This window comes from Sorex araneus, chromosome X (genome assembly GCF_027595985.1).
Source record: "Sorex araneus isolate mSorAra2 chromosome X, mSorAra2.pri, whole genome shotgun sequence".
NCBI classification, from domain to species: domain Eukaryota; kingdom Metazoa; phylum Chordata; class Mammalia; order Eulipotyphla; family Soricidae; genus Sorex; species Sorex araneus.
Window position 1 is genome coordinate 11,655,798 of NC_073313.1, and position 1,153,433 is coordinate 12,809,230.

General features: G+C 41.5%; 4 protein-coding genes, 1 long non-coding RNA gene and 2 pseudogenes across 11 annotated transcripts; 6 read left to right on the forward strand and 1 right to left on the reverse strand.

Annotated features, from left to right (window-relative positions):
• Positions 1-440: 440 nt before the first annotated feature.
• On the forward strand, positions 441-66,162 carry LOC129399619 (uncharacterized). The gene is made up of 3 exons (XR_008627199.1): positions 441-683; positions 43,269-43,398; positions 66,039-66,162. It is a non-coding gene; the product is annotated as an uncharacterized LOC129399619 (long non-coding RNA).
• Positions 66,163-144,680: 78,518 nt separating this feature from the next.
• LOC101554583 (60S ribosomal protein L35a-like) lies at positions 144,681-145,038 on the forward strand (annotated as a pseudogene).
• Positions 145,039-387,743: 242,705 nt separating this feature from the next.
• FRMPD4 (FERM and PDZ domain containing 4) lies at positions 387,744-962,384 on the forward strand. Of its 5 annotated transcripts, none has more exons than XM_055120214.1 (17): positions 387,744-388,023; positions 758,773-758,889; positions 852,695-852,855; positions 859,730-859,832; positions 911,362-911,407; positions 918,148-918,252; positions 921,449-921,556; positions 927,256-927,387; positions 932,610-932,729; positions 940,482-940,618; positions 943,861-943,987; positions 946,748-946,837; positions 947,400-947,582; positions 949,439-949,577; positions 954,101-955,165; positions 955,541-956,833; positions 958,424-962,384. In XM_055120214.1, exons 1-17 carry the CDS (start codon positions 387,992-387,994, stop codon positions 959,764-959,766), a joined length of 5,301 nt encoding a protein of 1,766 aa, XP_054976189.1. In that variant the 5' UTR covers positions 387,744-387,991; the 3' UTR covers positions 959,767-962,384. The 5 variants fall into 5 exon arrangements, with proteins under 5 accessions (XP_054976189.1, XP_054976192.1, XP_054976188.1 ...); XM_055120217.1 differs by lacking the exon at positions 387,744-388,023 and adding an exon at positions 388,768-389,179 and having other exon boundaries at positions 958,419-958,555; XM_055120213.1 differs by lacking the exon at positions 387,744-388,023 and adding an exon at positions 388,772-389,179.
• Positions 962,385-1,004,864: 42,480 nt separating this feature from the next.
• Positions 1,004,865-1,035,187, reverse strand: LOC129400021 (splicing factor U2AF 35 kDa subunit-like protein). Of its 3 annotated transcripts, none has more exons than XR_008627369.1 (5): positions 1,034,838-1,035,187; positions 1,033,408-1,033,743; positions 1,032,765-1,032,949; positions 1,029,094-1,029,233; positions 1,004,865-1,005,147 (listed from the first exon to the last, which is right to left on the reverse strand). XR_008627369.1 is itself a non-coding variant. In XM_055122401.1 (2 exons), the coding sequence occupies exons 1-2, from the start codon at positions 1,034,288-1,034,290 to the stop codon at positions 1,033,724-1,033,726; spliced, it is 249 nt and encodes an 82-aa protein (XP_054978376.1). In that variant the 3' UTR covers positions 1,032,960-1,033,723. The 3 variants fall into 3 exon arrangements, 1 of the variants encoding a protein (XP_054978376.1); XR_008627370.1 differs by having other exon boundaries at positions 1,034,832-1,035,187; XM_055122401.1 differs by lacking the exons at positions 1,004,865-1,005,147; positions 1,029,094-1,029,233; positions 1,032,765-1,032,949; positions 1,034,838-1,035,187 and adding an exon at positions 1,034,062-1,034,290 and having other exon boundaries at positions 1,032,960-1,033,743.
• Positions 1,034,134-1,053,972, forward strand: PRPS2 (phosphoribosyl pyrophosphate synthetase 2). Its single transcript, XM_055122400.1, has 7 exons — positions 1,034,134-1,034,410; positions 1,040,353-1,040,536; positions 1,045,137-1,045,235; positions 1,045,962-1,046,086; positions 1,048,566-1,048,739; positions 1,050,569-1,050,728; positions 1,051,464-1,053,972. Exons 1-7 carry the CDS (start codon positions 1,034,289-1,034,291, stop codon positions 1,051,554-1,051,556), a joined length of 957 nt encoding a protein of 318 aa, XP_054978375.1. The 5' UTR covers positions 1,034,134-1,034,288; the 3' UTR covers positions 1,051,557-1,053,972.
• A 68,165-nt stretch (positions 1,053,973-1,122,137) lies between these two features.
• LOC129399635 (protein ABHD13-like) lies at positions 1,122,138-1,125,045 on the forward strand (annotated as a pseudogene).
• An 8,224-nt stretch (positions 1,125,046-1,133,269) lies between these two features.
• Positions 1,133,270-1,147,668, forward strand: TLR7 (toll like receptor 7). The gene is made up of 2 exons (XM_004612185.2): positions 1,133,270-1,133,324; positions 1,144,338-1,147,668. The coding sequence occupies exons 1-2, from the start codon at positions 1,133,310-1,133,312 to the stop codon at positions 1,147,479-1,147,481; spliced, it is 3,159 nt and encodes a 1,052-aa protein (XP_004612242.2). The 5' UTR covers positions 1,133,270-1,133,309; the 3' UTR covers positions 1,147,482-1,147,668.
• The last annotated feature ends 5,765 nt before the right edge of the window (positions 1,147,669-1,153,433 follow it).

Genomic DNA, 1,153,433 nt, shown 5'->3' on the forward strand with positions numbered 1-1,153,433 from the left:
TCAACTTTTGGTCATACATTTTTCTGATTTGTTTATCTTATCAAGCCAAACCTCTGTGGTGGGGATAGTAAAGAGGATGAAGAAGGAAAGGAGGAAACTGAATTTCATTTTCCCCTGCAGTGGATGCTTTCTTTTTACGTTATACTGCTTGGAACTACTTGGAGGTGTTCTTGCACTTGAGTCTTGGTCATTGTTTTCAGCCCCATTGAACGGAGGCACCTCTACTGCTGCTGCTTTCATTTGTCTCTGTCTACGACTCCTAATTACTTAGGTCACTTCAGACTTTAATTCTGTCTTCTAAAGTGTAACGCAGTCATAATTAGGTCGTATGTTAATTAGTAAGGTGACGTTTTGTCACTCGTGAGAGATGTAGATCATCCCAGAAAGTGCCATAGAAAGGGGGAACACAGCGAGAAGAGGAAGTTTAAGGAGGCTGGAAAGTGACTCTCTGCTTAAGAAAAACTGTCTTAGAGTGAAGAAAGAAAATGATCGTCAAGAGGAGGAAAGGATGGGGGTCACACAAAGAGAAAGAGCTAGACCTGACCCCTTTTCTACTCCAGGAATGAGATATAAGCCAGGGGGCAATCCTGAGGCTGAGAAGGCCCCCGGGATGGAAGACTCTCCTGAAGGGTTGGAGGTGGCCAGGACTGAGGTTGCAGCACCAAATGAGGACCAAAAGCAAGGTAAGTGTCACACAGCCCCCCATCTCTTATCCCCACAAGGCTGTGCAGGTGCTAGTGAAAAATCAGGGGCAGCATTAGCTTCTGGCCACTCTAACTACCCTCCAGGAAATTAGGAAGTGGAATTTTGATATCCTTGCGATGGCTTAATGTTAGTTAATCTGCTTTTTTTCTTGTTGTTATTTTCTGTCACTGTTGAGAGGAAAATGGATTGGGCAGGTCATGATGATTTTCTATTTTAGACGGTGTCACCTTTATATTGAGGAGACAATTTCTCAGGAAGCTAATTACTCAGGGAATTTATGATTGGGTTCAATGACATGTGAATTATAAAGATGTTAACGTTTCTTGAGTTTGCTGTCAGAACATGATATGATGGGAACTTTTTGTGTCAACATCTTGCTAATGGATGAAAGGGACAGGGGAAATCATTTTTTAAGTTGTGTATTTGGACTTTATTTTATATTACTATTAAATCACTGTGAGTTTGAAAGTTAGCAAGTTATTCATGACTGAGTTTCAGGCATACAATATCCCAAGGCAATTCCTTCAGTGTCCACCTCCTTCCACCAATGTCCCCAGTTACTGTCATGTCCCCACAACTTGCCTTGTCTGGATTTTAGGGAAAGATATTTGACACAAGATCTCTCTAGCTATACCAAATGGGATAGAGTATATCTAACAGATATATTACATATTATTTCTAATATTTGTTGTATTTGTACTATATTATAAATCTGTGCTGGAGTTATTTATGGGGAGGGTCAAGTGGTGCCAGGAACCAAACCTGGGTCTCTAGTATGCAGAGAATTTACTCCATCATATTGAACAATCTCCCTAGCCTTGGAATTACTTTTTACTACTAACAATTTTTCAAGAAAGTTTTTGTTATCCCAATTTAACTTGAGTCATACAGACGTTGAATTATACTCAGAGATCACATTGCCAGCTGAGGCAAAACTAAAATTAATATTTCTTTTCAACTTTAGAATTTGAACTCTTGCCAGTATATCAGGATCACCAAACTTGTTTTTGTAAAGGACAAAATAGTATTTATTTTCAACTTTGCTGATCATACAGTGTATTGCTTCTACTCAATTCTATTTCTGCATGAAGGTAGCCATGGACAATGCAAAAATGAAGGTGTGTGGTTATATTCAATATAAATTTATAGACACTAATTTTTTTTTGCTTTTTGGGTCACACCTGGCGATGCACAGGAATTACTCCTGGCTCTTTACTCAGGAATTACCCCCTGGCGGTGCTCAGGGGACCATATGGGATGCTGGGATTCAAACTCGGGTTGGCCGCGTGCAAGGCAAATGCCCTACCCGCTGTGCTATCACTCCAGTCCCCAATAGACACTAATTTTTCAATACTATTCTTACACATTATGAGTTATTACTCAAGCTTTCAATCCCCTCCCACTCTTAGAACTAGTAGACTCATTCTACTCTCAGTCATAGAGTAGAATGTATACAGTTCTAATATACAGTTCAGCTTAGGTGCTCCTGGCTTTAGTTTGCTTAACTCCACACTATCCAAAACTGCCTACCTAACAATGCACTGTAGCACTGTCATCCCATTGTTAATCGATTTGCTTGAGCAGGCACCAGTAAGGTCTCGACGATTGCACAGCGGGTACGGCATTTGCCTTGCACGTGGCCGACCCGGGTTTGATTCCTCCATCCCTCTCGGAGAGCCTGGCAAGCTAGCGAGAGTATCCTGCCCACAAAGAAGAGCCTGGCAAGCTACCCGTGGTGTATTTGATATGCCAAAAACAGTACCAACAAGCCTACCTAACAATAATGAAGTGAAAACTCCTGAGTTACATAGTGTACCTAAGGATGCCTAATAAACTATGGAAAAGTTTTTCAGATATGAAAATGTAAGAAATTGATACCCTTTCAGTAACAGTATTGCAAATAACCTTTTAACCTTTGCTTAAAAGGAAAATAGGAAGTCGTCTGTCCTTGGGCACTTGGGATTTTTCCAGACTCTGGCTATTGTAAACAGTGCTGTAATGAACATACAAGTGCAGATGTCATTTCGCCTATACTTTTTTTGCCTCTCTGGAATATATTTCCATGAGTGGTATTGCTGGGTCAAATGGGAGCTCAATTTCTAATCTTTTGAGAATCGTCCATATTGTTTTCCAAAAGGGCTGAACCAGTCGGCATTCCCACCAGCAGTGAAGGAGAGTCCCTTTCTCCCCTCATCCACGCCAACAGTGGTTGCCTTTGTTCTTTTGGATGTGGGCCAATCTCTGTGGTGTGAGATGGTTTGTCACTGTTGTTTTGATCCGCGTCTCCCTGATGATTAGTGATGAAGAGCATTTTTTCATGTGCCTTTTGGCCATTTGGATTTCTTCTTTGAGAAAGTTTCTTTTCATTTTATTGCTCCATTTTCTAACGGAGTTCGATGTTTTCTTTTTGTAGAGTTCAACCAGTGCCTTGTAAATCCTTGATATCAACCCCTTATCGGATGAGTATTGGGTGAATATCCTTTCCTATTCTGTTGATTGTCTTTGAAGTCTGTTCACTGTGTCTTTTGTGGTGCAGAAACTTTTTTTTTTTGCTTTTTGGGTCACACCTAGCGATGCACAGGGGTTACTCCTGGCTCTGCACTCAGGAATTACTCCTGGCGGTGCTCAGGGGACCATATGGGATGCTGGGAATCGAACCCAGGTCGGCCACGTGCAAGGCAAATGCTCTGCCCGCTATGCTATCGCTCCAGCCCCTGCAGAAACTTTTTAGTTTGAGGTAGTCCTATCTATTTATCTCTGTTTCCACTCTGGTACATCTACACAATGGAATACTATGCAGCTCTTAGAAAAGATGGAATCATGAAATTCACATAGAGATGGATCAACATGGAAAGTATCATGTTAATGAAATGAGTCAGAAAGAGAGGGACCGACATAGAAAAATTGCACTCATTTGTGGAATATAAAGTAACAGAATGGGAGACTAACACCCAAGATTATTAAAGATAAGTACTGGGATGATTACTCCACAGCTTAGAATCTGACCTTACATACTGGGGGAAAGGCAGTTCAGTTAGATAAGGGATCACCAAGTAAATGTTGCTAGGGGGATCCACTCTGGATGGGAGACACAACCTGAAAGCAGACTATAGATCAAACATGATGGCCACTTAATACCTCTATTGCAAACCACAACACCCAAAGGGAGAGAGAGAGCAAAAGGGAATGCCCTGCCACAGAGGCGGGGTGGGGGGAAATGAATTAGGGTGGGAGTGGTGGGAGGGATGCTGGGACCATTGATGGTGGAAAATGGGCACTAGTGGAGGGATAGATACTTGACCATTGTATGACTGAAATGTAAGCATGGAAGTTTGTAAGTCTGTAATTGTACCTCTCGGTGATTCACTAAAAGAAGAAAAGGATTAAAAATAAAGGAAGAAATCTTAAAAAAAGGAAAATAGGATAGAGAGACAGAGAAAGGACAGAGACAGAGAGAAAGAGAGAGAGCTAGAGAGTAAAAGAGAGAGAAAGAAGAAAAGTGCCTCTTAGAGCTAGGCTCGTGGTGATGGTGGAAGAAAAATTTGGGACATTAGTGGTGGGAAATGTACACTGGTGAAGGTATGGATGTCGCAGAATTGTATGACTGAAACGAAATCATGAATAACTTTGTAACTGTGTATCTCTTGATGATTTAATATTAATTAAAAAGAAACTGTAGTTCTCATTCTAGCTCTACCATCAAATTAGATGTGTAGATTGAACTCCATCTCAAAAAATGTTGGGTTTTACTCTTATCCTCTAAATCAGATCCCTAACATCCAAAAATTTTAAATTCTAATCTTATGCTCTAGAATCAGAATTTTAATGGAAGATGACTATTTGGACGCTTCCATCATCAATTTGGGGGAGACTGGGAGAGGCTAGTGTGTGGATCACAGCAAGACTGTATGAATAAGTTAAATCTGAGACACCTAATAGATATATGTGGATACAGATGATATTAGAACTTGGAGCTGGAGGCCAGGGAAGGCAATCAGGTGCTTGAGCACAGGCCTTGATTATATATTTGGCACAACAAGGTCCCTTTAGTACCAGCAGGGTGACCCCACAACTATAAACAAAAACAAAGAACTTAGATCTTGGAGAAAAGGCAGGACTAGAGATTAAAATTTGGGAGCCATCGGAGTTTAGAATGAATCTGGGCATATAAGGGCATTCAGTATGATATTTCAGGGCAAAGTGATCTTATAATCTTGTCACCATTGACATTTGGGATTGGATAATGCTTTGTTAGGAGGGATGTTCTATAATGTACATCATAGAATATTTCATATCATGCATGAACTTTACCTGTCAGGTGCTAGTGATACATTTCTCTCTACACCCCACTCCAGCTGTGCAAATAAGAAATGTCTGCAGACATTGCTAAATTTCCCCTGTGGTGAAAATTCCTCCTTTGGTAGAGAATCACTATTTTAAGGAAAGGGCAGATGATGGTCCTCAAGGACTTTAACTTTCAAAGTCAGAAAAAGGAAGAAGAAATGAGAAAATAGACTAAGGAATGACCAGTGAAATAGGAGAAAAACTCACAGACTGGACCCTGATTTTTTATCAAGCCTGGACTTTGGTTTTCAAGTTCTTGGCAGAAAGGTACGAGTAGCTTTCAGACAAAAGCAGGTAAGGTCACCATATTTTCCATGAGCTCCATGGAAAATATGAGCTCCACCAGAGTTTCTTTCTGGGAAAACCCAGACTAGTAGAAGGGACATGGGCACATAAAGCATTAAGATCATCATTATTTTGTGCCTTTTTTGTGGGGGGCACACCCAGTGATACTCAGGGATTACTTCTAGCTCTGGATGCAGGGATTATTCCTGGCAGTGCTCAGGGAACTATATGGGATGCCGAGAATTGAACCTGGGTCAACCCTGTGCAAAGCAGGTGGCTTACCTGCTGTACTATTGCTCCAGCAACAAGATCATCAGGGGGTCTAAGGTTGTTGTGATGGACAGTGTTTCCAGGTCAGAACTGAAAATAAATGGGAGGTTGAAAATAAAGACATGTTTTTTACCTTGCACATTTCTTCTTTCTCATTTTATTTTTAGAAATACTCAAAGGTTAAAAATTCTTAGCATAGAGGAAAAACTCTGTTATGTATAGAGAAAACTAGAACAGAAGTAGAGTTGAAATCTCGGCTTTTGGTGTCCCAAGTTTCAGGATGCAGCCACTGTTTTTTGTTTTCTTCACTTCATAATTAATGATAGTTTTGAAAAAAGTGAACAGATTGTGTGAACTTCTTCTTTATACATGTGAAAATTAAAGAACTACAACTTCATAAAGACTGAACATAAAAGTAATAACTCAATCTCTCATATTGAAATTAATGCCAGTAGATAAAAAATTGTCTCTTAGCCACATGTCTGACAGGTGATACTAAAGGACCAAAAAGAAGGGGAGATGTGGGGGTTTAGCTCAGCAGTTGAGAACTAGCCTTGCATGTCTAATACCCTGGGGAAGCAGAGGGGAGAAATGGCTGCCTTGTTCTTTCTTTCTTTCTTTCTTTCTTTCTTTCTTTCTTTCTTTCTTTCTTTCTTTCTTTCTTTCTTTCTTTCTTTCTTTCTTTCTTTCTTTCTTTCTTTCTTTCTTTCTTTCTTTCTTTCTTTCTTTCTTTCTTTCTTTCTTTCTTTCTTTCTTTCTTTCTTTCTTTCTTTCTTTCTTTCTTTCTTTCTTTCTTTCTTTCTTTCTTTCTTTCTTTCTTTTTTGCTTTTTGGATCACACCCAGCATTGCTCAGGGGTTACTCCTGGCTTTGCACTCAGGAATCATGCCTGGCAGTGCTCAGGGGACCATATGGGATGCTGGGAATCGAACCCAGGTCGGCCGCGAAAAAGGCAAACGCCCTACCCGCTGTGCTATCACTTAGCCCCTAGTGATGGTTTCTTGGTAGAAGCTATTTGGCTTGATATAACCATTTTATTATTTTTACTTTTATTTTCCTTGACAATGGAATTAAAACACTAAAGATACCACTGATGACAATATCATGGAGTGCTTTGCATAAGTTTTATTTGATGTATTTTTTGGATTCATTTAAGCATTTAATTCATGGGAGCTAAATTTTGTGCATGGGGTAAGATAGTGGTCTTATCTTGTTCTTTTTACTTACATTTTCTTCAAAGTAGTGATAATAAATTCACCTCATGATTTTATTATGGAAAAGTTGCTAATAGTACCCTGTGCATAGTTTGGCTTGTTTAAAATGTTTAGAAACAGTAACAATGTATATACTGTTCTTTGTGGAAGTTGGTAGAAGGTTCACAGAGCTCTATATTGGTTTTACAGTTTCCTGTGAGTCTTCAACTCTTTCTAATGAAAAAGTGTTAAAAAAAATTAAGAATTAAATAGTGAAATAGTTCAAAAGGCTTTTATATAGCTTGGGAACATTGGATTTTATGGTCACCTTTACTTGTAGATTCATTTTTATTTTAATGGAGACATATCATGAGCAAAACATATCATAAGCATATTTTATTTATACCTGATAAAATAGAATCTACTCACTATCTAATGTAATAGGTTAAAAAACAAATTGTGAACCTTATGTCATACTAGTAAATATGCAGTCACAAGGACCAGTGATTGATAAGTAAACATTTGAAAGTTCAAAGGATTACTAGTTAGTGTTCAGTTTTGATGTAGTTTATTTTTGGACAGTCCAGGACTCATCTAAATTTGCCAAATATTGAATTTTTCACACAACACATTCTTAAATTCCCTGAGAAGTAGAGGTGGCTTGCCTACTTTTTTTTTTGAGGTGAGAACTTGTACTTCAGCAGACTTTGGGGGAGGGCCGGAGTCCTCTATCTTGCTGATATGCCTAAGATGCGATCTATTTATATTACAAACCATATGCGGAACCTGGCAAGACTTTCCACAAATGAGCTCATCGACTCTGCCCTAAAATAAGAGGCGGTGGGAGCGGGTGTTGCCAAAGGCATTAGGGACTGTGTACAACCAGTATGCCTCTTGGTGCTGATTGAACAGGAAAGATAAATAAAATCTATGAGTTCTGATAGGCAGGATAAATAATAAATACATATCAAAGGGAGCTAGATGTTCCCTTTGATCTTCTTTTAGGCTGTCAAAGTCAAATTTTTAAAGACTTGAGTAGTTTCTAATGGGTTTTCCTTTCTGTTCATGGTACAAATTGCTGGTGTAAATGATTTCAGATTTGTCTTAGTGATGGACCTCTTTCAAAGCGCAATGGGTTTTATCTAGAGCTTTATTAAAAGCAAACCAGTATTTATAGAACTATTATACAGTGTTACATAATTAGATTTATCTGTAAGGAAATAGAGGAGAGTGTTTGCTGACCTCAAAAGGCTCCCAGACAACCAGGAGAGGTGGGGACATCATTAAGCAGTCCATCACAAAATGTCACAAAACACCACTAGAGGCACATGTAAGTTTCAGGAAAGGCATAAGGCAGAGCTCATTAACTCTTTAAGATAGTTTAAGATGAGCTTAAACTGGGCCTGCAAAAAGGATGTGTTCTTGGTTTTGTTTTATTTGGCTTTGGCCGTACTCGGTGGTATTCAGGACTTACTCATGGTTCCGTGCTCAGGGCTCACTCCTGGTGGGCTTGGGGGACCAAATGGGATGCTGGGGATTGTGAAAGGCAAGTGCCCTACCCACTGTACTATCACTCTAGCATCAAGCTATATTCTTGGGGGTATGTTGAGTTTAACTATAAGAATTAAAAATGCTGTATTTTCATTTAGACAAACATTTTATGTATATATATACATATTTTGGACATCTGGATAAGCCTGTATCTTTTAAAATTATAATAAGAACATTTAATATGTGGTCTACCCTCTTAGCAGATTTTCTAAGTATACAACATAGTATTGTTAATTATATGAACAATAGCGTATAGTGGATCTTAAGAGCTTTCTCATCTTGCAGTAAATTTTCTACTCATTGAGTAGAAACTCCATGTTTCTCCCTTCCCTCAGGTTCTGTCACTAATTGTTCTATTTTCTACTTCTACGAGTTTGACTACTCTAAGTTCCTCATACAAATAAAATCATGATATTTGTCCTTATGTGACTGGCTTAACCTTGGTATAAGGTCTTTCATGATCATTTAATTCATGTTAAATAATGCAGACAATCAAAATTTTCTTTTGTAAGGATGACTATCATTCTCTTATCTACTATGCTGCATTTTCTTTTTTTTTTTTTTTGCTTTTTGGGTCACACCTGGCGATGCACAGGGGTTACTCCTGGCTCTGCACTCAGGAATCACTCCTGGCGGTTCTCAGGGGACCATATGGGATGCTGCGAATCGAACCCAGGTTGGCCATGTGCAAGGCAAACGCCCTACCCGCTGTGCTATCGCTCCAGCCCCTATGCTGCATTTTCTTAATCTAGTGATCAGTCTATAGACATTCTGGTTGTTTTTATATCTTGGAAACATTGAATTGAAGGAGCCCATGTCTTATTGAATACTTAAGACCACATGATTTAGCCTATGTGTATCTATGTAGTGTTCAAATGAGTATTTTGAATTTTTCTGAATAGAAAGAAATCGGTAAGAGAACTGAGTCATATTCTTATCATGAGCAAGGTGCCAGTAATCTAATACTTTAATGAAAAGGTCAAAAGAGGCATAGCTACATTATTAATATATGGTTAAAAATAATAAATTCAGTTACTAGTAATAAAAACCAGAAAAAGGGTGGCCCAAATTATGACTTAATTAAATTCAAGCTTTTTTATTGTGGCCACATCATATAAATAGGGACCCATGCTCCTTTTGGCTTTCTGCTTTGTCATCCAAATGCTTTTTCTCTCAAAATGGCTCTCAGAGCTTAGTCATCACACTTTCATTTTAGGTTCAAAGAACTTGAAAAAGAGCAAACCCAAGATATGTCAGTGAAAGACTTGAAGTAGTCTTTCTAGGAGACAGTGCAATACAACAGTGGATTGCAAATTTATGTTGCACACAACCAACCAGGGTTTGACCCCAGAACACTGTATGTTCTTCCGAGTCCACAAGGAGTGATCCTTATAAAACCAGTAGTAAATCCTGAATACTTTCAGGTGTGGCCCCCAAACCAAAAACCAACCAACCACCACCACCACCACCAACAACAACAACAAAACAAAAAACATTTTGGGGGACCAGGAGATAGATAGTACAGGGGTTAAGGCCTTGCATGTGGCCAACCTGGGCTTGATAACCAGCATCACATATAGTTCTTTGAGCTTCTCCAAGAGTGATCCCTGAGTACTGATCCAGGAATCTTCCCTGAGCACTACTAGGTGTGCCCCTCCCCTGAAAATTAGAAAGGGACCCTTCTACACTGCTGGTGGGTATGCTGACTGGTTCAGCCCTTTTGGAAAACAATATGGACGATTCTCAAAAATTAGAAATTGAGCTCCCATTTGACCCAGCAATACCACTGCTGGGAATATATCCCGGTGATGCAAAAATGTATAGTCAAAATGATATCTGCACTTATATGTTCATTGCAGCACTCTTTATAATAGCCAGAATCTGGAAAAAACCCAAGTGCCCTAGAACAGATGACTGGTTAAAGGAACTTTGGTACATCTATACAATGGAATACTATGCAGCTGTTTGAAAAAAAATGAAGTCATGAACTTTACATATAAGTGGATCAACATGGAAAGTATCATGCTAAGTGAAATGAGTCAGATAGAGAGAGACAGACATAGAAAGATTGCACTCATCTGTGGAATATAAAATAACAGAGTAGGAGACTAACACCAAAGAATAGTAGAAATAAGTACCAGAAGGTTGACTCCATTGCTTGGAAGCTGGCCTCACATTCTGGGAAAAAGGTAGCTGAGATAGAGAAGGGAACACCAAGTAAAATGTGGTTGGAGGCCATGCGGGGGAAGGGTGATGCGTGCTGAAAGTAGACTAGAGACTTAACACGATGGCCACTCAACACCTATTGCAAACCATAACAGCCAATTGGAGAGAGAGAATAAAAGGGAATACCCTGCCACAGAGGCAGGGTGGGGTGGAGGGAAATGGGATTAGGGGGTGGGAGGGATGCTGGGTTTATTGGTGGTGGAGAATGGGCACTGGTGAAGGGATGGGTTCTCGAACATTGTATGAGGGAAACACGAGCACGAAAATGTATAAATCTGTAACTGTACCCTCACGGTGATTCACTAATTAAAAAATAAATAAATAAATAAAATTGTGACCACCCCCCTAAAAAAAGAAAATTAAAACAGAGACATAGAGATAGTACAGGATTTAAGGCACTTGCCTTGCATACAGCTGACCCTGATTCAATTTCTAGCACAGCATATGGTCCACTGAGCTCAGAGGCAGGAACAGGCCCTGAGAATTGTTGGGTGTGATCCAATCCCTGTGCTTCCTCCCTCCCCCCATTCTCTTCCTAGCAGACTTCTCAGTGACTTTTACTTGCATCTAATTCATGTGGACTATCTGAAATAATATCTTTAAAGGAAACAGAAAATGCATTGTTTAGCCTATTATAGTATCCTTTCAAATATTATTAGGTCTCAGGTAATACAGAAAATAGAAAATAGATATTTGGAAGATAACTAGTAGCCTCTACAATGTTGATATCTTACTGTGATTAGAATCTTGTTATGATTGAGCTATTTTTAATTTAATTTAATTAAAAAATTTTATTGAATCACCACGAGATAGTTACGAGCTTTCATGTTTGGGTTACAATCTCACAATCATCAAACACCCATCCCTCCACCAGTGCATATTCCCCACCACCAATATTCCCGGTATATCCCCCCTTTCCCACCCTCCCCCTGCCTCCATGGCAGACAATATTCCCCATACTCTCTCTCTGCTTTTGGGCATTATGACTTGCAACACAGACACTGAGAGGTCATCATGTTTGGTCCATTATCTACTTTCAGCACACATCTATGATTTAGCTCTTGATTCACTTTTAACAACTACCCACATCCAGACTTCTTGATATTTGAGGGAAATAATACCCTATTTGGATTATTTGGATGACCTTAACTATCTGTGGGATATAGAATACTGGATGAGGAATGTTTTGCAGTAAAAGGGGGATGCTTAGATCATTTTTGACCCCAGTATTTAGAGAGGAGACAGAGAGGAGGAAGGAAATCAAGGGGGGAAAGAAGAGAACAAGAAGAAATGGGTGAACAGGCATCAGGGCTTCAGTTATCCCAGTGATGTGAGTGAGGGGTAGAGCCATATACTCAAAACACATATTCAACAGAACTGAAAACATGAGACCTAAGCGGCAACCACTGACACTTTGTGTTGTGCCTGGCAGGGATGGAGTGGGATTGGGATGGGGAGGAAATCTGGGAACACTGGTAGAAGGTGACACAGTGGGAGGGATTGGTGTTGAATTATTGTAGGCCTAAAACACAATGATCAGAAACTTTGTAAATCATGGCTCTTTAATAAAAATTTAGGAAAGAATACCCTGTTTGCTAAATATACTGTTATTCAGGAGTTGGTTATTTATAGCTAAATATATCGCTAACTATACTAAGCATACGTAACCCTCACTGGAATCTAACTTTTGGAATTCGCTCATTGATCGAGACTCCTAAATTCCAATCTCTTCGGAACTGGGTAGGCAGTGTCAGCGAGTGGTACTGATTGGGTGGGTGCCGCCACCGCTGCTGAACTGAGAGTTGTTTTCACACAGGATTGCCAACCCACTGGTTTTTGGATGAAAAAAATTTTGAAAGAGCCAGAAATCTGTATCTTTATGTATATTTCAAAGTCAGGACATTCTTTTTTTTTTTTTTTTGCTTTCTGGGTTACACCTGGCGATGCACAGGGATTACTCCTGGCTCACGCACTCAGGAATTACGCCTGGCAGTGCTCAGGGGACCCTATGGGATGCTGGGAATCGAACCCGGGTTGGCCGTGTGCAAGGCAAACGCCTTACCCGCTGTGCTATCGCTCCAGCCCCCAAGGTCAGAACATTCTTTTCACACCACATTATAGATATACAGAAGAGAATTTCATTTCTTTATTTAGTCTGTAACTAAGGCCTTCTCTCTATCTCCCTTCTGCTGGTTAGAAGAAAAACATAAGAAAACACGAACAACACCTAAAAGTCAATCTTGTGAAGTGTTAGTTCACTCTGAAAATTTTGGAAGTGGTAATTTTTTTCTTTTTTTAAATTATTAAGGTATAATTCACATGCCATAAAATCCACCCCTTTAAAGTTTACAATTTGATAGTTTTTTTAATACACAAAGTTATATAACAGTCGCCTCTATTTAATTTCAGAATATTTTCCTCACCCTGTAAAGAAAGCCCATACTCTCTTCTAGTTACATCCCTCATCTTTTCTCCTGTTAACTATTAACTAACTTTATGTTCCTATGGATTTACATATTCCAGGAATTTGAAGGAATTGGCGAGTTAGAATTTCAGCATATGAATTTTGGGGAACATAAACATTCAGACTGTGGCAACCATGATTCAAGTAGTCTTCTTGCAGTCTTCAGCAGAAATCACCTCACTCCCACTCTGTTCTTTTCCTTTGCCAATCTATATCTAGTAATTAAACTACTTTCCACAGCAGAATCCAGGGCAACATACACGAGCCACGTTTCAAGGTTCCACTTTGTATGCACCATGGAGTAGCCTGAGGAAGCATCATCACAGCCCCTGATCTTCTGTATTCTCCCAATTTGCCTAGTAGGTCTCTCCTTTGCAGTGTACAGGCTAGAGAACTCAAGAGACCCAATTTCTCATTGTGTTTTCTTGCTCTTTTATCTCTCTCCTTATAACAACTACTTTCATCAGAAGATAGGGGTATGTATTCGTCAAGGTTATCCAGGGGGGAAAAAAACAATTGTGCTTGTGCCTGTGTATGTACATATATATATATATATATATATATGATGTGGGGTGGGTGTGTATTTATTTGACAAATATGTTTGCTTTAAGAAATCAGCTCATGCAGTTATGCAGGCTGAAGCATCCCAAGATCTGTATGGTGATCCAGTGAACTGAAAACCCAGAGAGATTCTCAATGGTGTATTTCCAGTCTAAATCCAAAGGCCTGATGACCACGAGAGCTAATGGTGTGTAGCTCATATCTGAAAGTCAGCAGGCCTAAAATGCAGAAGAGTCAATGTTTCAGTTCATGTCCAGAAGCAGGGAAAACCGTTGTCCCAGTTTGAAATCACTCAGGCAGGAATGATTCTCCTACTCAGGGAGAAGCAGCCTTTTGTCAATTTGCCAACAGATCACCAACTGGTTGAATGAGACCCAATCACATTATGGAACAAAATCGACTAATTCTACTACTGTAATTGTTAGTACCACCCAAAGCACACCCACAGAAACACTGAAAATGTGTCATAAAATATTTGAGTACTCCATGATCTAGTCAGGTGGACACATCCCAGAAGTCTGTCTATCCATTAACTTCCATTATTACTAGATAACTTACAAAATGTAACAGTTGATCTGGAACCCATCTTAGAGAAAAGGAAACATTAGTTGGATGTGATGCATAATCAGTAAGTGTGAACTGGCATTATTAAGACAAATCAGCCTCTATTATTGCCTCCAGTGGATATAGCAGATATCTGGAGATAAAGATTGGAGGGTCCCTTGTTGTCAAGATAAAATCTGGGAGGCTCGGCCCTCAATGCTTGTACCTTAGTGAATTTAGGAGAAAATTAAGTAATTTAGAAAATACTCTCAAGAAAATAGCTACTGTTGTGGGACTAATGTTCTGATCCATATGCCAATATTTGAATATTGGAAGATGAATTGTTCCTTGGAAATTTTCTTCAGATTTCCTCTGGCATGAACTCTGATTTCTCTCTAGGTGACTGAGGGCCAAAGGATGAGGGTCATGATACAGAGAAAGCAAGGACTAAAGCATAGAGGACATACAAACAAAATAGTAGTCAGAGGGGGCTAGAAAGACAGTGCTGCGGCAGGGCACTTGTCTTGCATGCAGATGACCAAGGTTCTATCCCCGGCATGCCACATGGTCCCCTGAGCCCTGCCAGGAGTGATCCCTTAACAGAGTCAGGAGTAAAAGAAAATAGTACTGAGAGCCAGAGAGATAGTTTAGTGTGGGTGCGGGGACGGGGGGAGGGAGAGATACTTATAGACAGTTTATAGGTGAAATCACAGTTTAAAATAGTAGGAAACTAACCTAATTTAATCTGTAGTTTCTATTAAATCAAATAACAAGCATCTTTTTTTTTCATTTAGGGACCAATAGTATGTGAGCCTTGATTTGTCTGTGGACAAATCACAAACTACTTTTGTTACAGAATCAGTTCGGTGGGGACAGGAAGGGAGCAAAGCAGGGAAGGAGAAAATCATGCTACTTCTCCTTTCAGTAGAAAGAGCCATTAGACAGAGGTCAGAGTTCATTTTTTTTTTTTTTGCAGGTAGCTATCCAGTTTTCCCAGCACCACTTGTGGAAGAGGCTTTCCTTGTTCCACTTTGTATTTCTTGCTCCTTTGTCAAAGATTAAGTGGCCATATATTTGGGGGTCTGTGACAGGATATTCAACTCTGTTCCACTTGTCTGCAGGTCTGTTTTTATCCCAATACCATGCTGTTTTAACATCCACACAATGGAATACTATGCAGCCGTTAGGAGAGATGAAGTCATGAAATTTGCTTATAAATGGATAAACATGGAGAGTATCATGCTAAGTGAAATGAGTAAGAAAGAGAGGGACAGACATAGAAGGACTGCACTCATTTGTGGAGTTTAGGGTAGCATTACATGAGGCTGACACCCAAGGACTGTAGATACAAGGGCCTGGGGAACTGCCCCATAGCTGGAAGCCTGCTTCATGAGCTGAGGGGAGAAGGCAGATGGAATAGAGAAGGGATCACTAAGAAAATGATGGCTGATAGAACCAGTTGGGATGGGAGATGCATGTCGAAAGTAGATAATGGACCAAACATGATGACCTCTCAGTGTCTGTGTTGCAAGCTATAATACCGAAAAGTAGAGAGAGAGTATGGGGAATATTGTCTGCCTTAGAGGCAGGCAGGGGGAGAGTGGGAAAGGGGGGTATACCGAGGATATTGGTGGTGGGGAATGTGCACTGGTGGAGGGATGGGTGTTTGATCATTGTGAGATTGTAACCCAAACATGGAAGCCTGTAACTATCTCACAGTGATTCAATAAAATTTTAAAAATTAAAAAAAAGCCAGGAGATATTGCCAGTAAAACAAAGAAATAGAAGTGTACTTAGTTTGTGATAGCATTGATCAATGGAGGTTTTGATATGGAGACAAAGCTAGAATGTATGGACAAATAGGAGAGCACCTTGAATAGAAATCAAGCCATAATTTTCCTAAGTGATAAAATTGAAAGTGACTTTTCTTTATTTCAACTTGAATATTCAGCATTTTGGGAACATTGAAATGGTCAACTCTTTGCTTATAACACTTAAACTTTAATTTTGTACATATGTTTTAAACTTCACATTATATAAAATATATTGCTATAGATTGTTTTCCTTTTAACTGCATATTTTATAGGGATTATTTTCAAACTTTGCATACGCACATGGACATTTATTTCTCCTTCATGTAGAGCCACTTGTAAACAGTCCTGTATTTGCTACCACTAAGATGTTTGATTGCAGCTCTTTTTAAATCCAAGCATGACAATGCATTAGAAACATTTGCCATGATTTACATACTCATTAATTTGTATTGAGCCCACAATATAAGCATTTAATATATTGTAATAAGCTGATGTTTGGAAAAATGCTGGCATGCAGTTGCAACTAGAGTTGCTATTTGAAGTAATTTCTCAAAAAATGATGACTCAGTCTGTGTTAAATTTATGTACCTTCCCTTCATGTCAGATGACCTCTATAATCACCCAAATTGAGTTTGATTAAGGTCATATCAGGTTAATGTCTTCTCCAAAGACTACTTTGTTGTTCAAAATCAAGTAATTGCAAAGCTGCTTGTAACAAGAAAGACTTAGTAAGAAAAACTCTCATATCTATGTAGATAAAGAATGTCGAGGATGTACTACTGGAAATTTGAGAATGAGGAAAATAGGTTAAATGATTTCCTATATATAGTTTAAAAAATCACATAACATTGATTTTGATAAATTCTGACATAAAGCAGAATATCTAGAAATCATGAGGTAACTACTAGATGATCAAATACCAGTGATAGTTTTAGTCAGTGGCTTGTGAAGAGTTAGATTAGGATAGATAAATCAGAATTAAGAAACTTGTCAGGCTGGAGAGATAGCACAGTGGGTAGGGCATTTGCCTTGCATGCAGCTGACCTGGGTTTGATTCCTCTGTCCCTCTTGGAGAGCCCAGCAAGCCACCAAGAGTATCCCACCCACACGGCAGAGCCTGGCAAGCTACCCATGGTGTATTCGATATGCCAAAAATAGTAATAAGTCTCACAATGGAGACGTTACTGGTGCCCACTTGAGCAAATTGATGAACAATGGGATGACAGTGCTACAGTGCTACAGTTCATTATAAAGGCACAAACTTTAATATATTATTAGAAATAATGTAAAAGTTAAAAGGCAGAGTATAGTAATTGTTACAATGAGAGATGATCAACCATGACATTGGTGATGAGGATGGAGAGGTTTTAGAACTTCTCAGGGTAAACTTGATGGGATGTCATAGTTGGATTGTGGGACTTCATGGAGAGGTCGGAATGTAGGGTGGCTTTAGATTTACAAGCTTTGGAAAGTGGTTAAATGTGGTACTATGCCAGAAGTGAATGAAGGGGAGAATGAATGACAATGGAATCCATTGTGAGCACATGCACTCTTAAATGCAGATGATTTGGGATCACCAGAGAGAGGCTCTTTAAAGACACACATATGGGGGGCTGGAGCAATAGCACAGTAGGCAGGGTGTTTGCCTTGCACTCGGCTGACCCGGGTTCGATTCCCAGCATCCCATATGGTCCCCTGAGCACCGCCAGGAGTGATTCCTGAGTGCAGAGCCAGGAGCAACCCCTGTGCATCGCCAGGTGTGACCCAAAAAGAAAAAAAAGACACACATATGGGATTAATCACATTATCAGAGGAGATAGTGAGAGTAAAGTTTAATTTGTCCAGAAAATATGATTTATGTAATATAACAAGGCTGGAGATTGACTTTGGGAAAACCATCAGTGGTAGAAGGTACAGAGAGAATCCGATGAAGGAGACTAAGAGAACATGGGTTAGAGATAAAGATCCCAGCATGGAAGGGGGAAATGTCAAGAAAAGTTACTATTAAACTAAAAAAAACAGCCAAAATTAAAAATGGAAATATCTGATTTGTCAGAACTCTTTTTCTAACACTCTATAACATAGTGGAAACCTTAGATATGGTTCTTTCTGTCCGAAAACAGTTTAGAAGAAACTTTTAGGAAGGTGTTATGTAAAAGTATTTGGTTGAAATAAGCTACTACTCATCAAAAGGATAACTACGATAAAATAAATAAAAAATATTCTTAGTACAAATTTGCCTGTCACCCTGAATATCAGTAACTTCACTAAACTGAGCCCTAGAGTCCTAGTACTCTAGGACTTCAGGGTCACTCTGAATCCTCTTACCTTCAAGTTCTGACTGGTTGTTTCTAACCCCTCCCTAATTTTCTTTCAACTCTCAACTCCATGGCAAGGATTTCACATTTATTGGTGATATTTCAGTTCAACAGATATAAGATTTTGCCACCAGATACCTATTGTTAACTTTCTGATTCCCCTGAAGATCTTTGGGTGGTAACAGACAGAATTCTTCATGGAAATATTAAAAGAGTTAAGCAAAGAGGCACCAAATTTCCATTCTCTGAAGATCTTCCAGAACAAACTAAATGACCTTTAGCAGTCAAGTGGAAGAGAAAAGAATTAATTTATCAGATGACCTTTAAAATTCCTTCCTGCCCTAATAGTGGTCTCTCAACATCAAACAGCATAGAAATTAGGGAATCTCAAGATTGGAAAACAATTTAGAGTTCATGTCATTTTCTTCCTAATAAATAAGGAGATCTACTCCACTGCTTTATAGAGGAGGAACATTGATAGATTTTAGAAATAGCAAGCATGAACGCAGGCTGGAGAGGTAGTTCAGTGGTAGGCATTTGCCTTGCACTCAACCACTTGCAAAAAATGGGTTTAGACCTTGACCTATCACCATGCACAAAATTCAGATCAAAATGGATTAAAGACCTCAACATCAGAACAGAATCCATAAGGTACATTGAAGACAAGGTTGGCAAAACTCTCCACGACATTGAAGCTAATGGTTTATTCAAAGATGACATGTCACTGACCAAACTAGTGGAAACAGATAAACAAATGGGACTATATTAAACTAAGAAGCTTCTGTACTGCAAAATACACAGTGACCAAAATACAAAGACAACCTACAGAATGGGAAAGAATATTCACCTAATACCCATCAGATAAGGGGTTGATATCAAGGATATACAAGGGACTGGTTGGAATCTATAAGAAGAAAACATCTAACCCCATCAAAAAATGAGTTTTTAGGATTATTTTTAAGAGTCACATGATAATTGAGCAGAAATCAGAGTTCCTCTATCATTTATGCCCCAGTAGATAGGCCTTCCCTGCTGAAAGCATCCTTCATGGGAAAGATATATTTGCCGTAATCCACAATGCTGCATTTACCATTTTTTTTCTTTTATTATTGTGGGGTGCAGTGGTGGCCAAGTGGTACCACACCCTGATGTGGGAGTCATTTGGCCCAAAAATCCAACTCACTGTGTTCAATACATGCAAGACATGTGCCCTACCACTTGACCCCATTCTCCTCAGCCCTACATTGATACGTTTTTATTTTCTTGCCCAAATTCATAGTTTATGTTGGGATGCCCTCTTGGTGTTTCATATTCCATAGATTTTGGCAATGTATAGTGATGTGTGTCAACCTTTGTAGTATCATACAGAATAGTTTCAGTGCTGAAAAAATTCTCTGTCCTCCAGAATGATCTCACACATGTGCGGGATATAAAAAAATATGGTAGGGTAATAACTAATGCCCAAGGACAATATTAACAAAGAATAGGAAAAGTGGCCTTCAGTAGGAATCTTGCCACTGTGGGGTGGGGAGATAGGCCAGGGAAGGGAACAATATGACAATGATAGAGGGACATGGTCACTTTGGACAAGGACTGGGGGCTGGAAGGAGGTAAAGGGATATGCGTGACACCTTGTCGGGAACAGCATTGCAAACCATAGTGCTTAAAAGGAAAGAAAGGAAAACAAAAAAGTTCCTGCCGTAAAGGCAGTTTGGGGGGCAGGAGGGAAGCTGGAGGCACTGACGGAGGAAAGTGGACACTGGGGAAAGGATCCGTGTTGGAACATTGCATGCTTGGAACTCAGTCACAAATAACTTTGTGATTCATGGTGATTCAATAGCGATTTTTAAAAAATGAACATAAAAAATTTACTGTTTTGTGCCTGTATATCTCTCTCGCCCCCAACCCTTGGCAGGCACAGATCTTTTTCAGCTATCTGGTTTTCCCTTTTCCAAAATGCCATATATAATTCAAGCCATACAGAATGATGCCTCTCAGATGAGACTGGGCATGTTCAGGGTGGTATGGCCATCGACCAAAATGCTGCCTTTCACACCGGCTCCTTTCACTTACCAATGCTTGTCAGGTTTCTCCTGGGTTTTCAGTTTTTGTTATTTATTGTGTCAAACCCAGCCATCCTCAGGACTTACTCCTTGTTCTATGTCCAGGGATCACTCTTGGAGGGCTCAAGGTGACCATATGGGGTGCTATAGATGGAACCCCAGTCAGCAGCATGCAGGCTCCCTACCCACTGTCCTATTGCTTCAGACTCTCCAGATGTTCTCTAGCTTTGCTTGACTTAATTATTCACATTTATTTATTTAATTTGAATTTATCTTACTGTGAGAACCTCTGGCTCTGGGCACATCTTTTCGACTCCACCATTCTTCCTGCACTAACATAAGCCTCAGAGACCTGGGCCCTACGAAAAGAGGATAAGAACGCTATTTGGGTCTCCCAAAGAGGAATCAAAAGAGCTATGCTTGGAAAATCACACTTCATTCAAGTGAAAGAAGGAATCCGGAGTTCTGAACTCCATCGATGATCAAGAATGATCCCTGGACGCTGTCTCATTTGCCAAGGTGTCGAAAATCAAATGGCCGGACACGTAATGCGATTTGGAGATGACTACTGGACTAGAGCTGTTACTAACTGAATTCCATGGGACGTCAAAAGAACGCCTGGACGCCCACCTATGAAATAGTCAGACTTCTTTGTTAAGACCCTGAATGAACGGTTTGAGGCTCTTTGTGTTCCTGGAGCAAGCAGATGCCATTGGGCTACAGTAGCACGTGACAGGGATGAATGGAGACATTACTGGCACCTGCTCGAGCAAATCGATGAGCAAGGAGGTGACAAGTGATACAAGTGACAAGTGTATTTCAATTTCTCACCTCCTCTTTATTATTCTTATAAATTAAAAAATTACTAAAGAAATGTGATTTACAAAGTTATTGATAGTTGCATCTTAGGCATCTAATCCCCCCACCAAGAAGAGAGCAGGAAGTTAATGGGTGAACACCCACTTCAGTTATCCTGGTGAGATGGGTGGTGGTATAGCCATATATCCAAAATCACTTAAATTTTGAAGTGCTAAACAATGCTCCATTGTCTCAGCATTTCATAGTTTATCACTTCAATTAGTGAAGGTTATCTTGGTTGCTTCCGAGTGTTGGAAATTATTAATAAATTTATTATAAACATTCATGAGTAGGTTTTTCCATGCTGATAGAAATGAGTGACATTGCAGCTAATTTGGGAAAATAGCAAGAAGTAAAATTGCTGGCTTGTGTGGTGAGAGGATGCTTCGTTTTTAAAGAAACTGCCCAATAGAATAGAGAAGTGATCACTAAGAAAATGATGGCTGGAGGAATCAGTTGGGATGGGAGATGCATGCCGAAAGTAGATAATGGACCAAACATGATGACCTCTCAGTGTCTGTGTTGCAAGCCATCATGCCGAAAAGTAGAGAGAGATTATGGGGAATATTGTCTGCCATGGAGGCAGAGGGAGGGTGGGAAAGGGGGGATATACCCGGGATATCGGTGATGGGGAATGTGCATGGTGGAGGGATGGGTGTTTGATCATTGTGAGATTGTAACCCAAACATGAAAGCTTGTAACTATCTTACAGTGATTCAATAAAAATTTTAAAAAAGAAAGCAAACTGCTAAATGGCTTCCCGTGGACTGGATCAGTTTGCGTTTCTCCCAGCAATGGTTGCTCCACATCCTTGTCAGCATTGGGTGTTGTCAGGGTTTGGGATTCTTGCCATTACTTGGCTTCTCTTTGAATGCTTGAATGATGGTAATTCACATGTCAGAAATCCAGAATGACTTGATGGTGAAGTAAGGAAGATATGAACGTGTAAGCTGGGCTAGATCATAATCATCCCCCTGGCCTTGGGTATGCATTTCTGCACAGAAAATTTTCTTTTTGTTTTTGGGTCACACCCATTTTTTTATTGAATCACCATGAGATATAGTTACAAAGTTTCCCTGTTTGAGTTTCAGTCCCCATATCCCTGCACTAGGAAATGTATTTTGAACAAGTAATAAAATGTGTTGTGTAAAGCTACTAAAGTCCCCAGGCTAATTTATTACCTCCACCTAGTGTAGATGAACATGGCTAGGACACTTCTCTTTGCTGGCCATTAGCTTCTCTTTTGTTCCTTAACCCTTCCTCTAACTCAGTTGCAGTTCCCTTCTCTACTTGTGCTACACTTTTTTTGGGGGGGCGGGGGGCCTCACACCCGGCGATGCATAGGGTCTACTCCTGGCTCATGCGCTCAGGAATTATTCCTGGCGGTGCTTGGGGGACCGTATGGGATGCTGGGAATCGAACCCGGGTCAGCTGCGTGCAAGGCAAGTGCCCTACTGGCTGTGCTATTGCTCCAGCCCTACACTTTTTAAAAATTTTAATAAATCACCGTGAGATAGTTACAGACTTACAAGCTTTCGTGATTACGTTTATTTTTTTTTTTGGTCACACCTGGCAATGCACAGGGGTTACTCCTGGCTCTGCACGCAGGAATCACCCCTGGCAGTGCTCAGAGGACCATATGGGATGCTGGGAATATTACCCAGGTCGGCCTGTACTATTGCTGTACTATTGCTCCAGCCCCTCGTGATTATGTTTCAATCAAACAATGTTTGAATACCCATCCCTCCACCGGTGCCTATTCTCCACCACCAAGCTTCCCATCATCCCTCCCACCACTTCTACCCCTCCCCGTCCCCTGCCTCTGTGGCAGACACATTTCCTCTCTCTCTCTCTCTCTCTCTCTCTCTCTCTCTCTCTCTCTCTCTCTCTCTCTCTCTCTCTCTCTCCCCTTTTGGGTGTTGTGGTTTGCAATATAGATACTAAGCGGCCATCATGTTTGGTCCATCTCATGTGCTGGGGAAACAGGCAGGTGGGATGGAGAAGAGTAAGTAAATGATGATTGGAGGGACTGCCTGGATGGTAGATGTGTGCTGAGAGTAGACTGTGCTACACCTTTTCAGATCTATTAGTTCTGTGTTCAGATCTATTCGCCTGATCCATCTCAACAAGGCTTTGGGAATCAGCCCGTGGCAACAGGGTTCTGTAGGCTCACAATTTCTGATGTCCAGTCTTTGTCTTTGGGCTCTGGGACTCTTCTGCCCTGTTTTTCTGTTGACTCTTCACTGATTTCTTAGAGGCCAACTAATACTGGGTGTCTGGTCTTGAAGTCTTTCAATAACAGTGCTTGTCACCTGACAGTTATAGGACAAATCAGTCCATTTTAGTTCTAGAGGGGTTTAACTGATACCAAGTTTATCTTTATGTGGGTTTAATGTGCCCAATGAAAAGCCTTTACTTGCTAAATCTCCATTACCTGAATCTGCAAAATTACCTTCTTCTTCCAGGCAGACTTCCAGGTAATTGAAATGAGAATGCTATACATTCCTCTTAATTTTTCTCCTATATGGCATCTGCTTTTATTTATTTTTAGCTTTTATAGAGTTCTACATATATGTGGTATGTATGTGTATTTTTACAGAAGAAAAGCCTTCCTGATAATAAAAATTCAGGATGATAAAAGGATATAGTGCTATTTTATTATACATATATACTTATAACTAATAATATACATTTCATACAAAAGATGAACCTCTTTAAAAAACTATAGCACAAACATGGGGTGTATAATTATACCTATAATCCATGTGCTTTTTTTTTACACATCTTTCAGTTTTCTTGGTAAGATTTCACATGGGGTTGAAACTTGGCAAAGCCTTAGTCTGACGGCAATTTTTAAAATACGAAATGTGAGAAAAAGAGAAAAATATCTGTGATATTTTTCAATTACAGGACCACTAACACATGGACCAGTCTTCTTTATTTTATTTTCCTTTCTATGGACTCCAAAATTTGAAAAAATAGAAGCTTGGAAGAATCAAGTCCCAGCCACCATTCAACTTTAACAAATCTTTTTATAGATATTTAAATGGAAGAAATAACCATTTTGACTTCTCAAAATGAAGGCATTCACAGTAATTTAAAAGTACACTTAAAGAGGTCATTCTGCCATGAAATTTTCCAGTAATTTTTGCCTTCTAAAGCAGGACTCCATATACCTTCAAATCTTTTCAAGTTCAGAGGGGCTCTGGGAACCTGTTACTGCCATTTTGTTTCATTTACCTCAAATACCTTAAAAAATATCACTGAGATTGGGCTTTCCCTGCCTCTTCATTTCTCTCCTTGTCAAAGCAGTCTGATTACGCCAAAGAAGCAGGACCAAAGGAACAGACGTGTATAGAAACAGAAGGAAGTATATGCATATATATGCAGGGGCATATCCACTGTGACATCACAGGAAGTGTTGCGTGAGTTTGGGTGTTGGGACGAGTATCACAGACCAGAAACAGCAGAGGGTCAGCTCGCCAAGGGAAGATGCTTTCTCATGTCAACCTGGTCTATACTTTCTTGGCTTATGACATTTTTTTGTTTTTCCCCACTTACCACTCAATTATTTCATTTTTTCTCTTTTCCTTTCAAATGTTTAGTCCTCTCTCTGCCTTCCCAAATTCTTTTTACTCTTCTTACCTTTAAGCTCCGTTTCCCCCCACCAGCTTATCACTTGTCTGTTCCGTACAGGACTTAATGTAGCAGTCTCTGAGGCTACCGTCAACCTTGGTACAAGGCTGTTCATTGCCTGGCACCTGGAAGTTTTGACTTACATGGTCTCTTAGTGGTGGGACATTCTGCCATCTGATATTCTAAGCATTGGCTTCTTTCTGGAAATTTGGAAGTTTACCTGTTGTGTCAGGTCATGAGGCCTTTGTGATACCCTCCCCCAATGGCCGGTAAAATCCCTGGACTCTATGTGTCAAGCAGTCTCTACCAGTTGGAGCATCATGCATATAGTTATTCCATCTCCCTGCCAGGGGAGAATCTTCCTTCCTCATCCTAGTGAGAGAACAGAGGAAATATAGGCATGGATTCATCTAGATACCTCCTGATGTATCTGTTCACCTTAGTGACATGATAACAATGAGTCGAACTGTTTCTGAATTTCTGTGAGTCCTTATACCAAATCACTGAATACAATGAGTGGTCTTGGGACTCCTGAAACAGGTTCCAAAGTTAATATTTTTTCCTGATTCATCTTTGCTGTTTTCAAAGTGATGAGTTCAATTCCTCCGCCTCTCTCAGAGAGCCTGGCAAGCTACTGAGAGTATCGAGTCCGCGCGGCAGAGCCTGGCAAGCTACCCATGCGTATTGGATATGCCAAAAACAGTAACAATAAGTCTCTCAATGAGAGACATTACTGGTGCCTGCTCGAACAAATCGATGAGCAACGGGATGACAGTGATGAATTTTTTCTTTTTTTAATGGTTTTTGGGCCATACCAGGCAATGTTCAGGGATTATTCCTGGATGTGCACTCAGGAATTACTCCAGGCAGTACTCAGGGAACCATATGGGATGCCGATATCGAACCCGGGTCTGCCATGTGCAAGGCAAACACCCTACCCATTATATTATCACTCTGGCCCCTCAAGGTGATATTTACTAATTAGAGGACTGCTGATATTTTTACCTTGTGGAAGTTATTACAGTTTCCCTTTAAAGGAGAGATGAGGCGACTGACTACTACCATCAGTGCTAAGTTCGTTATATACCTGGTATCATTAAACTAACAACCCTGTATCATCACTGCTACTCAAATAAAGGAAAACAATTCACCAAAGATGATAAAGATGGGAATTGGAGTAGTCTGGACTTTACTGATTTAGTCAGTTTAATGAACATTTATTGAGAAACTAATGTATAAATTAAGCAATGTCCTATGCATAGAAGATAAATGATCACTTGTATCACTTGTCATCCTGTTGCTCATTGATATGCTCAAGTGGGTGCCAGTAATGTCTCCATTCATCCCTGTCGTGTGCTAGTGTCGCCCAATGGTGTCTGCTCACTCCAGGAACACGAAGAGCCTCAAATCATTCATTTAGGGTTTGACGAAGAAATCTGACCATCTCTTAGGTGGGCGGCTATGCGTTCTTTTGACATCCCATGGAATCCAGTTGGTAACAGCTCTAGTCCAGCGGTTGTTTCTAAATCACATTACGTGTCTGGCCCATCTGATTTTCAACACCTTGGCATATGAGACAACGTCCTTGATTCTTGATCGTCGATAGAGTTCGGAATCCAGATTCCTTCTCTCACTTGAGTGAAATGTGATATTCCAAGCATAGCTCTTTAGATTCCTCTTTGGGAGACCCCGAATATAATAATAAATGATAAACAATACTAACAAATTTCATACACAGAATGCCAATTTAAAAGCATTTGGGGGGCTGGAGAAATAGTACAGTGGGTAGAGCATTTGCCTTGCACACAGTCAACCCAGGTTCGATCCCTGGCATTTCCAGGGGTAATTCCTGATGCAGAGCCAGGAGTAACCCCTGAACATTGCAGAGTGTGGCCAAAAAAGCAAATAAATAAATAAATAAATAAATAAATAAATAAATAAATAAATAAACAAATAAACAAATAAATAAATAACAGCAATTGGCAGGTTAGAAGAGTGTGCCCCCCTCCCCCGTCAGCAAACTACAGAAACCAGCCTGCCTTGCATCTCCCAACGGAAATGATGTTATTTCCCCAATCCCAATGGAAGGTACATGGAGTCATCTTAACCCTTTAGAGTATATAAGGGGGTGGTAGCCTTGGAATAGGTGGGGTAATTGTGTTACTTGTCGTGAGACTATAATTTCCAGATAGGTTTTATTGTTTTCAGATAAAACTTTTGTTGGGAGGACCGCTTTTTGTTTGTGGTCAATGAGGCCAAGAAACGAGTAAATTGCTCATTGTTTAGACAGAGAAATCCAATGCTCTAGTGAAAGCTTAAGTCAAGTGTATGCCTGGGGTACTGTGAACTCCAGTTGAGTCCAATATTTTTTGATGGCAGAGTTTTGGCTTTTTCTCATTTCAAGTTTATTATTGCTATAGTCCCATCTCTTTAGAAGGGATACATATCAGGAAATTAAGATGCTCTGTTTTGTTTATGAATATGTTTTCATAGGATTTTGAAATGTTGAAAAAGTCTATGATCATGACAAATACTCTGTTCAAAACACTTTCCAGTAAAAATTCACATCTATTCTTCAACATTGCCCCATTCCACTCCCCAATTTCCATTTTCCCACTGTCTCAGTCCCTCCCTAATAAATATCAAGCAAGAAGATATGAGCTCATCAATACTTGAATATAATACTTGAGATATTAAATAACTTTTCTTACAGTGCTGTTAGAGTTTTAAACATCCTGACTGCTCATTGTCTTGTTGGACTGAATTTGTGCTTCTGAATATGGATATGAATATTGTTCATATGAATATTTTCACTATCTGTTATATAACTATGAATTCTATTTTACTTTATGATTTAGCATATTTTTGGGAGGGGGGTCACACCGAGTGATGCACAGGGGTTACTCCTGGCTCTGTACTCAGGAATCACTCCTGGTGTGTTCAGGGGACCATATGGGATGCTGGGAATCAAACCCGAGTCGGCCGCGTGCAAGGCAAACGCCCTACCCGCTGTGCTATCACTCCAGCTCTATGATTTAGTATATTTTAAAACTGAAATAAAAGAGTTGGATTTCAAGACATTTCTTTTTAAAATGTTTTTATTTGAGATTCTGTGGTTTATAATGCTATTAACAATGATTTCTCATACAGATAATTCCAAGACCACTCCCATCACCAGTATACTCCTTTCCTTCTCTCAAGGATGCTAACACCCCTCCCTTCCACCCTCCAACCTATTTGTGTGTATCAGTTCTCCCATTGTGTTGCCTTTGGATCTTTGTTGCTCCCTTTCTGTGTGTTTTTAAGTCCAACACAAAGAGAGATTATTCTATATTCATCCCTTTACTTCTGACTGACTTCACTCAGCATTATATCCTCTGGTTCCATCCATGTTGCTGCAAATTTTCTGATTTTGTTCTTTCTTAGAGCTGCATAGTATTCCACAATACTCTACATTGTGTATGTGTACTACAACACTTTGATCCATTCATCTGTAGTTAGACATTTGGGTTGTTTTCATGTCTTGGCTATTGTACTCAGTGTGGGGATAAACATAGGTGTGCATATATTCTTCAAATGAACATTTTTATGATTTAGGGGTAGATACCAAGAAGTGCTATTGTTAGATCATACTGGAATTCTATTCCTGTTTTTCTCAGGGATTTCCACATTGCTTTCCATAAAGGTTGAGTCCTTTATGGAAAGGTTGATTTCCACCAACATTAAAGAGAGCTTCTTTCTCATCAAAACCACACCGACAGTGGCTATTTCCAGACTTTTGATTCATGCTATTCTCACAAGCATGAAGTGATATCTCATTGTTGTTTTGATTTGCATTTCCCTCATCATGAGTGTCAAAGAGCACTTTTTCATATGCCTGTTGGCTATCCATATGTCTTCTTTGGGGGAAGTGTCTGTTCATCACCTCACACTATGGGGTCATTGAATTTTTTGTTGTTGAATTTTGTGAGTACTTTATAGATGTTCGATATCAACTGTTTATCTGGCATATTATGTACAAATATTAAGATATTTATTTATTTGGTTTTATTTGGGGGTCACACCAGGCGATGCACAGGGGTTACTCCTGGCTCATGCACTCAGGAACTACTCCTGGCGGTGCTCGGGGGACCATATGGGATGCTGGGAATCGAACCCAGGTCAGCCGTATGCAAGGCAAACACCCTGCCCACTGTGCTATCACTCCAGCCCCAAGACATTTATTTTTAAATAAAAAAGTTTACTGATCAGTTATTTAAGATAGGACTCTAAATTCTTTATGTTGGTGTTAAATTTTGAGGAAATTATTTTGATATATTCCTAAATTCAGTTTTTGTAAAAGCTGAGGTTTTGTTTCTTCTATACTGAATCTGGAAAATATGTTATCTTTCCCTAGAAGATGGTAAAAGAATAGTGTGACAAAAATAAATTCAAGCTCAACTACTACAAAAATAGGTGATAGTGGGAAGAAATGGTACATAATAAGAATAAGAGGCAGTCAGGCAGTCATGGTTTATGTTAAAACTTGAAGGAATCTGAGATTTTTACCCGAGCATATTTCTTCATTTTACATTAAGCTATCGCTGTATTGCTAATGATAAAGAACAGTAGTGAATAGGAATTCATAATGAAAGGTTAGTTTGTATGTTTTTTATATTTATTTATTTAGTTAGTTTTGCTTTTGTGTCACACACAGCGATGCTCAGGGGTTACTTCTGGCTCTGCACTCAGGAATTACTCCTGGCAGTGCTCAGGGGACCATATGGGATGCTGGGAATTGAATCTGGGTTGACCACGTGCAAGGCAAATGCCCTACCAGCTGTGTTATCGCCCCAGCCCTTATTTTTTTAATTGAATGTCCATGAGATACAACATTACAAAGCTGTTTGTGATTGAGTTTCAGTCATACAATGATACAATGATCCAACACCCATCCCTCCACCAGTGTACATTTTCCACCAGCAATGTCTCCCATTTCCCTCCCACCATCCCCCAACTCCAACACCACCCCAGCATGCCTCTCTGGAATGCACTTTTCTTCTTTCTCTCTCTCCTCTTGTGCATTATGGCTTGCAATAGAGGTACTAAGAGGTCATCCTGTTTGTTAAAGGTCTTCAGGATTTTAATTGTGAAGGCAAGACTGGAGTAGCTTTTTTAACTGAGTGGCAGCTTTGAGGTGTGAGTATGACTGCCAAGGATGTTGAAAGTACAGGGAGATGGGGGAAGTAGCCCCTCCTAACCAAGAAGGCTGTAGAATTCACTCACAAAACCCAGATAACCAAATTTTCAGCAGATCATAACTTGGTGAGGTCCATCTGCAGACGATGGAGTCTGGCCCGGGACATGGTGGCGATTTTGGATTGTGAAAGCAGGTAGCTGCTGGGAGCTGCACTTGGGCGGGTACCAGGCTGACCCCCCCCCCTTTGATTTACCCCAGTATGTTCAGTCTTGCATGGGTCTGACATTAACTGTGGCTTTTGATCTCTTTTGAGATTTATTTATGGGTCTCTGAAGCAAGGCCGAAAAATGAGTTTGTATAGCTGACCAGGAAATGGTCTGTGGGCATGGCTCCCACATACCTAACTTTTGGCCATTTAATTTCTTGGGAAATTTGGTCCCAAGTTGTTGGGGTTTGGCCGGAGGTACAGCGGCAATTTTTGGATATCAGGAAGTCTAAAGGCACCATCAGGCTGCTGATGTACTCACCCCATGGGTACAGGCTGACCAGCTGGCAGCACCACGGCCCCTAAAAAGACTTTTATTTGTTAATATTCTAGATTAAATTGAGTCAACGAGTTTTATTCTTAGTGGAGTAGAAAAATTTACCTGCCACATCTCTGGGTTCTTCTCGGAGACTTGAATATTCAATTGAATATTCAGGTTATTACCAGACAGGTTACAAGTATTAAAAATCAATTTAATCCCATATATAAACACAAATGAGGATTGCCGAGATAACGAAGTAAATGTGAGTAGGTATTCTGAGCTAAGTAGCTTCAAAGAAAGTGGAGAGGACAGTTGGAAGCCTGCCTCATGAGCTGGGGGAGAAGGCAGCTGGGCTAGAGAAGGAACCACTAAGTCAGGGATGGTGGGAGGGATCGTTCGGCCTGGGAGATGTGTGCTGAAAGTAGACAAAGGACCAAATGTCATGGCCTCTCAGTATCTGTATTGCAAACTATAATGCCCCAAAGTAGAGAGAGAGTAATAAGGAAAGTTCATGCCATAGAGGCAGGGGGTTGGGTGGGGTGGGGGTGGGGGGAAGGATACTGGAGATGTTTGTGATGGGCAATGTACACTGGTGGAGGGATGGGTGTTCAATCATTGTATGACTGAAACTCAATTATGAAAGCTTTGTAACTCTATCTCACGTGATTTCATAAAAAAAGAAAGTGGAGAACATTCCTTTGATGAGATTGTGACACAGACAATGAACAGATGCTTTCTAATTAGATGTTTAAACTAAAGCATACATGACATTTCTACAAGTAACCAAAATTCTGTGTAATTCTCCCAATTTTGTCCTCTTCGGTAGTTACGGTAATGGCAGACATTTTATGAACCTGCTGTGCTGAGACTGGCACACATCAAAAAGAACAAGAACAGCCAGTGCTGGCGTGAATGTGTGGAGAAAGGTTTTCTCATTGTTGGTGGGAATGTCAACTGGTCCTTCCTTTCTGAAAAACAACATGGGCATTCCTCAAAAAACTAGAAATTGAGCTTCCATATGACTCCACAACACCACTTCTGGGAAAATATCACGAGAGTGCAGAAAAGCACAGTAGAAATGACATCTCCATCTGTATGTTCATTGCGGCACTGCTCACGATTGCCAAAATCTGGAAACGACGTGAGTGCCTCAGAACAGACCACTGGTTAAAGAAACTTTGGTATATCTACACAATGGAATACTATGCAGATGGTAGGAGAGATGAAATCATGATATTTGCTTATAAGTGCATGGTTGTGGAGAGTATCATGCTAAGTGAAATGATTCAGAAAGAGAGGGACAGACATAGAATGTCTACACTCATTTGTGGAATATAAAATAACATAATATGAGACTAATACCCAAGGACAATAGACATAAGAGCCAGGAATATTTCACCATAGTTGAAAGCCTGCCTCATGAGCTGAGGGAGAAGGCAGCTCGAATAGAGAAGGGTTTACTATGTCAATGATGGTTGGAGGTATTGCTCGGGATGGGACATGTGTGCTGAAAGTAGATAAAGTACCACATGTGATAGTCTCTTAGTATCTATATTGCAAACCATAATGCCCCAAGTAGAAAGTATGGGGGAAATTGTCTTCCATAGAGGCAGGGGAGGGTTGGAAAGGGGGAGTATACTGGGGACATTGGAGGTGCAGAATGTACACTGGTGGAGGGATGTGTGTTCGATCATTGTATGACTGAAATTCAAACATGAAAGCTTTGTAAACTGTATCTCACAGAAAATCAATAAAAAAGAACCTGCTGTGCTTATACTAATATCAGTTCAAAATATTCTGTATGGCAAAGGGAAATGTCTTGGGGAGGGCTGTTCTGAGCAAATTTGTAACCATTATTACAATAATGTTTTTGAAATTTCCCTGGAGTCCATTTGTAGGCAGTTCCTAGCCCCGTGCCCCTACCAGATGATCGGTGGTACATATATTTATTTGTGTATCCCTTTTGGTAAAAGTGTATTTAAGAATTATTTATTTTATATTAATTTTGTGTAGAAGACAGTTTTGACACACTCAGCAATACTCAGGGATTACTCCTGATTTATGCTCTGGGGTAACTCCTGGAGGGGTTTGGGAGTCCATATGTGATACCAGGGGTTGAACCTGGGTTGGCCATGTGCAAGGCAAGTACCTTACCTGCTCTACTATCTCTTCAGCCTAGACTTACTTTTCTTTTTCTTTTTGGATCACACCTGGCAATGCACAGGGGTCACTCCTGGCTCTGCACTCAGGAAGTACTCCTGGCAGTGCTCAGGGGACCATATGGGATGCTGGGAATTGAACCCGGGTTGGCCGCGTGCAAGGCAAACGCCCTACCGCTGTGCTATCATTCCAGCCCAAGCCTAGACTTACTTTTAAAAAATTGGGCTTATTTGTCTTTTTGTTCTTGTATTATTAAAGTTTTTTTCTTTTTTGGGTCACACGTGACAATGCACAGGAGTTACTCCTGGCTCATGCACTCAGGAATTACTCCTGGCAGTTCTCAGGAGACCATATGGGATGCTGGGAATTGAACCTGGATCGGCTATGTGCAAGGCAAATGCACTACCCACTGTGCTATCGCTCCAGTCCCTGTATTCTTAAAGTTTGAAAAATGTACTCTAGCCACAAAGAATTAAATACATTTTAAATTTTTTAACTGATAACAGACTTTGTTAACAAAAGGTTTTGGAATTACTTGACTTTGGGCATAGAAAAATCTGAGAATACCCCAACTCACACCTCGGAATGTATATTATTTGCATGATATCTATAGTCATTTAGGTATTAATATATACAGAAAGCCTCTTTACATATATAGTGGGATTCTGGTATTAATTTATAATCATTTATTCTAAGGAAGTTAATGAAACCCCTTTATCTGATATGAGTCTGAGAACCTTATCTTGATTTGGTGGTCAAACTTCTTCCTCAGATATTAGCTGAAAACAATAATCCAGTCCATGGGACTGAAAAATGGGAGATGGGTGAGTAGGGTTGGAATATTCCTGTTTAGCTATATGTTCCATGCGGCCACACGTTTGTGACCTCTCTTTGGGAATTGCTTATATGTCAGTAGGAGGAGCGCCAGGCTTCCTCGGTAAAGTAGGCTGCTTTCCACATTCCACACAGTCAAAATGCCTGATGACAAGAGTTAGTAGGATTTTTTTCTTTCAAATTTGTTGTGACTTCTGTACCCAGTCTATAGTTTATCCTTTAGAATGTTCCGTGTGTATGTTAAAAGAATGCTTACTATAAAACTTTTGGTTTTTTTTTTGTTTGTTTTGTTTTGTTTTTTGTTCTGGTTTATTCCTGGATCTGTGCTCAGGGATCACTCCTGAATGACTTGGGGGAAGCATATGAGGTGCTGGGGATTGAACCCAGCTCAGTGGTGAGCAAGGCAAACCTACCCGCGGTACTATCGCTCCTGCCCAACTTACTGTAAAAAATTTATTTAAGAAAACAAGCTGATTCCAATTAAGTAGTACCCTGTGAAATGTACTTCAAATCAGTTTGGGATAACCTTATGTAATGATGCTTCTTCCTACTCTCTGAAGGTGAATTTTACAAGAAGATGCAGATTTATGTTGTGAATTATTGAGAAAGAAAATGCTGTTCTTACAGAAATGCTTAAAAATATAGTGGCCACAAGATTTTTTTTCTATCCATGATTCTAATAAGAAGTTGAAAATAAAAATATTGTTTCTAATCCTGTTCTGCAACGTTTATTTATATAATCAGGTCATTCCTATGCTTGAACTCATTTGACTTTAAAATGATTCATTTACTGCTCATTGGAGGAGCTACACGTGCAGATAAGGATAAAATCATCCAGTATATCAATTTTTACTCTTTGTAATATGAAGTTGAAGCAGGAAGCACAAAGCAGCAAAGAACCACAATATTCAATATTTTGAGTCATTGTCATGCATTGTCAAAAAGGAACTCCAGGCTTTCACATCATAAAAATTTATAAAATGCATTTATTCCTGTTCTTTCAAACTTTCAGTTTATCACTCAGAGATAAGAACTTTGAGATGAGGTGGACATCTTATAATTAAAAGTAATAAGACCATGACTGAAATATCTCTATTTTGCTTAAATTAAGAAAGGCCTTTTCCCAAGACTGAGTTTTCACCTTTTTACAAGACTAAATAGTTAAGATTCTTTTGCCATTCAATTTAATCACCGTTTTCAAAATAATATTAAGGTTCAAGGTCAAGGAGGATTACTGAAATTGTTTTCTCCACACATTTTAAGAGTTTTGTCTTGGAAGTTATATTTTCTACCACCCTTAAGTTACTACAAATGGTTTCTCATGGTTTAGAGCATCTGATACTGCCACTCTAAATGAAATGCTCATTTCTATTTGCTAGTATTTTCACACTGTCTGCATCTTTCCTCTTCTTTGGTGATTATTATTATTTAAAGCTGTGCTTATTCGGGTCTTTATCATTGAGGATATAGACCATCAAATGTATTAATTATGATTTTTGCTTCCGTGTTGCAAACTTCCAAGAACTGTCTTTGACAAATGAGTCAAATTAACAGTAAAATGTAGTAAAGGTACTTTCCCCCACCTGCTGTCTCAGTTTTACTATTTCCAGTCTAAATCTGCTATGATCCCAAACAATATTGAAATGTTTTAAGTGATTCAAAAATGGCATATTTGTCAAGAGTTTTGCAGGCACTTGAAAAATATTTTTCAGTTTTAGGATAATCTACAAATGCAAAACATATTGGTTGTTTTGATCAAACCTACAATTGCAAATTTTAAATTTCTGAATTCCAACATTTGTTTACTTAACAGGAGTATATTAATAGTACAAATGGTGAACTTGTTACTTTTTTGCAATTTCAGTGTCTGAGAACCTAGTTTTTCTCTTTTTTTTTTCTTTTTGGGTCACACCTGGTGATGCACAGGGGTTACTCCTGGCTTTGCACTCAGGAATTACTCCTGGCGGTGCTCAGAGGACCATATGAGATGCTGGGGATTGAACCTGGGTCGGCTGCATGCAAAGCAAATGCCCTACCCGCTGTTCTATCGCTCCAGCCCCTGAGAACCTAGTTTTTCTGAGCAAAACTTTTCCACCTTTTTTCCTGTATTTTTCTTAATATAATTGTGTCTTTCACTTCTAAAGAAATTTATTGTCTAAAAATTCTATTTTTATTTTTCTTTGTTTCTTGTTTTTTGTTGTTTGGGTCACACCTGGTGATGCACAGGGGTTATTCCTGACTCTGCACTCAGGAATTACTCCTGGCAGTGCTCAGGGGACCATATGGGATGCTGGGAATCGAACCTGGGTGGGCTGCATGCAAGGCAAATGCCCTACCCGCTGTGCTATTGCTCCAGCCCCTAAAAATTCTATTTTTAATATTTGAGTATGTGACTCTTCTATTAGGATAAAGGTTCAAATATAACTCCACTAATAAAAAGCTACCTGCTTCCCACCCCACTCTAACCAGGAGAATATGAGGGTCAAAGCCTATTAAAATGCTTCCGCAGTGCCTGCCCTAGTGGCAGGCAGGCAGTAGGATCGGAGAAGTGGTGGGGGTGGCGGGAGGGAAACTGGGACCATTGGTGGTGGGACTGTGCAACACAGAAGCAAAATCGTAATTTATAAAGTTGACGGTACAAATCCTCAATGATAAAGACCTGAATAAGTATACTGGTGAAGAGACTGTGTTGGAACATTATATGCCTGAAATCCAATCATGAACAACTTTGTAAATGTGTTTATCACTGTGACTCATTTAAAAATATAAAAATAAAATAAACTCTAAAAACCGGGCAGTTCAACAGACCTATGGGTTTTGCATAGACCTATTTATTACTGACTCTGCATCCTGGCCATGTTTTTAGGCCTGCTTAAACATAACACTCTAGGGGACCAAAACATATGGATCCAAAATGGGACCAAAGAAATGGAACCAAAAAAATGAGACCAAAAAAAAGGAGGGACCAAAAAAATACTAGGGGAACAAAAAATGCTTTCGGGGGCTGGGGTGATAGCACAGCGGGTAGGGCAGTTGCCTTGCACTTGGCTAACCGTGGTTTGATTCCCAACATCCTATATGGTACCCTGGGCACCTCCAGGAGTAATTCCTGACTGCATGAGCAAGGCATAACCACTGTGCATCCGGGTATGACCCCAAAAGCAAGAATAAACAAACAAACAAAAAACCAAAAAATGCTTTGTCTGTGTGCATTTTGGTTTAGAGTAGAGTCTATTTAAGTTTTTCATTTGCTAATTATAGGGACTAAAGGGGAACAAGTGGGGCTAGATTAGGAATATGGCCCTAAGCAGAAGAATGAAGGGTATGAAAGGTCACAGAGATAGCCTAGGAGGAACCTGCATATCCCGGATGACCTAAGCCCAGATGCTTTAGGACCAGAAAAGAATCATCTCAGCATCCTCTCCTGTTTGAAAGGCTAACATTCTTAGAACCTAATGAAGAAATGGAAACCCACTTGTTAATAGGATGAAAAAGAGAAAGACATCTGCCTTTCTCTGGAATTCTACTGGAAGAGACCCCTCACATAATTTGGAAGCTTCCCTGTATTCTTTACCCTTTCTTTCTGTTTTTTTAAATTAAGTCTTTTCTGAATTCAGCCATTTGTCTCAGTGCCCTTGCTTTTAGTCTTAACTACTCGAGCACAAGAACCTGAGTGTGCTTGCTACAACACTCGCACCTGCACAGCGAACAGGACATTGCATAGAATCCAAGAGACCTGGACAGCAACTTTGGATAACACAATATTTATAATTTTGATCTTTTAAATTAGGATTTTTCTCTATCACCAAGCATCCTAAATATAAAATTAACAATTAATAGAGGGTTCCTTTCTCACAACACCCCTACTAACACCAATTGTTTCTGGTCTTCTGGATATAGGCCTAACAACATTTCTTGTATATTTTTTAATTATTTTTACAAAACTGTTCATGATTGAGTATCAGTCATACCATGCTCCGACATCCATACCTCCACCAGTGTAAATTCCCAGAACCAGTGCCCCCAGTTTCCCTACCACCCCTCCGGGTCCCCCCAGTAAAGGTACTTTTAAGGAGAATATAAAATTAGGAATACGTTCTCCAGAGCACTTGAAACCTCCCAAAGTAGGCATCTCTGTTAGAAGGAGTAACTTCTCAATTGATGGTCTCTTTAAGAGATTGCTGTGGTTCTTGTCTATTTTGTTCTAAGCAAATTTATTCAGTGTGGTAGTATTTCAGGTTAATTATTTTCTTTTGAGATTGAGGGGTAAGGAGAAGAACTTCTTGCTTCAGGATTTTATATGCAATTTTGGCGAAATGTCTAACTTCCAAAGTGTATGTGGGCCGCATGGCTGAAGCCACTCCATGACTCAGGTGCCATTTGCAATGTTTATTAGTCCCTTGCCAAGCAGCATACTGATGCCAGGGCATGTCTTCTGATAATTACGAAAATTCTCTTTACCTTAGGTACGCTTGCTTTCGCCCCCACCCCCAGCAACGGGACTTGGCAACTCAGAGCTGGTTGGCACATGACTAGCTATTAGTAATGTGTTCTTCTCCCTCTGGGTGTCAGCTCCCCAAGGCCTCTGAGCTAATCACACTTTAATGATATTTTAAAAAAGGCAAATTGTCTTGGAGAAAATGTTTCTGCTTTGGAAGCATCTATAAATGATCTTACGAAAAATATAGAAGTCTTATAAGTCATTTGGATTTTTCCTAAACCAAGTTAGGATAGAAGGTTCATTTATTGCTGCAACAATAAATGATGTGGGATGAATTTTAAGGGCTTTCGGTCAGGCTCAAGTTCCTGCTTTTCCTTGGAGATAAATCTTGATAAGTTGATAAACCTTCATTTACTACTGATTCTTCTTTTGTTGAAGAATTTATTCTATTCTTTATTCACACAAAAGTATAATTAACTCAGGGATATTTAAAAATTATTTTAAGATCTAAATGAATTATTTCACAGAGTTTTCATCTTTCAAAGAAGCAGCTAAGTCTCTGCTATGGAGTTATTAAGCAATTTCAAGTCCTAAGTGATTTTACTTTTTGTGTTAATTGTGGGTATATTTGGCATACAGGTGAACATGATCCAAAGCTCTAATAGACAGTTGACAGTGAAATCTGAGATAAGTGATTACCGAGAAAAAGGAGATAGAAAGCTGTAGAGCAATTGCAAGGATTGTTGAAAAATACTGATATCTTTATCACAAGGCATATTAAAAACTTCAAGTTCATATGAGGACCAAAGATTTGGAAGTGGGCATCACCAAACAGGAGTAGTTAGGAAGGCTGCACCTGTCGGAGTTCAGGGAGACACTCTAGAGAGAAAAGGCCAAGTAAAGCAAAGAGCTTATTGATGGACTCTAGTTGAAGGTACATTGACTTTTGCTTAATGTACACTTGGATGCTTGTGAGTAGTTGTCACTAGTGTTTTGATATTGTGACCTTGAGGCCCTTAAAGTCTTAGCCTTGGGTTTGCTTCTGTAGGCCTCCGTGGGAGCAGAGCCACTTCCATCTAAAATCCTTCCTTTTTTCTTCTTTTTGGGTCACTCCTGGCAATGCACAGGGGTTACTCCTGGCTCTGCACTCAGGAATTACCCCTGGCGGTGTTCAGGGGACCCTATGGGATGCTGGGAATGGAACCTGGGTCAGCCTGGGTCGGCCTCGTGCAAGGCAAACGCCCTACCCGCTGTGCTATTGCTCCAGCCCCTAAAATCCTTCTTGAATTAATTTAAAGCATCTTATTCTAAACTTTCAGACAAATTAGACCTTTATCAGTTCAATTTCTGATGTCAGCTAACTTTATATGTGAATTTTGACATGATTATAACACTGATGGCCTTTACCAAGTCTGTGGTTTTCACCACTTGAATGTTAAAACTTGTACTATTTTGGGTTTGATAGTTGCCGTTTATCTTATAAAATTTTAAACAGCAGGAAAACAGGTTTGACCAGCTAGTTCAGGAGTCAGAAACACACGGATTATAGGCACAAGGCCCTGAGTTTGAACCCCAGCACTTCTTGGCTACCCAAGTACCCTTGGATGTATCTTTGAAGGCCCTCAATGTCACAGGGGCAAGCAGAGTCAAATTGTTGGGCCCTAGTATTGAACTGTCTGGCAGATATGCTGAGGATATCTATTTGGGTGTCCCTAGTTCTCCTGCTTATTGCTTGGAAGGCCCAACTGTAAAATTAAGAAATGAAGAAAGTATTTTTAGCTTGAAGTTTACTTTGAGTTGGTGGCTATACACCAGAGAGGAGTTTCTTTCATTATTTCACTTATTTCTTTTATTTAGTCTTTGTGCAATGTTACCAAAATACAAATTCAAAAGTGTACAATCATTCCTGGGATTTGCTATAAAGATAAAACAACTAAATCAGGTAGGAAATAGTATTATTCTAAATGCTCTTCTTTGAGTCCAAGACAGCTTGAGGTGGGAAGGAATCTAATAGAGTAGTGACTTAGTAGATGGGGTAGGAAGAGTTTTGAGGACAGTCTGTGTTGGGTTGGGCATTTCTGACAGACTTATAGAGTAGGTAGGATCTTGAAAAGAAGAATTTGAAAGGTAGCAACAGCATTATGAGAGTGAAAACATTTTGGTAACCTACTGGGGCTCATTTGGGGACCAAATGGATACTTAGATGAATGTAAAGGTTTAAAAAAAGGTGATATTGAGTGTTAATATTTACATATGAGTTTCATGGACATGGGGGAAATTTTGGACCATAGGCTCAAGATTTACTGCACGGGTATAAAATTTTGTGGTAGGAGGGCAATGAGATAGTATAGGGTTTAAGATGGCATGTGGTCAATCCTGGTTTAGTTCCAGGCATCACATGGTCCCCTTAACATCACTGGGTGCAGTCCCAGAGCACTTCTGGGTGGCCTAGGTAATCCCTGGCACCACAGTGCCAAACTGTGTGTTGCATCCTTGGGGTCTTGCAGTGAATCAAGTTTGATTCACTTGGCCTTTATACCAAGAATCTACGGAAGGTTCCCATGGGACTCCAGCATCATGCTTGGGAGTTACCTGCACCCCAAAGAAAAGAAGAGAAAAGAAAAGAAGAGGAAAGAAAAGAAAAGATAAAAGAAAAGAGAGGCAATATGATGAGGTATAGGACTAGGGACATTGTCTTGAAGATGTACTTGTATAGCAGACATCCTGCTTTTGTTTAGCAAGTATCCTGCTTTGGCATGGATGTTGATTCAGTGCAACTGGTAGAGATTATGGAGAATAGCCTTGGCTACTCCTAGGGGCTAATAGTGAGGAGTCACTTATAGGTTTTGGCTTAATATAAAGAATAGCGACAGGAGGCTGGAGCAATAGCACAGCGGGTAGGGCGTTTGCCTTGCATGTGGTTGACCTGGGTTCGATTCCCAGCATCCCATTGGTCCCCTGAGCACCGCCAGGAGTAATTCCTGAGTGCAGAGCCAGGAGTAACCCCTGAGCATCACTGGGTGTGACCCAAAAAGAAAAAAAAAAGAATAGTGACAGGTTATTTCATAGCTCAACCATCTATGACTGAATTTGTACATATTATGTACAAATTTCCCTATGACTAAAGGAAACATTCTGGGGGCCAGAGTGACTATACCATGGGGTAAGTGCTTGTCTTGTAAATGGCCAGCAACAGGTGGATCACTGGCTCTGCATTCTGTCCCCCAAGGCCCACCAGGACATTGTGATCCCTGAGCACAAAACCAGGTGTAATCCCTGAACACAGTCAGGGGTGACCCCACACAAAAATTGAATAACAAAAAATTCTTCCTCTACTTGAACATAAATGAAAACAGTGAATAATAATTTCGACCTCTAGTTCTAGATCTTTGAAAGAACTGCAGTCCTACGATAGCATAGAAATTTTTTTCCCTATTCTTATTTTCAGTATCATTTCAAAGCTATCAGAAACTAGGGCACTGTAGCACTGTCATCCCGTTGTTCATCGATTTGCTTGAGCGGGCACCAGTAACATCTCCATTGTGAGACTTGTTGTTACTGTTTTTGGTATATCGGGAGCTTGCCAGGCTCTGCCATGCAGGCGGGATACTCTCGGTAGCTTGCCAGGCTCTCTTAGAGGGATGAAGGAATCGAACTCGGGTTGGCTGGTGCCGAGCAAATGACCTAGGGAAAACACCCTACCAGCAGTGCTATCGCTCCAGTAGAAACTAGGGCATGACCATACAATTTCTTAATTAATAATACTTTTGTATAATTTATGAAAGAAGTCTTATGACAACCAGAATTACTTTGACTAAATTCAACATCGATAATGATCCGGTAGAGGGGGCCGGAGTACTGATACAGTGAGTAGGGTGCTTGCTTAGAATGTGGCCAAGTCACTTCAATCTCTGGCATCCCACATGGTCCCCTGAGCATCGCCAGGAGTGATTCCTGATTACTGAGCATCACAGGGAGTGACCCCCCCAAAACAAAAAAATAAAGACATGGTAAAGTATGCGCCTTATTCATTGATGAATCAGCTTTGTGTCATGCTTTCTTTCCTACTGCAATAACTTTGATTCCCCTGGATATCATGATACCGATACAATTTTGCCACATGTGCTAATGGGAAGAGATAATAGTCTGCCTGGTAGAGAGAGAGGCAGGGAAAACGGAATCTGTCTAAGTACTGTGGCCTTGGCAAGTTGCACATGCTGTGAAAATGGCTTCGAGTGGGAACAGGCACGATAAATAAATAAATAGTTCTGGGAAAGTTAACAAGAGTGAAGAACCAAGGGAGCAAGCAGAGATGAGCCCGAGTACAGACGGAGCTTGCCTGCATACATCCCGCTGGCAGCACTAAACCAGCGGTCAGAACCACGAGAGCAGGGAGGGGTGATGGGGGGAAGAGAGATGAAGTCATCAAAGAATGAGAGGGGAGGTAAGACTCAAAGCAGGGTTAGAGAAGGGAAGTGGGGGAAATGATCAGTGCTTTTTATTCGCATGCAAATCCAAAGTTGGAGAAAAGGAATTTGGGGTACCCTTTGGGGAAAGTGTATTTTCTCCACAGTGACTGAGGGCTTATTTAGCAAAAGCAAAAGCTGTCAGGTCTCATGTCTTTTATGCAAAACTCTCCTGTTGTGCTTTTGTTGTTTAGGGGATACTATAGAGAATTGGTGCCTTGTTGATCTACAGAAGACTTCTATCCATCTAATATCCCCTTAATAGCAAAATGCATTCCAGGAGTTTAATGGCTCCTTTCCAATAACCTTATAGCTTTTTGGTTATGCTGGCATGTTTAACTTCTGTTTGCAATAAAGTGTGTTTCTCTCCACAGTGATTTTTTTCCTCTAGTAAATATTTGTTAGCATGGAGAAATGTGAAGGGAGCATGGTATTTCATTTCCACTACTTTCATAAGGTTAATCATTATTCATATTTAGAGTAGAAGAGATAGAAAAGTCTGAGAGAAAAAAAAAACATTTGTGATCTTCCCATGAGAATTCTTTTTTTTTTTTGCTTTTTGGATCACACCTGGTGATGCACAGGGGTTACTCCTGGCTCTGCACTCAGGAATTACTTCTGGCAGAGTCCAGGGGACCATATGGGATGCTGGGAATCAAACCCGGGTTGGCTGCATGCAAGGCAAACACCCTACCCAGTGTGCTTTCGCTCTAGCCTCCCATGAGAATTCTTGCAATGGGTCAAACTGAGCAAATTATACTGCTCTTGAAAAATATAAAGCACATTCTCTGCAGAGAAGATACTCAAAGTAATCTATCATTTCTCTTCTAGGTGGATGGGAAAGAGACCAAGAGAACAAAATAGATGGCTTAATGACTTAACTTCATCCAGAGAGTGGAAAGTAAAATGCAGGATTCCACCCCCTGCCCTTCTATTTCATCTTTATCTTTGAAAACTACAGGTGAGTGCTTGTAATCATTTTAAAGGCCACCTGAGTAGCTATGAAAACAGAAATGGGCTGAAACAGCAGAGCTTATTTGACTCAAAGATTGCTTTCATTTTCTTGTCAATACAATCATGATGATACTGCTTTCATATTCATAAATTTGGAAATGTGTGCCTTGAACTTTTGTAAGCCTATCTCTGCGTGTTACATACGCCTAAAGAGATTGTTGCATGGAACCAGATCCCCGAAAGCCAATTGTGACAAGAGCAGCAGCGGCAACCAGACTGGAGGACAGCTCCTTTGCTTAACACTGAACCACACTCTCCAGATTTTCTAATTAATCTATAGATCAGATTAATTAGAGATATTCTTCGTCTTTTATGATTATGGAATCTGAGCATAGAGTTGCTGCGACATTGTGTGAAGCTCATCTCTCTACTATGACTGGTTCAAGTCTCTCTCTGGTGAGAGTTCTTTTCAATTACGGAATCTAGGGGCTGGAGCAATAGCACAGCGGGTAGGGCGTTTGCCTTGCACGCGGCCGACCCGGGTTCAATTCCTGGCATCCCATATGGTCCCCTGAGCACCGCCAGGAGTAATTCCTGAGTGCAGAGCCAGGAGTAACCCCTGTGCATCACCAGGTGTGACCCAAAAAGCAAAAAAAAAATCAATTATGGAATCTATTATGTAATTGATAAACTGAGGTTTGATCGGAACACACCAGATCCTTTGACACATGTAGTTTTCTGAAACAATAGTAAGAATGTAGAGTAAGCCAAGTAAAAATGATCCAGTTCAGAGACTGGAGAGATAGTGCAGCGGGTAGGGCACTCGCCTTGCACACAGTCAACCCAGCTCCAATCTCCAGCATCCTGTATGGTCCCCCAGCATCCTGTGTGGTCCCCCAGGACCACCAGGAATAATTAATGAATGTGGTTCCAGGACTATGCCCTTGAGCACCACTGGGTATGGCTCAAAAACCAAACCAAAATATGATCCAGTTCATACAGGGTTTTGACATAGCAGTGATTACTAAGTGACCCTATGTCATATGTCTATTAACCACTGGTTTAGTGGGAAGGATTTCTGAAATTGCTATTTCTAAGCGAGTAATTCAGGTTATAGAAGACCACGGATACTTAGTTCACATAATAGTAGTAGATGCAATGTGAAAAGGCACAGTTCTCAGTTTAGGGACCCAGAAATGCACAGTCATATTCAGAGTAGACAAATTCTTTAAAGCGATGTGTATTGTCTCCAAACTTATATTTTAACATGTCACCTCAACAAAAAATAATCATTGGGGCCAGATCGATAGCACAGCAGGTAGGGCATTTGCCTTGCATGCGGCCGACCCGGGTTCGATCCCCGGCATCCCATATGGTCCCCCAAGCACCACCAGGAGTAATTCCTGAGTGCAAAGCCAGGAGTAACCCCTGAGCATTGCTGGGTGTGACCCAAAAAGCAAAAAAAATAATGATTGCGTACGTATGTATGTATTAGTATATGTGTTTATCTTACAGAATACTTATACCTCTACTACTGAATTAATATATCACAGCATCTTAAAGGAGAGGGTTTTTTTGGGGTAAGTTGGTCCATGCCCAGTGCTTGAGGCTTACTCCTGGCTCTGTGCTCAAGGATCACTATAAGCAAGGGCTCAGAAGACCCTGAGGGACTCAGGAGTCCATTTGGCCAGGCTCAAGGGATCATGTGGGATGCTGGGGATTGAATCTGCATAGGCGGCATACAAGGCAATACCTTACCACTGTACTATTGCTCTGGCTCCTTAAAGGCGGCTTTAAAACATACATCAAGTTTAGTATAATTTTGTGAAATAATGGGTTGAGTATTGTCTCATGATTTTAATGATACTGAAAAATACGATTGTGGTTTGTTTTTATGATCTGGATGTTTAATTTTTAAAGTGTTTTCCAAATTGTGATGACTTCATGCTACCATTAGCTAATTTCTAAGGGGGAAAATATGTCTGTGGTGAGATTGCTGGTTAACAGAAATGAATGTTAATCAATATTTAGCTGTATTCTTAGTTTAGATTCTATGTGGCTGATTTCTCCTCAGATCTGATTCTAGCAGTTTTGTTCAGGATATCACAGCAGATTGGTGTAATATATCAATGATAATATAATTATAATTTTAGATAAAATAGAGAACATTGCAGTATATGTTACTAATAATAGCACTGTAGCACTGTATCACTGTCCTCCCGCTGTTTATTGATTTGCTCGAGTGGGCACGAGTAACGTCTCTATTGTGAGACTTGTTGTTACTGTTTTTGACATATTGAATACGCCACGGGTAGCTTGCCAGGCTCTGGTTTTTATTAATGAGAACGTTATTTATATCTGTCTTTGTTTTTGTCTGTATTTACATGTCTCTTTATATATGTATGTATATATGCACACATACTGAATCATAATGTGAAATGTGGCACACAGTTCTTTTTAAAGTGTTGAATTACATCATGTTAATTTTATTCAGGACTTTGTTGAAAGGCTTCTACCAGAAGAAGGAAAAACGTATATGATTTTTCCTTGCCTTTCTCTTGAATTAGTATTTCTTTCTTTCTTTTTTTTTTGCTTTTTGGGTCACACCGGCGGTACTCAGGGGTTACTCCTGGCTCTGCATTCAGGAATTACTCCTGGTGGTGCTCAGGGGACCATATGGGATGCTGGGAATTGAACCCGGGTCAGCCGTGTGCAAGGCACACACTGTGCTATTGCTCCAGCCCCAAATTACTATTTCTTTCAATCCTTTGCACAGAACATTTGGGGAGGACCACACCCAGCAGTGCTGGGGGCTGGCTGTGGGGCTACTTCTGGCTTTGTGTTCCGGGAACCATGTGTTGTTAAGGATTGAACCCAGTTTGACCTCATGCAAGGCAAGTACCTTAATGCCAGAACTCTCTCAGGCCCTATAGAAAACTTTACAAGCCTTTCATATGTCATGTAACTGTTCATTTAGTTACAGCTAGCAAATATAATTCATAAATTCACTTAACAAGACACATATCAACTGCAACAGAACAAAAATACTCTAAGTTCTAAAAAAATACTTCTGACAGATCCTTTGGTAACAGGAAATTTTCAGCAACTTCCTAGTTCATGAACTTTAGATATCCTAAGAGAGAGTGCCAATGATAATCCTTATACAATCTGATAGCAAAGCGTAATTTCTTTCTTATTATCTTAGACAAAAATATATTTAAATAAATGTGTGAATACGATAGCCACCCAATACCTCCATTGCAAACCACAACACCCAAAAGGAGAGAGAGAACAAAAGGGGATGCCCCGTCACAGGGATGGGGTGGGGGGCATGATGGGGGGAGTGGGAGGGATCCTGGGGCCATCGGTGGAGGAGAATGGACACTGATGGAGGGATGGGTACTAGAGTATTGTATGACTGTAACACAAGCACAAAACTCTGTAACTGTACCCTCATGGTGACTCATTAATACATTTAAAATAAGAAAAAAGTAGTGTTAAATTAGTCATGGTCAAAAAAAAATGTGTGAATACTTTTATAGTGCAGCCTGGTGGATTGTGTTGCTGCAGTCATACCTTTTTCTTTGTCCTCACCTCACACCTTTCCAACACTTATTCACCTCCTCTCTTCTAACCAGACAGAACGTGTCAAATATCTGCCTAAGAACATTGAGCCTGGTATTTCTTTTTATTGTGATTCTGGAGACTGGTTCCTTGCCCTCATACAGGACTTAACTCAAAAGATGCCATCTTGTGAAACGAGTCAGAAAGAAAGAGACAGACATAGAAAGATTGCACTCATATGTGGAATATAATGTAACTGAGAAGTACAAGTTGGCAATGATGCAACTTCTGGCAGATATCTCTCTGGACTTAGTTACTAAAATTCTAAAATACAGAAACCCAAAACCGAGAGGCCGCTAAGTGTGGTCACTCGACCTCATACCTCTTCATTCTCAGCAATGGAAAACAAATTATCTAATGCTTCCTTTTCAGCAGGTCTGACTTTAGGGGAGAGACTCTCCAAACAATAATGGCGAGTTTGTTGAAATATTGATTGCAATCAAAGTGAAAGTAAAGTGAAATTTATTAGTTACACAGGCGGGGGGGCTAAGGGTGGGGGGCTAGGGGCGTGGGGGGCTAGGGGTGTGGGGGTGTGGGGTGGAGCTATACTGGGATTCTTGGTGGTGGAATATGTGCACTGATGAAGGGATGGGTGTTCGAGCATTGTATAACTGAGACTTAAACCTGAAAACTTTGTAACTTTCCACATGGTGACTCAATAAAAAAATTAAAAAAAATGCCATCTTGATGAGGCCTCACTAAGCACTATTTTGTAGAGTCCTTTCTCTCCCCATATGGCCAGTCACTCTTTAGTCCCCTACTCTCATTTTGGTCATCAACTTTCACATATGTAGTTCTATCTGTGCAATGCTCCCCTTAACTCTGTTTTATATCCTGCAAGATTGGGACATTATCTCTACAGTATATTCCTGTATCCCAAGAATATTTTTGATACTGGTAACTCTTTTTGTTTGTTTGTTTTTGGGCCATGCCTGGCAATACCCGGGGCTTACTCCTATCTCTGTGCTCAGAAATTACTCCTGCTATTGCTTTGGGAACCATACAGGATGCTGGGAATTGAACCTGGGGTGGACTCATGCAAGGCAAACACCCTGCCTTCTGTACTATCTAGCTCTGGCACTGGAAGGTGGTAACTCTTTTATGAAAGATTCTGTAATAGAAGCCACATTTATACTGTCATTCTGCTTCACTGGAGCCAGTTTCTTTGTATTTACAGTTATGTGTCACTTAACCAACAGGGACACATTCTGAGAAATGCATTGTTAGGTTATTTTGTGCATCATAGCCTGCCACAAATCTGGGCTATATATAAGGACACTGGCATCTGTGTGATCAGTTGTTGACTGAAATATCATTATGTGACAGTTAATTCTGCAGTCTCATCATTTGTCTCTGAAGCTAGTTTCTTGTCATAGTATCATCTGGTAGACATAGTATATTGGGAAGGATGAAGTGGTTATCAGGCAACCAAATGCTGTGAGAAACCCTTGTGACCAGGCATATTGGGTAAAGGTGCTGGTCCCCCAAATCCTAACAGATCATGTCTAGAAGTAGAATTACTAGGACACCTATGCATCTGAAAACACACGTTTAAATTGCAGATATATTATACTGTTTGTCCTGGAGGTGATCCAATTTTCATGTTCCATAGTCAATTTCCATCATCACAAATTTGATCTCCAATTAGAAACCTTATGTTGAGGTACAGCTCACAGAGATTTATAAACTTTATGCAGGTAGACAAAGTATTCTAATGTGAACTTGGAGCTAATTAGCTGTATCAGAATGGCCTGCCATCCTGCCTCGTGTCTGGAACTCAGAAGATTCCTAAGAGGTATAAGATAAATAAGGAAACAAAGGCAGTTACTTCAGCTGGATCTACTTGGCAGTGACATTATTCAGCTGTGACATTTAGATCAGTGGCTGGAAAACTATGGCCTACAGGCTAAGACAAGGGGATCACCTGGAACCCAGTCACTCTCATTCCTTTCATTCCACAACAGCAGAGCTGATTATGACCATGACTATATGTCTATACATATAGCCATGATAGGATTTGTCACTTTAAAGCAAAAGCTTAATGATGCCTGGGCTATGTTACATCATCTCACTTGGGCATTGATTTATATCATTTGTAAAATGTGTTGAATGGTGTCAGTGGGGCCCAAGATCCCCTCATGAATTTACATCTGGACTCCCTGTAATCTAAGCCACTATGTTCCCAAAGAGACTCATAAGTGATTTGAACTTAAGGTGACATCCATTCACTTCTCATGAAACAAACATAAGATTCTAAGAAAATATGTTCTCATTGTCCAATAAGATTTGCTACCTATATCTACCTTCAAGACACTGGGAACTTGCTGGTAGGGTTCATGTCTGTGGTGGTGTTTACATGCTTGAAGCAATAGATGCACTGAGCTGCTTAGTAGCTTCCCACTGTTTTTCTCAAGGGCTTTACTGATTGTGAAGTACTCTGATAAGTGGGTTCACTTACAATCTTTAATATTTTCAGTATGAGCTTTGTATATTAGGTTAAAAATAATTTAAAACATGATATTTAAATTCCAGTTCATCTATTTATTTTTACTTATTCTGAGCTTGCAGTAGATAGGAAACCAGTAGAAAATTTTGGTTTGGTAAGGAAAATGTGTCTTTACTAAATTGGAATTAGTTCTGTCATTATCTTGATCAGTTTCCTTATTTTGGCTTAAATTTTAAATGCACTGTAGCTCTGTCCTCCACTGTTCATCTATTTGCTCGAGTGAGCACCAGTAACAACTCCATTGTGAGACTTGTTGTGACTGTTTTTGGCATATCAAATACACCACGGGGAGCTTGCCAGGCTCTGTCATACGAGCTGGATACTCTCAGTAGCTTGCCGGGCTCTCGAGAGGGACGGAGGAATCGAACCCAGGTCAGCCCTGTGCAAGACAAGCACCCTACCCGCAGTGCTATTGTTCCAGTCCTAAATACTTGAGAAAATGAAATCTTCATGAGTGCCTTTCAAAGATCATTAGATCTAGAAATACTTTGTTTATCTCATAAAATTTACATTGGATAATCCTTCCCATACTTTCCATCTTCTGCTTTGGATGTTCATATTACTTTTGCCTGCATACTATATCTATAGCGTGTAAAGATCATGGTCAAATTATGTAGTCAACAATATCTATCAAACAGAAAAATGATTACGTTGAATTTTAATGTAAGAATAAGCAACAATTTTCATTTCAAATACTCCGTCCCTCATTCACTGAACATTTAAGAAGCATCTATGATGTGACAGTTTTATGATAGGAGCTGGAATATCTCAGTTTCATGTTATCTTTTATAGATTGCGAATATGTAGACATTTAGAGATTTCACACCATGATTTCATCTGATTCCCTCCCAAATTTGATTCCCAAATTTGGGAAGGAATCCGAGTAAGGATTCTGTCTACCACTAAGTTTTATCTGGGAACCTTTCGGAAGAATGCATTAATGGTGTTGATAGAATGGAAAAGTGAGCCTAGTCTGGGCTTTTCTGGAGATGCTTCATTTTCTCACTAAGCAATGTTCTTTATATGGCATCTTGGTACAGGCTGGAGAGGGCCAGGCATTTTGTTGACCCAGTGGTGCAGAACAGAAAGAGAGCAGTGATATGGCACTGGGCAGGGTGACTTTGGTCTGTAAGAGGATGAATTTCTAATTAATATTCATTTGCTTCCCAGACCCAGTCAGAAGGCAAGCTCTTCAGCTTATGGTGAGAGTGTAAGGAGGGTCCCTCTCAGTTCACAGAATGGCCAGACAACTGGCATTTCACCAACACGTCATTCCTCACTAGACATTTTGACTATATGCTATATCTAGAGTGCATAAGCATGGTTTCTTGAGCATGGAGTGGTAGGAATGGGCTCTATAAAAAATGAAAATTCTTTGAAAATCATCCATTACTGTGTGTTGGTCACCTTGCAGTAGTAGAAACAGCATCTAATAACAGCCAAAGTGTAACTTTTCCTCCGGTTAAGAAACTCCATGTGGGGGCTGGAGCGATAGTACAGTGGGTAGGGCGTTTGTCTTGCATGCGGCCGACCCAGGTTCGATTCCCAGCATCCATATCATCCCCTGAGCTCTGCCAGGAATAATTCCTGAGTGCATGAGCCAGGAGTAACCCCTGTGCATCACCAGTGTGGCCCAAAAATTAAAAAAAAAGAAACTTTATATGAGGAAGTAAGGAGCTTGCCTTGCATGTGATCAACCCTGGTTAGATCCCTGGCACCATGTATGGTCCTCTGAATACTACCAGAAACCACTCTTGAGTAAAGAGTGAGGGATAACTCCCAAGCACCACTGGGTGTTGTCCCCAACTGGAAAACAAAATATCATCACAGCAAAACTCCAAGTGAGCCATGCCAAATCTGTGAAATGAAGAAGTGGGACTAGATTAATTTTGAGGCGTTTTTTGGGCCACATTTGGCAGTGATCAGGGATCACTCTTGGCTCTGTACTCAGAAATATCTCTTGGCAGGCTCAGGGGACCATAGAGGGTGCTGGGGATTGAACATGGGTCAGTCATGCGCAAGGCAAACACCCTACCAGGTGTACTATTGCTCCAGCCTCTAAATTCATCAATTTGCTTGAGCAGGTGCCAGTAACGTCTCCTTTGTGAGACTTGTTATTACTGTTCTTGGCATATCGAATACACTATGGGTAACTTGCCAGGCTCTGCTGTGTGGGTGGGATACTCTCGGTAGCTTGCCAGAATCTCTGAGAGGGACGGAGGAATCGAACCCGGGTTGACTATGTGCAAGGCAAACGCCCTACCTGCTGTGCTATCACTCCAGTCCAGCCTCTAGATTATCTTTAAATAAATAAAATACTCATTTCCAGTTCTTACTTGCCTTGATTTTTGTATTTCTACTCCCAAATTAACCCAGTGAATTGTAATTCTGGCTAACAATCTAGAGTATCACGGTCGAAGATGTGATCATGATAGGGCCTATTCATGGTCCCTAGAGTCTCGTTTCTGCTGACTTTGCCACAAGGACCAATGACCCTCTGTCAAAGGCATTCCTCTGCTTGCCTAAATATGTTTGGTTAGAAATGCAGGATGTTAATATTCGTAGGAGCACATCTCATCTAATACCAAATAAGAGTCCAAGAAACATGTAGCAATTTTTTTTTCTGTTGGGGGTGACGCCTGAACCCCTTGCGCTCTCTCGAACCCAGCTCACCATCTTGCCTTAGACAACGTGCGGCTCAGCATGCCAGACATAGAACTCTACGCGTGATTCTTGATGACATTGCTGGCTGTTTTGCAAGATTCAGCCAGAATGGAGTCGGCACAGCACTGAGAAACCGGAGTGGTGGCTGCAGCATCGCTGCCTGCTCCGGCCAGGCCGAGTCACAGCGCCGTTGGACATAGAGCCGTGGCGGCAATGCACTCATCCACTGTGGGGTGCGGTCAGCCAACCACCGGGTGACCTGGGACTCGGTGCAGGTGTTCGACCTGGCACAAACTCTCCTCGATAGGGACCTGCTTTGCCAGCTGCTCAACAACCTCTGGGCACACTCCATCAACCTCAAGGAGATTAACCTGAGTCCACAGATGTCCCAGGTGCTGCCCAGAGATGCAGGCCGTTACGTGTTTGTGAGTGTGCAGAGCGTTACAACATGTCAGTGAACCAAAAGCTTACATTTGGTAGACTGGGAACACCTGTAAAGGTGATTAGAGGCCTCCCCAAAAGCCTCCGTCCCTCTCGGAGAGTCCGGCAAGCTACTGAGAGTATCCCGCCCGCAAGGCAGATCCTGGCAAGCTACCTGTGGCGTACTTGATATTCCAAAGAAAGTAACAATGACGGTCCTCATTCCCATGATCCAGCCCCCAATACGCCATCGGGCTGCACTAGCATATTCAATATGCCAAAAACAGTAACAAGTCTCACAACGGAGTTGTTACTGGCACCCGCTTGAGCAAAGCGATGAACAATGGGATGACAGTGATAAAGTGATACAGTGATACAGTTGGGGGAGACATGTCTAAAGCAGACTCTCAGATCACAGCAATAGCCTGTTGGTCATTGCATACTGTAGTTCTTTCTTTTCTTGAGTTACCTTCCAAATAATCCACTTTTCCTCAGAACTCATTTTTGGAGCTGGCTTGCAAGTTCTACTATGATTTAGCCTGTTGCATGTGTGTTAAAGCATAGACGTCAGTTCTTTTTTTTTTTTTGCTTTTTTTTGGGGGGGTCACACCCAGCGATGCTCAGGGGTTACTCCTGGCTTTGCAGTCAGAAATTACTCCTGGCAGTGCCCAGGGGACCATATGGGATGCCGGGGATTGAACCCGGGTCGGCCGCGTGCAAGGCAAACGCCCTACCCACTGTGCTATCGCTCCGGCCCCAGACGTCAGTTCTTTAAGGGATGTATTTTATTTGTTTCAACTAGAGTTCAGTGGATTTATCAAATAATAAAAAAAGGTCCCAAGCTCTACCTGATTTTTAGGTAACATAAAAATAGTTGTTTAGCAAATTACCAAATGCTTTCTTTTCAGCAGATGGACTTTAGGGGGGAGAAACTCCAAATCAATAATAGTGAATTTTTTGTTTAAATATTGAATGTAATCAAAGTAAAGTGAAAGTAAAGTGAAATTTACCAGTTACACATGCGGGGTGGGGGGCTGGGGAGGTGGGGGGAAGGGGGGAGGTATATCATGATTCTTGGTGGTGGAATATGAGCACTGGTGAAGGGATGGGTGTTTGAGCATTGTATAACTGAGACTTTAACCTGAACGCTTTGTAACTTTCCACATGGTGAATTAATAAAAGAATTAAAAAAAAATAGTTGTTTAGTATAATCACGTCTCATCACAAATATTTAGTGTAAGATAATTTTATTAAATATTTCTTCATTTATGGGCTGGAGCGATAACACAGTGGTAGAGCATTTGCCTTGCACACAACCAACACAGGTTCGATTCCTCCACCCCTCTTGGAGAGCCCAGCAAGCTACCGAGAGTATCTTTCCTGCACAGTAGAGTTTGGCAAGATACCCATGGCGTATTTGATATGCCAAAAGCAGTAACAACAAGTCTCACAATGGAGACCTTACTGGTGGCTGCTTCAGCAAATCCATGAGCAATGGGATGACAATTTAGGCTATATTCCAGAGCTGAGGAAGGGAAGGGTGATTAGAACTGATTTAAAGTATCCAGACAGGGGGTGTGGTGCCGCCAGTAGGTCAACCTGTGCCTGTGGGCGAATGTACCAGCAGCCTGATGGTACCTTCAGGCTTCCAAATACCCCAAAATTGCCACTGTGCCTCGGACTGGACCCCAGCAACTCGGGACCAAGTTTCCTGAGAAATTAAACTGCCAAAAGTCAGGTATGTGGGAGCCACACCCACAAATCACCTCTGGTTCAGCTTTACAAGCTCATTTATTGGCCTTGCTTCAGAGACCTCAAAAAATAAATTTTGAGAAAAATAGATCTTGAAAGAGATCAAAAGCCTCAATCTTGGATCTGCACAAGGCCAAAAAATCCAGGGTAAATTGGAGGGGGCCAGATCAGCCTAGTACCTGCCCAAGCAGGGCCCCTCATAGTCGCCTGCCCTCACAATCCAAAATTGTCGCCATGCCCCTGGCCAGACTCCACCATCTCAGAACAGACCTCACTGAGATATCATCTGTTGAAAACTCAGGTATGCGGGTTTTGTAACTGAAATTTCCAGGCTTTCTCAGGGATCAGGATGGGCTACCTATCCCCACCTCCCTGTACTTTCAGAAGCCTAGGCAGTCACGTCCATACCAAAAAGCTGCCACTCAGTTGAGAAAGCTACTCCAGCCTTACTTTCCTGATAAAAATCCTGAACATCTTAACAAACATGATGACCTCTTAGTACCTGGATTGCAAGCCATAATGCATAAAAGGAGAGAGAGAAAGAAGAAAAGTGCCTGCCAGAGAGACAGACTTGGGTGGTGATGGAGTTGGGCGTTGGTAGTGGTGGGAAATGTACACTGGAGGACTAATGGATGTCGGATCATTGTGTGGTTGAAACCCAATCAGCAGCTTTGTAATGGTTTATCTCATGGATATTCAATAAAATTTAAAAAAAAATCCAAAATGTGGAGGGAGATCTAAATACCAATGTCCAGGCATTAAATCATATTTAGAGCCATTAGCAGACGGGTGTGTAGAGGTGGATAAGGAAAAATCAATCCCAAGGACTTGGGCAGGGTACAACAAAACAACTTGGTGCAACAAAACTGCAACCTGCAGTGTCAGACCCTGTGGATAGGGAGATGTTAGAGCCATTGAGCTTACCTAGACATTATTCATTTCTCTAGGCCTGCTGACTAGAGAAATGGCTCACGCATGGTGCTCAGTAAACACTGAATCGTAATGAAAGAGAATATTGATGGAAATGTGAATTTCTGACATTGTGAATTTTATGAAAATGGTGCCACTGGAAAACGCACAAGGCCTTTGTGAGCAATGACTTGCATCTGATTATAGATGAATAGAAAATACAAATTGCTGTGTGAATTCTAAGTAATGAGCTTTTCTTATCCTTGCCTCATTTTTCATTGTAGTATAATTCAACTTAAATCTTTCATGGCTAAACAGGTTTTTGAATGCCATTTTATGATCAAAGATAATTTACTTAATAGCCAACTTATCTGAACCTAGAACAGTAGTACTGGGACATTTAGACTGAGAGAGAGTTTTTTTTGAGGAAAATTCCCCATGCAATTTTAAAAGACTATAATCAATTTGTTTTTAGTGGCATTTCCTTTTATTTCTATGAAAGTATAAAGGAAGGATAAAAATCTCATTTTGTGTTTTTTATTTCTAACCAAAAGTTCAAAGTTGAAAAAGATTGGTGTTATCCTCAGCATATTTGTGATATTTCCTTATTCTAGATGAAATGAAGGGAAGGGAAAAAAGAAATGATAGCATGTTGATAACAGAAAAGTAGTGCCAAGATTTCCTCAGTTTTCATTCAAGTCAGCTTTGATTGTTACTGCAGAAAAATATTTTTTCCAAAACACAAAGTCAGGTGATTCCAAAGGGCAGTTTCAATTTTAGATCATGTAGTTTGTAAATAATATGTTCTTTTGAGTTAACATGTTCATGTGGCACTAACACCTCCATCCATATGAGAAGGACAGAAATCTGTAAACGGAGAAGTACTAAAACTGCACCTGAGGAGCTAGGGAGATAGCTTAGAGGGGTGGAGTGCATGCCTAGGAATTGCAAGATTCTGAGTTTGATCGCCTGCACGGCATACACCCACAATACCACCAGCTATAGCCCTGTTGGCTCCCAGTACAATCTGACTGGATGAGCAATGAACTGTGAGGCCTGCACTTCTAGGCCAAGTATCACTGAGACCCCTTGTGGACCCCTGACTTCACCCCATATATTTTTTAAAATTAAAAAATTTGGGGCGAAGCCAGAGTAACACTACAGTGGGTAGGGCACTTGCTTTGCATGCGGTTGACCTGGGTTCAATCCCTGGCATCCCATATGGTCCCCCGAGCCTGCAAGGAATGACTCCTAAGTGCAGAGCTGTTGGATAACTTTGGGTTGTCCTTGCTCCTCCCGCAGGAAGCTAAAAGTTTATTGAGTTACTCCCACAACCTTGCCCCTGAGGCACACCCAATTCCATCAAGCACTAATAATCCTATATTGCTTTTTTTCTTTTCTTTATGTCATTTGCATGGTTTATTTTGCAATGTCCTTTTTATATAGACACAAGAAAACAGTTCGTTTTATGCTTTGTAACATGGGAGTTAATTGACTCCAAAATAATATTTACTCCTGGGCATTCATTATATTTACTTGACTTAAGCCCTGCCCCGAGCAGAGCCCCCGCAGCCAAGGGACCTCCAGAACCCATACACAGCCATGCTAAAGGCCGCTCTCCACACATTTGGACGAGCCTCATGAAAGAAGGAACCGGCAGAGGAACTCATATGTGTGGAACCCGGGGCTGAGATCTCCAAGCCTGCTCAGATCGGGACTGGTTCTCTTCACCCAGATCACCCATTTTCCAGTAGCTAGGCGGTCACACCCAGAAACTGCCCCTGCACCGTGTAATCCTATCAATGGCCAACATCCAGATACTATAAAACCAAGCTTCGAAGAGCATTTTAGAGCCTAGTTCTCCCTCTCGGAGACCTGGCAAGCTACTGAGAGTTTCCTGCATTCGTGGGAGAGCCTGGAAAACTCCCTGTGAAATATTCATATGCTAAAACCAGTAACACTGATGGGTCTTATTCCCCTGACCCTGAAAGAGCCTCCAATGCGGTACCATTGGGAAGGACAAGTAAAGAGAGGCTTCTAAAATCTCAGGGCTAGAACGAATGGAGACGTTACTGAGACCACTCAAGAAAATTGACAATCGGGGGTGGCGTGGCAACCACCATCTTATAAGAACCACTAAACAGAGGTACAGCGCTTGCAATGATGCAATTTATGGCAGAAATTTCCCTGGACTTAGTTACTAAAATACTAAAATACAGAAATTCAAAACTGTGGGAGATCTCGGGATGGGGGCGTTACCGGAGCTGCTCTCCCATGAGATGTGACCTGAGTGGCCACACGTGCGCGGCCTCTCCGTTGCTGAATGACCATGATCCTGAAGGCCACCTATCTACTTTTGGCACCAGCAGCTTCTTGCAGAAATGTCTCCAGACTGTGAACTAAGCCACTGCCCCATGCCACCACAGGAGGGGAAAGGTTTTTCTATCTCGGCTATTCCTTTCCAGGGGGCAGCAGGGGTGGTGTGGCAACCGCCATATTATAAGGACCACTAAAGAGAGGTATGAGATTGCAACAATGCAATTTCTGGTAGTAATTTCCCTGGACTTAGTTACTAAAATACTAAAAATACAAAAATCCAAAACCGCGCGGCTGCAACCTCACATCTCTTCATTCTCAGCAATGGAAAACAAATTATCAAATACTTCCTTTTCAGCAGGTCTGATCTTGGGGGGAAACTCCAAACAATAATAGTGAGTTTTTTGTTGAAATATTGAATGTAATCAAAGTAAAGAGAAAGTAAAGTGAAAATTATCAGCTACACAGGCGGGGGATGGGGGTGGGATGGGAGGTATAATGGGGTATGGGGTTCTTGGTGGTGGAACATGTACACTGGTGAAGGGATGGGTGTTCCATCATTGTATAACTGAGACTTAAGTCTGAAAGCTTTGTAACTTTCCACATGGTGATTCAATAAAAAAATAAAAAATCAAAATAAAAAGAAAATTGATGATCAGTGGGATGATGATGATGATGATGGTGATGACTTAAGCCTCAGTTGCTCTTAGTTGCTAGCACTCCCAAAGCAGGGTCCCAATGAAGGGACTGGATGGACCCAGGGCAAGCTGTAAGCTACCCTGGCTTAAGTCATCACCATCATCATCATGGTGATGATGTTGAATGAATGACGTAGAGGACTATGAGACTATGATGAGACAAGGAAGAAGATATAGTGAGGTAGAGGACTTTGAGGTCTACGAGGAGACTAGGATGATGGAACTCTGATGACTGGGACTATGACCAAAACTAAGACTACGATTGCGCCATAAGGGGAGAGAGTGAACTATGCCAGGGAGGAGAGAGAAATAAACCGACTAACAACCAGCCTGGGGGCCCAGGTCCTGTTTCTCTGTACCCCTGGTCCTTTGTCCATCTGTTGCCACTGTGAGCTGGACAGGGGAACGGCTCTCAGTCACCGAATATTTTAGTCCTGCATGTGCCCATGTGTTTTTCTCTTGAAACTCACACAGAGCCAGGAGTGACTCCTGAGCAACACCAGGCATGGCCCGGAAGCCAAAAGAAAAAGAATTAGGGGCCATAGCATTCTTATTGTGGATAGGGTGTTTGTCTTGCACAGAGCCAACCTGGGTTTCGCCACCATCACCCTATTGCTCCCCAGTCTACCAGGAATGATCCCCTGAGCCCAGAGCCAGGAGGAAACCATGAGCATAGATGGGTGTGGCTGATAAAAAACCCACAAATTTAAATTCATCCAGGAATGCAAAATAATGTGTGTTTTAATGTAAAACTTAAGATGTACTTTCCTACTATCCTATTTAAAACAAGTTTATCCTGATGCTGACGAGCCAATATTAGTTTTAGGGTGACTTTACTAACTGTATAATCCTGGCACTTTGTCAAAGGAGTAAATGGGAGACTTCCTGTTAGTGAGAGTGGCTTAGTTGCTCATTCAAGTGAACCCTCTGGTTAAACTACTTTTTAGAAAGCCTCAAATTACTAAATGGCTGACAAATTTACAAAACTGTGAGGGCAGATGTAAAATAACAGGTGTTGAGTATGTGAAGAATAAGAATGGTTGTGTACTTCTGATGGGTGTGCAAATGTTGATGGTTCTTCCAAAACTTCAGCTTATAGCATATGATCTACCAACAGGGTTTAGACCCAGAAGAATGGAAAGCTGGGATACAGATGCTCAACACCAACATTCATAGAATTAATTACAATATCCCAAGGCTGGAAATGATCCAAATGCCTGTAAGCAAATAAATAGACAGGATTGGGCTTATCCATGCACATTAGTGATCCGTAGAGGAATCAAACTCTCATATGGGTACAGTCTATAAATATATTGTTCTAATTCAAATAAGCCAGATGCAAAAGAACAGATACTATATGGTTTCATATAGGTTAGGTCCCTACTAAAGATAAATTCATGGAGAGACAAAGCTGAATAGAGGTTATCAGGGGCTGTGGGTTGTGAGTAATGCAGAATTACTGTTTAAATGGTATAGAATTTATTTTGGAAATGATTAAAACACATCCTGAAGAAGGGTGATGGGTACACAATAAGAATGTACTTAATACCATTGCATTTTACACTTAAAATGGCAAAAATGTTTAGTTTCATGTGTTATATATATGTATGTATATATATAACACATGAAACTAAACGTATATATATATGTAAACTGTGAAACAAAACATAATATATATTAGTACAATAACAAAAAGGAAAACTGGAAACCTATCTGACAAGTGAGCACAGAAACCTGAGCGTTTTTGTCAATTCTTTGAAAATTAGGAGCTTTTCTTTACAGTGTCCTATAAAAAGAGAAACACAAATTAAAGTTCAATATCTTTTTTTTTCAGTCACACCCAGGGATGCTCAGGGGTTACTCCTGGCTCTGCACTCAGTAACTACTCCTGTCAGTGCTTGAGGAAACCATATGGGATGCTGGGGATTGAACCCAGTTTAGCAAAGCAAATGCCCTACCCACTGCACTATCAGTATCTTTGTTAAAAAGATTTTTTTATTGAGTCACTGTGAGATAGACTCTTACAAAGCTGTTCATGACTAGGTTTCAGTTATACAGTGTTCCAACACCCATCCCTCTACCAGTGCACATTTCCCAGCATCAGTGTCCCCAGGTTCCCTCCCAACACCCCCCAGCCTGCTCTATGGCAGGCACTTCCTTCATCTCCTCCTCTTCCTCCTCCTCCTCCTTCTCCTCCTCTTCCTTCTCCTCCTTCTCCTCCTCTTCCTCCTCTTCCTCTTCTTCCTCCTCCTTTTCTTCCTCCCCCCTCCTCCTCCTTCTCCTCTTCCTCCTCTTCCTTTTCCTCTTCCTCCTTTTCTTCCTCCCCCCTCCTCTTCCTCCTTCTCCTCCTCTTTCTCTTCCTCCACTTCCTCCTTCTCATCATCTTCCCCTCCCTTTGGGCATTGTGGCATGCAATACAGATATGGAAATGTACATCATTTATATGCCAAATACAATAACAATGATTGGGCTCATTTTCATTCTCCTGGCCCTGAAAGAGCCTCTAATGTGGCATTGTTGGGAAGGACAAGTAAAGAGAGGCTGCTAAAATCTCAGGGCTAGGACAAATGGAGATATTACTGGGCCCACTCGAGCAAATTGGTGATCAACGGCATGACAGTGATATCATTTATATATAATGTATATTATTATATATTAAATGTATACATTAAATGTATAACCATTTATCTACTTTTTTTTAACACTCAGTTCTTGTCCAGCGTGATCATGTTCAACTATTTGTGTCGTACTGGTTCCCTTCTCTTACCTACCCTCTGCACCACACACATTTGTGGTAGATTCCAATAATTTACCAGTCCTCCTAGCAAAGTTCAATGTCTTGTGTTAGATTTTCAGTATTCATATTTATTAATTTTATCTGAATGTGTCCATGAAGTTTTCTGGATAGAGAGAGACAGTCATTACTTATTTTACATAATAATCACTTCTTGGTGTTTTGTCCTGAAACTTGCCACTAGGATACCTCAATGAAGTCCAGATGGGAAAATCTCTTATATGAAAAGCCAGATAGTCTATACGTGAGGAATGGAGAAAAATGGATTGTATCTGCTTATGTATAGAAGAAAGCGGCAGCTGTCTCTATTCTTAAGAAAAAAAAATACTCAGCCAGTGTTTCTCAAGGGGACGATAGCACCAGCTGGTACTGATGGACAAATCCAGTGTGTGTGTGTGGGGGGGGGGTGGGGAGGTGGGGAAGTGGTATTAGTGCATTTGGGAAAAACTTTCTATTTGCTTAAAGGAGATAGCTTTCCAGGGGGAAATCTAATTTTTTTCTGAAAAAGGAGTAGTAGGCCAAATAAGTTTAGGAAGCTCTGCTCTAAACTTTTGGACTTGAATAAAATCTTTTTAAGAACAGATAACTCTGAAATCTCTAACTTTCCAAGGAATTGATCCCCATTTCCCTATAAATTATGAATATTTATCTTCAGAGTTAGGTAAATTTCTCTTACTGTCTATACCTGTGTAAAAAACTAAGAGGCACGCCAAGGGGTGTGTGCACTCGCGGGCTCTCTGGGCAGCTGTCACTGCCTGCGTTCGGTGCTCTGGAACCGCTGTGTATGGGCTGGATTGGGACGGCCGTTGGCCAAGGACAGGCAAAGGAAGAACGAGGACCAAGCTGGTTGCTGATTAGTTACCGTTTATTCAATCTTCCATCTTTCTCAACTCCCGAACTCCCAGCTGCAGCCTCTCTGGATCTCTTGTCTCTCTCCTCCCTTTTTCTCTCTCCCCCTTGCCCCTAGGCTATACACAGCCAGGTAGCAAAATCATCATAAGAAAGCCCTTCCTGAGGGCAGGGCATTCCAAAGCCCTTCCTGACCCTTAAGGTGTTTTTCTCATTTCCTTAGTCCAAGCACTCATTAACATCTTAATACTAGTTATTTTTGTATGGACATGGCAAGAGATACATTGAGGCTTGCAAGGAAGCTCTCCTGGCAACATCTTGCCACAGGCTCAGACTACAGCACTCAGGCCAGATTAATCACTCCTCACCCTAGCAGGGTCCAAATCTAATTATCACTGTTTGGATCATGACAACATTTGTCCATGACCAAGCTCTTAACTTATAGTTAAGCATTAGGCACTTTGGCCAGGCCCATCTCGATGCCAGGGTAGCACACAACTCACTGCTTGCCCTGGGTCCCTCTCGTCCCTCATCGGGACCCTGCTTTTGGGGTTGCTAGGAAGTAAGGGCAGCTGAGGCTTAGGTCGAGAGAACAGATACCCAGGAGGAAAATAACATGTAGAGTCAAATGACTCCCAGGTTACACAAGCATGGCATTTGCTAAGTCTTCCTGTGTCCATACAAAAAGGACATGGCTCTGAATAAACTACGCAAAGGATTCAAGGTGAAGAGAAAAACAATATTTACAAGTCAACAGAACACTAAGAAAGAAGTTACAAATAAACAAGAGAAATGGGAGCACTGTAACGGGAGTAACCCAATAAACCTAAACTACCTGAGGCTATGTAATCCTACATACCTATACTGTTGGAAACTATCTCCCAAGACTTGTTCTTAGCTCAGAATCTCAAGTTTTCAGGTAATTTTTTCAGAGTCCAACTCTGAAAAAAACAGAAAAATATTTTCTCTATACCTCACAATGTTGAAGAGCATACATATTTTTTCTTGTAGTGGGGCACCCTCAGCTGTGCTCAGTGATTACTCCTGACTTTATGTTCAGGGATCACCCCTGGCAGGACTTGAGGGGCACTATGTGGTGCTGGGGATTGAATAAAATTCAGCCGGTACAAGGTAATCACCTTAGCCCCTGTACTATCTCTCTGGCCCTTAGCCTTGACTATTTTTCTGTTGACAAGGATGATTTTTCAAAGGCAAGTAATAGTCAACCAACTAAATTGCAACTGTAGTTTTTCAAAATTGACAAATATATTTGAATTATATGTTAAAACAAAAACAAGAGTTTGGGATAAAATATTTTAAAATTTCCTGTTCTTGAATAAATATATTGCCATGCCGTGGTCCTTACTTATAATCTCTTTGAGAGTAGCAACATCTGATCGAGTTCTTCATATTTGCCAGTGGCCTATTTGGTTGGCATTGAGTCCTTGGTATCTCACTGTGATGTAAAAATTCAGTAATCTAGTTGGTAGCACTTGACATTATTAAGAAATGAGTGTGTTTAAGCTAAAAGAAAACAAAAATCCACAGCATATATCCAAGTAGCAAGTTGACTAAAAATAGAGCTATTGGTCTTGAAGCTTCTATTTCTAGGTCCCAAATCTCCAGTGGATGGTCCATTCCCATCTAGGACACATTGAGCATTTCCCAAGTCAGAGAGCTTCCTTCCAGTATCCAATCCACAGAGGGGGCTATGGCTTAACCATCTCAGTAAACCCATCTAAAACACCATTCTGTTTTGTTAAATGCTGTCAGGGGCCCATATGGGATATCATGGATCGACCCGGGTTGGTCGAGTGCTGGGCAAACACCCAACCACTGTACTATTGCTCTGGCCCAAGGAATTCCCCTTTTGATCACACCAACTTCTACTCAAGAAGAATGTCCTTAGGCTCAGAGGCTGTTCCTCCTTCAAGACACCTCTCCTTTGCATGACTTCTCCCTCCAGTATACCATTTTTCTTAATGAGATGCCCAGCACCTACAGACTTAGTGAATGGCACTTTTGATTTTGAAATCATCTGCCCAGTTCTCTAAGTGTTGAGTTTAAATAGACTGTTGGTATTGTATTTAATTGAAAACACTTTGTTTTGCAGTAATTTTAAGTCTCACAAGGCAACATTTCAACTGGGGTTGGTTAGGTTACATGACTAGACAGGGAATCTGTGTCATCATTATCTCAGCCTTGATTTGTTTTGCCTTCAAAGATCAGTTTAGAATAGTTTGCCAGAACAAATCTTATTTGCAGTGGCTGCAATGGGATTTCTGTTGAAACCAAGGTATAATAGAGAATATGTAGCTAAGGAAAAATTAGCATATTTTAAGCAAGTTTTGGAGACTTGCAAACTGCTATAGTGCATCAGGGTTCTGCAGAGAAACAGCCAACACACACATGCATATGTGCATACACATGCATACATATATGCATGAATATCGAGAGATTGACTTTAAGGGATGAATCACATGATTACTGAGGTTGAGAAGTCTCTTGAGGTTTCTTTTGCAAGCTGTAGATCGAGGGGTGTAGTTCCAGTCCATGTTCAAAGATTCAAGAACCAGAAGAGCCAATGGTTTAAGTTGCACTGAGAAGATCCATGTCCAAGTTCAAAAAGAGAGAGAAAATACTCCCTTACTTTACTTTTTGTGCTATTCAGACAGTAGATTGGATGAGTTCCAGTCACATTGGGGAAGGCAATCTTATTTGTTCAGTCTATTGATTCAAATGTTAATCTCATAAGGCATACCCTCACAGAGAGACCCAGAATAACATTTAACCAAATATCTGTGTATACTGTGCCTTAGTTAAGTTGACCATAAAATTAGCCATCACAGGTGGTGAACTGTTTGGTAAATGTCAATGGATACTTGGTATCCCCATATTAAATGTGTCTCCATTTTGACAGATTAAATTGAGCACCTTCCTATGAGTCCTTATTCACCCACTGCCTTGATTATTTCCCTGCCACCTATCTTTGGCATGAACCTATCTCAAATGTAAACAAAACTCTTGAAAATCTTTTCTAAAGAAGTGGACTAAAGCATTGGTTTCAGCTACAGGTAAATTGTTTGGAATATATGGAGGCAGTTTTGTTTGTCACCATGGGGGACATGTCACTGGTATCTAGTGGGTAGAGGCCAGGGATGCTCTTCAGTGTCACCCAATGTACAGGGCAACTCCATAGCAAAGAATTATGTGACCCAAAATATCAGTGATGCTGCGATTGAGAAATCCTAGAGAAAAAGAGACACCCCACACCACTCAACACAATACACCACAAATGTCCCCTGCCTATGTCATGGGGAGCTTTATGCAAGCTTTCTGGATCTGCATTTTCCCACTGAGTTTAAATTACTGGCTAGGATCGAACATTAAAGTGGGCAACTTTCAAATACCTTGACGGTAGATATGATACATCTCAAATTAGTGTGAAACACAAGAAAGCCATAGGAGAAGTTAAGCAGCACTTTGAAATCTAGGCGAGCTGTGAGAACTGCATGCAGATGGCTTTGTTCCAGCTCACAGGGCCAGTATCCTGTAGTGAGTTCTGATCTGGAGAGAAGCAAACATTCATTTTTCCAGAGGCAGATGCTGAAACTGCAGTCATGACGTTAGAAGGTAGCATAGCATTCACAGTGAAATACCCCTTCTCTTCTATCTGCTGCGGGTCGTCCTCACTCATTGGAGTTAGTGGCAGAACTTTGCTCAGAAATCCTATTTCTTGACTTACAGAATTATGTGTTCCACACTAAGCCTGATTTTCCCTTTCCTTTCTTTCTCTCTCTCTCTGTGTGTGTGTATGTGTGTGTGTCTTGTTCTCTTGCTAAATATGTGTCTTTGCTCAGGGTCAGAATAAATATCCGTTAATAATTTAAAAAAAGATGGAGCTACTTCTCTTTTACATCCTCAAATCTCTCAAAGCACGTGATGGTCTAAGCATATCTGGTTTCTGAGTAGCTGAGTGATGAAATATGATTGGCCTCTGAGCATCGATTCCTCTTCTCCTTTCCCTCCTACTCTCGTCTAGCAGTTGTTTGTTAGGATAGAACCATTCCTCACATACAAGAGTAAAGAACAGAGTTCTGTCTTTTTGTCCTTAGGAAAAGGTGGGCTCTTTTGGCTTCCTGACATGGATGAGGATCTTGAAAAAGAAACTTGGCAGACCTTCTCTGTTCCCTGGGGCTACAGCAAAGCAGTAGAGGACGAAGGAGAACATATATGCCAGTGAGTAATAGTTCATAAATAAGAATGTAAGGAATCTTGTTTTCTGAGAATAGTTTATGGTTTTTGATATGATGAATTTATTTGAAGAATGTTTGAACTCCACGTTTCAGAATTATTCAAGAATAATACCTTTGTAAACAAAGGATTAGGTCCTTCTGAGTTTTGTTTTGGTAGTATAGAATTAAACAGAACAGTGGAAATGTGGCAGAAATATAAAAGAAAAATGCAAAACCATATACTTCTCTGGGCATTTTCTCAGGACTAAATGTCCAGAGGTAGTTTTTGGGAGAAAGAGAAATGATTGTAGCTGCTTGCTCTTTTTAATGGTATTATAGTAAGCTGAAATTTGCAGTAAAACTTTTGACTTTATTTTCTGCAAGGGAAATTGGATTGAGCTGTTTATTTTTGTTTTTAAATGGTATGTTCTTAATGAAATACATATCAGCATGAAAAGTTTTGAATGTCAAACCCCTATGTTGGTTATAAAATTTGGTTTTTATTTCATTGCTTCTTTATGTTAGATGATCCTGAGAGATCAGATTTTCTTCTTTGAAAAAACTACTATTTTACAGATAGTCCAAATATTTGGTAATGTCTTATCAGTTATATAAACATATGATTATTTATTGAGGTTGTCTAAGATGTAAGAATGAAGCTTTTGCAGTAATGCATACATTTTGGAATACCTATTGGAATGTTTTCAGACATTTTGTTGTTTAACAGTTCTCACTAGACACTGATAAGCCACTTGTGAGTTTGTTTAGTATTACTTTAGTAGATTCTCTGAGTGATATTAGTGTTTATACATTGTAATATGAACATAATGTGGAAGCCGAAGTATACAGAAACTGCCACTTGTTAAAAAAAGCTCTTCAGATGGATACAGTTCCTTACCTTTGACCTTTACTACTTGGAAATTTCCTATAACAGTAATCACTTGGTTATAGTATTTTGTCCGAAACAGTTTTGAGTGTTTACATGAGAACAAATGAAATAACTTTCTGTTCTGTAGTTCATTACAAAGAAAATTTAGAAATTGCAGAAATTGATGTTGTCATTCAATGGGACTGAAAGACACAAAACATTCTGACATTTTAAACTGGTGTCTGTGATCCCCCAAAACTACTATTTGCTTGTGACATAATTTTACTGTATGACTTTCAATTTAAGCACCCATGTTTTCCTCCTAGTCTCATACTCAAAGGATGAATATTTGGGCTACGAGGATGATTAGTTAAGACGTAAGATCGTGGAATTTGTATCTAGTATCTTGCTCTTTCTCTCAATATTAGGAAAAGAAATATATTTCATTCCAAGCATAGTGATTATGGATTTGGTGGGAAGTAGGTAATAAGTGAGATTTGAAATATTTCTTTTCTTAGTTAATTCCATTTTATCTCATGTCCTTGCCAAGATCCCCGAGTACAGGCAAAGACCTATTCTTTTAGTGGCCTAACTATATAGGAAATACAAGTTTTTCATTTGTATTTCATTCATTCAATGGTGATCACAATGTGCACAAAATGAGGAAACTTAGTTGTTCGGGGGGTCCGAGAGGTGAGTAACAATAGGAACAGTTCCTAGCACAGGGTTTCCTTCATTCAGTTATCTAATTACTGATAGCAATTATTATTTTTACTACTGGTAATAATGATAGAGGCACATATGCTGGGGGAAAAGGCAGCTCAGATAGAGAAGGGACCACCTAGTAAAGGGTGCTAGGAGGGCCTGTTTGGGATGGAAGATGCGGGCTGAAAGTAGACTATAGACCGAACATGATGGACATTTAATACCTCTACTGCAAACCACAACACCCAAAATGAGAGAGCGAGAGAGAAAAAGGAAATGCCCTGCCACAGAGGTGGGGTGGGGTTGGGAGAGGACATGGTGGGGTGGTCGGAGGGATGCTAGGAACATTGGTGGTGGAAAATGGGCACAGGTGGAGAGATGGGCACTCAACATTGTATGAAACGCAAGCACGAAAATTTGTAAATCTGTAACTGTACCTCACGATGATTCACTACTAAGAAATAAAAAAAATAATACTAGTAAAGTAAATAATGATAGAGGCAATCTCATTGGTAAAACTTCAGGCTAGTTTGAGTGACTGTTCAGAGTTTTTATTTTTTAATCTTCCAGTAGGAAAAATTATTCAGCTAAGATTTTGGAAGAGTGAGTATGTTAGAAGGGAGATTCAATGCCTATACAATTTATTTCATTTTTTTCAGACAAAGCTTCATCATCGTCACTGTCATCACTGTCATCTTGTTGCTCTTTGATCTGCTCAATTGGGCACCAGTAACGTCTCCATCGTGAGACTTGTTGTTACTGTTTTTGGCATATTGAATAAGCCACAGGTAGCTTGTCAGGCTCTGCTGTGCGGAGGTCTTGGTAGCTTGCCGGGCTCTCTGAGAGGGGCAGAGGAATCGAACCAGGGTCGGCCGCGTGCAAGGCGAACACCCTACCTGCTGCGCTATCGCTCCAGCCCAGACAAAGCTTAGGAAAGGGTAATAAAAAAGGTGACAAATTGAGTTAATTGATTTTTTGTTTTTAAAAAGCAGATTTTAGGCACCATGGTTATAATAACGTTTATGATATTGACATACTGCACTTCACCACCATCAAAGTGCCCTCTCACCCATCACTGTTCCTAGTCAGTCTTTATTCCTTTCCACCCCTCCTCTTTATTCTTGTTAATTAGTTTTGTAATTCACGGCTAAGAGTCTGCTATTGTTAGGTACTGATTTTTTTCTCTGTATTCCACAGATGAGTCAATGAATGAGATCATGTGGTAATTTGTTCTTGTCCTTCTGACTAACTTGGCTTAACATGATACCGCCATGTTTCATCCATGCTGCAGCAAGCTGCATGATTTCACCTTTTCTTAACGCTGCGTAGTATTCCATTGTATACATATACAACAATTTCTTTATCCACTCTTGTATTGTTGGACATTTTGGTTGTTTTCATATCATGGCTGTTGTTCTCAAAGTTGCAATGAACACAAGTATGAGTACAGCTTTTCAAACAAATGCTTTTGTATTTTGTGGATAGATGCCACAAAGTGGAATTTCTGGGTCTTGTGGGAATTCTCTGCTTTCACTTTGAGGAATCTCCATACTGTTTTCCATAAAGACTGCACTAGACAACTTTTCTACCAGCAGTAGAAGAGGGTTCCTTTCTCACCACATCCAATAGTAAACCAACACTTACTATTTTTAGTTTTTTTTTCGTAAATGCCCTTTTTAGTGGTGTGAGATAATATCTCACTGTCCTTTTGATTTGCATTTTCCTGATAACAAGTGATGATAAGCACATGCAAAGCAAGAGCCCTACCCTCTGTACTGTGACTCTGGCTCCGGAATACTTTTTCATGTGCCTGCTGTCCTACATTTGAGAATTTTAAGACAGGAGTAAGAAACTCGGATGAGATGAGTTTATTTTAGTTTAACAAATATTTAGGGAATCAGAAATGTGCAAAGTGCTGGGGCATAAAGACAAATGCCTGGCTACAATGAGAAATCATACAGTGCCAATGAGAGTGGCTGAAATGAAAAATGCTATCAGTTCCAGATCCTAGTAAGGATGTGGAACAAGCGAACTTCCCATACTTTATAGTACAATGCTCTTGCAAAAATATCACAGTTGCTTTGGAGACTGGCAGTTTCTTCTAGGGCTAAATATACATATGCCACAAGATCCGTATGATTTTACTCCTATGTATTTCCTCCAGAGAAAGGAAAACCATATTCACAATTTTTCCCTTTCCTCGATGTTTGTAGCACCTGTGTTCAAAATTGCCCTCAAATTGGAAACTATCCAAATATCCGTCAATGGATAAACAAATACACACACTGTGTAAAATCCTCATAACAAACTACTTACACTGCAATAAAAAGGAACAAATTATTGATACACACAACAGTTTGGATGAATGTCAAAGGCATTATGCTGAGTGAAAGAAGCCAGCTTTAAGAGGTTATATACTGTCTGATTCTATTTATATGATGCTACCAAAAAGAGAAAATTATATTGATAAAGAAAAGACCAATAAATTCCAGGGGTCAGGGGTGATAGTACCAGGTCTGAGACTATTCTGCGTCTCAACTGTAGTCCTCTGATTACAAAAATATACAAATGTAATAATATTGTAGAACCATACACCAAAAATTCAGTTTTATTATACAAGAATTAAGAACATGAAAAATAAAATTGCAGTGTTTTTTCTCTTGAGGAGTTCATAGGTAGGAGTTAAACACAGCACAAGTAACCATAGTACAGTGGGGCAATGTAATGATTGAGACTGGAGGTGCCAATGAGCATGACTTGCCATAGTGGCATGCCATGGTTGGATTACAAATGTCCTCAGGCATTTCTCCTCCTTTCCTCTCTCTCTCCCTCCCCCCTTCCCTCCTTTCCTTCTTTTTTTCCTTTTCGGGTCACACCTGGCAATGCACAGGGGTTAGTCTTGGATTCCCACTCAGGAATTACTCCTGGTGGTGCTCAGGGGACCATATTGGATGCTGGGAATCGAAGCTGGGTCAGCCGCATGCAAGGCAAATGCCCTACCCACGGTGCTATCGCTTCAACCTCCCTCTTTTCCTTCTGTACCATTTTTCCAATCCCCCTCCAGATATTTATATACAAAGACCACAGTGATCTGAAATCCAAGCAAGTTCCTTCAAGCTAAAGACTTGTCCATTTACTCTCAACTATTTTCTGTGTCTGCTAAGATATGGAAAAGCTGGAGTACTCCTGACATAGGGTATGATGAGGGCACAGCAGGACAACCAGGAGGGAGAAAACTGAGCAAGATTTCATAGGGACAACAATGCCTATTGTGGAAATTAAAGGATAAGAAGGAAACAGGCATAGAAGGGGTTGTTTGGGGCAATGAGAGGGCGATCGGAGCAATTCAGACAGATTGGTCTGGAGGCCAGAAAGGGAAGTGAACTGGTCGCTCTCAGAGAGGTTCAGTTTCAGGAGTACACGATGTGAGAAGGAGCTGAACTAATGAGATGGAACAGACGCATAGATAACTGTCTATAATAAAGGAACGTTTGCTTTATAACAGTACATTCTGAACATATTCGCCAGCTGATGAATATGAGGCAACAGAGAGTCAATTTGATAAAGAGGGAGGAGGCTGGAATGATGAGATAATGGAAAGAGGCCTAACAAGGTTTTGTACTAACTGTGAAGCTCTGGCAAATGCTCCTGTAACATGTAACATTCAGAGACGGTGGCATTCTGGGAAAGTCTGTCCATTCATTCATTCATCACCATTCATTTAGCAAATCCCTGTGAATTTGTTGCTGCATACAATGCATGAAATAGTGTTTGGGGGATCTAATAGCTGAAAAGGCAGTCCCAACTCTCAAGTAGCTGATATCTTAGGGCCTATATGATCTCAGCTTTGGACAATTTTTTTAAGTATATAGAGAACCTCTCAGGTAATAATACCTAGTAGATGGGAGCAGCAAAGAACAGTCTGGGCGAAAAATACAAATTAGGAGTCATTGGCACAAAGCCAGAAATCAGAGCCTTAGGACATGGTTACATAATCTGTGTTTACATGCCTCAATGGAGCTTGAAAAATATCATTTTTTAAAATAATTTTCAGTCATTTGCCACCATGGTTGGTCCTTGTGTGAGAGGAAAACTGAATCTAGTTCATCCTATGATCTCAAGGGTACTAATCTGCCCTTATTCCTTTCATATGACAACCTGGTAAAGAGTAATTTTTCTAGAAGAGACTGCCTTCAAATCAACAAATATCTCTGGGAGCAGGTGGGTGGATGAAAAAGAGAAGGACCTGGTCCCTGTTCTGAAAAAAACTACAAGAGTCCATAAAACACTTTGTAAATGTTCATAGTGCTTAAGAATTCCTAGAAGTAAACAATCAGAGATTCTAAGTTGCTAAAGGTTTTGAATTTTCTGGGATCTATGCACAGGCAGAGTTGAGAAGCAAATTGTGGGCACTTCCAAATGGAATATGTTCTGAAACCAGTGATTGATAATCTGAATATGCAGCAGCTTGAAATGACAGAGCCAAGTTCTTGAGTCTGACTTTGGATAATGTAGATGGGGAGGCACATGGTGATTTGGAGAGACATTATTTTATTTGTTTTTTTTTAATTAAATCACCATGAAATACAGTTACAAAGCTTTCGTGATTGAGCTTCAGTCATACAATGATCAAACACTGATCCCTCCATCAGTGTACATTTTCCGCCACCAATGACCCCATATCCTTCCTGCCACCCCGCCCCACCCCACCCCACCCCACCCCACCCCACCCCCTGACTCTTTAGCAGACAATTTCCCTCTTTCTCTCTCTCTCTCTACTTTTGGGCTTTATGATTTGCAATACAGATACTGAGAGGCCTTCATGTTTGGTCCTTTCTCTACTTTCAGCACACATCTCCCATACTGAGTGATCCCTCCAACCGTCATTGACTTAGTGATCCCTTCTCCATCCCAGCTGCCTTCTCCCCCAGCTCATGATGCAGACCCCCAACCATGGAGCAATCTTCCTGGCCCTTATCTCTACTATCCTTCGATTTTGGTCTCATACCATGTTATTTGAAATTCCACAAATGAGTGTAGTCATTCTACACTCTATGCGCCTCTCTTTCTGACTCAATTCATGTAGCGTGATACTTTCCAAGTTCATACACTTATAAGCAAATTTTATAACTTCATCTTTTCTAACAGCTGTATAGTACTCCATTGTGTAGATGTAGCAAAATTTCTTTAACTAGTCATCTGTCCTCAGACACTCAGGTTGTTTCCAGATTCTGGCTATTGTGAACAGTGCTGGAATGAACATACATGTGCAGATGTCATTTCTACTGTGTTTTTTTGCTCCCCCAGGATATATTCCCAGAAGAGGTATTTCTGGGAGATATTTTTTTTAATTTTTATTTTTTTTAAATATTTATTGAATAACTGTGAGATAGTTACAAGCTTTCATGTTTGGGTTACAATCACACAATTATCAAGCACCCATCCCTCCACCAGTGCACATTCCCCACCACCAATAGCCCCAATATACCTCCCCTTTCCCACCCTCTCCCCTGCCTCCATGGCAGACAATATTATCCATACTCTCTCTCTAATTTTGGGCATTATGGCTTGCAACATAGACAATGAGAGGTTATCATGTTTGGTCCATTATCTACTTTCAGCACACATCTCCCATCCCGACTGATTCCTCCAGCCATCATTTTCTTAGTTATCCCTTATCTATTCCATCTGCCTTCTCCCCTCCGCTCATGAAGTAGGCTTCTAGTAGGCAATCCTCCTGGCCTTGGTATCTACTGTCCCTGGGTGTCAGCCTCATGTGATGTTATTCTATAATCCACAAATGAGTGCAGTCCTTCTATGTCTGTCCCTCTCTTGTACCTCTCTTTCTGACTCATTTCACTCAGCATGATGCTCTCCATGTCTATCCATTTATAAGCAAATTTAATGACTTCATCTCTCCTAACAGCTGCATAGTATTTCATTGTGTAGATGGACCAAAGTTTCTTTAACCAGTCATCTGTTCTAGGGCACTTGGGTTGTTTCCAGATTTTGGCTACTGTGAACAGTGCTGCAATGAACATATAGGTACAGATGTCATTTCTACTGTGCTTTTTTGCATCCTCAGGATATATTCCTAGAAGTGGTATTGCGGGGTATATGGAAGCTCAATTTCTAGATTTTGAAGGACTGTCCATATTGTTTTCCAGAAAGGATGGACCAGTTGGCATTCCCACCAACAGTGAAAGAGTGCCACTTTTCCCCCACATCCATGCCAGCACTGGTTGCTTTTGTTCATTTGAGTGTGTGCCAGTCTCTGTGGTGTGAGATGATATCTCATAGCTGTTTTGATTTGCATCTCCCTGATGACTAGTGATGTGGAGCATTTTTTCATGTGCCTTTTGGACATTTGTATTTCTTTTTTGAGGAAACTTCTGTTCATTTCTTATCCCCATTTTTTATTATTTAAATTTATTTATTTTTTAATTAGTGAGTCACAGTGAGGGTACAGTTACAGATTCACACATTTTTGTGCTTGTGTTTCCCTCATAAAATGTTTGAGAGCCCATCCCTCCACCAGTTTCCATTCTCCACCACCAATGAACCCAGTATCCCTCCCACCCCCCCAATACCATCCCCCCACCCCACCCGGTCTCTGTGGCGGGGCATTCCAATTTGATATCTCTCTTTCTTTTTGGGTGTTATGATTTGAAATAGGGGTGTTGAGTGGTCATCCTGTTCAGTCTCTAGTCTACTTTCAGCACACATCTCTCTTCCCACACAGGATCTCCAATCACATATTACTTGGTGTTCCCTTCTCTATCTGGGATGACTTTTCCCCCAGCGTGTGAGGCCAGCTTCCAAGCTATGGCGCCAACCTCCTGGTATTATATACTACTATTCTTGGGTGTTAGTCTCCTGCTCTGTTGTTTTATATTCCACAGATGAGTGCAATCTTTCTATGTCTGTCCCTCTCTTTCTGGCTTAGCATGATACTTTCCATGTTGATCCATTTATATGCAAAGTTCATGACTTCATCCTTTCTAACAGCTGCATAGTATTCAATTGTATAGATGTACCAAAGTTTCTTTAACCAGTCATCTGTTCTAGGGCACTCGGGTTTTTTCCAGATTCTGGCTATTATAAATAGTGCTGCGATGAACATATAAGTGCAGATGTCATTTCGACTATAATTTTTTGTTTCTTCAGGATATATTCCCAGAAGTGGTATTACTGGATCAAATGGAAGCTCTATTTCTAATTTTTTGAGAAGCGTCCATATTGTTTTCCAAAGGGGCTGGACCAGTCAGCATTCCCACCAGCAATGTAGAAGGGTCCCTTTCTCCCCACATCCTCTCCAACAGCGGTTGCTTTTGTTCTTTTGATTATCCCCATTTTTTGATGGGGTTGGAAGTTTTTTTTCTTATACAATGGAGAAATTATTCTTATGAGACAGTTTGACATAACTCTGTCGCTAGAATATTTTGATTTAGATGCATAGTGATGCCATGTTAATATGCCCTGCCCCCCCCAACCAAATAGTTAAACTTCTAACTATTCTGGCAACCAGAAAATAAATAAATGCATGTCCTTTTTTCATCCTCAGATCCTCATATGCTCGTGGTGGCCTTAGGAAGGGGTGGAAGTTAGAAGTGGAAATACAGAGAGATAGGTTCAGTCATGGTCTGTGTTGGTGAACAGTTTCCTCCAATGGTGCCCGGACACGTTATACACTAGGTCCGGGCAGTTATGGGGTGAAGGATGACTGGTGCACAGAGAAAACATCCTCAGAAGCAGCTGATGGCTGTTCACTTTATTGACAAACACACACATTTTATTTGCTTTTTGGGCCACACCCAGCAATGCTCAGGGGTTTCTCCTGGCTATGCACTCAGGGATCCCTCCTGGCAGGACTTGGGGATGATATGTGGTGTGGGAATTGAATCAGGATTGACTGTAGGTGAAGCAACTGTCTTACCCACTGTACTATCTTTCTTGCCACATTTAGATGATGTTATAGTTAAATACTTAGAAAGTTGAGGTTCCCTCCCCCCCATGAAATGCCCACCTTTTTATAGAACACTTATTCACCAGAGTACACAAACTCTCAAGGAGTAGTATTCGTTTTGCTGTTCTTCTCACACAGATAAAAAATTGTAACCGATAGTCACACTTCAAACTTGCACTCCCCATTCATAATTCTCCTGAAGCATGCACCTTAATTTTAGGAAGATTGTTTAAGGTGAAAATTAAGGACCCTTTTGCTATCTAGAAAGAAGGGTATTACTGGGAAGGAAATGACTGGGAAACATGTTGGAATTACAGAGAAGAGTGCAAATTATATAAACCATCCCCTCCCCACCTCTTCTGGTCACAAGGCACAAACTCGGGACTTGAAAAGCAAGGTGTCAGAACGTCTTTCCCCAGGCTTTCCATTGCATATTTAAAAAATGTTCTTTAGTCACCATGGATTACGACATTATTCATGATAGGGTTTCAGGCACGCAATGTTCCAACACCAGTCCCTTCACCAGTGTCCATTTCCTTCCACCAAGGCTTCCCATTTCCCTCCTACCCACTAGCCTGCTTCTGTGAGAGGCACTTTTTAATAATTTTTGGCACTGTGGCTTTAAGTACTGTTGCTGAAAGTGTTTTGTGCATAAGACTTTGCTGCCTTCTAGCACGCTCTTCTCCCATTTGGCCACTTCCCTCCACCATTGTTGTAGTGTTCTCTTCCCTGTCCTGTTCCCTCCATCCGCTCTCCACACCCTGGCATGCTTGCTACAGGAGACCAGTCCTCATATTCTTGATTCTATTGCCTTTGACCAAGTGTTATTCCATTACTGTGAGAGAGATCATTCTGTGTCAGTAGAATGATCCATTTTGGACAGCAATTGCACTTTTCCCTTTCAAAGTCCATGCTCAGGGTAAGATGGTTATCCTGTGTTACAGATAATTGTTGATGGGATTGAACACAATCCCCCCAGGGGACTAAAGCTAATGGGTTAGAAGCTTTATATCTTTAACACACGTGCTTAGGAAACAATCTCTCTTTCCTACTATAGAACTCAAAACCCCAAAGCAGAAATAATGCATACAAAGTCAGCTCTAGTAATTATATCTTTGTTTTTTTTCTTAATTTTTTGTTGATTCTGTTCCTCTATTTGTAAATGATTAGTATACCTTAATGCCAGTTCTCATCTCAGAGGATTTTTTTGTGCTGATTTTTCCATTTCCCTGAAATATTTTACCATTTATGCATCTGCTCAGATGTCTCCTGTTCAGAGACATTTTCTGAACACTTTGCTTAAAAATTGTCTCTTTTCATTGCTTCTCTCTCTTTTAAAACATAACTAGAATTCTCTTCAGAGAACTTACAGTTACCCAGCCTCCATGTACAGTTATTAGTTTGTTTATTGTCTAGTTTTCGCTATCAGTGATAGGTATTCAACAAATATCCCTTAACTTCAATTTTAAGCTCCATTAACTATTCCAGTATTGATGTTTTAACTTCAATATTGAATGGATAAGTGAAGGAATCCCTGTGCTTTTTTACTTCCTCTATTAGGGTTGTCCTAGAGAAAGCTTGCATGCACTGAGATTAATTCATTGATTCTATATGGGGCTGTGTTGCTGTGCTGAAATATGTTAGTGGGAAGGTAGCATTATCTACCATTACTAAATTAATATTTTGTCCTTTTAGGAATACTCATTTAACTATGATTTGTGGGTGAAACTGCTCTGTAGAATAGATACTGCACTGAGATTTAACATTGCCAGTATATCAACATTGTGCATGTTCCTCTTGTGCTTTCATGAGGACAGAGATAGCAAATGCTAAAATAGATAAATGGAGTTTTGAGAAAGTACGTAAAGATTAACTATATCCCAAATTTCTCTTCCGCTACCTACCCCAGCCTGCCACTTTGGCAGACAATTTTCTTCTTCTCTCTCTTTTGCTTTCTTTCTCTTATATCTCATGGTGATTCAATAAAAAAAATATAAAAAAGATTACCTATTTGTTATGAAAAATCATACTCATTTATAATACATGAACATAAAAATGATTTGCAAAAGCATGATTTTCTTAAGAAAATGCTTATAAAATTATAAAATAAGTGTATTTTCTTTTATTACATCTTATTCTTTTTTTAAGACTAGAAGAAGATTGATGGATGAGTTGTATATACTCAAGAACCAGAGCACAAGTTTACTCAAAGAATAACCAGGCTCTTACATCTTATTCTTAAACATTGCTTCACTTTATTAGAATAATATTGGGAATTATTCATTCTTTGTTTCCACATCACCAATAGAAATCACTTAAGCTGAAGTATTTTTTAAAATAAAGCATATTGCAACTGGCATGTAAACAGCACTCAGGATAATCTCTGTATAGGCATTTTAATTTAGAAGTTTTTCAATTGAATCACTGTGAGATAGACCCTAGCAAAGCTGTTCATGATTAGGTTTCAGTCAAGCAGTGTTTAACCCATCCCTAACCAGTGCACATTTCCCAGCACCAATGTCCCCACTTTCCCTCTAATCACCCCCCAGCCTGCCTTTATGGCACTTTTTTCCTCTCTCACTCTCTCTCTGTCTCTCCTTTTGGGCATTGTGGTTCACAGTACAGATACTGAAAGGTTATCAGGAATATCCCTTTACCTACTTTTAACACTCAGTTCTTATCTAGTGTGATCATTTCCAACTATTATTGTCATACAGGTCTCTTCTCTGTCTTACCTACCCTCTGCCCCACATACAGTTGTGGTTGATTCCAACCATTGACCAGTTCTCCTAGCCCCTGTTTTTCTTGTGCTTTTATATTAGTCTTCATATATATATATATATATATACACATATATACACATACATATATACATACATGTACATATGTATATATACACATATACATATACATGTGTATGTATGCATTTTAAAACTCATTTTCCATTTGTATTGTTTTACACTTTAATGTTCAAAGATTGATGATGTTGTCTTTTGACTTTAACACCATACTTGTATTACATCTTTGAGACTACACTATTTCTATTTCAGTAGCATGGACACTAGAATATCCCTGTAGTTCCACAGTTTACAAATGTAGTATGGCTATAAATCATAGAAAAATAAGCATTTTAAATAGCACTGTAGTCCCGTTGATCATCAATTTGCTCGAGCAGGCACCAGTAACGTCTCCATTGTGAGACTTGTTGTTACTGTTTTTGGCATATTGAATAAGCCACAGGTAGCTTGCCAGGCTCTGCCATGCGGGTGGGATACTCTCGGTAGCTTGTCGGGCTCTCCAAGAGGGATGGAAGAATCGAACCAGGGTCGGCCGCATGCAAGGCAAATGCCCTACCTGCTGTGCTATCGCTCCAGTCCATGTCATGTAAAATCTTCATTATGTAAAGATTTTGCGTTTAATTATCTTTGGGAAGTGTTGGACCCACACTTGCTGTGCTCAGGGCTTACTTCTGGCACTGTGTTCCAGGGATCACTCCCACCTCAGGGTGTTACGGTTTGCAATACAGGTAACAAGCAGCCATCATGTTTGGTCCATAGTCTACTTTCAACATGCATCTACCATCCCGAGCAATCCCTCCAACCGTCATTTTTTTAGTGCTCCTTTCTCCATTCCAGCTATCTTTTCCCCCAGCACATGAGATCAGCTATCAAGCCATGGGGCAGTCCTCCTGACCCTTATTTTAACTGTCCTTAGGTGTTAGTCTCCTATTATGTTACTTTGTATTCCACAAATGAGTGCAGTCATACCCTTTTATGTCTGTCCATCTCTTTCTGACTCATTTCACTTAGCATGATACTCTCCATGTTGATCCACTTATATGCAAATTTCATGACTTGATTTTTTTCTAACAACTGCATAGTATTCCATTGTGTAGATATACCAAAGTTTTTTAAACCAGTTATCTTTCTCGGGTGCTTGGTTTTTTTCCAGATTCTGGTTATTGTAAATAGTTCTGCAATAAACATATAAGTGCATATGTCATTTCTACTGTACTTTTTTTTGCAGCTCTGGGATATATTCCCAGAAGTGGTATTGTTGAGTCAAATGGGAGCTCGGTTTCTAGTTTTTTGAGAAATGTCCATATTGTTTTCCAAAAAGGCTGGACCAATCGCCATTCCCACCAGCAGTGGACAGTCCCTTTCTCTCCACATCCACGCCAACACCAGTTGTTTTTGTTCTTTTGAATGTGTGTCAGTCTCTGTGGTGTGAGATGATCTCTCATAGTTGTTTTGATCTGCATCTCCCTGATGATTAGTGATGAAGAGAATTTTTTTCATGCGCCTTTTGGCCATTCAGATTTATTCTTTGAGAAAGTTTCTGTTCATTTCATAGCCCCATTTTCTGATGGGAATGGATGCTTTATTCTTGTAGAGTTCAACCAGTGCTTTGTATATCCTTTATATTAACCCCTTATTGGAAGAATATTTGGTGAATATCCTTTCCCATTCTGTAGATTGTCTTTGTATTCTGGTCACTGTTTCTTTTGATGTACAGAAACTTAAGATAGTCCCATTTGTTTATCTCTGTTTCCATTTGTTTGATCAATGGTGTTTCATTTTTGAAGATCCCTTTAGCTTCAATATCATGGAGGGTTTTGCTGACCTTTTCTTCAATGTACCTTATGGATTCTGGTCTGATATTGAGGTCTTTAATCCTTTTTGATCTGAGTTTTGTACTCACATTTCTTTCCCTTGGCTGTGTTGCCTGATACAGCTGGGGCTGTTTGAACCATTTCCTCTTTTCTCATTCAGCAGCCTAGCATGAACTTTCTTCCACATCATTTGGGTTCCAAGAAGACAAAAATGAAGTTGATAGTTTCTTAAGATGTGATCTAGATGTCACCTAGTTTTACTTCGCTCATTCTTTTGGTCGAAACACCAGATACACCAGATACAAGGAGATGAACTCCACATCTTGATGGGAGGAGCTGCAGGGTCACATTGCAGAAGGGTATGTGATGTGGGAAGAAATACTGAGGAATTGATGGCGGCCATTTTTGCAGATACTCAGTCACAGCATGGTAGCATGAAAAGATTGGGAAATTCTTTAGATACACTTAATTATTTAAATTAATTTATTTTTAATCAGTGAATCACTGTGAGGGTACAGTTACATATTTATACATTTTCGTGCTCGTATTTCCCTCATACAATGTTCGCAAACACATCCCTTCACCAGTGCCCATTCTCCACCACCAATAAATCCAGCATCCCTCCCACCCCATAATCCCATCTCCCACCACCCCACCCTTCTGTTCTCTCTCTCTAATTGGGTGTTGTGGTTTGCAATAGGGGTATTGAGTGGCCATTGTGTTCAGTCTCTCGTCTACTTTCAGCACACATCACCCTTCCCCCGCATGGCCTCTAACCACATTTTACTTGGTGTTCCCTTCTCTATCTGAGCTGCCTTTTCCCCAGAATGTGAGGCCACCTTCCAAGCCATGGACTCAACCTCCTGGTATTTATTTCTACTATTCTTGGGTGTTAGTCTCCTACTCTGTTGTTTTATATTCTACAGATGAGTGCAATATTTCTATGTCTGTCTCTCTCTATCTGGCTCATTTCACTTAGCATGATACTTTCCATGTTTATCTACTTATATGCAAAGTTCATGACTTCATTTTTTCTAACAGCTGCATAGTATTCCATTGTGTAGATGTACCAAAGTTCCTTCAACCAGTCATCTGTTCTCGGCACTCGGGTGTTTCCCAGATTCTGGCTATTGTAAACAGTGCTGCGATGAACATATAAATGCAGATGTCATTTCGACTATACTTTTTTGCTTCTCTGGGATATATTCCCAGCAGTGGTATTGCTAGGTCAAACGGGAGCTCAATTTCTAATTTTTTGAGAATCGTCCATATTGTTTTCCAAAAGGGCTGAACCAGTCGACATACCCACCAGCAGTGTAGAAGGGTCCCTTTCTCCCCACATCCTCTCCAACAGCGGTTGCTTTTGTTCTTTTGGATGTGTGCCAGTCTCTGTGGTGTGAGATGGCATCTCATGGTTGTTTTGATCTGCATCTCCCTGATGATTAGTGATGTAGAGCACTTTTTCATGTGCCTTTTGGCCATTTGTATCTCTTCCTTGGGAAAGTTTCTGTTCATTACTTCGCCCCATTTTCTGATGGGGTTGGATGTTTTCTTCTTGTAGAGTCCAACCAGTGCTTTATATACCATTGAAGTCAACCCCTTATATGATGGGTATTGGGTGAATATCCTTTCCCATTCTGTAGATTGTCTTTGTATTCTGCTCACTGTATCTTTTGCGGTGCAGAAGGTTTTTAGTTTAATGTAGTCCCATTTGTTTATCTCTGTTTCGATTTGGTTGGCCAGTTGCATGTCATCTTTGAAGATACCTTTATCTTCAATATCATGGAGGGTTTTGCTGACCTTGTCTTCAGTGTACCTTATGGTTTGTGGTCTGATGTTGAGGTCTTTAATCCATTTTGATCTGACTTCAGTGCATGGTGTTAGGTAAAGGTCTAAGCCCATTCTTTTACATGTGGTTGTCCAGGTGTGCCAGCACCATTTGTTAAAGAGGCTTTCCTTGCTCCAATTCACATCTCTTGCTCCCTTATCAAAGATTAGATGATCATACATTTGGGGTTGTTTGTAGGGATATTCCACCCGGTTTCATTGGCCTGCGGCTCTGCCTTTGTTCCAGTACCATGCTGTTTTAATTGCTACCACTTTGTAGATACACTTAATTTTATTTTGCATCTGAGAAGGTCATAGCCTAGAAAAGTGGGTTGGCTTGTCCTCCACACCACTGTGAATTTCCTATACTCTTGGCTGCAATGTTATTCCTGGACCTGTGGCATCAAAATCAGTGAGAGTTATCTCAAATGGAGATCTCAGACCCCACCGTAAATCTGCTGAACCCAAATCTGCATTTTATCAAGTGATTCAGGGGTTCTGAATGTACAGTACAGTATTCTGAGGAGCTCCATTGTGCTTCCTACTTTGAAAGGAGAGGGGCAGAATACCAAAAGTTATGAGTTTTTTTTTAAACAGTCATTTGACTCATCATGGAAAGGACTTTGTTTTCCTTCATTCCTGATATGTTGTTCAAAATACTGCTCATAGCTCTTTGCAATTATTGTTGAATTGAATCCTCATAACAACTCTGAGGAGCAACCATTAGAATTTCCACTTTGCAAAAGAGGAAACGGAAACTCAGAGGCCTCCACTCGCACATGACAGGCACACTGGAAACCAGACCTTGGATGCTCTGATTCTCAACTCTGCGTTCTTAATTATGGGACTGTATGCATTGGTATTTGCCACGTGGCAGCAGTGAACCCCTAAAGGTCTAGCGGGAGAGATCATGGGAGGGGAGATGCAGCTTGGTGAGCCGTCACTCCTCTCTCGATGCTTTCCACTCCCACCTTGCCAAAGTGAAGAGGCTGGCACAGGCGTGTGCCAGATGGCTCAGTCCCTTTCTTCTTCATGTGTGCTATGCCCCGTTCCTGGGCACACAGCTGCTCGACACAGGTCTTGGCAGTTGGGCAGCTGCCTCTGGAGGTGTCTCCAAGGGCCGCTGCTCGGAGGCTGAAGTCAAGCATTTTCTCTGCTTTCCCTTTTATATAATTTCTTGGGCCTCCACCCGGAACACTGTGGGCTCTGACTGGGAGTCACTGCCGGATCTGGAGCATCACATAACTGGTGACATGTGGACAAAGCTCATCCCAAAGTGGGTGGGCCAAGAAAGGAGCAGGGAACGTCTTCTCCTGGATTCCCACTTCAGGGAGAGCTCGGAGGCTGCCAGAGTTCCCTTTCAACAGCTGTGCGTGGGATGGAAAGGCAATTTCCTCCTTGCTGTTCCCTTTCCAGGAACGAGAGGGGGAAGGAATGAGGAATGAGGAGCAAGTGCAAGCAAGGGCACTCCTCTCCCTAGATCCAAGAGCTGCATGAAAGAGGAGGCCAAGAAAGAAAGTGCCAGGATCTTTCTACATTGGGGCAAAGAGAAATATTTCTGTTTGCGTTAGTCCCACATGACTTTGTTTTTCATACTGGAGAGGTTAGCAATAGATATTTAACACTAAACATGCTTGCTCAGTTACTAAAATTACCCTCTTCATTTTGATCTCTGTGCCATCACGTTCTCTGGGTAAATGACTTGATCTCAATAGGCCTCAGGGTTCTCATCTGCAAACTGAGGGTAATAATTTTAACTCATCATTGGGTTTCAGTGCAGAATGAATGAAAAAAATGCATGAAAAGGGATTATGTAGTCCAATAGATGGCATTAACACAAATTTGATACATGTTACATAGTAATGATAACCTTTTTGTGGAGGTAGATGTTCTCTTATGTCTAATGTCATATTGCTGCTCCCAGAAGTTTTCCTGGCCATAGTAGTTATCAGTTATATGGATGAATTAGTGAACAAATGATATAGTTCAGGTTTTTTGTGCTTGATCACATTATACTTTGGTTTTAGGTCTGCTGGTTTGACACACCTTTGTGTGTGGGGCAGTATATATGCATATATATGGGAATAGACATTTTGTTGATGTTCAGAAATGACACTTCATTTTTTCTGGATGCAGCAAATATTCTTTTCTTCTTTCTCCCTCCCTCCCTCCCTCCCTCCCTCCCTCCCTCCCTCCCTCCCTCCCTCCCTCCCTCCCTCCCTCCCTCTTCCTTGGACGATAGGACTCTTGTTCTTGCATGTACATCACAGTCAGTAGTGCATGATGTCTTAACAGCAGCACTAATTGATATTTGGAGCCAATTAGTAATAATGGAGGATGTTTTTTGTAGTGGGGCCATCTGTGCCTTGTGGGATGTTACCAGTACCCATGATCCCCACCTACTACATGCCAACAGCAACACCAGGTTGTAATCATCAAAAACATCCCCAGATAGTGCCAAATGTTCCCTGGAGGACAAAATTGTTGCTGGTTGAAGTCCATTGGAACAAATTAAAGGGTAACCTCAGTGCTGTGGGATAAATACAAAGATAAATATTAAGTGCATTAACGAAAACTTTTGGAGAGAACGAATGAGTGGCAGAGCCAATGATTACCGTAGAGAGCACGGAATATTTTGTCAGATTGGGGAGAGTGAAATGAGGACAAAAGACCTCGAGTTTATCTGCTACAGCAAAGCATAATCTTATTAAAGCCAACCCTCAAATTTCTGAACTTCAAAATTCGGTAGTTTTGGGGTAACAGCACAGGGACATACCCTGCTGCTGATGGTGACATTGCAGAACAGGTGGCTGCAGTGTGGGTAGCTCAGTGGCTTCAGTGTGCAGGCTCAATTTACATTCTTTTGATATGGGTAACGTCTTACATGAGTGCCTGTTCGGGCCTGTGGGTCTTGTGCTACATGGGTAGCGAGAGAGCTCCAGCTCGTCCGCTTGTTTCCTCCCTCCAGTTGGGTCAGTGTTTACGGTCTAGACAGAGTTTTAATCTTTAAGAAAGTCATCATTTTGCTTTAGATCAGAGTTTCTTAAACTTTGTCTTTGCAGCCTTTTTTTGTTTTGAGAAAAATTTACATGACCCTGGGTATATAGGTATATAAAATAGGTATACATTGATGAAACATTCACTGGTAATCTATTTAGTTCAAGACCTGGATGTTGTTTTGTTGTTACAAAGTTTAAGATGATAGGCTTTAGATGAATAGATAAGAGCTCAGGAATGTTTTCCTTTGAAGGAACTCTTCCTTCTTGATAACTTCTCAATTTCAGGTCTGTCGTTATTGCCTTTTGACTGAGCCCCCTTTAATACTTGCATGGGTACTCTTCTTGAGCGTCCCTTAGTTTAGATAATTCTTTTAGCTTCCCTGAAGCTTGGTCATGTGTATTTTTTAAGAATTGGAATGCAAAGTTGATGATATTAGTTACTTTCTCCCACTCTTCCTTCCTTAGTGTCCCACCCACTAGAGTTAAACTGAGTTTGTTATGAGGTCAAGGTAATACCATAAGTCACTGTTTAGTTCATGTCAAGTGACCAATAGCAGTGACATGTGCTCTGACCAAGTTCTTTTTTAAATTTTTTATTGCAGTTTAGGCAACATGATTACAATAGTGTTAACATTTATAGTTTTGATGTACAACATTACTGTACCTTTGCCACCACCGAAGTGCCCAAGATCTTCCACAACTGTCCTTTTTAAAATATTTTATTCTCATAAGATTGTTCACATTAATTGATTACATTAATAATTCAACACCAATTCAACCACTATTCCACCTTCCCACCACCATTATTTTGAATTTTCCCACTATCATTCAAGCCTGCTGCCAGAGGCAGATGCTAGATCATTTATTTTCTATTGCTTATTATAAATATTATGAGAGGTAGCACGGCCACTTTTGTGGCTGCGCACTTCTGGAATTTTAAAATTGGAAGTGGTTGGGGTCCAAAGATATCTCTGTAGGGAGCTAATCCATTTTGAGATTTATTGGGGAGTCTCTGGATCAAGGCTGTTGATGCGATGAGGTGGCACCCGGAGATAGATCGTGGGCATGACAGCCAGAACCCCAAGTGGTCAGGGATATGGGAAGGGACTGCCTGTCTCTGCTGCTGCCATTTGGCCTGGAGTCTTAGTCCCTGAACCCGCATACCTGGGTTTTGCTTCTGAATGCTTGTAGCCACCAGGGTTTCATCTGAAGTGGGTGGAGAGGCCATACCTGCTCCATCTGAGGCTCCCTGGTGGAATTGGCTCAGTACGGGTTCCGGAGAGATCTCCAGTGAGCTGCTGTCTTCCAGGATTCACTACTGTGTCTCTGGATCAAGGCCATTGATGCGCTGAGATGGCACCTGGAGGCAAATCGTGGGCGTGATCCCACCACTGTCTTTAATGTCACTTCTAATCTATCACTTCCTACACTCTCCTCCAAATCCCTCACTCCATTGCTTTGTAATTTCAGTATGAAAAATATTTATTTAATTATCAAAATACCATGATTTACAAAGTTATTTATAGTAGGGTTCTACACATACTATGTTCCAGCACCAATCCCACCACCAGTATCTTCTTTCTTCCACTAAGATTCTTAGGTTCACTGCCAACCCTCATACCGCAGCCTGCCACCTTGACAGGCATATTTTGAAGTTTGGTTTTTGAAGTTTGGATCTCCTGTTTTCAGTGTTGACTTTGCAGTCTGGATATTTAGCTATCCTACTATTTTGCACCACCAATGTACTCAGATCCCCTTGACCCCTGCTCCCCATTGCTTCCTGTCTATCTCTTCTCTCCACTTGATTTCTTCCCTTCTTTACCCTTTCCCTTGCTATTCCCTGGGGTCAAGTGTGATCAAGACATTCTCTGGGAATCTCTGTTTTGTAATAAAAGTCTCACTGAGTTTTGTGCCGGTGAGGTTCCGGTATGAGGACTAGATTGCTTGAACGAGAAGAAGCCGTTGCTTGAGCATGCTGCTAAAGTGTAGGTGCTGGTTCAGTAGGTCAGGGAGGAAGGCAGGCACTCTGCATTTCTATCAAGCTCTCAGGCTATGTCCATATTTTCATTTTCATTTCAGGCCCCACTTTGGGTAATGAGGATGGAAACCCTTTTGTAGTTGGAATTCAGAAGCTGCTAAACTCAGAATCTGAGTTAACCTGGGTCTCAGTTACTCATCTTCACCTCACCTTGCCCTCCTCAGAACCCTTCACAATGGCATTCCAGTTCTGTAATTTGAAAACTAAATTGAACTTTTTCAAATGTCTTTTTAAAATGTACGCATCATAATTTAATCACAATAGAGTATCAGGCAATGTTACAGCACCAGTGTCAGTTTCCCTCCACGAATGTCCCCAGGTTCCTTCCCACCTGCCAACTTGACTTCTTAACAGGCGCATTTTTAGAGTTAATTACTGTAGCTTTGATCCCGTATTTACAGTATTTGTGGCCCTGTGGTTTAGATGGACACACATATAATACCTCGGCTCTGCTGATGTGTCCAGGGACCTTGCCCCTTGCCCATGCTGCCTCCTGTCCTCCTGTCCACCTCTTCTTATTTCCCTCCTCCATTTATCTCCTCCCCTAGCCTTTACATTTCAATAATCTAGGATCAAGTGTTTTCCCATCTTTGGTACCTTACATTCCCTTGTCCTGCTATTCTATATTCATAGATAAGTGAGATCATCTGGTGATTGATCTTCTTCTGACTTACTTCACTTAACATGATAGCCTCTAGTTCCAGCCAAGTCTTAGTGAATTGCATGATTTCATCCTTTATTAAAGCTGCAGAATATTTGATTTTGTACATATACCACATCTTCATAATCCACTCATCTGTCATTGGCCACCTGAGTTGGTTACAAGTTCTATCTATTGTACTAAGTACTGTGATAAATAATGGTGTGCAAATGTCCTTTCGAATGAATGGTTTTGTGCCCTTGGAATGGATATTGTATAATGGAATTGCAGGGTCATATCACTGCTCTATTCTTACTTTTTCAAGAAATCTCCATACTGTTTCCCACAGGGGTTGAACCAGACAACGTTGCTTCCAGCAGTGGGTGAGAGTTTTGTTTTAACTTCGCCTTGAACACAAGTTGTTTCCAGTCTTTTTGATATGTGTCATTATCGCTGGTGTGAGATAATATCTCATTCTTGGCTTGATTTTAATTTCTGTCATCATCATCATCATCATCATCATCATCATCATCATCATCATCATCATCATCATCCCATTGATCGTCGATTTTCTCGAGCGGTCTCAGTACCATCTCCATTCATCCTAGCCCTGAGATTTTAGAAGCCTCTCTTTACTCATCCTTCCCAACAGTGCCACATGGAGGCTCTTTCAGGGTCAGGGAATGAGACCCAGCATTGCTACTGTTTTTGGCATATGAATACGCCACGGGAAGCTTTCCAGGCTCTCCCATGTGGGCAGGAAACTCTCAGTAGCTTGCCAGGTTCTCCAAAGGGGAAAATTAGGCTATAGGACCAAGCTTCTGGGAGCTTGGTCTTATAGGCTCTGGATGTTGGCCGTTGGTGGGATTACACGGTGCCAGGGGCAGTTTCTGGGTGTGACTGCCTAGCTACTGGAAAGTGGGGGATCTAGTCGGAAGAGGCCCAGTCCTGATCCAAGCAGGCTTGGAGATCTTGGCCCCAGGTTCCACACACCTGGGGTCCTCTGCCAGTTCTTTCATGTGTGAGGCTCATCCAAACGTGTGGAGAGGGGCCTTGAGCATGGCTATGGCTGGGTTCCGGAGGTCCTTGGTCATGGGATCTCTGCTCCGTTGTGGGGTCTCATCCTGTCCAGCAGGGAGGACCCCTTGTGGGGCTGAGAAGGGGACACAGCCGAATGAACAGACACAGAGCCAGAAAGCAAGAAGGAGGAAGAGAGAGTTTATTCTATTGGCAGTTACAATACTTATACCTCTCTGCTGGGAGGAAATGGTGTCTGGACCCACATACAAATGCAGATTGACATGTCCTTTTGTTACAGGCATAGGCTATTGAGAAACAAATGGTGACTATAGTGGCAACCTTGCTACAAGCCTCTGTTTGAGTCAGAAGAGCCAGGCTGTCTTACTAGGAAATAGGCTCCCTACACTTGGGGTGGGAAGGGAAACTCAACCCACCCCCTCTGAGGGGCCCCGGTGAAAAGAGTCAGTCAGGTGTGAGGCAAGAGTTTTTCAGTTATTATCACAGAAATTGAAATTGTATTAAATTATAAAAAAATACAATTTTTGTGATAACTGAAAAACATTTTTTATTCCCCCTCTCCATATTTGGTTTTGAGCCAGCTGTGCTCAGGGCTTATTTCTGGCTCTATGCTCAGCGAACTCTCCTGGTGGGGTTCAGGGGACAATATGGTATCCCATGGATTAGCCTCATGCAATGCCAGCCCCCTACTCACTGTACAGATTTCCAGTATCAAAGGTTCAAATTCTTTTTGTTTGTTTGTTTGTTTGTTTGTTTTGGGGCCAATTTGGCTGTGTTCAGGGCTTACTTGTGATTTCGCCTTTGGGCACCACTTGTGGTGCTGCTCGAGGGACAGTGTGTGGTGCTACAGATTGAACCTCTGTTGACCACATGCATGGCAAGTGCCTAACCTCTATATTATATCTCCAGCTCTGAGAACTTTTCCACAAATTTACTAGCCATCTCCCTGTCTTTTTCAGAGAAGTGTTTGTTTATTTCTTCTCCCCACTTTAGATCTTTTGATAGCATTTCGGTTCTTGATATTTTAAAGGATGATGTGAGACAGGTGAATTGTAAAAGCATTATACTGAGTAAAATAAATCAGACACACAGAACTCTGAGCAGCATGATTCCATTGCATGAAATTCTCCAACAGACAAAACTAATGTGGAATGAAAGAAATTGGATCACTGATTTTCTAGGCGGGTGGTAATTGGTGGCATCATCACATTTGTTAAGAGTAGTAATTGTCCTTTTATTGTAGAGATAATACTGACGCAAGATCGAACCTTTATTTGAGTAATGTTCGTGTGTGTGAACATTACTTCTTACTACAGCTTCTTAGTACAGTGAGTAGGGAGCTTCATAATGTTTCTTCTCATGATGAAAGCTTTTAATAAACATACATGTTATTGCTAAAGACACTTTTAATTATTCAACATATATTGCACCTACTATGTGCCACAGACAACTAGATAATGGGTTTACATCAGAAAAGAGTGAGAAAAAAGTCCCTATTGTGTTGGTGATTGCATTCTGATACATAAGGCAGGAAGTAACTGATTAATGTAATAAAGAAGTAAACTAACAAGCATATACCATATGTGCTGCTATGGGCAAGCAAAAACAGGGTGAGGATATCAGAGGTCATGGAAAGGTGTCAGGACATGAGGGTCAGTAAGGACTCATGGAGTTGGGTGTTTGTTGTAGACTTTTCTACGATGATGTCAGTTGTATCAAGACCATAGGAAGTGATATAGCCCACAAACATAATGGGACAGAATAATAGGCAGAGGGACATAAAGAAGGATACATCATGCAGGAGAAGTCTGAGGCTGAAGCCAAAACCTGAGAAGTCTTTTGCCTGGGTGATAGTATTGCAGAGCACAGGACAGGGACATGAATGAGGTGTGTGTAATTTTTATTGATGTGTACTGAATGGCTCGAGATGGAGACCGTCTGAATGTTTTAAGCAAAGACTGCGTGATAACGGCTGCCAAAAATCCATTCTAGAGAGCAAGGGGGAAAGAAAGGGGGATGTGGCAGCCAGGCGGCTCCACTTGCTTAGACCATCCTCTATGCTTCGGCTCACATGCTACATGAAGACTCTTCCATGTTCTATATTCACAGATAAGACTGTAGTTTTCTTTTCCCTTTTCTACCCTCCTCTCAAATACCCTTTGATTAGAAACACTCCTGAACCTTGCTGTGGTCTCTTAGCCAGCAGCCCCAGCTCATCAGGGCGGAGCTGGAGTGACACCTCGTGATTAATCCAGATGACAGACTATAGGAGAGTCACACAAGATGGAAACTCTGGAGGTAGAAAGAAGTTGATTGTGAAAATAACTTGAAAATGGATGCTACAAGCTTTTCTGACCAATTACATGTGTGGATTGTGAGAGTAAGGGCCCCTCTGAGTCAGAGCCTGCGTGGATGGAAAGATATTATCTTTGAAATAGAAAGACTGCTTTGAGTGTCTGAATAAGGGCTTAAAAGTTGTTTGGCAAACTCACCACTCTGCACTGAACATAGCATCTAACTTCACTAAAGAGAGACATTATGTTTTCTCAATGGCTTCATAAAAACTACGAAATAGATTTTCCATCAAAGCAAATTTGAAGAGCTATTGAGGAATACAGGAAGTCTGAGTTATAAATTTGTAGGGCATTCTGTGTGATGTCGCAGCTAATGGCAGTATGCTGTACACTCCTCTCTGTGGCATCCTAATTTTTCATGCCTAAGAAGCACCTGGATGATTGAGAATGTATTTTCTTCCTTCTGGAACATGATGGGTGACCATAGCAAGAGGCATTTTGTGAAATAATTGGCTGGTGAAGAAGAAAATAGTTAAAGAGCTTACTGTAGACTAAACCTAACAACCCTAATATTATTTTCACTTTCTGTAATTTTGGGTTTATTTTGACATTGCAGCTGACGATTTGTTCTGCCCACCTCCCTTTTATTAATTTATTTTATTGGTTCTTTTTTAAAATTGTCACCCTTGTGATTTTTGTCTCTTTCCTCTCCTGAGAACTGAATATTAAGGTTTAAATGACAGATAATGACAGATAAACAACATAGAAATGATTAGCTGTGATCACCGTGTTATGAAATAATGCTTCCATCTTTTGTAAGAGTTTTGAACATAAGTACACTTTGACTTAACTATTTTGTGAAATGATTTTTTTGCACTGGCTACTAGGCTATTTTAAAATAATTTTTAATTTTTATTTTTGAGTCACAGTGAGATACAAAGTTAAAAGCTGTTCATGGTCGGCTTTCAGTCATATAGGATTCCAACACCCATCTCTCCACCGGTGTACATTTCCCACCACCAATATCCTCAATTTTCCTCCCTCTACTCTACCCCCAGTCTGTCTCTATGGCAGGCACTTTCCTTCTTTCTCTATGTCTCTGTTTCATTCTCTCCCCTTTGTGGCATTATGGTTTGCAATACAGGAATTGAGAGGTTATCACGTTTGTTCCTTTACCTGTTTTTAGCATGTAGTTCTTATTCAGAGTGATCATTTCTAATGGTCTTTGTCAAGGTGTTCCCTCCTCTCTCACAACTGCCTTCTCCCGCAACATTTGAGGTAGGCTTCCAACCATGGAATAATCCTCCTGGCCCTTGTTTATACTGTCCTTGAATATTAGTCTCCTATTATGTTCTTTTTTATTTCCCACAAATGAGTCCAATCACTCTATGTCTATTCCTCTCCTTCTGACTAATTTCACTCACTATAATATTCTCTATGTTCATTTATAAGAAAATTTCAAAACTTCATTTTTACTAACAGCTGCATAGTATTCCATTGTGTAGATATACCATAGTTTCTTTAACCAGTCATCTGTTCTCGGGCACTCGGGTTGTTTTCAGATTCTGGCTATTGTGAATAGTGCTGCAATGAGCATAGCAGTGCAGACGTCACTTCTGTTGTGTGTTTTTAGGCTCCTGGGATTTATTCCCAGAAGTGGTATTTCTGGGTCATTCATATGTTCCCTTCTGACACACAACTTGCCTTCTTAACAGGTACATTTTCTTTCTTATTTTTTAAATTGAATAACCATAAGATATGGAGCTACAAAGCTGATTATGGTCGAGTTTCAGTCATACAGTGTTCCAACACCCATCTCTCCACCAGTGTACATTTCCCACTACCAATGTCCCCAGTTTCCCTCCCCCCAGCCTATCTCTATGGCAGGTGGCAGGCACTTTCCTTCTTTCTCTCTTTATCTCTCTCTCTTGCTCTCTCTCTCCTTTTGTATATTATGGTTTATAACACAGATACTGAGAGGTTATTATGTATGTTCTTTTACATATTTTCAGCATGCAGATCTTATCCAATGTGATGATTTCCAACCATCTGTGGAATAGTGGTAACTTCGTTATCCCAACTGCCTCCTTCCCCAGCACTTGAGGCAGGCTTCCAACCATGGACCAATCCTCCTGGCCCTTGTTCCTGCTGTCCTTGAGTATTATTCTCATATTATGGTTCTTAGGTACACAAATGAGTGCAGTCATTCTATGTCTATCCCTCTCCTAACTTGCTTCACTCAGCATGATACTCTCCATTCGCTTATAAGGGAATTTCATGGCTTCATTGTTCCTAAAAGCTGCATAGTGTTTCATTGTGTAGATGTCCTAGAGTTTCTGTAACCCGTCATCTGTTCTTAGGTTGGCTTGTTTCCAGCTTCAGGCTATTCTGAATAGTGATGCATGCTGCAATGAACAGAGAAGTGCAGACAGCATTTCTGCTGTGTGTTTTTGGGACCCGGGGGATGTTCCCAGAAGTGGTATTGCTGAGTCATATGGAAGCTCAATTTCTAGCTTTTTGAGCAATGCCCATATTGTTTTCCAAAAAGGCTGGACCAGTCAACATTCCTTCCACAATGAAGAAGAGTCCCTTTCTCCCTGCATCCATGCCAGCATTGGTTGCTCATGTTCCTTTTGATGTGTGTCAATCTCTGTGAGATAATATCTCGTTTTGATTTGCATCTTTGTCATGATTAGCGACACAGAACTCTTTTTCCTGTGTTTTTTTGCCATTTGTACTTACTCTTTGAGAAAGTTTCTGTTCATTTCTTCTCCCCATATTTTGATGGGGCTGGATATTTTTGTCTTGAAAAGTTCTAAGTGCCTTGTATATCTTGGATATTGAAGGCTTATCAGATAGGTGTTGTATAAATATGTTTTCCCAATCTGTGGGCTGTCTTCGTATCTTGATCACTGTTTCTTTTGAGGTGCAGAAGCATTTTAGTTTAGTATAGTACAACTTGTTAAACTTTGCTTCCATTTACTTGGTCAGTAGTGTTTCATCTTTGAAGACACCTATAGCTTCAATGTCATGAAGGGTTCTGCCTACATTTTCCTCCATGTACCTTATGGATTCAGGTTTGATATTGATGTTTTAATCCATTTTGATCTAAGTTTTGTGTCTGGTGTAAGAAAGAGGTCAGAGTTCATTTTTTTTGCATGTAGCTGCCTAGTTTTCTCACCACCACTTGTCATTTTTTATCAGTCATATACCAAAGGGACAGTGTCTCTTACTTGGCTTCAATTTGTTATTCACTCTTTGTTGACTTCATCAAATATGGCATCAAATATTTTCCCGCTATTACCAGAACCCTAAAATGATTTAAAGAATTATGAAGAATTAAAGGTCCCTCTCAGAGAGACTGGCAAGCTACCGAGAGTATCTCTCCCGCATGGCAGAGCCTGGCAAGCTCCCCGTGGCATAATGCCAAAAACAGTAACAACAAGTCTCACAATGGAAACGTTACTGGTGCCTGCTCGAGCAAATCGATGAGCAACTGGATGACAGAGATACAGTGACAGTGAAGAGTTAAAGAATTATGCAGACATGTGGCTTTTGGAAAAATTTTCGTGATTCAAGGCTTCTGAACAGTTTCTTAAGGGCAGTTTGTAAGTTCTTTTGGGAGCTGAGTTCATTGAGTTTTATTTGGCTTTTTCATCTAATTATAACCACTCTTGTGTGAAAGTTACAATAATTTGACAGATTACCAAACTGCCTTTCAATGAAATTAGTTGTTTTATTATCACCTTAGAAAAGCAGAATTAGTAGGAATCTGTTGTGTGGCTGTTCATTCTTGCTATGGGGTATCTCTCAGAATGGAATGAAGATGGAAAGAGTAGTGGTCTCTCACCTCTCCCTACCTATTAGAGAACACCCAAAGGGAAGTGGAAGACTGAGCAAAGAGCAAAGGTGGGGGATAGGAGACAGGATGGGCAATCATTGCAGTAATGCAAGGAGTGTTGGTAAGGCTCAGATCACTGGATTGTCGATGGAACTGGTAGATTCTGCATGTGATATAAATGTATGGTTAACAGGATTTGCTGATGAGACATATCCATGCATTGCTGACAGATAGTTCCAGGTTTGATACCTGAACAATGGGAAGAATATAGTGAATGGGCAGGGTGATCTTGGATGTCTATAAAAAGGAAAGTAACTAAGGCAAAATTGAGAAAAATAAAGTGACATTGAGTGTAAGATGGCAGCCACTTTACATATTGCTTACAGTTACTTCTGTGATTACTAATCTGATGTACTTGAGCAATTTAGACACTTTCCAAATTTTTCTAGTAAATAAAAAGTGGTGGGAAATATAAGTATTGTATGTTATATGTTGATATTGTACACAGAATTCAGTCCAGAAATAAGATATGTTGCCCTAGTTTTTTTTTTTTTTTTTTGCTTTTTGGGTCACACCTGGCAATGCACAGGGGTTACTCCTGGCTCTGCACTCAGGAATTACCCCTGGCCGTGCTCAGGGGACCATATGGGATGCTGGGATTTGAACCCGGGTCGGCCGCGTGCAAGGCAAACGCCTTACCCGCTGTGCTATCTCTCCAGCCCCTGCCCTAGTTTTTAAAACAATATTTAAAATTTTGTTAATATTGCATTTCTATTGAAAAACGCATGATCCTTTGGTAGAACAAATTAAAGGTAACAGTTCATGTATAGTCCATATTTCTTTAACGGGAACATCAAAATAGTAAAAGTTACTATAAAAATATTCTGATTAATAAGCCACATTTAATCCCATTTTTGTTTTTTTTAATACCCCTTCTTCCTCTTCCTCTTCTGCACTTGAAATGAAACTCACATCATAATTCCATTTTGTTCAAGTTCCACCTTTTAAATTTCATGCTTTCCTGTTTGAAGTCAAGAAATTTTTAAATTATAAATTTAAAGGTCATGCATGGAGCTTTATTAGAAACCTTCCACTTGAATCATAGTTGTAAATTTATATTTTATGTTCTCTAGTCAAAATTCCATGGAAATTTTTCCTTGAAGTCCTTGAGCTTGCCTTTTTAAAAATTAATGTCACTCTTTAGGTATTCTAAGATATTTTGGAGTTAACCTGTCTGCTCTTTTGAGTATAATTTTGAAAATCTTAAATAAAACATTAAAATAATTGTTGATTTGTTTTGAAGTGGTCACATTTACCCCCACCCCCGTCTTTCTCGTTAAAATGGATGTGTACAAATAGTCATCATATGATTTCAAGAATTTCTATTTAAATTTTCATCGTGTCTATTTCAAGGAAAAGCCCTCCAGCATGAAAGGTGAACTGGATAATAAGCTGTCTTACTTCTTAACTCAAATAATTTGAGACTTTGTCATTAAGCTCAAGGCTAAGCAAGGTGTCACTTTCATCAAATCCCGTTTATGTTTGACCGTTTTATTTATTTATTTATATATTTAATTTAAATAACCATGAATTACAAACTTATTGATAGTTGGGTTTTAGGTATATAATATTTCAACGCCAATCACACCACCAGTGTCAACTTCCCTCCACCAGTGTATGAGAACCCCCTGCCCAATTCTGCCACGTTGACAGGCACTTTACAACGTTTGGTGATAGCAGCTTACAGTTTTCTGTATTGTTTATATTTTCTTATTTTTGTTTGGTGGCCACACCAGTGGTACCCAAGGCTTACTCCTTTTCTGGACACTTTTTAAAAAATGGAATCACCGTGAGATACGGTTACAGACTTACAAACTTTCATGATTACATTGCAATGATTGAGTACCCATCCCTCCACCAGTGCCCATTCTCCACCACCAATGTTCCCAGTATCCCTACCGCCACCCCACCCCTTCCTACCCACTGCCTCCTTGTCAGGAACATTCCTTCTTACTCTCTCTCTCCTTTTGGGTGTTATGGTTTGTAATACAGGTACTAAGAGGCCATCGTGTTTGGTCCATAGTCTACTTTGAGCAAACATCTCCCATCCCAAAGCGATCCCTGGGTCTTGGACATTTTGATGCTATCTGAGACCCTCAACTTTGGATCCTGACATCACACAGCATGGCAATCAGTAAATAAAATCCTATAAGGAGGATTTGATTATAACCATATAACTTCCTTTGTCAGGGCTTACTCTTGGCTCTGCACTCAGGAGTCACTCCTGGCAGTGGTTGGGAGATCATACAGGCTGCTGGGGATCACAGCCAGGTCTGCTATGGACAAGGCAAGCATTGTTAGCCGCTGAACTATCTCTGCAACCCCTCAGTGTTGTGAGTCTATGCTTGGGATGCACAGCTAAACCACTCATCCTCATCACCAGCATAAATGAGGCCCCACCCTTCTCCCCTATTACTTCTCTTTCTCATCTTTTCTTCTCACCATCCCTTGATTTGTTCTTTCTCTGCCCTTCTCCCTAAAATCTGGGGTGAAGTGTAATCCAGGCATTCCTTTTACTACATTACATATCCTCCCGCAGTTACTCTAGATCCTTCGCTATTTAAATGGAAAGTCAAAGGACACAGTTAAAATTTTGGCTTTATGAAAAGTAAGAGCTTCTTTTAGTTTTAAATTTAGCATTTAGCTTTGTCCTACCAAAATAATATTGAGTGGATTTGCACAATTAGCTAAAACAATATTGAGTTTCCTGTCTTGGTCCTATTATCCTTCTCAGGAAGCAAATCAGAACTGACTCTGCATTAGCCTTGACCTCCAAGAACCACTGGGGTCAATACTCATCAGCCGCCTTTAAGGGCTATCAACAGTGATCATACAACAATGACAGAGTTATTATTGATCCTTTGATTGTTGTTTTCACTTCAGTGTTAGGACTTTGAAGTCTTGATCTTGCCTATATAGCTATTGGACATTAATAATAATAATAATAATAAAAATAATAATAATAATAAGGTTGAACTCTACAAGAAGAAAACATTCAACCCCATCAGAAAATGGGCCGAAGAAATGAACAGAAACTTTCCCAAGGAAGAGATACGAATGGCCAAAAGGCACATGAAAAAGTGCTCTACATCACTAATCATCAGGGAGATGCAGATCAAAACAACCATGAGATACAACCTCACACCACAGAGACTGGAACACATCCAAAAGAGCAAAAGCAACCGCTGTTGGAGAGGATGTGGGGAGAAAGGGACCCTTCTACACTGCTGGTGGGAATGCCGACTGGTCCAGACTCCTTGGAAAACAATATGGACACTTCTCAAAAATTTAGAAATTGAGCTTCCATTTGATCCGGCAATACCACTTCTGGGAATATATCCCAGAGAAGCAAAAAAGTATAGTTGAAATGACATCTGCACTTATATGTTCATCATAGCACTGTTTACAATAGCCAGAACCTGGAAAAAACCCGAATGCCCGAGAACAGATGACTGGTTAAAGAAACTTTGGTACATCTATACAATGGAATACTATGCAGCTGTTAGAAAAGATGAAGTCATGAACTTTGCATATAAGTGGATCAACATGGAAAGTATCATGCTAAGTGAAATGAGCCAGAAAGAGACGGACAGACATAGAAAGATTGCACTCATCTGTGGAATATAAAACAACAGAGTAGGAGACTAACACCTAAGAAGAGTAGTATATAATACCAGGAGGTTGGCTCCATAGCTTGGAAGCTGGCCTCACATGCTGGGGGAAAGGCATCCCAGATAGAGAAGGGAACACCAAGTAAAATGTGATTGGAGATCCTGCATGGGAAGGGAGATACGTGCTGAAAGTAGACTAGAGACTGAACCTGATGGCCACTCAATATCCCTATTGCAAACCACAACACCCAAAAGGAGAGAGAGAGAACAAATTGTAATGCCCTGCCACAGAGGCGGGGTGGGGTGGGGGGATGGGATTGGGGGGTGGGAGGGATACTCATTTCATTGGTGGTGGAGAATGGACACTGGTAGAGGGAATGGGTCTCGAACATTTTATGAGGGAAACACAAGCACAAAAATGTCTAAATCTGTAACTGTACCATCACGGTGACTCACTAATTTAAAAATAAATTAATAATAATAATAATAATAATAATAATAATAATAATATTTTACTTTTATTGAATCACTATGAGATAGTTACAGGTTTTATGTCTGGGTTACAATGACTCAATGATTAATGATCAAACATCCATCCCTCCACAAGTGCATATTCCCCACCACCAATATTCCCGGTACACGCCCCCCTTTCCAACCTCCTCCTGCCTCCATGGCAGACAATATTCCCCATACTCTCTACTTTTGGGCATTATGGCTTGCAATAGAGACTCCGAGATCATCATGTTTCGTCCATTATCTAATTTCAGCACACATCTCCCATCCTGACTGATTCCTCCAGCCATCATTTTCCTAGCAATTCCTTCTCTATTCCATCTGCCTTCTCCCCTCCGCTCACGGAACAGGCTTCCAGCTATAGGGCAATCCTCCTGGCCCTTGTATCTATCTACTGTCCTTGGGTGTCAGTATCGTGTGATGTTATTCTATACTCCACAAATGAGTGCAGTCCTTCTATGTCTGCCCCTCTATTTCTGACTCATTTCACTTAGCATGATACTCTCCATGTCTATCCATTTATAAGCAAATTTCATGACTTCATCTTTCCTAACAGCCACATAGTATTCCATTGTGTAGATGTACAAAAGTTTCTTTAACCAGTCATCTGTCTAATGCCAGGCACAAATGTCAGATCAAATTGGATTAAAGACCTCAATATCAGATATGGATCTATAAGGCACATAGAGGAAAATGTAGGAAGAACTCTCCATGACATTGAAGCTGAAAGCATCTTTAAGGATAAAGCAGCACTGACCATGCAAGTGGAAGCAAACATAAACAAATGGGAATATATCAAACTAAGAAGTTTCTGCACTTCAAAGGAAATACTGACCAAAATACAGAAAGAGCCCACAGAATGGGAAAGAATATTTACCCAATACCCATCTGATAAGGGATTAATATCCAGGATATACAAGACACTTGTAGAATTGTACAAGAAAAAACCTCCAACCCCATCAAAACATGGGGAGAATAAATGAACAGAAATTTCCTCAAAAAAGAAATAAAAATGAGCAAAAGTCACATGAAAAGATGCTTCACATTGCTAGTCATCAGAGAGATGCAAATCAAAACAACAATGAGGTATCATCTCACACCACAGAGACTGGCACACATTCAAAAGAACAAAAGCGACCAGTGCTGACGGGGATGTGGGGGGAAATGGACGCTCTTTCACTGTTGGTGGGAATGCCGACTGGTCCAGCTTTTCTGGAAAACAGTTTAGACAGTCCTTCAAAACTAGAAATTGAGCTTCCATATGACCCCACAATACCACTTCTGGGAATATATCCTGAGGATGCAAAAAAAAGCACAGTAGAAATGACATATGTACCTATATGTTCATTGCAGCACTGTTCACAGTAGCCAAAATCTGGAAACAACCCGAGTGCCCTAACACAGATGATTGGTTAAAGAAGCTTTGGTACATCTACACAATGGAATACTATGCAGCTGTTAGGAGAGATCAAGTCATGAAATTTGCTTATAAATGGATAGACATGGAGAGTATCATGCTAGTATTTGCATCTCCCTGATGACTAGCGATGTGGAGCATTTTTTCATGTGCTTTTTGGCTATTGTATTTCTTTTTTGAGGAAACTTCTGTTCATTTCTTCTCTCCATTTTTTGATGGGGTTGGAGGGTTTTTTTCTTATACAATTCACTAGTGTCTTGTATATCCTGGATATTAATCCCTTATAAGATAACCCCTAATTTCTTAAGTCATTATCATTACAATTGTGTGTGTGTTTGTGTTTGTGTGTGTGTTGAGTCATGCCTGTCTCTACTCTCGGGAGTCATCCCTGGTGATGCGCTCAGGGGCCATGCTGCCGCCTCTGCCTGTATTCCAAACAGGGTTGCAGTTACCTTTGTACCATCTCTCTGCCCCTCCATTTTCCTTTAATTCTTAAGGAATGGTTTGCCTTAGTCCACTGAACACGTTTATAACTACTTTTGAAGTCTCCCTGCAATCAGCTTCTGAACCTACTCATACTATGTTTTAATTTTATTCTGATTTCATTTTTAAACTTTCATTTACTGATGTGTGGATTCTACTTCCTTGTTTTTTCCTATGTGTCATTTTGTGTTTTAAAGTGACTGAAAGTTAGATTTTTGAGGGGAGTGAAGGGCAACCACCCCAGGCAGTGCTTGGGGAGAAAGCTAGATATTTTAGATAATACATTTTAGAAGCTCTGGGTTCTGCAATTTTTAGTTAGGATTCTTGGGTTTGCTGATTTTTTTAGGCTTTGTTTAGTTTAGTAATTTGCTTTGCTTTGATATTTTCTACCCTTCCCTCACTCCTTATGTTGTGTCCATGATGTCTCTGTTGGGTGTTTTTTATCATTTTTATTTTTAAACCAGCCCCCTATGGGTCACCCTTTTGTCTGTAAAGCTTAGTTTCCAGCCTTTAATTGGTAGAAACTGTGCTAGAACAACTTCTGCCAGTAAGCATTCTACTTTCTGCTGAAGCGATGTGTATATGGGAATGTCAGTAATTTCCAATGTTAGACTACTTTCAGTATTTTCTGAAATTCTTTTTTGCCTCATCCTCGTAGGCTTTCCTTAAACGTGCAAACAACCTCCACATTATTGAGGCCTGTGTGCAGAGCTTGAGTCCACTTAGAGCTGCTTTGTGTCAACACAGTCTCTCTGTTCGCCAGGGCTGTGTGGCAGACATTTTCAGCGCCGATATGACTCGCTGTATTTTTAGATTTCTCTTAGAAATGTTGGACTTTTCAGCTGTTCTGTCACTCACCCCCCAGTGGAACCGTAACCTCAGACTTCCCGCAGTGGATTTTCCTATTTGGTTTCCTGCCAAGTGCACATTTTATATTTTTACTGACATTACCTCTAGTCATAGGTTTTTCACCCTTTGCTCCAAGACAAGGCAACACCATCTCACAGCAAATGTTCTTGTTTATACTGCTAGTGCAACTGCTACTGCTACCAAATATTACTACATACAGATTAATTTGAATGAGTGGACAGGAATATGTGTGATCAGTTCCACACAAGACTTCTATAGAATCCCACAATTATATTCAAAGTTTGCTCATTTTCATGAATGTATACATCTCAATTTGTTGTCTACCTTTAGTGGTTATTTTTTTGTTTTTTGGGTTACACCTGGAGATGCACAGGTGTTACTCCTAGATTACTCCTGGCGGTGCTCAGGGGACCATATGGGATGCTGGGGATCGAACCTGGGTGGCCGCATACAAGGCAAATGCCTTACCTGCTGTACTAGCAGCCTAGCCCCTTTAGTGTGTTTTAAGAGGCAGTGAATGGAGACCAGGCTAGCAAGCATAAGAAAGGAGAGTGAAATAAACATCTTGGATGGACTGCAGTGGGCAGAACATGTTGTGGACAGAAGCATCTTACTCCTTATTTTATATTTGAGATTGTTATAATTATGTTAAAGTTTATGATATGATGCACAAAATTACTCTGCCACACTTCCACCAATGTGTTCAGTGTGAGTTTTCTCTTCTCACCTCCCCCCACTATTTGTCAGTTTTATCACCCAAGGCCAAGCATGTGCCATTGTTTAGTGCTGATTATTCCTTTGTTTTCTCTCTATATATATATTCCATATATGAGTGAGATTATCTAGAATTAGTTCCTTAGACTTACTTTGCTTAGCTTGATTCCCTCCAGTTACATCCATATTGGTGCAAACTGCATGATCTCATCATTTCTTACAGTCACATAGTATTCCATTGTGCATAGATACTATTGATCCACCACAATTTCTTTACCCATTGATCTTATCATCTGCTCCCCAAACACAAAAAGCATTAGTTAGACATGAAGCATCATTTTGAAGACAGAAAACCTGTGGCAAAAATCATGAGGGAAGGATTTGAAATCCAGTTGATTTACAAGTCCTATTGAGCCAGAAAATACCTAAGCAATAAGAAGAAATGAGGTGACCCAAAGTGGTCCCACAGATAGAGAATATCAGATGGACGACAGGGCCTATAACCTATCATCAGGGTGCTTTGATGGTAGCAAGGAGGTAGAACACGAGCTCTGTGGCTGGCTAATTATCAGGGAGAGTTGAATAGTACAGAGAAAAGGGAATACTTTCACAGATTCTCTCAATTGCAGAGGCTGGCTTCTCCTCCTTAGAAGCCACCGAAGGAGATAAACACGTCCCTTGATATCCTTAAGTGAAGTTAGCATGGGGAAAGTGAGTGTCTTTAAGCCACTCTCACTCTCTTCTTTCTTTCATTTTAAAAAAAGCAATAATTGCTTTAGTGAAGGGTTTTTTTAGTTGGGTAGCATCCCATCTAGTTAACGGAAGAGGGTGCCACCCTCTAGCTTCCTTTCTGATTCTCTACTGCTTAGTTTGAAAGTCTTGTTCTAACCATGTTGAACTCACATTGTCACAGGGAGCTCAGCTTTAGGATGTTACCGTTGGAAATGGAAAGTCATTCTTTTTTAACACAGGACAACTTCATTTTCCCCTCCTTAGAAATGAAAAAGGAGACTATTTACCACAACACCATTTTTCCTCTCTGGTTTCGCTGTAAGTGATTGACACAATGAACAGACTTTTTACTTTGCTAGTGTACTTGTATGTTAGATAGAAAATAACTTGTTTGGGTAATCACATAAAAGAAATACAAAGGCTCCAACTCCTTCAAGGACAACACTTTACAGATGAATCCATTGCCTGACAAGCTCGTGAACTTACCGTAACCTGTGGAAGCAAAGAATCCTATGTATACAAGATGAGAAAATGAGATTTGGGTCTCTACCTGCAGATTTTCTTTTACTTCAACAGACAATTTTACAAAGCTCTATCGCTTCCTGTAATGTTTTTCATATTGAAGCACTCTGTTGTCTGGTCACAAATGTGAGACCGGGCAACACTTTGTTTATTTTATCATTTCTAGCAGAAAAATGAGGTTACTGAAAAGGAGACAGTAGGGGGAGGGACTGCATGGATCACTAGTTCTGTACCAGGGGTGGAACTGGGTGCTGGAGTTTTGTTGATTCCTATTATTTTAGTGAATTCCGAGTTGCTACAATGACCATATGTGAAAAATGCCACCCCTCGCTTCCCTCTGCTGCTGTTGCTGTTCCTGGGCTCACACTCAAGCTGTCGCGCTGACACACTCAGCCGTTACATTCTTAGTTCCTCTGTTCATGCACTTCGTGTTTCTATTGCTCCACGGAGTTGCTGTGATGCCCCACAGATGCTCATTGAGGGCTAAACTTCCTGGCCCTTGTGCCCACACATTGCTGTCATTACCATGCTTGCTGGTGACAGCGCCCCCCCCCCCCCGCCCCTGTTGTTCAGGGCTCATGAATACCTGACTGCAGTGTGACCGGAAATCACTTGCAGTGCCAGAGATCACAAACAGAAGCTGCCACGCACAATCAGAAGGACCACCATGACCACACTCAGCAAACACATTGGCGCCGGGTACTGAACTTCCAATTAACACAAGGGATTGCCTTATGCTCCAAAGGCAGATGCTCTAATCCCATGATTCTTCAACTTTTCCACTTGCAACCCCGTTTCACCCAGAATTTTTTTGTTTCCTTTGTTTTCGAGCATGTGAAAATTTAAAATATTTTTTGTGATTAATTATCAGTAAATCTTTGATTTGTACACCTATTTTATATGCCTATATACACCTGGAGTCACATAAAAATTTCTGGATCAGGGATTGGACAGAGAGAACAGCGCATAGGACACTTTCCTATGCCCCTCTATGAAATAGCACTGTACCACTGTAGCACTGTCATCCCATTGTTCATCGATTTGCTCGAGCGAACACCAGTAACGTCTCCACTGTGAGACTTGTTTTAACTGTTTTTGGCATATCAAATATGCTACAGGAAGCTTGCAAGGCTCTGCTGTGCGGGCCGGATACTCTCGGTAGCTTGCTGAACTCTCCGAGAGGGACAGAGGAATCGAACCTGGGTCAGCGGCATGCAAGGCAAACGCCCTACCCGCTGTGCTATTGCTCCAGCCCAATGGCAACCTACATTTTAAAAAGCCAAGATATAAGTCACTGAGCTACCCTCCAGGCCCTTATTAACATAATGTGTATATGTGTGTGTGTATGTATGTGAATGTATAGTTTGATGATATCTAGAGCTTATTTCTGGCTTTGTGTTCAGCGATCACTTCTGGCAGTGTTCAGAGGAGCATATGTGATACCAGGAATAGAACCGTATCATCTGCATGTGAGGCAAAATGCCTTACCTACTGTACTATCTTTCTGGCCCGCCTACTAACACAATTTAGAGCTTAAAAACAATGGTAAGAAGGCTTATCTTTTAAGTGGCAAAGTTGATATTCTTATACTTTAAGCCAATGGTTTTTATAGTTCTCATTTTTTTGCATTGTTGGGGATCAAACCTCACAATAGGCGAGGCAAAAGCTCTACCACAGAAACTCACCCCTGGTCCCAGTTCTCTTCTTTTCCCTAGCCTGTAGTGGCAGTATTTTCTGGGCCTACTCTTTCGGAGGGGCACACCTAGCTATGTTCAAAGGCTATTCCTCTGTGCTCTAAAGTGACCCCTGGCAGTGCTTTGGGATCATATGTGGTTCCAGAGATTAAACTGGGTTGGCCTCATGCAAATCAAGCACCTTATATTTCTTGCTCCTTGCTGGGCCTATTTTAAAGAGAACAGATTCCCTTGCCCTGGTCCCTGTTCTGTTGCTTTGGTGTGGAAGGTGCTTAGAGAAAAAAATGTTTTCCAGGCATGCCTTGTACTGTTCTGCTATTTTAAGACAATGCTTGGAGAAGCGTTGGTCTGGACCTGAGGTTCTTCATATCAGCTTCACAATTACTCACTCAGGAGCTTTATACAGAACCAAGGCTGGCACATAATTCCAGAGCGAGACACAGATAATAGTATGTAAAATAAAGTCTCACCACCTCTGGCTGATGCCTATTTTGATCTGAATCTCTGGTCTGGCTGGTTCTGGTCTCAGTTTCATCACTGTGTAAATATATAATCACCAACAGTCCTTGTTTTTTCATAAGGTATTATATTGGGGGGCTGAAGTGATTAGCACAGCGGGTAGGGCGTTTGCCTTGCATGCAGCCTACCCAGGTTCGATTCCTCTGTCCCTCTCGGAGAGTCCGGCAAGCTACCGAGAGTATCCCGCCCGCACAGCAGAGCCTGGCAAGCTCCCCGTGGTGTATTCAATATGCCAAAAACAGCAACAACAAGTCTCACAATGGAGACGTTACTGGTGTTCGCTTGAGCAAATCGATGAACAACTGGATGACAGTGGTACAGTAGTATTGTACTGGGACTGTTATATCCGGATGATTATTATTTCTGGATGTATCCATCATAGATTATCATTGGAATAGATTATCATTGGAATCAATAGACTGGTTAAAGATCTGTTCTCATCTGCTTGGATATGCATCACCCAATTCATTGGGGGCCAGAGTAGAACCAAGCGGTGGAGGACAGGCAAATTCTCAACTGTTGTAACCATATAAACCAATTTATATAATCAACCTAACATACATATGAGATTTGGTTGTGTGTCTAGAGGACCTGACTTATGCCCCATAGACGCTCCCAACACAATTTCCTTCAGATAGATAAATGGACCTGAGGCGGAAAGTAGTTAAGAGTGACTATGTTATTCATTGTTCAGTAAAACTTCCAAGTACATACAGCGTCTTTCTGGAAAGAGAACCGTATTTATTATTTCCCCTTGGCAAACAAGGAAAACCAGAATCTTTCAAGGTAAAATCTGATTTGTTTCAGCACTTCCAAATGTGAGGACAAGAGCTGTGCACAGCAGATAAATTAAGGAAGGGGCCTGTTTCCCAGGCCGAGTCTCCTACTCAGTGAGACCTCAGAACACTTCAGAGAGGTGACTCCTTTGTCATTGTATGCCCTTAGGAAATCCTGAGACTTTGTGACTAGTGAGCTAAGAGCTTGTGGACGAAGACTGATTATTTTCAAGAAAGGCATTTTGGACATTGGACATTGGAATGTCCAACTTTTGATTTGTCTTACAAATCAAGCTATCACAGGTGTACTATCTATTAGAAGGGATAGAGAGAATGAGGAAACTTTGAGTTGGCTGGTTTTATCTGAAAGCACTCCAATACATATTTCTAAAAAGCACTTTGTAGGTGGTGGAATGAAACACATACAAGGGGACCAAGTTGCAACCTAGGATACAAAAAAGCAATTAGTTGATTGTATTGTCTCGCTTCAAAGCCACATGCCCCTGAATTATTTGAAAATCCTTTATAGCTTTAAATGTGCCACTTCGTGCCAAGCTTTCTCCTGTCCCTGAGAAAGAAAACAAAATTCAAACACACAAACAACCCTGTGCGTTCTTTAAACTGTAGCAGCTGGTGACTAAACATATGGGAATTTTATTTCTATGGATATTATTTTATTATTCTCTGTGTACTGTGCTGAGTTTGGGAGAAAAATAATTTTTAGTGTACATATTAAATAACATGGTGTCACTGCAGCATATGCTGCCTTTGTCACTTAGACATTTTCACGTTGAGTTGAGAATAATGTTCAGAAATTTAAAATGATGTTACTTCTTGATACAGATATCTGCCAAAGTTTCTAAGCATAAATTTCCATAGAGCTCTACATATTTTAAGAATAAAAGGAAAAATAAGCTTTCTAGTAATACAAAACAAATAGCTGTCAGAATGTGCTTGTCTTTACTATAGTTCCCTTTGATTTCCAATTCTTTGTCAGTGTGCTGACCTTACAAATGTTAATAGGTGCTGCCCCTGGAAGTATACATAAGAATTGTCAATAAGAGGAACTGTAATACAAAACCCAGAGGTCAGATTCTTCCCTGAACTGTATGAGGTTGCTTTGTGAGCATGCAATATTAAATAGTAGTAAAACCATTTTTTGAGATGCATTTTCAATTAGTGTGATTGACCAAATTTGCTAATAATAGGAATTATTTAGCTTATGCTGCAAAATGGAAAGTCAGCAAAATACTCTTATCTCTTAGTGTTAGGCTGTTGGGAAGCTGCCCGGCATTTTCATGAAATAAAAGGAAATTGGTTTGACTGTTTCATCTATCAAACATTGAAGCTGAGTCCTGGGAGCATCGGATAATGAACAATCCCTACTCTCATACAGGGAGAAATACGGTAGTCATGTTGTCCATTATATTAGCTAGTTAGCTGTGGTTGTTTAAATTGATGGTAACTTCAGTTAAGTTAAATGAAACGAAGGTTCTTGACTGCCATGTGGGACAGTAGAGCTATAGAATATATCCACCAGGGCAGTTTTCTATGGGATGATACTGGTATAGAAATCATTAATTCAACTCTGGTTTTAAGCCCAAGAGGAGTTCTTGGAAGTCACTGTGCCTCAGTTTTCTTATCTCTAAAATGGGAATGAAGCATAAGAGGAAAACGTGAATGTTACATACGTGTATAAAATAAAAGACTTTGTGGAACTCCCAAGCAATGCTCATGAGGTCTGGGGGCCTCTGTTGGACAATAGGTCCATTGGTTTAGAGCAGTGGCTCAAGGATGCAATGAATCTCCAGTCCCACAGTGGTGGGGGCCTCCAGGGGCTCACCTGGCACTTCCTGGGGACTGCCAGGGGACCAGGTGGGGCTGGGACTTGAAGCTGGTTTTTGCACATTCTAGGCATACTCCTTAATCACTGAGCAATGTCTTTGCCCCTTAGAGAAAATACACTAAAAGTCCCTGACCCACTGGAAATATATAATAGAAAAAATAGCGTCATTCCTCAGTAAAGATTTAACAGAACATTCTGAGCACCCAGAAGAGGAAGCAGATTGTTTCTTTCTCAGAGACACTGAGAAAGCGTCATGGAAATGGTGACATCCCATGTGGATCCAGAGCGATACGTTTTAACATGTAAAGAAGATGAGTGGCATGAAGGCATGAGATCCGATGGCACATTTGGCTAATGGTGGACCATCTACTTGTGCAAAGGATGAATGGCCACAGGTAAGGCTGGAGGTACTGGTGAAGATAGTTTTTACAATGTCTGTCAGGTCACTCCAAGGATATCTGACTTAAAAAAATTAAAAGCAAGCATATTTCAATTTGAGGATGATAGCTGGTGCGATGATAGATGGTAGATTAATGTAGGGGTTCGGCAATCATGAAGAAAGAAACATGGGATGATGAGATCTTGATGTAAATCTGTGCTTTTGAAACTAAGGTTTAAAGTATGGAGGAAGAGGAGAGGGTTGTCCATAAGCATTGATGTCTATAAGAGTAAATTTCTTGCAGAGGGGAGGAGAGAAATTTGAAGAGGATTCCTTGGGCTTCTGGCTTGGGTGGAGATATTTTTTAAGACAGATGTTTCTGGGAACAGGTCAAGCCTCAGATCTCCCTTCAAGCTTTCCTCGACTTCTGACAGTGCTGGCAGCCCCCTTGTTCTGTGTCTTACATTTCAGCTCTAGATGGCAGCAGCCACCAGCAATGCCTTAAATGTACCAGATTCTTCCTACGATAAGACAACCAGACTGTCCACTCTGCTATATGGCTTTCTGTGATGCCTCCTAGATCCTCTTTTGTATCAACATATATCCACTCCCAGCAAAATGCCACATACCTATATTCTCATTCTCCTGAGTCTCTGAGGTGAGGGTGTAGCATGTTTTTCAGTCCCGAACAGGTGGAACCATAGAATTGAGAAGCCAGGGCTGGGACATCGTGTATTCCTTCACAGAGAACAAGTTGAGATGAGAAGATTTAGCCCCTTCCCAGTTTAAGGTATTATTCTATTAGAAATATTAAATTTAGAGTATGGTCACCGTGTTGTAGTGAAAAAAAAGGTGAGGAGATCATGAAAATTGACTCTGCACCTTCATATTGCTGAGGCCATGAACAAACCATGAAACATGTCTTCTCCTTACATGGCCTCCAACCCTACCACCCACACAAGGTATATCCATTTTAAATTGGTGTTCTCTAAGGTTAAGTCCCCCAGTCAAAATGTAGCAAGCATAATTAGGTGTTAATAAAATGTTCCAAGTTGAGTTGTGAAAAAGGATTATTAGTTTGGAGTTGTGTTTGTCAGGGAGGCCATGAGTTTACTTCTGACCCTGCTTTTCTATGTGTCTTAGATACAGAAAAGGGAAGGCTGGGATGAATACATTTGGCTGCAGAATAAAGGAAGTGACTACATTTGTATGTCACATACATACAAGTTGACATTGGGGAAGGTAAGGCTACCTAAGAGGGTCACAGGCGGGTGATATTTTTCAAAGGACTGATGAGAGATTTTTATTTTTAATGGGTATGAATAGAGAGCATTGAGCAAGAATGAACATAGGCATAGCCATGAAGGGGAGCAGATTGAAATGGAGATAGGAGCCAAGCAGGGAAAACCTTTCTACAATGAGCTGGCAGTGCCAGGAACCCGGGACTGCTTTTCCCCTCGGCAGGATGATGAATGTCTGCCTTATGAATTATTTTCAGTGACTTTCCCTCTTCTCTCTCGCTCCCCTTTATTTCTAACAAAGTCAATATGATGGGGAAAAAATAACAACAAAAACCACCTTTGGCTACTAGCTGTGGACTTGCCAGTTCTCATGATATGCTAGGTTTCTCACAGTTAGTATTATTTTTTTAAAATAATGTAGGAGTACTGCTATTTATTCAGCCATTGATTAAGCTGATTGAATTGGACATGAACTCCACATTCCTTTTTTATTCTATTCTGAATGTTAATTTAATTTTATTATTTTTATTATTCTCCCCTTTTTTTATTCACTGGGAAATACAGTTACAAAGCTTTCATGTTTGAGCTTCGGTCGTACAATTATCAAAACACCCATCCCTTTACCAGTGCACATTTTCCAGCACCAAAATCTCCAGTATTCCCTCCTCTCACCTCCGTTTCAACCCTCCCCCTGCCTGTATGGCAGACAATTTCCCCCATACTCTCTACTTTGGTTACATTTGATATTTTGACACCAGTCTTACCACCACTCAAACCCGCCGAAAAGGCAATGTTAGACGATTTTTTTGTATTGCTAATTATGGATAGAATAAAATGTTCAGTAAATTCTGTGTTGTTCTCTTCCGGGGGCTTCAGTTTATGTCTCTGGGTCTTGGCCATTGATGGGATTACATGGTGTTGGGGGCAGTTTGTGGGTGTGACTGCCAAGCTACTGGAAAACTGGGAACCTGGGGGAAGGAGGTCCAGTCTCGATCCAAGTGGGCTTGGAGATCTCAGTCACAGGTTCCCATATATCTGGGTTTTCCTGCCAGTCCGCTCTCTTGTGAGGTTCTTTCCATCTTGGGTGAGGCTCGTGCCCTCTTGGGTGAGGCTCGTCCAAGCATGTGGAGAGTGGCCTTGGACATGGCGGCGGTGGAGTTCTGGAGGTTTTTGACTTGCTGGGGTTCTGCTTGGGGCAGGGAGGGAAACTCAACCCACCCTCCCTCTGAAGTGCCCCTGTGAAGACAGCCTGGCGTGGGGTCAGGGCATTCTGTGGCACTCTCTTATGGGAGCTCTAGTTTATAGTCTCTGGGTCTTGGTCATTGATGAGATTACATGATGCTAGGGGAAATTTGTGGGTGTGACTACCAAGCTACTGAAAAACTGGGGACCTAGGGGGAGGAGGCCCAGTTCTGATCCAAGCGAGCCTGGAGCTCTTAGTCACAGGTTCCCGCCTACCTCCATGCTACATGCCCTAACTGCATCCTTTTATGTCTTCCAAGATTTATGGTCTGTGAAATAAGGCCAAAAAATGAACTTATAGCATTTGTGGGTGTGTCTCCTACATATCTAACTTTTGGCTGTTTAGTTTCTTGGTAAACTTGGCCCCAAGTTGTTGGAGTCTGGCCAATGGCACAGCAGCAATTTGGGGGTATCTGGAAGTCTGAAGGCACCATCAGGCTGCTGATGCACTCACCCCACAGGTACAGGCTTACCTGCTGGCAGCACCATACCCCCACATTTAGCATTATTGATATTTTAGTCTGTTCTATGCATTATAGGATGATTTGTAGCAATCTTGACTTTTTTGGTGGTGGTAGTGCCTCTGCCCTTGATGGACGGGTTGATGTTGGACCCGGTAATGTGGTACTGCTTGAGCCCAGAGGTTCTGGGATCCACCACAATATACCTAGCAGCAGCAAGTATGAAGTTTACCCAGTGGATGACTGCAATACCCTTCCTTAGTTATGATAACCAACATTCATCCAGGTATTTCTTTATGTCCTATAAAGAAATACCAACATTCATTTATGTCCTATAAAGAAATACCTGGATGAATGTTGGTTATGGGGAGCAAATTTGGCCCACAGTTAAGAACCACTGTTCTTTTTTAGTTTGTTTCTTTTTTTTCACCCACCTGGCAGTTTTCAGGGCTTATTTCCAGCTATGTGCTCAGAGGTCAATCCTGGCAGTGCCTGGGGGACCATATGGGTTCCTGGGATTGGACCTGGGTCAGCTGTGTGCAAGGCAAGCACCCTACTTGCTGTACTACTGTCTCTCCATCCCAAGGGCCACTGTTCTGGACAAATGCTTTGGTTGCATGTCAAAATCTAAAGAGAATAGCTCATTAGTCCACGAGAATACATCAGCTAGCTCCACACCTTACAGAATGGGGAGGAAGGACCATTGAGGTGTGGGAGGCCACTCCTGCCTAGGGCCTCAGACGGAGGATTAGTCTAGATGTAACATGGCAGGGAACTCTCAGAATGTCAGGTGAAGGAAGAGCTCCATGAAGGGATGCTTGACAGATATTCAAGGGTTCCCATCACAGTTCCCCGCCACTTTAACGCTTGAGTTTAAGAATAGACAGTTGGCTAAATGCTGCTCAAATCAAGAGTCCACCATAAAAATTGTTGATGTTTCCAACTTTAGGAGCTTGAGCAAAGCTGTGTTATTATATTCAGTTCTTGATGTTTTAAACCCTGAAGAGCAGACATTATTTATCCATGTAGTTATTTATGTGTTTCCATGTGGGACCACACTTGTGTTCAGAACTTACTCTTGCTGGGTCAGCCACAGACAAGTCAAGCCCCTTCCTCCTCATGTTCTTTCTCTGGCCCCAAGAGTAAAACACCTTGAAAAATCATACCTCCCTCGGGCCAGAGATGTAGCTCAAAGGGCCGAGCACATGTTTTGCATGCTGGGGACCTGGGTTTGGGTCTTGGTACCACATAGTCCCTCAAACACAGAGCCGGAAGTAGCCTCTGCTCATCTTTGGGGGTGACACTAGCTCCCCATCTTTAAAAAGCCTCCTCTCTTCTTCGTTGCTCTCTCAGAGGGTGGTCCAGAGCCCAGTGGTCTATGACAGCTCCGTGCATGCTCTCTACTGAGAAACTGCTCAGCTGTTCTGGAATTAGTTCTAAATTACTGAAGGACAATATGGCAGTGAAGAATAAGGAAATAGATATTTATTAGTGAGTAAATCTCTTTTTAGCCCTATAATTCCTGAATGTTAAAACAACACAGCTGGCATGCTTTTATGAAACATTACACAAACATGCCAAACTCTCCTCCCTCCCATCGTCTGAATTCCTGCTATAATCTCCGTAGCACTCTCACCCTGCCCAATTTTGTTTCTAACAAAAACAGGGAAATTTTCTTCTGGACCATTGGGATTCTGCATTGCTAGAGCCAGGTGAAAAATAAGAGGGAAAAAAATGAAGCAAGTTTTAAGTATCTGCAGTCAATCTGGGCTTTAATCACAATTGATGATTATCACTAACAACTTTATCTAAATGATAGCATTGAATATGACAGGCAAACTCCAGTCAGCTGCACACTGGCCCAATTAAATAGATGCAGTGAACCTTTTTTTTTCCCTGAGATTTATTCCAACATTTCCACTCTCTTTTTCCCATCTTTACTCTCTCCATTCCCCACACAATTAATTATAAGATCTTCTGTAAGGTAATTAGTTCTCTAAGATAGGCTTCAATTTGAAAGAATGATTTATGGAATAAAGGGGAATGTCTTTTTTTGATAAGACTGCGGCACACTACGCTTTCAATTCCCTTCAGGATGCGACTCTTCAGTTCCTAAGAAGAATGTAGGAAAACATATTTTATTTTATTTTATTTTATTTTATATGGGGGGATAACTTTAGCCATATCCAGTGGCGTTCAGGACTTACTGCTGACTCTGTGCTCAAGGTGCTTGGGGGACCTTGTGTGGTGCAAGGGATGGAAACCAGGCATGGTGCCACATACAAGGAAAGTTCTTTAACTTCTGTATGATCTCTCCGACCCCGGGAAGCAATATTTGATGAAAACCTACCATGTGTTAAGAATGTTTTCATGGCACAAAGCAAAATCACAAAACAACAACAAAAGGCTACTCACAGGAAGCCTTCACCCATGTGCTAATATTTCACTGAGCAAAGTCTGTCATGTCAGTAAACCCCAGTCAACAGGGTGAAGTTGGAGTTTCTCAACAACCCTGGAAAGCAGTGAGCTGCACTTTGATTTAACAAACAAAGTAAAATTCAAAAACTTAGTGATGTTTTCCCAAGCCCACAGCACTAGGAAGTGTTGAAATTAGTTTCCCAGGACAAAGTCTTGAACTTGTGACACCACTCAGGCAGCTGGTACTCTCTATATAAGGTCTCAGAGCAGTGTCTGTCCAGGACAAAGATGTTTTATTTTTGCCCCCTCCCCCAATACTTTTCGTCATGTGTTCAACTACAAATTCCCCTGTGGAGTGATAGCACAGTGGGGAGGGCATTTGCCTTGCACGCGGCCAACCTGGATTCGATTCCCTGCATCCCATAGTGTCCCCCGAGCACTGCCAGGAGTAATTCCTGAGTGCATGAGCCAGGAGTAACCCCTGTGCATCACTGGGTGTGATCCAAAAGCCAAAAAAAAAAAAGAAAAAAGAAATTCCCTTGCTTCCTCAAAGTCCTGCTGATAGTGGCCTTAACAAATATTAGTAACTTTCATAGCATGGTATAGTGTAATTGTCCTTGACTTTTTTTTTCTTTTTTTTTTCTTTTTGGGTCATGCCCGGTGATGCACAGAGTTACTCCTGGCGGTGCTCGGGGGACTATATGGGATGCTGGGGATCGAACCCAGGTCGGTCCCATGCAAGGCAAACACCCTACCCACTCTGCTATCACTTCAGCCCCCATTTTTTGGTCTATTCTCTAAGACATTCATCCTCTTCCATTGTCATGTAACTTGCAGCGCCTTTTTGTGGGGATGTTTTTCTTTGTTATGGCAGCCTGGGAGGCTTATGCAGCACAGTTATGAAGGTTGGGATTCCAAGATCAAGTGTGGAGCAGGTTCAGTTTCTCCAGAGACCTCCTTAGCGTGCAGACTGTCACCTCTTATTGTGTCCTTGTATGGTCTACATTTGCTATATCTTCCTCTTCTTGTCAGGGCACCATTCCTATTGGATTAGGGTCCTACCATTGTCATCTCATTTGTCGTTAATTAGTTCTTTAATGACCCTATCTCAAAATACAGTCATATTGGTGGGTAGGGCTTCAGTATAATAATTTTTAGGGGACCTAATTTAGTCCTTAACAGGAAATAGCATTTTCACCCTATTGACTGAGATTTGCTTACATGACAGGCTTTGGTCAATGGAATATTAGCAAATGGTTGGAGGCTCCCTGTGAGCAGAAGCTTTAAGAGCTTTCCACAGAGAATTTTGTTATTACTTCATTTTCCCTTGTGCCGTGAAAACAACAAGTCCCCAAAGGGCTAACCCATCAGTGATTTCTGGAATAAACAAATGTCAGGTGCATAGTCTAAAACCCAACTATAAATAACTTAGTTAATTATGGTGCTTTAATAAAATAAAATTTAGAAAAAAATATCAGGTGCATAGCAATAAACAGTTATTATGTAGCATGAACTACAAATAAAGCTTTGCTGTTAAAACTGTTGAGATTGCTTTTCAGTGCTCAGCGATCATTTATTGATAACAAAATGAATAAAATCCTTTTCATAGTATTTTTGGAACCAGAACCTTAGGAAAATATGTAGGATTACATAGCCTCAGGTAGTTTAGGTTTATTGGGTTACTCCCATCACAGTGCTCTCATTCCTCTTTGTTTATTTGTAGCTTTTTTCTTAGTGTTCTGTTGACTCCTTGAGTCCTTTGCATAGTTTATTCAGAGCAATGTACTTTTTGTATGGACACAGGAAGACTTAGCAAATGCCATGCTTTTGTAATCTGGGAGTCATTTGACTCTACGTGATATTTTCCTCCTGGGCATCTGTTCTCTTGACCTAAGCCTCCTCTGCCCTTACTTCCTAGCACCCCCAAAAGCAGGGTCCCGATGAGGGATGAGACGGACCCAGGGCAAGCAGTGAGTTGTGTGCTACCCTGGCATCGAGATGGGCCTGGCCAAAGTGCCTAATGCTTAACTATAAGTTAAGAGCTTGATCATGGACAAATGTTGTCATGATCCAAACAGTGATAACTAGATTTGGACCCTGCTAGGGTGAGGAGTGATTAATCTGGCCTGAGTGCTGTGGTCTGAGCCTGTGGCAAGATGTTGCCAGGAGAGCTGCCTTTGCAAACCTCAGTGTATCTCTTGCTATGTCCATGCAAAAATAACTAGTATTAAGATGTTAATGAGTGTTTGGAATGGGGAGAGGAGAAAGAACTCTTAAGAGGTATTTTGCGTACTGGCAGTCAGGAAGGGCTTTGGAACGTCCCTAGGTTGTGTTCCCTTTAAACCTGACAGCCTTCAGGAAGGGCTTTATTATGTTGATTTTGCTACCTAGCAGTGTATAACCTAGGGGCAAGGGCGAGAGAGGAAAAAGGGAGGAGAGAGATGGAGAGGGGCGGCAGTTGATCCAGAGAGAGGCCTCAGCTGGGAGTGAGTGAGATTAGAAAGATGGAAGGAAGATTGAATAAACGGTAACTAATCAGCAACCAGCTTGGTCCTCATTCCTTCCGTCGCCTGCCCTTGACCAACATCCATACACAGCGGTTCCAGAGCACCGAACGTGGGCGGTGAGACAGAGCTGCCCAGAGAGCCCAAGAGAACACATGCCCTTCGGCGTGCATAGTTTTTTACAGGAAAATTTTTATAAATTTCTGAGGTCGCAGTCTTAGTATATTTTTATTTATTATCGTTACTTTACAATAATACCAAGATCATTCCTTTATACTTGGAGGCTGTTATATCATACCCGTTGCCAGAGTGCCAAGATTCCCCTTGGCATTGCCAGAATGGGAAGAGACCATTTCCCTAAGGTCTCTCCCCCCTACCTTAACACCCTCAGATCACAGTTCTGTTGACCACCCCTTAAGGTTTTTTTCCACTGGGGATTTTCTAATTCCTTGTTTTGTTCATGGTCTTCATATGAGTAAGATCATCTGCTATTTGTCTTTTAATTTTATACTCATGTACTTAACACGACTTCCTCTAGTTCCATCCAAGTTGTAGCAAACTCCAAGATTTCATTTTTCTCATAGCTGCATAATATTCTATTATGTGTTTAAGATACAATTTCCTTATCTCCTTACCTGTCGGGCACTGTGGCTGTTAATAGATCTTGACTATCGTAAATAATGCTGTGATGAAGATAGGAGTTTATATGTTCTTTCAGATTAATGTCCTGGTGTTCTTGGGGTAGATGCCCAGAGTGGAATTGCAGGGTCATATAGAAACCAAAAGAAGTTTTTAGACCATTTTCCAGAGAGGCTGAACCAAGTAGCAACCTAACCAACAAGATGAGAGCTCCTTTTTGCCTCATCATCCCTGCCAGCACTTATTTTTTCTGGACTTTTGGATATAGACCATTCTCACTGGTATAAGGTGACATCTCATTGTTGTTTTAAATTGCATTTCTCTGGTAATCAGTGAGGATGAACATTTTTCCTATATCTTTTGAAGAAATATCGATTTTCACTCCTCACATAAAACAAATAGTCACTATGAAATTACAAAGTATTCATAACTAGATTTCAGGCATACAATGTTTGAACACCTGTCCCTTCACCAATATCCACTACTCTCAACCAATGCCCCTCTCTCCCATTTGATTCCTACCCTGCCTTTACGAGGGCATTATAAATGTTATGCATATATGTATATATATATATATATATATAAATGGACTGGAGCGATAGCACAGTGGGTAGGGCATTTGCCTTGCACGTGGCCAACCTGGGTTTGATTCCTGCGTCCCTCTCGGAGAGCCCGGCAAGCTACCGAGAGTATCACACCCACACAGCAGAGCCTGGCAAGCTGCCCATGGCATATTCGATATAATATGCCAGTAACAAGTCTCACAATGGAGATGTTATTTGGTGCCTGCTCAAGCAAATCAATGAAAAACGGGACAACAGCACTACAACAGTGAAGTGCAGTATATATCACTGTCACTGTCATCCCATTGCTCATCGAATTGTTTAAGCGGACACCAGTAACGTTTCCATTGTGAGACTTGTTGTTACTGTTTTTGGCATATCGAATATGCCACAGGTAGGTTGCCAGGCTCTGCCGTATGGCCAAGATACTTTGGGTAGCTTGCCGGGCTCTCCGAGAGGGGCAGAGGAATCAAACCTGGGTTGGCCGCATGCAAGGCAAATGCCCTACTGCTGTGCTATCACTCCAGCCCACAGTATATATATATATGTATATGCATATACATATATGTATATATACACACATACATATACATACATTACATACATATATATGTATATATACATATATGTATATGCATACATATATGTATGCAATGTGATTTATAGTCCAGTTCCTAAGAGGGTTTCATAATAACACTTCACCACCTTTCAGCACCACCTCCTCCCCCTGCTTCAAATCTTCCCTTCACCACGTTGCCCCCTTCCTGTCCTGTTCCCCAGTCCCCTCCAGTGGCGTGTTTTCAACTGAATACCAAATTGTATGTTTTGGTTTCCATTATCTTTGGATATTCCTTATTCCACCACTTTGTTTCTTTATGTTCTGCTGATGAGAGAGAGAACATTCTGTGTCAGTCTCTCTCTGACCAACGTCACTCAGCGTTATATTCTCCAGGTCCTTCCATGTAGCAGCAAATCGCATGACTTCATCTTTGCTTATCACCAAATAATATCCCATTGTGTACATGCACCACAGTTTCTTTATCCAATTTTCTATTCTTGGACACCAGGTTGTTTCCAGATTTTGGCTACTGCAGATAGGGCTGCAAGGAACATAGGGATGCAGATGTCTTTTCTTCACTTTTTTGGGGGTCCTTGGGTATATAACAAGAACTGGAGTTGGTGGGTCAAATGAAAGTTCAATTCCTAGAATTTTTAGGTATACCCATATTGTTTTCCCCAAAGGCTGGACCAGTTGACATTCCCACCAGTACTGAGAGTTCCTTTTCCCCCATATCCATGCCAGCACTGCTTGTACTTGTCCTTTTTGATGTGTGCTAGTCTCTGTAGTGTGAGATGATATCTCATTGTTGTTTTGATTTGCATCTCCTTGACGATCAATGATGGAAAGCATTTTTTCTCATGTGCCTTTTGGTCATTTGTATTTCTCTGGGGAAGTTTCTGTTCATCTCTTTTCCCCCATTTTTAATGGGTTCGAGTACTTTTTGTGTAAACTTTTACCAGTAATTTATATACATTTGATATTAGCCCCTTAGCAAATGTCCACTTTTCACTTTTTGATGGTGCCTGCTTTTTTATTAGTAAGCTTTGAGAGTCCTTTAGGTATCTTAGATATAGCCCTTTGTCTCATGTATGATGTACAAGTATTTTCTCCCAGTCAGTGTTTGTCTTTTTATTTTAGGCATCATTTCTTTTATGATGCAGAAGCCTTTTAGTTTGATGTAGTCCTATTTACTTTTGCTTTTGTTTTGCTTTAAAATTTTTTTCTTTGAAGACTCCTATATGGACAATATCTTGGAGAGTCCTATCTATGTTTTCTGTAATGTATTTTGTAGAAAGAGGATTGATACTGAGGTCGTTTTATTACCTTTTTTTCCCTTTTGGGGTCACATCCAGCAGTACACAGGGGTTGCTCCTGGCTTTTCACTCAGGAATTACCCCTGGTGGTGCTCAGGGGACCATATGGGATGCTAGGAATCGAACCCGAGTCGGCCACATGCAAGGCAAATGCCCTACCTGCTTTACTATCGCTCCAGCCCCTGATACTGAGGTCCTTAATCTACCTTGTGTTGACTTTTGTGTATGGCGTGAGATATGCATTTAATTTTACTTTCCCATGAGACTATCCAGTTTTTCTAGCACCATTTGTTAGAGACTCTCCTTATTTTGCTTCATGTACCTAGCTCCTTTGTTGAATTTTTTGTTTTGAGGTTATACCCAGGATGTTCAGGGCATACTTCTGGCTTTCTGCTCAGGGGTAACTTCTGGCAAAGCTTGGAGGACCATATGTGGTGCTGAGAATGAATTGAACCAATAGAACTTGACCACATACAAGGCAAATGCTTTAGCCTTTGTACTATCTTTCTGCCCTCGTTCATCATAAATTAACTTCCCATGCATCTTAAGGCCTGTCTCTAGGCTCTAAATTCTATTCCAGTGATCTGTTTGTCACGATTACAGTACCATGAGGTTTTGATTAGTATAGTTTTGTAGTAAAGATTAAAATCTGGTAATGTTATTCCTTCCATCTTCTTCCCGCCCCCACTCACGATTTCTTTGACCATTCGGTAAGTTTTATGGATCCATAGGAACTTTAGAAGTATTGTGTTATGTTCTTGAAAACACTGGGGACTTAGATGGGAATGTGTTGTATCAGCGAATTACTTTGGGTGAAATGGCCTTTTAAACTATCAACATATTAGGCAAGTATTTCCATTTAATTCTGTTTTCTTTTATTCTGGGGTGATTTATACTTTTTCCTAAATAAGTATTTCACCTCCTACGTTTAGTTCCTTCCTAGATATTTTGTAGAGAGTTTAATTTTTCTTTCTCATTTCCATTCTTGTTTATATATAAGAAAGCAAAAGATTTCTGTGCACTGATTTTGTGGCCTGTATAAGCTTATTGTTTCTGGGAGTTCTCTAATGGAGTCTTCAGAGTTTTCTATGTACAAGATATCATATGCAAATAGTAGCAATTTGACTTCTTCGTTCCCAATTTGAATTTCTTTGATTGCTATTTTTGTCTAATTGTAATGGCAAGGACTTCCAATACTATATTGAATAGTAATGGTGAGAATGGACATCCTTGTCTTGTGCCTGGTCTTAGAGAAAATACTTTTTCTCTAAGTTTTTCACCATTAAGCATGCTTCTAGCTGTATATTTGATGTATATGACTTTTACAATTTTTTTTTTTTGCTTTTTGGGTCACACCTGGCGATGCACAAGGGTCACTCCTGGCTCTGCACTCAGGAATTACCCCTGGCGGTGCTCAGGGGACCATATGGGATGCTGGGAATCGAACCCGGGTCGGCCGCATGCAAGGCAAACGCCCTACCCGCTGTGCTATCACTCCAGCCCCGACTTTTACAATTTTGAAGTTAGTTCCTTCAGTTCTCACTTTGTTGAGGGTTTTCATCATGGGTGGTAAATTCTGTTGAATTCATTGTTTGCATATGCTTTTGAAAATTTTGTAGTTATTACCACAGCATAACCTAACAAATGCAGACTGATGGATATAACAACATAAAAATTATTTGCAACCATATTTAAATCTTATCAGCACTACTTTAAAAATTTTCATTTCATCCTTTTTCCAGATGCAACATGAATGGGAGTTGAGGAGACATAGTGTAGATACTCAGTGACTCATAATTGGATTGAACATGTATATGAATGCACACATATAGATAGCAGCATTTCAGCATTTCAGCAAGAATAAGGCCGAGAGTTTGATTTGATGCCACTGCATGTACTTAAAACAGTCTCCATGACTCTACTGTTTGTGCCTGGAAGCTCTGCTCTCTATTAATCTCTGTGCCACAAATGAGGCTAACTTCATGGTAACCAGGTATATATGGGCTCCAGAATCAAAAGGGGATGACCCATGGTGAGCAGCACAATTAAAAGATGTGTGAGCTCCTTGGCGATCATATATGTGAGCATCACATTGACCCTAAGTGAATACCACAGCCAGAATCTGTGTGAGTCCATTTGCAAGTATGAGCCCATTTGCAAATATCTGACCTGACTGACCTCTGTTGAGCACCACAACTAGAGGCAAACTTCAAAGTCAGGCACTGTGTGACCCCTGGTCATTGCAATAGCAAGAACAATAGCAGTAAAGGGAAAGGATGGAAAAGAAAAGGAAGTGAGGGGAAAAGATTATTTGGTAATAGAAGGACATAGTCTTAAAACTGGCCAAAGGGTAGGAGAAATCATGCAGTGGGTGGGGAATTTGCCTTGCACCAGGCCAACCAGGTTTCCATCCCTGCAATCCCACATGGTTCTCTGAGCATCACCAGGAATGGTTCCTGAGCATAGAGCCAGGAGTAAGCCCTGAACATCGCCGGGTGTGGTCCCAGAAACCAAATCAACCAACCAACCAAAGAAAACAAAACAAAACAAAACAAAACAAAACCCACTGACCAAAGATAGTAAATTTTCTTATTTTGTAAAAGTATATTGTCAGTATGTAGTGACAATATATATTATATAATAATATATATCACTGTATCATTGTATCACTGTCATCTTGTTGTTCGACGATTTACTTGAGTGGGCACCAGTAAGGTCTCTATTACACTCAGCCCTGAGATTTTGTCAGCCTCTCCTTAGTCTTCTTTCCCAACGATTGGGGGCTCTTTCAGGGACAAGGGAATGAGACCTATTGTTACTGTGAAATATATAGTATTTGAATGTGTTTATCATAATGGCTTGATAATGCCAGGCAACTGCCTGGTAATTGCACATTCAAATGATATATATATAGTATTCGTTAATATTAATTATAAGATAAATCTATGCAAAGTCCACTGCTGATCCCAGGGAAGACTCTTTACCCCTTGCCATTTAGGTTGGATATTAGTTATGAAGTAATATTAATGACAGTTTCTTTTTTTAATGAACCTTCATCTAGCAGATAAAACTACTGTAGGCATGAATTAAGAATAATGAGCTACTCATGTAACAACATAAAATTAAAAAGCTTTTAAATCAATATATGCATTTCATCTTTACTGAATAATTCTGTACTTGTAAACAGTATTTTTATGTTTCTTAACTTTTACTGACATTTGGCTTTTTCCCTTTCCTCTGGTAGGGGTCTTCAGAGTCAGAAATTTTCTAACTTGAGAGATGATTGCCTTAATATCATAAAGTAAATACTCCCAGTTTCATCCATGATTAGGTAACATACAAAATGTATGTCAAAAAATTTTGGGGGGATACGCTGTCAATTTGGAGGGATAATGTTATTCAAAGGAAGTATTTAGTCAGTTGTTTAAGTGGACATGACTTTTGAAAGGACCTATCATCTATAGCATGAAAATCTTTAACATTTAAAAAAAAGAAAATCTTTAACATTCAATTATTTGTGTTGGGTGTACCAAGCTATATATTTTGTGTGTTAAATAGCCAAATCAAGTAGTCTCAGTGACTACTGAGTCCCTCAAAGGGAGTCCCTCAAAAGGATCCAAGAATCAAGCAAGACACTTGCCTTGAAATCCTATTATCAATATTATTGTAAGTAACAGTGACTAAAATGAAAATTTAAAAAAAGAAAAGAAAGATTATAAACAGATAAACAAAGGAGACTGTTATCCAACCTGCATGAACCTTGATACTTTTGCTGGGCCTCCTTCTCCCCATGTCTTACTTGGCCAGATATGCACATGTTGGGAATGCCTACTCAAATTTCTACCCCAGTCACCTTTCCTAACCCCTCCTGCTGAAACAGCATCCCCATTATTGTAAGTTTCCTCATGGTGCATACATTGGACTTCTAGTTTCTTGTTTATAAGTCGTCTTTCTCTGCAGACAGCAAGGGCATTGCTTTCTCACTACCAGCATATAGCAGTTGCTCAATAAATTCCTTGGTTATAAGACGAAGCCCCACACCATCAGCTTAATATATTACGCAAGAGAATTCAACCACTCCAAACTCAATTACACAGCTCACAGAGAGAAAAATCAAGACAGCTAACATGAATCCTAACTTTGGAGATTCTTACGAGGAGACAGACATCTGCACCAATTGTGCGAAGGCTGTCAGATTGACCTAATTATTCATGGGTTATAAAAAAGAATAGTTTCTTCCTCTTGGAAGATTTCTCATCGTATTCATTATTTTCAACTAGCCATACCCATGCAGTGCTCTAAATTAAGATTGGTTTTCTACCGTTCATGTCACAGCCTCTTTCCATACACTCATTGGCCTCCATTTTTTGTATTTAAACTATTAACTATCTCAGAAGCCTTGAATGATTTTTTTGAGATATCCTTCTTTGGATTATTGAAAATTTCCACATGCATGTAGTAGCAGTAAACCAGGAAAAAGTCAATATAAAATTAAAATTTTTATTGCTGCAAAATGATTTTTAGTTCTTCCTACACCTAAATCAGTACATAAATTCCACTGTATCAAAAGTTCATTTCTCAATGTCTCCATCAATTCCATGTCAGGAATTAATCGAACCCATCCACTCTCAATTGGAGAAAACAATTGTACACATCTGTAGGACTGAGACTGAGTTTCCAAAATGTTTGATGACATTATTGAGGTTAACTTTGTTTCTTTAAGGATGATCAATACCTTGCTAGAATAAATGTAGCATCAAATTGCATTATTTCAGCGGCAGGGCCTCTAATTATGATTCAGTTGATAAATCTGCTGCTAAGCATGCAATAACCTTGCCCCTTCGTTTATGTTTGCTTCTGTGCTAATTTTCTTTTTAAATTAAACTCTTCAGACGAGAGCTTAAGGTGTAGAATTTTTATTTCAGTTTCTTCTGGGTCATTCCTGGCACACACACAGCTTTCCTGGCTCACTGCTAGTCCTACTTAGAAGGTGAATGTGTTTATCATAATGGCTTGATAATGCCAGGTAACTGCCTGATAATTGCACATTCAAAGAATTTTAATCATGATGTACACATTCAGCCAATTGTGCTGGGTGTTTGGAAAGTCACTGTAGCCTTATTGGGTTGCTGCACTGGCTACTAAGATGTGAAGTTGTCGGGATTTGATGCTTGATTGCTTTACTTGGATGTCCCTAATATTTAAAAGAGTAAAATCTGCTTGAGTTCTCCTCTAAGCATGGCTTTCCATCCTTGATGGCCATTGGTTTACACAGCAATAATAATTTTAGGGCTTCCAATTTCTTCAAGCCCCTGTGAAAGTCATTGAGAAGTGGCAAGCATCACTGTGGCTTCTTGAATCGGTGGTTTCTAGACTATAGTCATCCCAAGGAATTCGCAAGGAATCAGTGGTTCACTTAAACCAGGAGAGAGGCTGACCTTCATTATAAATGGAAAGAGAGCATTCGGGGAACACTTTCTATTTCTACAGGGAGAAGTAACGTGTTCTCACCAAATATAGTTGGGAATTACTTAGCATTTTAAGATGATAACTTGAAGGGAGCCTTTGTGTTTTCCAAAGTGATTAACTGCTTACATATCTGAGTCCCCATGATTAATATCTATTTGAAATTATGAACAATATCTGCCTCTCCTACTTCTGTGTCCCAGATCTTAAACATGATCTGATATATTGTATGGTGGAGTGTCAGTATTTATTAGTAAGAAAAATGATGAAGGAATGACTCATATAGTTGAATTTACTACCCATGAAAGTTTTTGGTTTTCTTCAATTCATTTGTAGAGAAAGAGGGACCTGCACCATATTATGTGAGCAAGACAAAGAACATGCAATGATCCTTGTGAATGTTTACTATCAAGTTAATCTGTCTATTCCAGCTTGTCAATCAAGTTTGGCCTTTTCATTAGATTTCTAAAATACAATAGACCGCTGACAATTTTAAAAGTACTATCAGACCTTATGAAGTGACTATTAAGAGAAATGCTGTAGATTTTCTTATAGACCATTCTAGTATTTGCTAGTAATTGCATTCCCTACAGCCCTCTGAGTTCAGTGAAATGTAAAAACAGTCTTCCCTTCCTGCCCCACGCTTACCATATGCCACTTCATATCCATAGATAATTCTTAAACATCACTCCTTCTTGGGGAAGAAAAAATCTTCCATATACAAAAGGCTCATTGCAATAGAAAAAGCATGTATAATTTCTAATTTGTTTAAGATATATTTCAGCCTCGAGTATTTAAAAGCTTAAGGAGAGTAATACCTTTCTTGGAATAAATCCAGTATTCAAAGTTTGGAAAAACCAGTCAGCTTCTAGTAAGCTTCTAGATTTATCCTTTCGTTTTAAAGACTTAGGCATAGAGATGGAAGGCATGGAAGTTATTTTTAGCTCTGTTGAAATCATCGAAGAGCACCCTTATTGCTCTGCAAGTTGAGAATTTTTTTCTGCCGAGCTAAAACAACAGGTCCTTCTTCCTAAGCTAGCACTGATTTCTAGGTCAGCCTAATAGAAACCCTGTTACCAGCAATCCCCAATCAGCAGTCATGACCAGGGGCTGCTAGTAAGACCGTGTGTGGCACAGAAGTGAAGAAACACTTGGAGATTGACCCAGATCCACGGAAATGGTAAGCTTTGAAGCTGGACAAAGGCAAAACATGACTGCAAGTTGGTTTTGGTTTTGATGCATAAAAAAGCACAGAAAAGGCCTCTGTAATTTCTCCTGTATAAACCTATCTTTGAAAGACTTGCATTTTACTGGATATTTATGCTAACTTTGCATTTAAGTGTAACTTGACTAAAATTTTCACCCTATGGAAAAATTTCTTTTGGAAATGATGATGATGATTATTCTAACTGCAAGAGGCATTTACAAGCTATCATTATTTAAATATATGTAGTTAATTCTAGAAGTATTGCTGCAGATTGAGCACAGAGGAAGCACAAGGAGAATTCTGGCTATAGTAGAATTAATAACCTCCCACCTGATGAAATCATTTGGAAATGAAAAAGTGGAAGTTCCCCCAACACAGTGACATTTATTATCCATTCAGAACCAGATTTTGTGTTAGAAAAAGCAATGTTAAGGATTAGGTTGCATTCCATAATACTGGCATCTTATTTTTATAGAAAAAGAAATCTCACGGGCTTCTTTTTTATTATGCTAAGTGATCCATAAAATTCACCCTTTAAACCGTTTTAAATGTAAAATGTTTTCAAGTGGAGGGATATTCATTATTTTCATAGTGTTGTGCCACCATCAGAACTCGCTGACTTCAGAACATTTCCATTACATCCAAAGGAAATCCCATATGGATTCTGCCTTCCCTTTCTTCCCAGTTCCTAGAAACAAGTTCCAGAATCAGACAACAGTAAATCTGTTTACTGCGTCTTTCGATTTACCTGTCCTGAATATTTTATATAAATGATATCAGTCTTCTTTCTCATCAATATATTTTAATTATAATTTAGATGACGGGATTACAAAGGTGTTCAAGTTGCTGGTATATATATATATATATATATATATATACTGGCCAGACCCCCAACAAAGTGCCCAGGACCCTCCACCCTCCCTGTGTCCACTCTGGCCCAAGGCTCCTCTCCTCTCACCCTTGACTCCATTCTTGTTAATTGACAGTTACTCTTTTGGCCCATCGTGTCACCTCCCTTAGCACCACCCTGGTGCTTGAGCTCTTCCACTTATACTCCCAGGTTACTTCCCAACAGTCCACTCAGACTTCTCCCACCTCCCCCCACTCTCAGCTCAGTATTCTGACATCTGAAGTTTGTTATTAATTGATATAATCTACATCCTCAATTTGTTTCTCTATGTGCTCCAGATGAATGGCATCATCCGGTAGGCGTTCTTCTGCCTCCAGACTATTTCACTCAACACTGTAGCACTGTAGCACTGTCATGCAGTTGTTCATCGATTTGCTCAAGAGGGCACCAGTAACGTCTCCATTGTGAGACTTGTTTTTACTGTTTTGGGCATATTGAATACGCCACAGGGAGCTTGCTAGGCTCTGCTGTGTGTGGGGGATACTCTTGGTAGCTTGCCAGGCTCTCTGAGAGGGACAGAGGAATCAAACCCAGGTCGGCTGCATGCAAGGCAAACGCCCTACCTGCTGTGCTATTGCTCCAGTCCCACTCAATGCTGTACCTTCAAATTCTACCCAAACTTCAGACTTCATACTTAATTTTTCTACTGCTTGAATTGTGTATATGTACTATAACTTTATTCATTCGCATTTTGTTGGACATTTGGATTGTTTACATAGCCAGGTATTGTACTAAGAGATGCAGTGAACATGGGTGTGTTTATATTTCTTTTCACAGTGTTGTGGCACAGTGTGGTGCCACCACCAGTTCATGTATTTTTTGTTTGGAAGTAGATACCAAGAAGTAGGATAGATGGGTCAAAAGGGATCACCATTCCTTCTTTAATTTTTGAGAAACCTCAATATTATTTACCATAGAGGTTGGACCAGGTGACATTCCCACTAGCAGTGAAGGAGGGTTCCTTTTACACCATGGAACGTTTGCTATCTTGGACCCAGTGCTCAGCTGGCAATGTCAGAAGAGAACAGCAAAGTGGAAAATTATCTTGATGATTGAGCAGAAACTAATGCTTGAATCCCTCTTGGGGCAGCTCTGGAGATGAAGGTCTGCACAGTTGAGGTAAATTCTTCGGTTCTCAAACCAAAACTCTTGGCAGGATTTCCTTGTAAAATCTCAGATTGTTAGAGTGAGCGAAGTCTGGTATCTGGAATTGTCCATGCCGAACTGGGAGAATTAAGCTTCCCCCACCCCAGTTCTACATTTTCTACTTTAAATTAGGCGGCCATAAGTTGTTGGGGGCTGCACTGAGGTCCTTGTCCATGCAGGGCATATGCTTTACCACTTGAGCCAGACCCCCAACTCTTTCCTTCTTTTTTCAAAAAAAAACCCTTTTTAATAACAAACTTTACCGAACAGATAGTATAGAACAATGGGGGTACAAAGCAAGTATTATCCCTGCCCTCTCAGCTCTGTATCTTTGTGGAGTGAGACAAGGAAAGCAACTAGCTACACTGTCCTGTAAGTGTCATAAAAGAAAAGAACATATGGGAGAGAAAAATGGGGGAGCTCCTTTAAGTGAGTATCCAGGAAGTCTGAGGATATAAATGCATGTTAGGTCCTGAAGTCTACAAAGGAGGCAGCCACGTGGAAAGTGGTGAATAAGAGTTGAGTTCCGTGCATAAGAAGTAACACATGCAGTGGCACTGTTGGCACAACGGAGCATAGCACATTCGACCAAGAAGAAACCAAGCCTAGTGAATGAGAGGGGGCTGGGGAAGCAGGCAAGAGCCAAGTCACGCAGGACTTAACCATTCATGGCACAGAATTTATTGTAAAAGCAGTAACCAGCCATTGGTCAATATCAGGTAGGAGAGTGGCTTGATCCAGTTTTTTTAAAAAAATAAATCTGCAGGGGCTGGAGCGATAGCACAGCAGGTAGGGCATTTGCCTTGCACATGGCCAACCCGGGTTCAATTCCCAGCATCCCATATGGTCCCCCGAGCAGCGCCAGGGGTAATTCCTGACTGCAGAGCCAGAAGTAACCCCTGTGCATTGCTGGGTGTGACCTAAAAAGCAAAACATAAATAAATAAATAAATAGATTTGCATTCTGCTCTGAAGATATAGGACTAAATGGGCAAGAGTACAACTGGGAGACCAGATAGCAGAGTCATGAAAAGTTTCAGGGGAGAGACAGTGGTGGCTGGAAGACGGAGCTCCGTCTACTCATACAGCAGTCACCTTTGGAATTCTATAGCAGGATTGGAAAAAACTGTAACAAGAATGGGTGTTCATCTTGTTGAGAAACTTTGTCTATATAATATCCCTTGGGACTTGAAAGCACAAAATACAAATCAGGAGTGAAGTTGTTATTTCTTCATTACAGCTTAAACATGTGTTTACATACTTCTTTGGGACAAGCAGAAGATGGTAGCATATTCCTTCAGAATTTTTTTCAATTTTTTTTTGTTTGGTGGGGAGGCACACCCAACAGTGCTCAGGGCTTCCTCCAGACTCCACTCTTGGGGATGCAGTGCAGGGGATTGAACCTGGGTCTGTTACGTGCAGGGCAGCACTTTGCCTGCTATCTCTCTAGCCCTTCCTTCAGAATGTTGAAGTCGTTGCTTCCATGGGTGTCTGTAGGTCGTAACACTGCTGCTGAGAGACCAGAACTGCTCTGACCTTTGATTCACTGCTTTGACCTGGTTTTGTTCTCTGAAAGCTGGGAGGGTCTTTGCTGTTCTGCAATTCTATGATGACAGCATTAGTTAGAGTTTTCGTTCAGTTATTTTCTGGAAACTCACTCGGTCACTGCAGTCTCAACATTACATACTCTGAAAAGTATGTACCTGAAATGTAAGAAAAAGATCATCAGTGATTTCCTGATTTTATTTTTTTCTGTTTGATTACTTTCACATATTAGGCTACTAATCTGTTCATTTGTCTCTTTGCACACCCCACTTTTGAAATATTTACTCAACTTTATCTTGGAACCTTTTGTTCCATCGGCCAGCCATGGGCCAGTTCTGGTTCACAGGCATTTAAAATGTTGAAAAGGGCTGTAGAGATAGCTCAAAGGGCTGAGCGCGTGCTTACATTGGGAGGCTTTGGTTTAATCCCCAGCGCTGCCAGTGGAACCTCTGAGCACTTTTCAGGGATGGCTCAAAAACAACCATAAAGTTGCAAATCACTGTTCTAATATAGTTGTGGAATTATTTATTTTTAATTTCTATAAACACATTTCTGTAGAGGCCCAGTGGATGGTTTAGCAGTGACAGCAGCTCCTGAGGGACCAGGGGTTTGGTCCCCACTGCTTCCCACATGCATCAAGTGTGGGCCTGGAGGCTTTGCTGTCGGGGGCCCCCAGCGCCACGGCAGTCTGCGCTATTTCTGCAGCACCTCCATGAAGATGTGTGACTCCCAGTCACCACCACAATTTCCGCTGTGTGAGCTTTGTCACCTGACAAGCACTGTGGTGATCCTTTGTGGTAACCAAAGCATGAGCAACCAAACCATGAGCACCACAACAATAAGTGAGTGTGATCCCCCAGTGAGCATGTATGCAGTCACCCTGACCAAGCATGCATGACCCTGTGGGTGTTAGAACCACAGAAACAAAAGAAAGGAAGGGGGAACCTAGGCTCCTTTTGTACAAGACCTCGGAAACTGGAAATCAGATCAGTTATTTTTTTAATTATTTATTTGTTTATTTTGCTTTTGGGGACATACCTAGTGATACTCAGGGCTTACTCCTGACTCTGAACTCAGAAATTATTCCTGGCAGTGCTCAGGGGATCATGTGGTATGATGGGGATTGAACACAGTCAGCCGCATACAAGACAAACACCCTACCACACTAGCAGCTGTACTATTGCTCAATCACATGGTTTCTTTCTTTTTTAATGAATAGAATTCTTTTTTTAATTAATCACCATGAGGGGGCTGGAGCGATAGCACAGTGGGTAGGGCGTTTGCCTTGCACGCCGCCGACCCGGGTTCGAATCCCAGCATCCCATATGGTCCCCTGAGCACCGCCGGGAGTAATTCCTGAGTGTAGAACCAGGAGTAACCCCTGTGCATCGCCAGGTGTGATGCAAAAAAAAGACATTAATTAATCACCATGAGGTACAATTACAGATAGAAATTTGCAAACTTTTGTGCTTATGTTTCAGTCATACAATGTTCAAGTTCCCATCCCTCCACCAGTGCCCATTCTCCACCACCAATGATCCCAGTACCCCTTCTCCCACCCCCACCCCATCCCCCCACCCCACCCTGCCTCTGTGTCAGGGCATTCCCTTTTGCTATCTCTCTCCTTTTGGGTCTTGTGCTTTGCAATAGAGGTATTGAGTAGCCATTATTCAGTCTATAGTCTACGTTCAGCATGCATCTCCCATCCCAAGCAGACTCTCCAAGCGCCCTTTACTTGGTGTTCCTTTCTCTATCTGAGTTGCCTTTTCCCCCAGCATGTGAGGCCATCTTCCAAGCCATGGAATAATCCTCCTGGTACTCATCTCTACTATTCTTGGGTGTAAGTCTCCCATTCTGTTACTTTATATTTCACAGATGTGTGCAATATTTCTATGTCTGTCTGTCTCTTTCTGACTCATTTCACTTAACATGATACTTTCCATGTTGATCCACTTATATGCAAATTTTATGACTTCATCATTTCTAACAGCTGCATAGTATTCCATTGTGTAGATGTAGCAAACTTTCTTTAACAAGTCATCAGTTTTCGGGCACTCGGGTTTTTTCCAGATTCTGGCTATTATAAACAGTGCTGCGATGAACATATAAGTGCAGATGTCATTTCTACTATATTTTTTTGCAACTCCAGGATATATTCCCAGAAGTGGTATTGCTGGGTCAAATGGGAGCTCAATTTTAAATTTTTTGAGAAGTGTCCATACAGTTTTCCAAAAGGGCTGAACCAGTTGGCATTCCCACCAGCAGTGAATGAGTGTCCCTTTCTCCAATATCCTCGCCAACACTGGTTGCTTTTGTTCTCTTGGATGTGGGCCAGTCTTTGTGGTGTGAGATATTTCATTGTTGTTTTTATCTGCATCTCCCTGATGATTAGTGATGAAGAGCATTTTTCCATGTGCCTTTTGGCCATTTGGATTTCTTCCTTGAGAAAGTTTCTGTTCATTTCATCGCCGCATTGTCTGATGGGGTTGAATGTTTTCTTGTAGAGTTCAACCAGTGCCTTGAATATCCTTGATATCAGCCCCTTATCAGATGGGTATTGGGTGAATATCCTTTCCCATTCTGTAGATTGTTTTTGCATTCTGGTCATGGTATCTTTTTTTATTAGTGAATCACCGTGGGGATGCTGTTAGTCTTACAAACTTCCGTGTTGTGTTGCAGTCATACAATGATCGAGTACCCATCCCTCCACCAGTGCCCATTTTCCACCACCAATTGTCCCTGTATCCCTACCAACACCCTCACCCCAATACCCCGACAAATTGTTTCTTAGACATGGTTTTAACCAGTGTCCATGCATTGGATAACTTTACCTCCCCAAAACTCTGGGGGGAGCACTTGCCAGTTACTGAGTCAAGAATAAGTGCACATTTTTCCATAAAGAGCCACGAATAGTGATTGCTTTAGCATTTTATGGACCATACTACTGGACCATGCAGTCCTAGTACCAGCTATTTGCAATCGCTCAGCTCTGCTTCTGTGTCATGAAAGTCACCATAGACGGTACCTAAATGCATGGGCAGGTGCCAGTGAAACATGTTTCAGTCACTGTTTTTTAGCCTGTCTGTGAAGTTATCTGTTCTGCATTGTGGCTTTCTCCACTGCTTGCCAGCTTATTTTTTTTCCTTTTGGGCTACATCCTGCAATGCTCATGGGTTACTCCTGGCTCTGCGCTCAGGAATTACTCCTGGTGGTGCTCCGGGGACCATAGAGGATGCCGGGAATCATGTCTGGGTCAGGGTCAGCTGCATGCAAGCAGATTCCCTACCCTCTACTATGGCTCTGGCCCCAGCTAACCAAATTTTGTTGCTATTTTTCATCCAGTGCTTATGGAAGTTGTTTTTGGGAGGTGGAAAGCTGTGTGTTCAAAATATATGTCTTGCCACATACGTTTGGTGGCCATCAGCTGCTTCCCCACCCCAGTCTGCAGCCACCGCCAACAGATGCACGAAGGAGGAGGGAACAGGGCTGCCAAGCTGGTTGGTGATCAGATGCCATTTATTCTATTCTCCCCACACGCCTATTCCAATCGCACTGAACGCCCCATTCCCCCATTCTAGTCTCACACTACCCCTCATTCCCATCTCCTCCAGTCCCTCAAGCTAGTCTCCTTGCACCCAGTCTCACTGCCTTAGTCAAGAGCACAATATCCCAGGTTGGGAGAAGCAATTACACATAGGAGATATAGCACAATCAACATATATAAAGTCCTTCTAAGACAAAGATCTCCTCCTGCTAGGAGATCCACTCGAGAGAAGAATTTCATCTAAGGACATACTTCACCTTTCCATAGTCCATAAACAATCGTCTTTGATTTACCTCTCTCTAGTCATTTTGTATGGACACAGTAAGAGATATATTAAGCAGATAGGGTGGCTCTCCTGGGGGTATCTCGCTATAGATCCCAGACTGTAGGATAACATAGCCTCAGGTAGTTTAGGTTTATTGGGTTACTCCCGTTACAGTGCTCCTATTCCTCTTTGTTTATTTGTAGCTTCTTTCTTAGTGTTCTGTTGACTTGTAAATAATGTTTTTCTCTTGTCCTTGAGTCCTTTGCATAGTTTATTCAGAGCCATGTCCTTTTTGTATGGACACAGGAAGACTTAGCAAATGCCATGCTTTTGTAACCTGGGAGTCATTTGACTCTACATGATATTTTCCTCCTAGGCATCTGTTCTCTCGACCTAAGCCTCAGCTGCCCTTACTTCCTAGCACCCCCAAAAGCAGGGTCCCGACGAGGGATGAGATGGACCCAGGGCAAGCGGTGAGTTGTGTGCTACCCTGGCATCGAGATGGGCCTGGCCAAAGTGCCTAATGCTTAACTATAAGTTAAGAGCTTGATCATGGACAAATGTTGTCATGATCCAAACAGTGATAACTAGATTTGGACCCTGCTAGGGTTAGGAGTGATTAATCTGGCCTGAGTGCTGTGGTCTGAGTCTGTGGCAAGATATTGCCAGGAGAGCTGCCTTGCAAGCCTCAATGTATCTTTTGCTATGTCCATACAAAAATAACTAGTATTAAGATGTTAATAAGTGTTTGTACTAAGGAAAGGAAAAAAACCTTAAGAGTCAAGGAAGGGCTTTGGAATGCCCTGCCCTCAGGAAGGGCTTTCTTATGTTGATTTTGCTACCTGGCTGGGTGTAGCCTAGAGGGCAAGTAGGAGGAGAGATGAGAGAAGCGAGGGAGGCTGGAGTTGATCCAGAGAGAGGACTGAGCTGGGAGTGTGGGAGGTGAGAAAGATGGAAGATTGAATAAACGGTAACTAATCAGCAACCAGCTTGGTCCTCGTTCTTCCTTTGCCTGTCCTTGGCCAATGGCCGTCCCTATCCAGCCTATACACAGCGGTTCCAGAGCACCGAACACGGTTGGTGAGACAGAGCTACCTCGGAGAGCCCGCGAGTGCACATGCCCCTCGGCGTGCTTTAGTTTTTTACACCAGACTACAGTCCTCAGGCCAGATTAGTTCTTCCTAATCCCTGCAGGGTACTTGATCAGTCAGTTTTCTTTCGGTCATGGCAGAATTCATCCAGGACCATGCTCTTAACTTATTGTAAGTTTTATGGCATTTGGCCTGTCTTGTTTCAATGTCAGGGCATCTGAAGTTTGCCCTGGGTCCATCTTGTCCCTTCGCTGGGACCCTGCTTTGGAGGTTTTAGAAAGTAAGGGCAACTGATTTTTAAGTCAAATAAATATAACAGATGTCGAGGAATATATATCATTCGGAGTCAACGAACTTCCAAGGGCATAAAGGAAAGAGAAAGCAACATTTTACTTACAAATGCAAAATCCAGGGGCTGGAGCGATAGCACGTACAGCGGATAGGGCATTTGCCTTGCACGCAGCCGACCCAGGTTTGATTCCTAGCATCCCATATGGTCCCCTGAGCACCGTGCCAGGGGTAATTCCTGAGTGCAGAGCCAGGAGTGACCCCTGTGCATCGCCGGGCGTGAACCAAAAAGTAAAATAATACAAAATCCAAAGTCCTTAAAAATGACTTGGCTTTACAAGTCACAGGGTCTGATTTGGGAGTGTAGGTGATAGGGGAAGCAGAGCGCAGAGGAGAGGTTAAAGAGAAACACAGAGGAATGGGAGTGCCTCGGGAGCACTGTGATATGTGTAACCCAATAAACCTAAGCTCCCTGGTGCAAGGGAGGAAAGACAAACCAATGTTATCCTACAGAAGGCAGTGGGGAGTCGTCTCCCAAGCAGTGCTCAGGAGTTCCAAGGGCCCCACCTGCAGTTCTTGGCCAACAGGACTGGTGGCTCAGCACAGGCCTGAGGGTGGGTGTCAGACTGCTCAAGAGGCTCTTCAGTACTGAGGGTACTCACAGTATGGCAGTCTCTAGGACCACACCTAGCAATGCTGGAGTGCTCTTCAGGGCGGCACCAAGTGATGCTCAGGGACATGCAGTGCTGGGATTCTAAGCTGGGCCCAGTGCTGCATACTACACATACACCTCAAACAGCTGTACTACCTCCCATCTCCCCTTCATGAGTATATTTTAATGCCTTTGTAGGCTTTTTACTGGAGTTTCAGGAGTGCAAGTCAATTAGGCATCTGGTTTCTTTCAGCGTGTTACAATTTCTTTTTATTAAGTCACCATGAATTAGTTATTCATAATTGGGTTTCAGGAATACAATGTTTAAATACCAATCCCATCACCAGCATCATTTCCCAACACCAATGCCACCCCCCACACACACTCTCCCATCGACCCGCCTGCCTCTGTAAGAGGCTCTTCTGATGCCACGGTCTACAGTTCTGTTGCAATAGGGTTCCATGCAGACCACTTTTGAGTGCCCTCTTTTCCTCCCAGTTTGAACACTTCCCTCCAGCACTGTGTAAGAGTTCCCTTCCCTGTCCTGTCTTGGATGCTGCCATTAAGAATCAAGCGTTGTGTGAAGATGGAAGGTAGATGATTTCCTGTGTAATTAGATCCGAATATTATAGGCTATTTATCTGTTTGGCATCATCCCCCGTGGGGACTGAGACCGACCAGGGCTACCAACCATGGTGTTCAGGGGATCATGAAGTGCCAGGCAGGCACACCAGCCCTTGGAACCATCTCCTGGGCCCCACTGTAGAGTACTTACATGTTTTATCGTTGTGGAGGCCACTCCCTGGAGTACTGTGGGATTCTGGTACATGCGGTGATAGGGATCAAACCCAGGGCTTCGCACATGCAAGGAGTATGTTTTACCACTTAGACCACAGTCTGGTCTAGCTGTAGTACATATAAATACTTTTGTTTCTTTAATTTCTTTGGTCAGGCCTAATTCAGGCCATTTAATCTTTGTTTTCATTCCTTGTGACACCATTTTACTCTCACTTTAGTCTTTATCTAAAAATCTATTTCTAGCAGTTGGTGGGATCTTGGTATTTATACTTTCATGTAAAAATTAATAGAACATGGATTTTAGGCAGTGCAGTCAATGTAGGAGGCTGACTTGCAAATGGCAGGTGAGAAAAATAGCTTTCCTGAGGAGAAAGAAGGCCGCCCCAGGCAAGCAAGCTCAGAGAAAATGAAGTCTGTCAGCTCAGTGCCCACCCACCAAGAAATATGACTGCGACCACCAGAAGCAGCCTGGGCCCTTGAGTCATGATACACATATGACAGAAAACTACTCCCTGAGTCAACGCCTCCTCATGTGCATGATTCTGGAACATTCCGAGCCATGATGACACTCCAAAAATTTCCTCTCTCCCTCTCCTAGAGCAAAACACAAATGCTCTTACTGAGGAAAGAAAGTGGCAAAAGAAAACCTCTGTTTTTTTCCAACTGGAGAATTTCGGTTTAGCTTTTTAGGAAATGCCTCCAAGAGCAGTAGCTCCCTTAACATGCCTGCACGTAACTATCAGTTGGGCATCTTTGAAAACGCCCGCTGCCCAGTCTAATTATCTACATCAGACTCTGAGGGCAAGGTTAAAACACTCCCTGCTCTGGCTCTTTGTGTATTGTACATCTCAGCCCATTATGAGATTTGCTAATGTTTGCTCCTGTTCTATGGCTTGTCTTTTCATTTTGTTGACTGCCTTCTTTGTGGTGCATAAACTGATGTGATCCCATTTATCCACTTAGCTTTTCTGCCTGTGCTTTAGAAGTCATAGTCAAGAGTTTATTTCCAATGCCAGTGTCAAAATGCTCTTCCCCGAGATTTTCTTTTAGGAGTCTTACAGTTTTAGTTTTACATTTCCTCACTCATTTTGAATGAATGTTTGTGTATGTAGTAAGGCAAAGGTCCAATTTATTTGTTTATCCAATTTTCCTGGCACCATCCTATCATTTATCCATTATGTGTTTTTGGCTCCCATATCAAAGATCACTTGACCATATATATATGTAGGAATACATTTATATACATATATATATATATATATCTTTATACCAGTGTCATGCTCTTGTGCAGGAAATTTGAATGGCCATTTCTCAAAAGGATCTAAATGGCCACCAAGACCTGTATATGAAAGTGGGCTCAGCATCACTAATTATCAGAGAAATAGAAATCAATTGATATGGTGAATTATATGGATTGACTAGCATGTATTAAATCTTCTTTACATCCCTAGGATAAATCCTACTTGGCCATGGTGCATGACTTTTTTAATAAAAAGTTTATTTCTATTTTCTTTTATAAATGAAGATAAAGTGAATGCCAAGATCTTCATATTTATTCAGTATTGTTGACAGTTTTACATTTTCATTTAATTTTTTAAAATTTTCAGCATTGTGGTTTACAATATTGTTATTGGTAGGGTTTCATACTTAGACCATTCTAGCACCTCATCTTCCACAAGAGTGTCCACTTCCCTCCACCATTTTCCCTGTGCCACCCTCCCCCCGCCTGCTCTGTGGTAAGTTTCCAAACTTTTTGACGTATTGTTGAATTTTGTTTGCTAATATTTTGTTAAGGATCTTTGCATCTATATTTATCAGGGATATATAGGTCAATAGTTTTTTTTTTTTCTGTGGGGAGGTGCCACAATTTGTGGTGCTTGAGGCTTATTTCTGGCTCTATGCTCAGGAATCATTCCTGGTGGTACTCAGGGGAACAAAATAGGGCCAGAGATTGAACCCATGTCAACCACATGCAAAGCAAGTGCCCTACTCACAGTATTATATCTCTTGCCCAGTTTTCTTCTTTAGTGGTGCCTTTCTTTGTTTGGTATCAGGATAATGTTTGCCTTGTAGAAACTGTCAGAGAGGTTCCCATTTCTTCAATTTTCTGGAATTTTCTGAAAAGGGTTGGGAGTATGTCTTCTTTAAGGTTTGGAAGAACTCACTAGTAAACCCATTTGCAACTTGGCTTTTGTTTTGGGGGAAACTTTTGCTTATCATTTCAATTTCTATGATAGTTGTTGGTCTAATCAGAAGCTCTATTTCCTTTTGGCTTAGACTTAGAAAATTACGAGTTAAGAAATGAATCCATTTATTCTAGGTCCTATCATTTCATATCATAAAGATTTTATAGTAATTTCATACCATCATTTTAATTTCTATTCTGCATGTTGTGACAGCTCCCCTTTCATTTTTGATTTGCTTTATTTTTTGTCTTTATCTGTAAGTCTAGTTAATGGCTGTCATTCCTGTATATTCTTTCAAAGAACCAGTACTAAGTTTTATTGACCTTTGGCTTTAAAAATTTCCACTTTATTGAGTTATGGAGCAATAGCATAGCAGGTAGGGCGTTTGCCTTGCACGCGGCTGACCTGGGTTTGATTCCTCCGTCCCTCTCGGAGAGCCCAGCAAGCTACTGAGAGTATCCCACCCGCAGGGCAAAGCCTGGTAAGCTACCTGTGGCATATTCAATACGTAAAAAAACAGTAACAAGTAAAAGCCCTGGGGCTGGAGAAATAGCACAGCGGGTAGGGCGTTTGCCTTGCATGCGGCCGACCCGGGTTCAAATCCCAGCATCCCATATGGTCCCCTGAGCACGGCCAGGGGTAATTCCTGAGTGCAGAGCCAGGAGTAACCCCTGTGCATCGCCAGGTGTGACCCAAAAAGCAAAAAAAAAAAAAAACCAGTAACAAGTGTCACAATGGAGATGTTACTGGTGCCCGCTCAAGCAAATTGATGAACAACAGGACGGCAGTGCTACAGTGCTACAGTGAGTTATGTCCTATCTTTTAAGATTCCTTTCCTCTGTGTGCTTTGAGTTCTCTTTGTTGGTCCTTTTCTAGCTGCTTAAGATGTACTGATAATGGGGCTTAAGCAATAGTACAGTGAGGAGGGCATTTGCCTTGCAAGCGGCCAACCAGGGTTAGTTTAATCCCCAGAATCCTATATGGTCCCTCAAGCACTGCCTGGAGTAATTCCTGAGTGCAGAGTCAGGAGTAACCCCTGAGTATCACTGGGTGTGACCCAAAAACAACCAAAAAAAGATGTACTTATAGATTATTTATTTGTGTCCTTCCTTGCTAACTAGTCAATACTTAAGTTGTTATAAACTTTTCTTTTTTAAAAAAATTATTTTATTCTTTAATTAGTGAACCACCATGAGGGTACAGATACAGATTCACACATTTTCGAGTTTGTTTTTCCCTCATACAATGTTCGCAAACACATCCCTCCACCAGTGCCCATTCTCCACCACCAATAAACCCAGTATCCTTCCCACCCCCCAATCCCATCTCCCCCCGCCACCCTGCCTCTGTGGCAGGGTATTCCCTTTTGATCTCTCTATCTCCAATTGGGTGTTGTGGCTTGTAATAGGGGTCTGCTTTTCCTGTGTCCCATAGGTTCTGATAATATCCTCATTCTAATATATTCACTTTCATTTGTTTCCAGGAATCTTTTGATTTTTTTCTTTGATTTCTACTTTGACCCACTGGTTCACTAATAAGTTGTTTAATTTCCAAATTTTTGAGTTACCCCCATTTCTGTGATTAATTTCTATTTTCAAAGCCCTAAAAAGATCTAAGAACAGAATTGATATGATTTCTACCTTCTTGATTTGTTTGGCTCCTTTGAGTTACACCCGGTAATGCTCAGGGGTTACTCCTGGCTCTGCACTCAGGAATTATTCCTTTTGGTGCTTGGGGGACCATACTGGATGCCAGGGATCCAACCTGGGTTGGCTGTATGCAAGGCAAATGCCCTACCTGCAGTACTACTGCTCTGGCCCTCTATCTTCTTGATTTTATGGAAATATGTTTTGTGACCCAGTATGTGGTCCATCTTGGAGAATGCCCCATATCTACTGGAGAAGAATGTGTACTCAAATTTGGGGAGATGAAGGGCCTTATATATGTCTGCTAGGCCCATCAATTCTGTTTCTTCCTTTAAGGCTAGTGTCTTCTGGATGAATTTTTGTCTCATTGATTTTTCCAGCAGTTATAGAGGAGTATGAAAGTCTCATATTATTACTGTGTTGCTGTAAACATCTTTCTTCAGGTCTATTCATAGTTGTTTGAAATATTTTGAAGATTCTTCATTAGATAGGCACTATTTTAAACACTTTCTGCTTATTCTTTCACTTCATCCTTCAGCCAACCCCATGAGGGAGTTATTATTTTATTGTTACCAAAAGAGAAACTGAGGTATGGAATGATTCAGTTACATGTCCAAGATTACACACAGGAGATAATTGGCAGAGGTTGAAGTCATATTAGGCTTTGAGGTTATGGTTGTATTGCTTCTACATTTAAGCTTTGCAAATAGATAGCTTCATGAAAAAGAATCAAAGTAAAATGAGTTCAATATGAAACTGAGCAAAAATAGATGTAAGTACAGTACCTGCCTGCGATCCTGTCTTTATTCTGAATTGCCCAAAGCTTGTAAAACAGGTTTTTTTAGTTTGGTCTCTAAACTTATTTGCAAGACCTGAACTGAACTAATGTGAGATCATGCATAATCTTTTTCAGCCCTCCTCTCAATAGATTGATGTTCACATTTTCTTTTTTTTCTTTCTTCTTTGTTTGGTGCTTTTTGGGTCACACCTGGCAATGCACAGGGGTTACTCCTGCCTCTACACTCAAGAATTACCCCTGGCGGTGCTCAGGGGACCCTATGGGATGCTGGGAATGGAACCCGGGCTGGCCACGTGCAAGGCAAACGCCCTACCTGCTGTGCTATCTCTCCAGCCCCGCATTTTCATGGCATATTTCTTGAGTTTGGTAACTCATCGTGGAGACACTCTTGCTGGACTGCTCCAAAATGGGTGTCTGTGTCAATCCAAGGACAACGTACTAAGCATTTGCAGGTCTTCACTATCTGGACATACTGTAGGGTTGAATTTCCCTTCCTCCTTAAAGTTACGCGTGCACATAAGACTTGATTTGGCCAATGAAATGTGAGCAGATGTGCTATGTCAGTTCTGAGAAGAAGATTTAGGAGGCAGTTTGCAGTTAGCTTTAGCTTTTCTCCCCTCTGGATCTGTAAGCAGCACCACTCCTGACAGCCTGGGACCTAGAAGAAATGCAAAGCAGAGCCAACTTGGATTTTTGGAAATATCTGAGACTGGACATAAATTAGCCTATCCTGACAGGTACAATGGTGGAAGTCCCACTTTACCTTTTTAAATAGGAAAGATTATGAATTCTAAAACACAGCTGGAACCTAAAGATTTCAGGTAAGTGATTGCAGATTTATTTGAATATCTGAAAATAGGATTTCCCACCCCATTCTCACTCCCCAGGAAACTAGACATGTGTCTATGGTTTGAGGACAGTGGTTTTCTAAGAAGAGTTAACTGGGTCCTACTTATTGTCGCCTCAGTGCCTGATGTGGAGTGAATGCTTGGTAAATAGTTAACTGAAAAATATTTGGTAGCAAAAAGACAATTTACACTTCAGGCTCCAGGCTCTAAGGGAAAGAATAAAAGAAGATATAAGAGATGAAAGCCAAAGTTATGTATTGCGTCTACTTCACAATTTTGTCTTGTTCAAGTGAGAAACTAGAGACAGAGCAAGTCCTGTTGAAAGGCTTAATATAGTGGCTGTAAATAAATGTGCGTGGATGGGTGTCAAGATTAATGGAGGTAATTTGAGCCAGGAAGGCTCCAGTTAACTTGTAGAAATTTTAGCTCTCATTAATATCAATAAGAAATAGATAGCAATCAATCCTCACAAAAATCTATAGAAGAAAGGGAGAACTGGCTAACTATTCTTTTCAAAATGTTTTATTATGTTCAGTGCATTCTGATGCTCCTCTTTAATATACGAGGGTGAAATCACAGTGTCCTGGAGAAGAGGGGCAGCCGGTGGATGGGGCCTGCTCCAGTCTCAGTTATTATCCTGTACTGCCTTCCTGGATTAGTTTCCACATAGGATTTTGTTCGAAGAAAGGCTCCTGTGGATAACAACAACCTTGAGAGTTATTAGAGTAATATATTTTAGAAAGATTATTGGCAGTACATTATTGGGAGCACAAGTTGAAAACCAAGAATTTTTGGTTAATTTTATCTTAAAATAAATATTTATTTGTAGTGTTCTTAATTCTAATTAAGCTTTTCATGTAGTATCTTTTAAAAATTTTATTTTCTGGGTGCCAGAGTGATAGTACAGTGGGTATGGCGTTTGTGTTGCATGCATCTACCCTGGGTTCGATCCCCAGAATCCCATATGGTCCCCTGAGCACCACCAGGAGTAATTCCTGGGTATAGAGCCAGAAATAACCCTTAAGCATCACTGGGTATGACCCAAAAAGACAAAAAAATTATTTTCCCCTTACACCTTATGTAAACACTGTGGTTTATAAATTGGTTTTGATGATTTTTTGTGGACATTCAATAGACCAACACAAATACCAACAACAGTTACACCTTCCCACCGCCATTATCTCCAATTTCCCAGCCACCCCTTAAGCCTGCCTGTATAGCAAGCCCTCTAATTTATTTTATATTGCTTGTTATAGTTTGCTAAAAGAGTGATCAAAAATATTTCCACAGAAGAGAGTTAGTGAAGATTGTGTATCTCACCATAGAGCTATTAAGCCCTTGTATAAGAGATTACTAAGATGCTGTCACAGGTCAAGCCTTTTGTTTTGATATTTTGCTAACTGAGATTGGATGCTCTCTACATTACATCTCATCCAATCTGGATGTGCTACTCCTGGTTTATCAGTATTGTAGAGTTTGAGTTGTTGTTCCAGAAATTAAAAAAAAAATTAATGGCTTGATAGAGCTGGAGTTAATTTTTTTTTTATTTTTGTGTCACACCCAGCGATACACAGGGGTTCCTCCTGGCTCTGCACTCAGGAATAACTCCTGGCAGTGCTCAGGGGACCATATGGGATGCTGGGAATCGAACCAAGGTAGGCTGCATGTAAGGCAAACGCCCTAACTGCTGTGCTATCGCTCCAGCCCCTGGAGTTACATTTTTAATTGGATGCCCTTTGGGGGCACGTGCATGACTGCCAGGGCTTCTGGAAGCAGAGGGAAATGGGGGGAGGTAGCACATTCCTGACTCTGTGAAAGTTTGGAAATTTCAGTAACAAAACCCACATGCTGAGTTTTTCAATAGATTGATTTCTGTAGGAGGTTCATCCTGAGCAGTGGAGTCTAGCCAGGAGCATAGCAGCGATTGTGGAGTGTGGAGGTTTTCATCTGTCAGGGCTCTGTTTGAGTGGGAGTGGGGCTCACCCATATCCCTCCAGGGTACCCCAGATGACTCAGCCTTGTGAAAGGTCTGGAAGAATCTCTGCATCTTGTTGATCTCTCTCAAGATTTATTTATGAGTCTCTGGATCATGGCCGGCGAGAGAGCTGGAGATGGTTTGTGGGTGTGACTCTTAATGTAATATCTTGACATAACATTTAAAAATATTTAGTGCCCCCTTCTTCGCCATCTTGGGCTCGTGCAGAGGCCTGGGCCGTGGGGCAGAAATGGCCAGAAGGCTGTGGTCCAAAGCCATTTTTGCCGGCTACAAACGCGGCCTCCGGAACCAGAGGGAGCACACGGCTCTTCTCAAGATCGAAGGTGTCTATGCCCGCGATGAAACCGAGTTCTACTTGGGCAAGAGGTGTGCTTACGTCTACAAGGCGAAGAACAACACAGTGACTCCTGGCAGCAAACCTAACAAACCAGAGTCATCTGGGGAAAGGTGACCCGCGCCCATGGAAACAGTGGCATGGTTCGAGCTAAGTTCCGAAGTACCCTTCCTGCTAAGGCAATTGGTCACAGAATCCGTGTGATGCTGTACCCCCCAAGGATATAAACTTACTGAGAAGTAAATAAAGTCTAGATATTTAAAAAAATATTTAATGCCCTAACAATCATGAGCATATGGATCATTATAACAGTTTCCCTGTTTCCTCAAAAACCAAATGACAGATTTGGAAATTTGTGATTTAATTACATGAGAGACTTGCTAAGCTACGATTTAATGAGATATTAGTTAAAACTCCTAGACTCACCACTTTGGCTCATGAATTATTGGCTTTGAAGGGTATACCATTAGTGTTCTGATTTAAAATAAAATTAGGGACTTCTAGAAAAAGCCACTGTGTGGATTTCACTTTTAAGGTTATATTAATTTGATAAATGTGATGTTACTGAAGAAAATTAGCTTAGTCGGACTTTTGTGACTGGTATGTTGGGTTGTGTTGTGCATCTATGTGCATGTATGTATACAAGTTGGTGATGGTGCCCTGATGAATTGACTAAACCATTAGGTCTCAAAAGCAAATGCCTTCCTTACTCACCTTACTCCTCACTGAGGCTACAAGGATTCCTGACCTGGCAACTTGTTGTAGGGGAAAAAGAGACTAGGAACTTGGAGCATTTGTTCTGAAGTGTAAGAGAAAGGGGGCAGCTTAAAACACTGAACCCAAATTAGAGACTTGCTGGAGGTGGCAAGTTTACAAGAAAATATCTTATTGTCTCTAACTTTTGTCTGACACATTTGGAAAGGGGCTACGGTGGAGGCTGGTACTATATGGGGGGGGGAATTATTTCCTTTTTCTCTTTTCTCCTATCTATAATGTGTCTACTTTCTAGAAGCTTTGACTCAGACAGATTACTAGACATCTACCTGAGGTTAAGCAGGGGCTGTACTTGGCCTCGGACCATAGTCACCTGTGCAACATTGTCATAAATGGGAAAAGGGCAACCTGAGCTCCAACTGGCTTCAAATGAATTTTGAATCGAGTCCTCATTTCCTTGTAGAAAGGAACCAGTAAGAAAATTTTCACTTCCTGTATCAAAGTCTTTAATTTTTTTCTATTTTCTAAGGTTTTTCATGACAATGGCCATATTGACATTTAGTAGTTAAAGAAAGCATTTGAGAGCCTAAATGAAAAAAGAACTAGCTTAAATCCGAACTATCTGATGTCAAGTTCTACCATTTTTCTCCTACCCATGATAAAACCATTGATAAGTCTAGAACAAAATATCGTCTTCTTACTTAAAATCATTCTGCTGGTGATGTATAAAATGCCTATTAGGGCTGACATCATGAGTTAAGTTTAGATATAACACAATCAAGTAGACTTTGCATAGACTTGATTTGTTTTGACACCATATTTGACTAATTTCTTTTTTTTTATTAGTTTATTTTTAATTAGTGAGTTAACGTGAGGGTACAGTTACAGATTTATTCATGCTTCCCCCATACAAAGTTCGAGAACCCATCCCTTCACCAGTGCCCATTCTCCACCACCAGTAAACCCAACATCCCTCCCACCCTCCCCAGTCCCGTCTCCCCCCACCCCACCCTGCCACTATGGCAGGGTCTTCCCTTTCGTTCTCTCTCTCTGATTAGGTGTTGTGGTTTGCAATAAAGGTGTTGAGTGTCCATTGTGTTCAGTCTCTAGTCTACATTCGGCCCGCGTCACCCTTCCCCCACATGACCTCCAACCACATTTTACTTGGTGGTCCCTTCCCTGAGTTACCCAGAATGAGAGACCAGCCTCCAAGCCATGGAGACAACCTCCTGGTACTTATTTCTACTATTCTTGGGCGTTAGTCTTATAGTCTATTATTCTATATTCCACAGATGAGTGCAATCTTTCTATGTCTGTCTCTCTCTTTCTGACTCATTTCACTTAGCATGATACTTTCCATGCTGATCCACTTATATGCAAACGAATTTGACTAATTTCTAGTGTGAGTTGTGGTCATCATTCCATTCCAGGACTCTGGTGACTGCTAAGAGGGTGTTATTAAGGCGATTCACTCTGACTTTCTAAGGAAGAGATCGGAGGTAATTTTTTGTTGTGGCATTTGCAAGGAAGGGATTGAAGTGCTGGTGGTGGAACCTCACTCTTGAAGACTTGTGCTCTATCACATGACCCACATCTCAGCCTCATGAAGTAATTTTTCAGACATAGGTACAGAAGCCAATTAGGTTGTTTCTAGATGATTGGATACAGGTTGTTTGATGGGGAGAACAGTGGCTTGGGGTTGCAGCTGTGATTGGGAGGATCTGGGGATTTTCCATTTGTCCAGGAATAACCTGATCGCTGATATCATGTCAGTACAATGTGTAGACTACAGGCATTAGTTTTTTTTGCATTTGGGTTGGTTTCCCTAAGTTGTAAAACTATGAGAGTTAATTTTTTTCTTGTTAAAAGTGAGAGAGTATCCCCAGAGTCAGTCACTCCCTCAAAAAGGGTCTAATTCAGTAGTACTTAGAAGAGTCACAAGATTGGGTTCTTGGCACTAAACCTCCTGTGCCTCATGGCTGAGCTCGGTCTCCTTTTCTGACTCAGATACTACTGCTCAGCAATGTTGTTGCACTCAGGATCGATAGGGACTTTATTCTCCAAGAAAGAAGGATGCAGACTCCTTCCCAGACAGGCTCAAAATGGATGCTCCAAGATGGGAGCTTTAAATCCCAACTGGATCTCTTGGAGCAGGACTGGGCCTCCTTCCACCATCTCCCAAGTTTACCAGTAGCTTGTCAGTCACACCCACAAACTGCCCCTAGTGCCATATAATCTCATCAATGGTCAAGATCCAGAGACTTATAAATAAAGCTCCTGGAAGAGAACGATATAGGCCTTACCCATGAGTGAATCTGTTCTATAATCATATTCTAAATTTCAGAATTCCTAGAGGGACCTCTCATACTCTACCCCACTGATGTAATAAGAGTAGCACACATTTATTTGGGTTTAATACAGATGTTTGTAATCTCTTATATAAAGACTTAATGGCTCCAGAATGAAATACTATCATCTTCACACACCTTCCTCTTATGGTGGTGGGAAGGTGCAATGGTGGTAAGGTTGATATTTGAATATTAAATGTAATGAATTATTGTAAACAACTTTATAAAAAATAAAAAATAAATCCCAGCTGGAGATGTACACAGAAGTCTGTGATGCCTGATAATGAGTAATGGCTGTGATATGTCCCCAGAGTTACTTTTTCTTCTTGTACAGTTTTCAGGACAGGAGGAAATGCCAAAATAAAGACCCTTTATCTTTCTTCTTTTCAGGGGAATATAGCACAACTGCCTGTGCTCAGGGCTCATTCCTGGCTCTGTGCTCAGAGATCTCATTCCTAGAGGTGCTCAGGGGACCATATAGGGTTCCAGGGATAGAACGCAAGTCAGCCAGGTGCAAGGGCTCTGTTTGGGTGGGAGTGGGGCTCACCCATATCCCTCCAGGGTACCCCAGATGACTCAGCCTTGTGCAAGGTCTGGAAGAATCTCTGCATCTTGTTGATCGCTCTCAAGATTTATTTATGAGTCTCTGGATCACCTAACTTGCTGAACCTAATCTCTCTATGGCCCCCATGAGGGTCCTTCTGAACTCTGAGTAACGGCTTCAGTCCTAGTCATCCACAACCTTGGATGGGAGAGGGAGGCATTGCTGACACACCCTCTGGGATCTGGGGAAGGCAGGGTAGGTCCCGCAGGTTCTGCTTCCCTGCCACGCACACTGTAGCAACTGAGATAAGTGAGGGCATTTTAGCCAGCTCCCCCTTTCTTGTTCCCATTGTGGGCCAGTGTTGGTTGAGACTAGAGCTCAGAGTTGGAAAGAGAATAAATATTGCAAGGGTCCTTTTTTTTTTGCATTATCGTCTGTGTAGGGAGTCCATGGGAGCAGGGGTGGGGGGACTCCAGGACATATTTGCAGCCATCGCCCTGCCCATATCCCTAAGGCCCTCCCCTGAAGCCACCCGCTTTCTTTGTGGATGGTACCTGGCTAAGTAGGTGTGGAGGTCCTTGGCTGAGGATGACAAAATAATAGACTGGTGTCACTCCAAAGTAAGGATCATAAGCAGCATGATTATCACCCTGAAGTTTGTGAGAAATGTGAAGGTTCAGGTTCCACCACAATCAGACACTAAAGATGATTTATTTATTTAACTTTATTTTATTATTTTATTTTTAATGGAATAATCATGAGATACAGTGTCACAAAGCAGTTTATGGTCTGGTTTCAGTCATACAGTGATCCAACACCCGTCCCTCCACCAGTGTACATTTCCCACCCCAAAGTCCCCAGTTCCCCTCCCGCCACCCTCTGCCCAGCTTGTCACTATGGCAGGCATTTTCTTTCTCTCTATCTCTCTCTCTCTTTATCTCTTTTCCTCTCCTTTTTGGCAAACCATACGGTTTGCAGTACAAATACTGAAAAGTAATCCTGTTTGTTTCTGTATCTATTTTCAGCATGCGGTTCTCATCCAGTGATCATTTCCAATTATCTTTGTCATATTGCTCCCTTATCTATCCCATCTTCCCTCTCCCCAACACTTGAGGTGGGCTTCCAAATGTGGAACAAGCCCCCGGCCCCTTTTTCTACTGTCCTTCAATATTAGTCTCATACTATGTTTTTATATCCCACAAAAAAGTTCAGTCATTCTATGTCTATCCCACTCCTTCTGACTCATTTCACTCACTAGGATACTCTCCATGTGCATCCATTTATAAGTGAATTTCATAACTTTATTTGTTCCTAACAGCTGCATAGTATTCCACTGCATACATGTACCATAATTTCTTTAACCAGTCATGTGTTCTCAGGCAGTGGGTTGTTTCCAGATTCTGGCTATTGTGAACAGTGCTGCAATAAACATAGACGTGCAGATGGTATTTCTGCTGTGTGCCTTTGGGCCCCCAGGGTATATTCCTAGAAGTGGTATTGCTGGGTCATATGAAAGCTCATTTTCTAGTTTTTGAGGAGTGCCTATATTGTTTTTCCAAAAGGCTGGACTGGTCGGCATTACCACCAAAAATGAAGAGTCACTTTCTCCCGCTCCACTCCAGCATATTGTTCTTTTTGATGTGTGTCAATCTCTGTGGTAGGAGATGATATCTCATTATTATTTCAATTTCTAGCTATGTTTAAAAAAAAAACCTCCAGGAGATTTTTTTGTAACTTCAAATTTGAATTGCATCGAGAATACCCCTGACCAGGTGAGTCTAGCAGTGCTAGATGCAAGAGGAAGGCTTTGAAAAGTAGCACAATATTCATCCGCAACAAAGCAGGTGACCAACTGCAGACCTGAAGCTCGTAGGGAACATAACCACAAATTCCCACACATTGTACCACTCCCTTTGTATAGGCTACAAAGCAATGCCGCCTGCTGTCTCCTACATGTGTCTGTTGCTTCATCACTTGGTAACATCCACCTTCTTTCAGAAGGCTTTTGATTGTTAACTTTAACGGAACTAGATTAGATTAAGAACAGGAAACTCTAGTGGGGAGGAAGTGAGAAGAAGAATTTTTAAAGAAAAATCTTCTGGGGTGTAATAGTCTAAGCTTTCTAACTATGGTACTATTTAAAACTTTTACCCAACTTTCTATCCTTAAAGAATACAGAAAATTCCAGTTTCGCTAAGAGGAGACTATTGAAGAGGGAAGGGCAATGATGAGAGATCATTTTGCAGTAGAACATCTACCCGTAAGATCTTCAAGCATCTCAAAGGATAGGCAGAAAGAAAAATTATTTTGTAAATAAAGAAGAGGAGGCAGGCGTAGGACGAACAGGTAGGGACTTTCCTTGGGTCCGTTCATTCTCATTAGGGGCCTGTAAAGCAGGGTGGGTTAATCCATACCCAGATGCTGCACGCAGGTATTCTCTTCAGACTGGCTGGTGGCTACAACCAGATCAGCTGCTCATTCGTGGTAATGGAAGGGAAGGTAGTATGTGTCTGTCTGGCCTTGTCCTAAGTAAATTTCCTGGTCTTTGCATGGCCACAGGGAGAGAGGTGTTTCTCTCTGGTAAGAAAGTCATTTCCTTAGTGCACTAAAGGATTGCAGGGATTTCTTAACCACTGTGCTTTCTAGGGCCATGGGGATCAGATAAAGTTTAGCATTGCCATTGTATCCCACTCAAACATTTTTTTAAAAAGAAACCATTCAGCATTTTTCTAATAAAGCAATTCTTTTCAATACAAAAGATGTGTGTTGACCTCAATTTGGTTAAATTACACATCTTACTGCTAAAAAGAATTAGACATTAGATAAACACTAAATTTATAGTAAACACCTTATTCAAAAAATAACATTTTAGGAGAGCAACCCGTAAGTAAACAAACTTAGCACAAAGTACAAACAAGAACATAGCAATGATTTTTAAAATGATAGAAGGTAGATTGAAGATTCACTTTGAAGATAGAATTGGGTGAACTATTTAAAGTTGGACGTCAAGAGTTGCAACTGGAAAAGACACCACATAATTTCCCCATATCAGTAAATCTGATATACACATGATGTGACTTTAGTGAACAAAGAAATGCCAGGAAGTCATTAATTACACAGCAATGAGAACAGTCTAGCTAAGAGGGTTTCACAGGTTGTCCCATTAGCACCTCCTAATAATAATCATCATGGCTGAACTGTTTTTTTCTTGTGGAAAGCTTAATAATTAAACCAGACCAACCAAGTACCAGTGAGTCTTTAAGTAGAGGTGAGGGAGGAAATTCAGGTTAAAATTTTAACACCGCATCTGTTAGTGCCTGGGTCCACTGTGACCATCAGCTGACGGTGACTTCTCTATCTCTATTGTCTCTATTAGTTCAGTGTTAGGATAAAAAATTGGTTGTGGTAACTAGAAAATGCTAACTGAAAATTTGTTCTTGACCTTTCTGCTTGTCCTTGGTGGTATTTTTCCCAGCAAGGTAGGAAAGTATTCTCACCATGAATGAGTCTAAATTTCTTCCAAGACAAACATAATGGAAGCAATAACAAGGGAAGGAAACTCTTTGTTAGGAATGAGCCAGGTGCAGTCTTAGGCCATTTATGTTTTTTATTGTATTTAAACTTCAGAAACATATTAAGTGCTATTGTTTTGGAAATTTCACGGATGGCAAATTGAATTTAGAAAGGTTAGTCTTATGTTTTCACTATAAGAAATGTCTAAATGCATGAACAATGAGAGATCCTTTTCTGAAGCCAGATTTCTATTTTCCTTAAATTTTCTTTATCAATACACCGTGATTTACAGAGTTGTTCATGGCTGACTTGTTTCAGGTATACAATATTCCAACACCAATCCCCCCACCAGTGTCCCCCTCCTTCCATCAATGTCCCCAAGTTCCCTCCCAGCCCCAGTCTTCCCCCTTGACAGGCATACAACAAATTCATTTCATATTACTTTCTCTGACGATACTTAAATAAATGGCAAATGGAGTTATTAGAAAATTTGCTTGAGCACTGTTGTCCTATTGTTCATCGATTTGCTCAAGCAGGCACCAGTAACGTCTCCATTGTGAGACTTGGTGTTACGTTTTTGGCATATAAAATATGCCATGGGTAGCTTGCCAAGCTCTGCCCTGCGGGTGGGATACTCTCGGTAGCTTGCCGGGATCTCTGAGAGGGACAGAGAAATTGAACCCAGGTTGATTGCATGCAAGGCAAATGCCCTACCTGCTGTGCTATCAGTCCAGAAAGTAAATCAATAAAAATCAATTTATTGTGATTGATTGCTGTGATTTTAAGCAATATACATAAGTAATTAATTCATTATTAAAATGTATAAAATCCCTTAGCAAGGTAGGAGTGAACATAACTTTTTTCATCTAGTAGAAGACAACCATATGCACCGTTAGTGAGTGCTGTACTAGTGCCGTTTTGGGAAGTTTGTCCTGTCCTTTTGAGAAGCTCTTTTAATGCTTCTGAAAAACTGGTTTCAAGGCTATGAATTCCCTAAGTTGTTGCCTGTCTGTGAAGCTTCATATTATTCCTTCAAATCTGAGTGATAATCTACCTGGATAGTATATTTTTGGTGAGCTGTTTGTATCTTTGAGTTGTTATACTGCATACTTCTACATACTCTTATAGCTCACAGAGTTTCATTTGATAGACCTGCTATACAGCTTGTGGGCTCTCCTTGTGGGCTTTCCTTGGTATGTAAGTTCCTTTTTTGATGCTGGTTTCAGTATCTGTCTCAATAGTTTGATTTTGTCATCTTGAGTACAATGTGTCTTGGATCCTTTGGGCCTCTTGGATCTCCGTACCTGTAATTTTCAGCTCTGGAAAATCTTTATTGATGATGTCTTTAACTATTGACTCTTCATCACATTTGCCTTCCTATCCCTTAGGGACTCCAATGATTCTTATGTTGTTCCTTTTGAATTCACACCATAGTTCTCTGGTATGCTGTTTATTACTTTTCAGACTATTTTCGATCTTCTGTTCCTTCCTAGCGGATTTCTCCTCATTTTGGAGCTCTTTAATCTTTTCTTTACTGTTGTCATTCTGCTATTTAGAGTATCTATTGAGTTTTTAAAATATCACCTTCTATATTATCAATTTTGTACTTTTCTGGTTCTAGTAGTTTTTTCACTTTGACTCTTGTGCTTTGCTACTCACTGTACCATCATTTCTCTATGCTCATTGAACATCCTCTTCATGGTATCACTAAAGACATTGTCTGAGAATTTACTGGTATTATTTATATCTTTAGTGATAGTGCTTTCGTTCATTGAGCCTGTTGGACTTCTATGTGCTTTCCTCATTGGTGTTCTTGTTGTGCAGGGAGAATCTTAGTAGTTACCCCTACCCCCCACACCAGGACCTGCGAAGATGCTGAGGAATTAAGCTGAGGTTGCTCTTTTCCATCTCTGCCCAGCTGGAATGACAGAGTAGCAAGCAGAAGGTCAGGAACTGTGGTGTAGCTCACTTATGGCACAGGTCAGGTGTAGAGGCTGCTGGGACCTCAGCAGGAGAGGCTCTATTTCCCGATCTGGCTTAGGTGAGGCCAAATTTCTGACGTGTAAATATGAGGCTATGGGTGGGTGTGAGGAAGGGCTGTTTCTAACAAGTTGCCTTGGTTGTGGGTCTCAGTGATTTCACATTTTAGACTCATCTTTGACATACTTTGAATCAATTCAGATGCAAGTGTCTAGTATGTTAATGATTATGGGTTTCAGGATATGTTCTTTCAAAATAAGATACCCAGAAGAGAGGAATATCCTAAAGACAGGAACCCCAAGGAAACTCTATAAGAATAAACTTTGGTACATTTTTCCCGTTTACTATTCTCATCTCAAGTCCCTTTGTCCTCTCCCTCCGTGTTTATCAATAACTTTTCATTCTTTATCAACCTGTCTTAAGCATTGGGGATTAATAACTTCTTGGGGCCTTTATTTCCTTATGAAAGCTCCTGTGCCACTTAAATATATTAAATGGAGCAGAAGAGGTAGTACAGGGTTTAGGACTCAGTCCGCCCCAACACTACATACCCCTCCCTGAATATCGCTGGGTGTGGCCTGTATATTCTTGGCACTGCAGGGCCCCAGAAGCCCAGGAGCCCTGAAACCTGGCACTGAATTACATCCTGGTTGATCAAGCTTTTCTAGTAGTGCCCTGAGCTCCACTTGGGAGGACTCCCCCATCCCCACTTCAAAAATTAAAACATGTGAAATAAATGTGGATGATTTGACCTTGTTAATCTGCCTTTGTGGCTCCAGCTTCCCTCCCCGCCCCGAGCAGAGCTCCCGTCAGCCGAAGACCACCAGAACCTAGCCACAGCCATGCTCCAGGCCCCTCTCCACACGTTCAGACAAGCCTCACGCATGAAGGTACCGGCAGAGGAACCCAGGTGTGTGTAATCCCATCAACAACCAACATCCAGAGACTTAAAAGCAAACTCCCAGAAGTGATATCTTAGAACCTACTTATCCCTCTGAGATAAACTAGCAAGCTCCTGAGAGTTTGTTTCCTGCCCACATGGGACAGCTTTGCAAGCTTCCCATGGTGTATTCATATGCTAAAGCCAGTAACAAGCTGGATCTCATTCCCCTGACCCTGAAAGAGCCTCCAGTGCGACATCGTTGGGAGGGCCCAGTCGAGAGAGACTTCTAAAATCTCAAGGAAAGGACAGATGGAGAGGTTACTGAGCCCACTCGAGAAATCGATGATTAATGGGATTTCGTGATTCGTGATTCGTGAATCTGCCTTTGAAGCAGATTAGATAGGGCTCCAGATGAACATCCCAAAACAGAAGAAGTTGGCTTTCCTCTGTGGAAATGGCAAACCATTTTTGGAAATGAACTCTGGAGTCTTTCCCGGTGACTGTATATTTGGTCAACTCTGTGGCCACCACACCATAGCTCTCTGCACCACACCCTAAACTCCATGGACAGAGAACTAGTTATTCTATCTCCTCCTGCCAGCCACCTCCCTGCCTATGTTCTATCCCTTGCTTTCTGAAAGGTGGTATTCTCATGCATTCGATTGAAAATATATGTGAAGTTTGGAGAGACCAGGGCTGCTTTTAGAGAACATTAACTTGGATACAGGAAGGAGGCCCTCCCCTCCCTATTAGTACAGAGCTCCGTGAAGCTCCATAAAGAAAAGTCAGCTTATGGGCACCTGTCATAAATCTAAGCCAAACTCATCCAGCACTTGTTTGTGTGTTTCTGATTTTGTTTTACTTTTGATTTTGGACCACACCCAGCTGTGCTCAGGGCCTACTTCTGGCTCTGCCCCCAGGGCATCATTCTTGGGGGCCAGGGATAGAACCTAGGGCTAGGGAAAGAACCTAGGACTTCATCCATGTGAATAGAGCTTCACCCATGTGGTAGAACTCAGGTCCGCTGTGTGAGAGCAAGTGTACCTGCTGTACGCAGCCCTCCTCATGTTGAGGACCCCTAACATTCCTGTCACAGCCCTCCCGCCTCCGCTCTAGCTAGCCGAACCTCCCAACCTGATGAGGAAATACCAGAGCAGTGGTTCGGTCGGTTCAGTTTCCACACTGCTGCTTTCAACTCCCCCAGTTCCCTACACCTGCGGACCACCAACAGCTGTCTCACACTGGCAGTTGGAAACCACTGTTCTAGAAAACTCTCTTTTGCCCATAATCACTCAAGAGCAGTGCTCCCCTCCCTGATCCATGGATTGATTTCTCTTGGATAAAGGGCAACAAATACCTTACTAAATTGTGTTTGTTTTGTCCTCTGATAACGCATAGTTGAATTCATGGGTGCTACAGCCCCATAAATGCGTGCCTTTAAAAACAACCCTCCATTATAGCAAGCTCTTCCTTGCCTGTGGACAATTCCATTTTTTTTATCAATGTGCTTTCTTTAGCAGAGAAAATTCTTTGAAACATTCTTCTGTAACATTTTAAAACAGCATCTTTGTTCTTTCCCTTTTTCTCATCCTTGACCTTTTAGAATATAAACTTAGACTGTTTCAAGAGCATTAGAATTTTTTTCCTGTGTTCAAGTTAGAGAACAGAGAGAATTGTCGCTGAAGGAGGCAGGCTGGCACTAACATATGTTCCAGGAACTGATCTGTAGGTTAGGAGTTTCAGAAATGGGAAAACACAGAGTGCTTAGAGCCCGTCAGTGTTGAATGCAGCCTCACCGTACTCGGAAGAGCTTGGGGCATCACCAGTCACTGTTTGTTTACCCTGAGAAATTCAGTTTTCATGAAGAATGAATACCTGTTATATCTGGCTTTTGCATTTTATCTTTTTATAGGAAAGTTGTACTTTCAATAAGCCAGAGAAACAGAACAAAGAAAAGCTGGATAAACTCACTGGTTTATGTCACCTCCCTATATATTCCTTGAATATGAACAAGTTATTGAATAGAATATATATGTGTATGTGTACATATATACTTGGTTGCTGGGGAAAGAACCTAGGGCTTCATATATGTGAAGCATGTGCTCTCCTACTGAAACACATTCTCAGCTCCTAGGACAGTTTTTTTAAAAATTACATATTTCATGTTCAGTTATCACTGGTCTATTTTTTTCTTTTACTTTTGGGGCCACAGCCAGCAGGACTCATGGTTTATTCCTGATTCTGTGTTCAGGGATCTCATCTGGCAGTATTTGGGGACTATATGCTATGTAGGGGATTTAGCCAGGGTCAGTCATATGCAAGGCAAGTGCCTTAAGCCCCTTACTATCGCTCCTGCACACCCTGGATAATTTTGAACGTAATGTGAAATAAATAGTCCCATAAAAATATAAATAAATAAAATATTTTTGATGTAACATTAATTAAACAAGGCCCCCCCAAGATGGGAGAACGAATTCAAAATAAGATTTATGAATCACTTAGTTGTATAGAGTAGGGAAATATTGGGATGAACTTACAAATGGGCATAAAACTGACTTTTGCCCTGGGGCTGTGGTTGAGGGCAATGACTGAATTGCCAACAGACAATTCAGTTGCAGTTAAACTATTTTCACAATGCTCTTAGCTATCATCAATTTACAGAGCTTCAAAATAGCTACAAGAAAAGGAAAGATTAGAATCAGATAATCCCAAAGGGTTGTACTCTACACAATGCACAGTTTCCCCACTGGAGATACCAAGTCATCTGTTTTGCTTGTTACAAAATCTAAAAACATTTTTGTTGTCTCCTTTTGATTTAGAGTCACTCTCTTGAAGGTAAATTGTGGAATTTATTGCTCCTGGCCCTAGGACACACTTATTTCCTCCCTTTTCCTTCACTATCCTGTGACTAAAGCACTGCAAGAAATATTTTCTTATACCGTAAGTACCCAGAGTCATATCCGGAATGAAGATTTCAATGTGTGAAACCCATCTGTATTACCGAACAAACATCCAGCTGCAGAGTACCTGGTCTTCGTCACATGAGTCACCCTGCTGTCATGTGAGCCTCCATCTTCTCTCCTCGAAGCCTTTCAGTCCTTAGCTCAGGACATGTACCCTCATTTTTCTTCACTCTGACTTTGGATTCCATGTTTATGTAGATTCTTTATATTTGCATAATAAAATTAAGCTTTTTCTTCTCCTAATCTATCAGATGTTCATTTGATTATTCACCCATTGGAGAAGAAGCTAGAGGGTTACAGGAAAAGGGGAACTATTCCTCTCCTCCCTAACACTGCTTTTATTTTAAGGAAAAAGAATCCATAAATGGTACCATCCGTGGAACACTCAGGTGAATTTTCTGTTAAGAGAGTTTCATTGCCCTTTAGAAGCAGCACTGTGGAAACAGGGTAGGGATGTTCAGGGACTCTTGTGGGATGGAGCTTTTAACCTGTAGGATGTGATGCTACCTCCAGGTAGTGAGAATTAAGTCAAAGTGTATGATACGGAACTGCTGTTGCTTAACTGCTTCATGTGTAAAGCACCCATATCTAGTCTAGTGTCGGAATGGAAGCAGTGTTATTGTAAGAGTAGCAAGAGTAAAGGAGACAGTAGCGTGTGCGCACCTTACATAATTTTTTAAACCATTTCCGTTTAGAGTCAGGGAGATGGGTCAAGATTCTGGGGCACATGCTTTGCATGTGGGAGCCCCAGGTTCAATCCCCGGCACTGTGTGGTCCCCCAGGCACAGCCAGGAGTGGCTTCCCCAATTTAAAAAAAAATAGATTCCACATGAGAAGCAGATAGGACTTGTTCCCATCACAACTATTTTCCAGAAAGGCTGTAAAAGCCCTTAATTGACATATGCTCTATCTCATAGGGGGAAAAAATCACCTCATCAGATAGTAATTAATGACACCAAAGACAGCTCTGTTGGAGGTTCAAGTGTCTCAAATGATGGGGCATCAGTAGACAAATTCAAGAAACCCTAATCCATCAGCTCGGAAAGGAACAGCACGCAGAGAGAGCAGCAGGTGTGTTAGCCTTTCGGGCAGATGGAGCATGCATCCCAGAACAGGCCTAACATATTACAGTGCTCATTACCATGGTGCTGAGGCCTAATATGTCACTATCGAGCTGCTTCCTTGTGGAGTATTTGGATTTTCTACAGTTCCCTCCCACCTTCTCCTTGAAGCTTTCCTCTTCAGCTCCTATTTGCTTGGCCAGGGATCATTTGGATTTTTATATTTTTTCTTACCTGAGCTCACCAACTGCTAATTGCTCCCTTCTTCTGGGTATCATTGCATCAAGTCTGTCATGGGGCATGCCACACATCGCCACAATAGAGGACTTGACTGAAACTCTGATCCTCGAATCCAATACTGAGGAATTTGAAAAAGTGCAACCATTGTTGATTTTTCTGGCACAGTTTCCTAGAGGCTCTTTGGGATTCAAGTAGGGTTAAAATTTTGAAATCCATATAGTATTTTTTTAAGACTGAATCTTCTATAGCATTAAAATGAAAGTTCCATATTTTCTTCCAGGTTTATATTACCTTAATTCTCTAGTGTGGTCCTTCAGTTTACTCTTCATAAAACTCTACCTATGTATGCCATCCACTCTCACTGTATACAAATGAAGACCCATGGTCTTCATGATCACCTACTGTGTTGTATTGAATTCATCTGGATTTGTCAGCAATCTGGAACAGACCATATTCTCCTAATTTTGTATCCTTACTACAAAGCACCATGCTCAATACATGTTTAAGTTAAATTCAATTCCCTCCCATCCCTACTGTTGTGGCGATAAAGTTCAGACTCCTTCGCCTGGTAATCAGAGATTGAATGTCTCACTTTATTGTCTTTTGAATGCCCACTTACAGACAATGTGTGGAACAAGAAGTTAGGGGGCAGAATCAGAAATCAATTCTAGTTGGTTTTTTCTCGTTTTTTTCCCTCTTACAAAGTTGTTCATGCTTGGGTTTCAGTCATATAATATTCCAACACCCATCCCTTCACCAGTGTACATTTCCCACAACCAATGACCCCAGTTTCCCTCCTCAATCAGGAAGATTCAACACTCAATCAGGAATATTTTTGAGTATTCCAGTAAAATTCTTGGTTGGCTAGTACTTCTAGAGATGTCTAGGTTTCATGTCCTCTCTTGGCAGAGATATAAAGTGATTGTCCTCTCTTGGGCATTTTTATCTACTCATTTTTCCTTCCTAACAAACCTGAAGTACCGCCACCTTCTGCTCGCTCTATGTGTTGCTCTTCCCACCGAGCTCACGGAGCGGAGCAGTGCCATGCCCTTTCGCCCTCATGAGGTGGTCGACATCTGGTTCCTGGAATCCACTTCTGCCTTATTCTTGGGGACAAACCCTGAGAGTCCACGTCTGTCATGGCTTCCAGTATGCAGGGCCTTCACAGAACTTAGGCAGGTTGATGCTCACCCTTCACATGTTTCAAGGTTCTGGCGAGCACCCCAACTGAAGGGCACTCGTTCTCCTAGTTGTTCTTTCGGTGAGGTCCTCCCCAGGAGCGCCCCTACTCCCCACTCCTGATCCAAGAGGCCACACCAGCAGTTTGCGTGGAGCATGACCAGGAAACACTTAAGGAATTCCTAGATGGAAAGAAAGTTCACCGTTGAAGAGACTGAGGAGGACCCTGGGAGGGAGCCTTCAGTAAAACATGCCACCAGCGGCAGCTGAGGGATCAAATGGAGACACTAAGAGCAGGTGCCGCGAGACGCAGATGTGTCTGGGCCCATCGCAGCAGCACGCTCCTGCTGCTGCCCGAATGAAGCTGTGCTGAGGTGCCTCTTGGGATGACAGGCGACAGCCTCTGGCTCTTGTGAGAGGAGCTAGCAGGAGCCAGTCTCCCTCCACACTTTCTGCTCCTCTCCCTTTAGCGCCCCCTATTGAGTACCACAGAAAACAGCTGGCAAAGGCAAAATGCTCAGGGAGACCAGCTCCTAAACCCGAGTATTGAAGTTTAATCCAGGCATATGCTCTGTGAAAATCCTTGACACCCCGCCTCGAGAGGTTGGGGGTAGGAGGTCCTCGCCCAGCATCCCCCCTGCAGGGGCTTTGTCTTTAACAGTAGTTACTTTCTCCCCACCCTCCATGAAAAATGTTTGGGGGGGGCGTCACAGGTATGCAGCTAGTTTCTTTTAAAAAATTATTTATTTTATTGAATCACCATGTGGAAAGTTACACATTTTTCAGGCTTATGTCTTAGTTATACAATGCTCGAACACTGTCCCTTCACCAGTGTCCATATACCACCACCAAAAACCCCAGTATACCTCTCACCCCCACCCCCCACCCCCGCCTGCATAACTAATAAATTTCACTTCATTTTCTCTTTACCTTGATTACATTCCATATTTCAACACAAAACTCACTATTGTTGTTGGAGTTTCCCCCCAAAAAACAGCCCTGCTGACAAGGAAGCATTTGATAATTAGTTTTCCATTGTTGAGAATGAAGAGATATGAAGTTTTATGATATGAGGTTTAGGATTTCTGTATTTTATTATTTTAGTAATTAATTCCAGGGAGATTTATGTTAGAAATTGTATCATTTCCCTTTATGGGGCAGCATGAGGCTATGGCTTAGTTCATAGTCTAGAGACATGTCTGCAAGCAGTTGCTGGTACCAAAAGTAGTCTAGCTGGCCTCCGGATTGTGGTCAATCAGCAGCAGGGCAGCCGCACAAACGTGTGGCCACCAGAGTCGCATCTCGGTGGAGTGCATGCCAGTATCGCCCTCGGCCCAGAATGCCCATGCATCCCGCTGTTTCAAGTTCATACCTCTTTTTTTTTTCCTTCCCACGCCACCAAGTTTGTACCTCCTTAATGGTCCTCATAACATGGCGGACGCCACGCCACTTTTCCCTGAAATGGGAAAAAAATACTGAGAAAGAAGGACCTTTCCCCTCCTTGGCCGGCATGGAGCTATGGCTTAGTTCACAGTCCAGAGACATTGTGCAGCTAGTTTCTTGACCCCTTTTCGTGGGTTTGTTTTCAAAAGAATTGGAGCACTGTAGCACTGTCTTCCCATTGTTCATCGATTTGCTCGAGCAGGCACCAACAACATATCCATTGTGAGACTTGTTGTTATTGTTTTTGGCATATCGAATATGCCACGGGGAGCTTGCCAGGCTCTGCCATGTGGGCGGGATACTCTTGATAGCTCGCCGGGCTCTCTGATAGGGGCACAGGGATTGAACCCAGGTCAGCCGCATGCAAGGCAAATACCCTACCCGCTGTGCTATTGCTCTGCCCTAAGAATTAAACTTTATTATTTAGAATAATAGTTTAAATATATTAAAGTAATATTACAGATATTATATGTGAGAATATTACCCAATTCAAGAACCACCACCAAACAGATACCTAAGTTTGCCACTTTCTTCCAGTACTTGTCCTCTCTGGTCTCGTTACCCTGTTATACCTTACCTGTGTATACCTTACCTGCCCCCCAGAAGCCTTGATTTTCTTCCTGGCTCCCTCCTATTACACCATCCTGCCACCATCACTAATAAGCAAATGAAGTGTCATTGCCTCCTTGAAATCCCTTTGTTTTAATTATCATTTCTTTCAGTGCCTGTACTGAGTTAGGCAAGTGAGATAACATAAAACAGCTTCTAGGGCCCAGCAGTGTGACTCAGTGGTAAAGCACCTGCCTTGTAGGCTTCACGGAGTCAAGTTGGATCCCAGCACCGTCCCACCTACTGAGCACAGTTCTGGCATAACTGCCATTATGCCCTCCGATGTACCATAACTAGGGGTTCAACCCCCATACATTGCAAGAACAACAGAGGGAGGGGGTCAGGAACAAACAGAAATTGTCAAAGCAGACTCACATGACTCAGAGATCTTCGTTTCCAAGATACAGATAATCACAAGGCACAGATGATGCTTGGCTGCAGTCACTCCGCACAAGACGTGTTTTGTGCAAGTTGTGCTCTGTTCAAGACAACATATGAGGCTCAAAATCATCCCAACTGCTACATTGATAACACAGTAGGAAGCCAGCTTAGGACACAAAACGCTTTCTTTTTAGACTTCCTACATGATTTAGATGACATTTCTATGCTCTATAAATCAGTAAATTACAGATCTGTTTGTTATAAGCAACTTATTAAAAATTATTTATTTATTTATTTACTTTTTTGCTTTTTGGGTCACACCTGGCAATGCTCAGTGGCTACTCCTGGCTCTGCACTCAGGAATTACTCCTTACAGTGCTCAGGGGACCATATGGGATGCTGGGGATTGAACCTGGTTTGTCTGTGTGCAAGACAAATGCCCTAACCTCTGTACTATCACTCTGGCCCACGTCATAAGCAACTCTTGACAGATCAGGTGTATACAGCTAAAAGAAGTCTTTAATTAGGGAATATAGACTTAGCATACATACATTTATCAGCAGATCTCTCATTCCTGTGTTTTTAAAGGAATTTAGAAACTTCTAAGAAAGGCACTGCTTTTGAGGCTAACCTACTGCCTAACTCTTTTCTTTCAAACAAGAGAGATGAACATGACAAGAATTAGCTTGGTAACCGAAGACAAATGGAGAAGCAAACAGATAAAATGACAAGCAAATCCTTGAAAATCTAACAGATATTTTTAATAAAATGATAGGGTAGAGGCTAAGCTCAAACCATAAAGCCTCAGGCTAGGAGCTGGAGTAAGAACAGACAAGTTATATAAGAAATTTGGAGTGGGGGATATGTTCAAATTTATGATTCATAGATTGCAGGATACTAATGGTCCCAAGGGATTATGCACTCCAACTACTAGTGTTGTTAGTTTGGGGGTCATACCCAGCAGTGCTTGAGGACTGCTCCTGCTTCTGTGCTCAGGGAATCATATGGAGCTAGGGATTGAATCCAGGCCCGCCACGTGTAGTTAATATACTCAGCTCATTGAACCATCTCTCTGGACCCAACTACTGTATCACTGTATCACTGTCATCCTATTGTTCATCGATTTACTTGAGCAGGCACCAGTAATGTCTCTATTACACTCAGCCCTGAGATTTTAGCAGCCTCTCCTTCCTCCTCTTTCCGAACGATTGGAGGCTCTTTCAGGGTTAGGGGAATAAGATCTATCATTACTGTTTTTGACATCGAATATACTACGGGTACCTTGCCTGGCTCTGCTGTGTGGGCGGGATACTCTCGGTAGCTTGCCGGGCTCTCCGAGAGGTAAGCATATATCTTTTACCATATTTGGGATATGAATACACCACAGGGAGCTTGCCAGGCTCTCCCATGAGGGCAATAGATTCTTGGTAGCTTGTCAGGTTCTCCAAGAGGGAGAACTAGGCTATTAGATGTCGCATGGCTGCATCATGGCCATGTGCTTCAGGGAGCTTGAATTCATATTTTTTAAAAATACTTGGCTTCATATTTTTTAAAAAACTACACCTACAATTTAAAAGTATATAATTTTCATTATATGCCTCTAGACAAGGACCTGGTGTTGAACTTTTCTCCTAGAACATTCACTGTGAGTATTTCTCACCATTCATTGCCACAGAGGAGAAGCTTGGTAGATCGAAAAGGAATGGACTCTCATGTTTGATCATGAGTCAAGTCCTTGCTTCCCAACGGTCTACCTCTATAAATCAAGGTAACTATATTACTGTGATAGGCAAAATTCTAAAGGTGACCAACCAACGTTCCAATCTACTACTTTTTCAAAACTTAAAAACTGATTTTCCCTGAGTTGCTCCAAATCGGTAATGTGTGCCTTAAAAGGTCCACGATTCTCATAATCAGCCGGTCATAGGATTCATTAAGGAGTTGGGGGAAACTTTTTAAAAATACCAAATATTAGGACCTTGACCTTAAAGCTACTTGGATTGGAGTTTGGAGTTGGGGGTTGGGATTCATTATTTCCCTCTTCCCCTTCCTTGTTGCTGTTGTGATAACTAGGGGTTGCACACTTAGTTATAATGTTCACCTGAGACACACACTTTAAGTTGCAGTGTTTATACACATTTCATGTTGCGCTCGAAGTACCAAAGAGCACAACACACTTATTTTGTTGTGGCACTGGGGCTCATACAATGATGGTGCCACTGGATTTACACTGGGCATGTGGGGAGGGAGCAGGAATTTAACTCCCAGATTGTGCCTGCACGACAGGAGCTCTGCCCACTCAAGTACATGCCTGGGCTCTGGACTCTGTTTTCTTGTTTGTTTTGCTTTGTTTTTGCTTTGTTTGGAATGGAGCCCAAGGCTTCACATTGCGGTGCAAGTGTTCTACCACTGAACTCTATCTCTGGCCCCAAGGATTCTGTATTTTTCAGGTGTTCCCCAAGACTGTTCTCTGATAATCTATGTGACTTTGGCATACTGCTGGTCCTTCCACCATCCTATCTGGAAACTGCACTATCCAGTTGATGAGATGCCAGGTCTTTCCTTCAGAGCTGCTTTCTCATGAGATGTGTGTACCATTTGCCACACAGAGATTACTTCTGGGAATGGTATCTTTTCCTTGTGATTACATCCTTGATGTTTTTCTATTGGTGCTGTGACAAATTACTCTAAACTTAGTGGTAAATATGTCATCTTACAGTTCTGGAAGTCAGAAGTCTAAAATGGTTCATTCTAGTCTAAAACAAAGGTATAAGTGGAGTTTCCTTGCATTTTGGAAGGTTTATGAGAGAAATATTTTCCTTATCCTTTTCAGTTTGTGATGGGCAGTCTTGGCTTGGGACAGTCTTTCTATATTTTAAAGCCAACAGAACATGACTGAGTACTGGTGACACTACAACTTCCTTGGTTCTTCTCTGATTCCCTCTCAAACTTTGAAGTATTGTCATGATGATATGCCCACCCACTTAGCCCAGGCTTCTGTCCCCATTGCAAAATGGACAGGCAAAATTGAATTCATATGCAACTTGCCATGTAGTGAAACAGTTCTGGGGATAGGGTGTGGACATCTGGGGTATTATTCTGCCTACTACATGGTCTGTTTTCCAAATTAGATTCTCAAGAGGATAGGACCACATGTCCTTCTAACTAGAAGGGTAGTTTGCCAAAGTAATCACTCAATAATTAATTGCTGAATGGTTGGTGAATTTCGACTAAATGCTGAATGAAAGTGCCTTCGGTTCTAGTTCTGTCCCTTTGAAAAGGATTCCTTCATGTTAATTAGTTCATGTTGCAGAGTACATTCTAATCAGGAATAGGGCTCATCATTTCACTATAATTCATTTCAATGTGCTAAAAGATATTATTTCTCTTTATTACATGGTGAAAAGTTGACACAAATGGAGCCATTTTAGAATAAAACTGCATCAAGCACTACAGAAAAACTGCTTTGCTGTCTCAGTTAAATTAGCCAGACCTTGGTCTGAGGCAACTGGGAATTGTTTTTATGAACAGTTGTTTGAGAAACCAGCAACAGAATGGACATCTTGATCACAAGGACTGATGACTGTGGATTTTTTCCCCAAAGGATGGGATCAGTGACTATTTATGTCTAACCAAGAATAGCTTAAGTTTGTTAACACTAATTAACTCTTTTTAAAAGCCACTTACCTCATCTCCTCCTTCTGATATCCCCACTTTTGTCCCTCCTTGGGACACATTTTGCACTTCTACTCCAATCTGTGCTGCTTGCATTATGATTCTTGAAGATTTTTTGGTAATTAATTTTTAAATTATAGTTTAGGTAACATAGTTATAATAGAGTTAATGTCTATGATATTTATCTGTGCAGCTACTTCACCTTATCACCACTGAAAGTGCCCAAGACTCTCCACCAATGTCCTTCAAATTTTCCTCATCATCCTCCCTCTACCCCAGCTCTTCTCCCTTACTTGTTATTCTCAGTTCAATCTATGATCGAAGGCCAAGAGTTTGTTATCAATTGATATGGTTTATTCTCTTGTTTTATTTTTAATTAATTTTTAATTGAACCGCCATGAGATACATTGTTACAAAGCTGTTTGTGGTCGAGTTTTGGTCATACAATGTTCCAACATCCATCCCTCCACCAGTGCACGTTTCCCACCACCAATGTCTCCAATTTCCCTCCCATTCCTTCCCCTGCCCCCTCCCCCTGCCTATGTCTGTGGCAGACACTTTGCTACTTTCCTTCTCTCTCTCTTTCTCTCTCCTTTTGAGGTTTGCAATACAGATATGAAGTTATCATGTTTGTTTCTTTACCCACTTTCAGCACACAGTTCTTATCCAGTTCTTATCCAACTATTTTTGTCATAATGGTCCCTTCTTTATCACAATTGCCTTCTTCCCCAGCACTTGAGGCAGGCTTCCAACTGTGTACCAGTCTTCCTGGCACTTGTTCCTACTGTCCTTGGGTATTAGTCTCATATATTCTCTTGTTTTTGTTCTCTATACCACCAGCCTATAGTGAGATCATCTGGCATTTGTTCTTGTCACTTAACATGATACCCTCTAGCTCCATCCAATTTGCTGAGAATTGCATATTTCATATTTTCTTTTGGTTCCATATTCTGCTTATTTTGCTTTCCTGAGGGGGGACACTCAGCAATTCTCAGGAGTTACTACCAGATCTATACATGTGCTACCAGATTGCATTCCTTGGCATATAGCTCAAGAACACAAAACATTAACTTAAATGAATGTATGTACACCTTCATTCATTGTGGTGTTTCTTACAATAGCAAAGTTATGAAAATAATCTAACTGTCCAAAATCAAATGAATGCATAAAGAAATTGTATTTATGGACTGGAGACAGAGTATAATGGGTAGGGCACTTGCCTTGCATACAACCCATGTAAGTTTGATCCCTGGCACCATATATAGTCCCTTTAGCATTACCAGGAGTGATCCCTGAACACAGAGCCAGGAGTAAGCTCTGAGTACCTCTAAGTGTGGCCCCAAGACAGTAACAGAAAGAAATAAATCAGCAGGAGGGGGACAAAGAGCAGATGACCTCACTCATATGTAGTATATAGAGAAGCAAAACAAAGGAAGGGACGATATCTAATGACAGCAACCCCCTGGACTTTGAATACAGAACTGCACTTACCTGAGAGTGGGGAGGGAAGGAATAAGTTGATTTGAATGTCACTAGGACAGTTGGTAGAAGGTCTTTGACACTTTGGTGATGGTAGAAGAGAAATAATTATGAACACCACACCCATAAACACAAACACAGTTGTAATCTTTTTTACTTCAACTATAATAAAAATGATTTTAAAAATAGATGTACATACTACTGAAACTGTTGTATTTTCTCCAGGACTATTGTATTCTCATTATTTGCCTATATAAGTGTTTTACTCCCTTCAAGATTCTCTGAAATGTTTGGCATAATGGAAATCCAGCAAAAACACTAAGCATTCTGTTTTATCATTGTTGTTGGGAATAGAAATAAGCATTATTTTCATCAGTAATGCATGGTTCCTGTCGGTTGTTTTCCACTCACAGCATCTTAAATTAAAAACATAATCAATGGAACATGATACAAAAATATGATATTAGCTGTTTTTACTCCCATATGGAACTTGAATAGTATCTTGGTTTGATTGTTATTTTAGAAGCGACCTCGTTATGTTCTGTAGTCATGCAAGGTCAAAAGTTCTGTCTTCTCTAACAAAGAGTACAAATAGGTTTCTTACATTTCTCACCATATTGTCACACTTCCTGAACTCAATTTTTAATATTTAATGTGTCAATCAGGGAGTATTTAAAGCACCGTACTTGATAAAACATTTAAGACACAAAACTCATCTCACTGTTTCCCAGGGAACTGGTACTGCCTCCCATCCGGGGGGCTGCTGAAGAGGGGGCGGTAAGGCAGTAGGTTGCAACTGAAGGGACATTTTCTGATTGTTCACTTAAAGAAGGTAGACTTCCTGAGTGGTGCAGAGTAACACTTTTTCTGGAAAGAAGTTGGTAGGCCAAATAACTTTGGGGAACTCTGCCCCATTGGAAGATGCTTACAATCTAGTGGAAGTATATACAAAATTGGAAGGAAAGTTGCACCTAAACAAAGAGTAGATTTAATTGAAGAATGCTGGGAATGACATATCCAGCCTTCAGAATTTGGTATGTGGGCAGGTGGACGTGGCTATCAAAGAGATCCGAGTAGAAGTCATGGATAACCTTCTCCATTGCTCTTCTGGAAGATGTGATAAATTCATCAGGACATCAGAGGGTAGCCATCTTCTCTCTTTGAGGTCTTCCATTATTGCTTCTCTGCACAGCTTTGTGAGCTTGGTTGGACGTTAGCTTGTGATTGCCTGAGGCTCGCGCCAAACCACGTTGACAAATGAGCTAGAGAGTTTCTGAAGACAGGCATCTTTTTTGTGGCTTTCTCTCTCTTTGTGTTATTTTGCACAATCATGGAGGTGCTGTACCAGTTGATTGTATTCCTCGCCAATGTTGTCAATGACGGCATCTTCCCATATTGCCGCAATAGTGCCAAAGAGCTCCCAGTTGGTGGTCGTTCTGGGAGTTCTCTTCTTAAACTTTGTAGCCTTTTCTCCCACTCCATGAAGTAGAATGTCACATGAAGGAGACGATGGTCTGATGCCGTCTGGAATTTTGGGACAACAGTCAGGCAAAACTGTCGATTGAGTATGATGTGGTCAATTTCCTTATGGAACTGTCCACTGGAGTCTCCGTGTCCAATATTTAGATTCAGCCTCTGGAACTGCGAGTTACAATGAATGGTCTTGGTCGACATGATGAACTCAGACAGTTTCTCACTCTGTTCGTTTTATTCTAAGTCTGTGAGTCCTGATGTGGAGTTCTTCAGGTGACCTTCTCAGTCCTATCTTGGCATTAAAATCACTGACGATGACCTTGTAGAAGGTGTGGTCTTTATAGAACTTCTCCAGCTCCATGTAGAACTTCTCAATTTCTTCTTCATTGTAGTTGCATGTTGGTGCGTAGACTACAAAGATAGAAACTGCCTGCAATGAGTCACATCTATTCAAACGTAAGTGTCCGATTTGGGTTGTTACATATTTGAATGAATCAATGCTCATGGCCAAGTTCATGTTGAACAGGACACCGACACCACCAACACCTCTACTGTCGCATGTATCAAGGAACAGTTTTCTCCAGTGTTGAAAATGGCGTGATGTGATCAATGCCTTCTCATCTTGGTCAATCCAATGACATTGTACTTGATCATCTGCACTTGCACCATCATGTCCTCAATGGATGCTTCTGATGCTGTCAGTGTACATATGTTAAAAGTGCACACAGTTTGGGGCTGGAGAGATAGCACAGCGGGTAGGGCGTTTGCCTTGCACGCGGCCAACCCGGGTTCAAATCCCAGCATCCCATATGGTCCCCTGAGCACGGCCAGGGGTAATTCCTGAGTGCAGAGCCAGGAGTAACCCCTGTGCATTGCCAGGTGTGGCCCAAAAAGCAAAAAAAAAAAGTGCACACAGTTATTTTAATCCTTCTTTGTTTTGGCAGCCTAGTTCAGCCCTGAGATTTTAGCAGCCTCTCCTTGCTCATCCTTCTCAATGTTGCCTGGGGGCTCTTCCAGGGTTAGTGGAGTGAGGACCATTTTTGTTACTGTTTTTGGCATATAGAATACCCCACGAGTAGCTTGCCACTGCTGTGCGGGTCACATGTTGTAATGATCTGCACGCTGACAAACTGGCCAGATCGTCACAGTCGATGCAAGGAGTCCAGCTCTGCACCTGCCTGCATCTCTTGGCAGCACCTGTTGGTTTGCTCTTCGCCGGTTGGCACCATTGCTGCCCTCTCGCCATAATGAGGCGGTGTACCATCGAGGGGGTTTGATGACTGGAATGGGAAGGAATGAGAGGTAAAATAGACAGTCGGCAACTACACCACCTTCGCTTCACTGATGACATCATTCTAATAACACGAAACTTTAGCCAAGCAGCACGAATACTGGCCGACTTCGACCGGAAGTGTGGAAAGGTCAGACTATAGCTGAATCTCATGAAGACAATGTTTATGAGAAACAGCCTAGGTCCTGACATTCCATTGGCTCTCAATGAAACGAACATCTCCGAACACAGCAGTTATGTGTCCCTAGGTCGAGAACTCAACATGACGAACGACCTGACTCCTGAGCTGCACAGGAAGGAGAGAGCGGTGTGGAACACCTTCAAGAGCGCTGAAGAAGTTAAGAGGACAAAGAACCTCCAGCTCCAGACACATTTTTCAACTCCACTCTTCTTCCTGAACTAACATACACCTCAGAAACCTGGGCCCTACAAAAACAGGAGGAGAACGCTCTTCAGGTCTCCCAAAGAGTAATCAAAAGAGCTATGCTTGGAATATCATGTTTCACTCAAGTGAAAGAAGGAATCCGGAGTTCCGGCCTCTGTCGACGTTTGAGAATCAGGGACCTGCCTTGTTTGCCAAGGCATTGAAGATCAGATGGGCTGGACATGTAATGCATTTTGGAGATGCCCGCTGGACTAGAGCTGTTACCTACTGGATTCCATGAGACGTCAAAAGAATGCCTGGCCGCCCACCTTCAAGATGGTCAGGCTTCTTCGTCAAGACCCTAAATGAGAGGGGCCTGGGCACTGGTGGAGGGATATAAACAAAATGCAAACACGAAAGTTCATAAGTTTGTAACTGTAACTCATGGTGATTCACTAATTAAAAAAAAAGACCCTAAATGAATGGATTGAGGCTCTTCATGTTCCTGGAGTGATCAGACGCCATTGGGCTACACTGGCATGTGACAGAGACAAATGGAGACGTTACTGGCGCCCACTTGACCAAATCGATGAGCAACAGGATGACAAGTGATACAAGTGATATAAGTTTCATAATAATATTATTAGCTCAGCCTGGCAATGGGTTGAAATGACCACCATAAATATGTAAAAATCATCAATGAGCTCAACCTTACCTGAGAATTTTCTCATTAATCTTGTATTATTTTTAAAATACAGAATCAATAAATGAAACCAACTTAGTTGAATTTTACTTTCTCCCTTTTAACCCTTCAAGTAATGCCAACTGGCACTTCTTTTGGTATACACAGACTGTATTTGAAATTCTCCTGCATGCTTCATCCTTTAAATATCCAGTTTCTTTTCAAAATCATGCATGCAGCTGATTTTTTCTAGGTAAGATACATTAAACATTCTGTGTGACTGCACTTATTTGGATTACATTGGAGGACTCTCTTTGAATTATGATAATTTAAGGCCCATTTCCCCAGCCATGAGCTTGTAAGTGGTTTGGATGTGGACTCTAGTAGCTTATCTGGTGTTCTTTTGCACTTTTTCCCTAGAAAGAGTTAGCAGCAATTTGGAAAAGAAAAGAAAAATGCTCTGACAAACTTGGATATTGTATTGTGCAAAATATAAACGTATTTTGAAATCCATAGCTGAATTTCAACATTTTTGCCTTCAGATATTGAAGATACAACCACCCCCTGCCCATTACAACTGAAAAAGTACAAAGTAGTGAACTATTTTGTGTTTTCAACATTAATACGATTTTGAAGTTGTATGTTTCCAGCAGCTTGAGTGCTTACCCTAGGCTCTGGCCATTCACATTTTTACAAGGAGCACTCAGTTTTGCAGTTCCTCACTTTGGACCAGTTACTAATTCAATAGCGGGGAAGGAAGACCAGCTTCTTTCCAGATTGACATGGACTGGCAGAAGCATAGGGCAGATTGAATATACACAACTCCCACTTGCTTATTTTTGTTTGTATTACCTTTTCCAGTAGAATCTGGAAATGACAAGTGATACAAGTGATACAAGTAGAATCAGGTCATTGAAGACCCCTTTGATGTCTAACTCCTGGTAAGTTCTGCCTATCTTTTCCTCAATATATTTTAGGGATTCTGTTCTAATCTCCAGATCTTTGATATACTTTGAATTGATTTTTGTGTATGGTGTGAGATATGGATGCAGTTTTTTTCAGAAGTGGTTATCTATAAATCGTGACTTTAAATGAAATGACCTATAATGAAACAAATTTTACCATAGGATGATGGTTATAAACAAGAGTTAAGATCCTATGACATGCCTCTAATCACAAAAATACCACTTCTAAATAAAGATCAACCTCACTTTCTAATATTTATAAATAATTATATCAATTCATTAATTTTCCAACCCATCTCACAGCTCAGAGGACCGGTGTGAATTCACCTCGAGCAGAACTCTCTTCCATCCCAGATGCATCACACATGCCCGTCCCTCCAACTGCACCCTTCCTGTGCCCCCAGTGAACCTCACATGCACATCTTTGGGATGTGGGAAGAAACCAGATTACCTGGAGAAACCCCTGCATACAGACATGGGAAGAACATGCCAACTCCACACACAGTGGTCCCCTCTGGGGATTATATTTACTGTCAAATTTCTAATCAAATGATATTATTAAAGTCCTGCCATATTTTCTTCTCTTCCCTCTTTTTTCCAAGAGAAGGCAGCTAAGGCATAGCACAATCAAGTAATATGTCCAGACTTACACATGCATAATAGGTGCCAGGGAAGATTCAAATTCCAACAAGCTGACTCCAGCACCTATATCTTCAACTAACAAGCTACTCTGTCACTCAGACCAGCCACATGCCCTTCTGCTCCACCTTTCCCAGGAATGCAAGGTAAATAGGCTAACCAAAATGCCACTTAGCTTTATTTCTGGTTTGAGGAAGTAAAGAGTGGAGGGAATTATTTAGAAATATCTAGCTGAAGTGAAGTTTTAGTCTTCTGTATAGTGTTAATCCTAAACCAGATACTCTTTCAATGTAATATACCTTTATATTTGTCACTATAAACAAGAGCTTCATGGAAGTGGTTTAGCTCTTCTTTAGTCATTAGAGAGAAATATTTGTAATGGGGGATAGATGACTTTAAAGAAGACAAAACCAGGAGGTTGTTGTTAGGGAGAAGAAAGATGTCTGTTTGGGCTAGGAAACTGTCATTTAGGCTTGTTGAAATGAATTATATCTATCTGGAAGTTTTATTGATTGCCTAAATATTTGTTCTTCAATCTGTGACCCGTAGACTGCTGCTGTTTCATGGAAATTTCCTGGCGGTCTGCCAAAAATTTGCCCTGAGTCATGTAGTGGCCACTTCAGTGGCTTAGAGCCAAGCTCTGCAGACCAATGCTGGTCCGTGGGCATAAAAAGATTAGGAACAACAGGTCTTTGACTGTGCTTATTAACTACCAGCCTTCGGCCAGTGCGTGGACAGGTGGCAGTCCACAGGAACAAAAAAGGTTGAGAACCACTAGCCTCCAATATAGTTTTGAATTTACTGCACTTTGTTAAAAGTAAATTCCTATCATTTATCTCTTAGTATAATACCTGATGTAAAGAAATATATCTAATAAAGACTTTCATAGAAATTGAGTCACATTTAGGGGCACTTAATGCCCTTGGGATTGTAAATCAACTTAAACAGGATCCTGGGGTGGAAAAACACTGTGCAAGAATGTCAGGCCAGTTCATTATCCAGGTGGAACTTCCAGCCAGGCAGGCCATGATTAGATGAGAAGACAGTAAACTTCAGTTTGAACATCTAGGTAATTGGATTGTATTGCCAGTTGTATTGTGTCAGTGGAGAATTGACCCCAAACAGGCTGTTTCTCATTGATGACTTTCTCTCTGAAACAGAACTACTAAGGAGGCCTCTCCTTAGCTTTCTCAGTATGGCGGAATGCTTCAAAACCTTTCTGGCTACCACTCAATATATGTACTGAAGCCAGGCCGAATTGCTCACCTTTCTCATCAATACTGAGGAATTCAAGTATGGAAAATCACACCTTAATGTTATTGATGGCTTGATGCCATCCTAGCGGTGAAGGCAGTAGAGCATTTTCATAAGGTTAGACCTTGGTTTTGAATATTAGGAGCCTCTCATCAGTGGCTTGGATAATGTGATAAAATAATTATGGGTATTAAGATGTTATATGAGCTTCCAGTGATTATAGGTAGTGGCCATGATGCTTGGAAATTCGGCCCAGATCTTGATTTGATCACCAGGAATAGTTAGGCACCTAAGGCCATGATTAAATCCACCAATGAATTTAAGTGGGTCTACATTAACATGGCTTTAGGTATGGATAAGGCTGTGGTCTCTGGAAGGCTGGTTAAGTTTGCATTTGGGAGATACAGAAAACTTGGAATCTGTATAATTTAATAAAGCATCATTGTCTTTATTATTTAAAAACATATAACAGAAATGTCATTTTATAGCTCTCAATATCTCTCAATAGCATTATCTGAATAGACAAAAGGATTGATTTAATCATCCCTCCACATCCACCCAACTCACGTTTCCTTAGACCTCTCCTGCATCTCTCAGTTAAATTTTCCAAGTACCAGTAGTCTTATTATTGAGTTACAGTAATAAACTGTTACTGTCGCACTGTCTTCCCATTGTTCATTGATTTGCTCGAGTGGGCACCAGTAATGTCTCCATTGTGAGACTTGTTGTTACTGTTTTTGGAATATCAAATTCGCCATGGGTAGCTTGCCAGGCTCTCTGAGAGGGATGGAGGAATCGCACCCGGGCCGGCTGCGTGCAAGACAAACACACTACCTGCTGTGCCATTGCTCCAGTCGTATTCCTAGGATACCATAGGAAAACAAGAGACAAATGGAGTTTGCTATAATTTTGAAGGCTATTAATTTTGTGATTGCTTTTGACATCAAGAGTGTAGGCCATTTGGGTCTCCTGCTCAGATCAAAGACATATGCATTTCCAAGGTGTCTGTTATTAATGCTCTTCTCCATTTTCCTTTCAATCCAGTAATTTTTGCCTACCCATCACCATAACAACCTTCATCCCATAATAAACAGTGATTGTCAAGAGAGGTCAAAGAAGAAAGCTTTTAGTGCTGTGGTTTGCTTCTGTTCTTGGTACCTAGCTAGTGATTTCACTGAAGGCCCTTTGCACGTTGTAATAGATGATGGTGGCTGTCAGACCTGTGGCCCCAGATGACATGTAATATATGAGTTTTTCGATCAGGCTTTGGTCTCTGCATTGCCTAGCACCCACAGATAATGGTGGGGGTAAATGCCTACTCACACTGACTCGACCTAGAAATAGAGGAGAAGACGTTGGACTCAACACTACAATTAGTTAACTGAGAAGTAGCTAATCACCCTCTAAGTAAATGAGTTGCAGGATGGCAATGCTCTTCCTACATCTGAGCTACACAAGGGTGCCACCGGGGCACTGAAAGAGGAGGTGCTTAGTGAAGCCAGGAGTAAAATTTCAGCTGACTGCAAATCTCTGCCACTTTGGCTGGGTGAAGTAATTTTTCCCGGAAGGTTTCAGTAATTGCCTAAAGCACTTGCTAGTTTAGCTAATGTGGTTTGACCTCAATGGGGCTCTCATCACAATGCCTATCATTCATCTCATCCTACACTCAGCTGAGGTGGAGAATTTATTCCCATCCAAGAATCTCATAGAAGTGCAATAATCATCCTTGGGTTCAATACACTTCTGTTTGACTGTCCCCTGGTTTAAGCCTTCCCTTCTAGTAAATGTATCGATCTGGTGGTCAGTATGTATAATTGGCAATTGTTCCCTCTTCTTCCAATCATTCATGTATTTTACATGGTTTCTGATGCTAGGATGGAGTTTGCTATTGTTTTTTTTAAATTTTGAAGGCTATTAATTTTGTGATTGCTTTTGACATCAAGAGTGTAGGCCATTTGGATCTCCTGCTCAGATCAATGACATACACATTTCCAAGGTGTCTGTTATTAATGCTCTTCTCCATTTCCCTTTCAATCCAGTAATTTTTGCCTACCCATCACCAGAACAACCTTCTATGCCAGGGTTTGTTTGTTTTTTTAATCCCACTCATCTGGGATTCCTGGATTTCTGTAGGGTTTCTTTATTGTGGAATCTGAAGATTTCTAAGTTACTGGCTGCCTTCCAAAACTGTGATCTGAACTATTGCTTTTCTTACACCAGACTTTGTTGGGGACAGTAAATCATGTTTCTTTTGACTTGTAGGAAAGTTCTTCTCTTTTTGGTGGGGGACACACCTGGTGGTGCTCAGGGATTTCTCCTGGTTCTACACTTAGGGATAACTCATGACAGTGCTCCAGGGACCATATAGGATGTTGGCAATCAAACTTGGGACAGCCACTTACAAGGCAAGTTTCCTACCCATTGTACCATCACTCCACCTCTCCCTCAAAGTTCTTTAGTGTATTAGCTGCTCAATGGCGGGGTCTATGTCTCATTAACCATCTGTATCTAATCCCTTGAAGAACACACCTTGTGATTGGAACTCAAGAGGTGTTTTTGTTTCAATGCATATAGAAGTGAATGCATAAGATCTGATGGATTAAAAAAAGAGAAAGATCTGACGGATTTAGCACTAGTATATTTTCCCTCCATAGTGAGTGCCCAGTAATTTGAAGAACATTTCTATTGTCTTTCCAACATTTGAGCCCCCTCCCCCATGGGAGATACAAGTATTATACTAGGTACAAGGATTGGGGCCAGTCCAGCTCTAGGGACAATTTTGGATTGATCAGGCCTGTTGTCCTAGGATAACACAAAAGGGCATGCTATTTCAGATCATGTGGAAAAAGATGGGAAAATCATGTTGTAACTATACATTGACTGTAATATGTATCTGACTTCAGAGATTGTTACATTATGAATGTCAGGTTCTTGACACTGCTCTGTCTCAGAATTCATGTGCACTGCATATTCCCTCATACAATCTCACTTTAAGCCAGTTTCGGTTTGACTTTTAAAATTTGGAAACAACAGCACTCAGAATCAAGAATAACTTATAACTAGAAGACAGGCCACACACTGAGCAGCAGTTAGAAATGGAGAAAAGGAAATCCAAACCATACTGCTCTATAGGATGTGGATCAAAGAATGGTGCATAAGCAGAGGAAAATATCTCTCATTAGCTATATTTTTTGGCATATCAAATATGCCATGGGTAGATTTCCAGGCTCTGCCGTGCAAGTGGGATACTCTTGGTAGCTTGCCAGGCTCTCTGAGAGAGACGGAGGAATCAAACCCGGGTCGACTGCATTCCTACCCATGACGTTACTGGTGCCTGCTCAAGTAAATTGATGAACAACGGAACGACAGTGCTATAGTGCTACAGCTATATTCTTAGGTCATCATTTGTTCCTGCTCTGAAAGTTACTGGAACACTTGTCATTAGAATTCCAGAAAATTTTTCCAGGTAAATTGGTAAGGAAAGAAGTTAATATTGTCCAGTTTGCAAAAGACAAAAGTAATAATGGAGAGGTAAGATTATGAGGTAGCATGGGTTAGAATTAGATGCCTGAGTTTGAATCGTGATTCTATTGTTCATTATTAAGACCTTAGGCACACTACTTTTTTCTTTATTTTCTCATTTTTCAAATGGGTCTAATAGAGTACATATTTCCTGCCATTGTTAATAGAATTTTTTAAAAAATGCACATATAGGGGCTGAAGAAATAATACAGCAGATAGGATGATTGCCATGCACAAGGCTGACACTGGTTTGATCGCGGGCATCCCATATGGCCCCCTGAGCACTACCAGGAGTAATTCCTGAGTGCAGAGCTAGGAGTGACCCATGAGCACTGTGGTATGTACCCCCCAAACAAAATAAGATTACATGTGAGCACATAAGGAATGCCTTATAAATGCTAATCATTCATCTGGGAACACATTTAGAAGTCATTGTGAAGTAAATGTCATAATGTGGAAGGTAGTAATCAGATGGCGATTCATTTCCATTAAAGTCCAAAACTGCAGATTAATGGAAAAGTGAAAATTTTTCAGCTAATAATAGTTACTAGACCTCACAATACGGGAGCATTGAGAAGGACAAGCAAGGAGAGGCTGCTAAATTTTCAGGACCAAACTGGGCTGCCAAAATGAAGGACTAAAATGACTGTCTGTACTTTTAACACACGAACGTTGGCATTGGAAGCATCCATTGAGGAACTGATGGTGCAAGCACAGAAGATCAAATACAACGTCATTGGATTGACCAAGACAAGAAGGCATTGATCACATCATGTCATTTTCGACACTGGAGAAGAACATTCGACAGTAGAAGGGTCAGTGGTATACGTGTCCTCATCAACACAAACTTGGTCATTAGCATTGCTTCGTTTGAATGCCTAACAACCTGAATTGAACCCTTACATTTGAATAGATGTGGCTCATTGTTGGCAGTTTCTATCTTCATCATCTATGAACCAACATCCAACTAATTGAGAAGAAGAAATTGAGAAGTTCTATATAGGGCTGGAGAAGTTCTATAAAGAAGACCACACCTTCTACAAGGTCATTGTCTGTGATTTTAACAGCAAGATAAGATCGAGAAGGTCGCCCGAAGAACTCCACATTGGGACCCATGGCCTAGAATGGAATGAACAGGGTGGGAGACTGAGTTCATCATGTCGACCAAGATCATCCATGGTAACTCACAGTTCCAGAGGCCGAATCTAAATGGTGGACATGGGAGTCTCTGGTGAACAGTTCCACAACGAAATTGACCACATCACATTCAATCGATGGTTTTGCCTGATCGATGTCGCTGTTGTCCCAAAATTCCAAATGGCATCAGACCACCATCTCCTTTGTGTTAAATTCTACTTCAGGGAGCAAGGAGAAAGGGCTGCAAAGTTTAAGAAGAACACTCCCAGAATGACCACCAACTGGGAGCTCTTTGGCAGGCACTATTGCAGCAATATGGAAGGATACCATTGTTGAAAACATTGACGAGGAATACAATTGACTGGTTCAGCACCTCCATGATTGTGCGAGGAACTCCAAGAGAGAGAAAGCCACAAAAAGTATTCAGAAACTCTCGAGCTCATTTGCCAACGTGGTTTGCCGTGAGCCTCAGGCAATCACAAGCTAACACCTTCTGCAAAGGTGTGCAGAGAAGCGACAAAGGAAGACCTCAAAGAGAGAAGAGCAGCAGTATTGGCCAATGCAGCAGAAGATGGGCAAAGTATTCGCAATGCTCACCTGTCCAGCAGGACCATTCTGTTGTACAAGAAGGGAAACATTGACGACATTGGCAATTATCACCCAATCTGTTCTGTTCTCTGTCTTCTACGAGTTATCCACTCGAGTCATCCTGAATAGGATTGGCAGAACACTAGATGGAACAGACAACCATGCGAGCAAGCCGGGTTTTGAAAAGGATTCAGCATGATCAACCATATACACGTGGTGACCAAGCTTATTGAGATTTCACGAGAGTTCAAGATGCTGCTCTGTCTAACCTTGATTGATTTAAAGAAGGCCTTTGATTCTGTTGAGGCTGAAGCAGTCATCAAAGCCCTAGCCAAACATGGTGTTCAAACCCAGTACTCATGACGTTCAAAATCAGGATCCTCTGTGAGCTGATGGATTCGCCACCAGGATCTCACCATTCTACAAGGAAGTGATCATCGACATTAAGAGAGGGGTTCGGCAGGGTGGTACCATTTCACTGAAACTCTTCAGTGCCACCCTCAAGAACGTCATGCAATGACCAGAATGGGAAGGAATGGGAGTGAAGATTGACGGTTGGCAACTATACCACCTCCACTTTCCTAAATACATCATTCTAATATCACCAAACATTAGCCAAGTTGCACGAATGCTGGCCGACTTCGACCGTGATTGTGGAAAGCTTGGACTGCAGCTGAATCTCATGAAGATAAAGTTCATGAGAAATGGACTAGTTCCTGACGTTCCATTTGCTCTCAACAGAATGGATATCTCCGAATGCAGCAGCTATGTGTACCTAGGTCGAGAACTCAACATGATGAATGACCTGGCCCCTGAGCTGCACAGGAGGAAGAGAGCAGTGTGGAATGCCTCCAAGAGCATTGAAGAAGTGGTTAAGAGGATGAAGAACCTCCAGCTCTGGGCACATCTTTTCGACTTCACCATTCTTCCTGCACTTACATACTCCTCAGAGACCTGAACCCTATGAAAACAGGATAAGAACGCTCTTCACATCTCCCAAAGAGTAATCAAAAGAGCTATGCTTGAAGTATCACGCTTCACTCAAGTAAGAGAAGGAATCTGGAGTTCTGAGATGACTGCTGGACTAGAGCCATTACCAATTGGTTTCTATGGGATGTTGAAAAAACGCCTGGCCGTCCACCTACAAGATGGTCAGACTTCTTCGTCAAGAACCTGAATGAACGTTTTGAAGCTTTTCATGTTCCTAGAGTGAGCAGACGCCATTGGGCTGCATTAGCACGCGACAGGGATGAATGGAAACATTACTGGTGCCTGCTCAAGCAAATCGATAAGCAACAGGATGACAAGTGATACAAGTGATCCAAGATCTCAGAATAGTTTACAGATAAGAAAGGGTGTAGCTTGTCTAAATTCAGGGCCATCCTCTCTGGAGTTCTCCCAATGCAGTGTTCAGAAATAGTACAGATGATTTTGCTTACCTCTCCACAGGGCTGTGTCTTCGGGGATCATCGGTACTTCCTGCAGCAGAATCCTGTAACTTTATTTCTGCTTGGTTGCCCAGCAACCTCCACTTCAATACCTCTTTCTAATTCACACTTTCCCTGTCCTTTCGCCTCCTTTTGTTGGAAGAAGAAACTTTTTGCCTAGTAATTCAGTTTTCTACCTCTTACTATGAATAAAAAAATAAGTGCTATGTGTGACAACATTTGGTTTTGCTTAAATGTACTGTAAAATGTGATACTTCAAAGACAAGGACTATCATTTGCATCGGATTCCAGAGCTACCTAATCTTGCAAGCATTGCTTCATAAGGAGGCCAGCAGATGTGGGATGGCAGCCATGTGAATAGCTTTACTTGGGAGTATCTATTTTATAGCCAACTATGTCCTGTTGGTGAGATCAGGCCACAGAGCTTTGCATTTAGCCAGCAGGAATCTAAGGCTATTATCGACTATGAGTTCCTCACTGAGTGTGTGGGAGAAGGTCTCCAAAAGAAGCAGCTTTCTAGGAAGTTGGCCCAGGAAGCCCTGCATGGCATGGGATTGGGCATGTATCTTAGTGGTAGAGTGCTGAACACGAGGCCTTGGTTTTGATCCTCAGCATTGCAGGAATAAAAATCAAATATTTAAATTAAAAGAAGCCAAGGTCAGAGTGAGAAAGGTCAGTGGAGAATCCTGGGTGCACCTCCAAGGCCAGGTCCTTGAGCAGTTTCAGGATGGTTGGTGGCAGTCAAACAGCAGAAGGTGATTCGTTCACAGCAGAAAGCTGAGAGGCATCAGGTCCATGAGGCTGTTGACTTGAGATGCTGAGGTCTTCTGTGTGGGCTGTTTGGGCTCTTTCATAAAGCAGGATGTGCATGTCTACCCCAAGCAGAAATCATATGACAATGGTGGTCAGAGGCTTGCAGAGAATAAGAGCAAAAGATCTCAATTCCGTGAAGCCTGTGCCTTGTTTCAGTCTTTATCCAAAGAGGAGATATCATTTTAAATAGGAGAATATATGCCATCCCGAAAATTCGCGAGCAGTGTGTGCAGTCAGATCCACTAGAGCTTTGGAAAATTATTCTTGAATTTTCCTTTCTCTTGCCATGCAATGCAGAAAACACTACTTTCTCTTCAGGGACATCAGTAAGGTTTAAACTGTATAGCACATATGACCTAGTAAGAGCAAAGGCAGAAGGGATTTGATAAGACATGCCTGAGTGTTGGTGAGGTGAAGTTATTCCTACTTGCTTGCTGCCTTGAGCCTTCTAGCAAGTCCTGCCTCATCTGAGCATTTCCTTATTCTTTTTGCATTTGGGGATAATACACTTTGTTTTGCATATCTGTCACAAAAATTATCATTCTGTTTCTGGTGGTTAATGGGTGTGGACAAACAGTTCATTATTAGTTCAAAATATAATTGATGAACTCTACTTTCAGTAAAAGTTGAACTCTACTTTCAGTAAAACTCTACTTTTGGTAAATGTTTTGCTTTCATAAAAGTTGAACTCTACTTCGAAGCTGTGCATAGCACAGTTTAGGAACAATTCCTAGCCCTGCCTACTTCCCTGTTGCTGCACAGAGCCTCAAGAAAAATAGTTCCTTAAGTGTTAGCCCTGAAAATCTATATAAAATGAGAACAAACATCTCTACTTCAATTGATCAGAGCTGCTATTTGACAAATCATATGTAAGAACAGCTACCATCCAAATTCGTGGGTGATTTAGGTTGTTTTTTTTTAAATAATTAATTTATTTTTTAATTGGTGAGTCACAGTGAGGGCACAGTTACAGATTGACACATTTTTGTGCTTGTTTTCCCCTCATGCAATGTTCGAGAGCCCATCCCTCAACCAGTGTCCATTCTCCACCACTTATGAACCCAGTATCCCTCCCACCCCCCTATCCCATCCCCCCACCCCGCTCCACCTCTGTGGCAGAGCATTCCAATTTGTTCTCTCTGTCTCCTTTTGGGTGTTGTGGTTTGCAATAGGGGTATTGAGTGGCCATCATGTTCAGTCTCTAGTCTACTTTCAGCGTGCATCTCCCTCCCTGCTCGGGATTTCCAATCACATTTTACTTGGTGCTCCCTTCTTTATCTGGGATGACTTTCTCCCATCGTGTGAGGCCAGCTTCCAAGCCATGGAGCCAACCTCCTGGTATTATAGACTACTATTCTTGGGTATTAGTCTCCTACTCTGCCATTTTATATTCCACAGATGAGTGCAATCATTTTATGTCTGTCCCTCTCTTTCTGGCTCATTTCACTTAGCATGATACTTTCCATGTTGATTCACTTATATGCAAAGTTCATGACTTCATCTTTTCTAACATCTGCATAGTATTCCATTGTATAGATGTACCAAATTTTCTTTAATCAGTCATCTGTTCTAGGGCACTTGGGTTTTTTCCAGATTCTGGCTATTGTAAACAGTGCCACGATGAACATATAAGCGCAGATGTAATTTTGACTATACTTTTTTGTTTCTCCAGAATATATTTCCAGAAGTGGTATTGCTGGATCAAATGGAAGCTCAATTTCTAATTTTTTGAGAATCGTCCATATTGTTTTCCAAAGGGGCTGGACTAGTCGGCATTCCCACAGCAGTGTAGAAGGGTTCCTTTCTCTCCACATCCTCTCCAACAGCGGTTGCTCTTGTTCTTTAGGATGTGTGCCATTCTCTGTGGTGTGAGGTGGTATCTCATAGTTGTTTTGATCTGCATCTCCCTGATGATTAGTGATGCAGAGCATTTTTTCATGTACCTTTTAGCCATTCATATCTCTTTCTTGGAAAAGTTTCTGTTCATTTCTTCGTCCCATTTTCTGATGGGGTTGGATGTTTTCTTCTTGTAGAGTTCAACTAGTGCTTTGTATACCCTTGATATCAATTCTATATAGGATGGGTATTGGGTGAATATCCTTTCCCACTCTGTAGATTGCCTTTGTATTCTGATCCCTGTGTCTTTGTGGTGCAGAAACTTCTTAGTTTAATGTAGTCCCATTTGTTTATCTCCGTTTTTACTTGATTGCTTAGTTCCGTGTCATCTTTGAAGATACCTTTAGCTTCAATATTGTGGACGGTTTTGCCGACCTTGTCTTCAATGTACCTTATGGATTGTGGTCTGATGTTGAGGCCTTTAATCCATTTTGATCTGATTTTTGTGCATGGTGTCAGGTCGAGGTCTAAGCCCATTTTTTTGCATGTGGTTTTCCAGTTATGCCAGCAGATTTAAGTTGTTACTTTACTTTTCCACATTAACCATGACTATCATTGATTTGTTCGAGTGGACACCAGTAACATCTCTCATTGAGAGACTTATTGTCACTGTTTTTGGCATATCGAATACGCACAGGTAGCTCGCCAGGCTCTGCCGCACAGGCTCGATACTCTCGGGCTCTTTGCAAAAAAAATGCTGCTATCGAGAGAAATGACTGTTACTTTGGGAATTTTGTTTAGTATTGCTAACATGATTATGCTAGCAATAATGTTTATGGCATTAATGTACAAAGTTACTGCATCCCACCACCACCAAACTTTGGGAACAGGGAGACTTTCTGATATTCCTATCTTTAATGCTTCTGAGCCATCCCTCTCTGGATTAATCTCTAAAATCTTTTTCTTTTACCAAAGCACCGTGACTTATAGTTATTCACAGTTGAGTTTTAGACATACAGTGTTTCAGCACCAATCCCACCACCATTATCAACTTCCCCGACCTGTGTCCCCAGACTCCCTTCCCCAAACCCCAACTCCCAGCCTGCATCTTGACAGGAGCATTTTTAAGTTTGGCTGTTGAAGTTTGGGTCTCTTTTTACAGTGTTGTTGACTTTGGGGTTTGGATATTTAGCTATATGACTCCTTTACACTTTTACACCATGGATGTACCTCAATCTCCTTGACCCCTGCCCCTCAAACGCATTGCCTCCTGTCTGTCTCTTCTTCCCCACCTCAATTTCTTTCTGACCGCTTTCTATACTCTGGGGCCAATGGTGATCTCGTGCAATATTAATCTTAATCTTCCATGATGTCAAGGTGGGGATTCTAATCAGGTTTTTGAAAGGTCAGAATTTAGATTCCGGAGTACAAATATCTGAATGATATGTGCTTTCTCTCTCTCTCACACACACACAGACACATACACACCTGTGCACGAATTTACTTATTTATTTATTTTTATTGAATCACCATTCAATATTTATTTTTTAATAAATAAATATTTATTAAAAATAAAAAAATAAAAAAATATTTTTATTGAAATCACCATTCAATAAAGTGGAAAGTTACAAAGTTCTCAGGCTTGTGTCTCAGTTATACAATATTCAAACACCCATCCCTTCACCAGTGCCCATCTTCCACCACCAAAAGCCCTAGTATACCTCCCGCCCCCGCCCCCACCCCCAACTGCATAACTGATGAATTTCACTTCATTTTCTCTTTATCTTGATTACATTCCATAATTCAACACAAAACTCACTATTGTTGTTGGATTCCCCCCCCCCAAGAAAGACAGCCCCACTGCCAAGGAAACATTTGATAATTAGTTTTCCATTGCTGTGAATGAGGAGATATGTAGCCCCACTGCTCCAAGTACATAACTCTTCTTTTTCCCTTTTTCCTTTTCCTTTTTTTCCCTCATCCCCCTTCCTGCGCCTCATAGTATGGTGGATGCCACGCCGCATTTCTCCCCCCAAATGGGAAACAACCAGGAAAGAGGAATATTTCCTCTTCTCAGCTGGTGTGGGGCTGTTGCTTAGTTTACAATCCAGAGAAATGGCTGCTACTTTGATTACCTTCAATATTTCAACAAAAAACTCACTGTCATTATTTGGAGTTTCCCCCCCAAGTCAGACCTGCTAAAAAGGAACCGTTTCACATTGCTGACAATTAAGATATGTTAAGTCACTGCTGCATCCGCACGGTTTTGGATTTCTGTATAAAGTCCAGGGAAAATTCTGCCAGAAATTGCATAGCCCATCTCACAGTCCCAGTGCATTGCTGTAAGAAGCTGCGCCGGATGCCCAAATGTGTTAGGTCTCTGGAATCAGAGTCTTTAGGCGCAGAGGGTCCGTTTCGCAATCAGCAGCTCCGGATTTATCTGGGCCGAGGGCATGCCGGTTATACCCACTTCCCATGATTCCCTAGGAGCCCCAAGTGTAAAAACCGTACACCTCTGGGTTAGGAGTCTTAGAAGATGGCTCCTGCCATGTGGATTTTGCTGCCGCCGCCATTTTTTGCTGTGCACAAATTTAACGACTAATAAATAATTTCTTATGAAGACCATAGAAAAGAAAAGTATTTCCTTTAAAAATTCTTGCAAATTTGATGCTTTGGTGCACTCTTTCTTTTCAATAAAACTTTTATAAACACAACACTCTTGTCTACATATTTAGTTTCAGTAAGCTGTAGTCTTGGCTAGGAAAAAGATTTTTATTTGCATGGAAAGAAAAACTTAATTTTCTGGCAAGTTTCCTGTCAAGGGCATAAATCTTGTCCTCTGACTATGTTGATTATAAATTTTAATAAATTGCAAGACGTAATTTAAACATCAGATCAATGGATCAATTATAATGTGAGTCTTCTTATCGTGCACTTCTGGTTTTAGTTTTCAAACTAGCCAGTAACTTTTCAAATTGTTGCCTTATGAGAATTGGTGCCAAATTACCAATGACAAACCAACTGAAGAGGTGAATCTGGCCCCAAAAGAGCCCCAGGGTGATGGCGATTCTTCTTTAGATCCAGTTCTTTCCTCCTGGTTGCTCTGACTCATCACTTTTTGAAAAGGGCCGAGCATGTTAAATGGTGTTAACTGTAGATGTAAGATGAGAACATTGTTCCCAAGAATATCACAGCGTCTTTACTTTAGAAGATTGAGCTATCTAAAATTTTACCTCTAAAAATACCGAAAATACTAATTTGAAATTAAAACTGGATTCAAAGAATACATGCACCCCATCCTATAGGGAGGAAAATCCTCCTGATAATTACTGTAGAAGAAATTGAAACAGAATCTCTGCAGTATTGAAATGGTTATTATAAGCTTGTAAGGAAAGTCAGGGCTGCTAGGAAAAATGGAATTGTAATGAGGAGTGTGTTTGGAGAGAATGAATCAGGTCCATCTTATATAAAAAGTTCATTTTAAAGCAATTAGAAAATTAAGGAAGAATAAAAGAATGTCTCTAAATTTTTAGAAATACATTTGAATTCTGATCATCATAAAGGGAAATACAAATATATTCATCATCATAAGGGAAAATATATATGTATATATGTATATACATATATACATATATATGCCTCTTGGAGAGCCCGGCAAGCTATCGAGAATATCTTGCCCACATGGAAGAGCCTGGCAAGCTCCCTGTGGCATATTTGGTATGCCAAATACGGTAACAATAATAGGTCTCAATTCCCCTGACCCTGAAAAGAGCCTCCAATCGTTGGGGAAAATGAGTAAAGAGAGGCTGCTAAAATCTCAGGGCTGGGACGAATGAAGATGTTACTGGCGCTTGCTCGAGTAAATCGATGAACAATGGTATGACAGTGATACAATGATACATTTGAATTTTCTAGTCTTATTGAGGTATACCTGGCAAAATTTGCATATATTTTAGGTATGCAACATGGTATTTTATATACACATACACTGTGAAATTATTACCACAGGCAAACTAATTAATATGTCCATCACCTCAATTACCTTTTGGTGTGTATATTGAAAACATTTAAGATAAACTGAGGGCGGGCTGAATGAGGGCTAGAGACTGAGCACAGTGGCCACTCAACAACTTTATTGCAAACCACAACAGCTAATTAGAGAGAGAACAGAAGGGAATGCCCTGCCACAGTGGCAGGGTGGGGTGGGGGGAGATGGGATTGGGGAGGGTGGGAGGGATGCTGGGTTTACTGGTGGTGGAGAATGGGCACTGGTGAAGGGATGGGTTCCCGAACTTTGTATGAGGGAAGCATGAGCACAAAAGTGTATAAATCTGTAACTGTACCCTCACGGTGATTCACTAATTAAAAATAAATAAATTTAAAAAAATAAAGAAAAAAATAAAGAAAAAAAAAGATAAACTTAGGGAATTTCAATGATACCATACACTGTTGTTAACTATAGTCAACATGTTTTCACATGCTTGAATACACACCACATATGCTACAAGCACTTAGATTGTTTCCATATGTTGGCATCTTAAAGTTATTTGTGGGACATGCTGGGATCGAACCCAGGCTCCACATGCTCTCTCAGTGAGTCACATCTCTGATGTAGCTGGTACCTTAAAGACTGCCACAGTACATGGGTACGGCGCTTGCCTTGCATGCATCTGATCTGGTACCCCATATAGTCCCCCGAAAATTGCCAGGAATGATCCCTGGGTGCAGAGCCAGGCAAAAGCCCTGAGCACCGGCTGAGTGGCCCCCATCCCCAAAATATATGTTTTCCTTCTTTCCCTTTTGTTGTGGGTTCCAAACAGCAACACCATTCACATTGTGTACCAACCAATCATGTGGTTGGTACCAGAAATTGAATTTTCTGCTTCACTAGCCTTAGGCTGGGAAAGCAGACACTTTTGCCTCTGAAATATTACCAGGCCCTTAAAGATCTTAGTTCATGGTAGTGCTTTATCTTGAAATTCACTGCTTATAGAACTTGATGGTTTCCTGTCTTCTCCCTTCTCCACATCATACCCTCCTCAACGTCTCATTCGAGGTTTCTCTTGATTCCTGTGGTGCCTTATTCTTTGCAGAAGCACATACGTTTATGTTTACTACTATCTATGAAAACTTACCGTGCTGAAAATATGTCAATGACAAGGGATTTGATCCTTAAAAGCCTTTCAAAAAAAGGTCTTATATTTCAAGCATAACCCCCTCCAAATGATAATTCTGTAAACTAATAGTGATGTCTCAAAAAGAAGTCAATTTTTCGTTGTTGCCTGTAAAGATCCCATGCCTTTGAATCTACTTTATCTTTCTCTAGAAACACAGAAATAAATCATGTCTCAGTAAAATACCATGTAGGTGCATGCTGCAGCTGAATTTCTAACTTTGTACCTCTATTCCAACAACCGACAGAGATTTAAATTTAGACACTAATCGTAGTTGAACAGACTTTTAAAGTCAAGCTTAAGGATAGTGATTGCTTCCAAAAGTCCCACCCTTCCCACGTCCTCTTAAACCTGACATATTCCTTCTGTGGTTTGAGCAATAGGAAAAAATGATTTCAACTTCAGCCATTTGCCTTATAGTCAGCTGAAAACATTCAGAAATTTGCTCCTCTAAACTGAATAGGAGACGAAACTACATTTGACATTGATACATCATGTATTTCATTTGAGATGCATCATTGAGAACCGAGAGAGAAGAACTGATTTTAGGTTTGCTTGCTCTAATTGCAGAGAGTGGCAAATGAAATAATATTGAAGTTTTATCGCAAGTGCACTCACATCCAGATCATAGAGAACATTGTATTTTTATATCTAGATACTATCCAATGATTTAGAAGATAGATGTGCTCTAATTTTATTCAGTGTGTTCTTTTTGAGTGCTATAATAGGCTTTTGTTTGCATGCAGGCACCTAATTAGGAGAGAAAAAAATCCCTTGTTAAAATCAGCTGGGAATAATCAGAATGATCATTCCCTGGCTCATAAATATTACATGAGCAATATGGGTGCATCAGTAATATTTAACTGCTTTCCAGTTCCAGTTAAAAACTTTTTGTTCTAAAAGTCTCCAAGCCCAGGAAAAGATTGGTGCTTTAAATCCTTAGTTGCGAGACGAGCTTGGGGATTTCTCTTTGCAGCAATTTGGTTTATTTATACGCTATCAAGTATTATTACAAAAACCAACATATTATTGCTGTAGTTATATGTTTAGTCTCTCAGAATTGGAATCTAGTGTGATTTAGCCAGGGTCCTGGGGTGAGAAGCCTGCATTTCCTCTACCATTTTACCATCACATGTGATTTGTACCTTAATATTTTTAACTGCATTTGTTGCTGCTGTTCAAATTCCATTGTCTTTAGAGAACTGAAGTCAACAGGATATGATTACATGAATTTTCCAAAACGTAAGTTAGGTCAGGGCTCTTGTTGGAAATTTTAGCTGAAATTCCAAGAAACAAGAGGCAAAAAATAGATGACGAAGATATGTCAAAGGGAGGAGGAAGATCCAGTCCGTTGGAGTACTGTTTATTTATTGCCTGCTATTGACCCGTCGTCAAGTTTGGTGGCCCGTGACCTCAGAAGACTCTTCAGCACTGTGGCTCCTTTAGGAAGACAAAGGGGCAGACGTTTATTCAGGGCAAGAACAGCCTTGTGCGCCCCCTTGAGGATCAAATGGGTATCCACCAGGTACTGTGCTTTAATACAATAAATATGATTTATGAATTCGTGGTCCTTGACTTTGTAAATGTTACAATTCATTTGAAGACAGCATTTATTCAACAGAATAAATTAAACAGTTTTATTCAACAAAATTTATTCAACAGTTCTTATTTTTGGTCTTACAAAACTGTTTTCACTGAAGAGTATAAGTTAATATACTTTGTTCTCTTTCTGGAAAATAAGGGGTTTGGTATAACAATACAGTGGAAATCCCTGAAGTGGGTATACTACTATACTAAGCATCATGATCTTCAAACAAATGGAAATATTTGTTTGGATGGTTGTGGCTACTAGCATCTCTTTACCAAAGGTTGAAATAAAATCGGATGCTGTTGAATGAGTGTTCTAATTTTGTGCTTGGATGGATATTTTTAGCCTTAGTACCATGATATTTGAGGATGGATACATTTTTTGTGGTGGGGGCAGGCCTATGTGCTGGAGGGCATTTAGCAGAATCCTTGATCTATACCACTAGATGTCAGTTATATACTCCCCTTCTGCCTCTAAATTGTGACAAACCAAAATGTTCCCAAACATTGACAAATTCTTTCTGGGAGTAAAATAGTCCCAGTTGAAAACTCAGCAGTTATAGGGAATGGACATGGGGATAATTAAAAATAGATATTTTAGTTTTAATTATTATATAGATTACTATGTCCGAATTGAGCTAGAGCCATCCATGGGGCAAGAAGTTAGGGTTCTATCTATCACCCAAATTCAAAACCACTAATTCAAAAGGATATATGTGAATGTATGTTTATCGCCGCACTTAGTGCAGTGACCAAGATATGGAAACAACCAAAAGACCCAATTACAGATGAGCGGGTCAAGAAGTTGTGGTATATATACACAATGGAATACTATGCAGTTCTAAAAAAGAGTGGAGTCATGCAATTTGCAGCAACATGGGTGGAACTATAGGAGATGATGCTGAGTGAAGTCAATCAGTCAGAAAGAAAGGGACAGAAACTGAATGATCTCTCTCATATGTGGGGCTTAAAGATACACCACAGAGTAGCAACAAAAGGTCAATTGTGATCCACACAATTGATTTGGTGGTTTGAGGTGGAGTGTTGTAATCCTTGGGAGAGGGAGGTGGTACACTGGTGAATGGTGTGGTCTTGGAATTATAGTAAACCACAGAATCTCAATCACTGAAAAATAGGGTTCTGATACCAGATTTTTTTTGTAAAAAAAAAAAAAAGCTCTGCCTTTTTGTATGTTCTTAAAAGCTATTTTTCTTATCAACAGTTGGGGACTACAATCATTTCATGGCTATATATTTAAAGGAAAATAGTTGTTTAGCCTTTAACGCATTTAAAAGTAGGTATTTATAAATGAGTCTGAAGGCAAAGACTGTGATGTTGTATTACATCCTTACTTGAGAATATTATTCATGTGTAAATCTTTATTCAGAGAAGAACAAAAGCTTTTGACTAGAGTCCAACGTTGCTAATTATTTTGTTATGAACAGGTTTCCTGCTTTGTTTTGCTTTATTTTTTCCAAAGAGTGATTTATGTATTAATAGCAACTTCACAAGAATAAAAAAACAAAATCTGAAGCAATGAATTTAAGATTAATGGGGTTTGAATATCAGACCTGTCTACACGCAGATCAGCAGTTCTCATCTCTGTGCTTTTGCCTCCAGGCAACATTTGGCAATGCCGGGGAAATTTTGATTTTCTTAACTGAACCCTTAGCTGATGGGATGAGGGTAAAAATGCTGCAAAACTACCTTAAGTGCACAGGACAATCCTCCATGAAAAAGAATTCTGCTCAAACATGAGCAGTGCCAGGGTTGAGGAACCCTGGCATATGAAAACAGGAATGAAGGTCCCATCATGAAAAAGGTGACTTGGGTGGCAGATAATTCTTTTCACTTAAACTTCCTCTTCCTGGGGCTGGAGTGATATAGCACAGCGGGTAGGGTGTTTGCCTTGCATGAGGCCAACCTGGGTTCGATTCCCAGCATCCCATATGGTCTCCTGAGCACTGTCAGGAGTAATTCCTGAGTGCATGAGCCAGGAGTAACCCCTGTGCATCGCCAGCTGTGACCCAAAAATAAAAACAAACAACAACAAAAAACCCTTCCTCTTCCTGGCCTGTGAGAGTTTATTTGCAAGTCTAGCCTAGACTTCTTACTCTCTTTGCTTAAAAAGCAGATAGTCTTGGGAGAGAGGATGTTGAGTTACTAAAATACAGTCAGAAAATGCTCCAGATGGTTTGGTCTTATGATAAGAGGATTTGAGGATAGAGCAAGGATAACAACTTTGATTTGGGAGCACATTTGGGAGTGATAGAGGTCTTTCAAATGAGAGAGAAACCCCTGAATGCTTTTGGAATCTGTAAGTTTGCACTCCATCTATAGCTCTGTTTTCTTTTGATGGATGAACACACAAAATGACAGAGTACACATGCATGTATGTACATGTGTGTATATATAATACATATATATCTGCAAGTGTTGGAGTTGACTTACAGATTTAAAATAAAAGACATTTTGTATGAAATGAAGCACCCATGTGTTTTGATTCAATAGATAATGAGTGACAATGGATCTTTTGCATTCCAGTAACCCAGGCAACCCCAAATTTACAGTTCCCTCATAGATTTCTAAAAGACATCAGTTTTGTTGAATGTTCTATGCTTATTCCTTCATTCTAGTTCGGTTTCTGTGTTCTTTATTTTTTATTATTGTTATTTTTTATTGAATCACCATGTGGAAAATTACAATGCTTTCAGGCTTAAGTCTCAGTTATTCAATGCTGAAACAACCAACCCTTCACCAGTGCCCATATTCCACCACCAAAAAAAAAAAACAGTATACCTTCCATCCCTCCCAACCTCCCCCGCCACCCCCCGCCTGGGTATCTGATAAATTTCACTTTACTTTCTATTTACCTTGGTTATATTAAATATTTCAACAAAAAACTCACTATTATTGTTAGTAGTTCCCCATTAGACTCAGACCCGTGGTGAAGAGATATGAGCAATTGCGGCCGTGCGGTTTTGGATTTCTGTATTTCAGCAACCAAGTCCAGGGAAGGGAAATTTCTTCCAGAAATTGGATCATTGCAAGCTTGTATCTCTCATTAGTAGTTCTCATAGTATGGCGGTCACCATGCCCTTCCCCCCGGCAAGGAAAGGAAAAGGCGAGAGAGAGAGAGGGAGAGGGAGAGAGAGAGGAGAGAGAGAAGAGAGAGAGAGGGAGAAGAGAGAGAGGGAGGAGAGAGAGAGGAGAGAGGGAGAGAGGGAGGAGAGAGAGGAGAGAGAGAGAGAGAGAGAGAGAGAGAGAGAGAGAGAGAGAGAGAGAGAGAGAGAGAGAGAACCTTTCCCCTCCTGGGCAGGCATGGAGACGCGGCTTAGTTCTCAGTCTGGAGACATTCTGCAAGGAGCAGCCAGTATCAAAAGTAGTTTAGCTGGCCTCTGGAATCATACTCGTGCAGCTACGGTGAGGCCACACCCGTGCGGCCCCTGGGATCACATCTCGGCGGCCTGTGTTCTTTATTTTTGTGGTTGCACAGTTAATGTCGTATGTCTGCTCTGAAGTCAACCCTCAATAATTTCAAGTACTGTTACCTCTTAAACAATTCTTTTTCCCAGTCACTTTTCCACTTTAGACTCAAATGTACTTGAAGCAGCTCTCTCCATCGTCTAAGAAGAGCTTGGGCATGTGATCCTTGGATCTTTCTCTTTTCTTCTAGGTTATGTATTTTGTCTGGATACTGAAATGATTCTCACTCCTAACTTGTAGTTCTCAACAAGGGAGGTTGAGTTTAATTAACATGTTGGCAGAAATGATCAGAAGTCATGAAGAACAAAGACGCCCATCAGCAGTGCCCTACTACAGTGTCATACTTCAAGAAAAACGTTTCCTGACATCCGTTTATTCACAGTGGCATAAACTATAGCACTTTTTTTTCAATCACAGATCAGTCTGGAAGAGGTCCCAGAGAAATTTAATTTTATCATCTCACTCTTCCCCACTCTTGCTTTGGTCCTGCAATCTTAATTTTCTTAAGGTTTAGTTGCCAGTGAACTCTAAATAGAGTCGGATCTTGAACATTTCCGACTTCTCACTAACAGGCATAAGACTCTACTTTTCTTGGAAAAAACTTTTTTACAATGGAAGTATTGGGAATTGATGATAATGATTTTTTGATGATAATGATTTTTGATGGTCTTCCCCCCAGTTACATATTTTTAAGTATGCAATCATTTAAAGTAGTAAATAATTTAAATTATCAGCATCTCACCGTCACTGTATTTATTAATGTAATTATCCTTTTTGGATATTTGAAGACTTACCCAACAGGAACATCATGGAGTAAAATAACATTTTACTCCAAGTAAAAAATTTACTTGGATTAAAAAAATTTACTCCAAGTAAAATAAAATAATCTGAACTTGGAGATAAAATAGCACAGCAGGGAGGTCATTTGCCTTGCACACAGCCAACCTGGGTTCGATTTCTCCGCCCCTCTCGGAAAGCCTGGCAAGCTACTGAGAGTATCCTGCCCACATGGCAGAGCCTGGCAAGCTACCCGTGGTGTATTCAATATGCCAAAAATAGTAACAACAAGTCTCACAATTGAGATGTTACTGGTGCCCGCTCGAGTAAATCGGTGAAAAATGGGACGACAGTGCAACAGTGCTAATTGGTTAAGTTTCCACTCATGTAATTAGAGTAGAATTGCATCTGAAATAATTAATACTCATAATTCCTATGTTCATTAATATGTGGTTGAAACACTGAAATCTGGAAGTGATCCTCAGTTACATTTCAGATTTTTTTGATTGCATCAAGGGTATGTTTCAGAATCTTTTGACAATATTATTTTAAATTTTTGATATTGAATTATGTTTCACAATCAATAATGGAACTTAAGATTTCCCTCCAAATGTGCCAGCTATAAAGATTCATTTAGATAGGCTCTTCAGTTATGAAAAAGAAGAAGAAAAGGAAGAAAAGGAAGACAAGTACCTAGAAAATGCTATTTTATTAGTTAGTGCATTGATTTTGAACCTTAATATACTGACTGATAAGTTATGGAACATTTTTGCTACATTTTTGTCAGATGACAAGGGGGGTTATTAAGAAAACACATATAAATATTTATTTCTGGAAAATATTGAGTGCTTCACTTGAACATAAAGTACTCTTTCAATATACTCTTTTGTTCCTTTCTCATTGCATTTGTGACAAAAATAAACAAGTATTGACAATTATGTCCCTAGTTTTGGCAATTAGGTTACAAAAATTCTCTGGGTAAGATGAGATTATGAGTTCAGGAAATGAACCTGTGTGTTCCTCTTGCATCTTGCATTTTCAGAGTGTCCTTCAAGCTTCTGTTACAGGGATATACGTCTGTCAAAGTCACATGACAAGTCAGTGGGGCAGAAAAGTATATATATCATCTAAAGGAGAAAGGAAGCTAGGTGAATATTTTCCAAGCAGTAGAGCAAACTGTTTCAAAACTGGTATGATTTTTTAAAATGCATCTAGATAAGTCATTCAAGTGACTCTCTACTGTGAAAAGGTCAGACTTCTTTGTATGCAGAGTTCTTCATGGCCTGCCCACATCCCCATCCCAGTTAAACTGTGTTTCCACGCTATCTTTCACTCTGATTACACTGACCTATTTGCAATTCGCATGAAGTTCCATGCCTTCTTTTCACAATTGTTCTTTTATGTCTGGAATGTTCTTCCTCTGTTTTCAATCTTTCAAGCCTCAACTTCAGCGTTATCTTCTCTCAGAGGATTTTCTGACCCCCTTGAGAGACTGTGATTGATGCCACTGATATTTATTCCTGATACTTTATGCATATCTGTGTCAGCATGTACCACATTTTAATGCAGTGCCTTGGAGGTTGGACATGTGACTTGTTCATTTCTGTGTCCCTTGCATGCATTCCATTGAAAGAGGCTACAATGATATGGTGATTTTAGAAAGTTATGAGCAGAATCAAAGATTTTGTTTTGTTTTGTTTTTGTGCTAAAGGTCACTTTTATTCTCTGGGGCCCTGTGATGCAAGGGATTGAACCAGGGTCTGACTATGCAAGACAAATGCCTCCTTAATCCCTGAACTATCTCCCTGGCCCTTTGTTTTGTTTATGTTACCGTTACTGTATAAGCAGTTTTAAGATAAAGAAACAGACTTTCCCCTTTGGGCATGTTTAAAATTTAGTAAGAGCTTGGCATCCAGTGCTCTCCATAGTAGAAAATCTGGGACCCACAGGTGAGAAGAGGGAGAAAGGTCAGGATAAAATTTCCAGTTAAGCAACTGTCAACTCAGAACTTATATTGAAAGAACTTTTATTGAAACAAAGGTGAGAAAGGTCAAGATAGAATTTCCAGTTAAGCAACTGTCTACACAGAACTTAAACTTCTACACAGAAGTTTAACCACAGTCATCATCCATCATCTTTCTGCTAATTGCTATCTAAAATCCTGTTTTTTAAATTTCTCCCATAAAAGGAGATTCTTTTGAAAAACTTCTTTAAAAAATACAGTCAATACATAACTCCATATAAATCATGGAAAATGTGTTATCATTCAACGGCGAAAGGACTGTTTTTCCAAGTTTACGTATCCTACTTCCCAAACTTTTATTTATTAGTGTTGATAAAAGTTATGAAAACTTTGAGTGCTTTTTTGGAAAGCAACTTGTCTTTCCAAACTGCTTGCATCAGAAACAGCTGCATTTAAATAAACTAGTTGACTAAGTGCTTTTCCTATGGGAAGTTTTTTCCCTTTGCTTAATAAAAAATATGTTTTGATTTTTTAAAGGCAGGATAGCTCAAAACTCATATCTAAATGATTTGTTTTTCTTTGGATCCTTTCATATGGAAATAAGAGCTGAACTCTTGACTACGGATATACAGCATTTAGGAAAATCTCCCACATGCTCTTTTTCAGAGAAGGTTTGGGAGAGAGACGCCTGTGAAATTACCCCACCTACCTGATTCCCAAGTCCTACCATGTGGCCACAGCGCTCTCTTAAGAATTGTCTTTTTTTTTTTCAAGATTTTTGGGTCACACCCGGCGATGCACAGGGGTTATTCCTGGTTCATACACTCAGGAATTGCTCTGGCGGTGCTCAGGGGACCGTATAGGATGCTGGGAATCGAACGTGGGTTGGCCGCGTGCAAGGCAAACACCCTACCCGCTGTGCAATACTCCAGCCCCAAGAATTGTCTTTATTTTCCCATGACTTCCAACTCAATCCAAAAGCAATAAAGACATCGCTACCTGTACCAGACCAGACTTGATTACATCATCTTGTAACTTCTCATTGACAAGTATTCTAAGAGTCAGGAAGAAGATCCAGAGAAGGCTCAGTCTCATAAATTAACAGAGAGTTTTAATAACTCAACGTGAACATTAGCAAGGAGATTTTAAAAATTTCAAACAGGTAATGCTGTTCATGCTGTTTTTAGCACCTTTTCCGAAAGAACATACATTAAGATGCTACATCCACATCCCACAACTGCTGCCATGTAAACTCATGGTCCAGTTAAATATTCTGAAGTTCCTGGAGCAAAACCTCCAAATCTAAAATACTGATATCCCTGTAGGAGCACACCAAGTTGGATGGGAAAGTGACATGGAAGCTAAAAATGCTCAATAAACAAAAACAATAATGAAGAAGTCTCAATTAGCAGCAAGACTTATTAAAACCTCAAAGAATGACTCCATAGTGACATATAAATTTTTTCACAAATTTTCTTTTACTGAAGCAATGTTGATAATTCCATCACCCATTAAGTTGTAGCAAGTAATATAAAATAAATTATATCGTACCTGCTGGGGAGTAGCCTTATATATTAGTTGGGAAAATGGGGACAATGTGGTGGATAAACCAGATCACACTGGTGGAGGTTCGGTGTTGGAATGTTATTGAATATCTGTAACAAATGTATTGTTAACAACTTTTAAACCATAGTGTTTAAATAAAGGGGGAGTAGGGGGAAACTCTACAGCTCATAACCATTAAAGTCAGTGAGGGTCTTGGAGTGAATTTCTAAGAAACATATTTGGAGCATTACTAAAAGTGTATCTGAAATGGAAACTATGGTGGAATAATAAGTTCCAGTGTATACTTACCTGCTTCTTGCATTGAAATCCTACAATGTGTTTTCTACAAGTAGTCTATTTGTCTAAAATAAAATCTGATCATAACACTAAAAAAAAAAGAAATATTGGAATAGTACAGCTATTTCCTCAAGATATCATTGGAGCATGTCTGAAGCTTGATGAGGCGAGAAGCTCCTGACAAATTCGCCATGGCAAGAGAGCGTGCACATTCTAAGGGCCACGCGCACCTGTAATAATCACACAGGAACTGGGTCTGCATCTCCGACTGCTGATGATATCAGAGACTCTCGAAAGGCAGGAAAGCAAGTCTGAGTGGGAGATTACTGAGCACCAGGCAGAGGAAGTAATTAGCAAGTGGAACACCAGCTCCCCAACTAAATTTTTCTTCTTCAAATGATTATGAGCATCTGTGCATGCCATTGATGGCTATGCCTGTCTTTGAGACCCATCAGTGATATTCAAACTGATAAAGATAAGCCTTTCTTCATTCACACAGCGAACACATCCTGAAAAAGATGACCCACACGTTGAAATCTATTCTACTCCTGGAGGAAAAAGAACTCGGCCTATATTTTAAAAAACCCATGCAGGAGAATTTGACTTGAAGTGATAAAGTGATATGCCTTCTCAAATGTACTTTTAAACATAAAATCACATGTTCCGATGATAGTTTTGAAATCTCCTTTACTGAATATTACCAACATGAGTTATTTTACCACATCCACCTTATCTTTTCTGCTCTACCACATGAAATCTTTTCTGTAGATTTTGATCTGAATGTATATTATTCTTCCCCAGTTAGTTTGGTATAGCATAAAGCCTTGAAAATATCTCTGAAGGTTTTCAGTTACATGAAGGTCAGTGATATAAAAGCCAATGAAGCATATTTGTAGTTTAACTCTTATGTGAAAAAAAATCTCCAGAACAATGGCTTAAGAGAGAGTACAGGTGGTAGGGTACTTGCTTTGTATGTGATCGACCCACATTCAATCCCTGCCAGGAGTGATCCCTGAGAGCAGAACCAGGAGTAAGCTCTGAGCATCACTGATTGTGGCCCCAAACAAGCAAAATATGTCCAGAGCAGCAACTATAAGTGTGCAGGAGAAACAAAGATGAGGTCTAATTAAGGTATCATAAAAGACAACTCTGATGTAAATATGCAGCAAAGTTACCGGGGAAAAGAAGTCCAAGATCATAATAGACTGAAAACAGATGGTTTGCTTAACCATATAGAGAAGTTTTAACTTGTTTTTTGCTTTTTGGGTCACACCCAGCGATGCTTAGGGGTTACTCCTGGCTCTGCACTCAGAAATTACTCCTGGTGGTGCTCTGGGGACCATATGGGATGCTGGGGATTGAACTCGGGTCAGCTGCGTGCAAAGGGAAACACCCTACCCACTGTACTATCACTCCGAGCCCTTATAAGTCTTAACCTATAGAGAAGTTGTCAAACACAATGCTGAGTTCAGCTTGCCTGCAGTGTCTTCTGCTTTGTCCCCCCTGATCACAGTAGCTACTTTGGATTATATTTTCCTCAACCAAAATATTCTTCCCTGTATCTTAACTTAAGATTATGTTTACACATTTTTTTTTGCTTTTTGGGTCACACCCAGGGATGCACAGGGGTCACTACTGGCTCTGAACTCAGGAAATACGCCTGGCAGTGCTCAGGGGAACATATGGGAGTCGAACCTGAGAATCAAACGCAGTTGGCCCCGTGCAAGGCAAACGCCCTACCTGCTGTGCTATCGCTCCAGCCCCCAGATTATGTTCACACTTTTAAAGACTGAACTGGACATTGTTCTCCATGGAAAGTTTTTCCATACCCCCAGATTAGGTTTGGCCTTTTTTTTTCTCTCTAATGGCCCTAATAAGCACTCTGCTAACTCCTTTAGCACATTGAATTATCAGGCTCTACTAAGTTATGAACTCCTACTCTACAATATTGTCTTTAATTCCTTGAACTCATAGCATTGTAAAAGTTTGCTTAATGAACAGTTATTCTGTCTATAGTCTTAGTTTCCACTTTGAGACAGAGTGTAAATAATTGGATATATTTAATTGATTTATTTTTGCAGCGGGATTCCAGGGATTAGGATAGAATGCAGGGCTAAGGTGAGGCATGCACTCTATCGCTGAGATGCGTCCCAGGCATCACCGAGTGCATTTTAAAGCTGGCATGAATCTATTCATAATCTTCATTAATCACATCTACTATGGATTTTCATGCACTAACCTGCAGAAATATAAAGTCCTCGATTATGAGACACTTTTTTGAACTCTGCTAATGGATTATGTAATAAATAGTATATGCTTTGCTCATTTCCCAAAAATCAGAAGAAAAGGGATGAATTTAGATATGTATCACTGTCACTGTCACTGTATCACTGTCATCCCATTGATCATCGATTTGCTAGAGCGGGAGCCAGTAACATCTCTATTTGTCCTAGCCCTGAGATTTTAGCAGCCTCTCTTTACTCATTCTTCCCAGAGGTGCCACATTGGAGGCTCTTTTAGAGTACGGGGAATGAGACCCATCATTGTTACTGTATTTGGCATATTGAATACACCACGGAGAGCTTGCCAGGCTCTGCCGTGTGGCAGGATGCTCTTGGTACCTTGCCAGGTTCTCTGAGAGGGAGAACTAGGCTATAAGAGGTCATGCTTATAGCCTATAACTAGGCTATAAGAGGCTCTGTAGTTGAAACAATATACACCTGATATGCATATGACCTTAAGAGTTTGAGAGAGAGAGACTGGATTTTAGGGAGAGAGAGGCTGGTGGATCTATCCATATCTAAACTGCTCCCTAGCCCAGTACCTACCTTCATAAATGAGTATTTGCATAAAATAAAGTTGATTGTGCTAACAGTTATAATACAGACTGAGAGACAACTATAGCATAATTTGATTTGTAATACTCTTTTAAGGTGGAGAACATGAGATTGAACTGAGTTAGAAGTGCACGAATATCAGTTAGTTGCCTTTTCTGATGATTTACTTGACAGTAACACAGAAGGGTAATTGAAAATATGGAACGGTGATGGGTGATAGATAGTTTGCATTAAGAAAGAAGGTAACTTGGAGAAAGATGGACTATATAAATGACTCTGCGAGTCTTTGATATTTTATTATGACTGCGGACAAATATTGATTTAGAAAAATGGCTCATCTCCTCCAGCCTAGAGTGCCTGAAATATGGAGGAACCAACATTGTTAGAAAACAATCAAGGTACTGTTAGTGCAAAAATGGATGTTTCCTATACTAGTGGGTTCTTGAGAATTGTATGAAAGATTTGCATACAAAACTTGGAATCTTAAGGAGTTAGAGTTTATTGTACAGTTCAAGTAGATCTGTGTCCCTCCCCAATGTCCAGCTCTCCTTTTCCATTCATGTGTAATGTCACTTGTCCTGTCTCTCAATGCCCTGTCCGGTGTATGAGTCTGTGTCCTGTCGCTTGCCATCTGCTTGCCTCCAGTGTACCATGATCTGCTCATGTCCATATGCGATTCTCTATCCAGTGTATCCTTTCCCAGTCTGAAATCATGTCACTGGGCCTCTTCAGGACTGTGCCCCAGCACTTGCCTGTTGTACATCTGAGCATAAGAGCTCTGTCTGATTCTGCCCTCTGTTCGGGAGTATGAGCTCTGTCTGGTTCTGCTGAGTGGAGCTGAGCAGACGACAAAAGAGAGAAGGAGGCTGACCGGGGCCTTCCTTTACCTGCCACCATCTATCTCCCCCCCAGCCCCAGGTCATACCATCATCTTTGATTGCATATTTTTGATTGGGTACTTTTTCAGTGGATGAAATTTAGGTGACCACTAAATGAACTAGTTCATCTGGTGTGAAGTGTGCAGTCCGGCTCTATCATTATTGAAGAGAAGAGGAAAAGTCATCCTATCTGGTCCATTTAGACCACCAACTTTCCATTGCGAGTTTTTCCCTCTGCATTAGAAACTTGCTGGAATGACTTATCCAGAATAATAAATGCATTTTAATCTTTGTAATCAAATAAGACTTTTTGAATTACTACCTGCGAATGAATTGCTCAGAATGGCTATTGAAGTTATTGTCTCAACTCATTTTTCCCCTCAAAGATTATTGGCTTTAGAGAAAAATGAGAATGAACATATTAGAGCCAATGCTTGGTCTTTCAGAAAATAGCACCTGAAGTTGCCCATGAATGCAATGTCTGTGTACAGTGAAAGTATAGGAAGTAAATGATGGTGGTTGTGGTACTCACCTTCCCTTGGGCCTCCATCAGCACACAGAGTGTGTTTAACAGGATCAGGCATTTTCCCCAGGCCTCTTTCATAATGCTGGAAAGGAAGATGCAAAATGTGACCACTGAGCCTTGGACTTCCTTTTCAGTGCATTCTGTCGAGCATTTATTACCCAAATTATGGACAATGAAGGATGTATTTTAATTAACTTTCTGTATCTCTGGTGAATTTTTTGGCCCCTCACTCCCCTTTATATGGCTCAAATGATATACAGGAGCAATAGCTGCCTGCTTCTGCTCAGATGAATATGGGACATCTGTTATTTTCCTACGTGTGTTCATAGCAGGCAGCTTTGATTGTGTGTCAGGTCAGCAATTCCAAGAAACACAGTATAAAATTACTCCTAGAATTGTATTTCCTATACAGGAAATACCGTGAACTGATTTAAAGCAGCCATATAGCAGAAAATCCAAATAATATCCAGTAATGTTTGAAGTCAAATGTGGTCATACTACATTCATTGTCCTCTCACCTCATGCCCAGTTTGTAAGCTCTTACTTATCTGAGTGCTGTAGAGTTAACAACTGAGAACCTTTGTGTTCGTTGCTATAGTTCAAGTTTGTGGAATGATGCATGACATGTAGCAAGGTGGTTCTCAATAATATTTGTTGAATTAGTGGGAAAAAAATCCTTGGAAACAGGAGAATGAATCCCCTGAGTTCTCTGTCATTCATTCATTCCTTATTAGGGAATTACTCTATATCAGAGTGGTGTTAGGCACCGTCGGATGTAAAGCTGAATTTTGCATGTCCGAGTTTCTCAAGCTTAGAGACATAGGGTTTGGAATATGCTGATGCATTGCTATAGTATATTTACTAAACTTTCTCCAAGAGACATGCCTTTCACTTTCTCCTCCACTACAAAGAGGAGAAGGGAATTTCTCTCCCAAAGAGCTCAAGTCTGAGACTAGAGTTCATGTCAAATGAGCAAACACTGAGAAGACATACCTTTAGTAAGATTCAGCCCATAGTAGAAACTCAAACTCACGGTGCCACTCAAACTCACTCTGCAAGGACGTAGGAGGAACAGCAGCACTGAGCTCACTCACCAGGCTGTGCTGGTTCCAGCTGACCACAGTAGAAGGCCTGCGATGGAGGTTCAGAAGAATTCTAGCATGGCGTGTCCCTTCTCCTCCAACAGGCCTTGGTTTTTAACCCATAAAATAGGGACATGGTAGGCGTCATAGGACAGTTCCAGGACTGAGCAAAATGATCTATTGCATTGCACCTACTTCAGGTCTGGCCACATGCACACTCGCTCATTTCAGTTTGAGAAGAATTTATTGAGATTCTGCTGAGGGAACTGTTAGGTGCCTTCCCATTTATCACTCGGTTCCCTACACTGATTTCTCTCACTGTGCCTTTTTTTTATCTACCCATCCACCGGAACATACATCATTAACATTATAAAATGCGCAGTTATTGTCATTGCACTTTATCTCAGGTTGCAGACAAGTGACTGAATGCAGGTACTTCAGGCACACAGGCTCCTAACATAATTAGTTCAACTGAGGTTCCAGTTACAAATCTGTCCCTACCTTCCACTCCCTCCCGAAAGGCAGGCTGGGTCAGGACTGATGTTTCTTTCTTTTACCCGCCCTCTCCTTGGTTTTCAAGGCTGCGTGCATGAAAGAATGGCTTGGTAAGCTTTCTAAATGTCCCTGCGTTTCACCTCCGGCTGTATATTTGGTCTGAATATGGATACCGTCGTGTTGTAAACATTGTTGTGTTCAGAGATGGGGCCTGGAGGGAGTCCAGTGGACCATGGTGTGCTGCTTTTGATTCCTGGCACCGCAGGGTCCCCTGGGCATTGCTGAGTGTGGCTTGTGAGGCCCGCAGCACTGCTGGGGTGGCCCAGCTTTACCCGGTACCTTAGTGCCAGAGCAGCACTGCATGCCCTGGCTTTTGCACTGAATTGCTGGCCATGCTGAGTATTGCCAGTGGAACCTCTGGACCTACTGAGCACTGCTTGGGAGGCCCCAAACATAAAAAATTAAAAAGAAATCTTTCTAAAGTTTCAGAGATGAAGAAGCATGGCATTAATTTTAGAGCTCCATTCAGGACTTGGAAGGATGGAATTCTGCTTGGGCTGGGGTTTACCAGGTAGACTTTGGTGCTTGCGAAAGTCGTTATAGTGAAAAGCAATTTCCCTGCTTCGGCTGCATTAACAGTATACTGAACACTTTTGAACATGACCTCTGATGTGCATCATCATTTTACATTATCACACAGTTGTCATGGTCACTGTTTGGTCTGCCTGGGGCAAATCATGGTATGAGCCAGCACCTAATAATGTCAGGCCTCCTAATTCTTGAATTATCATCACCTTAGTATTGGACCACTCAATACATGGGAACCTGGGGCCCAGAAAGATCGTACAGGGGTTTAGGCACAGCTGGATACGCCTTACTGAAAGAAAATAACAACAATTGGGAGCACTCTGGGGTGCAGAGAAATAGAACAGGGTTTAAGGTGCTTACTTTGCACACGGCTGACCACAGCTCAATCCCAGATACTACACATGACTTCCTAAACACTGCCACGTGTGACCCTTGAGCACAGAGCCAGGAATAAGCCTTGACCACTGCCGGGTATGGCACGCCCCCCCCCCAAACCTATTAATCAAAATAAATAGGATCACATTGGGACAGGTTAGATTTTTTGGTATGTGGTGTCAGATGTTTGATGATGATGGTGTCAGATGTTAATCCCAGGGCCTCACACATGCCTGGCATGTATTCTAGCACTTACTTGATGATGATGATGGTGTCTATGTTAAACCCAGGTCCTCATACATGTCTGGCACGTACTCTAGCACTTAGCTGCGCCACTAACTCTTGGAACGTGTTAGTTTTTATACTTCTGGTTTTGTGTTTCTATTTGCTATCCATAATCTAAAGTTGTCTCCTGGAACCTAGGGATCATGGACTGGCTGATCTGTTGCTACTCACTGCCTAAGGGGGTATATTCTGTCTAACCCAACCTCCCTTCTTGGTCTCTGGACAGGGTCCAGGAACTCCTCTTTCCCAGGAGCAGGACCCAGCTTCTCCTAGCCATACTTTTCCCAGATTCTCCCTTACCGCCTACATCATGTACCCTTCATCACCATCTCCTGAAATGTGGAGTATACCACCAACAATTTGGGAATGAATCATTTTAGTAACAGATCTTTGAACTTGTTACGTTTCATTCATTAACATGCATTCATCTCTTATCCAACTTTAGTCAATGGGACATGAATTATGCCTCACTTTATTATTCATTCCTTAGAGTTGAGCCTGAGAAAACCACACTTCTACTCTATTATTTACCTTACCCTGCAGTCTGAATGGGACTTCTCGCATTCTAACGTGCTTAGGAATCATCTAATAGGTTAGCTAGTAAAGCAGAGATTGCCAAACCTCCCCCATCAGAGATTCTGATCGAGTAAGTCTGGGATGGGGAGTTTCTTTGTTTTAGAATTTAATTTCTTTTAAAATTTAATTAAAGAGCTGGACTGGAGCCATAGCACAGCGAATGGGGTGTTTGCCTTGCACACAGCCAACCCAGGTTCAATTCCTCCGTCTCTCTCGGAGAGCCCAGCAAGCTCCCGAGTGTATTCCACCCACACAGCAGACCCTGGCAAGCTCCCCGTGGTGTATTCAATATGCCAAAAACAGTCACAACAAGTCTCACAATGGAGACATTACTGGTGCCCGCTCGAGCAAGTTGATGAGCAATGGGATGATAGTGACAGTGGTTTATAAAGTGATAGTGTTTTAGACATATAACATTCCAGCACCAACCTACCACCAGTGTTGGCTTCCTTCTGCCAGTGTCCCCAGGTTTTCTCCCCTACCTGCAGCCTGACACCTTGACAGGAACGTATTAAAGTTTTGTGGTTGTAGTATGGATCTCACATTTTCAGTGTTGCTGAGTCTATAGATAGCTATACCACTCCCTGACATTACCAATACACTGAGGTCCCTATTCCTTGCTCCCAGTTACTTCCCTCTCTCATCTTCCTTTTCACGTTGATTTGTTTCCTTCCCTGTTCTTCTCCTTCCTATACTCTGGGATCAACAGTGATCTAGGTATCCCCGTTTACTACATTGCATTCCTTTGTCTGGTCACCTCAGATCAGCAAGATCATCTTGTTTGTCCTTCTTCTGGCTTGCTTCCCTCAAGGGACGTGGGTATTTCTAATAAGTCAGATGATGCTGACACTGCTGGTCCTGTGGGCCACACTTTGAGTAGAACCGGACTAAATCACAGACCTTCCATCTTGGTTAAGACACTTTATATTTGCACCTCAGGCTGAGCATTATTGGGAGTCCCCGTAATGAACTTGTGAGATCATCGTTGACTTGATTCTCTTAATTTTGCTGCTAAACACATTCTTTTCCCTTCTTAACAAAGTTTATTTTATTTCCATTATTTCCTTTAATCCGCTAGTACCTAGAACTGTAAAACCACTTGGTAGAATATTTTTGTTCCAATTGTTATCCCGATGAATCATCTCTGAACAGACATGTGAGCCTTTCCCAAAAGCATTATGTCATTCTTCTGAGCACTGCAGAGACAATGAATATGCTTTAAGTTTGAAGCCAAATGAGACCTTTCTTGTGCCTGCCCGCCATGTAGCTGCTGTGACTCGGGAGGGCTGCCGAAATGGACTATCGGACCCAGAGCTGGTGGTAGTCAAGTGGTGCGGTGTGGTGGGGTGTTGACTCTGAGCTTGGGGCTGAAGCCCCCGGGCTCCATACTCCTCCTCTCAGGCTGCCATATTTGAAAGTGGGACTTTTCTTAGAGAGAAAAAAATCATAAGTCATTAAACTTTCAAGCTTTTTTTCTCCCTTTGGGCGATTTTTAAGCATCTGATCCTTTGAAGAAACTTTTCAGGCTGTTAGACAAAATGGTAGTATGATTACAGCTTTGTGCTGTGAACAAATTAGCCTCTTGCAGACAAAGGCAAGTTCCCACCGGAGTCACTGCAACCAGCCCTTCGTGCGAATTGGCTTTCTCTTTCAGGCAGAATAGAGTCTCCCTGATTCTGGATTGCCTGGTGTCCTCAAACCTAAGATTATGAAAATTGATGTTTTGCTTTGTTCTGTTTTGTTTTGGGGCCACCCCCAGCTGTACTCAGGGCTTACTTGCTGATCTGCACTGGTGGATCCCTCCTGGACGTGCTCAGGTGACCACAGGTGGTGCTGGAGATTGCACTTGGATTGACCGCATGCAAAGCAAGTTCCCTAGCCCCTGTACAGTCTCGCTGGCCTGTAAAAACGGATGCATCATACACTGAACATTTGCTCTTTAAGTCCATTATAAAAATCTCACCATGGAACTTTTTGCTTATCAAAACAATCTTCTGGTTTAGGTGTAAGAAAAATTTCACTTAAGAACAGAATGATTTGATAGATAAAATTTATATGGAAGGAGAAATAACTGAAAACCCAATTTCTCTGATATTTTTAAATTCAGGATTGTAGTGAAGAACTTTTAACATGTTTCTATTGCCTTGAGCTAAACAATAGTTTTGCTGCCAGAAAACCCACCCAAATAGCCAATTTTTGTTTTTGATTAAATTGTACCTGCAAATGTATAGTTGAATGTCATTATTTTAAAGCACATAAAAATTCATAATTATCTTGTGGCTGATAATACTGAGCCATGCCCTGGAAGGGACATAATACATTTCATTGAATCTCTCTTTTCTAATCCATTTTAGGAAGGCAGGGGGCAATTTTGCAAAAGGGATACCAGGAAAGTATTCAAAAATGTGGCAACCTATTATCCAAAGAGTGTTCATGGTCTTGAGGCTAGGGGCAAGGATTTACTCTTCTGAGGTAGCTCATATAGCTTCTCTAGCAGAGCCAGTCCAGTAGTACCTTGCTCGAGGCCGATCCGGGTTCGATTCCTCTGTCCTTCTCGGAGAGTATCAAGCTACTGAGAGTATCCCACCTGCATGGCAGAGCCTGGGAAGCTTCCCGTGGCGTATTTTATATGACAAAAACAGTAAAAAGTCTCATAACGGAGACGTTACTGGTGCCCGCTCGAGCAAATTTATGAACAACAGGACAAGGGTGCTAGAGAGTGCTACTTTGCTGAGATGATACAGAAGAGTGCTATGTGAGGCTTGGGTCAATCTTCTCCTTCTCCCTCTTCCTCTTCCTCTCCCTTACTTTCTCCACCTTCTCCTCACCTTCTCTGCTTTTTTACCCCCACTACCCCCTCCTCCTTCTCTTCTTCCTCCTCCTTCTCCTTCTCCTCCTCCTCCTCTTCTTCCTCTGCCTCCTTCTCTTTCTCCAACTTATCCTTCTCCTCCTCCTCCTCCTTCTCCTCCTCCTTCTCCAGCAGAATGTGCACCTCCATGGACTCTGAATGGGATTCATGATGGTTTCATAGGTGTTGCCATGCCAGCTTCTGAACGCAGACCTGATGAGACAAGAAGCTTCTACTTGCCTCTGTGCTGTGAGGAAACCTAAGCAGCTTCATGGAAAGGCGCACATGAAGAGGGATTGCTGTGAAGGTGGCAGCCCTGTTCCGACTGTGTCACTGGGTCCCACAAGCTACCCACATTCTTCTGTGTGGTGCAGGGATAAACCTTCCTGATAAGCACCAACTGCCTTGAAGATGCAGGAGCAACATCCAGTCATTGACGTTATGTTAAGATGCCCAGTTGAAGTCATTCTTTGTGTACACTGCACTAGATATCTAGAACCATGTGCGTCTCTTTTTCTACTCCTTCCTGTGGCTGACCGAGGCATCAATGCTCAGACTAGCAACAAGGATCCTAAAGCATTTCCAAAGCCAGGATGCCCTTGGTTGTGTTCCCCCAGTTTTTCTCCTTGACTAATGCTTTCTGTACTTTTCCCACGACCACCAGCATTTCCTGCTGTTGCCTTTTCTGATTACAAGCCTCCTGATAAACTACTGATGTGTTTGGGTTTTGGAGCAAAAAGTCACCTGAGTTTTCTAACCTGCTACTTATGAGTCATCATTTCAAATGAAACCTTTTATCAAAATGAAATGCTTGTTGTTCTTTTATAGGCTCTCTTGGGTGACACAAGTCTTCATTTAAGGATATAATTAGAAATCGATGTTCCCATTAAATTCTGGACAGGAATTTGTGACAGTAAAGTATGGCCAGTAATTTATTGGAGAATGGCTGAGCAAACTTAGGCACAGCGTGTGGCCCTCCTCTTCAAGAGAATTAGAAAGTAAGAACACATACCATTTAAAGAAGAAAAAAAGTTTCTGAGAAGGAAATAAATACATACCGGGGAGGGCCTCAAAATACACACAGGCAGTTTGCTTAGTCTCAGGGAGACTTCTCCTTGTTCGCCATCCCTGAGGCTGAGTCACAAACATTTCCTGTATCACTTGTATCACTTATTGACCCGTTGATCTTCGATTTTCTCGAGCGGGCTCCAGTAATGTCTCCATTTGTCCCTGTCCCATGCCAGTGCAGCCCAATGATATCTGCTCGCTCCAGGAACAGGAAGAGCCTCAAATTGTTCACTCAGGGATTTGACGAAGAAATCTGACCATCTAGTCGGTGGGCGGCCACAAGGTTTATGACGTCTCGTGGAATCCAGTTGGTAACAGCTCTAGTCCAGCGGTCGTCTCTGAATCACATTACATGACTGGCCCGTCTAATTTTTGATGCCTTGGCAAACGAGACAACGTCCTTGATTCTTGACCGTCGACGAAGGTCAGAACTCCGGATTCCTTCTCTCACTTGAGTGAGATGTGATACTCCTAGCATAGCTCTCTCGATTCCTCTTTGGGATATCCGAATAGCATTCTCATCCTGTTTGCATAGGACCCAGGTCTCTGAGGCATATGTTAGTTCAGGAAGAATGGTGGAATCGAAAAGATGCACCCAGAGTCGGAGATTCTTCGTTCTCTTAACCATTTCTTCGACGCTCTTGAAGGCATTCCACACTGCTCTCTTCCTCCTGTGCAGTTCTGGCACCAAGTCGTTTCTCATGTTGATTTCTCAACCCAGGTACACATAGCTGCTGCATTCGGAGATGTTCATTCCATTGATTGCTAATGAAGCTTCAGGGACCAGTTCGTTTTTCATGAACATCGTCTTGTTGAGATTCAGCTGCAATCCGACCTTTCCACACTCGTGGTCGAAGTCGGCCAGCATTTGTGCAGCGTGGCTAATGTTTGGTGTTATAGAACGATGTTGCTAATGTCTGAGCTCACAAAGCTGTGCAGAGATGCGATAAAGGAAGACCTGAAAGAGAGAAGAGCAGCAGTGTTGGCCAGTGCAGCAGAAGCCGAGAAAAGTATTCACAACACTCACCTATTCTTCGCCAACTACAAGACCAAGATGACTGCCCCCCGACATCCCGATGGATCTATCACATCTTCCAGAAAGGCAATGGAGAGGATTCTTCATGATTTCTACTCGGATCTCTTTGACAGCCATGTCCACCTGCCCACATACCAAATTCCGCAGGATGGATATGTCATTCCCAACGTCCTCCCTTCTGAAAGCTGACACGCCATTTTTTTGGTAAAGACGAGCACAGCACCTGGTCCGGACAAGTTCAGACCCGAACACCTGAAGAATCTGCTGCCAGTACTCATCAATACACTGGCTCGGCTCTTCACACACTACCTGACTGAATGCAAGGTTTCATCTCAGTGGAAAACCAGTAGGACCATTCTGTTGTACAAGAAGGGAAACATCCACGACATTGGCAACTATCACCCAATCTGCCTGCTCTCTGTCGTCTACAAGTTGTTCACTCATGTCATCCTGAATAGAATAGGCAGAACACTAGACGAAGGACAACCATGCGAGCAAGCCGGGTTCCGAAGAGGATTCAGCATGATAGACCATATCCACAGTGACCAAACTCATTGAAGTTTCGCGAGAGTTCAAGATGCCGCTCTGTCTGACGTTCATTGACTTAAAGAAGGCCTTCGATTCTGTTGAGACTGAAGTGGTCATCGAAGCCCTGGCCAAATAGGGCGTTCAAACTCAGTATATTAAAATGCTCCGTGAGCTGTATTGTGGATTCACCACCAGGATCTCACCATTCTACAAGGAAGTGATCATTGATGTAAAGAGAGGGGTGCGGCAGGGTGATACCATTTCACCGAAACTCTTCAGTGCCACCCTCAAGAACATCATGCGACGACTGGAATGGGAAGGAATGGGAGTGAAGATAGACGGTCGGCAATTACACCACCTCCGCTTCGCTGATGACAGCATTCTCATAACACCATTAGCCAAAACATTTCTATGATTAATATTAGTTCTCTTATTTTCTCTTACTCACACACTGGGGATTCTTTGTGACAGACCTGTTCCAACACTCTAAATGATTCCAAGTAGGTACTATTAGTATTGCTGAGTTATATCTGAGAAAGAGGCACAAATGGTGGCCGACTTTGACTGCGAGTGTGGAAAGGTCGGACTGCAGCTGAATCTGAAGCTCACCAAGACAATGTTCATGAAAAACCAACTAGTTCCTGACATTCCGTTTGCTCTCAAGGGATCGAACATCTCCAAATGAAGCAGCTTTGTGTACCTGGGCCGAGAACTCAACATGAGGAATGACTTGGCGCCAGAACTGCGCAGGAGGAAGACAGCAGCGTGGAATGCCTTCAAGAGTGTTGAAGAAGTGGTTAAGAGCATGAAGAACCTCTGGCTCAACTCCACCATTCTTCCTGCACTGACATACACCTCAGAAACATGGCCCTTACAAAAACAGGATGTGAATGCTATTCGGTTATCCCAAAAAGGAATCAAAAGAGCTATGCTTGGAATATCACATTTCACTCAAGTGAGAGAAATCCGGAGTTCCGACCTCCGTTGATGATCAACAATCAGGGATGCTGTCTTGTTTGCCAAGACATGGAAAATCAGATGGGCTGGACACGTAATGTGATTTAGAGACGACCACTGGACTAGAGCTGTTACCGACTGGATTTAGGGGATGTCAAAAGACCGCGTGGCTGCCCACCTATGAGATGGTCAGACTTTTTCATCAAAACCCTGAATGAATGGTTTGAGGCTCTTCATGTTCCTGGAGTGAGTAGATACCATTGTGCTACACTAGCATGCGACAGGGACAAATGGATATGTTACTGGCACCCGCTTGAGGAAATCGAAGATCAACGGGATGACAAGTGATACAAGTGATATCTGAGAAAACTGAGGCATAGAGAATAGAGGGTACTTGGCCAAGCTCACATGACATGGCAGTGCATCCCCCAAACCCCCAAATTGTGATCTGTCACCAATAGTGGCTGACATCATAATGCTAGGCACTAAGACTGTAGGAATACAGTTTGAGCTCACAGAGCATTTTAAATCTTTGGCTCATGTTATCAGTCACACCAAATTCATGTCTGTAGCAATGTCATCCCGTTGTTCATCGATTTGCTCAAGCGGGCATCAGTAATGTCTCCATTGGGAGAATTGTTGTTACTGTTATTTGCATATCGAATATGCCATGAATAGTTTGCCGTGTGGGCAGGATACTCTTGGTAGTTTGCCAGGCTCTCCGATAGGGACGGAAGAATAGAACCCAGATTGGCTGCATGCAAGGCAAATACTCTACCCGCTGTTCTCCAGTCCCAAATTCATGTCATGCGTAATAAAAGATGCTTTATTTTTATTAATTTTCTTATTTGGGGAGTGTTGGGGCCACACCCAGTTGGGTTAAGGTCTTACTTCTGAATGTGTGCTCAAGAATCATTCCTGGTGGTGCTCAAGAGGATCATATGCAGTACCTGGAATCGAACCAGGTACAGCTGTGAGCAAGGCAAGTTCTTTACCTCTGTACTATCTCTCCAGCCCCTAGTTTTCATTGATTTATATTGGAGGGGCACACTAGATGATGCACAGGGCTTCCTCCTGACTCTGTACTCAGGGATCACTTGTGGTGTTACTCAGGGCACTGTATGGTACAAGGGATTGAACCAGGTTCTTGCATACAAGGTAAGGGCTTAACCCATGGTACTAGCTCTCTGGTCCTCTTTTCCTTATTTTGAACATATTTCAGCCGGAAACACTTCATATGTGGTTGGTTTTGTAGGCTGCTTAAGAAGCATTGTGTAAATAAACATATACAAATATAGGTTACAAAATCTCATGTAGAAAACAACAGAATAGTTTGGGGTAAGAATTAAGATTTTGATCTGAGAATGTAGCTCAGTGGCAGAGTACCTGCCTTGCATGTATGAGGAATTGAATTTTATCTCAAGTACTGCAAAAACAAATAAACAATAAAATAGAGGGACTCTTTGGGGTTCTAGTTCATGCCCATGACCTTTCCTGTGATCAACCAGAAAACTAGATGACTTCTGCACTAGACACATGTTATGAGTTAACTGAAATTTTAATAATCTTTATTATGGTAACTTGAAAAAATGCAAACTTTTCCTCTAGAAAAAATATAGATGTGCTTTTTAAGTCTGCAAACACTTATTGGCTGACCACAGAGAATTGAATAGATACTTCATGCTGTGTATTTTGCCAGTAGGGTGGCCTCGAGCTCAGAGAGCCACCTGCTTATACTGAAACCTGTCATTTGCATTAAATCACATCCATAATTTCAAAGAGGCTCAGAAGAAATCCATTCCTTCTCACTGGACAGAAATAAGTAAACTCTCCATAGTTGTAAAGAATATGACCCATTTCAAAGAGAAGGGTATTTTTAAGATCCTATCTGTGTATAGAAAACAGTATAGTTATCTAATATAGGTGCAAACTTTACAAATATTGCTTAAACATTTATGAATCCATAAATAATAAGTATTTAATATATTCAGAATAGAGTTGTAGGGTTTTCATAGGAAGACATAAAACAAAAGTCCTGTATTCTCCCCAATATGCTTTCTCCTTGAGTTTCATCTCAGCTGTGTAAACAATCGATATGGAATAGTAAGGAGGTGTAGCTGAGCAGATAATGGACTTGAATTAGATCAACTGGGCTTGGGCAGAGTGAGCATACCATTGGGGCATATTATTCTTAATATGTTTAATCTGATCGCTACTAACTTGAATTCAATGGATTTAAGATGTTGACTAACAGAGAGCACAACTGCCTCAAATAAGCAAAAGTGCTAGGAGAGTCAGTGTAACTAAAGTGGGAATTATACCTTTTGTCTGTATATTTGGGTTTTTATTGAGGGGGTACTCCCAAGCAGTGCTCAGGGACCCGAAGGCAACTCCTTATGATAGATGGTTCAATGGTTGGGCCTGGCCATGTCATGCTGCTCAGCTGCAGTGGTGCTGGGGACCATCAGGACTCCACCACATGGTGCTCAGGGGCTATCTAGAGCTACTGGCGAGGGGACATGCAGAGATGGGGATTAAACTCGGAGCCCTGTGCATGCAAAGCATTCAATCCAGCGCTTTGAGCTATCTCTAACTCCTCTTTCGAAGTTTTTTTTAATTGCCTGATTTTTTCAGTGCTTAGTGCTGACCCTTGGCTCTGTGCTCAAGGATCACTCCTGGTGGGGTTCAGGGGACCAAAATGTGATTCTGGGTATTGAACCTAGGTCAGTTATGTGCAAGGCACAACCTTACCCTGTACTATTTCTCTGGCCCTGGAGAATTATTTTTTTAAAAGTCTTAAAATATTTAAATGTTAGTTTGAATTTAGAAAAAAAATATTTTAATGGGGACCAGAGCGATAGTACAGAGGGTAGGGCAGCTGACCTGGGTTCGATCCCCAACATCCCATATCGCCCCCCAAGCACTGCCAGGAGTAATTCCTGAGTGTAGATCCAGGAGCAACCCTGAGCATCGCTGGGTGTGACCCAAAAAAGCAAAAATAAAATAAAATAAAATAAGATAAAAACAAGATATTTTAAATAACTAGTTCTCATAAAATATAGTTATGATTATATTAAAAAGAACTGTGGTTCATCTGGGCAATGATTATTAATTTACCTACTAGATATATGTAAATACATTATTTTAGGTTCCATTCACATCCTAACTCAGTTTAAGCGAAATCAGGAAAACACAGAGAGGCAGAGTGAAGCAATTCAAAGTGACAAACGAGAAGATCTAGGTTTATGACCCAATTTTGTAACTCCTTACAAGCGTCTCTTTCCACCTTAATTTTTCATGCTGTACAATAGAGGTAATGAGACCTCCTTTCTCTGAGTCAGGAAGTTATCCTGATGAGTAAATGAGAACTTGGGCAGATAATGTTTGCAAATAGAAAAATGATCGTAAGTAGATATTATGATAAAATTCTTATGAATTGAAAAATCTAAAGTATTTCTGTTATTGGTATAGGTAGGGCAGTACTCTAGATTTTGCGATTTTTTTTTAAAATTACAAGATCGGAGAGATGCCTCAAAGCACTGGAGAGGATGGCTTTCCGGAGTTCATGAGTTCAGTCCCCAGCTCTATGTGACCCTCCCCCCATCCAGAACTGCTGGATGTGGCTCCCAGTGCCACCAGGTCTGCATATTGAATTTCCTGGCCCAGTTAGCTAAGTACCACTGGAAGTAGCTCCCAAAGATTTCCAAGCATTTCTTAGGAGCCCTTTTGTCCCCAAAGAAAACATATATAGTTTCTGTAGTCCATTCCAGAAGCTTATAATAATTTAGTGTCAGCCAATTTTCTTTGAAGAGCCAGAGAAGGTCTATTAGACTGTACAGGGCACATTTTTTTTCTGTTGCAGCTACTCAATTCTGCTTTTACATGGTAATGATAACCATAAAAATACATATAATAATAAATGTGGTTGTGTTTCAGTAAAACTCTATTTATAAAAATATACAAGGGTAATATTTCATTCATTCATGTTGTTGGATAATCTTGGTCTAATCAGAGAGATAATGCACACATGAAAATATAATGTATTTTTGTTAATATTGGACTCAGAGTATTAAATGCTGCAAACAAAATGGATGAAGAATGAATGTCGTTCAGTGGAAGCAGTTAGGTATGCCTTGAGTTAGGTTTTGAAGGATATGTTTGGATTTTTAGAGGAAGAGGAAGACAATCCTAGATAAGATAACCCAATAAAAGGTATAGATGTGGGAACATAAAGGACGTATTTAAATAATAGCAAGCTATTCGTTTGAAGAGTGGAGGATTGATCCTTAAGGGTACAATTAAATATAAACTCATTGAAGTGTAAGATAGGAAACCATACATAGACATTTAAATATAACCTAGTTTCTTTTTTATGGAATACACTATGAATTCCAAGCATATAAATATATTTATGATTGACTGTTAGGTGTATATTGTTCCAACAACAATGCCTCACCAGTGTCCCTAGTTTCCCTCTTACCCCCAGCCTGAGTACTTTTCCCTTCCCCCATTTTCCTAGTATTCCCATCTCTAACTTATCTGTCTGCCACCCTCTGCCCGAGTGCTCAGCTTCCTACTGAAGACCAATTCTCCTACTCTTTGTTTCTATTGTAACTGGGCATTTGATTTCCCCCTATGAGGTTTCTTTAGATCCTGCATATGTGACTGATCATATCATTCTGAGTGTGTTTCTCTCTCTTTCTGACTGATTTCACTCAACATGATACTCTCCATATCTGTCCACTTAAGCAGCAAATTGCCTGAATTTATCTGTTCTCATGGCTGAGTAGTAATTCCATTGTGTATATGTACCATAGTTTCTTTATCCAGTCATCTGTTCCTGGGCATTTGGGTTATTTCCATATTCGGGCTATTGTATATGGTGCTGCAATGAACAAAGGAGTGTAGATGTCTGTTCTTCTTTGTGCTTTTGGGCCTTGGGGTATATTCCCAGGAGTGTAATTGCTGAGTCATATGAAAGTTTAGTTGCTAGTTTCTGAAGAATGTCTATATTGTCTTCCAAAATGGCTACACCAGGCAACATTCCCACCAACAGTGAGTGAGGATCCCGTTCCCCCATATCCTCACCAATGCTGGTTGTTGTTCTCTTTGACGAGTCCCAGTCTCTGTGGTGTGAGATCTCCTTGTTGTTTTGATTTTCAATTCTCTGATTATTAGTGATCCAAAGCATTTTTAAATATTTCTTTTGGCCATTTGTATTTTTTTGAAGAAATTCCTATTCATCTCTGGCTAGTTTGTTTCTGACCTCACTCCACTCCCTAAATTTCTGACCTCACTGCACTATACTAGCTCTAGTTGTTATGAAAGCATTTCATGCATTTTTACTTAGTTAGAACACTTTCAGCTATTTCTGTGTTGCAGAGTCATTTGATAGATTTCTAGAGGTGTACTGCAACTTGTAATTACACCCAAGGATTGATACAAATTCTCTGTCTTCATGGTTCTATACACATTACAATCAATAAATAACTGTACATTGGTTACTGCAGGCATAACATCCTGCAGTATATGAATCAGAGCAGGAACTAATTACATATATACTATTAACATAGTGGTCACAATCCTCATGTGGCTAATTTAAATTAAAAAATAAAGAAATTTAGGCATCAAGATGTACTAACCACATTTCAATGTCTAATAGCCATTTGTGTCTATTGGTCACTGTACTCATCAATGCAAATGTAGGTTTTCATCATTGCAGAAAGTTCTAGTCGATCATATTTTACTTAAGAGATAAGAAAACAAAAACCACTAAGCTTTGAATTAGAGTTCTGGGACTAGAGATTTGGGTAAAAGTTTATGATGTTCTGTAACTGGATTCAGTAACAAAGACATCACTTTTAAGCATTGATTTTGTCAGCTGTAATATGGGTTAATGGCTTTTTTTGCAGGTGGTTATGAACACAAATGATGCATAGCTCTTTGGTAGTTGTAAAACATTACATATATAAGACTTCTCTGTTACTTCAGTGATACCATCTCTGTGCCTCTAGGCAATTTCCATTATTTCCATCTTTGCTTCTGTGTACAAAATCATGCCGTTTGCAAACAGAGATAATTTAGCTTCTTCTTTTTCAATCTGGATGCCTTTAATTTCATTTTCTTGCTTAATTGTTCTGGCTAGAATCTCTAGTACAGCCAGCACTGAGCAAAAATGATCTGAGTTGACAGTCTTAGTCGTATCTTTTCCCTGATTTTGAATGGAAAATTTTCAGCTTTTCACCATTAAGTCGGATGTTATCTAAGGGTTAGTTGATGACCTTAACCAGGCTGAAGACATTCCTCTCAATTTCTAGGTTTTTAGAGCTTTGTTTTGTTCTGTTTTATAATGAAGCCATTATAATCCTTGTTCCCCGTGTTTACTCAATTTATTACCATTTATTAGCATTTTGGTCATTCCCCTCCGCCCCCCACCCCATTCCCATCATCTCGCTTCTTATAGGAGTGGAAACCAGCTGTATGACTGGTTATAGACCTGTCACTACCTAAATAATCTTTTTTCCAGGAAAGCAAGACAAGAGCTTATGCATCAATGAACCAAATCCAGGGTGCCTGTTAAGATTAATGCTAAAGAATAAATACAGAATTCATATTCTGCCACAGTGGGAAGCACTATGTTTTGACAGAAGAAACAAATACCAAGAGTCTATAATTTTTTGATATGGAGAGTAATATGGAGTTTATTTATTAATGTTTTGAAGTAAAATATGTTTGTTTAGAGGAGAGAGAGAGAAAGAGAGAGAAAAAGAGGAGGAGGTGGGAGGAGAGGAGGAGGAGGAGGAAGAAGAAGAAAAGAAAAAAAACCACACAGTATAAGATGAGATATGGGCAGCTCCAGCTCCAGAATGGAACATCCTTAGTTTATTAATGTGGTAGCCTGCTGTAGAGAAGAGGCTGTCACTGTCATCCCGTTGCTCATCGATTTGTTCGAGTGGGCACCATTAACGCCTCTCATTGAGAGACTTATTGTTACTGTTTTTGGCATATCCAATATGCATGGGTAGCTTGCCAGGCTCTGCCGCGCGGGCTCCATACTCTCGGTAGGCTCTCCAAGAGGGGAGGAGGAATCGAACTCCGGTCGGCCTCCTGAAAGGCGAAAGCCCAACTGCTGTGCTATCGCTCCAGCCCAAAGAGGCTGTAAGAGGGAAATAAAAGAAGGTAAGAGAAAGCATGGCAAAGGAAAGGATTTTAAGTTGCAAAAACTACATGAGCAAAGACACAGAAGTGGAAATGATCGTGCAATATTACAAAACTAGATAAATTATGAGATTTAGTTTATGTATATGGATTCATCTATTTGGGCAGCATAAGTAGATAGCCTATGACTCTTACACGAGTGATTTTAAACCCTTTTACACTTGAGGACTGGTACCTGCCTGAACACTGATTTGCAGGCCTGTAGTTAACCATTGTGGAAGACCAATGTTTTCCAGCCTTTCTAATATTTTGGACCACCACTGAAAACCACTCACTCAAAAGTGAATGTATTTAATGAATCTAGATCTGTAATCCTGTTTAATGTCATATTCTGGTTGAGAGGAAGTATTAAAAAGTCTCTTGAATTTCAAGGAAATCATCTTTCAGCAGAACGAAGAACACATCTCTTTAGTTTTTCATAGGCATCAATTTAGCAATGTACTTGAGTGTCTTAAAGCCTCTCTTTCTCCAGAAAAGGTGAACAGGTTTTACTATTCCATTCTTTCATAATATTACCAACCTCCCTTTATTTTCTGCATGGTAATATGAACAGTTCTTAAAACAGATTTTGTGGTCTCCCAAAGATCTGACCCTTATGGAGTATATATATATATGTAAACAAATTTGTGTATATTATATTCCTTATAATACAAACACATATCTTATAATATTCTTTATAAGTTCAGTCAAATTTACTTAGTTTCCATTTCAGTGTCAACTTGCTGACTTCTTTTGAATTTATTTTTCTCATGATCAGTTTGTTCAAACTCTTATACTGACACTACCAGTATTTTAATTCCCACATAAGTGGAAGGTTTGAATTAGCTTCTTTATTGCTACTCTCCCCTTTCTGATGTATTTGCCCTCTTCTGGCTCCCTCTTCCTCTTGAGTATCCAACCTTTACTTGTCTTTATCTTGATTCCAAAGATACCTTACAAATGCATTTATGCAAACAGATGAAGGGCTTCCTATATTATATATCCCTCAAGTGCAAACAAGACAGGACACAGAAATCATGTGGTAGGAAACTTCTGACATAACCTCTGATGAAATCTGTCCCCTAGTATTCGTTTACTTGTGTTATTATCTTCCTTTGAGTGTGGGATGGACTTAATGATCAACTTTTAAAATAGGATTTGGAAGAAGTTACAGAATATTCTTTACTTGGGTTAAAAACAAGATTGTAATTTCTGTTTTTATATGATCTCTCTTGCCATTTTGGGGTTTTTTTGGTGGCCACATCTGACAATACTTAGGGGTTACTTCTGGTTCTGCACTCAGGAATTACTTCTGGCGGTGCTCAGGGGCCCATATGAGAAGTTGTAGATCAAATCTCGGTTGACTGTATGCAAGGCAACCACCCTACCCTCTGTACTGTCACTCTGGCTCTCTCTTGCCTTATTGACTCAACTATTTTGGTCAAATTGAGGGTTCACAAGGCAAGTAACTAAGGACAGCTTTTGACCAAGAAAGATATGGTAAGTGGCTGAGGCTGTCAATAGCCTTCAAGAAACTGAATCTTACCAGGATCCAAAAGCTTGAAAGCAGGTCTTTTCCCATGTGAACCTTAGATTACTCCTTGACCATAGACTAACATTTTTATTTCAGCCTCATTAAATTCCAGAAAGCAGAAGACTCAGTTTTGTCCTATTCAGGTTACTTATTCATAGAGACTGTGAGAGATGCCCAATGTGCATGGTATTAAGTCTCTAAATTTGGGCATAATTTTTTATGTAGCAATATAAGTTGATGGTAGCTAGCCCAAAGTGATGATTTTCAAATTGTAAACACTCATGTATGTAAGAGCAAGAAGGGCAGCATTTTTGAACTGGAGGCAGTCATTTGCTCTGCCCAACGGAGACTGATATTTGCTCTTAAATATAAGGTCATCATTGGTATCTGTTCATAACCTGACAACTTCTAATAATCAACTCTTCAGGATTTTTTTTGCTCATTCTAGAATTACTGTTATATATTAACTGGACATAGACCAGTATCTCAAGTTAATTTTTTCCTTCCTTTATGATTTGACACAGATTCGTTGTCATTGACCTGTATCAGGTTTACACTAATGCAATTCTCTGTCTTCTCAGAATTATCTCAACTGCTTCTCTTTAATTCTCTGCCAACTTGACATTATTACAAAAGGATTATGTGAGCATTGTATTTAATCTCCCTTCCTAAATCACAAAAAATTATCACAGTGCACTGAGTACTAGCCCTTATGAAACTGACTTTGTTTCAAAACACAAGCCAGGTTTTTGGAAATGAACTGTAAATCGGGTGTATTATTTAAGCTCTTTTACTACATCTATTATTTTGGCTTTGGGGACGAACCCGGCATGTTTGAGGGTTATTCCTGGTTCTTCACTCAGGAATTACTCCTGTCTGGGTCAGGGGACCATATGGGATCAAACCCAGGTTTGTTGTGTGTAAGGATAATGCCCTACCATCTGTACTAGCACTCTGGCCTTGTCTTAATCTATTCTATGAAGCATGAAATGTGCTAATCATTTTTCTCCCAAATGCCCCTTTCTGTACCTTCATCAAGAGGATTGAAGACTCAGACTTAATGCTTCACTATACCCCTAATGGTGCATCAATAAGAGACAGGCATCCGGAGCTTCTTATCTTTCCATTCTTGAGCCAGAGAGATAGATAGTAAAGTGGGTAAGGAATTTTCCTTGCATGTAGTTGACTTGGGATTGATCCCTGGCATCCTATATATTTCTCCCCAAGCCCTGTCAGTTGTGATCTCAGAAGGCTTAGTTGCGAGTAAGGCCGGAGGACTGACTGCCAGATGTGGTACAAACTATCTCACCCTTCTCCTCTCTTTAAGTTTCACTTTCTCCCCCTTTCTCTAACTAGGGAAGACAAAATTGTTACCATAAAGGGCTAATATTCTTTCCTTATAGCTTTCCTTATGTTCTAAGAGCATTAAATTAACTTGTGTTCACAGTTATTAATGTTTTTCGAGCTACATTCCAGTTTTTATTTGTATGAGTCTGTAAGTTCACTCTTGCAAGATCAAACCTTTTTTTTAATTTTATTTGAATCACCCTGAGATACAGTTACAAAACTTTCATGTTTGAGTTTCAGTCATACAATGATCGAACACCCATCCTTCCACCAGTGCACATTCTCCACCACCAATGTCCCCAGTATTGCACACACACACCCCCTCCCAACCCTCCCCCTGGCTCTATGGCAGACAATTTATCCTATACTCTTTTCCTACTTTGGGGCATTATATTTTGCAATATAGACACTGAGAGGCTATCACGTTTGGTCCTTTCTCTACTTTCAGCACACATCTCCTATCCTGAACGATCCCTCCAACCGTCATTGGCTTAGTGGGCCCTTCTCTATCCAGCTTCTTCATCTCCAGCTCATGAGACAGGCTTCCAACTATGAGCAATATTCCTGACCTTTGTGTCTACTGTCCTTGGCTGTCAGTCTCATATTATGTTATTTTATACTCCACAAATGAGTGCAGTCCTTCTATGTCTGTCCCTCTGTTTCTGACTCATTTTACTGAGCATGATACTCTCCACGACCATCCACTTATAAGCAAATTTTATGACTTCATCTTTCCTAACAGCTCCATAGAATTCCATTGTATAGATGGACCAAAGTTTCTTTAACCAGTCGTCTGTTCTCGGGCACTCAGGTTGTTTCCAGAATCTGGCTATTTTGAACAGTGCTGCAATGAACATACCGGTGCAGATGTTATTTCTACTGTGCTATTTTGTACCCTCGGGATATATTCCCAAGAGTGGTATTGATGGGTCATATAGAAGTTAAATTTCTAGTATTTTAAGGAGTGCCCATATTGTTTTCCTGAAAGGCTGGACCAATAGGCATTTCCACCAACAACGAAAGAGTGTCCCTTTCTCCCCACATTCGCACCAGCACTGGCTGTTCTTGTTCTTTTTGATGTGTGCCAGTCGCTGTGGTGTGAAGCTCAAACCTTCGACTATGTCTGACTTACATTGATAGAATGTAGGATTCTTGTCTGCTGGGCGCCTGTTATGAACAAAAATAAGCCAGACATAGTGGAAAATAAGAAGAAATACAAAATGTAGTATTCTTCCATCAAAGCTTTCACTATCTTGAAGAGGAATGAATAGAACAAAAATTAGGCCATGGCAACAAAAAAATGGAAATGTGTGCATGTTGGTTGTATGCATAGTGTATAAGTTTGTGGGGGTGCTGTTTATGAAATTCTAGAAAAAGCTGTGTCTGAATAACTACTGAAAATATGCAGCATCAAGTGTGCCATGTTTTTATTGACTGTAAGCATCAGTGGAAGCAATAACCATATAGAAACTGTAGGCTATAACAGAGAAGTGGGCGGAAGGATGTAAAGATGATGTTGTGATGATTAAATTGCAAATACCCCACCATTTCCCAAGAGATAAGAGCACAAAATAACATACTATATGGTACAGGATGAATAAAGTTAGCTTGAAAATGACTCTGTGGTCCGACCACAGGTTTACAAAGAACAGTATGAGTAGCTGAGTCTTCTTTGCTGCATTTAACTGGCAGCACTATGCTGAATTTTGAAAAAGGGAAAAGTTTCTTGCCCCTTTTAAAATTCTACTAGTTTGGTCAGACAAAGGGGTTGTTTTTATGGACTACAGCATTGAGAAGATTGTCATCTTTAAGTGAAGGAAATAAAAAAAATGGCAACCCACTATATTTCATTTTATAGTAAATTTTAAAAGCTCCTATTTCAATATTGTCCATATCCCCAGGTTTTATTTTTCTTTTTGGGTCACACCTGGCGAGGCACAGGGGTTATTTCTGTTCATTCACTCAGGAATTACTACTGAAGGTGCTTGTGGGACCATATGGGATGCTGGGAATCAAACTTGGGTCGGCCGAGTGCAAGGCAAATGCCCTACCCGTGTGCTATCACTCCAGCCCTATATCCCCAGTTTTAAGGCCCCAAAGAGAAACACTTTGCCCCACACCTAGTTAAAATCTGTTTATTTCTCACTTACCATCAAAATATTTTTCATAATTTTATCCTCCCCACTAGATCTCAGGATTATATGTTATATGTTTTCATATAATTTGTATACTTTTATATTTACCAAATCTTATAACTGTTTATTTTTGTGATTATTTATTGATGTCTATCACCAGATAACTGATATTTATTTACCCTCTTTTATATTTTGATATAATTAACATATAACCTTGTCTAAGTTTAAGGTGTATAATGCATTGACTTGATGCTTGCAAAGTAATTACCACCTTCACCTAATCTAACATTTTCTTATCAGCATATAATTATAATTTCTTTTTCTGTGGTGAGAATATTTTAGATCTAATTTCTTAGCAACTTTAAAGTATATAAAACAGCATTAACCATAGTCACAATGCTGTGCATTAAAATTCCAGAATGTACTTATCTTACTATTGCAGGTTTATATATTTGATTAGCATCTCCTCAATTCTTCTATTTCCCATACCACACTCTACATGTTCCAGTTTTTTACATCACATATATGAGTATTTGTCTTTTTCTGTTTAACTTATCTCAGCATGATGCCCTCAAGATCCAGCCATGTCACAAATGTTAGGATTTCATTCTTTCTTGCTGCTGAATAATATTCCAGTATATATATTCATTTATCAATTCATTAATGTACATGTGAATTCTTTTCTATCTTGGCTATCATAAATAATGCTGCAACAAACATGAAAATGCAAGTATCTTTCCAAGATCTACCTTGCATTTCTTTTATATATACTCAGAAGTGGGATTGGTGGATCACCTGGTGGTTTTATTTCTAAGTTTCTTAAGAACTATCCATAGAATTTTTCATGAAGACCACATTAGTTCACTGTTCCACAAATAATACTGGAGTGTTTCCTCTCTCCCACATGCTCACCCACTGCTTATCTTGTCTTTTTGCTGATAATTATTCTTATAGGTATTATGTTTTCTTTTCACTTAGCTCTATACTTCTGTTTTTTAGCCTTGAGTGAAGCTATTTAAATACTGGGATTTACAAATTTGTTCACAATAAAGATGTTTTAGGTATTCAGTATTTCAATACCAGTCCCACCACCGATGTGTCCTTCCCTCTAGCAATGTCCCCAATCTCCCACCCACCCCCAATCCTGCTTCCTCAGCAGGCACAAAATAGTTCATATTGTTTGTTATAGCATTTATCTTGTAATGGGGTTGCTAAAGTCATGGACTGAGTATTTACTGAATTGGTAGGTTGCAATTGAGCCTTCTGTGTAATTCTTTCACTCACTGAGCTTAGTGAACTTCAACTCAATTCTCCTATTCAATTTTCTAAGCTTCTACTGGGCTGTCAGCTCTGTGAAGTTTGGAGGTGTTTTGTGGCCGAGTATGTGACTGCACACTTCAGGGACTTTGGAGCAGACTCGATCAGTTGTAGGTGTCTCTCTGGTGTCTCTCTGAGATCAGTTGTAAAGTTGGGCTATTTCTCTGGAAGCTGTAGGAGCCAGATGTTGTTGTGTGGAGCACTGAACCTTTGGCAGGGCTGGGACTCAGTCTGCTTCCATCCCACGAAGGTTCCAGAGATTTGGGCCCAGTGGTAGCCAGGACTACCTGGAAAACTGCTGATGACATCTCTCTGAGATCAGTCCTGAATCTGGGTCCACCTCTGTGTCTTCTTTGAAGGAAATATCTATTCTTGTTCTTTCCCCAGTTTTGCTTTTCTTTTTATTTATCTGTGTAAGCTCCTTATACATTTTGGATATTAACCCTCATTAGCCTCTTTGTGAGTATATTCTCCCATTCTCTAGGTTGCCTTTTAATTTTGTTGATTGTTTATTTTGATGTACAAAAGCTTTTCAGTTTGATGCCATTCCACTTAATGATTTTTGCATTTGCTCATTATGTCATTGCCACTTTTATTTTATCTATAAAAACTGTATTTTTGGGGGAACTACAGATTTTCCTGTCTAAAAACTACATTTCCTATGCATTCACAGCTGGCAACAGGACATCATTCTGACAGTTAAGATGTGGTAAATGTAAAATGAAACTACGGGAAGTGCTCTTTTAAATTTTTAATTTAATTTGAATTTGAAATTGCACTAAAACACTGTGTTCTACAGTTATTCATTGTCAAGTTTTAGATATACAATGTCCCAGCACCAATCCCGCCACCAGTGTCAGCATCCCTCCACCAGGTTCCCTTCCACCCTGAAGCCTGTCTCCTAGGCAGGCACGTTTTAAGGTTTGGTTGTTGAAGTCTGGATCTCATATTTTCAGTGATTTGTGGTTTTTCAGATTTTGTGGTTTATATAGCTATACCACTTCTCTTTACGATGGATATATCTGAGGCTCTTGAACCTGCCTCCTGTTACTTCCTGCATATTCTCCTTTCCTCCTCAATTTCTTTTTTTGCTTTTTGGGTCACACTCGGCGATGCACAGGGGTTACTTTTGGCTTTGAACTCAGGAATTACTCCTGGTGGTGCTCAGGGGACAATATGGGATGCTGGTAGTCGAACCCGGGTCAGCTGCGTGCAAGGTAAACACCCTACCTGCTGTACTATTGCTCCATCCCCTCCTCCTCAATTTCTATCCTTTTATGTCCTTCTCCTTGTTATAGTCTGGGGCCATGGGTAATCTAGGCAATTCTCCATTTAAAGCACTGCATTCCTTTGTCCACTTATTCTGTATGTCAAAGAAAAGTGAGATCATCCTATGTTTGTCCATCTTCTTCTGACTTATTTCCTTTAACATGATACCATCCGGTTCCATTCATGTTGCAGTAAATTACATAAATTCATCATTACTTAGAGTTGCAAAGCATTAAGCTGTACATATTTACCGCATCTTCATAATCCATTCATCTATCATTGGATGCCTAGGTTGATTCTTTATATATTAGGTATTGCACTAAATGCTGCGATGAATAATGTTCTTTTGAATGGATGTTTTTCTGTCCTAGAGGTAGATACCCAGAAGTAGGATTGCTGGATTATATAGCATCTCAATTCTTATTTTAGTGACAACTCTCCATACTGTTTTCCATAGCTGTTGAACAAGACTACATTCTCACCAACAGTGGGTTAGAGTTCCTTTTTTTGCTACTTGCCTACTAAAATAGGTTATTCCTGGTATTTTTGAAATGTGCCATTTTGGCTGGTGTAAGCTGATATCCCATTGTCATCTTAATTTGGATTTACCTAATCATACATGATGACAAACATTTTTTATATGTATGTTTCTGGTGCCCACTCAAGCAAATCAATGAACAACAGGACAACAGTGCTAACTGCTCTGTTAGTGCTCTTTAAAAATTGCACCACGGCCAGTTGATTAAGGTCACTTCTGTCTATGGCACTCGCTCCTTTATTACCTAGAGTACAGTCACAATATTGGAAGAGAATCAACTTCTTTGCACTCATAAAATAACAAGCCTAAACCAAAGCCATATACTAATTTGAGGCTGAGGAAAAATGATATATGCAGAATGGATTTACCAGTGCCATCATAGAGCAACCATACCTCCTGCAGGCTTTATTGTAAATTTTTAAAAAATGCTTAATTAATCTATAACTGCTATATGTTTGCATTTTTTCCTGCAGGGTACAAAAGGAAACATAAAAAAATAAATGATACTGTTTTACCTAGAATGGAGATCTGGGATTCATTAGAATTGGAGAGTAATTTGAGGGAAAGTTATGTCCTCGGTTCAGAAACTCATACTTTAAGAAATTATGTGAGGAAAAGAAGGTTAAGGGGAAGATCATGTCAGCTCTATAGTGAAATGGAAAATGTGTTCTTTAAATGAGTTAAAATAAGGAAATGGAAGGGAAATTATGAGGGTCTGTGGGATCTCTAATGTCCCTGTTAATAAGTGTGGTTGAATTGGAAAAGAGAGGTTGAATGTGGTTAGTACTCTTATTATATGCATTAAACAGATCAGAGTGCATTAAATGCAGAGTGAATTGATTTTGTACAACTATCTGCCATCTTTTTAGAAAAATAATGACTAATGAATTCTGCAAATGTGTTTCTGTGAAAACAGCTTTGGAAAGGGAGATTTATTTTGCCTAATTCCTTTCATCTATATTATAGATTACTTAGTATGCTTTTGACCTTGAAAACTGTATTTATGGCCATTAAACATAGCATGGCTATCTTAGAAAAAAATTTATTTGGGCCAGGAAGATAGCTCAGAGGGAGTTGAGTTAGCGTCCTTCATGTTTCAGGCCCTAAATTCAGTCACTGTCATCATATACTCCCTTGCCAATATTCTCAGGTATGGCCCAAGCCATACTTATGGCCTGGCCCAAGCCCTGAAGCATTAGACCTACATGTAAGGTCTATAATCCCTGGGAATGGCCCCATGACTCCAGAGCAGGCCCCACAAATAAGTTAAAATAAGAAAAAATATATTTAACACTATTTTCATAAAATCAGTTGCTTTTATCAACTACCTCCCATACATAAATACATAGCATATACTTCCAATAAATATAAAACCCTACTTTGGGGAGGCAAGGCCTATAGATCTAAAAACCATATTAGAGGGTTCAAAAAATGACTGTTTCTCTACTACACTTCCAACCCCATTTCTTTCTGAGGAAAGATTGTCCCAAATGACTCTAGACCTGAGCCTCAGCCTATTAACACTAGAAAAAAAAATTCTAGCCCTCCTATAAGAAAAAAACAACCGTCCCCTTAGAGAATAAAGTCAGCCCTCCCACCCCCATCCCCCACCACACTAGAAAAAAGGCCTGGCTCCCCCACAAAGCAGGCCAAAGGCCCTTATTGGAGACAAACTCTGATCTTAATTCTGTACTAACACTTGTATTTGATCTCCTGAATTCCATTCCTCTAGTTTCCTCCTTTCACTAGACTGTTCTTCACCTTTGTCCTACATAGCAGTACTATTTATATACTCTGCTTCTTGCTGACTGACCTAGCTCTGGAATCCTTACTTGCCTTGATAGTTAGGATTTCCTCTTTCCTGACTTACCTTATGGCTTCAGACTCACTTCCAGCTCTGACTTCCAGTACTTGCTCAACCAATATTTCACCATGCTCCTCTATTTTCTTGATTCTTGGCCTGGGCCCATGCACCTCACTGAGTTCTTTTAAGAGGAGGATTTAGAGGTGCAAATGTAAAAAAATTATATGAGCTTTAAATTTTCACATATCCCATCTACACAGTGGCATGAAGATTTCCTCCCTGTTACCATTGATAGCATCCCCTTCTCAACCAGCCACGAATGGGTTAACCCCTAGAATAGGTTTAATAAGCAGGTTTGATTTTAGGTATACACATTTCAAGTCCTTGGCAATTACTTTTCTTATTTCAGTGCTTTTATCTCAAAGGAACACCAATCAGCCCTTCATAGAAAAACTTCTTCAGGCGAAATAAATGGTCAATGAAGGGTCAAGGGTTTGTTGCCCAATAAACTAAAATAAGGGAGAGAGTTATTGTGTGAAATTATTGCCTTATCCTACAGAGTTTCTTTTTATTATATCTTTAACATTGAGATGATATTTTTAAGACTAGGATGGTGGCTCAGCATTAGGCACTTGCTTTGCATAGTGTATGAGGCATTTGGTTCAATCTCTGGCACAGTAAGGAAAAAGTTGTTTTTAGGAAAGCTTTTGCTTCACAGAAAAATTGAGGGGAAATGAAGCTATTTCCCATATGCATCCTGTCTCCACATGCACCAGCTCACCCCATTATTTAATATCCTTCATTAGATTGTGCATTTGTTATAACTGGTCAATATACAGTGCCAAGTCATTATCACCCAGAGTCCATAATATGTATTAGTGTTAACACTTGGTGTTTGGAAGTTCTATGGACTTGTACAAAGGTATAATGGCCTACATATATCCACTGTTATAAAAAATATCAGACAGTATTTTCACTTCTGTGAAATAAAAATCTTCTGTGTTCTTTCTATCTTTTTCTTCCTTTCTCATCTCTGGAAACCACTGACATATTTATTTTCACCATAGTTTTTTTTGTTTTCCAGAATGTCATATAGTTGAAATTATATAGTATAAAGCTTTTCCAATTGATTTTTTTTACCCAGTAACATGTATTTAAGGTTCCTTCTTGTCCTTATCTTCTCATGCCTTAATAGTTCATTCTTTTTTAGCATTAAATAGTATTCCATTATCTGGACAGGCAATTATTTATCCAGTCCCCCACTGAATGGCATCTTTGTTGTTTCCAAGATTTGGCAATTGTGAATAACTCTGCTATAATGTTTACATTCAGGAATTTTTTTGGTATGTGTGTGTGTGCACATGTGCATGTGTGCGTGCAGGCATACATTTTCAAGTCCTTTGGGTGAATACCAAGAGGTTGATTATTAGATCATATGATGTGAATATGTTGAGTTTTATAAGAAACTGCCAAAGTGTGTTCCAAATTGGCTATATAATTTGCAGTCCTACCAGCAAGGAAAGAAAGTTCCCACTTCTTCACATTATTGGCAATAATATTTGGTGTTATCAGTGTCCTGGATTTTGAGCATGCTAATAGATAAGTATTATGCTCTGTGGTTTATTTATTTTGTTTTATGCAGCAGGGTTTTTTTTGCTATTGGCACTGATTTTATTGTTCCAAGGGAATAGAAGCAAAGAATTTTGTGTTTCTCTGTTGCTAATTTAAATTCTAATCTTGGTCCATATCCTCTCTCAAAGCATAAGCCAACTGAGGTTCTGATACATGGAAAGGTTTGCAGTATTCAGCTATAGCATGTTGTGCTTTTAGATTGCAACAACTTCAAGACTTACTTCCAACATTGTACCCAGGTGCTGTCTTGCTGATATGAATTTTGGGAATATTTATTTAGTTCTCTCTATACTAATAGCTAGCTGGCTGTACTGTCCTAGTCTTTTTGTTTGCATTTAATAGATGTGTATCTTGAGGCTCCATATCTGCTTTTCTACCAAGAGTGGGAATATTCATTTAGTTCTTGCTACTAATAACCAGCTGGGTGTTACTGTCCTAGTCTTCTTGTTTGCATTTAATAGGTGTGTAATTTGAGGCTTCATATATGATTTTCTACCAAGAACTTTCTAGATGAGGAGTGTGCTTAATGACATTATGCAAATTATGTTCATTTCCTAGGGCTATTGTAACAAAGTCTCATAAAAAGGGACAAAGTAAAATATCAGAAATTTATACTTTCACAGTTCTCGAGGTTAAAAGTCCAAAATCAACATGTTGGCAGGGCTGTGTTCTCTCTGGAGGATCCGGGGCAGAATTTGTTTCATGTTTTTCTTTTGGTTTCTGCTGTTTGTCAGTAATCTTTGGTATTCATTGCTTGCAGCAACATAATCCCAATATTTAATTCTAGCATCATTATTTATCTCTTCTGTGGCCATCATGGAGATCAAATTTACCCCCCTTAAAAGGGCGCCAGTCATGTTGGATTAGAGACCACCCGAATGTTTTATTTTAGGTTGATTACATCTGCAAAAACTTTATAAATAGGAGTGCAATTAAAGTGCTGGGGATTAGCAGTACAACATATCTTTGTCAGGTGGGGGACGGGACATAATTCTATCCAGAAGACACAAATTCTCTTACTAAAACCCTTTGGTCAGAGAAAGCTTCAAATTTAGGTTTTTCAGAATATAAATACAGTATAGTGAATACACAATCTATTTTAACTCCCGGGGGTTTCGTCTTATTTTCACAGCTTGCACCATACTCTCCCTAAGTGAGGAAAGACCACTGATAGCACCTTGTCAGGGTTAGAATTTACTGCCATGTACAGGAAGATTCCCCTTTCTGTCTGAAGGCCCAACAACCCACAGCCACACCCGACATCTTCTGACATCAAAATGGTTGAGATCCACAGCTAATCTCTACAAGAATGACTAGAAGCTGAATCTTCCCAGGTGAGACCAGTCTATGGGCTGAAGACTGCCATGTTCCCTGAGTGGAGCAGGCAGATTTCCCCCCAGGACCCCTGGCCCTTGGGAAACCCAGCAGCCTGCACCCACACCCGCTATCTTGCTGACAGAGAAATGGCCCAACTCCACAACTAATCACACAGAGAACATGAGGCTACGGAATCTTCCCAGGTAGACAGGTCCAGGCCGAGGACTCTGGGGCCTTCTTATGGAGGGGAGCAGCTTCCCTTTTTGCTTGAAGGCACAGCAGCCTACAGCCAGCCATGCCCAGGACCCTCTGACATAGAAATAGCGTAGCTCCACAACGGAACCTCTTCAAACTGCCAAGACACCAAACCCTTCCAGCTCTATAGCTCCTGGACTGCACAGTAGTATATGTGGCTGAGCCTCCAAATTTTAGTCAAGTCGGCCCGATAAGATCACAGCAAATCTGGGGGCTGGAGTGATAGCACAGCGGGTAGGGCATTTGCCTTGCATGCGACTGACCCAGGTTCGATTCCCAGCATCCCATATGGTCCCCTGAGCACCACCGGGGTAATTCCTGAGTGCAGAGCCAGGAGTGACCCCTGTGCATCGCCGGGTCTGACCCAAAAAAGAAAAAAAAAAGATCACAGCAAATCTGACAGGAAAGTTACATAGAAGCCCGGCAAGCTCAGTGGGTGTCAAGGACACACACAGAAGGCTCAGCTAGTCCCAACCAGCCCAGTAGGTCCTCAGACAATGACTTCAGTAACGCCATTGAGAGGTACAATGTTCACAAATAGACTTTCATTTGCCTTTGCTTGTCCCACAAAACACAAAACCTATAGTGTATTTATTGTGCCTGCAAGGGGGCAGGCTGGGATGGTGGGCGGGAAACTGGGAACGCTGTTGGAGTGAAGAGTTCTCTAGTGGTAGGATTGGTGCAGGGACATGTGCTGCCTGAAACAACTGTATCTAAACAACTTGGTAAATCATGGTATTATAATTTTAAAAAGAAAGAAAAAAGAATTTACTGCCAAGTAAATTGTAACTTAATTTTTAGAGTTAAGTTTTTAATGTCAGAATTACAGATAAGGGCTATGGTTTAATATAGCTCTTAAATTCCTAAAATTCTTTGTCTCCTAATTCCTTTCTTCCTATTCACATTGTCATTCTTTAGTTCTGGTCTTCATTAACTCATGCTTATTCACTCTGTGATATTCCTAGTAGTTGCTTGCTCTCCTATAGTCATAGCTTCCTAACTACTCCCTATAATGCTTCTTCCTCCCCTCTTCAGTTGTGTCTGCACCTTGCCCCTGAATTAGTCTTCCAGCTACACAGCTCTGACTAATCCACCTCCTTCATCAGACACCCTCCATTGTTCCCGACTGACTACTGACTAAATTCTAAATTCCTGAGCAGAGCATTTGGTGCCTGTATAGTCACAGCCTTCTTTGCAGGATTTCAGGGGAGATCTTTTTCTGGAGATCCTGACTAGACATCTCTCTTTTACTATCCAGTGCCCCATAATATCCACTCTGTACAGGTGCTTTCTCTTTCTGGTCCCAACGCCAGTATTCCTGGAAGTCCAATTTCTGTTCATTCATCAGATTGGCTAAGTTCAAATTATATCTGTATGACCACCTTCAGTTCCTTCCAGTCATATCATCCCCTGCCCTGCCTAAAAATAATAAGTATACCATTTTAAGTACTTATCATGTGCCGGGAACTTGCCGTGTGCCAGATCACAGTGCTTTACACTTTAGTTTAAGACTTAAAGCACTCTTTGAAGTGAATCTCAATTTGTATATGCAAAATCTGATGTTCAGAGAAATTAACTTACCAAAGCCATACAACCAGTGAGTGGTAGATCTGGAATTTGAACAAATAGTGTTTCTAGTTTTAGTGCTTCTGTGTTTAAGCACTTCATGTTTATTGAACTCTTCTTCTTTACATTCACACAAAACTCAGCACAATGCTTTACACATAACAAGAAGTTATTGTGAACTATTTCCTGTAACGAATTAATTCTGAGACCTTGGGTGACAACACAGCAGCATTTACTTCATAAACGCTTGTACTTGTACTTCGTACAAGCACTCATTGTAGGTATTTCTGGTTCTGTGGCTCTTCTCCACGGGAAAATGCAGGGGCCTGGTTTTATGCTGCTCATGACTTCTGTCTTCATAACCTGTTTCCCGTGGCTTCCCAGGACTGTCTTCCTTTCAGCTAGTTAGAAGGTGAGTAATATATGAAGGACTGCTAGTGAGAGGGGTTTTAGACCCAGGCCTGGAAGTATGACATGCTCATCTATTGACCAAAGCTCAGGCAACTGACTTATTTGAATTGCAAGACAGTTGGGGAATGCACTCTAGTTATGTATGTGTATGCGTGCAGGAAGAAAAGGAAAGAACCTGAATGAGGGACATAGTGAGTGACTGTGCATCCTCAAGATTCCTGCAGGGTGCTTCTACTGAGGAGTTTCAATTTTCTATTCCCTTTGTGTCCACTGTCAGTCATTAAATACCACACCAAAAGTCATTGTGAAGACCATGCTCTCATACCTTGTCCCATATATTGCAAAAAAATATATTAAAATGTTGATAAAATCTGGTTTCTACCCTGTCTATAACTGTAGTTGATGTTGTTTTCTTTGGGGGCACTGGAGCCTCAGGATCTTATTCTAACATGTTTGGTGACTTGCAGGGCAATAGCACATTTCTGGGCAAGATGTTCAGCATCTTGCAGGACTGAGAGTTGGAAAGCCTGGATCAGCATGTCTGTTCTGCGGCTTAATTGTCGCATCACTCTGAGAAAGCAAGGGTTTTTTTTTGGTCTCAATTTCCTCTGTGCATATAAAAAGGCTGGATTAGAATATATCCAAATACTTTTCCCCAGACCAGGTGATCTCCGAAGGTTGGAAACATGTCATTCCTTTATGTCCCCCCAGTACTTGGCACGCTGCCCAATCTATATTTGCTGTCATACAAATGTTCAAAGGAAACAAATCAAGGTGGATTGTATGGAAATTATCTGGTGAAAATGAACACTGCACAATTTTATGCTATTTTTAAAATAAAATTTCATCTGGCTTTGAGCAGACAACATGGGCCTGTTTCCCAGCACCAATAGTTGCTGAGTTAAATACTTTATTAGTAGGTCAGTCCACTCATTTCCTGCTAAAAGACACACATCAGAGATTTTTAGCAGCAGGGTTTCTCTCAGAAATGAACACAGTAATGATATACATGTGGATTTACTCAGTATTTCTCCCTGACTGAAGATGGCTCACTCCTAGGCCATTTGAGGTTGGATCTGCCCTGGGACTTGGGCACCAGTCCTTAGCCATGCTCAAGACATCACTAGTGTCACTATGTTTCTGAAAGCCCAATCCATATGTCTCCTTGGTCACCTCCCATAGGGCTCATGTTCCCTCCTGTACTTATGCCTTTTAAGCTAGAGTTGGGCACAAGCAACATATTTAATCTTCTGTAAGTTGTACTTTGGTAGTTTGTTTGTTTCAAATCTTTAGGAAGAGAAAACCAGGACTGAGGAGTCCTTGGGTTTCATGTGCAGCTGGCTGGATCATACTACTTTCCTCCTCGCCAGCGTCCCTCCCACCTCTCAGAGCCTTGATGGCACCAATCTGAGTGTATTTTGAAACCATCAGGTAAAATCTCTTTATTTATTACATTTAAAAATATTTAGTTACTATGAAATTACAAAGTCATTCATGATTTGATTTCATGCATACAATATTTCAAGACTGATCACTTCACCGGTGTCCACTTCCCTGCACCAATGACTCCCCCCCTCTCGGACACACACCACCACTTGCTTCCCACCTACCAGTCTGCTTTATAAATGCGTTTTTGCATTGTGAATTTCAGTACTGTTGCGGATAGGGCTTTAGGGATAACGCTTCATCACCTTTCAGCACCACCTCTTTTTCCCTGCTCAATGCTTTCCTTGACCATAATAATTGTCCCCTTCCTGTCCTAATCCCAAGTGGCATATTTCCTACTGCATACAGATTCTCATGGTCTATGTAAACTCTCTTCTTAATACTTTTTCATTGAATCACTGTGAGATAGAATCTTACAAAGCTGTTCATGATTAGGTTTTAGTCATACAGTATCCCAGCACCCATCCGTCTGCCAGTGCACATTTCCCAGCACCAGTGTCCCCAGTTTCCCTCCCATCACACACCCAGCCTACCTCTACTGTGAGGTTATTAGGTATATCTCTTTACCTACTTTTAGCACTCAGTTCTTGTCCAGAGTGATAACTTCCAGCTATTATTGTTATACTGGTCTCTTCTTTATCTTACCTACCCCCTGCCCCACTTTTATCTTATCCTTAACTGAGGAGTCACAAGAAATTTAGGCTCTTCCTGTCATCTCTCCTTTCCTGAATTCTTGTCCTCACAAGAATGTTTTTTGTTTGTTTGATTTTGTACCATACCAGTGGTGCTCAGGACTTACTCCTGGCTCTATTCTCAGGGATCACTCCTGGCAACACATGGGGCACCATGGGTAGTGCTGGGGATCAAACCCAGGTGAGTCACATGCAAGACGAGTGCTTTACCCATTATACTATCACTCCACCCACCCCTCCCCTCAGCTTTTTGTTCAATTATATTGAGAAGTACTTTAGCTTTGTATTGTTCCTTTGTCCAGTAGTTACTCCCTCTAGAGTCTTTTCATCATTCTTTTGCAGCCTTTTCATTATTCTTTTGTTTTGTACTTCTCCTTCACTCATCTTGAGAGTCTTTTTCATTTGTATTTTCTCAGCATGGCACTATTTGTGGCAGAACTTAGCTTTCAGACCAGTCAGCTCTTTTTTTTTCTTTCTCTGAATGTTCATGAGCCTCTTGATAGCACTGACGGTGTAACTCAATACATTCATCCTGTGTCACAGGGAAGGCTTCGGGGTGCCAGGTGTAGCTGCCAGTGTCAGGTGTCAAGATGTTCTCAGTTTCCTCTCCGAGACCCGTGGGCTCTATCTACAAAACTCGTGACTGGGAAAGTAAATACGGTCACTTTTATGTATTCGTATTCTCAGCTACATTTCCCATGGTTACCCGTCCCCTTTATTCTATACCTTTTTTGCCTGCTGGTTTTGCAACACAATAGTCTTTGTGTTTCTTCTCTAAGCTATATTGTTCGAATTTTTCTTTTGCGTCCTGCACTCTTCTACCTAATCTAACCATTATGTTTGGGTTCTCCAAGATTTGCTATTGGGACCCCTCTGCCCTGTCTCTCTCTTCCTAGCTGGTCTCATCTATTCCCCTGGCTTTGCATTTACATTGACAGTACTCAGTGTGCTGTGTTCTATCCACAACTTCCCTCTGAGCTCTAGATGTGAATCATGACAATTGCCTGCTTGACACCTGCTTTTGGATATCTCAGAGGTTAACCAAGTTCAAACTTGAGATATCTCTTTAAAAAAGAGGGGCTGCTCTGAAGCTTTCTGCCTCAACCGTGGCAGTGAATTTCTAAAATAGTCCCCATTGATTGTACCTCTTCAAAATCATTCTTTGTAATCTCTTCGCCTTGAGTGTGGGCTGTACCTAGATTCACTTCTAATAACTAGGTGGAGTGAGAATGATAGGATGTCACTTCCAAGATTAGGTTACAAAAGACTGTCTTCTGTTTTGCTTGCATTTTCTTGGTTTCTCTTCACTTTCTCACTATGATGAAGTCATTTGTCGTGTTGTAAGCTGCCTGACAAAAGCCAAAAGGCCAAGAAACTGAAATACTTGCTACCCAACAATGAATAAAGAAATGTGTCTGCCACCGACAGCATGTACTTGAACTTGGAAGTTGTTCCTCTTACAATTTGCCTTGGGATGGTTGTAGCCAATCCTGATGTTTTGATTGCAGTCTAGTGAGAGACTGTGGAGACAACAGACCCTGCCAAGGGGCACATGGATGCCTAACCCACAGAAATGATGAGATAATAGTGCTTATTGTTTTAAGTTGCTATGATTTGGAACACTTTGTTATATAGTGTTGCATAACTAGTACAAATCCTATTCACTTCCCAGTGATCCATTTGTGATAAATCACATTTTGATAACTCAAATTATAAACTAAACTTTTCCTTGACTAATTCTTCATCCTCTGGAGCACCCGTTTTTAGCCTTATAGCTTCTATATTCAAAAAATAACATACTTATCTCTACTTTTATCTTCACTGAAATTTTACACGATGGCAAACCATCATAATCTCTTACTGTGAGAGAGAAATAAGTCTTTGAATAGAGCCCTTTGGGAGATGTTCACATCATTTTGTCTTTCTGCCACCCTCGCTTTTAAAATTTACGGATTTAGCATATTTTTATCACTGACTTTCATTCTAAAGCACTGGGATTTGTGATTAGAAATTTATCATGTTTCCTGAGTCAAGTTTACAGTTAAACAAGGAGGGGAAGTATTAACCAAATCAACTGAGAAATGTTAAAACTCTCTGAATAAGAGATAACCGGTTCTATGAGAATAAGATCATATCAGTGACAAATGTACCAGTGATTTCTCAAGATTCAGATCCCTTTCTCACACCATATATAAAATTCAAATCAAAGTAGATTAAAGACCTTGGTATCAGACCAGAATCTATAAATTGTATTGAGGAAAACACTGGCAGAACCCTTCATGAAACTGAATATAGAGGCGATTTCAAAATTATTGCCATTGGCCAAGCAAATGGAAACAAAGATAAACAAATGGGACCACATCGACCTAAGAAGCTTCTGCACTGCAAAGGAAGTGATGACCTGAATAAAAAGATACTCCACAGACTTGGAGAAAGTACTTGCTACCACTCATCTGACAAAGAGTTAGTATCCAAGATATATATGGCACTGGTATAACTTCACAAGAAAAAGAATAACCAAAACCATCGAAAATGGAAGAAAGAGATGAACAAAAGCTTCTGTAAAGAAGAGATACAGATGGTCAAATGGCATATTATAAAATGCTTGGCATCACTCATCATCAGGAAAGGAAAATCAAAACAACAATGAGATCACCTCACATCAGTCAGACTGACACACATCATAAAGATAAAAAATAACCAGTATTGGTGTGGAGTGGGGAAAAAGGAATTCCCATTTGTTGCTGGTAAAAATGTAGCCTGGTTCAGCCTATTTGGAAAATAATATAGAAACTTCTAAAAAAACTTAGAATTGATTTTCCATATGTTCCACCTTCAGAATTTCAGTTCTTGGAATTTACCCTATGGTCCAGCAATTTGACTTTTGGGTATCTACCCAAAACAGAATTTGACTTTTGGTATCTACCCAGGACAAAATAATACTGGATGAAGAAACATGTTGTAGTAAAAGCGGGATGCCTAGATCACCTGTGGCTCAGTGTTTAGAGAGCCAGAGATGGACAGAGAAGGGAAGCAATCAAGCGGGTGGGGAGAAGATAATGAGAACTAGTGGGTTAAAAGGCATCAGGAAAGTGGCATGGTGTCCGCCATATTATGAGGACCATTAAGGAGGTACGAACTTGGTGGCGCAGGAAGAAAAAAAAAAGAGGTTTGAACTTGAAACTGGGACGCGTGGGCAATCTCGAGCTGGGGTGATACTGGTGCATGCTCCACTGAGATGTGACCCAGGTGGCCATACGTTTGTACGGCCACTCTGCTGCTGACTGACCATGATCTGGAGGCCAGCTAGACTACTTTTGGTACCAGCAACTGCTTCCAGCAATGTCTCTAGACTGTGAACTAAGCCATAGCCCCATGCTGCCCCAGGAAGGGAAATGATGCAATTTTTAACATAAATCTCCTTGGACTTAATTACTAAAATACAGAAATCCTAAACCACTATTGCGGCTGCGTGACTTCATATCTCTTCATTCTCAGCATTGGAAAACTAATTATCAAATACTTCCTTGTCAGCAGGGCTGTTTTTTTTTGGGAAACTCCAACGACAATAGTGAATTTTGTGTTGAAATATGGAATGTAATCAAGGTAAAGAGAAAATGAAATGAAATTTATCAGCTACGCAGGAGGGGGTGGGGGTGGGGGGCGGGAGGTATACTGGGGGTTTTGGTGGTGGAGTATGGGCACTGGTGAAGGGATGGGTGTTCAAGCATTGTATAACTGAGACATAAGCCTGAAAACTTAGTAATTTTCCACACGGTGATTTAATAAAATTAATAAATTAAAAAAAGGCACCAGGGCTTCAGTTACACCATGATGTTATTGAGGTGTATAGCCATATACCCAAAACACAGTTCTGAAAATATGAGATTTAAGCTGCAAATAGAACTGAAATTATGAGATTTAAGCTGCAAACACTGAACCTTTGTAAATGTGCCTGTCAAGTTGATAGGCAGGGGTGGTGTGGGGGTTGGGGTGGGGAGGGAATCTGGGAACACTGGTGGAGAGAAGTGACACTAGTGGAGGGACTGGTGATAAATTGCATGCATGAAACTCAAATATCAGTAAATTTGTAAATCATGGCTCTTTAATACAAATTAAAAAACAATAATAACAACAGCAAAAAACCCAAAAGAACATATGCACACCACGATTCATTGCATCACTGAGTACAATAGCTAAGAATTGTAATCAATCCTGATGTCCAACAACAGATTAGTGGATTATGAAGATGTAGTATATATACACAGTGGGATACTGCACAGCTGTAAAGAATGATGAAATCATGAAATTTGCTGCAACATGGATGGAATTGGAAGATATCATGATAAATGAAGAAAGTCAGAAGTAGGATAAACACAGGATGATGTCAGTTATATGTCATATTTAGAGTAACTGGAGGAGTAAATGCAATGGTTTAAAGAGGGGGTGTCTAGATCACTCTTGGCCCCAGATTATAGGGGGGAAAAGAAAATAAATAGTCAGGAGGGAGAGGATAAGAGATAGATGAGAAACAATGGGAACAGAGATCAAGGGATTCAGGTATATCCGTGGTATTAAGGAATCATAAATGTCCAAACCACAGAGCCAACAACACTGAAACCATGAGATCCATACTTTAATAATCACATTTGAAAGGTGCCTGTCAAGATTGCAGGCTGGGACTGGGTGGGTGAGAAGAGAGAATCTGTGAACACTGGTGCAGGGAAGTTGACACTGATGGTGGGATTGGTGATGCAATGTTGTATGTCAAAAACTCAACTATGAGTAACTTTGTAATTCATGGTGCTTTAATAAAGTAAAATTTTGAAAAGAAAAAAATTCATACCCCCTCCCCCCAAATTGATACAAGTTATTGCTCTTGAGTAGAGGTGACTCCTAGGCTGTTTTCTTAGGAAAAATTTTCTAGCATGGTGCATGAAGTGATGATTATTAAAATACTGCCTGTATTGTATTCCATGATCTGATTAATACTCTTTCCCTTTTAAATTGCTCTTCCTGGGGCTGGAGCGATAGCACAGTGGGTAGGGCGTTTGCCTTGCACGCAGCTGACCTGGGTTCTAATCCCAGCATCCCATATGGTCCCCTGAGCACCGCCAGGGGTAATTCCTGAGTGAAGAGCCAGGAGTAACCCCTGTGCATGGCCGGTTGTGACCCAAAAACCAAAAAAAAAATAAATTGCTCTTCCTATACATTAATCTATCAGGATAATACTTAAGTACCAGAAATTCTAACCAGGTGATTTTTTTCTCTCTTTGCCATCAATGAGTCTGGATAAAGTGTCAATATAAAGTATATAATTATTGGTACATGCGTACACATGCACACACATGCACACCCACCCATACCTTCCCACCAACACACACACACATGCACACACAATGTGATAGATATGTCCCCAGTATAAGCATATAATGGTGTAGGGTACCTGTAATTGATGAACTTTTTCTGGTTTAGAATAATAAAAATTCTCAGAACTTAAATGCAAACTTTCACTGGTTACTGAGTTCACTCTTCCATTTGTTATGGTAATTTGCCCTCTAGCCTCACAACCAGTAATTTGTCACCTTTGCATAATCACTTCTAGTTATTGACAACTTATTATCTAAAATGCATTTCATTTAATTTCATAAAGATGAATTCAGTGTAACCTCTTGCAGCAAATGGAATTCTACTTTTCTAGATTTAAATCTATTTACTTATTTACTTCTAGAAAAACTGAGTAATTCCAGCTTACAGTTAATTTTTTTAATTTATTTTATTGAATCACCATGTGGAAAGTTACAAAGTTCTCAGGCTTGTGTCTCAGTTATACAATGCTCAATCACCCGTCCCTTCACCAGTGCCCATATTCCACCACCAATAAAAAAAAAACCAGAATACATCCCACCCCTCACCCCCCAAATTCCCCCCACATAACTGATAAATTTCACTTCCTTTTCTCTTTACCTTGATTACATTCCATATTTCAACACAAAACTCACTATTGTTGTTGGAGTTTCAACACAGACTCACTATTTTTGTTGGAATTTATCCCCCAAGAATACAGCCCTATTGACAAGGAAATATTTGATAATTAGTTTTCCACTGATGAGAATGAAGAGATAAAAAGTCACGCAGCTGCGGTAGTGGCCACGTGGTTTACAATTTCTGTATTTTACTGATTAAGTCCAGGGAGATTTAAGTTGGAAATTGAATTATTTCCCTTCCTGGAGCAGCATGGAGGAAAAGCTTAGTTCACAGTCTGGATACATGGTTGCAAGCACTCGCTGGAACCCCAAATCATATAACTGCCTCTGGATCCTGTTCGTTCCGCAGCCATGCCGCTGTGCAAAGGCATGGCCACCCGGATCGAATCCTGGCCGGAGCCCGAGCTCCGGCACTGGCCTGAGACTTCCCAGACGTCCCGCTGTTTCAAGTTCAAAGCACTTATTTTTCCCCGCGCCACAAAGTTCATACCTGCTCAAAGGACCCATAAAATGTCGGACACCACGCCTCCTCCTCCGGGAGGGAAGAGAGACCAAGGAAGAAGGATATTTCCTCCGTTAGCCGGCGTGGGGCAAAAGCTTAGTTCACAGTCTGGATACATGGTTGCAAGCACTCGCTGGAACCCCAAGTCATATAGCTGGCTCTGGCTCCTGCTCGTTCCACAGCCACGTCGCTATGCAAAGACATGGCCACCCGGGTCGAATCTCGGCCGGAGCCCGAGCTCCTTACAGTTAATTGTTACTCCATGAATTCATATTAGAAGAATGTTTAAATCCCTCATGGGTTAGACATTATAGATGGATTATTACTTGCATATCCTCAGAGTTAGCCAAATTTCTTCTCAGATTAGTCTAATGGATACTTTATAGTAAAAGGCAATCTTCAGATTATAACTTATGAGAAACTATCATTTCCTCAATCACATAGACATTTGATGCAATTGCCTGATGTGGGTATTTATGTGAAGAAAATTAGAATCAGCTTGAACAAATTCCTTCCTGTGATATGGATGGAGCATGTGATAGAATGTGAAAAATATATCCATACGACCAAAAAAACAAAATAGTTGTGGACAGAGAGAAGGAGGATGGGGTAGGTAAATGTGTAAAAAACACAAAAATAAAAGAAAGGGAGAGGGAGGAGCACCTCACTGCACTGAGCCAGGCACAGGGCCCAGGGCAGCGGCGCTGTCTCTCCCGCCACCCGCGTTCAGTTGTCTTCAGCCATTTCCCCACCCCGGGGAGGTTGATCGCGATGACAAGGCAGGCGAAGGAAGAAACGGAGGCAAGATGGTTGGTCTCAGTCGCAGTTTATTCCATTGCCATCTCCATTCTCCTCTGATTCTCCTCCTGCTTCTTCCTCCCCCATCCTACTTCATTCTCTCTCTGTCCTTTCACTGAAACTCGCCCCCAGCCCCCTCATACAGCTACCTTAAATCCCCCACATCCACTCCAGATGCGGCGGGCCAGGGCTTATGCGTAGGTGTGGTTACAATCCATAGGGGGTAAAGTTCTATCCCTTAGAGGATGCTTTCACTAGGACAGATTATCTTTCAGCAGGACATCCGCCCAAGAGCAGAATCCCATGGGTGTGTTTCTCCTCTCTTTGTCCGACTAACATATAAGTATTCATATTATAAATCATTTTGTATGGACATAGCAAGAGATGCATTAAGCTTATAGAATTGCTCTCCAGGGGTCACCTCGATCTCAGACTACAGTGCTCAGGCCAGATTAGTCTTTCCTAGCCCTAGCAGGGCCCTAGTCTCGTCGTTGCTTTTGGATCATGACATGACATGCCCATGACCAAGCTCTTAACATATAGTTAAGCATTAGGTGCTTTGGTCAGGCCCATCTCGATGCCAGGGTAGCACACAACTCACCGCTTGCCCTGGGTCCGTCCCGTCCCTCTTTGGGATCCTGCTTTTGAGGGTGCTAAGAAGTAAGGCCAGCTGAGGCTTAAGTCAAGAAAGCAGATGCCCGGGAATGAATAATATTTGAAGCCAATTAAATCCCATGTTACCAAAGCATATTAACAACTGTCTTTCTTTGTCCATACAAAAAGGATATTGTTTTAAAGTAAACTATTCAAAAGACATAAGAGAGGAGAAAGACAATATTTACTTACAATACAAGCTCACTGTCCTAGCAAGGTCTGACCTTTCAAATTAACAGAGTTTGATTAGAGGAAGAGCAGATAAACTGGTAGAAGTGGTTACAGATGAACAAAGGAATGGGAGTGACTCAGGAGCACTTTGATGGGTGTGACTGATAAACCTAAGCTCCTTGTGGCAAGGGGAGCAGGACAAACTAATGATATCCAACAGGTAAAGCTGGTAAAAGAGGTCAATGTATGTGATTGATGACAATTAGACTTTTGGTGATGAATATATATAGTATATACACATACTGGTATGCAGCACAATATACATAAAACCTAATTAATGTTATATACCAGTGTTGCTTTTGTGGTGAGGACAGGGGCACACTCCTCGATGCTCAGAACTTGCTCCTGGCTCTGCACTCAGGAATCACTCCTGGTGGTGCTTGCAGGTCCATTTGGGATACCAGATATCACACCCAGGCCTGTGTGATGTTGAGCATTTTTTCATGTGCCTGGTGGCCATCTGTTGGTCTTCCTCAGAGAAGCCCCTCTTTATTTCCCTGCCCCCCTTTAAAATTTTCATTGAATCACCATGAGATATGCAGTTAAAGAGCTGTTCATGCTTGAGTTTCAGTCATACAGTGTTCCAACACCCATCCCTTCACCAGTACAGATTTCCCACCACAGATGCCCCCAGTTTCCCTCCTGCCACACTCCCAGTCTGTCCCTATGGCAGGCACCCTCCTCCCTTTCCTTCTTTCTCTATCTCCCTCTGTCTCTCCCCACCTCTTTTCCCCCTCTCGTTTTGGGCATTATGGTTTACAATATAGATGTTTAGAGGTTATCATGTCTGTTCCTTTACCTATTTTCAGCACACAGTTCCTATCCAGAGCGATCATTTCCAAGTATCTTTGTCATAGTGGTCCCTTCTTTATCCCAAATACCCTCCCCCACCAGCGCGTGGCAATCAAGCACCCATGGACCAGTCTTTCTGGCCCATGTTTCTACCATCTTTGGGTATTATTCACATACTATGTTTTTTTTTAACATCCTGCAACTGATGGGTTTTTGGAACTTTTTGTTGCTGATCTTTGTGAGTATCCTGGGTATCAACCCTTTATCTGATGTATTCACTGCAATGTTTTCTCGCATTCAGTGTGCTATCCTCTAGTTTTAGCCTGTGTTTTTTTGCCATATTGAAACTTTGATGTCGTACATTTTACTTTTTATTCTGTCACCATTGCCAATGGCATTGTATCGTTGAAGACACGTTTGAGGCCCAGATCTCAGAGAGTTCTGCCTATATTTTCCTCACTGGATGTTATAATTCTGATCTTATCTCAAGGTCTTTGATCCACATTGAACTGACTTTTGTGTAAGGTGTGAGATATGGATCCAGTTTTAATATTTTACATGCACTTGTCCAGTTTTGCCAGAATCATATGTTGGAGAGGCTGTCTTTAATCAATTTCATAACCTCATCTCCTTTGTCAAATATTAACTGGCCATATATATGGGGATTTATCCAGGAATGTTCTATTATTACCCAATGGTCAGAGTCTATTTATTAAATTTTTAAATTTTTAAATGAATCACTCTAAGGTACAGTTACAGACTTACAAACTTCCGTGCTTATGTTTCAGTCATACAATGATCAAGTACCCATCCCTCCACCAGTGCCCATTCTCCACCACCAATGATACCAGGATCCCTCCCACCCGCCTCTGTGGCAGGGCATTCCCTTTTGCTCTCTCTCTCCTTTTGAGTGTTGTGGTTTGCAATATAGGTATTGAGTGGTCATCATGTTCTGTTTATAGTCTGCTTCCAGCTCGAATCTCCCATCCAGAGCAGGCCCTCCAAGCACCCTTTACTTGGTGGTTCCTTCTCTATCTGAGCTGCCTTTCCCCCCAGCATGTGAGGCCGGCTTCCAAGCCATGCAGCAATCCTCCTGGTACTCATCGCTACTATACTTGGGTGTAAGTCTCCCATTCTATTACTTTGTATTCCACAAATGAGTCCAATCTTTCTATGTCTGTCCCTCTCTTTCTGAAGGGTCTGTTCTTATTCCAATTCTATGCTGTTTTGATCTCTGTGGCTTAAAGTATAACTTCAAGTTAGGTCATGAATCTCTCCCCTTTCCCCCATCAGTTTCCTATTTTCAGTATGAATTTGGCTATTCAGGGTCTTTTATGATTCCATACAAACTTTATTATGGGCTGTTCTAAGTCTTGAAAAATGTATGAATTTGAATAGGGGTTGCATTAAATCTATGTAGTAGTTTAGGTACTACCTGGTCATTTTGCCAGGGTTTGTATCTCTGCCTGATATAGCATTTGTGCATTTGGGTTCCTTAGATTCCCCATTGTCCTTTGAGTTTTATGCAGTTTAATATTGGATGGGCTGGAGCGATAGCACAGCGGTAGGGTGTTTGCCATTCACGTGGCCAACCCATGTTCGATTCCTCCGCCCCTCTCGGAGATCCCGGCAAGCTACTGAGAGTATCGTGCCTGCACGGCAGAGCCTGGCAAGCTATCTGTGGCGTATTGGATATGCCAAAAACAATAGCAATGAGTCTCACAATGAGAGACGTTACTGGTGCCTGCTCGAACAAATCGATGAGCAATGGGATGACAGTGACAGTGAATGTTGGTGGTTTAGATTCTTGGTTACTTAAGAACTGATGTGGTCGGTTGTTTATACCAGAGGGCTACTGATAATAGCTTTTTTGTTCAGATTATTTCCTTAACCATGTAGTTATATTAGACTATGACAAGGGGGTTTTGAATTATTCAATCCATTAGTTGACTGAGATAAGACTATATAAGGTCAATGAAGTATGGTTGTTGGATCCACTCACATCAATATGAGGTATGTTCAGTAATAATCTGGCATGGACGTTAACGTGTCCACACAGTTTTGGGTTCTGAAAATTAGAGTTGATTTAGGGAAACTCTTCCCTGGTCTAGGGGATGGGGTCAGCAAAAAATGAGTACTCGGGGTCCTGAGTCTGAGGCTTTCTGTCCGGAGCCTGGCCGTGGTGAAAGGAAGCAGGTGAGTGGAGTACCAATTACCAGAAGCACACACCTGAGTTTGGAGAATTAGAACCAATGTCAGATGAGGTGACTTCATGATTCCAGTTGGGTCAGCAAGAAGGGAGCCTTCAGCATCTTGAGTCCAAGGGTTTCTGTCTGGAGGTGTTTATCTGACCGTTGTCAGAGATAGTGGGTGGTCAGAGTCCCCAGAATTTTTCAATTCCTTTGAACATGAAAATGAGTACCTTTGCTGCATATAAATCCATAGACTGGGAAGCATAACCAACGTGCTAGATCAGTGATTTTCAACCTTTCTATATCTGATGACTGGCATTGGTCTATTGGTCTATGGACCAGTGGTTGAAGCCCACTGTTCTTTTTTTTTGGTTTTCTGTCCAGCCTTTATTTACAGTACACAGGACGGTCATTTTCAGAACGCGCGACAGTGGGGCGGGGGGAGGGGAGTGGGCAGGCGGGCCGGGGGCCAGCGCAGAGCAAGCGTCTGAACAGAAACGAAAACATTGAGGGGGGCTCGCTCCGTCTCCCCGCCCACGGGGCCGGGCAGGAGGCCTTGGAGCTGCTGTCACGGCCCCGGAGATCAGGCTTAGAGTGGGGAGGGGGGGTCTCAGAGCCCCCACCCCACGCGTGTCCCAGCCTTGTTCTGACACCGCAGCACCTGTGTCCGGGGCGCATTGCCCTCCTGCTCCTGGCTCCGGGGGTGTCCCCGCCCCCTGCACAGGGCTGTGGAGCCCCAGGAAAAGGATGGGGGGTGGTATCACACTGCTGATGCGGCGGGGGGCGAGGGGGCGCCTCCCAGGAAGCCCCTCCTGGACGGTTCCAGGAGCACACGGAAGCCCACTGATCTAGATCATCCCAAAGGAATAGGCTATCAAGGAAAGTTAATTACCTATATTACAGTGTCTTTCGTAGTCCACTTCTAATTTACTACTACTGCCGTTAGTGTGGAGTTCAGTAAATAGAAGGGATAGCCAATAGCAGAATAATGAAATCAACCTCCAAGTGATGCTTATTCCTCAAATAGATCTGTGGGTGCTTGTGATACTTCCTAATTGTTGGGGGGAATCTTTGATTATGGCCTCAACACGGAAAGCGTTATATTAAGATCTTATTCCCTAGCAGCTAAATTCCCTTCAAATGCAGCATTAAATGATAATACAGATAAAGAAAGTAGCACATATTCTCCACGGAAAGTCTGAAAATAGGAACAAACAACAAGCATCTAAAACATCCTTACTTGCAGAATTATCTGTTCCATTCTAAGACAAATAGGCATGAACACTATTAGAGAAGGCCCTTCCACTAGCAAATAAAAAAAAAGAATAAAGCTGGAATTGATTATTAACTTTCTAGAGATAAGGCAAAGGCAAATTTTTAGTTGAAACAAAGAAAAATGGTAAGAAATGAAGACTGTGTTTTACTATAGATGTTTTCTTTTGAAGATGAGCATCTGTTGAATGTAGGTAAAGTGATATATATATGTATATATATATATATATATGATAACATTTAAGTATCTGTATTGAAAACCATAATGCCCCAAGGGAAAGAAAGAGAGAGATAAAGAGAGAGAGAGAGAAGTGCCTGCCACCAAGGCAGGGGATGATGTGGGGCAGGAGAGAAATTGGGGACATTGGTGGTGGGAAATAATGTACACTGGTGAAGGGACGGGTGTTGGAACATTATATAATTGAAGCCTAACCATGAGCAACCTTGTAATTGTGTTTCTCACTGTGATTTAATTTTAAAATAAAATATAATAAAAAAGGAAAAATAAAAGAGATGAGCATCTGGAAGTCACCCGACACCCAGGTACATATTTTCCTTTCTGAGATACCCTACACTAACATGACAACAGTGTCTCTAGATAAGGGACCCTGAGTAATGGACCCTGATAATGTTTGTAAGGTACCTACAGTTATTCTGACAGATGAGGAATGCATGTAATAAATGCTGACATGAAGAAGGTATGGAAGAAATAACATGGGAGTCTACAGTGCAGTCTCTCTTAATGGAAAAACTATAAAGTAACAACAACTAATATTCACAGCAATTTATAAATATATTGAGGGGAAGAGTAGTGAATGTTTCAATGTCCTTGGTCAAATTTCAGTGACAGAACTGGTGGCATTTACATCAGGATGTCAGTCTTCTGGTAGAATGATGTTGAGAAATCTGTATTATCATCTAAGTCTGTATGGAGAATACTATTGAAAACAAAAAATTATGTCTTAAAGTCTTCTACAATGAACTCTGAAAGGGATATTTCAAAGGTTAAGAAGGAGTAGGAGAAACAGAGGGATAAAAAGCACAAAATGTGGGAAGGGAGAGTGTCCATGGTGGTAAATTTTCTTTGAGGTCAGTAACAGGTGGAAATGATCAGTACAGATGATGAACTGTAAAGAGAAAAGCAGAGGAATTTAGGATTGCTTTCAGTTACTGTAAGTCACTGGTTCCAAGTCATGGGTGAATTTGCTCCTGAGGTGGATTTTGGCAATGTTTGGAGACATTTTGGTATTACAGCCATGGGAGGGGAAAAATGGTACAGATAGCATTTCATGGGCAGATGTCTGGAATAGCATGAAAACTATAAAACACTAAAGAAAGGAATTGAAGATGATGTGAGGAAATGGAAAAATATTCCATGCTAGTAGATTGGAAGAATCAATATTGTTGAAATGTCCATCTTACATAAATTGCTATATATATGTATATATATTCAGTACAATCCCTATTCAAATTCAGACAATATTCTTCAAGGACTTTGAACAGGCCATTATAAAGTTTGTGTGAAATAATAAATGTACCCGCATAGCTAAAGTCACACTGAAAAACAAGGGAGGCATCTCATTATCTAACTTGAATTTATACTATAAAGCCATAGTGATCAAAACAGCATGGTACTGGGACAAAGAAAGACTTTGACCAATGGTTCAGAATAGGATACCCAAGGATAAACCTCCATTTACTCGGTAAGATAATTTTGACAAAGGAGCTGAGAGCATTAGGTGGACTAAGGACAGCTTTTTCAGCCAATGATGTTGCAAGAATTGGATAACCACATGCAGGAAATTAAAGCTGGATCCACTTCTCAGAGCCTGGAAAGCTACCCGTGGCATACTCGATATGGCAAAGACAATAACAACGATGGTCCTCATTCCCCTGATCCTGAAAGAGCCCCCAATATGCCATTGGGCTACACTAACATGTGACAGGGACTAATGGAGACGTTACTGGAACCCACTCAAGCAAATTGATGAACAACAGGATGACAGTGACAGTGATTCCACTTTTCAATCCTTACACAAAACTCACCTAAAATAGTGACAAAGACCTTGATCAGACCTGAATCTATAAAGTACATTGAGGAGAATATAAGCAGAATAGTCCAAAACCTGGATCTCAAAGGAGTCTTCAATGAAATGATGCTATTGGCAAAGACTATAGGAGAAAATTGAATAATTAAGGAACCGGGAATCAGGAAAATACGGATCTCTTTGAGGAAGAAGAGTAGCAAATTGAAAGAACTTAAAGTGTAGAAAGTTGCAGTGAAAGGAAGCTATTGAGTTTAAATTTGTAGACATGGAGGAATTCTAGGTGAAGAAGGCAGAAGTGAAGCAAAGATGAAAGTAAGTGTAGAATAAGCATATTAATATTCACGTTTCCTAAAAATTGTATTCCTTTTCTTTAATATTTTTTTTAAATTATTGAATCACCATGAGATAGTTGCAAGCTTTCATGTTTGGGTTACAGTCTCACAATGATCAAACACCCATTCCTCCACCAGTGCACATTCCCCACCACCAATATCCTGGGTATACCCCCCCTTTTACACCCTCCCTCTGCTCAGTGGCAGACAATATTCCCCATACTATTTCTCTACATTATAGTAGAGAGATATAGGGCATTATAGGGCATTATATAGGGCATTATAGCTTGCAAAACAGACACTGAGGGGTCATCATGTTTGGTCCATTATCTACTTTCGGCATGCATCTCCCATCCCAACTGGTTCCTCCAGCCATCATTTTCTTAGTGATCCCTTCTCTATTCCATCTGCCTTCTCTCCTACACTCATGAAGAAGGCTTCCAGCTATGGGGCAATCCCCCTGGCACTTGTATCTACCGTCCTTGGGTGTCAGCCTCATGTGATGCTACCCTACACTCCACAAATGAGTGCAGTCCCTCTATGTCTGTCCTCTCTTTCTGACTCATTTCACCTAGAATGATACTCTCCATGTTTATCCATTTATAAGCAAATTTCATGACTTCATCTCTCCTAACAGCTGCATAGTATTCCATTGTGTAGATGTATTAAAATTTCTTTAATGAGTCATCTGTTTTAGGGCACTTCGGTTTTTTCCAGATTTTGACTATTGTGAACAGTGCTGCAATGAATATATAGGTACAGATGTCATTTCTACTGTGCATCCTCAGGATACATTCCCAAAAGTCTATTGCGGGGTCATATGGAAGCTCAATTTCTAGTTTTTGAAGGACTGTCCATACTGTTTTCTAGAAAGGCTGGACCAGTCGGTATTTCCACCAACAGTGAAGGAGCATCCCTTTTTCCCCACATCCACGCCAGCACTGGTTGCTTTTGTTCTTTTGAATGTGTGCCAGTCTCTGTGGTGTGAGATGACATCTCATTGTTGTTTTGATTTGCATCTCCCTGATGACTAGTGATGTGGAGCATTTTTTCATATCCCTTTTGACCATTTGTAAAATTTGTATTCCTTATTCCTAAAATTTAATCCATGGCAAGGAAAGATTTATTATGAGGGATAAATTTCCTTTGAAATTTGAACTTGTTAACAAATTCAAAATTTTCTTTGAAAATTTACCCTTTTCCTTCAGGGTAAATATTAAAAGGCGTTTATTTAAAAAAAAAAGAAAGTAAGTTTAGATAAGAAAGAAAGATAGGCTTAAGATACAAAAAGTGAATACAGTGGTCCAGTTTACATGTATTAGAGGGTTACTCACTATGGCACCTTAGGGAAGAAATGCCTTCATGTCGAGAGGGCAATAGAGGAAGGTGGTGCTGGGTGTCATTAACAGAGGACGCACATTAAACCAAAGCTGCAGATTCGATGGTCTATAGAAGCAGTTGTGCAGAGTGAAAAGGTTTTGGATCCACTTCTCAACCACACTCTCTATAAGATAAAAAGACCACACAGATTTTGCTTGAGAAACCCCGAGGGAACTCATGAGTGAGAAGAAAAGAAATCATATATAATTTTACCACCCTGAACAATCACTGTTTACAGATTTATGAAGATGGTACTATGGGACCAGGGAGATATCGCTAGTGGTAGACCTGAGCACTGGTTACCCCCTAACACCCTGCATGGTGTTCAGACTTGACCCTGCTAACAACTTTCAGGCCTGCATCACCAAGTTAAGTACCAGAAGGGCCTCTGGTTCCTGTCTCCATATCTTTGGGTATGGCCTGATTACAAATAGAAGCTACTGTAACGATATAAGAATTGGCCAGAATATGGAGGTAGAACTCAAACAAAAAGGTAATGCAATGATAGTTGGAAAAGATCACTCTGGATAAGAACTGCATATTGAAAGTTGAAAGTTGGTAACAGGAACAAACATGCTAACTTCTCAGTGACTATACTGCAAACCATAATGCCCAAAAGGAGAGTAGAGGGGGAGAGAGACAGACAGACATACAGACAGGGAAGAAGGAGGAGGAAGAGGAAGAGGTGGAGGAGGAGGAGGAGGAGGGAGAGGAGGAGGAGAGAGAGGAGGAGGAGGAAGAAAGAAAGAAATGAAGGAAGAAGAAGAAAGAAAGAAAGAAAGAAAGAAAGAAAGAAAGAAAGAAAGAAAGAAAGAAAGAAAGAAAGAAAGAAAGAAAGAAAGAAAGAAAGAAAGAAAGAAAGAAAGAAAGAAAGAAAGAAAGGGAAGAAGGGAGGGAGGGAGGGAGGGAGGGAAGGAGGAAGGAAGGAAGGAAGGAAGGAAGGAAGGAAGGAAGGAAGGAAGGAAGGAAGGAAGGAAGGGAGGGAGGGAGGAAGGAAGGAAGGAAGGGAGGAAGGAAGGAAAGGAGGGAGGAAGGAAGGGAGAGAAAGAAAGAAAGAAAGAAAGAAAGAAAGAAAGAAAGAAAGAAAGAAAGAAAGAAAGAAAGAAAGAAAGAAAGAAAGAAAGAAAGAAAGAAAGAAAGAAAGAAAGAAAGAAAGAAAGAAAGAAAGAAAGAAAGAAAGAAAGAAAGAAAGAAAGAAAGAAGAAAAATTCCTACCATAGAGGCAGACTGGGAGTGGGAATGGTGGGAGAGAAATTGGGGACACTGATGGTGGGAAATGTACACTGGTGGAGAGGTGGGTGTTGGAACACTGTATGATTGAAACCTATTTGTGAACAGCTTTGTAACTGTGCATCTCACAGTGATTCAGTTAAAAAAATAAAAGTAGTTCGGTCTTTGATCTAGAACTATGAGGGTTAGAATAGAGTAGGACATGGATATGAGAATATCAGCATTAAGGTGATCAGTTAATTTTCTTATTGTAAAAAGTTTGTGTTCTGAACATTAAATGTTTACAAGCAGTGCTCTTCGTGTTTATTATTCATTCTGAGTACCAATTCATCTAGCTCTTATTTCTTACTACTTTTTTCTGTTGGGAGCTGAAAGTATTTTCACTTTGTATGTAATCCTGCTTTACATGAAGCTTCAGGTGCAGTCACTAATGCTTATTTTACCAATACAGTTTCACTATTTGCCTCCATCCTTGCTGACATTTTTTTTACCGGGGAGGTACACGTGGTGAATGTTCCTGTACTTTATTCAAGAACAGGATTATATGAATTTCTACAACAGCAAGAAGACATTACTTGAAGGGGGTTATATGTCAGTTAACTTATTCGCTTCTTTGCCAGAACTATTGTAGGTATGCATATGAGAACATACAAGACTGAAAAAAAGACCAATATTTAAGTGTTTCTGATATCCCAGCATAGAAACAGGTTGAGCATCACTGTAAAAGCTATGTCATTCGAAGGACTGCACTCATTTGTGCAGTATAAAATAACATCACATGAGGCTGACACCAATGACAGTAGATACCAGGGCCAGGATTGTCCCATAGCTGGAAGCCTGCTTCAGGAGCGGAGGGGAGAAGGCAGATGGAATAGAGAAGGGATCACTAAGAAAATGATGGCTGGAGGAATCAGGTGGGATGGGAGATGCGTGCCAAAAGTAGATAATGGATCAAACATGATGGCCTCTCAGTGTTTGTGTTACAAGCCATGATGCCCCAAAGTAGAGAGAGAATATGGGGAATACTGTCTGCCATGCAGGTGAGGGCAGGCGGGAAAGGGGGGGTATACCCGGGATATTGGTGGTGGGGAATGTACACTGTTGGAGGGATGGGTGTTTGATCATTGTCTGATTGTAACCCAAACATGAAAGCTTGTAACTATCTCACAGTGATTCAATAAAATTAAACCAAACTTTTTTCAAAAAATCTATGTCAACCCAGGTTGGCAGCTGTTCCTTCAAAAACTATTTCACTCCATAAAGTCAGCTTGGAAAGTTGTCAGTCCCTTGGGCAGTTTATGTCTAGATCTTGGTATTATTAATATTCCATTCTGTTTAATGTTGCTTCATTGGTACAATCAGTATGTTTCCTGAAATCTTTAAAAAAAAATATTTGACACCAGATAAATGATAATGTAATGACTTTTTATATGGGAAATAACAATGTACTTGTGTTTTAGGGTCTTTCCCCTTCATGGTTGGCTAACATTTATAAGTGCTCTATAGATTTCAGTGCTTTTTTGAGCACAGTATGTTTTCTTGCTTGCTCGACCCCCTGGAGTTGATACTTTGCTTCTATGTAAAGATGACTTAATGGATTTTTTAAAAGAAAAGTGAATTATGAAAGGCAATGTTTAAGTGGAAGACTTACGGTAAAAACACTGATTTTCTTAAACTCTAGGAATCTTTCTATTACAACATGCTACGTTTGAACAAGTGGGATTTCTAGTGTATAAACAGTTTGTCTTGTAATAATGAGTGTTCATCTTGTTTTCTAGCTATATTTCAAGGTTAATACTTAGTAAATGGAACTAAATCATTAAAGCTTAGGCCAGGAACTAGAAGTTTATTATTGATCCAGTTGGCCTCCTGGGTGTCTTGATATTTGGTGAGATGCTGCATTTGTCAGTACGTTGGAAAAGCATTTTGTTTCCTCCAGAATGAAAAGCACAACTTTTGAATTTTAAACAGAAGAAATGACTGTGTAACAAGGCTCATGGGCACAGAGTATAAACAAGCCTTATGCTGGTACAGGAATAAAATGGGTAAATTCAGTAGATCCCTTCTATTACCATCTACTTAAATCTATGCCTTAATAACAGGGGATATGATAGCATCTGAAAATGTAAATAGTAAGTCAATATATCTTGCAATCCAAAATTATATAGATTGAGGTTATTTGTGGTCAAAAATGTTTATTTTCAATGTTATACTATACAATATCATAATATTTTATGTTAAAATATATAATAAAGATAAATTATACATATTAAAGTACTTCTTATTGATTTTTTAGCTGACAGGGATTATAGAGGCATAAAGGAAATTATCTTGTGCCTTCTGTGTTCTTCAGTAGCTGAAAAAGTAAGCATTAGACAGACCGGTAAGATGAAAAATAATGAGACTATACAATTCTGTAATCATGTAGATATTACCGATTTAACATGTACACATTTTATACTAATGAGAGCAACTTGAAAAAATACATCCACGTGTTTTATTTAACAGTTTAAAACTTAAAGCTAAGACAAATGTTGGGCAAAAGGAAGGAAGGTCAATTAAGGTGGTCACCAAAGAAAAAATTGTTTTTAAAAAGGTATGTTAATAGCCAGAATCTGGAAAAAACCTGAGTGCCCGAGAACAGACGACTGTTTAAAGAAACTTTGGTACATCTATACAATGGAATACTATGCAGCTGTTAGAAAGGATGAAGTCATGAACTTTGCATATAAGTGGATCAACATGAAAAGTATCATGCTAAGTGAAATGAGCCAGAAAGAGAGGGACAGACATAGAAAGATTGCACTCATCTGTGGAATATGAAATGGCAGAGTAGGAGACTAATACTCAAGAATAGTAGTTTATAATACCAGGAGGTTGGCTCCATGGCTTGGAAGCTGGCCTCACACACTGGGGGAAAGTCATCCCAGATAGAGAAGGGAACACCAAGTGAAATGTGATTGGAGATCCTGCGTGGGAAGGGAGATTCGTGCTGAAAGTAGACTAGAGACTGAACAGGATGACCACTCAATACCCCTATTTGGAACCACAACACCCAAAAGGAAAGAGAGATATCAAATTGGAATGCCCCGCCACAGAGGCGAGGTGGGGTGGGGGGATGGGTCTGGGAGGATGGGAGGGATACTGGGTTCATTGGTGGTGGAGAATGGACAATGGTGGAGGGATGGGCTCTCAAACACTGTATGAGGGAATAACAAATGTGTGAATCTGTAACTGTACCCTCACTGTGACTCACTAATTAAAAAATAAATTAAAAAAATAAAAAGGTATGTAAGATAAGTAACATTCTCCACTGAAAAGAGAAAAGAAGACTGGGTCTTCTTTTCTGATTGTGTAGCAAGGCTCATGGGCACAGTAGATGCTCTCAAGGGTGAGGTATATATACATATATATGTATATATACATATATATATCTTTCAAAAGTAACATCTGTTATTATTTCATTTCCTCTCTTGTGAAATTTGGTGCTTGCTAAAAGCATATTTTGGATATTTGCTCTTCTATAGTATAAAATATTCCTTTACCATAGAGCAATCTGAGAAATATCCCTGAGACCAAATTATATAAATTAACGCACACAGTGCTAAGACAAATGAGCACCATTTGCCTTCGGATATAATTTTGCATTAACAACACAGTATTATGTCGTAGAGTACCTGCCTAAAATATGTAACCATGAACTTTTAATAAAAAAGTGAGACGAACCTAGAATAAGGAACATTCTACAATGAACTGACTCATAAACTTAAAAACGGAAGTGTCATGAACTACTCCACACAGAAGGAAACTGAAGAGATGTTGCTTCTAGATTCAGTGCATTATATGTGGATCAGAGAAAATCACCTTAAAATATGCTATTAGGAAATTGATCAAAAATAAAAGTCGAACAAGGAAAAGCTAGTTATATCTTTGCATTCCATTGAGAACACTTTGCATTTCTTTAGAAAGAATATGAATTGATTTGATGTTATTTTGAAAAGAATCTAGAGCTGAGAAATGAACAGCTAGCAGAGATGCCTTTGAGTTTTCTTTATTATTTCAAAATGCAATAAAAACAAGAAATCCTTTCTATTTCAAGTGAAATAAATTTATTACAGAACCTTACTTCAGCTAAGGCATTATCTAACCTACACAGATCAATTTTACTTGCATCAAATTCTAAGATTTAACTGTTTTAATCTTTGAGTCAGCCATCTGAAAGATGTATTTTTATACATGATCCCTTTTTAAACGTGTTTATCCTTTCACTGACTTAGCAGTATGATTATGCCCAAAGATTCTAAAAAAATAACCAATCCAGGCACCATAGACACAGTGAGGTGGGGTCTTAGATTAATTTATGGACTCCTCTGTTTTTTATAAAGTTGTTTAATATTCTATCTCCACATCTGGCTTTGGCATTTAAGTTTGAGTATCTTCGTTAGAATATATGTATCTCTCCATTTATTATATAAATATTTATTTAACAGTTAGGAGACTCTAACAATTTTCTGAGTAAAGACTTACAGAAAACTTATATCATGCCTTTCTCCTCATCTAGGTAAAGTACTTGATAGAATGTCTAGGTACTTCCCCAGTATTTTCAACTGGATTAGGGATCAGTTTTTAAGGTTTATTTTTGCATGAGAGGATGAGACCTACTTATAACATGTTTTTTCTCACGAGGACTATATTTGGTAATAATCTCATTTTCTTTTTTTGTACCCAACTTGTTATTTGCGATGTTATTCAGCAAATTTAGTTATGTAGCCACTGTTGGAACCTACGTATAGAGTGTTTCTACTACTCCAAAAAGGGCTCCTTGTGCTCCTTATATCTGTCTCTTCTCCCTATATCCTAACCCCTGACTTGCCCTTACTGTTCTGTATTATTGTGTTGTATTATTTATGCCTTCTTTGTTATGCAATTTCCAGTGTGTAGTATAATTACAACAATATAGTGTGTGGCTACTGAAGCAAGCAAAAGGATTTCATTTAACTAAGCTAAGGATTTTGAGATGCATCCATGTTTTCCTATGAACTAGTCAATGATTTATTTTGGTTACTGAATCATATCTCTTATTTTTCCGCTTTTTGGGTCACACCCAGTGATGCACAGGGATTACTCCTGGCTCATGCACTCAGGAATTACTCCTGGCAGTGCTGTGGGGACCCTATGGGATGCTGGGAATCGAACCTGGGTCGGCCACATGCAAGGCAAACACCCTACCCACTGTGCTATCACTCCAGCCCCTGAATCATATCTCTTTGTATGGATATACTATAATTTGTTTATCAATTTACCAATTAATGGGCTACTTTTGTTTCTAGTGTTTTGGTTTTGTTAATAAATGTATTATCATGCATGGAATGGGAGAAATAACTGTGGCCGCTCCAGAAATAGGCCACGCCCACTTTTGAGATCACGGCCCCTCACGAGAGGACATGCCCCTAACCTGGACAAGAGGGAGGGGTCAGGGCCGGTGGGTGAGATGGCTCAGAGCTGCCAGGCGGGGCTGGGGGCTTCCAAGTGGCCCCCAACTGCGGGCAGGGGATGAGGGGAGGGCTTCTTCACGTTGGGCGGGGTCTCCAAAGGGAAATCCCCATTACCTGGCACAGCAAAAGACATAGGGACCAGAATACAAAGGCACTCTACAGAGTGGGAAAGGACATTGACCCAGTACCCATCCCATAAAGGATTGTTATCAAGGGTATACAAAGCACTGGTTGAACTCTACAAGAAGAAAACATCCAACCCCATCAGAAAATGGGATGAAGAAATGAACAGAAACTTTTCCAAGGAAGAGATGCGAATGGCTAAAAGGTACATGAAAAAAATGCTCTGCATCACTAATCATCAGGGAGATGCAGATCAAAACAACTATGAGATACCACCTCACACCACAGAGAATGGCACACATCCAAAAGAACAAAAGCAACCACTGTTGGAGAGGATGTGGGGAGAAAGGGACCCTTCTACACTGCTGGTGGGAATGCCGACTGTTCCAGCCCCTTTGGAAAACAATATGGACACTTGTTAAAAAATTAGAAATTGAGCTTACATCTGATCCAGCAATACCACTTCTGGGACTATATCCTGGAGAGGCAAAAAGTACAGTCGAAATGACATCTGCACTTATATGTTCATCGCGGCACTGTTTACAACAGCCAGAATCTGGAAAAAAACCCGAGTGCCCTAGAACAGATGACTGGTTAAAGAAACTATAACATTGTACATCTATACAATGGAATACTATGCAGCTGTTAGAAAAGATGAAGTCATGAACTTTGCATATAAGTGAATCAACATGGAAAATATCATGCTAAGTGAAATGAGCCAGAAAGAGAGGGACAGACGTAGAAAGATTGCACTCATCTGTGGAGTATGAAATGGCAGAGTAGGAGACTAACACCCAAGAATAGTAGTTTATAATACCAGGAGGTTGGCTCCATGGCTTGGAAGCTAGCCTCACACGCTGGTGGAAAGTCATCCCAGATAGAGAAGGGAACACCAAGTAAAATATGATTGGAAATCCCGAGTGGGGAGGGAGATGCACGCTGAAAGTAGACTAGAGACTGTACATGATGGCCACTCAATACCCCTATTTCAAACCACAACACCCAAAAGGAGAGAGAGAGAACAAATTGGAATGCTCTGCCACAGAGGCGGAGTGGGGTGGGGTGATGGGATAGGGGGGTGGGAGGGATACTGGGTTCATAAGTGGTGGAGAATGGACACGGGTGGAGGGATGGGCTCTCGAACATTGCATGAGGGTAAAACAAGCACTAAAATGTGTGAATCTGTAACTGTACCCTCACTGTGACTCACTAATTAAAAAATCAATAAATTATAAAAAATAAGTGTATTATCAACATTAATATGATGTTTTCTTTTAACCTGTGATTTTTATCTTAATTACTTAGGAATGGGATATATATGTATGTATATAAACCACATTATATATATGTAATGTGTGTTTAAATTTTTAATCCACGGGGAGCCGGGAGAGATAGTACAGTGGATAAGGCAGTTGCCTCACATGTGGCTGACCCAGGTTTGATCCTTGGCACCACATATAATCACCTGAACCTGTCAGAAATGAGCACAGTGAGTAGTAAGCTCTGAGAATGGCTAGGTGTGGCCCCCCAAACAAACAAACAAAAAGTTTTAATAGGTGTTAAAATAATCATATCACCTTGTATTCCCACTAAAAATTTATGGGACTTCCAGTAGCTTCATCCATACCTCATACTGACATTTAATTTTGCAACCTTTCATTTTAGTCATTTTAGCAAATATAGAGTGGTTATATTAATACTATATCCTAAGATCTAGTTCATTAATTTGAGTCCTAGTAGAGTTTTTGTATTCTAAATATGAAACCTAAATATGGAGTGTAATTGACCAATTTTGTTATAATGCATGTTTTACATCTTCATTTACTGAATAACTGTCTAACTTTAAGCTGCTTGATTGCCCTGTTATATCAATGAATTTGTAGGGGTCAAGACATTCAATGTTCAGGCATTTTTGAAGACTACCTTGGGGCCTCTCAGTTCTTCCCATGCGTATAATTTGCCATATTAAAGATGTGTGAGGAACCTTTATTGTACTTTGAATGTGATCTAATTTCCAGGTCCATCTCCTTGGTTAGTTTCTGCTTGCCCTTCCCATCTGCCCCGGAATCTGACCTAGGGGAGCTCTGCTTCTCCCTTTTGTTTACTAACGACTTTGTGCTTTTATTGCCAACACTCGTGATCATGGGCTTCTAACTCCACTTCAAATCATGCCATCTGGCACTTATGTTTCCGTTTTTCAGTCTAGCCCCGTAGATATCTGTACAACAGCCATTGTTAGATACTAAGGGATCAGCCTCAGGCAAATTGGTGCTAGAATTGTACAGCTCTTGCCTGACGGTCTGGAGGCTTTTAATGAATTATTGAGCCTGTTTGCTGTCTTTTGTCATATTTTTTGTTATTTGTGTTCATTTTGTCCACTGTATATGTGTTGGTGGGATGAGAATTTGCCAATATATTCAGAGATGAAAGTTTTGAGTTTTGAGCTTCATGAGTTTTGTGCTTCATTTTTTTTGTTATTGGGAATTGAATCTAGAGTCTTGCACATTCATGGTAAGAGCACTCTTACAGCGCCTATTATATGATTTATAAATGAACACTGACTATTTTGTGATAAAAAGTATTATGCATGACATATCTATCTATTAAGATGATAACGAAAGTCTGTAAATCAAAGCAGATAATTGGAATTAATGAACATCTAAATAGAAATTAAATCAATATCAAGTGTTTTTTGTTCTTTTTTATTTTTATTTTTACATTTAAAAAAATTTATTAGTGAATCACCGTGAGGTACGGTTACAAACTCATGAACTTTCATGTTTACATTTCAGTCATACAGTGATCATTTACCCATCCCTCCACCAGTGCCCATTCTCCTCCACCAATGTTCCCAGTATCCCTCCCACCACCCCCACCCCATCTCCCACCACCCCACCCTGCCTCTGCGACAGGGCATTCCCTTTTGTTCTCTCCTCTTTTGGGTGTTGTAGCTTGCAATAGAGATATTGACTGGCCATCATATTCAGTCTATAGTCTATTTTTGGCATGCATCTTTCAATATCAAGTTTAAGGAGAGACCAGTTAAACAAATTTGAAAGAAGTGTCTGTGGCAGTCTGATGCTAGGCTTGCTATAAAAAGAGGAATTTAACATAAAATGATGCAGAAAAATATTCAATTATGATAAAAATTAACACTTAAAGAGACCTGAGATATCCGCTAATCTAGTAATTCCCAAATTTATTCGGATAAACTAGGTCATAGGAGACCTGTGAAAAGTTTTCCCCTAATTTGTAGCACAATTTTAACAACAATAACAATGTAACATGTTTTCATAAAGCTAAATCTTATTTAATTAAAAGGACTACTCTGTAACCAATATTATTTAAAAGGAAAAATCTTTTCTTCTATTACATAGTGACTGTAGAGGAATATACTTATATTCTTATTAAGGAAAATTAGATTTTTTAAAACTGTATGTTAGCCTCTAGCATTTTGAAATTTTATTGTAGGTTCTCAGAAGTTAAATACTTTTCTCAGTTTCATTCTTAGAGCCTTTTTGGAAAGGATGGAAACTAATTTTATGCTATCATGTTACATACTATCATAGCCTTATTCTTCTGCTGTATGTAAAGTGACCAGCTTATTCTTATTCTCTCAGTTGATCCTTCGACTAGAAATACACAAGCCTTCTCCTGTGAAGGATGACATATTCATTTATTTTGAAAATTGAGTTTGGGGGTTGGCAAGATAGTACAGTGAGTAAGGCACTTCCCTTACATGTGGCTGACCCGAGTTGAATTCTTAGCACCCTATACAGTGCCTTGAGCATGGCAGGGAGTGATCCCTGAGCTCAGAGGCAGGAGGAAGCCCTGACCACCACCAGGTATGGCCCCAAAAACAAACAAAAAAGATGTTTATTTTTATTCATTTTTTATTGTGGTATTGTAGTTTGCAGTATTAATAATATTATTGTTTTCTACTTGGAGTGGTAATACACTCTGCCAACCACCAGAATACTAAGTTCCCTTCACATTTATACAAAGTTTTCCTTCCCCCATTCACAATAGCACCCTTAGTTCAGAGTTTTCAGTTGACTAATACCTTGGTTTGTTTCTTTATATTCTTCATATGAGTGAACTCATCTGGTATTTGTCTTTATTTCTGACTCACTTTATTTAGCATGACCCCCTCCAAATCTATCCAAGTTGCAGCAAAATGAAAGGTTTCATCGTTTTTCATAGCTGAGTAGTATTCCATTCTATATAGCTTTTCCACAATGTTCTCATCTACTCTTTTGTTGTTGTCTCCTTGTATTTTTCAGATTTTAGATATTGTACATTATGATGTGATGAATGCAGTTGTGCTTATATATTTTCATAGTTTTGTTATCTTGAGGTAGCTGCCCAGGAATGGAATTGCTGGGTATATTGAAGCTCTATTCTTAGTTTGTACCCAGTTTTCAAACTGTTTTCCAAACAGATTGGGCCAGACCGAAGTCCCATAGACAGTGAATGAGTTCCATCACTACTATTTTCTCTGAACGTCTAGATTTCTTTTTCATTAAAGAGTTATGATTTGCAAAGTTATAATAGTTGTGTTTTAGGCATACAATAATTCAACACCAATCTCTCCACAGTGCCAACTTTCCTCCACCAGTGTTCCCAGATTCCGTCTCCACCTCACCCAACTCCCACTCCAACTCACCTGTCACCTTGATAAAGCACATCACAAAATTTCAGTGGTTGCCACTTAGATCTCATGTTTTCAGTTCTGTTGAATCTGTGTTTGGGGTATATGGCTCTACCCCTCACTCATATCACTGGCATAACTGAAGCCGTGATGCCTATTCATCCATTAGGTCTAATTATCTTCTTCTTCCCCTTTGATTTCTTTCCTTCTCTGTCTATCTCCTCTCTAAATACTGGGGTCAAGAATGATCCAGGCATCCAACTTTTACTACATTTCCTCATGCACTATTCTATATTCCACAGATAAATGTGTCTCAGACTTTTTGTATCCAAACCATTCTCAATGGTGTGAAGTAATATCTCATTGTCATTTTGATTTGCATTTCCTTTTTTTTGCTTTTTGGATCACACCCAGCGATGCACAGGGGTTACTCCTGCCTCTTCACTCAGGAATTACTCCTGGCAGTGCTCGGGGGATCATATGGGATGCTGGGAATCAAACAGAGGTTGGCCACATGCAAGGCAAATGCTCTACCCGCTGTGCTATCACTCCGGCCACAGATTTGCATTTCCTTGATAATCAATGATGGTGACCATTTTGTCAATGTGCCTATCAGTTATCTTTATGGAAGCAGCTGGTCATCTCCTTTCCCCAGTTTTTGATGGGATTATTTATTTGTGTTGTTTTTGTCAACTTTGAGAATGCTTTATGTCTTGATTATTAACCCTTTTTTCTGATATGTGAATATTTTCTCTCAGTCAGTAGGGTGTCTCCTTTTTAGTCTTATTTTATTCTTAATAAAGAAACATTTATTTTGATGTAGCCCTATTTCTTTTTTCTTTGTTTTCTTTAATAGTGTGGTCACATCAGTGAAGTCTCCTCTGAGGTCAAGATCTTGGTTGTAGGTTATGCTTCTGTTTTTTTGCCATTGATCTCATAAAAATAGGTTTGACATCAGGGTCTTTAATCCAATTTTTTTTGCTTTTTGGGTCACACCTGGCAATGCATAGGGGTTACTCCTGGCTTTGCACTCAGGAATTTCTCCTGCCGGTGCTTAGGGGACCATATGGGATGCTGGAAATCGAACCCAGGTTGGCCACGTGCAAGGCAAACGCCCTACCCGCTGTGCTATCACTCCAGCCCCCTTTAATCCATTTTGAATCAACCTTTGTGTCCTGGTGTGAGACATGTATCTAATTATATTTTTTTCACGTGACTATGTTTTTTTCATCACCGTCTGTTGAATAGGTTCTCCTCTCCCTTTCATATGCCTTGCCTCTTTGTCAGAGATTAGTAGTCTATATATCTAAAGGTAAGCTCTCAATTCTGTTCCACTGATTTGAACATGACAATGTTCTAGCATCATGCAGTTTTAATTACTGTTGCTTCATAATAAAATACAATGCTTCCCATTTTTTCCCCTCAGGATTGCTTTGGCTATTCAAGGATTTTCATGACTTGGTATGAATTTTTGAAGTATTTGTTCTATCTCCTTGAAGAATGCCATCGGGATTTTGATGAGTTTTATTATACTGCATCTGTATATTACTTTGGGTAGTAAGTCTTTCAAAAACCAGTTCTTGTTTTCATTGATCTTTAGCATCATTTAAAAAAATTCCCATATCATTAACTTCTGTTTGGATTTTATTATCTTCCTCATTTTACTCTTGTTCCCTTTGTTGCTCCTTCTCTACCTTCTAGTTTCTTGATATATTATTGTTTATTTGACACTGTTCTTGTTTACTGAAGAATTCCTATATTTTCTTGAACACTATTGTATGTCCCATAAATTTTTGTAGCTGTTGTCTTCATTCTCATTTTTTAATAGGGGAACTTCTTTTGTTTTTCTTTGGGCCACACCTGGCAGTGCTCAGGGGATACTACTGGCTCTGCACACAGAAATAACTCCTAGCAGGCCTGGGCAAACTTATAAGATGCCATGGATTGAACCCAGGTTAGCTGTATGTAAGGCAAGTGCCCTATTCACTGTACTCTCACTGGTCCCTTGATTATCATTTTTAACCAAAATATTTTTGCCTTGCTTCTTTTTTTGCCTTGCTTATTGATTTTGGGCCAAACCCACCCATGTCCAGGGATTACTCCTGTCTTTGTGCAAAGGGGTCATTCTTGCTAATGGTTGGAATCATATATAGACCCTGGGGTTGAACCAGTGTTGGTTATGTGCAAGGCAAGTGCCTGAACCCCTGTACTATCTCTCAGAAACTAAGAATCTTTTGTATTTCCTCTTTGAATTCCTTTTTGATCCAGTAAATATTCAATAGTTAACAGTTTGAGTTATTCTGTCTTTCTCTTGCCAGCTTATTTCCATTTTCATAGCATTGCGATTTAGGAGAACACTTAGTATTATTTTTGTTTTCTTTAACTTGTGTATGCTTGTTTTGTGTCCCAGCATGTGGTCTATCCTTGAGAACTACCCATATGCACATAAGAAGTATGTGTACTCAGCTGTTTGTGACTGGAGAGTCCTAAAAATGTCAATTAAACCACTGTTTCATTACATTCTTTTGCTGGGCCACACCTGGTAGTACTCAGAGCTTACTCTTGGCTCTGTTCTCAGGAATAACTCCTGGTGGTTCTCAGGGGACCATAGGTAATGCCAGAAGTTAAACTTGGGTCAGGGGCATGCAAATTAGATGCCTTAATGATAGTACTGCCTCTCCAGACCCATTTCATCTTATAATGGCTCCATTTTCTTATTCTTGTCTGGTTGGTTTATAATACTGAAGTTTCCTACTATTTCTGTGTTGCAAAACACACACACACACATATATATATACATACATATTCCTACTATAAGTTGATTTATATATCTTGGTTATCCTTCATTATGTGTATTAATGAGAGTTAAATCTTCTTGATGTATAAATCCTTGATCATTATATATGTCTATCTATGTAATTTATTACATTTTTCAGTTTGAAGTCTACTCTGCTGATGTAAGTATAGCTGCCCCAACTGTTTTTAAGTCTACTGTTTGCCTATAAGATTGTTTTACAGCTTTTTATTTCAAGCCTCTATTTATTGTGATAGTTGAAATGGATCTGTTGTAAGCAGCAGAAGGTTGGGTTCAATTTTCTGATCCGCCCACTCATTCTGTGCCTTTTGATTATTAAGTTCAGGCCACTGGCATTTCATTATTTTATTGAAATATAAGAGTTTAGTACAATCTTTTTGTAAGAATTCTGGTTGTTTTTGTAGTCTTATTTCTTTGGGCTTTTATTTGACTTCTAAATAAGTCCATTAACTGCATCTTGCAGTGTTGTTTTAGTGCCAGTGAACTTCAGCTGCTATATGTCAGTGAAGTTTTATATTCTTCCTTAAAATTTAAATGATAAACTAGCTGGGTAATGTATTCTGTTTGAATGCCTATTTAGTTTAATTTGTTGGTTATATCATACCTGTCCTTTCTTGAGTATAGGATTTCATTTGTAAGATATGCTGGGAGCTTTATATTGGTTTCTTTATGAGTATTTTATTTTGTTTTCCTCGTTTGCTGCTCTTAGGATTATTTCTCCTTGGCTCTCACCATTTCTATTACTATGTATCTTGGAGTTTGTATTTATTCTGTCTGAGATCTTTGAGATTCCTGGATAATATGGGTGAATTCTCAGATTGGAGAAACTCACAGCTATAATTTCTTCCACCAAAACTTCTTACACACCATCTTGTTCCTGTACTTCTGGGACACCAAAAACTCTGATATTACTTTTTTGTTACAGTGATTGTAGAGACATATGACATTCTCTTTATTGTGCCTAATTCTTTTTCTTCTTCTTGTTTCTTTTAAAAAATTTTAAATTGAATCTGAATGAGAGACACAATTACAAAGTATCACTTGTATCACTTGTAGTCCCGTTGATCTTCGATTTGCTCGAGCGGGCGCCAGTAACATCTCCATTTGTCCCTGTCGCCAGCTAGTGTAGCCCAATGATACCTGCTCACTCCAGGAACAGAAAGAGCCTCAAATCATTCACTCAGAGATTTGACGGAGAAATCTGACCATCTAGTTGGTGGGCGGCCGTAGGGAGCCATTTTACCTTGACTCCCTACAGGTGGCCACGAGGTCTTCTGAGGTCCCGTGGAATCCAGTCTGTAAAAGCTCTAGTCCAATGGTCATCTCTGAATCGCATTATATGACCGGCCCATCTGATTTTTGATGCCTTGGCAAACGAGACAGCATCCCTGATTTTTGACCATCGATGGAGGTCAGAACTCCGGATTCCTTCTCTCACTTGAGTGAGACATGATATTCCCAGCATAGCTCTTTCGATTCCTCTTTTGGATACCCTAATAGCATTCTCATCCTGCTTGTGTAGGACCCAGGTCTCTGAGGCATATGTTAGTGCAGGAAGAATGGTGGAATTGAAAAGATGTGCCAAGAGTCGGAGGTTCTTCGTTCTCTTAACCACCTCTTCGACGCTCTTGAAGGCATTCCACGCTGCTCTCTTCCTCCTGTGCAGTTCTGGCACCAAGTCATTCCTCATGTTGATTTCTCGACCCAGGTACACATAGCTGCTGCATTCGGAGATGTCCATTCCATTGAGAGCAAATGGAGCTTCAGGGACCAGTTCGTTTTTCATGAACATCGTCTTGTTGGGATTCAGCTGCAATCCGACCTGTTCACACTCGAGGTCAAAGTCGGCCAGCATTTGTACAGCTTGGCTAATGTTTGCTGTTATGAGAACGATGTCATCAGCGAAGCAGAGGTGGTGTAATTGCCGACCATCTATCTTCACTCCCATTCCTACCCATACCAGTCGTCGCATGATGTTCTCGAGGGTGGCACTGAAGAGTTTCGGTGAAATGGTATCACCCTGCCGCACCCCTCTCTTTACATCAATGATCACTTCCTTGTAGAATGGTGAGATCCTGGTGGTGAATCCACAATACAGCTCACGGAGCATTTTAATATACTGAGTTTGAACGCCCTATTTGGCCAGGGCTTCGATGACAGCTTCAGTCTCAACAGAATCAAACGCCTTCTTTAAATCGATGAACGTCAGACAGAGTGGCATCTTGAACTCTTGTGAAACTTCAATGAGTTTGGTCACTGTGGATATGGTCTATCATGCTGAAACCTCTTCGGAACCCAGCTTGCTCGCATGGTTGTCCTTTGTCTAGTGTTCTGCCTATTCTATTCAGGATGACACGAGTGAACAACTTGTAGACAACAGACAACAGGCAGATTGGGCGATAGTTGCCAATGTCGTGGATGTCTCCCTTCTTGTACAACAAAATGGTCCTACTGGTTTTCCACTGGGACGGAACGTTGCATCCAGATGGGTAGCATGTGAAGAGTCGGGCCAATGTATTGATGAGTACTGGCGGCAGATTCTTCAGGTGTTCGGGTCTGACCTTGTTCAGACCAGGTGCTGTTTGCGTCTTTACCAGTGAAATGGCGTGTAGGATTTCAGTTGGGTGATTACGCTTGAATAGATGTGGTTCACTGCCTGCAGTTTCTAACTTCATCGCCTACGCACCAACTTCCAACTACAATGAAGAAATTGAGAGGTTCTACATGGAACTGGAGAAGTTCTATAAAGAAGACCATACCTTCTACAAGATCATTGTTGGCGATTTCAATGCCAAGATAGGTCCGAGAAGGTCACTTGAAGAACTCCACATTGGGACACATGGCCTAGAATGGAACAATCAGGGTGAGAGACTGTCTGAATTCATCATGTCGACCAAGACCATCCATGGTAACTCACAGTTCCAGAAGGCCGAATCTAAACGCTGGGCATGGGAGTCTCCCAGTGGACAGTTCCACAATGAAATTGACCACATCATATTCAATCAAAGGTTTTCCCTGACCAATGTCACGGTTGTCCCAAAATTCCAAACGGGATTGGACCACCGTCTCCTTCGTGCGAAATTCTACTTCACAGAGCAGGGAGAAAAGTCTGCAAAATTTAAGTCTAAGAAGACAACTCCCAGAATGACCACCAACTGGGAGCTTTTTGGCACTATTGCAGCAACGTGGGAAGATGCCATCCTTGACAACATCAACAAGGAATATGATCGACTGGTTCAGCACCTCCATGTCTGTGCGAAGAATGCCAAGAGTGAGAAAGCCACAAACAGACGCCTGTCTTCGGAAACTCTCGAGTTCATTCATCAACGTGGTTTGGCGCGAGCCTCAGGCAACCACAAGCTAATGTCCGAGCTCACAAAGCTGTGCAGAGATGCGATAAAGGAAGACCTCAAAGAGAAGAGCAGCAGTGTTGGCCAGTGCAGCAGAAGCTGGGAAAAGTATTCGCAATGCTTGCCTGTCCTTCACCAACTACAAGACCAAGATGACTGCCCTCCAACATCCCGATGTGTTGGAATATAGCTCTAAATATTTTAGGCCTGACTTTAGTTTGTCCTTTCTCCTTTGCCACAGAGTTTGGTTTTATCTGGTAATAATCTCTAAACAATTCTAGACTACATTGGTCTGTCCTGCTCCCCTTGCCACTAGAATCTTAGGTATATCAGTCACGCCCATCAAGGTGCTCTCGAGTCACTCCCATTCCTTTGTTTATCTGTTATCACTTCTATGCTCCCTTCCCCAACTAGTCATTCAGCTCTTCCCCTAATCAAACTCTGTTAATCTGTAAGGTCAGACCTTGCTAGGATAGTGAACTTGTATTGTAAGTTAATATTGTCTTTGTCCTCTCTTATGTCTTTTGAATAGTTTACTTTAAAACAATATCCTTTTCATATAGACAAAGAAAGACAATTGTTAATATGCTTTGGTAATATGGGATTTAATTGGCTTCAAATATTATTCACTCCCGGGCATCTGCTTTCTCGACTTAAGCCTCAGCTGCCCTTACTTCCTAGCACCACCAAAAGAAGGTTCCCGATGAGGGACGGGACAGACCCAGGGCAAGCGGTGAGTTATGTGCTACCCTGGCATCGAGATGGGCCTGGCCATAGCGCCTAATGCTTAACTATATGCTAAGAGATTGGTCATGGACCTGTCATGTCATGATCCAAAAGCAATGATGAGACTAGGTCCCTGCTAGGGCTAGGAAAGACTAATCTGGTCTGAGCACTGTAATCTGAGATAGAGATGACCCCAGGACAGCAATTCTATAAGCTTAATGCATCTATTGCTATATCCATACAAAATGATTAATAATATGAATACTTATATGTTAGCTGGACAAAGAGAGGAGAAACACACCCATGGGATTCCGCTCTTGGGCAGGTGTCCTGCTGAAACAGTGTCCTAGAAGTAGCATCCCCTATGGGATAGAACTTTACCTCCTATTGCCCTATTGATTGTGACCACATCTATGTGTAAGCTCTGATGCCTGATGTAGGGGGATTTAAGGTGGCTATAAGAGGGGGTTGGGGGAAGAAGGAGAGAGAGAGACGGGAGTGTATAGAGAGGAGATTGGAATAAACTGCGATTGAGACCAACCGGCTTGCCTCCGTTCCTTCCCTCGCCTGCCTCATCATCGCCATCAGCCTCCCTGGGGTGGGGTGGGAAGCGGTTGGAGACTACCGAACTCGGGTAGCGGGAGAGACAGCACCGCTGCCCTGTGCCCTGTGCCCGGTGCAGTGTGGGGCCCGTTCCCTTTCCTTTTTTGTGTTTTTCACATCCTCCAGAAAGGCAATGGAGAAATTATTCACGACTTCTACTCAGATCTCTTTGACTGCCATGTCCACCTGCCCACATACCAAATTGCGCAGGATGGATATGCCGTTCCCAACGTTCTACCTTCTGAAATTACAAAGTATTTCTGTTATTTTTAGATGTTTTCTTGCATCGTCCTCAAGCTCAATTATTTTCTCCTGTGCTATTTTCAGTCTGCTGTTTATTTCCTCTCTGATGTTTTTCTAAAAAGCTCTCTTACTATGTTCTTACACATAGTTACTTCTGTTGAAGTCTTCTCATACTTTCTCTTTTCATGTTAGAGTTCTTAATTGTTTTCTACGATTCAGTGAATTATCTGACCATTATCCCTTTAAATTCATCAAAAAACACGTTTGGAGTAGTTTCCTGACTTTACCTTACCTAGTAATACAAGTTTGTTCCTGCATTTCTTCATTGTGGCTGGTGCTTTGTAGATGTTAATAGTGAGTCTCTTGCTTTATGTAGGTCTGGGTGGAAGAGAAATATTCCTGTTTGCTGGATTTCCCCAAAAATATTGGGCTGCTGTTAAGAATCTGCTGTGTTAAACTTAGTAGATTAGTTAAAATTCTTTTTTTGGCAGACTTTGCCACTGTCCTCTGCTCCCCATCCTGGAGCCTGGCAGAATGGAATGTGTATTTGCTTGCATGCAGGTGATTTGGCCCACAACAGGGCTTGTAGGAGGACGTTACCCTGTCTGTCCCCATTGGAATGACTCTGGGCACAGTAGCTCTGTCTTTGCAGAGTCCTGCTGGTGTCTTCCAGTGTCCCACAGCAGTGGTGGGACCCGGCTGGTAATAACGTGTGTGGACAGAGTTTATCTCCTAATAGTATTAAAATGAGTCCCTCCCAGGTATTGTCTTTGTTTTTCTAGTTGTGAGAGATCTAGTTAAGAAAGGAACACTCACATGAAATACAAAAGCAAAACTTTGTGGTTTATTGATAATGTTACCAGAGAATGCAGTCAAAGGGTAAAGTAAGTTCAGATGATGGAAGCGATAAGATTGGACAGATCCAGAAAGGAATTTCAGCAAGTGACCGTGACCAGTCTGAGTTGAATTTTGAATGATGTGTAGAGTTTTCTGTGACATCTTCTTAATGATATAATCACTGGCTATGTTAGGTCTAGTTATGTAAGTTAAAGTTCTTAATTTCTACTCCCTTAATTCAGTATGAATCCAACCATCTTAGTAGATCAGTAAATACAAAAAAAAATACAAATCTTATATACTATGAGCTCTGTGTCTCGAGATGTGCTAAACCAAGAGTTGGCATTTTTTTTCAGTGTAACAGCTTTCTGCCTATTGAAGGAAAGTCCACGAGCTAAGATTGTTGCATTTTTTAACATTGAAAATAAATATATTTATCAGGGCTGGAGCAATAGCACAGCGGGTAGGGCGTTTGCCTTGCATGCGGCCGACCCGGGTTCAATTCCCAGCATTCCATATGGTCCCCTGAGCACCGCCAGGAGTAATTCCTGAGTACAGAGCCAGGAGTAACCCCTGTGCATCGCCAGGGGTGACTTAAAAAGCAAAAAAAAAAAAAAGAAAATAAATATATTTATTGACATTTTGGAATTATAAAAAGTTCAGGTTAATAAACCTTTATTAAAACACAATCATTCTTATTCATTCATGCATGTGGATCTATGAATTCACGTTAAAACAGCTGAACCGAGACGTTGCAACAGAGAAAGCCTGAACTTTAATATGTGTGGCTTTTTAATGCAAAATTTTTTTCTAGTCCCTAGTCTCACCACAAATTAAGGAATTTTTATTAGGCTTAGGTTGAAGGTATTTTTCTTCAAGTATGTTTTGTGTTTACTTTTAGAGTTGTACTATGGGGAAACACTTTTATTTTCTGTATTAGTTTGAGGTTCCCAAGGGTAATCTTTTTTTTCACTTGTAAGAGAATTATAAAGAGGGAAGTATTTTTATTTACTTATTCTTCCCCTGGCTTGAAGGGTCTCAAATCACATCAACATTGAACACATGAATCCCAAACCCATGTCAAGGCTAGTTAATGATTGCAAGTTCTGGATGAAGACTTCTCCTTTCCCAGTTAGAACCCATGTTGAGACAGACACACAATTCTCTTTCTGCTATTCAGGGTAGAGTTTTTCCCCAGCCTGTGCTTTTGATCAGTCCTTTGAGATTTCTTGGCAAGAATAACATTAGACTTAGAGTTGAGATTTAGGAGCAAAATAGTACTTACCAGATAAGTAAACCTAAATACAATGATGTAAGATATTATGTTAATATACCAATCTTATTGTTGTTGTTGTTGTTTTGCTTTTTGGGCCACACCCATAGATGCTCAGGGGTGACTCCTATCTCTACACTCAGGAATTTCTCCTGTTGGTGCTCTGGGGACCATATGAGATGCTGGGAATTGAAACCGGGTTGGCCACGTGCAAGGCAAACGCCCTACCCACTGTGCTATCGATCCAGCCCCAATAAACCAATTTTAGAGGCAAAAGACATGGGGAAGTACATTAAGGGGCTGCAGTGAAATATAAAGTGGATTGGGTGATTTTAATAAGTAATTTCTCTGTTTCTGTATTTTTTAAGAAATAGACATGTTGATTAGTTTGTGACAAAATAAAATTTTACTCAGAAATCACTGTTAAGAATAAAGAAATTCATGACACAATTAAAACAGGTCTGTGTCAACTTAAGTAGAAACATTTTGTAAACATTTATGGTAAAATAAAAACATAGTCTTAAATGCATCCAGAGCAGATCTTTATAGAATTTCAAAGAGAAAATAACTGTAATTGGAAGTTTTAATATACTGTTTTTAATAATTGTAACAATTAGAAAAATTGATGAAGAAATAACTCTCAGAAAATTTCCATAGAAAGAATAACCAAAGCTAACATTTTGTTCCTTTAAAAGATTATATACAGATTCACACATAAAAATCATACATATGTAGGATATGTGCTACAGATATATGTATATGTAGGTGATTCAAATACTTTGTAAGAAAGAGAAAAGTAATCTATAAACTTGGATAAGATGTTTATTTCACATAAAACTGCTAGTAAATTAGATTATATGTATCAATAGTAAAGATTCCATATAACTTAATTCATTATAAACAAGAGTTGAGAAAATAGAAAGCTTAGAGTGGCAACAGAAACACCTATATTAGTAATTAGATAATTAAAATCACTGTTGAGCACACTGTTGAGATTAACAAAAGTGAAAAGTTGATATGAAGTTGTGATGAGAATGTGAAATGGGATCAGTGTTTACAGAAGAGCCTCTAATGTGGCACCGTTGGGAAGGACAAGTAAAGAGAGGCTGCTAAAATATCAGGGCTAGGACGAATGGAGATGTTACTGGGCCCACTTGAGCAAATCGATGATCAACCGGATGACAGTGATACAGTGATACAGTGATAGAAATTGGCACAGTCTTGTTTGGAGAGCAGTGTGCCAATATCTAGTGAAGCCAAAGATATTCCTATTCTATGACCCAGTAATACAACTCCTACCTAAAAATGACTCATGCCCAATCCTAACTAAAAATGACTCACGCTTCCACATAAAGACAAGAAGTCTTACACAATATAAGTTGAAGAATATATTTATTCATTCTAATGTTTTTAGAGCCAAATTTTGTGAACAACAAAATTATCTATCAAAAGTAGAATAAGTAATGGCTATCACAATCTAAGATATTTTGTCATTTAGCCCTTCCTTTATAGAAAGTTCTCTGACTCCTATGCTAAATTTTTGAAGGAACAACATTTGTTTGGTGGCCATTATTTCTTGCTTAATATAATATTCCCTACTGGTTCCACTCTCCACACATTCTCTAAGCCTGAGTATCAGTCCTTGTTACCCTGATGGACATTAACTGCATGGACAGTGTAGCAGGAGACTACCAGCTCCAGGGTCTTATTTGTTTCAGGAAAAGGTATTTTAACCAAAGGTGAACCAGAATTTTCTCCATCCCAGGAATGTCAGTAGAACACAAGGTTCAGCTAAACAAGTCTACAGTTCCTGATTATCTTGATTTTTGTTTGTTGGAGGTGGGGGCAACACCCAGCTGTACTTAGGGCTCACTCTGTCCTCAGGGATCTAACTCTGCCTTCAGGGATCACTTTCTTCTATAAGTGCTCAGTGGACTATATGTGATGCTGGGCATCGAACCTGGGTCAGCTAGAAAAACAAGCATCCTATTCCCTGTCTGTTAAATAAATGAAGGAGCTTTTTATTGAGGTAGGTACTGTAGCTCAAGCAAAGTTACTACTAATCATTTTATAATTTCTAGATGAAATAAGAGTCCAGTCCCCACTATAGTTTTGTGATTATTCTTTCTTCCTTTTTCATGGTTATCATTCCTTACTGTATATTATGAAACCCCAGTTCTGTTTGCGGTTGGAAAACTAAACAGAGGATCCACTTTGGCTCTGTGGTCCATCTTCAACTGAGATATCATATATATGATGATGCCATAATGGAATACCATGCAATAAGAAAGATATATGAGAAGCTAGAGCTACATATATTAACAGATTAAGTTTATGTTGAGCAATGAAAATCATATTGTATAAATATCTTCATAGTATAATACAACACATATAAGGTTTAGAATAACACAAAATATACTATGTGTATTTTCATGATACAAACCTATATAGTGTAAAGTTTGATCTCATCATCGTCATCATTATCATCATCATAATCATCATCATCATCCCCTTGATCCTTGAATTTCTTGAGCGGTCTCAGTAACGTCTCCATTCATCCAAGCCCTGAGATTTTAGAAGCCTCTCTCTACTCGTCCTTCCAATGATGCTGTACTGGAGGCTCTTGCATGGTCAGGGGAATGAGACCCAGCTTGTTACTAGTTTTGGCATATTAATACACCATGGGGACCTTGTGAGGCTCTCCCATGCGGGCAGGAAACTCCCAGTAGTTTTCCAGGTTCTCCCAGAGAGAGAAGTAGGCTATAAGATATCACTTCCATATCACTTCCGGGAGCTTGCTTTTAAGTCTCTGGATGCTGGCCGTTGACAGGATTACACAGCGCCCGGGGCAGTCCCTGGGTGTGACCGCCTAGCTACTGGAAAATGGGAAATCTGGGTGGAGCAGGCCCAGCCCTGATCCGAGCATCCTTGGAGGTCTCAGCCCCGGGTCCCGCACACCTGAGTTACTCTGCTGGCTTCGTCATGCGTGAGGAAGCTCCCAGGAGAGAGTGAGGCATGCCTAGCTGTCTTTCCCAGGGCCTCCTTGGAGGGGATGGGCTCCAGCTTCCCTCCCCACCCCGAGCAGAGCTCCCGGCAGCTGAAGACCTCCAGAGCCTAGCCACAGCCATACTCAAGGCCCCTCTCCACATGTTCGGACAAGCCTCATGCATGAAAATTTGATCTGGTAATAATAAATTCAGAATAATACATACTTTGGATTGTATAGGGAGAAGTGTATACATAGAACTTTAAATATATTTCTATTGCTTTACTAGATGAATGATAGGTTCATATATAATATATATGTATATACATATATACGCACATCACAGAATTTTGAGTAGACTGGTAGCTATGAAAACTACTACAAAGGGTGTTTTGCTAATTTAGAAGGAGAATAATTGGATCAAACTTTATATGGGTTGAGGTGGTAGTGAAATGTTATAGGTGTCACAGTAATACACTTGTTCAAGTCAGAGAAATAGTACAGAGAGACAGTACAGCCATTCTGCATGCAGCCAACTCAAGTTTTATCCTTGGCCCCCCATATGGTCCCTGGAGCACCACCAGTAGTGATCCCTGAGTACAGAGCCAGGAGTAAGCTTTAAGCCCCATTGTGTGTGCTCCCAAAAACCAAAACAAAAAAATTCACAGCCATGCAGTTACACTTCCATTTATCTGTTATCCTTCCAGTCTTCAACCATCCAGCCCTCTATCTGTAAACCCAATACATGCCCAGTATCATACCAATATCTGAGATAGAATGGTGAAAAGAGAACTACACCACGTTTGTTTTTCTCAAGTATAAAAGAATGGAAAATAAGAAAGAAAACAGTTCCATCACTGTGTGAATAGAGACATATTCCATATACTCCAGAAACCCATAGGAGGGAAGAAGGAATAGCTTGTTCAGTGGAGGCAATTTTCAGCTGTTTTGAGTATAAAGAATATACAACAATTATTTTCATTAAATGGAGCCAGAAGCTCAATTCATTAATCACATAGACACATTTATGATGTACCTCAAGTTATTAAAATTTTTGAACCATGTATGATATTAAACAAAAAATGGAAATAGAGAAAATGGCATTGTGCCATTTAGATGTCTTGTGGTAAATAAGGATATCAAGATTTTTCAGAACTCTACATCCTTGAGATAATTTCTGCTAGTTGGAAGTAGATACAGATGTGTCCTTTGTAAATCACTACGTCAGATTTATAGAGATGGAAAACTTGTAAAAGTGTTTCTTCTGGTAATTTAATGTCCTTTGTCTTCTGTGTAGCTGGTTATATTGATGGTTTCACCATAGATATCTGTGGAATTGTAGATTTGCAACCCAAAAATTTCAGCAAGGGAATTAGAAGTGTATCTGTGCATTCAGATAATATGTTTATAATGCATACACAAATGGAGTCCTTGATATTTGAGTAGGCAACAGAATATATACTTTGATTCCCTTAATAAAATGAGTGGCGTAGAAATTTATATGTCTTAAATTAAAAACCAAGGAGCATGAGCTCTATCTCAGTTCTGTCACTCTACGACACTGGAAAAATTAACCATTCTAAAACACTTGTTGAGGGTTTGGTCTCTTTCTCTCGCTTACTCCACCATCGTTAAAATTCCAATGCCCCCTCCTCTGCACAGTATTTCGAATCCTTTTCCAATTCATCATTTAGTAGACATTTCTCACTACATTCTAAGCAATTACCAGCAATATGGAACCTATCAGAAATTAGCAATAATTACCGAATAGTAATAGTAGAAAGTTCCTAATATGGACCAGGAGCAAAGCATTAAAAAGGTAGAGGAGTGTGTAAGGGAAATGAAAAGATTATTTCAGAGGGAAACAGCGTGAGCACATTCTAAATTCGACCTGTATTCTCTGGATAAGTTAGTGACATATTAAAGCATTCAGGATTCTTCTAAAAACACCTTAAGAGTTGAACTTAAACTCCAAATTCAAGTGGGAAACAGCTTTATGTGGGAGCAACTCAATTAAGGCCAGCAGATTACAAAGGGAAAAGTTAAGAAAAAAATGTTTAGAAGAACAGGAGAACTGGTGGCCAATTCTTAATTGTAACCTCTCCATAATTTTGATTTTGACGCTTGAGAAATGGATTGCCACTGAGTTCCAGGCATGTACTGAAACTGAGGATCCTAGCTGTAAGCACTTGCAAAATCAAATGAATTAAAGGACTAGCAGGTAGGTATGAGTGACAGCCAGGTCTCACTTGCCTGTGCCCTCCTTTGGCTCCTCCCACCTGTCCTCAGTATTATGGCTCACCTTTGATTCATTCTGGGTCCTTACCTTTGTTTAGTTTCTCAAAAGTCTAGTTGAGGAACTGGGGATGTCGAGTTGAGAGTAGAACACATGCCTCTCATATGTGATTCCCTGGATTTCATCCCTGACATTGCAAAAGAGAAAATAGAAATCTAATGGACATGTGCATTTTTCCCACCCCCATTTTGGCTATTCTTGTCCTTCTCTTCCCATCCCCTCTTTGCCTATTTTAGTTGCTCTTAATGTCCATTACTTTAGGCATTTTTCTCTTCTCCTTAGAACGAAGTTTCCACATGGACATCAAAAGTTATACGGTTATCTTGATTTTGGTCACCTACTGGCAGGAAATGTTAAATGAAGCTTCATTAAGCTTAAACTCTGATAAGATGAAAATAGGAAGGCTTTTGCTGTAATAGGTCATGCTTTGGAGAAGAAATGATAGTGAAATGGGAGAGGACATATCAAAAATAAACTTAAGTAACCTAAGTAAAGCAAACTGATATTAAACATTATAAAACTGTGATGTGACAAGGCATACTTTATTAATGGACAGCTATTTCCAGTCTCAACTATGCTTTCCTTGGCAAAGATTTTCTCCAGGATTTGTGGAATAAACCCAAGTTGGTAGAGCAAGATGAGGACTAAGTGTTTTAAGTAGGATGCCATGAGACTTGCTCAAATAAGTTACTTCTATCTCGGTCTGAATGCTTTTAGTTCATAAAAGGCCACAGTGCATGAAGGAGCTGAACGAACTCTTGGAAAAGGATGGGAAACAATAGGATTTCTGGGTCTTGGGGTGGGATCTGGATCTTTGTAAGATGTGTGGTTATTTTATAATGATTAACAGTAGAAATAAAACTTAAATTTTTAATATTTTAAAATTTAGACAATGTAATTTATAACTGTGTCTATGCTAGATTCTCATCATACAAAGTTCCAGCAACAATCCCACCCACCACCAATATGACCTTCCCTCCACCAATGTCCCCAGGTCCCATTACCCTCACCCATCCTGCTCCTTAACAGGCACACTGAAATTGTTTTTCTTAGGACACTGTGATTTACAAAGTTATTCATAACACAGTTGTCTTGGGCATACAATATTCTAACACTAATCCCACCACCACTTTTCTCTTCCTTCCACCAATGTCCCTCCCATTCCCCAGCCTGCCGCTTTGGCAGGAAAATAACAAATTTATTTAATATCATTTGCTCCGGGCTGGAGCAATAGCACAGCGGTAAGGCATTCGCATTTCACGTGCCCGACCCGCCCGTGTTCGATTCCTCCGCCCCTCTCGGAGAGCTCAGCAAGCTACCGAGAGTATGGAGCCTGCATGGAAGAGCCTGGCAAGCTCCCCGAGGCGTATTGGATATGCCAAAAACAGTAACAACAAGTCTCACAATGAGAGATGTTACTGGTGCCCGCTTGAACAAATCGATGAACAAGGGGATGACAGACAGTGACAGTGATTACTTGCTCCAATAAAACTTAAAGGGATAGCAAATAATCAGAAAATAAATAAAAGTCAATTTGTGGGGTCGGAGAGATAGTACGGCAGGTAAGGCAAGCATTTGACCTGGGTTTGATCCTCAGCACCTCATGTGCTCCCCTGAACACTACCAGGAGTTACTCCTAAATGCAATACCAGGAGTAACCCCTGAGCATTACCAGATGTTGCCTAAAAACTAAAAAAATTCAATTTGAATGATTGATTGCTATATGTTTGTAACCTTTCTTAATATAGTAGAGGGCAAACATATGCTCCAGTAGTGTGTACCATACTCAAAGCCACATGTTGGGAACTTTCTCCAGTCCTTTAAAGGGGCTCTTTTAATGCTTCCTGCAAAACAATAAATTCAAGACTATGAATTCCCTAAGCTGAAGCCTGTACGTGAAGCTCTGTATAGTTCCTTCAAATCTGAATAACTAGCTAGAATATTCTTGTTAAGGTATTTTGTTGAATTTTTGTACTGTATTCTTTGATATTCTTCTGGCTTGTAGAGTCTCATTTGATAGATCTGATGCACATCTTATAGGCTTTCCATTTTATGTAAATTTCACACCCCTCTTTTTTTCTTTTTGGGCCATACCCTGGTGGTGTTCAGAGCTTATTTTTCGCTCTGTGCTTAGGTATCACTCCTGGTAGAGCTCTGGGTCCATATAGCACACTGGAGATTGAACTCAGGTGAGCTGTCACTATCACTATCACTATCATCCCGTTGATCCTCGATTTGCTTGAGCGGGTCCAGTAATGTCTCCATTCGTCCAAGCCCTGAGATTTTAGCAGCCTCTCTTTACTCGTCCTTACCAACAGTGCCGCATTAGAGGCTGTTTCAGGGTCAGGAGAATGAGACCCATCATTATTACTGTATTTGGCATATGAATACACCACGGGGAGCATGCCAAGATTCTTCTGTGTGGGCAGGAAAACTCTTGGTAGCTTGCCAGGTTCTCCAAGAGGAAGAACTAGGCTATAAAATGTCGCTTCCAGGAGCTTGGTTTTATAGTCCTGGATGTTGGCCATTGATGGGATTACACAGTTTCTGGGTGTGACCGCCTCGCTACTGGAAAATGGAGGATCTGGGCGGAAGAGGCCCAGTCCCGATCTGAGCAGCCTTGGAGATCTCAGGTCTCAGACCCCGGGTCCTGCACACCTGGGTTCATATGCTGGTACCTTCATGTGTGAGGCTCATCCGAGCGTGTGGAGAGGGGCCTTGACATGGTTGTGACTGGGTTCCGAAGTTCTTCGGCTGCTGGGGCTCTGCTCAGTGCGAGGAGGGAAACTCAAGCCACTCCCTCTGAAGAGCCCGGGTGAAGACAGCCAGGCGTGGGGGCAAGAGACTCTGTCACTCTCTTCTGGAAGCTTGGTTTTATAGTCTTTGGATGTTGGCCGTTGATGGGATTACACGCTGTCAGGGGCACCTGGACACCTTTTTTGGGTGAGCTGTATGCAAGGCAAATGCCTTACTCATTGTATTATAGCTCCTGCCCAGTAAATTTCATTTTAATCTTGCTGCTTTCAGCATTCTGTCTTCATCTTTGGATTTTGTTACTTTGAGTATAGTGTGTCTTAGAATTTTCCTCATTGGATCTATTTTCACTGGGAATGTTTAAGCCTCTTGAATATCAGTACCTGTATACCTCAACTGTGAAATTTTTAGAGATAATTTTCTGTAACTATTGTTTCTTAATTCCATTTGCCTTCCTATACTTCAGGGGTTCTGATGGTTCTTATATTGTTCCTCTTGAATTCATCCCATGATTCTCTGGTATGCTGTTCATTTTTTAGACTATCTTTCACCTTCTATTTCCTAGGAGTTTCTTCTTTCTCATATGTGTTCATTAATCTTTTGCTCAGGTACTGTTGCTCTGCTGTTCAGAGCTCCTATTGAATTTTTTTACAGCACTTACTATGTTCCTTATTTTTGTTTTTATGATTAAAGTGTTTTTTAAATTTCAACCTCTTACACTTTCTTTTTTGTTTTTTTTTTGCTGTTCAGAGACACAGGCATGTGTGTGTTTGTCAGTGTGCAGATCGTTACAACATGCCAGTTGACAAAAAGCTTACATTAAGTAGACTGGGAACACCTGTAATGGTGATTAGAGGCTGCCCCAAAAGCATCTGTCCCTCTTGGAGAGCCCGACAAGCTAGTGAGAGTATCCCGCATGCACGGCAGAGCCTGGCAAGCTACCCGTGGCATACTTGATATACCAAAAACAATAACGATGGTCCTCATTCCCCTGACCCTGAAAGAGCCTCCAATATACCAATGCCATTGGTCTACAGTAGCACATGACAGGGACGAATGGAGACATTACGGGCGCCCATTAGAGCAAATTGGTGAACAACGGGATGGCAGTGATACAGTGATACACTTTCTTGTACTTTGCTGACTACCTTTGCTATTGTTTCTTTAAGCTCATTGATCCTCCTCATCATAGTGTCACTAAAGACATTGTCTGAGGATTCAATGAGCTGGTTGGTGTTGTTTTTGGTTTCTGTGATACTGATTTTGCTCATTGAACTTGGTGGACCTCTATGTGTATTCCCCATTGATTTTCTACTGCTCCTATTGTGTTTGGGATGCATTTTTGTAGTTAATTCCCTTGGAAGATTGAAGGATTAGACTGAAGTTAGTTGTCTTTCTACTCTGCTGGTCCTGCAGAATGACTGGAAGAATGACTTGAGCAGTGTGTAATTTGTTCAGTAGATCTATTGCTATGTGCTCCTTTTACCTGCTTTAGGAGGTGTGGTTTGAGCTCTTAATATGGCTCTGGTTGGGTGAGGAGGCTGCTGGGATCCACTCAGTGGCAAGAGGCTCTGCTCTCTACTTCGGTATAGGCCCAATGGTAACAAGCTTCTGAGTTTTTAAATGATAACACAGTATTCCATGATATGAATACAGTGAATATTTAATTTTGGTGATTGTGAGGGTTTGATTACTCCTGGCTCTGTGCTTAAGGGGTCATTCCTGGTGGTGCTCAGGGAATCATATGTGGTGATGGAAATCCAATAAGGGGCAGCCACATGCAAGGCAAGAGCCTTATCCCTTATACTATCTCTCCAACTGCTATTATGAATTCATTTTTCAACAATTCCTGTATTGATGCATATATGAGTGTTTGTTTTATTATAACTGGTAGTATTGTAATGATGTTCCTTGTATATTTCAGCAATTATGCACACTTATCTATTCAACTAAGTCCTATAAACTATAGTTTGCAATTAAAAAAGGACTTACTTGAGATGATTCTCTTTTATGACCACTATTTAATTCCTAGTAGTTATTTTATGAAAAATATTTTGCTATTATAAAATGATTTTAAATAGAGGATAAAAACACTATACAGTAATTGTATGATGAATTTAATGTGTACATAATGAAGACAGGCGTTTATTTTAATTACCCAAATTTTGGCAGATGTCCCTTCTGCTTTCATTTGTCAATTAGTTACATTACTGATGATGGTGTTTTTGAATACAGCATAATTTATTCTCATCAGCATCATTGGAGTCAAATGAAGAATTGTTATTTTTAGTTATTTCTTGTGTATAATTTCTTATCTGTACGATAAATGTATTCTATACTATAATTTCTTATCTGTATTTAAGTATTTAGCTTATGAATCTAATTTGGAGTATACCATTCTGTGCTATGTATCCATTCAATAATTTAGGATATGGTGAAATATTGAAAAATTTTCTAAGCCTTGTTAGAGTCTGAGATATTCTAAGAGGATGATATTCGGTGACTTAATAATTGGACATTTTCCCCAATGACTCAAATAATTTAGCTAGTTAAATGGATGTTATCCTAAACCAATATCATTCTCTCCTTCTGTATTCTTTTTTTTCTTTTTTCGCTTATTTTTGGGTCTCACCCGGTGATGCTCAGGGGTTACTTCTGGCTCTGCACTCAGGAATTACTCTTGGCGGTACTCCAGGGATCATATGGGATGCTGGGACTTGAATCTGGGTCGGCCGCATGCAAGGCAAATGCCCTACTCGCTGTGCTATCACTCTAGCCCCTCCTCTTATATTCTTTTTCTGTTCTGAGTAACCACAATGGCATAAAGCCACACACACTTATTGCCTTGCAGAGTGTGTGTATCAATGCAGTATCAGGGGTCCACATGTGAGCTGTGGGGTTGTTCCATCATCTTCTCAGAGTTTGGAGGTCATGGCTAGCACCTAAATTTCTGCCTTTTCAAGCACACCATACCATCATATATCTAATGAATTGTTGTGGTCGTGGTGTGGGGTGATGGTGATGAAAGTGTTGCAGGGTCACCCTGACTGGGCCGAGAAGTGTAGGTAGGGCCAATACAGTGCTGCTGCAGGCCAGGGAGACATGTGGTTTGAAAGATGAAACCCTGGGTCTTGCCCATGTAAGCTTTTGAGTTATGGTGACAATCAGTTCTTCTGCTTCTTTGTTTTCATCTTTCCTTTAGGATTGATTTATAGAAGCCTGAGTTTAGTAGAGTGTTTTTCATTAGATAAATATAATTTTTTTTGGTTCTGAAGCTTTTAGGAAAGTGCCTGCTTCCTTTGACAGCATATTTTGAATTCCTTTCAGTTGTTTTCTCTCACGATTTTGAATCCACCCTGGCGCAATGGATTTGGGGCCAGCAAATAAAGCTATACAGGGAACACAGAGGATGTCATTTGTTGTTCATATGCAGAGATCACTTCAAAAATACTGTTGTAAAACAGAAGGACAATGTAGTGTCAGAGTGCAGGTGAAAATTCCTCCACGCCTCTGGGTTTTTCTCAGGCTGGAGGAGCAAGCAACAAACACCAGATGTGTTAGGATGGGGTAAAAGACTAAATTGGGTAATATACACATGGAGAATTTGCAGAGGCGTGGATGCTAAAGTATATAGGATATATTGGGAATTTTTGTTGTCAGCTAAGGAATTGTGAGAAAGGACCTTAAGTGTCAAGGAAAGAGGAGGGGGGGGTCTCACCTGAAGAAGGGATGACTTCCTAGGATAAAAGTCTACCTCTAGGTGTTGTCATTGCCTTAGATTAGGCTTCTGCCCATAAAAAAGTTATTTCTGGGAGTGAATAAATCTCAGTAATCTTCATTCTTTAAGGTAGTCACAGCAGTTTCTCTTGAAGTCCATGGGCTTTGACCTTTAATTCCTATACTTTGGTTATAGATATTGGAAATAGCCAACTCTGATGGTAGTGTTGGGGATACCCTGAACTTCTTGGGGGCAGAGAACAGAAACTATCTGAATATTTTAGAGGAGCAGATATTATTTTTTGTAAAGATTACAGTTATTAAATAAAATGACTTTCAGTTCATTGAATAGTAAGTAGGAAAATAAATGTTGATAAATAAAAATGGTACACTCCAGGCAGACAGTCTCTGGCCTTCGTGTCTGGCTGTCTTCCCTGGGGCCTCTCGGAGGAGATGGGCTCCAGCTTCCCTCCCCACCCCGAGCAGAGCTCCCGCAGCCAACAACCTCCTGAGCCTTAGCCACTGCCATGCTCAAGGCCCCACTCCACATGTTCGGATGAGCCTCACGCATGAAGGTACTGGCAGAGGAACCCAGGTGTGTGGGACCCGGGGCTGAGACCTCCAAGCCTGCTCAGATCAGGACTGGGTCTTTTCCGCCCAGATTTCCCATTTTCCAGTAGCTAGGCGGTCATGCCCAGGGTCTGCCCCCAGCACCCTGCAATCCCATCAATGGCCAACATCCAGAGACTTAAAAACAAGCTTCTGTAACTGCTTGGCCTACATCTTATAGTCTACTTCTCCCTCTGGGAGAACCAGCAGGCTACTAAGAGTTTCTTGCCCACATAGGAGAGCCTCGCAAACTCCTTGTGGTGTATTCATATGCCAAAACCAGTAACAATGCTGGGTCTCATTCCCCTGACCCTGAAAGAGCCTCCAATGCGGCATCGTTGGGAAGAATGAGTAAGGAGAGGCTTCTAAAATCTCAGGGCTAGGACGAATGGAGACATTATTGAGATCACTCGAGAAATTTGATGGTCAACGGGATAATGATGATGATGACATTCCAGGTGCCACTGTGTCCATCTGTACCATAGTCAGGTATGTGTAAGCACCACATAAAAGGCATATGACTTGACTACTGCAACTGGATAGAAGTACAGGTTCCACATAACATTAGATCACTATATCACTGTCATCCTGTTGATCATCGATTTGCTCGAGCAGGCCCAGTAACATCTCCATTCATCCTAACCCAGAGATTTTAGCAGCCTCTCTTTACTCGTCCTTCCCAATGGTGCCACATTATAGGCTCTTCAGGGTCAGGGAATTAGACCCATCGTTGCTACTGTATTTTGCATATGAATATGCCGTGGGGAGTTTGCCAGGCTCTCCCTCGTGCGGGCAGTAAACTCTAAGAAAACTTGGAGAACCTTGCCAGATTCTCCAAGAGAAAGAACTAGGCTATCAGATGTTGCGCAGTCACATCTTCCGGGAGTTTGGTTTTATAGTCTCTGGATGTTGACAATTGATGGGATTACACAGCACTGGGGACAGTTTCTGGGTGTGACTACCTAGCCACTGAAAAATGGGGAATCTGGGTGGAAGAGACCCAGTTCCGATCCACTCTGCCTTGGAGATCTTAGCCCCAGGTCCCGCACACCTGGGTTCCTCTGCCCGTTCCTTCATGTGTAAGTCTCATCTGAATGTGTGGGGAGGGGCCTTGAGCATGGCTGTGGCTGGGTTCTTGAGGTTTTCAACTGCTGGAGCTCTGCTCAGGATGGGGAGGGAAACTCACCCCACCCCCTCCAAGGAACCCCGGTGAAAACAGCCAGGCGCGGGGGGCAAGAGACTTTGTGTCATTCTCTTCCGGGAGCTTGGTTTTAGTCTCTGGATGTTGGCTGTTGATGGGATTATACATGCCAGGGGCAGTTTCTGGGTGTGACTGCCTAGCTACTGGAAAATGGGGAATCTGGGTGGAAGAGATCCAGTCCCAATCTGAGCAGCCTTGGAGATCTCTGCCCCAGGTCTCGCACACCTGGGTTCCTCTGCCTATTCCTTCATGCGTGAGGCTCGTCCAGCAAGAGATATTAGATAGAAATAACAACTATGCTTTAATACAAGTCTTAATATAATTTCTGCTGGTAAAATTTAATCCTACATAACAATCAGAGTCAAACTGGGGCGTTCTGGTTCTTCCCTTCTTTTGAAGTTCAGAGAATTATCAGAGCATAAAAATGATTAAGTTCTAGGTGTGACTGAAGATTAGTACTAATATCTAAGATTGATAAAGCACTTACAAAGCTCAAAAACAAAATATCCAATAAAATATTCAAAATCGGGAGAGATGAACAGACACTTCTCTAAGGTAGACATATGGATAGCTAATAGGCATACGAAAAAGTGCTCATTGTCACTTATTATTAGGGAAAATAGCACTGCACTGTAGCACTGTCATCCCCTTGTTCATCAATTTGTCCGAGTGGGCACCAGTAATGTCTCCATTGTTAGACTTGTTGTTATTGTTTTTGGCATATTGAATATGCCACGGGTAGCTTGCCAGGCTCTGCCATGTGGGTGGGATACTCTTGGTAGCTTGCTGGGCTCTCCGAGAGGAACGGAAGAATCAACCCGGCGTGGCCGCGTACAAGGGCGATTGGGATTATACAGCACCAGGGGCAGTATGCCCTATCCACTGTACTATTGTTCCAGTCCTATTAGGGAAAATGCAAATGAAAACAATAATAAGATATCATCTCTCAGAGTGAAAATGGCATATATCAAACAGTCTGGAAATAGCCATTGTTGGTGGGGATTCCACTATCGGTGGGAATGCCATGCAGTTCAGCCTCTATGGAAGGTAGTATTTAAATTTTTCAAAAGAGTAAGAGTAAAATTCCCACATGAGCCAGCAATACTACTTCTCAGTATTTACCTCCAAAACATCAATATAAAAGGATTAAACGTTAATAAAAACAGCAAACTCTTACTTTAGAAGAACATACGCCCAGCTATGTTCACTGCTGTGTTTTAGTACAATAACGAAGATATGGAAACAACCCAAATGCCAAACTATGGTTGAACAAATCAGGAAGCTATAATATATACACACAGTGGAATACTGTGCAGCTCTAAGGAAGGATGAAATCATGCAGTTTGCCACTGCAGGAGAGAAACTAAGGGGAACACCTTGAGTCATATGGAAAGAGATAGATACAGAATAATTTCTCTTATATGTGGAATACAAAAATAAACAACAACACACACAAAAGAATCTCGTAACAAAGCAGCTCACTGTAGAGGTGCCTCTGGACTTTGCACCAGGCTGATTTTACAGGGGTGCCTTGTTCCTCCATCTGCCCCCTAGGAATCCCAGCAGCCGCCAACTTCCAGAACCCAATGAGTAGCCCAGGTACATGGTATCTGTGATGGCAAATACCAGGCCTCATGGGATAGGGGATGGGGGTCCTTCTCATCTCCCCGTCCCTATGGGACGTTGGGGGTCATGCCCACAAATTGCCTCCAGCTTCTATTTGAGCTCCTTAATGGCCATGATCCAGAGACACAAAAAAGAATCTCTGAACTGAGCAGCTCACTGAAGAGATTTCTCCAGACCCTAATTATCTAAAATTTTAGAATTCCAGGAGTGCGCAGCTACGAGAGCGACATCTTATGCTATTCATAACAAGCAATACAAAATAAATAATCTAGCATCTGCCTTTTCAGCAGGTTTGAGTGGTGGCAGGAAAATTCAAATTAATGGTGGTGGGAAGTTGTAATGGTGGTGGGACTGTTGTCAAAATATTGAATGTAATCCATTATTCGATTCTTCTGTTCCTCTCGGAGAGCCCGGCAAGCTACTGAAAGTATCCCACCCACACGGCAGAGCCTGGCAAGCTACCGTGGCGTATTTGATATGCCAAAAGCAGTCACAACAAGTCTCACAATGGAGATGTTACTGGTGCCTGCTCAAGCAAATCGATGAGCAACGGGATGACAGTGATACAGTGACAGTGAATCCATTATTGTGAACAACTTTAAGAAAATTAAAAAAAAATAGACAGCGAGGGATAAACAAATGACTAAAGCCAACAGAACTAGAGAGTTGGCCCACAGAACTGAGTTCAGGAAGGATATTGGATGTGGGACAGGGGGGCTTTGGCTCATTGATAGAGGGAAGTAGGTATCCTTTTTGCAGTGTGGTATTGGAACAATGTATGCATGAAACTATCATTTATGGTATTGTAAATCACAGTACTCCAATTCTAAGAAGTAAAAATTAAAAAGTACATGTTCCATGGTCAGAAAGTGTGAAATCTAGCAAGCATATGTGTGAGCAGCACTGTAACCCTCAGTGAGTGCCAAGAGTGACCCCCCAAGCAACTTGGCACCTGGGAGTAATGCCCTGAGTTCTGCTAAGTGTGGCTCTCCAAAATATGCACTGTAGCATTGTAGTACTGTTGTCCCATTGTTCATTGATTTGCTCGAGTGGGCACCAGTAATGTCTCCATTGTAAGACTTGTTACTATTTTTGGCATATTGAATACGCCATGGGAAGCTTGCCAGGCTCTGCTGTGCGGGCGGGATACTCTCGGTACCTTGCCTGGCTCTCTGAGAGGGATGGAGGAATTGAACTTGGGTCGGCTGCATGCAAGGCAAATGACCTACCCTGAATGCTCCCTCTCCCAAATATAGCCAAACAAAATCTAATCACAGTGCTCACACAACCAGCCATGGTGCTCATTGAGATTAGCACTCCTTAATTATGGTTCTTGCTCACATGCTTGCCAGGTCTCACTCCTATTTGAATTGTATTATCTCTGTTCCAGAGATTTTTTTTAAAAGTCTATTAAAATAGGAGTATGAAGATGAAGTATATAAATATAATGGAATATTGTGCAGCTGCACGAAATAATGAAATCATGTGATTTGCTGCGACCTTATTGGAATTGGAAGAGTTCATGTTGAGTGAAATAAGCCAGAAGAAAAAAGATAAACAAAAGGTGATATCACTTCTCTGTGAAATATAGAATGCTGGATGAGAAAATTCATTGTAGTAAAGGGGGAAATACCTAGATCACTATTGACCCTAGAGTTTAGAGAGGAGAACACAGAAGGAAAGAAATCAAGTGGGAGAAAAAGAGAATGAAAAATAATTGGTGAACAGGCATCAGGGCTTCAGTTATACTGGTGATATGGATGATCAGTACAGCCATATATCCAATACACAGACTCAACAACACTGAAAACATGAGATCTAAGCTGCAACCACTGGGATTTTGTAATGTGCTTGTCAAGTTGACAGGTGGAGACAGGGTGGAGGTTGGGGGTGGGGAGGCAATATGGGAACACTGGTCAGGGAAAATTCACACTGGTGGTGAGAATAGTGTTGAAATACTACATGCGTAAAACTGAACTATCAGTAACTGTGCAAATCACAGTTATTTAATTAAATAAAATGTATCAAAAAAATTTAAAAGAATTGACTATTTTCATGACTTCTTTGTTCCATTGTTTTTCATCATAATGTTCAAAGTCTAACATAATTTATTATGATTCAACTTGTGTTGAGCTGACAAAAGAAGATGATTGCATTAAACTCCATTTTTGCCTAATTTGTGGACATTAGTGTTCTTATACTCAAATATGAGAAACACACAGTCTGTATCTGAAAATATTTAGAAGTTAATAAACAAGTTCTATTAGTCTTTAATATCCTTAAATTCTTAATTAGGAAAACAAAGCTTGTTGAAAAAAATCCAGAGTACTGCCATAGAGATCAAATATAGTTCCACTCTTTGTTCTTATTTCATCCCTTTTATTCCCACTGTTATCATTGTTTCCATTCCTCTGCTTCTGCACATGAACATACATTCCCCATTTCTCTCCTCATTTTTAGCATCAATGCCATCATTTTGAGAGACCTCCTTTATTCATTTGACAATGTGTCATAGTTTCTTTCTTTGTTGGTACACATAATTTTTTCATGTTTGTATAGCTTTATGACATTCCAATTTATGTACATAACAAATGTAATCATTATGATGATTCATGAGAAATAACTATACTTGTCATTGTTAGAAAACGGGTGAATGGTTGGGAGATTGTGGTTCCAAGACTGGAACTCAAGCCTTTGTAGATGCTAGGCAAGTAGTCATTCACTTTGAGTTCTCTCCTTGGATCCAAGTCTTTCCTTTAATGACCATCTTTTAAAATATACTTTAATTATATTTAAGATTTTTGTTTGCCACTATGGACAGTCCTTCAAAGACTAGAAATTGAGCTTTCATATGACCCCACAATACCACTTCTGGGAATATATCCCGAGGATGCAAAAAAGCACAGTAGAAATGACATCTGTACCTATTTATTCATTGCAGCACTCTTCACAATAGCCAAAATCTGGAAACAACCCAAGTGCCCTAAAACAGATGACTCGTAAAAGAAACTTTGGTACATCTACACAATGGAATACTATGCAGCTGTTAGGAGAGATGAAGTAATGGAATTTGCTTATAAATGGATAAACATGGAGAGTATCATGCTAAGTGAAATGAGTCAGAAAGAGAGGGACAGACATAGAGGGACTGCACTCATTTGTGGAGTGTAGGGTAGCATCACATGAGGCTGACACCCAAGGACGGTACATACAAGGGCCAGGGGGATTGCCCCATAGCTGGAAGCCTCCTTCATGAACATAGGAGAGAAGGCAGATGGAATAGAGAAGGGATCACTAAGAAAATAATGGCTGGAGATACCAGTTGGGATGGGAGATGCATGCCGAAAGTAGATAATGGACCAAACATGATGACCTCTCAGTGTCTGTGTTGCAAGCTATAATGCCCAAAATTAGTATGGGGAATATTGTCTGCCATAGTGGAGGGAGGAGGGTGAGAAACGGGGGGTATACCGAGGATATTGGTGGTGGGGAATGTGCACTGGTGGAGGGATGGGTGTTGATCATTGTGAGATTGTAACCTAAACATGAAAGTTTGTAACTATCTCACAGTGATTCAATAAAATTAAAAATAATAATAATTTTAAAATAAATTATAAAAACAGTAAAAAAGATTTTTGTTTGCAATGTTCATAGTGAAAGGTCATCAAAAATATCTCTTACCTAATTTTAACCCTCGGATCTTGACCACCATGATCATTCCTAACTACTATTGTCATAGTGGTCTCTTCTTTATGTTACCTACCCTCAGCCCCCCACACAGTTGTGGTTAGTTTCAACCCTTGACCAGTCCTCCTAACCACTGTTTACCCTGATCATGGTTATTATTATTCAAGAGAGAAGAAGAAGAAGAAGAAGAAGAAGAAGAAGAAGAAGAAGAAGAAGAAGAAGAAGAAGAAGAAGAAGAAGAAGAAGAAGAAGAAGAAGAAGAAGAAGAAGAAGAGGAGGAGGAGGAAGAAGAAGAAGAAGAAGAAGAGGAGGAAGAAGAGGAAGAAGAGGAAGAAGAGGAAGAAGAAGAAGAAGAAGAGGAAGAAGAAGAAGAGGAAGAAGAGGAAGAGGAAGAAGAGGAAGAAGAGGAAGAAGAAGAAGAAGAAGAAGAAGAGGAAGAGGAAGAAGAAGAAGAAGAAGAAGAAGAAGAGGAAGAAGTAGAAGAAGAAGAAGAAGAAAAAGAAGAAGAGAGTCTGCCATAGAGGCAGTCAGGGGATGGGGTGGTGGTTGATGGGAGGGAACCTCGGAACACTGGTGCTGGGAAATGTACACTGGTGGAGGTATGGGTGTTAGAGAATCATATGAATGGAATCCAATCATGAATGTCTTTGTAATGCTCTAAAATAATAATTTAAAATGCTAGAAGGTTAAAAGGGTCTGGAGCGATAGCACAGCAGTAGGGCGTTTGCCTTGCACGTGGCCGACCCGGGTTTGATTCCTCCATCCCTCTCAGACAGCCAGGCATGCTACCGAGAGTATCTCGCCCGAATGGCAGGGCCTGGCAAGCTACCCATGGCATATTGAATATGCCAAAAACAGTCACAACAAGTCTCACAATAGAGATGTTACTGGTGCCCTCTCGAGCAAAGCAACGGGCAATGGGATAACAGTGACAGTGACAGTGACAGAAGGTAAAAAAATATTTTTGTTCTCGTATATCTTCTATTTTGTTTCTTTCCTCATTAAGATAAGTGTTTATGGCTGGGTATTTTGCCTTGGTAAAGTGGACCAAGAAGGGTGTAGCCTTGAGAAAAAGAAAAGGAGTGCTTCCACCTCTTACTGGACCCACTTCAGTCACCCAGAAAAATGTCTGGTGTGCATCAGGACTGGTAAAAGCACCCTACCAACCCCGTGTCGCAGCCGTCAAGCTGCACTGAAATCCATTTGTTCTGCAAAGCATAGGGATGGGTCCCACCATGAGTTTTCAGGGGGCCATGAACTCAGGATGGAGCAAGGAATTGCTCTTTGCAGGAAAGAAAAGTCAGTCCTAACCTTAGAACAGGCACTCAAGGTCTGTTGTCTTGAATTTCAGGAGCAGGTGAAATAGTGAAGCACTGTAGATTTTACTGAAAGGAATTTACTTAGAAAGATGTGAGGGGAGAGAGAGAAGAATACCTATTCAAGAGAGAACACAGCTTTGACAAGCAAGCAAGCAAGCAAGCAAGCAAGCAAGCAAGCAAGCAAGCAAGCAAGCAAGCAAGATACTTGTTTTGTTATTTCCCAAAAGCTCATTATCAAAGCCCCCCACACCTATCTGCCTGAAGCAGATATATGTGTGGAGCAGAGATTATAGGTAATATTTTGGAAAATTCCAGTCTGTTTTTCCCAATTATGTTTTCTAAATCAATATAAATGGTATACAGAAACTCATTGGTTGTGTCAGATTTTCTGTCTCTCATGCTAGTGATTTTTTGGTTGTTTTACTGTTTTTCAGTTGAACCACTCTAATTAAATTTTCTAGGTTGAAAATTGTATCAAGAGATTATGAAGAAGTTGTAGTAGTTTTTTATATAATGTCCCAATGTTTATTCCTATTCTATTATTTATAGGTTATGTTGGATGGGGCCTCCGACCTAATGCTGATTAGTTAAGATGACAAAGGTGATTAGATTTACCATGTTTGAGGCTTTATGGTGTCTGGGAGCCAAAGAAGTAATCCTGGGTTACTCAAAGTCTGGGAAGATAACCAAATTAGTATAGATTGATAAGAGAAATAGTAAGGAAAATTTGTTAATAGTAGGTATACCTTCAGAACATGTGGGAGATACTGAAAAATTGAGTAACTCACCATGTGTCTGAGATACTAGCTAATACAGGGGACATTTGGGGGGGTCAGCTCAGTTAAGAAGGCTACCCCCAAATTCAGGGTAATACATATTTAGGTTCTTCCTTCTCCAGTGAAGAGATTAGGGAATTCCCAAGTTCGTTGAGGAGGTGCTTTTAAGGGACATAGGCAATCTTCATTATTCGGGTCTACTTCATTGCCTGCTCATGGAATGAAACTTTCTCCAAAGACATATTTTGGGGTGGCAGATTTGGGCTCCCTTGCAGCGGGAGTCCTTTATTACTACTAAGAATGAAGCTCACTGTAGAGTTCTGGTGTATGTTTTTATTCACATTGGCATTTGCCACCACTCCTTTATTATTTAGACCTTTTGCTAGGAACCTTCCCAGCAGCACTGGGGGGGGTGTTATAGAGGGCGCAGGTGCTCAGATTCTTTGCCTCAGGCTATCAAGTTTGAAAGCAAGGGCTGGCGATTAAGTGGCCAAATTCAAACATGGTTTCAAAAAATGGAAGGAAAAGAAGGTAGGGTGTGTATTCAATAAGTAAGTGTGTGTGCTCTCTCACCATGTGTGTTTGGTGACCATGAGCTGCTTCCCTATCCCAGCCTGCAGCCGCTGCCAACACACACATGAAGAAGGAAACAGGACCGCCAAGCTGGTTGGTGATCAGCTACCGTTTATTTCATTCTCCTAGCGCACCTATTCCAATCTCACTGAGTGCCCCATTCCAGTGTCACCCTGCCCCTCAATCCCGTCTCCGCCTGTCCCTCATGCTACTCTCCCCACACCCAGTCTCACAGCCTTAGTCAAGAGCCCAATCACCTGTATTGCAAACCATACACCCAAAAGGAGAGAGGAAGAGGGAATGTGCCTGCCATAGAGACAGGGGGTAGGAAAGGATGGGGGTGGTGGGAGGGATACTGGGAACATTGGTAGTGGAGAATGGGCACTGGTGAAGGGATGGGTGCTCCATCATTGTATGACTGAAACATAATCATGAAGTCTGTAACTGTATCTCATGGTGATTCAATTAAAAAAATTAAAAATTAAAAAATTAATATTTTTTTAAAAAAGAGCCTAACCACCAAGCATTGAGGGTAGCAATTACACCCAGGTGAGATAGCACAATTACCACATGTAAAGCCCTTCCTTCCAGGAAAGCTCTTCTAAGACAAAGGTCTCCTCCTGCTAGGAAATCTGCTCAAGGGTGGAATTTCATCTAAGGACATACTTCTCCTTTCGTTAGTTTATAAACAACTATCTTAGATTTACTTCTTAAAAATCTTTCTAGTCATTTTGTATGACAACAGTAAGAGCTATATTATACATATAGGGTGACTCCCCTGGGCATATCTCGCTATAGGTCCCAGACTACAGTCCTCAGGCCATAGTAGTCCTTCCTAATCCCTGCAGTCATTTCCAGTCACTTCTCTTTGGGTCATGACAGCATTTGTCCATGACCATGCTCTTATTATAAGTTTTATGGCACTTGGCCTGTCCCGTTTCTATGCCAGGGTAGCTTATAGCTTGCCCTGGGTCCATCTAGTCCCTTCGTCGGTACCCTGCTTTTGGGGGTGCTAGGAAGTAAGAGCAACTGAGGTTTAAGTCGACTAAATATGACAGATGCCTAGGAGTAAGTATTATTCGGAGTCAATTAACTCCTGTTACAAAAGCATAGCATTAAGGGTCTTCCTGTATCTATACAAAAAGGACATTGCTCTAAAGTGAACTATGCAAAGGACATAGGGAAAGAGAAAAGCAATATTTCACTTACGAATACAAAACCCAGAGTCTGTAGAAGGATCTGACCTTACAAGTCACAGGGTCTGATATTCGAATATAAGTGATTGACAGATAGGGGAAGCAGAGCACAGAGGAGATGATAAAGATCAACACAGAGGAATGGGAGTGCCTTGGGAGTACTGTGATGAGTGTAACCCAAGAAACCTAAACTTCCTGCAACAAGGGAAAAAGGACAAATCAATGTTATCCTACAGCACAGAAGCTCCCAGATTGTGGAAAGGGGTTGGAGCCCAGTAAAGGCAGAAACGATTCATCTTTCATGTATTTTTAACAAAGGGTGACTGGGTGAACATTTATCTATTGAATTTCAATGAGATGGGACAGTAAATAAAGGGAGAGGATGTTGAAATGATTATCTTGATGGTGTCCAGTCATCTAGATCATTCAGTGACTTAGGTTATTGGGCAAAACCTAGGATATCAGGTTACCAGACACCCAGTGGGACCACACTTATGACACCCAGTAGGCTCACTCATACTAATAATTCCTTTTCTTAGGTCTGCATTACTAATCTCACCTTGCCTGTTCTCCTTTGGTCCCTATCAGGAGAGTTTCCCAGTGAGACTCAGCCTCGTTCTATCCTTTTGTGCTATCTCTCTGCCCCCCCATTGACTTTCTATAAAGGATACATAGAATTTTAGGAAGCACCTCTTATTTCTATTAAAAGCTAATATGCTTTTCTGCTTTCACAGAACAATGTTGTGGAATTCACCTATCCACCTCCTAATACTGAATACACAATTGGGGGAATAACTGAATCTGCAAAATAAAATTTTCTAATACTTCACTTCATAACTTTGTATATACAGTAATAAGTGAGAGAGACAGTAATACTTTTAATGTTGTATTGTTTGTTTTCAGAGATTGTTGGTTTAGTAATAAGAAAAACACCTTTTTACCTTTGCCTCTTTTAGAGTCCCTAAGTAATAGAAACATAAAAACATGATCTTTGCTTGTTTGTTAGACTTTTGTTCTTGGACTTGGTATAGTAATTAGTTGAGCCCTAAAGAATTAAAAATGTTTATTTCAATAGGTTGATATGATTATTTTAATCAAGATTACTAATTTTTTTCTGTCAGAAATGAGCTCATTTGTGGAGGAAGGACTATGGTTCATATTCTTGAAGTTAGTAATAAGTACACAGAATTCATGGCTTTTAAATGTCAGTGTGCATAATTAATAATCTCCTTTTACTAAATTAAGAGGAGGCAGTTAACATGAAAATAGAGTAATTAGGCTTCTGTAGTTTGTAAAAGGACATAAGATTCCTATTTGCAAATACTATTGAATTTTAAATCATTCTCCATTGGCAAATTGAGTGGGTGATGTGACTTTTAAGAAGCCAGTGAATTCTAGAAGGAAATAAATCATTAAACCTTTAAACAGATTTCTGTATGAGCTCCAGGTATTCTGATTTATTCCTCTCAAACAGAGCACCCCCCCGGCCCGGCTCAGGTGCATCATAAGTGGTTGGAAGTAGATAATGACTCATGATGGCAGAAAAGGAGAGTATGTCTTTAGCGACTGCCAAACAATGGTGACAATTTCATATTGTCATCAAGGGAACCGAGGCTTATTCAAATGTCCATTTCAGATCTTAGAACAGTTTATTGGAAAGGAGCAGGCAGGCTGGCGGGCTGGATCTGGCCTGGATGCCTGATGACTTGATTCCCCATTCCTCCCTCTTAACCTCCTTACCGACCCTTGAGGCTGCCTATTGCATGTGAGCGTATCTTCTCGCTTTGTGTGTTGCAGCAGCAATCTGCTTACTGTGAGAAACATGCTTGTTTCTGCTTTTAGCTTTGTGGTCAAGGTTACCTTCGATGATCATTTGAAACAAAATATTCCCTGAATGCTAATATTGCAGCAGGAGATGGGGATGTAGACATACCTTAGAACTTGCCCTTGGTTCTTGTGCCTTGGTGTGTGGCTGGTTCTCATTGCATTAAAATAATTTAATGTTTAACAATCTAAATATTTTTCATGGAACCATATGGAAGATTATTTATTTTTTAAGTTTGTCTTTATATAATGTATGCTGGATCTTTATTTTTACCCGTTCTTAAAGTTCAGGAGACAGCTACAGTGGTTTCAACATATAAATCTGACTGTATTTCTCTCCTAGGAGCTAGACCATGTCACAACCATTGAATTAGCTATGAGATATTTCTTTGTTTCAGAAACATACATCATGGTTGGGATCCAAGATTAACTTGCTAGATAACACTATCGTACAATCAATTAAGTTTCAGCAAGCTCCAGTTTTGCATTTTCCTGCTATTTTTATTAGCTTAAGTAAATTGAATTCCCTTCCCCAAAATTCATGTTAGCTGCAGATATTTCTTTCAGAATGTCTACTTAAAGTCATCTTCCATCCCTGAAATTTATACCATGTAGTTTCAGGATCTTTGTCCTTATGGAGGATAAAATGATGAGGCCTGGGTGCCCTATCCAAAGTGGTGTTACCTAGGAAACAAATCAAATTTGAACACAGTATTTTCTGTGATAGGCCATGATTGGAGATGAATCTTGAATGCAACATCCCAGGAATGTGTCTTTTTGTGAAGACGGTGTACATACAGAAAAAACTGAGAGCGTCAGCGAAATAAATACATTTGATGATATATTCAGCATTTATTTTCTTCTTTTGGCTCTTTTAACAACTTGATTTTTTTCCCTTAGCAAATATAACTACTTTGAACATGTTCACAGGGAAGGAAAAATTTAATTATGAGAATGTTTAGGGTTTTGATGCTTTGGGATGTCTGCGATACTTAGAGAGCAATAAAAGCCATGTGAGTCATATATAATAGGTCACCCAATTCCTGAAGTAATGTTTTATTATAATTTCTAAGATTCTGAATAGTTTTTTATAGAAGCAGTATAAAGTAAGCATTATTGGGGGAGGAAAACACTATTGTAAAACTCTAGTTGTATAATTTATAACTCCAGCTCTCTTAAAAACAGAGCAAAATGAAATAAAACACCAATGTAGCAGCGTCTCAAGATTCTAAAGTAGCACTGAGCTTGGAGTCAAGTTTACTGTATGGTAAATGTCTATGAGAAGTGAACCTCTAAGACCCCATCCCCTTGATCACTGACTCTTCTATGGCTTTACATATATTTGCCATTTGTCCTTGGTCACTGAAAGTCAAGCACCATGTGAAATATGTTCCACTTCACTCAATTTAAGTGTAGCATATTTTGCGTAAATACTTTTTATTTTCAAGGTACAGGAGAAGATCTCTTTCTCTTCTGGGTTCTTTTCAGGCTGGGCGAGTATCAGAACAGGATCAGACAGCTTATCAGAGGGAGTATCAATTTTAAAGTGTATATATGTAGGATTTTCATGGCTGCAAACACCAAATTAAAATAGGGTGGATCCAGTACATATATCCTGTGGTAGAGAACCTGTGATTTTTTTAAAGAGGAAAATGGCAGTACTCACTTTAGCAGCACATATACTAAAATCTTCACTTTGGCAGTGAAAATCTTTTACTCTCACAGTAAAACAATGAGATAAATAAAACATGTTTGATGTTAATCCTACATCCAGATGTTACTCCCCAAACTTCACTTTTCTAGATCATAAAAAAGGAATGCAGTGAGTGCCCCTTCTATTAGGAAAATGACAAAGGACTGTGATAAGGTTAAACGAATAAGCACTTCTCTTCAATCCCTATGATCTTTACAGATCTTAAAGTAATCTGTATTCCTTTAACATTGGAATGGTTTCTCCTAAGGCCCTGTGGACTCAGTTCATCTCTGTTCCCCAGAACAATGTGACACGGATTGTATAAGGTGTCCTCTGGGCTTTTTGAAAAAAGCCTACCTAGCCCTTTCTAGAGACTGTTTTTACAGTGTATTCTGAAGATCAGCAGTCTCGGCAAGATCTGATGACTGCATATAGTCCATCTTTTCCTTTCATTACATGAGTGATTATTATTCACATTTTCCCCTTGACCTCACCCCATATCCTCACACATATCCGTGTGCTAATCCCATATTTCTTACCTCACATATCAAAAGAACTCTCTGCATCCATCTCAAGGTAGGGACCTGGAGGTGGAAGAGGATCTTACATTATTTTAGTGCACCCAGTGCCATCAGAAGGGTTCTTAGAAGGAGGCAGAAGGGTTAGGGCTAGAGAAAGAGATGTGATGATACATGTACGAGAGAGGGACAGAAACAGAGATGGAGAGGCAGAAAGGGGGAGTGATAGTATAACAGGTGTGGTACTTGCTTTACATGCAGGCAACCAGAGTATGACCCCCAGTACCCCGTATGTTTCTTACCCACCCTCCCATCATCGCAACTCCAGTAATGATTCCTGAGCACAGAGCCAGGAGTAATAAAGAGAGAGACATACAGAAACTTTAAAGATGACTTTCTGCTGTCTTTTAAGCTGGAGACCATCAGCCCAGAACTGCAGAGGCCTTCAGAAAGTGAAGAAGTAAGGAAATAAAATCTCCCTTAAGACCTCCAGAAGTGACACAGTGCTACTGACCCTCCACCTTAGCCCAGTGAGAACCGTGTTGTGTTTCTCACATCTGGAAATGAAAGACCAATACATTGTGTTCTTGTAACTCACTAACTTTTTTTCATTTTATCATAATGTTCATATATTTTTTATTAATTTATTCTTTTATTGAATCACCATGTGGAAAGTTACAAAGCTTTCAGGTTTAAGTCTCAGTTATACAATGCTCGAACACCCATCCCTTCACCAGTGCACATATTCTACCACCAAGAATCACAGTATACCTCCCCCCTTCCCCCCACTTCCCCAGCCCCCCACCCCGCATGTGTAACTGGTAAATTTCACTTTACTTTCACTTTACTTTGATTACATTCAATATTTCAACAAAAAACTCACTATTATTGATTTGGAGTTTCTCCCCCCTAAAGTCGATCTGCTGAAAAGAAAGCATTTGATAATTTGTTTTCCATTGCTGAGAATGAAGAGATATGAGGTCGGTAACTCACTAACTTTGAGGTAATTTGTTATGGAAGTGACAGGAAATCATCATCATGACAATTCTGTTTCTTTTTTACCACTTTTATTTAGGAGTAAAATCTAAGTTCAAATTTTCCAAAAATTTAAAAAATTTCAGAGAGACTAGAAACCCAGGCAAGAACCACCTGCAGTTTAGATCCAGTTGCTGTAATAGTGTTTGTCAGAAGTCACTATTTTATGGATATATTTCTAGGGTGACAGTAGAACTTAACCATGAATTGATTTTGAGATGTGGGGTATGAATCTTAAGTTCTGAGAGAGGCCCGGGCTAAAAACATGCATTTTGGAAGTCTGGGTGGATCAAAGGATTTCTTCAATCGGGCTTGTAGAGGCAACCTCAAGACTGGTTATGCCGCGTGCACAAGTCTGGGCACAGACACTCCAATGCTTACAGTAAATGAAACAGGGTAGAATTTGCTAGTTTGGGGCAAGAGAATTAACAATGGACTTCCTGAAGTCTGGACAAAATATTTTGAGGGGCAGAAGAATCCCAGATCAAGTATACAGAGAAGATAAAGCCTTGAAGGTATTGTTGACTATGGGAATTGGCTCAGAGGTGTCACCTGGAATAAGCAGTTCAAGTGAAATGATGGGGACAAAGACCTGGTCATAGTGAGTCAGAGATAAAAGTTGAGAAAATGAGTTTAAATAAACCTTTTTTAAGGAATTTAGTTACGTTTCTAAACAAAGAATCAGGACTATTGGTAGCATTGAAATTTCTAATATTAGACATATTGCAGAAAGTTTGATGAAAATGGGGATATGAAGGGGAAAGTCAAATGAGATGTGATTGCTAAAGAGATGAGTTTGAGTGACCAAGCATGGAATAAAATTCAGTGGTCCTAGGAGACGCTTGTCCTTTGAGGGAGTGGATGGAGGGCTGAGGGTATGGCTAAGTGGTAGAATCCTTGTCTCTGATGATTTTAATTACTAAATTACTAAGAACTGCCCCACATCACTGAGTACAGTCCCTGGAGACACTGCCTTTAGAATCTCCTGGAACACACGTGTGGTGTTTCTGATGCACCACAACCAAGTGTGCTGCATTCTAACAGTACAACCCCAGACACTGCAACCCTAAACACAAAGAGGTAGGAGGGAGAGAAATGAAGAAAAAATAGAAAGAATTAGTTGAGGGTACAATTTATATGTCTGAAAGATTGCTAGGAATGTACACTTTAACAGAGGTTTTAATGCCACTTCTTAATTTGGTAGGCATATTAAAAATTTATGGTTTTGATTCTCCAAAAGGAAAAGTAGATATTTGTGGAAGCTTTCATGAATTCCAGGAGACAGTAGGACAGAATATTTCTGCATAAGTGCCTTTCCAGGACTGCTTAAGGTATGGGAGCTACCGCAGGTCATATTCTGTCTGCTGACTGTTTGGTTTTCCAATCTAGTGATGGAGTCCCAGGGCTACGCTGGATGGTGCTGGGTTCAAGACTGGGTTCATGGCCATGGTTCAAGACTCCAACCCAAAATGTTTCTGCTGGCTTTAAATGGATAAATAATTGCTCTGTAGCTGTGGACTGCACCACTAATGCTAGTCATATAAAAACCGGCAGGACAAGCATGCTGTGCTGTGGCCTTGTGTATGTAAAGTATACCTTCTACCTCTTTGAGCTAGCTTGATGGCTTCCAGAATATATTTTTTCTTTTTATTGTAATTATTATTATATTATTATTGAATCAATGTGAGATACAGTTACAAGCTTTTATGTTTGAGTTTCAATCATACAATGATCAAACACCCATCCCTCCACCAGTGCACATTCCCCACCACCAATGTCCCCAGTATACATCCCCTTTCCAACCCTCCCCATGTCTCCATGGCAGACAATTTCCCCCATACTATGTCCCTACTTTGGGCATTATGGTTTACAATACAGATACTGAGAGGTTAGCCATATTTTAACCCGAGCTTTCACAGGAAAGCCTTATATACAAACTACTTTCCAAATAAGAGTGGTTGTTTTTGTCGCTGATTTGTCTAATAGTGTTGTTAGAATGTGAAGTTGAGGCCATGGTTCAAGGCTCCAACCCAAAGTGTTTCTGCTGGCTTTAAATGGATAAATAATTGCTCTGTGGCTGTGGACCGCACCACTAATGCTAGTCATATAAAAACTGGAAGAACATAAGCACAAGGGGCTGATTCATTGCAGAATCTTCCTTGCTACTGGAAAAAAGGGCCCAGCTCACCAATGACAAAATGTCAGCATTATTATTTTACGTAAGAGATGGCCACTTGAACTGGAACTATCAATGTAATGAAACTGCCTATTCGAAGATGATGTACAGTTGAACTAAATGTGAGCCTCAAATCTTCTTGGTTATTTACATTATAACCACTGTTTCCTAGCAGACACGAAGCTGTATTGTTCATTAAGACCTTTCAGGGCCGTGTACTTTCTGAATTTTCTTTTGGAGACTTGTGATTTTTGTCTTATAAAAATATTTTTCAGTTGGTAAAATAAGCTACACATTGCAAGTAACAATAATAAGATGGTTGAATTTCCTGCCCAGAGCCCATCAATATGACTTATAGAATGGGTCTGAGTGTTGATGAGATCTTAGTCAGGATTTTCCTTTATAGGCAACAGACAGGTTCGACATTACCTTCTTCTGGATTCCTCCCTCTCTGCCCCACTACCTTCTTAGGTTTCCTTTCCTTACTTCCTATCTTGCCTCTCTCCTCTTTCCTTCCATTTTTTCTCCTTCTGCTTTCTCCTTCCCTCCCACTGCATCCTTCTTTCTGCACCTTCCCCCTCACTTAAACCCTTCTCTTTGTAAATTCCTTGAACCATGGTGTAAAGTAGACATATTCCCACTAAGTTGCACATTACACAAATCAAACATCTGGTAGAATAGTTAATATGCTTACAGAACTTAATACTTCATAAAGCACTATTGCAGAAATTTCCTTTGAAAATGTTCTCTAATCCTGTGGGATAGATACTTACTTACTTTTGTCAGCTTACCATTTCATTCATTTAGCCTTGAAGAGGGCATGGTACTTCAGGGATGCAGAGAGCATGTGGCCACACTGGTAATGAAATGCAGGTTACAGGATTCCAAATCTCCTGCTCTAAAATGCTACAGAAAGAAGGCAAACAGGCTCCACACAAGCCTGCTGTAGTCTGACAATCTGCACTTCCGCTCTCTCCATAACCTTTCCTTGCAGGCTAGTGGGAACATATTGTGTGCTCCCCTTGACACTCACTAGCAAAACAAAGAACCTACCAAGCAGCCCTTTGACCCAGCAATGAGAGATGATGCAAGAACACTAGTTTCCTTCAATACTCTGGCTGAGAAAGCCTCCCATTTCCCAGCATGAAGATAAATGGTGAAAGTTTTCCACCACATCTGACATCATTTACATAAGCATTTCATCAGGCTTCATAGTGCTATTCCTTCCGACAAATAGTTGGGGACGACACATGTCTGTTTCTTTCCTTGACGCCGTTGTGGACATGCAGTTATTGTTCATCCCAGCAGTTTGGGAAATGTACTCTTTATTATCAGAGGGGTGTTTGGGAGATAGTATACTCCTTTATAAAAGAAATCGCAACTGCCTTCTTTTCCTTGTCCCTTTCTGTTCCAGTATTCATCAAGCATTTATCTGTGGTTAAAACAATCATTTACTTATCTGTACCTGATAGTATCACAATAATTCGGTGTCTAGTCAAAGATCAAAATTTTATAGACACATCATCCACTGGTGATGTTTCCTGTTGTCTAACAATGCAGAACTGACACTGAACTGTCTGACTTCCTTCCCCCAAAGTTATGCAATTCATAGGGCCTTTAATAGAAGGGTATGGTCTGGCTATGAGTTGGAGAGATAGCACAGTGGGTAGGGCATTTGCCTTAGAAGCGCCCAACCCGGATTTGATTTTTCCATCCTTCTCAAAGAGCCTGGCAAGCTACCTACCGAGAGTATCCTGTCTGCATGGCAGAGCCTGGCAAGCTACCCGTGGCGTATTCCATATGTCAAAAACAGTAACAAATCTCACAATGGAAACGTTACTGGTGCCTGCTCGAGCAAATCGATGAACAACGGGACAACAGTGCTACAGTTCTATCATCTGACAAAAATGTGGATAGAAATATTAGCTATTGGAATTGTTTTTTAATTCTGAAATAATGTTGCAAGTTAGGAAATAATGTTATATATTTAAGATACAGAATAAACTGTAAAAAAGAAAGCATGTCCTCAGAGTAAACACATTAAGTTTCTTTTTTGTTACCGATAATTATTTCTTTTAAATTTATGTAGTTGCCATGACATTGCAAATTTATTCATGATTGGGTTTCAGGTATACAATGTTTCAACGCCAATCCCTTCAGCAGTGCTCCAACAATGGCCCCCCTCTCGTTGGCTTCTATCCCCCAGTCTGCTTCCACAATAATTTCTTTTTAAGTACATTTTGCAATGTGATTTACAGTACTGTTGCTGCGATAACTTAAAAAGTTTCTTTATTTGTAGTGAATGGGATCAAACATAGGGTCTCACGCTAATGCAAGTCAAGTGCTCTACCACGGAGCTACATCCCTGGCCATGATATTTCTTTTCTGGGGGAGGGGGTACACCAGGCAGTTTTCAGAGTTTATTCCCGGCTCTGTGCTCAGTGTTCACTCCTGGGGGACTTGGGGAACCACATAGAATGCCAGGGATTGAACCTAGTTTGGCCTTATGTAAGTGACCTATCTATGGTACTATCTCTCTGGTCCCTGACCCTGATATTTCTTTTGAAAACCATGTAACATTTTGATTCAGATGCACACCCGAATCATACTCTTCTCCTAAGCAAAAATAACTGGTATCCTGATAGTGTGTGTTTGTTATCTCCATATTTTATATTTTTATTCTATCTCTATAGCCATCTTTCATATAGTGTATCATTTGGGGTATTTTTTTCAAAATGTGTATGAATAGTTTTATGCTGTATCTATTTGAGACAAATCTATTTTTATTCAACATTTAGTTTTGGATGTTTATCCTAGTTAATATAGGTAGGTCTTCTAAAATTACTAGAATTTGTTGTATAAATATACCAATGTATACAATTATCTCGTTGAACTTAGACTTTATATAACATGGTTATAATCGTGTTAATATTGTGATTTTGATGTAAAGTTAATGTATCCACAACTGCTGTACCCAAGACCTTCAACCATATCTTCCTCCCCCACCCCGTCTTCTCTCCCTACTGCTTGGTAATCTCAATTTTATAATTCAAGACCAAGGGTTTTCCACATTCAATATTGTTTATTCTCTTACTCCATTGTCCTATATACCAATGATGAGTGAGATTATCTGCTATTTGTTCTTCTTTCTTGGATTTACTTTGCTTAACATGGTACCCTCCAGTTCTGTTCAAGTTGCAGTCCACTATGCAGTTACCTCTTCTTTTTCTTATTTGAAGCACTGTGATTTACAATACTGCTAGTGGGTTAGTGGGTTTCATGCATGCAGTGTATTTCCCTCCACCACCATCTCAGAGTGCCTCCTAATCACTTCCTTCAACTCCCTCACCCTTGGTACTCTTGGTACTGTAAACCAATTTTTAGGTTCTGTTGTTTTTGGTCATTTGCTGTTCCCATACTGTGTTTCTTTTTATTTCACGTATGAGAGATTGTTCTGTACCAGTCAGGCACTTTCATTCTGATTGATTTCACTCAGCATGATAATGTCCGGATCTATTCATATAGTGGCAAATTGCAAGCTTTCATCTTTTCCTTACAGCCGAATAGTATTCCATTGTGTGTGTGTATATATATATATATATATATATATATATATGCTACAGTTGATTTATATAATAGTCATCTCTTCTTGGACACTAGGGTTGTTTCTAGATCTTGGCTGTTGTGACTAGTGCTGCAATGAATTTTGGAGTGCAAATGTCTTTTCTAAATAGAGTTTTTGGACATTTTGAGCAAATTCTGAGAAGTGGAAATTCTGGGTCACAGGGAAGCACAATTCCTTGTATTTTTTTTGAGAAATGTTCATACTGTTTTCCAAGGAAGTGGGCCCAATCAACATTACCACCACATTTGATGAGGGTTCTTTTTTCTCCCTCATCCATTCCAACACTAGTTGTTTTTGTTCTTTGTGATGTTTCCCAATCTCATTGTTGTAAAGTGATATCTTATTTTTGTTTTTATTTGCATTTCCCTGATAATAAGTAATGAAGAGCATTTTTATATACATATTTGTCGTTAGTAAGTCTTCTTCAATGAAGTATGTGTTCATCTCTTCCCTCTCTGTTTTGATGGGCTAGTTTGTTTTTTTCTTGTTAAGTTTTGCAAGAGCTTCATATACCTTGGCTGTTATCCTTTTTTTCAAACGAGTGCAGTAAGTTCTTAATGGAAATATACATTTCTTCAACTTTTCTCTAAAAAAAAAGCAATGACAGGGGCTGGAGCGATAGCACAGCAGGTAGGGCATTTGTCTTGCACGCAGCCGACCTGGGTTCAATTCCTAGCATCCCATATGGTCCCCCGAGCACTGCCAGGGGTAATTCCTGAGTGCATGAGCCAGTAGTAACCCCTGTGCATCGCCGGGTGTGGCACAAAAAGAAAAAAAAGCACCAACATGAAACCCACATACTTGAAGTTTTCAACAGATTCATTCCTGGATGAATCTTCAGGCTCTCACAGAGTCAGGGATGGGCGACCTCCCCCATCCCCCTGTTCTTTCAGGAGCCTACCAGTCATGCCCATAAATTGCCTCTTGCACTATATAAGCTCATTAACTGGTCATGATCCAAAGACTCAAAAATAAATCATGAAAGAGATCAGCAAGTTGTAGAGATGCTTCCAGACCCCAAAGTCACCATACAGTTAAAAATTTAATTCCAGCTGTATCACTCCATCAAAATTTTAGAATTCCTGAAGGGACATCTCATATTCTACACCACATCTATCAGGATTAGCACACCACATTGGATGGGATATAAAATAGAAGGCAACCAATCTCAATTAAGGAAAGTTTAACACACAAGTCTTAACCTATAACACGTTAGTAATCTCATACAAGGGCTTAATGACTCCAGGGTAAAATACAACAGTTTTCACACGTTCTTCTAAGAAAATATTTTTTTTACCATTTTTAGCACATTAATCATAACAAGCAATACAAAGTGAATTATTTAGGCCCTGTTATTGGAGCAAGCTTATGTGGTGTTTCAGAAAATTGAAGATAATGGTGATGGGATGGTATAATGGTGGTGGGATTGGCATTGGAATATTGAATGTTGAATCATCATGAATAATTATAAAAATAAACTTTGAAAAAATAAATTAATAAATGAAGCATTGAAGTGAACACTTTTTTACCTCCTCTGACACACATATATGAGAGCTTCTCTTTATCCAGGTTCTGCACTTTTGGGGGTCAAGTATCAGTGATTTTTAAGTTTTATATACCATATGGCCCCCGCAATATAATGAAGTCTTTAACGGTAGAGCATATTTAGCGATAGGCAATATGTAAACAAGGAGGCATGGCTGTGTGCCAATGGAACTGGACTTACAGATGCTACCATGTGAATTTCACATCATTTTCACTTGTCTTTATCATCCGGTTGAATTCATCCTTGGCCACTTATATTTTAAAAATACTTGTTGTAGCCCATACACAAACATATTTCAGGCCCAATTTGGTCCAAATAATAATTTTTGGACTCTTAATCAAGAAATGGACTTGAGCGAGAGTACAGTGGATAGGGCATTTGCCTTGCACTCAGCCAACCTGGGTTTGATTCCTCCATCCCAGGTTCGATTCCTCCAGCCCTCTTGGAGAGCCTGACAAGCTACCCAGAGTATCCTGCCCGCAAGGCAGAGCCTGACAAGCTATCCATGTCGTATTCAATATTCACTAAAAACAGTGACAACAAGTCTCACAATGGAGACGTTACTGGTGTCCGCTCCAGCAAATCAATGAACAATGGATGACAGTGCTACAGTGCTAATCTAGAAATGACATTAACAAATGGTACATGCCACTTAATCTATGTTAGATAGAACAGCATTACTTTCCAGAATGGATATCACAAACGATCACAAAATCCTGTTAATCATTGATTTTTCGAGCGGGCTCAGTAACCTCTCCATTCGTCCTTTCCCTGAGATCTTAGAAGTCTCTCTCGACTCGACTCGGCCCTCCCAGTGGTGTCGCACTGGAGGCTCTTTCAGGGTCAGGGGAATGGGATCCAGCTTGTTACTGGATTTGGCATATGAATACACCATGGGAAGCTTGCAAGGCTGTTTCATGTGGACAGGAAACTCCCAGAAGCTTGCCAGTTTCTCCCAGAAGAAGTAGGCTACAAGATATCACACTTCTGGGAGCTTGCTTTTAAGTCTCTGGATGTTGGCCGTTGATGGGATTACACACACCTGGGTTCCTCTGCCGGTACCTTCATGCATGAAGCCCGTCTGAACGTGTGGAGAGGAGCCTCGAGCATGGCTGTAGCTAGGTTCTGGTGGTCTTCGGCCGCCGGGAGCTCTGCTCGGGGTGGGGAGGGAAGCTGGAGCCCATCCTCTCCGAGGGGCCCCGGGGAATACAGCCAGGCATGCGGGCAAGAGACTCTCTGCCCCAGAATGGATATATTAATTTATATTCCTACACACATTTCCAATGTCTTCATCTATACTTGATATTATAAAACTTATATTATTGTTATTGAAAATTTTAATTATCATCTATTTACAGGATTCTTTAGATTTCAGGTAATACAGCATTATAATTCAGCATATGATGATGCTATATTTTGTTTTTTGTTTTTTTTTTTAATTTAAATTTTATTGAATCACCATGTGGAGGGTTACAAAGTTCTCAGGATTATGTCAGTTATACCGTACTCAAACACCCTTCCCTTCACCCGTGCCCATATTCCATCACCAACCACCCCATTATACCTCCCGCCCCCTCCCGCCCCCCCAGTCATCGCCCTTGTAAGTGATAAGTTTCACTTCGTTTACGCTTTATCTTGGTTACAGTCCATGTTTCAACACATAATTCACTATTGTTGCTAGGGTTTCCCCCCAAAAAAGAGAAGACAGTCCCACTGTCAAGGAAGCATTTGATGGCTCTCCATTGCTGAGAATGTAGAGATATTAAGTCCCGCTGTTTGTTACATAACTTTTCTATTTTTTCCCCCCTCGTCCCGCGCCACCGAGATCACGCCTGTTTAGTAATCACCACGCTGCCTGACAAAGGGAAAACAAACCAAAAGAGATGGTTATTTCTCGTCATCAGCCGGCGTGGGGCTCTGGCTTAGTTGATAGTCTGGTAGAATGTCTGCAAGCAGTTTCTGGAACCAAAAGTAATACGCTGGTATCGGCCCCGGCTCGAGATTCCACCAGCGTCCCGCTGTTCCGAGTACATAATAATTTATTCCCTTGTATCCGATTCCCACGCCACCAGGTCCGTGTCAGCTTAATGGACATTATACTATGGTTAACGCCACGCCGCGTTTCTTCCCGAGAAAGAAGGATATTTCTTCTCAGCCGGCGTGGGGATATGGCTTAGTTCAGTCTATAGAGATGGCTACCACTTTGGTAGCCTTCAATGTTTCAGCAAAAGACTTACTATTCTTGTTAGGATTTCCCACCAAAGTCCGACCCGCTAAGAAGGAACCATTTCATATTGGTGATGATTAAATGACAATAGGTTGCATGGCCATGGCAGCAGCCTCGCGGCTTTGAATTTCTGTATAAAGTCCAGGGAAAGTACAGCCAGAAATTACACGTCGCTACAAACTTTAACCCTATTATGGTCCCCCCAAAGTCCAACCCATTACAAAGGAACCATTTCATATTGCTGATGATTAGATGACATTAGGCTGCCGCGGCCGCGCAGTTTTGGGTTTCTATATAAAGTCCAGGGAAAATTCTGCCTAAAATTCTATCTCTACAATCTTTTACCCTTTAACAAAAAACTTAGTACTATTGTTTGGAGTTTCCCCCCACGGTAAGCCCTGCCAAAAAGGAACATTTACACGTTGCTGACAATCAAGAGATATTAGGTCGCGCGGCTGCTCGCAGCCGCGCGGTTTTGGATTTCTATATGAAGTCCAAGGAAAATTATTTTGGTAATTGCATCACTCGCTGGCAGCGCCTGGGCCAGAAGCTCCCAGCACACAGTTTGGAGGCATTTTGGGGGCGCCGCTCATGTCCAGAGTGGTTCAGTTGCCTCCGGGGTCGATCTCGCGCGGGGCCGCTGATGCTATATTTTGATCCTCACCCAAAGTCCACCAATTTCATTTACTCAATTAACATACTTTTGATGTGTTGCTGATACATGTGTGAAATGTTCTTTATTCTTTCTTTCCCTCTTTCCCTCTTTCCCTCTTTCCCTCTTTCTTTCTTTCTTTCTTTCTTTCTTTCTTTCTTTCTTTCTTTCTTTCTTTCTTTCTTTCTTTCTTTCTTTCTTTCTTTCTTTCTTTCTTTCTTTCTTTCTTTCTTTCTTTCTTTCTTTCTTTCTTTCTTTCTTTCTTTCTTTCTCACACCCAGCGATGCTCAGGGGTTACTACAGGCTCAATCTGGAGTGAGGATTCTTTCTTTCTTTCTTTCTTTCTTTCTTTCTTTCTTTCTTTCTTTCTTTCTTTCTTTCTTTCTTTCTTTCTTTCTTTCTTTCTTTCTTTCTTTCTTTCTTTCTTTCTTTCTTTCTTTCTTTCTTTCTTTTTCTCTCTCTCTCTCCCTCCCTCCCTCCCTTCCTTCCTTCCTTCCTTCCTTCCTTCCTTCCTTCCTTCCTTCCTTCCTTCCTTCCTTCCTTCCTCCTTCCTTCCTTTGTTAAAATATGCATTTTGGGTTGAAGATATAGTACTGTGTCTAAGGCACTTACTTGCCTTGCACAGAGCTGACCCAGTTTACTCCCTCACACTGCATATATTCCCTCGAGCACTGCAGGCTATTGCTCAAACCCCACCCAAACCTCCAAAATAGGCATTCTCTACAAACAGCTTTTTTTTTGTTCAGTCATTCAAGATTTGTAGATACTATTTCATATGTTCATTGGGTGCTTTGTATCTTTTTTTAAATTTTTTTTTATCTTTCACAGAGTATCATGTCCTTTTATTTTTATTTTTTTAAATTCTTTTATTAATTCACCATGTGGAAAGTTACAAAGCGTTCAGGTTAAAGTCTCAGTTATACAATGCTCAAACACCCATCCCTTCACCAGTGCACATACTCCACCACCAAGAATCACGATATACCTCCCCCCTTCCCCTCACCTCCCCAGCCCCCCACCCCGCATGTGTAACTGGTACATTTCACTTTACTTTCACTTTACTTTGATTACATTCAATATTTAAACAAAAAAAATTCACTATTATTGATTTGGAATTTCTCCTCCCTAAAGTCGGTCTGCTGAAAAGAAAGCATTTGGTAATTTGTTTTCCATTGCTGAGAATGAAGAGATATGAGGTCAGGAGGCCGCACTAGCAGCAGCATAGTTTTGGATTTCTGTGTTTTAGTATTTTAGTAACTAAGTCCAGAGAAATGTCTGCCAGGAATCGCAACATTGTAAGCTTGTACCTCTCAGCTACTTTATATTCCACATATGAGTGCGATCTTTCTATGTCTGTCTCTTTCTTTCTGACTCATTTCACTCAGCATGATACTTTCCATGTTGATCCACTTATATGCAAATTTCATGACTTCATGTTTTCTGACAGCTACGTAGTATTCCATTGTGTAAATTTTGTATCTTTTTAATATTCATTTACTTGTCTTACTTCCAGGTTTTCTGTTAGAGTGTTTGCCTATTTTCTCATCACCTTAGTGTCCTTTCTATATTATGATTATGCATTTTTAAAAATAGGTAAATACTATCTTGCAAATGTCTTAGGTGTGTGGTCTGTCTTGTACTGGAATAGTTCTGCTCATTATATGTGTATTGTATTTTATTGTTTATGTTTTTCTATTAAATCATTGTGAGCTAAAGTTACAAAGCTTTCATGCTTGAGTTTCAGTTATATAGTGATCGAATATCCATCCCTCCACCAGTGTACATTTTCCACCAACAATGTCCTCAGTATTCCTCCCTCCCTACCATCCTACTCCTCCCTCTACCTCTATGCAGACAATTTCCCTCTTACTTTCTCTAGTCATGGCTACTATATTTTGCAATACAGATAATGAGAGGCCATCATGCTTGGTCCTGTATCTACTTTCAGCACACATCTCCCATCCCAAGTTATCCCTCCAACCATCATTGAATTAGTGACCCTTTCTCTAACCCAGCTGCCTTTTCCCCCAGCTCATAAGGCAGGCTTCCAGCCATGGAGCATTTTATTGATGTACTGTTTTTGTGTCAAAAGAAACTTATATATTAAGTCACCTTGTTCTAAAATAATTGATGCCTCTTTAAGGACCACCACCGTCACCACATCTCCTGCTCCAAAATTGAGGAGATGACACTTGTTATAGGCAAGTCCAATTCCTACCTAACCCTAAGTGTTAATCAAGTCTATGTTTCTTGAAACTGTCCCTTCCTTTCACTGTTCTATGTATCTTCTCTTGTATGTCCTACACAATTCTGCTCCCACTTTCCAATTTGATGCAAATCTGTCATTCATTCTTAAAGGTTTTTACAGACAGAGTGATGGATACTTTAATCTAGAGGGACTGATATAAAATTTCAAACATCAGTCAGTCAGTTAAAAATATATATGGGGGGAGTTGGGGGAAGATGGGATGGTGGTGGTGGTAGGGATGCTGGAACCATTGGTGGTGGAAAATGGGCACTGGAGGAGGGATGGGCACTCAACCACTGTATGACTAAAGTGCGAGCATGAAAGTTTGTTAACTCTGTAACTGTACCTCATGGTGATTCACTAATAAAAAATAAAACATATTTTATTTATTTCCTTAAAGCAAGCCAATTAGACTTCAGACCTGATTTTCCATCACAAGGTAAATGATAGTATTCCTTCAGTAACACATATTGGTGAAACAATATATGGATCTTATATTCTATTAATGAAATTCTCGATAACAAGAATGTGTAAGTGATCCATGAGCATACTACACATTGTGCTAGCTTTCCTCCAGTGACAGGAGATTGAAACTACATTTGCTCTGCATGGTTCTTGCACCATGTTGAGTGACATAATTAAGATAATCTCTTTTATCCTATAATTCTTATAACAGCATTCAAAGGTATTCTCCAAATGCTTTAAATTATAGTCTTTTGAAAGAGAAGTGCAGCGTTTGTTAAGGAATGATCTTGCAGCCTCTCTGGTAAGTGAGCTGTACCCAGTGATAAGGGAGTAATTCTGGAAAGTGGAAGGCAATGTATGTGACCAGATCACGTCAGAAGCCAGGGAGTGTTCAGCCCTGTTACCTATGCAGGCTGTGATTGAAATCTACCCTTGACCCCTAGGGTTTGAGTGCTGAATATTGTGCAACCTGGAGGCAGTTTATGACTTTGCCTGGTCATCGGATGAACTAAATGATACCATACCTTGCTATTTTATATCCAAAATGCTTATTTTTATATGTCTGTGCTCACTGAGCACGTGAAAGGCCAGAGATCTAGAGACAGAGATTTTTGAGTAGAGGAAAATTGAACCAAACTCTGCTGTCAATGCTCAAGTTTGGGAGGGCACAACTGCCAGGGAACTCTGAGGCTGCTACCCAGCTTTCTAAAAGAACAGGAAGGATGGTGGGTAGATTTGGCAAGAAACCAAAGGTACCTTTAGGGGGATGTGAAATTTGTTCCTGTCTACAAGTAAGGAGTAATGATCAAACTCAAGGGCACAGTGTGAGAGAAGAAAGAAGTCTGAATAAACCACCACCACCATCACCACCAAAGCCCAAATCTAGATATTTTCCTCTTGTGGGATCCAGGATATTCTGGATGCCACCAGTCAATTTCTAGGAATGAATGCATGAAGATTCTCCAGCCTGAGTCTTAGAAGGAAAGGTACACACTAGGCAAGCTACCAGATTGAAAAGCTCTGAGCCAGAATCACATATTTACGGGGAAAAACTCTACATAAACACTCAGGGCAGGAGCTACCTCCTTGCCTTAGTTATTACAAGTCATGGAGATGGAACTGGCAGCTTCTAATCTTGTGTAGATTTAATGGCTCTATGAAGTTTATAGTGGTTTTGGTTGGTATTGATGGCCACGGTAAGTGTTGGTTCCCGATGTGGGTGGGCACGATCCATACTGCTACATGGAACACACAGAGACATGAATTAAGAGCAACTATGCTGTGAAATATAAGACCTATGCTATCAGACTGGGGATTTTGTAAGAGAATGGTCACCACAACTGCTGTTATTAGTTATATTTGTAAAACTAAAATAAAGCTCGCCGCGGGGGTGCGCGCACTCGCGGGCTCTCTGGGCGGCTCTGTCTCACTGCCCACGTTCGGTACCCCGGAACCGCTGTGTGTGCCGTCGGTCAAGGGCAGGCGATGGAAGGAATAAGGCCAAACTGGTTGCTGGATCGGTTTATTTCATTCTCTCGCCCTGCTTCTCTCCCGGCTCTCGGTCTCTCTCTCGATCTGTGGATCTGGCCCCCAACCCACTCTTACAGCCTAGTTAAATCTCCACAGCATGAGGGGGTTGGGGCGTACACATAGGTGTGGTCACCATCAATAGGGTAAGGTTCCTTTCCCTCAGGGGATGCTTCTCCTAGGACTTAATTCTCTTTCAGCAGGAGGATCCACCCAAGGGCGGAGTCCCATGAATGTGTTTCTCTTCTCCTCAGTCAGCAAACATAAGAATTCATAATATTAATCATTTTGTATGGACACAATAAGAGATGCATTAAAGCTTATAGAATTGCTCTCCTGGGGCCATCTCAATCTCAGACTACAGTGCTCAGGCCAGAACAGTCTTTCTTATCCCTAGCAGGGTCCTAGTCTCATCATTACTTTTGGATCATGATAGCATTTGTCTATGATCAAGCTCTTAACTTATAGTTAAGAATTAGGCACTTTGGCCAGGCCCATCTCGATGCCAGGGTAGCACATAACTCACCGCTTGCCCTGGATCCTTCCCGTCCCACATCGGGGACCCTACTTTGGGGTTCTAGGAACTGAGGGCAACTGAGGCTTAAGTGGAGAAAGCAGATGCCCGGGAGGGAATAATATTCGAGGCCAATTAAGCCCCAGGTTACAAAAACATAATATTGTCTTCTTGTGTCTATACAAAAAAGACATAGCTTTAAAGTAAATTATTCAAAAGGCATAAAGAGGAGAGAAAGGCAATGCTATAATATTCAGTGTCCTAGGAAGTTCTGACATTACAAATTAGCAGAGTCAGATGAAGGGAAGAGCAGATAAACTGGTAGAAATGGTTACAGATAAACTAAGGAATGGGAGTGACTCGGGAGCACTTTGATGGGTGTGACTGATAAACCTAAGCTCCTAGTGGCAAGGGGGAAAGGACAAACCAATGATATTCAACAATATTGAACGTTTCATGTGACTTTAAGACTAATGCTTGACATTTCTCCACCGAAATTCGGCTTTCCTCCCACTCAGAGCATCTAATTAGAAATAGTTAAGAAACTAGGAGAGGAAGACAGAGCACTGGCTCGCTGTGAGTTCCAGGTTTAGAAAAGAATATAAAGAATCACATAATTACAATTCAGAGGCATCAGAAGTGGCCATAAGACCAGCTGTTAGACTCTGCTCCTAAAATTTTCCCTGATCCACTCTTCCAATCCACTCTCCACCCTATTATACATACCCAAATACAAAATGAGTCTTTCTCAATGGGTTTCCCATTGGCCCAGATAGCCAGGTTTATTAGGAAGGTATTATCAAAAAAGCTCTGGTGGTCTTCTTTTAGAGACTCAATTGATCAAATAAACCAATCTGTACAAGATAAAATCACCATCGTAGAATGCAATAAAGTACTTATCTATCAGCTGTCAAACACTGCACTGAGCCGTGTGCCTCAAGGGTGCCATTTAATCCACAAATGTTTGCAAGAAGGTGTTTTACCACTTTACCCTTCCTTCATTTTCCCTCTCTTGGTTTTGGAAAGGCTAGGGTAAAGGAGACTGAGTCAAGGCTTGTGCTGGTCAGAGCTTGCACTGATCTAGATGGTCTCTAACAGCTGATATCAGATCTAACTGCACTGAATGCTATGATGCCTGTCATATGGTTCTGGAGTCTTAAAAACACTTCTGCAGGTCTCATAACCAGATTTGAGTTGTGGCAGGGAACTCACAAACAGGGTCTTTAATGTGACTGACCACCAGCATGATGCGGGGGGTGTTTCCTCACCCCCAGCTGACCACCGCAGTGAGTTTAGCTTTTTCACCAGAACTAAATGATAATTCCAGAGTAGCACATCAGTTTCAGACTATTTAAAACAGCAGTTAAGCAGCAAAAATAGTTGCTGAATGAGTTTGCCAGCACTGAGCTGAACTTCCCCTGGGTCTTGATTGCTGAGAGCCCTGGGGGAGATTTTCACTACAGAAGCCATTTCTCAACAGGCAAGTGCTCTCTCTCCCCCACCTGATTCTTAAGAGGACTTTAATCCAAAATCCTGGCCTCTGCTTCCTAATAAATATTTTACAAAGTTATTCTATTCTTGTTGAAACTATTGCTCTTGCTGTTCATTTTTTGTTGGTTTGAAACATGGCTGTAAGGGATGTTTTGCTTTACTTCCTTCTGCACTGTGTTAATGTTATTGTGAACGTGAACTTTACCATGTTGGTGTGTTCTTGAGAATTGTCTGAAAGATCTGTATACAAAACTCAGATGTTTAAAAAAAAAACTCAGATGTTTAAGAGATCCAAGTCAGTTACAGATCAGATGGATGGTTCTGGTCCCTCCCCAATGTGCAGACCTCTCCATTTATCCATGTATGATGCCACTTGTCTCATTTCTTTGGTTCAGATTCTGGTTGCCTCCAGTGCGTAACAATCTGGTCTTGTCCTTATGCTGTTCTGCTATTCTCCAATGTACAATGGTCTTGTCTGAAATATGTCACTGGACCACTCTTGGTCTGTGCCCAAGGGTTCTCTGTCATCCCTTGATCTCCTAAAATCTTCACATCTCCATGTGCACATGGATGAGACCCCTGTGCTCTCTACCTCTGTTGGTCTATACCACAGCAGCTTCCTGACATCTCAATTTTCCCTAGTCTCTGGCTGTGGCTGAGACTCCCATGTGCAGTGTCTCATCACTGTCTGGGCCTCCTAGCCCTGCCTGAATTCTGCCATCTTTCTGGGTATGCAAGCCCTACCTGACCCTGCAGTATTTCTGGGCGAGAATGTAAAAAGGGAGAGAAGGGCTGGGGGCTTCCTTTTATCAGCTTCCATCTCTCATCTTCCTTCCATCCCATTATTTGTTCTGATTGGATACATTTTCGATGGGTGAATTTTAAACTGACCAAAGAAATTAACATGGCACTCCACTTTTCTACTAATGTTATATCATTAAGACTAGACACATGATTCAAGAATTTGGAACCATTCCTCAAGTTGTGGATAAGGCTAGGAAAAAGCATATCCAGTGCATAATTAAATCCTTTAGGCTCCCCTTTCACTGACTCATACTCTTTACAGTGTAGCAGCAACTAGTGTTTGCCTTTGTCAACTTAGTGGTTCTTTGATGTGCTAACAGTCTGGAGAAAGCATCAGCTGTAACATAGACCTTTTCTGAAAGAGAGAAAATGTCCTGACCAGATCCAGGAGACAGCTTATTGACTTGAGTTAGAAAACTTCTCTCTAGGGGGGTGGGGGGAGGTTTATTGTGGTTCTTGGTGGAGGAATATGTGCACTGGTGAAGGGATGGGTGTTTGAGCATTGTGTAACTGATACTTAAGCCTGAAAGCTTTGTAACTTTCCACATGGTGATTCAATAAAAAAATCTTCTAAGACTCTAAAAATTGGCAAACAACTCAAGTGTCCAAGACCAGATGAGTGAATAAAGAGACTGTGATATGCACTTGCCACTACATGGGTGGAAGTGAGCTCACTCAGGAGAGGTCAACTGAAAATTCTTTTTCTCTTATATGAGATATAAGGAAATTTGGTAAATCATTAACAAATGACCAAAGGTAACATGTTATATAACATTGAGAGCTTAGGTTTATTGAGTTACTCCCACAACAGTGCCCATGAGGCACACCAAAATCCATCAAACATTAGTAATCCCATATTGCTTTTCTCTTTCTTTTATATCACTTGCATGGTTTATTAATGTCCTTTATGTATAGACACAGGAAGACAGTTAATGCTATGCTTTATAACATGGGATTTAATTGACTCCAAAATAATTTTACTCCTGGCATTCATATTTACTTGACTTTAGCCTCAGTTTCCCCAAATTCCTAGCATTCCAAAAGCAGGATCCTGACGAAAGGAATGGATGAACCGAGGGCAAGCAGTAAGCTCCCCTAGCATTTGAAAGGGACAAGCTAAGAGTCATCAGAAGTGTAATAAGTTAAGAGCACAGTCATGGACAAATTCTGTCAGGACCCAAAAAGAAGTAGCTGAATAAGGACCCTGCTTGGGTTAGAAAAGACTAACATTGCCTGAGGACTGTGGTCTGGAATATATAGCGAGATATCCCCAGGAAGAACCAATCTTTAAGCTTAAGATCTCTTACTGTGTTCATACAAAATGACTAAAAATATTATAGGAAGTAAATTTAATATGGTTGGTTAAATGGATTACTAGCTGAGGAAAGGAGAATGCAATACACCCAAGATGGAATCCTGTCCTTGAGCAGCACTGTAGCACTGTCGTCCCATTGTTCATTGATTTTGCTTGAGCGGGCACCAGTAACATCTCCTTTGTGAGACTTGTTGTTACTGTTTTTGGCATATCAAGTACATCACGGGTAGCTTGCCAGGCTCTGCCATGTGGGCGGGATACTCTCAGTAGCTTGCCGGGCTCTCCAAGAGGCTTGGAGGAATCGAACCTGGGTCAGCCGTGTGCAAGGCAACTGCCCTACCTACTGTGCTATCACTCCAGCCCTCCTTGAGCAGATCTCCTAGTAATCTAGAGTGCTGAATCCTCAGATGAGATTTTGTTCTTGAGTTAATATCCTAGAACTTCCCCTGAAGGAGTGGCTTTATGTCTGTTTGTTATTATGACAATGTCCAACCCCAACTATGTGTGCTCCCACACTTCACGATTTCTATATAATTATGTTGTAAGGGCAAATAAGGTACCAGAAAGATAAGTACCAGACAAGAAAGAGGAGGACTATGAGGACATGAGGATGAGGGAACTATGATGACTGGAACTACAACAAAAACTACGACTATGATTGTGCTGTAAGGGGAGAGATCGGACTATGCTGGGGAGCAGAGTGAAATAAACTCACTACCAACCAGCCTAGGGCCCTGTTTCTCCATTCCCTGGTCCTTCCTTCATCCATCTGTCACCATGGGCCAGCCAGGGGAACAGTTCTCAGCCAATGAATGCTCAAGTCCTTCGTGCCCGTGTTTTTCTTGGAAGCTTATAGTAACAGAGCCTGAGAGTAAGTTTTACCTTGGGGAGGGGGTTAGGGCACATGGGTGAGGACCTTGAGTCAAGGCAACTGACACTTTGGTGATGGATGTGGTGTCAGAATATTGTATACACAGATGCCTCCATAAATTCCTCAATAAAAAATTGGGGGGGGGGAATCAAGTGAACAGTTTTTGAGTAAACTGATGTTCTGTAATGAAATAAAATTAAAGTTGCCTTCAAATCAAAATCCATTTGTCTGAAACCAGGCTAAGAGTTCTTCTGAGAAGCTTGAGTTCTAGTTGAAAAGTAAAGAAAATCATCTGGACACCTGCTGTTCTCGATTTTAGGGACACTTTTGGGCCCCCTTAGTTACGCTGGGGTCACTCCTGGCAGGGATTGGAGAAGGGGATCTGTAGTTCAGCCTGTTTATCTTTACATCCCTGTGCTACTTCCATTTTGATTCGTAAAGCTCAGATTTTGCCTTGGAGTCCCAGAGAATTGAGGATGGTTGAGAGACCACAGTTGAAGCCTTTTCTGTTTTCCTTCCTCTGGAAAGAGTTTCTGATATTTTGTTTACTCATTGATGGCCTGTGCTTAACACTTGACCCCAACTGCTCTTGTTCCTAGAAAACTCCTTGCTTGAATGATTGCCTCCCATATTCTCGGAATAGACCTCGTCTGGCATCCTCCCTTCTCTCCCTCTCCCTTCCTCCATCTCTCTCTCTCTCAGCCTCATCTGTGCCCTACTTTTTCCACCCCTGCTTGCCTCTAGCTCTAGATAAGTTCATGTCCCATAAGATCTGTTATCTCAGGCTCTTCAAGCAGTATGTCTCTGCTGCCAGTTTCTCTTTTATTCATAGACCATATCATTTTTCTTTTTAATTCATTTCCTCTGCTCTGTCAGTACCCTGTTCATCTCAGTCTGTTTTATTAATTCACTTTCCAGTTAAAATTTATTTTGTTTACTTGAATAAATCTTCCATGGTTATTCGTATCATTTGCCTTCTCCATCCAGAGTATTCTGTTAGAAGCACTTTTGTTTAAACTTCTCCATTGTGTGTGTGTGATTTGAATGGATTGTCTTATATTTCATGAAGACCTTATTTGGATTTTCCTCTGGGAATTCTAGATGGGAGACTGGGCTCTGATAGTTGTGTTTTTTTTTTTGGTTTTTGGTGTGTGTGTTTTTTGCCACACTCAGTGATGCTCAGCAGTTACTCCTGACTCTACACTCAGGAATCAATCATGGCTGTCCTTGAGGGACCCTATGGGATGCTGGGGATTGAATGCGGGTCACCACTTTCAAGGCTAGCGACCTACCCGCTGTATTATTTCTCTGACCCCTGGGCTCTGTTATTTGTAAGTTCATGTTTAGTCCCTCAGTTTCCAACAGGCATTAGAAGGTGTAAGTGTAAAAATGTCATCATCTGGAAATTTCCCTCCTTACCTGGTAAACTTCTATAGCAGCAAATTCCTATGTCAAACCATGACATGGTCATTTCTCGTGAGAAACCATCTCATATTAGTCCTTCTTTAGGAGTGATCTGAGTAATTTTGAAGCCAAAATTGGTGAGGATGTGATAGAGGTTGTTTCATAAAAATGATTTTGCTGGGAAAAACTGAAATTTTCTAAATGTAGTTCTTTTTGATCTGCTGCTTCCAAGTGGCCTCCAGATATCATTTGATAGTGGTGCTAACCACCAGCATCATTCCCAGGCCTTTACCTTCTCTGTTAGGAGGTCAGATCAGGATAAAAGCCAAGCACAAGCCTCCACACCTTGCCCCCATTTTCTTCCTCTCTCGATGTTGTTATTTTGATGACACACGCACATTATTTTTTTTTCCATTGTGATGCTCACTGGGGCGAGACTCTTCAATTTGTAGTACTAATGTTCGTCTGGGGCATAGTGCTCACTGTGGTCCTCTCATCTGTCCACATATTTTTCTTTAGCACTATTGATACTGTTCTTTCATGTTGACGGCATCCGTTGGCTGCCTACCAATTTCCAGCAATTTTGGCCATTTAGAACAAGAACCATTATTATGTCATGGTTTGCATGGGTCAAATTCTAGCATAGTTGAGTTAGATCCTCTGTTTAGGTCCTCGAAAGCCTACAGTTCTGATATCAGGCAGGGAGATACTGCAGTCTGAAACTCAACTGGGGAAAGATCCTAATCAAGCTCAGTAAGGTTGTTGGCAGAAGTTACCTGCTTGAGGTTGTAGGACTGAGTTCCCAGAGTTCATCCTGCCAGTAGAACTGTGTCCTCAGGCTTTCTCCTGGCTGTCCTCTGTATGAAGAGGTCTCCTACAGTGCCTTGATGTGTGGCTTGCTTCTTAGGCAGCTCATAGCATGGAAGTTTAGGTTTTCAAGGACAACAGGAGAATTTTGCACTCCAATATCCTAAGACCATAGTTTATAAAGTTTGTGATCTGTCGAACAACAGCCCATCAATTTTTCCCTGTCATTTAGAAGCAAATCACAGTGCTCAGGAGCCATTCCTGGCTCTGTGTTCAGGAGTGACTCCTGGTAGTGCTTGGAGGAACACATGCAGTGCCACGGATTCTAACCTGACAACTATTTCAATGGTGAATATCAAGCTCCAGATACAGTACAGTCCCACATCAGGATGCTAATTATAAAATTACCTGATTTTATAACTTACAGGTATTAACATAAATTAGGTTATATGGAGTACCAAAGGATTGATTCCATGCTAAGAAGTCATTTATAAATACAGTATTAATGTCTCAAATAGAATTTCTTGAATTGTACCACAACTGACATTTGAGGCTGGCAAATTCTTAGTTGTTGGCAATTATGCTGTGCATTATTTAGCATCATCCCTAGGGTCATCTCTCTAGATACCAGTAGTATGTAGATCCCCTACCCTTGGGGTTGTGTCGACTAAAAATGTCTCCAGACATTGCCAAGTGTTCTTTGGGTGGAATAAAATCAACCCCTGTTGAGTTCTATGAAGCTAAGGTCTTTTCCAGGTTTCCATTAAGGAGACAGTGGGCAACTCCTGATTGCAATAAAATCCATGCAGTGCAATTTCAGGGAAACATAATTAGGATGAAATTGGTATGAATACAGCTGTGAGTCTACCAAACCACATTATAGCAAATGCCATATAAGGCAGTGGGAAATTTAAAACACTGCTCCAGGGAGCCTAGTAGAATGAAAAGGTTGTTACTCGTAACCCAAACATGAAAGCTTGTAACTAGCTCACGGTGATTCAATAAAATTTTAAAAATAAAAAAAAAAAGATTGTTACTCTTGTTTGGATTGTATGCCCAGGCCACTTTATCTGTAAAATATGTGTATTTTACATATCTCTGTAAAGTAAGGGTATTATAATTACCAAAATAGAACTTTGGTTTACGAAGTGCTCTTGCATACATCAAAATCTCCGCCCCCTCCTGTGCTAAAATGTCTGTATTTACCATTTATAGTCTGAAGCTTTTTTTAAGCTGAAGTAAGAGTGAAATTTCACAACTTATATGGCTAAACGATGATAAAAAACTCTTGTGAAAAATGCAGCTTGCTTATTGAATCTCTACACACGATCCATTTTCCAAATGTTTGTTTATGTCTCCATTTTTGCACTTTAATTTAAGACTCCAATTTTCCAGCTCTTCAAACGATAATAAAATGTACACAATTGGAAATGAAAGTCCGCAGACATGTGTTTGGCAATCCATTAGAAATTGAAATTTGTATAGATGACCCCATAAATCTAAATTATTGGCACCCCAGAAAGATGATTTCCATTTGTTTTGTTTTATTATATAATCATTTTCATTCAGGCTGAAGTGGGATTATGTCTGGCCATTTCTTCAGTCATGACCTGGTGATTTCACTTCTTTGTAAATAACTGCAGTCTCAGACCCTCCTCTCCACGTCATTTTGTTACTGGCAGCTTTATTTGAAGTATATTTGGCAATCATGCTCTTAAAATAGAAAAGTCTGTTAATAATCTATTGCTATAATATAAATTGCCTGCAAATGTAATACCTCTTGACATTTCAACGCTTAAATAAAAAAGCAAAAGCAAAGATATATTTTACCATAATGTGTTATTTGGATCATTAACACATTTGGATATAAATGCAATTTCTACATCCTGAACATTGTTGTTGAGCCACTTACTTGCTAACTCTTGGAAACCAGACCCCGTATCTTGCCAATCAGTAACACGTTTCCCCCCAGCTGGGAGCAGATAGAATGGGAACATTCTCCTCAGTAAAGAGAGGGTAATAATATTCCCCAAGTCAACGACTCGATTTCTTTTCCCTTCCACCAGTTATTTCTTGCTTTGCTTCAATTACCCAGGGACACATTTGCCATTTCTACGTGGAATGGCCAGATATCCCGGTTCGCCTAGAACGGTCCTGGTTATGCCTATTTTCAGGGTATTGTTATTTTCAAAGCCCGTATTTGCCCTTCAAAGCATTCTGTCTTGCAAGATGATTTTAGAGCTCCCCTAAGCATCCTCCATTGAAGGAGCTGGGAGGACTCGGGCTTGTTTCAGTTTAGGTGGCCTCTCCAAGCACGTCCACCAGGGAGTGCTCTTGTTTCTAGCTTCCATCCCTCAGCCAGAGAAGGCTTTCCAGTCCTGGCAGGTTTTAAAGAGAAAGAAGAGAGGCAAACCCGTGGATATCTCAAGAAGATAGTATTTGAGCACAAAGCTCTTAAGAAAATCCCAGAATCTGAACGCAGAAAATAAAATCACACTGTACACTAAAGACACCAGAAAATAACAGTGTCTGGCAAAGCAATAGAAGACCGTTGTTGCTAAGAGAAAGCTGAAATATCTGGTAGCATCTAGAAGCCTAGACTCTTGCTAAAGGGTGATAATTTGGGAATTATCATTCAAGGAGGATTCATCTGCGTGTCCCTTTCAGTAGTGATTTCAGTGCTTCTCTAGGTGAAAACAATGTTGTCGTCTTATTTGAGCCATCCGGCTGAACAACACAAAGCAGGAGTTTCTGTATAAAGGCATCAATATTGCATTTTATTACCCTCTGAAAACATGTCCAAGTCCTGTGAATTATTTACCTATTTGCTTGCTTTTCCTCCCATTTAAATGACTGCCAATTTAAAGCTACTCAGAGGAAACTTCATCATGGCAAATCTTTCCCGGCTTTCTCACACTGGCTCTTGTCACAGGCTCACTCACCTAATACAGAGCAGACTTGCGTGTGACAAAAAAAAATGAAATTGTTCCGGTCTACCACAGCCTGCTGCCGTGCATAAGACTCTGGCCCGTTTGCTGGCTAAGCCCTCAGAAAATGAGGCTAAGCTTTCCTTTGTTGCATTTATTTTTATCTTGCTTGTAGATACTACCTGGGTGTTATAACTTGATTGAGGTTAATGCTAACATTTCCCTCCCCTCATCTTTTTTTCAACTAAGATTTTCCCAGAAGCTTCAGTGTAGGAGGACTTCAAATATATTTGCTGATAATTTAATATTAGCGGAGTCATCTTCCTCAGGCAGTCTTCAGCCGAGGCTTTATGGCTGGTGTGCTTGGCACTACATGTGATTTCTTTTTCTGGGGCTGCTTTCTGAGCCGTGAATTTGACCTTTGTTTTCTATATACATTTAGTCCCTGGCTGGGAAGGGGTAGCAAAGTGGCCCCAAACCTTTCCTATGCCTAACGCCACTTGGAATTGCTGCCTTTAGAACACCACTAAACATTTCTCTTTAACTCTTTCAGGATAAATTCAGATTTTAACAGGGCGGGGGAAGTAGATAGCTATTGACTTATTAAAGAGTTGTATTTTTTTATTTTTTTAAACACGATTTGAAATCGCCTAATGTCACCAGAATTGACAGCTTCTACCTGCGCAGATTTCATCAGCATTCTCTGCTGTGTATAAAACAAATTTCCTCATTCCTATGAAATTTATGATGCGAGGAAGGAGCTGCCATAAATATTCTTTCCTCTCTCTGTGACATTATTCAGACAGCCAGTGAGTTATATTTTTGAAATTACCTGCAGTAGCCTAACTCACAGTATTTTCAGTTTGTTCCTTCTAGGAATCAAGTACGTCATTTGCTATAGGAGAATAACTAATGGTTAGAGTAAAATGACATTTTTAACCAAAAGGAATGATAATATGAGATGCATTTAATTCCCTATTTGTTATTTATTGTTTCTTTTAGAATATCTGATCATAGTTATAAGTAGCTATGTGTGAGAGAGCATTATGAAGCATGCTTCCTTTGCAAAAGAGCTTATTATATTTCACAATAAATTAACAGGGAAGTATTGAGATAACTTTGGTGCTCTGAAGGAGAGATAGGGGATTTCTATGTTAGCATTGATTCTTATTTTTTTCATCAAAAGAGAGCTAACCAGTCTGGTGTTCATTGTCTAAAATAATAAACTATTTCCAAGAGCTCAGAAAAGCAAATAGGAAGTGGATTTAAAAACTCCTTGCCTCAGGCTGCGGAGACAGTACAGTTGGTAGGGGGCTTGCCTTGCACACAGTTCACCCAGACTCCATCACTGTTGGTCCCCTGAGCACCACCAAGAGTGACCCCTCAGCACAGAGCCAGGAGTAAGCCGGAGCAACTACAAGCTGTGGCTCCAAAACAAACAAAAAATATTCCATGTCCCTTTTCTGTGAATGTAACCAGAATAGCATAATAGGTTCCTAAAAGAATCTTTTGGCATAGGAAACTTCCAGAAAAGAGAAGCCACACTGGGGATGGGGGGAAGAGCTTTGGAAAGACCAATTGCTTGAGCCTGAGATCGCTTTGTGTGTGGAAGATCAGTGGCACATGGATTTCGCTAGGAGAACATGCAAATTGGTAACATAAAAGCCTTAGATAAAAATACATGCAACATCTTGGAATATTGTACAACCAAAATAGTGTTGAGGAAGAGTGTGGCTATCTGTAGATCATCATGGAATTCAAGTAATGAAAGAATAGAAAATTAAAAACAGCATGGGTTCATGCTTAGAGTCTCAACAGTATATTTGGTATTAGAGATAAGGGAAGTCATATGATACCAATCTCAGTTAAATAATTAACTGTGGCAGTGATATTTACTAATGCTCCACAAAAACAGATATACCTCCAGATGGTAAATTTTACCAATTAAATATGGTTTCAAAGAGTTCAATTAAGGCAAGTCTTTTTGTGGATTTCTTCTATGGCAATTATTGCATGGATTGTATTTCAATTTTTTAATGAAATCAACTTAAATGTTGTGGAGGTTCCACTTTTAGAGAAACCTGCAAGCTTCTTTGGAATGTTAAAAAAGTAATAACTTATGGAGCCAGAGTGATAGCACAATGGGGAGGGGCTTGCTTTCTATGTGGCCAAGCCAAGTTGGATCCCCAGCATCCCATACGGTCCTTTGCACCCACCAGGACTAATTCATGAGTGCATACCCAGGAGTAACCCCTGAGCACTGCTGGGTCTGGCTCACAAATTAAAAATATACAACTTATTCTATATAAATAATCACTTCTTAATAAAAATTATTAAGAGCAGGGGGCTGGAGCAATAGCACAGCAGGTAGAGCATTTGCCTTGCACGCCCGGGTTCGATTCCCAGCATTCCATATGGTCCCCTGAGCACCGCCAGGGGTAATTCCTGAGTGCAGAGCCAGAAGTAACCCCTGTGTATCACTGGGTGTGACCCAAAAAGCAAAAAAAAATGATTACGGGCTGGGATGGATACATATGAGTTATTCTTAAAATTTGTATTTTTTAGAAATGATTTCAAGCAATAACAATTATAGAGGTAGACAGAAACTACCTATTGTCTTGGTTGCTATCCTGTGACATTCTCCATGTGCACAAAAACGCACACATAAGAATGAGGAGGAGGAGCACAAGCTTTGTAGTTAAGTAAGTTACAAAAATGCCTTGTATCTCTTTTTCCTCTTGTGGATGCAGAAACTTCATTTTATGTTGTTTTTCATTTTTGTCTACAACGGGTTTTCAGGCATACAATATGCCCAGTCCTGTCCCTCTGCTCATGTCTCCATCCCTCCACTGCTGACCCTCCATTCCTTCCCACCTGACTCCTTGACAGACAAAGTTTTCTTTTAGTATTTTTGTCCACATCTGGCAGTCCTCAGGGCTTTCTCCTGGCTCAGGGATCACTCCTGATGGTGCTTTGGGGACCATACAGGAATGGAGCCTGGGTCAATTGTGTGCAAGGCAAGCCCCCCCCACCAACTTTTTCTGATATATAACAAGTTACCATAAACTTAGTGGCTTAAAATAACATATATTTATTTATTTATTTATTTATTTTTTAAATTTATTTATTTTTAATTAGAGAATCACCGTGAGGGTACAATTACAGATTTATACACTTTTGTGCTTATACTTCCCTCATACAAAGTTTGGGAACCCATCCCTTCACCAGTGCCCATTCTCCACCACCCGTAAACCCAGTGTCCCTCCCACCCTCCCCAATCCCATCTCCCCCCCACCCCACCCTGCCACTGTGGCAAGGCATTCCCTTCTGTTTTCTCTCTCTAATTAGCTGAAAATAACATATATTTAGTATTTTACAGCCCGTCTAGGTCCGTAATCAAGGCAGAGCTGAGCTGTGCCCTCTGACCATCATCTCCCAATGCTGTAGCTGGGCTTCCCTGCTCAGACTTACCGAGTTCCTGGCAGAACTGTTTTCTGACACTGTATAACTGAGCAGAAAGGCACAGATTTCCTTTTGTCTGTCATCCGAGGTCACTCTCACTCCTTCAGAGACTGCCTGCATTCCTTACCAAGACGCCTGCTTACTTCTTCACAGCCTGCAAAGGACAGTTTCTCATTCCAGCCTGTTAAGATGCAGCCTTACATAACACCCTATCGACTGTGCCATATACCCTAACTCCAAGTTGGGGTGTCATTCCACTACATTGGCCATATTCTATTAACAGAAAGTCAAACACCTTACATGCTCTCCAGATAGGAGTTATGCAAGGCAGTTAGTAAAGGTTCGGGAGTTGGAGGTGGGGCTGAGAGACTGGAGGGAAGTTAGAGAGGAGAAAGATTCAGAGTCTGGTAGACTTCCCTGGCCAACGGCGCCCCTTTTGCTAGTGGGCTCATTTCCCTCCTGCTCTGCAGCCTGCGTCTGATGCACAAGTTGATGCACTCAATTGCTGGCCTCTTAGAATTCTTTGCTCATTGTTGCTGTAACCAGGGTCAGCATCGATATTCAGGAAGCCTCCCAGGTAGAACGGTTTGTTTACCCAGGTTGGGTTATGTAATACTTTGGCCTCTTTTGTAGCTTCACCTCTTGCTGGCATTAGTATTCACTAAGCAGAGAAGAGATACAAAAGCCTTCTTCAAGGAGGAACAAAAATGCCCACATCGCTAATTTAGACATGTTTTCATTGAATACCAAATATAGATATTTTTCCTTTCAAAATGACAAGGCAAAGAATTGCTACTTCGAAGGTTTTTCTCTCCCCCCTACCCAAGCATATAACAACCCTACAACACAATGCACCGTATAATTACTAACCAAGTACTAGGTTATGATTCTGCTGTTCAGCTACAGAAATTAGCACATACATATAGTCTGAAAGAAACAATTGGCCCAAAAGAAAATTAATAAGTGGGTCCTCTCCTATTTGATTCCTGGCAAGTTTTCAGAGAGGAGTGTATTGCTGAAAAAATTCTTAGTGCCTGTGCTGCAGGTAGATGTCTTTTTTTGTGTGCTCCAAGGATGCCCAGCCGCCTCAGGAGGGTGTAGATTGGATCCATCTCACGGAAGTCTGCTAACTATCAGGAGTTCTGGGACCACATTGCCATCTCAACTGTGAATTGGCTGTGTGGTCTCAGACCAGAAACTCGAGTTTTAGAGTCTGTTTTCTTGCCTGTAAAATGAAGTTCTTTCCAATTCCCAAGTGCTGAGCTCTGTGTAAAGAATGACATGTTCCAGTGTGTTTAGCGAAAGACTGGAGGTGGTGAATTGGTGCTGGAAAGTGGAGGGGTTTTTGTCACGGTGTGAGCAGAACAACTGTTCTCTCATTATAGCTTGCTATCTCCAGGGAATGGTGACTTTTGTTACCTGCATACTATGTACAGAGCAGAAAGCAGAATCTGAAAATAAAGAAGGCTATTGCTAATTTATTCCTATTTCAGCCAACCAAAATAATTTTGACTTTACATTGAAGAATAGTTTGCAATAGCACAGCAGGTAGGGCGTTTGCCTTGCATGCAGCTGACCCAGGTTCGATTCCTTTGTCCCTCTCGGAGAGCCTGGCAAGCTAGGAGAATATCCCACCTGCATGGCAGAGCCTGGCAAGCTCCCCGTGGAGTATTTGATATGCCAAAAACAGTAACAATAAGTCTCACAATGGAGATGTTACTGGTGCCTGCTTGAGCAAATCCATGTACAATGGGACGACAGTGCGACAGTGCTATTATGTATATTTTACAGTGCTATTATGTATATTTTAATTACACAGTTGGATGAATTTTCACAAACTGAACACACCCATATATCCAACACTGAAAAAGAATATAGAACATTAATGGGAACTAAAGGATAGCTTAGTAGTAGAGTACCTGCCTTTCAGGCACAAGACCTTGAGTTCAGTTCCTGGTGAGTTCAGTCCTGGCACTACCCATATGCTGTGTGCACTACTATTTGGTATCACCATCTGCATAACACATCATGCAATTGCTAACACATTGCAGCCAAGTGTGCACACACTGTCACAAAAGAAACATGTGACCCCAGATGAATACTGCAAGTGTACAAGCATCACAATCAAATGGGTAACCCTCAGTGAGTACAAAACCAAATATGTGATTCCTTATCACACCAATAAAGAGGCAGGGAAAGGAAAAAGTATGGGACACTAGCAAACTTCCCCAAGAAGACCCCTCTAAGAATAATTATTTTCCTGTTTTCTAGAAGCATTGATTTGTCACACTAGGTTTTGTATTTTATATAAATTGAATTGTACTTCTGACTTCTTTCACTCAATATTATATTTATGGAATTCATCCAGGTCAAGAAGGATGTGAATATTGTTTCTTTTCTTTGCTGTGTCATATTCCATTAAAGAATGTAGATATTTCCTTATTTATTCTATGATCAATCAAAATTTAGTTGTTTTCCGGCTTTGGATACTTCAACTGTTGTTATCTGAAATACTCATCTACCATTTACCTTTTGATGAATGTACCCATGTATTCCTGTTGAAAACACACTGTGAAGTAGAATTGATCATCACAAGATGTCCTTATTTTGAGACTCTATAGAGAATACTTAACAGTTATGCAAAATAGTCGTCCCACCAGTTATGTGTGAAAGTTCTAGTTGCTTTATTTCTTGCCGTACATCTTTTTTCATTTTAGAAATTATTGTGGGTATGTAATGATATCAGCACATGCATTTTCTTTTTTAATTAGCAGAACTGGGTATGTGCACCTGCTGGTGCTCAGGGGTTTCTCCTGGCTCTGTGTTCACGGATCAGCCTTGGGGATATGGGATGCTGGGGATCAAACCTGGATCAGCCATGTGCATGGCTAGTTCCCTATGCACTCTCCTGCCCAGGTAAATAAGCTTTTGCTGAAATTTAAATTACAAGTATTTCTCCAGATTTTAGACTTTCTTTTTAAAATGAATTGAAATGTCCATGATTTACAATGTGGTTAATGATAGGATTTTATGCATTCACTGTTCCAACCCCATACCCTCCACTAGAATGTACCTTTCCATCCACAGTTGTCTCAGAGCTCCCCTACCACGCTTGCCACGCTTGCCTCAGTTCTGCATAACAGTTTTCCACACTTGCCTCAGTTCTGCATAACAGTTTTCAGGTTACTTTTGTTGCGTGAACGTTCATGCGGTCAGAGGCGCTGAGACAAGGAACTCGGAAGAAATGTATGTTATGGAGGGTCTTGGTTCTCTCTGACTCTTAGACAAAGGTAGAGAGCCCCGTAATCTCCTTTTATTGATCACGGAAACTCTTAAGGGCGCAATACAGTCACCAAAGGAGTTCCGGGAAGATCATGCCAAGTTCTTCTGCATACAGGAAAACAATGTAGGATCTACATACGGACAACAAACAAGCTAAGTACCTCGGATCTGCATACTGACAACAAACAGGCTTAAGCAGAACCAGGGATCTGTGAGAAAAGGAAGACTGACAATTTTGTTATAATTTAGGAAATTATTTGCTAAGACAATTCAACCTCATCCAAACCACTGGGCTCATCCCGGTAGTTCAGTCCAGCCCCAACATATTTTGTCCTCCACTATTTGTTATTCCCAGCATTTTACATTATAACTAGTATAGCTGAGTGTCTTTTCATAGGTTTTCTGGCCATTTGATTAAAACATTTTTGTGCGAATGTGTGTTCAGGTCCTTAACCTATTTAACTATGGTATTCTTTGCTTTCTCATTCATCCACATGCGATTCCCTTCTAGAATATATGCATGTGTCAACTAAGATAAACTTAATAAATTAAGGTATTTTTTATCAACTAAGAGCACCCTTTGAGTGTAGCACATAAAGAGATACATATGGGAAACATAAATTAAAGTCCTCAATTCTAGTCATTTAAAATGTGACTGGGAAATAAAGCACGTGAGCAACAGTTGAGTAACCACTGCAGGAAGTGTGAGATGGGGTGCCCTGTTCAGAGGCAAAGTCCCTTGAGCACTTCTGGAATTTGAAGATGCAGTCAAGAGCCAAAGGGAAAAACAAAGCACATGGGAACATCTGGAGAATAGGTAAGAATTGGAGAAGCAGCAACAGCCCAATGCTAGAGGACTGACAAGAATTTAATTTGCTCCTATTGAGTGAGGTCCTGGGTATTGTCAACGTGGGAGATTTATGATGAGGATATATAAACATCCAAGCGCACATAAATTTATGTTATTACTGGAAAAGCCTCTCTGCTATCGAAGGTTTAAAATGACACAGGGAAGACAATGAAAATGGAAAGCATAGACTTTCCTAATCTGAAATGGCCAGAAAGTACATAAAACCTGTATTACTTTCAGAACAGATTTGTGTATTTTTGGGATTTTTGTCAGATACTTTAAGCTCATATTTTTATTTGATTCTCTCCTTTCTTTGGAATTAGCGCAACAAATATTAGTGAGAGATGATTGAAGGATAGACAATAGTTTATTGGTGGGCAGAGGTTTTTTTTCTTGGCAGATTTTATAGATAAATAAGTCCTTAAAAACTAAAATTACCATGTTTTGTTTTGAAGATTATTATAATGGCAAACACATATTGAGTGCCTACTACATTCCACAGACTTTCTGAACTATCATATGTGTTGATTCACTCAATTCTCACAATAACTGTGTGGGTTTGGCACTATTATCATCAATACCATTAGCATATTAGGAAGTTGCAACACCAGGAGGCTTAAGGACACAGCTGTAAAACGTATTTTTGGTAAACAACTGGATTTTGTTTTTATTTTATTTTAATTTTAAAATATTTATTTTTTTATTGAATCACTGTGAGATATACAGTTACAAAGCTGTTCATGATCAGGTTTGAGGCATGCAGTGATCCAACACCTATCCCTCCACCAGTGTCCATTTCCCAACACCAATGACCCCAGTTTCCCTCCCACCACCCTTCTACCCCAGCCTGCCTCTATGGCTCTATGGCAGGCAACTTTCCTTCACTCTCTCTCTCTCTCTCTCTCTTTCCTTTTGGGCATTATGATTTGCAACAGCAATACAGATACTGAGAGGTTCTCATGTTTGTTCCTTTACCTACTTTCAGCATGCAGTTCTTATCCAGAGTGATCATTTCCAACTATTTTTGTCATAATGGTCCCTTCTAACCCAATTGCCTTCTCCCCCAGCACTTGAGGAGCAACTGGATTTTAAAACAAGCAGTCTGCCTTCAGATTCTAACCTTGCCTTCAGAATGCACTTCTGTCTGCACAAGGCCAGGTGAATAGGCTTGTGGGTCATTCCTGTGTTGTGACCACCCAGTCATGTGAACAGTATGCAAATTAGTGAGCACATCTATGTTTCAGAAAAACTTTTTTTTCATAAAGATAAGTGATGGAATGCTTTTGACATGTGGAACATCTTTTGCTGACTTGATCTCTGTTGGAGACCGCAAAGATAAAACATCCATTATATAGGCAAACAAGTCACACTAGATCTTTTTAGTTGCTATTTCCTTTTTGCTGGGGTGACATTATGTAGCCCAAAATATTGACATCATTGGGCTGCACTAGCACACAACAGGGACAAATGGCGACATTACTGGCACCTGCTCAAGAAAATCGAAGATCAACGGGACGACAAGTGATACAAGTGAAGTGAAAATATTGACATGGCACATATATGAAATCTCAACTAGGTGCTTATGATTCATTTTTTAATCCATACAACATTCCATCTTCTGTGTTTCTGTCTTTTCTCTTACTGCACCCTAGGTAGGTCAACCCTTACAAATTGTGATGGGGACGGTGGTGGTGTTATTTGTTCAGTACCCAATATGGACTGGAGAACTGTTTTTATAATATGCTACTCTTAAAGTATTCCACTTAATTCTAAAATAAACTCAGGAAGTAGAAATTATGGTTTTGTGTCTTTCTAGAAAGAGATGCAAGTACCTATATTTAAAGTTCAAGTTTGCCATTACACCCAGATGCCTTTCTTAGGATAATGAAATATATCTTTGGACATAAGGACTTTAAGGTGTAACCAAGATTTGTGTATTTGTAACCAAGATTTGTGTATTTGTGTATTGGAACCAAGATTTGTGTATTCAAATTACATTTGTAAAGTTGCTTTTATAACCACCATTAGCTCAAAAATAGCTTTTGTAATAGACTGGGATCGAAATATTGATGTTTGTCTGCTTTTTCCACATCAGGAAATGAAGTCAATGGTCAACCCCATGACTTTCCTGTTGATAATAGATCTTGCCTTCCATTAGTGCAGGAGGCTTTCTCCTTTATTCTGCTTTACCTCCTGCTTAATTTGCCTTGGAATGGAGCTCCCACTGTCCTGAAAGAGAGTAACCTATGGATAAAGGTTGAAAAGGAAACGAGTGAACAGGACAAATGTGGACTCTGGAGGAGGCCAGGAACATGAGATTAGAGCCACAACTCAAAGGCCAACCAGGAAAAGCAGTGGGGCTTGAAGTTCATGAGCTGAGCCTCACTCCCATGCTACCTTTCCTGTGTTAATGCAGCCAACAAACCTTCGCTGAGCCCCCACGCTGCTGCACGCCTAGCAGTCTTCTAGGTCCTAGGGAACAGCAGTGATCAGGACACATAAAAGCCCCGACTCCAAGAGCCTATAAAATAAAAGTCAGTTTTACAATATGATGAAAGGTAAAAAGCACTATGGAGAAAGATAAATGAGCAAAAGGGACAGAGTACCGGAAGGGAGGCTACAAATTGTCAATAAGGTGGTTAGAACAGGTTTAACTCTGAAGTTGACTTGGGGCAGATTTAAAGATGCTGAGTGAGGAGGGGCTGGACCAATAGCACAGCGGGTAGGGCATTTGCCTTGCACATGGCCGACCCGGGTTCGATTCCCAGGATCTGATATGATCCCCTGAGCACCGCCAGGAGTAATTCCCAATTGCTGAGCCAGGAGTGACCCCTGTGCATTGCCAAGTGTGACCCAAAAAAGCAAAAAAAAAAAAAAAACAAAGCAAAACAAAAAATAAAGATGGTGAGTGAGCTACTCGTGAGAATATCTGGGGCGGGGGGAACCCCAGGAGAGAACCACAGTGAGGGAAGAGCTGAAGGATGGAATGTCCATGGCAAATTGGAGGAGTGGGAAGGAGGCTGGTGTGGCTGGACTGGAATGAACCCGGGTCAGAGGTTAAAGTGGTACCTGGGAAAAGGCCAGCAGATGAAGTTTGTAAGTCATGGATAGGATTGTGGCCTTTACTCTGGAAAAATGAGGTATCATTTTAAGAGTTATAAGCAGAAGAATGATAGATATGTTTTGTTTATAAATGGGTCCTTCTGATGCAGATGAAATAACCACAAAGTAGCATCTGACAGCAATGAGAATGGCATGAATCAAAAAGATGGGAAACAGTGTTGGTGGCAATGTGGGTGAAATTCACTGCTGGTGGGAATGTTGAAGAAGGTGACAAACAAATCAGCATCCGACTTCAATCCGAACTTCGATCTCACCCAAACAGTTGCCCTGCCCATCCGTGCAGTTCTCTTCTGTCCGTCACATGGCACTTCCAAGCAGGCTAAAGACTACCTGTGTGTGGAAAGAATTGTGAAACTGTTTGGGAGTAAAGAATTGTTCCTTCTTTCACTGAGAGAAAGGCAGTACAGGGGCTGCAACTGGTCCTGTCATCCCTATGACAGAATTTTCTGTTGACAGAAATAGAAAAAGGATCTTCTATTTTTAAATCGACATTGTTTGGCTCTGCAAGCCTCGGTCGCAGTGGCCATCATCCGCCGCCAGTACACTCAGTTTTCCCCAGGTGATATGACTAGTTCTGAGACTCATTACTGCACTGTTGTTTATTCATAAAGCCTCCCCAAGCCACAAGAAAGACAATTTAATAAATGCAGCAAGATATAAAAATCAACTGCCCTGTAGTACTTGTTCTTGACTTTTTTGTTCCCATCTGAAGAACACAGTTTATTGGCATTAATTAATTTACTCATCATCCTTGGGTGAGACTGGTTGAATGTTGAGACGATCCTTCACTTTACAGAGGCTAAAATGAAGCACATTCTCCTCTAGGCCAAACTGTGGGGCAGGTGGGATTGAGTTTTCTTGCTTCTCGAGAGCCCCTTCCTAATCTGTCATTCTATCTTTCCATATTCACCCAGTGTCTCTGGTTCCAGGGTCTCAATGCTGGGCCCACAACCATTTCCCACACTTGCCAGTGAGTGAGCTGTCAAGCATGAGCTTGCCTGTGCCCATGACCATCTGTGAAACTGAGACCCAGACTGTGTGTGTTCACAAAGTGGAGGGGCCAGCGGGGCTCTATCTCTCCTGCCTCCTGCGTTCAGTAGTCTCACGCCGCTTCCCTCACCCTGGGGAGGCTGATGGAGATGGGCAGGCGAACAGGCGAAGGAAGGAACGAGTGCCAGGCTGGTCGGTATCAGTTGCAGTTTATTCCAATCTCCATTCTCGTTCTGCTTCTCTCTCTCCTCCCATCTTATAGTCTTGAGTTTATATAGCAATCACAGAGGGTGGTAACACAAAGGTGGGTCTGAACATTAACCAATCAACAAAGAGAGGTAAGACCATTTCTCGAGGAGATTAACAAAACCTGAGCATCGCTGGGTGTGACCCAAAAAGCAAAAAAAAAAAAAAACCTCATCTAAGGAGATTACTAAGAGATCCATTCAAGGGTGGGATCCTAACAAGGGTGTGTCGCTTTTTCCTTTCCTCAGCTAGTAATCCACTTACATAGTTGTAGTAAATCTACTTCTAATATTTCTAGCAATGTCATTCTGTATGAGCACAGTAAGAGACATAACCTTAAAGTTTGTTTCTTCCTGAGGACATCTCACTATACATTCCAGACCACAGTCCTCAGGCCAGGTTAAACTTCCTAGCCCCAGCAGGGTTCTAATCTTGTCATTACCTTTGGATCATGACATCATTGTCCATGATCATGCCCTCAATTTATAGTTGAGTATTGTGGCGTTTTGGCCTGGCCCATTTCAATGCCATGGTAGCTCACAGCTTGCCCTGGACCCATTCTGTCTCTTGTCGGGACCCTGCTTTTGGGGTGTTAGGAAATAAGGGTAACTGAGTCAAGAAAGAAGATGCCCAGGAGTAAATATTACTGGAGTCAATCAACTTCCAGGTTACAAAGCATAATATTAACGGTCTTCCTGTGTCCATACAGAAAGGACATTGCTTTAAGGTAATCTATGCAAAAGACACTAACTTACAGTACAAGTTCAGAGTCCTTAGAAGGATCTGATTTTATAAGATAACAGAATCTGATTAGGGAAAAAGTGATTAACTGGTTGGGAAGGAGGGCACAGAGAAGAGTTTACAGGTAAACAGAGGAATTGAGTGTCTAAACCTAAGCTCCCTGTGGCAAGGGAGGAAGGACAAATCAATGTTATCCTAAAATATTTAGAGCTACACTCCAACACCGGACAGGCAGGGGTTCCATAAGTATATGGATTCTGTGTCAGATTGGATACCGCTCCCTATTCTTGCCCTCTTAGTAGAGCGGGTAGGTTACTTAACATCTGTGTGCCTCAGCTTTCTCGCTTATACCTACCTTCCATGTTTTTGCATAGGTAAGCTGAAAAAAAGCACAGGAAATATTGCTGGTGATATATTATTTTCTAACATAAAGCCAAATTTCCTTTCTTAGGATAAAACACACTATTGGCCTATTCAGATTCTCCATTTAAAGCTTTTTAAAAAACTCTTTTCATGGTTACTATTTTTTTAAATTTTCATAAGGTTGTTCACAATAATGGATTACATTCAATATTTTGACACCAGTCTCACCACCATCACACCTTCCCACCACCATTATTTTGAATTTCCCACCACCACTAAAACCTGCCGAACAGGCAGATGCTAGATAATTTGTATTGCCTGCTATACATAGGGTTTCGCATGGCCGTGAGTGAGAATAGCTGCATGCTCCTAGAAATCTAAAATTTTAGATAGTCTACTTTTATAGAGCAAACATGTTGGCCACTTACTACCTGCCAGTAAGTGAATTATAACACTCAAAAGTAGAGAGAAAGAGTAAAAGGGGATGTGCCTGCCACAGAGGCGGGGGTGGGGGTGGGGGGATTGTATGGGGGTGGTGGGAGGGGTACTGGGAACATTGGTGGTAGAAAATATGCACTGGTGGAGAGATGGGTACTCTATCATTTTATGACTGAAACATACTCATGAAAGTTTTTAAGTGTGTAACTTCACATCATAGTGATTCATTAAAAATGAAAAATAAATTTTTCATAGATAGGGTCTGGAGAAATCTCTGTAGCAAGTTGCTTGTTCTAAGATTCTTTTGTGTGTCTCTGGATCATGGCCATTAATGAGCTTAAATAGTCACCGGAGGCAGCTCGTGGGCCTGACAACAGGGTCCTATAGGTGCAGGGAAATGGGAAGGACTGACCCATCTCCTATCCTATGAGGCCTGGAGTTTGCCGTCACTAATTCCAAGTATCTGGGTTTTTCATTGGGTTCTGGAAGATGGGAGCTGTAGGGATTCCTAGCGGGCAGGTGGAAGGAAAATGCCTGATCCTGTCTGAGGCATTCAGGTGAAATTGGCTTGGCGCCAAGTCCAGAGGCATCTCTGCAGTGGGCTTCTCGGTCCCAAGATTCTTTTGTGTGTCTACTCTTACTAATTTTATAATTGTAGGATTTATCTATCTGTGTAAGTCTTAAAATGTATTAGCACATAATTCTTCATAATATTAATTTTTAAATTTATATACCTGAGTATATATTCATTTATACTTGTCGTTGGGAAAGTATAAAAGTTGAGTAAGGAGAGGCTGCTAAAAATCTCAGGGCTGGGACGAATGGAGACATTACTAGTGCCCACTCAAGCAAATCGATGAACAATGGGATGACAGTGATACAGTGATATACCTGAAAAAAATTGAGTTTTTGGGAAAATAGTTTTTACTGTATCAATTTATCATTGATTTACTGTTTTGTGAAATACCAGGAGCTTAGCTCTATTTAGCTACATGTGTAGATATCACCACCTCCACAACTGAAGAAAGAGAGTGATCTATTCCAAATATGAAACAGAAAAGAAACATAGGGGAATAGCAAATGGTCAAAATGATCAGAACTGAAGTTTGTCTACAGAACTGGGCTTATAAGGCCAAGGAGGTGGTAGGGAGTAGGAGGGGTTCTTGGAATACTATTGAAGGGAAGTGGACTCTTGGGTGGTCGGTGTGGTTTAGGAATAATGTATGAAAAGTATGAGTAACAATACTGTAAACCACAGTAGTTAAATACAAATGGTTAAAACTTTAAAAATTAATAATTTTGATACCATACTACCTAAGTCCCAGCTTACCACTTTGTTGTTGTGAAACATTCTCTATGCTTCATTGCCAATATTCTCCATAGCTCTCATAATTTACAGGGGTGGAGGGTTTAAAACGATATATTGTACCACTACAGTTTTACGCAAACTTGTACTCACACAATAAGGAGCAAACTCCAACATCACCTAGTGCACAGATTGGTCAACTACAACCTATGGGCTACACTCTTTCCACTGCGGGTATTCTCACAGTGCAGAAATTAAAACTTACTTGCGGGAAATCAAAATAATATTTCGTAGCATGTGAAAATACTATAAAGTCTAATTTCAGGATCCATAAATGGAGTTTTGTTGTAACACCAATATGTGTCTGTCTTTTGTTTGAAACTCGATATAATGATAGAGTAATTGCAAGAGACGATATAGACTGCCAAGCCTAAAATAGCACATTCTTGTCCTTTACGAAAAAATGTTTATTGACCCCTGTTTAAGAACAACAAAAGGCTTTTAGCTCGAAAGCTTTTTGTGTTCACATGCTCACTGCCGTTTTAGTCACCTAATCTGTTTTCAGACAAAGTTCTCCTAAATATCTATATGGGAAATAGGTCTCCTTGTAATTTCTCCTTATTGCTTCTAATTCTCTGCCCTGGGATAAAAAAAATAAGGCTGGTTCTTGACTCACGTAACAATCCCTCAAGCATCTCTATTTTTTGTCTCTAGTATAGATACTTAAACTATTTCTTACTGTTTGTAGACTTTTCCCTGTACAGTTACTGTTCTGTGAACAGAAATCTAGGTGGGGTCCATCTTTATCTGTCCCCTTAGGTTCCTACTCTCTGTCTCTGTGGGGTCCCCATGCTGGTAATGATGCACTCCAGAACTGTTTTATTTTCTAAAAGCTTATAAGCTGCATAAGGACAAGCCAAGGACCTTGTGCTTCCTATAGTCCCAGATCTAAGCATGGTGTCTGATATTCAATGATCTGTTGAATGTTGGAGAGTGACTGATTGATAATATACCTCTAAATATTACAAACAGATCTAGAAAAGACAGCAAGATAATGACAGGGAGAAAAAATGCCAAATTTAATTTCATATGGACAGAGACTCATGAATACAAGATCCAGAGAATTTTGGATTTGTAGGGTTCTTGTTTGCTTGCTTTTTGTTTTGGGTTTGGGGTGTATTTAGGAGCTCTGTGTTCAAGAGTTCTCCTAATGCTACTTGAGGGTCTCATATATGGTGCAGAGGTTTGAATAGGGGTCCTCATGTGGAAAGTACATGTTTTGCTACCTGTGCTATTTCTCTGGCTCGTAATATAGCTCTTTTTAGACAAGAATTGAGACAGAAGGGAAATTTTGTTCATTAGAGAAGCAGTAACAAGGCTATTTTATATATCTATTTCAGGTCAGCTTCCTATTTATAGCAACACGTATGTTTTTGCCTTCCCCTTTCATATACGGAGGTCCATTTCTTGCCTTTGTGGACAAGATGTGTGACAAGATTCTTTTTGCTTGATTTTTCCCCCCTGTTGTTCCTGCCCCTTGTATTTTTTGACATGATGTTTGGGGCTCCATCCCCTTGTTGTGGCACTCAGGATCCCAATGTTATGGGGATAGTACTCGGCAGTGTGACAATGCCAGGATGAGACTCATCAGTGGAAAACAGGTGCTCTACTCCTGAGCTGCTTCATGTTCCCAGAAGGGCTGTTTCTTAAGGAATTTGACTCCAGAAAAGCGGTTGCGGAAGTAACTCAGTAGTGGAGTTCATGCCATGCATGATTGAGGCCCCAGCATCACCGAACAAGTAAAAAGCAACCTTCAGGGTGTCAAAATGGCACATTACGAGGAGTCTGAAAACTCTGACTCCTGTCATGCACCTTTGCAATATTGCATATTTGGTTCCAAGTTTTAACAATTAAGTGATTGTCACAGTAGAGTTCCTTGAAATTTTTTATTTCTCAATGCATGTACATTGTTTAAAGTCTTCTGTAGTCATTACATATGCAATAACATTATGTCTCATTGTACGTCAATGTACATAATTAATCAAATTATTTGTTGAGAATGAGTAATAAGGGACTGAAGAGATAGTACGCGTGGTAAGGTACTTGCTTTGCATGCCGCTCATAATATTCAATTCTCAGCCCTTAATATGTCCCCCACATGCCCTCAGTACCACTAGGAGTGATCCCTAAACTCAGGACCAGGAGTAAGACCCCAGCAGTACTGGGAGTGGCCAATCCCATTCAAAATTATTTGTTGCTAAAAATTCTAACCATCATCAGAGCTGTTGACTGTTTGATGGTATTGTAAAAAAATTACAATATCTTCCAAGTGCAATAAGCAACATGCACCAAATGATGCATTTTTGTATGTTCTGTATGGGTGTAATGCTCCAAATGTCACTAAAATCCTGTAGTTCTATCAATGCTGTTCATCACCACAATATTTTTTTTATAAATATGTTAAAACTACTTCATATGGAAATTGTTGGCAGGTAAAATTCACAGGGTTCTTTTAAAGGAGTGTTGTGAAGTTGGGTGTTCATTTATTCATGTGGAATAGATTTGTCAAACTTTTACATCTATTCTTAATTATATTTTGTTTCAGCACTTCCTTTATTTCGACTTATTGTGCCACCTTGGAATTGAAACTATTATCTGATGTATTTTCTGCCCTTCTTATTGCCAGGTAATTAATAAACTAAATGAGGAGTCTATGTCTTATACAGTGTTGATAACAAACATGGTCCTGTGGCAAGCTAAAAATCTCATCCATCCAACATAATCAAAATCCTTTAATCCAAAACATTGTGCTTAGTATACATTTGACAGAAATTATTACTACCAATGTTGAAGTCAAAAAAAGGAAAGGCACTTGAGAATAGAACAGAAATAGGATCTTTTGGGGGTGTTGAGGGCTTGTTTAAACACTGCTGAGTCCTGCAGAAAACTGCCACCCACTCAACTGTTTTCTGATTGATATACCTACATTAGAATAAGTGTTTATCTGCGATTCCATTGTGTCACAGCAGCAGTGGAATCAGGACACTTAACACTTGATATCATATCTCAATGTGATTAATTTTGAGGATGCAGGCAATGTTGAAATGGAAGAGACGTGGAAATACAGACAAATTTCTCTTCAAGGTAATTTATCTTATCAGGCCTGATGAGTGAAGGAAAGTCAAAGCTTGATACCAACTTATAACCTGGTAGATATAGTTCAATTATCATTCAGAAAATATTTCATTAGGCCTGTGCAATATATTTTAGCATCTTGAATGAGCTATAAATTATATATAATAAACTTCTCCAATTCAAGGTATACACTTGGTTTTATGTTTTGTTTTTGTTTTGTTTTTATTTGGGGAGGGGAATCACAGTGAGATCCACAGTTACAAAGTTGTTCATGATTGGATTTCAGTCATATCATGTTCCAACAATTATACACTTATTTTTTAAAATTATTTAATATTTGGCAACAATCGCCATGGTCTAACTTCCCCCTTCTCTTCCCTTTTGTGGTTGTAGTGGTGTCCAGGAGTTGCAGACCTCATTGTAGCTTTTTGCATACTTACTTGGTTGTGGTGTTCTCCAGAGGTCACAAACTTGGTGCTCACATATTTAATCCCACACTATTGTGGCGTCAAGGTTCCCAGCAGCAGGATCATGAGAGTCACATTCAGCAATGGGTAGGAGTGGAGGGTTTAACTGGGAATCAAACTTAAGCCCCTTGTTTCGGAAGGCAGTCAATCTGCTGCGGAGTCACATCCCATGGCTTCTGAAGGTAGGATATTTGTTACCCCTCATACCCCTCTGAGGAGAAACCAAGTCATTCTCTGACCCTCCACACAAAACGGGGCATCATAACGAGATGGAGGGGATGAAGTCTGGACTCTGGTAAAGATCTTCATTTAACTTTTACTTGTTTTTTCTTGAAATTTGATAGAAAGTTATAACCCTAGATATTTTATAAATCCTTGTGCACCAGTTTTAAAGGAACTTTATGTTCATTTTATTTTATCTATTTTATTTTTTACTTTTGAGGCCGTGGATTACAAAATGTTAGTAGGATTTTATACATGAACTCTTTCAGCACCATACCCTCCTCCCAGGTGTCCACTTCACTCTATAATTGTCCCAGTGTCCCTCACTGAAACCTCCCCCCAAAGTGGTCAGCTTCCTATTGAAGACAAGTTTTCAGTGTCCATTGATTTTGGTCATTTGTTATTTATGTTTAGTATAAATAATTGTATGAATAGAAATGGTACAGCAGCTAACTTACTTACCTTGTATGTGTCCAACCTGGATTCAATCCCTGGCATTCCCTGAGCCCTCCAAGAGTGATCCCTAAAGACAGAGCTAAGAGTAAGCCAGGAACATAGGTGAGTGTGGCCCCATAACCAAAAATAAAAATAATACTTGGTAGAATGTATATTTTGTTGTTTATATATTTTTGTTCTATAAAAGAATCAATTATTCAATTATTTCTTAATGGCAATTCATTGACTTCATAGGACAAATTCTGGGTTCTTAAAACCCCAATATGAAAATGTTTGTAATACCTTCTAGGCAATTAAACTGAAATTATTTTATGACATTCATAAAATAATTTCTCACTTGATTTTGGCAAGAACTTATGAAAATTATGTCAGCAAACACTTCTGAAACTATAATTTTACAATAAGTATGGAGTCTAGAATCTTGACATGTTCTTGAGCTATCTGTGTACTGTTTATGTTTTGTAGCAACTGTGTATGTAGTTGAATGGAATTTCTCCCCTGAACAATAAATCCCACTTTTAAATGACTATGAAAAGCATGATATCAATTAGCACTGCTCAGTATGGAGGGAAGAACATGTGCTCTGGGATGGATGGGCTTGGGCTCTAATTAGAAGTGAGTGACCCAGGGCAAGTTGTTTGAGCACTTTGAGCAATAATTTGTTCTTTTGTAATTTGGGAATACTGTGTAACTCCCATAATACTGCCCACAAGCCGAATCTGGCCTGCTGCCTGCCTTTGAAAATGAAGTTTAATATGGACACTGCCATCTGCAGTCATTTAGGTATTATCTATACTTGCTTTTGTGCTACCCATGCAGGGCTGAGTGGTTTTAGACGTTTCAAGGAGAGCAACTATCTGCAAAGCCTTAAATGTTTACTATTTGACACTACAGAAAAAAGTAGTGTCAATTGCAACCCTAGTACAAGGATTCAATGAGACTTCAAATAGTGTTGCTATCTATGAAAATCTTATCTCAAATTCCCTAGATCTTGTAAAGATCTTGGATCTATTACTTCTTAGACCCGGTATGTTGTATTTAACAACAGTAAGAATCATATATATGTATATATATGTATACATATATATATATACATATACACACACACACACACACACACACACACACACACACACACACATGGAATGGGCTCCAGCTTCCCTCCCCACCCTGAGCAGAGCTTCCGGCGGCTGAAGACCTCCAGAGCCTAGCCACAACCATGCTCAAGGCCCCTCTCCACACGTTCAGATATACCTCACACATGAAGGTACCAGCAGAGGACCCAGGTGTGTGAGACCCGGGGTTGAGACCTCCAAGCCTGCTCGGATCGGGACTGGGCCTCCTCCGCCCAGATTTCCCATTTCCCAGTAGCTAGGCGGTCACACCTAGGGAATGCCCTCGGCACCATGTAATCCCGTCAACAGCCAGCATCCAGAAACTTAAAAGCAAGCTCCCAGAAGCTTATAGTGTTATCTTATAACCTACTTCTCCCTCTGGGAGAGCCTGGCAAACTCCTGGAGTTTCCTGCCCACATGGGAGAGCCTCACAAGGTCCCCATGGTGTATTCATATGCCAAAACCAGTAACAAGCTGGGTCTCATTCCCCTGACCCTGAAAGACCCTCCAATACAGCATCGTTGGGAAGGACTAGTAGAGAGAGGCTTCTAAAATCTCAGGGCTTGGACGAAATGGAGACGTTACTGAGACCGCTTGAGAAATTTGACGATCAAAGGGATAATGATGATGATATATATATACATATATATACGCATATATATATATATATATATATATATATGACTGGAGCGATAGCACAACAGGTAGGGTGTTTAGTGAGTAAGCATCAAAGACCAGAGTGTAACTTTATTTTGAATGTTTGTTATTGGCTGGTTTTGAAAAGTTTTTGTATTTGTATTCACTCATTGCTGTCTTCCTTGTTCTATATACTTTATCACACATAGTTTATCTTCCTTTTAAAAGTCTTGTGTTTCCTTCCTTACACTTTCAAGATCGCTACTTTCTTTCTTAATTGATGGCATTTTGTAAAGGAAGCTAATGAGCTTCTCTTGCATCTGTGAAGTCAGAAAGCAGGTGGTTGAAAGGAGCAGCTGAACAGTACCAGGCAACAATTCTGAAGTTAATTGTCCCAGTGTTGTTGATTCCAAGGCACTCTTCATATTCATGAAACTCTGCTTCCCTAAAGGCAACTGACTTTGCAGTTTATGACTTGGGAACAGATCTTCCAACTCTGAGGAATATTTTTAAAGATGGAAATCCAACTTCTTGCTCACTTTTTATGGTGGGTGTAGACAGGAAGGACATTATAGTATCAGGTGTGTGATTCTTTCTGTTGTTGTCATTGGCATCTAAATGTCTATTTTCTTGCAGGATTATTGGCATCTGGGAGTATTTCCATACACGGTCATCTAACATATTGGGGGAGTATTTCTATAGATCTATAGTATTTCTATAGATGGTTATGGGGGTGTCTCCACAGATGGGGAGCCCTATCAAGTTCTCATGATGGGAATTATTTCTCCATTAAGCGTAAGTTAATTTTCATTTCCTTGTCAGGTCTTAGCTCTATAGAGGCCCTCCTAAATAAAATCTAATTTCTTCTCTACCTGGTTTCTATTGGAGTATTTGATGAATCTTAGCTTGGATTTCAAAATCTTCCCCGTTTTCCATGATAAAAATTGCACAGCCACGAATTGGTGCTGTGGCCTTGCACTAGATCCATTTCCTTGCATTTGTGGAGCTGGGTTTGATCCCTGGAGCCACCAAATTAAAAAACAACATAAAACAAAGCAAAACCAAACAACAGAGTCTTTTATGTGTTTCCCCAAAGACCTAGAATATGACCTTGTTATTTGTGGATTGCTTATATTGACTAGTTTTAGTACACCAGTCTTTTCTAAGTGAAACGTTCTGATTTCAAAGGTAACACATATTAATTGCAGTCTTCTTGAATAATATGAAACTCACAGAAAAGGCAAGAAAGGAAAGACGGACAAAGAGTGGCAAGGAAGAAAAGAGGGAGAAAGGAAGAAAATCATCATATCCAGATGAATACTTTAGAAAGTGTAGTTATACTTTTCCCAGTCTTTGTGTGTGGGGAAGAGTGTGTTTGTCATAGCATCTAAAAACATTATTTTTCATGACTACATTTAATTCTAGACTGGATTGATAGCACAGTGGGTAGGGCGTTTGCCTTGCACACGGCCAACCCGGATTCGATTCCTCCTCTTGGAGAGCCCAGCAAGCTACCCTGAGTATCCCACCTGCACGGCAGAGCCTGGCAAACTACCTGTGGTGTATTCAATATGCCAAAAACAGTAACAACAAGTTTCACAATGAAGATGTTACTGGTGCCCGCTCGAGCAAATCGATGAACAACGAAATGACAGTGCTGCAGTGCAGTGCTACATTTAATTCTATTTAAGTGCACAGTCACAAACAATCTTTCCTACTACGGGCACAAATAGGACTGGGAATCTGAATGTATTAGCGTAGCAGATAAATTGTGCTATTAAACCTTCTGCAAAGTTCACATTTGGGTGTGCAGCAGAAAAAGTCAACCATATACACCGATGCAGTCTTTTGTTTCCAGGTCTCAGGACATAAAAAGAAAACAAAAACAAACTAGAGTTTATCACCTGGAGAGAAATACTGAGGTGAAACAGAGCACAAACTGATTAAAATGGGGTTGTAATGTGTCCTTGATTTTTTTCATATTGTTTGTACACACATGCACACACCTATCAGGGTCAACTTTAGCATAACTGGGACAGTTTAAGTGATTTTATTCGGTCTCTGGCAGGTGTAGGAGCTTATGTCCATAAGCCATCACATTTGCAAAATGGGACTTCTCCCCTGTAGATTTATGGATTAGAGGGGCACAGATGTGAAGAGAAAGTTTGTTTAGAGAATTAAGAAAATGAAATTTATTTCAAGTTCCACATCTGTGACCCTAAGAACAGAAGTAGTTATGCGGGGGGGGGGGGCAAGTCAGGAGAAGCCCACCATGGGCGGTTCCATTTGGGATATTGTGGCGCCCTCTGTCAGGTACATTGCAAAAGGGGCCCATGTAACCACCTCTGTGATGTCCAAAGTGGGTGATAGTGACCCCCTGGGGACACTGGAAAGATGGTGGTGGAACTAACATCTCAGGGGAAGTTGCAGGCTACTTTCTGCTCAGGTAAGGAGGTGCTGAGTAATTTTTTTTTTTTTTTTTTTTTTTTGCGAAAAGGGGATGATGGGTCAAATAAGTTTGGGAACCTCTGCTGCAAAGATTGATTTAGTCTGAGCTCCCTGAAAGGCTGAGCGGCGTGCTCAGAGCGATGCTATCTGGGTGGGGAAACAATGGCACAGCCCAGGGTGTAATTTGAGAGTCCATTAAACTTTCAAGGTGATGCCTTTTCCCTCTGACGACTGTCTCGGGACCTATCAGGTGTCCATTTCTGTATGAGATGGTGCTTTCAGCATCCAGCAGCTTTCTGTCCCAGCTCTTCCTGAGATTTCTCCAGGAGGGGACGTGAAGGTGGCGCGTGCTGCTCAGCTGCCTCTCCCCAGGATGCCTACCCTATTCGCCTCCTCTTTTGATCTTGATGTTGACCTGAGATCCTGAATCCTTCCCCAAAAGCCTTCTGGGCGCCATAGCAATGGACCCTCGGAGCGTGTCCTCACTTCCATGTCACAAATGCTTACCACCCTGAGTCCACAGGGCCCAAGAAGTTGCTTCCTGTGTTCCCTTGAGAAGTACGTGGGAGAGGCAGAAAGCTCTGCCTCTTCTGTTTCACGGTATCACTTTGACATTGGAGAATCTTCTTTCTTTCTGCTGCACCGTGTTTTCAGTAAAAAAATCTAGTTTTTTTTCCCTCTCCTCTGCCTCTTCTTCCTCCTCTTCCCACTTCTCCTCTCCCTCTCCCTCACTTCCTCTCCCCCATACTTTTTCTTCCTTGGCTTCTTCTTCCCCCAGCCTCTGCATCCCTCCCTTCCAGCTATCTGACATTATTTCCCTCCCTTTCCTTTTCTTCCTTCCTATCCTCTCCCATCCCCTTCTACCACCATCCCTCACTACCTTTACACCATTTTTCCTCATGTTCTGTCCATCCCCAGGTTCCTCCCTCTCTCTCCCTTTGTGACTTCTCTGCTTTTATTCTCTTCCTCCCAGGAGTCTCTGACCTAGAAGAATCTGATATTTTCAGACCAACATTTGCTTTTCTTTCATTTCACCCCATCAGAATATTATTCCAGTAAAAAGATGTTATTCTTGCGGCCAGAGAGAATGTACAGGGGGCTGGGTGCTGGCCTTACAGCTGGAGACCCTGGTTCAATCTCCAGCACCATATATGGTCCACTGAGCAGTGCCAGAACTGAAGAGCCCTGAGCACAGGGCCAGCAGTACTCCTGCACATAGCCAGATATGGCCCAAGTTCTCACCTCCTTCAACAAAAAGATGATATTTTTAATCTCTTGGTGGGTCTCTGGGAAGTTTGCGTATTTGTGATATGATTCTTGGCATTAAGGTATAAGTAAGGTCATTGATGGGTGGGTGCAGTTACATGGGTCTAGTACCTATAACCCCCAGGGTCAGCGAAGATGTGTTGAAGTGAGAAATTATAGACTGTATCGTCTTAGAGTCCTCATCTCTCTTGACTGAATAACAGACTTCCTTATGTGATTGTCACTCTGCTTCAAAATGATTCACTATAAGGCCTGGCTTGTATGATATTATACAAGGCATCTGTGAAAACTTTTCCATTTGTATCCCATAAAATTTTTTATATTCACACATACATGGATTTCTTAATTATCTTAAAAGGCAATGGTAGGAGGGGTGCCACGGAACTTGTGGGTGGCAGAGTGACTTCCTTGTAGAAACCAGGTCTTGAGGTTAGCCATAGTGTGCTTCACAGACCTTCATCCTGGAAGCACTCCCCTTTGTGATCTCTGGCACACAGCACCCAAGTGATTGCGAGCACCACAATTCAGTGTGGGTCATCCTAAGGTCGTCACAGCAAGATGACAAAAACAACAATGTGCAAGGAAGGAGGAACAAGTTACTATTGCAGCACACACCTGTACTTGTCGTTATTTTGTCATATCTCTGAAAAGATTTATTACCGAGCATTTGCTACGGACTAAATACTTTACATCTATCATTTCATTGAATCCTTTCCAAGGGTTTATGATACAGAGAGACTCTCATCTATCCATATCTATATCACAGACAAGTAAACTAAGTCTTCTTCTGTCTTTTCGAAGTTGCGGTGGACCCAAGATTTGAACTCACGTCCATGAACTCTTCTTTAGCATGCAAACTGATGTAGCTCTGTCTGGTGTTAATTAGTCCCTTCTTTGTGTTTCAGATGATGGCCTTTTTTAGTGTAGAAGTTAAAATCCCAGCCACCAATTACCTTCGTCACTTGACAAGTAGAGCCATACTTGAGACAGGGTTCAGTTATTTGCATAGTTATCAGTATGCTGGCCGAGTCCCCTCTGCACACTTGTGATTTCTTCCATCACATTTGCCATTCAGTTTTGCACATGAGCAAAGCTGTCTCTCTCTCCTGGAGGATGCTGAGGTTTTGTCTCTGCTTTTGTTGACTGAAACATCCCAGCCCTACTTTCCTTGGTACTTGCTTCTCCAATGATGCTGTTGACACGAACCATACCTGCAGCATCATGTTACTCTCCTGTGCTAAAAATAACCAAGATCTAGGGTGAGACTTCATATATAATTCATGGTTGTGATTTATTAATCTCTCCATTAAGCCAGAAAATGACATTTTGCTGGCTGCTTTCCAATCTGCATTATCTTAGACTTTAGAATTTGCATTAACTTGAATACTGTCTCTGTGTGTGTTCATTCGGGGTTTTAGTAACATCAGAATCATCATTGTGTATAACTCTCTTAATCTTTCAGTTAACCCCTGACTTCAGGCTCATACTATGAATGTAAATGTGTGCTGATAATAATTAAAAATACAGAATGAGAAATAAAAAGAATAACTTGGCTTTTTCTAATGCAGCCCCAACGTTAAATTTATATTCAGCAATTGAGGAAGGGCAACACTTTGGAGCCAGTTCATTAATCCGATATATATCGATTGAGCTTCTCCTAAGTGCTAGGCTTGTGGTAAGAGGATCAAGATGATGAGGGTATGATAGATAATAGATCAACTTTCAGGCAATTCCATAAATCTTTAGAGTAAATTAAAATCCTTTCCCACTCCCAGGTTCAGACCAGAGTTGATTCTATTACCTGAGATTTTACGATACCTTGAAAAGAGTGAACACATTTTAATTGTTTTATGAGAGCTGTACTCTTAAGTTTCTTCACCTTCTTGGCCTCCCCCCAAACCACAAGGATGGTAGAATCATGACTTGGCCAATTAAAGTACTGCATATTCTAGCCAAAGAATCTTTTGGTACAAAGCCAGTCAGGTATTCTCTCGAGCTTTTCTCTACTTTGTGGGAGAGGGGAGCTCTTGATTTTCTTTGGGGGTTGCTAGCTCTAAAGGGAGCCACCGCATTATCTAGTTCAATATGTTACCATTTGTTAGGGACAAGGAAAACCCTGACATCTCACTGCTTTTCTTTTCTATGGCACGAAGAGGGACTGACTGAAAATGAGAACCTGCTGAGGAAAGTGTTGCTTAGAAATTATTATAATAGGAACCAGAGTGATATTATAGTGGGTAAAGCTCTTGTTTAACACATGTTCAACTGGGATTTAATCCCTGACACCCCCATAAATTTTCATGAGCCCTACTAAAAGTGATTCCTGTACCCAGGGCCAGGGTAATTCCTGAGCACTGCTGGGTTTGGTCCCCAAACAAAAAGCAAAAACAGAAAAGAGAAATTACTGTAATAGTTGACTTGACTTCAAATTGCCTGGAATTGGTTACAGTCCATGATCTTTCTTGCATGAGGAGTGTGTTGCTTTCCTATTGCTGCTATAACAAATTATCAGGCACACAGTGGCTTCAGACAACAGATATTCATTATTTTGTAGTTTGGAGGTCAGAAGTCTAAGATGGATCTGCAGAGCTACATTCCAGGCGTCCCTAGGGAGCCTTCTTTCCCTTGCCTTGTCCACCTTCTAGAGCCTGCCCGAATTCACTGGCTGCTCGTGGACGGCTCTGCTTTCAACCATCACCTCTGTTTCTCTGCCACTGACTTTCCTGCCCACCTCCCTAGTCTTCTAAGGCCCCTTGTGATTACATTGGCGCTCCCAGATAATCCGAGATAATCACCCCATCTCAAAATATTTCACTTAATCTCATCATCAAAAGTTCCCCTTTAGCCAGTTAAGGATGCATATTTTCTGATTCTGTAGATTAAGACTTGTAAATCCTTGTGGAATTATGACAATGAGCAATTTCATTCCTTTTTGCTGTAGCCTTGCCTGAGTTAGAATACTGTCATTTGCAACCAAACGTCTGGAAAAATACTGTATTCAAGAAAATGAGATACTAGGGCAATTTAAGGACCTTTTATATAGATATTTGGAGTTCTAAAGATTTTTTTTCTTCTGGGAAGATGAAATAATTGCACAGAGAACATTAAATTATACATAGAAGTTTAAATGGTTCCAATATTTTCCTATCCTTTAATCTCTTTATCTTTTTTAAAACATCTTTTTCTTTTCTGCTATGCTACCAACTGGGAATTTTCTTTCACATACTCTTGTTCTCACTCAAGTTCACCTTTAAAATAGCTTGCTTGCTATACCCTGTTAAATGCTACAAAACCTTTCTGCAATATTTTTGTCTCCTCCTATTCATTTTTCTTCGTTCCTCTCAACTGTCACTTTTCTCATTTTTCATAGTATTTACCTTTTCCTTTCTGAAATTTGAACTGTTTTCTCTTCACGGTTCCAGTGAATACATTTTTCAGTATGTATTTTAGGGTATGGAATAGTCTCAAAGCTTTTTTATGAAGTGTGCTTCTGGTATTCTAGAGAACATTTTCAGGGGATCAGAGAGACAGTACAGGGGCTAAGCACTTACCTTGCACGCAGCTCACCCAGGTTTGATCCCCAGCACCTAATATGGTCCCCTGAGCAGCACCAGGAGTAAGTTCTGAGTGCAGAGCCAGGAGTAACCCCTGAGCACCACTGGGTGTGGCCAGTTCTCCTTGCACCCCTCAAAATAATGTTTTCATGTCTGATATAAAATAAAATTGAATTCCCTTTTGCTTTTTTTCCTCTCTTCATAATAAATGAATAAATAAGTATCTAAGTCAGAGAGAGATTTTTTGCTGCTTCTGTATGACATAATAAAATAACCCTATTACTTTCTTCAAAAATGCTTAAGAGAATATTTTCAGTCTTTTAATACTTATCCATATGCCACTTGCACCTTTTTTAAAAATTGAATTTTTCTTTTTTTGGGGTATTTGACTTTTTGCTCCTATGGATACATAGACAAGGGAACGTTTTCCCCATCCCTCTGAGGCTCCCTGCTGGACCTGAGAAGTAAGTTAACAAAGCCTAATTAACAGGTGAAAAGCACACACATTTTCTACAAGCTTTACACCAGGGTTTCTCAACCTTTTTCTCTCCCTGCCCTTTCCCTCTCCCTTTCGATCTTATTTCCTTCACGTGCACGCCCCGCTCTCCCACCTCTGATTGGCCCCTTGTCTCATGTCTTCGACCCCCATTGACGTCATTTTCACCAGTGGCCCCATGGAATATCCCCGAGCCCACAGTGTACGTATTTGGTTGTTGGTTGAGAAATGTTAATTTTCATGACAGAGGAGCTTTCAGAAAGAAATGAAGACCCAAGGGGAGAGACGTGTTAGTTATAGCCCAGTTGTAGCAAGGATGAACAGTCCTGGAAGAATAGATTGAGGAGGTGGTTGTAGTGAACTGGGGAAACTCATCAAGGTCCTCTGTTGGGATTCTTCTGTGATTTTTGAGGATAAAATGCTTCTTTCTAGAAGGACTTCTGACCTGTATTGGGAGAAAGGCAAAGAAATGAGGTCAGAGTGACCTTCTTGCTTCTTTGCGTTCTCAAATTCCTAATTACAACAATCACTATATTAAACTGACATCTTTTTGGGTAGTGTATCCTGAGTACATGGTGCAATCTCCTTAGCGACATCTAACTGTATTCTCTATGGCATTTTATTTTTCGGTTTTTATTTCTTAAATCACGGTCACATGACTATGATAGCATTAAAGCTGAGCTATTTACATATGAAGTTACAGCACGTAATCACCATCAAATGCCTAAGACCCTCCACCACTGTCCATATGTTTCCTCTAGTCCAGTCTTCATTCCCCCTCTGTTTGCTAATTAGTTTTTTTATTACAACACCGATAATTTATTATTGTTCATGAATGTCTTCTCTCTTTTTCCTTTCTCTCAATTCCACAGATGATTGTGATTATCTGGTATTTTTTCTTCTCTCTCTGATTTATTTTGCTTAATGTGATGCCCTCCATTTCCATGCACATTGCAGCAAATTGCAAGATTTTTATCTTTTCTTTAGCTGCGCAGTATCCCGTGTGCATATACATCACAACCTCTTTATTCATTCATTTGTTGTTGGACATTTGTGTTGTTTTGATATCCTGACTATTGCACAAATGCTTGATGAGCGCAGACATGCGTATATGCAATTTTTGAATTAATGTTTTTCTATTTGGGAGGTAGATGCCAAGAAGTGGAACCACTGAGTCATTTGGGAAGATCTATTCTAATTTTTCTGAGGAATCACCATACTTTTAAATTTCTTTTGACTTTATCTTTATAAAGCACTTCACAATATTTGATTACATTTAACATTTGAACACCAATCCCACTACCATTACACCTTCCCAGCACCATATTTCCGATGTTTCCATCATGAACCCCAACCCCTGCCCCAAAACAGAACTGAAATAATTTATTTTGTATTGTTTGTTATGAATAAACTGCCGAAAATGCTCCAAAAATTTCCTTAGAGGAAAGTGTGTGAAGATTTTTGTATTTTTCCCAAAGGCCGTTAAATCCTTTTACAAGAGATCACTTATGTGTTGTTAAAAGTTGAGTCTTGTGTGCATATATATATATATATATATATATATGTAAAATATATTTCCCTCTAAGATTGGTTGATTTCTACTTTTAACCACATCAAATGTGGTGTGCTACTTTCAGAATATGAGTGATGTAAGGTATGAGATGTCCAGGAATAAGACTAGGTCCGAGCGTGTGGAGAGCTGCTCTGAGCATAGTGGCAGTTCAGTTCTGGAGGTTTATGGCTGCCAGGGCTGGGTCCCTTGGGGAGGGGAGGGGCCTCACCCGCCCCTGTCCAGTGTGCCCCTAATGAACCAGGCTGGCACAGGATCCAGTGGCATGGCTATGGTAAGTCGCTTTATGTTCTCTTCCAAGAGAATTATAATGAGTCTTCCAAGAGAATTCTTTCAAGAGATTATATAATCTGGCACCAGCCAGAGGTGGCTTGTGGGCATGACTACCAAGTTGCCAGAAACAGGAGGAGATAGGAAGAGGTCATCCATCCCAGTTCCATTGAACCTGGAGTTTTCAGTCACAATTCCCACATACCTGGATTTTCCTCAGATTCACTCATGGGTGAGGCTCAGCCCAAGCATGTGGAGAGCAGCTCTGAGCATGAAATTGCCATACTTTTTCCAATAGAGACTGAACCAAATGATATTCCCATTGATAATAAATGAGGAATCCTTTTTTACCACATCCATGCCAATACTGGTTGTTTCTAGTCCTTTTCATATATGCTATTTTCATTGGTGTGACATGACATCTCATTGTTTAATTTGCATTTCCCTGATAATGAGTGACGATGGACACTTTTTCACATATTAACTGGCTATCCATTTGTCTTCTTTTAAAAATTTTATTTTATTTTTCCATTTTCTTCTGAGAAGTATCTGTTCCATTCTTCTACCCATTTTTTTGTGAAATTAAAAATTGGTTTTGTTATTGTCGTTGAGCTTTGTGAGCGCTTTATATATTTTGGATGTCAGTGTTTTATCTATGTATTAGTGCAACTATTTTCTCACATTCTTTAGGTTTTCTTTTATTTCATCTGGGTTTCTTCTGCTATGCAGAAACTTTAATTTGATGTAGTCTCATTTGTTTATTTTACTTTGCTGGAGTCAAATTACTGGAGATACCACTGGAGATACCACATATCCTGAAGAGTTAAGCCTAAGTTTTCCTCACTGTATTTATGGAGGCTGTTCTAGCCTAATCTCAGGCCTTAGTGTGAGGTAGTATAGCACTGCAGTACTGCCATCCCATCTCATTATTCATTTGCTTGAGTGGGCACGGTAACGTCTGCATTGTGAGACTTGTTACTGTTTTTGGCATATCCCATACACCACGGGTAGCTTGCCAGGCTCTGTGTATGATAAATTAATCGAACATACAAAGTTTCTTTCTTGTTGCACAAATATACCAGAATTAATTTATATTTTCTTTACATTCATCATTTAAACATCTAAAATGCATACAAATAACCATATAATAGACAATAAGATGTAAAATAACGGTTTTAACTCTAAACGTACTTTTATTTAAGATTTCTGAAATAGCTCTACTAAAAATGGGGTCATATATCTTTAGCTAAATAAGACATAGCACTAAAATAATTATGTTAATTTTAACTTCTGACGGTTTTTATATAGCACCACTTAAAACTTTCTACTATTCAAAAACATAAATACAGGAAAATTGTTCTATACCAGGAATGAATTTGAGAAAGCACAGAGAAACAATAGAGCCAATATTTTAGCCTCTGGCTATTAATGTGCAATTCTAAATTCAGCAACGTTTAGAGAATTTCCTACATTGTTCACTTAAAGCAATGTTTCCCAAAGTGGGTGATTACCCCGCACCTCTAACGCCTGCTTGCCAGGGATGAGGGACTGGAATGAGCTTCGAATGGACAGTAGGAGACTCACAAACAGTTGTGGGGGAAGTTTCTGTTTGTTTGTTTTAAGAAGATAGATTTCCTGGGAGCACAGACTGATATTTTTCCCTGAAAAATGGATGAGCCGATATGTCTGGTAATCTCTGAAAAGGAAAGTAAATATAGGACATCAAAGAGATTCTTTGTAAATTTCTGCCTTTGTTAGGTTACAACTTTTCATGAATATGGCTTCTATCAGATGATTTCAAAATTTTTAATCTGTCAATCCTGCCCCCAAATACAGGATTTGCAAGTACTTTACTCATTTTTAAAAGATTTTAATAAAATGCTGACAAGTGAAGCACATCCAGAATGTTGGAACTAATTTGAACAATCTCTGAAAACTAAGTTCAAGATTTCTTTTGAAACTAACTTCCAACTGAGACAGAATAAGAATGATACTTTTACACTGCTAGAAAACCTTGGGCTAGAATACCAAGCCAAGACATCCTCAGAGCAAAGTCTTTTGTTTTAATTTCCTTGAAGAATATTTGGTCATTTCTCCCTTGTCAAAAGAAAGAACCAACTGCAAAAACTTTCTTATGTTTTCTTCTGAGCTCTGCCAGCTCAAATCCTGTCCTTAATAATCCCTGCACAACCCATCTCAGATGTAACTATATGTGTTGTCCACTACACTGTAGCTTATTCTTTGCCCCTGCCTAGTTGACAGCTTTTCCCACTCCTGACTGTTCTACTTTCTCTGCAGGGAGGCACTGTCTCAAGCCTAGAAGCTGGGTTCTGCCTGATCTTCTTTCTCTTTCTTTTTCATTTTTGGAGGGGGAATACACCCTAAAATGCTCAGGGGTTACTTCTGGCTCTGCACTCAGCAATCACTCTTGGTCATGCTTAGGGCACCAGAAGGGATGATGGGGATCAAACTCAGGATGGCCACATACAAGGCAAACACCCTACCTGCTGTACTATTGTTCTGGCCCCTGATTTTCTTCCTTCTGATTCTTACTTTACATAGGTCCTGTTTGTGATGAACTTGTCATTTATGGGAGGGCATTCTGTTTTTAACTGTGCTAATTAGGTATCTCTCTTTTTTGCACCATAAAGAAGACACTTCATCTTGCTTACACTCAGTGGATTTACTGTTGAAGGCTGAAGAGTGACTCTTCTTTACTCTTACCTGGGACTGTCTTCATACTATTTCTATAACCAATAGATTCCACAGCTTCTCTTTTTACTTTGTAATGAAAGACAGTTTTATTGTGTAAAAAATATAAATAAACATGCATGCACGGAAGGGTGATGTGTGTTCGAGGGCTCTTGGGGCAGCTCTCTCTCTCTCTCTCTCTCTCTCTCTCTCTCTCTCTCTCTCGCCACTTGCATTGGGTGCTCTCAAGCCGCTGTGTATGGACCGGATCGGGATGGCTCCTCCTTTGTACTCTGCTTCTGTGTGTGCCGCTGTGCTCTCTTCTGTCTGTCTCTCTATCTCTGTATCTCTCCTCTGGTGTCTTCTGATCTCTCTCTGTCTCTGTTGTCTCTTCTCTGGTGTCTTCCGATCTCTCTCTATCTCTGTTGTCTCTCCTCTGGTCTCTTCTGATCTCTCTTCTTCCAATATCTCTCTCCAGAACCCTTCTGCTTCTCTCTCTGGACCCTCACTCGCTCTCAATTCTGACTGTCTCTTACTTCTGACTCACTGTGTGCTCTTTCTTTCTCCTGCTTCTGGCTCCAATGACTCCCTGATTCTCCTTCTCTTTGTGCTCTGCTTCTGTGTCTTCCCCATACTTCTCTTACAGTCTTATTTTATATAGCAATCACATAGGGTGGTGACACAAAGGTGGTTTGAACATTAACAAATCAACAAAGAGGGGTAAGATCACTTCTCCAGGAGATTAACAAAATCTCATCTAATGAGATTACTCCAAATTACTAAAAGAGCTGCTTAAGAGCGAGATCCCATCCAGGGTGTGGCACTTTATTCTTTCCTCAGCTAGTAATCCACTTAAATAGTTGTAGTAAATCTACTTCTTATGTTTCTAGCAATGTCATTCTGCATGAGCACAGTAAGATATATGCCAAACTTAAAGTTTGGTTCTTCCTGAGGACATCTCACTATACATTCCAGACCACAGTCCTCAGGTTAGGTTAGTCTTCCTAACCACAGCAGGGCCCTAGTCTCGTCATTACTTTTGGATCATGACAGCATTTGTCTATGACCAAGCTCTTAACTCATAGTTGAGTATTGTGGAGCTTTGGCCTGGCCCATTTCAATGCCAAGGTAGTTCACAGCTTGCCCTGGGTCCATTCTCTCCCTCACTGGGACCTTGCTTTTGGGGTGCTAGGACCTAAGGGCAACTGAGTCGAGAAAGCAGATGCCCAGGAATAAATATTATTGGAGTCAGTCAACTCCCAATTTACATAGCATAATATTAACTGTTTTCCTGTGTCCATACAGAAAGGACATTGCTTTAAGGTAAACGAAGTTCCCTGTGGCAAGGCTGAAAGGACAAACCCAATGTTATCCTACATTATTGAAACATATTTAGAAAGATGTGAAGGAAGAAAATTATAGAAGCACATGTTCAAGAGAAAATAAAGGTTTCTCTGAGTAAGAAATAAGCAAGAAAAGAAGCATAAATAAGCAAGCAAGATATGGGTTCAAGAGCTTGAAGAACGAGCCACTTCTCTCGTTTTCCCAAATTTTACTTTCTCATCAGATCTTCTGTTGTTTTCCTTTCCAGCTTCTAGTCCTATTGCATGGAGAAAGATGTTTTCCAAGATCTGTTGGCCAGTAGGCTTTGCCCCATATCACATAACTTACTGGTAAAGCAGAAAGGAGGCCAAAATCACTTTCAAAATATAGCCTTAGTTATCTGTATCATTCTTTTACCCCTTTATAATTCTTGTTCTGATACATTCTAGGTTTATTTTCTCTCTTAACTTGTGTTAAAGCGTTCAAAATACTATTTACTTGATCTACAGTGCAGTATATTATATTGTAGTACATGTAACCATGTCCAACTTTGATCACTGGTTTTGGGTTTTGTTCTCTGTGTGCCTATTTATACTAGGGTCACTATAACTATTATCAGGCATTTTTAATATTTTGGATCACATATTGCAATTTTCATGGATTACTTCTGACATTGTTGTGCTCAGGTTTCCTTCCTGGAAGAGTTCAGAGACCGTTTGGGGTGCTGTGAATGAACCAGGTTAACTGCATGCAAGGCAAGTGGACTGCCCAAAGATCTATATTTCTGGACCCTTAACAATCTATTTCTTTAAAAATGTATTTAAATAACTGTGTTTTACAAAGTTATTGATAGTTGAGATTTAGGCATATAATGTTCTAAGCTCCAATCCTACCACCAGTGTCAATTTCCCTCAGCCAGCGTTTTTATGTTTCCACTAACATCCCCAGCCTGCCACCTTGACAGATACATTATAAAATTTGGGGGGTTGTAGTTTGAATATTGTGTTTTCAGTATTGTTGAGTCTATGCTTTGGATATATTGCTATACTACTCCCCCACATTACCAGTATACCCGAGGCTCCTGATACCTATTACTCCCTCTTTCTCATTTTCTTCCTTATTGCCTTGATTCCTTTCCTTCTCTGTCCTTCCACTCTCTAGACTCTGAGGTCAAGGGTGATCTAGGCATCTCCCTCTTTTTTCTTTTAAACTTATTTATGTTTTTACAAAGCTGTTCATGATCCGGTTTCAGTCATACAATGTTCCAACAACTATCCCAGTTCACTGTAATTTACCAGCAACCAATACCCCCAGTTTCCCTCCGAGCCCTCTAATCCCTCCATGCCTGTATCTTTGGCAGGTTCCTCTCTACTCTCCATCTTTCTCTTTCTCTCTCATTTTAGGCTGCATGGTTTGCAGTACAAGTGCTGAAAGGTTATCGTAAATATCCCTTTACCTATTTCAACATTCAGTTCTTGTCTAGAGAGACCATCCCCAACTATTATTGTCATACTGGTCTCTTTTCTACCTAACTGCCATCTGCCCACCACACACTTGTGGTAGTTTCCAAACACTGACCAGTTCTCCTGGTTCCTGTTTTCCCTGGCCTTGGATTTTAGTCTCATACAATTAAATATATACATATATATGTATACACACATATACATATAATCTCACAAATGAATGCATGAATGCAGTGATTCTATATCTTCCCTTCTTCTGACTCATTTCACTCAGCATGATACTCTCTTCAGGTCCATTTATTTATAGGCAAATTTCATTTCTCCTAATAGTTGTGTAGTATTCTATTATGTAGATGTACCATGGCTTCTTTATCCATTCGTCTGTTCTTGGGCACTCAGGTTTTTCCAGATTCTGGCTATTGTGAATTGAGCTGCAATAAACAAGTCACCCTCCTCTTTAAAACATTGCATTCCTGGTGCTGGAGTGATAGTAGAGCAGGTATCACTTATAGTCCTGTTGATCTTCAATTTGCTCGAGCGGGTGCCAGTTACATCTCCATTTGTCCCTGTCGCGAGCTAGTGTAGCCCAATGATACCTGCTCGCTCCAGGAACAGAAAGAGCCTCAAATCGTTCACTCAGAGATTTGACGGAGAAATCTGACCATCTAGTTGGTGGGCGGCCACGAGGTCTTCTGATGTCCCGTGGAATCCAGTCTGTAACAGCTCTAGTCCAATGGTCATCTCTGAATCGCATTACATGATGGGCCCATCTGATTTTTGATGCCTTGGCAAACGAGACAGCATCCTTGATTTTTGACCATCGACGGAGGTCAGAACTCTGGATTGGATTCCTTCTCTCACTTGAGTGAGACATGATATTCCCAGCATAGCTCTTTCGATTCTTCTTTGGGATACCCTAATAGCATTCTCATCCTGCTTGCATAGGGGCCAGATCTCTGAGGCATATGTTAGTGCAGGAAGAATGGTGGAATCAAAAAGATGTGCCCGGAGTTGAAGGTTCTTTGTTCTCTTAACCACCTCTTCAACGCTCTTGAATGCATTCCACGCTGCTCTCTTCCTCCTGTGCAGTTCTGGCACCAAGTCATTCCTCATGTTGATTTCTCGACCCAGGTACACATAGCTGCTGCATTTGGAGATGTTCATTCCATTGAGAGCAAATGGAGCTTCAGGGACCAGTTCGTTTTTCATGAACATCCTCTTGTTGAGATTCAGCTGCAATCTGACCTTTCCACACTCGTGGTCGAAGTCGGCCAACATTTGTGCCGCTTGACTAATGTTTGGCATTATGAGAACGATGTCATCAGCGAAGCAGAGGTGGTGTAATTGCCGACCGTCTATCTTCACTCCCATTCCTTTCCATTCTAGTTGTCGCATGATGTTCTCAAGGGCGGCATTGAAGAGCTTCGGTGAGATGGTATCACCCTGCTGCACCCCTCTCTTTACATCAATGATCACTTCCTTGTAGAATGGTGAGATCCTGGTGGTGAATCCACAATACAGCTCGCGGGGGATTTTGATGTAAGTTTGAACACCTTGTTTGACCAAGGCTTTGATGACTGCCTCAGTCTCAGCAGAATCGAAGGCCTTCTTTAAGTCAATGAATGAATGTTAGGCAGAGCGGCATCTTGAAGTCTCGTGAAACTTCAATGAGTTTGGTCACTGTGTGGATATGGTCTATTGTGCTGAATCCTCTTCAGAACCTGGCTTGCTTGCATGGTTGTCCTTCATCTAGTGTTCTGCTTATTCTATTCAGGATGACATGAGTGAACTTGTAGATGACAGACAACAGGCAGATTGGGCGATAGTTGCTGAAGTCGTGGATGTCTCCCTTCTTGTACAATAGAACGGTCCTATTGGTTTTCCACTGGGACGGAACCTTGCATTCAGACAGGTAGCATGTGAAGTGTCGGGCCAGTGTATTGATGAGTACTGGTGGCAGATTCTTCAGGTGTTTGGGTCTGACCTTGTCAGCACCAGGTGCTGATGGCGTCTTTACCAGCAAAATGGCGTGTCGGATTTCAGAAGGGAGAACGTTGGGAACAACATATCCATCCTGCGGAATTTGGTATGTGGGCAGGTGGACATGGCTATCAAAGAGATCCGAGTAGAAGTCGTGAATAATTTTCTCCATTGCCTTTCTCGAGGATGTCATAGATCCATCAGGATGTTGGAGGGCAGTCATCATGGTCTTGTAGTTGGCGAAGGACAGGTGAGCGTTGCGAATACTTTTCCCAGCTTCTGCTGCACTGGCCAACACTGCTGCTCTTCTCTCTTTGAGGTCTTCCTTTATCGCATCTCTGCACAGCTTTGTGAGCTTAGAAGTTAGCTTGTGGTTGCCTGATGTTCGCACCAAACCACGTTGACGAATGAGCTCGAGAGTCTTCGAAGACAGGCGTCTGTTTGTGGCTTTCTCAGCATTCTTAGCATAGATATGGAGGTGCTGAACCAGTCGATCATATTCCTCATCGATGTTGTCAAGGACAGCATCTTCCCACGTTGCTGCAATTGTGCCATAGAGCTCCCAGATGGTGGTCATTCTGGGGGTTGACTTCTTAGACTTAAATTTTGCAAACTTTTCTCCCCACTCTGTGAAGTAGAATTTCACAAGAAGGAAACAGTGGTCCTATCCTGTTTGGAATTTTGGGACAACAGTGACATTGGTCAGGGAAAACCTTCAATTGAATATGATGTGGTCAATTTCATTGTGGAACTGTCCACCGGGAGACTCCCATGTCCAGCGTTTAGATTCGGCCTTCTGGAACTGTGAGTTACCATGGATGGTCTTGGTTGACATGATGAATTCAGATAGTCTCTCACCCTGATTGTTTCATTCTAGTCCATGTGTCCCAATGTGGAGTTCTTCGGGAGACCTTTTCGGATCTATCTTGGCATTAAAATCACCAACAATGATCTTGTAGAAGGTGTGGTCTTCTTTATAGAACTTCTCCAGTTCCATGGAGAATAGGTAGGGCACTTTTTTTGCACACGGCTGACCCGAGTTCGATCCCCAGGATCCCATATTGTCCCTGAGCACAACAAGGAGTAATTACTGAGTGCTGAGCCAGAAGTAACCCATAAACAACATCAAATGTTGTCCAAAATCAAAGCCAAACTAAATCCAAGACCAATTCCATTCCCTCATCTAGTTATTCTATATACCACATATGTGAGATCACCCTGGGTTTGTCCTTCTTCTGGCTTACCTCACTCAACATGATGTCTTTCAGTTCCATCCATGTTGCGGCATATTACCTGATTTAACCATTCCTTGCAGTTTCATAGTATTACATTGTGTATATATACCACATCTTCATAATTTGTTCATCATTGGACACCTAGGTTGATTCCATATCTTAGCCATTGTACTAAGTGCCGCAATGAATAATGTTGTTCATCTGTCTTTTAGAATGAATATTGTTGTGTCCTGGGGATTGATATACAAATGTGGAATTTCTGGATCTTATGGCAGTTTATTCTAAATGTTCTGAGAACTCTTCGTACACTTAACAGTATATTTTTAAGTAGTCCCATGGTATAGATTCCTAAAGGTAATATACATCAGAATAGGTGACATAATCATAAACAATTACCTTTAGCATGTATTTAGTATGTTTTTCAATAAATGATGCAAAGAATAAGATTTTGGTGGAAGAAAACTAATAGGAAGAAGCAAGAAGATGATATTATTCTTTATTATAAGAACTAAATTAGAGGAAGTAGCCTTTTTTCTAATGTTACTGGAATCTATGTATTTGAGGATGAGATAGGGGATGTGTCTCCTTGGGATGATGTTTCTGGTATGTACAATTACTTTTATTTCTTAAGTATCTCCTTCCTCCATTGTAGTGTGCCATTCCCCATGGTGCTTAACTCTGGGGTCTTTGTTCTCCTTTGTGCTTACTCAGATAATGCTTTTATGGCCCCCATATCACAGTACATATTTTTTTTCCTTTTGTGTCACACCCAGCAATGCACAGGGGTTACTCCTGGCTCTGCACTTAGGAATTACCCCTGGTAGTGCTCGGGGGACCATATAGGACACCGGGAATTGAACCTGGGTTGGCTGTGTGCAAGGCAAATGCCTTATCTGCTGTGCTATTGCTCCAGCCACCACAGTACATTTTTAAGTCAGAGATGAATTCCCAACCTTTCCCTTAGTCTTATTCCTACAAGGTCTTCTCTTGCCCACTCTTGCTACCATTACCTTTTTGTAAACCTTATTGTTTATCATTTGGACTACTTCTGGTTATTAAAAAAACTATCAAAGGACTAATTTCATTCAGATTCCTGGGTTCGTTTCTAATTTCATTCAGATTCCTTGCTTCTTGATGGTTTCAATCTTCACACATTCCTTGAAAGCTGTTTCTATCCAAACAAATCACTTAAACATTTTTGAGTTGTAATATATATTCAGACTCAAACAGAATAGCTAGATGCAGATTATATATATAAATATATAAAAATATATAATATATATATCAGTTTTCTTGCTATTCTAGTGCTTACTTGTTAGTAGAACTCATCTCTCATTTGTTTTCCTACTGTGACCATCAGTTCTGATCATGTCATTCTGACCCATTATTAACTTCAGTGACTGTCTGGAGGCAAGGTGGGATGGTAGGACGTTAGGACATTTCAGGCCCTCTAAATACCTTATTCATTTTCCCCACCATATCTATTGTCATGAACCATCAATCTCATTCCCCAGCCCTGTTACTCTTCTCTTCATTTCTCAGACATGTTAATCTCATGCAACTTTCAGTCTTTGTTTCCAGTTTTTTTTGTCAGATTTGAAATCACCTGTGGATTTTTAAAATCTCAATTTAAAAATATCTTTAAAAATAGTTTTCCCAGATTTTTAAACTGTCCCCTTGTTCCCAAAACATGTAATCTTGAGGAATGAGGCAATAAAATGGGAAGAAAGTCAGTGAATAGTATGTGGCCAAGAATATGTTACAGTGGCGTTTTTTGCTCAGTCTCCAGTCTTTCTCAGTTTGGTTATCTCATTTGAACCACAGACATGGAAAAGGATTTGAGTGACAGTTTCCTCAATTCTGCCAAAGGAGTCACATAAATAGCAAGATTTGAGATGCACGCGAGAGGTGTTAAGACATTATATGTAGTGCATGCTACAGGGCATTTTCGAATCCTGCCATCATTCTAAGCTCAGTCCTCCCAGTTCTCGCTGATACTGTGAGCACCTGGCATTATAACAAATTCCCTTTGTCCCTAAGATAACTAGATTCAGTTTTTGTTGCTTGCGAACAAATAAGAACTTTTATATGATATAACAGCTTCAGTGAACAGATTTTTGTGGCTCATATATTTGTTGATTTATAAATCAACAACAAATGTTATAAATCTAAATATATATTTAAAAAAATTAAATATTAATAATATTACAATTGACATTGGGGTTGAAATAAAACTAAAATGAGGACAGAGAGTACAGCACAATCTTAATGATCTCCATGAACTAAATTTTGCAAAATTTCTAATTCATCCTATGTCTTGGCTGCCATCATAATTCAATTCCAAGAGGGTTTGAAGTCTGCCAGTCCTTTATTCACGTTTATTTTGCTGTCAAGTAGGAACCCAGAGCTCTGGTGAGGAGAGGGGAGCTTCCTGGGAGCCTGTGGTTTCAGCACTCCTGCATTGAGTGCTCACCTCCCTGAAGTGAGTGTGTGTGGGGGGGTGCCGATGATTCAGTTCAAATCCCTAGAATTCCAACAAAGGACTTCCTGCACATCTCAGATATGACCAGGCTGCCAGTCTATTTGCCTTTAGACAAAACTTTGACAAAGGAGTCACCTAAGGGGTTCACTAGGAAGAAGTGGAGGGTGACTTTAATTTTTAAAAAAATTAATTTAATTAACCATAGTTTACAAAGGTATGATAGTTGAGTTTTAAACATACAATATTTGAACACCAATGTATTCTGAAGATGTGTTACATATACACAATGGGACTCCGCGCCAGACTGTTTTCACTCGGGGCACCCCAGAGGGGAGCGGGTGAGAACCCTCCCCATCCCAAGGGACCCAGCCCTGGCAGCTGACCTCCACTACCCAACCGCTGCCATGCTCCAGGCCACTTTTTGGACTGTGCGACACATTATTAGACACATCCTACCCATTTTCCATAATTACCACACCATAATTGATGGAGTTCAGACAGTAGACAACAAATCATATATATAAATACACATATATAAAATATATATAAATACATATTATATATATATATATATATATATATATATATATATATATACACACACACACCTCTCAGAGAGCCCGGCAAGCTACTAAGAGTATCCCGCCCGCACAGGCAGAGCCTGGCAAGCTACCCATGGCACATTTAATATGCCAAAAACAGTAATGATAGGTCTCATTCCCCTGACTCTGAAAGATCCTCCAATAGTTGGGAAAGATGAGTAAGGAGAAGCTGCTAAAATCTCAGGGCTTGGAGGAATACTGGTGCCTGGTTGAGTAAATCAATGAACAACGAGATGACAGTGATACAGTGATACAGTGATATACTTATTGAATAATTGTATAAATAACCTTTGAAATTTCTCCTCTTTCATTTTCCTTGTACCAAATAAAGCCACCCCACACAGTAATCTTTAGTCACTGCATTGTTCCCCTTTCTCATTTCCACTACCAATAAACTTTCTCTAGATTTTGATCATCCCATTCCTGCAGTTATTTTTTTTTCAGTCTCTTCCATAAGCCATACTGAACTAAACGCAATTCTTTCCCCCAAAGCAATGATGCATTGTCATTCTACTTCCATACTGTGCCAACTGGCTATCAGTTAAGTCACATCATGAACCTGGCCCTGGGGAGAATATGGTCTTGCATTGGCACTGTATTCTTAGGCTGCTTCCTTCACTCCACCTAGAGATGGTGCTCTTGTGCACAGTCCTCTGTGCATAGTCTTTTGACAGGCACCACCTCTCCTCCCTGAAGGACTTACTTTTAAATTTCAGATGTCAGAGTCTACTCAACATTACTCTAGTATCTCTGCCCCAACCATTCTGTTCCCCAAGCATCTTAAGCTATATGTATTGCTCCTTTTACTGCCAGGTGTACTCTTTTTCCTTTCTCCATACTTCATATCATCTGATTTTTATTTTTTATTTATTTTTATGAAAGCACAATGATTTACAAAGTTATTCATACTTGGATTTTAGACATGTGATGTTCCAGCCTAATCCTACCACTAGTGTCAACTTTTCTCCACCAGTGTTTCACCTTTGTATTTTTCCACCATTAAAATTTGGTTAATGTAGTATGCACACTTCTCAAGAATTAGAAATTGAGCTCCCATTTGACCCAGCAATACCACTTCTGGAAATACATCCTGGAGATGCAAAAAAGTATAGTAGAAATGACATCTGCACTTGTATGTTCATTGCAGCACTGTTTACAACGGCCAGATTCTGAAAAAAATCTGAGTGCCCAAGAACAGATGACTGGTTAAAGAAACTTCAGTACATCTACACAATGGAATACTATGCAGCTGTTAAAAAAGATGAAGTCATGACGTTCTCATATAAGTGGATCGACATGGAAATTATTATGTTAAGTGAAATCAGTCAGAAAGAGAGGGACAGATATAGAAAGACTGCACTTATCTGTGGAATATAAAGTAACAGAATGGGAGACTAACACCCAAGGATAGTAGAGATAATTACTAGTAGAGATAATTACCAGGAGGTTTGCTTTCACGGCTTGGAAGTTGGCCTCACATGCTGGGGGAAAAGACAGCTCAGAGAGAAAAGGGACCACCAAGTAAAGGATGTTTCGAGGGCCCACTCGGGATGGGAGATGAGTGCCAAAAGTAGACTATAGACCGAATATGATGGCCATTCAATACTTGCATTGCAGACCACAACACCCTATAGGAGAGAGATAGTAAAGGGAATGTGCCTGTCACAGAGGTGGAGGGGGGAGGGGGGAATCTCGGGGAATGGGAGGGATACTGGGAACATTGATGGTGGAGAATGGGCACTGGTGGAGGAATGGGCACTTGATCATTATATGACTGAAACGTAAGCATGAAATATAACTGTACCCCCTGGTGATTCATTAAAATTAAAAAATATGTTTAATGTAACACACATACAGTGCTAACATAATAAATAAATGGTGGATAATAAAGTGTACACTTTCTTGTTAGAATGTATTATGGTCTTCTAGAACCCCTAATACTCTAAATCAGTTTATCTCCTTTCAAAAGTCTACTTGACTCTCTTGACCCAAAACTCTTTCCTAATTTTAATTTCTATACTCCATTATTATGTTGTCTATGTACTAGTAAGTGGTGTTGTTCATTGAAACTCTTTTCATTAAAAACCATTAATTCACCTATTAAGTATACACAGTGGATGGCTTAAAAGTATTTCCTTGAAAGTTTTTAGAAGTATTAATACCCACTTTCTACTCTTTTTAGTGTTGAATTGCTACTTTTCTAAAGAATTGTAAGCCAGATCACTGTTGCCTATTAACAAAACCAGTAACAAGAAAATATATGTCTATATTTACAAATACACACATATGTGTATATATCTGATTCATCATTGAGTACTGCAAAGAAAGCAATTTAAGTTAAATACCCTAAGAGCATTTTTCCCTTCTTCAATTTTAATAGCTAATTCACATTGATATGGAAGAATTGTCAATTTAGTATTAGAATTACACAATGTAATATTATTGATATGAAATGAGGAAACTATGAATTAATTCTTACAATTACATATACCGTATGCTACATGCTTTGAAATCTACATTATTAGAGACTGGGTGCAATTTGGGCCTGCAAATTTAAAAGAACATATGGAAAGATTAGAGGGGGTCTATGGAAGTCTTTGGAAACAATAAAAGGGAAAGAAAGCAAAATGTGAGTTTCAAATTAAGGAAGATGATAAGCTAATTTAGCCTGGAGAAGAGAGTACAAAGTAATAATGTGAGAATTTTGGTAAACATATGAAGGTGAAAACAGTTATCCTGAGCTCATCTCTGTTTGTTTAATATAATGTGCAATAGAATACAGAGTCTAATGATAGCACCAACTCAGTCCTTCAAGCTGCAGTGCTCTGTGTGAGGAAATTCATGTAGTCTATATTGTAGATGAATTAATGTACCTGTAAGAGCATAGTGTTATATAATATTCACGGGAGTATAAATTAGAGCAGTTCATTGAGATTGCCTCAAGCTCTATGAGACTGAGCTATGATACTTAGGAAGGCAGTAGAAATTTATCTCTTGCTTTTCTAAATGAATTGTTCCATACATGGCCAAACAAATTGTGCTCTCGAAGGATCATTCAAAGGAACAGGAATTGTCACCTATCACTGTTTTTTTTTTTTTGTGGGTGGGAGTTATTAACAAAGGGCTAAAAGTAAATTTTTCTCCACAACAAAGTGAGATTCAGTGTGACTCTGCAAGAGAAGAGAGAATGGAGAGATGGAAGGCGGGGAAATGGAAAAATGATTGTGGACTTTTCAGTTCAAGAAATCTACAATCTTCCTTGTAAGTTGTGCGTAGGTCATTTTTCTTCATCCCCTCTTAAAGAGTTCTTCAATAAATATTCACAAGGGACCATTAAGACGACACAAATTTCCATCCTGGGCAGTGTATGCCCTGCTCCCATCACTGCTGAGTATTGCTCCTGTGAAAAATAAAAATGTCACAAAATATATGTCCACGGTTACTGAATCATGAAGCTGGACTGATGTGGCTATGATGTATAGAGAATGCTAAGTATATTCTTAAGTTGTAATCGTACAAAAAACAGAGATCACTTGAGGAAGTTGTACTCCATCTCTATCAGTTTAACAGTTGACTAAGTAGACATTTCAGTGAAATATCAGGACCCAGTAAGAACTTTGATTGGGGAAAAGAAACCCCTAGATTGGGATTCTAAAGAGATTTACTATATAACCTTGGGTGAAGCAACTAAACTCATTGTGCCTTAATTGGTTCTTCAGATGAAAATAGAGTGTATACTCCATCTACCTCAAGATCCAGTGATTCATCTGTGTGCCCACTGGCTAGCACATATACCAAATGTCAGGCATTTGATATTACAAACCCAATAATGTGAAGAAAACTGAGCAAGCCCTAGGCACTGTGGTATAGTCTATCATTTCCACTGGTGGGGTTCTAGAGGCATCCCTGTAACTCACCCAGGTGATGGAAAAGGTCAGAATTAATTTTATAACAACACGAAAACTTTACTTACTTTTTTCAATCTCATTCTGTCACAAAATCCCAGTAGGATTTTCTGGAGGCTATATCCGGTGTGAGAGCTCAACAGATTGAGTGCAGAAGGCATCTTCTTTATGCTGTATCTTAAAGCGATTTGCAAAAAATATATAAAAAAGTGCCACTCATTTTTTTCTTTTGGAAACTGTAGCTTGTCATTCAAAATGTTGAGTTTGCATGCCACATATGCTTCCTCTTATCTTCCCTTGTTTTTGCTATGGCTAGGGGTCATTTGGTTGTGGTGTTTACCAGGAGCCATGAGTCTGGTTGGGATGCCTGCATGGTTGAAGTGCTTGTACACTGAGCCAATGCTCCCCAGTGTGGCAGGCTTCAGTTTCCCTGTTTGTACATTTGCTTGCTGGCATGTGAGCTCCTTTACTTGTGATATTCACATACATTTTAGTTGTAGTACTCCCTGGGGGATCACTGTGCTGCATACACGTGTTCTAGCCAGGGGACACACTGTTTGAGTTGTAATGCGAGCACACATCTCACTTCAGTGCTATTGAGATCCCAAACACTATGTTGCCAACTCCTGTCTTGATCCGAGTAGCTGGGGTCACACCTGATGCATGTGGCCAATGCAGGGGATCAAACTTCATGCAAGACCAGTACTTTTGCCACCTTGCCATCTCCTGGGCCTTTATTGATATCTAAACCTTTACTGTTTTGATTTCTAACACAGTAAATCTCAATGGATACTCTGCCCAGAAGCAAACACTTTCGAGGTTTCTATTCTTTTTGTGAAACAACTTTAAGACAATCTTTTCACCAGGCAACACTGATAACTCCTCATGAAAAGGGTTCAGCTGCTATTAAACAAACAAACAGGAAAGCTTTTCAAGGTGACAAGGACAAAAATTGAATAGGTTGAGGTTTAGACAATCTTTCATATTGAACAGCCTGGAAGAATCGTGCTTAATGGCTCTTCTCTATTCCAAGTGCTCCTGTTTCCTCAGCTTCCATATCTTACTCAGTGTTTTATTTTGATCTACTAAGCAGATTCCTCTCAATTGATTTCTTTTCAGAGTCCTTGGGGCATTCCAAGCATCAAGAATGCAAACGAGAATTGACATCATTCCCTATAACAGTCCTTTAACAATGGTGATGACATTTTGCTAGATCACTTCTGAGTGATCAGAGATAGGGCCTCAGTAATAATACCTTGCAAGTATAACATTTCTGTAATTAGGCTTTCCTGTAATTAGGGACTGACAACTTAGCCAGAGCTCATCACTAGCCTGCACAGAAGAACTTAGAAGCTTGAAAAAGGACTACTGCCTCTCTGGGATATATTCCCAGCAGTGGTATTGCTGGGTCAAATGGGAGCTCAATTTCTAATTTTTTGAGAATCGTCCATATTGTTTTCCAAAAGAACTGAACCAGTCGACATTCCCACCAGCAGTGTAGAAGGGTCCCTATCTCCCCACATCCTATCCAACAGCGGTTGCTTTTGTTCTTTTGGATGTGTGCTAGTCTCTGTGGTATGAGGTGGTACCTCATGGTTGTTTTTATCTGCATCTCCCTGATGATTAGTGATGTGGAGCACTTTTTCATGTGCCTTTTGGCCATTCGTATCTCTTCCTTGGTAAAGTTTCTGTTCATTTCTTTGCCCCATTTTCTGATGGGGTTGGGTGTTTTCTTCTTGTAGAGTTCAACCAGTGCTTTATATACCATTGATATCAACCCCTTATCTGATGGATATTGTGTAAATATCCTTTCCTATTCTGTAGATAGTCTTTGTATTCTGGTCACTGTATCTTTTGCGTTCATCGCAGCGTTATTTACAATAGCCATAATCTGGAAAAAACCCGACTGCCCTAGAACAGATGACTGGTTGAAGAAACTTTGGTACATCTATACAATGGAATACTATGCAGCTGTTAGAAAAAATGAGGTCATGAACTTTGCATATAAGTGGATCAACATGGAAAGTATCATGCTAAGTGAAATGAGTCAGAAAGAGAGAGACAGACATAGAAAGATTGTACTCATCTGTGGAATATAAAATAACAGAGTAAGAGACTAACACCCAAAAATAGTAGAAGTAAGTACCAGGAGGTTGGCTCCGTGGCTTGGAAGCTGGCCTCACATGCTGGGGGAAAAGGCAGCTCAGATAGAGAAGGGAACACCAAGTAAAATGTAGTTGGAGACCACACCACAGGAAGGGAGATGTGTGCTGAAAGTACAATAGAGACTGAACATGATGGCCACTCAATACCCCTGTTGCAAACCACAACACCCAAAAAGAGAGAGAGAACAAAAGGGAATACACTGCCACAGAGGCGGGGTGGGGTGGAGGAGAGGGGATTGGGGGTGGGAGAGATACGTGGTTCATAGGTGGTGGAGAATGAGCACTGGTGAAGGGATGGGTTCTCGAACTTTGTATGAGGGAAACATGAGCACGAAAATATATAAATCTGTAACTGTACCCTCACTGTGACTCACTAATAAATAAATTTTTTAAAAAAGAAGGACTACTGCCATCCTTTTGATGGCATGGATCTCAAGAAAAATCCAACTCAATACAGTAATAATGCACTGTAGCACTGTCATAGCACTGTCGTCCCATTGTTCATCAATTTGCTTGAGCGGGCACTAGTAACATCTCCATTGTGAGACTTGTTGTTACTGTTTTTGGCACATCGAATATGCCACAGGTAGCTTACCAGGCTCTGCATGTGGGCAGGCTACTCTCGGTAGTTTGCCAGGCTCTCTGAGAGGGATGGAGGAATCGAAGCCGGGTCGGCTGTGTGCAAGGCAAACTCCCTACCCGCTGTGCTCTTGCTCCAGTCCAACAGTAATAATAAGGGAAAATCCACAGAGAAGAGAAGATCAGTTTTCCCTTTTCTTTTAAAAAATTTGGAAGAGGGTGGTAGAGAGATAGTAGAGCTGGGAAGGGACTTGCCTGCCATACATCTGACCCAGGTTCAGTTTCCAGCATCTTGGCTTCCCATAGTCCCCTGAGCTTGCCAAGAGTGACTCCTGAGTGCAGAGCCAGGAAAAACCCCTGAGCACTACTAGGGATGACCCAAAACCCAAAAAAAAGGAGAGAGAACAAAAGGGAATGCCCTGCTGCAGAGGCAGGGTGGGGTGGTGGGGGATGGGGTGGGGGTGGTGAGAGGGATACTGGGATCATTGGTGGAGGTGAATGGGCACTGGTGGAGCGATGGGTAAATGATCACTGTATGAGTGAAATGCAAACACAAAGGTTCATGGATTTGTGATTGTACATCATAGTGATTTTCTAATAATTTTTTTTTTAATATTGGTGGGTCGCACATGGTATTATTAGGGTTTACTCCTGGCTCTACATTCAGGGATCATTCCTGTGAACTCAGGGACCTCTATGGTGTGCTGGAGATTGAACCTGGGTCAGCCACATGCAAGGAAAGCACTTTACCTTCTGTACTATCATACTGTCCCCACATTTCTTGATCATGGATCGGCAAGAAAGGAATAATGGATATGGCTTGCTCCTTCAGCTCTGAAAGATCAAGTATGGTGGTTTATAACATGCCACAATGACGGACACACAGCTAAAGATAATTAAAAATTGGTACTGATTCCAAAAACTGTGGAGAGATACCTCATATTGCATGTAAACCAGAACCAAAGCTCAAAAAAATGAACTTCCTACGCGGTCTGAGAAGGAAACTCTGGTTCGGTTAAATTAAATCATTCTTCCTAGGTTGCAGAGGAGCAAGTGAAACAGTTATCTTTGTTATTCCCCCAAACTCACTGCTAGTGAATTCTCTGAAGTTTTGTTTGGTTTCCTGCTTCCTTGCTATCTCCCACACTCCGTAGGGAAGTCTCCCTCCCACTTCCACCCCATATCAACCATCTTGGATGCAGCCAGCCCGTCATCACATACTCTCTTATCTAGATGCCTCCTAGGATTATTCATTTTGGGCTCCCCTCCCTCTTCATCTCCCAGTGCTCTGTCGATAAAGTTGTTTCTATTGTAGCTGCCCCCACAGTCTCTCATTTAGAGTCACCAATGGAGCTCCATTACCTACTCCTAAAATGAAGCATTTAGCCATACATTTCAGACCTGCCTTCAGATTTTTTATGTCCCTTGTATCTTTAGTTTCTCTCTAATTTTGGACCTGTACCCTAGTTGGAACATTTGCTCAATATACACGGCATCTTCCTATTTTTATCTGCACAGTATTCTCTTTGTCGGTGTTGGTCTTTCCTCAGACTCTTTCTTTTTTTCCTGATGCCCACTATCCTTTAGGGCCCAACCCCAAAACATCTTTTCTCTAGGAGGCTTCCCAGCCTGCTATGTTTCCCTCCTCTCAACAATGTTCACCCCTCCTATCCCTCTTATCTCCACTTCTCATGAGGTTTCCTCAGGCTCCTGGCTGCTATTCTGATTGAGATAGCTCTGATACAGTTGAAAGCTCAGTGCATTGGAAATTCGGATACATTTGTTTGAGTGAGCGCTGCTGCTTCCAGTTTCTTGCCAAGTGATCTCTGGCAAAAGACAACCTCCTAGAACCTCAGTATTATTATTTACAAATTGGATGAAATAATTGCTGCCTCATGAGGTTGTTGTAAAGCCTAAGACAATATGTGCAGAAACCTTTTCTAAATTGGAAATCATTATACTAATGCAGTATATTGTAATGACTATCTTCTGTACTATTTATATCATAGTCTTATTATAACTCTTATACTGTAGTTATTTCAGAAATTATTTAAATATTTATTATAGATTAGATAATTTGGTTATGGCGGTGTTTAAGTTTATGGAATTAATATACATAGTTACTGCACTCCATCACCACCACAGGCTCCATGACCCTGTGTCACTATCCTTATGTCACCTGTGGTTTGATCTTCATTCTCTTTTCTTCTATTTTTTATAATTCAGGATAAGTTTTGTAATTCAAGGCCAAGTTTTTGTCATTGTTCAGGATGTAAAAAGTGAGTTGACTCCACCCTCCTACAGCTAGTGTCAACTTCTTGTGTCAATCAGGCATTCATTAATCTTCAAGTAACAAGAATCAAGTACACATACTGATCCCAGATTTTAAACAAAAGAGATTTATTCATCTCATAAAACAAAAAGTTTGAAAATAAATGGTCGTGACTTGTTCTGAAAGTCAACAATATATCCAAGACCAAGCTTCTATTATCTTTTCCCCACTATCATCAGTACCTTGACTATATGTTTGTTTAAAAATTGAGGCATGATGATTTACAACAGCATTACTATTTATGTTTAAGATGCACAATGTTACTACAGCACATCTGCCTGTAGAATAGCAGTATTTCTCCATTACTATCCCTAGATCCCTTTTTATTCTCCTTCCTACCCCCTATTTAGCAGCCTTAGTACCATAGGCAGAATCTCAGGGTTTATTTTCATTGGCCATTATCTATTCCTTGACTTTGTTTCCTTCCACTCCACATATGAGTGGGGTTCTTTGGTATTTGTCTTTCTCTTTCTAACTCATGTTGCTTAGTATGAAACTTAGAAGTTGCCAAACAACAAGATTTCCTCTTTTCTTATAGCATTTTCTTGTAGCATTCTATTGTGTATAAGGACTGCAATTGCCTTATCTACTCATCTGTATGTTGGGCACTTGGGTTGTTTCCAGGTCTTGACTATTGTTAGTAACCCTGCAATCAACATAGGTATGCAATAACTGTTTTTTGATGTTTATTGTCTCATAATTGCAAGCTATCATGGCTTGATGATTCTAATTTGAGCACTGAAAGCTGTGTCTATGGAGAGTAGAAAAGAAAATGGATGGGAGAGGGTACTGAGTTGCTCTTGAAAAGGGACTTCATTATATCTGAAAAGATAGAGAACATGCTTTTTCCCTCCAACTATTTTTGCTCTTTAATTTTTAATTAAGACAGTGTGATTTACAAAGCTGTTCATAATAAAATTGTTTCAGGAATACAATATTGCAACACCAATCTCACAACCCGTGTCTCCAGGATCCCTACCATCCTTCAGTCTGCCTCCTTGGCAAGCATATAACAAGAGTATGTTTTTTAAAAGGTGATGGTGGTGGCCATATCTCTTGATGACAGTAATAAAGTCTTGCTCATCTTGATTTCCGCATTACATTGTTTAGTATATAGTAGATATTAGTGACATATGTTCAATAAATACTAGTTGAATTAACCTGTTGGCATGTTATGTACCACTGGTGGCTCTCACTTGGATGTGGCTTAATTTACACATATTACAGTGCCAGCATCAGGTGTCAATTAACACAATGACAAATTGATATATAAATGAGGGTTCAAATACCTGAAATAACCAATCTCAACTCAGCAAGCTTTTGATATATATATTCCTTAGAGCTCACCCTTATAATAGCCTTCAGGACTTGAGCAATTTATCCGTCAAATAGAAGTGTGGTTATTCAAAGCAATTTGATTAGTTTTTGTCTAGTCAGGGGCTAGGACGCAAGAACATTGTGTTAGAAAGACAGTATAAAGGTGAGTCTAGGATCTGAGTGGTTTAAAATGTGTCTGAAATATTAAACGTGTCTCAGAAAAATATGAGTCTCTGTTTTTTCTTAATACAATGTAGCATAGTAATTCAAAATATTGTTACAAGGCATATCACAGCAAGAATTTATATTTTGAAAATTACACACTAGAGGAATCTTTAAAATGACCTCCTGTTTTCATTCCATACCTCATCAGACAAGAGGAAAGTCTATGAGAAAGCAGTCATTCAAACATTCCAACATTAACAGACTTTTAGTATATGCCTTAGCAAAATGGATGAGAGCAAGTGGTGATAAACATAAAGGAAATTTGGTGACTTAATAAGGCCTAGAGGAAACTATTGCAAATATAGTTATTAACCTTGAATGAGGTTCAGCTTATAGAGTAATAAGCTAATAAGTTTCTGTTTTTAGATAGATAGAAAAAACTACTGGTAAAAGTTTTTGATCTTTAATTTGTTTTTGTAGAAACTGGTTTTGTTGATGACAGAATTACTGAAGAAGATGAGATCTCAAAATATCATGTCTCTTAACTTCTAGGAAGAATCACTTGTATATCTGTATAGTATGAGGTGAAAGGCAACGGGAATATACAAACTTATTTTTACCTATAAGTCTTACAGATGAGGAAGCTGAGATGAGAAATATTAAATGATCTCTCAGGGGTTACTTCTATTTACAGATTTGAGAATACAATTCCAAGTGTCTTCTTAGATACTAACATTTAAAGATGCCCCATAATGTCTCTTTAAACTTTGTGTCTCCATTAAGATAATCAAACATGAAAGTAAAAATTGAATCATGCTGGCATAATTTGAGAGGTTTTTTGGGTGACGGAGTTTACTGTGGGGATTAACTTCAGGCCTGATGCACATGAAACATGCGCCTTACCACTGAGCCATATGCTCCTGAATTTGAGATGTTTATCTTACCCCATGTAATTATTCAAAAGGTTCCTTAATCCATGTATGTGTCTCAGTGGCAAAGCCCATTCCTTGCATGCATGAGAATGGGGTTCAGCTCTTGGCCACCCCATTTTACCCTCCTGTGATGCTAGATGTCCCCAGGAAGCAGTGATCTTCATGATATATAAATGATTAATCTTTGTAAAAATTATCACTTTCACTTAGCTCTTCTGGTCTCACTTTTTTGCAATGGCCAAAATGGCATACGACTACTACTAGCCAAATGTGAGACTTTAAGCAATTCAGTTCACCTTCATTCAATAGACTCTGTTTAATCAATTAGTCATTCATCTACTCAGTAATATTCTTATCTTAGCCTTGCATGAAACTTTATTTAAACACCATGATTGACAAATTTTTAATAACATAGTCATTTTAGGAATTCAATATTCCAACACCAGTCTCACCACCAATGTATCATTCTCTCCACCAATTTTCCCAGTTTCAACCCCACCCCAAGCCTTAGCAGACACAAAATAATTTACTTTGTATTGCTTATTACAATATAGATATCATAATGGTGTTGCTAAAGTCTTAGATGTCAACTGAGCTATAAGGTGTGAGTTGAATCCTTCTGTGTCTTTGTTTTCACTAACTGAGCTTACTGGGCTTTTACTAAATTTTCCCATATAATTTTCTGTGCTTCTACTGGGCTGTCAGCTCTGATAAGTTTGGAGGTGTTGTCTGGCCACATGTGCAGTCGCATGCTTCAGGAGCTTTGAAGCTGGGACAATCAGCTGCCAGTGTCACTTTGGTGTCATTCTGAGATCCGTTGTGAAACTGAACTGTTTCTCTGGCATCGGTGGAAACTGGATCAAGTTGGGTGGAGTGCTGGGCCTTTGACAGTGTGGGAACTTGGTCTGCCTCCATCACACTAAGGCTCCAGAGATATGGGTGGCTGGGCCTACCTGGAGTAACTCTGAGCTGGCATCTCTCTGAGATCAGTCGTGAAGCTGGCTCAGTAATATTTTTGATCCTCATATTTCCTTTTTGAATCTGATAGTTTATCAGGGGATTAAGAAATTAAAATATTTAAATTATGGTATGATTTTCTACTCAGAAAAATAAAGGAAAAAGAGTAAGCAGTCTGCAAGATGGGCTATTTTTCTGAATTGTAATGGAGTGCTCTAAAGAAAGACCTTTCTGATATATGGAAGAGAAACTTTCTTGAAAGAGAGAACAAATGCAAGTATCCCAAGGTCAACTAGTGGAGTAATTGACAGAAAATTAGGGGAGACAGGGCAGAATCTGAAGTCAGGGAAGAAGCAAGTAGCCATTACAAAATATGACTTTGTAAACAAGAAGGTAGCGGTGAATGGTTGTAAGCAGAAAAATGGCATTATCTGCCTTTTGTTGCAAATGAACCTGCTAGTTATTGAGTATAACTCTAATGGGGGAAGTAGGAAAGCAAGTTAGTAGGTCATTATAATCACCAGGAGAAATGGTAGCTTGGACATAGGTACCTGTGAAACAGTCAACAAGATGTTTAAATAATGTGGATCTGTTTTGGAGAGAGAACTGCAGGATTTGATGATTGGTTCTAAATGTGGTTTTAGAGGAAAACATTTCAAAGATAGTAACCAGATTTTAGAAATAAGTGATTAGAAGGATGAAATTTTCCATAGAGAACATGGAAAAGACTGTAAGGACGAATATTATTTATGGAAATTCATTTTAGGTTATTTTATGTTCATGTGCCCATTAGTCATACAAAAGAAATGTTAGGCAGGAGGTCTGGAGTTGAGAGGTATGGGCCAGAGATATGAATTTTGGCGTTGTCAGCATATGGAGAGTGATAAACACCATACAACTCAATGAGACCACCTAAAAGTGGTACTGAACAGCTTGGACATCTTAATGTTAAGACCTGGGCTAGATGAGATACAGAGACAGAAGATTAACAGAGATGATCTTTAGAAGGAACAAGAAGTGAAGCAGAAGAAAACCAGTAGATTGTGATGTTCCCATTTCAAGTGAAACTAATACTGTAAGGACGATTGAATCACCCGCTGAGTTCGTTTTAAGAACAGAGATGGTATACACTGGGTTTAACTACAGGGATGTCTTTGGTTACACTGGCAAATAGTTACAGTGGAGTGATGGTTTTTAGGGTGGTGAGGAAACAGTAAATTCAGTATAATGTGAGAGGTGGAAAATCGAATTTTATAACAAAGACAAGTTTAAGAATGGGACTTAGTTGATGAGAGATGGGGTAAAGATTGGCATATTTGAATGCACATGGAATATCTAGTAGTTTAAGAAAAAGCATTGATTATGGAGAGAAAAAGGGTGAGTTCTGGATAACTGCCTTTGAACAGGAGAGAGAGGGAAGGATCACACATCAAGGGTCAACAGACAAGCATGAGAGTCACTGAAAAGAAAAGAAGGCAGAGTGCATGAGCACAGAGGAAGAAAACAATATCTAAACTAGACTATACATGTTCAATATCTGATAAAGAAAAGCACAGTATTTTTTTAAATAACATGACTCAGTCAGTTTTTACTGATTCCTCTTTTTACTTACCGCCCACAAACAATTTATTGACAGGTCTTGTTAAAAATATAACCTGGGACTGCCTACTTTTTACCTCATCCTGGTCATGTTTTTCTGAGCCACTGCAACTTTTTTTCATAAAGGGCACACCCAACCATGTTTGGGACTTACTCCTGCCTCTGTACTCATGGATAACAACTGTCGGTGCTCAGGGGACCATATGAGGTATCGGGATCAAACCTGGGTCAACCACACACAAGGCAAGGGCCTGTCCACTATAGTAATACTGAGATTGATTTAAGGCAGATCATCTATCTCTGATCAATCAAAGATCAGTCAGCCATATGCCACTGAAACTCTTGCTTGAGTTCTCACAAGAGGCTCCTAAATTGTTTCCCAGTCTCTACACTCACCTCCTTCAAGAGTGATCATTCACCGAATATAGATGGCCACTTAATACCTCTAATGCAAACCACAGCACCTAAATGGAGAGAGAGAGAGAGAGAGAGAGAGAGAGAATATTCTGCCACAGAGGCGAGGTGGGTTGGGGGGAGGGTGGGGTGGGAGTGGTGAGAGGGATGCTGGGACCATTGGTAGTGGAAAATGGGCACTGGTGGAGGGATGGGCACGCCACCATTGTATGACTGAAACGCAAGCATGGAAGTTTGTAAGTTGGTAACTGTACCTCACAGTGATTCATGAATAAACATTTTTAAAAAGATTGTCATTCAAAATATCTGATTTTGCCACTTTCATGCTAAAAACCCTCCGGTGGTGGTGGCTGCCCTTCTCAAAATCAAAGACAGATGGCTTACTACGACCTACTGTACTCCTCATAATATCACCTCTGCCACTTACAAACTCACCCATTCTTATCCCATTTAATTTAGTACCCTCAGGCTCACTGGTTGCTTCTGATGTTTCAAACATATGACAGTTGTATCTGACAGAGGATCTCCATAACTTTTTTGTCATTGCTGGCCATTCTGTGTGGAATGCTTTTCCACATAAACATTGACTGATCCTCACATTTCAGCTTGAATGTCACCTCCTTTGAGACATCTTCCTTGAGCGTTAAATCTTAAATAGACACCTAACCACCTCCTTTAAATCAAAAAAACTTTAACTCTGCAGAAACCCATTTGTTATTTTTCTTATGTGTGTCATTTTCCGATTTTGCTCTTTATCCCATATCTTCCCTATAAAATGTAAAGTCAGGCAGGAGTGATAGTAAATTGGGTAGAGCACTTGCCTTGCACACAGCCAACTTGAGTCTGATTCCCAGCACCACATAGCACAGGGCCAGGAGTAAGCCCTGAGCAGCACCAGATATGGCCCAACAAACATAAATGAAGTTAAATCTATGAGAGCAGAAACTTGTCTTGTTGCCTGGAGACTTCCCCAGAGCCTGGTTCAAAAGACAAAGTCCTTAAATACTTGTTTAATTAATGGATACCTTGATTTTGTTTACTCATCTTGTGTTTTGACAATCATAACCAGATGGTCAAGATGCTACAGTCCAACTGAGAAATTCGTGGGGTTCTCTCTCTACTGTAATTTGCAGCAAAAGAACCCTCAGCTGCCAGCCGGTATGGAACATCTGTCTCAGTAGGAGATTCCTGACACTAGTCTGAGATCACTCAACACTGATGCAGAAACTATTCCCCCTTTCCCCTGAAAAAAAAACCCAAGAACATAAAAGATAATATCACTCAGGGGCTGAGACACGGACTAAGTAACGCTGAGATTGATTTTAAGACAAAATGTCTACCTCTGATCAAAGAAAATATTGTCAGCTTCAGAGTAGTGATCTTAAGCCTATATTTTTCTTTACACGGCTCTAAACAGTTTTGGAAAACTCTCTTGGGGTTAGTAACCATGTGCCTCAATTCACAATACATAACTTGGAAGTGATGTCCAATATCAACGGTTCATTCTAGAAACATTGTATTATCATTTCCATTTGTAGGTGAGGAAACTGAATAAGTTAATTGACTTACTCGCAATTGGATATCTTGAGCTTTTTACTCATGAATATATGAAACAGTGGTTATTAGCGTGTTCGTTTATCAGAAATGACCAAATGTTACTTGGATCCAGGTAAAACAAACTAGATTCTCAAGGATGGGTATTTCAGTTTCCAATGAGTAAGTCTCTCTTTCTCTACAAGTTCAAGTAGGGGATTTAGAGATTATCCACACTATCTAGAATTTAAAAGAATCTAAAAATCTTATATATACTTAAACCCTACTCACTACTATTTTTTCATTTTAGGAAAATACTAGACAAAGAAGTCTATCCAATCCTCTCTGGCATACACCTGGCAAGACAGGAAGCAGAGCTGAGGCACTAGATACTCAAATCTTTGCTTATCTATGAAGAGGGATTAGAGGTATAAACTGGCTGTATTAGCATGTTTCAAGGGAGCAGATTCTTCCATTTTTATGTTAATGAAAAACAAAGGAGGAGGGGGAAGAATCTCTTTGCTTTAGAAAAAGATATCAGCCCATTAGAAAACATACTAGATAATTAATATGCCAGAGGATAATATAAAGACCTGGAGAAGCCAGTCATTTCCCCTGGTGGCTATTAGGCTGTGGAGAGTCAGCATCTGCACCATTCATAACTGTAGCTTACAAATTGGCACAGACTGAAGCCTAACTGCAATCTGTTCCAGGTAGACCAGATGTCTTGAAGGGATGCTGTCTCTCTACAAGTAAACATGATGCCTATTTCCTGTCATTTTGACTGTTGAATAACTAGTTATTTGGTATCTGGAATAATTCTCTAGTAATAAGGTTATGTTTTTGTTTTGTTTGGGGACCACACCCAGCGGTGCTCAGAGCTTGCTCCTCAGGGGACTCAGGGGGCCATATGGGCTTCTGGGAATTGAAGCAGGATCAGCTGTGGGAAAGGCAAAGGCCTTAGCTGTACTTACTATCTCTCTGGCCCCAATAAAGTTATCTGTTTAAAATGATATCCTGACCATTCTAGCCTCCAAATTATGCAAGTTTTCAAAGCACATACTCCAAAGGCATAGCTTTACCTCTCTTTCTCTTCCATTGGTCTTGTGCTGCCAGATATTGAGTCAGAAATGGGAAATGGTTGGCAGTCATTCTCTAGGGAAAGGAGAGAGGAAGAAGCAGATACAGAACTGGCGTTTATGAGAGGGTCTTTGTTGTTGTCATGACCAATTCAAGGAGAAGGAAGGATACTAAGGATGGCTGGATGGTGACAAGGAGCTGAGTTCCCACCAGAGATGCTGGGCCAGCTTTGGGTCGGCTGTGGATTATGAAGTTTATTCTTTCAATCAAGGTTTCTTAAGTTTCTTCTCTATTTAGGGAGACTCTTCTAGGCATATAATATCCAAAACTTAAACTACAATATTATAGATGAATAGACTTCTTAAAAGCAGTCCCTGTCCTAGTAGAGCTTTTATTCTAGCAAGAGAATCAGATAAGAAACAAGAAATAATAGACATAAAATGAAGTATATAATGCTCCAGTGGGTGATAAGTGCCATGGAAACCAGGAGGGGGGAGGCAAGGGGAGGGGTTTGTATTCCAGGGTCTGGTGCTTTGGAATTTTAAATAGAATTTTCAGAGATGGATTTTTGAAAGTGATATTTATGCAAAGGCTTGATGGAGCAAAGGAGCTGGCAGTGCTAATATCTAGGAAAGTGCATTCTAGAGCAAAGGAATAATCATTGCAAAGAGGCCAGGTGGGAGGAAAACCTGTAGAATTAGAAGAACAGCAAGGGGGACTGTTAAGGGAGGTGGGGAGGTGAGAGGGATGTAGAGTAATAACAGATCAAGAGCTCAGCATCTAGGGTCTTGTTGGTCACTGCCGGAGTATAACTTTAGCTGCAAGGAGAATAGAAAGCGTTAGGAAAATTTGAATCAGACAGGTAACCTTATGTGACCCAAGTTTAAAGCACCGCTCTTTGTCTAGTACATTGACAATAGATTGTGGCTTAAAAAATAAAATACTTTTTAAAAACCATGGTGCCTCAGAGGGCTGCTTTGAGACTGAAAGGCAAAATGACTTTTTAGAAATTACAAAGCACAGTGCAGACCCAAACTATAATTTCTTATACAAACAACAGGGGGCTTGAAAGCTAAGGTCCCTCTCGCCTCCTCGGATACACGAATAGTAACCTTGTTCATGAAATTAAACTCCCTATGTAGGAAACCCAAGGAAAATGGATTCTATTTACTTTTAAAATAACGCACTGTAATGCCCGAGTTTCAGAGCATTTCGCTTTTCCAGCCGGCTCCAGATTTCATGTTTAATTTTTTTTGAAAGCACGCCTTGGGAAAACGGGGAGTCTTGGGTTTGAATACTGAAGACTTGAAAGGCAGGATGGGAGCCGAGGTCTGGGACTGTTGACCCCGTTCCCTTTGCCGTAGCCCCTCTCTCCAGGCTCAGCCGGAATCTGGCTGGCCGGATCCTCCAACCCTCCGGGGTGGCATCTCTAATTTGCCGGGGCCCTGCCATCAGGTGAAGGCTTCTGGGTGGAGGACACACACTTTGTGCAGCCAGCTGACCTTCAGAGAGTCTGGGAGATATTGGAAAAGGCTTCTGGAGAAGCAGCCTCGAGGCTCCTGGAGAAAGAACATGAAAGGGGGCCCGAAGAAGCCCGAGCCTCCCGGGAGAGGGAACTGAGTTAATGAAGAGAGGCGATTCTCCAAGAGAATTACGTAAAAGAGGACGCCAGGAGTTCTAAATGGCTGCAACTTGGAGTTTACTCTGCCTGAGGTGAGTGCTGATGCTCCTCGGGTTTGTTTTCCAAACGACGGTATCGCCCCCACCCCACCCCCCCTTCTCGGTCCCCGGTGCCAGCGGAGCTCGCTCGCTCCGCGCCCTCCGGACCCCCGTTCCGTTCCCTTCCCATCCTGGAGATCCTGAGCCCCGCGTGGCCGACACTCGGCCGCCCCCCGCCCCACTCCGGGCCCCTGGTGGGTGGGGTCCCGGGTCCGAAGCCTCTGGGCGGCCCCCACCCCCGGGGTCTCGGGGCGTTTGGGTCTCGGGCTTGCTCCGACGCTCCCCGCGGCCGTGTCCGGAGACACACCTTCCCGGGCAGTGCCGCCAGCACGTCTCGCCCGGGCGCTCGGGTGAGCCACGGCAACTCTGCCCGGTCGCCCCGATCCCGCCGCGGCTGCCCCCGTGTCCCCCGTGTCCCCCCACCCCCCCCTCCGCGTTCCCCTTGACCGCCCCCCCCCGCGCCCGCCCCGACCATCCCGGCTCCTCGGGCCGGCGCGAGGAGCGTTTCTCCAGCCCGCCGGGGCGAGCCAGGGTCCACCCCCGCCTCGAGCCCCCGGAGCCCCCCGCGAGGGGCCGCGCGGGCACACGCGCCGCGGGTGACAGCCGAGTCACCCCCTCCCTCGAGGCTGGGGGCGGGGAGCCGCGCCGGCTCGGGGCCGGGGAGGAGGCGGGGAGGCAGCTGCAGTGCCCGCGGAGTGCGGGCGGCGGGGCCCGAGAGCGGCGAGCGCGATCCGCACCCCCTCGGCCGGCCCCCGCCGGCCCCCGGGAACCCCCCGAGGAGCGCACGGGGCGGGGCGCCCCGCCCGGCCGGCCCCGCTGCCCGCCCCCGCCCCCCGCTCCCCGTCGGTCCCCCACTCGGCTGAGTTTCCCGGTCCCGCCCGGGGATGCACGCGCAGCTCGCGGCCGGAGGGGGGTAGCCGCCGCCGCCGCCGCCGCCGCGTCCCGCTGCGGGCACCCCCCGGGCCGCCGCCGCCCGCCGACGCCGCCGCCACTCGAGCCCCGGGGCGCGCCGAGGTCCCGGCCGGGCGATGGGGCGGCCGACGCTGCAGTCGCTGGCGTGAGAACGGCCGAAGCGGACGCTGCGCTCGGGCTGGCTCCCGGCCGCCTGCATGGACGTCTTCAGCTTCGTGAAGATCGCCAAGCTCTCGAGGTAGGGGCTGCGCCGGGTCCTGGGCACCCACCCCGAGCCGCCGCCGCAGGCAACTTGGGGCTGGATTTTGCCCGGAGGCTCCCGGAGAAGCCCGGGCTGGGCGGCCGGGCTGAAGAGAGACACCGACCCGCGGGGGGCTGCCGCCTGCAACTTCTTTCTCACGGGCTGCTTGGGGTTTGGGGGATCCCTGAATGAAGACCACACACACACACACACACACACACACACACATGCACACACACACACACACACGCACACACACACAGTCCAGCGCTCACCAGTATGCGCCAGTTTTCCCGTAGGAAAACCCCTGCGGTTGCTTGGGGCTGGGTCTCACACTGCTAATTCGGGGTAAGAGACCATGGGTTTGTACTTGCTGCTGTCCAAGTGCTCGGAGCCTGGCTGTTTGCTTTCCGAGCAACCGGGACCCAAACTGCCCCCTCCCTGCCTCATCCAAGACTTCCACGCTCCCCACACGCAGCCTGTAGGCTCAGCCAGGTTGACCGGCTAGGTTACGACGTGTGCCTGCAGTGACATAGCTGTCCGAGGAATGGAGACAGGAGAGACAGAGACAGAGAGACAGAAGAGAGAGACATGGGGTGGAAAGAGAGATGGGGAGAGAAAAGGGAGAGAGAGAGAAGGAGAGGAGAGAGGGAGAGAGAAACATGGGGGAGGAAGAGAGACAAGGGGGAGAGAGACAGGGGGAGAGAGAGAGACAGAAAAGAGACGAGGAAAGAGAAAGGGAGAGATGGAGGAGAGAGAAGAGAAAGAGAGAAAGAGAGAACAAGTGACAGAACCGAGACCTTTAGCCTTTCTTTGGGTAACTCTGTTATCTGAAGCCTTGAAAGATTTAGAAATTGGCTTCCAAGTGACCGTGTTGTTGAAACCAAGGAAGATGAATGCGTTCGGGCTGATTTCCCGAGAAGCACTGATAGGAGAGTATTCCATTTTGGGGCTGCCTCGTTATTACGTTCCTCCTAGGGCTTGGCCCTGCTTCTGCTTCCGAAGTCTTCATTTCATCCAGGAAGTACGGTCTGTGCTTCTCGCAGTGCTGCATTCAGCGGGAAGAGCAAGCCATGCCCCTCTCGCCTGCCAAGTGCCTGGAAGGACTGTCCCTCGAGCCCCCGAGAGCACCCACTGTGGCTCAGGAGAAAGGCAGTGGGCTTTCTTGGCGTGCAGTTTAGATTCCGAAGAATAATTCCAGCTTTTCCTTCACTGTTGAGCATCAGGGTGGGAGATGCGGATTGCAGGAACCCTTCATCCTGTCAGCCCCAAATGTGATCTTTTGGGCTAAAGTACATTTGGGCCATTTGAGAAACATTTCTTTGGGACGTTGCCATTCAGATATGCAACCCCCCCCCCCAATTTTTTAGTTCTTCGGATCCATCTCCACCTACCCTCTCTTCACATGGCTCAGTCTTAATGTCACACGCAGGCTTATCCAGGGAACGTGCCCCAGCTAACAGTCCGACAGGGTGTGAGGTGGATAGGGAGCAAACACCTCTGTCTTGGAGCAGCCCAGGGAGAGGTGTTGCCCCAAGAGTCGAAGGCTGATGTGTTCTATCCTGGGTGAAGGCCATGTGGCAAACTGGTATCGAAGTGATATCACAACTTGCCACAGCCTCACAACTTGATTTTGTTAATTTTGTATGTGCTGTGCCTCTGAGTAGTCTAGAAACAGCTGTCAAAGAACGCACCATAGTTGGAGAAAAGCGTAGGCAGCACTTTAGCAACAACACAGGTGCCCTCTGAGTGATGGGAGAGAGAAACGTAACCAAGAGTAGTGTTTCAAGTAACCAAGATCGGTTGTTTTATTTTTTTGGATGGTCGCAAATGCTAAAAGCAATGCAATTAGCAACACACCCAGAGCCTGGATTTAGTCCTGAAACTTTGGGGCTGGGGAGAGGACAGTACCATATGTCAGTGAAAAGATGCCTTTTCTTCATTTGACTCAATTCTAGGCTGTCCCCCAGAGAGTCCCAATCAGATTTACGGCAAAACCCTGACCAGGCTTGGAGGGATGAGTGTGTTCTTTTAAAGGGAAGTTAAAATTTAGTATATGAGTGTGAATTTCACTTTCTATCCTTAACCCGATCCAAATAGAATCTTTACTCTAAAGAGAGAAGCTGCACATGTTCTGAGCATATGTGCCGATTAAGCAATCTTCCATCCAGAGGAATCCTTCTTGTTTCTCAGTGTGAGTGCGGTGATGGTCCCTGAGCTGAAAATGAAATACCTTTAGAGGGGCATCGGCTTGTAAGAACACATGTTTGCAGCTGTTTTCTTCTGCCCTTGAAGGAATGAAGTCTTGTCTGTCTTAAAGTTACCAGCATCAAGTTCTTTTCTCAAAGGTGAAGTATAAAAGTGCATACTCGGCAGGATTTTCCTGATAATCTTTCTAAAGGATTTAGCTTTGATCAACATAGTTACTGGAGTGCTTAAAATTCTCTTGGTTTAGCAGTAAACAAACCCTAGCTCAGGCCCTTGCCTTTGATTCTGCACAACTTGAATTTCTAAAAGTTAATTCAGAGAAGCACCTGCTGTTGAAAACATACCTGATATTTGCGAAACGTCCTATTTGGGAGAAAGAAAGTTGCAGTTACAGAGAGTTCCAAGAGTACAATGATCCGTACTAAAACACAGCGCATTTTTGACTTTTCAAAGGACCCTCATTTAGCTATCTGTTGCCGCAATCTGTGCCCTTTCAATCACGTAAAAACTCACAACTTAAAACCTCCTCTTGAGGGCTCAGTACTATGCTGTGATCACCATTGAATAATAATAAAATGCTGCCCAGCACTGGGCTCGCTGGCAAGAGGTGACTTTTTTCATCATCTTTTTGAGTTTTGACCCTTGATTGCATCCTTTGTGGATGGCACAACATGTCATAGTTCTGTCTGAAAAAATGTTTTCTTGTTCTTTTAATTTTCTGGTTATTAAATTGCTGGGTAGTTTACATGCAGTTTGACTTCACTGTTTCCTTGGTAACTGTTATATATCATTTTCCGTCCTTGTAGATGAGAACATTACAGATGATTGCCTTATCAACGAGTAATAGTATAAAGATCGGCGTATATCTTTATTGTTACTGCACTTTGTATCGACCGTTTCATTTATAAAGCAGATGCACTCTCTCAAATGTTTATAGAAGAATGCAGTTAGTAGAAAAACATATGATTATGCCCCTTTCTCCTGAGGGAAGTGATGTGAAACCCAAAACTCATAAGGGTGTTATTAAACTGAGTGATGCATTCATGGATTGAAGATCTTGACTCCAGTGCTTTTATTTACACAAAATGACACACTTTGTGATAATGATTGGGTCGAAATTGTTAATATGGAGAATATTGCTTGTAGGTAAATTTGAAGGATGCTCTACTTTGTCTTGTAGTTGCATGGTTTTCTTTGAGATATTAGCAGTGCCTAATATCTGTGATAATACAGTGTTATGATTGTGTTATATTTAAGGAAGTTTTAAAAATATGTGTCTATAGGGGCTGGAGTGATAGTATAGTGAGTAGGGTGCCGGTCTTGCACACGGCTCCCTGAGTTCGATCCTTATCATTCCAGATGGTCCCCTGAGCTCCACCAGGGGTAATTCCTGAATGCAGAGCCAGGAGTAACTCCTAAGCATTGCTGGGTGTGGCCCCAAAACAAAACAGAGCAAATCATATAAAAATATTATGTACAGCTTCCTCAGATTTTTATGTGAAACCTATTGAGAGACTAATAAACTTTCAGTTTTCATCTTTATCTTATGCAGAATCTAGTAATTCCTAGGGAAAAGAAACAAATGATGGAACTTTCCTCATCCCATCATTGTTACCCAAGTAATTGCATTAATATTGCTGATAACAGTGAGCTTGGAGACTAGCAATGAAACACTCCTGAAGACTTGGGCTTTGAATTTTACTGAAAATGCTACTTGCTCATTGTGTGAGTTCTTCCTGAGTTCTTTCTGCTGATTTTTGTGGTTGTCAGGAGGTGAAATGATGAACCGTTTCATAACAGAACTAGATTCCTGTTTTAGGAATATTTAATTCTAGTTTCCCAGGGGTTGCTGGTTGCAGCTGTGAAAGCCGAGTCTCTTCACAGTTTCAGGCCAAGATGACTTGTTCAGACTATGGACCACTTCAAAGATATTCTCTCTTTTCTCTTCACTGTTCCCCTCACCTCCCTCCCTTCCTCCACATCTCCTGACCCTCCTTTCTTTCCTTTCTCTTGTTCCCTTCCTTCATCTCTTATCTCTTCTCTCTCCCTACTCCCTTCTCTGTCCTTTTCTCTCTTTCCTTCTGTCTCTCTCTCTCTCCCCCCACCTCACTCCACCTTCTTGCTCCCAACATTTGATCTAGCGTCAGCTGCACTAAAATTTGTGCTTTGGATGCAGGACCTGAAAATTCTCAGTTTCTGCTTTATGCATCTTCCAGATGGTCATTCCCTGTACACACACACACACACACAAACACACACACCCCACAGAGTTTAACTTTATTACTCTTTATTACTCCATTTGGAGTTTGCCATGAAAGTTTAGCTAAGAAAGAATGCATATTATTGGTAAATTAGAAATTTACCTTTGAGAAATAAACTTTAGGAGCCAGAGAGATAGATCAAAGGGCTGGGGTGCATGGCTGGCATTCAGAGGTCCCTGGGCCTGGTGACTAGCACTGCATGGCTTTCTTAGTACTTCTGAGTCTAGACCTCCTTGCCCCCAGTGGCTCTGGAGTTCCCTGCAATACAGAAACATGAAATTGGGTTGAAATAATAGATCTCATTCTTGACCAAATAAAAAAAATCGAAAGTGTTTTTTTGTTTGTTGTGGGAAATATGGTCTTGAAATCTAGTACCCTTCCCATCAATTCATCTTGCACTTTCAATGCTAATCATACCAAGCATATAAAATTATGAGTAGATTAAATCACAGTTTGGCAAACTAAGGACCGAGGACTAAATTTGGCTAGCTCACTGTTTTAATACACCCTCTGAGCTAAGATTTTTAAAAAATATTGATTCCAAAAAATCCAAAGAAGAACAATATGAAATTAAAATATGTGTCCATGAATAATTAGAACGTTTTTAGTGGAAACCAGCTATGCTTCTGCATTTTGGTACTATGGCTACATTTGCTCCTCAGCCACAAAATGGAATAGATACTGCAGAAATCTTATGGCTTGCAAAGCTTGACAAATATACTTATCTGGACCTTTACAGGAACAGTTTACTGACCCCTAGATTCTGATTTCTCTTTAAATTATCAGCTCACAAGTGTGGACACAGGCATACCCAAATATCGACTGTCAAAGATGAACAAAGCCAGACACTGAAGTGATAAGGGGAGATTTTAATCATATACATTGATGCAATAGGGGAAAAGAGGCCAGTGGGAAGCCAACGCATCTTGGCTGTGTATGGAGGTGACTGTGCATCTAAAAGGAGATTTAGGAGATAGCAAGAGCTGTGCTGGGCCTCAGTTGGAGCAAAAATCGGAACAGTATGAAGATTGAGAACAGGGTCTGGTTCACGTGACACCCACTTGGGTTTGCTAACTGGCGCTTCTCCAAGTCAGACTTGTACCCTCCCACAGATGCTGGGAGGCAGGGACCCTATCTTCAGTTATTGGCTGGAACAAACTGCATTTTTGGCAGCCCTGAGTTCTCTTAAGCAAGCACTTTAGATGGAGGTTGGACATCCAAGGGATGTAGACAGTAAGAAACTGTGCAGATGTTTAGAGGCCAAGGTCGAAACCTTGTCCAGAAAGGGTTTAGAGGAGTCTGGCTTGAGTTTGGTAAAGGAGAGAAACTTTGTCAACACATGTCAAATTTAGCATAGTAATGACATGGATTCACTCAAATACATTAGCAAAATTAATGATGGCCTTATTTATATTTAAACTCTGTTCTCACTCTCTTTTTCACTATTAAATGCTCATCACTGGAAGTGAACCCAATGACCAGATTGGTATTTGTTTCACTGGGCACAATTTTGCATGATGATTTGTTGATCACTAGACTGATCTGCTCTTCTGGGCTGGAGTTACTTTTGTAGAAAGATGTTTGCCTCCCATAGGCCTTTAAACTTCTATTTGAACATGAATGAAAGGAGAGTGGGCAATAATACCTGCGTAGCTTCTAGTGATCAACAAGCCTACGGGGGAATGCCTGGTATTTCCTTACAGTGCATTTGAGCCATCTGGCCCTAATGACTGATGACCTTCATTAATCTGCTTCCAAATGGAAAGAAAAGGAGATAAGTGGATTTAGTTATAGGCACAAGATGGAGGTTGGCTTTGTTAATTGGAATTTGAGTTTAACCCAACATTCTTATGATTTGACTGTGAGCATTGTAATAAAAAGCTGTATACTACCTTTAGTTCAATTTTTTAACTTTTTTAAAAAAATTATTAGAGAATCACTGTGATGTACAGTTACAAACTTACGAACTCTTGTGTTTGCATTTCACTCATACAGTGATCGTTTACCCATCCCTTCACCAGTGCTCATTCAGCTCCACCAATGATCCCAGTATCCCTCTCACCACCCCCACCCCATCCCCCACCACCCTACCCTGCCTCTGCGGCAGAGCATTCCCTTTTGTTCTCTCTCCTTTTGGGTGTTGTAGTTTGCAATAGAGACTATCTTTAGTTCTTAGCAAAATTTATCAAAAGTTTCTATGTCGTTTTAATTTGAAGAATTTTATGCTGTAATTCTAGTTCATGGCAACTGAACTTCACACAATCCTATTAGATGACCTAGTGAGTTGTTTGATAATCAAAACCTTAGTTATGTGAATGTCTGTCTACATAGTCATGTATGGATTTAAGAATGAGAGTAGTGTCAGATTTAATGTACGTTATTCTGAATCTCTATGTATAGATTTGTTTTCTATTCTTAAAACTATATCATGTGTTATGATACGTGATTGAAAATATTTTAGATTTTTGACATGAGAGTACACAAAAATGGGTTTGAATGAAAAACTTAAATTTAATGTAATATTCAGCATTTGTATATTTGTAAAGGGTGTTTAAATCATCTGTAGTTTTAGGTCTATAATCTATGTAAACTATATAATTAAATCCTAATATTATTTTTTTTAAGTTTCTATGTTGCCTTGGCTTCTGAGCAGTTTCAGGTATTATCTACTTGAGCTGTGAAAATTATCTCGAGGAAATCTGAGCCTCAGTTTTAGATCACAAAGTTAACATTCCCATTTTATTTTTCCGTGGCAGAGGAATGAGAAGTATTTCCTACCTGGGTCTTTACAAATATAGTTCTCAAGTATGGGGTACCCAATTTGGCATGCTATAAAATACTCTGTATTAAATCATTAGTGAATAAAGTCACATGTAATCCACTGTAATACTCCATAAAATAAATGATCATGTTTTGATAGCTGAACCATTATCATAATCAGGAACCCTGGATTGTAAAGGAGTGTGCAAGTTTAAAAGTACAGCTCGGGCTTGAATTAAGTCTCTGGGCATAAACTTTTATTTCTGTTTTGACATTTAAAGTATTGTTTCCTGTGATCAATGATTAAAAACTCATTGAACTTTGATGCCTCAGAATTCTGTTACTACTTTATGCTTAACAAAATTATGATAATGCCAATGTGGCTTTTTATGGATGTCAGTAAAGATTTTAGTTTAGGAAAGTCCTTTTTGATAAAAAAATGACTATCATTTTTATGAAAGAAATGTTTACAGATTTGAAAGGGAAAAGCAATTTTTCCACCACAGTAATGTACTATGCAATTTTAATCTTTATTTTGGTTGCTTTTCACAGATTGTATAAATTGTGTCTTATTTGCTTAATTGAAAGTATGAACATGATAATTATCTGACAGAGTAAGCTACAAAGAAAACAGTAGGCCAAAGTTCATAAAATTCGTGTTAAAATTCACCACTCAATGTAGGAACAAGCATATTTCTATATTTAAGCGTGATGATTATTTAACTCTGGAAGAGTCTGTGGGGGAGAACATGAAGCCATCTGGCTAACTGGGGGCTGTGTCACTTCTGCCTTGGATCTTACATCTGACCATGATGACTTTATAGTGGCCGCTCTAACTAGAGTCCAGGGACTTGTGAAACTCATAGCTACCAACATCAGTCTTGTAATGTGGGCATGAGTTTATGAGCAGTCTCAACTGCATACCCAATGGGTGGTGTCTGGGATTACTTTGGTCACAAGCCCTTCATGTGCCCCACTTAATTGTGGCTCAGGACACTGTCCCCTTTCTCGCCTCAGAAAGTGTTTAGCACACTCTAGCCACCTGATTTTTTAATGTATATATTTAATAATCGCTTTACTGCCAGCTCTTGCAAAGAAAGTTTCATTGGAATACAGCCATGCTCATTTGTTTATGTATGTATCTGTGGCTGCTTTTGGCAGAGTTGAAAAGTGTGTGACAGTAACCACATGACTAGCAAGGCCAAAAAGATGAACTGCTTGCCCTTGACAGTATTTTACTGTTTTTTCCTGCACACTCTGCCCAGTATTAAAATTCCCCTTGGAAACCAGAGCAGTGCCCATGGTATTTTCCTACTTCCATGGAAGGGATTGGGTAGGGATGGAACGTGTGCCTGAATGGGCTCCTGATCCATACCCTTGATAGCGCCTCTCTTGAATCTTTCTTTCTTTTTTTTTTTTTTTTTTGCTTTTTTTGGGTGACACTCGGTGATGCACAGGGGTTACTCCTAGCTCATGCACTCAGCAATTACTCCTGGCGGTGCTCAGGGGACCATATAGGATGCTGGGAATCGAACCTCGGTCGGCCGCTCGCAAGGCAAACTACCCGCTGTGATATCGCTCCAGCCCCATGAGTCTTTATTTCTTAGCAAATAATATACCACTTGGATATTATTTCTGAAGCTTCCCAAAGCATAAATCTAATCCTTTATTTATCTCCACAGTTTTGGGTTTGACTTCTTTCCCTTTGATTGCACTATTGCTGAACACTTACTACTTCTTTGTAGCCTTAAATTTCTATCCAGTCCCCAAGTCCACTTACGCACATTCCCCCCAAACACACACACATACACACACATGCATCTTCCTATTCAAAGTTCCTAGTGGCGTTAGAACTCTAAATTTTTTGCTTATAGTTTTCACTTTATCTCTTGCCTTTCTAACTGGAAGACTACTTACCTTTTGTTTCAGGTTTTTTTTTTAAAAAAATTATTAAACAAGTTTTATTGGATCACCGTGAGATAGTTACAAACTTGCATGGTTGTATTTCAAACAATGCTTGACAACCCATCTCTCCACCAGTGCACATTTTCCACCACCATTATTCCCAGTGTCCCACCCACCACCCCGACCCCACCCCACTCTCTGCCTCTGTGACAGGTACAGTCCTGCTTACTCTTTCTCTAAATTTGGGCATTGTGATTTTCGATACAGATACTAAGAGGTCGTCGTGTTTGGTCTTTGGTCTACTTTCAGCACACATCCCCCATCCTGGGCGATCCCTCCAATCACCATTTACTAAGTGGTCCCCTCTCCATCCCACTGCCTTTGTCCCCAGAACGTGAGACCGGCTTCCAAACCATGTTGTGATCCTCCTGGCCCTAATCTCTACTGTCCTCACGTGTTAGTCTCATATTATGCTACTTTATATTCCACAAATGAGTGCAATCATTCTATGTCTGTCTTTCTCTTTCTGACTAATTTTCACTTAGCATGATACTCACCATGTCCATCCACTTATATGTGGATTTCATGATTTCATCTCTTCTAACAGCTGCATAGTATTCCATTGTGTAGATGTACCAGAGTTTCTTCAACCAGTCATCTGTTCTCGGGCACTCGGGTTTTTTTCCAGATGCTGGCTATTGTAAACTGTGCTGCAATAAACATACAGGTGCAGATATCATTTATACTGCATTCTTTTGCATTTCTGGGATATAATCCAGGAGTTGTATTGCTGGGTCATATAGAAGTTCAATTTCTAGCTTTGGAGGAATGTTCATATTGTTTTCCAAAAAAGGCTGGACCAATCGGCATTCCCACCAACAATAAATAAAAGTCTCTTTCTCCCCAAATCCACACCAGCACTGGTTGTCCTTGTTCTTATTAATATGGGCCAGTTTCTGTGGTGTAAGATGATACCTTGTTGTTGTTTTGATTTGCATCTTCCTGATGATTAGCGATATAGAGCATTTTTTTCATGTCCCTTTTGGGTGTTTCAGTTTTTTAGTCAGAATTTGTTCCATGTAGTTTTCTCCAACTTTTTAATTTTTTTAAAATTATAGAGTTTTTGTTTGTTACGATTATCTGACTGCCTTAATAGATCAACCCTCAATTTTCAGTGCCTTATTTCTTGCTCACTTAGAGCCCCCACATGTGTTCCTGATGGAATGATAGAGCCGAGCTACACCAAGTTTCTTGAAGAACCTGGAGAATAGAGGTTCTTTCAACTTCTATATCAATTTCAAGGTTGCATTCCTCATCAACATACAACTGACAGATGAGAGCAATGGGGGAAAGACTAGAAGGTACTTCCATTCCCCAAACTGAAGTACCTCATTCCACTCATACACCATTAGCCAGAACCCTGGCCTTTTAAACTGTGAGATAGACTGGGAAATTCCATCTCTGCCTAATACTGCTTACCTTACTGTGATCACAACATTCACTATGGGGTGCATGGTACTTTTGTCCCACTTCTATAACCTTCCCTGAATCTAGGTCTTTTCTGTGTGACTCCTGTTAGAGGTCAACTGCCCCTCCCGGATATCGGGCTTTTGAGCTGCTTTAGCTCCCAGAATCTGGGCAGGAGTAAAGCCATCATTTTTTATAGATGACCTTGAGAGGTCATGTGTATTTTTTTCTGTGCCTCTGATATGACTATGTGAAGAACTGCCTAGGGCAGCCTGTTGGTTCAAGGAACTAGGCATGCAGAGTACCATTCTTAAATGCTGTGAGCATGAAAATAGAGATTTATTGTTTGGTGATACTGAGTTTGTGGTAGTTTTCTTATGTGGCATTATTGTGGCAATAGTCAGTTGGCATGAATTGCATCTAATTAATTCCAGTATTGGGTCATGTTGTTTGTGGGTGGTTCATGAGCTCTTTAAAGGCACATTCCCTTTCTTAAGTATCTTTGGTTTATAGTAAATATTAAGAACTATTGGGTCTGGAGCAATAGCACAGCGGGTATGGTGTTAGCCTTGCATGCAGCTGACCTGGGTTCGATTCCCAGCATCCCAGGTGGTCCCCCGAGCACTGCCAGGAGTAATTCCTGAATGCATGAGCCAGGAGCAACTCCTGTGCATCATCGAGTGTGATCCCCCCAAAAATGTATTTGGTGGGGCTGGAGCAATAGTACAGTGGGGAGGGCATTTGCTTTCAATGCGGCCAACCCGGGTTCAATCCCCTGCATCTCATATGGTCCCCTGAGCACCGCCAGGAGTAATTCCTGAGTGCAGAGCCAGGAGTAACCCCTGAGTGTTGCTGATTGTGACCCCAAAAGCAAAAAAAATAAAGGTATTTGGTGAATTTTGAGTGGACCAGAGTGAAATCAAGCTGCATTCTACATGCCAAGTGTTAATTAGCCCAGATATATCTACTAGATTTCACATAATTGCTAGAACTGCTCCTGAATTTTAGGAGCTGCTGCAAGCACCTGTTTAAGCTACCTATTGGACATTCGGCAGTTGTTTCAGTTGAGCTTTTATCTAGTAGAACTGTTGTTTACTTGACAGCTTGGGACCCAGGCCTGAATCTGGATTCAGATACTTCCATTTTTATATTACTTATTCTTCCTTTCCCTTCAGTTCTGGGCATTTTGCATCTTCTTCAGTTGCATGCATCATTTTCCCACTGTCGTAACAGAATTGTGGATAGCACTTGTAGCATACTTCCAGCTTTGATAATATGGATTTTGTGATTGTAAGAAACACAGGGTTGGGGACATTCTGCATACACATTTAAAAAAGAAAACAAAGAACTGGAAAACAAAAGCATCACTACACTAAATGAAGGGCCTTGCCTTGCTGAAATTAATGTATTTCATCTAGCATTCATTTCTGTATCGCTTTTTAAAATATAACACTGAATGACCAAATTTTAAGAAGGGGGCCTATGCGTATTTTGTTAAAAAATGAATGATCATGCAATGCAGTATAGTTGTGCAAAAATACAGAAAATCCTTTATGCCCAGGGTTTTCAACCATTCTATGTCCCATCCCCAAGGACTGAGGACCATGGCTACTTGAACATTAGTCTGTGGATGGCTATCACAACCCCCTGAGGTACAACAGTGGTTTTCATCCATTTTATGACTGCAGAGTGATACCCATTCCTCTGTGCCATGACATAGAAACACATATGGGTATATTTATTGTCAAGTAAAACTACAAAGGCTCAAAACTACTTTAAAAGGAAGTTTTTCTTGAATGCACACAATTTCTGTACTTGCATATTAATGACTGCAAAGATATCCAGAAGAAAATGTATTCAAATGAATTTGATGCTGGGGATATATGGAGTTATGTATGAGAAAGACTAGAATAGACAAGGGCTCATATCTCCTTTTATTCTTTTTAGTTTTATTATACTTTTTGAACCCTAGGGATATATTAACAATAAGGAGATAAATTTGAATTTCAAGAAAAGCTAATAATAAACCCACATTAATCCAAGGACTTAGATAGCACCAACAGGTTTTTAACGTGTTTATCTGGTGGTAAAGGAGCTAACTTTACTCTAAAAAGTTTTGAACATATGAAATTTAAAAGGAAAAATTGTACATATATTTGAAATTTTATCAGCCAATTCTAACCACTATTATCAGTTTGTGTTATCTGTGTTAACCTTTCCATCTATTTTATAATCATCATATAGACAAATTATATACTTGTTATCACAGAATGTTAATTTCACATATCATTAGAAATGTAAATAGTTGCATATATTACCACCTACAGAGTGACTCCCTATTTAATTAAGATTATTTCCAGTATTTTGCTTTGGATAATAATACGGTGAATATTTTCAGTTAGGTCTTTGGATTTCATGGACATATTTTTATGACATTGAGTATAGCATACTGAGTTTCTAAACTCATCACAGTCAGAAAGTAGTTTGAGATGCCATTAAAACAATGTTTAAATTTGATGCTAAGCTTGAATGAAGTCCAGTTCATCTATGATACTAAAGGGAATAAAGAACATTGTCAGGAGAGAGAACTGCATTACAAGACCTGAAATGGCGGGTGATGGAGTGGGTGTGATGGTAGCTGGAGTGTCAGAGAGTTTTTGGTGAAGTAGAAACATCACAAAATATTCCACCATACCTCACATGGAATATGGGAGGCCCATGTGTTATTCATCGCCAGTTTAATTCTATTTCTAAGCTGTCACCATTTTACCATAGAATTAGCAAAATCCAAGAGATTCATTTAAGAGAACGTAGATTAAAAGAACAGTACGCTCTAGGGAACTGTAAAAAAATAAAGAACAAGGGAATACTCTGCTCAGTGATAGAGAATGAATTCCAGGATCTTTATTGCATGAAAATAGTAACTAATAAAGTACTAAGTATGCTTGGCTTTATGTAAAAAATGAAAGAATATATGAGAAACTAATAAAATATTATTAGAATGAGGGAAGGAAAAGGGATAAGAAAGTTTTCTTAGGCAATTAGAGTAAATGTTGAAAAATCTTCCCTGGATAAAAGCATAAATTGCAAACTCTGACTTTTTTAACCTATAATTTCTTCTGTGGGTGAAGGTATTTTTGCCAAACCCAGTGGTGCTCTGGGGTTATTCCTGACTTTGTCCTTAGGAATAACCCCTGGTGGTGCTCAGGGAACCATGGTGTAGGCAATTAGAACATGGATTGTTGGGATGCAATATCTTTCTGGCCCTTAACCTATAATTTCTGATCTTTTTCCTATTTAGAATGGATGACGCATAAGAGGTAGTTTTGGTTTAATATATTAAGGATAGAGAAAGTAACAAACTTAAGATCTATAAAATTGTAATGGTCATTTTTATTAGTAAAATAAAATAAAACTGGAAGATCGTTTCATTATAAAAACTCTTTTGTATAGAATACTCGGAAGCAAAATTCCTTCAGTTTCTAAAGCTATGTTAGATTTTCTCTATTAGAGATATAAATAGAAAAAAATTCTTTCTGTTTCTCATCACCCAACAAGGAATTTTTGTCTTCTAAGTATTTTAAACTTAAATTTATGAAGTTGTTGTAGCAACCCTAAATTTTATTCTCTGATAACATTATGCTCACTAAAGGGGAAAACTTAGTATTATTTGGAGAACAACCTTCTGAGGATTTATTGATGGATGTTTCCTTTAGGACTATAATTTGATTATGATGCCATTAGTTCATAATTTGGCTTTCCGGTTGAGATCATGTTGACAGACTGAAGAATTGAGTGCTATTTAACTAAGTTGATGGAATACATGTAGGAGGCAATAAAGTGCCTAATCCTTCTCTACTGGTTAATTCTTTAGTTTATCTTACTTTAGTACTCATGTGGTCATATGTAGTTCCATACAGTGCCAATTATCTAGAATATAGTGATATGATTAATCAAATCACCTAGGTATGATAGGTATTTGTTAACAATTTTAAGTAGCACTGTAGCACTGTCATATCACTGCCATCCCGTTGTTCACCGATTTGCTCGAGCGGGCACCAGTAACGTCTCCAATGTGAGACTTATTGTTACTGTTTTTGGCATATCAAATTTGCCACGGGGAGCTTGCCAGGCTCTGCCGTGCAGGTGGGATACTCCTGGTAGCTTACCGGGCTCTCTGAGAGGGACATATTTTTATATTTATGTACGTGTATGTAAATATAAAAACTTAGAGGATATCCCAACCCTGAGAAGGGAGGCTAATGGGCAGCAAACCATACTGGTCACCTTGTAGCCTTTCTTGGCCTTTAAACAGATCTAAATCCTTTTTATCATTCTGACGACTACCAGATTCATGGGACTTTGCTAATTCCAAATACAATACTTATTTGTTTCTCTGATACTATTGAACTGACTGGTGGCATCCAGGATCATGACCAACCTTGTGAGTAATCACAGGTAAACGGAACAACCTGCTGGGATGTAGGGAGCTTGGGGAACTGACCCATATTCCCAACATTGTCAGACATTTAATTCAAGGGGCCCTTCCATCCTTTCAAATGTTTTTCTACGCACAGTAAAGTTCATTTAAACTGTTCCCTGTTTCTGATTAGCGTTGTGTAAGTATACAGGATAAATATTTTTGAAAGTCTCATCTTAGGAAAATGGCCTTAGCAAGGTTTCTTAACGGAGTGAAATGAAGGGTTTGTTTTTTTAATTTTTAATTTTTTTTCGTATTTTTGGGTCACACCCAGAAATACTCATAGGTTAATTCTGGTGGTGCTCTGGGACCCTGTTAAACCTGGTACAAGTGTCCTCCCTGCAGTCCTATCTCTTTGGCCTTTACTGGGAACAATTTTAAGTAGACTACCAAAACATAAGATATGCATGTATTAAATCATACTGGTATAATTCATTGTTTTATTTCAGATCTGCAAGTTATTTATTTATTTTGGATTTTGGTTTGGGGGGCCCCACCCCAGCAGTGTTCAGGAGTGACTCCTGACTTCACACTCAGGAATCACTTTGGGAGGGCTCAGGGGACCATGAGGAATTCCAGGGATTGAACCTGGGTTGATTGTGTGCAGGGCAAGCATTCCACTTGCCATACCACTGTCTTATCACTCCAGCCAGAGACCTGGAAGTCATTTAAAATAGTTTCCTATGTCCTTTTTAAGGATCTATGTGGGCCAATTAAAGCTTATAGAACAAACCCATCCTGTTACTTGTATTTGTATAAAGTTAAAATTTTCTTAGTAGCTCCCACATCTGGAAGTGGTGGGGCCACCACTGACACTCCAGGAAAGGCTGAGTGCAGCTGGGAGGCCAGGGGATGCCTGGAAATAAATTCAGAGCTTCCCACATACTAGATATGTTATCTATCTTCCCAGCTCCTGATAATATTTTATACATTGTTACTGATTCATCAGTATCTAAGGAAGAATAATATTTCATGACACATGAGAATTATATTAAGTTCAAATTTGTGTCCAAAAATAAAGTTTTATTGGCACACAACTGTGCTTCTCATGGCTGCTTTTGTTTTTGACATAATGGAAGGAGTAAGTAGTTGCTACAGAGATCAAATATCCACAAAGCCAAAAATGTCTCCTCTTTTCCAGAAAGTTTGTTGACTTCTGTCCTACCTCTTCAAATAGCATCAAGTGGGTTTTGTTGGGAAGGGAGTTACAAATGAACGTGTAGACTAAGATTTAGATATGTAAATATTTTTATCTTTGTGGTTTCTTTAAAAAATCGGTAGTAATGGGAGTTTAGAGAATATCATTTATATGCATAAATGATGCTTTATTAACACTCCTACTGTGAACAGTCTTTTCTCTTCCTATATGTATTGTGAAGAATTTGAATATGAATTGTGTACTAAATGCTTATATTCTCCTGCCAAGCTTGCTTTCTTTCCCATGCAGATGTAATAGCCCATGGATAAGTGGAAGGGTCAAAGCAGAATGCTGATAAATTATGGTAGTCCCCCATTATTTCCAGGGTATACATTCCAAGACCTCAAATGAATCTGAATTAGAAGATAGTACTAAACCCTATATAATGTTCTTTTTCTCCTAAATTTACATTTATGTGATGAAGTTAAATTTATAAATGTGGTACAGTAAGCGGATAATAATAAAACTGTAATTGTAATGATATACTGTAATAAAAGGTATGTGAAAATGGTCTTTTTCTTTTCCTGTTCGAAGTATCTTACTGAACTTAATATTTTGGAGCTAGAGTTGATCACAGACAGGGGCTGATTTCTAAAAGCAGCACCATAAATAAGAGGGAACTGCTATATTTCTTCTTTGTCTACTGATTGCTTTTCTGTGACAGGTGGATGCTTTGAGGGGAAGTATAGAAGGAACACTGGAAATATGGGCATGCTTAAGAGGATAGAAGATAAAGCAGTGGATGTAGACTCTCTGAGCCAGACATAACTAAATTTCAAGCTATTGTCTGTTTCCTAGGAAGGAGAATTCAAAACTCCACTGCAACATAGGTAGTTTATTTTGGAACGCCTATACTTAGTAGTGTAACCTAAATAGGTTATATATTGTAAGGGTAAAAACCTCATCCTCATTATTCTCTCATGTGTTTATCAGTTAGGATATTTCGACTTCAAATAAAAGAATAGTTGACTGACAGTGACTTAAACATAGAGGTAGATGGTTCTGGGATTAAGCTTCGTGACTCAGCCTCTTGCTGCATGGTGGTTATCTCCTGGGTATAAAGTGGTTGCCACAACACCAGGCAATCATGACTAGTTTGGAGGCAGGATCTAGGGCGTGGCTGAAGCCCCACGAGTGTTTTTCTTTATTTTAAGGATAAATATCTTTTGGAGGAGCTGAGGGTCTTAGTCCTTGACTGGAACAGACACACTGAGTGAAGGACACTGCGATGTTTGTTTATGGTCCACCTTCCTAGAGACTCTAATGTTTACAATCAGGGTTCCAGTGGGATGGAAGAAGAAGGGACAAGAGTCAAGAAGGCAATAAACATGCGATTCTCCATTTTCTTATTTATTCAGAACTGTGCATAGGGCACAGCAGCAAGGTTATTGTCTACAGAAGAAGCGCTTGAGTTTGGGAGGCAGCGAACAAGCACCGATTTGGGCTCCAGGTTCCTATTCTAGTAGAAGTATTTGACCCTTAGTGCTTTGTGGTCACACCAAAAGGATTTTTATTATAACACTATCAGTACCAAGTAATAGGAAGCTTCCCTAAAAGTAGCTTAAAGAAGAGGACTAATTATTATTTTTTATTAATCACTGTGATGTACAGTTACAAACTTATGAACTTTTGTGTTTATATTTCACTCATACAGTGATCATTTACCCATCCCAAGGAGGACTAATTATTAATTCACACAAGGAACCCAGAGGTATAGCAATATTGTGGTTGGCTTACAGGATTCTAGGACTGTGGTCTCATCCTTTTTGATGTGCCAACTCACCTTGTTAACTGAACCTCATACAGTTGTAAAGAGGTGGTACTAGCTCCAGATATCCCACCCTCACACACAAAAGAGCAAAGGTGGGTAGCAGGAATGGGATGTTCGTTCTATGTTTCCCTTTGAAAAAATATTGAAAAGGTTCCCAGAAACCTCATATTAGAGTCCCTGGTAGTCCATTGTGTGGACTTACCACGGTGTCTTATGTCTGTTGTAAATCTTCCTGATGGAGGGACTCACCGTGGCTGGTTTAGACTTGCAGACATTGTGCAACTATAATTTGTGACCAAGTATAGACCACTGCCTTTTTAAAAAAATTCAGCTTTATTAAAACACTGCCATGAATATTAATTTACATTTATTTATGACTTGTTTTGTTGCAAAAGCAATCACAGACCCGCAAAGATTATTTACTGAGTCCCTTTACATAAAATGTTTGCCTACCCTTGATTTAGAGTCCAAGTGTTTCTCAACTACAGGTATTAGGCAATGCCCCTGAGTATTTTAGTTGTTTAAAATATTGGTGGCAGAGATCATATAGGCATACAGCGAAGAGGAACTGAGCATATTAAGCATCTTAACATTGACAAAATAGTCCAGTATAATAATGAGTTATCCCACTCAAAAAAAACAGTGTATCTACTTTGAAGAGCACTAGTTTATAGTAACTATGAGTCTGTTGCTAGTGTGGGTGAGGATCTATGGCCGGACTCTCCTCTCCCACCTTCATGACAATTGTGTCAATCTGATACTGCTGCAAAATCCAGACACTGGGAGGAAAGGAGGAAATTAAATGACTTGGCAACCATGGGTACTTGCTCTAGTGATCATAGAGGAGTTGCTTAATTGATCTCTAGAAAGAGATGGTTACGTGGGTACCTGATAATTATGCCTGATGACAGTGGTTGCCCAGATGGGGAATAGCTCATAATGCTGTAGTTTTACACCAGAGGGAAATGTGCTTCCCTTTTTGCATAGACTAGAGGATTAGAGTTTACATGAGCAGAAAGGTCTTTTCTTTCATAGCTGTTTGGTAATGAACAAATTACCTCCAACAAGAACTTACTAATGCAGTTGGGTAACTTACCATATTATTTCTTGATATTTATGATAAAAACCAATTGACTTCATTGGCACTGTTCTTGGGTGCATTGGAAAGAAACACACTTTTCTGGTTTGTCTATAGCCACAATCATATTAAATTAAGGCATGAGGATAGGCACAAAATATACACTGAAGAGTCCCACAAATTGTTGGGTGCATAAGTTCACATGTTAAACAAATCGGTTGTTTATTTTTATTATAGTTTCGGTGGTAGAGTTACAATAGTATTTAAGTTTCTGGTGTTGATGTACAAAGATACTGCCACCAAAGTGCCCATGCCCTCATCCCTGTGTCTGCTCCTATCCAATGTTCCTTGCCTCCCACCCCTTCCCCCATTATTTGTGACCTGAGAGTTCTGTTTTTGGTGGATACTGTTACCTCCCTTAGCACCACCCATGTGCTCCAGAACTTCCACTTATGTTCCCATATATTTTTTTAGCTTTTGGGGTCACACCTGGTGATGCTCAGGGGTTACTCCTGACTCTGCACTCAGGAATTACTCCTCCCGGTGCTGGGAAGAACATATGGGATGCTTGGAATCGAACCCAGGTCAGCCATGTGCAAGTCAAATGCCCTACCCACTATGCTATCGCTCCAGCCCCATTTTTCCATAGTTTAAAATAAAAAATCCACAATAAAATATGTGTTTTTACCTAATATATCTATATACATATATGGAGATATGTATGTTGTTACTTTCTCTTTCTATATATATATTTACCACAAAACACATACATGCACACACGTTCACATAATTGAAGCAGAAGTTTGACAAATAGGTACAATATATTTTTTCTGTTTTATCCTCTTTCTGCTCCTTGTATCCACTGAGGTAATTACATGCACTCCCTGCCAATAAGTTGCAGCCCATGTTTGGAAAGCACTAGGATTATGGATGTGCAGTTTTTCCTTTCTAGAAACTCGTTCCTCTTCTTGACCATTACTTCTCATTCTTTGGGAGCATCTTCCATGCCAACATAAGATACCAGAGTGACTGCTGATCATCAGCCCCCGTGAATCAGGCTGAGCTAATCAGAGCTCTTTCCCAGAGTTGCTCAACTTTGGACATTGCCACTATAAGAGCCTTTAAGAGTTCCCTGTAACCACAGGTACAGTTCCCAGGGGACCTCTGGCTAAGAGCCTGAGCCAACATCTATCTAGTGAGAGGCTGGAAGAACAGATTCTGGTGACACCTAAGCTCTGGATTCAGCCATGCTAGAAGTTAATATACCTTGGTGGGTTAATTTATATATATTAATATTTTGTTTTCACTTAATCTAGTCTAGGATGATTTCCTACCTGAAAAATTTCTAAGTGATACACATCACAACAGAAATGGTAAGTCCTAGAGGTTGCCATGTATTTCTTCTACAAGACTTGACCAGCAAAGAATTTTCTTTTGTACCTATAAGGGCAAGAAATCTTTGGAAATAAGCATCAATTTCTTTTTATTATTATTAGTGGATCACCGTGAAGTACAGTTACAGACTTACAAACTTTCGGGCTTGCGTTTCAGTCATACAATGATTGAGTACCCATCCCTCCACCAGTGCCCATTTTCCACCCCAATGGCCCCAAGAATCCCTCCCACCACCCCCACCCCGTCCCCACCACCCTGCCCTGCCTCTGTGGCAGGGCAAAATGCTACCTCTCTCCTTATGGGTGTTGTGGTTTGCAATAGAGATATTGAGCAGCCATCATGTTTGGTCTATGGTCTACTTTTGGCACGCATCTATCAGCCCAAATGGGTCCTCCCAACATCCTTTACTTGGTGTTCTCTTCTCTATCTGAGCAGGCATCAATTTCTTGCCTCAGTCAAGAGGTGTGACCCCATTCTAATATTGTTGAAGACAAGCCTACTGTATATATAGGTATGTACATGCATTGCTCATAATTATCACTGTCACTGTCATCATGTTGCTCATCGATTTGTTCGAGCAGGCACCAGTAACATCTTTCATTGAGAGACTTATTGTTACTGTTTTTGGCACATCCAATATGCCACAGGTAGCTTGCCAGGCTCTGCCATGTGGGCGCGATACTCTTGGTAGCTTGCTGGGCTCTCCGAGAGGGGTGGAGGAATTGAACACGGGTCAGCCTCGTGAAAGGCGAACACCCTACTGCTGTGTTATCACTCCAGCCCATACTTGTATGTAGATTAATCAGAGGGATATTGACCTTTGAGATTATGACTTAAAGCAAAGCTGCTGTTGCACCAAAAATAACTCTAAACTGTGTAATAATTCTATTGCTAAAATAATTTTTATGTCTTGATCTTGTCAAGTCTCCTCCAACTGGTGAGGGATCGAAATTCCTTCTGTCTCATTGATCCGACATCTTCAGTTTGCAGTTAGAAATCATCATACTTTTCTGCATAAAACAAGCTGATTTTGAAAGTGAGGACAGAGTGGATGAGAGTGTTCACCTCTGCCCTCATGTATTCTGAGCACTCTAGCAGTCAGTCTCTGATGAGGAGATGCTGGGAATCACATGGCATCATGCATAAGAGAGGCTAGTTTAGTAACCAGCTGGCTTGTCTCTGCTGCAGCATCCTTTCTGGAATTCTAAGAGCCTCCTCATTCTTATTACCTTTTTATACTCATCTTTCACTGCCCTTTCAGTACTTTGTCATTCCTGAAAGATAAGAAAAGTCTTGATCATGGAACATTACATTTTCACTGCGTAGTTCACACAATCTGTCTCCAGAACTTTTCATAAATTTGGCGGTCCAACACCCTTCTCTTATGGCAAAGATCTGCAAGATAAAGACAGTCATTTCTGCTAGAATGCAACATATGTGCTCCTGATATTATTATGGTGCTGTTATAAATCCAAATACTTAAAACACCAGGCTTGTGGGGAAAATGGGTGAAGGGCATGACTCATGAAACACTGAAGAATTTTGTCAGTGACATATCAAAAATAAAAGACCGGAACCTAATAAAATGATAGCATAGTCTAATACACGTCAAGTAATTAAGAAATACATTTATGTTACATGTGTCATTTTTCCCTTACGGAGCTTTGATATTGGTTGGTAGAGTGAGTGCCAGGAGGGCTATGCTCTACCGTGGAGAGCTGGGAGGAGGGTTCTGTGCAATCAGAGAAGCAGAGATGCATGTGGCTCCTACACAGACTGAGGGGGAGCTGTGCCTGTATGTGTTTTTGTGCCACTCTCTTCAGCTAAATGTAGTTTTCTGAGTTCCTGCTCGCCAAGATGAAACTGTGAATCAGAAAACAGGAAATTTGCATGCATTCAAATCTTTCCTTCATGTGTCAATCCCAGTGAAATAAATTCACATTTACAAAACAACTCTGATAACAAAACTGAACATAGATGATAGTGTAGGTGGTTACACGCAGACACCAAGTGGCCCCCATAAACTAATGGCATCTTCTTGACTATGGGAATGTGGGCAGAAAGTTTTTGACCTCTGTCCTACTCAAAACCAGAGAGCCTGGCACTAAGTACATAGAGAATAGACTACAATTTGCAAACTATTGTTACTGGAAAGATATTCTTCTTTCTGTTTCAGATGTGTTTCTCTGTGTTCTTTTCAGAGTACATTTGTCCTCATTGATAATTAACACAACTCATAAATAAGCCTTACTTGGGTGGTTTCTCTGTGGCTTTATTCTTTTTTATCTAGCAAAGATTGCTCTCTATTCTTTTTTTTTCTTTTTGGGTCACACCCAGCGATGCACAGTGGTTACTCCTGGCTCTGCACTCAGAAATTGCCCCTGGTGGTGCTTGAGGGACCATATGGGATGCTGGGAATCGAACCCGGGTTGGCCGCATGCAAGGCAAATGCCCTACCCACTGTGTCCTTGCTCCAGACCCTGTTCTCTGTTCTTAATACTACTCCAAGATACATTTATCTTCTTTGAAATGTATCGTACTCTCTTTAGAACACCCCTAGAGGACCCTGGTTAGAGCCCTGGCACCACATGGTCTTTCTAGCATCACTGAATGCAGCGCTGGAGGCTCCCAGGCACCATGGGGTAGCCTCTATAATTTCTGTCACAGCAGACAGCACACATTGAACCACACACTCGCTCAGGTGACTTGGAACAACCCCCCCACCACCAAGGTTATACCCTGTTTTAAAATTAAATTATAATTTCTGGTGTAAAATGCAATCATTTTCAGGATCTAGACTATTAACATAACAATGAGTGCCTGTAATAGCATTCTCTTTGCATAGCTGATCACCAATGATAGTGTTATTGTTATCATTAATAAAAGTGTTACTCTATTGTTCCTGATGTTAATAATGGTATAATCTTGTTACTTTGTCCAAATTATTTTACTATTGATAATACTTTTTCTTAACTATGACTGCTGCTGCTACTACCATCAACAACACCACCACCTCTGCTGTCACCACTAGTATCGCGTCTACCACGCTACTGCTTTTACTATCATGACTCCATAAAATGTATTGAGGACTTACTGTGTTCCCAGCACTGTGGTAAGCATTGTATCAGCAATAGCACAGGAATGTAATCTTCACAATACCCTAAAGATTATTGTGATGTAGGTTCTATTTTTAATTTCATTTGGTAATAATATACCTCTGAGGATAATAGAGGAGAAGTAACTAACTTAGCCAAGGAAGAGTCAGTCTCCAGCATTCCAACTTGCAGCCACATGTACACTGCATAAATTAATGCCACATAAATGTACCTCAATGTATCTTTGACCTCTTAAGGTCACATGGATCTGCTTTATAATGACACCACTATCTCTTGTGTTAAAATAATATTTATTGTCTTCTGTATATCCTGATAACTATGGAATTGAACACTAATAGTACCATTTTTTAATAATGTGGGTATTGCCAAAGGTGATTTACCCCTCTGTTTTAAGGGAAACTGATTTTTAGCATCACTAGCTAAGTACACAAAGCAATTAGGTATTCCAAAAATCCCGAGTAACTGTCTTTCTACAAACCATCTCATTACATAGTTCCTTTTTCTTTTGAACCTATATTGCCTTTGTACTTGTTGTTTGTGAATTAAATGAATGCAATCTACTCAAAAGAATAATAGCTGTCACGAGATGTCAGAGAATATTTTTTAAAAGTCTATTGTAGAGGTAAACTGAAATTTCAGGTAAAACTTATTATTTCCCCCTCCTCGCCTTTTAGAATAATTGTTGGAGGGTCTGATTGAGAATTCTTGGTGGCAAGTATAATTAACTGGAGGGTGGGGAGAGGTTTCTCATATTTAATAATGTTTATTCAATTATTGGCTCAATATGAATTAGGTGGAGTTGCATGGCCATTTTATGTAAGATAGCACACTCTCAAGCTCAAGAAAAATGTTTTGGGTTTCAAAGAAAAAGATAGTCTGTGGAAACACAGACTTAGAAATTGCTGTAGCATCTGGAATAAATGTAGATACATGTGGCATGTTAGTTGGAAGACCGGATTCCTCACTCAGAAGCAATAATAAATTGAATCTAGGCTGTTCTATATCAGATGCAGGGTTTTTGGTGGCATGTTTCCTGCTTGTCATTTTCAGTGACATTTACAATTAGTGTCCTTGCAACTGAGGGCTATGAATGCCGGGCAAGTTAGTGTATGTGGCAGTGACTCATGGTGGTGATAACACATGGTTTGGGATTCATTTCCCACCACAGACACCCCGACAGTAGCATCTGGGATTTAGTCTCTGGAAAACATGGGAAGACTTCACTTCTTCTCCCCTTAACAAGTTACATGTCCTGTTCCTCATAATGGGCATGGCGATTTTGTGTCAGGAGAGAGTCCTTCTTCACCCCACTGCTGATAGCGCAAAACTGTAAACATGGATCAAAATTTCCCTCTAATTTCAAATGCTATGATGAGCAACAGACCATATCTAGCTAGACGCCTTATCTTTGTGGATTTCACCAAAATGTCCAGATTCTTTGTAAGAATGAATTTCCCTTTATTTTACTGCAAGGACCTCACTAGTAGCATCTTTTGATGCCTGCTCCTTCTGTCACATCACGTAGGAGGAGGAAGGCAGGAAAAGAAAGTGTAGGGCTTGTGCACAGATGAAAATGAAATAGATGGTTGTCCAAGAAGACGGTTTCCAAATGGTGAATGGGGCCATTTGGTTCCAATTATGGTCTCTAATCTTTCCAGGGTGGGGGTGATCCAGATAGACAGCATCTAATGGTGTTTTGGGTGAGATTCTTACTTGAGAAAGAGAAATTCCAGTTATTCCTTGTCCTTCTCAGGAGTTGTGTCTCTCCTTGTGTTCCTGTATTTCTCACTCTTGCATTATAATCACAGAGCTTAACACTAACATCATTATCATCATCATTATCTTTGCCTATGTGCCTATAAGCGTTTAATCATTCTTGATTGTTCTAATTTTTAAAAAATAGATTTTTTGACACCAGTAACCTTTTTGCAAACAATAAAGGTGGTTGACATCCTGTGGTTGGTTTTGAGAGCAGACTTACTCTAGGCCCTCCATACCCCAGTGAATTGTATTCTAATTAATACAATTGCAATGCAGTGCAACAGGTTGCAATTCAGTGCCAGGGTCACACTTAGCAATGAGAGATTCCTTTTTGCCTCTATTCCAAAATGACCGCATAGACTCCACCTACTTAAACCACACTAAATCTTGGTGGAAACATACAAAAGATGAAGGCCTGGCTTTGATTACGTTTGGCAGTCTTATATCAGGAAGAATGAGATGTAGGACTGTTTTTAAGGGAATTGGGACATATAAATAATTACCAGGAATCTCAGCATTTGGGTTACAAGAGCTGCTTTTTATAACCTCCCAGGATTTGATCTCACTTGGAGAAGTGGCTTTGTGCATAGAGTATTGGTTCTCATTGGGGAAAAGCTGCTAGGATGTACCTTTTAATTTATTTTACTATTTTATCTGCTGAATTGAGGAAAGATTTTATTTAAAAGGCTAAAATGAGAAGGAAAATTTGCAGAAAGTTTCCCATAGGTTTTTTTTGGGGGGAGGCAGGGTTGTTAATCTGGATTCCCCGGGGGGCCCCGGAAGGAACTAATATCAAATGATACCTGCTGAAGTCTGAAAAACCTCCCAAGGGCACCTAGTTTTCTCAGGGTTTCAAAGACTTCTCTTTCATATATGGTAGAGGTTGTTCCTGTGACCAAAATCAACTCTTTCTCTGTCAAGGTGACACCATGGACTCCAGCTGAGGCACCTTGCATGCTCAGCAAGATGTGTGCTACATGTAAATAAAATAATTTTTAAAAATCTTATTTAAACAGCATGGTTTACAAAATTGTCCATAATACAGTTGTTACTAGCTTTTGATGTTTCAGTGCCAGCCCCACCACCTGAGTGATGTTCACGCCACCATTGTCCCCATTTTCACAACTACCTCCCAAGCCTGACCCTGAAGTAGGCACATGATAGTGTATATATATATATATATGTATATATATATATATATATATATATATATATATATATTGCTTGTTGCAACCAAATGGCCAAAGTAAGTATCAAAAATACTTCAGTAAAAGAAAATTTGTGAAAATTGTTATGCTTTACCATGGGGTTGTTACATCTTTGTCTGAGGATTTACTAAATTGTTCGCCACTAGTTGAGCCTTTTGCATATTTGATCTTGTTTGTTGAGTTTAGTTGGCTTCGATCTTACTTTCTCATCAAATTTGGTGTGCTCCGACTGGAATTTAAGTACTGTGGAATTTGGAGGTGTCACGGCGGCATGGTTCAGAAACTTCAGGACCTGTAGAACTGGCATGACTCTGCAGAGATTCTAAGTGAAGCCCTGGAGTTGGGCCCTTGGCATGATGGCAGCATTTGGGTGCAGGTGTTGTTGCCAGGGCTTCGGCAAGGTGGGGACTTGGCTCATCCTCATCCTGAGGGTGCCCCTTGAGTTTTCAGCCTGGAGACCAGTGTGTCCATGAACTGCAACTTCTTTGCTTGTATCTCCTCAGAGATTTAGTTTATGAATCTGGAGAGCGGCTCGGTGGGTGCATTGAAATGGTGGTCGCTATGGAAGGTGGCGTCATAACTTTAAAGGAAACTTTAAAAGTAAATAAATTATGATCCTGGAAATAAATGGAATGAATTCTCTAAGGAGTGATGATAATGCTTTTGAGTAAGACACTGGTTCTCAATGTGGGAAGGAAGATTACTGTGATCCCTGGGGGACATTTGGCATTATCTGGAGACATTATTTTCAGTTTTGATAGTTGGGGAGAAAGTCTGATATCTGGTGAATGGAAGCCAGGGATGCTACCAAAACATCTTATAGTGCCCAGAACATCTCCCTATAATAATGAATGATCTGGTCCCAAAAGTCAGCAGTGCCAATGTTGAGGAGATGTAGGGAGCAGAGATGAAAAGGGCCTGAGATCTCCTGAACAGCTGTGTACGGTTAATCTCTACCCCCACCCCGCACACACCCCTGTATAAGTTCACTGGACTGGGAAAGTGAAAAATAAACTGGTTAACTTAAACCTCTCAGAGTTTGTGGCTATTTTAATCTGGCAAGTAAATTTCTAATAATAAAGGCAAAGCTGGATTGAAAACCAGTTCTCTCTAACCAACATGATCAGAGTGTCACATGAATGTAAACTAAATGAATGGTGGTGTGTCATCTTCTGATACCATCAAAGACAAAAAGGTAAGAGGATAAAATTGAAAAAGTGTCTTAAATGTCCATATTTTGAAGCAGGGGAAATCCATTTCATTAGAAGACAGGAAAATGTAAATTTCTGAAAGTGATTTTGTACTCTTTTGAGAATTTTGGAACGGGAAGACATTGACTTTTACCTTATTTTATTTTAAAGTGTTTCTTTAATTTTCTTCAACTTAGAATGTCTTTAATACAACTATTAAACTTATTACTCATGATGATTCCTGTAATTTGACACATGTGGATTTAACTTTCTAATGCCACTAGAATAGTTTTATGAGAGTAATATTAAAAGAGGCTATGGAATACACATATGTGAGAAGAAGATTGCTTGAGGTGGAATTAAGTAGTAATTGTGAAATGTATCAGAGAAACACATTGTATCTCTAAATCCCCTAAATAGAAATGAAAGAGGTTTTGACAAAGAAGACTATTTTCCTTACCAGGAATTAGTTAACAATTGTTGCCATTCCTGTATGTTACTTGCAACACTGTTCACAATAGCCAGAATCTGGAAACAATGCCAGTGCCCGAGAATAGAGGACTGGTTAAAGAAACTTTGGTACATATACACAATAAAATACTATGCAGTTGTTAGGAAAGATGTAGTCATAAAATTTGCTTATAAGTGGATGGTCATGGAGAGTATCATGCTACGTAAAATGAGTCAGAAAGAGAGGGACAGACATAGGATGACTACACTCATTTTGGAATATAAAATAACATGAGACTGACACCCAAGGACAGTAGAAACAAAGGCTAAGAACATTGATCCATAGTTGGAAGACTGTCTCATGAGCTGGGGGGGAAGGCAGCTGGAATAGAGAAGGGATCACTAAGTCAATGATGGTTGGAGGGATCGTTTGGGATGGGAGATGTGTGCTGAAAGTAGATAAGGGACCAAACGTGATATAGCCTCTCCGTATCTATATTGCAAAAAAAATAGAGGAGAGTGTATGGGGGAAATTGTCTGCCATAGAGGCAGGGGATGGTTGGGAAGAGGGGGGATACTGGGAAAATTGAGGGTGGAAAATGTGCACTGGTGGAGGGATGGGTGTTCTAGCATTGTATGACTGAAACTCAAACATGAAAGCTTTGTAACTGCTCACGGTGACTCACTGAAAAAAGAAAAGAATTTGTGTCATTGACATAGACATGAAATTTCATGGAATCTGAGGTGAAAAATTATCAGACAAGTTTATGTGTAGATAGACCATTAAGAAACAACCAGGGCATTAGTACAGAGGATAGGGCATTTGCCTTGCATGTGGCCGACCCAGATTCGATCACCAGTATCCAATATGGTTCCCTGAACACTACCAGGAGTAATTACTGAATGCAGATCCAGGAGTAACCACTGAGCATCACCAAGTGTGACCCAAATAGCTAAAAAAAAAAAAGAAAAGAATTACCTATCACTTTTTTTTTGCTTTTTTGGGTCACACCCTTTGATGCACAGGGGTTACTCCTGGCTCATGCACTCAGGAATTACTCCTGGAGGTGCTCGGGGGACCATATGGGATGCTAGGAATTGAACCCGGGTCGGCTGCATGCAAGGCAATGTGCTATTGTTCCAGCCCCGAATTACCTGTCATTTAGATTGCAGTTTGGCAAATTTTTCTTAAGCCAATTATGACCCATTGCCTGTTGTTATAAAAAGTTTTATTTGCACACAGACACAACCCTCATTTACATATTGTCCACAGCTGCTTTTCTGCTAAAATGATATAGTTGAGTAGTTGTGTCATAGAGTATGTGACTTACAAAACTTAAAACATTAACTATAAGATCCCTTTATAAAAAGAAGTTTATACCTTGCCAAGCCCTTTTTATTTTGCAATTTGAGCTATCTTTTAAATGTAGGCACGTGTTATAATCATAATTGTGTTGTGCACACTTTATAGTGATATAAGCAGTTTAATTATTATTCCTCAAGCTTTCTTACATGCCATATAGAAAGCTTGACCCAAATCAAACACACTTCAGTAGAGTCAGTGAAGTCCATGGTTTTCATGGAGCCATGAAAAGTATCAGATATGCAGCATTTCTGAAATGAGTTTTCCCATGTTGCTTCTAAGCCTTTCTTCCAAGTTGTTGAAGTTATTTCTCATGCTTTGATGTAGAGACTTTCTTGAGCTTCCCAGAAGTTTTCAACAAATTTTTTTCCCAGGAAGAACAAGAGCTTCACATTCCTTTTCAAATGGTCTTTAAATAGGTAGTTAGCTATAGTGGGGAGGCAATGTTGTTGTCCAGTCATGATTCCAGGGATAATCAAGAAGTTGTGCTTACACTTGGCAGGCAAGAGTTGGTAATTGCTCTTTGGTCTATGATGAACCTAGAGACTTTTAGATGTGAAAGGCATGTGCTTCTTAGAATTCACAAGAAGTTAACTTGTTTCTCAATGGAAGGAGTGGAATGGTTTGATTTCTAGTTAATGGGTCTACGGCCATGCCACCCTGAACGCACCTGATCTCGGAAGCTAAGCAGGGTTGGGCCTGCTTAGTACTTGGATGGGGGGGATTTCTAGTTAATAGAGGGGAAGGAATGAGATGAAATGGGCCAGTCACATGTTTCTGTTGGTCTTTTGTAAGCCAGGCACTATTTGTCTGCTATTTAATCCTTTTTTTTTTTTTTGCTTTTTTGGTCACACCCAGCGACGCACAGGGGTTACTCCTGACTCTGCACTCAGGAATTACCCCTGGCGGTGCTCAGGGGACCATATGGGATGCTGGGAATTGAACCTGGGTAAGCCACGTGCAAGGCAAACGCCCTACCCACTGTGCTATCTCTCCAGCCCTTATTTATTCTTTTATTTAGTTTATTAAGCCAAACAAATTTCCTACCCGAACTCAAAGAGAAATGCTATGGAAAGGTTCTAGATTTTCAGCTGCCTGACTACTGCAGGGACTGTAGAAATTCCGCTGATTGCATCCCTGTGTGACACTCCTGGGGCGTGGCACACTCAGCTCAGATAGACTGACCCTGGAGCTTAAAATTAGTTCTTGCTCTGGCAAACATGGGATCCAAGGTGAACTTTACAGCTTAACAAATCTGTCTCCTCTTCTGTGCATATTGTCAATATCCTGTGACAAGCTTGAAGCCTCCAGTTGGCTTACTTGGGATGAGCTCATTCTTGGAGTGACTTTCCATTCACTCGTGCAGCTCCAGAGTTCTGCCTAATGAGCAGGTGTTTCCACCCAGTCTCGTTTTGAGTTGCTCCTGCTCTTCTTCACAGAAGTTTCCCACAGCGAATAACTGTTAGAAAACAGCCAATGGTTTGATAAGTAAGCCTGTCCATTGAAGCTCAGGGCACCCTGACATTTTGGGTCTTGAAAGCTCTTATTTCCCTGGCAGTTGGGAGCATATGACTGCATAATTCCCATGAACTATGAAGGAAGGGCCGCTAAATTCCAGAATTCTTCTTGTGGATGAAGTGATTCAAGTCAACAGCAGGCTAGCGGGAGCAGCCAACTTTGAAATGTGTCAGGTAAGGACCGTGGTTTGATGTTAGGGCCTTTGTACTGATTGAACATCCTGGTACAGCTGCAAGTTCATTTTTTCTTTATTCCGGATATGGTTATATAAGAGCTTTCAATTTAAGAAATAATGCTTTTGAATTTTTCATACTTTGCTTTTATGGGATACTGTAGGCTTCTTTAAAAAGCCAAGGCTGTTCTCCACAGCAGTAAACAACAAAGAAATCAGTTGAAATTTTGAGTACAGGGTTTGGTGTGTGTGCTTTTATCTTGTTCGAATGAAGAGCTACATCACAACTTGGCAAGATACTGAAGATAAAAGCCATGACTGCAGAATTGCCGTAGTGATAGATTGAAGTTGTTCCTTCACATAAAGCAAAAGACATTGTTGGCTCAGAACCCAAAGCCTACACGAGTTGTTCCCCACACAGGCTGAAGAGCTTAGTACTCATACAACCCAGTCCCCAAGATCTAAGGGCTGTCAAGACTCCTTGGACTCATTCACTTGAACTAGGATCGAAGATCCTATCAATATATACCAGAAACTTAGGGCTGAAAGGAGGGCTTGATAACAGCAAAACTCAACCTGGTTGAGCTTCTTGGGCCACTATCAGAGCTCTGGAGGCCAAGCCCAAAGGTCCCCTCTCTGCCGAGCTCAGGGTCATACCAGTCTATATTGCCATGAACCCAGAGACACATGCAACTGGGTGTTAAGTTAGTGGAGCTTTCTCCTCTTGCAACTGGGTGTTGAGTAGTTAGTGGAGCTTTCTCCTCTTGCATTCCTACTGGCATAGAGTGACCTTGTTGTTACCTCGTAGAGCTTGATGTTGGTGTTAAGTTTGTCTTTTTCCCTATTTCTTTTATTTATAAATAGTAATTAATTTTACAAAGAATTAAAAAGGAGAAGAAAAGAAATGTTTATACATTTAATTCAATTGTATATATGTATGTACTGTCATAGCACTGTCGTCCCATTGTTCATCATTTTGCTACAGCGGGCACCAATAATGTCTCCATTGTGAAACTTGTTGTTACTGTGTTTGGCATATCGAATATGACATGGGTAGCTTGCCAGGCTCTGTCGTGCGGGCAGGATACTCTTGGTAGCTTGAGAGGGGCGGAGGAGTTCAACCCAGGTTAGCCACATGCAAGGCAAATGCCCTACCCGCTGTGCTATCTCCAATCCTGTATAAATGTATATATGTATAACATACACATATATGTGCATTCAAAGAAAATATCATGTATTGTTATGACATGTATCACTTAATATCATTCTTCAAAACAATTATTATCTGACATATATAAATAATATAACATTTATGAATAACATCATTCTTCTAAACAGTTGCTCTTCAAACATATATAATTTAATGGATTTTTTTCGGAATACTACTATACTCAAAATCTCATTGCAATTCAAGCATGAGGGATATTTTTGCAGTTTTGGTTCTTTATTTAAAGCATTATTGAGATTCGGTGGTTTACAGTGCTATTAGTGGTTTCTCATACACATAATTCCAACACCACACCCATCACCAGTGTACCCCTCTCTATGATGAGGACCTCAATACTCCTTCCTTCTAATGCCCCAAATTCAATTCTTCCATTCTGTTGCTTTTGGACCTTTTTGTGTATCTTTTAAGTCCCACTTATGAGAGAGATCATTCTGTATCTATCCCTGTCCTTCTGACTGACTTAATTCAGCATGATCTCCTCTAATTCTATCCACATTGCTGCAGATTGCATTATTTTGTTCTTTCTTAGAGCTGCATAGTATTCCATTGTGTATATATACCACACTTTCTTAATTTATTTTTCTGTAGTTGGGTGCTTAGGTAGTTTCCTTACCTTGGCAATTGTACTAACTGCCGTGATGAGCATAAGTATGCAAAGATCCTTTAGAATTAATGTATTTTTTTTTGTGTTTCGGAGATAGATGCCAAGAAGTGGTATTACTGATCATATGGTAGTTGTATTCCTATTTTTATGGGGATATCTTCATACTGCTTTCCTTAAGGGCTGAGTCAGATGACATTCCAGTGGATGAGGGTTCCTTTCTCCTTCCAGTGGATGAGAAAGAAACTGCTTCTATTCCTTTGGGTATGTGCCATTCTGACAAGTGTGACATAGTATCTCATTGTTTTGATTTGAATTTCTCTAATCATGGGTAACTATGGGAGCTTTTTCATATGCCTATGGGCCATCTGTAGGTCCTCTTTGGGGAAGTGCCTGTTCATTTTTTCACCGTATTTATGAATGGGGTTATTGATTTGGGTTTTTTTTGTATTGAGTTTTGTGTGTGTTTTATATTGTAGATATCAACCCTTTATCTGATGTGTTGTGTGCAAATATTTTCTCCGATTCAGTAGGGAGGGTTATTTTTTTTTTGCTTGAGAGTCTTTTGCTTTGGAATTAGCTATGTCTTAACTACATACAAGATGTCTGCAGAATAGGTGAGCTTAACACTAAATCAACAGACTTTGGTTCATTCAGGTCTTTTGTGAAAGGGGAAGTGACACTCAGATATCAAGACTTTCTTAAGTATCTTTGTTCCCAGCCTCAGTTAGTTTTCTTGTTTTGTTTTGGGGTTTGTTTGGTTTGGGTTTGGGGCCACGCCTGGCAGTCTTTTTTTTGGGGGGGTCACACCTGGCAATGCACAGGGGTTACTCCTGGCTCTGCACTCAGGAATTACCCCTGGCTGTGCTCAGGGACCATATGGGATGCTGGGATTTGAACCCGGGTCGGCCGCGTGCAAGGCAAACGCCCTACCCGCTGTGCTATCTCTCCAGCCCCGCACGCCTGGCAGTCTTCAGGGCTTACTTCTGGCTCTGTGTTCAAGGATCACTGCTGGTGAGGCTTGTGGGGTCATATGGTGTGCCAGGGATAGAACCTGGGTCAGCCACGTACAGGACAAGCACCTTACACACTCTACTATTGTTCTGGCCCCCCAGCCTGAGTTTGGAAAGTGCATCAACAGGACCGTCTCCCGTGGGTCCAGCAGGGTCTCCTGGGAACGCATATTAAGATGCAGCCTTCAGGGCCCACTCTGAGCTTCCGATTTAATAGTTCTGGAGGGTGACCTTGGAATTTATAATCCCAGAGAAGTTCCTAGCAAATTCAGATTTCTGTTCCAAGAGCATATTTTGAGATCCAAGAATAAGAGATCAATTATAGAAGAGCAAGGAAGAGTTGGAAGTAGAAGAGTCAGAGTTTCAGGTGAGACCCACCATGGCTGGTTTTAAAAGGTCATGAGACAAGTAGTACAGATAACCTCCAGAATTTGAATCTAGAAGCTGTCAACGAAGGGCAACAAAATCCATCACAGAGAACAAACCTTTAGTTAAGCAAACATTATCTGTAGAGAGGCAACTCTGCCTATAACCACTTGCTCATTCCACCATGATAGTGGTGTTTTAGCACTTCAAACCTCTCCTTTACTGATTATAGTCTCCACTTTACATTTTCATAACTAAATGGTCCTTTGCATTTCACATTTGCATTTTACATTTGCATGACTAAACACTTTTCTCCAAATAATCATCTGCCCAAAGCATGTATTCAGTTTTTATCCAGAATAACCATAACAGCCCTTGGTTTGAAAGATATAAAATTCGAATTTCAGGCCAAGCCCAAACTCTAGTTTTTCTGTGCCTTTTTCTCTGACCAAAGGTTTCTGGAAATGGCAAGGTTTTCTATGTTGAAGAAGCCTTAAGTGACTTCTACTTAAAATAGCTGTGGTTGTATGCAGCAGGTAATTGGAGGATATTAACAGATCTGCACCCAGAGTATAGTAGTAAATGAAATCCGGGCTGTTCTCCAGCAGTTCTATTTGGAGCAAAGCATCACCTCCTTGCAACCAACCACAGTGGGGTGCAGTGCTGAGAAGTGGTACACGTGTGCTCATACATCTTGCTCCAGGGATCACTAGCTTCTCCGGCTGGCTGTATGTCAGTGAGGGCAGAAAGAAAAGTGGCTTTAATATTCAAATTCAATGACAGCCAACCAAAGAGAAGGTCATTGGAAATCTGAGCAGAGTCTTAGGAAATACAGGTGTCTCAGGAAATGGCACATTTTTCTTTTCTCCTAAATCAGATTCAACCTGGCTTTGCCACCACCTGCCTCACCAACAGAGCGTGCAGGGAGAGAGAACACTGCCTTTTCCCATGGGACATTTAGGATGTACAGATATCCAGCATTGCCATGCCATTTAGCGAGGTGTCTACTCTTCATCCCATCATAACTGCTAAAACTCTCAGATCCCAGGATAATATTGGAGGGTGCCTTTACTGGTGGCCTGTTCTCCTTCTGATACACTTGGCCATTACCTTTCCCTGAAGCATATAAGTCCACAGATATTGGGGCTATCTCTAAGTCACAGCTCAAATCCCTCTGGAGAACAGGATAGGGCTGAGATCAAGTGTCTAGGCTTCTAGGTCTTCATTATAGATGAAATAGGTGAATGGATGGGTCTAGCCTGGTCGGGGATGCAGGAGGTTGTTAATTCTTCTTTAGACCAAGTAACTCCTTTCTTTCTCAATATTCGGATTATTCTCAGTCTCTTGACCCTCACCGTCTCAGCTCTACAAATGACTGGCAGTCTTTCTGTAAATCTTTTTCTTGATCATGTGTTGTAGCTTCTAAACACAGTCTTGTCACAGGGTGACTCATGATCATGTGACTTTACCTGTGATCCAGACCAATTCTTTGCATAATGAAACTGGGAGTGCTTATAATTGGCTCATGAAATCTTCTGCACTCTTTGCCCACCATTGTAAAACATCGAAGCCTTTCTTAGCTTGCCCCTGACACATACATGAGCAGCTGGTGGGCACAACTGACCAGTAGAGTGCTGATCCCTGCTTTTCAAAACCAGAGTCTCTTTGTTCTCCCAAGGGCAATGGATGGCCAGATGGTGAGCAAAAGATAGAAATAATTCTTTAGGTTTTTGTTTTTAACGTTATTCCAGATCACTACTGCCAGACTGACTCTAGCTTGCTCTTTATTCTTACCTCTTCCGTCAGGAACCCTTGGAGCTTCTGGGCATGACTGGCAGAGGTGTATCAGAATCACCCAGAGAGTCCATATAGAATAGAGGCCCCCGAGAGGGCCTGAGCCTTTGTATTTTGCAGGTTGCCTAAATGATTCCAGTGCCCACCAAGGGTGAGATATACTGGCATCAGTACCTTGCTTCACGCTGCCCTGCCCTTCAACCAGTGATTTGTGTCCCCTGATCTGCTTTATCTCCTTCTCTCCAATTTCTGTCTGGCCCTTTATCTTCTACGAATGTAAGTTACGTGTTGGTACTTCTGAGGCTACCCTATGAACCCTACCTTATTTTGGGCTCTTTTTTATGTAGGAGTACTGCTATTTGGACTGGAGTGATAGCACAACAGGTAGGATGTTTGTCTTGCATGTGGCCGACCCAGGTTCGATTCCTCCGTCCCTCTCAGAAAGCATGGCAAGCTACCGAGAGTATCCCGCCTGCACAGCAGAGCCTGGCAAGCTACCCATGGCATATTCGATATGCCCAAAACAGTAACAAGTCTCACAATGAAGATGTTATTGGTGTCCGCTCAAGCAAATTGATGAACAACGGGACGACAGTGCTACAGTACTACTGCTATTTATTCAGCCATTGATTAAGCTGATTGAAGTGGGCATGAACTCCACGTTATTTTTTATTTTTAAAAATTGAATATCCATGAAACAGATCATTACAAAGCTGTTCATAATTGGGTTTCAGTCATACAATGACCCAGCAACCATCCCTGGTGACATTTCTCACCAATAATGTGCCCTTTTTCTCTCCCACCATCCCCCAACACCCCAACCCCCACTCTCAGCCTCTCTCTATTGGAGGCACTTTCCTTCTTGCTCTCTTTCCTTTTTCTTTTGTGTATTATGGTTTGCAAAACAGGTGCTAAGAGGTCATGGTGTTTATTCAGGACATTCAGTATTTTTATCGGAACGGTAAGGCTAGAGTAGCTTTTTAACTTTGGAATGTGGATGTGACTGCCGAGGCTTCTAGAAGTACAGGAAGGTGGGGAGAGGTAGCCCATCCCGACCCTGAGAAAGCCTGGGGATTTCAGCCACAAAACCCATATACCATAATTTTCAGCAGATTACATCTCGGTGAGGTCCGTCCTGAGATGGTGGTGTCAGGCCGGGAGTATGGTAGTGATTTTGGATTATGGGAGCAAGTGGCAGTTGGGGGCTCTGCTTGGGTGGGTACCAGGCTGACATGCCCCCTCTGATTTAACCTGGTCTGTCCAGCTATGCATAGGTCTGAGATTAACTTCGGCTTTTGATCTCTTTTGAGATTTATTTATGGGTCTCTGTAGCAAGGCCGGTAGTACAGCTTACATGGTGGTGCTGGAGTTGATTCATGGGGGTGACTGCTAGTGCTTCAAGGAGTATTGGGAAGTGGGGGGAGGTAGCTCATTCCAACTCCGAGAAAGCCTGGAGATTTCAGTCACAAAACCTGCATAGCCAAATTTTCAGCATATTATATCTTGGTAAGGTTTGTTCTGAGACAGTGGAGTCAGGCTGGGGTATGATGGTTTGGACTGTGGATGCAAGCGGCTGCTGACGGTTCTGCTTGGGCAGGCTCCAGGCTGACCCGCCCCGCTGTGATTTACCCTAATCTGTTCAGCCATGTGTGGGTCCAAGATTAATTGCGGCTTTTGATCTCTTTCAAGATTTATTTATGGGTCTTTGAAATAAGGCCAATAAAGGAGCTTTTATAGCTGAGCTAGAGATGGTTTGGGGGGTGTGGCTCCTACATACCTAACTTGGCCATTTATTTTTTTTTGTAAACTTGGTCGCAAGTTGTTGGGGTCTGGCCAAAGGCACAGTGGCAATTTGGGGGTTTCAGGAAGCCTGAAGGCACCATCAGGTGGCGGATGCACTCACCCCACAGGTACAGATTGACCAGCTGATGGTACCATACCTCCATTTGTGTTTGCTTTGAGGCCACACCCAACAGTGTCTAGTGGTACTCCTTACTCTGGACTCAGGATTTACTCCTAGTGGTGTTCAGGGGACTAAATGGAATGCTGGAGGTTGAATCCAACTTGGCCATGTGCAAGGCAGCCACCCTATCTGTTGTACTATTGCTCAGGCCTCTTATTTTGACCGACCTCTTAAAGCAAACTCTATATACCTTTATGATGGCAAAATTACGAGACATTACTTGCATTGGATGTTTAGGGTCAAGTGATGCTGGACATTGAACCAGGTTAGGTCCATTCGAGGCATGAGTAATCTCCCCAGCCCTGGTATCAGCACCACATGATGCCAAATAAATGTTAAATTTTTTTTATATTTAAAATAAAATTTGGTCTATATTCATTGATTTTAACAACATTTTTATATTATATAGTTCTTTTTGAGACAAGATAACTTTTCCTCACTGTACTAGTTTATTTCAGAAAGTGATATTATATGTTTGAAGTTGATTTAAACTATTTTACATTTTTAATTCATGTTGTATTAACTTAGGCAAACAGCAGAATGTATTTGAGCAGTTGAATAACACAATTGGATTCCATGGTTTGACTAAAAGGCTCAAACATACGAATAAATGTGGCAGTTTGGAAAATCTAGTACTAGTGAAAAAAATCTCTGACTAGTAAAAATATCTAGGATTAGTTAAATAGGTGATTTTAGTAATGTGGTTTTCATTTTTGTGGCTTCTCATAGTCACGTATGAAAAGTACAGTTTCTCAGATCCTCAGGAAGAAAAATTACTTAGTGAGAGCAACAAATATAAAATTGATTAAAAGAAAAATGAATAATTTATTTTAGTGTGACATTTGTTTTACTGTGAATAAATATAAAAATCTGTTATGAGAGGGCTATTCTTCATATACTTAAATAAAATTATCACTAATGAAAAGATGATATTAATTAAATGCAAGTTCATTAAAAGCAAGTTAATCTAGAAGCTTCACCTACTAGATTGATGATTATAGGCAATAGTGAGTAACCAGATCTCCAATCAATTAGGTTAATTAATTGCTTTATATAGTATTCATATAGTATAAGAAGAGATAGAGTGGATGTGGTTTTTATTTTAAAAAAAAGCTTGACAAAGTGGATAGATGATCACAAAGTCAGGGCAATAGTTACATGGAGTATTATTAAATTATTTTCTACTTTTGTATATGCTGGGAATTACCTATAACAAAAGATTTAAAATATTAATTGCAGTTTTGTTGTTTATATCTGGTATGCTCTGCATAGGGAAAATGTAAACTTGCATCTTAAATAAAAATATAAGATGCAAGTAAAAATAGGCATGCTCCAGCTCACCCAACAGTCAATTTTCATACATTTTCAGTTGAGTGATGGTTTACATTTTGTCTACATTTTGAAAAACAATTTTAATGGATTTTAAAAAAAACCTCCTGCCTTACAGTCTTAAACTTTGTATAATGAGTATTTTTTAAACCTTTTTCTGGTAACTTATTTGCTCACTTATGAAATCTATCAGTCTATTCTGTGCCATCTATGGAGACTGATTTAAAGGTTATTTATTAAATCAACAAACATTCACTGAGCTCTTATGCCAGACTAGGAACTAGGTATATACTAGTGACCAAACAAAGAAAAAAAAACAAGAATCCCTGCTTTTATGCATTTATGTTCTACTGGTCATTGAGAAGTTTGGGATGGCTCTGAATGAGCAGAAACGAAAATCACAAAGTCCTACATTCTTTCTACTCCTCTCTGGAGGATACTTGGTAATAATTTTCCTTCATATCTTTTCTCTTCCTTGACTTGTCACTTTTGTAACCTTATGATTTGTTTAGAGTCAAGATGCATTTGCAAGGGCATGTCAGGTAGGCTGAGGGTGGTGCTCAAGGAATACTTAAGGAGTCTGGAAGGAACTGGGGATGAACTCAGTTGTGGACTTGAAAAGTTAACATGCTTTTGAGTTAACGCAAATGGGGAGGCATCTTGGACACAGTTGGAGGTTTCTATTTCTCTGGTTATATAACAAACTGCTTTAAAACTCTCTGACTTAACATGTGGGGGAAGGGTGATGCGGGCCGAATACAGACTAGAGACTGAACACAATGGCCACTCAACACCTTTATTGCAAACCACAACACCTAATCAGAGAGAGAGAACGAAAGGGAATTCCCTGCCATAGTGGCAGGGTGGGGTGGGGGGAGACGGGACTGGGGAGGGGGGGAGGGATGTTGGGTTTACTGGTGGTGGAGAATCGGCACTGGTGAAGGGATGTGTTATCGAACTTTGTATGGGGGAAACATGAGCACAAAGATGTATGGATCTGTAACTGTACCCTCACGATGACTCTCTAATTAAAAATAAACTAAAAACAAAGAAATTTCTAAGAAAAAAAAACTCTCTGACTTAAAATGACAACCCTTCTTTCTGGTGAGTGGACTTTCTACATAGCTCCCCTGCTGGTTTTGGTGGTGTTCACTCAAATGGCCATATCCACTCATGAGGGCAGGGAGGTTCGAAGGTCCAAGAGAATTTCACACATTTATTTGACAGTGGCTCTCAGGTGTTGGCTTGGAACCTCACCTCATTTCCACGAGGTCTCTGATCCTACTGGGCAGCAGACTGGTTTCCTTCCTTTAAAGGTCTCTGGGCAGCTTTCCAAGGCTGTGCAAGTCAAAGCAGCAAGGCCTTCTAAGGCTTAGCTTTGGAAAACACATGCATCACTTCAGCCATGATCCTTTGACCTAAAAATTCCAACATCAACCCAGGTTTGTGGGGCAAAAAGCAGATCCATTTTTAAAGTGAGAAACAACAGGGGTACCTCGCAAAGGGTCTTTGCACACAAATGAGAAGATGCTATGACCATCATTTGTAATCTACCTCAGTTGCCAGAGATGTGTCAGAATTCAAAAGAGCAATTTGGATGGAAGGTAGAGATTGGGAAGTTATCAAATTTATGATTTAGAAGCTTATAAACCCTGGCTAAACTTCAGACTCCCCTATGGAATAAGGGGATTTTCTTTTAAAGATTTATTTATTTATTTATTTATTTATTTATGTTTTGAATCACCGTGAGATAAAGTTACAAAGCTTTCATGTTTGAGTTTCACTTGGGGGTTTTCTATATGGTACATATGTAGTAAAGGCAGTTTGTTTTGTAAGAAGAGACGCCTGAAACTGTTGGACAGGGGAATTGTGGCTTCCTAGAGAATTGAGACTTTCTGCACATCAAGCAGTGAAGAAGCCGATTCCAGCCCATGAAGTGAATCACGGGAAACTAGGTCAGCAAAAGAGTTTTCATCCCTAGACTTAAATATAAACTTCATTTTCCATTCAGGAAATGAATTATTTTGATCTATTGGTAATGAAATTAAAACTCAATGAGTTCTAACGAGTTTTTTTTTTAGTATTCTGATTTGCATGTTCTCTTGTTCACCGAACCTATCTAAAGTGGGTGTAGGTGTTTCTTTTCCAGGATTCTTTCAAAACCTTTATTAGTCATGATGGACAAAATGGCCATTAGCTTTCCAGTCATCTATTGGTGTTGGATACCAGGAGGAGGAGGTAATTCTCTTGGGGCAGTTATAGAAAAGCCTCAGGAAAAACCTTAAATGAGAACACATTACTTTAAGGGCAGGAAAACTCACTATTTTTAGTGTTTTTAGATCTAAACTATCTTTTCCACTGTAGTAGCTGCTAGAAATATGTAATTATTTATATTCTGTTTTAAATACGATTTGTATTTTAGTTCCCCCTTTTTGTTGTTATTGTGATGACAACATCTTATACACTTGGTTGCAGTGTGCCAAAGACACACTTTCTTGTGATACTTGAGGTCCCTGATAACACAGCTGCTGAGATTACATTTGGACAGGTAGGGTGTTACCAAAGATCAAAGTCACATTTGGAAGGCAGATACCTTTACCCTGAGCTGTCTCTGGACCCTGAATTTAATAAATATATATGTTTGTTACAACTCATTTAACTACTTAACATTAAAAATGGGCTTCTTTGGAGCTGGAACAATAGTATAGCAGGTAAGGCATTTGCCTTGTATGCCATCAAACTGGGTACAAAACTCAGCATCCCATATGGTCCCCTGAGCACTATCAGGAGTAATTCCTAAGTACAATTCCAGAAGCATCCCCTGAGCATCACTGGGTGTGACCAAAAAAGGCAAAAATAGATAAATAAATAAATAAATAAATAAATAAATAAATAAATATGGACAGCTTCAGTGGGGATACTCATATTTCAAATGGCCAATACCTATACATGGCCAGTGGCTATCATCTTGGACAGGGCATACATAGAACTTTACTATCAACGTGGCAAGTTCTATCGACTGTACCCTGCTGACATTTACTGTCCAATAAAGAATAAAAGTGTTAATGCTAGTTTTACATCCCATGCTACAGATTAGAATGATGTGCAAAAGGCAGCTTTTTTATGTGATATAAAATATCCATTACAATATGTCATGAATCAATTAAAATGGATTTTAGAAGATTGGAAAATACAATAAAATGATGCTTGAGGCCAATTGTTTGTGAATTGAAAGAATTTAGATGCAAGTTACATATTAATGGAATCTAAAGTTCTTGTCAAGCTGGAACAAGTGAACAAACTAACAAAATAAAATATAACAAACATAAATATATATATATATATTTAATTAGTACAACTCAGAGGTTGTCAAACTTTTTCTCTTAAGTTCCAGATAATATTGTTGACTTCTCAGGCTGATTATTTTCTCTTGTAATGATTAAGATTTACCATAGTTGTATGAGAACAACCATAATCTGTGTATGGCTGTATTCTAATTAAACTTTAGTCACTAAGACAGTGCGGTGGGCTGGATTTGGTTTTCCAGCTGCAGTTCACCAACACCTGCAGTATGGATGTAGGAAATGAAGATTTGGCCTGATACTGACCTAAGAGGTCTTTAGTGGGCTGGGCAACTAAGCTTGAATTAGTTACTATAACTAATGCTATTTAAGTCTGTTAATGGTGTTGTTCCATCAAGGATAGAAAAGGAAGAAGTTCATTGTAGGCCATAATTGGAGTTTGTATTTGATCTGGAGGGTACATAGTGTGTTCAAAGATTTGGAAAATGAATTTGGGAGATTGAAAGGAACTGTGGTTACCTTAGCAGTTGTGACTTAGTAGAGCATGAGACTATAGCTGTCTTCACGTATTTGAGGTCCTGTCTTGTGGCAGAAGGTATGATTTATCATACTAACAGGTACAAGTTTATAAAAGAAGAGTCTAAAGATTAAATTTGCTTCAATTATATCATTATTATAGTTGCTTCAATTACATCATAGTTGCTTACTTACAAAGTAGTTTTTATGACTTGAGTGTTTTAGAAAAACAATGGATAATCTCTGTCCTGGTTGAATTGAGTCAGAGTTTGAAATATAATCATATAAATTGTTGTGCAACCAGATTATAACAAAATTGCAGGGAGAAATCTCAACCCAACTGCCTTTAACACAGAATTTGCTGGTTCACACAACAGAAAGGTCCCAGAATAGATCTTACTTCAGTCACAGCTGGATCCAAATATCTTACCAAGTCCTCAGGTAAGGCTTTATGCATAATTGTGGAACCCAGTACAAGAAGAAACTGAGTATATAAAAAACATAGCAGGGGAATAACAAAGGCCAAAAGGCATCAGAACCTGAGAACTGGTCTTCATTAGGAATCTTACCAGAGTTGGGGAGCGGGGAGCGGGGACTGTTTTGGAGGGAAGCAGATACTCTGGTGCTGAACTGTTTTATGCATGAAACCCTACCTTTGATAGTTATGTAAACCACATGATGTGCCTAAAATAAAATAATAAATAAAATGCAGGACCACTTCTTCAAAATTGATAACTTTAAGATGGAAATAGCCTGACATTAAATAAGTGTGGGAGTACTTTCTACATGAGGGTCTCTGAAACTTCATAGGTTGCATGCCCTGTCTTCAAATTTGGGTCACTCTAGCTCTGTTTCTCTTTACTCTGGGCTGTTTCATTTTTAGGTATTCATTCTTCACTGGCAGCATAAAGATGGTATTTTATAGCTTTTAACAGCGACATTCTCCTCTGATGACCTCAACAAATGATACCAGCTAACTTTCCTCATCTCTGCCTTCAAATGCATGATGGCGTTCCTGAGGGTCAGGCCTCAGTGACACATCTACCCCTGTAACTGAGGCCCAGCCAACTCAACTCAAACAATAAGGAACAAAAGAGAAAAGGTGTTATTTCCAACATTAAAAGCACGCTGGAGTTATCTGAAGAAGGGGGAATGGAGGCAAGAATAAATAGCCCAGGGGTTGGAGAGATAGTACAGCAAGTAGGGTTTTTGCCTTACATGGGGCCAAACCGGATTTGATTTCTGGCATCCCATATGGTCTCCAAGCACCACGAAGAATAGTTCCTGAGTGAAGCGCCAGAAGCATCTCCGGATGTGGCCCAAAAAACAACAACCACAAAAATAAATAGTCCAGTAATAGATGTGTGTACTGTGTTTCACAAAAACAATTAGAAGAAATTGGAAGAAGTGACTTAATGTCAGAGAAACTCATCAAAAGATGTTGTCAAAAAGTAAATGGATTCCTTTCACTTTCTCATTAGTTTGCTAGGTTATTAAGTTCCCTATTTTTCAAGCAAATTTTCCTGTCTCATGTATATTCATATGATGTTTATATTCTTAGCACGAACTTCTTAAAAGCTGTCTATTGAGATTTTTGAAATCCAACGCTTATTACCTTGCCCAGAAATGATTTTAATGCAGTGGGGAAAGTTCCTTGGAACCTAATTATTTTTATCAGACCCACCTTGTTTCCTCATTTTGTCTGTTTCTTAAGAGGAAAAATGCACATATACATAGGCTAGTCATCACTTGCTGGAACATTCCTGCTGCTGAACATGCACTTGCTTAATGTTATGCTCAAGAGCTGGAAAGATAGTACAAGGTAGTAAAGTGCTCGTCTTGCATGTGGTCAACCCCAGTTTGATCTCTTGTACTGCGTAAGGTTCTCTGAGCACTTCTGGGAGTGATCCCTCAGCATGGAGCCAGGAGTAAGCCCTGAGCACAGCCAGGTGTGGCCCAACCACCTTATCCCTACCATAAAATAAACATTCTGCTCTAAACTTGTGTGTTTGAAGTCATGGATCTTGTATGGAAACCTACATACTACAAAGTAGCACCACCACACAGATAGTTCAAGATATTCATTCTAATCCAGTGAGGCATGACCTTACCTTTCCTGCCCATTTTGACACTTGGGGATGTGAACTAACAGTGTTATTCCCATCCATTTATCAAGGGAAGTAAGGGAGAATTAATTGCAGCCCCACATCTTTATTATCCTGAGACAGAAGTTAAATGCCAGATCTCTGGAGGCCGACGTCTTGGCTTTGATGCCTGTTCCTGCCACTCACGAGCTGTTTTCTTGGGCCTTTATGAAGGCCTTTTGTTCTGCTGTAGATATGATGCTGTTATGGCTTGTACATAAGTTCAAACAAACAAACAAAAAAACAACACAAAGCATTTGCTTCTCGAGGTTCCCTAAACTTGGGGTACATTTTTTCAGGTTCATTCAATTAGGATCCTAGAATTGAAACTAAGATGGCAACACCTTGACTTTCTCTTACTATAAGCAAATTATCAATAAGTAATGTGCTTGGATAGACATGTGCAGGTGTACATTTACATTCGTTGACTTCCTACCCAACACTTGTCCTTAATTAATATACCTCATTCTGCATATATATATATATACATTTATTTTAAGTTTACCATAGTCTTTTTGCTCCCTTTTCCTATCTCTAACAAAAGTCTTCATTAGAATATTCCTTTAGTCAAAGAAGAGATATTTCAAGGACATGTCTTAATTTTATAATCTTTCTGAGATTCAAGATTTAAATCTGGGTGTGTTAGTTACATTAGAAATTTTTTTTCATATCTCTCGTTTTCTCCAGCTTACATATTTGTGCTTAGGAATGGTAGGTCTTAGAAATGTTTCAGAGTATAAGGGTTGAATTTACCACCTGTTATCTTCAATGGACACAGATTTAACATCTCATTACTAACAGGCATTCACCTTTTATGGCCTTTTAAGATGTACACACCAGTCTGGTGTTCTTCAGAATAGAAACAGTATGGAAACATGACACTGAGCATGTGCACTGCTGGTAACTGGACATCTCAATGCAGACTGAAGGGTTCAGGTGAAGTAGAGGGTGCCTAGGAACAGAGGACAGAGACCCATTCCTTTCAGAGGAAAATGGAGGCTTGATGGGAGATTTGAGTGGTGGCTAGTGATGATCACTTGATTCCTCTAGGGAGCAGAACTTTGTCTTGTCATTGGTTTCTAGCTGTTGGGAACATGTGCATTCTATGTACCCTCTCTGGTATTGTTTGGATCTCTTCATCTCTTAGAGTTGGGTTGCTAACATTAACACATTGGAGCTTAGAAATATAATCTGTTTATTGGACAAATTTAGGATGTCCGTCCTACTGGACACAGGGTAAATATGGGGAGGGTGTCAACAAATAAGATGATGATCTGGCTTCTACCCCCTATATTGTTTATTCTAGTGGACACATAAATATTCAAAGACAAAATAAGAAAAAAAAGAAGAAATAGAAGGATTAAAAATACTCTTGGAATCTTTCTACATTGACTCTCCCAGACTAAGTCAGAAATCAAAGTTGAACTGAAGTATCTATCTTTGGCTCAGGTCTTAGAGCACTTTCTTGGAAATGGCAGGTTTCCTGAGGCAAATCTTCCCAGAATATCTCAAAGTTCCCTGTATAAAAGAATGGCAGAACTTTCTGATCATTTTAAATGATCCTCTACTAAGAGTGCATTTTGGTAATGTAACGTATCACCTGGACAAAGGAGATAGAAGAAAGAAGGAAGAAGAAAATGCTTATATACACTAGCGAAGTAGGTAACTGCCATCTATTTTCCCATCTTTGCTGACCCAACTACACTAATTTAAAACATATCATAGTTTTAGGCAACAGGAATAAAAATTCCAAACACCAAACAAACGAGTATTTGAAAGAAAACATTTGAGAAATATTTGCCTACACATAGTGGTAGTTCATAGCTTCTTTTGAATTCTGGACATGACGACATGGCATGAGAGATGACCAGTGTGTCTGATTTCTAAGTTTAAGTCATTGTATCCAGTGACAACTCACACACAAAAAGGAATAAATATTCCTAGATACATTCTCAGCCTTGAAACAAATTGCAACAGAAGCCATCACACTGAGCTGTGTGCAAACAGTTACAGTGAGGGTTCTGCTAGTGCATTTTCCCTCTGTCAGCCAACATTGCACATTCACCCCAGAGAGTATTCCTGTAAAATTCAGGGTTTGTCTTACGTAAGACTATTTGATGACCAAATAGGTGAGGCAACATACCACTTCTCATCTTTCAAGTCTCAGATCAAAGTTGTGTATATTCAACATAGAAGCGGTTATTGACACAGATTAGCAAAGAACATGTGGATATTTTTATAGAGGACAGGTGCCCCCCATCAGAATTCTGGGACTGGTGCACTGACTTGGATAAAAGTTAATGCTCCAGGAATGAATGTCACTAAGAATTACTAGAGCAATATGAAACCAAGAGCCTTCTCTCCCACCAGCAGACCAGATGGCAGACTGATCCTTCCAATGATCCTTCTACACCATAATCACCCTGTCCCCTTCTTTCTTCTTCCTTGGCTTACTCACTCACAATTGCTGGAATTAAAAAAAAAACTTCTTAAAGGGGAAAACTGTTCACTGAGTCGTTTTTAAAATGTTATTGCAAATGTAAGCAGTTTTGGCCTCACATAAGTAACAAGGGGAAAATGGAGTGCTAATGGTGGCGATAATTTAAGGAACTCGATTTATTCCCAGGAGCTCCATTCATCAAATTTCACTATAACTTTATTGCATATTCACCAGAAATCATTGCATTTTGGTAGTTTTGGAATTCCATTATGCGCTGTCATAAATTCCTTTTAATAAGAAATCATGGCTGTCAAGTCCAGTCTGATTAAAGAGAATGACAGATGATCTGCAGCCTTGGAGATGAGGTGTTTGGATGCCCATTACTTGACATATGAAAGATGATTAAGTGATTATAAAAGGAAATCCATAGGTACAATTACTGAGCCCCACATCATAAATAATGCTAGAGGCTAGTAATCTGCATTTTTCATGTCTTTTATTGTTTTCATACAGTTTTTTGAATCACTTCCACCCTAAGGCATTTGAACTCTCTTCTTGTCAAGAACCTTTAAAAAATATCACTAGTTTTATAAAACTCCATGACCCCAAATCAGAAGGGTTAAATTCTTCCCCTGATAGTAATCTACAGTGTGAGTGTGTAATAAAGTATAGCAAACTTTTCAAAGAAGCAAACTGGAGTAACTGGATCTTTGGATTAAAAAAATTACTTCATAGAGGTTTTTATAGAACCTCCCAAAATGCTTATTGGTGCTATTATTACTTTCCTTAACATAATCATCATGCAATAATACAATTTTATAGCAATGAAATAACTCAATGAAATGAGTTGATCATAGGTAGAACTGATACAATATTTTGGCACCCTGACTATTCACAATTGGTGATATGACCTTCAACTGTGGAACATTAAATAAAGTCAGAGTTCAACGGTGTCTTTGGCATATGGCAGCACTATAGAAAGAGACTTTTGTTAATAAAATAATCAATTTTGTTTAGAAAATTTTAAATATTAATTGGTAGAATAGGACCTGGACTGTGATATCTTGAAAGGAACAAATATGTTTTGACTGGCTTGTGATGTGGCTTCTCCTCTCTGTCTTTACTTGCACAGTATTGTTTTTTTTTTCTCTCCAACCATTGGGAAAAAAATATACACACACAAATGCATCACTAGATGTTTCTATATTCCCTGTAATCTTTCCTTTAGCTCTCAGTAAAAGCCATGCACAGTGCAGAGTACAAGGAGCAAAATTGACTATTTGAGGAGTACTTGGAAAACCTGAATTTATCTCACATATATATGGAAACACACGAAGTATTTTTCTGCACTGATTTTTCATAGAAAATATCTGAATGGAAATTGTGGCAATAATATGAGTAAGTATGATTTTTGATGAAACTGCTTTAGAAGGCGTTGACTACCAATTACAAATCAGAAGCAGTTATGACTTGAATGCACCTTCCACCCACATTTATTCTGCTTGGGCAGTTGTTCTGCTCAACCAGACTCTAGTGTCACTTTTTTAAATGGAGCATTCTTCAATTCCTCTCTATTCCCACATATTTTCTAAAATCCCTTTTTAATTTTTTTAAAAATTTTTTATTAGTGAATAACCGTGAAGGTACAGTTACAGATTTACATATTTTCGTGCTTGTGCTTCGGTCATACAATACTCAAGAACTCATCCCTCAACTTACATCACATTATGTTTTAGTGGCTTCCGAGTCAGTTTTATCTAAAAAAGTTTGCTTTTTCATTTAAGTGCAACTGAATTAAATTTGCTTTTTTTCCATGACCAAACCCAAATCTGGTTCTTTGAAAATATCAACAAAATAAGTTTGTCTCTAGCTGCAGATACTAAGAGAGAGAAGACACAAATTAATCATATTAAAAATGCAAGAGACCACATCACTTTGCACCAATTATTCCATAATTATTACAAAAAAGTTTTCTCATAGATTGGATGACCTAGATTAGACAGACCCAGTTCTTAAGAAATAGTCTGCCAAAACTAACACAGAAGAAAAAAATAGGTAATCCAAACCATCCTATATTTATTGAAGACTTTGAGTCAATAACTAATCTTCCAAAACAGAAAACAGTATTCTCAAACAGGTTCACTGGTGAATTCTCCCAAATATTTAAAGTAGAAATTTTTACACTTATCTCTAACTTTTTCCAGAATATAGGAGCACATGGAGTAATACTTTCTGAGTCATTCTATCAGACCAAGGACAGTACTATTCTAATATTCAAATTAGACAAGGGTATTAAAGTTATAGGGCTAGGGATGTAACTCAGAAGTTAGCAAATGTCTTGCATGTGTGAGGCTCTGGGTTCAATTCCTAGTACCACACACACCAAGAAGAGAACTGCTGGCCAATATATCCCTTGAATATGAATGCAAGAATCTTAGTAAACTATTATCGAATTAGGCCCAACAATTTATAAAATAATTATACTCAGGACCAAGTGGGATTAATCCAAGATATGCCAGGAGGCTCAACATTCAAAGGTCAGTTAATGGTGGGGCTACAGCTATAGTATAGCGGTTAGGGTGTTTGCCTTACATGTGACCTACCTGGGTTCCCTGGTGAGTCATATGGTTCCCCAAGCCCACCAGGGGTGATCCCTGAGCACAGAGCCAGGAATAAGCTCTGAACACCATCTGGTTAGTACCTCTCCACCATAAAACAACCCCAAAGTCAATTAATTAAATCTGTCACAGAAACAAGGTGAAGAAGAAGAAAGCATACACTTATCATATCAATATTTCAGAGAAAGCACTGGACAAACTTTAGTATCCACACTTACAGGAACTCTATGGAACTTTCATTCAGTTTGTGAACTGTAAGCTGCTCTAAAAATAAAGCCTATTTATTACTTTGGTGGTGATGAAGGCACAGTAACTTTGTACATCATAATGATAAATATTAACACTATAGTAAGCACGTTACCTAAACGATAATAAAAATTCAAAAATAAAAATCTAATAAAAATGAATTTAACCAGAACCTGTACATTAACCACCTTTTACTAGAGAGTTTTCCTCTCTAGATATTAGTCTGCTTGGGTTTGGTTTGAATAAGTGGTGTCTGCTGGTTGAATGAACACTGTCATGTATTGACACAAAATCAACGTTTCTGGACATAGTCCTAAACTGGAACTCAGAACCCTGTCGTGGCACTGCTGTGACTGGCCTCCTTACCTCGGAGTACCATGCAATATGGACACCCACAATGATTTCATTAACCTGCCCTAGTTATTTCTGTTCTCTTTGTGAATGGTATTGAAGAGAGGTGACAGTCGGTAGTCACCAGTGGGTATTTTAAAAGTTGATCTGGAGCAAGCTGGAGAACAGTGACTGCAAACTCCCAAGCATATGCGACAATGGCAACCACTTTAATGTTGGAACGAGGTCTGATGTGGTGGGGAGAAATAACTGTGAACTGTGCTGGATCACTTCTTCACCTTGCCAGTCAAGCATGCCAGAAGGGTGAGCTTCCTTGCCATCTGCTTACCCTCCCTCTAAAGATGACAGCTTGGGTACATCTGTAGTCAGTGTTTGCAAACTTAACTAGGTGTGTGCCAAATGTTGAACAGCAATTCCCAAACCTCAGTGTTGATCAGAAACACCTCCAGGGCTTGTGATAAGATCATGGGCTCTACCACGAGAGACTCTGATTCATTAGGTTTGGATCTGCACCTGAGAACCCGCATTTTCCAAGTTTCTACCCGCTGCTGCTATCCGTGTAGGGCACTTTAAGAACTCCCAATTGGGAAGGTCAGTTAACCAGCAGAGGAAGAATTTATGGCAGGTACGAAGCCACTGGAAAGTGGCACGTGTTTTTCCCACTGTTATTATTTTTAATGCATATATACCTCAGAACATCTTGTCTTGAGAAAAATATAGTGGGTGGTTCCAGGTTAAAACAAAATAGAGTGTATAGCTTCCTTTGAAAGCACTGGGAACATGGTATGAAATGAGAATAAAGAGAGAGCAGGAAGTGGATGGCAATGTCAAATGAGAAAAATGGGACTTTTGCTGTCTTCTTCTAAATCAATTCTTTTGTCTTTAGAACTATTTGTCCATCCAGGAGTGCTAAAATGCTTTCTCAATTGTGCTTCCAGCCTGGTTTATGTGCAACATATAATAAGCTGATGCAATAAATCTATTGGCTTTGAAAGCTTTGTCATCTACTGAATATGACTTCCTGACCTTCAAAATTGTTGACAATTAGCCTCTGTTTTTCCTCTGAAGTACTACCAAACATTTCTGTTCTATCAAAAATCTCTAGGTGCTGCATACTCAGTGCTGTCCCCCTCCCCTTCCCCTTACTGCTGTTGTTGCCACAACCAAGGGTCTCTCTCTCTCTCTCTCTCTCTCTCTCTGTCTCTCTCTCTCACACACACACCCCTGATTTGTTGCTTACCAGGAGTTTCACAGTTTAGTTGTGACACTCACCACACCTGACTTTGGTGTGCCAGTGATCATATTCTGTTTTGACATCAGGGTGCAGGTCATCAGAGCCATAGGGAACATACTGGTCGCATGTGGCTGTGCTGAGGATCAAACTTATGACTTCACACTAGCATGTCAGGCACTTGTGGCACTGAGCCTCTTATCTATTCTTGATTTTGATTTTTGGGTTTTGGCCACACCTAATGGGGATAAGGGCTTCCTGACTCTGTGCTGAGGGCTCACTCCTGGTGGACTCGGGACCTTCTGGGGTCCCATTATGCCATCCCACTGTACTATTCTTGTGAGACAGTGAAGATTCTATGCAGTCGGTGCCTGAAGAATGAGTGTTCGTGTAGACAAACATGATATGGCGGTGTCTAGTTGGATCAGGCAGTGTCCATTGTCAGGTGAGTGCTGGGTGAGGATGATATCTTGGGAAGGATCTGATAGAATGCCATAATTCAGAGTATTGCTCCCTGGCATCAGGCTGCAGGTTCTGACCCCTTTCTCCTCTTCTCCTGTAAGGGTAGAGCAACCTGTATAGTCTTCTGAGCTAGCAGAACGCTCTCTCCATTTAATCAATGCAAAATACTTTCTGACACCCCCTTGTGCTAACAAATCTTCTGGTTTAGTCTTAAATTTGAAGTGTTGCCTTGGCTGCCTCTGAAGTGTTGATTCGTGATTCACTTGTATCACTTGTCATTCCATTGCTCGTCGATTTGCTCGAACAGGTGCCAGTAATGTCTCCATTCGTCCCTGTCGCATGCTAGTGTAGCCCAATGGCGTCTGCTTGCTCCAGGAACACAAAGAGCCTCAAAACGTTCCTTCAGGGTATTGATGAAGAAGCCTGACCATCTCATAGGTGGACGGCCAGGCGTTCTTTTGACGTCCCGTGGAATCCAGTCAGTAACAGTCCGGCGGTCATCTCCAAATCACATTACATGTCCGGCCCATCTGATTTTCGACGCCTTGGCAAAGGAGACACCATCCCTGATTCTTAATCGTCGGTGGAGGTCAGAACTCTGGATTCCTTCTCTCACTTGAGTGAAATGTGATACTTGAAGCATAGCTCTTTCGATTCCTCTTTGGGAGACCTGAATAGCGTTCTCATCCTGTTTTTGTAGGGCCCAGGTCTCTGAGGTATATATATGTTAGTACAGGAAGAACGGTGGAATCGAAAAGATGTGCCTCGAGCCAGAAGTTCTTCATCCTCTTAACTACTTCTTCGACGCTCTTGAAGGCGTTCCATGCCATTCTCTTCCTCCTGCCAGCTCAGGTGCCAGGCCATTCGTCATGTTGAGTTCTCGACCTAGGTACACATAAGTGCTGCATTCGGAGATGTTCGTTCCATTGAGAGCAAATGGAACATCAGGAACTAGTCCTGATTAGGGGCCTTAAAATATGACCTTATTAATTGTCTTTAGGATATATGTTCAACCAATGTGCCAATATACATATCACAGTTTTGTTTCAGTGGTTCAAAGGGAATTAGAAGAGGTAAGGTATAAAGTTCTGTAGATTAATCAGGGAAGAAATTAAGAAGTTTGACAGTTTTGGCCCCATTATCAAGAATATGCATTGTGGATGTTGGGGGTGAAAATATGAGTCCACGGTTCATGCAAACTATGGGGAGAGTGTGGGAGGAGTGAGCAGAGGGGCATTTTAAGCACTCGGATGGTACTTGAACTTTGCTGATGGGAGTGATGAGAGTTAGACACATGTAGAGGTTTTAAACCCTGAAACTTGATAAGACAATCCAATGATAAATCCATGAAAACATAACAAACAAATAAAATATAATAAAAGCCTAGATAGTATTAGTGGTCATTGAACTATCTTAGTATTAAAAATAACCCTTCATGTATGATTTAGGTTTGTATTTAAGAGCATGTAGTAAAAAAAAACCAACTGTAGTGTTTTCTAATTTCATTTTAAAGGCCTAAGAATTCAGATTCTCTAAGGCAAAAAAGGGAGGAAGAGCAAAGGGCTTCTGGAAAAGCTGGATGGATCTTTTTAGAGGAAATACTGTTTCTTTTCACACTTTTCTATTCCTAGCATAACACTTGGGTAATGCTGATAGCAAGCCCTGCATTTAATTATAGAAAACAATGCTGACATGAAATGGAAGTTCCAGTGCTGGCTTTTCCCTTTTATCCAAGATCATTTAATTTGTCAAATAACAAATGAAAGATTGAGGCTGAAAGGTTAATAGAAGCCATGTTGCCCTTGGCTTAATTCTGTTCTTTTTCTTCATGCCATTTGATGTTCAACTCACTTTTAAATTCAAAGACATGACGACATTCACATATCTATAGAACATGTATGGATGTTTATACACATATACATATAGTATACCAAATATATACTGTTTTTAAAAACATGTAGGCAAAGGAGTCTAAATTAAATTTGATAAGAGTAATTTATCCTAAGTTTTTACTCCTCAAACTCAAATTTACTGTCTGGAAGGGCATTAATTCATAAATGCCCATCCAAGTGGTATACTTGGAGACAATTAAATTGTTTTGTGATTCCAAATCCAACTCACATGTTGGATGGTTTTCTGGGACTTATGGGGAGTCATATAATCCCGCCTATATCTTACTGTGTTTATTTCTTGCAGCTACAAAGTGGGGGTACACATCCTGATCAGTGGGGAGGAAATTCCACCAGGACTTAAGGGGGTCCATGTTCAGGCTTCCTGTGCTATGCTCGAATGAGCACTCTTGCCCTCAGCAGAAAAGCACAGCAATTTATGTAAAGTGGTTCTGCTGTGGGAAGCCGATCTGAAACTCAGTGGCCAAAGTTTTTATTGGAGTTTGGTCACATCATAACAATTGACCACAATTATCAAAACTCAGATTTCCCACATTATATGACCCTGGTGGGAAAAGAGTATAGGGACCACCAAGGGTCAAATCTGCAAGATAACGGTCACTAAGATTATCCCTTCCTAGAGACATGTATATATTTTTCATGATCATATAATATTCTATAAATGGATGTTTGAATAAATTTTTCAGACTGGCACAATATCCAGAGATGGTTGTTCTGTGTTTCTCTGGCATTTGGAATGCCAAGTTAAACCCAAAGAATGTTTGTAGAAATGATTAAATGAATGCAATAGTGAGTGTAAAATGGCATTTTAGGCCTCTGTGTAAATAAGCAGCTAGATATTTGTTGGATTATAATTTAACTGAAAATTCTGGCCACCTGAATATATTAATTTTTTGGGGGTCACACCCGGCAATGCACAGGGGTTACCTCCTGGCTTTGTACTCAGGAGTTACTCCTGGTGGTGCTCAGGGGACCATATGGGATGCTGGGAATTGAACCCGGGTCGGTCGCGTGCAAGGCAAACGCCCTACCCGCTGTGCTATTGCTCCAGGCCCCGACTATATTAACTTTTAAATGTTTTAAATTTCTAGGTTTTTCAGGCTGACTTCTAACCACTTACTTTTATTATATCCAACTCTCAATTCCATTGCACCACACTGATTGGAAATATTTCCAAGGAGAAGTATGGTTGGGTTGGCTCCGCAGTTCAACCATCTGCCTTCATTCTCATTTGTCAGTGACACAGCCTGACTTGAGTGTTCCTCTTGCCATTAATTACACTCATCTTCCAGTTTAGGATGAAACAATTGTGTGTCATCAGGAAGAGCTGATATTTAGGGCAGAACATCACAGTAATAACATCATCAGGGATGTAAAAAGGAAATGAAAGAGAAGGGCATGACTGTCAACTGCATCTAAGCCAGTTGATATTCAAAACTGTTTGCAGGCACCTGAAACAGGCTTAATCCAAGTTTTCCATCTAGATTTCTTTCTTTCTGTTCATTTTTTGGGTGGAGGCAGCACACTCGGTGGTGCCCAGGACTTACTCCTGGCTCTGTGCTCAGGATCACTGAGTGGTGCTCAAGAAACCATAATGGAGTTGGGATCAAACCAAGTCAGACACATGCAAGACAAACACCCTACCCTCTAGCTCCAAGATTCCTTACTGCCAAAATGAAGCTTTTCATGTGGTACACACATACTAAAAGGAACTTGAAACTATAAGTGTGTCACCCCTACAGAGGGAGTACAAATCGGTTTTGAAACAGAGCTTTTGAAATAGAAAAATCAGCAGACATTCGAATGAGTGTTTCACTGTTTAATTACCTAGCATATGAATAGCAAGAACAATTGAGTTTAACAGGATGACTCTGAAGGTTAGGCACTTCTTTAACTTTCCAAGAACTGTCTTTACATATATTTTGGAAAGGACTTCATGGAGCCCACCACAGAACACAACGGTTTTGTGTTCAAAGATGAGCGTAGCCACCTTAAGATTTTCGATGAATTCAACATTGGATGAAACTGAAACAGGAGAAAAGGATCTTGAGTTTATTTGAGCAAAAAACTATTCAAATTGTGTATCAACAAATAGAGGTTAGGAGCACTCTACTGACAGGGAAGGTCTCAAATAGAGAAGGGAGAGAAGCAAAGAAAAGGAATTATTGATTGCCTCTGGCTTAAAGTCTCGTTGGCTATTTGTGATTGATTGTTTTGATTCTGTGACCTTGAGGCATTTACAAGCTTAAGTTTTGGTTTGCTTAAGCAGGCCACGAAGGCATTAAAGCCCCTTTAGTCTACCAGCATTCTTGTTTGATTCACTTAACGCTATCATTAACCACCTATTACACTGGTAAAAAATAGCAGGTAAATCTCACTTGTATCACCTCTTTCCAGTACATGTATATTTCTGTATTTTAGTTTAGACATCTCTCTTTGGGGATGGATCGCAGTGGCAACATGTATTCCTTGCATGGTTGAAGCCCCAAAATTAGAAAAATAAAACTTAAAATGACCCAGCATTTGCTCTAAGTATGACAAGCATAGCTGTACTGTTTTGTCCCGGTGCATTTTTAGAAATAGTAAAATGGCCATGGCTCTGCTTTGGTCAGGGTCACACATGGTAGCTACTTTGAGGCGTGAACAGAACATGCTTTCAACTTCATGTTCTCAGTAATAAAATAAGGCTATACAGACATAGTGAGGCAGAGACTCCTTTACTGTGTTATAATATCATGTAAGGGCTCTTTGCTGTTTTCATACAACTGGCAATTAGACTTTTAGAAGCCTCCAAATGTTTATTCTTGGCCTTATGCTCAGTTTCCACCGGTGGTTTGCAGGAAAGTAGCTGGGGGGGAGCAGAAGAGAGAAGCAGTGGCAGGGGATGAGCAGAAATTGAAATCAGGCACCACCGAGGGCCAGCTTGATGGTCTGCATTCTAGGCTCTCTCAGAAACCTCACTGTAAGTGTGATTTTTATGTTTGTGTAGAGTTGACTTTCATAGAGAAAAGTTGACCTGTGGCCAATGGTGTGGAACTACACCGTGATGTCCAATATAGTCATTCAAGTTACATATTCAAACTACTACTTATTTTTAAGAAATTTTAAAGTTGGTAAGATTTTGTGCTTAAATTTCCGTAAACATTTAAAGCTACATTTCTGAATTTGTTTTTAGAATAACAAATGAACAGGGTTAGACAAACCCCATCAATTGTTTAACAAACACTTCCAAATATTTAAATTACTTTTATAATGCGAATCAGTGTTTTAAACTTATAGTGACAATCACTTTTTTTTCTCTTAAACTTAAACAAACTTAAGATATTTTAAACTCAAATCCCTTCTTTTCCAGGTCTGGGGATTAAACCCAGGTCATCACGCAGGCAAGGCAAGTGATTTACTGCTGAGCCGTATCCTCAGCCCCTAAATCCAAATTTAAAGCCATTACTTACGTACACATTTTAAATTAGAATTCCAAGGCTAGGCTATAATATATAAGCCACACTCTCTTAAGTAATATAAAGCACATAGCAAATATATAAAGGTTGACTCTAAACTTACTTTTAAAAGATTATTACCTTGCAACTTATTGATCTCTGTACTTGCTTCCAGACCTTTCTGGGTTTAAATGACATCCAATAAGCAAATAAAAAAAAATCATTCTCATCGAGCAAATTGGGCTTCCTATCTCAACTAACCCTGTGTTTGAATCATCCTGGGAGGCTTAGGCCTGGTCATCGTTAATACTTGTAACACTTTTAAGAAGTGCCTGTCACTGCTAATATTTCCATTTCCTGACCAGTGTTTTTCAGTCTTTAATGCTTTAATCTGGAATCTTTCCTGAATGTTGCTCTAGTGTGTCTATTCTGTATCCCTCACCGACTCCCAGGTAATACCTACTCTAAATGCTGGTGCATAGGACACACTTGAGTAGTGAATCCTTTGGATTCATGCTGTATTTCGCATAATTCTTCCATCTACTCACACATGACTTCCTCCCCTACTCTGTACAGTTTGGTTTTTACATCTCTCTCTCACACATGCACACACATACATACATACATACATACATACATATACACACACACACACACACTTTTTTCTGACCCTCCTCTTCCTTCCTCTCTCCCTCTCCCCCATCCTCTCACAGGTTATCCGAGCTTTCTTTGTATTTATTTTATGTTTTATATTCCCCCTTGTCATTCTGTTTTTTTGTTTCTGTGATGATGGAGGGGGTTGCTGTTTATCAGAGATTTCACACTTTGTTTCATTTCCCCTTCATCAGCTTTAATTTTAACGATTGACTCTTCCCCAGCCCCCACCCCACCTTTATTTAAACAATATGGTTTACAAAGATACTTATGATAACATGTTACAGGCATTCTATATTCTAACACCAATCCCACTATCACTGGACTCTTTTTTAAAATTTAGCATTTTTATTGAATAACCATGAGATATGGGCTGGAGTGATAGCACAGCGGGTAGGGCGTTTTCCTTGCACGCAGCCAACCTGGGTTCTATTCCTCTGTCCCTCTCGAGAGCCCAGCAACCTACCAAGAGTATCCTAGCCACACAGCAAAGCCTGGCAAGCTATCTGTGGCGTATTCAATATGCCAAAAACAGTAACAACAAGTCTCACAATGGAGATGTTACTGGTGCCCACTCGAGCAAATAGATGAGCAGTGGGATGACAGTGACAGTGAATCATGAGATACAGTTACAAAGATTTCATGATTGAGTTTCAGTCATACTATGACGAATATCCATCCCTCCACCAAAGTACATTATCCACCACAAATGTCTCCAGTATCAACCCCAGACCTTGCCCCTATGGCAGACGTTTTCCTTTTTACTCTCTCTCTACTTTGGGCATTATGGTTTGCAATATAGATATTGAGACACCTTCATGTTTGGTTCTTTGTCTACTTTCAGCACACATTTCCCATCCCAAGCAATCCCTCCAACCATCATTGACTTTGTGGTCTCTTCTCTATCCCAACTGCCTTCTCCCCCAGCACATGAAGCAGGTTTCCAAACCATGGAGTGATCCTCCTGACCCTTGTCTCTACTGTCCTTAGGTGTTAGTCTTATGTTTCCAGATTATGGCTATTGTAAACAGTGCTACAATGAACATACAAGGGATTTCACACTTGTTGAGCAACATGTATCCCAAAAAGCAGAGACAGTAGGGTCATTCTTGGGCATGTGGGTGGTGGTGGGGATTGAACTTGTGACCTTACTGACCTTAGCTTGCTAGGCAGATGCTTTACTTCTGAGCTACCTGGAGAACCCTCTTTTACTCTCTTAAGACATTCAAAAGTCATTACCATTAAATTCTGTAGACTTCATTTTCTAGGGTTTGTGTCCCTGTAATCTTAAATTTAAAAGAATGCTTGAGAATTAACATTACTCTGACTAATTTAAAGAGAAAAAAATGTTTTGAAATACATGTATAGAAATAGTTCACAAGGAAAAATAGAAATAACAGGGATAAGGAATGATAACTTGGACTCTTACATTTTAGAATTATGCTTTAAAACATAAGTTTTTTAAATTTGTTACCTTTGTCTTAACTGATTGTTTATAACGGAGATCCTTCAAATAATTTGGCTTACTACCCTTTTTCATGAAAAAAAAAATCACTCAGCATTTCCCTGGAAATCTTTAAGTGAGAGAACAGGAAACACCCCCCAACTGTACCTGAGTCAGTGGCTACCTCCTGGATCATTCCAACTCCTGGACGGGGAGTGTATATCCTACTTTGGGAAACATTGGTTTAGATCATTTCTAGATGCCTGAGGATTGTGTTGACTGAGGATATAAGACAGGTGCAGGTGATTGGGGTTTAGTTTTCTTGGAACAGAATGGCTGTGCTTCCTCTCTTCTCCCCAGAGCCCCTGATTATCAGGGAAGATAGCTTTTTCTGTCATTTATCTGAGTGAGCTTTTTATTTAAACTAGCTCATTTCAGTCCCAATTTCTCTGTAATACTCATTCTTTTGGTAAATCATTTACATTTTACCAACAAGTAGGGAGTTATGGTGTGTGTGAGTGTGTGTGTGTTTGTGTGTGTATGTGTGTGTGTTTTCCTCCTGAAATGCTTTTGGAGTAGATAGTGAACAATAGGCATCTTCAGTTTCCATCAAAGTTCATCTGTGATCTTACCAATATCTGCGAACGCAGCTCTGTACCCACCTGACCTAGAGGCAGTTAAGTTTCCTCTCTAGAAGGGGGTCTTTGCATAGAGTGGGAATAGGAGTGAACTTATGTCCAGCCTCCCAGCAATAGGTTTATGAATTTAAATTTGCAGGAATTTTGTTTTGTTTTGTCTGGGGATTTTTCATTTTGTTTGACAGTGCCCAGGTGGGTATACCTTGCCTGGATGCACAGTGGGCCGTGTGGCACTAGGGCTAAAATCCAGCCCTTAAACTATCTCCCCAGGCCTCTGGGTATTTTGTCCCAGCAATTCCACTGCTAGGAATATGTCCAAAGAACTAATTGGATAGGCGTGTGATTTTGTTCTTTTTGGTAGTTGGTTACTATAGCAAGTATTAGAAATCACCTAAATATCCATTAGCATAGAGCATTCCTGAAGCTGGAATAATATGCATTCATTACAAGTCACATTAATCATCAAGGAAGAGAGTTATGATGTATTATTAAAAGAATAAAGCAGCCTACAAAGAAATCAGCATAGTTGTGGAATATCTTTATTGTAAAAATAAATAATGTGTATATTAAATTTGCTTTTCAAAGCCAAGTTAATTCATGACTAATGCAGATACAAAGTGAATGCATTTTAAAGCATTATTAATTGGTTATTAATGAGAGAACTGGTGAACTGTTAGCATCATTCAGTAAGGAACCTGAAAAATGAACATGGTTATGGATTAGGAATATGAGAATGAATTTGTCCATGATTACAAAAGGCTTCAGCCATTCCAAAGGAAGTCATTTGTACTTCCACCTCATAGAATTCATATACTTATTATTATTTTGCATTGCTCTGTTATCACAGCTTACAAGGTTGCAAAATAGGTCAAAGGCAATGTAAAGCACAGAGCCCCTATAAGCACAATCAGATGACTTCTAAATGAATGCTCTAATGTTTTGAGCCTCAAATAAAATAGTAATTTGGAGCCTAATGCATACTTTCCCCGTAAAACACCAATTTCCTGACAAGCCTATATACATATATATACAAGCCTATATATACATATACATATACATATACATATACATATATATGTACATATATATTAAAGTTTAGAATAGAAAAAGTGATTAATTATTGTCTATGGATGTTGAGATTTTTGTGTTATTTGTTTTTCCCCTGTATTTTCACAATATTTCTAAAATAGCATACAATATTTTTTATAATTAGGGAGAAAAAGCCCGCTTCAGTATTGAAAGCAGTTATAAATCACCCTATCAATTTTTTAAAATTTATTTTATTGAATCACTATATGGAAAGTTACAAAGTTCTCAGGCTTATGTCTCAGTTATACAATGCTCAAACACCCATCCTTTCACCAGTGCCCATATTCCACCACCAAAAAATCCCAGTATACCTCCCACCCCCCACCCCTCCACCCCCACCTGCATAACTGATAAATTTTACTTCATTTTCTCTTTACCTTGATTACATTCCATATTTCCACACAAAACTCGCTATTGTTGTTGGAGTTTCAACACACAACTCACTATTGTTGTCGGAGTTTACCCCCCAAAAATATGGCCCTACTAACAAGGAAACATTTGATAATTAGTTTTCCACTGATGAGAATGAAGAGATATAAGTCCGCGGCCACGTGGTTTAGAATTTCTGTGTTTTAGTAATTAAGTCCAGGGAGATTTATGTTGGAAATTGCATCATTTCCCTTCCTGGGGCAGCATGGGGCTGAGGCTTAGTTTACAGTCTAGAGACATGGCTGCAAACACTTTCTGGGACCAGAAGTAGTGTAGCTGGTCTCTGGATCTTGGTTGTTCAGCAGCAAAGCGGCTGTGCAAAAGCATGGCCACCTGGGTCGAATCACGGCGGAGCGTGAGCCGGTATCGGCCCGGGCCCAAGACTGTCCAAGCGTCCCACTGTTTCAAGTTCAAAACACATTTTCTTTTTCCTTCTTCCCGCACCACCAAGTTCATACCTGCTTAAAAGTCCCATAATATGGCAGACGCCATGCCACTTCTTCCCACAAAGGGAAGAAAAACCGAGGAAGAAGGATATTTCCCCTCCTCGGCCCTATCAATTATTTTAGTAAATGTTTGACAATGACGAAAAGCACAGATGCCAAGGCCTGCTGCCTGAAGGGTTCAGTGATTAAGATGAGGCTGAGGGCCAAGGTCGTTCAGTGGTAGAGTGCCTGCCTTCCAGGCGTGAGGCTTAGCCCGAGCACTGCCCCTCACCACTTACCAAATGTGAAAACACCGTAACCAAATGTTTGCGACCCTTGTTAACAGTTATGGCAATACCAACAACAAAGAGAAGGGAGGCAGAGGAAAGCAACAAGATCAGAGTTGGTGCAGTAGAATGTGGAAGCCTTTGCTAACCCGTTCTGTCTGGTTGGTTCTCCACTTGGTTGCTTTAAGGGCAGACCTAACTTATCCTTTTTTGTATGAGATGGGGAAGAAATCAGAGTACACTGACATGTCAAGGTGGTTTTCTAGCATTAGCACAGTAAATGAAATACCAAGAAACTGCTAATGGTTCCTGTGCCTTTTTAAGTTGAGTGAGGGAAAAGCTTGTTTAGTAATCAGCAACTTCTGAGTGGGAGAGCAGAGGATAGTAGCTCTACACTGCAGGTCAGAAGGGAAATGCTTCCCATAACCGTGTGGGATGACAGGTATTAATGACTAGATGTTTCTGAGTTCATGCAGCCCTCTTGAGTTAATGTGTTTATTTATAGAAATTATTTGAAAACCAATTTTACCATTCTAAACAGTCAACACTCCAATGGCTTATATTAGTTCATAAGAATGTGTGTAAGTATTGATTGTTGCCTAGAGATTTGTCTTTTTCTATTCTGGGTATTTTTTTTATACTCATGTCACTGTGCTTCTGGCCATAATCCTCATTTTCTTACAGCCTGCCAAACTGAAGCTCCTTTTGAGTGCCAGGTTTTTCTTATAATCCTCACCCTGACTGATGAGAGATCTGTAGAGAAATTGGCCCACACATACAGTACAGTTTGTATGTTATTGACAGTGAACATGAAACATTTGAATAACCTAGGAGGTTATGTTCTTATTTCATTGTATGAAAATGATTACTTGCACCAAGATTTTTTAAAAAAATTAGTCCCTCTCTCTTCTTTGGCTTAATTCTTCAGACCCGTATGCATGTGCCAAAATGTTTTATTGAATAAATGAATGAACAATGTTTATACTAGGGTATTGCCTTTCTAGAGAATTAGTGTATGTAGTTATATAATCATCCTGCCCTCAGAATGAATAAATTCATGTTTAAGAAACGTTTGATTTCTACAGTGATTTCCAGATAGCTTTCTATTATTGATATCTATTTAAGTTTCATTGTAGTAGTAGAATATACTTTGTTTTATTTCAATCTTTTAAATTTGTTGAGACATTTTCAGTGAATAAGCTCCATATGAATATTTTATATACATTTGAAAAATATGTATTCTACTGTTGGGTGGAGTGTTATGTAATGCCAGCTAGGGAAATTTGGTTTAATATTCAGGTTTTTGATTTCCATACTAATTTTCTGCATACTTGTTCTACCTCTTACTGATAGAGTAGTACTCAGTTTTTGAACTTCAACATCAACTTATGGATTTGTCTATTTCTTTTGTGAATATTTGGTTTTGATTCATATATGTTGAAATTTCAGTAAGTGTGTGTCTTAGTGTTTTGTTAGTAACATTTCTTGATGGAATGTACCCTTTTCTTGTCACATAATTGTTTTTTGTATCTTGTAATATTCCTTCTTTGAAATCTACTTTGATCCAGTTTTCTTTTGGTTTGGTATATCTTTAACCTATGCTTGTATACAAAATCTGTATATAAAGTAGGTGGTATTGTAAACAAGAAAGAAAAAATGAAAGAAAAAAGAAAAAAATATTGATTTGGAAATTTAGTTCTAAGAATACTATGTCTCCTGCATAACTGGGCAAATCTCCCATGATGTTCAGGTCACCAGTCTTGGAACGGGGCTGGCCTTGAGAGAAAGGAAACAACTGTCAAAATTTGGTACAAAGTTCATGTCTAGTATGCATGAGTGTGATCTTAATTGGAAATAGGATTTTTGCAGATATAACAAAGTTAAAATGAATTTTAATGGGTTATTGAGTGCCCTCACCTAGCGCCTGATTCCTTGTAAAAGGTGTATGGAAAGACACAGATTGAGGGGCTAGAGCAATAGCACAGCAGGTAGGGCATTTGCCTTGAATGCAGCCAACTGGTGTTCAATTCCCAGCATCCCATATGGTCCCCCGAGCACCGCCAGGAGTAATTCTTGAGTGCAAGACCTAGGAGTAACCCCTGTGCATCATTGGGTATGACCCAAAAAGGAAAAAAAAACGACACAGATTGAAAGACACAGACATGTGTGTTGCATATAACAATGTAGGCTAACTGAATGAATACACCTGTAAAGCAAGGAATGCCAAGGATTGCTGTAAACTAGCAGAACATAGGCTGCAAGGAAAGATCACTAATGGATGGATCTTCCCTAGTGCTTTTACAGTATGGTCCTGTTGATACCTTGACTTCAGAGTTCTGCCTAGCTTCCAAAGTGAGAAAACCAAGTTGTTTTTTAAAGTCACCCAGTGTTTAGTCATTTGGTATGGATGCCTTAGGAAATGGACTCAATGAACACTACTTCATAGTTATTTTCTCCTTTCTTCCTAATGATACCCTTGACATTTTTGCTAAACCCTATTCTACCTCGGATAAAGGTTAGATAAAGGTATTGCTTTATACAAGGTTGAATAGGGTAGGAAGGAACTGAATCAAGAAAATTGCCTGCTTGCCCACTGCTGGAGGACACATGTGACAAAGGTCAGGGAGCCCTGCTAGTTTCAACAACTCAGGGAGTTCAGAGAAGGCAAGAAACACAAGTCAGAATCTTAGCAGCCCTCGTTGCTTAAAGGGATGGTGCTCAGGAAGCCGCTTAGAAGACCAACCACAAAACTGCATAGATCTTCTGATGCTGCTGCCATCGAATAGTCTCCTCTGTCTTCCCCTGAAGGTCTTTTTGGATGATTTTCATAGTAGAATGTGAACGGGAGACTTGCTGCTAATGGGAGCTGTGAAATGTGGTTTTCAGCCTTGGTGGCCCTGAAGAGTGTTGATGGGAAAGGATAGAACTAAATATAAGAGGTGGTATCCTGTTTACTCATCTAATTCCTTTCTTTCAAAACAAGAAGTACAGTTGTGTTCTGATGTCATGACAGGGGTAGATTCTGAGAAAGGCATCATTTGATAATTTCTTATTGTACACACATCATAGAGTATAATCTCACAAACCTAGGTGGCATAGCCCACTAAGCGCCCGGACTGCCTGGAAGAGGCAGCCTTGGGATGGCTTTTGTCTACGCCATCTGTCATTATGTGATGCAGTATACTCTACTTGTGTTTGAGAAAGATTCTGATAACGTATTCTTTGACACCGAGGCCTTACAGAGCAGTAATGCCTTAAAATGGCTTTTCTCTCCACGACTGTACTTTCACAAGATCAAAGGTTTATTTCTAAGAAGTGAATTATTTATTTGCCACTTAGTTGGAACCAAGACTCAGTAACAATAGTTTTCTGTAGGGTCCTCAGAGAATTTGGATGGAATTCTTTGCTGTTGAGGATTTTAATCCAGTTTGGCCTTTGCTCTGTGTATTTAATGCCACTTTTTTTAACTGAAGTTCTTTTGTTTTGCTAAGCTATGTAAATGAGAGACAGATTCATTCTGGCTAAATGGTCAAATTCTACTCAGTTCTCCATTACTTGTGAGCATAGAGCAATTCCCCTCCACCAACTTGGTCCCAGGGGACATTTTGAAGATGTTTTTAGTCTTCACAACTAGGGGAGAGGGTATTCCTGGCATCTAGAAGGTAAAGGTCAGGGACTCAGTTGAACTTTTGAAAGTGGACAGAACAGCCCTCCCTCACACAGTAGAGTATTACACAACCCTAAAGGTCAGGAGCCCTTGATTATTGCATCCCTTTCCCACCCTCAAGTACTCTTTATGCTTCTGCTACCTGTTATTAGATTGTGCACTGCCTTGACCCCTTAGCTGTCTTCTGGAATGCCTTGCCGCATGGTGAAGCCAGGGTTCTGCCTATGGTTGCCCAATTCAGAACTGCGGTGTGGAGAGTCATTCTCTCCCAACTGCCATTTGGTTGTTGTCCCTTCTGAGATCGCCTTTCTTTCCAACCTTATTGCGGCTCCAGTCCCCCCCAAAGATCTTGATAGTTTGTCCTCAGTCTTCTACTTGGTCCTCAGGGCTTCATCACTTTTAGAAGACCCATTCTCTACTCTTCCTTTTAGTGCTTTGTCTTGCATATCTGCCCTTTGCCAAATAAATAGTGTCTTGCCATTTGAAACATTGTCATCTTCTCTGTATTTGCTGGGAAAAGCTTATAACATGAAAGTCTGCACTTCTCTCTAAACCCCACCCTATTCATTTATACACAGTTGCTCCCCTCACACACACACACACACACACAGGGCACTAACCCTGAATTTGGACTGTTGTGAATCACCCCATTTGTGAATTGGGCTAATTGTGTTTATTTGTTTGCTGGCTTACTGCTGGAGGATTCACTTCTCTGGGCTACTAAGACTGTAAATTCTTAGGGGGCAAAAGAAGGTCCCCTTAGTATTCTTCAACCAACCTGGATGCGAAATGAGGGCTAATTAGATGCAAATAAGGGCCTTTTCCTAATGAAGGTGATGATAGCCTGCCTGGAATGGACTTTGGAAACCCATGAAGCCTATTCCCCGTTCGCAGGCTGACTTAGTCATCTAAGATAGATGAGGTTAAAGATCTATCCAATTTCCAAAGATTTTTCTAAGAGGAAAATTTCAAAACCTTTTCCAGCTATTAACTACCAGTTATGAAATGCTTTCCTTTAACCCAAATCTCCTGCCTCTTAAGGAATCAACATTGTGTAAAAATATATAGTAATAAATTTTGAAATATGAGTTAAGATTTTCTTTATATATGAAATTTATACAGTATAATTTACTTTCAAGTTAAGAGGATTTTTATTTTTATCTGAAAAAAATTGCTAAGCTAGGGCTTTTGGCGAAGGGATTGGAATTTAGGATAAACGAGAAGCTTGAAAAGACGATAGATTGTATGGGGTAAGAAAAATAGTTTAATTCTTTCCAAATACTCTCATGGTGTTACTGCACAGCTGACTTAGAATGCTGAAAGCTTTTCAAAGATGACTCATATATTGGGGTGTTTATTTTTTAAGGCATCATCTCTCCTTCTGTATTAAAATGGTGTATTATTTCCTTCATAACTTCTTACAGGGCAGCTGCTTAGTTATGCAACTTTACAGGGCTATTCTATCTCAGCGTTACCCCTTTCATTGCAGAAATTAATTTTCAAGAATTTTGCAATTTATTCAGCAAACAAGGATTGAGCTTCTCATGTGTGCTCAGGTACCATGTGGGCTGATTATAGATTCAGAGAAATGATGCTCTCTTGACCTGCACAGAGTTTTAGAGAAAAGCGAGGAGTGCAGGCATGTAAATAAGAGAGCTCCAGAAACCTTTGAACTTTATGATAGCAGTATTGCAAGTGGTTGGTACATAACTTTTGAGAAAGTGTGCGTTTTTGCATTCTTCAAGAATCAAGATAAATAGCGACAAATCTGCTTTTTGTCACTGTGTGATCTTTTTGAACCTCAGGTTCAATCCTTGCAAATGAAAAAAAAATCATATTTGCTCTTTTCATTGTAAAAATTAAATTGAATTAGATGAAATTATGTGCTTTTAAAAGTGTTAAGCAAACACCCTAACACCGGATGTTGATTAAAGGATCTTGTAAGGGGAATTTTATCTTGGGAGGCAATCACAGATCAAATTCCCTTCCTGTATGTGAGAAGTCCCCCAAGTTAGGAAGCAGAATCAGCCGTAGCATACAATTCTGAAGATACACAGGCCCATCTTTCCAGGCTTCTTTAGAGCTTACAAGGACCACGTGGCCAGTCAGATACAGTTTCATCTGTCCTTGAATGAGAAGCTCCTGGTTTGTAGATAGGTCCACATAGAACCCAGTCTGCTGACCAACATGCTTGGCAATAGCAAGTCTTCCTGGCTATTAAAGGTCCCGGTTGATGCAGTTCCAGTCAAGGAAGCTTAAGCCCACACTGATGGTCTCCACCATGCAAAGCTCATTGCTTGTCCTGAGCCTTAGGATTGGAGGCATCTTTAGTGTCCGGATTTGTGGTGTGACTTTAGTGTTGCCCTGGGGGTTCTGCCTCTGATGCTGTTTCTCAAGACTTTCATGCACAGCCTTCCTGAATAAGTCCATTTTTCTCTTACTGGCTCCTTTGGAGCTTGTCTTATCCAAATTCTCTTTCTGTTGCTCTCAACTTAAATTTATAACCAATAACCTTATGGTTAGACTAGAATGTCTTGTAAGGAAAGACTCTTCTACATTAAATCCACTTTTATAAATAAATGGTGTCTTTTCAACTGACCTGCAATTTTTGTTTTTCTATTCTTCCTTGACTGTCTTATTTGCAAAATTAGAGTCCTGGAATTTTCACTTTGCAGGATGATAGACCTATGTGACAGGGAGATATAGCTTGTAGACTTGCCAAAGCCTTTTATGCCATATGCATAGAGAAAACAACTCCAACTTTCTGTTCGGGGCTTGAAAAAAAATGCCTCACTAATCTTCATTAATTTTCTATTTAAAAACTTGATTATTAAGCCCCAAAGCTCTTTTCTATAGATAGAAAGTTTCTCAATATTTTAAGGCTATAAAATATAGAAAGGAAGTACCTCTTTAATTTAAAAAAAAAGCAACGATTAAATGACAATCTCCCAGACTCTCAGTCCGGCAACAACAGTGTAGCTCTATGGGGTCTGTCACTGAACTGCCCATTTTGCTGATCACAATTATAAAATAAAAATTGCTTAAAAATCAAAATTACTAACTACAAAACATAACTGCTCGAGGAGAACAAAGCAGAATCTGCAAGGGGATAAGACCCTGGAAGGTGGAGTTGCAGACTAGGAAAGATTCACAATTACCTGGTTTCTTTTCTTTTTTCCCTTTGTTTTGGCTAAGGGTTTATCCCAGTTCATGTGGCACACAGAGACACAGCCCAAGCATAATGCGGCATCTTCATTAAGTGGAGGAGTTAGAGGTTAGGGTGCAAGGCTCCCAGAATACCTGGAAACTGAGAGGTAATTATGGAAACGGAGAACCCCCTATTCAACAGACAAATCCCTGGTTGGCTAATAAATGGCACCTGTGCAGCCGTGACTCCAAAGAATACAGCAGAAAGCAATACCTGGGAAGTTAAGTACCCAAGCAGAGAATTCCCCAGCCTGATACGGGGAAACTAATTTGAGTACCAATCTCACGAAGTGATAAGAGTCTGGAAAACACTTTATGGCTTTCCCTGGAGCCATGCTTTGGGACTATTTCTAGGAATGAGTACACTTTGGGACTATTTCCCTGGAATGAGTACTAGACCCTTGAAATTAGAACAAAATTGAAGGAGACCTATTCCAAGACCTGAAACCCAAGCCTCTACAGAAATAAAGTGATACTTTAATGATGTAATTGCATGCTACAGGCCAAGCAGACATCAAAAGACATCAATGACAACAGAATTCAGATTGTATACATATCAGTAATGTCTAGTGTACAGCTGTAAATTGCTAGATATGCAAGAGGCGGAAAAAAATGTAGCCATAATCAAGAAAAAATAGTGTCTGATGATTCCCATGTCACCCAGATGCTGAAAATTATAGATAAGGACTTAAAAATAATTGCTATAATTTTTGTAACTGTAGGAAAATTGTAGTATAATGGGAAATTTCAGGAAAGTGAAAATACTCTAGAAAAAGAACTACAGAGAAAAAGCAAAATTATGTCTTTGGTTGTTATTATCCTCTTTCTTTTATTATAATTTCCAATTACTTTATGCCAAATTGAATTGTCTTATATAACTGATTATTAATTATTTTTATAAGATATGATTCTTTAAGTTCATAAATTTGAATTTTATCCCTTGATTTTTATGGTGGGGACATCTCTCCAAGGGGTGCTCTGACCTAACTGTGTGGTGCTCAGGCCACCATAGTCACCCTAACATTATTTGGGTGTTTCCATGTATACTAATTTCCATGTAGTATAGTGCCAGTAGTGCCAGGGATTGAACTCAGGCCCTCGCACATGCTATGCACATGTTTTACCATTTGAGCCATATGTCAGGCCCCTCAATGTCCTCCTTGAAGTCATAGAGGGATAAGAAGAAAATATTTTATTAAACTATGATGCAAGGTTCCATTAAAGTAATAACAGGTTAAAATAATTCTGGACCAGAGTTGAACAAATTATTTCCATTAAGCCACTATTTCTAAATAACACAATAATCTATTTAATTGACTTCCTATATTTAAAGTATAAAGAGTGAAATTATGAAAAACTTCCACTTGATAAATCATTGGCAAATTAATGAAGTAAGTTGAAAAACCCACAACGGTGATCATGTATCATTCCGTTAGGATGTTTTCGCCTATTCCAAATGAACTCACTGAAGCAAGTTGGATTTCAATAAGATGTTTATCTTGTCAATTTCAGCTACTGAATTCAAAAACTACTTGTGATGTTAGGGAACACAAAATCTATTACAATTCATAATTAATCTCTACAAAAGGAATACTGTGCTATGGATCAAACCTAGGAACCTCATACATACAGAATATGTGCTCTACATTTGAGTTAGACCCTTAGGTCCTTAACTTTTGATTTTTAAAAATTGGTGTACTTGGCTAAGGTATTTTATGTTCTCAGCCCTCTTGTGAATAATATATAAATTACTTTCAATCATAAAAAGTGTCCATGGATATGTGTAAGTTAGTACAGTGTTGATTCTGGAGTTTGTAAAACTAAGCATATATCTTTATACATATTTTTAATTTTACAAAGTAATATGATTTTAGGATATATAGTTTTGGATTAAATCTACTTTTTGGCCATTTTATGTTGGAAATTTGAAAGCACAAACCCCAAACAAATACCATGTACTATCTTCTCTTCATAAGACAAATGACATTACAGAACCAAAAATTAATTTAGGAAGCCATAATAACAAGATAAACTGAAATTCTCTAGAAGCAAGGACTGTAGACAGTTTATAGCCACATCTATTTATAGAGCTCATTTTTCTTTTTCCACTGCAAAATATTGGACATTTCCTCATTAACTCAAATCTACAGAGTACCATTTGAAAGCGTTTGCTGTGGTGTGATGGACTTTGGTATAGAGGATGGGCCTGCTGGGTAGGAGTGAGGAAATCTGTGAATCTCTTGAAGATGTTTTCAAAAATTCATCTCTCTGTCCACATTGTTTTTTTATAGAAAAGTGAGGTCTTCCTAAGTTGAGATGATTTTTAGTTGTATTCTTGACTCTAGGGCTGGAGTGATAGCACAGCGGATAGGGCATTTGCCTTGCATGCGGCCCACCCAGGTTCGATTCCTCTGTTCCTCTTGGAGAGCTTGGCAAGCTACTGAGAGTATCCCATCCACAGGGCAGAGCCTGGCAAGCTCCCCGTGGCGTATTCGATATGCCAAAAACAGTAACAACAAGTCTTACAATGGAGACGTTACTGGTGCCCGCTAGAGCAAATCGATGAACAATGGGACGACAGGTGCTACAGTGCAGTGCTATCTGGAAGATAAGGATCCCTATATACATTCTTGTCCATTTGTCGAAAACGGTGAGTCTTGTCCATTTCCCCATGTTCTTAGCTTTTCAGAAATTGAGATGACAACTCAGGTGAAGAGAATATTCACCAGGTCATTATTTTAGAATCATCTCACTTGTAAGACACGCAAAGGGTCTTTTTAGTGTCAGATGTTGCTATTATAAAATATGCATGCCTTTGCCATGTTTTCATCGGTTCCACTCAAGTGACAGTTGCTGGGTTTTAACTCTGTGGTGGTGCCTTCATAAATAGTTATTTGCTCGGCATATCCATGTGTTTGCTGCCTTCTTCAAGAAAAGATTTAAAACTGTTCCTAAATTCATGCAAAAGAAAACAGTAAGCAAAAATATAAAATCCGTGCTAAAAAGCCAGTGAATAAGAAATGCAGATCAAGAAGAAAGACAGTGTGAAGCCAAGAGTTAGTACCTAAAATATGTGCCTCGGGTTATTTCACTTGTATCACACACAATCTAAAACGGTGACAGTTCTGCTACAGGTCAGCACAAAGAGGACAATAGGTTGAGGTGGAGTGGGAAACACCAGCAAGCCTGCTTGAAGCAGCAGAAACCAACTGCAATAAGCACCTGTAGCAAAAGTGAGATGCGCTCGGCATCCTTCCTCCAAATGGGGCGGGGCTTCTCCTTTCCATCCTCATGGAGAGCTCCTGAGCCAGAGCACGATAGGAAGCATCATCTCACCGAGGGTCCAAGAAATGTCCCACCAATCTCTTGCCACTTTATTCCACCTTCTCTCTAGTGACTTTCACCTTCTTTCCTTTCCCTTCATCCTTTTGTAATGATCTCCTGAGCTCCTTCAGGGCGCAGCTTCTCTGCTGGGCGCTGTGGATCTAGTGGAGAGTGAAAGGTGACCCCCACAGACCCTGACCATCAGCTAGAGACTGTTGGTGTTTGAGAAGTCAGCAATGACAAGCAGTGTGAATGTGACCTAGCAAGAGGCACAAAGGAAACACTCTTCCCACACCCCCCCGCCATGTACCTGCTTGTGTTGATGGAATATTTGACCAGAGGAATCCACATATCTGAGGGACTTTGATTTCCATAGAGTGACAAGAGCTGGAGCCTGAAATACCCTGTGATTTCAATCCATGCCAAGAGTCTTATTGGGTGTGTGGGGTGTGGACTTGCCAGGAAGGTTTTCAGAAGGGGCTAGTCAAGCAGAAAGGACAGGCAAGGATGTTCTCATCGTTGCTAAAAGACAAGAGGCTGTTGCTTCTGAACGCACATCTACGAAGAGCTTGGCCGTAATCCGAGGAAGCATAGCCCGGTGCTCTAAAGGCTGCAGGCATCATCGTGTGCCAATGTTGGAACCCTCCTCTGATACGCATGCAGGCACACACACACACACACACACACACACACACACACGGAGGGAATAAATCCAGACAACCTGCATGCTGCATGTTCAATTTAGCTGTATGAGAGAAAGTGACAGCCTTAACATTCACCAAATTTGAAGAGACAACATCCAATGGTAAGTTGAATTTTAAAATATCAAACACCGAAATGTTAGATTTCCGAAATTGAAGGTTTTAAAATGTCAAAACTAGGCATTTAACAAAATTCCACAGATATAATTTCAATGTGACAAAATGAAATAGACTATCTCTCTGAAAGGTACTGTCGTTAAAAGAAAACAGTGTTTGATATCAGTGGGTGACTGTTTCATTGCTTTGGCATTTATTTTACATTCTCAACAAGGACCTGGGAGAGAGCAGCTCCGTTGTCGTGGCAGAGCTGGACTGACTGGCATTTTTGGAGTTCTCGGGAACAGATTGAATTCACCAAGATGGATGGTCCCGGTTGCTTGAGCCTCTGGCTACCGGAGTTGTCTATGATAAGCTCCAAGAGGAGCTCTGGCAGGAAACGGCAGAACATGAAATTCAGCCAAGCAGCTCACATCTTCTCTAGACTTGGAGTTTGCCTCCTGCTTCCCCTGTTCTAGTTGCCAACCCCCCTCTTTTGCTCCACTTGGCTTATAGATCTGTTTAGCAGCCCATGAGCTCTTTGATGTCCCAGGGAAGCCTCTGCATACGGAGCAAATTATTTACAGTAACTTTGCTTTGAACTTCTTATTTAATTTATTAGAGTTACATTTGCAGAAATCCAATTTATCTTGTTTTTTTGAAGTGCAGTGAATCACTCTTATTAGTCTATTTTAAATCTATAAAATAAGGACAACCACCTACCCACTTTCATTCACTGATATTTAATTAATCCAAGTCAAACAAATTATGCTTATTTAAATAATCAGACCCATTTTTGAAGGTAGTTAATGAAATTCTTTTAAATATTTTACACTGCAATTATGCATTTAATGTATTATATTTTCCTTTGAAGTATATCAAGTGACTGACAGGACAACTTGATATGCAAACATTCAGAAGCTTTGCAAGCATCGAAAAGTATTCATGCAAATATAACAAATTAAACTTACAAAGCAAACATGCTCTGTGAAATGTTCTGATTCTGTTTTGATAATCAATTTTCTTATTCCTTTCAGCTGAAAATGGCAAGACTAATGTGCTAGAACTTGTTAGATCACTGATTTAACAAACACATTGGTAATAAAATTGACTAAAAATGCTACTTCTGTCATTTTGCATGATTTTACTAATGTTCACAAATTTGAAATATTCCCAGTATTGAGAAGGCATTTACCACTGTTGGAGAAACGTCCTGTTCCTACCCTATATTTTTTGTTGCCTTTCTCTAGACCAGTAATGGAGGTTCATAGACTTATTTGGCCCATTACCCCCTTTTTCAGAAAACAAAACACTCAGCACCCTCCCCCCTGAGAAATCTACCTTTTATTTTCAATTTAAACCCCGTGAGATATACAGTTACAAAGCTGTTCATGATTGGGTTTCAGTCATATAATGTTCCAACACCCATTCCTTCACCAGTGTACATATCCCACCACAATGTTGACCCTTTCCCTCCTGTCACCCTCCTGCCCCACTAACACAGGAACACACACACACACACAACATCAGTCTCTATTGCAGGCATTTTTGTTCTCTCTCTATCTCTCACAATACCTTTTTTTAAGCAAGCAGACACGAAGTGCCTCCAGTGGCACTTGAGGCTACTGCTGCCCCCCTGCATCAGTGCAGTTCCCCCACCTGGCCCCTGCATCAGTGCAGTTCCCCACCTGGTGTGTGTTAGCAGGTGGGGGAAATGGGTATCCCTCACTCTGGCAATCAGTGCTCTATTAAAAGTACTGGGGAATTTTTTTCAGTAAGTGGCCAAGTAGTTTTTAAGACATTGAGGGTCACACGTGTGATTTGTCACATATCTGAGTGTATGTTGTTGAAGTTTAACAGCCACTTAAAACTATACAGCAGTGGGCTGACTTTGGTCTGTAAACTGTAGTTTATGGGAGGAAATAAATAATTTTTCAATTATGTTTTGGAGGATCTATCTCCCAGACACCTTTAGTTATGTGATCTTGTAGTTAAGTGACCAGGAGACGGGTTTTTGGTCTCCTTCCCTAAGAATATAATGCAGACCTACTGGCTTACCATCTTGGACCCATGCGCAAGAATAACACCATGGACATTGCAGAGTGTCAGGATAGAGGAAGGTTGGACTCCATGTTATAGCAGGACCCATAAAAGTCCTGCAGTTTCATGAAGTACTGACACACCAGCCTAAACATTTTTGTCAGGGAAACATAAATTGTTATTTAAGTCACTATAACCTGAAGTCAAATCTGTTTCTTAACAAATCCAGTTTCCAAGGGGACAGATTTCATAACTCAGGGTAACTCGGGTTAGTGATTAAAAATATATATAACTACTTAATGGTTGTCGTTAAAATTAACTAATTCTTTAGTAATTGCTAATTGCTTTGTTCTTTTCCTTGTTTTCTGGTAAAATCCTATGCTCCCTGATTCAGATCTACAGAAATTCTCAAGCTATTCCATCTGATTCTTAAATTCTATTCAAGGTTTGTTAGGAAACCCAACAATATTATTTTTGTGTTTGTTTATTTGGCTGTTTTTTCAAGAAGTCAAAGCTGTAGCTCAGCCTTGAATGTGTGAGTCCTTGGGTAAAATCCTCAGTACCGAAAGAAAGATCTCTTAGGTGTAAGAGACCTTAGAACCCTTGATCTCCACCATTGTAAATTGTGACACCCACCTCTCCAGGACATTGGGACCCCACTTTAAGGCTCTGAAGGATCAAATTTCCACTACCTTCTTTATGAGGCCTAGTGTCTGACCAATATATTAGCTCCATCTCCCCTGATTTCTGTTTTTCTGAGTCTGCTTGGATAAGCAGTTCTAAGGTTCTAAGGTTCTAAGTTTCTCGGCCCCAGGCGTATGTTTCCCAATCTCCCTCCAGAATGAAATATGTTCCCCAATCTCTATTCTGTTATATGGTGCTCTTTAGGAGGAAGTTCTTGGCATCTAGCAGAAACTTAATGAAAGTGAATTCTTTTATCCCTACTGCTTCTGAAAAGGACTATAAAGCCAGAACTTTTGGTGATACTTCTCATTGCTAGCCTTAAAAATAAAATTATACAAAATAAATGCATTTTGTCACATTAAATTGGTCTCTTCACACATGAAAGTGGAAGGGTGGGTGGAAAGCATCTAGAATTTGTGGAAAATATTTTGTTGTGAAGAAGCTGAGACATATTTTCCTCAAAAAAAAAGGCTTGGACTTTCTGAGAGTTCTATATGTTTCAAATGATGGACAGAGATTTAGTCATAAATCTGCCTGTTTTCAGTGGAGGTTCTTGTTGGATGAATATTGATCTACTGATTAGGTTGAAAAATTGCTTGCATGTCAATTTGAAGCGTGTGGATTTTAAATATTTAGATAAGTTCTCATGTATGGCTTTTTTGAATATCCTCTTTTTGATCACTGGCTTTACTATCTAAATGATTCATTTCCTCGTGGTATAAATGCCAAAAATACATTTTTGATGTCTCACCATATAGGTTCTTAAGGTGAAAACTTGATGTTCTAAATTGACACCCTAGATATTCATCTCAGGAAATAATATTTCAGTTATATCTTTTTTACCTTATGATACAAAATTTCACTTTAGGTCCCGGCGAGTAGATGGGACAAAGTCAGTCTTCTACCCGTTTTTCAGAAATAAAGTTTTAGTGGAACTCAGTCCTGACTTTTCATTTATGTGTTGTGTTGTCTCTGCTGTTTTCACACTCCAGCGACAAGATTGTGTAGTTGTGATAGATCATATGGTCCAAAAAGTGAAATATTTACTCTATGGAGTTTTACCAAAAAAGCTGTTTGACCCAAAGCATATGTTGCCACTTAAACTAATCTTTAGATTTTTTCCCATCTAAATGCCAGCTAATACAGTGAATTGCATGGCATATTTTTTGTATGTTTTTACTGAAGTTTGTAACAGAATTAAGTATTTTATTAATATAAAGGAGAAACCAAGACATATCTTCATTTTGGTATTTGACTGATCTGATTGTGAAATGGATGTTCCAAAAATGAGTTTTAGTCATAAGTGTTCATTGACATCCTTAGATTTTAAAAACATCTGAAAAGAATTATTGAGGAAAAATGTGAAGTTAAGACACAAAGTTATGAATCTGTGAGATGAACTCTTTAGAAAAAAGCAATTAAGATTAATAACATCCTATTAATGTACAATGATGTTTGGTTAAAAAAATGTGAAAAATTTTACAATGACTTTTAAAAATGGTTACAGTAGTGAAAGTCTGACTATAATAACTGACTTAACTGGTATGGAAATCTCCCTGTTCTGATAGATATTGTCACACAGATTCTATGTGTTGCCATCTCCTGGAAACTGTACCCAAGAAGGGCAAGAACCTGTCTACACTAAGAATACAAAACTGCCTGAGGATTTAGTTATGGTAGTTTAGGAAATTCATAATCAGGGTTAATAGATCTCAACTGAATTTGTTTTTCTCTATATTCTAGCATAACACATCGTCTTCCTCATATGGAAGTAGAGGAAATAAATCTGCTCTAAAAATAGCTAAATGGTAGAGTCGAACTTAATTAAAGGCTGTTGAGGATGATAATCATGGATGTCAAATTTTTTTAAGAAGGTATAAGGAATGAAGAGATGTGCTAACCAGTTTTTTATGCTTTTTCTTTCGTTCTTTCTTTTATTGAATCACTGTGAGATACACAGTTACAAAGTTATTCCTGATTGGGTTTCAGCCATACAATGGTCCATCACCCGTCCCTTCACCAGTGTCCATTTTTATTTTTTTGCTTTTTGGGTCACACCTGGCGATGCACAGGGGTTATTCCTGGTTCATGCAGTCAGGAATTACTCCTGGCGGTGCTCAGGGGACCATATGGGATGTTGGGAATCGAACCCGGGTCGGCCGCGTGCAAGGCAAACGCCCTACCCGCTGTGCTATCACTCCAGCCCCACACCAGTGTCCATTTACCACCACCAATATCTCCAGTTTCCCTCTGCCACTGGCCCCCATGTGAAAATAATTACATGACCTCTATGGCAGGCACTTTCCTTGTCTCTCTTGCCCACCCTCTCTTTCTCTTTTCTTTTATGATCTTGCTCTCTCCCCTCAACTTTTAGGCATTATGGTTTGCAATGTAGGTACTGAAAGGTTATCATGTATAACCTTTACCTCCTTTCAGCAGTCAGTTCTTGTCCAGAGTGATCATTTCCACTATCATGGTCATAGTGATCCCTTCTCTCTCCTAACTACCCTCTCCCAAACCCCCACTTGTATCAAGCTTCCTACCATGGACCCATCCTTGGCCCTCATTTCTACTGTCTTTGGGTGTTAGTGTCATACCATGCTAACCAGTTTTAAAATTCAGCTCCAAGGTTTATGGTCTATTGGTTGGAGACCTCCGTAGTGTTTTTATTCTCCTTCCAACCAAACGGCTCTGCTTTGTTTGCTATGCTTTGCATTACACATAAATTTGCTTTATAGTGAACCTATGTAAATTGTTTTGAAACCATAGATCCTAGGCCCACTCTTTAAATTTTACAGGTGAAGAAACAGACATTATTAGTTATTTCTCAGTATCATGCCTTCTGCTTAAGAACACCATTGCAGATGAGAAGATTTTAGTACATTAGGCTCTGCTGCAATAAAAAGCCAATCCTATTATTTGCATTATACAACAGATTTTTTTAAAGAAATGTTATTTAAAACTTAGAGAAAATAAAATTCACTCAAGAACGAACATGGGTTTCTCCAGAGAGAGAAATGCGCTTCATGAAGTTGGAAAAAATAAGGGGAATTACACATTCCAAGTTTGATGCAGGTTATTCTGGAGTGGAAAGTACCCCAGATCTGCTTCTATCTCATGACACTGTGATCAGAAACATGTGGGATCTGAAGTGATTACAGAGAAGGAAATTGAATGTAAAATCATGTTTGATAAACTTAAAATGAAGTATAACAGAGATAGGTACAATCATGCAATCACCGGCTCACTGTTTTGTTTTTTTTTTTTTTAAACAACTGAGCACTCTTGTAATGAACACCTATTAGGAAACAGAACTGTATCACTGTATCAATGTCATCACATTGCTTATGGATTGCTCGAGCAGGCACCAGTAACGTCTCCATTCGCCCCTGTTGTGTGCTAATGTAGCCCAATGGCATCTGCTTGCTCAAGGAACATGAAAAGCATGTTGCTGTTACTGTTTTTGGCTTATCAAATATGTCACGGGTAGCTTGCCAGGCTCTTCCATGCAGGCAGGATATCCTCGGTAGCTTGCCAGGCTCTCTGAGAGGGGCAGAGGCTTTGAGTTTATAGAGCTGAGCCAGAGGTGGTACTCTTACAAGTCTTTATTCATCTATTTCCCCTTAAATGTAGCTAACAAACTGGGTTTGATGGTGGTGGTGGTGGTGGTGGTGATTGTTGTTTGATTCCAGGTTTAGAGTAGCTCTATTCTTAGGTTCTATCTGCCAGAACGCTGACAAATAAAGCCCAACCTAACTGCAAGGGGTGCTGGGAAAAGTAGTCTTCCCAGGGTCTCAGGAAATAAGTCATTGTGGTAAATATACTGTGTTTTTTTTCCAGTACAAATAGAATTGTAGCCCAGAGTTCAATATCATGATCTAAATAATGACGTTTTCCATTTTCTTTTATTTAATTTTATTTAAAATCTAATTTTCTTTAAAAATTAAATTCATTCATAAATATATATAAATATATATATTCATGAGAATTGGATTATACGGGGCTGTGGGTGGCTTGTAATTTAGAGCAACAGGGAAATTATGCGAACTCTGAGGTCAATTTATTTTTTCAGTCATTTTCTAGACACCATATTAATTTAAAGGGAATGAGATTTAATCCCCGTGGATTCTAGGCTGTTGAAGAATGGCCAGGCATGCAGCTAGAGATTTCTTTCTTTAGATTGTAAAACTAACTTCTTCACTTTATATCTTAACCATAACTCTTTGATTTTAAGATTAGTAGCGTACATTTTTAAAAAATACTGAAGTTCATGAAATACTTGCTCTTCATCTAGATTTTATTACATCCAAGTGGTTTGTTCGTTTTCGTTGCTTAGTAGTAAATCATTGTACTCTCTGTCAGATTTTCTCTTTTTACCAGATATTAAACATTTTTTTCAGTCAGTAGCTAATTATAAATAAAGCTACATATATACAGAAAGACATATAGATGTGTTTTAATTTCTCTTGGGTAAATATCTGGAAGGAATTGCTGAATTATATAAGAAATGTATGTTTACTGTTTTAAAGAAATTGATAAACTTGATTTACAAAGTGATTGAACATTGTTTATATCAAGTGTGTATGAGAGTTCTAGTTTTTTTTATTTTTGTGACAACACTTTTTGTTATCTACTTTTATTATTGTAACCATTCTGGTCATTATGAAATGGTATATTATCATGGGTTAATTTGCTTACTAGTGATGCTGTGTATCTTTTCATTGCTTGTATTTTTGTATTCTTTGGTTCAGTGTTTTTCAGACATTTTGCTTATTTTTCTATTTTTGAAAAATATTTTAAAGCATTACTTTTTGAGAACAGAGATGTAACTCACTGCTAGGGTACAAGCTTTGTATATTTGAGGCCCTGAATATGAACCCTGACACCCAAACCAACTGACAAAAGAAAAACCGTCATTACAGAATTATGTAGTTTAAAGCAGGGTTTATCAATGCTATTATTATTGGAAAACTGAATTATTCTTGTTTGGAGAGAGGATTACTATCATATATATTTTAGGATATATAGCAACATACCTAACTTCTATCTAGTAACTAAAGGTAGCTTGCCCCCTACTGCGACAATAAAAATATCCCAAGTATTACTTGGAGGACAGAATTGGCCCTCCTTGAGCCTTACTTGTTAGGAAATGGATATAGAATTGAAAGAAGTACAGATCAAAGGTATATGGTCAGTAGAACTTAGCTTGGTTATGTAAAATAAATTAAATTTAGGAAGATAGAAAGAAAAAGGGAAACTTCTACATAAAATATTTCTTTTCTTATAATAAAGGTTGCTGATAAACAGTTTTGCAATGCTAGAGATTTAAGATGAGAATTATACTCTGTCTTGCTACCATGCTAACAGCATTGCATATACTGTCCTGGGTTTCCTTCTGGTCTTTCTTCAAGTCTCTCTACATAAGAGGGGGATCATACATACCCTTAGTAAGATTTAGTTTAGATCTAATTTAATATATTTAAGTGCAGTGCTTTACTGTACTACTCTCTTCAGATGGGTTTTTATATTTCTTACTTTGAATTATAATCTCAAAATGAATATCTGTGAATAATGTCACCGAGAAAAAGGACATTACTCTTTTCATGTTCATGGGTTTCTGTGTATTACCTCTCTTTTCTCATTGTATACCACTGAAGAAATGTCCATTTCTAATTGGTTTAGGCCCATGTAGTCTATGCTATTTTCCCTTTGCATCTAGAAGCAGCTGTGCCAGTTTCCTAGCATCTAACAGTAATAGTTCAACACTTCTTTTTTTCTTAAAGATCCTATACATGAAATAAAATGCTAAATCAAAATTCCTGTAGCAAATAAAATCCCCACAACAGACTCAGATGTGGAGTAAGGAAATATAGGAAATGAATTTTCAATGATAAATCTGCTTCCACGCAGAGTTTGAATAGTATTTTATGCAATAAAGCCTTCTTAAGTAAACATTTGATGGAAGGAATAAAATCTTACTTGCACATAAATCTTTTTTATTAACAGCAAGGTTATGTGTATGAGTGAGCTCTAATGTGCCTAAGGGAAGAGGAAATAGAAGGAACAATATAGCAGATAAGATGAGGGCGGAACAGTCTACTGTTCATCATAAAGTGGTCCAAAGTTGTTTAACCAAAACTAAAGAAAGGTTGATGGCCACTCTAATACTGCTTTACATAACAGAATGATATGAATACTTAATCAATACCCTTCTGTGAAGGTTTAAGGATTCTGAATGCCCTAAAAACCTAATATAATTCTGGCCCAAATGGAAGCATCTCCTGCCCTTCTATTTTGACTTCCATAGCTAAACTGAAATTAGAACAACAAAAATACTCACCTCTCACACTGCTTTGTGACTGCGATCCTGTTTCTCTACAGAGCTAGCAACATTTCAGTGGGTGGAATTTTCTGTTATTGCGACCTGAGGTACTTAACAAGGAAGAACCGTCTTCTCCCTTGCTATGAGTTTTCCGCAGTTCAAAGTGTTTCGCCAACAAGCTCCTCTTATCGGTGTGAATAATGAGGAATGTGAGATGCATAGCTCTTAAAAATCCAACCTGTCTGAACCTAAGTGGCATGCAGTGAGACGTGCATTGTGGGCTTCAGACCATGTGGGGTGGTAGGTTCCACACCGTTCCTGTGGGTTGGAATGCAAGTAAGGCCCTGCTAAGTAAGGCCAAGCCTGTGAGCAATCAGGAAAAGTTAGTGTCCTGCACAAGAATTCTGAAAGTTTCAGCCATTGATCAGTGTCACTGTGTTTTCATCATAGGAAACGTAAGACTTCTTGGAGGTTTGTCTCCTAAAACCTAACTTGGCTTCTTCTCAGTTACTCATCCCAAGGACAGGAGCACCCCAGAATAAAGTAGTGAATGGGACCCGGAATTTTTTCTAGTTTGCTTTGATAATCTGTGTTTAGAGCAGTATCTTGGACAGCCGCTCTCAGTGCAATGAGAATGAAGTGTCTAAGATCTTTTTGCCTTACTTGCAAGCCAACAGTGTAGACTACCACTGGGTAATGCATGCCGATGGATGTGCTACCTGTGTCAGAGCAAGGAGCCTTGAGTTTAAACACTTGTGTCAACTCCCTGAGTGCCAGTTCCACAAGGACATATTAAAATGACTGCCGGGCACAAAGGAACCGGCCCTTAGGAGAACCCTAATATCTTATAAAAGGCAGAAATCATGTGTAACTTTTGCCCCAAAGGGTAGCACTCTCTCTCTTCCCAGGATCCAAGTAAACCTGCTTTCTTCTTGCAAGGGAGGGATACACAACATCTCAACAATCTACTCCCTGTTCAGACATTTTGAAAAAAACTAATCCCAAACAAAGGCATTGTTGGGGCTCAGCTCTAAGGGCATGTGGAAATGGGAGCTCTGCAGGCAGTTGCCTTCTAAAGGGAAAAATCTGAAAGTTATATTTATATGGAAATATAGGGAAGGATCCAAAGAAGAATTGCTTTGATGGCCTATTTGACAAAAGGCAACATAAAGGGAAAGGGGATAGCTTTGCAACACTGCAGAGCACCCCCTGCATTTCAAGAAGCACATACGGGTATTGATTTGTTGGCAATCTTGAGAGTTTGGACATATGGGTCCAGTACCTGGTAATTTCATCAGAGGAGCCCCATAAAAAGCAGTACTTCTGTATTTTAGTATTTCAGTAACTAAGTCCAGAGAGATATCTGCCAGAAGTTGCATCGTTGCTAGCTCGTACCTCTCTGCTACATTATATTCCACATATGCGTGCAATCTTTCTATGTATGTCTCTTTCTTTCTGACTCATTTCACTCAACATGATGCTTTCCAGGTTGATCCACTCATATGCAAATTTCATGACTTCATCTTTTCTAACAGCTGCATAGTATTCCATTGTGTAGATGTACCAGAGTTTCTTTAACCAGCCATTTGTTTTTGGGCACTCCGTTTTTTTCCAGATTGTGGCTATTGTAAACAGAAATCCAAAACCTCGCAGCCGCTATTGTGGCCACACAACCTCATATCTCTTCATTCTCATCAATGGAAAACAAATTATCAAATGCTTCCTTTCCAGCAGGTCTGACTTTGGGGAGGGGGAATCTCCAAACAATAATAGTGAGTTTTTTGTTAAAATATTGAATGTAATCAAAGTAAAAAGAAAGTAAAGTGAAATTTATCTGCTACACAGGCTGTGTGGGGGCTGGAGGGTGAGGGGGGTCGGGGGGAGGTTTACTGTGGTTCTTGGTGGTGGAATATGTACAATGGTGAAGGAATGGGTGTTGGAGCATTGTATAACTGAGACTTAAGCCTGAAAGCTTTGTAACTTTCCACATGGTGATTCAATAAAAAATAAATAAATATGGGGGCTGGAGTGATAGCACAGCGGGTAGGGCATTTGCCTTGCATGCGGCCGAACTGAGTTCGATTCCCAGCATCCCATATGGTCCCCTGAGCACTGCCAGGGGTGATTCCTGAGTGCAGAGCCAGGAGTCACCCTTGTGCACCGCCAGGTGTGACCCAAAAAGCAATAAATAAATAAATAAATTTTTAATTAAAAAATAAAAAAATTTAAATATTTTAAAAAAGGAAAAGAAAAGCAGTGCTTCTTGCTTCCTAGGGGTGGTCTGTGTTGAGAAAACATAGGTATCACACACACAAAAGCTCGTGTTGAGGCATTTGTTGAGGTCTCTCCAGTAGGTGAGGAAAGCAAGATCCAACAGATCATGGGTTTCATGTAGAATAGTTCCACCCACTACTGTTTTAAAAGACTATTTCTATGGTGTGTGGGTTGGCCTATGTGTATAAATGAAAAATTGTTAGGAGTAAAAACCAAGAGTGATGAAGAAGCGAGAGGCAATTAAATTTACCCATATTCATTATTTTAATGATTCTGATCCAGATTTATCAGTGATAATTAACTATCAGTTGTCCATTTCAGTGATACCAAAGTATGCTTTTGACAACCTCAGGCTATCCCTTCAGATACCCTATAGAGAAGAAAAGCTTGGGTCATACAAAGTTTGAAAAATGTCAAATTTAAGGCAGCTCCTTTGGGAGACTAATACTTTATATTATACAGCACAACTGGGAACATTTATTTAGGATGCTCTCAAATTTTGTTGAAACTAACCTTTGTTATGCTCACCTGATTACAGATTCCTGTTTTTGTGTAATATTCAAAAAATTTTATGAACCTAAAAGTTCAGGATCACATTGTAGTAAGCATATGGTAATAATTTCACTGTCACAGCTGAAGTAATGATAAATAAAGGAAACTTTCAAATTCCTGAAGAGCTTTTTTGTGACACTTGTTGTTTCACTTGTAATTCAGGTCAGTTACAAACTTGAAAATTTTTGATCCTGGCACCATTTTATATAAATCACAAATCAGAATGTCTAGTCAACATCTAGAGTTTTAGATGTTTCCAGAAGTTAACCCGAGCTTTTAATAATCCACATTCAACACTTTGGGTTGACATGAATTCTGGTGAAAGATAAATATCTGTTATTTATGATCATAATATTTGAACAACCTTAAGAGTAGCCTCTCAGTTTTTGACAGATGTATGGAATACTACAATTCATTTTCCAAAAGTCAAAATTTGTGACTTTCTTGACGGTATGGGACATGCGTTGCTAACTATTGGAAAATAGTATATTTTCCATGAGTCCAAGTTTTTATTACTTGCTTTTGTTGCTAGATAAAATATTAAAAATGTAGTTAAAAACTGGATAGCCTCTTTCTGTGGTTTTCATCTTTCGAAGACTGTATCTACTGAAAGATTTACGGGGTATTTTTCATTATGTTAAGTAGAGATAAGTTTGGTTTTTAATCTCTTATTTGCACAAATCATGCATCACATTTTATATGTGACAGATGCTCCTTTTGTAATTATCTCTTAAAAAACAAGAAGTGAGATAAGAGCAAGTTGGTAGATTGGTAGGAGGTATTCTGACAGGAATGATCACATTGGATATTGTAATAAATTTTCACAGTGACTGAAATTGTGATGTGGACGATTTTCCCCACAGTAACATCTTTCCTTTTTCTGTTTTATCATGTTTTCAAGTCAGGGAAATCAGGGAGGTTTGTGTTTCAATCCTAGTCCTATCATGCCATGCCTATAGCTTATCTGTGAGGCCCAATTTCCTCTTTTGCAGAGAGGATTCTACTTATGTCATAGGACATTAGACACAGCAAATTAAATGCCAAGAAGGAAGGACCAAGTATACTTCTTGAAACATAACATTGATCTTGATATATTCATTTCTTGCTTTTCCATTTATTTTCTTTCTCTCTATTTGAAATTCTTCCTGGGCTGAATTCCATGTAAGTCCTTTATGATCTGTTTTTCCCTACACATTTCTTTTTATGCTGTCATCCTTCAGTGAATTATTTTGACTCTTCAAACTGCCTGTTCCTCCGTTTTCACTGTAATGATCCTTTTCCATGGGCCTTACTCACAGGCTTCAATCACACATTGATATCACCCATCTTACAAAGTCTTGGCTCTATTCTATTTTTTCCTGGAACTTCCAACTTTGATGTCTTTCTCGCCTCTTTACCAAATTCTTAGAACAGATTGTCCTCTGTCAGGGGCTTTCTGTTCTTCTTGTCTTTTACACCTATTTACCAAAATCCTAGAATAGGTGTCTCTACCAGAGGCTTTCAATTTTCTGTTCTTGAGTGCTTTTTTCTCTCAGCATTGGCCATTTAACCTAGCAGGTCATTGGAAACCACTGTGTAACATCTAGTAATAGCCTTTGTTCATTGTTTTTTTAGACTTACCTGCTCCATTTGATTATCTTGACTTCCTTCAAATGTGTCTTTTGACTTCCACTGAGAGTCTCTCCCTTTGTAACTGTGGTTGTTCCATGAGTTCATCCATGATGCCTTCTCGTCCTGCTGCCTATTTTACCTAAAGGTTATCCATAGTCCATTGGTTCTGTTCCGTACACTGTAATTCAACAAGATTAAATTGTATCTGCAGATGAATGTCACCAGCTATGTTCCTCTCGTATTCGCATTGTTATCACTTGAGAGGTGGCCCGTGAGGAAGTGATCCTTTCCAACCAGACCGGCTGTGAGTAAAATGTTCACACTGCCATTACCCTCCTGACATTCAAATATTTCACCATACCAGCCATGATGTACATAAAGAAAGCATTTAAGGGCTAAATACTGCCAGATGAAGGCCAAGTTTCCAGACTACCTTTAAGATTATGAACAGGAAGCATGTAAATATTAAGTCACAGGCTTTCGGTCTTCTTTTTGAGCCAAATCAACAGGTCTTATAAACCAGATACACTACGCAACCATTTGTATTCCACACAGTCAATGAAACCTTTTCAAACCAAGATATGGAGGGTTGCAAAGTATTGTAAAATTCAACTATTCCATTCAAGTAAAATTCAAATAAAGTAAAATTCAACTATGAATGTTGTAAATCATTCCTGCTTTGATAATTTTTTTAAAAAAAATAATAAAACACCACCATCAAAAACCAGAGGCCACATGGGAGTAGATCTGCATTAAGTACCTTTCTCCTTTTTCCTTCCTTATCACTTTGGTACCCAAGTAGAGTACACTGGCCTTGCATAGGAACATTATCAGGGCAAACACCAGTGTATGGAACAGTGTTGTTTTGGTCTGGAGACAAAAATCATCCAAGTTGTGCTGCCTTTCGGGTCAATCCATATGTCCAATTCAGTCAACCACAAGGGGGAGCAAACTTCTATCCTTACCTACCCTATAATCAGGGATGATCCAGACTCAGCTAGACAGAAGGATAAATAAGAATGGGCACTGGTGAAGGGATGGGTTCCAAACTTTGTATGAGGGAAGTATAAGCACAAAAGTGTATAAATCTGTAACTGTACCCTCACGGTGATTCTCTAATTAAAAATAAATAAATTAAAAAAAAAAATCAAAAAAAAAAAAAAAAGAGTATTCTTGCCCTCAGGGAGTTCACAGTATAGTAAGATATGTAGACTCAAGTATATAAACAGTCAAATGCTGTGAAGTGAAGCACAATCATCTAAGAAAATTAATGCAGTAATACATGTTGCAGGGCTCAAAAAAAAAAAAAACAGAATTTATATTTGGCAGGATCCATATTATCACCAGGAAGCCCAGAAAACATCCCCTTGTTTCTGTCTTCTTCTACTTCTTAACTTTTGATGGTACATTTTTATTTTCTGAATATGCTTGTGAATCCTAAATTCTGTGTAGCTTTATCTACTGCTAAAATAGAGTTCACTTATATCAAAGGCATATATGTTTTGAGCTCTAAATTCTCCACATCTGCATGCTTGTTCCATTGGACCATAAAACTACTTTTCTGAGACCTTTGACGCTACATATATTTTAAAATAATTGACACAAGAGTGTGACTCTTCTAGGGATTATTTTGTATTTGTTATTATTTTTTTAAATAAAATTCTTGATTGTTTTGGTGGTGCCAAGGATCTAACCCAGCGTGTCACATGTATGAAGCAGGTGTTCTATCATCTCTCTCTACATGGACTCCTTAACTGTCTCTGTGGTCTACTTTTGATCAAAAATTAATTACCTTAATTCAGGGGACTTTGGAAATGGTATATCAGGTGAGGCACTGAATACCCAAAACCTGTACAGTATTATTAACTAATGCTACCTCAAAATGGTATATTTGTAGGATTGCAAAAATTAACAATAAAAAATACAGGATGCCTGATTAAATTGGAATTTCAGGGGCCAGAACAATAGTACAGTGGGTGTGGAGCTTGCCTTGCATGCTGCTAACCAGGGATTGATCCCTGGCACCCCATGTAGCCCCCCAATCCCACCAGGAATGATTCCTGAGTGCAGAGCCAGAAGTAACTCCTGAGCCCCCAAACAAAATAAATAAATTAGAATTTAACATGATCACATGTTTAATCGTCTTTTTAAAGTATAAATATGTCCTATGCAGCATTTTGGACACACTTCAAAAAAATCATTTATCTGAAATTCTGATTTAACTCTCCTAGATTTTATTTTTCAAGCCTGCATATTTGGGGGCTAAGTTTGAATTAAGAACTTTTCTGGAAGCCTTTCATTTGCTCTTTTCTATAAAACTAGCCTAATCACTTTCAAGAGTGAGACTTGCTTCTTTCATTCTCTCAGCAACCGTTTATTAGACCTACTTTAGTTTGGTACTCGAAAGGTCGAAGGTCATTGGGGTGAGTCCAGTGAAGCTGCCCCATGAATTCAGGTACAAGTGTGTACAGTTGGCCTATAGTTCTCAGATGGAGGTTGCACTGAGTATCGTGAAGAACACAGGCTGTAGTCAAAGCTTAGAGGAGCAGGAAGGATTCAAGCGGAAATTTCTTCTGAGGGGACTCACCCCCTATGGTGCTCAGAAATTTAGTTCTGGGCCAGTGCTCAGGAGTTTCTCTGGACAGTGTTTAGGAGACCATGCAGTGCTGGGCATCAAACCTGAGCCCTCCATGTGCAAAACATGCTGTCGGGATTATTGAGCTACCTCTCCAGTCCAGGGGTAGATTTCTAAATGTAGGCAAGCTGCCGTGGACCACGTGAGGAAGGGAGGGCAGCTCTGTGAAGGCAGGCCTTGCGCTTGATTGTTTTGTATTGCATAAGACTTACGACAATCTTTGCACCTAGGAACTGCTCAACTGTTTGGTAAATTAAATTTCTGCTTCCAAGAGAATATCCTCTGCTTAATCCATTGGGAAATGAAATACTTGGCTAATTTATTTCTTAGCAGGCTGCTATGCATGATGCGTTTCCTTCTTTAAGCTTATAAATGGTCCCAGGGGATTCAGCCAAAGAATCAGCACAAGAAACAATAGCTCAAAGGGATAGAGCCCATCCCTGGCACACACAGGGCTCTTAGTTTGATTCCTGGCACATCGTGGCCTCCTGAGCACCACTGGCTATAGTTCTGGGGACCTCAGCACCACGGGGAAGACCCTCCTCTGCAAAGAAACAAAAAGAATGGACTGGGAGGCTATGTGTTCCCCTGAGCTAAGCAGAGGAGCTCCTTGTAACATCAACACTATGTGTGTGCTTTGAGAGTGATAGTGTATGAGTGTTGTGCTAAGGAAAGATTTCTGTGTTGGTATTTATTGATATAAAACTATTTTTATGATTTTTGGGTAAAAGCCAGCGATGCACAGGTGTCACTCCTGGCTCTGCACTCAGGAATTATCCCTGGCGGTGCTCGGGGACCCTATGGGATGCTGGGAATTGAACCTGGGTCGGCCGCATGCAAGGCCAACGCCCTACCCGATGTGCTATCGCTCCATCCCCTGATATAAAACTTTCAGTAGAGCCTCAGAACTGCAGATTGATTATGAAGTGTGCCAAAGTAGGTCCTATAGATGAGCAATGACCCGGTGTTGAAGACAAGCTTGAGTTGGGACGCATAGAGCACTATGGAGAGAGTTCTAATGAGCTGTTTCTGAAAACTCTGAGATACAGCCTCCTGGAACATTGCCATTCATCTCCAGAGGGGTTAGGAAATATACAAAGCCCTATTAAAATTAATTCATTTTCATTTAAAATTATATATAAATGTATAACACTTTTTTTTTCTTTTTGGGTCACACCCGGCGATGCTCAGGGGTTACTCCTGACTTTTCACTCAGGAATTACTCCTGGCGGTGCCTGGGGGACCATATGGGATGCCGGGGATCAAACCCGGGTCGGCCGCGTGCAAGGCAAATGCCCTACCCACTGTGCTATCGCTCTGGCCCCATTGTATAACACTTTTAAGAGCAGTGGTACTGGGTGTTAAAAAACAGACAAAATATTGAGCTAGGAATATTACAAATTACAAACTTGATGGGGAAGAAAGAACATGATAAAAACAAGGTATTGAGGGCTGCTGGGGTGGCAATCGAGGCCAGGAGTCATAATTCGTTTATAATTCATTCTTTCAACATTCATTTTGTGTGCTAACTCTGTGGTAAACACTAGATTTGTTAACACAAATGATGAGCTTTTCATTGGTTTTCTTACACCCATGTAGATGCCAACCCATCTACAAAATGCCATTCTGGCCAGCACTGGGAGCTGGGAAGCAGGTGCATCATCAAAGGATGGTATTTAATGAATTCATCTCAAAGTAACCAGTGAGTGCCCAAGTGTGCTGGGCAAGACATATGATTTTCCAGAGAAGAGATGGTTTATGACTTTGACCATGAAACTATATGTGCTGGACTGAAATTAATAATAGTTAATATCAGTTGCCTTTCTAGCCAGAAGAGAAGTCTTTCAAACTCTGTATATTATAACAGCAATAAAATTGGGATCAGTGTGTTGAAGATTTGGGATAACCTGATTTTCTATTGACCATCAGATACCTAAAGTATTTGTAGATATCAAAATTGCTGCTTTTTGATATCAGAAAAAAATAGATGTTTGGGGTAGCAAATGGTGTAATTGGTATGAGTAAGTTTCTTTATAATATCCACCATCAGTAATAGTGAAAGTAAATATAAATTAAAAGGAAGTGCTTAGGTTTTAGTGCAATGTTTTATCTGCAATATTCAGTATTTGTTCTTTCAATATTGTATTTATCTAGACCCATTTCTCAATGTACACAGTAGACTCATAGTAGAGTCATAGAAATAATATCACTTTTATCAGTAAGAGACAAAGAAAAAATACAGCATCAGAAAAGCAATAACTAGCAGTAGATGTATAAGTATACCATCAAGAATGATGAAAAGGACCAGAGTGACAGTGCAGTGTGCTGGGTGCTTGCCTTGCTCACAGCCTACCCGGGTTCAACCATCAGCATCTCATAGGGACCCCTGAGCCCACCAAGAGCAGTCCCTGAGCACAGAGCCAGGAATAAACCTTGAGTACTGCAGGATGTGATCCCCTCCCCCTAAAAAAGGTATAATTTAAAATGTTCTATAAGGAAACTTGAAATATGGCTAGGTTTTCTAAATAAAAACTAAAAAATATGGTTAAAGTCTAAATAATTATATTAGATAGCCATGTATATAAGTTCCAAACACATCTATACTTATTTTATCATGCTGTATAATGTTATAGTGAAGTTCATTTTTAAAACACACTAAGTTTTTATGAAAATAAATCAGACCACAAACTAGATTATTCTTTCCTGGATTTCCTGTTATCCATGCTATTCTTTCCTGGGTGCACACTTGCAAACACTTTGTATTCTTTTTTTAAAAAAAATTATTAGTAAATCACCGTGAGGTACAGTTACAAACTTATAAACTTTCATGTTTGTATTTTGTTTACATCCCTCCACCAGTGCCCTTTCTCCTCCACCAATGTTCCCAGTATCCCTCCCACCACCCCCACCCCAACCCCCACCACCACACCCTACCTCTGTGGCAGGACATTCCCTTTTGTTCTCTCTCCTGTTGGGTGTTGTAGTTTGCAATAGAGGTCTTGAGTGGCCATCATGTTCGGTCTATAGTCCACTTTTGGTACTCGGCTTTCAACCCGAGTGGGTCCTCTCAACATTCTCTTCTCTACTAAGTGTTTCCTTTGTATTCTAAGACTGAAACTGTTTTACCCCAGGGAAGAGTTTAATCCTGTTGTTTGTTTGTCTGTTTGTTTGTTTAGTTAGGAGAGCCGATTTCCCACTGAGATAACCTATTTGTTCCTAAGAATGTTTGACAACCAGCTTAGATATAAATTGCAAATCTGAGGGCCAGTGTCCTGTCCTGATGAAGACTGAGGGGACATTGATGCCTGAGCCTGCCGGTGTGTCATGGCAGCTTGCAGGGTTTATGGAGGTGCATTTCCCTGGGGTAATCGATCATAAATTGATCTACACCAGTTGCTCTCAATTGGTGGGGATTTTGCCCTCTGGGGACACTTGGTCATTTCTGGAGACTTTACTGGGTTGTCACGACTGCCACCTGCAGAATAAAGAGCAGGATGCTGCTAAGCACCCTAAAATTGATGGGATGGCTCTCAGAATACAGAATGAACATTCTCCAGTACCATTAATATAAAGATGGGAAATATTGGTGCCGACAAAATAAAGAGCCAAAATTTATTTTCTAAAATTTGTATATGTGAGAATTTGTCTTATGCATAGTTTTTCTTCTGACATTTGACTGTTCTTACAGAACAAAAATGATTTTGCAAGTTAATCTTTACATCTGAGAAATATATTTTGCATCATTTTTACAATGTATACATTCACAGTTTAGAACAGTTATTCTTGCTGCACATTTGCTTTGCATCTGTATTAGAAAATAGATTATTTGGCATGTTCAGACATGCTCCATTCATCCTGATCATGAATGGAATGTCTGCCAGAAAATGATCACTTCATACATATTTCATGTTGGCAATCAGTCTTGGTCTGTTTTAGTAGTACTCTTAGCATGTAAACAAATGCCTTCCATATTCCTGGAGAGGAAGGTTTATTAAAACATTGCCAATGAAATTCTGTTTCAGCTCTTGGTGCCAATGTATTTTATCTACCTTTTTAGTATATGACTTTTATAATTGACCATAATTTATAAAGAGAGATTATATTTAGATATTAATTAACAATTTCAGAAAAACTTGTTCAGATATTTTCTACTGCCTCTTTTTCCTTGATATTTGTTCAAAACCTTTTTATTTACCACAATTTGGTTCATTCTTAACAGTCCTCAGTGCACCTAATATTACCAGAAATTAATATTAATTACTTACCATTCAAATTTCCATCATCTCAAATATCTATTTTTTAAAATAATTCATCCATTTGAATTAGAATCCAAATAAGTTTTTAAATGTACAGGTGATTAATATGTCTCTTCAGTTCCTTTTAATCTATAGATTCCCTCCCCCACCTTATGTCTCTCTTTCCGTTCTGGTTTTTAAATGGTTCATTTATCCTGTAGAATTTTTAATCAATCTCTGGTTTGTTGAGTTCAGTTCTATGATAGAGTTTAATAGGTTTCTTTGTTCTTTGTAGTTCATGTAAATAGCTAGTTGAATTGAGACACTTTTCAGACTTAAAATTAAGAAAAAATTATCGTGTTCATGCTTGCTTATTTTTTATGTGTGCATGCTTGTTAAAGCACATTTCAAATCCTGCTTTTGGATTGAACCTTTTTAAAGTTTTGCTTTGTAAGCCACGAGTTAAAGGCAGGATCGCCACATGTCTGTCAAGTTCTCTACCGCTGAGCTACTTGGAATCAACATTGTAGAAAAGGATAAAGCATGGCACATAATTTTAGAATCAGGAAGGAAGTTAAAGTAGATCATTAGATATTACCTATTTATGATAGTCCTTGGAATTTTCTTCCAGAACACCAATGGTTTAAGCAATGAAGTAGTCAAATTTTTACTATTTTTTGGGGGGGTTTTTATTTTTTGCTTTTATTTTTTATTATTACTTTTTTATTTTTTAATTTTTTTTTAAATTCTTTTATTGATTCACCATGTGGAAAGTTACAAAGCTTTCAGGTTAAAGTCTCAGTTATACAATGCTCAAACACCCATCCCTTCACTACTATATTTTTTAGGTTGACCCCAGTAAGAGCCGACAACTACAGCCAAGACAGGACCTTTTTTAAAATGAAATCTCTCCCTGTTTCCTTTCATTTGTCGAGGGGTGTGTGTGTGTGTGTGTGTGTGTGTGTGTGTGTTTACAGTTGCGGTGCTCACTGGACGTTGCAGACCTGGTTACAAAGCTCACAGTGGCAGGTCGCACACACTTGGCTGCAGTGCTGCAGGGAATCCCGTGGGCATAACAGGGGGTCAGTGCCGGGACTGAACATGCAGCATCACACATGTCCTTGAGCCACATCCCTGGTTCGTGTGGAGTTTTGGGGGGTCATGGTCATAGACACTTAGTTACATGGAGCCTGGTGATGCTCTCTCACAGCCCCAGGGGAACCCAAGAGTTGCTACAGAGATAGAATGGCCCAGAAAGTCAAAAGCCTTCTAACCTTGGCCCTTGAGGAGACAGCTTGCCGTTCTGGCTAATACAAGGTTAGGGCTTTAGAAAACTGTTGTATAGTCGGCTTTAAACTGGTGCTAAGAAGTTTCTTAAAATTGTTCTATCAATATCATCGGTCACAACATATAATTAAAGAGTCTCATCTTTATTGGGTCAGGATGTGATTGTACTTTTCATCCTAAAGTTAGTTTTCTATCTTTATATCATATGTACAAAAAGTTTACACATTTGAAAACTAGGATTAAAAAGTCATTAAAATGGTTGAAAAAAATCCTTTTGGAAAAGCTCTGTATATACCCACAGATAATATAGTATAATAACCTTCAAATTGACTATAAATGTTTTTATTAATTAATAGTTTTCCATATATTTTACTGTCCTTAAATACTCCCTTTAAAATTAGCAATGCAGTTATAAAATCTGTAAAATTGGGAATGTTTAGAGAGCTTAATTATAGTGTCTGTGTGCAGTATTCTTTAGATAGTGGAATAATAGTGCCTTTGGAGCCACATTTTCTGAATTACATGAAATGGTCTCTTTTGTGTTTTCATCTGCAGATAAGAAAATGACTTCTTTTATATGCCATTGTATATGAATTATTATGTGCCCTCAATTCATCACATTAAGTCGGAATCAAGGCCTTGCCAAGAATGAATTTCTGTCTTCTTTCTTTTAGACAAATAACATTTCTGTTCTCAGGTAGCCATCATTTAGAAATTTGTCACTAGTAGGATTCGTCTCAAAATTCTTGGGGGAGTTATCCCATCAGATTATCCTTGATAAATGTTAAAATAGGATGAAAGCAGAAGGCAGGGCAGGGGGAAAGAACTGCTTGCTTAAAATTTGTAAATACTTCTTTAACTTCAGGGAATCTGGCTGCTGACGTTTGTTCCAGGCCTCCAGATGGGAGCATGAGTGTTTTTCTGAGGAAACCCTTTATTCATTTCTGAAACTGTTTGTATAGATGCTTTCTTCGTGATGGTCAAGTTTTTGCATGGCAGAACATTTCAACTGCTAAAATAAACTCAGAGACTCAACACGATAGGACTCTTACCCAAGTCATTGTCCCATTTGGAGTTAAGAGAAGAGTTTCTTGTCCATGCACTCTTTTAGAGGCTCAGGATCTGGCTGATCTCATTGAGGATGGACAGGAAGGAGGAAGGACATTAATATTTGTCAGCGGAACACATTTTTACATTTTCCAAATGTATCGGTGGTTTAAATATAATGAAAGGAATAATGTGATACATGTGAATTCGTGTGCAGTTCAAATCTGTGTACAAAACTTTATTGGAAACAGCCATGCTCATTGGTTGGCTTAATTTATGACTGCTTTCATAATACATCGCGGGGTTGAGTGATTGTGACCTGTTAAGTCTAGCAGTTTTCTATCCTCTTACAGAAAATGTTTTGCAGCCCATTGGTTTAGGTAGGGACTTGATCACCATATAAAGTCTCGTAGTACCTACTGGAGAGGAAAGAGATCATGAATGTGGTGGCTCTTACAAGATATTAAAGTTGGCTAATATGTGTGTCTGCCTATTCTGTTTTCCAGGGTGCAAATATGTGTCCCCATGGCTAGCAAGGGAGGCTGGTAAATGTAGTCCAGCAAAGTACGATGGATGAGAGAGCCCAGGTGTGTGAACAATAGTCATTGTCTGACATTTTATGAAAAAAAATGTTTTTTGGACTTGCCCTTGAGCCTTGGTCTTAACTATGCCTGGTTGCAAGACCTCTTTTATTCCCCCTCCCCACACTGTCATTATCTCAGCTCATCACACTCTATCTGCTCAGTGTGCATAGGTAAAAGATGAAAGACAGGTTGTTTGTGTTTTTTTTTGTTTTAGATTTTTTTAGATCAAGATGAGCAATGTGATGGAAACAGCAGGGGTGTCCAGTAATTGAGTGGGATTTGACAAGCTCATTTGTGTATTTACTGAACTAGTCATGCAATAGATGTTTGAAATATCCATCAAAGCAAGGTTTTATTTTTCTGGATTGTGTTGTCTTTCTTTTTTGTCTGACTGCACCTGCTGATATTTGTTATTGTCAAATGGGTGCCTTCCCAAAGGGTTATGTTTCATTGGAATATAAATTTCATATGAGTGTATGAAGTTCCTATAAATTCAAAGATTGTGATCAGCCAGATTTTTCTTTCAGGACAGAAGAAAGAGACAAATGGCACAAATACAGCAATCAGAGATTTTTATATTTCCAAAGGGAGGATTTTCATAATAAAAACCAATAGGATCCTTGGTTTTCATTGGGTTCATGGGAATTTTGTGATATCAGGAATAATATTTAAAAATCTGACAGCAAGAAAAATTACAAACATTTATCAGTATACCAGAGGCAGTATGAAGAATCAATGTTTGACTTACTAAGAGTTGTGAGATTTATCTAGACTCAATTGGAACGGGACTGACTCAGACCTTGTCCAAGTGGGTCATTTTTTGTGCCATCCACATTTTGTCTATGAGAGTTCTGGAGCCTGGAAAAAGTCACTCTTGCATGCAAAGTGAGACGTGTACTCAGACTAGCAACTTAATACAACCTAAAGACTGGGAGCCTGTCATATTGCTTCTTTAGCTTCAGTTCTTTTGCATAATTTATGTGGCTTAAGCCCTTTCCAGCCTGGATACCCTTTGGTCCATAGCTACTGAAGATCTTGCACCCTCCTGCAAAATTCTTCACCCAAATCTCTCCTCAGGATCCCAGTACTTCAGAGTACACCATAGGTGATCATAAACAAGCACTTATGCTCTGGGTAGGATCTCCCTTTTCTGGTTCTGTTACTTCTGGTGGCTGAAGTTAAGAACACAATTTTTATTTAGTTCAGTATTTCTTGACTGGTAGTGATTTTGTTTCTGGAGATATTTGGGTGTGTTATGGCTAGAAAGTGGGGTGTGATCTTCTGGCATCTACTGGGTAGAGGTCAGATATGTGGCTGAACATACTACACATAGGACACATTCCTACTGCAAAGAATCAAAGACTAAGTCCAGCACCAGCCTCTCTTAATGTTCCAGTTACCAGTAAAGCTTAAACCCCTGAGTTTCCATCTCCTTGCCTTTGGGCAGATGGGGAGTCTGGCCATGCATTAAGGAGTTGTCATGATACTTATGATTTATTGCCTCTTCCTTCTTGAAGTGTGTCCCTGCAGTGTGGTGCATTGGATTCCCCTGCGGAGCTTTAAAATAATTCCAGTTGCCAGGCTGCACTGCAGACCATTTACTCTGGAATCTCTGAAGGAGGCTTTGTGTTGGGGTATTCTTTTAGGACCCATGTGAATCCAGGACCTGCCTGTACTCCATTCAGGACTGAGAACACACGGTCACTTTTTCCTCCCGCTGTGCAACAGAGTTTGTCATCCTTTCTCTGACAAGATTGTAACTCCTGAAAATGCCACCACGAAGGGACCAGGATAGCCTCTGCTCCACAGAGAAATGGAAAATTGACTGTCAGTCATTTTCCTTTTTTTGTACCATACACACTTCAAAGTGATGCAGCCTGACCCCAATATTTGAGAATTCACAGTAAAAGTCCACTTGTAAGTGTTGTGTGGACCTTTCTGCTGTCATCACGGGGAGACTGACCCCTGACTTAGGTTGCTTCTTTTCTGAGCATCAGACAAATAGAGTGGACAGAGAATTGTGCACCAGGGGCCAGCGGAAAGAGAGAAAGAAATTAGGAGGATTTTTCTGGTTCCTGATGGTCAGCAATATCAGATTTTATTTCCTTTAACCTTAACCTTTCAGTAAGTGCTCTGTGGACTTTAAGGCTGCTGCCTTACTTAGGGATTGTTGAAAGGGAGGAAACATAGGCCTGGAGAGATAGTACAGTGGTGATTGCACTTGCCTTGTACATGTCCAACCTGGGATCTATCCAATATTTCCAGCCCTGCATCTGGTCCTCCAAGTCCCAACAAGAATAATCACTGAGAACAGAGGCAGGAGTAAGCCCTGAGCCCTGCTGGATGTGGCCCCAAAAACACGTAAAAATGAGGAAATTTATACTTTGAAGGAATTCCTAGTATTTGGATTGTAATTAAGATTTAATAGACTAGCACACATGGCTAACCAATCCACTATTGTTCAAATAAGTCTACACTTCTGATGAAATATATGATTATCTACTTGCTAATAAAATTATTTCTGCTCACAAAACTTCTAGACGCCTGTACATATTCACTGTCTCTTTTCCAAACTAGCTTGTTCTAAATATGTGTTTCATAATAAGTTTGTATACACGGAATCTATTTTTCTTTACTTAAAAAAGAAAAAGCAAAGCGTTACCATCCTTTCTCCTTTCCTCCTCCTCCTCGTCCTTCTCCTCCTCCTCCTCCTCCTCTTCCGCCTCTTTCTCCTCCTCCTCCTCCTCTTCCTCCTCTTCTCCTCCTCCTCCTCTTCCTCCTCTTCTCCTCCTCCTCCTCTTCCTCCTCTCCTCCTCCTCCTCCTCCTCCTCCTCTTTCTCCTCCTCTTCCACCTCCTTCTCCTCCTCCTCCTCCTCCTTCTCGTCCTCTTCCACCACCTCCTCCTCCTCCTCTTTCTCCTCCTCTTCCATCTCCTCCTCCTCTTCCTCTTCCTCCTCCTCCTCTTCCTCCTTATCCTTCTCCTCCTCCTTCTCTTCCTCCTCCTCCTCTTTCTCCTCCTCTTCCATCTCCTCCTCCTCGTCCTTCTCCTCCTCCTTCTCTTCCTCCTCCTTCTCCTCCTCCTCTTCCTCTTCCTCCTCCTCCTCCTCTTCCTCCTCGTCCTTCTCCTCCTCCTTCTCTTCCTCCTCCTTCTCCATCTCCTCGTCCTCCTCTTCCTCCTTTTTCTATGCTTTGGTTTTTGGGCCATGGCCAGGGGTTACTCTGATTCTGCACTCAGAAATTGCTCCTGATGGTATTTGGAGAACCACATGGGATGCTGGGAATGGAACCTGGTTGGCTGCGTGCAGAGCAAGCACCCTTCCCACTGTGCTTTCTCTCCAGTCCCACCCTCCCTTCTTTTCCTTCTTCCTTTACTCCTTCCTCTTCCTCCCTCTGTCCTTCATTTTTGCATGTTTTGTTCACTCTTCAAAGAAAAGAAGTCAAGAAACCATGGGTGATGGAATGGGCTGACTGTCCATCAGCTCTGTCTAGAAGATGCTGCTCTCCATTTCAGTAAATAGCCACATGCCATACCCCTGTCTGGAGCATGAGTAATTCCATGTACCTTCAGAAACCCTAAAGAAAAGCATGTGTTCCCTCTGAGAGGTCATATTTTTATTTCATGAATATAAGGCAGGTTTTCTTTTTTTTTTCACCTGAGGTCCCCCTGCAGTGAGAGAAATGCTCCTTTTTCCAGTGAATGAAGGAGGAGTTCCCTGTGTACAGTTAAGCTAATTGGTGGCCTATTTGATGTATTAGCAGGATGTTCGATCTGGATTCCTGGGTATTGGTACATGTTGTTCTCAGACAAGGACAGAGGGGACTGATCATGGAGCTAAAATTCACTGGAGCTGTGGCCTCTCCGTACAGAAATTTCAGTCAGTAGGAATCAGTGGCCCATGCTCTAGAGCAGTACTGCACAAGAGAACTACATCACCAGCCACAAATATGAGCCCCATGTGAAATTGAAATCTCTGTGTAGTCATATTTTTAAAGGGTAAGAAGAATGGATGGAATTAGATTTAATGACATTTTGTTTTATCCAGTGAAAATCAAATATTTCAAAACAAATGCCAACTTCTCTATAATTAATGTAAATTGATAATGATATATCTTGCATTCTTTTTTGGTACCAAGTCTTTGAAATCTATATTTTGCACATATTGCATATCTCAGCTTGAACCAGCTGCAATATTTCAAATTCTCAATTGCCACATGTTGCTGGTATAAAGTTCTGGAGGGCCCCCTTTGATTCTCCTCCAAGTGTGTCTCTTTCTGTACTTAAGACACTTTTCAGGGCTATGAGTATGTCATCTATTTTTGCGAATAAAGGTGCTCATGGACCGATAGCACAGTGGTTGTGTGTTTGCCTTTCACGCGGCCAACCCGAGTTCGATTCCTCCGCCCCTCTCAGAGAGCCGGGCAAGCTACCGAGAGTACCGAGCTCGCTCGGCAGAGCCTGGCAAGCTACCCGTGCGTATTAGATATGCCAAAAACAGTAACAATAAGTCTCTCAATGAGAGACGTTACTGGTGCCCGCTCGAACAAATCAATGAGCAATGGGATGACAGTAACAGTGACATATATATATTTATATATGTACATTTGAACAAGCCACACTTATTTATATATGTTATCTAGGAATGTTTCCTCATAGTTACGACAGATATGAGTATAATACAGCCTGTAAGACCTAAAATATTTTCTAAAAATATTGTGTCCTTATAGGAAAAGTATACCAGCTCCTGTTCTGCATCATGTGCCAAGTACTAAGTACCCTGAAATTTCTGGCTCCAGCATTCCTGAGGCTGCTACTAAGCATCTATGTGTAGCCCCAGCAAAGTTTGCCAACTTAAAGATGTTTCAGGGAAGGGTGAACAGAATTGAGGGCAGGCTGAGAGTGAACCACAGGGTGATTCGGAAGGGGGTGGACTGTGGCACCCCTGGCATTGTCTCCTTGGTGCCACGTTGTGAGTACAGAACACTGTTTTTTTTTTTTGGTGGGGGTCATACCCGTCAACGCACAGGGGTTACTCCTGGCTCTGCACTCAGAAATTACTCCTGACGGTGCTCAGGAGACCATAAGGGATGCTGGGAATTGAACCCTGGGTTGGCCACGTGCAAGGCAAACACCCTACCCACTGTGCTATCACTCCAGCCCCAGAACCTCAAAGTTTTCAGTTTGGAATTCCTTTGCTCATTGTTATGGAAGCACGTTTGTCAAATTAGGTAGCTAAAACTTATCTTTCGTGTCATATATTATAACTAGATTTGGAACTTTGTCTCCATATTTAAAGTTCCAAAGATATTGAAAGCCAAGATATTGACCCAAGTCTATTGCAGATGGACCTGCAAGAAAGAGGAAGACCTTGTCTTCCCAAGCACTCCACTGCACTGCACTGGAAGCTACTTCCTGGCTTACCTTTCCTTTCCTTTCCTTTCCTTTCCTTTCCTTTCCTTTCCTTTCCTTTCCTTTCCTTTCCTTTCCTTTCCTTTCCTTTCCTTTCCTTTCCTTTCCTTTCCTTTCCTTTCCTTTCCTTTCCTTTCCTTTCCTTTCCTTTCCTTTCCTTTCCTTTCCTTTTCTTCCTTTTCTTTTTCTTCTTTTATTGGGGGGGGTGTTTTTTGGGCCACATGCAGTGGTGCTCAGGGGTTACTCCTGGCTTTGTGGTCACGGTCCCTGTAAGGCTTAGTAAACTATTTGGGATGTTGGGGATCGAACCTGGGTTAGCCACATGCAAGACAAGTACCCTACCCACCTGTACTGTGTCTCTGCCCCTAAACTACCTTTTTCTCTGACCCAGCCTTCCTTTTCAAACACAGTTGGGAAACAATAGGTTGGGATTCTTGCATCACAATAGAACTGAGTCTGTGCTCTCCTAGCCCATAAACTTCCCATCAGGAGAAAAATAACACAAAGCTTATGAAACAGCAGCAAGACCTTTGTCAAACCCGAATAGAATACTTCCTTTCTTGTCATTAACAGTAGTAATGATAAATAACACAGCCCACTCTGTCTTTCTGCTCTTCCTTTCACCCATCCTCAATTTTCCCTTCCCTGATATCTTGGCTCAGTGAAGTAGAATCACATGGATGGATTACCATGGAGCTGAAAGGTTCCTGGGCTTTCTGAACCAGCCAGGGACGTCAATGGTGTTCTTTTGCCCTTGGGCTTTGCCAACAGATGTTTTGACAGCTCACCACTGCTCCTTGTGACTCATTTCCTTGAATTACTGAATTCCAGGCTCCATAGGAGATCTGGAAACAAGGCTTCACACTCTGATTGCTGCTCTTTTAAAAGTCCAAGAAGTCCTGGTTCGCATTGTGTCAAATGAGATCCATCCTCTTATTTCGGAAAGGTAGGCATTCACTAGACTGAAATGAATCAGTTTCAATTTCCAACCATTTCCTGACATCTAAAGGTTACATTTCTATGTTCTTAGCAGACAAAATGTCAAAGTGGTAGCAAAAGACCTGCAGGATTATTTAGCTCTTCACAGCCAGTCTTTATTGATGGGTCAGGGCACAAATGCCTGTGATGAAGGTTCTGTGAACTCTAGGATGAATTTTATTTTCCAGTTCACTTCCTTGAACTTTTTGGTGCTAATTCCTGGAAATTGTAGTAAGACTAAGTGTGAGATTATTTTTAAGGATCTGATTTTCATGTTCTCTGATAATGCTGTTAAATCACTTAGAGTCATAAGGAAAAGAAGCCGTATTTTCCTTTGCATAATTCTTATGGTAATTTCTGTTCTTTTTTTCCTTAGTGGTGAGAAATAGTGCAGACAAAAGGAGATACATATTGCATGAGATTCCTGAACCAGTTCAGCATTTTTTATCACATTTTAATATCATCTTTTCTGGACATCTTAAATTTAAGGTCTTATTTTCCATTCATGCGATGGCCATTGCGTCTGCCAACAGTTGGGGTCCTTATATTTAAAAAAAGGAACTGAAAAATTCAGGAACCAGATTTTTACCACTCTAAATCTGTGATTTAAAACTAGAAGTACTGGCAACAAGCAAGAGTTGGAGAAAAATTTTTGCTCTAATGGACCAGCAGTTGGTGCCAGCTGGATTCTTAGGGGAGTTTCACAGTGTAGATGAAATTTCTCTTGCGTTTTCCTTTCCTAAATATTTTTCTCTCCCACTTTCTTAACTCTGGAGCAGGAATTCTCAACCTGAACAATAGTAAAATTTAGGGCAGCTGTCTCTTACCACAACTGGCTCATGCGTGCATTATAGGACGTTGACCAGCGTAACTGGCCTACATAGCTGGTTGGCAATAGATTTTCCAACCCCGCGCTGCCTCAGCCCCAGTCAGTAACATCAAAATTTTCTCCAGATATTGTTAAATGTTCTCTAGGGAAGAAAAATAAAAGTCCTCACAGGGTATTCTTGTCACTGGGCACTGTCTGATACCCTTCTGGAGTTCTTTCTTTTTTTTATTTTTTGCTTTTTGGGTCACACCTGGTGATACACAGGGGTCACTGCTGGTTATGCACTCAGGAATTACCCCTGGCAGTGCTCAGGGTACCATATGGGATGCTGGACTTGAACCCGGGTTGGCCGTGTGCAAGGCAAACGCCCTACCTGCTGTGCTATCTCTCCAGCCCCAGTTCTTTTTTTTTTTTTTAGTTTTTTTTTTAAATTTATTTATTTTTAATTAGAGAATCACCGTGAGGGTACAGTTACAGATTTATACACTTTTGTGCTTATACTTCCCTCATACAAAGTTTGGAACCCATCCCTTCACCAGTGCCCATTCTCCACCACCCGTAAACCCAGTGTCCCTCCCACCCTCCCCAATCCCATCTCCCCCCCACCCCACCCTGCCACTGTGGCAAGGCATTCCCTTCTGTTTTCTCTCTCTAATTAGCTGTTGTGGTTTGCAATAAAGGTGTTGAGTGGCCGCTGTGCTCAGTCTCTAGCCCTCATTCAGCCCGCAACTCCCTTCCCCCACATGGCCTTTGACTACAATGTAGTTGGTGATCGCTTCTCTGAGTTGACCTTTCCCCGGAACGTGAGGCCAGCCTCGAAGCCATGGAGTCAACCTCCTGGTACTTATTTCTACAGTTCTTGGGTGTTAGTCTCCCACTCTGTTATTCTATATACCATAGATGAGTGCAATCTTTCTATGTCTGTCTCTCTCTTTCTGACTCATTTCACTCAGCATGAAACTTTTCATGCCCATCCACTTGACTACAAAATTCTTGACCTCCTTTTTTCTAACAGCTGCATAGTATTCCATTGTATAGATGTACCAAAGTTTCCTCAACCAGTCATCCGTTCTGGGGCATTCGGGTTTTTTCCAGATTCTGGCTATTGTAAACAGTGCTGCGATGAACATACATGTGCAGATGTTGTTTCGATTGTACTTTTTTGCCTCTCTGGGATATATTCCCAGCAGTGGTATTGCTGGGTCAAATGGGAATTCAATATCTAATTTTTTGAGAGTCATCCATATTGTTTTCCAGAAGGGACCAGCCCCAGTTCTTAATTCATTGTGCCAGTAACCATCCTCATCTACCCTCTTTCAGAGTACCCCTGCTCCAAAATCTCCCATCTCTCTTTCTCTTCCTCTCTCTCTCCCCGCCACACCCTAAGGTATCACCCGAATGGATGATACCATTAACAAAGCATACCATTTGTTACCTTTTTAAATTGGTTTATCCTAGTGCATGACTATCTCAAGGGCTAAACTTACGCCACTATATCTACATTTTATGAGGAGGTTGTTAATTAAATGTAGAATCAGTAAAAATATATAAGAGGCTATTAAGCTGTCTTTAGCACGACTGTTTGTCACAAGATCTTTTTTGAGACTTATCAATTGTATCAGATAGGAAAAGATATGTGGTAGGAAGCTGAAATTCTGGGAGGTTGTATAATTTCATGAGTATCTGACAGTTTGGTGAAACAAAGCAGAATACCATGTAGGTCTTTGGGGATTTAGCCTGGTGTTTTGAAATGTCAAGAGAGTCTTTCTAGGGCTAATATCCAATATATATAAAGAACACACAAAACTCAACAACAGAACAGAACATCATCAAAAAATAGGGAGAAAACCTGAGCACATACTTCTTCAAAGAAGACTTACAGATGGCCATCTGATCACATTAAAAATGATCATCACTGATTGTCAGGGAAATGGAAATCAAAACAACAGTGAGCTTGCACTCATACTGCTGAGAATGACCTACATAAAAAAGGCTAGAAATAACCAATGCTCTCAGGGCTGTGGAGAAAAAGGACCCTTTCTTCATTGGTGTGAATATAAGTTGAGAGGAGTATGAGTAAGTCAAAAGAGGGAAAAAAGTATTGAATGATTTCACTTGTGTGTGTGTTATATAAGGATATAAAATTGAGCAGACATTGATAAGAGGACAAAGAGATTATCTGAAGAGTGAAGGTGGGGAGAAAAATAAGAGAGGTACATAGAAATAGCCCTTAAAATGGGAGGGATTCAAGAATAGTAGAAATAAGTACCAGGAGGCTGACTCCATAGCTGAACACAGTGGCCACTCAACACCTTAATTGCAAACCACAACACCTAATTAGAGAGAGAGAACAAAAGGGAATACCCTGCCACAGTGGCAGGGTGGGGTGGGGGGAGATGGGATTGGGGAGGGTGGGAGGGATGCTGGGTATACTGGTGGTGGAGAATGGGCACTGGTGAAGGGATGAGTTCTCGAACTTTGTATGAGGGAAACATGAGCACAAAAATGAGTAAATCTGTAACTGTACCCTCACGATGATTCACTAATTAAAAATAAATAAAGAAAAAAAGAGAAAAAAATTAAAAATAAAATTGGAGGGATGTAATGCCCAGCATAAAAATTTAATCTGATGGGGCCAGAGCAATAATTCACATAGGGCACTTGTAGTGAATGCAGTCTATCAGGATTCTAGCCCTGGTACCCCATATGGTCCTCTCAGCCTCACAAGGAGTGATCCCTGAGCACAGACCCAGGAGAATGCCCTGAGCATTTGGGGCTGTGCTCCCAAACCAAAAAATAAACAGTATTTTATCTCTTGACAATCAATAGGTTTTTATATAGTCATCTTTTTCTGGTGTTAAGTATCATTTATTGCAAACTAAATTAAGAACAAGACCCAAGATCCTTCGTCATACCTCTCTCTTTCGTGGGGGCGCGAGGGAGGGGCCATACCTAGAAGTTCTTAGGGGCCATATTTGGCTCTGTATTCTGGAGCTATGTGCAGTAGTGCTCAGTGATACCAGGATATGAACCAAGGTCTCAGCCACAACTGCATGCTAACCAGGTGCCTTAATCTTTGTACTCTGTAAAAAATTCACACGGGCGGCGTGAGAAGGAGGGGGAGATGCAATGTTGTGTCCTGTCGTTCTGTTGTCCGCAGGCACTCGGGGCAGCTCTCTCTCGCACCACTCGCGTCCAGTGTTCCCGAGCCACTATGTATGGACCAGATCGGGAGGGCTCCTCCTTGTGCTCTGCTTCTGTGTGTGCTGCTGTGCTCTATTCTGTCTGTCTCTCTGTCTCTGCCTCTGTAGTCTCTCCTCTGGTCTCTTCCGACCTCTCTCTGTCTCTGCTTCTGGTGTCTTCTCCTGTGTCGCCTTCTCTGTCTCTTCTGTCTTCTGTCTCCCTCAGTTCCTCCCAGTCTTAGTTTATATAGCAAATTACATAGGGTGGTGACACAAAGGTGGGTTGAACATTAACAAATGAACAAAGAAGGGTAAAACCATTTCTCAGGAGATTAACAAAATCTCATCTAAGGATTTGGATGAGATCACTAGGAGATCCGCTCAAGGGTGGGGTCCAAACAAGGGTGTGTCAGGGTGTGTTTCTTTCCTCCTTCCTCAGCTAGTAATTCGATTAAATAGTTATAGTAAATTTACTTCTAATATTTCTAGCAATGTCATTCTCTATGAGCACAGTAAGAGATATAAACTTAAAGTTTGGTTCTTCCTGAGGATGTTCACTATATGTTCCAGACCACAGTCCTCAGGCCAGGTTAGTCTTCCTAACCCCAGCAGGGTCCTAGTCTAGTAGTTACTTTTGGATCATGACATAATTTGCCTATGACCATGCTCTCAAGTTATAGTTGAGTATTGTGGCACCTTAGCCTGGCCCATTTCAATGCCAGGATAGCTCACAGCTTGCCCTGGGTCCATTCCGTCCCTCGTCGGGACCCTGCTTTTGGGGTACTAGGAATTAAGGGCAACTGAGTTGAGAAAGCAGATGCCGGGAGTAAATATTATTAGAGCAATCGGCTCCCAGGTTACAAAGCATAGCATTAACTGTTTTCCTGTGTCCATACAGAAAGGCCATTGCTCTAAGGTAAACTAAGTTCCCTGCGGCAAGGCTAAAAGGACAAACCCCATGTTATCCTACACTCTTTCTGTCCTTCTTCATACCTCTCTTAAATGACATTATGATATTCATTCTCATATATGCTATTGCCTTAGAAATTCTCACAAATAAATCCTGATAGTTCTTATAGAGTACAAATGATTATTTTAGTTATCGATTTCTTGGCTTCCTGGGAGCCTGTTAAGGGTATATATATATATATATATATATATATATATATATATATATATATATATATATATACATTAGTAAGCTTCCAGATACTGAGAAAAAGTTGTTTAGTAGTTATAAAACTTTTAAATATACTTTTAAAATAATTGTACCATGGAAAATTTGGAAACAGTGTAAAGTAACAAAGAATAAAGTAAATTACTCATATAATTTCACTGCTCAGTCATAACCACTGGTGATATTTTTGCGTCTGTCCTTTTAGTTATTTTTACCCGGTTATATTAGGAAATCAAACACATTGGAATGATAGTAGTCATAGTATATTTATGCATCATCAAAGTTACGGCTATTTCTCAAATCATGTATTTGATTTTGGTAACTGCATATATTCGGTTTTATGTCATATCATACACTGTCTGCATTCAAATATATTCTGTTAAAAAGTCTTGATTATTATGGGCACAAAGAGCATTTTTGGGGACATGTATAAGTTCCTGTGGCATTAAGTCTTGTCAGAAAAACATAGAGGATAGAGTGAAGCATGGATGGCTGGTCTTTGATTTTTTTGAGAGTCAAGGTCTAGTTAGGCTCCATAGAGAAAAGGTAGTATTGACGTCACCAGTAGGAAATTGGGAAGTGTGGGCAGGCTTGCATGACAAGGAAGAAGAGGGATAGCCCAAGAAAGATGAGCTCCTGTTTCCTGGAGCCTTTATGGGTCACTGGTGCCTTGGAGCAGTGACTGGAGTGGAAAGGGGAGAGCACTTTGCTTCTTATTTAATCATGTTTGCCAGGGCAAGAATCACCACCATCATCAATCACCCCCAACACATTTTATGGGCTATTTTCTCTGTTTACTGTACCTCTAAGGGAAGTGGGACATGTAGGAAAGTGTCTGCCTCATAACTGGAAATGTATGTATGTAGAGAGAAGACCATTTGGGCACTTTTGATAGCATTAATCCTTCCAAATAATTTCCCTCAAATCTTTCCTTAAATTATCAGAAAATTAATTTTTATGTGTTTACATATTTACTGAAAAATACCCTTCTGGGACAGAGAGATATAGTACAGTAGCTAGGGCATCCCATATGGTCCCCCAAATACCGCCAGGAGTAATTCCTGAGCACAGAGCCAGGAGTAACCCCTGAGCATCACCAGGTGTGACCCTGTGGCACTAAGGTTTGATTAGACAGCCTGAGGCATTGAGATATGCACGCGCGAAAGAAATACTTTATGGAGGATCACGAACTGTCTCTGGTGTTGTGCTGTGCCCAGAGCAGCCTGTTCAGCCCCTTTTATTAAGTAGCTAAATGTTCTAACCAATGATATTCCGCCACATAGCAGGATATGCAAATTAACTTAGTCAACTGAAACAGTATCAAAGTCAGTTACATCACCGGAAGCATCCTCAGTTAAAGTAACAGTAACAGAAAAACAATTTTTACTTCCAAGCCTAGTTAGGCCTGAGATTGTGAGATGTTGTACACCAACAGACCCCAAACCATCCTGGGTGACACTTGGAGGACCATATGCTGTGCCAGGGATTGAACCAGGTCAGCCACAACCACATACAAGGCAACGACCTTACCTGCTGAACTATCTCTCTGGCCCTAGAATATACTTTTTACTAAATGGATTACATATACTTAAGCTTATTTTGTGTTGGTTTTAATTAGTTATGATATATATATGTAGATAGAGCCTTTTGTGCAAAATTCTAAATATACTAGGCAAAAAAAGGCATGAAAATAATTGTGTGTTTGTGTGTATGTGTTTAAGTTCCCTCATAATCTATTCTATGCAAGTGATACACTTACTTAATTTCCAGGAGCTTTTTGTGAAATTAACTGCAGACTCTCCATAGAGCAAGTTAGAAATGGGCATCTAATCATATCCTCTGCCACCTCTAAGTGAAGTTTGAGAGTTGTTTTTCTTGTAATTTTTATTGGGGAGTTATTGTTATTTCAGCAAAATAGAGTAATGGGCTAATATGATCACCATGCACATCTAAACTTCTGAGGAATAGGTTATAATATCTTATGAATTCATTTTCTTCCATCCCTTCCCTTTTGTTGTTGATGTAACTGGGTCTCACACACTTGGGTGTGGTATTCATGTACTCTTGGTTGTAATGCCCTGGAAAGGACCAAGATCCCAATGAGGGGTGCTGCCAGGATTGTGCAAGTTCAGTACTCTACCAAAATAGTGGTCCTAGCATAGGAATTTGGGTAATGGACCACATGCAGTGTTGTTCGGGGGACTTACTATTGATTCCGTGGTCAGAGATCACTTCTGGCAGGCTCAGAGGACCATAGGGGGTGTTGGGAATCAAACGCAAGTTGACTGTGTGCAAGGCAAATAACCCTCTGTGCATCACTTCAGCCCCTACTATATGATTTCTTAAAGAACTTCTCTTCAGATTATCATTTGCAAATATTTATGTATAAAATCAGAATTTCAAAATTTCTTTAGTTGTTTCTTTGGCATAATTTGGCACTGATCCACATGGAAAAGGGAATATATGGATTAATATTATAATATAGTAATATTGTATCACTTGTCATCCCCTTGCTAATCGATTTGCTTGAGCGGGTGCCAGTAACATCTCCATTCATCCCTGTTGTGTACTAGTGTAGCCCAATGGCGTCTGCTCACTCCAGGAACACGAAGAGCATCAAACTGTTTGTTCAGGGTCTTGATGAAGAAGTCTGACCATCTTGTAGGTGGGCAGCCGGGTGTTCTTTGACGTCCCGTGGAATCTAGTCGGTAATGGCTCTAGTCCAGCGGTTGTCTCCAAATCGTATTATGTGTCTGGCCCATCTGATTTTCAATGCCTTGGCAAAGGAGATAGCATCCTAAGTCCTGATCATCGATGGAGGCCAGAACTATGGATTCCTTCTCTCACTTGAGTGAAATGTGATACTCCAAGCATAGCTCTTTCGATTCCTCTTTGGGAGACCTGAATAGCATTCTCATCCTATTTTCATAGGGTCCAGGTCTCTGAGGCATATGGTAGTGCATGATGTAATGCACTAACATACTAATTAACTAACTAACATACTAACTAACATGTAATCTAATATTGTAATATTACACGATAAAATTATATAATTTATTTATTATTTTATTCTATTTTATCTTTTATGAGTGAGTTTTTAAATGAATATTATAAGATAACACTGTACCACTGTCATCCTATTGTTCAATTTGCTCGAACGGGCACCAGTAATATCTCCATTGTGAGACTTGCTGTTACTGTTTTTGGTATATGGAATACGCCACAGGGAGCTTGCCAGGCTCTGCCGTGCGGGCGGGATAGTCTCAGTAGCTTGCCGGGCTCTCCAAGAGGAACAGAGGAATCAAACCCTAAGTTGCCCATGTACAAGGCAAATGCCCTACCCACTGTGCTATTGCTCCTGTTCCACCCTGAACATGCCCGATCTCGCCTGATCTTGGAAGCTAAGCAAGGTCGGGCCTGCTTATCGGGCTATAAGATAAATCTCATAAAATAATTTATAATATAGAAATATTTTAAGAGAATAGTTTGTGTATCTCAGTTAGATTAAGTGTCCTGGGGATAGAAAAGAGTTCTCTAAATTAGGGTGAAAATTAAAATTTATTTAAGTTAATTCGATGAACTTATATGCCCAACTTTTAAAAACTTAGCATTTAGCTGCATTAAAAGAGAGAAATTAATACAACTTTTGATTCCCTTAAAGCCCAATCAAATGATCATAACAGCCAGTTTACTCAAAGGCCAAAGTGCTTAGCCTTAATTTAAAAAAGTAAAGTTGCAAGGGCAAGGTTAGATGCAAAGTGCGCCATTTGTATGGGGATTGTGGAATTACTGATGGAGAACCCAGAAAGTGTAGCTGTGTCAAGTTGACGCCACAGGTCAGATATCCCCACTTAGAGCTTGGAAGAGGGCACAGATTCTCCTGGCCTTCACCCTTTCTTTTCTTTATTTCTCTTGGTCCTTTCCAGGGACAGGAGGCAGAATTCAGCCAGGCTCAGGGCCTACCTTCCCATTGCCTTCTGGCCAGAACCTCAGAGCACACAGCTGGATTTCTGGTTTTGCACCTTTAAAATGAGCCTCATTCACTGTAAACAGTGAGCCAGGAGCAAATACAAGCAAGATATGCAGAAGTAAAGCCATAAAACAAATAATTCCAAATATTGCATATGGAAGATTTAGTAAAATTGCCAGATGTTCTGAAAGGCCCTATTAGTGAGAAACTGTATCAGCTAGTTCTCTTGAACCCTAAGGAGTCCCATTTGATCACAACTTCCGTGTACTTCCGACTTCAGGGAAGTTGGGTAAATGGTCTCTAGATCCCAGGTACGTCAGAAAGTATTAGGATTTTGTCTTAATTCCTTAATATTGTTTTAACTGTTTTATGCTTTTGATGTCCTGTGATGCCGGGGATTAAATCCAGACTCTCACATATCCAAGGTAAGCAATCACTCTGTTGAGGAGCTACATCTCAGCCATTTTTGCCCTTTTTAACGTTTTCTTGATGACTCTCTTGACCACCAAACCTGGTCTGTACCCACTTGTCTTAGTTGAATACAAAATCAGAAGTACATGGAAGTTATGGCCCTATTCTCTACCCCCTACAAAAGCAATCACATGACTCTTGACCAGTAACTGGTTGTAACACTAAAGTCCAAGTCTTTTGACTCAGGTCAATGCAATTTTGTGATATAACTCTTACACTAGAATCTCTTGTGAGATTTAGTCTTAAGCTACCCTCTATAAGACATTTCCTAAGTGTCTGCTCTGCCTCCTATTCCCTATGTGGTTTTTCCTCTTCCCTCACCAAGTGTTCATTGGGCGTACAGCCCTTATAGCCATGGTACACAGTCTCCTTTACATTTTAGTATGTGTGCTGCTGAAGGGAGCACATGTCTCATTTCTGTGTCTTCTGGAGAATGTTGAATAAGACAACAGGTTAGGACATATATTCGTGGAAGAAAGGACTACTAAGGGGTGTTCACTCCAACACTGCCTAGTTGTATGCAACTGGTACCCTAATGCTTAAGAAAAGAACTTCTAGACTCAGAAAACTGGTTTCATTCAAAGTCCCTCCTTTTGGTAGCTGCAAAGCTTTAGTGGTTGACCTACCTGTGCTCCACTTTCCTTGCAAAGTGGAGAAAAAAATAGAACCAGTCTTCATAAGGTTGATGTGACACAAAAGAAATAAAGCCCAAAAATATGTGTTCATGGCATATAATAAATTCTCTGTAAATGAAAGCTTTTTAGAAAACCCTGCTCTTAATTCCCTATAATAGAACTCTAAGAAGGGGACATTTATAGCCACCTCAAAATGTCCCTATTTTACTGGGAAGTAGATAGGTTCAGAAAAGTTGTATGTGTTAAGCTATATTATCTGCTGTGGTCATTGACCAGGAATCAGGAGTTTACCCAAAATAAATAGAGTCCCTAGGCATAGAATGGTCTGACCTCTTAAGATTGCATTTTTCTTCAATCAGTGAGCACATTGAATTCCAAGTATCAACATGAGCATGAAGTTTTAAGAGATCAAAACAATCTATTATTAAGGAAATCCGTAAAAGATAAAGAAATACTATAAGACTCCATCCACTAACCAATTTCTGAATGCCTAAAAATGTAATAATATTTCATTAAATGAGAATCTTTCTTCATTCCAGGTGATTACAGTCTCTAGAATTGATTCTTATCTAGAGGAAATGAAAGAGATTTTAGGTGATAGTATTCTCAGCTGTTGGATCTGTGAATTTGAAAATGTCATATGAAAAATGTGAAGGTCATGTGAATAAATCTACATATGCTTACATTATGTGTTTGTTAATTACTTCTAAAGAAGTTAAGATCAGATCAGACATATGGAAAATCATGTAGGAAGAAATTCATGTGTGTTAAATTTATTGAAATTCAAAACTCTCACCTGGTCAGATGTTGGAGTGCATGTGTGACTCCTTAAAGGATAGTTGATGGAAAGTAACTTGTGATTCATTCGTTTTGGGCAAGGACAAGAGTAGGAAAGCTATTAAAAAGTAGGACTTTATATTCTAAATGCAGAACTTCAAGTCATCTTTGCCTTTCCTGCAAGGTTTCTAGCCACAGGTCTGAAAGACTTGGTAGTTTTCTATAAGAACATCTAGAGAACAGAACAGATGGAGTTTGAAATACACAAAATAATGTATCAGTTAAGAGTTAAGATCTTAATTTTCAGTGTGTCTGAGGAAAGGTGCAAATACAAGCAAGACATGCAGGACTGTAGTAGTATTCTTTGAGAACTAGAGGGCTTGTGATCTGAATAAAGGTTACACCTTTCTGGGACTAGTAGAAGATAGAACAAAATTTGGAGGAGAAGAGTTACAGTAAATAAACCCTGGGACACACTTTTATAGCTCAGCTCTAAACAATGAGAGAATTTTCCATCATCACTAGAGGTTTTTGTTTCCACTTCTACTTTTCCACTTCCACTTATCAAAGCTGTGAGAGAAAACCTTGGTTAAGATTTAACTTTCTGAGAGGGATAGACATAGAAAGATTGCACTCATTTGTGGAATATAAAGTAACAGAATGGGAGACTAAAACCCAAGAACAGTAGAGATAAGTACCAGGAGGATTACTCCACAGCTTAGAAGCCCACCTCACATGCTGAAGGAAAAGGCAGCTCAGATAGAAAAGGGACCACCAAGTAAAGGGTGTTAGGAGGGCCCGTTCAGGATGGGAGATGCGGGCTGAAAGTAGACTATAGACCAAACATGATGGCCACTTAATACCTCTACTGCAAATTACAACACCCAAAAGGAGAGAGAGAGAAAGAGGGAATGCCCTGCCACAGAGGCTGTGTGGAGTGGGGGAAGGACAGGATGGGGGTGGTGGGAGGGATGCTGGTACCATTGGTAGTGGAAAATAGGCACTGGTGGAGGGATGGGCACTCAACCATTGTATGACTGAAACGCAAGCACAAAAGTTTATAAATCTGTAACTGTATCTCACAGTGATTCACTAATAATTTTTTAAAAGAAAGCAAAAAAGATCTAACTTTCTACAGCTTCTATGAATATGGAATTTTCTTTTTTGTAGGTGTAGGGATTTGGGCAACATCTGGTGATACTCATAGCTTTTCATGGTTCTGTGCTCAGGGATCACACTTGGCGGGGCTCGGGATAATAAGGGGTCAGGATCGAATCCAGGTTAACCTGTGCAAGGCAACTGCCCAACCCACTGTACTATTGCTCTTTCCCCTGAATATTTAATTTTCATAGTCATTTGTGGTCTGTATAATTAGAACATAACCAGTTTTTTAAATAAAATCTATTTGGGGGAGTGTGCTGGGGAATGAATCCAGAACCTCATTTATGAAAAGCAAATATGTTGTTGTTTAAGTCTCATGTCTTTTATGTCATTGTTATTTCTGTGTGTCTAGTTAATTCTTCATCCTGGACCAGTGGATATTAATTATTGGTGCCACTTCTCACTTAAAAAAATGAAGATTGTGTTCCATCAAATGAACAGAATGAATCCAAGCATGATTAAAAGCAGTTAGAAGTGGCATATATAGACTAATGATGCTAAAGTGAGAAAGGATGGAAATATGGAGAAAGAATAGTATGAAGGAGGGACTCCATACCAATAATTATATATCCATAAGAAACTAGGTCTCAAGTGTGGGTAGAAATAAAGGATATTTTCCCATGAACACAGCAAAAGAGATTTCTACTCAGAGATGACAACTAGGGAATGTTCTCCAGGAACAGGGAAATATTATTAGGAGAGCATATAAACACATTTTATGTTGTTCTTTGTCCTTTCTCCAAATATAGAGTGTTTGTGATGGAAGAAATTTAGGTCTCCCATCAGTTCAGACTGTTGTCCTGATCCTTTCTGTAGCATATCTGGAAGTCAGCTCCCCTTCACCCCAGAAAGCACTGTAGTTGATCTCCTCAGAGTTAGCCCCGTATTTATTCTACTTTCCCCAAGTCTCACTAATGTCTTAAATACTGAGAACCTGAAAAAAGTTGATACTTTGAAACAAATTTACTTTTTATCCCCCTCAAACCTATAGAGTCCAAAGCGAACCACGTGATTCAGCCTGTTCTTCTCTGGAAGGTGATGAAGAACACGTAATTTTCTTCTGTGCATCAAATATGGCAAATCTTACAATAGTTTTGATCTTAAGTAACTTCTGTTCCATCTGGTATTGTCTAAAGATCCGAAGGAGGTGGGGTCCAGGGACACAATTTGGGATTGTAAGCACGCAGATCCTAAGGGAAGTTTATCATCTGGGACATAAAATGACATAAATTTGGATAAGAAACAACTCTGACAAACTCCATGAAGGTATTGGCAACATGAATCTGAGATTCTCTCATGTTTCTTCCAAAGATATCTCTGCCTCAACCTTTCCCCATGAACAGGAGAGAAGGGTAGAACATTACCCGGTTCAGTGAGATTACATGGCACCAGGTAGACACAGCTAAAACCTATGTCCCAGGAGCTCCTACGAACTAAGACTTCTAACCATTGCAGGGACCTCATGGCAGGCTGACTGACTCCATAGTGCAAAGGATCTTGAAAGTATACGACCAGGACATAGTCATAAGCAGGCTCTGTGGAAGTGACTTAATTATGAAATTCTATTTTCCAGGGCAGCATCTTTGTGTGTATGTCAGGATTTCACAATTTTTTGTGTCATTCATGACACTTGCAGACACAAGAAATGGATGAGCTTATTTTGGCAGAACACAGATTTAGAGACTCCAACTGTTTGAAATTACTTTTTTAGTTAAATTGTTCGCTAAAAATCTCTAGTGTACAGAGTTAATATCTATGCACACTAATAACCCATTCAGTTACACTAGTACACTTTGGCATTATACAGTTTTCCACAAGTCTTCCTAATCCCCTCTATGTTTCCTCCTTAAATGTTACTTCCATTGATGAAATGAATTTATTATCTCAGTATTCTCATTTACTTAGTGGCCAGGGTGTTGTAACTGTAAACTTATTTCCCAGAAAAGTTGTTCATTGCCCAGCATGAGAAATACCTCTTGGATTCTCATTTAAATTGTAATTATCGTGCCACTTGCAACGACTCTTCAGAGTGGTGTTTCTTATGTGATTTTACTGGTATGGTATCTCTTGCCAACATTTGTGTTTTCTTTATTCCGTAGCAATTTGGTGCAAACAAGTCATCTTATTTTACCAAGTTGTTTCATTTTTAATAAGTCGTTCCATTTGATTTGAGAACCTTTTCTTGAAAATGCTCAACGTCCTTGTACTGAGGTGAGGTTAGTCTTTCAATGTTTTTTTTTTTTACTTTTTTATTGAATCACTGTGAGATAGACCCTTACAAAGCTGTTCACGATTGGGGGGCCGGAGCGATAGCACAGCGGGTAGGGCGTTTGCCTTGCACGCAGCCGACCCGGGTTCGATCCCTGGCATCCCATATGGTCCCCCAAGCACTTCCAGGAGCAATTCCTGAGTGCAAAGCCAGGAGTAACCCCTGGGTGTGACCCAAAAAGCAAAAAAATAAATAAATAAAGCTGTTCACGATTGGATTTCAGTCATACAGTGTTCCAACACCCATCCCTCCACCAGTGTACATTTCCCAGCACCGGTGTCCCCAGGTTCCCTCCCCCCCACAACCAATCCCCAATCCCTGCCTGCCTCTATGGCAGGCGCTTTTCTTCTCTCTCTCTTTTTAGGCAATTTGGTTTGCAATATTGATACTGAAAGATTATCAAGAATATCCCTTTACTTACTTTTTTATTGAATCACCTTGAGCTACAGTTATAAAACTTGCATGTTTGAGTTTCAGTCATATAATGATTGAACACCCATCCCTCCAACTGTGCAAGTTTTCCACCACCAATATCTCCAGTTTCCCTGCTTCCCCCCTTTCCCACCCCTCCCTCTGCCTCTAGGGCATACAATTTCCCTCTTACTCTCTCTCTCTGTACTTATGGGTATTATGGTTTGCAATACAGATGAGAGACCATCATGTTTGGTCCTTTATCTACTTTCAGCACACATCTCCCATCCTGAGCGATCCCTCCAACCACCATTGACTTGGTGATCCCTCTCCCTTTACCTACTTTTAACATTCAGATCTTATCCAATGTGATTATTCACTGCTATTATTTTCATACTGGTCCCTTTATCTTATCTACCCTCAGCCCCACATACACTTGTGGTTAGTTCCAATCACTGACCCCTTAACCCCTACTTTCCCTGGTCATGGATATTAGTCTTCTACTATATTCAGTTCATTTTTTTATTGCAGAACAAGGAAGTGACTCAAAGAGAAGGAGTACATGCATTGCATGCAGAAGCCCTGGGTTTGGTCCCCTAAACAATCTACCAGGAATCACCTCCAAACATATCAGTATGTTTCTCAAAGTTCAAAAATGGTGGCCGGAGAGATAGCACAGTGGGTAGGGCATTTGCCTACCATGTGGCCGACTTGGGTTCAATCTCTGGCATCCCATATGGTCCACTGAGCACATCCAGGAGTAATTCCTGAGTGCTGAGCCAGGAATGGTCCCTAGCCATCGCCAGGTGTGACCCGAACCCCCCACCAGATAAAAATAAATACAATTTAAATTTCCTCATAGATTTTTAATCACATTTATGGTTCCTATTTGTTTGTTTCTTTTGCCAGCTCCTTACAAATTCTAAGTATTTGATTACTCATCCCCCTACCTTTTAACACCAAAACAAAACCCAAAAAGGTCATGCTTTTATCTTGACTCATTCTTCAATGTAGAAATGCTTAAGGTCCCAAACATTTCCTATTATTTTGTCATTTCTGGCTTCATGGATTTCAAACTAAATCTGTCATTTGCTTTGATTTTTCTTCCTCTTCTGATTTTGTCATCGAACAAAATCAATGAATGCATTTTGGAGACTTTCCATAGAAGCGTCATGGAAAATAAGATCAAATGAAAAAGAACATGGGCTCTGTTCTGCTTTGTTTTGTTCTGCTTAGATGAAAGTGGGCTCTAGTCTTTGCTTTATTGGGATCATCTTCTCTATTTTTCAGATAACAACCTCTTTGTAACACCATTAATTTAGTTTTTGACCCCACTTAACTTTCTTGGTTGTTCCTGAAGTAATTTAAATATATAATTATATATTTATTTATATATATAAATCACTGTGACTGTCACTGTCATCCCATTGTTCATCGATTTACACAAGAGGGCACCAGTAACATCTCTATTAACTCATCCCTGAGATTTTTTTTAAGAATTTTTTTTTATTGAATTACCATGTGGAAAATTTACAATGCTTTCAGGCTTAAGTCTCAGTTATACAATGCTGAAACAAACATCCCTTCACCAGTGCCCATATTCCACCACCAAAAACAAAAAACAACAGCAACAAAATTATACTTCCCATCCCTCCCATGCTCACGACCCACCCCCACACCCCCCGCCTTGGTAACTGATAAATTTCACTTTACTTTGGTTACATTCAACATTTCAAAAGAAAAACTCACTATTATTGTTGGGAGTTCCCCATCAGAGTCAGACCTGCGGCCGCACGGTTTTGGATTTCTGTATTTTAGCAAATAAGTCCAGGGAAATTTCTTCCAGAAATTGGATCATTGCAAGCTTGTATCTCTCATTAGTGGTCCTCATAATATGGAAGTCGCCATGCCCTTCCCCCCAGCAAGGAAAAGGAGAGAGAGACAGAGAGAGACAGAGAGAGAGAGAGACAGAGAGACAAACCTTTCCCCTCCTGTCAGCCCTGAGATTTTAGCAGCCTCTCTTTACTCATCTTTCCCAACAATTGGAGGCTTTTTCAGGGTCAGGAGAATAAGACCTATCGTTACTGTTTTTGGCATATTGAATATTTGAATATGCCACGGGTAGCTTGCCAGGCTCTGGCATGCGGGTGGGATACTCTCAGTAGATTGCTGGGCTCTCCGAGAGGTATGTGTGTTTGTGTGTGTGTGTGTGTGTGTGTATTACTGTATTTGGGATGTTAATACACCACGGGGAGCTTGCCAGGCTCTCCCGAGCGGGCAATGGACTCTCTGTAGCTTGTCAGGTTCTTTAAGAGGGAGAACTAGACTATTAGATGTCGCTTCCGGGAGCTTGGTTTTAGAGTCTCTGGATGTTGGCCGTTGATGGCATTACACGGCGCTGGGGGCATATCCGATTACTTCTTGCACAGTAGATATAGATATATATATATGTGTGTGTGTGTATATAAAAATCCTTGTTATTCCTTAAGTAATGGGAGATGGGAGGACCAGGAACATTTTTTGTTCTTATTTGCTCTTTGATTATGGTTCTTAGCACTGAGTTGCTAAGTACATTGGAACTTTTGGGTGTGGTTTGTCTTTTGTTCCAATAAGGTGATCTGGGTGGACCCCTAGATGACTTCAAATGGGGACTGTTCACTGGAAAGTTCAGGTAATAAGAGAAGCATGGAACTTTCAGCCCTCGCCCTCATTATCATGAGAAATCTAGAAAATATTTCATTTCATGTGTAAGTGTGCCAACATGAAGATACCTCCATAAAAACACCCCAAACTCAGGAGCCACCAGGCTGGTGAGCACAGGAAGGCATTGAGAGTATCACCTGAAGGCCCAGCAGCCCCAGATTCCCTGCAGGTCTGCATGTTTCTTCCATTTACCTGCTCCTGAATCAGCTTCCCCTGTCAGTTTGGCTTCAAACATTTTTGCTGCAAATAATTCTCCAGAAGGCAATTCTACCATAAAAGAGAACAAACATTTCTCTATTGAAGAAATGAAATAGCAAGTCTTTGCAAACCGATGTGCTATCATCCCCGAGTATAGTTGTGTGTGGTCTGGCTTTATGCACTCTTATTTCACACTTTAGGTGAATTTGATCTCTGAAAGAGAAAACTATAATACCTATGATACCATGAATGAGTGGGAAAATTGGAAAGTACTTAGGTAAAATCCACCAAAAAATCAGTACTTCACACAGTTATTAGAATGAATCCACAGTGTACATGAAAAAGGCATTTTACTCTCTTTAAACGTCCTTTTTGACTCTTCTCTTCTGCAATGATGCCCCAGTGGTGTTTTGGGAACTGGGGAGTGTACCCAATAACAGTCTACCCAGGATACTTGCCTCATGGTTTGACTTTTAGTGGTCTGGTGGCAAGAGTGTGCTTGGGGGCTGTCAGGCCATACCCTAGGATACTCTGGGGATCATGCAATGGGAATATAACCCTGGGCCTCACAGGTGTGGTTTGAACTCAACTCCCAGTGTCTGAAGTAGGTGTGAGGGGGTAGCACTGTAGCACTGTCATCCATTGTTCATCGATTTGCACCAGTAACGTCTCCATTGTGAGACTTGTTAAGTTTTTGGCATATCAGATATACCACGGGTATCTTGCCAGGCTCTGCCATGCAGGCGGGATACTCTCGGTAGCTTGCCAGGCTCTCTGAGATCTGGGAAGGAGGAATAAAACTCGGGTCAGCCATGTGCAAGGCAAATGCCCTACCCGCTGTGCTATCGCTCCAGCCCTTGAGGGGGTAGATGTGGGAGATTGTTCCCTAGCAAAAAAACCATGGTTGGGATAGTCCCCTCGGTAAAAGAGTTTAGGCATTTTGGGGGGCAACAAATGTGCCCCTAGTGAAGAATAGAATAGGGGCCGGAGCGATAGCACAGCGGGTAGGGCGTTTGCCTTGCACGCGGCCGACCCGGGTTCGATCCCCGGCATCCCATATGGTCCCCCAAGCACCGCCAGGAGTAATTCCTGAGTGCAGAGCCAGGAGTAACCCCTGAGCATCGCTGGGTGTGACCCAAAAAGCAAATAAATAAATAAATAAATAAATAAATTTTAAAAAAAAGAATAGAATAAAAGTTTCAATCCTTTTAGATGGAGAAGAAGACATAGACAAAGGTAGATTAGTCAACTGTCACGACTTTATGTACCCATTGATTGTTGATGTGCTCACTGACTGTCCTTAATGTCTCTGTCAACTTAAACAATGAGTCATGTGTCGGGAGTCAGAGAGGGACTGATATTGTATTGAATAAGTGGCCAGTCTGTGAGTTCACTCGGAGCTGCCCAGGCAACCCCAAGGCTTGGACAGTCCTTGTGTGTTTCTTTGTCTCCTTGTGTGGTTGTTTGTCTCTTTCTCTGCGACTTACCCACTGGACAGAGGTGACAGGTGCCAATCCAGTTGGCTTTATTATGGTACATTGTCACAGGCAGGGAAAAATGCATCTCAAACAGAGGGTATTTTTTTGTTTCTGTTTCTTGGCTTTTTGGATCACACCCGGCAATGCTCAGGGATTACTTCTGGCTCTGTACTCAGAAATTACTCCTGGCGGTGTGCAGGGGCCCCTATGGGATGCCAGGCATCAAATCCTGTTCGCTGCATGCAAGGCAAATGCCCTGTTATACTATTGCTCTGCGCCCGTCCCCCCTCAAAAAAAGGTTTTATTTTCATTTTTATTTTTAGGCCATACTCTATGACTCTTGGGCTTACTCCTCCCTCTGCACTCAGAGATCATTGTTGGCAGGGCTTGGGGGGGGACCAGCAAAACACTCAAGTTTACCCCGCATGCTTTGCTTGCTATCTCCAGGTGCATAGCATAAGAATTGAGTTGAATTTAGGCCATCCAGCTCTGTTGCAGTGAACTGCTTGACAGGTCTAAGAAGTGTTTTGTGTGTGTGTAAGTAGTGTGTCATGCAAGAACACACAGAAAGGTGTTTCTCCCTATTCCGCGCCCATGTCTGAGTGTTGTTTGTAGCTTCGCCTCACGTGTCCGTGTCGGTTGCAGGTGTTCTCGGTTGTGACCTCAGCCCTTCATCAGCATCATGCTTTCCTCCATGGCCCCATGCCTTGGGAGTTTAGCCTCCACCTGTAAGACAATGATCCTGTTGATGTGGGCAGGCAGGCAGATAGGGAAGGCCCCTCCCAGGGCAATGGGAGGAGGCTGGACCCCCCTGGACAGATGCTTGAACAGGAACAAAAGACCAGGAAAGGAATTTCAAAGAAGACCATCACCACCCCCAGCTCTACCCCCCTGACAACCTCCTTAGCAAGGGACTTTAACCTAGGTAGAAGCCCCACGTGGGGGCAGGTTGGAGAAACCCCATAAAGGCCACCTTGAACAAAGGAAGTGCTTGCATTTGCTGTCTGGGCCCTCGTGTTGCTTGCGCCCATGTGTCCCAGCACGTGGTGCCTGAGCACATGTGTCACCTGCATCTCCCCTCTTGAGATGTGGACTTTCATGCTTTCATGTCTAATGCTGAAATGTGTCTAGGGGCTCTCTTCACCCTTGGAGAAGCCCGGGTTCTCTCTTGAGACGTTACTCTCCGCTCTCGCACTTTCTCTCCCTCCTTCCCTTCAAAACCTCCAAATAAAAACAGTGTAACTTCCACTACTCCTCTACTCCTGAAATTCCTTTCTGCGAGGTGAGACAGTAACCCTGTGTCCCCGGGTGGCAGAGGCGGATTGAGAGAAAGTGACCGTCTTCCTCCTCCTCACTTCACGTGAGCCACCCGGGGTGCCCAGCGACACGACTATCATCTAAGTCTCTGTAACTTTCCTCTTACCTGACCTGCAGGATATGTCCCAAATACTGCCTGCAGATCCCAGACACCTAAAATTCAACCGCTCCCAAAGGGTCTTCTCTAATTTCATACAAAATATTATTTCCCTTCTATATTCTCAGTAGGCGACACCACTCATGCTTCCCAAGCAGAAAACACCACTCTTCTGCTCAGTTAAATGAACTGGCTCCTTTAGCTTTTATGCATTTTCTGTTTTAGTATTCTGCACTGTGTTTTATTCTAGTTGCTCTGAACGGCCTTACTCGTTACTCTTGCCTCCTTCTAATCCATCATTCACTCAGTACCGCAATGGTTATGTGAAATGCTAGTCATATATGGCTCTTCTCTATTGCTCCTCCCTGGCTCCCCCAGTGTGCTGACCCAAGCCCCTGCATGTGGCCTTTCTTTTCATAACTCTCCAGTTCCTCTGATCCCTGCTCTAGTCACAGCACCTGCCCTACTTCTCTTGATGTGTCACGCTGTCTTGCTCCTCTGAGATTTTGCTAAGATTGGTGCCTCTCCCTGATGTTCTTTCCTGCATTCTTTCCTCCTTCTAGTCTTACCAGTTGAGTTAAGTTTCCCTATCTCTCTGTCTCTGTCGGTGTTTCTCTGTCTCTGTCTCTCTCTTGTTTGGTCAGGGGACACACCCAGTGGCGCTCAGGAACTATTCCGAGAACTGTGCTCAGCACTGATCCCTGGTGGTGCTCAGGGCATGTGAGGCCAGTGACTCGAACTGGGGGTGATGGGATACGTAGCAAGCACTTTGACCTCTGCCTATCTCTCCATCGCTCAGTTATTTATTCTTAAGATATATTTCTTAAGTTTGACATTAACAGCCCTCATGTGGGTTCTACTCAGGTCCTGTGTTTTTCTGGCTTTGTCTGTTTCTGCGTTTATAATGTTGTACAGGATTCTCCATGATGTGCCCCCTGCCAAGAATGGGTTTCTGAAGGGAGGAAAATATATCTTGTATCACATATAGAAGATTCTAGAGCATAGTACATGTTGACCCAAGTTCAGTTCAGCTGATTGGAAATAAAATTCTTACAGGGGAAATAATTACCTGGCAAAAACCTACCTTTCACGAGGCTGACCCGGGTTCGATTCCTCCATCCCTCTCGTAGAGCCTGGCAAGCTACTGAGAGTATCCCACCCGTACGACAGAACCTGGCAAGCTCCCCGTGGCATATTCGATATGCCAAAAACAGTAACAACCAGTCTTGCAATGGAGAGTTTACTGGTGCCCACTCGAGCAAATCAGTGAACAATGGGACGACAGTGCTATATAGTACATCCTACAGGACAGGAAATATCTCTTACCAAAATTTCTGAAAATTACATGTCAGAGTCATTAAAGTTAAACTAAATAAATGTAGCACATATAAAGCTCTATATCTGTCTCAGTCCTTGAGGTATATTAATTTAATATAAAATTCATGACTATTTTGATGCTTCTTAGAACATCTGATTTCAAGAGCTGGTAATATGCATTTGTCATCTTCAAATGTCATCAGTGCATCTTTCCTGCTCAAGTGCACACCACCAGGACTTGACATTTAGGAAAGAGGTAGAAGTGAAGGGACTGGCAGACATTATTTTGGTGATAAAGACTGTGAAACAGCTTAGCCCAGCAAGAGACCAGGAAGAAAACAGAATTAGCGGTCTCCAAAGAACGTGGAATATCACGCACATTAAATTTGACATCTAATTCTTTCATGAATTTAACTCTTTGTGATGATAATTTTTACTCTACATACAATAGCAGAGCAACTCATGATACCCAGTTTCACCAGTTATCAACATTCTACATTTTAAAATCATTCATTCTCCAGGCATTCCCTATTCCTCCTTATTACTTCTTTTTCAATAAAATTGAGATTTCCACTTTATATCTTCCGAAGCACAAGATCAGTATACCTGTGTTGAAAATATTTCCATGATGAGATCAGTAACATCACAAATACAGAATTTTAAAATTCTATTGCGTTACATTATATAGTACAACTTCTTTTGTCTAATTGACAAAACAAAATACATGGTAAAATAAACACAGAAATACCAGGATGTGACTCAGGGGTAGATGTAAGGCCAAAGGTTTGACTCCCAGTACTACATCACAAGCTAAATGCAGTTCTGACAGCATTGTTGTTTGGAATCCCTGGAACCACAACAAAGTATGTGAGTTCTGGTACACTGTATCCAAGTGTGTGTCAGTACTACAACTAAGTGTGTGAGTATTACAACTAAAGTGTGTGATTCTCAGTAAACACCATGACTAAACATGCCGACACTATAACTAAGTATGTGTGACCCCTAGTCATCTCAGCAACACCACCAAGGATAAGTGGAAAAACAATCATTGCTCCTATGAATGACATGACTTCTGCTTCAAATTCTACCTGGAAAAACTATCATGACTTGGTTTAGAGTAGGAGTGAAGTAGTACCTTCCAATGTAAGGAATGAAGAAGACAAAAACCTTTGGGTATGGCAAAGGTTCCTGAAACTGGGCTAGTATTATTAGTGGGTTTCTGTATGTGTGATCTATTTGGAAGAAGTTCCTGGGCATGTGAAACCCTGTAGAGAGTTGCCTGACTCAAGGTACCTCATGGGATAAACACTGAATCCTGGTTAATTTTCTACAATACTAGAATTCCTCTCTCAGCAAGAGCAAAATTACCTCTTTTATTTTTTTAATTAAAAATTATTTTCATGGAATCACCATGAGATAGAGCATTACAAAGCTGTTTTCATGATTGGGTTTCAATCATACAATGTTTCAACACCCATCCCTCCACCAGTGTGATTTCCCAGCACCAATGTCCCCAGTTTCCCTCCCCTCTTTTATTTTTATTCATTTATATACCATTCTTATTTTTAGGTACTATGATTTGCAATTCTTCTAGGAGGTTTCATGCAAACAGCATTCATTCTAGTACCACATCTTCCACCAGAGTATCCAGTTCCCTCCACCATTGTCTCAGGTTCCCCCACCCAACCTACCCCATTCCCCAGCCTCCTACCATGGAAAGCTCAGTTCTGCAGACCAGTTCTCAGGTTTTGTTGCATTTATCAATTTGTTACTCCCCTAAAATTTTTTTATATCCCACATATGAGAGATCATCCTATATCTGTTCCTCTATTTCTGGCTGACTTCGCTCAACATACCTTCCAGCTCTATTCGTGTAGCAGAAAATATCATGATTTCATCTTTCTCTGTAGCTGGGTAGTATTCCATTATGTATATGTAACCACAGTTTCTTTATCCATTCATTTGTTATTAGACACGTGTTGTTTCCAGATCTTAGCTATTGTGAGTAGTGCTGCAATGAATATAGAAACAAAGATATCTTCTTAGAATACAGGTAGAATTGAGCTTCCATATGACTCAGCAATTCCACTTCTTGACATCCACTCCAAGAGTCTCCAAACTATTACAAAAAGTTTTGTTCTCTGGTGTCTGTTGCCAGAGAACACATTCAATAGGTCCCAGAGATCAGGAAAGTCTGAAGTAAGTTTCTGCTTACCCATGAACTTCAATGAAAATCAGGAAGGCCCTAAGTAAGTTCCTGTTAGAAGTAATGGTCAGTTACCCTGCTTGACCAATCAAGTAGTGGTGAGAACACATCCATGTCCACTTGATCTACTCTACCTGGGAATTAGCTTCTACTACCCCAAACATCAGGAAAGCCATTGCACTTCTTGGCCAGAGAGATGTAAGTGGTCCTCACCCAAAGCATCAGGTTACTTGTCTTATGTGGAGAAAAAATGAAAGTAAAAGACAGATGTAGGTAAAAGCAGAAAGATTACAAAGGAGATAGTACGCACATCTCAGATGTGGGTGTAGGTACTTTCAGTAAAGAGAAACACACAACAAGGTTTTGGTGCAAGGGTTTTAAAGGTGTGATCTCATCAAGGAGAGGAATATGCATAAGGGGCAGAGCTTGAACAACATGATTGGGGTGGTGCTAAAGTATCACAAAAGCATTAGGACTACCTGCATGCCAATGAAGCTCATGTGGGATTGGCGTCTAATTATGTAACTAAAGGGTATGTAAGTGAACGTGTGTTTTGGACTTCATGCAGAAAAAAGTGCATTTGGGTCAGGGTTCTATGCTCTGAATTTGTTCCAGTAGTTGACTGAAACTGGCTTTCCAAAGTCTCTTCTTCATCAAGGAATTGGTATCCACAAGGCTGCCTGTGTTGTAGTCTTAAGGCTCCTTCATCTTCCTCCAGACATATGAGATAGATAGTCTTCCTTTTGTTTATTTTGTTTCACGTATTTTGTTTTCCATATATCCTTTCCTACCTCCAATAATGATACTGATGTATAAACTCCAGACTGCAGTTTGTACTAAGCAACTTACTTAAGAGAGTGGGTGCTTAGTCTCCGGGACCACACATTATGACTCTTCAGTATACCCCCCTCCATGAATGGTTTTGTGTAGATTCAGAACAGGGGACATCAATGAAATTGTTCTTGTGTGTAAAGGATAATAAACAATAATACCCAGTTCCACCTCCTACCATCTAAGCCTTTGATGGTGGGCTTAGACAAGGCTGGCATGGGAAGTGCCAGCTTCCAGGTATTTGAGTTAGAGTGAGTGTTGTTTGTCATTCTTTCTTTCCCTTTATTCAGATACAGTGTACCAATGAATCATATATGTGGCCAGCTCTGCAGAACTGTGGGTAAGTTCAGATAGGCCTGGGGTGGAGAAAATTGGTGGTTAGGTAACAATTATTTGGGAATGGATATGCAAGTAGTATGATATCGTGCACCGGGATTTGTTATTCTGGTTGATGAGCAGTGCGTGATCAGAATTTTATAAGACTCAAACTCTGGATCATAACATGTATCCAGAAAGTGAAGTCAAAGCCAATATTCATTAGGAAGGTTAAAAAAAAAGCTGTTCGAGTTTTGCCATCAATCTTCAGGAAGTAAACATTTGCTTCTTAAAGTGAGATATTTATTTGGGAGGAAAACAAAGACTCCCCCAGCATATTCTTGCAGTAATATGAATTTGTTTATAAAAACAGTTGCGGGTGAAATGAGGTGATTGTAGTTTCTGATGTACCTGATATACTGCCAGTCTTTAATGAGAATAAAATGTATTAAGCATCTTCCCCCCACTAGGATAAGTTGTTTGTGTCATTAGGATGATACTGGTGGGTGCATTATAATAATTCATATTATGCTTGAGAAAATCTCAATGTTTTTTTCAGAATTAAAAATGGATTTTATTGCATATGAATGCAAGAAGAAATAGCAGGATGTATCTTCTGATAGGGAAAAGTGTCCATTTTCTAGGTAGACTTTGGCTCAAACGTCAAGTTAATTTTCTCCCACAATCACTAAACTTTGTATGTGGCATGTTTTTTTCTAATTATCTTATTTATTATAATTTTTATGATTATTAAATAATAGCTGTGCTTTAGTCATGTTACCTCAAAGTGTTTTCAATGATAAATATTTCCTATAATATTGCCATATGGATAATTAATTATTTCATTTATCTGGTAGTTTGGAGCATGTATGGTGTGTTGGGGACTGTTCTGGATTCTGTGATTGTAGCCGAAGATGGAACTCCTCTCATTGGCTTATCTTTTGTAGAGGGAGAAAGAAATGAAATCAAATTTACAGCTAAAAGTAGAGCATGGTAGATGAAGTTTAGGGCTCTGAGAAAGAAGACAAAGCAAGAGGACTGAAAGGAATGGATTACAGGGATGCAATCTGTTTTAACTACAGATAGTGTGTTAAGACCTAAGGGGCAAGGGAGCTCACCAGTGAGAGTGTCTGAAAAGGGAAGAGGTGGAGTGACTGAGTTTGCCCAACACCTACTGGGATTTAGCCCTGAAGGTCCTGCTTCCTAGGAAACTGCTCATTCACTGGTGACTGCCTGGTTGAGACCTAGGAAAGGAGAAGGGCTGCTAGCATACATGAGGGAGATTAAACAGCAGACATGCATGAGTGGATGGGAGTCAGGGGTGGAGGTGAGTGACAAGGACATCAGAAACAAGGTGTCGGCATCATATAGATAGAGTTTCCTCTGGGATTTCGAGGGCTTCAGCTGAAATGCAAAGCCAATGGAGGGTCAGCATGGGGCCCATGCTGGCTTCTGTCATAAGCCAAGGGAAAGGACAGTGTCAGTGGCAGGGAATCAAATTGGGAATCTCCATCAAGGAACAAGGTTCAAGATGATGCTGGCATCTTGATCAAAGAGAGAAAGAACTGAGAGATGCCATAATTAGCTTTATGTAAGACCCAAAGCTGGGTAGCCTTGGAGGTGCAAATTAGTGGAGTTCTGGTGGTAAAGTTGAGGGGGAGAGTGGGGAAACGCTGAGTTTCTGAAAGAAGAAAATGGCTATTTTCTCAGGCTAAAAAGACCAGCTTTAAAAAAAAAACTTTTTTTTTGCTTAGTTGGTTTTAGTATTTTTGTTTGTTTCGTTCTGTAGGATAACATAGCTTCAGGTAGTTTAGGTTTATCGGGTTACTCCCGTCACAGTGCTCCCATTCCTCTTTGTTTACTTGTAGCTTCTTTCTTAGTGTTCTGTTGGCTTGTAAATAATGTCTTTCTCTTCTCCTTGAGTCCTTTGCTTAGCTTATTCAGAGCGAGTCCTTTCTGTATGGACAAAGAAAGACATTTATTAATATGCCTTTGCAATTGGGATTTAATTGGGATTTAATTCGGGCCAGACCTGGTAGTGCTCAGAGCTTACTCCTGGCTCTGCACTCAGGAATCACTCTTGGTGAGTCCATTGGACTATATGTGGTGCTGTCGGTCAAGCCCTGCTGAGCTCCGTGCAAGGCAAGTGCCCTACCCACTGTATTATTGCTCTGGCCCCAAGATCAGCTACTTTAAATGGGAAGTTCAGAAGTTAGTTGTGAGATAGTTGTTAGATGTGCCAGGGGGAATGTTGGCTAGGCAGCTGGATATGGAAGTCTGAGGATGAAGGGAGAGAAGGTTGGGTGATATCTGGGGAATGCAGACATTCTCTATACCGTCAGTCCATGAGAGGGATTCAGCTCATGTGGACCAGCATTTCACTCTGGGGCTACTTTTCACTATTATTTTTTGCAATCCTGCCCTATATTAATGTGGCTCAAAATACAATGTGATCATAAATCCATTTCTCCACAACAGGTGTTGATTGGAATTAAGTGAGATGTAAGTGTAGGCTTCCGTATGTTTGTTTTCCCACAAGACTTTAATGAGTTTATCTATTAATTTAACATAACAAATTTTTGTGTACCAGGAGACATTGGATTATGCCATAATATGTTCTTGAAGAATGCCTAAAGCTATAGTGTGGTTGATTTAAAAGCTTGCTGTCATGAATTTTGGAGAGATGATTATTTTAATTTATTCTAAATTAGGAACATTTTGATGGGAAATATGTCTGTGTGTTGTATGACGTCTAGTAGCTAATGTGAACTTTATGATGTAGTAGAAATAGCTATTTTATTCCATCAATCTCCTAATGAAGTTCAGGGTGAAGTTCAGTAGCACAGGGTAATGCCATTTTCGGTAGAGGAAAACTAAGGCCTAATGCTCTGCTATTAGGTTCAGTAGAATGGAAAGCTGCCTTGTTAACTTTGTGCTGATGGAAAACTAAGGCTTTCCTGTGTCATGCTTCCAGCTTGTAGAAGTAATGGGATGAAGAGTAGTCTCCACTTTGAAACTTTGCATCTTGAAATCACTTGTGGATTTTTATAAGTACCTGGTTCCACTCCCAAGCATAGTGACACAATTGGTCTGGGATGTGACCATTATTGGGATTCTTCTTGGAGATGATCTTGATGAGAAGTCATATCTTCAATTCTCTGATATAGAGAAAAATTTAATATCATGATTTGCTCATTCTCTCTGAAAGTCAAGATGTTTAGGGTAAGTCAATCAACTTCTTAGAAGAAAGCCAGTTGAGTATGAATCTTTTGTGTCTTTATGGTTTCTAGTTCCTTAGACCATTTCTGTGGGTATATTTGACACCTTAAAATCAGAACAGAGGGACTGAAGCTGCAGTGTAGTGGGTAGGGCATATTTCTTGCATGCAACTGACCCAAGTTTGATCCCCAGGACCCCAGAGGGTTCCCCTAGCCTGCCAAGAGTGATCTCTGAGCATAGGGCCAGGAGTAAGCCCTGTGCACTGTCGGGTATGACCCTCAAACAAACAATATCAGAATAGCAATGAGACTCAAGAGGTAGAGCACTTTCCTTCATCTTAGAGTTCCCAAGTGCCATCCCCAGAATTTCATAGTACCCCCAAGCATTGCCACCATGGCCCCTAAACAATAAAAAGAAAACTTTGAAATCAAGTGGATATGGATCATGTGTGTTTTTATGTACCTATCATTTATTCCAGAAAAATGTGGAACCTTGAATTTGATGTCCAAATGCTTAACCCCTTGTCCTCTGTCTAGGCACTGTAGATATATCTACTTAAATGGAAAAAAATGTATATTTTAAACACGACTTATAAAACACCTTATGATTTCCTCAAATTTCTTCTGGAATATTAAAATGCTGTTACGTTTACTGAGCTTGGTTATTATGACAGCCTGTTTTCTACCCTTTATGATACAAAAACATGTTTACATTATAAATATCATAGTGCTCCAATACTGTAGTGCTCCAAATAGCTCCTATTTTCTAAGACAGATGGGATACTTGGAAGTGGAATCTTAAAGCATGGTTATTAGTGTTAGTCTTGAGAAATTCAGTAACAAATTATTGGTTCACTTTTAGGTTACTGGCTGTTGGCAGAGTGATGATAAGCTATTATTTGTCTTGTTGGTTTGCATGTATTCTGTACAGATAATGTTCAGGAGGAGGGGTTCACTCGGATATTATGGGATCTCTCATAGTTTTACAAGGAAGTTTGTGTTCCCTTCCTCAAAGCCAGCCATCCTTTGGAGTCTTACTAAAGAACAGGTAGGGAGTGAAATCCTCTGAAAGTGACATCCGTGAGCAAGGGTGAAAAGGGATTTGCAGTTATATATTTATATATATATATGAATGATATATAATATATATCTGATATATATGTATCTTGCCCGCACGGCAGAGCCTGGCAAGCTACCCGTGGTGTATTTGATATGCCAAAAATCATTAACAAGACTCACAATGGAGACGATACTGGTGCCCGCTCAAGCAAATCGATGAGCAACGGGATGAGAGTGATACAGTGATACAGTGATGTGTATATATCAGCCTTCTGGTTCCCCACATTCACTGGAGACTATTTTTTGAATCTGTTAATAGTGCCTGTAACTCTTCCATTGGCTGAAAGCACAGATGTTTTCATTAGGTGTGGAGGGAGGGCACACTTGGTGGTGCTCAAGGTTCATTCCTGGTGGTGCTCAGGAGGTGTACGTAGTGCCAAGGATCAAACCAGTGTCAGTGAGATTCAAGAACTCCTAGACTTCCTAATTCTCCAGGAAGGGGATAGCCATGTGTGGGAGCCAGTTTCACCGTAGTAGTGACTGGGGAGATTTCAGGGTCACACTTGTCATAAACACCCAAAGCAGAATCCCCTTCTCTGGAGACAGCTGTGGTACTTTTCAAAGATCAAGGGCTTTGGATCCAGGTCCCAAATCAGTACTCCTGAATGGAGAGGGGTTCATCTCTCATTTCCTCACATATGAAAATTGGGATCAAGACCTGTTACAGTGATTTTGAAGGCCCCATGAAATAATCATTGGAGACTTAGATGTATTGTTTTCTTGAGCTGCTGAGGTAGTATAGGAGGTGAGGCATTTGCCTTGCACTCAGCTGACCCTGGTTCAATCTCCGGCACCACAGATGGTCCCAAGCACCACCAAGGGTGACCCATAAGCACAGAGGTGGGCATAAGGTCCTTAGAACCAATGGGTGTGGTCCAACAACTTCCCCAAAGAGCTATTACTTTCTTGCTACATTGTAGACTCTTTCACAGAGCTAATAGAAGCCTACAAGTCTCCTTCTGAGGATTCCCAAATATGAGATTTTTCCATTTCATTCACAGGAGTACACAGCATTCTTTCTCTAGGTTGTTCTGTTTCTACAAGGAGCCATATTGCTAATTTGGGGGACCCTAACTATGATGCCAAGGGAGTGTCGATAGAAATGACACCTTGAGCTTTACTTTCTTATTGAGAATAATCCTCGAGATTCCTGACATTTCTTTAAAAAATATTAGCAGTTCTTTCACACGACTGGAAGAATGGTTTTAATCTTCCCCTAGGGTGAAGTTGGATTTTTCTGTTTGGTTCTATTACCACTTCCATTTTGTCCCTATTATTGTTTGCCAGTGTGGAAACTGGATTTGTAACTTTATAACACTTTATATCACATAACTGGGTGGTATACGGCCTGTCAGAGTGGAAGCCTATTAAATTAGGCTCTTACTATTGACCAAGAGCTTGAGAGAGTGCCAACACGTGGGAGATTCCAAAGAGGGGACCTAGGGTAACTGGACACAGCGTGCCTTACTGGCTCATTGTGAAAAACTGTTTCCCTATTCAGAGGCCCTCAGCTTCTTCATTAGTAAAAAAATCAAAAATCAAAGTCTTCTCTTACTACTATACTGTGTATTCTATGTTTTAATCAACTGGCAAGGTTGGGAAACTACGTTTTTTGGCTTAAAATGAGAAATTTTGTATAGATTGGTACCCACAGACATCATTGATATGTACTATTTTCAGTCCCAGTTTATTGTTAAAAGGACTTAGGTTTTTGTTTGTTTGAGGCCACACCCAATGATGCTCAGGCTTTGTTATTGGCTGTGTTCAGGGGATCATATGCCGTGTGATGGACCAAACTCAGGTTAGGCATGTGCAAGGCAAGCACCTTTACCCAGGTACTATCTCTCCAACCTCAAAGGGCTGAGTACTTGAAAGCACCTCTGAGTAATACCATCTACCAATAGGGGAAATTTAATCCCCTCCCTCTCAGTGGACAACTGAATTGTTGGAAACATTCTTGGATGTCAAATCTGAGAGGGTACTACTGGTCTCTGATGGATGAAGGCCAGGGATGCTGCAAACACCCTCCAGTACACGGGACAGTTTCCCTCACCCTCACTCCCAACCTCCCTACAGAGATTAATTGGGCTCCAAATTGGAGGTCAACATTGCTGAGCCTGAGAAATTCTGAATGAGGGACAGAATATAGAGCCTACACACTCCAGCTTTGTGACATTGGGAAGAAAGGGTATTTGAACTCTGTGTAAGCTAGAGTTTGGCATAGAGAGATGAGGGCAATGTGAACTGTGGAGAGTAAGTGAACTTGACCTGCAATCATTGGATTGTGTTTGTGAAATTTTAATATCCAATCGAGTAGACTGGACTAGTAGAAAGATTTTTTTTGAGGAATTGACTGATTCTTGGGTCATTTAGAAAGATCTTCTTGATACAAAATTACACATGAACTTGTTATACCTAACAACATATATATAATATCTTTCTTTAGTTCTATCAGCTGATATTTCATCCTGAAAAAATATTTATACTATCATTCAGATGAGGAATATTAGTTACCATGACAAATGGCAATGTCTTTCTCAAAAATAAAGTGCTCTTAAAATACTTTCTTTGCTTTGACTTCAATTAACTGCATAATTGAGTCATGTTTAAAATAATTTTCTACTCTCTCAAAACTCTATGACTATCTTGCCTTCATTTTACTTAAGGTGGCATGAGGGAGGCCGGAGCTCTAATGCAGTGGGTAGATCACTTGGTTGCATGTGGCTGATCTGGGCTGGATTCCTGGATCCCCCTGTGGTTCTCCGAACACTGCCAGGAGTGATCCCTGCCAGATATGGGCCCCAAACAAAAACTAAAGCAAAAATAAATTAAAAAAGAATTTCAAGAGTGAGGAGTTGCCCATGGCTTGGAAGCCAGCCTCACATGGTGGGGGAAAAGGCATTGAGATAGAGAAGGGAGCACCAAGTAAATGATGCTTAGAGGGCTCGCACAGGATGGGAGATGTGTGCTGAAAGTAGACTGTGGACCGAACATGATGGCTACTTAGTACCCATATTGCAAACCTTAACACCCAAAAGGAGAGAGAGAAAACAAATGTGCTTGCCACATTGGTGGAGTTGGGGTGGGGGGGTGGCAGGAGGGATACTGGGAACATTGGTGGTGGAGAGTGGGCACTGGTGGAGGGATGGGTACTCGGTCTTTGTATGACTGAAATGTAATCACAAAAGTTTGTAAGTCTGTAACTGTACCTCATGGTGATTCATTAAAAATAAAAAAAGAATGAGGAGTTGTGGGGCTGGAGCGATAGCACAGTGGGTAGGGTGTTTGCCTTGCACGTGGCCGAACCAGGTTAGATTCCCAGCATCCCATATGGTCCCCTGAGTACCTCCGGGAGTAATTCCTGAGCGCAGAGCTAGGAGTAACCCCTGGTGCATCGCCGTGTGTGAGCCAAAAAGAAAAAAAAAAGAGTGAGGAGGTGCATAGCAGTACCCATTTTGCTGCTAGACAACTGGATCAGATTAAATAATTATGATCAAATAATATGATGATATCAGGAATAGAAAAATTTAATTTGCAAGCTCACTAATGATTCGTTTGCTCTTCAATTTCAGACACAGAGATATTACATGCTCATTTGTGTATCACCATAGCACTTTATATGTATTTATTTCTGTACAGGTATAGATTATTATTTTTTTATTTTTAAATATATTTTGGGTCAAGACCTGGAGGTGCTCAGGGGCTACTTCCAGCTCACTCCTTGGAGCCTGCTCCTAGCACTGCTGAGAACCGTACGGTTCTGGTGACTGAACCCAGGGTTCCCATATGCTTTGCATGTGTTCCATCTCTTTGAACTTTCTCCCAGTTCAGTAAATTCTTATTTCTTTTATAAGAACTTATATTAGCACATCACATGCCTGTCAAATAATGCAGAAGTCACAAGGCTAAAGCTAACAAATTTTCACAAATTGAACATATTTATGTAATCATCATCCAAATTGAGTACTGGAATATGACCAATGGTCGACCCACTGCTGCCTCTACCATTACGACCCCCTCTCAGCCGTGCTCCTACCTCTAAGGCGCCATGCTTGCGGAGGTGGACAGTATTCTGATTCCTGGTATTGTGGATGAGCTTTGACTGTTTCTGACTTTGGCTTAGTAAGATTCCAAGTGCCTCAAATTTTGTATTAGGAGAAAAGGGTATACCCAGAACTTACCATCAGGCAGGTATGTACTGCTCCAGTCCAGAAATTTCCATCCTTAGACCCTGCAGGCCCCACTGTCCACTGTCCACCACCTGGAGCTCTGCAAGCTTTGCCTTGCATGCAGCTGACCCGGGTTTGATTCTTCTGTCCCTCTCGGAGAGCCCGGCAAGCTACAGAGAGTATCCCGCCTGCACGGCAGAGCCTGGCAAGCTCTCCATGGCATATTCAATATGCCAAAAACAGTCACAACAAGTCTCATAATGGAGATGTTACTGGTGCCCGCCCAAGCAAATTGATGAACAACAGGATGACAGTACTACAGACAGGACAGACAGACTCTGAATATAGAAGCCTGCCTGAAGATCTACTCTGCTGTATCTCTCTGTCAGGCAAGCTACACTAAAGCAGGGCTAGACAGCCCAGATGTCCTTGAGTTTTATAGCTGGCATTTGTGGCTTCAGCTTATCACTAAGAGAAAAGTTAACTTTTCTGTAGATACAAGTGAGATGTTTTGCATGGTGATGTATCATTTGTCGTGAGTGAGTCCCATAGACAATTACACATCAAGTTTTGTGAGAAACAGCTTCCCCGGAGGATCTTGATCAAGTGTTGAGTCTCAGGAGGCAGACCTGCTGCTGAGTCAGATATGATGCATCTCTATTCAGGTCCCTGCGAGCCTGCCTCTGTGAGTCCCAGGATGGCTCCAGTGCAGGCATTTACTTAGAAGCCGGGGTAGCACGGTGCTGACAACCTGATCTGGAGCCAGAGTGCCAAGATTAGAATCCTTGTTCTCCTCTACACCTATGAAATTCCAATAAGTTCCATAATCTTTACGCTCTGCTTCAGTAGATGCAACTATAAAATGTAATGAAATTGTGTAAGGATTAAATGATTTACATGTAAAGTGCTTGAGCAGTACCTGGCATATAGTAACATTCAATGAATGAAATACTGGTATTCAGCAAATGGGCATTTGAACCTATTCTCTGTTGACTGGTAACATTGAACCTAGAGTCACATGGCTTTCTGGGTAAGTAATTAGTTTGAGGAGAAGGTTTGGAGCTATGGTCTTGGCGTTGGGATGTGGGTAAATGATAGAAAGGCATTGACACTGGAGTGTAACTAGCCTAGAACTTAGAATCTGTTCATAAATAACAAGGGTGTGATTGAAGCTATTTAGGTAACTAAATCTGGGCTATTCATACCTAAAGAAATTAATAAAAAGCCAAACTGACTGAAATAAGGTGGTCAGCTGACTGAAATAAACATTATGGTAGTTTCCACCTAGGACTGGTGCGATAGCACAGAAGAGAGGACGTTTGCCTTGCATGTGGCCAACTCGAGTTTGATTCCTCCGACCCTCTCGGAGAACCTGGCATGCTCCTGAGAGTATCCCACCTGCATGGCAGAGCCTGGCAAGCTCCCCATGGCGTACTTGATATGCCAAAAACAGTAACAAGTCTCACAATGGAGACATTACTGGTGTCCGGCTGAGCAAATCAATGAGCAACAGGATGACAGTGCTACAGTGTTACAATTACACCTAGACTGATTTGTGAAAGGGGTACTTTGTTTGGCTTTTTATTAATTTTTACCTCTGTTTACTTGAATTGGTGACTTCAAATTTGGAATTTAGAACCTTGACTAATTTGAAATCTGTTATGATTCTTATCTGGCAATAATTAGCTAGTTCATGGAGACATAATGTCAAGGCAAAAAAAGTATTGAAACCCAAGATATTATTTTAAAGAGGGAACCATTCTGTGTGGAAGCATTAAGCAAAGGTAAATAACTGTCACTTTATTTTCCAGTATAATGGGCATATACACTTTGTCATTTAAGGAAATCCAGTTATAGCACCCAACTAATATTTATCTTCATTCTAGACGCAGATGACTTTATGATAGAATAGATACTTTTTGTGTTTCTATGGGGAGCGGGGCAGGTAGAGCTGTTTTCAAAATGAACTTGGTGAAAAGGAACACGGAATTTTGAAAACAATTATAAGCAAATGTCGAAAATAGGCAAAGTAGATGGTTTTAGTCCATTTCATTCAATGTGCTCAATTTTTATAATTTTTACCAGTGTACAATGTGACGTTTTCTAGCACTTAGGGTAATTTGCTTTTCAAATCAGACACACATACAAAGACAGTGGAAATTTTGCAATAAAAGTTGACATCGGAACGCAGATTGTTCCATGAATAAAAATTTCAAAATGGCATAAATAATATTTCATTGAAATGCAGTGTTTAATCATGTGATCTGTGAGTATGATTGCACTCTCCTAGCTTATAGACATATCTGCTTCCCCCGGTACCAGTCTCTATAGTGGCCAGGACTCTGCGAGCAGAGATGCACAAGAGTATACTGTGGTGGTTATTAATAGTGTCTCTCATGTTTTCATCTTTGACTGGCCATGCCTGCTGCAGTTCTTTTAGGCTTTGTGCTCAGGGAGTTACTTTGGGAAGATTTTCCTCTTTGTGCTGCATTTGCACTTCTGGGTGACAGAAATGCATTTGATTTAATTTGGCTCCTTGTCTGAAATGATTCTTTACTGGGTTTCTATTGACACTGTTTTTCATCGTGGAGGTGACAATATTTCCATGCTGCCACAGCATTTTGTAAAAGCACCTATTTCCTCGTTATGCAATACCACGGCATCACAGAATTTCATTCGGATGTTTATTCATTCAATCATCTGCTACTCCATTCGCTCAGTAAGGGTCTTTCCCACGTAGAAGGGAAGGGATCCTCTGGGTATACATGTTCCATTGGGCTCTGGACCCCCAAATGATCTCTAAAATTGTGTGTTGAGGGTTGGGGAGAGAGGCAACAGACAGAGACAGAGAGATGAGAGAGAAAAGAGATGGGGAAAATAGGCTGAGTTGTCGGCTCTTTCCACCGGAAAAAAAAGAGAGAACTGAAGTCAGGCACAGACCCAGGGTTTCTGGAGTCAGAAACTGTTACGTTGTGAGAAAGCCTGTTTGGGGAAGAACAGTACAAAATTAGGAACACAAAAGGTGAGAATACCACCCAGAGCTGTGAAGGAGCCCTGCAATTAGGCCCCTTACAACCTGTTTTTCTTTTTTTGCTGGTAGTCCATCCACTTTGCTCTGAAGAAATGCGTTTTCAACTTTTGTTAAGCAGAGAGAGAGAGAAAGAGAGCTCTGACAGGATGCTAAAGGGAGAAATGACAAGACGGAGTTTTATAGTTTATGTTAGCTGCCAAGTAATCAGTGAGTGCAGCCTCTTATTTCTTGTATTTCAGCAGCTCCTCGGTTGGATTTGTGTCTGGTGAAGCACTTGAAGAAGGAAGCAAGGAGGAAAAGGACCAGTATGTAGAGCCCTGGCATTCAATCTGGGACATTAGACTAGTTCCATCTGAGATACAAAATGGGCCGCCCTATTCGGGAGCAAGTCCTAACCGTGAGATATGCACATAAATAACCAGAGCCCAAGACAGGATGTGCTTCCTTTACAGAAGGCAGTGAGACATAGTGTTACAGAAACCCAGAAGAAGTCAGATTCCTGTCATTGGAGGGAATAGTAGCTCTGGTGGGAAAGGTAGCTTTACCATGTGACTTTGATTGATAGGTGACATTTGAAGGTGTGGGAATGCAGGGAGTGGGATTTCAAGCAGAGGACTTGATGCCAGCCTGGGAAGAAAGGAAGGCATGATGCCAGACCTGTGTGACAGAATGAGGGAACTGGAGGGAGTACTGAGAAGGAGCCCTTCTAGAGAGGAGCCAGCAGGCCTGGGTGGGATGTTTCTTTCATCGCTTGGGTAACAGGGTACCCACAAGGAATTTTGATGGGACTCTGAGGACCTTGAAAGACAATTACTTGATAGCATTGAAGGGACTTGAGTTCTGTCTGGCTTAGCTTCTTATGCTGTGCCCAGAGGGCTGTGACTTGTTAGCACCATTTTGTGTGTCTGGTCTCTGGGTGAACCATTTTCCTTTCATGTCCCCAAAACATTATGGGTCAGAATCAGCTTCTAACTATGCAGGTTAGCTCACAGACTCTTGTCCCTTCATCTATGAAAGGTGAGGGAAGGAACAAGATAAAACTACTTGATGGTGGGATGGAGAGACAGTACAGGGGTAATACGGTCCTTTCCTTGCATGCAGGGACCCTAGGCGTGAAGCACCATCAGTCATGAGTCCCTCAATAAACAAAAATAAACAAGAAAGCAAACAGAGGGAGTTGCATACTTGGTTTCAGCACTTGCACTCTTTAGTTTCAGAGCTCACTAGGGGTTATGCACATTAGTTGGGGTGCTTACACCCAGTTTGGCTGCAGTGCTTGCCCGGGTCCTGTATTTGATTGCATTCTATATGTGCTTTTGGTTATTCTCATTGGGTTCTGCACACTCGGTTGTGATACTCACGTATACTTGGTTGTGTTTCTCTGGAAATCACACACATTGGATATTTTCTGAAGAATCACAGTAGCGGTGCCACCATGATTACTCTTAGCATGCAGAACAGGACCAGAAACAAACAAACACAGGCCTCCTAACAGTGCATAGGCTCCCTAACATGGAGACATCCTTGGGCCTCATTAATGTTTATTTTCAAATTTCACATCTTATTTTGTTTCATTTTAGGACCACACTCAGCAGTTCTCAGGGCTTCTTCCTAGTTCTGCACTCCAGGGTAGCTCCTGACAGAGCTGGGCTACCATATGGAGTACCAAGGATCAAACCTGGCTCAGTCATGTGCCAGCCAACTAGCCAGCCCCAATCTCAAATCTTTTTATATAAAGTGTTTCTGTTCAATAGAAATAGAAGACACATAAGAAATTATACTTTTATTCTCCACATATTTCTAAAAAGTCATAAAATGGTGGTATTAATGTTATATATTTTCACAGCTCAACTGACATGAAACATTTCAGCAGATAATGAGTATAAAACACATAATAAAGACATTTAACATTTTTGTCCCTTATGAAAACTCAGTCTTTGTCATTTTAAAATTACAGCACACTCTATTTGGACTGACCACATCATAAGAACTTAGTATCACTATCAATAATTTCACTATCAATGAAAATCACTATCACTGTATCACTGTCCTCCCATTGTTCATTGATTTGCTTGAGCAGGCACCAGTAATGTCTCCTTTGTGAGACTTGTTTTTACTGTTTTTGGCATATTGAATATGCCACGGGGAGCTTGCCAGGCTCTGCTGTGCAGGCGAAATACTCTCGGTAGCTTGCCGGACTCTCTGGTCGGCCGTGTGCAAGGTAAACGCCCTATCCACTGTACTATTAATGAAAATAAGGGGGGAGGATTCCAAAGAAGTACCAAGTATGTTTCTTGGTACAAGAACACTAGAGCATGGTTGTATTTCCCCAGTCCCTCTTTGATTTTCACCCATTTCTGCTGCTGTTTCTGGCCACAGATGCTCACAGCCACCTGTTCTCTGAATAAGTTTTCCCCAACTGACTCCCCCATTTGTTTTGATATTAGGTGAAGCAGATTCCAGCAATCACTTATTTATTAAGCCCATTCAATCTGAAAAGCTTTGTTCACATGTTGCCAGGAAGACAAAGTCACAGACATCAATTCCAATTCTAATTTCTTAACTGAAAAGCTCATCTATGAGTCTAGCTTGCAGCTTAACTCCAAAAGGGATAATAAAGGGGTGCAACTTTCATGGGAGCTGTGGTCTAGGAGGGACTTTCTGCGGCCTTGATTGTTATGTTGCTCAGATTTCTTGGCATAGCAATGACCCTGCACAAAACCTCTGACACTCTACCTAGACATCCTGAGGATTCCCTGTTGTGTTCGTCTGGGAGTTACTGAGAGCTTTCTCTGTCCTGCTGTCCCTTGGGCGGATGGGAAGTGCCGTGGAGCTGACATTTCTTGGAGTAGCCTTTCAACTCATGATAGGGGGTCCTTGGAGAGCCAGTAGCCCAGCTCTCTCCCTTGTTACTTGCGATAGCACTGAAGCCTGTTTCATTTTGTCCACAGTTGGCCCCAGCTACTTCGTTGCCCACACTAGCCATTTGCCAATCAACACTCCTTTTAAAATTTTTGGGTTTGGGGGGTAACTCTTGGCTCTGTATTCAGGAATTACTCCTAATGGTGCTCAGAGGATCATATGGGATGCTGGGGATTGAACTTGGGTCTGCCACATGCAAGGCAAACGCCCTACCTGCTATCTTATCACTCTAGCCCCCTCAATACTCCTTTTGTTGTCTTCCCTTCTCTAAGTTCCCCCACTTTATCAGAATGTCCTAAATAAACTCAGTGTTTTCACCCAGATCTTTGCTTCTCAGAGTGCTTCAGAGGAACCCAATCTAAGATATCCATCCTTCATAGGAATTGCTTCTACATCAACTGTGTTTGTAGCCATTGCAAATAATTTGTCCTTGTCCTCCTAGTGCCCCCAGGATAGGAACCAAATCACCCGTCTTTCCTCTCCCCCTGCCTTGTCCCGCAGCAGCCACCAGACTTCTTGGTGAACCCAGCCTCCTCCTAGATCAAGTGTGTGTGGCCTCCATTCAGCTGTCATTGCTACCAGCTCTGGCTCATAGCATACTCTGTTTACTGTCTACTGACCTAGCCTCTCAGGATGCCCAAAGGCCTCTCTTCCAGCAAAGGAGGCTATCTGCTTGCAGGTCTTACAGTGAGCTTTAGGCTTTCAAGGAGTATGACCTTCCGGTCTGCTTCTTAATAACTATTTTTATAGCAATAAGGGAGAAATTCCTTTTTTTTCTTTAAAGTCAGTGGAAATTTCATGACCTCATCTTTTCTAACAGCTGCATAGTATTCCATTGTGTAGATGTACCAAAGTTTCTTTAACCAATCATCTGTTTTGTGGCACTCAGTTTTTTTCCAGATTGTGGCTATTGTAAACAGTGCTGCAATGAACATAGAAATGCAAATGTCATTTCTACTATACATTTTTGCCTGTCCGGGATATATTCCCTGGAGTGGTATTGGTGGGCAGAAATTTCTCTAAACTTAGTTACAAAAATACTAAAATACAGAAATCCAAAACCTCGCGGCTGCTATTGTGGCCATACAACCTCATATTTCTTCATTCTCAGCAATGGAAAACAAATTATCAAATGCTTTCTTTCCAGCAGGTCTGACTTTGGGGGGTGAAACTCCAAACAATAATAGTGGGTTTTTTGTTGAAATATTGAATGTAATCAAAGTAAAGAGAAAGCAAAGTGAAGTTTATCAGCTACACAGGTGGGGTGGGAGGCTAAGGGAATGGGGGAGATATGTGCACTGGTGAAGGGATGGGTGTTCGAGCATTGTGTAACTGAGACTTAAGCCTGAAAGCTTTGTAACTTTCCACATGGTGATTCAATAAAAAATAATAAAATAATAAAATAAAAATAAAAGTCAATGGAAGCAGAGGCTGGAGTGATAGCACAGCGGGTAGGGCGTTTGCCTTGTATGCGGCTGACCCGGATTCGATTCCCAACATCCCATATGGTCCCTCGAGCACCACCAGGATTAATTCCTGAGTGCAAAGCCAGGAGTAGCCCCTGAGCATCGCTGGGTGTGACCCAAAAAGCAAAAAAAAAGTCAATGGAGGCAGATGTCCTCTGGGACAGAGACTGGTTCTCCTTACTTTGCATCTGCTCTGACAAACCTGTTCCATTCCCAAACCTTCTCTTCCATATGCTGTCTCCTCGCCCTGGAGACTGACTCCAAGGTACCAAAAGATATTGCTGCTCCACATCTCAAAGACCCAAGGTGTCAATCATCCTCTCTTTTTGCTCCAAGACATTCCCTGGTGCACAGGTGGTGGGTTTCCTTTGGCTGATTGTGTCCAGTGGGGCTTTGTGCTGCCCCTGGTAACCCAGACTTGGAATAGACCCAGACTGCTTGCACTTGAGTCCCGGCTTCATCTGTGTCTCACAGGTAACAGAAGACCCCTTGACGCCGTGTTCTTTTACTTCCAGTGTAAGAATAAGGCTGTGCAAGTTGCCTGAGAAAGTCAAGAAGAGTGAATGACTGTCCAGGTGTGAAATAATGCACTCCCCAGGGGATGCTGGGGTCTTATTTTTCTTCATGCGCTCTTCATTTACTCTCTAATCTGACACACACTGGTGCCCCCCATGGCAGGAAGACGAGGCCTAAATTGGTTGGGTTTCTCTGCTATGCTTTTGCTCCCAATGCTTAATATTTAGAAAAATTGTTTTTAAGATGATAGTTAAAATGGTAATGAGAGCATAGTTGGAAGCCTGCCTCACGAGCAGGCAGGGAGAGGACAGCTGGAATAGAGAAGGGATCACTAAGAAAATGATGGTTGGAGGAATCGGTCAGGATGGGAGATGTCTGCCGAAAGTAGATAATGGACCAAACATGATAAACTCTCAGTATCTACATTGCAAACCATAATATCTAAAAGTAGAGAGAGAGTATGGGGAATATTTTCTGCCATGGAGGCAGGGGAAGAGTGGGAAAGGGGGGGTATACTGGAGATATTGGTGGTGGGGAATGTGCACTGGTGGAGGGATGGGTATTTGATCATTGTGTGATTGTAATGCAGACATGAAAGCTTGTAACTGTATCTCACAGTGAATCAATAAATTTTTTTTAAAAAGAAAGGAAAAAAAGTTAATGAGAGCAAAGCAAATTTGTACAAGAAAACAGCTTTTGCATCCATGTTGAATCAGAAGTGACTGGGCTGGGGAGACTCAGGATATTTCTTAACAGGACTTTTCATGGCAGGGGAGCATTGGGGTTAAGCTTTTTGGTCTTGAATCCCCATCAGACACCTAGAAGAATTCCTATTCCTAGGCCTCTCCTCCCAGTCCATTGCCTACTGTTGGGTGAAGACTATTAATCCACAGGAAAACTCGAATTGCTCCATTGGAACCACAGTAAGCATGAGAATGGTCACTCTGTTCACATAAATGGAAGCCCCATAGCTTAAGAGGAGCTCTACTGCAATGTTCCTGAGACGGGAGCACCGTCATGCTGCAGTCTAAAGATTTGGTGCTCTCCTCTAGAGTCTTACATTCCCTAGACCCTGGTTTTCCCATTTACTCCCTGTGATTTCACACAAGTTACACATGTCTCTGGTTCCTTCTGGCTCCCTGAAGAATAGAGATATAGATACTCAATTGGATGCAGACATTATTGTCCCTGTCAATGCTGTCACCCCCTCTTCTGTTTCTAATGAAGAATTAATCCATCTAATGCCATTGCTCTGCATATTAGCCCTTGAGGAGCCTTTCTCAGCACTTTCCAATGTATTCTCGGCTTTTGTCTCATTATATGGGGCTGGGGAGAAGTTGCCAGCATTATCAGGGAGAGAGTTGACCAGCAAAACCAAAAGGCCTTATTCTCCTCTCCTTTGTTTTCTGTGGTCAGAGCTAATCCCCATGTCAGGGAGCAGGAAGGCTGGGCCAATGGGAAGCACTGTCTGTCACTGTCTTCCTGTTGCTCATCGATTTGCTCGAGCGGGCACCAGTAATGTCTCCATTGTGAGACTTGCTACTGTTTTTTGGCATATCTAATACACCACGGGTAGCTTGCCAGGCTCGGCCATGCAGGGTGAGATACTCTTGGTAGCTTGCCGGACTCTCCGAGAGGGGTGGAGGAATCGAACTCAGGTCTGCTATGTGCAAGGCAAAAAACCCTACTGCTCTGGCTGCAACATCCGTCACCCCATTGATTGCCAGGGTTGATTCGGCTGATCTGGCTGGCTAGGCAGGTGTCTCCTTCCTCCCTCAACAGCTCCATGTGCGTGCCTCCCAAAGCTGAATGGTCAGTCGAAGAGGACGGCCTTCCCAGAATAGAGATGGACCGGTCATTGGTCTAGGGTATACGAGTAGCTGTTGTGCCCTACTAGAACCTCCAAACAATGGGTAGCAAACTTTCCATTATCTATAGCATGTTCTATGTGAAGTTAGAGTTAAAAAAATCTTCAGAAAAGCAGGATATAGAAACAGTCCACATGACCAATGACAGGTGAATGAATAAAGAGTTGTGATCTATATACACAGCCAAATACTCTGCGACTATAAAAAAGTTAAATCTTACCTTTCGGTGCAACTTGGATAGAACCATGATGTTGAGTGAAATAAAACAGAGGGAAAAGGACAAATTCCAAATGATCTCACTCATCTGTGGTACATAGAAAAACAGAAGAAAGATAAATAGGCAACATGGAATCTGGAAAAACTTTGGGGACATTGGTTACAAAATTAAGATGGTAATGGGGTTGTAGAGGGACGTGAGAGGGAAGAAAGTGGCATAATAGAGATGACACAGACAATGCCAGAGGGCCTTAGGCACTTTGGTGGTAATGAAGGTGCCATAACTGTATGTCAAAGCCATGAAAGTTAACACTTTCGTAAGCATGTTATTTGAACTATAATTTTTTAAAAATGCGTATTCCAAGGAAGTCAGATTCCATTATTTCTTAATGTCATTCCATTATTCCCTAGGCTGATGCCACGCAGCCACAAGTGGATTTCCATTATTGTATTTGTTAAATGGATTTTTGTTATCTTTCTTATGTTAATTTTAATTTGAAAATCATCATAACCACTGTTTTACTGCTTAGAAATATATGAATATATGAACGTCTAAAATAGAAAAAAATCTTTCTTTGATAATTTCATTTACTAAATCACGGGGCTGTAGAGAAAAGATTGGAGACTGGGACTGGGGAAATCGTACTGTGGTTCGATCTCCAGCGTCTTGCCAGGCGTGACCCCTGAACCCTGAGCACTGTTAGATGTGGCCCCCAAACAAAACAAAACTTGGAGACCTTGGTCATCGTGAGTGACATTTTCCCAACTAAGCATTCTAAGCAAATTTAAAAAATAAAATAGTCCCTGCAAGTTCAACCACCTTTCCTCATTTTGTTAATTTTAATATCAGCAGTGGAATTTATTCTGTGAAAGGCAATTATTCAATTGTACTCACAACTTGATGAGTTGGATGTGATTTATTTTCAGTGACATATCTGAAAATTAGGGTTCAAAACAGTAAAATGATAGTCTACAGTGTCACAAAATTAGTTACAGCAGCCCCAAGATTTGAGTGCAAATTAATGAGCTGATAAGACTCCTACTCCTCACCAATTTCTATATCCACTTTCTATGTCTTGTAGTTTGATTACTTTATATCATGTTATCCCCAAATCAGGCCCTAGTGGACTCTTGATATGGTCCGATAATGATGATTGTCATAAATTAATAGACCTGCCAGGTCTCTCTTATGCATCCTTTTTAACTATTCTTAAAACAAATGATCTTACTATAGGGAGGAGGAGGACAGAGAAGAAAAGAAACTGAGCGGGGTTGTGGAGAGATGATGAGAAAGGGAATTATCCAGGAAACAGGGGTCAGGGGGCCTCAGGTATACTGGCAACGTGGGAGAGTGGTATAGTTACATATTCAAGGCACAGACTCAACAACACTGAGAACACAAATCCAAACTACAACCACCAAACTTTATAATGTGTCCGTCAAGGTGGCAGGCTTGGAGGGGGTCGCGGGGGAGAGCAGTGGAAGGGAACGTGGGAACAGTGGTTGAAGGAAGTTGACACTGGTGGTGGGATTGGTGCTAAAACATTATATGTCCCAAACTGAACTATCAATAACTTTGTAAATCATGGTTCTTTAAATCACTGTATCACTGTCACTGTCATCCCGTTGTTCATCGATTTGCTTTGAGCGGGCACCAGTAACATCTCCATGGTGAGACTTGTTGTTACTGTTGTTGGCATATCGAATACGCTACGGGGAGCTTGCCAGGCTCTGCCATGTGGGCGAAATACTCTCAGTAGCTTGCCGGGCTCTCCGAAAGGGGTGGAGAAATTGAACTTGGGTCTGCCGCATGCAAGGCAAATGCCCTACCTATTGTGCTATCGGTTCTTTAAATAAAAAGATAAAACCAAATAAACTCATATGTTTCCATTTTGGAAATTATACCTGGGCTATGTGTATCTGAAGTTCCTCCCATGTAAAGTCCCTCATCCTTTCAGTGATTCACCATCTTTCATGTCAAAGGTCCCATGGGAAGTGTATCTCTTAGAAAACTGGAGACGTGCATCCGGGTGAGCAGCTTAGGCAGGGAGCCAACTCCAGCTTCTCCATCAGATGCAAGGATCAAGGAGCACAATGCATTCAGTTCTCTTAGACGCTGAAGAAAATCTGAGTTTTATGTGAGACTATGTTGTAATATTTAATATATTTTATGTCTTCATGCCAGTGGACTTCTAAAATAATTTTTCAGAGATGAAGGATTTTGTGAAAACAGAGGGGTCTTGTACCCAGGGAAGTAACATGTCCTACATGGCATCTCAAACCAAAGCCAAAAGCAGAATCTAGCTATAGGAATTGCAACATTCTGAAGTCCTTTTGGCATTTGAACTATCCTTGGGCTGGATTGAAGAAGTTTTGGGGAATGACCATCGATTAATTGAATACCAGCATCAGTTTGCTGTCTTAAAATAGGAAAGGAAATTAGAATCGTCTAGGAAAGGAGGACGGGATGTGTTAGCTATCTCTAGGAACTTTGTCACTTTCACCTTGATCAATAGCTCACAAAATCTATAGTGACATGGCTAAAGGCCAAAGAGGTCTCATTACTGCGACAAGTCTACAAAGAATGGACCCAGAAATTCCTACCTAGGTAAATGTCTTCACCTACTCTGTCTGGTACATAGCCTGGGTTACAGTTGGCTCTTGAAATTCAAATAAGTACAATTAAGAACTCCTCAGATTGATTAGCCACATTTCATATGCTCCAATCTCTCTATGGCCAGGGGCTACCACATTGGACACTACAGATACAGAACATTTATGACAATAGCCCTGGCATATGCTGTACTAAAAGTTGTTTTGTTTTTTTTTTAAAGGATGTTGGGCTTTGTAATTATCTAGGAACAAAAGCCACCGTTTAGACCCTGGAGAGAAGAATTCTCAGGCTGCCAAATCTTATTTTTGCTGGTCTCAATGCTGTCCTCACAGACTCCCATCAATTGCTATAAGGATCCAGTATTTGGGGAGACGCCAAGTGGAGACCCCTGTGGGCATGCCCTCATTAATGGAAAGATAGGAATAATTTATGATCAGCTTCATTATTTCTCAGAGACCATTTTTTCAAGTCCTCGATATTTGTTCTTGTTGGACAAATTAAGCATGTCTTCGGCAATCTCATTTGTGTCATTAAACTGTCGAGCATACTCTTCACGGTGCACAGATGAATTTCCATTTAGGCCAGGTCATCGGATGATATGCTAAATTGGTGGGCTCTTAATTAGTGAGGTTTTAGGAGAACTATCATTTGAGCTAATAAACATTTCGTTTCAGTTGAGTTTTCAGTATTTGAACTGCCTAAGTGACTAATTAACTTAGAGGAGACATTGGATTTCTCTGTTAACTATGTGAAGGATTTTGTACTTGTTGCTAACATTTGTCACCCATTAATATACCAGCCTGGTACAAAGAAATGATTATTAGCATCCTGGGAGAGCTCATAAGCTGGCACATGACTTTTATGTTTTTAGACCTCATGTTCCCAATATTTTCTTAAGTTAATAAATGCAGAAAAGTCTCTGGATCAAAAAAATTAGTAATCTTTAATATTTGTCATTCAAAAAATATCTCTTACAGTTCATTGTATCACTACAGATTTTACCAAACACTTTTGAGCTTTGCTCAAACACTTTCAAGAGCTACACTAATAGGCTTTCAAAGAAAATTATAAAAAACAAACACAGATATGTAGTGTGTAAACTTTGCACATGAACCAAAAAAAGTCTCTGATTGATACTTTAATTTATTATAAGTCTCTGTTGTAAGCTGTTCTTTTTCAACATATCTCACATTTATTTGGTTGCATATCACTTCTTTTTTAAGTCATTAAATTGTGTCAGAAATATAACATGGACCTGCTACAAACCAGTGAACTCCGCTCCTGCTTCCTGACTGTTGAATCTTAATCCACCAGTTTGGAATCTTTGTTTTATATGTCACTCCCTGATCACTGCTGGTTGTAGCCCTGGAGGCTCCCAAGCACCGCCTGATGGGACCCTAGTGGAGTCCTTGGACCTTAGGATTGTACTATTCAGCCTGACTGGTAAAGCAGCACAGGAATTGGTTCCTGGACCCACTGACCACTGCTTGGGAGCACCCACACTCCCAGGAAAAGCACGTAACGATTGAGTGAGTTGACCAAACACACTGGTATGTATATGATGTGTTGGGCGGAGTCAAGCAGATGATTCTGCTTGTGTCTTTATATGTGCAGCTTGGATGCCTAACTTAGACTAGCGGAGGGGAGAAACACTAGGCATAATGAGAGAAGCCTGGCCAGAAAGGGCAGGGCTAGAAGACAATTTTATTATTTCAGCTGTTGGTGACCCAAATATTTTCACTTATACATCTTTAAATCATCACCTGGAGATGGATTATGGGAAAGTATTTGAATACCCATTTTCTTTTCTTTTGTATGTATGCATTTTTTTGTTTATGGGCCACACTCAGCAGTGCTCAGGATTTCCTTCTGGCACTGTGCTCAGAGATCACGCCTAGGGTGCTCAGGGACTATATCAGGTGCCAGAGATTGAACCAAGGTAGGCTGTGTGCAAGGCAAACGCCTCTACTTGTACTATCTCTCTAGCTCCTGCTCTCCATTTTCTTTTCAAAGTTCTCTTCTCAGAAGGGTTTTCCTCCGTGTTCTTCATGTAGCTTTTAGTGGGCTGAATACCAGGTTTGTTTGAGGACAAATTGACATGTGTTACACACTTATAAAATGATAACCAACATGCAAGCCACCTTACATACCCTCATTAAGAAAATCCTCTGGACAAAGAAGTTGGAAAAGAGTAGATTCAAGCGACAATAAAGACATAGAAATGGGTGAGTACTTACACATAAAATCTTACTGTCAAATAATGGTAAGTGTACAGAAATGGTTTATTTCCTGGGGCTAGAGCAGATAGGATGCTTGACTTACACATGGTAGACCTGAGTTCAATTCCCAGTATGCCGGAAATTTCTCCCAAGCCATGCCAGGAATAATCTCTGAGCAAAGAGATGGGAGTAAGTCCCGAGCACCTCTGGGTGTGAGCCAAAAACAAACAAAATTCAGCCCCATCAGAAAATGGGGCGAAGAAATGAACAAAAACTTTCTGAAGGAAGAAATATGAATGGCCAAAAGGCACATGAAAAAATGCTCATCATCACTAATCATCAGGGAGATGCAGATCAAAATAACTATGAGATACCACTTAACACAAAGACACTGGCACACACCCAACAGAACAAAAGCAACCGCTGTTGGAGATGATGTGGGGAGAAAGGGACCCTCCTACACTGCTGGTGGGAATGCTGACTGGTTCAACCCTTCTGGGAAACAATATGGTAGCTCCTCAAAAAATTAGAAATTGAGCTCCCATTTGACCCAGCAATACCACTTCTGGGAATATACTCCAGAGAGGCAAAAAGATATAGCCAAAATGACATCTGCATATGTATGTTCATCGCAGCACTATTTATGATAGTCAAAATCTGGAAAAAACCCGAATGCCCAAGAACAGATGACTGGCTAAAGAAACTTTGGTACATCTACACAATGGAATACCATGCAGCTGACAGAAAAGATGAAGTCATGAACTTTGCATACAAGTGGATCAACATGGAAAGTATCATGCTAAGTGAAATGAGTCAGAAAAAGAGAGACAGACATAGAAGAATTGCACTTATCTGCGGAATATAAAACAACAGAATGGAGGTCTAACACCCAAGAATAACAGAAACAAGTACCAGATTTGCTCCATGGCTTGGAGACCAGCTTCACATGCTGGGGGAAAGGGCAGCTCAGATAGAGAAGGGAATACCAAGCAAAAATGTGGTGAGAGGATCTGCTCGGGATGGGAGAGACGTGCACGGAGCAGACTATAGACTGAACACATTGGCCACCCAAGACCTCCATTACTAACCACAATGCCCAAAGGGAGAGAAGGAACAGAGGGGAATGCTCTGCCAATAAGGCGGGGAATGGGGTGGGAGGGGGTGGGAAGAATGATGGGGTCATCAGTGGAGAACGGGTACTGGTGGAGGGATAGATACTCAAGCTGTATATGACTGAAACACAAGCACGAGAATATGTAAACCTGTATCTGTACCCCCACAGTGATTCATTAATAAAAAAATTAAAATTTAAAAAAAAATAATGGTAAGTGTTGTATATTCAGGAGAATTTGGCTACATTAAAGAGTACACATTTAGCAATGGCTAAATGTTAAAAAAACTTCATAATCTCACATAGTAATGAATTTGAATATTGGCAGTAGAGTTGCTCCAGAATGTATAGACATTGACTTCTGCAAAATCCATTTGGCTTCTGTATCAGGAGAGCAAGGTGGCTGCCACCAACTCAAAAAAGCATGCTTCTTCTGTGACAACATCCAAAAGCAGGCAAAGGGGTTGAGTTTGTCTGCACTCAACTCTCTTCTCATGGAACCTCATTTTCCCATCATATCCCTTAAATTTTCCTTCAGAGGCTAGGTATATGGCTCAACAGGTACATCACATGCATTGCATGTACAAGGCCCTGATTTATACCCCCAGCACATCATGTTCTCCCTTACTCAAGTACTACCAGTGTGTTCCTCCCTCAAAAAGAAAGAATTTCTTCTACTGTCTTATTGGCTGCCATGAAGTCATACATTTGTGACAAAATTTCTGTGAATTTTAGATCAATTATGATGATGCATGCCTTGAGTATGACAACATTTATATCTAAGTCCTGGTATCAGGAAAGAAGTGGGACCTGACTCTTACTAGAAGCCTAACCAAGTGATCAAAACTTGGAACTTCTCTCCAGCAGAGAAGCATGGTGTATTGGAGTTGCCACTAAAAGAGTGGAAGAAAAGATCTTGTCTATATCTCTCTAAAACATTAAGTATCTCAATATAATTTATTTTTTATCATAACCTTTTGCTCCGGAACCATGAATGGGGTTTTGATGTACTTACCTTCGATGGTGGTGATGCGGTAGAGATGTATAATTCCCAGTGGTTGTTAAAGGAAGCAAAGAGAAAGCACCATCGCTCTTGAAAACTTACAGTTCATACTTTTCACATTTATTGTACCATTTCAGTTGTTTGCAGAATGTCCATGCCTTATCCATTTAAATATTTTCCTCTGACAAGATATGGCATCTTCAGTTAATGTCAGAGCAGTCTTCTATTGGTTATGAATGAGTTGAAATCTTAGGTAGAACATGTCATAACGTACCATTTGTCTTGTAAAAGTGTTAGTCTCTAATAGAATAGAGTAGTCAACTTTTATTGGTTTCTACTTTAAATACAAACTTGTTTTGATAATTTAATTATTCATTACAAAGATTTATCCACATATAATTCAAATTTGTTTCTAATCTTGGGCAAGACACAAGCATGGAGGTTGCTGGCCAGTGTTGTATGTTTACCAATAAAGTGCACTTTTTCTGGCTTCAATGCCAATGGCTCTTGCTGTGTATAAAATGAAGTTAATAAAAGGTTCTACCTTGCTACTGTGTGGGTAGATGGAATAACAAGACCCAGTGCCAGGATGAGCTTTATTTTATTTGCCAAGTTCTTTGAATTAATTGGATGGAAAGGTGCGATGGATCCCATTGTCTTTCATTTTCCTTTTTTTATAAAGTTTTTTTCTTTTTCTTTTTGGGACCTTTCTTCTCCATACCATGAAAGCATGGAGCTTCTAATGCCTGAAATTGTGTTACATTCTCCTGATCATCTCACTTGCCATCTCTTTTCCTCCTTTTCATTCTGACTTTTAAATGCTGACATCACCAGAAATAAATGGTATGATGTCTTAGTGTTATAATTTCCTTCCAATTTCTGACTTTTCCTCATTTGCTTTGCATTTACTCTCCTATGTACTATTGAGATTGCGTGTCTATGTTTACATTTTACTCTAACATAAAGCCTTAGTGAAGTTTAGCAGAGGAGTTTCTCTCCCACACATATGTAGCTATTAAAGTGACATTTTAAATGATAATATTAATTAAAATAAAAATCGAGTTTCTTTGCTATACTATTCACATCATAATATTTAGAATCGACATGTAGCCGCCAGACAATGTGCTTGACATTTCCATCTTGACTGAAAATTATTTTTGGAGCATACTATGTTAGATGCTCATGAGTGTTGCCTTTCTATTACTTGGGACTGTTTGTAGAGTTCAAGGTATGAGGTAATGAGGTGAGTTTCTTTCTGTGAGGACTGACAGAGAGTCTGCTTCTGACTTCACTCACAGTAGCTTCCAAGTTTATAATTAATGGGATTGAATGTTAGTGCGGGTACAGAAGAAAGTCCTTAGCCCATGAGAAGAGACAAGGTAATCCTGAGAAAGTTCCGTGACATCTTGTGTTTGTGGGTGCCTGAGGGCCATTGCCAGCCGTGACATGCAGAGAAATAGTGTCAGCCAAGAGGAGTGTAAAAGAAGGCTGCATACTAATTTTGGGCAAGAAAGCCCTGCCCTGGGACCAGACAGAGTGCTCAATGGACTGAGTATATGTTTTGCATATAGAGGCCCCATTTTGATTCCCAGAGCGTCACTGTCTCCCAAGCATCACTGGAAGTAAATCCCAAACACAGGGCTGGGAGTAGTCCTTGATCATCAGGAAGTGTGGTACCCCTCTCAAGAAAGAGAAAGAAAGAAAGAAAGAAAGAAAGAAAGAAAGAAAGAAAGAAAGAAAGAAAGAAAGAAAGAAAGAAAGAAAGAAAGAAAGAAAGAAAGAAAGAAAGAGAGAGAGAAAGAGAGAAAGAGAGAAAGAGAGAAAGAGAGAAAGAGAGAAAGGAAGGAAGGAAGGAAGGAAGGAAGGAAGGAAGGAAGGAAGGAAGGAAGGAAGGAAGGAAGGAAGGAAGGAAAAGAAAGAAAGAAAGAAAGAAAGAAAGAAAGAAAGAAAGAAAGAAAGAAAGAAAGAAAGAAAGAAAGAAAGAAAGAAAGAAAGAAAGAAAGAAAGAAAGAAAAAGAAAAACTTACCATTGTTCTGCTGGAACATAAGTAGTGGAGAATGAGGAGGTCACAATTAATTCTGGGATGGGGGATATGGTTGGAATTGGACCCAAAAACCCATGCATGTAAATCATGCTCTATGGCACTGAGTCTTATTCCCAGACTCCAGAGTAATTCTGTTTATAAACAAAGAAAGAAATTTTACCTGGAGCCAAGCACCTTGCATAGTTTGGTCTGAGGCCTTCAGGGTTCCACTCCCTCCCTGCCCCCCCACCACACACACACCGTGGCCTGGTCTATGCTTAGACATTTGGTTGCCTATTGAAGTCACCAAACAACAACAGATCCTCCCTCAAAGATATCAGATGGAGGTATGCATTAGCATTGATTAAATGAAACTATCAAATACAAGTTTCATTCTGTATAGTAGCATAAAGGAGAAATAATTTGTTGGTGTTCTAAGTTATTCCCATTACTTCAAAGAGGACCCCATTGATAGCTCAAGATTTAGTTTTGTTTTTGGCGTGAGCACATGTTGACAAGTTTTTATTTTAGGATAGGCAAAGCATTTTGCGTAATTTCCACTTTTGTAAGAGGCAATAATGAGAGGCACAAGACATATATTTTTCTTAGTTTTAATGTATTATAACATGTTATGCATTATGTTATATATTAATGCTACATATTCTAATGTTATACATTATATGTTCTGTATTTCTCTGAACCAAGGAAATGGTGAAGGTAGCAAGATGTTGATGTATCTGTGTATTTTATTTATTGAGGAATTGGGAGGAAGCTCTTCATATCCACTTGTATCATACCATCTAGATGTTAGTAGTATCCTCTTCCAAAATAAAGGTGGTATCTTTGTTCCAAGAGAAAAGAAACATTTCTCCTTGTGATGCTATTTCTTCCAAAGCCACGGATTCTCTCCCCTCATTTGTGATTTTATTTATTACTTTTATTCCCAAATACTGGATCTTTAGCTCCATGACTGTGTAAACATGGCGTTGGGCAGGCAAAGGAACAATGACCAAACTGGTTGCTGATTAGTTACCGTTTATTCAGTCTTTCATCTCTCTCATCTCTCACACTCTTCCTTCCTAGCTCCTCATTCCTCCATCCTGGCTCTCTGGATTCCCCTCCCCACTTCCCTCCTCTCTTCCCTCTCTCTCTTTCTCTCCACCTTGCCCTCTGGGCCACACCCAGTCTGGTAGCAAAATCAACAGAGAGCCCTTCCTGAGGGCCCACCAGGCTCATAGGAAACCCACCTAGAGGTATTCCAAAGCCCTTCCTGACCGCCTGCAGGCAAAATTCCTTTTAAGGTGTTTTTCTCTTTTCCTCAGTCCAAGAACTCCATCAACATCTTAGTAATAGTTATTTTGTATGGTCATAGTAAGAGATACATTGAGGCTTATAAGGCAGCTCCCCTGGCAACATCTTGCCACAGACTCAGACTACAGCGCTCAGGCCAGATTAATCATTCCTAACCCTAGCAGGGTCCAAATCTAGTTATTACTTTTTGGATCATGACAGTACTTATTGTTAAGCATTAGGCACTTTGGCCAGGCCCATCTTGATGCCAGGGTAGCACATAACTCACTGCTAGCCCGGAGTTGGGACCCTGCTTTTTTTTTTGGGGGGGGGGGTAGGAAGTAAGGGCAGGTGAGGCTTAGGTTGAGAGAACAGATACCCAGGAGGAAAATATCATGTAGAGTCAAATGACTCCCAGGTTACAAAAGCATAGCATTTGCTACAAGTCTTCAAGGAGAACAGAAAAACAATATTTACAAGTCAACAGAACACAAAGAAAGAAGTTACAAAATAAACACAGAGGAATGGGGGCACTGTGATGGGAGTAACCCAATAAACCTAAGCTACCAGAGGCTATGTTATACTACACATGACTATACTATGGAATTGGAACATGCCAATTGGCATGTTCCAATTCCATACTGGGTTAAAAAATAAACAAAATTTCTTTTTTTAATTTATTCTTTTATTGAATCACCAAGTGGAAAGTTACAAAGCTTTCAGGTTTAAGTCCCAGGTATACAATGCTCGAACATCCATCCCTTCACCAGTGCACATATTCCACCACGAAGAATCACAGTATACCTCCCCCCCTACCCCCCACCCCTCAGCCCCCCACCCCACCTGTGTAACTGATAAATTTCACTTTACTTTGATTACATTCAATATTTCAACCAAAAAAACTCACTATTATTATTTGGAGTTTCTCCCCCCTAGAGTCTGAAAAGGAAGCATTTGATAATTTGTTTTCCATTGCTGAGAATGAAGAGATAAACAAAATTTCTTTATCCTCCACAATTTCCTTTACTGCCCCTATACCTTTCCTGAACGGTTCCCGAAGACGCTTCCTGGTCAAGGCCAAAGGATATTAAATCTTTATATTTCTCAAACTGCTTTGTAATATTTCTCAACACTGCTTTTACTTCTTGAGTAGTTCTCCCTAGTTAATATCTATCTATTTCTTTATCTTAATTTTCTTAAGCTTCTTTGACTACTCCTGTCATTCTTTGCTGACTGTTACATTTCCATTGAATGTTCTGATTCCCTAGGGATTGTTCTTGGCTCCCTTTTGTATTTCATAGTACATTCTATCCCAGGATGATCTGATCCATCCTCAAGGCTTCAAATGTCATTTATATGCTAATTACTCTGAAATTTTTGGCACTGAGGTCTCTCTACTTCCAAATATGGGGCATGTTCTATGTGATTGTCCCACAACAATATCAACATTATAAAAGCCAAATTTGTCATTGATCTTTTCTCCCCAAATGCATCTATTTCTTATCTTCCTGAGTTCAGCGGGTAGTAGCAAAATTCACTCAGTATAGACATCACAGTTACTCTTTTTGCTAAGCACTCCCCCCTCCCTCTTTGGGTCATCAATCAATTCCTTGTTGAACATCTACCATAGAAAATCTCCTTTCCTCCTACAAGAATGTTTTTTTATCTTTATCCTTATCCTCAGGGCTGGAGTGATATCCCAGTGGGTAGGGCGTTTGCCTAGCATGAGGCTAATTGGGGTTTGATTCTTCCGTCTCCTCAGAGAGACCAGCAAGCTACCGAGAGTATCCCTCCCGCATGGCAGAGCCTGGCAAGCTACCCATGGCGTATTCGATATGCCAAAAGCAGTCACAACAACTCTCACAATGGAATCGTTACTGGTGCCCGCTTGAGCAAATCGATGAGCAATGGGATGACAGTGATACAGTGATACAGTGGTCCTTAGCCTCACTACGGGGAATTATTGCTCCCTACTTTGTCTTTACTAATACTAGCTTCTTCACAATTTATTTGTCATATTACTGTGTCGCTTTCCTAAACAACACTTGTCATTTTACTTCTCTTCCTGTGAGCCATTTTGCTGTCTTACCTTAGTAGTAACAATTGTTTGTGTGGCAAAAAGTTGCTTTCTAGACAAAGACCACCAGGAACACTCATGAACCAGAACAAGTTGGGGTTATTGCCCCTTACAACAAAGAAGTATACACACTTTGGGGGAACCAGGTATTATGTCATTAAAAGGGGATTGGAAAGAATTTAGAGAATCAAACGAGTTCTAAGTGATATGGGGGAGGTTTTGTGGAAACAGGACTTTCTTCTAGATGGAATGAATGCCTCAGACTATATAGTTAATTCTTTGATTTTAATAAAGGATTAACAAAGTGGATTCATAAATCATTTTTATGAGAATGGAGAACAAGATTAAATTAATTAACAAGGAAGCAGCAATCACTACATAAGCAAAACTGGACCGACTTTTTCTCATTTTGTCATTTGGACAGTTTTTGTTTAGTCTGTATGCACACATCATTAGAGTGGAATTGTTTTTATCTTGATTCACTGTGCTCACAGAGTGACCTTGCTTGATGCTGCTGTTGTCTAAAATTGGGCAACAGGAGAGCATCCAGACCCAGCTGTGAGTATCCTCCAGATTCTTGATGTCGGGGCAAATTGCTTTTCATATTTTGCCAACTGGTTCCATTGGGTCCCGCTAGCCTTCTAGTCTGACCTTGGCACATACTCTCCCATTCATTTTCTCTTCTTTTTGTGCTTTGCCTTCTATGCTTTGGCAATGCAGAAAGTCTGTTTTCTCAACTTTGTCAAAACTTAAACCATGTCTCAACGTATTTCTGGGTGAAAATTAAAATTTTATCTTTTCCAGTGAATGAGTTGAGAACTGTACAACTTTGGCTCAATGATTTAAATTATTTTCTCCCCCTCATTTTGTGAATTTGTATAACAGAAACTGTTATACTACAAATATAAAAGTTTGATTGCAGTGATTAATATAGCACAGCAGGTAGGGTGTTTGCCTTGCATGTGGCCCACCCAGGTTCGATTCCTCTGCCCCTCTCAGAGAGCCTGGCAAGCTGCTGAGAGTATCTCGCTCACACGGCAGAGCCTGGCAAGCTTCCCATGGTGTATTCTATATGCCAAAAACAGTAACAACAACTCTCACAATGGAGATGTTACTGGTGTCTCCTCGAGCAAATAGATGAGCAACGGGATGACAGTGACAGTGACATAAGTGTTTTGAATATTTCTTGGACTATAGTAAATAACCAGCAAGTCCTACATAGTAGTAGCAGTGTAGTAGCTGTAGTAGTATTGGGTACTTGTGGCAGTGATATATATTATTATTACTTCTTTATTTCTAAAAGTTTCAACAATGATTTCAGTACCTGAATTTCAAAGTGATGGAAAAATTAATGTTTTGTATTTTTATTTCTCTCTTCAATTATAAATCATGTGATTGCTCATTATTTGACTTAGATATAGGATGGCAATGTAGTTCAATATTTTTGTCCCCCAATATGTACTTAAAAGAAACACTTGTGGAGTCAATACTGGCCTGCTCATGATCACACATAGGTCTGAGACTTGAACCTCAGGAAATTGTCCTACCTAATGGGGTGTTTCTCAGATTAAAAGCCCATTTCCACTTAAATTAGTAAATTTACACTATGTTTATGAAGTTTCAACATAAATTCGGGAAAATATTGAATGATTTTAGTCTTTGTCATATCTTGGAGTCTGGTTGAGAGAATCAGGCCAAATACTGTGTCTCTTCAATGAATACAATCCAACTATAAAGTAATTGGAGTTGGAGCACATATATACAATATTACATAAATATAAATACTATTCTATAATATAATACTAATTTTGAACTTTTCATAAAAGTCACTGACTATAGGGGCTGGAGTGATAGCACAGCGGGTAGGGCGTTTGCCTTGCACGCGGCCGACCCGGGTTCGAATCCCAGCATCCCATATGGTCCACTGAGCACCGCCAGGGGTGATTCCTGAGTGCATGAGCCAGGAGTGACCCCTGTGCATCGCCGGGTGTGACCCAAAAAGCAAAAAAAAAAAGTTACTGACTATAATTTCTTCTATATAATAGTAGGTAGTGTTATAATGTTTAGTGTCTATGGTCTTTTGTCCTCAAAGTTTCTATTGTACTTTTTGGTTGATTGAAGGTTGTATTTCTACAACTTTGCAGCAAGAAAACTAAGGAAGCAGCTTGTATAAATGGGAAGATGAGTGTGGGAAGCATGGTTGGGGAAAAGAATATTGAAAATTATGTAGCAGAAGTACTTCTGGCAGGCATATTTCTTTGAGGGGCATCCACTTGCTGTGTGACAATTGGTAAGCAATGTAAACTACTTTCTGGAGAAGGGAAACAATTTGCAGTGTCAGAGAATAAATAGAAAAATTGTTCCATTCTTTGAAGTAGCGGGATAAAATTATGCTTTAATCCACTTGCAGTATCACTGCCCATTTTAATACAGAAACACTGTGTTTTTTCTACGTTTAAATTTTTATTTTCCTATCTTAAAATTTTCTGGTAGGTTTTAGCCACTTTTGTACAGGAAATAAATGAACAAATAAATTATACAAATCAATTAAGATTGACAGCCTTGCAGTGTGTTTCATGGGCACATGCTTAAAATTTGATGTTAACTATGTTTGCTTGAATTCAGTATTGTGATTTTATTTATTTATGTTTGGCTTGTTGGGCCACACTCAAAGCAGCACTGTGATTTGGTTTTGTTTGTTTGTTTGTTTGTTTGTTTGGGGGGTACACTTGGCCATGATCAGGAGTGACTCCTAGTTCTACTCACAGAAATTTCTCCTGGTGGTGCTCAAGGGACTATATGTGATGCTGGGGATTGAACCTGGGTTGCGTATATGCAAGGCAAGTGCCCTGCTGGCTGTACTATTGCTCTGGCTCGAGAATTGTGATTTTAGAGAATTTTCAGTTTCAGGTTTCACATGGTGATTTAAATATATATACAACATTTTATTATTAGTGATTTTATTAATTAAATATTTCTTCTTTTGCTGAAGAAAAATATGTTACATGTTATAATACATCATAAAACAGTAACTTTTACAAACCTAGTTTTTTCTCTATGTAAAGGTGGTGAAATGTTTTACAATAGTTGTCACTAAATATTATTTTCATTAAAGATATCTGTGACTAATAATAGTAGAGCAATGCATTATGATCCTGGAAAGAATAGACCATTTATCAGTAAAGGAAGTATTTCTGGCTTGCTCATCTAAGGTGCTGAAGCAGGTTAGGTGCAGAGCAGATAATACAGTCCTTAATCCCCGAATGTGTTGTAATCTATAGTTTTGGACGCATGAATATTTGGTTTCTATCTTTTCTTCTCTGCAACTCTGGGTTCAGGAGAAAAAGTGAAGAAAGTGAAAAAGAGAGTAAAATCAGCTTTCTTCACATACATATAAAATCTCTGCCAGGAAAAAGCACTGTCCATTAGACACTTCTTTCAAACAACTTATAGACAGTTCTGTTACAGTAACAAGTTACCAATTTTTAGGGAACTTAGTGCATGGAATTACTGGGTCAAAAGGATGCTTAATCCCTATATCTCTTAGGAATGTCCATATTGTTTTCAAAAGGACTGAAACAGGTTGACATTGCTACCAGTAGTGAAGGTGAGTCCCTTTCTCTTCACATCCACACCATCACTGGTTGTTCTTGTTTTTTTTTTTTTTTTTGACGTCTGCCAGTTTCTGTAGTGTGAGATGTTATGTCGTTATTGTTTTGATTTACATCTCTCTGGTGGTCGTATACAAGCACCTCTCATAGAAACAGAATGGTGGGTAGGAGACACCGGGAGTGGGAAGGGGATTGGTGGAGGCAAGTGGACTCTGGTGAAGGGAGCACTGTTGAAACATAATTTCACGATGACTGCACTGCACTGTAGCACTGTCGTCCCATTGTTCATCTGTTTTCTCTAGCGGGCACTAGTGATGTCTCCCTTGTGAGACTTGTTGTTACTGTTTTTGGCATAGTGAATACGCCACGAGTAGCTTGTCAGGCTCTGCCATGCAGTGGGATACTCTCGATAGCTTGCCAGGCTCTCCGAGAGGGACGGAGGAATCAAACCCTGGTCAGCTGCATGCAAGGCAAACACCCTACCCACTGTGCTATCGCTCCACTCCGATTTCTAAATTAAATAAATTAAAATGATGACAACGCTCAAGAAGACCTGGTGAAGTGCTGGTAGGTGGCAAGACTTTCTTTGTAAATACTAATCTTCTGGATCGTATTAGCAAAATAATTGTGGTCTATAAACATAAAGGTCACTTTTACATAATTTTATTCAAGAAATTGTCTGTAATTCTTCTGAATATGTGCCTTTTTCACCATGTAACTAACTACAATTCTCCCCCTCATGGCAGTAAGTTGTGTTTATAATTCTTTGTATACCGTTGAAAGGATTTTATGAGAATGTGTAAGTTCCTTTCTCTTCCATTTCCACTCCTGTTTCCTTTCGGTAATGGTAGGGCGTTTGCCTTGCACACAGCCGACCCGGGTTCTATTCCTCTGTCCCTCTTGGAGAGCCCGGAAAGCTACCGAGAGTATCCGCCCCACATGGCAGAGCCTGGCAAGCTCCCCATGGTGTATTCCATATGTCCAAAACACTAACACCAAGTCTCACAATGGAGATGTTACTGGTGCCCACTCAAGCAAACCCATGAACAATGGGACAACAGTGCTAGAGTGTTTCCTTTCTACCTTGAAGTTAGTGAGAACATCTACCATGTTGAGCTAGAAGGAACATAGAAAAAACTATTTTCAGCAACGGTTTTCAAAAGATAATTCTGACTCTGGGAATACTGCCATATTGATAGAAAAAAAATCAGCTTTTAGTCATACCTTAACTAAAAAAACAAACTAAATATCACCTCCAGTGTGCAATGCTCTACGCTGCTAATTCCAGTCACGAGAACAAAGAATGAATTTGTGGCTTTTACTCAAAAGCTTTGCACAGTTGAAGTGAAAATATTAGGTTAAAATAGCACCTCTCTGACTTTATACATGGACATTTGAGGCCTGATCATTCTTTGGTTATTGGGTATATTATAAATTCTAGTTCAAAATATAAATTATAAGCATATGTATAAATTGAATACTATAAGGTAAATTATGAGGCATATCTGATGACTTTGAATAGAGATGTCTCTGTGTATCAAGATCTGCCTATGAACTTATATTAGATTGGTCTTTCATTAAAGGTTAAGAGCAGCTTTTTACATTTATTTCAATATACCACCGACATGTTCCAACATAAGAATTCTTCAAGATACACCATGAACTTCTCAAAAACTTCTAGGCAGCTGTGAAGACAAAAAATAATAATTGATATGTAATGAGAAAACTCATTACACTTCCAGCTAGAAGGTTTTTCTCAAAGCAAGACATATGACGTTTTTATTTCTACAGGTGAACAATGAAACTAATGATGCTAGTTTACCAAAATGTCAGTGCTAAATATCACCTCCAATACGCAATGCCCTATGTTGCTAATTCCATTCATGAGAAACTAAGGAGGAATTTGTGGCTTTTACCCAAAAGCTTTGCACAGTTACAGTGACAATACTAGGTTAAAATAGGGTCTCTGTGTCTTTGTACTATTGACAGTTGAGGTTACTAAGTCCTTAGTTATTGGGTAGACGCTGTCTTGCGTATTTTAGGATGGTTAGCAGATTTCCAGAGCTCTAACCACCAGATGTTGAATTTTCTACCCCCTTCCAAAACTGTCTCAAAATATTCCCTAACTCTGCTCAGGGAGCAAAATCACTCAGGGTTGAAAACCACTGCTTTATAGTAAGCCTGCATAATACAACCTGCATTTCCCCTTTAGTTCCAAGATATTATAAGTAAGAAAATAAGCCACTCGTGGGCTGTGGAGGTATAAATTGCCTGTCACTGTTCATTACCTGCTGAGACACATCAGCCTTGCCTCTGTCCAGTGGATCCATTACACGGTGGCACTTGCCAGGGCTCCCCCATGTGAGGCCAAAGCTACCCTGGTACAAACATTTATTTTACAATCACGTATTACAGGTACAAGATAGTGAATGGTAATTGGATACATATTATATGAAATCCTCATGGTGAAGAGCCGTACTCTTGTAGAACAATATGCAGTGAAGTAATATTGGGTGACTCTCAATATATATGAACATTGCAGGACAGATTCTCTCAGTATTTCTGCCAATTTCTTACTACCAGAGACACAATCTTGCAGGAAGATGCTCAGAAACTGGAATTTCAAGCATGATTGATGGGCATGTTTCCGTTATGTGCTCTGATTTACATATTGCTCCTTAGTAGGAAAATTGTTTGTTGTCTGGGGGCCACATCTGGTTATGTGGCACACTCCTGGCTAAATACAGTTTTATTCCTGGCTCTGTGCTCAGCAGTCACTCCTGGCAGTGTTTGGGGGAACATATGAACTACAGGGGGTTGAACTGGGGTCGTCTACTTGCAAAGCAAGAATGTTACCTGCTGCACTATCTCTCTGGACCCTAAAATAGTCCTTCTAAGGTCTTCCCTCCACTTGATTTTTGGTACATTGGTTGCAACATCTGCACTGTTCACTTAATCCTGTTCCTCTGTTTGGGCAAGTAGGGGTTACAGGTCCAGGGGAAAGCTTGCATAGTCCCAGGGATCCCGTGGCCTCACTTTAAGTAAAACTAGCCTGTGCCCACAAGCAGCGAAGGGGCAACTTGAAACATCCCTGCAAGTTGGCCATGCCTCCGGAAAATAGAATTTGAATGACATCTGAATTCCTCCACCAGTGACACAGAACTCACAAGAAAGTGGGTGGATACGTACTGGCTGGGGAAAGGCTAGAGAGAATCCTTAAGTTGTCTCCACGTGGTAGTATAATGACAGTAAGATGTGGGGAATTCACAACGGTGCTCAAGTGTCAGATGGCAACACCTTCCAGTAGTTCTGTTTCTCAGTAAATTTCCTCTTCATCCCTCATAACATAGAACATACAAATTCCCATGCAGGATCCTTACAAAGATTTGAGGACTGTTTCTTATAGACAAGTGTAGGAGAGTAGAAGAATTACCGGCAGGTAATTCTTCATTACCAGCTGGATTCTATCTTATACTTTTATAGCAGATTTCGATCACTAATTTAATAACAAACTTCTATTGTACTTAAAAATGATTATTCCCAAGTGTGGCCCAACAGAACTTAGTTAATATGTTGCTATGGTTCTAAGCTCACCGTGGCTATTTTCACAGTTCTTTCCACAGTCAGAAGTACTGATGGCATTTCTTTGTCACACAAAAGTTCTCTTTGTATGCTTTCTTTTTTCCTACAGGGTTTCCTTAAAACTGTATTTGCAGTGATTACGTGATGCTTATATTTTGATTTTCCTCAATAGAACTGTGAGATCTTTGAGGGTAAGATCTTACCCTTGAGGGTAAGGTACCTTTGACTCTGTGCCCCTCAGAGCTCCCAGTACCCGGCCTTCCAGTAATTATCATTGAGGAAAAATGCAAGGATCAGGTATGTTTTATAAGAAACATAGATTGAATGCATCAGTGATCCTTTCCTGCTAATTCTTTTGTTTTATTATGCCGACAGAAATCCATGCTCAGTCTGAAGAGATGGCTCACAGGGCTAGAGTATATGCTTTGCATGAGGGAACCCCAGGTTCAATTTCTGGCTTTATATGTCCTTTGAGCACCACCTGGAGTCATTCCTAACTACCAAGCCAGAAGTCATCCCCAAACACTGCCATATGTGTCCCAACACCACTCCCCAGTAAAATGTATGGCTAGTTGCTAAATTCTTCCAATGCTTGTGCAATTACATCATCAATCTATTTTTACTTATCATATGAAATTCCAAGAGATGTGAAAACTTTAGTAGTAGCATCAGAAATTGGACTGAGAATGTCAGCTGACTCTTTATTCTATTGAATTCTTCAGGAAATAATTATGAACAAGTCAGATGGCACTTCCTTGCTACAGAAAATGGTGCAAAATCTAAAAAGATAATGTCCCTTACCACCCAGGCTTATATAACAGTGACAGAACCTTTCTGGAGAAGGTGGCATTATTATATGTACCTAAAAGGTAGGAACATTTCCCACTAGTTTACATTAAACTGTGTAAGGAGGAGCACACAGGAACAAAACCAAAACCCCAGGTTGGGAAAGTGAGTGAGATGTGCATGTATATTGGTGAGCGATAGAATTTAACTAAATGAGCACTGGGAGCTGGGAGGTGGGGGTGGGGACAGAGAGCAGAGATGAGCTATGGAGTTTGGATAATGAATCAGATGCAAAGGCAAGAACGAGAATGTCACAATGCTAGAGATCTAGTGAGATTTGGCACTCTGCACTACAAGGTTACATAATGGGAAATTGGCTGTAGTGATAGCCATTTGGTGGTTTGATCAAGAAGCAGTGGTAGTGGAGATACTGGAAGTCAGAAACCAATAAAAGATCACTGCATTCTTTATCCAGCATAGTAACCAATGTAGACATCTTACATGTCCACTAGCAAAAACATAGATTAATATATGGTATCCTAGTTTCTGAATATACCACAATTGAAAAAGAATGGATTGCTCCTACCTACATATAGCAATTCATATCAATCACATAGATGAATGATGAGCAAAGAAATTCCAGTACAAGTCATTTCACTTTTAGAAGGTTCAAAACTTGGAAAAACTAGCCCGTGGCGGTAATCATCAGAATAGTATTATTCACTTTTGTAATACTAACCACCGTGAGCATGGGGACCTGCTAATGTACTGGAAATTGTAGATATGAGCGTTTTAGAGATAGAAATCCACCATGAGGCTTAGCTGCGGTCCACACACTCCACCATGTGAGTGTTGTACCACAATTAATAAAAACAACTAAGAGTACAAAGGGTGAGGGAAGAGGGGATGAACTAGAGGTCAATGAAAGATGCTGAATCCGTGTGTGATTGCATTTAGGCAGACAGAATCCAGACTCCAGTGACCCCTGGCTCAGAGCGGGGAGGTAGAGACAGAAGTTTTCAATTGTAGGTAAAAGGTGAGGCTGTGGGTGTTGCTATAGAAACAAAACAGGAATGCTCACGGAGTGCCGGGGCCTATCACTCTAGGATGACTCTTAGCTTTTCAACATCATCATAAGCTGGAGCAATTTTTTCACAGTGGCTATGAGGTCCGCGCGTATTCTGGCAGGTTTCTGCTTCTTTTGTTCACACCTGCAGAATGAAAAGGACTCTTTTGCATACCACGATCCTCTGTCTCTCATTAACATCCTCCTAGCGTGCTCTGCAGATCCACTGTTCACTTTAACAAACACTTTTAGGAAGGCCATTGCGGGCTGTGCAGCAGCCACTTTGTATCTAGATGATTCTTCAGGCGGCAATTATAGGAAATTTTGGCTTTTCAGGGTCCTTGTGGCTGAAGAGTTTGATGCTTGGTACCAAATTTTCAAAGGACACCTGGATTCTGTTACTGTGACTACAGAAAGACATCAGGAATGTGTACTGCCCTTCCTGTCTTTTTCTGTTTTATGTGTATAGGTAGGGAAGTGGAGAAATGGAGTTTGGGAATTGCACAGGGCATATTTGTTATATTTACAGTCTTATGCCAACCAGTGAGGGAGCCCAGGCACCAGAAAGGAAGAAAGGTCTGGGGATAGAGAAGCAGTAACAAGTCAAGGCACATGAAAGCCAAGGCAGCAACCAAGCCTTAGACCCTCACATTAAACCACTGGTCTGGTTAGCCAAGAGTAGCCAATGCAATCTCCTGAGCACTGCTTGGGACCTCCCCACCCAAAGAAGAGATGTGGAGATGGTTTGGTTGTATGTAAACATTTTGTTTTAAGAAAACTGTCCAACTTCAGGGAACTAGCTTAGAGTGTACCAACTGCTGAAAGGGCCATTTCTCCTTGTCTTCTCTTCTCTCTCTCTCTCTCTATCTCTCTCTCTCCCTCCCTCTCTCTCTTTTGCTTTTTTTGCTTCTCTCTCTCTTTTGCTCTCTCTCTCTTTTGCCCTGGCGATGCACAGTGGTTACTCCTGGCTTTGCACTCAGGAATCACTCCTGGTGGTGCTCAGGGGACCATATGGGGTGCTGGGCAAAGACAAACGTACAAGGCAAACGCCCTTCCCACCGCACTACCGTTCCGGCCCCACTCTCTGTGTCTTTTCAACATGTGTTTGGGCAGGGAAGAGGGAGATGTTTTACATATGATGGAGGAAGTACCTCACTGGAGTCCCTCTTTCTTCTACAACAAACTTTCCCAGTAAGAGTTCACATTGTAAATAGGTTTGCCTTTTGGGTGACAGGCTCTTCATTGCAGTTCTTAACTCTGCCATTGTAGTGCAACCTGTACCATAGACAATACAAAAATCAATAAAACTGGCCATGTGCCCAAAAAAATCTCTCCAAACACAGATGCCTGGGAGATTTGGAGGATGGTCCCTAGTTTGTCAACCCTCATTCTAGGGGCCTTTGCAAGCTCAGAGTCAAGTTCTGGTCCAGCCACTGTGCCTCTCTGCTGTCAATGAAATCTTCGTCTACATGCAGGTACCATCTCAGCAAGACATCAATAAAGTCCCTCTCACTGTTTGGCGGTTGACATTTAAAGAACTGATGGTAAAGTATAAGGAAGCAAGGCCTGAAAAATCCTTGGGTGGAGGTACCGGGACCACACTCAAGCTATTCCTGGCTCTGTACTCAGGAGTGACCCCTGGCAGTGCTCAGGGAACCATAGGTAGTGCCCCTCGATAGAACTGCATATGGTTTTGTGATAGAACTGGCTACAAGGGAAGGGCCTTACCCCCTTGTACTAACTTTCTGGCCCACGTCCTGAAATTCTCGAGACCTAGTATTTTCTTGCATTTTAGAAAAGTGGCAACAAATTCTTTTGAAACATTTGAACTCTAGGGGCTGGAGCAGTTGTACAGTGGATAGAGCATTTGTCTGGCTTGGCAGTAGATGTGGGTTTGGCCCCCAGTATGACATATGGTCCCCTGAGCACTGCCAGGAGTATGTCCTGAGTGCAGAGTTAGTAGTAACCCCTGTGTATCATTGGTTGTTAACCAAAAGCCCAAAAGAAATTAAAAATAAAACATTTCAACTTTCATTTTAGCTACTTAATAGTAATTAAATTAATATATAAAATGAGAAACTGACATATAAAAGTAAAATAATTTGCTCATTTGTTATTTTCTCAACTGTGTCTACAGTGATAGTAGAAAATATTTTGGCTAATCATTGCATAACCATGGCATCCTACTCACAGAAACACAGCAATACATTAAGGAATGGGGAATACCGCTATATCCCATACCATCAGTTCTTTAAATTCGAGATTATTTACTTTGTTAGAAATATCATAGTGTAATTCCAGTGCACCAATATTGCTATGCTTCCTACATGTAGACTTCATTGGAGCAACCTCCAGGCAGCCTGATCTTGCTGTGTGTGCCACGTTCCAGATACGCTGTGCTCTGGACATTGTCTTGCTGAGCCCTTGGTGTAGGAGTTGCTGATTGGATGAGAAGCCATCTGTACTTATGCATGAACATAACTAGCCGATCCCCACAGATGGGATTCTGCTCATTTCTGTTCTGAGTACTGCCCTTCCTGCCTAATGAGCTGAATAATGTCATATAACTCCATCCTTACTGCTCCTAGTCCTAGTTAGTCCCCTTGTTCAAAGTGAAGAGCAAGTGTGAAAATAAAATTGCAAAACGATCATCAGTCCAGTTTTCTACTTTCCCTCAAGTGAATAAATATCACTGTTGTTAAATGAAATCTATAGTTCCAGTGGAGATATATCCAGCTTAAAATAGCCCTCACGTGGAGCTAAGAAGGAATGACTGCTTATAAAGCTATATTATCCCTAAATGAATGCAGCTAGGTTGATTTAATTTGAGAAGTTGATCATAATGGGTAACTATTTTCAACTTGAGTAGAAGGGTGCCTTAATATAACCAGGAATCTTTATCTGCTCAGCAGGGAAGAAGATCAATAATTAGTCTTAAATTTTCCACTCTATTTATGCTGGTAGGTAGATTTTCCTCTCTAGAACTTCTTATGCCTTATTTATACTTTACCCTTTTCTCTAAAATCTTAACTTTATGTATCTCCTAAAAGCAGCATCAAGTTGATTTCAAAATTTTTTGAGCTGGTTTTGTCTTTCAACTTGAGCATTTAACTTTTTTTTTCCACATTTAATGTAATTGTCTGTGTCTATGGATATATTTCTAGCTATCCTCATATCCCACGCTTTGTATTTGTCCCCATGATTTGTGCTCTTTGGCTGTCTTTGTTGCCTTGGGACTTCATTGAGGAGGAAGGGTCTGAGCACCCCCGACACAGGGCCTTTCCCAGTCCCATCTGTCTGCCCTAGGATGGATGGGTAAGGATGTGACTGTCCAGCATCACCCACCCATTCTTAAGGCTAGTTGATTTGGGCCAGTTTCTCTCCTTTTAGTGTTTATTTTAAGCCAGAATAAATTGTTAGCTACTCAAATCTAAAGTTAATTCATTCTTTTATTCCACGGAATATAAAAGAATATATAAACTCTGCCTGCTTAATTTGTCATTTCTAAACTTAATGCTGTTATTGTTATTGTATATTTAAAATTATCTCATAAGAAAACATGATTTTTGCTTGATACATTCATTGTTTTTAATTACCCAAATATTTACTACTTTTCTTGCTCTTCTTTCCTTCCTGCATTGGAAATTTTTCTTCTGACATCATTCTCTTCTTTTTCAGCCTGGTTGATGAACACTTTAGTAGTTCTCTCAGAGTGGTTCTCTTGGTGTGAGCTATTTTTGTGGCCCTAAAAATGTACTATATTGTTTTTGTTCTTGAAAAGTGTTCTGTTATTTTCTCCTATTCTAGGTTGGCGATAATTTTCTCTCATGCACTAGGCATTCTTTCCTTCTCTTTGGAAGAGAGAATCCACAATTTTTTAATTTAATCACAAGCTGATTGAAGTGGGTTACTCCTGGCTCTGCACTCAGGAATTACTCCTGGCAGTGCTTGGGACACTATATGAGATGCCAGGGATCGAACCCAGGTCGGCTGCGTGCAAGGCAAATGCCCTACCCGCTGTTCTATCTCTCCGGCCCCTATCTTGTTACTTCTAATGTTGTTATTGAGAAGACAGCTTTTTGTTTTCTTTTAGGGTCACACCCGGCAGTGCACATGGGTTACTCCTGGCTCTGCACTCAGGACTTACTCCTGGTGGTGCTCAGGGGACCATATGGGATGCTGGGAATCGAACCTGGATTAGCCGAGTGCAAGGCAAATGCCCTACCCGCTGTGCTATCGCTCCAGCCCCAAGAAGACAGCTTTAAGTCTTAATGTGATCCAAGGAAAATAATATCTTTTACCCTGTTTTTTTGAGAATGTATACATTTCTAAGGACGCATCTGTTTTAATTTAACTGCTCTGATAATATGTTGGGATTTATTGCAGCTGTAAACTAATGTTTTTAACCATAGTAGAATAGTTTCGAATATTATCTTTACAAATAATGTCTCTGCTTGATACTAATTAGCAAATGTCTTTAGGTCTTCTAAGGAGATTGTGTATACCTTTGACCCTCTCCATATTTACCTACATGTTTCCTCTTCATGCTACATTCTAGCGACTTGTAGTTTATCTTGCTATTAAGTGTGTTTTCTTCAGTGTGGTATGATCTTTCATTTAACCCATCTATTGAGATTGACAGTTTATTTATGTATTTACTTTTCAAATCAACTCCAACTCCATCACCATTTACACTTTCCTGTATTTTTCATAGTTTTAAGGTATTAACTGTATTTGTTTCCATTTACATTAGAAAACTGACACAAGTAATTTCGCTTATTACTGGAAGCTAGATGCCCTCTGCTTTAAGCATTCTTTCTCCTTTTTAGGAACACAACTTCTGAAATTCTTGATTTCACCATCCCAATAATAGCCCCCCCCTACAATTACAAATTATCTCTTTTAAGAGACCAGGTATTTTCTTTTGTTGCACTTCCTCTTTAACCTAATGTAGTTGGCCCAGTTGAGCCCACTGTCTGTTTTGTCAGCAAGGTTATTTGGTTTGTTTTGGATTCTTTTGGAGGAGGTTGTTTTCATTTGGGGTCCATACCCGGCAGTGCTGGGGAACCAAACGGGGTGTTGGAAATTGAACTCAAGTTGGCCGCATGCAAGGCAATTGCGCCACTCACTCTCCTATCCTCCAGTCCCAAAGTTATTTGAAAAGTGATCATGTCCCTTCCCTGTTTTCAACCCTTTGTTCATAGCAGTTGAGTAGTTCAGACAGAAACCATATGAGACATAACGTTAAAGATATTTACTATTTCTTCACAGCAAATGTCTGCAGACATTGAAATCACAGGGATGAGAAACTTTTTTTTCTTTTCAGTAGTTCAGCGGGACACACTTTAGGCCAAATAGAAGGGAAGAGTGGGAGAAGGAAAGACTATGTTTTAGGAGAGCAGCCAACTGATGAGGATGGTTCTCAAAGGAATGGAATCTATAAGGCTCTTAGAAAGTTCATCTTTCAAGGATTGGCAAGAGGAGACTGAATATGTGTACTAGAACTTTGAATTCAGAAGGAGTTTTGAGAAAGCTTAGTGATCAAAGAGTCAGAGACCCCTTTGTCTTTATCATGTAAAATATCTAGAAAGCTAGCTTTGAAAGAGAAAGGCTCTGTGAGTTCTTCCCTTCTTTTCTTTCATCTTTGAAACCAGCTTCTTTTAATTATCTTATAGGTGGAGAGTTTCCTTTTTATTGTATAATTCTAGTTCCTAACTTGAGCCTCCTGCTATTTTCAATTCCTATGAATATCTTCCAAATGGAGCTGAATCCTCATCTCCCATGGATTTTTTGTAAATCCCTTAGTTTTCAGAGTTAAAATGGAGAGTCTCCAAAAATTTCATGTGATATGTATAGTGTAGTGTGTGTATTTTAATGTTAAATGTATTAAACTTCAAAATGGAAATCAGAACCAAATAATAATTATATTACTAATACTTATTTGACTCATATTGTTATGTAATATTTGACTAGTATCACTAATAAATAGTAATATTTATATTGACTATTATTCATATATTAGCTATGTAAGTGATGCTAAACCTGCACTAGAGATCAACTTATGTTAAATATTTCTGGAATTCTGGGTAAAACTCAAAACATTGAATCTTGCATAAAGGTCAGACTATAACAGCTAAAAGTATTTATTTCATCAACTAATAACCAATTTCCTATTATCAGTTGGGCCGGGAGACTTTAACCTAAGACTAAGTCATTTCAAGCAAAGAGAAAGAAAAGAACTAAATTGATATCCCCCACAGGTACTGAGGGCAGTGATAGAACAGCACTCAGAGTTCTATGGAGATACAAAATTGGACATTTAAGTCAGTTTTTAGTGGCCAAATCACATTTCCAGACCCCTCATCCAGAGGTTCTAAATCAATTTTAGGAGTGAGGTTGAAGATTCTGAGTAGTGACCTGTTCATTTAGTGCCTGGGCTCTTAGGAGTGCAGCAAAATTATCCAGAGGTACTCGAGTTAATACCCCACTGAGATGTGCAGACACAAAAATCTCAATTTCAAAGGTGCATCGAGTTGCTTGGGGAAAATCTGCAGTTCTGAACATGGAATGCTTATGGTTTAGGAGTGTTTTCATGACTTCTGCTTTTTCAAGTTGGTAATAGACTTGTTAGACTAGACTTTTGCGTTGCTCTCCCTCTTGAATGTGACCATGGTACAGTTAAGAGACAAGTGACTGGGGGACAGCGTGATTGAAGAGGGACTCTAATTAGTGACACAGCTAACACTGCGAAAGCAGAGGCATCTGCCACAGTTGCTAAATATAATTGCTAGAGAAAGTTTATAAATATTCATTTAAATGTATTTCTCAGAGGCTCATGTTTGGAACCACAGCTGCTGGGTTGCCTACGGAAACACAAATGCACCACAATTAGTGCATTCTTAAAGAAGAAAAAAGCTTTCTCTTTAATGTGCAGGCTTTTGAGTAAATACCATGTATCAGCGAGTTCTATAGCTAACATTTTGCATGTCATATTTATTAGACGATGTTACTACTTATACTTTAGATATTTGGTAGTTTCTCTGATTATGGCTTTCTTAATTTAACAGTTATAAATTTAACTTGTGCCGAGTGACTAATATACTATTTAATGTCATGTGTGATTATGTTTTGAGTTAGCTGGCCAGAAAATTTGGCTAAGGACTGTTAAAATGAATTTCATTTTCCTTTGAAAAAGAAATCTGGGAAAATCTATGTCATTTCTAATTTCCAAACAAAAGGATCATTTTGATAAAATGTTTTTGAGGGTATGTCTGGAGATAAGTACAGTAATAAGCATTCGTTGATCACCATACCAATATGTCTCCATGTGTGAATTAAATGATAGCATTCTTGTGACGGTCTTATCTTGTAGTGGGGGATGAAAATCCTTTTCCTGCTATTCTCTCAGTTTCCCTAGCTGCAAGACTGTAAATGGGACCCACCAAAGGCAGATTAATAAGAGAAAAGGGCACACAGATTCTTGGAGGTGAGGGCTGAGGGTATTGGGTCACAGCCAGTATTGACTAGCTGCTATTGCTAACTAACTCTGTACTCGTGACTAGCCTCTGGCAGTGTTCAAGGGCCTATATTCAGTGCCTGGAATCACCCAACTGGAAGGCCAGTGCTTTATCTCCTGTACCCTTGTACACAAGTATTTAATAGAAATTTTACTCGATATGTGAGACTTCATGAAGAAATAAAGTGGAAAAGAGATGATGGAACCTGCAAGGTTTTATTTCTTTGAAATTTTGTATTTATTCCCCTCCCTTCCTTTTCTTGTGGTTGTCACGGCACTCACTTGGCTGAGGTGCATCCTTGAAGCTGCCCACTTGATTGGGTCTGGGGATCCTGAGTAGCCTGAAAGCACCTGCACCCTTGCCAGCACACAGTCTGTCCCTGAGCTGTGCCTGGGGCCCAATCTGAGTGTGTCCATCAAAGGTTTGATGGACAGTGGGAAGTCCTGGACAGGTGTGCGAGGACTAAAACGCCTGAGCTAAGGACTGCGGATTGGAGTCAGGTTTTCTTTTAGATGTTTGAAATTTTATTTAAACGCCATGACTTACAATGTTGTTCAATAATACAGTTGTTTCAGGTATCCAGTATCCCAGCACCAATTCCACCACCAGTGTGACCTCCATCCACCAATGTCCCCATTTTCACACCCCTGAAGCCTGCCCCATAGCAGGAAAAAAATAACTTACTTTCTATTGCTTGTTACAATAGAATGGTCATTGGAATTGTCCAAAAAATATATTTTAGTAAAAGAAAACTAATGAAAATGGTTATATCTCACAAGGATATGACAAAAATCATTGTCTGAGAATTTCCTGAGCTATTTCATGCTAGTTGAGCCTTCTGTGAAATTGTTTTCACTAATCAAGCTGAGTGTACTCCTATGCAACTTTCCCATCGAGTTTGCTGCGCTCCTACTGGGCTGTCAGTGCTGTGTCCGTGCTGTTAGTTGCATGGCAACACGTGCAGCCACATGCTCCAGGAGCTGCGGCACTGGGAGGAGTCAGCAGCTTGGTCTCTCCTCAAGCGGAGCTGTGCGGTTCTGAGGCTGCGCCGTTTATTACCCGAGGATGCCGGGTGTGATTCAGTGTCTCGGTATCACTCTTTTCTAGACTAGCCCAGAGTCAGATGTTCTGTGTTCAGATTCTGCTGGGCAGCTCTAGCTCTAGAATAGCGGAGGGGCCACTTTTTTCCTGGAAAGGTCCCGGACACTTGAGGGCCTGTGACCTGCTTCAGGGTAGAAAAGGGGGAGGTCAGAGAACCCCTTCGGACCCCGACTTTCTTCAAATTCTGTCAGCTCAAAACACTCCAGTGCCACAATTTAGGCAGCTTGTTATAAGCCCCCGTTCTCAACACCTCAGACATAGAACTTGGTGGATGTTGTGGGATAGGGCGGGCGCAGCAGGGATTTGGACTATGTATATTCTTATAAGGAAGGACAGCAAGACAACAAGGCAGAATTCACTCTCAGTACGAGCACTCAGCCCCAGCAAATCAAACGCCCTGGAACTTTGACAGAAAGTTTGACTGTCTCCCAAAGAAGATGTAGGCTGGTGGAGCCCGCACTTCTAAAGGCATGGTTGTCAGCTGGAGAATTTTTATCCCTAAGGAAACACTGGCGGACTGGAGTGATAGCACAGCGGGTAGGGCGTTTGCCTTGCACGCAGCCAACCCAGGTTCGATTCCTCCGTCCCTCTCGACGAGCCCGGCAAGCCACCGAGAGTATCCCGCCCGCACAGCAGAGCCTGGCAAGCTCCCCGTGGCATATTTGATATGCCAAAAACAGTAACAACAAGTCTCACAATGGAGACGTTACTGGCACCCGCTCAAGCAAATCTATGAACAATGGGACGACAGTGCTACAGTGCAAGGAAGCACTGAAGAATTTCTGGAGATAATTTTGGTTACAAATTTGGGGTGGCTGGGGTACAACTTGTTTCTAATAGGCTAGGACCACCGTTTCTGCTCCATATCCAAGTGTACTGTACAACCCCTCTACCCTTCACTTCCAAAATAATTGTTCCAAAATATCAGATGCACCAAGGCAAGAGCCTCTCTTCTTAGTCCAAATGCCAACAGGAGATTATCCTTGTATTGAAAGTAAGGAAGGCAGATTTGAAATGACACGTTACATTTAGTAAACTGGGTCTTCTCTAAGTGATTACAATTCGTGCTCATTTCCAGATAACAGCATCTTAGGTGGTAATTGTATAATCTAATTTCAAGAAAGATAAAATTAAAAATATTCTGAACCATTGTCTGTTTGGTAGACAGCATAAACTTAATAGTTTTTATTAAACTCAATAGGAAATTTGTTATTTGTTTTTAATTGAGCATAATGGAATTTTTTGGATGCTCTTCATATTCACCTTTTCTTCTCAATAGGGCCACTTTTATTTATTTTTTATTTTTTTGTTTTTTTATTTTTTTGTTTTTTGGGTCACACCCGGCGATGCGCAGGGGTTACTCCTGGTTCTACACTCAGGAATTACTCCTGGCGGTGCTCAGGGGACCATATGGGATGCTGGGATTTGAACCCGGGTCGGCCGCATGCAAGGCAAACGCCCTACCCGCTGTGCTATCGCTCCAGCCCTCAATAGGGCCACTTTTAAAATGTGTTTCTGCACTGGAGTATTCAGTCAATTCACTGTGTGGTGTGCTTTCTGATAGTGTTATGAAGAGTATACAAAACTCCTCTAGGGGGCCTGTGGTATTCTCTGTTACATAACAAAAGTTGCTTTAAAGCTGGCATTTAGCTACTAGAATACACTGATCACACGGTTTGGGAGTAAAGATATTTTATAGTCAGGAGGATCATCATTGAAAATGGTATGCAGAGTTTAGCATTTTTTAATGTTACTAAAATCGTTAAAATTTATATTCAATGAGTAATGTTAGTTATGATTTAATGAATTTCCTATTGCCATTTTAAGATCTGAATATAGAAGCCATTGGAAATTTAAGGTCTTTGACGACTGCATAAATTGCATTTCAAGTAAATGGCAAAGACTTATGGTGTCTTGTTACTAATAAGAAGCCTTACCCTTTATTCTGTTTTGTTCTAATAAGAACACAGAGGGAAATGTCAAGAATGTTTAGGTGAAATGACAGACAACTTGAAAATTGTAATGTGGGGATTTTCTTTGACTGTTTTTTTATTGAGAAATCTGAGTTCTTTGAGATGAGATTAATGGGATGGTCTTACTGAACACCGATGTCAGTTTCCCCAAAGCCTAAACTATGCCTAGTTGACACAGAGGTGACAGCAGAAGGGATTTCATCTCATCAATGAGGTAGTATTGACTGTCTCATTGGTCCAAGGTGGGTACCTTACTGTCCCAGTGCCTGAAAAGCTTTGATGGGTTTGGGCTATCTATTACCGCAGACCAGGTAGAAAGAGGGTTTGGGTGCATCTGTCTGTGTATCTTTTCTGGGCACTACTTATCACCTTCTAAGCCCAGTAGGCTTCAAGGCTGAGGGTACAGCCGACTGATTTGGAATATTTCTGGTAGTCTATTTCATGTATTTGTATTTCACATTTTTTCATGTGCCTGGGAGAAATGTGAAGGTTTTAAAACACAGCAGGGCTGTCCTCTTACTCTTATTTCACTCTTCTGTGTTTGACTTTTAATATTTTGCAGGATGTTTTCATTTCAATGCTACGGGATGTCTGGTCCATGCCAGTTTTGTGCCCAGTTTCATGAAAACATACCTTTCCATAACAGACCCCTCGCTGGAGACTTAATGAGATGGAGCATGGCCATGAAAATGTTTTGATTCCCACAAATGCTTGATCAGTATCTCAAGACAAATAGCTTCTTAAATTTTTGTCAAAATAAAATGTTACATTTTTGTTTTACAAGATTTCCCTTTAGATATTATCAAGGTGCTAATAGTACACCATTGAGTACAAATGTTTGAGATGTAAACATTTTGTCTGTTACTTAGAGTAGACATTTTTAAAAATGAGCAAATGATTGACATTTTTTCTAGAGAATAATGTCTTTAAATTGTGGACCATCTGAAGATAGATGTGAGTTAGTGTTCCCATTGTTACATATTGTGAAATAAATGCATATTGTTGCTGAAAATGATGAGTGTTTTCTATTAACACTGTAGCTGTATGCTTAAAATCCTTAGAAACAATTTTCTATCCTGGTTAAAAGACTTCTTTATTTAAGGTTGCAGTTGATTCTGAACTCATGTATTTAGAAAGTATGAAAGGGACCAGAGAGATAACACAGAGGGTAAGACATTTAGCTTGGACACAATTTATTCCAGTGATTTCCAGCACCACATACTGTCCTCTGAGCACTGCTAGGTATGACCCAACCCACTCTCCCATCAGCTTCCCCATCAATGAAAATTAAGGGACTCCATTTAGTTTTCAAGACAAAACTCTTAGCTGGGCAGTTGGAACAGACTATTAGACGCATCAGAATGGATTGCCTGGTTGCTGGATGGTTTGAAAATTGAGATTCAGAAAGTGATAGATTCATCCAGTGATTTTTTTTCTTTTCCCTGCTTTTTTCTCCACATGCTTCATTGTGATTAAAGTAAAATCAGAAAAAATAAACATCAAAATAGGAAAGGAAGGCAACGGCAACGTACCATCCTGTAAATTGCTATATCAACTGTGAAATGCCATGAACGCCCCTTCCTTTTTGAAGCAAAGGATGGATAAGGAAATGGGGATACATTATATACATGTGGAGAAAAAGCATACAACAACAAAAGCTTTTATTTCTGTGTCAATAAAAACTGTGGATAAATTAGGTAGAATGGGGATGAGATGAATACAGAGATGACAGTAAACTAAAGAATATAATATTAAACAAATATAAGATTTCTGCAAGAATAGGGTGAATTTGAGACAGAAAAATTCAACTAATGACTTTTGGTTAGTACTGAAATAAAGAAAATAGGATCAAATGGAGTAGTTTGTACTAAGCCGCATGTCACTAAATCAAGACTTAATACCTCACATAAATTGAAGTTTTAGCCTCAACTAAGGATGTATTCTTAAACCAGCCCATCTAGAATCTCCCAGTCATCACTAGTAGGACAAACTGTCAAACTACTACATAGCCAGGAAAATTTCAGTTCTACTCAAGGGCCAATCAAATGCTCTATTGTCAACAAGTTGGCAGGTTGGAAGAAGCAGGGTTCATGCCCTCAAAACAATCTAGGGCCAGAGAAAGTACAGTGGGTAGGATGCTTGCCTTGAATGCAGTCCCATACAGTGAGTTTTGGGGTCCAGATGTTTCTGTTAACTTATTCTTTGAGACTGAGAACAAGCACAGAACACCAAGAGATAGAAAAGCAGGTAGGGTGCTTTCCTTGCATGCAGCTGATCCAATTCCAATCCCTGGCACCTCATATGATCCCCTGAGCACCGACAGGAGTAATTCTTGAGTGTTGAGTCGTGAGTAACCCCTGAGCATCACTGGGTGTGGCCCTACGACAAAACAACAAAACAGATTGAGAACCACTAATCCAAACTTTCCAATGAACTTCATGCCAGACCCTCAGCCTGTTGTTTCATAGCATGTGAGTCCAAGAATTTCCAAGTTAATTAAGCGTTTTAGAACAAATTGCTCTCTGTAGAAAATATGAACACAAATGGATCTCCAAGAGCAGATTCTGTACTGTGGATAATAAAATATATACCTCAAGATACATTCATTTTATCCATTCAGATTTTTCATTGGTCTGTGTATTTATCCATTCCGATTTTTCATTTATGTGTGTGTATTATGGTGGACATGACATTCACTCCATAGACAAGTAAAAGACTTAGCATCTACTCAGAGAGTCTCTTGCCCGCACGCCTGGCTGTCTTCCCCGGGGCCCCTCAGAGGGGATGGGCTCCAGCTTCCCTCCCCACCCCGAGCAGAGCTCCCAGCAGCCGAAGACCACCGGAACCTAGCTACAGCCATGCTGGAGGCTCCTCTCTACACGTTCGGACAGGAACCCAGGTGTGTGTAATCTCATCAATGGCCAACATTCAGAGAGAGACTTAAAAGCAAGCTCTCAGAAGAGACCGATATCTTGTAGCCTACTTCTCCCTCTGGGAGAAACTGGCAATCTTCTGAGAGATTCCTGCCCACATGGGACAGCTTTGCAAGCTTCCCATGGTGTATTCACATGCTAAATCCAGTAACAAGCTGGATCTCATTCCCCTGACCCTGAAAGAGCCTCCAGTGCAACATCGTTAGGAGGGCCGAGTCGAGATGGACTTCTAAGATCTCAGGAAAAGGACAAAATGAGAGGTTACTGAGCCCGCTCGAGAAATTGGTGATTAATGGGATTTCGTGATTCGTGATTCGTGTGTATTATGGTGGACATGACAGTCACTCTGTAGACAAGTAACAGACTTAGCATCTACTCATCAGGTGTGAGCGAAGCAGGACTGGAGGATGGATCTCTGCCCCCCCCCATTCATTTCTGGATGAGCTGTGTGTTAGCTATGAAAAGAGTTGCTGCAAAAGGCAAAGTTAAGTGTATTAAAGTTCTCTGAGCCTTGGTCTAGGTTGATAAAGCCACTAATGAAAAGAGAATATTGTCTGCCCTAGAGGTAGGAGGAGGGTGAAATAGGGGGTGGGGTATACCTGAGATATTGGGGGTGGGGGATGTGCACTGGTGGAGGGATGGGTGTTTGATCATTGGGAGATTGTAACCCAAACATGAAAACTTGTAACTATCTCGCGGTGATGCAATAAAATTTTAAAAATTAAATAAAAGAAAAGGGAATATCCCTTATCTTGCATTTAGGTCACATTTGGGGGACTGCCTTAGAGCAGTGGTTTTCAGCAACCTGACTGAGGCCAGTCTGCAGATATCAAAGAGGTTGAAAATGACTGCCTTACCGTACTGACTCTCATCAGTGGATGCGCACATACTAATAGTCTTGAGAATTTTCCTGACTGCTCATGCCTCGTCTTCCCCTTAAGAACTGTGATGGAATTCACCTGGGCTGGGGCCTGGTTGTCAGGATATTTCACAACTCCCCAGGCGGAATTCCTGCGCGGTCAGGTTTGGAAACCACTCCTGCCCAAAAGTGAATATCTCTGTGCAGCCTGGCTTGTCTCATTACAGGAACCTTTTTGCCTGGTTGTTTCAGCTAAGTACTGCTGGAGGCAAGTTGTTCCTAGATTGAGTAGAAGGAAGACAAGTTTGGGAACAGTAGCACTTGGTCAAATCTTCAACTTCCCGAGGGCTTTGGCAAAAAGAAATGAGAGTGGAGCTGTAAAAGCTCATTGTTTCTCCGGATTTCAGTGCAAAGTGATATCTAATAGAAATCTGTTCTTTCTGATCTTGGTGTGTTCCTTGCCTGTTTTTATCAATAAGCAAAGGCACCTCTTCTGGTAGTTCCCTTGCTTTCACTTCCATGTCAATGAAAGATGATCTGAAGTTCTAGAAGTTTGGCTTTGGTGGCTCTCTTTTCCTGCCTGGTTTAGGAACTCCTATTTCAGTAATAATCCTGTGTCTGCATGCTTGCCACATAATGTTATTTTGCAGCTCTATACATAGCTGTCGTTGTAAACACTGTTTATAGAACCTTTATCAGCATTTGCCTCTGGAATTTATAAAGCACTTAGTATAATTTGCTGTGAAACCACTGGTGTTTTTTTTTTTAGCTTAATAGAGTTGCACATATGGAGTACTTGGAAGATAGCAGTTTACATCCTATAAAATGGCTTGCGAGTCTAAAGCACTTCTATCTTAGCCATTTAAAATGATTGATCCATTAATTCACACATCCAGGTACTGTTCTTATTTAATAAATGAAGGACATGAAGCAAAAGGAGGACATGGGACTTCTTCAAGGCCATATAGCAGAGGGTAAGGGGGCAACTGAGAACTGAAACTCCAAGTTCCTGGCTGCCAGGGCACCCATACCTCCCCAGAGTCCCACTAGAGACAGAGTAAAAGCCCCAGAATCTGCTGCCACCACTACTTCAAGCCCAGGCAATCCCCACTCCACAGATGCACTGAGGCAATCACGGCTCCCGCCTTGAGGAAAATCTCTTCTAACTTTATTATTACCTTTTGCGTGGAATGGCATAGATGAAAAGCAATCCTTTGAGGAACAGACATTTTGCTTTTGAAAATTAAACTGGAACCCCAGGGAGGGGACATCAATACATAGAGGTTCAGGATTAATTTCTCTAATGCTCTGTATAGTAGGCGAGAGGCACCCGCATGTTTTCTCAATGGTGTGACTGTGTGTGGTTGTGTGGTTTATTTCATTTATAAGACATTTGTTTGAAAAGTCCCATGACTCTTAGACTAGACAGGAGATAAGGAAAATAGAAATGTTTCCAATGTAATGGTACCTGGAAAGAATAAACTTGACCAAACATCCTTGTTAGGAGTTTATTAAAATTCTCATTTCCAGGCTAAGTACTGACAATTGCTGTATGGTGTGGTCATGTCTAATATTCCTGACCATAAACCAGAGGACATCAAGAATTCAACTATCAGTGACAATCCCCCCTTTCTCTAACTGCTTTCTGAGAAAGTGAGTACAACTCTTAAGTTGGAGAAAATATTTTGTAGCCATGACTAAGCCATGTTTATTTACTAAGAACCTCGGCTCATTTACTTTACTGGTTTTGGCGCTTTAACTCAGTGGTTTTCAGCATTTTTGTACCTGGGAGTTTGTGAATACATGAGAGATAATTTCTGCGACCTCTATGGCATAAATTGAAGCTCTGATTTATCATAAGAAGGCTTTTATATTGCTATTACATAAGGCCGATGTGGAGACAGATGAAATGGAGGTGACAGAGGGGCAAAATTGAGGGATCTTGGGGAATTTGGTGGTGATGAGGTAAAGTGACTGTGTACTCCAAGACCATGCATACCAGCACCCTTGTAACACATTACCTTATCTAAAAGAAATCATTTTAAACTGTATTATAGGTCTGGAGCAATTATGCAGTGGCAGGATACTTGCCTTGCACCTGGCCTACTCAAGTTTGATCCCTGACACCACATCCCATCCCCAATCCCCTCCAGGAGTGATCCCTGAGCACAGAACCAGGAGTAAGTCTTGAGAACTATTGGATGTGGTCTGAAAAGAGAACTGTGTTACAGTAGAGTTGAAGCATTCTATTACGATATATAAAAAGCAAGTACATAAAAGAAGCTTCAAAATATTCAGTTTACAAAAGAAGAGAAAATCCTGTGCTGCTTTTTTCTCTAGCAAAACCCCCTCTTCCTGCTTGCACCGATAGGAAGAAGGAACAAAGCACTCTCTAGCTGACTGCCTAAATGTTTCCCCACTGCCAGCTTCATCCTCACAGCCTCATAACACGTAGTTATCACACCACTTGGGGCTCAGGTTGTGTGACCTTTTTCCAAGGAACTAAATTTTGTCAGAACATATTTCCAACATGGGCTCCAAAATATGCCCTTTGTTAATTATCAGAGTATGACATAAAGTTATCAAATTTCTGGAGGAGAGCTGGTACCAGTAAACTGACGTATAATAATTTCTTCTTCCCCTGATTCTTTGCTCAGTCCACAGTTTCTTCCCTTCCATGTAGGTTTTTACAATACAAGGGCATTCTTTTTTATTTATTTTTTATTAGTGAATCACTGTGAGGTACAGTTACAGGCTCACAAACTTCGTGCTTGCATTTCAGTCATAGAATGAACGAGTACCCATTTCTCTTCCAGTGCCCATTTTCCACCACCAATGGTCCCAACATCCCTCCCACCACCCCCACCCCATCCCCTCCACCTGCCCCGCCTCTGTGGTGGGGCATTTCCTTTTGCTTCCTCTCTTCTTTTGGGTGTTGTGGTTTGCAATAGAGGTATTGAGCAGTCATCATGTTTGGTCTATAGTCTACTTTTGGCATGCATCTTTCAACCCGAATGGGTCCTCCCAACATCCTTTACTTGGTGTTCCCTTCTTTATCTGCGCTGTACAAGTGCATTTCTTGAGCTTGAGGAAGAGATATATTTTGTGTATTTTTGTTGATTGTTTTCAGGGATTACAGTAAGAATTTTCAGCTTGAGTTTCAAAGTATTCTAAATTGAAACTGCCATTTTAATGCATTTGAAACAGAAACTGCCAGTTCACTAAAACACACTTTGGAACTTAACATGTGGCTGTGAAATCTTCTACTTCTCCCTTTTAAAAAAAAAATTATTCAATCACTGTGAGATAGTTACAAGCTTTCATGTTTGGGTTAAAATCACACATTGGTCAAACACCCATCCCTCCACCAGTGCACATTCCCCACCGCCAATATCCCCGGTATACCCCCCTTCCCCCCATCCCCCTGCCTCCATGGCAGACAATATTCCCCATACTCTCTCTCTACTTTTGGGCATTATGGCTTGCATCACAGACCTATTCAATACAGTACTGGAAGTACTGGCCATAGCAGTTAGACAAGAAAAAGATATCAAGGGCATACAGATAGGAAAGGAAGAGGTCAAGTTCTCTTGTTCCTTTGGCTTATCCATAATGGAGTCAGTATTTTGTTTTTATAATGGTAAATTGCAAGATTCTTTTTCACTAACTTTGGACCTTGTTCATGAACTGATAGGTTAATGCATACAAATGAATGACCTCCTGTAACACTGTAGCACTGTCATCCCGTTGTTCATCAATTTGCTCGAGCGGGCACCAGTAATATCTCCATTGTGAGACTTGTTGTTACTGTTTTTGGCATATGGAATGTGGAATACACCACGGGTAGCTTGCCAGGCTCTGCCGTGAGGGCAGGATACTCTCAGTAGCTTGCCGGGCTCTCCGAGAGGAACAGAGGAATCGAACCAAAGTCAGCCGCATGCAAGGCAAATGCCCTTCCCGCTGTGCTATTGCTCCTAACTCAATATATTTTCCACTTCCCTTCCCTTTGGTGTTGTTGTGATCGCCTGCGATTGTGCTCTTGAGTGTTGCTCTCTCATCTTTTTTGGTACTCACTCAGGGTCATTCACTTGAGTGAGGCTCTCACCAGGTTTAAAACCTATGTAGCTTCAGTGCTTGTACATACTTTGCTGTGGTGGCCTGGACACACCTTGCTGCATGTCTGGGGATCCCAAAGGGTGATGCCACCAGTATCATACACAGCATGTGGGTGGTGCAAGGTGGTGCAACTTCATACCCTCTCACTATATTTAGAAAGCAATTGCTAATGCTAATAGACTTTCTAATTGATATGATAACTGTGGGAGCCAGAGTGATAAAATAGCACTAGGGCGCTTGTGATGCATGTGGCCACCTCAGGTTCAATCCCTGGGACTCCTTATGGTTCTGCTAGACCTGCCAGGAGTGTCCCTGAGTGCAGAGCCAGGAGTAAGCCCTGAGCACCACTGCGTGTGGCCCAAAGACCAAGGATAAAATATAATAACTGTGGATTTGTAATAGCCTTTGACCAAACAAAACCCAGGGATTTGAGTATTTTTATATGTGGAAGAAAACACTTCTACAGAGTCAATAAAATTCTTTGAGAACAGAAAAAATATCGACTGCTTTGCCAAAGCTATGAACTCCTTAGTGTAATTTACATTGTATTTGTTTTTATTTCTATCTAGTTTTCCTCACTAAAAAACTAAAATGAAAATATGCCAAAGAAGGAAAGGCTTATAAACAAATCAAATCTGTTTTTTGTCTTCCCTGTTGCACTGTTGAACTGTTGTCCTGTTGTTGATGGATTTGCTCGAGCAGGCACCAGTAACATCTCCATTGTGAGACTTGTTGTTACTGTTTTTGGCATATCAAATACGCCATGGGTAGCTTGCTAGGTTCTGCCATGGAGAAGCATGGAGGAATCGAACCCGGGTCGGCCTTGTGCAAGGCAAGCGCCCAACCCGCTGTGCTATCGCTCCATTCTTCAAAATTACAATTTGTTGCAAAAAATTCCATAACAGATTCCTAGATTGTTTAGTATGCTTTATATTTGGCTCATGTGTAATATACCTGTTCCAAAACTGTTCCTGAATGACTATTGAAGATATCGAATCTACATTTTCTAATTCCTGGGGATTGGAACCTATCTAAACTGATTAGCTCAATTTTGCACAGGCAGAAGCAGAAGTGAATATTAATAGAGACCAGGTGGCACAAAAAGCCAAAGGTATTTGCGATCCGGTCTTGTGCAGAAATTGTAATTGAGATGTATTAGTAGATTTGTTCAGGTACTTATTGCATTCGTGGAAATTAGTGTTTAATACTGTACGCCTGGCATGCCTACACTGAAACTGGAGTACTTGTTATCACCACTTTTGTACCACTCAGCCTTGCAGCACAGAAGAAGTCACAAGACAACAGAGAACCAAGCAGATGTCGCCATGACCCAGTAAAATTGTATTCACAAAAACACAGTGAACCCCTTGTAACCCATCTAAGAAGGAGAGATAGGAGACTATGACTAGCCAGTCTCCTTGGCACTCTTTAGAAATATAAAGTGTTAGACCCCACTTCAGACCTCCGGAAGCACAATCTACACTTCAGTGAAATCCTAGAAGTTAATAACTTTCTTAAGTTCCTGCAAGTTGGGACACACTGACCTAAACTGCTTGTCCAGGAGAAGTAACAAATAGCTATTAAGGAAGCTCTGTGCAGTGAAATCAGTATTTTGAGCGGCTTGAGACTGAGTGGGTAGGGAGCAAGCTGTCACATTTTGAACTGGTAAATGCTAGAATATTTATTTGAGTTCCACCTTCTGCCCTATGTTCTCAGATGGTTTTATTCCATTCCTTAGCGGAAGAAGTTCCAATATTTTGTACTGGAGATATTGACTACAGCCTCTTCTGCCAGAGGGAATTATTTCCCACATCCATAGTTAAGTGTTCTTCCATGTTCTGCCCAGAAATTGTCCCACTCAGTTTTGTGCCCAGCATTTCTGAGGGCCAATCTTTTTGTTATTTTCCTAATAAATGAGTCCTCTCCTCCACTGTAGATCCCTCCAAGCCTATCTCAGCTTCCCAGTGTCTGCTGGGATGGAATGACAGAGTTCAACAGGATTTCTCAGACTTTGCATTATTGGCATTTGGAACCAGGTCATTTTCTGCAGGTGGGACAAGGGGCCGAGGCAGGGCCTACCCTGTGTATTTTATGGTTATTGTCATTACCCAATGCCAACACTAGTAATTTATCCCCAGTGTCCCCTGAAATTCTGATGTAGAAAAAGTCTCCTAGCACTTCTAATGGTCTTTTGGGGAGCTGTGGGGGATGCAGCTTGAGCTGGAATGAAGAGTAGCACTGTAGCACTGTCGTCCTGTTGTTCATCGATTTGCTCGAGCTAGCACTAGTAACGTCTCCACGTGAGACTTGAAACTGTTTTTTGCATATCGAATACGCCATGGGGAGCTTGCCAGGCTCTGCCATGCAGGCGGGATACTCTTGGTAGCTTGCTGGGCTCATTGAGAGGGACAGCAGAATTAAACCCGGGTCGGCCGCGTGCAAGGCAAACACCCTACCCGCTGTGCTATTGCTCCAGAAATGAAAAGTATTGAATCACAAAGATGCTGAGCAATGCCTTTCTGGGTGATCTCAGGGCAGCTAGAGGCCTAGGACATTGGCCTCCAGTGTTGAGCATTCTGCCTTTTCACCCAGCGAGCCCTAGTAATGTTCTTTTCCATGTGAATCACTAAATGAAAGGTTTATGCCACACAGAAAAAAAATTGCAGCAACCCTGCCCTACCTGTGTACGTGTCCCACCTTCAGCTCTTCATCTGCCTAAGACTTGTTGCTCTTTTGAGGATGCTGATCCATCCTTACTCCTGTTATATCTGTTGGTATCAGTTTGGATTATTTTTTATATTCACCTTAAATAATCTCAATAGGGAGAAGAAATAAATATGGATTATCTGTCTGGCAATTGTAACTAAAATCTCTATCATAATGTTCTCTAAAGTAATTTACTGAGAACTGGGAAGCATATTGATTTTATAGTTTAAAAAAATCTTCTTTCAAATTAGAATATTCCTATCGCTTAGTTTTCATTATTTCAGTCCTGATACATTTTTTAGAATTATCACCAAATAATTTTCTGCGAAAAATTTTCTTGACTGGCCCATCCCAAGTCAGGCTGGTGACAAGATTGTCGTTGGGAGCCACCAGCTGGCATTTGCTCACTTTTGCCTCAGTAACGATGACCCTTGAAAATCATCCCATTCTGAGCCATCCTAACATGTTTAGCCTGTAAAAAAATTTCCTTTGTATTATACAGTGATTAAAATACTAAGTTTTCAGATATTGGACTTTATTCCATTTGGTTATTTCCTGAACTTGTGGTATGCAAATTTACAGTTGATTGAATTGACTCTAATAGGGTTTCCAGAGAGAGTAAGTCTGGGTCAGCCAGAGAATCGACTCTGTAATCTACCTCCAGAGATAAAAACACTGCACAGCTGATCTAATTTACACATTAATTTGGAAATTTCATCATTTTCCAAAGAGAAAAAGATTACATCTGGAGCACTGCTCTGCTAGTACATACTGTGCCTTTGTGAATATTCTAGATGGGTTACAGATTTGGTTCTGTTTCCCCATTCTTGATTTGTCCATAGATTTTCAGCTTCTTTCATCCATAGTTGGAATCATCTTCTGCTTCTGGTTCTCGCTGACTTTGTGCTTTGCATTGTCAAAGGGATGTAGATCGGTGGGTGATGCAGCACCTACTCTGAACTTAGTCCTTAAGAGGTCCTTCCCTGCACACTGAGTTTCCGCTCATGAAAGTAGGGAAGTCTTGGTCAGATTGGTCCTATCCTACGATTATGTCATGAACACTTTCACTTGAATTCATGCGCAAATCCAAATTGCTATTGCTTAGCCTTCAGTATTTGGGTCTTGGTATACATTATAAATATAGCACTGTAGCAGCACTGTCATCCCTTTCTTCATCGATTTGCTCGAGCGGGCACCAGTAATGTCTCCATTGTGAGACTTGTTACTGTTTTTGGTATATCAAATACGCAACGGGGAGCTTGCCAGGCTCTGCCGTGTGAGCGGGATACTCTCAGAAGCTTGCCGGGCTCTCCGAGAGGGACGGAGGAATCAAACCCGGGTCGGCCACGTGCAAGGCAAATGCCCTACCCGCTGTGCTATCGCTTCAGTCCACATTATAAATATATAAATAATAATAGATATATATGTATTTATAAATACATTAGGACTGGAGTGATAGCACAGCGGGTAGGGCGTTTGCCTTGCACGTGGCCGATCCGGGTTCGATTCCTCTGTCCCTCTTGGAGAGCCCCGCAATTTACTGAGAGTATCCTGCCCGCACACAGAGCCTGGCAAGCTCCCCGTGGCGTATTCGATGTTCCAAAAACAGTAACAAATCTCACAATGGAGAAGTTTCTGGTGCCTGCTCGAGCAAATCAATGAACAACAGGGCAACAGTGCTACAGTGCTATAAATACATTATAAATAACCTGTTTTTTTAATAGGTCAGAATCTAATTTGTGGTAAATCAAGGAAACTTTTGCTTAATTCTGAGGGATAGTGATTAATTCCTTGGGTAATCCAGTAAGCAAACTTCAGAAAGTAGGTAAAGAAAATTAGGATTTAAAGAAGGCTATTGAGAAGAGGATTGGGATACCGGGTTCTGAAAGTTTGTGCATCAGAGAGAGTAATTTAGATCTTTGATCTCCATGGTAGCTCATGAATCATTAGCAATCAATGGGTTTTTGCCAGCAGTTGTGGACTAATGGAGACATGATGTAATGATGCTGTTTTCTCAGCACCCATGAATACATGGCATGAGAATAAAGGGATAACTGAAAAGCATACTTTATCACAATGTCTTTTTTTAACTAACACTGAATTTCATAACTATAGAAATACTGGTGGCCTTGGTATGCTCTCTAAGGCTTAGAACACATCATTGTACACTTAAGATGTGTTTTCCTTCTTCCAATTCTTGTATTTCCTGATCTTTCTTCCTGCTTTTCCGTCATAACCACTGGGGGGTAGATAAGGCAGGAGACATCACTGATTGCTGAAGAATCACTGCAGAAATCTAACAGAAGCAATTATTCAAATCAGGGAGTGCCAAATATTTATGTCAAGGGTTGGATACTAAGTGTTTCATACTTTGCAGGCTAATCTGATTTCTATTACCAGTATTCAGATCTGCCATTGATAGCACAAAAACAGTCATAAACATTATGTACAGTAACAAGCATGTCTTATACTTTATGAGGTGACAGACATCCGATTGGGTTTGACCCATGAACCAGATAGTTTGTTCACCCTTAGGTGAACAGAAACAAAACAAAAAACAGAAAACAAAATTCAAATGTTGGAAAAATCTGGACAACATTTTTCTCAGGATTTACCCCCTCCAGTAAATCAAGTAAATCAAAGGAAAATCTTGATCATTTTGCACTTGGTAATGACAAAGTACACACTATAAAGATATAGAGATTAATCCCCAGCTGAGTAGCATCATAGAGACTAATTTTAGAAAATGCCAATAGTTTCATGAGTAACTTCCCAACATATTGCAGATTATGTCCATTCTCTGTAGAAAGTTAGTAAATCTCTCAAAATGAGGATATTGAAAATGAAATTGATGCCTCACATTGGAATTAGATCTTTGAGATGGAGAGCAGTAAATTAAAAACCTGTTTTTCTAAGAATTATCTTTAGAACTTAAGCAATTAAAGGACACACAAAAAGATATTTCTGAAACCTTAATACTATAGAAGCATCTTCAAATTCCAGGGTATTTGATCATTTTGAAGTTTATGATTGACATGTAATATTGTGTGAGTTTAAAGTATGCAGTATGATGACTTGATACAAATATCTATTGTGAAATGTTTGCCATGTAAAGATAAGTTAACTCCTCCATCACCTCTCAGTGTTAGCATAGCTAGAGCATTTAAGATCTACTATTTTTTCTTGCTTTTTGGGTAACACCCAGCAATGCTCAGGGGTTACTCTTTGGTTCTGCTCTCAGGAATCTCTCCTCCTGGTGATGCTAAGGGGACCATATGGGATCCTGGGGATCAAAACTGGGTCCACAGCATGCAAGGCATGCTGTACTATCGCTCCAACCCAAGATCTACTTTTTTAGCCACTTCCAAATATATAATAGATTATTGATATCTATGGTCCTCATGTTATAGATTGTATATACAGGACTTATTTGTTGTGTAACCGGAAGTTTATGCCAGTTAACTAATGTGTGCATTGTCCACATCCCCTGTTCCTAACAACTATTATTCTCATCTGTTTCTACGAGTAGATTTCATCGTCCAGATATAAGATCTTACAGTATTTGTCTTTGACTTCACAAATTGTTCATTCATACTGTTGCAAAAGGATTTCCTTCTTTATTATGGGTGAGTCACATTTTACTATATATATGTAGATATATATAGTATACACTATACATTATATATTTTTATTTCTTCATAGATTGGTATACGCATAGGTTGCATTCATGTCTTGATCACTGTTAATAATACTGCAGTGAACCTAGGGGTGCAGACGTCTCTATGGGTTAGTGATTATTCCTTCCTAGATTTGTCATAAATATGACTGCAGGATCTTATTGGTAGATTTATGTGTAGTTTTGGTGCTTTAAGTTGTTTCGTTTTGTTGATGAAACTATGTACTGTTTTCCATAGAGGCTATACATTCTCACAAAAGTGTACTTGAATTTCCTTTATACTGTGGTTTGGGTTTGTATTTCTTTGGTGATTGGTGATAGTGAGCATCTCTTCATCTCTTTGGTGGCAGTTTCTATGTTCAAAGTGGAGTACCTAATCAGTTACTCCTCTCATTCTTCAGCCAGACTATTTGGATGTTTTTGTGCTGAGTTCTGAGTTACTTATATATTTTGGATAATAATGGACTGGAGCGATAGCACAGTGGGTAGGGCATTTGCCTTGCACATGGCCGACCCGTGTTCGATTCCTCCATCCCTCTCAGAGAGCCCGGCAAGCTACCGAGAGTATCCCGCCCACACGGCAGAGCCTGGCAAGCTACCTGTGGCATATTCATTATGCCAAACACAGTAACAACAACTCTCATAATGGAGATGTTACTGCTGCCCGCTCGAGCAAATCGATGAACAATGGGACAACAGTGCTACAGTGCTACAGAAGCAATGTTCAACAGAGGGCATGTCCAACAGTGGCAATGTCCAACAGAGGGCATGCTCTTAATTCTCAGACAGGAGGTCTGCTTCCCATGTCAGCAGGTGATCAGGACTGGGACTTGCAGCCACAGGGTCTGAACTGTTGCTGAAGACCCTGTATGTTGGAGCCTGAGTTCTTGAGAGTCAGCCTGGAGATTCCTGCACTTATTAAGCTTCCTTTTCAGGGAAAAATCATTTAGCAACTACTAGAAACCTGCCTTCTTTAAGCAAAGAGAAACTGACCCCAATGGCATCCTATTGTCCCCAGGGGAGGGTGATATTACCAACGTTGGGAAGCTTAACACTGGGGTGAACAGATTTTGAATTAGAAACAACAATGAAACGAATGCCAGTCAGTTTTATTTTTCAACATATATTTTAAAGAATCAAACGGACTTGAGAGATAGCACAGCAGGAAAGGGGCTTGCTTTGCATGTAGCCGACCCAGGTTTGATCCCCAGCCTTCCATAGGGTCCCCCAAGAGGCACCAGGAGTGAATCTTCAGTGAAGAGCCAGAAGTAGCCCTGGAGCATCACCAGGTGTGGCCCAAAAAACAAACAAACAAATCCGTGAACTCAAGGTAATGATGACCGTTATAAGAAATGCAGTATTAGGTGATGGGAGTGGTAGTACAGTGGAGAAAGTGCTTCTTTTGCACAAAGCTGACTTGGACCCCATTCCCTGCACTCTATAGGGTTTCCTGAGCCAAGTTAGGAGTGAGTCCTGAGCACCATTGGGTGTGGCCAAAACAAAACAATGAATGAACACTATAGCACAACATTAAAAGAAAGAAGAGCCTCCAAAAGACTTGAGATAGTTGAAATTTTGATATTGAATTAAACGTTTACAGGGAAAACCTTTAAATACACTATGATGAAGTTTTCTTTTCTTTGTTTTTAAAGCAGTTAACTTATAGAATAGTAGTCGTCTTGTTGAGTCTAAGAAAATAAATGATTGTTGAGTACTCCTCAAAATAGATAAAATGCAAATGCTGAAAATTTAAGCAACTGTGGTGTTTTGTAGATCACCTTACTATTTATATCACAATCAATTTTCCTTTATTAAACCAATAATTAGATTATAATTTACTCATTACACCCAAACTTGAATTGGACTAGTATTACAACTTGGACTCTTGGGTTCATGATTTCATTGAGAATCCTGAGAGTACAGTTTTTATCCTGAATTATGCCTTTTGGAAAAAATGGACTTTAAAATTGCTTGGCAACATAATTTAATCTTTTTAAAGTAAGAAATCAAATCAAATAATGAGCCCACTATGTTGTTTCCTTTTTCTGTCGTAAGAGTTCACGCTCAAACTACTGCATCAGTATAGAAGGTGCCCTTGAATCCTCACACAACATCTGGACAGAGTAAGCCTAATCCCGGTTAGGCTCCCTGTTTTGTGTGGAATAGCAATATAGGCAGACATTTTAAATACCTGCAGCTTGTCAACCCTTAATTTGTGGTTTCCCACAGGACTGAAGCAGTGTGTTTGCCATTTTTATTCATAATAAATGTACCAAAATTTTTTAAAGCATTATATTTTCTACCCCATTTACAGATAAACATCTGTTTGCTTTAAAATTGGAATAATGTCTATGAATCATAAAAAAGTGGCACATTATATGAACCATATGTACAAACTCAAGAAATGTGCTAATTTTCAAAAATTACTATCAACAGGCAATTATGTCCTTGAAATTTTTGCAAGCATATATGATTCATTATCCAAACCGCATTTGGGCATTTTCTGTATGTAGAATATTTTTTTTATAAAAATGCACCCCTTAGGCTATATCTCTTTTTGTACTCATGTTATAGAAGTATGGCCAAGGTAAAAGGTGTTTGAAATTAGCTTACGTTTCAGGGCTGGAAGGATGGCACAGTGGGTAAGGTATTTGCCTTATACACAGCCAACCCAGGTTTGATTCCCGGCATTCCATATCGCTCCCCAGGCACCACCATGAGTGATTCCCGAGTACAGAGCCAGGAGTAAATCATGTGCACTGCCATTGTGTCCCCCCTCCAAAAAATCCAAAGAAATTTTATGCAAATTATCCAAAAAATTCTAAGTTTATGGAATACATGTGATACTCCTTGGAGACGGTAATAATCATGCCAAGACAAGGACTCCTCATTCCTTTAATCCTCATTCACATATTCAGGAAAATATATGTGCCAGATGACATTGTGGACCGTGGGTTGTTTTGACTCAAAACTCTGGGCAACAAATGACTACAGTCCAACTTCAGAATTTCTGGAGAAATTTGTAACTTTTTTTTATTCCTCCTTCCTCACTTTATTGTTATTGCCTTAGCCAAGGGCCCACACTCTGGGCCATGACCGGGTGCAATGAGCTATAGTCTACTTGGTTCAGCCCAGAGGTGCTTAGAGTCCTCCAGGACTACAAAGGGCTGTGCAGTACTGGGGACTGAACTTGGTTTGGGTGCATACCTTGCTAAATACCCAGCCACCAAGTGTAACTTCTTTAAGGAAAAATTAGACTCAGGATTCTCCTTTACTGAAATTTGTCTGGGGGTAAGATTTCATTAAAATTGTCTCATTTTCGCATGTTTCACAGAATTTATGTAGAAGGTATGGATGCAGTGACCGGAAAGAACACATACATTTTATTGTAGTTTTCTCTAAATGGTTTTTAGTATGGGATAGTAAACATAGTAATATTGATGTTTAAGTATGCAGATGCATCAGATATAGATGATGAATATGTTTCCCTAGGTTCTCAACTGATGGATAAATTTGGGGAATGTGTGTAAGATATGACCATGATCTGTTATTTTTGTTATTTTTCCCTTTGAACTTGCCAGGGGAGTCTGGCAAGCTCCCCCTGGTGTATTTGATATGCCAATACAGTAACAATAACAGGTCTCATTCCCCTGACCCTGAAAGAGCCTCTACTCATTGGGAAAGACAAGTTAGGAGAGGTTGCTAAAATCTCAGGACTGGGATGAATGGAGATGTTACTGGTGCCCGCTTGAGCAAATCGATGAACAATGGGATGACAATGATACAGTGATTCTGTTTGAACTATCCCGTAGTTTATCTGAGGTTTATTCCCACCTTATTAACTCTTTTAAGATATGGGAGCAACTGAAGTGGCCATCAATATATGACTGGCTAAAGATGTGCTATATCCATAACAGTGGAATATGACTCGTGATATGACATTTGACCATTCACAGCAAAATGGAAGGTTTGGGGGACAGAACTGTATCTTTTTTCTTTGTGGTTTTTATACATTTTATTTTCATGAAGTAGTTCACAATAGTTCATTACAAATAGTATTCAAACACCCACCCAACCAGCGTGTCTTCCCACCACAATAAGAGGGAAGTGTGTGAAGGTTGTTGATTTCATTCTGGGACCATTTAAGCCCATATATATGAGAATACAAGCAAGTATGTTAAAACCAAACACATGTGTGCTGCTTTAGGTACATCAGTGGGCTAGAGTTTAAGAGCTCCAGGAAATTCTGTTTTGCTCTCTTCCGGGAGCTTTGTTTTATAGTCTCTGGATCTTGGTCGTTGATGAGATTACATGGTGCCAGGGGGAAGTTCTTGGGTGTGACTGCCAAGCTACTGGAAAACGGGGGATATGGGTGGAGGAGGCCCAGTCCCTATCTGAGCAGACTTGAAGATCTCAGCCACGGGTCCCGCATAAAAATGTATCTTTTGGTAGAAGCCCAGGGTTTGATCCTAGCACCAGAAAGAAAACATTGATTGATTAATTTTTTATTTAAATAGAAGGGAGACTGGAGCAATAGTACAGTGGGTAGGATGTTTGCATTGAACACAGCCTACCTGGGTTTGATCTCTGGAACCCCATATTCTCTCCCAAGCTCAAAAAGGAGTTTTCCTGAGTGCAGGAAAACTTGAGCACTGCCAGGTGTGGAACAAAAAACAAACAAAAATAGAAGATCCTTGAGGAGATTATTCAAAGTTAAATAAATCAGAAGGAGAAAGGCAAATAACAATGATTCTCCCTTGAAAGCAGTATGAGGAGATAAAACAAATTGATAACAAAATGAAATCAAACAATAAACTCATGGGCATTGATAATGAAACTAAGGTTACTGGAGCTGAGGAGTGTGGGATTGGGACACAGCTTGGACCAGAATGGGGGAAAAGGTGTCAAAATAGGTAGTGGGTTTTGTTTGTTGGAAAACATTAAAATGAAGCTCCAGGGGATAATTCAAAGTCCTGAGAGCATGCTTTGCATGCAGGAGCCCTGGGTTCTGTTCTCAGAACCACATCATACACTGAGCATGGGAGCAACCCCTGGTACTGAGCCCAGAGTAATGCCTGAGCAGTCCTGGGGGTCCTTGGCACCTGAGCTTGAGCAGCGCTGCATCACCAGGTCTTGGCAGTGAACCTCCAGACCCATACTGCTGGGTTGAGGAGCACAGGGAGTAGCTTCTAGGTCCTTGGTGAGAACCTTCTCAAATAAAAGTGAAAATTAAAAACCAATTATTTAACTGGGGACCATACTGGAAATCTAACTTGGCCCTTTGCTAATGTAGGGTATGAACCTTGAGCCCAGAGCAATATCCTTGGTCCAAAGTTTTATTCTTTATACTTTCTTTCTCAAGAAAGTAGGACGTAATTCCAGAATCGAACAGTAAAGCAATAGAACCATACGAAGCTGTAATTCCAGCAATTATTCTTGCTAGTAATCAGTCTTCCTCAAAGTTGATTCTGTGAAGCTCAATAGCAACTATGGCTGGAGAGTATAAATCATTGCTGCAAAACATTGTACACTATCATTAAGTTCAAAGCAGATTTAGTTATCAGTTGTCTATTAAAGAAGAAAAATACAGCCCTTGACAGTTTCCTTTCATTACAGATCATAGAGATGTTTCACAAGATAGGTATCTCCCTCTTTCTCCACAAAGTTCAGATTATGTAATTTCTCTGTTTTTAATAAGCAAACACATGTGAGAGAGGGATATAGTATAGTGGGTAATGGTTCTCTGAGCACCACCAAGGGTCATTCCTGAGTACAGAAGCAGTAATAGTCCCTGAGCACTGTCAGAAGTGAGTTCTGAGCACCACCAGCTGTGGTCCAAACCCCTGCCCCCAAAAGAAAAATCTACAGAAGTACCTGTTTTCATTTGCTTGTTTTTGCTAACGGAGAGAAAAATGCATATGAGCAGAGTGACCCCACCCATCTCCGTCCCAGGACTGTAGGCTGGGTATGGAGCAATGCATGTCTGCATTTACTAGATGTGTGTGGTATTTGAAACTTTATATTTCATTTGGTATGAATTGGACAGATATTTGGGGATTTGGGAACACACACACACACAAAAAAAAACCTTTTTCATATAAATTAATGGTAATTGCTTCTTTGTTTTACTTTGCTTCTTCCTTCAAAAGATTAGGAACACTTCACTTTCTGGCAGAGGAGGGAACCCTAGATTGTACATAAACACCTCAAACACATATACCAACAGAATTTTATAAGGCGAACACTAAAAATATACACAGTATCACACTAGCCTATAGACCCTCACTGTTTTGTATATTTAGGTGCATGCAATTTCTGGCTCTTCAGTTTAGCACTTCTAAATAACCTCATGCCCTTGGACAATGCAGTAATGGTAATTTCTTATCTTGCTTTTGCAAGTGAAAAGATACTGAAGTTATAAGCATAATAAAGTCTTTTAATGAACACTTGACTTCAAAAAGATAATCTTTAATTTCCACATGAATCGTAAACCCAGGAGTACATATTATGCAGATTTTAATGATAATGTTTGGTTATTTGTGTTTGAATTGCTCTAATTGCTTCCTTGTTGGTCAACATGTATCAGAATTTTGATAGTTAGCTTTCTCTGCACATTTAGACTCTTGAAACTCTCCTTCCACTGCGCTTCCCACTTGCCCAGTCTAAAACATATGCCCGTGCCATTTTTCAGCCTTGACTTCTGTGGATTACGACTCTAGCCTCCACACTTCCCAGTGCTCTGCCTTCGGGCTTGCCTCTCCACAGGGTCGGCTCTCCTCTTGGTTCCCTCCATTGCCATTTTCCAGTCCAAGTGCAGCACCCTCAAGAACACTGCTAACCTCCTCGAATGCCTTTTTTTTTTCCTGTCCTTGCAGCCAAAGCCAAAAGCTTGATTTTTGAAGTTGGACATTTTTCCTGGCCCAGCTGTGTGACCTTTCAGGCTCAGCATGGGATTAATTTGTTCAGCTAAATCCAAAGCATAGTTAGTTTTTCAGAGTCCGTAGGAGATGTTCTGGGGAAAGATCCTTTTGGCCTTTCTCCCGAGATAAGTTTTCCTGTGTGCATGGTCGTAGTTCCCTGCACAGGATTTCTGCTGTTCCCTCATAGGAGTCCATACAGGAACCAGTCAGTACCAGAAAAGATGCCTCTGTCTTGTGGACTATGAAAGTCACTGTCACTGTCACTCTCATCCCATTGCTCATCGATTTGCTCGAGGGGCACCAGTAACATCTCCATTGTGAGACTTATTTTTACTGTTTTTGGCATATAGAATACGCCTTGGGGAACTTGCCAGGCTCTGCCATGCGGGCGAGATCCTCTTGGTAGCTTGCTGGGCTCGCCGAGAGGGATGGAGGAATTGAACCCAGGTTGGCCACGTGCAAGGTGAACACCCTACCCACTGCACTATTGCTCCAGCCCATGAAAGTACTTCTTCATATTATTTGTCCAGTGTCTAAGACAGCAAAGGCACATTTTTTTGCTCTTTAGGTCACACCCGGAGATGCTCAGGGGTGACTTCTGGCTCTAGCACTGGCGGTGCTTGGGGGACCATATGGGATGCCGGGGATTGGACCTGGGTCAGCCGCATGCAAGGCAAACACTTAATCCGATGTACTATCACTCCAGCCCCAGCAAAGCCACTTTGCACTACGCTTCATACCATACTATGCTAGAGGAGTAGCCCAGAGCGTCCATGTTGAGCTTTGCCAAGGGTCATTGCTAATGCTGAAATTCATGTCAACAAATATAGAATGTCAGCTGTTGCATGTAAAGATTCTGAAAAGCTCTAAGAATTGTCTGATTGATATCAAAGAGTAAAACAGTTTGTGCACATCTAAGTGGGTGGCTGTAAATGTTGAATTTTGTCACAGTCATCTTAGAGGGACCTAAACCAAGATCTAAAGAAAGCAAATATTTATTTTATCCATCTTCAAACTTTGGGATGACCTCTGCCCTGAGATTAAAATGGGACATGCATCTTGGTCTGTGCCATACTTTTCTCATGAGAAGTGTCATCTTTTATGACAAAAAAAATCATGACAATGTGAAATTCATTTTCTTAATCTGAATCACTCATACAGAAACATTTTCAAATTATAGAATGAGATAAAAAGGCTTCGCATTGAAAACCCCACTTGGCAGAGAGTCAATCATTGAGCACATACAGGCACACTAGAAATAATTGTTGAATTGAACCGAAAGAATTCTTTCTGTCAGGCTAAATCACAAGGGAAAAATACCTCTTTTAGCTACCTATCTATCGATCTATATTGACTTATTTTCCTATATGTAGACTTTTACAAAAACCATACCTACTAATATAGAGGAGCCGAAAGAAGTTTAATGAGTCAGACAATGCAGAACTTGCTTCACTTCCCAGTAATGTACATCTTTATATAGATAGAGTGTACAGTTAGCTAGCGCTTGTATGGTACTTATGTCTTGCCCTTGCACTTGACCAGCAAAGAACACAAGGTAGTAGCCACTGGTACAGATCCTTAAAGAAGGAGTGGACATTCTGTACCAGGAAGTCTGGTGCTGAAGTAAAACCAACAAGAAAAAGAAAAGAAAGAAATGAAAGAGAGAAGTCAAGCTGGAGGCAATTTAATTTGCATGTAAATTGAATAACTAGGCTGACACTACTTAACTCATATATTTAAACCTGTCCAATGCAGGACTGGTTTTCTCCTAGAAATAAGAATACAAAAAAGGCAAAAGGTAGAGGAGAAAGTTTGCTATCAAACTTATTTTACAGTGTAAAACAGACACTAATGATCCATTAGTAACACTGCACATTTTAAAGGGCAGAAGAGATCATCGCCCTTTCCAGGATCTCCAGATAAAAGTATAGGATTGCACAGTATACAAAATAGAGCCTTCATTTGTGTTTTCATTTGTGTTGTTTTCATTAACTAATTAATTAATACTTTGGGCCAGGGAGGGCTTGTTAAGCTTATATATGTGTATGCATCCTTGATTTGCAAGTTTATTGATGTCCTTTATGTTTCATTTTCTCAACATTTCTAGGAATATGTGAAGAAATAAGGCATAGCCTGACCAACTTCTCGCTGGTACCGCAGTTTCATTGGGAAATGCTTAATGAGATTACTTAACAAATTTGGGTAGTAATGAAGACACTCAATGGCAAATAGGATTTCCCTCCATTAATTCTAAGAGTTAATTCCAATTTCCCTTGAATGAACTTGTTTTCCAGCATTTCCTATACAATATCAGGTGTCCTGTTACTAGTACTCAGGGATCAGGTTCTTATAATGCAAAGTATTGCTTAAGCTGGTGACAATCATGTTGCATCAAATGTATGTTGATTGTATCATGGATGTTGTTAATCATCCCACAAATTTTCTCCAGGAAAGTGATGAAAATATATCAAAGGCTGAGAATTCAATCACATTTCTACAATACAAATGTTGTATTCACATTTGCTTAGGAGAAATATGGTTTATAGATTGCTATTGAAGGGTAAAGAAGACCATACACTGTCTTTGTATGACAGTGGGGAGAGGAAAAATAAGTCTAGAAGCAGTGAGTGTTGGTTGGCATTTTCCCCCTGAAAAGTTGATGAGCCACCAGCAAAGAGGTCACGGTACATATTTTGTCCTTTAGTAGGTCAACTGGGGTTATCAGACAAAGCTGTCTGGGTTCTTGTAGATTCTCAGGAAATCTTGGGGCTTAAGAAGCACTCGTGACTAGCTACTTGTGTATTAAGCTGTATGTAGTTCGTGGCGCCTTGATTTTAGCTTATTTTAGAGACTTGGACGAGAAGATTGATTTTTCAGTGGGCTCCAAACCTCCCCTGCTAGTGTCATTGCTGTCCTTTCTATTTGCCAGGAGTCCTCCTAATTGCCCTCCTTAGGAGCTGCCTTCCACCCCTCGCTTTCCCATCACAAGCCTGAAAGGTAAATGACATTCAGCTCTCACTAGGTGAGCTGCCCACTCTACAACTACTCCGAACTGACTCAGCCTGAGAAAAATGACAAACTCTCTTTTACTTAAGTTTCATGCCCCCAAAACCTCCACTCCTTTTAGTTGTGTGGGTTTAAAAACAAAATAGCGGGTTTGATTTTGATTTTGGTTTGTGAAACTGCTGGGCTTGAGGCCGTGATTTCGCCTTAATTTCTGCTTCTAAGACTATCCTTCAGGAAGACTTGCCCCCCAACGCATTCCCCTTGACCTGAAAGGCATGAAATAATCACTCGGAATAGCATCATTTCAGGAAATGAATCTCGAACATTGATCACAGGGTAATGATGCAGAGCCGGGCGCACGTTGAAATATTGCCATTCTGCACCATTTGTCTTTTTCTTTATGGCTTAAGTGACTACATTGCCTGGAACCCAAACTCTGATTGCACCCTAATTCATGGGGACTTTAGTATCTTGATTCCTGACTCAAATAGGGAGGTCAAATTTGTTTCCCCAAATTTGGTGATTGTGTAATTGTCATTGTCAGCCCACGCCATTTACTGCTGTGCTCGCATCTTCACTTACAGTTAAGGGAATGGAGACAAGCTGGGTGGGATGAGGTGACACAGCTGGCTGGTGGCAAAGGAAAGAGCTTAACACTGATTCCAACCTTGAATTCTTAGTACAATTGATTCTTGCTTGTTGTCTATTAGGGTCTCTTCCACATAATTTTCTGTTATTTCTTATCTCCTAACAGTGAGGGCACAATCCTTGACAGAAGGAACTTCAGAACACTGTTCCTTTTCAGATATGTAATGACTCTTGGAATTAAAATTCAGAAGCACTATAATTAATCAGAACTGGAGGCATACAGAGAATTTCATTCTCCCCTGGTCCTACGTAGGGAAAAAATTAAAGGCTAATTGGAAAGAAAATAATTCATTAATGATATCATTTTTGCCTCTGGATTTTGCCAAATCTCCTGTATCATTTTAAATTTACATCAAATATAATAGAATTCAGATTTGTGAAGAAAGCCACACTTGCTATATTGAAACTATGAAGGCATTTGAGCTGACTGACATTCATTTTATTGAACAGGTGCTTAGGTTTGGGGAGTACTTACTTGGATTTAGATAGGGTATAATACATTGCAAAAGGAATGAAACAATTTTTGTTTTCCAGGATTCTAGAATCTCTAATATGTAGATATGTGAAAGGCAGTACACGGATTTCTAGAACCATTACTAGTACCCGATGCTTTCTCTGATTCAGGTACTGTGCTTTGTCCTAATATACAAAACGTCTCATTTGGTAGGCAAGCCCCTCCACAGAAGGTGCAATTTTAATCCCCATTTTATCTTTGAGGTAGAAATTGAGGCATTGGCAGGTGAAATGGCTTGCCTTGGCACTCACAACTGTTGGTAGAAGAGCAGCAGGCAACATGGTCCAGAGCCAGTGCCCTGAGTGAAGGCCTGCGGCTTATGCAGCTGCTTGATGCAGGAGAGGACAAGAGACCCTGGGAGTCTTGAGGTAGGATAGCCATCTGAGTTGATATAATACTTGGAAAAAATAATAGGCAGGAAAGTATGAACAATGTTTACAGAGCAGTGAAGGGTCAGCCTGGTAGGGATGCCTTGCATGTGAAGCGATAGATCTGAAAAATAGATGAGGATCAGCAGAGAGAGAGAGAGAGAGAGAGAGAGAGAGAGAGAGAGAGAGAGAGGGAACCGCAAAGGTCCAAGTGAGCAAGCTGCTCATTTAATTTAGCAGACACATAGTTCTGCGTCAGCTTTACCCATGTAAATTCATCTATTCCTGATAATGAGGTCATGTGTTATGATAAGCATTCCCTGTTCACTGATTGGGACATGTAGGACACAGAGATGATCTTGCCCAGCTTCATGTAACTTAGTAACAGGAAGAGCTGGAGTTCCACTTGAAGAAGTGTTCTTCCAGAGGCCATGCTCGTAAACTTGCCAGGAGTCTCGGTACGCGTTCTCCAGGATGAATCACATTTGCCGTGGTGATCCCGATAGGCTCTAGCATCCAGCCTCGAAATGCAGGCAACTGGCCCATCGAGATTTTTGTAATTAGACATTGTAGCATTCACAAAACAGTGACAGAACGTCATTCATTTCTCAGAAAGCACCCCTGTGGACAAAGGGCACGTGATTGTGCTCTCTTGCTGTAGACTCTAAGATCTGGAGCTTGGATGGCAAAGGATGAACAAGAAAGTCTGGCGTTTGGGAGACGTCAGCAGAGTTTTACCGTAGACTCCATGGAAGAGGGCACCAGTCTATGTCTGGCAGGATGGAAGCAGTGAGAAAGAGAGGCAGGCAAGAAAGACAACATGAAATCACGTTGGGCTTGAAAGTAGGATCTCAGAGTTTGAGTTCTGACTCCATCCTTTACTGGATGCTCTGTGACCTTGGGAGAGTGAATGAGCCTCCTGAGCTTTGACTTGCTCATTCACAAAAGGGGAAACAGCAGAGCCAGGAGAGTGCATTCTATTTTGGCCCTGCAGATTGCAAGGTATCAGCAGGCCATCCATCTGGCCATGCCCAGCAGGTCAGCTGGAAATCTGTGTCTGTAGCTCAGGAATGAGGTCAGGGCTTGAATTGGAGACTTGGGAGTCATCTCCAGGGATGTAAGGGTTGAGATTGCTGAAGGAGGATACCTAAGGGAAAGAGGGATGAGTGGGGAGGGGCTGATGGAAAGCACCTGCCTCCTGCTGGCGAGCGGTCAGCATTGATAATAAGATAACTGGAAGCAATTACACTACTCGAAATCTGCTGTTCCCTAGCAAATATCTTTCTTGATACATGACGCTGTCACTGCCGCTTTGCTCACATTGGTGTTTTTCATCTGCTCACGAGTCATCTCAAGATTGAAGGCATGGGGTCTGGGATTTAGCTCAAAGGGCTGGAGCACATGTCATGCTGGAGTCCTGGGTTCAATCCCCAGCACTGTCTGGTCCTCTGAGCACTTTTAAGTGACTCCCATGCTCTGAGCCCAGGGTAGCCTGCTAGGTGTGGTGACAAAGACATAAGGTTATGAGCACTTATGACAATTGATTAGTCTTTACAATCAGTTTCTTGGGTTTAGTCACTTTAGCTCCCAGACCAAAAGAGTAGCCTCGTGGCCACTAAAAATCATGCCCAGAAGTAGAATCTGAGTTTTATAGTTTGGTTTGGTTTTGTTGGAGGAGGTTAACACTCGGCAGCTCTCAGGGCTTATTTAGCCTGTCAGGGTTTATTCTTGCCTCTCCACTCAGAGATCACTCCTGACAGGGCTTTGTGTGTGTGTGTGTGGGGGGGAGGTTACCATATGTTGTGCTGGGGATTAAACCTGGGTCAACCTTCTCAAGGCAAGCACCCCATTCACTGTATTATCGCTCTGGCTCCTGACAGTTTTTTTCCCATTCTTAAAAATTAGATGTTAAGCATCATGGTTTACAAAAGTGTTGTTAGTAGGGTTTCATACATAAAACATACAGCATCGCATGCTCCATCAGAGTATCCACTTCACTCCGCCATAGGCCCAGTGTCGCCTCCCCACCTCAAGTGCCCCACTGTGGTAAGCTTCCTACTGAAGACGAGTTCTCAGTTTCTGTTGTCTTTGGGCATTTGTTAATCCCCTGCTATGTTTCTTTATATCCCACATATGAGAGAGATCATTCATGTCTGTCCCACCTTCTGACAGACTTAGCATGATAGTCTCCAGATCGACCCATGTAGCAGCAAATCACATGATTTCATCTTTTCTTACAGCTGAGTAGTATTCCAGTTGTGTCTGTGTGCCATGGTTTCTTGACCCAGTTTTCTGTTCTTGGACATTTGGGTTGTTTCTGTATTTGACCATTGCGAATAGTACTTCAATTAGAGAGTCTGAGTTTCCATCTACTCCTGATGTCCCAAAGTCATTTTCTTTTATGGGCATCTTATATTTCCAGGGAAATTGCTGTTTGGTTATTTTATGTTTTCTTAATGCACTCATTCTCTCAATTTAATTTGGGATTTGAAATGGAGTATGGTATTAACGTTGATTGAAGGAGTCGTCCAAAAATAGCACCTTTCCACAGTAGACTTTGAATTCGTTTTGATTGTTGCCATTTTGTTTTTCACTCGAGTGTCCCTTAGTCCCATTGTCCAGTCTATCCAGGTTGCATGCTCTGGCTCGAGGCTTACTTCAGCAGGCTGAACCGTTCAAATGAAACAAAAAGAAACCCAAGGTCGAGAAGCCTTGCAAAAACAACGTGGCCCTTGATGAAGGGGTAGGACAGGGTGCAGGATTAGAGAGTCTCCCATCTCACTTCATAGCTTCCCACAAGCCCTCTTGAAATGCCTTTCCTGTCAGAAACTGTTCACATTTCTTTCCTTCCTCCCATTACCCTCCTCCTTACACTCCTCCCCTCTGCCTCACCCTCTTCTTTTCCCTCTCCCATTCTCTCTTTCCCATCAGCACTCCCTTCCCCACTGTTTTAATCATTGGAGATTACACCTCACACCGTCTAGTTCTCTCACTTCCATTCTCACTTACAGTCCTTGTCAAACCAATACACTTTCCTTATTATTTGTCATCATTAATAGGCAGGGGAGGAGGAATTGCCATGCTTTGCTTTGTCCTATCTTGCCAATGTTAAGTTCGGCATACTAATTATTGGGATAGAACTGGACCACATTTATAAAATAATGTGCAAAATATTTTAAAGTCCAGCTTAAAAAATCAGTTTAACAATTTTTCAACAGGTATTTTTGTTTTAGTTCTGTTTTTATTGTGTGTGTTTATTTACTTATTTTTTTGGTTTGGGGCCACACCCAGCAGTGTCCAGGGCTTACGCCTGGCCCTGCACGGCCACATGCAAGGCAAGTGTCCTACCTGCTGCACTATTTCTCCAGCCCTTTCAGTAGTTTATTAGCCTAAAAGTATTTGTTGTTTTGTACTTGAGTTAACATCACTGACCTTTCCAGATGGTCATGGCTGCCTTTCTTTGTAGTCCCATGTCAGATTTTACTTTTTTCTAGGACTCAGTACATTGCTAGCACTCAATTCATCCAAGTGGATCTTCCCAGACTTATCATAGTACAGAGAGCGATATAGGTGACTCTGAAATTCTCCTATGATCCTTTCTTCAACCCCTCCTCAGTACACATCAAGCAGGAAAAAAATAGAGAAATTCCTTCAGAGTTCATTTGTTTGTTTTTGAAGACAAACTCACGGATTTCCAGGAATCCAATTGAACATTCAGTGGATGGTTGGATGATGGGTGGGTGAATGGATGGATGGATGGATGGATGGATGGATGGATGGATGGATGGATGGATGGATGGATGGATGGATGGATGGATGAATGGATGGATGGATGGATGGATGGATAGATGGATGGATGGATGCTTGGATGGATGCTTGGATGAATGTTAGGAAATATTCATGGAAGTATAGGAAAAACAGTGGACAAAATGTGCTCTCCTCACCCTTTAATGTGTGACAATGGAAGGAATGAGTGGATCCTTATAGATTTTATGAGCTTGCACTTCAGATGCAAATAGTCTCTTCATTTTCTTCTAGTAAATGTTCAAAAAAATTCACAACAAATTCAGGAACACTGAGTAACTTTCCTATTGACCCAATCCCAATTGGTAGTGGACCTGGACTTCTCATCCACAAAATCAGGTCGGCTGGTGATGCTCAGCTAATGATGCTGTGAATACTTGGAGAACTTGGGCACCTTTGCACTTTCTCATGTTGCTGATTTTTATTGCCCCCTCTCAGTTTCCCTGTGGAGAAGCCTATACTTTGTAATATGGATTCATGATTTGTGGCATATTGGAAGCCTCTGAAGGATGGTAGCAAATATAATTTGTCAGTAACTTAGCCAGTTTAATTCAATTCTGTTAGTTCTGTATTTTATTGAACTCTACTTCTACTAACATTTATAAATTGATATTAATCTCTCTAGTTCTTTAAAAATACAATAATGTATGAAGTGCTTAAATTTTAGAAACTTGATAAAGAACTCAGGAATATTGAATTTACAAAAAACATTAGTTAAGCTACTTTATGAACAGGAAGTCAATACAGAAAATGAAAATGAAGACTTCACTCTTTACTGTTTCTCTTAAACTTCAGAATATGACATTTCTTTGAAGTATTTTCCATGTGAATCTTTAAAATACCTATTTGAAACTGTATATAGTAAAAGCAAATGCTTAATCAAGAGCAGGCAATTAACTACTCAAAATTAAGAAGCTACTTGAGGAAAAGCAAGCAAGGAAGAAAGGATGTTTGGAGATTGATGGCACAACAAGGTAGTGTATGATAGAAATATGGTGTGTTAAAGAAACAGTGGGTAAAACTGCAAAAAATTTACATGAGATCATAGTCTGTATTCTTGTCAAGGAGAATGTGCCACATTTGGGAGTGTCTAATCTGACTAGGCTTGAGAGTTTGGGCCTGAATTCACTAAGTCCCACTCATTTCTGTTAAAACCTTGGCAAAGTTGCACCATTTGTGGTGGGCCAGAACCTTATATTGTCATTTTTATAATGTACATTTTAAAATGCACTATGCATTTTTCTCCATCTACCTATTGTATTACCTTTGTTTTGTTGAAAGGGTACAGATTCCTTCATTTTTTTCTCAGAGCTAGGGATATTTTTTGTTTTGTTTTTTGGGTCACACCCGGCGATGCACAGGGGTTACTCCCGGCTCTGCACTCAGGAATCACTCCTGGCGGTGCCCAGGGGACCATAAGGGACCCTGGCAATCGAACCCAGGTCAGCTGCGTGCAAGGCAAACGCCCTACCCGCTGTGCTATTGCTCCAGCCCCTAGGGATTCTTTTTTTTTAAAAAAGAAAAAACACATTTAATGATTCAGATTAGTGTTTTCATTATTCTCTATGAATATATCAAATTTATATTTTAAAAGTTTTTTCAGGGTTAGAGATAGTACAGGGGTGTGGTCAATTGCTAGCGCCACATATGGTCTCCAAGCACCACTAGTAGTCACCCAGGGCAGAGACAATAGCCACAGAGCACTGCCAGATATGTTCCAATACCCACCTAAGTATCTGCTTAAATCTTTGGGTAGGGGGTTAGGGTACAGGACCATACCCACTGGTATTTATGGGCTCTTCCTGTCTATGTGCTTAAAGCTGGCTATGCTTATATGCAGTGTGAAGATTGAACATGGTTGATCTTAACCTTTGTAAGTATGTCTTCAGTCATCTTAAAGCTTAAAAGACATTTTTATTAATAATACTACTAGAATTAACATTTGCCAATAAGTTATGAAATTATGTAGTGTCTATTATCTAATATTCTCAGACAAGTAGTGAACATAAGTAATAATTTTCACTGCATCAATAGTGGTTACATAATCTTTTTATGTAATTACTTGAGGGTGGCTGTCATAATATGATAATTAAACCTATAAGAAATATTTTGTTTAATCATATATTAGGAAGTAAAAAAATCTGATATTTCTGGATTTAGATACATGAATGCAAACCGGACAAATCTTATATTTCTGATAGGACATAATACATGAAAATACTCTTGAAAATATACTTGTATTATTTTGTATATTTAATCTTGAACATGTCATAAGAATTTTGGTTGTATTTGACATCTTTTAAAATATTAAAAATCATAATAAAATTAACATAAAATTCACCCAGGATTACTTTAGTTATGCATGCAAAATATAGATAATTATTTTTTAGAAATATAAGCAGCATATAATATTTAGATTCTTAGTCTTCCTAATTATTTTATAGGAAACTATGTCAACAATATTGTGAATCCTGGTGTTTCAATAAAAATGGGGAAAATTTGAAATAAAATCTAAAAATATGGTTTTGATCTTAAATTTTACTTTGTAATATTAAGTAGTATTGATTTATTTAAACTGTAACTGTTGGGATGGGAGGTCTACTGGGGCTTTTGGTGGTGGAACATGTGCACTGGTGAAGGGATGGGTGTTGATCATTGTATGACTGAGACTTAAGCCTGAAAGCTTTGTAACTTTTCAATGGTGATTCAATAAAAAATTATAAAAAAAATAAACTGTAACTGTCACTATTTAAAATTATCATCAAAATAGAAACAAGTTACTTTAAAATACAAAGAAACGTGACATTGTTTTTTTTCTTTTCAACTTATTTAAAGATGTTGTTGTATTTATGTACAGATACTTTATCGTTACTGCCATTTTTCCAAGCATGATTATATAATTTAAATTAATATTATCAATTTTTGTTTGAATCAATATTTCATAAGTAATTATATGTACATTGACTCTTCTTTCCTGCTAGAGCAATATAATCTATGAATAATTGTTTAGAGAGAACACTTAAAGTAATAAGGATTGGTTTTATTAGGTTAGATGCATGAGGACTACTAGCACACATAGTTATTTATAGTCATATAAAATATTTACAAACTTTTATGCTGTTTGAATAGCAAATTGTTTTAGCAATAAACCTAGGTTTAAAATGAAATGGTAGATCTTATGTTGATGAAGTCTTATTTTAAGTCTGTAAAGACCCTATTTTAATGGGCCACTGGCATTGACTGAGATTTTTTAGCCAGATAAAGGAAAATATATTAGATGTATTCCTGATCTGACTTAGTCCATAAAAGAGGGAAGAAGGTATGTTTAGTCTCCCTTCTGAAGTGATAATTGTGAGTTCAAAATGTGTGGGTGCGCAATGGTGTGTTCAATGATGGAGAACCACCTCCTCGGCCTCCCATCAGGGGAACAAAGAGTTGAGTTGATGGTCAAAATGACCCCTTTAATGCAGGGCTGCTAGCGTACTTATAGAACATCTGGAGGGGTGGGTTTGGGGTATAGTACTGCACATAGATGGTGTGGTGGATCGTGTACAGAGGTAAAGCATTTCAGTGGAGGTAATTCTTTTGGGGGATTAACTCAAGGAGAACTTCTGTCTCCCAGGGACATCTATATTGCTTTTCTCTTTCCCTTTAGTTGTACATATTAAACAATTAAGTTTACTTCTTATTGATACTTGCAGTTATTCGAATAAACACAATAAGAGATAATAGATTCCAAAGCTCAGTTCTCTGGGCTCTAATGGCAAGCAAAGCTTTTACTGTAAATCCTAGGCTAGCTCCTCAGGCAAATTTAGCTCTTCCTTCCCCATAAGGCTCCTGTCTCTTAAGTCATAACAGCTTGAATCAAGACCATGTTTTTATGCTTTCTAGATTGTCCCATTTCGATGTGAGAGTCCATCCCAGTCCCATGGAGGGACCTCCTTTAACAAAGAATATTGCTCTATAGCAAAAATATGAAAAGTTATAGGGGAAATACAAAAGCAACTAATTCACTACAAATACAAAGTCCAAAATCACCTAAGTAACTCAAGCCTAACTAGGGAATTGTAAACCATAATGAAAAGGTTAAAGATAAACTCGGGGGATTAGGGGTGTTTGCAAGAGCATTGGTAAGCTTCTCTAGGGGGGAGGAAACGGGGCAATTCATTGATGAAACCTAAAACACTTGGGGTTAATACCCAACAATAAAGAACAGATGAAGTTAGAGTTCTCCAGGAATTCAAGACCATTCTCAAAGTCAGAGAAGAAATCCCAGATGGTTTCCATCAGTTTCTAGATTGAGAACAAAAAAAAACTAAGATACTTTCTTTGGGTGCTGTGACATTCAATAAGCGAGTGCTGAAGAAAATCCTTCTGGGAAGGAAATGACTTTGGATGCATATTTGCTCTCTGGAAACCCCCCTCCGAAGGCATTTCTAAAATAAACTTAGATCATACGCTAAACTCGAGAATTAAGTAAACTGTAGCCTAATGCTGGGTCCCATTTTAATGAACCAAATACTTTTCTAAATGGACTTAGGGAGAGGTTTACTTAAAGGAATTAGAGTTTCCATTATCTGACTCCCCTCTCAACTATTGAAGGAAAATTTACACAGAGAATTTAAAACTAAGAAGAAAACTCAGTTTCTCCTTAATAAAACCAAGGAAACAAACTATGAAAGTCCAACAACCAATCACAAACCACCAACCTTGACAAGGAATTGCTACAATCAATGACATTTAACTGGAATTCAGGGGGGCCTGAATTAAAGATTAACATACAGTAAAGGTTCTCTCCTGAGATGGAAAGAGCCATTGACTGGCACTCAACGCGTAGATTTCTTTCCCTAACATTGTAGGCCTGATGGAGAAGTCACTGGACCGCAGAGTCCAACGCGAAGAAAGACAGTGGGGCAGGGGATTATGATGCAGCAAAATTTAGCAGAAGACAAATAAATGGGAGATTGGGGGCTTGGGGGACATGCCTAGTGGTGTTCAGGACTTACTCCTAGCTTTGTGCTCAGGATAGAGGAGCATTCCTAGTGGTGCTCAGGGCACCATAGGCAGTTCCTGGGATCAAAACTGGGTTAGCTCCATGTGAGGCAGACACCTTAACCTCCGTACTCTCTCTGTTGCCCCATAAATACTTTTTCAAAAACAAAATTGACATGTTTCTGGTGGGGTGAGTGGGAAGATCGGGGCTGCTAAAAGAAGTCCCAGTCTCTACCTGGATTCAGGCTCTTTTCTTTACAATCACTGTCACTGTATCACTGTCATCCCGTTGCTCATAGATTTGCTCGAGCGGGCACCAGTAACGTCTCCATTGTGAGACTTGTTGTTACTGATTTTGGCATATCGAATATGCCATGGGGAGCTTGCCAGGCTCTGCTATGTGGGCAAGATACTCTCGGTAGCTTGCTGGGTTCTCCGAGAGGGGCAGAGGAATTGAACCCGGGTTGGCGCTATGCAAGCAAACGCCTACCCACTGTGCTATCACTCTAGTCCATATATACATACATATACGTATATGTATATATTTGTTTGAGACCACACCCAGCTGTGCAAGCAAACGCCCTACCCACTGTGCTATCGCTCCAGCAGAGAATTTTTGGAGAGAATAATAAGCTTAACTTAGGAAACATAAGAGAGCAAGGAGAAAAAAAGAAATCTATCTGAGAGAGAATAAGTCTTCTTTAGAGCAAACAGATATCCCCGCTGGCTTTGGGGAAGGGTTATAAGCATGTTATCTCCAAGTTACCCCAGCTTGGCCAGCTCTTGTCCTTTACTTGGAAATGGATGAGGGAATCTTCCCTAACTCCTTTTTCTTTTAAATTAGAAACACTGTGGTTGACAATACTGTTAATCGTAGGGTCTCCTGAATAACACAATCAACACTACACACTCTACCAGAGTCTCCACTTCCCTCCATCATTGTCCCAGTGCCCCCTATCCTATTACTCCCCCCTTCCTTTGGTAAGGTTGGTCAAGCCCTCAGGTTTGAGCTGGTATCCCGAATCTAGGGTTGGTGGTAGTTGGCACTAATTTTTTTCCATCACCTCTTGGTCTTCTTATTTCCTTTTTAGTCAGCACCAGCAACTGTATTGAAAAGCAGGGATAACCCCCTCCCCCACCCTTCTTCCTTGGTGCTGGCAGTGGCTCTTACAGTAGACTTCATGCTTCCTGCAGCCCAAGAGCGGTTTTCTTATTTCTTGAAATTCACTGCCAGCCTCCATTTCCATGCACACAGATGACTGCTAATTTCAACCGTAAATATATGCAAATGGTGAAGACTTCAGGGTATCCCCTTAAGCCATATGTAGAACCTCTGTTTATATGAAAAATAGTAAAGAGAATAAAGACGTTTGGTGTTCTCCTGCAATCAAACTCAAGTCACTTGTGTCGAAGTCAAGAAGAGGGGTCCTGTGTAAGGCAGCTCCAGAATTCCCCAGAGCTCAGCTGGCCCTGCAGTAGCCTGCAATGCCACAAAAAGCAGCAGGCGCTGATCATCACGGAAATGTCTAACCAGCCTAGTTTTCTTCCAATTAGAAAAAGCCAAAGAGATGCATTTTTAATATGCAGATGAGTGACATTTGTGATTAATACAAAAGACTTGATGTTGGAATTCCCTTAACTAGAAATTAATAGAGAAACGGAGATGGGAATTCAGTTCCATTTCTGAATATTGTTTTCAAACTTGTGGGAATGAAGGTTTGCAGGAAGCAGTGTGAATACTTGACATCTTCCTAATGGAACATCAATAATATAATTTCTATAACATAATGAACCAAACTTCCGAGCAAGAGCACATGTGGGAGAAGTCAAGAGGTGTGTATATCTTCATGTTTCATGGTCACAAGTAAGAAGATACAACCTGAAATAATGTAATAAGCAATAGAGATCTTAAATTAGAGTATAAATATCTTGTTTGAAAATACAAAGATAACCAGTAGAGGGATGTAAAACATAATATAACAAACTGATATATTCTAAGAGAGGAACAAAGAAGAAATTTAGGAAGAAGTATATGGGTCTTTATTTTTCTTATAGTCAATAGTTAATAGTCCCTGTACAAAAGTAGTAATGCATGGAACATGTTTGTTATATATAATACATTCATAAAGATAACTGTTAGAGTGTTTCTAAAAATTACTTTAGTATGTCAAAATTGCCAGGAGTAAAACAAAGAAAAAACCACCCATCTAGCTAGATCCCTTAACTGCTTTGCATGTGACATATGGGACTAGGGTATATGAAGCAGAATTTTCTTTCTTATCCTCTATCCCTGGTGTTTTGTAGGGTTTGAGTTTTCATTTTACTTTTTATATCATGGGCCTGTTATATTTCCATAATTTTTTAATGAGGGTGAATTTTTTCCAGTCTTCAAATTCCAGATTGACCTTAATGTTTGTATTGTTCTATGCTTGAAAAAATTTCTGGTCAGATTTGCTTGCCAGATTTCAGAAGCTGAACTACCAGATTCATGCGCGTGAGAATTGTTTGTAGAATACAACATCTGCCTTAGTCATTGTGACCTGATCTTTATTGAAATGGAAAGTTGTTTTGAAACTACAATAGTGGACAGAGATAAAGTGTCTCATTTAATTAAATTTTCAAACTGTTTTTGATTAAAACTAACCTGATAAGAACAACATGTTGAAACAAGTTAGATGTTTCAGAATAACTTTGCAGTAAGTTAAAAACAGGTCAAGAGACAGGAAATGAAAACTGAAGGTGTGTAGGGAGAATCTGAGTAGAAAAAGGTTAGTGAAAGGTTGTTCTGTAATGAGTGTTCTTAACAAATTGATTAAAACCTTGGTACATCACAACCAAGCAAGATATGCATGTGCCCCCAAATTAGAGCATTTCAAGAAAGCATGATTGCCAATAGTGTATAATTTCATTATAGTTCTTTCTGGAGAGCATTCAGAATTATGTCACTTCTGAAGCTTTTTATTTATGGTGACTTATTTCATTGTATCATTAAAAAATAGAAGATCATGGGGGTACTGGAGTGTGAATATATAGTACAGCAGGTAGGGCATTTGTCTTGCACCCAGCTGAACCAGGTTTGATTCCCGGCATCACATATGGTTTCCTGAGCACCGCCAGGAGAAATTCCTGAGCATCGCCAGGTGTGATCCAAAAATCCCCCCCGCCCAATAGAGTTCCATGGTCTTAATTCTTTATGTTTGTATTTCTCATCAAGTTCTAGATTTGAGATATACTGGTGTTATATAGTCTTAATTGAGGGAGTACTGTATTAATAGTTTCCACTTTAAAAAGAGTGACTATTTCTCACGTGGCTTCCAAGCCCGGGAGTAATTAATTCCTTAGCACAAAACGAGGGGGAAGCCCGAATACCACTGTGTGGGCTTCTCCCCCACCAACCCTCGGAAAAAACCCAAAGAAGAATTTTAGGATTTTTGAATCGAATAAACCAAAGTTTTAAGCTTTTTTTTAAAAAAAGAGTGACTATTTCAAAGGAAACTTTTTTGTTAAAGTAACATGCACACATAAAATGCTTAAGTCCTAAGTGGAAAACTCAAAGAATTATCACAAATAACGCACATTAATACTGCAGGAACCTAGAACAAGGAAAGAATATTCCAGTTCACCTTAAATCTCCCCTTTTGAACCACTACCCAGGCCAGGTATGACTTCTATTCTGACTTCAAACACTGCATATTATTGTTGCCTGCTCTTCAACTTTATATTAAAGGAATCATACAGTTTCCTTTATCTGGAGGTTTGTCATTGTAAGTTGTCCATTCTCAATACTTTCTATTCTATTAAGTGAGTTTGTCACAAATAACTTCACCATTTATTTGCTATTGAGAAATTTAATAATTTTATTATGAGTTATTCCAAAGAGTATTGATGTAAATATTTCATTCTGTGCCATTTGGTTACTATATCCTATTTATATTGCATTCAGATGCAGATAAGTATTGTCCTCAAAGGTATTTTTTGTACATCCAACTTTGATGCTAAATTCCCATCTTAACATCAACCCCAAATGTGAGTTCCAGTTGCTTTCGCACCTTTCACCAATTCTTGTTATTGTCTATCTTTTTCATTGCAGCCTTTCTGTTTTTTTGTTTTGTTTTGTTTTTGTTTGTTTTGATGGCTATGCTTGGTTCTGTTCAGGGCTTACTCTTGACCCTGTGCTCCAGAATCACTCCTGGTGGTGCTTGGGGGACTGTATGTGGTGCCGCGATTGGAACTGAGATTGGTTATATGCAAGGCAAACTCCTTGGTCCTATGAACTTTCTCTCTAGCCCCATTGTAGTTATTTTCATGGGTGTTTCATTGGAATTTCATATAGCATTTCCAATGAAAGGGCATATTTATTTTGCTTTATTTGGGGGCCACACTCAGCTGTGTTCAGGGCTTACTCATGCTTTTAGGCTCATGGATCACTCCTAGTGGACTCAAAAGACCATATGTGGTGCCAGGATACAAACCTGGGTTAGCCATGTGCAAAGCACATGCCCTGCCTACAGTATCACCATATGGCCTCCAAAGGGCATTTTTTAAAAAACAACTTCATAGAACATAATTGCATAAATAGATACCATCATTTCCCGAATTGATAGTTTTTATAGGGGCCACTACTGGCAGGGCTGGAGTCCTAGGGGCCACTTTGGCAATGCTCTGCCCGCTTTTGCAGGCCTGAAAATTCAGTAGTCAGGCTCAGTGGTGCTTGGGGTCCACCAGGGCTGTCCTGAGGGGGCTATGCTGTGTTAGGGATCTAGCTTTGGGGCAGGCATGTTCTTTACCTATTGGAGTCACATCTGCAGATCAACGGTGAGCAACTTTCAGTGACCTCTACATTTTCAAACCTACATATGAAAATAATGATGCCGAAAAATGACAGCATAAAATTTGACCTTACTAAATATTAACCGAATCTTCATTATGTTCTTGACTTACTTGTGTTAAGCTGATATTGGGCTGGCTGTTAGCTAGTCCAGTAGAAACCTAGGTAGTAGAGCCTGGGTACTCAATTTGTTGTTGATGTTTCATTGTCATTACATTAATAGTAGATGCAAAATTAATATTTATATACTTGTTCACTAGATCTAAAATATTCCAGCTAAACTGAGAGAAGCAGAAAATAACAACCCACATGCCTGAGCCTGCGGGACCACCAGGAAATCTAGGTCCATTGTCTAGTTAGGACCAGAAAAAGTAAAGTGCCTGCAATTGACCACAGAGCTTTTACTCACAGTGTTTCTAGCTATTTCTAGAGGCCAGGTTTCATCACTCAAATACTGTACTCTATCTGCACAGGGTAACTGCACTTGGGCATATTATTAAACAACCTCTTTGATGTCCCATTTTTATCCATCCCCTAGATATTTATCTCAGAAGAATGACTTCTACCTTGCAGAAGGCTAGAAACCCATCGTGCTGGACTCACCAGCTGAATCTCAAAATATGTGTCTTGCTCCCTGGGAAGCGGGGACAAACATACCTGCAGTTAATGACATCCACTTTATAGCTTTTCACTTGTACAGGCTCCCTTTAAGACCCTATTCCTAATTTCATATACATAATTTTGTATTCTTGTTCTTAAAATTGTCCTAACTGCAAATGTATAAATTTGGGGTTTCATAAAACCTGAATAGTTACCTGGTTGCAGATGCTTAGCGTCTTGTTTTATTTATTCTGCCTTTGGATAAGAATTGGGTAATCAAATAGACTAAAAGCTCTTAGCAATGGAAAACTATAATTAGTTGTGAAGTGTTCTTTCGTTAATGAGAATTGTGGATGCTATGGATTGAGTTCTCATTTCATGCTTAGGCACTGACCATCACAGGATTTCATTGAATGTTCAGGATTCGGGACACTCCTAGGAACAAACACATGATTATCTCCCCCTTTCACAGGAAAGAGTTCGGCCTCAACTTCAAAGTGGTTAAAGCAATTTGTACAAGTCATGTTTCGAGAAAGTGAAATTGTCAGGACGCTTGACTTTTACTAATAATTAACTACCGAAATAGTTCTGTGGCTTCCTTTCTCAGACACACTGAAAGCATAGCATGAATTCACAAATATCAACTAAATTAACATGCCAGCTAGGTGTGATTTTATTAAGGAAAGAATTGTGTCTAACTTAAGCTCATCTCATACAGGCCATGCTTTTTGGTTAGCCTTCCTGAAAAGGTTACTGGTTCTCTTGTAAGCTTTAGTCATTTTTGTGTGAAAAAACAAATTAATTGGGCCGGAGCACTAGTTATATAGTGAATAAGGTGTTTGCCTTGCAAATGGCCAACCTATGTTTGATCTCTGGCACCCTATATAGTCCCCTTAGCCTGTTAGGATTAGTCCTTGAGCTCAGAGTCATGAGTAAGCTCTCAGCACCATAGGGAGGTCATCTAGAAAAAGACAAAATCCAAATAAGTTTTAATGGCTGGAGAGATAGTAAAGGGTTTAAGGGACATACCTTGCATGTGACTGACCCAGATTTGATCCCTGGAAGCAATTGCTGATGCAGCCCTGAAAGGCCTCAAGAATCACCAGGGTGGTCCTTGCAACAGCTTTGGAATGCTGCATCCTTAGGCCCTTACATTGAACTTCCAGTCTGATTGAACATGAATAACTGCAAGGGTCCCCCTGAACTTTCTGAGCACTCCTTTGCCCCCCCCATAAACCAAGCTATACCGAATTACCTGTCCATCATGGTATTTAAGTAGATATTCTTAGTGCTCGTTTGATGAGTAGGAGAGTGGCTTGAAGTTTCATGCAGTAATTGGCTGAACAGAGTATTGAGACAACCCAGAAATCAAGAAACTGACTATTCCAGAGCCTGAACCAGGGTGAAGTAATTTGCATGGTTTCAGTTATCTTTCCCATTAATTTGGTTTTTATTTTTTTTAATCTGAACTTTATTGATTAATAAAATTACATTAAGAATTGAAATGAATTATACATTATTGTGCTCATGTTTCCTCCATACAAAGTTCGAGAACCCATCCCTTCACCAGTGCCCATTCTCTACCACCAGTAAAACCAGCATCTCTCCCACCCTCCCCAGTCCCTTCTCCCCCCCCACCCCACACTGCCACTATGGCAAGATATTCCCTTTTGTTCTCTCTCTCTGATTAGGTGTTGTGGTTTGCAATAAAGGTGTTGAGTGGCCATTGTGTTCAGTCTCTAGTCTACATTCGGCACACATCACCCTTCCCCCGCATGACCTCCGACCACATTTTACTTGGTGTTCCCTTCTCTGAGTTGCCCAGAATGAGAGACCAGCCTCCAAGCCATGGAGTCAACCTCCTGGTACTTATTTCTACTATTCTTGGGTGTTAGTCTTCTAGTCTATTATTCTAAATTCCACAGATGAGTGCAATCTTTCTATGTCTGTCTCTCTCTTTCTGACTCATTTCACTATGAACAGTATAGAGTTCATCTTAATTTTGGGTTTGGGACCATGGTGTTGTTCCTTTTCTACTTAATGGAAAACTTTCCTTAGTTTTAGGTACAAATCAAACTACTCCTGGTCATGTAGGTCTTTAGGAAATGTGACATTTTGTGCTTTTTAAACAGTATTTGTGTGATACTTAATATGAACTTTCTGCTGGTTTAAATTAAGAGGGGGAAAAAAAACTTCAATTAGAGCTAGTAACACCCCCTATTGATGCCATTGCCTTTTCCTCCCTCCACTAAAGGAGGACATTTGAAAATACAGTGAGATTTAAAATGGAGAAAATATTAACAGATCCCACACTAAAAGTGTGCATCTTAAAAATATGAAGGGCTTCTATAGTTGGCTTTTCCTTGATTTACTGTATATATAGGGTATACATAAGTTTACTGTACATGAATAATAATGTTATTTGATATAATATAGTATGAATTTTATAATATTCTAAGAGAAAGTAAGATTTTTTTCCTTTCTTGGTAAATAATATCTTCCTAGGATATTTATATATCTACATTGTATATATATACATATATATATAGTTTATACATTATATATAGAAACCACAGCTGTAGCATCACTGTCTGCCCCAGCCAGGCCAAGTCTCAGTATGGGGAGATGTAATATTTGGCTCTTTGTCTCAGTTTTATTTAACAAAAATATGGATTTATATATTCATATTAGTTTTATGTGTTTTACACAGTAGGTATCAAAATTAATTCTACAATGGAAAGAAGTGGCACAGGGGAAATACTATTGGCATGAGAATCATGATATTTGAGTGTGAGCTATATATGTGTGCTATAACTTGCATCACTTAGGCTTTTTCACATCTGCAAGCAAAATAAAGCTAGCAATATTTGCCCTAAGTGAAAGCTATTAGACCTTAAGAAAGTCTGAATTGCTATGCAAATCAAAGGTAGTATTAGCCATTGTTATATTCATGATGATATCTTTTAACTTCAAAGAAAAATGGGAATTCAATTCTCTTTCTGGAAAAAAAAGATTGACAGACAACAAAAGAAAAAAGATAATTAGACGTCATCAGAATAAAACATTTGTACATCAAAAGATGTAATTTTGTACATCTGATGAGAAAGTGAAGAAAGTGAAATCCAGACATATAAAGAACTCCTGCAATTCGACAGCAAACTACCAAACAACCTGACTAAAACATGAGGGAAGAGTGGGAATAGACAGTTCCTTCAAATGGCCAAAATGCATATGGAAAGATGTTGAACATCCCTAAAATTAGAGAAATACAAACCAAAACCACAATGAGATCCCCCTTCAAACCTGTAAAGATGGCTTTTATCAAAAACAAAACGCAAAGTAACACAATGAGGACATGGAGAAATATTGTGCATTACTAGGAGCAGTGTAGAGTGATGCAATGTAGGGAAAATACCATGGTAATGAGACATTTTATTTTATGTTTATCAAAAAGGTACACAGAGAATTGCCTTCTGCTCTAGCAATTCCATTTCCAGGTGTATACCCCAAGGAACTGGAAGCAGGGAATCAAACAGATTCTTGCACACTCTTGAACAGCAGGCATGATGAACAAATGAGTGAATAAATCCAGTGTGATGTGTGTACACATTTATAGTGGAAGGAATATTACTCAGGCTTAAAAAAGAAGGAAAGTCTATCACTTACTATGATATTGGCAAACCTTGATGATGTTAAGCTATGTAAAAGTCTCAAGACAAATATTAAGGAGAGAAGTGAAACCTTACTGTTTTCTTGGTAGAGTTTCAGTTTAGGAAGATGAAAAATTTCTGCAAATGACTGTTGGTGTTATTATAGTTGCACAACAACGAACATGTACACTTAACATGGTTCACATTTTGTGCTACATATATGTACATAGATAGATAGATAGATAGATAGATAGATAGATAGACAGACAGATAGATAGCACTGTCGTCCCACTGTTCATCGATTTCCTCGAGAGGGCATCAGTAATGTCGCCATTGTGAGACTTGTTGTTACTGTTTTTGGCATATCGAATACGCCATGGGTAGCTTGCCAGGCTCTGCTGTGCGGGCAGGATACTCTCAGTAGCTTGCCGGGTTCTCCGAGAGGGACGGAGGAATCGAACCTGGGTCAGCCACGTGCAAGGCAAATGCCCTACCCACTGTGCTATTGCTCCAGTCCATATATATATATATACACATATATATGTATATATTTGTTTGAGGCCACACCCAGCTGTGCTTAGAACTTTTTTCCTGGCTTTGTGCTAATAGTTCACCCCTGGCAGTGCTCAGGAGGTCATATGCTGTGCTGGAGATTGAATGTAGGTCAGCCATGTACAAGGCAAGCACCTACCCCATTGTACTATTGCTCTGGTTATATATATATATATGTGTATATATATATGTGTATATATATATATACACATATATATTGCACAGTACAAAAGAGAGATATTGATATGTCCAGCTTAATATTCATTCATAGCTACTTTTCTGTGGGATATTTCAAAGAAGTAACAAAATTTTTAACTTGGTTACCTCAAAGCGCCCCTCAGTCAGAGAAATTCAAAGCTACACAGTACATTATTTGAGTTACACTCTGTTCTGGACTACGCAAAACTACGAAGATAAACAAAACAATCAGCGTTGACCAGTGATATGTGAGCAGGGCTTGATAAATGGTGAGGGACTGCAGAAAACTTTTTTTTGCAGGGGGTGGGGCACACTGGGCAATGCTCAGAGCTTACTTCTGAATCTGTGACTCTGCACTCACGCATCACTCCTGGTGGGGCACAGGGAACCAAATGGGGTGCCAGGGATCAAACCTGGGTTCAACGTGTGCAAGGTAAGCACCCTGCCCACTGTACTATCACTCCAGGTCCTGTGCACATAGTTTTTAAATTCTTGTGTCTGATACTGTACTGCTAGATATATTGTCAATACACATTTCTTGGGCCCTTGGATTGTGCAACACAGTGCAAACAGTAATGTTGATTTGAACTCACATTGCTGTTTGGTAATGAGATGTCAGTGTTGGTGCAGAGAATGGACTGTAATAAATTGCTTACTCTGGAACAGGATGTTGATAGAAGGCTATTTATTTGCAGCGGCATTGAGGAGTTATGTAAAAACTTCGTGCTTTAATTTCAATTTTCTTGTCAATAAAGTCCACTAATTTTTAAACCTCACTCATGTAATTATCGACTTTTAACACATTCTAATTGAGTGTACAGCTTTCCCTATTTAATTTAGCGCCATATAAATGTTAAGTAAATGTTGGGTTTTATTTTCCCAATTTTTTCCTAATTTATTTCTATTTGAATAGTGATAAGGACTTCCAGATAAACCCACTAATCCATTTATAGGAAACTGCAAACTACGTCATTGGCAAAAAATTATTTTGACTTTTAAAGGGCCTAAACAGCAGCACTGAACATAAATTAGTGAATGTGGTCTGTGGTCTTGCTAAGGATTTCAGTCCTCATAACTCTAGGCAGGCAGTGGTCTCTCTACCTTACAGATAAATATATAGCTGGAACATAATCATTATCAGCTGTGGTATAAACATCAACTGTGGTCAAATCTGATGTAAGTCCATTACCCACATCTTGGGCAGCTCAATGCAATTTCCTGGGATTTCTCCATGGCCAAAAGCAGGGTCTTAAAATGGTCGCTCAGGAGCCAGTTGTACTGGGAGCATAGAATGAAATCTGCTCTTTTGTACCAGATGTGAGGGAAATCGATGTTAAAGGTACATTTATTTTTTTTTTTTTTATTATAGTTTATTTTTAATTAGTGAGTCAACGTGAGGGTACAGTTACAGATTTATACATTTTTGTGCTCATGTTTCTCCCTTACAAAGTTTGATAACCCATCCCTTCACCAGTGCCCATTCTCCACCACCAGTAAACCCAACATCCCACCCCCCCTTCCCAGTCCCGTCTCCCCCCACCCCACACTGCCACTATGGCAGGGTATTCCCTTTTGTTCTTTCTCTCTGATTAGGTGTTGTGGTTTGCAATAAAGGTGTTGAGTGGCCATTGCGTTCAGTCTCTAGTCTATATTTGGCCCGCATCATCTTTCCCCCACATGACCAACAACCACATTTTACTTGCTGTTCCCTTCTCTGAGTTGCCCAGGATGAGAGAACAGCCTCCAAGCCATGGTGACAACCTCCTGGTACTTATTTCTACTATTCTTGGGTGTTCGTCTTATAGTCTATTATTCTATATTCCACAGATGAGTGCAATCTTTCTATGTCTGTCTCTCTCTTTCTGACTCATTTCACTTAGCATGATACTTTCCATGTAGATCCACTTATATGCAAACGTCATGACCTCATTTTTTCTAACAGCTGCATAGTATTCCATTGTATATATGTACCAGAGTTTCTTCAACCAGTCATCTGTTCTAGGGCACTCGGGTTTTTTCCAGATTCTGGCTTTGAGCTCCCATTTGACCCAGCAATACCGCTGCTGGGAATATATCCCAGAAAAGCCAAAAAGTATAGTCGAAGTGACATCTGCACTTATATGTTCATCGCAGCACTGTTTACAATAAAGGTACATTTAGATTGTTATAAGTATCGGGACACTTTCTCCTTGAATTCGTTATTTAAATAACTTAGCTAGAATGTAATTTACCCTTCAAAACAATTCTTTTAGTAAATTTACTGGGTAGTACCAGGCTTCTTGGTGTTCATTTATGGTCAATTCCTGTTATCACAAGCCCGGGCAATCACTACTCTTTTATTTAGCCTTTCTCTGAATGCTTCGTATAATGAAACCATACAAGATGCTGTCTTTTGTCATAGAATGGTGTTTCAAGGTTCTTCCTTGCTACACCAAGTACCAGCCATGTTTGTCCTTCCTTCCTTCCTTCCTTCCTTCCTTCCTTCCTTCCTTCCTTCCTTCCTTCCTTCCTTCCTTCCTTCCTTCCTTCCTTCCTTCCTTCCTTCCTTCCCCTTCCTTCCTTCCTTCTTCCTTCCTTCCTTCTTCCTTCCTTGCTTCCTTCCTCTCTTCCTTCCTTCCTTCCTTCCTTCCTTCCTTCCTTCCTTCCTTCCTTCCTTCCTTCCTTCCTTGTTTCCTTGCTTCCTTCCTTCCTTCCTTCCTTCCTTCCTTCCTTCCTTCCTTCCTTCCCCTTCCTTCCTTCCTTCTTCCTTCCTTCCTTCTTCCTTCCTTGCTTCCTTCCTCTCTTCCTTCCTTCCTTCCTTCCTTCCTTCCTTCCTTGTTTCCTTGCTTGCTTCCTTCCTCCTTCCTTCCTTCCTTCCTTCCTTCCTTCCTTCCTTCCTTCCTTCTTCCTTCCTTCCTTCCTTGCTTCCTTCCTTCCTTCCTTCCTTCCTTCCTTCCTCTATTCCTTCCTTCCTTCCTTCCTTCTTTCCTCCCTCCCTTCCTTCCTTCCTTCCCTCCTCCCTCCTTCCCTCCTCCCTGCACACAGATTGAACAATGTCCTCACAAATGCAGCATCTGAGTTCTGCTGCTGATTCACATCCCCAGATGCGTTGTGCTTTCTGAGGTTGAGTTGTATTCCACTGGATGGGTATACCACTGTTGACACATTTTCTAGTTTATGTGTGCTATTAGGACTAATTACTTTATCGTGATTATTTAAAGCTTACTAATGTTTTCTAAGTTTATATAACTTAGCCATCACTACTCATTTCTCTCACAAGCCTCTCTCTGTCCCTAATCTCCTATGTAGAAACAAGGGATAAGTTGAAACCCTGAGGCCAGCAGAATCATTTACTGCCTGGAAAAAAAAATAACATAGAGTCCACTACTTTTAGATGCTAACATCAAAGGACTTGGGTATTTTAAACAATGAACATCTTCTATTGTATATTGTTCTTTGCTATTTGGTTGTAGAGAAAATTTTGTGGTTCATATGTTGGTGGCTTCGTCTCTCTGTTTTAGAAGATCACACAGTAGTCATTCATTGACAGCTTGGTGACCTGTCATTTACTTGTACTTTATAATTCTGCCTGAAATCCTACCAAATCTCAGTGTTTAAGGTGGAATTTTACTCATTCTCTCTAAATCCCTTCTTTGGCTAATTAATTTTAGAATCACTGAGAGCCTTTGGGAGAAGTCTTTACTTACCATAATTCAAATTTAAGGAGAAAAATTATGAAGCATAGAGAAAGAGAATTCAATTATCATTCTCAAAGTAGAAAAAGGGTGGTTTCGAAAATTCAGTGCTGGCTATCTATAAGGATGAGTCTGGGGAAAGTACTGAAAATGTTCAGACTGTAGAGATCCCTTGCTTCCTCTATAATTTGATTTTTGCCTCACCCAATGTGTCATTCCTAATGACTTAACTAGATTTTCAGATAGACATTACTTCTCTGACTTCAACAGCATTGTAAAATATGCTGCAAAGCTTGCCCTGAAGGGATCTGATGCCTTTTTTCAATTATTTTTATTTAAACAAGGGTACCAAATGCTGGGAGCTATCATCAATGCTAGACAGAGAGAATACGATGGTTGTTTCCATGATGCTGCAAATGTGATTGCTGGTAGGTCTATTAATAGCCCAGCTTTGGCTTTTGACCTTGGATTTATTAAATTAAAGAATTTATGAAAGTAGAAATGAATCAAATGACCTGGAGAAAACCTTGGGCATATTCCCTACCTAATAATTTTTCTAATGAATATGTAGCATATTGTGTATGAAGAAGGTACAAATATGAGCATATAATTAGTATTTCTGTATAAATAATTATGGACTATAAATATTACTTTCAATTTAATCTCATCAGAAATTATAAATTCTTATAGAGCTCACTGACCTTGTTTCCATCTTTTTTGGATACTTATTTGTTGTATTTACAAGGAAATGTTGCATTCTTCTTAATAAAAGGCCACTGTTCTATTGGAGGCCAAAGAATAGATGAATGCAGATTTCTTCCTCTTATACATGAGTAAATGGCAATAGCCCTTCTGTTGGGGGATAAGGCTGTAGACTTCGTGTCTTCACTACATTTGGTGATGACCGGATTAGGTGTTTGGGGCCGGGGACTTGATAGAATCTATTGAAACTGCCTCTCCTGAGATTTAAATGTGAACTTAATGCCCCTATTCTACATTTCAATAATGTAGTTTAATTATTTACAGTTTTCTTTTGTTTTTATTGCTTTGGATGTCTAATCAGGCTGACAACTACATTTAAAAAAAAACTTCCACAGTCAAAGTATATGCCATATCACTAATTCTTGGTCTGTAAAGGAATTGGATATTTTATTATATAAACCCATTTAAAATGTATCACTCCTTTTATGTCTGAAGTGTGAAACGAGTTCTTGTTTTTGTGATTCTATTCCAGATCTAATTGAGATGGAGTGGAACTGAGACATAATAATAACTGAAAATTTTACCAACACAGTCTATTCCATAAGTTAAACTAATATATAAATATATATATATATAACTTTATGGGATGATTCAATAGAAGGTCATTGTCCATAATGTATATTTGTATCCCTGATGTTTCATATTCATTCTCTTTAATAAATCCAAGCCTGTGTGAATCATGTGAAGAGAAAAATGCTTTTCTGCACCATCCCCCTTCAATCCAAGTTTCAGTTCTGAAAAGTCTTAGTTACCAGCATCACCAAGATCCTGAGTGGTTAAGAGCAGTCATGTAGACCATCTATATAAACTCCTTTTCATCTTCCCACAAGCTAAACAAGTACTAGTCTTATCCTATTCTGGCTAAATCCTGACTTGTCTGCTTTAAAACTAGTCCCTCCAAAGTTTGCTTATTTCTTTGTTTGTTTAAAAAGTCATGTTCCTTCATAGAAAAGGAGACTTTATATTTGGAAAATGATTTCAATAAATAAATATACTTAAGAATTAGTTTGTGCTCACATTGACCTTGGGAGATGTGACCAGTCTAACAGCAGACAGGAGGAGTAAGATTCCTCCAGTGACTTCTGTGAAGTAGGGAGGAGAGAGGAAGAAGACTCAAGAGAAGGGCTCACCTACTGCTTCCCTCTCTCACCACCTCTCTCGCCCTGGGAAGTACCTGGAAAATCTAAGACTGGTGAGAGTCTACTCTGAGCACCTACACTATGTCTCTCCAGCTCCGTGAAGTTGTCGTCATACTGCAGCTGAGTTCCAGTTGTCCTCCATGACCTAGGAACTGGTCCCCGACACCTGATTTCTCTGGGAGCATGGAACCCAGCTGGAGTGAGGGATTGTTCTCTGCAGGAAAAGAAAGTCCTAAATCTTACCCAGGTTTTCCAGGTCCATCTCCAAGCCTCACAGAAAAGAATTTCAGGAAGAGGGGCCGGAGCGATAGCACAGCGGGTAGGGCGTTTGCCTTGCACGCGGCTGACCCGGGTTCAATCCCCGGCACTCCATATGGTCCCCCAAGCACCGCCAGGGGTAATTCCTGAGTGTAAAGCCAGGAGTAACCCCTGAGCATCGCTGGGTTGTGACCCAAAAAGCAAAAAAAAAAGAATTTCAGGAAGAGACAACAGGGAAGTAAGATAAATTTATCTAGGAAATAAAGGGAGGGAAAGAGAAAGACAGGTGCTCAAGACAGCTTCTCTGGAGTGGAAAGAACCCAGAGTCTACATCCTAAATAAGGATGTACAGCCATTTCCCCAGAATGGAGAAATGCGCCCTCACCTAAGTAAGCCCACATCTCAGGCAGAGGCAGGCCAAAGAGGCCCCTTTTCCTCTACCAAGTCAGTTTATATACATCTCCCCAACTTCTGCCAAAGTTTACTACCAGGGTGGTTGCTGAAGGGTAGTGCTTGGAGGTGTCAATGGTATTTTGATATTCTTCCTGTGCCCTTTGTTCCAGAAGTGGAGCCTCTCCTTCCAGCCACTTGTGCTCCTGGAATTCTGCATCTCAAAAGTTTTCTTTGTCTCAAAGGTCTTTGGATTAGTTTAGGTTCCAGATAATATTTGACATACATACCCTCCTATCTCTAGGACCCTGCAATGCTCAAACAGTAAAATCTACCCCATCCACCTCACCACACAGAGACACTGATAGTCTCATCTCCTTTTTCTATGACCTTTACTTCTAATCATGTGGGGAAAACTCAGGGATATCTGTGTCAGTTTGCATTGATTCAAGGAAAATGGAGTTTCTCTGAAAAAAAGTAGGAGTTGGTGCAATGGAATCACGGCTAAAGACCTTGTGTTACAACACAGTAAATCAGCACATTCTTGAACTATCACCCCATTAAATTATGATGATTCATTTTTGCAAATATTACCTTTTGAGCAATATGTATGCTTTGGTTAAGAGATGGACTTTACATGTGGCCAGAACAATGAAAGACCAATTGGAATATCGAGGAAATCACTATAGAATGCAGAAAAAATATTTTTTTAAAAAATTGCCAAGGGAAATAACAGGTTTATGGGCTGAGGGGAGATTCTCTGCTAGTGTTGACATTACCTCTGATTAAACTCTACAGGCCGGCTGCCTTCATGCAGCTGCACAAGCAGATGAGGCTTTGCTGGGAACATCAGGCCTATCTTTGAATTTTGTGTTGCATAAGATTTGATCATTTGCTTTTTCTGCTCACAGGGGAAAGAACGGAATGCAGTTGTTCTTTGTAGGGATTTAAAAATGTTTGGCAACAAGGAGACTTTTTAAAAACTTATTGTTAATGCCTTTGGACTTGGTGCCTGTCATAGCATATTTCCTCCTGCTTCATATCCTCTTTCTATGAAAACGACAGAAAGGTATTCTTTCCTTGTATTGGCAACGAGCAGCAACAGTGTGACGGTGTGTTGGTCAGCAGCTCCCAGCTTCTTCCATGTTTCTAAAGAATAAAGGTATCGAGTAATCAAAATACTCAGATTCAGAGTTGGCAAGACAGAAAAGTTTATTGAAAAGTAAAAATCAAAACAAATCTCCCCAGCCAGGGAGGAATTTACTTAATCTAGGACTAAGGATGGTTTAATTGTGTGATTTGTTTATTTATTTGGGGGGCCACACCCGATGATACTGAGGGATTACTCCTGACTCCACTCAGGAATCACTCCTGGCAGTTCTTGGGGGATTGTCCTACCCTCTGTACTATCACTCCTGCCCCTTATTTTGTGTATTTTTTAAATTAAAAAAAACTGGGTGATTGCATTTCTTATCAAAATCTCACAAGACTCCCATGTCTTAATGTAGGGGCCATTTGCCATGCTAAAATGAACAACTTTTCCTTCCCACCGAAGCTGATGGGGACTGCCTCTCTAGTTAAGTTCTTTCAGTTTCTGTATTTCACCATCTGCCCAGGTACGGCCCTCTCTCAGTCCCCTGTGAGCCCAAGGCCTAGGGCAGAATTTACAGCCTTGAGAAACTGTAAGTTTCCTCCGTTTCGGAGAGAGTCAAGAAATTTGCAGGAAAGTTTAAAGTGTTGAATGGGGATAGCTAAAATGGAGCCGCTCACAGCAACTAGTGAGGGGACACCTAGGGACCCTCTTTCATTAGTAGAAGTCAGAATTCCCAAACTGGGATGTTAGCATGCTCCCACTCCAGCCATAGGGGAGTCTTTTGGTACCTTTTCCAAGTTCTGGTGGCCCCTTCTGGCAATAATTTCAGTCTCTGCTTCTGACTCTAAATTCTAGGTTACATTCCAACAAGTAGGATATCTCAAAACACTTGCTTGGTTGCAATGATACAATTCTACAGGCAATATTTCACGGGTTAGCAGAGAGTTTTCATTTCTTTTAGAATCCTGGGACATGGGGGCATAGAAATCAATAGTGGTCACAGCTCAGACTATCTAAGTCCAATATGTCTTGTCAGCCCTGAGCGTTGCCCTGCTCTCATCACCAACGCTAACTACCAGTTGGGACAGCCACATGTTCCCGAACCCAATGAAAAAGTGACTCATGTAAAAGTGACTCAGATTGACCAATCCTACTAATGTGTCTCCTTCCTCACTAGTTCCTTCCCACAAAATACACAGTAAAGGCTCTCAGCACAGCTGCTTTACTCCCCTGCCTTACTCTGCCTCTAATTTTCTCTCAATTCACTAGAACTCTGTGCGTACATATTCTAGTGAGGGTGATTAGTGGGTAGGAGATTGAATTCTCCAGTTATCTTTAGAGAAAATAAAGCTTTTGCTTTTGTATGATGTGAAAACATGAAGACTTTCATCACTTACTAGACTATAAACACAATGCATGTTTTTTTAGGGGGGTGGTGTTGCAGTGAGCTTGTGTGGAAAAGTTTGAATGGGACCCAGTTGTCCTCGTTCCAACGTGCCACCTCTTGGGCACTTCTGCTTCTCAGCACATGGTGCAAATGTGATACGGGGCCATGGCTTTCCTCTCAATTTTCAAAATGCCACCTTATGGTTTCATGCTGACAGCTCGTCACTGTATTCCCTAAAGAGAACATCACAGTCTTTAAACACACAGAGGAATGAACCACTTCACAGGAACTCTAACTCCAGTGTGGGAATTGTTTCCGGTCCCAGTGATGCCGGATCCCTGCCACTGTCTTTGTGAGACAATCCAATCTGTGGGTGTAAGACACATGTGGCATGGTTCTACATGTGGGTTCTGAGTTGGGTGCTCTGGATTTGCAAGGAGGACTGGAGTTGAGGAAGACAAGGTGATAGAGCCACGGATCTAGTCTCTTCAAGGAGCGTCCAGCAAATGGATGCAGTACAGACATGAAGACAGCAGGTGTAAGCAGTGAGAACAGTGGCCTCTTCCAGTGCTGGGCAGGCCTCCTCTGAAAGCAAGCATCGGGTTTGGAAGCTTGCTGCCCGGTAGGGAGTCACTGAGACTGGCTTCCCAAGCTTTGGCAACTTCCTCAGTCTTGAAAAATGACTTGAAAGAGGAAGGTGCTCCCTGGTGACCTGTTTCCTTTCTTGCTTGGAAACGGAAGCACTTGCCAGGCAGGGAAACTGTGTTGTGTACTTGTCCTGGACCAGCAACTGGTGTTCCCAGCTGGTGGACCGCTGAGGCGCAGCCCACACTCCCCATGGTGATGCTGAAGCTTTGCCAAAGACCATCTTCCCTGTTCAGGAACACCTCTGGGACTTCTACCCCGAGAATCAGGCAGGAGACTCAACAGGAAACAGAAATCTCAGAATCCACTTTGCAGAGTCAAGGACTCTTTACCTTTCTCGGCAGGTTTTTTTAAATTTATTTTATTCTTTAATTAGTGAATCACCATGAGGGTACAGATATAGATTCACACATGTTAGAACTTGTTTTTCCCTCATCCAATGTTCACAAACACATCCCTCCACCAGTGCCCATTCTCCATCACCAATAAACCCAGTATCCTTCCCCTCATCCCATCTCCCCCCACCCCACCCTGCCTCTGTGGCAGGGTACTCCCTTTTGATCTCTCTCTCTCCGATTGGGTGTTGTGGTTTGCAATAGGGGTATTGAGTGGCCATTGTGTTCAGTCTCTAGTCTACTTTCAGCACACATCTCCCTTCCTGGGCGGGATCTCCAGGCAGGTTTTTTTTTTTAGCAAAGTTTTTTGTATATTTTTGGGGTCTCACCTGTTGGTGCTCAGATCTTCCCCCTGACCCTTTGTTCAGGGGTCACTTCCGGTAGGGCTCAGGGGATCTTATGTGGTGCCAGGAATCTAACCGGGATTGGCAGATGCAAGCATCTCACCCTCCTCTCTACTATCACTCGAGCCCCTCTCTGCAGCTTCATGACGGTGATATATAACGTTGATGTGTGTGTGTAAGTTTTGGGCTCACACCAGTGATGCTCAGGGATTATCCTGGCTCTACACTCATGAATCAGTCTTGGCAGTGCGCAGCAGACCATATTGGATGACAGAGATGGAACCTGGGTCGGCCCTACCCACCATACTATCTCTCCAGCCCAGACATTGACATTTTAAGTATTGAATGGGGGAAAAGAAAGGTTATAATTTGAGACAAAAGATTGTGACCCATATTTTAGCCTCAAATTCCCTTCTCTTGGCCTTGGATAAGATAGCCCTCTTGGTCATGGTCCTGTATGTTACCCACTGAAATGTGGGTAACAGTGACCAGTGACCCCTATTAGAAAGGCAATGGGTTGGCAAATGGTTTGGCAAACGGGATAGCTCCATCTTTGTCTTAGTTTTCTTTATTGTTTTTGAATTTATGTATCATTATTTACAAAGTTACTTATAGTTGCGTTTCAGGTATCCTATTTTTCCAACAATCCCATCACCAGTGTCCACTTCCCTTGGGGTCTCCAGGTTCCCTCCCACCCCAGTTCTACCTCCTTGACAGGCACAATTTTAAATCTGGTCCTTGCAGTTTGGGTCTCCTGCTTTCAATACTGTTGAGCACAGTCCTGGTTCTGCATCATGTGAGTACTTATGAACCTCCTTGAACTACTAGGTATCATCTCTACTTGCAAAAAGAAAAACACTGTCTTAGTCCTTGTGTGCATTGTTCCCAATTTAATTCAGTACATCTCCACCTGACCTGAATATTACCTCAACACTGGAGTTATGAAGTTGAATAAATCAGAAATGGAATTGTGGTGTCTAATAATAGAAGCAGATTCAGATGCATAAATAAATATATACTATGAACGTGAAATCGTCTCTAAAAAAGTCATAATGACTAACATACCTGGTTCATTCGGAGGAGGCTTTCTGGAGAAGATGGTGTTTAACCTGGAGCCATTGTCAAACTAGTATGGCACTTGCCTTACATGTGGCCAGCCCAGTTCCCTCCCCAGAACTCCATATGGTTGGTCTCCAGAGCCCGCCAGGAGTGATTCCTCAGTGCAAAGCCGAGGGTCAGCTCTCAGCACAGCTGGGGGTGGCCCCAAAACCAAAAAAATAAAAATAAGAAAGAAAGATACAAAGAGTGAGTGTCATGGTCAGTAGGAACCACTATGGTAAAATAAACCCTAGCAAATGCATGATGGAGTCAAGGAACTCAGTCTGATTTAGTACAATTGTAGATCAGTGAGTGAGGGTGAGACTAAGTTCATAAAAGACCTTTTTTTCCTATGCTGGAGAGTTTGAACTTGGTCATAATAACTGAGATCATCAAATTAGCATAGTAATTTTCTTCCTCTGTGTCATATGTACATTTATTTTTATATCACCGATTCTCTTAGAGTATACATATTTATATTTTATGTATGACATGTGCATTTGTATATATGTATGTGCATATATAATTTCGGCCTATTCTCCAAGATTTAATGGATCTATTTTGATTGGCTTGAACTTTTGATTGTGCAAGAGTTTCCTAATATTGAGCAAATGCACTTTCCCTCCTTGGCATGTTCCTATTTAAAAAAGAGAAAGAAAATCTGTGCTGTTCAGTAATGAACATAATTCACAAAGAGAATGTCCACAGGAAATTTGCTTCAAATTTGTTGCTTCAGTGAAAAGTTTCCAACTGGAAAAGCAGATGAAGACAAGTAACGACAAGCAAAAGCCAAGTGGGCTGAGAGTTTTTCTGAGCTTTTGAAAGCCAAGTGGGTTCAGAGTTTTTTGAGCTTTTCTTCTTCAGGAGGCTCTTATGCGTCCTGCCAGGGGAGGCAGCGACCCCTGGCCTTGGGCTTGCGTATCCGGCACTAGGAGATCTCGCTATGGGCAGGAGTATGTGTGCTACCAAGGGCAGTGTCTCTAGTCATGCAAAAAAGTATTTTAAGATGTTTTCAAAACGCTTCAAGATAAAGCCATTGTGTGAGCATAAAGCAAGGTTCTGGCACACCTGAGTGCTGCCATTGTAATTCTTCACATTTCAGCCAGCTCAGACACCTGGTCTTTTATAAAATTGCTAGAATCCAAGCCTGCTTCCTTAAACATTTTTTATTTTTTTATTTTTTTTTATTAGTTTATTTTTAATTAGAGAGTCATCTTGAGGGTACAGTTAAAGATCCATACATCTTTGTGCTCATGTTTCCCCCATACAAAGTTCAATAACCCATCCCTTCACCAGTGCCCATTCTCCACCACCAGTAAACCCAACATCCCTCCCCCCCTCCCCAGTCCCGTCTCCCCACACCCCACCCTGCCACTATGGCAGGGAATTCCCTTTTGTTCTCTCTCTCTGATTAGGTGTTGTGGTTTGCAGTAAAAGTGTTGAGTGGCCATTGTGTTCAGTCTCTAGTCTGTATTCGGCCCACATCACCCTTCCCCCACATGACCTCCAACCACATTTTACTTGGTGGTCCCTTCCCTGAGTTACCCAGAATGAGAGACCAGCCTCCAAGCCATGGCCTGGTACTTATTTCTACTATTCTTGGGCGTTAGTCTTATAGTCTATTATTCTATATTCCACAGATGAGTGCAATCTTTCTATGTCTGTCTCTCTCTTTCTGACTCATTTCACTTAGCATGATACTTTCCATGTTGATCCACTTATATGCAAACGTCATGACCTCATTTTTTCTAACAGCTGCATAGTATTCCATTATATAGATGTACCAGAGTTTCTTCAACCAGTCATCTGTTCTAGGGCACTCGGGTTTTTTCCAGATTCTGGCTATTGTAAACAGTGCTGCGGTGAACATATAAATGCATATGTCACTTCGACTATACTTTTTGGCTTTTCTGGGATATATTCCCAGCAGTGGTATTGCTGGGTCAAATGGGAGCTCAACCTCTAGTTTTTCAAAGACTATGTACAGAATGGGAAAGGATATTTACACAATACCCATCAGATAAGGGGTTAATATCAATGGTATATAAAGCACTGGTTGAACTCTACAAGAAGAAAACATCCAACCCCATCAAAAAATGGGGCGAAGAAATGAACAGAAACTTTACCAAGGAAGAGATACGAATGGCCAAAAGGCACATGAAAAAGTGCTCTACATCACTAATCGTCAGAGAGATGCAGATCAAAACAACCACGAGATACCACCTTACACCACAGAGACTAGCACACATCCAAAAGAACAAAAGCAACCGCTGTTGGAGAGGATGTGGGGAGAAAGGGACCCTTCTACACTGCTGGTGGGAGTGCCAGCTAGTTCAGCCCTTAAACATTTTTTAAATATTGATTTCTTGATTGCTTTGTATTTGGGGATTTTATTCTTAAGGATATTCAGAACCAGGGCTGTAGGTATGGCACAAAGCACTGTGTGCATGCTTTGCAGACAGGAGACCCAGGTGTCATCCCCGGCACTGCTGGGAACAATCCCCATGCACAGAGTCGGGAAGTAGCCCCAAATACTGTGAGGCATGGCCCCCAAAACAAAAAGTACCCCTAAACAAGGATACTCAGTACCCACAATATTTCACTGTCTTTAATGAAGTAAAATACCCATAATATTTCACTGTCTTTAATGAAGTAAAAATACCGTGTTGTCTGGGGAGCTGGGAAATACATTCACTTCATTAATTTATTTATTCATTCATTTTAGGGTGCTGGAAATGTACCCCAGGCTGCATATAATCTGAGAATACATTGATTTTATTGACATGGAAATTTCCTCCCTCCTGATAAAATGTATTTCCAATAATGTATTTTGCTTTCCTTTCTGCCTCGATTGCTGAGAAACCTGTGGTAACTTTTACAGTAAATATCCAGAGTGATCTGAAGATAGCTCTGTTTTCCTGCAAAGCTATCTCATCGCCTTCAAATCCTATGATTTTCATACCTGCTACCTGTTTTTGTGGCTTGTATTCTATTTCTTAGTGTATGTATGTCATCAAAATAATACGCATATATTTTTCATGAGTTCAATAAGGAATTAGCTACAGTCTAGAAGACAGCTCCTATCTCCATCATGTCCTCTGGCTAGGACTACACCTAACAATTAAGGTGCGCCAGGGTGTTTGCAAACCTGGTAATGATGAGAGAGAAGGAGAGAAGATAAGGGGTGAAATATCCAAAATCAATATTACAATAATGTATAAGGTGATTTCCTAAGGTAAATATGTGTATCGTAATGTTATTTGAGTTTGTTTTATTTTGGTTTCATTTTCATATATTTTGAACACTTCACTGAAATCATCATGTTAAAAAGTCATGATGATAATGATCACAACCACTTTTGAATATGCCAGATATTGGACTTTGTGCTTCGTAGATGCTTATCACTTAGTTCTCATTATTTGCACTAAGAAACCTAGAGCAGGAGAACTGAGGCTAAGAAAGACAAGGTAACTGCTATAAGTACCATTGAAAATAGTGGCATCTGCAGGTCCATCTAAGCCCCAGAAACTCGCCAAATCCAGTGTAAGCAGGAGAGCTGCTAATCTCTCAGGCCAAAGGTCCTCGATGGTCATTCCTGTGCATCTTGATCTGCTTGGCGATGCTAATATCTTATGCAGTGGCCACCACAGGACTGAGAAACACACCAGATGACAGTGACACCTTAGTGTGAGTGAAGTGGCAGATGTAATGAACAAAAATACAGTCTATGTAGTCAAATAGAACTTAGAAAACAACAGGTAATTGTATGGTCCACACAATATTTAGGATAGTATACTAAGGGGTATTATCCTTTGGAATATATGAACTATTATTTATAACAAAAATGTTTCACTGGAAGTGATATATAGTGAACATTTTGTGTTTTATCAAGCAGTGCAAATTAAGAATAAACATGATATGGTGACTTACGTTACATGCTGTGAAACCTCCAGAACCAATCCCTGCTTCTCTGCAAAGACTTTGCCTACTTAAAATTCTGATGATGACTCGGAGCAGACAAATCAGTTCTTCATCAAAGTCTAGTGGGTTGACTTGGATATCCTATTTCTGTGTTGTAGCATCCCTCCATCTTCTAAGCAGTCAAATTAGGTTTGTAATAAAACTGCAAAGTCTAGGTGTACTGAGTTCTCAAAGCAATTTGGGTAGGCTGGGACATTGTGGCTTTTGCTCTGAGTTCTGTCACTTGCTCCTGGAAATGGTCAAATACAATTCTTAGACTTCTAGGAATATGGTATGACCTTGTCTTTTTTGCCTTATACTGACAGAGCTGCAACAGGGTTTGAGGCACTTCCTCAGAGAAGGAAGGTGAGTGCTAAGTGAGTCAAGGAAATGATAAATGGCATGCCTGAGTATTAAATGCAGTCAGGCAGGAAGACACACAAGACCTGATACCCATTTCAAGGATGGGTCCACAGGAGAGATGGAGTCAAAGGAGCAATCTCCTGGGTTGGGGGAATCTGCTAGAACTTTAGGGAACAGCCTGGCTGAATTCTGATTTCCTGATAATTTTTGAGTTATAGCAAAGTGATGGATGGAGGGACTGTAGAGATAGCACAGTGGGTAGGGCGTTTGCCTTGCACGTGGCCGACCGGATTCAACTCCTCTGTCCCTCTCAGAGAGCCCAGCAAGCTACCAAGAGTAGCTGCCTGAAAGGCCGAGCCTGGAAAACCACCTATGGCGTATTTGATATGCCAAAAATAATAACAACAAGTCTCATAATGGAGACGTTACTGTTGCCCGCTCAAGCAAGTCGATAAACAACTGGAGGACAGTGCAACAGTGCTACAATGCTACAGCAATGTGAGATAGCTCAGGCTTCCTCAGGTTGAAAGTGAAGCAACCTTGCATTAATTAGCCCTGGACTTGTAAAGCCAGGTGTACAGTCACAGTCTGTCTGGCTTAATGTTCTCATGGGCAAGTTGACTCCTCACCTCCTCCGTGTGTTCCATGGAATTCTTGTGAATCTAATGACTGCTTGGTGGAAAGGAAATTATTCATTTTGCAGAAACTGTTATGGTTCCCATGCTAAACTGAGTGTTTAAAAATTCAAATTCTCATCTGCCATTGTGTTGCCGTTTTTGCATTTTAATTATTATAGAACCTTTAAGAAAGTTCAGTCATTTAGTAATAATCAGATGCTGATTGCTTAAAGTCTACAAAATGTTTGCTGTTAGAAACCTCAGCCACAGATAATAAATGGTGGGAGTTTATCAAAGCAAGCGGCATATACTTTGCCTCTCGATTTTGATTCAACTGTGTAACAATTTCTACCTGCTGGTTTAAATTGGCCCTGAGAACACCTTTTGTATGAAGCCCACTCACAGCTAGAAGAAACCAGCATCAACTTGACAATAGATTAATATTATCTCCCATCCAAACAAAGCCCAAAACCAATGGGACAGATTGTTCTGTCGACAGTCCCAAACCAAAACTGTGTGGTCTCCTGCTATTTTTAGAACACGAGGGGGAAAGATGTTTCCGTATTGTAAAAATGATCCAATTAAACATGAAGTCCGCCACTGGGAAACTCAGCGTTTCCTTTGAGCACCATTTTTGGAGACCAGTGTTCCTTTCATTAAAGCAAAAAATGAAGCCTACAAAGGTGCCAGCTTTTCAAAGGAGGAATTGAGGGTTCTGTGATTGCTGGGTGACCTGCACCACACAGGCCAGTTGGGGGTCCAGCAAGCTGCACTGCCACCCGCATGCGGTTGCAGAAGTAGTTTGACCTCATACTAAGAATATAGAAAACCTTCTAACTCTGACTTAGCTCTCCATGAATTTCAACAAAGCCTTTCATTCCATTCGCCCCTTTTTTATAGGCGTATTAGATGTTTTGAATGGAAGCACTGCAGATTTTCTAGAGAGAAATGGTCTAATTTAACAGTAAAGTAGATTAATACTTTGAACAGACTTAAAGCAAAGAAGGCTGAGCATGCATCTTAGGGGCCACTAATCACTCAAAGAGGGAGACTGCCCTCTCATAAAGATGTTGTGTTATCTACAGAACCTTAGACTGAATCTCAGGACCAGAAAACAGTGAGATACACGTCCCCAAAACAAAAGGCCCATGTTCAAGTGGGAAATGTTTCTACTGGTGTTCAATGCCAGACTCATCCGTGTTGAGCTAGGGTGGCTTCCTTCTCCTGCCCGCTCTGTTCTTCTCTGGAGGCAAGCAAGTGAGGCATTCCCTGGGGAAGCAAGAGCTCAGAGCATGCAAAAAAAATGTTATCAAGATAAATAATATTTTAGGCCAGAGAGATGGTACAGTGGGTAGGGCATTTGCCTTGCACATGACCGACCTGGGTTTGATCCCTGGCATCCCATATGGTCCCCCAAGCACCGTCAGGAGTTCCTGAGTGCAGAACCAGGAGTAACCCCTGAGCACCGCTGGGTGTGGCCCAAAAAGAAAAAAAAAGAACCAAAAGATAATATATATATATACATATATATATATATATATATATTGGTTTTTGGGTCACACTCAGCGATGCATAGCAGTTACTCCTGGCTCATGTACTCAGGAGTTACTCCTGGCAGTGCTCGGGGGACCCTATGGGATGCTGAAAATGAACGCGGGTCAGCTGCGTGTAAGGAAAACGCTCTACCCACTATGCTATTGCTCCAGCCCCAAGATAAATAATAATTTTTTAAAAATTCAAATGGCTGACCAAAATGTCAAAATGAAAAAAAGACCAGGTATGACAAAGGGGAGAATTGAGAGCAGTGAGCTAGCTAGCAGGATTATGTAAGTACAGGGTGGGTGCAGGTCTTTAAACAGAATGTTGATCTCTTGATAGCAGTTAATTGTTTTCCTGGGGCAATGGCACGAACACAGCTGGCAGGTTAGGTATTCACACCACCTGTGGCTCCAAGCCTTCCCACTGTGCCTCCAAATGGAAAGAATGACTTGATCCTCTCTCCCGGAATCACACTTCATTCTGCTTTGGCTTCCAGTTCGTTTTCCAATCTCCGCTGTCCTTGTTCTAAGCCTTGAAGCGGCCTTACTTCTCTCTGAAGCCCCAGCCCCTAGCACGGTGTCGCTGATCTGGAATATATCTCCCCCTTCCTCACTGTATCTGAGAATCATCTTCCCAGGCTCTGGGTGAGCCTGTCCTGACTGAGGGCCTTTCTACACTTGACTGGTTCATCCAGTGGCATCGTTGGCACCAGCAGGTGTTAGCCTTCCCATGGATGAGCCAAAGGAATTGGAGACCGTTTACAAAACAGGAAGTTAGTTCCTTGGCCTTGAGCATAGTGCTGTATTGCTGGGAACAAGCTATCACTAGCTCAGTGACTTCATCAATCCCTGAATTCTTTCACAATTTTGTAAATCAGAAGTCTGGCTTGGCATGGCTGGACTCTGCTTACTTAGGGTTTTAGGAGGCTGAAACAAGGGCTGTGTGTCTCAGCTTCTGGAGTCTGAGCGCTCTTCCAAGCTTGTTGGGTAAACTCAGTTCTTTGCAGCCATAGGAATGAATTTGACGTGTGTCCCTTTACCTTCAAGAAAACAAGACACAGTGAGTTCTCCTTAAGGATTCAAGGTGTTCTGACTTCCATTCTCTGTTTACTGACTGGCATTTTGGGGTTCAGATGATTCCATTGTGCCCACTTAGATGATCCAGATGATCTCCCCATTTTATTTATTTGCTTATTGAAGTAAAGCAGATTATATTGGAGGTTATTTAAAGGGGAGGAGGGAGGCAAAATAAGAGAGAGTAACACACTCAAGAGAGAACGCGGGCTTCTCCAAAGGCGGAGAGAGCCCTTCCACACACGCCAGCATTAGATATGGATGCTTGAAAGTCCACATCTCAAGAGGGGAGGTGCGGGCGCCACATGTGCTTGGCCACGTGGGCACAAACACCACATGGGCTCAGGCAGCATATACGCTGATCTCCCCATTTTAAAGTCACCTTTGTCACATCAGCAAAATCTCATTTGCTGACACAAGAAGGCCAAGGTCATGGGGTTAGAAGTTGTGACTGCTACAGCTAACGACTCTGAATGCGTTCCTACTGGTACACATGTGATTAAGCAAACGTGCTGCCTTCTTTTCTCCTCAAGTCATTTGGGAAGCTTGGGCCATCGGCATAGAACCATAGTTATATTTCTGATGGGTCGGGAATCCTGTTTAACCTTTTCTTTAGTTCTGGCCAAAGTATTTCTTTGGGAAATGGGGGGAAGGCATCTCGAGTGTGAATGCCCTGAGTCACGTCTGGCCTGGGGCATGGTCTATTACTCCTTTCCGTGTCCCTCCACTAGCAGCACAGGGCAGAGCCCATGCAAATGCTTATCTGAATAAATGAATGTAGAAATGGGTTGATCCATGCTAAATGTCTTCTATTAGGAGTTTTAAAACTAATAATTATAATCACTATTTCCTACCAGCTGTTTCCATATCCCCCCGAAATGTTGGAAGCCATCCTCAATTGTCCAGGCTGTGAGAAGTCATAATTAGAAATAATTTCTGAGAGAGCAGCATGGAGCGTTTGCCTCAAAAATTTCCTTCCTAATCATTGATGCTTAGATATACATCTGCTTCTCTCCCCCATCACTGCTGATGCTTTCCCTTCCTCCACTCCTGCTTCAAACTTTACACTGAGATTAGACATTGAATTCGTGGACGTCATTGAATTTGTGCTCTCTCATTTGAGTTTAAGACTCTACTATATTTTATTTTATTCTAACTTTTGGTTTGTCAAATCTGTGTACAGTACCTTAAGCATGCTTTGAATTTCCCATTGAGTTATGGGATGTGCACAAATTATCTTTATAACTTGGTATTTATTCCCATACTCTCAACATACATAGAACACATACATATGAGCAAGTTCACCTGTGCATACAGTATCTTAGTGTGGGAAGGGCAGATTGGCTACGGTTTCTAGGAGAATTTCAGAAAAGGCAATGTAACCCTGCAATGTTAGCATTTGACTTTTGACTAGGTTTATCTATTTGTTCTTTTCCACGATGCCATTTTATGAACTCTAAAAAAGGAGCAGTAATAGTAAGTGACCCGCTGAGTGCCTGAGCCTAGCGCAAAAAGTAGGGGGTAATGAGCAGAGTCAGATGATTCTGTGTCACTTTTCCCTTTGCATCCTGGGTGCGGATGGGAGCTTGCCAAAGGCTTCTCTTAGCAGAGGGGAATCAAAGGTAGATGTAAGATTCTGGCTGTTGACAACATTTCCTCTGTCATATATCAAGTTTGGGCTGGCTTTTAATTTATACATTATAGTTTGGTTTATACATGATACTCTGGTGAGTGTGTTGAGCATGAGTCTCCAGGGATCCCCACAAACTCTGGGCACAGGAACCCACCATTCTTGGCCCACAGAGTAAGAAGAATATTGTCGACCCCAGTGACAATATTCTGCTCTCAAGGAAACACTGCTTCCGCTTCTCCAGGTTTCGTCCCCGATGGTATGTTTGCTACCCTCACAGAATTCGTGACAACTCCTCACCTTTCCCTGGAAAAGTCCCAGACATTTATTTCTGCTGCCCCTGACTACGTGTTATCCAAATTCAAAGGTTGCGAAAGATTAAGAAAAGTCATCTGCGCCGTGCCAGGATTCTGTTGTAAAAGCCTGAACAAGGGCGCAGAGCGAGAGTTAGCCACGCGGCTTTAATTCCCAAACCTTGCTAGAGAGTGGGGCCAATTCCACAGAAGAAAAATAAACCCTGGAACATATTGGCTCTGCAGCTCAATCAGCTGTGCACTGCCTGGGAGGGGGAGTGTAAAAGTCAAAGTACCAAGAGACCCACTTTCCCTCGCTTCTGAGAGCAGGTTCTTTTAATCAGGTGGAATGAATGCTGGCATGTATTAGCCTACATAACATCACGCATTTGGCCAGTGGCCTTTTACTAAGCTGTACTCAATGTACTACTCCAACAGTGAAGGAAAAGCTTTGGTGGCCCATTTAGAATGAATCCATTTCTAATAAAGGACCGTGGAGCGCTTATTTCTCAGCATAAAGCTGACACACCACAACACACCTGGTGCTCATTTTTCCCATCCTGAAAATTGCTGATTGAAAGGGAAAAGAGAAGCCTGGCAAAGTCAGCTGATTCCATGTCACTGATCCTTGCGCATATGGGTACAGATGGGAGCTTGTCAGGGCGGGCTTTGCTTAGCACGGGGTCCAGAGGTCTTTCAGGCGGGTTTGACCATGTGCGTGGGACTTGAACTGCAAGTCACAGTGCTCCGAAGTGCAGCGGCTTCTGGCAAGGGCTCAGGCAATGAAATGTAAGCTCGCTGTGTAATAGAAGCTCCTGGGAATGCAGAGGATGCCTGGGCATTAGGCTTTCTCCTCGTGTTTCACATAAATGCATCCTGTTCTCAGGCGGGGGCGAGCAGGGCGTTTGCCCTGGCTCATTCAAATTGAATGTTGGTAAAAGGAGAGTCCTGAGCAAACAGAACAGTCTGGCATCTCCGAAGGCAGGAGCAAGGTTAAGCTGGCGGCTGCGTTCTCTGCTTATTAGATGTTTGTTTATTCGCTGGCCTCAAGCAGCCCCAAAGCTCCTTGCAAAGAGGCATCAAGCAGGCACCCATGCAGGTTTCCCTGGGCTCCCCTGGGGAGTAAATGCCAAGGCTTCATAAGTGGCTTCACCTGTTGTGCCCCAGCCTCCGTGGAGAATGTTCTGCTGGAAGAGAACGCTCCTCCGGAGAGGCAGTTCGTATTGTATTTTTCTTTTGTTCTTTATCAACGCTGCTGCTTTAACTTTGTCACAGCAAGAGTGAGGCAAGCGCCCGTAAAGAGCTTTTGGCAACATGCTTTGCCCATTCGTTAGACCAGGAACTAATCACCAGCCGCCGTGCTCGCTCGCTCACTAGTCATGTGCTGTCAGGAATAAAGACAGTGTAGGGCAGTGAACCTGAACTTGGCCCGTTCATCCATACTGCATTGAGTGATTGCATGCAGTGGAGTCAAATGCCACTCGGGACTGAGGAACTCGCATCATCTTGCATTCCTGCTGGATATAGTAGGAAGGACCCTTGACAGAATCCAGTAATTAAAAGGTAAACCATGAAGTGTGTGCTGTGTGGAGGAGGATGTGGGCTGAGGGGACATTGCACAGGGGAGGAGAGTCTTAGGTTTCATGTTATTTGGACCGGTGTGCTCCTTAGATTTTTCTTGGCCAACAGATCAGAAAAGAACGGGAGAGATTTGGACTTGCTGTTTAGAGTGGACTGTAGTGCAGAAGTTACTTTTATACTTGATACATGATAATGACTCTCGTCCCACAGTTCTCAAAGCAGAGTGGTACTTGCAGTGCCAGAGCAGGAATATTCTCCTGGAATCTGGATGCAAGGAAAAGTTTTGAGCACAGAGATGCAGGAGTACACACTGTTGTCTGGTATCTTTCTCGTGAGATCTCATCTTGAAAATTCATTTGATGTTTTCTGGTCATGGGTGGTTCTGCTTTTTAATATTTTCAAATTTAATTCTGATATCTAATCAGAAACGGCTTTCAGAGGCACAAAAATACTGGGAAATGTGACATTTTCTTTAACATCCTCGGTAAAGGCATGCGTCATTGCCGTCCCTTTGGGGAGCATCTTGATGAGAGGTGAAGTTCCAAGCTGAATCATGTCACCTGCTTAGTGAAATGGAGTGCCATCTATGTAAATGATTTTTACCCGGGTTGGGTTTATATTAAGACCCTCTGAAGTGAGCAGAGTCCCTTGGCAAAGTGTGTTTTATGCAAGTTATTAGTACAGTTTGTTTATTAGGACAGTTTGTGACTGTGAACTTAGCTTTTGCCTAATAAATCTCCGGTCCTGCTCTTTCAACCCTCTGCATTAAAAATAGAAGGATGGGTTTTCAATTCAACTGGGCATCAGAGTTGCCTGCAGGGAGAGAAAATGCAGTTCGGTGGGCCTGTGGACAGCGTGTACCCCTTAATTCTAAAAGTCTCATGCTAAGTTGCAATTTTAAAATAAGTCTGCTGCTCTTTAAATCTTCAGCATGTTTTCCGTGGTGGACCCCGTACAGCTGAATATCTGAATATCTGTTTCAATTGCCACTAGAATTAAGTAAACACATTATGATAGTTTATGATATACATGTATAATCATTATGTGTACATGTCTAGATATAATTTTTTACTTCCGTCCATATTTATGTATATTCCAGGAGATTTTATTTGAACAGTTAGACTGAAAGCAATTTGACCTGTCAGCAGCAGAATTAACGGAACATAAAATAGCGTACAGCTTTCTTGGCACATAAATACGTGTTCTGAGACAGAAGAGAAATGTCTGTATGCGCACCATCCAGTGGTACTTCATCTCAGCAACAATGCTGGTGATTACCTGCGGATGCATCCCAGCAGGATGTGTAGTTTGCTGCCTCTGTGCCACAAACGGTGTCTGATCTGAGAATGAGAGGCAGGGCTGGAAACAAAGCCTTCGAGAGGTTTCACTCTTGGGGAGAAACCGGCATTAAAAGTGGAATCTGTGCTGGCACCAGGATCAATTCACAGTAGCTGGGCAGGCAAAACAAGTTTAACTGATGGCTGACTTTTCATTATTATGAGCCTCTACTTAGATGTTTCCCACCCTCCCTGATTCTCTGCCTCACTTTTTACTTGTGGGACCAGTCAGGTTTTTCGGAGGAGTACTTTTTTTTTAGTGAGTTTTAAAAGGTGTAAGTACAGAGTTGGAGAGAGAATACAGGGATTCAGATGATTGCCCTGCATGCAGCTAAACCTTGCTCTATCTACCTGGCACTGCATCCAGTCTGCTGGGCACCAATCTTGGGAGCACTGAGCCAGTAGTCCCTGAGCACAACTGGGTGTGGCTCACCCCCAAATAAAAAATTAATTAAAAGGTAGAAATATATTTCATGAAATATTTGATGATAAAATATCCAATGGAAAGCAAATGAGTTGTAAAAGATGTTAAGACCCTTTTAGAAATATGGTCTGAGTAATGCAGACTGAGTTTAGAAAAGGGCCAGCTGAAAGGGCAGAGCCTAAAAGGATTCATATAAGTTGTCCATTTTCAAGTGAAATTTCAATTTTATTGTCTCAGTACCTTTAATTTGCATGTACAGAGCTGCCTCCTAGTCTCAAGTAGGGAAAAAAGCTAAATCTGTATTTCGGAATATTTCAGTTAATTTGTACAAGCAATTAAATTTGTGTTATGTGAATTATTCAGCTTGAACTAAAGCAATTGACACGTTTGCAGACCCAGTTCCTGGTGTCATACAAGTTGCTGCAATAACCATTTCTTTGAGGGTCCAACTCGACCTTGCTTGCTTAAAACATTCAGGAAGAGCTCCATGAAGCTGCAAGTCGGGAATGTCTGCGTTTGATTTATTTCTGGGACTGATTTATCGAAGCCATCGTGATACCTTCTATTTACAGAGCAGTCTTTTGTGAAGAGCTCCAAGTATTTTTTTTGGACATTATCTAATTACCAGAACACCACAGGGAGCTAGAGAGCTCATACTATCTCACCCGGAAGTAGAGATGACAGAGGGCAGAGAGGTAAAGCAATTCATCCAGGGTGATTTGGAAACACTCTGACACATAGCAAGGAAGTGACCAAGGTGAGCTCTGTGGATGGATCTGGGAAGTTCTAGAACTTTAACTGTGGTCTCTCTGTGGGCCCCTGGGTACCCTCAGCTCTAGTGGAACAGGTTCAAACTAAAGCCCCTGGGCCCATCCCATACATTTTGTGGCTCTCAGATTCCAGTGGCCTGTTCGACACAGGGGCAGATGCCTGGGAGTGAAAGTGATGTGGCACCGACCCGAGGACTGTGGTGCTGGCTCCTTGCATTAGCAGCTGGTCCCGGAGGTGTTTGCAACCCTGCGGAAGGCAGAAGGGTGCATCACTTCCCCATGTTTGCCTTTGACAAGCGTGTGAGCCCGCCCAGAGCTGTCCACTGCGGCGGACGGAGCTGGGCTGCTTTCCCTTCTTTGATAGAGAAAACTTCTTTCTGCACTTGGGCTTCTAGGCATAACAACAGGCTAAGCTTATTCAAGTTGAATTAAAATGAAAAGCTTCAAGCAAAGTATTGTCTTACACTCATGGGGACATATATATTGACTTTCCCCTGTTAAGTGCTTATTTTTGAAACAAATGTTTCCCATTTGTAAGAAAATGCTTTTACTTACTATAAGTTCCATACTTATAAGTATTATATTGGTGGGAGGGAGCATAATTTCAGTTTTGAAATAGATGAGAAAGCACTTGTGATTAGAACATTATTTCAAGTTTTGTATTCACGAGTAGTTGAATCACAAGGTGAGGACCTTCCAGAAGCTCTGTTTCGGCTGAGAGTGTCCTGGGCTCTGATCAGATTGAAAATTGCTGTTTATAATTTCGAGGTATAATTGAGGCAATTGGGTCCTAAAAGGAAGATGAAAGGAAAGAAACTGCAGTTACTTTTTCAAGGACTTGATTAACATAATCAATCAAAAGGTCTTGGTGCATGACCTGGCACCCAGTGGTGCTCTCACATGGAATCTGAACCGAGCAGGAAGCAGCTAGAATCAGAGTCTCTGGGGAAGTCAGTTGTACTGTACTGTGGGATCTTGTAGGAGACACTAAAGGCCTGAGGAACCAGGTCTGGTGAAGACTGAATGATCCCAGAAAATCTGTATGGGGCTCTTTGAACCCCCATGAAAAAAAAAAAACAACGGACCAGAAGCAGGGGGATTTCTGAGCGCAGAACACAAAGGTCCCTATTAAGTTAGCTTGAAAGGTAGCAAAAACCGGCTGATGAGAGGTTGTGGAAGGTGGGAAAGAGAAAGGGCACACGTTTCTTGTGATTGCACTTGGTAAAGTAGCATAGCCTTCAGCTGGAGTGAAGCAGATGCCAGAAACAGAGGACAGAGATCCACAGAGACAGCCTAGCAGACCGGTGATGCTGGGAGGGTGGAAAGTGGAGGAGGATGCTTCCCCGGGGCTGTGGGGCATTTCTCATCTGCATCAGACACTTTCCAAGTGCAGGGCAGCACACAGTTATTGTTTGCTGAACAAAAGCACAACTTGGTGCTTGCTGTTGCATCCATCCTATTCCCACCCCACCTCGGTCAGGCTGTCTACAGGATTACTGACAAATGTGAGCAAAGACTCTACCCTCGTTCCTGATTTTAAAATTGTTTCTTCCACCCAGCCCTGGCATTCCATATCCCTCTACCCACTTTCTTTTAATCAGAGGAACTTTGTACCATGGGGCAAGACATAGTCAGGCATCACTCAAAAATGAAGAAACGCATATTTGACAGTGGTCCCAGCACCCTATCCCATCCAGCCTGGGTGTGTCACAGGCTCTATGACTGCATTCATGTAATTTTACCCTTGGACATCCACACAAGGATGAAATCACCCAGGGACACATTTTTCAGGTATATCTTGTCATTGTAACACATGACTTTGTGTTTTCATTATTTGTCAATCACTCAAACAGATCAGGTACCTACGGGCATAATAGGCACTTGGGAAACGTTTGGTGAATGAATGACTTGCTCCTAACTCATCCTGTTTATAGCCCCTTTCTGGAACTTCTTCTACCTGACCATGGAAGAAACATATATCCTATACTCCCCAAACAAGAGTAAGCCTTTGAAGGCCATGCATCATGCCATACTTAAAAAAAAAAAAACAATAGAATTACAGCTCGAATGTGTGGAGTTACTTAATAAATATTTGCAAACCTGAAAGTGTAACCCCTAAATATAACGTACAAATTTATAAAAAAAAACTCATTTAGGGCGTAACAAGGAAACAGAAAAGTTCTCTAATAATATAAATGGACTTGAATTCTCAGTTCTCAAACATAAGTGGTTAGCCCACCTCTTCACCAGGAGATACTTGAAGTATCTAGAGGCATATTTGTGGTCACATTCTGTGGGGATGGACAGTGCTGGATGTTTTCAGTACTAAGAATTTTGCAGTGCACAGGAAACAATTCCAGGAGATAATTAGTCATCCCCAAATGCCAATAGTATAGAAGTTGAGGAACCCCGATTTGAAAGCACCACATTATTTTAAGGGCAATTTTCATATTTGTCTGGACTGGAGTGATAGTACAGTGAGTAGGGCATTTGCCTTGCACTCGGACGACCCGGGTTCGATTCCTCTGTCCATCTTAAAGAGCCCGGCAAGCTACCAAGAGTATCTCACCCACACGGCAGAGCCTGGTAAACTATCTGTGGTGTATTCTATATGCCAAAAACTGTAACAAGTCTTACAATGGAGACATTACTGTTGCCCGCTCAAGCAAATCGATGAACAACGGGATGACAAGTGCTACAGTGCTTTAATATTTTTCTATAATCTCCATTAAACTCGGTGTTCTGGGCTTGGCAGTGGTTTGTCTTACTCATGTTCATGTCCCGCAGGTTCAGCATAACACCTGGCATAGATTAGCCTTTTAATAAATGACGACTGAATTGATGAACGAATGAATATTAATGATGCCAAAAAAGGTGCTCCAGTATCCTCTTTGGAGCTGCATCAGAATTAGCAACTGCATTTGTAATCAAGGCCTTGACATTAGGGTCAATGTCAGGCTGTGAAAGCAGAGACGGCAGCCATACATTCTTGTTTGTATTTAAGGCCACTGGGCCTCGTGTCACATAATATTAGCAATGAAGGGGATGAGAGGTCATTCACATCAACCCCCTTTAATTATAGGTGAAGCAATCAAAACCCAGGAGGGTAAATGACTCCCCTAAGGTATCATAGGTGAATAGCAGAGCTGGGAGCAGAAACATTTCTGACTGAGTCTTGGCATGTGTTCGCTCTGCTAAGCCATCTCCATTATATCAGCCTGACAAAAACTGGCACAGTAGAGTGCTCATAATGATTTCACGGGGCGCCATCCCCAATGTAGTATTAATGTAACACATCAAATGTCTCTCTTTTACCATATTGTAGAATTTGACCTTAAGCTAATATGCTAGGTATTATCGTTATCCTTACAGAGTCCTGGGTTGGAAGTGAAGTCCTGGGTTGGAATCTTGATCACCACCTGCAGAGCCCCTGGTTTCTAGAAAGGAGTGAAAATGAGGTTTGCAGATATCTGGGCTTTTATCTAGAGGCATCTAAGGGGGCCCTGACAAGCTCTTGTCTTTGCCCTTTTTCACTTTAGGAGAATTTCCTAAAATGGATTATTAGTTGCGAGGGATGCAGAGTTACACAATCTGATAAATTTAGCAAATGCAAGAGTAAACAAAAATAAGCAGGTGTGTTTGCAGAAGGACATCTCAAGAGTTTTTCCTATGCAATAGCATATTTCCAGGAGGGAGCTGTAATCCAGGACTGCTCTGAAGCTTATTAATTGAGAGGTAATTTCCATTCCCCACTGGCATTTCCCAGCGTATCGTTTGAAAATGCTCTGCCGCCTCTTCCCATCTATGGAATTGTTAGAAGAGCAGCAGGACCACTTAGGACTCACGGGGACGTTTAGGCAGGCTTTTGAGACTTCACATGCTCTCCCTGCAGCACCCCACCCCTCCTTTCAGAAAGACTCTCACAAAAATTTTGTGTTTCTGCTTCTCACAATTGCCCAATTGCAAACCAAGGTTTTTGAAAGAGTTGCTTCTAGAAAAAGTTATTGAAGTGTCTGAAAGCAGACAAAACCCTGGACTTGGGGTCAGAGGATGTTGCCTTAGCAAATCAGCTAATATTTCTTGGTTTTCAGTGAAATCAGATGTGACTTCATGGTTGGTCTTATATGCAGAGTTTCATTGTGATCAGGGAAGAGAATAGAACTTAGTTTAAAGAACATAAAGAAATGGCACATAGGGGCTGGATCAATAGTACAGTGGGTAGGGTGTTTGCCTTGCACATGGCCAACCCGGGTTCAATCCCTAAAATTCCATATGGTGCTTTGAGCCTGCCAGAATTCATCCCTGAGCACAGAGAACACAGAGAACACCACTGGGTGTTGCCCCCAAACCAAAAATTAAAAAAAAAAGTTACCTCTTCCATTTTGTCTGTACAGTGAAAACTTAGAGTAGCAAGGCCAATTCACTTTCCCACCTGTTGACCCAGGATTCAGTGTTTCTAAGAGCATAGCCACTGTTCTATAGTCCCAAAGACCCCAAGCCTTGAATTACTTCACATAGTGGTCCCAAGGCGAATATTTAAATCCACTTAGAGTTCCAATAAAAGATTAGTGGGATATCACACCTGAAAGATGTTCCCCTTTACATTTTGAGGTTTTTTTTTTTGCTTTTTGGGTCACACCCAGCAATGCTCAGGGGTTACTCCTGGCAGTGCTTGGTAGACCATATGGGATGCCGGGGATTGAACCCAAGTTGGCCATGTGCAAGGCAAAGGCCCTACCCACTGTGCTATCACTCTGGCCCATACATCTCGAGTCTTAGAGGGAACCAGACTGTACATTTTGTCAATGTGCTTGACACCCGAGACCAGTGTGAGCCTTAAAAAATGCCTATTAGCCTTAATGAACAATGAAAAAGGAGAATTACATAGCTTCTGGGCTGGAGCGGTAGCACAGCAGGTAGGGCATTTGTCTTGCACGCGGCTGACCTACCTGGGTTTGATTCCTTTGTCCCTCTCAGAGAGCACGCCAAGCTCCCGAGAGTATCCCGCCCGCAAGACAGAGCCTGGCAAGCTACCTGTGGCATATTTGATATGCCAAAAACAGTAACGAGTCTCACAATGGAGATGTTACTGGTGTCTGCTCGAACTAATCGATGAGCGACAGGATGACAGTGACAGTGACAAAGCTTCTGAGAATAATTCAGATTACCATCAAACTCAATAACAAAAAAATCTACTCATAACCTGTAAGAAAAGATATGTGAAGAGAAAGAGGAACTTCGTTTGAAAAAGTTGTCCGAAGGAGTTTTAAATGATGCTCTGGCTATCTTACAATAAAATCCCTCTTATTGCAAATACTGGGACTTTATTGGCAGTTCATTCAGAAATCTACAACATGCACAGGTGAAATATGAAAAAAATCCTTCAACATGGTGAGTGGCACATTAGAATAGCTTATACTTGGCATGTGGGTTGATCCCAAGCATGGAATTTTTTTAAATAAAGGAGGAATAAGAATAAGTTCTTGCTTTCAGGTGAGTTTTATATTTACATGCCACTGAACTTGATGACTTTCCAGTTCACAGGGATCTGAAACTTCACTTAGGAAAATAAAGGACAAGGAAATCATCGAAAGAACACAGGTATCTGCTTGTTCATTGGGAACAAATCTCAGCCCTTCAAAGTAAAATCAGATTTTCAGAGTTAAATCTCATAACACCTGGAAAAAGCTCAGAGCTGCTGAAATTGCCACCAAAGTGAAATCACTGTTTGAACAATGAAGTACACAACAACATCCATTTCTGTGGAAAGAAACATGACGGGGGAAAATTGGGGGAGAGTTGGCACCCAAATAGAGAGCAAATAGTTTATGCAGAAGTGATCAGGAAAGCATTAATGAGCAGCCAAGGAGAAAAGTGTGTAAATGGATTGATCAGTAGGGACGTTTCTAATTCTCGTGGCTCAACCTTGAGTTTATTAGTCGGGTTTCTGTAAGCATTCTGGGGTTTGCCTAGTTCGCCGAACTTCTGCTTGTTCATATGAACCAAAGTGATTCAGAATAAATGATCTGCTTCTCTGTTTGTTCTTCTGTAGTCAACTCATTTTTTTCATGAAAATGCCTCAGCATCTCTTGTATATTTGACCTTGTATGCCCCGGGCTACAAAGGGACTATCAGTGGAGGTTGAAGAAGTGAACCGCAAGGGACAAAGGCTTGTTTCATCAAGAGCAGTACCTGGAGATGGGATAAATGAATGACAGGGCTCATCAGAAAAGGAAGTTGTAGCAGAGAGGTACAGCCATTCTTGTGGGGGGAGGCTCATCCTAAAGAATCATTATGAACAATTTGGGTTTTGTGCTGATTATCCCTATCAGGAGAAAAAACATTTGCTTAACATTTAACAGTTATACTAGGAAGGAATCTAAACATGCTGTCACTGGCAAATGTGACACAAAGGAAAGCTTGTTCTATTCTATGGAAGACTTTTTTTGCACCATATTTTTTTTTAATTTTTTATTAGTGAATCACCATGAGGTACATTTACAAACTTAAGAACTTTCGTGTTTGCTTTTCAGTCATACAGTGATCGTTTACCCATCCCTCCACCAGTGCCCATTCTCTTCCACCAATGTTCCCAGTATCCCTCCCATCACCCCACCCTGCCTCTGTGGCAGGGCATCCCCTTTAATTCTCTCTCCTTTTGGGTGTTGTAGTTTGCAATAGAGGTATTGAGTGGCCTTCATGTTCGGTCTATAGTCTACTTTCATTTCACATCTTCCAACCCAAATGTGTCCTCCCAATATCCTCTACTAGATGTTCCCTTCTCTATCTGAGCTGCCTTTCCCCCAGCATGTGAGGCCAGTTTCCAAGCTGTGGGGCAGACCTCCTGGTCCTTATCTCTACTACTCTTGGGTATTAGTCTCCCATTCTGTTTCTTTCTTTTTTCTTTTTGGGTCACACTCCTCGATGCACAGGGGTTAACTACTGGCTTTGCACTCAGGAATAACTCCTGGTGGTGCTTGGGGGACCATGTGGGATGCTGGGAATCAAACCTGAGTCGGCCCCATGCAAGGCAAACACCCTACCTGCTGTGCTATCGCTCCAGCCCCTCTGTTACTTTATATTCCACAGATGAGTGCGATCTTTCTATGTCTGTCTCTCTCTTTTGGACTCATTTCACTTAAGATGATACTTTCCATGTTGATCCACTTATATGCAAATTTCATGACTTCATCTTTTCTAACAGCTGCATAGTATTCCATTGTGTAGATGTACCAAAGTTTCTTTAGCCAGTCATTTGTTTTTGATATCATTTCACACCACAGAGACTGGCCCACATCTAAAAGAACAAAAGCAACTGTGTTGACATGGATGTGGGGAGAAAGGGACTCTCCTTCACCGCTGGTGGCAATGCCAACTGGTTCAGCCCTTTTGGAAAACAATATGGACAATTCTCAAAAAATTAAAAATTGAGCTCCCATGTGACCCAGCAATACCACTCCTGGGAATATATCCTGGAGAGGGAAAAAGGTATAGTAGAAATGAAATATGTATTTGTATGTTCATTGCAGCACTGCTTACAATAGCCAAAATCTGGAAAAAAAGTGGAGTGCACCATATTTAGTTTTAACTATGTGCTCATGGGGTTGCACTAGTCTTAATTACCAGGGTAAGAACGTCTTACAATAGTAGAAAGGCCATCCTTTGTCTCTGTGTGAGATGAGTGTCTAATGATATCAGCAAGCATTTTACTAAGAAAATTCACAAATGAAACCTTGATAAATGTTTTCCACTGTTCCAGATCTCATGAGCCTCCCTGGGGCCCAGGTACATTAAACTCAGGTTAACACCATTTCGGGCAAACCTGGTGATTAAAAGCTGTTCATTTCTACTTTATGGCATTAAATCTAAGCCTCTAGGAAATTCTAAGACATTAAATAATGCAAAAGCGACCAGCTGAAAGATGCACAAAGGAACATGAGGTTTATTGATTATAAAGTGAAATGAATCTCACTGAGAGGCAGGGAGATTGTGAAAAGAAAGTTATGTGTGTGAAGAGAGGTTTTTAATAAGGTGTCATGATTGAAGCGAGGAGTGTGAATCAAGTAAATAAGAAAAAGATAATTAAAACAAATTAATCATGGATCAACATCTTGCTGGAAATCCCTCTTGTTTATGAGATTTAATAAAAATCGTATTAATAGTGCTACTGTTCCTAATTCAATGTGCTTATATAATTTCAGGAATTGTATTTATTTTCCCTTATAATACAATTCTCTGAGGCCTAAATGAGAAGTTTGAAATTCCAAGACACAGTGTGCCTCCGCTTCCTTCCCTTTTTGCCTGTGCATATGACCTGTTGTGGTCCTCATCTCAGTACATCTGATAAACGTGATCTTTGTCTGTGGTTACAATTAGCCTTTTGTTGCCATTGTAGTAAATCTTCCTTTGCTGGTTTTGCATTACCCCTGGAGTGGAAGAATCCCTACCCTCTGCAACAAAAGTAGTATAAAGAATGGAAATACTTTTTTTCCAGTTGTGCTGGGAATAAATCCTGGGCTTTGTTACATGCAAAATATGAAAGCTGCCACTGAACTACATCCCTGACAATTTAAGTACTTTATTGCATTTTGGACCGGAGCGATAGCACAGTGGGTAGAGGGTTTGCCTTCCTCGAGGCCGACCCGGGTTCGATTCCTCCGCCCTTGAAGAGCCTGGCAAGCCACCGACAGTATCCCGCCTGCATGGCAGAGCCTGGCAAGCTCCCCATGAAGTATTCGATATGCCAAAAACAGTAACAACAAGTCTCACAATGGAGACGTTACTGGTGCCCACTCGAGCAAATCGATGAGCAATGGGATGAGTGTGACAGTTATTGCATGTTAGGCATCAATTTTAAAACGTCTTTTTAAAAAGACTCTTCTTAAGGATCTGTAAATTTTAAATATATGATTATGTAATTAACGGGAGCAAATACCTCTTTTTTTGTGAGGCTTTACAGGATATTCCTTATTCTTATCCATTATATAGGTTGCCACTACAAATAATTGATCATTTTCCATCCTGCAGCTACTGAGTGTGACTTTGCCAAGATTTCATCCCAGATTCATCTGCTCCAAGTCCATTGGAGGAGAAAAAGAAATTGTGACTGCTGTAAAACTCAAATTAAAAATGGAGTCTAATGAATTACCAGCTTTGGTTGTACTATGTTAACATTAAGTACAATGTTAAATACTGTATCAAACTTCAGCTTTGAAAAGGAGCAATAAGGTCATATGAGGAATAAAGGATAAGTTAGGGTATTTGCAGGTTTTTTCCAGTTTGAGAACAGAACCCTCAAAGGCATGGAAGAGAATTTAATTAAAATAAGAAGAAAAATCCCATAAAATAGAAATTCGATCAGTTATAAATATTCAAGAAATGATTTTGTTTCTCCTTAATTAGTCATGACAAGTTATTGCCTCAGTGGGTTTCTTAAAAGCTTTAGTTTATGCTTTGTGAAACGATCACGTCTGCTCTCAGTTCTTTGGACTTTAACAAAAATATAGATATTTTTCTCAGCTTGTAATCCTCATTACCATCTCAAGACGATAGTTTCTCTACTTAGATAATGTAACCAAATAGGTCTATTTCACTTGGAGAATCATCCTACCCTAAGATGGTAGAATAGCTGAATGAGACTATAGATCTTGGCAATCACACAAGGCACTTCTTATTTTTGAGGAGGCTGAAAATCGGTGCTTCTCAAGACACAGTACTTTGTCCGTGGCTATGTTGCTCAGGAGTAATCAAGCTGATTTAAAGTGAATTTCCTTGTGATGTTTATCACCATTTCCTGGGTCTTCAATGAGTTATTCAAACTACGGTCAATTTCTAGGGGCAAATAACTCAGTCCCCTTTATCTTGAAGAAATTCTCTCCTAACTTATTTCTTCTCATTTAATATTTCAAAGTAATGTCTCAAGAGTTGCTTTAAATTGTAATTAAGAGAGTATTGCCAAAAACATCTTTTAAATTCATTCTTCCATGGGGCTGAAGAGATAGTACAGTGCGTAGGGCACTTAACTTGCAGTCAGCCAACCTAGATTTGATCCCTAGCACTCAGCATGCTCCTGCAAACCCCACCAGGAGTGATCTATGAATGCAGAGCCCTGAGAACTACTCAGTGTGACCCAAAACCAAAAATAAATAAATAATTTTCATTTTTTCTTATTTAGTAAACAGTGGTGACTAAAATATTTTTAAATAAAAAATATTTTTCTTCCTTATAGCTCAAGGATTTCACTGGGATTAGGTAATTGCAGGGTTCCAGCTCAGTCTAGGAAGAAGTATAGATGGCTCATGGGACCAGTGTTTTAGAATTGAAGAACTGTAAGAGAAGCTCTATATAATCCCCTTATCTTAGACTGAGACCCCAATATACTTAGACTTGCAAGCGCCTCACAGATTGCTTCTTATGAGAAAAGGCCTTAATTTTTATAAAGAAATATCTCAAATGAGAATGATGCTGTAGATGCATTGTTTCCTATGTGCCTCTTTAATAATGTAAGATTGAAATAGGGAAGGGAAGAGAAATATACCATAAATTAAACTCCTGATACTAAAGGTCCCTTTATTGTCAAAAGAGAAAGAGAGAAACTGTCTTCCAGGAAGCACAGAAGTCATTGCTACCCACAGAAATCCATGTACAAGCATCATCAGCACTACAAACTACCCTTCCAAAACTCATCAGATGTCTGTAATGCTGGGAACAAATTAGGAAAACAGCATTTCTAGCCACTATGTGTATTTTCATGTACTCCCTGGAACTGTAGTCTTTCAACGGTCTTACAACGTTGCTCACTTTATACTTTGAAATAAGAGCATTTTGGAACTGGTGGAGCCTTTGTAGTACTGTAGCACTGCCGTCCCGTTGTTCATCGATTTGCTCAAGCGGGCACCAGTAGCATCTCCATTGTGAGACTTGTTGTTACTGTAATTGGCATAGTGAATACTCCACAGGTAGCTTGCCAGTCTCTGCCGTATGGTCAGGATACTCTCAGTAGCTTGCTGGGTTCTCCGTGAGGGAGCAGCCTTTGTAAATTGATCAATATCTGGTTCTCACTTTTGAAATAAGGAACCATCAAAGAGAGGTAGAGTGACTTGTTAGCTGGTAGAGAGCTTACTGGAAGTAAGCTTACTTCTGCACCAGGAGTGCATACATGATATCACATTTTCACATGTTAAAAATGTCCAGGTTAGAGGTACCAGAATTTATTTGGCCTACCTTAACCTTGTCAGAAAAAAAAATGTTACTCAGCACTTTCTTGGAAATTTACCTTTAAGCGAACCAACAGAAAGTGATCCCAAATTCCACATGAGTCTACTCCCCCCCCCTAGATTATCATCCACTTTGGGAAAATTAGATAGACCCTCCTTGATGAGTTCTTTTGGGCTATAGAACTTCTGGAAAAAGTAGGAGCACAGGGGCCAACATACAATATAACTGCAGAAATGTCAGTTCTGTTAAAAGGAGTACTGCCATGAGACTTGAAATCCTGTTACTGAGTCTTATACCACTGCCCCTGTGTCAGTCACACAACTCTGTGCCAAGTATTGTCTTAGTAGTCCCAGGCCAGCCTTATCCACTCAAAATTGTTGCAATGATGGAAAGGATGCAATAGATGCCTCTGGTCGTCAAGTGCCTAAAATCCATAGAGCTACATAACTAAAGAAACAGCCACACATTTTAAAGTTTCGCTTAATCAAGTTTAAGGAACTGCATGGCTTCTATTTATGACAGAGTCTCTCCTTTCCTTTCCTTTTTATCCCTTCCTTACTCCTTTCCTTTCTTCCTTTCACTGTTAACTTGTTGTCTGCATTATCTTATTTTTCCTGACAATATCTTAAAACTAAGACCATTAAATCTAGTCTGAACTAAGTTGCAGTGATATCTCTGAGATAATTACTTTTGATTCCTTGTCTTTATGCTTATATCATTTTTTAAAGTTAAAGATTTAGACGTTCATAAATAAGATGTGAACAGGTTGCATTGGTGATCTGTAGAGCAGTCTCAGGCTAATTTGGAACTCTAGCAGTATTTTCTCAGTGGCTTCTGTGTCTACCGTTTTATATCTTGATTTTCCCAGGTTTTAAGGACAAACAAAAGATAGCCAGTAGAATTTCCAGATTCACTAAATAAAAATACAAAAAGGTTTGCATGTCTATCTGTAACTCAAATGTAACTGGAAATTTTAGTTTAGTATGGCCAACTTATTAATCACTTTATCTAAGATATTCATTTTGCCTCCTATTGTTTTTGCTAATAGAAATGAAAGAAAAAATGAAATAAATGTTTTGGTTTATTTATGTCATGATTTTATTTTTTAAATTTTTCTAATTTTTAAATTTTTATTGAATCACTGTGAGCTACAGTTACAAAACTTTGATGGTTGAGTTCCAGTCATACAGTGATTGAACACCCTTCCCTACACCAGTGCACATTTTCCATCACCAATGTCCCCTGTATCCCTCCACCCAACCCCGTTCCACCCCTCCCCCTGCCTCTATGGCAGACAATTTCCTTCTTACTCTCTACTTATGGGTATTATGGTTTGCAATACAGATAGTGAGAGGCCATCATGTTTGGTCCTTTATCTACTTTCAGCACACATCTCCCATCCCGAGTGATCCCTCCAACCATCATTGTATGTCATAATTTGAAAAGTTAGATTTTCCTAATATTGTGAGGACCATAAAGTTTAACTTCTAAAAGACACATGATCTATGTAAATTAAGGTGTTTGCTTGACTTAATTTCCTCTAAGCTGAAAAACAAGATATTGAACTAAAGTAGTAAAAACTAAATTTCTAATGAACTGTTATATTCCATTACTTTCATTCTATCTGACCATATCTACAGAAGCCTTATTTTATAACAAGTTATAAGAAGCTTATAACTAAGCTATTGGTCTGTTATTCTTTTTAAAATAAGAACATTTGTTTTTGTTCCTTTTAGAATATACACTGCCTTTTAGGGAGATTACAGAAGATGGCATTGCCGTTTGATTAATATCTCTCTCTTAAAAGATTGGGAATTTGTGGGCTAGAAATATACTATAGAGGATAGGCATTTGTCTTACATGTGACTGATCTTGGTTTGATCCCCAGCATCCTATATGGTCTCCCAAGCACTGCCATAGCTGATTTTTGAGCACAGAGCAGGTGACCCCCAAACAAAACAAAAATAAAATAAAAGGACTGGGAAGTTGCACACTTTTATCTCAAGTAATCCATTTTCACCCAGAGGGAGTACAAGGTAATGAAATATTTCCCTACAGATATACCAGATGTGTTCTAGTAAAATCAGTGTTTTTATGGAAGTCTTAGTCATTTGCCTCCTAATGAACACTAGAAACCTATAACAATCCTATAACCCTAAGTGAAATCACTGTGTGTGATAAGAATAGGCATTAGTGTTGACACCAGTTGGAAATGTCATGACTTAATTCATTTTACCATCACTGAGTGATGCCTGTCACAACTAAAAGTAAAACCCATTTAAAGAGGAAAGAATTACAGTAGAACTTGCACGTTTTGGTCTGAGAATGTGCCCTGGCTCCCCATGTTTTCATTTTGAAACTGAGAGATGGTGAAATGAAGATATTTCCAAGAAGGCTTTGGGTTGATGGAGTAGATTGGCAATTCCTTTTCAAAGCCAGGTGGCAAAAGTAATTTGTTTTGGCCTTCACCCCATACCCCTATAGCCCTTATGAGCTTTCCCCCTCTCATTATCTAAATTGCATTTCAAATTTTAACAAGTGTCACTCCTAATGAATTTTTCCAGAAAGGTATCGTTGTTCTTGATCTTTTGGGAGATTATTTAGGTTTCATGTTGGCCTTCTCACAACTGAAGGAAAACAACACTGGATGTCAATCTCTTTATCTTTTATTTATTTTGATTTTGGGGTCTCACTCAGAGATGCTTGGGGGTTACTCCTGACTCTGCACTCAGGAATCACTTCTGGCAGTGCTGGGGGATGCCATGGAATACCGTGGATCCAAATCCACCCACTGTACTATTGCTCCTGCCCTCTCTCTTTTACTATCTTCTTCCACCTTGCTACTCACCCCTCCCCCCCCCACACACATACACACACACACACACACAGACACACACACACACACACACACACACACACACACACACACACACACACCCTTCCTCCTTCCTCTGGCATGGCAGTGAAAATCCACTGATTTCATCGATCCAGTTCAATTTGGATCAGGGAGGAAGCTTTACAGTTCATTTGCTGTTTCATCTGCAAGTTTAGATTTCTTTGTGTTCTGAACAAAGTAAGTGCTGAACCGTGGCATAGACCTGATGCAACATGCCTCTTCCGCAAGGATTTTGGGAGCATTTTGCGTGCAGGGTTTGTCTGTTTTACAAGCTCTGGGACAGAGATGACTGAAATATGGTGCAGTTCATGTGCTTCTAGTGGATGGTAGGTTAACATTTCCAGGATTCACAGAAGCCTGGACCCAGCTTGCCACATCAGAAGCATGAAAGTCCCCACTTCGTTGACTGTGTTGACAGATTTCACTAACAGGCATCTGTTGGTGTGTGTATTGGGCACTTACCAATAGCGAGTATAGCCTCTAGTGTGAGCCATGATGCGGCATGAGTTAAGCTCTATTGACAAGTGTGACAGCAGGCTAATTAGCCTGGGCAGCTTCTCTGGGGAGCTGGGGGATTGTGGACTATGGAGCAGGTAGGCCTCCAACCAAACCTTCCCAATGGGCTGGCATGACTTTGAGAAGGAACAGAACTTTCTTGGAGGATACAAAAGTCATTCCATTGGCCTCTTGCATGCGTGTGCTACTTCCTGCAACGATGATGGTATCTGTTCATTATACTAGTTAATTGTCCCAATACTCCAAAGGCTTGCGCAGCAGTCATGGGTGAATTTGCTTCCAGTTATTCACCTAAGGAAGAATTTAATTAATTAAAAAATAATTATACAGATGTTATTAGTAGGCCTTCCAGTCACCTTCCCTGGAAAATGGCAATTTGTTTTTGCAGTGCTGGGGTTCCAATCCAAGCAAGCACTCTACTGCTGACGGAGCCACAGTGCCTTGTCCTAAAAATATCTACACATGCCCTAGCTATTCTTTGACATCTTTTCCCTGAGAGTACATCCAGGGCCTTTTCTTTGCCTCGATTGGTTCATCTTTCCTAAATGTCCACCTCTAACTTAGTGTGGCTGTAAAGCTGAAGAAGCAGTGATGGCTGTACTTGTGTAAGAAGACAAAGCGTTTATGTTCTGTGTACTTCAGTTCACGGACAGTCTGTCAGCCTGCTTCAAAATTGTCCCAGGAAGGGTTTTGCTGCACAAGGCAGTCCCCAGGGGAGCAAGGCCCAAGCTTCTCCCCAGCTCCCGTCACTGGTCCAGCTGCTTCATAGTCTTTGCAGCTCCATGTGCCTTGGCATCCTGCCTCAGCTCCCTCTTTTCTTATCCCGGAACCTGCCTTAGATGCTGCTGATAGGGGAGTCGCAGGCTTCCTGCTCATGCCTACATTTGAGCACTTTTCAACTGCATATGTGTTGTATTGCTCAATGGGCGGTGCCCCATGTCTAAGGATCAGCAGTATGCTCCATCTGCCAATTCCAGCCCTCAGTAGCTCCCAGATAGCTGTAAATGTCTGTGGTGCTGAAGGAAGGGATGGGGAGACAGAGATGTGGTAAAAGATACTGGATCACTGGATCACTGGATCATCACTGTCATCCTGTTGTTCATCGATTTGCTCGAGTGTGAGCCAGTAATGTCTCTATTTGTCCCTGTTGCATGCTAGTGTAGCCTGATGGTGTATTGGGGGCTCTTTCAGGTCAGGGGAATGAGTCCCATTATTGTTACTGTTTTTGGCATATCAAGTATGTCACGGGTAACTTGCCTGGCTCTGTCGTATGGGCAGGATACTCTCGGTAGCTTGCCGGGCTCTCCAAGAGGGATGGAGATTCTGGATACTGGAGACAAAGGAGATACTAGATATTCAGCATAATTATTTTTCAGTAAAAACGTTTCACAGGTTCACCAAAGCCACACAGTGTGAAGCAGTATGGACCTCCTCCCTCTGATCCCCAGTACGCTGCTGAATTCCACTTCCATGGAAAGAGGTGGTATTAGGTTCAAGGTAATTGGCTTCCCATCTGTACTTGACCCAAGTGGTTCTTGGGAACACCTTAGGGGTATTCACCTTGTTCCACTTGGGTTTCTCAAGTCCTCATCTGAAAGGTATTCTTTGGCCAATACTTTAGAAGGAACTCTGCCGAATATTTGCTCTTGCTTCAGAGTCCTCAGAAGGGGAAAATGACTCAGGCTTACTCTCGTACTTAGTTGCGTAATAAGCCCAGTTTCTCGAGAGGCCTGCATAGCAGTACCCTGCCCCTTGTTGAAGTGAAATGAAGTCCAGGCAAAAGAATTTATTAACATTCAACTCCAATGAGATATTTAGCAAGTAAGTTGAACCACCTGCTTCTTCATATTTGTCATTTTTAATTTATCAGGATGGCTTTTTGATTAGAAAATGGGCAACTACTGTGTCCTTTTGGGAAATCTGCCTAAAGCAGAGAGAACATGCCAACTGGCAGGGTTCAAGGCCTCAAATTATTAGAGAATATAATTCTAACAGTCCCCCCTGGAGTGTCACTATATGCTTGACTGTCACAAGCACTGTGACACATGTGAATCAAGTTCATCCGGTGTAAAGGAAACTGACATTGACAACTGTAACCCTGACAACAACAAAACAGGGAGTGCTGGGAGCATTACTTTCTTGCATTTTCTATCTCCAACTAGGAGGGTTGCCAAACTGCCACTTTAATTTATATGACTTTTATACCCCTTCAATTTGATTTCCAGTTTGGCTTTAAAACAAGTTCAGGCCAAATATCAAGATCACAAAAGAGTTTCATTTGGTTTAATTAGAGTTTGTTTTACTACTGCTTCTGTTTTGATTGTTTAAGGTCATGAAAGATTTTATGGTGACACTGAAGAGAATACTTGAAAGTAATGTTATGACCAACCGTTAAAAAAACACATTTCTACAGAATTGTGAAACTAAGTCTTATCATTTCATTTTTAGCAAGGCTCACAGAAATGGTTACTTTTCAAATTTTGTTAGGGGCACATAATATGAAGAATATAAGTAAATCACTTGTTCCGTAGCATAAGCCAGATCTTAGCTGAAGAAAATCTGGCTTTAGAAGGAAGCCTAATGTTCAAGTTGCATGTAACTTCCTTTTCTAGATGAAATGAAGAACTTAAGTATAGTTGTAGCTAGTTCATTGTGCCCTTTGATCTTGACTCTTGATGAGACTTGAGAATATGGTTACCCACTACCCCCTTTGTCCCTTCCTTCCCCTTCTGCTCTGAAGACCCTTCTCTGTCTGAGCAAATAGGAATGCTCAGGAGGTTGCTAGCTTCTCTCAGCAGCTCCTGGCAGGTTGAGTAAGGACAGTCTTGAGGACAGTTGCTTCTCATTGTTTTTGGCTTATGTTGCTCCCCATTTCAGATCTTCATTATGTTCCAGATTTTCCTTGTTATTCTTATCCCCCAGCACTCTCCCTGTCTTTGGGAGGACCAAATGTGCCAGAGATAAATGTGGAAACAAGAAGAGAAGAGTAAATAGCTAACATAAGCTGGCTATGTTCGTTAAATTGGGACAGATGATGATTAGAGAATATTGGTTTCACTGGGTTTTGGAGATATTATCATATTGGTATGTCTTAGGTATAATCGTGATTTAAGTTATACCATAATAAATCCGAGGGCTGATGGCTCTGATACCTGCAGATTCCTCCATTCTGCAGTCGTCCATTTGCCAAGTAGCACAAAATGGTATTTCTTTATTTACAAAGTCATGCACTTGATATTATGGGAGAGACCAGTGAGTCACACCGTGTTGTCCTCGGGTCACTGAAGGGCAAGTGTCGAGGGTACCAGAGACACAGTTTGGACCACAAGGTCAAGGCATGCTTCAGGCAATCCTGGCCCTGGAGGATGAGGAGGCGGCTGCCCTGGGCTCGAGTGTGCTAAAGGTCTTGACCTCTCTGTCAGTAGCTGGAGCGTCTGTGGAGAGCCAGCGTGCTTCCCCGGCCTGTGCCGGGGAAATGAGAGGGCAGTTTCCCGGGATGGACGCGGGGGAGAAGAGGAGCTTAGCTTGACTTGCTTGACAAAGACTGAGTCACTTGTCACTGCTCTGCTTGTGATTTCCCATGGCACCCAGAACCGAGTCGCAAACCTCCTGGCAGCCTGGTCTCTGCCTACCTTAGATTCATGTTTCCCACCCATTTCCAGTCGTGGTACATGGTCTTGTTTTTCCATATTTTTCCATTTCCTTCACTGTTTTTTTTAAATTTTTTTCTTGAAACACTGTGGTTTGCAAAGTTGATCATAATATAGCTATTATGGGTTTTCAATGTTCCAACAACAGTTCCACCATGAGAGTGGGATTTTTTTCCCCATTTTCCCAACCACCTCCTACCAGCCTGCCCATTAGGCACACAATATTTTATATAGCTTGTTGCAACTAAATGACTAATGGACTTATCAAAATATACCTCAGTAAAAGGAAATTTGTTAAAATTGTTTGATCTCATCATGGTATCATTAAACTCTTGTCTGGCATTTCAGTAAGCTCTTTGGCAATGAGAGTTGAGCCCTCTCATTGTATATGAATGTTGAGTTTAGTTGGCGTTTATTTACTTTCCCATCTAAGTTGCTGTGCTCCTACCGGGATGCCAGTACTGTGGAATCACACGGCAGCACCTGCTGTAACTTCAGGATCTCTAGAACTGGACCATGAGTTGACAAGGAGGTATCTGTGGGAAGTGGGTGTGGCTGTTGGGGCTTCCAGTACTATAGTGGAGGTGGGGGTCATAGGAGAAGGACACCCACCCCCACTCCAAGAATACCCCAGAGTTCTCAGCCTAAAATCCCATGTGTGTCTGGAATGTTCATTATTTGGTGTCTCTGCAAAGATTACTCCTGACAAGATGCAATTGAGCCATTGGTATAGCAGCACCTGTGGGTTGTGGGTGTGATTCCTTTGGCAGGACAGGGACTCGGTTGGACCCCTCCCAAGGATGCCCTAGAGGATTCAGCCAGAAGACCGGTATATCCATTAGTTGTAGCGGCTGGGCTTGTATCTCCTTGGAAATTTAGTGGTAAATCTGGAGAGCAGGGCCAGATAGTGAGTGAAAACGGTGGCGGCTGTGAGAAGTCCCTCCCCAGTTTTTCTTAGTGCAGCCCTGTGTTTGCTTCACTGGTTGCTCCCGGGTTTGAAGTGCCAGATAGAAAAGAAGCCCAACATTACAAGCCAGCTACAGATGATGTGGAAACAATGCACGTGGCTGTGTTCCAGTATGGACTTGCTGAGATGGGAGACCATGGGGTTTGATAGCAGGCTAGAAATGCTGACCCCCAGTTACAGTCATTGTCCTTAACCCAGAAGACTTGACGTTTCTCGGGAGTTTTCAAAATATTGACACACAGGCTGCGTTCTAAACCATTTAAATCCTCTTCTTTGGGAGTGGGGCTCTAATACTGTTGGAAATGAATACTTAAAAATGTTCAGTAGTTTTAAGGCTTATAGTAAAATCAGGGGAAGATACAGAGATATCCTCTAGGTCTCTCGGTCTCACCTATTTTCAGGATCCCCACCGGAACATAACATTTGTCAGAGCTGATAAACCTAATGTGAGACAGCATTTACCACCCTGAGTGCGGAATGTACATTAGACCAATAGGGTTCACTCCGGGTGCTGTCTATACTGTGCATTTGGATGGATCTACAAAGACACATACCCAACTAGAGTATCATACAGAGTGTTTTTACTGCCCCAACACTCTTCTGTGCTTTGCATATTCATCCCTCCTTCCTAGACCCTGGCAACCACTGATCGTTTTTACTGCCTCCAGCTTCTCCTTTTCCAGAATGTCATGTAGTTGAAATCCTTTAGTATTGCAGCCTTTTCAGAATGACTTTATCCACATAGTAATATGCATTTAGGGGTTCTCCATGTCTTACTTGTCTTATTACATCATTTTCTCTTTAGCACTGAACAGTATTCCTTTATCTGGATATGAGTGGATCCATTTACTTACTGAAAGGCATCTTGGTACCTTCCAAATTTTGGGTAATTATGAATGAAGCTGCTATAAACATCCATGTGCATGTTTTTATAAGTCTTCAACTCCTTTGTGTAAAAACCAAGAAGCATGATTGCTGGATCATATGGTAAGAGTATGTTTAATCTTGTAAAATGCTGCCAAACTGTTTTCCCAAGTGGTTGTGCTATTTTTGCTTTCTCATCAGTAATGAATGAGAGTTCCAAATGTTGCACCAGTATTTTGAAAAGCTCTCCAGGTGATTCTGAGGAGAAGCTATGGCTGTGAACTACTAATTTAAAGGGGCATTATTCCCACTAGGAACCGAAAAGTTCCTAAGGTCAAGTAGATGGGCAAGTGAATAACTACATATCAAAGACAAAGCTGACATTTTAGAGACTTACTATACAATAAATGAAATAAAATAAAATGCATAACACTAAAATAGTCCATGGAGAAGTCCATAGGTAGAAGGAAATCATCAGGAAAGTTTCAGAGTGACAATGAGGCCATTCTTGAATTCTGAACCTGTTTTGAATGGTGCAGAAACATCCTACATCTTTGGCTAAATGTCTGCCAAGGCCTGTCTCCATCACTGATGTGAAATTAAGAGTGTAATGAAGAATTAAAATCTGTACCCAGGAGCGTTTGTTTGTTTGCATTTTGTCATTATCTTACTCTTCAGAATTAAATGTAACAGTGACTAAAGGCAAGTGGATAATTCAATTTATTTACTTAAATGTAAGGTTCTGTAAGGAACTGGAAATAAAAAGCTGAGATCTGAAAAAAAAAAACAATGCAAAAACAACAGCGTGAGTCTCTGTACTTGCCCAGAAGCCCAGACACTGTTATTTCCCCAGTGCCACTGAGTTTTGCTTTATTTTTTATATTGTGGTGGGCAGATTCTGGGTAGTGGTCGTAGGAGTAGAAATACATAACAGCATGATAAAAGAAGAGAACTAAAAAAAATAAGATTTGTCTTTGCTTGTACTAGTGGTTCTCAACCACAGACAATTTTGCTCCTCTAGGGCCATTTGGCAATATCTGTAGGCATTTTTATTTGTTACTGTTGAAAAAAAAATTAGTGGGTAGGCAGCAAGGCTGCCCCCGCACACACAGGATGTGATACACAGGAAGCCCCCACAGCAAAGAACTATCTGGTCCCAAATGTCAATAGGGCGGAAGCTGAGAAATCCAAGATTCTATTAATGCCTTCAGACACAGCTTTTCAGGGAAATTTCTGTATGGTATTTCAAGGACTGCTTATATAGTCATCTCCAGAGGTCAACATTTTAATAATCTCAGATGTCACAAAAGTATCTTTAACCAAAGATACAGGCAGTGGCACTAACATATCTGGCAATCTGAAAATTAGCTTTTGGAATCTATAGTGGGTGAGATCAGAGGCCCGCGTGTTCCATAGAAAATCTTCATTAAAGCCTCTTGTCCTCGGGGCAGTGCAGCTCTTCCTCTGTCGCAGCAGGATGGGAGATGGCCTGCCTCAGGGAAGAGATGCAGAAGCCACCAATGTCTGCAGGAGCCACCAGTATCAGAACCCCTGCTTTCTGGGCTGCAGATAGGTACTGAGCTTAGAAGTTGTTTCTCAGTGCAGACTCCATCTAACTTCTTTATTTCGCTCCACGAAGCTTCAAATACTAGCTGGAATTGCTGTAAGTGCCTTTGTTGCTGCTATTTGGTGGACGGAGTGACCTGCATAAGTGAAGTGCGGCCTAAGTATGAGATTCCAATAGCGATTGTAACGGGGTCCATAAACCATAAACATTCTGGTTTTACCATTGTTGCTGGCAGTTCAGCTACAATGAGTGCACGTGTCCAAGGAGGATTTAACAGAGATAAAATCAAGGCGTTGAGCCAATGAAAAGCAGGGCAGGTAGGGTGCTCACCCTACATGCAGCCGACCTGGGCTCGATCCCCGGCAATGCATATGGTCCCCAAAGCACTGGAAGGAGTGATTCCTGCATGCAGAGCCAGGAGTAAGCCCTGAACTTTATCAGGCATGGCTCCCAAACCATGCCAAATCAAATGTTGGATTTTTTTTCTTTTAAAAAAATTTGGAGGCCACACCCTGGCAGTGCTCAGGGGTTACTCCTGGCTTTTCACTCAGGATTCACTCATGGTAATGCTCAGGGGACTGTATGGGCTGCCGGGGATTGAACCCAGGTCAGCTGCATGCCAGGCAAGAACCTTGCTGTACCATCTGCTGTACTACTTGGTGTACGATCACTCCGGCACCAAGATGTTGGATTTCTGCTTGTGGCTTCCTCCCACTGGCACTCTGGGAGAATCCATTTTCTTTTATTTGCCAGAATCTTAGAATGATATTAGTCCCACTTGAATATTCCAGGACTTCATCACAAGATCCTTAAGTCATTGCATTTGCAAAGTCCTTGGCATCATGCAAAGTGAAATATTTACATGTCTGGAGATGAACATGTGGGTGTCTTTGGGAGGGGGGGCATTATTCTGCCTCTCATAGGTAGAAAGTGCTCCTAGTAGCACTTGAGCCTCACCCTGGAGCTGCTCACGTGCTTTATATTACACAAAGAAGCATCCAGCTCCCCACAGAACACCCACCGTGGAGACAAAGTTTCTGAATTGCAGTCTGGGCTCCATCGAGGGTGATCAGTGTGTCTCTTGGAAAGTTTCTTCACCTTGCCTCAGTTGACTTATCTCTAAAATGGCCATTTCAGTTATTCTTCTCTAGTGGGGGGAAGTTGAGGACAATACATAAAATCATGGTTTTCAGTAGTGAACATAATGCCTGGCCCACATAAGGGTTTGATGCACATTCACTATTAATACTATCACTTGCAGAACAGTAAGGATTAAACCTGGGAATACACAGGCTGGCAGACATTTTCTCTCAGAAGCCACATGGTAAATACTGTTGGCTTTGCAGAATCTTTGCAGTCTGTTACAACTACTCCATTTTTGCCACAGGTGACAATGGCTACAGAAAATAAATATATGAGTGTATATGACTGCATTTCAATACAGCTTTATACGTACTTGTAGGCAGCCCACAGCAATTGGCATGCATGTCCCCTATTCAGAAATCCCCACAATAGATAGTGGCACAGAAGACTGCTTAGATACTGCTATATCTTACAGAACGCTTTCAAAACAAGAGTGATATAGGGGCTGGGGAGGTCAGTGCTCTCAAGTTGTAGAGGTCATGCCTAGCATGTGCAAGGCACTGATTTTGATCCCTGGAACTGCATTACTTCCAGAGTACCATTCGGAGTGGCCTCTGTAGATTAAAAAAAGGAAAACTAAATAATGATAACATTAAAACTTAATTTTAGCTTTGGGAAATAAAAATCTCCTTATTTTTCCTCTCATAAACTCAGATTTTTTGGGGACACTGCCATCTACATAGTAAGTTTTTTAATAGCACATCTTGTAAAATGTATGCTGATTTCCAGACTCCATATCAATCCGATTGAGTTACTATCCCTGGGAGCCAGATCCCGGGCATCTGTTTTAGGTAAAAACACTGCAGATAATGTACACAGAAGACTGAAAGTAGAGCATGTGCTCCTGAGGCTGACTGCTGATCCCATGCCAGGAAGAGGGTCTTTGGGGTCAAGTATTAGATCCCTGTGTTCTGAGCATGAGTAAGGAAATGCGGGCCTGGCCCTGGGACTGCACCAGGACACAGGAGCCTACTTTGGGTGGTAGATCATTTAGGTCATTTCACTGAAAACAAAAGCCCCAACTGGCCAATGAAGCCAAATAGTAGTCACTCTGAGATATGAAGGCATTTAAAGAATTGAAAGCATCAGAAAGTACAAGAATGAGGACAGCTTGCAAGATCTGAGAGCAGCAATCAGAAAGGCTTTTTAAGGTACTCCAGGAGGATGAATGACCTGTCTTTTCTCTGTCTTTATTTTTCTCCATGGAAAAAAATAGCCACTCTAGCTGGTAGAGAGAGGGACACCGACAGGCAAGGTTCAGCTCTTTCTGGTTGATGCAAGCAGAGTTTACCATGGCCGAAACTGAGGTGCTCTTACTAGAAGAGGTAGGAGGCAATGAAATAAGCCAGAGATAGCGAGTTGTTGCCATTATTATTGATGTTCTTATTAAACACCCCTGTAATGAGATTGCATAAAAGCATTCCCCCAAAGTAGAGTGCTCAACCACTTATGAGCCTTTATTGAACATTGATAAAACCAGTAAGTCACAATCCTTGCTCCCCACTGGATTTCAGTTTAATTTTTTTGTCAGAGATAGCAGTAGTTCTTTTTTTAATTATTTTAAAAAATTTTAAATTTTATTGAATCACTGTGAGATAGTTACAAGCTTTCATGTTTGGGTTACGATACACAATGATCGAACACCCATCCCTCCACCAGTGCACATTCCCCACCACCAATATCCCCTGTATAACCCCACCTTTCTCACCCTCCCCCTGCCTCCATGGCAGACAATATTCCCCATACTCTCTCTACTTTTGGGCATCATGGCTTGCAACACAGACACTGAGAGGTCATCATGTTTAGTCCATTATCTACTTTTGGCACACATCTCCCATCCTGACTGATTCCTCCAGCCATCATTTTCTTAGTGATCCCTTCTTTATTCCATCTGCCTTCTCCCCTCCACTCATGAAGCAGGCTTCCAGCTATGGGGAAATCCTCCTGGCCCTTGTATCTACTGTCCTTGGGTGTCACCCTCATGTGATGTTATTCTATACTCCACAAATGAGTGCAGTCCTTCTATATCTGTTCTTCTCTTTCTGACTCATTTCACTTAGCATGATACTCTCCATGTCTATCCATTTATAAGAAAAGTTCATAACTTCATCTCTACTAACAGCTGTTAGCAGTAGTTCTTAACCTGCTTGTCTTGCCCTCATCCCTTGAAAGACTGGAGGGACAGGTTACTTCTGGAATCTATAGGTATAGGCAAAGTATAACTAACTAACCATAGATAGGCTAACCATCCAGCTACGCACAGGAAAGCTCCCAGACCCCCCAAATGCAACAGGTCAGATTAAGAATCCTTGCTCTATGATGGCCACTTAATAACTACTGCAGACTACAACACTGAAAAGGAGAGAGAGAGAGCAAAAGGGAATGCCCTGCCACAGAGGTGGGGTGGGGTGGAGGGGACGGGGTGGGGGTGGTGGGAGGGATGCCGGGACCATTGGTGGTGGAAAATAGGCATTGATGGAGGGATGGGTACTCAACTATTGTATGACTGATATGCAAGCATGGAAGTTTGTAAGTCTGTAACTGTACCTCACGGTGATTCACTAATAAAAAATTTAAAAAAGAATCCTTGTTCTATAGTAAAGTGCATGAATGTTTTGGTGTTCATACAAATTTCCTTTTGGGAGAGATGAGGAGGGGACAACTCCGAAGCAGGGCTCAGCAGACATGAGGGCTATCCTCAGTAGTACTCCACCAACCCGACTGATTAGCTCAGTACTCATAGTAGCAGTGTTCCAGAAGCATGTGTGTGGGATGGAACTCAGGTCTCTGCACATGCAAGGCATGCAGCTCTGCCCATGAGCTATTCCTAAAGATTTGGGCTTTTGTCAATGGCTAAGCTATTTCCTTTTGTGTGGTTCACTCTCCTACTTCAGAGATTAAGCTCGATGAGGGGAATATGAGTCTTAGAATTCATTGAAAACAACAGAACTTTGAGAAGGTTCTGATTTGTAATTAGAACAGAGAGAACTGCAGGGAAATAGGAAATGTGGAACACATTTTCAAAACTTACACCATGAGGCCACCCCAGAATCCAACTCACTATAAAAGGAAATGAGAAAAATAAATGAAATTTGAGTAACATGTGCTGCTGAAATGCCAGGGAATATTTTAATCAAATATAAAGTGACACTAAAATAAATGCAGTGAATATACGTTTAAGTGATTTTTAGTATCACCAAAATAATAATTTTATAAACCACAAGCCACATTTAATTACTACTTTGTGTATAGGAAGGTCTTAAGTAGTATCTCTACTATTTAGAATAGTAGTACTACTTTGAATAATGGTAAATTTTTATGAATAGGAAAGGTATGTATTAAAAACTAAACATTTTACCTCCTCTCATTAATTGTTCTACAAGCTGTATATAGCATTTTCTATCTCCTAAATTTTAGAAAATGTGCTTTAAAATATTTTATTGCAGCTTTGTGTCTCTTCCAGCTTGAACATTTTAGCTGAAACTTTCATGGGGGGGCATCAGACAGAGTTAATTTTATTATCTGTTTCAGACATATTAGTGTCACTAGTAATTAGAATTTACGTGGTTGAGTGAATGACTCATTCATTTTTTTAACCCTTATGCCAGTACCTTTTATATACTCAGGCCATTATTCTACTGAGCTTATTGTGAATCATTCTGTACACATTTGCATTTGATTATGAGTATTATTACTTTCCATTCAGTGATTGAAATTTGCATCTATTTTATTAGATATTAGATATTTTATTGTGTCTGTTTTCTCTGAGATCTGGGACTTTAAGATCCATTTATGTTGCCCTATGTGCTTCTAATTTGTTTTTGTTTGGGTTTTAACTGTCACATAATGCTCCTTGGTGTGCAGCAAACTTGGTTTTCACAGTTTAACCACTTTCCACCAGTAATGTGTAATTGTGTCTTTCCCCCTTTCATGAGTGAGTCATAAAAGTGTAATGAAAGAAAAAGCTACTAACTGAATAATAGCTAAAATGTCCATTTCAGATCCCTCAACACTGATCTCGCACACAATCCTCTAAAATGCTCTTACTTTTTTAGCTCTGGTGAAAGAAAAAAAATGTTTGTTTGGGGCCAATCCTTGCTATTCCCAGGGCTTAATTTGTGGCTCTGTGTTCAGGGATGGCTCCTTGTATGCTCAGAGGACCATATTCAGTGCCAGAGATTGAACCAGGGTCAGCTGTGTGCAAGACACACACCTTAATCCCTGTACTATCTCTCTGGACCAAGAAAACATCCCGGATTGCCCAACTCTTTCTAAAGGCCTATTTAGCATATGCTCCATGAAGACAGTCCCTTTAACCAAATGCCACTTAAATATTAAGGTTTAAGTTCTTTTCCCCACCCTGATTACTTTTATTAGTCTCTTCCATCTTACTACTGACTTACAGAAATGGTCTCTGAATTGTCCTATTTCCTGTGTCTTTTAGATCTTCAATTCTTTTAGAGTTTTCTTTTAATGTACCATTATATATATTATTTATATATCACTGTCATCCCACTGTTTATTTACTTTAGGGGCACCAGTAACATCTTTATTCCTCCCAGCCCTGAGATTTTAGCAGCCTCTCCTTACTCGTCTTTCCCAAAAATTGGAGTCTCTTTCAGGGTCAGGGGGATGAGACCTATCATTACTGTTTTTGGCATATCAAATACACCACGGGTAGCTTTTCAGGCTCTGCCTGTGTGGGTGGGATACTCTCGGTATCTTGCCGGGCTCTCTAAAAGGTATATGTGCATATATATACATATATATATAGTATGTACATATATTACATATATATATATATATATATAAAACTCTGATTTGTTGCCTACTGTCTGACCTCCATCAAATATGGTGTGGTAATTATGGAAAATGGGTAGGAAGTGTCTTATGTGTTGCATGGCCGCTTTGCAGCCGTGTGGTCTGGAAAGTGGCCTGAACATGGTGGCAGTTGGATAGTGGAGGTCAGCTACCAGGGCTGGGTCCCTTTAATATAAAAAAGCAAATATATATAATATAATAGTATATATAATTATATAATATATAAACAAATATGTTGAGCAAACAATTCTTAAAACTTGTTTGTTTTCAGACCTCTTCTGAATGCTTTTTTTTTTGGATGAAAATCACTGATGCCCATCTTTGTTCATATAATATCATCCTTTGCGCCATTAAGAGTGTTGGTGATATAGCATTTCCCAGGAATATCTGCTATTTTTTCCTTAGATTCTCTTCCAAACTCCTGACACCCACCCTGCAAACTTTGATGATCTGTTTTATCTTGCTTGCCCAGTATAGGGAATACTTCTGCCCATACCTTAGTATAAGCAAGCATTAACTTAATGTACTTGTGTACTTCCTGTGTTAGGTCCTGAAAGCATTTGCTGCTGTGCTGGGAAAGAGGTTCACTTTTTAATAATAAATATTTACTTTCCTTATATCACATTCATGACATGCTTCTCTGTTTCCTTGCCTTTCTCCATACCAGTAACTTTATATTTCAATATTAAAACATGACATAATCTTTTGGATGAAATTTTAATAGGATTTAAGCTTCATATGTATGGTATTACCACTAGACATAACTCAGCTGAGGTGAGACCATATAAATAACAATGGGTGCATTGTTTATACAGACATAGGCCTAGTCACTGTTGCTTGGTGGACAGCAATTTAAAACAATCAATTTAAAGATACCCAAATTTTTTTTTTGGTTTTTGGGTCACACCCGGCGATGCACAGGGGTTACTCCTGGCTCTTCACTCAGGAATTACCCCTGGCGGTGCTCAGGGGACTATATGGGATGCTGGGATTAGAACCCGGGTCGGCCGCGTGCAAGGCAAATGCCCTACCCGCTGTGCTATCGCTCCAGCCCTGATACCCAAATTTTTAATATGTTGAATTGTGGAAAATGTGCATCTTGTGGACTGGAGCGATAGCACAGCAGGTAGGGTGTTTGCCTTGCACGCGGCCGACCCGGGTTCGATTTCTCTATCCCTCTCGCAGACCCTGGCAAGCTACCGAGAATATCCTACCCGCACGGCAGAGCCTGGCAAGCTCCCTGTGGCGTATTTGATATGCCAAAAACAGTAACAACAAGTCTCACAATGGAGACATTACTGGTGCCCACAGGACGACAGTGTTACAGTGCTACAGTGCATCTTGTATAAGACAAGTTCATAGGCTGTTACTCAAGATTCATTAGGTGGTTACGTAGTTTACCTTAGACCTGAACTTCTCTTCATGCTGAATCCTTATCATGTGACTTTCATTTTCAAGGTCACTGTAGTATCCAGGATGACCTAGTCAAATCTATGTCATTTCCAACCAGAAGGGAATATGTCAAAAGGGTAGCACTGTAGCACTGTCATCCCATTGTTCATCTATTTGCTCAAGCGGGCACCAGTGACGTCTCCATTGTGAGACCTGTTGTTACTGTTTTTGGCATATCAAATATGCCATGGGGAGCTTGCCAGGCTCTGTCGTGCAGGCAGGATACTCTTGGTAGCTTGCCGAGCTCTCCCAGAGGGATGTAGGAATCGAACCCAGGTCAGCCATGTGCAAAGCAAACGCCCCACCCACTGTGCTAATCTACAACTCATTGATCATATCTAACTTGAGAGGCTGGTTCAGAACTCCAGTCTTATCCCCTAGCAAATTTGTCCTTAGAAACATATTAACATATGTTGTTTTTTTAGGGAAAAGGCAAGTGGATTATGAGTAATTCATTAGGGGTCTCCTAACATTATTGTGAAAGACATTACTTCCATCAACCTGATTCATAGCCCACTTTAGCCCAATTCAAATCATATGGCAATTCAATGTGTACTGCTTTGTGACAAATCTTAACATTTTGTTCTTATCATTAAGTGTGATTCAAAAGTAATATGAGCCTGTAATAATTAGTATTTAATGTAGCTAGGTCAGTTCTCCTTAAAAAGTACATATTCTTTGAAGCAGAATAGGCTTCTTTATCTTCTCATGTCTCCCATGTCATCCACACCCTTTTGCCCACAGTCTGAATTAGTTTATACACAATAAATTCTCCATATATGAACTTGATGCCATCTTTCTTCCAAAGCCTTGGGAAGCAATCACATAGCCATTCAGTGTCTGAAGTCCCCATTTCTCTGAGATTTTAACTTCTACCAGGAGTCTGGATAGAGCGTTTTTCTGTCCAAGTCCTGTCCTATCTCTGATATGTTAGAGAAAATGTTGCCTAGTGGTCTATAGATTTGGCTACTTTTCCAATACAAAAATATCTGCTGAAATGTGGAGAATGTGTTGTGCAGACTATTGCATTTGTGAGTTGGTCCCTGGAACATCGCATGCCAGACTTTAAATGTGCCAACTCTTACTTTTTGAGGACCTGGTGTGCCCACCAATTAAGCCACTTGAAGGGCTGTTTTTAAATCTGGTACTATTTTGAGGATGTTCCGCTCTTCCAGCCAACAGTCCTCCAGAATCACCAGCAATGTAAAAGGTGATATTTTTGTCTTCTATTTCCTTCAAATTCATTTAGTGTCTTGATGATGAATATCTTTTAATTAAAGCCTATAAGGCTATGGATTTACTGTTTCTGAGATGTTAGCTTTCCCTGTTAAAGAAACATTGGTCAGTGTGACTATAAATAAGGGTCTCAATAGTTTTATATGAGTATATCTTGGCTAAGTGAATAGGAATTAAAAAGTTATTGCTACATAGAACCTTTCAATAAAACACTTAGTGATAATTTAATATGCACTGCTGCTACCTTCTACTTAATATCCCCGTGCCATAAATCAGATAGGTCCTTGTTAATCCCTCCCACAGAAAACACCATGATTCATCACAGTTCATATCCATGTAACTTTTCTCTGCCTGTTTTCAATTTTTGGCTTGTATAGTCTACTTTCTGACAGATCACAGTTCAAAGATCCTGTCAATTATACAGCAGGAAATTTTATCTTATTTGATACAAAGATTTATTTTTAGAATAATTTTGGTTTTGGGATCACACCTGACTGTACTCAAGAATTACTCCTGATAGTACTTCAGGGATCATATACGGTTCCAGGGATAGAACCTGGGTTAGCTGCTTATAAGGCAAGTGGCTTACCTGTTGTATCATCAACTCATCCCAAGACAAAGATTTATTTTAAATTATTTGAAAAGCCTTTTATGAAGTGGAAGAGTTTTTTTTTCTTTTTGGGTCCACCCAGCGATGCTCAGGGGTCACTCCTGGGTCTACACTCAGGAATTACCCCTGGCCGTCCGTGCTCAGGGGACCATATGGGATGCTTGGAATCAAACCCAGGTCGGCCGTGTGCAAGGCAAACGCCCTACACACTGTGTTATCACTCCAGACCCATGAAGTGGAAGAGTTATTTCTGAGTCTCAATTGATTAATTTTGTTATGCGATTTGGTGATATGATTCTGAAGATGCTTTGTGTCACCACACCATAGGATATATATTTAGTTTTTCCTGTTACATAAAGGACTAAGGAATTACAGAATCCAGGATTCCATTGGAAAACCATAAGTTTATACAGATCCTGGAAATCTCCATTATAGAGTGAGATTTTAGAAAACAACCAGCCAAAAATAATGGCATGACTCAAATGGAGAAGAACTAACATTGATTCAGAACTCATTGACTTCTGAACCTGTGGCATTGCTTTACATAACACTCTGCCTTCCCCTAACCACAAAGTAATTTTCTCAAGTTGATTACACAACCAGAAATGCTTAAGAGTTTTTCTAACACAGATATATCTCACTCCAAGTTCTTTTTCCATTCATGTGTACCAGATTATATTGAAAGTCTCCATGATAATGGTAGTTTTTGTTTTCTGAAAGGATGGGTTTGAGTAGTCTTTCTGTTTATGATGACATTATTAAGGAAAATGTCTAAATTTCATGGTTCTACCAGACTCTATCTTGACATAAACATAGAGGTTTTTGAGGGCCTTGTGAAAGCATTCTAAATACATTGATGGTTGCCAATTTTTCAGAGGACATCTTTGACCCTTAGGTTACCCATGTTCCATTTTAAAACAAAAAGGCTCAGGTGATATATCTCCCATTGGCATAATTCTGGACACATATGAATCCAAAGAAGAATAGAGTTCTTCATGGTAAGTATTGCCCCTTTGAGCATCTCTGGGGATGGCTGAAGTTTCTCTGGCTCAATTATAGAACTAGATTATTTATTTTGGTTTCTGAGAGATAGTTCTGAGCCCTGCATCCTTCACCTTCTCCAGCTACCCTCTCCTCTTCTATTAAAAACTCTCATTTCTTTAGTTCTTAGTGTGAACAAACCAATCTGATTAAGTTAATGTATTTGGAGAAAATCTGATTAAGGGATTTTGACCAGAATTCCTCTCCTAATACCCTTTTGACCCTTATCAACTCAATTTTCTATTTAACTTGAATGATATTTTATATATTTCCAGGTGATATTTTAACAAGAAATCATTGCTCTTTATCACTCCCATTCAGCTTACATTATCAACACTGCAAATTAGACAAAAGGAGGGATATGCATGGTGCCCTTAGAGATAATAATTGGCTACCACACAATAGTAGCTACAGATTTTCCCCCTGGGAATTGGAATAACATTAAAGTAGTTAAGCTCTTCAAAAAGCAAAATTATGAAGAAGGTGAAATGCGACTTTAAGATATTTCTAGTTCTTTTGTGGCTTTTAGTTCTGAGTGCTATTAAAAGGGGATAAGATTAATCACCAAGATTCCAAACATTACTAAAATTTTGTGACTAGTACCCAGTTTCCATTTGTATATTATGATTATAAATACTATGAAATTTGCAGGGTATATTCTTAGGTTGAGTTTGACTCTATGTTGTATGTAGATGTGTCTGAAGTCTTCCTGGTTAATTACTCTTGTAGCAAAACCTACTGCTTACAGTGGTCATCATCAGGAGGAATGTGGATCATTAACTCAAAAAAAAGTTCAATCTTTCCCTTTGAAATATGTTTTCTAATGCTATTGTTTACCTAGGTTTCTGGTCATTTCAAAGTCAAGACACATAATCTTTAGTTACAATTATGTGTAGCAGCTGAGTTTTCAGGACATTGGCTATTATTTGGAATTATTTATAAAGACATGAGCAAATGCATAGACCTTTGGGCAGCGCATATCTTATTTGAAAGGGAAAGAACTAGTCCATCTTCTGTGTACTGCCTAAATGCCAAGAGCTGACTATTAGGAAATGGTAACATTTACTGAACGTCTATTCTATTTTGAATGTTTTTCTTCCCTTCCTCTCCCTCCTTTCTCATGACTCCTTCCGCCTTCTTTCTGCTCTTTTTTCTTTCTAACTTTTCCCTATATTTGTTTCTTCTTTCTCCCTCTTCCTTTCTGCCTCTCCTCCTAATTCCTTTTCTCTCCCTAATCTTTCTCTTTCTCTCTTTTTATTTTTCTCTTTCTCTCGGCCCCTCTTTGTTTTCTGGACAAAAGTGGTGATTTTACAGCAGCACAACTCCCTCCTGAAACTTTTTAGAGAAGGTTATGTTCTTAGAAGGGTGATGACGCACTTGCTAGTGGGCTTGTTCTTTCTTGCCTGACCTTCCTTCTGAACTCCCAATTTCCCCTTCCTCACCAGTCGTGGGACAGCTTCTCAGAAGCACCCATTAACAATGATGAAAGCTACAGCTGCTTCTTAAGCAGCCCCAATGCCTCTCTCATCACAGCATTGAAAACCAGTTCCTTTTGCATTCATAAAAACCCCTCTTTTGTTTACTTTTGAGCCACACCCGGCTGTGCTCAGGGCTTGCTCCCAACTCTGGACTTTGGGATCACTCCTGGTAGACTCAGAGGACCATATGCCGTGCTGGGGATTGAACGAAGCCTAACCAGTTGCGAGATAAGAACCTTACCCACTGTATTATTGCTTCGGCCCATTATATAAATTCTTTTTACCTTCAGGATTTTGGTATTCTTTCAAGATAAACTTGTATTGAACTTAATTCTACATGATGATTTTCAGAACAGGCTGCATGTGATTGCAGGAGTTTTAAATTAGTGTCTTATGATTTGCCCTAATTTACACTTTTTTCCTCTTGGGAGATGGGAGGTATTAGAAAAGTTGTGCAAAGGAAAACATTCCAAACACATCGGATATGCGAACATAATATACTGTCCTCCCAGACTTTTTCTCTAGCTTCCTTACAACAAAAGTTGCTTACACCATATATTTGATCTCTCTTTTTTATAATACTTTGATTAATGGATTTTTTTTCAGGTTTTTGATTCATTTTTTGGTAAACTCTTTTCTCGGTCAGTCAGAGACCATCCCTATTTCACTGGAAGTGTTTGCCATTGTTATAAATAAGGGTAGCACCTTTAGAACATGGACCTCAGCTCAAATAGATTCTCATTTGAGACTTTCTATGCTCAGAGCCCCCGCTCTGTTCTCTGCTGTCTAGTTCATTTCTCTCTTTGCTTTCTCTTTCGCCTGTTAACCATTTTAAGTTGTCAACAGTCACCACTATGCTTGACATGTCTGACAAACTAGGACTTTTAAAAAGTGCTACATTTTTCTGAATAGAGTATTAACTAAAAACCATGCCAATTTCTATATTCCAAATGTAGTTTCACAAAAATATGCAGTGACTTCTTTTGCAATACTGCATGGTTTATTCTATTTAATTCAAGCACTTGTTTGGAGAAGGAGTACATAGGCTTCGGCAAAACAAAACACCAAAAGGACTCCTGGCATGGAGAGGTTAAGTGGCACTGCAGAAATAACATGTCCTAAACTCAGAGTCTCACACCTTTGGCACCGTCTTGTCATGGTTCCTTCTAGTCATTGAGCATGATCATCACCATGGAGAAAGCTTGTGGGCTGTGTGCAGGGACAATGGAGCAGAGTTTGGTAGCTGTGGGCTCTTGTCGCCCATGACTCATGGCTTTGAGCATCCATCAGTGTTTCTATTTGTAAATGATATTTATTTCTATGTGACAAGGTCGAAATATGCAGAAAGGAAAACTGCCGTGGAAGCAGACATAATCTTGTTACTCTCCCCTGCAGCCTGTGATAAGACTGGTACAGCTAACTGGCAAATAGCCAGAAATCACCACCACTGCCTTGGTTTTTTTCTAGAAAGCCCAAAGAGGTCCATTTGTTTTGTTGTTTTTTAAAAACCTCTTAGCATGAATTTCAGTTTTCCAGAAGGCTTTATAATTCCTTCAACGACTGCAGATACCTTTCTTGATATTTCATGTATATTTATCAGAGGAGACATCATTTATTGGATTCCTTAATAAGAAAAGATGACTTGATTACTTCTGCTCAGATATTCCCTGTGCTTTTTAAATTTCTGACCCCTCTGTCCTCCTGCCTCGTGATTTTATTTCTCAGGGAAAGTAGCTTTTGAAAATGAAAGACTTTTCATTTTCTTGGATGAGAAGTCCCTCAACCTCTTGCCTTCTGCCTCCTCTGCTCTCATCCACAAGCAACATCATTTCCTTGTTCTTCTTACAATGGAAAGGGCTTTGTTTTTCTGCCTTGAAGAAAACAGAATCACTGGATTGCATCCTGTCTCCTGGAATTTAGCCCTAAACAGGAGCAATCCATTGTCATCTATCAACCGATACATTACAGAAAGATTTAAGAAAATGTGCAAAAAAGAAGTTATTCTTCTCATCTAATTCTTTTGGAAAGTATCATTACACTTTTAAAGATATACTCCTTAGATAAAAAGAGTGAGTATTTAAGGGCCAGAGAGATAGAAAAACAAGTAGAGTGCTTGCCTTGCACATGGCCAACCCAGGCTTAATCCCTGGCACCCCACATGGTCCCCCAACTTGCCAGGATTGATCCCTGAGCACAGAGCCAGGAGGAAACCCTGAGCACAGTTTGGTGTGGCTCAAAATCCCCCAAAAAAGTGTTTGTTTTAGACAAAGTAATCCAGGTTTAAATATTCCATTTTCATTCTAACACATTAGCTATCATAGGTATAAGTACTACAAACTAAAAACATGGGTGTTTTCCATAATGTTTGAGAGTGAAAAGATGCACCGAGACCCACAATATCAGAATCGCGAGATGATTCTTACAGAAGCCACTTCTTCCCCCTTTCACTCTGTAATCTAGTCAGAGTCTGTCCTCACCAAGTACATTAAAAGATCACCAAATTCAACAGCCACCAGACCCTTCGAGACTGTTCTGGATGGACTGGTACCCCACTTGCTTAGGGAAGTAGAAAGAAGGGCACCATGCACGCTATCTCTGTTGCTCCTCTCCACCTCTATCCTGCCTTCATCTTCCCACCTTCGACATTGCGCCCTCCCAGCCTCCTTGACTGCTTCATGGTGTGATGAAAGCTGTCTCCCGCCGCCACTGCCATCCTTCCCCCCGCCATTGGGTGCTGACTAGAGAGCTGACGGCCAGTCCCTACACCATAGCACATCCTGAGCCAAACTGCCATCCGGCTGCCCTGTTCATCTGCTCTCCCAGCCCATCCTCTATCCATTTCGAGCCACAGCATCAAAATGATTGGGAACTTGTTCCTTTTTCTTCAGCCTCTACTGTCCCTCATAATCCTCAAGCGCCCTGTTGCCATTTCCTCAATTCCCTGAAAGAAATTGCTCTCCTTTTCCTTTTCACAGGGTCCCGAAGGGTCCTCAGGGTCCTGCAGGGTCCTCAGTGCCTCTTCCACATGACTGTAGATTCTCCCAACTGACTTTTCACCATAGTATCCACAGGTAGACTTCCAAGGCCCAAAATCTTTCACTGTATTTCCTCAGGTCCTTGTTCCCGGGTCCCTGCTTGCTTCTTCCATATTTCTTGTTTCTCCATTCGCTCAAATACCTTCCAGGAAGTCTCCACCAGCCCCTTGCCTGTGCTGGCCTTTCATCCTAAGGCAACCTGCCATGTGACTGACGCTCATTCGGCGATTCTGTTCCACACTGGACTTCTCTTCCCCACCTTGGAAGCTTTTCCTAAACACATGCTCTATCTCACCTACTCCCACCCATTTCTGAGATTCTGGAGTGCCCCAGTTGTGCTGTGGGATGACATTTGTCTACCACACATGTAATTACTTGCTTGCCGTGACCTTCAGCATGGCGGCAGCCTCATCCTTCTCAGTTGTCATAGAATCCTCATAGCATCTGTTAGGTCTGTTACTCACAGAATGGCACAGTACCTATCTGGTGATGGAGAAAGTTCGTGTTTTTAAATTTATCTTTTACTGTAAAGATGAAGAGATTTCACTGATCTTTCTTTGTCAGGCCATCACAGCACGGCTCAAGCAAAGCAAAGCAGTGATTTGAGTGTTTACCAAATGTCACTTTTTTAGTTGTCCTAAACCCTGCATATAATTGATGTCCTGCCCAGGAGAGAGACATCAGATGGAGTCCCTGTTTGTCACCTAGAGGTGAGCTCGGCAGTTTGTGGACTGGGTAAAAAACTTGTATAGAAATGTAAGGAGTGGGATTTGGGGCATGGAGCCTCATTAAAACATTGTCCTCAGATGAGCCTGACACCACAAATAGTTCCATTGCTTCCTCTCTTCAAGAAGAGCTTTTCATTATAAAATCTTTCTACAGAAATGGTCCTTTTGTGTAACTGTTTTGTCACAGAGATGAAAAAGTAAAATATAGAATTGATCAGAGGTTATGAGCTCTAAGCAAATATTATCTGGTCAGTTGGGCAGTACAAAGGGAAAGACTTCCATGTTGACTTTGGATTTCTCAAAAAGTAAAATATTAGCAATGAAGGTCAAGTGGCTCTTTTTTTTTCTCTTTTTCATAACAGGATGGCATTTCATCACCTCAGGAGACTTAAGAGGCAACAAGCCGTCTTCCGGGTCCTGCTCTGTACAGCTAGCTATCCCTTCGCATTGCCTGTACAGCCTCCACTTTTTATTCTGCCTTCCAGCACCATGGCTGGCACACTAGACCTTCAGATCCTTAAACACATAACATGTAGGAAGTTCAGGCCCAAGGTGTTTGACTCCTTGAAATTAGGGGTGTGTAAGTAAGGCGTTTCCTTTTCTGTGTTGTAATTAAAGGCAACTCATCATGGGTTTTGGACTTAATTGGGGATGGGGATTTTTCTTCTTTTGAAAAGAAAAGGCACACTACTACCAGCGACTATATCTCCTTTCTGGGGGTATTGTCCATACAGGATACAACTTGTTATCAGGCCAAAGAGGATCAAGGTGGAGAAATAAGTTCAGCTGAATAGTTATTTACATCTCCTGAAACAGTCTTGGTGTGGGATACTAGGGTTAAATATAGAGGCTTTGATCTTTGGAGTAGAAAACCTTTCCCTTCTGATTATATTTCCTTCCCTCAGTCCTAGTTTCCTCATCGGAAAAAAATGAGGAAACAATAATACCTACTTTTCAGACCTTCTATAGGAATTCAGTTAAATAATGAAGTACTGTGCTCTGTGCGTAGAGTATAGGGGGAAAATCAGTCAGTAAAAGTTTAGGAAGTTACTACCAGAGCAAGACTACAAAAGACAGGAAAGAGTCTCCAGAATTCCCAAGTAAACCAGAAAGAGGTGCTGCATTTTGTCAGAAGTGGAATATACAGATAGTTGAGAAGCACTTGAGGAAAATGCATTTTAAAATTCGGAGATTGTCATGTGTATTTCACTGTGGAAGCAACCCTCTTGCTATATGTGTTCTTGATGGAGGTGAATAGAACAGAGATCTGAACAACTTTTACCATTTTTTCCATTGTTCTTGTACCTTTTAAATACAAAATAGACCCAGAAATGGGAAGGCGGTGACTTTTTGTGCAGGAAAGGAGGTTGAGAGGTCTATGTTATATTGTGTTTATTCAAATTAAGCTGAGCTTTTGAGGGAGAAGTCATTTATTGACAGCTGGGTGATTTTATAGCATGCCTGTGGAAACCCAGTAGGTCTCCAAAAGCAAAGTCTAGAGGCAATAACGTCGTGTTCCCGGCATTCTTGTGTGAAAAGATTACTTTCTGGCTTCAAGAGAGAAAAACACCATTTTTAAAAATTCTTCCCTCTGAAATCTATTGGTACATGATTTCATTTTGAATAAGGTCATGAGGTCCACTTTGCAGTCATCTAACATTGCTCAAAAGTCGACCCCAAATTGACATTCCTCCCCAAGGTCTTAGAAGAAATATGAGATTAGGTTTTGAAGGGAAGGGAAACTTAAATGACTGTTTTTCCTTAATTATGTTCTTGGCTGCTACCACGCGGATTATGGGCTGTAAGCTTCTAATCTTCCACCTTTTGGTATATGTCCTGTTACTGTATTATTGTTGCCTGAATAGTGGAGAAAAGGCTCCAGAGGGAAAAAGAACCCCATCAATGTAACTAGAATATCTTTCTCTATAATTCAGTGACCTGTTTTGTTCTTTTATGTTTTTAAAAGATTCTTACAGTCTCCTTTTAATCACATAACATTTTTTAAACTCATAATACTAACTGTCCACTAATTACTAATGCTCTTTACCTTTAGCACTGAACTTTTACTCAGCATTTTAAAATAAAAGAAATCTCAGCCAATGGTGTTGGTGTGTGGAGATTGCTAACAAGCCAACAATTTGTGTCTCAGTGCTCTTAAATTTAACTCTGGACCACTACCATAGGTTGATCAGCAGATCATAACAAATACTCCCACATTCTCTTAAACTCTTAAGCAAAAAGGAAAGGAAGGAGAGAAAGAAAAGAGAGAGGAAGGCATGGAGAGGAAAGGGGGAAATAGGGAAAGGAAGCCATTTAGGGTGTTAATTATTGGTTAATTACTAGTGCAATTATTCGATTTTTATTTTATTTTAGGCACTGTGGTTTACAAAACTATTATTAGTAGTGTTGTAGGATTTGATATGGAAATATCCCACTCCCAGAACCTTGACCATTGTGCTTGCTTCCCAAATGGCCTCACTCCCACACCCCAGAAGTTTCCTGCTGAAGACCATTACTCAGTTTCTGTCGCCTTCATGCATTTGTTATTCCCCTGCTCTGATTCTTTGTCTAATTTCTTTGTTTTTTTAAATAATAAAATTTGAGGTGCTATGATTTACAATATTGTTAATGAGGGATTCCCATCTACATAGTTCCAACATCTTATCAGTCACCTCCAAGGTTCCCAATGACCCTCCCTTTCCTCTCAACCTCCCAAACTCAGTACTGTGGGTCAGTTCTCCTTGGTGTTGCCTTTGGCCTTCTGTTCCATGTTACTGTGTATCTGTAATCCCCATATAGGAGAGAGATGATTCCCTTTCTTTCTGACTGCACTCAACATGATGTGTTTGCATGATTTTGTTCTTTCTTAGAGCTACATAAGAAAATAATGTATATATTACTTGTTGCTAATACTGGCATTTGTAAGTTTCTGTGAAAGAACTTAAACTTGGCAATTAGGATAAGTCATGATCACTGTCACTATCTGTCTTCAGTACAGACCCTGGTCAAAGAGAAGTCTTCTTTGAATTTTCAGGATGGCCCTTGTCATTTCATTTGAGGAAATGCCTCATGTTAAATGCCCATACAAAAATACCTTCCTTTAGAAAACATCTGCAGTGAAGATTTAACTTAGTCACTATTATACATACTCTACTTCTCTGTTCTCACTCTTGGGATGCTATTTCTAGAATATCAGAGGTTCCATTTAAGAGATTGTTTTTCTTCATATTTTCCAAGAACCTCTAAAAGGAATTTTAAAAAATAACTCTATTGATTACAAATCTTCCAAAAGACTCTACCATATTGTCTTCGATGATAAAATTGGTCTCTCCAAAGCAGTACTTCTCAAACTATTGAGCATAATTATTATCTGGGTATCTAGTTGAAATAGCTCTGGGGCAGGGCCAGGGCATATGTAGTTCTCAGGAGATCTCAGGTGACCTGATGGCAGTGTTACCTGCCCATTGACCACACCCTAGGCAGTAAGACCCCAGGCCTCTTCTGCAGTTCAGACGCTAAGTCAGATTACTGCATTCGGGACGACTGATTGTCTATCCACCCAATGCTTCAGCCTCTCCATCTGGAAAATAATTACGTTATTTGTCACACTATAAAAACATTAAAGCTCCTGACATTTTTTTAATTACCTGAAATTTTTCTGAGCGTCTCTGATTGCAAATGCTACATGAATTACAAATAAAGATTATAGTTGAGATTCCTCTCTAAAGGCAGCTTTCCCTTTATGTTTTTGCTCTCTTAAATATACAAGACTTGCTGTTTCCTTTCATCTTTCTGTAAGTCAGTTTGATTTTCCCCAGGTGTTACGTACGGAATGTTTTTGTCCCTCAACATTTATATGTTGAAGCCCTAACCACCAAAAGTGATGATCTGATGAGGTGGGGCCCCTGCTTAGTTTAAGATTAGATCATTAAGGTGGAGTACCCATGTCAGAATTAATACCCATAGAAAGGGAAAAATGGCTGGCATGCATGCACCCTCTAGTTCTCTCACCCCGTCCCTGTGACAACACCATGTGATGTGGCAATCCAAGGCAGTAAAGGGTTCATACCAGGAACTGAATTTTCTGGTTCCCTGACCTAGAACTTCCCAATCTCCAGAGTTGTGAGAAATAAATGTCTAGGTTTTTGTTTTTAACTGCCCAGTCTATGGTATTTTGTTATAGCAGAGAAATGGTTTTCATAGATTGAATTTGTGAAGTCCCTCTTCTTGAAAGAGAAATTCAAAATAACTTTAATGTGGTACTCCATTTGTAGCTAATTAGTCGTTTGTTCTGCCATGATTCAAAAAGACAAAATAAAAAATCAACTAGAGTCTGTCTTCTCTTCCAGACAGAATAGCTACTGAGCTTGTGTTTGTGCTTACTTTTTATGCCTTTATTTGGTTAGGCAGACCACATTCCTTAAATAAATTTTCCTCCTCTCCAGTCTTTTTGCTTTGCTTTGCACAGTGTCTACCAGAGCAATCTTGAAAGTTACAGGGATTGTCAGTCAACCAAAAAGGTATTTCTTTTTCTCTTAATCATCAGTGAAAATAATTCAAATAAAAATTAACTGTTAAAAGGAGCTCTTTCTTGGGTTTTCCCAGAGCTGTATACCTGCTAACCCCCTTTCCCTGTTCACTGCCAAAAAATCTACGATCATCACATTATGTAGTAATTTTATATTAATGAATTGGTTTATTATAATTATAATTAATATATTATTATTATTTTATTTGAATTATATATTGTGTTTGTATATAATTACTCTATTTCCATATTAGTTATATAATGTATAATAATCTGTTTACATGTTAATTATATAGAAATCTATTCAAATTAAAAGTGCAACATAAGAACCAGAATGATAGCTCAACAGACTAAGCACATGTTTTCCATGTAGGAAGTCTGGATTTAGTACATAGCACCCCAGCACTTCAGGGAATCACATTGCCAGGTATGACCAAAAATAATAAAAATAAATATGAATAGATAGAATATCCTTGTAAAGGAACAACTAATATATTCTTTTTTTTTCATTTGGGGTCAAACCCGGCAATGCACAGGGGTTGCTCCTGGCTTTGCACTCAGGAATTACTCCTGGCAGTGCTCAGGGGACCAAATGGGATGCTGGGAATCATCAAACCCAGGTCGGCCACGTGCAAGGCAAACACACTACCCGCTGTGCTATCGCTCCAGCCCTGAACTAATATATTCTTTATGTCTCCTAAAATGGCTCTCACTTGAAGGCAATTTTGGGCATTACTAGAGGCACTTAGCAACACTGATGGCATTTTGGTTTTTGGAGACACTTAACAATGTTGATGACATTTTGGATTCTATGAAAAAGGATGGGTCGGGGACACTGGTATCGTGTAGGTCAGATGTTTAATGTTGTTAGCAGCCGACCAATAGCATAGAATGAACTGACCCCAAAATCAAGAGTGATAAGGGTGAGAAATAATGGCCTACTGTTACTAGATAGACTTGTCCATTCCAGTGGTAGTTTTACTCTATCCTTGCTATTACATTTCACAGGAATTTATTTGAATATGATGCATGAGAGTATTAGCTTTGTAATTCCCACTAAAGTAATGAAAGTTATGTATATATTCTTTGACAATTAAATTGGATTCCTTTTGAAGAATTGACATTTTATGACTGATCATTTTTTAAATTCTCTCAGCAGCAGGTGATTTTCTCTACATACTTAACTATTAAAATGTTTACGAGTTAGTTTTCAAATTGTGGATCCTTACGAGTCTTTTAAGAATGCTTGCTTTTGCAAATCCTGAAGAGTGGTGTTGAGGATCAAATCAGGGTCTCAGTACTTCGGTGAAGCATGCATTCCACTGCCGAGCTACATCCTAACTCCTGAGAAATATTAGAGAAACATTTTGGCAGGAGCTCTCCTTTGATAAATACTAGTGTCTCTACACTGTGGGTAGTGGAGCTATTTCCAGAAGGAATATGGAGTTAAGTTTGCAAAGTAATCTCCTATGTCATAGAGAATAACAAAGAAGCAGCTAGCTCCTTTTGAATGGTTGGTCCTGATGGTCTATGAATTAGCTGAGTGACCGCCATCACGGTGTCCCAGAATCTTTGACTGTCAAGCTGAGCAGGCCCGAGAGATGGTTAGGACCAGTCCTGTCCTTAGATAGGAGTGTTGACATTGGCCACAGATTATCCACAGCTAGTGGAAAGAGCTTATACAAAGAGAAGGCTGGGCCCTGAAATCACTGACCTAGTTGAAGCTAAGAGGAACGGCTTTGTTTTGCATAAGGCGTTTTTATTCTTTCTCATCAGCATTGTTGGCCCTAAGAGGGACTTCAGGGGGTCACCTGCCTTTCTCTGACTTTCATGGACTTTAGAAGAAAGCACCAGTGAAAATAAACTCACGCCATTGCAGCCCCAACAAAGCCAATACAAAAAGGCCAGCAAAGAAGCGAAATGAGGGGCTGGAGTGATAACACAGCAGGTAGGGCGTTTGCCTTGCACACGGCCGGCCGACCCAGGTTCGATTCCCAGCATCCCATATGGTCCCCCGAGCACCACCAGGAGTAATTCCTGAGTGCAGAGCCAGGAGTAAACCCTGAGTATTGCCGGGTGTGACCCAAAAAGCAAAAAAGAAAAAAAAAGAAGGGAAGTAAAAGGAGCAGTCGGCTGGGGCCTTTCCTTAATCACAGATTTGTGCATGGCGAAGCCTTATTTCAGTCAGCTATTAATTTCACCTCCTCCACGAGCCCTCTCTCAGACTCTGATCTTAGCATAGATTTGAGTGTGGCCCAGAAATAAAATCTTCTTAATCATCTCTATTTTTTGTGGTGCCTAGATGTTTAGTGTTTTTTCACTGTGTTAGACTCCTGGCTATCGCTCGAGGTATGAAAAAGTGTTTTTATTGTAGAAGGGAGAGTAAAGATCAGTTAAAGTCATGTATGTAAAGTGCTTAAGACAATGTTTGACATATTATAAACACCACATAAACATCAGCTGTAATTATGATGCAGATACAAAGTCACTTATATTTAGATACTTTTGAACTTAATTTTGTTTTGATGCAAAGGATAATTAATTGGTTCCTGAAATGCCTCTTCCACTACTTTGTCGTAGAATATTTTAAGATGTTCTTTCCTTAGTTTGAAGTTTCATATTCATAATGAGTTCCTCTTCTTCCTGTTTTAGTCTTATCTTCAGGCATCTCAGGTGGAAAAATCAAACACACAAATCAAGTCATTATAATTTTGCTAGTTCAAATGAAGATTCAGACCAGTTGATAGAGATAGATAGATATAGATAGATATAGATAGATTAGATAGATAGATTAGATAGATAGATAGATAGATAGATAGATAGATAGATAGATAGATAGATAGATAGATAGATATGTCCTTGGATCCACAAGAACTACATAGTTACCCCAAGTTCAAGGACCAATATAGTAAATGAGGGCCACAGTACAGGGATAAGTAAAGCTAGGAAAGGAACAGTGGGAGAATAATAGGAATCAAGGTGTGGGTCAGTCTCTTTGAAACTCTGAAGTTATAAGTAATCAGACAGGAAGTAGTTATGTCAGTGTCCTTGGACAAAGGCAATGCCATTCCTGCCTCACAGAGTAGACCCACTACACATCCATCCAGCCTCTGAGTACCATGACAAAAAAGGCATATTTGTTTGTATCTCTGTCTTGGAAAAACATATTTACTTAACTTTTAGCCAAAATTTTACTTGTGATTTTAAAAGTGGAATTGTGGAGCTGTAGTGATAGTACAGCAGGAAGGGCATTTGCCTTGTACACGATCAACCCAGTTTCAATCCCCAACACCCCATAGAGTCCCCTGAGCACCACCAAGAATGATTCCTCAGTACAGAGCCAAAAGTAAGGCCTGAGCACTGCCCAGTGTGGTCCCCAAAAAACAGTTGGGTTGTGATGAAGGCTTTTAAAACTAAAGTGAATTAACATCTTTCCTCCTCCTTCCCTGTTCCCAAAAGCAAACATACTTAACTCATTTATTGTTATTGTAATGTAAATGCATAATTGATTTCCTTTCATTCATATAATTTTAGAAACTATTGATTATGTATTGTAATGATAATCACATTTCAATTTTTATTAAATCCTTATATAGTGGTTTGACTATCTCTAAATTAGGCATCCTATTATAATTAAATTTTCATTCTCAATCTACTGGTTTTTGTTTGTTTGTCTGTGGCCATTGGGAAAAGTCTCCATATAGCCCTGGTATTTCCCAAAAATACCCCTGAACACAAATTTCTCCAGAGTCCAGCATGGCAGACCACTATTCAACATTTTTCCTAACTTCCTCCAGCCTTTAGTTTTGCATGCCTTTTCTTTGGGCTTGTGGTGAAGCCTTCATTTAGCCAATAGTCTAATAGAGTCTTTCATTTCCTTCACTGCCGAGAGAACTTCTGTTGTCCCTGAAGCCTTTGTCATTTCTGCTGTGCTTTCTCTCTACTTGGGGTAGAGGGCACATCCTTTTGCACTTCTCAAAGAGAGAGTAGATGGTTATGATATCATCTCTTATCTCTCTAAGGATTTATTTAATATCTATGAGATGATCTTTTGCTCCCTGGTCTCTATTTCTTCTGATTGATCTCACTTCTTTTTCTTAATTTTTACATTTCAGTGGTAGTGCTGGTCGTGGTGGTGTTGGTGGTAGTGGTGATGGTGATGGTGTGTGTGTGTGTGTGTGTTTAGCTGATCTGTCTTTCAATTTGGGGTTTTTCCTCAAATGTCTTATGGACCTTGGCTGTCTGTGCACATTGAAAATGAGGTAATAAAAACTGGTTGTGTTGGGGCTGGAGCGATAGAACAGTGGGTAGGGCATTTGCCTTGCATGCAGGTGACCCGGGTTCCATTCCCAGCATCCCATATGGTCCCCTGAGCACCGCCAGGAGTAATTCCTGAGTGCAGAGCCAGGAGTAACCCCTGTGCATCGCCGGGTGTGACCCAAAAAGCAAAAAAAAAAAAACTGGTTGTGAGCTCCCAGTGCAAGATTAGGTCTTATGGTATGATAAATTTAACTGCTGGCAAGTAGATTGGCCCCATTGTTACTAGGTGGTCTTTCCTCTGGAACATTTTTGTTCATCTAGAGAAGTACCCCCCCATCTGATGCCTGTTTTAGGTAACTAACAGCCGTCTAAAAATGGGCAAGGGAGGACACTGGAACTTGCCAATTAGACTTCTACATGAGTCTACTTTTCTCAAGGGCCTGTAATGTCTCTTCCTCAAATTCAGGGATCTGCACCTCTCTGCTTCAATTTCAGTCTTTCCCATAGGAAAAATGTCAGTATTGGTTGAAGAATGGTTGTTTGACTGCACATTGTGAGGTACAGGTGCAGCTGAATAAATTTCTACTCATCATCAGTCAACTTTCTTCTTTACACTTTTCTGCCTCACCTTTTCCTGATTCTATTTGTCCCTTTTTTTTGCATATTCGATATGCCAAATACAGTAACAATAACAGGTCTCATTCCCCTGACCCTGAAAAGAGCCTCCAATCATTGGGAAATATGAATAAGGAGAGGCTGCTAAAATCTCAGGGCTGGGACGAAAGGAGTTGTTACTGGTGCCTGCTCAAGTAAATTGATGAACAAAGGGATGACAGTGACAGTGATACAGTGATTTGTCCCTCTCATTCCTAAAAGTTTTCAGGAATCTTGTACTGAAGCCATAATGCACAAAATAGGGGGAGAGAGAGGGGAGAGAATGAGGAGAGAGAGAGAGAGAGAGAGAGAGAGAGAGAGAATATCTGCCATAGAGTCAGGCTGGGTTGGTAGGGTAGGGGTGGTGCAGGAGGGAAACTGGGGACATTGGTGGTGGGAAATGTACACTGGTGAAGGGACCAGTGTTGGAACATTGTATGACTGAAACCCAATCACTAACAACTTTGTAACTATATCTCAAGGTGATTTAAAAAAAAACACTTCAGGATTCTGAAGATATAATTACACTTGCTTCTACACTAGCGCCATACCTCTTCCCCTGCTTCAACTGAAGTACTTGCTTTAACCTTTTCTCCTATCTGCTAAATTCATTTGGCTTTCCTTCAGATGATTTTTTTTTATTCCGGAGTGATTTTGCTCCAAAGTTGATGGGAGACAGTCCTATTTTTTTTATTATTTTTGCATAACTTTCAGAATTATTTCAGAATACATCATTTCTCTGCCATCTCTTTTTAGTAGTAAATGATTTAATTTTTCTCGCAAGAGGAGTTATAAGACAAAGTTGCCTATTCTTGCCATTTCTATTTAACATTAGTTTTTCTTTGCCATCTTAAAGTATTATTACTTTGATTTCCTTTTGCATGCTGTGACACTTACATTGATTTTTCATGTACCTGCTTTATAGCTATAAATTAAGGGAGAGAAATGCAATAAAACTAAGGGTTCTTCTTATTGTTTCCCATAATTTCATTTTAATTCATCTCTATTGTTTCTATATAAGATCATTTGCCATCCTCTAACACTTGTGTACTCTCACAACTACAAAACTCCATAGTGAGTGTGACATTTAGAAAAAGATAATTGTCTTCCAAATTTGCTCTCCTAAGTAATATCAATTTTGGCAGTTAATCCTGCCTTCTTAATAATACTACTGTGTATTTGTTTACACATCATTTGCCCCCAAACCAGATGGAAATGTCTTGAGAGAATATCATAGGTTTTATTTTTCTTTTTAAAAGTTTTTTTAATTGAATCACCATGAATTTCAAAATTACAAGGTTATTTGTGATTCAGTTTCAGTCATACAATGTTCCCACCCCAATCCCTTCACCAGTGTCCACTTCCCTTCACCAATGTCCCCAGTTTCCCTCCCTCCCGCCCGCCCGCCTCTATGACAGGCTCTTTAGGTCTACTTTCAGCTTTCTGTCTCCTTCAGAGTGACCACTTCCCTCTAGCAATGTCATATTATACCTTCCCTGACCTATATTCCCCACTCCCACTCTTACTTGCAGGCTTCCCACTAGAAACCAGTTCTCTTGCCCATTGTTTCTATTGCCTTTGGACATTTGTTATTCCCCCACTAAAACAACATCATAGGTTTTATTGACAAATCTTTTATCGCAGTAGCATTCTTTGCTTATAGCAGATGCTCAAATAATATTTATTCCATGAATGGATGATTGATGAATTGGGGGGTGGGGGTCAAGCAGGTGTTTATTGTCCTCTAATAGACAAAAGGCAATTGTTAATACATCTGTTTGCTGCTTCTTTTGGTGTCAAGACCAACTACATCATCAGTTGGAAATTGATTTTCAAAGCAACAAGGTGGAAAAATTAGTTGTTGCTGAACTCTCTCTGATTAATAAATTATCCTTTCTGTTTCACATTTTTTTCATGTTGTTATTTTGTAGTTAAACTGTTTATGTTCCAACTTTCTTTTTCATCTTTAATTTTATTAAGAATTATTTTCTGAAGGCCAAGAGATAAATACCTCTTAAATGAAAGTCCGACAGGTAAGGCACTTGCCTTGCACACAGCTGACCCAGGTTCCATCCCCAATATTGCATACCCTGAGCACCCCAGGAGAGATTCCTGAGAATAAAGTTAGGAGTAGTCCCTGAGCATCACTGGGTGAGGACCAAAATCAAAATTAAAGAATGGACACTGGTAGAGGGATGGGTTCTCAAACATTGTATGAGGGAAACACAAGCACGAAGATGGGTAAATTGGTAACTGTACCCTCACGGTGACTCACTTATTAAAAAATAAATTTAAAAAATTAAAAAAATAAATATAGTATATCAAAAATATTTGATAACAGTTATATATAAATGTTTATAAGAAAATTATGTTATTTAAGGTTTTATATCAAAAACCTTCTCTCAAGCTTTTAACTACAGCAGCTGGTTTTCCAGAAAAAAAAAGTATTTCTGGAAATATTTTTATCACCTAAAACTGTAGCATTCTGGATTCAGAGGAGTAGTTTTAGTCGGACTGTGTAGAGAAATTACATATTATCTTTGAATTACTAATCAAATTGCATCCGAAGCATTATATTCAAGTCACTTTCAACTTTGGCTACTAGGAACGTATCTTAAATTCATTCTTTATACAGACATTTAACAAAAACATATTATATGCCAAACAGTTCAGTAGTCACAGAGGGACTTTACACTATAGATGTGGATAGAGTGATAGCTATAGATATGGATATAACTGTAGATATATAGGATATTTTCTGTTCCTAGAAGTCAGGGACACATAGAGAAGTGATTGCAAGAAAAATACAATGCATCCATGTGAATATATTACAGTTCATTATAACAAGTCTTATGAAATGAGTCAGAGACATAACATCTCATGACAGAACTTTAATGAAGAGAAGAAATAAGTGACTCTCTCAACAACTATTTAAATAACAATATGAGCATGAGTCAATTGGAGAAAGATTGAAATTCAAATCTAGAGGATCTCATGTTGAACAAAACTCTTAAAACTAGTCACAGATATTATGACGGTTCTTATATTTAACTAAAACAGAACATAGCACAGTAACACTGTTGTCCTATTGTTCATCAATTTGCTTGAGCGGGCACCAGTAATGTCTCCATTGTGAGACTTGTTGTTACTAAACCAAATAGGCAACTAGGAACAGCTGAGAAATCTTTTTCCCACTTCCATTCCCTGTGGGACTTATTGATTATCTCAAAGGCCTACCTAGACATTGGGGTAGAGACACTCTTTTCCCCTTACTCAGTATTTCTTAAATTTTAAGCATAATTAAGGATTGCTATACATGGTTGTTATATCCAACATTATCCATAATAAATTATATGGTTGATAGTTTCATCTAAACACTGATTTTTGCCTTCTCTGCTAAATTTGGTCTCTGGTAATAAGCAAGTTTTACTTATTCTTGTTTAAATCTGATTAAAAAAATCAATCAAATTCTGCCAGTAACTCAGCAAATCGAACACTATCCACTTACAGAAAGAACTAGGTTGGGCAGAAGTGGAAGGTCCCTGCTTGCCTCCCCTATATAAGATAGGGTTCTAAATTGGCCTACCCTAATCACTGTCACTGTCGCTGTCGCTGTTGTCCCATTGTTCATCAATTTGCTAGAGCAGGCACCAGTAACGTCTTCATTGTGAGAGTTGTTACTGTTTTTGGCATATCAAATACGTCACGGGTAACTTGCCAGGCTCTGCCATGCAGGCAGGATACTCTCAGTAGCTTGCCGGGCTCTCTGAGAGGGACAGAGGAATTGAACCCAGGTCGGCCACGTGCAAGGCAAATGTCCTACCTGCTGTGCTATTGCTCCAGTCCTATTAGGCTTAGCCTAATAGTTGGTAGAATTGAACATTACTCTGACTCAGGCATTCACACTCTAGCCCTCTTGGAAAATACTTCCTCAGCCAGTGCCTGGTACACAGGCACACTCTCCTCAACTCTACCCTCAAAGTCTCCTCAGGGAGGCCCTCACCAACCACTATTAGAACAACTGAAGGACTCTCCTGCTCCAACACCGGCTAAACTCCTGTCCTTCGTATACCTGATACTACATACTAGATAGTCTTTGTCATGTCATAAAATAACCCCCCGGTGAGAACTACTATGCTGGAATAGCAGGTTGTATAAATGTGGACCGTGCAGGGAAGGATGGGATAAAATGGATTTAGAAAGAACTTCTACTTCATTTAACGAAAGAGACACCAGTCAGCTTTTATGCTTCTGATCAATACCTTGCCTCTAAAAAGAGCATGTTCCCTTTATGTGAACCGTGAGACCTCTGCTCATTCCTTTTACTCTCCTCATTAGAAAGTTTGTGAATCTTTGGTTAAAATATATCCACATGTCTACCTACTCGGGAAAGCTTATTTGGATGAGCAATAGAGATGATTTTGTGAATTAAGTCATTTGGTGGGGTAGGCACCCAGTATTATTGCTCATGCAGGTCATGTAGTGCCTGGGTCATGTGTTCTGCCACTTGCGCACCAACCCTGGCCCATGAATAAGGTATTTTGAATCATTTAATCATATCTTAAATTTCTTGGTTATTGGTGAGAATATGGTAATCAGGTAGGGTTTTTTTTATTGAATCACCATATGGAAAGTTACAAAGCTTTCAGGCTTATGTCTCAGTTACACAATGCTCAAACACCCATCCCTTCACCAGTGCACATATTCCACCACCAAGAACCACAGTAAACCTCCCCCCCATCTCACCAGCCCTCCACCCCGCCTGTGTAGCTGATAAATTTCACTTTACTTTCTCTTTACTTTGATTACATTCAATATTTCAACAAAAAACTCACTATTATTGTTTGGAGTTCCCCCCCCCCAAAGTCAGACCTGCTGGAAAGGAAGCATTTGACAATTTGTTTTCCATTGCTGAGAATGAAGAGATATGAGGTCGTGTGGCTACAATAGCGGCCACGAGGTTTGGATTTCTGTATTTCAGTATTTTAGTAACTAAGTCCAGAGAAATTTCTGCCAGAAGTTGCATCATTGCTAGCTCGTACCTCTCTGCTACTTTATATTCCACATATGAGTTCAATCTTTCTATGTCTGTCTCTTTCTTTCTGACTCGTTTCACTCAACATGATACTTTCCTTGTTGATCCACTTATATGCAAAAATTTTACCTTTTAATCTTTTCCTGCTCTATTTACCTTAATTCCTAACTCCTAGGAATTGCAGTTTTTGATATAGGAAATGAACTGCAGGGAATCTAGGTTATTCCAGAGACAGCGTCCATTTTAGTTCTCCACAGAAGGGGTTCAGAACCTAGGCAGCACCGGGCATTATCAGGCAACAAACTTGAGAAACATATCAGGGAAGACTCAGGCAGGCTCCCTTGGTGAAGCAGTGAAGGAAATTGTCCATGAACACTAAATTGGGGGCATTTATAGCTATTATGGGAGGTCAGGACATACCATAGAGAAATAGAATCCGTTTCAGTCCTCCTCATTAGGGATTTGCAACCCAGGCCGGGACTGGACATTTGAGAATGACAAACTCAGCAACCTCAGGAGACAAGGAAGTTTCAGTCAGAGTCCCCCATTGAACCAGGGCAGGGGAAATTTACAGGAACCTTAACTTAAGTGTATGGACAATTACTGTGAGTGGGCAGGGATTACCACAGAATAAACCCATTTGAGTGTGTATTAGATGGAACTTGGGATTTAGGGCCATATGAGTCATTAGAAGGAAAATATTTAAAGAACAGCAGGGCCAGGTAAGGCTGAGTCAGATTACGCCCACCCAATCAGGACTGGAGACATTTTTCTGATGCCCAAGCCATGGGTGTCATCAGGTATTAAGTGTCATCAGTCATTAAGTGCGAACCTAGATAGGCATTTCTGCAGCAGATCCTTCCCACGCCTAGAATATTCCAAGGGGCCACAGGTAAAAATTACATAAGCAGAGGCCATGGTACAAGACCGTCAGGGTCAAACAGTTGGATAGGGGACCACAGATAAGAAATGGGACAAGAAGGGGACTGTGGTTGATAAAAGGCTAAGAAACACTGACCTAAACAAAACCTATTTCAATCATCTGCATAAGAGATTCCAAATATAGCACAGTGAAAGGTACTTAGAATGGCCCCCAGTCCTAAACCCATAGACCCAAGGAAGGATCAGTGTGATCTCCCCTCCCCCATTTCCAACTATGGCCAAGGAGATTTCCATAAATCCTAAATTCTGATTAAGTATTGGCATTCATGACTGGAGTGTGGAAGCTGCCACAAACTAATGAGACTTATTTTAATCCTTCTTTCTGGAGAATTGGAATGTAGGCCGGGCAGGACTAGATATTATAACAGGACATACTTGGGGAGCACTGGGGCCAGGAAAAGCTCAGTGGGGGTCCTCTAGTGGGTGATGCAAGACAGGGGAAATTGCCATAAACCTTACATCGAGGGTATCAGCAATCATTTGGGACAGGCCTAACTGCATGTATTGTGTGCACCGCCCCCCAATTGATATTATAACTATCCAAGTCCCCTTGTCAGGAAAAACGTTCCCTATCCCTGTAAATTCCTTGGGAAACAGTGCAGAACTAGGTCACTGTCACTGTCATCCCTTTGCTCATCGATTTGCTCAAGCGGGCACCAGTAATGCCTCCATCGTGAGACTTGTTGTTACTGTTTTTGGCATATTGAATATGCCACGGGTAGCTTGCCAGGCTCTGCCATACGGGCAAAATATTTTCGGTAGCTTGCCGGGTCCTCCAGGAGGGACAGAGGAATTGAATCAGGGTCAGCCACATGCAAGCAAATGCCCTACCCGCTGTGCTATCACTCCAGCCTGCAGGACTAGGTATCAGAAGGAAACGCACCCATTCACTCTGGGGCCAGTGCAGGCTGAGGTCGATTCCACCAGCCAAACCAGGGCAGAGGAGAGGATATGTTCATGAACCCTACAAGGCAGTTATGGGAAGCCATACAAGAGTCAATATGGCGAAAAGGATAAACTGTATTTTTATGCTTGGTGGTGTGAGAAAAAGCCACCGAGGAAGGTGAACATAGTATTTCAAAGTGGGAATGTTCAAAGTAAGTTAACTGATTTATGAATATCTTCCAGTGCCCTAAATAGTCCTTTAATGTTTGGGGGGTTACCTTGGGAGCTATGAGACTCGTCGGCATTAAAACCAGCCTTGAGCAGCTTGCTGCAGTAGCCTCTCAGGAGCAAAGAAGGGGGTTATTATCCGAAGCTTGTTTTTGTAAACAAAGTCATAGACAGAATAAAGCAGTGCAGAGCACAAAAAGCAATCTGTTTCCAACCGCCATGGAAAGGAGATGTGTAGGATTAAGCTATAAATACAGCCCGGAGATTGTCATCGCTCTTCCATGGATACAACAGTGCCCTGGGGTACAAATGATTTGCTAGGATCTGAAAATGTGGAGATTGAATTGGTCTCTTGCTGCTAGGGAGGTATTACTCTCCAGAGGCTGGCCAAAACTCACATCTACATCTTCTGAGTTAACTGATCAAAGGGAAGTGAGCAGTTGGGACAATTTTGAGACAACTTGAAGGTAGCCAGCAGTAGAGTCTGATGAGGTTCAACAGCAAGAAAAATCTACTCCGAATACAGATGCTTCCAGAAGCTTGATCCGAGAAATCCAGTTCAATTAGTGGTGTTTTCTGAGATCTTACTCTGTTTGAAGCCCATACAGATACCACATACTCCCTGTCCCCAAAGTAGTTCACAATCCATTTGGAAAGAAGACAAATACTTAAAATTTAGAGTCTGGAGCAATATTATAATGGATAAGACACCTTGTACACAGCCAACCCAGGTTTGATCCCCAGCACCCAATATACCAAGCCCACCAGAAGTGATCCCTGAGCCTACATAGAGACAGGAGTAAGTCCTGAGCACAGCCAGGTGCAGGCCTCCCCCCCAGAAAAAAAAGAAAGAAACAAAATCAGGCAGCAATAAATATCTCAGAAACAGCTGCATAGAGGCCACCTGGGAATACATTTTACTTTGCCCACTTAGTAATGTCAGCTTTAGGAAGAACTTCAGACAAATGCAAGTGATGGGGACCCATGAAAAAGGAGATATATTTGTAAACAGGGCAAAAATTTCAGCTGGGTTTGCAGATGAGGATGACTTTCACAGGCACAGAGAAAGGTGGAATGGAGCCTTCCCAGAGAGTACAGTTGTGTACCCTTATGTATAAGCTTAGAAGTGAGAAAACACACAGTGTGCTCAGGCGAAGAGTGGCTTCCCATGTGAAAGAGTTTGGTAAGGTAGAAGAGTAGTTCAAAGACAGGAGATGGAAAGAAGAGCTGAAGTTCATGGTAGATCTCTGCTCCTCAACCCTTCTTTACCTCCAGTCACAACACATGTTTAGGATCCTTTAAAGCATGGGCTTTGGTACATTTATATAAGCAAAGTCGCATTTGAAAGTCCAGTATACATCGCAATTAGGGAAACCCTATGAGGAATACCTAACTCTCATTTTATGCACAAGGATCATTTTGTCAGGCTAATGAGACAGAACAGTAAGTAAGGCACTTGCCTCGCCCACAAATGACCACTGCCTATGGTCCCATGAGCATTTCCAGCGGTAAGGCCTGAGCACCACTGGGATTGCCCCCCAACAGTGGGGGGAGATAATTTTGTCAAATTACAACTTCAAGAAAATTTTAAAAGGTCTTAAGGTTGGCCCACACCAGGGTTGTGCCTCTGTTTTCCTGCAGTGATCTTGGCTCTGCTCATTTAAAGGTAGGCTTTGCTTCTCCTCTCGTTGAGGTCAATATTGTGACCTAATTATGCCCACACATTCATGCCAGAAATATCAAAGGAAGGCAGAGATTTGATGCCTTTACTCCCTCAGCTAACAAGCACCTTTGGTGTGAAGTATATAACTCTTTTCATTTTGAGGGTTGGGGAAAGTGGACTTGGCCACACCTGTTAATTCTCAAAGGGAAATTCTGGCTCTGTACTCTGAAGTGACCCCTGGCAGTGCTCACAGGAGCATATATAGTGCTGGAGATGGAATGGGGTCAGCCACATACAAAACAAGTACTTTAACTCCCATATCCACCCTTTTCTTTCTTTAACTTTTTTTTATTGAATCACTGTGAGATAGACCATTACAAATCTGTTCATGACTGGATTTCAAGTCATACAGTATTCCAACACCCATCTCTCCACCAGTGCACATTTCCCATCACCGGTGTCCCCAGGTTTCCTCACATCACCTCCCACCCCTGCCTCCCTCTATGGCAAGTCCTTTTCTTCTCTCCACCCTCTCTCTCCACTGTAGTTCACAATATCTTGAAAGGTTATCAAGAATATCACTTACATACGTCTAACCCTCAGATCCTGTCCAGTGTGATCATTCGCAGCTTTTATTGTCATACTGGTCTCTCCTTCTGGGCCAGAATGATAGCACAGCAGGTAGGGTGTTTGCCTTGCACACGGCTGACCCAGGTTCGATTCCTCCATCCCTGGGTTATTGATTTTATAGCCTGCGACAATATTATACAAGTTTATTGTTTCTAGGAGCTTCTTAACAGAGGCTTTAGAGTTCTCTAAGTATAGTATCATGTCTTCTACAAATAGTGAAAGCTTGATTTCTTCCTTTCCAATCTGGATGCTCTTAATATCTTTTTTCTTCCCTAAATGCTATGGCAAGTACTTCCAGTACTATATTGAATAGAAGTATTCAACCTTTTCTTAATGTACCTCTGTAATGGGAAAAGTGTGCTCTTATTGGCTGAATCCTGACTTCTGAAACCACATAGCCATTGGAATGGTTGGATGGACTCTCTGCATTACTCTCTTCTGGGAGCTTGGTTTATTAGTCTTTTAGTCAAGTCAGAAAATGGCTAGAAAATATTATTTTGGACTTTATGAAAAATTAAGCATTGATGCCTTCCCAGAATTGACCCTTCTTCTTATTGAACATAGTATGCTGATATACACAAGCCAGCCCTTTTTTGTTGACATATTATGCTTTTCCTCTAATAGGAATGTTCATATTATCAATTTTAAATCAGATTCTTATGTAGGTATTTTTAAATTTTTTCTTTTAAAACTGTGACTTGTTTTTCCATTACATATTCTAGGTAGTTAGACTGGCATTTGGGGTCTTACAGATTGTTCTATTTTAATCTTGTCATTAGCCACTGCGGAATCTCATATAAATTCTAATTATGCATTGATTGTCTTGACAAAAATGTCATCTCCAACAAACAAAATTACTGTTCCCTTGTGATTTGAAAATCTTATATATTTTGTTTTGGTTTGATTTGGTTTGGGGATCACACCCAGCTGTAATCAGTCCTTACTTGTGGCTCTGTTTTCAGGGATCACTCCATTTGGGGCTCTTATGGGGGTGTTACGGATTGAGAACCCAGGTCAGGTGCACACCAGGCAAGGACCTTACCCACTGTACTGTCCTTCTGGCCCATTTTATTATTTTTAAATCATTCTATTAGCTGCACTTTTGGTACAATGTTACATTCTTAAGTATATGAAATCAATAGAAAGATCTAGCTATTTCCATATTTTTCACTGGAGTACATACTAAGTTTAACCAATACTAAGTGGGCAATTTCATATTCATTCTTAGTAGTTACATATAAACCATTTTATTAACTATGAAATTTATCTTCTTTCCAAGTTTGTTAATTTTTTAAACTCGAGTAAATGTTAAGTTACAATCACTGCATTCTTCTTCATTATTATTTATTTTATATCTGAAGTCCTAACTCCAATGTTATTTTTCTTTGGTTTTATTTTAATTTCACGATTATGAAACAAGTTAGATTGCTGGATATCTGTTGAGAATATAAAACAGTGTAAATATATGTGTATATATAATTTAAATACAAGTTTTGTGTAATTTGGGGAGCCAGGCAGTGCTTGGAAACACGGAACCACTCCTGATTTTGATGGGGAGCATAAGGTGCCAGGAATGGAATTTGAGGCTTTTCCCAAGAAAGACAAATACTCTACCCCTTGAGCCACAGAAATCCAGTCTCCACTGAATTTTGTAGGAACTTAAACTACTTGTTGACTCGCTTTTATGCACATCAGTCTATTAAAGTTCCTGGTTATTTATTTCTTTGTAGAAATTTGTTTTCAAGTTTCACCGTTGTTGACTTAAAAGTTGTGTGTAGTGCTCCGTTGTGATTCCTAAAATCACTGCGATGTCTAGTTATTCCTTCACTTCTATTATTAATATTATCAATATTACCATTTTCTTCCTTTATCCCTCTTTGTTCTAGAGATCTGTTCCTTTCATTAGATTCTCATTGAGCTCGCAATAGTTTTATTTAAGAACTGGTGAACTTGTTTACTTCTTTCATTTTTTTTCAATTATTTTTTGCCTCTCTTTTTATTCTTTTCTTGTTTGTTTTTGGTTTGTTTGTTCTGGTGGACTCAGGGCTTATTTCTGCCTCTGTGCTCCAAGGATCACTCCTGATGCAGCTTGGGGTCTGTATGTGATGCAACAGATTGAACCAGTATTGACTGTGTGCAAGGAAAGCCTCTTAAGCTCTGAACTGCCTTTCTGACCCCTTATATTTTCTTCCTTTTGCTTCATTTACTATTTTCTAGCTTATGGGTCAGTCACTTTTTAGTTCCTTTCTCTTTATTGGGGCGGGGGGCGGCAGGGGCCAGGGGACCACACTGGCTGTGTTCAGGGCTTACTCTTGGTTCTGCGCTCGAGCATTTAAGAACTGCTTTAGTGTATCCCACTATTTTTTTTTCCTTTTTGGGTCACACTCGACGATGCACAGGGGTTACTCCTGGCTCTGCACTCAGGAATCACCCCTGGCGGTGCTCAGGGGACCATATGGGATGCTGAGAATCGAACCCGGGTCGGCCACATGTAAGGCAGACACCCTACCCACTGTGCTATCATTACAGCCGCCCCGCTAATTTTTATATGGACTTTTTTATTACAATTCTGTTCTAAATACTGTATGATAGTTATTTTTCTTCTTTGGTCATGAATCATTTCGATAGAGACATATATTTTAGGTTTTTATATTCGAGAGTTGAAGTTTCCTGTTGTTGACTTCCTTCTGTATTGAATTGTGATAACTGATTATAGTGGGCATGAAACCAAATTTTTAAAATTAAGACAGCACCAGAAAGATAGTACAGGGGTTGAGGTGCTTTCCCTGCCTGTGGCAAACCTCATTTGATCACGGGTGCATTGTAAGGGGTGACCCTTGAGTGCAGAGCCAGGAGTTGCTCCTGAGTGCTTCTGGATGTGGCCCCAAAACCCAAAACCTCCAAGATATCTGAGAGAATTCTGTTGTTGTGGAATAGTGATGATTTTTAAAAAGTAATTCTGAGCGTTTTCTTTTGGTAGGTGAGTTCAACTGCTAAAATTTAGAGCTATTGAACTTTGGGGCTTATTTCTTATTTCTCCTTTTCTATTGGATTGATTGCATTTTGTTCCCTTATGTTACTGCTTTAGAGTTTTACATTCATTTTCTTTGATTTACTGCTTATTATTTTAAAATGGCACAATCACACTTTGATATTATTCTAGCAGTCAAAAATTTGTATTTGCCCTCCCAAGCATGACACTTAGAATCAGGAATTTAGCTCAGTGGGTGGTAGAGTGACTTGCATATGTTTTGAGCCCTTGTTTGGACTCCTGGCACAAATAATCCCCCCCCCAAAATAATCCCTATCAAAATGGGCACTTAGAATCTAGAATTTTTATTCTCTCTCTTTTCTCTCTCTCCCCCATTCCTCTCTTCTAGTACTTAGATTTAGTCATTGCTTTTCCTCTAGCTGTTACATAACTGCATTTCTTTGTTTCCTTTATTCGTTTTGGTTGTGTTGGCATTCCTTCTCACTTCCCACCACCACCCACATAGGGGTCTATCCATGTCTCTGAATCATTCTTACTCCTGAATGATGGTTTGGAGTCCTATGATTTCCCCTTCCAAACCTTCTCACTTCTGTTTAGTCCTTCATGATCTTAATCCACGAATGTTTTACAAAAATAGAATGAAGTTTTATTTTGTGGATTCTTTTCAGTATCCAAGGTCAGATGTATTAAGTAGAACAATGTTGGATACTTCCATCCCTATTTTACCTAAACCTCAAAATAAGGGAGAAAAATAAATTAATGCTGCCTCTGGCCTTTAGAGATTTATTATTTTGTGATTTGCAAGTCCTAAAGAGAATGAAAAGCTCTTTGGGTTATATCCCACTATATTATTGAACAACTGTGTGTATCAGCAAACCAGAACACAAATTATTTTCAGATGACCTTATGAGGGAATTTTCATGCTGTTTTAGTAGTTTATCAAAAGTAGTGGAGGAGCCCAAGCAATAGCAAGGCACTTGATTTGCATGCGGCCACCCTGGGTTAGATCCATGGCATCCCATATGGTACCCTAAGCCCAGAGCTAAGGGGAAATGCTGAGCACTGCTGGTGTGACCCACAAACAAACAAACAGGACTAGCTGAAACACAGAGATATCACACGTGGACTTTTTATTGGAATTGGAGCTCTTACCTTTCTATATACCAGTAATCTGACATTGCCCTTCTTCTGAGCTGTTTCTACACTAATGTTTGGATAGAGAGCAAAAGTGTAAGACAGGGAGTGGCCCCATCTAGAGCAGATGCAGTTTTGCTTTTTGTCCATTTGTAATAAAGCTAATAGCTCCCTCCTGGAAAAGGTTGGGCAGGTTTTGCTGTGCATTTAGGATCCCAGAGTTCAAGGTCCCTCTTATGTAACTCATTGTGTACAGATTTCGTGTCCTCTGATAGGAATGATTCGGACTCTGACTCTGGCACAAGGGTTAATATTCTGACTTCTGTGATTACTATAATGCAAGCTTTCATTATTCTCCAGCCTGACTCTTGAATCTCCTACCAGAGAACATGATAGATAGTATGTTAGCTTGCAAACAGAGTAACATTGTAGATCTTCTACAGTTCTTGAAACTTAGCGAGGCTCAAAACTGCCCCATGACTAAGCAGAGCGGGAGCTCCCATCCTCCCCTCTGCTCCGTTTCCCATGGGAACAGGCATGAATAATCCGAGTAAGTAATCCCCCATGGTGTAACCAGAACTGTTTTATTATTATAATCTGAACTGATAAGGTCCCGAGTTCATTTTGTTCCCTATTATAACCCTTGAAATGATATCCAGTCTTATTCAAAAGCAAAGGAAATGGTTCACTTATACTTGTCTGAAGGTCTTGAGAAGGTCACCTGTCCACAAAGGACATGTTTCTACTTGTGAACAATTCACATTTTTCCTATTAAGGCATTGTTTGTTAAAGCTCTTGATTGGAATCATTTTCACAACACTGCTTTTCCAACAAGAGAAGTATAGAGAACTAGGGAGATGGTTCTCTGGAGCATGCGCTTTGCTGGTGGGAGCCCAGCTTCAGTTTCCAGCACCCCGTGGTCCCTCTAGCACTGCCAGGAGTGGCTTCCAAGCACCACAAGTTCTGACGACCCCCCAAAAAAGTACAGAGTTCTGGAATTAAACTCCCACCTTCAACAGCAAAGGGTTTTAAAAGTCCTATATGGCTGTGAAAAAACTGACTCGTATATGACCTTTGAAAAGTTATCTCTACTTCTCTAGACTTTCATTATTAATGGAAATATTTATCTCAATGGATTACTTTGAGAGTGTAATAGAGGGGTTCTCAAACTTACTTAACCTGTTGTCCCCTTTTCAGGAAAAAAATCCTTTAGTGCTTCCCTGGAATTAAACCTTGTGTAAGTGAACAAACAAATGACCCCACCCCTACCCACCATGGTACTTGAAGCTACTACCACCCCATAATCCTTCCAATGTCCCCCCGGGCGATATAGCCCACTTTGAAAAACTGGTCTAGCAGATCAGCTTGGCATATTTGGGAAATAAAAGAAAGGGTCCTTGCTTATATTTGAATTTCAAATGTTACTCAATTTATGCATGCTGAAAATTTTGCATATGGCATACTGAATAATGTGTGTATCTCAAATTCATGTTTAACTAGAATCCTATTTTATTTGCATCCATACAAAGAGATAATAACCATTAAAGTGACTATGACTTGGGGATTTGTATCTAAATGGTTTATTATGGATTTGCTCCCACTGTTGACTGTGACCAGTAAGGGAGTACAGAGAGCAGGACATGAGAGAGGGGAAGGAGGATGTTCCAGAATGCCGTCCATGTTTTGGAACATCCTCTATGCCCAGATGTATCTCACCAATATGGGAAATATGGGCTTTGAAATTTCCTGTGCCTTTCAGTTATTGCTTATGGGAATTTACTTCTGGCTCTCTAAAGTAATTCACAGACCAGGTCTAAGGACCCAAGGGCTGTTCTCCAATATAGCTTTGGATCATTGGAAATTACTAAGCCAGTGGGTTAGTGAGGAAGACTCAACAGAGCCCTTAAGGAACGAAATTTAGGAAACCTGGGAAGAGTTCCAGCATGTCCACTACACTGGCCTTTAGAGTTCTGTGAGTGGCTGGCAAATAACAGATTGAGGGGCAGGGGAGACAGAATTTCTGCTAAGGAACAATCTGTTCCGGTTCCAATAACATAATACCATAGATTAAGTTGCTTATTACCAATTGAAATATATTTCTCACATTTCTGGCAACAGAGAAGTGTAAAGCAATTCACCAGAACATTTAGTAGCCGGTGAGATCCAACTTCCTGTTGTGTGGATGGCTATATTCTTGCATCACCACATGATTAAAGGGGAAGTCATGGTCTCTAGGGTCTCTTACAAGGGAGGGCCCTAATCCCTTTCTTGATGCTCTACCCTCATGACCTAATCACTTCCCAAATTCCCCAACTTCTAACGCCATCTCTTGAGGTATTATTTCAACGTATGGATTTGGTCCTCAAATGTTCAGTTCATAATGAAGTCCAGTGAGGTAAAGGGGCTGTGCTCCGCCCCCCAAATATAAATGTCATAATTCTCCTAGTATTTTACCAAATCCTTCCACTCATTAAGAGTAGGATCTTCTCTTCATTTTATTTGCATGTATGGGGGGGATGGAGAGTTCTTTGAATCCAGAAAGGAAGATGCCCCTACAGAACAGCCTCATCCTTACTGCGCTCTTGAAAGCCCAGCTGGAGGCAACTATAAACATACAATCGCCAGCCCTTGAAGCGCATATCATGAGGGAACTACAGGGCATAATTTGGAAGTCCATGATGTGCTACATGGCTTTGTCTAAAACACTGTGGAGAGACATTGAATGGCCTTAAGCTGATGCCCAAATTGCATATTAAAGAACCCTGTAATTTAGAGGAAATCTCCCCAGGAAGCTGTATGCTCTGCTTGGCCTATAAAACTCTAAATATTAAAATTAAAAATAGCTAAATACACAACTGGAAAAGAATGTCTTTGTTGAAATCATTATTTCATTTGCTTTGCTTTTGCTCTTTCTCTTTGAAATAATACCTCCATAACAAAGGGGTCCTCTGGTATACTGGTTCCCCATCACACATGGGTAAGACTCCCTCGATGCAAAATGATAGGCTGACAGGGCAAGGCATTTTGCCACTGTCTTGTGCATTATTTAGAAGCGAAAAGGAGCAAGCTGAGAAGCTAGGGGAAGAGGAAAAGAGTCTTTGGCAAGGCACATAGGAAATTTACTTTTGAGAAGGAAATGCAAAAATTGTGAACTTTGTAAGAATAAACTATAGAATAAGGTGTCTCAACTCACGGGATAGCTGCTTCTATCAATGGCCGAGTTACCAAGAATGCAGCAGTAATGATACACCTGTAGTTTTTGAAACATTCCCCCAAGAAGTTCCATTTCTAAAAGGACAACTCTAACAGAAATGAACATTTTGATGCTGACCAACAGGTAGTGTTTCTCATCAAAATAGTTTAAGAACACGGAGCTACTTAGTGCCTTTGGCCACAACCATTTAAACAGTTGGGTTGCTTCCAAGTAGGATGCAGTGAGCTCTTTTCAGTGAGGCACAGCCTTCTCGAACAAACGTCCCAGTGATTGTTCCACAAGTGGGAAATAGGCAGGGTGACAAGATGCCATTTTCTGGGGCAATCCTAGTTATGCCTATAGTTCCAACATAATTATTAATAGTTTCTCTGTTTGCTATGGGGCCTCCGCTCACTGGGCACAGCATGCTTATGAACAGTACCATGGAAACTACTGAGTCTTTAGGTGGGAGGGGAAGCCAGGAGATAGAAAATTAACATCTTAAATGCAATAATGAAGCCAAATTGTCTCTGTGGGTTTGACAAATTAAAGTACTTATTGCTCCTCTGTAAAGATCATCTAACCCAGGACTATTCAACCAAAATATAATGCAATTAGAATCACACAGTAAGATACTACTTCATATGCTTTAGGATTCATTACATAAAGAAGTCAGATGATAACACTTGTTGGTGACAATGTAGAATCGCCAGCAAACAAACAAACCAAAAACTGATGATTTCATTTGGCATGGTCTTTTCTAGCTGTTTATTTAGCATAATCCACATCATACCCTGCTGGTGGAAATAGGAAATGATGTAACCAATCTGGAAAATAAAGAGAATTTCTCAAAATGCTAACCATAGAGTTCCATATTATCCAGGAGTCCTACTCTTAGAAAAATACCTAAGTGAAAGGAAAACCTATATTCACACACAAAAAAAATGTACATTAAAGAGCATTGCAACATACCTAGTAGACCAAAAGTCAGGAAAATAGAGATGTCCATCAAGTGTATGAGTTGTTAAACTAAGTATGGTACATCAATGCAGTAGAATGCTATTCACTAATAAAAGGAGCAAAGTAACAAAAGGAACAAAAATGCCCCAGTTTTTACATACTAAGACATGGATAAAATTTGAGGGCATTATGATAAGTGAAAAAAAGCCTGCTATATTATATCACAGTCTAACTTTGTTAGAAATTTCCAGAACAAACAAATCCATAGAGACAGGAAGTTGAGTAAATTCCAAATACTGCAAGGTGAGGAGAATGGGGAATGACTCCTAATGTGAACAGGGGGGTTTTGTTTGGATAATAAAATGTTCTAAATTTTGAAAGTGGTAATAGATACATAGCCCGTTTAATATTCCATAAATAATTGAGTTGTATACTTTAAAGGGAATATTCTGGAGAGATACTACAGTAGCCAGAGGATTTGCCTTGCATGTACTCAACCAAAGTTTGATCCAAGGAGTTGCATATGGTTCACCCCACCAGGAGTGATCCCTGAGTAGAGGTCATGAGTAAGCCTTGAGCACCAGCAGGTATGACCCCCAAACCAAACATTGGGGAGATATTATGAAATATAGATAATATCCTAATAACCTAAAATCAAATATATATTTAATGCAAGAATATGCATAGTTATAGCTTTTCTAGTAGACACATTAAGAAAACTAAGAAGGCATATATTATAAAGTTAATTTAACATAATATATTTTAAATTTTATCTTAGCATCAATGAACATTTTTAAAGTCTTGAGCTGTTTTCCATTCTTTTCATTGTAGTCAGTCAGGTCCTGAAATCCAGAGTGTTTTACTCTCACCACACATTACAACTCAGACTGGCCTTTTAAGTGAGCATAGGAGAGGTGGGAGCAAGAGTTTAATTAACAAAGCCATGGTACAGAGGGTAGGGTATTTGCCTCACACAGAGCTGACCTGGGATCAATCCCCAGAACATTCATTGTATAAGCCCTGAGTCTGCATGAGTGATCCCTGAGTGCAGAGCCAAGCGTAAGTCTGAGTGTCACAAGGTGTGGCTAAAAAGCATGATTCAATTGGATTTTGATCCTCACTAGGATGAGTATACGCCTGCTAGCAGCATTGCCAATGCCTCCAATATGATGGTAGGGACACGAATGGTTTTCCTTTTTCAGGAAAAGAACCAGTCTACAGCTACTCACTCAACCCATTTGCCATTTCAATTTTGGTTCCTAATTAAGTGTTTCCCAGCCATATAGTGAGTTAGCTTTCTTTGTAGAACTTCAATTTATTTATCAATGGCATAATTCTTCCATTTTTAAACAGTTAACCTAATGCCCATCTTGACACGTCGTTGCAAACCTCTGAGTTTTCCATTTCAAATTTTCCTATTTCCCTGGTGGTTTGGATGCCCTCAGATCTTCACACACCCCAATTCCTTCTAGGTTTTTCTTCAAACCCCTAATTTCATAGATACAAGACTTTTTAATATCCTATGAGTGAACGGGGTTATTCCTGAAGCAGAAAAAGGAGGGAAAGCCATGTTCTCTCTCTCTCCCTCCCTTGCCCGCCCTCCCTCCCTTCCTCTCTCTCTCTCTCTCTCTCTCTCTCATGAGCATGAAGCCAAGGTTTTCTAAGGACAAGGAAAATAAGGTCCTGAAATTAAATCTCTTTCCTGCCCAAAAGCAGAGTTATGTCCCTCAGTAATTTTGGTGAGTCTGTGTTTGTGTTGACAATCAGGAATAAAGGGGATAGTAAGTCTTCTGCAGGGAGTACCATAAACAATACTGGTGTGAACATTTTCTTATGTGAATAAGAAGTAGCTGAGCTTTGTTACTTACCACAGAAGTGGCCCTAGAATGTCTACTGTTTGTTTTCCTATCAGAGAGGGATGTCCTTGGGAACTTGAAGATGGGTGCTTAAGTTTGTTTGTCTCATTCTATAGGATGCATTTCATTCATATAGGGGCAACCATCTTTACCTGCAGTTGACTCAAGTAAGTAATGTCATTGGGGTTCCTGTTTTATCTCTCTTGAAAGTATGTCTTTGTTAAAGTCTGAGAACCTGGGTCAGTAGTTATTACTCTTCAGCCCATGGAGATATTGGATCTCAAGCCCTAGGTGGGCATCGTCAGCATCCCTTAATTACTTGGCAGAAAAGAACCATCTGGGGCCCTTTCTAGATGCATAGAATCAGGAAAAATGCATATTATCAAGTTCTCCAGAAGATTATAGTTCATTCTAGAGTCTGAGAATGCTGATTTGATCAGTGGCTTTCAATCTTTCTACTTCAGCAAAGCAGTAATGGTCTGTCAATCAGAGGCTAAAAACAACTGCTAGAGCCTTTGACACTATATATTCCTACTTCTCCACTTTAGGGACTTTTAAAAAATAAATAGGGGTGGAGACAATTTTGAAAACTCCCTGTTGAAAATGTTTTACTACCATAAGTACAGAAGAGATATGGGAGAATTTAGGAATCGGAATCAAATCAGTTGTTGAAATGTGCCATTACCAGGATGAGATACACTCTTCCCGCATTGTTTATATATATTCTCCCTCCTCAGCATCAATCTAAAAGGTCAGTGGTATATATCCATTTATATACCAGATTTATAGCTGAAGAGACTGGTATTTGAAGAGGTTAAGTAATGCACCTAGCATTAACAGCTAATAAAAGGCAACATTGAAATGGAAGTTGAGGTCAAGTCTGTTTGCTTAGAGAGCCTAGAGAGGTAGAGAAGAATTAATATTGAGCTGTTGGCAAGAGTGCAGTGATTGGTGTTGTTATCTATTCCTTTCTACTATGAAAAGTATTTGATGTGCTCTTTTCAGCAGAGCTTACCTACCAGATTTTTAAATTGTAGCACAGAGAGTAGGCATGTACAAATTTCACACTTTCTTGTGTTTGACGTAATCTGTTGTTTGTAAAACAAAAATGAAAGATGCTTTATTACAAGGATTCTTCAGTGAATAGGGCTTCTTACTGCTACTGTAACTTGCATACGAGCTCATGGATCAGGGTGTGAATGTGTATATGTGAGAGAGAGAGAACATGAGAGAGAGAAAAAAAGAGAGGAAGGAAGGAAAGGAGAATAGGGAAGAACTTGGATTTTGCAATGAAGCTAACCCTCTGGACTAGTAATTTTAGATTTTTTAGTGAAGATCCACAGTTAAAAATTCATTCTTGCTGGAGCCCGAGAGATAGTACACAGGTTAAGATGCTTGCTTGTGTGCAGCCTTCCCCACTTTGATCCCTGGTAATACATATGGTTCCCCAATATTACCAGGAGTGATCCCTGAGCACAGAGCCAGGAATAAGTTTTGAGCTGTACCTGGTGTGCTATAGACCTATGTGTGTGTGTTTAATTATAAAAGACAGAGGGTAGAACACAAGTTCCAAGGGAAACTGGGGTGCTTTGAGTGCCTAGAATAGAGAATAAATAATCCTCATATAAAAAGAAAATAAGAGGAAAGCAGGACAGTTAGAGTGAGAGCGGGTTCTGTCTCCCAAGGCTCTTGGTCTCAGCCTCTGAGGCTCCCACAATAGCACCATAGCACTGTCATCCCATTGCTCATCGATTTGCTCAAGCGGGCACCAGTAATGTCTCCATTGTCAGACTTGTTGTTACTGTTTTTGGCATATCGAATACGCCACGGGGAGCTTGCCAGGCTCTGCTGTGCAGGCAGGATACTCTTGGTAGCTTGCCGGGCTCTACAAGAGGGAGGAAGGAATCGAACCCAGGTTGGCAGCATGCAAGGCAAATGCCCTACCTGCTATGCTATCACTCTAGCCCCTCCCAAGGATAGGTATTCACAGTGTGTCCTGGTGACTCCTCACTAGGGATGCTCCTGTTTCTTGGGGCATTTGGAAGCACCAGAAGGTATGGCTGCTGCCCTGGCAGGGAGTTTGTTGACATTGAGGGGGTGTAGGGCAACCACAGTAACTACTGAGAAGCATGGGCCCACCTGCACAGCAGCAATTTTCCTGCCCACTGTGCCTCTAACAGTAATCCGGTGATTCAGCTTTTGTCATCAGGACAGCCTGCCCTGCAGCAAGGGACACTGGGAAATGATCAAGGACTAGATCTGAAAGCTTTCTGGCTGCATATGGTTTAAAATGACTGAACGGAAGCACTATAATATAATATTTTCTAGCATGAATCTCATAGCCCCCCTTTTAAGAGAAAGTACATGATAGGCCTATCAGATTTTGCCCTAAAATTTTCTCATCTCCTCACAACTTACTACATTTGTAGGAGTTATCTGTTTCATGTTAATTTTTTAAATGTATTAGCGTACAATTACTCACATCATTGATTTTTAAGTTTAAATGCCTATAAAAATAAAGATATCGTTTTTGGGAAAAAATTAACATATCATTGATTTGCAGTTTTATGGAATTTCAGGAGTTTAGCTTTAATCATTTATATGTATGTACGTGTCACCACCTCCACATCAGTTTTTTTAAAAGGCTCTCTCATTTGTGGGATATAAAGAAGCCTAGTGAGGGAACAGAAAATGGCCAAAGTCATCAGAACTGGATATTTTGTTCATAGAACTGAGCTCACTTGGAAGGAAGTGGGTGGCTCAGAGGGCCCCTAGAGCACTGAAGGAGGAAAATGGCCTCTCTAGTGATGTGTGTGGTGTTGGAACGATGTATGCATGAAAAGTATAATTAACTGTATTGTAAATTTCAGTACTTAATAAAAATGGTACAAAAATTGAAAACTGATGAAGTGACTAAATAAGTTCCTGGAGGATGGCTGACTAGTGGTTTAAAGAAACTGTCCAGCAAATAGATGACTGTGCCCTCAAAGCCTGATGCATCTTGCCCTTAAGGGATCCCCGGTGAGGGGGGGATGAATGAATAATTGAACTCCCCAGTTCTAACTCAGTGATGGCGGAGAAGCCAAGAGGAAAGCAATCTGGGTGAAGGGGGCAAGATTTCTTAGCCTTACTGATATTTGGGGGACTGCAAATTCTTTGTTCTGGAAAGCTTCCTTGTGTCTCTTAAACTGTTTAGACTCAAACAGCAGTGCCGTCCCTTGCCCAGTTGTCTCTGCTGGAAGGGGGACTCAAGGTAAGATTAACCACGTTTCAGGGGCTTTGACAATGTTGTTGGTCATCCGAGAAGCTTTTTAGACTCTCAGATTTCTGAGTCTCTGCTGGTTAGCTAATCAATTCAAAGCCTAACTCCATCTTGAGTCCAAAGCCCTGTCCTGTTTGTTTACATGTGAAATAAATATGCAGATTCTAATCTCTGCTGCTTTTAGCCTGGGGAAACGAAGGGAGACTATGACATGTGGGACTGTTGCATATTTGCAGTTATCATCAAAACATCATGAATAAAATAAGCATCATGCCTCTGCTAAGTGTCCTTGATTTTTCACTTGATTCCTTTATTTCTCATCAAACTAAATGTGATTTGGCCTTTAAATGGCAGCTTTTGCCACACCGAGCTGGTCTCTCAACACAGATCCCACTTTCAACTTTTCTGGGAAACATTATTTGCGTGTAGGTGTCATGAGCGGTAATGCTCCTTGTTCTACAAAGGTTATATTTATAGAATAGTAATTAATTGCATTCAAGCAAATATTGCTTGACTCTCGTTTGAATCTACTGGCTGTGTATATCTTGGGAATGATGGAGTATTTGTGTGCTCAGTTAATCAAAGGAGAAGCGTCTCTTGTTTTCAAATAAAACAAGGTTCTCTTAAAATTTATTAATTGAGAGCTACTGTGCCTGATAAAAGAAATGATCTATGAATTTGTGAGAACTTGTGTTCTGTTTTAAGCATAACTGCATTTAGAGCCTAAAAGAACAGAAATTTATTCTTTAGAGTTCATGTTGTTGGCCAATAAAAATATCACAGAAATTGGGAGAAAAATAGTTTTTAAAAATCCACCTCCTAACTCTTGGCCCATATACTTTCATACCAATGGGGTTATGTCCTTTAAATAAACATTTCTAAAAGGTGTGAGGTGAGCCAGGCAAATTTCATGGATAGGTAGTTTCAGACCTTGTGGATTTTATTCTTTCTGTGATAGATTGGAGTAAGAAATCATTGACTGGGATGCAAACATTTCTGGCATATGCTTCTGAAATATGCCTAAATTTTCCAGGCAAACAAGCTTCCTTGTTTTTCCATACAAGAGAAGCAAAGAACATTTTGCTGTCTTTGTGAAAGTACAGAGATCATCGGTCACACATATTAAAAAGTAAGCACTGTCAACATTTATGAACTTGATTTTAAGTTAAGTGATGTGTGGGAGATGATGCATCTCATGAGTGTTGGAGGACAGACCGAATCTCACACCCATCTTTGATCCTTAAGTAGTGCTGCGGTCCCTAACTCTCTCCATAGAGGTCAGAGTAAGAGTTACCTCATATCTGCTCTAGTTTCTCTGGTTAGGTACTGGATTGTAGACTTCAAAAAATCAATGCTCTATTTCCTACCTGACTGGCTGTTTATACATGTAGATTTCCATGTGAGGGCCATGCCTTTTGAAATTCTTAGTGAAGGGATTTTCACAACACCTCTTTTAGCCAAACTATTGTGATCATCCGTCTGCTCTCTAAGAAATTCTTTGGACGGAGAAAAGTCATGGGGTAAAACAAGTTCTGGATTTTGCATTCAAAATGCGCACTTCTAAAGATTCATTCGTCTCGTCCTAGCTGAGTAAATTTGAACAAATTAATCAAACTTTCTGATCCTCACTGTTCTCATGTTTTAAGTTATAGTAGCACTGTCATCCCGTTGTTCATCAATTTCCTCGAGTATGGGCACCAGTAATGTCTCCATTGTGAGACTTGTTGTTACTGTTTTTGGCATATCAAATAAGCCACGGGTAGCTTGCCAGGCTCTGCCGTGCGGGCTAGATACTCTCGGTAGCTTGTCGGGCTCTCTGAGAGGGATAGAGGAATTGAACCCAGGTCGGCTATGTGCAAGGCAAACACCCAACCTGCTGTGCTATCGCTCCAGCCCAAGTTATAGTAACTATTTTAATATTGCTACAAATATTTGAGATAATAATATATCACATATTTCTCTTGACTGCCTTCAAAATGAAAGATAATAATTTCTATATAATTGAAATTGCACTATCATGATGGCCAGACCTGGCGATTGAGCCAACATATTTTTCTTAACAAAATACAATACTGACACAGGTCATGCAACTACTAAGAACAATTCTTTTGATTTATGTAGAGGGCTTCCATGCCTATTATTTGCTCTGAGTCTCATAGCCAGCCCTTTGAAAATATCAGGATATTTTATTTGATCTATTTTGAGTAATGAAATAAAAGGGGCACAGATGGCATAAATTGGGACCATAATGGTGACATTTCAAATGAACAGTATTAAGTACACATTGTGTATCATGACTGAACATAAGATGTTTGCCATATTTTTCTAGCAGCAACATCTAGTTGTGCTTGGATGAACCCAGGACCACTGCCAGCAAGTCCTGGGCCAGCGGCGCAATGCTCAGGCCTGGTGGTGCTTAAGAGTCACCAGGGCTACAGCCAGTGGTACTCAGGGCACCTTGCAGTGTCACGGCTCTAACACAGGATTTCACACAGGCTCAGCATGTGCTCTGTCACTTGAGCTCTCTTCCCAGCCCCACGGTTGTAATTTTTATTCCATCATAGTTAATTCTTGTCCCAATGGGATATACTTTTCTCTATCATTCACTTCAAAAATCTTTAATCATTTGCAGATGTTATATGGGGAGAACAGACTAATTCTCCTTTAACTTGATAAAAGATGTAGTGTTTTCTCCCCAGTGGGAATTTCTGGTTAGTGCATTAATTTAAGCCAATCATTTTTATAGCCATTCTAGAAATATCCTTGCACAGACTAGAGGTTGCCACTCTCTGTTTATTATTCTATCAACTAGTGTCCAGTCTTCAACTTGGATTCTGCATCCGTGGCACATAACTTAAGATTTCCTTAATTATAGGCAGTGCTATTGATTTGAAGGAGTTTTCTTCTTTCCCATGAAGAGCTTTCCAAAATTTTCTGTTTATTTTCTGGAGAGGGATGTATTATTTAAAAGTCAAAGGAGTGACTCTTTAACAGAAAAAAACTAGGGCCCTAAGGACTGTACAGCAGGTATGGAGCTTGCCTTGCGTGTAGCTGACCCCATTTTGATTGGTGGCACCACATATGGTCCCTCAAGCACCTCCAGGAGTGACCTCTGATCACAGAGCCAGGAGTCAAGCCCTGAGCACAGCTAGGTGTGGCCCAACATCAAATGAAACAAAGAGACAAAAACCTAATCCTAATTCTTTTAGGATTAGGTGATATTACAGTCAATAAAAATCAAATAATAACAACAATAATATTAATAATAAATTATAGTGTTAAATCTACATGTCTGTTTACCCAGTATAAAAACTGGTGTTTTAGGATGAGACTTGGATAGATACTGCACCAAATCTACCTTTCATTCTGCATTGTAATGACTTGTTTCCAAAATCAAGGTTGCCTTACATTCCTAGAGGATCTGTAAACCCTTACTGTTGTCTTCTGCATTCTAGAACACTGGAAACAAGATAGAAATAACAGTAAGAAAGTGTAGAATGATAGGTTTTTGTGAACAACTTTATAAAAATAAAATTTAAAAAAAATGTAGGACTGGAGTGCTAGTACAGCAGGGAGGGTGTTTGTGTTTGCCTTGCACGCAGCCTACCTGGGTTCAATCCCTGGCATCCCATCTCCCAAGCACCTCCAGGAGTAATTCCTGAGTGCAGAGCCAGGATTAATCCCTGAGCACAGCTGGATGTGACCCAAAGAGCAAAAAATGAAAATGTAGAAGGGTAAAGTTCCCAATAGTAAGCTTATTTCCTAGAAATCCTACCCACTACCATACTGTAATCTCATTGGTGCAAATTCAGTCATGACCACCCCAACTTTAAAAGCTGGAAATGTAGACTTCCAGCTGCATGTGTCGAGACTAAATAACAGAGGAATGAGTTTATAAAAGAAGGGAAGATGGTTATTGGGTGGTAGCCAGCAGAATCTTCCATGCTTTCTTCCATATAAGCAATACTATCAAATTGAGATAGAATATTTGAAGGGCTTTTCTTTATTCCGAGTAATTATCACATCAGTGAAAATACCTGTTTGGTTGGGGTTCAGTGCTTTGAAAATTTATCCAAGCAAAGAAGTGGTGAAAAGATAGGACAGGACACTCAGTCAGTTGCCTTCTACCTCTCTGGAAGCAAAAGTCTAAGTCCTTACACTGGCTCCGTCCAACACCGGACCATGTGGCATCATCCATTGCTTCCTCTGTATCAGACACACCTTTATGGGACCACCCCACCTCTGCCTAATCATCTGTGGTCTGGTGGATACACTTTACTGAACTGCACCCCCTGTATACATCCCCACATTCCTTCTACTCCTCCACATCTTTGTTCAACTGTATTCTTTTCCAGGAATACGTGTCCTGCTTCAGAGAACAAAACTTGGCCGAATTTTTCTCATAGTATTTACAACTGTAAGAATCCTCACCGCTCAAAAGATAAACAATGACGACCCTCTTTTTCAAATTACACCCAACTATATATTTTAAATACTTCAAGAACCCCCTTTGTTCTTTTATGGTTTCTCTATTTCTCTCTTGCCCTGAGACATTTTCTTTCTGTTTGATTGGGAACTTGCTCATGTGGTTTTCAAGGAAGATTTGTCTTAAAAAAAACCAAAGATGTCACATGTATATATTTGTTGTAGGTTTTTTTCCATTTCCTCCTTTTGAAGAGGGAAAGACATATTGAATATTATTCCTCTTTTTCTCCGGGTCAAGGCTCACTTTCTTATTCTTTTTCTGGTTCTGTATCCCGTGCTTATCTTGAAATGTTTCACTTGCAGCTCTTTTATTTCTCTTTTCTTAGCATTCTACCATCTTTTACAAGCTCTTTTATTTCTCTTTTCTCTTCTTAGCATTCTACCATCTTACAACAACGAAAGCATGAGATACTATATGAACTGACATAATATAATTCCCTCTGCAGCCTACTGAGATTAGGTTCTACTGAATCGTATGCCTCCCCTACAGAGATAATTATGTCAACTGAAACCAACAGTCAGGTTGCTAACCCAAGGCCAGCAAGGGACTCTGTATCTAAAAGCATGTTTCAGCAGACATGTAGTAGAACACTTACTGTGAGGCCCAGGGTTCAATTCCTGACACACACAAAAATAACTAAATCACAAACAATTGATAGTCCTAACCATATAAGGTCTCTATGTTTATAGAACAAATGCCAATGACTTGTTTTTTACTTTAAATCTTCTAGTTGAAATGTTATTCCTCAGTGAATGTCAATTTTAATAACTTCAAAAAAATTTTATTACTTAATGATAAGGAATTGGATATATCTATCCAGTGGTAGGGTGCCTGTCTTGAATGTGGCCAACCCAGGTTCAATGCCCAGCACCGCATCTGGTCCCTTGAGGCCTGGCAAGAGTAATCCCTGGGTACAGAGCAAGGAGTAAGCCTTGGGAATCACAGGGTGTAACCCCCCAAAAAATAATAATAGGACATTCAGATAGAGTTAGCCATATCTACTTTGTAATGTCTTAGCTTATAAGTTTTAGAATAACATTAATATGTGCAACTTATTCATGGTCATAAGTACTATATTAATTTTTTTAACAACTAGATGAGGCAAGCAAGGACAAGTGGGGATTAAGTAATTTTGCTCTAATCAGTAGAAAACAGCTATTGCTACTGGAAAATACCATCTTCCCAAAGTGGCAGGGTTTTTTCCCTCATTTCAACCCCAGCCATTCTCTCAATCAGGTCCTAGATTTTAAGAAAGTATTTTTTTTCCAGGTAAATATCTCAGAAGTGGAATATCCGTTAAAAGCCAAGCCTATTTTTAATATTAATATTAATTTTGTACTGTGAAATTGTCATAACTTTTTATGTCCACTCATAAATGTTGAAGCCGGCCCATGATTCAGTACCATTAAATCACTTGTAAATTACCACTGATGAGGCTAAAATTGCTAGTTCTAAAAAGGCATTGCTGTGAGGGCTTCCTGTAGTTCAGTGAATTACCACCTCAAAAGTGCCTTACAAGTTGCCCAGGCTGGTCAGACATGATGAATGCTTGATGACTGCTATCCTGGAGCTCTGAATGGCACAACCATGCTTCCAGCCCAGCACGGATGTAATGACCACAGAAGGTAGAGTAGAATGTTCTGAAGGTGTTGTTGGATAATGTGCCTCTTACTATTTTTTTGAAGTATTTGTCAGTGTTTCTTAGCCTAGAATAATGTGGAAACTGGTCAATAGTTAAGTGTTGTTGCCCATTATAAGACCATGTGTTTTTTGCCTGTGCTTTCTCAAAACTTTCCACAATGGATAGAACAAATTAAGCAAATAAAGGAGAGAATTATACCTTGGCAGTATGTAAACAGTGTGATGTTCTTGAAAAGCAGGTGTAAAACAAAAGTAGCTACATAACGTCTGTGTTCATGATAGAATGGCAAGGTTACTGCTTTAGTTTGGTTTTGAATTTGCTGCTGCTTTTATTTACTTTAAGTAGACATGTAATTATGTTATTAATGAAACTTTTGGAAAGGAGGTTCTGCAAGGGGCTTGTGTGAAATGACGAGAAGAGAGGTGGCAGCCTCCATGAAGAAATCTACCACTTTTCTTGACTTACCTCTGTCACCCAGGGAAGCACCTGAGAGATTTAGGACTGGTGACAGCCTGCATGGCACAGACCCTTGTGTGCCATTAGCCCCACGAGGCAGCTATGCCTAAAGTCTACTTGTTCTTCTTATGATATGGGAGATGACCCCGGTCACCCAATTTCTTGGAAAACCATGGATTCAGGCTGGAGGGAGGAATTACCTTTTGCAGGAAAGTTAGTCCTAGACCTTGCCCAGGCTTTTGGGATACATTACCTTGTGTTCACAGAAAAGAATTTCAGGAGGAGACCAACGGTAAAGTATAAGGAGCTGATTGGAAAGTAAAGGGATGTAAGGAGAGGTAAGTTAGATATGTGCTCAGGAGAAAGCATAAGCTTCTCCGTCGTGGAGAAAGCCCAAAGAGCACAGGAAACATGTACTCAAACAACACAGGCATGCTCTTCCTTTGTCCATGTTAGATCATACAGACTTTTCCCGAACAGCCCCCGCCCCACCCCTATGGCTAGAGTGCTTGTTAAGGGCAGTTTCGAGCAGCTGATGGTCTTCTTGACATTCTTGTAGAGCTCTGTTCCAGAGTGCAGCCTCTCCTCCCAGGGGTCGCCCCCTCTTCTCTCTGGAAGCCTTCTTACACGTGGCCTGGAATTCTGCATCTCAATTTCTTTCCAGGCTCCCAAGATGGGAACTTCATGTCAAACGTCTCCACAAAATACATTTTTTTTTGCTTCCCAAGGGCCTTCCTATCTTTCTGCCTGCAGTGAAACTGCGACTTTTGTTATCTTGAGAAAAGAAAAATATTTCTAGTAATTCTGAGGAAACATTCCTTGATTTTCTTTTGGTGTGGACAAAGTGTCTTAACAATAAAGTCATTCTATGGTTAGTATGTCATTCCTCAGAATAAATTTGGAGTGGCTTGGATAACAAAGGGCAGGTTATAAGAAGTTTCCCACCTTTCAAATTTCATCACCGTATCCTCTCATTCATTATTTTAAAACCACATAGTAAGCACCATTATGTACCTGAACTAAGTGAAAAATTAAACATTCCTGTTAAAGCTGGGAGTAAAAGCATCTAAAAATTCAGTAGAATTTCATTTTCTAAGGACAAAGAGACAGTACAGAGGGCAAAGTTTTGCTTTGCAGACACCAGGCGAAGATATGATTCCAGTACCACATATGGTCCCCTGATTTCTACCACGAATGATCCCTGAACACAGAACTAGGAGAAAGCCCTGAGCAATGCCATGTATTGCGCCCCCCAAAAAAAAATTGGTTTCTGGTTTTGTGTGAGCACATAGATTATGAGTTTTTATAATGCACATAGATTTTGAGATTTTTAACAATGAAGTTTTACTTCAATATTGTGAGCTCCTCAGGCCAATAGGTTAATAAACCACAAGACCGCTATTCAAGTTGTATTCCTCGGTTTATGGTGAAAGATTATTTTATGTGCATTTTCCACTTTGGAAACAGATTTGAGATAGGAAAGCTTTGGCTGAGAACAAATTAGCTACTTTTCCAGAGAAGGTCCAGTTTTTTTTAAAGGGGCTGAGGGGGAAATAGATGAAAAATGTTTTATTAGATCTTTGTAGAATATTCAAAAGCCTTAGCTTTGCTTAACTGAAGTTCACTGGTTAGACTCATAAGTGTCTGTGTGAATATTAACATTTGAAACAAGTTGAGCTTCCAGACATGAAGCTTCCAGATATAAATCAACTAGCATTTGTTCACTCTACAACATTACCCATGAATCTGTAATTTTTGAATTTTCAGAATCTAGCAAGATGAGATTGTGGAAAAGAAATATTTTTCAAGAGAAAAAAAAGGAGACCTGTGAAGCTTTCCTTACATATGCCTGACCTGGTTTTGATCCTCGGCACCCCATAGGGTCCCCCAAGCTTCTCCAGGAGTGATCCCTGAGCAGGAGTGATCCCCAAACACTGCCAGGTGTAGCCCCCAAACAAAGCAAAGAAATATTCAGACTTTTCTTGTTCTGTAATCTCCTCTGTGAACCCTGTATGTACTGAAAGCAATGAGATTTCTGGAAGAACTCCATGGAGCTGTAAGATTCCATAATGCAATTAAGAATGATCATATGATCATGGGCTGCAGAGACTCTTAAATGTCAAAGAATGGCTGGAGGGAAATTTTGCAAAGGAAAATGACCTTTTGATGATCAAGACGATTTCTGCCAGCATAGGTTTACAGCAAAAAGATTGTAGCAAGCCTGTGTGGAGTTCTTTTCCAGACATACCAGTGATGGGTTATGAAGAAAAATTTAGGTGATGATCTTGGCCCAGATTACTTGGGACACATTTTTAACCATTCTTCTGAGTTCATTCATCCTGAAAATTGGTATATCCCTTCTCTGAAATACATTAAGAGTCAGTGGGATGAAAGCATTGGATTTGGAGTTGAGAAGTTCGTTTTTTGTATCAGCTGTGCCTATTGTCCCAAACTAAATCATCTTTTCCTCATCTTCTTGGTGACATTACTAACCTACCACCTTAGAAGATTTATGCTAGGCTCTAAGGACAAGTTTACAAAGTGCAACTATTCCTTTAACTCTCTAACATTGCATAATCATTTTTATTTAAGTAACAATTAGAAGCAGGTTGTCAGTGAAAATAATAACACTTCTCTCATGAAAGTGCACAAGGCCATCAGTGTCCTGGCAGTCCATTAAAGAGACCTTTGAGTTGTTGGTAACTGAGATGAAGCACATCCACTATGCAAGCTTATGAGTCTGGTGCTACCTACGGGTAATATTCTTTCAGCTTTTCTTTCCATCAACCTGCATGTCAAGAACTGTATTTGTTAAGTATGAAAGTAGTTAAATACTTTCTGTATGTTACTCCAACTTATATGGGAGAGAGGATATCCAACCTGAGCGTCCTGATTCCAAGGCTTGTGCGCCTAACAACCACCCGGACTACCACCCCATACTACGTACAAGAGATTTTGTTCTGTCTAATTTTTACTTAAAACTTTCTAGTGTATAAGATCTATGCATGTTTCATTTTCTGAACCCTTTTAACAGTTCTTTGATTATATTATGCCATGGTAACAAGCAACGTCCCAGATCTAATTGGCTTAGGATAAAAAAAAAAACAGTTGTTTCACAGCTTAGTAAACCCTCAGACAAGGAATTAAAGTCCCCATGGGGAGATGCAACAATTTTAACAAATTTTCTTCTATTGAAATCTTTTTTGATCATTCTGTTAACCATTTAGTGGTAATAAGCAATATAAAGTAAATTATTGCCAGCCTGCTATGGGGTAGGCTTGAGAGGTGGCTGGGAAAATGGTGACAGTGGTAGTCGGATTGTCCTTAGTATATTGAATGCCTGTAACAAATCATCATGAGCAACTTTGTCAATCATGGTGTTTAAGTAAAGTGGAATCAAGTTGTTTTTCTCTTTCATCAAATAGACTGTGGATAATGTATGGTTTTCTATCATGCTATATTCTTTCTTTTGGAGTCAGATAAAAGAATTTCAAAGCAAATAGAACCAGAATATAGAACCTATTATACTTAGTTTTTACATAGAAGAGTTTACATTACTCCAAATTGTATTAACTTGAGCAAAGCAAGTCATTTATCCAAATCTGACTCCAATGAGGTAGAGCACATGCTTTACATGCAAAGAGGCCTGAGTTCAATCCCTGATGCTGACACCACAGTACCCTCTCCAGCAAAGCCAGAAGTACCCTAAATATCCATTGGGAATAACCTCTGAACACTTCTGACTGTGGTCCCAAAACCAAACAATAATAATAAAAGTGTCCATTAGGAAGAGGAATAATCAATATAGTTTTCCACCCTCATGGTTTATAGGTATAAGTATTCTGTTTATTAATGAATGAGCAGAATCCATTGAGAGAAAGAAAATGAGAAGAATTAGAAGAGAATTTTAAATAATAGAACTCCATTAATCAACAAGTTTGAAGAAAAGCACAGAATGGAGATTGTATTGTTTATTGTTTCCCACAAAACACTTGTGGGAAAAAATACTGAAACTTTCAGGAATTTATGGAACTCTACTCTGGTTGAGATCCTTATATTTGATCATGAGATTAGTAGCTAATCGTTACTAACTTTATACGGTTGCAATCCTTTAATGCCCTTAGGGAAAATAGTCAAACATTTGCCCACTTTCCATATTCTCGTCATTAAATAAGCCTAAATAGAACAAAGGACTCTTTTTAAATGGACTTTTCCCAGTCACCATTGTACTTAGGTCTCAGTGAATGAAATATTTTAAGACTACATTTATTAGAAAATAAAAGTGTTCTGAGGATCATATCTGACATTTATCAAAGGAACATCCATTTATTTTTCCTCTTGCTATTGTTATAAACTAAGAGAATGTGGGTGGAGTCAAACTTCAAAGCAATCTCTTTCTATGAAGAATAGGCAAACTCAGAAATTATCTCTACGAACTTGAAATAATGAAAAGACCGGAAAGTCATTAAAAGACCTTTTCTGAGAGAGCCGCCTGAGCATTCCCTTGGTTTGAGTGCCCCTGTTTTCAATCCTCACTAAAATCTGACAATGTACATATAGACTAATTCTTAGCAAAGTCTTCTAGAAATTCTATTTGAACAGCGTATGATTTGCCCTGGGCTTGAGGGCCGTGTTTAAAACATTGTCTTACCTGCCAGCATTTCTTAATATGTAGACTTCCATTTGCCAATTATTTTCCTTTGCCACATGTTTTTCTTAATTAATGAAGATTATGAGACACTGAACCTATTCTAGAATGAACCTAAGCCTTGAAGTTGCTTGCTGATGATCTTCATATTTATTTATTTGTTTTTGTTTGGGGGCAATACCCAGCTGTGCTTAGTGATTACCCCTGGCTCTACACTCAGAAAAACTCTAAGTGGTGCTTTGGGAACCATAAGAGATGTCAGGGTCATGTGAAAGGCAAATGCCTTACCTGCTATACTATCATTCCAGCCCCAATTTGTTAATGATCCTTTGTATCATCTTCTACTGACATTCATTGCTCTGAGAGCCTGAAAGTTCTGTCCAATGGTAACATTTTTGCATAAATGGTCCCTTCATTTCTTCTCCTCACAGACATTGAGTGAGTGCCTCTGCCTCCTAAAGAACCGACATTACGATGTAAAATCAGTTGGTTCGTCTGGGAGGTGATTTTACGGAACAATTAGGAAAATGATAGAAGAAAAGAAGACAAGTAAAGTGGCTGGAAAGGGAATAGGTTAAAAGCCTGGTGCACAGGGAATTTGTAAGAACACAAGTAGAACAGAGTCAACAGGCTATCTCACGAGCCAAAGTAGACTATGTGACTAAGGTTTCGCTGGTACACAGACAGGCTCATCTGTTTCTGTCTTGAGTCTGGCAGCTAATCTGCAACTCTGGGAGAGTTTTGAGCCATTATGAAAGAGGCCCTATGACCTAAAGTACATAAAATACCTTAATAATCTCTAGCTTGTTACAGAAAAAGTTCTCAGATCCCTTTGTAGAATTTAAGCACATGTCCACATAAATACAGTGGAATATTTATTCACAGATACCTCCACATAGGCTAGGTGCTTCTCCCAGAAACAGGTGGACTACATTTTGACTGAGTTGTAAGAAACCTTTGATATAAAAATTTGGGAGAACATTTAGCCAGCCCCATTGAGGTGAGGTGAGGGTAGACAGTTAAGTAGAACTGTCAACCACAGCGTCAGGACAAGCAGAGATTGGCTAGAAAGGGTGAGTGGCCCCAAACAGGAGCCATCATACCATTTTCCTGCAACAATTCGCTTCTTCTCATCTTCCAATCTATTATTTCTTTGATCAACAAGACAAACTTGCCATTGTCCCTTGGATATTATCCATCAAGCTCTGTATTTTCAAGAAATCTGCATTTTGAAAGTGAGCAGGGCACGAGGGCAGGGGTGGGGTGGGGACTGGGGCAGCAGGGTGCCCCACTGGTTTTTCTTTGAAATTAATTTTGCAAATAAACTTGAAGGACACTTGACCAAAAGGAACTTCTATTCATAGTCACAGACTAAAGAACAGATTTGACAGAGTCCCCAGCCCAACTTTATATTTTCTAAGAAATATGTGTGCTGGCTATCCTGCGCAACCCCTGGGGAGCTGAAAGTCTAGAACAATTCCAAATTTCTCTTGCTTTAGATGGAATTTATTAGCAATTTTGCCCCAAACAGTAGCAATTTCCATAATCTAATTTTGAGAGCCTTTGAAATTGGATTTTATATATATAAATATGAATGACAGGTAGGCTTGGAATATAATACTACCCTAGTCTAAGAATAGAGGTGATATTGAATAGGCAAAGCAATGAAGCCAAAATAGAAAGGGAAGATGAAGTCAGGAAATGCACTCCCCCATTTAAATTTCCAACTTGGTAGGTTAGGATCAATGATGTGTTCACATCTGCCAAGATGGCTACTAGCCAGTTATTTGTGTTTGTGCGTGTGGGGGGGAGGGCTGGTTTCTTTTAACTAAATTGCTGTGAGGTACACAGTTTATCCCTTCACCAGTACACATTTCCCACCACCAATGTCCCCAGTTTTCCTCCTGCCAACAGCCCCACCCAGCCTGCCTCTATGGCAGACACTTTCTCTCTCTTTCTGTCATACACAGAGACACACTTTCTCCCTCTCTCTCTCTCTCTCTCTCTCTCTCTCTCTCTCTCTCTCTCTCTCTCTTCTCCTTTTAAAGGCACTGTGATTTGTAATACTGAAAAGTTATCTTGTATATATCACTTCACCTTTTAGCACTCACTTCTTGTCCAGAGTGATCATTTCCAATTATCATCATCCTAGAGTTCCCTTCTCTGTCCTAAATGTATTCCCCCACAATTTGTGGCAAGCTTCCTACCATGGATAGGTGTTTCTGGCCCTCATTTCTACTGCCTTTGGATAGTATACTCATATTATGGTATTTTTATATATTCCACCAATGACTCTAATTATTCTACATCTATCCCCTTCCTCTGATTCATTTAACTCAGCATTATACTTTCCCTATACATCCATGTATAAGCAAATTTCATAACTTCATTTTTCCTAACATCTGAATAGTATTCCAGTGTATAGATGTACTATAGTTTCTTTATTCGGTCATCTGTTCTGGGCACTTGGATTCTATCAGTATCTTTTATATCTTTGATATTAATCCTTTATCAAATGGGTGTTGGCCAAATAATTTTCCCATACTCTGGGCTGTCTTTGAATCCTGGTAATTGTTTCCTTTGAGGTTTAGATCCTTCCTAGTTTACTGTAGTCCCATTTTTTATCTTTGCTTCCACTTGTATGGCCAGTTGTGATCATCCTTAAAGATGCCTTTAGCTTCAATGTTATGGAAGTTTCTGCCTACATTTTCCTCTATGTGCCTTATGGATTCAGATCTGATATCGAAGTCCTTACTATATTTTGATTTGACTTTTGTGTATGGCATTAGAAAGAGATCCTAATTTAGTTAATTTTTTGTACCTGATGACCAGTTTTCCCTGCACTACTTGTCAAAGAGGATTTCTTGCTCCACTTCATATTTTTGCTCATTTATTGAAGAGTAATTGATCAAATTCCTGAGGATCTGTTTCAGGATATTCAGCTATATTCCATCGATCTGATGGTGTGTCATTATTCCAACACCATGTTATTTTAATTACTACCACTTCATAGTACAGTTTGATGCTGGGGAAAATTGATACCTCCCATCTTCTTTTTACCAATGACTGCTTAAGTTATTCAGGGGGCTGGGGGAGCAGTTATTGTTACTTATGAATCTTTACTTATGAATCTATGCCTCAAAATGAATGCACTCTTGCACTTCTGTTTAGAATACATCAGTTCTGTTGTCTCACCTTTGATGTTGTATTCTTGATATTTGAAGCCCTAGTTTGGGATTGTTGTACAAGTCTTAAGATTAAAATAAGGCATAGAGGGACTGGAGCAATAGTACAGCGGGTAGGGCATTTGCCTTGCACGCAGCCGACCTGGGTTCGATTCCCAGCATCCCATATGGTCCTCTGAGGCGCTGCCAGGTATGATTCCTGAGTGCAGAGCCAGGAGTGACCCCTGTGCATTGCCAGGTTTGACCCAAAAAGAAATAAAATAAAATAAGGCATAGATTGGCATATACTGCCAATGTATAAATTTGCTGTATAAATATTTGTATAAATATGCTGCCCAGAATGTATAAATTTGGGGGGTTAACATCATTATTGAGAACAACAAAAATAAATCATATATGTGTAAGAATAATGGCTGACAAGAAATTTATTCATGCTACATTTATTTGCAAGTACAATACAGAGATTATGGTTTTCTTGCTATCAGACAAGAATTCTGGACTCCAGAACTTGGATTCAGTCCTTGACTTACATACCACAGGCCCTCATTATTTGTCTGGAGCAAGATTATTTCTTCCCAAAAGATTTTAGGTATCTCTATAAAATACATATATTAGATAAAATAGGAAATTTTTTCATAGAGGTAGCAGTTGGATGAGGTGGGAAGAGAGGGAAGTAAGAATCGTGATTGTTTATTTCCAGTCTGAGTATTTTTTTCATTTATCAATATAAATTTCATTAATACAAATGGAGCATTAGAAGTGGGTATATAACCTTTTTTTCTGAGAATAAGCCGTTATGATTTGTGTTCTCATAAATGCCTATGAGACTAAACAGGCAAACAAAATGTGATGCCAAGAAAAAATCAGAACTAATATATTTTCCAGTGTTGTTTTAGTTCCCCTTAAAAGAGCCCACGATGAAAGAAAAAAAAATGATAAGAATCATAACTTTTACACCATGTTATTAAGAGAATCTTTTGCATCCCTAAATGCATCCATGTTCTTCACTCATTGTGCCTAAAATTTTTGTATATTTCTTTCTGATAATATATATATAGAAATATATATTTCTTTCCCAAAAGTTTTCCCATATGATCTATTCTTCTTCCTCTCTTCTGTGATCTATGAAAAACACTGCTTTCTTTAGAACTACAGTCTAAAGAATTTATATTTTTGAATTCTGACAACAAGAAATAAAATGAGTAAGAACATCTTTTAGTAAAGGACTCAAGCAAAAGCCTTTGTGATTTCCTGGAGGCCAATACAATGAGGACCTTATCATTTGAAAATTGAACCCAAAATTCATTCCTAAAATTGAGAAGGAATCCACACAAGTATTCATAGAGTTGAGCAAGGCATAACTAGGCATATTGAAGAAGGTAGGATCCATTTAAGGAACACTGAGTTGTTGTTTATAAATATTGATGCATTTGAACTAGCTCTTTACCAGAGTTATGGGTTAGCTCTAACTACTCCCTGTTCCTGCACTGACAGTTTGTTTTTAAAATGGAAGAATTAGGCGTGTATATGTATGTGTTTTAATAGAAATTTCAATGTGTGACTGTTCATGGTGCATGTGCGCTTGCTTGCTCAGAAATACTAATTATGCAGTTACTGAGAATACCAGTGTGCAGACTTACCATCAATATGTTCCATAAGAAAAGAAAATACCAGTGTACAGACTCTTAAGTCTTACCATCAATATGTTCTATGAGAAAAGTAAAAGAAAGGCAATTTACAAGGCACAGAACCTTGGCCAGTTCCAGTAGCTCCAAGAGAGTGTTAACTCCAACACATGCTTCGTTGTACCAAGCCAACTTACGTTGCGCAATCCAACTTATTCATCAGATTTCCAACATGGTTTCCCTTTCCAGCTACAGACTGCACTTCAGCTCAGGTTCAAAGACTCAGAGAATGGAACTCTCAGCCCTTTGATAAAGTATAGCATTGTGTGGTGTCTATTTTTTTTTTAAAAAAAGAGGTGTTCATTTCCTGGCAATTGTTCCTTCACATTTTAGTAACAGAAGTTCACACTGACATTTTAACTACCTAGCCTGTTGGACAAGCCTCAGTGCTGAGAAATTGTCAAAATGTTATGGCTTCATTCTCAGCATGATAAGTAGCTGGTCCACAGCACAAATGGGCCCGGTCAGACATATCAAAATAGATTAAGATGAAATTCTAATTTATGAACCATCAGGGAAAAAATTATCTGTTTTACTTTTAAGAAATATAAAGTGCTTGTTGGGGTTCAGCCAAAAGATGCTGTATAACTGTATTTAATTAAGATGACATTTCATTTATTTTCATGCAACATTTAGTTAATCTGTTTCAATTTAATGCAAACAAGGGGGGGGTCAGAAAAAGCATGCTCTTCTACATAGATCCTTTCTGTGGGCTATGTCGTCTGAACGAATTTGATTTCACAGTGAGTCAAGGATTTAAGTTTACATTAAATTAGAGCTTCCCCTACAAAAACGGAGATCAAAGTAGACAGATTAGCTCTTATTTTTATCACAGTCACAGAACACAGATTCCTAATTTACTTTTACATTAATGGACTAAATAGTACCAATGTGCTCTTCTCATTTCCTCATGAAAAAGGTCCACTTTGTAGAGGGCAAAGAGTCACAAATAATAATGAAATCGAAAATGGAATGAGCATAATAAAATGAGTAAAAATATGAATCAGTAAATTTGAAAAAGTGGATTTTTGTGAATTAGTCAGAATGCCTTTTTACTAGAGTTACCTACTCCATCCCTCCTATCTGCTTCCATGCAGGTGTATGAATTTAATCTCAGTGTGTTGCATGAACAGGATTGACCTAGCTTCATTTTCTGTAAACGTACATCAAGTTTGTGTCAGAAATAAGGAACTGGCTTAGACCCAGTTGTATCTATGTGAGACGGCATCAAAGCACTAGAACAAGAAAAGATTTGAAAGAAAGAAGTATTGGGGGGCCAGGGATGTAGTTCAGCAGGGATATAATAATAATAGTCATGCAAGCATAAAATTGAAATTTACAAAGGAACATTCAGGAAAGTGTCATACCCTAAGTAGACATCCCTATCATTATGACTGACCTAAGGGGTACTGATGTTCAAGGCTCATTCAGGACCCAAGAGGGAGATCATGCAGGAAGAAAACTCTTCATTTAGCTTGTTTGCTTTCTAGCAGCACCTTGCCTGCTGTGTGCATGTATGACTTGAGGTTTACAAGTGACAAATGTGTCCAGAATGGCACCTAAGTGAATTTTCTAGCCACATCATTAACCTCTTCCTAAGGATCTGAAGCATAAATCACCTCAGTGCCTTGGATAAGGCAGGTATCTACTCTGATTCCCTTGACAGCTAAATAAATTTTGGGAGAAATGAATGTATAGAGAATCTTGGAGGTGTTTATGAGAATAAAATGCCCTGAACTACTCATTGACCTCACAGAGAAAGAAGGGCATATTCTAGATGTTCACTGTGTTGCATTCATACCATTTATACGGGGCACACTGAACCCGAGCACAATCAAATCTAAGTTATTTAGTAATTGAAACTTCCAGATGAAAAACTGGAAATACTACTAGGGGAATGAGAGGCACATCGGTTCCTTGAAAAACAGAAATCTTGAAAATTAACTTTTGAAAAGCATCTTTTCACTTAAAAGTTAGAATGAGTCACATCATTCATTTAGAAAGACTTGGACACTGGGGCACAGAGTTTCAGATCACAGTGTGGTATCACTTAGAAATTAGACTAGAGAACTATATTTTTGGATATTTGGAATTAGCATAAGGTTTTACCCCCTTCTTGCTCTCCATTTTTCTTCTATTAAAAACAAATTCTTGGTAAAGTATCTCTCTTCAGGAAAAGAGTTTTCTTCCCAGAGGTCATGATTTTTCCCATCGAGATAGACTTTTATAATTCCCTTCTTGCAACTAAGCATTGCCAAATACTCATGATGAGTATTTCAAAGGCAACCTTAAAACAAAGCTAATGAAGAGAAAAACAAGATCTTTGAAGTTATTTCAAATAAATTACCCACAGCTGATTTGTAATTGGATATTCTGTATAGAAAAATAAGAGATATTTCTCTATACAGAGAGAAGCCATTATGATGTAAAAATATCCAAAAATATTGTGGCTGTTACTGGGAATCTGTTCTCTTAGATAGTTTATGTTAGAACAATGTGAATCATGGTACACTTGAAGATGAAAACTGGTAGCCATTTAACCTGAAAACGGTTCATTATCTCTGAAATGAAACCACTAATTTACACTCTTCCGTTGATGGCTAGCATTGGATGAAATCAGAACGATGAAATTCTTTTCTTTAAAACAGGGGCGCCAGGTACTCAGGCGTTTAGGCCACTCCTTGCTCAGGACTGCTGATGTGGTGCTGTGCTTGTGTCTGGCAATGTTCAGGAGCCATCAAGGCTGCACATGGTAGTACTTAGGCACTGTGTATTGCCAGTGGTCAAGTGCAGTGCCACACTCATGCCAGGCATGAATTTCATCCCTTTGAACCATATCCTTGATCCTGAACCACTTTTTCAAAGGAATGCTACAATCCCAGATAGTAGTTTCATCAGAAAAGATAGCTCATGGAACTCAGTGCAAGGTTTTGTGAGCAGGACAGAGTGAGCCCTGAGATTCAGTGGGAAACGCTCCTGAGGACAGAGCCCATACATCACTAGTTGTGGCAATCCCTTAAAAGAAGCCTACTAAGATAGCTACTAAGCTTATCACTGTATCTTTGCCATTTCGTTGTTCATTGAGTTGCTCGAACGGGTGACTAGAAAATTCACTTTGGTGCCATTCTGGACAGACACATTTGTCACTTGTAAACCTCAAGTCATACATGCACACAGCAGGCAAGGTGCTGCTAGAAAACAAACTACCTAAGTGAAGAGTTTTCTTCCTGCACAATCTCCCTCTTAGGTCCTGAATGAGCTTTGAACATCAGTGCACCTTAGGTCAGTCATATGTGAAGCTTGGCCTGAGCGTGTGAAAAGTGGCCTGTAGCGTGGCAGCAGTTGGGTTGTGGAGGTCAGCTGCCAGGGCTGGGTCTCTTGGGGTGGGGAGGGCTCTCACCCACTCTCTTCTGGGGCGCCCCAAGTGAAAAAAGCCTGGCGCAGAGTCCGGTGGCATGGTTATGGGGGCCTCATTTTATGTTCCCTTCCGGGAGAAGCAGCCATGAGTTCTGTCTGGACGGTGACCGATGAGGAGATTATCTGGCGCCTGCAGGAGGTGGCTTATGGGCATGACCCCTGGGATGCTGGAGACTGGGGTAAGCAGACAGAGTATCTCTGCTCCCAGGTCCCATTGAGCCCAGAGTCCAAGGTCACAAAGTTCTGCATTATCTGGGTTCTGTGGGACTTCACTCATGCATGAGGCTCGGCCCGAGATTGTGGAAAGCAGCCTAGAATGTGGTGGCACTTGGGTCGTGGAGGTCGGCTGCCGGGGCTAGGTCCCTTTGGGCGGGGAGGGCTTGACCAGACTGCAAGGCCACAAAGTTCCACATTACCTGGGTTCTGTGGTAATACTAAGCTTATACTATACACAAAGATGTCAAATCCAGCAAGCCAATGTATTGGAGACACAGTTAAAGAAAGTGTCTCTTCTCATTGTTGCAGTGCCTGGGACTCACATGCAGTTGGTTGTGGTACTCTCAAACCTCACTTGTAGTGCTTACTAACACTTTGGTCACAGAGGTCTCTAGAGGTAACACACTTCATTCCAGTTCTCGCACACACTTAATTGTGATGTGCTAAAGAGCGACCACTTTGTTGTGGCCCCAAGGATTCCAAAGGGTATTGCCACCCAGATGGCACTTGTCATGTGGGGTGGTGCAGGGAAGGACTTAAATGTTTCACCTTATACCTGCAAGCCAAATCCTGTGCTGCTGAGCTGTCCCCAAGCCCCCATTTTCCTATTAAGCACAATTGGAAATTGTGATAATGTATATGTTCTTGATTTGTTTTCCCATCAGGCAGTAAACATCTAGCTATTGATCAAAATGCTATTTTGCATAATTAATAAACCAAGTTAAAGCCATTGAAGGGCTCAAAATCAGGAGTATTTAAACTCTTTTAATTTTCCAGCCATTAAATTACACTTGCATAAGAAAAGGGGAATTATTCATTAACATTATTGATTGGCTACACTATGATTTTTTCCCAGAAAAAAATGAGAGAAATAGCCTGAAGTCTTTGTATTCTAGGTACACACATACTAAGCATAATTATATTTGTGAGTGAACATAAACATGCTTTATTTTAATTATGATATTGTTATAGCCATGTATGTTAATTTCAAATATAATTAAAAACAATGTGATTGGAAATTATCTTCTATTTGCCTTTGGGGAAGTAGAATTATATTTTCCCAAGATCAGTAAGAGGATAAAGCTGCTCCCCCTCATAGTTGTTTCTCTCCAAAGCAGTTAAATATGTCTTTGACATCTACCACGTTCTATTGTTCTTCCTCATTAAAATCTTCTAGTCCTTCCCCTCTTACTACTGAATACATATCAAGAAACCTAATTTTAGGCTTCCAAATCCTTATTCAATTTCCTGCCAACATGTGTATCCATCCATCCTGCTATCATCTATTAAAGCAACAACTGTTTATTGGACATCTAATGTCTTCGGCTAGGTACTTTCGAAGACACATTTGTTCATGACCTCATTCTTTTGATCATATATGTATTGTTTTTTGCCTTCCCGTTAAGGGAGTGACCATTTGCTCATGTATAGCACTCAAGTCAACACATGGATCTTCCCTTTCTCCTCAACTTACCTTTCTGTATTTTATGTGGGCATCAAGTTATTTCAGAACCCACATGACTCGAACCATTCTATTTCGGAGGAGAGGCATTTAAGTGAAAGAGCCTTGTCAGTGTTTGGGTTGAGCCACTCTATGAAACCACTCTCTGCCCTCAGGCAAGAAGCTCACCAATTAAGAAATAGAAAACCTGCTTTTAATTTGTTTATAACTAATGGAGCAAAGAGAAGTGCAACAAAAAAAACCACTTAAAATATAATCACAGAAGACATAGGAAGTGAAACATATGGTTGAAAATGACTCTAATATGGCACCCATGGGGTTCTATCATGAAGTTAGGTGATTAAATGTCAGGAGCTACTCAGGCAAGACCTAGCAGACGAGAGGTGAGGGCAGCAAGGTTCCAAGTGGCAAGGGAAAGAGCAGATCAGGTCTGTCAGTCCCTCACGCACAGATGAGAACCTAAATAACATCAGACAAAAGAAGGAGATTTGCTTGGCTAGTATTTCAGCCAGGGCACAAGCTAACTTTAGGGTGTGAGTTTGTAGTCTTGTTGTATGCTCATTGAAGACGGCAGCCCTCAAGCTGTATCTCAGAATGTTTGTAGCTTGGAGATGGCAATGAGCATAGTAGAGGACTTGATGCCATGATTTCACTCGCTGTCAAGCTGGTCTACACTGCAGAGAAGAGAGCAGTGATCCTGTACTTAGCATTCATTCTTTAAATAATTCACCTATAAGCATTCATTTTTCAGTAATTCACCTCTAACCAAACGAGAAGGAATTTTTTTCATTTTGCAGCACAATTAATATGAACAATTAATATGAAGCTTAATTCCATACAAAATTCCGAGTCAAGATGCATCTGCAGGTTTTCCTGACTCCCAACTCCTCTCTATACGCTTCTTCATCCCCTTCTCCATAGATCAGGGATTCTTGATCTTGGTAGCTTTGATATTTGGGGCTGGATCTTGAATCATCCTTTTGGGTCATTTTCCTGTGCATTGTGGAATATTACCATCTCTGGCCTTGCCTACCACATACAATACAATAGCATACAGTAGCAGCCTCTTCCCATATTCGTGCCAATCAAAAAGGTGTAGAAACTGTCAGATGTCTCAGGGATGGAGGTGGAGGGAGATCAAACAAAACTATCCTAGTAAAGAATTACTGCTAGTGGAGGCCGAGAGATAGCCTGATGCATCATACATTGCATGCAGGAACCCCAGTGTGCAACATCCCTACCACCACGTGGTCCCCCAAGCACCTCCAGGAGCAACTCAGCAGCAGAAGCCACTCAGAACTGTTGTGTATGGGCCCCAGACAATAAAAAAGATTCTCACAAACGAACTACTGCTACTGAAGGCATGAGAAATTCACTCTCTCCACAGAGTCCCTGTTAGAAGGGAGGGTTCAAACTTGGAATTATTAACATAATCTGTTGCAGACCCTAAGTCACAAATTCCCTCTCCCTTTAGCCCAATACTGAATTCTTTTAGTATTAAAAAACCATTTGCCATTGACCATTGGTAATTTGCCAAGACAAGTTGTTTGCAAATACTGTGCTCCTCAGGATGGTTGCTGTTAATCATTGGTGTCTGGTTAAATTAATTTGCCCTTACTCGTGGTGATAAGCCATGTTTGTGATAAGTCGAGTTTGTTCACATTCCCTCTTAAAAGTGTTTTAAATGCTCTCAAAAGACTTGTTGCAATTCAAATATGCATCTGTTGTGAGGTCAGCTTAGAATCCTAGAATTCTAGTCTTAGGGCAAAGCTATCACCAGACTAATCCTGGGGACTTTCTTTATAGAATTTAAGAAGTCACAGCTTTAGCCATAAATTATTTGAAAGTTTCCTCATGCTGGGAGTGTGAGGAACTGCTGGGCAAACATCAGTCTTTTCAGCTGGGTTATTTCCAGCTGCCTCATTGTATACAAAGGCAAACTATGAATATTGAAATCTCCTTGAGATTAGGGACCATGTGTTAGACACAGTGGGGTTATTAAGAATCATAACTCATAATTAGAGATGAATGAGTCTTATTGCCATCATTTGTTGACAAATATTTTTTCAGTGCTTGTTACACACAAGTATAATATTATAATGGGTGTATATACCTATTCAACATCATAATTATTTAGTGAGTTAGCCACAGAAGTTTTTGATACTGCCTTTGTGGTAGTAAAGAAGACAATTTCCAATGAGTATTATGTTTGAAACAGGATAATCAGAACGGGGTTGTCTAACCAGTTTAATCACTCCAACTTCTGCTATACAGAATTTGTCACATATGTTGACAAAAGTGGGGTAAAATTGATGAGTCTGGCATGGCCTTCCTGGTCACCAGAATAGTCTTGCATTTCAACCCTTGTAATAAGTATAAGATGTAGCTTGAACCATTAAATTTATAAGCTGTTAAAAGTGGATGCAAATTTTTTCAATGAAAAACACTCATTAAAAGTGTCATTTAAATGAGCTTTCACATATGAGCAAAGGGTAATTAGAAAATGATGGATATGTTGCTTCAGAACAGAGACCTCAGAAATCTGACATATTGGGGGGTTTGGTCAACATTAGGGGATTTCTCTGAACACATATTTGCAAACTTGTATGTTAGGGTTCAGTTCATCCTCAACAATTATCCAGGTTTGTGTTTGGCTCCCTTTGGCAAGGTCATAAATACAGATTTCTGGCAGAGGATGTCTTTAAAGGGACAGTTTCATGCAGTCCTTCTTCCAGATAACCTGCCCATATCTAATTATTGAGCTCTTGCATCTTTCAGAGAATACTGCCCTTGCTAATAATTCCAGGAGGGGTGGTGGATGATGAGATAATTAGATCGGTAGGGAAGCAAGCTTTCTTCTTTCTTATTCTCTCTTAAAAACCACATGAAAACCTCTAATATTTACATACTTTTCCCTGTTTCTGCATTGTAATAATTACTGTCCATCTCTTATTTATAGCAGTGTAGTGCATAATCTTCATATGAACTAATGGTGGTGTGTGTAATGGAGCAGTTGTTCATTGTACATTAAAATGGCCACCAAAATTCTGGAGTTTAAGAATTATCAAGTGTGATTTGGTTTTGTTTTTCCTATTTATCATCATAAATGTAAAAACTTCCCCATAGAATGCAAAGAGTTTCAGATTCCCTACCCTAGGCAATCCCCTAAAGAAGGGGCACCCAACAACCTATAGCTAGGGTGGTGTGGGGAAATAGGTGGCCCAGAATGTCCCTGGGGGTAATAGTGCAGCTGGTAATGTGCTTCCCTTGCACCCAAGTGACCAGAGTTGGATCCCCTACACCCTGGAGTGTCCCATGAGTGACTGCTGAGTGCAAAGCCAGGAGCACCACCAGGTGTGGCACAAAACAAAAACAGAAATGTCCCTGGGTTCTTGGCTTCTCCATGCCCTTGCTAACAGCCCCGAGAAAGTGTGTTGGCCAAGTCTTCATGCCCCTTGAAAACATGTATTTCAAGTTTAGAGCAAGATGCTATGCATGGATATCCCTTAGAGCATTTCCCACTGTGTAGTTGTCCTATTGATTATCTCTTACTCTGCCTGAGTTATAAACAGCACTTGGTCGTCGGCATTAATGCATGGGGGAATATAAGGCTGAAGAGCTAGTACAGGGGTGGAGGCACTTGCCTTACTCATGTCTGGGCCAGGTTCAGTCCCCGTATCATGCATATATTCCCTGAGCCCCAGCGGGAGGGGTCCCTGAGCACAGAACCAGAGCAAGCCTGAGTGAGTGAGCTGAACGTGAGTCAACAAAAAAAGAAGTCGTGTAGACGATTGGGTTTCATTCATCCACTGCAGGTCTCAGGACTTGGAAAAGGGGCTTGTTTCTGTATATGTCTAAGAAGAAAATCTTCTCAAGAGATAAACCACCTTTTGGTACGTTGGCTCCAATTTCAGGATGAGGCTTGTAAGAAGAAAGCAGAAGGAAATCTAGGAGCCAGAACCTATTGAGATGTAAATCAGAGTCAGTCCCTTGTTGGGTCCTTTAAGGCTCGGAGGCTGTTCTCTTTGTAGTCTGCTGTCTCTCTGGGGAGATGGGCCCTCCTTGCAGAGGTTAGGGGAGATTGATGAGATAATGTCTGAGAAGGGCTTTATCTCCTTGGGTGAGGGCCCCTCTGCAAGCACACGTTTTGATCATTATGACTATTTGTGCCTTGTGAAATACTGCCAAAGAGAACAAGCGCTGCCTGCCAGGAAGAGAAATTTCCTAGGGCAAGAGATGAAAAAGAAATGGGCTGAGGGGTAAGAGTTTTAAAAAAAATGAAAAAGAAAAATAATTGTGCGAAAAAAATTAGAACAATTATATAAACCGAGACTGATTTCAAGGACACATGGCCAAAATCCCAGACTCAGGGGAAGGCAAGCAGGGAGGAAAAGAAGAAAAACACAACAAGAACCTTTGAGAGTTAGGATGTCGAATTTTCCAGGGGTGATCAGAGAACTCCCCCAGAACAGAAGCTTGCCGTCAGCCACTTTAACAAAGAAAAAGAATTGAAAAGGGGAAAGCAAAATTTCCAATATCCTTTTGTAATTTGGATGCCTCTATCTCCAGAGACGTTTCGGTCATAAAGTATTGGCTTTCACTGGGAGCAGTGCACATGGAGTAGAACTAGTAATTATGAGACTTGCAGCCTCAGAAGTTCATTATGTTTTCGGTATGCAGTGCCTCTTCCCTTTAAACTCATTCACCTCAACTATAGACAAAGCTACATTCGGTGACTCCTTCCCCCTAAGATGAGATTGCCCTGTGTCAAGTCATTTTGTGTTTCATGATTGATGGCTGGCATCCTTCCTGGGAATAAAGAGGATGATCATAATGACTTCAGGAGTCCACATGGGAGGCATTCATCACCGTGGTGGGCATACCGGGACTTGGAGTCTGGGAATGATGATGAATTGCATGACTGGGCTTCCTGTTCCATTTTCTAAAGAACAAACTCTGTGGATGCGGATGTTTTCATTAAATAAACTTAAGAGTTGGCTACGTGTGCACGTGCAGGTTGTGGATATAAATTAGGATTGTGTTTTCAATGGGGCAAAGTGCACTAAACCAGGGATTTAGCATCATGTGGACACTGTGGCAGCTTTTTTGTGGGGGAAGTGGGGGTTTGATGTTATACCAGACAGTGCTCTGGAGTTGCTCCTTGAAGTGCTTAGGAAATCCTGTCATACTCGGAACTGAACCTGGGCCTCTTGCATGTACAGCCAGTACTTTAGCCCTTGAACTTCTCTCTCTACTCATGCAAATGGAGCTGGTAGGCTTTGGAAATAATACCCAATACCTTTGGGACAGTTCTGGCATGTTCCTTACTGTCTAGAGGAGCTAGGGGTGTGTATCAGGAAACAGCCAGACTTGGACACTTTTCTTAAAAAGCTTCTGGAGTGTGAGGGATTCAAGAGACTCACATTCATCAGCAATTCTGCTCTTCCCATGCTTCTGTCCTAATCCCCGCCCCTGCCCTTAGCTTCCTACCCCCAACTGAAAGAGGTCCCATTTTCTTACTTCTTTTAAGAAGAGTTCAACTAATTCTTCCACATGAGGCCCACCCTCTCAAACTTGAAAGCAAGTGTTTTAGTTTATTATTTGTTCAACTGGTAGATTTTAAAGGTAATAGTATTTGATGAGTCTTACAGACATTTTTTCACCTTGAAAGGAGCTAACCACCTGACTAAGGGGAGGTCCATTGAAGCCATTGGCATTCACTCACCAATCCATGGATCATTCCTGGTGCACGGGTGTAGACAGGTTTAACACCACTGAGCTGCTGCCTTAGTCATAAGTGCTGGTCTGTGTAGCAGTGCACAGGACAAGTGCCAGTCTGCGGGTGTAATGTAAAAGGTTGAAGACTTGGTTTAACCACCCACAGTAGTTATTTGCAATCAGTGGGGCGTTGGCAAAGGTAAACAGAGACAACAGAGACAACGTAGTTAATTCCAGGCTGACTATGTCCAGGGCATGCTTTGCAATGCTTGTCTCCTGATTCTTTGGGGGAGAGGTCATACAGAATAGGGTTCAAAGTAGTTGCTGGACTCTTGCTATCATCATAACATTTATGTTGTCTCTGCAGCTACAGAGGACCCACTCACTAACATTTCTTTCTTTGGGGGGATGAGTGGTGGATGCCCAGGCTATGCTCAGAGGGTCTGCTTGCAATTCTCAGCCAACTTGAAAGGACAGTTCAAAGCTCAGACCCTGAGATGTGGCACTGTGTGGTGGGGGTCACCAGAACGCCATCAGCATCTCCCCAGCAATGCTTTGGGGGCCATGTGTTGCCAAGGATTGAACTCAGTGGCCTTGTGTATTTTCCCTGAATCCCAAGCTATCTGCCTGGCCCCGTCTCCTGGTTCTTAATGAAATTCTTGTATTCCTTCAGTAAACATATGTGAGTTCCAGTTATGTATCAATTTGAGAATAATCCTGAATAAATTAAAAATGCACTGTCATTGTCGTCCCATTGTTCATCGATTTGTGCAAGCAGGCACCAGTAACATCTCCATTGTGAGACTTGTTGTTACTATTTTTGGCAAATTGAATACGCCGGAGGAATCCAACCCGGGTTGGCCATGTCAAGACAAACGCCCTACCCACTATGCTATCGCTCCAGTCCTAAATTAAAAATAAATAAAACACACAAATTTCCCCATTTCAAGCAGCTAACAGAGCCAAGAACAGATAGCCCTGGAGTCCCTGGAGCAAATTAATAAAAAGAATGAGAGGGTATCAAGAAATATCTGAGAGAAGCCCTATACTGTTCCAAGGGTCTTGGTGTCACAAAGAGCAGTCATGTGATAATGTTAATCACACACATTATTTTAATTTTTCTTGTCACATTTTAGAAGTAAAGACTGGCAACATTTAACAGTGGATGTTGTTTAACTCAATATATCGCAACTAGCATTTCAATATATGGCCCGTTTATTTTTTAAAATTATAAATGTGGTGCTTTATATCCTCATTGCCATTAAGTCTTTCAAAACTGGTACAGATTTTATACTTGTGGCACATCTTGGTTCGGACTCATCACATTTTCAGTGCTCAGGAGCTGCAGGGGGTAAGTGACTACCAATCATGGTAGACAGAGCTACTGGGTGAAGTTTCTTGTAGGGATTTTACACAAGGCTGGAGAAGTGAGCACAAGTTTCTTGCAGAATGAGCCATTAAGACAGGGTCAGGGACTGGAGCAATAGTACAGTGTGTAGGGCACTTACCTTGCATGCGCCCAATCTGGGTTTGATTCTTCTCCCCTGAGCCCCTCCAGGAGTGATCCCTGAGAGCAGAGCCAGAAGCAAGCCTGGTGCACCATCTGATGTACCCCCACCCCGCCAAAAGGAATGAACAAACAAAAAGCCTCAGACACAGAAGAAGGAATGGGAGGAGGAATGCAGGTGGGAGGTTTCTAGACCTGAGGAGTCAATAAACTAAATATTCAAGCTAAGGTAGTGTGTTCCAGAAAGTGGGTGTGGTTTCTTGTACCACTTTGTTGGAGTGCAAAGGATTGCAGCTCATAGGTAGGAAGAAGTGAGGCCGAGGAGCAGATTTGAGGGAATGAATGTGAGCGCGGTTTGTGATGTAGTGCATTTGAGCCAACTGTGGGTGACCAGGCCATGGTGTGCAATGTAAGAAGCTCAGGAATTCAGACACCTCCATGTCAGCTGAACTCGAATGCAAAAGCTCCAGGAGGGAAGCGAGAGATCAAGCTGGTGTTGAAATCTGGGCAGCTGCTGCCATTCACCTGGCAGGGGCTGCAGGTGACATCAAGGAAGAGCTCTCAGTGGTTATTATTTGATAAGATGAAGAGATAAGCTAAGTTGATGATGGGGACCATCTAAAGTTTATGTACACAGGTTGGCACCTGCAGATGCGGTTTCAATTCCCAGGATCCCATATGGCCCCCCATCCACAACAGGAGTGAACCCTGAGCACAGAACCAGGAGGAAGCCCTGAGCACCACTGGGTGTACCCCACCCATGCACCCCAAAGTGTTTGTATGCAGCCCAATTGAGCCTGTATGCATCTTTCACAAATCATTACTACTATAAACAAATTGGGGTTCCTTGTTATGATAGGAAAGCAATTCTCAAACCGGGCCTACTGCTCCTTTTCAGGAAAAAAAATTGCTCAGCACCCATCCAAATCTACCTGTTTTGAGTGAGTCAGTAGAATCCTCCTCTTGCAGTCTCCATCATTCCCTACGCCCCGCCCCTCAGGGATCTCGCCCTTTTTTGAAACACCCAACATTTAGTGACATTTGGATGTAGGATACTAGGTCTTTTATAGAAATGTTTATGTTCCAATCCATCATGAAATCAAGGTCTCTTTTATGTGCCTTATGGGAATTTTATGAATTTTCTAGTGTCTTGTGAAATGCCATCCACTGAAATGAATACTTTGTTTCTTTCTTTTTAATTGAGGTACCCTAGTTTGCAATAGTATCATTGACTCGATTGTGTTCACAATGCCACTTCGGGGCGCCACCATTAGAGCACCAATGTCTCCGCACACTTTCCAGCCCCTCCCTTGGCAGCCTCCGTTACCCATTCTATTGGTAATCTCTTGACGTTACTACTGGGTTTGTGCAAGCTTACCCAGCTGACCGCTGCAGGTGGATGGAATCCTTAGTGTCTAATGCTGAACACCAGGACATATAGCAACTGAACATGAAAGTTTGGTTTTGATTTTTTGTAGCCTCCTTCAAAGAGGCATTGATGGAAGATATATGTTCATATTCTATTCTTAAACCTTGATGAACATAAAAGAGAAATTTGGGGGAGAAAAGTGTTGATTGTTTGCAAAGTGCATTTATTGCCTCTTCTTCCTACTGGGTGCCTGGAACCCAGACAAGACTGTAAAATACAAGGAGAATGGCGCAGCTATGCAGAAGGGGAACTACACAGCCTATAAAGAAGGATGCCAGTGGCCTTGCTTCTGGGTTGTTTGCACCGGAAAGGGAAGGGCCTGTGCTCTTTGACTCTGGTAGGACCTGGAAGAAAAGATGCACTAAGGATCCATTGTGCTAATATCAAATATTTTATGCAGCAGTTCATTACAGAACCGCTTGTGAAAATGCTGTCAAACAAAATGGCTCTAAGAGCCATTTTCCATTGGCTGCCAAAAGGACCATTTGGTTTCTGCTAATTTAGTTACAGGTATAATCAGATGTTTACTTATTGCTCTTGGTAATTTCACTGTCCTAAATATCAAGGCTTCAGTTGTGCCCCAGATAAAAACCAGAATTCAGTTTTATCCCACTTGATGCCATGAGTTCCAAGTTGGGCAAATCTCAGTGCTGGTGGTTCATGATTTACTCAGCTCTAAGGAACTGAGGATATGAGATCAGTTATAATCCAGTGAATACCACCACCACCAACTAGCCCTGGCGACCTCTCTTCCCTCTCCTGAATTGACTATATGACAAGAGTCAAAAGAAACCAAGCAGGGAGTCACTTATGACTCTAGAACAGGGGTTGGCAAACTGTTTGTGCGAAGATCCAGAGAGTAAATGTTTTAGACTTTGCAAGCCATATGGTCTCTGTCACACCACTCAACTCTGCCTGTCATTATTGCACAAAAGTGGCCATAGACCATACTTGAATGAATGGCCATGGCTATATTCCAACAGAATTTTATTTACAAAACTAGGAGGTGCGCCAAGCCCCGAGGCTGGAGTTTGCTGACCACTGGTGTGGAGAACAGAGGGAAGAGACACCATTGCTGCATGTGAAATCAGGTCTTTTTAAATGAATTCACAGAAGAAGTGGTTTGAACAGGATATGTAATGTTTCACTCGTAAGGTAGTGATGCCTATTTTCCAGCTAGTTTGTTCTCAATGGTTTTCAAATCATTTCATGTATAATAGTTTCCTGACATCAGCTTTTCTATGTGTTCCTTGAAAACTGAGCTCAGGTAACCACTTCGTGTTCACAGGAAGTTTAGACTAGTTCTAAGATACAGTACTTGCTCAATAAATTCTTTTGGAGAGAACACTGTAGCTGAGCTTGCCAAACCTTGCTCTGCTAAACTCTTGTAAATTCTATTCTGCCAAAACCCAAAGCCAAGACCAAAGATGAACATCCAGCTATGTCCTGTATGGTACTTGGAGCTAGAGCACTGGTCAGGACACTTAGCCCAGCATCCTACCCAAAGAACGGAGCCTTCTGGTTCCAGACAATAAATCTGGTTCCAGATCAATGACTCTCTGCTGTTGTTGGAAGGGAATGAGTTGGAGTTCCATTTAAGGGATACTTGCCAGGTTCATGCATTATTAACCCAGGGTGGCCATGATTATTAAGGGTCAAACTTGCTTGGGAGGCATACTTTGTTTTGTTCTCTTGGTTCATGCAGGTTTCCCAAACAATTTTGCCTTGACCTGGGTCTCCCAGGATCAGTGCCAGGTAAGGAGTGGATGTTGATTTCTGTCCCAGCGGATACCAGTGTCACTGACCTCAGGGGATACCTGTCAGATGCTGTCCCCCTGGGAGACCCAGCTGGGAAACCACCAGCAGGGATAGAGTACCTCCTACTTCAGAAATAGGTGAGGCATGCTGGAGGAAAAGGCAGCTCAGATATAGAAGGGCACACCAGGGAAAGTGGTTGGAGGGCCCACTTGTGATGGGAGGAGATGCATGCTGAAAGTAGACTATAGACCAAACACGATGGCCACTCAGTATTTCTATTGCAAACCACAACACCCAAAAGGAGAGAGAGAACAAAAGGGAATGCCCTGCTACAGACGTGGAGTGGGGTGGTGGCTGGGGGGGGATACTGGGATCATCGGTGATGGAGAATGGGCACTAGTGGAGGGATGGGTACTCAAGCATTGTATGACTGAAACACAAGCACGAAAGTTTGTAAGTCTGTAACTGTACCTCATGGTGATTCACTAATAAAAAAATTTTTTTAAATAAAAGAAATAGGGGAGGGCCTGCTCCCCTTGATCCAGGGGCATCGAGAGCAGGGAAATTCACTGGAAGTGCAGACACTTGAATCCTACCCCCACCAGGCCTGCTAAATGAGAATCTGACTTTTAATCAGATTCAGCTAATTCACATGTATAATCATGTTGCCCAGGCCCTGCTCCGAAGGGGCACTTTGCATTATAAAAGACTTTCAGCTCTTTTCTAATAAATGCCTCATCTGAGCAAAAATCTCTTCTGAAAATATTCATGGTCATAGCGTATGTTGTAATAGCAGGAGACTGTTAAGACATATCTAATTAAAAAAAACTGAGCATGCCGTACTATAGCATGATTCTACTATAGCACTTTCCCATGATTTGTAAGTCTGTATACTTTGTAAACCAAGGTCTTCTGACTATGAATCATTTCTCCATGATGTAGATATTGAAAGCTTATTGTCTCATTGCTTTCTGCTCTTTCCTTCTTGTGACACACCTTGGAGAAAGACATGTTGGTTTTCATTTGGCCATAGGAAGGTTAGCAGAGTTTACTTGTGACCATTACTTGAACTAGGACAAGACTTTCTGGATCTTTATCTGTGTTCAACTCCTTAGAGCTGATGGAATTAAGAATATAAATGAACTCCAATGGAACCTGGGGAAGATAGATGAAAATGAAGCAACTCTTCCTTATTGCTCTACCATTTATGTTATGATTTTTCTTATTATGATTGTCATACAATACATAATTGTCATCAGAACTGTTAGAGTAAGCCAGATAGATAGTACAGTGGATAGGGAAATTGTCTTACATGTAACCAACCTAGATTCAGTTCTTGGCACCCTATATGGTCCCGTGAGACCCTTCGGGAGTGACCCCTGAACATAGAGCCAGGAGTAAGCCATGAGCACCACCGGGTATAGCCCAAAAATGAAACAAAAAATTATTATGGAAATGTGGAAAGAGAATGCAAAGTCATGGGGATGATTAAGGATTGTTGGCCTTCTATTTTACCTAGGGAGTTTGAAGTCTAAAGACAGACCATGGTTCTGTTTTCCTTCTCAATGTGGAACAAGGAGGGTTGGAGTCCCAGGGTTAGTCACCCACTCACACCATTTTCTCCCCTCTGATTCATTAAATCGTTTATACTTTCAGGGCTGGTACTTGTATGCTTTAAGTCACACATCTACTCAGAACATTGTGTGAAATAAAAGGCTTTTTATGAACAAAGCAAAAATAATGGAGGGGATCCTCCGTTCCTACTGAAAATTTCCCACTTTAACCCTTAGAATATGTTTTCTCCTTATGATCTTCACAGTTGTTTAAATACAAAAAGGGTATGTTTATGTGCTTTATGAGACTGTGCTCTCCATTCTTATACATTTTTTATGAACTTGGAGATGTGCAGATATTAAGAAACTTAGTAAAATAATGTATTCTCCTTTGACATCTATGCAGAGAGTATTTAAAAACTCATTTTAATTTCTGCAGTTCACATCATATACACATTTGTTGCTTCTTGAGCAATACTTTAGGAAAATGGAAAGCAGCCCCAGAACTGGTTGATGAATTCAGGACTGTGATGGGGAGAGGTGACAGCCATGTAAATGCAGGAAACAAGCTGTGAATCTCTAACATGCGTTAAACAACTCAAAATGAAAACCACTGCAAATCTCCCTAGAATTAAATAAAAATAAAGTACACTAGATCGAGGTATTTTGTTTATATGATAAATAACCTTTTAAAACTATCATGAATGTGGGCTAACTCTAGGGAAGGAAGCCAGACAACACATTTCAGCCTGCTGGTGTGTTTAGTTGCACCTAAGTGTACTATAACTCTTGCTTACCTTGTTAAGTATGTCAGCAGGCATACTATGAACACCTGTTCTTTTGGGATTATAATTCAGCTCTAAAGAATATATTCTCTAGCAAACTGAATTCAACTGTTTTTTGATTGAAGAAAAAACTTTTGCTTTTGGGGGGCTACACTGGGTGATGCTCAGGGGTTACTCCTGCCCTGCACTCAGGAATCACTCCTGGTGGGCTCAGGGGATCCTACAGGATTCCAGGGACCAAAACTGTGTCAACTACATACAAGGCAAGCACCCTACCTGCTGTGCTATCATTCCAGATCCCAGAAGACATTTTAACTGCAAAAAATAAATGACCTTAGGTTGTTTTAAAAGCTTCTTTGAGACTAGTACAATGAGGCATATTATTAGATATTAAATATTGATATTAAAACCACCTAATAACACCCCATTTGAAAACTCGGAAGCATCAGCTGTTGATATTGTCTCTACAAGCCCCCAAAGAGTCTTCATTTGAATTTTGGAAAGCAGCCACTTGAGTGAGTTTCCTTCATGGCTTTAGACTGCTGACATACTGCACATCTGAAACACCACACTTAGCCAGGGAGTCACCCTGTTTACCAAAGAAGATCAATGTCTCTCAGATTTCAAATTCCCCATCCATAGTCGGGCAGGTGAGAGACTGAACTCGCATGCTCTGTCTTTGGGCCAAGTACTGTGGAAAATAGGAATTGTGCTCCCTTTTCCTGAGTGCCGAACTGGTACCTTGATGGAAAAACATTCTTGTGCAATTGGTGGAATAAATTGGATTTATTCCAACCATGCTAAAGATCATGGCCTTTGAGATCAGTTTGGGGATTGAGCAGGCCTTGGAAACCTAGTATTCATCTTTTACGTTTAAAAAATGAGGGCCGGAACTTTATTTTTTTATTTTTTTATCTTTTTTTTTTGCTTTTTGGGTCACACCCAGCAATGCTCGGGGATTACTCCTGGCTTTGCACTCAGGAATTACTCCTGGCAGTGCTTGGGGGACCATATGGGATGCCGGGGAATCGAACCAGAGTCGGCCGCGTGCAAGGCAAACGCCCTACCCGCTGTGCTCCGGCCCCCAATGGGGGCCGGAACTTTAAATAGTACAGTGCAACTGTACATCAGAAGTCATCACACGAAGGCCTGCAAGTCATGTGGCTACTTCTTTGTCCAGAATATTTTCTTGGAATGCATCCAAGCCCACTTGTTTACATTGTGCCTATAGTGACTACTGATAGGATTTAAAAAAAAAAATTAATTGAATCACCATGAATTACAACCTTACAAAAATATTTATGATTGGGTTTCAGGTGTACGTTGTTCCAACACCAGTCATTTACCAGTGCTCACTACCCTCCCCCAGCGTCCCCAGTTTCCCTCCCACTCACCAGAGTGCTCTGTCGTGGGCACCTTTCTCCTCCAGCATCATCCTAGTGTTCCCTTCCCTAACTTGCCCCGCACCCAACCCCTGCCCCAGTGGCAAGTTTCCTACTGAAAACCAGTTCTTAGTTTCTATTGCCATTGGACCTTTGCTATTGCCCTGTAGGCTTGCCTTATATCCCACAGAGAGAGATCATTCTGAGCCTGTTGCTCTCCCTCTGGCTGATTTCACTCAACGCAGTACTCTCCTAATCCTGAAGATGGGCTTGAGGAAGAATTGAAGTGGATGCAGCAACACCCCATGACCCGCAAAGCTGGAACTATTTATTAGCTGGTTCTCTCTGGGTCAGGTTCGCTCTCCCTGCTACTTCTGGCTCTGCGCTCAGGGATCAGCCCTGACAAGGCTCTGGGGAGCAAATATGATGCCAGAGATCCCATGTGGCATTCCATAGATGGAACCCAGGTAGGCCAGCCAAATGCAAAGCAGGCGCCCTGCCCACTGTACTATCCCTCCTACCTCCTCTCTTTCCGCTGTTAATTCATAAAAGGTGCAGTACAGTCACACATAGTTCCTTCCTCTCTTCATTTTCTTCCTTTTCGATGCCATTCTAGTCCCCCTCTCCCCTTTCCTTCCCTCTGATTTGTTTTCGCAGTGAGTTGAGTATTGCACACGTTTGGCTGCAGTGCTGAGCCATTTGGTTGTGGTACTTGCCTGACACGCTCCCATGCTCCCCACGATCAGTGCGTGCTCATTGATTGACAGCTCCCAACACTCCAGTTGTGATGTTTGCATACAGGCTCTCAAGGGCTCACATTTTTCTTTGTGGTTCTCAGGCACATTCTGGTTGTGCCCACCAGGGGGCACTGCCGTGCTCATATCCAGGCTCACTGGGGAATAGCCCTCCTGGCCATAGTGCTCACCATAAGTCATAGTCTCTCATTGTATTGACACGCCCAACTTGCCATGCATGAATCATACACAACAGAGCTCCCAGGCACAAGCGACAGCACTACCACGTTCCAAGTCACGTGGCAGCACTGGAACAAGAGCTCACTTTAGCACGAAGCCGTGTCTCGGCCCCCCCACTTTCTTTCCAATCACTTCTTTTTAAATTCCTGCTGGTACCTAATGAAGGGCGATTTCTAAGGAACATTTGATTGCTGAAAATGAAAAAAATAGTCATAACGAAATGGGAGACAGCTCTTAAATATATTTTCAACACGGAAGTCTGATAATTAAGCCAGGCTAAGAAGATTACAAAAACTACAGTCCAGACCAGCAATTGCTTTATATATTAATCCCTAAAAATTCAAAAGATCAAAATGTATGTCTGCCGTAAACAGTGAAATGTAATTTTCACAGTGGGTGGCTACCTCCAGAAATATTCAAATTTTTCATGAACAGCTCCTAAGGCCCTTCAATGGGAAGTCGCTTGGATCTGACTTAGTAACTGTAGGTCATAAGTCACCTATAAAAAAGTCGAAGGGGGGGCCGGAGCGATAGCACAGCGGGTAGGGCGTTTGCCTTGCACGCAGCCGACCCGGGTTCGATCCTCGGCATCCCATATGGTCCCCCGGGCACCACCAGGAGTAATTCCTGAGTGTAAAGCCAGGAGTAACCCCTGAGCATCGCTGGGTTGTGACCCAAAAAGCAAAAAAATAAATAAATAAATAAATAAATAAATAAATAAATAAATAAATAAAAAAGTCGAAGGGGAATATGAACCTTTCAGAATGAATGTCTGCGAAAGAGTCAAAAGCATAGTCATGTGACAGGTTAAGCCAATGATGACGTTCACTTTTCCTATCATCTCTAAAATTCTGTGACACGATGCATATGCACTTTATAGCATATTCAGTTTGAAAATTCCATCTAGGAGCAAAAGGATTGAGCCCTAGATGACGTAGGATGAAAGAAGTTTTTAAGCAGTTTCCAAACAATATGTTTGGAATTACATCATCATCATAAATATCGCCTATGTGACATAATTTGAGGGGCTTGAAGAAGAATTCCCTATGTACTACTGCCTGAAATTCCCAGCATAGAAAGCTCAGGGGCCCAGGGAAAAATAAGCCCAGGGCAGGACAGTGTCCATGTAGAGTGAACATGATGTCTGTCTTCCTCAACCCCGTGACGGCGAGAATCTAAACTGTTTGTCACAGCATTTGTTGCAAAATGACTGGCACAGAAATCCTTAATAAAACGTTTTGAATGATGGGGTGAGTTGATGGAGTGTCTTGAGGGGACTGCGTGGAAAAGAGAGTTCTCTACAGACTCCTAGAGAGTAGGAACCGTTTAAGGTTGCTCCGTCATACACAGAGGACTGCAGACCTTTTTGAAGGAAGTCATTGATTAGTGCATGCGAGTTGATTGACCAGAAAGGTCTTTCTCCACAAAGACGTGGCTCATGCAATCAACGTCTGTGTCTATTCTGGGCCAGCCCTCACTCCAGATTGACCAATCTTCTGTTCAGTCATCAACTCCTCCAAACTCTACTGCCTGTTCAAAATTCCTCTGCCACTTCAGATCCTCTCCAGAAGAAACAGGAGTGTCTTGCCATTCACCCATCAGTGTGAAGAGCTTCATCCGGGTGACTCTTGGGCTCCTGGCCAATCAAAACTGCAGGAAGAGTTTTTCTAGCTGGGGTATGTCCTTAGATGTTAAAGTCCTCATTCTGGAGCCTGTCATTTGTCACAGTAGCTCTCTTGTCTGTACTTGCCCAGACCCTGGGTGTGGGGCCTCTGATTCCAGAGCCCCCATTTCCTCCTCATACGTTCTATTTTTCTTCTGATTTCTGATAAATTATTCGTTTGTTTCCATCTTCAACTCTACCCTTGGAAAACACCTAAGAGCTTTTAAGGCCCTTTCATGCAATGTACCACCTTTTTACAATTAGAGGTTTTGCATAAAAGATTCTAATAATGGCTATACCAGTCTAGTTAGCCAAGAGTCTCTCTTGCAAAACTTTTATCACCAGAAACTTTGTGAACTTCAGAGGGCATATTTAAGTAGACTCCACTATCACTTCTAAATGTTGGTCATTATTGCTGAGTTTTGTGGGGGTTTTTAAGAAACATTTTATCATGGAGAGTATCATGCTAAGTGAAATGAGTCAGGAAGAGAGGGACAGACAGAATATTGCTGAGTTTTGAAGGAAAAGTTTGTATCATGTTTCCTCAAGTCTTAAATTTATAATATTTGGCATTTTCTTAAAACATAGTTGAATAACTACATATAAAACATGAAGTCTGATCAGATACTGAATCAGGACAAAAAGCCCAGCAAGATGGATTATACAGCAGTTAAGGTGCTTGCCTTGCACATAACTGACTTAGGTTTGATTCCCTATACCACATATGGTCCCCTGAGCATTACCAGTAGTGATTCCTGAATGCAGAGCCAGGAATAACCCATGAATACTGCTGGATGTTACCATAAAACAAAAAGTCTAAAAAAATAAAACCATTAGTATATTTGGACCTTTGAACTGGTGCTATATATCCAATAATATTGCATGTGTTTTAAGATTTAGTATGGTGTGGTTTTGTGGTTTTCAAGAATACCCTTTTGGGGGTGAAGTGTCCTGATGTGTATACATCAAATAGTTCAAGTCAACATCTTTTCATGTATATATATGGAGAGAGAGAGGATAAGGAACAAGAGAGGAATAGGACAAATGTTGCAAAATATGTTGCAAGAACCATGAATCAACCTAGTTCTGTGGCTGGGCCTTCAACTTGAAGACCATCCTTGTTTTCTGTAGACTGTTTAATAGTATCTTCAATCCATACCCATTAGACACTAGTAGCACTACACTACCCCCAGTGTGACCATCAAAACTGTCTCTAGATAGTGTTAAATGTCCACAGGGAGACAGTTGTTGTCTCGCCTTGTTGAGAACTACTGCTGTAGGTAGAGTAGAAGAATAGTGGTTGCACTCTCCTTTTTTTTTGCTCTTTGGATCATACCCAGCAATTCACAGGGGTTACTCCTGGTTCTATCCTCAGAAATTACTCCTGGTGGTGCTCAGGGAACCATATGGGATACTGGGAATCGAACTTAGGTCGGCCACATGCAAGGCAAATGCCTTACTGCTGTGCTACCACTCCAGTCCCTACTCCTTTCAAGTATTTTTTGCACCCCCTCAAGTATTTTTATGATTGAAGTTTACCAAAATAAGAAGTCAGGGATGCTATCACCATTCTAGCTCTCCATCCCCACGAAAAATCATGTCCTGATAAAGGAACATAGTCAAAGATGAAAACAACCTTCTATCCAGGAAACTGATAAAGGCTTTAAAATTTAGCATCTGTATGCTTTTCCTTTAAACTTTTTGGTTTCCTTTTGTGGCCTCTACATTGTATTTTAGTCTTCACAAAACTGGAAGCTTTCAAAAGTGCTGAGGCTGCAAGCTCTTGTTGAGCATGGTGTTGCCTTTGGGCTGTTACATCTATCTTGTGAAATCCTTGTTAGCAGTAGTTGAACTCAAAGGGGAGCCCTAAAGTTCCATGGGTCCTGTGTCTAATTTTATTGTGCTCATGCTGAGACTTAGATCCACCCAGTCATTCAGCAAGAGATATCAAGAGGTTATGTTATTGCTTCTATACTTTTAGTTTCTCCCAAAGCCAAAATGCAATCCTATTTCTATACATTTTGTACATTTTTATTTGCACTTTGTAAAGCAAATATAGCACTGTTGCACTGTCGTCTGTTGCTCATCGATTTTGATTTGCTCGAATGAGCACCAGTAACATCTCCATTGTGAGACTTGTTACTGTTTGGGGAATATTGAATACTCCGCGGATAGCTTGCCAGGCTCTGCCGTGCAGGTGGGATACCCTTGGTAGCTTGCTGGACCCTCCGAGAGGGACAGAGGAATCAAACCCAGGTCAGCCACGTGCAAGGCAAATGCCCTACCTGCTGTGCTATCGCTCCAGTCCAAACCAAATGTAACTGAAAATTTGCATATCTGCTCAGTTAGTCAATACTACACACAGCACATCTATGTCAAGTACTGCTTGAACTACAGGGGTAGAAAGATGAAGACTCACTCCTTAAAGGAAACAATGGTCTAGGGAATTTCACAGGTGAATAAGAGATCATTTCACTTGGTGGAGGCAAAAGAAAGTTCAAGTTGCAGTGACTCTATGAACAAGTTGCAATGCTAAGTGCGGCATATAGACTGTTTTAATGGATGAACTCTTTCAGGATCTTGTAATAGGAGAAAATCTGTATTTACACAGCTCTCCATACTATACAAGGTAGATGCTGCCTCAGTGATGTACAATGTATCTTCCTAGCAGCATAGGGAGCTGAGGTCATATTTTAGGGCAAAGACAATCTGAGATTGCTTTCTGCAGGAGGTAGCATTTGATAATGGGTCTGTAAAATGGATCGGTCTTGAACAGGGATTGGAAGGTAGGGTGGGAAAGAAACGTTGTAACTAAATCAGCAAAGATATTCCGGAGAGATGAACAGAGAGTGTGTAGGCAGGGAATGACAGACACGTTGGTTGGGTTTGCCCCCTTCCTTCCCTTTGATGCTATTACAGTTGTTGGGATGACTGGAGCTCATAGACAGGCTTGGTGGTAGTGCTCTACCATTTGACTTTTGTGATCCCACATGTGCCCACAGTGCTCACGGGAGCTTGCACTCTTTAACTGCGGTGCTTGAACATGACATCTGGTTGTGGTGCTCGCTATGGAGTGCATACTTTAGTTGCAGTGCTCATGGGGCACTAGTGCCCTAGTTTCAGTGCTCACACTCCTGGCTATTATGCACTGGAGATGTCATATTGGCACACATGGCTGGCACTGGAGATTGAATTCATGGCCTCACACTTATAAGGCAGGTGCTTTCGCCACCAAACCATTCCTGTGCTCACAGAATTAATGGAATTAATAGAATGCAAGGCTAGAAGAGATCTGGGCTATCTTTTTTTTTTTTTGCTTTTTGGGTCACACCAGCGATGCTCAGGGGTTATTCCTGGCTTTGCACTCAGGAATTACTCCTGGCGGTGCTTGGGGGACCATATGGGATGCCGGGGATCGAACCCGGGTCGGCCGCGTGCAAGGCAAACACCCTACCCGCTGTGCTATCGCTCCGACCCCATGAGCTATCATTTTTAAAAAAATATTTATAACAAAAAAAAAGACAATGAATGATTTCAGTTCTGCTTTGGAGCAGGTGTTGGGGCTCGGGATGGAAACATCTGAAATACGGTGGTGGGGTGCTGTAATGGTGGTGGGATTGGTGTTCAAATATTAAATGTAATTAAATATTGTGAACTACTTTATAAAAATAAAATGTTTATTAAAAAAGAAAAGATCTGGGCTATGTCATTGGAGGTGGTTATTTTCTCCTGTGGCTGACAGACCTGATTTTCATGAGTCATTTTTTCCCATAGATTAATGCCGAGTACCTAGAACAGCATGTGATACATATGAGGTCCACAATCAATACTTACAATCTGTGCTAATGTGTGAGAAGAATAATAATCACAATATTGGGGGAGTCTAGGTCTGTGGCCTCACATCATAGCATGCCTCGCTTCTGTGCCAGGATTGTTGACAGAGCATTGCACATTTTGGAGGGAGAGTCAGTTAGTGCAAATTTAATTTTCCTAGTAATTCTCCCAGATACCAATTTGGAAACAAGTAATTCACAGGTTAGTGAGATGTTTATATTAGAACTCATGGAAATATAATCACACAATTAGTTTCATTTTGTGGGTTGGTAAATCATGCAGTGACACAAATGAAAATAATCAGAAAAATGTTTATATGCGCTTATGAAAATATGCATCCAAATGTCTTTTACCATAGTTTAACTCTTGATTAATAATACAATTCTGCTCAACTAAAGCAGTTTCGTAATAAATATATTTGGGGATTTCTGCTACCATAAGGCTTGGTATTAATATTGAGAATAATTTTCACTAGCTTGCTCTCCTCGCTCCCCCCCCCTTACTGTACTTCCTGTCCTTCTTGTCATAAGAATAGGAGAATCTTAAAAATAGAGGAGTCAGAGTGATAGTACAGCCAGCAGGGCACTCGCCTTGCGTGCAGCCAACCGAGATTTGATCCCCAGCACCCTATAAGTTCCCACAAGCCTACCAAGAGTGATCCCTAAGCACAGAGCAAGCAGCAGGCTCTAAGCACTGCCAGGTGTGACCCAAAAACCTAAAAAGAAGAAATCAACCCACCACCACCCAAAAAACTTTAGAGGAATAGTCTTGTGCCTGTGTGGCGGTTTTGATTTTCACCTTTTGAAAATGGTCATCTTCATGTGCACCTGCATGCAAAGCTCCTAATAAAGGGGTGCCTCCACCCACGCCACCCCATGTCTGTCTGAGATTTGAATCCTGTGATGACTGCTCTGAAGCCAGGTTGGATGGAGGGAGTTGGATTCGGAGAAAGAAGAGAACACAGTTCACGCAGGATGTGTTTATGCCAACCTCGGGAATAACTGCAACCAAATACTTGGTGGGTTGGCTGTGCCACAGGGCAGAAAACTTTGCAGACAGAATCCTGCAAAGGATTCAAAAATTTTCTTTCCTTTCTCTCTGTTTCCTTTCCCCTTAGCCATACTGCCTTAGCAGCCTTGCAGACGCTCGGAATAGCCTCTGTCTGTTTGGGGACTCTACCCCAACCACTGTGGAGCAAAAGAAATGAGAAGATGTGCCACATGTTAAAACAGGATCTGTAACACCATAGAACCCTGGGTGATTCTCAAAGTAATCTTCGTGAGTTCAAAGAGATAAGGATGATCCAGCACTAGGTCACATTTTATTTTGGTGGATTTGTAGAGTGTTACTGGGTGCGGGGATGAATTATTGAAGGGATGTGGCTTCGGTTCTCTCCTATCTGAAATAGACATGGCAGAGAAACATTTCTCAACACCAGGTTCAAAGGACGCAGCTTAATCCTGTCCACTGGTCCTACATATTACTAAGGAGGCTCAAAGGTGGAAGTCAGTTAAGACTCTTTGTAAATAACGGAATCCAGAGCAGGAAGCTTCTAAATTCAGTCCTGGATGCACTGTGAACCAGGAGCTTGGTTCGGGGTGCAGGTGGTAGGCTCTGCTTCTCTCCATTTTTCCGAGGCCACCTCTGTGCCACAGCGCTTGCCAGAAAGTCTCCATTCTAATGAGGTTGCTGCCCCGGTATCCCCATGGTGAAGAGAATCAGATGCCCCCGCTGGACCTTGAGAGAGAGACACATTCTTTCTGGGCCTCATTTTCATCCTCTTTAAAAGAGAAGCATGCATGCCTCGGTGACACCGTGGTGTACACTGAGATGGAGCTGAAAAAGCAGGAGAAACCTTCCCAGGAAAAGTGCTGTTTAGAAGGTCGAGTCAAATCCTCAAGTCACTTTCCTTATCATCACCGTCTCGGCACCTTCCGTTGGCCAGGACTGTTCCATCGCTGGTCTGTCAGACTCTGTGAATCTCTCTTAGCTGCCTGGCATCACTGCTGGCTGTTATTGCCATTTCATACATACAACAAAAATGCAGAAAACCTAAGAAATTCCCCCCAAACCTTCTAGAGCCAGGAAGCTGCTATTGATAAACCAGATTGGCACTCATGCCCTCTGCTATAGCTATCGTCTCGACTTATGTCATTAGGCTCCAGTTGGAACCATGAGCTGTGTTGTGCTAAGAGCTGGGGGCTCGAGTGATAGCACAGCAGGTAAAGCAATTGCCTCGCACCTTGAACACAGGAAGACCTGGGTTCTATCTCCAGCACCCTGTATGGTTTCTTGAGCCTGCCTGGCATGATCCCTGAGCGCAGAGCCAGGAATAAGCCCTGCATACAGCCCAAACCCCAGCAACCCCCCCCCAAAAAAAAAAAAACAGAATTGTACAGTGAAGGTGAGAGAATCACTTCTACCATTAGGCCTGGATCATTCTTGGGCTGAGGGCTGCCCTAGCAGCATCCATGATCTCTACCCTTTAGATGCCATAAACCATGCCCCGCTTCAATTGTGACAGCCCAATACATCTCCAGGTATTCCCAACCATCTCCAGGGTGCACTCCTGGGGGAATCACTGGGTGAGACATTCTGTTGTACTCCTCATAAAAACCAGGCACTGAGCGTCTAGTCACAGTCAAAAGTTGGTAAGTGGCAGGATTTGAATGTGATTTAGGACTTTGGGATGTCTCCTCAATCCAGCATAGCTTCCCTTTCGCTGGTACTGGAGTGTGTTTCTAAGGAAACTTGGATGACCTTCGTGGCTAGAAGATGGATTCTAAGTCTGTCTCCTCCTGGGGCCCATTGCCCACCAAGATGGGCCACAGGGCTTCAGGGCATGTAGAGGAGGTGGCCCTGGATTGGTGCAGCCAGCGCTAACCGTTCTGTATGTAGCTGGGGCACTTTCGAGCTGCTCTCACTTCAGAAAAAGTATGAAGATCTTTTCTGTCCTGGACAATTTCAGTCTGTGGCAGATGGATGAGGCGCAAAGTTGAGAACCAGTTCAGTCCATGGTAGAGAGTTTCTTCATTTCTGGAGTGACTTAAATAGCCCTGCCAATGTAGGTCACTATTTTTAAGGCTGAGCTAAGTGTTTGAAAGTGGTTCACACAGTCATGATCTCAGGTTGAAGTTACAGACATCCAAGTGGCAAGGAATTGCAGGACCTCACCAGAGCAGAGGGGACATTGGCCCTCCGTGACATGGGTCACACACAACGGGGCTGCCAGCTCCCGGTAAAAACGTTCCTTGTTTCTGTCTCCTCGGAGAAGGGCTGAACTGCTCAACTTCTGACCTTCCAGGAAAGTGGAACTGGGGTGTTTCAGCCCCTTCTTGCCCTGAGCTTGGCAGACTGGGAGAAAATACATGGCAGAGCTTTTCCCCTTTATTCTATTTTAAGAATCAATAAAGTCATTTATAGCTGCTTAACTACGAGAAGTCCCGTGTTTTCTTGAGGGGGTAGGGAAGATCTTCTTTAATAGACACTTTCTAGCACTTACTATACTAGGGGCCAGACAGCACCTTTAGTGTTTTACAAATCTCAGTTAAGACTTTGCCAAGGACGTGGTTCTCTTACTGTCATTTTACAGATGAGTAGTTGGGACTGAGTTGTTTATGGAGGCAAGCAACTTGCTCAATGCATTGGAAATAAAAGGGCAGAACCTCGATTTAAGAGAGTGTTTCTAACCCAGTGAGTCCCAAAGTTGAGGGAACTGCTTTGCGAAACACAGATTGCTGAATTAACTGCACAGCTCCAGATTCAGCTGGTCTTGGGTGGTGCCCAAGAATTTGCATCGCAAACACGTTTCTAGGTGCTGCATGCGGGACCTCAGGCCAGCAAATCCATTGCTCTAATATACATAGTCTTTCTTTAATTTTATTTTAGGCATCACGGTCAAAAAAACTTACTGAGAAGGTTTCATACATAAAACCTTCCAGTAGAGTGTCTGCTTACCTCTACATTGTCCCAGTGCCCCCAAATCCACAACCTCCCCCACTCCATACCCCATGGTAAGCTTCCTGCTGAAGACCAGTTCTCAGTTTCTGTAGGGTTAGTGCTCTATCTTCTGTACTATGGGTCCGGCCCCAAAGCTCTTCTATCTTTTTTTTTTTTTTTGGTCACACCCGGTGATGCACAGGGGTTACTCCTGGCTCTGCATTCAGGAATTACTCCTGGTGGTTCTTAGGGATGCTAGGAATCGAACCCGGCTTGGCCGCGTGCAAGGCAAATGCCCTACCTGCTGTGCTATTGCTCCAGCCCCAGCTCTTCTCTTTTATCCTGCCATAGAATCTGCTGTGTGTATCTGGAAAAAAAAGTCTGCAGTTAAAATACAGGATGCACACTTGAATTTACATTTAAGCTAGAGAAGGGATAAATGCCTTAGCATAAATAGCTCCCCCCGCCCCGATATGTTATGAAATTTGCTTCTGCTACGCCATGCTGTTTGTGTGACATTCACATTGACCAGGAACTACCTGGGTTGGTACTTGCTCAACGTGGCAGCCTGCAGCGGGAAGCTCTCCTTGTCCAGGCCTGAAGCCCTCCTCTGCAGCGCTGGCAATCAAGCTCACGGGAGTGTCTGTGGGATCCAGCGAGTTGAAAGGAGCTTTGAGAATAATAGATCCTTGTACAAGACAAGTAACCTGGCATTCACAGAGGAGAAGTATAAAGAGGCCTTAGGCCCTCGGAAGGATGTGCGGGGACTCTGTGGAATGGGACTTAGCTCTGACACTGGAATAGGGTGGCCTCGTGATTAGAATTTTAGCACCAAACTCCTGGCTCCTCCAGAGGACCAGCACATGTTTCACAGTGGAGAGGGCTCCAAGGTCAAAGCACCGGAAACTCTTGCGTGAACCCCAGCCCGCCGTCTGCTCTGCAAGCACCTTCCTCTTTGTGCTCATGTGGAAAACAAGCCATCTTGCAGCACTGCTGGAGGGGGCGTGGGGACTTCGGTGCAGCCCTGGAGGTGGGAGCTAGTTGGGTCCTGGAACATCTTCCCAGTAAGGAGAGGGGAAGTCACTGGCTGCCAATGTGGGACATTACTGGGGCTGGTCTGCAATAATCACACTGGAAAAGGTGGGAACCAAATCCTTCATACTGTAACCTTGATTTTTCTTGAGTTTCTCATGGTGAACTACTTACAAGGTGTGTTTTGATGCTACTTGCACTTTTCATTCACTAAATTCTACTAATGCATGAGACTTTTAGAGAACCATCTATTGCTGTGAAATAAAAAAAACAAGCCTATAATTTGTTATCAAAAAAAGAACCACTAATGCTTTTCTGATGGATGTCTTCTCTCTCGGAGTCTTGGCCACTGTTTCCTGAAAACACTATATAGGATAGAGTGTGATTTAACATAGAATTTAGGCTTCCTCTATCTTGTTAATGTCTTGCTGTATTTTACATGTCGGTTCATTCTGAGCCCTGGGTCTTTTAGTCATTTAGACTTCAGGGGAGAAAAAAATGAAGCAAAGAAAAACAGGAAAGAAAATAAAAGGAGAGATGAGACCATTTTTATTTTTTTATTTTTTTGCTTTTTGGGGTCACACCCAGCAATGCTCAGGGTTTACTCCTGGCTTCGCATTCAGGAATCACTCCTGGCAGTGCTTGGGAGACCATATGGGATGCCGGGAATAGAACCCAGGGCAGCCGCATGCAAGGCAAATGCCCTCCCCGCCATTTTTAAAGACAAGTTAGCCTCTGAAAAATATTAGCATGCCGCCGCAGTCCCTACTTCAGGAATCCAGAATAGTTCCCTTCTCTGCATTTTTCCTCCCTTCATCCACAAGAATCTGCTTCCTGTGACTTCTTACTGAACTGTTCCTTGCACAACCCCTATTTGAAAAGCGGGATGGGACATTCCTCCCTCTCGGGGACTGTGCTCTGGGCTGCGCCTTAGACAGCATTCTAAAGGCGTTCTCAGCTCCTGCAAAGGGATTGGTGTGGTATTATATTTTTTTCTGTAGGCCCTCCAGGCGGTAAATTCATGTGTTCTCTCACCGCAGGCAAGCAGCACATTAAAAAAAAAAAAAAACTACCAGAGGAAATTGCCACTGCTGACTTTCGTGCAAAGAAGAGGAACAAAAACTGTTGCCTTGCCTTTTCTTTAAATACTCAAGGGGCAAGAAATGTTCGTATGGGTCCATTCTAAATGTGCCAGATCTGTATTTAGTTTGTGAACTCTTTGGCCCCCCCCACACTCTATGACGGGTTGGAGGAAACTGAAAGGAAGTTCAAAAAAGCCACAGAGGTGGTTGAAACAATGCAAAAGAGTTACTTTCCAGAAAACTTACAGGAAACGGGCTTATTGCCCTTGAGAAGTATTGGGTGATGATCGGATATGTGAGCTGAGCGTGGGAGGGAGTGAGCCTGTGTCCTGGATGGCAGGATTTATGCAGGTCCTGGGCCAGGATTCGTGATGCACCAGAAACGGGCCCCAGTTCTCTGTTTAGGCTGCCTGTCACCACTGCTGGTCATATGGAGACACTTCCCTCTTGCCTTCCTTGCAGAAAAGCACACTTCTACAAGTTCTCCTTAACTCATTCTTTTGCTTTGCTGAGGAGTCAAACTTGACGGTGTGCAATAGAAATTTAGAATGTTAATGTATGGATTTTTTTTATGCAACTTCAGTGGAGAGTTTGCCCAAGATCTTAGGGATACCTGGACTTGAGTGTGGTTTTCAGACTGCAAATTTTTTTAAAAAATTTTTATTAGTGAATCGCCGTGAGGGTACAGTTACAGACTTACGAATGTTCGTGCTTGCATTTCAGTTGGAAAACAGTATGGATGCTTCTCAAAAAAATTAGAAATTGAACTCCTATTTGACCCAGCAATACCACTTCTGGGAATATATCCCAGAGATCAAAAAAAAGTACAGTAGAAATGACATCTGCCCTTACGTGTTCATTGCAGCACTGTTTACAATAGCCAGGATCTGGAAAAAAACTCGAGTGCCCGAGGGCGGACTGCAAAATTTGATTTCTGTTTTGTTTCATTTTGGGCCACACCAAGTGATAACAGGTTACTCCTGGCTCAGTACTCAGGAATCACTCTTGGTGGTGCTCAGGTGACTATATGTGATGCCGGGGATTGTATAAAAATAAAAATAAAAGGGCGCGGGCGAGGGAGGGACGCCTCACCGCACCGAGCCAGGCACAGGGCCTAGGGCAGCAGCTGTCTCTCCCGCCACCCGAGTTCGGTAGCCTCCAGCCGCTTCCCCCACCCCGGGGAGGTTGATGGCGAAGATGTGGCAGGCGAAGGAAGGAACGGAGCCAAGATGGTTGGTCTCACTTGCAGTTTATTCCAATCTTCCCTCTAAACACTCTCCTCTGGAACTCTTCCCCTGCCCCCTCACACAGCTACCTTAAATCTCCCCGTCCCCCAGCAGCCTGGGGCTTATCTAAAGGTGTGGTTACAATCCATAGGGGGTATAGTTCTATCTCTTAGGGGAATGCCTTCACTAGGACAGAATCTCTCTTTCAGCAGGAGGACCCACCCAAGGGCAGAGTCCCATGAATGTGTTTCTCTTCTCCTCAGCCAGCAAACGTATAAGAATTCATAATATTAATCATTTTGTATGGACACAATAAGAGATGCATTAAAGCTTATAGAATTGCTCTCCTGGGGCCATCTCAATCTCAGACTACAGTGCCAGATCAGTCTTTCCTATCCCTGGCAGGGTCCCAGTCTCATAATTACTATTGGATCATGACAGCATTTGTCTATGATCAAGTTCTTAAGTTATAGTTAAGAATTAGGCACTTTGGCCAGGCCCATCTCGATGCCAGGGTAGCACATAACTCACCGCTTGCCCTGGATCCTTCCCGTCCCACGTCGGGGACCCTACTTTGGGGTGCTAGGAACTGAGGGCAACTGAGGCTTAAGTGGAGAAAGCAGATGCCCAGGAGGGAATATCGAGGCCAATTAAGTCTTAAGTTATAAAAACATAATATTGTCTTCTTGTGTCTATACAAAAAAGACATAGCTTTAAAGTAAATTATTCAAAAGGCATAAAGAGGAGAGAAAGGCAATGTTATAATATTCAGTGTCCTAGGAAGTTCTGACCTTACCAATTAACAGAGTTTGATTAAGGGAAGAGCAGATAAACTGGTAGAATTGGTTACAGATAAACAAAAGAATGGGAGTGACTCGGGAGCACTTTGATGGGTGTGACTGATAAACCTAAGCTCCTAGTGGCAAGGGGAAAGGACAAACCAATGATATCCAACAGGGGATAGAACCCGGGTTGACAGCATGCAAGGCAAGAGCTCTACCCGCTGTACTATCTCTCCATCTCAAGACTGCAAAATTTGTATTTTACTTCGAGGCCTCCTGAAAACTCGGTGATTTGCTTGCTCTTCGTTAAAGCAACAGTTACAGATATATATGTCTAAAGTGCTCTGAAATCTCTATTGCATAACTTGCCTTCTGTCTGTTCTCAGCTGCATGGTGTCATAGAAAATATGCTAAACATTTGTTAAAAATTGGCCTCTATACTTTCAGTACGCTTTACCATCCCCTGCGAGCCAACCAACCATCATTCACTTAGTGGTCCCTTCTAGAAGACTATAGACCAAAGATGATGGTCACTTCCTCCCTGTATTGCAAACCATAACGCCCAAAAGGAGAGAATAAAACGGAATGTGCCTGCCACAGAGGCAAGGGGAAAATGGGTGGGGTGGCGGGAAGGATACTGGAAACATTCATGGTAGAGAATGGGCACTGGTAGAAGGATGGGTACTAGATAATTGTATGACTGAAATGTAATCATGAAAGTTTGGAATTTTGTAACTGTACCTCATGGTGATTCACTAAAATATATGTATATAAAAAATTTTAAAATATTGGCCTGTATAGCCTCAGAAAACTGACTTTGCTTTGTTTTTCTGAGCCACCAATATATAATTGTATCTACCATGGAGGGTGTCACTATATCACTGTATCACTGTCATCTTGTTCATCGATTTGCTCGAGAGGGCACCAGTAATGTCTCCATCTGTCTCTGCCGCGTGCTAGTGTAGCCCAATGGCGTATCGGGGGCTATTTCAGGGTCAGAGGAATGAGGGCCATCATTGTTACTGATTTTGGCATATCAAGTACACCACGGGTAGCTTGCCAGGCTCTGCCATTCGGGTGGGATACTCTCGGTAGCTTGCCGGGCTCTCCAAGAGGGAGAGGAGGAGGAGGCCCAGTCCTGATCTGAGCAGGCTTGGAGATCTCAGCCACGGGTCCTGCATACCTGGGTTTCTCTGTCAGTTCCTTCATGTGTGAGGCTCATCCAAGCATATGGAGAGTGGCCTTAAGCATGTCTGTGGCTGGGTTCTCCAGAATTCCAAAACCATGGAGGGCATCTATGAAAAAAGGAAGCAAGATACTAGAAGGAAAACACCTAGGGTGGTCCCTGTCCCTAGGCATTCTAATTGCTGGCCTCAGGGCCCCTGAGTTAGGAGTCAGATGTAGTAATGCTCTTCTTTCTTTTTTCTTCCAGCCACAGGACGAAGTCTTCAGGCTGGCCACCTCCTTCAGGAACCTGGGGCTTGAACCAGGGGCCACCCTATGGATGGGAGATGACGGCCAACCGGGATGGCCGAGACTGCTTCATCAAGTATGTGGGACGGTAAAACCCTTGGCTTCCGTGGTGCCTCTGTGTTGACTCTTTCCCTGAGAAAATGAATGAAGTTAGATTAGCGTCAGAGGTGTTTCAAAGCCATCACTCAAGGCTCTCAGTCGCCTGTGCTTCCTGCATGTTGGGACATGAGGTAGCTTTATTCTTGGACAGGTGCCATCTTAGAGTGACAGTTGACTGTCTTCCATGGTAAACCAGACTGAAGCAAAAGTGTGCCTCCATAAATCCTAGCCACTCTTGTTCTCTGTCTGAGACAAGTAACTGAAATTTCTTTTGGAGGCAAGGCAGTTAGAAAGCTTGCGGATGGACCAGAGAAATAGTACAGCAGGCAGGGTGCTTGCCTTGTGCACAGCTGACTGGGGCTCAATCCACTGGCACCCCATATGGTGCCCTGAGCACCACCTGGAGTGATCCTTGGCTCAGAGCCAGGAGTAAGCCCTGAGCACAGCTGGGTGTGTCCCCCAAACCATGGCGAATTATTTAATTTATTTTCAATTAAAGAGCTTATGGAAAGAGTCGAGATAGAAGTGTTATTGGCTTATCAGAAACTAGGATAGAAACATCAAAAAGGATTATGTGCCAAATGGTTTCTTTCATCAGTTTCTCCTGGTATGTTGTGCTGATCATTCAGATTTTGATAGTCCTCTGTTTTCCTTTTCATTAGTTACATCTAATGGTTATGAAATGTACTGGTAAATGCTATTTGCCATTTTCATCTTTTTAAGTGTGATTCACTGTATTAAGTTATTTATAAAATCTGTGTAACCGTCATCATTGTCCATTTCCAGAACTTTTTCCATCTTCTCCAACAGAGTTGTTATATAATTCCTCATTCCTTAAATAATTCCTCATTCCTCTCATCCCCACCACTGGTCTTTGTGCTAGGAACCTCCTATAAGTAAAAGCATAGATCATTTACTTGTATCTGGATTGCTTCACATAGTAAAATGCCCCCAAGATCACAGATGTTGTGGCTTATCTATGAATTTCCTTCATTTTTAAGACTGAATAATATTCCATTGTGTGGATGTACCATATTTGTTTATCCATTCTTATGCCAGGGGATACTTGAGTAGGGGATACTTGAGTTGTTTCCATCCAGTGGCTTTTGTACTAATATTTTGTGGGTTTGGGTGTACAAGTATCCGAGGCCATTCTTTCCATTCTTTCTGTTGTATTTCTAAAAGTGAAACTGGTGGGTCATATGATAACTATATTTATTTTTTGACTTGGTTCCTCAAAAAAGTAAACGCATTACTGATTTTCACAGTGGTTGCAGTGCTCTGGTTTTTGCAACTGTCAAGAAAAGTGCTTATATTGCACTTGTCAAAAAGAGTGAGGTTTCACCCAGCTTTTTTTTTCAACCAAAGTGAAATATTCTTAATTATGAGAAATAAGTGAAATCTCTTTGAACTCAGAAAGGATAGTTGGTCCTAACCTAATACAAATGAACAGAAATTGGAGTTCAAGGCAGGGGGGGCCATATTCACACCGCAGTCTGCATTCTTTGGTCCAGTCTGCATTCTTTGTAGCCTGATTAACAAAGTCATGATTGCCATGAGAAAGGACATTTTTTTGAAAAAAAAAAGTCAAGATTGGTTTGGAGGGCTTTGGCCTTTGGATTTCCAGTACTACCATGATAGCACAGTTAGAGACCTAACTCACGTAAGTGTTGGGGTCTTGGGGTCCATTTCCCAGTCTCTGTGACCTCTATCTCTTACTTTTCTATAAATATAGAGGAGATAACTGCCCCCTCCTGCCCCACCTCCATCCCAACCCTGCATGCGCACACTCCCTCTCTCCTCTCTCCTCTCTCCTCTCTCGTCTCTTGTCTCGCCTCTCTCCTCTCGCCTCTCTCCTCTCACCTCTCTCCTCTCTCCTCTCTCTCCCTCTCCCTCTCCCTCTCCCCAAAGCACAAAGCACAGCTTATTAGTCCAGAGCTTGCTTCTAGGTTATCATAGGAAGATTCCAGTTGCCTTTGAACATGACCCACTCGAGAGCTTCTTGCTGCTGCTTCAAGGCTACCCCCAAAGATGTGCTCACAGAGCAGCTATAGTGGCAATGGTAAGGGTAGCGGAATTCCCCAACAAAGCTAGAGGGCCAGAAAGAATGTCAATTGCTTTGTTTCAATCCTGGATTCTGGATTATTCTGTTCAGAATATTCCCAAATCCTTTATGCTGCTAGAAGATTTTGCCCATCTGTTTTGTATCATGTTTATGAATTTCCCTAATTCGTTCACTTGAAGGGGCCTCCACGTTTTGACTCAAGACAAGAACTGTTTCTGCAAAGAAGTCGTTTTCAAAAGCTAGGGATTATGAACTGAAAGTGTATCTCAGACTTCTCCCATTAATTTGGGTTTGGGTTCCCACACATTCCAGGCTACTGGATCGATACACAGAAGCCCATATTGAGGACTGTTGCTTAGAGACGCCCCCTCCCCAACTTCGTTTGCTCTCCCTCCATGCATTTCCATTAGAGACATTGACATTTTTAGGGGCCAGACCAGGTGTCTCTTTTAACATTTACACTGGCCCTCTGCCAGCTGTTAAGACATGGAGGAGCAAATCTGCAATTTAATCGAGCCTGAACTCATGCTAAATGGCAGGTTTTAAAACCAGTTACCAGTGTCACTTTTCTAAATCTGTGGGGTTTGTTTACTTGAAGAGTAAGTTCCCAGTCCTCTAAGAGACTTCGTGTTAAGATGTCTGGAGCCACACTTCTCTGCTAAATGTTTGTTCTTTCTTTATCACTAATGACTTTTGGGGGTAAGTAATGAAAATCATTCTGATTTTTTTTATTGCCTACTGAGTAATGTCCATTACTGAGAGATACTCTAATTACCAGAGTTTCCAGGGAGCCCGGATTTTCAGTGGTGAGTGTATCTGTACTTATTTGTTTCAGAAGTTAAAAGAACAATTTGGAAATTATCTGTGGCTAGTAATTAGCACCTTTGCATTTAATTTTTCACTCTTTTGAATACACTGTTAGAAAGAGATGATCTGACTTCTTTTTTTTTTAAAAAAAAAAGCCTGATTAGGATCTAGACAATAACCCACATCAGACGATTATTTTGATTGAAGCAAAACTACTTTCCAGTGATGGACAAAGTATGGGAGGAATTTCACATAATCAAAGTCAGAGTCTAACAGCTGAATAATGAGATGGTTCTGTCATTAAAATGTGGCCCGAGTGTTCAAACTGTGTTCGGTTTTCATCTTCCCACTCCTGTTCCCAATTATTCAGGGTAGCATTGGACAACCTATTTTGTAGGGCTTTTTAAAATAAAGGATTACTAATATGCAGGGTTCAAAGTGAGCAGAAATACCATTATGTACATTTATGGATGTTGTGCTGTTGCAAAGTGGTAGTTTTCCACATTGGAACTATTTGAATTGCAGTAAAAAAATCCGATGCTTGGGTGTCTTTGACCTTTTGTACTGGTATAATAAGATACCACACACCACAGGGCTTAAATGCAAAAATTGATTTTTCACAGATCTCGAGGGTAAAATGTCCAGATTAGGATACAAACATGGTGGAGTTCTTGGTGAGGGCCCCCTTCCTGACTTTCTCTCTCTGTCATCAACTGGGAGTGTTTGGGGAGTGAGGAGGAAAAGAGAGAGTATTGTTTAAGAAACATGACAGATGAAAAATGAAAATTTTCTCAGTTTCTCATTGTACTTGGGAAAGAGAAGAGCAGAGTCGTGGGGGGGGGGTGGAAACTGGATGAAAAGGAGAGAGCCACAGGGAAAAGAAAGAGACTTAAAGAAGAGGTGTGTCCTCCTTTTCCTGACGTAAGAAATGAATACAGGAAGGAGAGCTGGACTGAAAGATAAATGTTATAGTGACAACATCAATAATAGGTATAGTTGTGGCTACAGATTGATATAGTTTAGACATAAATGTAGATGTAAACACAGCTGTCAGTGGACACGGACTATAGAGTGAGGTAAATACAGACATGGATGAGGCACCATATAACCACATGTGCTTGCCTGGGAGGGTCTTGCTTGATGGGTATTTTTCAGACACAGTTACTGACAGTACTTCCTTTTGTTTTGAAAGTGTTCTGATTTGCATAGTATAAGTTGAGGTAACTATATAGCACACTACAAAAAGTCTAGGATGTTCTTGCAAGACATGAGATTTCATTTCATCTTGACAGCTGTCATGTGAGGTGGTTAAGTCACATAGAGGAATCTCATTTCTGCTGAAAAAGCTGGGGGTGGAGGCTGGAGCAATAGCACTGCAGGTAGGGTACTTGCCTTGCACATGGCTGACCCAGGTTCTATCCCTGCAGCTGGTATGTTCCCCTGAGCGCCACCAGGAATGATCCCTGGATGCGGATTCAAGAGCAACCCCTGATCATTGCTGGGTGTGACCCCCCCCGAAGCTGGGGGCTCACAGGGATTGTATTCTATATCCTCTAGCTTGCCAGAATAGTGTTCACAATGAAAGTTCACATTCTCTTGGTTTGTTGACTCTGGCTTGGATTTCAGTCCATACTAGGCTGGCTATATTCAGTAACTTGGCTTGCCACCCTTGAATTGTTCAGCCCTGTAACATGTGTGTAGCTCAGTTCAACCCACCTGTCCCTTTTATTCCCCCACCCAGCATCCTTTGATCTGAGCTTTCTCAGCCTAATTGGGCATGTGCTTCCTTTCAAAGTTCCCCTGCACTGTGTTTAATATCTGCCATTATTTATTGAGCACCACCCACAACTAAAAATAGCAACATGAGCAAGACAAGTTCTTACCTTAAAGGATTTTAGAATGTAGCACAGTAACAAAATGCACTTGAGATGCAGTGGAAATCCCAGAAATAATGAATCCCGTCTCTTGGAAGTGGAGTGAGGATGCAGGCTGTAGCCATGGGGAGAACGCTAGGGCGGACAACCATCATTCTCAGTTGGTGAACATCTTTCTTAACCTCAACAGAGACAAGAATATGTTTCATAATCAGGGAGAGGAGTGGGAGACATCTCATGTCACATAGTTTTAATATTGGAGATCAGTGGAATAAAATCCTGCTGGTTTGAGTGTGGAGGGTGGGGAGCTTAGTGCCAAAATATTGTACTTTATAAATAGAACTTTGGAATTTTGAACTAAAGAGAAAATTAAAACATCAACAAAATTATTAAAGCATTGGCCTGCAATTATGATGAACCAAGTTTGAGTGTAGGGAGAAACGTAGAAGGTGACAGCAAAGGGGCAATTCCAGACCATATGCCCTGATTTTCCAAAGTTGAGAGTCTTTATTTTCTGACCTCTCCCTCACCCTGTGAGCCTCGGAAATGTAGCCCAATATGTGGACCGCATAAAACACACAAGTCTGTTCCTCTCCCAGCAATTCCCATAGTGGGCAATTAAACTGAGTTGTTCTTGTCCTAATGTAGAAGAATTCAATTCTAAAACCTGAATAATGGAGATCAGTAATGAGATGGGGAAACTTCTGCTTTGTTTTCCAAGGTGGACTTGACCCACACTGGGAAAAGTTGGGGAAAGTTTAGCTACTTCCAACTGCCAGTCAATTAAGTGGTCAATGTGAAATGTGGTTTTGGCTCATCTAACTCTGGAAAGAAGGAACTGGAGAAAAGCAAATAATTTGAGTGCCCCACCCCCCTTTTGTATTAAGACAGTCACAGCAGAAGATGGTCAAGTCAGTGGGAAAGGTTTCTGCCATCAGAGAATTTGAAATGACAGAGCCTTGCCTTCAGGCGTTTGCCTCATCTAATACACAAATCCCAAAGAGGGTCAGTGCAATGGGTTCTCTTCTAGCATTGTTTGTGGGTGATACTGATGTTGGTGGGCCCCACGGGTGACTTACGTGAAGCAGGGAGGAGAAAGACGGTCACTTTCTCCCCAGCCGCCTCTACCACCCAGGACCCAGGGTTACTGGGTTCTTGTCTCGCTCGCGGAAAAGAATTTCAGGAGTAGACAAGCAGTGAAGCAAATAGATTTCATTTAGAGGTTTCTGAGGGAAGGAGGAAGGGATAAGTGGAAAAGAAAAAGCACGTTAGGAGTAACGTGCTCAAGAAAGAATGCGAGCTTCTCCAAGGGTGGAGGAAGCTCTACACACATCCTAGCACTGGACACGAAAGCATGAAAGTACACATCTCAAGGGGGGAGATGCGGGTGACACATGTGCTCGGGCACCACATGTGCTCAGCCACGTGGGCACAAGCAGCACTTGGGCTCAGGCAGCATATGTGCGCCCTGCCCTTCCTTTGTTCAAGGTGTCTTTTTTTTTTTTTGCTTTTTGGGTCACACCTGGCGATGCACAGGGGTTACTCCTGGCTCTGCACTCAGGAATTACCCCTGGCCGTGCTCAGGGGACCATATGGGATGCTGGGATTTGAACCCGGGTCGGCCGTGTGCAAGGCAAACGCCCTACCCGCTGTGCTATCTCTCCAGCCCCTGTTCAAGGTGTCTTTTATAGGGTTTCTTTAACCTGCCCCCACCCACATGGGGTTATTTTTCCAGGTAAAAGTTCCTTGCTAAGGTTACCAGGGAGGTTGGGAGTGGTGATGGCCTTCTTTGGGGAACCTCCTGGGGAGGGGTCCATTATCCTCAGGGTCTGCTGATGGTTTCCTCTGGGTCTTTTGTTTTCTTGAATCTGCAAGTCTTAAGAGTCTCCTTCCCAGAGACTCTGTTAAATCTCAATTTTCATTGCCAAGGGCCTTTCCCTATCTACCTGCCTACATCAATACCATCCATCTTATTTTGTGGAGGACGCCCCTTACAGTTCTCATTCTGCGAAGAAGAGCTCAGTGATCAAGTTGGATGTGAACATGCATAGTGGTAGTCCCTACAGACATAAATTTCTTTATCAAGCTTACTCCTCTTTTTTGGTGATGGGAATTAAACTCAGGGCCTCACGCATAGAAGGCAAGTGCTCTGCTGAGCCTACCCCCAGACCACCATGGTTTCATTTTAAATGCACATCCAGCCAAGGAAAATGGGGTCTGAGAGAGTCCTTAGCCTTTGTTTCTAGTAATCACAGTGCAGGTCTTTTTGGAAATTAACAATCACCTCAATCAATAAAATAAGAGACATCCGTTAGAGCATGGTTGCTGTTTCTTTGTGAGGTCTTAAACATCCAAAGAGTTAATGCCCTTTATGTAACAGAAAAGCATTTGCCTCATATTTTTGTGTATTTGATGAAAGTTTCCCAAAATGTATGGCTTCCAGGTACATACAATGAATTCTGCATAAAATGCAAATAATTACCTTATGGCAAGAGGAAATGCCATTTAGTTAATCAAGCTCCTTAGTACCCTGAGCATCCAGTCAAGGGAAAGGAAGTGTATTATAATTTTGGAATTGGAGGAACAAAGTAAACGTGATAGTATCATTACATGAAATGAAAGGTAATTATGTCGCATCAATGCGAAAACTTCCTAAGCTGAACATTAAGGGCTGTTTACTCCCTTCATTGGAGCAGATTTGTTTTCTTGCGAATCTGACAGAGCGCCTGTCTGCTGGGTTAATAATCACTGCTCCCAGCTGGAAGGTAAGTTTGCAGAGTTGACGGAAGAGCTTTTAACAGGAAGGCTCTGAAATGACACTGTCATTCCATATGGAACTTGGATTACAGCAGAAAGATCTGTGCTGGGCAAGCTTCTACACACACAAAACCTCTCTCCTTTTCCCTATGCATTTGCTCTTGAAACTTTCCTGGCTTACTGAACCTGGCTTTCATTCTAGGACAAATCCCTGAAACAAGTGTTTTTTGTTTTGTTTTTGTTTTTGCTTTTTTGCCTAGCAGGCCAAAGTATCTGAAGGGATTATCGGAGTAAGAAGCGCCTGGGTTTTCTTGATGACAACAGTGAGACTAAGTGCATGGGGTCAGAGCCGTGGATGACAGCTTAGTTGGTGCCTGAAAGAAAGAATTGGCCAGTTCTTTCTTCTCTGGAGTTTCTATGTAGCCTCTGGGGATGCACCTGAGGTGGGTCACAGAGTCCTTTTGAAACACGGGGACAGCCAGCCTGCGCAAAGGAAAAGCACCTGGATGACCAGCTTTGCATCACAGCCTGTAATTGAAATGCTAGCTTGGGGCTGTCTTCCTCCCCTTGGTTCTTTTGACTGGCCTTTGGAGCTCTTTCTTCTGGAGCGAGCCAACCCTTGCGGAGAACAATTTCGATGTCCTCGCCCAAGGCTGGGGTACAAAGAGGAAACTCTGGCCTATGCCAAAAGCCGAGTGGGGGCTGTGTTTGCTGCCAAGTCCATTGGCTAAACTTAAGAGGACGTGGACTCACCTCCGTGGCAGGTGCCTTTGTATCATTGTCTGCACTCCTGCCTGAGAGAAGGAGAAGAGGGCTAGAGCTAGCGCTTGACGGTTGGCCACCACGGGCTGGGAAACAGCGTTGCCCTGCCAAGTCCTTGTCCTCTAGTGCTTTCCAGAACCCGAATTTAACCTTGTTATCAATGGCCAATTTCTGAAGAAGAGCCTCTTCAGTCACAAGGATGATAGAGACAGCGGTGTGTTTTGTGCCAGAGGGCACTCAGAGGGGTGTCAGTCAATAGGAGCTGTACAACTACAACGAGGCTGTCATATGGACGGCGTCCCTCGGCTGCCCCAAGAGCACAGGCTGGGCAAGAGGGATTCAGATCGGGAAGCCTGAAAGAGGCTCTCAAGGATGACAGTTTCATCTGGACTCATTCTGTTGAGCCCTCAGAGCCAGGTACAATGGGGACAGCTGTTGCTACATGACCAAGATGTGAGGATGTCCCCTGCTGTGATCTCTCTTGTAGTCCGTCTTCATTTTTCATTTGCTATCCAATGTCATTCTAAATAAAGCAAAGCAAAAGCGTTTAAATTATCAGCCCACGACTTACCAATCATGGATTGATTTTCACTGGGAGTTTTAGGTGCATTTCACTCGTCTGCAGAGTCAGTGAAATCACTCAGTGGTATGACAATGACTCGTACATGGATGTGTATTTCATTCTAACCAGAAATAGAAGAAATGCTGCATGAAACTCAGGATAGGTATTTTTCCCTGTTTGGGGGGTTGCTTTGGTTACCTGCCACCTCGCCTCTATCTCCTCTATGGTTTTTATTTTACCTCTGAATACGCTACCAAACCCCCTTACCTTTGCTTGTTGAACAACAAATATCTGAGAGGAATTAGTTGTTAACCTATCGTTGACTTTCTTCTAGATTGTTCTTTTCCAATATAAGAGGATGGCCAGAAGAGCAAAATACACAGAAAAGAAGGGATGTAGCAGGATTTGTTCATCACTCATGTTTCCTAGAAAGCCAAAACAGGTTTCTCACTTAGCCCTCAGCTCCTCACCTACCAAACTCACCTCTTTTTAAAAATCATTTTTCAAGTGGCTTTTTCAGTTAAGGCACTGGATAGAGGATTTTCTCTAGCTATTTCTGCCTTAAGACAGCAGTATCTGTGACCTATTAAGGTTAGATTCCCTCACCAAAAGCTGCATACTTTATTTGCCGCTGTAGGGGAAGAGAGTTAAGTTAGGAAGGGACCACCACAACAATGACAGAGGGAAGTGTTCACTCTGGACAAGGACTGGGTGCTGAATTGTGGTAAGGTAATATGCATGGAATCCTATAACTAGCATTCTTGCAAACCAAAATGCCTAGAAGGAAAAAGGAAAAGAAAAAATGCCTCCCCCTAGAGGCAGGCTGGGGCCAGAAGAGAAACTGCAGACTTGGTAGAGTAGTAGATGCTGACGAAGGGATTGGTATTGGAACATTGGATACCTGAAACTCTATGATGAATAACTTGGTAACTTTCTCATTCACAGTAATTCATTTAAAAATAATTTTAAAGAATTCAGGGCTAATGATGCTCTGTCTACGTTCTTTCCTCCAACTGTCCCCAGCCCTGAATTTCTAGGCCTTGTCAACAAACCTTTCCCTATAGAAGGTCACATAGTAAATACTTGAGTCTCTAAAGACAAGGTGTCTTTGTCACAACTTAACCACTTAGCAACGCTTCCTTGTCATGATAGTATGAAAGTAGCCAAAGGAATAGGATACAATTAGACATGGTTGTGTTAAAATAACAAATTATGTCAGAGTTTGTTAAATCTTTCTCTAGAGCAGTCTTTCTCAAAGTGGGTCATAATGGCCCAAGCTAGAAGGTTCTGAAAAAAATCCAGGAGGGTGGAAGTAAGCTTCGGTAAATTTGGGGCACACTTTCAGTTTGTTAACTTAAAGAAGGTAGATTTCTAAGAAGGCACTGAGTAATGTTTTTTTTTTTTCTGAAAAGAGACCAAACAGGTTTTGGAAGCTCTGCATTTGACACCATTTGGATATTTTTAATTCACCATTTGATACCATTTCAGAACTCTTCCATGAAATTAGGAGCTGTTGCTTATTTATGAAAGAGATGGCTATTAGTATACGATTTTTCTCAGGTTGTGTCTGAGTCATGCAGGGAGCAAAGAATGGACCTAAAATGGCCCATTTTTCTGTTTGCTGCTAGAAAGCTGGAGGATGTCGCTAATGTCAGCAAGAAGTACTTGCATCACACTAACGTTTATGATCTACCTCTGAAAGGTAGGCTAGGAATAACAGTGTCAGAACCCACCAGAGAAGTAGAGATTTTATGAAAGTGTTATGTCTATCCCTTACTTCTTCGCCATAGGTTGTCAGAGATGAGGGCCTGCTGACCACAGGGCTTGGAGTCCGTCCCCATCCCCAACCAGTCTGAGAAGAAGGGGGTAGGAGGGACTGAAAATGATAGAAAGCCATTCACAGTGGAATGCTAAATGCAAGAGCAAATCATTGTTAGGAAGGTGAAAATTATTTAGCAACTTGTCTACAGTATAAGTCCCATAGTACTTTGAGAAATATAATTGTCTATAGCATTTTGAAGCAATTCTGTTCATTGTTCTCCTGGAATTTCATAGTTTCCATACAAAAATCCCAGATGTACTTTGGGCACTCTTCTATGCATTGTTCTGTTCCAAGGTAGTCTTCTGGTTTTCTCCTTTGCTCCACTCTTTCGAGGTCCTTTCTTGTGTTGTTTCACTGGCTATTTTTTAGATCAACTTTTAATCATCAATCTCCATTGCTTTTAGCCTGCTGTTCTACTTAGAACACACACAAAATAAGCAGGAACTGGCTAGGCTGCCTGGAAGTAATTCACTTTGGCTTGGGAACACACATGAAGTAGAGTTGAGGGGAGGGAAGATGTTCCATGCAGATGGTCACCAGGAGAGAGCCAGAGTATCCCTACAGAGTATGATATACTCATGTAAGGAAGGGATGCTTTTTACACCTGTGTACTAGCACCTCTCTGTGGGCTGGTGATTGAACACCACTGATCTCAGACTTACAGTTATTCATGGGTGATATGGAAGATGACTACTTAAGGATCTGGGGAATCCTTCATTTAAGATGGTACAATAATTATAGATGGGTGTGCCCCCAGCATTGGAGCTCTTAGGTATGTAAAACAATAACTAGCAGAACTAAGTAATGAAGAGCAATACAGTGATAGTATGGGGGTCACAATACCCTAATTTCATCTGTGAATGAAGCATCCACATGGAGGGTCAGTGAGATAAGAACAGAGTCGAATAACACTATAGGCCAGATGAAACTTACATAAAGACATGTGCAAAGCATCCAGCCATCAGGTGCACATCTCAGATTCTCATGCAAAGGCATGTGAATGTGTGCTCCACATTAGACTCTATTAGTCTATGGAATGTGTCTTGAAAATTTTGGAAAAATTAAAATCACATGAAGTGTTTTCCTGCTGCAGTGGAATGAAACTAGAAAGCAGGAGGACAATATGAACTGTGGAAACTGAGCTGCACACTACTATAAAGCTAGTGAGTTAGGCTGGCAGGTAGGAGGTAAATCAGGGAGACTCTAGAGATGGGCAAACAGCAGAACAGGACTTGGGAGAGGCAGCAAGGGAAGTGCCAAGAGGCGGGTTTATAGTGATGAATGCTTAAATGTTTTAATAGGCATCCTTAGAGCAGAAGAAATAGTAGAGATGTTAAGGCACTTTCCTTGCACATGGCTGAACCTGGTTCAATCATGGCACCACATATGGTTCCCCACGTACTGCCAGGAGTAAGCCCTGAGGAACACCTGTTATATAACTAAAAAAATACAAACTACATAGGCAGATAGATAGACATCCTAACTTTACACCATATAAAAAGTAAATGAAGAAAGAACAAACTCGGCAATAGAGCGAGTAAAATAAAGATTCAAGCTTAGGTAAATGAAATAGAGACAAGGGACAATAGAGATGATTAATAAAAGTAAGAATTATTTTCTTAAAAGGACAGATTGATTCCACAAACCTTTATCTGGACCTACCATGAAAAAAGATGAGTGTCAACTCAAATAAATGAAATTATAAATGAAAGATGGAACATTGCAGCTGATGCCACAGAGGTGCAGAGAATCATAAGAGACTCCTATCCTATCAATATTTCTGTGATAGCAAATTGGATGACCCTAATGATGTGAATGGATTCCTGGAAATGTGTGGCCTGCCAAGATAATCATGGAGAAATAGAAAATCTGAGCAGACTAATAAGTAAGGAGATTGAAGCAGTAATCAAAATTTTCCCCAAGAAAAACCAAAAGCAAAATGACTTTGTAGATGAATTCTGCTAAACATTTGGAGACAATGAGTACCACGTGTCTCTTTAAAACCTCTGAAAAGATTTAAGAAGAGGGAATACTTTTAAATTCATTTTGTGACACCAGCATTACTCTCATACTAACGGTAGATAAGGACACAGGGAAAAAAGAAAACTACAAGTCAATATCCCTAAAGAATGTAGAATAAATATTCTAAACAAAATACTAGCAAGTCTAATTTAGCAGCCTATCAAGAAATAAAATATACAAAAATAAGTCTCATTTATATATACAAAAATGAACTATATGGGGAAAAATTAAGAAATCATGTCACTAACAACTGCATGAAAAAGAGTAACATGTCAGAAATAAATTTAATCAAGGAGTTAAACTAACTCGCAGTGAAAATTCTGCCATGATTAAAGAATCGAAGATACTAATGGTACATTTCCTGTTCATGTATCAGTCAAATGAATATTGTTAAAATGTCCATAGTACCCCAAAAATGTCTACAGATTCAGTGTGATTCCTAACTCTCAAGATTTCACTGATATTTTTGACTGGAACTCCCAAATATCTTTATAGCACCACAAATAGTCAAAGCAAAATTTGAGAATAAAGAACCAAATTATGGGCCAAAAGATAATGCAGTGGGTAGGGCACTTCCCTTGCATGCATACAATCCAAGTTTGAATCCCTGGCACCTCATATGGTCTCCTGAACCTGCCTTAAGTGATCCCTGAGCACAAAGCCAGAAATAAACCCTGGGCATCCCCAGGTATGACCCCACAAAACAAATGAACAAATAAAAGAACAAAGGATTGAAGAGATAGTACAGTGGGTAGGGTGCTTGCCTTGCATGTGGCCAACCCAGGTTCTCTCCCCAGCATCCCATATGGTCTCCTGAGCACCACCAGGAGTGATCCCTGAGTGCAAAGCCAGGACTAACCCCCAAACAACACTGGGTTGGCCCCAAAAACAAAAAATAAAGAAAAAGAACAAAACTAAAGGCATAACACTTCCTGGTTTTCAAACTGTAGTTCAATGGTATTATAATCAAAACACTATGACATTAGCATAAAAACAAACCATATAAACCAATGTAACAGTCTATATAAAATTAAAATCCACGAAGCTGGAGGGATAGCACAGTGGGTAGGGCGTTTGCCTTGCATGCGGCTGACCCAAGTTTGATTCCCAGCATCCCATATGGTCCCCTGAGCACCATCAGGAGTAATTCCTGAGTGCAGAGCCAGGAGTAACCCCTGTTCATCGCCAGGTGTGACCCAAAAAGAAAAAAAAATATTAAAACCCGCATGTATAGCAATCTTTCACAAGGTACATAATGAGATGAATATGTATGTCTGCATTAGATATCTTTGGAAGAATAACAAATAAAACTGTAAGCTTGACCCTAAAAATGAATGAAAGGAATGATGAGATATGGACATTTTAAAATCTGCATTTGGGTACAGAGTGTTCAGTTCTGTTCTCTTCTCTACTGTTTTTGAGGTGGGGGACACACCCAGCTATGCTCAGGACTTACTCCTGGCTCTGTACTCAAGAATCACTCCTGGTGGGCTCAGGGGACCCTATGGGGTACTGGGTATGGAATTCCAGGCAGGGGCTCTCTCCTCCATAGCTCCAGCCCCTCATCTCTACTTTAAAAAAAACCTAGTATTTTCACCTTTCCGTTTGTTGTTGTGATTGTCTTGGTATCATCGCTAGGGGTCACACACATTTCAGTATGCTAGAGATCACACACCGTGGTACTGGGGACCCTTAACAGATGTGCCACTGGAATTGTAGTTGAAAGTATGGGAAGTGCTGCTGATCAAATTCGAAGTCTTATGCCTGCAAAGCAGGCACTCTACCATGGAGCCATGACCCCAGGCCCCCAAATGACATTACCTAAGTATCACACTACAGAGTATAAGAGTAAAGTTGTGTTTTGAGTGTGTAGTTAGTGCCTCTGAATAAATTTGCAGTTGGGCAACGGTAAGCACAATCTAATTTTAGAACATTTTTATCACTCCCCCCCCAACTTTTGTGCCTACTTGTGGTTATTCCCTGGCCTCACCTCTAACCCCAGGTGTCTACTAATTAGCTTTCTCCCTCTACAAATTTGCTTATTATGGACACAGCCTATGTGTCCACAATAGTGGACTCATGTAATGATGATCTTATAGTGAACTGATTCTTTCACCTCTCACAATATTCTTAGATTTTGTCCATATTATAGCATCAATTATTACTTTGTTTCTTTCCTGGCTGAATACCATTCACTGTATGGATAAGGCACATTTTATCTCTTCATGAGATGATAGACATTTACGTTGATTTCACTGTTTGACTATTTATATACATATCTTATATAATGTATATAATCTTATACATGTCTTATGCATATATAAATATGTGCATAAACATATTTCTATAACTTTTGGGACTTTTTTAAGGGAGGCATTGTGGCAACACCAGGAAGTGCTCAGGGGTTAATTCCCGGGCTGTGCTTGTGGGCTCACTCCCAGCAATGCACTACCAAGAATCAAACCATTGTTGGCCACATGCAAGGCTAGTGCTTCACCCCGTACCATCTCTCCTGATCTTCTCTCTCTTTGAGTAGACATCTAGAAATGGAATTACTGGCTCCAATACTAATTTTTGCAACTATTAAAGAAACTGCCTACTGTTTTCCATTTTCCATGCCTACCAGCAGTGTATGTATTCCACTTTCTTGGAGTTTTTCTCTGTGGTTTTGATTCTAGCTTTCCTAGTGGGTGTGATGTGCTATCTCATTGTCATTGTGATTTTGATTTTCATTACCATGGTGTTTAATAATATTCCTCAAGGGGTCTTTCAACCATTTGTGTGTCTTCTTTAGAGAAATACCTATGCAAATCTTCTGCTTATTTTAAAATGAGGTCATTTGTCTTCTTATTAATAAGTTTTAGGAGTTCTTTATACATTCTGAATCAAATGTTTCTTTTTTTTAATTTCCTGAGCCATTTGGTGATAATTTTGTTCTTCAGTCTGAGAGTGCTACAGGGGAGGTAATTTCAAGTCCAAGGGCCTTGGAAGCGCCTCCTCATGGGAGCCCCACTGATTAGCAATTCTCACAAGCATAGAGGCCTCTGCAAGCTCCCCTGGTGGGTTCATTCCCTCGGTATGTCCAATTCATCAAAGTGTAGTTTGTCTGTGTCAGTCTCCGAACAGCCAGAGCTGGATGCACAGCAAGAGCCGGCTCTGACATTAGCTCTCGTCTGCCCTGAATTTTCATTTTAAGCACCTTCAGTCCTACTGTTTGCTCCTGAAATCTAGAGCAGCCAAGTGAGTGACAGGAGCCTATAATGAGATCCTTTCCTAGTATATTATTCTTAATACATGCCCACGTTTGCCGTCTCGCTCCCAAAGAGCCCCTTGGGGCCAGCGGCGTAGTTAGTGGTTGAGTTGAGGAGTGCAGAGAAACTGCTGACTCCAGAGGAGTCCGCCTCGAAAGGAATTGAGGGTTGTCCTAATGTCAGTTCCACTCATCATTCATCCCTCCTGCCCCCCAGATCCCATTCCCTGTGCCGTCCGGTTTCAACCTTTATAACACGGCCTCTAAATCTTACTGGTACGTGAGCAGTAGCCATCTGGTGGCCAAATGACCATTAGTAGTGCTGATGACAACGTTGTAGAAATTGTAATGCTGGAAGCACATTGTGGATCCAAGAGTCATAACAGATTGGTGACAACAGAAAGATTTTACACCTCCAGAACTTATCCTAGAAGAAAACAGACTGATTTTCACCTAAGCCCCCCCACCAAAAAAAAAGATGTCTTGAGCCGGCAAATAATATTGTTGTCTTGTACATTAGTGGACATGTCATCAAGGGGAATGGCTCGGAAGTGGAGATTGTTTCTTTTCATCTTTCACAACGTGTTGGGTTGCAAATGCTACTCCCCAGATTCCCAGGACTATCAGTCTCAGAATGACAAATCAGAAAAGAAGATGCCCTTCTTATCTGCAGATTGCCCTCATCGGCTGCATCCAGTCCGTTTTCACTATCATATAATCAGTTTTCCATTTTGGAGAGAAGGAAGTGTAGTCACAAAATCCCTGAAGAAAACACTGGCCTGAGTTGATCATTTTGTCTTTTACCTTGTAAATTCATAAACAGAGCATCTCCTGAGGATAAATGTCAGTTGAGTAACTCTGATGGCCCCACATACATGCTTAATGAAAGCTGTTACTGACTTTTCATTTGCTGCAAAATGACTTCCTAGTGGCGTCTTTCCGGCTGAGCCCACACTTAGAGAACTCACTAGAGGTGTTTCCACTTAAGACGCCTGGTATTTAGCCTCATTTCTTCCTCCATTAACTTACATTTCTGTTTATTTTATTGGCACCACTTCTGTTTCTGTAAATGACCCTTGCTAATTCTTTGGGCTTAGGGCTTGCAATAGTTATTAATCGCTTCTTAACCAACACCGGTGATTCAAGTTAGTTTGGTTTTTGCCTGCATTTTTTTTGGTGAAAAAAAAAACCAGCAGCATATCATCCTGCCCTTGGAATCTAGGTGGATTTTGGTTTCTTGGATTATTTTGCTTTGTCTTTCTTAGGACTCCTCTCAAGAAGAAAGATCTTTCATTATAGCCATCCTCTCAGTGGTTTAAGTGTAGACAAAAAGTTTACTTTGAATTGGAACAATAGATCTGAAATATCTTTCTGTCTCTAAAATTCAACCCCCATGACGCATATGCTGTTTTCATTTGTTTGATTGATAAAACTTCCATATGAAGCTGAGGTGCCATGTTGGATTTTCCTAACATGTTAAATGAACCTTCTTAATGTTTATGTCCAAGGAGGTGTTTAAGAACTTATTTTATTTAATGGCAAATAGATTTTTTTCTCATAACATTTGGCATTTTAAAACCTTTATGTTGTTTCCTGTTAGCCTATTGTTGAACAGAAATTTGTGGGGGCAATTGTTGTATGCCAAAAGATGTGCTAGGTGCATTGAGTAATAAGAAAAACTACAAAATTTGGCCCTGACTTTTGAAAGCTTAAATTTGTTCATCTATTCACCTCATAATCAAATGTCTATTAAACATTCTTTGTGTGCCAGGCACATAATCTAGTATCTTAGCATTTGTTCCATAGGAATATTCTTTTTAATTATTATTAATGAATCACCATGAGGGTACAGATACAGATTTACATATTTTCGTTCTTTTGTGTTTGTTTTTGTTTGGTTTTGGGCTTTTGGTTTGTTTGGAGGCCCTACTTAGTGATGCTTAGGACTTGTTCCTGGCTTTCCGCTCAGAAATTATTTCTGGCAGTGCTCAGGGAACAATATGGTAAGCTCTGTATGGATCCCAAGTCAAAAGCAAGTAGCCTACCCACTGCATTATCTCTCTGGCCCCAACGAGGATGTTCTTTACAACAGAGATGTATTGTGTCTATGGATGACTGGTGGATAGATGGACGGTGTAAATCAGTCAGGAACACGCAGGAAGGCATTCTGTTAGGGGGCCCAAGGGGAGCATGGGTAGAAGGAAATAATGAGACTCTTAGATGACTAAGGTCATGGGAGAAGAGTTAGGAAAACAATTAGTAAACAAATCCCTTTTTCCTTATGATAACCCAAGGCTGTGATACTTTTCATCAGCAGTTGACTATTTCATCTGCTTCAACAAATTTTCAGAAAGAGCATTTCCTTTAGAGAATAGAACTCTTTAAATTTTGGCACCATTTGGGAAACATTTAGATTTCCCATCGCTTTGTAATGTCATATAAAACAAAGCAACTACCAGTGTAGCTGCGGAAGCCATTTACCATCCTTTCCACTGTGGTAGGAACATGAAGATACTGACTTTTCCCCCTAGAAATTGAAATTGAAAAGTTTCCTTCCAAATTATGCCATTTTGGAACAAAATAGGTAGAATTTAAGGTGATTGTGCTAAGTGAAATAAGGCAGGAATGAAATATAGTTTCATAATGGGTTTCTTTCCTCTATGTAATGTGAATTACTATAAAACAAAGGAACTGACAAATCACAAGGAACGCTGAGGCTCTGAGAAATCTATGGTGGTTCCTAGAGGGAAGTGAGCATTGGGGAGTATTGGGGAGTGGGTTCTACTGATGGGATGTCCCTGGACATTTGATGGTAGGTATGGTGAGTCTCATATCTGAAATTCTATAATGTTGTAAACTGATGATAAATCAGTTCCGAAAAGGGGTTCCTTCCTTTTATAGCCTGCAATAGGCTTACCTTAGCTTTCTAACAGTGGTATAGCAATTACTCAAATATCTTTGAGTTTCTTTTCGTTTTTACTTGTGGGGAAGGGTCACACCCAGGGGTGTTCAGAGCTTATTCCTGATTCTGTGCTCAGGGATCACCCCTGGAAGGGCTCCAAGGACCAAATGAGGTGCTAGGAATCGAACCCAAGGTGAGTGCCCTAGCCACTATACTCTCGCCCCAGCCCTCCCATCAGAGTTCCTGAAGCAGTGCTTCTCAAATTTCCTGCTGAATCATTTGGGGACCTGTCTGCTTAAAAAGCAGATTGTTATTTGAGATCTGGAGTGAGGAGGAAGTGGCTAATAGACTTCCAGGCAACTCAGGGTACTGTTGATCCATGGACCACACTTTGAGTGACAAGGATGTTACAATGTCATTCAACAGTAGTAACTTGGCTGCATCACTACTATTGTTGACACAGTCTGGTTGCCAGCTGCCTTTCATTCCAGAATTTCGTTTACCTCCTGCCCTTGCTAATAGTCTCCCTGGGTGATATTTTTCTATCATCTGTCTCTTCCCTAATGCTTCAGCATCCACAACTTCATAGTTCTGTGCAAGGATAACTCCAGGGGGCTGCTTTTTGCCTCCTTCAGATCTCTAATGAAGCTGTCAGAGCTGACCTTCTCACCACTCCCTTCTGTCCCTCACCCTTTCTTCGCCTAATGCATTGTTTACAGTTCTTAGAATCGGCCTTTCATTTCCTGTTCCTTAAAGTTTTCAGACATGCATAATCATGTAAAGTTCAGGGTTCAGAGATCAAGTCCATGTTTTGAGTAAGAATTGGGGATCCAGTAACTTGCAGTGTCAGCAATGTGTGCAACAGGAAAACAAAGGCGAAAAGTCATCAGCGCAGTTCACCGAGGAAGGATGGCTTAACAGGAAGCAAGGCAGCCCAAGTTTCAATCCTGCTAATTGACTGCATGACCTTGAGGAAATCACCCTATCGGAGTCAGTGTTTAGTTAGCTGTAACATAACACAATAAATTTAAATGATCTGTATGCTCTGATAATATTAATTATGTAGAAGCAGATTTAGACTCCTCTCTTTGTTACATGTCAAAACTGGAAGAGATTTTCCTAGCACGAGACTCATGAATCTCTATAAACTGCACAGAATTCAGAGTCTACGAACTTAGAATAGGTAGGGGGTGGGGCATGGAGTTATATAGGCACGTTGGTGGCCCTCTGGCTGACAGTAGAACCTTTAACCAGGAATCTGAACAACAGACAATAGAGAACCATTTATAATGCCTGTTCATTTGGTCACCAGCAGAAACCACAAATACAGTTTCTATCACGTGGCAGCTTTTGAAGATATCAAAATACCACTTTGTGCATCAGTGCTTCAAAGTTTGGGTGTTTCTCAGACCATCTAGTGCATCTCTTTAGTGACTGTGCTAATGGAGAAGTAAATCTATTACCTTGGGGACAGGGTGTTATGGGAAGACTTCCTCACAGCGTGCACATGGCAACATATGGAAACATTTTGCTTATTACAACTAAGGGAGTGATAGCACAGTGGTAGGGCATTCACCATGCACACAGCCAATCCGGGTTTGATTCCTCTGCCCCTCTTGGAGAGCCCGGCAAGCTACCGAGAGTATCTCGCCTGCAAGGCAGAGCCTGGCAAGCTACCCATGGCGTATTCAACATGCCAAAAACAGTAACAAACCAGTCTCACAATGGAGACATTACTGGTGCCCGCTTGAGCAAATCAATGAGCAACGGGATGACAGTGACAGTGACAGCGACAACTAAGGGAGATCTATAGGCATCTAACTTGTAGATACTCAGCGTGCTATGGAACTCTCACAGTGCACAGAACAGCCCAGCACTACCATTGGGAAATCTTTATCAAGTCAACATTTTCAGTAGGGCTGAGGTTAAGTCAGGACTGGAGCAATAGCATAGTGGGTAGAGTATTTGCCTTGCATGTTGCCAACTGGGGTTCGATTTCTCCATCCTTCTTGGAGAGCCCAGCAAGCTACCAAGAGTATCCCACCTACATAGCAGAGCCTGGCAAGCTCCCCATGGCATATTCGATATGCCAACAACAGTAACAACAAATCTCACAATGAAGATTTGTTATTGGTGCCCGCTCAAGCAAATTGATGAACAACTGGACGACACTGCTATAGTGCTACAGAGGTTGAGTCAAAGCCTGCAAAAGCTGCTGTAAAACTATTATTTTGAGAGTCCAGAGAGCATGTGAGATAAACGTGCTTGCCCTGCATTCTGGTTAGTTCCTGCCTCACTAAGGGTCTCTCCTGAACACATAGTCAGGAATAGCCCCTGAGCACTGCCAAGCATGACCCGCCCAAAATGTATATGTATATAATCAGTGTGATGACCATATTTTAATACAATCAGTTATCCATGTCTTATTTCATCTATCTGCACACCAGTCTTAGAAGCCACACGACCTTACTAGACTATGAAAGGAGCCTGTGGAAAATAGCACACATGAAAATTCTGCGTGAGGAGGAGGGAGGCAAGGGCACCGGAACCTAAGCTTGTCATCGGTCTGCCACCCACAATACCTCCACTGCCTGACCTTTCACAGACTGTTTGCTTACCCCAAAGAGTTGAACTGGAGTCATTGGTAAGAGCGAAGCAGATTTGGTGAAGAGATTGGCATTGAAGCATTATACAGCTGAACCTCAATCATGAATAACTTTGTGACTTTGTAATTCATGGTGATTCGATAAAAAATGAAGATGTTAAAATAAGTTTGCTGACCCCCACCATAGAGGAGAACTGTAAGGCTAGGGGCACAGGATATATGCCGACATGAGTTCACTGCCTGCTTCGGGCAGAGCAGCTGACTAAGTTTGTTGTCAACTTTCCCCGTGTTAACAGCCAGGTTTTCACTTACTTAAAGGCAACTTTTATTCACAGGAAAAACTGTTCAGAAGGAGCTGTCTTCTTTAACTAATTACCATAGCTTAAACTCCAAAGTAATTCCTCTCTGGGCCTTGAAAACCAACATCTAAGTAGAGAACAGCCTATTTTCAGTCCTTTTAAGTTACCTTTAAATGATATTGGTTCATTGTGTTTACTTCATTATTTAAAACCCTTCCAAGTTTTAAAGAATTAGAATGATATAATATGTAACACTAGCTTACGGGGCATTTATTCTTTGATTATATCCATTTTCTGGATTAATTCACAAAAGCTTTCTAGATTCTAAATAGGGGTTACACAGCTACTACTGACTGACATCAAACCAATACCCAACAGATATTCCAACAGAAAAATGGGTTTATGTGGTAACAAGAAAAAAACCTGCAAAGTACACGTTCATGGCAAGACACACGTATACTATCTTAATTAAAGACACCCCCCCACTTTGTATGCCCCTTGTAGGGGCTGCTGGGTAATAATGCCCCTGTTTTCCTGCTACCAGGGCAAGGAAGAAGCATCACTTGCAGTCAGAGCTGTAGGTCATGGTGGATCCTGTAGGTTTTCATTTGCACATACATATGCACTCGCCTCTAGCCTTCTGGCCTCATTTAAATAAGGTTTCTATGTAGTAATCCTCCCATGAATAAACCAAGCTTCTAAATGTGGTGAGATGGAGGTGCTTTTTGGAAAAAAGAATCTAATATGCACATAAATTTATTTAGATTTCAACTGAAAATGAAATGACTAAATCACTCCATTGTATCTTTTTATCGAGGAGTTACAAGCTGTCATTTCAATAGGCCAAATTCTCTTTCAGGACCACAGGACCGTGCGACAACAAATATGTGCAGCTGCCTTGCTGAAGAAATTTTAATACTCTGCCTTTGATTGCATCTTGGTTCTTTCTGTTCTCAGTTCTGCAGCTTCCCAGGGAAGAAAGGGTCTCTCCCAACAGGGAGGCAGATGCAGCTTCAGGTAGGCTGCTAAGTCCTGTGGAAACTTGCATGGGCCAAGGTGATCCTTCACACCCACGAGTGTTTGATTCCGTGAAATTTGTAGGTGTCCTTTTCCATGAACTCGAGCTTTTTTTTAAAGTAGTCATTTCAGCCACGAATGCACCAGGTCCTTCTCAGGAACTTTAATAGAATACCTAATCTTCTCTCCCTGCTAAGATGCAAATCCCAATAGGGCTAATCACTTGATTCAATATGCATAGTTTTATCTTTATATAAATGGTAATGCCCTTCCTGTGTAAATTTAAGATTTTTGAACTTGGTGAAACATTGTTTCTCACATATTGTGAGGGCCTACCTTGTTCCTTTTGTGGGGTCACTCCCAGCAGTGCCAGGGGCCGTGCCACAATAGAGATCAAACTCAGCACTCCAGCGAGCATAATATGCACTCCAAGCCTATTTTTGGTTCCTAACTCTGTGCTCAGGGGGTCACTGCTGGCAGTGCTCAGGGGACCATATGCAGTTCCAGTGATCAAGTTGGAGTCAGCGCATGCAACATGGGCACCTAAAGCCCAGTACTGTTTCCCTGGCCCACGTTTGCCCTTTGAGCCATCTCCTTGGCCACTACCTTTTTCTTCCATGTCAATCCTGCTCTCTACTGACTGTCCAGCCTGTCGTCTCCACCCATGGGTTCCTTCCATTAGCACCCCAAACTGCTAATGGGTTCTAGAAGTGGCCACCATGACTTCTTCAAACACAGCCACCACAACCCCAGATCAGCTGCAAAATCAGTGTGGTATTTTTTTTTCATTTATGTTTTTTTTTTCTTTTTGGGTCACACCCAGCGATGCTCAGGGGTTACTCCTGGCTTTGCACTCAGGAATTACTCCTGGCGGTGCTTGGGGGACCATATGGGATGCCGAGGATCGAACCCGGGTCGGCCGCGTGCAAGGCAAACGCCCTACCCGCTGTGCTATCGCTCCGGCCCCCATTTATGGATTTTATTGGCACCAAAGTCTAACACACAGTCAAGTCTCCCGGATGAGGAGTGCCCTGGGTCTGTTGCAGCAAAAGACATGCCAAAAAAATTCCAAAGATTTCCACAATGAACTCAGGTGAGCCTAACTCCCCAGAAACTATCAGAGTCAATAATTCCATTTCTAGATGTCTATTCCAAGAGAGAAGATCAGGGTTAGAGAGATGGCACAGGGGTGAAGCACCAGCCTTGCATGTGGCCAACAATGGTTTGATTCCTGGTAATGCATGGTCCCCCAAGCATTGCTGGGAGTGAGTTCTGTGCACTGTTTCTAGGAGCCCACAAGACTGGGGCCTTCGTTTGAAAGAGTGAGATAATGATGTTTATTGGCGACCTGCAAGGAGACGGGAGACAGGAAACAGGAGACCAGGGAAGGAAACGACAGCGTGGAGCAGTTTTTCTGTGCTTTGGTGCAGGGACCAACGCTTTAGTGCAGTATTTTTTCCAGTTTCGGGCTCCACAGATTATGGGAAATTTAAAAACCTAAACAGGAGTCCTAGCCAGTGGCACATCTTGAAAGTCGGAATGAAAACTCCCTAATTACCAGTTACCCACTTGACTTATCTTTATTGTCAACAGTTAGCTGTTCTGCTTGAAACCACTGCTGGTAACAGCTGGGAAAGCGGTGGCCGGAGAGCAGTGCCATTCAGAGCCACCGTTTGGAGCTGCCACTTCAATATGTCAACGGGGTTGTTCAAATTTTGGCATATCTTTCCCCGACACGTTTTAGTTTGATGGTAGCCATCATTTAGCAAAATATATTTTATCTAAATTGTGAGAATTGTATTTCTTGCCAACTGTCTCTATTCCAGGTCTCTCAGTAGCCCGCAGGCAGCTATGTCAAATCTGTCCTTATGACCAGTGTTTTCCAATTATCAGATTGTAAACCAGAAATTGGAACGTGGAATGTACTTTTCATAGAAATAATGTTATGAGCAATGGCAACATTACAGACCTGCCCACAGAAAGGACTTGGCTCACGTATACACATATAATTTAGCTCTAATTGGAAATACAGAGGGTTTTTTCATATTTTCCCTGTGACAATGTATAGTGATCCATTGATCTCAACTTGCAACTCCAGGAGCATTAATGGCAGATGAGGCCACCCGGCACACACGTGGAGCTGAGTACAGCTGAGCCTTTACCTGCTACTGACCATGTCCCCCGCTAAAACCTGACTTGTCTCATCCAGGTAGGGCTTACATGTCAGTATGACAGCAAAAGCAGGAATAAAGACAATTTGTATTGTTAAGTGCCGTTCACAGATCATTCACCTGGCAGAAATCCCACAGAATGATGCTACTTTCCCATTTTACACATGAAAGCTGGAGGCACAGAGAGGTGCATAGTGTGCAAAGAGTGGAAATGGTTTGAATCCAGTGGTCACTGTGGCTCAGGGCTTCACACATCACATCCCCAGCACCTGTTGCCATGTAGTGTACACCTGTTGCCATGTAGCGTACACGCTAAGAATGGCTTTACCACTTTTAAAGAGTTGAGAGAGGGGGAAAGAGAACTATTTTGTGAAGTGCAGAAATTATAAGAGATACAAACTCAATTTCCCGTAAATAATGTCTTTTTGGAAAACAGCTGTACCTTTGGGTGTACATATTATTTGTTATAATGACAGCGGGAGCAGAATGGCAAATGGAAAATCTCTCTTAATCCTCAATAAATATTGGCATTTGGAAAACCAGATTTATCTTCCAGTGCTGAAATTCCTGCTTCAAAGTCAAGGATTTCCACATAGCCCCGTTGCTCATGGCAGCCCTCTTGTGACAACACTTGCCTGTGCAGATAGGAGCCAGACTAGCAGGATTTCCCACGATTGTCACCACCCGTGGCTCAGGAGAAGTAATGATGCAGGTATACCAGCACCTTCTTCTTGGGGGTTAGCTGGACTCTATGTCCACGCACATTGGAGGGGCAGAGACTCTGAACAGCACCACACTCTGGAGACACATTTCCCCTTAGCCTACAGAGATGTGACCTTTAGAAATGAATAACAAGACCTATGTTATAAGTGAGAAATTCTATCACCGGGATGCCAGAAGGTTGCACTAAAATATTCATGGCAGCATTTCCTGGGCACAACCCAAATGCTGATGAGCAGGAGGAGAATTTTTGAAATTTATTATTAATTTTTTTAGTCACTGCGAAATTGCAAAGTTATTCATGACAGGGTTTCGAGCATACAAAACCCAAACCCAATCCCTTCAGCAGGGTCCAGTTCCCCCCACCAATGTCCCCAACCTACTTCCCTTCTACCCACCAGTCGCTTTCTACAAGAGGCTCTGTTTAAATATTATATATGTACATATACACATGCATGTATATATAAGTTCTTACAAGATTCCATACATAGCATTTTACCACCTTTCAGCAAGAAGTTTTTTGGTAATGTGCCTCATTCACCTGATTCTTTTTTAGTGCTGGATTTAACCCAGGACCTCATCACTCTAACACTGAGCTACATCCATGACCCCTCAACTAAGACTTTTGTTTCCACTGAGACATTACTAAAGGGATCTATCTTCCCTCTCTCTCTCTCTCTTAAATTTTGATTTGGGTTTGGGCTTGGGTTTTGTTTTCTGGTTTGGGAGCCACACCTAGCTATGCTCAGGGCTGACTCCTGACTCTGTGGGGTCCCTCCTGCTGAGGTTCAGGGGACCTTATAGGTTTCCGAGGACTGAACCAAAAGCCTTACCTGCTGCACTTCTTTTCAGCCGAAGTTGGGTTTTAAAGATGTTAAAGTTTAGAAGAGAAAGCAGAAAGATTGGGTAAAAGAGTATGATTAGGATAATAATGATTAAACCCTGGAGGGATAAAAGGTTCTCTCTGATCAGGTAAGGGCAGAACACTTTACTGCTAGAGTAAATAAACTCCCTGCAATAGTAAGGCAGTTGTCACTGTCATCCCGTTGCTGATCAATTTGCTCGAGCGGGCACCAGTAATGTCTCCATTGTGAGACTTGTTTGTTACTGTTTTTGGCATGTTGGATACGCCACGGGGAGCTTGACAGGCTCTGTCGTGCAGGCGAGATACTCTCGGTAGCTTGCCGGGCTCTCCGAGAAGGGCAAGGAATCGAACCTGGGTCGGCCGTGTGCAAAGCGAATGCCTTACCACTGTGGTATCACTCCAGCCCAGTAAGGCAGTTAAAACACCAAAACCAAAGCAACACAGTGCTATACTTACTCTCAAGATGATAATAAGGATTAAAAACATTGTTTTTTTATTATTATTATTATTTGGTTTGGCAGCCATGGCTCCTATGCTCAGGGCTCTACTCTTGGCTCTACATTCAGGAATCACTCCTGGAGAAGTTTCGGAAGCCAAATGAGATGTCAGGGACTGGACCTGGGTTAGCTACGTGCAAGATAAGAGCCCTACCTATAGTGCTATTGTCCTGGCCCCAAGGTAATAATTTTACTCTTGTCCAGTCCCAGAAAACCATGAACCAATCCAGTCCCATAAATTTGGGGAAGAGTCCAGAAAATACTGTATTTGTGTCTTCATGGCCTATCGAAATTTTGACAGGCTGGTAGAATAATCTAGGCTATATGTGCAATACTTAGTTTTTACAACAGCACAAGTTCCTCGATGCTGATCAGGTTGGGTCAAGAGGCCTAGGGTGACAAGTGGGTTCATTAACAGCACAAAAAATAGTCCCAGTCACCTCTCTCGCTGCCCTGTTTAATTCTTTCCCATGGAAGAGAATTTTGATTAATATGGTTAAAGCATGTCTTTCCAAGTGGAAAGTCTCTTGTAATACTTTAATAAATTTTCCACTGCATTGGACCAGAAATAAGTAGTTTCCTTTGTCTCGTAAGCGATCTATTAGTTTTCTTTTGGAAACCCTGCTTCAATGCCCATTGTTCCTATGCTGCAGATTATTCTGGATTAGTAGAAATTCTCTTGGGATGGGGTGTAAGTCCCATGATTCAACACGAATTAATGGCCCTTTTTCTAGTACAAACACCACTTGACAATTTCAGCTACCTCAGCATCCCTTTTGTTTGGACTTTACAGTGCATGGCTGATACTTCTTTGGGGTCCTACACTGCCTCCAAGAATCTTAAACTTTCCTCTCCATGTGTATTGGGCAGTATTTGCCTGTTAAGAATCCCCACTCTCAGTTGGTAAAGATATATACCTGATAACCTTTCATTATCTATATTGCAAACCACAATTCCCAAAAGGGGAGGAGAGAGAGAGAGAGAGAGAGAGAGAGAGAGAGAGAGAGAGAGAAGAAAAGCACCTGCCATAGAGGCAGGATCCCAACTTAGGTGCTCACACATCTTTTACTTGCAGCAGCACCAGGGTTCCAAAGCAGCAGAGCTATTAGGACAGTCCTTGGCACATGTAGGTGGCACCAGGGGTGGGGGAGGGAAACTGGGGACACTGGTGCTAGGAAGTGTACACTGGTGGAGGGATGGGTGTTGGAACACTGTATGACTGAAACCTAATCATGAACAGCTTTGTAGGGGTCTATCTCACAGTGATTTAATTTAAAAAACTGAGAAAAAAAAGAATCCAAATAAATGTCTGGGTATGTCAAACTAAGAATGGAGATTTGGAACCAGTGCGGAAGTTTACTCTAAGTCCTTCATGTGACTTTTGCAATAACAATGTCAAAATTAAAAATTAAGTTGTCAGAGAATATATTCGTCTGTCAAAAAAATAGAATGGATTCTAAATGATAAAAATAAAGTTTTATTACCAGAGAATCTAACTGTACTAGGTTGATTCTTATAACCTCTGATATCAATCACTTTTGAGTACTTAGGAATTGTCAAAGGGAATCGGAGTTGTATGGTGGGCAGGGCACTTGCCTTGTATTCAGCTGACCCAGATTTAATGCTAAGCCTCAACAGGAGTGATCCCAGAGCACAGAGCCAGGAGTAAGCCCTGAGCACTGCCAGGTATAACCCAAGCCCTCACCACCACCCCCCAAATAAATTGTCAAAGGTACATTACAAGAACTTTTAAAATCACACTGATAAGTATGATCTTTATGCATTCCTATGCATCTTTCACATATATATGCATATATATGTAAAACTAAACATGAGATGGGAGCATGTAGACTCTAAGGGTTTTTTGTCACATCATCACTTGATGTTTTTTTTGTTTTAATGTTTTTTTAATGTTTTAATTTTTTTAAGGTGAATTAGTCCCAATTAGTCTTCCTCTACTGTATCATTAATACTGAAATGCAAGATGCATCAAAGGTATTCCTTCAGTGAGTCTACTTTCCCTCTTCCCTTTTGCGACTGTTGTTGAGATGATCAGGACAGTTGTGCTACTGGCTTGTGTGACACGACCACGTTGGTCTCACAATCTCCCACTTACACACATGTTCACCAGGGGTAACAATCCTTTCGTGGGGGTGTTCATGCACATTCACGGCCGGGTGCTCTCCTAGCATCACTGTGGTGCTCACACTCCCAACTTTGGTGCTCACACATATTTTACTTACAGCAGCATCAGGGTTCCCAAGCAGCAGAGCTGTTAGGACAGTGCTTGGCACATGTAGGCAGCATCAGGCATTGAGCAAGCAGCCCCATGCTTGCAAGAGAGGTGATTGACCACTGACCCTGGCCCCTGTGTAAAGTGTCTTGCATACAAAAAGCACAGAAAACCTCTCATCCCCTTGTCAACACCTTTGTACATCATAATGCAAACAGAAAATGTTGAAAATCACTAAAATAATTAAACATAAATTTAAAAAAGCTTCTCTTTAGACTTATCTTCCCTGAAATTTGCCAACCTCTGCATCTGGTTCAGAAAATGGAATTTCTGAATCAGAGCTACAAAAAAGATTTAATGGGCTGAATCTAATTATCTATTGTTTGCAGTGCAGTATCCAGGTGCCAGCACTCTAGCATTTTGAAAGCTGTATTTTGCTGAACATCAACCCAACAAAAACCTCTGTGAAAGAAAATTGTTCTAAGGGAGAAGAGTTTGAAAAACTCAGTCTTCGTTTCTGCCCCTTTCGCTGTATCACAGTTCTAGTAATATATGTTCTTTGAGTAAAGAAATAAAAACACATTTTCATGCTCATCAACCCAGCATTTTTCAAATCCTTTGTGCACAGAATTTGAACATAAGAATCAAATAATAAAATTATTTTATGAGTAGTAATCAGTAATATTTCCCTAATCTACTATTTACTGGAAAATCCTTCTAGATATGATCACTTTGTAGATATACTATTAAGGGAACAAATGCATCTATTACATAGTGAGATTTATATCTCCGAACCCAAGAACCTATAATCCTATAATATGTTTTGTTATACAAGCTTAAATATTTATGCATAAAACAGGGTCAATTTTAGTTAGAAGCAAAAGAATTTTCATTTATGCCTTTCATAAATAGAGCACTTTGGAACTTAGAGAAATACTTTACTAACAGGGAAGTAATTAAGTATAATTACATGTTGAAAAGTGGCAGGTGTGTAGTGAAGGCTTCAGACTCATGAGTATTTCAAACCATAATTAAATCTATGAACTGATAGACTCTAAATTCTGTTCTAGAATAGAGTTCTATGTTAGATATAGAAAATGACCAAAGTGTTTAAAAAATATTCCTGATTCATAATCACCTTACACATATTAGCATCTATTTTGAGGAATAAAATTCTTATGACTATAAAAGATAAACAAGGACACTTTGTTGGATAATTTTCTACAGGAAAGAGTAAAATGATTTATTCTGAATTCACTGATGTGTACTATTGAATATTTCAGAATATCTCTCACCCAGTGTAAGAACCATAGTACTGTTTGAGCTTCAACTTTGAAAGCAGTTTTCCAATCCATTTATTAAAGAGTATTCATTTTCTGAGCCAAATGATGTAGGACAAAAATTTTGTTCTCTGTAGATATATAGATTTTTTTCCCTTTGGGGCCTTAGGCATAAAAGATTGATTTAATAATACTCCTCAATTCATAGAATATTAATCAGTTTTCATGCACATAAGGCCCCCCTCCTGATATATATACACATCTGTTTAATTCTATGTATACCTGTTCCTTTAGAGTTTATATACATATATATAATATACTGTCTATTCTATTCATATGCTTATCATTCATATGATTATTCTATTCATATGATTATCATATTTTTATATTTTATATAATTAAATATGGATGTGCAGATGTTTATTCTAGACAGCTGTATCCATGTGGAAATGTTTGTTTTACTCTCCTTGGGAAATGCTAGAGCTGCTCAGTCAAATTTCTGTGTTTTACAGGATGAGCTCACTTATCTGTAGAATATAGAATACTGTATGAGGAAATGGATTGTAATAAAAGGGGGATGGTTAGATTATCTTTGACCCCAGTGTTTAGAGAGGAGGCAGACAGAGAAGGAAGGAACTCAAAGGCAAAAGAGGAGAATGAGAAGTAATGGGTGAACAGGTATCAGGGCTTCAGTTATCCCAGTGACGTGAGTGAGGGGTAGAGCCATATACTCAAAACACAGATTCAACAGAACTGAAAGCATGAGACCTAAGCGGCAACCACTGAAACTTTGTATTGTGCCTGGCAAAGTTAGCAGGCAGGGATGGAGTGGGGTTGAGATGGGGAGGGAATCTGGGAACATTGGTGGAGGGAATTTGACACTGGTAGAGGGATTGATGTTGAATTACTGAATGCCTAAAACACAGTAACTTTGTAAATCATGGCTCTTTGACAATTTTTTGAATTCTGTGTTTTAAATTGATTACTTCCCCTTTCTATACATATGTCACCAACTCAATTAACTTTATTTTTATTTATAGAAGTTCATTTTAAAAGTTTATTTTATCCTATAGCTATTTGAAATGTTGACTTGGTTCCCAGGTGAAATCTACAAAACAGGGTGCACTGAAAAGCCGATACATTTTCAGATTCAGTTCAGATTTGGTTCAATTCAAATGATGCCTATTGGAAACTATTTCTGCCTATTTATAGGAGCAGCCCTTCCTCTCTTTTATGGCTACAGAGAGTGCTGATGGACAAGGAAATTTCTAGACTTGTGCTACTGCACTCTCATGTTGCATTAATATTGTGAGATCCATCTGTATTTCCAATGTACGCGTCTAGTCCACTGCTTTTTAACTGCATCAGTATATTTCATATAGTATACCTGCCACATTTAGCCTTTTCAACTCCTTTCACAGATAATTCCTTCAGCTTCCCCTAACTTAACCATGTCCCTACAACCATGCATCCCCCTCAAATCTGGAAGTGGCACTCTGTATAAGGCTCCCAAATAATGGCCTGAAAAATCTGTGGAGTCAAGTAGTTTCATATGTGGAAATCTGAGTCATGTAAGGCAAAGTCCTGCTTTATGATTTTGCGTTGCAGAAAAAACCAGGGGCAATTATATTTGGGTTTATATTTGTGTTTTTTTCTCATCAAAAGGCATATTAAGAGGTATGCAGAGCTGAAGCAATAATACTGTGGGTAGGGTGATTTCCTTGCATGTTGTTAACCTGGGTTTGATCCCTAACATCCCATATGATCCCTCAAGCACTGCCCCAGAAGTGATTCTTGAGTAGAGTCAGGAGTAACTCCTGAACCTTGGAGGGTGTCGCCCCCAAAACATGCAACTAAGATATGCTCATTTTAGAATTCAACAGGTGGCAGTCTTGCTTTATTTAATTTTTGCCTGTCAGAGAATTTGTCTGTCTTTCATTTGAATTATAAGATTTCATTGTACCTGAAGTTATAAGATTTCAATATGCCATGGTCTGTAACCAGGGCTGGAGCAATAGCACAACGGTTGGGTGTTCACCTTTCGTGCAACCAACCCGAGTTCGATTTCTCCGCCCCATCTCCGAGAGCCCGACAAGCTACCGAGAGTATCAAGCCTGTGCGGCAGAGCCTGGCAAGCTACCCGTGCGTATTGGATATGCCAAAAACAGTAACAATAAGTCTCTCAATGAGAGACGTTACCGGTGCCTGCTCGAACAAATTGATGAGCAACGGGATGACAGTGACAGCAATGCTCTGTAACCAGACTGGTTAAAAGTACCACATAAGTGGCATTCAGCAAAACTTACTAGAGAGATAAAGCAGACCATAGCTTACAACATCACCCCTTTTTTCCTTCCTGGTGATGTATAAAACTTACAAAATAATAACCAGGCATGTTTGCAAAGGTTTTTAGGTTAATTTTTTAAGTGGAAATGGAATGGACCATCATAATTTGCTGGTTCTTCATGACTTCAATATAGAACAATTATTAATAAGCTCAGTACAAAAATGGATTAAGAGCCACTTATCCTTTTGCAGTCAGTTCTACTTCAAAAAAATCTATTGCGTGGGAGATAGCTTTGGGGGGCTGAAGTGCATGCCTGTATTCACAAGGCCCAAATTCAGTTCCTGGCATCACCTGATCCCACCGGCAGCACCATTGCATATAAGTCCAGTGGCCTCCAAATCCACTAGAGTTGGGAGGCCCAGGCCCTCACAGGCTGACTGAGCACTGCCAGAGGGGCCCCTGGCCTCCCAACACCACTGCTGCAAACTTCTTCCCCAAGAGGTATGTGTATTGAACTTCAATGCTATTTGTTTTGTTTCTATTTATTTTCTTTCTTTCTTTCTTTTTTTAATTTTATTGAATCACTGTAAGATAGTTGCAAGCTTTCATGTTTGGGTTACAATCTCACAATGATCAAACACCCATCCCTCCACCAGTGCACATTCCCCACCACCAATATCCCGGGTATGCCCCCTCCCCTTTCCCACCCTCCCCCTGCCTCCATGGCAGACAGTATTCCCCATACTCTTTCTCTACTTTGGGGCATTATAGCTTGCAACACAGACACTTTCAATTTATTTTCATATAAAATATTATCTAGCAAATACTCTTCCTATCTAGGAAAATCTGTCTTTGGGTAATGTAGTATTTTATATGAACTTCCATTATAAACAAATGTAGCTTCATTTTCCAGCACCATTGCCAAATTAGGTGTGTCGTGGAAGGAAACTTTTGGCCACCTGCAGGAGCAGATTCCCTAATTCCAGGCCCTCTAATACATTTAAGAGCTACTGAAATGCAAACGATGGAGGTTCTTATGCAACAAGATTTCTGAAGACTGTCTGGGTCACTGTTTGTCAAAAGCCAATCATGAACTGTTAGTGACTCATGAAATTAATTCAGTCAATTGCAACCCGCAGCTTAAAACAGGACCTAGGTCAAAATGGAAAAAGTAGTGCATTATGTATAATATATAACATTGTTTTGGATTTTTTCCATTATACATATGTTTATGTGCATACCAGATGAGAAAGGAAAATGAATTTCTTCTGGATGTGTCCAAGAAGGGCTGCCAGTGTGGGAGATGAAGGGGGATGCTTATTTGAAGAGGGCAGGAGAGAAGCAGCAGCCTTAAGAAGGAAATCTACCGAGTCCTTCTCTCTGCACCTCAGTCACCCTGGAAGTGGCTGGGGAAACTGAGGGCTGGGAATCTGTTCTGATTCCCCAACCCAGTACAGACCTACGTCTCACCAGCTTCACGATGTGGTCATTGAACTGCGCCAGGTTCCACTGGTTCTGCATGGAACCCAGACTGGGGTGAAGAAAGCCAGCCCTTCATGGCAAAGGAAAGTCAGCCCTAGATCATTTAGTTCTGGCACCTTCCCTCACAGGAAAGAATTTTAGGAACAGATGAATCGTGAAATTAAACAAATTTATTCAGGAAATAAAAGGAGGGAAAAAGAGAGAGATGTGCTCAAGTGAGACACACGGGCTGCTTTTTTTTTTTTGGCTTTTAGGTCACACCCGGCGATATTCAGGGGTTACTTCTGGGGACTCTATGGGATGTTGGGAACTGAACCCAAGTCATCTGGGTGCAAGGCAACCGCCCTACCTGCTGTGCTATCAGTAGCTTTTGGGGAAAGGTTAAGTATGGATATTCCCAATCATCACCTTCGTCCCCTGTTCTTTACACAAATAGAAGAATAGAGAAGGGATCACTTAGAAAACGATGGCTCGAGGAACCAGTTGGGATGGGAGATGCATGCCGAAAGTAGGTAATGGACCAAACATGATGACCTCTCAGTGTCTGTGTTGCAAGCCATAATGCCCAAAAGTAGAGAGAGAGTATGGGGGATATTGTCTGCCATGGAGGCAGAGGGAGGGTGAGAAAGGGGGTATATAATGGGGGTATTGGTGGTGGGGAATGTGCACTGATGGAGGGATGGGTGTTTGATCATTGTGAGATTGTCACTCAAACATGAAAGCTTGTAACTATCTCATGGTGATTCAATAATTTGTTTTAAAAAAAGTTAATGGGACTTTTCCTGGGGCAAGCATTGAAGTGCAGGTGGCCTATTCTTGTCCCCCCCTCCCCCAGGCATCCAGCTGCGCCAACTTCCTGGGAGCCATTTTAGGATTCTGCATCTCAGTGGTTTTCAGGCTCCTGAAAAGATCTTTTGTCTCCAAAGGCCTTCAGGCCTTTGGGCTGCTTTACATCTTTGGCCAGAGCCAAGAATATAGTTATATCAAGTTCCCTTCCTTTCAGCGAGCCTCACTTCCCTTAAGAGGTCCCACGGACAGAGACAAAAGGAGAGCAGGCCTGGCAGGTCAGGAAGAGCGCCCCAAGAAAGAGAAGAAGCAAGGATGGAATGCTGCGAACCCCAGGGCCACTCACTCACCGCCTGGATGACTGAGCAATGAGAAAACAATCCTTTACCTCTGCCTCAAGGGCCCACATTCTTGGAGGAAAACGCAGTGTTCCCTGCCACTCCTATGTGAAAAGGTGTGGAAGGGGACTGATTTCTGCCTTTCTCTGGTATCCTCCTCTAGGAGACCCCTCCCACAATCTGGAAGCTTCCCAGCCTTCCTCTCTTTCCCCTTATAGTCTTTTCTGAATTCACCACTTGGTCTCTAGTCCCAAGATCTCTCTAGTCAATCTTGACTGCAGGAGGGTCAGAACCCAGTACTGGTCCCTCTATAACCAAGTAACTGAACCAGACTTATGGCTTGGGGGATCCTGTGTATTTTTTAATGTGCTTATCAATTCACACAACTTTCTAGAATTTCTTTTCTTGCTTTTGAGTTTCAGGCCATTATGGGATGTCAGCTGTAACTTTATTCACTTTGGAGATTAGGTATAAAACTTCAATGATATATTTATCGCTCATTTACTAATCTTAAAAAGGTAATATATGCATTGGGGAAATATATATAGCTTAAGACAAACTGATACATTTAGAAGTGTTCTTCCTGTAGGATGGGAATAAATACTTGCTCTCTGCCCTTCATATTTCTTGGCTGAGACACTTCATAAAGGTGTTGGTTTAGAATGATCACACCTGAAAATTTTATAGTACCATAATGCAATATTACTAAAATGAACAATTGTCTTAAAAATTAATAGAAGAAAACAAAACCACCATCTGTTAACATATATACCTCCTATAAATATGGAAGAGACCCAGGAAAATTGAGTAAAACTCCCCCATATGGACCAAGCCAACACCTTAACAACTAACTCTAGTTAAAGGTAAAAGATTATGAGAAAAGGAGGAGGAGCTGTGGTCATGGGTGGTGATTAAGAAAAGAAGCATAAGCGAAGGTATCTTGGTAAGGCAGTTTGTGTCCCTGCCCTCTCCATTAATTCCTTTCTTATGATTTATTCATCTGTCAATTCCGGGTACAAAGCAGCCAACTCCCTTACAAGTGGGGATTTCCCTTACAAGCGTAAGTAGCCCTTACAAGAGGGTAACTTCTTTTTTGTGTTTTGTTTTGTTTTAGACTATTATCATTTTATATACTTTTGAGATTAGATAAAAATTTCAATATATATTTCTCATTCATTTACTAATCTTAAAATGCAATTGAAATATGTATTGAGGGTATATTTGTACACATTATGTGTATATATATGTATATATAAACCACCTAACATTGCTCAGGGGTTATTCCTGGCTCTGCACTTATAAATTATTACTGGCAGTGCTTGGGCATCTACATGCAATGCCAGGAGTCAAATGAGGCTTGACCACATGCAAGGCAAATGAACTAACCACTATACTATCTCTCCAACCCAAGGCAACTCCTTTTTTTAAGAGCATCTCCTGTGTCTTCTTTTCCTCAAAAAAAAATGAGTTCAAAAGAATGTTTATGCCAAAAGGCATATTTTGCATTACACAGGAAAAAAAGAATAAATAATGTGAGCCTCTACACTCGAGTTCTGTGATATATAGATAGTGTACTCATTTAACTTGAACAGCATCTTTGGGTTAGGCATCTTTTGCCACTCCTTCAGGAATGAGACAACGGATTCAGTGAGATGAAGTCAACCAGTGCCAAGTAGTTAGTATAAGTAGAGGATGCAAACAAGATTTGATGCTTACTCTGAAGGATTCCAAAAAGCCACTTGCCACTATGCCAAGTGCAATGAGAGATGAACAGCATGTGGAGCGTTGAGCTTCCTTTCTGAGAGTCACCAGGTAAACCCTTCATGCGATGCTCATGGCTACCGTTTGGACTCCTTTTATGAGCTGCAATGAACCTGAGTATGTTTCAGTTCATCTTCATACGTTTGATTGCTCATGCAAAATTGTCATATGCTTACCCCTAAGAAAAAGTTGTAAATACACATCTGGAAGTGGAAAATAATAGGGCCATGCCTAACAAGTAAATGACAAGAAGAAAAGTGATCTGCAGACATTTAGTTCATCAAAGTTTTCATTTTGTAAACCAAGTCTCTGCATTGCATAGTATTTGTCTCTGCAACTGTAAGATTATGGTGAAAACCAGATATTTTGTGTTTTTCAGTCAAGACATATCCTTAGAAAGTCATCTGACTTTAAAATATAGGCTGTATTTGCTAAACGAGGTCTGGTACATGTAGCATGATAGATGTCAACTTCTTTCAAAAATCTTTTTATTTTAAGTACTAGACAGCAGAGAAAATTATTTTTCCTAAATTTCAGTACGCTGAGTAAAAGCACTGTCTTTCAGGAAATAGTGGTAGTTATTAAATGGGCTTTTTCAAATAACAAAAGCATTGAAATAACCTGGAGACACACCGGCCCTGCTCCACTGATTCCTGACTAAATCTCCCAGGAGGTGTATGCTAAACTTTATGGGATCAGTGGTCCCTATAGTTGGAAATCCTAGAGTGCCCTTGGGAGGCATATGGGCCAAATACCTGTCCAGCCGCAGTGCTAGCAGCAGCATACACACCCCACCATTACAGCCAGGCCAAGGGCTCCACATGCCTGAGTGATCAATTTGCTGTATCTCAGACCTAATAAGAATGACAGGATAACAGCAGAAATAGTTAAAGACAGGTGTCCAAGATGAATGGAGTAATGAGTGATAGCATAGCAGGTAGGGCATTTGCCTTGCACCTGGCCTACCCAGATTTGATCCCATGCATCTCATATGGTATGCCAAGCCCTGCTGAGAGTGATCTCTGAATGCAGAACCAGGAGTAAGACCTGAGCATCACCAAAAACCAACCAAACAAAAAAGCAATGCTGAGGAGCAGTATAAATGAAAGACTTTATAGCCCAAAGGGAGCAGGACCATGGAAGTTATTTAATTGACCATCACCCTCCCCCCCAAAAAAAACCCCGCAAATTTCGAAACCCTCACCAGATTGGTTGTGGCAAGTTAACTTTCTTTTGTGATGTTTCCCAAAGTAGAAAATATCATTGAAACAATCCAGAGGGCTAGTAGTGGCCGTGGATGCAATTACACCCATGTCCTCTCTTGAACACCTACTTTCTTTGTCTTCCCTCTCATCTAAGTAGTTTCACTCAATAAAAGCAATCTTGCTTCACCAAAATATATAAAGTGTGTGGAAAACTAATGCTCCCTGAATATTTTCATGTTTCTGTGTGGTGAGGTTTCTTAGAAAAACAGAACTGGCACCCATGTTTAAAGACATTGAAGGTGTAGTTATAGGTCAGTTTGGGTGACCTTGATAGTGACTTTAAATTCTTCAAGTAAAAAGAAACTCTCACAATTGTGTGCATTTGATTGCAAAGCATTTGGTGAGCCAGAGGAAGTGGTGTCAAAGATTAATGTTAGAGCAAAATTAACAGAACTTGTTAAATGGCACATATGTTATATTGAAAAAAAGAATATTTTTAAAAGAAAACAAGTCAAGGGTCTTTGAGTATCTTTCATCAATATCTCTCACGGACTGTACCAGGATTGTTGGGCTGCCAGGTCAAAGGGTGGACAGACATTCCTAACTGTAGTGCTTATATAGAAACTGGGAGCATGATACTTTTCCTGCTAGATATCAGTCAACTCAAATCTACAGATACCCATGCTATATTCTATCAAATATTACCGCTAAGGAGTAGTTCATTTTGTTTTTTTTCCACTATTTCCCCCCTAAATTATTGTTTTTTTTAGGGCACCATGATTTACAAAGTTCCTCATAACAGTTTCAGGCATACATTGAACACAAATCCCACTACCATTGTTATCTTTCTTTCATCAATGTTCCTAGGTTCCCTTCTGAGCCACAATTTGCCTTCTTAACAGAAGGCAAGAATTTTCTTTCTTATTTTTTTAATTGAATAGTCATGAGATATGGAACTGTTACAAAGCTGACGGTCGAGTTTCCGTCATACAGTGTTCCAACACCCATCTCTCCACCAGTGTACATTTCCCACCACCAATGTCCCCAGTTTCCCTTCCCGCAGTCTGTCTCTATGGCAGGTGGCAGGTACTTTCCTTCTTTCTCTCTTTCTCTCTTGCTTGCTCTCTCGCTCTCTCCTTTTATATATTATGGTTTATAACACAAATACTGAGAGGTTATTATGTATGTTCTTTTACCTATTTTCAGCATACAGATCTTAACCACAGTGATGATTTCCAACTACCTGTGGAATAGTGGTACCTTCTTTATCCCAACTGCCTCCTTCCCCAGCACTTGAGGCAGACTTGCTTCCAACCATGGACCAATCCTCCTGGTCCTTGTTCCTGCTGTCCTTGATTATTAGTCTCATATTATGGTTTTTAGGTACACAAATGCGTGCAGTCATTCTATGTCTATCCCTCTCCTAACTCGCTTCACTCAGCATGATACTCTCCATTCGCTTATAAGGGAATTTCATGGCTTCATTGTTCCTAAAAGCTGCATAGTGTTCCATTGTGTAGATGTACTAGAGTTTCTGTAACCAGTCATCTGTTCTTAGGTTGGCTTGTTTCCAGCTTCAGGCTATTGTGAATAGTGATGCATATTGCAATGTACAGAGAAGTACAGACAACATTTCTGCTGTGTGTTTTTGGGATGCGGGGTATGTTCCCAGAAGTGGTATTGCTGAGTCATATGGAAGTTCAGTCTCTAGCTTTATGAGGAATGCCCATATTGTTTTCCAAAAAGGCTGAACCCGTCTGCATTCTTTCCAACAATGAAGGAGAGTCCCTTTCTCCCCACATCCATCCCAGAATTGGTTGCTCTTGTTCTTTTTGATGTGTGCCAGTCTCTGTGGTATGAGATATCTAATTGTTGTTTTGTTTTGCATATGACTAGTGATGTAGAGCCTTTTACATGTGTCTTTTGGCCATTTGTATTTCTTCTTTGAGGAAGTTTCAGTTCATGTCCTCCCTCCATTTTTTTGATGAGATTGGAATCTTTTTTCTTGTCAAGTTCTACCAGTTGCAAACACATTTTCAAGTTTGGTCATTGTAGTTTGGAGTCTTCTGCTTACAGTGTTGTTGACTCTGTGGTTTAGATAAATACCTCACCACTGCTCTACCGATATGTGTGTAGTTCATACTTTTAAAGGACATAAAGCAAATTTATTCAGGAGATTTCATCTCGTTTTCCATTAGCGTAATATGCATGATTTAGGCTTGAAAGCCTACTTCCCATTTAGATCAACTGCTGTGTGTGAGTGTGTGTGTGTGTGTGTGTGTGTGTGTGTGTGTGTGTGTGTAGTGCTGTGAGTGGAGCTGGTTATTTCCCTGGAGCGATTTGGTGATAAATTACAGTCTTTCTAAAACTTGAAAATATTATTTTCTTAAGGGAATTTCTCCTTCCTGTTTTATCAAGCAGGATAGTGCCAACTCAAATAATATTTCAAATCCATTGCAATATTCTTCACTGTGTGATATGGGAACTTGACCCATATTTCTGCTTTCTGATGCTGGACCTAGGGAAACACATCTTTGGCCTCACTTCCCTCATTTGCACAATTATGATAATATTTACAATCTACCTGCCTCAGGGACTTCTTTCACCATCTCAATGGAACTCAGTGTGAAGTCCTTTTTAGCTCACTGGGAGGGTAAAATGTGCAAAAGAAGTACACAGTGCTATGATTAATTCCTTCATTCTTTTTAGATGGTGTTAGTTGACTGAGGAAACAAAATGAAACACAGGAGATTGAGTTGAAAATTCACATAAACACACACTCCGCGAACTGCCCTGGCACGCTGAGACCCAAGTGAACACCACTGAAAGGATAGATTTGACTTAGCTCTGCAGTGCAGCTTGCCTGGACAGAAAGAGCTCTTGATCCATTTTTTCTTTGTATGCAATAATGCAACTCACATTTTGCCAGGCAAAACCTTGAGCTTAGGATAGTTGGTGTTTCTTACCAAGGATGATTATTAAAATATTTTAACCATCGTTACAATACAGGTATAGAGAAATTGGGAAAGATATGAGATTACCCAAGCATTAGCTATGGAAGCATCGCTCTGGTTTCCTTGGAACACTGGTTCTCAGTGTTGGGTCTGAAAGTGCAGAAGGGGTTGTACTTACATACCGCTTTTAAACTTGCAAAGCAACCGGCTATAACTATACATACATGTGCACACAAGTTTGCACGTGCATGCACGCACACACACAGACACACTGTTCATAAAGTGGTTTTCCCAAAACCCTTTCCAGAGTGACTTAGTCAAATCCACATGTATGTTTTGAGGGATAATACTCCATGGAGCTGGAACAATAGCACAGCGAGTAGGGTGTTTGCCTTGGACATGGCCAACCTGGGTTCGATTCCCAGCATCCCATGTGGTCCCCTGAGCACCACCAGGAGTAATTCCTGAGTGCAAAGCCAGGAGTAACCCCTGTGCATCGCCAGGTGTGACCCAAAAAGCAAAAAAAAAAAAGCTTTGTAGCAAAGGACCTCCAGAAACATAAAAATATAAAACCCAATGCTTGCACAGTAACTGCTAGCACACCTGTCCATCCTCCTCTCTGTAAGCACACCCTCTCTGGGAATATCACTTAATCATGCTGATATGCATATATAGCACTCTAGGAAAACCAAACTTTTAGGTCATCATCAAAACCTCCATGTCTAGGGTTGTTTTGAAGTTGTCCTTAAACATGGGTTCCAGTGCTGTTTTTCTAAGAAACCTCACCACACAGAAACATGAAAATATTCAGGGAGCGTTAGTTCTTCACATACTTTATATATTTTGGTGAAGCAAGATTGCTTTTGTTGAGTAAAACTACTTAGATGTGAGGGAAGACAAAGAGAGGAAGTAGGTGTTCAGGAGAGTACATGGGTTTCTGCAGAAAGGAAATAAGAAAGCAAAGAAAAATAAGACCAGCAGGAGAAATACATGTTCAAAGAAGAACACAGATTGAAGAGCAAGCCTTGACACACAATGTTAGTTGCCCAATGTCAAGCTTAGGGAACTTGGCTTTCCACTACATTATTGGTCTTGAATGCTTCCCAACTTATCCTGACCTTAGCTTCTTCCAAGTATTTGATGGAGAACCCCTGAATAAATGACACTGTTTTTTTTTTTGTTTTGGGGCCACCCTCTGCGATGCTCTCAGGTTGCTCCTGGCTCTACAGTCAAGATTACTCCTGGTAGTGCTCAGGGGACCACATGGGATGCTGTAAATCATCAAACTTGGGTCAGCCATGTGTAAGGCAGGCACCCTACCTGTTGTACTATTTCTCGAGCCCCATAAATGACAATTTAATGTAATGTTAAATATGCTTAGCAATGGTATATTATAGCATATCTCCAAGAATATTTTTGGATGGCACTTTATATTGTCCAAGCTATGCCTTTGCTCTTTGTGAAATTTACTCCCTGGTGTGGAGTAAGTGTGCTGTTTTGCAAAGTTACATAGCCAGACAGTCATTGAACGGCAGTGTTTTTCATCCAATTTACACAGATTTCTATTTTATGGTAAAATAATGAGGAATGATGGAACATGGGCTTTGCAGCGTTGATTCCATCTGCTACAAAAGGAATATGTCATCACATAGAAATGCAGTTAGTTCTAAGTATTGATGCTATGCAAGTGCCTTGCTTTCCCCAAAACATGTTGTTTCAGAGTCTACAGGTTCCCAACTTAATATTTGGTCTCACCAAATAGTGACCAGTATGTGGATTTTATACTGTAGTTGTTGTACTTGAAATCTAAAAGTGAGATCAACTTTCAGGTTAAGGCACAGCGTTCCTACGAAAGCCCTGTTAAATTGGAAAGACTAGACATTTTCCAACTAAAGGAAGCAGGGCTCCTAGTGTAATGTCTGGCTCTGAGACTAAACTACAAAAATGATAAGATTTCAGTATCTTAGAGCCTGAGACATAGTATAGCGGGTAAGGCAGTTGTCTTGCATGTCGCTGACCTGGACTTGACCCTCAGCACTCCCAAATGGTCCCCTGAGCCTGCCAGGAGTGAACCTTGAGTACAGTTGGGTGTAGTCCATAAATGAACCCCCCAAATCAGAATCTTATATTATTAGAAAATAATAAAATGTTTATAATAGTGAGAACATATCAGGGCCTGGAGATAGTACAATAGCTATGCATGGGTTGTGCTACTCTGTCTTATCTTCAAACCTAAAGTAAACAAAAGGTAAACTGAAAATGAGTTGTCCTTATCTCTAGGATTTGGAATACGTACAGTTTTCCTTGTCTAACATTTGTTAGTGGCTCAGTTTCAATTCTAGAGACAGATCATTGATTAATTGGAGATTGGAGATGATGATGGTGAGTGACTGGAGTATAAGGAAATAATTTCAAATATAAGGGACAATGAAAGAGAATTCCCTATCTAGAAAGCAGGGAGTGAAAATGAGTTCCTATGGCATAGCCCAGTATCTTACCCCAAAGATTAGTTGGACACAGTGCTGAATTCTAGCTTAGAATTAATGATTATAATGGGCCTTTGAACACTCAGGGAGCTAGGCTTTTACTATACCACAGTGATGCTCAGGTTAGAGTTTGCTAGTCCTAGATCACTCCTAACCTTCAGCAGATACCAGGGAAGTAATCCACAGATCCCAAGTAATTGAAAAAAAAATTGTTAATTTATTTTTAATTGAATCGCCATAAGATATACAGTTACAAAGTTGCTCATGATTGGATTACAATCATGCAGTGTTCCAACACCCATCCCCTCACCAGTGTACATTTCCCACCACCAATGTCTGCAGTTTCCCTCCCCCTTCATACCCCATGCCTCTGTAACAGGCACTTTTCCTCTACCTCTCCCTCTCTATCTCTCTCCCTCTCTCTTCCTGTCTCCCTCTCTCCCTGTCTCTCTGAATCCCTCTCTCCCTCTCTCCTTCCCTACTTTTGGGCATTATGGCTTGCATTGCAATAGAAATACTGAAAGGATATCATCCCTTTACCTACTTTCATCACTTAGTTCTTGTCCAGAGTGATCATTTCCAATTTTATTGTCAAAGTGGTCCCTTCTCTATCCTAACTCCCCCAACACTCCCACTTACTTGTGGAAAACTTCCCCAAAATTTCTTGATGCCATGCATTTTGCTTTCTGTATATTATTTCTCATTTTACCGCCTGTTTTCTTCCTGAATGACACAGTCTAATATGGTTACATCATTCTTTCTAAAAAAGTTACTTTGTAATATTCAAAGCAACACAATATCAAAGGATAAGTATATGGATTTTTCATACGTAATTAATTTTCAGTCCAACAGAAATGAAATAGAAGAAGAATAAATATTTCCCTACGGAGGAAGCAGAGACTTAGCTCAAAGAATTAGTGTGTGTGCTTTGCTTGTCAGAGATTCAGCCTCAATCCCTAGTACAACATGCCACCCCCCTCTCCAAGCACCAGTGGGAACAAACCCCAAGCATGGAACTGGGAGTACAGTAGCCTCTGAGCACTACTGAATGTGTCCCTTCCCCGATTTTTTTCTCTAGGAATTTAAAGTAAAGAAAGAACACCAAAATAGACTTTTAGTTTCTTGAAGTTGAAGTAAATTAAGATAGATGTAAATTAAAAGGTGTCTCACCCTTCTCTTTTGAAGAGAAGGGGTATTTTTCCATAATATGTTGTTTTTATCTTATATGTTAATAATTAGCCATTATTCACTGGATTAAGGAATTATGGATCTTTGGCCAACACTCTTATTTTTTAATTTATTCTTTGCTTTTTGGGTTACACCTGGCAATGCTCAGGGGTTACTCCTGACTCTGCACTCAAGAATTATTCCTGGAGGTGCACAGGGGACCATATGGGATGCCAAGGGTCAAACCTGGGTCGGCCATGTGCAAGGCAAATGCCCTACCCTCTGTACTATTACTTCGTCCCCAGGCAACACTGTTGATTGAAAATTATTTGGGGATCATTAAGTTTCATACTTTCTCCCTATTGGGTCATAACGCAAAGTTCAGTGATAGGCAATAGAAATTGGTAGATGCAAATTTCTTCCAATTCATTATAATTTTCCCACAGAGATTGATGTTGAAATACTGAATGGTTGTAACAAAACATCATGAACAACTTGTAAAAATTAAATCACGAATCACGAAATCCCGTTGATTGTTGATTTCTCAAGCGGGCTCAGTAACCTCTCCATTTGTCGTATCCCTAAGATTTTAGAAGCCTCTCTCCACTCGGCCCTCCCAACGATGTCGCACTGGAGGCTCTTTCTTTCTTTCTTTAAATAAATAAATAAAAATCTTCCCACAAAGATAGGCAAGCCATTGGAAATTTTCTTGTGCTAGTTTAGAAAGGAAGTACCTTTATTTTTCTTCTCTAAATATCTCCCAACTACTTTCTGTCATACAGAACCACATTCTGAACTGTGAGCAATTTCCATTGTTAGAGTTATTATGGCTAATAGCAACTACATTCTGATGTTTTGGGTTTCTGAAAAAGGTGGACTTCTGCTTCTCCAGGCTTTCAAGACAGTAGATTTGCACAATACTCATTTTCCAGCTGCTGGTTGACCTGGAGCCATTTGGATTTTAGATAAAGGTTTTATCTGAAGCAAAATATCTATGTTCCTTTGTAAGGTCCTGTGATGTCAAATTGTTTTTTTTTTTAAATTTATTGTTTTATTTATTTATTTTTTATTTTTTTAATTAGTTTATTTTTAATTAGAGAGTCATCGTGAGGGTACAGTTACAGATCCATACATCTTTGTGCTCATGCTTCCCCCATACAAAGTTCAATAACCCATCCCTTCACCAGTGCCCATCAAATTGATTTTTATAAGAGAAACAAAAATATAAGAATTCTAGATCCCTCTTGCCACTCATTCATTCATTTATGTACTCGTTCATTCTTTTTAAAAATAATTTTTAGGAACTAGGGAGACAGTAAGGCGTTGCTCTTGGTCAACCCAGATTTGATCCCTGGCACCACATATGGTCCCCCAAGCACTTATAGGAGTGATCCCTGAGCACAGAGACAGAAATAAGCCTTGAACTGGATATAGCCCATAAAACAATAAAAAAATCTTTATTTTTTAAAAAAATTTAAGCAGTATGATAATGATGGTATTAACATTTATGATTTCTATTGACAATAATTATTTCAGAATATAAGTGACATCATATAACAAACATCAAAACAAATTTTAAAGCTTAATGGGGGTCCAGAGAGAGAGCTCAGTGGTTTGGAGCTCATGCTTTGCACACAGGAGGCTTGGGTTGTTTTGTTTTGTTTGGGGGCCACACCCAGATGCTCAGGGGTTACTCCTGCTGCTGCACTCAAGACTCTGGCAGTCTCAGGGAATCATAAGAGATGCTGGGGATTGAACCTGGGTCAGCAACGTGCAAGGCAAGTGCCCTACACATTGTATCACCACTCCATCCCAGGATGCCTGTGTTTGAACCCCTCGTCTCAGGCTCTTTGAAACACCACCAGGGAGCGACAACTGTGTACTGCTGGATGTGACGTCCAAACCAAAAAATTAAAGAGAGGTCAACAGAAAATATTTGCAATACATGTGAGAAAGCAACTTGGTTTTTCAGTGAATAAAACTTGAAGTCTCTTCCATTGTGCACACACACACACACACACACACACACACACACACACACACACTTTTTGGTGCCAGGCATCAGACCCAGGCCTCATACATGCAAGGCAAGCACTATACCACTGCAGCCCTGAGTCATGTCCCTGGCTCTCTCACATGTTTCAAATATTATTCAGAATTCCGTTGTATATGGGTTCACTGAAAAAGCAAACGTCCCCTTCCCTTGTTATGTTTTGATGACTGGGGCCCCACATACTTGGGTGGGCTGCTTGCCCAGTGCTGCACACTTTAGTGGTGTCTCATGCACAGTTGCACTGACATCACACCCTTTGCTGGCATTGGGGACCCCAAATGGCAGCATCGCCAAGATCTCACTCAGTCATGTGGGACTGTGTTGTGTTCGATTGCATAAAGGTACAGAGCTTTCTCCCTCTCTCTTTCTCTCTCTCTCTCTCCCCCTCCCTCCCTCCATCTATCACTCTCCCTCCCTCTCTCCCTCCCCCCCTCCATCCCTCCCTTCCTCACTCCCTTCCTCACTCCGTCTCTCCCTCTGTCTGTCTGTATCTTCCTCCCTCCCTCCCCAGATATTTCTTTAAGAATCTTCTGGTTGAGCACTGGCATCTTCTGGGCAGTGCTCCAGGGATTTGGGGAGCTGGAGAAAAACCCATGTTTTATATTTTATAGTTTTCTCTACAATTTGAATTTTTTATTAAAGCATGGTTTGATTTCCATGCTTCTACAAAGCTAGCCTAGGATTATAAATTAGCCATGCAAAGCATGGAATTACTGAATTACTGGTCTGGGTTTAGACGAAAAGGAATATGGCCATTTAAGATGTACATGGTCTATAAAAATCATACCTAAATTTCAAATACTTAAGAAGTTACCAGAGAGTGAAATTTTAGGATATTTCAATTGAAAATTTGGAAAATTAGTTGTGCTAATACGAGGATGTATTAAAATGTTTTTAAGCTAGAGGTCGGGAGACTCAAAGTTAGAAATTCTTCATTTGATTCTAAGCATTTAGATATCTGTTAAGGCATAGTTTTTAAATCAGTGGAATGAGATTGATTCTACTCTCCCATATCAATATTAGGATAATTGTTCAGATCACTATTTAAAATCTTAAGAAAGTAGGACTGGAAATTAATTTCTGGGGGTCCTGGCTTGGGATTTGATCGTAGAGCACCTTTCTCGCATGCAGGAAATCCGAAGTGTGACCTACCCTCAGGCCAGAGAGATAAGACAGGGCTAACTAATTTCCCTGGCATGCAGGTGACCTGGCTTTGATGCCTACCACTGCATATGGTCCCTTGAGCATAGCTGGGAGTTATCCCTGAGCACAGACCCAGGAGTAAGCCCTGAGCACAGCTGAGCATGACCTAAAAACAAGCAAACCAGCAAAAACAACAGAAAAAAGTTCAATCCTGGCACTGCCCACACACAGAGTGTGACCTAGGTGGCACTACCTTTGTGTGATCTCTGGTATCAGGGCTCAGTGTGTGGCTCTGGTCATTATGACAACAATGGCATCAGCAAAAGGGGAGGGGGAAGGAAAAGAAAAAAAATCTCAAAAAAGAAAGAATTTCTCTGGAACCTTGAAAAACCTTGTTTGAAAACCTACTCATTTGTCAGTTTGCTACTATATGTCTTGAGTCAGTTTGTATTTCTTCATCTGCATGTCACTTGATTTACATATTTTCTTTGGTTGGAATAACAGGAATTTAGTTTAAAAGCCAACGGGGCATCAGTGGAAGTAACTGAGCACTATTTAGGAGTGCTGTAAGCAGAGATGTTTGGGAAATTAATTTTAGAAATTCCTCTGGAGGAAAATGCCTTAAATTGGGGAACTAATATATTGGTATATACCTACCGTGGTAGTAGGTGCAACATTAGGCCCGCAGGGGCTACTATGGGGAGGCCAGATTCTGCCATTTCTAAATATGTCTTTGGCAAAGTATTAGTTGTTTGGGATGTACTCTGGAAGCAGAATCTGGAGGTGGCCTTGGAAAAAGAGGTTTGCTTCGAACTGTCTCAGTTGAGGGGGGAATCACTGGAAAGACTGATGTTCTTATGAGAACTCAAATCTACATCCTCTTACTTTACTATGCCTTCTTTAGTAATGCCCCTAGCCTTCTTCCCAACATCTGCTTCATTAGTAAGCTTACTTAAAGATGGCTTGTGGGGGTACATGAATGAATCACACCATTTTCCTTGGTCTCTTTCATGTATACAGAAGACATTCCTGTTACTAATAAAATCCTTTTATGTTTTTTCTCTTATCACTCTGATTTTGTTCATTATTCATCTCTGAAGAACCCAGAGGGATACAGGATGATTTCTGTTGTGCCCCGACACTGCTTAATAAATATCTGTTAAAAGACAATTTCCAGAACAAGGTGAAACTATGACTCCTGTACATAAAATGAGCCCCTGGCAAAGGTTTTATTTAACTCATTAATGAAGAAACTGCTAAGAAGTTTTAACAAGTCCAGAGGAGAATCCAAGGAACAAACACATGTATAGATCAGAAATAGTGCTGTGAATGTGCAAATCAAGGCAGAATTAGCTTCAGCCACAGTCAGTGAGGAAAATCAATAAAACAGCAGTTGGACGGAATAGGATGAGAATTTACACACCTGTGAACAAGAATGGGCATTGCTGCCTGTTACCTAAAACTTACAGTTGTGAAATAGCTCCCATCGACGGAGGAGCAGATAAACTTAAAGGATGTTTTCTGGGCAATGCATAGTTTCGCAGATGTTCTAGGTTACATTTGTGAAGTTGGGATAAGAGACGTAGCAGCTTCCAGAAGGGAGTCTCTTGCCTTCCTTTCTACCCACGTTGGGTCAGGATTGAGAAAATCTGCCACAAGCGACCTGTATAGTGTGGACACTTGCATTCCACCAGCTTTACTCAGCAATCATCAGATTATGCCATCGTCCCCTTGCCGTCTCCAGGTGCCACATCCTGTCCTGGGGGCCCTGACATTGAACTTCTGGCCCAGGTGGCCAAGAATTGTGGGCTGTGGCCCCCAGGTTTCCTGAGCACCACTTAGAAGGCAGCTGCCCACCCCCAATAGGATAGAATAACCAGCTACAGAAAAAGAGAATTTCTCCTTGAAAAATTCCTCCTAAATGTCATAAAATAATCCCTCGCCTTCTCCCACACCCTTTCCTATCCTAATCTAAATCCAGCAATTCTTTGGCAGGCCTATAGCCGTGCTCTTGCTTCCAGCTGCCTTAGATTAGAAATCTAAATGTCTAAAAAGAGCTTGCATGCTAAATCGTTTGCACCAAAGAAGTGGAAATTGCTTCAATGACTCTGTCGCAGTGTTTGCCTTGTATACAATGTAACTTCTGGGAATTCTATTTTATTTATTTTGGTTATAGAGCCACACCCAGTGATGCGCAGAGCTTACTCCTGGCTCTGAACTCAGGAATCACTCCTTGTGGTGTTCAGGCAACCATATAGGATGCCGGGGATCGAACCCCAGTTGACCACATTCAGTCAAGCACCTTAACATCTGTACTATTGCTCCATTTCCTGTAATGTTTCGAACTCCAATGGCACCGTTTAGTTGGTCAGTGACCTTTATTATTAACTTATCTGCACACTTAAACATTTCCTAGGAATTGCTAAAAGTGAAGCCACTAACCCTGTTCAAGATGACAGTCTTTCCATTGCCTCCTGAAAGCCTTTACCCTCTTCACTAGCCGCCATGGGCAGTGCCCAATTTATAATCTTGAAAAGACACAACTCTTCTCTCCCTGAGCTTTTTTTTTTTTTTTGCTTTTTGCATCACACCCAGTGATGGACAGGGGTTACTCCTGGCTCTGTACTCAGGAATGACTCCTGGCAGTGCTTGGGGGACCCTATGGGATTCTGGGAATCCAACCCGGGTCAGCCACTTGCAAGGCAAACGCCCTACCCGCTGTGCTATTGCTCCAGCCCTCTCCCTGAGGTTTGCATGTTAAATGAGACCTACCTTGGCTTACCCCCACCCAGAACCTCAGTATCAACACTTTACCGGTATCTCAGGGAATCAAAAGAAATGCCATTTAGGGGTGTTAAGTGTCTCTATGTCATCAGTGCCCAAACCTCAACTTTGAGGTTAATATTCTCTATCCAGTTACTAAACCTGACCTTACTTTCTTGAACACTCCTCCAGCTCTCTCTCCTCCCACAATGAATAATTCACTCTCCAGCCAGGCGTGCCTGTGAAATAATTAAATGAGAGCCACACAAATGATCACAACAAAAACCTTTATCAACTTGCATATGAAACATATTTATGCTATTTGCAGAGGTGTTGCTATGGCAGCCATGTTTTTTTTTAATTGTAAACATTTGGTACATTAAATGAAGCATGAGCTGTGTGTATATCATTTTTGAGGGTGCATTGAGATGTTGAACATGATGGTGGAGTAATGGAATTGGACAAGCCTGTTATTTCCTCTCTCCAGCCCCTGGCTCTGACCTCTGAGCCATTTTTGGATTTCTGTCTCGATGAACTGTGACTTAGTCAGTGGAAGCTATAGCTCAGGGCTGTAATTCTGTACCATAATTGTATTTTTTAAAATATTTTATTTTATTCAAATGTTAATAGCAAAGCATCTAGTCAAAAAGGCACTCAGTATTCATTTACATATTTTCAAATTGCAATCTTTAGAATCAAGCCTGGGTCTGAACTACTTAAATTCTAGAATGAGGGCCTAGAGAGATAAGATAGTACAGCAGGTAGGGTGTTTGCCTTGCATGCGGCCAACCTGGGTTTGATCTCCGGCATCCCAGATGGTCCCCCAAGCACTGCCAGGAGTGATTCCTGAATGCAGAGCCAGGAGTAACCCCTGAGCATCTCTGAGTGTGACCCCAAAAGCAAAACAAAATATTCTAGAATGAACAAAAAATTAGTGGCCGGAGAAATAGGAATGTTGCCTTGCATGTGGCCAACCCTTGTTCAATCCCTGGCATCCCATATGGTCCCCCAAGTATCGCCAGGAGTAATTCCTGAGTTCAGAACAAGTAGTAACCCCTGAGCATCACTGGGTTGGCCCAACACCCTGCCTTCCCAAATATTTTAGCTTTTCCTTTAAATTATTTTTGTTTTATTTTAGACAATGGATTACAGTGCTGTTAATTGTAGGGTTTCCTACGTAAAACCATTCCAGCAGCACATCCTCCACCAAAGCACTGCACCCCTCTCTGCTGCTGTCGCAGTGTCCCCCACATCATCCCCTCACCCCTCCACCATGGTCAGCTTCCCACTAGACACCAGTTCTCAGTTTCTGCTGTCTCTGTCTGTCTTATAAATGTTTGTGATAAATTGTAATGTCACTTGTAACTGCCAATAACCAGACTACGTGTGGGCTTTTCTGGAACGCTCCATTAGACCCATGGCTGTCTCTTTCTTACCCTTCCCGTGAAACATCATTTTCTGACATCACCATCTGAACTTATGTCCAGAGTTACAGGATCTGATGTATGGTGCCAGGTTTGGGACACCGATGAGAGGTTTCCTAATTGCTACTGTTCATTCGACTGAAAAGTTCCTGGCTTGAAAGCTCAAGTATACTAATTGGAGGTTGAGCCTTTCATTTTCTTCCAAAAGGGACATTTGATATGATCAGAGAGCTGTGGGAGATTGGATAAAAACTCGGGTGTCTACCCACAGATGCCAGTAGCATCTCCAACTCATCCCTGTTTGTGATAACCAGAACTATCTCCAGATACTGTCAAATGTACCTAAGGGGACAAAAGCACCTCCTTCAAGAACATATTCATTGCTTCCTAGTAGTGAATAGCTAGCAATTTCCTTGCTACACGAAACAGTAAAAGTTGTTCAAAATTTGACCTGTTCCCAGCAGTATCTAATATTTAAGATAGGACCAAATAAAACATTCAAAGTTAGTTGCTTTATATAATTGAGAGGCAAGGCCAGGAAATTTTCAAAAAGAACATTGATCAAGAGCTTTATGCCTTTAAAACATAATAGAGCCCTTCCTGTTTTGCTTATTAAAGGGGACTTAAAGATGAAAATTTGCTTTTCTTTAGAGGTCACTGGTTAATCACTGCTTAAAAATCGTTCAGTTTGAAACTCTCAGATCATAATGAAGGATGAAAAGTAGACTAGGCAGATGTAGAAAGAATCTTCAAGAACAGAAGTCAAATAGCCTGCCAGAGACTTGCCTGGTCAAACAGACCACTAGAAGTCTTCCTGCTTCTAAGAGTTTTAAGAAGTAAATTCACATACATGAGTCAAATGGAAAGATATACTAGAACTTCACCTTTTGTGGGTTTTCTTCAGATTTCAGCCTCAGAGTCTTCTTCCCAGAGTTCATCCCTTTATCACTTAGCAGGATCCAGGTAGAACTCTATCCTGGACCACAAACACAGCAGCAATTCCCAGTGTGTCCTCATGACCTTGAGCAGTATCTCTGGGGCACAACATCAAAAGCATGTTCATAGGAGTACTTAAGATGGTGGTTGTGCTTTCCAGTCCCAATCTGCCTCGAGAGCACTGAGACATTTTCCTAAGGTATGATCACAGGGAAACTGATTGCAGAGGCACACATGAGTGTCCAGCCATGTACTTCTGGGAAATGAAAAGCAATTAGTGACCACTCAAGTCACTATTTTTTCTCTTTCTTTTTTAAATTTTTGGACCACACCCAGCAATGTTCAGGGACTACTTCTGGATCTGCACTCAGGAATTCCTCCTGGTAGTGCTTAAGGGATCATAGGGGATGCTGTGGATCAAAATTGGGTAGGCAATGTGCAAGGTGATAAGTACCATGTACTTATCCATGGTACTATCTCTCTGACCCTTCACTACTTTTTGATGTTTGGGAAAATAGTTGTGCTCTGAGTCCGTATCTGTATTACAATATAATAGCTTTTCTGAAATTATTAATAGTATTTTCAAACATTTCACAGGTTTTTCTTGTGTCTTTTTTTGTTGTTTTGGGGCCACACCTCGGGATGCACAGGGCTTACTCCTTCTCTGTTCTCAGCTGTCACTCCTGGAAGGCCATATTTAGTGGCCTTCCGGGGACCATATGTAGTGTTGGGTACTGAACCCAGGTTGGCCACATGCAAGGCAAGTGCCCTAGCTGCTGTACTATCATCACTCTAGCCCTGAAACATTTAACAGTTTTTATCTCCGATATGGTAAATATGAATACCTAAAACCCATCTAAAGAAAAGATTTTTGAAGTTCTTAACAGTCTTTGTTTCAATTATTTTATGCTAAAGGATGACTATTTTCTTGAGTGGAGGAGTATGGCATGGGAAAGATCAGAATAAAACCAATGGAGCCGTTGGGTACTGAGGGGCAGGTGAAATACACATCGAAAAGTAGATGTTAACCTCGGGACTGGCCTCAATATCTTCAACCTAATCATCATGTTGAAAACTAGGCAAGATGCAAGAGTTTCTTAATTTGATGTAGTCCCATTTGTTTTACTTTGCATCAGTTTACTTGGTGGTTGACAATGAATCATTGAAGATAACCCTGATGTTGATGTAATTTAGGGTTTCTGCTTATGTTTTCTCAATATAATTTATGGATTCAGGTCTGATTTAGAGGTCTTTTAGGAAGTGAGCATTGGGCCACACTCAGCAGTGCTCAGGGATTCCTCCTAGTTCTGCACTCAGGGATCAGTTCTGGTGGACTTAGAGGTTCATATGGGGTTGGAGATGGTCAAGGCAAGCACCTTACATGCTGTACTATCTCTCTAGTCCCTTGTATTGAGGTCTCTAATCCAATTTGGATTGACTTTCTGTATGGTGTGAGATAAGGATATGCCTTTTTTGACGTCATTGACCATTTTTTCCAGCACCATTTGTTAAAGAGGCTGTTCTTGCTCTAATTCATACTCTTAATTCTTTTGTCAAAGATTAGCTGACTGGCTGAGGAGCTCTCAGTTCTCTGAGCTCTCAGTTCTATTCACTAATCTGTCTTTATTCCAGTACTATACTGTTTTGATTACTACAGATTTATAATGTAGAGTTGGGAAGAGAGAAGGTTCTCATCTTATTTTTTCTAAGATTGTTTTGGCTATTCAGGGTGAGGGTGGGATCATTACTTATAAATAACAATATAAATTTCAGCAGTGGTGGCTGACCCCAGAAAAAGAGATATGTTGATCAATCTGTGCGAGTGCTGTGGGCAGACTCTCATCCATTGTTACCAACTTTAGGTTTGTCTCAGCAACAAAAAGTTCTTCCAATGTCAATACCCTCATAGCCAATGACTAACTATAGTGGGAGTATAGAGGTCCGGCAACCTGAGCCCAAAATGAGAATCTTGATGACTCATATATATTCCAGATATCCCTATGGGGTTGGCCTGCATGACAGTCTTTGCGAGGGGGAGGGGGATACACACAGCAATGCTCAGGACCTACTTCCAGCTCTGTGCACAGAGATCACTCCTAGTAGAGTTTAGGGGACCATATGGGGTTTGGGGAATTGGACCCAGGTCAACCATGTACAAGACAAGTGCCCTACCTCCTGTTCTGTATCTCTAGCCCCTGCATGACAGTTCTACTTGACCTATGCAATTCAGGTTTTTGTCCCTCCAGTCTTACGGTGTGAATCTCTATTAAACATCCAAAATTCCCTAATTCAAAAGTAGACTAGGTGGGCAGAAAGGTAGCACAACAGGTATGGTTCTTGGCTTGTGTATAGTGACCCAGGTTTGAATCCCTGACACCACATATAGTCCCCCAAGCACCGCCAACGGTCAGGTCTGAGCACCATTGGGTGTTTCATCTCAAAAAAAAAGAAGAAAATTCTTCTAGGAGAAGAAATTTCCCCCATCTTATGGCATCTTCTTGGACTGATCAAGCAACCTTTTATCAGAAAGATGTGTTGAAGGAAAGAACAAACTTATTTTACACGCATATCACAAATCAACATGGATATAGTTCTAAAGTCAAGACCCCAGTCAAGGCAGCACAGGAAAAGGCAGCTTGGCCAAAAACAAACCTGGTACTCTCCACTCTGGAGTCCCCTGTGTCCCTTACTCTGAGTGTGTGACAAATTTCTCTGCTCAGACCTCTCACTTCTCTACAGAGATGCCTATGTACTTTCTTGAATATGTTTCTTTTTTCTTCTCTGCTAAAATTCTTTCATAAAATGATTTTATCACACTGGCATCTCTTGAGATTCTTTCCTGTAAGACTAGATAACAAGAGACTTTGGTGGAGGTGGGGCTGACTTCTCCTGTCTTCATCTCCCCGAACACATGACTGACAGGGTCATAGTGGGCTGAATGTGGAGAATAGAACTCTCTCAACTCTGGGAGCAAATTACCACTCTCTCCCAGCGGGAGAGAGTGGGAGAGAGGTTTGTCTCGGCAACAGAAAGTTCTTCCAATAGTCAATACCCTCCCTAGCCAATGACTAATTACAGTGGGAGTATAAAGGTCCAGCCACCTGAGCCCGATATGAGAATGTTGATGACTCATGTATAATTTAGATTTCCCTATGGGGTTGGCCTGCATGACAGGTTTTTCTGGGGGAGGGGGGACACACAGCAGTGCTCAGAACCTACTTCCAGCTGTAGACACAGTTACAGTTCCCCATGCACTACGCTGACAAGAGAACCTACGAGCACGGAGGGACAAATATATTGAGTTAGACCATCTAGTCTTTGTTTGCTCTCTGAGTCATCTCTGCATCATGTGAGTCCCTCACCATTTCTCCTGGAAGTCCCAACCTCCCAGGCCATGTCTTCACTTGGGATAAATACCCTTGTGTTGTCTTACTGACTTTAGAATCATATCCATGTTGATTTGTGATATGTGTGTAAAATAAATTTGTTCTTTCCTTCAACACATCTCTCTGATAAAAAAGTTGCTTGATTGGCCCAAGAAGATGCCAGAAGATGGGAGAAATTTCTTCTCCTGATTTTCTTCTTTTTTTTTCAGGCGGGGGGAACACCCAATGGTGCTTAGATCTGACCGTTGGCAGTGCTTGGGGGATGATATGTGGTGTCAGGAACTCAAACCTGGGTCACTACACAGAAGTCAAGCACCTTACCTGTTCTGCTACCTTTCTGCTCCCCTAGTCTACTTTTTAACTGGGGCATTTTGGATGTTTATTAGAGATTCCTGCTAGCAGAATAGAGGGACAAAAAACTGAATTGCATAGGTCAGGTAGAACTGTCGTGCAGGGGCTAGAGATACAGAGCAGGAGGTAGGGCACTTGTCTTGTACACGGTTGACCTGGGCCCAATTCCCGGAACCCCATATGGTCCCCTAAACCCTACTTGGAGCGATCTCTGTGCACTCATAAGTAGGTCCTACTTCCTCTAGTGTTAGTACAGCCAAGAACAAAGCCTATGTGGGCTGCAGTTAGGTTTTCTCCTGCAAACACAGGCTCTGGCTTTAGTTGCATGGATTCTTTAGACAAGGAAATGAAAATAAGAAAAAGAGGTTCAAGCCAGACTTCTAATTAATCACACTGACATTGGAGAGGGAAACTCAAAGAGCTTCTCCTTCGGAACAGCGTGTGCCAGAGACAGGTCTGGCTCTGAGCTGGCTGGGAGGTAGGCCATATACTGCGGACTGGGGGGAAAGAACTGGTGTGGTTCTTTTTTAAATTATGCGTTGGGGGCCATACCCAGCCAATGCTCAGGGGTCCCTCCTGGCTCTGCACTCAGGAATTACTCCTGGTGGTGCTTGGGGGACCCTATGGGATGCCAGGGATTGAACCTGGGTCGGCCACATGCAAGGCAAATGCCCTACCCGCTGTGCCATCACTCTGGCCTCTGGTGTGGTTCTTGTTTGGGAATTTTCTGTGTGGTTTTCTTGACGGGGGGAGGCGATACAGGGATTGCTCAGGAATTACTCCTGGTAAGGCTCAGGGGTCCATATGGGGCACTTGGGGGTAGAAGCCAGGTCAGCCACATTGAAGACAAGCGCCCTACCCGCTGTCTGTCTATTGCTTTCACCTCAGAACTGTTGGTTCTGCCAGTCTTTTTTTAAAAATTTTTTATTGAGTCACCATGTGGAAAGTTACAAAGTTTTCAGGTTTAAGTCTCAGTTATACAATGCTCGAACACCCATCCCTTCACCAGTGCACATATTCCACCACCAAGAATCACAGTATAGCTCCACCCCGCACTCCCACACCCCTCACCCTCAACTGCTGAAGTTTTAAAATTCCCCCCCTCGTGCTTTGCTCACAGAAATGCCCTCAGGCATCCTTTTGTGGGGAATTCAAGCAAGACAAACCACAGGCAGGCTGCAAGCCAGGGCTTGATGAAGAGAGTGGCACAACCACGCAGGGCGTCTCTTTCCACAGCCCCTGGTAACGCACACCAGCCAGGGTCACAACTCGTTTAGTTTGTGTAGAAACTAAAAAGCAAACGGAGATCATCTTGTTGGGAGGACTCATCCCTTCTTCCCCGCTTTGTGTCTGGAGGAAGAAAACGCCTGGGAGACCTGCTTAGTGAGCAAGCCGGGCTGGCCTGAGGCCTCAGATGGGCCAGAGACACTTCAATTCCCGGAGGGCTGGAAGCCTCTCATTTCTGTTCCCTTGTAAGCGAAAGGACCTGCCTCAAAGCACCTCTTAGATTCTCGGTCCTTGAGGAAAAGCTATGGGCCCTCTTTTCCCACAGAAGCAAAGGATTCCCGCCTGGAGAGCATCATAATCATTTGCCGGTTACTGAGGGGAGAGGACATCTGCGCATTAGTCCCCGCTGTTCCTTGGCTCCAGGTATTGGGTTCAGTGCTCCGAATTGGGGAACTAAATCACTCCCAGACCATTCCTGCCGCAGAAGAGAGCAGCAGGGTGCAGAGGGGAAGGCGTGGGTCTGCTGTGTCCTCAGGGGGCTGGGAAGACTTGGGAAAAGGTTCTGTTTGGGAGGAGTTTGGGCTTAGTTCTTTAGATGAAGATGGTAAATCCACAAGAGCAGGTGTGGAGAGAAGGGAGCGAGAGTGCGCCTCCCCACACCACCAGATGTGGCCCAATCCGAGCCTCTAAGTACGAGTGTGGAAGAGTCAGTAGTTGTGCAGACACTGTGATGTAGGCGGGCTGTGGGGGTGGGCAAGGCCCCTCGCATTTCGAGTTGTTCAAGAAATTCAGTTGCGTTGAGGTTTGCCAGGGTGTGCCTTAGGGCTCTGTCCTGTCTGGTGTTGACCTACCAGGTGAGGTGGGAGATTATCAGAATGAGGCTGGGGCTGACATACTTGAGGTGATTGTTGCATTGAACGGATAGTCTCCTATGAACAGCGAACTGATCTTTGAGTTTTAGATAGAAAATCCAGTGGAATAATTAATCATAGGTAGAAAAAACACTGGCAAACCAATCAGTGGCGTAATTCTCCATGTATTTACCCAATATAAGATGTGGGCTGGAGCGATAGCACAGTGGGTAGGGCATTTGCCTTGCACGCAGCCGACCCGGGTTCGATTCCTCCATCCTTCTAGGAGAGCCTGGCAAGCTACCGAGAGTATCCCACCCCCAGGGCAGAGCCTGGCAAGCTACCCGTGGTGTATTCGATATGCCAAAAACAGTAATGACAAGTCTCACAAAGGAGGCGTTACTGGCTCTTGCTCAAGCAAATTGATGAACAATGAGACCACAGTGCTACAGTGCTACAAGATGTGTGGATGTTTATACCACTGTTTCTCAGTCTCTTTGTTGCCCTCCGTGCAAAAGTAGCCTTTTTGGGTATTTTTTTCATAGTTGTCCTTCTAAGAAAATTTTAATGTCATAAATGTATTCTCCATAAGTTTACTGTCTATATATGCATAAATAAATATATATATATGTTCTTTGGATATAAAAAGTCAAATTTTTGTCCCTGAAGAACACTCTTCACCCTTTGCACATGTGTTTAACCCCAGTGAGATTCCAGGCTCTCCATGTCTGGGTAGGTGTGTGTGTCCTCTTACTACACCAAGACGGATATTAAATCAGATGTTATTTATTCATTCACAGTGAAAGTGTGACTTTCTAAAAGAATGAAGTTTCCCATTTTCCATTCAGGTATCATCAAGATTGAAGTGGAGGATGTGGGGTGCAGGATATCCACTTGAAAAGCACTGAGTCATGTAAAAGCAAATTGCATAGAACAGAGAATATTTTATCCAAGTAGTAAAAACACCTGATGAAACATCTCCCACTTTAACCCATAACACGGTACTTGAGATATTTTTAAACAAACCTAACTCTATAATGCATAGACTATTGCTGTCTCTTTGACAGTCCTAAATGAAGTGGCAAAATCTTTTTATCCATTCCATTTTTCTGGACACTTCTCAGATTACCCTTCCAATTTTATTATAATACAACAGTCATTTCATATTTGTTTCAATGCAATTGAGTGGTTTATACCTTGAAAACCAGCTTGGTTTTCTTAATTGGATTAGACCACAGGTGCCAGTCTCATAGGGGATACATTTCAAACCATCTACTGAGGAGAGTTATGTCAGCAAGTCCATCATGTGATGTTCAGAGTCTTTTCTGCTTTAGGGTCAACCCCTTTCTCACCTTGCTTCTAAGTCCTTGAGCCCCCTATGGAGCCCGTGTGCCATGATCATGAGTTGGGGGCTTGACTGGACATCCTCTGTTCACTCTGGCAGCCGCTGTCTAGGTCTACATATTGATCATTATGGAATAATGATTTTTCTATGTTATTTCTAAATATCCTTGGATTTTGTAGGTTAAACTTGGTTGATAATCCAGCAGGAGCTCATTATTGAGCTTGTATCTCCTCTTAAGTAGAGAGAGAGTATGGGGGAAATTGTCTGCCATAGAGGCAGGGGAAAGATTGGAAAGGGGGATAATACTGGGGACATTGGTGGTGGAGAATGTGCACTGGTGGAGGGATGGGTGTTTGATAATTGTATGACTGAAACTCAAACATGAAAGCTTTGTAACTGTAGCTCACAGTAATTCAATAAAAATGTTTTTTCTTACACAGAGAAGAAGAGTTCAGTATTCTTCACAAATGCTTCATTACAGTTCAAAAATATTCCCAGTAAACAAAAGAAAAGAATACCCAAACTGAGTCTTATTATAACTACAAAAAATGATAAAGTTGAAAGGAGAGAACATAGTGAAACCAAGAGATTAATTGTCTTTGGGAAATAAAATGTCATTCCATTAAAAGAAAAGCTATTGGAATATATTAGAAGGTCAAATTAAAAATGAATTTCTGTTTCCTGTATTCAAAAATATAAACAACAATAGCAATAACAAGACACCACTATTAGACTGACCCTCTTCTGCATGATCACTATAAACTTGAAGAAAACTTTAGAAAGTTTAAATACCTACCACAATGCACTGTAAAAGGGATAATGGGAGGCAGATTCTTGCAAGAAGTTGACACTTGGAATAAAAGAATAGTAAGGCAAAAAGTTACCATTGTTTTATCAGTTTATATCCAAAGATATATCACAGTTGGGCCCACATTAAACAATTGAAATTCCAAGAGAAAATTTATAGTCCTTCTGGTCTGAAGAACAGGAGGGCAGTGTTTGGGTCAACCACTGCGACTGGAAGGTAAAAGGGGAATCCCAGAAAGGAGAAAGCCAAAGAAGGTATGCCCTTTATTCTCTATATAAATTCTGCCTAAATCCCTGGCCAACTTCTGAGCTGTGTGGTTGCTAGCAAAATTCAACAGTCTCACGGAGGCTAAGAAAACCAGAGGGAAGTTTTAGCTTCTGTCATGTGGAAAGAGGTATATAGTCTGAGACTAATAAAATGTATTATTTGAAATTAACACATTTTAGAGAAACTACAGAATATGGTCTCCACATTGTAAATCACAGTTTTCCAAGATAAAATAAATTAAAATGTTTGACATATGGAGAAACAAAAATGTGGATAATTCTTAAGAGAAAAACCATTAATAGAGAGAAACATTGATGACACCTAAGTATAACTATGCCCAATGAGCTAAAATAAACTGTGTATAATAATAGATGAATGGGAGCAGAAAACTAGAAATGATAAAAAAGCAAAAACCCTGAACTTGAAAAATGTATATCTAAAAAATAAGCATAGTATGACTACTTTAAGATTTATAGAACAATATATACTAGTGCCTGAGAAATAATCAAAATTGCTTTTAGGAGCAGCCAAAAATAATTTGTAATCCAATTAGTAATTGTAAGCAAATTATTTCAGCCAATAAATTCAACTAATGTGATACCAAAAGTTTTAAGAAAGGACAAAAGGATTACATGCAACCATGTTCTTTGTTTACTAAGTTCTTTGTTACTAAGTTCTTTTTTCCAGAGAGTACAGTGGGAAATTGGGTCTAGCCTATATCCAAGTTGTTACAATTTTTGAACAGGATAATAATTGGTATAATAGAACTGTATAATGTGGGGTGGGGGCTGGGGAGGTGGGGGGAAAGGGGGAGGTATATCGTGATTCTTGGTGGTGGAATATGTGCACTGGTGAAGGGATGGGTGTTTGAGCATTGTATAACTGAGACTTTAACCTGAACGCTTTGTAACTTTCCACATGGTGACTTAATAAAAGAATTTAAAAAAAATAGAACTGTATACATGAATTCTTTTTTGCAGTTATCAAATCCAGGGCATTATCCCTGTATGGATGAATTCTTATTATGCTATAATGGATTCATTCTTCCTGCCTCCTGGTAGCAAGAAAAATAAACCTTGATGTAATGATTCTATTGGGAGGTACATCCAGTGATGCTCAGGGCTTACTCTTGGCTCTGTGCTCTCGGATCATTCCTGACAGTGCTCAGGGGACTTTAGGCAATAAGAAGGGTGAACTGGGGATCAACTTCATGCACAGCAGGTGCCTTAACTCCTGTACTAACTCTCAGGCCTCTAGTGACTTGTATTTTGCTTTTTTCATGTTTTCGGGCCACACATGGTGATGCTTAGGGGTTACTCCTGACTCTGCAATCAGAAATCATTCCTGGAAGTTCTCAGGAGACTGTACTGGATACTGGGGATCAAACCCAGGTTGGTCGCATGCAAGATAAGCACCCTACCCATTGTACTATATCTCCAGCCCCATGAGTGATTTTAATTTTAAGGTCAATAACCTGATCACATTGACTATAGAGGGATAAAATAATTCTCCTTTGCCTCCAAAGGTGGGATAATATGTTTGGTTATTGACTCTGGATATCTGAATGGGCTGGAGTGATAGCCCAGTGGTAGGGCATTTGCCATGCATGCAGCCGACGTGGGTTCAATTCCTCCGCCCCTCTCAGAGAGCCCGGCAAGCTACCCATGGCATATTCAATATGCCCAAAACAGTAACAACAAGCCTCAAAATGGAGACGTTACTGGTGCCTGCTCGACAAATCGATGAGCAACGGGATGACAGTGACATTGACCTGAATCTAGTTTCCTTGGGAAGAGACTATGCTTCCAATTTGTTTGAAAATATTACTTCTGGGTAAGTAAGTAGATTCTCAGGACAACCACCCTGTAGGTTTTAATTAGGAGTTAAGACAGGGAAGACAGGGAAGAGAAGAAGGATGTAGCCTTAGGAAAGTGCCATAAAAGGAAGCAAGCCTGGGGACAGAGGAGGGCACTGCTCAGACATATCTCCTCTCTAAGGTCAAGGAGGTAGAGTAATAATCCTACCTCTGTTACATGGGACAGGTGCCTGTCCCTGCATCTGAAGTGTTTTCTGGTTCTCTGTACACAAATTTCTCACATCTCAGAGCTGACAGCCCACCCAGAGACATGTTACATGCTAGCTATTGCCAGGGAAAATCCAGGAGGCAATCTATAGGGAAGTGGTCAAGTGGTACTAGGAATATGGGCTTTGGTTTTTTTTTTCTTTTTGGGTCACACCTGGCAATGCACAGGGGTTACTCCTGGCTCTGCACTCAGAAATCACCCCTGGCAGTGCTCAGAGGACCATATGGGATGCTGGGAATCGAACCCGGGTCAGCCGCGTGCAAGGCAAAGCCCTACCCGCTGTGCTATCACTCCAGCCCCAGAATATGGGCTTTGGGACCCTCTCATCTGCTAGCATTTTAGTCTAATTCTTAGAACTCTGGTTGCCAACCACTCCCTACTCTCGTCTTGAACTTCGCCTGCCTTTCCCCTCTTCTGTCATCTCTTCCAGGCTTTAAGAACTGATTTCCTCTGCTCTCTCATCACTCCAGCATGCATTGGTTCCCAGAACTGCATGGAGCTCTTATTCCTCCTAATCCCTACTGCATTCTTGACCCTGGGATCTATTCTCTCTTGTTTTCTAGTGGAACATTTTATAGTACATGTTTGAACAGATGGTTGGCCAGGTAAATTGTGTATGTGGTTCTGAGCAGGAGACATCTAGCTGTGACTCATCTGTATCAATGAGTGAACAGGGTGTCAGCTAAATCTTGTGTCTGCATGGTCGGATCAACTGCTGTATTTCCTTGGGCAAGTAACTGTGTCCAGATACTCATTTCTCAAGGGTTTGCAATCAGACTTTCTGTTGGACCAGAGAGATGGTACAGTTGTTGTGGCACTTGCCTTGCATGTGATTGACCCCAGTTCACTCCCCAAAGCTGCGTATATTTCAGAACACCACTAGGAGTGACCCCTGAGCACAGAGCCAGGAATAAACCCTGAATACGCCAGGTGTGGCCTAACCCTCTCCCAAAGAAATTATTATTCAGACCATACAGTCACAAGATTTAGCTGACACCCTATTCACTCATTGATACAGAGTCTGAGGACCACAAGCTAATTCCAGAGCTAGATGTCTCCTGCTCAGAACTACATACACAATTTAGCTGATGAACAGCCTGTTCAAGCACTTACTATAAAACTTTCCACAGAATTGTATCTTCCTCTCTTTTAGATCCTTTCTTCAAGGGCACCCTTCCTTCCTCTTCCTTTCCTCACTTCCTTTTTTGGGGAAAAGACAATGTATAAAATGATTTGGGAAATATAATACTTGTACTGTGCATGAGATATTTCTTTTTAAAAATTATATTGCTAGTCCCAGGGATTGTTTCACAGGGGCATAGAAGGGAGTGAGAGAGATTCAGAGTGAAAACAAGCCCCATAAAATAAAATACTTTAGTGCGTTTTTTGTTGCCGTGAACTACTCAAGTGACATTTAGTGCACTCATCATGTTTACAACTATCGTTCTTCACCCACTTCCCATATGTGGGAATTTCCCCCCACATCTCCCAGCAATTCTCTAATGCTAGTTGGGTGTCCTCAACTTCAACTCAGTTCTTACACTGTCACCAGGAGATTCAGCAGATCCCACAATCTAAGGACTCAGTCCTCCAAGATGCTTCTCCCCACCCACGCAATTGGAGCTTCCAAGATCCTCTCACAGTATCACAACCGCCATCACTACTATCTAGTTACAGAATGTTTCCATGACCCCCCAAAGCAAGCTCTTTTTCCTTTAAGCAATTGCTTCCTATTCCCATTCCCCTTCCACTAAGCAGCCACAAATCTATTTGCTGTCTGTATGCATCAGTCTACTATAGCTATCTCCTATATAACAGGGTTGTCCATATAATAGGTTGTCCATTGTCTAGCTCCTTTCATAGTGTTTTAAAGATTCATCCGTGTCATCAGAGGAATCATTACTTCATTATTTTTGTGGCCAAAAAAAATACTCTGACTCCAAGATGAGATACAACAATGTTCACACATTTTCCTCTAAGGAAACCTTTTTGGATCATTTTTAGTCAATTATTCATAACAAGCAATACAAAATAAATTATTTAGCATCTGCTTTTGGGGCAGGCTTGGGTGGTGGTGGGAAAAGTCAAAATAATGGTGGTGGGAAGGTGTAATGGTGGTGGGGTTGGTGTTGAAATATTGGATGTAATCAACTACTGTGAACAAGTCTTTGAAAATAAAATTTAACAAGCACTCTGTACAGATATGTAAATTTAGTAGCACTGTTAAATAGCCAAAGGTCGGTACCAACTCAAAAGTCCCATAGATGAAGTTATAGGTCTATCACAATAGTGCTGCTAAGAACATTTGTGTATAACTTTTTCTTTAAGAAGCTTTTTTCATTTCTTTTCCTTATGTGCTAGGAGTACAACTGCTGAGTCATATGATAAATATATGTTTAATTTATTGAGGAACCACTAAATTTAATGCATTTTAAACCATTCTGGCATTATTTATAGAAGCCTTTAATTTCAATTTTAATAGAAAAAGGCAGTAATTAAGAAAACTGTTAACTGAACCTATGAAGGAATCAGTGTGACTTGCAAAATGCCAGGGCTTAGGATCTCCTCCCTTTGAGTATAAAGGTCAAATCTAGGAGGTGCCAACCCCCTGCTGTTAGTGATCAGGAGGGGTGGTCCATGTCTGTGGATATCTGAATTTGAGCATCAGAGTATCTTCAGGTTCACTGCTAGATACAGTACAGTGAGGGGGAAACCAACAAAAAGAAACTAGAGGATGGGAAGCAGAAAAGATTTCAGATTGTTTTGGGACTACATCAAAGGTTTGAGCACAGCAACCGAGATCATAAGCTTCCTGAACCATATTTTACATCTCAATTTGTTTTCTCTCCCACTTAAAAAGAATCCAGATGATTTTTGCATAACATAGACAAGCCAATGTATTTCCTATTCAGTGTACCCATTTTGTAAAGAAATTCCCCACTTCACAATGTCAGTTTGCCCCAGAACATTTTGTTGCTTGCCAGTATGCTTTAAATGCATGTTAATTTAAAATATTTCCTGTCTGTTTCAAGTGTGTGTGTGTATGTGTGTGTGTACTGGGAAATCATATAACACTTTTAAAATAGTCTGGTACCAGTTCTCTTATAAATTCTCTAAAGATTTGGGGGAAATTATTTTCTCTTATAGAAAGCTGTTTCCTAAGTCAGTATAATCCAAATATTTGGTTGAAAACACATAAAAATAATTTAGACTATTTTTGAGTGTTTTCAGATTATTTTAATAGTGCAGAGATAGGCATTTTCTGTTCACTAATATTTGAAGATAATTATGTATCTTATAGTATTTAAAAATTTCATCCAATTTGTTTTAAATTAGGCTAATTCCTTATGTAATTCTTTTCCCTTAGGCCAAAACCAGTATTTAATTTGAAATTTTTATTGTCTAATGATAATATTCACAAAACAACAATGCGGCTCTTTCATGCCTGAGAATCAAATCACTGTTCATTCAGTTGTTTCTTCACAAATTCTCAGAATTCAAGGCAAACACTGAGGGATAGAAACCCAAGCCCCAGGCGTGAGGGTATGAAGAATCTCAGATATTCCATATCTGAAACTGAATTCAGAAAGGGTTGCAGTCTCTTTTGCAGTATTATCTTGTCATGTAGCATAGGTAAGAAAAGGGGTATTAGCAATTATAGTCGTATTATCTATAAACCTTGACATTTATTTATGGGCAGAGAGCAAGTGTTTCAATTTTTTGCCTACCTAATCTCCTTTTTTGTACACTTCCCATATTAAACATTTCTTGAAATGTGCCTATGCAAAGTGAATTGTGGCCTTTCCATGCTTAATTTGCTTCTTAATTGTGCATGATTTTATAATGCCCATAAAACAATACTTATAGGCATAACATTTCAAAGGCAGTGCTTTTCAGAAAAGGAGAGTTAGATTTATTTCCAGATGTTTCTTCTGCACATTTTGTTGTCTCTTTGCCTCATCCTACACTCTGATTTTATGCTTGTGATTAACAGTGCAAACCTCCATAGCCAAAATCCATCAGCTGATTCCTTCCACCTACTGAACCCACAGTTTTCAGGGTTCAATTTGAGACATAATGCAAATCTACTCTGCATAATTATCATATGAGACTATCTGTAATTAAGCGATGAAATGTGCTTTAGCTCCAGTGTGTAGACAGGCTTTATGTGAGCTGAAACCACAAAGGTTGATTTCTTTGCTTTAACTTTCATCTAGTTTGGGGAATGGGGGTGATATAAAAAGCAACTCCATTCCAAAGTAGTTGAAATTCTTTTAGATATTTTTATTTTTTCCCCGTAATTTCAGGCAAAAAAGGCAATTTCTTGAAGAGTAAGTAGAAACTTTAATATGATTGCCTCCTTAATGATAGTAAATACTGTTCACAAACTTTCAAGAGTGCTAATTATCATGACTCCATTTTAATTTTTGCCTTAAAATCTTTTAAGGCTTTTATGAAAGCTTTTCAAATATCTCTACCACAAGACCTGTTTTTCATCATGTGATTGTGAAGCCCAAACTGACCTTGCAGATTTTTCTAATCTTGATTTACAGTCTTGTGCTGAGTCTCTCTGTTTCTTATAACTAAGTAAACAAATGTAATGACTGTAAAATTAAAATTCCAATCGGGATTTAATATTCCTGGATTTCTTTGTGACATTCCATGAAGTTTTGTTAATAGGAAATTTTGGCTAAATTATATTTTCCTAGTATTTTTTGTCCCCCAACTCTATTTGATATATTGTGACAGACTGAAAATAAAGACATACTACATCACCTGCAAAGAGTTTAGTATCTATTATTGGCGAGTGGTGGGAATGGGGGATTGGGCTACATCCAGCTATGCTTAGGGGATGATTCTGTACTCAGAAGTGACTCTTGCTGGTGCTCAGTGGACCATATATGGTGTGAGGGATTCTAACTGGGGTTGGCTGCTTGCAAGGCAGGCACCTTAACCCCTGTACTAGCTCTCTGCCTCTCCAGCCCCTAGAAGTTAGTGCTTCTCAGTGGTGCTCGGGGATATCTCCTGGCTGGTACTGTATTATTATTTTGGCTGGTACATTTTTTTTAATTTTAAAATTGCCAAGGAGTGATTGACTAGCAGGAATACTGGAATAAAGCTCAATTTTAAGTATATTTCATCTTTGTATATAATGAAATTTAGAATTCATCTGTTCTAAACATGGAGAAAAGGTTACTATTTTGCAATCTTAGTAGAATACTGATGCACTTGACGCCACTCTGAGAATAAAAAAAAAGGATTCCTTCTAGGAGCTAAATGAAGGAGAGTTAAGTATTCCTTTTTAATGTCTCCCTGATGATAATTTGGAGAATCATGCTGCCATTATTTTAAATGTGATTTCTCACATATGTATGTCTCTGGATCAGCAAAGTATGGCCCAAAGTCCAAATCTGACTGACTGCTTGTTTTTGTAAGTAAAGTTTTATTGGAACATTCATGCTCATTTATGGCTGTTTTATATGTTCCAGTAGCAGAATTGAGTGTTTGTGATCAAGAGCATATGACCTACAAAGGCTAAAATATTTTGGTATCTGATCTATTGAAAAAAATAAAGCCAGTCAGCTACTGATATAAATAATACACTTAAATGGTACTTTTCGGATTACCAATTTTAGCCTCAACTAGTTACTTACTCTGCCAATGGGGGCTAAATGAGTTTAGCCCCCTCACTCTACCTATTTTTCAAACTCCTCTTTCTCTAACTTTCTATAATTACCAGTTATCTTTGTGGTTTTAAATAATCCCCCACCCCTTACTGTACAGGCTGCATCCCTGACACAAACAATTTACACAAGTAAAATGAAAAATATAAAGTGGACCGGGGTGATACTACAACTGATAAGGCACCTTGCCTGCAGCTGAACAGGCTCAGTCCCTGACACCCAGTATGTACACCAGAGCCCTCCAGGATTGATCCATGAGCACAGAGCCAGGAGTCAGTCTTAAGTATAGCCAGGTATGGCCCCAATACTCCCACATCAAAAAAGAAAATATAATGTAGGTGATCTTTTTCACTTTTCCTTACCCTTTCCTTTCCCAGCTTCTGCCTTCCATAGTTTGTCTTCAATAATACAAAGACTGAAGATAGTCACAATTGTTCTGTAGCCATTATTGAATCTTTGTGTCTTTTCCTTAGGTTGTGTCTAAATGTAAAACTCACTGAAGAGTTTCATTTTTATTACTAATAAAATAGTATTCATTTTAGTCAGCTGCTTCTCAGGTTTTTGTTTTTGCCAGCAGTCTCTGGTATTCGTTTCCCCCTTCCATGTCATTTCTTAGATACTGTGTCACATGTCTGGAACCACCTTCCTTCCCTGGAATTCCCACCTTCATTTCTCCTCCCACTGTAATGGGGGCTGATAACTCCCTGAAACTGCAAACAAATGGTCATCCTGTGACATTGTTTCCTTTTTCTTTCATGTGGGGGCTATGGTTTCCTTGATTTCATGCTTTTCTCTCTCAACTTTGTTGGAGCACATCTGAATAGCTCATTTAGAAAAGATGTGTGAGAAACTTTCTAAATCTTTGCATTTCTAGGACTACCTCTAACCTGCCCTTTTACTCAACATAGAGTTCTAAGGTGAATATGATTTTCCCACAATTCAAGTCAAAGGACGTTTCCTTCCAACCATCAGTTCTTTATCTCCAAAATATTCTTTCTCTCTACTTTCATAATTTCTTTTGGTGAAGGGTTAGGGCCACACATACTGTTATTCAGGTAACCATATGTTCTGGGAATCCTAGCAGGGGCCAGCAGGATGCAAGGCAGGAACCTTAACCCCTATACTATCTCTGAGATCCTTAAGGATTGTTTCTTTATCCATGGTGTATTATTAATTTTGATGCACTCATGTGTGAAGGTATTGTTCTTGTCAGGCTAAATTGTTAGGTCATTCTTCGGGGTAAATGTTCTAATTTATCTGTTTTAATCATTCCTTCCTCCCTGTTATTTTTTTCATTATTGGAATTTTTTTCTAGTTATGTTGTAGACTTGTGAATTGATCATCTGTATTTTTTTCTCTTATTTTTCTAATACTTCGCCTTTTTTATTCCACCTTCTGGAAGAGTTTTTTAGAATTTGGTCCTCTAAGTTTTCTATTGAACTGCATTTTGAATTATGTATTTAATTTTCATTTAAATTATGAATTTAATATCTAAATTATGTATTTAAATTTATGCTCTTGATTTCTATTCCCTTATCCCCATCTTTTTCTTTTCTAATTTTTTTTCAGGAAAGTACGGTGCAAGCTTAGGTCACATAAGTCAACCCAGTTGTCTTATATGAAACAGGCTAAGAAATGAGATTGTTGAGATACAATATAAGCATTTAAATTTGAGAAGCTTAAAATGGCCCTTTAGCAACAGACTGCATTAGCTTCCTTTCAATTCACAGGGAAAAAGTAGCATAAAAATATCAAAGTATTTTACTTCACATTAGTAAATGCATTAATAAATGAGAATGAGTGTCTTTTAGAACATTATTGCCTGTTTGCATTATTTCCCCCCATGGGTTTGTTCATCTGTGCCACCATTTTTTAAATGGGTCATCTTTGTAATTATCCAGTTAAAGATTTATTACATACATGACATATCTCTATGTTCCCTTTGTGCAAATATTTTCTTCTAGTTGTGTTTTAATAGCAATGCATATTTTATTATTTGAATTTTTTTATTGAATCAACTTGAGGTACACAGTTAAAAATCATTCATGATTGAGTTTCAGTCATACAATGTTTCAACACTCTCCCTTCACCAGTGTATATTTTCCATCACCAATGTTCCCAATTTCCCTCCCACTTCCCAACCCCCAGTCTGCCTCTGTGACACTGTGATCATTTTCAGCTGTCAGTGTCATATTGGTCCCTTCTCTGGCCTAGCTGCATTCTCCCACTGGTGGCTAGCTTCCTACTATGGACCAGTCCTCCTGACCCTCAATTCTATTGTCTTTGGGTATTATTCTCATACTATTTTCGTGGGACTCCGTGCCAGGCTGTTTTCACTCGGGGTGCCCCAGAGGAAGGTGGGTGAGAACCTCCCCATCCCAAGGGACCCAGCCCTGGCAGCCGACCTCCATTACCCAACCGCCACCACGATACAGGCCACTTTCCAGACATATTATAAAGACACTTCCTACCCATTTTCCATAATTACCACACCATATTTGATGGAGTTCAGACACACACACACACACACACACACACACACACACACACACGTACCTCTCAGAGAGCCCGGCAAGCTACTGAGAGTATCCCGCCCACACAAGCAAAGCCTGACAAGCTACCCATGGTGTATTTGATATGCCAAAAACGGTAACGATAGGTCTCATTCCCCTGACCCTTAAAGAGCCTCCAATCGTTGGGAAAGATGAGTAAGGAGAGGCTGCTAAAATCTCAGGGCTGTGTGTAATAGAGATGTTACTGGTGCCCGCTCAAGTAAATTGACGAATAATGGGATAATAGTGATATGGTGACAGTGATACTATTTTCATATCCCACAGATGAGTGTGATCGTTCTATTTCTGTCCCTCTGCCTCACTTCATTCAGCATGATACTCTCCATGTCCATCCATGTATAAGTAAATTTCATGACTTCATTTTTATAATGATTGCATAGTTTCTTTATCCAGTCATCTGTTCTCGGGCACTTGGGCTCTTTTCAGATTCCAGCCATCGTGAATAGTGCTACAATGAACATAGGATCAAATATTTTCTTCTAGAGTGTCTTTTGTCTTGTGAATCTGCATGTGCTTTTGCTCTCTTAAATGATTGTGTGGTTGGACCTTCTTGTCTTTCCCTTTATATTTAGAAATGGCCTTTCTACCTCAAGACTCAAAATGTGTTCTTTACTATTTCCTTCTAGCACTTTCATAGTTTAAATGTTTTATGCCTAATATGCAGGGGAAATTCTGAGTATGATTTATGTTTGATTATCTACTTATTGACCTTACATTTAGTCATTTCATTTAAAATGTCAGTTCATTATTTCCTTGGGACTTTCCTCTTGCTATATTTCCAGATCATGTGTGCTCCTTTGTATGACATCTCTATTTCCGTTAAGGACTGGATTGGTCCACAGTATAATGGTTTGAAGTGTGTTGGTGGGTGGGGGGTGACTTCCTTCATTACCACTTTATTTTTCTAAAATTATTTTTATGAAAGCACCATCATTTAGCAATTTACTCATAGGTGAATTTTAGGCATGCCATAGTGCCGCACCAATCCCACGACCAGTGCCAACTTCCCTCCACCAGTTCTTCCAGATTCCTTCCCATACACTCCCACTCCAGCCTGCCAGCGTGACAGGCATGCTAAGTTTGCTTGTTAAAGTTTGAGTCTCTCGATTTTAGTGTTGTTGATGCTGCTTCACTGCCACTTTCTGACTCCCCAATGCTCGTTCCTTTATTGTTCTGTTACTCAGATAGGAATGCTACCAAACTATTGTTTTATTATTAAAATTAATGCGACTACATAGGACATATGAGCAGTCAAGACCTGTGCTTTAGCAAACCTAGTGAATGCTGGTAGCTCTGGCTGTGATTATAGTAATGGTTCTTAAGAGCCTAGCATAGTGCACAACTTAAAAAAATAGAAGTTGGGTGGGGCTGGAGCAATAGCACAGCGGGTAGGGAGTTTGCCTTGCACATAGCCGACCCGGGTTTGATTCCCAGCATCCCTGAGCACCACTAGGAGTAATTCCTGAGTGCAGAGCCAGGAGTAACACCTGTGCATCGTCGGGTGTGATCCAAAAAGCAAAAAAACAAAATAGAAGTTAAAGATTAGATAACTGAGTTTAAATTATTGAAGAAACTAGAAACTGCTTGTAAGGAAGATATTTTCCCCTCAAGCCGTTTTTTACTGATATATCATAATTTACACTAGTGACAATATTGAAAGTCAGGATCTCTCCAGCTTTCTCCCAAGGGCTTCCCCACTCCCCACTTTGCATCCTAATTTCACATTTCTATTGACACATAGCAATGCCCCTTTTTATTTTTTTTTATTTTTTTTAAACCAAAGCATTTCAAAAGAGAGATTAAGGCACAAGCTCCCAGTTTTATCCTCCGTCTTTGATTTGTTTTCGTGTTGGCTTGTGTGGCCCAGAAAATAATTGTCACACTAATAAAGGTTGAAAGTAGTTTTCAGTCCTTAAATTGAATTAAATGAATACTATTGTGACAAGTTAATTAGACATCCATAAAATTGCTAAATATATGTCATTGGAAATGCCTATGCTCCATATTTTGTTAAACATCAATTATGATCATAAGAAATCTGCATCTAGAAAAATGGATACTGCTGACACATGTTAATTATTCTGGAAAATAACTGAGCTCTTTAAAAATTTCAATATGCTATTAAACATGCATGGACTCTGAAGGCTTGAGCTATTTTTAGCTTCTCTAGATGAATCCAAACTAGAAGTGAAGTAAAATTTTCCCTGAAGTTCTCTTGGGAAGACAAAAGACAAACCCAAATTGCTCTAGAAAAGGGCCTGTAAATAAACTTGGTTTAGAATCTAGATGATCAGGTCAGAATCATCACAACTCAGCAGCTCCAGTCTATGTTGAAGCCGCCACAGGGAAGTAAACCAAGAGCTGTTTCCTTTGTCCACAAGACAATGATATAATCATTCTTAAAGGTACTGCAACATAAGGAAGAGTTTTGAAGTGTCTGCCCCTAATCGTTTTGCTTTCCAACTCTTGACAGTGGTCTGAATTTATGGCAACGTGATAGCATATGTAAATTGAAGCCATTGAATTGTTCATCATCAAGAAGTGCCATTGCCTCCCACAAGTGCTTCACCATCTGGGAAATCAGATTCTTAAGAAAGTCAAAAGGAATTAAGAAAATACAACAGAGGCTGGCCCTCCAGCAGCTCAGCTCGGGAGCTGCAAATTGTCAAGTACATGGAGTTTAGCTTCCTGTTTCATCTCTTGAGCGCTCTCCCTGGATGCCTCCCACTAAGTGGAAGCTTTTCAAAGTTTGGTGCTAAACCCTGCTTCAGAATCACCTGGACTGATTCTTTAAGCTGATTTAAAAACCCTGACTTCTGCATTAACTCATGCAGAGAATTGGAGTACCAACTTAGATTATCAGCCAAGTTGAATCTCAAAAAAAAAAGTATGTTTAGCATCCAAATAGATGACATGGCAAATATCCAAAATTGCCCTGCTTTCTTTACTTACCTTGTATGTAATCGTTTTATTTTGAATTAGAGATGAGTGGTGGGAAATCCATAGTCTTGGAAGCTATCGGCCATCCTACTCTCCACTTCCCTTAGTGGATGGCTTCTGAGCAAAGAACTCTTCGAACTACCAGCTCACATTTCCCTGAGCTTGCCCTCGCTCACCAGCACGTGACTGGAGTGTGCCTTTGATACTCCGGAACCGGTCACCATGTGTCATGCAAGGACAATTGACATAACCAGAGGTTTTCTGCTCAGGAGTGCTGCCCAATAGTTCAGAAGTAAGGAACAGGAAAGAAAGCTTGGGCTTACTGCAACATCCTTTTCTACCGTGGTTGTATCAGTTATGTTCTCCGAAAATAGATTCCCATAGCAGTATCTGAAGCGTTCTCATTCCATTCACAGTCACCTATACTCATCCAATGTCATGCTGTTTATACTGACGAAGAGCAACAGATTCTGAGCATTTATTGTGTGGTTACCTGCCTAATCTCTCTCTCTCTCTTAAGTTATTAATCACCAGTCTCTCTCAATCTAAGGGGGAATGCCTATCTGGGCTTAAAAGTCTGAGGTGAGACTGAGAGCATTGTGATCAGCATTTCAGTCAAGCTGGGGATGTGACTTGATTATTATTGCCTCTGACACATTATGGTATCATTAACATAAAAGTCATCTCTTAAACACATTGAACTGAACTCAATTAATGTAATTGATTACAGCCTAGCTGTAGGGATTTTTAGCTTTAGGGGAACTGACAAACATCTTGGCCTTTAAGATCCTACAATTAGATTCACCAAGCATAGTCAATAAGCATTTTGCAGGGGCTAACTTCATTGTCTTTAACAATGACAAAAATCTCCCTGGGTAGATGAACTGGCTGTTGATAAAAGACTAATTGTTGAAATGGCTTTCAGTAGTGGTATTGACAAATAGATCTTAGTCTTTGAAGGATAAATTTGATCATGAATTAATGAAACCTATTTTGGATGTTAATTTATACAAGCCCTAATAGATCCTTGATTTATTATATCTCATTTGTTACCACAGAAAACATGACTGGAAAAATATATTAGTCTGGGTTCTGTTTAAACCCTCTGGCCCCTTGCACTCTCAAAATGAATAATACTGATTCATAAATAAAATTAATAACATGTGCATTCAGCTTAATACTTAACTCTGTTAACCTTATTTTCTAAGATACTCCACTTTCATCTCCTAGAACATGATGAGAGAATTTCAGGATTTTTATTTCCTCAACCTGCTGTGTTCTGGAGCTTAATAAGGTGCTGCATTTCAGCACCTCTGCCCTTTTCTGGGAGCATGTCCTCTTGCTGACATAAAGGGTATAGTGATACTGAACCACATTCCACCAAGGCATATATGGTTTTCCTCTCTGACCTCATTTCTTTTCTGTGCCACTCTCTTTCCGAAACATTGCTCTGCGTTACCCAGAAAGCAGTACTCACAGTTGATCCAAGAACATTTTTAAATGTGCACTTAACAAAGATTGTTTTTTAATTTAGGTAACATGGATGCAGTACATATATGGTATTGGTGTGCCAAGTTACTGACACCGCCCCCCCAGCACCAAATTGCTCCAAGACCCTCCTCTAGTCCTTCTGCGGTACCGCTAATCCACTTTTTCATATGTCCCAATCCTCTCTGCATTTTTAGTAATCTCAATTTTTTTTTTTGTTTTGCCATTTGAACCACACGCAGCTGTGCTCAGGGCTTACTCCAGGTTCTGCCCTCAAAGATCATTCCTGGCATTGCGTGGGGGCAGGGGGTGCATCGGGGATGCTAGAGATTGAACCCAGTTCAGCACATGCTGGGCAAGTGTCTTATCCCCTGTATTAACTCTTTAACCAGCCCTGATAATGTCAATTTTGTAACTCAAGGCCAAGGTAACATCAGTTTCTTTTATGTGTCTATTGCTGTTCCCATGCCTTTGGAATGGCTTCTTATCTACACTGTGCCCTCACCTAACTGCTCCAGACATGGGCATCCATTCCGTGAAGTCTTTCCTGGTCCTCATTGGCTATCTTTAGATTGGGTTGCCCATCCTTCCATGACACTAGTAATCTATTATACCATTCCATGTTGGTACCACGCCACTCCCTCCTGGGTGGGAAATTTCTCTGAGGGCATAGACTAAGAACTTAACAGTAAATTTATTCTACAGTGTTATTGAATAATAGCCTGGAGGCTATTTTCTCATGGCTATTTGGCATATGTTCCCTCTGTCTTGTCTAATTTCCCATGTTTATCCTCCCATTTCAATCCTTTGCTTCATTCAGATCTCGAAGGCCACTTCCTTAGTGTTCTCCCTTCCCATTGGTCACACACCTTTTACTCTTTATCTTACTGTACTGTTCTTCATTCAAATCTATTATCTCTTTACAATATATGATCTTGTTGATTTGACGTTTATTGCCCCAGTCTTTCCACTTACAAGGCTTTAGCATTAATTTACACAGTTTATACTTACTTTTCTGTAAAGGGCCAGATAGCAAATATTTGAGGCCTTCTGGGCTAGATGGTCTATGTCACAATGACTGAAATTTGCCATTATTGCATATGGATACAAGCGATGGGGACTGGAGTGGTTGGAAATATAGTAGGTGGGGTACTAACCTTGCACATGGCTAACCCAAATTCGAACCCCGGCACCACATATGGTCTCCAGAACCCCATCAGGAGTGATTCCTAAGCACAAAACCAGGATTAAATCCTGAGTACTGCTGGGTTGTACCCTCCCACACCAAAAAAGTAGCTATATAACACAAAGTAATGGTCATAGATGTATAATAATAAATTTTTATTCGCAAAATCAGACTCATGTAGATTTGAGTCATGGGTTCTATATAGTTCAGTGATCCCTGCATTAGAATATATGCTTGTCAGAATCATAGCCATATCCTGGATACCAAGCACATAAAATATTTTTATTAAATTTTGAATAAAGGGACCCTCTAAAAATATTGTTATTGGATAATACTTTTCAAACTCTCAGAGAACAGTCTTTTGGTAAAAAGAAAAGATAATTATTCCTTCAAAGTATGTATCCCACCACAAGAATAATTATTAGTAACTTTGTTATTACAGATTAGTTCATTACATTTTTTGTGGTGAAGGAGAATCATTTTTTAAGACAACTAACTTGGGTGAAAATTATTCATCATTGTAAATGTTGAACCAAAGCACAACAGTGACATTTCCCTACTTCGTCATGGTAACTGTTACAACAGTCATTATAAAACAACTGAAACTCAGTTCAAATAAGTTCAAATGATTGTGATCATCAAATGAAACAATGTACTGAATAAATGGTGGCTAAAATTCATCTGTGATAAATAACATAGGAGACTGAATTTGGAAAGCCAGTTTCTACCAACTTGAAAGAAAATGGCAGACCAAATCTCCCAATGAACACTTCAATTCCTCTAAAACATAAGGGTATTAGCTAAGGTCTCATCGATCATTCAAAATCAGGAGTATTTTCTCTCTTGTATCTTTTGCTGATTTTACTGATAATAAGTTTCCTGTTTAAGTAATGTTGACCAAAGACAAAAGCTTATTGAAATTTTGTTGACAAAGAGACAAGAGAAGGAACTGGTTAAAGGAAAAAAGAGACAACATTTCATTAAAATAAGACAAATAGAAATGGATTCTCCAGCGGTCAGTACTTTACCGTTTTGTGTGGTGTGTGTGTGTATATGGAGGATGGAGTTGGGGTTGAGGCAATCAGACCCAAAGGCCTCATGGATACTAGATATGCATGTCACAGCTAATCCAAACCGAAGTCCTCTAGTAGTCAAAACTTTGAATGCAAAGTCTTCACAGTATTTAAAGTTTTATATGTGGAGAATATGTTTTATTTAGAAAGGGTTTCTTATTAAATAGGTAGTTTGGAGAAGGAAGATGGTGTTGTTTATTTTCTGAGAACCATTGTTCTACATTTAAGTATAGTTGATATGAATAAATATTAGTTGAATCACTGATCTCAGTGCTGTTGTATTTGCAGAAGTACAATAATGCAGAAGTAGTTATTGCTCTTGGCAAAGAGTCAGAAAGAAACCAGAATTACATTTTTACTGGAAATAAATAAGAGGAGACGCCCCACAAGTACCAGCCAAAAACCAGGGGTTTTGTTTCATGAGCTTGATGCATTTCCCCTTTAGAAGTAAGATGCGTGGTGCATGGTTCAGAATCCTGGAAGGGAACAAGCAAGTCCCTTTGAGACCTCAGGGATTAGCAGCTTCAGTGAAACTGAACAGAGTTAGGTCTCAAGAGGTAACGGTTAAAATCACTCCAGAACTACCCCCAAGTAAGCAGAGTGTAGGAAAAATGAGTGCTATCATCTCCCTCTTCTGATCCTCACTTTCCCCCGCCAATGACAATTTTCATCTGTCATTGGATGAACCCAATGGAAGATGGAGAGGCCCACATAATGCTGCTCAGAGGAGTGAAACTCCAAGCACACAGATCTGGCAAAGATAAGATGCTTGGTGGGAAACTGGAGGGTGGGGCAATAAGATTCTCTTTATATATACAAGTCTTAGGGGGAAGCAAGCCTTTATCTATTGTATTGTATACAGATATTTTCTCCCCATTTAGTAGGATGCCTTTTTTATTAGCAATGATTTTTTTTTCGCTGTGTAGAATTTTTTTAATTTGGGTTGATATTAAAGATCTATAAAGCACTTAAAAAACTCAAAAACAAAATAAAAATCCAACAACCCCATCCACAAATTAGGTGAGGAGATGAACATTCTCCCAAAGAAGACATACGGATGGCCAACAGGCATTTGAAAAATTGCTCATTGTCAATCAGGATTAGGGAAATGCAAATTGGAACAATAATGAAATATCATTTCATACCCACAAGAATGGCCCATATCAAAAAGTCTGGAAATATCCAGTGTTCTTGGGGCTGTGGGGAGAAAGGAACCTCCATCCACTGTTAGTGGGTATGTTGTCGGGTTCAGTCTCTATGGAAAACAATTTGGAGATTTCTCAGAAAAACTAGGAATAGAACTACAGTATGACCCAGTGATATCCCTTCTTGGCATATATCTCCAGGATACAAAAACATTCTTTTGAAATGATTTGTGCACACCTGTGTTCATCCACACAGTACAATATCCAAGATATGGAAACAACCCAAATGCCCATTATGATGAATAGATCAAGAAATTTTGATGTAGATGCATAATGGAGTACTATGCAGCTCTAAGAAAGAACAGAATCATGGAATTTGTAGCAAAACGGGTGTGACTAGAGGATATGCTGAGTGAAGTCAGTCAGAAGGAATGGGATAGGTACAGAATGATCTCTCTTCAAAGTGTGACTTAAAGATACACAGCAAGGTATCAACAACAGTCTAAAGGCAACACAGAAAACTGAGAGAAACTGAGGACCTGGTGATGAGAAATATAAAGTGGTGAAGGGGGCGGGTGTTGGAACATTCTATGGTGGAAACTGAATCATGAGCAACTCTGCAACTGTGTTATCTCACAGTGATTCAATAAAAATAAATAAATAAAGGCAACATAATGGGAGAACTGATCCACACAATTGAGTTGGTAGTAGGAGGCTTGATTGGAAAGGGCATTGGGATCCTTGGGGAAGGGAGGTAGGTGCACTGGTAGTGGATGTGTGTTGAAATGATGCATATGAGAAATCATTCTTTACAGTATTGCAAATGACAGAAATTTTAAAAATTAAAAGTTGTGGAAACAAAGCAAACAAAGTCAGAAATGATGTGCAACATTAGGCACTAATTTTGTTGCATTTGTAAGGGAACTAGAATCTCTAGATAGGGGGCTGGAAGAATAGTTTTCATGAAGAAAAATTATGATATAACAAATTTTTAATTAAGACAGAGCTGTTAGCATAAACCTTTGATTCTGTGTTTCCTTAACAGCCATTTTAACTTCTATCAAGTTCTTAGTCATCAAAGTGAACCCTTACCACTTAATCACTTTTTGAAATCCTTTGTGTAAAGATTAAAAAATCATGAAATTTATAAAGTGTGGCTAATCAGCTCACTAAAAATCTCTTTTATGAAAATCAACTCATTTAAAAATATTCTTTTAGATCAGGGTTTCTGTTAAACATACTTTTATTTTGAATTTACAAAAGCAGTGGACTTGTTTGAATTTACAAAAGCAGTGGGATTATTTTCACTTTCCATGTATTATATCAGTATAAATTTTAAATGATACACTTAGATTTAGATCACAGGGATAAGTGGTTGCCCCTTGAAATGGGGGTGGGGATCTACTTTGTTTTCAACCCTCTACCACACACATACACACACATAGACACATACACGCACTGCCCTAAAATATAGACAGAAACCAGTTTGATGTTAGATGCCCAGCACTATATAAGCTTCCCTGAGCACTACTGCAATTGAGCACAGAGCCATACCAAGTGTGCCCCCGACTCCACCACAGACAAGATGAACCCAGTTCAGGAGAACAGTTCTTAGACCTAAAGTTTTAACATTTATGAGGAATTCTTTGCTCATTGTTATTGAGTTCAAAAATGTATTTTCCTGCAGGTACAAAAAAAAAGAAGGGTAATCAATCAAGATGAAAAAATCTTCCTAGTCTTGCAATACTTTATACTCTGCCAACTGCAGATGTCAATAACATCTTAGAAGGCTTGGGGGTAGTTGGATTTCCAAATTGCCAAAGGGTCCAATCTCTTGGAGCCCAAAGCTAAAGCACTTGTATGAACCATCAATTTATCTGTCCTTTAGTCACTCAAACCTGAGGCCACTGTTTTGGCTCTTTGCTGGGTTATGGTTTGATAAGCAGGATGGAAATTTACAGTTTCCTATCTGCACTTGAACTTCATATTTTGGTTTATAAAAATGTCACTGAATTTTTATGAATGTAGGGGCTGGACTTTTCAAGAGCTATAGTGAGTTTTGTAATATCAGTGATTCTGTCCATCGGGTTTGAGAATATAAAACACCCCTTAGCCCCACACCATAAATCAATATCACATACAACAGAAATCTCTACCTTTTTCATTTTGTACTCCACCAGTGAAAAGTTTTGAAAAGGTGCCCCTGAATATGTAGTGATTTATTCATAATGTATATATTTATGTGACAAAGACTATATTGTGGGTAGTATAAAGCATATGCAAAAATATGCTAAAATAAGATGAGAGGAAGGTGAAATATACATTTTAATCACTTGTATGCATTTGCTATCACTGCTGAAATAAAAATTAGTAGTTTAAACTACAGCAAAATGACTGAGGGTGCTTATTTATTTTTGAACTTCTTAGTTTACAACTGTATTGAATAAAAATTTGCAGGTCTATTTGAAAGCTTAGCTTAATTCCATAGTTTATTTTAATAATTGTCATTGGATTAACAAAGGAACTGTGCAAATATATGAAGAAGGAATTGGCAAAGTCTTTCACCAGGGTGCTTACCAAATCCTGATACAGTATTTTCCAGTCCTGTCTTTGCAAGAAATTCAGCCAAAATGGGTTCTGTATTCTTTGATGTCCCCCAACTGTTCTCACAAGCCAAATGGAAGATTTTGCATTTTATTATGTTTAACAAACGAATTCACAAGCCAATGAAATGCTCCATTTGGAAGATTTTTAAACAGGTTAGAAAAATTCACTTCCATGTTTTCTAAGACTTCTGTTTTTATAGGTCCATATTTGCATAATTTTCAATAAACCAAACACCTAACTGTGGAATCATTTTCAAACATCTGTTTCCCTATATTTTTACTATAATCCAAGATTCTTTAAAAAATATAAGCCACTTTCTCATTGATATTTTGTATCTCCTTTACTCTGAAATGGAGACTCTTTTAGTTCATTGTCAACGGTAGTCATTAAGCACGGCATAGGACAACAGATTTTCATAGTCACTCTCCTGCAGTTCAGTGGTTTTGAAGCAATCACATTGTTTTCTTTGCATTTCCTTCTATTTCTTCTTCCCTTCATTTTTTCTGGCTGTAGTTTGCATTGAATCTGTTTTAGAGGGCAGGCATCTCTAAATTTACCCTGAAACCTTTGCTTTGTTCTAGCTGGAGCGGCTGCTCCATTGTCTACTTTCCTGTATTTGTGTGATTGCAGAATCCTAAGAATTGTCATTCTATAATAGGTTCTGAGATCTTTGCAGGGATACACGACTGGGCTATTTTTGTTCAAAAGGTTCCTTAAAATGGACCACCTTTTATTTAATGGTGTTAAGTCTAGAAATTGGGGCCAGAGAGGTAGTACAGGAGATAAAGGTGCTTGTCTTACAGGCAGCCAGCCTAACTTAGATGCCTGTCAGCACATGGGTCCCTGAGCACTGCCAGGGGTCACTCCTGAGCACGGAGGCAGAAATAGCCTCTGAGCATTACGAAGTGTGGTCCAAGCCAACCCCCCTCCAAGAAAAATCTAGAAATTCATCTGAGAACTGAAATTTTTGTATTTAATTTACATATTCAGAAGATGCCCCATTTGCTTCAAATCCTCCTGAAGTTTTTCAGCATGATTTCGTCAAAACATTTTGTGATTTCTAAGTTTAATGAATTTTTAAATTTCTTTTTTTACACTTTTTTTTATTAGTGAATCACCATCAGGTACAGATACAGACTTACAAACTCCTGTGCTTGCATTTCAGTCATATAATGGTCAAGTATCTATCCCTTCACCAGTGTCCATTTTCCACCACCAATGGTCCCAGCATCCCTCCCACCATCCCCACCCCGCTCCCCTTCTCCCCATCCCGCCTCTGTGGCAGGGCATTCCATTTTGCTCTCTCTCTCTCTCTCTCTCTCTCTCTCTCTCTCTCTCTCTCCTTTTGGGCATTGTGGTTTGCAATAGAGGTATTAAGTGGCCATCATGTTTGTTCTATAGTCTGCTTTCAGACTGCGTCTCCCATCCCAAGTGGATCCTCTCAGCACCATTTACTTGGTGATCCCTTCTCTAACTGAACTGCCTTTTCCCCCTTTCCCCTTTTCAAGTATGTGAGGCCAGCTTCTGGAATCTCTGGACTTTTCAAGTTCTATGTCTGTTTCCAAGCTTGACTAAATAGTCTTATATCTTTAAATGCTCCTGATGTGTTGTGGGTATTGAACTGATGAGAGACATGGAATTGATTAGTGAAGGTTAAGGTCTTCTGAGTCCACACTATGAATATTCATGAAGAAAAGATGCATGCGACTTGCTATATTATGTGAGCTGGAAAGAAATAATATGAAGTTATTGATGTTTATATTCAATTTAACTTTCCACCAGTGGAGAAATTTGGTTGAACTTATTTGATTCCCTAGAGTAAAGATGTGTCCATGTTGCTATAAATAAATAGTGGGAATGCAAATGCACAAACACACACACACAGATACACATGCGAGCGCACACGCACACACACACACTCTATATGATTCCTTAGACATAAGAGAATAGAAATGGAGAGTGGCTGAGCCTTTTACACTCATGGGTACCAGCACTAAGAAGTAGTTCCAGATGTAGGGAAAGTTCTGTATCTTGCTAACAGAAGTTGTTGAATAGATATCTTAACATTGCACTTTCTTCCGCAAATTAGTGTCCTTTCTTTTAACTCCCCTTGTTCCTTCTCCCCACAAAAGTCTATTTTCTATTTCTATTAAAAGTCATAGTTTCTGTTTTCTCACATGGCATATATAAATCTGATCCCTAAACTCATGTGTGAGCTTTTCATGTTACTTGAATGCAAGTTGGTAGTTAAATGTAACTATTTTGAGTATTCAAAAGCCCATAGTATTCCAATTAATCTTATTATTCCAAAGAATCAATGCATGTGAACTGCTCCCAAGATACCAAAGTCTGAGCATTCCTGGTCCTCTTGAAGTTCCCTGACTCTGATATTTCTTTAAGCTCAGCCTATCGGTCTTGGTGTCTTTGTCACCTCTCCTAAAGTTTCCACCACTTCACCAAGGTGGTTCACCCGATAGTCTCCTCAAATTGCTCAGACTTTCAAGAAATGGAAATGAAGACAAAGGGCTATCTGTAATCAGCTTTTGCTCAAGTAAATGCATTTCTTCAAAGCAAGGGCTGTCTATCTCATCAGTCCTGGGAGAGAAAAGAGATCTCAATGAGAACTGTAGCACTGCACTGTAGCACTGTCATCCCATTGTTTATCGATTTGCTCAAGCGAGCACCAGTAACATCTCCATTGTGAGACTTGTTACTGTTTTTGGCATATCAAATACACCACAGGTAGCTTGCCAAGCTCTGCCTTGCAGGCTGGATTCTCTCTGTAGCTTGCCGGGCTCGCCGAGAGGGATGGAGGAATCAAACCCGGGTTGGCCGCATGCTAGGTAAATGCCCTACCCGCTGTGCTAGGAGAACAAAGAAAAAATTAAATTTTTATCATGTTATTTTGTCACAATCATCAAAATGTTTACATAATAGAAAACCTATCAGTGGGTATGACCTAACACAAGTACTGCGAGTTTTATCTATGAGCTTGAGAAATCCATGTCTTTGCTTTCTTTTCCCTTCCCACTTCCATTATTCTGTGGGAATTTTGTCTTACCTTCTTTAACAATTTTGCTTAGAGACTTTTTTCCTAGGGGAATCACTTTTATTATTAATTAATTAATTTTTATTGAATCACTGTGAGATACAATTATAAAGTCATTCATGAAACGGTTTGGCATACAATGTTTCAATACCAGTGTACATTTCCCACACCAATATCCCCAGTTTCCTGTCTGCCCACCCTCTAGCCTGCCTCTCTCATTCTCTCTCTTTCTCTTCCCTTTGAGGCACTGTGATTTGCAGTAATGTTACTGAAAGGTTATCATGTATATCCACCTCCTTTCAGCACTCAGTTCTTATCCAGAGTGATCTTTTCCAAGTATCATTGTTATAGTGCTCCCTTTTTTTCCAAACCATACTCTCACAACTCATGGCAAGTTTCCTACCATAGACTGCTGTTCTTGACCCTCATTTCTATTGTTTTTGGATATTATTCTCATACTATATTTTTATACCCTGCAAATTAGTGTGATCATTCTATGTCTGTCCTTCTCCCTCTCAGTCACTTAACTCAGCATCTCCATGTCCATCCATGTATAAACAAGTTTTATGACTTCATTTTCCACAATGTTTGTATTCTATTCCATTGTGTAGGTGTACCATAGTTTCTTTATCCAGTCGTCCATTTTTGGGCGCTTAAGTTGCTTCCAGATTCTGGCAATTGTGAATAGTTAGAGCCTTTATTTTATTTTATTGTATTTGGGTGGTGGCATTTGGGCTATACCTGGTTGTGCTCAGGGATTACTTCTGGCTCTGTACTCCAAAATCACTCCTGACATCGATCAGGGGAACAATGTGGGATGCCAGGGATGGAACCTCTGTCACCCAAAGGCAAGAAAAGTGTCTTAAATGCTGTACTATCTCTCTGGGTCCCACTTTCATTATTTTAATTTATTCTTTTATTGAGGTCACATTGAATTATCACATTACTTAAGTTTAAGGTATGTGTTATCACTGAAAATTAGCAAAGTCTTTGTGGTGGGGTTATGAGGGATCAAACCCAGATCTCATATACGCAAGGCATGGGCTTTGCCACTGCATCATATTCCCACCCCCAATAAGATAAGTGTTTCTTATTAGCCTCCCCCAACCATGTACTGTGATTGCATGAGAGCATAAATAGGGCTTATAACTTGAGTATTTATCTAGAAACCACCACAAGTTCAGTTAGAGGTTTGAAAGTCATGAATAATGGACCACAAGGATCCTCTGGCCAAGAGGGCAACAGGGATCACGAGGAAAGAATTACCTCTGAGAGTGTCTGACAATGTAACATGTTCAGTTATAAATGTTGTTGGAATAAGATCAGTCAAGATACCAAACAGTGGGGTCTAAATTTGAAAATAAGATTGGTGGAGAGAATCCTTTGGGAATGGGTAAGTTTCAGGGGTCTTAATAAAATTGGATGAGCTTAGAGTTACATGACAAACATCTTCAAACTTCAGTGTCAGAAAAATAATCATTATTTACTATCTCTCATTTGTCTATCTTGTCTTGCCTGGAGATAGTCTGGACAACTTTGTTGCACTTGACTTCTCAGTCAGTGGCCAGCTCTGATGTGGCCTGTCCCTCCTGCGTTCGTTCTGCAGCCTAAGCTGAAGGGGGAGCAACAACCTTGAGAAGCTCTTCTCATCATGATGATAGAGATTCCAGAGCACATGTCCAACTACATGAAGTATCTTTTGCTTGTCACATCTGGGCTCAGCCATGTGACGTGCTTTGGGCAATGAGATGCTAGCAGAGTCAAAGGGTGGAGAAATAGGTGCTACACATAGTGGAAAAGCACCAAAAAGCAATGAATGTGGCACATGGTGGCACGCAGGTCTGGTCCCAGGGAACAAGTGAAGAATAATTCGTTCTACCACACAGACCCATGCTACCAAAATGACAATGTAACACATTCACACACTGCACTCAGCTGGAAAGCAACAGAAACCATCTCGAGCAGAACACAGGACTATAAGCTTCTCCTACTCCTTTGCATTCCAGTCATCACCACTCAGGGTTCGTGAAATGCCACCAGCTTCCTGGATCTTTCATTCTATACCAGATATTATAGCTTATAAATTTGATTATTCATTCCAGAAGCTTCATACTCAGTGTACATTCCATAAAGAACCCTGTTGACACTAACAATTGCACTGATAATGGGACTTAGTTGAGGTTTTCTTTCAGGACACTTTGTACTAGTGAAACTAATTCTCTGTGATACATTGGGTGCATTTGCTGTTTTATTTCTTCTGAGAAAAAAGTGCAAAGGCTCTCTGAGTTCAAGGAAATTCCTTTCTTTTTGTCATGGGGAGTTAGGCAGCAGGATTACCCTAATGCCTTCTAAAACGAATCTGTCAGCCACAAGAATATTGCTCACCCAATTTCAATGGTCACATTTTCCATCTCAATTAATATACTCTAGGTTTTCCAGGTCACAGATTTCTGCTCTTTCTCTGTGTGTTCGTTGAAGAGCATTGGAGGCAAAGGGACAGTGGTTTGTGTCCTCATAAGCTGTGTTCCTCTATGATCAGCATCAGAATTCACTGAAGCAGGTTCAGAGATGTTGCCTTTCAGCTCATGATTAAAAGACTCCAGCATCTTTCTAAAACTATTGCAAGGAGGGAACCAGAAAGTATGGGCCATAATGCAAAGGTTAAAATGATACATTGTAGGGGAAAATTTTAGTGTGAGCCCATTCTTAGTGAGAAAGAGAAAACAGTTCATTCTTTTTAGATGCTTCATTCTGAAAACTCAACCTGTTGAGTCAGAAAAGGATTCTGCATAGAAGGTACTCTTCAAAGTGGAAGTGAAACAAAACAAAAACAAAAAAATTAGAAAGTCAGGTCTAGAGCGATAGCACAGCGGGTAGGGCGTTTGCCTTGCATGCGGCCGACCCGGGTTTGAGTCCCAGCATCCCATCTGGTCCCCTGATATCTGGAGATATCAGCACTGCCAGGAGTAATTCCTGAATGCAGAGCCAGGAGTAACCCCTGTGCACCGCCAGGTGTGACGCAAAAAGCAAAAAATATTTGTTTAGAAAGTCATAAACACTGAGTAAATGGTAGAAGAAACAATAACCACAAAATGTACATTTGCAGGGGTGAAGGAATCAAATCTTATTTGAGTGGAGAAACCACAGTGAAATGATAAAGAGCGGGTTGAGATTCTCTGTGGATAAGAGGACTGTAGCATGTGAGATGGGACATGGGACACTTTCCCTATTTGATTGGTGCTTCTCTTCTGCCCCCTTAGCTGCCCACTCCCCAGCCCAGTACCAAACACTGTTTTACAGTCCAAAAACCCAGCCAAGGAAAATGAACTAACAGTGATCCACTGGCTAGAGAATGCAGATTTTCTTTTTTTCTTTCTTTTCTTGTACAATATTGCATTGTATATATCAGTCTTTATTTATGTTTACTACTGTTGCCTTTGATGTGATTTTTCAAATTGAAAGTCTCAGAGCTTCCTGAGGATTTGTGAAGAATTTTGCCAAGAGTCGGACTGTTGTGTTAGAAACATTATTGAATGTGTTAAAATTGAATGAGCTTATAATGTCTGAAATCCTCTCCTTTCTGAATAGAAAGACCTCAAGAGACACACATAACAGAAAGTACTTTCTGAGTGTTTTACGTGTATTTACTTGACTTTTCCAAATGACTTGTGAGATTTTCATCTTTATCAGAATTTTTCAGAAGAGAGCCCAGGGTCATAAAGTCATTTGTGATGATCACACCACTTAGAAAGTAGTGGGGTAAGGATTTGAATCCGGGCAATCTGACTCCAGTGACTCACTCAAACTCTCAGTGCTCACCTAGCCCTGCACATCTGTGTGCTTCTCATACAAAGCAGTCAGTTGTAGCACCTCGAGTGGAAAATATCTCCTGCTCTGGAGATATCAGAATGTATATCCGGGTGCTCATATAGCTGTGTTCACTGGGAGCATCCAGTGTACCCAGGGAGGTTCTAGAGTAGGAGGCACATGCCTGCCCTATCAGAGTGGCTTCCAAATAGGTTGAAAGCCCAACCATTCCTTGTCATCATTGCCCCTCTCGCCCTGACCCAAGCCAAAAGGACAGTTTATGTGGATTGCTCCAGGGGGGCCTGAAATACTTTCCCAAGCTCTAGCCAGGGCCACCCTGACCTCAGTACAATAGCCACCACATTACTGCCCCCAGAACTTTCCAGTGGAACAAAACACAAAGTCCTCCGGGTAGCAGTATAATCTGTTACACCCGCACCCTCCCCTGCCACACCGCTGTCTACCATCCTCTTATTGTCCCTAACCTCCCCCGCCCACCAGCCTTCCAGCCTCCCCTTGGGGTGCCTTCACCAGGCAAGCTACAGGTCACCTGCTCAAACTTCCTCACCAGGCATTTCCTGATACAGCATTAACCTCTGTTATTAGCCGCTACTCCCACTCCTTTCTTTCTGCTTTATTTTCCCCTCTGCACTCTTGATGACCAGAAATGCCGCCATTTTAACTAATATTCATTTATGGTCTGGTCCTGAACATCAGCACAAAAGCACAAGCAGATTCACAAGACAGGTGAACATCCTGTACTTTTATCCTTTTGTGTCTATTACATCCCCAGAACTGAGAAGCCAGTGGGCATTTCATAAATATTTGTTCACTAAATGAATAGATGAACCTATCATGGAGTTGCTATGGAGAACTACATTATCTAACATATGGAAAGCATTAAGAAAAATGCTTAGCATGAAATTATTATTTAGTAAATGTCAGGTGTTAATAAAATTACAATAGCTGTGAATGAATGAGAACTTTTGACACAGGAGACTATTACTTTATCAGGTAGTGGAAAGAGGACAGATGGCCAAGCCACATACCTTCAATATTGTAACTTAATTTACAAGGGAAGCTTGACGAGGTCATTGGGATGTTATTTGTTCCCTATTTTCCCATTACCTGGAAGGTTTAGTGGAATCCACCCTATACCGTGCTGCATTTAGAATCACCAAGACTTTTTTTTTTCAAATAATCCTGGTTCCCACTGGTGGATATTCTGATGGGAGTGGCCTATACTGAACCCCAGGTCTTAAGACTTTGTAATAGTTGGGTGATGCCAACATGCAGCAGTTGGAGAATCAGCCTCCCCCCCATCTGTCTTCACACTTGGAATCAAGAGTTACGCCAAGCAGGGCGCAGGTCCGTGCACACCTGTGACTGTTAGCAGCCTTCTGCGTTTCTGTGCTCTTCCCCAGCTTGCTGCATCTGCTATGGATTATGGTGCAACACTAGAACTCAGAGTCGATTCTTCAAAGCTGCCCCTCTCCCTTTGAGCCGTTCTTCCATCTGTGGCGAGGAGGAGGAACTTGTTTAGAGCTGGAGCAATATCGTAGAGGGGATGGAGAGTAGGACATTATCCACCACCGAAGGTGGTCCGATTCTCACAAACACACACACAGGCCATCATAGGTCTTGCAGGCATTTTACAGGTCAGTGCCAGGTGGACACGTTTCCAACCAGCAGACCTGCTGTGGTAGCCTTAGCACTTCTCTGCATTACACCCCATTTCTTCCCTGTGTCTCACCCCTCCGTGTTGGGGCCCTGACATATCCCGCCCTGAATACAGGGACTCACTCTGCATCCATTGTACTGGTCTAACCAGGCTTGAATTGGAACTTTAGGCGAGCATTCTTTAGCCACCAGTCCAGTTGTTAAAGGGAGGTGATGGTCTGCTGGCGTAGACAGGTGGAAAACCAGCGCTCTGCTGCCACGGTTATAATAGCCACCCCTGGATCAGAATGCAGATCTAGGGCTGGTCCACAGGTGTAGACAGGTTGAAACCATTACTTTAGACTGCCAGGACTCTCCATGCAACCTTTTGCTCAACTGCCTGCATGCCAATCATCTGTCCCAGCATGGTGGCCCTGTCTGATCACCGAGGCCAGACAAGGACGCACAACTTCCCACTGGACAGCCCCTCCAGCTTTGGCCCTGATGCCACCGCTCTGAGCTCAGACATCTCTGGAATGGTCATAGGATCTGGCCTTGGGCTGAGCTCTGTGTTCTGCTCTTTGGAAGTCGGGCCCCTGATTTCATTTTGCATGGATGCTGTGACTTCTGCCACTGCTCGAGCACATGATGTTTCACATCAGAAGACCTGGCGCAAATCACAGCTGGATCGCACGCATGCAAAGCATGACCTTGACTCCACTGTTGCACCTCTCCCTGCCTCTGCACAGGGGCGGTGGGTGGAGTCACACCACCTCCCGCCGCCTTCCGAGGGGGCTTCTGGGGAATGGGTGAGAGAGCAGATGCGGACCAGCTCCGGGGCACCACACGTTAGCTCTCAGGTAACACCTCCCTAGCATTCCAGGTCACAGGCTGCTGAAGTGCAAAGACATTTTCCTTCCTGTTGCAAAGGGCCTTTAAACAAGTCAGGTTCTCTAGTCAGTGATACACGCCCAAAAGTCAGATCCAGGAGGGCATTCCCTTAGTTTTCTTAATTCTTATTAATTCCACCGAAGAACAACAGGATTTCTCTTCTCCGTCTGGCTTTATTATATTTAAACAGTATGTTGTCCAGATGGCATATAGAGCTACATCTTTCCAGGTATTTCAAAGTGATCTTTGACTTATTGAAGGAGACGGAAGCCTGTGTCATTGGAGCATCCTCGGCATCCATTATATTAAGAGTTCTGTCCCTTGACCTCAGTGCTTAGAGAGGAGAAGGACAGGGAAGGAAAGAAATCAAGGGAGGAGGAAAGCAGGGGAAATAATGGGTGAATACGCATCAGGACTTCAGTTGTCGTGGTCAAATGGGGAGGGGTCTAGCCATATATCCAAAACACAGATCCAGTAACACTGAAAACATGTGATCTAGGATCTTTGGAAGGGGCCTATCAAAGTGACTGGAGTTGGATGGAGTGGGGGTTGGAGGCAGAGAGGGAATATGGGAACATTGGTGGACGGAAGTGGACCTTGGTGGTGAGATTGGTGTTGAAGTATTGTATGCCTAAAACTCCACTGTCAATAACTGTGTCAATCACAGTTCTTTAAAAAATACTTTAAAAGGGTTCTGGTGTGGTCACTAGTTACTCTGCCTGGGAAGACAGCTGCCTTGGTCAGGATCAAGAGCAAAGACTTCCTTACAACATGCAGCAGTGGTTTAGGCTCTGACATGCTGCTGGATCATTGATGGGACAGTGAGCCACTGTTTGAATGGCTCTGTTTTGCATTTTTGTTTGTTTGAGGGCCACACCCAGCACTGCTCAGGCTTACTCCTGGCTCTGAGCTCAGGGATCACTCCTGGTGGTGCTCGGGGAGCCGTGTGTAGTGCCAGGAATTCACTCCTGGTAGGTCACATGCAAGGCAAGTGCTTTCCCAGCTCTCCTATCTCTCTGGCCCCTCTCTGTTTCTTTACAGAGAAAATGTAGCTAATAATACCTGGTCTGCTCTTTCATCCTCAAGGTAGTTTTTGTAGCTCAACTGCATTGTTTGCGGAAGCAGTCTGAAAAAGTCTGGAGTACCATATGGTTTTTACATTCATATTATTGATTATTGAAGTTTGGGTTCATTTAAATCACTGGAAAATCTCATTAGAAAATAAACATGAAGAGTTCATCTTTCAACTTCTTTGGAAATGGAGAATTTATTTGACAGCAGGATAACCTGTCATCACGAAAATGATTCTTATTGCTCCATTCTACATGACCCTAGGCCCTGGGCACTTCCGGCTTAATATCCAAGAATCTTCCAAGTGCTTTGTCAGCCCTAGAGGTGGAGTTAGGCAATATTTGTAGATTCAATACTTTATTGATGAGCCACTGTGTGCCTGACATTTTTCTAGGCACCAGAGATAAATGAGTGAGAGAAATTAAGTTTCTTATTCTCATGGAGCTTTTCCTTCTTTGTGGAGGAAAGAATAATTTTTCAAAAAAAGCATAAAGTGCGCATATTCCATAGCATGATAGCAAGTGAGAGGTGGACTGAGGAAAGAGTGAAAGCATTTAGATGAAGGGAATCTGGAAATGAGGAGCAGGGTTGTGAGTTTATTGAAGGGGTGTGTGCGATTTGGGGCCACACCTGGCTGTAATCAGATAGGCTCTTGGTCGCTCCCAGGGTGCTCAGGGAACTAAACCGGGCTTGGCTGCATGTAGCCAAGTGCCTTAACCTCTGTACTGCCGATCCCAGGTTTGTGACCAGAATAAGAAAGTCACATTTGAGGCAGTTGTGCGGTGGCATGCACAATCAGCAGGGCAGGCATGCCAGGTTAGGGGGACCACCACTCCAGTGTGAAGGACAGAAGCAATTCTGGTTTTCAAGGAAACAGGAACCCATGGATAGCATGACTGGGGTGCACTCCTCCTCCACAGAGTGAGTGAACTTCCCAGGCATTTCCGGCTGCACACACTGACACCTATTTCTTCTCTCCTGTGCTTCTCCCACAGTCACATGACACAGGCGCTCCCATTTGATGACCCTCGGTTCGAGAGCTGCCAAATTATACCTCCTGCTCCCAGGAAGGTGGAGATGAGAAGGGACCCCGTGCTGGGGTTTGGCTTTGTGGCAGGGAGTGAAAAACCCGTGGTTGTCCGCTCAGTTACACCAGGTAAGTACTCCTCACCACCCCTTGGTCCCCCAAGTTTCTTGCACCCTGCCAGAGTGACTTCTGTTGTGTTTTCTGTTTTACTCTTCACTTCTAGGCTGGGAAGGTAAGTGGGCTGGAAGGGTCAGACCATCAGGAGGAGAATTGGCTCCTTAAGTTTGGAAAGATGGTTGATTCTGTTGTGTTTTTCTATTGAGGTCACACACAGCAATGCTCAGGGGCTACTCGCAGCTCACATTGCTTCTTGTGGTGCTTAGGGACATGAGGCACCAGGGATCCAACCCAGGTCTTCTGCACACCAGGTGTGCGCTCAGACACTGAGCTCTCTCTGGCCCCTCACATTATATTTTAAACAGTCAAATCCATCCTTGTCCTTGACTTAGGAAAACACTTTCACCGGTTGAAACCAGAGACGTGGCCCACGTCTTAAGAATGTATATAGGGGCTGGAGTGATAGTACAGCAGGTAGGATATTTGCCTTGCACGTGACCGACCCAGGTTCAATTCTCACCATCCCATATGGTCCCCTGAGCACCACCAGGAGTAATTCCTGAGTGCAAAGCCAGGAGTAACCCCTGTGCATCGCCGGGTGTGATCCAAAAAGAAAAAAATGTACATAAAAGGAAAAGACTCTGTACTCTATGCACTTCAGTCAGCTCATGACAAAGCTTTGGTCTGAAAAGGCAGAAGACCTTTTGAAGACGTAATAGGATTTAGTCATAGGAGAGGTCCGGTACATTTATAAAGATGCTCCCTGTTCATTCCACTAGACCAGAGTTTCCAAACTTATGCGGCCTACTGTTCCCTTCTCTGGAAAAATAATCACTCAGCACCCTGCCCTCCTCAGTCTATGTTCTTAAATAAACAAGGAGAATGTGCCTCTCAGTTATACCTGAGTGTAGGATAACATTGTGTTTGTCCTTTTAGCCTTGCCGCAGGGAACTTAGTTTGCCTTAAAGCAATGTCCTTTCTGTATGGACACAGGAAGACAGTTACTATTATCCTTTGTAACTTGGGAGTTGATTGTCTCTAATAATATTTACTCCTGGGCATCTGCTTTCTCGACTTAGTTGCCCTTAGTTCCTAGCACCCCAAAAGCAGGGTCCCAACAAGGGACAGAATGGATCCAGGGCAAGCTGTGAGCTACTCTGGCATCGAAATGGGCCAGGTCAAAGCACCACAGTACTCAGCTATAAGTTGAGAGCATGATCATACAAATGCTGTCATGATCCAAAAGTAATGACAAGACTAGAACCCTGCTTGGGTTAGGAAGACTAACCTGGCCTGAGGACTGTGGTCTAGAAAATATAGTGAGATATCCTCAGGAAGAATCAAACTTTGTTTGATATATCTCTCACTGTGCTCATACAGAATGACATTGCTAGAAATATTAGAAGTAAATTTACTATAACTATTTAGGTGGATTACTAGCTGAGGAAAGAAGAAAGTGACACACCCTGGATGGGATTCCACCCTTAAGTGGATCTCCTAATAATCTGGAGTAATCTCCTTAGATGAGATTTTGTTAATCTCCTGGAGGAATGGTTTTACCCTTCTTTGTTGATTTGTTAATGTTCAGCCCACCTTTGTGTCACCACCCTATGTGATTGCTATATAAACTAAGACTAAAAGAGAAGTAGGGGAGAAGACACAGAAGCAGAGCACAAAACAAAAGATAATCAGGGAGTCATCAGAGCCAGAAGCAGGGAAAAGAAAGAGCACAAAGCGAGTGAGAATCAGAGTCAGAGTCAGATTCAGAATATATGCTCATTGCAGCTCTGTTCACAATAGCCAAAATCTGGAAACAACCCAAGTGCCCTAGAACAGATGACTGGTTAAAGAAACTTTGTTACATCTACACAATGGAATACTATGCAGCTGTTAGGAGAGATAAAGTTATGAAATTTGCTTGTAAATGGATAGACATGGAGAGTATCATGCTAAGTAAAATGAGCCAGAAAAAGAGGGACAGATATAGAAGGACTGCACTCATTTGTGGAGTATAGGATAACATCACATGAGGCTGACACCCAAGGACAGTAGACACAAGGGCCAGGAGGATTGCCTCATAGCTGCAAGCCTGCCTCATGAGTGGAGGGGAGAAGGAATAGAAAAGGGATCACTAAGAAAATGATGGCTGGAGGAATCAGTCAGAATGGGAGATGCATGCCGAAAGTAGATAATGGACCAAACATGATGACCTCTCACTGTATGTGTTGCAAGTCATAATGCCCAAAAGTAGAGAGTGAGTATGGGGAATATTGTCTGCCATGGAGGCAGAGGGAGGGTGAGAAAGGGGATATATAATGGGGGTATTGGTGGTGAGGAATATGCACTGGTGGAGGGATGGGTGTTTGATCATTGTGAGATTGTAACCCAAACATGAAAGCTTGTAGCTATCTCACAGTGATTCAATAAAAATTTTTTAAAAAGAAGTGAGAGTGAGTGGGGCTCCAGAGACTGAAGCAGAAGGGCTCTGGAGAGAGAGAGAGAGATCAGAAGAGAGATCAGAAGAGACCAGAGAAGAGACGACAGAGATAGAGAGAGGTTGGAAGAGATCAGAAGAGAGACTACAGAGACAGAATCAAAGATAGAGAGACAGATAGAAGAGAGCACAGCAGCACACACAGAGCAGAGCACAAAGGAGGAGCCATCCCGATCCAGTCCAGGGCAAACACACCTCACATCACCCCTTCTACATGCGCGAGTGTGCTTATATTTTTTACACCTGAGGATCCTACATCACCCCCTCCTGAATCATGGCAGCATCTGCTCGCTGAGGAGCAGTATCACCCACTTTGGGAGAGACTGCAGTACTTTCCCTACCCTGTTGCTATTGGGATGGACCAAGCAACTGACATTGGCCAATGGCAGGTCTGCAAAGATGAAATAAGCAAAGACTTAAATTTCCCTTGTACCATTGAGCGGGTTTCCTGGGCTTCTGCCATGGCCAAAGAAGCAAGTGACTGATCCTTTCATCCCCAACCACCAAATGAACATGTGGGACAATTTGCCTGCACCTTCCAGCTAAGTAGAGTATGATGTGTGAAAGCAAAGTGCCCTGCTGAGCCTGAGTGACAGCAGCTAATGTGCAGTCATCCTAAAGGTCTGGAAGCATAAAAAAAAATTTTGGGACACCCTGCAGAGCTTTGGGGTGATTTTTTATACAGCAAATATTAGCTGATAGAGGAAGTGATAACACTCAAATCCTTAACTTTCTTAGGTTCAGTAGTGTGATGGGAGAATGAAAGTGTTTCCACAGTTGTTCTCATCAGTGTCCAAAGGGTTTGCTGTAAACCACTGAATTCGAGTGTGATGTCAGCACTCAAACTAAGCTGGCTTTGTCTACCCAGAAGCATTGATCCTTTCTGTTATATAATGTATGTATTTATCTACTTGTTTTACTTATTTTATCAAGGAGAGGGAATGGTACCCCAAGCAGGGGACTATGCAGTGCCAGGGACTGAACATGCGGCTACTTCATGCAAAGCATGTGCTCCAACTCTGAGCCATGTCCCTGACCCTATCTGCTTATTTTATTGACATTCTATTGGATTTATTTTTAGACAAAGGAATTTTTACTCTATGTGATGTCTCTCCAGGATTTTGCAAACAAGTAGCTGCGTTCAGTAGTAAATAGTGCGGTCAAGAGGACAGACTGCCTGGTTTTGAGGGATTTCGATCCTGCTTCTGCCCCATATTTGAATTTTGAATTTCTGTGTCAACTCCCTGCATTTCAGTTCGAGGTAGCTTCTCTACATTGTCCAAAGGAGAGTTATATTAACAGCTACCTTATGGAACTAGGGGAGAATGATAAACATAGGAAGAGTACCTGGCATATACTCACCATTCCAGAAATGATGGTGATCTAACTTAAAAATATTTAGCCTGTTGAGTCTTTCCATTTAGGAAAGCCAACTAGAGAGCTTACAAAAGCGAGATTTTGTAGAATTTTCAAATTGTTTTCATTTTTCATCATTTTGACCTAGTATTCTCCAGGGTGAACATTGCAAATCCAGCCAGCCACTTTGAGATTGTCCAGGGAAGAATACATTTCCTTTTCATGGCCACCACTGCCTGGCCATACTTCTTATTGTCAGCTGAGCGTTTTTCTCCGTCATTAGCTGTGGATCACAGTTTAGTTTTCTCTGTGATGGTTGAGCTTGATGCAACTGAGAATTTTATTTTCAAAGGAAAAGATTTGTTGCTTTTTGGTAATAAAATAATACTCATACTTTTAAAGAAAAAACCTACAAAGCACCCACTTCTACCACTGAGAACTAATCATGATTGAATATGCACAGAAGGTGTATATATAGTAGCCATTCCGGGTGTCCAGTCACATATGCTATAGATTATGTGTATCATATATTATGTGAGTTTCTATGATGTGTATGCACATATTTTTGTCCTACCTAGGAAGATATTTATCCCATTTTGTAACAGTTGGACATTTAAACAGCTCTGATGATGAGACTCTCCACAGTATGTGGTCTCCCTGGAGCTGACTAGAAATTCAAGTCTTGTTTTTTAGTTTCTTGGATTGTCTCAGTGTTCCTTCATCCTCTTTCCTTCCTTGTCTTCAACTCTTTTTATCTAACACAAACTCCTGCTGTTATGTAATTTTGAGAAGAGGAGAAAAACGTGAAAACAGAGGTCAGAGAGTACTGTTTCCGACTATTTTTGAGAGTGACAACGCTGGTCAGATCAACTTGGTCTCATAAAAATTGTGCTTACTGAAGTCCCAGGTGGTCTTGGTTACATGAGCAGATTTTGATACAAGACAACTCAGCCTTCAGAGGAAAGGGTACAAGACAATACTCTGAAGTATGTCACTCTGAAGTATGCTCCATTTTTCAAGGGAAGTTTTCTTCCAAATTCTGAATTTAAGTAGCTTGATTAAATGACTTTTTCATGTGAACAAAAATCATCGGTCAAATTTATGAGCAAGTATGACCATTTATCTATGGTGGTTTTCTCATCAGAGTAGTTAACACCCATTGTGCAATTACTTTGGAATTTTTTTTGGTTTTGATCAGTATTTGATTTATAGCCCTTTGTTGAAGTGATTGCACATAATCCAATGCTTACAAAAAGTCACTCAGCTGATTGCAGAGTTCCTTATGTGTGCAAACACTGAATCTCAGTTCCCACTTTTCAAGACGATTATTTTCTCTCACTGACATGGAGACAATTTAAGGTTTTTCTCTTACTCTCTCACTCCTCAGAAAGCACACAGGTTTATGCCCCCCATTGAGGGACTCGTGTGCCTAGTATCTGGGTGGGCAGAGAACAATTGAATGACTTTAAGTTCCATGTTGTGACTGTGGAGCATTTGTTTTGGTTAGTAAACAAAATCATAGGGATAATATGTGAAACACCATTTAAACTGTACCTATTCCCCAAAGATAAGCTTCCACAAATAAAAGCTCAAATGATACCCCATATTCTGCCATAAGATTCTCTCAGGAGACCATTGGATTAGACAAGTGAAGAAATTCCAGAAACAACATATTTCATTTGAGGTCTTAGTACATATACAGGCTTTGTGTAAATGTGGCCTCAGTTGTCCAGAGACTTGGGAGTGACCAGGTTTTGGATAATGGGTGCAAGCTTGAAAGAGATGTAGATGCTGTCCGCTCTGTACCTGGGCTAGTCCACAGACCTCAGCTGAGATCCAGGCGTTCTTTTCTAGCCAGTTCTTTAACCTCTGAACCCGAGCAATCTCAGGAAAAGGAAATATTGTAATATTAAGGGAATTTTCAAAACATGAAGTACCATGCCTAATAAATGATCAACAAATGTTAGTTGCCTTCCTCCTCATTGAAACTCAGTGGAAAGAGAGAAAAACAGCTCCAGTGAGCTGGCAGGCACTCACCTCTGGGCTGGATGCTCTCCTATTGATCATGAGCAATGTCACCTACCACTGACCTCCAACAAAGTCACTCTGTGACAGAGCTGGAGCAAAACCAAAGCAAGAGTGCTCTGTAACTACATGTGAGCATAGACACAATGATCCCAAGCACAGAAATAACCCAACACCCTTGTCTCCCAACTGATACAAGTGACTGCTGCCTCTTCAATTCCAACTTTAGCCCTGATTCTTTTCTTTCGGTTTCAGACAAGTCCTAAATGCTGGTATATAGTTATTGCCAACTCTGATTCCTCCTCCCGAAACACAGCATATCAGACTAAATCCTGTGAGGGTTTACTAACACCTAGAGGCTGAATTATCTTGCAGACCCCAGTGTGAAGTCTCTCAAGTTGTAAAAACTAATTAATGCGACTTTGTTCAAATCCCAGTGCTCTCAGATTGTTGCAGTTTTGGCCATAGGGTATGAAAGCAACTGGTTTGCACCCTATTTTTGTTTTGTTTTGGAGCCACACCCAGCAGTACTGAGAGCATACTCCTGCTTCTATGCTCAGGAGTCACTCTTGGCAGTGCCTAGGGGACCATATGGGGTGCCTGAGACCAAATTCAGGTTGGCCCCATGCAAGGCAAGTGCCCTACCCACTACACTATCTCTCTGGCCTTGTGGTTTGCTTCCTATTAGGAAATACTTTATTTTAGGGGCCTCCATGCTCCAAGTGTCGTTAGTTCACCCACAGTATAAGCTCCTGGGAGCCTGTGAGAAATACCCATTCTCACCCCTCACCTACTCAGTCTTCTGGCTAACACGTTCAGTGGGGAGAAACATTGAGCCTGTAGAGTCTCAACTTTGCCTAGGGAGTTGTAGCAAAATGTTGATGCTTGTCCAAAGCTCCCTAGTTCTTTCTCCCATGCAGCCAAGGTTATCAAGGACTGTTGCAGAAAACAATCAGGAGTGGCTGGCATCCCATCGGTCTTCTCAGGTGCTTATTTCTTCTCTGTCTCCAGGTGGCCCTTCAGAAGGCAAACTGATCCCGGGAGATCAGATTGTGATGATCAATGATGAACCAGTCAGTGCTGCGCCAAGGGAGCGGGTCATCGACCTGGTCAGGTAGGTGTTTCCCCTGGGCTCTTGATCTGCAGCAAAGATGGCTGCACAGCTGAGATCTCAGCCAGCAGAGGAAGAGCTTCCTGCGGGCCAGAAACATAAGCCCAGCCCTTCTCTTCACTGAGCTCAAATATAAAAGCACATGTTCCTGGAATAAACACCTGTTTTATCCTGGGTTACCATTCAGGGTGCTCATGCTTCAGCCTGAATGTTCTATGACTCCTATTTCCGTTGCTCTCTGCAAAGGCTATGTTTTTTTTAACCTTACAAAATTACTAACACATTGATATTCCATAATCAAGGAGATCAAAACGCAATACCTGAATCGGTTTAACTGATGAGTAATTTTATATACATAATCCCATGGATACACAAACATACGGTTCACTGCTTTTTTTTAATACTTGACTGAGTGATTCATTACTGAATTTTGAAATCGTCAACCAAGGCAAAAGGATAATTAGGTCAAACCTGGAAGAGTTTTTAAAAGGTGCTTGGCTTATTGGTTTAATTTTAGTATAGCTGTAAATAATTCATTGTGTAATTATTTTAATGGGGTAACAGAAACTGCTTTTTATGTGATGATTAAGCATTGGTCAAGAATGTCCTTAGAAGTGAAATCGAGTTGTACTCCTGTGGTGAGTTAAAGGAGGGTGGGGTCTGTAGATATTTTCCAAAGGATGCTTTGTCAATTATATGGATGGGTGTTCCCTGTTGCTTCGGGGTGGGAAATGGCAGTGGAATCCTGTATGAGAGATAATGGTGTGTAGTATTTGTCTGCATAAACTTACCTTCTCAAGCAAGCTGAAAGCCAAAGCAAGAGCTGTCAGAACCCCAGGAACTGAGAAGGGAAGCATTTTAACATGTCTACTCTCCCATCAAAAAGCACATATCGTTGGGAAAGGTATCCAGTGGTGTACTGCTAGGGGTTTCTAGAGCAAGCCTAGTTCAGTTCCTGCTTCATGAGAAATGCTGAATGGCATTTAGAAGACAGCAAGATAGTAGTAGGAGGGCTTCACTTTTAAGATGCCAGTACAGAATGCTTGGTCATCCAGCTTTAGGTCAAACACAGTGGAACCATCACAGCTGGCTGACAAAGTGCCTGTCCTGGTGGGCCCTAGAAATCTCCCAAACACCTTCCTCTGTGAATGCTGATGCACAGGAGTGGCCACTGGGTTTCTTACATCAGGAACCAGACCAGGGGATACCCCAGCCTTCCTGTGGAACTGGAAGGCAAGAACTGGGGCAGGATCTCTGTATATTAAGGCCCCACGGGTTGACCACGAAGCTGCAACATTGCCATTTGGAACCACTTGTCTCTCTTGATGCCCATGGGGTTTAGCATGCCTCAATCAGACCACTGTGGATTCGGGGGTGCCATGTTGGAACTAATGGCACTTCACTTGGTCATCTTGTGCTCCCCTAATCACCCCCCTCTGTGACGAGCCTTATTGGTTTCTGTGCCCGTGGGATGAGGGAAGAAACAAAATGTCTGCCTTTGTTTAGCTTTACTCTGACCGAGTGGCCAGCTGCAAGACAGTGACAACACTATCTAAACTGCAATTCCTTCTTAACAACCTTGCCAGGGGCTTCTTGGGAGATATTTTCCCTTCTGGTTTAAGGAAGGGAAGAGAAAGTGGTGTTTCCATAAACATAAAGTAAACATAAACATAAATGTGTGCTAAAAACTCAATGAAGGGTTACAGAGATTGTACAGCCAGGCACATGTCTTGTATGCAGCCTACCCAGGTTCAATGACCAATACCTAATATGTTTCTCCAAGCCCTGTGAGGAGTGGTCCCTGAGTGCAGAGCCAGGAGTAAGCCCTGAGCACTTAGGATGTGGCCTAAACATCAAATAAATAAAAGCTCAGTGAATATGTGTGCAATCAATGAGTTGATGAAAAAAGGGCTCCCTGAGGGTAGCCCCCAGGCCAGAACCAGCCTGTATTTCACACAAACACTGAGCTAAGAAGGAATTTTATCATTTTAAACAGGTTGGGAAAATATGTTTCAAGACTGCTCTGTGACCTAGGAAAGTCACGTGAAATTCAAATTTCAGGCTGCCCCAGTTAAGTTTCATTTGAAACCTGGTACACTCCTTCATCCGCATTGGTCTGAGTCTGAGTCGGCTTCCTCCAGCAAGGCTGTTGGCCCACAAAGGCAAAAATATTTGCCATCTGGCCCTTTTCAAAGTAATGTTTTTTTTCTGGCCAGAGAGAGTACAGGAGGTAAGGCTCTTACCTTGCATGCACCTGATTCAAGTTTGATTCCTTGGTATTACTTATGCCTCCCCTCTTCCTATCAAACACTACCCATGTCATTCCTGATCACAGAGCCAGTAGCACCAGATGTCACACACACACAGACACACACACAAGGGTTTGTCACCCTGCCCTTTCAGAGTCAATAAAGAAAACTAACCTGTTGCATTTTCCCTGGTTAAACCAAATTTTGGCTCAAGACCCAATGATCAACATAGATCATTTCTCTCAACAGGCTTACAGCCAGCTTCCCAGATACCTGGTGAAGTTGTGATGACTTGGGGAATTGAAAAAGGTGGGCTTATTTATTTATTTAGGATTTGTGGTCCTACCCAGCAATGCTCAGGCCTGACTCCTGACTCTGTGCTCAGGGATCATGCATGGTGGGGCTATCTCAGGGGATTTGAACCCAAGTTGGCCTCAGGCAAGGCAAGAACCTTAATTCACTAGATGATCTTTTCTCTTCCCAAGTAGCAGCCCCTCTGGGGCCATGCAAGATCCAGAGGAGAGCTAGAACCCTCTCTTTGGAAACCTCTCTGGAACTCCCTCTTTCGGCATTGGTGACTACAAGCTGGCATTCCTTCGAGGCTCGAATATGGGTTCTAGGTGGCAGAAAAGACAGCCCCTCCCAGCACCCCTAACCATGAAGTAGTACTGGCGCAGGCCTGGATTCATCTACCTTGCATGCTTGGTGCTGGTTCACCTGAGCAGGCCCTTGGATAAGGCCCTGGCGGGTCAGATTCTCTTCAGGATGTGTGCTGGACCCTGTCACAGACAGAAGGACCAAATCCCCGTCCTCTGACCGCTGTGCACTTCCCGCTTCCAGCCTGCCCAGCACACAGCAAGCAGGGTGCTCCTTAGCAGGAGCAGAGCATGTTGCACTTCTTAAAGAGTTCTTCCTGGGGGCTGGAGCAATAGCACAGCAGGGAGGGCATTTTCTTTTTTTTTTTTAATTTTTATTAAATCACCATGTGGAAAGTTACAAAGTTCTCAGGTTTATATGTCAGTTATACAATATTCAAACACCCATCCCTTCACCAGTGCCCATATTCCACCACCAGAAACCCCAGTATACCCCCCGCCCCCACCCCCTACCCCCTACTGTATAACTAATGAATTTCACTTCATTTTTTCTTTACCTTGATTACATTCCATAATTCAACACAAAACTCACTATAGTTGACATAACTCTCTCTCTCTTTTTTTTTCTTTTTCCTTTTCCCTTTTTTTTTTCCTTTTTCCCCCTCATCCCCCTTCCTGCGCCTCATAGTATGGTGTACGCCACGCCGCGTCGGCCAGCGTGGGGCTTTTGCTTAGTTCACAGTCCAGAGGTGGCTGCTACATTAAAAACCTTCAATATTTCAACAAAAACTTACTGTTATTATTTGGAGTTTCCCCCCCAAGTCAAACCTGTTCAAATGGAACCGTTTCACATTGCTGACAAATCTAAATGTTAAGTCGCGCGGACGCGGCTTTATAAATCCAGGTTTTGTATTTCTGTATAAAGTCCAGGGAAAATTCTGCCAGAAATTACATAGCCCAGCTCACAGTCCCAGTGCATTGCTGTAAGAAGTCTCTGAATTCAAAGTCTTTAGGCGAGAGGGTCCGATTCGCGCTCAGCGGCTCCGGATTTATCTGGGCCGAGGGCATGCCGGTTACGCCCCCTTCCCATGAGTTCCTGGGAGCCCCCAAAGTAAAATTAGAATACCTGTGGGTTTGGAGTCACAGAAGATGGCGCCTGCCACATGGGTGCCGCCAGCCCGCCGCTTTCTGTGCAGGAAGACAGGGTGGGGAGGAAAAAAAAATCCACCCCCGGCAGCACAGAGTTGTAGCCCAGTTTGGTGTCCCAGTGCATCGCTATCGGATGTTGCGCTGGATGCCCGAATGTGTTACATCTTTGGAATCAAAGTCTTTAGGCGAGAGGGTCCAATTCGCATTCAGCGGCTCCGGATTTCGGGGAGGGCATTTTCCTTGCACGTGTCTGACCCAGGTTCGATTCCCAGCATCCCATATGGTCCCCTGAGCACCGCCAGGAGTAATTCCTAAGTGCAGAGCCAGGAGTAATCTCTGTGCAACCGGATGTGACCCAAAAAGCAAAAAAAAAATTTAAAAAAGAGTTCTGCCTGGCCCAGGAGGTGGTTCAGTGGTAACGTACTTGCCTGGCCTGAGTACTTCCCTGGGCACAAGTCCTGGCACCACTGGGAGCAAACCCCAAGGCACCAAGCCAAGAGTGGCCCCCAAGCACCTCTGTTTGTGTTCCCCAGCCCTAAAAATTCTTTTTACTTTCAAATCACTTCATAATTGGTGTAATCCCAGAAATATGAATATATCTTTATAAAAGTAACGGGGAAAGGGGGCCGGAGAGATAGTGCACTGGGTAGGGTACTTGCCTGTCACCCTTTCACCAGGGGATCCGGAGCCAATCCCTACAAGCTCACATGGTCTTCCGAGCCTGCTAGAAGTGATTTTTGAACGCAGAGCCGGGAGTAATATCTAAGCGTCTATAGGTGTGGCCCCCTCCTCCGTGGCCCCCATCCCAAGTAATAGCTTCTTTATTTCAACCAAATAATTCCATGTACAGTGGCATGCAGTGCAGTTCACAGAGAGGAAATGCTGTTGACTGTGGAGTTCTTATTGTAACCAATACCTTCAATCTCATTAAACCATAGTTTTGAAAGAACATTTCTTACTAATGAAACAATTTGTGCGTTAGAAAAAAAATTTGTGCCTTCCCATCAGTTTAGTCATCTGTCTGCCACATGTGTACTAACCACAAAATTCAGCTCTTGTGAAAGAATCTCTTTTTTATTGGGCTTTTCAGCTGATACGTACTTTAATGTCCTATCTTCCACAAAATGAATTCCCATTCTATTTAATAAAATGGCCCATTTTCTTTGCCACTAAGGAAACACAGAAAAATGCCACTCTTCATTTTAATAATACTGTAAAATTCTCTCTTTCAAGATTGGCATTCATTTATTTGCCTAAGTGGGTTAGTCTTATTCTCTTACTCCCACCCCTGCTTTATTGGCTTATGAACCATTTTTTATTTCCACATACATTTGTGTTTCTTTGTGGATTCTTTTTCTTATCATTTGGTTGCTCTATTAAAGAAAATTTTTCTTGAGAAAATGAAAGGGTTTCTTGGAGACCAATTTACTGCTATAGTAACCACATTTGGGTTTTTCATGTATTCTCAAAAAGAGCAATAATTGCTGCGCTGAAATTATATGAGTTTCATTCATCCCATAGTTTTCTAAGTTGTTAACTCTACCTTATACTTTATGGTGGTTGAGGAGCAGAATCTTTGAAGAAATCCTGCCCTTTGTAAATTACCATCTTTTTGATCTTCACAAGTACCATAGAATAATTTCCCTTGGCTTTTCACAATTAGATAAATTAGCTTAGTCTCCAAAATTTCATTTCTAAAAACAGTGGCATATAACTGTTTGCAGATATTATGTACCATGCCCCATCTCCCTAGACTTCGCCAACCCAATTAAATGCATTTGACTTCAACAACTAACTATCGTGCATTAACTAGATAGTCAACGTGATCTAGGACCCTGGGGATATCTAAATACCTGAAACATGATAACTGCCTTAAAGGACACTTCTAATTAATTGCCCTGTATTTCTGACTGCAAGGCTCAAGAGGGTGGGTCGTGTTGAGGAGGAATGCTTAGGGGGGCACGGATGGGATTTGTGAGAGTGTTTGATGGTGTGACAAGGTAGCTGTTGATAATGAGCAGAAGGGCAGGATAATGAGCAGATGCAGAGAGAAAGAGGGTTGAGAAACAGATCTTGCCTTTGTCCCTGGAAACCCAGGCCCTCCGGACAGACAGTTACTTCTGAAGCTGCAGCTGTGGTAACATCCATGGTCCAGTTGCTATTTTGAACCTCAACCATCAAATTTGTTCTTGCTGCGTCTCAATTGCCGATGAAGGCAGCAACAGAAATCTCCTGGCTCATGTTAGACTGGAGGCATAATTGAACTGCATCCATCCACCCAGAAGACTTCACGTGTATAAACAGTTTTGCATATAATATCCTTCCCTTTGACCCGTTGTGGTCAATATGCACTTTATAATCCCAGGAACAGGCCGGAACGATTCTGGCCACCTACAGTTCCACTGGAGTATGGCAGTGAAGACCTAGTATGTGAGTGACAGGTTATGGCCTCTGCTTTACAGCAGTACAAACTTTGAGCCACCCAATCTATTAGGAGAAGGCGCAAAGTTCACACTGCTAACCGGCTTCCCCTTATGTGAGAAGGCTGCTATTTGTCCTTCCATCTGTCTCATCTCCCTGTCTGATTTGGGTATTCCCACTGATTGGGTGAGTGGGCAGTGATAGAGCTACAGAAAGTTGCCCATGTTTCTTCCCCTGCTACACTACAGTCCTGGGATTGGATAACTTTTCTATGGAGTGCTTAGTTAATTTTAATATGGAACCAGCTATAATAAGAAATAAGAACCAACGGTAAATTACTGAGCATTACTTTAATTCACAAAGGATAAAAAGTACCAGTTTCTAGTGATATTCCTTTTACCTAAGAAACTAGTACATATAAAGCATGAACATATAAAGCATGTACATATATAAAAATATGTATATATGCATGTATGTACATATACATACATATAAAGCATGTGCGTATAAAGCATGTACATATTTTACCTAAGAAACTAGTACATATAAAGCATGTACACATTTCCATTTAAGATTTGGAAGACTGTTCTAACTGTTCTAACAATCATGCTTAAAACTTGATTCATGTCTTCCTGGAACATGCACATCCTCACAAAAGAAACGAGCCATCTTCTTTACACAATCAAGGATAACATTTATGGGTGGCTTTTTTGACCCTTCAAGGATAAAATACATTATTGGGACTGGAGCGTTACAGCAGGTAGGGTGTTTGCCTCACAAGTGACTGATCCTGGGATTTGCTCCCTAGCACCACATATGGTCCCTCAAGCCTGCCAGAAGTGATCCCTAAGCCAGAGCCAGGAGTAAGCCCTGAGCACCACCAGGTGTGGCCTTAAACAAGGATTATTAAGGTTAGCATTTTTAAGTCCTTATAGTATGCTCAGTATTCTGTTGAACACTATGATTATGAGAATTCAGGAACTGGGGAGATAGTATAGGAGTTAGGGCACCTAGAGCCCAGAAGAGACTCCAGCACCTCTCCCTGAACTTTTGCTGGGTAGAGCCCTGAAGGTCCCCAAGCACCAACAGGTGTGGCACTGGTGGCCCCTGAGCAATTCTTGGGAGCCTCCGTCCCCTCCAAAAAATGAAGACCAGGTCACACTTATATAGTGATTACTATGCCCTATCTTGAATAGTTATTTTATAGTAATGAACTCAGTCTTACAATGATGAATGGGTACAATAGTTTCCTCTAATTCACACATGGGAAACAAGTCACAGTAAAGTTCCACAACTCTACTAGTGTGACCAACAATCTAGTGTTAGGAAATGGTTAAGTGAAACTCAACCCGCTCTTGATTGAACACACTTAACCTCCTCATCATACGTAGTTCACAAAACAGTCCTGTGAGCAAATACTGTTTATTGTTCCCACATCACAGAGTGGAAGCTGAAGCTTGGAGAGCTTGAAGCCCTCACTCAGGATCAGATGGGCAGCACACAGTACCAGTGGAAGAAAACCAGTACAAAAGGCAACCGGTTTAACTATCTGGTAAACTGAGTTCTTATTTGGTGAACCCAGCCAGAAAACAGGAGATTTGGAATTGTGCGCTGCAACCTGGGTCTTAGCCCCTATGCTCAGCACCATGGACACCATTTTGGATCATGACACAAATAGCCTGTCACCTATCCCAGGTTCGCTAAGCAGTTGAAGTTGGTAGGAAGTACTCAGGTGTACATGCTTATTACAGTTGATGGGAGACTGGCAGCTTAATAATAGCAAAATAAACCATTTAGAAGGCATCCAACTAAAAGTCAGATCTCAGCACATCTGTCTTTTTTTTCAGTCCCTCCTCACCAGAATTATAATGGAAAGTCAAATCAGATCATGTTCCAGGGATACTGTGTCTGCAGATGAATACATTAGGAAGGTCACCTTCCTGTCTAATTTCGGCTAGGCTTAGATGCATCACAGTGCTGCTTAGTCAAATAACAAAGCAAAGATCTACTGAGCATCCAGCACATAAAATATGCACAATGATGTATGATATAATAAGGCCTTAATATAGTAAGACCAGCAAGCAATTTCAGTGAAAACACAAAAAGAACAGCCTTTTGGTATGCTGACACTACAAATTGTGGTCTCACCTAATACACACTTGCAATGTACACGTTTCCTGAAAATTGCAAATCACCAGAGCCTGAGGAGAAAGAGGTCAGCAATTCTAGAAAATGGAGTTTGTGGGAAAACATTCTAATAAAGATAAAGTAGAAAAATGAATTGGAGTTCATAGTTCATAAAGGTTACGGTGACATATAGTGATGAAAATTAATAAGAAAATGGCTTCACTCATTATTTTAATGTCCCTTAGAATTGGTAATGACCGTCTTCAACTTCCTCATTAAATATCTTCATAATTGTAAATTTTTGTGCAACTCATTTATTAAAAATAAATGTTAAAGAACCAGAAAAATATTTCAATTTTAGGGATTGATTTCTCTTGTCTCGTATGGTTGACATTACTGAAATGTCTTAGCATCTTGTATTGAGGAAAGTAAATGAAAATTAATGAAATATGATAATTATTGGTCCTATGCCACGTTCTGTTTATCAGGGTTTTTTTTCTGCTTGGTGGCCACATCCAGCAGTGCTCAGGGTTTGCTCCTGGTTCTGAACTACCTGCTGTAATATAGTTCTGTCCTCTCGTTTTTCAGTTTTTTATTAGTGAATCACCATGAGGTACAGTTACAGAATTACAAACTTTCGTGCTTACATTTCAGTTATACAAAGGTCGAGTGCCCATCACTCCACCAGTGCCCATTTTCCACCACCAATGGTCCCAGTATCCCTCCCCCCATCCCTACCCCATCCTCCCCCCACCCCACCCCAGCTCTGTGGCAGAACATTCCCTTTGTTTCTCTCTTTCTCTCTTCTTTTGGGTGTTGTGGTTTGCAGTAGAGGTATTATGTGGCCATCATGTTGGGTCTATACATCTCCCATCCCGAATGGGCCCTACTAGCACCATTTACTTGGTGGTCCCTTCTCTACCTGAGCTGCCTTTTCCCCCAGCATGCAAGGCCAGCTTCTAAGCCATGGAGTAATCCTCCTAGTACTTATCTCTACTGTTCTTGAGTGTTAGTCTCCCATTCTGTTACCTTTTAGAACCACAATTATAAGTTTTTCTGTACCCCTTCAATGAGAGATTGGAAAGATAAACAGTAATCATTTGGGTGAGAGGCTGGAGCAATAGTATAGCAAGTAAGGTGCTTGCCTTGCACACGGCTGACCCAGGTTTGATCCCCAGTATCCCCTATGGACCCCAAAGCCCATTGCCTTGTATGACACCTAAACAAAATAACAACAAAAAATCATCTTGGTGATCCTGGTTAAAACATGTCCAGAACCAAAGTTTAAGCCTCGTTTTCTAGGTATTTAATAGAATAGTCTCCAGAGCTCAAATTCAAAGTCCTTTTTTACACAGCATTACAGTAGGTAGGTGTGTATGACTCTCAGTTCAAGTGCTCGGCTGTGCAAGAAATGTATCATTATATATAATAGTTTAACTTTATTAATAATTGCTTTTCTAGCATGTGGTCAATTCATGTCACTTTCTCAGTGTATAATCTGCACTTGGGTGTGGGGTTGGTTTAATGGGAGGATGAGGTATTGGGACAGGTGAAGTACAGTGACTTTTTGGCCACATCATCCATCCATCTTACTAGAATAGAGTTTTCTGTGATACGTTTGTGTTCAACTGTTGTGTCTTTTGTTACCCAGACAGGAAGCTCTGTGCCTTTACTGGTTCACCAATCAAGTCTTTTTAGCGACTTCTCTATTATCTTGGATTCACCTATGCCTCCTGAACAAGGTGGTCAGAGAAGAATCTCAAGGGCTAAGTCCCTCCAAGATTTTGTCACTTTACCAGGGTTCTTACTGAGAGAAGATACAGGTCACTGTGCTCTTTAACTTCACAAATCTATTTGAGGTTCTCAAGTGACTGTTCCTGGAGTTTCAGTCTCTGCAAAGATCGGGGGGGGGGGGGCTGCTCTTTCATAGGCATCCACAAATCAGTGCTCTTGTGCTTGCCCTAAACTTGACCCCCTTCCACCATCCTCTGACTAGTCCCCATGCTGGAGAGGAGAAGGCTTTACTTCGATTTATAGAATAGCCTTTCTAGCCTATAGTTTTCTCCCTCTGTTCCTGGAACCTAGATATTTCACTGCTTTTATAACATCCCTGCCTTGCAGCAATGCATGTTGTGTGGTTTGTCTAAATGGACAAAATGAATCGAGCTGATCAAATAAATGGTGGCCATAAGGCTGGGAGAGAAGCATTGGTGAATAGTTCACAATATTACCCTGAAACCGGATGAAAAGACATGAGCAGACATGTGGCTAAATATTAGAGAAGTCTCCATTCAAGTTTGTCTTCTGTAGTGGATTAGCCATGTGTAACCTTGAGCAGGAACTTTATATAATTCTCTATAAAATGAAGACCTACCCCATATAAAATTGAAAGAACTAGGTAAACCACAGTGAGTAAACCTCTTGGTAGAATAAGAACACATGGTAAGTCATAAATACATTTCAGCTCTTGTTTTCTTCAAGGTATCATCAGCAAAATCACCAGAACTGATGAGAAAATCGCTAAAATCTTCTAGTCTTTGTCTCCTAGTCAGTAAATGAAAACTAAGAATTTGCACTTCTAAGCATTTGTCTATGGATCAAGAGAGATAGTGTGTGTGAGCATTTTGTGCCTCGTTAACAGTTCAGTCTTTGTGTCAGATGCTGCCATTACTGTGCTTAAAATTGCAGAGTCGGGGATTGTGGATCACAACTCAGGTATTCAGTCAAACCCCAAAAGAAGAACCTCAATAGAAATCTAGACTGTTAGGATGAAGATAACTTGAGCGACTGAAAAGCCCTGAAGCTTAGAGTTTGCAAAAGTAGTCCGGGCTCCTGGCTGAGAGGCACGAGCACAGCAGTTAACTGTCAGTGGATCTGATGTGGGTCCATGTTATATGTAAACCAATTGGGAGAGGATCTCTTGTAATAAAACAATTTGCCAAAACAGAGGGTGGGCTGGAGTTCACCCATAACCTGATTGCATACCCCAGTGAAAGTAAAAAGACCTAATCAAGGATGGTCAGTTTTGGATACCTTGGTCTGGGTTCCCAGCAGGGAGAGGGAAATTTCTTATTATGAAATTTAATAAGAAAATAGCTTCATTCCTTCTTTTGATGTTCCTTAGAATTTGTTAGTGACCATCTCCAACTTCCTTGATGTGCAGTGACTTGGGTGGACTCCGCTGTAAGAAACTGTGAAGGGTAAGAGCTGAGTAACACCCTCTGGGTGTTTGGGTTTTGATCAGGGTGAGAAAACCCCCTAAAGAGGACATAAAATCAGAGGCTGTTCAGCTTTCTTTGCTAAAAATAGTAGTAGGGATAAAGCAAATATTATAAATTATGTGGCCACCTCAAATCCTTTATGGAAAGTGAAGAAGAGATGGGAGCACGAAAGCAAATAGGTGAACAGACTTTGGTCATCCTTTTCATGATCTCAGCTCCGATTCACCTCTCAAAGTCAATTATTTATGTATTTTGGTCTACAGAAATAAGTATAAAATTTCATATATGTCACAGAGTGTTTTCAGTACTTGTAAATGTGTCTTTCTTAATCCCGTGTGTGGATACATCTTAAGGATTTTTTTTTCAGCACCAGGGATTAAAATCCAGGTTTCATACATGCAAGAGTATGTTTCTTAATGACAGGGACTACATCAAACTAGCTTTATAGCCAAAGAGAATTATACAAAGGTTGAGTATAATAGTAGTTTATGAATTACTATGATAGCTAAAATGGGTACACCTCATTGGATAATAGCTGTCCTTCCATGGTAAGCCATTCCATCCTTTTTGCGGTTCACTCTGCCATCTTCAATAGAGTATCTGCTTATCTGCTTCATCCCTGTCAAACTGATACAAGGAAGAAGCTAGAAGAACTGGCAGCAGCATTTTCTCGGCCAGGTCTGCAAAGGGGTTGTTTGACACTTCCACATCTCTGTCCTCCATGCCTTTGTTGTTGTTGTTGTTGTTGTTGGGAGGGCTTCTTTATTTCCTTGTAATTTTGGTTTGGGGGCCATCACAGTAGTTCTCAGGACTCACTACTCAGGACTCACTCTGAGCATCCTCTCAGCCGTTGGCAAAAGCCCAGACACGTGTATGAACCTTGGGTACAGAAAGCTAATAATAGTCCAGCTGCGTGTCCAGGAAGTGTAGGAGCACATTTGCAGAGTACACAGCCAGTCTCTGAATAGATCCTGTTTTACTCATTATGTTAGTCCTCATGTCTACCACCATGCTGAGCCCAAGATTGAAAAGAAATTAGTGTTTGCAGAAAGACCCCTAAAAGTGAATTTAATACCACCCACCTTTAATTAAATGAGTACATATAATTCACTTTGTTCTTTTAATCGAATATAAGTGGATAACCTTTCAGACATTGTCCCAGAAAGAAGTGCTTTGCTTGTCTCACGATGTTGCATGAAAGCTGTTTTTTTTTGTTTTGTCACATCGTATGTTCTAAACATCTCCCTCACTCCATCAGTATCTTTCCACTGCGTTATTCCTCTCTTCCTCACTTACGTACTTCACTGTTCTCAACCTCTTCGTGGCACCTTAGACAGTTCATTGATTTGAAATGAGTTATTTGGTCAGTGATTTAATGACCTATCTGCAGTTAACCTGCCCCCATGCCCTTGTGCAGTTTCAGATAATATACCAAGCATATCCAGAGTTATATTTATGCCCAGACTTAACGTAGCCCGTGGTTTGAATTTAACTCAATAGCTCATTTATCTTGTGGGAAAATGCAGTATTTACAGGGATCTTAAGGGTTGCATTTATACCCTACATGCATCATTCTAAACATATAGACTTGAAGGTTAGCATCTTCTTCCTTTCCTAAGTGAATCAGTGTTTAAACTATCTAACTCCCTGCACCCCCTTCATGTTGTTAAGATGCAGAGTAGGGTAGAGCAAAATAGACCTGTATCTGGCAGCAGTTGCAGTTTGACCCTCAATATCTCACAAATGAGTCTGTCATTTGGGACATGCAGTAGCTTTAGAGTCATCATCCTTCAAAAGAATTGGATGGGACTGTCTATGGGAGAGAGATCTCTTTTCGTTTCTTGGTTTTTTTGGTTTGTTTGTTTTGGCCCATACTCTGCAATGCTCAGAGATTACTCCTTGCTCTGCATTCAAGAATTACTCCTGGTAGTGCTCGGGGGACCATATGGGATACCAAAATCTAAACATCTCCCTCATCAACCCAGTATCGAACTTGGGTCAGGCATGTGCAAGGCAAGTTCCCTACCCACTGTACTATCACTCCTTATCACTCCAGCTGAGCCCTAGAGACAGTTCTTTATTGCAGGGCTGTCTTTGAATAGAAGGATGGTTAGTGTCTGTGATCCCATCTATTACATCCTAGAGATGTTCCTCAGTCACTGGGAATACCCTACCCTTGGAGAATCACTAGAGATGATTGTTATGTATGATTTTTTTCTTCTTAAAAATATTATGATCAGTAGTAGACACATCTCACCTCTTTCTCCAGAGGGTGCAATTTTACAATTCCTGCATACACATGGCTCCCCAGTGGGTGGAAATGTCCCAAGATGGCAGAATATTCATTCAATGTTTGAGAAGAGAGGAGGGTGGTAATGAAGCAAGTCCTGTCCCTGTTCCCAAGCAACGGAGCGGGGAGGTAGCAATTATCAAGATCCACCCTCTCCCTGCTGCGAACCCAGATGGTGTGGTAACAGAGACCCCTAGGTTCATAATCTAAATGGAAAAACTGTGGGTTTTATAAATAGGATCTATAAAAATGCATTGTTTTATAAATCTGCACGATGTGGCCAAAATTACTCTCTAAACAAATTAGACATGAAGAGGGATTTTATACTCCTTGCCTTCTTGCCACCTTGTTTGTTTGCATGAAAACAAAAGAAGCACTTAAATCAATTTTGTTTAAAAAAATAACAGAAAAAAGTCAACGATCCACCATTTATTATTGCCTTCTCTGTGCCACATATACGAACTCCTCCTAATTGGAGGCAACTGAACTCGTTTACAATTAACAAACAGGATTAGGAAAATCTAATAGTATATGAGAGTTTATACATGTGTGTGCATATGCAGGCTCTAGATTATACTAGTGGGTCCCATAACTTGCTAAAGGTCAATTGAGTAATAGTTGATGAATCAGGAAGTCAGTCCAAAGACTCTTGTGCTATATGCAGCCTGTTGCTGCCAGGTGTCAGGGTGCCTCAAGGCATTGTGGGAACCAGTCTGCAGCCACTGGGGTGGACTAGCCACCAGAGGAAACACCGAGAATGGTGAGAGCTCAGTAACACTCCCCCTCCCCCTTTTCATAACTTAGAAAAGAGGAAAAATCTCCCAACACAGAACTGAGAGTGTGGGGGGCCAGAGAGAGAGTACAGCGGGTGAGGTGCTTGCTTTGCACTTGCATGCACCCAACCTGGGTTCAATCCTCAACACTGCATGTGGTATGTGGTCCCAAGTCCCTCGCTTCCCTCCCCCAAAATGACCCTTGAGTGCAGAGCCAAGAGTAAGCCCTGAGACACTGCCAGTGATCCCCCAAACAACAACAAAAAAATTAAAACTGAGAGTGTGTTTCCTGCAAGCCAACTAGGCAGGGGGTCAAAATAGAGATACATTATTTATAAACATAAATGAAATCAGTCTTACAGTAAGTATGACAGAGTGAATAGTTCATACACACTACATAGTTCTTTATTTAGTGCTGGACAAAATGTAGAAACAAGAAAATGGAGACTTTTTAGGGCCATTTGTCTACTCTGAAATGCCTTCAGATTCCACATACAAACATGAGCCCATAGCTCTCAAATTGGTCTTATTCCAAACATGATTTTGCCTTTATTTCATCATCTTAGTTTATTAATATTCTTTTATCTTAAATCATTTTAAAATATACCAAATTATATAGCACCACATAGTACACATTAAAAAGCAGTTAATAAGCCATTTGAAAACAACTTAAAAGATAAAATATAGACTCATTTCCTGCATGTGGCACATCTGTTTAGATAGAAAAATACCCCAAATTGTAGATCTTGTCTTTTAGACAGAAACAATTATAATATGCTATTATTCCAAATAAGATTTTTATTTTTATTTCAATGTCTTTGTCTTTTCATATTGGATATTTCAAACATAACCAAGGAAAATTCATTACTGATTCTGGGTCAAATAATAAAAGATGAGAAAAGAAAAGATTTGTTTTGTTTCCCATACAAGAACTTATTACTGTTAAATATATCCTTTTCCCTTTTGGCTCATTGCTGCTGTTCTCTTTATATTTTTATGCACTAAATAGTATACATCTCTATGTCTAATAAATTGGATTGCATTGGGGGATGAGCAATCTTGGATTTTGCAAGAATCATATCAGAGCTAAATTTTCATCACATACTCTGAAACTCTATCCCAGAGTGTTTTCATTTATATTTAATGTTAAATCAAGGATATTAGAGGTGGAAGAGAGTATTCTTCATTGAACCCAATCAACATTATCAGCTTACTTTAAAATCCAGAAATAATAGTTAGAATGGTCTCTCTAGTAGAGCGCTATGTGCTATCTACATAACTTGGAGATTGGTAATTTCAAAACTGAATAGCAAAACCCAGATACCAAGGAAACTTCTTTTTGAGATTTGTCACTGTATCACTGCCATCCTGTTGCTCATTGATTTGCTCGAGCGGGCACCAGTAACATCTCCATTGTGAGACTTGTTGTTACTGCTTTTGGCATATCAAATACACCACAGGTAGCTTGCCAGGCTCTGCTGTGCAGGTGAGATACTATTGGTAGCTTGCTGGGCTCTCTGAGAGGAGCAGAGGAATCGAACCCAGGTCAGCCACATGCAAGGCAAATGCCCTACCCTCTTTGCTATGGCTTTAGCCCTCTGAGATTTATAATAAAAAATATTATCAAATTTGGTGAAAGCTACTAAAAGTGAGAGTTTTACGCACACACACACATACACACACACAAACACCACTCACATTTCTCACCTTCCAGTTTCCTGCATGTATTATGTTTCTTTAAGCATAGTGAGGTACCAGTTCCCATTATTTTACAAGGTAATACAATATGTAAGAAGCCCGTAAAAGTAGCCTTCCCCTGTGATTTCTTTTTTTTTTTTGCATGGAGTCCTCCTTGGGACCTCAAATGTAGGATATCTTAATACTTACAGTTAATACATCTATCTTAATACACAGTGGCTTTGATTAGTAAGAACCTCTTAGGCAGAAGTGAAGCCTAATTCAAACTGAAAAAGCAAAATAGGGAATCTGCTGGCTAGAGGAAGGCAGAAGGAGGCGGGATGGAGCCCACCTGGCACAACGGAAGTCCCACCCCTCCCTGTTTTGGCTCCTCCCACTTTCCTGTGTTGGTGTCTTTCTTGGGAGAGTTCAAAGTAGCTCCAACACAAACCAGAGCTTCAGACTTAAATGTACGAGCTTAACAACCCAAGGTGGGAAGGGCCACCATTTCCCACAATATCCTACCAACTTCCCAGGGACGCTTTCCACCGGTCCATGTGATGACTGTCCATGGATCAGCCCACCTCAGTTTGCAGCATCTCATAGTGGTGAAGGTCTGTGCTAGGAGGGAAATTTTGGGGTGTTATTAAAGGAATCCTGGCAATGCAGAAGAAGCGACTGTGTAACTACAACTGATCACTCGTGACTGCACTTTTTTGGGGAAACATGACGAAACAGTTTGAACAGGATCCTAAGTGTAGAAAAATCCATCATCAACCCCTGTTCTCATCACCCCGCACCAATGGTCATTCAGCCACACCTCCAAGACACTTTCCCACCTACCCTTTGATATTAAAGCCAACTCCAGGCATTGCATTGTTTCATCTATAAGAATTCTGCAATTTGCCTCAACGTGGATGGAATTAGAGCTTACCATACAGTGTGGAGTCAGTCCAAAGGAAAGGACAGATACAGAATGATCTCTCTCTTAGGCGGGCCTCAGATACACAGCAAGGTCCAGAGGCAGCGTAATGAGAACTCATCCACACAGCTGAGTTGGTGAGGGGAGATTGAAAAGGAGGAAATAGGTGGTTGTACTGGTTATGAGTGTGATGTTGGGCTTATGTGCATGAGAAACTATTATTTTTTTTCTTTTTGGGTCACACCCGGAGATGCTCAGGGGTTACTCCTGGCTTTGCACTCAGGAATTACTCCTGACAGTGTTCGGGGGACCATATGGGATGCTGGGAATCAAACCCGGGTCAGCCGCGTGCAAGGCAAATGCTCTACCCGCTGTGTTATCACTCCAGCCCCGAGAAACTATTATTAACAGTATTGTAAACCACAGGATCCCATTTTTTCAACAAAGAATTCAGTATATATCTCTAAAGGATAAGTATTCCATATAAAATATTAAGATCCAAAATAGTGCTATCGCACTTTATAAATTAGCATTTTCTGAATATGAGCCAATAAACAGTATTCAAAATCTCTTCCAAGGGCTCAGAAAGTAATTTCTATCACAGTGTATTTTCATCAACAGCCACATAAAGTCCATAGACTGTCCTTTGCTAATGGCTTAAGGCACTTAACCTATAGCTTGCCCAGCCACCTCTCTTTTATTGTATTTTACAACAATTTATTTACATACATCTTAAAAGTGATTTGCTGCTAAAGACTTCCAGAGCCAGGATTTTTAAGGTGCATCCCAGGGTGCTGTGTCACCTGGACTGTTTTCTGCCTTCCCTGTAGGAGTCTGTGTGTCTGTCGTGGAGGTTACCTGTGCTCTCATTCTCCAGGAATGTGTGGTACCTGGTTGCATTCCAACATGGTGGAAGCAATAGTGGAAACAATGACTGATCATTTTTGCCAATATCTGTCATTTCATTGGTTCTTTCAAACAGGCAATACTCTAATTCCATCATTCCTTTTTCTTCTGGGGGGATTAGGTCACACCCAGGAAAGCTCATGGGCTACTCTTGACTTTGTGCTCAGGAAATAGTCCTGGCATTGCTCATGGGACCATATGGAATGCCAGTGATTGAATCGGGTTGGCCACATGCAAGGCAAGCACCCTACCCACTGTATTATCATTCCAGTCCCCCATCATTACTTCTTTAATAATGAGCTGAGTTGGCTCTCTAAAGAGAAAATATTTGGTTACCTTGAAGAATATTTATATCAAGGGCAGGGCATTGATATATTTCTGTTCTTTAAGGTGCCATTTTTCAAAAACAGTTTACAAAACGATGTGTGTTTTTATTGGCATTTCTGAAAAATGTGTGTTTTAAAATTTGTTCATTTAGCAGAGCTGATTGGAGGCCACACCCAGAAATGCTTAAGGGTCACTCCTGATGCTTCTGGGGGACCATATAAAGTGCTGGGGACTGAAACTGGGTTTTCTGTGTGCAAAGCATGCATACAACCCAATGAGCAAACTCTCTGATCCCAAACTAAACTGTTTATGAGCATCATTATGAATTCATAAATTTAAATATACTTGATATATTTAGAGCCATGAGCATTACTATTCTTGCTGAAGCTCAACTTTTCTCATCATTGTCCTTTCAACATGGCCCTAATAGTATCTCTTATTTTCTTGACATTAGACAAGATGCTCAAGATTGGAATTGCATCTTGTTGCTCCAAATTTAGAAACAATCTTTTCTCCAAGGATCATGATTCCTGCTAGTAGGAAATGTATTTAGTTATCTGAATGATAGCATTTTCACCAGGATATATTGAATAAATACAACTGTGAGCATTTTTAAAAGATAAAATACATTACGAGCATGTATAATAGATTTCATTCCACGAAGAGCTAAACATTCCAAGTAAACTCATCTATTTTAAATCTGTCTCCTTTTTATCAGTGTGTATAAAAATGATAATTTTTATCACAATTTCTCAACACAATAGCCTCAGAATAACAGTGCCGCCTCAAAGAACCTGATCAACAAACATAAGTTATATTTTGATAGCTGTTCTGTATCTTCTAATTGCATATCCCACAAAAATACTTAAAATCACTCAGAAGATTTTCTCTGTATCATTCTGCCACTAACCCAGTATAAATATTTCATTTTGATTTTAATGATTAGGGTGACTCTTCTGTTTCATTTTGTTTAGAAAGTATATATAACTATTACCTTGCCACCAACTGCATACACAGGTTATTTTATTTTATATGCAATTTTTAAGAGCTTCTGCTAAACCATGGTTTATAATTTTATCAATTATAGTATAAAATCATACATATATGATTCCAAAATCAGATCTTTAAATTCCATATTCAAGGGAGTATAAATTTTTTCCAGCCCTATTTCCTCTCATATGCATAATGCTTATTTTTGTACAGTTCATTCTTCTACTGTCTAATATAAACCCATGTTCAATCCCTTTACAATTTTTAGAAACAGTAGTATGACACATTTTTACTCACTTTTCTATTTTTTCACTCACCTCTACATCCTATTGTCCCTAGATCTTATTTTCTTAAACATGCCTGTGTATACATTTTAGCAAATAGGAAGGTGTATAGTATTCTTTAGATGGTTGTAATTATTCTCCTTCTTTTCTGCCCGCATTTCATTTTTCTATAATCTGGCCATTGTCTGTTGGTTTCAGACATGGATAATGTTTTATATTCAAATAATATCACATTAGAACACTGCATAACTCTCAGGTATATCATTGAAAACCCACACGTGCACATTAAGTTACCTATGAACAGTATTAAATTAGTTAAGAGGCTTTGTTTTTCCTCTTTTTTTTTTGGTCTCTTCCTGAGCATTTGACTTGAACTAATGCCTTTACATTGACAATGTATTCTAATATCTATAATGCATGCAGCGACCCAGTCAGCTCTCTGTAGACATTCCTCTATTTGCTCTCCCTCCCCCTGCATCCTTTCTGGAGAGACATGCTGCATTTGCTTTGTCAGAACAGAACCAAGCCAGATGCCACCGTGGCCCTGAGAGCATCAGAATGGTGGTTAGACAAGTACACATGTTGTGTCTCCCCACACTTCAGTGACTACTGCAATGGCTGTTGCTGTTGGAATGTCCCTGGAAGGGAGCTTCCGCCACCCATGGGAACCTGTTGGCAGTTCCAAGGGGTTTCTGGTCTCTGAGCCAATCATAACCCTCTTCCCTCCCTCCAGCATCACCCACCCTGACACTCTCGGTGCTGTCTCCTATGTGTTTCTTCATGCTGCTGTTTTTGGTCATGATTTATGACTTCTCCCCCTACTTGCTTTCTCCTGGTTATTCCCTTGTTTGGCAAGAATTCAAGGTTACTCAAACTATTTTACCAGGGTCACACAATCCCACAGTAACTACTTTTGTTTTAGTAAAACATTTTCCATCAGAAGAAATCTTTGTAAATATTCTGTTTAAGAAATGCTCACATAACCATGCACAAAAGTCAGATCAAAATGGATTAAAGACCTCAACATTAGACCACAAACCATAAGGTACATTGAAGACAAGGTCGGCGAAACCCTCCACGATATTGAAGATAAAGGTATCTTCAAAGGTGACACGGAACTAAGCAATCTAGTAAAAATCTGGAAAAAACCCGAATTCCCCAGAACGGATGACTGGTTGAGGAAACTTTGGTACATCTATACAATGGAATACTATGCAGCTGTTAGAAAAAAGGAGGTCAAGAATTTTGTAGTCAAGTGGATGGGCATGAAAAGTTTCATGCTGAGTGAAATGAGTCAGAAAGAGAGAGACAGACATAGAAAGATTGCACTCATCTATGGTATATAGAATAACAGAGTGGGAGACTAACACTCAAGAACTGTAGAAATAAGTACCAGGAGGTTGACTCCATGGCTTCGAGGCTGGCCTCACGTTCCGGGGAAAGGTCAACTCAGAGAAGCGATCACCAACTACATTGTAGTCGAAGGCCATGTGGGGGAAGGGAGTTGCGGGCTGAATGAGGGCTAGAGACTGAGCACAGCGGCCACTCAACACCTTTATTGCAAACCACAACAGCTAATTAGAGAGAGAAAACAGAAGGGAATGCCTTGCCACAGTGGCAGGGTGGGGTGGGGGGGAGATGGGATTGGGGAGGGTGGGAGGGACACTGGGTTTACTGGTGGTGGAGAATGGGCACTGGTGAAGGGATGGGTTCCAAACTTTGTATGAGGGAAGTATAAGCACAAAAGTGTATAAATCTGTAACTGTACCCTCACGGTGATTCTCTAATTAAAAATAAATAAATTAAAAAAAAAAGGATATTTGAGATACTAAAATGTTTAACACACAAGTAACTAATAAATTTTGATTTCATTTCTAATAAAAAAAAAAGAAATGCTCACATAGCACTTTAATTAGCATAATTTTCCTAGAGTTGTTCTCCCAGGCTTAGAAAATGTCCTGCTGTTTGAAAAAGTTAGAGTGGGGCTGGCTACACAGCTCAAAAGACTGGAGCACATGTTTTGCATACAGGAGCCCCGGGTTCAATCCCAAGTAACGCATTGGTTCAATCCCCAGCACTGTGTTGGTTCAATCCCCAGCACCACGTTGGTTCATTTCCCAGCATTTTGTGGTTCCTGAGCATCACCAGGAGGCACCCCCGCCAAGCACTGTGCCAGCAATAGTCCCAGAGCACTGCTGGATATACCTTCTCCTCCTCCCCCAATAAAGGGAGCAAATGATTGTGTTAGTATGGAAAAAAATAGAACAACTCCTCTGTTAAAAACAAAATTTTTCCTTTTTTTTCCCCTTACAAGTTAATAGACTCGTTTTTACTATGCACATGTCATTTTCATTATGAAGATTAACTGTTGAGAATTGTACACCTGTGGACAGCGAAGTCTAGATTTTGACTTCCTGCAGAGTAAAGTGTCTGTTTTTAAAGTAGCATGGGAAATATTTTATCCACTGAAGACATAAGCATTCTTTTTACATTCTCTATTCTTCCATGATTAATATATGTGTGTGTAAAACTCATCTTTATGAAATAGTAGGCATACAGAACAGGGTTTTTTTTTATCATAAGTGAGAATGCAGAAACCCATAGAAGTGCAGTATTTTCCCAGAGCTAGACAACCTGTGCCTAGCAGAGCTCAAACCCGAGTAAGTATGCCCAGGGGGGCTATTGAAGACGTGTGCTCCAGAACATATGCGCCATTTTCAGTCCAAGGTAAAGAGAACTTAGACTTTTCATTTGCTTAAAAGATTGTGGGAAGAGGAGGGGGATGGAGAAGGTGTTTGAAACGGGTTGTATAGCCTAAACATTGCAATTCAATCGATTTTTCCCCCTCTTCCATGTTTTATAAGCTCCAATTCAGTGTTACCAGGGTAGTTTCTTCCCACCTCTGGATTGAAAAAGAAACAGAATCAAGGCTATTTTAGGCATCTGTCAGGCGTAATTACCTCTTCGCTTAGAAAAAAAATCTTTATGTAAGAGTAATGCAGATTGGCATTTCTTCAGTTTAAAAGAACGTTTCCAGTCACCCTTTTAAAAGAACGATCCTTATTGATGATAGTTATTTCATTATGTTTTGATAGATGGGACAATTTCCCAGTGTGACCTTGACATCAGAGATTTTACTTTTAATCTGGTCTCTTTCTTATTTACCTGCAAGCTCCAAATACTTCAAATTTCTTTCTCCCTCTCATTCTAGTTCAGAAACTGTTGAGTGATACAGCAAGTCATCTGGGCTTGTCCCTGGTTTCTTTCCACAAAAACTTTACACAAATTATGACCACTAAACTGTGGCACTGAAATGACAATTTAGGTCTGGAGAGAGGAGTGCACAGGAGGTAAGGCACTTGTTTTGCATGTGGCTGCTTACGCCAGACCCTAGTTCAACCTGCCAACACTGCATGTGATCCCCTAAACACTGCCAGGGATCACTCTGGAGCAAGGAGTCATGAATATCCCCTGAGCACTGCTGGCTACGGCCCCGAAACCAAAATAAAAGAGTGAAGAGAAATGACAATTTAGTGAATTTAGGGAATATATGGACTGAAGCGATAGCACAGCAGGTAGGGTGTTCGCCTTGCACGTGGCCGACCTGGGTTTGATTCCTCTGTCCCTCTCAGAAAGCCCAGCAAACTACCGAGAGTATCCCGCCCGCACAGCAGAGCCTGGCAAGCTACCTGTGGTGTATTCGATATGCCAAAAACAATAACAACAAGTCTCACAATGGAGACGTTACTGGTGCCCGCTAGAGCAAATCAATGAACAACAGGACGACAGTGCTACAGGGAGTATATGAATATTTTTTTTTATCAGTAGCTATGTAATTGTGCTTTAGGTAGGGCTCCCAGAAGTGGGCCCCAAGATGAGAATCCACATGTGAGTGACATCATAGGAAGAGTTCCCCGGAAAATTAAGTGGGGGGACATGTAGGATAACGAGCACATGCAAAGTGGAAGAGGAAGCTAGACCGAGATGCTGATCACCAGAGCCCCAGGGTAACCGGTGGGACCCCCAAGGGAGTTATAGGTATCTTGCACACCACGCCTTCTGGCGATTCTGTCATAGGGAAGAGATGGAGCATTGGTCCCCCTGCTTCCCAGAAGGTTCTGGTTAAGGCTGCCCGTGGGGCCTGTGCCATGCTTCTGGGTGTCAGGCATTGCTGTTGCCCGAGGCACTTCTTAAGCCAAAGGTCAAGTCCACACTCTGAGTAGCAACTTGAACCCCCACCTCTGGTATTCTGCTTCTTGAACTTGCTGCCTTCCAGCACTTTTCCAAGGACATTTTAGGCAGATAAAGATAAAGAGAGTTCCACAGATAAAGACACAGAAGTTCAAGTGTGGTGTTGTTTTATAGAAACACCTCAAATTATATCCCAGAGACCTTCTGTACCTAACTCAGTGTCCGGCATTCCACATTCATTGCCAGTTATATCTAGGGAAAAATGGTGAACCAATTTGACTAGAAATAAAAATCTGCTACTACACAACTAAAGTAGCCCGGCAGTTCTGGCTGAGGGAAGAGATTACCACTCCTTGAAGGCTATTCTAAGGAAATTTTTTTTTCATTAAGATCTCTCTGTGGAGAACAGAAACAGAGGGGAGAAAAAGCCGGTGTTTCAGCATGTTCCTGGGTGCTTGACAGATTTAATCAACTCAGCAATATCATGCGTAGTACCACTGCCATTTTAGACAGTTAGCTGAAGTGGGTTCACCCAATAAATATTTATTAAGCACCTACTGTGTGCCAGGCATTGTGGTAGGGCTGGGTATAGAGTAACAAGGAAAGCAAATCTGGTCTCTCCCCTCCTAAATAGGTGGTCTGGTGAAGGAAGCGGGATGGTCCAAAGGGAAAGGAGCTGACAGATGCACAGATAATTACAACTGACCAGAAAACCTGCTGGAAAAGCCCCGGGACCCGGGGAACAGTGATGTCATAGGACTAGGAGACTCAGGAAATCCTCAGGATGAGACGGTACTCAAGCTGCAGCCTGGAGGGTGGGAGCAGGTCAGCAGACAGGGTGGAGCAGAAACGGTCTCGTGTGTCCAGGAAGAGATACAGAGCAGTGTGGTTGTCTGCAGTAGCAGAGGGAAGGAGGTGTGAGGAAATGAGAGAGAGAGAGGCAGGAACCAGAGCACAGAAGGTTTTCCGGGCTAGGAGGAGGCAAGTTGTGACCTCTCGGCCAAATCTGGCTTCTTGCCCACACTGCTAGTTCTAGTTTGATTGGAACAGAGCCTTGTCCATGTTTATCAGGGTCTGTGGCCATTTTGGTGATTCTGTTGTGGAGCAAAGCAGTAGCAAGAGACTGCGTACAAATTCTAAAATGTTTGCAAAACCTGCCGATCCCTGTTGCTAAAGTCTGGACTTTATTTGAGAAAAGAGAGGGACCCATTGGAAGCGATTACTCCCATCCTGGTCATGGTCCCAGACTATAGGAACTTGGGGGCTCACTTCAGTGTATGCTGCATCCCAGTTCTGAAAGTGGAATCACCTTCTAGGCCTTTGTGGGAAGGTTTTAAGTGATAGAATACATGTATCCAATGTACACCTTTAAAGGATCACTCGGAGCTGGGAAGAGAGCACAGGGATTAGGGTACATGCCTTGTATATGCCCAACCCAGTTCCATCTCTAACTCCACATGCACTCTCCCAATGTCACTGGGTAGAGTTCTGGAATACACCCACTCCCAGTGCCAAGTATAGCCCTGGTACTTCCCAGCACTACAAAGTCTGAGTAGCACCTTATCCTTGGGCCCTCACTGTGAACCTCCACCCTGGTTGACCAAGAATCACTAGGAGTTGCGTCTGACCCTGAACACCACTTGGGAGTATCTTCCCTCAAAAATCCCTCTGGCTACACTGTGTTTAGATTGGAATATGGGAGACTACAGTGGAAGCAGAGAAGAAATAAGGAGTAGAACGTGTAGAGGTGAGAACTAGCAGTAGGCTGCTGACCCAAATCAGCCTGTGTGTAGATGGTGCAGTAGGCCCAGGGCTGTAATTGATGCAGCAGAGATCGAGGGGCAGTGAAGATGGTGAATACTCCCAAGTTTTAACTTGAGCCTTTGGTGGATGAAGGTGTCAGTCAATGAGACGAGCCAAGTAATTTAGGAGTTCCCGTTGCTCGAAGTTCCGATATTAAGCCTCAGAGGCTGAGAGCAAGCCACCGTGCTTTTTTAATAAACAGCATGGCCTCCCATAAGAATTAACCTATGGGTTTAACTCTCAAATTAGTGCCTTGGACACAGAACCATCTCCCATAATTAGTTTTTATGGACACTGTTTGGAGCAGTTGTGTAATCCTGACACACAGATAATAAAATGGTTAAAGAGATGGGTTGCAGGTAGATCTACTTGTAGTTGTCCAGCCATGTCTTTACATTTGATAAAATTTACCTGTAATTCATATTATGTGTAAGGATGTGCTCATTTTAAGCCTTATCTTTCAAAGAAAGAGAAAGCTATTTCATGCTGGGGATGTAGCTCATCTGTAGGCTGCCTGCATTTGAGGCCCTGGATTTGATTCTTGATATCAAAAAAGACCTCCAACTATTTCGCACCACTGGTTAAAATATTTCAGATGTAAATTAAATATGAATCTACATATATTAAACAGAGAGCATGTTCAGGGACCCGCAGTAAATGTTTCAAAATAGTTGTGGGGCTTTTGCTGTCTCTATAACATTCATTTTGTCAATAGCAGCTGTTGAGGGTCACTCATCACCATTTTTAAGGTCCAGATTTTGAATCAAGAGATTCTAGAACTGTACTTAACCGTCATTCTACAGTGTTCCAAGAGTTGTAGAACTGTGCTGAGCCACTGGGGTGGCTCAGAGGACCTCATGCCTCAGTGAGGCCCCTCACATCTAGTTCATCTTCCCATCCTGCTATAGGGGAGAGTGGCAAGGTAGGTACCTCAGGTCAAATACAATCCCCAGGGCACATGCCAACCTCATCCCAGTCTCCTTAAACAATTGCCCCCAGTGGGACCTGGCACAGCTTAGAAGAAGAAGGACCCAGCTAGCCACATCTCCAATTCAAGCTCAAGGTACCATTTGCATTTAATATTTTCTGGGCATCTCTATGAAGGTCTTTTATTTCTCCCTTCTTAAAAGGAAGAATAGTTCATCTCTTTGAATAAACTGCATGTGAATAACAACAATGCATGATCAGAGCGTGTTATTACCTCTGCACAGTGACAGCTTTGCCAGCTCTGTTCATAGTTCCCCTAACAGTTTTATAAAGCCTATGTTTAAGACATATTTATATGATACATTACATGACTTTCAAAGGCCCCATTAAGACCTCATTTGGGCAAAGAAAATGCATTTTTAAAAGAACCCCTAATGTGTGTTTTTATAATTGTGTCTCAGGGTACTTTAATGTTGGTACCATTCATCAAATACAAAAAGGCTTTACAATATTATCAAAATAAAATGCATCATACGGTAATGGTCTCCTACCTATTTCACTTTCCAAGCTAATTCCTTGCCATTGTTTCCAGGATACTATGATCTATTTAGGCCTATACATTTTCCTTCATACTGTTTTTATGCACTATATTGACACATCAGGTAATTTTGATTACTCTTACTCTTCAACTTAGATTTTATATCCAGCTTTTCTTATACCCTCAACATTGCAAATAATTCTGTCTTACCCACTTGAATATCAGTCTTCGTTAATGAAACTCAAGGAAAAATCCTTCACATAAGAGGCAAGTCTTTGGGGTTGGAGCGATAGTACAGCAGGTAGGGTGTTTGCCTTGCATGTAGCCAACCCAGAATCAATTCCCAGCATACCATATGGTTCCCCTAGCACCTGCTAGCATCTGCAAAAGTGATTCCTGAGTGCAGAGCCAAGAGTCAGCCCTGAACATTTCCAGGTATGACCCAAAAAGCCAAAAAAAGAGGCAAGTCTTTCATCTGTTTGTTACTAATTACAAAAGATTATTTCAGATATTTCAGGGTTTACCCATTTTAATTTACTCTGTTTCTGAGCATGAACTGAAAGTTCCATTTGGTGGCAGGAGTGAAAAGTATAGGCTAGTAAAAACAGGAAATTACCAATTTCCACCTGTTCTGTTCTTCATCGCTTTGAGAGAAGAAAGGATAAAAAGCAATTCTGGAGGGCTGGTTGTAACTCAATGGCGGAGTATTCCTCTCATCTTGAAGGGCCTGAGCTTGATCCAACACTACACCACCACCCCAAGCCAAAGGAAAAAGTAGAAGGCCATGGTACGCCTAAAGTTCTAATTGCGATTATTTCAGGGAACGTGCAAGGAGATGGTCTAAGCTGCACTCTCAGTTTCTGCAGGAAGGAAGCCAGCCTACTGTTTCACTTTCTTGTTATTCCTTCCTTGGTTTATTATGTTTTTTTCTGCAGCTGGACCAAGAGCTCAGAGACTTTACCATTGTCTTACTGTTCATCTTCAAGTATGAGTTCAATTCCAATGGAACTTCCCATAGCTCCAGCCCTAAGACATGGAGATTGGGGCGTAGTGTCCATAACCATTCACCCCAGGAGCCTGGGAGCCCCAGGTACTTCTGGCGCCAGAACAGCATTATGTGTAGTTCCATTGCTCTAGTCTGCACCTTTTATCCTTCTGTTCTTGGGCACCCTTCATAATCTGAAGCCGGTGGGAATAGATTCCCCTTGACCTGTTCCTCTAGCTAGCTCCCTTTCTCTTCATCAGCATTTCCACATCCTTTGTTTAAGCTGTGATCTGACTTTACCTGGGTTATGGAAATGGCCTCATCACTGAGTCCCCATCTGTCCAGGCACCTGCCATTTGCCTGCACTGTTGGCTGAGTCACCTTTTACTATAAAACTGATGGACAGGCCCCACCTCGAGAGCCCATGTCAGAGTCAGTGTCCCCAGAAATTAAGACACGTGCTTCTTATCTGGATGAGAGGCCTTCTGTGGCCAGGTCCATGGCTGTTGTCCCTCACTCCACTGCTGTCACCCTGCTTTGGTATCGTATCAGTAAATCCCAGCAGGCCCCCAAGTGTATCACGTGCTTTTCTAGATCCTTTCCACTGGACTCATTCTCACTGCCTGAAATATCTTCCCGTTTCTTGCCCACAGAGCAAACTCCTCTTTCATCCCTTAAGACTGGTTTGAAGCATCACCTGCTTTGAAAATGTCTCCCTGAATATAAATTTCCTCACCTCTGCCCCGGGAAGAGTTGGTCTCTTCCCACTTCATGCCACTAGTTATCTATATATATAGCTTCTACTTGGCACCCTCTTTGCAATTGTATCCATCTGTCAGTTAGATTCACTTGCAACACTTAAAATCCTGTTGTTGATTTGTTCGAGCGGGCACCAGTAACATCTCCATTCATCCCTGTCGCATGCTAGTGTATCCCAATGGCATCTGCTTGCTCCAGGAACACAAAGAGCCTCAAACCATTCATTCAGGGTCTTGACAAAGAAGTCTGACCATCTCATAGGTGGGCGATGGGCAGCCATGTGGTCTTTGGCGTCCCAGTCAGTAACAGTTCTAGTCCAGCGGTCATCTCTAAGTTGTATTACATGTCTGACCCATCTGATTTTCGATGCCTTGGCAAACGAGACAGCATCCCTGATTCTTTATCATCAATCGGCTTCGGAACTCTGGATTCCCTCTCTCCCTTGAGTGAAACATGATACTCTAATCATAGCTCTTTCAATTCCTCTTTGGGATACCCGAATAGCATTCTCATCCTGTTTTTGTAGGGCCCAGGTCTCTGAGGCATATGTTAGTGCAGAAGAATGGTAGAGTCGAAAAGATCTGCCTGGAGCCAGAGGTCCTTCATCCTCTTAACCACTTCTTTGATGCTCTTGAAGGCGTTCCACGCCGCTCTCATCCTCCTGCGCAGTTCAGGTGCCAGGTCGTTTGTCATGTTGAGTTCTCGACCTAGGTACACATAACTGCCTCATTCATAGATGTTTGTTCCATTGAGGGCAAATGGAACATCAGGAACTAGTCCATTTCTCATGAACATTGGCTTCGTGAGATTAGCTGCAGTCCAACCTTTCCACACACACAGTCAAAATAGGCCAGCATTTGTGCCGCTTGACTGATATTTGGTGTTATGAGAACAATGTCATCAGTGAAGTGGAGGTGGTGTAGTTGCTGATTGTCTATCTTCACTCCCGTTCTTTCCCATTCCAGTCATCGCATGATGTTCTCAAGGGTGGCACTGAAGAGTGTCGGTGAAATGGTATCGCCCTGCCAAACCACTCTCTTTACTTCGATGATGATGTCAATGTAAAATGGTGAGATCCTGGTGGTGAATCCATAATACAGTTCATGGAGGATCCTGTTGCATTGAGTTTGAACACCCTGTTTGGCTAGGGTTTCGATGACCACTTCAGTCTCAGCAGAATCAAAGGCCTTCTTTAAATCAATGAACATTAGACAGAGTGGCATCTTGAACTCTCATGAAACCTCAATGAGCTAGGTCACCATATGGATATGGTTGATTGTGCTGAATCCTTTTCGGAACCCGGCTTGCTCGCATGGTTGTCCTTCATCTAGTGTTCTGCCAATCCTATTCAGGATAACTCCAGTGAATAACTTGTAGATGATGGAAAACAGGCAGATCGGGCAGTAGTTTCTGACATCATGGATGTCTCCCTTCTTGTACAACAGAACGGTCCTGCTGGTTTTCCACTGGGATGGAACCTTGCATTCAGACAGGTAGCGTGTAAAGAGCCGAGCCAGTGTATTGATGAGTACTAGCGGCAGATACTTCAGGTGTTCACGTCTGACCTTGTCTGGATTGGGTGCTGTATGCTTCTTTACTGACAAAATGGTGTGTCAGATTTCGGAAACAACATAGTCATCCTGTGGAATTTGGTACGTGGGCAGGAGGACATGGCTATCAAAGAGATCCGAGTAAAAATGTTGGATAACCTTTTCCATTGCCCTTCTGGAAGATGTGATAGAGCCATCAGGATGTTGGAGGGCAGTCATCTTGGTCTTACAGTTGGTGAAAGACAGGGGACCTGTTATATTCTTTATGTCCTCCTACTCTAGTGTGATCCAGGTTCCTAGAGGTTTATTGAATAAATACAATAAATGAATGAAGATGAATGCATAAGAGACAAATTTGGCTAGTTTGTTTTGAAAACCTTTGTTCTTAAGATTGACCTTGTTCTGAAAAAACAATGGGTTTCTTCTCAATTCTAACTGTGGCAAGAGACATTCTCGAGCTTTCCCACTGTATGACATGCTTGAAGTACAGATTGTACTTGTGCATTTCAGTTTTCACCTGTGAGTCCTCTGGTGGTTGTGTGTATTGGGTAATTTCTTTTTTTTTCTTTTTTTTTCCTTGTTGGGTCACACCGGGTGTTACAGAGGTTAGTCCTGGCTCCACATTCAAGAATTGCTCTGGACGGTGCTCAGGGGACTCTATGAGATGCTGGGATTCGAACCCGGGTTGGCCACATGCAAGGCAAACGCCCTACCCTCTGTGCTATCACTCCAGCCCCACACTGGGTAATTTCTTCAGGCCCTTCCCCACTGGTAGCATCTCTGCTGTCAGTCATGACTCCTGTGCTGAAAAGTGGTTCTCACCAGGATTCTTTTTAGAGGGAGTCATACCTCCAGACTTACTTCTGGTTCCTGCTCAGGTGTCACTCCTGGCAGTGCTTGCTGCACTGGGAGGAATCAACTTGGGGCTAGCTATAGGCAAGGCAAGTACATATTCTTTCTCTACCCCTCACCAGGATTCTTTGTATCAACAAGGTCAGCCTCTGCTGTCCCAGTCTTCCTTCCTGAACTTTCTCTCTCTGTGTAGGCATTCTTCATCTGTTCCCTCAATAGACCTGGCACATTCCTGCCTGCAGAACTACTTGCACTGTCCACGTTAATGGAATTGTCACATTCATCAATATTGACATGTCTTACCCATTCATCAATATTCAGTTCAGGGCTTTTGTTTCCTCCAGGGAAGCCTATGTTCTCTCATGAACATATATCCTTCTCTCTATATCCCTCTCTCTTGAACATATATCCCCTCGCATTTCTCTAAATAAATTTCTTTAAATAAAACAACTTAATAAAAAATATTCGTCTCAAGGCCTAGGGATATAGCTTAACAGTAAAGCATTTGCCTTGCATGTATGGGATGCTGAAATGTATGTGAAAAATCACTGGCGAGAGACTGAGGGGTTTCCTATCAGACGATTAGGACTGAAAAATCTGAGGTATAGGTAGAAATTTTGAAAAGAGTGTGATCAACCTAATATGCCATTGGGATGCCTCAAAACTCTTCCAGAGAGACCAAAGGGGAAGCGGTATGTCCATAGTGTCCAAGACAGGACTTGAACTTCTCTCACTTTAAATAGCAACCAGCTGATGTTCAAGCGCACTCAAATCCTAGAGTTCAAAATCTAGGCATTTGATTTGAAGTCCTAGATTTCAAACAACAGTTGCTTGGACCAACCTTTGCATGCTAGCTTGTCTGGGGCACATAGTAGCTTCACTGGAAACCAGGTGTTGAGAGGCTCCTGGGGAGAATATTCTCAATGGGGGTGAATGTGCTCAGTGTAAAGCGCAAGGATGGAAGTTGGAGCAATGGCCAGGTCAGAAGGCTAGAGAGGATGCTCTTAGCATAATGGATAAAAATCTAGATATTTCTTGAGCAACAAGCAACTATCCCAATCACCCCGCCTCCTACACAGTTGTGTGGCTAGGTAGATGCAGTTTATTGAAGCAAATGCAATGACTAGAAGTCCTTCCATCACTTGCTTCCTTGAATTATTTTCTCCCTCGGTTCTTGCTTTTACCACCCACTAGGATTTTTTTTGTCAGTCTTCAAGGAAAAAATAATGAAAAGAGAAGGAACTGGGATTTGCATAATACCTTTTCCCAAGATACTAAAAGCAGTTCACCCATCTATAATTTATCCTCACAACAATCTTTCGAACAGGCCTGTGATTATGATGATGATGATCATTATTATTTCCATTTTAAAGTCACATGGCTTGCTGCTGAGACTTTTAACTAACACCTCAATGCTTGAACACTTTTAGCCTCTCAGCATATGTATAAAAAAGACTTCAACTGCCTCCTCCCTTTTGTGATTGTGCCACATATTCCATTACAGTCTCTGGCTCTCTGTTTAATTTCAGCATTTAAAAATATATTAAATCCCTGAATTGTGGGAACACTGCAGGACTGGGGAACAGAAGGTGAAGTAACAACTAAAAGAGAGCAGAATCAGATATAAATGTCTTCGGAACGAAGGGAGAAAGGAAAGCAACTGTCAAGGCAGATTGATTTGAATTGCATAGGAATTTGATATATATTTTTAATTACTTGGAATATGAACTATTGTTTCTAACAGCTTCAACTTGGCAGGTGACACTACCTGTCTCTAATCTCTTCTAGTCTTTCAGGCTCCAAATTTGTATTGGCTTTAGATCTTTTAACATTTCAAAATTGTTTCCAGCTCACTGAATTCCTCTCTTTGTCTCATGTACCCATGACAGAAATGCCACTGTAGGAGTGACCCTATAATGACATAAACCACTTGCAAATTTTAATTGTCCCAATATTCACTTCGTTCTTTGACTTGCTCCCTGATTTATTTTTAATAAGGGGAGATTTCATGCAGCAGGTCAGATGTTGAAACTGACATTTCCCCTCTTTCTTCTCTTACTCATATTCACCATTAGATACATTCACATTCCTCTCTCTATAATGCTTGCCCTTCCATTCCATTGGGACTGTATCAGACAGCTATTGCTTCATAACAAACAATCCTTATTATCTTCTTTAATTATCATAGTAAAATGTGCAGGACATAAGACATGTCATTTTATCCACTTTTTAAATTTTCAAGTCAAAAGCATTATATTTGCAATACTGTACCATTTCCATTGCTATTTCTATCATTTCATGTAAGTGGAATCATATAATAGTTGCTCTATAGTGTTTGGAAATAACATACCTTTATCATGCATTTGAAATCTGCTACGGTGGTTCACTGCTATTAGCTGGGCTTTACTGGAGGTTGCAGATGAGGCTCAGGTCTGTTGCACATGTCTGCCAACATCTTCAGGGTAAGAGGACTGCCTTGGGTATGATATGCATGTGAAGGCTTGGAGCATGACTGGGCAAGTGGAAATAAATAAGGCCTCTACAAGTTTGCATTTAGACCTGCACAGCATTGTAATTGTCACTGCTGTGCCTCTTCCATGAGCCCAAAAGTCTTTATCCAAGTCCAAATCTAGGGTCCCTTTAGTGGGAAGTGACAAAGTTTACTGCAATTGCAGAGATATAGGGAAGAATGAAGAGCCAGTCCTACATGCTTAAAATGTGTGTTCTGTAGTTGATTTCTAGCTATGCAACTTTATAGAAAGTGCCTGCCAAGGGGAGGGGAATGGTTGTTAGAGCTAAATACAATAGGTAGAAGACTTACTTTGCACATGGCCGACCTAGGTTCTATCTCCGGTATCCCTTGTGGTACCTCAATCTCACTAAGTGCTCTGCAAAGCCAGGTTTATTAGTCCTGAGCACAGCTAGTTGTGCCCCCCACCCAAAAAAGGGCCTTCATATTTCTGAGTCTCATTTCCTTATCATTCAAATAGAGATAACAGTACAACCTGTCTTCCAGGATCTTGTGCTTACTGCTGGACTGCAATATAACATAGCAATGTGATTTGTCATTCTTTGAAAAAATTTTTATTATAGTTTGGAAAACATGGTTGCAATAGTATTGTGTTTATGATACTGACATACAGAGTTACTCACTCTGACACCACCAAAGCACCCAAGGCCCTCACCACTGTTCCCATGTCATTGATAAGAAGCAAGGAACAGAAAAGCAAGCAAATCCAATAGAACTTTTTGTATTTTGTTTTCATCGAGGAGAAGAAGGTTAGGTTAGAAGAGGATGCTGGAAAAATCATAAAGAAATTGAGAATTTCAGACTATTGTTCTATTGGAATTTGAAGAACCAGTAGCAATCATTTTGGCCATTGGGTTTTATTACTTCCTTCAGCAGAAAGGTTCGTTTTCCAATAGAAACTGAATTCATAATGCCAGTACATTAAGCAGTCGAAAGTGTCTCACTGAAAAGACATACGAGTGTCTAGGGCCAGACATAGAATGAGTACGCTCATTTTTGGAATATAAAATATTGTTATATGAGACGAACACCCAAGGACAGTAGAGACAAGGGCCAGGAAGATTAATCCACGGTTGGAAGCCTGCCTTATGAGCTGGGGGTAGAAGGCAGCTGGGATAGAGAAGGGATCACTAAGTCAATGGTTGGAGGGATCACTCAGGATGTGAGATGTGTGCTGAAAGTAGATAAAGGACCAAACATGATGGCCTCTTGTTATCTGTATTGCAAACCATAATACCTATAAGTAGAGAGAGAGAAAGACGGCAATTGTCTGCCATAGAGGCAGGCGCATGGGGTGGGATGGACAAGGGGATACTGAGGACATTGGTCGTAGAGAATGTGCACTGGTGAAGGGATGGGTGTTTGATCATTATATGACTGAAACTCAAACATGAAAGTTTTGTAACAGTAGCTCATGGTGATTCAATAAAAAGAGTGTCTAGGGCTTTTCCTACTGGTGTAGGTCCCTATCTCAGAAGGGTGCATGGAGCACAATTTGAAAACCCCTGTTTTATATGGAGAGTCCTTCAAAAACTAGACATTGAGCTTTCATATGACCCCTCAATACCACTTCTGGGAATATATCCCAAAGCTGCAAAAAAGCACAGTAGAAATGACATCTTTACCTATATGTTCATTGCAGTACTGTTCACAATAGCTAAAATATGGAAACAATCCAAGTGCCCGAAAACAGATGATTGGTTTGGTACAGATGAAACTTTGGTACATCTGCACAATGGAATACTATGCAGCTGTTAGGATAAATTAAGTCATGAAATTTGCTTATAAGTGGATAGACATGGAGAGTATCATGCTATGTGAAATGAGTCAGAAAGAGAGGGACAGATATAGAAGGACTGCACTCACTTGTAGAGTATAAAATAACATAACACGAGACCGACACCCAAGGACAGTAGATAGAAGGGTCAGGAAGATTCATCCATAATTGGAAGCCTGCCTCATGAGCAGGCAGGGAGAGGACAGCTGGAATAGAGAAAGAATCACTAAGAAGACGATGGTTGGAGGAATCGGTTGGGATGGGAGATGTGTACCAAAAGTAGATAAAGGACCAAACACGATAACCTTTCAGTATCTGCATTGTAAACCATAATGCCCAAAAGTAGAGAGTGTAGGGAATATTTTCTGCCATGGAGGCAGTGGGAGAGTGGGAAAGGTTGGAGTATACTGGGGATATCGGTGTGGGGAATGTGCACTGGTGGAGGGACGGGTGTTTGATCATTGGGTGATTGTAACTCGGACATGAAAGCTTGTAACTATATCTCACAGTGAGTCAATAATTTTTTAAAAAAATGAAAATAAAATCTCTGTTTTAGTCTAAGTTCCCTCCTCTTCCAGAAGAAAAGAAGTGAAGCCTTGTAGGGTGGTGTGATTTTCCCCAAATATGTATGAGAAGCAGAGATGCCATTTATTTTTTAAATATTTTTTAAATTTTATTGAATTACTGTGAGATAGTTACCAGCTTTCATGTTTGGGTTACAATCTCACAATGATCAAATACCCATCCCTCCACCATTGCACATTCCCCACCACCAATATCCCTGGTATAACCCCATTTCCCACCTTCCCCCTGCCTCCATGGCAGACAATATTCCCCATTCTTTCTCTACTTTTGGGCATTATGGTTTGCAACACAGACACTGAGAGGTCATCGTGTTTGTTCCATTATCTACTCTTGCCATGCAGCAGAGATGCCTTTTAAATACTGATGATGCTCAACACACTTGGAAGTGTTGCCAGGGAGCTCAGAAAGTCACTTTGGTGCCTTCTATAATCTGTGCTTCTATACAGACCCATATCTGTATTTCTACAAAACAATAATATGGGTACAGGTTTTGGAGGTAGAGAAACACTGATCTCACCAAGCACTGAATGTGGGAACTACATCCTCTTCATTTATCTTTGAAAGTTTTAATTTCCTCATTTCTAAAGTGGGGGTAACGATATCTTCTTTTTATGGATAAAGTAGTCAACCCAAGGATCATGTATGGTTCAGTGTTGGTATTGGTAACCATTCAAAATATATTAGCTTTTAATCTAGTTCTTATTTTCTGGTTGTTGCTAGAATTTTTTCCAGAGGTTTGTATGTGTTTGGGCATTGGGAAATACAGTGGGGGGGAGTATTAAAAGGTATTACTTGAAATCTTTAGAAATCACATTATAATTGTATGGCTGCAGAAGCAAATGGGACTGCTGCAAGGTTCATACAGCTTAATGCTTGTTCCTGAACACTATTTTGATCTCTGTGTGTGTGCCCTCCAGTAGCTTAATCCAGGTGAGCAAACTACCCCTTTCCCTTAGAATAGGAGGGATCTGGCTGAAATGTTGGTACAGGATTGTTTTGTTGTTTCTTGAGAAAACACATCTAGATTGAGCATCTAGAATAGCGTTATTCAACAGATCTTTCTGCAGTGCTGGAATGTGGTAGGCTACAGCTGTTTGAGGCTGCTGGGGGTTAAAAATGAGGCTAGGGCCATGAAAGAACTGGATTTCTTTTTATTGTAGTTAGCAAACTTCACTTCTTACAGCCACATACTGGGGGCTTCTTTGGATATTCTGAGCCAACTGCATGCTGTTGGAAATTTTGCTATTTAACTCTTCAAATAATTTACCCTTGAAGAGCTAGACTGGCCAAAGAAGATGGAAAACAGGCTTTTATTACTGGACACATATAAAAGCAGAAAGAATGAATGTGAGGATGTGAATTAACCCTCTCTGGTCCCAACCCATTTTGAAGAGCATAGAAAATTACTAACTGCTCACCATGACTTTAGTGGTCCCAATAATTTTGATACCATCTATACAATTTCATTAGGATTAATTGACAGTGATATGCTCACACCTTTTTGCACTCCTCAGCTGACAAAGCTTTGACTAAGTAACTCTAAGACATTCTTCTCCAACCCCTCCTTTGGGAGACATAAATTAATCCCTTATTCCGTACAATGCCTTTCAGTGATAATAGCACTTACCTCTTCATGTGCTGGAGGATATGTGTGGAGCTGACAGTGTAGCAGCAAACCACAGCTTGTTCCAGTTGCTAGAAAAATAGAAAGAGCTCAGTCAGACACTAATAAGAGTAAAAGAATCAATTAAGGAGAAGCCGCTATAATTTATGGAGTTAAGGAGATGCATTTATCAGACTCTCTGGAAGAAATGATGAACTAGTCACCTGAAATGGTGTTTGTGCCGAACACTGCATGCCCATGACTTTGCAGTTCCACTCCCAGGACTAGACAGAACAGAACTCTATACACGTATTCACTGCAGACATATAGGGGAACATTAATAGCCATGCGATTCTTTATGGTCCCCAGTGAAGACCCACCCAGTGTTCCTCAGTGGTCAAATGAATGACCAAGTGGTGGAACATTCACATCCTAGCTCGTGACAATTTGGATGATTGTTCTCACATATTTCTTACTGAAAAAAGAAATAAAAGTAAATCATTCATCAATGGGACCCTATTGATTAAACATCCCCAATGGAGTCAAAGGATTCTATAGTTTTCCAAGTCAGGACAGTCGTTCTTTGGGGGAGCTATCTATCTGTATAGGGCTTCTCCATCTCACAACTAGTGAGGTTTGGGACTGAACATCTGGCTTCAGGGTGCGTCCTGTGCCTTACAGGATGTTAAGAAGCATGCCTGTCCTCTTCTCCCGAGATGACAGTAGCAACAAGTGTTCCCAAACATTGCCAGTACCCTAAGTGTGAGCAAAACAATTTACCACGGAGGATCACTGGTGCACCTCCAAATATGTGGCACCTGCTAGACACTCAGTAAATAGTGAAGGAATGAATGAGGTGAGAGTTACTTATTATCATTTATGAATATGCAATGATTTAATATCAAAAGATTTCACTTCCCTTTACAAATATTAAGTATAAGTACCTATTGAAACTAAGTAGTTCAAAATCCAAAGACAACATTCATTCGGCTAAAAAAGTGAATTAAGTAGATAAAGGTTTTAGGTCAATCTAAAAGCAAAAATCATATGCAAATAAAAATCTGTTAGCAGTTTTCAAAACCAGAGACCCCAAACCTGAAATTTTACTGCAAAGTTTTAAAAAACACACAAAGGTAAAGAGCTTGGAATAAGACAGTTTCATTAAAAAATGTTTATTTTGATAATAAGTATATCCATTATATTAATTTTAACCCAATAGCCTAATATTCTTCACAAGGAAAATCATAGCCTAAGCCTTAAATGCATTCAATAAAATGGGAATTAAACTTTGCAAAGAACTCGTGTTCTCCCTAGGTTTACATTCAAGGCATTGGTTATAGGTAAGCTATGTAATGCTAAACCTAAAATTACTGTGTATTTTAATCCTTTCGCTACAAAGTTCAAACACATACCCCAAGCATATTGCTAATTGTAGCCTGGAAATTCTTTAGGCAAAGCAGTTTTTGAAGTTTCATTGGTTTTCATGACTGTACATGTTGTACAGGGGTTAAGGCTTTTGCTTTACATGGATCCCAGTTAGGTCCTTGGCATCAGTGGTCCTCCGAGCACCACCAAGAGTGACTCTCAAGTGCAGAAGCAGAAGTCATTCCTGAGCACTGCAGGGTGTGACTCAATCATGCCTCGTCAAAACCCACGATAGCACAGTGCACTCACCTCTATTGTCCCTCCACAGTTTGCCAGGCCACCCCGCCTTCCCTGTGCTCTCTCTAGCGACCTTAGTTTTGCAGTCTGAACCTGTGGGTTTGTTTTCATTTGGTTTTGTCTGTTCCGTTGTTTTGCTCCCCTGTATCCTATATAGATGTGAGGGCATCCAGTGTTTGTCTTTCTCCTTCTGACTTACTATGTGAAGCATTTAAGTATTTAAGTCCTTGGGGGAGTCTTTTCCTTCACCCTAATGTTCTGGTTCTTTCCCTCACTCCATCCCAGTCTCCAAGTCGAATTACTCTTACCACTGTGCTACCCTCACTTGCACCAGAGAACACACCTTTCTACCCTCCAAATCTGGGAAGCTATTTGATTGGATGCTTTCACATCCTGCTTTGTTTTGTGTTTGGAGCCACACCCAGTGGTGTTTAGGGCTTTCTCCTGGCTCTGTACACAGGGATCACTCCTAGTGGGGCTTAGGGGACCAAATGCATTGCCAGTGACCAAACCCAGGTTGACCATATGCAAAGCAAGCACCCTATCTGTCTAATGTTTCCAGCCTAGATAAAGGAGACATGACCCATTCAAAATAAGTTAACCCTTTTGAGTAGTACCTATTAAAAACATAATTTTCAGGCTATGGAAAGATGATGTTTCAATTTTCCATTGCTGCCCAACAGCGTGATTACTTTAGTAATTTCTTGGGCCAGAGTTCATGCTTTACACAATGGAAGTCAGGGTGTAACCCTCTGGTACCACATGGTCCCCTTCGTATTGCCGGGAGTGACCCCCAAGGAGCGATAAGTAGTCCCTGAGCCCTGCTAGACATGACCCCTAGACAAAACCAAATTGATTTCTTGTCATATGACCCTGACTTTTCTGGGCACAACCAGATCTCAGTAGGATCTCTTGTGTAGCTGCAGTAAATGGTAGCTGAGGCAGAAGCCATCTCAAGATTGTTTTGGCCCAGAATGCCTTCTTCACGTATGTTATTGCTGACATAGCTATGGTGGACTAAGATGCTCTGCTTTTCCAAGACTAGCTTTCTTCCAGCATGAGAGTCTCGGGGTTATTGGATACATTACATGGTAGCTGGCCCCTCTCACAGAACTTATTCGAAGACACACAGGTGTATACTTCAGGGCTATGCAACATTACTGTGACTGTATTTGTCAAAAGCAAGTCACAGAATTAGTCTAGATTGGAAGGAAGAAGACTGCATGAGGAAAATGGGTTCAATAGAGCCAGGGATGACAATTACAGTTAGAATGTCCATTACGATGACTATCGTAGCTCCATTACAGCCATTTTCTTCCTCAGCATCCCCTGAACATAACTAAGATGGTCACTCCGCTCTTCTCTGTGGTGATCAAGGTGAAGGCAAGACACGATGGAGAAAAAGTCCAGGACAGACCACACTTAGCATTAATGTGTTGACCTTTTCAGAATGCTTGGTCACTTACCACTGATTTCCATTCTCTTTAGTTAATAGTTCCAATACCTGTTAGGAATGGATACCGTGGATAATTACAATCTCTATACAGAGTGTTGGAAAGGTCAATGAAATGAAGCATTAACAGCCCCCGTTCCAAGTATTCCTGTGGCAACTTTGCTAAAAATGAAGGGCAGCAATTTTCTCCACCTCAGCAATTGACTAGGCTAACACTCTAACACTGTTATGTCTGATTATCAAGTCACAAAAATCTTAATGTTCTAGTGTTCTTTGCAACATCTACAAATCCAGATAGACAAGATAGAAGTCTTCCTAATCCTCTACGATTGAGGAAAGGCCCTTCCAAGACAAGTGTTATTGGAGAAATGATCATTGGTTCTTAATTTCATCAACAGTGGCTGTCCACCAGCAGAGTTTAAGGGTAGAGACGCATTCGCTTGCAAAAAGGAGCATTTTTCTAATGTTGTTGAAGAACTCTGAAGTGCAATTATAAAAATTGTATTTGTGCATGTATTTACCTTAGAAGAGAGAGTTCAGGCGCCCTTTCCTTCTGCCTTACCACCTTTTGTTCCAAATAAAAATACTGCACATCAATCTCTTGAATTATGTTAGAATGTTATTTTGCAAAATCCTTTCATAAATAGCTCTATATTTCCTTTTACTTTGTCTTTTTTTAATGTTGGGTTTTAGCCTTCATAGATTTATCTCTTCTACTTTTGAACTTTAAGATCTTACAGTTAACTTGCTTAGACATTTTAAAAAGCAAAACTTTAATTTTGACACAAGATAGTTTATGTCATGTAGTTTGATTTTGCTTGATTTTTTTCAACCTCCAGAAAGTACAAATGCTATTCATGACTGTTGAATTTCTTTCCTTTCTTTTTAGTTCTTTCTTTGTTGCTTTTGGAAATATAACCAAGGCACCTCATACACTGCAGGCATCTGCTTACGGCTGAGCTACATCTCCAGCCGCCTGTTAAATTTTTAACAATCTTGGAGTTGATCAGAGAATCTATTTAGTTTTTCAGAAGGGAAAATGTGATGGTATATGCCAGGATGATTATATATTGCAATATTGAAATCACGTCAGTTAAAATGGTGTGTCCGATGGGATTCCAATGACAGATAGTGGATTATGAAGATGTGGTATATACACAGAAGTGAAGGAACTATGAAATCATGCAATTTGCTGCAAAATGTTTGGAACTAGAAGATCTCATGTTGAGTAAAGCCAGCCAGAAGAAGAAATGCAAACACAAGATGATCTCACTTATCAATGGTATATAGAAAACTGTATGAGGCAATGTACTGTAGTAAAGGGGGTTGCCTAGATCACCCCATGATCCCAAGGTTGAGAGAAGAAAGAAATATAGGGGGGGGGAGAAGAGAATGGGAAGTAATGGGTGAACAGACATCAGCACTTCAGTTATACTGGTGATATGGGTGAGTGGCATAGCCATATATCCAAACAAAACTGAACAAAACTGAAAATATGAGATCTAAGCTGCAACCACTGAAGCTTTGTAATATGCCTGACAAGTTGACAGGTGGGGACGGAGTCAGGTTGGGATGGGAAGGGAATATAAGAACACTGGTGGAGGGAATTTGACGTTGGTGGTGGGACTGATGTTGAATTATTTTATGCCTGAAACACAACTATCAATAACTTTGCAAAAACAGTTCTTTAATAAAATTTTTGAATTAAAAAATAAAAATTAAATAAAATGGGGAATTCCATTTAATAAAGGTGAAAAGTCACAGTGCTCTAGGAAAAAGAGATCAGAACACTAGTTTCACTGTCAAAAGGAACTTTAATGGTGAAAATGTCGGCCAGAGAGATAGTACAGTGGGTAGGGCGCTTGCCTTGCACGTGGCCGACCCAAGTTCAATTTTCCGTTATCCCATATAGTCACCAAGCACCGCCAGGAGTAATTGCTGAGTGCAGAACCAGAAGTAACCCCTGAGCATTGCTGGGTGTGACCCAAAAAGAAAAAAAAGAAAAAGAAAATGTCTCTGGAACCTGATCTTCTTCAAAATGCTTTGCTTGCTGCAACAGAATCACTGTCATCCCGTTGCTCATTGATTTGTTCGAGCGGGCACCAGTAACATCTCTCATTGAGAGACTTATTGTTACTGTTTTTGGCATATCCAATACGCACGGGTAGCTTGCCAGGCTCTGCCGCGCAGGCTCGATACTCTCAGTAGCTTGCTGGGCTCTCCGAGAGGGACGGAGGAATCGAACTGGAGTCGGCCACATGAAAGTTGAACGCCCAACCGCTGTGCTATCTCTGCAGCCCCAACAGAATCACATCCAATGAAATTTGAATATTAAATGTGGGAACCAAAAAGATAGCTCAATAGGCAGAGCACATGCTTTGCATGCAAGAGGCCCAGATTCAATCCCTGGCACTGCATGGTCCCCTGAACATAAAGCTAGGTATGGCCCTAAAACAAAAACCTGAACAAGGAAAAAAGAGAAATGTGATACTAATGCCTAATCTGCAACTGCTTATGGTGAGAGTCACAAGTTTTTTTTCACAAGATTCCTCATCAAAAACAGAAAGCAAAAGGCAAATTTATAGAAATATACTTCCTGCTGTTGCTGTGATGTCCAAGGTCAAACACTTGGTGGCAGTGTCATACTTGGAGGCAATGCACCAGCAGTTATACCAGTGGTGGCACACCAGCAAGTGCCAGGGGTCACCCTGGTTGATATGTGTGTAGGGGGGAAGGGGGAGGGAACATTGCTGTGCAGTGAATACTGTGTCCTAATCTTGCACTGAGCCATATCCCTGGATCCTGAAAATGGTATTTTAAGAAATTCAGCCGCTTTAGAAAGTTGGCGCTGCAATTTGAAATTATTGATCAGAAGTGAAAAAATTCACTTGGAATTTCTTATGAAATAATATTTCTCTAAATGTACTTCTAACTGAATTTGTTAACATCTCTGTCTTAGGACTTCATAAAGTGACTAAAGTGACGTTATCTGATTACTCGAATGTGGCATCTTCCAATTTTGATTCTAATATTTCTGTTGAAGTCATTTAAAATGACTTCGATCTTTTTTTCCTCCTAGCATCTTAGGATTAGGAATCCTAAGGGATCTAAATATTACGGAGTTTATTCTTCTTGTCAGGCAGGTAATAATTAAGTATTTATAGACGAGAGAAAGCTGGGGAAAAGCATATCATCCCCAGTTGTAATGATAAATAACATATTGGATTATTTTATTTCAACTCAAATAGCTTCATTTATTCATTAAGTGGTAAAATTAAAATCAATCTAGGTTATATTTCAGAAAGGATACAGAAAACACTATAGACACAAAGACTTTAATGCCATAAATAAAATGGACCTATTTTGAAAACTGTTTAACACTTTAAATTTAGCAATATATACAATGCTTCTTCCTGACATTCTTTTTAATTTTTTATTGATAATTGAGTTTTAGGCATATAATATTCTACCACGAATCCCACAACCAGTGATAACTTCCCTCCACAAATATCCTCAAGTTCCCTTTTCCTCCCACCCCCTGATCACCCTCACCCTCACTCCCACAGCCTGCCACCTTGATAGGCACATTATAAAGTTGGGTTGTTGTAGTTTGAACTCATGTTATCTGTGTTGTTGACCCTGTGTTTTGTGTATATAGCTGTTTTTTTGTTTTCTTTCTTTTCATTTTGGGTCACACCCAGCAATGCACAGGGGTTACTCCTGACTTTTGCACTCAGGAATTACTCCTGGTGGTGCTCGGGGGACCATATGGGATGCTGGGAATCGAACTTGGGTCAGCCGCGGGCAAGGCAAATGCCCTACCCGCTATACTATCACTCCAGCCCTGGGTATATAGCTTTACCTCTTCCCCATATTGCCAATGTGCTTTAGACCCCTGACCCCTGCTTCCCCATTACTTCCCTCCCTCATCCTTTTATTGCCCCCACCAAGTTCTTTTCTACTCTGTCCTGCCTGACATTCTTGAGAGAAGAATTTTTTTCTGTGTAAGGTGAAGTCATGAGTGAAAGCAGTCTCTAAGTGTTTTAGTGATACTTGGTCATAACTCTCTCTTTGTGGCAGACAAAATCTAAGATGGGCCTCAATTTTAGATTGGTCATGAAAAAGCAAATGATCCCTGCTTCCTGATAGCATAGCTTTATATATTCACCTCTACTTTCCCATACGGGTATACTTCTAGATCATAGAATATGACAGCGGTGACAGGATGCTACCTCCGTGGTTTTGTGACAGCCGATGGTAATTTCCAGATTGCTAACAAACTCTCTCCCTTGCTGGTTTTGATGAAGCAAGTTGCCTTGTTGGGGAGGCCTATGTATCAAGGAACTGAGGGTGATTTCTAGCAAAGGAAGGCCTATGTGAAACTGAAGCCCTTGGTTCAACAGCCTCCAGAGAAATTTTGACCTGTGAATAACCACAGAAGTGTGCTTGGAAGTAGATTCTTCTTGGCTGAGCTTTCAGATAACACTGTATCCTGGATTTCTGCCCAACACTGATAACAGTCTCATGAGAAATCTTGAAAAAGTTGATCCATGCTTATGCTCCCAACTCACAGAAGGTATAAGATATTTTTCTGAAGTGTGTGGGCTTGCTCTTCAAGCCTATGTACTCCCTTAAACAAGTATCTCACTTACTTACTTGCTCTTTTAACTTTGTATTATCTCTTGAACACATACTTCCTCCTTGCATGTGTGTGCACATGCACACACACACTCACACATACACTGCATCTTTCTAAGTAAGTTTCAATTAAAACTATCTAACTTCACAAAAAAATGTGTATGGTGTTAAGTCATTAAATTGTTGGTAATTTGTTATGAAATGCTAGATGAGTAATAAAGCTATTATCCATGCTAAGAAGAATAATTACCCCTCAAAGATGCCAACATTCTAATCTCCAGAATCTGTGAGTTTACACACGTGGTTCTGTCAAGCATGGATCAATTTTACTGGATTATCAAGGAGGACTCGGTGTAATCACTAGGGTCCTTTCAAGTGACAGAAGAGAGCAGGAGAGTCAGAGAAATTTGATGGTAGTTGTTGGTTTTGATGATAATAGAGGTCATGAATCAAGGAATAGAGAAGGCTTCTAAAAGCTGGAAAAAGTTTCAGAATAAATGCAACCCTGTTGACACCTGGATTTTAGCCAGGTGAGGACATTTCAGAATTTTGACCTCCACTTCTCTTAAGGAAATAGGGTTTTATTTTTAGCACCAAAGGTTTGGAAATTTATTATAGCAGTAATCAGAAGCTGATACAGTGTCTGTGATGGTTAGCATCTGTAATGAGTAACAAGAGCACTTCACTAAGGGGCTTGTCAGTTTGTAACCACTATTGTATTGGAGATGTGAAATAGCCACTTCCATTTCTAGAAATGAACAAATACAGTGTCATTGAGAACTTCTCTAGAGAAAAGTAGCATTTTCCCAATCTTCTGGGTTCATCCGTTTCTCCCACCCCACTACCTCATACCCCTCATTCTTTGACTCCTTTTGATTACTTCTTCTTAGGACTCTTGGCCATGGATTACTTTGACTTAGTGAATATGATCTGTTGAATTGTGTTTAAATAAATATTTAAATATTACTTGGGGTTAAGCATAGCAAGTGGGTCTCAAAGAGCACAATAGTGTTTGCATTCCCCAGGGCCTACTCATAACAGCTTTCCAGGGCCCAACCAGTTCTTCCTTAACCCTCAACAAAATGTCAGGCAGGCTTAGAAAATTTCTTCAGTACGTGTGTGAGCACAATCTGTAATGTGAAATAAAAAGTTCAATTGCCATGTAGCAGTTTAAGCCACCAACTCCACAAGGATCCTTTGCCCTGGCTTCTAGCCTCAGAAGAGTACAGTTAGTCAAGGGGCCTTCTCCAACATTGGCCGCTAGCTGTGACTCCTTCCACATTGAAAAGAATTCAGGACAGTGAGGCAAAAGGCAGGAATGTACTCTCTTGATTGGCATCCATGTAATCTGACCTGGCAGTTGGTTTCCTCTATCCACGGGAGATAATGAAACTTGACTTTCCCCTTGTGGGCATGTTTGTGGATTCCTGGAAGAATTCTCTGTTGGCTTGCTCCAACTGCAGTTGACTCAGACAGAACTCAAGGCAGGCTCATCCTATGTTCCTTAGTCAAACAGCTTTCTAATAAGGCCCGTTGGCTTGGACGAAGCTCAGATGAGCAAGAAGCCTTCGTGAAATGACTGCAAGGCACCATTTCTACTGTATCTTCCAGATGTTGTCCCCTGGAATTTCATGCTTTGAGCATGTTTTTGTGGAAGGAGACAGGTTTCACAAATGTAGTCTCTTCTTTGGACATATGCTGCTTCTGCTGCCCTTTACCTGCTGCCATATTTTTAAAACTCAAGCTATGCATCAGACTCCAAAGACGATAGGGGTGATGGGTCTCAAGTTCTGGTTTTCAGTAACTTGGTTGAAATCCTGGCAGCACCCTGCTTGGCTGTATGGCAGTGATTGACATCTATTGGCATGAAGCTTCAGTTGAATCTGTCTCAATCATCTTAGCAGCCTGTAGCCTATGAACACAGACGGTTTTGATCTTTTTAGTCTCCTGCAACTGAGTTAGGAATCCCAAGGGACCCAATTCACCATGAACTTAATTCTTCTTGTCTGGCAGGTGATAATTAAGTACTTATAGGTAAAAAACAAGCCCATTCCCAGAATTGATGAGAGATATCATACACAGACATTCTACATCAATCATCATATGTCTAACTGCATGATGAATAAGCAGCCCTCGGGAATGGTGGAACCAGGACTGCTTAGGGAGCACTGCCGCCTGTGACCTTTCCTCCTTTTTGTAGGGGTGGGTGTGTGAAGCCACAACTGACGGTGCTCCAGGCTTACTTCTGGTTCTGTTCACACAGAGGGATCTCACCTGGGTATGGGATGGCAGGGACTAAACCCAGGTCAGTCACATGCAAGACAAGTGCCCAACCCGCTGTACTATCACCTCCCTTCCCCCTTTTCCTTGTAAAATATTCATATTGGTAACTACTTTGTTTTAAAACTCATCTAATTTTTAGACATTTTTAAGATCATAGTTTAATTATGATATAGCAAATTCCATCAGAAGTAGGGAGAGGAAGTGAACACATCCATTCTCAAAGAAGACATAAAGATGGCCAAGAGGCATGAAAAAGTGCTCATCATTACCTATCACCAGGAAAATGACAATTGAGTGACAATTAGAGATGACTTCCCCCCCCCGGAATGGCCTACCTCCAACAAAAAGACCTGAAACAGTATTTGTGGGAATGTGGTGAAAATGGACCTCTCTTCACTGATGGTGATAATGTCATCCTATTTGCACTGTAGAAAACAGTGTGGAGGCTTCTTAAAAAGTAAGAGTCCATCAAGTTTCCTCTCATTCAACCTTCAGTGGGACTTGGCTCCCAACTCTCCTCATCTGTGTCTCTTAATTCTGATTCTGCAGAAACTCTGAGCTTATTCAAATACTCCAGTCCAATCAGCTGTGCCGGGAGCTGGTGGTCCAAGGACCCAGCACCTGCTCCAGAGGGTTCTAGAAGTAGACTGGGCATAGCAGACTGGACAGGACAGTTTGCTTGTCTGCCACACTCACAAATGCTCTCCTTCACTTGTAATATGACAAAACGGAAACTTTATTGAGTGGTAAGAAGCCATGCTTTACCTCTGTTCCCTTCTGCACATCTGCTCCTCTTAAGGAGCAATTCACATGGGAAACTGAGAGCCCAATGTAAAATCCACCCAGGGCAAGGGAGCAGGTGTGGTAGGATTGTTGGGAGGCTGCTTCTTCATGGTCTTGGTGACCGTGGAAGATTTTCAAGAGCCTCTTAAACAGTTTGTAAGTTGCTGACATATGAGGAACCAAACTTTCCTCATCCTTCATCAAGATTTGTAAAAAGAACCACAGGTGCAGAGAACTGAATTATCAAAGTCATCAATTCATTGTACAAATAGTTATCATCATAGAACTACGCAGGACCATGCTCTGGTTTGATTTGGTCATGTTCTTATTCTCTTCCATCCCCCCCAAGAGAAAACGTTTCGATATGTCAAATGTGTCTCCTGTCACTTTTGTTGCATTCTTCTGAATGTGTATTGTGGTTTCAAGCACATAGTTTTTGGAATATTTTGTAAATGTATTGCATTGTATATATTTGTCTGTTTGGGGGACCATACTCGGCTGTGCTCAGGGTTTATTCCTTGCTCTGTGCTCAGGAATATCTTCTGGCAAGGCCGGGGTCTATGTGTGTGCAGAAGATCAAACCCACTGCACTCATCTGTGGAATATAAAGTAGCAGAATGGGAGACTAACACCCAAGAGTAGTAGAGATAAGAACCAAGAGGTCTGCCCCACAGCTTGGAAACTGGCCTTCCATTCTGGGGGAAAAGGCAGCTGAGATAGAGAAGGGAACACCTAGTAGATAATGTTGGGAGGACCCACTCAGGTTGAAAGCTGCATGCCGAAAGTAGACTATACTTGAACATGATGGCCACTCAATACCTCTATTGCAAACTACAACATCCAACAGGAGAGAGAACAAAAGGGAATGACCTGCTTCAGAGGCAGAGTGGGGTAGGGGGGTTGGGGTGGAGAAGATGGGAGGGATACTGGGAACATTGGTGGAGGAGAATGGGCGCTGGTGGAAACAAAATGCAAACATGAAAGTTCATAAGTTTGTAACTGTACCTCACAGTGATTCACTAATAAAAATTAAATTTAAAAAATAAAAAAAATCAAACCCAAGCTGGCTGCATGCAAGGCAACTGCCTTACTGCACTATTTCTCCAATGCCTATATTCCATATTTTATCCTGTCTCTTGCACTGTTTTTAATGTTCACCCTCATCATTACACATATGGAAACTACTGCTTCCCTCCACAATGCAAAGCCACACGTGCACAAAGCCACTTTCCTGACAATAGACACCACGTGGTCTCCACACCTTTTGTTGTGGGCACTACCCTCAGCTACATTCCCTTTAAAAAGGCTAGTGCCAATATCCATCTATGATAGAAATTAGAGTGGCATGGATGGGTCCTAGTGTTTGTGACACTGAAGCTTGTTAACTCTTGCCAGATTGCTGCTAGCCCTGAGCCGATACACATGTCTACACACCAGTCACACATGATGCTTTGGCTCAGCCTCTAAAGTCTCATTTGCTCACATGGTCACTTTGATATTCCATGTGACAATGCTGTTCCCTCCAGTTTGGGTGGGGGTTCTTTTCCAAGCCTCAGCAACTGGCTTGTGAGAGCAGATGGGCCACCATCAACAGCGAACTGCTTCACCTTCCCTCACCACCACCATCCAGAACCTTCTGCTTCTTCCTTTCCCTGTTCACTGATATCTCTTCTTCCCTAGCCCACTCCTCACCTCAGGGCCTGCCCCCACCACCAGAGACCAATCATGAAACAGGGGACGACCCTGTGACATGAACAGGCCAATTCACCAAACAGAGCCACATACATGATTTGCTCTGGCCTCCTCAAGAGAGCAGCCTGGCAAGAGACGCACATCCTTTGTTCATTTGGGCAATGAATCTCTGAGGCGGGTAATTAATTACAACTTTGTGCATAAAAGTCAGCCTCTTTCAGCAATGTGCTAACTGACCTTTCTCTTTCTTATTCATGATAAAAAAAAGAGAAAGGAATGGAGGAAGAAAAACGATTACAACCTATATGATTTCTCCCCCAAGGGTTTGGGCTCTTAGAAAGGTTTGGGTTCCTTGGTGCAAAATAGATAAACCATTATGATATATTGCTCTGCTTGCGGCTACAACTTGTTGTCTATTGTGATCAGTAATTCCAGTGAGGGCCTGTCTGAAGCAATCAGCAGGGTCCTCTCGTAGATATAACAATGCACTTGGCCTACCGGGGCCCGGTTTTAACATAAGAACTGACAAGGACATTTGTCTGTCCTAATGGTGAGTTGAGATAATAATGGTCCATGTATTGGTAACTTAAAAAACAAACAAACATAGTCCCTTTACAGACATCTGTAAGCAGCTAAAATAAAGTCAGGATGGAGGAATCAGCCCAGAAAATTGGGGGGGAAAAAGAACCAAAGATCCTGTTTGATGAGGGAACCTTCTAAAACGACCACTTTTCTTGTGATCAGCAGCAGAGATAAAAGCACACAGTGTATGCCGCATGGCAAGCTCTTGGCTGGCTGTTTGTTCCTCTGCTGAAGGCTGAGTTCGGTTTTTCCTCTGTGGTCTGAAACATAGTTCTGAGCTTTTGATTTACTCTGCCCAGGAAGTTCAAGAAACAGTCACCAACCCATCACACCTTTCATCTCAAAAGAACATTATCGTTGTTAGGGCTCTGTGTATTTCATGAATCTTTTTTTTTTCTTTCTTCCAGAAGCTGCAAGGAATCGATACTCCTCACTGTCATTCAGCCTTACCCTGTAAGTGTCCAGCGCCTGGCCCTGATCTCTGACTTCTGGTCTCCTCCTGCTGCAAGGAAATAGAGATGAATAACAGCAGAGAAAAAAAACTCTTGATATGAGTTTAAAACTCGCCATTAGTTGTATCTGTTCCTCTGTGAAAGCAGACACACATATTAGAAAAGGAGTAGTCCAGTTTCTAAATAGCATCAAAATCCATGGTTCAGTCTTCTGGGACTCACGTTTGGAAATGACACAAAAGTTCACGTTTTTTAAATCACAAGCTGGGGGGGGCCAGAGCTGCAGCCCAGGGGAAGGTGCCCGCCTCCCTGTGTCAGGCCTGAGATTTCAGCTCCCGCACTGCGGAAACCAAAAGACTCATCAGCCCCGTGGAAATAGCTCATTATGGGAGGGTGAAGCGTAATTGTATATTCTTCTCCCTCTCTCAGTAATTTAGTAGGCGACTGGACATTTCAGAGAGTCCTATGACAGGTAGTTATTGGGAAAGTTCTAGCTATCAGAATTTTAATTTCAGCAGCCTTGGTTAGGAGGGTGTATTGATTAAAATCCTACCAACTTCAGTCCCAGGATGCCTAAAAACCACTTTATCATCATATAATTTGCATGCCATAAAACTCACTCATTCTAAGCCTGAAATTCCATGATCTTTCAAAAATACCCCGAGTTGTGCGTCCTTCCCCACGGCCCATTCTGAGAAGACGTCCACCACCTCTGCTAACATCATCCTTTCCTAATCCAGTCCGGAGTGTTCTTTTCTCCTCTGAACTATAGGACTTGAAACCCCAAAGTTGCTTAACATTAAATGGAGAGCAGAGAAAAGCACCATGGAGAGAGGAGACTGCAAATTTTTACATATATAGTTGAATCTGGATTTTCCTATAAGCAAATTGCTTTTTGAAAAATTAGTGGGTTTCCGTTCTTTGCTAATTATTCTCTTGGCAATTAGATTGACACAGAAATGGGTGACCCACCAGACCAAAAGAAAATCCACAAATTCCAGTTTTATTAGATAATTAAAATGAGCTTTTAAATTTATTTGCAGTGTACCAGCCAGCACTTTTTTGTAGTATTTATTTTGCATAATACAATCCAGACAAGACAAAAACACACTGTTTGGGCCTTCTTGGATACTCTGCGTAGACTCCACTTCCACCCCAGAATGACCTTCTCTGGCGAGGCACGTGTTAGGGCCCCTTGGAGGACAGTCTAAGCACCCTGAAGTTCTTTGACAAGAATTCTTTTTTTCAGAAAAGAAAGAATTCTTGATAAGCTGCTGCCTTGATATTTTTGAGTATTATTTATCTATCTCCTTCCACCATTTTTGCTTTTTAGAAAGAGGAGCAGTGGACCTATAGGAGGAAGTACAAAATCAGAAAAATATGTGTCAGCAAACTTTTCTTCAGAGATAACCAGTGTAAACATTCAGCCCATTTCCTCCCAGTGTTTTATTTTTTGCCTTGTCAGTGATTGAGAGCCACAATCACTGTGTATTGCGCATACATTCGTATTCTGCTTCCTTTACTTAGTGTATCATAATTATTTTCCTGTGCCATAAAGAATCCTCTAGAAGCATCATTTAAAATGCTGTAAAACATGATATTAAGTCAAGATTTCTTAAGCTACCCCATATCATTGAGCTCTTGATAATGTCTTTAATGTTTTTCTGTTATAAATAATACTGCAAAGCATAGTTTGGTGTATCAATTTTTAACCATATCTAGTAGTATTTCCTCAGGATAGATTTGTAGAAGGTTACTCATGAATTTTATTGATTTTTTCCTTAATACACTCTCTTTTCTTGTACTGTTGTCCTTTTTTAACTAAATGTCTTTCTTGGCCAGTTCTTTCCATCTTCTTTTTTTCAGTTCTCAACTCTAGAATTTCCAGAACTTTCAAGTCAACCTCAGCTTAGACAGAGTATTTCAAGAGTTTTTTTTTTAACCTCCCTTCATGCAACTCCAATTCAGTGGATCGTGAGCTAAGTCACTCTCAGAGGAGGTTGCACATTCCTTAGTGCAGCAAAAGCTCTGGTGTGGTGATGTTGTTAAGAGTCTGGACCATAGACCCATCGCCCGTGTCATGCTGAGAATTGCAGCAGAATTTACAACCAAAAACACAGACTGTTTGCCTGTGCACTTTTAGTAGTCAGAGAAACATGCTTACAGAGGAGGACTGATAAGTTTCAGATCAGAAGCCTAATTGACAGTGGGTAATGGATAGATCCCCCAGCTTGCTCTCTTCCTTGGACAATCTAACAGTGGGGACTAAGGTCTGCCATGTTTCCCCATGATTCCTCTGGACTAAGGTCCAGTTGCTTGTAGTGGTGCCTAACTAACCTGTGAATGCTTTATTCGCTTACTCCTCCCCTTGTCTCTCTTCCCCCTCTCACCTGCCTTTGCTTCACCTCCCAAGTCAACTACCTATTTGTCTTAGGGTCTGCTTTGGGTAGGGTTTGAAGTGAAAGGGGGAATTTCCAGCTAAGTCAACCAGTGGTTGCTGCGAGCTACTTTGTCCTTACCAAATCCTTACCTAGCACAGGTAGTGCTGGAGAGCTAGAGACTACAACGCCAAGACTTCACACTTGAGTTTCAGAAATGAATCCTACTGGATACTTTTCTTCAAGCTGTGCTCTGGTGACATCAGAAATCATCAGGCACATATCACACATCTATTGTGCCAACTTAGCAACAGTCAGTTTGGAAAGTGGTGCTGGAGTTGATTAGAGGATTTCTAATCTTAAAAATTAACAGCAGAAGACTGATTATTCTAAATGATAATTAATTATAATTTCCACCAAAGGATATGCAATGCTTGGAATCTGTACCTAAGTCCTGAAGGTTGTTAGGAATTAATTTCTCTGATTTGGGAGGATGTTTTATTATTTTTGAGCCAGAAAGGAATGTGTTCCAACTCAGTCCTGATTGCTTCCCATCTCCAGGTACCAGAAGTAACTACAACCAGAGGAAGAAGTCACTGATTCTAATTGAGTAAGATTCAGGATTGGAGAGCTTATGTTTTTATTGTCAGGAAGTAATGGTAGGATTCAGACCACACCTGGTAGTATTCAGAGCTTACTCTGGCTCTGTGGTCAGGTGTCACTGCTGGTGGTGTTTGGGGGACCTTGTGAAACTCCGGGTTTCCAAATGAGGCCAGCACCATGCGTGGCTAGCACCTTTGTTCTTTATACCATACCTCCAACACCCAGAGTAATTTCTAAAATGTGTGTCCATTTTAGGAACTAGCTAAAGATCTGAAGTAAGAATATTATACTTTTTTATTTTTAGTTAGACTTTTATCCCGTCCGTTGACTTCAAATTATGTCTAAAATAATATATACTTAACTACCATGATTCTCTAGCTTCTGGCTTTCTAAGATTACCATGGTCACTGGGCCATGGTAAATCAATAAAGGAATGAGTTGAACCAGCTTCATGTAGCTGGTTTAGCTGCCTAAAAAAGAGAGAAACAGATCCAGAACTTGGCAGGTTCTGTTATGTGTAGTTACATAGGAGCAAATCATTTTATACATTTCCATGGGAACAGTCTTTCCCAAGTGAATGCTTAAAACTGCCCCCCTTGGGGGACACTAAAAAGACCAAGGGGATCAGTAGTAGCATCGGGTACCATTGGGAGCTTCTGTCTCTTTGCTCTCTTAAAAAAAGGAGATTTTACAATGGAAGAGGAGAGCACTGAGTAATTTCTTTAAGAAGGCAGTAAGTCAATTAAGTTTGAGAGCACCAGCACACTCTAAGATTATACATCAAATGATGTGAATCCCAAAATGTAGGGGTTTTTTTATTAAGGCAAAGAATTAATTGTATAGAGCATTGTGGGAAGACATGATAAAATATTACATTTAAAAATTCAGATACTTTGGCCAGAGTGATACAGTACAGCAGATGGGGCACTTGCTTTGCTCACAACTGATCCGGGTTCAATCCCTAGCACCGTATGTGTTCCCCCCGAACTGGTCATGAGTAAGTTCTGACCAATGGATATGACCCAAAAAACCAAACAAGAAAAAAAGAAATCCAGATACATAGAATAAACATCAGTAGCTGGTTCACTGAATACAAGTAAAATCCTTCACCGCCAGCAGTGCGGGAGAAGCGGAGCAGCAGCATTCAACTGTCTCATCTAATTAGTAGTGTCTGTTCCGGGTAGCTTTATTACAGCCGCTTCACTTGTGTGAAGCTCATTGTGCCAATGTAAATATCGCCAGCTTAAGATCATTAAAGGAGAATAATGTTTTCCCTTCAGCTAAAAAAATGGCATATCAAAAGCAAATGAACTCACTGCTGTATGATTTGTTCGTTAATCATTCCTAATCTTGGCTCAGAATTCGAGATACTGATGAAAACACCACATCACATCAGTTTGGCTCTAAACAGCACATCAAGCATGTTCAAAGCTGGTGTGTTTTGAGGAGCAGCCTTTCAAATACTTGGGGTGGTGGTGGTATTATTTAGGAATCGTAAGAGGGCAACTAGTCTCTTGAAACATTCTGTGCCAGTGCAGGGACTTAAGTTCTGGAGGTAAAAACCGTTGAAATGCCAGAATTATCTCATGCTTAAATTCATCAAGGTCTACCATACCCCCGTTTTGCCATGGTTTTTTCCACTTGTGATTTTTTTTTATTGTAGCAACATACTCATAATTTACCTTTTTACATGTAAGTATTTATTTTTTAAGTAGTGTTAATATTGTCTGCCCCGTTTCTCCTTCCTTAGGCGAACAAAACCTCAATTTTGTTCTCATAGTCCACGGAAGTGCAGTTCTGGAGCATTAAGTATGTTCATAAGTTTGTGCAAATATCAAAACTATCTAGTTAAAAAAAACTTCTTCATCTCCCCAAATGGATGCCTGGTATCCATCAATGGTTATGAATTTGTCTATTCTGGACATTTCATCTAAATGGAATCAAACAATACAGGACACTTTGTGTCCTGTTTCTTTCATTCAACACGTTTTCAAGTTTCATCTAAGTTGCCACGTGTATCAGAATTTCATTGCTTTTTATGATTGAAGCTAACCCATTGTGTGGTCATAGCACATCTTGTGGATCCCAATGAATTATTCTTTAATTGATCTGAAGTATATTTTTTGACAAGGATGAGAATTCTTTTCATTTTGTTTGAAATTCAAAGTATGGAAGGACTGAGTTGGCTCCTGTGCCATGAGATTAGTGGAATAAATGTGGAGCCTTTGTGTTGAGTCGAAAATTAGTTCCTAGAATTTTCTACACAGCAGATTCAACCTCTTATATAGTACAAAAACCATTAAATTAAACTATATGCAACTGCTAATAATTGATCCTCGAATCCCTACAATAACAATTACATGATTCCAGCAAAATATTGGCTTCCATATTGTGTTCAACAGAAGATGCCTTTCTTTTGAAATTGAACAAATGCTATGTGCAACATAGTAGCTACCTACTCAATATAATCATCCCACCCTATTAGGATTGCATGAAAATTATGCAACAAGCTTGATTCTCACATGAAGCAAAATTACCAAAATCATCCAGCAAAGGGTGAGTGTCCCTGGATCTTAGCTTCCTGTGATTGTATTCCTCATTGTGTTTTCAATATCTAAGTAAACAGAACTGAGTCACTCAGTCCCTCCTTCAAATAAGAGAAGATCCTGAAGTCCACATAAGCAGAATATAAAGTCACTGTTTGGTAGTAAGCAAGGATCTCCCTCTACCCTGCCAAATAATATCACAGAATCACGGATTACTAGCAAGAGTATGAAACTCAGGTTTGGGGCACATAAGGTATGGGTACTTTCTTGCTTGCACTTAAATGTATGTGTGTGTTAACTTATCGCCCACATACCCATATATCTTTAATATGAGGAGTAATGGTAGCTAAATGGTATCTAAATCTAAAGTGATAGTGATCACCTTAGGACTATCAGTGGGTGTTGTCCGTCTCATTAAAATGCTAAGTAATGGGCATTTTTTCCACTCTAGAGAAGCCCATATTCTCTCTTGAGTATATATATCTCTGTCTCCCCTTACCGCTCTCTAAATATCTTCCATTAAAACTTTTTGCTTCACTAAAACTGCTAATTAATGATCAACTCATCATAAATGCAATGTTACATTTGGTCTCCTCTCACTTTCCACATTGTGCTCTAAGCTCTTTAGTAAAAGCTGGGTTTCATCTTTTCATAATCATTATCTGTAAAGATCCTCAGGAGGCCGGGGAGATGACTCAACTCGTAGACCATAGGCTCTGCTTTCTGTCTCCAGCACTGAGTGGTCTCCTGGGCGCCACTGGTCACTCCAGGTCTGGCGTGGTCTCACAACTATCAAAACAGAAAATTCAGATAACTTGATGGATTGAAATGTGTGATTTGCATCCAGACGGCTCATGTTTGATCCCCAGCACTGCCAGGATCAATGAGCCAGGATAGAGCCCCTGAGCACTGCTGGGGTAACCTCCCAAATGAAAAGAAGACTCAATTTTAAAATATAGTTAAACAGATATTTGGGGATCTGCTCAATAAGAATATGGGCCACATTCCTTTAGGTTACGATTGAGGAGCTAAAGCACACTACTTTATGAACATGACAGAGAGGGTTTCAACTACATCCTTATTTCATCTCGGCTAGGGTGCGCAGCAAACATTTTCATTTTTAGCAAACTGTGGGTCAATGAGGATAGAAAACAATCATTATAAGGTCTGCATGATACTGCCAATAATCGGCTCCAATATTTTCTATTTTATAGTCTCCAAAATCAGCATTTATTAGTGCTGCAAAGAAGGCAAGATTAAAGTCCAATCCAGTCAAAGTGCGCTTCTCCGAGGAGGTCATCATCAATGGCCAAGTGTCGGTGAGTTGACAGTTACCTGCTTGTGAGTCAGAGTCAGTAACGACAGTATCCCATGGGATGATTGGGCTGGAAATGGTTGTTGGATTTTAGAGAGAGATGCCAAATCTCAGGATTATAAAGAGCCCAGGAGATCAACAGGCTGAGCCTGAATTCCTGCAATGCCTCCAGAATCCTGGTGGTCCCATTATTCCTTGAATCCTTTAGTGTTAGAGACCTGACTGCTTTGTGCAGAAATTGGTTTGAAATCACTGACATTGCCCCATATTGAGTAAAATATGCCTCTTTGACACTTTCTCTTCGTTTTTTTACCATTCTGCCGATGAGCATTCTTCCTTATCGATTTCAATAAAGGTATTATGTTGTTTCCCCTGAGTTTTTTCTTATACCAAAAGACTCTATGCTTTCAAGTAATCAAAATGACAAAGAAGCTTAAATTATGGGAAAGTTTCCTATATTCAACCAGAAATGAAGAAATATTGCTCAGTCTCCATCAATAGGTCTTGATAGAAATCATGATTGCTCAAGCACATAACTAATCTTCAGAGTGAATAATACAAACATCAAGAGGATGCTCTATTTTCAGTTTTGTATAAATGTGTATGTGGGTGTGTAGGTATGTGGGTATGTGCCATTATATTTTTATTTTTACAAAGCTATCATTTATAACACTGATATTTTGGACCCTTGAAAATTGCCAGACTTTGATCACTTGGTTTTGAGTGTAGTTGTGGTTGTTATTAATCTACCTCCCAGGATAAGAGTCTTCCACAACATGCTTCTTATGGGTCACAGACTCTTTCCCAAGGGTGCCCCTGGATCTGATTGAAAGGTATATACCTGCACATCCTAGGCAAGACTCTTGTGTTCCAAGTATCTGCTAACTCTAACAGGCTGACCTGTTTCTTTCCCACTTGGAGTTTAGGGAATCAGCATGTCAATCGTCAGACCACTGTGATGCTTGTGTGAGGGACCAAAAGCTGTGCTACACTGTGGGCAGTTTCTCTTCCTGGTCCACTCTATCATGATCCCCACCCCAACCCTTCCCCCTTTCACAGCATGGCCTGTTCTGCTCTCTTCGGTGGCTCCCCTCCCTCAGAGACCAGGTCTTTATTCGTTGTGAGGAGCTCAAAAAGACTTCAGTTGGAGGAAGCACTGTATCCCAGCAGCTTATCTGAAGCTTCTTAAAGCTTATCCAAAAGCTTATCTTCTTTCTTTCTCAAGCTTCCCAACATGAGATTGGGCCGCTGGTCCCTACATATTTATACAGAAGATGAATCTAGAAGCTTCTGTGGAAGTATCACTTCATCTCTGGGAAGAAAAGGGCTCTTGAAGGCATGGAGTTTGAGGAAGGGCTGAGTCAGTTGCCCCTGTGGCAACATGCCTCCTAATAGTTCCAAGTGTGGGAATGGACACTCAGGCCCAGGGGACCCCTTCATCCTCTTGTGGACAACTTCATCCCCTTACTTCTCTGTGCTTCTGACCCATTGTGTGTTGTTTCTTGTGGATTCAGCAGGTCGATAAGCAGGAAAGTCATGCGGAATACCCACTGGAGTAGAAAAGAGGGGAGGGAACTCAGGATAATTGGAAGTGAAAAGCAGAGAGACTGTTAGGGGAACCCTTTGGATGGGAATTTCATGACAGTAAAAATCTCTGAGCATCTTTTTTAAAAAATTTATTCTTTTATTGAATCACCATGTGGAAAGTTACAAAACTTTCAGGTTTAAGTCTCAGTTATACAATGCTCGAACACCCATCCCTTCACCAGTGCACATATTCCACCATCAAGAATCACAGTATACCTCCCCCCACCCCCCACCTCCCTAGTCCCCCACCCCACCTGTGTAACTAGTAAATTTCACTTTACTTTCACTTTACTTTGATTACATTCAATATTTCAACAAAAAACTCACTATTATTGTTTGGAGTTTCTCCCTCCTAAAGTCGGACCTGCTGAAAAGGAAGCATTTGAGCATCTTACCTTCAGTTTCCTCATCTGTCAAACAGAAGATAGATGATTTCATGGTTGCAGAGTTCCCATCAACTCCTGTGACTTTCTGACGAAGTACAAGTAACACAACTTTTGCTAAGGATTCTCAAAACTCATTCAACAGGCCTTAATCATGCCCCAGTTCCTTCATCTCTCTCTACATAATTTTCTTCTGGTCACGTTTCCAGGCATCTCTATTTGAAGTATTGATAAATTATTATGTTATTAGAGACAGAATTTGACTCTTTTGGCACAAGGACTCATTCCTTCTTTTGTCATTCATTCACTATCACTATCATCCTGTTGATCTTCGATTTGCTAGAGTGGGCCCAGTAATGTCTCCATTCGTCATAGCCCTGAAATTTTAGCAGACTGTCTTTACTTGTCTTTCCCAATAGTGCCCATTAGAGGCTCTTTCAGGGTCAGGAGAATGAGACCCATCATTATTATTATATTTGGCATATGAATATGCCACAAGGAGCTTACTAGGCTCTTCTGTGTGGGCAGGAAAAATCTCGGTAGCTTGCCAGATTCTCCGGAAGCTTGGTTTTATAGTCTCTGGATGTTGGTGATTGATGGGATTACACGGTGCTGGGGGCAGTTTCTGGGTGTGACCGCCTAGCTACTAGAAAATGGGGGATCTGGGCAGAAGAGGCCCAGTCCCAATCCAAGCAGGCTTGGAGATCTCAGCCAAGCTTGGAGATCAAGCAAATCTCAGCAGGCTTGGAGATCTCGTTCACTAAATGGGTTAAAAATCCACTGTCAAACAAGTTTACCTGTGAAACCCATCGATGCTTATGAGTCACTGTCATGGCCTTGTCAAGCATCACAGCAAACAGTATCATCACTGGTCTTTACTCTGCACTAGACATCCTGCTCTGCTAATCTGGGATGATAGTCCCCAACACTATGGCTTAACTACAAGGAATTATTTCTATGATTGTGTTTTGTAGTGGAAACCCTTGACACTTAGGAACACTAACCTGACTGTTTCTGATAGGAAAATGTCTGTTATTGGAAACAAATGGGGGTTTTGCAGCCAGAAAAGAAGAATATTTCTGAGAACAAACAACTCAGCTTTCACCAAAGGGACACCTTGGGTGGCTTTGAAGATTGTATTCTTATGCTATGATTTGAATAAGATCCCACTGCAGAGGCCAGAATTCTACTTAAACTAACTTACACCTTCCCCTTTTTTGGGTTAAACAGGAAACCGTTAAGGACAATTCACTTCTTTTTATGCCAAATGTTCTGAAAGTCTATCTGGAAAATGGGCAGACCAAATCATTTCGCTTTGACTGCAGCACCTCCATAAAGGTAAGAGAAGCCGCTCCCCTCTGTCCCCAGAAACTGCTATGGGCTGACATGTGAAAGTCTCACTGTGAGTCTGGTGTAATAACACCTACTCTTAGAAGTATCTGTTTCTGAGATCTTGTTGTAGCTACTGAATAAAGTAGCATGCAAATGCTTAGTAACAAAAGGCTTAAACTATGAAGGTTTTGCTGTGTTTGCGCATGTGCACACGTGACAATATGCTATATGATATCAGGAAACATGAGGGTTCATCATTTTTAATGCAACTACAGATTAATTAAAATAGCATGACTGTCACCCAAGAAGGCTTGGCACCCTGCCCAAAGCCAGCATGATTTCTCAGCAATGTCAGCTGCCAAGAAGATTAAGATGTTAGCTGTTAATTGAATATCTGCTACCTCGGTGTCCAGCAAAAACAAGGGGAAGAATAATGTAAGGATAATATGTACTTTTGATTGCTATAACCAGTTTCACGGAAACAACACATTAAAAGTCAGAAATTAGGCATGCTTCTTAGGAGAAGGAGTGAAAACAAAGCCACAATGCAATCCTATTCTATCAGAGTCACAGGTGAGATTTAAAGATTTATAACAAAGCATATGCCCCTTCCATACACACAATCTTGTGATTCCAGGGGAAAAAGTTGCATATTGTCTTTTTTTATTGGACAAAAGTATGCTCAGAAATTGATTGTTCCCTAATGTTCCATCAACCTAAAATAGACTTTCTTCATATAGCACAGTAAAAATGATTTTATTGAGGTTTTTTAAAAGTACCTAGTGACAATCCACACAAGAATAATTCAAATGAAGATCATCTCGGTGTTCAAAATGTCTAGCAGTAGTCAACTACTAATTCTCAGGGTTTTTTTAATCAATTGTCATGAATCTTATGAGTAGAAGTATTTCTCACTCACTGTGCGTTCTTATTGTCATGATGCCAGCAAGCAGCTTGTTTTGAATTGCTTTAAATAGGTAGTGATTTAGCAGGTAATAGAGCAGACAATATTAGTAGATTAATGATGAAGCATCTAAATCATCCTTAAATCATTCCAGGTGAAATATTAACTTCCTTTGTACAAGACTAATGATTTTAAATGACTGAAAAAAATCCTTTTCCTTTATTCCTACTCAAAATCAATTTATGGTGAAATATTATTCAAAATATTGATAAACTAATCAGGAGCCAACAGACTTTCTGGAGAAGCTTCGAGGATAAATATTTAAAGCTTTGTGGGTCATTTTATGTCTGTTGCAACTACTTGACTCTATTGTGGTATCATGAAAGCAGCCTTAGATAAGTCTGGGAGGTCCTCAAGACCACTCTTAGATTCAGTTGAAAACAAGGTTTTTGCTTGAAAACTCCAAGTGAATTCTATTCAGTAAGTGACCTAGTCACGTGAGAATATATAAAAATTTTTCAGCAAGTTATTATACTCACAGTTACAATTTACTGCAGGAAAAGGATTCAGATTAAACTCAACAATGGGAGGCAAATATGTAGCTTAGTGATGGCGCACTTGCCTTGATGTGTGATGCCCTGGGTTCAGCCTCTAGCACCATAAAAATAAGTAAGTAAATAAATAAATGTCCACGGGGCATAAGACTTGCTGTTGCCCCCTCTTGGTGGACTGACGCAGGCTGTCTTCCTCTCCTGGCACTGGTAGGCAACAGTAGCAGCAAGTACTGCCCACTTAGGAAGCTCACCAAGTCTTGGAGTTCAGAGTTTTTATTGGAGGTTGATCATAAAGACATATTGATAATCTGTGTGATTGACTTTTATCTCTAGCCTCTCCCAAAATCAAGTGATACCATATGTCCCAAGGTCCTCAGTCAAAAATACAATGTTAAAAATCACACTAGAGACACTGCCTGGTGTGACCCAAGGTAGACAAAGTCACTCCAACCAGAGGGCTACTCTGATGGTTTAGAAGTCACCCCAAGAAGGACTGGAGCATAACGGGTAGGGTTTTTGCCTTGCATGTGACCGACCGGGGTTCAATTCCCAGCCTCCTGTATGGTCCCTGAGCACCGCCAGGAGTAATTACTGAGTGCAAAGCAGAAATAACTCCTGTGCATTGCCGGGTGTGACCCAAAAGCAAAAAAAAAAAAAAACAGTCACCCAAGAGCCAGGTATCCAGAGTCAAATCTTTCTTTATGTAGCACTGTATAGTACTGTTGTCCCATCGTTCATCAGTTTGCTCAAGCGGGCACCATTGTGAGCAAGTCTCCATTGTGAGACTTGTTACTGTTTTTGGCATATCAAACACACCTCGGGTAGCTTGTGAGGATCTGCTGTGCAGGTGGGATATTCTTCGTAGCTTGCCTGACTCTTCGAGAGAGGTAGAGAAATTGAACCCGGGTTGGCCACATGCAAGGCAAAAGCGCTGTGCTATCGCTCCAGTCCAAATCTTTCCTTAGGCAAAATTAATCCTTTAATACACTGATATTATATAAATGAAAGGGCGTGACTAGATTTGACTCACTGATGTAACCCATAGAGTTACATCATTATAGCTCCCTTGACACTATGACCTTGTTTTGTGATATCAAATGATCAGAAAAGCTTACGGCCAGAGGGCACAAGCCCCAACCTGAAAATATAGACAAAGAAAATAAAGGCTGTACATTTCTTAGCAGAAATAAATATAAATTTAGAAGACAGCCCTGTTGTGAATTCCCTCTGGCCTCTTTATTATAGGAACTCACACTAAACTAAGTCTGATTTCCCTGAGGATTGCAGATGGCAATGAAAAGACAGGGAGCAATGCAGAGCTTGCAGCAAATTAAAGTTATCTTATCGTGCACCTAGCAGTCTTATTATCACAAGAGACGCCGGCTGGTAGGTGAAAAATAGAAAGAGTATAGTTATAAAAGAAATATGACACTGTTTAATAAAACTTGCCTAAGTTCTTGCTGCAGAGTCACAATAGGGGAAAAACTATTAATACTGATTTTGCCACTGTCCTTTCTGGTGATTCAGGCAAATCCTTTCTAACGTGTGTATTTCCACACAAAGGCTGATTTTGTCTTCACTCTTTGGGGCCTTGAGCAAAAATTATGAAACAGAGAATTTTTTTATGAAACTCAATAAAATCTAGGCATTTCTCCTGAGTGCTTTTTGGTGGTGGGTGGTATGTAGATCTTTATTTTAAACAGGCCTAAGGAAATTGAAATAGGCCTACGGAGAAGACTCTAAACTCAAAAAGACAAGTAAAGGAAAACTCTAGAGCTGGGCGGGACTTCTCTGTCTTCACACTGTTGATACTCTAGACAAGATCATTCTCTAAAGGCTCTTCTGTATACTGCAATATGCTTAGCACCATCTCTTTTTTATTTTATTTTTTTGCTTCTTGGGTCACACCTGGCGATGCACAGGGGTTACTCCTGTCTCTGCACTCAGGAATCACTCCTGGTGGTGCTCAGGGGACCATATGGGATGCTGGGAATCGAACCCAGGTCGGCCGCGTGCAAGGCAAATGCCCTGTGCTATCGCTCCAGCTGCTTAGCACCATCTCTTGATGCCAGTAGTATCCATAACTGCATTTTGACAACAGAATTGTCTCCAGAAATTGTCAAATGTTACTGTGGGGCAAAATTGCTCCAGGTTGAAAATCTCTGCTCGATGCAATTGTGTAGCATCTGGGCATCAATTGCCTTGAAGGAAGATCATTTACAAGTTTCAAGTTCATAGAAAAAGTAGTGGTTGAGGACATTCATTTTGCATACAGTCAACATGTTTGTGGCTGGAACACATTTTGGATCATAAGTATTTAATCCTTTGAAGGATTGCTAACAAGACTTGCGGTTTTTTAAATCTTCCCCAAGGATTTAAAATAAAAACTCACACATGTATATTGCTCTAGTGCCCCAACTCTGTGTCAAATGTGTTGTAGTGAATGTTATCCATGTATTAGTACAGTCCTTGTATTTCTTTGGAGGCAGATACACTATTATAGCCACTCTATAGATAGGGAAACTAAGGTACTTAGAGGGTAAATCATTTGCTTTAAGGCTCATGGCTGATACAGAGCAGATCTGGGCTGGGAAGTCAGACTATTGCCACCCTCCTTCCTACTTTCACATGCACTTAAAAGTAGGGCAGGAGGTACCCTGCTTTTTCTCTAAAGTGGTAGAAATCAAATAATTTAGGTTTTATGGGCCACTCAATGTCTATTATAACTCTAGCCTGCTGATGGGGAGCATAAAAACACCCACAGACCGCAAGTAGTAAGCTGGTATAACCAGTCAAAACATGTTTATAGAAATGGACAGTGGGTTGGCGTGGCATGATGCTGGCACCTGATGACCCCTTGCAGAGAGGCAGTTTAACCGCCAATTCTTCATTTATAAAATATGCTATTACTATCCTTTCTAAGTCAAAACTGAATGTGATAGGTGAGTCCTTTCTGAGCTCACGAAGGTTAGAGGTCAGGGGTAGGCCAGGAAAAATGTCAAAGAAAGAAGGAAGTCTCCTTTCTATACCTTGTTGGAGTCCGGAACCCTCCACTTCAGAATTCCCCATAGGTATAAAATTGGAAGGTGGGGGAAACACACCAAGCTCTGAATCATCCTTTTTTTTTGCTTTTTGGGTCACACCCAGCGATGCACAGGGGTGAATCCTGGCTCTGCACTCAGGAATTATCCCTGGTAGTGCTCAGGGGACCATATGGGATGCTGGGAATTGAACCCGGGTTGGCCTCGTGAGAGGCAAACACCCTACCCACTGTGCTATCACTCCAGCTCCTCTCAATCATCCTTGAGAAACACATTTCTGGGCTGAGAATTCTAGGACCTTCTTGGAATGGGCAGATTTCTTCTCCTGCCAGAAGGCCCAATAACCTGCACCCACACCAACGTTCCCCGACATATAAACACCCCAGCTCTACAACTAATCTAAAAAAGACACCAAGCCTCTGAATCATCTCAGGTAGAGCAATCTCCAGGGTGAAAACTCTGGAGTCTTCTCATCCCAGCTCCACAGTTCCTGGAGTGCGTGGCTACATGTGTGACATCTCCAAACTTCACAGTGCTAGCAGCGTAGTAGGAGCACAGCTAATTTGAGTGGAAAGTTGCAAAGAAATCCACCAGGTTCAGTTAGCAGAAGCAATAACTCAAAAACTCAACCAGCAACAGGCAGCTCAATAAATCCTCAGACAATGACTTTAGCAATGCCACATTGTAAGACACAGCAGTGATCACAAGGGGACGTTTATTGATATGATATGATTTTTTATAATTCCATTTGCCATTTTGTCATAACAAGAAATCTGAAGTAAATTTGGTATGTCCCTGCTAAGGGGGTAGGGTTGGAGAAGGGGAGATTTGGCACATTGGTGGACAGATTGTCACACTTGTGGTGGGATTGGTGTTGGAATATTGAGTGCCTGGAACAACTGAATTAAGAACAACTTTACAAATCACAGTGCATAAATTTTAAAAAGGAGAGTAAGCCTGGAGCACTTCTGGGTGTGGCCCAAAAGGCAAAATAACTTAAAAAGAGTACAATCTTATTTATTAAATAGGCTTCAATAAGACAAGTACACTTTGAATTATAAAAGCAAATTAAGGTACATTAAAGTTTTCAGAAAATAATGGGAACATGGGAAAGCTTCAGGTATGAGATCCCTTTTCTGGGCCTGTTCGTGTGACAGCAGAGTTTCTTGAGTGCTGACCACATGCCATTGCTGTTTTCTCTTCAAGGATGTCATCCTAACCCTTCAAGAGAAACTCTCCATCAGAGGTATTGAACATTTCTCACTTATGCTGGAGCAAAGGACAGAAGGCGCTGGAACCAAGCTGCTCTTGCTTCACGAACAGGAGACTCTAACTCAGGTGAGTGCTTGCACATTTGGAGGCCCAAATTCCAGCCTCCTCCAAGCCTGGGTTTTTAATGCCTCGGGGTGACGTTTCCCTTTTTGACAATATTTCACAAGCTGTCAGCCTCAAAGCAGATTTGTCATTCACAGGCTCACAGCTCCTTACGGCGAGTGTGGTTCTAGAAAGTTAGATTGGATGTCATTGCAGTGACTGGGTCCCCGTCTTCCTCATCGATCTCTTGAAACTATTGGAAAAGGAAAAGGTTTCTGCTGAGATTATTTAAATGAAGTCAAACTCCTATTTCAGTTCTGGGTGCTGACTTCAGACTATTTTGAAGCATCTGAAATCCTTGCCCATTCCTGCCCACTGTAAAGATGTGACCCACCCATGTGTCCCAGTTCCTGGTTACCAAAATGCCACCCCCATCTGTTCCCTGGGGAGTCAAGCAGGCTGCTGAGCACCCTAACTTTTCTTGTGATTGTCCATAAGCAGACGCTGTTTGCTGTAAAAGGATCTCAACATGTTCCTCTTGAGGGCAAAGGTTCAATGGTGAGGGAGCGTTAGGGGGGAACGGATGAGGGGGCTCTAGGAGGAGAAGCTGTGTGTTGAGGCAGCCCAGAAAATGGAGTCCACAGAAAGTGTTGTCACTCTGCAGTGCTTTGAGGTGTCCCAGACTTCAGGTCTGACTGAGACCCTCCCACTGCTCTTGATTCAGTAAACTCAAGGCAATGAGTTGTTAGGAAAGTTTCCATACTGTGTCTGTTTCTATTTCTAAATTTGTTCTATAATTTTGATCACGTTAATGTCTCCCTACAGCGATTCTAACTTACTTCTCATGGTTGCTTATTATTGTCACAGCTGCCCAAACACTCTTGGCAACAGGTGATTTATTTGATGCTGCTTGCTCAAGAAACAGCCTCAAATATTGAATCCCTTGTGTGAAAGGTCAGTGTTTGGCTCTGAGTTCCTCCAGAGGCAGAACTGAAAACTAGGACTTGGATACGTGTGGTTTATTTTCCAGGAGATCTCGGGCCATGCTGGAAGTGGCATAGTAAAGAAGACTGGGAAATCAGAGCACCAGGAAAGGGTTAGCAAGCTAGTCCCCCCTGAGGGCAGCTGAAGGTCCACCCTACCTCTCAGGGAACACTGGGGGCCAGCAGAGACCATGCCTCCGAGGTGTGCAATGGGGCGGGGGTGAGTGGGTTGTGGGGGAAGGGGGGCGTTTGTCCATGAAGGCGCTTCCGGTACGGGCAGTGGGCTGGCGCTGGCAGATGGCTTCCTGTGTCTGCACTAGCCTTCAGCTGCAGTAAATGCCGAAGAGACCTGGGCGGACAGCCAGTTCCTATGAGTCTAATGAAACACCCCACATCTTTTTGACGTATCTAGTTCCACTTCGATATTTCTAGTTATTTTCCTCTGAGCTTTTATCTACGGCATAGCCTTTATCGGCGAGCTTCATGCTGATTTAGCAGGAAAGGCAAAAAAGACTCTTCAAAACTCTCTTCTGGTGCTAGGTAGCCCTAGCTTCTCGTTTCACATTCATCTCCAAATTTTCCTTGTAGAATGAGAGAGGGAAACAAAAGGCCTCTCGTGATGTTTCTTTGCTTAACTTCATGGAAAAGGCTTGGTTTGCTCTGGTTTTTAATCAGAGCTAAAAGTCCTAAAATTCAAGTCTTCACTCTGGGAAAGAGACAGGACTTAACTATTTAAATATTTAAGAAAGATTTAAATATTCTGAAACAAATCAGCTTTCTGCCTTTCAAATCCATGCATGTGAAAAGCTTGATCAGTAAGGTTTAATTTGGCATGATAGGGAGAGTAAGTTTTGAAATTAGATCATGGGCCAGAGCGATAATACAGCAAGTAGGGCTTTTGCCTTAAACATGGCCGACCCAGATTCAATCCTGGCACCCTGGAGGTCTGGTCAATGGTTGGAAGCTTGCCACAAGGAGTGTGTGTGTGTGTGTTGGGGACAGGGGATAGAGAAGGGACCAGTATGACAAGAATAGATGGAAAACATCACTCTGGACAAGAACTGAGTGCTGAAAGTAGGTACAGGGATATACATACATGTTGACCTTTTAGTATCTGTATTGTAAACCATAATCCCCGGAGAAGAGAGGTTGGGAGGGGGTGAGAAGTGCCTGCCATAGAGGCAAGGGGCAGGGGCGAGAGAGAATCTAGGGACATTGGTGGTGGGCAATGTATACTGGTGAAGGGACAGGTATTGGAACATTATATGACTGAAACCCAATCGCGAACAACCTCATAACTATGATTCAATTAAAAATAAATAAATTGAAATTAAAAGCATCCCCAGCATCCCATATGGTCCCGTGTGCTCTGCCAGGAGTGATCCCTGATGCAGAGTAAGGAGTCAACCCTAAGCACTGCCAGGGGTCACCCCACAAATAAAAATTAAAAAATTAAACAACAATGATTTATAAACCATTAATTTTGATGAAAACCACCAAGGAAATTTCAAGCAACTTTACCTAAATTTCTGGCAGCTTGACACTAAACCTTTGTATAGGATATATTACTGCCAGTTAATATACTACTTAAATTTTCCAAGAAATTGTGTTCTTGTTTGTTTTAGAGACTTATTTAGGGACTGCCTTTTCTAATGCATCTGAAGTACTTTTATTGCATTTTACCAATTCAGTTCCCCAAAGTACAATAGCCTGATAATCATAACAGTAGACAATAAGTCCTTATAAAAAAATTTTGGAAAGACAGATTTCCTTTAAATTTATTTTATTTAATTGGAGATCCTTTACAGGATGGAAAGCTGATTAGAGGCTGCCCCCAAAGCCTCCGTCCCTCTCGGAGAGCCTGGCAAGCTACTGAGAGTATCCCGCCCACACGGCAGAACCTGGCAAGCTACCCATGTTGAACTCAATATGCCAAAAACAGTAACAATGACGTTCCTCATTCCCCTGATCCTGAAAGAGCCCCCAGTATGCCATCGGGCTACACTAGCACGTGACAGGGACGAATGGAGATGTTACTGGTGCCCACTCAAGCAAATCAATGAACAACGGGATGACAGTGATACAGTGACAGTGAATTGAAGATCTGTGGTTGACAAAGTTATAGATAATTGAGTTTTAGTCATACAATGGTTCAACACCAATCCCAACACCAGTGTTCCCGTGCTCCCTCCTGCCTCTGTCCCCCCAACCTACTCCTCCCCGCCTCCACCACCTTGACAGTCACCTCTCAAAGTTCTGTGGTTGTAGTTTAGATCTCATGTTTTCAGTGTTGTTGAGTCTAAGCTTTGGCTATATAATTCTTACCACTCTCCCACATCATCCATCTACCCGAGATGCCTGACCTCTGTACCCCCATTCACCCCTTGAGTTTGGAAAGACAGACTAAGGAGTAGTTCAAGATGCTGGAGATATGATTGATACCTGACTTTTTGTTTTGTTTTTGTTTTTGTGGACCACACCTGATTATGGTCACGGCTTACTGTCTCTGCACTCAAGGGCCACTCCTGGCAGGACTCTGGGTGCTGGGAATAGAACTCGGGTTGGCAGCATATAAGACCAGCACCTTATCCACTGTACTGTCGATCTGGCCCAATACCTGACTTTTTAGCACCAGTGTAACCATTGGCATAATGCCCCAGGATATCACTGTGAAAGAGTGGCAGCCAGGCCTGGCCAGCGCTGCAGAACCTGGGTCTCTTGCCCATCAGCCAGTGAGGAGCAGCCCACAGCCTTATGGCTCCCACTCAGCTTTTCCTTCCTGCCCACAGCCGGAAAGCTGCTTCCGTGTCTCTCCTTCTCAATCTGTCAGTACATTTTGAGTGTGGTAGAAGGGGATTGAGGCCACATCTGGAGGTACTCAGGAGTTGCTCTCAGCATTTCGTAGGGACTGTAAGGTTCCAGAGATCAAAATGGGTCATCCACATGCAAGGCAATTGCCTTAACCACAATCTATCTGGCTCTATCTGGTATATTTAAAAAAAATTGAAAACAGAGTGTGTTATTAGAATACACATCATGGAAAAAGTGAAATATCTCAATAATTATTCTTGGGTTATACATTCAAACTTAATATTTTTGATATATTGGATTAAATAAAATATATCATTCAAATTAAAAAAACTGTTTTCCCACTGATCTTTATTCAAAGGTTGGTGATGTAAACTTTAAGGGAAAAAATACATACACATACATACATACAAACACACATACACGCGCTGTGGGGCTCAATACAGCTATTGCTATTTTATTGAACACGTAAATTGTAGCTAATGAACATTTTTATTTTGCTGGATTTGTACCCTGCATTAAAGTGGTTAATAGTTAATACAGCTCCATACAGGAACATTAGACCACAACTGAACACCTGTTTAGTTCATCCTGTTGACCTTTTAAAAGGAAATTGAAGAGCTTTTACCTTCTCTCTTGGAGTCCAATGTCATTTATTTATTCAGCTGTATATTCATTGATTGATGATTCCCTTTTGTTGCAAACAGAATTGAGAAACTAACACCTCGTACTTAGCACGTACTGTGCTGTAAAAGGAAAACACATGAAAACGATCCGTTGGCCTTCACGCTGAAGAGCTCGTAGTGATTTCCCAGTTCTCTGAGCAATTTGAGCACTGTGTTTGTGCCTGAAATTTCTCTCTTCCTGCTTTCCAGTGTGAAGCCATCCCAGTTGCACACTGTCCGGTTTTTGCTGCTCAGTTCCAGAGTTAGCAACGCCCACAGCAGTGTCCCACTGTACTAACTGTCCGAAACTCTAGAGGCCAACCCTTGGCTTTTGCTCACGATCCCTTTCTAGATCCCCACATCCACCCTAGCTTTGCTTGCGACTGTACAGCAGCCAGCATCCTGCCTGCTCTCCATCTCCCCCGGTCCAACCTGAAACCAGTGTCTCCCTTCTGACTTATCCCCGGCCTTATTCTCTTGGCGCCAATCATGCAGTTCTGATGTGAAAAGTACTCTCCAGAGTCCTCGTGGTGGAAGACTTTCTCCCGTTTTTCATCCCATACATCTTCCGTGGGGGGCAGGTCCTCACTGTGTTCCTCATCTTAGGGGTATTTCTGGGGAGCCCGGCCTGAGACACTGGTATATGCAGTTTGCAGGGCACAAGCATCTGTTTCAAATACTAAAAGAACTTCCTCCACTTCCATCCTGAGTGTCCAGAGACAGATGTGTTCATGTCCCTCTGCCATCTCTCAGCCAGCACTGAAGGATTCTTCGGCTCTGTCTCTCCCAGGTGACCCAGAGGCCCAGCTCCCATAAGATGCGGTGTCTTTTCCGAATTAGCTTCGTCCCAAAGGATCCAATTGATCTTTTAAGAAGAGACCCGGTGGCATTTGAGTATCTCTACGTTCAGGTATGTGAGGGTTGGGACCTGTTGGATGTTGATGTTGTAGGTAAACCATGAATTTTTTCCATTCAGAAATATTTTCCTCTTTGCCCTCTTCCCCAAACTTGGTAACTTTTAAAAAAAAATTATTAGTGAGTCACCATGGGGTACAGTTACAAACTTATGAACTTTCATGTTTGTATTTAGTTTACATCCTTCCACCAGTGCCCATTCTCCCCCACCAATGTTCCCAGCATCCCTCCCACCACCCCCATCCCAACCCCCCAACCCCATCCTGCCTCTGCGGCAGGGCATTCCCTTTAGTCATCTCTCCTGCCAAACTTGAAAAAATTTATGTTGATTTTATGTTGTCCTTTTCAGTATCCTTTTGAGTTGGAAATGATTTTATATTTAAAAAAACTGTAAAAGTAGGTTTGGGCTTTCTTTGCATACTACATTTCCTTTATCTTTATTGTGGGTCTGTATTTAATATAAAAGTTATTTGTTGTAGGATATATACTTTTCAGAAACAGATGTATCAGTTACAAAAATGAAACCTTTTGCTCCTAAATACATCACAATGTACTTATTTGGTACCAAGGATAATTTTACATAATCATCATATGATTAATGAACAGTGAGATTCTACATTGATATAGTATTATTATGTGATCTAGATTTCATATCAATTTTTTTCATCTTTTCACAAAATAAATCGAGATATCAATTGTTCCTACAATAAATCCATTTTTAGGATCCTATTTTTGTAACTAGTTGGTGACTTTTTTAGTCTCCTTAGATCTGGAGCAACCAAGCCCTTTATTCCACTTTCATGACCTTTCCAGTTTTGAGGAGTTATTGTATAAGTTATTTTATAGATGGCTCTCAATTTAGACTGCTGTTCTGATGTCTTCTCGTGGTTACATTGAGGTTATATATTTTGGACTGGAGAACAATGTAAGAGATTCTGTATCCTGCTCATTTAAAGAAATTGTGAGGGCTAGAATGGTGTCTTACAAATGTCTCCTTTCTAAAAGTATTTCTTTTCCTTTTTGTAATTAATAGGTAATTTATTGCTTGTTCCTATGTGACTCTCTTATTACCCTGTAGTTTTCCAAATATTCACCCTCTGCTTTAGTATTGATTCTCACCTGAATCTGTTATTTTGATGTTTGAAAGTGATTTTCCTAATTCTTTTGTTAATTGGCATTCAGCTATAAGCAAAATATCTCTTCTCTGTCATTTAGTTAGCTATATTAATTCATTTGGTTATAGCTTGTTTTAAAATACCAGGGTCTGATTTCTCCTCTCTCCCCTACCAGCACTGCCAGGAGTAAGTCCTAAGCACCACCAAGTGAAGCCCAAAAACAAACAAACAAAAAATGTGCTATCCATTGGACGAAAATGATTTTACAGTATATTTTTTCCAGTGAAAAACTCCAATTTGTACTGAAATCATTCATTTATTAATGCCAATGTAAAACTTAAAGGTGTTTTGAGACTCTATCTACCTCTGATTCTGGGCTATAATTTTCAGGAATAAGAATCTATTCTTATAGAGTCCCACAAAGGGAATTTTTTTCAAAATGATCATTAGGATAAGTGTCCATATTTTTAAATATCTGCTTTTTATTACTGTGAAATGGACAATATAATCCCATTAAACATTAAGATCCCACTAACATGGCTTAGACATAGAACCAAAGAATCATGTAAAGGGATTAGCAACATAATGGTAACTGCTGCTGCAATAAAAGTCATGAACAGCAGGAATAGACTGCATTTGGCTGGGGCTACCTATAGATGTCTTCCTTATAGGAACTGCAAGAAAGGAATGAAAAAGCAAAGGAGTAGGCAAAGGCAATGAAGAGAAGCATTTGTCCAATCTGAATAGTTAACGTGTTGACACTGTTTTATCTTTCTCAGTACTCTGTGTGTGTGTCTGTGTTTGAAAGCTTTCGTTGTTGGGAAGGAAATGAAGGTAGGGAGAAGATGGAAAAGAAACACAGATAAGGGTGACATCGGAGGTTAGAAAGAAGACAGAATTAAAGCACTCAAGGAGAGAGAAGTTAAAGACTCACAATCAATCGTCTTTGGGAGAGGCAGTGGTGGTTGCCGCTCAGTAGGATGGTTAGTGTTCAGGAAGATAACCCTGAGTCATCGGGCAATGGCAAATGCTGTGCAGAACTGTGCTTATCAAGACAATGTGCCTGGCACTTGACACTATTTTCTCCGCAAAACAGTGAAACAAGTCATGACTTGGGGGTTGAGCATGTTAAACTTTGGTCACCTAGACCCTTCAACAATGTCCCTATCACTCAGGTCACCCTGGCAACCCAGATGGGCCCATGGTAATCAGCCTGAATCTCACCTGTGCTGTCTCTGCATCTTTCCCTTCACTCCTGCCGAGAACCCACCAGGAGACTGTCCCTGCAGTTCCACTTAGAGACTGATTTTTACCTTGTTGATTGCAAATAAATAGTTGGCAGGTGCCTAACTGTAGATAGCAAGAAGCCTTTAGAGGCTATACTCAGTAATTATATACTAATCCCATTAGCAAGGTGGTGCTCTCAAATCATTTCGGTCTGCTTCTCTTTCAACTCTCACAAGCCCTTCTAAAAGAAGTTGGGTTTGGAGTTGACTCTAAGGCTCATGGGTTCGAACCCCACCATAACCTCCAGCACTGCTCCAGAATTAGCCCCTGAGTCCTGCCTGGCAGGACCCCAAAACACAAGAAGTTGTGTTTGCCATTGGTGCACCGAGACCTCTTAAATCGAGCAGAAACAAAGAAGTGGGCTGTAGAAGGTGCGCTTGCTCAGGCCTAATGCCATTCCTGGAGGCCCTTATTATGCAAAAGGCACATCTTCTAGACTTGTGGGGCTAGTAGGGAGCTGGTCTGGGAACAAGCAGAAGACAGGACCTGTCTGCAGGAGACCCAGGCACTGGCCAGGTGGTGGTCAGCCACTGTTCACAAGGTGCCAGTGGGGCAGATGGAAAACCATGTGTGATGCCTAAAGAGCTCCAAGCCAAGTTCCACCCACTAATCCATCCTTCTGAGAATAAGAAATGAAAATGTCTTGTCCTCAGACTATTCACGTGGCAGAATACGTCATGTGTGTGAGAGAACATACCTGTCTAAGTCAGTGGATGAGTGGACGGTGCTAGTTACCCACGTATCTCGTAAGGTACTAAAAATGCAATGAAATTAGCTTAGAGAGCAAAAGAGTAAGTGGAAGTAATATATGTCACATTACAAAGACAAAAACCATTTCAGTCTAGTGGGTTCCTAATGAGGACAGAGGCCATTGACTAGATGAGCCATGAGAATGGAAACAGCATTGAGTCATGATCAGCCCTATCAATCTCCTGGTCACCAATGCACTGTGAATGAAGTATATTTTGCAAAGTTTAGCACATAGTCAACCCTAACACTCCAGCTTGTTCTCATTAATAATTGCATTAGCTATGTTTACCTATTAAGGAAAAGATTGTTACTTAAGTAAAAGATTTGGTTGATAAGGTGAGTTATCAACCGTCACTTCTTAGAGCTCTGACTGCACCCTTTCCCACCACTGCAGTGGCCTGTATTTAACCACACCCATGAGACAATTTTTGGTCACAGTGATTAGTTACTTAATTCTGTTATATAATTAGTTCAGACTGCTCCTGGAGAATTAGTGTGAAGTCTCACACATCTCTTTTTTTGTACTAATCATACTTTTGTTAAGTTCATAACTCAATGTGCAGCTAACAAGAAAATGGCAGCTGTTGTTTTTGTAAAGACATTCAGACAGACTCCATTTCATCTGCACAAAAAATGGTCACTAGCTCTGACTATGGGCTTGAGCGATATCACAGCGGGTAAGGCGTTTGCATTGCACACGGCCGACCTGGGTTCGATTCCTCCATCCCTCTTGGAGAGCCCTGCAAGCTACTAATAATATCCCACCTGCATGGCAGAGCCTGGCAAGCTACCCGTGGCGTATTCAGTATGCCAAAAACAGTAACAGCAGGTCTCATAATGGAGACATTACTGGTACCCACTCAAGCAAACCAATGAACAATGGGATGACAGTGCTACAGTGCTACTATGAATATGTTAGATGGTAAAAGTAGACTGCCAAAGTGTTAGAAATACTTCTGTGACCTCATCCGTGTTCTCCTACTTGCTAACAATCTTTTACTTAATAGGTAAACATAGCTAATGCAATTATTAATGAGAACAAGCTGGAGTGTTAGGGTTGACTATGTGCTAAATTTTGCAAAATATACTTCATTCACAGTGCATTGGTGACCAGGAGATTGATAGGTCTGATCATGACTCAATGCTGTTTCCATTCTCATGGCTCATCTAGTCAATGGCCTCTGTCCTCATTAGGAACCCACTAGACTGAAATGGTTTTTGTCTTTGTAATGTGACATACAAAGCAAACTGGATGGCTGGAGGAATCAGTCAGGATGGGAGATGTGTGCGAAAGTAGATAACGGAGCAAACATGATGACCTCTCAGTGTCTGTGTTGCAAGTCATAATGCCCAAAGGTAGAGAGAGAGAGTATGGGGAATATTGTCTGCCATGGAGGCAGGGGGAGAGTGGGAAAGGGGGTTATACCGGGGATATTGGTGGCGGGGAGTGTGCACTGGTGGAGGGATGGGTGATTGATCATTGTGTGATTGTAACCCAAGCATGAAAGCTTGTAACTATCCCACGGTGATTTGATAAAATTAAATAAATAAATAAATAAAAACAAACTGGTTTTCAGAAACATCCTAATGGGCATACCTGCAACCTCATGAGTTGACTGTTGTTGGCCCATTTTCCAGATAAGAAAATTGAGTCTCAAAGAGCCATGAAATGCCATGTCCAAGGTCATTTGATTCATAGCAGAACCTAGAATGTCCCTTGAAGACCTTGTCCCCAAATTCTATACTAATAATTTTTTAAAATCTTTGATTCAGGGGGCTGGAGCTATAGCAGAGTGGGTAGGGCATTTGCTTTGCGCGCAGCTGACCCAGGTTGGATTCCCAGCATCCCCTATGGTCCTCCGAGCACCGCCAGGAGTAATTCCTGAGTGCATGGGCCAGGAGTAACCCCTGTGCATCTCTGGGTGTGACCCAAAAAGCAAAAAAAAAATCTTGGATTCAATGGGATTCATAGAATAAATTGACTTATAAAAATGTTTTTAAAGAAAAAAAAAACCTGATTCTTCAAGTGTCTCTGATGGCCTAGAACTTTGCCGTGTGGCTCTTTCCTCCTATGACCTGAAGAGACTATGAAATGTGGCATCTAATTGTGGACAGCCCCAGCTGTCCAAAATAGCTGGTCAGCCCACAATCAGCAAAGCAAAAGACACACTGCAGTTGCTCTCTGAGGCTGCCTTCTCCCGCCTGCCTCAGACCAGGCCCACTGGCAGACAGAGTAATAGACGTGAGCTTGTAAGGAGGAGCAAAGGTGACGGGGAGACAGTGCAAGTTCACTGTTGGTATGAGGGGGGAGACTGAGGTACAGGCCAGTGCGGTGCAGCCCAGGAGCGGATTCCCAGTGCACAAACCACACAGGGCACATGCTCCCACTAAGAAAGCCACATGTGCAGGAGCCAAAAACGTGCTTCTCTCAGGAGGCACCAAACGCATCCTGATAGAGATTCCCGTTCAAAAGCTCCTTGGAACCAGGCAAAGAAGACTGGAGAAAGAGAGAGAGAGAGAGAGAGAGAGAGAGAGAGAGAGAGAGAGAGAGAGAGAGAGGGAGAGAGAGAGGGGCTAACGAGCACGTTTCCTAAAGCTAAAGATGAGCTCCCCAGATCCAAAGGAAGCCCTCAGAGTCAGCAGCACTGGGACACTTCCCGTGCCGCCTCCCTCCGGAGTGTGTGACAGTGCCATCCTCCAGCCAGCAGCTGGCACTCAGAGGACTTTACCCCGCAGTCCAAACCACTCTGCAGTTTGGTGCACACCACCAAACTGAGGTCAGTGACATCATTTTCCAGATGCACAAACAGAGGCGGGGAGATTTGGAGACACTTGACGACCTCCAAGCGCTGCTGCTGCACTCACCGTTGCAATAGCTGAGAACGGTCATAGCGCCCCATTTACTGGCAGTGCCGGGAGCCTGCAAGAAAACCCTTCCTGAGCCTCTTTGTGGGAACTCCCATGCCACTCCAGGCCGTGAGGACGGATGCCCATTGCACGGATGGGCACATTGAGGCTGCAAGAGTTAAGATATAGCGGTCCAAGTGCCACCCATAGGTAATGACTGGCAAATGCAGGACCCTGCAGCCACTGCCCTCAGCCTAGAGCAGCCGCACGCTGTCGCCTTACTCTCTCTGCTACCCAAAGCTGCTCTGGATGACAAGGAAGACAGTGATGTGACGGCAGCCGGTGACACAGGTGGGCGCCTCCACCTCACCAGGTAGAGCGCTGAGGGCTTTTCATTGTTCACTCCTTGCATTCTCACCACAGCCCGGGGAGAAGGCAGCAGCACTCCCCCCAGTTTGCAGGAGAGGAAACTGAGGCACCGGCTCTCAGAGCACCAGCCCAAGTTCACACCCCTGAGAAGTGGAGGAATAGCATGCCAGGCCGACATTCCAACATGGCAGCCCAAGTCCAGGAGCCACATGCTGCTGTCCATGCTTCCGGCGCTCCACGGGACTGCCAGTGCTGGCAAGTTTCTGACTCAAGTTCCTAGTGGATCTTTTTCTAATTTTTTTAATTTTATTGAATCACCATGAGATAGTTACAAGCTTTCATGTTTGGGTTACAGTCTCACAATGGTCAAACACCCATCCCTCCACCAGTGCACATTCCCCACCACCAATATCCCGGGTATACCCCCCCTTTCCCACCCTCCCCCTGCCTCCATGGCAGACAATATTCCCCATACTCTCTCTCTACTTTGGGGCATTATAGCTTGCAACACAGACACTGAGAGGTCATCATGCTTGGTCCATTATCTACTTTCAGCATGCATCTCTGATCCTAACTGGTTCCTCCAGCCATCGTTTTCTTAGTGATCCCTTCTCTATTCCATCTGCCTTCTCCCCTCCACTCATGAAGCAGGCTTCCAGCTATGGGGCAATCCCCCTGGCCCTGGTATCTACTGTCCTTGGGTGTCAGCCTCATGTGATGTTATTTTATATTCCACAAATGAGTGCAGTCCCTCTATGTCTGTCCCTCTCTTTCTGACTCATTTCACTTAGCATGATACTCTCCATGTCTATCCATTTATAAGTAAATTTCATGACTTCATCTCTACTAACAGCTGCATAGTATTCCATTGTGTAGATGTATCAAAATTTCTTTAACCAGTCATCTGTTCTAGGGCATTCGGGTAGTTTCCAGATTTTGGCTATTGTGAACAATGCTGCAATGAACATATAGGTACAGATGCCATTTCTACTGTGCTGTTTTGCATCCTCGGGATATATTCCCAGAAGAGGTATTGCGGGGTCATATGGAAGTTCAATTTCTAGTTTTTGAAGGACTGTCCGTATTGTTTTCCAGAAAGGCTGGACCAGTTGACATTCCCAGCCTTGGTCCTAATGGCTCTTACCAAACATTGACAGTTTAAATCGTCGGTGGATGTGAAGTGTTTCTGTGTGGTATGCATCTATCTTGATGCATGCAATGAAAGGTTTCCACGCAGCTTGGTGGAAGTGTTTCCATCCTTCTTCCCTTCCCTTTGAAGTGAAGGTGGAAACCCTCAGGGTCTCTCGTGTCCCCAGTATCTCTAACGCCGCCCCGGCCCGTTATTTGACACGCTGCGCCCTCTGCTGGTCTCTTTGCAGAGTTGTAACGATGTCGTTCAGGAGCGGTTTGGACCAGAGCTGAAATACGACGTGGCTCTGAGGCTGGCGGCCTTACAGATGTACATCGCCACGGTTACCACCAAGCAGACGCAGAAAATCTCCCTCAAGTACATCGAGTAAGTGCTGATCTGTCCCTTTTTCAAACTGAGCTTGCTTGTGGCAGAGCATTCCTTCTGCAGGAGCAAAACCATTTGTGAGCATCACTATTCGTTTGGGGTGGGCTTTTTTTTTTTTTCTCGTGATCCGCCTTTAGAGCACGGTCGTTCTAGTGAGGGGGAGAGTGAAAGGAAAGAACACACGTTTAGGATTTCGACTTCTGGAATCGAATGGAACTTGGTGCCAGGCCAAGCTTTGTTCTCAGCACTGTTCAGACTTGAGCTGTCTGATCCCCCAGTTTCCCTGTGACATGAGTAGGATTCTAGCTCCGACTTATAGACACGCGAAGCAGCATGCGGGGTGATCAAGGAACTTGTCAGATGCTAGTGGGGGAGGGTCGGGTTCCCAGCCCTGACCGTTTCTCAACCTTCCCCCCACCAACAATGACCCCACATCAGGCCTTACTCCTTTCTGTGCCCCCCACCCCCGCCCGCCAGTTGGCACCCTAGCCTTGTGCCCTGGCTCCACTCACGCTTCGTTTCACCTGGGGCTCCCTTGCAGTCTTCTGGTGCGGGGTGGCCTGCAGAAGCCATATGCGCCCCCAGTTAGAAACTCTGCTTTAGAGAACCCAAATGCCGCGTGGAGAGGCATGTTCTCGGTGCCCATCTGGAAGGCTGGTGTTTTCGGGAAAGAGCACCGAGCCAACCAGAGAGGACACGCCCGGGGCCGACTTGGCTTTGGGGCGGTGGGGGAAGCTTGCTGGGGCAACGCCCTCTCTGGCTCACAGTCCTAGTTCCAGCATCCCTGTGCTGGCTCTGGTGGAGGGGCTTCCTCTTCCTGGAAGCAAGTCCTCCGTGTGGTCGTCAGTGGACGGGTGGAGCTGCAAAGGGCGGACCCGTGAAGGGCGTCCGCATCCAGGTTGCTCAACTGCTTCAAGCAGCCACTGATTTCTGAAGCCTGGCAGCTCATATTCCTACTTCAAGGCATGTGGCAGGGCTGAAGCCACGCCTCCGTGTCACCATGAAAGCCCTGATGCCTCCACATCCCACCCCCAAGAAAGAGGTGGACAAGCTAGCTAAAATCCCACTTGCAAAAACTCTTCCGGACCTGAAGGTTCTCGGTCCACAGTGCTCAGTTCACCACCAGGGGGCAGAATAGCTTTTTCTTTCCAGGTCCTTGGGCCACGTTAGGGAGAAATTCCCATCTCCCAGTTGCTGTCTTCCATCCCCTTTCTGAAGTTGTTAGGGACAGATTTGGAAAATGTGACCTGCAGAATGGTTTTCAGGTAATTAAATCATATGTATTACCATCTGTACCACATTTTACCAGGTTGAACAAGGTCCCATTAGAATGTCCCAGAGGTAACTCATTTGACCAGGAATCTTGCTGAGTCTGTAATAATTTTCTCATCAATGAGTTTGTTCATCTGACATGTGTTCCTTGAGTGTTTTATATAGCATCATCATTCACACCATAGAAGGTACTAATACATATACATTATAAACTTATCCACCAGAGGATTTCTGATCTGATTATGGAGACACAGAGATAGGAAAGTTATTTTAAATAATAGAAGGAGCACCAAATGAAAGATAATACACGCTGAGGAGATAGAGAAAGGAATGAGCATTAGAAATATCTTCTCTGGGGGCTGGAGTGATAGCACAGCGGGTAGGGCATTTGCCTTGCACACAGCTGACCCAGGTTCGATTCCCAGCATCCCATATGGTCCCCTGATCACCGCCAGGAGAAATTCCTGAGTATATGAACCAGGAATAACCCCTGGTGAGGAAGGAAAAAAACCTCACACCCGTGCATTGCCGGGTGTGACCCAAAAATCTTTAAAAAATGAAATATCTTCTCTGGGGATTATGAGTGCAAAGAAATAAATAGTGGAATCGTGGAGTGGCCCAGGACTGAACCCATACTGATCTGTCAGGTCCACACCTGGGGCTGTTATCATGAGTGGTCCCCAAGTCACCAAACGCTTCTGGGGTTTCCATAAAAATTAAGGAAAATGAAAACGTGAACTGCATTTTTAAAATGGCACCACACTGACTAAAATTAGCACAGGGACATCAGAATCATTTTTTTTGATGGGGCTGTACCTTTCCTTTTTTGTTAGGGAAAAATATCATTAGGAAAAAATACAACGTGTGAGATTTAATATAAAATGTCTTGTTCAAGTAAAAAAAAAAACTTCTCTAGTCGAGAAGGTTGGAAATGGTCACAGGAGGTGGTACTGCTTCCAACCCTTCTTTGAAGAGAATCTGGAGCAGAAATAATCAAAACCTCCTGCAGGTCTTCACATAATTGTAAAGATACTGACTGAACACATGGCCCATTGGGAAATGTTTCCTAGAATTCAAAGTCTGGAACCTTCTTAGAGTAGTTTTATAATCACTGCTAAGGAAAGGGGTTCTTGGCAAGGATTACTGCACTGTTTACCAACCTTTTTTTTTCTGATCATGGCTTTCTTCCTTCCTCACTGTGCCCCGTACATCATCTTATCATCAGTCCCTTAGTTCCGTGTCAGGACCCCCAGTGATGTAGTTTTCACCTGCACATCTTTTTCAATTTCTGGGACTCCCATGGAAGCCTTATGGCCCTGACACTATATTAACTCACTCCCCTTTGTCCATTTTTTCCACCCTATCATTATTTAAGAGGGTGAAGTTTCACCCCCAGCCACATACTTAAGTGCGATGAACACTGACTTCATGCCAGTAGAAGGCATTATCTGTGAAGGGTCGGGGGAGGTGATAGGGAAAACTGTGTGTTTCTAGAGAAATGGCCATTGGTGGGGGAGATGGGGAGAAAGGATAGTTTGGGGTGTATTCATTCATCAATCCATCCAAGAGAAGAGAGAACATGTGGAAACACAGGCAAAGATGGAGCAAACAGAGAGGGTGATAAATCAGTGTTGAAAACTACAAAGTCAGGTAGATAAGTGAATGAATTCCAGGAGACTCAGATGTGAGTTGGATAAAGCATCTCTTCAATGTTCATTGACCCCAAATATCTCCCTTGCATTCTCTCTAGAGAGTGAGGACAATTTCTTTTTAAATGCACATATGTATTAATGATCAAATAGTATGTTTTCCCCCATGTACATTAAAAGTTTTGTCCCTAACTGGGATCCCATCTCCATTCTTTGCCTTACCTAGAGTTCATTTGTTCCAACATACATCAAAGCGCCATTTTGTCTTAGATCACTAATCATCACAAGAATGTGAAATTAAAGATATGTTCTTTATTGCAGAAAAGAATGGGGATTAGAGACATTTCTTCCCTCTGCTGTGCTGCAAAGCATGAAAGAGAAGAACATAAAGAAAGCACTTTCACACCTTGTCAAAGCAAATCAAAACTTGGTACCACCGGGTAAAAAGGTATCACATTTGCATCTTAATAGAAAATGGATTTTAAAGAGAGGCTTGCATGCATTTTTAAAATGTTTAAAATTAGCCTGTGAATAAAATACTTAGCACCATATTTTCAGAAGCAGTAACACTGTATAACCTTTTAGAATTATTAACATGTTTCTAAGACTAATGGCAAGTAAGTATGGAAACCTACTTAAGTCTTGTATACTATAGACTCACTCCTTTTTGTATAGTGTATGTGTGTGTGTTCACATGCAAGAGAACCTCATGTGAACTCTAAGACGTTGTGACTACAGGGTAGAATTGCCAGATAAGTTTCCATTCCCACTGTGCTCTGCATTCAGACCAGCTTAAATGCAGAGCAGATGCCACTCATATTAACCCAGTCTCCCCAAACACACCCTCTTCATATTTGGAACCAACTTGTACTTAGCAGGGGGAGGGAAGCCATCCTGTGCATTTTGAAAAGTCGAATGGCATCCCTGCCCTCTATCCACAAGATACCAGTGTCCCCCACCTTCTCGATCATGACAAAAATTTCTCCAGACATGGCCAAATGTGCCCAGAGCAACATTATCATCCTTGGTTGATCACCATCTAATTTCATCTTAGTTCTGGACAAAAGATGACATCATTTCTGTCACCCACTATTATTACCATTAAAAATCCTTTTGTTTATCAAGGAGAAAAGGCAGCCTACATATTAATTTTGGGAGGGGGTAGTGTTTGGGTCACACCCAGTGGTGCGCACGGGGGCTATTCCTGGCCTTGTGCTCAGGAATCACCCCTGGCATTGTGCTAGGCACCATATGCAGTTCCAGAGATCCAACTGGGATTGCAGCATGCAAGGCAAGCAGCTTACATCCTGTGCCATCGCTCAGGCCCGGGTTCTGAGCACTTAACCAGGAGTAAGCCCTGAGCATGGGTAGGTGAGACTTAAAAACAAATAAAATATAGTGCTGGTTAGACTAGAGATTTCTGTGTAGTTATAAAAATCAAATGACCAGAAAGAGAAGGAGCCTTTGAATACTGGAACTGAAAAAAGACAGTCCTGGAACTGTACAATTGGAAGCATTGTGGGAAGTTGAACAGCATCCTTGCTCTCTACCCACAAGATGCAGTGATTTTGGCCATAGAGACTGTATGACTGCAATCCAGACCATTGTTTAAGGGGGTAATCCTTTGCTCTTAGCATCTGATTGTAAGTCGGTTTTACGGCTAAGCCATGGTTATTTCTAGTCCCTCCTCACCCCGTGACCTTTTTAAAATATGTAATAGGTTCACCATATTATCAGCCCCCTTTGCCCACTTTCTGTAAGCATTCAGCTTATAGAATTATAGAAGGATGTCTTGATCAAACGCTCCCTCTTTTTTTGAATCAGGTCAGGTGGTGCTGGGGCTCCTCCTCTCTGCTGAGAGCCTGCTATCACCCCTGGCTGTGCTCTGGGGACCATGTGATGCCAAGATTTAACCCTAAGCATGCAAAACACTCACACCAGCCCTGGAACTATTTCCCCAGTTCCTTCCCAAACACTTTTTATTTTCAGTTCTGTTTTTCCAAAAGCTAATTTCTTCTAATTGGCCTGATTTGGGGCTGAGGTGGAGTGCGGGGGGGGGGGGGGGGAGTGTCAAGTCTGGCTCACTGGTTCGGCAACAATTTGGATAACCATTCTAAATTCGATGGATCTATCACATCGCTCTCTGGCTATAAAGGTCATTTTTCCTAGCCAAGAATGAGTGGTTGCCTTCAGATCAATTTACCAAGTGCTTTGGGTTTTAGGAAGAAGGAGGATGGGTGGATAGTACTAAATAACAGTTACATAAAGGATAGGACATTTAGGTTTCTTGAACAAATGAGTTAGCGAGTCATCTGCAATGGAAAACAGACCTATCCTGGCATTGCTACTGGAAGGTATACACTGCGTTGGAAAACGTTACCCTGAACACATATTCCCCACACCTCTATCATGAAACACGGGCTTCTTTTTAAAATCAAATACATTTTTTAAGATGTGAGGATCTACAGTGTGAAGTCATTATAAAGATAAATTTTTATCTGGATAAAATTTTATTGTAAGTCACTCATGAAGCTCAACAGGTTTTCAGATTGGATAAATCAAATAGATTTATGTTGCCAGTTCAAACTTTCCCCCAACTCCCACCAGGAGTAAGGCCCGAGTGCCCCTGTTTGTGGCCCACAAAAATAAACAAAACAAAACAATTAAACATTCCCCCAGTGGTTGAGGCTCAGAAAGCTGATTCTCACTGAAATCACGCAAAGGCTGGAGGAGAGGTGAACTGGGAGTAAAGCCTTTGAAAAGGCTTTATATAGATTGCAGGTGTGTATGCAAACCAGCTCCCGCTAGTTCCACGTCCAGGTGAGGCCCTGAGCTCAGGGAGAATTCATATACAACCTACCTTTGTCCCTAATTGCAATCGGAAAGCGCCACTCGCCTCTGAAAATCCAATGAGCAGATGTTCTGTGCAACATTTCATCATCTGTTCTCTCTTGGTGAGTGCTCTGGCTCATTCTCTCCATGCCGAGTTTCCCCCAAATAGATTTTCATCTTGATGTCCTTCCTGACTTCATCAGGAAGTCAAATACCTTGCAATTACTTTCATTATGATCCTGAGGAGTCCTCGTCACACCCCACCTGTCACCAGTAAAATCCTCCTCCTCGTTTGCCCTTGCCTTAGCTGGTCTCCAAGCAGAGACAGAATCATACCCACTGGAGTTAACATCTGACGTTTCCTTTCTCTCCTCAGCTCTCCGCGCTGCAAGCCAAGGTCCATTATCTCAAGTTCCTCAGTGACCTGCGATTGTATGGGGGTCGTGTGTTCAAGGCTACATTAGTGGTAATTTCTTTTTCCTGCTTTTTCCTGGAAGCCATATAGGCTGCCAGATGTCACTGCATAGGCTGTCTTGGTCGGGCTGCCTCTGGTGACAAATGCAAATCAGCTGAGTCTCTCTTCCAGCCTTCATTTCTAATTGACTGCACCCCAGGCTGAAATATCAGAAGAAATGTTATGCGAGATAATGCCACTGCAGAAGGCCCCGGGAAGAGACTTTGGCGAACCCGGAGCACTGAGGCACTCTAATGCTGGCCTGCATTTAAAAAGTTGGGCCAGAAGTTGCTTTCACGTCAAAAAAGAAAAAGAACCCCTGCTTTCTAACCCCCTGCTCCTGGTTATGAATCTATGTGCTATGATAACATTTACTTTCTTCATTATTCATAATTTATCAGCGCCTTGAGGCAGTCATTTATCTGCTTCTTCTAATTGGATGATTTAGGACAATGAACCCCAGAAACACTTTCTAAAGAAAATGTAATCTTATAAAAACAGACTCCCCGGTCTGTCTGGGCACAGTGCTCCCGAGGTCCAGTGTTTTGATCTTTTGTCAACATTTCCTTCTCAGCAGGCAGAAAAGCGCTCAGAAGTGACTCTCCTGGTCGGGCCCCGATATGGCATAAGTCATGTCATCAACACAAAAACCAACCTCGTGGCTCTGTTAGCTGACTTCAGCCATGTCAACAGGATCGAGATGTTTACTGAAGAGGAGAGCCTGGTGAGAGTGGAGCTCCACGTGCTCGATGTCAAGGTGAGTCTTTTGGAGGCCCAGTGTTGGTTGGAGCAGCTTGTGTCAGATAGAATGGCTGAGGTCCCCAAATAAAGCAAAAGTCGCCTGTATACAGAGCATCCATGGCGCACTGGGGTTCACAAATATACATCTAACCCGGGCCCCAGGGCTCCAGCCACACTAAATAACCCAGAATTAGGAGCCAAATGGTCATCTCCGGGTGCAGTTTCTTTGTCTCCATGAGCAAACAAGCTGGTTCTTTCTCTGGTTCCTTCTAGCTGCAGAATATATGAATTAGAGGGTGGGGAGATTTTTCCCCACAAACTTTCTAGAATGTGTATCCCATATATGAAGAATAAGGGACACATACACACACACATCCCGTTTCTTTAGAATTCTCCGATTGGGTCTCATGTGTTTATTCTTTTAGAAATGCCGAAAAAGTTTGTGCTTTCATTTTTTGATCATTTTGTGGTTTTGTGTTATGGTACTTGGTACTGGCTGATTTCCCCCTATGCATGCCATGGCCATTCTATTTTAAATAATGTGAGATTGTCCAGATACCACATACTTTACACCTGAAACACAAGTCGACAGGAGATGATCTAGACCTCCTGACTTCCTTCTTTTATTAGATTGTTCATATAAGTCATGTTTCTGTGATGGTGGGATGGAGGAACTGGACAAGAAGAAGACAGTGACTTCACAAGGAAACAGCATCAGCCAGGAGAAGAGGCTCTGGGACCAGGCTAGGGGGCTGTGGGAAAAGCGGGTTCGGAGTCAAGGGGAATGTGGGAAAGCAGAGCAGAAAGTTCCACCTAGTGTGTTCTGTAGCAGGACGAGAGGATTGCAGAAGGGAGCATGTGAGCTCTGGCTCGCCACAGAGCGATCATGGGCTCAGGCCAGGTGACGCTACTTAGTTTCATGGCTAAAAGAGAGTACACTAGACTTGAAATCAATCACCTGGTCCATGAATAAAGATACTGAGAACAACAGTCCCTTCTTAGCACAGTAGGAAGGGTGAGTTGGATGCAGTTACCACATAGGAGTGATCTGCACCAAACACAAGGCCAGACTGAGGGCTCCCTGCCTCCATCACAAAATTAGAGGGTAGCCTCAGTGAAACCTGAGGGAAAGGCAGTGCAAGCGGGAGTACAGGGACTTTGAATGGGTCGTTAGATTGTACCAGCTGAAACGTTCACACCTGACTAGTGTTGTATCCTGGGGGTGAAAATAAGACCCGGCATCTTACTCTTTCCAGGCCCCTGTATGTGTCCCCTTTGTGTTACTTCCTGGTTTCCCTTGCTTTTGTGAATATACTTTTTGAAGTTAGTGAGAATCAAGGCTTAAATGGAATGCTTCCTCCTACATAAGCCCAAGACCCATGTCCTAATATCTACATGGTGGCCTCCTTATTTCCAGAGAACAAGGCCCTTTTCTCAGTTTTTTTCAATCTCTTTACCATTTTTCAGTCCCTCTTAGCAGTCATTTGCACCCCATGTTTACCTCTTCTCCACACTCATGTTCACCATGACAAAAATGCCATCCTCCCATGATGGTTTCCAATTGTGGGTACACATCTGGAAGCTCCTTAGCTCGCAGTTTTTAACCGATGTTGGGTTTTTTTTTCATTCTAATACAGCTTGGAAAATACTCAAATTGACTAGCCTTTCAAATGAATGGGTCCTCAATGTCTTTCAGCAAGGCTCTCTATTAAGCGTCCCTTTTTTTCTTCCCCCCATTTGTATTTCTCCAATGAAATGGTTGCTCCAACCCTTCTTGTTTGTGTCCCTTTATCACACAAAAAAGCCCCTGTTGTTAGAAGGGTGCCGGTAAGGAGGGAAGCTTTGACCACTGGTTCATTCTCTTTCGTGCAGCCCATCACTCTTTTGATGGAATCTTCAGATGCCATGAACCTGGCCTGCCTAACTGCTGGGTACTACAGACTACTTGTGGATTCCAGAAGGTCAATATTCAACATGGCAAACAAGAAAAACACAGGGACCCAGGAAACAGGTATTTTCCTCCTGAACTCCTGAAACACTGATCTCTCCACCCGCCCTGACAACAATCATGAGGTTTCAAGCCAAGTCAAAATTGTAACCACAAAAGAGATCTAGTGCCCTAAGTGAACACAAAATTTACCCAGTACTTCACATAGGATCTATTTTTTTTAATTAAAATGATTTCTTTCTTCATATGTTTCATATCACTTGGAAATGCCAGATTTCTTGCTTCAAAGGCAGGGGCTTTATTTCATTGTGGAGGGAGGGAGTGTCAGTGTTCATGGCTGACGTATTCCCGCCTCCCTCTTATCAGAAGTCAGGACACAGGCAGCTAACAATGGAATGCCCCTAGCCGGAAGTTGTGAGCCCAGGACTTGAGACCTTGCTCTCTCCCTGGGAAGCCTGAGACCAGCTGCCTAGGCACCTCCTCCTGCAGTGAGACTTGCATCCAGGACTCCAGGAGCTCTAGTGGCACGATGACTTGAATATGACCTAGCACTTACGTTGACCTTGGACATGACCAGAACCCAGTAGCCATCTTGCTCTGCAATTAGAGGTTGTGTTGGCAAAGACAAGGTGTCATTCACTTCAGTCCCTGACAGGACCAAACAGCCTCATAGTGAAGACCAAGGAGACTGAAAATGGTGAATTGACCATGTCATAGATAATTAATTGGTTTTTGTATGCTTTAGAACTTTATTTCTTTCATTGTCTAAACATTTTTCTCTATTACAATGGACACTTACTAAAGATGCCAGATGGACTATTCTCAGATCAGAGCTACTGACCCATGAAAAACAATAGATTCAGGCGTTCCGTACTTAGGATTCCTTTTGAAAGGAATGGGAACAAACTCTTTTTATCACCCTTTCTGGGAGAGCAGAGGGGCAGGAAAAAGAAGGGAAGGAAACCACTTTCACTTTGAAACTTTACAAGGAGCCAGTAGAATATTCACAATGCATGTGCAAGACCCTGTGTTACAGCCCCAGCACCACACCAAAAAATCAAGATATTAGTGGGGACAGAGCAATAGTACAGCGTGTAGGGCATTTGACTTGCACACAGGCAACCTGGGTTCGATCCCCGGTATCCCATATGGTCCCCCAAGCCCCACCAAGAGTGATCTTTAAGAGCCTAAAATAAACCCTGAACACCACTGGGTATGGCCAAAAGACAAGGAAAGAGAGAGAAAGAGAGACAGACAGACAGAGACAGAAAGGAGAGGAAGATAAATATAAGGCAAAGAAAGCCTGAGAAGACACAAATGATTACAAATATAGGGGAGGAACAAATGGACAATAATAAGTCCTTTTGTGCTAAACTTGGTGGTGAACACGTTTATGACTGTATGTTTTGGGGGTTTGCAATAGGAGATCTGAAGCGTTTTAATACTGACTTTTGAAGCTCCTCATGGCAATACAGAAATACAGTCGTTTTTTCACATTATAAAACTGGTGCTGAGCTTTTAATTTTCAAATCTTAAAGTTTACCTTGAAAATAATTGTTTTCCTGGGGCCTAAGAGACAGTATAGGATTTAAGGTACTTTCCCTGAATGTGGCTGACCCTGGTTCCATCCCGGGCACTATACATGGTCCACTGAACACCATCGGGTGATTCCTGAGCACACGTTACAGTAAACCTGAGCACACTTAGGTCTGGTTCACAAACCAAAAAAAAAAAAAAAAACATTTTCCCTGATTGTAAAAACTTGTACAGAAATACCATTTTATTTGGTGAAGAAATACTGAGCCCATCAGTCTAAAAACGATAACAGTAATTAGGGTTGCAGTTATGTTCCACTCACAGTGACTCATGGTGCGATATCTAGTAGAAATTTCCAGAAGTAAAAACTTTAGTTCTGAGAATTACTGTTACTGGCAGGGAAGAGTGGTTCTTCAACCTTCAGTAATCTCTCCCAGTTCTCTGCAGAGTGGGGCTTGTGTTCCAAGTACTTCACTCCACTCTGAAAAGGGGTAGGGAGAGAGGAGAGTAGCAGAGCAACAGGGGAGGGGGGGAAGAAGAGGGAGAATGAGCAGAGTAAACAGAGATGGCACACTCCAGAGAGCAACTGTTTGATCCACACTAAGCACCACAAGCGGTTTAGCCCACAGCAATGGTGGAAAGTCTGTTCTCTTCAGAAACTGGCAAAATATCTCCCGAGACTTAATGGAGTGAAGTTTATTTAGGTCAGTCTATCCTTATTCCATTCTATTCTCCCACTCTGTGGAAGACTGGGCCACGGTATATATCCTAAATCCCAAGCCACTTCCTTCCAAGCCTCCAAAATCTGTCTAGAAGCCAAGTACGTACCTTCCTCTCCTGGAAAGAAATCAATATTGAGTGTGAATTTTCTTCTTGTCTCAGTGTGATCAAAGACTCAGTCAGGATCTGAGCAATAGGCCCCCATTTCTTCTTCTCTGTCTGAAAAATTAACCTTTAAGTGAATCCAAAATTCCTGAATCTGCATATTCATGCATCTCTGGGCCTTGAGCCTTAGGAGGATCATCTATCTATTAACTTGTTTTTAAAGCCTGCTGGTGGCATCAGTTCTCCTGGGTTAAATTGTGGCCTTGGGGCAAAAACTTATTCCTATAAATAAAGCTTTATTGGAACTTGGCCATAAACATTATATTCCACAGCAAATTATCACGAACTTGGAGATAAAACATAGCAGAAATTTGTTCTCTCACAGTTTATGGGGACAGAAGCCTCAAATCTTAGTGCTGATAGAATTATGCTCCCTGGAAAGACCAAATGGGCAAATTTTACCTTACCTCTTCTCACTTCTACTGACTGTCAGCGTTCTTTACTGAATAATTATGGAACTGGCTTTTGCCCTCTCTGTGGCCCAAATGTCTTTCAGTTTTTTTTTTATAAGGACACTAGCAGTTGGATTTAGGATCCATAATAACGCAGGGTGATCTTATCCCACAGTCCTTAATTTCAACTACAAAGACTCATTCTTCCAAAGAAGATCCCATTCACAAAATGGAAATATGTTTCTTTGGGGTGGGTTACCATTCAACATATTATATCCATCTGTGTTTAATCTCTAGCTATGCCTGCAACAGCAGAATTCAGTAGTTCCTTAATTGGGCACTTGACCCAGAGAACTTGAAATATGTACTATCTGGTTTTCCCTTTATAGAAAATGTTTTCTGATCCCTGGATTAAACCCAGATCTATATCACAGCTTTGTGAATTACTCTCCTTCCCGTCAACATCAACCCCCCACAATCACAGTGATAATCGAAGTTGTTATTACTAGAGCAATACTTAACCATCACCCCTCCAAAGTGTATTTATTATAATGGAAACATGCAAATATGGCTGGTGCATTGCTCAGTATCTTCACAATTATGCCATTACTTACTTGTTTTCACAATCATGCCATTAGTTACTATTCATGAAAATATGTGTGTTTAGTAAAATGATTGAAACCATTGTTCAGCATTAAAAGCATTATATAATTTGGGACAAAATTATAGGGAACAAAAATATTCTTCAAAAAACTTGACTTTTCCCTAAATATCTTATAGCCTGATATGAGTATTGTTCAAACTTAGGCCAGGAGGCAATTTGAGGAAACCAAGGAGAATATTTGGCCCTAAAATTTTCTCCAAATCTTGCCTCTGCAATCTACAGAGAAATATTGACAGAATGCCCCAGTGCCCTCTCTCATTAAATATCAGAGCACATCAGAATTCCACAGCTGAATTCCCTGTTGAAAGGCCCTTGAAGAACAAACAAAACAACAGTTTTGAAATTAGGGTTTTGCCATTTTAACTCATGATGAACATCAAACAGATCTTCAGAAGTTCTCATGATTCTCATAAAAGTTGGAATCAGTTGAAGTATTACTTAGGCTTAGGAACAGCAGAGACCTACATTACTGGTGAATGCTTGGCCTCATACAGGCATGTTCATTGACATTTACCCTGGCAATGTCCACATCTTCCAGAATAGAAACAGATCAAGACTGGAGATAAGGAGAATGGGGGTTTTCATTAAAATATTAATTATGACATATTTTAGTTATATGTTATCATTTTATAAAACTGAATGTGTTTTGTTATTGAGAATTTACATCCCTAAAATAGGTGGCAGAAATAGGATGGTCCTTGACCTTCTCTTAATGAGGAAAAATGTCCACATCATCCTCCACAAAGTGAAGGATGCTAGATTTTGCTTTCCAAACAAAAGGGCAACAGCCTGTTGAACTCCATCACCTTGAGTGATTTTTCAAACGTGTGTTGGATTGTTTTTATAGGCCAGCATGGGGTCTTCTAATACAGGGGCTGAGAGTCAGCAGGAGCTCAGTGTAGTTTGCCTAATGCCAGATGGTGTTATAGATCAAGTAGCAATTCCATTGTATGCAGTGTCAGTGTTATTACACACAAGTTCTCCTGAACAGGAAAAGCTCACATCCCAGCCCAAAGCGATGCTCCAGTGATTTCAAGTATGGAGCAGAGATAAGCCCCTACCCCTAGGAGTGTCAGCACAGTAATGTGTGTTCATGACTCTCTCCTTAGGAGCTGAAAGCAAAGGCAAGCATAACCTCGTTGGCACAGAGTGGAACTGTATACCCCAAATGACCACCTTTATTGGCGAAGGGGAACAAGAAGCTCAGATCACATACATCGATTCAAAGCAGAAGACGGTGGAGATGGCAGAAGGCACCCTGTGCCCCAAAGACCACCGGCACCTGTACTTGGACAGCGCCTACAATCCAGAGTCGCTCAGCCAGCCACTGGCCCCACCGGGGGACGCTCCATGTGAGGCCGACTACCGGGGTCTGGCTCAGCGCTCACTCTTGACCTTCTCAGGCTCAGACACTCTAAAGAAAGCACAGGAGTCTCCGAGAGGAGCTAAAGTGTCCTTTATTTTTGGGGATCTTGCCTTGGATGACAGTCTGACTCCCCCAACTCTAGGCTACGAGCGACTCTTAGAAGAGAATCCAGAGTTGCTGGAGAAGCAGAGAAAGCTCTACATGAGCAGTGCCAATGACATGAAGAACCTGGAGCTCACGCCCGACCCGGAGAGCATCCAGTTCGTGGCAAATTCCGTTTACGCGAACATCGGCGATGTGAAGACCTTTGAGGCCGCGGGAGGCATCGAGGAGCCCCTCCTGCATGACATCTGTTATGCCGAGAACACCGACGATGCTGAGGATGAGGACGAGGTGAGTTGCGAGGAGGACCTGGTGGTGGGAGAGATTAGCCAACCCACCCTCCTCAACCTGTCCGGGTCGAGCGACGACATCATCGACCTCACATCCCTGCCGCCGCCAGAAGGGGGTGACAATGAGGATGACTTCCTGCTGCGCTCCTTAAACATGGCCATCGCCGCCCCACCCCCTGGCTTCCGAGATAGTTCCGATGAGGAAGACTCTCAGAGCCAGGCCATGGCCCCCCGTGATGACAAGGAGCCCGGCGGCAGCCTGCAAAAGGACGACATCCCCGTGTCCCTCATTGATGCCGTGCCCACCAGCTCAGACGGCAAGTGTGACAAGGGGCTGGAGAGCACCGTGGTCTCCACACTGGATGCCCTGGGAGCGCTGGGCGGCTCAGAAGAACAGCAGACCAGGGACAATTCAGGTTCTTTCACGATCGTTACATTTATTCACTGATAACCATGTCATTGCACCCTCGCAAAGCCATCCGCCCCTGCGCCCCGGGATGCTCTCCTCTCCATCTCACGCATGCCCCATTCCATTCATGTGCTGAAACTCCCCATCGTGGCTTTTTGTGTATCTGGTTTCCTTTGTTGTCGCTGCTGCTGTTGTTTTTGAAACACATGGCATGTTTTCTCCCCATTTCCGGAACAACCACTGCAATAAATTCATAGTCCTTAATGAAAAGGGAAAGGCCTGCTCTTTCTTTAAATGCTAGTCAGTCCCATTTGCTTTCGTGTCTGCCAGGCCTCTCATACCCCGCATTAATCACTCGGTTCTTGTTTTTTACGGCATGCAGGTGTGGCCATCCTGCGGGCCTATAGTCCCGAGTCTTCCTCAGACTCAGGCAATGAAACTAACTCTTCCGAAATGACTGAGAGTTCTGAACTGGCCACTGCACAGAAACAGTCAGAAAACCTCTCCCGCATGTTCTTGGCCACTCACGAAGGCTACCAGCCCCTGACCGAAGAGCAGACGGAGTTCCCCACCTCCAAAGCCCCTCCTGGGGGCTTGCCTCCAAAGTCTTCTCACAGCCTGGCCGCCCGCCCGGTGACTGACCTCCCGCCCAAAGTTGTGCCTTCCAAGCAGATCCTTCACTCAGACCACATCGAGATGGAGCCAGAAACAATGGAGACCAAGTCGGTCACGGACTATTTTAGCAAATTGCACATGGGATCCGCCGTGGTGTACTCCTGCACCAGCAAACGGAAAAGCAAGTTGGCAGATGCAGAGGGAAAGGCGCCCCCTGGCGCGAATATACCAGGGAAAAAGCAGCAGGGCACCAAGACCCCCGAGACAGAGGAGGAGGCCAAAGGGAAGTGTGGAACCGGGTCTTCTAGAGACAGTCAACACCTAAGCACTTTCAACCTAGAGCGAACTGCCTTCCGCAAGGACAGCCAAAGATGGTACGTGGCCCCCGAGGGGGCGGGGACAGAAAAGAGTGGACTGGACGCAGCATCGGGCATTACCTTCCCAAGAGCTTCTGCTCATGGCACAAGGGAGGCTGAAGGGAAGGAAGAAGGCGCTCCTGCTGGGGAAGCCAGTGACGCTGCGGGGCTTGGCCAACGAGACCACTTCTTAACTGACGTGACCTGTGCATCTTCAGCCAAAGACTTAGACACCCGGGAGGATGCAGAGCCGCCTCCCTGCGACCATCCTTCCAAGCTTCCTGAGGCAGAGGAAGGAGTGGCCCGCCTTTGCGACTACCACTTGGCCAAGCGGATGTCGTCGCTCCAAAGCGAGGGCCACTTCTCTCTCCAGAGCTCTCAAGGCTCTTCCGTAGATGCCGGCTGTGGTACGGGCAGCAGCAGCAGCACCTGTGCCACGCCCGTGGAGTCCCCTCTCTGCCCATCCATGGGCAAGCACCTGATGCCAGAGACTGCTGGGAAAGGGGGGACTTACCTGCCTCCAGAGGAGAGAGCCTCCGGGCTGCCCCCCCACGGAGCCGCCTTCAAGGATCTGCACCCCCAGACGGAAGGGATGTGCCCGCGGATGACAGTGCCTGCTCTGCACACAGCCATTAATACCGAACCCCTGTTTGGCACTTTGAGAGATGGATGTCATCGACTCCCCAAGATTAAGGAAACCACAGGTACAGCAGTGATGGATGTAGCACTTTATTTGCCAGGAGCCTGTAAACCCAACGTAACAAGCAACCTGAAAATAAAGGCTGGGAGAAAAGCTTGTTAAAAAAAAACCACAGAACAGTGTCTAGATCAGCTGTCAGTCATTGGCTTCCCCCATGCTGAATATTCAATTCCGGAGCTTCTGGAGCCGGTGCAAGAGCAGAAATGGCATTTCCTCTTTAGATTCATGCTCCGTGCTCAGGCCTGGCAGACCCCAGTGTCGGGAAGAGTTTGGGTGACAAGCTGCTGCCTGAGCTTCTTTATTTGCCCCCAAAGAATGAGATACAGGCCCAGGTAGAAACAAGATCACAGCTACCTTCTGTGCCAGCCTTCACTGTGCTGGGCCCCCATGGGGCACCTGCATCCCTTGCAGAACCAGCCAGCCATCACGTGGCAAAGCAGATGCTGTTTTACACCTTCCTACTTCAGGCCACATGACTCAGAGTATCATTTCCACATCGTAGACATTAGTGAGAGCAGAGAGAGGGCAGTTTCTATTCCTGCCATTTTGGATTATTGCATTTCTCAAAACGCACCCCCTGGCTTCATCTGCCTTGGATCACTGGTCTGTGAATGTTACTAGATCCATCGTCCAATACCACCTTTAGTCCTAAGTTATTAAAATCACACCGTGTAAGCTTTTGAAGTGTATGAAGACCCTTTAACCAGGTTACTTCTTGTGCTCCCAAAAATCCTGTGAGGTAGATAAAGGTTTATTTTTTTGTGTAGCAACTTTTCTGAGAACAAAACGAGCCTCATCCTCAATCTCTCAACTTCAAACCTTATGCCAGATGAACCTCATAGGTTCCTCTGAAAAAGGTTATCTTGGGGACCCTGAGATAGTACAGGGATTAAGACTCTTGCTTATCTTGCATCCCACCAACCCTAGTTCCATCTTCAGCATTGTATCTGGTCCCCTAGGTCTGACTACAGTCACCCTTGTACCCACAGCCTTGAATACCACCTGGTATGCCTCAAAAATGGACAAGCAAGTTAGCATGGGATTCAAGGACATAACTCGGTGGTAGAGCACTTGCTTGCATATATGTGAGACCCCAGCTTCCATCCCCAGTACCACAAAAGGAAAAATGTTCACTTACTTAATTTGCATTCACTTGGTAACTTCATTGAAAAAGGGTAACTCTGGCCAGGATTAACCAAACTCTCTTGAAATGGAATGCAAATTGTCTTGGATAATCTATACTTAGGGTGGGTGTTTTTAACTGTGTGCCTGAGCTTTCACAGACAAGTCTTAGAAGCAAGACAATTCATGCAATGCCATTGTCTCCCTGAAAATGTTTGGGATTTCTAGACCATTTCAAATGAATCAGGAGTTTAAGCGATAACAGATGCCAGTATTTCTGAAATGTATTGAAATGGAAATTTGTTCTGAGATCTCAAGAGGCCTGTCATTGGAAAGCAGGTGACCCCCAGAATAGCAACTCTTCTAGAAGGCACCCTTGAGAAATGACAGGCACTACAGAGAGAGGTCAAGGGAACTGCCACTGCCAAGGTGCTTAATAATTCTCTCTGCTTTTCTCCTCCCCCTAGTGTAGCTCTGACAGAGGCTGGGAAGGAGGGACGAGGAGGCATGCCTTCAGCTTGGTCTCAACATCCTAGAGCTGATCTCATCCTGCTACCATCAAACATTCACTTGGAATCAAAAGTGCCAATTCCAAATCAAGACCCTAATGAATTCTCCCAAGCAAATGAGGCATATGCAGAGGCTGTGAGCTGGCGGCCACTGGATCTGAGATGGGGGAGCCTCCGGACACCCCCCGGTCAGAGGTCTCTGACGCGAAGCAGCAGCATCCTCTTGGGATCTGTCAGTTTGGAGAACTTCCACGAGAGAACCCAGGCTGCTGCAGTCGGCTTCAAGTGTCCAGCCATCACAGGAGCGCAGGACGCCAGCTCAGAGCGGCCAGCAGAGCTCCCTCTCGGGAAGAAGCTCACCAAAAGTTTTTCCCAAAGCTCCATGCACATTAGCTGCGAGGGGAAGGTTCCCAAGAGGCCACCGGGAGCTCAGAGAGACTCAAAGCTGTACCGGACATTACCCTTGCGCAAGCTGGATGGCAGCAGTTGGAGATGCCGGGGGCCTTTCAGTTACTGCTTCCTGAATCCAGGGCAGGAGGAAGATGGTGACGAGGAAGAGGAGGAGGAGGAGGAGGAGGGGAGAGAGGCCACCCCCCAGGTATCCTGCCTCTACCGCCCACAGTTGACTCAAGCCAACACCCAACTCACCAGCCCGCCCCTGGCTGTTGGAAGTCCGAAGCAAGGCGCCCAGCAGCCAGGAGGTCCAGTGCCCAAGGCCTGGGCAGAAGCCCCGAGGGGTCCAGATGACATGGACTTCAGCAGCCTGGCCTTTGATGCACAGATTGCACGCATCAATGCCCTCAAGGAGAGCACATATGCAATGCCCGATGGGTTCCTCGCAGCCCAGAATGATGCCAATGAGCTGCTCTGCCTTGTCAGGGCGACCAAGGGGAAGCGAGATCCGCCCCACCCTGACGCGTTAGACCTGACGCTTTCTCAGTACAAGCAGCTGTTAGCCATCGAGTCCAGACAGTTGGGAAGTGCCTGCAGGAAGATGGCGGTGGCCGAGAAAAGCCCGGAGGAGATGCTCCTGGCGATGACTTCCAGCTTTCAAGTGCTCTGTTGCCTAACAGAAGCGTGCATGCGATTAGTTAAAGTCGTGAACTCCGAAGCGCAGCGGCAGGAAATCGTGGTCAAGATCAACGAGGTGGTCATCAACTACATTTGCCTCCTGAAAGCTGCCGAGGCAGCCACCGGAAAGACTCCTGGGGACGTCGAGGTTGGACTCTCGACGCAACATTCAGTCACCATGGCCGCGCTCGTAAGCACACTAACCCGTTCTCTCAAGATGCTTTTAAATAAATGAAGTCCGAAAGTCACGTCGTCATAATCTACCTTTGCAAAGCCATACATGAATTTTTATTTCCCTTCTGTGTACGATGAACAGATGTCTCCTTTCTTCTCTCTGTATATTTTGTTATTTTATATAAACTAGGAGATAAAAGTCACACTGATGAAATGTTGAAATGTACTAATCAGATGTATTCTGTTTATAGTATAGATATATATATACACACATGAAAGGAATTTACAAGAAAGTGATGCCATGTGGCTATTTTTTTCAGACCTATCAAAACCACGGGTCGTTGATGTGAAATTCTGTTGTGTTCACGCAAAATAATGAATCCTATCCCCTCTCCTCTCAAGCAGATCCTTGGAAACTATATATTCGTATATTTAGAAGTCAAGAAAGAAAGAAATCACAATGTATCCAAAACACTGCTAATGTTTTAAAATTATGATTTTTAGCGCTGGAAATAGCAGAACAACATTTAGAATTCAAAAAAAGCTATTGTGAATGATTCGAGAACATATATAATAAATCAATTTTGGGCTCCTAGTCTTTGGTCATCTGATGCTTTCTTCCAAGAATCCTACCTAGTTAATGCTCACATATGTCATTTGGGCTAGAAAGGGGTGGAGATGGATTCTGCTGTGTCAACACAAATGTTCTTTAAGATTTTTATGATAGAACGGAAGTACTTCCCATCTACAACAGAAGGATGGATGGCAGGTTCCTAGTTCTAGCTTATTTAGTTACATAAATGGCCAGAGTTAGTGATACCAAAATGCAGTTACTCGATGAAAGGAGAGATCTTCTTTGACTAAATGTCAAAATATATAAACCAAAGACCTTACCTCCCTCCCCAACTCTACCCTGAAATTTAGAATTCCCTTAAGAGTGACAGAACATTTAGTAAAGCACCTGTAAACTTGCAGAAAGTAACACTTGACGATCATGAAAAGTTTGTGTAGATGTAGTCATGTGAAGCCAACACACACCAGCCTGCGAGCTCCGGCTCAACTCCCAGCTCTCAGCATAGAGCCTCATGCCACCCCCCTCCTCCACAGGAACCCACGCCGCCAAGCAAATCTGCAATTATAAGCCTAACATTGGAACAAAATCTCAAATCTGGAATGTGCCAGAAAATCAGGAAGAGATGGCCACTCTACTATAGAAGCTGTGGCTAAACTAAAATAGTAAAGTCTTTGTCAAACGTTCCAACCTGATAGAAATATGAACGCTAGAAAAAATAAACCCAGAAGTGGTCAATTTGACCACGGATGGAGTACAAAGACATTTTCAGAACTGACATCTCACTAAAAAGTACCTGGACACAGCAAAAAGACACAAGCTCTGCAACTTTAAAATAAAATTGACATGTCCACAAGGACTGCTTGGGCTAGTCGGTGCCCACGCACTATTTATGTGCTCCGACACACCTATCTAGGTGGTTCCTTTTCAGGAGGGTGCCAGGTACAAGTATTTCATTTTTGTAGGCTACTGGGCAGGCGCCCGAACAGTCCACAGTTGCTCTCTCTTTCATCAGTTGTTCCATAGAGACTCTAACAGAAACCACACGTATTTATAGGTGATAGCAAACAAAAGGAGTTAGATTGTATTATAAACAATGTTTAAACAATGAACTATTTTATTATAATGATAAATATTGGTGTGATATTGAGAAATATAAATGGTGTGTACTGTGGAAATTTTTGGTAAATATTATTCTGTGTACTAAATTACTAACAATAGGATGTGTGTTCTATGTCAGATAATGTGCTAAACATCACACATATATTATCTCATTTAATCATCCTAACAATCTTATGGTTTGAACACTATCATTATATCTCTATGTAGACAATATGGTTTGGTAGTTAAAGACATGGGGTCTGGGGTCAGAAACGTCTTGGTTTAAATTTTGGACTCTGCCATTTTCTAGCCCTTTCATCTTGGAAAAGCTAATACATATTTTTCTAAGTTTCAATTTCCTCATTGTAAAATGGACATCAATAGTAACATCTATTTCCTTAGGGTAGTCATGAGTTTTAAATAATGCTTAAGTACATCTGTAAAGATCATATCATAATACCTGGCAGAGAGTAAGTACTCAATGTTAGATATTACTATCATAAGCATTATGTTCAATATATTGCCCAACATCATGTGTGGGGGATGTTTGTTTTCTATGCATATTGTATCCTGCCTCTTTGTACAGAATACATTATGTGTACTGCATATGTATAAACAAAGTGTACAAGGAAGTGATGATTCATGTTCAAATCACATATCCAGTTAGAACAGCTTTCCAGTTCATTCCAGTTCTTTGCAAAGCTCTTAAGTAGCTCTGGCTCTTTCTAATCAATTTCCCATGACCTATGGGCTGTTCCGTAAGTTTCTGTTTCTTGTAAGTGGACTCTTTACTACTTAGAAAACTCAAGGAACCCCATTCACAAAGTGTTGGACTCCTAAAGTGGGGTCCATGTTGCCTGGAGTGTAGGAAGAATGTATTAGAATGAGCCTTGTGTTTATTTTTATCTAGCCTTTTTTATGTTTGTGTATGTTTTATAATGGCATAAAAGTACAGTGGTATATGTACATCATTTTAAATAAATAAATAAATAAGCATATGCCTGGTGCATGGATGCAAAAATTTTGTCTCAGATAGGGTTACATTCATTCAACTTTGGAGACCGCCAAACTAGAGAAAGAAACTTCCTAACATTCACAGTCCTAACATTCTGTGCTCAGCCTGCTTTTCGAAGTGTATCACCCATTGTTTTTAATCATCTTTGATTAAAAATTTTCCATAGGCAAGAAGAAAAATAATCATAAAATTAACCAGTTCATGTGTACACCCTCACACCAATTCACAGGCAGTCTGATTCTCTAGTCTCCAGAGTTCCTTCCGCATGCTATGTAAAAGCAAACCCCACATATATCATTTTTTTTTTGCTTTTTGGGTCACACCCAGCGATGCACAAGGGTTACTCCTGGTTCATGCACTCAGGAATTCCTCCTGGCGTTCCTCGGGGGACCCTATGGGATGCTGGTAATGGAACCCGGGTTGGCCACATGCAAGGAAAATGACCTACCCGCTGTGCTATCGCTCCAGCCCACACACATATCATTTAATATGGGAGGATTTTAGCAAGAAAATCCTACAGATAGAAAAGTCTGAGTATTATCACGTCATTTTCACACTTTTGAAAACTGATAATTCCCTCATATTATCAAGTACAACAGAAATACTGAAGAAAATGAAAGTCCCCTTAAACCCAGCCCCCAAAGACAGTCCTTGTTCAACAATTTAGAATATCTTTCAACTTATCATTATTATTATTATTATTATTATTATTATGTTTAAATTTTAACTCACAGAGTTCATCGGACCTGTGTTCTAATTAATGACTTTTGCCATTCTCCCTCGGTATCAGTCCCACTACCCACTACATTATATGCACATGGATTGGCCAGAAGGAAAAAGATTAATGTATAAAGACTGCTCAGGTGATCAACCACCACACCATTATGCTTATAATGAAATCCAACTACTGATGTGATTGCCTCGGACACTAAAATGAACAAAGCCCGCAGCTCCAGAGGAAATGATTGCAATCACAAAAGAAGTTCTCCAGAAAAGAAAGACTGACAATCCTGAAATGACCAGCTAGAACAACATTGCAATAGATCAATTTCTCTTGCTGTAAATGTCATTAATCATTATTGTTTGATTTTGAAAGAGAAGCCTCATTTGTGTTCCTCTTTCATGTGTTTCTAGATGCCGATTATTCTCTCAGTGTGACTTCTGAGCTAACTCGGAGCGTCACTCTCCTCGTTCCCCTGCACCATTCTTGATTTGGCAATAAGGGACGTTTGCTCTCTTTGGTTATCACCCTTCATAATTGTTAAGTATTTGACATTGATCCAAACAAGCAAATCGGATGTGTTCAGATGATTCCCTCTCTTTCTTACATATAGAAATCATCATGGAGATTCAAAATACAAGGATATCACATTGTTTCTAATTTAATATCTCTACTTTGAAAGTAGTTCATTTGGGAATATATATGTGGTACGTTTAGATGCGAGAGGTGTGGGAAGTATATAGGTGTATGTACACATGTATGTGTGTATATGTGGGTGTGTGGGTGTGTTTTCATTAAGTTTCAGGATTTCAGTGCTAGTTTCTGCTCTGGCAGGTCGAAAGCCAAGGATAAAATGTTCTCTTTGTGACTTCCTTTAAAGTTTGATGGTAGGAATAACTTCTCAAATTTGAAACAGCAAAGAGTCAGCCTTACTGTTCGAACTGAATTTTCATGCATAACCACTTGGACATCACTAAGTTAGGTATTTTTAGTTATTCCACTTAGTTCTTAGCCTATCCATATCATGTTTTAATTTCAAAACTTATATATAGGAAATTCATGGGGAAAAATCAGTTTATTAAATGTTTCTGCAGCACAAAATAATGGTGTTAGTGAAATGCTGCATTACTGACCAATTGTTTCATGCAGCTTATTTCACCACTAGCTATAATGTGAATATACTGTCTTCAGTTGAACTTTGCTTCATCTTCCCTCTACATTTATAATTGCATCTTCATTTTCTGTTAAGTAATCATTTCAAGTAGGACTGGAGTGATAGCACAGCGGGTAGGGTGTTTGCCTTGCATGCAGCTGACCCGGATTCAATTCCTCCATCCCTCTCAGAGAGCCCAGCAAGCTACCAAGAGTATCCCGCCTGCAAGCTACCCATGGCGTATTTGATATGCCAAAAACAGTAATAACAAGTCTCACAATGGAGACATTACTGGTGCCCGCTCGAGCAAATCGATGAACAACAGGATGACAGTGCTGCAGTCCAATCATTTCAAAGCACTAAGAGCAGTTGTTTTTGTTGTTGTTGTTGTTTTATTCTCCTCGTTAATTGTCACTTTCCTTCCTACAGTCTGGATCAAAATTCAATGTCATTTGTGGTGTCATCATTCACATTAGGCAAAATTAGCTTTGGCAGTGGATATAAGCAAGATTCAGGAAGCTGGGCCTCTTGGTAACTTCTGACCAGGTAACATTTCCCCGGCTTTCGTTTTGATTAGTCTATCTCACTTTTTCAAAAGATAGGATAAGTCTATTCATTCATTTGACTACGAGCAAGAGTAGAGGCAACTGCCTAATCTAGCTGAATGCTGGGTGTGGAGGTGCGATACAAGGATTAAATATTGTACTGTTCCTTGCTGAAATGGAAGTGCCCATTCTAGAATTGGGTGACTCCTTGTCATTAAATCACAAGGGACTCATAATTATCATCACAGGCAGACCTCACTTTGCATGGCAATTCAGGACTAAAAATGCCAGGCAAACCTAAAATATATCTGGTGAACTTAATAATCAAGGAGTCAACTACAGCTATTTCATGACCCAGGAAAAACTTTGTCAAAAAACAACTTTGTCAAAAGACAACTGCATGTCTTGGGCCAGACATGCAGTTCAGTGGTAAAGTGAGTCGCTTGCATGAGTCCTGGGTTTGGCCCCTGGCATTGCAAAGCAAAGAAGCATATTACTCTGGCTGTCAGTTTTTAAAGTATCACTTGTATCACTTGTCATCCCATTGCTCATCGATTTGCTTGAGTGGGTGCTAGTAATGTCTCCATTCATCCCTGTCAAGTGCTAGTGTAGCTCAGTGGCATCTGCTCATTCCAGGAACATGAAGAGCCTCAAACCGTTTGTTCAGGATCTTGATGAAGAAGTCTGACCATCTTGTAAGTGGGCGGCCAGGCATTCTTTGACATCCATGGAATCCAGTTGGTAAAATAGTAAAACTGATAGATTTTTTAGTACATAGTAATTTAAGGGCTGGAGCGATAGCACAGCGGTAGGGCGTTGGCCTTTCACGCGGGTGACCTGTGTTTAATTCCTCCGCCCCTCTCGGAGAGCCCAGCAAGCTACCAAGAGTATTGAGCTCAAACAGCAGAGCCTGGCAAGCTACCTGTGCGTATTGTATATGCCAAAAACAGTAACAATAAGTCTCTCAATGAGAGACGTTACTGGTACCCACTTGAACAAATTGATGAGCAACGGGATGACAGTAATTTAAAACATAAGAAACATTGGGAATTAAAGTGGGTCTTTTATGGGAAAACTTCCTAAAGAGAATTTTGAATAGTGCTTGCCTACTTTTATTTATTATTTACCATACAGTAATGGAGCAAGCATCTCTTCTATGCTTTGGCAAATTGCTATAGTCCTTTCAAAATTGGGATCCACTTCCAACATTTTACTGTCGGTGCTTTTATTGTTTTGAAATATCTCTGAGAGTTCCTTTACGGTGAATGGGTTTTTTTCTAGGGTCACTTCCCCTGGGACAGCTTCATTCTTTCCTCACAACCATTCTCCTTTTTGATGGCTTATCCTAGCTGCATTCCTCTGGCTGCAGAACTACAGTCACAAACAAGGGTGGTTTCCACATCCTCCAAATTACTACTGCTTCTATTTTTTTTAAATTTGATTTTAGGGACCAGAGATGTAGCTCACTCACAGTGCATATACATTATCTCATTTATAAAGCCTTGGAATCCATTCCTATGACTCTCTTCCCAACCTCCCAGAAAGACAACCTTCATCCATTTGATTTTTATTTCACTCCCAGAATTATCCCTTTTTGTTTCTTTGCTGCCCCATCTTTGTTGGCCATTTCCCTCTTTCAAATATTTTTATAAACTAGTGACATTATCTCAGAACAGGAAAGGAGATAGTACAACTCTACTTTGCTGTCACAGCATGATTTGAATAGCTGATGCTCAGTGACCATGTACTGACAGACTCACAAGTGACATTATTGGCACTGGTCATCATCTTCTACAGGGTTTGTTTATATAATGATTTGGAAGTGGAAGAATTAGAAAAATTTAGGCAATTAACAGCACACCATGCTTCCATGCTTAAACCATAGTGTTGGGGAAGTGGTGTTCAATAAAACTAATGTGAACTGAAAGTCATGCACATAAAAAAACACAGAATGAAGACTTCCTTTACTCAGGTGGTGAATGGATGTCAAGCCAGTGGTGAAAATCACCAAATGCTATAATGTGGACAGCATTCCACAGTATCCCACTGAAATTTCGGCAAGAATGGCAATTTTCTAAATCCATGATGTGAAATATGGTGGCAAATGAACACAGAAGACCCTATATTACTTTCAATATCACCAGAATGATTCAGCAACTGAACTTTAATTTTATTTAATTTAATTAATTTTAAATGGCCACTTGTAGCTAGTGGCTATTATATTGGCTAGTGCAAGTCTAGTGGGCAAAGAGATAAAAACTAAACAGAATAATGACAGATTGCACTAAGTCCTGGATGGGAAATGGATAGATAGCAAGGAGGAGACTATTTATGTCAGGGCTGTGTCTAGATTCAAGCGCAGAGGCTATCTGTTAAAAGCCATGACATCCATTTATCCAGGCCTTTTTAAAGACATTTAAATGGTATCTGTCGTGGAGACAGCATCATTAAGTCTGGAGTTCTGAGCCCTTCTTTGGCCCTGCTGTCAAGGTATGAAAAACTGAATACCAGCTGAGTATCCCCACTCACATTCACTTGTTCTTAGCCTTTGGATGTCTTAGGTGAAAATATGTAATTTCCATAAATAATTATCTCTACCCCAAGATCTGAAAATCTTCTGTAGAATTTTGACTACATATTAAAATGTATGAGAGATTGACAAATTTTCTGGGATATAGGAAGCCTTGTGACAAAGTCTGACTTGAGCAGTCTATTCCCTAACACGAGGCCTGGCAGTCTGATCCTCACACTCGCCTTTAGCCCCTAAATGGAACTATCTTCTACCTTCCCCCCATCTTTCACCAATTCTTGGGTCCAACTTCCTTCTTGTCTGAGTTCCAAGCCTTCTTCAGTGTCCACTCACATGCAACTTAAAGTGTTCTACAAGCTAAAATATGTGAAGGGTAGCAAGGACTAAAGAAAGATGTGAGCTTGGAGTTTGGTTTTACATTTACATTTATAAGCTCCATTTCTCCCTTCGTATCCTTCACCCATTTTATTTCCTCTCATGTGCCCCAATCCCACCCCTCTTTATTAGTTTTCTATTGCTGTCTAACAGGTTAATACTACACAAACATGGTGGTTTGCCACAATGCATTTGTTTTTTCATCAGTTTTTGGACCACACCCAGCAGTGCTCAGGGCTTGGGGAAAGCATAAGTGGTGTAGAGGTTCAAACTCAGGTTGGCCAAATGCAAGGCAAGTACACTGCACTCTTGCTCCAGTCCTTACAACAAGGCATCCGTAATGCTGTACTCTCATCTGAGGGCATGAGTGGGGAGTGAATCTGCTTGCCAGCTCACTCATAGTAGGAAAGGCATTCAGTTGCACGAGTTTTTGCTGAAGATGGGAGGCTGCTCTCAGAGCATCACCACTACTCTCAGCTCCTTCCGACAGGATAGTTCCTAAGTGGTCCCTTATTTGAGGCTACTCTCAAGCATATGTAACTGCTCACTGCTCCTTCCCACGGGGCAGTTCCAAAATGGTCACTTATTTGATCCAGCTCATGAAGAGAACCTCTAAACTCAAAGAATCCTGTCGTTTGTAGGGCTGTTTTCACCTCATTAAGCCAGGATCGCCCAGGATAATCTCCCTTTTTGTTGGTTTTGTTTGTTTATTTGTCTGTGTGGTTCTTGCTTTTTTTTTTGCTTGTTGGGTCACACCTGGAGATGCTCAGGGGTTACTCCTGGCTCTGCACTCAGGAATTACTCCTGGAAGTGCTCAGAGCACCATATGGGATGCTGGGAATTGAACCTGGGTCAGCACGTGCAAGGCAGATGCCCTACCCACCTGTGCTATCGCTCCAGCCCCGATAATCTCCCTTTGTAGTAACTCAATGAACTGATTTGAGACCTTAAATTTCTCTCTCAAATTCTTTCTCTGTTACCATATTCTGTTGGTTAGGAGCGTGTCACGAGGCCACCCCAGGGGGCAGGACTGTATGAAAAGGCATCTTGGGGACCAGCTGTGTCTAGCCATCATACACCCTTAAGGCTGTTTTCTCAGCTATGTACTCCACAGATCTACTCCACAGGTCACATAATCTTCTGGCCAGAAGAAATTGTACAGCCACATGGAATAAGGCCTAAAAGGCTTTTAAGACCCGCATCCTGACATAACTCATCAGAGGCCACGTGGGCAGCGTTCAGCCTTCTCTGCTCTGGTCCAGGCCTATTCTGTTGATAGATTTTCTTGTTAATATTCCAAGTTGCTCTGGGGCTGGAAACTCCAATAATTATTATGTACTGACCTGTGCAGGTCAGGGTTTTATTAGTGCTAAGTCCATAGGTAAGCTTTCTCTGGCAATATGGCTTTTTTTTTTTCATTGCCCTCATTTCAGAGTCCAGTATGACTTTGAGATCAGGTTAGATCAAATAATTCAACAGGCAAATGAATTATTAAAGATGCTAAACTTTAACCAGTGTAACCATGCCTTTCTCGGATATTTATAGGAAAGGGGACGGACTCTCTCAGATTGCTCACTCCTTAGTTATTCATCTGCAAGTGGTGGAGCTCATGCATTCTTGTTCAACTCACTCTCCGCATGCCCAATCTCAGCCCCCGCCCGAGTACCCAGAAAGAAGGCTCCCTGGCTGCTTCCTCCACCTGGGCTATGGGACTGGGCTTATTTCTTCCTAGATTCTGCAGCCCTTGGACTTTCAAAACTGTACAACGCTATATTGTTGAATCCTTCAGCACTCCCTGGATTTCTGTAGAAGGGATGACAAGACAAAACCTGAATACACTGTCTAAATGAATAGAGTGTGTCATGTCACTGAGAACAGACACAGATTGGCAGCTTTGGCTTTCCTGCCTCCGGCCTGCCTCTGCCTCCTCCTACTGCCAAGTCAGACTCCAACCTTTTGCCAATGTGACTTTAATGGCATTCATAACAATAACACCTAAAATTTATTCTCACAATCCTGCCAGGCACTGTGCCATATGATCCCCGTGCTTAATTACCACATGTATTTCCTAGCACAGCCTTGGAGAAATTGGTACTATCACCCTTTTTTTTTTTAAAGAAAGGAAATTCAAGTTAGAGATTCCAAATAACTTTCCCCAGGACCTTGCCCCAGGTCCCGGATACTAGTCAAATTAAGATTTGAACACCAGGGTTAGTCTCAGAAAGTGCGTGCTTTCCAGCCAGGAGGCTCAAAGGGCCAGTGTGAGGACTTTGCATGCAGAAGACCCATGTTGAATCCCCAGCTGTGCTACAGCGTAGGCTCCCAAACACCGTGGTTGTGGGCCCAAAACCAAAATGATGAAGAAAAAGATTTGAATCTGAGATTTCAATTGTGCTCATCAGTCCTTAGCTAAGTAAATAACTTTATTTCTTTGGTTCTAAGAAATATCGGTGTGTATTTTTTTAAATTTAAATTCTACCAAAGATGTTCTAGCGAAATGCATCCATAACTCCCCATTCTCAGTTCTAGTTCTAAGAGACAATTCATTTCACCAGTTTCTAATTTTAGTGTTCTGATGGTTTTATTCTGACTTCTTCTTGGAATGAGTATAGAGTATGTATTTATATTCAGTAGAAATCATATTTGACATAATGTCTTCACTTACCAGCTTTAGATGATTTCTATCTAGTCCCTCTCAGGAGATAATGAATTCACTCACGTTCTTTCAAGATACACTAACTGCAGTCTGCTGCAGACCCTATGATTACATTCTGTTTCTGCCTACACATTTAACCTAAAACATTGTATTGGCACCTCTATTCTTTGCCCATAATCTTCAGACAGTCTCCACCATGCCTTCATCTCTGAGGACTAAAACTTTGTTCCCCCACTCCACCTTCCCCTCTGACATACTTCTCCATTTCTTTCTCTGGTCTTAGGATATCATTACCTTCACATTTACATTGTTTTTTTTTTGCTTTTTGTTTCTTATTTGAGATACCATGATTCACAATTGTTAACTAGTAGTGGTAGGCATGCAACAGACTGGAGCAATAGCACAGTGGGTAGGAAGTTTGCCTTGCACGTGGCCGACCTGGGTTTAATTCCTCCCTCCCTCTCAGAGAGCCTGGCAAGCTACCGAGAGTATCCCACCCACATGGCAGAGCCTAGCAAGCTACCCATGGCGTATTTGATATGCCAAAAATAGTAACAACAAGTCTCACGATGGAGACGTTACTGGTGCCCACTTGAGTAAATCGATGAACAACATGATGACAGTGCTACAGTGCTACAGGCATATAACATTTCAGCACCATGCCCTCCGTCAGAATGTCTGCTTCCTTCTACTAGTGCCCACTTGACAGACACACCCCCGCCCCCCCCACACCTTATCCCCCACAGCTGTGGTAAACTCAGTTCTGTAGACCAGTTTGCAGGTTCCTTTGCCTTTGGCCATTTGCTATATTTGTTATTTCCTTCCTATGACTCTTTACATCCTATGCATGAGGGAGATCATTCTGTGTTGGTCCCTCTCCTGACTGACTCCACTCACTACATTCAACATGACCAGCTCCAGGTCCATACACTTGGCCATGTGTTGTGTCATTTTTATTTATTGGTGGGGGGAGGGTGCCACCAATATAACCCTGGGCTTCATACATGTAAGGTATGCACTCTACCAATGAATTCTATCCCTAGCCCCACAGCTCATGATTTTTAAGGGAACAGTCTCCGCAGTGTTAAAAGATCAAAACTCTATGAATCATTACAACGTGGGAAAGCAGTGTCTTCAACTGCTTTCTGAAAATCTATGCAGTTATTTAGAGCAACTCTAGAGGGTGAAACAAAGATTCCCATGTATGGAAGGAATGAAGAGAGAGTTTACTATGACTTCATTATGTCTTAGTTGGAGGATCTCAACAAGTGGTCCCTGAACCAGCAGTAGAGGCTTTGAACTTGTTAGAGATGCAAACTACTGTGCTCTACCTGAGGCCCATAAACCCCATCACTCTGGACATAGAGACCAGCAACTTATGATTGCCAAAGCCTTCTAGAATACTCTACTGAATGCCAAGTTTGCCAATCAGCATTAAATGAGTCCCAGATACCACTTAAGAAGTATGAATATTTCCTGCACTGAACCTTATATATGAAATTAAAATGTGTTTATATATTAAAACACAGGAGCTATGATTAATATTTCCAAAAGAGATGACTATAGGCTGCATTCCTATTTCAGGGAAGGAAAGCTTTACAGATTAGACTTTCAACAGCATGAGACATCAAAATAAGAAATTTTATAATACAAAAGAAGGTAGACAGAACACAACCTGAATTGCATTTAACCTGGAGATATTATTCTGAAACAGACATTGTATTTATAAATCTGCCAGAGCAAGGCAATTTTCTGCCCTGTATTTTCCTAGCCAAAGTTCAGCCTGATTGTTGTGACTGTCTGTGTCCCTTTAACTAAAACTGATCCTTCCTTAAAGGGCAAGTTTATCTTACTGTTGCCACCCTATCAAAGTTGGTAACATTTTTCTCTGACATAAATGAAGGCATTAATGCTTTTATAGGTTAGATATACAATTAAAAAGTAACCAGCACCTGTTTTGATTAATATTTTGCTATGATTATTCCTTTTCTGCACATTCAGTAATGCCATGGCTCCCAAATTATTTGAAAAAAAATCGTAACATCAAAATCAAATAGAATTCTCTTTCTTTCAAGAGCATAAATTTCTAAAAATCATGCCATATTTAGATTCCTTTCTATTTACTTTCTAGGTATTTTTCCTGAGGGTTCTGTAGTTTTATTTTCTTACGAACAACATAAAAACATACTGTTCTGAATATCAGTTGCTGAGTTAAAAATGACCACAAAATGCATCATCAAAAGTTGCCATCTCTTGGGGCTGGAGTAATAGCACAGTGGGTAGGGCGTTTGCCTTGCACTCGGCCAACCCGTGTTCGATTCCCAGCATCCCATATGTTCCCTTGAGCACCGCCAGGAGTAATTCCTGAGTGCAGAGCCAGGACTAACCCCTGTGCATCACCAGGTGTGACCCAAAAAGAAAAAAACGTTGCCATCTCTCTTGGGAATGGGTACAGTTGGGTGATTCTAACTTATAGTCTCTTTCATGCTACTGAAATCAGGAAGTGGCTGAGACTGGCTTCACTAAAGCTTTAACAGGGCTTTATGATAGCTTCTCATGTTGCTAGCAATTGGTCAAAGCTCAGCGAGTTGTCAAGTATAGTGCTTTCCATGAGGCTTGGGCATTCATTCAAGACAGCAACACCTCTTGCATGGGGACTAGCTTCCAAGATAGTAAATCTAAAGGGTCCCAAGAGAACTATGTAAAAGTAGTAATTCTTATGACTTGATCTGGAAAGTCACTCAGCAACTTCTGATTTTTCAACTGACTTGCCAGACCAAGTCGTATTGAAGAAGAGAAGAAGAAGAGATGAGAAGAAGAGAGGCTTTACCTTTAAAATGGAGGAATGACAAAGAGTCAGCTGCCATCTTTAATCTGTCATGTGTATTACCATCTCTAATATGTCAAATGTGTTTCCATCATATCATGATCCATCATTCCAGTCATATTATCTGTGTCATGGAACTGTTTTTCTTGGTGATGTATCTCCCCATAAGGGCCTCTTGACTTGTCTTCTAGGAAAAGCCTGTCTTTATCTGAGTTAAGGGCTAGCCTAAGAATTCCTACCCAGATTGCTTAGAGTGAATCACACAGTATTGTTTAGAGAAGTTTCTCACACATGAGGACTGTAACCTTCTTAAACTCTTGCATGTGCAGAATACCTTTCTTTTGTCTTTATACTTAATAGGTCAGCTGACTACATATGGGGTTCCAGACCCAAAATTACATTTCTTCAGAATCAGGATGCCGTTGCCCCACCACCTTTTTTGCATTAGTTTCCAAAATGTTGCTCTTATTCTTTTTATGGGTTTCCCACTAGCCCCACCTCCTTACCTCTAAGATCCATTTGTTTTCTCACAGTCTGAATTTCACAAGTTTGTTTCTAGATCTTTCATTCATTCTACCCTGATTTTAGAGGATCTTTTTCTTCTAAGAGCTCATTTCTTTGTTTAACTTTTAATGTTTCCTTCAATTCTTTTGCTTTTTTCTCTCAATATTTACTCTAGCTCTTATTTGGTATTCACTGAACAGAGATAACCATTCACATATGGATTCAGAAATATCAGCTACAGTGTTTTCATAAAATTGCACCACCAAATTTTGACCTGACCTTATTCTAATTTGGATCTCAGCATGGGCAATGGCATATGTGGAGGTCATGGGTGAATAATGCAATTTCTGCCCTGGCCATGATCCAACATGATGTGCAGGTAAATATTTCAACGTTAGCATGTGCTGATAGATGTTATGGTTTTTGTATGATGAGCTTGAAGAATACATTATTCTCTTTAATTTTCTGCATTTCTTGTGCATCTACCACCCTGATTTATCAGATCTTAGAAACTTAACATATTGCTTTATAGTTTTGTTTTAAAAAATGTCCGGGACAGAGTTGGAATCATCTGAGTAACCTTCCCAGACTTGTGTTTCTTCTTTCAAAAATAACATCAAATCTGATGTTGTCTTGGACTCATCCTCATCCAGTTTGTCATGTGTTTGTCACATAATTGCATATTCTTAATAATGTGTCAGATTGGGATGTTCTTATGCTTTGTGTAAAAGGAATCATACTGTACCTGGCCCTCTGCGCTTTGATTCACTAATCAACATTAGCCTTGCAAGATATTTGCCTTTTTCATCTACAACTCTCATCCATTTGTATTCCATCCAGTAATCTATTGTATATTAAAATTTAGATTCTACTGTTAATGATATTAAATTATTTACTTTTTGGCTATTAAAAACTCTGCTGCAATGAACATTCTTGTACCTGTCTCTTTGTACACGCCTCTGAATTTTTTCTTGGGTGTAGCCCAAGTGTGGAATTTGAGAAATGATAGGTATTCATAAACTTTATGGGAGATTAATTCCCCTTTCCTGGGCAAGCATAACCATCTTCGTAGATTACAAGACCAAGGAAAGTGGTTCATGGAGCAGGCTGGCTTTGTTGTTTTGTAGCACTTTTCTCCAGTGGTGCGTTCCTGAGTATCTATGTTCTCCTTAGGAGCAGGCTAACACACCAGGTTGACTGCTTTATATTGGTGTGTTTTTGGTTTGGAGACCATATCTGGTTGTATTCAAGGATTACTACTGGCTGTGTACTCAGGCATCACTCCTGGCAGACTCGGGGAATCTTACGGGGTGCTGGGGTCAAACCCAGGTCAGCCATGTGCAAGCTAAGTGCCTTATCTGCTGTACTTTCTCCCCAACTCAGGCTGTCTGGTTTTATAGGAAGAAAGAGATGAGAAGAGAAGAAAAAATGGAATTTTCAGAGGTACTGAGGTGGCCTCAGATCTTGGAAATAACTTAGGCACCCTGACTACCTGCCTTCTCCATTCTGTTCAGTTCTTTGTGCCTAGGACCTACATACCCTCAAGGTGACCTACCAGGAGATGGTCCCTTAAGTCAAGGCTCATGTAGCCTCACTGGAGGACATCAGCCCAAAAGTGCAAACCATGCAGATGGTCACCCAGAGGGTAGTGCCACCAGGACCAGTGCATGGTAGGGGGTAAGCTGCTCCAGAAGTAGCTGGCTTTGTTGGAGTTAAAGTCTGTGACCCTTGGGGCTGTAGCAATAGTACAGCGGGTAGGGCATTCGCCTTGCATGCGGCCGACCCAGATTCAATTCCCAGCATCCCATATGGTCCCTGAGCACCGCCAGGAGTGATTCCTGAGTGCGTAAGCCTGGAGTAACCCCTGTGCATCACCGGGTGTGACCCGAAAAAAAACATAAGAAAAAAATAAAGTCTGTGACCCTTTGGTCCATGCTGGGTAAGTAAGAGGTTGAACTCTGCTGGTGGTGACATAGAAGACAGCCCAAACCAAGCATGGATGCTATACAAACAGAGCTGTCAAAGTTATAGCCATCTCCACACGTTTGTGCAACCTCTCTGCTGCTGATCGACCACGATCTGGAGGCCAGATAGACTACTTTTGGTACCAGCAACTGCTTCCAGCAATGTCTTTAGACTGTGAACTAAGCCATAGCCCCATGCTGCCCCAGGAAGGGAAATTGTGCAATTTCTAACATAAATCTCCCTGGACTTAATTACTAAAATACAGAAATTCTAAATAAAGAGACTTCATATCTCTTCATTCTCAGCAATGGAAAACTAATTATCAAATGCTTCCTTGTCAGCAGAGCTGTTTTTTGGGGCGGAAAACTCCAACAACAATAGTGAATTTTGTGTTGAAATATGGAATGTAATCAAGGTAAAGAGAAAAGGAAGTGAAGTTTATCAGCTACGCAGACGGGGGTGGGGGAGTGGGGGTTAGGTGGTATACTGGGGTTTTTGGTGGTGGAATATGGGCACTGGTGAAGGGATGGGTGTTCGAGCATTGTATAACTGAGACATAAGCCTGAAAACTTTGTAACTTTCCACGTGATGATTTAATAAAATAAACAGATTTTAAAAAAGGTTGTACCCACCTTTGGTCAGAAAAGCCCCTGGAACATTGTGGGACTGAGACCCAATAATGAGCAGTTCTGTAATGCTCTATCTCATGGTGATTCAATAACAATTAAAAAGAAACTAGAATGAAATTAGTTTAAAAAATAACAACAAACAGTTTAGTAAATCCTTAGGCAAGGACTTAATCACCACATGGTGAGATTAAAACAATTTTCCAGGTTTTCTTTTACTGAAGTATTTTTGATAATTTCATTAGCCAATTAGTTGCAACAATCAGTATAAAATAAATTATTTTGTGCCTGCTATGGAAGTACATGTGTGGGGGGCATTGGGAATAGGTGACAGTTGAGGAGGGAAAGTCACTCTGGTGCTGGGATTGGTGTTAAAACATCAAAAGTCTGTAACAACTGTATTATGAACAACTTTGTAAAGCACAGTGTTTAAAATACTTTATTTGAAAGAAAGAAAGGCCCCTATACCAACTCTTCAGTCCTTAGTGATCCCAGCTTTCTCTAATAAAGCCACTGGTTCAGAATAGCACTGTCTATCTGTACTGTCATCCTGTTGTTCATTGATTTGCTCGAGCAAGCACCAGTAACGTCTCCATCGTGAGACTTGTTGTTACTATTTTTGGCATATCAAATATCCCATGGGTATCTTGCCAGGCTCAGCTGTGTGGGCAGGATACTCAGTAGCTTGCCAGGCTCTCCGAGAGGGATGGAGGAATCCCCAGGTCGGCCGCGTGCAAGGCAAACACCCTACAGGCTGTGCTCCAGTCCCAGGGTCAGAATAAGTCAACAAATAATAAGTGCAGGAGGTTCATCATCTGAATAGATGGAGAATGGAAAAAAGTGCAGTATTGTTTTGTGTATCATGAAATTTTAAATGGTGCTGTAAGAGACTAGCTAGACCTATAGATAACACAGCTATCGTGTAATCTCACTGTAATTACTCAATTTTCAGTCATTATCACTGAACCATCTGTCCCTTGTTGCTTTGTGTACTCTGGTCAAAGCCTTCTTTCTCGTTGTTATGTAACACTCCATAGCCCACATCTACCACCTTCACTTATCCACTTTCCCAGTAATGGACACTTAGATGGCTTTCAGAGTCCTTCTACAAACAACACTGAGATAAATACACTGGATCACAAGGTACGTGTAAGCTTCTTTTGGAAATGTTTTATTTTAGGAGCTAGAGATCCTACAGGGAGTAACACAGTTGCCTTGCAGGCAGCAAACCCTACTTGAAGCTTAGCACCACCTTGTACCCTTAACATTGGGTCCCTCCTGAGTAAAGAGCCAGGAATAGCCTTCCAATTTTAAACTTTGATAATACTTAGAAGTTTAAGATTGAAATATTAGTACAAATAAATCCTATATATATTTATACATATTCACTAATATCTTGCTATATGTTAATATATTTTATCTATGTTCTTTTGTTACCTTTTTATTGAGAAAGCATTGATATATTCATTTCAGCTCTACATATGTGCTTAATGTAATCAAGATTGGTGGATCATATTGCACATTTCCCAGCTTTCTGAATGCCTGGTTGATGGATATTCTCTTCATATGGTGGTTTCCATTTGGCTTTGTTTTTTCTTTTAATTTATTTTCATTCCTTTCACCCAATTTTGCATAGAGTTCCCTGTTTTAAAGTTCCTTTGATGATGTTCCTTATGTATGTAGATACATAAGGAAGTCACTGTTTGGGGGACATTTGCAAATATCTTTACCCAATTTTTCAGTTGCCATTATTGTGTGTAGCTTCCCATATAAAAGAAAAAGTCTTAATGTGGAACGATCAAGCCTGTCAATGATTAATCTTATGATGTATGCCTTTGCTTAAAGTCCTTTCTCATGTATAAGAAATGTATTTTCCCAAATTCTATTCTATTTCATTTATAGTTTTACCATTCATATTTAAGTCTTTAATCCGTTCAAAATTCAGTTTCTGGTGTGAAAGCAAGTGGAAATTCACCTTTATTTTTTGTGCAGATGTAGACCATTTCCTTGGCATAACTCTAGTCAGATCCTGGGACCAGCAATATATGTTAAGACTTATCTGGGAAGGGTGGACAGAATGATTTTATCATTTCTGCTTTACATATTGTGCTTCTGATTGACAATGGAGTTCATAGAGAAGAACCTAGGCTTGACTAGACTGTATGGTATGGTATAGATGAAGGCCAGTTATTGAGACTAGAAAACAAAAATGAAATGAGACAAGAGGGGCCAGAGAAACAGTACAGTGGTTAGGGTGCTTGCTTTGCATACAGCTGACTGAAGTTCATCTCTGGCATCCCATTAAGCAGGACCCGGAGTTATTCCAGAGTGGAAATCTAGGTGGAGCCTCTGAGCATTGCCAGGTGTGCCCCCTGCAAAAAACACCCCAAAATGGGCAGAATAACAAGTTAGATAGTGCACATTCTAGGCAGAACTGCAGGTGAGCTATGAGATACCACCAAGAGCTCTGAAGAAAAATTGGATGAGACATTATCAGGAAAGAAAAAACTGTCACTGTCATCCCATTGCTCATTGATTTGTTCGAGCAGGCACCAGTAATGTCTCTCATTGAGAGACTTATTGTTACTGTTTTTGGTTATTTAGGTTGGCACAAGCACAGTCATGCCATGGTTAACTTCTAGAAAGTGGATCCTGCATGGCTGATTAGGACAAAGGAATATACACAAATTGCATTGTCTACTGTATGATTGAGTGAAACTGTTATATTTTATATTCTATTTCATTACATAAAAGACATTTCTAGGTCAAAGAGATGGTCCAAAGGGCTGGAGCATATGCTTTATGTCTAGGAACCCCATACTCACCCCCTGGCACCAAATGGTCACCCGAGCCAGGAGTATCTTCCAAATACTGCTGAGTGCTGCCCCAAACAGACAGATGGACAGACACACACAGAGGATTCTCTTTGAAGTTTTAAAAATAGAATGTTTTTATTCTTTAAACCAATTTGGTATATGTCACCCCAACATATTATGAGTGAAGGATTCCTCTAATTTTTAGAATGATTTTCCTATTATACAATATCCACAATGTTAAGGCACATAGATATAAAACAAAACACTGTACTTATAACAGGTAATCATAGAAATCTCACTGAATCACACTTGAATGTATCTTAAATAAAATAGCAGAATGGAATGAATAACTGAACTCAAGAAGACAATTTTTGGTATCTCTGCGAATATAGAGCAATAGGTGGGGTGGTAGTCATAAGTTCCTGTGGCACCAGAGGAATCAGTACAGAATAAAAGTATAACAATGACTGATTTCTGATCTATACTTCTTAAAATTTTGATTAGTTTATTTTTTTACCTTTTTCCCTTTTTTTTACCTAAAAGAGATCTCTCTTTAAATTTTTTTTATTAGTGCATCACTGTGAGGTACAGTTACAGACTCACAAACTTTTGTGCTTACATTTCAGTCATATAGTGGTCAAGTGCCCCTCACTCCACCAGTGCCATTCTCCACCACCCCCTCCCACCACCCCCACCCCATCCTCCCCACCCCATCCCACCCTGCCTCTGTGGCAGGGCATTCCCTTTTGCTCTCTCTCTCCTTTTGGGTGTTGTGGTTTGCAGTAGAAGTATTAAGTGGCCATCATGTTCGGTCTATAATCTACTTTCAGCACACATGTCCCATCCCAAATGGGCCCTCCTAGCACCATTTATTTGGTGGTCCCTTCTCTATCTGAGCTTCCTTTTCCCCCAGCATGCAAGGCCAGCTTCTAAGCTCTGGAGTAATCCGCCTGGTACTTAAAAATCTTGATTACAGTTTAAAACAACCGTTCTCAAAGAAAATTTTCTTCATAATGTTTAAATCATTTGTATCCCCCACTCATTCAATTGAAAATGCACCCAGGGTTCAGTCTCACAAAACTTAATTTTCAGATTTAATTTTACATAACTGAACATTTTGCTTCAGCTGATGATCTCATAAGCCCTTGGGCTATTTCATTTATTAATCTGATCGACCGAATATAAAAATTAGTAGTGAACAGTACAGTTATAAAACAAGTCCTCCTACAACCCTGGCTTAAAATTACTTTATTTTTTAAAAAAGTTCTAATACTAAATACAGATATGTTGTATAGACTCCAGAATGTCCAAAAATTATAATATAGGGGGAGATAATGAACGATCGTGTCACTTTAGATAATAACTGCTATTAACAAAGTCACATCATTAAAACTCTTGCACTGAAATATTTCATGTTGACACGTGATCATTGCTGCTAAAAATCTGGAGCAGCTTCCTGTTCATTTTAGAATACTGTCTATGTTCTCCTAAGTTTGTCTTTATATGGCCCCCAGTGATGTTGCTAGATTTCCTCACAATGCTTCTGACCAGGGTCCCTGAGACTGGGAGCTGCTTAGTACCTCCTTGAAAGCTGGAGGCATTGTTCTAGCATGAAGGCCAAGGTCAGGAAGGCCAGGAGAGGAGGAAGGAAGAGGACACAGAGGAAGCAGAGAGAGCCCATGGCATTGGAAAGGCAGGCAGGAGAGGCTCTGTGACTTTGCCAATGTCCCAGTTCATGACTCACTTGGTAGTCACACAGAGTAAATGTATCTATAATTCTCAGGCCTTTCTCTGTGTATGAATCATGCATAACAATTTAAAATTAGAACATGCAAAAGCATCACATACTCACCTCACCCTGGCCACGCCTGTGTCCCTTAACTAAAGGAAGAGAGGAGGTACTTTACAGTAACAGAAATGGAACGACAGATGGGCTGTCACTTCTGTCATAGACCTGTTGGTGCTCTTGCTAAGAGCCAGCAGGGACTGCCGATCACTAGGTGAGGATCTGGTTATGAAGGGGTGAAAGGATCCGTGGCAGGCATGATGGCACCAAAATCCTTTGTTTCCAGTGTCCCAGCACTAAAGCAAAGATGCTTTTTAGAAACATAACAATAAACAGAGACTGGTGTTGAGGAGGAGGTGGAGAAACTGGAATGCTCGCGCATCATTCATTGGCGGAAAGGCAAGATGCCTTTGCTTTGGAAAGCAATTGTCAGGCCGCAACTCCATTCATGTATAGACTTAAAAGAAAAATGTGTTTGGACACACAAAAACTTGGACACAAGTATTCATAGCATGAATCATAATAGCCAAAGAATGAAAATATCACAGCTACCCACCAACTGATGAATAGCTAAACCAAGTGTGCTGGGTCTGGCAATAAAGAGTAAGGGTGTGTTGGTGTGTGCTGTGGAGTACAGGAGTCAAGAAATCAGTATGCTCAGGCACAAAGGGTCACCTATCATAGGAAATATCCTGAATGTAGAACTCTAGAGACACAAAGTAGAATAGTGGTGAACCAGGGCTTTGGGACAAGGGGGAGTGACAAGCAAGGACTATAGAGTGTTGCAAGGAGCTTTTTGGAGAAAAATTCTAAAATGGTGGGTGTTGGTGACAAACTGTATATACATGAAAGTCATAAAATTTTATACTTTATTTAATAACATGAATTATGCAATCTGTGACATATATCTCAATTAAACTAATGTATTTTGGGCTGTGGGGGTACAAGAGTTCTAACTCAGGCCCCCTACATGTAGAGTATGTATTTATCAGTGAGCCACATTCCCATTGAGTTTTTGAGTCCCTCAATAAACTAATTTTTGAAAGGGGTCAGAGATGTGGCTTAGGGCTAAAGTGCATACTTTGCATGCAGGAGACATGGATTCAATGCATAGCACCGAAAAAGCAAAGAAAAATGAAAAACACATCAAAGAAAAAGAAAAAACAGAAGGAACCAGAGAAATAGAAGGCCGCCTTTCATGCAGTCAAGTCCAGTTCAATCCCCGCACCACATATGGTCCCCCAGCCCCACCAGGAGTGCTCCTGGAGCACCCCACCCCAACGACTACAACACAGCCTTTCACTTGTGGAAAGATAAACTCCCCCTACTTCACAAGAACAAAACCAATTCCCTCCTCTCTTCCTTTGCCCCCCTCTTTCCATGCCTACAGCTCCCTTCCTGGCTTGCCAAGGAAAAAAACAGGGGTGCTCTCTCAACAGCCAGAGCTGTGAGTTGGTAATGATGCTCCTCAGGCATCAAAGTGATCTTCCTGAAATGCACAGTTACTTTTGCTGCTGCAACTTTTTCATCAGTTCACTAAACACTATGAGCTGGGTTGAGTCTTTATGCTATCAAAATGCTCCCTCCATTCTGAAGTGCTTTCTCCACTTCGTCCAGCCAGTGAATTTCTGTGTTTTTCTCAAATTGCACAATGAAAGGCCCCTACCCAGGCACTCTTCATGATTGTTCCTCTAATCACTTTAAGAGCAGCACTTTCTGAGCTGATTCAAAGGCCTTGTTACAGAAATCTGATGAGAAACAGGCGCCACCACTTGAGAGATTAGAGGGAGAGCTGGTTTGAATTATGCACCGACTCCAAAAGGAATCTTAGTGGGTTGCACCGTGAACACAGCTCACCAAGAACTCATATAGGTTAGATACTGGAGACATCGACTCCATGAGAACGCTTTTCTCAGCTAACATACACAATGGATGCTAACAAATGCTTGGTACAATCAGTGACTAACACATTCTGTTTTAAGTCCCGTATAGACATTTACGCATTATTATGTTCCTGCTCAAGCAGACAGATCAGTCTGGCTCTTCTGCTCTGTTCTGGTCATAACTTTATGATTTACAATCTATTCATCTTGCCCAGCTCACTCAGAGATCCTGCGTCCATTTGCTGCTTTTGCTCCTAATTTTCCAGCTCCAGGCTGAGCTCATGCTTTGCCTACAACAACACTAGGCTTGATCCCTGGCACCTCATCCTACTCTGAACACCACAGAGAGTGACCCAGTGCAAGTAGGGCCTATTATTCCTGACGGAGCTGAGGGACCTTGTGGGGTATCAGGCATCCTCCAGGTCAGCTTTGTGCAGTATCTGTCTGTCCCTCCCCAGATAATTCTAACCAGCTGCCCAGGATGGACCTTTGACCTTGACTCTTGATGCAAAACAAAGCTTTATCTCCTGCAAGGCTGAGTTTCAAGAAAGCAGCCTTGAGTTTTGTTTATTTTTTTCCTCAAGCCCCTAGAGATGCCCCAGGCAAAGAACAGGTGCTCCAGATACTTCTTTAAATGTTTACTATAGAATGAATAAAAGCAATAAACCCTGGGCTCCAAGGATCTTTTTAGGACCTGCCTTTATGCTAATTTTCTCATTTTAGCTGCTTTGAAATATCATGAAAATGCTCTGCCCCACCAGTACTGCTGGGACCAGTGACACATAATTCAATGCTTAATACGACTCTCCAGGGAGGAATCCATGGCTAGGCTGCTCAGCTGTGATTTTTTTTCCAGATTTAATGATATATGGAATTATTTTTTGCAGGTATTTTACTGCTGCTCTTTATCATAAACATTATTAAGGAAAATTTTCCTATAGGACCTTGCTTGTATAAATAAACTGAGTCTTTTCTTACTGTAAAAATTTTCATAAATAAAAATGTCTTTCTGCAGCAGTTAGGAGTTTGGGTTTTAGATTGGGGAAGTTGATTTTAGTTAGAAACACTTCTTCTGGTTAATGGTTAATAAATCTATTTTTCTCTCTTTTTCAGCTCTCCCATGTTTTTTGCTGTGCTTTTGTGTTTTGGACATCCGGTGGTGCTCAGGGATATGTGGTTCCAGTATCTAACTTAGGTTGGCCCCAAGCAAGGCAAGATAGTACCTTCATCTCTGTACTATCTCCCTTGCCCAATTTGAGATCTTACTTTGGATATTTTTTATCATATCTGATCTTTCTTATCTAATCTTTCTTATCTTATTTAAGTGATTTTTTAATCTCTAAGAAGAGGTAAAACAACTCATACCACATAGGCTTTCATAAGAAATACTTGGGGCTGAGCTGGAGAGAAGTATAGGGAATAAGGTGCTTTCTTTGCACAAAGCTAACCAGGGGTGGGGTAATAGAGAGGAAAGAAGGAAAGACAGAGCGAAGGAAGGAAGGGAGGGAGGGAGGGAGGGAGGGAGGGAGGAAGGAAGGAAGGAAGGAAGGAAGGAAGGAAGGAAGGAAGGAAGGAAGGAAGGAAGGAAGGAAGGAAATGAGAGGGAGGGAGGGAGGGAGGGAGGGAGGGAGGGAGGGAGGGAGGGAGGGTAATATATGTGTTTAGAAGAATATGTTACATATAAGACTTGATACAGATTTAGAAATTTTTTTTTTAGCATTTGATATTTTATATTTAAGGAAAAGGAACATATTTGCCAGTCAATGTCAGCTTTCTTTCATTTTGATTTTTGATTTAGGAGGCATTGCATGTGCTCAGCCCCTTGAACTCTCTCCTAAGCATAGTCAGAAGCAACGTTTGTTTCCACCCACCTCAAGAGCCAGGAAGATCTGGTTTGGATCATTCCCAAACTCAGTGGGTAGAACCTCGCCCTGGCTTCCAGAGTCCAAAGAGGGCGACACTTTTCCAGGCTTGGCTCCTTTTCCCAATTCTACTAGCTCTCAGGACACCTTCGAACATACCCTCGGCTTCAGCACAGCTCCATTCACAGTCAGCAAGCTGTAGGAACACCCTGGGTGACTTTCCACAGATGAGTACAGAAAAGGCTACATGGTCATGCAACAGAATCTCATGTGCCCTAACAAAAGAAATATTTGGACCAGCAAGAGTGTGGATATACCTGGAGAACTTTGCTAAGGGAAAGAAGTCAGTCAGAGACGAACAGACGCTGCATGGTTCCATGCTCAGGAGACACGGAAAGCATCACACGGGAGCAGAGAGGAGAACGGGGCAGACCCTGGGCTGGAGAAAGGGAGAGAAGTTGTTATAGTTGAAGATGTATAAAGTTTCAGCTAGGAGCAGGAGTTATAAGGGTAGGGTGCTTGTCTTAGATGCTGCCAACCTGGGTTTGAGCCCGGCCACCCCATATGATCCTAGAAGCCCTGCCAGAAGTGATCCCTGAGTACTGAGTCAGAAGTAAGCCCCAAGGACAGCCACAGTACCTATAGTTACTAGCATAGTTACTAGCACTGTACTGTCCACTTCAAATGTGGCCAGTGGGCTGCAGATATAGTTCGGTGGGAGAGGGCATGCTTGAATGAGTCCCTGGGTTTGATCCCCAGCAAAGCATAAACAAAACTGAACCAAAGAACATGTTCAGTAGGTGGATCTCATATTAAGTGCTCTGACCACAGTCAAAATAAAAGGTTCATTCAGTTGAGTGCTTGCATGTCCATCAGACTCTCTTGATGGCCCCCAAATGTTTCGGGAGTTGTCAAATGTCCCATGAGCCCGTGGACCTGTTCAAAGGCCCAGCAGTAAGGCAGTGTGGGAGGCAGAAACACGACTTGTCTCTTTGGCTTCCTGCTTGCAGCCTGAAGCTACCCTGGGCCAACAGGGTAGATCTTCAACTAGGGGGTGTGACCCCAAATGGGGCCAAGGAACTGAATGGGGATTGTTAGGCAAGCCGTTGTTTTTGTAAACCAATTACATGTCGGTCTGGAGAGAAAGCACAGTGGGTAGGGCATTTGCCTTGCACCCGGCCAACCTGGGTTCGATTCCTCTGTCCCTCTCGGAGAGCCTGGCAAGCTACCGAAAGTATCCCACCCGCATGGCAGAGCCTGGCAAGCTACCTGTGGTGTATTCGATATGCCAAAAAACAGTAACAACAAGTCTCACAATGGAGATGTACTGGTACCTGCTTGAGCAAATCGATTACATCTGTTAATATATGGGGTCATGTTAACATTTCATAGGAAAGGAAGAATCTCGGGTAGAAAAGTTGAAGCCTTCCTGTATGGCAACTCATAATATGCACAGGTGAAGGATGGAGAAAGGTCTGTTTTACAGTCCTTTTCAGTGTTGGGGCCGGGCAGCTGGCCGAAAGGGGTGGAGCACATCCATTGCATGCAGGAGGCCCGGGTTCGAGCCCAGCCACTGCCCCACTGGAATTGCCCCCGGCACTGAGCCTACCATGGAGCACCACAAAGTGTGGCAAAAGAGATGTCAAGCATTGACTGATATGCCAAATTTGAGTCCACCAAAACTCCCTCTGATACTCATAGTTCACGGTCAAACAGCTGTCATGAGCTTCCAGAAACTTCTCCTACATGAAGAAGGTACAGGTGGTCTCAGGCACCCTGAGTCGGTCCAAGGCCTAGAACAAGGACAAGTGGCTGGTCTTAGGGCTGAGCAAGAAGTTCAGTGGAGGGTGGGGGCTGGAGCTATAGCACAGCGAGTAGGGTGTTTGCCTTGCACGCGGCCAACCCAGGTTCAATTCCCAGCATCCCATATGGTCCCCTGAGCACCAGGTGTAATTCCTAAGTGCGGAGCCAGGAGAAACCCCTGTGCATCACTAGGGATGAACCAAAAAGCAAAATAAAAAGTTCAGTGGATAAGGTATTTATGTGCCTTGCACGCTAAAAATTCAATTCAGATTCAGTCTCCAGCACCCCTTAGGTCCCCTGATCCCTGCCAGAAGTGATCCCTGAGCACAGAGCCAGGAGTAAGTACTGAACACTGCCGTGTGTGGCCACAAAACAAAACAAAACAAAACAAAAAGTAGAAGGTCTTGTGACAGCCTGCGTGTTGGGGCCCCCCGTCACCCGCTTTCTGGGGTCGGCCTCTGTGAAGAGCACTCTCTCCTGTGGTCAAAGCCTCATCTTAATTAAGCCCAAGGGCAGTTGCCCAAAAGGGAAAGGCAGACAAAAGAGAAGGAGCTAGAAACCGAGGTTGCCTGACAAGGCGAGATTCAGCAAGTCAGATCTGTTTTTCAGAGTCCGGGGTTGCCATGGTGGATTATTGAGGTAATAAAGAAGAAATGAAGCTAATGGAAAAACAGCTGTGGCCATGGAGAAGGCAAAGAAATCCCACGCAAGCCTGGGAACCGAGGAGAGCCCCAATGTCCTTACTGATAACTAGGCAACCTCCAGAAAAAGCAGCCCACTGAGGTGGAGCTCGGCAGCAGGGCACCGGCCTGGCATGTCTGATGCCCTGGCTTCCAGCTGGCATCACTCAAATCACTAGTGCTGCCCGTAGCCAGCCGGAGAGGGGAGGGAAGCCAATCAAAGCCAGAACTGCCCAGTTCTGAGCTGCGGAGAACCAGTGAGACAACTGTGGACTAAGCAAGTGGCAGCTGTCTTACACACAGAGTACTTGGATGTTTGTTACACGGTGACCAATAACTGATAGAGGGAACAATTATGATCATTCAAATCCAAACCTGATATCACATGGTACGAGGATGTATCTCGTTCTCAGGTTTCCCCCTTTCCCACCATTTGATTGTGGTTGCTTCTGTAATATCTGGGGATACATACTTGTTTGTGTTATCCACCATGAAAGGGGGTTGGGGGTTCACGTTTGTTGTGCCACTGAATGGGGCATAAGGACCACACTCAACACAATGGGGCCTCAGGCTTGCAAAACCACTGCACCAGGTCCTAGAGCTCTTAGTTTCCCAAATGTGACCGTCTTACTGTCATGGTATGAAAACCTATCAATACAAGTCATGTGTTATCACGTCGACCATTTTTTCCTTTAGTGCAGATTCAATTTTACCCATCCATGGTAGATGGGCAGGCACAATTATGTAGTGTTTTGCTCACATGTCCTCAATCCATTCTTGCTCAGAAGCACTTTGGTTGATGGGGCGTGTTAACTCCTTGGAGGGCTAGCTTTTCCTGCAGGATACCCAGGTTCAATCCTGGCCACTGTATGGTCCATCAAACACTGCTGAGTGTGGCAAAAAACAAAAGTTTTATTTGGGGGTAATACCCAGTATTGTTCTGGGGCCATTCCTGCTCTGGAATCACATCCCAGGGACCACATAAGGCCTTCCACTTGCAAGGTGTGAAAGAGATGTCCCTTTAAGCCATCTCTCCAATAATTTTTCACCTATTTTTAGCTAAAGAGTAGTATTCCATTGAATAAATGTATCAAATCTTCTTTAACCAACCATTTATTGATAAGCACTTTGTTTATACCCATAGCTTTTTTAAAAAGTTGTATGAGTGTTTTTTATTAATACATATTTTATAATAATCCCGTACCAGATGTATGATGTGTGAATAATTTCTCCCCATAAATAGGTCTTCTATTTGTTATATTTTTGATATTTTCTTTTGCTATACAAATCCTTTTCAATTAATGCAGTCCCAATTGGTTATCTTTACTCTCACTTGCATTGCTTTGGGGTGGATTTCACGAAGACCTCCCTATAGCTAAGGTCATTGAACACTTAATCTATGTTATCTTCTGCATATTTTATGGTTCTAAGTTTTTGAGGGGTTTTTGTTTGGTTGGTTGGTTTTGTTCTCTTGATTTTTGTGTGTATATGGTACCAGGGTTTAAATTCTCATTCAAAATGTGTACTCTATTACTGAACCACATCCTAATCTCTAGTTTGAGTGTTATGTCCAATCCATTGTCTTTAATCCTTTTTGCATTAATTTTTCCAAATTGAATTAGAGAGTACGCAAGTATTATTCTTTCCACATGGCTGATCAATTTTCCCAGCACCATTTATTGAAGACTCCTTCATCCATTGCATGGTCCTTTTTCTTTTTATGAGGTTTTGTGGTGGTTTGAGTTTTTATTATTATTATTATTATTATTATTATTATTATTATTATTATTATTCTCTTGTCACTTGTATCACTTGTCATTCCATTGCTCATCGACTTGCTTGAGTGGGAGCCATTTGACCCTGTCATGTGCTAGTGTAGTCAGCCCAATGGCATCTGCTCACTCCAGGAACATGAAGAGCCTCAAACCGTTCATTCAGGGTCTTGATGAAGAAGTCTGACCATCTCATACGTGGGCGGCCACGCGTTCTTTTGACATCCCATGGAATCCATATGGTAATGGCTCTAGTCTAGCAGTCATCTCCAAATCACATTATGAGTCTGGCCCATCTGATTTTCGACGTCTTGGCAAATGAGGCAGCGTTTCTGATTCTTGATCATCAAAGGAGGTCAGAACTCCAAATTCCTTCTCTCACTTGAGTGAAACATGATACTCCAAGCATAGCTCTTTCAACTCCTCTTTGAGAGACCCAAATAGAATTCTCATCATGTTTTTGTAGGGCCCAGGTCTCTGAGGCATATGTTAGTGTAGGAAGAACAGCAGAGTCAAAAAGATGTACCTAGAGCTGGAGGTTCTTTGTCCTCTTAACAACTCCTTCAATGCTCTTGAAGGCGTTCCACACTGCTCTCTTCTTCCTACACAGTTCTGGTGCCAAGTTGTTTGTCATGTTGAATTCTCGACCCAGATACATATAACTGCTGCATTCGGAGATGTTTGTTTCACTGAGAGCAAATGGAACACTAGGAACTACTTCATTTCTCATGAACGTTGTCTTCATGAGATTCAGCTGCAGTCCAAACTTTCTTTCCACACTCATGGTTGAAGTCAGCCAGCATTCATAATGCTTGGCTAATGTTTGGTGTTATTAGAAGGATGTCATCAGAGAAGCAGAGGTAGTTACCAACCGTCTATCTTCACTCCCATTCCTTCCCATTCCAGTCATCGCATGACGTTCTCGAGGGTGACACTGAAGAGTTTCAGTGAAATGGTATCCCCCTGCCAAACCTCTCTTTACATTGATGATCACTTCCTTGTAGAATGGTGAGATCCTGGTGGTGAATCCATAATACAGCTCGTGGAGGATCCTGATGTATTGAGTTGAACGCTCTTTTTGACAGGGCTTCAATGACCATTTCAGTCTCAACATAATAAAAGGTCTTCTTTAAATCAATGAACGTTTGACAGAGCAGCATCTTGAACTCTCATGAAACCTCAATGAGCTTGGTCACCATGTGGATATGGTCGATTGTGCTGAATCCTTTTCGGAACCCAACTTGCACACATGGTTGTCCTTCATCTAGTTTTCTGCCAATCCTATTCAGGATGACTCGAGTGAATAACTCGTAGATGATGGACAACAGGCAGATCAGGTGATAGTTGCCAAGGTCATGGATGTCTCCCTTCTTGTACAACAGAATGGTCCTGTTGGTTTTCCATTGGGATTGAACCTTGCATTCAGACAGGTAACATGTGAAGAGTTGAGCCAGTGTATTGATGAGTACTGATGGCAGATTCTTCAGATGTTCAGGTCTGACCTTGTCTGGACCAGGTACTTTACCGACGAAGTGGTGTGTCAGATTTCAGAAGGGAGAATGCTGAGGATGACATATCCATCCTGTGGAATTTGGTATATGGGCAGGTAGACGTGGCTGTCGAAGAGATCCGAGTAGAAGTCGTGGATAGCCTTCTCCATTGCCCTTCTGGAAGATGTGATAGATCCATCAGGACGTCGGAGGGCAGTCATCTTGGTCTTGTAGCTGATGAAGGACAGACAGGTGTTGCGAATACCTTACCCAGCTTCTGCCGCATCAGCCATCACTGCTGCTCTTCTCTCTTTGAGGTCTTCCTTTATTGCTTCTCTCCACAGCTTTGTGAGCTCAGACGTTGGCTTGTGATTGCCTGAGGATCACGACAAACCACGTTGGCAAATGAGCTCGAGAGTTTCCAAAGACAGGTGTCTTTTTGTGGCTTTCTCACTCTCAGCATTCCTCACTCAGTCATGGAGATGCTGAACCAGTCGATCAAATTCCTCATCGATGTTGTCAACAATGGCATCTTCCCATATTGCCACAATAGTGCCAAAGAGCTCCCAGTTGGTGGTCATTCTGGGAGTTCTTTCCTTAAACTTTGCAGCCCTTTCTCCCTGCTCTGTGAAGTAGAATTTCACATGAGGGAGTTGGTGGTCTGATCCCGTTTGGAATTTTGGGACAACAGCAACATCGGTCAGGCAAAACTATTGATTGAATATGATGTGGTCAATTTCATTGTGGAACTGTCCACCAGGAGATTCCCATGTCCAACATTTATATTAGGCCTTCTGGAACTGCGAGTTGCCATGGATGATCTTGGTTGACATGATGAACTCAGACAGTCTCTCATGCTGTACGTTCCATTCTAGGCCGTGGGTCCCGATACGGAGTTCTTCAGGCAACCTTCTCAGTCCTATCTTGGCATTAAAATCACTGACAATGACCTTGTAGAAGGTGTGGTCTTCTTTATAGAACTCCTCCAGCTACATGTAGAACTTCTCAATTTCTTCTTCGTCGTAATTGGATCTTGGTGCGTAGAGGATGAAGATAGAAATTGCCCACAATGAGCCACATCTATTCAAATTTAAGCATCCGATTCAGGTTGTTAGGCATTCGAACGAATCAATGCTCATGGCCAAGTTTGTGTTGATGAGGACACCAACACCACCGATGCCTCTACTGTAGCATGTTCCTAGGAACAGTTCTTCTCCAGTGTCAAAAACTGCGTGATGTGATTGATGCCTTCTCGTCTCGGAAAGTCCAATGATGTTGTACTTGATCTTCTGTGCTTGCACCATCAGGTCCTCGATGGATGCTTCTGATGCCAGCATATGTGCATTGAAAGTACAGACATTTTAGTTCTTCATTTTGGTAGCCTTGTTTGGCCCTGAGATTTTATCAGCCTCTCCTTGCCCGTCCTTCACAACGCTGCCGTGTTGGGGGCTCTTTCAGGATCAGAGGAATGAGGCTCATGATTGTTACTGTTTTTGGCATATTGAATATGCCCTGGGTAGCTTGCCAGGCTCTGCCGTGCAGGTGGAATACTCTCAGTAGCTTGCTGGGCTCTTTGAGAGGGACAGAGGCTTTTAGGGCAGTCTCTAATCGCCCTTACAGATGCTCCCAGTCTACTGAATGCAAGCTTTTGGCTGACTGGCATGTAGTAACAATTTGCACACTGACAAACATGCACTTGTCTGCATCTTTGGGAAGCACCTGTTGGCTCACTCTTCTCCAGTTGGCACCTTCGCCACCCCCTGCCACGATGAGGCAGTGAAGCATCAAGGGGATTATTATTATTAATGTAGACAAAGGCCACAACTGTTGATACAATTCCAGCATTGAAATTTATTATATACCAAAGCTCCAATATTAAAATCTATATGTTTAAAAATCATTTTATGTGAAAATTTTTATATTTCACTACAGAGTTGTTAAGTCTGTATCTAAGGATTTACTTAGCTGTTTTTTGCTATTGTTTTTGTTTGTTTAGTTGACTTCTATGTTACTTACCTATCTAATTTGGTGTGCTCCTGTAGGGAGGTCAGCATTGAGGTATTTGGTTTTTCTGAATCTTAGGCAACTTCTTTTATTTATTATTATTTTTTATTTTTTTAATGAATCACCATGAGGTACAGTTATAGACTTACAAACTTTCGTACTTACATTTCAGTCATACAATGATCAAATACCCATCCCTCCACCAGTGCCCATTCTTCACCACCAATGATACCAGTATCCCTCCCACGAGCCACCATTCCCCCCCACCCATCTCTGTGGAAGGCACATTCCCTTTTACTCTCTCTTTCCTTTAGGGTGTTGTGGTTTGCAATATAGGTATTAAGTGGCCATCATATTCAGTCTATACCACCAAGTAAAGGGTGCTTGGAGGTCCTGCTCAGGAGGGGAGATCCGTGCTGAAAGAATTGAGGGATTTGGAGGTGTCACATGGCTGGAAGGCCCAGAAACTTCAGGATCTGTGGTATTGGCCAATGAATTGACATATTCATGGTCTTAAGTAGTATGTCATAAGTAAAATATCAGTAAATTTATAAATTTATTTCTGAGTTCAGTTCCACTGCACCAATGTGTCTTTTTAAATCCCAATACCATACAGTTTTTTTAAAGTTTTTTTTATTTATTAATTAGTGAATCACCATGAGGGTACAGTAACAGATTTACACATTTTCATACTTGTGTTTCCCTCATACAATGTTTGAGCACCCCTCCCTCTACCAGTGTCCATTCTCCACCACCAATGAACCCAGTATCCCTCCCACCTCCCAATCCCATCCCCCCTCCCCCCGCCCCGCCTCTGTGGCAGGGCATTCCCCTTTGTTCTCTCTCTCTCCTTTTGGGTGTTGTGGTCCGCAATAGGGGTATTGAGTGGCCATCGTGTTCAATCTATAGTCTACTTTCAGCACGCATCTCCCCTCCCGAGCGGATCCTCCAACCAGAGCTTACTTGATGTTCCCTTCTCTATCTGAACTTCCTTTACCCCCAGCATGTGAAGCCAGCTTCCAAGCCATGGAGCCAACCTCCTGGTACTTATTTCTACTTGGGTGTTAGTCTCCTACTCTGTTATTTTATATTCCACAGATGAGCGCAATCTTTCTATGTCTGTCTCTCTCTTTCTGACTCATTTCACTTAGCATGATACTTTCCATGTTGATCCACTTATATGCAAAATTCATGACTTCATCTTTTCTAACAGCTGCATAGTATTCCATTGTATAGATGTACCAAAGTTTCTTTAACCAGTCATCTATTCTCGGACACTCAGGTATTTTCCAGGTTCTGGCTATTGTAAACAGTGCTGCGATGAACATATAAGTGCAAATGTCATTTCAACTATCCTTTTTTGCTTCTCTGGGATATATTCCCAGAAGTGGTATTGCTGGGTCGAATGAGAGCTCAATTTCTAATTTTTTGAGAAGCGTCCATATTGTTTTCCAGAAGGACTGAACAAGTCGGCATTCCCACCAACAGTGTAGAAGGGTCCCTTTCTCCCCACATCCCCTCCAACAGTGGTTGCTTTTGTTCTTTTGGATGTGTGCCATTCTCTGTGGTGTGAGGTGGTATCTCATAGTTGTTTTGATCTGCATCTCCCTGATGATTAGTGATGCAGAGCATTTTTTTCATGTGCTTTTTGGCCATTTGCACCTCTTCTTTGGAAAAATTTCTGTTCATTTCTTCGCCCCCTTTTCTGATGGGGTTGGATGTTTTCTTCTTGTAGAGTTCAACCAGTGCTTTATATACCCTTGATATCAACCCTTTATAGGATGGGTATTGGGTGAATATCCTTTCCCAGTCTGTAGATTGCCTTTGTATTCTGGTCAGTTTTAATTATTGTCACTTTGTTTTTTTTGTTTTTGTTTTTGTTTTTTTTTATAATTTATTTATTTTTAATTAGAGAATCACCGTGAGGGTACAGTTACAGATTTATACACTTTTGTGCTTATACTTCCCTCATACAAAGTTCGGGAACCCATCCCTTCACCAGTGCCCATTCTCCACCACCCGTAAACCCGGCGTCCCTCCCACCCTCCCCAATCCCATCTCCCCCCCACCCCACCCTGCCACTGTGGCAGGGCATTCCCTTCTGTTCTCTCTCTCTAATTAGCTGTTGTGGTTTGCAATAAAGGTGTTGAGTGGCCGCTGTGCTCAGTCTCTAGCCCTCATTCAGCCCGCAACTCCCTTCCCCCACATGGCCTTCAACTACAATGTAGTTGGTGATCGCTTCTCTGAGTTGCTCTTTACCCGGAAGGTGAGGCCAGCCGCGAAGCCATGGGGTCAACCTCCTGGTACTTATTTCTACAGTTCTTGGGTATTAGTCTCTCACTCTGATATTCTATATACCATAGATGAGTGCAGTCTTTCTATGTCTGTCTCTCTCTTTCTGACTCATTTCACTCAGCATGAAACTTTTCATGCCCATCCACTTAACTACAAAATTCTTGACTTCCTTTTTTCTAACAGCTGCATAGTATTCCATTGTATAGATGTACCAAAGTTTCCTCAACCAGTCATCCGTTTTGGGGCATTCGGGTTTTTTCCAGATTCTGGCTATTGTAAACAGTGCTGCGATGAACATACATGTGCAGATGTTGTTTCGATTGTACTTTTTTGCCTCTCTGGGATATATTCCCAGCAGTGGTATTGCTGGGTCCAATGGGAGCTCAACCTCTAGTTTTCTGAGAGTCGTCCATACTGTTTTCCAAAAGGGCTGAACTAGCCGGCATTCCCACCAGCAGTGTAGAAGGGTCCCTTTCTCCCCACATCCTCTCCAACAGCGGTTGCTTTTGTTCTTTTGGATGTGTGCCAGTCTCTGTGGTGTGAGGTGGTATCTCATGGTTGTTTTGATCTGCATCTCTCTGATGATTAGTGATGCAGAGCACTTTTTCATGTGCCTTTTGGCCATTCGTATTTCTTCCTTGGTAAAGTTTCTGTTCATTTCTTCGCCCCATTTTTTGATGGGGTTGGATGTTTTCTTCTTGTAGAGTTCAACCAGTGCTTTATATACCCTTGATATCAACCCTTTATAGGATGGGTATTGGGTGAATATCCTTTCCCAGTCTGTAGATTGCCTTTGTATTCTGGTCAGTTTTAATTATTGTCACTTTGTAGTGTAGTTTGAAATCAGGCAACAATATCTCCATTTCCCCCCCCCTTTCTCGGGTTTATTATAGTTGTTTAAAATCATTTGTGTTTACATATGAGCCTTAGCAGTTTTATTCTATTTCATTTAAAATATCATAGGAAATTTACTAGCATTGCATTAAATTATTTAGTTTTTGATCAAATGGACATTTTGGCCCTATTAATTCTCCTCATCCAATCACATGAAATGTCTTTTTATCTCTTAATATCTATGTATTTTAACAGTATCTTGTAGTACATATATATACGTGTGTGTATATATATTTCAACTCGTGTTAAACTTATTCCTGAGTATGTGATACTTTTGTGTTTTTAAAACTTTTTATTGGTTGATATTCTTTGCTTTGCAAAGCTATTAATAATGGTTTCTTGTGCACACAACTCATACATGATTATTTTAGATGCGGTTGTGAATAAGATAATGTTCTTAGCTTCCTCTCCTTTGTTATTTGCATATAGAAATAAAACAGGTTTTTGTATGATGATTTTGTAACCATCCACTTTGCCATACTTATTATTTCTAAACAACTTTTTAAAGGAATCTTTAGGGTTTCCATATATTAATACCATTTTTAAATAATGATGGTTTCACTTCTATTCCGATTTGGAGTCCTTTTATTTCTTGTTGTGAATTTCTGTAACGAACACTTCTCATATGAAAGTAGTGAGAGTGAACAGCCTGGATTTGTTTCTAAGTTTAAAGAAAAAGCTCTCATTTTTTGCTACTGAGTAAGAAATTTTTGCTGTTTTTTTTGGTCTATACCTGGCTGTGCAGCAGGTTTAACTACAGGCTTCTTGCTCTGCATTCAGGGATTACCCTGGGTAGCATTTGGGGGACAATACAGGGTTCTAGGGAATGAACTCAGGTCAGCTGTGTGCAAGGCACATGCCCTACCCACTGTACGGTACTCCAAACCCCCACTATGATTTTATCGTGCTGAGATAGTTCATATCCCCATTTTATTTATTTTTTTTCTTTTCTTTTTGGGTCACACCCGGCAATGCACAGAGGTTACTCCTGGCTCTGCACTCAGGAATCACCCCTGGCGGTGCTCAGGGGACCCATATGGGATGCTGGGAATCGAACCCGGGTCGGCCGCGTACAAGGCAAACGTCCTACCCGCTGTGCTATCACTTCAGCCCCTATATCCCCATTTTATTGAGAAGTTTTTATAATGAATGATTGCTGAATTTGTCAAGCGCTTTTTCAGCATTTATTGATATTATGTGGGGTTTTATTCTGTCCTGCTATTGCTATAGTGTATTACATCGTTTTATGTGCATCTGTGGACACATCATTGCATCCCTGGAGTAAGCCTCATTTGGGCACAGTGTGTGATCCTTTCAACAAATTGCTGAATTCAATTTGCTAGAGTTTTGTTGAGAATTTTGCATCTATGTTCATCAGATATTGGTCTGTTTTTTTTCTTATTTTCCAAGTCCTGTGTCTGGTTTTGGTAATGGAAATGTTGGCCTCCTAGAATATATTTAAAGTGTGCCTTCTTGGCTATTCTTTTAGAATCTGAGGAGCATAGGCTTAAGTTCTTTTTGAAAGATGTGGTAAATTTTCTTGTAAGGACTTCTGGTCCAAAATTTTTATTTCAGGAGTTTTTTTTTTTAATTAGCATCGCCACTTAAATTGTATGCTTGTGATTCATTGGCTAGAATCCTTGACTCTTCTCACAAACACTCAGGGATTTTGTGAAGAATGGAATTGAATTTATAAATTATTTTCATATAGAGATGTCTATAAAACTCATAAATTTTAGCACCAAGTTTATGCTGATCAAATTTTACCTTACATTAAGTAGGCATGTTAAATGTCACTGCTATTTATTTTGCTGTTCACTTTTTGTGCCTTTTGGGTCACTTCTGGTCTTTGGCAATCAAAGCTCAGTACTCAAAGTGCAGTGCTCTCCTGGGTGCTTGGAGGACCATGTGATGCCAAGAACTGGATCTAGGCCTCCTGCATACAAAACATGCACCCCAGACTTGGAGTTATCTATATGTCACAGGAATTTAATAGAAAATTTACGAATTAATTTTTACCACAACATTACATTTTTAAATTTAGGATCCTGTTGTTTTTCCTCAACCCTCAATTGCTTTTATAAGTTATATGTAAATAGGAGTTAAAGGGTAAAACAAGCTGTACTCCATAATCAACTCTCAGGAGTACACAAATGCCCCAGTTGATGATGGCGGTAGAGAGAGTTCTTCCATGTCAAAGGTCAACGAACCTTGGAATTATGCTCTGAGGAACCAGAGAGACTGTCTGTGTAATATCCCAGTGATATCAATTTTAGAAGAGAGAGAACCACTCTAAGCCTAGATTTCCTTTGTTTTAAAATAGAGATCACGGGCCCAATTGCCGGTGGGTATGACACTTGTCTTGCATGCCACAGATCCTGGTTCAATTCCTGATACTACATTGTCTCCCAAGCATCTCCACAAGCACTCCCTGAGCACTAATCCATGAGTAGCCCCCAAGTACTACCGGGTGTAGGATAACATATCCTCAGGTAGTTTAGGTTTATTGGGTTACTCCCTTTACAGTGCTCCCATTCCTCTGTGTTTATTTGTAGCTTCTTTCTTAGTGTTCTGTTGACTTGTAAGTATTGTTTTTCTCTTATCCTTGAGTCCTTTGCATAGTTTATTCAGAGCAATGTCCTTTTTGTATGGACACAGGGAGACTTAGCAAATGCTATAGCTTTTGTAACCTGGGAGTCATTTGACTCTACATGATAGTTTCCTCCTGGGCATCTGTTCTCTCGACCTTACTTCCTAGCACCCCCAAAAGCAGGGTCCCGACGAGGGACGAGACGGACCCAGGGCAAGTGGTGAGTTGTATGCTACCCTGGCATCAAGATGGGCCTGGCCAAAGTGCCTAATGCTTAACTATAAGTTAAGAGCTTGATCATGGACAAATGTTGTCATGATCCAAACAGTAATAACTAGATTTGAACCCTGCTAGGGTTAGGGGTGATTCATCTGGCTTGAGTGCTGTGGTCTGAGCCTGTGGCAAGATGTTGCCAGGAGAGCTGCCTTGCAAGCCTCAATGTATCTCTTGCTATGTCCATACAAAAATAACTAGTATTAAGATGTGAATAAGTGTTTGGACTGAGGAAAGGAGAAAAACACCTTAAGAGTCAGGAAGGGCTTTGTAATGCCCGGCCCTCAGGAAGGGCTTTCTTTTGTTGATTTTGCTACCTGGCTGGGTGTAGCCTAGAGGGCAAGGTGGGAGAGACAAGTAGGAGGAGAGACCAGAGAAGCCAGAGTGGCGGCAGTTGATCCAGAGAGAAGACCGAGCTGGGAGTGTGGGAGATGAGAAAGATGGAAGATTGAATAAAGGTTGCTGACCAATCAGCAACCAGCTTGGTCCTCGTTCTTCCTTCCATCGCCTGCCCTTGACCGACAGCCCATACACAGCTGTTCCAGAGCACCGAACTCGGGCGGTGAGACAGAGCCACCCGGAGAGCCCGCGAGTGCACACGCCCCTCAGTGTGCCTTAGTTTTTTACAACCGGGCATGGTCCAAAATCAAAACCAAATAAAATATGGCCCATGATTGCATTATTTGAGAGTGAACAACTGCACTTGGTACATTGGCTCTGGATCTTGGCGCTTTATTGCCGTGAAATTGGATGAGTGAAGAGAAAAGAGCCAATTGGTGCCTCTGTGTGGCTTTGCTGCAGAGCCTTGTGGGAAGAGACGCAACTCTCCTGGGGTCAGTACACAGCCCACCCTTGAGAACAGTGCGCCAGCTCCAGGGAATAGCCTCCAAACATGGCGGTCAGGTAAATGAGGGGATTGTAAAGACACACTTTATTCCTTCGAGGGAATGTTATGTTTGAGGATATCCAGAGGCAAGGTCTGGGGGTCGATTGCAGAATTAGCTGTGGCACAACCACCAGTGAACCCGCTCACCGCAAAGGTTGTCATCAGGGCGAGTGGCACCTTTGTGCAAATTTGAAAGAGGCATCCCTTCCTGGAGATGCTTTATGTCCTGGGTAGGTAAAATGCCTTTTTTGGGGTCTCTTTTGGCCAAGGCATTTTATCATTGTCTCCTAGGAATTGTCATAAGAAATATACAACTTAGTGGCAGCTCTGATAGAAATCATAAATTTAAATGTGGCTTGCTTTCTTGTGTCAGCCCCTACAGAGTCCAGGTTAGAATATATACACACACACAAACATGCACACACACACACCACCACCACCACCACCACCACCACCATGATCAAGAGTGAAAGTGAAATTTAATTCATGTCCATCCCTGATTAGCTAGGATAGTAGCACTGTAGCACTGTAACACTGCCGTCCCATCGTCCCGTTGTTCATCGATTTACTCAGGTGGGCACCAGTAACGTCTCCATTATGACTTGTTGTTACTGTTTTTGGCATATCTAATATGTCACAGTAGCTTTCCAGTCTCTGCCATGCAGGTGGGATACTCTGAGTAGCTTGCGGAGCTCTCTGAGAGGGACGGAGGAATCAAACCCGGGTTGGCCTTGTGCAAGGAAATGCCCTACCTGCTGTGCTATCACTCCAGTCCAGCTAGGATAGTAAAAAATAAAAACCAATCTCAGTAAAACACAAAATCTTTTAAGCACTAATCCCAGTGTGGGAAAGGCAAGGAAAAGTCAATTAAAGAAATATATACTGCAATAAAATAGTTCCTTCTTAAACACCTTTGGTGAACAGAGCAGCATTTGTTTCTGGTTTATTGATAACCGCCTTGAAAAAAATACGTTCTTCATTCCTGTTGCATTCTCACCAATACTGAAAGGTAACAGAAAGCAGCCTCAGATGTGACATCATAACCATCTGCAGAATTCTAGAAAACAGCAGCAATGAAAAACAGAGTCCAGGCATCTCATCCACTGGTGTCACAGCTTCATCTCTCTAATCAGTGACTAGGAAGGGAGTAGGTGCGGATCTCAGCGGGACCCTGAGTTTCCCGGCTAGAGGCCCCTGGTATGCAAACTGAGCCTGGGGACATGTAGCGACCCTTTAGCCAGGACTCTCTCAGGACTCTGCAAGAGTCATAGAAAATAATTCACTGTAGGAGAAGACAACTGGTTTACATCGCATCCTCTGTGTCATACTGTTAGTACATTTGCTAAATTCATGAAGTGACCCACTTCTTTCACTTACAAGTATATGTGGGAATATACTGGGCTTATTAATAGAGAAGTACATGCAAAAAAAATCACAAGTAAATGCACGTGATTATTCTGGTGATGCTCCAACATCTCTTCCTAAAGGAACAGTGCTGTCCTAAGGAAATAAAAGGCGCATGTACTTTCCTGCAGTGCATCAAGATGTCAAGAGGTGGCGCTGTTATGCCAAGAACCACAGCACCAGGTACTCCGGGACAGGGAGTGTGTTGGGGTTCTCAAAAAAAAAAAAAAGGAATGAATGGGAAGTGTACAGAAAAAGAAAGGGATTTATTATAAAGAATCGGTTCTTGTGATTATGGAATTCTAGGGGAAAGCAACTCCCAAATCTGCAAAGCCAGGTTCCAGTTCGACTGTAGAGCCAGGAAGAGCCAACCTCCCATTCGAAATCAGCCGACAGGAAATGTCTGACACAAAGATCATTAGGAGGGAGCATTGTCTCTTGCTTGGGGGAGGATTCCCTTCTGTTCCATCCAATCCTTCAACTCATTGGCTGAGCCCCCCACATTCAGAAGCGTGTCTGCTTTACTCAGTTACCTATTCAAATGCTAGCCTCAAGATGCTCACGGATACACCAAAAACTCTGGGGTGAGGCGTGGGGTGTGTGTGTGTGTGTGTGTGTGTGTGTGTGTGTGTGTGTGTTAAACATTTATTTAGAACATATGAGAGAGACAGAGAGAAAGGCGACCTGCAAAGTAAAGGTATTCTTTACTTTGCAAAAATAACACACCCCAACTTGGGACGTGGGGGATTCCCAGGCAGAATATCCTAGAATCTTGTTTGACCAACTCTCTTGGAACCCTGTAGCCAATTTCGGCTGATCCAAGATGGAACCATCCAAAGCCACATCCGTTCTGGCTCCTCTGGCAGAGCTGCTTCTAGTTAGGCCAATATGGCTCCTGGGCTCCAAATTTCAAATTTCACAAAGGCCAGTCTCAGCTGCTATTCCTGCACCGTTGCCTCCACGTTTCTGTCCCTTGAGCATCACCAGGAGTGATCATCGCTGACCACAGTGCCAGAAACAGCCCCGGAGCACTGCCGGAAGTGATCCAATCTTAACCAATCTCAAAAAATATGTGAACCCAGGATTCAGTCTGCAGCCTCACACTCATACCAAAAAGGAGGTGAAGAAGGATGGAGATGAGCACTGAGGTATCCCTGGGGTGTTTTTCTCCTCTAACAAAAATCACACAGGGAAACAGCAGGAGGCGTTAGATTAGGAAGGAAGGTGGTAAAGCCATGAGAAAAAAAGCACTTTCCATCTCATGATTCCTCGGCATGGTGACTTTTTGCCAATTGTAGACTATAACATGCGTGCTTCGAGCCGGAGGAAGTGGGACAGGTGACAGCCAATAATCTCTTCCTGTGAAGGCTTTCACATTTTATCATTTCTTCATATAGGAAGGGACATTTGCCAGCAAGCTTTCCGTTTCAGCTCATTAGCCAGAAACAAGTAGTCTCCACACCCAAGCCATTACTTTGGCATCATTTAAGCCATTACTTAGTGTGGGGCCAAGAATCCACACCCCTTGAGAGCCGGGATGCCATCAGAGGCCTCGATGCCTGCTCTGGGCAGTGCTAACCCCAGGACTGGCCCTGAGTTTGGATGTAGATGGGGATGGAATTTATGCCATTGAAGGACTGGGTGCAGAATGACAAAAGAAGAAATGGAGCCGTGTAGGGGAGTCCAGAGGAACACACACAAAGCTGGACCAACCAGAAGAACGTGAGATTACAGGGGCCGTGTGACAGGAATGTTTAGTTCCTGTTGGGGTTTCTGCTGTTGTGTGACAAACCACCAGAGCCAGGAGTAGCCCACGAACACCACTGGGTGTGACCCAACCTTCTCCCCACCCTTGTCACCCCACAGAGTATAACTTACTCCTCAGCTGCCACAGCAGGACCCAGATAACATTGCTGGGACAATCACGGGCCAAGGGATTGTTCAATAGAGCGACAGATTTGAAGGATCCAGATCTTCACCCAGGAGTCCAGGCTTATCCGAACTAAAGGGACAATTTTTCTGAATTGCACAGTCCCCCAAGACACCCAGCCAGTCTGAGAAGAGCTCAGAGAGTCATCCAGTTCCTGCTGGCTATTGTCTCCAGCACATAGCTCCTCTCATGGAATGTTCTGTAGTCACGGCCAGGGGGACCTGAAAATAATGCCCTGCATTGTATTTTCAGTATTGTATTTTCCAAGAGCTAGCCCTCAGACCAAGGTCAGGTGTCCAGCTTAGCCTCTGCTACCTGGGCCCAGCCTCAGGCTGGCTGGTTTTATCTCACAGCTACCCCCCTACCTATTTCCATAGACCTTTAGGCTATTCGAAGGATCATGCCAGAGGCAAAAATGTTTCTTTATTTAGAGAATAAAGAGAGCCAAGGGAAGAGGACCAGGAGGGGGTGGTGGGGAGCACTCCTGTTGGGGAGGGGGGGGTGGCAGCAAAAAAGGCAAATATTGGGTAATATCTTTTTTTTTCATTCCTTCTGGAGATGAACGCTCTCCTCTCATAAACTCATTTTTCACAACAGGGTACTGAATACAGGACAGTAAGTCTTAAAGTTGACCCAATGCTTTTAACTAGAGTTACGCAAGCGTCATTGGCTGCCTGCATGATGGAAGAATCCATTGATCCTTGATAAAGATTAGAGATAGGCCCTGACATTGCTGCTGTCTCTTCCAATACTGTCTTAGGTTGTTTCTATGGAAAATGTACTGAGTGTCTTTCGTATTCCGACACTGCCAGATGCTAAAATAGCAGTCCATTTATTCTGAGCCCTCTCCGACGGTATTTCTTTTTTTTTTTTTTTTTGCTTTCTGGGTCACACCCAGTGATGCACAGAGGTTCTTCCTGGCTCATGCACTCAGGAATGACTCCTGGCAGTGCTCAGAGGACCATACGAGATGCTGGGAATCGAACCCGGGTCGTTTGTGTGCAAGGCAAACGCCCTACCCGCTGTCCTATGGCTCCAGCCCCCAGACAGTATTTCTTAAACTTGAATCTGCAAGGCGATTACTGGGTCCCATGTTAAGATTCTGGCTCCATCTGCATTTCTAGTGTCCGCCCAAGGGCAGCTAGTGGTGCCCACACTTGGGGACTCACTCTTTCAAGAAGGTCTTCTAAAGTATGCTGCGTGCTGGAGACAACAGTCTGAAAGAGGAGTGGAAGAATTCAATTGCATCTAAAAAAAGACTCGGGCTTTATTTATAGCTCCACAGAATACCAATTCACTTGATGAAAAGTGTGAGAAGTAATGGGGCCTCTTAGAAGAGGAGCCTTCATTTTTCTCAGGCAGGAATTTGAAATCACGGGGCCAGAGCGATAGTACAGCAGGATAAAGCATTTCTCTTACACGTGGCCAACCCGGATTCAATCTCCAGCATCCCAGGTGGTCCTCTGAGCACCGCCAGGAGTAATTTCTGAGCACAAATCCAGGAGTAAGCCCTGAGCACCACCGGGTAGTGGCCCCAAAATAAAACAAAATAATTTGAAATCTGTTTAGAAAAAATTTTTTTCGAAGGCCCTGACAATGTCAAAGAGCATGGTAGAGAAAATATTGGGGCTAAAAATCATTTGTTACACCTATTTTTTCTTAAATCCTATCCCAGCGTAGCCTCTAAGAATATTCCCGTTTTATGAGGAACATCATCTAGAAGGACTTGTGAGAATGAATTAAATATGAATGAGCTTCTGTGAGCTGCTGAATTGGATATTTGAAATGGAAGTTAAAACATCATAGCACTTTTTTTGGCCACAGGTACTCCAGATATTCACCACTAATTTCCTTTGTTATTGACTCCATAGATCTCAACAAACTGCACACACAGAGATTTGTTTCTGTAATCAATTTTTCTGTATGCTTACAAGACTGGACTGGAGTGATATAGCACAGCGGGTAGGGTGTTTGCCTTGCACATGGCAAACCCGGGTTTGATTCCTCTGTCTCTCTCGGAGAGCCCGGCAAGCTACGAGAGTATCCCGCCTGCATGGCAGAGCCTGGCATGCTCCCCATGGTGTATTCTATATGCCAAAAACAATAACAACCAGTCTCGCAATGGAGACGTTAATGGTGCTCGCTTGAGCAAATCAATGAACAGCAAGATGACAGTGCTACAGGGCTACTTACAAGAAAATGCTTTAAAACAATGGAATGCTGTGAGGGATTTTAATATCTTTTCAGAAGACAATATAAGTTTTGGAAAATCCAGCGTTTCTCATTTCTCTTGGTCCTGCTGAAATACGTAATACATTTCTGCAGCATGTACCACTAAGGGCTGTGATACGTTTTCAAGGCCGCACTAGCAGATGAATATAACATGAAACTAAGAATTGCAGAATCAGTCGGACGGTTGACCTCCAGAGCCTCTCAGATGCGGAGTAGGAAACTCCCTTTCTTTCTCCTTCCCTCTTGGTTTGCCCTGCAGGGATGGAAGAGGGAAGGAACCTTGTAAGGAGGACAGGAGACTAATGTCAGGTCCATACATACTGGCACCCATACCCACTGCAGGGGAGCAAAGAATTCTTCCCTGGAAAATTCCACCAGCCCAAAGGAAGTGGCATTTGGTATGCTGCAGAGGGATGCTGTCTTCATTTTTCCAATACAAACAGAAGTCAATGACCTCCATCTTGGTGATTTCAAATGAGGCTCTTGGCTTACAGTATTGCAGGTGGCCCGCTCAGAGTGGATCTCAGCAGGAGCAAATCAAAGATGTCAGCAGGGGGGCCGGCCTCCTGGAGGAAAGACTTCAGACTCTGGCATTTGGGCCACTTTTTTTGGCCCTGCATCTGCTTCTGCCTCTTACATCACATCCACACACTCTCCTCTCTTCCTTTAACCCACAAAGCCCCTGCCGATTACCACCCAGAGACAGTAGGACTCTCTCCCCTTCTCAAGACCCAAAACTTAACCCCAGGTGCCTTGTGAGGGACCCTGTTCTCAGATTACAGACATCAGGATTATCCCTTTGGGTGTCACCGTTACTGAGAAACTGGTCTAACGCTCATGTGGGTCCTTGGATCTTGTGTGTAAAATTACAACCCCCAAGTCCCAATGCTTCTGATATTCAGTGTTCTTTCATCTTTTGGGGGGGAGGAGGTGGCACAACTGGCGATATTCAGAGGCTACTCCTGTCTCTATGCTCAGGAATCACTCTTGGCAGTGCTCGGGGGACCGTATGGGATGCCTCTCCCCACCCCCAGTGGATGACTGATTGATCACAGACCCTTGTGCTCTGTCTCTGGAGCTGAAAGCCTCCTCTCAGGGCTGGTGGCCCAGCAGCCCTTTGTCCCTTTGTCTTTCCTCTGTTCTTATCCACAAGGGTGAGAGCTGCTGCTTTTCCTACCATCTGCCCTGACACAGAGGAATTTAAAAAGTTGCCTGACCCGGGGCCAGTGAGACAGTACAGGGGGACAAGAGCCTGCCTTGCACTGGCCTACCCTGAGCTGATCCCCTCTGCCCCGACAGGAGTAAGCTCTGATGACAGCCAGGTGTGGCCCAAAAACCAAAAATGAGGCAGGGGGCAAAAGGCTACTTGACCTGTGTTCCCCATTTTAAATGCTCTAATTCCAGCCACTTAGCTATTTCCGCTACCTGGCTAACCTCACGTGGGTGAGATTTTAAAGGACCTGGTGCACCCCCAGGCCCCCTCCTCACCTCCACTGTGACTCTAGTGTCCTGCCTGCCACTGGCAACTCGAACACCGACACTGACACCCAGGCTTGAAGGCCCAGAGCTTGTACTGCTTTTTTGTTTGTTTTTATTTTTTGGTCACACCCGGCAGTGCTCATGACTTACACCTGGCCCTGTGCTTATGGATCGCTCCTGCCAGACTCGGGGCACCGTATGAGGTGCCAGGGAATGAATGTCGGTTGGCTATAACAAGGCAAGTGCCCTACCCGCTGTGCTATCTCTCTGGGCTCATTTTCACTTTTCTTAAGTATAGCAGAGACCTTAGACACTGTTGTGGCTTTTTATTGGTGGTGGTGGTGATGGTGGTGGTGGTTTTTTTGGCCAACCCCTGGATGTGCTCAGGGGTTACTCCTGACTCTGCTTTCAGAATTCACTCCTGAGATGCTGGGGGAACCAGACAGGGGTGTCAGGAATCCAACCTGGGTCAGCCACGTGCAAGGTAAGCAGCTGACCCAGGTATCACTTCAGCCCGCTTAGACCAGTGTCTTAGTTCTCATCCCTCTTACAATTGTTGGAAAGATTAAGTGGTCTGTTATCTGTGGAACACTTAAAAGAGTTTCTGCCAGACAGAGTAAGTGCTATAAAATGTTGGCTTTTACGGTTTGATATCATGTAAGGAAATTTTCTAATGTGAAAATTAGAGTATAAAACAATTTGGCAGAAAAAACAAGACTGGAAAAAAAGACCACTCAGGAAGTTGAAAACAAACCCCAAACCTACCATTAATACATCCTCAGAGATAAGATTTCACCCATGAAATGAGAATTGGACACTAAGAACATGAAAAGGAATAATCAGATAAAGGAGCATGCTTTTAGAAATTAAAAATGTCAGTCTACAGCATATAAAATTGCCATTTAAGAACAAAAGTGATCAAGCATTAGTAATATATGATTTAACCTAGTATGCACACCGAATGAAAAACTTGGTAGAAGAAACTATTGAGGAAATCCCCAAGTAGGATAAAAAGAACAATAAATGGAAACTAGCAAAGATACTTGTAAAAATTTCTGCAGTAGGGTGCCAGAGCAATAGTACAGTGGGGAGGGCATTTGTATTGCATGCCACTGACCTGGGTTCGATCCCCAACATCCCATATGGTCCTGCAAGCACCGCCTAGAATGATTCCTCAGTGCAGAGCCAGGAGTAACCCATGAGCATCACTGGGTGTGACCCAAAGAAGAAAAAATATCTCTGCAGGAAGTCCAAGAATAAAATGAGAAAAGTTACAGAAAACGGAGGGAAGAAAATCATCATAGAAGTAATTCAGAAAGGGGTGTACTTGATAACCTTTGAGTATCTGTACTGCAAACCACAAGGCCCAAAAGGAGAGAGAGAGAGAGAGAGAGAGAGAGAGAGAGAGAGAGTGAGTGAGTGAGAGAAGAAAAGTGCCTGTCATAGAGGCAGGCAGTGGGGCAAGCTGGCGGAAAACAGGGAACATTAGTGATGGGAAATGCACACTGGCGAAGGAACAGGTGTTGAAACGCTGTATGACCGAAACCCAATCATGAACAGCTTTGTAACTGTGTATTTCACTGTGATTCAATAAAAAAAAATTAAAGTCATTCAGGAAATTTCCGGAATTGAAAAACATGAACAAAAGAATTCAAAGAGGGAGCAGTACAATGTTGGAAAAGAGAATCATACTCAGACCCATGTTAAGATGAGAAAGAAGGTTCTAGAAACTTCCAGAGAGGGAAAGCAGGAAGAAAGAACCTCATACAAAAGATGAAGGATTGAAATAGTTTCAGCTTCCCACAGAAACAAGCAAAGCTGGATGTCTAAAGAATTAGACCTTTAAAATGTTGAGAGAAAATAATTTCCAATTCAGAATGCTGCCCTCTGCCAAGTTCAAAGTTCAGTAAGAATGTATGCTAAAGGCTTTTTCATGTTTTTCAGAAGTGTTATATATACATATATGTATATGTTCTATGCTGCATACATACCTCAGGAAGCTACTACTAGACAGGTAGACAGGTTTTCTACAGTGAGGGAGTGGGTTTTAAAGAAAAAAAAGACAGGGTTACAGGAAAATTCCAGAACCGATAATAAACATAACATTAGTCAGGGGAAGACAGGGCTTAAAAGAAACACAAAGAATGCATTTGGGGCAAGAGGGTTAGGACTGAGGTAAGTATCTTTTGTGTGACAGACCCCAGTCCCATCCCCAGCACCACATATGGTCCCCTGAACCCTGCCAGCAGTGACTCCTGAGCACAGAGCCAGGAGCACCACTGGATATGATCCAAACCACCCCCGATCACTCCCCCAAATCCAATGTGCTTAATATATTTCAAAGAGCATAACAGCAACGATCCTCTGGCACAGTTAAGTGTGAGTTACTCAGAACCAGTGCCAGCATTCTGGGCAGAAACTGTGGTGGGTGTAATTATTGTGAAATGAGTTTAAGTAAGTTTAAAAAAAGAAAAACGTTGCAAGAGGTTGTATCCAGTGAAGAAAAGACCAAAGCTGCAGGAGGTGGATGGAGCCGTTTCCTGTGCAGTGCAGGAAACTATTAAGCAGAATTCTGGTCTGATCTAGTAGGAACAAAGTGACTGTTTAAGCCAGGAGTCAGCCATTGTGACCTAGGAGCCAGCTACCTGTATTAATCTTGTTAGTGAAGCTTTATTAGCATGGTGGCACCACTGGTTTACATGTTGTCTCCAGTGACTTTCTCACTCCCACGGTGGAATTCACTTATTGGAAGTCCCATTCCTATATCACTGAGAAAAAGGGGGAAAACAATCAACATCAGCACCGAAAATCTATCAGTCATTTCTAAACCATAAAGTGGCAATCCTAGGGGTGGGGCTCGAGAGGTGGCTCAGAAGTAAAGCATTTTTTCTTGACACTCAAAAACTATTGGCACCAAAAGAGATGACAGCAAAAGCATGTTTAACAAGTGCAAAAGCTCAGGGTGAAAGAGCTGCTTCCGGTCGGGGTAGTGAGACTTCTGGAGAGTTCTCCAGGCCCCTGACTCACCTCTCAGCTGCATGCCCGCCTCCCCTCTCCTCTGCTGTTGTATAAAGTCGACTTTCCATCTCCGGGAGTCATAGAAAGGTTTTCCAGTAATCTATTCATGAATTAAAAGGAGCACATGACTAGGGTTCATGGAGAGGTCTCCCTCAGCCTTCTCCATCAGAGGCTGGGGCTCGGCAGGCAGGCGCACATAGCTGAAATTCCTCTGCTTTTCAGGAACTGCTCTGAGTGCAGTCAATGTGGCCTTGAGCGATGTCCAGTTGCTGTTGTGGTCCCTTCAGCTTGTTTTCCGTCATTTTCTCAACGCAAGTATCTCTGCCAACTTATCTAGGATTTTTTCCCCCAGAAAAGGTGCCTGACAATCGAGAGTTGCAGTGAGAATCCTCTCCATGCTCGGTAGAAGCCAAACTATCACAGTCTACACCCACGTGGCATGTCTCAGAGAGAAGCTAGGTTGTGAGGTAGGCAAAAGGCTGGAAAGATAGGGGCTCTAGGGTGTGCAAGGTTGGTGGGGCGAAGGAAGATGGAGGCTTGGGTGTGTGCAGTCATTGTGGGCCTCGGGCCAGTGGCAGCTCTGCCATCTCCACCATTTGCCTTGGAGCATGTGCCGCCAACATTGCAGTGACCCAGAAGCAAGGCAGACAGGCAGGAGAAGGTGGGATTGAGTAGCCGCTCTGTTCAAGCCCCACTGCTGAGCACTCAGCCCAGAAAGGTTCTAAAAACTCAGGAAATACTCGATGAAGTCATGAAACAGTATTATAGAATAGTATCAACTCACAGAGACTGGTATGTTTTTCCTCATCCCTCGGCATCTTTTCAGTGCTGGGGTGGGGGTTCCGTGATCTGGGAAGAACTAAGTGGATTTTGGTGGTCTTCACCACAGCTGCTGCAAAAGATGAGGTTATGGCCCCCAATTCTTCTAGAACAACATTTCAATGTTAGCGCCTCTACCTTTTCTCCACTAGAAAGAGAGATGGAGTCGGCGTAGTGCATATAAGAGTCGTTTGTCCCACCTCACTGAATCAGTGGCTCTGGAAGAGCAGTTCCAGCCTAGAACCTGATGTGCTGCCAGCTAGGGGGCTGGGAGGGGGACTGCCTACCTGACCTGAGGTGGAAAACCGGAAGTGGAAAAAGTCCAAGTCACCTGGTTGGCCACAAGTGCTTTCCTTTCACAGAGCGGTTGATGGCTGCATGTCCAAATCCCAACTAAGACAATATGGCCCCCAGACCAGAACAGCTGATGGTCTCTGGTGTCGTAGGCCTATGGTTTCCTCTGCTCATTGGGCCACACGAGTCATGCTGAGTCCCTGGCAGGTTCCACACACTCTTCCTCGATCTACTAGTTGCACCATTGCTTCAAGAAAGCTCCAGACTAGAAAAAAAGGGGAGAACCCCATTCTAGCATATTCTGACCAGGGACCAGGGTATGCCATGTACTTAATTTGCTGATCCCAAGGAGGTTCCCGCAGGAGGACACGCCCATGTCAGGTTGACTGTCCACTGATAGCCAGAAGAGCAAAGCGCACTTCGGACAATTTTTTCAGCATCTGCCCCAGCTCTTCCCAGCCTCTGCGCAGGGACATTTGTTTTGGAGTAAGCACATTCTGATTTATTAAGGGTTGGGACTTTATGTTCCTTTGAATTTTACAAATTCCTGCCATCTAGTGGCCAAAATCATGGCAAATCCTCTCCTGAGCAGGTTGATGTTTGCCCAGATGTTGAAAATCAAGATCTGATTCTCCAAGCGGGGAGGGCTTTTCTTTTAAGTGTCCAATACAGAGCGCATGTCAAAAAACATTGTCTGTGAATGTTCAGTGTGGGGATGAGGGGTGTGGCCCAATGGTAGGACACTAACTAGGCTTGTGTTTGCGTCGCCCTGTGTTCCATCATTGGCTGTGGCCCTGGTATGACCTGAAAGCCCCTAGCTTTTGGGGTTTTGATTGGCGTTTGGGTTTTTGAGTCACATCTGGAAGTGTACAGGGATTGCTCCTGGCGGTGTTCAGGGGACCAGAAAGTATCAGGGGTCAAACAGGGCCTCCTGCATGCCAAGCATGTGTCAGCCTATGGAGCTCTCTCCCTGACCCAGATCAGGGAGCACTCCTGGGATTTCTCAGGCACTCCCTGAGCACTGCTGGGTATGGTCTCTGCAGCGATTAAAAAAAACCCATCAGGGCTGGAATGACAGCACAGCCGGTAGGGCTTTTGCCTTGCATGCGGCCAACCCAGGTTCGATTCTCAGCATCCCTGAGCACCGCCAGGAGTTATTCCTGAGTGCAGAGCCAGAAATAACCCCTGTGCATCGCTGGGTGTGACCCAAAAAGCGAAAAAAGCCATCATCCTTCTCTCTGATTCTTCCCTCAGCATATAAAAGAAAAAGTGAGATGGAATTCAACCTAAAGTTTACAGAGAAGATACAATGGCACACACGTGGGAATGAAAGCAAGGAGACATCAGACAGAACTGATGACTCTATATATTCGTATCTAGGGGGAGGGAAAGTATCAGAAATGATTTCATGCACCTTCATCATCATCTATCATCAGACAGATGAGGAGTGGCTGACAGGTTGGTCTGGAGAAAGGAGCTCAGGGGCTGCAGAAGTAGCTTTGACAGATGTCACACACTAGCATCACCTGGAAATCTTTCCCAAAAAAACCCAAAGGCCAGATCATTAGAATCTACCTCTGGGAGAGGCCCAAGTGCAATAGTATTGATTTGGTGCTCAGGACTTACTTCCGGCTCTGCATGCAGGGATCATTACTGGTGGGACTCATGGGGACCATATGGATGCCAGGGATCAAGGGTCAGCCATGTGCAAGAACAAGTGCCCTGTCTGCAGTGCCATGGCTGCAACCTACAGTATCAGTATATTTGAAGCATCCCAGGGGCAGGTAGGTATTGTCCTCATGGGTTGGCACACATGGGCACCGCCCGTGGGCATTGTCCACTTCCGCCCTTGCCCGGGCTGCTCCTCTGTTTCTGTATAGAGGCCGTGGCTTTCATCAGCCAGAAGGCCCGGGATTTTAGGGCCTGTCTGGCAGCTGACTTTGGCAAAGCAAGCCCCATTCTCTTCTCTATTGGAATTACATGCTGTAGGCGGATGTCTGGACCCAGGATGGAACGCAGAAGCAGTGGTGACCCCGACATTCCTATTGCTCTGGACTGTAAGAGCAATGGCAAGTCATAGCGGGGGTAGCTCCTCTTCCAGGCAGCCCTCCTCAATTGTTATGCCAGCAAATGGAGAAGCACTGTTTTGGGAGAGTAATGCCACTCTATCATGTTGGCACAACAAAATCATCTGAGGAGGACTTCTCAGAGCCGTCCCCATGGTTAAGTGACCTTGGCTATTGGCGGTTCTGTGGAGGGGCTAGAGTGTGGAAATTGGTGGACAACCTGGAAGCCTGGGGCTCTGTTTTCCCTTCTGAGAAAGATGCTGTGAGCAGAACACAGTTTGCGTGTGTGTGTGTGTGTGTGTGTGTGTGTGTGTGTGTGTGTGTGTGGACCTGTGTTGAGGGTACGGGGTGGGGGGTGATCAGGAAGTGGAGCCCTCTGTGCATTTCCATGTCCTTGGTACTTAGCCAATTGAACGTATCAAAGTCAGAACTTTCTCTAATGATATGAGTACTTAGTAGTGAAAGGCTTCCTCTCTCCCCTTCCCTTTATTCTCCTTCCTTCCCCTTCCCACCCCTTCCCATTGCTGTTGCTGCCTTGACGGGATCCCGTGCTTATTTAGCTGTGATGCACCAACCTTTTCAGTTGCAGTGCTCCCACACTCTACTGTAACATGCAACCAGGCTCAGTTCACGTGGGTGGCCCCAGGTATTGAAATTGCAGCTTCACGAAGCCATTCGCTGGGTCCCAGAGAATTTCTGGTTTGTTTTGTTGGGCTACCTTATCCACAGTGCTCAGGAGACACTTTGGTTGTATGTCCAGGGGACCATGCAGTGCCAGGGCTGGACGCTGGGCCTCCTGCACGTGAAGTGTGCACAATGCCTACATTCCAAGGCTAAGGAATTCCCATGAGGCCTTGCTGGGGTGGGGGGAGAAAATAGGCATCCCTGCACTGGAATATGGTGTGTCCCCCTCAATGCTGTCTGTGGCCAGTCCTTACACTACATGGTAGATGGACCCCAGAGCCCCTAGACTGAGTCACACTCACACTCGTTCATCCCTCACTCTCCAAGTTGATTATTGCACTTGCTGTCGAGCGGTGTCAACTAGAACCTTCCCGACGGACAAAGAAACATGGGTTCTCAGGGCTGTGTGCGATGTGTGGGTGCAGAGGCAGCACCCTGATGTGTTCAGAAGGCGCCAGCCCCATGCAGCCATTGTTGATGCCACACAAAGGGCGCCCCCGAGGCTGTGGGCATTGCGGCCACCTTCCAAGGCAGAGCTGCTGCTCCTGGAGCCGGGGCGGAGTGAAGCAGAGAAGGGGGTGGGAAACTGAAATGCTCTGTGTTGCGCTTGGCAGCACAGATGGCCAGCAATGGCCCTTTTGCACCCACCTAGAGAACACAGTAACCCTGTTCCCCGGGCACTAAGTGATTTCTCAGGCACACAAAGAACATCCCTCCTATAATTAAAAAATAATACTTTCTCTGAGAAAAGTGTTTTTTTTTTTAAAGTCTGTTCCCTATTCAGGGGAACATCATGCCTCACACTATAGAACCTGAAAATCCAGCTAAGAAAAACAATCTGGGTGTGTAGTCCCCTGGGCCAGGACTGACATCCGCTGGGCTAGAGTACATGTTCTGCATGCAGGTCTTGCCCTAGTCCCAGCACCACCAGGAAACGTCTCTGAGCATCACTGCCATGTCCACGCCAAATTGAATGATCAATCCCCTCAGCGCTCACCCTCACCTGATAGCGGCCCTCAGTGCTCTTCTCGCCTTTCTTCTTCTCACCAAACACATATTCCCCTTGGGTTCCAATACAAGTTTGACCTTTGATTAAATATATCATCAATGATGTGTTTCAAATGACCTTCAAGGACTGGGGAACTCTGAACTGTAAGCATGAAAATTTGTAAGTCTGTATGTAACTGTACCCCACGATGATTCATTTAAAATAAATAAATAAATAAATCATTGTATCACTGTAATCCCATTGCTCATCAATTTGCTTGAGCGGGCACCAGTAACGTCTTCATTGTGAGATTTGTTGTTACTGTGTTTGGCATATCGAATACACCATGGGTAGTTTGCCAGACTCTGCCTTGCGGGCGGGATACTGTCGGTAGCTTGCCGGGCTCTCCAAGAGGGGGAAGGACTTGCACCCAGGTCGGCCACATGCAAGGCAAACGCCCTACCTGCTGTACTATCACTCCAGCCCAAATAAATAAATTAATTTTTTAAAAAAAGAGAATGAGAAAAAAATTCCCCTCAAAGTCATATCAATAGATATATTTCCCATTTTTCTCCCCTAGCTCTTTTTCTTGCACCTAATATAGCTAATTTTCACATATGAAGATGCAAAGTCTATAACCCGGGATCATTGTATACATTATTTCAATGTTGGTAGCTCATCACCTAAGTAAAATCTGAAAATAAAATAAAACCAAGAAGTTACAAAAAAAGGACTGGGGAACTAGCTCAGTGGGCTGAGCACATACTTTGCCTATAGGGGCCCCGCATTTGCTCCCCGGTACCGCACGGTGCCCGGGGACCACTAGGGATCAATCCTGAACAGTGAGTTGGTGCCCCCCCAAAAAAACACCCTGAAAACCACCAACTAACACAACCAATGGCCTTTGAAGTGTGGGGGTAAGCCTTCATCAACTGGGGCTCAGTGGTTTCTGGCCTGGCAGCCAGGCTGGCTGGCTCGCCTCAGCTGTGTAGATAACGGAGAAGTAAGATGAATGGAAGGGCAGAGGAGCTGTTCTGGGGAGATGACCGACAGGGCTGCAGCACAGGCTTTCCGGGTAGGAGGCCCAGGTTTGATCTCCAGCACGGCAATGCCTGGAGCAACCCTCAGCACGGAGCCAGCCGTAGGCTAAAACCCAAAAGACAATACAGAAATAACAACCAAAGCTGAGTTTCTGGCTTGCAAGTCTTTCTGAATCCCCATTTTCTGTAAATATCAGAAGCTCTTTCCAAATCCTGAGTCTGGGGATTGCCCCTCCCCCACCCCCCACTCCACCTTCAGCCTTGCCCCTGGGGAACCCAGACTGGTCTCCATTGCCCTTGTCTTGCCTCCCGAGGCTGTCTGGAAGCTCTAAACTGGGCTGCAAATGTTCTCTTTTTCCTTGGCTGTTGCATATAGTTCTTCTGGGTCTCCTGGGCAACTGCGCAGTTTGCATAAACTTGGTTTTCTCCTTTCTCTGCTCTTTCCCTTCAAGCTCCACCACATCCCTTTCAGAAGAGGAATGTCTGCCAGCGGACAGATTGAAAGTGGGCACTTCCGGCTGGGATCATGTGAGATGGGGGTCAGAAGGTGGGTGGGGAGACCAAGAGAGACCAAGAGGCACCCCAACCGGGGCCAGCAGGAGGAGGAACAGAGAGGCCCTGTGTTCACATTTCCACCCTGGCACCTGCCAGCTGCCCACCTCTACCTTCTCTCCTCCGCCCACGTGTCAAACAGTGGCGATCATCCTGACTCCAGTGCGGGCGCATTGCAATAAGACATGCTAACGCTTAGCACAGTGCTGGTAGTAAACATAATGGGCCCGAATACGATGTTCTGGTGATAGGATCCTTGTTTCTTTTTAGGGGGTTGGGGGCTGTGCTGGGATAGCACTTCAGTCGGCTGAGCCACATCACTGGCCTCCCAAATATGACGGCTTTATCATTTTTCTTTTCCCAGAAGAAAGCAGGATAGCAAAATGTGACTCTCTTATTATTCATCATTCAAAGGAACAGGCACAATGCAAGCTGGTCTCTTTTATAAAAAGCTGTATCAAAAGTTAAGACAGATCTTAGTTCTCCAGAGATCTCCACAATCTTCTTTCTGCATTTTTATACCATTGTAATGTAACTATTCTCACAGTTTACCCTGTCTAGACAGCCTCACGGCTTGGAGAGCAGGTTTGGTACACAAAAGGTCTGGGTTTGATTCCTGGCACCCCAGGGTCCCCTCAGCACTGCCTGAAGTGACATGGGAGCAAAGAGCCAGGAGTGGACCCCGGGTGTGGCCAGATAAGGCCCCCCCAAGCCAAATAAAAAAGACAGTTAAAGGTTTGATTTACATAGCCTAATATTTCATTCAGAAAGCTTGTCCTTTGGAAGTCTTTTGTTCACCAAAATTAAAAGAAAAACTGACAATATCTGACCCCAGAACATATATCAATAAATTAAAATAAGAGATAATGTATTCTTCAGTGACCTTTTCTTTTCGAAAAACAAGCTCGCAGGAAGTCCCTGCTTCCAAAGCTAAAGTAATAAGTTCTAGTTCCCTCCTCTCTGCACCTCGAGTCTTCCCATACTTTAATGCTTCCAAACTGCACCGAAAATGCATAATAAAAAATGTAGAGCATTACAAAAACAATGATGATACAATAAAAGCCTATCCCAGGAAGAAAATTAAAGTATACACTTATTTCTAAAACAAGCACTATTTGGGGAATTCAGCTAAACCTGCAAGCCTCCAGCTGCCTATGCCGAGAATTTAAATGGGAATCAAATTGCCCTCATCTAAATGTAGACAGTTGCACTGTTACCTGTTTTCTCGGGGATACATTATTCATTTTTTAATTAGGATTTCTTGCCATGCTCTGAAAGCACAGGGTGGGACCCTTCCCCACCCCTGGCTACTCTGGGTCGAAGTGGTCTGCACGTCAAGGCAACACTTCCACAGACCGCGTCGGCTCTTTGTTTCCCTGCTTCTCCAATAGAAGCACACTCCCTGTCTGGGTGGATAATGAGATTGCTCCAGATGCGGGCGCGTCCTCAGTTGCAGGCCCAGGATAATTGGAGGCAGACAGCTATCTGCCCTCTAATTTAAATGGATCCTCAGGCTTAAAGGTCCACTAGCAAAACCAGTTGCCTGCGAGAGCCAAGACAACAAAGGGAACGTGGACGAGGGCCTGGTGGGAGCTGTGCAGAATGACAGCAGCAGAGGCAGGACGCTCCCCCAGAAAAGCCCCGGCTCCCCCAGAAAAGCCCCGGCTCCCCCACGGGCAACTCTTGTTCCTCCAGGCAACGCAGACCCATAATTGTCCAATCTTCTGGTTTTTCAAGAGAAGTCAAAGATCTGGCCTTTTCATGAGATGACCCATACTTTAATTCATCCAGGGGGGGTTTATTTGCTTACGGACCACAGCCGGCAGTGCTCAGGGCTCAGTCCTGGTTCCACACGCATGGATTACTCCTGAGGGGCTCCAGATTGGCCTGCATGCATGGCAAACACCCTATCCACTGTACTATGGTTCCAGCGCCAAATTTGGCAAGTTATGTGGATTTTTTTGTGGTTGTTTGTTTGTTTGTTTGTTTGTTTTGTGGTGCTGGGCTGGAAGCCACGCTCTCAATATGGGGGCCACAGGCTCTTCCACACATCACCAGCCCCTCTCCTTTGTCTTACCAGGTAGAAGTTGCAGGGACCAGAGAAGTAGTGAATGCATAGGCCACTTGCCTGCGTGTGGCGGACCTGGGTTCAATCCCCAGCACCCCAGATGGCCCCCCAAGCCCCATCAGGAGCGATCTCGGAGCACTAGAAGCAGGAGTGAGTCCTGAGAACTGCTGGGTGTGACCCCAAAATGAAAAAAAAAGTTAGAAATCATTGCTAGTAAAAGAAGACAGAGGGTCTCTGCACGCAGGGATGATTCCTGGTGATGCTCAAGGGACCACATGTGGTGCCAGGGATCAAGTCTGGGTGAGCAGCACGCGAAGCTATCACGCTACCCACTGTGCTTTCCCTCCAGCCCCTACATTTTTAATTGGATCTATTTTTTAGAAAATGTTGTGTTAAATCAAAAATAATTTTATGTAATTTGTATTCACCTCTAACTCTATTACTGAGCTGGGTGTATTATACTGAGCTGGGAATTATTATATTGGTACTATAAAATGTAGACTCATCAATAAAGAATTTTTTAAGGGGAGGAAAAAAAGAAGAGAGAGCGAAGAAACGTGCTTACCATAGAGGGAGACGGGGACAGTGGGGGGTGATTGGAGGGAAACTGGGGACATTGGTGGTGTGAAATGGACACTAGTGGAGCGATGGGTGTTGGAACACTGTATGACTGAAACCTGATCATGAACAGCTTGTAAGAGTCTATCTCACAATGTTTTATTTAAAAAGAGAAAGAAATTTTTTAAAAAGGAAATTTTTGCCAAGCTGAGAGTAGGGGACTGAGGGGTTCATTTGGCATGCCACTGACCCCAGTTCAATTCCCAGCACCAGATGGTTCCCTGAGCAATGCTGGAAGTGACTCCCAGCACAGAGTCAGGAGTAGCCCTGGAATCCCTCTGGGTGTGACCCCAAACCCCAAACCCCACCCTTCAATAATGTTAACAGACGTTTGTGTCATTCAACTGCACAGTAATATCCCTCCGCAGAGCAAGGAATAAAGAAGTGCGGGACTTGGACTCTTAACATGGCCCTTTCTTCAGGGGTGTGGATTTTGAAATGTATGTACAGAAAGATAAATAACATCCTTGCCTTAAAAACGATCTTTAAAGCATACATGGAAGAAAATCCCCTAGGCCCTTCAGGCAGTGACATCCTACACAACATCCCAGGACCGAAACGGTAAAAACATCTACCACATTATGGTAGTAAGGCTCAAATAGCCTGAAGTTTTGGTCACAGAAACCATGTTCATGTCTTAATTTTAACAAACCTAGCATAGTTCTGTGAGGCATGAATGTGAGGAAAGATTGAGCTCTGCCACCTTTGTGTCTTCAAATGACGGAATTGAAATTCAGATCAGTTCACAGCACAAGGTTCTTTAAAATAAGCTCTCTGAAGGGCGCTCCATCTAGGCAATCCCGCATCCCAGCCCAGGAAGTGAAATTTCTCTTCCTCTGATCTATGGAGCTCTCCCTCTCCCTCTCGGTTCCTTTCTCTCCCTCCCTTTCTTGCTGTCCTCCCTCCTACTCCCTAAATAAAACAATTTACTTCACTGAGAAAGATAAACTTTGTGACACGGCAGCATGGATGACAAATTTCCCATCAATCAATCAATCACACAAGACAGTTTGAATAAGCCATTTGTCCATGAACCTTTGCCACATTAAGCGTAAGGACCACGCACTGTTTCGTGCAGTTGAGGGAGAGGCCAAAGGTAAATACCTTCACAGAACTGACTAAAACCGAATGAGTGTGTGCAGGGTCTGGGAGGTGAAAAGTCTGAGAGAGAATCAGAGCAAACTACCGCAGGACTGAGAGCCTTATTTGTCCCCCCATTCAAATATTCTTTTATGAGTACAGTGAGCTTCCACCAATGGAATAGCCTCTCAGTTTTCTATTTGCCAGGTTAATGAAGTGGTTCATGTTTCATCCATCTGCTAGATGTTCACAAAGGGCCAGACCAAAATGCCAAGGCGCTCGATAATAGAGCCTAGTGGCACAGCAGACCCCTCACATGAGTAAGGTCCTGGGTTCTAATTCCCAATGCTGTGGACATAGAGAAAAAGACACAAATCCAAGCCACATCAACATATCCACATACCAGGCTATTTTGTCTATAAATTCTCTTCTGCTGGAGCCAGGGAGATGGTCCCAAGAACTGAGTGCATGCTTTGCATGATGATCCCCTGCCACCACGTGGCCCACCCGCCACCAAGCACTTCTGTGAGTGATCCCCAAGCTTTGAATTGGGGTGAGGCCCCCATAATTGTCCAACTAAAACAAAAGGACATAAAATTATCCCTAATGAGCAAATAAGATGTATGCCTAGGATATAAGGTTGGCTGAACAATTCAAATTAATTCATCACATCACTGGACTAGAATACAGAAATCATGATTATTTTCAGAGCAGAGGAAAAGCATCTGACAGAGTCCTAACACTCTTTCTAGATGAAAACATGTTCCCTTTGGAGCTGAGGAGCTCACCCAAAGGGCTGGAAGAATGATTGCAAAGGCCTCAAAGGTCTGGAACTCGCTCAAAGGCCTCAAAGGCCTTTGCATGTTGGAGGTCTAGGTTCTATGCCCAGCACCGCATGGTGCCCAGTACCGCTGGGAGTGGATCATCAAATGGAACCAGAACCTTCTCTGCAGAGTTTCTGGCCTGAGTGGTATTGGGCTGGAGAGTTGCTTATGGGGGGCACTGGCCTACGCCAGCTGTTTAGCAACATCTCTGATCTCTTATCACTAGATAGATGCCAGTAACAGCCCCCAAGGAAGCCCCCAGAAATGTTTTCTGACCTGGTGCACGCCCCCTGCGTAAGAGAGGAGTGAACAACAGTGACCTGTGTTTGACAGTCACTGGCTAGGAGCAAAGTGTCTTTATCTGGGTTGGGGGAGATGGCTCTGGTTTCAGAGATATGCTCCCCTTCCAGCCCTGGCACCACACGGCCCTCCAAGCACCAGCAGGTGTGGCCCTGGAGAAGCCTGGTGGTTCCAGCATTATTGGCCCTGAGCAGCACTCAACTGTCTCCGGCCTAGTACTGAACTACCCAGTCTGGTGGGCTAAGTATCATATGGAATGGTCCAAGGCCTCCTGAGCACCTGCTATGGGCGTTCCCCAACAAAAGTCTATCTAAGGGGCGGGAGTGATAGCACAGCGGGTAGGGCGTTTGCCTTGCAAGCGGCCAACCTGGGTTCGATTCCCAGCATCCCATATGGTCCCCCAAGCACTGCCAGGAGTAATTCCTGAGTGCATGAGCCAGGAATAACCCCTGTGCATCGCTGGATGTGACCCAAAAAAGCAAAAAAAAAAAAAAACAAAGTCTATCTAAAATCAGAGAGCATGTTCCCCAGTTCTGCTGCAGACCTGTCATTCCAATGAGATTATTAGGTTGGACACGCAAAATTGCTCTTTTTATTGGTTAAAAAGATCTGAGTAGCAGCCATTTCCCATTTCAACCCAAAATGGGTCTACTTCTGATTAGTGATAGCAGAATAATGATGGCTCTTCGTTGGTAGGAATAATGACTGGAGCTCTAGTAGACACATGTTAGGGATAAAACATTGCTATATCACCCCCAAATTGCTCTTCATGGTGGCTGCATGCCTCAGTGGATTCGAGAGATATTAACTGTATTACTGTCCTTGCTAGAGAAAGTGAGCAGAAAGTGTGTTCATTAATTTGCTGTTGATTCACCAGTAGTTGAAAGTGAACTTAGCGCCAAGAATAATGTCGTTGCTGTTAACATGTATTCTCTGCTGATTAGATAAGAAGTCACCAGACAATGTGGCTCTCCGCAGCTTCAAAGGAGGGAAATGGGACATGAGGGCATGCCAGGGCAGGGTGTCTAGAGATGGCATTGGGGAAGGCGAGTTCTCAACCAGAGAGGAAAGGATGGTAGACCGTGGCGACAGAGCCGTAGTTCTCATGCCCACTCCACAGAGACAACTGGGTCAGCCAAAGCCTCAGTCAGCTGAGATCTGGGACATCCTGCCTGATGATTTTTGGGCTATTAGAAATCCAAGAACTGGGCCTGGAGCAATAGCACAGAGGGTAGGGCGTTTGCCTTGCACACGGCCAACCCGGGTTCGATTCCCAGCATCCCATATGGTCCCCTGAGCACCGCCAGGGGTAATGGGGTAATTCCTGAGTGCAGAGCCAGGAGTAACCCCTGTGCATCGCCGAGTGTGACCCAGAAAGCAAAAAAAAAAAAGAAATCCAAGAACTGGTATGGGAGCCCCGATCCATCCATTGCAGGGGGGCGGGAATCGCTAGATGAGTTGAATGTAAGTCCTTGTGTCATTCCTAACTCAAATAGCAGCCAACCTTAGTCAGTTGCGGCAATTTCCAACAAAAGATCACATCAAGGGTCTCTTAAATACCAACAATGTTTTGGAAAGTATTAGACTAGACAACAAGAAATATGCTACCACTCCAGTGACTCGGCAGGCAGTTTTGGACTGATAGTGCTTCATTTATTGGAAGAATACTTTGCAATTTTGTGCATGTGGATAATTTTTTGTGTGGCTTTGTTTTCCACTGTAATTGTGAAATACATGGATTTCACCAGTGGCGTATCATCAGCTAGCTGGAACCCTGTGGATTTTTCCAAGGGCAACTTACTCTACAGAGCACAAAAGGGTAAATGATGATCTCTTTTCAACACGAGACCAAGTCAAACGTGGACACAGAAAGCAGAGGAGAGCAGTAAAGTCCTCACTGAGTTCTTACTGCTAGGTACACTCAGATACCTGATGCCCTGATCCAGTTTACTGATTTGTGCTTGTGGAACAAGAAACGAGGGTTGCTGTTGGAAGGCAGCGTGTCTCTTTGAGAGAGGAAGAGAGTACACGGGGCTTATGTTTCCTTCTGGTTTCCCATTTGAGAATTAATCGATGAGCAACCTCTATCCATGTTAAATCCATCTGACTTATACGTGGTGCCTGTATTTTTTACACGGTGGATGTTGCTGAAACATATTTTACCGACTTGACTTAAATCACTGGAAATTGTGGCTTTGAACGGTCTCACTGTCCTTCAGTGTTTGAACTAGGATTCCTGATTGTAGCTTGCTACCGTCCTCCCCTTCCCTATGATACTGTAACCTTGAAGGAGTGCCAGGGTGGTTAATAATTGACTGGGCGTGGCTTCCCCCCCACCAAGACACTTGTGCTGAGACTTTTCCAAGCCTGAATAAGGTCACATTATTCTCGTTAGAAGAGCAAGAAAATCACATTGTGCTGTTTAGGACTGATATGTTTATAGTCATCGAAGGAAATAAATGTTTTTGTTGTGGAAAGCTGTACACGTAAACCATATTTTTAAATTTAATAAACCTTTGGAAAGTACATGATGAGCCCTTTTCCATTTGAACATTCTATTTTGTAAAAACAAAGGATGTTTTCAGAAATGATTCATTTGGGTTCCTTTTTATGGTTTGCTGTTTGGTTTCGGTGCTGAAGAGTGAACCCGAGGCCTCATACATGGCCAGGCTCTACCACTGAGTCACAACCAAAGTCCCAAAATTATTTATTGTACTGCTTTTAAAAAGTAAGCAACTTTAGGAAAGCAAACAGTAAGAAAACATTTACTTCCTCACCTTTCATTTGGTGAATCAACTGTCTTTTGGATTGACACATCTAAACTTGGGGACAAAAGGAGCTAGAATCAGGGAGAATAAGAAAAATTCTGGCACCATTACAACCCTAATGACTTGAATGATGGTTAGGAAATCTATAGTATTGAAAAAATGAAATTCGGAACAAAATGATCAAACTGAAAACATATTCACCCATAAATTGTGACCTACTCTTAGGATCCCTAGTGGAGTGAAGGATGACCCAATTCAGAATCGGGAGGAGTAAATCCAATGGTAGAAGTAGAGAGATTTGGTTGTGTGTGCTAATGTTTGCTTGTGTGTGTGCATGCACACATGCTCATACACAATCACTTATGCAATGATCAGAATTGATAGGCTTTTAAAAATTTTCATAATCAGTACTAAAATAATATATCAACCATATTTTGTCATATAAAGGCTGATATTCCAACTGTACGTTAACTGGCACTCAAAAGAAAATACCAATCCCTTGAGTGCAAGCTCAAAATATGAAGTCTGTGTTTCAAACACGGCCTTGATTTTTTATTAATCTCTGAGAACTATTCTTGGTTTGCACTGACATTTAACTTTTCAAAGAGAAGACAAGAAAGTGTGTTTGACAGGAGGACTTTTTTATTTTCAGTTCTCTGTGAGAAGGGAAGGACGCTGAGTCACAAGTTCACAGTGTGGTCAAATGAAATTAAGAAGTGATGATTCACTAATGCGATGTCTCACTTATGTTTAGCTTTGACTTAGTTCTTATAAAAAAGATCTTTAGACACAGTCTAGAGTAAGGTTCCTAGACCTATTTGGCCCGCCATTTTTAGAGATAAAAATCACCACCCTAGATCATCCCGGTCACCCCGTATCTGCAGTATTGCCCACTTTGAGAAACACTGGTCAGTATCTAGATTACTCCTCTACAGCATTTTAAATATATGGAAAGAATTTTTTAAAAAGTTTTCGAAGGGTACATTTTCTTGGAATTTCTCGTCATCCCTCCCAGGTGCTTTTAGGGGTCCTTCAGCACCAATTCCTATTTTATCGTGCAGTATTTATGAGTGTCTGTGTCTAGAGATCTGTTGGGAAATGTCAAATACTGAAGGGACTTCAGGTTGCTGTCTGAATTGATCATGTCAATTGCAAAACAAGCACGCTTTCATTAAACTGTACCCACTCTGAGTGAATACAAGTCTAGGCATACTGGTTCAAGAACATATCTAATTTTTCTTCTCTTCATGGTTTCTTTATTTGTCAGAGGGGGAAACTGAGGAAAAGAATGAGAAGGAGAGGCAGAGAGAAAAGGTAGCAAAGTGAAATAAAGAATATAGTCAAAGCGTTGGAATACATGCTTTGCAGGTGGGAAGCCTGGCTGGGTTCAATCTCGGCACCACGTGATCCCCCAGATACCACTGGAGCAATCCCTGAGCACAGAACTAGGAGTAACCCCCAAGCACTATTGCATGAGGTTCCCAAACAGCTGAATAGAAGTCCAAAGATTTTCAAAAACCTATGACTTCAGGGGCTGGAGCAATAGCACAGTGGGTAGGGCGTTTGCCTTGCACGTGGCCGACCTGGGTTCAATTCCCAGCATCCCATATGGTCCCCTGAGCACCGCCAGAGGTAATTCCTGAGGGCAGAGCCAGGAGGAACCCCTGTACATTGCCAGGTGTGACCCAAAAAGCAAAAAAAAAAAAAACAACAAAAAACCTATGACTTCATAGACTTCCTCTTTGGTGCCAGAGAGATACTTAATGGAATGGGTGTATGTTTTGCCTACAGGAAATATTCCTGGGTTCAATTCCTGGCACCACACAATTCCCTGAGCATCACTGGAATGACTCCTGGGCACAAAGTTAGGAGTAACCCCTGTGTACAATCAGATTTAGCACAATATTCTATCCCTCCCCCGAAAAGAAAATATTGTGAGAATCTGCCAAGCAATGATAGATAAGGGATTGGCAAACTCTGTCTAGCCTTCAGGTCAGCTCTGACCCGTACTATTTCTGTACAGTCTAAGAATGCTTTCTGCAATTTTTAACAGTTGATATAAAACTCCAATGAGACTGTCAGTTTGATTACAATATGTCTCAGAGTTCTTTTGTTTGAATCTTTTTTGTTTGACACTCTATGGGCCTTTTGAAACTAAAGAATCTTCCCTCTAGAGTCTGGGGAAGTTGTAAGCTATCATCACTTCCATCACTCATTCTTCCCCTTTGTCTTTGCATTCTCCTCTGGTATTTCTATAATCGAGGCCAAGCACCGTAACTAAGACTCTCACCAAACACAAAATCTCTGGTTTGGTTCAGATGGGCTCACTGGTGAGTATTATCAGACCTTCAGAGAAGACTTACTACCTTTTCTCCTGAAGCTTTTCCAAAATCTCAAAGAAACAGGAATCCTTCCAAACAACTTCAATGAAGTCAACATTACACTAATACCATAGTAAGTAGATACACTACTAATAAACTTCAGACCAATTTCCCTAATAAACAGCAACACAAAAATCAACCAAATCTCAGCAAGCCTAATCTGACAGCATATGCAAAAAAAAATCATACACCATGATCAAGTGGGACTCATCTCAGGGTCACAAGGATGATTCAGTATACACAAAATCAATTAACGTAATGTGCCACATCAGTAAACTAAAAGATTAAAGCCCTTTGATCATATGCAGAGAAAACTTTGACAAGATCCAAAAAGAGAAGGCCCAGTCCTGGAGAGGCTATGGTGCACAGAGTAACAGGACAAGGGGATGCAATGGCTCCAAAGAAGATAACTGGATTCCCTTGTGAAAATGAGGAGGCCAGGGAAGGGAAGAAATTAGGTGGGGAGTGAAAAGAGGAGGAGAGGAGTAACAAGGTCTTGAGCGCATTGGGGGCATAGTCATGTGGTGTATCTTTATACATAAGCCACAGATCCAACGACACTGTAAGCATGAAACCCAAACTACAATAATCAATATTTTTAAATGTACCTGTCAACAAGGCAGGCTGGGGGATGGGAGGAGGGAAGTTGACACGGGTGATGGGATTGCTGTTGGAACATTGGATGTCTGATACGCTACTATGAATAACTCTGTAAATCACTGTGCCTTAATAATAATAAATAGAGAGAGAGAACCTTCTAGCTCCATCACTGTAAAACTTCTTCAGACTGATACCTAGTGCCGGGTGGTGAATTCACTTATCTTGCCTTGCCTCCTCTGTGGGTTATATATGCTGTCCAGTTCTCTTAAGCTCACTGAAGGCACCTGAGTCATTTGCTTATATCTCATTTCCAGTAGTCACTGATCATACCCAGGACTAACCTATCATTGGACTGATAGGACCAAGAATGCTTAAAGAAAAGGACATTCTGGGGACCAGAGATGCAGTCCAGGAATTACAGTGCTTACCTTGCATGTAACATCTGGTGACATCCCCTGCATCACATATGGCCCTCCAAGACCCCCAGAAATGACCCCCCAGACAACAATAGTACCTGAGCACTGCCAGGTGTGGCCAACACCCTCCCCAAAACACAGAAAAGTACAACCCCCAGGCAGCCTCCAATTATATGCTAATCCAAGAAATCCATATCAACTTGTCTCTCCAGAAAGCTTCCTTTCAGACAGCCATTTCTCTTGGATAGGAGTGAGTTTAATATTCATCTTCATTGGATCCCCAAAATATTTTTTGACATTTAATGCTGGTTTTCATTTTCTTGAGTATTATTGTTAGGAAGTCATCTTTGCATATCGGCAACACTTCAGGCTATTATCATTCCACGGTCAGTTGATGATCGCGGAGTCTTACCTTTGATCAGGCATTATGGCCCTAAGGTTTAGGCTGCTTCAGTGCAAGGCAGCCGGTGTCCTGGCTCCCCAAGCATGGACGGAAAGCTAGCCTGAGGGGAACTCAGGCCTCACAGAGTCTCATTGCCCCTCAGTTCCTTGAACTTAGAGTTTCTGATATTTTTACAAACTTGGCTTTTACTTTTGTCTTTTTTGTTTTGTTATTTGAAGGGCCCAGGCCCAGTGGTGCTAGGAGGGTGTCCTCCTGGCTCTGTGCTCAGGGATCTCTCTTGTTGGGGCTCATGGGAATTTATGTGGTGCTAGGAATCAAATCCCAGTAAGATGACTGCAAGGCAAGTGACTTCCCCACGGTACTATCTCTTTGGCTCCTAGTTTTTTGTCTTTTTTAAAAAATTCCAGTAAATATTTGCATTTAAGCAGAGGTCTAGCCAGCTGGTTGGATCTTTAATGCCACAGGGTCTTTCAGACCTTCCTTTTGGGGAACTCTTGGTATTCTTTGCTTGGTGTCACCTCAAGATGGACATATCACATGGCATGTCACTCCTTCCAGGTGCCATGTAGAGGTCAGGGGTCAAGAGTAGGATTCTAACTACCTTGCTTATAGATTCATGGTTTAATAAACCTGTTATCCAAAAATTTCAATGGAGGACATCATTAAATATCTCTTTATCTTAGAGTAGTTAAGGTTTTCTGGCTTGGCTTCATTTCGTCTGGCCTTGGAATAACCATGTCTCCAAGGATTCCTGCCTCTGTTGGTTAGGAGATAGCATTTATATTTGAACTCCTGCCTCAGAACTTTGGCAATAGAAAGACAGAAAACGAAACTTCTATTCTTCCCAGTGCTATAGTTTAGGGTAGCCAAGTAGCTCCAAAAGAGGAAGAGAAGTTCTCTTTCACTAAAGAACTAGGTAGACAGGATAGGACAATAGAACGCAGAAAGTGCATCTTGCAAAAGTCAAAAGCTTTGTGGTGGGGAAATTGGGGCTCAAGCCTCCGATCACTAACTCATGATCACCTTACATGTTAATATGTGAGAGGTGATCTTGTTTTTGGAGCCACAAAGATGTCAGGGATGTGGTTCAGTGGTAAATGTATACCTCAGGAGCTTCACCTATGGGGGACTTTGGGTTCAAAATGACACAGAAGAAAACAAGAGAGAAAAGATAGAGAAATGAAAGAAAGGGAAAAGGAGAAGAAAATGGCCTGTCATCTCTTTAGCTGTTCTTGCTGAGATCTAGTTTACATAGCATTCAGTTCACCCATGAAAGTATGAAATTCCAAGTCGGAGCCATATAGCAGGTAGTGTGCCTTGCACACAATCAACCCCAGTTCAATCCCCAGCACCTCAATGGTCCCTCAAGCCTGCCAAAAGTGATCCCTGAATACAGAGCCAGGAGGAAGCCCTGAGCACTCTTGGGTGTGGCACCCCATCAAAATAATAGTAATAGTAATAATAATAATAATAATAATAATAATAATATAAAAGTCTGAGCTTCTTAGTATAGTTCTAAGACTTTGCATCCATTTCCATAATAAATTTTAGAATATTTTAATTGCCATGAAAATGAACCTATACCCATAGGCACTTTTTTCTCTGAGGAACCCCTGCTTTCCTTTCTACCTACTTCCTGTTGGCCTATTTTTGACATAGACTCACACAATCCGTAACCATTGGTGCCTGCCATATTTCCCTGAGGATACTGTTTGTAGACTTCATCCATGTCAGAGCAAGTGTCAGAACTTCTGTTCTTGCGGCTGAATAATATCCCGAGTGGATAGAGCCGGGATCATACCTCAATGGGCTGAGCACATGTGTCACGTTCAGGAGGTGCAGGATTGATTCCTGGCAGCGCAGGATTGATTGTCCAGCACCAGCCAGAGTGACTGTTGAGCACAGCATCGGGAATGGACCCCAACCATCATCAGGTATGACCTGAAAACAACAAAAACAAATTCCTTGTATTGCTCTATCAAAGTTGGTTTCTTTGCCCTGGCTATTGCCTTTTGGCTAATATGAATAAGGCTGCTTATTTGTATGCTGAGTACCTGTTTTCAACTGATTTGGTCATATCGAGGGAGTAGAATTACTGAGTGGTATGGTAACTCTATCCAACTCTACTGCTGGTGGCGCTCAGGGGAACATGCAGTGCTGGGGATCCCACCCAGGACTCCTGCAGTCAGAGCCTATACTCTCGCCCTGGAAGCCATCTCCCCAGTCTGGTAGCTGTGTTTAAGGTCGCTCTGAGTCTAAGGGACTGAAAGACTTTTCCGAAACCACTGCTTCATTTAACATTCCTTTCAGAAGTGTGTGAGAGCTCCAAGTTCTCGAATTCTCACTAGCATTTGTTTTTCTCAGTGGTTGTTAGGTTACCTCATTGGGATTTTCTGTTTTATTTTTTATTTTATTGAATCACCGTGAGATAGTTACAAGCTTTCATGTTTGGGTTAGAATCATACAATGGTCAAACACCCATCCCTCCACCAGTGCACATTCTCCACCACCAGTATCCCCATTATACCCCCCTTTCCCACCCTCCCCCTGCCTCCATGGCAGACAATATTCCCCATACTCACTCTCTCTCCTTTCGGGCATTATGGTTTGCAATACAGGTACTGAGAGGTTATCATTTTCAGCACACATCTCCTATCCCGACCGATTCCTCCAGCCATCATTTTCTTAGTGATCCCTTCTCTACACCAGCTGCCTTCTCCCCTCCGCTCATGAGGCAGGCTTCCAGCTATGTAGCAGTCTTTCTGGCCCTTGTATCTACTGTCCTTGAGTGTCAGCCTCATGTTATGTTATTTTATACTCCACAACCTCATTGGGATTTTTAAGTATACTTCCCTGATGGTTAAGGAGGCTGATATTTTTTCTGTTTACTAATCATTTGTATAGCATCACTAGATCAGTATCTATTCTGATATTTTGCCTGTTTTGGTCTCCCCCACCCCCCTTCTTATGGATTTTGGGCCACACCCACAATGCTCAGGGCTTACTCTTGGCTCTGCATTCAGGGATCACTCCTAACGGTGCTCAGGGGGCCATATGGGATGCTGGGGATCAAACCCAGGTCAGCCAATTACAAGGCAAATGCCCTACCTGATTTACTATTGCTCCTGTGCCAAGTTCATTACGTTTATGTAGTTCATTACGTTTATACACCTTTCCTTGTTTAAAAGCATGTTTTCTTTCAAATAGCACTATGAAGTTTTTACTATGTGGGATATAGAAAAATATCAAGAAAAATATCAAAAATATCAAAAACTCAAGAAAACAATTATTAATGACAATTGTCACTAATAGAGATATAAGCTTGCATCCATGCTGACTTATTTTAAAACTAAGCTACTTGTAAAGTTTAGCATTTTATAATCAGTTGCAAGTTGTTTATTATACACTCCAGCACCAGCCGGAGTGACTGTTGTGCACAGAATTGGGAATGGCCCCCAACCATCATCAGGTATGACCTAAAAACAACAACAAAAAATTCCTTGTATTGTGGTTGGAGCGATAGGGGGTAGGCCTTGCAAGTGGCCGACCCGGGTTAGATCCCCAGCATCCCATATGGTCCCCTGAGCACCAGCAGGGGTAATTCCTGAGTGCAGAGCCAGGAGTGACCCCTGTGCATCGCCGGATGTGACCAAAAAAATGCTTTGCTAGGGCATATAAAATTAGACAAACACTTATTACTGGCAAGTGATAATTCTGTTTCACGATGGAATGCAAGTAGATCATTCTTCACACGGAAGGCCACGGGGAGTTTAGAAGGCCTCTCCTTTCAATACGTGGTGTATTCGATATGCGAAAAACAGTAACAAGTCTCACAATGGAGACGTTACTGGTGCCCGCTCGAACAAATCGGTGAACAATGGGACGACAGTGCTACGACCGTGTTCAGTGCTACAAGATTGATCTATTAACTATGATAAATGTCACATAAGGTCTTTCAGCTATTGACACTATCCCATTTAGACAAGGACGATACTTTGTAGCAAATATATGATTTTAAAAACCAAAACCAAACAGAACACCTATGGAGAAGCCTGGTCTCAGCGCACCACACACAACCCCACAACTTGTCCCAAAAAACGAAACAATGCAAAGAAGCCAAGTCACTGGAGGTTGAAGGCAACACCGGCAGTATCTCATGGCTTTCATCTTCTCCACGGATATTTTCGGTTATGTTGTACAATATGCTTGAGACGCCAGAGCACACAGGATTGTGATCTTTGCATCCTCTTAGCCTTTGAACATCTTGTATTTTCCCTGAGGCTCCCTCATTTCCATATTCTCTCCAAAAAAGTACAATAAGGTAGACTATTGGTGGACATGGTATTAATTCATTTATGTCAGCCTGAAGCATCTTGCCCACATGACTTGCTTTGCCCAATGGGACGTTAGCAAGAATGCTCAAAGTGGAGACCCAACAAGCACTGATTCATTGAGACTTATCCTCTTGGCACCTTACAGCCTCACATGCGGTCAACCAGAGTTTGATTCCCAGCATCCCATAAGGTCCCCCGAGCACCACCAGGAGTAATTTTTGAGTGAAGAGCCAGGAGTAACCCCTGTGCATCGCCAGGTGTGACCCAAAAAGAAAATAAATAAGAAAGCATTTGAACTGAAATAAAATCCTCCGTAGCTTTTCTTTTCATCCCTACATTTATCAGTGGTGGCTTTCTGGGCCATCTGCTACTCCGATGAGTTTAGATGATTCCCTTTGGTCCTGATGGTACTTATCCGTTGTTTACCCTCAATATTTAAGGTTAGTGACTCATCAAAATGTTGAGGCAACAGCCATGGCCAACCCAGATATTGCCTCTTCCTGGGATTGTTGAAGTTCAAGGTTTGTCATGATTTCATTTGATCTTTCAAAGCCCCACCATCAAGGAATTTGGATATCAAGGGCGTTAGAGTCCACCTGCTTTCTTGTTAAAGAACCACAGCCCCACCCTGCTGTGGGGTAACAAGATTCCACTTTCCCTCCGAGAAGAACATGGTATTTTGTCTATGAGAGGAATTTTAAGAATATAATAAGTACAACAATATTGTGGGTAGTAAATTTTATCAAGTGAATTCAAAATTATTACATTAGAAGACTCATATAATCAAACTTTTAGGCATATGGTTGAATATTAGGATAACTTGTATGACAATGGTAATGAACTATGAAACACATAGACAATAAATCATCAAAAGTGGGGTTTAAAGACAATAGAGCAACACAAATCCATGCAAAATGCAGGGGTAGAAATGCTGCTAGAAATGATGCTTTGGATTCTTCTTGGCAAATAGGAAGTATCAGGAGTTTCAAAGAAACACATACAGCTAGAAACTTCATTTGCAAAGTTCAAGGACCCTCCCGCCCTCGCTCCACCATGAAAAATCCCATTGAAATGAGCAAAGTCATAATCCCCTGCATGTCAATATTATGAAATCAGCCAGCAGCCGGCTAGACCCCACCTGCAGTTGGCCGGCCTCCGCTGCTGTGACAGAATCAAGTGTCAGCGTCAGGTCGCATGCACCTTGGATGGAATCCATTTGGTCTCGTCGTCACTGGTCTCCCCTCTGCAGGTCCCGTTTCCCTAATTTCGTTTGTGCCAAGGTGGAAACTGCATTTGCTTCTTAAAAATTCTTTTTGCTCTTGCCTGAGGTAAAGAAGGAGTGCGTTGGGGAGTTGTAACTGAAAGCCTGTGGTGGCTGTTAGTATTCCCGGGGTTTGACTTTTTGAGAAAGGAACAAGAGGGAAGTTGCCCCGCTCACCTGGGGACCACCTCTCCATTTTCAAAAACGTGGACTCTGGAGGGCTTTTGGGTTTGGAGAGCAACCCCGGCTCCCCAACTCACAGTCCGCACTCAAGGGGCAGCCGACATTGTGGCCTTTTCAATGACTTAGGGAAATTCTGGAGTTGTGGGATCAGCAAATTTTGACTAAGTGCTAATAGTGAATGATTCCGGTTTCAGGGGCCAAGAAGCAGAACGGAGAGGATATTAGGAATATACTATATTATGTTGCATTATTAGATAGCGGGAGAGAAAACAAGGGTTTTTTATTGGTGAAATCCCAAGCATAGTGATTATTGTGCACTTCTTTTTGCAGCCCATACCTACTAAAAAGAGAAGAGAGGTTTCGTTCTGGGTTTTGCTTTATTGGGGGGGGGGTTCGTCTTCATTCAGACTGCAAGGTAGTCCCGCTCTTTAGCACTTGAGCGCACAGTTCCTACATAACAATAGGTGCTGAGGTCGGCTACCAGCAAAAGCACTTTTGCAGACGCGGGTCTTGGCCCGAGGGGTCCCCGTTTGCACACGCTTGTCATTAGCTCCGGGCTGGGGGTGTCCCAGGTTGACGGGGCGCTCCTGTCTGTGAAGCGCCTTCGGCATCGGGCATCGCTTCCCTCGTGCAGCCTCTCTGCCAGGCGGGTTCTACGAGACACGGGTCCGAGCTTGGGGGAGCAGAGAGAAAGATCAAGAGCTCTGGACAGGAGGGAGCTGTCCCAGGGTGCGGGCCACCTCCAAAGTGTCAGAACCCGCCGGGGGGGGGGGGGAAGCTGGGGATGCTCCCGGCTCCCCGCGGCTCGCTCTTCATTCCTCCTCCTCCTCCTCCTCCTTGTCCTCCTCGTCCTCGCTCCTCCAGTTTCCCTCCTCCCGGGCCCCGCACCGAGAGCTCCCGCTCCCCCATCTCCTCCCCGCCCGCCCCGGCTCGCACTCCCCCTGCGGCCGCGCCACTTTCCCGCGCCCGGGCGCCGGAGGCCCGTTCTCACCTCCGCGCTCGGCCCGCCCCCGGGGCCGCGCCGCCTGCCCTCGGGTCCCGCCCTCGGGGGCCGGGTCCAGGGCCCGGGTGGCCCCCCGGCGCCGCCCCGCCCCGCCCCCCGCCGCCCCTCGCGCTCCGCCCTCTGTCCTGTTCCTCCCGGGCCCGCGCCGCCCTCTGGCCGCCGCACTTTCCCGCTCTCGCCGCCGCCGGTGCCCGCCGCCCGCCGCCGCCGCCACCATGCCCAACATCGTGCTGTTCAGCGGCAGCTCGCACCAGGACCTGTCCCAGCGCGTGGCCGATCGCCTGGGCCTGGAGCTGGGCAAGGTGGTCACCAAGAAGTTCAGCAACCAGGAGACCAGGTGGGTGGGGGGCCGCCGCCCCGCGCGGCCGCCGGGGCCCGGGAGTAGGGGGTGGTGGTGGCGGGGAGTGGGGGACGCGCGGGGCACGGTCCCCCTCCCTCCTCCCCGAGCCCGCAGCCCCGCCGTGCCCCGCCGCCCTCGCCGCCTTCCGGGGAGGGCCGGCCCGACGCGGCCTCCGCCACCCCGCCGCGTCCGGCCCCGGCCGGGCAGCGCGGCCCGAGTCCGGAAGGGCGAGCGCGCGCGCTCGGTCACCCAGTCGCGCCGAGGGGGGCACCCGTGGGCAGGGACGCCCGCCTTCCCCCCCCACACCACCCCCCGCGTCCCGATCGCCGCGCGCACCCCCCGCTTCCCCGCCGGGCCCCCCGCCAGCAGGTTCCGTCCACGTCCCCCCCCCCTCCCGGCGGGCTGCGCCCTGCCCTACCTCTACCTGGGTCGCCGGGTCCCGCCGCACCCGTGCCCGAGCTTCCGACCCGGGCCGATCCCGGCGTCCGCCTGCAGTTCCTGGCCCGGGACGCGCCGTTGCAGCCCCGGGGAAGCGGCCGCCGGGACGCACGTGCTGGGCTCCCCCACCCCCCCGAGCCGCCGCTAGTTCCTCTGTCGCCGAACCCCCCCGGCTCGGCGTGTTGCAGCTTCTCGGAAGTTGTGGCACTCGCTGGTGGCCGCCACTTGGAGCGTCACCCGGTGGTCTGGGCTCCCCGCGGGCGGCGGTGGCGGCGGCGGCGGCTGCTCTCGGCACCTGCCTGAGTGCGCGAAGCCCTTGGTTGAATTTCCAGTGGCTCTCCCGGCCCCCCGCCTCTTTCTTCAAATGACTCCGTGTGCACGCCGAGGCGTTTGGGTTGCGTTCACAAAGAAACGGCCAATTCAGACACCGTTTTCCCCGCGTGCTGCCGGACCAATTGGGGCGAGCAGCTCAAAATAAGAATCCCCCATCATCCCACGTTTCGAAAATTAGCTAGAAACGAACGAGAGACCCGCATCCCAAGTCTAAGACCTATATGGAACACAAACCAAAAGAGTATTTGACTTAAAAGGGGGGGGGGATCTTGATGACCTTGAATTAGGCAGAAATTTATTAGGGAGTGAGGAATTCAAGTTTCTTAGATATGGAGGAGGCATGCCCAGGGGGGAAGGTGATGTCAATTGTTTTGGGGGGTATGAGAATCCCTTTTAGATGGGAGGTTGCCACCAGACCCTGTGTCTGTAGAAGTGAAACATGTGTTACTAGCGGAGTGCGTTTGTTGGGGGGGAGGGGGGGCAGCCAGGGCAGCGCTTGACCGGGGAGTGCTCAGACCATGCCGAGCAAATGCTCCGGGTCCGGGGATCTGAAGCAGCGCGTGTGAAGGCACAGCAGCCTGGTGGTATAGATGCCAGAATTGTTGGGAAGAAGAATTCCTCTTTGCGGCGTGTGAGTGTCTGGGCTGTGGGTCAGGGCCAGAGGTGGCACATGTCATTCGGGTTGAACGATGCAGCATTTTGCCAGTCTTCAAGCTGCAGTAGCTTTGAGAACGCAAAAAAAATTGCAAATGGATAATCGTTTCTGTCTGGAGGTGGTGTCCATTAAGTCGGGGAGACAGTTCTGAAGGGAGTGAATTCTGAAAGCAAATAAATTGCCCTGCCGTTCTTAGCTGCCTGCAATCAGGCAGGCAGATAGCAGGAAAGATTGATTGGAAGGGAGCACCGGCTTAGATACCCCCTGTGGTGTATTGACCCCCACAGCTGACTGGTCCCCTAATCCATCCTGTAGTATATCCCCCTGCTTCCTGCATGGCCGGGTTTGGTCCTAAACAACGAAAGGAAAAAAAAAAAGAGCCACTAATCTAGACCAGACGACCGATGTAATGCGGTGTTAGATTTTTGCTTAAAATACCCTATAGTCTGTTGAGTGAGTTCACGCAGACATTGATGTATGATTGTTTATAGGTTTATTTTCACTGCAAGGCAGATGCAGTTTTATTTTGAGTGCTTTATAGCCGCGGCTTCATAATTCACAATCATGCAGGCTCAGAAACCACTCCACATGAAGTCTGGGAACACGGTACATTGTGGCGGTTTATGTTTCAGTATCTGGGCAATAAAAATATTTTAACTTACTGATGTTTTTGTTTCTTACTAACTGTCTAGCTTCAGCTGTTGTTGAGATTTACAAGCCTCTATGTACCGTGGAGGATATTAGGGATCCAGTTTTTACCATGTGCTCTCCTACCTGAGTCATATCTGCCGCCCCCATCCCCCCACTTTTAACCTGTTTGGCCATGTAGGGATGGCACCGGGTCTGCAAATTAGAGAAGCATGTACCATTTTCCCGACCGAGCCACATCCCTAGCCCCCTGCCTGCCCCTCCCCCCCCAAAAAAAACGTTCCCTAATTGGACACAGAGTGTCCTGGTCTTATCTTCCCTCTAAGCCGTTTGGACAAGCACCTGCTCCCTCTCTGAGCGTGACATGCCTCAATATCTCAATTCCCTGTAGCAGTTTCTCCTGGTCAGTGACCTGCCCTCTAGCCCGTCATTGGCATTGTAAGACCAGAAGTTCCCTGGTAACAAATCATCCCAGCACCTCACAGCTCCAAGGAGCAGTTTATTTGACTGGCCCCTTGGGTTTGGGCAGGGAAGGAAGCCTCTTTGCTGCCTCACATGGTAACCAGAAGGCTTGAAGTGCCTCCGTCAGGGCTGAGAAGGTACCAGGACTAGGTTTTACCTGGGGGGTTGGTTAGCTCAGGTCCTTTCCACGGTACTGTGTGTGTGTGTGTGTGTGTGTGTGTGGTTTAGGGGTCAAACCCAGGGCCTCACATGCAAGGCAAGTGCTGCGCCTCAGAGCTCTATCCCCAGCCCACAGACATGCTTCTTGAGAGAACAGTGTGGCATCTGGCCAGCGTGTAATTACCACACCCATTTATTGTTGAGTGAGATAAGCTTAAGCCCCCTTACTTGGAGATCAGTTAGAGATCCGCCATCTGAACAGCAAATGGATGTTCCGACCACAATTTTCATTTTATAAGGGCCACTCCTGACGGTGCTCTGACCCGGCGCGACTGGGAGACCTACAGTACTGTGATCAGACTCAGCCTTGTCACTTGAGCCTTAATTCGCTACCCCCAACCACATTTTAAGAGACCTAAAACCTGCCAGTCATCAGCTCCTTTAACTGAAGTCATCCTCGCCCAGTGCCCTCAGGGACTGCTCGGGGAGCTGCTTTGCAAGGTGTGGATGGTATTTTTGTTTTTCTTTGTTTTGGGCCACACCCAGTGGTGCTGGGGAATCTACCCAGGCCTCTTGCATACAAAGCCTGTGCCCAGTCCCTGGAGCTGCCTATTATCTCCCACCCCAGGCCATGGCATATTTTCCACTCCACCTAGATTGGTTCTTTGGGGGATTGAGGTGCTTGGGGGGGAAAAGAGAAAAAAAACAAACTTGGGAATTAGCCCTAGCACCAGGCCACTATTTTTAGCTCTGTGGGCCCGTGTCTCTTGCTGCGTCCTGCAGTTCTGTAGGTGGGAGTCTGTCCTCTGTCCACAGATGCTGCCTTCCTGTCTGCAGCTCTAAGCGAGAATCCATTCTCTGCTCTTTCCAGCTATTCCTGGCCGCCTGCATTCTTTGGCTCATGGCCCCTTCACCCTTCACAGCCAGCCCCTGAGCATCTTTCTGCTGCTGTCTTCTTCACGGCTCCTTCTCCCACTCTTCTCTCCAGTTCTTAAGGACCCTTGGATGGGTCCTTAATCCCTATCCATAGTCCAAGTAAACAATCCCTATCAGGTGGTTATTGACCTACCTAGCTATCTGCCAGCACACTCCCCTTTGCTATGTAAACTAACATTTCCAGAGAGTCTAGGGATTAGAACCAGGGGTCTTTGGGGAGCTCTGTTCTGCACACCACACCTCTTAGCCTGTGAGCTTAGTTGATCACCTCTGAACTCCACACTCCAGTGATTTCCAACCTCATCTCTGTGTTGATAGATTCTGCTTACAGAGGGCTGGACCATAGAGACCAGACTGGCCTGTTTCACCAGAAGTTTGCTTCCACCCACTGGTAGCAAAATTCGTTTTCTGGTATTGGCAACTTGCCATTCATGTTTTTGTTTTTTGTTGTTTTTTTTTAAGTTTTGGGATTACACCTGGCTGTGCTCCCCTGATATTCCTTGGCTTTGCACTCAGGAATTACTCCTGGCGTTGCAAGTGCCTTACCTGCTCTACTATCTCTCCAGCCCGGACCACATTCCATTTTTGTCTTCTTATTAGTCGACTTGAGTCAGGATAGAAACTACTGTTGACTCAGTCTACCGAAAGGGATCCCAAATGGTTGTCTTGCTTTTAAATTTTCGCATGAATAATGACCTCGCTCATTAAGGTATTTTTATTGCCTATAACTGACTTTTGACATAGGAGAGTTGATAAAGTTAGGGGACCCACTAGTCATTTTAAAGTAACATTCTGCATGGCACCACGTGGTCCTCTACAGCCCCCTTTGGGTGGGGCCCAAAGTCAAATCAGTGTAAATAAGATTCATGTGCTTGTTGGATGCTCTTCCTTTCATAGTCTGTCCTGCTGTAACATATGTGCTCCTGAAAAACCATGTGGCACAGTGAAAAAAAAAACCACAGGACTTTGAAGTGCAGTGCACAACAATCAGACTTCTTCAGTGACATATTTAAAATGTCAGGAGTATTATAGAAATGGTATAAAAATGTTTCGTACGTAAGTATAAAGGTATGGCATCTTAAATTAGATAGATTCTCCAATAAATAGTATTGGGATACTAGTGCACACTACGGTCCGAGTTGAAATAAGTCCATTAAAAAGCCTCAGCTTCTGTGCTGCTTCCTGGGAGGGCTGTAACTTTCGAGGCCTCAAGCAGGTCAGAGGGGGTGTCTGGAATCTGGGAAGTGGCTTCCCCAGATGCTGGGTAGGTACAACTTGTCCTGGACGCTTGTGTGGCCGTGGCGACTGAAGTGTGTCTTCCTTCCGCTGGCGGCCGTTCTGCCCCCTGCACAATCACCTAAGGCCAGCAGTTGGAAGAGCAACTGCAAAATTCATGTGGGGCTCAAATTCTTCCTAATCAACTCATCATCGGAACAACTTGACCTTTTCAAACCAAACATCACAGCGAGTCGCTGGTTTCTCCCTCTCTCTATTTTTGGCCACACCTGGCGATGCTCAGGGCTGGCTCCCGGCTCGGAGCTTAGGGATCACTCCTGGTGAGGATCAGGGGAACCACGTGGGATGTTGGGGATCGAACCCAGGTCAGCCTGTGCAAAGACCCTACCCGCTGTGCAATCACTCAGGCAAATTTCTTGGCTCTGGGGGCAGTGTTGTGGGCACCGCTGCCCTGCGTGGCACAGGGGGTGGCGCCAGGCGCCTTTGCCCGATCAGCTCCCAGGACTGCAGCTAACAGCACGGCTCAGCCCAGTACACTTGTTCACAGAACTTGAGCGCCAGTGGATTGTTTTTCTAGAATTTACTGGCAGACTCCAGCTCAACAAGGAAGCACACCCAGAAAGAGTACAGAAAGTAGGAAATGGGGTGCAGAGACGGGGTGAAGGGACTCCCGGTGGGCAAACGAGCACAGGGCAAGCCACGCTCAAGGCCTCTGCGAGGGCCGGGATTTGGGTGATCAGCCAAGAGTTGAGGTTGCAGGCGCTGTGTGAACCCGGCATGGGAGCCCTCAGTCACGCACAGACCCCTGGGCTCTGATTCTATTGAGATTACCTGCCCGGTGGCCCTCACCAGCTGTCCGTGCTTCCAGGTGGGGGGAGTAGGCACGTGCCCCGGACTTTGTTGGGGGAAGATTCTAGAAGAGCGCACCTGGCTTTCCCCAGACTTGGTCCCTGGGCCACTTTTTCCCCTGCTGACTTGGCTCTGTGTCCTTTCCCTGTACTAGATCACAACCGTGAGTACAACTGCGCGCTGAGCCCTGCTTAATCCGGGGCTGGCCTTCTCCTTTTCCTAGCGTGGAGATCGGGGAGAGCGTGCGAGGGGAAGATGTCTACATCATCCAGAGCGGCTGTGGGGAGATCAACGACAACCTCATGGAGCTGCTCATCATGATCAATGCCTGCAAGATCGCGTCCTCCTCCAGGGTGACCGCCGTGATCCCCTGTTTCCCATACGCCAGGCAGGATAAAAAGGATAAGGTAGGTCAGGTGTGTCTGGGGCTAACAGCCACCCTCTGCCCCTCACACTGTCACCTCAATCTATGTCTCTCACTTGCTTTTTGTTTTGATTTTGGTTTGGGGGCTGTACCCAGCAGTGCTCAGGGCTGACTCCTGACTCTGTGCTCAGGGTTCACATCTAGCGGAACTGGTGGGGTGGGCCTTATGGGGTGCCGGGGAGTTGAACCAAACCTGGGTTGTCTGTGTAAGGCAAATACTCTCGTCTCTGTAATCTCACTGTGGCTCTTATATCCATTTTTGGGTATAATCTTTGGGTCCAGACACTTACAGCTTGGGCCATTTTGCAAAAGTTTGTCTTTGAATCAGCTACCCTACTAGTACTTGGTAAAGACATGATCTTATATTTTCTGGCATTAAGGATGCGAATATTGTCACTGTGATGACATTCCTGTGTATCTTCTGATGCGGAGCAGTACTACACACAGTGGGGACCCAAAAGTATGGGGAATTGGGGCGGGGTCCCTGGATCGAGTCCCTCTCTAGCTTGGCAGTGACACCAGGGTGAAGCCGGACAAAGTACGCACTGAGCATCTGTGTTGTCTTCCAGCTAGGACGTTTAACTGTAACACTGGGCTGAGGATGTGGCCCAGCGGGAGAAGCTGGCGTGTGTGCGACCCTGGGTTCTGTCCCCAGCCTCGTCCCAAAAGAAACCCCAAACAATCCCATTGCCTTCTTTACCTTTCCAGAAGAAGGGAGAGATTCGGTATTCTTGAATCGTTCCTTTCAAACCACAGTCATTACAGGAGGCTCTGGAAGTTTCTAGAGGGGATGGAAGACTGCCTTTGCTTGTGAGAAAAATAAGGGAAGTTAGAGTTTGAGGGGAACTTTCAGGGGGATGGTGTCCTTGGCTAGGTCTGCCCGAGCTCACGATCACACAAGGCCAGGTTGAGGCGATGGCGCGGGACCCCTCTCACAGGTCCCCATACTGCCTGCTTCTGAAGGTGGGGTGAATGTGGGGGTTCCTCTTGGTCTTTTCATCAAAGCACAGTCATTGGATTGAAGGGGGTGTGGGCCGCCCTCCCAACCCCTGACACAGTCCCTGAATATCATCCAGAGTAGCAGATGCTCTTTCACGCCCTGCACGACCCCCTCCGGTTTATGAGGTCCACTGCCGTTTCTGATGCTATGTTTATGAGAAGCTCACCAATAAACCTCCGTGGATCTCCTTCATTTTCTGAGACGGCACAAATTCTTTCTTTCTTCCTTCCTTTGGACCAGTGCCAGGAATCCCAACCTGGCGCTCTCGAGGTAAGGCTCCACTGCTAAACCCATCTGTGTTCACAGTCAAGTTCATCAGAGCCTCTTCATAGGAAAAGGACCCATTGTACATTTGAGCGCACATCCGAAGCTTCCTCTTGACTTTCTTGATTTCTACATTTTTTACTATTTGCTTTGGGGGCTATACTCAGTGGTGCTCAGGGCTTTCTTTTGGCTCTGCACTCAGGAATCACTCCTGGTGGGTCTCAAGGGGGGGCAGACGGGGAACCGGGGATCGAATCTGGGTTAGATACATTTAAGGCAAGCTCCTCAGCTGCTGTGCTGTCTCTCCAGCCCCTCCTCTTGATTTTAATGCCACCCTCTTCTGACATAGTTTACACAGCCCCCATGCAGAATATGGCTTTTTCGGTTCATTTGCCTCTAAGGGGATCTGCAGAACTCCATTCCACTCGGGAGATGCGACTTGACTTCTGGAGAGGACATGGCCACTTGCGGCAAAGCGATTTACAGTGAAACCAGGTCCTGAAATAATGTCATTTTGCTCAACATGGCCTGGGGTTGTTTTCTTTTTTCTCTTAGATAATTGTTAAAATTGACATTGAACACAAGCCCATTATTCAGGGGCCTGCTGTCCTCTTGATTTATAATCAGGTTCCCTTTTCGCTTCCCATGACTTTGGCATTTCCACCAAGCCATTTATTGACATCATCATATCTTGTTATTAGTGCTGTCTCCCCACGTGGCCTGGTTTCCACGTCGGGGTGATCTGTGACCCTAATTGCAGCCAAGGAGCTGACATGCTGACCCCTCGGGCACCTGACATTTGCCGGTCGCATCTTTCTCGTCAAGATTGCATTTTCAGCCTTTGTTGATTTTATTCCTAGTGGGGGTAAGTCAGCTTCATCATGACTTCAGAGTTTGTCCGTGACACCTGCCCATTGCCTCGCCAGCCCTCAACCTTCTGATGCCTGTGGAGATCAGCACTGTGTGGAAAAGCTTCTTCTGACTCCTATTCATCCCTCTGCTTTGTCACACACTCGTCTGAACTTTTGGAGCACCTGCTGCCTGCCTTTCCCCTCCTCCCCTCCTTTGTTTGCTTTTCTGAGCCTCACCCGGTGATGCTCAGGGCTTACTCCTGGCTCTGTGCTCAGGTATCACTCCTGCTGGGGCTCAGCACCCTATGGGATGCTGGGGACCGAACCTGGATCCGGCTGCATACAAGGCAAGTGCCTTAACCACTGTGTATCACCGCAGGCCCTCCTCTTTCCTTATGCCACTTTGCTGTGTGTCTCTGGGAAAGGACCTGGCGCTGCCCTGGTTTTTGACCGCATCAGACAGTCAGACAGTGCCAGTACTTCTGTGCAGTGCTGCAGGAGAACTGAATCCCTCGTGGCCGTCAGCACAGAAGCCAGGCCAGGATGACCACTGGGACTATGGGTGTCAGCAGAGGGCCCCTGGGCGGGGGGGGGGTGGATTAGGCCCCACACCACTGAGGAAGGCTGGGATCTGGGCGCGCTGGGCTCCTTGCCTCTTGCTGCCATAATAAAGTGCTGCAGCATCAGATGGGGTCTTAGAGGACAGCAGTGAGGGAGTCAGGGTGCCACAGGCTGGCTCCTTTTGGGCTTTTAGCAGTGTAGCCCCTTCCAGAGTTGGGGGACTCTGTCACTCCTACCTCTGCTTCCATCCTCACCTGCTTCTTGTTGGGTGCTTCTGGCCTCCCTCTTTAAGTACCTAGGTTTAAGTACCTAGGTGATTAGGTGATTACGTATAAGCCCCTCCCCCACCCCCGCCAAATATCACGGTCTTAGAATCCTTGCTGTAGGGCTGGGGAGATGGGACGGCAGGGAAGCGGCATGTCTTGTATGTGGTCGCATGTGGCCGCCTCCTCCTGTTTCTATCCACTTCCAGCCCCACTCGGTGCAGCCCAGCTCTGCGCTCTCCCACCACACACGGACTCACAGAATCCTTGTTGTAATCATATCTGCAGAGACTTTCCAAAACCAACTGGTGCTCCAGGCTTTGGGACCATCCTTTTGTCACTGTAAGCCAGGCCCCAGGACACCCACTCGGCTCCCATCACGTCTGCCCCATGGCCATCCTTTGCACACATCTGCAGCAGCCTTTCCCAAAGTGGGTGTCCCCAGCTGTGGGGCACCCTTCCGTGCACTTGCAGGCTCTTAGTGTTGCTTTGCTGAAAGAAGGTGGTTTGTTTGTTTGTTTGTTTTTCCTAAAGGGGCGGCAGTGGGGCAAATCAGCTTAGGGCACTCTGCTCTGCAGCCTGACCTGGCAGGTGGTGAATGTCAGGTGGCAAAGGTCTGGGAGAAGCATCAGAACATGTTTGCATCCGTAGTGTGCCAGAGGTCCCTGCTTTGCCTGTCCCTAGAGGTCAGCCTTGGGCCTTTTTCAGTGGCTGCTCCTCATCTGACTATTCACTTCTTCCTGAGAGCAAATGGAAGCATCAAGCAAGGGTGCAGGGGATGAAGGAAACCCTTGGGGGACTTGGTGTGATTCTTGCGGCCCTGCTGCTGCCCACAATGTGCATGAGTGCGGGCCGTTGCCCGGGTGAATATATGACTACAAGAAGCCGCAGGGGGCGCTGGAGCCATAGCACAGCAGTAGGGCATTTGCCTTGCACATAGTCAACCCGGGTTCGATTCCCAGCATCCCATAGGGTCCCCCGAGCACCGCCAGAAGCAATTCCTGAGTGCAGAGCCAGGAGGAACCCCTGTGCCTCGCCGGGTGTGACCCAAAAAGCAAAAAAAAAAGAAGAAGAAGAAGAAGAAGAAGAAGAAGCTGCAGGCCACTCTCTGGGCTCCGAGATTCCGCCTTGGCCCCAGGAAGAAACCTTGGAAATACCCTAGCCTTTTTTTGTCTTTTTTTCCTTCCCCTCGAGGATGGTGTTGCCTCTGACAGACAGCCCAGACGCAATCGGTTTCAAGTTTCCTGCAAAGAAGCCCCCCAAAGTTAGAGCCTTCTCACCATATTCAGAAGTCGTTGCATTAGTTCTTGTTTATGGGGGGCGGGGGCATACCCAGCCAAGTGGTATTCAGGGGCTGCTCCTGGCTCTGTGCTCAGGGATCGCTCCCCAGAGGTGCTTGGGGGCCCAGATGGGCTTGCGCGTCGAGCCCTGCACCTCTTCCAGCCAAGCACGGGCTCTGACCCTTGGCAGCCATTTCCCAGATCCTGTTGCTTTTTGGTTTTGTTTTGAGCCCCAGCAGTGCACACAGTTCACTCCTGACTCTGTGCTTGGGGAATCCCTCCCGGTAAGGCTCAGGGACCATATATGGAAGACTCTGGATACAAGTTTTCCTTCTCTTATGAAATCCCTGTCTCTATTTTTCAGAGTCGTGCTCCAATTTCTGCAAAGCTCGTGGCCAATATGCTGTCCGTGGCCGGGGCAGATCATATCATCACCATGGACCTGCATGCCTCCCAGATCCAGGTGTGATGGCTGTTCATTGCCGTGTATGCTGTGTGTATGTGTGTGTGTGTGTGTGCGCGCTCGCGCGCGCGCACCCATGCATGCTTGCGCATGGGGGTCTGTACGTGCCTCGGAACGCATCCATGTTTTCTGTCACTGAGCCACATCCCTACCCCTTCTTCTTTGTCTTTGGTTGCGACTAGGGCCTTACTGCATCCTAACTGTCCTAGGCTGAATGATTTTCCAGAGAGGGCAAGTTGCGTGTGTTTTGAGTGCGTCTATGGCTGCTTGTGGATTTTCATCTCCATGCTGAACTTGGAACTCAAATTTGATGTTGCCTTGTTTGGCAAGCTAGGGAACCTTTGTTTCATCCAAATTTGGAGAAAAGGGGAGCAAATTGTCCTGCATCTGAAAGTTGGTGCCTTCCTCTGTAGAACAGGCCCAATTATACTGATTTGGGAGATGAAGGTGACATCCTCACAAGCAAACCTTCTCCCGCACTGCCCTGCTATTGTGAGTTCTCAGAATATAGGCAACCGTGTCCTCAAACACACCGCGCTGGATTGAGACACTCTGGACAGATGTAAAATCTGAGGAATTTACATCTAAATGAAACAACTGAGGAAATTCTCATCCAGATGTAAAACCTGAGGAAATTCATTCCAAGGGCTACTTGGGGACCCTCTGCCCCAGTGTTATTGTGGGATGAGTGGATGTGACTCCGTGTCACCCTGGCTTGTCACTTAGGGCTTCTTCGACATCCCCGTGGACAATCTGTACGCCGAGCCCGCGGTCCTACAGTGGATTCGGGAAAACATCTCCGAGTGGAGGAACTGTATCATCGTTTCCCCTGATGCCGGGGGAGCCAAAAGGTGGGTTTGTACTCGCTCTTGCTGTGAACCCGAACCCCCCATAAGCAGCAAGTTCAGGGAGATGGCACAGGCCTGTCCTCTGCTGCTCTCGCTGCGCTCGTGCAAGAAACCAATTGGGTTTCCACAGCAACCGTAGCTCATGTGAGAGGGTCCATTTTTCCTGATTGTGAGAGTGCCGAGCCTAATTGGAAAGCCGGGCTTGCCATTAAGAGCGCAGTGGCCTGAGTCCTCACCACTCAGCTCTGGGCTGGAAGAGCCCCCCAAAGACCAAAATCTTCCTCAAGAAATCAGCATATGGGGAAGCCAAGAAAGGAAAACAGTGGGTGCCGGGAGCAGCCTCGGGGGGTGGGATTGTGATGCCCCCGGGGGCCTCTGGTGTTGGTTCTAGCAGCCCTCGGGAGAGCCGGTCTACCGCGGGTCTTGGAAGAGAGAGAGAAAATCAAACTGAGAAATGAAAAATGAAACTGAGAGCCTGGGCCCTTGGCAGCTGTGGGGTGGGGACCGTGTCCAGGTGGCGTGGGAAAAGCCCCAAGTTGAGTAACTCCACATAAAGGGGGTCCCAGGCAGCACCGAGGGGAACTTGCAACAGCGCAGCTGCTGGGAAGCCACACCCCACAAGCCCGCCTCCTGCCTGATGCTCCCAGGGTAGAGATCTTAGAGGGCATGGTGTCGCCCCGACTAGCCTGCCCATCACAGCCAGCAGGGACACTGTGGGCCCTGCCACAACTGCTGAAGCGCAGAAGAACACTCGAGAGGAAGAGGCAGGACACGGAAAGGCCGTTCACTGACTGGCCTAAGGAGAAAGGAAGGAGCTGTGTGTCCTCAGGGCTTGGCTGGGACCGCAGGGCCAGGATTCCCCAATGTCCCAGAGCTGAGGATCACAGATGACAGAGAAGGGGCAGAGTGACTGCTGAAGTGACTTTCTGGACTAGGCTGGGTGACTCCAAGGGTCCTTGTTGAACTGTGGAGCTGCAGGCTGGGAAGACAGTCCGGCCATGCATGCAGCTGACCCTCGCTTGATTCCTGGCACCACTCATGGTCCCCCGAGCATCATCAGGGATCACTTCTGAGCATCGCTGGGTGTGGTCCAAAACCCCTCCAGCCCCCCTCCCCCAAAGAAACTTTGCAGCAGCTGTCTGGGACTGACAGGTCCCCCATCAAGCTTGCAGATGTCTGAACTCAAAGTCCCATCCCTCACGTGGCTCGCTCACCTGCCTATGACTCAGCTGCAGCCGTGGAATCAAACTTGCGAGCCTAGGCATAGTGGGGGGCGGAAGGCTGGCTTCTCCCAGTGGCCCACGGTGCTGTTGGAACGGCCTACTGTCATGGCTTAGTCCTCTGAGAAAGGGACTCAGCTGCCTTTCCCTCGGCCGGGAGAGTCAGATTTTTCAGGATTCACATTCTTTGTTTTGTTTTGTTTTTTTGCTTTTTGGGTCTCACCTGGCGATGCACAGGGGTTACTCCTGGCTTTGCACTCAGGAGTTACTCCTGGCGGTGCTCAGGGGACCATATGGGATGCTGGGGATCGAACCCGGGTCAGCCGCGTGCAAGGCAAACGCCCTACCCGCTGTGCTATCGCTCCAGCCCCAAGGATTCACATTCTTTGGCTTGCTCCTCCATTGGCCCAGCGTTGCAGCCACACATCGCAGCCGGAGGTGACTAAGCCACTCCTTCTTGGCAGGGCATGTGGGGGTGACTTTGGGGAGACATAACACCAGCCAGGCAAAGCCACAGACAAAGGGGAATGTGTCACCTGAAAGGACTGCCTTGCAGGTGAAACAGAATTGCCACCACAAGAGGCCACTCTTGGATAGTGTTTGAAGCCAGTGTGGGTTGACGAGCTCAGACACAGTCACCCCTGGGGGAAAGGTCCGGCCTGGATTGAGACAGTTCTTAGTGACAGGAATCGCATGGAAACACAGTAAATCACTCAGCATTAGAAAGTGGAAGCTGGACCCTCCCCGACAGCCATAAATTGTGCCATATAGGAAACTTGGAAATATAAAGGAGAAAATAGAACTGTTTTTTTTTATCCTTTCTAACCGATGCTCTCGCTCTGAACAACACAGGGGGTTAGATCTGATTCCTGCACACCCAGGCAATAGTGCAGATGCATCCAGAGGAGATGGAAATGAAATTGTATGTTATTCTCATTCCACCTCCTCCTAGCAAAGGCTTCTGCATGAGGCGTTGATTGGCTCAGTGGCATTTGTCGGGGCTGTGCACGACGCTCAACCCACAGAGCCTGACTTGTCACACACAGCCTGGCCGGCCTGTTGCAGCTGCCCGGGGAGGGCGTGGGTCAGGGACCGAGAGCTTCGCCGTATTTCTCCCAGGGCTGCCGGGGATCACCGGGCAGGCCTGGCATTCCCGTGACACCTCATCTTGCGTCGGTTCTGCCATCCCTCACGCATGCTTGAAAGAATGCGGTGATTTGACGTCGGGCCACCTTGCCCCGTGTCCCTTTGTCTCCGCACAGGGTGACATCAATTGCAGACAGGCTGAACGTGGAGTTTGCCTTGATCCACAAGGAGAGGAAGAAGGCCAATGAGGTGGACCGGATGGTTCTGGTGGGCGACGTCAAGGACCGTGTGGCCATCCTCGTGGATGACATGGCCGACACGTGTGGTACCATCTGTCACGCTGCCGACAAGTACGAGGGAAAGTTGGGGATGGCTGGGAGTGGGGAGGGGAGCGTCAGGCCTGCAGGCCGGCATCACCCACGTATAACCCACAGATACCATGAAACATACCCCACGCCACGCTCAATTTAATTGTTAAAAAAATTGTGCCTGTTTCCAAATCCTTTGCTGATGCTGGGCAGTGCTACCTCACACTGAAGGATTCTAGGCTCATTTCTCTCGTCTAGGTATGAACGTGACTTTGTGGGCCTTCGTGGCCCGCTTTCACGTTCAACATGGAGCTTTCTGTGTTTTTTTAAGGGCCAGGGAAAAGGCCTCCTTGGCAAGGAGCTCAGGAGGAGAGAGCAGTGGCAGGGCCCTTTGACCCTGTCCGCAGCAGGCAGCTTCTCAAGAGGCCTCTCCACCAACTGACCCCATCTGCAGAGTGGCAAGTTCACAGCAAGTTGCAAAGACTGTACGGCCGAGGTGTCTGGTGTTGCCGAATAACTTAAGTGTGTCAAGATGATTTGCCGGCTGAGCTGCATTTCAGCCGGTTCTCAAGAGCAGCAGTGCTGGTGCCTGGCTAGCAGATGGACCCTGTCTGGAGGAGTTAGCCAGTGGGTAGAATCCAGAGATGCTACAACCACACAGAACTAGAGAATTAGCCTGGCCCGGGAGCCACCTGGCCATCCAAGGTGGCTAGAAGTGAAAATGCATAAATTGGGGTCTGGAGAGATAGGGAAGCAGGTAGGGCAGCTCCCTTGCATGAAGCCCACCCGGGTTCAGTCCCCTATACCACTTAGCGTCTCCTGAGTCCTACCAGGAGTCATCCCTGAGCAGCATTGTGTGTGGCCAAAACTGGAGGCCACGTATGGGTCAACTGGTAGGATTGGGGCCACAGAAGGAAGAAAAGTCAGAAGTGGGCCAGGGTGGGAGAACGATTAATAAACAGCCTGAGAAGACCCCATGTCCCACTAGACTGGGCGGGCGCAGTTGGTTCCACGGTCTTTTCTGGAATTTTTTTTTCTTCCTTCCTTCCTTCCTTCCTTCCTTCCTTCCTTCCTTCCTTCCTTCCTTCCTTCCTTCCTTCCTTCCTTCCTTCCTTCCTTCCTTCCTTCCTTCCTTCCTTTCTCCCTCCCCCAGCGATGCACAGGGGTTCCTCCTGGCTCTGCACTTAGGAATCACTCCTGGCGGTGCTCAGGGGACCATATGGGATGCTGGGATTCGAACCCGGGTTGGCTGTGTGCAAGGCAAATGCCCTACCCGCTGTGCTATTGCTCCAGCCCCTCTTTCTTTTTCTTTCTCTCTTTCTTTCTTTCTTTTTCTTTCTTTCTTTCTTTCTTTCTTTCTTTCTTTCAGGTTTTTTTCTTTATATTTTTCTTTTTTTTCTTTATCCTGCTGCTTTTTTTCTCCTTTTCAGTGTCAGATATGCCTTTTTGCATTCTCCTTTGGTTCGTTTTTGGCTGGGGGCTGAACCTGACGCTCAAGGACAACTCCATACTCAATGCTCGAGACTCACTCCCGGCATCACCAGGGATCAAACCCAGACCTGCATGCATAGCATGTGCTCACATGTTGAGCCATCTCCCTCTCTGGCCCCTACTCTCTGCTTTTCTTATTTTTTTCTTTTTGGGTCACACCTGGCGATGCACAGGAGTTCCTCCTGACTCTGCACTCAGGAATTACTCCTGGCAGTGCTCGGGGGACCCTATGGGATGCTGGGAATCGAACCCGGGTTGGCCGCGTGCAAGGCGAACACCCTCCCCGCTGTACTAACACTCCTACTCTCTACTTTTAAACTCACTCCAGGGAAGACTGGAGACTCCATGCACACTTCATCTTTTTTCCTCTTGTTTCACAGGCTGCTCTCGGCCGGAGCCACCAAAGTCTATGCGATCCTTACCCACGGGATCTTCTCGGGGCCGGCTATCTCCAGAATCAACAATGCCGCCTTTGAGGCCGTGGTGGTTACCAACACAATTCCGCAGGAGGACAAGATGAAACACTGCACCAAGATTCAGGTAGCATCTAGAACTGCGGGCAGAACCAAGCCGGGAGATTCCCGCTGAGGCCCCCTGAATAGGCCCGCTCATGAAGGCAGATGTGGGGCCCGTTTGCAGCTTCTCATTCGGAGGGGAGGATTCCCGTTCGAGCTCTAAGAATAGCTGTGTTGCCAGCACAATACTGAGTGGAGGAAACCACACCGGGAAATAGAAAGCAGCTTGGGGGCTGGAGTGATAGCACAGTGGGTAGGGCATTTGCCTTGCACACGGCCGACCCAGGTTCGATTCCTAGTCTCCCATACGGTCCCCTGAGCACTGTCAGGATTCCTGAGTGCAAAGCCAGGAGTAACCCCTGAGCATCCGCCGGGTGTGGAAAAAAAAGCAGCTTGGTTCAAGAGAGACAGAATAATTGTAAGATCCAGCAAGCCCACCCCTGGGTATCTAGGTGGAGACTCTCTCCAGCAAAAACGTTGGCTAGGAATGCTCATAGCTGACCTCGTCTTGAAGGTAAAAGGTAGAAACCAGCAAACTAGCTTTTGTTGGCAGATGAATGGGGAAGCCGGGTTCCTTTAGCTTTCCCACCTACAGAGGGGAGTTTGGAACCAGCTGAAGAGCAGGTCAACTCAAAAGACACAGTGGCTGACCCACTGCCGCAAGGAACACAGAGCATCTGGTCATAGGGCCAGCAGAATGTAGGGGGCTGAAGTGTGACATGATGACATTTACCATTTGCTTTTCCCCGTTTCTGTGTAGGTCATTGACATTTCGATGATCTTGGCTGAGGCCATCCGGAGGACCCACAACGGAGAATCGGTGTCTTACCTGTTCAGCCACGTCCCGCTGTAGGCCCGGGGCGGGAGGCGGAAGCAGCCAACCCCTGGGCAGCTCTGATTCTGTAGCTTTAGGACTCGCCACTGTAGGATAACTGCGATCATTTAGCGATCCATTGTTTCCCCTTTCTGAAGCCCAGGACCATTGTTTTCCAGCTTGGGGGGGGGCGGGCATCGGTGGTTTGGTGGTTTGGTGGTTTGATCTTTCAGGAACTGTCTTAAATGAGAAAAGATTCTGTCATCTTGACTTGTTCTGTTCCGTGAACTTTTTCTTCGTTCTGTCAGTACTTTGAGGCCACACCTTCCAAGTATATGATTCAGAGATTCTATAAATTGGGGTTGCCAAAGGTGACTTCAGATGAGAGCTTTCTGTGTAAATATAATGATAATGCCTATGGACATTTGGGTAAGACCCTATATACAGTCAGCCCTGCACTTCGCAGTGAAGCTTAGGAAATTAATATTGCGAAGCGTGAAGTATTATTTTCATAACTGGCTTTCCAGTAAACCATTTTGGTTCTTGTACTTCATTTAGACCAAATTTCATGCCGCTTCCGATGGCCACTGACACATTGAGTTTTTGGTATGATAATTTATGACCACTTCCGAAAACACGTTTTAACTGTGAGCTTGAAATGTTATGTTTAAAAGTTCCCAAATTATTCAGCAGAAGATCTTCATGAAACCATTGTGTGAAGGCATGTCCACACTCGCGGCCGTATTGCTGGTCTCCTGCCCATTTCAGGAGACGATTCTTTGGGCCGCCTCTTCTGGCTTGTCATCTTCACCAGGGTTCGAGCTTTTACTCCACATTTTCCCAAGTGACTTCATTTTCTAGGTTTGCACCAAAGTCAAGACCTCCCCAGGTCCCCTCAGATTTTCTAGTCTGACCGTTCTTTGGCTTTTGACATAAAGAAAAAGGTGAGTTCTGGTAAGGACCACCGATCTGTATTTTGTTAGATCTGAGTTAATGTTCTTTTGCCCTCCGTAATCAGAAAGAGTAACTCATCTATCTTCCATGGAACAAAAGATCTATGGAAGATAAGTGCACATAACCAGACTTGGATTAGCTCGAGCTCTTTCTGACTGTGCCCCCCTATTGACCTCGTGTACTTCCTGTACCCCCCCAGGGGTCCCTTATTCTCATGCTGTGACCCCTGCCATGTATGTGGCTTTTACCTGTGCCTCCCTTGTACTATTCTGGGGAATGCATAGGACACTATGTGACCCCTAGTTGGGAAACGTTGACCTAAGACAAGTGCTCATTTTAACTAAGGCTGTTACATGAAAACTGGGTGACAAGATGTATGGAAAGGCTGGAGTGATAGTACAGTGGGTAAGGGGCTTTTCCTTGCACACGGCCTACCTGGGTTTGATCTCTGGCACCCTGTAAGGTCCCTCGGGCCCGCCCCCAGTGATTCCTGAGTGCCGAGCCAGGAGTAAGCCCTGAGCACTGCTGAGGTTTGGCCCCAAACCCAGAACAAACACCAAAAGATCTATGGAAGATAAGTACAAATAACCAAGCTTGAGATACTCTATACGGCGACATAAGTGTCCACTAGATGGCCCTTCCCTACATCCTCCCAATCTGTGGCCAAAGGCATTTCAAGTCTATGGATGTTATTCTATGCGTATTTGGTGGACAAGTAAATTCTTCATTCCCCAGCAAATCTGGTGGCACACACAAAGCCCGGGAGTAAGAAACCACCATCTCTCTTCTGCTGAGTCTTGAACTGTAACTTTGCTGATTAGGTGCAAAATCAAATTTATTTAAGGCATTAGCAGACTTGGAACAACAACCTTTAAGGTTGCAAGCTTCACTGGGGACAGGTTGAAGTGAAGTAAAAAAGTGTCAGTTGTTGCAGAAACCAGCAGTTTGCTGTACCTTGAAAAGGCTCTTGAGGGAAAAAAATGATGCTGTAAGTCTGATAAAGTCAGCCTTGCAATACAAATAGACTCGATCAAGAAAGAGTTGACTTGTAATCTAGAAAGACCCTGTTTAGATGCTCGGTGATTTTAATTTTTGAAATGCGATAGCTGTATTTCTTGGAATTTTGATGCTTAAAGAAATGCAAGTATAGTTAAGAATATGCATATGTAGACTGCTTGGCATGCAAATGTGGACATATGTACATGACTAAAAACAGTTGATTTGTATTCATTTCTTTTAAGATTTAACAGTCCAGGCATAGACATAGTTGTAAATTAATCTTGAAGTAAAGATAATGATATTAATATACCAAAGTTCAGCCTTTAACTTAAAATTTTATCAGTTAACTAAGAGATAAGCATGTTAGATATGACGTCAGCTAGATTCACGAACAGCTCATTTACGTTGCTTGTCTTGGTTTCGAGAACATGATTTTGAGATCTTCCAACACTGTACTAAGACATTTTAATAAAATCATACTACTTTCAATATTTGTATTGTATTATTGAGTGCTGTGTTTTAATGGAGTGCGTGAAATTGTTTACTACTTAACAGTTCTGACCCCAGATGCCAATTACAGAAAACAAACATTGCGCAAAATTTTCCAATCCAGTCAATAATGTTCGGTGACCAGAGATTAGAGCAGATGAAAGTTAAATGTAGGTGGTAAAGAAGTTTGTCGGGTGCTTTGGTTTCAGAAATACCAAAGTCTGCTGCTTTAAAGTCCCAGAGTGTTGACCCAGCAATATCACTCCTGGGAATATATCCCAGAGAGGCAAAAAGGTATAGTAGAGATGGCATCTGTATTTCTATGTTCATTGCAGCACTGTTTACAATAGCCAGAATCTGGAAAAAGCCAGAGTGCCCCAAAACAGATGACTGGTTAAAGAAACTCTGGTACATCTACACAATGGAATACCATGTAGCTGTCAGAAAACATGAAGTCATGAAATTTGCATATAAATGGATCAACATGGAAAGTATCATGTTGAGTGAAATGAGTCAGAAAGAGACGGACATAGAAAGATTGCACTGATATGTGGAATATAATGTAACTGAGAAGTACAAGTTGGCAATGATGCAACTTCTGGCAGATATCTCTCTGGACTTAGTTACTAAAATACAGAAACCCAAAACTGTGAGGCCGCTAAGTGTGGTCACTGGACCTCATACCTCTTCATCCTCAGCAATGGAAAACAAATTATCTAATGCTTCCTTTTCAGCAGGTCCAACTTTAGGGGAGAGACTCTCCAAACAATAATAGTGAGTTTTGTTGAAATATTGAATGCAATCAAAGTGAAAGTAAAGTGAAATTTATTAGTTACATAGGTGGGGGGGCTAGGGGTGTGGGGGTGCGGGGTGGAGCTATACTGTGATTCTTGGTGGTGGAATATGTGCACTGGTGAAGGGATGGGTGTTCAAGCATTGTATAACTGAGACTTAAACCTGAAAACTTTGTAACTTTCCACATGGTGACTCAATAAAAAAAATTTTTTAAAATAAAAATAAATTTAAAAAAAGTCCCAGAGTGTAACCAGGAGAGAATGTCCGAATAAAGAGGGAAAAGAAAGATAGTAAGGCCAAAAAGACTGAAAACCACCTTCAGCATTTCTTTTTTTTTCTTTTCTTTTTTTTGTTTTTGCTTTTTGGGTCACACCCGGCAATGCTCAGGGGTTCCTCCTGGCTCTGCACTAAGGAATTACTCCTGGCGGTGCTTGGGTGACCATATGGGGTGCTGGGATTCGAACCCGGGTCGGCCGCATGCCAGGCAAACACCCTACCCGCTGTACTGTCGCTCCAGCCCCTGCCTTCAGCATTTCACCTGTCCTGTCCACTTCACAGTGCTGCCCACTGCTTCATAGGGTTTTCATCACAGATCCACTGAACTCAACACACTGCCCACACTTGGATATTGTCTATTTCAATGACTAAAAGTTCCCAGACACCGGGCATTCTATCCTTCTAGATACTTACTTGGAACCAAGATTCTCCCCCTCTCTCTGAGCTTCCTGCTAACACAGAAAAGACACGTTCTCTAGCAGGTTAAAGAAAGACCTGCGAAGCAAGCATTGACGTATCTGCGGAGGACTGTATCTAAGCAAGGCATGTGGGGCTAGGGCGGAGGGCTGTCTCATAGGGCGAGAGCCAGAGTTCCTCTAAGATGCCCATGACCAAGCTCCCCTTGGATTTCTTTTCTGTTTGGGGCTTTTTGTTTTGTTTTGTTTTGTTTCTGTCTTTGTGTTTTGCGAGGGGCGCGCCCATCATGCTCAGGGCTTACTCCTGACTTTGTGCTTAGGGATCAAGCTTGGCTGGGCATGGGAGACCGGATGTGGTACCGGGATTGAATAGGGATTGAATTTAGGTTGGGTCCAGGCGAGGCACAGGACTGCCTGTCTGGCCCCTGTTTCCCTTTTATGGCTGGCAGGTATAGAACCCAGGGCCTCGCATGGAAGGCTTGTGCCCTACCACTGAGCCAGAACCTGAAGGGTTTTTTAGTTAAAAATGCTTTATTGATATTTTCTTTTAAAAGGGGGTTGCGTGCAAACATCTTACAAGAAACCCTGGGGCCAGAGATATTGTCCAAGGTGCTGACTTTGCATGTGCTCAAACCAACTTCAACCCTGGGCACCGGTATATGGTCTCCTGAACATTGCCAGGAGTGACCCCTGATCTCAGAGCCAGGCGTAGCCCCTGACCACCATAAGGTGTGGTCTGAAACCTCTTCCATTTTAGAACTGTCATCTGGATTCCCCAGAGATAGTTCATGCATATGCTAATAGTTCGACGGGACATGCATTTATTTATCTATATTCTTAGCTTGCCTGCTTTAAATGTGGTTAGATAAAAGTCCTCCTCTGTTTATCTAAAGGCTCCCTTGCCTTCTTTGCTTCACTTCTTTGCAGATTTATCTAGATTCGTAGCCCTGGCTTCAGCTCACACCTGTTTTTTGTCGTACAGCCTTTCAGCGCATTAAAATGGATCACCGTTGCATCCATCTGTCCAAGCACTTTGGCTTGGTTCCCAGTGGTGTTGCCATGGGCATGGTTAGCCCTGCCCCTTTGTACTACTCATAAAAGCTGTTCTCAGCCGTTGCGGCGTGAAAGGGACGTTTCCTAGAGCCCAGGAACACCTTCATCCAGCCGCCTCTGTGTGCAGCAGCTGGACAGCAGCCTGGGTCCCCGGCCTTGGCTCGTTGCTCTGTGGCCTTGGCCCCCAGGAGACCACCCGCAGAGCCAGGTGTTGAAAAGCGCTTGCTTCCTATTTGCAGTTCCCTCTCCCCTGCGGCTCCTGCTAAAGGACCCTGCTCCACAGCTGGAGAAACAGCACGGAGAGGGGAAGACGCTGGCCTGGGCTCCCAGCTCCTAATGAGAAGCTGGGATCGAAGCCTGCCTTTAGCCGCACAGCACCGCGAGCTGAAGGCAGGCTTTTCCCTTTGTTTTCTTTAAAGCGGTCTGGAAAGCGGATCGCATTCTGGAATTGCATGAACAGATTTAAATGCAGGAGCCTTCAAAAGACAAAGAATGAAATCAAAACGATCAAAAAAGGGAAAAAAGTACAGGAGCCTGGCTCCTAGCCTTCTGACGTCGTTCTGATGTCATTGTCATGGGTCTGGCCCCAACCGTTATTCAGGATGTACGGAAACGTTATTCAGGACGTTGGGAAGCTTCAGCGCTCTCCAGCTTGGGCAGAGCACAGGTTCTTTTTCAGGCTGCCACCAGCTCTTGGCTCTCAGCTAACCAGACTTTGTTCCCGTGTGACCCCCCCCCCCCGCCCTTTCCCTCCAATCTCCCTTAGCAGACAAGCATGCAAAAATAAGCCAAGGGTAGAAAACAAGAGAAGGGGTCCGGGTGACTGGGAGGCTGAGTGCTCCCCCAGGATGCACTGAACGCTTTCACAGGATGTGCTGGTCCCCCAGAGGGCAGTGACTGCTCAGGGCTTCCAAACATGCCCTTTGGAACCTTCTGCAAAACAGGAGCTCCTTGTGTCCCAGCAGCTGTGTGCATGTCAGGGTGGGCTCCGGGGGGCAAGGCCTCCGTCACTGCCCTCCAGAACCAGGAAGGGGGAACAGCCTAGACCAGAGGGATGAGATTCTGGCTCCCTCCTGTCTCAGCTGCGTGTTCCCACTGGCACCGTCTCCCACTGGGCCCTTCTCTAGGTGGCTTATTTTCCAGTCTTAGTTTGCTAACTGTAGTTGGTATATGGCTGGCTGGTTGTCATCCCATTGCTCATTGATTTGTTCAAGCGGGCACCAGTAACATCTCTCATTGAGAGAGTTATTATTACTGTTTTTGGCATGTCCAATACGCACGGGGAGCTTGCCAGGCTCTGCCATGCAGGCTCGATACTCTCGGTAGCTTGCCGGACTCTCTGAGAGGAGCGGAGGAATCGAACTCAGGTCGGCCGCGTGAAAGGCGAAAGCCCAACCACTGTGCTATCGCTCCAGTTTGCTAACATGTTCACTCCTTGCCTATTTGGCTTTGCCAGCTTTCTCTCTCGCGCGCAGCTGGCTTCTAAATTCGTACTGTTGAGGTCAGAAAACATGCAGGACTGCATTTTGGCTCCTAGCGTTTGCGCTGTGACCCACGCTGGGATCTGTCCTTGAGGATGGCACTGCACTATCCTCTGTGTCTCACGAGGACATTGCTCTGTACAGAATCTCACCGAGCCTTGGACGGGTATCATCAGATGCTATTTCCACTCAGTGCCCGTATTTCCTTCCCGAGGTACTTGTCCATGAGTATTATGAGTCAGCCTGGTGGCTGTCATTTTATCATTTTCATTGTTAGAGCATCGAACGTCTGTCTCAGCTTTGATTCTTTTCGTGTTCTCATCAGTAAGTTGATGGTGAGCTGAGTGGTCTTCAGAACCGTGGCTGGGGTAAAGCTCTCAGCAATCTGCCTTCTGGTTCGTGAGCTCTGTCCCTGTCTATTCCGTGTGACCAGCAGATGGGAACTTTCTCCTGAGCACTAAGAACCTCTCTGCAGTCCTATGACACCCCAATAGAAACTGGCAGTTGTTTGGGTCACTGGTCACTGGGGAAAATATTTGAACCCAAGACACAGCCGTGCTGTGGTGGGACTTTGGGTCTTCTTGTAAGGCCCAGGGGCAGTGCCATTTGGACAGCATCTGTTCTCTCTAGGTGTCGGTGCTGGGAAGGATTGATAGTTTGTATCAGATTACTAATGTATTTTTATTATCATCTTTTACTTCTTATAGCACTGCGATAGCACAGCGGGTAGGGTGTTTGCCTTGCACGCAGTCAACCCGGGTTTGATTCCTCTGTACCTCTCGGAGAGCCCGGCAAGCTACTGAGAGTATCTCACCCGCAAGGCAGAGCCTGGCAAGCTACCCGTGGCATATTCGATATGCCAAAAACAGTATCAACAAGTCTCACAATGGAGATATTACTGGTGCCCGCTCGAACAAATCGATGAGCAATGGGATGACAGTGATAGAGTGCTACTTTTACTTCTTGATGCAAACACTTAGTATCTATAATGTAATATTTTCTGATATGAATCCCTTTCTTAGGATAATACACACTTGCACACTTTTATAGTTCTATTTAGATTTTCTTCTTAAAATTTTAATCTCTCCACTCTTAGTAAATTTTACCTTTGGCATATGTACTTACTTCATGAATTTTAAAATGTGTCAGCACAGAATTATTCATATTTCATTTAAATATGTCCCTAAGAAAATTTGACTTGCCTAGAGGACTGACAACCTACATTAATAGTAATGGGTAGGGGTCAGAGAGTAGGCAACAAATCATAGATGGAAATATATATGTGTATATATATGTATATATATATATATATATGACTGACTGGAAACACTTGTAAAGACAATTAGAGGCTGCCCCAAAAGCCTCTATCCCTCTTGGAGAGCCCCGCAAGCTACCTAGAGTATCTTGCCCACATGGCAGAGCCTGGCAAGCTACCCGTGATGTACTCAATATGCCAAAAACAGTAACCGTGATGGTCCTCATTCCCCTGATCCTGAAAGAGCCCCCGATACACCATCGGACTACTCTAGCATGTGACAGGGACAAATGGAGACATTACTGGCGCCCGCTTGAGCAAATTGATGAACAACTGCATGACAATGATACAGTGATATCCCTAAGAAAAGAGTTTTGGGGTATTGGAACAATAGCACAGCAGGTAGGGCACTTGACCTGGGTTCAATTCCCATATGTTTCCCCCGAAGCCCTGAGTAATCCCTGAACTCAGAGCCAGGAGTTAAGCCCTAAGCATCAAGTGTGGCCCAAAAACAAACAAACAAAAAACTTTTAAAAGATAGAGTTTGGGGAACAATTTTATTTTATTAACCTAATGGTGGATGTAGAATTTTGTGGAATTTCAGGTTAGCTCTGTTCATCTATATGTGTACAGATGTCACCACCTCCACAATTTAAAAAAAGAGAGATCTCTCAAATATGACGGATATAAAGAAACATAGAGAACAACAAATGGCCAAAGTCATCAGAAGTGGAGATTTTGTCTATAGAATTAAATGGGAGGGGAAGGGTGGCTGGAGGGGCCTTGGGACACTGGTGGGGGAAGTAGACACTCTCGTGATGAGGGTGGTGTTGAAAGGATGGATGCATGAAAGGTATGCTTAACTGTACTTTTTTCTTTTAGCATTTGAAAAATAATTTAATTTAGTATAACTAATTTAATAATTCTCTTGGTAAAATACTTGGTTATTAGTCTGTCCTATTTTGTTTTTTAAATTTTTTTAAATTAATTCTAAGTTCCCTTACCTCAATAGAAATGGTTCAAAGTAATTAACATTACCATGGAGCTATCTCTGGAGGATTGCCCCATAGCTGGAAGCCTGCATCGTGAGTGGAGGGGAGAAGGCAGATGGAATAGAGAAGGGATCACTAAGAGAATGATGGCTGGTAGAACCAGTTGGGATGGGAGATGCATGCCGAAAGTAGATAATGGACCAAACATGATGACCTCTCAGTGTCTGTGCTGCAAGTCATAATGCCCAAAAGTAGAGAGAGAGTATGGGGAAATATTGTCTGCCATGGAGGCAGGGGGAGGGTGGGAAAGGGGGGGTATACCCGGGATATTGGTGGTGGGGAATGTGCACTGGTGGAGGGATGGGTGTTTGATCATTGTGAGATTGTAACCCAAATATGAAAGCTTCTAACTCTCTCATGGTAATTCAATAAAATTTTTAAAAACCCATGGAGCTATCTATATTGAGATAGTCCCTAGAATTGAAGGAATATCTCTTCTGCTCCCAGAGAAATCCAAAAGTCCTGGGGCCAGATAGATAGCATAGATGCCTTATATACTGCTGACATAGGGTCAGTCTTCATCACTACATACCGTTGGTCTCCTGAGCTCTGCCAGGAGTGATTTCTGAGTACAGAGCCAGGAGTAAACTCTGAGCACAGCTTATTATTTTTTTTCTTTGTTGGGTCACACCTGGCAATGCACAGGGGTTTCTCCTGTCTCTGCACTCAGGAATCACTCCTGGTCGTGCTCAGGGGACCATATGGGATGCTGGGAATTGAACCTGGGTGGCCGCGTGCAAGGCTAACCCGCTGTGCTATTGCTCCAGCCCCCTGGACCCAGTTTAGTGTGAGCCAAAATCCATAAAAAATAATCCAATACTCACATACTTCCTCATAACATGAAAACCTTCCTTTCCTCAGGCTGCCCTTCATATTAACACAAACAGGAGCAAAAGCCAACAGCAACCACCAAACTAACTCCTAGCCATTCGGAAAACTATGGTGGTTCCAGGAGAGAAAGTGGAGATAAAAGGAACAGGGATAGGGGCTTTGGGGGGGCTTAAATGACCCTGGAGCTTTGGTCTCAGGTGCTGTGAGGCCTGAACATATAAAGGTCTAAGACTACCCTGAAATTCTATAGTATTATAATCCAATGATAAATCAATTTTTTTCCAAAAATGACATAACCTTTTTTCTTATTAAGAATAAAAATTAAGAGGTTGTAGCGATAGTACAGTGGGTAGGGCATTTGCCTTGCATGCAGCCAACCCAGGTTCGATTCCCAGCATCCTGTATGGTCCCCCAAGCACCGCCAGGAGTAATTCCTGAGTGCAAATCCAGGAGTAACTCCTGTGCATCGCTGGCTGTGATCCAAAAAACAAAAAGAAGAAGAAGAATTTAAAAAATTAAGGGCTGGAGCCATAATACATCAGGGAGGGCATTTGCCTTGCATGTGGCTGACATGGGTTCAATTCCCAGCATCCCATATGGTCCTCCAAGCACCACCAGGAGTAAATCCTGAGCGGATGAGTCAAGAGTAACCCCTGTGCATTGCTGGGTATGACTCAAAAAGAACAAAAAGAATAAAAATTAATATAGTAGCTATTCCTCCATACACAACTTCTGCCAAGTCTTGCTTTCTCGCTTGGGAGGCAGGAGAAAATCTTCCACAGACTCGTTTGATTAGCTTGACCAACTGGCAGAATCACTAAGGAGAACAAAAACTGCCACGGTCCTCCAAATCCATGCCACCGGGTCCTGACACTATATTTTTAACTTGTGACATGTTCTTGATACCCCGACGAAAATGCTTTTTGTGCTCTGCTTTGTCATCATCATGTTCTTATGACAATCTTCACATAAACAAGTTAAACCGACCCAGTCCCGTTGCTTCCTGTGTGAACCGTCTCTCCACTGTGCCAGGAACGCACCTGCCGGCCAGCTCCAGGCCAGGCCTCCTCATTATTCTCTGAGGCCACCTTGTCCTTACTGCCACGGGTGTGCAAGTTATACACAACCCTGGGCAGCTTTGTCATAAATCTCATACCTAGATGAGGTGGGAGGTTTCAATTTTCTATATTGAATACTGAATTTTCTATATTGAATATTGAATAGATTGAATATTGGAACCCACTCGAGCAAGTCAAAATATCAATGGGATGACAAGTGATCTATAATATATAATATAATCTATAATATTATATATATTATATTATAATATATAATATAATGGATTATAGATTATAATCTATAATCTCCAGGCTGTTTTAGGACCTAGCGTTTGGCAATATAGTAGTGTAGGGACCCCATTACTGGAGTCAGTAGTAGAATACTTTCCTTGCATGTGTGAGGCCTGGGTTCGATTCCCAGCACCAGAAATGAAATCATTTGCATGGTACTGATTTTTTCGGGGAAGAATGCATGGCAAGCATCAATCACCTAACAACAGAAGTATGTATTAAGTGGATTAATTAAATGCATCGTATTTCATTTGTAACTACTATTTTAGTTTACTCTAAATCATTGGGACAAAGCTCAATCTGTATAGTCGATGCTCAATGCTCAATTTTCATTCTGTTAGCAGTATTCAAGCACATATGCTTGAAGGTGTTGACTGATGATCATGCCAAAGAGTCTGAGGGGAAAGTCTGAATAAACTCAAAGTTCTTTACAAATATAGGGTAGTGGAGGGGATACCTGAGTTAGTAGTAGAATACTTGCCTTGCATATGTGAGGCCCTGGGTTCGATTCCCAGCACCAGAAATGGAACCATTTGCATGGTACTGATTCTTTCAGGGAACTTTCTGCCCTCATCCTGTCACAGCAGAGCCAGGCAGTCTGGCAACATGGGTCACAAGAAGGCATGCGAGCTGAGAGTCCACAGCAAGGGTTACAGACGGGGCCACTCTCCATGGGCTTGCTGGGTCTGTTTGAAAGACGGAGGAGGATGAGGTGTGACCCACCCAGAGGCGCTCAGCAGGACAAGGATGCTCTGGGTGACTCCAGTGACAGAGGAGGCGCAGGGTGACAGCTGTCCATGAAGAAGTTGCACCTGCTTTTGTGGTTGGGGGCAGGGAAGTTGTGGGGCTGCTGGCCAGAGCTAAAGCCCCAGGGAGCAATCGCACTGCTACAAAGTGGGAGGCTGGCATTCATCCCTGATGTGTAGAACAACCTCCAAGCTATCATTTTCTTGTGTTTTTGCTGCTCAGTGGGGCCCTTGACCTTCAGAGGACACTGAAGTGATCACCCTATTTAGCGTGAGTGAGCTGAGGATATCGGCTCCGGTGTCTGGGAAGCAGCTTTTAAGCCCTGCCCACCTGGGGATACAGCCACCAAACCTGCTCATCCGGAAGACACTCAAGGCGGTGGCCACGGTAGAGCCGCCCTGTCCATTGGTGAGCTTAGAATGCAGGTTGGGACCTAGGAATCTGCGTCAAAGTCCCACAAGCCCCACTCACCTTATGATGTGCTAGAAGGAAGCTGGCAGCTGGCGATGAGGTGGGGCCGGAGAGTCTAGCTGTGGGCCTGGATGCGTCCCCACTGTGAGAGAGAAAGGGAAATGGAACGATCCCGGGAGAGGATCCTGGAGGACTGCCACTAACAGCAGCTGAAAGGAAAGGATCGTTCCTGCCAAAGCCTGCTTGTCGTCAGCTGATTGTCTTCTGGGTGGCGGACCAGCTCTCCCTCCGACCTGGCTGGCTCAGCTCCCTGTGCCCTGGCCCTGCCCAACTCTTGGCCCTGCCCGTTCTCTTTCATGGAAATGGGAGGCGCATAAGGTAGATCATGTCCCTGAGAATGCCACAGCTTGCACTTGCTGCTGGCTCCTGTACTAACATATTAACTGAAGTGGCTTTTGTCATGAGACTTCTAATCCTTGACCAGAGTACCGTCTCAATAACCACTTGCGTGCATTAATAGAAAGAATGCAGATGTGGGGTCATGTTTCATACATTCATAATCGTGCTATATAGATACTCCTGTGGTTTCTTTCGTTCTTTCCTCCTTTCTTTCTCTTTTCTTTCTTTCTCTTCTTTCTTTCTTTCTTTCCTCCTTTCTTTCTTTCCTCCTCTTTCTTTCCTCCTTTCTTTCTTTCTTTCTTTCTTTCTTTCCTCCTTTCTTTCTTTCTTTCTTTCTTTCTTTCTTTCTTTCTTTCTTTCTTTCTTCTTTCTTTCCTCCTTTCTTTCTTTCTTTCTTTCTTTCTTTCTTTCTTTCTTTCTTTCTTTCTTTCTTTCTTTCTTTCTTTCTTTCTTTCCTCCTCTTTCTTTCCTCCTTTCTTTCTTTCTTTCTTTCTTTCTTTCTTTCTTTCTTTCTTTCTTTCTTTCTTTCTTTCTTTCTTTCTTTCTTTCTTTCCTCCTCTTTCTTTCCTCCTTTCTTTCTTTCTTTCTTTCTTTCTTTCTTCTTTCTTTCTTTCTTTCTTTCTTTCTTTCTTTCTTTCTTTCCTCCTTTCTTTCTTTCTTTCTTTCTTTCTTTCTTTCTTTCTTTCTTTCTTTCTTCTTTCTTTCTTTCTTTCTTTCTTTCTTTCCTCCTTTCTTTCTTTCTTTCTTTCTTTCTTTCTTTCTTTCCTGTCTTTTTTCCTCCTTTCTTTCCTCCTTTCTTTCTTTCTTTCCTTCTTTCCTTCTTTCTTTTCTTTCTTTCCTCGTTTCTTTCCTCCTTTCTTTCTTTTCTGTCTTTCTCTCTTTCTTTCTCTTTCTTTCCTCCTTTCTTTCCTCCTTTTTTTCTTTCTTTCCTTCTTTCCTTCTTTCTTTTCTTTCTTTCCTCGTTTCTTTCCTCCTTTCTTTCTTTTCTGTCTTTCTCTCTTTCTTTCTCTTTCTTTCTCTTTCTTTCCTCCTTTCTTTCTTTCTTTCTTTCTTTCTTTCCTCCTTTCTCTCTTTCTTTCTTTCTTTCTTTCTTTCTTTCCTTTCTTTCCTCCTTTCTTTCTTTCTGTCTTTCTGTGTTTCTCTCTTTCCTTTCTTTCTTTCTTTCTTTCTTTCTTTCTTTCTTTCTTTTTTTCTTTCTTTTTTCTTTCTTTCCTCCTTTCTTTCTCTTTCTCTCTTTCTCTCTCTCTTTCTCTCTCTTTCTTTCTTTCTTTTCTTTCTTTCTTTCTTTCTTTCTTTCTTTCTTTCTTTCTTTCTTTCTTTCTTTCTTTCTTCCTTTCTTTCTCAGAGGATAATAAGTTAGATAACAGAGCAATGAGTCAACTTGTCAATCACACAGCCTGCTTTGGAGCAGAGTGGCTGGATTTGTAAGCAAGGCTGTTCTTTCAGCCACAAGGCAGGATATCCAATTAAATGGAAAAGAAATGATTGTGTGCTTGGGGTTGACTCTGAGATCATCAAACCAGAAAGACATCACAAAATGCAGTTGTGTCTGTGAATTGCTGTCTGAATGCACTGATTTTAGGGTTTTTCCTTTTTTAAATAAGACTTCTGTGCTTTGAGGGATTTAGCCAAAAATACATTGGCTATCCCAATGTCAAAAGTTTTTTGTACTATACCAACTTCTGACAATTTTACAATTTCATATTTAAATTTTGTAAACTTGGGTGCAAAGCTCCTAATCACCAAATTTCAGCTATGTAGTGTTCCAGCTCCGAACCCATCATGCGAATCTCCAGTTTCCCTCCCATCCCACTCCTGCCTTCTTAGTAGATGCGCTTCCAGGTTAAATTATTGTAGTATGGGCCCCATGCAGGGTGTCTTGTCAGTTTCTCCATCTTTATCTGGCATGACATAAAGGTGAAATATCTTTCCTGTGTGCGTGGGCATCCTGTTTCCCATATCACGTTTTGGAGGGTCATGGACTCCTTTATAATCATATGCCCCTGACATCACTGTGTGAGATCCGCTGGCCATGTTTATGGATGGGTTTATTCTTGAGCTCTCTGGCCTACTCCCACTCTGTGTTGAATACTAGAGCTGGCAGAGCATGCCGTGTGATGCATTTAGCATTGTCTTTGTGCTCAGAATTACTGGGGATATTTTGGGTCTTTTGTGATGCCTTATGAATTTTAGAATCGTTTTGGTTGTTGTTTTTTTTTTCAGTTTCCTCTGAAAACTCTCACTGGCATCTTGGCAGGGGTTGCAAAGCGTCTGTATTCTTCCTTGAATGTTTGCGAAAATTCGGCAAAGCCATCTGGATTTTATATATTGAAGGTTTTTGAATATTGATAAAACCCTCATACTCTTGGTCTGTTAATTTTTTTTTTAATTTCTCGACTATTCAGTCTTTAAATTAGGTTTTCAGCTGAAATTAGCTTTGGAGATGAAAATATGAGATGATGCAATGTGCTGCTCCACGGATGGATTTGGAGAGGAGCATGCTGAGCGGAGCTCATCCGAAGGAGAGGGGAAGACACACAATGATTTCTTTCAGATGCAGGATATAAAGAAACTTAGTTGGGCAATAACGAAGAGCAGGAAATCTGGACTTCAGTCGGATGTTTGCCACTGGTGAGGGGTGGGGGACAGAACAAGGAAGGGGATACGAATGAAAGGAAGTGGTCACTCTGAGGAGGAGGGGCTGAAAGGCAGTAAAGTCTTGTGCATAAAACTACCAAAACAGTACTATAAATCACAGCGCCTGAAGGAAAACCAAATAAGGGGCTTGCCTTTGAGGCAGGCTGGGGGTGGGAGGGTAGCCGGGGGCATTGGTGGAAGGAAGTGGACACTGGTACAGAGATTGATTGCTGTTGGAACGTTGGATGCCTGAAACTCAAATATGAGTAACTTTGTAAATCAAAAAATAAATTTGGTTTTTAATTTTTAAAGAAACAAAATGGAAAAATATTTCTTTACTATTCAGTCATTTCTATATTTTGGGCTTTTTTTTGGGGGGGTCACACACAGCCATGCTCAGGGGTTACTCCTGGTTCTACACTCAGGAAAGTCTCCTGGCAGTGCTCAGGGGACCATATGGGATGCCAGGGATTGAACTCGCGCTCTAGCCCTTATTCAGTAACTTTTTTTTCTTTAGGTAACATTAGTTTGCAGGAGCACAGAGGTTTGTGTGCTTTAAGAGGTTCACCACACTACGCCCACCAATCAAAACACCAATATCTCTCCACCAAATGCTCCCTTTGAGCCCAGTCACAGCCAGGAATCTGTTGCTTTTTTCCCCTTCAGTTATCCCTATCATTAGCACGTTAATACTTCTCCCAATTTCTAATTTTGAGTTTTCTTTTTCTTGTTTTAGCTAACAGTGCATCATGCTTTCTTTTTTATTTGTTTGTTTTGGGGGACATACCCGGCAATACGCCTGGCTCTGCACTCAGGAATTACTCCTGGAGGTGCTCAGGAGACCATATGGGATGCCACGGATTGAACCATATGGGATGCCCGGGTCAGCCACGTGCAAGGCAAGCACCCTCCCCATTGTACTATCTCTCCAGTCCCTCGTGTTTCCTTTTTTTAAAAAAAATTCTCTTTTAGGGGCTGGAGCAATAGCACAGTGGGTAGGGCGTTTGCCTTGCACGCGGCTGACCCGGGTTCGAATCCCAGCATCCCATATGGTCCCCCGAGCACCGCCAGGAGTAATTCCTGAGTGCATGATCCAGGAGTGACCCCTGTGCATCGCCGGGTGTGACCCAAAAAGCAAAAAAAAAAAAATTCTCTTTTAAGAGTAGTGGGAAACATACACTGGTGAAGGGAGTGGTGTTGGTATATTATATGTCTGGAACCCAATCATGAAGAACCTTGCAACTATATGAGTTGTATAATCATGGTGATTATAAAAACAAAACTGTTTTAGGGCTGGAGAGATAGTACAGTTGTACGGTAGGCAGGGTGCTTGCCTTGCACTCGGCCAACTCAGGTTTGATTCCTGGCACCCCACCTGGTTTCTGGAGCCTGCCAGGACTGAACACTGCCCCGAGCACTGCCAAGTGTGGCCTCAAAACAAAAACAAACCCTGTATGGGGACCAGAGATTTGTAATAGAGGTTAAGGCTCTTGCCTTGCTTGTGGCTGACCTTGGTTTGATCCCTGCTACCACATGGTCCCACAAACACTGCTCTGGGTAGCCCCGAAACAAACACAACAAAAACCTGTTTTAGGGCTAGTGAGACAGCTTAATAGGTAGAGCACATGTTTTGCATCCAGGAAATGCGGGTTCAATTCTTGGCACTGTAGGGTGCCCTGAGCACAACCAAGTGTGGACTAAAGACAGAGAAAAATAAAAGACAAAAAGTAGATTAAAATAGCCTGTTTTATTTATCTTGGCACAGTGGATAGGGCGTTTGCCTTGCACACAGCCAACCTGGGTTCGATTCCTCCGTCCCTCTCAGAGAGCCCCGCAAACTACTGAGAGTATCCCACCTACACGACAGAGCCTGGCGAGCTCCCCATGGCATATTCAATATGCCAAAAACTGTAACAAGTCTCACAATAAAGATGTTATTGGTGCCCACTTGAGCAAATCAATGAACTACGGAACAATAGTGCTACAGTGCTACTACCTTGTAGCTTATTTCATCTCTGAGTTTTCAATACTTTTCACTTTGGGCCTAGTTTATTCTTTTTTAACCCTTTGAGTTGTAAAGTCAGGTTGTATAACTCAAGTCCTTTCAATATAAACATTTTCACTTTTTTTGCTGCATTCCTTAAATTTGTGTTTTAGTTGTTTCACAGTAGGTTTTGATTCCCCATTTGATTTTATCTGATGCTTAGTTTTCAGTTTATTTCCATTTCCACTTTTCCCCCAGTAGTCTTCCTGATATTGATTTCTAGTTTTTTCTTGTTTTAATTTTTCTTTTGGTTTTAAGGTCACACACAGCAGTACTCAGGACTTACTTCTGGCTCTGTTTTTAGGGATCATCCTGATGGGACTCAGGCGACCATATGGGGTGCTGGGGATCAAACCCAGGTTGGCTAGGGAAGGCATTATACTATCTCACCAGCTGCCATTTCCAGTTTTTCTAAACTAAATGATACTTGATATGACTTCAATTTTTATTTTTTTCTTCCCCCACTTTATTTTTTGAAAACTTGTAGCATAACAGGCATATGATAAAGGGTTCATCATCACCCTCAGGAAAATGCAACTCAAAACAACAGTGAGGTGCCACCTCACAGGAGAATGCCGTTTATCAAAATGTCTGAAAACATCCAGGCAGGAATACAGTGAAACAGACCCCTCATTCACTATTGGTAAAATGGAAACTGGTCCAGCCTCGATGAAAAACAATATGGAGATTTCTCCAGAAATTGAAAATAGAACTTCCATTGGATCCAGTGATTCTACTCCTTGACATAATTTGCAAAGATATATGTATACCTATGTTCACTGCATTCTAGTTCATTCTAACTCTAGTACATAACTAGAAATCTTATGTATAATAGCCAACCTTCCCAGAAGGAACAGATGAGCAGCTAAAGAAATTGTGGTATATATACGCAATTGAATACTACTCAGGTATAAGAGGAAACGGAAACAGGCATTTTGCTACAACTTAGATAGACCTGGAGGGATTCATGCTGAGTGAGTTAGGAGAAAGAGAAATAAGCACAAAGAGCTAGACATGCCCAATGGAAATAAACCCTGAGAAACTGCCAAAAGAACAGAGCTGCCAAAGGGGTAGGCCAAAACGCCCTAAGGACAGTGGGAGAGAGCGATTTGCTCTCAGGTGGTGGGTGTGGTGGATGGAGTAGCATGGTAAGCTTAAAATATGAATGTTCCTGTTGGAAATGATATATAAATGAAATATAAGATATACTTTTAAAATTCTTCAAATTACAAGACAGAAAGTTACACGTTTGTATTTACTTTTATTAAATCACCATGAGATACAGTTACAAAATTTTCATGTTTGAGTTTCAGTCATACAATGAACAAGCACCCATCCCTCCACCAGTGCACATTCTCCACCGCCAAGTATACCCCCACTTTGCACCCCTCCCCCTGCCTTCATGACAGACAATTTCCCCCATACTCTCTCTCTCTATTTTGGGCCGTTATGGTTTGCAATATAGATACTGAGAGGCCATCGTGTTTGGTCCTTTATCTACTTTCAGCACACATCTCCCATCCCGAATGATTCCTCCAACCATTACTGACTTAGTGATCCCCTCTCTATTCCAGCTGCCTTCCCCCAGCTCCTGAGGCAGGCTTCCAACTAGAGAGCAATATGCCTGTGTCTAGTGCTCTTGAGTGTCAGTCTCATATTATGCTATTTTTATATTCCACAAATGAGTGCAGTCACTCTATGTCTGTCCCTCTCTTTCTGACTCATTTCACTTAAGCTACATATTTATAAATCAAAAAAAGCAATGCAAGTTCTTCAAAACACAAGGATACATATAGGACCCGGGAGATAGCTCAAAAGGCTAGAATAGTAGCTTGGAGCTATTATCTCTGTTCTAGGGGACTGTTGTATAGACATTTAAAGGTTAGCATTTTGTTACTGTTGGAAAGTAGTAGCTGTTCGTCTGTGAGTAGGAATTTTCAGTCTGTTTATTTTGGCCTAAAGTATAATTTCATGGCCATGTTTGCCACTCAATGATATAGCCAATGTTGAAAGCTGGGTATTAAATCTTCTAATATGAGAGCTTTTCTGTATATTTCTCCCTTTACTTTTGTTAAATATTTGCTTTATATATTTAAGAGCTCTAATGCTGGGGACAAATATTTAATTGTTGTCTCTATGAACCAGTAGCTTCATGTAATGACTTTGGTGGGTTTGCCTGATATTAGTTTATTTGCATGGAATATTTTTTTAACCAACCCTTTAATTTTATCCCACAAATGTCCTTAAACATGAGTATCTTGTACACAGCCTATGATCTTGTTTTAAATCATTCAGCCATTCTATTCATTTTAATCGAGGGACTTAAAGTATAAGTGGATTAATTGTTGAGAGATGAAGACTCATAATTGCCATTTTGTAGATACTTCCCAGCTGTACGGCATCATAAGTTCTTTGTTTACCACAGTTTACATATAAATACTTATAACAATTATTTAGACATCTGTGACATGCCTGGCAAAGATTATAATTTCTTTTACGTTAGTTAATGGAGATTTATTTACTTCGATTGCTCACTGCTTAAAAGCCAATATCCATGAGTTGCTGCTAGAAAAATAGATTTATTCAAATGTTATTAACATAAGAAAGCTGATTTGTACAAAAAATTTCTTGCTCTCAATTGGGGGTTAGTGGTTGGTTTATATAGAGATGATAAAGAAATCAAGTTTAAATTGTGGGAAGTGGGTCAGCTGGAGAAAGAAGCCTGGTAAGTACTTCAGGAATTCTCTTGTAGGGCCTGTTCTCCACTGGTAACTGGATGTGGTTCATCATCAAATGCAAAAACTTTGATCACATCTTCTTTTTTTGGTGGGAGGTTGGGTCACAGTAGGCATGCTCAGTGGTTACTCCGAGCTCTGTGCTCAGGAATCACTTGGGGGGCTAAGGGAACCATATGGGATGCCGGAAATTGAACCCAGGTGGGCTGCATGCAAGGCAAGTCTTCTATGTGGTGTATTATCTCTCTGGCCCTGATCATGTCTTTTAAAATTTTTTAATTTAGTTTTATTTTTATAAAGTTGCTCACAATAATTTATCTTTAATATTCCAACACCAATCCCACCACCATTTCACCTCTCCACCACCATATTTTGAATGTTTCCACCCCAACCCTCAAAGCCTGCCCCCAAAGCAGGACCTAAATAGTTTGTTTTATATTGCCTGTTATAAATAATCTGCTAAAAATGATCCCAAAAAGTTTCCTTAGAGGTAAGTGTGTGAAGATTGTTGTATCTCATCCTGTAGCCATTAAGCCCTTGTATTGGTACATCACTGGTATAGAGTAGATCGTGTTTTTTAAGATCAAGAGCAGGCCAAGATCCAAGAGAAAAAAGTTCAGAAGTATATATGTGAGAAACAAGACGGAGTGGCTCACACTTGCTTACTTACAAGAGGAGGATCGAAAGATGCCAACAGTGTCAGAAAAACAATGTTTTTAGCTGATTCCCCATCTCCTTCTTATAAGACAGGACCCAACAGGCAAGTTATTCTCAATAGAGGAAAGAATTATATTCAGGGAAACTAATTTATCTGAGTTATGTGGCAATTCCTAACATGCTAGGCAAACAAGAAAATGCATATTTTTGAAATCCTCATCTTTGAGGTGGGAACAAGTCTAGGTTTGAGAAAATGCAAATTGAGAGACATAATTTAGCATAAGATTTTTGGTAGGTATTTGGCCCTGGTCTCATCATATAGTAGCAACAGGGATGGAATTTGGGGCCATAGAGCTTTAAAACCGTCTAAAAGGGAAGGGTTCTTTTCTCTATGGTTCATTCTATTCTAGGTTGAGTTAGAGAAACCTAGGCAGTTTCACTTCTCCTATCACAGTTTTATTCCTGAGGCTAGATATTCCATATTCTGTTGCTAGGCATGACACACTCATGTTGCTGAGCCTGATATTTACCCTACATGTATGGGGAAAATCCTGCATTTCATTAGAAATTGGGAGATTCTTTGCTGATGGGCTAAGGCTGGTCCATGAGTGAATACACGAAAAAGTATCCACTTGAACCAAACTTTTAAAAATTGAATTACTGGGAGATAGAGTTACAAAGCTTTCATGTTTGAGTTTCAGTCATACAATGATCAAACAGCCATCCCTCCACTAGTGCACGTTCCCCACCACCAATGTTCCCAGTATGCTCCCCCATCTCAACCCTCCCCCTGCCTCTATGGACGACAATTTCCCCCACACTTTCTCTCTATTCTTGGGCATTATAGTTTGCAATACAGATACTGAGAGGCTATCATGTTTGGTCCTTTATCTACACTTCAGCACATATCTCCCATCCCGAATGATCCCTCCAACCATCATTGACTTAATGATCCCTTCTCTATTCCATCTGCCTTCTTCCCCCAGCTCATGAGGCAGGCTTACAACTATGGGGCAATATTCCTGGCTCTTGTGTCTACTGTCCTTGGGTGTCTGTCTCATATTATGTTATTTTATATTTCACAAATGAGCACAGTCATTCTCTCTCTCTGACTCATTTCACTTAGCATGAGACTCTCCATGACCATCACTTATAAGCAAATTTCATGACTTCATCTTTCTTAACAGCTGCATAGTACTCCATTGTGTAGATGTACCAAAGTTTCTTTAACCAGTAATATGTTCTTGGGCACTTGGGTTGTTTCCAGATTCTGGCTATTGTGAACAGTGCTGCCATGAACATACAGGAGCAGATGTCATTTCTACTGTGCATTTTTGCATCCTCAGGATATATTCCCAGAAGTGTTGAACCAAACTTGAGTCTGTTTCCTAATATGTATTTCCCAGAGAAAGCAAGGGATGATTCCCGGAAGTAATTTGGGTCTTCATATGATGTAGAAGGTGATTACCACTGAAAGGAAACTCCTGTCTATGAGCAGAGCATCCTGCATCTATGACAGAGTCTCCTTTGGAGAGTTTTGCTTATATGGGCCAGGGCCACAGACTAACCAGAAAGGATTTTCTCTTTATGTCTGGCTTTTTAAAAAAAATCTTCAAATTCCCTACACCTGTGCCCAGTTTCATTACCCAGACTTTTTTTTGTTCCTGTACATTCTGAGAAAGCTGCTTTAGGGATGGTCTTTTTTAAAATATAAATTTATTTATTGGATTACTGTGAGAATAGTTACAAAGCTTTCAGGTTTAAGTCTCAGTCATACAATGATGAAATACTCATCCCTTTACCAGTGCACAGTTTCCACCACCAAAAAACCCTGTATACCCCCAACCCTCCACTGTCCCGCTACCTGTGTGGCAGATTTCCACATTACTCTCTCTCTCTACTTTGATTACATTCAATATTTCAACACCAGACCCACCATTATTGTTTGGGATTTTCCCCCAACACTCAGACCTGCTGAAAAGGCAACATAAGACAATTTGTTTTCTATTGCTGATTATGAATAGCATATGAATCACGCGGCTGCAGTAGCAGCTGCACAATTTTGGAATTCTGAAATTTTAATAATTAAATCTGGAGGGATTTCTGTTAAAAGCCACTGGGTTCTGAGATTTGTATGTGTGTGTCTGGGATCATGGCCGTTAAGCAGCTTGATCAGTAGCCAGAGGGACGGTTCATAGGAGGTGACGTGGGGTCTCACTGGGGAGGGGGAGGACAAGGGCCGGCTCCACCCCCATCCCGTGAGACCCTGCATTTTAGGGGTGGTCTTAACCAGGAGATCTCTTCAGTATTGCTTCCCTTCCTAACATGCAGTCCACGCTGCAGGAACTGTGCTGGCTACCGTTCTGTGGCTAAGCTCTGTGGGCACTCAATATGACAGGTGAGAGGAACCAGCTTTCTCTAAATGTTCTGAAATGCTGAGGAAAGGCCTTCTTTGCTTCCTCCTTCTCCTTAAACAGGAAGATCCCCAGTTCTGAACCTGTTCTCAGATTCACCTAACAGCTCTGCTTTAGTCTTTCTCGGGAGTCTGGCTCTGCAAGCCATACAGAACTTTGCCAGCTACATGAGACACCAGTGGTGCAGAAAGGCTAGGAGCCAGCTCTGGTACCATCCCCTCCTTTGCCCCTGGGAGAAATCACAGGCCACAACATGATACGTCTTGGCACAGAGTTAAGCTGGCTTGAGGGACTCAGATGGATAGAGTAAAATTACTCCTTCTTGCTATGTGGGCGTCTACCTCTATGCAGGATTCTGACTTTCTTCCCAGGGCAATTGGGTTGTAATGTTTGGAGTGGTGATTTTGTAGAGGAACAAGATCAGGCTGTCCGTTCTCCCATATAACTGAGAGAATGCCGAATACTTTTTAGAAATATTTTATTTAAACACCATGGTTCATAGAGTTCATCATACAACTGTTTGGAGCATTCAATGTTCCAACACTAATCCCACCACCAGTGTGACCTTCCCTCCACCACTGTCTCCAGTCCCCCACTGCCCCATCCCCAGCCTGCCTATGTCGAAGGCACAAAATGGAATTGCTAGGGAATGCTCGAAAAATACTTCAGTAAAAGAAAATTTGTTATATTTCACCCATGGGGTCATTAAGTCCTTGTTTGAGGTTTTACTTAGCTATTTGTTGCTAGTTAAGCCTTCTGTATTATTTTGTTTATTGAGCTTAGTTAGCTTCTATATTACTCTACCACTCCCCCTCCCCGCCCCACCGGCTCATTTGCTGTGCTCCTATTGGGCAGTGAGTACTGTGGAATTTGGAAGTGTCCCACTGCTGTCTACACAGCTAAGCACGCTAGGTATTTCAGGATCTGTAGAACTGGGTCAGTGAGTTTATATGGCAGTGGCTGCTGGGGCTTGCAACAGTACCGGGTTGAGGGTGAAGTTGCCCACCCCCACTCTGAGAAGACCCCCCAGAGTTTTCTGCCCGAAATTTCAGTACCTGGAATTTTCATCAGTTTAACATCTCTGCAAAAGATAAAGTGATGAAGTTGGGCCGTTGGCATGGCGGTGACTGTCAGGGCCTGTCCTCCTCCTAAGAGGACTGTCAACTTGTCCTCCTCCTAAGAGGGTTCCAGAATCTCTAGCCCGAAGAAAATTGAACTTGTAAATTTTAGCAGGGAAAATTCACTTTAAAATGCTTTGCTTTTTCCACTGTGAACTTAATTCTACATGAACAGACGTCACAGAGCTTGATATAAAAACACATTTCTGGAACAGTGATATAATCATAAGCTCCAAAACTCTCCCAGGCAAAAGTCAACTCTAACCCATACCATAATTTCCGTTTTTATCCTCTCAGAGCAGATAACTTGGAGAAATGATTGATTCCGAGGCTAGTACAGGGAAAATACAGATGAGCGGAAGTCTTCAAAATAAAAATAATGAAATATCGGGTCAAATTCAAAGGGACACCCATAAATTTTAATTGTTCAACCTGAAATATATTAAAAATTTGAGTAAATAAAATGTATAGCATTAGATTATACTATAACATAAAGAATTTATAGCATCAGATTATAATAGAATATAAAGAATTTATCATTAGCATGATAAAATCAAATAAGGGAAAGTATTTATTGTCCCAACAGAAAAATACAACATAATATGACGAGATTTGCCTTTCCAGTACTTTAAGATGCACTATTCCTACTTCTCTGAGATTGGAAAGGAATTCCTAAGTCCTGCCGAAACACTGAACTTCAGGAGTATACACATTGTGACTTTTACTGTAGAAGCCTGGAAAACGCTCCCCAAAACATAGAAACTATATCTAGTCATGAGAAAAACATAAAATAATCCCAAATCTAAACAATTTAAAAATGTACCTGACCAGTGGGCTGTAGCGATAGCACAGCGGGTAGGGCGTTTGCCTTGCATGCGGCTGACCTGGGTTCGAGTCCTCAGTCCCTCTCAGAAAGCCCAGCAAGCTACCAGGAGTATCTCGCCCACACAGCAGAGCCTGGAAAGCTATGCGTGGTATATTTGATATGCCAAAAACAGTAACAAGAAGTCTCACAATGGAGATGTTACTGATACCTGCTCAAGCAAATCGATGAGCAACGGGATGACAGTGACAGTGATAGTGACCTGGTCAATAACCCTCCAAAATTTCAAGGTCATGAACAACTGGAAAAGATGGAGAAAGTGGCGCCAACCATGAGACCTTGATGATTAAATACAACATAGCAGGGCAGGAGAGACAGCACAGCAAGTAAGGTGCTTGCCTTGCATGCAGCCAACCCAGGCTCAATTCCCCCACACACCATATGGTCTCCAGCACTGTGTGGTAAAAAATGGTGTAAAAATCAACATAATGTAGCATTTGGAAGTGAATCCTGGAAGAAAAAAATATCATGACTAATTGTGAAATGACTAATTGCAAATGAGGTCTTGTAGTTTAGTTTAAACTAACATGGTGTGGTAACACTTGTATGTCAATATAAAATTTATCCCCCCAAAAATCAATTTAGTGCAACATCCTTTTCTATGTGTTAATATTCACTTTTATCTAAGGGATATAGTTTGCACATTTGTAATCTAAAAATGATTTCATATTGAACAAAATAGGTTCAGGGCTTCATCTCCCAGTAGCTCCATGAATCTATTTTACTCATCCTTTAACCCTTCATTTCCTTGTCTCAGCTGTTCTGAATAATGCTGGAGAGCACAGGTGTTGCCCCCATAACCTGATTTTATTTCCTCTGGATCTCTCTCCAGAAGTGGGATTGCTGGACCGCAGGGTAGTTCTGTATTTAACTCGCGTGGATGGTCTGTACTGCTTTCCTCATAGTGACGACCAGTTTACATCCACACTAATAGTACACACAGATTTCCTTTTCTTCACACCCTCAAGCAATTGATTTTATTTTATTTTATTTTATTTTTGAGTCACACCCATTGCACCGGTGTTACTCCTGGCTCTGCACTCAGGAATTACTCCTGGTGGTGCTCAGGGGACCATATGGGATGCCCGGATTGAACCTGGGTCAGCAAACGCCCTACCCACTATACTATTGCTCTGGCCCCAAGCAATTTATTTAAAACTGAAAAATTTACCTTTGACCATATACTAAGATTACTCATTTAACTCTTCCTCACCCATGTTTCCTTTGTGTCAGCTTTTACCTTATGTGCTCATTGACAACTTATTTTCATCTTTAACACCTTTGTGTTGACCTTTGTATTAGAGTTTAATGATTCACTGCCATAACAGTATTCTGAATTTAACTATTGATCTTTACTAATGAGAATTATATGGTGCTATGTTTCCCTATTTCTAATTAGGCTTCCTGAGAAGGCATTTCTTCTAAGGCCAGTCTTGTGTTGATGAATTCTTTCAGTGTTTGCTTTTCTAAAAAAAATCAAGCAAACAAATAACAAACTTCTCTTCAATGTTAGAGAACTCGGCCAGATACAGGGTTCCTGGTTGTCTTTTTCTTCAGCACTTTACCTACCAGAAAAGAATAGCATGATTTTTCAAACAGTCTGCTTATCCTCAGTAGGGTTACCTTATATGCACATTGTTTTTCTCTTTCTATATTTTGATCAATTTAAGAAGAAATTCTTAAGAGACATATTTTGATGTTAATATGTTATTTTCCCAAGTTTATCAAAGTTTCAATTAACAATTCTCTTTTTGTTTTTTGCTTTTTGGGTCACACCCGGTGATGCTCAGGGGTAACTCCTGGCTCTGCACTCAGGAATTACACCTAGCAGTGCTTGGGGGACCATATAGGATGCCAGGGATCGAACCCAGGTCAGCCATCTGCAAGGCAAATGCCCTCTCCGCTCTGGTCCCAATAATTCTTCTTTAAAAGCCGTTTGTCCCTGTTCCTTTCTATTTCTGAGACAACTACAAGCTGTACCTTATTTCGACTTGCCTGGGCACTTAATTTTCTCAGAAACCTTTGTGGTTGCTTAGCTAACAATTTAGTTCCAACTTAGTGCAAGTAGCTGATGTTGTGCCAAGGCCTCTTAGTGCCCAAAGGGGATGATACAGCCAGTACCCAGATGCAGACTATTGGACTCCCATCCAAGTACTAACCAGGCCCGGCCGTGCTTAGCTTCCAAGATTAGACGAGATTGGACTCGTTCAGGGTGGTATGGCCATAGACTGATGTAGACTATTGGACCCCAAGTCACATCTCGGTATGAGGCTAGGGTCCATCTAGGTAGATGGGCTTTGGGGCCTGTTCCATCTGGATTTGGCATATAGCCGTGGGAGTGTGCTTGTTTAATTGCTTGTTTAGCTAGTCTGTCAGGATTCACAAAATGCAAGTCCTGTTGGCTATCAAAATCCCTTCATATGTAATTTGTAGTAGTGAGAGGGAATCTCCAAACTAAAATAAAATTTTTCTTCACAACCCACTTGCAATGCAATCTGGTCATCCCTCCACCTCCGTGACACTTCCAGAATTTTCATGACAAATTATATTATTGGATTCTAAAGTTCTCCATTGGATGATTAATAAAATACAGTTTGGGAGTACTTATGTACACATTCCATTTGTTATTAGTATAGGCATAGAATCTGTCTAAAACTCTTGAAAATAGTTGGCAACTAACTCAGCATAAGCATCTAGAAAGGCTGAGTAAGTACTTGAATGACTAAGCACAAAAGTTTATATTCTGAAGAGATGAAAGATTTTATTAGCTGTTCCAATGCATATGCAGAAGAATTTGTAAAATTCATGAAAGTAAGGGCTGCAGGATAAAACATTTACTGTAAAAGAAGTGCTCATCAGACAGCAAGTGGTAGGTATCACAGAGATGAGGAAGTGCTGTCACCAAGGGACATTTTTTATTTAATTTTTTTATTTTATAAAGTAGTTGACAATATTTCATTACATTTAATATTCAAACACCAATCCCACCACCATTACACCTTCCCACCACCATATTTCTGATATTTCCATCCCAAACCGCAATCCATGCCCCTAAGCAGAACCAAAATAATATATTTTGTATTGTTTGTTATGAAAAACCTCTGAAAATACCACAGAAAAATTATCCTTAGAGGAAAGAGTGTGGAGGTTGTTGTATTTAACCCAGGGGCCATTAAGCCCTTCTATAAGAGATCACTAACATGTTGTTAAAGGTTAAGCCTCGTGTGCTTTATATATATACATATATATACACATACATTTATATATATTTATATATAATATATATACACATACATACATATATACACACATATATATACATACATATGTATATATATGTAAAAAATGTATATTTCACCAAAGGACATTCTTGAGATGGAAGGTTATATGAGAGGGACATGCAGGGTTGGTGGTTTTGGTAGGGACAACAAATAGCAGGATTGTCAGGTCAGGTAAAGACCCTGGGAAGTGCCTGGTGTAGAAGCTCATACCCTTTGCCAGGTGAAGGCCACGGCAGAAGGATAGACTACATAGGCCAGGACCCCAAGTAGGATAACAGAGAAAAGATCTCTGGCCTGCACTCTTCGAGCCTAGAAAGATCTTTACGGCAACCATAAAGTGTAGCAGTAGCTCAGGCAGCAAACCCCACCTATAGAAATAGCACCACTAGCGATAGCACCACCTATTGGAATAGAAAAATATGTGCAGCTGAGTTCTACGTTGCTGATCTAAACAAATGGCAAATAATTATTTACAAGGTGGTAGCCTGGAGAGACAGCACAGCGGGTAGGGCTTGCATATGGCCAACCCCTGTTTGATCCCTGACATCCCATATGGTCCTGCAAGCCCACCAGGAAGCCCTGAGCACCACCAGGTGTAACCCTAAAACAAAAACTAAAAAAATTTTTAAGAAAGGTGGCAGACTTGGGATATAACACCCGATGACTTGAAAAGTTCAAAGTAATGCGCCATCACAAGAAGAGTACACTAGAAAGCAAACTTCTGTCATTGAGTTTCTTTTTTAGAGGGAAGGTGCTCCCAAGCAGTGCTCAGGATATCTGGGAGCAGCTCACATGATTCTCCATCAACCAGGCCAGTGATTTAATGTAAGGACTTTAAACAACAGATAAGATGAACTTAATAGACATTTACAGTCTTTAAGTATACATGGAATATTATAAAAGACCAAATGTTGGGTCACAAATTAAATTTCCATTACTTTAATAAGATTGAAATCAGATCAAACAGATTGAAATCAAATCAAACATTTCAATTTGGTATGAAATTTTTAAAAATCTTAAGAAGGGGAATCACAAAAGGGAGGGAGAGTAATGCAGTATTTAACAACTATTGGGTCAACACTGAAATCAAAGGAGAAATTAAACATGAAGACAAACTAAAATGAAAAGCCAACCCATTAGAAATTATGGAATGCAATAAAAGTAGTACTAAAAGGAAATTTAGAGCAACACAGACCTAACTCAGGAAAAAAGATCACAGGATGGAAATAGAAATTAATTATAGTGAAAGTAAATGATACTGTTTTGATGTTTAAAGATCAAAACCAAGAATTTGTTCTTTAAAAAAAAACATTTTTGTGCCTATTTTTGGAGAGGTGACACTCAGCTGTGCCCAAGTCTTAGGCCTGGCAGGGCTCAGGAAACCATATGCATTGCCAGGGATAGAAGTGGGGTTAGTTGTATGAAGTCAGGCACCTTAACCCCTTTACTATCTCTCCAGATCCATTATTCTTAAAGATAAATAGACAAACCATTAGCCAGACTAAGAGAAAAAATTAAATTGGAAGTGAGAGAGAAGGTGAAACACTACAGAAATACAAAGGGGATGGGAATAATATTATGAAGTTTATTAACATACAGAAAGAAACAATCCAGAAGAAAGGAAAAAAAATTCTTGGAAATTCTGCAGCATTTCAAGAAAATCAAGAAGCTGAACAGACTAATTGTGAGTAAGGAAATAGTATTTAAATAGTATTTAAAACCCTTAGAAAAAAACAAATGCCCAGATTCAGATAGCTTTGTCAAGCTTTAGACAAATCTTCCAAATACCTGTATAAGCAAACATTACCCTAATTCAAGATCATACAATATTTCTGATGAAGATTCAAAACTCCTCAAAATACTAGAAAACCAAATAATACATTAAGAGAATTATACATGATGATCAAGTGTGATTTATTCCAGGGCTGCAAGAATACATCCTTATACAAGTCAATAAATATAATATACCACATCAACAAAAGGACAAACATCATATTATTAGATGCAGATAAATTAGCCTATAAGATTCAACATCTATTTATGATTTTTATAAATCTGCATAATAAAGACCATAAAACAAACTCACAGCCAAGATCATACTCAATGGTGAAAAAACATTCCTTCAGGGGCTAGTAGACAGCTCAACATGTTAGTGTGCATATGGAAGGCCCTGGGTTTGATCCCCACCAGTACATGGTTTCCTGAGCATGTAGCCCTAGAACAAAAGAATCAGTATTAAGACCTGATGTCCACTATCACTACGATTCAACAGATTCAACATAGTAGCAGAAGACCTAGTCAGATCTACTAGACAGAAGGAAATTAAAGGAATCTATATTGGAAAAGTGAAAGCATAACCATTTGCATATGATAGACTATACACAGAAATTCCCAAAGATTGGGGTCAGAGCTATAGTGCAGTGGTCCAGGCATTTGCCTTGCATACAGCTGACCGGGGTCCAATCCCCAGTACTCTATATGGTACCCCAAGCATGCCAGGATGATTTCTGAGTACAGGGCCAGGAGTAAGCACTGAGAACCACTGGTGGTTCCCCCCCAAAAAAAATCCCAACGATTTCACCAAAATGGTGTTAGAAAAGATGAAGTCATGAAATTTGTATATAAGTGGTTCTACATGGAAAGTATCATGTTAAGTGAAATGAGTCAAAAAGAGAGGGACAGACATAGAAAGATTGCACTCATATGTGGAATATAAAATAACATAGTGGGAGACTAACACCCAAGAGTTGTAGAGATAAGGATTAGGAGGTCTGCTCCACAGCTTGGAAACTAGCCTCACATGCTAGGGGAAAAGGCAGCTCAGATAGAGAAAGGAACATCAAGTAGAGGATGTCGGGAGGACCCATTCGGTTTGGAAGATGTGAGCTGAAAGTAGACTATAGACCAAACATGACGGCCACTCAATACCTCCATTGCAAACTACAACACCCAAAAGGAGAGAGAACAAAGGGGAATGCCCTGCCACAGAGGCAGGGTGTGGTGGTGGGGGATGGGGTGGGGGTGGTGGGAGGGATACTGGGAACATTGGTGGAGGTGAATGGGCACTGGTGGAGGGATGGGTAAACAATGACTGTATGAGTAAAATGCAAACACAAAAGTTCATAAATTTGCAACTGTACATCACAGTGATTCTCTAATAAAAATTAAAATAAAAATAAAAGGTGTTAGAAGTAATAACTGAACATAGTACAGTGACAGTCTCCAAGATATATATCAAAACGATATCTAAACATGATGAGTTGTGAGAAGGCAAAATCAGGAAAACAATCTGACTGTAAAAGTACATCTAGAAATAAATAGAGTGGCTGCAGGTACAGCTCAGTTGCAAAGTATTTGCCCTGCAAGTGAGGCTTTGCATTTGATTCTCAACTCCACACGGTTTTCCTGAGTACTGCTAGGTGTGGCCCTCCTCAAAGCAGAATTGAATACATGGTACTAGGGATTACAAAAGGGCTAAGGACATTTTCTTTGTACATGGCTCACCCCATTTTGATCTCTGGAACTGCATCCCAGAGCACAGCCACGAGTGACCCCAACCCAGAGCCAGGAGTACGCCCAGAGAACTGTCAAGTGTGACTCACAAGCCAGACAAGCCACTGTACCACTGTATCACTGTCATCCTGTTGCTCATGGATTTGTTTGAGCGGGCACCAATAACGTCTCCATTGTGAGACTTGTTGTCACTGTTTTTGGCATATCCAATACGCCACGGGTAGCTTGCCAGGTTCTGCGATGCGGGCGAGATACTCTTGGTAGCTTGCTAGGCTCTCCGAGAGGGGCAGAGGAATCGAACCTGGGTCGGCTGCATGCAAGGCAAATGCCCTACCCACTGTGAGGGTTATTACACAGCAGAAGTAATTCTTCAGGGAGATGGAACAATCCTAAACCTAAACATTTTTAATAATACAGATTCAAAATATGTAAATAAAAACAAGCCCACAAATCCAGCTGTCAACACACTTTTCTCAATTGACAGCTCAAGGCAAAAATTTGAAGAAACCGAAGATGTGATCTACCAGAAATATAGAGAAACCTGTTCCCAACAAACACAAACCAGGCATTCAACCTTTTCAAGCACACATATTTACAAATCAAGAGTAACAGGCCACATATTTCCAGTACTTAAACTATCCACACAACAGATCCACACAACAGTCACATTCTATGACTCCAAGGCTTAGTTAAAAGTGGAAATCAACAAAAAAGAAACTGCAGGAAAGCCCATTTGATCAGAAACTGAAAAATCATACTCTTAATAATTCATGAGTACAAGCCAAAAAAATTAAATACATAGGAACACATTTAACCAAGGAGATGAAAGATCTGTACACTGCAAACCTTTAGACATTGTTGAAAGAATTCAGTGAAGGCACAAAGTAAAGGAAAGATAATTCTTCTAATACATAAGCATGACATGGTATCATCTAAATGGCCATATAAACTAAAGCAATGCAATACCTAACAAAATCTCCAATTCCATTTTCAGAGAATTTTAAACCAAGTTACAAAATTGGGAACTACTGAATAACAAAAACAATTCTGAGAAAAAAGAACAAAAATGGAGATACAATGTACCTCAACTTCGTATTATACTAAAAAGCTATACTAATCACAACACACGGCTTTGGACTAAAACAGGCAAACAGATCAATGCAGCAAAATCAAGAACCCAGAAATAAAGTCACTTATATCTAAAATAATTTATGGCCTGGCCAGAGTGATAATATAGGGGGAAGGGCCTTACACAGAGCCAACCTGACTTCATTCGCTGTCGCCTCATATGGTCACCCAAGCACTGACAGGGGTGATCCCTCAGCATAGTGCCAGGAGAAAGCCCTGGTGTGGCCCAAAAAACGAATAAATAAACAAGTACGGCAAAGCATTAAGAGCAAACAACAGGACAAGGAAAGTCTCTTCAATAAATGATATTTGAGGGGTCAGAGAGATAGTACAGTGGGTAGGGTGCTTGCCATCCATGCGGCCAACCTGGCTCCCATCCCCAGCATCCCATACGCAGGGTCCTCCGAGCTCCCCAAGAGTGATCCTTATGTATAGAGCTAGGAATGAGCCCTGAGAACCACTGGGTGTGGTCCCAAAACAAAATAAAATAAAAATGAAATAAATGAGTTTGGAAAACTGGACAGCCAAATGCCAATAAAAGAAAACTAGACACTTATCAAACATTATACTATACACACAAAATAATTAAAAATATAAATGGGCCAGAACAATAGTAGAGCAGGAAGGGTGTTTGCCTTGCATAACCCAGGTTTGATCCCCAGCATCCCACAGGGACTCCTGAGCACTGCCAGGAGTGATCCCTGATTGAAGAGCCAGGAGTAACCCCTGAGCACTTCCGGGTGTCACCCCAAACAAAGAAAAATGGTAAATGACCTGCAACCATGAAATGCAGAGGAGAGAAAAAGGCTCCTTGATATCAGTCTTCCGAGATGTCCTTGGGGAAACTAAGGCAAAAAATAAAGCTGAATTAAGAAGCTTCCACAGAGCAAAAGAAACCCAAACAAAAGGCATCCTTCTGAATGGGAGAGGCTCATGTAAATCATACATTGTATAAGTTAATATTCAAATTATGAGAGGGGGTAGAGGGCTGCAGTGCATGTTTTATACACAAAAGGACCAGGTTCTATCCCAAGCATTGCCTGGTCCCCTGAGGACCAAACCAGGAGTAGTTATTGAGCACTCCCAGGTGGGGACCCCCAATCATTTATTTTTTTGCTTTTTGGGTCACACCCAGCGATGCTCAGGGGTTACTCCTGGCTCTGCGCTCAGGAATTACTCTTGGCAGTGCTCATGGATGCCGGGGATCGAACCCGGGTCAGCTACGTGCAAGGCAAACGCCCTCCCCGCTCCAATATCCCCCCGCAATTATTTTTAAAGGTTTAAATTATCTAAACCTCAGTATCAAAACCCAATTTTAAAATGGACAGAGAATCTGAAGGGACAATTCTCCGGAGACACCATATAAATGGCCAGCAGGCACATAAAAGATGACAATCATCTCTTATTAGATGCAAATGAAGCCTGAGAAATGTGTGGTATCAAAAAGAACAGTAACAACACAGAGAAATGAGTGTCAGAAGGTGCCAAGGAAAGGGGCCAGTGCACTGTCGGTGGGAACGTAGAGTGGCCACTGAAGAAGCAATGAAGATTGTGCAGAAAATAAAGAATGGAAATAGAGTGACAGGATCCAGTTACCGTGCGGCTGGCACTGGCCCAAGGATACAAAACATTTCATCTGAAGACATGACACAACCGAACTGCCCATAGACAGATGAAGTGGTTCAGAGATGGGAGACACGCACACATGCAAACAGATTTCTATTGAGCCATTAAAAAAAAAAACACGAAGCCCTGCCATTTGCCACAGGGATGGACTGAGAGCATGTCTTACACTTAGTGAAATAAGTCAAACAGAAAAATGAACACTATAATCTCGAAACCAAACCAGCTTTTATATTGTGAGGCCAAATTTGCAGTTTTCTGAAGGGAAGGCAGTTGAGAAATCTAGAAAACTGGGTTGTGAGGTGATCGATGGGATGAATATGTATGCTAACGTATAATGATAGATAACTGAAATTGACATGCTATAAAGCGAGATTTTAAAATACAAAGAAAGGATTAGCAGCAGCTGAGGTTTGTCCAGATACACAAGCACTCACCAGGATGCAGGCGCTGAGTTGGTCTATTCCCAAGGGAGCTTCTTGGCTAGATGCGTGTGGAGGTGTTGGAATTGCTTCTCAGACATGCACAGCACGGAAACAATGGAGTCACTGGCCCAGGCATAAGTCTTGAATACAAAACATTATGAGGATATCAATAACATACAGATTGTATCTCTGTCCATATGTGCAGCGAAACCGAATCCAAATGTAGCCATGGAGACAGTGGTTCATGTTGTCAGAGGATTTCCAATACTTGACAACATCTGCAAGCCCAGGACAGGGTGTTGGAGAGACTGCTGAACTTTGGGGATTTTCCTTTACTGCTCTCGGAACCCAGAACTCCTGGGGTTGTCGGTGATGACCCAGAAGACACCGGAGAAAGAGTTGATGGGGTTGGGGTACACCTCAGCAGTCGAAGGCTTGTTTTGCCTGTGTGAGGTCCTGGGTTCCATCCCTAGCCAATGGGGTGAAGGGAGTAATTGTTAAACCATCCCCAGGGGGATCTTTCAAAAGGTTGGGCCACATGCTTTGCAGGTGGAAGCGCTGAGTTCCTTCAATCCTTGGTACCGCCCGTGTGATGCCCTCCCCCCGATCCCACCAAATATATTTACACATAGGTAAAACACCGGTCCTGAAAGAAGACGCATGCTGGGACTCTCCATGTGGGTAACAAGTTTGTATCCAGAATCGGGAGGAAAAGTTTCAAACCAAAAATAATCACTGGACTCAAAGAGTTGGCACATTCAGGTGACAGGGTAGGGGGAGGGGAAGTCCATCGTACTTGCCTGCATGCCCTGTAATAAATGGCAATATAATTATATAAAATTGAGGCTTCAGAGCTTCCAAGATTGCTCAAGTGGTAGAACACCAGCCTAGCATGTGTGAGCCCCTAAGTTTGATCCCTGGCATGACATAACTCCCCTAAATACCACCCAGTGTGGTCCTGGGGCCCCTAAATGCTGCCAAGGTTTGCATGTGGGGGCAACACCCAAGCCTTCAGGCTGCAGCTCTGGGAATGGCCCCTATGAAAGAAGAGTGTTGGGGCCAGAGCGATAGTACAACAGGTAGGGTGTTTGCCTTGCATGTGGCTGACCTGGGTTCAACCCCCAGCATCCCATATGGTCCTTCAAGTACTGCCAGGAGCAATTCCTGAGTGCAGAGTCGGGAATAACCCCTGAGCATCACTGGGTGTGACCCCCCAAAAAAGAAGAAGAGTGACACACCCCAGAAGGTCAGACAGGCTGACTCGGGAAGATCAGTCCAAGATTGAGGTCCAGAGGCCATTCTTTACGTGAGAGGGAGGAGGTTGAGGTCACACTAACTGTGGTCAGGACTTACTCTTGGCTCAGACATCACTCCTAGCAATTATCAGAGGACCAAGAGGTGCTGAGGATTAACCTGGGGTCAGCTGCATGCAAGGCAAGTGCCTTACTCCTTATACTAGCTTGTGGTTTTTAATAACTGTCTCCTGCCCCTATTCTGTTATATTTTTTATTTTTAAAATATTTTTATTTTGGGGTCACACCCAGCAATGCACAGGAGTTATTACTGACTCTGCACTCAGGAATTACTCTTGGGGTGCTGAGGGAACATATGGGATTCTGGGAATTAAACCTGCATCATCCACGTGCAAGGCAAACGCCCTACTGCTATGCAATCACTCCAGCCCCCTATTCTGTTATTTTTAAAGGTTCAATTTAAACAGCTGTAAATAGCAGTTTCTTTATGGAAACATGACTGGTTGTGAAACTTTTTAATGAAAAAAGTCTAATATTTTCACAATTAATTACCATGGATAATTTATTTCTTTAATATATTCTTTTCAGAAGAGATTCCAAACAGTTTGTGTTACTTGGTACAATACTTTGAATGTATAATCTACTCTTAACAATACTTTAATGTATTTAAATCAGTTAAGTATATTAGTATTTAATAGTCATAATTTCATACATCTGGGCTTAATGTATTCTCTTTGCTGACAAAGTTAATGGAATAGAGAGTGAGTTTCTCATCTAAACAATAATAGAATAGTGGCTTAAAGCCATGTCCCCTGCTTAGGGGACCTGACTTGGGTCCTTACATTGGCATCACACTACCATCTTTCCCTGGAATCATTCTTGAGTAATCCAAACATGTAAGCATTGTCCTGTTTGTAACATTTTATGAATTTTATTGTGCTAATGTCCATTATTATTCTATGGCCAATATCACTTGTGAAGAACAAAACATAGACTTACTGAATAATCTTTATCTATATTAATTTCCAGTGACCAAAATGGAGGTAAATATGAGTCCAATATTAGGATTAACAGCTGAGTCATATCACTGGCTTGTAACAATATCCACCAATAAAATGACTTGCCACACTTTTTTCTCTCAGCCAGGAATGTTTCGAGTTTCTCTACTTGGGGTCCTTTTTTATTCAAGATATTTTATATAACCTCAGATATAGGTATATACAACAAGTATACAAATCCAACACTTGAGGCCAGCGAGATAGGTCAATGGTCTGAGCACAGGAGTGAGAGTCCGATCCCCAACACCATATGGACCCCAGAGCATCACATGGGGTGACCCAGAGCATATAACCAAGTAGCCACCGAGCAACACAGGATATGTTCCCAGAACCAAATCAAACATTGACTGATGATAACTCATACATTTGCTTTTAAAACAACTTGTAAAAATTTCTGAAAGCCCACAGGATCCCAAACCCATGATTTGGACTCTAAACTACGGTATATAGAAATGAATCAGCAAAAAATATATGTAAATGATGCTAATCATTAGGGAACATATAATAATCTATTTTTAAAGAAAATTTGAAAACGTCTGTTTCTTTTTATTTATTTTTTTGCTTTTTGGGTCACACCCAGCGATGCTCAGGGGTTACTTCTGGCTTTACACTCAGGAATTACTCCTGGAGGTGCTCGGGGACCATATGGGATGCCGGGGATTGAACCCAGGTTGACCGCGTGCAAGGCAAACGCCCTCCCCACTGTGCTATCACTCCAGCCCCAAAACTGTCTATGTTTCTAAAACTCAAGTCTACAAAATAGACTTTTCTAAAAATATAAAGGACTGGGGGGTTAGGGGTACACCCATCAGTGCTCAGGACTTACTCCTGGTTCTGCACTCAGGGATCACTCCTGGTAGTTCACGGGGGACCATGTAGGGTGCTGGAGATAGAACCCAGGTCTGCTGCCTATACTATTATTCCAGCCCATAAAAAATAAAGTATTAAGGCATAAATTATTGTCTGTTAAGCAGATTTAAATGGAAAAATGCAAGGATAAACATGAAAATTATGCAGGAATACAAAAACTTTGGGCCCAAAAGAGAGAACAGGGCTCCAGACCCTGTGCCACACTGTCTCTACCAGAGCAACTCAGAGGGGGGTGGGTGAGTTTTCTCCCCACCCCTGCTCCAACAAAGTCCTGGCAGCCAAAATCCTCCAGAACTGAATCACCTCCATGCTCACGGCTGCTCTCCACAGGCTCGGCTGAGCCTCACCCCTGAGTGAATCTGCTGTATAATCATTTTTCTTTTTTTTTTTTTTGCTTTTTGGGTCATACCTGGTGATGCACAGGGGTTAATCCTGGCTCATGCACACTCAGGAATTACTCCTGGCAGTGCTCAGGTCACCATATGGGATGCTGGAAATCTAACCCGGGTCAGACGCGTGCTAATCAAACACCCTACCTGCTGTGCATTGCTCCAGCCCCTGTATAATCATTTAAAATTTTAGAATTCCTGGAGTGCACTGCCGCATTTGCAGACATGTGACGTCTCACACTCGACACCACTGATGCACCAAGAGTAGCACACAACATGTGATGGGGGTGAACTAGCATGTTAATAATCTCTTATATAAGGGCTTAACGGCTCCAGGATGAAATACAATAATAGTCACACACTTTCCTCTAAGGAAACTTTGTTGGACCATTTTTAGCAGATTATTCATAACAGGCAATACAAAATTAATTATTTTGTTTCTGCTTTGGGGGACACGGTTTTGGGATGTGGGGTGGAAACATATGAAAGATGGTGGTGGGGAGGCGCAATGGTGGCGGGATTGGTGTTCGAATATTAAATGTAATGAATTATCGTGATAACTTTATAAAAATGAAATTTTTAAAAAGAGACAGAACAGGGGTAAGGCCTTACACACAGCTTACCCTGGTTTGATCCCCAGCACTACATATGGTCTCCTGATACTTGCCAGGAATAATCCTTGAGCAAAGAGCTAGGAGTAAACCCTGAGCAACGCTGGTTGGGCCCTCACCCCAAAACATAATATTGGGGCTAGGAAGATAGTACAGAAAGTAAGGGGCTTATGAGTGACCTGGGTTCAATTCCTGTCACCACATATGGTTCCCCCAAGCTCCACCAGGACCAATCCTTGTGCACAGAGCCAGGAACACAGTTAGGTGTGACCCCAAAGTTAAAACATCACATTATATACTTTATCCTGAACAATGCTAGAGTCCTTAATTTTTCCTTCTATATGAATCTCTCAAGTATGACATTGTTTTATTGAAAGAGTTGTCCCATCTTAATCAACAGTCTGAAGATATTTTCTGGAGAGATTTAATTACCCTCTCCATTAAGCATACCAAATGCAAGGAAGGGGAAAATAATTCTCTCTGAGCCATAGCCTCTCAATCACATTACTTCTTGGGAGACATGAATGATTCCATTAGTTCCATCAAACTCACTAGCACGTGAACAGTTTCTTGTGGAAATAACTATACTAATTATTTACATTTCTCTGTAATTTCTATACAGCAGTTTGAGCAGATTAATTTCTATTGGGGGGGGGTTTAAGAGGCACACCAGTGGTGCTCAGGGCTTACTCCTGGCTGTACACTCAGGGATCATTTCCGGCAAGCTTAGGGGGACCCTATGGGGCACTGGGATCAAACCTGTGCTGGCTGTGTGCAAGACAAATGACCTCTCTGGCCTCAGCTGACCAATTTCTTGATGACAGCCTCCGGTCATAATATTTGATCTTGCTGGGGCCAAGAGATAGTACAGTGCATAGGGTTCTTCCCTTGCATATGGCCAAATGCAAAGGAATTGATCCCAGGCACCCCATATGATCCCCGGAGCCCCGCCAGGAGTGATCCCTGAGCACAGAGCCAGGAGTTAGGCCTGAGCACTACAAGTGTGGCTCCCCAATCAAAAAAGCAAAAGGAAAAATCAAATCTCCCCTTTTGTTTGAAACCTCTCCAATGGACCTCTCATGGGTGAACGCCGCACTGAAAAGTATCAGGAGCATTTAGACACGGGTATAAGAAGTCTCGTCTCGAGTCCCTTTCTCTAGGCTCAACCCATCTTAGGCACGAGTCCCACTTCCTGTGACTTAGGGACGGGAGACAAAGTCCTTTTGCTGACATGATAATTTACCGAGACAGGCCCTCACAGACTTGGAAATTGATGGGATCCATTGTGTTGCCAAGACAGGACCGTAGGTAAAAGTCAAACACTGCTTGGTTGAATGGGAGAGAGGTATGCTGTCAGCTCCGGGGTCGAGTCTGAGACCCCAAGTCCCAAGAGAAACACACCGCACTGCCTACTATGCGACAGACACACTGTGCGGTCCGGGTGTACTGTCATTGCCACTCTGGGTGAAAGGGCAGGGATGTGACTTTAAAAAAATCACTGCTTCAGGGGCTGGAGTGATAGCACAGCGGGTAGGGCATTTGCCTTGCACGCAGCCAACCTGGGTTTGATCCTCAGCACCCCATATGGTCCCCTGAGCACCGCCAGGAGTAATTTCTGAGTGCATGAGCCAGGAGTAACCCCTGTGCATCGCCAGGTGTGACCCAAAAAGCAAAATAAATAAATAAATACAAGAAAGCACTGCTTCTAACTCAGGGCCTAGCACTGTGCATGTCACGTACAGTCTTCCTGGGCACACAAAACTTGCTGTTTTGCTCTGGGTGGTCTGTAAGGGCTGGAGGTGTCATAAGTTTGGGTCTGTAATTGTGCAGACAAAGAGCCCCTGTGGGGGGCTCAGGGCCACAGATGCAAAGCTGCATGGCTAGTCAAAGTTTGCTGGTGGGGGGTTTGGAGTGACAGCACAGCGGGGAGGGCGTTTGCCTTGCACGCCTCCGACCTGGGTTCGATCCCCAGCATCCCATATGGTCCCTCAAGCACCACCAGGAGTAATTCCTGAGTGCAGATCCAGGAGTAACCCCTGTGCATCGCAGGGTGTGAACCAAAAAGCAAAAAAAAAAACAACAACAACAACAAAAAAAAAACTAAGTTTGCTTGGGTGAGCAGAGAAAGCAGAGAGAAATGGGCTCTACAAAGGCCCTGTGTCCTCAGGCCCACTTTTCCATCACTGACCCCTTCGTGACCATGTGGGTGGGTGTTTAACCCACATAATCAAGAAATCTGCTGTTTTAGCCATGGCCTCACAGTGACAGGTCTTAAATCAAACCTCACTTCAGCACAGTATACACAAATCATGAGATAAATTTCAAATTATTGGACGGGCTCATGCAATGCACTCATTTTTGGAATAAAGAATAGATAGAAGTGGCTTGAATCTGCTCAGGGGGAAAGGTGGGCGCCTTACATGTGTGAGCCCTGAATTTCAGCGGTGGCACTGCAAAGCAAAAACTAAGGAAATACAGCATAAGATGGGGCTGCTGGAACCAAGGATTACTATGCAAAAACAGTAAAGGTTTCTGCTAGAAATATTTTCCTGTAACTTGGTGCTGGTGCTTATACTCACTCTGTCATTGCCGGGAACATTGGTAATTAATGAATAAGTGAATTAAAAGAACACTTGGGGGTCTGGAGCCCTAGCACAGCAGGTTAAGGCAGTTGCCTTGTATGCAGCAAACCCGGCTTCCATCCCCAGCATCCCATGCAGTACCCTGAGCGCCGCCAGGAGTGATTCCTGCGTGTAGAGACAGGAGTGAGCCCTAAGCACTGCCCGGTAAGGTCCCTAAACAAACAAACAAACAAAACATTTGAGAGGCAATACCGAACAAGAAGAACATTTGGGAGGTAACATCTCTTCAACTGAATAGTCATGGACCAGAAGGGGAAACTGAGGACAAAGTGTCTCACCCACTGGGGAACCACGAGCAAGGTGGGGCCTGCAGGGGTCTCAGGAAAGCACAATGGGGACACAACTGTGCGCATCCTCCTGGGCCTGAACTGGACGCCCCGCTAGAGGCGGTGGTGGCTGCCCAGGCCTGCCCAGCCATGAGCGGAACCCTGTGACACCGATAGTCGGAGCCCCGGCGGCGGCTCTGAGCGTCCAGGCTGTGGAGAGTCGGGAGGAAGCCTGAGCAGCGCAGCGTGGGCCAACGCGTTCCGGCAGCGCCGGGAACCTCGCAGGGGACAGGGAGGACTCCTGGGCTAGAGCTCACGCTGAGTGTAGAAGGTTGGAGGCCCCCCAGCACGGCCTGGTCCGGCTTCATCCTGCCCGGCCCGCGCGGCTCTGTGCCCCCATGAAGCCCTGGTCCAGGGCAGGCACGTGGGGGCAGAAGCGGGGCGCCCCGCACCCCAGGGTGCTGCCAGCCTCTCCCTGCACCCCGGACGATCTGTGCGGGAGAACAGCGCCTCTCGGGACCCCGTGCCCGAGCCTTCCAGAGGGCGGGGACACAGCCCGCGCCCCCCTGAGCCCAGGCCCAAGCAGCTACGACTGCCCGGGCTCCTGGGAAATGGTCCGGGCGGCCACCGGGCCAAGGGCAGCTGCGGGCGCTGCCTCCCCACCTCCGACCCGCCACAGCGCGGGGCCATCCCTGAGCACCCCCTGAGCACCCCAGGGCGGCTGGGCTCTCCGCGCCCTGAGCTGGGCAGCTGCCGCTGCCATTGGGACCACGTGGCCGGGATGGGCCCTGCGCACTGGAGCCTGCGCCCCACGCTGGCGCCCCGTTGGGGACACGCGTGCCAGGGCAGATCTGACGCCGAGACACACCCGGACCTGCAGGACCCGCGCGGCCTCGTGGCCTCCGCTCTGACACCGCTCAGAGCCCGGCTGGAGGGAAACGGGCGACGCTCTTGGGCCGCCGTCGGAAGCCCCTGATGGACGCACCCGAGTCTCCCCACAAGGAAAGGCCGCATGGGACAGAGTTGGCAGCCTGCAGCCCCGAAAGCGGGGCCTGTGGGTTGCGGGCCTCCGCCAGCCTGTGGGTTTCAGTCGGAGACACGCGCGCAGCTGAGAACGGGCGACCCGAGGGCCTGTCCCTTCCTCCCGCCTCCCTGGCACCTACACCGTGACCTTCACCGTGTCCTCCTCTTGCTCCTCCTCTTGCTCCTCCTCCTCCTCCTCCTCCTCCTCCTCCTGCATGGCTGGCGCCGGCGCTCAAGGAGCGCTCCCAGCTGTGGGTCCTTAGAGGCATCAGCGCGGCGCCCCACGAGCAGCAGGCCCGGGGTGGGGGCAGGCGAGGACGCCCTCCGTGTCTCCTCCACGCCTGTCCGACGTGAGCTTCTCTGCGGCTGACACGGACCTTCTCTTCCGCTGACCACGGTTGCCCCTCGGGTCCACGCGTGAGCGGATGGCTGGTAGGTGCGCGGCTGCCCACGTCCTGGAGCCCGCGCGTGGCTCCTGCGGGCTGCTCCTCCCTCTCGGAGCCCAGCTCGTGCCTGTTCCCTAACTCCGGGCCTTGGGCTTGCATAGCACCCCCCCTCCGTCCTGCTGGCACCCGTCCCTGCGGAGGGGGAGCCCAGGGTCTCGCCGCTCAGCGCCCGGCAGCCGTGTGCCGGCGGCCTGCGTGGCTGGACTGTGTACGCCGCGCCGGGCAGGTCCCGGCAGCAAGGAGAGTGGAAGACGGCGTCTCCGCGCGCCCTCGGCTGCTTTCGTGATCAAGTCAGCGAGGGAAAGGAAAGCGTCCTAAAAAAGCGCAAGGACCAGAACATTCCCTACCCGCACCCACCGAAGGGCCTGCCTGGCGCCCGCGCCGCGATGTCTCCTGTTGACAAGAAGGTCCCTGTGCAGTTGCAAGGCTGCTTGGTCCCAGGCCACCGCCAGAAGAGGCTCTGAGGCAGCGTCACCTTCAGCCCCAGCCCAGGGACGCCTTCCCACTTGGGAGTTTCGCTAGTCCCCTCATCACTACCCTCCCAGACCCCGCTGGCCAGTGGAGACCAGGAGCAGCCCGAATGTCCAGGAAAAAAGTGCCTCTGGACTTCCCCCACGCTGCGCCAGTCCTGCCCCGGCTCAGCACCGCAGGGACTGTCCCATGACATGAGTCCTCCCTGTGATGTGCAAGACACACCAGGTCCCCTAGGCAATGCCACCCAGGTTCGGTGGGACTCAGCTGGCTGGGCGCAGGGACAAGCATTCAGGGCTCAAGCGAATGAGTTCAGCTGCATGTGCTCAGCCACCTGGAGACAGCGCCCCTGTTCTCCAGAGCTGTCAGCACGGAGGGAGATTGTTAGACTTCTCCCGTGGCAGTCTTGGGAGAACGCCCCCTCAGCCCTCTGAGGTGATTGCTCCAACCGCATCACCCCGATATCCTAAAAGGCAGAAGCCACAGCATCAGCCCTTCCAAACGCTTTCCTCTGATGTGGAAATCTGCAAGCCTGGCCCAGTGGCCTGCCTGCCACGGGAACCCCAACACTGAGAGCAGGTATTCCACCAAAGACCACTGGGAAGCTGGGGTGCACACATTTGGCTTCGGTTATTTATATTCCACCATCACTTGTATCACTTGTAGTCCCATTGATCTTCGATTTGCTCTAGCGGGCGCCAGTAACATCTCCATTTGTCCCTGTCACGAGCTAGTGTAGCCCAATGATACCTGCTCACTCCAGGAACAGAAAGAGCCTTAAATCGTTCATTCAGAGATTTGACGAAGAAATCTGACCATCTAGTTGGAGGGCGGCCACGAGGTCTTCTGACGTCCCGTGGAATCCAGTCTGTAACAGCTCTAGTCCAACGATCGTCTCTGAATCGCATTACATGACCGGCCCATCTGATATATTCCACTATATGAATGTGAAATGTGAAACGTTGTGGCTATTATCTTTCACTTCCTGACCTAGTTCACTGAGCAGAATCACCTCAGCGTCATATGACTAAATTATTGTGTGGGAACTTCCTTACCTTGAGCAGGTTTTCTTTGGTCAGTGGATTCCAATATAATAGTTTGCAAATGCTCCGAACAGTACTTTCAACACAAAATTTGCATTGCCTCTTTGAAAGAAGATCAAACACTGCACATCTTGGAATGAAGACTTGTTTACAAACATATGTTCTGAATGAAGCTTGTCATGTACATATAAGCATCATTTCCATGAAAAGTAAATTCGGGCCATTAAAAGTAAGTTAATTCATGGTGACTCAATAAAAAGGGGAATTATTTTTCAAATAATGAAAACCAGAATCCAATGTCCACCATAATGACAACAACAAAAGTCAGTTAAGATGTCCAGGAGTAATGAAAGTTGATTTTTAACGGTCTGCTAATCACCTTCTTTTCTATTATACACAAAATTCATATTTGTTGCTAAGAAGAAATTGAAAAATATAGAAGAAGAAAACATGTGCGATCATTCTGATTTACAACCTCGTCATTATCTGCCAACTCCATTATGGAATGGATCCCAAATTTCAAAAGGAAAATATTCAAGTATTCGGCATGTTGCGAATGAGTGAGAAATGGTGGATGTGAGCTTGTTGCTGTATCTGCCGAGTCAGTGGCCAGTTCAATCCTGATCAAAGCTCACTGGCAGGACACACAATCCCCCCGACTCCCCCTCCAGTGCTTTGCATCACCACGCTCCAATCTTTGAAAGCAAATAATTCCTACATTAGAAAACAAATCAGAAGACCATAGTATTGTGCTTGGAGTAATATCAAATAAATTGTAATTACATTTTACAATGGTCAGCTTTATTTATTATGTAGTGGCCTTTTTGTTTCTTTGTTTTAATTGTGTGTCGGGGTTCAAGGGTTCCTATGCCCTCACGGTAACCTAACACGGAGCTAAGCCATAATACTCGAGGCTGGAGCAATAGCAGGGCGAGTAGGCCATTTGCCTTGCATGCTGCCAACCCAGGTTCTATCCCCAGCATCCCATATGGTCCCCCGAGCACCGCCAGGACTAATTCCTTAGTGCAGAGCCAGGAATGACCCCTGTGAGTTGTCGATGTACCCCAAAAACAAAAAAAATAAATAAAAATAAACTCTAATACTCTAAAATGACAAGTTTAAATAAAACTTTTGATTTTGAAACTCTCCAAGCCCCACATATGCATGCACTTTGAAAAAAGAACAATTGCCTCTTTAAGCAATCTCATCTCAAGTCTTATTTTATGAGACTCATTTCATTTCAGGAAGCTCCCCAATGGGTTCATCTGTAATAAGGATTGGAATAATAGAACTGCAACCCTCTGATCAACCTCACTTACCATACTGCAGTTGAGGGTTCTGGTTAGGTCATCAGCCCTGCTGACGCCTGTACGTGATTTAAAAATATTTTAAATGCTTGGGGTTTTAATGTTTGTTTCTTTGTTTGAATATTTCATGCTTTTAAAATTTTGTTATTGTTAAAAATGCCAAATCTGGGGGCTAGAACTATAGTACAATGGGTAGGGCATTTGCCTTGCATGTGGCCGACCCAGGTTCAATCCCCGGCATCCCATATGGTCTCCCAAGCACCGCCAGGAGTAATTCCTGAGTACAAAGCCAAGAGTAACCCCTGAGCACCTCTGGATGTGACCCAAAATGCAATAATAATAACAATAATTAATAATAATAATAATATGCCAAATCCACATTTACATTTTGTTAGTTTTACTTTGGGGGCCACACCTGGAGGTCCTTAGGGGCCACTCCTGGCTCTGTGTCTTAGTGATCCCTGGTGATGCTTAGGGGATCCATGAGGTGTTCAGAATCAAACTGGGGTTGACCACATGCAAGAAAAGGCACCTTGCGGCTGGAATAGCACAGTGCATAGGGTGTTTGCCTTGCATGCGGCTGACGCAGGTTCGATTCCCAGCATCCCGTATGGTCCCTTGAGCACCACCAGAGCCAGGAGTAACCTCTGTGAATTGCTGGATGTGACCCAAAAAGGAAAAAAAAGGCACATTAACCTCTTTACTTCCTTGCTGGGCCCACATTAATATTTTTTGGTACCTGGTGGCAAAGATATTGCATGTAATTTAGAAAAGGGCATTCGCATAACCTTTTATGGCCCTTGACCCCCAAAGCAATCCCTTTGCCAGTGGACAACTCTGGTCTCTGCCTATTGCTCAGTGTTCACTCCTCAGTCACGCTGCACAAGTTGGAAGAGGGGAAGTTTGGACATTTTGACGGTCTTTAGAATTGTCCAGAAGAGGGCAATATCATGCCAAGAAATATATTTAATTGTCCATTTAAAAGAAATTACGGGCTGGAGAGCTAAGCTCAAAGGGCTCGGCATGTGGGAGACCTGGGTTTGATCCCTAGCACCACGTGGTCCCCCAGCACTGCCCCAGATTCTGAGCACTAAGCAAGGAGTAGCCCTTTAGCACTGCCAGGTATGGCCCCATGGGAAACCCTGCAAAAAAAAAGTTTGGTATTTGTAAACATGTTTTTAGTTAACCAAGACATATTCTTTTTTTTTTTTTTTGCTTTTTTTGGATCACACCTGGCAATGCACAGGGTTCACTCCTGGCTCTGCACTCAGGAACCACCCCTGTCGATGCTCAGGGGACCATATGGGATACTGGGAATCGAACATGGGTCGGCCGAGTGCAAGGCAAACGCCCTACCCGCAGTGCTATTGCTCCAGCTCCCACATATTCTTTTTTAAGGTTTTTTTTTATTAGTGAATCACCGTGAGGTACAGTTACAGACTTACAAACTTTCCTGTTTGCATTTCAGTTATACAGTGGTCGAGTGCCCATCCCTCCACCAGTGCCCATTTTCCGCCACCAATGGTCCCAGCATCCCTTCCACCATCCCAACCCCGTTCCCCCTCCCCACACCCCACCTCTGTGGCAGGGCATTCTCTTTTGCTCTCTCTCTCCTTTTGGGTGTTGTGGTTTGCGATAGAGGTATTGAGTCGCCATCATGTTTGGTCTATAGTCTGCTTTCAGCCAAGATATATTCTTAATAACCTGTGCCCTGCCTATACTGAAGTGATTTCTAAAATTAATTTCCTGCCCTGCCTTAGTCAATCTCATACTACAAGCCCAATATAATCTTTCTTCAATGAAATCCATTTCTTGCAAAATATTGGCATTCCTCTTGTACAGCATTAGAAACCAAGAGGGAAATTTGGTCAACCTGGTCTTGACCATGTTTTTCAAGTAACCAGTAAACTCATAAAGTGGTATTTTTCCTCTACGTTGTTAGTTCAGCTTTAGTGTTTCCTATTTGTCTGTTTCTACTTCTCAATTGATGCCTGGGTGATTATTTCTCTCCCTTTCCCTCTCTCTCTCCCTCTCTCTCCCTCTCTCTTCCTCTCTCTTCCTCTCTCCCCCTTTGTCTCTCCCTCTCGATATCTCCCTCTCTCTCCCTGTCTCTCCCTCTCTCTCCCTCTCTCTCACTCTCTCTCCCTTTCTCTTCCCCCTCTCCCTCCCTCTTTATCTGCTTTGCTCCTCTCTTTATTTTCTCCTCTCTCCATTCTCTTCTTTTCTTTTTCTGTCTCTCCTCTCTCCAATCTCTCTTCTCCTCCCCTCCCCTCCCAGATTATATGCCGCTCTCCTCTCTCTATCCTCATCCACCCCCTGATGACCCATTCCCCTCATTCTTCCATGATAGTCAAAGAAACTTCTAGCAATTTGTATTTTTTGTCATGGCCAGACTCAGTCATTGGCTCTTCCCAGGCTGACATAGTGCCAGTTCTGAGCTATCCTGGTGCCCGCTGCCCAGCACTTACTTCTAGCCCTGAGCCTGGGGTGAGCAGAGTGGCCGGGCCAGACTTCAGGCAAGCACCCAGGCCCTCTCCTGCCTGGCTGTCATCACCGCCCAGAAAGCCTGGCCTCTAGACGACTCCGAGAAGATTCTGGAGGGACCCTATGGAGCGGTTCCCTGAATCCGGAAGGTTCTGAGCATCAGTATCAGTGTGCTCTCAGGATCAGACTGTGATTTTCTCAGATGGCTACTTCCCTCACGAGCCCATCTTCTGAAAACAGAATCTTCCGCCAGCCACCATCAGCAGCACCCCGCCACTGGAGCAGAAGACATTTGTGCGTCTTCCATCTGCACTCCTGGCCCAGCCTGCCATACCACCATGGGAGGATGCTGAGGCTACCCAGTGCTCAAGCCTTGGCTCACGGTCCCCAAAACCAACAGACTCCAGCTCACCTACTGTTGACTCCTCGTCCCCGCGTGCATGTGAGGTACAATCCATAGGACCAGGCCCACAGTGAAAGGAAGAACCCAGAAACGGCCCTGCTCTGTGTGCCACATGGTGGGGGGCTGTTAGAACATCCTGGGGCTGGGGCTGATGCAGCCAACATCAGCACCCAGTGGGGGACCAGAGAGAAGCAGCCTGCCTTGGGAGGGGAACAAGGACACTGAGCACATAGTAAAGGGTCACCTTTAAAATTCTGCTTTGGGAGCTGGAGCAATAGCACAGTGGGTAGGGCGTTTGCCTTGCACACAGCCGACCCGGGTTCGATTCCCAGCATCCCATAGGGTCCCCTGAGCACCACCAGGAGTAATTCCCTAGTGCATGAGCCAGGAGGTAACCCCTGTGCATTGCTGGGTGTGACCCAAAAAGAAAAAAATAATTGCTTTGTGCCCATGCCAGGAGATGCTCAGGCAGGGGCTACACCTGGCTCTATGCCCAGTGGTCACTCTGGGAGATGCCAGGGGACCATGGGGTGATGGGAATCAAAACCGGGTCTCCCACAAGCAAAGCAAGCACTCCAGCAAAGGGGTCACCTTTGCCACATCGCTGCACCCTGAGAATATATACAAGTGTTAAGAAATGTAAACAGAAAAAAAAATGTAAACAGAAAGCATATGCAAGTTTGATTTGGTGGGGTTCGGAGGTCACACCCAGCAGCGCTCAGGGGACTGGGTGGTGCTGGGAATGGAACCTGGGGCCCTTGCATGCAAAGCCTGTCCTCCAGATCTTGGGGCCAGCCCCTGTCTGCTCCCCCAGACTAGTTTGTTAAGAAGAAATCACCTCTGGATTCCTTGGAAGCTGTCCTACTGGTGTGTTTTCAAGGAAGAGAATGGGAAGACACAGGCAGATGATGAGGGGTAAAGGTGCTGGAGGCGAGCACTGATGCATACGCGGGGGCATTGGCAGCCTTCCTTGGGAGGCTGGCCACATAACTTGAGAGAAGAACCCCCACCTTGGCATTCTCATGCTCCCAACCTGGGCACTGGGGCAAGCAGAGACTCCTGACAGATACCCGACCTGCTGCTATGCTGAGGTCCCACCGGCTGGTCACTGCCAGGCTGACTAAGAAGGCCCTGAAGGGCCAGGGGATGATGCAGAACAGCAGTGTGGATAAGCAGCGGCTGGCCAGGAAAATGCGGAGGGGGGCGGTGGTCCCAGCACCACTTTTTGGGAGATCTTGAACCTCAAGCGAGTCTCTCGAACGCATTACATCTCAGTTTCTACTTCCTCGAAAGGGAGGAATATGGGCACCTATTTGATAAGATGTTGTCAAGATGAAAGACAATAATCGTGGAAAGATCTGAAAGAGGAAGCCTCAGTTTCCCCTTGACAGTGAGAGAGGAAGGCCCAGTTTTCTCTCACCAGATGTTCCATCTCTCCCCCACCAACCTGACACACCTTCCATCCCCAAGTCCTATCTCCGCGGTCCCAAGGTTTCGCAGGAACATAAAACTCTGCCCCAGAGCCTAGGCTGACAGGGAAACTAAGACAATGGGCAATGAAGCCTGGAGAGACTTAGACCAGCTCAACCTCCCTGTGTTTTTTGGCATCTTTTGTGAATCCTTGCCAACCGATAAGGGATGTCAGAAGGCTTTAAAAGGATGCACACAAAACTCCCTTTTAACTCCTACCTGGAGTCTAGGCAGAAGGGGGCAAATCTCCTTGGGAGAAATTAAACAGACCAGGCAAAGGCTTGCCAAGGAACCATCCTGTTTTAGGTTGTTTCTTCTTTTTCTTAGGTTATTTCTGGCAATCGGGAATTATGGGCAATTCTACATGGATACCCAAAGATTCTCCTTTGGGTTGCTTATTAAAACATTGGAAGAACTTCCAACTAGGTACTTTAAATAAGGAGATCTTGTTGACCTTTGTAATATCACATGTCTTGAGTATAAACTAGAGCACAGGTAAAGACGGCCAGTGAATGGCAGTTTTCATTGTCAGACCATTTTTTTTAATATTTTATTCTTTTATTGAATCACCATGTGGAGACTTACAAAGCTTTCAGGTTTAAGTCTCAGTTATACAATGCTCAAACACCCATCCCTTCACCAGTTTGCAGTTAGATACTTTTACAGGACACAAAATAAATGGGATTATCAAAGCACAGTAGACAGGAAAGTACCAGATCACATGTGATTAAGTGTTTAATATCAGGGATGAAGAGGTGTTGTCAAAGCAGCCTATCCACATGTCTTACAAGAAAATGCTAACTCTGTACCTCAGAACTAGGAAAGCTAAAAATGGTAACATCAGACCAACTTAGGCTTACAGCAACCTTGCCATGATTTAGTTTGCCAGCTTTATATTAACAAAAGTGCTTTCTTAACCCATTTTTTGTTTTATTTTGTTTTGTTTTAGGGTCACACCCGGTGATGCACAGGGGTTACTCCTGACTCTGCACTCAGGAATTACTCCTGGCAGTGCTCAGGAGTATCATGGGATGCTGGGAATTGAATCCTGGCCGGCCGCGTGCAAGGCAAATACCCTACCGCTGTGCTATCTCTCCAGCTCCTCTTAACCCATTTTTAACAAGCAGGAAACAGGCTGATCAGGCTGGGAAATGGGGTGCCGGGGACAGGGAGTTGGGGGTTGGGGACAAGGTTCCCAATCAGCTGACAGGGCTAACTTTGCCCTGGGGACTGCCACTTCCTTTCTCAGTCCATCAGTTTTGTCCCTGCCATTTTTGAAGGGTCAGATTGATCGATCAACTGTATACCTGTATACATGTACATGTGGTGTTTGTAGTTCATTTTTGCCAGTTAGTCTGTCTGTCTGTGTGGAAGACTTGAATGTTAGAGCCAGGTTGCAATCAGAAGTAGAAATCCTTAGACATGGGAGTCATCAGAGAGATGCAAATCAAAACAACACTGAGATATCATCTCACACCACAGAGACTGGCACACATTCAAAAGAACAAAACCAACCAGTGCTTGGCGTGGATGTGGGGGAAAAAGGGATGCTCCTTCACTGTCGGTGGGAATGCCGACTGGTCCAGCCTTTCTGGAAAACAATATGGGCAGTCCTTCAAAAACCAGAAATTGAGCTTCCATATGACACCGCAATACCAGTTCTGGGAATATATCCCGAGGATGCAAAAAAGCACAGTAGAAATGACATCTGTACCTATATATTCATTGCAGCACTGTTTGCAATAGCCAAAATATGGAAACTACCCAAGTGCCCTAAAGCAGATGACTGGTTAAAGAAACTTTGGTACATCTACACAATGGAATCCCCCACAGCTGTTAGGAGAGATGAAGTCATGAAATTTGCTTATAAATGGATAGACATAGAGAGTATCATGCTAAGTGAAATGAGTCAGAAAAAGAGGGACAGACATAGAAGGACTCCATTCATTTGTGGAGTATAGAATAACATCACATGAGGCTGACACCCAAGGACAGTAGATACAAGGGCCAGGGGGATTGCCCCATAGCTGGAAGACTGCTTCATGAGCGGAAGGGAGAAGGCAGATGGAACAGAGAAGGGATCACTAAGAAAATGATGGCTGGAGGAACACGTTGGGATGGGAGATGCATGCTGAAAGTAGATGATGGACCAAACATGATGATCTCTCAGTGTCTGAGTTGCAAGCCATAATGTCCAAAAGTAGAGAGAGAGTATGTGGAATATTGTCTGCCTTAGAGGCAGGGGGAGGGTGGGAAAGGGGGGTATACCGGGGATGTTGGTGGTGGGGAATGTGCACTGGTGGAGGGATGGGTGTTTGATCATTGTGAGATTGTAACCCAAACATGAAAGCTTGTAACTATCTCACGGTGATTCAATAAAATTGAAAAAAAAATTTAAAAAGCATGTTTGTATTTGTTCTGTGTGGAGTTGTTACAGTGTCCACTGTAAAAGGCTCATGATTTGAAATAACTAAGGTACAGGAACTAATAAACTGAAGCTAAAGAAGGTTTTCTTGGGTTTCATAAAAATTGATGGCTCAAAGGTTTTCTTAGGCTGGTATGTCAATGTACATATTTGTTTGTATCTGCATTGGATTATTAGAATATCTGACCTAGAAAATCTTGTGAGTTGAATTAATTGTGGTACATAAAAATAGGCTCAAAGAGTAGTGATTTAGTTTAAAACATGGGTTTCTAGAGTTATAAAAGTGGTTGCAAAACTTTTATCCTTACCAGTGTTTTATTTGATGTCTGAGACTATGAGTGAAGCCCAATCATGAACGACTTTGTAACTATGTACCTCACTGTGATTCAATTACAAAAATAAATAAAAATTTAAATAAAAAATACAGTGTCACTCCACCACATCAGCCAACAGAGCACCAAAATCTGGAGGGTCCTTTGAATTCCACATCTTCCTGGGGATCAAGTGAAAACCATTCTGGTCCAGATCGGCCTCCATTGTCCTCTCTTGCCCTATCACCCTCCACAACTTAAACTATTGGAAGATCCAAGAAAACGCTCTGCAGGCAGGACTGGGGATCGAAGAGGAGAGCATCCCAGATGCCTTCCTCCTACCTCAGTTAGCAAAATAAACATGCCTGGATGAATGCAGATTCTGGCCAGTCCCTCTTTACTCCTCCCCAGTGTTGTGGGTTCTGATGGGTCTCTTTGTACCTAACCTCCTCCTTAAGGGAAAAATGCTGCAGCATATCTCCCAGATGCACACTAGGACCTGCTCCTGGGGAAAAAGTGAGCAATGACCCTAAGAGCTGGAAGGAACTGGAAAGAAAGACTGCCTCCAGGAATTGCACTATCCCATGGTGAAGCTCAGAAGTTGACCCTCTCAATGGCACCGAATTAATCTGCTGCAAAGGGCTTTCCTCTTTGGGGCAGATTCACCTGGATTCAAGTAGCAGCACTTCATAGCTATGCAGTCATGGGCAAGCTACTCAGCCACTCGGAACCTCAGTTTTCTCTTCTGTTAATTAGAACTAATGCTGGTAAGCAGGCATGACAAACACTGAGCATGAGAGATCCCACAGCAAGATCTAGCAAATCCTCCTAGGGACACAGAATTGTGAGTCTCCAAGTCCCCAGTCTTCGGGGCGTACTTGCTACACAATTGTGCAATGCTCATATGAGGCAATGACTTCCTATTGTTGGTTTCCATGTTTCTGTTTAGTGGACGCAGTACAGAGAAATGCAAGTCTGTTTGCAAGGTTTCCCACCCTTGTTGAGGCCTTGAGAAAAAGAAGAGCTGTAAAGCGCCAGTTTTAGAGATTTCTCTGCTTGTGATTTGATTTGGGACGGCATTAGAATTTGGTGGTGGGTATAGTGAGATTTGAAGGTGTAGTTCTGAAATGGTATTGTAAACCAATGATACATTAATAAAGTAATTTTTATAAGAGTAAGTTTTGATTACTTACTAAGTAAGATTTGATTACCAAATCACCTGGTGATTTAGCCAAATCTGGGAGCACAAAGTCCCATTGTGGGAACTCTAATAAACCCCAAGTTCGAGGGGCTGGAGCAATAGTGCAGCAGGTAGGGCATTTGCCTTGCACGCCGCCCACCCAGGTTTGATCCCTGGCATCCCATAAGGTCTCCTGTGCACCATCAGGAATGATTTCCTAAGTGCAGAGCGAGGAGTAAGTCCTGACCCAGAAAGCAAACAAACAAACAAACAAACACCAATCCCAGGCCAGTTTGTAGGTAAAATAAGTTTCCCTTAGTTTAGACAATGGTCAGGGGGCTACAAAAGGACACATCCTGCTAGGGCTGGCAGGTTACCAGAACTTCAATGCTGTGTATTAAATGTACTTGCCGGTGGCTTATTACCCTGCAGCTACAATTATGGAAATATTCCAGCCTTTGTTCTTAATGTGTATGTTAATTTGTAAACAGTGGCCTGGTGAGAGTCAGGGGGGAGGATATTAACAGAGAGCTGGTGAGAAGGGTGGGAGAACCGGTTTGGCAGTGACCAGCATCCCACCCTGAGGGACAGGATTCTATCTTCCTCCTCTAAGACCCACGTGAGCGGAGTTGCTGGGGGGAAACCATCATGGTGGCATTCGTCCAAGTGATCACCAGAATCAAAGTAACCCCCACAGACGGGAAACTTAGCTCTCTGACAGCTGACCTGAAACTCTTTCAGCTCTCACTTGTTCAGGGAGGGAATTTGTGGGAAACCCAGAGGACTGACCATATTCCCACTCTCAATTTTTTTTCTGTTTTTGGGTGCCACAGCTGGAATTGCCCAGAGTTTATTCCTGGCTCTGTGCTCAGGGATCACTCATAGTCATGCTCAGGGAACATATCATATGTAGTACAAGGGATGGAACCGGTATCAGCTACAAGCAAGGCAGGGCCTTGTACTACCTCCCCAGGGCCCCTTCCACAGTCCTCTGTTCTATTCACTGGCCAGGCTGACTTGGAGCAAAGACTTCCTGTACCAACAAAACCACAATCCAGTGCTGGCTGAACACGGCTACAAAGATAAGGAAAATACGCAGTTCCTCACCCCAAGAGGGCCCAAATCCAAAAGGCCTAGAAAAATATTAGTGCAGTCATCCCCAGAAACTAAATACAAGAGCCGTGAACAAATGTACCTCATGCTACTCAGCAAGCGCTAGACAGAGGAACGTTTGTCCTCTTCTCCTGGATAATTGGTCTGATTCGTGAGAAAATGGCTACGGACTGGCAACACATCGGAGCCCTTCTCAAAGGGAAGAGCTGGCACTCCAAGTCGAAGACAGTGGGGACAGGTCTGGGCCCTGGGCCGGGGGAGAGTGGGGGAGGTTTGCCTTCTTGTGTGCCTTCAGTTCATGCTCACGAGCATCATTGGTCCACACACTCCCTGCCTCTAAGCACCCACACCAAGCGCTGACTATTGCACACCAGAAAAGGATGGAGGGCAGAAAAGAGGAAGAGAAAGTGGAGAGAAGGAAGGAAAGGGGAGAAGGAGGAGGTAGAAATAAGTCCTAGGAGAGGAAGTAAAGAAAGAGGGACACAGAGAGTGAAAAAGGGAAGAATAAATCCCCCTATATCCAACTTAATCAAGAGTTGCAGCTATATTCAATGACTGAAGATAGAACTCGGAATCTAAATCAACTAAAATACAAATCATAAGTAGAGAACTCTCCAGTCTCATTTCGCTGATTGGATTTGGGCCGCTAATAAAGAAAAGTCTAGTGCACTTGAGGGAGTTGGAATTAAAATGAGATGAACACAATATTGGACTTAGAGAAGTAAATTGGAAGTAAAGTAACTTAATGCAAACTGCTGTTAGTTAGAACAACTTACTGGAGTCTTTAAATTCCTCTGTAAGAAGATTTGTTAAAATCCTTAAAGCAACAGGGAGGCATAAAAACATTGTTTTGTTGGAACATTATGAACCACCTGGTATGGAGTGCCTGTGTTACTATTGCGACAGCCCCAGTCATCTTGATGTAATTGTGAAACTTAATAGATGGAGCAGAATTTCAATTTTTCTTTTTATTTTGTTTTTGGGCCACTCCCAGAAGTGCTCAGGGCTTGCTCCTGACTCGGCACTCAGGGATTGCTCCTGGTAGGCTTAGAGTACCTTATGGCGTGCCAGAGACCAAACCTAGGTCTGCCACATGCATGGTAAGTGCCTAACTTGCTGCACTATTGCTCCGGTCCCAGCAGTAATTTTCTGTTTATTTTTTTCATGCAACGTTCCAACACCTGTCCCTTCACCAGGGTATATTTCCCACCACCAATGTCCCCAGTTTCTCTCCTTTTTCATCCCACCCCCCAGTCTGCCTCTATGGCTAGGCACTTTTCTTCTCTCTTCCTCTCTCTTGCCTCACTCTTTCTTTCTTTTAGGGCATTATGGTTTGCAGTAAGGTATGAAAAGGTTGTCATGTATATCCCTTTACGTACTTTCAGCATTCAATTCTTGTCCAGAGTGATCTTATCCAGAAGTAATTTTCATCAAAAAAAATCACCTAGGAAAATGCGGGGTCACATCAAGATGCCAGAACAGGATGATCTCAGTGAGTTTGAGCTTCACTCTTTAACTTCATGCACACCCTGTCTGGGAAACGTTGTTAAATTATATAAGCAGTTAGGCAAAGTCAAGGAGCAGACGAGGAAAGTACCGCTGAACATGGGAGGTCCCAAATTCCTCTGGCATCCAATAGCCTCAATCTGAGACAACAATTTACAGAGTGAGTCTCCAAGCCCTGCCAGGAATCAGGCCATTCACATTCCCGTGGAACCCGGAAGATAGCTTATAGGTGATGACAGACCCTTCCCAGGCTAGAGGTCCACTAAGACAGATCTTAGAGTGATTCGCCTCCCCACATTAGTTGCTGAGCCTGAATACTGCTTTCTCTCCACAGTACAGCTCACTCATGTGTGTTGTCTTTGATCTGTCTTTCTGCCAGAGGTCTGAGGCTTGCATGGGTCTTTAGAAGCAGAGATCAAACCAACCCTACACACACCCCTAGTCTCGTGTCATGCTCCACTCACTGGTGCTATTTTCACCTTTGCACCACTTGGACTCTCCTGAGAGCCCACTGTATGACCCACGTATGAGAAACACCATCTCAAAGGATTGGTCTTTTTAGGGAACTGTGTTTTATGATTGCTAAAGATTTTGCTGGCACAGATTTTTCCACCTCTATTTGGTTACTGCACCTTGATTTTGCGAGCTGGGAGTCATTCTTTCTCTTGCCTGCTTCCTGCTATTCACAGTACTGATTTCACCTCTGGGCCCTAGCATGAGGGCTTAGCCTGTGAGATCACTGACTTTCCAGCTTCAGGGACTGAATCAGGAAATGACAAGTGACCCAGTTAGAGCCAGACCTGTGCTCAATGAACAGATGAAGTTGCCCCTATTATCCATAGGGAAAACTTTCCAACACCCAGAAGGGATGCCTCAAACTGCAGGTAGTAACAAACCATAGACCATATACCATGTTTTCTGTGGTCCATACATATCCATGATAAAGTATCATTTATAAGCTAGGCACAGGAAGAGATTAAAACCATAATACTACTATAGAACAATTGCAACAGTAGCCTGTAATCAAAGTTCTGTGATTCTGGGGCTGGAGTGACAGCACAGCGGGTAGGGCATTTGCCTTGCACGCGGCCGACCTGGGTTCAATTCCCAGCATCCCATATGGTCCCCCGAGCACCATCAGAACTAATTCCTGAGTGCAGAGCCAGGAGTACCCCTGTGCAATGCTGGGTGTGACCCAAAAAAGCAAAAAAAGAGTTCTGTGCTTCTATGGTTGTTCTCTCTCTCTTTTTCTCTCTGTTTCTGTCTGCCTGTCTCAGTATCATTTTGTACCTAATATTTTTGGACTGTGGATAACTGAAAACTTGGAAAGTAAAACTCAGGGCAAGTGGGCTTACAAAACAATTTTGCCCTTGAATGTAAACTGGAAGAATGAATATATTAGCTTTGGCTACCACAACAAAATGCAAAGAGGCATCCTTAAAAACAGACATTTCTTCGAAGGCCATGTGGGGGAAGGGAGTTGCGGGCTGAATGAGGGTTAGAGACTGAGCACAGTGGCCACTCAACACCTTTATTGCAAACCACAACAGCTAATTAGAGAGAGAGAACAGAAGGGAATGCCCTGCCACAGTGGCAGGGTGGGGTGGGGGGAGATGGGATTGGGGAGGGTGGGAGGGATGCTGGGTTTACTGGTGGTGGAGAATGGGCACTGGTGAAGGGATGGGTTCCTGAACTTTGTATGAAGGAAGCATAAGCGCAAAAGTGTATACATCTGTAACTGTACCCTCACGGTGATTCTCTAATTAAAAATAAATAAATTTAAATAAAAAAAAGAATGTGATAGCTGTGAACAGCCAGATTGGCCTTAGATGAGACCCTGTCACCTCCAAAAAGGCAGGGTTCTTTTAACACTTCAAGAATTTTCCATGGTGATTTTCTTTGCTGGGAATGTTCTCCCCCTGTTTTTTTCCCTTGATGACCATCAAGGAACAAAACATGCTGGTTCCCACTTACATTTTGGTTTCTTAGAGTAGGCCTTCTCGATCACCTTTTCTAAGTGGGTCTCCCAACATGTCAGTCACTCCCTTGATTTTTTTTTAATTGAATCGCCATGAGCTATAGTTGCTCCCTTGATTTTCTCTGATAGAACTCATCTCTGTTCTGTTCTATGCTGAATCTGTTCTGTGCTTTTGTGAGATCTGGCTGCTGGAAGCATTGGTAAAATCCTTGAGGCTGGGAGAAAGGGAGGAGGAGCATTGTTTTTCTTCTACTCTCTCTTGATTGATTGGCTTCTCCAGTAGAGGAATACGTCCAGTTCCAGCACTCATTGAGTAGCAGCCATTTTATGATTCAAACTCAGTTTCAGCTTCTGGTCTCTGGAGGTTGGAGGTGAGCTTAGGTTGTTTTATTTTTTTAAACTTTATTCTCATAAGGTTGTTTACATTAGTTGATTACATTTAATGTATCAACCACAATCCCCCACCATCACACCTTCCCACCACCATTACACCTTCCCACCACCATTGTTTCATATTTTCCCACAAATAAAGCCTCTGTCACAAACAGGTTCTATATAATCTATTTTCTTTTTTTTTTAATTTTTATTAAATCACCATGTGGAAAGTTACAAAGTTCTCAGGTTTATATGTCAGTTATACAATATTCAAACACCCATCCCTTCACCAGTGCCCAAATTCCACCACCAGAAACCCCAGTTTACCCCCCGCCCCCACCCCCTACCCCCTACTGTATAACTAATGAATTTCACTTCATTTTTTCTTTACCTTGATTACATTCCATAATTCAACACAAAACTCACTATAGTTGACATAACTCTCTCTCTTTTTTTTTCTCTTTTTCCTTTTCCATTTTTTTTTTTAATTTTTCCCCCTCATCCCCCTTCCTGCGCCTCATAGTATGGTGTACTCCACACCACGTTGGCCAGCGTGGGGCTTTTGCTTAGCTCATAGTCCAGAGGTGGCTGTTACATTAAGAACCTTCAATATTTCAACAAAAACTTACTGTTATTATTTGGAGTTTCCCCCCCAAGTCTGACCTGTTCAAATGGAACGCTTTCACATTGATGACAATTATAAATGTTAAGTCGCGCAGACGCGGAAGCGTCCGCGCGGTTTTGGATTTCTGTATAAAGTCCTGGGAAAATTCTGCCAGAAATTACATATTTCCTCCGTTAGCCGGCGTGGGCCAAAGGCTTAATTCACAGTCTCCATACATGGGTGCAGGCACTTGCTGGAACCCCAATTCCTAAAGCTGTCTCTGGTTCCCGCTTGTTCCACATCCACCGACTCTGCAGGGGCACGGGCGCCCGGGCCGAAAACCCGGCCGGCCGGAGCCGAGCACGGGCCCGACTAGTATAATCTATTTTCTATTGCTTATTATGAATATCATGAGAGGTAGAGCGACCACAAAAGTGGCCGCATGCTCCTGGAATTCTAAATATGTAAATGATTGGGTTTAAAAGACTTTACTGTATGAAGCTCATCCATTTTGAAATTCATTTGTAGGTCTCTGGATCAAGGCCAGGGCCATGGTTAAATATGGCCCAGAGGCAGTTCCTGGACGAGACAGCCAGGACCCCAAAGGGGCGGGGAGGCAGGAAAGAACAACTATCTCCTCTGCCACGTGGCATGGCATCTTCAAAGCCTGTTCTCTCTGTTGTACCTGTGTTTCTCTTCTAAAATTTTGTGGCTACTGGGGGTTCATCTGGAGTGGGCAGAGAGGGGACACCCACTCCATTTGAGGAACCCCATTGTGATCGTCTCCGTAAGGGATCAGGAGACATCTCCGGCTGAACTTAGGTTGTTAATATATGATCTCTCCTCTTTTCTTTCCGTCAAGTTTAAAATAGTTCTGTGTATTTAATCTGTGCTGTTTATAATACCATCTATTTACGAATATCTTTTGTTTCCTGATTAGGGCCTGTGAGACTATAAATTGTAGTAGTATATGTTGTCACCTTAATTTGATATTTGTTCATAGATTTTTTTATGCCCTGCAGAAGAGGCAGTGTGGGGTGGTGGGGGATGGGGTGGGGGTGGTGGGAGGGATACTGGGAACATTGGTGGAGGAGAATGGCCACTGGTGGAGGGATGGGTAAATGACCACTGTATGACTGAAATGCAAACACGAAAGTTCATAAGTTTGTAACTGTACCTCATGGTGATTCACTGATAAAAATTTTAAAAAACCAAAAAAACCCCAGACATTTCTTTTCTCAGTTCCTAAGTTTAGGAAGTCTGAGTGAAATGCCTACTGAGCGGGTTTAAGGTGAGAACTCTATTTCTATTTGAATATGGTATATTTTCGGTGTTCTCACATGGCAGAGAAAGAGTTTGAGCTCTCTGGGGTCTCTTCTCACCAGGATACTCATCCTATCTGGCTTTGACTTCATTTAGGCTTTATTATTTCCTTACTCCAAATACACATGAAAGGTGCCCACTTTGGTCTACAACTATGTCTACGAGCTCTTAACTACCATCTTATCTGTACTGGAGTCTTAAGAATGAAGCCTATATGCTCAATAGCAAAGTTGAAGGACATAGTAAACCAGACCTCATCAATATTCTAGAACCCCTGGATCAATTTATTCTTGAAACAAATTATGCCTGGACTGTTAAATTTTACCTAAAAAATTCTCTTTGTCTTAAATAAATTTCAGCGCAATATTTCTGTCACAGGAAACTATAGTGGAGTCAAAACTTGCTCTTATAAAAAATTTATTTTATTAATGTATCATTGGTTTAAAATACCATTTGAGAAGTACACTTTCAAATGTCACTATACCCACCACCAAATTCTAATGCCATCCTACTGTCAAATGATCCCTTCACCCTCCTCCTCTGGAAAACACCATATTTTTCCGTCCAAGAGCTATTTTTGCTGTATTTTGTCAGTTCTTATGATTTGGGTTATTTATATATTCCATCCTGCAATTGTCTTTTACATCCTTACTAATTCCTCACAAGAGAATCACCTCAAGCTCTATCCATGTTGACACTGACCCTTTTACCACCAAAATGCTCTCATTTTAAAAGCACTTCTAATTTTTAAAAATGTATTAAGAAAATGTATTATATATCTTCCTTCCTTCTCAAACAGGTGTCCAGATAGAAGTTAACCAAGTCATTACAACCCAGTGGCATCATTCTATTGAGTTTAGATCCGTTCACTTGTTCTGGCTGTGACCGCCACCATCGGGTCCTGAGTCAGTAGGATTATTTGTCCATTGTCACATGGCCTCAGGCTGCCTGACTTCTTCAGTTTCACATCTGCTTTTCTGTTTCCTCCCTGATGGTGTGCTCCTTTATCATGTTGCCCTCACCTCTAATTTTCTGTTAATAACACCTTGTCACCGGTTTAGCTTGGAAAACAACAACCACCACCAAAATACATGACGTCTAATACAATTGCAATTTTTATAAAAGGAAGAATAGGTTGAGAAAAGGCCTAAGGGATTCTTTTCCCAGTGAACCACATGGATCCTGGCACACATCTTTAGGCTGAGCCTTTTAACTTCACAGAGGCAATGAAGGATGGGGAATCTTCCTGTGAGGTTCTCACTTCTGGATTCACGACCCAGATAACCAAATCTCAGCAAGATGCAATAACACTCTTCTATAGTTTATCAAATGGTAGCATACATTTCCAAGCAATCTTTTGGGGTTTTTGAACAACACCTGGCAGAACTGGAATACTCCTGGCTTTGTACCCAAGGATCACCTCTGGTAGTGTAGTGCCGGGGATCAAATTGGAGTCCACTGCATACAAACTAAATGCCCTTAACCCCTGTGGCATCTCTACTATGTACTATAATTATTTAATTTCATCATTTTTTGATTTTGGACCACACTCAAAGGTGCTTGGGGCTTATTCCAGAAGAAAATGCTTAGAGTTTGGGGTTTACAGAGGCAAAGTATTTGAAATGATTAGAGTTAGGAGAGTCACATGCAAGCATATGAAACTACATTCTTATCTCACACCAGTCACAAAAGTAAATTCAAAGTGGATTAGCAGACCTGGAGATTAGACCAGTATCCATTAAATATAGGAGGAAAAGAAGTCTTCAGCATGTGTATTTGTTAGGACCACAACCACCCCTCAGTATTCAGAGAGACAAAGAGTCCAGCGGGATTGCAAAATACACACCGAGACTTTCTTATTCCAGCTAGCTGGGGCCGAGCTGTCCTGCTGAAGCAGGAGGCCAGAGCTCGACCCCGACGGCTTACAGCAGAGGGTTTATATAGTCACCCTGGGCACACAGGCCTCGGGAGTAGGCACACAGATAAACAATTCCAAAGACAGAAATGGCATTAAACATCTCATAAGTGAACAAAAGCATACAGGAACAATATACCAAGAAAACATTCCCAAGTAGGGAGTCATTCCCAATTCCCATACATCAAGTAAGGCATTCCCATACATCAAGTAAGCATCTTATCAGTTAGATACTTATCAGTTAGACACAGGATACAAGACACAGGTGTGTTAACTTTCCAGCTCCGTGTGTGTATAAACACCAGTTAATATCTTTAGTTCATTAGCTCAGTCATATATCCTTCATGGCCAGGGCTGCTTTGCACCAAGTGGTACTGTTAATCAATTACCTCAGTTAAGCCATATATCCTTCTTGGCCTTTGCTATCTCCTACAAACTTTATGGCCAGAGTGAGAAGAGGCGAGTTAGCCACCTCTTGCATTCCCCCCCTTTCTATGATCATACTGAAGACTCTGCCTCTCACATATTTCATCGATGTGTGCAATGATTTGGTTCCACTGGGAAGATAACAAAAAATAAACAAATAGGATTACAGCAAATTAAATGTTTCTGAATGACAAAAAAAATCTCGGACTAAAAAAAAATTTTTTAAATACTCGGAATAAAGGGCTGGACCGATAGCACAGAGGTAGGGCGTTCACCTTTCACACGGCCAACCCGTGTTCAATTCCTCCGCTCCTGCCGGAGAGCCCGGCAAGCTACCGAGAGTATCGAGCCCACACAGCAGAGCCTGGCAAGCTACCCGTGGTGTATTCAATATGCCAAAAACAGTAACAATAAGTCTCACAGTGAGAGACGTTACTGGTGCCCGCTCGAACAAATCGATGAGCAATGGGATGACAGTGACAGTGACAGTGACTCAGAATAAAATCAAAGGACACCCTACTGCATGGGGGAAATATTTGTACACATTTGTACACTAAATACGGAGATAATATCCAAGATATATAAAACACTCACAAAGCCCAACAACAAAACAATAACCCTATGGAAAATGGAAGAAAGAGATGAACAGACACTTTCCCAAAAAAGACATACAGATAAACAGTAGAGATATAAAAAGTGCCCCTCATCACATATTATCAGAGAAATATAAATCAAAACAACAATGCGATATCATATTACACCAGCAAGAAAGGCATATATCAAAAAATACTGGAAATCATATCATTAATGTTGGCAAGGATGTAGTGACAAAGGAACCCTCACTCACTCGTTCAACCATCTTGTTCAGGGGCTGGAGAGATAGCACAGCGGGTAGGGCATTTGCCTTGCACGCGGCCGACCCGGGTTCGATTCCCAGCATCCCATATGGTCCCCTGAGCACTGCCAGGGGTAATTCCTGAGTGCAGAGCCAGGAGTAACCCCTGTGCATCGCTGGGTGTGATCCAAAAAGCAAAAAACAAAACAAAACAAACAAAAAAAAAAACAACCATCTCATTCAACCTTGATGAAAACGTATGGAGATGCCATAGGAACAGTAAGACTAGAACTTCTATATGAGCTGGTGATTTCACTTCTTGTTATCTATCCCCAAACACACAAATATTCCTTCAAAAAGATGTAGTGATACCTATGTTCATTACAACTCTTAGTGCGGTGGGCAAGGTATGGAATAATGGAATGTCCAATGACTGATGAGTGGATAAAGAAGTTGTGGTATATAACAACGGAATAGTGTAAAGTTATGAAGAAATATTGAGTCATACAGTTTGCTGCAGTGTGGAGGGAACTCAAACATATCATGTTAAGCAAAATGAATCAGAAGAATGACAAATATGGGATGATCTCACTCATCTGTGGTTTAGAAAGAGACAAAATAAGGAAGTAGACTGCAGTGAACAATGGCAAGCCCTTGGCCTTGGAGTACGAAACTCATATTACCAGGCATTGATGGGAGCAGTTGGGGTAGGCAACACAGGGACAGTGGTAGAGGAGCTTGGGCCTTTCAGTGGTAGAGAGTTGTAGTAACTGTATACATAAGTGTAAACATCATTGTAAACAGAAATGTTAATATCATTATAACCATGTTACCTGAACTATAATAAAAATGAATTTTAAGGGGCAGAGAGATAGTACAGTGGACAAGACACAGGCCATGCATGCAGCCAAGCTAGATTTCATCCCCAACACCACATACGGTCTCTGAGTATCACTGGGAGTGATCCCTGAGCACAGAGCCAGGACTAAGCCCTGAGCATGCCAGTTGTGGCCCAAAAGCCAGAAAATGAATCATTTTTGTAAATAAACGGACCTTTCAGAAGCAAGTCAAAATCAGGAAGTCCATTTAAGGAAACGATTGTGATGAAACGCTGCCGGTGTGGCTGAATACAGCGCAGCCAGGGTACTTACCAAGTACCACTTCCCGGAAGTCCATTTGCCATTAACAGTGTGACTGATTGTCCCTCTGCAACTGGATAAAATCTCTTGAAAGTTCTCAGGCTCTTCCATAATTACTCTGGCAAAACGGAGTTTACAGTCAAATCTGCTCTCCCCCCCAGCTCAGACCTGAGTTAAGTCAAAAGTCCCCAGTGGGAAGGGGAGGGGCTAACGGGGTGGGGGTGGTTGCTCTGCTGCTTTCCACTGCACATCTGGCCCTGAACCAGCTGTGAGGAGGTGAAGAGCTGGAGCGAGGCAGAGGAAAGGTCTGACTCTATTTTCACCTGCCATGTAGGCCCTCCTGGTGCTCCCTGCAAGAAACCTCTCTCCTGCCATTTTCCTGCCCGTGAAAGGTTGCTGATTCTTCCTTACTGTCGCTGTGACTTCTCGCCCCCTGGGTATTGTGGCAGCCACCTCTTCTTTGCATTTTTGAGCTTCATGCTTTTCTGAATGCTCTGATAGCCAAGGACCCTCCACCTGGACTTAGTCAATTCCTGGCGACAGCAAACCAGCACTGCTTCTGTGAGGAGTGCTGTTTCGCTGGAGAAGAACACAAGGACTCAGCTGTCCGGGAGTGATTCTCCTGGTCCCAGGGGACCCTGGGGGTGGCAGCTCCTGACCTTTTCAACCAGCATCTCCTAGTACTGAATCACCAGTTGATGAGCCAGCAAGGGGTGAGGTGTCAGGGCCCAGTACACTCAGCCTGGATGGGGAGGGAGCCAATTATTCTCTGCCAGACTCCCTGAATAATGCTTCTGCATGCCGTGTAGAGCTTCAAGCCAGGAAAAGGGCAAGCCCAACCTGGCTCTCAGAGGAAAGTGAAGCCATGTTTTCTTGGTATCTGAACCTGGATTAGGGACTCTATTTTTTTTCTTTTGGGGTCATACCTCCAATGCACAGGGATTATTCCTGGCTCTGCACTCAGGAATTACCACTGGCAGTGCTCAGGGGACCATATGGGATGCTGGGAATCGAACCCGGGTCAGCTGCATGCAAGGCAAACTCCCTACCCGTTGTGCTATTTCTCCGGCCCTTGGGCTAGGGACTCTATACCAAAGTTGGGATGGCAGGTAACAGAGCACACATATCAGATTCTCACGGGGACTAAGACTTAGATTTTCTTGAACATATATTTCATCACATGCTGTATGCTCTAAGGACAATTTACCATGACTTTACCCAGCTTTTAAAATGTGTAGATCATTCATTTGTAGACTATAAAGTAACAGAACGGGAGAGTAACTCCCAAGGGTAGTAGAGATAAGTACCAGTAGGATTGCTCCATGGCTTGGAAGCCGGCCTCACATGCTGGGGGAAAAGGCAGCTGAGATAGAGAAGGGACCACCAAGTAAAGGATGCTTGGAGTGAGGGCCCACTCGGGATGGGAGATGTGTGCTAAAAGTAGACTACAGACCAAGCATGATAGCCACTTAATACCTGTATCGCAAACCACAATACCTCAAAGGAGAGAGAGAGTAAAAGGGAATGCACCTGCCGCAGAAGCGGGGGTGGGTGGGATGCCGTGGGGGTGGTGGGAGGGATACTGGGATCATTGGTGGTGGAGAATGGGCACTGGTGGAGGGATGGGTACTCGATCACTGCATGACTGAAACATAAGCATGAAAGTTTGTAACTCTGTAACTGTATCTCACGGTGATTCACTAAAATTTTTTTAATTAATAAAAAAATATGTGTGGAGAGTTGCAGCCTCATTCTCCTGCATCCCTCATGCCATGATTCTGGAATTGCCACCTTCATTATAACTTCTCCCAACTATTCACCTTACATTTTCCACCTGCCTAGAAATGAATTCACTCTTGTAGTGAGCAGATGTGGGAACGAGCATTTTTTAAATGACGGATGGCACTTCGCCTATGTATGTATTCATCAATACAAAGACACACTTAGATGCACTGCCGGGCCTCAGCGAGTGATTGCATGACACTATTCACGATTCACGTTCTCTAATTGACCCTGGGATTGTGCCTGTGAGAGAGGAGGAAAAAAGAAATCCTTTGAGATACTTTAAGACACATGACAGCTAAAGCAGAATTTTTAAATTTTTTTTTAATTTTATTGAATCACCATGAGATAGTTACAAGATTTCATGTTTGGGTTACAATCTCACAATGATAAAACGCCCATCCCTCCACCAGTGCACATTCCCCACCACCAATATCCCGAGTATACCCCCCCTTTCCCACCCTCCCCCTGCCTCCATGGCAGACAATATTCCCCATACTCTTTCTCTCTAAAGCAGAATTAATGTCCACAGATTCTGTAGAAGTCACGCAGACCTATTGTTTACACCTTGACCAGGGAATATGTCCTCAACATACAAGTGACCTGGAGCTGGGGGGGAGGGTCCAAAGGGTTGGAGCACATGGTCTGCATGAAGAAACCTCAAGGTTAATCCCTCACACTGCATGGGATTCCATGATCACCACCAGGAGCACCACCCAAGTGACATGCCAGGAATAGCCTCCGAGCACCTCGGGGTATGGCTCATAAGCCCAGCACTGAAAATAAGAAGATGTAAGTAGGGGCCTTTGACAACTAGATCTCATCTCCACTACTCAGGAACTTTCGTCTCTCAATATATGCTGTCTCCAACCTTTATCACTTGGGCAAGGCTGAAATCCCCACCCTACCTCCACCTCTCTCCTGCTAGTACTTGGAGATGATTTACCAGCAAAGCAAGCAGATAGATTTTGATGTGCTTTGCTACACAGTAACAAGTTCCCCTCAACTCCTTTGGAAATTTTGTAAGTATGAAATATATGTACATATTTTAAGGAGCTTGCTTTTGGTAAGGGGCTGTCTTATCAATCCTGTACTCTAAATGAAATTGAGGTGTGACTGAAAAAATATGCAATTTTCCTGAGACTGTGTACTAACTGTACATTTTTCAGAGAACACGTATCTTGAAACTAGTTCTATTAAAAGAGATAATGTCTCTTTTTAATCAGATGTTCATTTTTTAAATTCATTTTTTATTGAATCACTGTGAGATACAGTTACAAAACTTTCATGTTTGAGTTTGAGTCATACAATGATCAAACACCCATCCCTTCACCACTGCACATTTTCCACTACCAATGTCCCCAGTATCCCCCCGTCCTGCCCCCTCCCCCTGCTTCTATGGCAGACAATTTCCCCCATGCTCTCTACTTTTGGGCATTTTTTGGGCAAAAATGGTTTGCAATACAGATACTGAGAGACTATCACGTATCTACTTTCTTTATCTACTTTATCTACTTTCCAGCTGTTCATTTTTAAGTTAAGCATCTTAACCCATAATCTGTTTGCAATGGGTGCTTTAAAAAAAGAGATTCAGGGCTGGAGCAATAGTACAGCATGTAGTGTATTTGCCTTGCACACGGCTGACCCAGGTTCAATTCCGGCATCCCATATGGTCTCAAAGTACCTCCAGGAGTAACTCCTGAGTGCAGAGCCAGGAGTAAGCCCTGAGCATTGCTGGGTGTGACACAGAAAGCAAAAAAATAAAACTAAATAAATAAATTAAAAGAGAGATTCCAGGATATGGGAGTCTTGATGACTCCAGCTTCACACCAAATAAATGGAAGTTTTGCTGACTTGGATTCAAAACACATCATGCTGGGGCGGGAGCAATATCCAGCGAGTAGGGCTCTGGGCTGATATGCAACGGACCCAGCTTTGTCCCTGGCACCCTATATGGTCCCCCAAATCCTGCCAACAGTGGTCCCTGAGCGTAGAGGCAGGAGTAAGCCCTGAGCACCATTGAGTGTGGCCCCCAAACAACAAAACAAAAAAACATCATGCTGTGGGATAACTCTTCACAGAAAAACACGTATATAAGGATGGGTTAGCACAGTAGACCATGATGCCAGGCTGGCACAGAGTCCTGGCACAAGCCACACATTTCTATGGGGAAGGCCTGGGGCGGCAGTCTAAGCTCTACCAGTGAACCGTTCCGGCTGACAGAGAGGAGAGAGTCTTCTTTCTCTTCTTCAACCTTTCAGCAGACAAAATCCCTAGGACATGGCTGTTGAGTTCTTAAGGCCCCAGAGAGTTAAAAGCTGAAAAATAGGGGTAGAGGGCAGGAGTGCTGACACAGGCATGTGGAAGTGTGTGTGTGTGTGTGTGTGTGTGTTTGTGTGTGTAGAAATAGAAAGACTAACATAGAAATCAGCTAACATTGAAGCAGGCACCTCCTCACTTGCATTAATGGAACTTTCCAGATATAGAGGAAAATCACTTGCTTTCTCCCCTTCCCAGAGCTTCTGGAACTGGCTTCTTACTGAAACTGGGCTTGTAAGTAAGAAGTATTCAAGGAAGGAAAGGGAGGGAGGGAGCGAGGGAGGGAGGGAGGGAGGGAGGGAGGGAGAGGTAGACGGATCCCTATCACTACTCCATAGGCCAAGAGCTGTCCCCTGTGACACAACCATGTGATGTGAGGTGCATTTCAACCACATGTGCCTAAACATACCACAACTGATATGGGGCTCAAAAAGAGCTATCAGCTCCAAGGATGAAGGCAGAGAACGCAGAATGTGGGAGCGGTAGGGTCATTGGCCTGAAACATCATGTGGGGCTGGAAGTGGAAGCAGGAGTTTCCAGCGTTGTGGTAGCAATGGCGGCAACCAATGGACATTGAGGAGCCATTGCTAAGCAATGCAATTCAAGTCGGAGAGGGAGGCTGCTGAGAGGCCCTGTGTCCACAGCCAACTGTGCAGACTGTGAGCACGTCAGATGCTTTTAAGTCACGATGCTGTGAAACTTTGTGACAAGATGGCTAAGAGACTTGGCCTTGTGGTCTTGGAAACTGCTGCATCTGTCTTTTGCTCTTGATGGTGACTCTTCATTTGTAGAGAGGCATCATCTTCACATATAGATCATAGAGATTCTGTATAAATTGTTGGATATGTATGTTACTGTATTTCCCAGAATGGCCATATTCTTCGAGCCTTTATGATTCCGTTCCCACAGGTGCCCCCCTTACGAACATTTTCATCAGAACCAAAGTTAGTGTGAGCCTGAACCTTATTCTAATAAGAAACACTGGCAACGCTGGTCCAATTCTTAAATGATAATTTTCATGGGAACGCAGATAACATAGGTTGCAGTTTGCCAAATGCCTTGCTTATATTGTAAACCTCAAAATTAACCTTTTGTGGGCAGAGCCTCAGACCAATGAAACAGGGTGGAATATCCCTACACACAACCCCAAATGTATGATCATCTAATATTTGATAAGGGAGCAAGAACTTTGAAGTGGAGCAAGGAAAGCCTCTTTACAAATGGTGCTGGCACAACTGGACAACCACATGCAAAAGAATAGGCTTATACCTCGACCTGACACCATGCACAAAAGTTAGATCAAAATGGATTAAAGACCTCAACATCAGACCACAATCCATGAGGTATATCAAGGGCAAGGTCGGCAAAACCCTCCACAATATTGAAGCTAAAGGTATCTTCAAAGATGACATGGAACTAAGCAATCAAGTAGAAACAGCGATAAACAAATGGGACTATATTAAACTAAGAAGCTTCTGCACCGCAAAAGATGCAGTGACCAGAATACAAAGGCAATCTACAAAATGGGAAAGGATATTCACCCAATACCCGTCAGACAAAGGATTGATATCAAGGGTATATAAAGCACTGGTTGAACATCCAAGAAGAATACATCCAACCCCATCAGAAAATGGGCCGAAGAAATGAACAGAAACTTTTCCAAGAAAGAGATACGAATGGCTAAAAGGTACATGAAAAAATGCTCTGCATCACTAATCATCAGGGAGATGCAGATCAAAACTACCATGAGATACCACCTCACACCACAGAGAATGGCACACATCCAAAAGAACAAAAGCAACCACTGTTGGAGAGGATGTGGGGAGAAAGGGACCCTTCTACACTGCTGGTGGGAATGTCAAATGGTCCAGCCCCTTTGGAAAACAATATGGACACTTCTAAAAAATTAGAAATTGAGCTTCCATTTGATCCAGCAATACCACTTCTGGGAATATATCCCAGAGAAACAAAAAGGTATAGTCGAAATGCCATCTGCACTTATATGTTCATCGCAGCACTGTTTACAATTACCAGAATCTGGAAAAAAATCCTAGTGCCCTACAACAGATGACTGGTTAAAGAAACTCTGGTACATCTATACAATGGAATACTACACAGCTATTAGAAAGGATGAAGTTATGAACTTTGCATATAAGTGGATCAACATGGAAAGTATCATCCTAAGAAAAATGAGTCAGAAAGAGAGAGACAGACATAGAAAGATTGCACTCATATGTGGAATATAAAATAACAGAGTAGGAGACTGATATCCAAAAATAGTATAAATAAGTACAGGAGGTTGGATCCATGGCTTGGAAGCTGGTCTCACATGCTGGGAAAAAAGGCAGCTCAGATAGAGAAGGGAGCACCAAGCAAAATGTGGTTGGAGATCCCGCGCAGGAAGGGAGATGTGTGCTGAAAGTAGACTAGAGACTGAACACAATGGCCACTCAATACCAGTATTGCAAACCACAACACCCAATTGGAGAGAGAGATCAAAAGGGAATATCCTGTCACAGAGGCAGGGTGGGGTATTGGGGGGTGAGAGGGATACTGGGTTTATTGGTGGTGGAGAATGGGCACTGGTGGAGGGATGTGTTTGCGATGGAGGGATGTGTTTGCGAACATTGTATGAGGGAAAAACAAGCTCAAAAGTGTGTAAATCTCTATCTGTACCCTCATGGTGATCACTAATTAAAGAATAAATTTTAAAAAATGAACCTTTTTGGACCAAACATGATAACCTCTCAATATCTGTATTGCAGACAATAATTCACAAAAGGAGAGAGAGAGTATGGGCGAAATTGTCTGTCATGGAGGCAGGGGGAGGGTTTGAAAGGGGATGTTATACTGGGGATATTGGTAGTGGAGAATGTGCACTGGTGGAGGGATGGGTGTTTGATGATTGTGTGATTGAAAATGAAACATGAAAGCTTGTGACCATCTCAAGGTGAGAAACTGAAACATGAAAGTTTGTAACTATCTCATGGTGAGTCAATTAAATAAAATTAACCTTTTGCTTGTTGGTTATACAGAAGGAGTGAAGGGGAAGCCAGAGGAGAAGGATTCTACTTCGATCCCGAAGCTGTGTTAGACTCTGTGAAGACTAGGCCTGGCCTTGGCAAAACAAAGATTGTTCTTTTTGGTAATTCCTTGGGTGGGACAGAGACTATACATTTGACTTCTGAAAATTCACACAGGATTTCAACCATCATGGTGGAGAACACATTTCTCAGCATACCACACATGGCTAGCACTTGATTTCCCTTCTTTCCAATGTGTCGCCTTCCTTTACAGTGCTACAACTACAAGAAAGTCTCTTGGTACAGAATGCCTTCTCTTTTCATCTCTGGACTTATGATCCAATTAGTCTCACCAGGAACAGTGGAGGAACTCTGCAATCTCTTCCCATCTCCAACTAAGAAATGAGCTACTAAAAAAAAATGAAATGAGCTACTTTTCCACATGGAGGTCACAGTGATACATGACAGTGCTGGGGCTCCTATACTGCCTTTAATTACTTCCTCAAAGAATTCATAGCAAGTCATTGTCTTGAAGAAATAGCAAATCCAGCATCTAATGTAATATTTATATAACGTTTTCCTTTTTGATTACTCTACTATGAATTAATTAGTGTGGTATGTTAGAGTATTCCTTTTTAGAAGTGCGTCGTGCCTGTACTTGTTGAGTGACATTTAATTTTTTATTAGGGCACCGTGATTTACAGAAATATTCATAACTCAGTTTTAGGCATACATGTTCCAGCACCAGTGTCAACTTCCTTCCACCAGTGATAACCTCATCCCACCAACCCAAAGCCTGCCCCACTTGACAGGTATTTTTTTCAGCTTGGTGCTGTAGTTTGGGTAACATGCTTACCTGATCCTTTATGACCATCCCAAAAGGTTTTTTTTTTAATAATTTATTTATTTTTAATTAGAGAATCACCGTAAGGGTACAGTTACAGATTTATACACTTTTGTGCTTATACTTCCCTCATACAAAGTTCGGGAACCCATTCCTTCACCAGTGCCCATTCTCCACCACCCATAAACCCAGCGTCCCTCCCACCCTCCCCAATCCCATCTCCCCCCCAACCCACCCTGCCACTGTGGCAGGGCATTCCCTTCTGTTCTCTCTCTCTAATTAGCTGTTGTGGTTTGCAATAAAGGTGTTGAGTGGCCGCTGTGCTCAGTCTCTAGCCCTCATTCAGCCCGCAACTCCCTTCCCCCACATGGCCTTCGACTACAATGTAGTTGGTGATCGCTTCTCTGAGTTGCCCTTTCCCCGGAACGTGAGGTCAGCCTCGAAGCCATGGGGTCAACCTCCTGGTACTTATTTCTACAGTTCTTGGGTATTAGTCTCCCACTCTGATATTCTATATACCATAGATGAGTGCAGTCTTTCTATGTCTGTCTCTCTCTTTCTGACTCATTTCACTCAGCATGAAACTTTTCATGCCCATCCACTTAACTACAAAATTCTTGACTTCCTTTTTTCTAACAGCTGCATAGTATTCCATTGTATAGATGTACCAAAGTTTCCTCAACCGGTCATCCGTTTGGGGGCATTCGGGTTTTTTCCAGATTCTGGCTATTGTAAACAGTGCTGCAATGAAAATACATGTGCAGATGTTGTTTCGATTGTACTTTTTTGCCTCTCTGGGATATATTCCCAGCAGTGGTATTGCTGGGTCAAATGGGAATTCAATATCTAATTTTTTGAGAATCGTCCAAATTGTTTTCCAGAAAGGCTGAACCAGTCGGCATTCCCACCAGCAGTGAAGAAGGGTCCCTTTCTCCCCACATCCTCTCCAACAGCGGTTGCTTTTGTTCTTTTGGATGTGTGCTAATCTCTGTCCAAAAGGGTTTTTTTTATATTTGAAGAACTACCATTCTTGAGATCTTTTCAGAATTTTCATTAAACCTTTCTAGATGTTAATTTGTTCCTATCTTTAGTTTAATATACAGTTTAATATACAGTTTAACAGTTTAAGAGCATATTACATCCAAAAGTTATTTTGTGAGTAAAATGTTTTACTCTATGTGACACTTAGATTAATGGCCGGGTATGGAAGGAAACACATAAATGAGAAAAGCCTGTGTATTATTTCTTTACTAAATGCAAGGAAAATCAGGGTTGGCAAGCTTTATTTGTGTAACTGCAGTTTTCACCTTTAAAGTTAAAGTGGAATTATGATGGTATTTTATTCCTTAAAGTATGCAATGTAGTATTTTTAATGTAAATAACACTGGTCATTTACCTATATATGATAACCTTGTTTATATCTATTTTTTATTTAATTTTCTTTTTTAAAGTAGTTCACAATATTTGATTACATTTAGTATTCAAAAACAATCCCACCACCATCACACCTTCCCACCACCATATTTCAGATGTTTCCATCCAGAACCCCAACCCCTGCCCCAAAGCAGAACTGAAATAGTATGTTTTGTATTGTTTGTTATGAATAAACCTCTGAAAATGCTCCAAAAAAGTTTCCTTGGAGGAAAGTGTGTGAAGATTGTTGCATTTCACCCAGGGACTATTAAACCCTTCTATAAGAGATTACTAACATGTTAAAAGTTGAGCCTTGTGGGCATATTACATATATCTGTAAAAATATATTTTCCTCTAAGATTGGTGCCTTCTACTTTAAACCCCATAAATGTGGTGTGCTACTCTTGGAATATGGGGGGTGGCCTTTTTGTTGTTTTTTTTTTTTGGTTTTGCTTTTTGGGTCACACCCGGTGATGCACAGGGGTTACTCCTGTTTCATGCACTCGGGAATTACTCCTGGCAGTGTTCGAGAGACCATATGGGATGCTGGAAATCGAACCCAGGTTGGCCACACACAACTTAAACGCCCTACCCGCTGTGCCCTACACTCCAGCCCCTGGAATATGAGTCTTGTGAGGTATGAGATTCGGGGCTGTGTGGTCCAGGAATAGGTTACTCATGGGTGAGGCTCAGCCCAAGCGTATGGAGGGCAGCTGTGAGCACTGCGGTGGTGGAGTTCTGGAGCTTTTCAGCTGCCTGAGCTGGGTCCCTTGGGGTGGGGAGGGGCCTCCACTCTGGAGTGCCCCAAATGCAACAGCCTGACGCGGGGTCCCTATATCTATTTTTATATATCAACTTTTGTTTTTGACAAAAAGTGAAACTGAAGCCTGTGTACAAGTTGCCATTAAATTCTGTTCTAGTAGAGGCTGATATCCAGCATTTTCTTACAGAGGAGACTATATATGGATATATATGCATGTATACACATATGTACACACATATATATATACACATATTATAAAATTCTGAAAGATTCTTATATATAATATATATTATACATTATATATATGAAGTCTGCAGAATGTTATAATCATGTAACATGTAATCCAGTGAGAGGTTTCCCCCCTGCAAATTTGAGACTTGTATAGTAAAACTTCAGTTTAATTAGATTTCCATCTAATGACTGTCTTCAACCAAACTTATCTCTACCTTCTGCTGTTTCCGAAGAAAAGAAATAAGGATCAATTCTGTCTCACTCTGTGCTGGACCTGGTGCTTCCGTTAAGCAGCAGATAGGCTCCGCCATCCCTCTGCCCTTCGTCTCTTGGCCACTGAGCCCTCCGCCCGGTGCTCACTCTCCTGACTTCAAGTCAGCTCCGGCAGGTCTGTCTGGGTTCCTCATACCAGGCTCCCCGCTAGTGTCTGGCTCCAGGGCTCAGCTGTTTTGGCCTTTCCCAGTCTCCCTGTTGACATCACTTGTTGGCCTGGTGACAGGTGAACAGGGAACAAAGTGAAAGTGCTGTTGTGGCATTTCTGCGCCCAGATCACAAGTAGCATCTCCGTTTCCCCCTCTGGGAACCCAGAGACCACTGTGGCAGCCACGCAGTCTGGCCTATCCCCGACGAAAAGCCAACAGGTCCTCCAGCAAGTCTATTCGGCCATCACAATCGCACCACTGTGACAAATGACTCATGTTTTAAGCCACACAGGAGTGTTTGTTTGGTTTGGGTCTGAGGACTACAGCCAGTGAAACTCAACGGCTACTCCTGACTCTATACTCAGGGTAACACCAGGCAACGTGTAGAGGACCACTTAGTGCCAGGGACTGGATCCAGGACTTCTGCTGCATGTAAGGCAAGCACCTCACCTGCTATACTATCTCTCTGGTCTAGGCACTTAGTTTTGAGAATTTAGGGTGATTTATTAACTGGCAATTTATGAGTGAGCCACCTATGCCTGTCAGTTTAGAGAGAACGCATCCCAGAATCTCCACTACTATGATATGGTCTTTCTCAATAAATAAATATTCTTCAAAAATACAGGTGCTGCGCTTGGCTTCATTGAGAATGGACAACAAATGGACACGTAAGAGCCTTGTGATACAGGCAAGGCTTTTATAGCCAAGGATAATTAGGCTTAGAGGTCAGCTTGCCCATGGTCATGCAGAGAATAGTTAAGATTTGAATTCAGGTCTGCCTGACTCTAAAACCCGATTTCTTTCTATGGTGCTAAGAGTACAACAGCTAAGTGATTGACAGGCCATGTGGAAGGTAAGTCCCATACCAGAATTCCTTAAACTGTTTCTGCTCATGACCCCATTTCTCCCAAGAAATGCAGACACTGCCAGAAAGTCCTCGGGACCTGATTGAATTAATTTGTGGTCACTGTGTGTTCAGGAACCTTTCACTGTTGCCAAACTTTCACAACCCCCACATTCAGTCAGTTACACAGTTTAAGAAACCAGATTATGTATCCCAACCTATCCCTCGTTTTTCCCACATTTCTCTGGGTAACATTGACTCTAAACCTGCATCAGGGCTCAGGGGAAAGATCCAGAAAAATTCAACTGGGTTGAACCTACTTACTAAGGAAGGATGTCTCTCAAGCATTTTGGATTTTGTACAAGGGTTAAGCAAATAATCCTAAAAGTTAACTAAATTCTATTCTTTCCCCCTTCCCCTAAACTTTCACCTATGACATTCCTATTTAATCATGAAACTGTGGAAACTGGGTTCTCTCTCTCTCTCTCTCTCTCATGCTGGGAATTGAACCCGAGGTTGGCTGTGTGCAATGCAAACACTTTAACACTGTACTATCTCTCCTGCCTAGAACTGGTTTTATTCTAACACGAGAATCAAGAAAGGGATAGGGTCAATAAGAACAATTCTATCTTTACTAATCTCTACCTTGCCCTTATGTAAATAAAACATTTGCTTAATTTGATAAACTGGGCACTGGATCAGTCCAATGGCACACTTATCATAGGAGAAATCTGGGACTCAGGTGGCAGGGCATACCCTGCCAGGCCTTACTAGGTCCCAATGTTATGACCTTGTGGTCCGAGGATATGGCAAGGAACAGTATACTGGAAAGAACGGTCTTGGTATTAAACCAAGCTGTGGAACTCAGGAGAGAGAGACTTGAACTTTACATTGTCATTGAAGTCTAAATTTAAAAATACAGTGGCCTATACCTTGCATTAAAACGCCTGTTTCTGAAGTCGAATTTTAAATATTTTATTCCTCTCAACCTCCCAAATTCTCCCGGGAATGCAGGGCTCAAAGGCCCCTCACTTCTCATCCTCCTCTTCCAACACCTTATCATCAGGTGCTAGTACTTTAGAAAAGCTTCTGGAATCCTCCTACCTTTCCAGAGTTCCAGAGCTTTCCTTCTGAACCCCATGTTTTGTTTATTTTGTGAGACTAAGAAGGTTGTCTCCTTCCTGGCTTGCCTTTCTCTATGCACTGGTTTCTAAAACTGTGGGTCACAAAATACCTGAATGGGCAAGCATCAAAACTGAGTTCAAGCCCTTTGGACCCTGCTGTGGAGCGAGCATGATGGAAGAGACCAAGAAAGCGCCCTTGGACTCCAAGCAGCCCACTGAACTAATTCCGGCATGGGATCGGAGAACCCACGGCAGGCTGAAACAGTGGGAACCGGGCATCCCACAATTCTTTTAACCTCTCTCTCTCAACCCCTTCCTCCCGAGCACAGCGCAGGGTCCGCGGCTTTCTGAGCGCAAAATGGAGACGCCGAGCCTCTCTCTAGGTTTCTCCATCTTATGAGCACCATAAAAGGGTAAAAGTTTGTAGTGATGTTATTTCTGGTTGTACTTTCCCTGGACTTTATACAGAAACCCAAAACCGCGTGGCCGCGCGACCTAATGTCATCTTAGCATCAGCAATATGTAATGGTTCCTTTTTAATGGGTCGGACTTTTGTGGGAGATCCTAACAAGAATAGTAAGTCTGTTGCTGAAATATTGAAGGCAATCAAAGTGGTAGCCATCTCTCTAGACTGAACTAAGCTATATCCCCACGCCGGCTGAGAAGAAATTTTCTTCTTTCTCGGGAAGAAACGCGGCGTGGCATCAACCATAGTGTGATGTCCATTAAGCAAACAGACCTGGTGGTGTGGGAATGGGATATAAGGGGAAAAATTATGTACATGGAACAGTGGGACGCTGGTGGAATCTCGAGCCGGAGCCGATACCAGCGCAAGACCTTCGGTTCCAGAAACATCTTGCAGACACTCTACTAGTCTATCAACTAAGCCAGAGCCCCACGCCTGCTGATGACGGGAAATAACCATCCTTTTCGGGTTTTTTCCCTTTGTCAGGCAGCGTGGCAATTACTAAATAGGTGTGAACTCGGTGGCGCGGGGCAAAGGGGAAAAAGAAAAGTTATGTAACAAACAGCAGGACTTAATATCTCTATATTCTTAGCAATGGAGAACTATCAAATGCCTCCTTGGCAATAGGACTGTCTTTTTCTTTTTGGGGGGAAACCCCAACAACGGTAGTGAGTTGTGTGTTGAAACATGGAATGTAATTGAGATAAAGCGTAAATGAAGTGAAACTTATCACTTACAAGGGTGGGGACTGGGGAGGTGGGAGGCGGCGGCAGGTATACTGGGGGGGGGTTGGTGATGGAAGATGGGCACTGGTGAAGGGAAGGGTGTTTGAGTATTGTATAACTGACATAATCCTGAGAACTATGTAACCCTCCACATGGTGATTCAATAAAATTAAAAAAAAAAACTGAGTTCAAGAGCAACTGCGTAATGAGTCTGAGGTGTTTCTGGCAGCATAGGTTCCTGTGGTATTTCTTGGGTGAAGAGGAATCACGAGTTGGAAATATTTTAGACGTTCTGCTCCATTCTCGGTCAGGAGTGGGCTTTCTGTGGACCAGAATGACTTGGTGGCAAAATCAGCTGCCTTGCAGGTGTTGGGCCATGAATTCGATCCCCAGTACTGGGGAGGAAGAGATAAGGGAAGTCTCAGCGATTCTGCTACTGGGGTCTCCCAACACTGCATACACATGGGACCCATGTACTGCAGCCAGGTGTGTGTGAGATGTCTGATTACTGCAATGGAAAGAGCAAAAGAGAGGCAGGGAGGGGAGCTGAAAAGTATTAAAATAAAAGAAATTGTCAATCATTTTTAAGTGCTTTTTTAAAGCTCCAATCTATTTATATCACTTGCCAGCTGAAATCCCTCAAAGGTGCCTTCCAGACACAATCAAGTCACTGGCATGTATGAAAGCATAACCCCTCCAGAAGCTTCCAGGCCTCCCAGCACAGCATGGCACTTTTGCACAAGGTAAATAAAGGTGTCCCATCCTTAACGTGATTTCTGCCTTTGCCTGTAAATAGGTCATATACATATATGGCATGCAAGACAAATGCCCTACCCACTATACTATCGCTCCAGCCCTGGTCGCCAATATTCTCAAAGCTTGAGATGCCCCCTGATTTGAGGGGCCCATCTGAGCCTGGCTGCCCACTCTGGTCTTTCTCTAGTCTTCTCCTCTCCCCCAAACTTCTTCCCACTGCCCCTGGCTCAGTTCCAGTGGAGGCCACAGCTCTACTAGCACCTTCTCATCTCCAAGAGTCGTTCATGCACCCAGGCTCAGCACCTCCCTGTCTCTCTCCCTGTCTCTCTCCCTTCCTTCCCATCTCCTTCCTGTTCCCCTTTCTTCTCTCCATTCCTGCCTTCAGGACTGGGGTAGAGGGGTGCCCCTCCCATATATGCCCCATGGAACTGGGGTCTTCCCCACAATGAAGTCTAGCTTCCATAACTGGTGTTTGGGTTTTTATACTCGATTTTAGGCACCATGATTTACGATATTGATGATGGCAGTTTACCAGTGTTTCTCTTGGGGCTGGCAGGTCCCAAGGAGCAGGAAGTGGGCAATAAGCAGCTGCCATGATAGAGTCTAGTACAGAACAGACACTTCATAAAAGCCAAATGGATGGCTTTTATGCTCAAGACTCAAGACTGCTGTTCTCTGGAGAAAACTACTCTGTAATCCCACTGTTTGGCACTGAGCCCACACTGAGACACCAGAATTGGCTTGTCCCCTTCAGCTGGTCCTAAGGCAGAGGAGACAAAATAACACTTGTCTCTCAGCTATTTATCCAACAGTGGTTCTCAACCTGGTGAAATTTCACTGCACAGGAGTTATTTTGAGATGCCTGGAGACATCTGATTTTCATAAGTGGAAGAGGCAGTGTGGTTGGTATGTAGTGGGTGTAGGTTGGAGATACAATTATACATCTTGCAATGTGACAGAGGATTATATGAACTAAAATGTCAATAGTGCTGAGGTTGAGAAATTCTTCTACACGTTATGTGTGTATAAAAAAATTGCATCTACCAAGTTGTTTGAATTTAGACAAGACAGAAATAAGAGGAACCTGAACTTCTCTGCAAATCACATGTCTAGACAGACAAATAATTTTGCTCCTCCCCATACCTCACTCCCACCCCCAGTCTTATCTTTATACTTGGAAACTCCAGGACGGGCAGCTTCCTCCAGCCCCTCTCTTCATTATAGAAGACTCCAGACACTGAATAAGTTCATGCGACCCAGAAAGGTATTTCAAACATTGGGTCAAATTGGGAGAATTTAAGGGAATTAACTAGTTCTCAATGAAGGGGGAGGAGAGAAGAAACAATACAAATGTCATGCAAATTTTTTTCTAGGAATCTAAAGAAGAATTTTGTCAGTCTAAGATGTCAGTTCTTTGAAGAATAAGACTGAAAGAAATGGTTTTCTGCTTCTAGTCTTTATTGCTTTGAGGAAGTACTTACTATTTACTTATGGGGGTTTTAAAGAGTACCTTTTGAAGCTGTTTCCAATATGTTTTAAGCTACAGTACTTTGTCATCTTTGAAATGTAAAGTCAGATCTTTTTTCTTTATCTTAGTTGATGCTATTGGGTTATCTCAGTCTGAGCTTGATGCCTCTCATGCTATATACTCTTCAACCAAACTTTTGTGTTTCCTTCTGGAAGAAAACTAAACATGGTAAGAACAATGAAGGGACTCCTAAAATGTATAATCTCTAAGCTTTGGGGGAAGAACCAAAATCAGCTAACAGAGATGCTTAAGAATCAATCCTTTGATAATATTTGGAGGGAGAGGCGACTTCACAGTATTTCGTAACCAACATTTATCACGGGGTATTTGAGATTCATTTCAGATTTCAGATTCATTTTAGATTCAAATCAGATTTCAGATTTCATATCCAAGGTCCTGCATGTGGTAGCGGCCAAGAGTGGATGTTTGAACTTGAGAAATAGCTTCTATGGATCTAACTTCATCATCCTCTATTTCTGGCTTTCAAGCCATGCAAACCATTGACGTTCCTTTGTACATTGTCCCATACATGGTGTGGACTATTGAGGCTCACATCAGAGCAGGGCTGTCGGAAACCCTGGCTTGCATGCTGTCAGAGGAAAGCAGAACTGGACAATGGTCAGCACAGTAAGAACATCTTTTTCCAGAACTGCTGGAATACTAAGAAGGGGACCTCAGTGTGAAACTGGGCTCGGTTCCAAATTGAGCATGGTTAGGCCGGGCTTTGTAGCCAAGGACCCAAGTGACAGTGGCAGTGGGTGGAAAATTACTAAGTGGAAACTGAAGTGTGGGGAACTCTGGCCCCACCGACTCCACAGGATGCTGGCTGGAAGCTGGCCAGGGAGAGCAGCTATCACCTAGGCGGTGCTGGGGATGAGTTCTTGGATCAGCTATTTGATAAACTGGGTCTTTGGGACTGTTGCTTAAACTGGGCAGATGAACACCCCAGCCCAAAGGTCAGAGGCTGCTTAGAGGCCCTTGGCTAAAGTTTGATTACAGGAAGAGTCCTTTTCAGCATCAGCTATGCCAGTCACTAGACGGTGGACCTGGGGTCTACCCCCAAGCCATCTGAAGCTCAATTCCTCTGACTCAAAACTGACCATTCTAATACTCCTCCTGTTGCCTTGCAGGGCTATTACAAAACTCACATATCCGGTCCTTTGTCAGTGGTATGGGTTATTAGGCACACAAAAAAACTAATCAAAGGAAAACACCAGTGGTCTTTTCTTGAAATTATCTTGTTGGCCAGATTAAACACCACATGGAGTGGATTCAGCAAGAACGAACTCTGATTTCTAGTCTGAATGTGAGTGTCAAGGTTCTAGTGAAGAGTTAACTAACCATGGTGGGGGTGGGGGAGCAGGGACTGTATCACAAAGAGCACCCTGCTTTTAGTTTCATTTCCTAGAAATGCAGATGCAAACCCATTTCACATCTGTGTTTGCCCTTGAAAGTTAGCGCAGTGGAACTCAGAGTAATAAAGACGGTGCAATTCCATTGACCACCTGAGTCAGGTAGTACGCTAAGGGCTTGATGTCTGTAAGTCCTCCAACTTCAAAACAGCTGAGGGACAGATAAGGAGCTGGAACTTTGAGAGATTAAAGATCTGAGTGATCTTACCTTGCTGGGCAGCCTGGCACCAGAAGTAATAGGCCCCTCTAATGCTGTAGACCTCTCTGGTCTTTCTAGATCTAGCCAAGAGGCAGACAGTGAGCATGGCTTTGCTTATGCTGTCACTGTATCACTGCCATCCCATTGCTCATCAATTTGCTCGAGCGGGCACCAGTAACGTCCCCATTGTGAGACTTGTTGTTACTGTTTATGGCATATCGAATACGCCACAGCGAGCTTGCCAGGCTCTGCCGTGTGGACGGAATACTCTCAGTAGCTTGTCGGGCTCTCTGAGAGCCCTTTACATTGCTATAACTTGTTTTTAGGGGATACTGTTTAAGATCTCTTTTCTAACTATTCTGGTGTCCTGAGATGGCATTTCAGTGGACAAAGATGTTTAGGTCTAGTTAGTTCAGTTTAGATATCACTGTTGCTGTGTAAGTTTCCTGGGACTGAATTGAGAACCTTCCATTACCCCCCAGCCTGGGTGGTAGTGGGGTTGAAGGAAGGGATATTGTCACACAGATACATTATCTTGAGTGTGGCCACTGGGGCTACTGGCAACTGAGGTGTGTCCAAAGGGGCAGTCTGGGGTGGGGATGGAGCAGACAGTGCTAAAGAGCCATATGCAGGGCGGGGGTGGCGGGAAAGGGCTCCTGTTCCAGTTTAGGCAGAGGCTGGAGGCCGGGGGCTAGCAGCAGCACTGAGAGATGTACCTGCTTATCATGGAGTTGGGGTAAACTGGGACATTTCCAGGGCAGTGGTTTCTGGGGAAGGGGTCTGACAGCACTGGGAAGCCAATCTGCAGGGTGAGGGTGGAGGGAAGGCTCCTGTCCCCGTTCAGGCTGAGACTGGGGGCTAGGACCCAGCAGTGGCACCCTGGAATGTACTTCTGGATCTTGTTATGCTAATCTTACTAATTAGTGAAAAGGGAGGAAATTGGTATGACTTTCATAAGACAGGAAAATAAATTTCAAAAGAAGGAATACAAAAGGCAAAAAAATTGCTAAGATTATGCAATCTTATGAGTAGCTTATTGATATGTCAGGTGTTTTCTATTTAAATTGAATCACCTTGAGATACACAGTTACAAACTTGTTCATGATCGGGTTCAGTCATACAGTATTCCAACAGCCATCCCTTCACCAGTGTATATTTCCCACCACCAATGTCCCCAGTATCCCGCCTCTATGGCAGGGGGACACTTTTCTTCTCTCTCTCTCTCTCACTCTCTCGCTCTCACTCGCTCACTCTCTCTCTTGCTCTCGCTCTCACTCTCTCTTTCCTTCTGTATACTATACAGTATATTTTGTATATTATACAAACTATAATTTCCCAGTGCAAATTATAGTTTGCACTACAGGTACTGAAAGGTTATCATGTATATCCCTTTAACTACTGTCAGCACTCAGTTCTTGTCCAGAGTATTTCCAACTAGTACTGTCATAGTAGTCCCTTCTGGATCCTAGCTGCCCTCCCACCCCACCACCCCCACCTGTGGAAAGCTTCCAACACTGTACCAGTCCTCCCAGCCCTTGTTTCTCCTGTCCTTGGGTATTAGCCTCATACTGTGTTTTTTCATATCTTACAGGTGAGTGTAATCATTCTCTGTCTGCCCCTCTTCTTCTGACTCATTTCACTGAGCATGATACTCTCCATGTCCATTCATTTATAAGTGAATTTCATGAAATCATTTTCCCTGTTGGCTGTATAATATTCTGTTGTATAGAAATACCATAGCTTCTGTATCCAATTGCCTGTTCTCAGGCACTCGAGTTGTTTTCAGATTCTAGCTATTGTGAATAGTGCTACAATGAACATAGGCGTGTAGATGGAATTTCAACTGTGTGTTTTTGGGCCACCAGGGCATATTCCCAGAAGCAGTATTTCTGAGTTTTATGAAAGCTCAATTTCTAGCTTTTGGAGGAATGCCCATATTGTTTTCCAAAGTGTCTGGATCAGTCCACATTCCCAACAAAACAATGAATGAGGATTTCTCCCTGCACTGGTTGTTCTTGTTCTTAAAAAAAGTGTGCCAGTCTCTGTGGTGTGAGGTGATATATCATTATTGTTTTGATTTACATCTTTCTGATAATTAGAGGTGTAGAGCATTTTTTCATGTGCCTTTTAGCCATTTGCATTTCTTGTTTGAGGGAGTTTCTGTTCAATTATTGACCCAACACCCATCTGATAAGAGGTTAATAATCAAAGATATATGAGACACTGGTAGAACTTAACAAGAAAAAAATCCAACCCCACCAAGAACTATGTCAGATATTTTGATATGGAAATCTAGAAGTTTCATTTCTGGAAACCCTTCAAGAAATTATCAGGGATGTAGAAAGCTATTGAAAACAGTCACACAATAAGGCACAGAGATGATCTCATGTCCTGTTCTAGGGAAGGAGTAGTTAATCATGGAATATGGGACATCCATTATATAGAATATTATGTAACCATCAAATCAAAGTTTTAAGTTTTTGTTTGGCTGTTTTTCACTTGTTGTTTGGTTTCTGGGATGCTATTGTTGCAGAAATGCCTACACAAAGCTGCAAACAATCATCAACTGCCGAGAGATTCCACAGAGAGGAAAAAACCCAGTTACTGCACAATAATAGACATTCTAAGTCTTCAGATAACTATTCCTTTTATTAACGCGCTGAGATCATAAGATGATGGGAAGAACTTAATGACAATCTATCAGTTTGGAGGGAATGGTTACAAACAGGAAAGCACGAATAGTGGAATACCCTATGTGCCCTTAAAAAGAATGTGGCTGAGCTAAAGGAATAGTAAAGGAGGTAAGGTACTTACCGCCCTTGCTTATGGCAAGGCCCCGATCTGAAGCCTCAGCATCACATCCGGTCCCCTGAGCACTGCCAGAAGTGATCCTGAGTGCAGAGCCATGAATAACTCCTGATAGCTCCTGGTGTGGGAAAGAAATGAAGGAAGTGATAGAGTACATATAAAGTCAAGGTTGTGGACCTAAGTGTGCTCACTCTCTCAAGGGAGAGAGGGATGAGCTGACATAGACTTCTGGAAATGTAGGCTAGCACAGAGGCTGAGTGTCAGCTCTGAATCAACTCAACTGAAATGAGGATGACAGGACTTGTTAAATGGTCTGGACTGAAATTTGAACCACGTGAGTGGATTCACAGTGTGTGCAGGTCGTTTATGGTATACTATTTGGTACCTGGACTGAATTTGCTTAGCATTAATTCCATGCATCTGTTGAATATAGTCACAGTTCTGTCTTGACCATGAGTCTGCAATCTCTCACCTGTGGTTCAGTCTATCTTGTCATTTGTTTCTGTAGGGCATGCCAGCTAAAAGCAGTTCATCCCATTTTAGTTACATTTGAAATGTCTAATTAAGCGTGCTTTTATGTTTAATGTTTGTTTAAGTACCTACATAATATTTCACTATCTGACCCTTTATAGAACAAGCTTGCCAAAATCTAGTCTAGAACAGTATATCTAATAGAAGTTTCCACATAGATGAAAATTCTCCCGTCAGTGTAGTTCATTAGTTGGGAATTCACCTGGTATTTGAGTGCTTGAAATATGATCGGTGTGACTAAGAAATGAAAATAGTCATTGTTTTAAATTTTAATTAATTTAAATTTGAATAGCCACATGTGGCTGACTATCACACTAGAATAGCATGAGCCAGTCTAAAGAGTCTGTATTCTCTCAACTCCCCAGAAACTGAATGAGTCCTGGGGAAAGCAGCACTATGGATCTGATTTCAAGAGTGGACCAGCTTAATGTGTCTACAAGAAAAGACTCTTTTCATGAGAAAAATGCTTGGGGAACGCATGAGCGCATAGGCTTATTTTCCCTGAAGACTGCTACTTACACTCTATTAGCTGCTTTACTTTGGGGTACGGCAGTTGACTGGTCAAACCTGACAGTCCCCAAATGAAAGAAGTCTATACTTTAGAGTTCAGGCTACAGGAAGGGAAAACCTCACTTAGGAGAGCTACATTTCTTCCCATCCTGCTTGCCGACTGGCTCATTTGACTCAGAAGACTGCTATAAACAGTATGAAGCCGTCAACACCCATCATCATTATGAAGGCTGCCAAACCATTTTTCTTAAGAGTAAAGTCACAGCTGGCTGGCATGCAGGGAATGTAATATAGTTTACAACACTCTCTTGTACAGACTTGAAAGTTGCTAAGAGTAGATCTTACAAGTTCCCATTATTAAGTAAAAGACTTAATAATGAAATTGGAGAGTTTCACTCATATATAAACCCTAAATAATTAAAGTTAATAAACTGGTTAAAAACAACAAGACCAAAACTAATTCCTATGCCAGTGAAAACTACAGTGGTTGTTGCATGAGAGGGAAAGGGTGTGGGAAAAATGAAGACAGAGCCATTTTGGTAGTAGAAGAAGCATCACACATATAGAAGTGTGAAACTAAACTCTTGAAAAACCATAATATTCTCAACTATGATAGTGCAGTTCTTTTAAGTTTGAAAAAAACCCAAAATTTTCTCATTACTAAGACTAAAGTGATGGTTACCAGAAAGCAAGAGGGAAAGGGGAGGCTGAGTTAGGCAAAAGTAGTGACTTGTACAGTAAAGGAGGAAATTAAACTTTAGTGGTTAACAGGACGCAGTATATACAGATGTTGTGTCTTGTTTATAGCTAAAGCCCATATAATGTTATAAACTAGTGTGCATCAATATTTTTTTAACAAAAAGCTCTTGTGGGCATTTGATCACAAAATAAAAGTGTTTATTTTGAGAAGGAAATTTGGAGCTATGTGCTGATGAATGTTAACTAGATTTCTGTGATGATCAATGTATTTCCCAATGCATACAAATATCAAATCATTATGTTGTACACCTTACATGAATTCAATGATATATGTCAATAATATTTCAATAAAAGTGGAACAATAAAATGGGAAAAAAACACAAGTGAATCTTGCAGCAAGTCCTTTGTGATGGCATAACATGGCCACAAGCTTTCCAGCCTCCCACATCTGAATCTTTCTTGCCTGTAGCCTGAGAGAACCAGTTTCATGATTTAGATTCTTTCATGGTCAGCAATTTATTCCTAAGTTCTGCATTCTACACTGGTCAAGATGAAATTGTCATTGGTACAATATAAAATCCAATTAAACTGACTTAGCTTGACAACGTTATCATTTCCATTACTTCCACTCAGCTCTCTGAGGTCACACAAGGACCTGGATTCGCTTGCATCTTCCCATTCCTAGTAAACATTTCTCCTCCTTGGTATCTTTCATCATATCTACCTATGCCGTCCTTATTAGACGCCAGATGGAAGTAGATAGGAGGAAGGGAAACAGTCATTTAAGAACAAGACCCAGAAACTGCCCTTCTCACTTCCTCTCGCATTGTGTAACACTTAGTTGCACGGCCATGCTTCGCTGCCAAGAAGACTGAGAAATATATTTTCTAAGAGTAGCATATGCCCAGCTACGAAAGGAGATTGTATCTCTCTGAGAGGAGAAAAATTGAAAAAAAGATACTGGGAGATATATGACAATCTCCAGACTTTATGGATAACCAAAAGAATTGGGAGCATCAGAAAATACCCCCAGGAAAAAAAAATCAACACACAGTTAAGCTACACATATGCACCGTCAGAATCTTGTCCAGAAAAAGTCAATGGTGCTTTCACATTGGATTTTAAATACATATCATATTAATATATAATATATCAACATATAATATATTATATATTATATGTTCTATTAATAAATTATATATAATAAATATACATTGTTAAATGATTCAAGATGGCACTGACGCCACCTGAACCCCTCGCGCTCTCCCGAACCCGGCTCACCATCTCGCCTTAGACATCACATGGCTCAACACGCCAGGCAGGGAACTCTGCATGTGACCCCTGCTGGATATCGCTGGCCACAGAGGGACTGTGGCCAGGCCGAGTTGCAGAGCCGTCAGGCATGGAGCCGAGGCAGCGGTGCACGCAGTGGCTCATCCACTACAGGGTGCTGCCTGCTGGTGACCGGGTGACCTGGGTCTCGGCGTGGGTGTTTGACCTGGCACAGACCCTCCGCAACGGGGTCCTGCTCTGCCAGCTGCTCAACAACCTCCGGGCACATTCCATCAACCTCAAGGAGATCAACCCGAGGCTGCAGATGTCCCAGGTGCTGCCCAGAGATGCAGTGCATGTTTGTCAGCGTGCGGATTGTTACAACATGCCAGCTGACAAAAAGCTTGCTTTTGGTAGTCTGGGAACACCCCTAAGGATGCATAGAGGCCGCCCCAAAAGCCTCCGTCCCTCTCGGAGAGCCTGGCAAGCTACCCGTGACGTATCTGATACGCCCAAAACAGTAACAGTAACAACAATAACATGCTCTTCGTATTCCTGGAGCAAGCAGATGCCGTTGGGCTGCACTGGCACTCGACAGGGATGAATGAAGACATTACTGGTGCCCTCATGAGCAATCAATAAATAACGGGATGATAGTGATATAGTGATAGTGATATTATTTCTCATTTCCACTAGCTCCTTGAAGGCAGACACCATGCATTTGCTGCCTCTAGAAGGTATTCAATAAATATTTGTCAAAGGAAATAATAAATATGAATAAATGGAATTCCAATATATTTTGATAAATCCTCTCTTGTCAGCTACTTGACACAATTCCTACTCAGGAAATTTGGGGGAATTTTCTGCCCTTAGCCCATTGTCTTGGTTCAGGAAGGTCTCTATATCCTTAATATGTCCGATACTGTTGTTTCTGTGTATGACACATCTTCAGGTCTTCTGAGCACAGACCCTGGTTCCAAAGATAGGATCCCTGGGAAGTTTGTAGGTATCGCCTGAAGAAACCCAGGACAGGGAGAGCGTGTTTTGAACTAGTTCACTTTATTTTATTCTTTTTTCATGCACTGATTATTTTACTCATGTATGCAAACATTCGCTCTTTTGTTCAAATGCAATGTAACATTGCCAGTCATCATTATTTTAGAAGTTATGCAAGACCAGAGGTTTTCCATCATTAATTAAGTAGGAGGGCACTTAGAAAAGTTAGTCAGAGAAAACATCTTTGAGAATAAGGTTGTGTCACTTAAGTGGGCATCAAATATCTAAGACAATGACTATGACCTAGATGATGCCAATGGCCTGCATTTGTGAAGAAGGAAAAAAGACAATTTGAAGAAGAGGTAACAGCAAAGTGAGCAAGAGTGACTTGAATGCATAAAAGAAAACAGGCCCAATGTCTCCTGTGTGGTCAAAGAAGGGGAAAGATGGTTCAAGGTCAGAAAGAGGTAGACTTGAGTCATAATGTTCATGATGCTAAAGATTTGAATTTCACCCAAAGTTAATAGAAAGTTGTCCCACTTGATCAGACTCAGGTTTGGAAACAATGCTCGAGCCATCCAATGAGTGAAGTGTAGAGAAAGGGAATCAGCTAGAACAGTTTGTGTTTGCAGTACTGAGAGCTTACTCCTTACTCAGGGCTTCGGGATCACTCCTGGCAGTGCTCTGGGTACAATGTGTGGTACCAGGGATCAAACCTGGGTTGGCCACATGGAAGACCAGTGCTCTGCCTGCTACACTATCTCTCTAACCAGTCTGGAGTCTATTGCAGTAGTTTAGATAATCCTGTCCACTAACTGGAGTGAGGAGATGATGTGGTAGAAAAAGAAAAGGAGACAGGTGCAAGGAAAACTTAAGAATTAAAGAAGGAAAGAGATTTCTTGATTAGCTTTTAATTCTAATTTTAATAGGTCTCTGTGTGCATGCGATACATCCATTTACTCAAATCTGTCAGTAGTTGGCTACACAGAGCTTATACAGGCTTGCCAGTGTGATTACACATCTCAGCTCACAATTCTGTATCAATATCACACTGGTAGGCCAAAACAGGACCATAGTGGGAGTATTGACACCGTGGAAACTGGCAAATGCTACAGAGTCAGACTTAACACATCAGAGAATTAGGAAGAAAAGTCAGTTATTGAACAGTTATGAGCAAATAATTTTCTATAACGATATTTCCTTTCTTTTAGAATCTTCGTTCGTCCCATACACAAAAATACTTAAGCTCAGAAAACATGCAACACTCATTTTGGTGATTGCTCAAGCTTTTCATGATTTTAACTTCTTTAATTAATTAAAAGGTCCTCCTAATTCTTTCCAGGGTCTCTCCTTAGTTCAAGGCATATAATCAAAAGAGAGCATTGGTGGGGCTGGAGCGATAGCACAGCGGGTAGGGCATTTGCCTTACATGCAGCCAGCCCAGATTTGATTCCCAGCATCCCATATGGACCCATGAGCACCGCCAGGAGTAATTTCTGAGTGCAGAGCCAGGAGTAACCCATATGCATTGCCAGGTGTAACCCAAAAAGCAAAAAAAAAAAAAGAGCATTGGTTCATGACTTTCCCTTTGTCCATTTTGGTTCCCCTTGGAATAGAACTCACCTTCCTGGTACACACAAGTATGTTTTATTCTTCCTAGACATATTTTCGTTTTAGCTTTCCTTCCTCCACATTTCAGACTTTGATAGCTAATTGATGTTTCTCCCACTGCAGCATTATAATTAAGAGTGAATCAGAAAATTCTTCTACTGCCTTAAAATCTTTGAAATTAAAGCTAAGATGCAGAAAGCTAGAGACATAACCAAATTATTATGAACCTCGATCATAGACAAATACAGCCATGGGGTGGGAAGTTCTGCTTCAAGGGTTAATAACAGGGCCTGAATTGTTTCTTTTAAAATGTGGTCCGGGCCTCTGGAGAGATATAGTACCCCTACAACACACATGGTTCCCCAGCACTACCAGTGAGCACAGAGTCAGGTGCCATCCAAAATCCACTCCTCAAAAAAAATCCACTCCTCAAAACTAACAAAATTAAATGAAAATAATTAATTCAAAGGTACCAAATGAGAGGTACCAAATTTCCACTTTGATTTTTTTCTTTTTTGGGTCACACCCAGTGATGCTCAGAGGTCACTCCTGGCTCTGCACTCAGGAATTAGTCCTGGCAGTGCTTGGGGGACTATATGAGATTCTGGGAATCGAACCTGGGTTGGCTGCGTGCAAGACAAATCTGCTGTGCTATCCCTCTGGCTCCACTTTGATTCTTAAATGATCATTTGTTCTTTCTTATACTCACAGGCGCTCGCAATGTGGACAAGGAAGAAACCAGTTCTCATCCTGATTAACACGGTCCTGATTTCTCAACTTGGTGGAGCTCGATGGTTTCCCAAAACTCTGCCCTGTGATGTAACTCGGAACTTGGAAATGGCCCAGGTAACCGTAGATTGCACAGACAAACATTTGACGGAAATTCCTGGAGGTATTCCTGCCAACACCACTAACCTCACCCTCACCATTAACCACATCCCAGAAATCTCTCCAGTCTCCTTTCAACGGCTGGACAATCTGATAGAGATTGATTTCAGATGCAACTGCGTACCTACTCGACTGGGGCCAAAAGACCAAGTTTGCCTGAGAAGGCTGCAGATTAAACCAGGAAGCTTTAGTGGGCTCACTCATTTAAAGGCCCTTTACCTGGATGGAAATCAGCTTCTAGAAATACCTCAGGATATTCCCTCCAGCCTTCAGCTGCTGAGCCTTGAGGCCAACAACATCTATATGATTGCGAAAGAGAATCTAACAGAACTGGCCAACATAGAAAGACTCTACCTGGGCCAAAACTGTTATTATCGCAATCCTTGTAATGTTTCGTATAACATTGAAAAAGATGCTTTCCTAGGTATGAAGCATTTGAAATTGCTTTCCTTAAAAGATAATAACATCACAGCTGTCCCTACTGCTTTGCCATCTACTTTAACGGAACTTTATCTTTACAACAACATGATTGCAAAAATCCATGAAGACGATTTTAAAAACATTTCTCAACTGCAGATTCTTGACCTAAGTGGTAACTGTCCTCGCTGTTACAATGCTCCATATCCTTGTACACCCTGTGAGAATAACTCTCCCCTCAAGATTCATGAAAATGCTTTCGATGCATTGACAGAACTACGAGTTTTACGGCTACATAGTAATTCTCTTCAGTATGTGCCCCAGAGATGGTTTCAGAAGCTGGGGAAACTTAGGGAGCTAGATCTTTCCCAAAACTTCTTGGCCAAAGAAATCGGGGATGCCAAGTTTTTGTATAAACTTCACAACCTCGTCCAATTGGATTTGTCTTTCAATTTTGAAATGCAAATCTACCATGCCTTTATAAATCTTTCAGAAGCCTTTTCTTCATTAAAAAACCTGAAAGTTCTGCGGATCAAAGGCTACATCTTTAAGGAACTAAGCAGCCAGAACCTTGCACCTTTACGGGATCTTTCCAATCTTGAAGTTCTTGACCTTGGTACTAACTTCATAAAAATCGCTGACTTAAGCGTGCTTAAACAATTTAAAACATTGAAAGTCATAGATCTTTCCATGAATAAAATATCACCTTCCGGAGATTCAAGTGAACTTAGCTCCTGCTCTAATACAAGAACTTCTGTAGTGGGCCATGGGGCCCAGTCCCTTGAGACAATGCATTATTTCAGATATGATGAGTATGCAAGGAGTTGCAGATTCAAAACCAAAGAGACTCCTTTTTCTTTTGATGAAGACTGTTACCAGTATGGTCAAACTTTAGACTTAAGTAGAAATAATTTGTTTTTTATTAAGTCCTCTGATTTTAAGCAACTTTCTTTCCTCAAGTGTCTAAACTTGTCAGGAAATAGCATCGGTCAAGCTCTTAATGGCACTGAATTTCAGCACTTATCAGAGTTGAAATACTTGGATTTTTCTAACAACCGACTTGATTTACTCAGTTCAAGGGCATTTGAAGAGTTACAGAAGCTGGAAGTTCTGGATATAAGTAGCAACAGCCATTATTTTCTATCAGAAGGAATTACTCATATGCTTAACTTTACCAAGAACTTGAAACATCTGAAGAAGCTGCTGATGAATAATAATGGCATCTCTACCTCCACCAGCACGACCATGGAGAGTGAATCTCTTAAGACACTGGAATTCAGAGGAAATAATCTGAATGTTTTATGGAGAGACGGTGATACCCGATACTTCAAATTATTCAAGAATTTGATACAGTTGGAGGTATTAGATATCTCTGAGAATTCCTTGAGCTTCCTGCCTTCTGGAGTTTTTTATGGTATGCCTCCAAACCTAAAGACTCTCTCCTTGGCCAAAAATAGATTCAAATCTTTCAGTTGGGAAAAACTCCAGTATCTGAAGAATCTAGAAACTTTGGACCTCAGCTACAACCAGCTGAGAACTCTCCCTGAGAGATTATCCAACTGTTCCAGCGTCCTTAAAAAACTTATTCTTAAGAATAATCAAATCAGGTATCTGACAAAGTATTTTCTACAAGATGCTTTCCAGTTGCGGTATCTAGACCTAAGTTCAAATAAAATCCAGATTATCCAGAAGACAAGCTTTCCAGAAAATATCCTCAACAAGCTGGATATATTGTTTCTGCACCATAATCGGTTTTTGTGCACCTGTGATGCTGTGTGGTTTGTCTGGTGGATTAACCACACGGAAGTAACTATTCCTTACTTGGCTACAGATGTGACTTGTTCAGGACCAGGAGCACACAAAGGCCAGAGTGTGGTCTCTCTGAATCTGTATACTTGTGAGTTAGATCTGACTAACTTGATTTTGTTTTCATTTTCAATATTGACAGTTACCTCTCTGATGATAGTTATGACAGCAAGCCACCTCTATTTCTGGGACGTGTGGTATAGTTACCATTTCTGGAAGGCCAAAATTAAAGGATATCGGCGCCTACCATCACTGAATTCTTGCTATGATGCTTTTATTGTGTATGACACTAAAGACCCAGCTGTGACAGAATGGGTTTTAGATGAGCTGGTGGCTAAACTGGAAGATCCAAGAGAGAAACATTTTAATTTGTGTCTTGAGGAAAGGGACTGGTTACCAGGGCAGCCTGTTCTGGAAAACCTTTCCCACAGCATACAGCTCAGCAAAAAGACTGTGTTTGTGCTGACAGACAAATATGCAAAAACTGAGAATTTCAAGATCGCATTTTACTTGTCCCATCAGAGGCTGATGGATGAAAAAGTGGATGTAATTATCTTAATATTCCTTGAGAAGCCTCTTCAGAAGTCCAAGTTCTTTCAGCTCCGAAAGAGGCTCTGTGGGAGCTCTGTCCTGGAGTGGCCAACAAACCCACAGGCTTACCCCTACTTCTGGCAGTGTCTGAAAAATGCCCTGGCCACAGACAATCACGTGACCTATAGTCGGGTGTTCAAAGAGACGGTCTAGGCCTCCTTTGCAAAATGTGATGAACTCCCTAAGTTAGCAAGGAGAAGCTTGACTGACTGGATCTTCTCATAACTGTCCCATCACATGTACATTATGAAATTCTCTGTGATTGCCCATATTGAGCGGGATCATGAATGGATGACAAAAATAACTGGAAAGAAAGTCCTTATACAATATAATTTTTTGGTCTCCATGAACACTTGAATCTCTCCTTTCTGTATAAACTACTATTGAATATAAGATAGCAAGTAAAGCACATGGGGCTCTAAGACTTCCTTTAATTGTCTTTATTATCTATACCAAATGCACACACAATCACAGGACCACACGCAACCACAGAATTGAAAAATAACTTCACTTGAATCCATAAGAAGTTCTGTTATAGGGCTTGGAGCACTAGTACAGCAGGTAGGGCATTTGCCTCGCATATGGTCAACCTGGGTTCGATTTCCAGCATCCATATGGTCCCCCGAGCATTGCCAGGAGTAATTTCTGGGTGCAAATCCAGGAGTAAACCCTGTGCATCAACGTCTGTGACCCAAGCAAAAAAAGAAGTTCTGGTATAAAGATAGGCCAAAAAATGCCCAGGGTTTTCTCTATAGCATTTAAATGCAAGAGAGTAAATTAACAAAATTTAAATGATGACAGGTAACTCCTCAACTAATTGCTTCAGTATTATCAGGGGCAATTTGTTCTCTCCCCATGTATGTTTCTGGGTTCCACGGGAAAATAGTGAGAAACATATTTATCATCAATGGATATAGTTTATTCATAATTTTAAATTATTAAATTTGTTAATTAAAATTAAAATAATTGTTCTGCCTGTAACATCAGTGGTAACTTATCCACTTAAATATTTTTATTAAACTAATGACCTCCCCCAGTGTATATGTGAAAATTTCAACTCCCAATGTGATGGAGATGTTACTGGTGCCCCCTCGAGCAAATCGATGAGCAACGGGATGACAGTGACAGTGACAGGTGAATGTGATAGTGTTAGAAGATGTAGTGGGGGCCTGAGTGGTGTTACAGGGGTAAGGCTCTTACCATGAATGCAGCCAACTCCATTTCAATCCCTGGCACCCCGTATCATTCTTTGAGCCCTGCCAGGATTGATTCCTGAGCACAGTGCCAGGAGTAAGCCTTGAGCACTGCCAGGCATGCCCCATCCTCCAAAAAGAAGGTGGGGTGTTTGGGGGAAGTTGTGGACAGTTCTTATGATGGAAGTAGTGCCTTATAAGAGGAGACCAGGGAGTAGGTTTACTGTCTTTCCAACATGCAAGGAAATCAAGCCAACAGTATACTAGTCAGGAAGAGGGTCTTCCCCAGAACTATGCTGCAGCTCTGCTCTCAGGCTTGCATCTTCCACAAATAGGAGACATAAATGTTTGTTGTTTAAGTTACCAAGTCCGTGGTGTTTTGTTAGAGAAACCTGAACTAAGATAAATAATTTTACCTACTTTGCAAAACTCTGTACTCCATGCAAACTTTAACTTGTTTGTTAATGCATATTTATAATAATCTTCCCTCTTGCTCTACCGTATTAGCTGGTTTCCAGCTAAATGATAAACAAATCTCAAGAGCATGAGTGTATTTATAGTTACCAGACAGGGATGACAACTCTATAGAGCCCTTTAAATTGAGAGGTAGGGCTGGAGAAATATTAAGATGCTTACCTTACATGCATCTGACTTGGGTTTAATCCCTGAGCCCACCAGAAGTGTGATACCTGAGTCAGGAATAAGCCCTGAGAACTTCTGGATGTGGCCCAAAAGTCAAATAAATATATTGGAAGAGGGAGGAAAGAAAAGAGACAGAAACAAACAGATTTTAATACTGAGAAAGGCTCAGCCTTTAACTTCAACTTTACTACTCAAAAAAACAATAGCAGAAAATACCAAGATATTCTGAAGACAGTTCTTTTCAATTGGATATGAAGTCACCTGAGATGAAAGTTTGAAACCTGACCAATATGCTTCATTTCATTAAAAAAATGGTCCACGGGTATCTAAGACCTCTGGAAACTATGAACTATTAGCTCTAGGATATCATATTGGAAATGGCAAAAGATTTAAGTATAGGTGTAAATACATAGTATATAAATTATTTCTAAAATACACATAGACAATTAATCTCTGGAATTATTAAAGAATTAACTTCCTAGTGCTATTTGACAACTTCTATAAGTTTTGGTGTACTTAATAGATGCTTTTATTCAGTGAAAATGGGGATGGCATTATAAAAAGGATGACTTTCAACCATCATGATTTTCTTCAAGTAGAACACATAAATAAAACTTAAACTTTGTGTGATGGACTAGTGAAATTATACTTGAAAATAAAAAAAAACCTTATACATCTTCTAACACAGATTAAGAGGAAGGAAAACTAAAAATAACACAACCCAGAAACCACAGGGTATTTTGACATGAGGTTAAGTGCTGGGGGTTGTTGTAGGAAGCGACTAAAAGTACTGTACTGGATAGAGTTTGATTTCTTCATATTCTTTTTTTTCTTTTTTGTTTTTTTGGGTCACACCTGGCGATGAACAGGGGTTTTTCCTGGCTCATGCACTCAAAAATTACTCCTGGCAGTGCTCAGGGGATCCATATGGGATGCTGGGAATCGAACCCGGGTCGGCCGCGTGCAAGGCAAACGCCCTACCCACCGTGCTATTGCTCCCACCCCGTTTCTTTTTTTAAATTTGTTAAAACTTTATTGAATCACCATGAGATAGTTACAAGCTTTCATGTTTGGGTTACAATCTCACAATGATCAAACACCCATCCCTCCACCAGTGCACATACATTCCCCACCACCAATATCCCGGGTATACCCCCCATTTCCCACCCACCCCCTGCCTCTATGGCAGACAATATTCCCCATACTGTCTCTCTATTTGGGGGCATTATAGCTCACAACACAGACACTGAGAGGTCATCATGCTTGGTCCATTATCTACTTTCTGCATGCATCTCCCATCCCAACTGGTTCCTCCAGCCATCATTTTCTTAGTGGTCCCTTCTCTATTCCATATGCCTTCTCTCCTCTGTTCATGAAGCAGTCTTCCAGCTGTGGTCCAGCCCCGTTTCTTCATAGCCTTGACAAGTCACTCTTTCTACCTTATGAGGGCCTTTGATGGAATTTTGCACGGCTCCAGCTATTCATGGATGACTCTGCTCAAAAGTCTCTGACTCAGATACCTAGGCAAACATGACTTTCAGATCCCCCTGAAACACTCTGAATGTCATACATCCCCACCTCCCCTATCAGTTCTGCTCAGGATGGGACGCCTGATTCTCCACAAATCCCGCTCTCCCATCAAGACTTGGTCCCAGTTCCTTGAGATACCCAACCTGGCAAGGATATATTCTTCTTCCTCAGATAACTATTATACCTCAGCAAGATGGGTATTTGTAGGATCCAGGCCAAGGGAGACATTGGGCATGGAAAAATATCATGGCTGAGAAAAAGTTGAAGCAAGTATCTGTGCTGTGGAGAGAACAGAGCAAGGGCAGATCAGAGCCCATTCCAGCCTCATATTCTCTTTCCCTATCTTCATGTTTACCTCAAGCTCTGTCTTCCTGAACACACTTCAGTCCAGATGGTTTCTAAAGCAAGCCGGGGACGACCAAGAGCTTCCACAAGTGAGGCCCAGGTAAGCGGGTCCCAAGACTAAATCTCTGGGCCTCATGGCAACAGAGGTGCCAGACTGTCCCTCTCTGGCTCCTCACCTGCTTGGTGGCCTGGCTGTCACACCCACAATCTGTCTCCAGTCACCATCTTAGCGTACCAGTAGCCCAGGTTCAGAGACTCCCAATTGAATCCTGAAATAGATTAGTGCCCTACAGAGATGTATCTGGAACCAAACCATTTACAATCTAGGATTCCAGAAGTGCGCAGCCACGGGCTCTCATGATATTCAAAATGAGCGATAGAAAATAAAATTTCTAGTGTCTGCCATTGGCAGGTAGGCTTGAATGGTGGTGGGAAAATTTGAGCAAAACATAATGCCCAAAAGTACAGAGAGAAATTGTCTGCCATAGAGGCAGGGTGAAGACTGGGATGGGTGGGAGGGATACTGGGAACATTGGTGGTGGAAAATATGCACTGGTTGAAGGATGGGTGTTCAATCATTATATAGCTGAATCTCAAACATGAATGCTTTGTAAATCTATCTCACGGTGAATCGATAAAAGTTAAAATAATGCTGCTGCTGCTGCTGATGATGATGATGATAATAATAATAAAGCAAGCCAGGGAATAGTCTGTACACAGTGGGTATGTGACTTGAGAACTGGGCATCTTTTTCCACAGTCTCCATGGAAACCATCATGGAAACTATTCCATGGTCCTCCACCCATTCTGAATCCACTGATCACAAGGCAGGTTTACCTGATGATTCATGGGAGCACTGGGGTGCCAGAACCTAGGAGCAGCTGCTTATGGAACATATCACTAGTCTCCTGTGCTGGAAAACTGAATCCTTGGCCTAAGAAACACTAAGAACAATTTGTATCTACTGATATACAAATAGCATGGTGGGAGGGATGTACTAAAGACTCAATAGGTTGAGCATATGCCTTGCATGCAGGAGGCCCAGGGTGCATCGCCAGTACCGCATGGTCCCCCAAGCACTGACAGGAGCATCCCTCAAGCGCCAAACTAGCAACAGCTCCTGAGTATTGCCACGTTTGGCCCCCAAAACTTGCAGTAACAAAAATAACATGAATGAGGGCAGGCAAATGGGTGCTCTTTGAAGAACACCATGAATAAAATTTAATCTGGTTCCCCAAGTTAATGTAATAAAAGAGAACAAGAAACCAACCAATATACCAATGGGCACAGTAAAAGGGAAGGGTTAAAAGAGAGAAAAACTCCCCAACGTATGATCCATTTGGGTGGAAAAAAGGTGTGCTGACAGGGGAGCCATCTTGGTAGTGACAATGAAAGGACAATAGGGCTGTTTTGCATTTTCTACCTTTGCCACCTCTTTTGTTCCCTTCTCTCACTTTTTTCTTTTAGCTTTTGACACCCACGGTGGGTCTCAAGACCAGAGAGAAAGGAGCCTTTGCTGCAGGTGGACTCCTCCTTGGGAAGCGGTGGTTTGGCGTGTACTTTCAGTCTAAAGCAGACCTTTTTCTCACACACACATAGTACATCCCCCTTCCCCTGCTTCAGTGAGCACCTCTGCTATAATCTGCTCACTGACATCTGCAAACACCGGCACACTCATACTCAGATTCACTCTACTTTGCTCAACTACGTACTTTTTGCTAGTTATTATTCAGTGCCAGGGGTCGAGCTCAGCACCTCACCCATGATGGGGAAGGGCTCTAGTCCAGTGTGACACCTCCCAGCCTTTATCTCAACCTGAAGCACAGATTCTTTGGTAGGGGGGATACCTAGGGATGCCCAGAAGTTATTTCTGGCTTTCCACTCAGGAATCACTCCTGGTAGTGATCAGGAGACAATATGGAATGCTGAGAATTGAACTCACGTTTGGCTTGTGTGTAAACCTTACCCTCTGTACTATTGCTCTAGCCCAAAGCGTGGATACTTAGAAAGTGGATAAGATCCCGTGTTTTACCTTTGAGATACTCATAATAGACCAGGGGATGCATCTCCTTCAGCAGAACACTCGGCTCCAAGCCCTGGGATTGATCCCCAGCACTACATAAACAGCAACACAACTATGACTCTATTCAGTGGCCTGTGGCTGGCTAAGTGGCAAAATCAATTGCCCTGCACACAACAAGCCACACTCTGGCACACACTATAGGCAGAACATGCTCAGACACCACAAACTAACAGAATATGCCAACCAGTGAGCATGGTAGCAGAGATACTCCATGTGTGTGACCCTGGCTGTTGTAACCACAAAGGGCAGGGGAAAAGATGGCCCTAAGCTGGGGAGTGTGATTCAGCTCTACCAGGTATGCCATGACATCTC

Coding starts and splice junctions, on each gene's coding strand:
- PRPS2 (XM_055122400.1), top strand. CDS start 1,034,289: ATGCCCAACATCGTGCTGTTCAGCGGCAGCTCGCACCAGGACCTGTCC. Junction 1,040,537..1,045,136: donor GGCAGGATAAAAAGGATAAG/GTAGGTCAGGTG, acceptor TCTATTTTTCAG/AGTCGTGCTCCAATTTCTGC. Junction 1,048,740..1,050,568: donor ATCTGTCACGCTGCCGACAA/GTACGAGGGAAA, acceptor CTTGTTTCACAG/GCTGCTCTCGGCCGGAGCCA.
- FRMPD4 (XM_055120213.1), top strand. CDS start 389,139: ATGGACGTCTTCAGCTTCGTGAAGATCGCCAAGCTCTCGAG. Junction 758,890..852,694: donor GGCCGAGACTGCTTCATCAA/GTATGTGGGACG, acceptor CTTCTCCCACAG/TCACATGACACAGGCGCTCC. Junction 852,856..859,729: donor TGTCCGCTCAGTTACACCAG/GTAAGTACTCCT, acceptor CTCTGTCTCCAG/GTGGCCCTTCAGAAGGCAAA.
- LOC129400021 (XM_055122401.1), bottom strand. CDS start 1,034,290: ATGGTGGCGGCGGCGGCGGGCGGCGGGCACCGGCGGCGGCGAGAGCGG. Junction 1,033,744..1,034,061: donor GGGGCGGGCCGAGCGCGGAG/GTGAGAACGGGC, acceptor TGCTCCCCCAAG/CTCGGACCCGTGTCTCGTAG.